The sequence below is a fragment of the Exophiala spinifera genome (assembly GCF_000836115.1).
Source record: "Exophiala spinifera strain CBS 89968 unplaced genomic scaffold supercont1.3, whole genome shotgun sequence".
Classification (NCBI taxonomy): Eukaryota; Fungi; Ascomycota; class Eurotiomycetes; order Chaetothyriales; family Herpotrichiellaceae; genus Exophiala; species Exophiala spinifera.
In genome coordinates this window covers 3,020,453-3,924,744 of record NW_015622515.1, presented here as the reverse complement: position 1 = coordinate 3,924,744, position 904,292 = coordinate 3,020,453, and the positions used below count along the sequence as shown (strand labels likewise).

Genomic DNA, 904,292 nt, shown 5'->3' with positions numbered 1-904,292 from the left:
AACGGCTCGCCACCGACATGATGAAAGATAAATTGCTGAAGAAATAATTGAACCGCCTCGGTCTTACTCGAGTCTGTAACTTGACGACCTCGAGCTTCATCATCCTTAAATGTACATACGGAATTCACCATGTTCGTGGTTGCTTGAAACTGGTTATCAGTCCATGGGAATAGCTCACGCGCATCTTTCATAATGTCTTCTGTTGTGTCATCGTTACTTCTCTCTGTGTTTGGTGTACATGATCTGGATAGTTGTTCGTTATTATCGTCATGATTATTATTATTGTTGTCATCATCATTATTATTGTTGTTGTTATCATCATCATCATCGTTATCGTCATCATCATCGTTATCGTCATCATCATCGTTATCGTCATCATCATCGTTATCGTCATCATCATCGTTATCGTTATCATCATCGTCGTCGTTATTGTCATCATTATCGTCGTTATTGTCATCATTATCGTCGTTATTGTCATCATTATCGTCGTTATTGTCATCATTATCGTCGTTATTATCGTCATCATCATCGTCGTCGTTATCGTCGTTATCATTATTATTAGTAGTATTGTCAGAGTCTATCTCTTGATATAGTGTTCGAGATCTCCTGACTGAAAAGATATTAGTTTGTATATGATTAAACATTGGATTAGATATAGTTGTAGAAGATTGCGGATTGCTGGTTTCATCGTCGTTCGTACATTGAGGGGATTGAGTAGAATGTGTACGCCTTCGGGTCTGAATCTCGGAGTCCCATACTCGACAAGTATAACAGATAAATCGTCGAATGTACATGAAGTATCGATCCTCACTGTCGGCATTTTGAAGTCGATTGAATGGTCGGGCGGAAATCACGGTCGCCTGTTCACTGCGTAACCAACGTCGTGACTCATGATCGAGTGTAGTAACACTATCAGCCGACCAGACGGCAAGTCTATCAAACACATTCAAGATCTCTTGTAGTACTGGCTCGTTCTTCTCCGGCATTCGAGTCGCCCACGCAAGATACACAAGATTGCGACCGTGGAAATGATCTTGCCATTTGGTTCGATTGTACCAACCGGTGCGATCTTGTTTCAACAACCCTATCTCGAGTCGTTGCATTTTGGTTTCATGGACGGTATCAAGCACGGCTCTTTTCTCCTGGAGACACTGCATAATTGTTCGAGCATTGTCACCAGCGGGCGGGACAACATCAGTCGGATTTGAACTAGATGACTGCCGAACTTCGTGGCCGTGGATTTCTCGTGCGGTCCGGACACTAGATGGACCGGATGTCGATGTAGTATGGGGTAAAGAATTTGAGACTGAGCGCACAACAAAGTATTTTCGGAGTCCTCGAGAAACGAAAAAAGTTTGCGCTTGAACCTGACTCCAAAAAACCGGTTGTTGTGTTGTCTTTTTCCATTGATGGTGATGACGAGCGTGTTGTTCAATGGTTTTAATATTGCTACTAACATTGCCACAGAATTGCGCCGCACAAAGAAACGCTGGAATCGGTGATGCGAGACCGTCAATGGGTGGTTGATGTGGTGATGGTATATTTATCTCGTCTGGTCTAGCATAGACTTGGCCCTTATGGGCAGAAAGAATCTCTTTTCGTTGCTGAAGACTAAGATCTCGATGCTCATTTCGAAGATGTGACTCGAGAGATAATATAGTGTACCCATGAGTGGTATAGATCAATAGACGGTATTGATCGTGTAGTATTGTAGTTATAGTATAATAATCGAAGATATGAAGTAGTTACGCGGTTATGTACTGTACTAGTATACTAACCTTATTCGTAGTTTAATTCTAATAGTAGTTATTCAATCAGTAGTAGAAGATATATTTAAATTAAAATCTACTTATATAATTAATGTGTCGCTCTTAAATGTATATACGCTGAGACTTGATAATCATCCAACACCTGAACTCTGAAATATCTACGCTTACCACCCGATGTCCATCATGTCTGCGCAAAAACTGGAGTCTAATGTGTTCGTCCTTGTGATACTCTCCAATGATGCTGCTCTCTAGCATGTTGTTCCATGCTCTTTGAATGAGAACTCACCCACTCACAGCGAGGATGGTTACACTGAAATGCAGGAATAGGTGCACTGAGTCCCTCAATGGGTGGAGAGTTAGGAGGGGGGGTTAGAACCTCCTCTATCTGAACGATAACTTGGTGCTGATGTTTCTCTATAAGTTGTCGATGTAAAGATAGCGAAAGCTCCTGATGCTGATTTCTTAGATAAGTGCTGAGGTTAGTGATCGCATAGCTGTGGCGTCGACAGATAAAGATCTGATACGCCTCGTTATATAAAATGGGGTCTTCAGATATAATCATATCATTCAAGGTCGTTGTAGATTTGGGAGGTAGTATAGTGATACAAGGATCACGAGGTATAGGTAGTTTTGGCTGAGAAAGAACCATAGCTGCAGTATGGTCAGAGGGAGCGCGAGAGTCTCTTGAGGGAGCTGGCGCTGGGTGTACAGTGGGTGCCACCGGAGGAAATCGTGTATGATCAGACTGTATGTTTACACGGACTTCTTGGAGCGGCACTTGACTGGGAGTCGGGATAAGCTCGAGGAACTCGTGTCACTGCCGGGAGGCTTGGCGGTATCGCTCTAGGAGAGTAGGTTGCAGCCTACTAGGGAAATCAGCGTCGATGCCATAATTGACGGCATGTTGAAGTGGTCAGTGTCCACTCTGCCAAGCGAGAACGCGGCATGAAGAAGCCTGAGGGCCGACGTCACGATATATATTCGTTGGCTAGATTATATGTCGCAGATGCTTTTCGGTCATGGCGATGGTGGTCTGTCGATAGAGCTAGACACCGAGGAGAACGCGAAGGATGGGTTGACTTGTTTGGCGAAGCCATCAAGTCATGTCGCCGGCTGTCCAAGGGTGAGGAAGAGATTGGTGGGCAATGAAAGAGTTGGAAGCGAATAGATGACTCGTGGTGCTGTGGCCAAGACATTGGCGGAGGAGGAGGTTGACAAATGGCTGGATAAAGACCATGTAGTAGTAGACCAGCTGACCAACGGAGGGGGGAAGAAAGCGAGCGGCGTAAAACTCACAATGGGTGATACGCTGACTTTTGGATACACGGCTGATGGAGAGGACCGATCCCCCATAAACATAGATCCCACGGGCGTTAGTCGGCCCGTTCCAGGCTTCGAGGCTCGTTAGATCGTGGATACGGGGAGACTGGCCACTGCAGATAAAGAACAGCTAAAAGAGAAGGATAAGGAAGTCTTCATGAAGTCGAAGATACTTCCAGACCGCGACATAGACCCATCGGTTGTGCTCAATAAGCCCCTGTTGATAGGCATGGGTAGAGAGATGTAGGTAGGCGCCACGAAGACCATTCTGTGCTTCTTGAACGAAGGAATATCCTGGCGTCATGTGGCTGATGAGGTCCCGAATGGAATAGAGATCGTAAGAGGGAGACCAATTATACATGAGCTGGCGATGAAGAGTCGAAGCCTGGTTAACAAGGCCATGTGTAAAAGACCGAAATGACTACAATGACAGCTGATACTCCGCGAATGACAGAGTTTGACCGTCATCACTCCAATGAAAGAAGAATGTCGGTCCTTCAGAGTCGAGGAAGTGACGACCGAAGGCCAGGAGACTAGTGAACTCGAGGAGGGAGGTGAGGCACTCGCCATAAGTATATCGTCGCCGCATTGCTTGAAGATGGACAAGCTGTTCTCGTCGCGGTCGAGCCGAGATCCCTAAGCCGGGGTAGCTGAATATAGGAAGTGTCGATTCGAGGAGAAGGAGAGTTTGCTGGTGGATTAACGCAGTAAGGGTCTGTGTGTACGCTCGCGGATGGTGGTATCCTTACTCTCCTGCCATGAAACCTAAGACACCGCTGAGGAAGACTAGAGTGATGAACTGAGGGCGGCCATTAGTGTATTCCTGTGTGCAGAGTGAGACACTTAGTTGAAAGACCAGGTCAGAAAGAGAAGGTGGGTGAGATTAGGTATCATCTAAACCTAATGATTAAGGGCCGACAGTGTTGTCAAAATTGTCTAAGATATTAGGCCCGACAGTTAGATAATCTTCTCCTTTAGAGAAGTAATTATCTTCATCTATTTCTTTATTGTCTTCAATATCTTTAATGTCTTCTTTGGCCCCCTCATTCTCGTCTTAATCCTCGTCTTGATCCTTGTCTTGATCCTCATCTTGATCCTTATCTTGATCCTCCATAGTACTATCTTCCCAAGAAGGGTGACCTGGATCTTGAGCTGCCATTTGATCCCATATCCTTAATATAAGACCTCGCTGATCGCTTGTGATTGAAATACCCAGACTGGATTGGGTAGTGTTCGAGAGTCGTATATAGCGAAGACAGAATACGAGACATCTCTTCCAGTATTGTCGGTATCTCCGTCGAGTTGAGTCACGAAGAACTAATTGAAAGGGCCGCTTAAACGCTTGGTCGGGCTCTCGACTTTGTAACCAGTAGAGAAAGGCATGCGGTGTCGCGCGAACAGTATCTTCACATCGGTCAAAGATACTATTGATGATAGCCAGAACTGAATAAATGCGAGTCTCGTCTCCACATGAACTGCGGATTTCGACTCCCTGAGATGCAGAAAATTTATGGCTTGAAGGGAGCTCACCTAACGCGAAACCTTCTCCTCGCGTTCGTCGAGTCGGTAGCTGGGTCATCCGGAAGAGGGTCTCTCGAGGAAGGTGAGCGTAAGTCGCGATCCAGCCTGTCCGCTCGAACTAGGGAGTGAGGTCTGACTCGCTTTGCGACCGTAGATTAAATGTTGAGTGAGAGGACGCGATCCGTTCTTTTTCCTCCTGATGAATCGTGAAGAGGAGAGTCGACGGTGGAGGAGGGAAGGACTGTAGCCAGGTTCGCGCGTCCACGGCACCCATTATTCTTGGTCAGGACGGCTTCTGGTGGCTGACTTGGAAACGCTTTCGCTTGCGAGAAACAGGGTTCATTGAAGGCGCCACACTGCTAATGGAAGTGACGATCCAGTATTGCCATGCTCTTGGGCCGGCAATGGCCCACCGCTGTAGGAGGACACATCGATAATCTTGACCGTCAGTGGCATCGGACTGTTTTATGCGATGGTGGGCGGAGAGATATCGCCCTAGAAGCTGTTGGCTGGTTGTCCGGGTCGAGCAGTGGCCACACGCGAATCCAGAAACCGTGGCCAGGGCTGTATCCTCTTGGGATAGATCGTTTCGAGGCGTCAGTTAAGAGATATCCGTGAGATCGAGTGTCGTGAGGTTTTCCAACTGGGACCGACGCGAGCTGTCGATCGAGTGAACCTGAGAAAGATGCTGCCAGACAGACCTCGGATCAACACGTAGGGCGCGTTGACATAGCGTACAAATCAACGCGTTTTTAGGAGCGCTTATCGTAAGATTGTAGCTGCGAAGCTGAGAAGAGGAGATCATGATGCAAAGGGAAGATGAGATAACCGCGTACCCGTGAAGTCGAGTCTTGGAAGGATCAGCTAGGATGGAAGAGTCAATCGTTCAAAAGGTCGAGGCGAGGCTATATTATGTTACCACGAGGCTAAGCCACAGAACATTTGGCGCTACAATAAATATGACGCTACAGGACAAATTTGGCGCTACACTCAAAGTTTATTTCCATTCCGCGCGCTGATCTGCCGCGAAAAGGCGCTACAGTCTGTGCCTAGACTACTAGGGTCATAAGTACAAAAATGTCCCGTGATATTGGGGTTACTTTTCTGGGTTGCATTCCCTTTATATAAATGAATCCTCTATTACCTATATTCTAGTATCTCACATCCATTATTTCGTCTTCACGATTATCCTCAACGCCCATAATCAGCTTTAACACTGACAATCAAGATGGCAACCAAAATCCAAACTCTAGTGGTCCATGTCACTGAAAGTGCACCAGATGGAACGATAAGCTTCCTTAACCCAGCGACATTGCCTAAGGGAAAAATATTCGAAGCTGTTTAGATGAGTCCAGTCGCTTCTTTGTCGGTTATCTGGTCATCGCCTATCACTTTCTCTGTCGCTAAAGGTCAAGATATCGAGCACCATAAAAGGATCCTAGCCGCCGGCCCGCCTGTTCCTTTTTTCCCAACGCAAGGAAACATTGCAGCATCGGTGTCGTATTTCGGTCCGACTGAAACCGTCACTCGAGGGTTTATACATCGCACCCAGAGCTTGGATTATGTCTTTATTCATGAAGGGGAGTTGAAGCTTGAACTTGATAGTGGGGAGAAGAGAATAGTCAAGACAGGTGAGGCGGTAATCCAGAGAGAGACGTGGTATAGATAGATAAATCTTAGTACGACAACAAGGGCGATTATGTTCGTCGTTGCACTCGGCGCTGAGGGGGCCATTTTGGGTGGTATGGAGATCCGTCAAGACTAGAGATGCGTTCGATGGGACATGAGATTAGTTAATTTAGAAATTGGACAGACAAGTAACAGGAATTGCAATTAATACTATAAGTCTTGTCGTGACATAGTGGTGACAAAAGAGAAGTCTGGATGGGATCGCCAGTAGACAACAGCAAGAAAGATGCTGCAGCCATATGTATCTATCACCTCGGCTAAAATCCGCATAGACTCGAGGACATCACCTTTGACTTGGTGAACTTATTGGCAGTTTTATTTTACCGTTATAGTGAAGTTATATTTACTGTTCTAATTAGATTTTTCAACCATTTAACTGTGAAATGTTTATGGTATTATTGATAGCGTAGGGTCTACTCGTAGTAATATATCGATAGCTCGATAACCTTATCCAGCAATCTATATAACGTTTCGAGTGTCGAGCGCCCTTCAAGATATTAAGGGCCTAGGTGAGCTTTAACCTCAATCTCGACCATCATGTTGTCATAAGCCAACTTTGCTACACCGATATCGGTCACAATCAGGCGATGATTGGGACAGTATTTTTCAATGCTGCGCCAGAAGTGTGTAATAGCTTTGTCGCTTATTGGAGCGCAGTAGCAGCGAATCTAATAGACTTGCTCTCAGCCTCTGCCACCAGCTTGCTGCAGGGTGAGCTCGATATTCGCGAATGCCTGATCGGTCTGTATGGCCAAGTCGGTCGATATCTCCTCAGTGGTGCGATCTCATCCGCCTGTTTCGTCGTTAGTTTTAAATGATTTAATCTATTTCACTCCACTCGAACTACTCTCAATCGTTAGAACTTACCTTGTCCGAAAATTTTAATTATATCTCCAACCCGAACGGCCTGACTATAAGCGCTTACGTGTTTATCGCCGTATCCCTCGTAGTTACTATACTTTAGGTGAGACATGGTTAGAGAAAACGTGGAGACTCTTGGGAAACCTGATCTTCTGGGGAGGTGTGGTAATGACTCTGAGGGATATTCATAAGGCTTGACCTTCGCATTATATACTTGATTATCTTTGAAAGCCGCGGGTTAGAGGCATTACTATCTAAAGGTGGATCCTTTTTATCATCTTATGATGCTTCGTCCGCTACTTCGTCCATATTTTCGGCCGACACTAGTATAGGAACATCTTGGGGATCGCGCGCCGCCGTGCGCTGGCCCTTTATTGACTCGACTTTGCCACTCTACGCGGAATATATTGTACTTACGGAAAAAGGGCCTTATGCATCTAAGCGTATCCAGAAAGCGAACGTATTCGAGAGACATACAGACAGGAAAGAACGCCGCTCTTACTAGCTGCTGCTAATAACTGCCGAATACTACTAACGACTACATAGCGGTGATGGAGCATTTTCCTGAAAAGACGTATAGAAGTTCCGAACCAAGATTACGGACTATAAAGCAATACTCAGCTTTTATTTGCACAGCGCTATAGACATATACAAGATGACAGTCTCCCCGACCACATTTCATTGGCCTTCTCGCGATACCATTCAATATATCTACTTCATTTATCTCGGCACTTATCCCTGTGTTATTCCAGGGTAAGTGAGGTTATAGTAGATTTGCCAACAACGCTAAACCCGGAACCAAGCCTACTTAGAATCAAAAAAATGAGATTCGTGCGAGCGGTGTATACGAATTAGTGCGAGCGATGTATACGAATTAGTGCGAGCGGTGCATACGAATAGATACAGGCCTTGTTAGTTTAATATACCGCCAAGTTACGGAGTATTTCCTGACTTATTCGTGCACACAGTCAACTTGATACTTGGGTTAAAGCCCATTCATGTTTCGAGGGAGAAACACACTTGTCCGTGGCCAGCTTTCAATTTTGACCACCATTAATTGCCACGCATCACGACTTTTTTTAATTGGGCTCTATGGCCCGATGAATCTTTGGTTATTATGTTTATCAAGGCAGTATCTTTTGCAGATTTCCTGACTACCGTGCTGTGATAAAGACCATACGCCGCCGCTTCCATTCGCCTAAAATCATTATGGAAAATCCGAGTGATGCTCGATGACACTTTATTTTACCAGAGATGTGGATACTTTAAAGGCAGCGTGATATTTAAAGTTTCCTGTCTAGAACAGACAGTCTCATTAAGTTTAAAATTCAACCATAGAGGCAGAGCCACCTAGTCAGCTTTCCCTAAGCCTATTGAATGGTTCCTTGCAAGGCAGAATAAGGATAGTCCGTGGCCCCAGTGGCAATCCGCCAAATCATGTTGCGAACAATTGAAGCCGACCCGACGAGGTTTTACAAGGAGTTCTGGTAAGAGGCAGTGTTATGTAACGCTCAGTTCTAAGCGATGTCGGGGGGCTAAATAGGATGTATTGACGAGTCTGACCTCCCTCTCTCGAAGGGAGATCTCTATCTATTATATAGGCAAAAGGAGCGTTACAAGGGAGGGCTTTCTCGCCGTCGCACAGCACGCCGCGTGGAGCCATCAGCCGTCCTCGGGCGGCGTTCTATCGGTCGAAGTTCTAGACGGGGAGAAAGCCTCCTTGTGAAGTTCGAGAATATAGTTATATATGACTAAAAACAGTGAATTGATGGTGTTGCAAAAGTTGCAAGGAACATGAGGGCGTCAGCGTTCCGCCGAAGGCGCTAAGGCGTTAGGCGAGAGTATTTAGCTTATAAAGACGGTCACTGACAGCGCCCGCAACTCAGCCTAGTCCAACAGGCAGAGACTGCCATAATATCCATCATAGTTAAATATACTCCTCATTACTACCTATTTAGTCGCTTAGGGAGAAACAAAATTATAAACTCCGCCGCAAGCTAAGATCGTGACTACTATTTGATGGGGATAAACGTTAATCGGACGAACTTTAATCCCTACGAGTCTGCGATAATGCTTTCTTGATTAGCATTCGGACATATAGAGTTAGGGGTGTTATCTTGTCACCTCAGTTAATAGCTATTCCATGGCTTCGAGCGGTTTAAGCTCGATGGTAAAGCAGTTGACAGGCCAGCAGCTGGCGTCGTTTCCGTACTGTGTGACAATATGGTGCGAGTATAACACGTAGTCAGAGAGGCCCTGCGCAACAAGCTAGATGTTTCTTTAACTCAGTCACGTTCAGCTTAGATCCAACCTAGTTCTTCGCATCCAGAGAAGCTCAAAACCATTCTGAAGGGTCTTCCTCAATATCCTTCAACAGCTCCTTACAGGCCCGTAGCAATCGCTTGTCCAACCGTCCCTTCTTGCAGAACTGGACATTGCCTCTTAACTGATCGAAACTTGACGCCCCGAGAATAATCGCATCTCCCTCTCTCAACGCTGAATGATACATAACCCACCTCAAACAAACCTCCGTCGGGGTCACTCCTGCAGCATCACATTTCTTATAAAATATAACTATGGCAGCGTTGATAATCAGCTTATTAAAGGCTTTAACATAAAATGGCAAACAACTAGGGTCCCAGCGACCTCCAGAAAACGAGTCTATTCCAGTCACCAAGCTTACCTTACCGGTCAGGAAGCCTCCTGTAAGTGGGCTTCGTAAAATCAGCATTTTCTCAAACCTAGCGATTGAAGGCGCGGCGAACCTATAAGTATATATTCGGATATTATGCTGTTTCAAGAATGGGAAAAGGTCCGTTTCAGGCGTTCTCCTGATAGCGTTATAGTGACCTTACCAGACGGTCGGTTTAACATAATCATGTTTATCACAGACTTGCAGCTATTCTTGCATTTACTCGAGGGAGTGGTTACATAAGCCAAGCTACGCCATTATCAGCAGTCTAGAAGATAACATTAAGTCGAGACGTACCGCTTTGAAAAGTCCGGCTCGATAACACTCATTAAACGCGCGAGCACTCTCCTCGACGGGTGTGTTTGAGTCTAGAAAATACGTATACAGGATATTGACTTGCTTCATACCTAGTAGTTCCAAACTTTTCTCTAAGCTAGCACTAATCGCAGCTTCGAATAACCCACCAGCGATGACTATTCACTCGATCTTGGTGTCAATCACAAATTTTCTCCCAGCTGCTCGGCTCTCACCCAACAATCGTTCACTGGCCCGTGGATTTCCTAGTGGAGAAGATGCTATCAAGTCTAACTCCGTGAGTTCCAAGTCACTCAATACGTCCAATAACTCGGAAGTTTGCTCTCTACTAGTCCAGACGTGGGTTATGGCACCCCTCTCCGATGCCTTCAGCACCAAAAACAAGTCGAACTTATGAAGGATTTACCATGTTTGATCGGTGGAGCGCTTTTAAATAACCAAATAACGCGATATTGAGGCTGTATTAATCTATACTCTGGTTTAGCGGCTCTTGGGGTCGGTGTTAATCAAAATATATGAGTTGATGTGATTGGCTACGGTGGAGGTGTAACCTGGCACTATGTGAAAGCCGAACACTGATTTATACACTATATGATTGGAATTGATCAGGTAACAACAGCATTTATGCGGAGCAAAAGCGGCGGAGTTATGCCCGGCACTGCATAAAGACCGAGTACTGATTTATAAGACATTTTGATGGGACTTCGTCAGCTTCAGGTGCATGTATAGGGTCAAAGGCATCGCTTGACGGCCTACACAAATTGACAGTCTGTACAAATTGACAAGCCCGAGCTATTGGTGGGCGCTACGGGCGGAGTAGCATGAACTAACGTTATATATCCCTGCTTTGCCTGCCTAACTTAATATAACTTAGACTTTAGGCGCCTTGGAGAATTGCTGGTGAAGAATTATCTTTAGTATCTTGTCTGATCCATGCCTTGATTGCTCTGCTTCAAATCCATCTAACGATAGCCCACCACGACGCCACTCGTTCCTTCTTGACTTCTAAATTACTTCCTCTAGTCAAGAACTCGATAAGCTAGAGCTCGCTGCGATCCTCCGCGAAGTAAATAATCGATAATAGAATAATCGTCGTTGTTACGAGGAGCAACGGTGGCATGAATATTTGTGTACTGGTGGTTGACGACGTGTTAAGCTTTCTTTAGACGCAGACGGCGCCGTCGTTGTTGGCGGTTTAAATGCTACGATTTACGCGGTATATTTCTCGGCTAAAGCTGACGTCCGCGCTGCTATCCATCCTGACTACGGCGTCGGTCGAGATAAAGCAAAGATTAGAGGCCTGCTTGCGGCGGAAGAATGAGGCATGGCTACGGCGGCCGTCGCGACTGATAGTGCCCGCGTCGACGACGGCGCAGATATGCTCCGCGGCGGGATAATCAGTCGCGTCAATAGACTTGTATCCGCGTGTGGTGTAGCGAACGGTCAAATCGTTATACAAGCAGTGGAGCTCTTGAAATCCGCCCCTTGGCCTCACGCAGACGCGGATGCGTCAGTCGAGGGACGCACTCGTATCCACGGCATCCTGTGCATAGATTCTATCTCACTCGGGAATCTGAATGATGCAGGCTTGGTCGTGGCGAGCGAAAGCCATGACGGTATTATCGCGGCCGAAATGATGCGTTCATTCAGGCCACGCCTCGCTTTCTTCAATGATACTGGCTTTGGGGTCGATCGTGCGGGTGCCGCCTGCTTGCCTGTTCTCGATTCTGATGGCATTGTCGCTGTTACGGTCGCCGCGGACTCGGCGTGTATCGGTGACAACAGGTTGACGCTTATACAGGGCATTATCTCGGCTGTAAACGAAACGATATACGGAATAGGGGCTAGGGTTGGGGAGACAGCCCGGAGAGAGCCTAAATTATAATACGTAGAAAGATGAAAAAGCCACCCACATTAAATCTATACTAATCCTATCCGCCAAAGCCCCTTATTCCTTGTGTTTTAAACGCAGTAGTCGCACCGTTCCATGCCAAGGCAGCGGTCTTTAATAGTGGGACGATCGAGCGCAGTCACAGTTTGGTCTAGATGCTGTCGGAGGGTTGTCTCCTTATCGAGAGCGGACACGCCCGTTCGCGTATATTCTTCTCTCGTAGCATTAATATCTAGCTAGAGCTTGGACGGCGGAGGTCATGAAATAGGGAGCGCAGGAAGTCTGTTCGATATATTATCCGCATTTTTAACCGATACTATGAGGCTATACGACTTTCTATGCACTACGACCTAGATATTTAGCACATCGATACCTAGCCCTAGCGTGCTCATCACTACGAGTATAGACTCGACATATAATACTCTACGCGAGCAAAGCACAGCGATAACAGGTGATATAATGCCCCTTATCGAGCTGGACTTTTCAGCCTTTTAGCAAGTAGAACTTTGGTGGTAACGTGGCTTTACGGCCAAAAGTGAAGGACTGAGGCACCATGTAATTTTAATGCCGTTTCCAAGTCGGAATTCTTTCTTTCAATCTTAGCATCACCGATACGGTACTGTAGAGAGGTTTAATGACAGGCCGGGGTGTCCTGCTCGCTGGGCATTCTCACTCCCTTAATATCCTACGTCTTGGTGTTCAGGTGTGGACGCTGGTCATTGGAAAGATCGACGCCGGAGACATTGACGACGGCTTGCCACGCGGCTTCCTGGTTGGCGCGATCGTGAAAGTGTGGGTGATGTATCGCCTTGATTGGGCCGGTGAGCTTCGTGGGCGCTGAGGCGAAGAATTGCCTTGAGGCGTCGGTTCCGAACTTCGATGCCTGGAGATACCAATGAGCGGCGATATCAGGAGTCTAGATCATACCAAGAATGAGCTTCACCAGCGGTATTATCAGCCACTTCAAGGCCGGGCCAGCGTTACGGGCCACCTTAGTGTCCGGCGCGCTATCGAGCGACACAGCGTACACAACCATGCCGGAGGGTAGCCGGCGCGACAAGGCAGCAACCCACCAAGCTATTATGAGCTTCGCGTTGGCATACGCCCGGTTGGGCACGTACTTCATGTTCGGCCCGTTGCGCAGAAGGGCTTCAATAGCGGCTGTTCGGTCACCCTGATGGTGTTTGGCCGCGAAAGCCGCGACGTCTATGAAGCTAAACAGGGGCATGTCCCCCCGAGCAGGTTCCGCGCCGGCAATAACAATCCGCGCGTTAAGGCTCAGTAGGTTGGCGCGAAGCAAACCCACAATCAGTTGATGATGGCCAATTAACGGGGCCTGAGAAGCCTTGACGCCCGCCGCAGTGATTACGCGTTTACTCCCCGAGACCATTCCTGCATTGAGCAGTAGAAAATTAAGCGGCCGACTCCGCTTCACGAGCTCAGCGAGGGCGGAGTAAACACTAGACGGCTTATCCAGATCCAGCTCCAGCGGCGTGAAGACCTATGTTGTGGTCTCCCCGGCGAGCTCGGTAGCCGTTTCCTCGACCCGAGCCATGCTGCGCCCGATGACGAGGATCTCGCCCCAGCCGTCTCTGGCAAGAGCGCGGGCTACCGCATAACTGAGCCCTGAAGTGGTGCCGGTGACGAGCGCGATCGAATGTTCTATATATATTTTGTGGCGATGCCTTGCTGGTAATACTAGAAGTGGATATTTACTAGATAATTGCTGTTGTGAATGTTTCTGGCTTACGTCAAGAGAAGACTATACTCTCCGAAGAGTAGCGGCCTGGCCGCTCATATAGAGTAAACTTGGGCCACGCGGGACGCCGTTATATCGTGGTTACGCACAGATACTACTGTCTAGTTATCATCATGGCCTTTAAACACGCCACACAGGGATTACCAGCCTCGATGGTGGAAAGGGAAAGCAATTCAATATTTTACATAATGTTCCGCCCGGAGTGGCCCAATAATGTTCTCTAAGTGCCCACGCTGATAAATACAAACAGTAAAGCATTATTAGTATGATGAACTGTTCCCCAAGGGCATTTCACTTCACAATTCTCATGGGCTACTGCGGTCTAATTTGACATATATAAAGAAGATGGGCAATCCGTTCTGCGGTGCGGCCAATACAATAAGCCATTCGATAAGCGTGAGTCGATACTTCTGCAAGATACTTCTCTAGCATGACGAGTCTAGACTGACTATTGCGCTTTTTAGAGTCCACGCTGAAGAGACATGAATACTATTATCGGTCGCGAAGAGCTGGTCCCACCAGTCGACCTCGATCCTGTATTTCTTGCGCCGGACGAAAGGCGCGATACGACAATAAGCGGCCCGCATGCTCGAGGTGCTTATCTAAGGCTATCGAATACCATTATCCAGCGAACATGACCAAAAACACAGGGTCGAGGGTCCAGTTCAGTGGTGATACAATGACCGAATAAGGCGAGAAGACGTCTTCATTCCTGGCACATTTCCGCGGCATCGAAGATTGTCAAGCAGCAAGTAACAACAATGCGCCGCCTATATCAGACCTAGAGTTCGTAAACATCGAAGAGAAATATCTTGACTAGGATAACCTAGATATTGATTTCATCGACTTCATGAATACGCAAAGAAACGGCGAGATGGTTCAGTACCTCTCAACACCTTCGACCAATTATATAGCTTAAGTACAATATACCCTCGTTCCTCTCAGTATATCGATACTGAGTGTGCCAACTTGCAATGTACAGTCACTTATGTAACCGACCTAATATAAACACTAGGACGTCAAGAACTGTCGACCTCATACTGCACACCCTAAAATGCTACCCCCTAATGATACAGCGCCACAACACCCTCCCACCCTTTATCCACTCACGTCTAGTATCTCTCGAAGGCGAGAGCAATACCATGGAGCCACTGACCAACTGCATTAATCTGATGCACATAATCAGCCACGGTGTCCGAGGGAGCCGCAAACTGTTCTGGAAGAATGTACAGCTGGAATGTGAACGTATATGTATAGAGATACGTTGAATTCATCGCGGTAGATCTAATGGAGCTGACGCCCATGTAGCATTTAAGGCTGAACAAATAGGAACTGCTTGTCGCCATGCAAGCCCTCTTAATTTACGTTCTCATTAGGCTGGAAGAAGGCGAGATAGAGTATAATAACTTTGACTCCCTTTTGGGAGCGGCGGTGACTGTAGGTTCTTCTCCGGCCTCCTTCCTCTTGCGTTGGGCCCCAGGAATGATAAACTGTAGGTAATATATCAACGAATACAACAGTTCGTTTAGGACAATATCAGGAACAACCATGATTCCATGCTTTATGATGATCGTCTCAAAACAAACTGGAAAGAATAGATATTTGAGAAATTAAGATGGAGGTTTGGCCTTCCACTTCTGTCTACTCTTTCGGAAAGATACTGATTGACTAAAAAGATTGGCTGTGGTCTGCCGAGTCCTTAACATGGTAGTCTACTTCGACCCAGTAGCGTTATGCATGATCCAAACGGGCCTGATCCTCGGGCCATTGCCGGCGAGGAAACAGCTCTAGGAAGCAAGTGACGAGTTTGCGTGGAAGGTGGAAACTAAAAGAGAACAAGGGTTCCAGACTGACTTTAAACTGGCGGTGAATAGTGAGCTGGTGAAGCTCGAGGAAGATTATTTATACTGTGACGACGCGGTATTGCTATGTCAGTCCTTAGATACTACCAGGATCTCGGCGACGAGCAATGCACATCCTTAAGAGAAATGGTGCTCGGGCATGGATGGATTCAGCGGGCTAGTGATGCTAGCTACTTTGTTAGTGGTATAGTTGAATTTTCATCATCGCGTTGGTCATTGACATTAGGACGTGATTGCTAGAACTTAGTCTTACCCTCACTATCCCCAGAGTATATACCCTCTATTTGGTGTTTGATCACCAGCCGGTATATTCACGATATCGCGACGATCCAGGTTTTAGCGAGCGATCCTGAGGTCGAAAAGGCTTAGGTTGAACCTCTTCTCATTATCACTACCAGATTATACATTCGTTAAATCTGTAACAGCTTTAGGTAAGTTTGGTTGCCCGTGGTTCTCTTTATTATCAAGTAGGTATACAAGGCAGAAGACGCTTAACAATGTGGAAGAAAGATTAGGGCCCTAGCTACTTCTCCTTTCCAAACAGCGCCCGTCGAAACATCTCCTCCGCCTCGTCAAGGGGAACTTGGTTATGAAAATAGATGATTCCGAGATTGCTGACAATATCAAAAGTAGATACATAATCCACTCCTAACGCTTTCTCCTTTCCGGACAGCCCTCGCCGATACACTCTCCTCTGCTTTGTCAAGCTTGCCTTAATCTTCATAGAGAACACCAAATAGTTAACAATCGCGAAATCAAAGCTATGGTCTGCACCTATTGTCTTCTCTGTCCCAGCTAGCGCCCGTCGATCTATCTTCTCCGCAGCTCCAAGTTGCACCTGGCTTTGTAGTAATTATGGAATAGGATATACTTTCTCGGGTCGATCAAAAATAAGACCAGGGTTAGATTTGACAGCCTCTGGAGTCATATAAGGTGAGGGTAGTAGATATTATGGAAAGGGAATAATGTGTTTTGTTATTCTCCACGTCAGAATCAAGGACGAGAATAAGAAACACCACGGGGATAGGAACTTACCTGGGTGGTAGTCACCAGTCAAGGTGCGATCGCCCATAGAACTAGCTCCCACAATCTCAGTGTCTTGGGCACTAATTTCCATTCTAGACCCGAAAGTGGATGTGTTCCCAAGATCGCTCTTTGAAAATGGAGCCTAATAATCTCGTGTAGCTTCTGTATCCTGCTGAGACACCGTTATTTATAGCTACCCGTGGCTCACCCCGAATAATGCTATATAGGGTGGAGACCATTGTTATCTCACCTACTAGATTATCATGTAGAGCTAAACACGCTAGCTTATTCTTTGACTTAGAGAAACCGAAGGCTTCTTTATACTCGGCAAAGACATCGTGGATTCGGCCAACAGACAATGGCGTATCCGAATTTTTGCCACTGCCACTGCGCTCGCGATCACCACTACCTCGAGCAGGTGCACGAGTGTGGACAGCATCGTCCTTGGGCTATTTAATACCTCTATCTTGCTCTTGGCCTGTACAATTAGCGGTATCGTACTTCGTCGAGTAGTCTGTAGTGTTCTTTTCTTGATTCGTGACTGGATCGATACACCCTCTAGGCAACTCTAGTGATCGATCGCCAGTATACGCTAAATCCATGACTTCGTAGGTGCGTCTATCGCCATTAAGGATAGTGCTATCTTGGTATATATTAAAAGACTGATCATCGCCTAGTATAAACGGCTTCTCTAGAATAACACGTCAATATATACAGTCCAACTATACTTCACTATAGTATAGAGACTCTTTCGACTCACCTTAACTAGCACTGACTTACACGCTTAAGACAGTCCCAGCATTTAAACAGGCAATTATCTCCTTGCTGTTGCCCTCGCGACCGCCATCCGCGCCAGTTCTATCGACCGAGGCTCGAGATAAGATCGCATTGGAGTTGAAGTTGTTTCTTGTTCTAAATCGTGTTTTGTTCTGTCTAAATATCTCTTGGAGAGATAGAAGGTCGCTGGTGTCGCTGTCATAGTTAATATCATTATTATCCTCGTCAGGGAGTGCTCCCTTGTTAGGGTTGACTTTTTCATTGTATATTATATTGTTAATATGATCTCTAGCCATTCGAATACTATGGTCGTTAAGATCATCATATATTAATCCCCAAAGTTGATGAGATATAGTTAAATCCAAGAAATCGACGGAATCCGCTTTGCCTATAGATTCCGACTGAATCTGAGATTTAAAGCTTTATGTTACGTTTCGCTTCACCAAGGGTGTCACTGCATGTATCGTTTCCTGATAAGTGGGAAGTATAAGAGGCGAGGTCACTAAGAACGAAGTACTTAAGCGAGTACTAGAGCGAAGTGATCACAGCCCAAAATATATGGGTATAATCGTGAACAAAGTTGACTACATAGTAAGTCTATATAATGACCGTATATATATATATTAGTGGTGTTGTGTTGTTTTGCTATAATGTTATAATACTGCCCACCACAGCACCATAGTACTACATCATAACACCTTCTTTCCTAAACGGGAAATCACGTGCGCCAGCCTCGCTCGCGAGACTACCTCGCTTAACTTGCCTCTTCCTGTCGTCCCATGATCACGGGTTAGTATACAGCCTATAGGCAGACCAACTTATAACACTTTCCCCCTTCTAGATTTATTCATTATTCACAACGTATATAAGATAAACGCTTCTTCTTGGTTCTTCTCTTCTTCTTTCTTCATGACTAACCATGCAGGCCTTCCGTGTTAAGAAGCCGTCTCGTGAAAAATCGAAGTCTTCTAAGCCTCTTATTTCTTAGTTCGTTTATTAACATTAACTCGCCAATTCTATCTTTATCCCCGAGAATATCGCCATGGTTGCTTACTCGCAGTGTATAGTCTATAGAGCTATATGTTATTATAATCGCGCGCAATCAATAAAGTGCGCTGAGTGTATCTGTCATTAGCGTGACTATGATAAGACTTTTACCCTAGCCGAATTTCGCCGAGTAGATAAAGAAAAGAAGGCCTTTTAACGTAAATCCCGCGAGCACTAATGTCGAATTCTTTATTTATATATTATAATGATTAAGACGCGTAAAGAGTTATTAAAGGCGATAAACAAGATATTTAAAGCCAAGAAGAATCTGATCTTCATGAAGTCCAAATTAGTGAAGAGTAAGAAGTCGTTAGCGAAGTTAGAAGAGAAGTTTAGTGCTATATTATAACGCGAGATATATACTTTAGATATACTAAATAATCTTCTTAAGAATAGCGAAGTAACTCTAAATAATCTTAACTTCGCCTAGGCCAAAGCCCCTATTGTTACGTTTCGCTCCACCCGGGGTGTCACTGCACGTATCGTTCCTTGATAAGTGGGAAGTATAGGAGGCGAGGTCGCTAAGAACGGAGTACTTGAGCGAGTACTAGAGCGAAGTGATCATAGTCCAAAACGTATGGGTATGATCGTGAACGAAGTTAACTACGTGGTAAAGCTATAGAACGACCGTGTATATATATCCATCACTACTCAGTCTCGCTCAGTGGTGCTCAGGCCAAGCACACTGAGCACATCTGAGCATTCCCGAGTGGTGCTCAGCGGTGCTCAGCGTCCCCAGGGCTGAGCCGGCTAAGCGTATCACGTGATCCGTGCCGTGATTCTTCACACGTGATTTCCTGGTATAGCTTCCTCTCTTGTCCTGGCTATCGTCACAGCTTTGTATACAGCCTGCTCGCAGGCCGATTTGTAACACTTTCCCCTTCCTAGATTTATTCGTTGTCCTCAACGTATATAAGTAAGTGCCTCCCCCTCCTCATGCCCTTCTCTTCTTCCTTTCCCATGGCTTACCATGCCTCAGTTTCGTGTTACTAAGCCCGCGCGCCCCTCAACCCTCCGTCGTCAGAAACTGATCGATCGTATCGAGTCCTTTGGTCGCGAATTGTTCGGTATAGATCGCTGCACACCTTGCCAAAACTCGAACTCCGTCTGTTTCGTCCTCGATAGCTGCAGCAAGTGTTCATCCTACACAAAGAAGGGCGTAAAGTATTGCGACAACACTTTTTCGGATGAAGAGTTTGACTCCCTGACTGCTTAACGAAATCGCCTCGTCGAGGCGGCCCGCCAAAAGGGCGCAGAGCTGGCCCAACTGATTGCCGCCGTCAATAAGGCTCACTCTGAACGCGAGCGTCTTCAGCGTGAGGCCGACCTATTGTTGGAAAAGCAGAAGCAGATGCTGGTGCGGGAGGTCGAATCGCTGGATGCTTTGGATCACGTGGATCCTCCCGAAAAAGCGTTAGCCACTGTTTTTATTGGCATGGATAACAAACAACTCGAGGAGATATTTGAGTTGTTATCGGGGGCCCTTCTAAACTTCGAAGGCCCCATCCCGATTAACCGCCCCTTATAGTTACGTCAGATGTTTGGTGAGTTTTCTCCTTTGTTTCTTCCTTAAATACTCCTTGATCATGTTCCCTGAGAGATATTTCGGTGGTTTCCATGTGTTTTCTTTGTGTCTATATCCTAACCATTTGACCAGGTATCGTAGTTTTCCATTGGTTTTTTAATGATCGAGGATCCCCTCCACATCGTACATCGGTTGTTGGGTTTTCTCATGTATTAGCACCGGTCCTGGTTTGGCGTTCGGTGATGCTTTTTCAAGAAGCGATTTATAGAAAACTGGATAAATGTTTATCCCTCCAGATAGTTCCAATTCAAAGTTCACTAGTCCAAGTTTTCTTTTAATCTTGTAAGGTCCAATCTTAGTGTAATCTAGTTTATCAGATAGTCATTATATTTTAATGTTTTTCCTAAGAAGGTACACTGCCTCCTCTTCTTTGAAGTCTAGTCCCTTAGATCTTCGTCTGTTCGAGCTTTCAACTGTTTTTTGTGATATTTTCTTAAGTTCTTTCTTCAAAAGTTCATGTAGTGATCATAATTTCTCAACCGAGATTGCTACCTTTTCTATAATTAGTTTGATGCCTCTGGCATCCTTATCCATCCTTGGGTGAAACCCGTGGTTTGCGTAGAATAGTGATATTTCTGTTGCTACTGCTTTGTTATTGAATACAAACTGCGCTATAGGTAGTAGCTATATCTAGTCATTCTACTGGAAATTAATATAACACTATAAATACTATTCCAGCGTTTGATTCGTTCTTTCCGTCTGCCTATCGCTCTGTGGGTGAAAAGCTGTTGACAGCTTTTGATGGACTCTCGTGAGGTTCATTAACGATTGCCAGAACTGCGATGTAAACAGCTTATCCCGGTTTAAGTGTATTTCTTTCGGCATCCTATGTCGACTAAAAACGTCCTTATATAGCGCGTACACTAAGTCTTTAGCTATCGATGACTCCTTATATGGGATGAATTCTGCATATTTGGTCAGGATGTCGTTTACCACAAGTATACTGTCGAATTCCACACCCGTGAGAGGTTCTTTAAACTTTGGTAGCTTTATGATGAAATCTAATGCGATGGTATGCCACGCCTTTTCTAGTATCGTTGGCGTTTAGAGTAACCCGTAGGGCTTATGTCTCGTGTGCTTTACTTTGTGGCATGTATCGCAGTTCTTGATGTATTCTGCTACGTCTTTCCTGACCCCTTTCCAGGTAAAGTCCCTCATGACTAATTCAAGTGTCTTCTCGATACCTGGATATCCTGCTGACTTATCATCATGTCGTCCTTTAATGATTTCTTTCTTTTGCTCTTCTGTCAGCTCAATATCGATAAGAGCCAGCACCTCTATCTCAGGTGTTATGTAGATCAAGGCGCTATCTTTTTCCTTGAGTACTACCATGGGCTCTGGTTTAATGTTTTCCATGTAATCTGGCTGTCTGCTAAGCGCGTCTGCCACAGCATTTTCTTTTCCTCGAATGTGATGTATCTTGAAGTCATATAGTGCCAATATTTCGGCCCACCGAACCTGTCTGCGGTTGAGTTCTTTTGTGGTTGTTCAGTATAACAAGTTCTTGTGGTCAGTGTAGATCTAAACTTAATACTTAGCGCCTTCAAGATATACTCTCCATTCCTTGAGACATACCACGATAGCGAGTAGTTCCTTGTCGTGGATATCGTAATTCAACTCCGGCCCTGTCATTCTCTTTAAGAAGTACGCGATTATCCAGGTCTTACCATCTAGCCCTTTTTGCGTGAGGCGGGCTCCGATCGCTTCGTCCGATACATCTGTCTCTACCTGGCATTCCAGCTTAGGGTCAAATATCGCAAGTACTAGCGCCGTCGTGATGGCTTCTTTAAGGCGTTCGAATGCCTTCCTGCATTCTGGTCCGAACTTAAACGAGATATCCTTCTTGGTAAGGTTCGTTAAAGACACTGCGATCTTCGAAAATCCCTCAATAAATCTTTAATAGTAGTTGAGTAGTCCAACGAAAGACTGTACTTCCATGACATTCTTAGGTTCTGGCCAGTCCTTAATTAGCGCTATTTTATCAGGATCCACTTCGATATCCTGATCAGATATGATGTGGCCTAGAAATCGGATCCGTTTTTTGTGGAACTCACACTTGCTGAGTTTTAACAATAGATCCTTTTCTTAAAGTTTCCTTAGAACCTTTCGAACATGCCGCACATGTTCCTTGTATATCTTCGAGAATATAAGTATATCGTCTAAGTATACAACTACGAAGTCATCGAGATATTCTTGTAGTGTGTCGTTGATCAGTTCCTGAAAAGATACCGGGGCGTTAGTCAATCTAAACGGCATAACACAATACTCGTACAACCCAAAGCTAGTTTTGAAAGCCGTTATCCATTCATGGCCTTCCTTCATCCGTACTCAGTAGTAGGCGTCCTATATATCGAGCGCGATAAAGTATTTTGCATCAAGGAGTCTGTTCTGCAGCTCCTTAATCAAGGGTAGTGGGTATCGGTTCTTCCTAATGATCGCATTAAGTGGTCGGAAATCAATGCATGGTCGAAGAGATTCATTCTTTTTTGGGGCGAACAGCACACTGTGTGCTATGGATGACTTGGATGGTCGAATAAAGCCTTTCTTTAAGTGAGTCTTTATGTACTCCTTGAGGAAGCTTTCTTTCTTTGGGGATAAGGGTCGAAGCTAATCGTTATGCTTCGGCACTTTCTCTTCTTCGAGCGTTATTTCATGGTCTCATGGCTTATGCTCTGATAGCGTGGCCATGCCTTCTCTTTCTTTGAAGATATCTGCGAAGTCCTTGTATTCCTTAGGTAGGCTTTTCTCTTATATTTTGTTTAAGGCCCTTCTCCTGGGTTGCACCTATATCGCCCTTTATAGGGGTATAATGGAAGTTGATCGTTTCTTTCTCTTTGTCTTCCCGTGACTATAATTTGGGAAGGACAAGGTTCCTTCTTTCCAGTCTATCACTGGCGAGTGTTCTTTTAGCCACTTCATCCCTAGAATGATATCATACTTAATCGGCATCATATCAAGCTTGACCTGCTCTCTATGCTCTCCAATCTCTAGATAGGCGTCGCGAATCTCCTGTCATATCCATTCATTATTGTACTCATCTAGCGTCTCGTCTACCATAAAAACCGAGTATAGATTCTTTTTTCGTTGCTTATTCAGTCTTACTGCTGTTTTTAGTAACACGTAGTCTCGGCTTACTTCGCTATCGATCATTACTTAAATAGGCTCATCAGCTAGTCTGGCGCTGAAGACCAATGACATTGAACGCTGAGTCTATACCATGTTGATATGGCGTTTCCGAGGCTTTTTTCTGTTGCGCGGGACCTTTCGCCTCATGATAGATTCTTCGCCTAGTTTTTTGGCACATCGTTTATGATTATATCCTTGCTTCCGAAAACATATAGAAGCACCTCGATCAGTGGTTCGATCATATTCTTCGTCGTGAGATATGCGTGTATTCTGGGTGCATAGGTGCATATCGTGTCAGTACACCACTTTTTGGCTAACACGAGGACTTTGTCCTTTTCGCTTATTTCGGGGTCGAACTCCAGGTGATAATGTGATGCTCCGTTCAGACAGTTTGTCCGCTCACATTTTACTGGCCTCCAAAACGGGGTTAAGAACCAGAGGTGTATTTTAGTTGTCTTGGTAACGACAAACTTGAACAAGTTATTCTCATTAAATTCTTTAGGGGTACCGATTACCATAAAATCTTCCGACTTATATAGTAGATAATATGTTTCGCTCCTAATCACATCGTGTATATGTTCTCTCTCATGCGAATATCGCTTGTCGTGACACAAGCATAAGATTATAGAAACCTAGTGAGCATTTAAGTTAGTGTAGAGGCTGTACCTCCGGACCCCTTCTGCTGTCTGGACCTAATGATATATTCTTATGACCATAACGTCCCTCGTCCTTTCTTCTTCGATATAGTGTCTCGCCATGTCTTGGTCAATCTCTTCTGGGGTTAGATCGTCACATTCTTTAAATGAGAAGAAGTAGGGTTCTCTGATATCAGTCTAATATGTATAAGGAGCTAGGCCTAGGCACCTGAAGCATCGCTATATAGATACTGGCCTCCTTTCCTCCTACTCCTGAGCATAGTTCAGCTTGAGCCCATTATTGACCATACACGTCCCGGGTACTCCTTCCTCGTAGTAGATCCAGTTCAGCGTCTCGATAACCGCGTGACAGTACCCGTGAAACAACACGATGTCACACTCGGGCTTAGAGTCGCTCGAGTCCGATTCTTCATCGAATATAAAATCGTAACGGTCCTCCCCTAGTACATCGTGTGTGTGAGTGGGTCCTTCATACATTCCTTCATATTTTGTCACGAGTACTAAGTCTTCCTTATCCCTCAGACTTCCTTTAGGATCGAATCTTTTATGTTTCGTGGCGCAACCCCTTCTACACACTTGGGTGCATAGTATATTCTTTCAGTACTTCGTTGTGAGTACTGCCACACTGCTATGATTAGTAATTATTCTGTATTTTTCTTCGTGTCGTGTCTCTGTTGTTGGTGCAGTCGTTCTCTGGGTGTCGAACTCCACCCAGACGAACGTTTCGTCTTCTTCTTGGTCGCTGGGTTCGTTATTTTCTTTATTGGAGTTGTCGTCGAATGAAAAATAATGGATTATAGGCATTCCTTATATATCGTGTATATATAGATGGGACCCTCCGATACAGTTAGGTTCTTGATAGATACGCATGATAAGGATATACTCTATTGGCTATTTTCCTCGATATAGGCTTAAGAAGATTCTGTCCCCTCTTCTGATCCAATAATGTGTTTATACCATCACCAGCGTTTCCGCTCTGCTTATGAGGTCATAGGTGCTTACGACTTCCCAGTTCATCTGACTCGGGGTCCATTCCCATAGCAGTTTAAACAAGAACTAATATCGTTCTCCTCCTGCCAGGTGAATATAAGGTTCTTCAAAACTATATTGCCAGAAGCACCTTTCCAGCCTCAGTGGTATCCAGTCTTGCTCGACATTAGTGTGTGGGCTAAACACGGCCCCATTGGTGCCATGTTCCCAATAACAGGTCCTGATCCGTGCAAACCCGTATCCAACGCTAATTATTTCGTATGGTGATGATCTCACTTCCATCATGGCCATTGTTTTAGGCTCTTCTCAGTCGACTTCCTTTCTCTTGGATTTTTTGCTTCGACGATTCTTGCGCTTCTTTCCGTGAGGGAACTATCCTGCACCCTGCTTATCAGAGTAGTGAATAGGGTAGTTATTGTCATGATAGGCTATCCATAATAAGTTTGCGTGTTTTGGCCACTCTTCATCAGTCTTTCGTGTCGTGGCTATTTCATCCTGCTAACCTCGGCCAGGATAGGTTCCTGCGGTGTTGATAATCTCTTCACTATTGATCATTAACAGTGGTACTGAGGTCGCTCCCTCTGTCTGGGCTCCTTCGGAGTTCCCCTTCTGTGCTTTCTCAGCGCGGCTAGCCTGTTCTGAGTTGTCTTTCTTGAGGCCATCCAGGTATGCCTTCATCATTTGTTATCTTTTGGGTTCTAGGCTTCTTAATCCCCGGATCTGTTCTTTACTCTCAAGTCTTAGGCGCTTAAGTTCTTTCTTAATTGGAGTGTCGGCCTTTTCTTCTTCAATATCGGCTTCAATTATATACAGTCCCACGGGCTTTATACCGCATTCGTTAGCCCTATGTCCCGGATTTCCACAGTTATAGCACAGGTTTTCCTTTTTGCGTTGTTCTCGCTCCTTATTGGATAGCCCTTTGTGTTGGAACTTGCCTTTTGGTCATGAGGACTGGCCTTGTTCAACAATATCAAGATCTATCGAATCACCATAAGACTAATAGTTAGTGCGCTTGCCCTTATAGTACGCGTCACCTGTCTTTTCATGATATCCTTTCCTCTCCAATCCTAACTTGTATAGCCAGTTATCAATTTCGATGACTTTATTGATTAACCCCTAATACATGTTAGGCCTCTCCAATCCCAACTCCTTTTTTATGTTGTCCTTTAAGCCAGTGTAGAAGGCAGCGACAAGTACATTGTCGTCTCAGTCCAGTTTGGCCTGAAGCCTCTTGAATAGGGCATAGTACTGCGCGGCCGACCCCTTCTGCTTGAGTTGGTAGATTCGTTGGGCCGCGGCCTGCTCCTCCCCTGGAGTTCCAAATATCTGCTTGAGTCGTTCCATGAATGTCGCGAAGTTAGAGAAAATGGCAATAGTTTCCGGGTCCTTTTGTTCTTCGAGGGACGTCATGTGGTCCATCATGATGGGTTTAAACCAATGGAAGGCTGATCCCCTTATGTGAAGTCCCGCGAATAAGACCTTGTCTTCATGGGTGACATACCTGATATGGTTCAACTTGAAAGTCGCGATAAGTTGGGTGACAAACAGCCCCAACTTCTCACGAGATTCATAGAACACGTCAACCTTGGTATCGTCCTTGCCGTGATTGCCATAGTTGCTATAGCTGGAGGTGACAGTGGAGGTGGGTCCTGGTGTGGGTGCGCCTAGCGCGGCGGACCGAACCGACCCAGTAGGGGATGGTGAGCGAATAGGAGCTTTGGAGCTGGACATCGTGTTAAATACTTCCAATCAAGTGGTAGTCAAAGTGTTACGTTTCGCTCCACCCGGGGTGTCACTACACATATCGTTCCTTGATAAGTGGGAAGTATAGAAGGCGAGGTCGCTAAGAACGGAGTACTTGAGCGAGTACTAGAGCGAAGTGATTATAGTCCAAAACGTATGGGTATGATCGTGAACGAAGTTGACTACGTGGTAAAGCTATGGAATGACCGTGTATATATATTTGTCACTGCTCAGTCCCGCTCAGTGGTGCTTAGGCCAAGCACACTGAGCACGTCTGAGCATTCCCGAGTGGTGCTCAGCGGTGCTCAGTGTCCCCAGGGCTGAGCCGGCTGAGCGTATCACGTGATTCGTGCCATGGTTCTTCACATGTGATTTCCTGGTATAGCTTCCTCTCTTGTCCTGGCTGTCGTCACAGCTTTGTATACGGCCTGCTCGCAGGCCGATTCGTAACACCTATCTTCAAGTCTATTAATTAAAAAGTCATTTAATTAAATAATACTTAGTTACTATTTATCGAGTAAGGTTTTCTTTCGATTTTCAAGAATTTTCTTTTTCTTTATATTCTAACTATTTAATTAGATAATATATCTTTCCTTTAACTAATTTATAGTCTCGAATTTCTTCGATATTATACATTGATTATCGGGTTTCTTTATGTATTAGTACCGATCCTAACTTGGCGTTTAATAATGCTTTCTTAAGGAGTGATTTATGGAAAACTAGGTAGATATTTATCTCTTTAAATAATTTCAATTCAAAGTTCATTGATCTAAGCTTTCTTTTGATTTTATAGGGTTCGATTTTAATATTGTAGTGAGTCGGGAGGTGTATATCCCTCTCTAGAGAGGTGACTAGGATATAGTGGGCCCTGGGCCAAGCAAGCGTGTATCTAGGTCAAGGGGCCTAAGCAAGTGTTTCTTTTCCTCTTTTTCTTCAGGCAGACATGCAGACTAGACAGAGAATAGACATGAGTAGCCATGAACACCAGCAAGTAAGTACACGCACGCATGGAATCGATTGAGAACAAGCAACTACAGAGCGCACACAGAAAGGTGTGCATAGTCAACATGTGTATATAGAGACCGTGTACAGAGTGATGCGCGGCGACAGCGAAGTCCTAACCAAGTCCACAGTGTTCTCTATAGACTCCAGGTGCACCGCGCGCTTCGGCGCACCGTCAAGTGTGGTCTGGAGCAGACAATCAAGTGCTGCGAAAGAAAGAAGGAGTGTTCCACGAGCGTCTCTCAGTTCCCGACTCATGTTACAAGATTGACTACAGCCCTGTGCACCTGGTGCTTCTCTCTTTACTTCTGTTATAATATATAAGGAAACCTAATAACCAATATACAATATAGAAGCCATCCTAGACGTTAAAGTCGAGAGAGAACAACGGCTCTATCTAACAAAGTGGTTAGGATACAACAACTCAGAGAACACATAGGAACCAGAAGAACACCTTACCCAGATACGTGAGATAATTCGGCAGTATCACCGAGACCAGCAAAATCGAAATCCACCATTGAGTCACCCCAGGCGAAGGGCTTAGATAGCGAGAAAGCTATCTATAGCTCTTAGTCATTAGTGTCCTCCAGGTCACCTAATATATCCAGGGCCTCGGCTTCCTAAACTAACATCTCGGACTAACGGGCGGTCAGTTTGTCCAGTCGCTCATCTAACTTCATTTCCTTCTCTTGCGCCGCGGCCAGCGCGGCAAAGGCGGATGTAGCTACGGCAGCCAGGCGAGCTACTTCGGCACGCTGATCTTTGACTGACTTCTTGAGCGCCTCTTTCTGGCGCTTCAGACTGTCGAACTTAATGTCTGAGAAATAACTATCACAATACTGTACATTTGACGCGGTATAGTTATTGCATTTCGTGTATCCCTTGATCATGTAGTAGACCAAGTTCTGCTCTTGATAACGGGAATATCGACTCATTCCGGTTTGCTTGACCCCAACGGAACGGATTCGTTTGGCAATGTTCAGTCGGCGAGAGGTGGAGGAATCGAGGCGTTTACAGAGACATTACTGTGGCATGGTGAGCCATGGTCGAAGAAAGAACAATAGATATACAGGGGAGACTCACCTTATATACATTGAGAACAACAAACGAATCTAGGAGGGAGAAAGTGTTACGAACCAGGCCTTTTATAAGGCTATAGACTAAGCTGTGACGATAGCCACTCAGCGCTATTACCTTCGTTGCACGTAAGTCGAAGGAGCGGGATCACGTGACCAAGCCAAGACCGTGGGCTCTGTCACGAGGATACAAAGAGGACAGAGCCTAATAGCTTTTATGGCTCTGCGGGCTCTGCTTACAGAGCCCACAGAGCCTAGGGGAGCCACTAATTCCACGATCTATATATTCACGGTCATTATATAGACTTATTATGTAGTTAACTTCGTTCACGATCATACCCATACATTTTGGTTGTGATCACTTCGCTCTAGTACTCGCTCAAGTACTTCGTTCTTAGTGACTTCGCCTTTTATACTTCCTACTTATCAGGAAACAATATGTGCAGTGACACCCCAGATAGAGCGAAACATAACACCTGCGATCATGGTAATCTCTTCACTATTCGTCCATGGAGGTGGCCTCAGAGTCACTCCCTTTGTTCAGGTCCCTTTAAGTATCCTCTTCTGTGCTCTTGAAACGTTGCTAGCTCGCTCGGGTTCTTTATCGGAGGATTCGAGAGCCGCCTAGTATTTAGCCTCCCTAGTTTGAACCTTAGTGTTCAGCTTCGCCACTCCTTCCCCGAAATGTTTCATCCAATTTTTTGCAGGAGTGTTAGCCTTTTCTTCTCTTGCATCGGTTCTTGCTTTCATTATATATAGTTCTAAGGGCTTTCTATCGCATTCTTTAGCCCGATATTCGGATTCACCATAGGTGTAGTATAGGTTATCTTTCTTTTGTCGCTCTCGCTTCTTGGTTAACAGCCCCTTACGTTGGAATTTGCTCTTCAGTCGTAAGGACTGACCTCTTTTCATAGTGTCAAGGTTCATTAGGTCTCCATAAGAATAACCTTCGCTCTTATTTCCACTAAATAGGCCTCCAGTTCGTCCTCGATATCCCTTCTTTTTGAGCCTTCATTTGTAGAGCTAGTTATCGATCTCGATTGACTTGTCGACGAGCTCTTTATAATCCGTTGGTCGTTTAGCCCCCAACTTATCTTTAATAATATCCTTAAAACCGTTATAGTATATAGCGATATAGACATTATCTTCCCAGTCTAACTTCGCCTCAAGCCTCTTGAAGAGAGCGTAGTAGCTGGCAGCAGACCCGGTCTGCTTGAGTTGATGAATGCGTTGTGATGCTGCTTGTTTCTCACCTGGGGTCCCGAAGAGTTGTTTCAACTTTTGCACGAAGACATTAAAACTGGCAAAGATTTCCTTAGTCTCGTTATCCTTTTAGGCTTCTAGCGAGGTTAAATGGTTCATTAGAATCGATTCGAACCAATGAAAAGCGGATTCTCTTATATAGAGGGCTACGTAGAGGACTTTGTCTTCGTTTCTGGGGTACGTAGTCTGTTTGAGTTTAAATAACGCACTGAGCTGTGTGATGAATATACCTAACTTGGCGCGATCCCCATAAAAGGCCTTAACCTTTAAGTCCTTATCAGTGACAGTATTGGCGGTTGACATGATGGAACTAGTTAGTGTTCCTTAAATAGATCCGGTTGGTGAGGGTGACCTAATAGTTGGTGCTCGGGAGCTGGATATAGTCTATACTTCCAGTCAAGCGGTAGTCAAAGTGTTACGTTTCGCTCCACCGAAGGTGTCACTGCACGTAGGGTTTCCTAACAAATGAGAGATGTAGGGTATGGCCTGAGAGCGTGGTAGCTATGAGCGATAGTTCTAAGCGAAGTGATCACAGACCAAAACGTATGGGTATGATCGTGAATGAAGTTGACTATATAGTAAGTCTATATAATGACCGTGTATATATATACCGCCTCCTCTGCCTTCTCTGTTGCTATGTCTGAACATAGTGAACAGAGGAACAGAGGTCACGTGATCCCAGGGGTCGTAGCCTGCCCGTGATCCCGTGTTTGTCGGCAATCCTTCCCCTCGTGGAGGTTTGGCTGTTGTCACAGCTTCGTATGCGGCCGGTGGCCAGGCTGATTCGTAACATTAGTATATAAATAGACAAGAGAATAGCTGATTGATCGAGCCAAAAAAATCGACTTCGAAAATATCCCTGTGGTAGAGTTGCAGTATATTGATGACTATGTTGAATATTTTAACGAGGGTTTTTTCATAAACCCCTTGTTAAGTCTGTGCACCTTTGGATGTCCAACATAGAGGCGACTCGATGCAGACTCTAGTTCTGTCTAAGTTCTACCCCTCTCAGCTTCTTGCCGTGAGTGTACAGTCCGTCCACAAGCAGTTTTGTCAGAATCTTTCCTTTGTACGGAAGTTCGTTGAGGAATCCCCAATGCATCTTTGTCTTCCAACCTTTGCTTCTCCAGCCGTTCAACGTGCCATGGGGAAAGAACTCGCAGACGGATCGAGGCGTAGGATCGTGAGCGATTATAACTAGAATATTTGGATCTGCATCAAACTCCATGACTGCTTCGACCGATGCTTGTGCCTCAACTGGATTGTGATAATAGGAATGCTCGGATAATGTTACTGTGAAGAAGGGTGTCTAGAATAATAGTCAGCAGGCTCATCGCGAATGGAATACCACTTCATCACTTGGACTTACCGACTTTGCTTCTTGTGGAGCACGGTGGCAACACGTATAATCAGAGCCTAGCCAAGGTGGACTGATGTTATCATTGAAGATACAAAACTCCGGAAGGGTGTCGGGCATTGGCATGGCTTTTGACGGGCGCATAACTCCAGGCATATGACAAGTGTCTCCTGCCAGGAGAACAAAACTGTCACTCGTAGTCCGAACAAGCACACCTATATGGCCTACAGCATGCCCAGGAATATTCAAGATATACATACTCCCGTCGTGAAAGTAGTCGAATGCCTGCAACGACCCGATTGTGAAATCATTCGTAAACTGGACCTCGATAACTTGACGCCCTATAAACTCGGATTCATGAAACACCGAGTCAGGGTTCGATGGGTATCCGGGGAGAAAACTTTCTGTAAATCCAGGACCCACCAGCAGATTTACACCATGCGGTAGTGTCTGTGGAGATCCGGCATGGTCAGGGTGTGCATGGCTTAGTATCACAGCCTCGATGCTATGGGTGTCGATGTTACCCTGGGCAAGGAGATCTGCCACGTCAGATGATACTCTGAGGCCAGGCACATGGCATTCTATCAGTTTTCGGATGCTGGGCACATGGTTTTCCCAGTCCTTTCGGCTACCGAGATCGAAAACTAGTTGTCGACCTGTGGCTGAATGTTTGATATAAAAAACCCATGTAGGGAGATTAAGCCAATTATAGCCTTCGATACTGGGATCAATCAACAGGTGTGGACGCGCAATAGAGTCACAAGTTGAGTTGATAATTGACACATCACATGTGCTTGTGCTCGCTGGTATGTCGATTGTCATGGTGGCTTTGCATACAGATTGCATTCTAGGAGCTCTATCTGGCCAGAGGTGGTGCCTGATTTTGAGGCCGCCACTCTGTATGTACTCCACTCGAGAACCGGAACTACCGGAAATCGGTCACATAGGGGAATGGTTCATTTTCTTGACCACATTTCTTGCGCCGCTGTGAGATACCGCAAGAGCAGAGAAACTGGGGAAAATCGTAAGTTGAAGCTCTACTTTAATCATGCTCTTTATCCACCTCCTATGGTAGACTCACGCGTGTTTCATTGCTGGTATTGCTCTTTGATCTACTATCCTCGGTATCCCTCGCAAGCAACACGGCTCCCCATAGGTCGTGCTGAATTCCGTCAACCCCACCCCCCACCCCCCCCGAGCAGAGATGGAATTAAACGGAATGAAACATCCACATGGAAAGTCTGGGGAATCGAGATTAAACCACAAAGTCAAGTAAATCTATATAGGAGCGAGAAACTAAAGCCGATACTACCCCCGGATACTAGCGACACCATCGAGACGCAGATCCTATGGGCCTTTTTGGACGGGCTACTGCAACTTTCTTTAGATCTTCACGCAACTCTCCAGGTGGAAGAAATGGCATCCACAACTGAGGACACATGCCAACTTGAAAAATTCATCGTTACCGAGCAGGAGGAGGCGGCCAATGCAGTCAGCTTTCCAGCGTCTAGCGGTGAAGACAGTACGTTCCAGGAAGTGGAGGAAGTCAAAATGACTATCAAGGCCTGGTTGGTCGTATTTGTGAGTGACTTTCATCTCCTTCTCGGGTCAAAACCAAACTAATTAGGATCACATCAAGGCTTTATCAATGTAAGAATCTTTTACCAAAGTGTTGCTCACTCTATAACCCCGACCAGGTCTTATGGCTTTTCTTTCTGGATCATTCCCGTCTTCTCGGCAATCGAGAGCGAAGTCGCTGTCAAAGTTGGGATTGTCTCGATCTCAGATGTTACCTGGTGGATGCCATTGTACTTATTTTGCAATGCAAGTTCTCAGATACTGTTCGCATCAAATTCCGACTTGTTTGGGAGAAGGTGGTTTCTTATTGTCGGCAACATCTTAGTGTTTACCGGGTTGCTTGTCATCGGCGCTGGCGTAAACACGAAGATGATCATGGCAGGCTGTGTTATTCAAGGAATTGTAAGAACATTCGCCCTTTTCTGATGATATATTGGGCTAACCACATTGGTTTCCTAAAATAGGGAGCAGGGCTGGCTCAGCTGGCGGCATTCGCATTACCCGAGGTATACCGCAAAACGGTTGGCATTTCGGTGGTAACTGACTGGATTCTAGCTCCTGCCGAATCGACTCCGTCATGTTGGCATTGTAATATCTGGTAGAAACAAATTCAAAGAATTCTGACTATTGCATGATGTGCCTGACAAGTGCTCAAGATATCGGAACCTGGCTTGATGTTGTTCTTGGTCCAGTAGCCGGCCGATATGCCATCAGGCACGGTGATCAGGTGGGCATCTCCTCTATTGTAAATTGAATTTGCCTGACGATGAATTTGCAGTGGCGTTGGCTCTTTTATGGTCCTGCCATCGGCGTCGCTGGGATTGTTGCCACTCTCTACCTGGTTTATTATCCACCCAAACATCCTCGCGGTATCCCCTGGCACCAGGCGATCAAAAATCTGGACTATGGTGGAGCAATGCTGTATTCGATTGGGGGCTCTCTTGTGTTTTCGGGAATTGTGCAAACGACCACCATACCCGCTTCTGATCCAAAAGTATTTGGAACTTTAGTCTCTGGATTTGGTGTTCTTGTCGCATTTGCGCTCTATGAGCATTTCATGCCCTTGAGGGCTGCTCTTACCCCGCCGCATATCTTCGCCAAAGATAAAGGCCGCGAGTTCACCTTCCCTTTCATTGCTGGCACAATCTCAAATATGGGATATTTTGCAACTAATGTTGCTTTCTTGACACAGGTGATATTGAGCTCCCCAAATCCCGCTCGCATCTCTTAAAAATGCTTACACTCAGCAGGTTGAGGTATTTTGGACTTCTCCAACCAGCTCTTTATCGTACACGCTCGCCATTATACTACCGCAAAACCTAGGCTTGCCTCTAGGACAGGTATTCGTCGGACTTTTCGGGTGTGTTCCAAGCATGCGGAATACGTTCATTATATAATTGAACTAATTTTGGTTGTACAGCTCAAAGATCCGGCACTGGCGTACGCAGTACTTCGTTGCCATCTTCCTTAGTGTCTTGTTCGGGACCTTGCTGGCACTCGGGACGAAGCATAACATGGCTTTGATGATGGTATTCAGCTTCCTCTGCCAATTCGGATTCGGCTATCAGGTACCATTAAGCATGACGTTCTTGCAGTTTGGTGCTCCCCAGACCGAGCTTGGCGTATCTGGCGGTCTCGCGTAAGTGTTCTTGACATTTTCCTTCCGATAATCATCGACTAACTGTTCTATGTACTCTAGCGGCGGTGGCAAGTGGACTGGTGCTTGGCTTGCCTCGTCTATCTACACAACAGTCCTTTCCAACTCTCTAAGAAATGAATCAAAGCATAAGGTGCCGGCTGCGGCAATCAAAGCCGGCCTCCCTGCGGCGGATGTGCCGGCCCTGATGATAGCTCTCAATCAAGGTTCTGACGCCCTCGAGAAGGTGCCTCATATGACTGGCAGTATTCTTGCCGCTGCTAGAAATTCGCTGTTCGACAGTTACACCATAGCTATACGGTAAGATCCGGTGCTTTGTCATCGGGCCCCCGAATGCTAATCATCAAGAGTAGCAACGTTTGTCTCTGCTCCCTTGGGTTTGGTGTCGTCTGCCTCATTGCAATCTGTCTGTGCCAGGACATCACTCCCAAGATGACTCCCAAGAGTGAGTGGTGGTTGCCTGATGCTCCTTTCTTGTGGATCTAGAAAAACTGATTGATTCTTTTAGCCGAAGTGTTTTTGGAAAACGACATTAATGCAGAGAAGAACAAGTACCACTAAACATCTATGCTGTCCTTGTGAAATGGAAGGTTGCGGTTTGAATGAGAAGTTTGGCCTCAGTGAATGTAACCTTCCACAGCACTTTTCTCATAGCTAGCTAGTAGCTTTCCAGGCCACGGTCATAGGACTTTGAAGTTTATTACCTCTCTAAGGAGCAGGTGTTGAACAGGCTGAGTTGTAACGGTGTCATTACAACCTCCATACTCGCGCCGAACGCCTCCGGAGGAACTCCGTCGCCTAGAACGCTCATTATTGCGCATTTCGCATCACTCAATCCATTCATTTCACAACTATCGAGTCACTCATTGAACTATATCACGTTGACAGCAAAATATAGGCCATTCTATTGCCAATTATCTGAGCGCTTGTTGCAACCACTCGAGTTCACAAGGAAAGGCCAACTTGCGGCCTGTGATGCGGCAACGAAAGAGGCCTCAATTGGACGAGAGAATAGTCGCTCCTTTTTGCCTATATATATCATAGTCCTCGAACCTCCTAGTCATCGAGGTCAGACTCGTCAATACATCCCATTTAACTCCCATTGTGTGAGCGTTGCACGACAGCAGGTGGGATGCGCTCTCGTGACGGACGCTGGCGTTTCTATGGAAATTCATACTCGAGCCAGGCAACGCAGCTGTGTTCAGGTAGTGTGTATAATCCAGCAGTTCCACAATACTGTTTTCTCTCTTTTCCTGGTAGCGGCCTTGCAACGATAGTGGAGTACTTCCACCCCGTGCATAACCACTCTCTCTTCCTTTGTTTTGTAAATGGTCAAGAGAAAGATATTCCTGGAGGATCTGTTTAGTGGAAAAGGTCGATTATACACAGAAATAGATACTAACCTCCATCGCAGATTAGACTCTGCCCAGTGATATGATTAGAGTCTTTTCCTGAAAGAAAGCTCACCAAACCAGCGATATCTTCGGTCTTTAAGTCGACAGGAAGAGCAGAGAGACGGTGCGAGGACTTTTTATATATCTCTTCAGGGTCAGAAACCCCTTGCTCTTTCCCTAGGCGCTCGGCAAATTGCAGCGACATTGGTGTGGGAACTGAACCAGGACAGTAGGCGTTCGCAGTAATCCCATACTGACCAAGCTCCAGAGCACAGGTCTGGGTAAATCCTCGGACCGCCCATTTGCTCGTGCAGTAGGCAGGGCATTTACCGCTGGGCCGGTAGCCTGAAATTGAACAAGCGGCAATCAGCTTTCCTCCCATGCCTTGCTTGACCATCTGTTTTGCTGCAATGGTGTGGCATAAGAAAACTCCGCGAACATTCACAGACATTGTTCTCTCCCACCTCTCAACACTAATGTCCAGTACCCCGGCGGTATCTAGAATTCCTGCATTGGCAATCATGACATTGACTTCTTGGAAGACTTTGACTGTCTCAGCAACCAGAGCCTCAACCTCGTCTTGCCGTGACACGTCGACAGTAACACAGTGAGCTTTCCGTCCGCTGGTAACAATTTGGGCCACCAATTGCTTCATGGCGTCTAGTTGAGGAGCAATATCACCTATAACTACACTGAATCCATCTTCCGAGAGGCGAAGAGCGATGGCTTTTCCAATCCCCTGAGCTGCTCCTGTAATGATGGCGACCGGCATTGTGTCTGAGGGAGTTAGTTTTCACCCGTGCTTGCAAAAATTTTCTGAACGACTCCCGCCGGGTTTCTATATGGTTTACGTGTGCTTTGAAAAGAAAGTCATTGTTTCCCTGCTCCTCCAGATCTATTCCGTCGCAGGTGGCGCAGCCTTTATCAGTGCCCCATGAGGTAAGTCTTCAGACGGAATGCGGAACAAAGGATTTAGACTCGGAATTGACATAACATAATCCACAGGTGAGCTGCGCACCTCCCCACCAGAATACCAGGCCCAGCCACTTTACACATAAATTCCTTCCTCACCACAAAAGTATTTAACTAGAAGACTCTGGAGCACTATCTACTCCTTCTGCTAACTGTATAGGGCATGTTTCAATATAATGACCTCGCTCTCTACAGTGTTCACATTATCACCGGCGTGCCCATTATTATCACCTTGTTGGACTAGGCTAAGTTGCGGGCGCTGTCAGAGACCGTCTTTACAAGTCAGATACTCACGCCTAGCGCCTTAGTGTCTTCGGCGGAACGCCGACGCCATCACGTTTCTTACAACTTATGCAACCCTATCGATTCACTGTTTCTAGTTATATTGTAGTGAGTCGGGAGGTGTGTGTCCCTCTCTAGGGAGGTGGCCAGGATACAGTGGGCCCTGGGCCAAGCAAGCGTGCATCTAGGTCAAGGGGCCTAGGCAAGTGTTTCTTTTCATCTTTTTCTTCATACATGCGGACAGACAGAGAATAGGCATGAGTAGCCATGAACATGAACAAGCAAGTACACGCACACAAGTAGCATGTACTCATTGAATCGATTGAGGACAAGCAACTACAGAGTGCATACAGAAAGGTGTGCATAGTCAACATGTGTGTACAGAGACCGCGTACAGAGTGATGCGCGGCGACAGCGAAGTCCTAACCAAGTCCACAGTGTTCTCTACAGACTCCAGGTGCAGCGCGCGCTTCGGCGCACCGTCAAGCGTGGCCCGGAGCAGACAATCAAGCGTTGCGAAGAAAGAAGGAGTGTTCCACGAGCGTCTCTTAGTTCCTGACTCATGTTGCAAGATTGACTACAGCTCTGTGCACCTGGTGCTTCCCCTTCTATTCCTGTTATAATATAAAGGATAGAAGTGTGTGCTTATCACTATAGTACTTATGGAAACACTAGATATAATATATAGACTTGTTAGGAGGTTATAGAAATCACTGAGAAAGAGGGTACTTAGTAGTTTCAATTGATTTTGTGCGTTGTGGTGAATTTTTTAGAGTTTAAAGGGTGTGGTGTTGTGTTGGGTGTATAGCTGGCTTGTTTGTGTAGCTCACTTATCAACTATATTAGACACTATTAATTATTGTATAATTTTATTGTATTTCCACATTAGATAGTGTCACGCTAGATATAGAAGTTATCTCTTCTATCTAGGGGTACAAAAAACAGATTATCTAGGGCGTTTGTATAAGACATAATCCTTTCTTTTTTTAGTTAATTTAATGATATTATAAACGGTTATACATGGCTAGTTAAGTGTAGTGAATATCTGGGAATATAAGGCCCTCGCGGGGTGCATTCCTTCTATTTTTGCTCTCTCTATGGGAGTGAGATCTTTCCCTCGCTGGCTATTGCCTGAGATCTCGCCTAGAGGCCTGCGTGGTGTTGCCATGGTGGTTACAAGTTGGAGGGGTGACACGCGTGAACGTGAAAATGATAAAAACGCAAGACGTATTCGGGAATTTAGCGCTGATTTTTGTAAAAAAGACGCGGAGCTTCGTGCGCGCGGGTGCGGCCGCAGCATGCCCGTTAGAGACTTGGCTATCTGCTTGACAGAGTGTAGATACACTGTTCATAAAGCCGTAGTCTGCATACAGTCAACCTCCTTCTAGACTGCCTGCGCTAGAGGCTTCAATGTATGCGACACCCACTGTCTTGATTCTGATTCTCCCTTGTGTCTGGGAGAGCGAATCCGATGTCATCGAGCTGCTTGATGATGATCCTAATGCATTGGATTGCATGATTTGATATCTTTATACAGTAGTTCAGGATCCTCGACATAATTTTCCAGCTGCAACATCCTCCACCACAATTTCTCGGGAGACTATAATCTTCATAGGGGGAGTTGCGAACTTTGCGCCATCCGGAGCCAGGACGGTCTTGAACTTATCGCTCTGAGGAAATGTCAGTGTCTGCAGGATGTGACATGAATGTATAACCACAACAAACATTCATAAACTTTACAAAGTTGTCCCACTCATCAACGGCGACATAGAATTCCGACGCTCCATCCCAGGCGAGGTGATCCATTGCAAGGTCCGTTGAAGCCTTTATGTTCAACTCAGGAGGAGAGTGAGACTAGCAGTATAGGTGATGACGGGTTAAGATACTGGATTCATAATAGTGGGAGTCGTTAACCCTTACACGTACTTGAATATATTTTCTTACTCCGCTCCATGGCCAACCTTCAACACCACAATTGATCCGGGCATGAACATTTGACCAATATTCGTAGAACTGTTTATGGGTCAACGCTGGGTTCTTATTGAAATAGAATGTGACTTTGATGTAGCCTGTCGATATGTTATCTCCAATATACAATACCCGCTTAAAGAGGATCTGAGACCAGGATATAACGAGGGCCTAGAAGGAAGCTACCCACTTTCGTACGGGAAACCTGATGCCATCCTGGACAATTATACGGAGTACAACCAATTTACAGATAGATACGGAGGATGTGCTTCAGCTTATACTGAATTATTTTATTACCCGTATTCTGTTTTGAAGAGCACAGATATTGGCGGGAGGAAAAACCAATTCCGACTTTCCGACCTTGTTTCCGACAAAGGAGTGCAGTTCATGTACGATTTATCCTCTCCTAGCTATATCCTCCGTTCACATCTAGAACCTGACAGAGGTTAGAGACGCGCTCAAGCGAGTGGAGTCGGTAGGTAAAAACTTACATGCCCTGTGATATATGCCGCTTCTTCACTCAAAAGAAACAAGACTGCGCGCGCGACATCTTCTGGGTCCGCCATGCGCCCAAGCGCGACCCTCGGCTCGATGACGCGCTTTTGAATCACGTCGTTGTCGTTGCTAAATTGCTCCAACATCGGAGTCTTCACAAATCCCCTAAGATGTACAGATGATGGATGTTAATAGGATTGAACTCTCAGGTATCTTGATACAGAAGAAAATCAAACCGGGGAGAAACTTACGGCGCCACTGCATTCACCCTGATCCTCCTAGCTCCCACCTCTTGAGCAGCAGCCCTTGTCAACGAGATGACACCCTGTTTGCTCGCCCCGTAGGGCGAATTGTACGGGGTGGGAATTTGTGCTGCAAGGCTGGCAGCGTTCACAATGGCCCCGGGACCTTTCATCAACTTCAACTCTGCCCGGATGGAATTCATCACTCCACCCAGGTTGACGTTGATGACGCTGCTCCAGTCATCGTCTTGCAGATTTTGCAATGATGTCTCCTTTTGTCCAAGCTTGTAATTCTTTCCAATGATACCCGCGAAGTTGACCCCGCCGTCGAGACCTCCGAAATGGTGTGCAATTTGTCCAAAGGCAGTTTCAATCTCGTCCGAGTGGCAGACGTTGGCCGCCACCGCGAACCCTTTCGCACCGGCCCTTACGACCTCGGCTAACACTTGGTCAGGCATCTGCAAGTCCACCAGGCCAATGTTTGCACCTTGCTTTGCTAATCGAATCGAGATCTCTCGGCCGATACCGGACGCAGCACCGGTGACGATGTAAGTCTTGCCTTTCAAGCACGTGTAAGACATGATATCGTAGCTTATGCAAGATATAATGGTAATAGATCAGTTTGCACTGTGTTCCTTTCTCAACAAAGGAAAAGACTGGCTGTGCGCTGGGTAGCTTGGCAAACTCCCCTTGAGAGCATATAGAGCAGACAGTCCCTACTTACACTCGGCCATGAATCACACGCCAATTCCGCTTGAGTTCCTGACTATTCACCTTCTGCCGACCAGATGGCGGAAATCTGAATTTGCCTACCTCGTACGGATAACAGTATCCTGTAATGCTTTGTAATGTTGCAGGCCTCTGTTCGGGATGTTCAATGTTCAATTCCATGACAGCGGAGTTGGTCAAGGCAAAAGTACAACCTCATCATTTTCCACAATCAGCACGGTTGACATCAGAGGAGTAATCAATATTACATTTAATATTGTGCGGCCGTAGCAGGCGAATCACCAGCTGCTCCTTCGTAAGTCGAACTCTGAGAGACACAAGATTCCTTGTTCTTGATTAAGGTGGCCCCGGAGACTGCCTCGACGATGTAGGTGCAAGTGAGGTTATTAATCCCAAGGAAAAACTTCTCCAGTGGTTGTTATACCCCGCTTCTCGACAAGAATAAGCCTCTTCCCGGCTTTTGACTTGATTGATGTAGCCGCAAATGCACCATGCTTGGACGGCTCACAGCGATCGCACCAAGAATGTCATCAAATAGCGGCAAAGCATGTTTCTGAACCAGGCGATTCTGGCCGTCCCATATCGAAAAGGGGTTTGCATCTACAGGCTGAGAGGAGCATATTCCTTCTATCTATTTTGTTCAAGAGATGCCCAATAAGTAAAGGGCCTCTCTCTCCAGCTAAGCCGCGGCTCCCTCAGAATCTGGGGTATATCATTCCCTCGCCTACTCTGTCTCTTCCTATAGTCGCCTAGTACCGATATAGTCTAGATCTCCCTTGGAGCCCTTAAATAGAGAATAAGGAGCCTTTGCAGCCTCTCATGAGTAAACAGCTGTACAGGCAAAGATGTTCGGCGACCTGTAACCGCTGGGCCATACGGGTCGCCTATCGTACTTGGCCTTGGTAGCTTCTTCGATTTATCAAGGGACTCAAGATCTGGGAACTGCACAACTTCTCAGTTATTATTGAATCTACATGTACTGTGACGCCCCAGTTATGTCCCTCAAATCTGAGTATTAAAACCTTAAGCTATTCCATTTGTCGATGGTTGGGGAGTGCTTAGCTCTTGTCCTTCAAGGTTTTCGTAATTGGTTCCGCCAGATCGGTTGGCTCTATCATGCGCCCACATGATATATGCTGGTTCTGAGCCATGGTTGCGCAATGAATGGACCGCGCCGTCTGGGAAATAGGCACAATCTAGATATGCGAGCTCTTTTGCTTTTTTGCCTTCCTTGTCGAGCTTCACGAGTACTTTGCCCTTCAGAATTACGTAGACTTCAGCGACGGAGTGACAATGAGGCACCTGTTTGTTGCCTGGCATGAGCACAGTCAGGCCCAAGGCGATCTTCTCGCTCTCGACAGCGTAGCCTGGGTTCAAGTTCTCAAACCCGCCAGGGCCTCCGATCCAATTCACCACCCATCGTAAGAACTCTGGCTCTTTGGCTCGCGGATTGGACCACACGGGAGCTAGGTCTTGAAGCTGCACGACCTGGATAGGTGCCTTAGAGGGGGCGTTCTCAAGATCTTGCTGGGTGTCGCAGTAGATGGTCATCCCAGACGCTTCGACCCCGTCATGTAGCCAGATCAGTTCGACATCTTCCATGCCCGCATTTCGAACACCATGTGGTACGCCGGCTGGAATGTAGATGCAGTCCATCGGGCCTGCGATATGAGACGTATTCGAGCCGTCGTACCCAACGACACGTCCTTTGACAATAACGTAAATTTCGGTCACAGTGTGATAATGCAACCCCTCCTGTCGTTGACCGACGGGAAGGTACATCAGACCAACCGAAATCTCATCGTTGATCACTGCTCTTTCAGGATTGGAGTTTACAAAGCCCTTGCGTCCACCCACCCAACTGATCAACCAGCGTAGTGTTCCTCCGACCTTCGCTCCCGGTACGTGCCACGATGGCTCGAGTTCGGCGAAGGGAATGATGGACGGCTCTCGATTTGAAGGCATGCTGAAGCCAAACAGGAAGTTAGACTTGGGCGTGGATGATTAAAGGGTCTTGACTACGTGTTGTTATTTTCTCTAGAAGCGACCTCTCCAAAGACGCAGAATGAAGTTTGATGCAACTGCCATAAACGGGATGTAGTTATGGTCTGGGTAGCAGTGGCAGTAATTGTAACACAGTCATCATTCAGAGTCTTTTGGTTGGTGGGAAATATCAGCCAGGACCACGGAATTGAGTGCCTCAAGCTGGCCTACTGATGGGCCACGGAAAAGGCACTGGACGCCACTATTACTGCGCTTGGAATTGCTTTCGTCGATGGCTGGAGCTACATGGATTCAAACATTTTGTCTTCATGGGGAACAGACGTAAGCTTCATATTTCCCCGTCAAGTTGGAAGTTGAAGTAGGGCTGCTCTTTTGCCCTAGATCCCACCCCCGTCTCGGCAGAGCCACTGCTCGAGACAAATTCGAGAACAAGTAACCCTTCGCTACAGGTATTTATGGATCACACTGGTCACATCAGTCACACAGTTCACTGGCAAGCTAGAGCAGAGCGGAGTCATATCGATGCCAACCGAGTCAAAGGGGTTTGCGTAAGGAATAAGAATTCAAGTGGCCTCGGAATAAGCATGGCCTCAGCAGCTCCACTCGCAGCTCCACTTTGCCCACAATCCGGGGCGTGGCGCAAAGGACGACTCTGTACGTAAATCTTGTGGTTGAGCCGTTGTAAGAGCGACTCAGTCCATTAACCTCCGTATTTTCTAGCTTCTGTCGTTTCCCTCCATTCTACAGAGTCTCTTCTCGGTATTGGTTGGCCAGGATCATGGGCCAGGGTTCCAAAAATACTGCTTTGCGTTCTGTGGGCTCAGAACTTGCTGCTGTGAGCTCTCATTTGACTTGTTCGTTGGCGAGTTCTACCGGTTATGATGAAGTCTGACATGGTCGATGAGACAATAGCTACTACCACAGGATGGAGTCCCTTGGTATCACAAACGACATCTTCTCAAGCTGAACGCCATTCTTATTTTCCCATGGTTATCTGCTGCGGCATATGGCTACGACGGTAAGCCGGACAATCCCCGGACCGCCAATTTCAATATCCATGATCCAGTTATAACCAAGCATTCCTCATCCTTAGGCTCCATGATGAACGGGCTTCAATCCCTGACCCAGTTGCGCGCGTATTTCAATGACCCGGACCCGTCAGTTCTCGGCCTGATGAACGCCATCTACGCCATTGGCAAATATTTCGGCTTGTTCATCACTGCATGGTTGAACGATTGCTATGGACGGAGGCTCCCAATGATAATTGGCTTCATGCTTCTCGTTGTTGGTGCTGCGATCCAAGGTGCTGCTTAACATGTGGCCATGTTCTTTATATCACGTCTCATTCTTGGATTTGCCACGGCATTTGCGGTACAGGCAGCCCCTATCTTGATATCTGAACTGTCATATCCCACCGTTGAGGTAAATTCACCGCGCTCTACTATTGCACTTACGTAAGAGACAAGCCATCTTTGGACGAAGTTCCCGTTTGAGAGATTAGTTGGGCTAACTGGGAATGTGAGATTAGCATCTTGGAGCGGTTATTGCAGCCTGGACCACCTACGGCACATTTCGCTTGAATTCCACGTGGTCGTGGAGAATCCCTTCTGTTCTCCAGGCTGCCACTCCCCAGCTGCAGCTTTGCCTCGTTAGGTTAGTACCCGAATCGCCCAGGTGCGTAGTTTCCTTCACCAGGAGCTACGTGAAACGAACTAAGATTCTCAGATGGTTAGTGTCCAAGTGCCGAGTTGCAGAGGCGCGCAAGACGCTCGTCAAATATTATGGCGACGGAGACGAGTTGTCAGCCCTTGTCACTTTTGAAATCAAGGAGGTTGAGGAAAGTATTTGGATCGAGAGGCACACAAACTCCGAGGCCTTGTACGTCGACCTTGTCCGGACGCCCGCCAACCGCAAACGCACCTTCATTGCGCTGGTCTCGGCTGGTTTGAAACGTGGAGTGGCGTTGCAGTGATTGTCTACTACCTCACACTCGTCCTCGACACCATTGGCATTATATCTGAGAGCTCCCAGACGCTGATTAGTGCACTTCTACAGCTTTTTAACTTGATCGCTTCCATTATCGCTGCCAGCGTTGTGGACTGTAATGGACGTCGAAAACTCTGGCTAAGCGCAACCTCAGGTATGTTGCTCACTTAAATCGCCTGGACAGTGCTCTCAGCCGAGTTTCAAAGGTCCAAGAATGTCCCAGTTGGCCGCTCCATGGTGGCCTTTATCTTCCTGTACTACCTGTGCTACGATTTCTCCTTTATCCCGCCCCTTATCTCATACCTGGTCGAAGTATTCCCATTTATGCTACGTGCTCGCGGCCTCGCTTCATCCATGGCCATGAATCAGGTGGCCTTGATCATTGCGCAATTTGTCAACCCTCGAGGTCTCAAAAATATTGGATGGCGCCATTATATCGTCTTTTGTGTCCTTTTAGTCGCCTTGCTTGTTATTCAGTATTTAGTTTTCCCGGAAACAAACAAACGCACGCTGGAAGATATTGCCGAGATCTCCGAGGGTTCCGGTTCTGAAGAGACTGTCGCGTCCAAGGCCGTGGAGGAAGTTGAACGTACAAAGGGAGCTTTTTCGTTGGAGTTAGAGCAGGTAAAGTGAGGGTGCAAATTAGGGGCAACTATGGTAGGCTGCCACATTCGTTCCATGGCTGAGCTTTGGGGGCCAGCGTATTCCTCTCTCTCTTGTCAGGTATTCTCTTTTCAGATTCAGAAATTCCAGTTAGGTTGATTTGGAAGGAAAAGAGGATTTCCAGCTCTTGAAGTTGCCACCGATTGAAATCCAATGCTCTCAACCATTTATGATGATCTGGTCTTACTCTTCAAAGTGTCAAATCTTTCTCGTGACTAAGTACCATACGCCCGACGTCTCTCCAAATTTGGTTTCCACTTTCTGCACGTGCGATGTTGGATAGATAGTGCGGTGAAGCACTCTTGTACTTCTGTATTACATCAGGAGCCTGAAAAGACTGAGATTTCATTGAGAACCGCAGAAAATTTAACTGGGAGCGTTTAGAATGTCTACATTTACGGACTGCTTGCGCCCCCATTGATGCCAGTTTTAGTTTGCTCCCCTGTTGCCTCGATATCCACCTCCGGATTGATGACAGGGGGCTTGTCAACTGTATCGAGATAATCTGCAGTGTGCTTGCCTTGCTCTTCCAGTATCGTGAGTCCGTTCCCCAAAAAGTAGAGTGGGTTGTCCTCCGTCTCTGGCATGGGGGTGTATTCAAAGTCCTCCCAACGCGGATTCTCGTAGGCATAAGAGGCATGGAGGGCTGAGCCAGGCCAGATGGTCACAACTCGGCCGTCTTCCTTGCCTCGCTTCATCCACGACCGGCACGGCTGTGTGTAGACAGTCTTGGTGAAGTACTGGTCTATATGTTTGGAGAACTTGGCAACAACTTCGTTCCGGGGCACGAGCGCCTTGATGTACTCACGCTGTGCTTTTTGGACGGCCTTGATCATATACTCGCAGGCGCTCTCGATTACTTTGATGAGTCCACCTGTTCCAGCTGCGCCATTAGGCCCAATATACCGCATCATGTTAGGCATCTGAGGTGGAAAGATACCCATGTATGCTTCGGGTGTCGGATCCCAAACTTCGTTGAGCGAAACGCCATTCCGACCCCGTATCGGCATTGGTTGTTTTAGGGATGTGTCGAACCCCGTAGCGCAGATGATCAAGTCGACTTCCCTTTCAACTCCATCGACAGTTTCAATTCCATTATGGGTAAAGCGTTTGATCTTGGTGGGGATGAAGCTGACATTGTCTTGGACCAGCGCCTCCAAATAACCTGGCCCAGGGGTAAGACGCCGACAGCCAGGAGGCCAGTTGGGTTCTAAAGCCTCCATCACTTCTGGTTTCTTTTCCAGTTTCTTTCTCATCGCTTCCCGGTTGACCTCCTTGAACTGCTTTTGAGCTGACGTGCCAAATAAAGTTACGAGGGCCGCAGCATTCACCATGATTTCGATCTTGGATCGGAATGCCTTGTAGGCTTGGGGGTCTCTTTTAAATAAGTCCAACTCTTCTTGAGTATGTTTAACTAGAAGCGGTCAGTCAGTAACAACCCGTTTTGATATAACATATAACACTCTCCAAGGAGACAACATACAGTTACCAGTCACACCTCTGTTTTCAAGCTCTTGGCTTCCAAAACCAATTGGAGAAATCCATGTTTTGCCACTCATGTAATGGTCAACATGTTTTGCAATCGGTTGGATCTCTGGAAGAATCTGAATGCCCGACGAACCGGCGCCGATAAGAGCGATCTTCATACCCTTCATTCGGTCCATTGTGAGCTCAGAATCCCAATTGGCCGAATGAACTAGCGTGCCGCCGTAAGTCTCTCGTCCCTCGATGTCGGGCCATTTCCATTTATTCAGGATCCCAGTAGCAGTTATGAGAAAGTCGCAGATATCCGTAAACTCCTGTTTAGACTGCAGTTAGCTTAAGACAAATAAGTCATGATGCCTTTAAGGCCTACCCTTCCGGTGAGCCGATTTCTCAATTTGACCTCCCATTTACCTTCATCTTCTGACCAAGTCGCCCCTGAAAACTCGGTTTGGAACTTGATGTACTTGTAGACACCATATTTGTGGGCGACACGGATTAGATATTTTTCAATCTCGCCTCCAGTACAGTAGTATTCGCTCCACTGGGAGTTACTCTCAAACGTGTACTGGTACGCGGCGCTTGGGACGTCGCAACGAACGCCAGGATATCTGGGGAAACGGTCAGAAAGTAAGACTTGAGTCGATAATGTAACAAGAGATTATCTGACCTGTTCTCCCACCATGTCCCTCCAACTTCTTCATTCTTCTCGTAGATGGTGAGACTCAAATTAGGAATTCTTTGGGGAAAGCGGATGCCCGTGAGAATGCCCGAAAATCCGGCGCCTATACAAATCACTTTAACCGGCCGGAAGTTATCGACGCAATGGTGGTATAAGGGAGGGAGGTCTTTTAGCCGGGGATTTTCTACATTTTCCTCGGACACAGCACCGAACCACGTATCATTGGAAACCATCTTAAGGCGTGAAGATCAAACCAAGGAATCTATCTCAAACTCTGCGGACTTGTAAGCAATCAATGCCTAGAAGACCTTGTTGCGTACTTATTAGAGCCAAGCCTCCACGTATTAATGGCGGATACGAGGTGATCCAGGACGATGCAGAAAATCAACTCTCAATTCCGGTCAAAAGCATGGTAACTACCGTCGCGATTCCGGCTTCTAGCGTAGAGAGGACATCGGGGAAAGTAAGGGCTAATTCCATTCACCATCAGTCCACTCTGGGATGATTACCCTAGTTAGCGAAACCGGCAGTACGGAGTAGTGATTTTCAGATGGCTTTCCAAAGAACCATACGGAATGTCCGGGGAGCGACCCCTTGAATAATTATAATGTGAATCTACAACCGAAAAGGCGGTCTTGGCAGGCTTTCTCGACGAGTACCCATTGTGTAATTCGCTCTTCTACTCATATTCTGACTGATCTTGGCGGCGAATCAGATGCGATATTCTCCTTAACCTCAACAGTTGAGATGCTGTTGTAGATGGCTCCCTTCACCGCATGCGCTTAACATCCATGGCCGCAAGAGGAGTTTTGTTCTCTAACCACACGCTGCCTCGTTGTTTAATTGCAGCTCGGAGGTTATCTTTACAACGGTTCCTCGTCCAAAATTCCTTGTCTCCGTCCGTATAACCTCTGACTCAAATTCAGCCTCCAAATCTGTTATGCAACGCCCAGTTCTAGGCGATATTTGGGGGCCAAATGGGGTGTATTGACGAGTCTGGCCTTCCTTGCTAGGAGGGAGATATCGATCTATTATATAGCCAAAAGGAGCGAACTTTCTCTCCTCGAGAGAGGGCTTTCTCGCCGTCGCACAGCGTGCCGCATGGAGCCATCGGGCGGCGTTCTGTCGGGCGACGTTCTAGACGGAGAGAAATCCTCCTTGTGAAGGCCGAGAATATAGTTATATATGACTAGAAACAGTGAATTAATGGTGTTGCAAAAGTTGTAAGGAACATGAGGGCGTCGGCGTTCCGCAGGAGACACTAAGACGCTGGGCGTGAGTATTTGACTTGTAAAGACGGTCTCTAACAGCGCCCTCAACTCAGCCTAGTCCAACAAAATCAATGGCGTTCATCTTCGAAGGACATGACAACTGGACTCGCATGCTGTATCCGTTCGCTGGTTCGTAACAAGGCCTAGGATTGAGTCCACTGCTCGTCTTGGTTAACCTTCTCCAACTCGAATACCACAAAACGTCCCTTGACCTGGACAATTTCCACCACCAGCAGATTTGCAGTCAATTCCGAGTCATTTCTGCAGTCAATTCCGGGCGTGGAGGATCTGTCATTTCCCCAACTCGTTCTTCGGCTAAGAAAACTGATTCAATGCCCAATCGTATGGGGGGGTAAACCGCTCCCATAGGGATCGTGTGAGACAAAAATGCCACGTGGGTCGACTCTGAGCTGCTTTAAGCTACGGATTAGCTGGAACCCCAGGTTCGTGTCCGGGGGTTGGCAAGCTGTGGGGACTTCTGAGCCACATGATTAAAGCGAGTATCCATTAGTTCAACATCCTTGTGAAAGTGTAAAACTCCTGGAATTCCAGGTCTTAGCTAGTAGCAAAACACCAAACCAACGCTTCCCTTTCTCAATCAATTTCCCATGAGCATACATCAGTCTATTAACGCGACGATGGCCCATCATACCGACGACAACGTCGTCAATGTGCCTACCATGGCGGAGGAAGATACCCAGCACGCCATCGAGGTTCTGCATTCGCAGGAGAAGAAGATCAATTGCTCTAAACGATTGGTCATCTATTGCTTCGCCATGGGGTTTGGAAGTATGTCTTTTGGCTTCGGATCTGCCATCATCGCCACTACACTGGGTAAGTCTTGCTAGTCTGTCTTCTACTTTCCCATGGAACGAAGGAATGTCCAAGTTTTAGCGCGACTCCTGACAATTTTGAATCTAGGCCAGCCTTCATTCATCGAGTACATGAACTTGGGTCCTGATAATCCAGACGCTTCTCATATTTTGGGTGCAATCAACTCACTTTTTTACGCCGGCGGATTTTTCGGGTGTATCTTTGCTTCGTGGAGCAATGACCGACTTGGGCGTAAGCCTACTATCATTATCGCCGCTATTTTGATGATCATCTCCGGTGCACTGTGCGCGGGCTCGGTCAAAGTAGGAATGTTCATGGTGTTCCGTTTCTTCGTGGGCTGGAGGCAAGTCCAATGCTTAGCTTATGATATGGCCTATAATACTTACCATAATTACGTACAGCGGCTTAATGTTCCTTATTACGGTACCTCTCTGGATCACAGAAGTGGCACCACCTCACGGTCGAGGTGTACTTGCAGAAATCCATGCCTGGATGGCCGTTCTTTCATACCTTATTGCAGCTTACACAGGGATCGGCTTCTTCTACTATCGGTCGACATCGCATGCTGAGTGGCGCGCACCTCTAGCCTTTGTAGTCTTGTGGCCTCTCTTGACCTTGATCTTTACGCCGTTTCTACCTGAAAGCCCGCGTTGGCTGTTGATGAATGGTCGAAGCGAGGAAGCATTTTGCATAGTTCAACGGCTGCATCGTAACGAGAGCGATATTGAAACCGAGTTTGTTCTGGCCGAATTTCAGATCATGAGGAGCCAGGTAGAGTTCGACGCTTCATTGGATTCCAGCTGGCGTATCCTGTTCACCAGACCATCTTATCGACGTCGGTTACTCCTCTCGGCTTCCGTCTTGTTTATACTCTACAGCACTGGCACTCAAGTAATTACCAGTCAGTCCCAACTCCCGTTTTATTCATTTGCCCATTCCATCTTATTATGTCTCTAACTCATTTTGTCTAATCACCATTCAGATTACGCTCCATCCATCTACGCAGGCTTGAATTTCAGCGCTGGGACGTCGCTTCAGTTCTCGGGGGGTCAGATTCTCGTGGCTCTCCTGGCCATCAGCATCTCCATGCTCTTCGTGGAAAAAGTGCCACGGAACTGGATGCTCGGAGGCGGCACCATGGCCACCGCGATTCCTCTCGCTATTGAAACCGTCATAACAGCGAAGTACGTGGGTAGTACTAACACTGCCGGCCTCGCCGCAGGCGTAGCCTTTATCTACATGTACACCTTTGTCTATACGATTTTCCTAGATGGACCAGGGTACTTTTACGTGAGTACCAAACTATCTTGCCATGAGTTCGCATTTCTACTCAATTTCACTTACTAAATCATTATAACCCACAGGCAAGTGAACTCTTTCCAACACATTTACGAGCAAAGGGATCAACGGTTTGTATGGCTTGTTACTGTCTAACCAACATCCTCTGGACCCAGGTGGCTCCGACAGCCTTCAGAAATATTCAATGGAGATTCTACATTGTCTTTATTGTGAATGCCATCGTCTTTAGCATCTGCCAAATCCTCTTCTATCCCAATACGCTTAATAAGCCATTGGAAGAAGTTGCAGAGATGTTTGGTGACCATGATCTTGTTGGCCTTTACAGGGGGATTCAAGCAGAGCGGCCATCCATAGACGAGAAGTTACACCCAACGTCCGACATAGGGAACCCGCAGGAAAGCATGGTTGAGAGCACAAAATAATTGGCCATGCCCGGCTTCCAAAGGGAAGGGGCGGCTGGATGGTATGCGAACTGAGAAACGAAAACCTTCAGCACGCAGATTTCAATTGACAGTCTCGGAGCAAAGCTTCAGGCTAGATAGCTCAGGGAGGGAAGATCCTGTAGGAGACTGCTGATCTACCAAAAGCTGGTGTATTGTTTTTCTCTATCTCTAGGGATTCAGCTTCGTCCTGAAAGTGTTAATTTTACCTAGACACAGCGAAGTACAGCTGAATGCCGATTCTGCGAGTCGTATCTGCGTTATGACTTCACCAAGGGGCACAGAGTACAATAACGGCGTCTACAGGCTGTTTCTGCGGACCTTACTGTAACAATCATCCTTCTTGGTCATTCTGAAATCTGATGCACTATCTCCACGGGTACTTCTACCCACTTGTCCCGAATATAGTCGGCAAAACCCTTTCCCAGATTATCCAATGCTACTGTACTGCTCGACCCACGGCCTAGAATGCCATAGATGACAAAGTGCACCGAGTGAATGCCCGGAAACTCCATTCTCTCGATAAAGTACTCGTCTCGCCAATCCTCCCCGATCAAGTCTCGTAAGCGCGTACGTGACATAAAGCCCTGAAACCACGGCCAGATCTTGGATACTTTGGGGAAGATGCCAAAGTTGATGTTGCCTCCCTTGTCGCCGGATCGTCCGAGGGCCAGAACCCCTAGACGAACCAGTTTAGTTTCGGTGCTCAAGGGGACAAAACTCGGTTCAGTGTCATAGTTTAGTCTCTTCCCAGGGGATTGGTATTCGGGCGGATGATCAGCGGAGATAGATTGGCTGATGGAGCCGTCTGAATTCAGTATATGTCCAAATTCCCTCAAAGAGTCTTGGGGGTATAGTGCAGGGTAGTATGCAATGTATCGCATCGGGGCTGCACTGCGGAAGTCTAGGGCATAGTGGAGACCTTTATAACCCCGACAAGAACTTAGTATTTGGCACATTTCGGTCGGCCAGGCCGAGAATAATAATAAGCTCACCTGAGAAATGTTGCATCACGAACTCAGCCCAGGCTCCTCGAAGGCTCGCCACTGTTGCGGCCTCGTTTGCTTGAGCGAAAATGCGACAGTAGGTGGTGCTACATAACTGCGTGCGCGGATTTGTCTCAGGCGTTCCGACACTGATAGTACCTCGCGCCGTATTAGCCAATATCCACTGCAGCGCCCGGATTAAAGAGTTTGAGGGAGAGGTTGAGGGTGCCTACATTTGGAAGTCAATCACATCAAATTTGTGTAGTAGTCCTTTCTGCTCGAGGACATATTTGACTTGTTTCTGGAGCAATTCCCACTTAAGCGCTGTGTTGTAGCCTGTGGCGTTGAGTAACAGCTGACACTGATAGCCATCGCGATAGAAAATGCCCAACTTTGTCGTGGCTGGCGGAGGACTGCCCTTGACGCCTGTGAGTCGGACGCGATTTTTCCCAACCTGCTGGACTTCCGCATTACTGACATCGGCTGTCACGTCGCTGTTGAGGTAGATGGCACCCTGTAATTCGTACAGCAACTGACAACGAACAACGTCCACATTCACTATCCCTTTTCCCGTATCGTGGATGGTAATCACGCAGGTGCCGTCGTCCGAGATTTCAGCGATGCCGAACGGGATGTCGACCAGTAAATCTAGGTCAAAGGCGTCAAAGCCCGCAAAATTGCCCCCCGTCACGTACCCAGAACACTCAATAAGATGACCGGCAAGCAATGCCCCTGCCAGCCGATCATAGTCTGTCGCTTGCCACCCATACCACCACCAGGCCGCGGCAATCACGGGAGAGGCATCTGACACTCGGCCGCAAATTATAATGTCTGCTCCAAGGTTGAGAGCAGCAACAATAGCACGAGCGCCAAGGTAAGCGTTTGCAGCCACGAGCGGCTTGCGATCCAGATCCTCAACTGCAAACGTACGCTTGTCGACGATCACGTTGGGGTTGTCTGAGTCGTGATGTGGTGGTAATTGCCCTGTCGATTGAATCTGGTTTTTGGTCTCTTCGAATAGATCATCTCCGGAGACAAATGCAACCTTTACTCGGCAGTTTTTCTCCTTCTTGTTGGCCTATACCATCGTCAATAGTGCACATCCTGAGGTTTAGAAGAGTGTATACCAATAATTGGACCTTTTCAGCGAGGCCACGAGGGTTCAGTCCTCCTCCGTTAACGACCACCTTGATCCTCTTCTCCACGATGATGTCGATGCTCTGTTCAATCCCGTCCCAGCAAGTGGAGAACCATCCATCGTGCTCTCCTGCACGCATCGCTTCAGCATTTTCAGCCAAGCTGACTTCTGTTGTAGTTTAATACAGAGGAGATTAGAGGAAAAGAGCAGGTAGGTGTTTCATTCATTTCCTTACCAGCAAGGTAGTCACCCGTGATGAAATCCACGTCCCCTTGTTCTGCCTGTCGTAGCATCTGATAGCCAGGGTCATCTACGAGTTCAGTAAGTCCCAGAATATGGTTGCGGATCAGGAGTTCAGTCTCGGTTTGAAAGCTAGTCCGGCGCACACAGGAGACACTCACTTCTACCGCCCGAGCAATTTGCAACTCTGACGGGCCGTGTACCCCGGGCAGCCCATCTCGAAGTCGATCGCCCCATTGACACGTCAGCTGATAGATCCCGGGGGTGAAAGAATTGGGTTCAAGATCTCAAATTCTGGAAGTTGTCGAGCTTTAAGACCAGTGTTACAGGGCGAGGCAACTCTAGTACTCGCAACATCTAACGTTATGAGCCAGCTGGTCAGGTCATAGCCACGTGTCTACGCGCATTCCTGTAATTCCGGCGGGATACGTGACCGGGAAGGGGTGTTTGACTTATTCAGTGCTAACTATTTTCATCTGACGCACCGAGGTAGGCTTACTAGCCGACAGACGCAGCTACGAGAACCCCTTTGAATAAAGTAGCAAGGTTTGTAGCTCAGGGTGAAGATAGCCCACCAAACCAGCCTGGTTAGTGAGGTTCTAGTAGATTGGATCAAATCCCGCCGCGTTTGTGAGCTTGCGAGGCTCCTTCTCGGTCAATATACACACTCAGAAGATGGCTACCGCGTTGCTTGGACTTCCTACCGACCCGACAACGTGCAGAGGCATACTAGTTAAGAAGAATGTGTATCGCTTTGTCTCGTGGCAGTGCTGGCTGAGATGTTCAAGATTCCACATTTCACCTGGCGAGGGGGTCAGCAAATTGGCTCTTTCCACATTGTCCCTCTGTATCTCTTCATCGCTACCACTCTCATTTGCTCTGACAGATTTGTATAGGATATCTACTCACCAATCGGCATTCCCCAGCCACTCAGCAAAATCTCGTGCAAGAATAAATCGTTGATCCCGCTCGATCGCTTTGGGATCGCTTCGAAGGCCGGCGCATCAGCCGCGACGGCGCTGAACTGGGAATCCCAGAGCCATTTGGCCATTTCTCTTGATGTCTCGACTCCCACGTGCTTCGTGGGTACTTGATGGGCCCATCCGATTTTCTCTTCGTCGCTCAGGGAGTCGTAGCCCGCGTGAAACCCAGTTCGGATGATGAGTATGTCACCCTTCCGGAAGGACACCCCTTGCGCGTCCGCTATAGATTGAAGAGTTTGTACAGTGATTCTATGGTCGCCCAATTTGTCATATGCCCTACCGTGGGAGTTGGACCAGTGAAGATAGTCGAGCAAAACCCCCCGGCCAACGATGCCCTGGGCACACCATGCTTGGTATTTCAGCATCAGAAAACTCATGTCATAGTCAAGCAAGATGATAGCGGTGAGGGGCTAATACCATGTATTCCCAGATTCGGCGTCGCCTCGGGCCCTGACAACTCGCTCACTTTGGCTCCGTTGTAAAAGAGTCCTAGGCTCTGATACCCGAAATGACGTAGGCCATCCCACTGGCTTGAAATCTACAACCGTGCCATGTCAGCCACCATGCGGATGTCATTGAGCGAGTGCCTGTGGGTTCACACCTGACTGTTGAAGTTCAGTTCATCATCGTGCACGGCTCGAGGAGCTTTGTGGATAACGGTGTGCGTCAAGGGCTTTCTGTTATGTGGTGGCCTGGCAAGGTAGTCTATCCTAGAGTCGAGGCCTATTCGTACCCCGCTTTTGATCTCTTGGGCTGCGTCTGTCACCACTTCTGGAGTCAACAGGTTCAATGTGCCCAGCTGATCGTTCGGCCCGTAGAGGGACCAGGCAGAGAAAGGGGGGTCACCCGTCCTGAGGGGAAGTTGCTCAAATCCTGGTCGTTGCATGTCTCTCAGATGCTCCAGCTTAGTCCATGAAAGTCGTCGGGTCTCAGCTATGTACGAAGGTTTGTTATACTGAACCTCTTCAATGCTTATTTGGGTATTCTGGGAGGGCGCCATGGCAAACAAATTCTCACGAGTAGCACTTGATGGTTCCGTAATCGATCAAGACGCCCCCGCGAATCCCGGAATTCCAATGAGCGACGTCTGTCGCACGCCGGACCTATGCATCGGAATTCGACATCCTGGTTCCTCACTGAATGGATCCGATTTGTGAACAGTGTTGATCAATGGGGTCAATCCGGCCATATCCAGTAGGTATCGTGCAAATATCCTGGCCAAGTTCCATTCCAGTAGAAGACAGAAACCTCATCTAACTTGTTCGATTTTTAACACAAAAGTTTGTCACATCTACCAACGGTCCAAAATAGCAGAATATCGCCATGTCTGATTTTACGGTGCCTAAGCAAGCCAAGGCAATAATATACTCGCAACCCGGCACGACAGAGACGAAAATTGTTGATGTCGAAGTGCCAGAACCACAAGATGGCGAGATCCTGGTCCGCATTACTCATTCAGGCGTCTGTCACACAGATTACTCGCTAGCCACCCAAAGACTGGGTCATGTGCGTTTACCTGAGGGTCAGATTGGCGGCCACGAGGGGGTCGGCATTGTGGTCAAGCTAGGACCTGGCGTAACGGCACGTAAACTGGGCGAACGTATAGGCATCAAATGGATAGCGTCATCCTGTTTGACTTGCGACATGTGCCTTTACGGCTACGAGAGCAAATGCGCGCTCCGCAAAGTCTCAGGTTTGGGCCACCCGGGCACCTTTCAACAATACCTGGTCACCCATGCCCAATACGCCACGCCTATTCCACCAGGAGTCGACTCGGCCAAAGCAGCCCCTCTACTCTGCGGCGGCATAACGGTATACGTCGCGTTACAACGTGCAGATTTGAGTCCTGGCAACTGGGTTGCTGTCTCGGGTGGAGGCGGCGGTCTGGGCTCGTTAGCCATACAGTATGCAAAGACCATGGGTCTACACGTCTTGGCCATCGACCATACCTCCAAGGCCGACTTTTGCCGCAGTATCGGTGCTGATGCCTTCCTTGACTTCACAAAGTTTGGCGGCGATGATGGTGACAAGGCTCTTGTCGACGACGTAAAGCGGATTACAGACGGTGGCGCACACGCCATTCTCGTGTGCAACTCGTCAGCGAAATCATACGATCAGTCATTAGACATGGTTCGATATGGCGGCACGGTGGTCTGTGTCGGATTACCTGAGAGTTCGTCGGCACCTATAAGCTGTGCTACTCCGTCAAATATGATCATGAATAGGTTGACCATCAAGGGTGAGGCATTTCCACTCATTATCCGGTCGTTCAACTGTTTCCCTCTATCCACGAGATATCCCGTCACTGAATTTGTTTTGTTTCTATTTGGACAATTCCGTCTAACATCAACTGTGGATAGGCACAATGATCGGCAACCGCAAAGATGCAGTCGAGTGTCTCCAGCCACTAGCTCGAGGTCAGATCGATCCCCAGGTCACGGTTCGACCGATGAGCCATCTGAGCCAGGTGAGGAACTTTGCGATAATGCTTGCTCTAAATTGCATCTCCTACAAACCATTGCTGGTCACTCTATGGTGACATGATGCAACTTCAGATGTACGGATCGGCTGACAGACAGGATGAGACAAATCTAGGTTTTCGACGAAATGCACGCTGGACGCATCCACGGTCGCGTTGTTTTAGATATGACAAGATTAGAGTAGAGGCTCACGTATCCTGACACTGTACTACTTCAAAGTCAGATTTACACTTTGGAAAGGGAATTCTGTTCTTGCGTAGTGGAAGTGACATTACTGTCTCTAGAACATCTCTTTTCAGATTCATCTACCCCAGCTGCTTGCCTTGTGCTACTTTGCCGCTCTACAACCCGATGTACACCGTCTTCAGCTCCGTCCAATCGTCCAGAGCGTGCTGGCCGTTCTCTCTGCCATCACCGCTCTGCTTCACACCTCCAAATGGCATGTCCAGCGTCATCATGGGACTGGTACAGTTCAAACCAACGATGCCGGCTTCCAATGAGCGCGCCATACGCATGGCCCGGGATAGGTCACGTGTAAAGGTGCTCGCGTAAAGGCCGTATTCGGTCTCGTTAGCAAGACTAATCACCTCTTCTTCCGTCTGAAAACTACGCACACATACTACCGGTCCGAAGATCTCTTCTCGCATGACGGCGCTGCTTTCTTCAGGGTTCAAAATGATGGTTGGTTGAATGTAGAACCCTCGTTCGCCTTCGCGGTCTCCGCCAGTCAGAATCTTATATCCTGCCTTCCGTGAATCGGTGATATATTTCATGATACTTGTGAACTGAGCTTTGTCTGCTTGTGGACCTCGGACCGTGAAGGGCGATAACGGGTCATTCCCTTTGATGGGGTTGGCCGCTTGCTTTACCAAGGACGAGGTGAACAGATCGCAAAACCGCTCGAGGATGGAGGCATGCACGTATACTCTGGTACTGGCGATACAGACCTGACCAGAGTTGTAGAGAATCGAGGAGGCTGCAGCGTTGGCGGCCTTGCTAAGGTCTGCATCGTCGAAGATAATCAATGGGTTCTTGCCCCCCAGCTCGAGAGCGACATGTTTTAGATTGGACTCGAGTGCAGCTTGCTTGATCGCTCTTCCAGTTCTGGCAGACCCTGTGAAGGATATCTTTCGAATATCCATGTGTGAGGCCATAGCAGCCCCACAGGTTGGGCCCATGCCACTCAGCACGTTAATCACACCAGCTGGGATCTGGGCTTCCTGGCATAATCTTGCCAGCAGGAGACTTGTGAGAGGCGCTTTCTCCGATGACTTGAGAACGATCGTGTTTCCTGCTAGCACTGCAGGCGTAACCTTGAAAAAGAACTCTGTCACGGGTGCATTCCATGGGATGATGGCCGCGCACACTCCGTAGGGTTGCCGAAAGGTGAGATTGACGAACCCGGCTGTCTGAAGTGATGATTCTCCCTTGACGTCGGCTGCTTTTCCAGCCACATATCGGATGAAACGGGCCATATTCGTTCCCTCGGCTATTTGATAATCAAGCAGGTCAATATATGCAGTGACACCAAATGCGTTCAGCTGGTGGAGACGTACTGTACTTGCCCACGGGCTTACCCATGCTCACAGCCTCCAGCTTGGCAAGGTCAAAGTTGCAGCTTTCGACCAGATTGGCCAACTTGTAGAAGTAGGAGGCGCGCTGAAACCCACCAAGGGCCGACCATGATGGAAATGCAGCCTTTGCGGCCTGCACCGCGGCATCAACATCTGCACCATCTGCCTCAAAAACTGAAGCTGTAACTTCTTCTGTAGCTGGGTTTATCACGTCAAACTTCTGACCACTTCTAGAAGGGACAAACTCGTTGTTAATGTACAATCGAGTCTCCATCCCATTCGGAAAAGATATCCCGCTTTGCGGCGATACAGTCATGGCGCTATGATATCTTGCTAGCCTAGGTGTTGGCCACATGCATGCGAGAGGCAAGTCGCGCTGTGATCTGTCGAGAAACTTAGAAAGGTTTCCTCGGTCTCAATATGGTGTCAAGTTTACAAAGGAACGGGTCTTCGGAGTCTGTGCCATTCTTTGAAGACGAATCGGGGTTAGGAAAGCCGAGAGTCATGAACATCATGTTGCGGATGTCACTCGGTCTCAGGCTTGGGCTATTGTTTCGTTGCAAAGCGCGGAACAAGCTCGGGCTGTAGTCACTTTAATCCCGGAAATATACAGGCTCTTGGGGGAGTCGCCCATGCTAAGGTTCTGTGACGGAATTGAGCAGCAAGGCAACTGATCCAAATTTCCATCATCATTTTCTGACTGAATGGATGTGTTATCGAGGTTTCCGAGGGGTGAAAGAGTGTACTTTTCAAAGAAACTAAGAAACTAAGAAACTAATATGGTAGAGCACGTAGCAATTTGGTCCTCGGGCACCTGCTTGGGACGAGTGCTGCTAGACAGGGCCTCGGCAGGGTTTAGGGGCCTGACCAACCCATTTCCTGATCGCAACATTTTCGCCCCTTTCATGTACTCAAACTTGACCCATCTTTTGGTACCAACTCTCTCGCTTTTGCCAACAACGGCGCTGAATTGACAACGCCGTCAATGCCCATTAAACTTGTAATTTCGAGCATCTCTAGAACCTCAGCTGGGGTAATGCCCATCTTCAATGCATTACGCATGTGGATTTTCGTGCCTCGCGAATAAAGATGGGTCGTGGCAGCATCAATGGCTGTAATGATGAGCTCACGATATTTAGGCTCGAGAACCTTCGACCTTGGTGAGAACGATGAGAAATCTGTATACTGTTCGAAGAATTCCGGGTCCAAATCCAGTAGGGGTTTGAAGGTTTCGGGCCAAAAGCCTCTGGTTGCAATAAATCTCGATTTGATGATCTCTTTTAGCTCCTGTTGCTCAGGAGTGACTGTGTCGGCCGGGATTGAAAGTTCCTCCACAAGTTCTTGGAGAATTGGGAAGCCCATGGTCACAGTGTGTACTCCCAGGAGGTAGCTCAAGCCTAGAACCTCGAAGATCTCCTCGCTCGTAGCGCCCGTCCTCAAGGCAGCCAAGATGTGTGCTTCCACCGCGGGTAGATACATATGAGTTACAGATGAGGCGACAGCTATGTAACATAGCTCCTGGATCTTGGGTGGTAGTCGGTTTCGGTGTTGTGACGCCCATTGAATCTTGAGGTATCCTTCCAGGTAGCCTGGGTTCAGCTTCGCTACGGACTCCCAAGCCGGGGACCAGATTCCACGCTGATCTTCGAACCGGCATTTCAGTGCAGAAACTCGGTCATCCGACGTGGATTGACTCATATCGAAGACCTTCTACGGACCTGAAGTAAGCTGAAGGCTCAGATTTTCGTATTGCTGCTAGCGCCTATGAGACAGGTTCTCATCATCATTCGTGACGGCCAAGCAGCGTGGATTTAAGAAAGTCCCGAGAGTATACTTTTAGTCGAGCAATTTCGGAACCTAATGCTGCGTGCTGGATGAAGGAATAGATTCAGATCCTCCTGGTGTAAATTCACATTCCGTGGCCATTTATTTCCGACCCCAGAGCAGAGATGCCGCACCAATAGCACCAAGCCTGGCAAAACTCAATAATTCGCATGCAGTATAGCAGCAATGTGGATCTGACCATAACCCGGCTCTCACGTTCAAAGGTACGAGTTGGACAAGCCTGAGGCTCTGTAGAGCATTCTCTTTTACGGTCTTCATAGGTGGCTCGTATTTTGGGTCATATGCTTTGGTAGCTGAGGTTATGTTAACATCACGAGCCCTGATGGGTCTAAGTATCTGAGACTTGGCTCCTGGCATCTATTGTGGTTGTCATTTAGCTCTCACTGTGTGACTGCTATCTTTAGCCTTCTAACATCAGAGAATAGCCACCACATTTGGTGGTGATGCCACTCCTCCAGGCACATTCAAGGGCACGCTGACTAGCATGAATGAATACTTTCCGAGCTCTTCGCATCGGCTGGATAGTTCCTCTAGATCCCAGAGTTCACCAATAGGAGTTCCCCACGAGGGTATTAGGTACTCGTGAAATGCTGTCCAAGTCAGGTTCCGTATTGTGTTAGTCTCTCGTTAATCGTTGATACTCTGAAGAAGAGACTGAAAAGATCAGAACTTACAGGGGCTTTTATCGGGCATAGGCATGGCTTCCCACGCCAAATTGTCCCCAGCGACTGCAGAGAAATGATGATTCCATACCCAGGCGATTGTTTCTCGGTCTGCAGATATTCCCACTGACTCTCGTGCGGAATCCAGAAACCAGGAGGTTCTCTCAGCTGGGTCGCTGCATTCGTAATACCACTTAAGGAACCCTGTTCTCACAGTCAATATATCACCTTGCTTGAAAGTGACGCCCTGCTCAAAAGCTGCAGTCTGCAGATCTCGACCAGTAAAGGCAAAGAATCTCGTTGGGTCGTATGTGATATCGTGGCGTTGGGAGTACTTCACCAAATCAATCAATACGCCTCGGCCAGTGATGCAGCCTCTATCGTGCCATCCTGGATACCACGCCTCTGTCAGCCTTTTCATGATCATTTGAGACGCCTAGGGAAGCGTGTTCTATCTTCTGACAGAGAAGGGCCTGCTGTAACGAACTGTGTATCCCGAGCCTCATGGTGGATTCAGGGCCCACAATCTCATGCTTTGTCACACCATTATAGAGCAGACCATTTGGATGAACAATGTGACGAAGTCCATCCCACTGGGATCCAGACTGAGTGTTGAAGAGCACCGTGTCGTCAAAGCTTTGGGATGAGCTGAAAGTGCTGTTGTCCCTAATCGTGTGGCTGAGAGCCTGACGTCGAAACACTGCCACAGAGGGCTGATTGAGAGCTAGACTAGAATGACAGGCCAAAAACGCGACGATGTTAGCCTTACTGGGCTAAGAAGATATTTTGGTGGCCATCGAGAATAGCTTCGATAGGAAAATAGAAGGTAGTAAAGATCGGCGAGTTCAAACATGCTGGGCGCTCTTCTCACTCACTTCAATGACACCGACACGCCTGCACGAACCTCCTTGGCCGCTTCACCGACGACCGCAGGTGTCAGGAGGTTCAGGCTTCCCAGTTCATCCTTCTGACCATTCTGATCCCATAAGCCCCAGATTGCCGAAGGGGGTACGCCTTCTTGAATGGGTATGTCGTCAAAGTCGGGCAGCTCATGAATTCGATCGTGAAATGAAACCAGCGTCGGCGCCATGCTTGGTAGCAGCAGGACCACTTCTTCAACTATGATTCTATGCTTTCAATAGGGGTGAAAGGGAAATGTAGTTGCGTTAGAATACTTAAATCCAAAAAGATCCGTACTAACAGCGGGAACTTCGGGCGACATTATGGCCCGTTATCCGTAAATGCTCGAGGGTTTGGGTGGTACCGGGGGGAGACTCGTATGCCGAGGGACGATCAACATTGTGACTGCAAAATTTACGCTCCGCATCACTCCAGCTGCTTGTTAGCCATGAAACTACTCTGCCTTGAGCTGCTGTCGGATAAGACTCACGTGGCAGTGCATGTCTTTAATACTAACGGCAAACGACCGGCAAGTATTTCTAGCTAACTAGTCAACTGGACCGACATTCACCTGTCTTTGCTCAAATATACCCGTTATTTTGCGACTTTTACCTCGTAGTCGACCTAGGTCAGGAATACAACTATGACATCGACTGCTGTGACATCTCGCTCTGAGGGCACTGACTTGAACGGCAGAACGGATTTACTTGACTTGGCCTCTTAGATTCCCAATCGTCAGGGAACCCACCCATAGGGACGGTGTCCATCATTGGTGGACCCAAGCTTATCAAACAGCCATGAGTGATGTTTTCAAGACGAGGGTGAGCTTCTGCTTTGGCACAGATCCAGGTTCGATATATCAGGGCTCAGTCGAGCGAGCTCTGCCGGCGACCTGAGTTCCCCTCCAGACGATCTTCCAAGCTGCACCCAGGTTGTGGTCTGCCATCTTCATGACACCATTCATAAGTCTTTGCATCACAACCCTGTAGCGAATCTTCAAACAGTCGCCTTGTCTCGTCTTGTACAAATTGTCTAGAAGCAAAATACTTATATATCTAGATTCCATATGCATAGTGCTCAGCAGTGATACCTGGGATCATTTGGCAGACAGTGGCATCTGATTCAATTCAGATTAGTATATACTACTAGTGGCATTCATTGGAAAGCTTGGGGTAGCCAGGCCCAGATTTCCTCGGCCATTTCCCCCGTACTCAGGCCGACCTGAGCGTCTAGGATACACTCTACGTGCACATGTAAGGGACATTCCACCGTTTTAATGTCGACTCCAGCTTGCGACAACGCTCTGCCAACAGATAAAACATAGTCCTTCAGTAGTTCGTGTCCGCCACAAAGATTCAGCACCTCCTTCGCAGGAAACCCTTTCCACCAGAAGGATTCTGCAAGATATGGATCAGTCCAGTTGTTGCGCACTGCAGGAACATATGCATCCGCCATAGCATGTAGCAATTCAGGCGAGCAGATGTCCAAGTTAACGTTCTCTTTATACGATGAAGCATCTTCATCGAACGAAACCCATGGGGAGATCAGAAGTACTCCGGCAAGCGGCTCACGGAGGCCCAGTGGTGGAATTCCTTCCAAGGGATGTAAGATGTGGGAAACTATCCCCAAGCACATGTTTCCCCCCGCTGAGTCTCCCGCGACGACAATCTGCGCGCAGAGCTTAGAATCACTAGTCACTCATTTGAAGGAAGTACTCATGGTGACACATACGTCGGAAGGTCTCGTCCCCGAATCAAGGATGAGTCTCAATGCTTCAGTTGCTTGCAGTAGCTGTAGGGGATATCTCTCCACGTGGGACAAAGCTTGAGAATTTTGTTAGTTCTGATTTCCATCGCCGTCAAATGTAACCGTCCATTACTTACTATACTCGAGGAACGCTATTTGCACTCTTTGCCCTGAGCTCTGGGCAATTTTATCCGCGCATTGGAGCATAAAAGTGACGTGTCCTTCCGTAGGAGGGAGAGCAAAACCACCGCCTGATACTTTTTTAAGCTCAAACGACGTACAAGTTGGGACTGAATCAATTACCGTGAAAGTAGAGGATCAATTTGTTGGCATTTGGTACCCCAAGATAGTGCAGCTTCGCGCCTTTGCCGTTTGGGATGACCGTTACATTATGTGGAACACCAAGAGCGCCTGCCCGAGCCTTCACGGTGGCTGCCGTTGGAGGAATGAATGCTTTTGCTGCCTCGACCGATTCAAACATGGTTCTGAATTGATCATTGCGCATCTTGTGCGCTTCTGAACGGATTAGAGCCATATCAGCAATTATGACCGCGCTGCTTAAACGTGTATTGTAAACTGAATCGACTGCTAGTCTCAGATCATTTACGCGCGATGTAAAATAGGTGTCCAGCGTACATGGGAGATGCGCAGCACGGCACCTCATGATGCATTGTCTGGAATTCCGGGGTTCCGTGACATGGGCCGGAAACGCAAAGAGTTGATCCCTAATCCAATAATGTTCACTCAAACCATGGCGAAGATAAATTGCCTTCGGATTGATGTTGGAGAATATCTTCTCGGAACAACAACAACAATAATAGTATTAATAAGTAGTGTGCCTCATGTGTTTGGAGCTCAGGCTCTTATCTGCCTGTCAACGGGGCTGTAAACTCCCCATGAAGAGATCCAGCATTTTCACGAAGAATATGATTTCCCACTACCCGAGGGGTTCTCCTTCAACCTCTCAGGCTAGGAGCTGATGTCCTCTTAAGGCATCAAACGGGACATTTTCTGCTGAGTACCCTACAGGGTGGAATTTGGGTCAGCTCCGGACTGACAGCCGGCGAATTATCCCGCTCAATCAACACTGTTGTTGTTTCTATTGGTACTGCTCTGGTCGCAATGACCACACTGCATATTGCCACTGTCTTGTCTACAATCCTTTTAGGACTTTGAAGAATTTCGGGCTTCCGGGGTCTTCCATTGCGTCTGCATCGATAAGTGCTTTAACTTCCGGCGACATGAAATGCTTCTCAAAGGCTTCACGACCTGTATAACGCTCAAAAACTCTGAATCGGTTGGGATTCTCTCCATCACGAGCAATAGCGTAGATCAATGTCCCAGGTTCACTCTCCACCCTGCGAATGACTCGACGCAGAGCGCATTCGAGGTCGTCGCCACGACCGGGCTTTGCGTAGAGCTGGCATAAATGTCAGCCTGAAGAATGTGGCAGACCATCAGGACGGGTTCACTTCGTACATCTGCAAAGACCTCAAATTCATCTTCGGGAGGTGCAGAAGAGATCGTAGGATCCATTTCGGATTTGAAGTTGTCGGGGCAACGTTGTGGTGAACTGGGACTCTGCTTTCGGTATGTGATTGTCCTTCGTAGGATGATTCGCCGTTTGGAATATGGTGTCACTGAACGTGGTGCTACAGCACTAGCCGAGGAGGTTGGAGAAACGCGAAATATATGGCAAGATGGACTGCTTGTAATTCCGCAAGGATAGCCGGTAAGGATCAATGGATGTCGTTTCTCTTCCGTCTTATCGGCAACTAGATCCGGTGAGCCCACATCCGTTGCGGCACGAGGTCGACGGTTATCGCTAACGAAGTTGTACTGTAGTAACTCGACAAGTTCTGCTCAGCTTGCTTGGCTGATAGGCCACGCTCCCTTGACGGGGATATCCAGTAACCTACGAACACTCGTGCTCCACTACATTGCACATCCTCATGTGTCCCACTTGGATATGTTCCAATTCAAATATTCGACACAAAACTTCGATAGCAGGAGTTGGCTAACTCGCCCGACGAATGAGCCTCCTACTCGTGATGCCGGGGCGTCCATGTATACACGATTCTTTCTCTTTGGCGAGGTCTCAAGATTAGAGATCCCAACTTTTCCTATTCTGTCTCTTCGATACGATAAACATATTTAACAGCGCTGGCCTTACCATCTCCGAGGTTCTCCAGCCCCTTTTGCACCCCTCTCAGTCCGCCAGGAATAACCTCATGTGGATGACCATTGAGCCAGCCTTCCTTCAGCCCCAGGGTAAAGAGCCTGAACCAAGCGTACCCAAAGTCTCCCAGGTCTAAAGGGAAGCCATGAACCGCCGAGACAGGAGTCATCCCCCAATTTACCGTGTCTGGAATGCCCTCCCCAGATAAACCAGGTAATATCAGGGCGAGATTTCCCCGAGGGTCCAGAGCTTGCACTATGTTTTGGTAGGATCCATTCTCGGATACGGTGTCGAAAGCGTACAGAAGCCTTTTTCCAGCAGGAATTGCTGCCTTCAGTGAGTCCACGATTGCTTTATTGCCTTTGCGGTAGTCGATGATTGTGTCACCCTTGGATGTGTCGATAATGGATTCCACGAACGGAATGCCCCTGCCAGCAACCGCAATTATAGGATGAATGTTCGCTCGCTTTAAAAGCTTGATAGCAAACGCTCCAACCGCAGACGCAGCTCCATAAACAAGAACACCCCCGGCTTGGGCGTCGCGGCGTGCCTGCGAATTATCGCCCACCCAGGGTTCAGGAAGGCCAAGACGATGGAAAAGGGCGAGCGCGGCGGTCATAGCAGCAAGAGGAATGGTTGCCGCCTCCTCGAATGTCGTGTGGGAAGGTAAATGAAATGTTGTCTTTTCCCAAGCTAGAGCGTACTCTGCAAAAGAGCCGAACGGCTTCGTCATCTCATGAAACGCTGCAACTCGGTCGCCAACGCGAAATCCCGTAACATCCTTTCCCAGAGCGTGGACATAGCCTGCAATGTCATCCCCGGTATTCATCCCTTGCCCACCACCCCAATAGACGGGAAGCTTCCAATCTTTTGGATTTGTGCCTGAAACTATGACTTTGATGACTATATCATTTGGCCCGGGGGTAGGAATGGGTTGGTCGAGAACTTTGACCTCGATGCTTTCGGGCGTCGAGGCATATACATGTCCGGACTTCATGGCGACGGGAATTGAGTGGCTGGGGTGCTTCTAGTAGTGGTCGGGGGTTATTTGCATTTCACTATAACGAGGGTAGAGATTGACGGATGTAAAAAGATTGTTTGACATGATGGAACAATGATTGACTTGCGGTGTGGATACGCTTGCCGAGAGCCGACCGTGAAGGAAATGCGCGGAAATGACTCGTGCCATCACGCAGCTCAAAGCTACATCAAGCATGCGCAGTGCGGAAATCTGCCTGGCGTATTTCAACACGGTAGACGTTTACCTCATCATCGAGCATGGAATAGTTCGGTGTGTGTGTTTTTGGTAAGTGTCACATGGTTCTATCGCAGTTGATTCATTGATCAAGTCTAAGCACAAATATAGTAGCAACATAGATACGGGAATTTCTATAGCTTCCACTGGCGTAGATATAGCTCCAAAAGTGCTTCATCTACCGGGGGTAGTTCTCGCATAGTCCGACTGGCCATCTGCGCTCGAACCGTCTCCAAAGGTGGGGGTTTGTAATCTTGCTGAGCGGCCATATTTTGTAGAAAGTCCAGTAGTTTAAGAGCCGGCATCTCGGTTACTGAGTCGTCGGTAATCTCGATAGAACGTAGAGATTCCACCCATGCTTCGAACGAAACAGCTCGAGCGGCAAATTGACGGTGAATTGCGGGCAACAGGGATCTCCAGCTTGTCTTTCGTGGATTGACAAGATGGAAAACATCACATGGGATCTCGAGTTCCGAGGAAAGTCGTGTTTCCACAATCTCAGAAACTATTCTTGCCAGACAGTCCTAACGAGGTACGATTTATGTCAGCACAAGTCTCACAGGTCTTGCTTAAAGGAGGTCATGTAATCACTCACCACTGGGATCCAGTCGATGGGAATATAGGAGAGACTCAGGGGTACCTGTCGCATGGTCTTGGAGGTTCTTATCACGGTGGGAACCCAGTCTTGCACGCTCCAAGCACCTGTGCCAGCCAGGGGCCCTCCAATTTGTCCTATCCGGATGATAGTAGTTGGTAAACCAGTCCTCTCGGAGACGGTGTGTAGGATTCGCTCTGCGGTGTACTTGGACAGGCCATAGCCGGTTCGTGCGGCCACGTCTGGATTGGCGTGTGGTTGTTCGGGAATAGAAGGTCCGTGGTGATCCGCCCATCTGCCGACTGTTGATTGAGATGAGATAAAGACGAGGTGAGGCAATTTGGGGCTCTGGATTGCAAAATCCACGAAATTGCGAATGCCACGGATATGTGTATCCTCAAATGATTCTAGTTGGTGGTTAAAGTCCACCTTCCAAGCGTTGTGGATCACAACGTCGACCGCGCCCCTCAATGTATCGTACTGCTCATCTGACAATCCAAGCTGTTTTTCACCAAACGAGGATTGCCAAAAAGTCACCTTTGCCTGAGCACTACGAGAAAAGTCCAAGCTCTTCTCCACAAAGCTCTGACAAGCTTTGGAGAAAGCATCTCCTGATCTGTTTAGGCAATAAATGTGAGTGATTGTCACATCTTGAATCAGATGATGAAGAACATAAGATCCTAGATATCCCGTACTGCCGGTGATCAGGACTGTCCGCCGACCCAGGCGGTCTGGAAGCGACAGTGACCGCTTTGGAATATCTTTGATATACTTTTCAACCAAGTCTTGAATCGTGGTCCCAATATCTTTAATATCGCGGTCATTGGGGTCGACCCTGTTCGTCCCGGAGTTTTCGATTATGTCCAAAACATATGTTGATATCTTTGCTACTGTTGGGACACTGTACAGAGCAGCGGGTGTGATTCGACTTTCCTTATCTCTCCCAAACGGTCGGACAGCACTTTGGAGCCTTCTGACAAGCTGAAGATTCTGGAGAGAATCAAGACCTGTCGAGTATAGATCTGATGACGCGGAGACATTGGACACAGTCAATAATTGTGAGACTGCCTTGAACACCATACTCTCAACCTCATCATAGTCCGGTCTCTCTGACAAGCGCACACCTATGTCATATTTGATCCGGGAGTACGCCGATTCGATCTCTGAGAAGTAATCTTGCTCGACGTTTTTCCGTTTAATGTTACCTTTGGGTGTCGTTTGAAATGGGGTCGTCCTGGAACCCACCACGATATGTGTTTTCATTACACGACCATGGTTAGCCACCAAGCTGTTTGCTCGCTCGACCACTGGCCATACATCCTCAACAAACTCTTCGGTCGAGAGATAATGCCAGTTCCCCCATTCCGGTTGAAGCAGAAGCAGTGATTGGAAGCGACCCTGTCCAATAACCACCGCTCGATTGACAGCTGAATGCTCTTCAATACACTTCTCGACGAGGATAGGATTGAATTTTTCGCCATTGTTCAGGACTATTACGTCGTCATTTCGCCCTCGATAAAGCCATAGTCCTTCTCTGCTAGGGTGCTTAGTGAATAGATCTTGAGTACGGTACTCCTCAACGTCTGGGAAGCTGTAGAACACAGCAGCCAGATTCCCCGGACGACGTCGAATGACTGCCTCGTAGTGGTCACCGTCCGTAGGCTCAAACTCGATCCCATATTCAGAATGAAATTCGAGATAGTTCCAGTCTTCTCTCGCTTGTGGCTTGAGGATAGGTGGCACCCCGATCTCGCTCGTACCGTATATCGTGCATAATCCGGTAACTTGGCTGATTTTTTGTCCAACATCGGTAGAGAGCGGTGCCCCTCCGAACATCAGTGTTCGAAATTGAGAAACAGCCTTGATACCTTCCGGTGTTCCGCTCAGATCTTCCAACATTGACGGGGGAAATGAAGTGAGTGTGGGTTTAGCAACAAGGTGAATATCGTTTAGGATGTCTGCTGTTAGTGGTACCTCGGGAGCCAGGACCACTGGTACTCGATGGAAGATTGACTCTTGAAACTGCCAATACGCCATGAGATGGAACATTGGGGTCATCGAAAAGATTCTCTCGCTGGGGTCAGGGTGTGAGTAGATCGCCCAGCGACCATCCTTGCTTGGTGGCAAACATGACTGACGGTCCTGGACACTGAGATATCCATTTGATAGTGGAACGAGCTTTGGAAGCCCTAAAACAATGCCGTAAAGGCCACATTAGCAAACCAACTTGACACCTTTGAAACCTCTGCTGACCACTTACCTGTAGTCCCGGAGCTATGTATGATGACCACAGGTTCATGTGAGACCTGCTCGAAGGTTTTGTCAAACGGGTACATCTTCGACTCGCCGTGAAGCATATCATTCAAGCTCGGGATCTCGCAGAACTGGACATGTTCGAGCCCATCCTTCAATACATTTATTCTCAGGCGTTGTTCTTCTCCGAAAAAGAAGTGCTTGCATTGAGTCTCCTTAACTAAATGTTTGTGTGCATCAAGTCCGTTCCTCGGGGACGGGAGGAGAGTCTTTGTTCCAAGTTAGCCGAACATCAGAGACAAAGATGTAAGATAGCACGTACCGCGTAACCCGCCTTCTGAGCGGCGAGGGTAAAGATACTATATCGTACATCATTGCAACCAATAAAGGCAATCGTCTCGCAGGAATCGCTGCTACCGATTCTGTTATGAAGCCACCACGCAGTCCAGTCGACGGCTTTAGCAAGCTGCATGAACTTGATTTCGCTCCATCCGCGACTGTAGTCTGATCCGCCATCTGTGTGATGTATGACAAAGATATCGTTTGGAAAGGCTTCTCCTAAGAACGACACTACATGAGGCAGGAGCCTTTTTCCAACATCCTGGCCAGGATGGTAAGATTCACACATGATAGCGGAACAATTTACTTACTCAATCTTCAGACGCGCTGAGTTTCGAAGAGATTACTAGGAAAATATTTTCTCTCTTGTTGTAGGACTGTATCGACATAAAGTATTCAAACTCCCTAGGCATGAATCTTTTTTTCTCCGGACGGACCCAGGGACTCCGCACCTGGGCATAACCAATTCCGGGGATGTCTCAATATCTTGACCGTACTCGGTAATTTTGATGGGTAGTCAGGCGTTCAAACTTCCCGAGAAACAGACTGCGTCAGTGTCCCCGGGTTCAGTTGGCCCAGAATTCCGAAAGACCACGTCCACACGGGATTACGATCTGAGGTACGAAGGTGTTGTGCAAGCCCACACCAGCTGCCGACATAAGGAGAACCAACATGCTGGCTAGGTCCGATTATTTGTCCTCCATTCAGTCACTTGTTGTCTTTCATCATGAGCCTTCAATTGAACGGGTGAGACTGTTCGATAATGCACCGAACCTCTTGAACCGAGACTGACCCACTGATGCAGGGTTGCCTTTGTGACGGGTGCAGGGAGTGGCATCGGCCAGGCCTGTGTTCAGCAGCTCGTTCGTGATGGCTGTTCGCGCATTGTAGCTACCGACATCAACCGTGAAGGGCTTGCTCGCACGAAAGCGATGGGGGAAAGCATTAGGGCCGATGTGCACATTGTGGTGGATGCCGGAGACATTACCGATGCGCATACTGTGGAACGGCTCATCACGCTTACCGTGTCGACATTCGGCAGGCTTGATTATGGTCTGAACATTGCAGGTTTGTATAACTTATAACTGGCTCTCAAGTCCTGACAAGGTACGAACGCTCACATCAGAACGTGGCCAGGGATCACGGGCGCTCAGAACCTCATACCTTTATTGCAACCGGAGCAGTATGACGAAGTCCAACACATCAATGCCAGAGCCGTTTGGCTTTGTGAGCGAGCAGAGATTGCTCAAATGTTAACTCAGGAGCCCTTACCTTCCCAGTAGGTCCATCGAATGAGTCTCGGTCGGCCTTACAGGATTGACATGTCCCAGTGACGGACGCCCTGGTTCGAAAGGATCTATTGTCAATGTCGCTTCAATCTGTGGACTGGTAGGGTTTCCAAATTCCACGCCCTATACAATGTCGAAGCACGGTAAGATCTTAGAATCACTTTCGATCTCCGACGGCTAACAATTCAACGTAGCCGTTATTGGTCTGGTTAGATCGGATTCTACAACTTTCGCAAACCAAGGAATCAGAGTAAATGCTCTCTGTCCAGGGTAGGCATGACGTGTTCTAGCTCTCGTGATTGTTTTCTCTGATTCGAACACAGTATCATTGATACACCATTGATTAAACCAGAGCATCGACAGTTCTCACTGGATTATGCTCAAAGGTTCACTCCGATGGGGCGGCTAGGCACGGCTCAAGAGATCGCTGATGTCGCGACTTTTCTCGGTATGCGTAGCCTTTCGACACTAAGATAGTACATCCTGCTCACAGAAAAAGTATCAAGCAGGGCAACCTACGTCTCTGGCGCGGTCATTGCCGTAAGAACCCTCAGATAAAGTCGTATCCAAGCTGATGACCTGCAGGTTGATGGTGGCCATACGGCTCAATAGTGTCGAAATTTATACCAATGCCATCGGCCAATGTGTATCCATTGAGAAGCGTCTACACGGAGGTGGCGCATAGGTCAATGATGTGGTAGTCATCTTTGAGGGCAGAGGTGTTTATCAAGACAGAATAGCACGCAAACAAACGACAGATAGTCTGACAATCAGTCTGTTCTGTTCACGTCATCTATTGCGACCTCTTTTTTTCCGACGAAGAAGAGATCCTGTCTAGTTTCCTTTCCTAGATGCGTTACCGTTATTTCCAGAACAGAAAATATAGCGATGGCGAGGCTCGCCAACGACTCAGACCTCTTATGAGGATGACGACGTGATATCAGAGCGTATCGAAAGGTGAATGAAGAGTCTATCCAAGCTCTATATTAGTGGTTGATATCTCTGATAACGCTATCTAGTTCATCACATTCCTTGTGCACCTAGTGAGTCCACATCTACTCCTACTATAGTGTAGACGATGAAATTTGTGGACTTTATCAATGGCTCTCGACTTTTGATTGTGCAAGGGCAGATTGGGGTAAAATGTAGAGCTGCGACCGTGACTGAACGTGACCCCGGGTGCGTTAGTGAAATTTTTGATGGGCTCCGTTATTGTCTATACGAGTCTATCTGGCTTCGGATTGCTCCTCACTCTTCACTCTCAACCGTCAACAACATACCCTCAAGATTACCGTCGTCTCTCCATTTTGTGATTATGGAGTTAAAGAGCAAGGCACCTCCACTGTATGGCTGGGCACGCAATGTCTTCTCATTCACCTCGCCCTCATTGTTATAGTACCCCGGAGTGCAATTCTTGAGAAAGTCGGCACGAGTTTCGCTCTTTTGGACTGCATCCGCGACCCAGCCACGTTCTGCCTCCTCAGATGGCTCAATAGTCTTGACTCGGCGCTTCTCACATTCCTGGATGATGTAGATCAGGTGGCTACCCATCTCAACCATGCTATGCGTCCAGTTAGGGTTTGGTGCCGACTGTGCCACTCCCATGAGTAAAAGGTTAGGGAAGCCGCTGACCGCCCAGCCGTGGAATGTCGTGGGTCCGTCCTTCCACTTATCAGACAAAGAAATACCATTGACGCCAGTAATAGGAGCATTGTCTTTTGTGAAGTCTCCCCCAAATTCAAAGCCAGTTGCATATATTATACAGTCGACAGGCCATTCCTTTCCACGGGCGACGATGCCAGACTGAGTCACGCCCTCGACTCCACAACCTCCTGTGTCGATAAGGTAGACATTATCCCTGTTAAAAGCTTCCAGGTATTCATCATGGAAGCACGGACGTTTGCAGAATTGCTGATAATATGGCTTAAGTGCCTCCGCAGTGGCCTTGTTTCTCACAACGTGGTCGATGCGCTCTCGTACGGACTCCATCTTCTTAAAATCGGCCAGCTGCTGACGCTTGGCCATGGCTGCACTGTCAGCTCCATCACCACCGGTGCCGAAGAAACCCGGGGTTGAGCGGATAGCTTCAGTCCAGCCATCGTTCACTAGATCTTGCTGAGTTTCACCGCCGCTGATGATCGTGGTGAAGTTCTGCATCCTTTCTCGCTGCCATCCCGACGGTAGCGCCTTGGCCCAATTATAATCCGTGTTCTTTTGGTTTCGTGCATTAATCGCTGACGGAGTTCGCTGGAATACATACAGCTCCTTGACCCATTTGCTAACTGCCGGCACAATCTGTACGGCCGTAGCGCCGGTTCCGATAATTCCTACCCTCTTATCCTGAAGGTTAACCAACTCGGGCTTGTCTACCGAGCCTCCTGTATATGTATAGTCCCAGCGACTACTGTGGAAGCTTATACCCTCAAAGGAATCAATGCCGGGTATTTCGGGAAATTTCGGAGTATGAAAGGGGCCGGAGGCCGGAATGAACCATTTTGTGAATATATTGTCGTTTCGATTCGTCATGATCCTCCATAGGTGAGCACCCTCATCCCAGGTAGCACTGGTCATCTCAGTCTGCAAGAGGCAGTGGCTATAGAGCTCGTATTTCTCTGCAATTTTCTTAGCGTGGTCATGCAATTCTTTACCAGATGCGTATTTCTTTGTGGGCATGTTGCCTGTTTCTTCAAGGAGTGGCATATAAATATAAGCATCGATGTCGCATTGGATCCCGGGGTAACGATTCCAGTACCTGGGTGTGTTAGCATATGATGGCTGGCGATAGAAAATTTTACTTGCCAAGTTCCACCGACATCGCCACCTCTCTCAATCAAGCATATGTTCTCATGTCCTTGTTGAACAAGGCGAGCTGCAATCTGTAGTCCTGTATAGCCACCTCCAATGATGGTGATATCGTAAACAGCGTTGACCGGACTACGGCTGAAGCCTGGTTCAACATAGGGGTCTTTGAGATAGTTGGCGATCTTCGCGGGGCGGCCAGTGGGCTTTATGGCACACTGATCGATATGCAAACGTTTCGCTCGCTCTTGCTCATATTTTCGCTGTAAAGACTCAACATCAATGCTTTGGTTGGATCCTCCATTTAGAGTGGTGGCTTCAAATTTTTTAGCGTTAGACATGGCGGCGGCTGGATCAAATCGTACACCTACCACTACTGAATTCGGGGATCCTGGTTTCTGATAATGGTACTGGGATATGCCGCTTTGACTTGCACGAGGGTCAGACTTCCCAGGCACCAATTTCCCCGTCCATTTCCGGCACGGAATTCAGTCACTGCTTAGCTGCTTACGGAGCAGGCCCAGAACGGATTTCTCTCTGCTGCGAAGGTGGTGCCATGGCTGCTCTTCATCGTCTCTGCACAGGCCACCAGGTCCATGCTCTGCGAGAATAATTTTTTCAGCCTAGGACCACCGCTGATGAAAGGCGCTTTGTCTAGTGGACTACTAGCTAAGTCACCCCTTCACCCTTACGTTATTGGTAGGGAGCAGCACTTCGGACTACTAGCTAAGTAACCCCTTCACCCTTACGTTATTGGTAGGGAGCAGCACTTCGCCCCATCTCCCTATCACACTAACTAGAGGGGCCCCACGAAATCTTCCCCTCTGCTCTGGGGTAAGATGGACAATTACCCAGGTTGACCTGTACATAATGCCCATATGTGGCTTCTGAAGACATCGTTTGTTGAAGTCGATAGAATTAGATACTAGTTTAGTCTCAGTCAGACCTGCGCAATGAGACACAGCTATCCGCACTCCCTCACAAGTGTTGTTGGGTCGCAGTCACAAGGCTAAAGAGAACCTTCAGCACCAAATGTTCCTCCATTGAATAACTGTTGAAACGAAGGTTTTACGGGGCTTCCGTACGCTCAGAGCCTTGGGTCATAAAAAATCGGAATTAACTCCTGCCCACATCTCTCCCTTTAAAAACCGTATGGTTCCTTCAGCTATGAGCTCCTCGTAACCGGGATTCTCCTACAAGCTCCGAATAACCATCATGACTGAAGACACAATCGATGTGCGTTGACGTCCTTCGTAAATAATTCACGTCCTTGGCTAATGCTCTGCTAGACTGCTCACGGTGAGATCGCAATTGAGGACGACCAAAAGCTACGCCACGTCCTCAGCGCAGCGATAGGCGATGAGGCTACAGAGCATGTCCGTTCCGTTGGCCTGGGATTGGTCATGGAGCCACGCATGGTAGCTATGGCCTGTTCCAATTCTGTTGATACTGTCACTAACGAAATCTGCTATAGATGATGGTCATTTTTGCCATGATCATGGGGCAGTTCGCTGGAATCTGGGGGTTTACTCTGCCAGCAGGCATTCTTCCCTTTATAGAAGAAGACATAGGTATCATTCATTTCTCATACTTGTGTACTGTCACAGTGCGCACACTGATCTCTCATCCCAGGTGGAAGTTCCAACTCAGCTCTATTCTCAATCGTTTGGACTATGGGAAACTCGGTGGGATACGCACTCGTCGGTCGACTCTCCGACATCTTCGGAAGAAGATGGTGGATGATAGGATTCAATGCTCTAGGTCTTGTTGGAGGCGCGTTTTGCTGCCGACTCCTGCTCATAGGAAACTAACACCGATAACAGGCATAGTTGCCGGCAGAGCTCAGCGGATTGATGTTCTCATTGGATCGAACGTAAGTCCGCCTAGTCTGGACCATGCTTAACAAACCTTGCTAATGCTGAAAAGGTCTTACTGGGCCTCTCCTCAGGAGGACAGTTCTCAATGCAATTCATGTCGGCTGGTAAGCAATATTTAACTCGAGCCTCGACTCAACGCATCAAGCTAACCTTGACTAGAATTGGTACCTAATAGACACAAACTCGCTATGCTAGGACTCGTTGTTTTTGGCTGCTTTCCCTCTCTAGCCATCGGCTCTTTCCTCGGTACATAGACATACAAAAGAGTGCCATTCAAAGCTGACGCTATCAATACAGGCAGAGCTGTGCTCGAGGGAGCCTCCTGGCGCTGGATCTATTACATTTATTCAATCTCTTGCGGTATGTTGGAACCCTCGACAAAGTCAGTACCGTAAGATTGATGAGTGGGTAGCCTGCGCTGTCGGGCTTCATTTCTTCTTCTACCACCCAAAAGAACCCGTACTTCCCAAGTCCAGGCTGCAACTGCTCAAGGAGCTTGACTTCATCGGTCTTTTCCTCTTTGTTTCCAGCATTGCATTATTTGTCCTAGGTATTTCTTTAGGGGGAAATCCGTATCCATGGGACTCCGGTAATTCCATCTTCCCTCTGTTATGGCCGTTGCTAACCAAGCTGGTAGCCAAGGTGCTAGGACCTTTAGTATCTGGTGTGGTTGCATCAATCGGATTCTTCGCTTGGGGTTTGATGAATCTTCAGGTGCGAGACTGACCAAACTAACCCGTTATCAGAGCTTCACATGCCGATAAGCAGACAATTCATGCGCGTACAACTACTGAAGGACCTGAGAGGTTTTGCTGGCATTGTGGTGTGTGGTGCAATGGGCGGCCTGATCTTTTTCGGCCTAAGTGTTGCTTGGCCAAGTGGTGAGCTGCGTTCCCGTGGGCACCGCTAATCAGACTAATAACTTTCCACAGAGGTCTACTATGTTTATGCAACATCCACTGACTGGTCAAACAATGCCTGGCGCACCACGAGCTTAGGAATCGGCATATGGGTTGGGGACTGTTTTGTTTCACCGCTCATCGGCATCTTCAAGTATGCAAAATGGCAGCTGGTTGTTTATGCGGGCCTCCTCACTCTCTTCTTGGGTATCGCCTCTCTATGCACTCCCAATGATGTCGCTCTCGGGATTGCCATGTCCGGTCTAGCTGGAGTTGTAACAGGTCCGTTCGAACAAGCCCCGGCAGCACTCTCACAACTCTTCGTGGAGGATGAGGATCTGGGAATGGCATTCAGTAAGTAGTCTTCCGGGTGGAGCTTGCTCTACTTGTGAAGTGTTGATTCTGACTTTTTTCACTAATCAGGCTTGTTTGGTGGCCTGAGAAGTGCCTTTGGGGCGATTGGTAGTGCTGTGTTCCTGTCTATTATTCACAGTAAGCATCGCACACTTCAAGAGTCTGGTAAGATGGTCATACTGATTCCACATAATATAGACAAGGTCCCTGAACAGCTAGCCATACACATCGGTGCTGTTGCCGCCTCGCATAATATCAGCGCCTCCGAAATTCCTCTCATCATTCAAGAGCTCTCAGAAGGTCAAATCTCATCCTTGCTCAAGATCCCAGGAGTTGATGCTTCAGTCATTGGGGAGCTCGCTTATGCTTCACGTTGGGCCTACGCTGATGCTTACAAAGTGGCTTACTACGCCGCTGTGGCATTTGGAGCTGCAACATTCCTGGTGACCTTGACCTTGCGGGATCTTGATTACCTTTTGACCGATCACGTCCCAAGAACAATCGCGCATAACGCGGCCGAGGCACGGATTCATGACGAAAAAGAAGTCCGAATTCATCACGAGGAGGAAATACCGGCAACGGCTACGACCCCGATAGCCTAAAATACGTCGCGAACGTTGCTGGCATTACTTGCCAGCTCATTGTCAGAAGTGAGTTCGGTTATGGTACGCTCCGTTGGGAACACCTGTGAAGGCAAACACATATAACATAGTTGGGGCTATGTTCCCCCTCTTGTTGTCGCATGCTAGGACAGATGAATTTGAAGTGTCCTTTACATGCGTTGACTCACTTTGCAGTCAACCTTTAGGCTCTTTGTTTCGTTTAGTCCGTTCATGCCACAAAGTGCCTGCATTTGTTGGATACCCTAAATGCACCTTATAAAGTCGATTGCTCAGCTGCTCCTAGCTTCCTTCTTGAGGACTACCATTGCGGACTACAAAACACTGTGCAACCTTTTCAAATGCCAGAAATGGGAGCGCTACAAGGCTTCCTGTGTGAGCATCAAATCTGTATGCCTGACTTGTGAGTTTCATGTACAGCCCTAATTGCTAGTATTGAAATTCACCTGATGGGCTGATCGATAAAGCCGCGTTCCTATAAGTTAACAAATAAATGAGACGATAGGCACGTGGCCGCACGTAGAAGACCGGTGAGTGCTATCTCTGTTTCAAAACTTTAGATTTGATTAATGATCTCAACTTGTGGTTTCAGATGCGTGTACAAAGCGTCATAATTCTCACATATTCCTATATAATACTGACAACCACAGGAGATATTCCGAAGGTGTTTGTCACGAGACGCCTAGATCTCGCTGGGAACGGTCAGATCAAGCGACTCAGTGAGCAAAGGACGAAGTAAGGAAGCGTACCATCTAGCATAGCTGGAAGTACACTTCCGAACAGAGGCAAGCTTACAACAAGTATTGCCCTCCCGAACTACATAGGGACGACTTCTTCGCTTGAAGCGAAGAAGTCGTTGTTACAGAGGATTGTCAAAATAGACTACGTTGCATCAACTATTTCACTATATCACTATAGGGCTATTCACAGTGAAGGTCCTGACATTGATGGAGTCAATAAATCATTAGCCCTCGCTCTCTGTAGCGCAGCCTGCCGATCCTAGGCCTTGACTACTTGAAATCCCTCCCAGTTTTTCAATGCGGCTGTTATGACAGAGTTGTAGGTATCGACGCCCTCCATGTACAACATGGGTTCCTTGAGCTTGCCAGGGACATTCCCTCCATTCCACCAACTATCTGTTTCGGGATAGAGGGTCAAATTGCACACCTCTTGGATTCGTTCTCGCCACTTTTGGGCTGCTGCTGGATCCGGAGTAATCGATTTAATGTGCTGCTCTTGCATCGCCTCAAGGGCAGCCGCAATCCAGTCCACCTGGATTTCTATAAGAGGCGGGCCGTTCGCCAGCGCAGTCGGCGCTTGTGGTGAGTAAACCATAAACAAATTTGGATTTTCAGGTATTGTGAGTCCGAGATGAGTTGAAATTCCCTTTTTCCATCGTTCGTTCAAGGAGATACCATCTTTTCCCACGATCCCGGCGTCGAGAAGGGACCCGGTGATAGCGTCATAGCCTGTCGCGAGAATGACAACATCGAAGTCGGCGTCGAAGCTGGCCTCTCCGCCGAAACGGATCCCTGTCTCGGTGAAGTGATCGATGGGATTTCTTTTCAGACTGACGAGCTTCACATTATCTCTGTCGATCATCTCGTAGTAATCTCTTTCAAGACTGGGTCGTTTGGTGCCGAACCAGTGAGGTTGCTCCAGTGGCGCCACAATATCTCTCTTCTCGACGTTCTTGACGCGCTGCCGTGTCTTTTCGACCCAGAACTTATAAATCTCTCGGTTCGCATCTTTATTAAATATCATCTCCATGTAGTTGCCTCCCATGAAACTGAAACCTCCGCGTTTCCATAACAACTCCCACCAGTCTTGTCGTTCTTCGGGAGTGGATTCAAAGTACCCTTTTGGAGCAGGATCGTAGGGGAATCCCGACTTAGAGCCCTTTGCCGCATGAAGCCACGATTGGTAAAAGTTCTTGTTCATCTCTTGCTCCTCAATAGTGAGAGCTCTTTGTCGAATTGGAAGTGAGAGGTTCGGAGTTCGAATGCAAGCTGTGACTTCGCAGTCCTCGCGCGCAAGAGTCTGCACAATCTGCAAGCCAGTCGCTCCACTCCCGATAACACAAATTCTCTTTCCGGTAACATCGAGGTTGCTAGGGTATCTGGCGGAATGCACGATGAGGCCCTTGTACTGAGGCATGTTCTTGAAATCTGGGGAATGCGTCTTGTAGGACGAACCCGTAGCCATCACAAGGTATGTGCAAGTAGCTGTCTCTCCGTCAGCTGACCTGATTTTCCATTTCCCTGAATCACTATCGTAAGTGGCTCCAACTATAATGGTGTTGAAATAGGTATCTTTGCTCAGGTCCAGTGCCTTGTCAGCGTGCTTGAAGTACTCGCGAAGTTCTACGTGGTCTGGGAAACGCTCCGAAAAGTTCCAATCCCTGTACACTTCAGGGATGGAAAGACAATAATATGGAGTCTCGCTGTCAACGCGAGCTCCAGGATATCGGTTCCAGAACCACGTTCCTCCGAATGCGGCACCAGCCTCGATCAAATTGACCTTCATACCGAGTTTACGGAACTTGTACATTCCATAAATCCCTCCAAAGCCTCCCCCCACGATAATTATATCGGTATCGAGCTTGTTAAAGCTGGGGCGACCATTGCTCGCGGAGTCATGCACGCCTGTGTGTATATCAGAAATTTTACATTCCTTCGGAAAAGAAAGTTTGGCTTACCATTTACAGTTGGCTCTGGTGTAGACATGTTTGGTGGAACGCTGGTCATGTTGGACAAGAATTTCTATAGGTTACGATTGCGTAGAATACTACTACATGGGACAATTTCGACGAAAGGATCTCTCTCTCTTTTGATATCCTATGAGACATTGTCAAAATTTGAGAATTCCGGCTGAAATCCCCTAGCACGTTACTATAGGCGGGATTTCCGACGAAGAACCGGTCTGGGCTCCTATGGAAATGAAGAGCCGATACTCTTCTTCATCCTGAGAGCCTGGTCTAGATCAGCTGATATCTGGTGGTCTGGTCTTCACTGTGCCTGATGTCTGTCGCTTCCTTGTCAAATCCCCTGCTGATCTAGTCTTCCGCAAGTGCGAATTTGCGTCGAAGTTCTGCTCGTTCTAGTCATTGTGATTCAAACTCTTCGTCCAATAACTTTCATTACGGAAGCTGCTTCGTGCTGATTTAGAGCTAAAGGAGGCTACATGAGTAAGTTGTTGCAGGTCTCGCATTCTGATAACGCGAAAATGAAACGCCATAAATTGACAAGAGGTTCTCTCGGTAATAATACGGTTTAAGGAATTCCTGACCGTGATGTACAATATTATACGCCGCTCCATTTTGCTCGACAGATACACATTGCCTCTGATTTGTGCCTACAGCAGTGGTAGTTATTAGGCCATAAGGTGTCTATACCATAGCTGATAAGCAGAAACTTCCGAAGGAAGATCAATAACCAGTTTCGACTGCCGCGTGATCGGTCGAAATATGGTGCTAAACGCTAATAATGGAGAAATTGACAACCCAGAGTTCACCCGCCTTAGCTGGCACAAAGGGTTGACAGAGGCTGTCGAGAGGCTCTCTAAACCCGGCCTAAGCTAACCCTCCTGTAGAGCCAACTATGTAAAATTAGGGGACGACTTCGCCCCACTTGAGCAGGTAGCCAACAGTCCCACCCTCGCGTCAGTTTTGAGTGCCAGAAAACTCATGTATGCTTGCGATTGTGAACACAGCACTGATGGCCTCTGTCCCTGGTAGCAGTAACACTTCTAGCAACCGTCCGGAGCGCTACAGGGTAGCGATACCAGAGGACCAACTCAATGATTTAAAGTCCAGGTTGGCAAGGACAAAACTTCCGGATGAACTAGAGGGCTCAGGGTGGAATTATGGAGTGCCTCTGAGTGACATACGCCGACTGATTGAGTACTGGAAAAATGTTTTCGACTGGAGAATCCAGGAGCAAAAACTAAACCTCCAGCCGCACTTCCACGCTCCTATCACCGTAGATGGAGGCCATGGAACTCTGGACATACACTTTACTCACTGGAGGTGTCAGTCTGAACGAGCAATACCTCTTCTGTTTATTCATGGATGTGAGTTACATAAGCTCCGTTTACCGAAGTATTGCTGAAACTATGCATCAGGGCCCGGTCATTTTTCGGAGAGTTCCAAGATGTGTCCACTTCTAACTGACTCAAGTCGACCCGGACCCAAATTTCATGTTGTATCTCCTTCACTGCCCAACTTTGGATTCTCCCAAGCAGTTAGCACTCCAGGATTTGGAATTAAACAATATGCAGAGATCTGTCATAAGTTGATGAAGAATCTCGGTTATCATTCATATGGTTAGCCTCCGATCTTACTTGTTTGACTCAGTTTTACTAATTCGGAGTCTCAAGTGACTCAAGGTGGAGACTGGGGCTTCACTATATCTCGGGCCATTGGAATGCTATACCCTGAATCTTGTCGAGCCTCACATATTAACATGGTACCGGCTAAACCACCAACACTTCTCTCGAACCCGTGGAAGTATATCAAAACTTTAACCACCCCTCTATCCAGAGCCGATAAAAATCGTATATCCCGCCATCAACAATTTCTGGAGACAGGAACAGGGTATAGCGTGTTACAGTCAACGAAGCCGCAAACTCTTGCATATGCTCTGGCCGATAGCCCTGTTGCTTTGACTGCCTGGATCTGGGAGAAGCTTCACGACTGGTCCGACAATTACCCTTGGACAGACGACGAGATTTTGACCTGGGTGTCTATTTACTGGTTTTCTACGGCAGGTCCAGGTGCCAGTTTAAGGATATATTTTGAGTTTAACTCTGCTCGAGATCCTTCTCTATCTGAGGGCTATTTCTCTGGCTGGGTTCCAGAAGTTAAATATGGGGTTGCTCATATGCCCGGAGAGATTGTCGATGCTCCTAGTCTATGGACACAAACTCTGGGAGATGTAATCTATGAAAGTGAAGCTGAATATGGAGGCCACTTTGCAGCATGGGAGAACCCCGAGTTCATTGCCGAGGATGTGAAGAATATGTTTAAGGGTCTGAAAGAGAGCATATATAGCTGAGGGGACTTCGTTCTTAGTACGCTTGAGCGTCCGGTTGCTTAAGGTGAAACTGAAGATGAGAAGTTGCGAACCCGAGTCAAACCTTGTTCCCTCCTTGCGAAGACAATTTTGAAGGCATGTGCAGACACATTACTCGCAACCAGCTACCGTATATGGGTGCACACCGGAATCTCACGTCCTCCCCGGGAATTGGGCGGAACGGAATATGAGCGTGTTTAATTTCGGACCAGCACATCCCTATCTTGACTTTAACGTGCTGATTGTAGTCTCACAGTCTTGGAATCTTCAAGGTACCTTACTGAAAGTCAAGGCGGATAGAAGTAACAGACAGTGCTATCGACGATGGTTTCGTTGGCAGGCAAGGCCTTCGTCCTTACTGGAGGTGGCTCGGGTATCGGGCTGGCCACAGCACGAGTCCTGGCGTCCAGAGGGGCTTCATTATACGTTGGAGACGTTAACGCCGCCGCTCTCGAGGCTTCCCTCCCCAGTATCATTCATACAGCGACAGCTGCGGCTTCCATCAAAACATCCTCTCTGGACGTTCGGAATCGGACTGACGTACGAGAGTTCATGAAAAAGGCCAAGGCAGAGTTTGGACGTCTCCATGGCGCTGCCAACATCGCGGGCGTGACAGGGAAAGGCATGGGTGTCTCGAAGACGTGGGAGCTAGATACGGATGAATATGAATTCGTTATGGCTGTCAATGCGCGAGGAGTTTTCAATTGTCTAGCAGAGCAATTGAGGCCTGGGGTCCTACCAGAAGGAAGCAGTATCGTCAACATGGCCAGCGTCAACAGCTTCAAGGCCCTCGATTGCGCCAGCCCTTACGTCGCGAGTAAGCACGCTGTCGTTGGCCTCACCAAGACAGCCGCGCTCGAGGCTGGACCCAGAGACATTCGCGTCAATGGAGTAGCTCCGTGAGTACTACGTCGCTTCCGTTTCCGGGTATGGGCGGTTGTTCAGACAACGAAAACTAACTACATAATATTCAGGGGCACCGTCGAAACACCCATGCTGCGGAAATTCATGGAACAACCCGACTGCAGCTTCAAAATCTCCACTCCAATCGCGAGACCTGCACAGGCTGAAGAGGTCGGGAGACTAGTAGCTTTCTTGCTTTCTGATGATAGTACTTTTATCACGGGGGCAACTTACAGCATCGACGGAGGTTGGACGGTTTGAGGGAATTCAACTCCCCGAGTAGTTTGGCACTCAGTATTATGCAGCCAACACGACGAATCACAAAGTGAAATGTCATATGCTATTTCCGGGATTCCGGCCGTGTCTATCAATCATCTAGTCTTTACCTCTCCTGACCCACCAATGTGGCTGCGACTTCGTTCATTGTGGTGGCGCCACAAGAACCTGAGGTTCCACACGCACCCCTCTCCGTGCTTACCCGCATCCCCACGGCTTGGCTAGTCCCCAGCTTTGTCTAACCCCGCGCGACAGAAAGCTGAACTTCTTTCTCCTCTTCCACCTCAGACCCTAACGAGAATTTCGCACCACAGCTTCGCGAGGGTCCTAATTGTTGCGGACAATACAACAAAACTTTCCGTATCCTTGCCAATCTCACACACCCGTAGTTGTTCTGTGCGGAGCGACCATCCATTGATTCCCATTCGAAGTCAAGTCCCTATATCTCAGCAGCATGAGCCCTCGGAGTCAGAGTGACCTTGGGCGCCAGCGCAGTCGAGCGACGATTGCATGTTCCACATGCCGATTACGCAGAAGTAGAGTTCGTCAAGTATTCTCCGTGTGACTCGGGTTCTAAATCCTTGCTAACACATTCGCGTTGTACCACACAGTGTTTAAAAACCGAGGGCGAATCTCGATGCCAGTACTGTCGGCAGAACGACATAGCGTGCGTTATCGACGACAACGATGGGCGTAAACGGTAGGTCCTCTGATATTGGACTCGAGATAGCCCTTATGGCTGACCCCGTTCGATGATGCGTAGCCAGATATCGAAGGTGGAGGTTTCCGCCCTTAAGCAGCGACTCGCGCTGCTGGAAGGAAAACTGATGCCGCAGAAACTCCCCAGCAAAGATGACCAAAATGAACGAGCGCCACTCACTAGAATGTCAGAGCAGCAACAACGGTGCAGGCATCAGTCTCAGGAAAAATCATACAGAGCCATGCCAGCTACTGCGAACTCGGGTAGCCCGCCCGTATCCTCGGTATCGTCAAAACCTCCACAGACACCTTCTAGTCGAGAACTTGTGGACAGTGTCGTGATAACCCGTGGTCATTGGAGCCGTGAGGGCTCCAATGGCCAGCGGCGCTACTTTAGACCAAACAGCAACGCTGTCCATCTCTATGCCAACATGATTCACAAAACCACTCTAGCCTCGTTCGACAACGAATGTATCAATGCGATCCGCTTGGTACCTCCTGATTCTCAGGAGTACCTTATGAATCTCTACTGGACTCAGAGCAATAATATACTCCCGGTGGTTGATAAGGAAGCTTTTATGAAAGACCGCACAAGCAATCAACACGCCAACTACTCTCCGTTTCTTCATCTTTGTATCTTAGCCACGGGTTTTGGCTATTCAGACAAGGGGCGACCCGAGCTTAAGAGTCTCTTAATGCCAAACTTGTCCGAGAATGTCCTTGAACGTGAGCTGCGTCGCTTGGCCGTGGTTGAGGTCGACCGGCCTCAGGGGATGCGTAGTATTCAAGCTCTGCTCCTCTTAGGCCGGCTTGAATGCATGGCTGGACGTGAAAATGCAGGTTGGCTGTACAGCAGTAAGTCGGAATCTACTTTCTAAGTCTTTGTGCTCCTGACTGACCAATGCAGGCTTGGCCCATCGACTCACGTTTGACTTCGGTCTGCACTTGGACGTTACTGGCCTCGAAGTATCCGAAAGAGACTTGCAGACCCGACGAATTGTCCTGTGGGCTTGTGTGATCAGTGACCGGTGAGGCTTCCTCTACTCCCACCTTGTGATTAATCCACCTAACGTAGCATTCATTTAGCATCTGGAGCCTTTATTCCGGCAGACCACCATCAATTGATCTCGACGAAATATCCAAGTCTGTACGATCGCCTTTTGAGCTTAACATCAGCTCTCTAAGCAGTTTAGAATGTCAAATATACGGTCATTTGGTGTCACTGCTCTCGATAGGAGGGAAGATAATGCCCCGTGGAAAGGATGATGTGACCACAGATTTCGCGACATTAATGTCTCTGGATCAGGAGCTAGAGATCTGGCATTCCAAGCTCCCAGAAGCTCTCAAGTGGCAACCCAGCAACTGGGCATCAGCTCCGACGAGCTTGTTTCACCTCCAGTAAGTCATCGTACCTTCTCTATTGAAATTGAATCCAGAGACTGACAACTGGAACAAGTCAGCAATATCACACTATACTTATTTTGTTGCACAAACCATTTGCTACGTTCGACTCTTACCTCGGAGGCACCAGGAGTGGCAGCTCCAGCAGTCTAGAAACTTCTCTCAAAGGCCACTGTGTGGTGCACTGTCGGAGCAAATGCCTTGACCACGCAATGTCAGTCTCAAGGATCTTAAACAAGTCTCACAGTCGCTCGAAGGAACTTCCAACCTTTGTAACTGGGATCGAACACGCAAGCATTGCAGCTGCAGCCTTGGTGGCGTCTCTATTGTGCATGAGCGATGCGAAAGAAAGAATCAAGCCATTGAAACATCTCTACTCACTGATCGGTACACTACACATGATGGACAGCATCCAGGCTAACGCAAAGGGAATTGCCGCCGTGCTTCAGGCAATGATTGATGACAATGACTGGGATCTGTTGCTTGATGAAGAAGAAGATGACTTCCACCCCTCGTCCCTATATGCTCGGTGCCGACAAAAGCGCAGCAGCAGCAATTCCGGGTATCAAGAGCAGCCACAAGCTAAAAGGGAGAGAGTGACAGACCAGACTTCGCTCAAAACGCAGAGCCTACAGGGCTCTGGCCCCAGTGCACATGCTGAGAATGGCGCCACGTTGTCCAACGAAATGTTAACTGACCCGCCAGCGTCGCCACCTCGAATGCTCGGGCGGACCCTTTCCGCAGTCGATAATGATTTGGGCACGAGTTTGAGTTCTATAGGTGTATCAAATATCGGGATTACCACCACCGACATTCCAGAGGGCAGCCCGTTCTTTTTCTCGAACCATGAAAGTGGTGTTGATTTCTCTTTCATGCAGCCACTTTCGTGGGATTCCTTCTGCGATTCCAGTTTCGTCCGAAACATGACGCTCACTGCGCCCTCCGATGGACCTGTCTCCATGACTCTGGACGGAGACGATTCTACCGACCTCTGATAGAAGGTCCCTGGAAGAATCGGCAAATACTTGTGCCTGGTCATCTACGCTCCATGTTAGCCAAGGGCTCCGGAGCAAGGCTACATGAATCGGAATCGGAATAGTTATCGAACTCTCTGGCACTTGTTCAGATCCAGGAACATAGATGGTCATTGTCACACGTTATCTGCTGTTGATAGATTCAATCTCTGGGGCTATCTTTCACTGTGCAACTCGCCCCCCTGGTACCACCCCGAGGGCCTTGGCCTCGGCTTCGACGATGCAAGGTGCTTCAGCAAGAAGCTTCCGTTGTTTTGGCGCCCATCCAAGCAATTTCCTAGCACGTATCGCTCGGCACCTTGCGTTGGTGCCAATGAGATAGAGCATGCCGCCCCAACGTTGCATGATCCCAGATCTTTCTGATTCTTCCACAGACATGATGCGAATCTTTGGGGATGAAATCAATCCCTTGTCATATGCAGCTTCAGTAACAGCCTTGGACAAAGCTTGGAAATCAAATTCTCCATTTTCAGCAAAATAAAATCCCTCCTTGCCCCACGTCGCGCTCCCACCACCCTGTGCAGCGGCCTCGCCAAGCAAAAGGTACACCATGCTCAGATCCTGAACATGAACTTCAGTCCAGATGTTGGTAGCAGGTCCGAGTTGTACACCTTCCTTTGCGATCAAGATCTCTCGGGCAAGCTCGTACGCTTGGATGCTACGCGTATTCACCGGTCCTCGGCCTGGGCCGAATATGCATGGCGGGCAGACGATAGCGGTTTTAACTCTGCCTCCGTGCTCCGTCCCAGCCTTGAGGACAATCTTCTCAGTCGGCCAGTGGGGAGCATCATCCGGTGCATTGGTCAATGTGCCGATATCGTCCCAGTCGTTGAAGACCTCTTCTCGTTTTAGTCCGAAGTCTTTGGCGCGAAAGGTTGGGTAGCATATTGTGCCTGTTCCGGACGTATGGATCCACCAGCCTGGAGAGTCTGGTGAGTGTTGAGCCAAACCACAAGCAATGGCGTGTGCTGAGGGCTCATGGTCGCAATGAGCGAAGTCTGCGTAGGATCCCGGTTAGGCTAGCTTTTCCTCGTTGGAAGTGTGCATCTCTCCCCTGGAGGTGGAACTTACGGTAGACTATGTCTGCTTTCCGTGACTCCTCCATTAGAAGTTCCGAGTTCTCCAAGTCTCCGATAACTATGCGTGCTTGGGAATACTGGTTGCGCATCTTTGTCGCTTTGGCTTCATCTCGAACAAGTAAAGTCAACTCCCATTCTGGATGAGTCTGGGAGATGAGGTAAAGACTGTCTCCCCCAATGTAGCCAGTCGCCCCTGTACTATGGATGTTCACAGATGAGTTAGTCATACTTCAAAACGCTAATATCACCGAGGCACTTACATGAAAAGCTTCATTTTGCGTTTCAGCATCCTTTGCTGCGTAATGATATTGCAGATTTCCTTTCGGTGGGAAGATTCAATGAGGTTATGAGTGAGTGAGAATTCCACTGTCCATTTCCGAGGCAACCAATTCAGGGGGGTTGACTCACTATTTCCAGACTCTGACAAATCATCGAGTTATGGCTAGCTTCAAGTTATCACAGTGCACTCCAGTCTAAACTGTTGGAAGAGACCAGTACCTCTAATCCAGTTGGTTAATGGTTGAAAAGACATTTAGTTGGGCAAGTGGATTACTAATATTCTGTCGCGTAAATCTCAGCTCCAAATCGCGTGTAGAGGTGTGTCTTCCCATGGGCTATAGTCCCAAAAGTCCTACATTTCCAAGGGGCACCCCCAAAGGAATGACATTACGGCCTTGAATTTTCCAACTTTTCCCGTCCACTGAATTTGTTTTGAGCAATTTGTCTTGATAGCACCCCATCATGTACACATAATTGTCCTCCTTTATGTCTTGTCGCCAGTGCCCAGCCCACACGTAACTTTCGGCATAGGCTGTATTGGGGCTTGTAATCTCAATCGTTTGAGTTGTTATGTTATGTTGAGATTTGAAACTCCTTAGTAGCCTTTCCATTCCCTCTTGTAGCTCGCCCACCCCCCGATAAGTTTGGAGTGGTGGTGGATAAACGCTGACTGCATCGGGGGTGAAGACTCGAGCCAGACCGTCAAAGTCCTTGAAGTCGAGGCACTTGGCATAAGATGCAATACAATTTCGGATATGGTCAGCGTCGGTCATTAAACTGTGCGACATTATTGATCTGATGGGCGGCAGATGACAATAGGTTGGTGTCCACACGATCGGTCAGTATCTCGAAGACACTTTGGTAAGGTTGCTCACTCACAAGCACAGCAATTCTGAATGCGAGCCTCTGACTTGGGTCATCTCCAAATTGCTGGGCTTTGAATTGAAGATAGTCCCTCAGAGATCAATAATACTTCCGAATTCGGGCAATCAAGTCCACTCCGAAGTTGTATCCGTCAGACTGGGGTTTTGCAACTCTGGGGTAGCGCCGTGGAAATTGACAGCCTACTGCTCCCGCAAGCCTGTGAATCTCCGCAGATACCTTTTTTTGACCGCATTATGCTTTTCTCCGTTGCCCCGGAATCATGCTGCTTACGTCTCAGGGAGGCCCCATGTCCCAAACTCGTCTCTGCAACAGAATGCGCACCAGCAGCAACTTCCAGAAAGCTTCTTATCCAAATGGGTAACTTTAATAGTACAGGACAATGGTTCCGGACTATTACTTTGACCAGATCACGATTACTCTACAGAACCAAGGGGAAGGTTAGGTTTTTCCTTGTACCTCTTCGCCTTCTCAAGTCGTCACAGGAAAGGTAACCCAGACATCCGTCAGCGCGGTCCATGCGGTCCAACTAAGAGATGGTATCGCGCATGAACTCCAAGAAGGCCATTGTATTCTCAGTGACCACCGAGCCGTCCTTGCGTGTGAAGGTGGTGATACTATCTCCCAAATATTGGTAGACGGTGATGAGTCCATGGTTGCGTAGCCAGTAATAGTACAGGCGTGCATAGCCGGTGCCGTAGGACTCGAGAAAGCCGTCATCGTAGCGTTGCCACGTACGCCATTTGGACGGCACAAGAAAGTGGGATCTTGGGTCAATCCAAGACGCCTGCTCCTCAATCGTCACGTTGGGCAGTCCACTGGTATAATAAGTACAGTTGTCAACGTTGGTCAGGCCAACTGCGTAAGGACCGGCATCCTCGTAGAATGACCACCAAGACACATTCTTTCCCCAAGAGTGAAACCAGCTTGCACCTCTTCCAGCCCCTTCTTCGACCCGAGGAGGAACAACCCCGGCATTCATTATGCGTTCGTGGACACCATAAGCAACATCCAGCTCCATTGTTTTCCCTTCTTGAGTGACTATAGATCCGGTCACGTTGTGGAGATGAACGATCCCCCCTGCGGCACCAAAGCAGTCAAAATTCTTGTGAGGTGTGGAAGCATCGCAGTCCTCAAGGGCGTCAAACTTTCCAGCATGATACACCATGTCGCCCCGTTGATACATGGCAACATTAACAGTGATGTTGTTGTAAGTGCCGTGAGCTTCCCAATGGTCGTGATATCTTTCCATCTTGAAGCCCTCATATGACCACGAAACATAGTCATTGTAGTACTCTGTCTTGATTGTTCCCGTAGGTCTATAGTCTTCCACAGACTGGCCTTTAGTAGAAAAATCATTGTCATGCATGACTTGTTTGTCTTGTTCGCTGAAGGATCCATGGATGAGACTGAGCTGAAAGATATCCTCTGGCATTATAAATTCAGAGTTGCCAATTTGGCGATACATGAAAAGCCACATGCTCCAATCTTCGCCTTCAGTAGTATTTCCTCTTAGAACAAAACCATAGTCGTTGAAAAGTGGTCGGTTGTAGGTATCAGGCAACAAAGGGCCCTCAAATTTCATTTCTACTGGGCCAGCAGAAGGTTCGAAGAGGTGCCCGGTGTTGTTGGGAAGCACATTAGTGATGACATTTTGAGCTGCTGTGCCCAGAGCCACCAGGTTTGCGAGACTACGCATCGTTGGTGGTATTCGATCGACGTTTATGGTAGAAAGGAAGGGGTGGGAATGGTGCAGAGTTGTCAGCAGGCAATCCGCCGTATGTTATTTTAAACTAGCTTGTCTGGCAACAGCCCTCACCAATGTTACCTTCGCTCGATCCCTAACAGTAATGTTAACTGGAAATATCTCTCATAACTACACCCGAGAATTGGCTCCGCCCGAACTGTGCACCCCAGAAGAACTTTATCGACCCGCCTATGCAGAAGAGCAGTGTTATGGCCATTGGTTCGTTGGGTGCTGGAAGTATCCGACCGGAATTGTCCTACATGTATGCGAACGCCGGAATTCGAAACGGTATGGCTACGGATATGGTTCTGACAGAGGCCTCATGCAGGCTTAACACTAATGGGGCTTCACATATCTACTGCATTCGAGTTTCACTTTTTGTTTCCTCTGGTAGCCATGGAATCTACTTGAGGTTAGAAACACCGTCGTTTCGTCTTGAGTTCTCATGTCTCAATCGTAGCCTGCAGAGAGGAAGCATCAGTCATCTGATGTTGAACAGGCTGAGTTGTGACGGTGTCATTACAACCTCCATACTCGCGCCGAACGCCTCCGGAGGAACTCCGCCGCCTAGAACGCTCATTATTGCGCGTTTCGCAACACTCAACCCACTCATTTCACAACTATCACTTCACTCATTGAACTATATCATGTTGACAGCAATATGTAGGCCATTTCATTGCCAACCATCGGAGCGCTTGCTGCAACTACTCAAGATGCGTCAGGAAAGGCCACCTTGCGGCCTGTGATGCGGCAACGAAAGAGGCCTCATTCGGACAGAGAATAGTCGCTCCTTTTGCCTATATATATCATAGTCCTCGCCCTCCTAGTCATCGAGGTCAGACTCGTCAATACATCCCATTTAACTCCCATTGTGTGAGCGTTGCACGACATCTGACCTAGCCCATTTCTGTGCACGGACCAGGTCGTATGATGGCCGCTGTGCTTAGCCAATTGTTGATCTTTACAATGCCATAATATTAGCTATTCCACTTGCAAGAACAATATTTGACACCTTAGAGCGTTATACTTGATTCCAGCTCATAACGTTGACGAGGTCGGTGTCGCCCATCAAATCCCGCAATGAGAGAGGCGTCGGTTCCGACAAGAAAGGGAAACCAAAATTCACTTCCTCGCCGGCAATGTCATTCCCAAACTGATCCATGGCCATTGGTAATTGATCTCGAGGTAGTTCTGGTAGATCAGCTGAAGAGATGTTGTTATTTGTCGCTTGTTGTAGCTCATTATTCTCGCCGGTGTGAAGCCGAAAGTCTGCGTCTATTCCTGCCAAGTTGTTAGAGACAACGTGTTGTGATGTTCTCTCAACAGCACTGATAATACGACCCAACTTCTTGAGGTTGTTGCGCGCCAGGGTAAGCCCCGGAGCAATGTCCCGGAGAATTGCGATGGCTTTCTCGAAGGCGTGCTTTGCAGATTGCTTAAGATTGCCCGACGGGATAGTCTTGCAAATGACTATGCTTGCCAAGGGGACAATAGCACCGGTAATATAGACAACATCAGAGTATCGTTCGAATTCTTGATGCATTGGCGAGTTGTGGGTAGTATGAATCATGTTGACTGTATCGGTGGCAATACTCAAACATATTTTCGCCGTTCTCAAGCGAAAGTCGAATGTTAGCAACTCTTGTCGTCGAAGCAAAAGTCTCAAGTGATTGATTCTCTGGAAAACGGACGTAGATTAGCAGTATTCCCAACAAACGCATAACATTCTGGGCATCCTACCAGACGTAGAATTGCTGCCTGTCGATGGATATAAGGCTCCGTGAGCCCGATTCCAGTTGAGGGTATATTTTCGGATTGCCACTGTAAATAGGATGGCAGTTCCTGTTTCAGCAGCTCAATCCTGGCGTCCATGGTGACAATAAACTCCGGGCTTATTGAAGATGCCGCATCCATGCTATATAGGACGTTCCAGATTTCTGAACTTAACTTGCCCCATTGGACGATGCCATGTTGATACGGTATTGCCGATTTCTGGGGCTTCTCTTTGGGTATCTCACCATTATGCCCTATGTCCTTATCATCAACAGCTGCCGGGAGCCGAATTCGACATTCGGAATCCCGAAGTAGATATGGTAATCCACATGATTGAGAAACGGTTTTATCCAGACAATAAATTGACCAAAAGATCCGTTGTCTCATATGTGTCTCAAAGGGTGTGCAGTTCTGCCAGCCCGCCTCGCCGTGGAGGCCATTCTGGAAAAGTAGACGCACTGTTCGTGACAGGGCATCATATGCAGCATTGTTTTCCCCAATATACAGCAGATACAAGGTATCGACAAGCAATATTTTCAGGGTCATGAGATCCCCTTGGCCCAGCCAGGTGATATGCTGTAGAAGGTGGGTTGCTCGGCTAAATTCTTGCCAACCAGGATGAATGGATGAATCTGTGCAGTAATCTTCCAGTACCTTCATCAGTGCAAGCAGCATATTGACTAGGGCGTAGTATTGGAGAGCCTTGAAGTTAAGCTGGATAGTTCCATCCTGACTAAATGCTTCCTCGAAACTTTGGAAAAACTGATATTCATTCAGGGCTGGATCTGTGGATGCGAGTATGTCAGCCGCTCCGCAGCATCATAGTTAGGATCCCACTGATCCTGGTACTCACAGTGAGGATTTAGGTAGAGGAAGTAGCGCTTGAGTGTCTTGTACACTGTTTCTCTGTCGTTCCGCTGCGTACGCCGGACCCAGCAGCGAAGTTCAGCGATGCAACACGGGGGGAGATCATGACTATTGGCGAAAGCGCAAGCGGAAAATGCTGCTGGTTCTATATCTGCATGCACTCTGGTTTCACGCAGATGATCATCCAGGACTGCAATGACATGATAGGAGCTTGTGGCCCCTCCGTTGAACGTTGGTCGACTTTTTTGGGAAGGGAGTAAATTGCTTCCTTTTTCGACGTCCATAGACCCTGGTATTGAAAACGAGCTTGACAACCCGGGACTGTTATTGTGTGAGCCAACAACGTCGCTGGATCTCTGATCATGAACAAGCTTGCCATTATCACAATCATCTTTGTAGCTGTTTTGATGGCAAAATGTTCCGCTCTCTTCCCTGCAAGATACCGACTCTTCCAGCCGCGAAAGACGCTCCATAATGTCAGTGACGGTCTGAGACTGTCCCTCTGCAGTTGTCGGAGAGTTCTGCTCCCCTGAAAATGATGCATACTCCCACACATACTCTCCTGCGATGAGTTGTGCACCACTATCTCCTTCTTCTGGTCGATTATGGACTTCTGAAGGCTGGTCAAAGTGCTGTCCTGTCAATCCAAGGTTCGACGAATCGTTTTGTGCGTCGACCGAGCAGTCCGTTATTCTTGAAAAGCGAAACGATCTCCAAATCAGCCCCGTCATCTCGCTTTTCATACTTGGCGGATTCAGTCGTCGAACGACAAACACCAAATACTCACAAATCTAAGCCCTTCGTGTGAGTTCGAGGCTTTCGCCGCGAACCAGTGCGGAAAACGCACTCCATTTCACCATCTCGACAAGGCTGGCAGCTACTAGTTCCATCGACAATGCACTGTCAGTTGGTGAGACGCATTCATTACTTTCGCTGGGCTCTACACCTACCTTGACTTTCCGCCGTTGGCAAGCAATGCTAAACGGATCATGCTTAGTGGATGTTGCACCCTTGAATAATCCTATCCTACCATGCACGCGAGTTGTATCTCCCCCTTCTCGACTTCGGCTTCTCGCTATTGCCCTCATTTTCCGTTCGCCGATTTGCACCGTTCTGTAGAGGTGAGCGACCATTCGGCACTTCGTTCGGCTCCGGGGGTACAGGAGATTTTTCCATCACGAGCAATGTTATCGGGCTTGGCCTGAGTGCTTTCTATCGGTTCAGGTCGAGGGAGAAGGAATGGAGGGACTAGGAGCACATTTTAGCTCAGAGTATGGGCAGCATGGTCGGGGCCTAAATCTTCCCCCGCAAACCTACTCCACCCGCCAGCCCCGGAAGACAATTTCCCCGGCTTGAGTCGAACCAGCGTCTGTACTAGGCTAATTATCGGTTGGACATTCTTGTAGAAATGGCGAGCTTGAGCGCCAGACTACCTCGTAAATGTACTTGATGCTACGGTCAACTGGAAGAAGCACATCATGTATTCTATTTGGCTTTGGAGATGTAGTCATTCTTTAGTCCTCTGGTATCCTGAGACTCGCTATACAGTCCACCCTGCATCAGCTACCAAGGTGGTCCCGGTGACGAAGCTGCTGTCGTCACTAAGCAAAAAGGCTGCAGCGTTACCCATGTCAACGGGGCATCCCACTCGTTTAAGGGGCGTTTCGATCGACTTTGGATTCTTCTCCCGTGTCGCCATCCAATCTTCATTCATGGGTGTTCTAGTGAGACCCCTAAACGAGCTGAGTCAGAAACCACTCAAGCCCAGATCGTGAAACGCTCTCACATTCAAGGGGGAAACCTACGGTGCAATACAGTTCACCCTGATATTCCTCGGCCCAGCTTCAAGAGCAGCGGTCTTCGTCAGTCCAACCACCGCAATTTTGCTTGCATTGTAGGGAGCGCTTCGGGGGAATGCCGTCAGAGCAGTGATACTTGAGATGTTAACGATGCTACTGGTGATTTTGGGATCGTTGCTTTCTAGCAAAACGCCTGGCCGGAGCTGCTCTGCCAGGCAATTGAAAATGGCCGTCGCGTTGCCGCGCATAACGTAATCATATTCTTCCGTTTCCATCTCCCAAATACTCTGAATATTCATGTTGGCACCCATGACACCGGCGACATTTGCACAGCCATCGAGGTGGCCAAAGTGTTTGTGCGCTTGCTGGAGAAAAGTGCGAACCGAAGCTCTATCGCAAGCGTCCAATGTGTGAGCCTGTATCTGCGCCTGAGGATATTGGCTCCGCAGCTTCTTTGTCGCGTTTCGGAGCTTCTCATCGTTGCGAGATCCCAAAAGCAGGGCCGCTCCACGAGAGGCAAGGACCTCGGCAATGCCCAAGCCAATGCCTTGCGAAGCACCGATCACCGCAAACACCTTTCCGGTCAGTGAAGCCATCGCACGGCGCCGTTAAAACGAGAAAGATCACTGCTCGAACATAGAAATAAGCTCAACACGATGGCCGTAGAGGAGCTAGAGTAGTGCTTGTGATATTGTCGATAGGAACAGGGTTTCTTGAGCCATACCCTGGCTCCGACATTATACTAAAGTCTTAGGAAGTTATTCCTTGTTCATAACTGTTGAATTGTGACTAGCGGATCCGGAATTGCAGAGGCTGATTGTGGTGCATATTTTTGAGCCAAGGCTCGCCATGTCATGGCTCTATCTGATGATGGATCGGCTCCTTTGCACGAGCTAAACGGGCTCTGTAATTGCGCTTCAGCCTCCATCCATTGTTCGCTACCAATAATACGTTAAAAGTCTTACAAGGGCAGATTTGCGGAAATAATACTGCCGGAATTAGTTCCTGCTGCTTGGCGTCTCCACGGTCACTGCTCTCCGAAATGTCCATATCGAGTGTGTTCCACACGAGCCTCTGCCTTTGGTCCTGCGGTTGGTCATAGATGTGATCTCAAAGTGAGCGTCGCCAGTTCAATCTAGCGGCTGGGTCGAACATTTTCCCTTTCGTTGCACATTTACGACACCGACTTTGCGATTCCTCACTGCCTTCACGTCAAAGCATACACGATGGCTGTAGATCGCGACAGTATTGTTTCACGGTCGATGGACGAGAACACCTGTCTCTTGCACGACGAGGCCGGATCAGGCCTGAACACACCTCCTGACCACAATGATACAAACAAGCGGCCGGCCGAGCTCGACAGACCCTTACCTAAGCTGCAAATTTTCCTGCTCTCCGCAAGCCGGCTTGTCGAGCCTGTCGCATGCTTCGTCATTTTCCCATTCATCAATCAAATGATCTACGAGACCGGTGTGCCCATCGAGGATGTGGGATTCTACAGTGGTCTCATAGTAAGAGCCAAATGTCACTTCATACCTTGTAGACATCTCAGCTGACTTCGTTCAGGAGTCTTTGTTCTCTCTCACCCAAATGATCTTGATGATTCCTTGGGGAAAGGCTGCAGACTGCTATGGTCGAAAGCCTGTGCTGGTGGTCTCTTTGATGGGCTTGGGAGTCTTCACGGCCCTCTTCGGGTTGTCTCAAAATCTGTGGCAGATGATTCTGCTGCGCTCACTGTCTGGCATGTTTGGTGGGATGCTCATAACAGTGCGCACAATGATCTCCGAGAATAGCACACCCAAGACGCAAGCCCGTGCCTTTGCCTTCTTCTCCTTCGCAGGAAACCTTGGTATTCTCCTTGGCCCGGCAATAGGAGGAGTCCTTTCCAATCCGGCGACGGAATATCCCAGGCTGTTCGGAAACTTTACTTTATTCAAAGAATACCCTTATCTTCTCCCTACGCTTGTTGGTGGATGTGTTGCAGCTATAACCTCGATAACATGCGCAGTCTTCATCCAAGAGACGCTTCCAAAGGACGACGGCATTCTCGGGGCTCCATCATCATACAACACAAAACAGCCAAGAATCTCGACGTGGAGTCTCCTCCGGTATCCCGGGATTCTGGTTGTGCTCTGTGTGTACAACTACGCTTACTTCCTGGGCAACGCGTGCTCGGCTACTCTTCCAGTCTACTTCTTCACTCCCGTGAAGATGGGAGGGTTCGGTTTTTCGCCGTACCAAATATCCGTCTACTTTTGCATTGCGGGATTTGCTCAAGCATTGTGGCAACTTATCGTATTCCCGTACCTTCAGCATCGATTCGGCACGATTCGAGTGATTCAGGCTTCGGCTGGTTGTTGGCCCGTGTATTTCATCTCATTTCCAATAGGTAACATACTCCTCCGCCATCATCTCGAAAGGGTTTTCTGGCCAGTTGGCTCCATCTTTGTTGTCCTCTTGAGCGGCATCGCCATGTCCTATACGGCTGTTCAGCTCGCTTTGAACGACATTTCGCCTTCTCCCACAACATTAAGTACAATCAACGCCCTAGCGCTCATGGTTACTAGTGGACTTCGGGCTGTATCTCCGGGTACTTTCTCCAGCCTGGTTGCCGTGGGTATCAAAGGGCACATACTAAATGGACAACTCATCTGGGCGGTTCTGTTGCCTCTGGGTATAATCTTCGCCGTGATGACAAAATTCCTGCCAAAGGGCTGCGAGAAGCCTGTGGAAGGATGAGTCTCACGTTGCTTAACACAACAGATTCTGGCTGTCTTGATCTTAGTTGACCGTTGTGGCCGCGTGTCGTAATTTTACACGACGGAACTTGTTTTCATTGACAACCCAAAAGAAGGCGCACAAGGGTCTACAAACTTCAAAATTTCCATGGGGATATGAAATTTCCAGAAACGAGGGAAAAAGGATGACTGTTCCGTTTCCGCATCAAGTAGCGCACCTACAGCTCAGGGGAGAGTGGGGTCATAGACCCAAGACAAAACTATTCTTGTTCTGAGCATCATGGCGTTTTGTAAACGCAATTTCTTTCAGAAGGTATCTCTATGAATGAATCCGACTCTCTACAGGAGTAGGCGCACACTTGCTCGGAGATATATATAGTTTAAAGGTGGGGTAGGAGCCACAATTACCATGAATAATAAGGAATATAATCCATGAGTGAGCTGCGCACCTCCCTGTTACGATTCGCTCCACCAGAGGTGTCACTGCACATATGGTTTCCTGACAAGTGGGAGGTGTAGGGTATAACCTAAGAGCGCAGTAGCTATAAGTGTTAGTCTTAAGCGAAGTGATCACAGTCCTAAAATGTATAGATATAATTATGAATGAAGTTGACTATATAGTAAGGCTATATAATGACTGTATATATATATATATATATATATATAACGTTATCCTTTTCTCTACTATCTCTATTGCTATATTATTCTTACTATAATATAGTAGCTCTTCGTGGTCACAACACAGATATCTGAACTTGGGTAGGTGGTGGTTAGAAGCACGCCTGTGAGAGTGACTAGACCCCCGATAACGAACAAAGTCGCACCTATCCAATCGGCTCCTCGAAGAGCTTCTCTTCATGGCACACCACGAGGGTGGGCGAGAGGGAAGTACCAAAGTGCAACCACGATACTAGAGATTGCCTTTAGTAGTGTTATTCAATCCATTAAAGACACCTTCAGAAGATATAGAACTCACATGAGCAATCCCACCCGAGTAAAAAAGCCAGAACCATGCATTACCGTGTAGACTCGCGTAGCGAGCGGCAATAGAACCGATCTAGAACTGTGAACACATGTTTGTTACACGGTATGCAAACTTTAACGTCAGCACGAGAGCCTCTGCTTACCACCACCGTGAAGTGGCCCGCAGAATCAGCAATTACAACACCTGTACGCCATAAGTCTCCCATTTCATGCCGGCGACAAACATACAAACCTATATGGCGCCATTTATTGGGCATAAGCTCGGGCTGATTTGTTCATCAGCGACCTATTTCTGTTTGTTCTGGGTGAGAACTAGAACATACCACGGCAAACACAGCAAGCTGACATTGCCCAGCCCGAAACCGATGAATGTCATGCCGATGGTCACGACGTTGGCCTTGCGAGCCGACCCGGCCATCATGGCGCCAAAATGAAGACCGAAGCTTCGACGACTGTTCGGCGTCCGAAGGTGGAGTGTTCTAGCGGCTGTTAATCGTGTGAACGATCAGATTTTAAAAGCCTCGAGTAAAACTTACAAAGCAAATAACATTCCCCGCTGTGATGAAGTTTCATCGGCCGAATAGATCCGAGTTTACACCGAAGAGCATGAAGCTGTTACAGATGGCGATGAGATATAAGAGGACATACTAGTTTGACGCCTAAGGGTTGCCGAGTTTGGTCGCGATGAATATAGCTATTGCATTAATGGTCGGAACAAACCAGAATGAGACACCATACTCGATAGCAGGATCTATATCTCGAGTAATAAAGACAACTGTTAGAAGTGGACTGCGTGCCCTGACAGAACCCAAAATGCAACTGAAGGCCCACAGTGATGACAATCCAGGTCTTAAAAGTGACCTTCGCCTCAGGAATGGGGTTGGCAGTCGTCGTTGCTTCTGTCTGAGATTTTGAGGCAGCAAACACGCCACCGTCATCACGTTCAGGAGTCTGATCATGCTTAGGAGGCTGTTCCAACTCGTATATATCGAAAGACCGCCGGTGGGAATGTATATAGAGCAGATAGTGAGAGGAGAGGCAGAGAATCACATAGCTACTAATGGTATTATTATAGATCCTTTTATACATATAAATACCATATTGTGATACTGATAGCAGCTCCCTCCCCGGAATTATCGGCCCGGCATCAATCCTCGGCGGGGCGCGAGTATATTGCAAGGGGAGGGAAAGTGAACTCACTTTTGACATTAACAAACTCGTACTTTGAGCGGACACTCTCCTAATTTGTTGAAGACCTGAATGCGGGCATTGCTAAACAGCGAGCTGAAAGCTTGGATAATCCTAAACATGGGGGGTTTGTATCATTTTCCGGGGATATAAAGCATATCATACAGGGTTGCGTTAGATAGATTAAAAAGCAGTGCGAATAACTATCAATAAGGGAGTGGCCGAGGCGAGGTAAAGGAGCCCACGAGGCTGGTTCCCAAATAGGCATATACCATGGCACTCGTGGAGATCGTAGGCGCGACACTTGTCTTTCCCCTTAAGACGATTCTTTTGTTGTCTCCCGACCATGCTGAACGGTCAAGGCCGGATACGACTAGGCTCAACTGGTACATCCCCACGACAGTCGTAGGCACCCGCTTTCGAGTGCCTATCGAAGGATTCGTAGAGCTTCCGCTTTTCACTAGGTCATATAAATGACGTCGATATCAACCAAATAAGCCTGGACAATTAGCATTGTAAGTACTGGGACAAGTAAAACGAGGTGAATTTGGAAACCTATATTTATACTTTAAGTCATAAGGACGTAGTCATAATCATTGATAATTATCTCAAGTATATATATATCCATGACTTTGGCTCTATATATATAGTTACCACTGCCAGTAATCGTTTGACCACCCTGGAGGACCTGAAAGCGGTAAATATTCGAGGGTCTATAAATTTCTAGAGCAATGGGCCTCCTAGCTTCCATTCTCTGCTTAGGAGATAGAAGCTCAAGGAATAACTTACTCCTTAAAGGTTGGCATTCTATTCGGGTTGCGTGGTGCTAGGCTCACTAGGCCGTACGGACCATGGTAGTTGGTTATCTCACACTCATATCCACGGCTGTCAGCACAAGCCTGCGCTCAACACCGATGCCTTCGCTCGGACCACGGCATAAACCTCACACTTTCCTCGAGTTTTCAGATTTCCGTGCTTTGAACCCAACCCCACACTCGTCGCGCCGATATCATTGCGGCTAAAGCTGGGATAACCTTCACCGATGAGCTAAACCTGTAAAATCAGCCAGAATAAGTCACGCCGCACGACACTTAGGTACTGCAAATAAATACCAGAGCCAGGAGAAATAAGGGATACGACTTGTCACTTTCAGGTATATCCTATCAGCCTCATTGAAGTATATATCGACAATGGTGGAAGGAAGTTATTGGTGCACGCAGTTAAACTCGAGAACGACGGGAGGGCCCAAGTGTTATACGATAAACAGTGCTAGCCAATAACTGGGGGCCAAATAGTATATCTTGACGAGTCCGACCTCCCTGTCCAGGAGGGAGATATCTTTTTATTATATAGGCAAAAGGAGTGAACTCTCTCTTTTCGAGGGAGGGTTTTCTCACCGCCGCACAGCATGCCGCATAGAGGCATCGCCCGCCATCGAGCGTCGTTCCGGGCGACATTCTATCGGACAACGTTCTAGACGGAGAGAAATCCTCCTTGTGAAGGCTGAGGATATAGCTATATATAGTAAAAGCCAGTGAATTGATGGTGTTGCAAAGTTGTAAGGAACTCAACGTTCTACCGGGGGCGCTTGGCGCTAGGTGTGAGTATTGGATTTATAAAGACGGTCATTAGTGACGCCCGCAACTCAGCCTGTTCAAAACCAAAGCCCGAAGCCCAGTTAAGTAGATATGACAACAGCCAGATAATGGTTGTCACGGTTCTCGTGCTGGTTGTGCTTCAGTATAGCCAGGTCCTGCCAGCTCTAGTTAGATCTGGTTGAATCCTGTCATAGCTTATATTATAAACTTTTTTTGATTACTCTTGATCAGTTTTAACTGATTCTAATAGTATCTAACTATTCGCTACATTGGATATGGCATGGGAAAGTCGCGGGCAGCAATTGCCAGGTGCCCTATAGGAGGCCGCCGGCCTGAGGGATGGGGCTGCTGCTGCTTCATGACCTGTTTTTTCTGCTATCCACCATATCGCTAGCTGTATTTAATCAAACACGAAAAGCTGGTCTAAAGACATGTCACCGAAGTCTATTTTCTCGCCGGACCTGCCGAAGATTGTGCTTATCGCGTACTATCGTGGCCGAGTCTTTCTTGGACAGATCTAGCTTCTTCCCCATCCGGACGACATACCCCGTCCTTATCACAGGGGGACCAAACCCGGCTTCCCAAGACACTGCGGCTTTACAGTGTGCATAAAAGAATGGGTAGGTCACAGGTCTCGGCCATGGCAGCTCTTTTCCTTTGGTCAGCAGTCAAACATCCGTCTCAACATGAATTCTACACAAGAGCCTAACACCACGGAGCAGCAAAAGTCTGCGGCGAAATCAGGAACCACTGCTGCAGATGAACGGTTATTTGAGCTGGCCGACGCCGGGGAGATGGATGTTCTCTTGGGATGGCGCACCTGGCTAGTGGTGTTCATCTCAGCGTTTCTCACGTCAGTATTGACAATGATGGTCGGACGGCATTACCTGATAACATGTCGAACCAGGCTCTTCATGCAGATCTTTACCACCGTCGCAGCCCCTTCGGTCATCGCTTTCATCGTGCAGGATATTGGCGACCAGGCTATGTCTGCCTGGGTACTACAGGTTGGTCTCGGTTGGCTATTCTTCTGTACCAGGAACACTGAACAAGATTCTGTTGTCAAGACTCCGTTGTTGATCCAGGCTGTCCTGAACCCCATCATTGGCCGCTTGTCCGACGTCCTGGACCGAAAGATGCTCGTTACGCTCACACCAATCGTCGCCTTCGCCGGGTCTGTAATGTCTGCCAGAGCACACGACATGAATCTGTTGATTGCTGGCGGCGTACTCTACGGCGTCACCTTGGCAACCATCGGAGTCGTCGGGACCATTCCAGCAGAAATCTTACCACTGAAGTATCGAACCCTGGCCAGCGGTATTGGCTTCGTGGGTGGTGCAAGTGGCGGCCTGTACGTGGACCATTCCCTACCTGCACTATAGATGAGATACAGTACTAAAGTCGTGAGCAGGGTTGCTGGTCTTGCCGCTGGTGCCTTCTGTAGGACTCCAGGCGGGTGGCGGAACATGTTTTGGGTGCAGGCAGCATTGCAACTCCTTGTGTCTGCGAGCTTCTTTATCTTCTACTCGCCGCCCAAAGTCGATCGGGAGATCCCCAGGATGAGAATCACCGAGATTATCTGGGCCTGCGATCCAGTTGGTTCATGCCTCTACATCGGTGGTGCGACCTGCTGCCTGATGGCGCTCAACTGGGCGTCCGGCCTCTATTCCTGGTCCAACCCGCATGTAGTGGCGCCCTTGACTATCGGCATCGTCTGCCTCTTGCTATGTGGTGTCTATGGTACGGCTCTTGAAAACAGACTCAAGAGTTTACGTCTGGCTAACTTAGTTTTAGAATGGAAGGGCAGAGCCGACGGCCTCCTAGCGCATGTCTTCTTCGAAAGGGGACTCAACTTCCCGCTCGCACTCTTCATAACCATGGTCGAAGGCTGGATATACTACAGCGCCGTCAACACCATCATGAACCAGATGACGTTCTATCTGGGGTGGGAAACGGACTCCTTGATCATCGGAGTGCGCCAACTCGTATACAGTGGCCCTACCATAATAGCCTCGATCGTCATCATTTGGTACTCGACTAGATACAAAGACCTCAAATGGCCGCTGGTGATCTGTTTCACCTTGTTCCTCGCCACGGCTGGCGCCTTTGCCGCCATGAAACGAGACTGGAACTACGTCTCCCTCGGCATTTCAGCCATTGCCGGTGTCGGACAAGCTGGGCCGCTTATTTTGCTGATTGCTGTAGTGCAGTACGCTGCACCGCATGCATTTCTCTCCACCGCCACAGGTCTGGCATTTTCGATTCGAGCCATAGGAGGTGCTTTTGGCTCGGCGGTTCTGTACACCATAGTGTTCGGCCACGTAAAGTCACATTACGGCACCGCCGTCGCCAAGGCATCCATTGCCGCAGGGTTGTCACCCGAAGAGGTGCCCATTCTATTGTGTGTCATGGCAGGGGGCAACGGCCCTCCAACCGAAGCCCTCCTTGCCCGAGTCTTGTCACAAGCTCTACCGTCCGCCACTCTGCCAATCATTCGGGCGTCGAGGACTGCAGGACAGGTCGTCTACGCCCGAGGGTTCCAGTTGGCTTGGGCTAGCACTGTTCCTATGATAGTCGTCTCCCTTGTCTGCTGCGCGTTACTACAGGGAGTAGAGAGATTGATGACCGACAAGGTAGAATCTCCTCTCGAGAAGACACAGAGAGACTTGGAGGTCAAGATAACGACCAGCGCTGAAGCTGAGCACTGAGAAGAACAGGCATGTCCTAGGACACTGAGGTTAGGAATTGCTAGTGGATGACCAGGACCGTGCAGCGATCTGTGAATCACGTAGCCATCCCGGAACTATGGAGCGATAGCCATCATTGAATATTAATATCTATGTCTGGAGACATGATCCTGCCACACGGAAGCGTTCGAGCAGCCAGACCGAAGTATCTCTACCCTTCATCTAGTTGGCGTTCATCAGTTCCTCAGCTGAGAGATTGACCCATGGCACGTTACGCTGATGCTGGCGATAGTATACATGGACAAGACAAACAGTGCCAATCCGTGATGCACAACGATTCCATACAGAAGCTCTATTCATGCAACTATCGACGCCCCAGACGCGGCCTCCCTCCGCATTGACCCTGCTAGACTGCCATCCGCCTTACCTAGCTTGAGATTAACACCTAGACAAGATAGACGATCGTAGCACTGATCCTATTCTACGCCGATGCTGTATCATGTACGGGATAATGGTCATGGTCGCGCAGACTCGAAATTGCTCATCTACTGTCTACCCTTGCGACTGGTTCAAAATCTCATCTATCAGTTTTCCAACCTGCAGGCACACCTCATCTCTCATGTTACTGGTGAAGACTTGAATCGCAGTTGGAGCCTGGTCGGTTTCTTCCGGATTGTCTGTTTTCAACGCACCTTGTCAGCTGACCATGCAACCTTTTGCCGATGATATTGATAACTTGGAATGGAACGCAACGGAGAATGAAGGAGGGAGCTTATCTTACAGGATCCTGCATCTCCAAAGTCTTTTGCCTCGGGGTCCAGGTCTTTGGAGGCTTTTCCGAAAGGGATAATACAAGCAGGATACTGCGTTGCACAAGTTAGATATCCCAAACTCTCAATTCCTGTAAAGATGAAGGGGCAGGGGAACCTACATCCAAGACGTTCAAAAACACCGTGAAGGGCGGAAACCCATACGTGTCGTGCTTAACGGCGGTGTGTTGGGCTCCAGGGCAGATGACAGCATCTAGGTTGAACTCATTCCACAGTTTCCTCCATTCCTCTTTCAGCCTGTGTATCTGCGCTTCCAAGGAGGCAATCTTGTGGTACATGTCCATCTGCTCAAAGCCGGCCCAGAACGACTTCAGCGCTTCTCCTTGGGAGGGAGCCGCGCACGCTGCCACGGACGGGACGACTGGCTCTCCTGAGCTTGCAATAAACGCAAACATCCCCTTTATGTCAAGCGTGAATGCTGCCATTGATAGTTCCGCAAGACTGGCGACGTGAGACCTCTCAGGGCCGATGGGGACTAGATTATGGCCTTTTTCAGCTAGCAGAGTACATGTATTGTTCAAGACTCTTTTGACCGGTGGGTAAAAAGCGAGAGAAGTATCCTCTGTCAAGACACCGATATTGAGCCTTTCCGAGGATGAAAGGGGAGCCAAAGTCTGCCAGGGAACGTCGAGACAGGTGGAGTCTTTTCGTGCTGGGCGAGCAGAGATGACAGCTTCGGTGAGGAGCTGAAGTGCCTCAAAGGAGTTTGCCATGGGTCCTGCAGAACAGTGAATGAGGGAAAATTCATCTGGAACCGGAGCTTGTTGATTCCCAAATGGAATGCGCGCGCTGGATGGCTTGAAACCGTAGATTCCGCAGCACAAAGACGGGATGCGAATGGAGCCGGCGATGTCAGTGCCTATGCCCAGGGGAGAACCTCGAAAGGCAATCAAGGCCCCTTCTCCCCCGGTGCTGCCACCGGCAGTCAAGGTCGTGTTATGCGGGTTCAGTGTCCGACCCCATACGTTGTTATGGGAATCTGCGGTCATCATCGTCTGTGGGATGTTTGTCTTAACATACAAGACGGCTCCCAGCTCAAGAAGTATGTCGACGAGCACAGAGTTTTGCTCGGCAGGCTTGTTGACCAGAGACACGAACCCGACGCTGGAGTCGATTCCCTTGAGCTTGAAACTGTCTTTGAGACTGATCGGGAGACCGTGTAGTGGTCCCGAAGGTCTCCCATGAGACGCGAGATAGTCGTCGAGCTCCTTGGCACGTTTCAGTGCAGAATCGTAGAAGACTTCGGTGAGGCAGCTTGTGAGTTGCTGGGCAATAGCGGCCCTCTTGCAAAAAGCTGTGGTGACCTCGAGTGATGAAAAGGTTCCTTGTGCCAGCGCGGAGAGCAGTTGAGCTGTGGTGTAGGCTTCTGTAATCTGAAGTTCTCGAGTAGACATAAGGCCACTTCGACGTGGAATGTCTTTCTCGATGATGCGATTTGGATTGGCCTCTAGAGGAAGAGTCAGATCTTGCCAAAGGGCATCCGGCAAAATCCATTCGGATGGAACCAGCTTCTTTACTGCGCTCTGCTTTTCTGCGACTATTTCTTGCCAAGGCGTCAGCGCCTCACTGATTCCCATTGAACCCATCGTTCTTGTGTGCTGTTTGACAGTCGTGACCAAAGAAAAGAAAGTGATAAGAGCGGTAATGATCTTTAGGCCGATTTCTGAGACCCTGAGCACAGCTCTACATACGGAAATAGAATTAGCTTGGTAGGGTAGGATGAGCGTCGAGAGTGAAGGAAGTTGAATGGGAATTCCGTCCAGAAGATCAAAAGCAAGAGAGATGTGAGTCGTTGCTGGGCTCCGCTTTCGGGCATCTGGTCTATTGTAGGTCGAAGGTTCCGCGCCAATCCTAATCGGGTCTGCCGCCAAGCTAGGGAGTTCTCGGTAGATGTTGTCTGTAAGCGGGAGGATTCAACGCCGAGTTCCAAGATAAGGGAAGTGAGGAAGGCCTATCAAGGCATTATGACATAAAGGGTTATCGTCCAGCCCAAGAATGCCGGTGACTCCCAAAGGCTAGAGGATTACACGTCTTAACCGAGATTCGTCGAACCAGACGTCAAGCTGAGGGGGCTCGATGTCGGGAGCTGCATCGCCACCGGCGACTGTTTCGGCAATTTCAGACCATACATCATCCCAGAAGCTCAGAACAGAGTCTAGCTCTTGCACACCTGCCATACTCCGCAAGCTGTTCAACTGGAACTTCAAGAATTCCCGATCTCGGGGTTGAACTGCGGCTGTTCCCAGAATCGCGAGGGGGCAAATCATCACAGTTGTGACGTGAGGCGCTGGCCCTTGGAAAGGAGAAAGTCGGGCCATCGTTTTGTGTAGGAGTTGCTGCACCCGACCGTCGCTTGCTTTGATGTCCTGATACAAGATCTTCCACAAGATGAGTTGCGCAGCAGCGAGATGCAGGTGCCGTACCCGAGCTGCTAATTGATGTATCCCAGCAGAATCATCTTGGTCAGATTCACCATCCAGCGGCTCGTCAAGTTCTAGATCTCTCAGTTGTTGACTGAGGCGAATCCCCTCATTTCGCTGCTTGCTGTCGAGTGGCGTCATCCGCAACAGGCATGAAACCTTGTACAGGGAACCATATACGTCCGGTGGCAGCCCGAGCCACAGGGACCGCCGAAACGGTGCAGTCTCTCCACGTTTCATCGTCGGTGAACTCATGAGTAGTCTTGTCAGTGCTCCCATCGAGTCGTATCCTTTAACCAATTCCAGATGAAAAACACTATTTATTGATATGCGATAGACGAATGCCTCAAGGAGCAATGCACCCAGACTCGTTTTGATCAGTTCAGTTGAACATGCTTCGAGGAAAATGGCTTGGGCAGCCAGTAAGTGAGCGCATGTGCGCGGCTTGGAAGATGAATCAAATCTCTGCCCAGAGAGTTGTAGTGTCAGCACCTGGCTTGCAGGAGTCAAGACTTCATCGAGATGCCTACCTCGAACATGTGAAGCATCATGATTACCGCCAGGGACGATTCTACAACCGCACTGGCGGACATGCTCCCCTCCGACATCTCCAAAGTGAGACTTCGGAGGGCTTCGCAGTGGTGTCGGATGGCGACTTGCTGCCAGGTATCCTGCTTCTGGGAGAGGACAATGGAGGAGCATGAGACCATGGAATGAAATATGGAAGGAGACCGGGGTGCGAGTGGAATAGTCAAGGAGATGATGCTGGATTCTGGCCCAAGATCAACGGCATGAGCTGATCGGCTGAAGACGAAAAATAAGTCTGTGAGTGAGCACGGCGGGATATCATCGACCGGCCATGGAATCGAGCCAGGTGGCGAGTATATAACGCTCCTGGATACCCTTTTGGGCAAATAATCGTCTGCAGGACCCGGGGTTAATAGAGGGGGAGAGTTCAGCGACGGCGAGCGAGCTGGACGCTGGCTGGACTCGGTCACACTGCTTAAAAGTGACGGCGAGGATATGGGAGATCTGAGAGGGGATTTATAACGACATCGAGACGCATCCGATTTTGCACACCTCTCGCAGACAGGCCGCTGCTCGTCACATTTCTTCTTGCGCTTGCGACCTTTTGTGGTTCAATACAGTCAGCAGCGACCGTGAAACATTGTGGAGAGTAATAAGTAGCGTAACACTCACACGGCAGACAGCCTGTCCAAGAGCGACTGTATTTTCGTTTGGCTTCAGCTTCGAGCAAACAGTCGCGGTAGAGTTCAAAATGAGAAAACATCCTTCGCTCCTGTGAGCACTACTGCATCAACAGAGGTCGCGCAGAAGCCGCGGCCCCGGACGGGTTATCGTCGTCCCGTCGACAGGAGAACAACTCTGAGTGCTAGCTCCCCATAGATAACGACCGATACTCCACCAACTGTTGTCGCATTCCGTAGCCGGGGTTGATCATCAAAAGCTGCGTGCTGTCCAGATGCAGTTGTCGTCTCAGTAATGTTTTATGTCGTCGAAATGCCTAGCGCGGCGGCAGTCCATTCTGGGCTTAGTGGCAAGTCTACTAGAATTGGTGTCAAATGTCGCGTGTAAGACCAAAAGTTAGCTTCCAAAAGGCGGCGCCGTACGATACGATACCAGGCGAGGTATTGAGACCTCTGGGCCGGGTTAAAGCAGCAGCGTGCTGGTCCAATGCGCCCAGATCGCCGGAACCCCTGCACTCCTCCTCCTCCACGTGCCTCTTATCAAAGTGGCACTACCCCGACTTGTCGTGATAGAAATGGCAGATTGGATTGGATTGGATTTCTATACACCTTAAGCTATGATAAGCTTATATCGGGGCACTTCTATCTATTGTCTATTGAGTAGGGAAAACCCTCTGGCGAATAAATCCTGCTCTTGTTTTCCTTCTGCAAGTTAGTTTACCTTCAATACCGGGCATTTATTGGCTGTGTAATTGATTATAATTTGTTCAGGCTACTCCTGTTAAACTTTGATGTCTCCTTAACAACAACCAATTCTGTGACTTCCCGTTTTTTCTCACTATTCTCTCACACTTCCTTACTCTGCCCGCTCTCATAACCCCACTAGTCTTCTCACTCCTTCTATAGCTAAGGGCCTTTAGGTGGAACAACGCCTAAAAGGCTCACTTGTGGTGGCTGCACTCCCTTAGAGCAAATTTTGATTATTGAATTCTTGTGTGAAGATAATTGATTCCTTGGCAAGTTGTGTGATTGATAGTGAATTGAAAAGTTTTTTCTCTTTGTGCGTACTGAAAATTTGATGTCTTAGCGCTCACTTTTTGTTGCTGCTGTCGCCTGTTGAACTTGAGGATTGTTTGTGGTTGCTCCTTATAAAGGGAGCTGTTTCAGTGAATATCTAGAGAGAGAATCTCTAGAGTATTCACTGAGGAAACATTTTGCTTCCTATTTAGCCTCAGCGTAAGGTGAAATAGTACTAGTCCTCTACACCACGCAGAGGTAGTTTCCCATGTAGGGGGGAAATGGCAGATACTTAGTTGAGGGTGTACATGCGATTAATTCAGGTATAATGGAGCCTGGACCGGTCTCTTTCCACAACGGAGAAAGTCTCTTAAATCTTGAGAACCTGCAACAGAGATCCACAGATTCCCCCAAACCATATTCCTTAAGAGAACAAAACTATCCGTCGACAGTGGTTCACATACCTGGAGTCAGATGATTCTTAGTCGTTGCAGAGAGACAAGGGATTGGAGCACACCCAAGTCGATGCAATGTTTCGAGATGACTTATCTCAACGATAATAATTACAGACTCTGTATAAGCCGCTCCCTTCGCAGAGCGAAGATCGACCAGCGTTTGCTTCCGATGTGCTTCGCATCGAGGTCCATGGCCCTGTCGGCTTGCATCTGAGTATCGCTGATGTACCAGGTTGGATCTTTGTTTCCAATGAGGAGCAGACTGAGGACGACGTAGACATGGTCCACAGGATTGTGGACGGCTATATTTCCGATCCCCGAACCATTCTCCTCACTGTGGTCCAGACAGAAAATGATATCGCCAACCAACCCATTATCAAAAATCTTGCACTTTCGATAGAGAGGGAGAAAGGACGGTCGGCATCATCACGAACTCGGATTTGATCAACCAGGGTTCAGAAAAGGGCATGGCGCTGCTGGCATCAAACAAAGATACTACGAAGCTGAAGCAGGGCTTCCTTTTGGTGAAAAATCCACCTCCGAATGAGCTGACGAAAGGCATTACATCTAAATAGAGACAAAAGGACGAGATTCAGTACTTCCACACTCCTCCAGAGAAAGAGTAATTACTTGATCCTGCACGATTGGGCATCGTGACGTTGCGAATATATCTTCAACAACTTCTCGACCGCCACATCGAGAAAGAACAACCTAAGTTTCGACGATTAGTAAGATGAAGCTATATTCTAAATTATAAGCGTTGTCTTTAGTAACGCTACCTAAAGTTCACGAAGCCGTACAGGTTTCTTTCTGTATCGGACTGTCTTTGCTTTTCAAAAGTTTCCAGTGCTAGCAGGAAGCGTTTAACCTCCTTTTCATCTTCAAAGTTTGACGGGGAAATACCATTTCCAACTTGCCAAAGCTGTGTTCCAGCAGCTAAAATTGTCAGTTGAAAGTTGTTTTGGTCGATCTTCGAAACGATAGAGCCCGTCACCTTGCCTGCTAGGATGTCAGCAGCAAGTGAGGGTTCCTGGCAAACTGGCTTTCCCAGGCCAATCCCGTCTACCGAATCCAGCGCCCTCACCATCCCGCCAGCTGATATAAAACCTCCAGTCACGTAGACCTTTGTTTTCGAAAGTCGAGGAGGAATTGCTTCGGCAAATTCGAGAAAGAATGCCTCTCTCTTCATAGTGGATTCACGCTTGTGTTCCCAGCCCACGTGTTCATACGTGCCTCCTGAGAGTTCTACAAAGTCAAATTGACCTTGAGTCTCCAAGATAGTGCAGAGCTCCCTGCATTCATCTGGAGTAATACCCTTGCCGGACTTTTGGAACTCCACGCTGTTCAGTTTTATACCGATGACAAAGTTGGCGACCTTCCCAAGACGGGTGCGAACAGACTGGGCAATTTCCAAAACAATTCGGGCTCGGTTCTGAAAAGAGCCTCCGTAACTATCGGTGGGATGGTTTGTGTCGAGAGAGATAAACTGAGACAAGAGATAACCTGATATGGTTAGACTAACTTCTTGTGCTTGTCCGGATACCGAAGGGAATAACACACCATGAGCGCCATGGTGCTGGATTCCGTCAAACCCTGCCATGTACAGATATTCTGCTGCGTGTGTGAAAGCTTCGACGATAGAACGGATTTCCTCGATCGACGCCGCACGAGGCTTGCCGAACCGCATCTTCAAGACTTCTCCTTCTAGCTGGCCAGCACTGGCAGAGATTGGATTAGGGTTGATCACTTCGGGAACTTGACGTCCTGGATGAGAGACCTGTCCTATCAAAAGACTGCCATGCTTTCTAGTCTCTCTTGCCAATTCCTGGAAAGCTTCGAACCGAACACCAGAGAACTGATCGTTAACATCGATCACAGGGTTGCCAGGGGCTTCTAGGTGGTCGTAAGCGACCATTATATTCCCCGTCAATATCAATCCAAGTTTCGATTCACCCCATCGTCGATACAGGTTTATCAGCTCCGGAGATACAATGCCACGTAGATTCAGTTGTTGAGGACTCCATGACGCGAGCCGCTCGCTCATGGCGGCTTTAAGAAATCGATTCGGCGCCTCCTTTTGGGCAAACGCGAAGCGAATAGGCCTTCCAAGTGGCGCAACGTCAACATCTTCCGACTTGTAGCGGCTGTAGGAGGCGATAGGATCTTTCCTTTCTGGGCCCCCTTCGAGAAACATCTTGTGCGGAAGTCAAGAGTGATAGTGGCCAGACGAGAACGCGTATAGAACTGGAATACCGTTTGTTTGGATCTTGAGCAAACTTTGGCGAACCCATTCACGACCAGGTCAATACGATCACTTACTACCTATACGAAGCGATATATTAGCGAAGTTAGATAGCGGATCAGTGCTCGGGAGGATGAAACGGAGAACCATAGGCTATTGGGAGCGACTTTCCGCCAAATGGACGGATATTGCCTGATCCACAAATTTGCGACACCTGTTTAAGGAGGTGATATGTTGAATGTTAAAAAGCTCCACTGTTACAGAGAACAAGTCCTTTCTCCGACGTAGAATTCAAAAATGTCGCCTAAATCGCCCTTCGAAAGTCTGGGACTTCCTCTCAGTATATATCGTACTTCGAATTAACGGCTCGGCAGGCTACATCAAAGTTGTTTTCTATTTCAATAAAAACCCAAACCTTAGCCATGAGCAGTTTTATGATTACTGGGCCAACACGCATGCGGGAGTGAACTGTGGCGTGAAAGGGTGGCCCGGTAGCGGTGTCAAGAAGTATATTCAGGTAGGTGTATTGTTTTGGTTGCCAGAATGATTTCTGTTGGATTTCTGACCATGGATCATAACCCAGTCTCATTCTACCCCCGAATTAAAAGGGATAGCCTCGGGGGATATAAAGATGGAGCAACTTGATTGGGATGGTGCAACCGAGTTCTACGTCGCAGAAAACGAATGGGACAATTTTATCGCTTTCATGAAGGTATGTATGGCCAGCGATGATTCCAATTTCGCTAGCTACTCAGCAACAATCTAACTTAGTCTCTCTAGAGCGATGACTTCAGGGACGTTCTAGGTCCAGACAGTGCGAAATTTGCAAGTATTCCTGTCAAAATCATGGTGTCACGAGAAATTGTGGTTGAGGATGTGGCGTCGGGGAAACTATGTCGAGGGTCCTGATTATGAACGTGTTAAGTGCGTCGGGGTTTGGGCCTGGCATTTGACTGTTGATAACGCAGAGAAATCCAGCGTGTGCCGCCTTTTATGGCCTTTGAATTTATGAAAGAGTGAACTGATGACCAGTAAAGTGATAATTACTTTTGGTATTGCTATCTCCTGGTCATGTCAGATAGACGCGCTATATACAGGTATACTGGCATATAGGCTATAGACGTGACTCTATGTACAATACCAATTCAGGCTCTTTATCATCAGCGATAAATATAATAGTGACAGTTGTTCAACTGGATACTTGTCTCCTCAAAATACATTAATTGTGGAGTCATGTGGATATCAATATCCGGCAAGGCTATCACTTTTCCATAGTTTCGGATTCAGATTACATGTGGCATGAACGCCTAGTGAGCATGTGCTTTACTGGGCGGCAAAATAATCTTCTCTGAGAGACAATGGCCAGGCTTCTACAGCACACCCTTGTCAAGCTATACCTGAATTTAAAGAGAAGACCAAATCCCGGGGCCGATCGCACACGATCCCTATCTCTCTCCTGCTAAGTATCCGGGCCCGTACTGAAGAGCATCGGATTTCGTTAAGCCTGCCACCTCCATGCTTCATTGCTGCATATGCGGGAAGACTGGGAAATGCAATCAGGCCGGCCAGCGATGACACATTGGTGATGACGCCTCTAGAAGAGTGCTTAGAGTGCTTTAGTATCAGGGGCTCCTGTTTTACCATGACACGCAATTGCGCTCTTTCGCACAGGAACACGCCTCGAAGATTCTAAAGGTAAGGGCGATATTAGCCTTTCGGTCAGCGATAGGGCATTATCTGGCAGACTAGACAAGAAACCGGGATCAATCAACTAGGCCTTGCTTTTCGAAAAGTCATTAGGAAAGGTAGGCAACAACAAAATACCTTGCCCGCACCCGTTGTCGATTTCCAGAATGTCTGTAGATGCGTTTGCCGCCGCCACTGTTAGCGCTAAGCAAACTATCTTCATCTATGCATTGTTATCCTTGTGGTAATTCTGGCATTTTTCGGCTTCCGAGTATACGACCATTTTTGTCCCTAAGTCTCTTCAAAGCCCAAATGATAGCGCACTTATTTAGCGGCTCTAGGTTGCGGCGCCGCGCAGGATGCTGATGAAAGAGCTGGGAATGCGAATCATTCCTTCAGCCTATAAAGTACATTTCCTCGCTTTGTACACTTCTCCCGTATAGGCTTTATGGGCTGAGGGTACATGGTCTCGTCTCTCAGCCGAACAGCCTGATGGTTTTGAGAATATACTGAAGATGATGTTCGATGAGAGTAGAGCGGATATGAAACCAGAGCTCTTATAGGATTCGGTGTCTAACTGCCTCGCCTAGAAGAGGATGGTGGTGTTAGAGTCAGTGTCCACAGCTGCGCTCTAAAAGCTCCGAAATGGTTCGGGCGTGGTACGCCGGCTGGCTTTGAAGGGATCTGGTGCTCCTGGGCATTTGATCCGGTCGTTGAGGAGCAGGAAAACTACACGTATAACATAAGAGGTTTGGCGTTAAAGTTGACTCGGCATTGGGTTGGCTTCATGTCTCCACTACCCGTACCCAAAGGGGAAGAGGGATAGCACAGCGGCCACTGGTCATTCCTCAGACAAGGCGAATAGTCATGAATTATCTATCTGGACATGCATAATGGAAAACTATAAGTTTATTGTTGTGGTGCACAACGTACTGTTAAACGAGATTAAGAGATAGCGAAGCAAGGGGCGGTTTATGTCCCGAGGCGACGCGCGAGTCCCTGGTATGCCCTCTAAATGCTCTGTATATCCCCTTTTGTATCACTGTCAAGTCCTTAGATTTAATCGTAAATATATCATGCTATAAAACGCCGGTACGAACTTTGCTACATTCCTCAGCTTGGCCATGTTATATCTAGCAGCACCAAGCTCGCCAAATCTTTCTCTCGATCGTTTTGATCTTCGCTTGTAAAGCTATCCGTCTCTAATCTGCACCACAATGAGGGTGTTAGGAACGTCTCGAAGAACAGGCAGAGTGATAACACAACAGAGGGCCGAGATATTCCTATCTAGAGCGCACAAGACTCTAAGCATAAGGGAGAGAGATTCTGAGGAGTGTTGCCCCTTGAGTGCCTGTTTGGTCGCCAGTCCTGAGCTGCGCTCATGACAGGTATACTCGATATCTCCCACTTATCAGGAAACTGTATATATCGTGACACCTTTATTGGAGCAAATTATAATACATGGTCTATTTCTATCTCTACCCTCAGCAAGCTAATAAATAAATTGGTCCATACTTAGCGCTATAGAAGTATTCTTAGTAGAAACACTCGATCCTGAAGAATAGGGCTCATTCTCTCCTTAGTAGTTCCAGTGGATAGTCGGTTCCCAAAGGCGAAGATATCGCTTTGATCCTGTCCAAAGCTATTTTCAAGTCGCTAACGTAGTAGACGAGTAAAACAGCCATAACTCCTGCCATCAACGCGGCATCCAAGATATACAGGAAGACCTCGTGGGCGATGACGTAGCCGCTGTTTCCCTGCAGATATTCGACCACCCTGACAATGCTCCGCACCAAGATGGTGATACTAACGACGACCAAGACCAGAAGATGTCGCCGCCACGAGATTTCGTTGTGCCGGGCTTCGCGCGTAGGGTGAGCCCGGAGTCGCTGATAGAATAGAACAACTGTGACGACGAAGAAACCAAAGAAGGCGATTTGCAGAAATAACCCCACCACTATGATCTTCTCCCCGAGATTGAACAAGTCCAGCGTCCCTGCAGACTGAATACCTCCACCACCAGCTTGCAGTGTAAAAGACAGGACGTCGCCTACCACGAAGATAGTGGTCAGCCACCTCACCGGCATAAGAGACAGATGCTCGGCGCATAAAGCGCGGATCAAGCGACCCAGAATCATGTAGATCGACGCAGCAAAGAGGGCCGGGGCAACCAGGATGAGGATCGCTTGCATGACGAAGCCACCGACGGCTTGATCGTCGAAGTGCGACCAGATACGCCCGCAATAGCCAACGGTTTCAACTGTAGACTCGATGATTAGTGCACCCGGGTCTGAATCGGTAAAGGGTTTAGCTGATACTTACAAAGGCCACCGATAGTGAACGCGGTAAAGTACAGTGCGCGCAAGCGGTAAAGTCTCCAAGAATGAAGGGCTGTAAGGATAGCGAAGACGGCGGTGAATACAATAGCCGCTGCCAGAGAAGGGACATAACGGTACAATTCGAAGTCGAAACCGTTATCGCGAGACCGCAGATGACCAACATGTCGGTCCATAGCGCCTCAAAAGAAAAGAAGGGACGGGTAAATGAATTAGTTGAAGAGAATCCATGGTGAACATGAAGAAAGGGTGAGACCAAACTATATATATCTCTACGATATATATCATCCGGCTACTACAACAAAGAAGGGCCGTAATTCTGGAGAGACGAAGACAATTTCGGGAATACAAGTCGATTGCGCAGCTCAAAAATTTAATACGCTCTTTCTGGGACCCGCTCTTCAGGGATAGCTTCTTCGAGCCTCCAGGGGCCAATCGGATACTCCTTGAAATCACGTGATATGTCTAAAGTGGCTAGCTTCATTCTTCAAAGAGCGTATTTAACTGCGCCTTCGAAGTCGACAATTCTTTTAGCGTCTCGATTGCTTCGATCAACTCTGCGGCATCACCTCGCCATGGGCCCAACACGCACGTCGCACCGCAAGTCACACGACGGCTGCATTCCATGTAAGAAACGGCATGTCAAGGTAATGGCTTGCTCGAATCTGCTTAGGCGTCGATCTTGTTATTTCACTGACTTGTGCACGTTTCAAAGTGTCCAGAGCAAAGACCACGGTGCAGCAACTGTTCGCGCCTTGACCGAACGTGTACCTGGCGCGAAGCGCCTCCGCCCCCAAAGGCAACTTTAGGAGGCCATCAGACAGACTCTTCCGCAGGATCTCCCTGCGCAGCAAGTAACGACACCGGCACTCCTCAACGTCGAACTGATCCAGGTGATCTGCCCCTGCTGGACCTTAAGCTCCTCTTTCATTATGTCGCCAAAACTGCCAGTGTCCTTGACGAGTGCATTGGTCCTGAGGTCCTCAAGATATGGCAAGACACAGTGGTGCAGATTGGTTTCGAATACCCGTTCCTCCTCCGCGGCATCCTTGCCATCTCCGCCCTCCATCTAGCCTACGAACATCCCGCCGAGAGAGAGTCTTTCCTGCTCCAGTCCTTCCGGCATCTTGAGCCCTCACTCAGCGCTGTGAAGAGCTTGATCAACAATCCCGCCGACGCAACCACACCTGCACTATTCGCTTGCGCGTGCCTGCTCGTGATTCACAGTTTTGGCGCCGGCGCCCTCGACGCGCCACATGATCCCGTTGGATCCCTCATTGGCATCATGCAACTGATACGCGGTGTGAGTGCGGTGTTGCGCACCTCGTGGGACACGGTTTATGGCGTGCAACTGTCTCCACTGGCCCCCTTGGTAACCGTTGGTTTAACCGCGGACGTACCTGGCCACCTTGCCGAGATCACCACCATAAAACAGCAGGTAGCATCCTTATCTCAGTTTGACGTTCCTTTTGCCGAACGGAGCACATGCCTGGAGGCCCTCGATCATCTCGAGATCGTCTTGCTCAAAGCCAAAGCACGACATGAGGAAGAGCAGGAGTCCGTTCTGACTATTCTGTTTGCATGGCCGGTCATGGTGTCGGAAGAATTCGTGTCCTTGGTGGCACAACGTAGACAGGTGCCTTTGGCCATCATAGCGCACTTTGCCACTCGACTCCGGGTGTTTGGCGACTGTTGGTGGCTGCAAGGCTGGGACACCACGCTGATTACCCAGGTAGAACGAATGCTGTCGGGAAGTCTTCGTGAATATCTTCTCTGCCCAACTGATCAGGCGGAGTCTGCTGGAACCGTATAGGCAAGATTCAGGCCTCGCCAAAGGTGATAGTCTCACAGCCGTGACTCTTGAGAAGCCGTGAATAGCTACTCGAAGAGACGCCACCGGCATTCTTTGGCTTGGATCTCTGTTTCTGAACTGAATTGGTCACGGTCATTGTGGTACCACAAGTCGAAATCTTATGCCAGTGAACTGATGTGCTGTCGATGCAAGGTAACGCGATTACAACGAAGGCAGCCATCGATGAAAGGACTATGTTGGTCATTACGTACGGGCGAATTCCACAACCTTGTAAGGCTCATTACTGACAAATTGGCTTTCGCACCGTAGGCCGTCCTCACCAGCAACCCTTGGATTGCCTGCTATTCTTGGCTGACACCGCGCGCCGCGGACTACTGTCCTTTGCTCCGCAGGTCATGCTACAAACATAGAACCGGTCGTTACACCTTGGATGATTTCGTAATGAGGTCCACAGCAAGACATGCAAAGGTCATGGTGGGACCAAGTGTTTCCCCGGCGCCTCTGTATCGCCGACCCATGACCGACGCGGTTGCATTGCCGCTGGTATATAGCATTGGAGTGGGCCGTTGGCCCGCAGCCAACACTTGTCCGTTCTCGTTTGTTAGATGTCCACCTTTGGTTCCCAGGTCGCCTAGAAACACTTTGACTCCGTAGAATGGCACCTTTTTGATGGGACCAAGGTTGGGGTTTGGCTGGACAGAGGTGTCTCCAAGGTACTGATCATAACTTGAGCCTTCACGGTCGAAGTCTTCGTCGCGGCCTTGGTGAGCCATGGCATTGAATCTTTGCATGGTCGCAGCGAGACCATTCTTACTAACTCCGATGTTGTCACACAGATCTTCTAAAGCACTGGCTCGGTGTAGAAATACCTCCTGCGGCGCCTGGCGAACAGATTTGGCGGTCCCATCGTGACGGGGATCGCCTAGGTCGACCTGCCCCGTTCATGTTGCACATGAGCCGCATCAACATACAACTCAGCCTCGTTAAATATCCTTTCACTAGCCTTATCTGCGATAATCGAGTAGGGACGCGACCGTTCCCAGAGGCCAAAGTACAGCCTTTTGGTGGTCTCGTCAAAGAAACTCGGACCCCGCCAGGCGTCGGATATTGAGGTGCCACGGCTTCAATATCCATGCCCGCTCGGATAGCATCCCCCATGTCGTGTGCTGGTACCGATGACCATGCAGGGTTCGCGGGTTGTTGCAGGCACTGTGCCCTCGTTTCCTGATTCTTGGCGAACCCTCCTGTGGCCAAAATAACTCTATGAGATGTCTTGACAGTGACTTCCTTTATACCTCGCTTAGCCGCTATTCCCTCGACCATCTTCTGATCCGGACTGACGGGAAGACGTTTCAAAGACGCGTCTCTCCAGATCTCGACTTAAAAGGCTCTTCTCTTGACAGGGTCGGTATACTGTCTGATTTGTAAGATTCTAGTGGACTGACGTCGTGTCCCAGTTGCTTTCCAGCCAGGAGTCTTCTGTCTCACCAAACCAGGACCCTAGAGTGGCCCACAAGTCTTCCGAAGGATTGTCTCGAGCCATAGGTACAAACGATGTACTATGTTCCTCGGTATGTGGCGGAATGAGGGTTGCTAACTCTGACCAGAGCACGTCGGTTTGATGGTGGTCGGCCGTTGTTTCTAAAACGTCTGCCGAACGGCCGTCCATAAGCTGTCCGCCACCCTGGGAGGCTCCCTGCTCTGAATTGCGGAATTGATCCTTCTCGACCGTGTTGCTGATCATTCGCTCAAAGGCATCGCGTATCTTTCGTGCAGCAGACCAGCGTTCAGAGATGACATAAAGCACCGTGCTGCAAGCACGGATGTCGCTACTGAAATGTAAGTCGAAAATGGTCTTATCAGCAAGGAAACAGTAAATCAGCGTCAACCCCGCAACAAATGTTGCGTGCAGAGCAATCAGCGAGTAGGAAAGAGAGCTTTGGTGGTCATGAAGCGACTTGTAGAGCTGACCTACTTGGCCCGCAGACGCGATACAAAGGCGGAAGTCAGGATGCGTAACGGGCAACCTGGGTAGGCACGGTAAAAGTACCAGTAGCATAGCCTTGTGATATTGCAGGACGTAGTAGTTTGGCTTCACATAATAGTTGGGCAGATCGTCATAGTCGTTGGCGCTCGGCACCGCCACTGGTATTTGATCTCTCCAGTCATCCAACTGTTGACGGAGCTGGGCCACCTTGGCAGGCTTAAGATCGGACAATGGTAGGTCCACGCGATGGATGGTGGAATAGATCTTGGATTCAATTCGTGATAGTCGAAAGAGATGGATTGCTGCAGCCATGGGCGTAGGCCCTGGGTCCGCTTGTAGCGCTGCTACCATTTCTTCCTCCTCTTCAATATCGACAGAAACGTTAGCAGGAAGGTCGACATCGATATCTCTGTCCGAAATACAGACAGGGCGACCAAGTGTCCGAGCCATGGAGCGGTCAAGCATGTAGATGGTCCAAAAGACACGTTTCCTACGTTGGTCCATAACCAAACTTGTGCCGTTGAACCTCCGATGCAGGCCGATGCTGATGGCATGTCGCATGGCTGTACCAACAACGGACCAGATGCCGGGAGGTGAGGGAAAGCGTAGTTGGAAGATGACAAGCATCAGCAGACCTTCGACCGACTCGAGACCACGGGTTTCGAAAAGACATTGTATGTCTTCGACAGCAAGGGCATAGTGCGCTTCGGAGCTGAACCGAGACTGTTCTCTTGAAAGCTGAATATAGCGAGCACCAATGGCGTAGACCATGTGTAGGAGGAGGAATTGGCACCGGGATAGCACGGCGTTTCTCTTTGGAGGCCGGGCCGCGTGTAACAAGGCCTCGCGAGATTCGTGCAAACGGAAGAGGCGGCGGGATGAAATGAACATATGCTTGGGATGTACCTTGCTCAAGTAAGCGTCCAAGAATTGAGACAGCTGCAGTGAATTTGCAGATTTCGGTCTGGTAATCGGTAAAAAGTCTGAGGCGATGTTCCAAGGCCTACTGTTCCGCGCTGAGTCTGTTCGACTGGACTGGCGATGACTCAGCGGTGTGGGACCGATCGCTGCATGCACACTCCTTGCCAGAGGAAATCCACTCGAGAAGCCCAGATACGATGCTCCAGGAGATAGCATGTCGAAAGCAGTATTTGCCTCGTCCTCTCCTCGGTCTTCCCCTCCTGGATCCTCGTATCCGTCATCAGCACATTGATCAAGGGGTGCTACAGGCTGGGAGTCCTGTAATCCAGATGGACGTCCACTGGAACTGTCGACTGCGGGGGATACGGTGGCTACAGAATGGCCCTGGAGCTGTTTCTGTGTGTGCAGCTGGCGCTCAAGATCCGCAACACGCGCCCGCAGTGTTTCGACATGCTCCTCGGGGTATACGTTACTCTCGTAGGAACACGTTGCGGATGCCGCAACGCAAGCGGCGCAGGCGGGAAATCCGTTATCACATCGCTGTTTGCGCTGCTTACACCGTCGACAAGCAATTGCGCTTCGAGCTCGCTTATTGGGACGTGCAAGCGACATGTCAACTAAGCTCGCAAGGCTGGGGACAATCCAAGAATATCGGTAGAGAAACATTGAAGGGAGTCCCGACGAGGACTGTTGTGCCCCCATCGGCAATGCCGCGGGATTTCCTGGCCAATAGTTTCAAGGGTCTATCACGTGGGCACCATCCCATCACGTGCTCCGACTATTTCCGATGTACATCCTCACCTCCCACCATCACCACCCTTCCTTATTCGACGTATCGTCTCAACGAACACCACCAAAAATGCTGCATACGATGTCGTCGCTGTCATCATCTCCAACGGCTTCCTCGTACTAGACAGCCAACACCAAGACGGACCCGACGATGAACATGCTCACTGTCAACAACCTCGTCAGCTTCGGTGTTGCCTTCACCAGGACCATGATAAACGTCGGCCCAATTGAAGCGGCCCGTCTCAGCACTGCAGCTGCAAAGCGCTTTCTGGCTGCCTCTCCTTGAGATTCGTAGTCCCACGGCGTCCGGGGAGATCTGGGCTCCTTATATCGATGGGAGATAGAAGCCTGCATTGTTTTTTCGCGCTGGGATAGCGATATTAGACCGTTACCCCTTGAGTAAGACGGCGTCGTACGCCCTTTCTGAAGTGAGGAGGAGCGGGGTCTTCGTGTAGTCTTGTTGGGCGAAAGTTTTTATATACTCGCGATCATGGATTACCTCACCTGGGGTGCTACATTTCAGTTGCGGTGTCTTCTGTGTAGACAATATACTCTTCTTGCGAGGCTGAGATCACACAGCTTTCTGTGCGACACAGAAGAACGAATGGTCATCAACATACACAGTTCATTAAAAAGTCTCCCCGCCCTCTTAACTCTGTCTTTATTCATATCCTTCTCCATCAACAGCTCGCCCACAAACTCCACCAGACTTCTCTGGAGGCAATGTATTACCATTCTCTGAACAGCGACAAAGCTGGTATTCGTCCATATCGGCTGCCTAGCGAGGAGAACACGAGTTACCCTGGTCTGTATGTGTAACGAACATCGGGTGACTTATCACCCCAAGTCAATAGCTCATGTTTCAATCAGCGTAACTGCTTGCTGACCCTTCAATCACACGACTCGTGCTGCAAACAGCACCCGAGTAGGTGGGAAGGGTCTTTCTCGTAGCGCCCTCCATAGGCTACAGTAGACTTATGATGGCCGAGAAATTATGCAAGTCTGAAGGTGGCCTTGATAAGACTGAACTGTCGCAAGCAGGGCTCAGCCAATGTCAGGCCTGGGCTTAGCGCTACGTTGAGCTGCACCTACGAGCTTCTCCCAGACCCTAACACACCTGATCATTTGAACAACAATTTTCATTTCTGAATAGATCTTAGTTGGGAGTAGTACGCACTTTGCCCGCGCCGAACATACTATCGCTTAAATAAGGGCAGCGCTTCTGCAATATCCTCAAGGTCGCCGATCTTCCACGCCGCGTTGCTGGCTCGTTTTGCTCCGTCCTTACCCAGCACACGTGAAGCTTCACACAGGAACTTCGTTGTGAGCTGGTCATCCGTCATGGGCGCTTGAAGGGACCCTACGGCGTGCAGAATATGCTTCTTTAGGACAACGCCATTCTTGAGCTTCATGTTAAGATGTACCTCGTCGGCACCCAAGGTAGTATCTGCCATGATTCCAACCTTGTTCCTTATTGAAATCACCTCCTTGCTTGTAACTATATCGTCTGCATACTCTGCAGGCCCAGCTCGACCATAGAGAAGACCCACGGCACAACCATGGAAGACTGAGAATTTCGCTTCCAAGCCGTCTCTGGGGGTATCTTTCGACGTCAATTCCACCACCAACGGATGGACGAGCAGTTCAAGTGCCTCAATGTCGGATAGGCAGAGTTCGTGCGAGTTTGCTATCTCGTGATGACATTGAATTGCTGCATCAATGGCGGGGTGGCATACAATGCCGCATGGAAAGGGTTTGAAGGAGTTGGTTTCGATTTCCCACATTTCCCCTAGTGTGGCAACGAGCTCATCCAGTCGTGGTGTACTGCCTCCTGCGACCACATTGGCCCATCCCCGCTTCGCTTCGAGAGCTGAACTGGAGCTGGTATAGGCACCTCGAGCCAGCAGCGCCGCTAACAATCCGTTGGAGGCGGCTCGGCCAGGGTGGAATGACTTGGTATCACTTCCGAACATCTCGCGGAGCCCGGTGACTTGAACAGCGGCGAGGCCAATGGCATGTGCCATTTGAACCTCCGTTAGCCCCATGAGCTTCCCCACGCCCACTGCAGCTCCCACCGCTCCCGTGGTGGAAGTGATGTGCCACCCAATGTCGTAATGGCCGGGCCAAACCGAGAGCCCAAGTTTACAGCTCGCCTCGATGCCGGCTACGAGCACCAGCAGTAATTCGTCACCACTAACCCGGCCCTGGTGTTCGGCCCATGCCAATACCGCAGAAGCTACTGGGCCTGTCGGATGGATGATGGTTGCCAGATGGGTGTCATCAAAGTCGTGTACATGAGAAGCTATCCCGTTCAACAAAGAAGCATGTTCTGGATCAGCTCTAGATGAGTTGCTGAAGGAGTCTTGCGCTCCCAGAAGACTCGATGTTGGTCTGCCAAATAGCGGGGACAGAGCCAGGTATGCCTTCCTCACAGCTGGGTGGTTGGAACCTCCAATGGCGACGCCGATGTAGTTGTAGAGTGATCTCACTGCTGCTGCTCGCGTAGAAGACGGCATTGTCGTGAGGTTGACTGCCCACTGGGCAAGCGCTTTCGTGGCCATTGCTGAGTGCTATTAGGAGGGGAATTGCGAATGTCCCAGCCGAATTGTGTTTGCAGGGAGGGTGATTAGAGCATCTCCAACACCTTAAAACTTGCTTGTGATACGGTCACTAGTCTCTCATGGGATCTACATCGAGTGGCAATGCCGTCTGTTGTGCGGAAGTGCCGTATCGCGAGCGGAACTGCGCTAGGCATAGAGTTTGACGGGATATCCTACAGCGGCCTCGGAACTGCCCGATGCGTTCCAACATATCGGTTTGGTTCGGAGATAAAATGCGGTTTATATACCTCTCTGTGCCTCTCCACGCTCTTCGGGGCCCCATGCACTCCACGTCCTGAGGTCAGATCACTGCAATGGCAAGAAAATATCTTTTCAGCCTGCGCGGGCCAGCGCTACGTTCTGCCCAAGTCTGGGCCGTCATCTTGCCAGCTTATGTCTTGTTTGGCTGGAACAATGGGGTCGCAGGGCCCTTACTCAATCTCCCATCGTGGGTTACAACATTTCCGGAAATCGACACGGTGCATACCGAGGGATCAACAAGAGCGCACCACTCGAGGATTCAAGGAACAGTCGTTGCCACATACACATTGGGGGCTTTCCTAGGCTCGCTGTCTTGCATATACATGGGAGATCGTCTCGGTCGCATACGCACCATGCAACTAGGCGCGTTGATCAACATTGTTGGAACAATTCTGCAGGCAACGTCAATGTCTTTGCCTCAACTCGTCGTTGGCAGGCTGATCACTGGCCTTGGTCTGGGCGCGGTCTCGGCCACTGCCCCCAACTGGCAGAGCGAGTGCTCGAAATCTGCCCACCGAGGTGCGACGGTCGTTCTGGAGAGTGTCTTCATCAGCGGAGGACTGGCCTTGTCTGGTTGGGTGAACCTCGGAATGAGGTTTGTGACCAGCTCGGCGAGCTGGAGGCTTCCATTGTCATTGAGTGCTTTGTGGGCGATCCTGGTGATCATCGGATCCTCGACTCTTCCCGAGTCCCCGCGATGGTTGATCTTGAAAGGGAGGAATGAGGAAGCACGGGAGGTTCTTGCTTCTCTAGAAGGCGTGGACAGTACTCACACTTAAGTCGACGCCGACCTCCGCGAAATATCAGAGTCGATGGCGAGGGACGGACAATGCAGATTTATTGAGCTCTTCAGAAACGGAGAACTTCGTCTTCTTAACCGGACGATTCTCGCATGCGCCGGTCAAATGTTTCAGCAAATGAGTGGCATCAATGCGCTCGGATTCTATCAGTCGACTATCTTCGAACAGTACCTGCGGCTCTCCCCCACCATCGCGAGGGTACTCAGTGCATGTGTCTTTACATTCCAGACATGCTGCTCACCAATCGGTGTGCTGGCTGTTGACAAGTTCGGGAGAAGGAAACTAATGATGGTTTCAGCGCTCGGGATGGGATCTTGCATGGCCATTGTTGCTGGTGCAAGTTCCCAATCTCACAACGTGGCATGCGTTGGCGTGGCATGCGCTTTCATCTTCCTCTTTAGTCTCTTCTTTCCCATCGGCTTCCTTGGTCTGACATTCCTTTACGCCAGCGAGATCAGCCCGCTCATGGCTAGAGTTCCAATAACCGCTATGAGTACAGGATGTGCGTGGATATTCAAGTGAGTCACGCTCTTGTACTGGGTTTCGTACACCCTGATCAGGCATGCTGATCAGAGTAGCTTCTTCATTGCCGAAATCACTCCGACGGCGTTTGCCACAATCGGTTGGCGATACTATATCGTGTTCGCGTGCACTAACATGTTCCTCATCCTCCCATGTAAGCTACCGGGTCGTCGTTGGTTGGTGTCGGCTAATCACAATGACAGGTGTTTACATATTCTTCCCAGAGACGAACCGATGTAGCCTAGAAGGGGTGGATCAGATCTTCCGCGACAGCAAGGATTGTCTACAGCCAGTCAAGATGGCAGCTAGATTATCGCGGGGTCTATTGGATGAAGCCGTTCAGACCGATCAGAAACTCTCAAACGAGATGGTTGAATGTTGCGAGGCGGCCTGTGAGAGGGACGACCGGGGCAGACAATAGTCGGGTGGAAGAGAGTGAAGGACAGTGTAGTCTCGACAACTGAGAGGTCTCGTGTAGTCGGCGTTTTCTAAGGGATTAAGGCTTTTCACAGGCAATAAAATCTTGCGTTTACGTCACGAACCATCGGTCTGCTGCGGGACCTTCTGACACCAACGAAGTCGAAATATACATGAAATATTAATCCTCACTGTCGGCATTTTAAAGTTGATTAAATGGTCGGGCGGAAATAATGGTGGCCTATTCACTACGTTATCATCGTCGCGACTCATGGTCGAGTGTAGTAACACTATCGGCCGACTGTCATGAGCGCAACTCAGGACAGGCGTTCTAACAGGCACTCAGGAGGCAACACTCATGAAGAGTGCGCACCAAGAAAACTCTCACACCCATCTAGCTTAGCGGACTCCTAAGCTTCGCACTTTTCACGCAGGCTACCTGCATAAGGAACTTCACTTCCCTATACTTAGAGTCTGGCACTAGAGCGTACCTCTATTGTGTGATTACTCTGCCTGTTCCTCGAGGCATTCCTAACACGTACAGATAAAGGTATTCCTATAGAGTATTTCCTACCTCTGCCCCAAGCAAGCTGATGAACTTATTGGCCCATCTTTAGCGCCTTAGCAGTATTCCTACCAGGAATACTCGGGCCCTGTAGAATAGCGCAAGGCTGAGTAACCACTACGAGGCTGAGATGTGGCGCAACAGGAAATCTGGCGCTACCACGACCGGCGTTACAAGGTGCACCTAAACTTTGTCGCTATAGTCGAACCCTAAACCACTAGGGTCGACCGAGAGGGCTCAAGGTCACTTGGCATTTTTGTAGATGATATTGCTTAAACCTTGTGCCAGAATTTTCCCCCAGCTAAGTACATCTTGGTCGAGAAATAGAAAGCCGTTCCCGTAGCAAGCGTGACTCCTGTGAAAATCTGCAGCTTCCAATAACTTCCTCCAGCTGCCTGAATCAAGGCGCCCCCAATGGGACTTCCCGTCAGCGCAGCAGTAGATGTGCATGCGTAGAGTATTCCAGATCGTAAGCCGATATCGGTAATCGGGGAAATCTGGGCCAGAAGAGCAGGAGTAATCGATGTGTACGAGCCAGAACTCATCCCGAACAACGTAGCATATAATATGGCTGTGGCGTGCGAGTGGCTCGGAAGCCATAACGCAAAGGTGAAAATTACTGAAAGGCAGGCTGCAGAGGTGGAAACGTTGAAATTTCCTGCCATATCGGCGATGAATCCTGAAAGTACACGACCTATGCCACTTATTTTTGGACACAGACTGTTAGTGAGTGTTGATAATGCCTCGTGATGAGAGAGATTTATGCATAAGATTACCTTGCTCCATTGAAGATTGAGACCAGATATCCCGCGAGATTAGGGGTCACCCCCACATATGTTCCGTATGTCACCATGAATGTGATGGGAATGAACATTCCCATTGAGTAGAAGAATGCCGCCAGTGCTGTAAGAAGAAACGGAGGGTCTGCGAATGGTCGAAAGAAAGCCATCAATCCGACACTGGTTGGTGCTGGAGGCAGTCGCGATTTGACGGTGAGATTGACCACAATCAGCATTCCAAACATAACAAATGCGCAAATTCGCATCGCCCATCCGAAGCCAACGTTGTCAAGGGTGCGATTGACAAGAATTGGCAGTATCACCCCCCCCAGACTCGATCCAGTTGCCACGATGCCCATCGCTGAAGCCCTCTTCGTTCGGAACCAAGTTGCCACACTTGCGAAGGATGGGTAAAGGACCAAAGCTTGACCAACGGGGCTGCATATGGCTTGAGCTAAAATGAACTGATAATACTTTGACGCGAGGGACGTCATCATCAGGCCAAAGATGTGCAGGAACGAGCCCAGCAGAAGGAGGTATCGTGGGCCCCAATGGTCAAATGCTCTTCCCACAAACGGTCCCTAGATAATCAGCAGTCAACCACAAGGTGTTGGAAATTCCTGGAAAAGCTATTCGAGTGGTATACGAACCATCAGGAAAACAGTGAACATGGATATCGAGGGTATCCAAGATATTCGGCTTGGAGATAGGCCTTTGAGTTGATGAGTTTCGTAATAAGACTGGAATATCCCGACACCTGATAACAAGTATTAACCTGGTTTTGAGAAGGGAAAGATCCTACTCCTACAGTTCGTCCAGCCAAGGCTGACAAATAATCCACAAAAGGAGCCTAATACGGTCGACCAGGCCTGAATCCCTCCGTCAGGAAAGTCTTGCGTTTCCGGGACCGGATGCTCAAGGACAGGGTGTGCCAGGACTGTGTCTTCCCTGGGCGGAATCTCTCCAGTCGTCTTTTCCTCCATGTTGACGACCACTAGCTACGAGGAGTTAATGGTAAAAAGACGTCTCGACTTTAGGATTTATGCATGAAAACAAGCAGGCATTGATGATCGAGAGCTACATGCTGGTACGTACAGCCCAAACCTCTATATATCACTCCTCACATACCTGAATGAGTCACAAAATCACCACCTTCTGTCAGACCTTCCAGCCTGTAAAGATTTCTTGCGAAGCTATTCTGCTCCAAGCTCGTTGACGGCAACATCTTATTCGGAGGTCCGCGGGCAAATGGACTTCGGCCCGGCCCTCCGAATCGACTCACTAATTTCGGAGGTCCGAGCTGAAGTAAGTTGAGCGGATCCTCGTGTCTTCGTGACTCAACATACCGAACATGTCGTGAACACCTCGACTTGAGTCCCAGTCGCCCATCAATAACTCGGCGCCATGAAGCGGTCGCGTACCGACAGTCTTACTCCCAAGAGAAGTGCGTGGCAACAGCCAGCATCATGCGAATTTTGCCGTGCGAAGAAGATCAGATGCGATAAAAGTAGACCTTGCTCCAACTGTGCCTCAAGACGACTTTCTTGTCAGTATGTTGTGGGTAAGTGCAGGAAGAATGATCTTTCTATGTCCTCATCCCACTGATCCATTCATTGAGATTGGTTCAATCCTCCTCCCATATCTATTATTCCCCTCGGTCTCGAAGTCGATTTCTGATTGTACATTAAGCCCAGAGAAACACAGAAGTCTTTGATTATGAGAATGGAACGCATGCAAGTCTGACTAGGATTTTCCTACTAGAAAGGTCTGCACGCTCCGCATGTTCCGTCAAGCATAAAAACCCCCCGAAAACTAACCATCACCATTAAGGCATATCGCAGATATTTACGGGCGCTTGAGTAGATTGGAGAAATCTACTCATACCGTAATAGCTAGCACCATAAACGGCACAACTCCCGGCCTGAGCGAGCACAGCAATGAGCGCATAGCGAACGCGAGCTACAACGCCAAAGATTGGGAAGATCTCGAATCAACGGTGTCAAGTTCAACGCCTCGCCAGGCCACAGAATCGCGCAAGAGCAAAATGGCCTCGCAGGATAATATCAGAATTCCTTTGCCACATCCGGCAGCTAGCACAGCCAAGCTTGGATGTGGCCCAAATATCCATACAAACTCCAGCTCTAATGCCAGCGACTTAATCTGTCAACTCCCGACCATTTACACTGCACGATTGCTTTTTGAGCACTATGTCCAGGTTGTCGACTGCATGCATCGTGAGCTTCATGTATCTTCTGCTCGCACACTTTTAGAAGAAAGCTATTCGCTACTGGCCAAATCTCTTGAAGTCTCCAGAGAAGTGCTTACCTTCTTGTTTTGTATTTTCGCATCCAGCTCGTTTCATATATGCCATGCACACTGCCACCTAGCACCAAAAAGCCTCATCGACAGCTCGCAGTGGTCCGCTGTATGGAAGACGATCGCAAGCGACCTGATATATGATAGAAGAGTAATAGTTTCTACCTCTCTATTGTCTCTTCAGTCGGTATCTATCATGCTTCTTCTTGCATGGAACTCTGAGGGCCAATCAGCAGAGTTCTATTCTCTCAAGAGTATTGCGTACCAGAAAGCAATATACATGGGAATCCACAGGTTAGATGCTGGTACCGGCGGTGAGGACGGGAATTTTGTTGAATTGGAATTAAAACGGAGAATTTGGTGGCATCTAGCAGCTTCAGATTGGTGAGCACTCTGCATTGCCGAGACATTGCATTTTTGATCATGGTCTCACCAAGCCTAGGATTTCCGGCAGTACTCCTGGTAACCAAGAGGGCATGTACTCTGTGAATCCAGCACATGCCCGAGTCACATACCCTGGCAATCTCGACGATGAAGTCTTATCAAATACACACCCGCCAGTGAGCCTTCCAGAAGATCAACCAACCTCAACATCGTTCTTGATTCAGCGAGCCAAGTTTGCCGAGCTCTGTCGCCAACTCGTAGATTCGATACAAAATGTTGGGAGAATAGAGGAGTCCCAGCCCTGCAATCTTATCTATGAATTCAGCCATCGATTGAGACGCTTCGAACAAGATCTGCCGTGGTTCTTCCGTATGGACGAAGAAAACAAGGACAAGGCCAATGCGCTAGCACTCAGTCGCCCATACCTGGCACCGCAGAAACATTCCTTGTTGTTCGGAATATATTCACGAATCGTCCGACTGCATCGTCCATTCCTCTCGATGAAGCTGCACGAGCCCGAGTTTTCCGAATCTCGAACAGTATGCCTCCAGTACGCGGAGAAGATCTTGAAGCTTCGCAGCAGTATCGACCAATCAGGAATTTGTCACTGCGTAAACTCATACAGTATCCGTCAGCACACCTTTAGCGCACTGTTGCTTCTGTCGATGGACAGTATGCTCGAGACCGATATGTTTCGCGCCCAAGCTCGAAAAGCAGAGCTGATCAAGATCAGTAAGACCTTGAGAGACAAGGAAATGTCTTTGAACAGATCCAATAGCGGCATTGTGTTTGGAATTGACAAGTTGGTTGACCTGCTGAGAAAGTCAACTCTAGATACTCCAGTATTACACTCCTCGAGTTCTTCGACAGAGAGAACAGCACAGGTGACGTTGCAAAACCCAAGCCGATTGCCCTTGAGCGATATGAATACCCCGGTCACAGCTAGAAGCCTTCCAGATTATTTGTCGGAACCGGGTCACACAACATCGCCGATGCCGATGCCGACATCAATATTTTCTGACGAGGTGGCTCTGGACGATTTCCTCAACCAGACAGATGGCATGGAAGGTTTTGAGTGGGATAGCGTTTTCCTACATTGATTATCTCAGCTGCCTACCCTCTACAAGCAGCGCATAAATTTCCTTCGCTGCCCAACTCTACTTTCCATAAAACTTCGCAATAGTAATGCGAACTATATCGCCCCAAGTATCTTCTTCAAGAAACGCTTTTGACTCGTTTTAGATCAAAGTCTGTCATGCCAACCACCTGCAGTAACGCGACCGACGTCAACACTGACCGTTATTAATGGTCAATAACTCGGTCTGGACTGTCCCTGTGGTCCTAAGCGGTGGGAGCGCTGGCTGAAAACCTGGTCAGGATCGGGCTCTAATGGGTTGCTGCGCCGTGGGTTCCCTGATGCCTGTCGATATAACGTAAAACTCTCTCTGTTGGACACACCGCAGTAGACAGATATCTTCTCCGTGACGAGAAATAAGCATGGTTGAACACCTAGTCTTCGAATTAACAACATTATCACGTTGTATTGGGGTTCACATCGCCATATTCGACACCGATCATGACCAGGATGTCTCATGCTCGCATGCCTCTGATCAAGAACAATGACTCCGGAGATGGCTAGCGATATAATTAGACTTCATTTCGCTCGCCCTAGATGTAACACAACTAGGCTCGAGAACCGTGCTGTAAGGTATTTTTTAAATACTGGCAGGGTCATTTTAACGAGAGAAAGGTCTGCAGAGTCTCGAATGACCTCATCGAGAGCACTAATTCCTTCCGCACTGACATTGAGCACACAATTACGCTGTTTCGCGTGCCTGGACAAAAGCGAAACCATTCTCTGGGTTTCAGGAATCTATACCAGCCATCATGGCCGCCCACGGCATCATTTAACTCCTTCAAGGCTCTCGGATACTCGAGCTCCGGTAGTTCGAAAGAAAAGTAACGATCAAAGACGTACAAATGGAGGACGGGCTGTGGCCGCGGTGGCTTGTCCCCGCCAACATCAGCGACGTATTTCTTCAGCGGGGGAATAGCTTGCCACAGTAAATGCGTTGAAAGTCGAACTACAAGCAGCGCTAGGCTCGAGTATCTGTTGTTGATGATATCCCAGACTGCTTGGGATCCTCTGTCGACGAATCAACAGTTATTGTAGACTGTGAGAGAGCGGATCGAGGCCAGTGTAGTGCTACCCAAACGGTAGAGACTAGTCAGGGCGGACGGCAGCTGGAAGCTATTGACAGGACATGCGAAGCGGATTGCACCGTGTCGAGATATCTATTTTCACTCTGAAAAGCGCTGTGTGAAATATAGGCTTTGGAACCGCCTCATAGGCCTTGGAGGGAAGATCAGCGACCTGCATGCATGGAGACCAAGACTTTGAATGCATATATCTGCCGGTAGCTATATAGGTCGCTGGAATACGAGCATGGGATTCTTAATCTAATGGGTTTCTTCGTTCAGATTCTTATGGCGCCCTACGGCGCCCTGGCAGGCCTGACCCTATGCAAGCTGTACGTACACCTTGCGAAGGCCGTGTGATTCTAGCGTCGGGTTCGGTACTGTTTATTCCCGACTGCCACATTGGCTTACATGCTCTTACGTATATATAGCGGCAGGTCACTCCCTCACTTATAGTTAGTCAAGCAAGTTCTTCACGCCGCCACAACCACAGCCGGGTCATGTCACGTGGAGCTGTCTTAGTGTGATTTAGCGCCGGGTTCGGTACTACTTATTCCCGGTTGCTACATTGGCTTACATGCTCTTACGTATATATAGCGGCAGATCGCACCCTCACTTTTAGTTGGTGAATTAATTCTCTTCACGCCCCCACAACCACATTAGGTCGCTACCGCTTTTAAAGCGGCGTTTCCCTCGAGGCCAAGGTACCAAGATTTCCTCCGTAGCTAGTTTAAACTCGTTCTGATCACGTAGTATTATTCTCTTCCGTCTAGCTTGCGACTTTCCTTCCTCACTAAGTTGTACTTCGGAATTACAATTTGTTGCACTTCATAAAGGCGCCGGAAAAGAGAGCAATGTTGTCCAATCAACACTCTTACCGAAAGAGACAGCGTTCTTTGAGATCTTGCACAGAATGCCACCGCCGCAAACAAAAGGTTAGTGGTGAGTTGAAGGCTCGTATCAAATATTTCTCTGCCTCAATTCTCCCTGTCCGCTGCTTAATGACGACGTCGGCGAGAAGTCATGCTGATACTAAAATATAGTGTGACCGCCTTCAACCTTGTCAGAATTGTATAAAACGTTCGAAGCCGGTAGGGTTCCATTTGTAAATGCTCAACGTAATCTCATGAACTGGCCATAGTTACTTTGCTGCTATGAAAGTGATGGCAGCAGACATGGCCAATGCGCCGCATCCAATGTAGTAGCACCTGGCTTTTGTGAGAGCAGAAGCGAACCTTTGACGATATCGGCGCACTCGCCATCACTAACAGAGACGAATCCGATGTCCTCGCAGGACCACAAGGACCTCGTCAATGTCTTGGGCTATTCCACTCACAGTAAATACAATTCCCTCAGCTTGGTCAAAATGGTGGGCGTCGCGTCTTCATCCACCTCGAGCCCTCTTTCTACCTTGGGTAGTAAGCATATAGCTCTGGACCACAAATATCGATCCCTCATCCGTCAGTTACCATCAAAGGAGTATATCGACATCCTCGTCCGGCAATTTTTCTCGGATATCAATTGGCACTACGATGTAATCGACGAGATCACTTTCCATCAACAACTGGAGACTTGGAGACGCATTCCTTACTCAGCTCAGAGCAACGCGACGACTGTCCTGCCCGGCGACGTTTTTGCATTTCCTTGCCTGCTTTTCCAGGTTATGGCCCATGCGCTGATACATCAACCTGTCACTGACGGAAGTTGTGCAAGCCTTGAATCCCTGAAATACGCCTCAGAGATGACATTCGTCGATTTGGCGCGCGACTTCTCCGAAGCTGGCTTTACCATCCTGGAGAGCATTGCCAAAAAAGAAGTGACAGTCGTGGCTGTGCAGGCAGAGCTCCTACGTGCGTCTTTCTTAAAAAACACTGGAAATGCCATCCAGGCCTGGCATGTTCTCGGAATCGCCGTCCGAGACGCGCAGGAAGTAGGGCTTCATGCGGAATCAGTCTCACTAACTCCGCCGGTAAGCATTGATACTCGGTGGGAGAAAGAGACGAGACGCAAGCTTTGGTTTGTGCTACACAATTGGGACATTCACATGGCTGTCGTGCTAGGGAGACCAATTGCAACAATGATGGCTGCTGAAAACTCACCTAATCTTCCTGAAGACCTCGCGCAACGAGAGAGTGGAATGCCGCCAAGAAGGAGGTCGGCTCAAGATCCTCCTACCCCATTTAGTGTGATCTATGTGGGCTACCGCGTTGCATATCGATATTTTCCACGAGTCCATGCTATTGAGAACCGTGGAGCAAGAACAGAAGACTACCAGATTGTTCGAGAGACGCATACCGCCATTGTGGAGAACGTCGACCGTCTACCACTTTGGTGTCGATACGAAGACCCCGATGTACACTTTGACAAATTAACAGGCTGTCACTGGTTACCTGCAGCACGCCAGGCATTGACGAGTGGAATTTATTTCGTTTTACTCTCACTACATCGCCCTTACATATTCACTATGGCTGAAAGTCGGACGGAGGCACTCAAGGCGTCACTGAAGATCCTGACCGTTCAGAGGCGATTACATTATCTGTCAGAACCACGGCAGTATATCTCATTCAGCATGGTCTATCCATTGTTTGACGCGATGGTCATTTCACTGGCCACTGTTACGCTATTTCCGAATGAAAACCTCGATATTTTCCCAGAACTGGTGCGAGATGTGCGCTGGGGTATTGATGTGCTCAGCATGATCGGCGAGCATAATACCATGGCTCGGTCGGCGCATGGCGTTGTGAAGAAGCTATTCTCACATCTAGGCCAATCTGGTGAGCAAGCTAGTCAGCAATTGAGCAACAAGAGCGAGGGCGGAGACTGTTCGCACACTGGGACAGCAAATGTCTATAGTGCCGATACGCATTTAATCGGAGATTCTACTGATGGCAATATCGACGTTGACTTATCGTCACCTTCTTACCAGCGAACGGAGTTAGGGGCATTGCATCCTCATAATTTTAACTTTGACACTCTATTGCCTCCTCGGCCGACACAAGATCTAATCTATCAAAATATATACGCACCAAATCCACAGGAAGCCTACCAGGGCCCCGACCTTTGGTTGGAGAGTGCAGAACTCGGTGGCATTTACCAAGACAACAATTTCTGGAGCCTCATGAACGAATTCAGTTAAGTGTGAGGGAGGGAAGTTGCAGCTGCTTAGGAGGTGATACTACGAACAAATTCCAATTTCTTTGACATTTGGATTTAGAAAGTGCTGGCACTGAGCTCTGCAACATACCACCGGCTTAAACGCCAGCAAAAAACTTTGCAATGTCGCCTACATTTCTGTCAACCACATCAGGCTGGTCGTAATGCTGAAAGTGGGAGATATCGTTGTTCCAGATAAGTTTTTTGTTTACAGCCGGAATGGATTCAAAATGTCTCTTAGCTGCTGGTGGATTCATACAATTGTCTCCATGGATAAGCAAGGCCGGCTTATTGAGCTTCGCTACGCCCGGGACGGTGGTGTAGGAGAAATGGTCGAGGTCGCTCATGACGGCATAACGGTTCTCGAATCCCTTTAAGGTCCACGGTCCGTACCACGCCCACACCGTGGGGCCCGGAAGACCCGCTAGAGCCCCGGTGTCTGGATCAGCAGCCGTTGGATCGACTAGGGGTTGGTAAACAACTTCGCCGGTAGTGTCGTACAGCTCTCGGGCTTTCCGAGCTCGTTCAAGACGCGCCTTCAACAGCGCTTCCCCTTGCTCCGAGGTCGGCATCTTGAGCGTGCTGATGTCAACGCCCGGTTTCCATGCCACACATCCGACGCTGACCATGTAAATGTCCGTCTCGTGATCACGGTAGTAGCCCGTGACTGAGGCGGCGGCTTTGACTCGGTCGTCGTACGACGCAATATCGAGACTCTGAGGTCCGCCCTGACAGATTCCGACGACGAACAGTCTGGACGTGTCAACGTCGCCGCGCGAGACGAGATAGTCGAGCCCGGCGACGGCGTCCTCATTTTTCATTTTCGGGTTCTCGAGTCGCCGCGGGGTTCCCGTACTCTCACCCACAGTGCGCGGGTCAAAAATCAGCGCTGCGTAACCCTCGTCGGCCAGACGAGTACCATATTGATACGGTGCCTGCTCTTTAATGAACGAATAGGGTCCGGTGAGGACGATGCCAGGAGGTTTAGCGACGCCATTAGGTCGGAAGAGAACCGCACCAATCGTCTCGCCGTGAGACGGATAGCGGACCTTTTCGGTCGTGTAGTTTCCGTGAGCTGGCATACGGCGCGTTCAATATGGGATAGGTTAGACGAGCTGGAGTTGCGAGGTGTCGAAGTGGTTCCTGTTCTGCTGTGCAACTATATGGGTAGAAAAACAGCCTAGGCGAACAGTCTCGATAGCGATTCTTCTTTTTTTCGCTTCATTTATACCTAAGAGAAGTCAGAGCTCGGCTAGGTCGATCATACTCCCACACCACTCTAGTTAGTCCCAGAACGGTGTGGAGATCAGGATGTCACCCTACTTGAAACCCGGGTGCGTTATCGCCGAAAACAGATCAGTGACATGAACCCACAAGGACCTTCTATCGCCGAAAAGGTCGCCAACCAACAGTAGCTTTTTGGTCAGTGCCCCACCTTATTGGACGAGCCAAGACTCTATCTCCGAAAACTAGCGGATAACAATTAAGTGAAATCTACTCTCACACAAAGCTGTTTCTGGATTTGATCGTGAGTTACGCAAGGGTGTAACGCGAGCAATGAGCAAGCAGCTTGAGTTGCGGCTGAGCAAAACCTGAGCTTCCCGTGGACCAGAGCGAGCCCGTGCGATTGAACCTGATTCGGCCTGAGCCAACCGTGCACAGTGAGCCATCGTGAGCCAAAGAAATCTGATCTACCTGCCCTTCTTTCCGTATTGACTTACTTGGAGTATCATCTCTCATTGGGAATGGGTCCATAAAGTGTCCGGCGGTTCTGGCGAGTGGATCTCACCCTGGTCTTCCATTCCAACAGGTTATCTGGCGGTGCATACTCATCCATTTTCTCTCTTGACAGAATGGACAGAGTATTTTACGTTCAGTGTCCAAGTGTTCCTGCCGATCCTTTTCGTTTCTGCGTTTGAAACTGTAATAAGTCTACATCAGCCTAGCATATCCATAGAATTGGTATCCGGCCCACTCAAAGAACTGTTGCTCGCCTAACTGTTCATAGAGTTGAAGAACTGATTGTCTGTAATAATCTGCCAGATGCCATCCACGTCTAGCTTGCTGGTCTGAGGAGCCGCTCCGGTCGACAGACACTGGAGGGATATCATTACTCCACGCTTCAACGAAGTGTTGAGTCCAGGTGGCAGCGTGATAGCCCGCAACAGGCCAAGAGGTCACAATCAGGCTCCTTGCTCCGGCGAAGAAGAACGATGGCACGGGGCCGAAGAAATCTTCGGACGCAGAAGCAGAAGAAACGCCACTGCCACAGGCGATGATGTTGACGTGTGCTCCATTTCCAAGACGAACGTCCCTCCAGATACCTGTGGCTGTAATCATGCTTTCGTTGTCATGCTGCGGCTCTCCTTCCATGTTTCCAGTACATCCCTCAGTCTCGTCTTCAATTCCAAACATTAAATGCGAGTTGAGCATTCGCAAGTATGGTTCAGGGGCTAGAATTGGCGCTTGCGGGGACGGACCCACAGGTGGTGGATGGATGTGACCGAAGAAGTTAACAAATGTAGCACTCTCTGACTTTTCACAGAAAAGAGTCCGATCGACTATTTCCCCTTGCCACGAACGTGTGTTGAAGAAGCGGGCAAGCATATCACTAGCTCTCCGGCCCGAATTCAAGGTCGAAAACAAAGCGACCTTTGAAGCCTGTTCAACCTGGTCTTCGGTTCGTGAATAGACGCAAAAGCGGAAAAGTGACATGCTGTGAATATAAACGACCAGGTTGCGCTGGAGAAGAAGTTCCTTATCACCAGAGCCTGCTTGTCCAGAGACAGAAGAAGCTTTAGGGACTTGTATCGCGTGCATGGGGATCCGATTTAGGATTCCTGTTGCACAGAAAACTAGGATGTCTCCAGGCTTGGATAACTCGGTAATGGGAGCTATCAAGCCATTCAGTCCTTGTAGCTCGCGGAAGGCAGAACCCGGCGTTAATTTGTCCACCAAGTATTTTTGGACCCACTGCGTAGCCAGATTCTCGAGATTGGGCTGCGGTGGAAGTGCCTTCACCTGGACAGGACCATCATGTCTAACTGCGAGTACGATAATCTGGCCAAGAATGAAGTGCCAATCTATCAATACTATCTTCGATCGAACGCTTTCTGGTAAGCCAGCAAGGCACTGGCGCATTTGCTGGAGAGTTACTGCTCGTCCATACCTGAATGCTAAGACGGAATCAAGAGCAGGAATCTGTTGCATCTGATGCTCAAGTTGATCGAGGCTGTTCTTTAGATGATAAAGCTCTGGTGCATTAGGTGTTGCCGCCCTCAACTCAGCTGCACGTCGCGTCATGTCCGTCCAGCGTTCGAACATTTCTTGGTGATTTGAGCTTTCTCGAACTGTGGATGTGATGTCAAGAGGTACTGTCTCAACAGAAGCAATTCCGTCAGTCAGTGCTCGGGCTTTCGATCTTTGAACCCAGTTCCAAAGATTCATTGCCGCAGCCTGAACTTTCGGTTGCATACCAAGTGCATTGCCTACCATCCACTCAAGCCGCGCACGGAATATCGCATCTGCAACGTTTTGACGCCCGTCGGTGACCGTATCACGCCATCTTGCTTTTAAAAGCTGAGCATTGATATTGCCAATGACGGACAATTCGCTGCGCAACGCCTCGTAGATTTTGTCTGCAGCTTCATACTCTTCAAAGCCTATGACAACCAGATGTCGTTGGTGTGCGAGAACCATATTGAGCTGTCCGAGCGTGTTATGCAACATTGCTAGATACCGTGGCTCAAGCGGGATAGCCGAAGCATTACTTTCCGCAAGAAGTTCATTGCAGTCTGCCAAAGCAGACCAAATATCACTTGTGTCGGTGGGGTCGTTCCAAAAGAGTTGAAGTCGACATTGAATAAGTATTTGTCGGTTTCGCAAGTGCAGTTGATAGTTCATGGCCTTGACTTCTGCGTTGCATGTCGCCAAGTAGTCGAGAAGTCGCTGAATGGTGTGCATCCTTGACTGCACTACCGCGGTGTGATTATTTGTTGGAAGGCCAACAGGCATGTAATTTTGTCGATGCTGCAGAAGCATCATTAGCAAGGTCTCATTTGCTGTTTGTTGTGGAAAATTTGGATCTGCTCCCAGCCAAGTTTTGATTGCCGTGAAGCGCAATTGCCATTGGCTTTCATAAAGAGGTGGACCGTAGCAGATAGCAACAAGTCTTTCCGCTGTAACGTCTTCAAGCGGAATAAAGCTTGTCGACTCTGCTCCAGGAGTTTGCAGAACGACTTGCAACACCTCTTCGCCTATCGCGTTTCGCTGTGCGGCATTTATCAGCCTCTGAAGCAGAACATCCATGACGTCGTTGACGTTACTACGGGATTTGTCGGCCCACTCCAGATCAATTTGACTCTGTCCCAGGTCACTGAGGGCTCTGATGGGAATATCTTTGTTCAACTCTGCCAATTCTGCCCGCAAGAGGCCTGCACCCACAAAGTCGCCAGTAGCATGGAGTAACATCGACTCAATGGTGGCTCTGTGTCTCAACGCCATTGGATTGTCGAATGATCTGTTTTCGTCTGTGCTAGGCTGGAAATACGGCGTGAATGGCCGTATCCCAAGAACCTCGCTGTCAAACCATTGATACCAGTTCATGAGTTCCCCGGATCTATGATTTCTATCAATTCCCCAGACCAAATTCTGATTGACTAGCAGTCCGGGAAAGTCGCAGCTGAGTTTCAGAAGGCGGTCGGATTCGTTGAGAGCTGCACGACGAGCCGCCGTGTGGTGATTTGATGTGCAAGCAGTGATGGCTTTGTCGTAGAACAAGCTAGAAACAGTGATATCTCCGCGACGACCTGCTGCAGAGGCAGCATCATTTACGTCGCGGAGCCAAGCTTCCGTGACCGTGGTGGGCAGCTCTATCTCTGCAAAGATGAGTTCTGAATGAAATCTTGTCTCGTGAATTAGGGTGGGGTTGCGTTGTTCAAGAGCTTTGTGAAGAGATCTCGCCTGATCCAAATCGAGTGCAGCTCGCTCAATCTCCTCTTTCGACTTGAAGTAGCGAGATCTTGCTGCGAAAAATGCCAACTTCTGGACTTCTCGGACATCTGACAAAGCCTGGGCTTGAACTGCCGTAAGAAGTCTTACGAAAGCGTCTCCGCTTCGTTAGCCGGTATAGCTGTCGTGCATACTTTGACAAACGTCATCGCTTGCCAAATGAGACCACGGCTGAGCAGGATATCGAGCCATTCATCGGACTCCAGCCATACTCTTGTGTATATCGTAGGTTGGTTGAAGTTGACAGGAATCTGTTCATCCTGTACTGTTGTCCATGCACTATGGCTGTAGGCATACCGGATGATGCGGATATATATCTCGACTGAGTCAATCTATTGGTCCCACTGTCACTGCTTTGGAAGATATACACGACGTGATAGAGCTTACCTGGTAGAGAGATAAATCGATTCCAGCTGCATTCTGCAGTGTTTCGCGGAAGGCCCGAGCTCTTGCTAGTGGGACCCTGAGAGACCCAGCTGTGTAGACCGAAGCTAAACTCTGCAGCAGAACAACCAGTGGGCTAAAATCCTGTTCAAAGCCATATATACACCCATTTCTTTTCTGAGTCTAACATCCTACCGTAGCTGTTGGACATGTCGATCTCGGAAGATCGCTTGCGATGCTGTCCGTCCAGAATGTGGCCGTTGGCAGAAGTCCAACATCAAATGCCATGGATACAATGTGCAACTCTACTAGATCACTAATGAAGACACAGTATCTCCTTCTGTTATCAAACGCAAGGCGATGTCCTTGGGAGGTAGGCCCACAGACTTCGTTTCGCGCATAATTCGAGACGGCAACTTGTGCAAACGCATGAGAACATGCTGATAGTCGCTGTTATCAGGGTTGCATTCATGGTCTCTACAGCTTGATGAGGTAGATCGACAAATTGCTGAGACTGAAGCTTATGAAGATACCGACTATATGTACATACCTGTGTCGAACGATCCGTTCAACGTAATTCATGTGAACCCTGTCTCTGTTGAAAGATCAAGCGAGTCCTGGTTTGACCATCACGGCCTTGCTCTTGGTAACGGCGTGAAGCCTGAAAGCTTGGAGTTTCCAGCAGCAATCGGCAACCTGCAACAATGCAAATCCAGTGACTTGTCTATGACTGCACATGCTTCGGAAGTCTCCGACTGGCAGTACCTGTATAAGATGCCTCCCACACGCGCCCGAACGCCGCTCCACACTTTCAGTGTTGTCAGGACAATCTCACAAGACCCAACGATAAATCGTCTAATGGAAAACTATGCCCGCAATATTGCCAACGTTCTGCCGGCTCTGCGGCATTCTGACAACCCAGATTCTACAATCTATTTTCCAAAAGCCATAAATGGTGCTTCAAATGTTTCACCCAGCTTGGTGTGTTCGGCTTTGGACTTAGTATCGTGTGAGCCGGACGTTGCAGTCTTCTATGCGCTTTTCGCGACTTCGGCATTTCAAGGGTGCTTACTCTGAAAGAGAGTCTTACTTCGATGTCATGGCAAGGAATCTTCGAGCCAAGGCATTTGCATCACTGAGAAAAGCGTTGCCTGCGAGTTGTCAAGACAGGAAAAGCCTGCCACAACATGATCAGTCCGCGTCGCCGTATCGGGAGTCGGTGCTCTCCGCAATGCTCACATTAGTCACGATGGATGTAAGATGGAATCATGCAGGAGATCCCAGGGAGTTGCGATGCCCTTACTAACAATCATTCTTTTGAAGGTTATGGAAGGCTCTATGAGTGAATACTGGATTCACCTTGGTGGAATTGGTAAAATGGCGCAACACCTATCGAGTGGAACAAAAGATTCACGCATCAACCTTCAACTGGTCACCATAGCTTGTTTTCTGTCAACACTGGCAAAGACCACTGCGACTGACCTCCCCTCTCTCCCATGGACCGGTGAGCTGGGTAGCACCTCAAACTCTCGAACCAGTGGCTATGGTACCGGATATGGCTTGGAGTTCACCTACGGAATCACTCCAGTATTGGTAAACTATATAGAACGTATCGTCACCCTCGCTCAACACTTCTCTTACTACGCCACCAATGATACTCCTGTGGTCCCTCCGTCTCTGATCACTTCATGTCTGGACCTTTCCAACGACCTTTCCGACCGGTCTATTGAATCCGAATCGCTTTCAAACTTCTTCTCAGGCGAAGACTCGGAAACGAACCTTACGCTTCTGCTTGCCAAGCACCACATCATTGCGTTTGCTCACGCTCTTCGACTGTACTTTCATACACGCCTCCTTCCATGGTCTCCGGCTGACATGGCATTGTGCGCTGATCGCGTGGCTAGTCACCTTGTTGAAATTGAGAAATTGAAAGCCGTGGCGGGCTACGACTTCAATTCCTCTGCCACAATCGCTTGGCCGGGGTTTGTCACTTCCTGTGAGGCCGTTAACAGTACACCACGTCAGGTCTGGCGCCGATGGTAGAGTCACATGTTGAAGTATCGCATCGGAAACATCTTTTACCTGTGGAAGGTGGTCCAAGAAGCTTGGAGATTGAAGGACGTCGAAGGCTCCACTGAGGTTCCCGCGGATGCCTGTTCTTTGATGCAGCCGAAACCGCATTCTTGCTGTATGGACTTCCAGAATGAAATCAGAATGAAGCCGATCCCTAAATCCGCCCGGCATTCGCTTTTGGAGAAACGCATCTACGCACATTCCTACTCAAGGACAGGTGAGAGCAGTAAAACTTTGATAGTTACGACGCCCTACTCCGGTCGGTGGAGATGAGCAGTTTGGGCTCTCCGCCACAAGTTTTGCCAACACCTTTCCCAGCCGGGAGATACCTTCGACAATTTGATCGGCCTCTTCCCACGCAAAACAAAGCCGCACACCGCTCTGGGCAGGAACACTTCCTTCATCACCCCAAACTTCAAAGACGTGGCCCGCTCCGACAACAACATTTTCCTCATGCCGTGCCAGATTGGCGAATCTTGCTGCATCGATTGGTTCTGGAAGAAGGAGATAAACATAATATCCACCTTCGACTGGTGGAGATCCTTGGCAGCTTTGTTCCATCAATCCTAACACCGCGCCATGAGGGACAAGGTGTTCTTGCACGGCCGCCACCATGGCAGCGGATCGGACTTGATATGTGGGGATCAAGACATTGCTGAGATAGGCTTCAAGGGCTCCTGAACGAAGCAATTCCGAAATCATGGAGGCGGTGAACTGGCTTGGAGATCCTCCGCTTCGAGTTGAGCCACACTGGGACAGGCCTTCTGCAAATCTCTCCGTGGATTCCGTCCACCCTGTTCTCAAACCAGGCCCAAGAATCTTAGAAAACGAGCAGTTGCTGACGACATTGCCGAATGGTAAAGAAGGTCCGCCATCCAGGAAGTGGTCTAGGTCTATCAGCCGAGGCATACTAGCCTCAAAACGAGTCATTGGCTTCCAGGTCAGAAAGTCATAAACATCATCGCTGATTACCAGAGCATCGTGCCTGCGAGCTAGGCGGACTAGTTGCTCACGTCGTGCAATGGACATGCTCTTGCCCGAGGGGTTTGAAAATGTCGAAACGCAGTAAATGATATGTTTGAAGACCTTTTGGTTGGCAAGCGGCCTTTTAAAGGGCAGTGGCTACACTTGTTCAGATTTACTGGCCCAGATATGCTTTGGTGTATGCCGACTCACCTGTAGTTCTGGTGGTCCTTTTGCCCGATCCTCTTGCGATATCAACTCTTCTAGCTTGTCAATATCAAGACCCTCCTCATCTTCTGGCACCGCCTTTAGGCGTCCGACGAAACCATGGTCCTCGAAGATACGACAGGCAAGGAAGTATGTTGGGGCGACCATGTACACACGCTGGGTATGTATCGGATCTGAAAAGACCTGGAGGATGCATGACAGGCCCTGACTGGCACCGCCCGTCGTCGTCAACCGTGACGGTGAAGTCCACGGCGAAGAGTAAAATTTGGCCAGGAAAATAGCAAGAGCATTCAGGAGTGAAGGCGGCCCAGGATCCGGACCGTACAGAAGGGATGACACCAAAAGCTCAGGATCTGCAAGTACTTTTTCGAAGGCCGTTTCGATAAGAGAGACGGGGAGGAGAGCTGGAGACGGCCACCCTTGGAACAAGTCAATCAAGGAGGAGGATGGGAGCATTGTTATTTTTGAAAAGAGAAGGAAAGCGACAATATCATCCCAGCTTTGTTCCAGAAGGACAGGCACGGCTGTTTTAAATCTCACTCTCTCGCATATTGTTGTTCGAACCTTGTCTTCGAGGCAATCGAAGTCACGACTAAGATAAGAACGACCAGAGTTTCGGGGGAAGGAGTCAGCGACCACGCGAGCAGGCTTCAATGCGAAAGGGCGCGATCTGAGGACCTACAGATAGTAAATATTGTCGATTTGCCATACTCCTGTCCTGTACCACGTTCCAGCACTGTGGAAATGAATGGCCTTCAACGACTCGATGGTCGACGCCGGACGTACATGTCCAATTTGCTCATGTCGCTGACGACTTCTCTGCCGAAGCCGGAGCAAGAAAAATAAAGGACCGATTCGCGGAAAGCCCGGCACGCCTCATTACTACGTTTACTGTGACTACGGCCGCATGGAAGAGTGGAAAGTGTCAGCGATGTCTGCATCGCGTTCTTCTTAGCGAAAGCTTAGATGGTTGGTTAATTAGGTTAAGGTTGTACCTTATCAAAAGTCCAGTATGCGGCTCTAAGCCTAGCGAGGTTAATGTCCTATGTACAATCTTCGCAAACCGGTAGGCTCTCAGCCCGTTCCTGCTTCCCAACCTCAAAGACAATGCCTGCTATCATATCTCATGCTCCCGATAAGGGTCGCTGGCGGCTGCCTGCTATATTGACGGACCCGATGGTCTTGAACGATAAGACTCAATCAACTTTGCGTTCTGGCCTGACAGAAGGAATTCACCAGCTGCATTCTCACCATGGTCTCTAGTATTTAACATCGAGGCGACCTCCCGGGCGGAAGAATGTCACCTCTTGAAGACTGCCAGCACCGGAGCACTTTTCTTGCAGACAATTTTCCCCTCCATTGGCTATACGCAGCGGTGGTCGTGCACTTAACTTTTTCTACCCAAGGCCGCCAGAAATGGATCTCGAAAACACCAAGAAGGGCGAGGATAGCTCCACCAAAGGGCCTCTCGAGGAGGTCGGCGTCGGCATCAGCGATCACGAGAAGCAGTCTCAGATTGTCCCGCGCAGGTCAAGCCAGATCAACATCTCTGGTCATGGGCAGGAGCTTGATCGGCAGTTTGGCCTTTTCAGCATAATCTCAGCTGGTATAGTGACAGGAAACACGTGGACAGCTCTCGGTGGCGCTATTGTAAGGGCTCTAACTCATATTGTTTCGTTCTCCTCCACATTCGTTGTCCGTCATTAACAAGCGCGCTCACTCCAGGTGGTGGCATTATACAACGGAGGTCCTACAGGGGTTATCTATAAGTTGTAAGCTTGAATACCAAGATCATATCTTCTTCACTAGCACTGAGAACTGATTGTTCCTCGCAAGCATCACGGTCTCCATCTGCTATTGGTTCGTCGGAGCTTCGATCGCAGAACTTGCTTCGGCCATACCGGCCTCTGGAGGAGGTATGTATACTCTGTCTCATCGGTTTCTCCATCAGACTTGCGTTTTCTGACATTCTACAGTCTATCACTGGACGACCGTCGCTGCCGGTCCCAGATACGGCCGTGTCTGCGGCTGGTTCGCTGGCTGGTGGAACCTGCTAGCCTGGATCTTCGGTGCGTCTGCAAACTGCGCCATCATCGGCAATGGGGTCCTGTTCTGCTACTCTCTCTATCATCCGGACTTGGACATCCAGCGCTGGCAGGTTTTCATAGTCTACGAGATCGTCACAGGCACTTGCTGCGCCATTGTGCTTTTTTGCAACAGGGGCTTGGCTGGCATTAGCAGGGTTGGCTGCTTCTTCATGCTGGGAGGGATTTTTGTCACGGTGATGGTTTGCGCCATCATGCCATCATACAACGGTAAGGGTCATGCTTCTAGCAAGTTTGTTTGGGCAGAATGGTTCAATGGTACAGGGTATTCTAGCAACGGCTTGGTGTTTTTGACTGGTATGCTCAACGGTGCTTTTGCTGTCGGCACCCCTGACTGCCTCACGCACCTCGCAGAAGAAATCCCAAGGTAAAGTCTTGTTCCGCACGATACATGCCCACCCGAGGCAGTCAAGCTAATGACAGTGCTCACAGGCCGAGCTCCAACCTTCCCAAGGCGATTCTAGCTCAGATCATTGTTGGCTTCGTGACGGCCCTCGTGTACATGATCTCTATCTTTTATGCCATCAATGATTTCCAGGGTCTATTCGAAGCCGACTCCGTCTTCCCGCTTGGCATTATATATCAACAGGCGACTGGTTCCCGCGGCGGTGCCATGGGCTTGGTGATCGTAATCCTCATCCCGATCGGCTGTGCCACGATCGGCTGCTATACGACGGCAGGACGAATGCTCTGGACACTGGCCAGGGACGGTGCTGCTCCAGGCCGGCAACATATCGGGAGGGTCAGTCAGCGTTTCAAAAACCCATTCAACGCCACGTTAGCCTGCGGAGCCGTGTCCATCTGTATGGGCGGAATATTCGTCGGCTCCGTCGCCGCTTTTGACGCCTTCATTGGCGCCTTTGTCATACTCTCCACGGCTTCATTCCTCGTCGCCATCATTCCCAACGTCTTGACCAAACGCCACAACGTCCAACCCGGAGCCTTCTGGATGAAGGGCTGGCTCGGCTATGTCGTCAATGTCGTTGCCTGTGTCTACATGGTTGTTTTCATGGTCTTTTACTGCTTTCCGTACTCAATGCCTGCAACAGCCGAGGATATGAATTACTCGAGCCTGGTCACTGGAGGATTTACCATCTTTATTGCAATGTGGTGGTTCGTTGGAAGCAAAAACTATTCGGGCCCAATGGTCGTGACAGACGCGGCTGACATGTAGCAAGGATGATATGGAAAGAAGGGAAGATGCGTCAATCTGAGTTTGAGACAATGTGAAGAGCTACTGTACATCTACTGTCAAGCAAAGCACTCTATTGCGGTTAGTTCTTGGGTGGCATGCATGATGTTTCTCAGTGCAGGCCCGTTGCTCTCAATGTGAGCTCATTTCAACACCATGCTTTTTGTGTGGACTCTGATCGCAGAAGACTAGCACCTGTTCAGTACAACACGCCTGAACTGCGACTAGGAACCCTTGAACAATTGAAGTACGCTGCATACCAATGGCCTTGTCATAGAGTGTCCCCCTCAGCCGCAAGTATGGTTCGCAATCATGTTACCAACTAATGCCAGCCTCGATTCTGTGCCTGATTATTCGTTGGTGAACGACTGAGATAACAATGGTGGTATGACTTACTGATCTTGTAGTCCTACCCATGTCGTTTCTTACTCTCAGCCGCGGTCGAGGCTTACCATGTCTCCTGTCTAGCCAAATCTAGACTCAGCCACCTACAACGCATCCCGCAATCAGAGAGGCCCAGACTTGCTGCTTTGTATAAGTCTCGACAAAAGTTACCAATAAACTCGTATCACCATCAGCCCAACGAGTGAACCTTTTCGAACGGTCAACCACCGCTGCATGTACGGAGGGAAGACCTGACGCTCGTTCTAGTCTCAGCACCTCTGTAACCGGGTTGTATTTCCGACTCACTCACGTAGTATTGACGAGTGCACGGAGCCGGAATGGGAATCTACAAGGACAAGCATGGCCTTGCAGAGGTGGCGTCTACGGTCTCAGACGCAGGTATATCTATTAGATGATATACATTGCACGAGCGTCCTTCCACCTCTCTTTGCAGGAGCTTTCTGAATTGTTCTCAGCTTTCAGAGATGGACCATCTTCTTCCGGTATCTGCTCCTGCTTTCCCACCACCCCAAATCCCAACAAAGGACGGAAGATACTCTGGTATTGGAGTATGACAATCAAGGGTTTGCGGGATTCCCTAGCAGAGCCGGTTGGTACAAGGCAAGCCTGCTCAATACCACCTTGGAAGGTCAGCCAGCCCCGGGCCATAGCCGCTCTTTTCCAACAGTGGCTGTGTTGAACAAGGCTGAGTTGTGACGGGGTCATTACAACCTCCATACTTGCGCCGAACGCCTCCGCGGAACTTCGCCGCCTAGAACGCTCCTTTTGCAAACCTTGCAACACCATGAATTCACTCACTTTAGTCACATTTTCGCTATATCATAGTCCTCAGGATGGAGGAACAGGACCTCCCCGACACAAGGACGCCGGCCCCCGACGAGGACCTCATCGGTCGCCGCCGATGCCCGGGAGAAAAACCTCTCCACCAAGACGAGAAAATTTTCACTCCTTTGCCATATAAATAGATAGAACAGCGACCTCCTAGTCCTGGAGGTCAGACTCGTCAATACATCCCATTTAGCCCCCCGACATCGCCTAGAACTGAGTGTTGCACAACAGGCTGTTCTTTGGTCTCTTGTCAGCTTCAATAGGCCACATGTTTGCCCTGGCAGACCTTGTGCGTGATTTCACAAGGACCTCACCAGACAATGAGGCGAATATCATCTATACTGGGTTTCTGGACCATATCTGAGGCAATGGCAGGATTCGTTAACTCCTGAGCAATGGTCAACGGATGGAGATTAAGTACGCAATCTTGATCTCATGCTTAACGAAGCTCAACGACATGTTGCACGATACATCTGTCGTGGCGTGGAGGGAAGTTTGAGACACCAAATGAAAGAATATCCCGAGATCGCCTTTTCTATTATGACCTTGGGAGTGGCCTTGACCCGTGCGAAGATGCGCATCTGGCTAGGTAGAAGGCATTTCGCCTGGCAGCGAGGCGAGCTGATCCTGTCACGGATGACAACCGCTGGTTGGTGATAACATTTCCATGCTGAAGAAAGTCACGACAACAAGCGGTGTGTACTTTGCCAGCTTGCTACAACCGCACCTGCAGCGTGATCATGTGCGAGCAAGCTGTCACCGGGGACACCTCAATGTTGTCGTCAACATTGGCGCCATGGAGAAAGCCGAGTGTCTTACAGTATATACCGCAGACTGTTCTGGATTCTGCGAACAGAAACATGTGCTGGAAGCACGTCTGACGGATATTCTCAAGTAAGAGGGCGGACTGATTGCGGTCTAGCAGTTAATTCGGCAGCAAACCTTTGCCTCGAAGATTCGGGTCGAGCGTAGACCCGACTTGCCTGCAAACTGGCTAACTTCGACTTCCAGTCTCACATCGGCTTGATCGAGGTTGAGCACTCGAGCTTCAAGGAGATCGTTGGTGATACAGGAGTCCAGCTACCTCTGAGATGTGCCGACACCACTCGTCGTCGTCTCAAGAATGAGTTTGAAGGTTGTCATCAGGGATTGAGGCGCGAGCCTCCTCAAACCTGTGACATCATTGCCATCGCTCTCGATAGATGGAAGTCTGAACACCAGTTCAATATTATCGCCGTACTTGGGCATTGGATGACGCTGACCTTTGAACCATGGGCAGCGCTACTGGATTTGGTCGAGCTACCCGGACCATATTCCGGCGAGAATATGGCGGCGGTGGTCTTCGAAATGCTTTACGAGCTCGATATTGCGTCTAAGCCTCTCACCATCACTAGTGACAACGCCTGCAATAATGGAGCCATATGTGGTGTGCTTTATGCGGAGCTGTCGAAAGTCTACGCCAACGAGGTTGGTGATCTTCGCTTGCGGCCGCTGATGCGGTTCCACGGCCACACAAGCTTCATTTGATGGCTTGCGTACATTATCAATCTTATTTTCGAGGATATGTTGATGCAACTGATGTTGGGACCGATGAGAGAGGTGAAAGCCACGCTTGATCATTTGAGTGTAACAAAAGCTTTGTGGCCAGTCGAGTCGAGCGCTGATGTGCTCATAGGGAAGAACGTTGCGGTGAAGATTCGCATACTACTGGCTGGTGATTTCTCGGAGCCCCCAGCGGCTATGGGAACGGCGAGAGGTGTCGCCTCGAAAGGTCATTAGTTATAATATTGAGACTCGCACAAATTTGATATACACAATTATCGCAGACGCGCTCCAACTACAAAAGGACTTGACTGAATACATCCGGACCCTCTAGAGACCGAGAATCTCCTGCCATTTGAGGAGGACTGGCTGTATTAGGATAAACTGAAAGTGTCCTGAAGCCTTTCTGGGAATACACTAATGTCGTCTCTTCAGCGCCACCGCCAACAATCTAGCGATGTACCGGAGTCTTGATGATCTATGACGGACATCAGCACAACGCAGGGCGACTTCCAGAATATTCATGCCCCAGTCCAAGAGGCCTTTCGAGGCGCTCTAGAGAAAGCGGAGAAGTTCATTCGCAAAATGGACAAGAATATTCTGTACTATGGGCGACCATCTTGGGTTCGCGTATCAAGGCATTATTGATTGCAGCGCACATAAACAGTGTCGATGCGACGTTTATCGTGTCAATAGATCCGAGACTTTCTCAAGACCGAATATCCATTTCGTTTCAGTCTTGAACCTGAGCCTCAACAACCGCCAGGGACGCCAGATTCGTCGCGGAAAACGTTGAAACGGTTGCAGCCGGGAGTCGGTGTCCAGATGTCCGACATCGACAGGTATCGTGATTCTGCAGCAGTTAGCTGGTCACGGAGCTGTGTAGAAGATGGCAACGCTGTAGACACCTAGGGGATTGCAGAGCTTTGCAACTGGATTGCCTTCCCATGAGTAGGCTTCCTTTAACCGCCTCGGTGCTCGTGCTCTGCTGAAGCCCAACGTATCCGAGGTGGCGTCAGAACGACTTGGTCTAGCCTTGCTCACAACCCGAATGTAGGAGTAATGCCAAGTCCGGTCCGAACAGCTGAAAGAAGATTCACTGAGACTCACGTTTCTGATCCGGATTCTTTCGTACTTTGTTTCAGCTGAACTCAGCTCTCACCTTGGCGCGCTCCTTGGTGAAAGGCGTGGCGTGAGGACAACCAGTCAAGTACACAGATATCAGCGGGGAGGATTTCATAGTGCAATCTGGAGAGCCTGACAATTAGCATCGTTTTTGTCGAGTGCCCACCGTTAGCTCATGCTACTTTGAGTTCATCGGTCCAGTACATGGCATCACGGCTCTGAACCTAGGAAGAGGCTTCTCCTATATGTAGCTGTGATGAGATCACCTCGACGTGCTGCCCAAGCAAGCTATGATCTCCATACCGCAACAATAAGTCTCTATCTAAACTATTGTCCTCCACCATGGCTCCTAAGTTCGAGCAAGCGTTTAAACTAAGAGCTTTTTTGAGCAAAGAAGATTTTCTCTCTCTTGGGCCAGTCAAGGGCGGCCCACACCGCTACATTGCGACGGTTACTCATGGGACATTGGAGGGTTCTGGACTTAAAGCTCATCTCATCCACGGAGGTGGTGACTGGCTGCTCTTGGACACCTCAAGGGGAGTAGCTCATCTCGATATCCGCGCTCAAGCTCGGTCGGAGGCAGGAGAGTATTTCTATCTGCACTACCCAGGTATCTTGAAAGTGGATGAAGCAACCCATCTAGTCATGCAATGGAGTCCCGAGGCCAAAACTACTCGATCAGAGGATCACTATTTTATTACTACGCCAGTGTTCGAGACGAGCAGTCAGGATTTCAAATGGATGGAGGAGAACGTATTCGTTGGGCATGGACATTGGGTCATTCCTGGTGATGGTACACAAGCGGTCGAGTATGAGATATACAAGGTGGTCTCTGCATGATTTCGGAGCCCCAATGATGAGGACAAAAGCTGAACGCCGGCTGGGACCCTGAGTACGAGAAAGTGATCGCACTTGATCTGATGAGGGCAGAGAGAACTGTCATCAGCTTTGTCGATAGTATCTGGAGCTCCAAAAAGCCTTTAACGAGACCATTCCGTAAGACTATTCAACACGGTATATTTCAGAGGCCTCCTCATGAGCTGCTCCTCGTTGGTAACTTTAGCAATATGCTGGTGGTGAGACAGCGACTTTCTTTTATGCAGCTCTTCTTCGTTTTCGATACTATATTTATAGTGTCAGCTCGCTCTTCGGCATCCCGAATGTAGGTCACTTACTGGAAGAAGATCATGAAAACGGTGTGTTCTGGCACATCGCCACGACCTTTGTACGACCTGTAATCTGACACCGCAGGTTCGTTTTTCCTAACTTCTTCGGTTACCCACTTCACCAGCTCTTCGACGCGCAATACCTTGTCAGACTCAGGGTAGACGGTGACGAGGACTGGAATGGGCATGTTGGATTCGAGCAATTGGGAATTGGTGGTAAGCCTAACTTTGATCGCTTAACGCGTCTGTGAGCCTGCTTTTGTACCATGTGTGCAGGACATATCAGCTGGACAAGAGCGTTGTTGCACCTCGTATTAGCCGAGGTCGAGACCGGGTTGGTCTGGACTTCTCCTCAGGTCTGCCCCTGCGCTCCCTGCTTAGGGCAAAGAGGAGCAGCAGGATGCGGTATAGTATACTTTGGCTGGATAATTTGGTGTAGTGCGGGCCTTGGAGCGTGGATCTATATAGTTAGTCCGACACCACAAAATTCTAGAAGAGATTAGTTGTTTCGTAAACGTTTCTTGGCACAACCGCGGGGTTGTGTAGGTCGAGAATGACACTGAAGCGTGCATCAGCTGAAAGGACAACCGCAGTTGAAAAAATGTAATATATTCGAACTCTTAATGTCGGGTTCGCGTTGTTTTGATTTTGTTACAGGGAAAGATAATTTCATTGGGCAGAGAAAGCGAGAGATTTGTGTTGGTGTCGACTTTACCTAGCTTGAGTATCTTTTCCCTTGAGTCTCTTTTCGATGGCTCCAAAAGCTTCTTCCTTCGACCACAGATAAGCTCTCCTGGATACATTCATCCGTTACTTGGTTGATCGCGCTGAGCCATTTTTTCCTTCCTACGAATACCCGGACATTGAAAATGACGTGTAGTTGACAGTAGCCATGTTTTTAGGTAGTCTTGTGTCATTCTGGTAGTCATCAGACCCAGACATCCATAGAAATCCCGTATTCGTTACTGCAGTAGACCCCACAGTACACTGTTCTCTAGTACGGTTCAGCCCTCGTACTTCCAGTTAGGCCTTGACATGGAGTGGACTGGACTGGGTTTCAAGCATGCTCAACCCGCCCACGCGGGTTCTGGGTTTCCTAGAGACAGAGCACAGCCCAACCCAGGAACCCGGCGGCTGATCCCAGCACATGTCAAATCCTAACGATGACACTGCTGTCCACCCGAACGCACTTTGACCCATGTTTTCATGCTGCCTCGGCTTCGGTCCTCTCCAATACGGCAATGTATTCAGCCTTTCGCAAGAGAATTGCAACAAGAGGCCCCATAGTTGGGAGCAGCGTCCTCCTGTAGAGACTTTACGAGATGGAGCAAGCCGCTGATGAACAAAACCTTTCCATGACATTGAGCGTCATCGTAAGTGCAGTTAGTGATCTCACTTGCTGAACGCCCACAACTTTTCCGCATTTGCCTATCTAATGTTAGTAAAGCCACTAGACTGAGTAAACGGGCCACATTAATGAACAGGAAGAACTAGTTTCCCCTTAAACCCTTCTGGGGGAGCGGGTGTGCCTAAAGTCAAGCTATGAAAATGCAATGTTTTCTTGTGTTCTTTGTTTATTTAATGTCCACATTCATATCTTCTATATATAGTGAGCAAACCACTTATCTATCTCTATAAGGTAACTAGATACTTTAGGTATCTACCTTTAGTCGATAGTAAAATGATTGTCACTTACCAGGGCAATGTAGAACCCTCTCGTCCAATAAATATCCCAACCTCACCATCTCTCAAACCATCCACAATCTCCCTCAGCCCTTTAGCACTGGTCTCGGAACTCTCTGCCCCCATACTAACCCGTCTGCCCCTGTTTTCTACACCGGACAAGTTCGTCACCACGAACCCCGGATCGAAGCTCCATACCTTACAGCCCCAGTCCTTATAGCTCGCGTACATGCACGCGGTCGCCATGTTCATCGCCGCCTTGGACATGCGATATGGCTCGCCTGGAACCTTGTAGTACTGGCTCTCGGGGTCGTATTTGTCCGTCACACTCCCCAATCCACTTGAGACGTTGATGACTCTTGGGTCCGCACTCTTCTTGAGAAGAGGCAGCATCTGCTCCGTGAAAATCAAAGGACTCGCGGCATTGGTATTATACGTGCTCAGTAAATCAGCCCGACGGCTGGAGGGCCTGATGTTCATTATACCTGCGTTGTTAATCAGGACGTCCAGTCTTCCAAAGTCGGCCGTAACAGTCGCCACTGCTGCGGAGATACTATCGTCCATGGTGATGTCAAGTTCCAGAAGGCTGAGTGTGCCGAGTAGCGCGGCGCCGCTGGAGGAGGATGAGGATGGAGATGATTTCAAGGATTCAAGAGCCTTGTCACCCTTGGATTTGTCGCGGCACGCCATGATGACATGGTTGTTTGCCGACGCAGACACCAGGGCGTGAGCTGTATCGAGGCCGATGCCTGAATTGGCTCCTAGAGATAAAGACAGTATTGGTTAGCGAAACAATTGAAGAATAACGCTGTTGCAATGCTCTTTGGTCGAATCCAAGACACATACCCGTGATGAGAATGATCTTCTTGTTGTCTGCCATGGTGCCATCCAAAGAATCGCTTCACCTCGTGTGTAGGTGAGTTGATAATGCAATAAACTCATAAGTTTTCGGTCACTACTCACGAATCCAGGATAACGGCAGTCAATAGAGACCTCGTCTTTCCTCGCCAGTGCTATAGTATATATACTATAACTCGCCGCCTTTGCACAATACCTAAAGTACTCCGTGCGGAGATAAACCACTTTGCCCGGTGTTGTGCTTAACCCCATGATCACGAGACATGTATCAAGACGAGCAACAAGTGGTCATAAACGGAAATTAATAACATTCGGACCTTGGACGATTTGGAGAGGCAGACGCGCGTTCTAAAAGACAGAATGGACCACATTTTGATCTCTTTCTTATCGTCCTTTAATATCGACCTCTTCTACTTCTTAGCATCGAGAAACCTATCTATGCAGCGACATTCTAACGTAGAATCGCAACATTAGAGACGTTCTTACACTATAAAAGGCCCTCGATGGATTTGACTGTGTCGATAACACTTTCCTCTAGAGATCGAAATCCCACGCGAAGGATCTTCTGGGTGCGTGAATTGTCTATACCATAAATGCCACCTTGTGGATAATCTCCACCCTCTATACTTTCTGGTGGTAACCGGGAGCTATACTCACTCATACGAGAGCGTATAATCCTCACAATCTCGCGGTTACTGAACATTCCGGCCGCCACAAAGAACCGGCTATTTGCTGCTTCTGAGACCTCTAGCGCTCGAACGTGCGCCTGGGCTAGATCGCGGACGTCAACCCAAATGTGGGCGATGGTTGGGGGAAGATGATCCTGGAATTTACCCAAGATAAGGTCTCGAAAGAACTCGTTGGATGTATTCAATCCATTCAACGACGTGACGTTGGGGGCAAGCGGTCCAAACACCAGCGGTGGGTTGATAGTGGTGAGTGTGAAGTTAGGCTGCTCGTAACGAACGAAATCCCAAGCAGCTTTCTCGGCGAAAGTCTTGCTTCCTATTGAATTCTCTTAGCACTCTACAGTCTGACGCCGTGATCGGATTTAAAAAGTCGACGAACTAACCTCGATAACCACTAATGGGGTTTTGCAGCGCCTCATCAAGAGTGGTTGGATTCCAATCCTCCTCTGAGTATTTATGCCCCGGCCAGTGACCCTTTGCTGGATCAACCATGGCAACAAACGACGAGGTCATGACTACTTGCTTTGCTGTCGGGGCATTTTTCTTGACCGCCTTCAGAATACTGATGGTGCCCATGACTGCGGGGTCGATAAGTTCCTAATTGTGTCAGCTGTCGACCGATTATTGTGTACCGCTCAAGCGATCACCTTTTGGATGTCTGTGACGTTGAAGCGGAAGGGACTAGCAGTGTGAATCTATACCCGTTAGTTGAGACTATAAATGGACCACTATCAAACAACTCACCACAGCCTCGAATGGGGGATCAGATATAACGGCATCGTCGAAAGCCCCTTCGACATCTAAGTCTTCGACTATGGCAAAATCAAGCCGGTCGTTGGAAACATCACGATATTCGTCTCTGACCTGGTTTGCTCGGACCTGTGATCGGACTGTCGTCCGCACAGAGTAACTACACACTTATATCAGTACTCTTTATTCCAAGGAGTTTCGAGATCGCAGAATACCCTTGGGCTATGAGAATCTTTAGAATTTGCGAGGCAACGAAGCCGCTTCCACCAGTAAGAAGTACACGTCTGGCTGCCATGGTTGCTGTGGTCAACAGACACAGGTAGTTAATGCTTTACCAACAGCTATCGCAGCTATGTTTGCTTGTGCAGCGCCTTAAATTGATATTGTGTATGTGCGGCAAGGTACCTCGGCGATCTCGGTAGACCGGGAAAGCCCGAGTCACGGCCAACCACGGCCATTATTGATTACCCTGTTATCGGCGTCTTCTATGCGCTCGATGCCTAAATTTGTTCCCTTATAGGGCGGGCTTCCGCCATATCTAGAAACGAACAGAAATAAGCGACGGAAGGTAAACTTAGAGAAGGAATGTTACGAGCCGGTGACACGGTCAATAGCTTGTTTCAACAGCTCTTGCATTTGTCCTTATAACCTTGCGCCGTCTTGCTCTCTCTCTTCGGCAGCTGTGTGCACCTGATGTTCTACTCACTGTCGATGCTCAGCGAATCACATCCGGCTCGCGTCATTCCCCCGGGCGTTCCGAGTTTTGCTTCTGGACCCAAGCTAAACATCCCGAACATCGCTTTCTCCGAATCTTCGCCTGCATCAAGGGCAGCCTTTGCCTGGTCCAAGCCATAATGATAAGCATTCTCTGCAGGCACTGTGACCGCATGAAACCACGGCATTCTTGAACGCCACCACACAGATGCTGCACCGTAAGTGATCGACCTTTTCCAATCCCTTGAGCGCAGCTGCTTAATCATAGCCCGATTCTTGATTCCGGATATGTAGCAGCCTGTTCTCGTTCCTACACTGCTGCCATTTGTGGGTTTGTCGTCCCGAGCTTTTCTGACTACTTTCGGGGATACTTCGAAGATTCGCCGAGACAGTCCACGCTGAGCGATATAAAGACCCAGTTCAGCTTGTTTGACAAGTAGTATCGTGTCAAATTGTAATGCCTGCATTAACAGTGAGGAGAACCTTCTCATGTTGAAAGCACCCAGTCAAGATCAGAGAGTAAGAAGCATAACAGGTACCAGTTGCTATCCGTGATGTGGGCGTCTCCGATCTGATTCTGACTGAATTCAAATTTTTCTAGCCAGTGAAAATCTCTGGCGTATCTGCGGGTAAAGACTGAGGCGGACAGTCCGTGCTCAGTGCGGCTTGCCAGCCCGAGTGTCTTCTCATCGTCCTTGGCCACTAGCTGGCTGACGGGGCAACTGACCCTTCGCGAGCCAGACGTGATCTTGACTGGACACTGGAAAGGACGGATGGCGTGAGAGCCATGTGACCAATTAATTCTGTGTTACCAACCAAAAATATGGCTCCTTCGGCCACGGCTTCTTCCAAGATCGCTTGAGCCTTTTTGGCATCGTCGACTGTGACGGAATTGCACGCCAATTAATACTATTTGACCTCCTCGGCCAACAGCTAGGTAAACTCTTCAGCCATCCTGGCAGGGAAGATGAGATGTTCAGTTCCGAAAACTATTTGCCTATGATGAGCGAATGCTGTGACAGTGAGTCTACGAGGTAAGTTAGAAAAGATGGGGTAGCAACAAGTACCTAGCTTGAACGGTATCTTGAGTGGCCGCTTGCAAGTAAGCATTGTCCACTACGATCATGGGACTTTGATCACCGAGCTGCATCATGGTGGGTTTGAGATGCTTCGCTGCTACAGTGCCGATGGTCCTACCCGTGGTAGTGCTGGTGACGAAATCACCTTACGAGATCCGAGAGGGTAATGACTAGCTGGGTAATGACTACCTCTGTCAGGGCGGTTGCGTCAGTCCTGACACATTGAATCCTGCTCAACAACCCAGGGAAGAATGATCCTCCTGTTTTGCCCTCTTCGGCAACAATGCATTAGCTGGAGGTTGCGCGGCTGGGATTTACAGCAAGATACCTAGTTCCGTCTCCGTCATGCCGATTCTGCTCTCCGGTAGTGATTGTGAGTTGATTGGGAACTAATAAGCCTGCGGATAATATGGTTGCTGCCCTGCTCAGTAGCGGTTGCAAGTAGGGGGATTCCCAATGTCTGAAATTTGCAAGAAGAAGAAGCATGAAGCCATGGAGCATATTGTGCCCGTCTGAGAGCTGAACAGACTCGATATCAACGCACGAGGCAAGAACATCCGAAAGACAGCCAGCTGAGTCGAAAATCTTTTGCTCCTGCCGCAGCGCGGCTGTCAGCACGCCTGTGGTGGTATACACGAGTGTTATGACCACTTAGTAGGCGGTTGCCAAGTGGTGGAAAAACTGCCAATAGTACGAAAGGACACTTACTATACCTATGCCGTGCGATTCAAGCAGTTCTTGTTCACCCCCCGAGACAATGGCTAACATACCCTTGGCTATGGTGAAAGGGTAAAGCGAGCGAAGCTGATCTTTTCGACTATATGGGTGTTCGGAAATTCCCTGTGGTGTCCGTCTATCAAGCCTTTGATGGTGTCGATGCTGTATCTGCCAAGAAAGGACACGAAGCCACTGTCGAGTGACTATAATGTCTATATGCTGAGTCTTATCCAGCTTAGGGATCTTGACAGGGTGCAAGCCAATATCCTCGGGCAGTTGTGGGGTGGCTGAAGAGGAGTTATCTTTCCACAATGAGACGAAATTGTTGTCCACACTCTGGAACATGTTCGCCAATGTAACGAATCTATGCATCAAACGCGGGCTATCCGAGTCTAATATATAAGGGAACTGATAGAGGGTCTCAGTACGACAGTGCTATGGTGCTGGAGAGCGTAAGCTCTATATATGATTATGTTAGCTAGATTCTTGTTAGTAAGGACCACTATGCCATTACATATCTCTCTGTAATAAATAATAGCCAATATAGTCGCTTTCGCAGCTGCGCTTCAACTGGATCCAGTCTCTTGTATGATGCCATGTCATCAAGCCTAAGGAGAGAGCAAAACCAGTAACCTCCCGAAGATAATACCACGCCGACCGAGGCTGGTTATTATTGCCGTAATATGCAAACAAGAAAAACGAGGTCAGAATAGTGCGATCGTCCGCTGTTTCCACGAAAGGCCATCTTTCGCGGCTCTGGAGGCATTCAGATACGAAAAGGTCGGAAGGTGCTACAGTATTCTTTTGATTGTTATCAAAGGGGCCGGAGGGATCCGAACCGAGATCCCCTGAACTGACAAGCGGTGTTATGGGATCAGATAAGTTTAACTGCGAAATGACAGCTGCAGAGAGGGCCGTCAGTAGTAAGTAATCAGGGAGTGAAGTTGGCGATTGAAGGGTCTCTTGGACATAAAAGGTCTTCAGGAAAGTGGGCCTATCCAGCACAGAGTAGATCGGGTAGAGGCGATCAAAGAACAGCTTGAAGTAATGCAGGAAGTCCGAATGGCTCAGAGGCGACGTCAATGATCCGATACGGGGCAAGAGAGACTATTCTGGTCGCTCGTCCGGTAATGCTTTGGCACCACTACCTGGTGCTGAACAGGGCAACAGATTGACGTTCCCCGCTGGAGCCGACGGGTCTTCGTTCGGTTTGAGATGCTTTTCATGGTCGAAATAGACTGGAACATCAACATAGAGCAGTGTGCTTAGATATGAGGCCGACACATTGTTGATGCTATGCTCTGCCACGACGGGTGCATACGTTTTCGGCTCAGTAACGGTAGTCTGGATCAAATCCGCAATTGGTTCATGTCCATCTTGGTGCCGATATGATTCCTCGTGTAAGATGTTTTGTCCCAGAGGAGGGAAATTGCTTATGACAGGAGAGGCTGTGGGTTTACCAGCTTCGACAGGCAGAGAGAGCTGGACGTGAACTCTTTGCTCTTACAACTAACACTGATCGAAAAGGTTGCACTCACAGCAGGCAAAGACTTCTGGCATACAGATCCTATTCCAAGACTGTCGATACCGTCCATCAGGCTTTCGGATGGACCGAATGGTTTCAGAGACACCCGATTCTTTGATGGGACGCCTTCAGCATGTCTCCCTTGTGGTACTGCAACTGGAGCAACTTTCGATGAGGCTCTCGCTCCTCAGCTAGGTCGGCTTCTCGGCGATGAGGCCAAGGCCAGGGCTCACGTTTTGTTAGGGCCAATCGTCAATATCCAACGGTCTCCACTGGGAGGACGAGGCAATGAATCATATTCAGAAGATCATTTTCTATCAGGAGTGATTGCTGGTAATTATTGCAAAGGTGTTCAAGATAAGGATATCATTCCAGCTCTGAAGCATTTGTATGCAATGATCAAGAGCACGAGAGAATGGCATACAATGCCATTGTTACAGAACGTGCGTTGCGCGAGATTTACCTTTCCCCATTTCAAACTGCCATCAAACTGGTCAACCGGGCGCTGCCATGACAGCATACAACAAGGTCAACGGCACACATGCATCCCAAAACAAACGACTTTTGGAGGATATTCTTCGGAAAGAGTGGGTTGGGATGGGCTGGTAATGAGCATTGGTTCGGCACCTTCAGTACATCTGAAGCAATTGAGGCGGCACTCAACCTAGAAATGCCTGGATCTACCAGGCTTCGGGGGCCAGCTCTGATCCATGCTGCCAACAAAGTTAAGGAGGCAATGTTAAACAACCGCGTACGAAATGTGCTAAACTTGATAAAAGAAACTCTCGCAGCGAGCATACCAGAAAACGCACCTGAGATTGAGTTGAACCGCCCATCAGACCGGGCTTTAATGTGCCAGGCAGCTGCCGAGGCCATTGTTCTACTGAAGAACGAATGAAATAATTTGCCTCTCAAGAAGGAAAAGCCAATACTGATTGTTGGACCCAATGCAAAGATTGCGGGATAATGTGGAGGTGGAAGTGCATCGTTGAGGCTATATTCTGCAGTCACACCCTTTGATGGCACCGTATTCCAGTCTACCGCTGATGTTTCCTTTACGCAAGGAGTATACGCCCATAAGCTTCTTCCAGAAATGGGATCCCGTCTGCGAACCGAAGATGGAAAAGTCGGATTCTTTCTCAAAGTGTTCAATGAGCCACATGGATCAAGCCCTCGGACTCTGATCGAGGAACGACACCTTACTGATGCCAATATATGGTTCATCGACTTTGCCAACCCAAAGGTTAACAAGACTTGGTATGCAGATATTGAAGGTATCTTCACTCCAGATGAGTCAGCGGATTATGATTTCGGCCTATCTGTGCATGGCACAGGGCAACTGTTCATTAACGAGCAGTTGGTGGTGTCGAACATGGAGATTCAGAAACCAGGCTCTGCATTTTTGGGATCCGGCACTGTCGAAGAAAAGAGTACTATCCATCTCGAGCAAGGTCATCGGTACAAACTGCCTGTACAATGGGGTAATGCCGAAACCTCGCAGCTAATACAGACTGGACTTGTTGACTTTGGCCAAGGTCGCGTACGCATAGGTTCTGCAGTCAGCTTATCTCGACTGCAAGCAATCGCTGATGTCACCAAACTTGCAGCCGAGCCAAATTTCATTGAAGTCCGTTGACGGAAATACCAAGGTGCACTATCCAACCGATATCTCAGCTCGTGTAACCTTGAACGTAAATGTACATTGTAGGCAACGGGATCGATTAGTCGAGTGCAACGGCAGTGCACCTTCTTGGACACGCGACGACCCTTCGAAGTAATTTCAGTGACAGCAATCAAGAATAATGCGGACCGCAGTCTTAGGCCTGTAGCCAAACTTGGTTGTGCGGCGTCATGAAACCCATACTCATGTGCTGTGATGCCTTCGTCATCCTGTGGCATGGGGAGTAACTCTTCCAATCGATTTCATGAAGAGTACTGCAGTCAATGAAAGCGACTTTCTCCTTACGGGTGTTTTGCAATTTGTAGTGGGGGACATAAGCATGCATCATGAGGGAGAAAGCTTTCTTCCTTAATTAAGTAGAGAAGAAGCTGTAAGTGTTGCCAAGCCGCTAGACACTAAAAGACTCCGTACAGTACCTGGTGCCTGGTACCTAGAGGGACCTGGCGCTATCTATGCAACAGTCGGGGACAAGTATAACTGAGCCCGTCGCCGTCGCTAAACTCACATCTCGTGTCTCAACCTGATCGGGCAGTAGAGCGATGCTGCCTTTACTCGCTCTTCGTCGGAGACGCTGGCCAAGACCGGCGGTGAGAATAGGACTATGTCCAGGTCTTCAAGACCGGCCATTCGCGCCACGGTCTTGACCCACCTCCTCTGCCCGACGCAGACACCGCGGATTCTGCGCCGGGTAGCAAGAAAGAGAACACGGCGCGATGCATGGATGCACACAATGACTATTGGGAGCATCAGATCTCCAAATTCAAAGCACAACGAGAATGTCGCACTTGAGTCGACATTCGGTGAGATAACGGCCACCAACACTTTCAGAGAACTCGACATGGACTTCACCATGGTATACAACTTCTGCGATGACACCAGCCGGACGGGCCTGGAGGCTAAACATCTTGCGCAAAAGCAAGACGCTATTTTACGCGGTCATGAGCCTCGGCACCTTCTTTTTCACTCTCATCTTGTCAAGCGAGAATATCTCCAGTCACGAAAGATAGAAGCGGAACGTCTGGAATCGACTTAGCGTCGATGCACATGGTGCCATTAAGAGTTTGCAGAAGGAGATGCTGGCCATAAATCAGTACATGTAAAGCGATCGTGCTAAAGTGAACTCCATGAAGAAGAGATAGATTAAAGGACTGAATCGATCCCTCTTCTTTGTATTTCTGTATGCATATATAGATATCTATACAACGATTATGTATCGTTATTTTGATTATGGTAGTTTATGCTGATTCACAAGCGATGCAAGCACAAGACCAACTATTACGAAAAGTAATGACGCTCCTGTAGGAGAACTTTAGTCAGTGTAGATCGTGGGAACTAGAATACAGTAAATGATTCTACAATAGTCATGACTCACTATACATCCATTTGAGTGCGTGTACATAGGAGCCAATAAGTGCTTGCGCTAACTGAGTGGGAAGTTGATCGATATAGTCCACAGTCGCGGTTGCTTTGCTGATGATCTGTTCATGATAATGTTATTGTCAGTCTTTTTATACTCTGATCGAATGTCATCCCCGGTTCACACACCTCTTTTCGCTTCGCTATGTCTACACCAAGATCGACCAGTCTAGATTCGAATCTTGATCTCAAAACTCCTTGTAGAATGACGTTTAAGAAGGCTAGTCCGAGGATACTACCCAGGCCTGTGAAGAGATAGAGAGCCGAGATCGCAGGACTCATGGTCTCCTTAGTGACGGCGGCTTGAAGTGAAATGAAGGCCGCGCTTAGAACAAGGCCAGTTCCGAAGCCCCTATCGATAGTATCGTGTTAGATATAGGGGCTACAATGTTTCCTTTCGAGTGATGTGTGCAACCCCCGGGAAGAAGAGCCAACTTACCCCGGAATGATGTATAGAGACTCGACCAAGCTGGTATTGCCATTCCACCTGAACAAGACCAGAATATAGGACACTCCCGAGAGCAGAGTGCCGAGTATCAGAATATTTTTGTATTTCCCGGTCCTGTATATATGTGTCAGCCATATTGTCTTAGCGGTAATGCTTCCACATGCGGGTCTGTGTCATGGCTTACCGCTGGATCATCACTCCAGATAAGATGCTCGCGACTGTATTACCAAGGATGGCAGGGAAGAGGCGAGCTCCTGCTTGTGTGTTAGATAACCGCTCCGTGACCTGAAAATAGAGAGGCACGGAGAACATAAGCTGACATGGCGAGAGAGTTAGTTGTGGTTCCCTCACCCAACATCAAGATATGCATCGACTCACCCCAGCCTGGGCCGCCACTTGCAGCGCCATGATACCGAAAGAATATACAGCATACTTGTTGGAGAAGATCTCCAGAGGCAGGACAGGGTCTTTGGCCCATCGCTTCTCAATCCCGATAAAGAGGCCCAACAAGATCACTGAGCTGAGAATTAGCGTAGGAATGGCCGGGTGTCGCCACGATATATTGACACCCCCTACCTCAAGGGGTAGCAACAGGGAGAGAATCAAAAGTCCTAAGACCAGAGCACCTAAGAAGTCGAGTCGACCGAGCCTTTCCCGCAGAGATAGCTGTCGTGATTCTCTCTCTTGATCCCCGGTATGGAGTGACTCCTCTTTCGACGACACATCGGATGGAACGATGAACCAAACACAAACCATTGCAACGAGCATCAATGGGGCTTGGCCAATGAAGGAGAATCTCCAGCCGACTCTATCCGCAAGCCATCCCCCAAGAGGTGCTCCAATACTCCGGCCCAAGGTGCTCAGAATGTTGACGAATGCTCGCCAGCTGGCGACTTGTCGAATTGGGACGAGGGCGGTGATGATCAGCGACACCAGTACTGTCATCCCGGCTCCTACACTGCCGGAGATGATTCTACCAAAGATCACCTGCGGCATGGACTGGCCCAGACCCCTGGAAGAGAACAGGTTAAATGAACTGGTCGACACCGACACTCACAGCTATGTGAAGACTTACACCACCGAGCTAGCCATACTAGTTAGTCCAGATCATTCGCCAAATATCGAATGGGTACAAGTCAAGGGAATAAAATCACTTACCAACCAATAGCAAATACCAGGTAACACGTCAATATGACCCGTTTGTGTCCAAAGATATCGCCGAGCTTGCTCACCTATCCGGACATGTCAGATAACGGATAGTAGCTCTGATTTCCCTTATAAGGTGCTTACTGTATTTTGAGTCGCCGCTCCCGCCAATGCAAATGCCGTAAACAACCAACTCGATGAATGTAATGCATCAAACTCGGACGCAATGGTGGGATGGGTAGCCATGACGAGGGAGCTGTCGGCATGGAATATGAAGACACCTGAAGTTGGGGAGTGGCATTGTCAGTAGAAGTAATGAATCATAAGCAGGTATACAGGCAAGTTGATATGAGTTTATCTTGTACCAATAGTCAAGACCATGATGATCCGAACAATGCCCTTCCCATTGGCATCTCTTTTGTTCTTGTCCATGTCTGCTGGCGTGGCCTCCTCCAAATCATCTTCATTTCTTCCAGGGGGGAAAGTTTCATATCCTCGACGCGACTCTGAGGAGCTTTGGGACATCAGCGACTCTGTTGATGATGGACATGATGAAGAAGACTCTAAGCTAGAGCGCTCTGAGCTGGGGAGGGGTGGTGAGTACCCCAACGCTCTTGTTGTGACGAGGACGTCTGATTTCTTTGACGAAATACTGGTCGTCTCGCTGAGATTGTGGTTATTGCCGTCGCGGCTTGGGTTGGCGCCGGCCATTGTTCTATTGCTCTATTCTTCTGCTATGTAACCAGGTGCTCAAGGTTGAAAAAGAAGAGGAGTATGCAGCGCAATGCAATGTATCGAGGGGAGTGCGAGGGGATCTGAGAACTGAGAACTGAGGGCAGGGCTCTCAGTCACAAAGACACTGAAGAAACACCGAAACAAAGCAAGTCAATTAAGTCGACCCACACAGTATGTGGTATGCAATCGATGGAATAGGTACTTGGTACCATGTGTCGTGTATGGTGTATCCTGTATTACGAGTTATGTATCACGTATTATGTATTATCGACCTAAGTGCCGGTATCAGCAAGACTTTGCATCGATTTGCAAACCAAAAGGTCAACTCCCACCTAGATTCGAGTTTAACCAAACTCAGGACCCGAACGAAGGGTTCAGGACCCGAATCAAGGATCAGGACCCGAACCTGGGGTTCGGACCCGGACTAGGGGCTGGATCTGGATCTCGCCGTCCTTCTCATGGACAATATCGATATTGGAATGGGGAAAACCTCACGCATGCAAATGTGTGCATTCCTCGAAAGGCTGTTTAAAGAAATGATGTGATGGTGCCACTATATGGCGAAATAGACGCTATACAATGCCATGCATTCTCCCATGCATAATCCCCGCCCCCTTGTGCCCCACCAGGTGAACCATCGGCCGGTCACGGGCATGTGCTACGCACAAAAGACCCAAAGCCGAGACACATGAGACTTGCATTAGATACTCCAATGGCTTTTTAGCTTAGGGGACCTCGTGAAGATAAGGCAGACTGAGAAAGGAGAGAGACGGGCGATTTCATGCTCCACATTCTAAGCCAGGACAAGGGTGAGTACGCTCGCTCTATTATGCACTCACAGTGCCCTCTCCTCGGCATTACACTCCTTTATTGACCTCAGTGCTACCTAGTAGACTCGCTTCGCTCAGATCAGACCATCTATTCCTCCTGCAACCAAGGGTACGCTGGCAAATAGCACTTCCTTACCACCACTCACTCGATCGAATCCCGTTCCCGAAAACCCGTCCGTGCGTCTCAAACTGGGGACCTTCAGCATCGATCACATAACCTGCCTCACACCGGTTGAAATGCACCCGTTGTTGAGTGGTGTAGAACCCATCGAAGCGGGTCGACAGCGCCTCAGGCAGATTGCGCACATTGCCCTGCGGATGAAGCGATTCCCACGGTTTGACGCACACTCGGCCTTTGCACGACTTGAGCACGAGGATCAGCGTGTCCAGACGCGCCACGAGCTGCTCGAGAGAGACACCCAGGTGCGTAGCGGTGCCATCCCCGGGAGCAAGCAGATTCTTCACCTGGTATGGGTCCGTCTAGGGAACAGAATCAGTATTTGCATCATGTTCATGGAACCAGAACTCGTAACTCACCTTGAGATCATAGAGCTCGTGCTCTCCGTTGCACCACACCGAATAGTACAAGTTGTACTCATCGCTCACTACACGAACCGCCTTGTATGTGTTGTTGAATACCATGTGGCCCACGTCCTGTTTTCCCCCGCCTTCAAATGTGGCCATGCCCCAGTATTCCACTGTGACATGCTCGTTGCGGGTCTGTTCTGCCTCCTTGAACTCTGGCTTGAACAATGGGATCGCCGTCCCGTCCAGTCCATCCGGAAAGGGGACCCCAGCAAGTCGGAGGAAGGTGGGAACCAGGTCCGTGTGGGTTGTAACCGCCTCGGTGTCTCCGTGAGGCACGTTCGGACCGCGCACCAGGAGGGGGATGTTGATGTCTTCTTCAAACCCGCATTCCTTGCCGGGTGGTAGTCGATGTTGAGCAAGATGGTATCCATTATCTGTCGTGTAGAAGACATAGGTATTCTCGAGCAGACCCAGTCGTTCCAGTCTCGTGAAGACCCCGTCCACCAGCTCATCCACCGACTGCAATGTGCGCAGTCTCTGCCGATAGAAGTGATCGTACAACGGAATCTCTTCCTCTGCGATCCGGGGTCGTTCCGCGATCCAGCTTACACTGGAGGGAGTCTCTGGGTTGAAATTGGGCGTCCGCGGCAGTCGGACATCCTTGAACAGATGTTCGTGCCTTTTCGCAGGCAGTGGCGGCTGAAACGTCACCATCTTCGCGATATCATCCGGGTCTGGTGGGATGATGATCGGACCCTCAGGTATATGTTCTAGATGTAACTCGACGTTGGTGTGAGGAGCTGGCGGAGCAATGCCGAGGAAAAAGGGCTTGTCGCCCTGTGCTGCCAGTTCCAGAAAGCCATTGGCCTTTTCAGCAATTACGTCGATGCTGTATTGACCCTCGTAGCTAACAGGCGGGTCCCGGTTTCGCTGGAAGGTCGCATTATAGTATCGATACGTGGATGGGTCCAGGAGGAAATCCGATTGCGTCCAGCCGGCAGGGAATGGGTTGTTATAGTTGTTGACATCGTGGGCATTGAATAACTTGCCCGTATAGTAGGTGTCATACCCTGCCTGCTGGAGCCAGACTGGCAAATACGCCTTCTGGAAACCCTCGGAGACGAACTTGGGATATCCGCCTGGCAGCGTTTTCAGTTTAGTCAGTTTGGAGGATAACCACTTTTCAAGCGCAGATGTAAGAGCAGAATCAAAAGCCGGGGCTCAGTACGAACCATAAGGTGGAAAGACATCAGTGACGTTGGTGTTGTGCGCCAATTTGCCGGTCAAGAGAGACACTCGTGCAGGGCAGCAAATGGCCGTAGTGCAAAAGTGCCGCTTATACAGAGTTCCCTTCTCTCTCAAATGCTTGTCGATCAGAGGCATGTAGTCAAGAGAATTCATGTGCAAATCCTGGTCGTCGGTGAGGATCAGGATGATGTTAGGCTGGCGACGTCCATCACCGCCAGCCGTGGGAGTAAGAATCTGCTGCTGTGTCTGCAGCTCGTCCCCTGCCAGTGCCGCCACTGTATGGACGGTGAGAAGCCCGGCCGTCAGAAGCCACGTCGTGTGCATGGTGCAGTCGGTCCCGGGTGCGATTCCAATTGACTATGGAACTGGAGCTTGGTCAGGTCAGCCAGCAATCAAAAAATCTTGTCTTCGCCCGACCTGTATGGAGCAACCTTGAGCTTATATATCACACTGGGCTGCATTGAAACTTAAAATCTACCTTCAGCATGCCGTATGTATATAGTCGAATTAGGGACTGAAGGGTAGTAAAGCGGAATGTCTCAACGTCCCGTATCCCGAGAAGTGGTGGTCCTTGCTGACGTGTTAGCAGAGCGGAGCCTCGGCCGTGTATTGAGACGTACGAAACCTGTAAAGGCTTGTACTCAGAATACATGCAGTATTCATTTCTCAAACCACCTCCTACTCAGTCAAGATCCACCAATGTCCTTTTGTGACCTTTTGTTCAAAGTGAGGTCAAAGGGAGCTAGATGCATCCACTCACGCAATTCTTTTCGGTCTAAGGGATTCGTCACTTTAGCATCGATAACACAATTCTTGAGCTGCGCAAGACACGGAAGAGGAGAAGAATGCAGAAAGATTTGAGAAAGTTTGAGAGGCTGATGTGACGTGATGCCCTGGTATAGCCACCACAGCGAGGCCAGTCCATTCAGATGGCCTCGTATAAAGTTGGGTTCAAATCCGGTCCAAGATTCAGGTAGTCAGGCATTCTCATCTTTCTGGATTGGATCTAGAACCACGCCAGCTGATCTTTGAGCAAGCTCAACTCATTATGGCCGACCTTGTGGTGGGAAAGGGTCCCTTTGGCGATGAGGGTATCTTAGCCACTGCTATACGCACCGACCGCGAAGTTTCTCCCAAGCCGGACTGGACAAACCTAGTGTTACGTTTCGCTCCACCCGGGGTGTCACTGCACGTATCGTTCCTTGATAAGTGGGAAGTATAGGAGGCGAGGTCGCTGAGAACGGAGTACTTGAGCGAGTACTAGAGCGAAGTGATCATAGTCCAAAACGTATGGGTATGATCGTGAACGAAGTTGACTACGTGGTAAAGCTATGGAACGACCGTGTATATATATCCGTCACTGCTCAGTCCCGCTCAGTGGTGCTTAGGCCAAGCACACTGAGCATGTCTGAGCATCCCCGAGTGGTGCTCAGCGGTGCTCAGCGTCCCCAGGGCTGAGCCGGCTGAGCGTATCACGTGATCCGTGCCGTGGTTCTTCACACGTGATTTCCCGGCATAGCTTCCTCTCTTGTCCTGGCTGTCGTCACAGCTTTGTATGCGGCCTGCTCGCAGGCCGATTCGTAACACCTAGAGGAGAAGAAACTGGTGCGCAAGTAAGGACTGACCATTGCCAGCAATGCCGTATGGAGGTCTCGTACGACCATTCCATGGTGGATTGATTGACGGACTGACACTCCCATGATTAGGATCGACCTCATTGTTATGCCACTCATGATCCTCACCTTCTTCACACTCCAATTGAATCGCGGCAACATGTATGGGAAAAGCCTGAGACTCCTTTTTCCTGCACACACATTACATCCGACTAATTGGTCTTATCAAACAGAGGGAGTGCACTCACCAACAACTTCTTCCAAGATGTCGGCATCACTCAGAACCAATTCAACATCGGACAACAGATGTTGTCAGTCGGCATCGTCTTGTTTGAGGTAAAGCAGCGTTCATTTTCGTTGTTACATCGCCCAGGTCTTGCTAACTCAGACTTGCAGATTCCAAGCAATATGATGCTCTATAAACTTGGCCCAGTGGTTTGGCTTGGACCACAGATCATTGCATGGTGAGTCGCAGTCCCGGCCTTAGAGCGCCTTGCTCTCTCTCGCCTCTTCGCACAAAGCTAATCCCACCTTAACCTCAAGGGGCTTTGTTGGCACTTTTCAAATCTTCCAGAAAGGCCTGGGTGCATTTATTGCTACCCGTCTATTGTTAGGGTAAGTCTTGATAAGCACTACGCTGTGCCGCTTTTGACATACCAATCCCTAATCCATCCTCGCAGTATCTGCGAGTCAGGCTTCATTCCGGGAGGGCTGTTCACCATGACTCGGTACTACACTCGTGCTGAGATTGGCAAGCGCTTTTCAATCTACTTCTTGGGCAGCATGGTGTCCGGTGCGTGCTCAGGGTTGATGGCGTACGGCATGTAAGCCTTGAGCATCTTTATCTAGCTGCTGACAATCGCCGGTCCCTTACTGACGAGGCCAGCCTCAAGCAACTTGACAAAAAGTCTGGACTGGCTGGCTGGCAGTGGATATTCCTGGCAAGTCTTTCCCTTGTCAATTAAACTACAGCACATGGCGACTGACTGAGGGCAAGATCGAGGGTGTGATGGCCATTGGTGGCGGAGCGATATTTGTTTTCTTGTTTCCTCGAGACAACGCCAACCCTGTAAATCTATTTGGCTATCAATATTTCAACGAGCGCGAGAGGTATATCCTCCTTCAGCGGCTCATTCTTGACGACCCATCGAAGGCCCGAAGATCTGGACAGCATGTGCCACGCGAAGACTTACGCAGGGTGGTGAGTATCTTTTAGTCATCTCTTCGCTGAGTCCTCGACAAATAACTCACCTGTGAAAATTGCAGTTTACAAACTGGCGCCTGATCCCTCACGTCATCGCAACCATCGGATGCCTTGCACCCGCCCAAAGTCTGGGTTCTTACCTGCCACTGGTGGTCGTCAGCATGGGATACAGTAACCTCAATGCCAACGCCATGATTTCAATCGGGGCGTGGCTGCTGGTCGTCAGTACCCTCGTCACGGGATACTTATCGTAAGTCTCTGTGAAATTGGAGGCGGCCACGTCAGCGAGAAGTAGCAGCAGCTAACAACCCGTGATCCATCTCCAGAGACAAATTCAAGATCCCCGGACGCTTGGTTTTCTTCAGTCTTCTGGCCTACTGGGCCTTCAACGTATGTACCAAAACCTGCTTCCATATCTGCTCTGCCCCTTGGATCTTCATTGCTGACCGCTGTATCTCCATCGCAGCTGGCCAATCGACTTCTGATATATAGTCCTGATAGAACCACAAGGTTCGCAGTGTTGACGGTGGGCATGATGTTCTCAGGCAACTCACGTAGGTTCCGTCCTTCATCAAGCCAGCTAGTCGACCGTTAGTATCCCATTGGCTAAAATTGAGAAACACAGATGCTGTCCACGGCTCATGGCTTGCTTTGAACTGCGTGACAGAAGGCGAGCGGTCGATCACCATGGCGGTCCATATCATTGGGGCCAACGTGGCTGGCATCATCGGCGCCCAGTTATTCCGTCAAGAGGATCGACCATACTACCCCAAGGGATGGTTGGCCATTTTAATATTGATCACCTTTTCGATGGTGGCGGCTGGCCTCGCCAACATCCAGTATATCATCTTGAATCGTCTAGGCAAACACCCCAAGGAACACAAGTACAGATACTAGGATGTTCGATAGCTAAATTGGGGAGTATTTCATCATGGATCTCTGTACAATTGCTGTTAGACAGCCCAGATCTAAGTGCAACCCTTGACTCTAGGTCGTTGCCTATAGTTGCACTCCTTGCTTCTAACAGTTGTATTCGTTCAGTCAGTCTTTTTTTCCCACCAAGAGTCACTGATTTGGCCATATGTCAGCACCTTGACCGAGAATAGCCTGGTGATGAGACAGTTGATGCAATATAGCCTATTGAACTGTCCTCTGTAACAACAACTCATGGCTTGAAGAGCGAAGAAGCCGTCTCTACCTGAATTGGAAGGGGAATGCTTCTTGTGGGCTTCCCCCTATCGGAATTGTACTTCTTGTTATGCTAGGTGGTACGCTTCCTTATCGCGTCCCTTCCTTATCGCGTCCCTTGCTTACTAAGTTGCTAGATACATCACCCATCTACGCGAAAATATAGCATCTCGCGACAGTCCCTGTCCCTCAGTGTGAGAAGGAACGATAATTCCACTTCTCGGTCGTCTCCGGGAACGGAGCAGATGGTCTATCGACATACTCGGGCTCGATATAAAAAGAAATATCGCCCCCAGTGAGCTGCAGGTCAGACCAGCCGTTACCTAACCATCTCAAAAGCCGGTCATTCACACCGTTTTCACCATAGTCGTACTCGAAGTCTTCCCATCTAGGTGATCGTAAAGCCTCGACAGCATGAACCGTACTGCCTGGCCAGAGACCGACAACACGGTTGTTCTTCCTGTACCAGGTGTGGCAATCGTCAAGGAAGACTGTCTTCTCAAAATAGGATTTCGTGAACTTGACCCAGCTGTGAATTGCGCGTGAAGAAATTTGCATCGATCTAATATCTTCTTTCTGTAGCTTTCGGATGCATTTGATGACATAGTCGCCAACGCTCTCGATGATCTTGGTAAGACTGCCGCTGGCCACACCAGAACCTGGACCTACCATGGTGAAGTAATTGGGAAAGTCGTCCACAGCCACACTCATATAGGCCTCCGGATATGGCTCCCAGCGATCACTTAGGGTTTTCCCATTCATGCCAACGACCGGGAAAGGGGGTGCACTTGTAGCACTAAACCCTGTTGCACAGACAAGAACATCAAGCTCAATAGGTCGGCCGTCCTCGAGCACCACACCGTTCTCTGTCACCGCCTGAATGGGTGTGTTGATGAACTCGACATTGTCTTCGGTCAAAGCTTCTAGGAATCCCGGGCCAGGTGTTAGGCGGCGACAGCCTGGTGCGAAATTGGGGAGAAGGAAGTCCATCAATTCTGGTTTCTTGCTTAGGCGACTCTTCATGAGCTGAGTAAAAGCCTCCCGGGCATATTCCGACAATGACGAGCCTTTCAAAGAAAATGGATGCATAGCGTTACCTTCGGTCTCGATCAATTTGCGGAACTCGTGGTATTTTTTCGGATCAGACATGTATTTGTCGTAGTCCTCCTTCGTGACTAACTCAGTCTATTAGTATTCTCTCGTCCTCTGTTAATGATGCGATAGCAAGGTAAAAATCGCCGTACAATCTTCATGATCAAGCCCTAGCTTCTGCATAGCGGAATCACCGAACGTAGTCGATATCCATGTCTTGCTTCGAATGAAACAGCTCAGTCGTGTTCCAGCAAGTTTTTGCAGCTGTGGCACAATTTGAATGGCACTGCTGCCACCCCCAATGACTCCAATTCTCTTATTGGAATAGTCAAACCTATGGTGATAGTTAGCTGGCAGATTCCTTATTACTTCATCAGGGGCCTGGGGAACAGACGATGTATCCCAATTGGCAGAGTGTACCACCTTTCCTCTGAATGACCATAGTCCACCGATCTGCGGCCAGACGTAGTCATTTAAGGCTCCTCTCGCAGCAATTATCACATCTGCTTCATCTGAAAACACCTCGCCGGTGTCTGTCCTCTCGACGTCAACTTTCCTGGTAAGGGCTTAGTATCATATGCATATCCGAAAACATAAGTAAACGATCACAGACCATTTTGCACGAGTAGCATCCCAAGTACAACCAACCACCTTGTGATTTAGTTTTATGAAGCGTCCAGCCGAATATTTGTCCGCAACTCTCTGAAGGTAGTTTTGAATTTCGTGCGAAGGTGCGTAAAACTTCGACCAGCCAGGGTTCTCTTCGAAAGTGTAGACATATGAATGTGCTACAGTACAATGTCAGCGATCCATGAACACCGGAAAACACCAGGGTCCTTGTGGGACCATGAAAGGGCCAAAAAATACAGTCTGTGGGTCAGCCACCGACGGTTACAAGAGTAACACGTACCAGGAATATCACAAGCGCACCCAGGGTATCTATTTTCCCACCAAGTACCACCGAGTCCATCATTTTTCTCATACACAACCAGCTCGACGTTGCGGAGCCACTCTGGAATGCGGATGCTTAGATATATACCTGAAAAGCCTGCACCTATCGCTATTACTTTCATAGGGCGAAAATTTTCGACTGGCTGATCCTTGGGGTCATACCCTGTAATGCCGACGCCATTGCTCGACAAAGTATGGGGTGTTGCGCTTCCGTTGGCGGCTGGGAGATGCGAAGGCTCAGATGAAGGCATACTGGTTTGTTTTGGAACGGCCAATTGAACAATCAATGCTGCCAGGAGCTTCAAGACCACAATGCCTGCAAGTCGCGCTCACTTTAACCTGCAACGTCTTAAGGAACAAGCACGGTTAAATACCCCAATCCTACAGGCAGCCAGTACTGGGGTTTCTCCAGACCAAGAGCTTCCCCGACTTTCCCGTTCCGAAACGCGACATCGACCTTGGGCCAGAACTAGACTTTGACTTCATGATCCCCTTTCCTTTGAGGTAGCGTCATGCGAGACTCTTGCCTGAAATATGGATGCTGTGTCAGATCCCGAGCATGAGCGACCGAGCCATCTCCAGCCAATCCAAAAGCTCGAGTTCAATGTTCAGCTTTCGGATGGATATCCGATGCGTAATCCTACTGGAGGGCCGATATGTTCCCCAGGCCTTCCGATGCACGATCCTATTGGCACGCTACCGACTTATGCACGGCCCCCAACGGTGTTGCAGAGCACATCCAACAAGATTCGAGACCACAATGCGGGCTCTCTTAGAGAGCATTACCGAAGTCATACACCATGCACTCCTCGTCGGATATCACCAAGTTCACTTGATGCGTTTTTCAATGGAGTCTGTGGCGCGAGGTGGTATTGTGCATCAATAGTAGAACCCTTGCCAGAGTTTGTTATTGTGGCAATTAAAATTTCGGAGAGAGAAGTATACTATATAGGATGGACTAGGAGTCTTGATCCCTCATGTATATCCACAACGGAACGACTGACATAGCTATTGAACAAGAACGTTGGCCCTGAGAAATCAAACGCTTTCTGATATCGATTACTGCGTGGGGAGGCTTGAAATTGGTAGCACAAAATGATCCTGCGTATCAATCAGGAAAGGATCCTCGAGAAAATCCGAGAATTCCAAGGGGTCTATGGTGAGACTCCCGATCACCAAATCCATGGAGGTACCAACTTGGTCGGGAAGAGTGGCAGCTGGGGATGGATTCTGGCCAACTTCCTCACGAATGGAAACCGAAGGGCATTTTTTCTCGAACATTCCAGGTTCAAGATTGGCTTGACCCAGTCCGACGTCTTGATTTGAGCCAACTGCTCCAAATATTTCGCTGACTAAGGCTCGTCGAGTGTTGAGTTCGTTTTGCAACTTCTTCTCAGTGTATGTTTTGCAAGCTGCGCTTAGGTCTTCCGAGATTCCAAGATACTGCCTCGATAGCCAGTCGTGCTTGTCGAATACTGATAGCAACTTGCAGGCGGTGCCTAGATGTTCATCAATTGGCAGCGTTGCATAGAGGTCACTAAAGGTCGCCATTCCCAGCACAAGGACGGCGTAGAAGATCGAATTTGTAACCAGTGGGAGGTGCTTCGGTGCCTGATCAGCAACAAGCAATGATCGGAAGAGCTCAATGGAATCAATGGCTGATTGCACGCACGCCAGTCCCAGCATCTGCGACGATTGTGACCCTGGGTAGACTCGTCTGTGGTCGGGAGATTGGGTGCTTGCTGAGACAATTCCGGCCAAATGTGACTGTGTCAACAATATCGTAACCCCATAAAAAGCCTGCTTGATATGAAATAGGCCAACGTTTGGCAGGAAATGATCTCCTGATTCGATTTGTTCAGAGGCGCAAACACCATCATTCTGAAGACCGGAAGGAAATCGAGCTGCCCATTGCCGATTGCGATCGATGATTTGTTGTAAAATCTCATCACACGTCGAAGACTTTGCATATACTTCCGTAAGCAATGACTCATATATCATACACATGTCCACAGTCGGAGAATAGTTCGTTGTCATGTCGGTCTGTCGAGATTCACAAGTCGCCAAAGGCCTGCCAAGTGTGGCACTGAGATAAACGTCGAGGACACGGATGGCTTTCCAGAGGGTCTCTCGCGCGTTGCGCTCGAAGGGAGTAAAATCGGCACCGAGATCAGTGCGATGTAGTCCCAGACTGTGTGCTGCGCGGACAGCTTGCCCGAGATGTATGAATGCTGCATTGAGACGTGACGCGTTTATCAGATACATCGTAATGAGAGTGTAGCACTGTGCAGTCTCCAAGACAGCACTCGAGTCCCCTATTGTGTCGAGTACGGTCAAAGCCCTGCCATAAGTATAGTATTCCTGAGCAACAATATCGTTCTCCTCTGGACAAGTCTGCGCCCCTAGGGCGAGAATGAGGAAAAGTCTAGAGGTCACTCCATCCTGTTTTCCGTCAGGGTGTGAAAGCCAAGCGGAAAGCTCATAAATCAAGAAGCTTTCATCAAACAGGGCCCCAAAACAGGCAGTAGAATACAAATACCACTTTGCAAGTGATTTGGCTCTCACGATATCTGGTTTTGAAGGCGCAACGAGCCTCCCACGTATGGTCGAGGGGAGCCTCTCATCAACGGGAGGCCCTGCAGATAAGTTGTACGAAGAGCTGACAAATGGACAGTCTCCAACTGCGATCTTTGCAAGGTGTCGGACGTTTTGGAGCAGGGAAGAAGCTGAAGAACCTCCGAAATATATAAATCCTCCCTCGCTTCGTTTCCACGGTCTAGGCAGAGGCGTGATCTGAGGTTTATGCTGTTTCAAATTTGGAGCGTTGGCAGTCGCCGGCGCCTTGTCCGAAGATCTTCCAAGAATGAGACTCAATCTGTCCTTATTCCATGTGTCTCTGTCCGGAGCTTCGTAGGCCTCAGCGCCAGAGTCCAGAACAACTCGACGCAACACGGGGGCAGAAAAATGACATTCATGTTTTACTCCTCTTGCTCGGCACCTTTGGCAAGGCTTCACACCATCGCATCGTTCTTTGCGACGCTTGCAATTGCCGCAAGCGTTGTTACACCGGCGTCGCGTGCTGGAGGCTGTCGAAGGTGCCATAACTGGTTAAATCTTGCATCCGTTCATTGCTGAGAGACTAGAAGAATGCGCTTGACGAACAGGGACAGACAGGGTTTGAATGAGGAAACTGGTCAAGTTGATTTGTGGCAGTAGACTCGATATTACAGCTACAGCTTTGAAGTTTGAACGAGGCGATGGAAGTTCTGGTCGTTCCCCGCCAAATGCCCAGAGTCACTAAATTGCCTCCCACTTGTTCCCCGTGTCTTCCCCATCATTACTAATTATGCGCCGATAAAAGTTGATGACAAGCGAATAACATCCAGGATGAACGCCGAGTCGCACAGCCGGAAAAACTCCAGCTTGGTGAGTTTAGTGCCGGGTTCGGTTATACTTGTTCCCGACTGCTACGTGGGCTAAGATAGTGAGGCTTACATGCTCGTGGGTACGTACGTACTTAGTATATAGCGGCAGGTCGCTCCTTTACTTCTGCAACGACAAGATGTTAGATACGGCCGGGCTCTGTGATTCATCCGCGTTCGGATACTTTGGCACGTTAGGCTACAGTCCCAAGGGCCCCCACTAGAGATAAATGAGAGTTGCCCACATATACCCGATATTCCATGAATCCTTAACCAAAGCTACCTATGTCCGGTCAATGTTTCCAAGCCCTGGTACTCCAAAGTCACTACACATCTGTTCGTCGCTATGTCCAATCTTTCAGGTAAGGGAAATTGCTGGCTGAAGCTAGTACTTCAACTCAGCCATAATGACAAAGTCAATTATCCCCTTCGTGGCTGGGCTGCGATAGCATCAGTTTTTACCAACACTTTATCACCTTCGACGGACGGCTCCCGATAATCTATCACGAGGAAGCAACATAAGGCAGAAATCGAGGTGAACATGCGACTCGCATAAAGGGTAATAATGTTGTACCCTCCATTTGAAGGGCTTTCGCTGGTGCTTCTGCTCTCCCATCGTTACCTATGAGAAAGTTTGAGTCAACGTCTCACGAGCAAAGAAGGATATGCTGAAGTATCTGTGAAATACTATGTGAACAGAACGTGTGGTTGACAAATGATCCCTTAGTTCTGCCGGTGCAACAATAAAGACAACGGTCGTCGGTACAAAGTTACTCTAGTAAATGTGTGTTAGGGTCCTTTTGAGGCCAGGCCAAGAGGTAGCTTACGGCTCAAGGGGGTAGCCACTGAGCACGAATTCATTGGTACTATCTGGTTAATGGTTCAGGCTGTCACCAGAGTGCTGGCACCATATGCCGTGTTCATCTTTGAAAGATAATGCTCCGCTTGCGTGACAGGTTTATAAATCAAAGGCGGAGCCTCCGAAACACATGAAGGGAGAGTCTCCATAACGCAGTCGTAGTCAGGGCCAAAGAAGAAAGGGATCGAGTACCGTTCAACATTTGAAGAATTAGTCGCTCGATGCAAAGTGGAGAGGAATACGTTGTTAGTCCAGATCGAAAGTGCGTCCCCAATGTTCACGACAAAAGTATCTGGAATTGGCTTTGCAGGCACCCATACTCCTTCGCTGTTGACGACTTCGAGAGCGTTGATTGCATCACTCTGCAACAGAATAGTGAACAGTTCGTGGTCGGTGTGGGCCAAGATACTGGCTGTGGTATCCGGCTTGTCCTCTGTCCGAGCTGCGTAGTAATTCAATGACAGCAGTGAGCCTGGCTTTTTCAGTTTTTCTTCAAAGAAGTGCCTATCGAGCTCAAGAGACAATGCAAAAATGCCGGCAAGCTTGCGACTGAGGGTTGTCATTTGTTCATAATAACTCCCAACTGAAGTCTTGAACCCCGGCAATTCGTCCTCTTCGGGCCACTGATTCTTTGCATCGTCTTTGGGATCCACGACATCTCTGTACTCTTTGTCGAATTTAACCTCACGTCCAAACATGATATTCTCATATGGATGTGCCTTCTTACCACCCTTCCGAGAACCTCGGTATGGATCGTATCCAAGGTGGAACTGACTCTTTTCGCGGCTCAGGTTCAACTTCTGCTCCAATGAGAGGCCCTTGAAGAAGCGCTCTGCCTGCTCTTTAATGGAGGACACAGAGTCCTTGGAAATGCCATGGTTCTTGATGTAGAAAAATCCGACTTGAGTGCAAGCATCATAGATCTTGGAAGCTAAAGCTTGTTGCTTGTCCTCGTCTGGACTGTCAATGTCCGAAAGGTCGATGATAGGAACTTCTTTGAAAGACGTTAGACCCTCTGGTTCCCGAACCTTGCGGTAACCCATGCCAGATCCAACTTCAAAGTCTACTACGGCCATTTTGGTGAAGTTGCTGGAGATTGTATCGTACTATCAACCACCCCCAGAGAACGAACAAGTGTTATAAACCTTAAGTAATATGGTTTTCCGACTGATGTAACGTCCTTTTAGTTCATATAGCGTTCCAACCCCACTATAAATCGCCGTAGATACTAGGTTGATCATTTAGATCCCGCTACTACCTTCAAGATAGCATAAATGGGGAAAACAACTTAACCTGTCTAGTTTAGTCGTGCGGGCTATTCTCATCGCGATGCAGACCGTTATCTAGTCGATCGTTCTAGCCTCTCACTTGCCTAATCTGTGAACATAGATCTGATCATACGAAGGAAGGATGGGGCAAGAAGCCTTATCAAGAAGTTCCATTTACTTCGCGGTATGTGCACATATTGCCCTCTTTTGGAAAGCCGATAGGGCCGCTTAAAGTGACAGCAGATCATTACCGGCGTGGTCCGAAGATATTGTAACTCAAAACGGAAGATTTAATGACGAACAGACAGGCTCGAGGCGCTAAACTGCAAATGCCCTGCCACCATCTTATCAATTTACCCTCAAGAGGCCAATCCACTTATCAGCAGTCTTAGAATAGACACCACATAGATACTGCCTGATATCGTTGTCAGGAAACAAAGTCGGACAGTTCTGCGAAATGCTTCCTAACGTGTTCCATGTGCAACAGGTAATTGGTAATTATCAGGAGGTAATACGACCTTCATCCAATTCTCTTATCGCTATGCTCACCTTAAATAAATTGACCTCAAGCATGGCCTTCCTGAAGGCTCTACTGAGCTGCGACAGCGCTCCTCCACTCTTCTATTAACGGGTAGAAATATCAGCACGCCCCCCACTCAGAGAAAAGCCATTACTTTGGGGATGGACCTTTGTCTGCTTATCATGATGGCCACCAATCGTCTGCACTGACCCTGGCGTCGAGCGCGTCACGGAAGACGTCAAAACTAATCTTTCTCCATACTCGATGCGCTTGCCGTGGATGGCCGTCAACGTAGTTCCTCTTGGGTGCAACATCGGTATGCAAGGGATCACTTACTACAACATAGGCTAGTGCGACTCGTTCCTGTGTATCCTTCTTCAACGTGATCTGTGTCCTCCCTGTCGCCGAATGGTGTGGCCTAAATGTCGCAAATTGCAGGCGGACGCACGTCGTTTGAATCTGACAGTATCAAGACGAAATAGATGTAGGTAGAAAGCCACAAATGACACACCTCGCTAGTGTCCCATTCAACATTCAACCACTAATTTAAAGAATGCCCTTCCAATTTGTCTGTTCTATCTGCTATTCCTCAAGTTGCTCCAACCGACTTCGACCGACCTGAAACTTCTCAAGTAATTTCCGCGTTGCCTCGTTGCAGATGATGTCGACCCAGAGATACCCTCTCATGGCCGACCGTATAATCGCCCAGTTTGTCAAGTCAAGATGCTCGCCGACTACAGTCAGCCATTGTTGTAATCGATCGCCATCACTTGGGCTCTGTGGGGTAAAGGCAATTCCGTGAATAATTAAAACCCATAGTCTCGTTTTTGAATCTATGATGGAAAGTCCCCTTTGCATGATTCGATCTATGGCTTTCTCCGCCGCCGACTTAAGCCAGGGAAATGGGAATCGAACTATTGGCCACTGCAGAACGGTTCGTGAGCAGAAGGAGAGCATGGTCAGTCGAATTAACTCGTCCTGGGAGCCTGGGACGCAAGACACGTGGAATAGCCCATATACAACGGAGTATATTGTATCTCGAAGCAGATCGTCAGGAAGCTTGCTGCTTCGCACAGATGCGTTGTTGATTAGGCCGAAGAAACGGTCAAGGCTGCTCCAGATTTGACAAAGATTGAAGTCCTCAATAATAACTGGTCTGCCAAGCAAGATTGAATCATCTTGTAGCGCTATCTCTGAGATCGTAGTATTGCCTTTCAGTAGAACCGGCAGTTGGCCTGTTGCGAGCGATATTGAGAGATCGCATCTACTTTCCATCAGCTCTATCGAACATGATTGCTTACACGGGGCATCGCCTTGGTAAATTACTCCCAATCTCGCGGCATCAAATACAGAGGGAGCAGCCCTGCGTAGACTTTGACAGTGGATGGGTTCGGATCTATTGACTTACCTCATGAGTTCTATCATCTGTTTTGTTCTTTGTCGGAACGAAACAAGTCCCTCCTTTCTCATAGTGACTAGTTTGCTCAATGCAAGAAGATGACAACGTGCTAGATTGAAATTTCCGATCGTCAGCGCATGCATGGCAAAAACAAGCACGACCGTTACCGCAGTGTCGTATAAACTGGGACCCTGGGTCTGCAGACCGGAAGATGGGTGTTCAACCTCGGCGAGTCGTTCTCTCAACAACCGTAGTGCTTGACCGTAATGCTGCATTCCGTCTTCACGTCCATTCCTCCACGGCTGAGAGGTAGCCTGCTGGAAAGCGATGTTTGTGAATGCAGCAGCCCCAAACACCATAATGTTCATATAGAGCGCATCATGAAAGAGCGACCATAGACATACAGCACTATCATCGCTGGTATTGAAGTCGACACAGGGATCGAGAAAATGTACATATTCCGACGTGGTGGTACAGAATCGAACGGTCACTTCTCTGAGAATTAAGCCGACTTTGTCGGGGAACTCCAGTAGTGACAGATCAGAGGAAATTGGGGGTGCTATTCTTGACTGGATTTGATAATTTCCGTCCACAGCTGTGTCATTGCTGAGGATACTGGCGCCTGGGATCTTGGGCTGTCTGGGATTCTTTGGAGGGCGTCCTCGATTCTTGCCGAGCATTACATGGCGACGAATCACCCGGCGGGTCTGCTGCTGCTCTTCATCAGAAGCATTCGCTGACACGAACTGTACGCTCGTCATCGGAATACTGCAGCCCATGAGTCTGAAGCAAGTGCCAAAAGTGAAACCTGGGACGTACGTGGATGACTAAACCTCTCAGCAGGGGAACAAGCGTAGATGACAAACAGAGCACGGGCCCAGAGTTTTCAGAAGTTGTTGATCAGGCCCACACAGTCAACTTGCCCATTTTCTGTTTCAGTGGTCTCGGGCTATCTAGATCCAGTGGTTAGAAGGTCATTTCTAAGTCAATTAGCAGCTCAGGGCTCGGTGATGGCATCAAACCGGTCGCGGGTGGTTGTTGATCTCGACGCTCACTCAAAACTTTAGTTTCTCATGGCGGCTCAATTAATATCCCACCGCGAAACTCTTACTAATAAGACTCAAGCGGCACACCGAGGCTATTTACCCGTTTTCCAGCGCTGGCTTTTCAGGCGTCCCGGCCACTTGAAGGGGGCCTGCCGCACTATTGTAGAAGCAACCTCTCGATGCTAACCTTTCTCGGCAGGACATTGTATCCCCGTTGTGGTAAGGCGTAGGATTCTTCGTGGGGGTTCCCTGATTATACAAGCCCGTTGTGCAGTCGAGCATGCTTCTTCAATAATGGCCCGACGACTACGAGATGCGTACTGTGCCATCACACGGAGATGAAACAACGCGCTAGGGAAACAGGCTGCGATAATTCTCTAGCCTGGGAAGTAATTACTCACTGACATGATCAATTTTTGTGCTTATAAGCAGGCGACCTTCCTGTGACCATGACTTACAAGACATGCTGATTTGACTAGTTAGTTCATCGTTCCACCATGGCTTCCAAGACCCTATCTCCTCGGATAGAGGCCTTCTTCCCAACTTTCTTCTACAGGACACAGTTCTGCGAAAAGCAGCCCGCATTTGCGCCCGAGCTGACTCTCTCGTCCAAAGTTGCCATCGTCACAGGCTCCAGTGGCGGCCTCGGGTATGCAAGCGCGAAACAGTTGTTGGCTTTGAATCTCTCCCACCTCATCCTTGCTGTCCGTTCCGTTGAAAAGGGCGAAAAGGCTGCAATTTCACTTCGTGCTCAGTTTCCGAAGGCAAAGATTGAAGTGTGGAAGCTGGATATGTGCAGCTATTCCTCCGTTCGAGATTTTGCCCACAGAGTCGAAACAGACTTGACCAGGTTGGATATCGCTATTCTCAACGCAGGCCTTGTCAAGGGGTCTTACACGCTTGTCAAAGAGACAGGTCACGAAGAGACCGTGCAAGTGGTGAGCTACAGAGTCCACGCAACCACATGACGCCCCAAGAATGCTTTTAACTCATTCCTTATCTAGAACTACCTTTCAACGGTCCTTCTGGCACTACTCCTTATCCCAAGCCTGCGCGCAAAGCGAGCTGCTGGAGGACAACCAGGCAAGGTGACCATTGTCAATTCAGGACTTTCCTTGACCGGGAAGCTTCCTTTGGATCCCAAGAAGCCAAACCAGTCCATTCTAGCTTCTTTCGACGACAAGGGTAAATTTAGCAGTACACCCTGGTACAATAATTCCAAAACCCTCATGCATTTGTTCCTGTGGAAGCTGTCTGAACACCTTTCCGCCGACGACGTTATTGTCAACGCTGTAGATCCGGGTTACGTCAAGGGCACAGAAAACCTGAACAACATGCCTAAGATTGGAGCCATCATGGCTAAGGCCCTCGCAGCCGTCACAGGGAGGACAGTTCAAGTCGGTGCGTCCACCTATATTGACGCTGTGGCGGTGAAGGGTAAGGAGAGCCATTGTTGCTTCCTTACTAGTTGGAAGATCCATCCGTAAGTCTCCCAGTGAAGAGGTTTGAGCTGCTAATGATGGACTTACTAGGTTTGCACCTTTCCTCTACACGCCAGAGGGAAAGAAGTTGATAGAGCAACTATGGCAGGAGACTTTGACGGAGCTCCAATTCGCCAACCCAGAAGCGTTACTGTCAGGCAAACATTGACAGGGACGCTTCGGCAAATGGATAATTCCTTAAAAATTACTGATACCCACAAATGCTCTCTGAGATTTGGAGTTTCAACGTCAGTTTTACCAAGTCGTACGTATTTATTTAGGTAGGCAATAGTAAAAATTCGAAGGTGCTATGCACGTCCGCACTCAGACCCTGGGTTTCCAACCTGCCAGCACAGTTGCGGTTGGAATACTCATCCTGTGAACAGCATAGAGCGTAACGGGTTTGGTATGTACGCTCTTCCGACCTCTTTCCGCTTTTCATGGGATTCCGTGCCTATCTCCCATATACTCCATAGGCACGGGCGCCTGATAACTCGACAGGGGCTCCTGATACTTGTCTTGGCGCCTCCTGCGACGGCCACCTCTTCGCTGTTTCCTGTCTCTGTTCTTCCATGGACGCGATAGGATAGGCCCCTGTTCAGACTCCTCCAGCTTATCTAGTCTCAGTCCCACAAAGAGGAAAATGAAAACCACGAGAAACTCCTCGACAACAGACATGAGAACCAAGACCACAATAGGCGCATTGATCCGCCTAAAGTCTCCTCGGTGCACGAAAACCACCAGAACTTGATACAATAGTCGGACAAACACGAGAGGTAATGCCACCCATACTGCAGGAACTAGGAGACGTTCCTTTCCAGGAAGCTGGCGTCTGAATGACAGGGATCTAGCCATCAAGAACAAGAGCATAGCGTACGTGGCCACATAGCAGATGACGGCAACCTTGGACCATGTGGTGGGCGAGTTGTTGACTGCATTGTGATCATCGCCACCGCCGCCGTCGCTGCTGCTGCTGCTGCTGCTCTCAATTCCAATGATGCCGAAGACTGCGCCTAGGACAACAAACAGTTGAGCCAGGCGAAAGTACTTTATCGATAGTGACGGAGAAGGTGATCGAGCATTGATCCAGTCGGCTCTGTAGCGGTGTCAGCCAACCATTGTTATTCTGTATTCTGTTTTCTCCGTTTACGCACATGCGCGACAGCATTCCCAGAGTGGACAGAAGGAGCGGAGTCAATCCGATATGACTAAGGACCAAGACTGTCTTCAGAAGGCCGATAGAATGGTCTTTCCGAGTGATGAGCTGGCAAACTGCTCCAGCAATTCGGATCAGACATAGCGTGAAGGTATAGTACCAGCTGTGGTTGGGGTCAGTGAGTCAGTTTCCAGTCAGGACGGGCGACAAATTGAACAGCAAAGGACAGACATACCCTGAGCTCCGACTAAAGCCATGTCGGGCACAAACGACAAAGGCAAGAATAATCGAAGGTACGTAGACCACGAGTTCCGCTACAGCAACGATAGAACTAGAGCCAAAATGCATCGTGAGGACTAGATGAGAACAATATTGGCTCGTCCTTGGTTCGCAGTACCTCAATGGGGGATCAGCCAGATATATAGGCCTGCAAGGCTGACGACCCTTGGGCCGCACTGTTAATCAAGTCTGCCATCACCGGAAAAGTGGCAGTCATGAAACGTATGCAATGTGGATTGACTCTACCGTTTCGTCGTTCTCACAGGAGGGTTGCGATCAGCCACCACCAAGAGAATCCTGGATGCCTGTGCCGACGAGGTACGACTAAAAAGTTATAAGGCGCAGTTCGAATTGGACGCACCTTTCTAGCTTAGCTGGAGGTTTAGTTTTCTACGTGGAGGAGTTTGTGATCAGGATGTTGTTAACAAGGCGGAGTGGCTGAAGCTGCGCTAGTCCTATTGGGGCATGCAGTGAGCATGCCGAGGTTCAGCCGCCTGAGTCAAACCGCATGTCCGCCGCAGAAAACTCAGACTGGGCGATATCGAAAACAGAACCCCTTCATCAGTATCCCCCGCGCACTCAAAGACGACGTGATTCTCGCTTTGGTGTGCCGAGAAGAGAACCTGGACAGCGCCCACCATGACGTACTGCGGGCGTCCGTCTACAGCTTGCCACGCCTGTAGACAGAAACGCGGCAAGGTTAGTCTAGCTACTACTCCTCCTCCTTGGGCAAGGCAAACAAGGCTAAACCGCTCGCTCCTCAACAGTGCGATAGGAGAAAACCAGGGTGCGGTCAATGTGCCCGGAAACGCATTTCATGTCCAGGGTACCGAGACCCAGACACCATCGTCGTTAGAGATCAGACTGTCTCAACGATCAGGCGGTTTCGCGCCAAAAGAGATAGACTGACCAAAGAATTAACGCCGCACGAGAGCGCGATACTGCCGCCAGTACATGAACACCCTACTAAGCCAACTAAGCCAACCACGACCCCACCTGACAGTCTTTCATTTGGTCTGGCCATTGCGCCCGCCCCAGAAGACGCTGCCTCCGCATTTTTCCTGTTCTGCTACGCACCAGCAGGGCCTATGGCTTGCCTTCCGATCCTAGCTAATGTCTGTTCTCCGGCAGATGTGCTCTTAATGCCAGCGTTGCTCGCCCCTGCTTTAGCAATTTTGTCATTCGAGTTTAAACAGCCATCACTCATGAAACTTGCGCGGAAGAATTACGCCACCGCTCTCAAGGAGGTCAATCTAGCCCTGGCCTCACCCACACACGTAGCCAACGATTCGACCTTAGCGTCTGTTCTGCTCCTAGCTCTCTTTGAAGCTGTGGCTTTCCAGCGCAGCGACTCTCTGAATAGCTGGACAGTGCATGTCAATGGCGCAGCCGAGCTCCTCAAGGTCCGCGGGCCAAGTCAGTTCGAGTCGGCTCTAGGTCGTGCCCTGTTTCTTGACGTTAGCAATGGCATCTACGCGTCATGCGCACAGCGTCGGATTGCGACGCCAGCAGCCATATCGGAGCTATGGGTGCACTGGCGCAAGATCGCGGGTGATGACGGTCCCGAGGTTGGGATGGGGCGTGTTTCCGACGCGATGGCGAATCTTCTGGCTCGAATGACGGCTAGTGGTGAGGAAAGTCTAGGTAATGAGGGTGTTGTACGGGAAGGACTCGAGCTGGACGCTCTTCTCGTACACCTACTGGAGCAGCTTGAGGAGATATCCCCATATCAAACCCTGCCGCCTGTCGAAGTGCCCACACTGGCATATAATAATGTCGCTCACAACTATAAATCGCCTCAAGCTGCTCGACATTGGAACGTGTTACGTATGATGAGAATGTTTGTCAACAAATGGGTCTATCGCGCCGCAAGCGCCATGCAAGATGTTTCGATAGGCGGAGTTGGTTCCGAGGAGGTTATTCTCCCAGAAAGATTGCTCGAAATGACTGCCAGAAATTCTGAGACAATGGCGTTCGACGTCCTCAGCAGCGTACCCTTCTTCCAATGTCTACCATCCTGGAGGCATTCCAATCAAAGTATGGCGAGGTGGCTGATCTGGCCGTTGTCAGCAGTTGCTGTCTCCATGTTTGTCCCGGTCTCGGCGCAGATGTATGCCAGGAACAGTTTGCAAGCTATTGTTAAGGATTCTGGCCTATCCCAGGCGGCTGAGGCTTTGGACATGGTGGACGAGCGACGGAGTTTAGAGAATTGGTAAGTATGCCCCAGCGACCATGGGACTTTTAGTATAAATCTGACTAATTTGAACCTTGCAGGTTACACTTGTGCCACTTGTCGTAGGACCATCGCAACGTGGAATGGGGACTTTCTATCCCTGATGGAATACTGCCAGGAGCCGTGGCGCTCATGAGGAACCGCATCCGCTAGTCTTGATCAAATGCTGGCCTTGCCGGTCTTCTCAAGTGGCTTGTGCCAGGTGGCATCGGATTTTCGACATGAAGGAGTGCTCGTCTGATATCCAGAAGGATCGTTCTCAAGACTCGCAGTCCGTGGACGCGCCAGCACTTCCGTGTTCTTCTCGAGACCTAGCAGTCTGGATAGAAATGGCAGCCCACCAGCCGTAAGTAGCGGCGCGACATGGGGACCATATGTGTGATGGTGAATTTAGATGGCCTGCGGGCACGAAGCCCCAAGATACCGTCAGCTCATTTGTTGGAACATATATCACAATGGTGAGTGCGGTGATCCTGATAAGCAGTATTGAAGCAGTCGGAGGCTCTTTTGATGGCCGGAAACCTGAGCTTCACATACCTGAGACTTCTATGGACGGAAACGAGTGATTACCAGATCCCCAAGACCGGGGAAAGAGGGAAGGATTTAGGGCTGGCGCAGACTGTGTATGGTTTTATCGAGTTGAATATTGATACGGGTGTTGTTCCCACGCCTCTAGCATATCTTATAGCTATGGAATAGTCGCGGGATCTCTTGTCTAGGTAACAACTTCAAAATCATTGCTCTCAGGTTTATCGAGAATGTAGGATGGCCTCTCCGCGGCATATATGGATGACCATACCGTGCTAACATTGCCCATAGAATAGCGTCGATGAGCTTGGAACTCAGGGGATGTGCTCAGCTTTGGGCTTGCCACCTTCGCTCTTCTCGCTGACATGGACGGGCGGGACGTCTGCTATTTCCTCAAGAACCTCTGCATGGTAATGGGACTGCTTGAACTGTTGGTGGATTTGCTCTTCACGAGTATCCGTAAGCACGATTCCATCCCCGAAAATCTCGGCCACGTCCTCAAGAGCTAGGCCTTTGGTCTGTATCATAGTAAGCAGATTATCAACACTCTGTCTCAGGATGAGCCACGTACTTCAGGGAAAAAGAACCAGATGATTACGACACAAATGGCTGTAAGTATGGTGAAGACAAGGTAGTACTTCCAGCCGATATTATTGAATGCAGTTGGCGCAGCGCTGTCACTGGTTAGAAATGGAGAATTCGTTGGAATGGCGTTCTTCTTTCAAACTTGCCTCGTGAATACAATGACAGCCATAAACAACCCAGAGCAGGAAATGCCGATGCCGCGAGCGCGGAGAGGATTGGGAAAGATTTCAGTGGCGTAGATGTAGGTACTGGCGTCAATAGTCCATCCATAGAAGCCTATGTGGAGGAACAGAAAGAACACAGCTGCTTTCGCAGCTGCTGTAGAGCCGGTCCTTTGGTAAACTGAAACGCTGGCACACTCGCCAGCCAGAGCAATGACATCGCCGGTGAATCCGAAGACTAGGGGAGAGGTTAGTCTCATCGAATACACCTTTGCGTGACGATACGCACGTAGCATCCGTACTCTCCCAAAATAATCGATGACCGTTGCATTGAATGCGTTGCCAAATAGGCACACCGTGATCCACCCACACTGGATGAGAAGCTGATTGACCACACTGAAGCCGAGGTTGCGGTATAGGAAAGGGCCGTAGTCTATCATTCGTATCTATCAGTGAAAGGCTTCAATTTTGGGTCTTCCGATGTTCTTACTGTTGATGACAATTGTGCCGGTACATTGACCAGCCACCATGGTAAGCCAACCAATCCAACATCTCTTGCGTAGAGCTGGCCGTGTAAAGAATTCTTTGAGGGGTACGTGGTCCTTTAACTCTTCCAAGACCTGAGAGTGCAAAAGTTGAAATTCTTCGTGGATCGCATGCTCATTATTATGTGGGCCCGATTCGGTTCGGCAAGCCTTAAAGGCCTTGAGGGCCTCCTCAGGACGAGACTTGACTAAGACTACAACAACAAGTTAGACAGGTCTTGCATCATCCTGCGACTCAACTTACGCCAACGGGGAGATTCCGGTATGAATACGACGCCTGTCGCAAGAAGGAGCGGCCACAGGCCACCAATAGCTAGTGGCATTCTCCATTGGGTGCCGCTGGCGTTGACAAAGTAAAAGCCAAAGCCGATCCAGCTGGCAGCAACATAACCAAAGGCGATGCCGGTGCCGTGCATACCAACCAGGAGACCACGAATCCGGGAAGGTGAAATCTCGCTCTGGTAGAGTGGAATGAGACTGACCAGGGCTCCCACAGAGAACCCAGTGAGCAATCTAGCGATCATAAACATGGCAATGTGTACGCTGCCTGCAGCCAAGCCGTTGCCGACGATCGAGACAAAAGAGGCGAAGAGTATTGCTTTCTTTCGACCCCATTTGTCAGGAATCCAGAAACAAGAGATGCAGCCGAACAGGCCACCAGCGGAGAAGAGACCGTTGATCGCCCCCAGGAGTTCGTCCGAGTTTGAGCGTGTATCGAGCTCGAAGTACGATAGAAAGGTTGGCTGTCCTGTAGTAGTCGCTATGATACTAGATCCATAGCCGTAGGTTATACTTCCCAGCGCGACGAAGAGAACGATCTAAGCGTTGTGTTAGCGGAGAGAAAAGTAACAGGTTCATTGATCCGGTCGAGCTGCTTACACCAAATTGCACCAGGGAGATCATTTTGTAGTCGACCGGCAGAGTGAGAGAGCGTTTATTGATATTGCAGAGGTGCTACCCAGGGGTCTGGAAAGTGCCAGATCAGTGTCAAATCGTACACATGGCTCCATATATGTTGAGAGGGTCGTCTTTTTCCGTGGAAGAAGTATGCATTACCTCGGACAAGATGAACTTTAACGTTACTCCAACAACAAGCCTGCTTCAGGAACACCATGTACGGTTACTTGTAGCATTTCTTCGAGCTTGGCCATGTCTATCAAGCTTGCGGGGGTGGACATTGCTCGCACGGAGAGAACCGTCGGGCCTGGGGCCGGTCAAGGCGAGTTTCATCGATGCGGGGATGGATCCACCATCTCACTGCCGATCTCGACCACGTCTGGCAACCAAAGAACTGTGTGTACTCGATTCCTGAAGCGTAGCACGGCTCCTCCCAAGCAAAGTACCCCAAGAGAGCGGGGTTTGTTCATCCGTCCGTAGTTTTTGCTCAGCATCTGGCGCGATTCGTTTCTAATGGCTTGACCCCGAGTCGTTCATTCATCGGAAAAGGATCACCTCGATGGTCGGCCCAGGAGGCGTCTAGTTGCATGGGGTCACCTGGGTGAAACGGTTGGTGGATTGATGAAGTACTCCTGTAGAAGGCACACTCAGTCTAAAGGATACTACACGTGGTACTGTCGTGGTCCGGTGTAAAGGGAGCTATCTCCGATGTTGGAGACCGCCTTTCTCGCATTGCAAAAGTCCGCGTAATGCTAGCTATCTTAACGGTCACCAAGCTTATCATCAAGCCCATGTGGAGCTTTGTCTGCCGCTTCCTCGGATTGCTCATGGTCCCTGAAGTTGGTTGATTGGCGGATCCTTCAATCCCCCTCTCACGATGTGCAACGAGAGTAAATCTCCTTGCGGAATTCCACAGAGAGAGCGACCGATGTCGGATCTCCTGGTGGAAGTAACTGTGAGGCGTAGATACCACAGTTGCCGGCAGCCGGATCAATCCACCAGAACTGATGCATCGCGAGAGTGTGGTGTCAGCACATTGAACAGTCTTACAGGAGATGCAGGATCAGGGAGACAGGGGCACAGGAGGGCAACGTACCAGGTTGGGAAGTCCTCCCCAGGACAAGGTGCCTTTCTTACACACCCCGGGCACATCTACGGTCGTCAAGATACCTCCCAATCCGGAATTCCACGATTCTGACTCGACTCCATTTCTGAAGATGGGGCCAGCTATCGGATGCTGTGTCTGCTCCAGCAGGTGCTTAGGATCTGCAAGCTGAGGCTCAAACATCATCTTGACAGAATCCGGCTTGAGTAACGTCCCATCGTTCTTCAGTAACGAGATCAATATCTTGATGTAGTCGGCGGCAGAGCTGTACAAGCCACCTCCACCCAAATCATCGACAGGGTCCGGGTGATTATACGGGGCGGATGGGACGAGTTCACCCGTCGGTTTTCGTTCTGTTGTCGGGCAAAGGTTCCTGGCGATCTGATCGTTTTCTGGGACACGGAAGCCGGTTGAAGTCATTCCCAAAGGCTCCCAGATGTGACGCTTCAGGTAGTCACCAAGGCGAATATTTCCGTTGGCTCGCTCAATCATTTTCCCTATCCAGTCGATTGCGATGCTGTACGACCAACCTTCTCCTGGCTCATAGATTAGCGGTAGGAGTAGTCGTTTGGTCTGTGCTTATTGTCAGAATGCGAACTAGATAGACACGAAGATCAACAGACGATAGGTTCTCCTGAGGGACCACTCGGCTCTCCCTGGAACTGTCTCCATTGAGCTAGTAGCGGACTCAAAAAGTCGTAGCCCATACCGCTGGAATGAGTCAGGAGTTGACGCAGGGTGATCTTCTTCGTCGCCTTCTTCAGCTGAGGCTCGCCGGCATCGGAGAAGCCTGTCAGGATATCGGGTTCCTTCCACTCTGGAAGAATTTTGGATACATCAGCGTCCAGGTCCAGGAGTCCTCTCTCGACTGCTTGTAGCGCTGCAATCGACGTGGCTAGCTTGGTGCACGATGCTATCCAGAAGGTCGTGTCGATTGACATGGGCTTTGCGTTCTCTGGATCAACCGACGTCTGCCCTTCGGCCTGGGCGTAGATGATTTCCCCTTGAAAATCGTTAGTGTGTCTTCGCCATGCTACGATCGACAATCACTACCAGAAGCATCAGCAGCCATCACCACTGCGCCAGGAAGTTTCCGGTCCGGCCCTGGGGCCACCGCCGCGCGTAAAGTCTCGCTGAAGCCCATTTCGAAACAGGACGTCGACGCAAACACATGGACAGTCGCCCGGCGGAGAAGATTCTGGGGAATCAGGTTGATACTGGGCTCCCCGCGAGAACCGCATTGCTGACAAATGCTTTGCTCCCGCTGGCCTGTCTTTTTGCGCCTCTCGATTCCCTCGACCTCGGCTCGCAATATTCGTCACGATACGGAGCGGGCAGCGTGATGTTATCAGGCCGATTATCATATTTAGGCATCCCCTCCCCAAATTCTACGAGGCTTTGGTCTCATAGACTCCAAGACACTGGACGCCATCTGACTCGCTGAAGCTAATCGTCGAATACCCTATAAGCAGTACTGAGTCACCACCGGCAAGAGAGAAGAACCATGTTGATGGACTTATCTTGATGAGATATTCCCATCTACGTGTTTCCCACAATGCCTTAAGCCGCAGCCACTTAACCCTACCACAGATATCGTCAGTTCTTGTTTTGACCGGAAGAGACAATCTAAGACAAGTGGTCTTCATATTGTGTATCCTTCCCCAGGTTCGCACCCGCGCATCTACCAGAGGGTGCAAGATTAATATCTTCGGAACATCTATCCGATAAGCAAATGCAAGAGCCACAATCCGGGGTGTTGGAGGTGAGAGACGTTCCTGTGATTGGGCCATGATTCCATGATGTAAGCATGATACGCATCGTTCGACCGTTGCCCACCTGTATTTGACCATGATTGCATGATCTCCCTTTCTTTTACGAGGTACGATCTCAGGTCCTGTGATACATCTACGTCAGGAACCACGACATGACGATTGGCATTGTCTTTTCGTGGCAATGCCACGTTCCTGATTCGCGGACAATAACCATGGGCAAGGGATTCAAGACTTGAATCTTTTTATCCATGACATCGTGTGAATGAGCACAGATCAGTGGCCTCCATCACCTGCCTGGATTTCACCTTCGCCCAGGAACATGATGATCTGAGGAAACAGTCATGGGGTTTTCTTGCAAGTCCTCCTTGTTACTGAATGTGTCTCGAAATCTCATTCCACTGTCATTCGTGCTTTCGAGAGTCTCACAGCCACTGCACGTTCCTCTCACTCGGTACTCTGTTGCGAAGCGGACAATCAGGAACATCACCACGACTCCCCATCGCCATATAACCATGTCTTCGGATCCAAGTCATTATATGAAGACTTCAGGGCAGAATGACCCTGTCTGGGTGCACAAAGAACCGTATTCTAATCGACCTCATTTCCCTCAGCTGGACAGAGACGTAGAAACGGATGTTTGTATCGTCGGCTCAGGCATCGCGGGCATTTCGATCGCCGAGCAGCTTGTGAGAAGAGGAATGAATGTGATCATGATTGAGGCCAGGGACATCCTATCCGGTACTCAACCCCCATTCGTTCACCCTCACTAAAAAGAGGATGCAGGGCTGACACCTGCGACAACAGGAGAGACAGGCCGCACGTCAGGACATTTGTCATCCGACCTTGACGACGGCTACACGGCCATTGAGAAGCTCTTCGGTCGTGACGGGGCTAAGGCCGCAGCCGAGTCTCACGACTGGGCCATCAAGCACATTGGGACTCTCTCTGGTCAGCTTGGGATCGAGTGCGAGTACCGCCAACTTAAAGCGTACGACATCTCACAGTACCCGCGAGGAACCAAAGAGCACGACGACGACGTGGCCGAACTAAAGGCAGAAGCGAAGGTGGGGAAGGAGATTGGTCTCGACGTCGAATACGTCGAAGATCTGACAATCAAGGGCTGGGACGGTAAAGTTGACCAACGAGGTGGAAACGTCGTCGGCGAGCAGGCCACCTTCCATCCAACCAAGTATCTGCTGGGCATCCTCAAATGGCTGAAAGACCAACCCAACTTCCAGTGCTACACGCGCACGCGCATGTCCAGTTGCACCGAAAATGGTCTGACCATCCCAATCGTCGACGTGCACCTGGGGTCTAAGAAAGTCACGGTGTCAACCCTCAGCGGGCACACCATAACCTGCGACCATGCCGTCGAAGCAACCTGCGTTCCACTCCAGAAGCTCAGCTTGGTCGCCGAAATGGAGTATCACCGCACATATTGCATTGCGATCCGCGTCCCCAAAGGGGCGGTAGAAGACTGCCTGATCTACGACTCCGCCGAAGAATACAAATATGTGCGCTTGACAGAGTGTGACGATCAGTGGGACTACATGGTCGTAGGCGGCTGCGACCACAAGGTTGGCCAGGAGGACGAATGGGACGAGCGATACCGGGAACTCGAGACCTGGGTCCGCGAGCGCTTTACACAAGCCGGCAGCGTTGACTATCGGTGGTCCGGGCAGATCTTCGAACCGGTCGATTACATGGCGTACATCGGCAAGAACTCTGGGAATGACAGGATTTATGTCGTCACCGGCGACTCCGGAAATGGACTCACTCACGGTGTGATAGCGGGACGACTGATTGCCGATGAGATCCAGGGCATTGAGAATCCTTGGGCGAGCCTATATGACCCGAAGCGAAAGTCCACCACCGCGTCTAAACTGCCCAGCATGGTCAAGCACGACTTACAGATCAACACACAATACAAACGCCTGGTCCAAGCCGACATCACGGACATCGAAGAGCTCGGCCTCGGCCAAGGAGGCGTGTTGAACCCGATAGGTCAAAGTCCACAGGCGGTGTACAAAGATGAGAACGGGAAGATAACCCGGATGAGCGCGTTCTGTCCCCATATGAAAGGCGTGGTGTGTTGGAATGCAGACGAAAAGTCCTGGGATTGTCCTGTCCACGGTAGTCGATTCAGTGCTGAAGGTGTGCAGTTGATTGGACCTGCAAAGGCTGGACTAGAGCCGTTTGATGAGAACGCAAAGAAACGGCAGGAGTTCGCGATAGAGTCTTGAGCTCAAAGCTTGTAAAGAAGTGAAATTGAGCCACCCATTTCATATTGATCCTCTGAAATAGCACTAGGCTCTTGGTATAAACACCGCCGAGCCTGCCGATATGCGTAATTCATGATTCTAGAGACTGAAATCGATGACTTCCTCCAATTTCAAGGCAATTGTGTCCTCGTAATGAATGATGTGCCATCGGCACCGTGGCCGCACAACACGAGGTCGACAGGTTGGCCGATTGCGAGCAACTGCAGCTTCGGGACACTCTCCTCGACTGCCAGAGATGCGTATGTGACAGCCTGCCCTTGGGACCACAGATCGGCTAGAAGAGTGATGATACGCTTCGCCAAGTGGGTGGGACAGTGGGAATGTTCGAAGCCACGGCCTCCGGCCTCTAGCCGAGGCCACGTAGTGTCCAGGATATGTCGAAAAGTAGACGTTGAATGCCAGGTAAGAGAGAGTTGGACGAGGACTTCCGTCAAGCTAAAGGTATAAACGTCAGACGTACTTGATGTGGAAAATTCCAGTGTATCAATGATGCAGACCATCATCTGTACCATCGTCTCCACCCATGGGAGATACGATTGACCCGATTCTGTCGGTGAGTCTTGCAGGGAGTCATTTCCCCGAAGTGTGGCGATCATGATTTGGCAAAGGAAGTAGTACAGACCATTCATCGCATCCCTATGGCTGGGTAACGTTCGAGATTCGTTTTTCGAGTCCTTAGAACAACGTGAAGAGTCCGGATCGCTCCATATTTCGGGTGGAAGCTGAGCCACGTCGAGCCTGGATCTCCACACTGACAATCTATCTTGTTGAGTCTTTAAGAGGCTTATCAGATGCGGACCCTGAATGAACGTCGATTCTGCTTCTTCGTACTCTTCCTTGCTACTCCACCTGCCAAGTAGCCTGTCCAGGTGTTGGTGAGCAAGACGTCCAAGGCCCTGCGACTGGTCTGACACATTGGCCACACCTGAGACGGCGCGAAACACTACGGCTCTCCTTCGAAGCTCGACAGTCTTGATCAGGATGTCATAGATCAGATCATCTGAACTCATGCCCAAGATGCAGGTCAGGTGTAGCTGCTCAACAGTATTGGGCAAGGCGGGGTTCGGTCGGGAACAGACATTGGCCTCGTCCTCAATGAGCAGAGTCGGTCGGCGCGAGGTCCGAGATGATACAGAGAGGCGATGCCACATCTGGAGTGATTCCCGCGCATCCGCTGACTGCATAATGGTGGCGACGTGCTTGTTAACGAAGTGATTGCTATCCTCCACAGCCATTTGGAATCTCAGGTGATCAGTCGACGCGTGATGATAGATGGCCAGGAGAACTTTCGCCGCCAGCGCCGACGCGCAGCTAGACGGTTCTTTGCTAATCTCCTCGGACTCTAAAGAGAGCACGGCTCGATCGTGATATTCCCGTGCTCGATTATAGTGTGCTCGATTCGCTATTGGGCTAAAGACCGAACTTCTTTGATCTTGAGATATCTGACGATGGTCCACACGTGCGTCAAGCATGGCCAAATTCGACGCTGATAAGCAGAGGACAGCATAGCACAATGCGGCCGATGACCGAATAGTTTTGGAAAATCCCGCCGGCACTCCTGGTAGCACCTTGCTGACATGACTTTCGAAGTGCTTGAAATAGACGCCCAAGATGTCGTCTTCACCAAATGGCGCGACCGGTGGTATCGCATTGGACCTGGTTCCCGTGAATTTCAGCTCGTACGAGGGATCCTGCCACTTGATCAAGGATGCGGTTCCGTGACACTCTGCCACTTGATACACCAATGAATCCCTAAAACTGGCAGCATGAGCCTTCGCGCCGTTGTAATGGTGGAAGGAAATATCTCGTCCGTACTCGCAGTGTAATGAGAGCCTGTAGCATGCCAGACACGCCGGCTTGCCCTCATCACACTAGTGAGTGTCAGCAAAGCGCAATGTGGACGGTGGAGGTGCAACGCACAAGCTTTCCCCTGCGCCGACACGCCTTGCAACCGGAATGGCCACGACGAATCTTGCCAGAGCGTGGCCTAGCAGCAGATGTTCTTTCGATCACCATTGTTGGAGGTGATGGAGGGACGACGAGGAAGAAGAGAGCGACAGCCACCAATGTTGAGCTGAAATAAGGATCCGCCGCCGTCCTACCCGCATTGGGACATATTATACGCCCACACGAAACAGGACTTGTAATTTTCACCGAAGTCTAATTTCTGGAGGATCTACTTGTTCCAGAGCTTGTTGATTCTCTGCAGCCCCAGTCCACTATATGACATGGCGAGACCTGACAGGCACGGCAATGAGTGGAACCAAGAGAATTGACGTATGCAAATGAATAACCATCCACAAGGTACAGAGAGTATGAAACATGGCCACGCTCTCAGCCTTTTCTTGCTCTCGCTCAGGGTTGTGCACTCATAAATACAGCAGGTCGGGAGGTCATCCATTCGCTCTTGAGCAAAAGCTGACTCTCGCTTTGGCAAAATGTTATCTGGAACCTGGAAGAGATGTTTGTCCGACCCTCTGATTTGCCGCTCGTCACAAACACTGGCAGTCATAGGGAAGACGGCTTACATCTATGGAGGCGAGATCAGACCTCGTGAGCCGGTTGATTCGAGCCTTTACTCTTTCTCGATCGGTCAAGGTCAGTGCTGACTGTTACGATAGTATTTGGTTGGCATAAATTTCCCCCCAGAATACTAACTTCTTTCCACAACCAGATGAGTCTGTCCAGCAAATTCCCATCTCCGCCATCACGGCATCGCATGCACCACAGCCACGAGTGGGCACGGCCTCGACAGTCATCCAAGGAAAGATGTTTGTTTTCTCAGGGCGCGGGGGCACTGCTATGGCACCCATTGAGGAGCATGGTGCTTTTTGGAGCTTCGACCCTGCCACCCAGTCCTGGTCTGAAATCACGCCTCAGGATCGTGAGTCGCCCTTTCCTCCCGGCCGCAGCTATCACGCTCTTGCAAACGATGGAAACGATACCATATATCTGCACTCTGGGTGTTTGGCGAAGGATCGGCTGGCCGACTTGTGGGCATTTGACGTCTCTCAGAGGAAATGGCGGCAGTGTGCGGCAGCACCTGATCCGCCGCGGGGAGGAGCATCGATCACCTTTGCCTCAGGGAAGCTCTGGCGCATGAATGGATTCGATGGGACCAAGGAGCAAGGCGGCACTCTTGACATCTTTAGCCCTGGCGATAACAGTTGGAGCACGGTGCGATTTGCCGCAGATGGCCGAGAGGGTCCTTCACCAAGAAGCGTCTGCTGCTTGCTGCCATTGAAAATCCGTGGTCGCGAAACGCTCCTGACCATGTTCGGAGAGAGCGACCCGAGCAGTCTTGGACACCAAGGTGCAGGCAGAATGCTGGGCGATGTATGGGTCTTTGACGTTGACTCTGGGCATTGGCAGGAGATTCTTCCCCAGGGAGGGAGCAAGCCGCTGCCGCGTGGTTGGTTCGCTGCCGATGTGGTCGCCGATGTGGTCGCCGATTCCACCGTTCTGCTCCAAGGCGGCCTATCAATGTCAAACGAACGACTTGACGACGCATGGTTGCTCGAGGTGCACTGAGCTGATTGTTTGTAAGGATTGTCTTGCTTCGCATCACGTTAAGCCGTAATGTGTCCTTGTTGCATCGGCAACTCTCTAAGAGAGGAAATGCGCCAGTGTGGCGAAATGGACATGGCCGGTTTCTTGAAATTTGTCAGTCTTACATGTCGTACGACAGACTGGATAATAGTTAAGTACAATGGAAATAAGACGATTGAACGTCGAAGCGCGCTCAACTACCCAGACCCCATTCCTGTCAGGCCTGATGAGCGTTTAGGCGTACCAGCAAACTAGCCCCCAATGTAGGGCTTCCCGTGCATGTCACTTTTCCTTATTAATTGGTTGGTTCAGGACTTCTACAAGATGTAACCGTCTCATCTATCCAGGTTTTATCTTTCGTCCGTATCACCTGTACGAAGTACCAGGCTCTGGCTTTCGTCGGGTTTATATGAAACCCGAGACCGTCAGCCACCATAGAACATAAACTGGGAGAGTCTTGACACTTTCAAATCAGTGTTCAACACTCTGACAAATGCAGCAGTCTCAGAGTATCAACATGGCTCAACTCGCCGAAGTCGATAGTTTGGAGGTGCTGGTCATCGTCGATAACGAGCTTGATCCCATCTCGTCCTACCAAGTACCCGGATTGACTGTCGGCGGCCAGATGCCCGATGTTGCAGTTCGTGGACCAATCCAGCATGCAGAGAGAGGCGGTGCTGGATACGAAATCAGGATGGACAACTTGTGTTGTGGAGCTCATGGCCTATCATTGATGATTGTGAGAGTAATGACCAACTGGCACAACGGCGGCTTATGATATTTAGACTGCAACTAAAGGCGACAAGCGGCGAACGATGCTCTTCGACACGGCTCCGGAGGATCACATCTGGGAACTCAACGCAAGGCGGTTGAGAGCAGATATAGGATCGATCGAGCTTGTGCAACTCTCCCACTGGCATCGAGATCATTCTGGTGGAATGTTGAAAGCCATTTCCATGATAAACGAGGCAAGGGCTTCAGACAGTCCCGTCGTCGTTGATCTTCACCCGGATCGACCACATTATCGAGGGTTCCTGGGCCCAGCTGGACCAGTGTCGCTGGAGGCAGATCCGACTTTCGCAGAAATCGAGGCCGCGGGAGCTACTGTGGTCAAGAACGATAAGGCGCACACGGTTCTCGACGACATGTTCCTGGTCTCTGGGGAGATTCCCCGAGTAACCAGCTACGAGGTCGGGTTCAAGCGAGGCGTGAGACTGAATCCAGATACCAGTACTTGGGAAAGCGACGAGCTCATTCTCGACGAGCGATTTTTAATGTGCAATGTCAAGGGTATGTTCCCATACAAGATCGTTATTGTCTGATGCCAGTTAACCGTTCGCAGGTAAAGGACTTGTGGTGTTCACCGGCTGTAGCCATGCCGGAGTAGTCAACGTGGTGAAGCACGCTGTGCAGCTTGGTGGAACTTCCAAGTTACATGCTGTGATCGGAGGCTATCACCTCGTCGGTCCAAATGAGGCTTGGATCAAGGAAACAGTGGCTGAGTTGAAAGATCTCAACCCTGACATCCTGATGCCTGGTCACTGTTCGGGTTGGCGAGCCAAGTTCGAGATCGAGAAATTGATGCCAGGAAAGCTCGCCCCATCAACCGTCGGCACGAAATTCTCGTTTTGAGAGCAACACGGAAAGATGAAAGATCACGGGGCTTTTGTTGGGTGTACCATTCTGGCTCTCTTTTCGAGTGGCGGAATTGGCTATGAGTGAAATGTCGGCTTTGTTCGTGCCCTGAACATCCGTTCGTTGGTCCATACATGTCCTGGTCTCCTCCTGTCACATCTTGTTCTCAAGCATCAAGATGCTCATCAGAACCCTACCCGGATATCTTCTAGTGATAAACAGTAACTGTACCGGTAGCGCAAGCCACCACGTACATGACGGCTATCCTGTATGGTGATGAGGTGGTTCCGCTGCTCACAAATCATGACCCTCAAGATCAACAGTTAGGAATGGAGGTCGAGGTCGTCTCAGCTGTTGCAGAATCCCTGGATACTAGAAAATGAGAGTGTGCCGAAGTTGCTATGCAGAGTTGCGGTAGGATGGAAAGTGACACCTCCACCAGCACTTCCACATCTGATATTGGTCATGACCTCGAGGCTGCTACTGAGCTTTTTTTAACCGAGTTCTCTCGCATAATCCTGGTCTTTCTTACACGTGGCGGCGCGGCTGAGATGCCCTCAGGTACCGCCGTCTTGTTATTGGACTCGAGGTGGTCTCGACTTGTCGGCTCTACTAACTCATCATGGCTAGCCATGCGAGGCGCAGCTGTTGGCGACTTTATTCTTCATCTCTTGAGACAATGCTGATTCAGCTTTCACATTACCATAAATCCCCCGACGACATTCTCAATCTAAGCCCCAGAGACGGTGGTATCACTGCTGAGCACTTTCAGTGTCGACGAGCTGAGAAGTGTCTGCACCGTATCAAGCCAACACAGCCGAGTACGCAGATGCAACACACGCGATGGTTGCTACGCTAGGATATACCCCCCTGAGCGTAGCAGGACGCAGAAAGCCACGAGGATAAGTTACTGGTGCACCGGCACGTCCTTAAAACCTCGATCTCTACACATTATCGGCTTCTATGCAACACGGTCGCGGCTGGCTCTTAAACGACAGTCTTCCAGATAGAACAACGATACGCCTTACCCGAAGGGCTTCGTTCGCAACTGCCCGACCTCCAAGGGCTGGTCTGACCCCAACCAGTCTCCATGGGCAATATCGGACGTCCAAGTACAGGCTGCGGTCTGTGTCGGAAGCGGAGGGTGAAGGTGGGCTGGAAGCGATTGACTAGTTCTGTGCGAAACATTGGACTTACTGAAAGCTAGTGTGACGAAGGCAAACCTGGCTGTCGCAACTGTGCCAGGCTCAAGCGACCTTGTCCGGGTTACCGATCCTCCGATTATGGCTCCATTCGACCAACTGTCTTCATGTCGGCGCCGGGAGAATCGAGGAGCAGTTCGAGCGAAAGCTTGGTACCACACGGTCACGATGCTAAGGCCGTATGTATCGAGTCGGATGAGAGCAACACTGCTCAAAGCGATTCGCTTCTGGAATTCTCTAAAAGATATCCGCAAACTCCAGTACCTATGGGCAATGTCCTCAAAGACGTGACAGAACAAGCTGTCTGGTATTCGCTCGCGCAGCTGGATGTTCATTCTCGAATTCTCTATGGCAACGACTCTTTTACATTCCTCCCCACGATCCTCTTGAAAGCTGGCCGTCATTCATACCTGTATGCTGCCATGCGGGCTGTGGGAATCATGAATCTCGCAAATCGATCACCCACAGTTGATATGAGCAACATTGTCGATTTCGAGTATGCAAAGGCTGTCTCAGGAACCAACACAGCCTTGGCCGATCCTGATCAGCGTCTCAAAGATGAGACCCTCGTCGCTGTCTGGCTGTTAGGTCTCAGAGAGGTAGGAGAAGTTCTCCGGAGTGTTAGCAAGCATCTAACCGGCAATAGGTCCTTGCCAGTATCACTAGTTCAACCCACGTCAACTGGAGCGGAAATCCGGCGCATCAAGCTCATATCGACGGTGCATTAATGCTGCTACGTATGCGAGGTGATGAGCAGTTCGCCACTCCAGAAAGCCGGCATTTATATCAGCTCCTTCTCTCTTCCATGGTAAAGGGAACCCTGATCGTGCTCATAAAGTTAACAAACTAACTTCAATCAAGCATTGGAAACCGTTGTTTGCAAGTGAAGAGCCTTCCCAGGAGTATCTGATGCTGGAAGCTCAAATCCCAAAAGCCGTAGACGTTGTGCCCAACGCTACTTTGCGAGTGCGGACTTTCTTCCACGGCGTTTCAAAGTTACGTGCTCGGATCAAGAATTTCATCTCTGTTTGCCACACGAAGCCATTGGATCGACACACCTTGGTTGATACATACTTCAAAGCTGCCCTGAGACTCGAAGAGAAAGTGGCTGGATGGTGTGATATACCCGAATGGCTGCCACAACATGTTGCCGGCGAAGAAAGCATCCCAATAAGACGGCATGGTCTTTGGGTCGCTGATTCTCCTTTTCGGCTTTACCTTTTTCGTTCCTGGAACGGTTTCTTTCATTGGACCAGATATTTTGTTTCCAAGATCTGCCTACATGCTGCGTTGATCGATGCTTTGGCGCTGCTCGGGAGCCCAAGTCTAGCCGAGACAAAGAGTTGTAGAAGGTTGGATTGCAGCAACCTGGTACGTTTGCAAACAAACGCCCTCCAGGAGACTGTTCAAGACTTTCTGGGGACATTGAGCTATGCTTTCGGAGATGTCGACGTGTACGGCCACAGCAAGGCCCAGCCTTCTCGAGGGGTGAATGAGGGAGCAGACCAAGAAGTTCGTGGAATTAATATTCCTGCAACACTGCAGGTCCATCCTTTGCTACTATTCTTGATAAGCCTGAAATATCTCGGATCTGGACAGCGGGAAGCCATATCCTTGGCCTTGCAGCGTCTACGCGTTGATTTTTGTTTGCGTTAGGGAATTTTCAAGTGTTCAGAAGCTCTCCACCCAGAGACAAAACATTACACTAATAGTGCTTGTAGAGAAACAAAGTTTGCTAGAACATATCAAGATCTAGGTCATTCAAGTCCATGTCGTTGTTTTGTAACCCATACAGAGCGTCAAAGTTCATGTCTGCATCGTTGGAGTCCAAGCTTCCTAGAGCGGCAGCTTCGTCGAGAACCTGGTCAATACCGTCAGCCTGTTCTTGATCTACTTGGGTATCCATCGGTCCGGCTGAAGTTGGAACACCATCTAGGTTGGGATTCGCCGTGTCGATATTGCTGAGATGTTGGGCGAAGGTAAACTCGTTCAAATTCATGTCCTGGACGGTAAGGAGATTCGTATAACCCTCGACCTGTCTATGTAACCGAACCACCGCTTCCGCTAGTATTGACTCTTTTTTGAGAATGCGTCCCAAACTCTGGTGCTGTACTTTCAAAGCTTCCTTTAGTTGTCGACCGCCGACACAAACAATGGTCGAGATAGTGTCAACCGCGGAGAGAAATTCATGGCTATCGCTAAGCTGAATAAGCACTCTTAGAAGTATGCGGAGAGTTCCTTGAGCGCCGAGGACGCCGACGGCAGTATGCACCATAGTTGTGATATCTGGGGTAGAGTGGTCTGGACTGGTTACGGCTTCGTTGCTAGTGATCATGGTTATGATGCTTTGTTGTAGGGTGGTGGAGATCCGGTCGTAGTCATTGAACCATCTACTTTTGACCGAGAAAGAGAACTCCGGGTAGTGATTTAATTGTTCGCTGATGGCCATCAATTTGCCGTCATCATGCATTTGCTTTGACTTTATTTGTTCGCCAAGGCTGCCTGCGGACATGGATAGGATGGTACCATGGATATCTCGTGACTCGGGGCTTCCAGGAACCTTGATCAAAACATCTAGAATAAAGGAGGTATCGAGAGTGTCCTCCTGAAGCACTCTGGTGATCCAGTTGAGTGCTGGAAAGAGGGATGGAAGAAGGAACGGCTCCAAAAGATCTGTCTGTTGTCAGTTGAAATGCGTCAAAATCTAATCAACTTACACTCAAGACCAGCTTTGAGAGACTCTTTGGTAAGTTTCTCTTGGTGGTACGCAGTTATGGATTGCCTAAGTAGCGTTGGTATCAAAATGTAGAAGTCATGTGGGCTGCAGTTGGTGAACAGCTCGTCGCTCAGGCCTTCTGCAAGGTAGAGTGCGTTAATCCAATTCCCAAGGTGTGTTCTCCGTTCTTCCGAGAGATGTTCCAAGTCAATATCCGCATTGGCATTATTGTAAAATTCGGACAGAAAACCATCCCTCTTACGGATGCCGAGGTCGGTCTCGGACAGGCTCAGGCGCGCCTTACACACTTGTAGCAGCAGAAATGCAGCGCCAAAATCATCGTATACAGGTTGGGCTTCGCCTTTTGTCTGTTAGCAAAACTTCGAGTGTGATGGGTCTTCCCACCGTGGATTTCATTCCATCGCCATTCGTCTAACAGCATGCATATAGGGCCGAGCCAAAAGCTTGGAGGAACAAACAGCGTAATACAATTGATTGCAGCTGGCTTTCGGATGATTGCATTGGAGAGGTCTTTCAGGTACTGAGTTTCTTTTGTACGACAATAGTTGTGCATAATCTGAGAGCCATCAGTATGTGACAGCATCAGGCACATGCAGGTGGCTTACTTCAACCAGGGCATGACTAATAGAACCAGCACTTCCATCACTTCGAATAAGTTCTTCGACCAATTTAGGCCCCCTCGTGTGATTTGAGATTACCTGTGACACAAGGTCATCTTTCGCGTAGAGACCTTTGCTCAAGCCGGAGATTGAGTCGTCATTTCCAATTAGCTGTATACTGGTTGAGTGCGAGACCAAACGATGGAGTGAGCAGATGTAAATAAACCGGAACCCAACCGACATGAGCTCTGGGGTTGATAATTGTCCCAGCGCTAGAGGCCATGTCTCAACAATGGTCTGTTCGGTATCGAAGCCATTGAAAGACGAAGCTGATATCATGGAGAGGAGACTAGGCAACTTGTTTTGCAGGAACACTCGACATTGTTGATAACAAAGGGTGGTTTCTGTATTCGAGAATTGCTCTCTCAGAATGTGAAATGACAAAATGAAGAGATCTGTGAAAACGGCCTGGTAATCATTCTTGTATTTAGTTAGCCAAGATTATCAGACTCATCAGCAGAGTATCATACCTGATGACGAGTGCAGAGATAATTGACCAAAGCCCCGTCGTCGATCGTTGATCCTGCTGAGAGCTGTTTTATCAGTATTGTTGCTCATCCGGTATAGTGTGACGCACCATAGCCGTAAGATGAAGTATTGTCGCCGCTCTGGAGGCGACCATATGAGTTTCGGGGACACGAGCTTCGAACTGCATCGTTCTTATATCTGGCAACTGCGCAGAGGAATCGCCACCCAAGGACGCGTCTTGATTCAGGACGTCGAGGACACCATTGATCCGGCTGAGAAGATGGCTCGACAACGTGGAGTACTGAGCTAAATCCAGAGATTGTCGGACTGAGATGCGAAGGGCTTGTACACGAGACGGCAGCTCCCTTGACACACTGTCCGGAGAATTGGTGACGGCAAGAGCCTCGCAGCCAGCAGTGGTAGAGGCTAAGGAAGCAACGAGAAATGCAAGTGCTTCGACCATGTGAGTTTTCGCCATGGGTCCGTCCAATTCATGAGACACCTGAGGAGCCAAGGATGCCAGCCACCTCGAGGATAGCTCTAGGGAAGCTCGTACGTCGTCAAGGCTCGCTTTGAACTTTGGGGACAATATCACCATCACAAAGTCCTGGAGTAGTCGACTGTAACACTCTAGAATGTGCAGGCTTTGTGACTCTTTGGATTTGTTCCATTTGTTGATGATGATCAGGAGTGCAGTTGAGACGTTGAGAATGCCGGTAATTTCGACATGTTCGAGATATAGTGAGAGCAAGGGATCTCCTGGCGCGCAGAATGAAATCCGACAATCGACCAGCGCATTGAACAACAGCTTGCCATCTACCTCATTGCGATACTCCTGTAAGAGTGATCCAAACTCCTGGACTGAAAGTCTGCGTGACAGGCAGTAGCGCACCAGTTTTCGGGATCTGTTGATAGCCATGTTTGCTGCACGGGGTTGGGTCGGCTGCACAGTTTGTTATCGACAGCACTGGAAGCATTGCTAGATGGTCATGATAGAGGAGTCTTGGGACTCTGCAAAGACAGAAATCCAGAATCTTTGGTCCAGGAGTTTCTCTGTTGACTAAGGTATCTGTCTCGTCGTCCTCTTGAAAATGAATTGATTGACTGAAGTTGACAGTGCATCGCTTGACCTTCCCAGGTTGGAGTGGCGCTTGGCGTGGTCGGCATAATCAAGCCGAGGCCTAAGTTCAAAGGTTTGCTTAAACGCAGGTGCCTAAGTTGGCTACGTTAGCGGCGACTCAGGCCTCCAGCTCCCGCCTAACTTGCCTGAGTGATTAGTGTGTACTATGCCCAAAGGGCCCCAACCTCCAAGGACTCAAACCTTTAAGGTCGACAGGGAATCCGCGCATGTCCCAGGCCGTCCACAAATCCCTTCATTTTACCATCACGTCTGCAACCAGGGCTCTACTACGGAGTACCAGGTCGCAACTACTCGTACCTGTCGACATGCTTGATCAGTTTTGGCCTCTTCCTGGCGACAGACATGGTGTCACCCTGGTTTATGATCCGCGCAAGTTCCGCGTGCGCCTTTGTGCATGATGACCACTGTCCACTCAATTTCACCTCTTCCACCACAACTCCGCTGCAGCCTCTCAGCAGCTCACGATGTGGCTTCATACGAAGACGTTGTTGAAGGACTTTTGAGAAACGCCCTAGATGCTACCCCGGACTACGTCGCCATCGAAATTGATTTCAACAGGAATTACGTCTCTGTTCGCGACAATGGAGTGGGAATCCCGGGCCAGGAGTTCATGGAAGGTGGCCACCTAGCCCAACCATTCTGTATGAAGCAAGTCCAAATGGTTCGCTGAAGTGGCTGACGAAGATTCTAGGCACCTCCAAATCCAATTCCTCGAACCTGTGTTATGGCTCGTCTGGCCGGTTCCTATCCAATCTGTCGTCCTTGTCCCTCTTGACTATCACGTCTCGTCATTCACAAGAGAGTAGCGCAAATCAACTGACGCTGCATCGCGGGCGAGTAATTTTCCGACAGAAATGCGTGGATCAAGAAGATGGAAAGATTTGGCGGAGAGGGACCCGGGTAGAGGTGCGCAACCTCTTCGGAGATCTTCCAGTGCGTACGAAGCATATATCCCTTCGCTATTCGCGTCCGACCGAGATACAAAAGACATTCGATCGGATAAGATTAGTGGCCGTGGGCTACATTCTTGCGAGACAGGGGCCAGAGAGCCTGCGACTGTCCCTCAAATGCGGCGACAAGATATATTCGCACAAGGATCCTCACCGATCTGATCCAACAAGCCAATATCTCCAGCAACTTGTGTCGACGCTGCATCAAGCTAAACTCCTTTCTGATCCGAGCAAATCGTCATGGAGTACATTGTCTTTGGTCTCGGGCAACTTGAAGATTCGCGCTGCCGTCTCCGTTAAAGCTGCTGCTTCCAAGACTTGCCAGTTCATTTCTATCAGGCACTTGCCGGTCTGCCGGGGGGAAAGGAGCAATTTACTACTCAATGCAGTCAATGAGACCGTGGAGCACTCAGATTTTGGTGTTGACGGGTATTTACGCCATTCTCGTCGCACCCATCAACGTCATCAGCTACAGTCCAGGCCTGTCAAAGGTGTCGATCGCTGGCTGATGTTCTATATCTGCATTGAACCACTGCAAGGCCAAGAAGGGAACATGTTGCAGCGCGATGGACTACCAGAGCTTTCAGAGCAAACCGTGAATCTCACTTATCTTCTGAAGACCTTGATCTACCAGTTTTTGGATAAGAATGGCTTTAACCCTACTATGATTGGTATCCGTGGGGATACCGTACTACCCTCTAAGTCTTTCGCGCAATCTCCACCAAACAATCACATTACGCGAACACCCGACCCAGAAACCTCAAACAAAGATAAGCCTTCCAGTGGCATCCCGTTCAACGACTGGCCTAGGATCAAGACAGGGGGTGCTGCAGGACTCGGAGATCTTGGGAATGGGCTCAAGTTTTCCACACTCAGAGGAAATCGTGCGCACGCTTCGAATCCTGCATCGATATCGGAGCTTACGGGAACCCCCCAGGGCTGGGCTCAGGTAATCAGCATCAACGAGAAAGCAGAGGCCGAAAAGTTGGCCTCTTCAGCCACCAAAACGGCGGATGCTGGGCCGGTATCTTGGGAAAATCCTCGGAATGGCCAGTCTATTCGTCTCTATCCGGTCACTGGGACCGTCTTGGGCGAGTTGGAAGCTGAAAGACCCAGTCCCAAATTTGTACAGCGACCAAAGCTCAGGCATACCAAGATCGCCACCTTAGGAGCTGACAGGCCCGAGAATCCAGAAGCTGAACTGCGCTCCCAAAAGTACAAAGGGATCCTTGGACATAAAAAGAAAGAAACTCCGATACCCACTCTAACGGATCACCCTGCATGCGTCTCGAGCAGGGCAACTTTTGCCATGGGAATTTCTGAGACCTCGGGCGTTCGTGACATTACACTGACCAAAGATGCTCTTGCCAAAGCTGTTGTCATTGGTCAGATTGATCGTAAGTTTGTGCTTGCCAGCCTCCCAGGATTCGACCCTCGTCTTGGTGAGCAAGGCAAGAACTTGGTCGTGCTCATTGATCAGCATGCAGCCGACGAACGCGTCAAATACGAACGCCTGTGTCAAGAAGCCTGCGACGCCCCTTCTGCGATCCTGAATCCGGCGCTAGTCTTTGAGATTGATGAAGCCGAAGCAGCACTATTTGAAGAGCGACAGGAATACTTCCACAAATGGCGAATCGAGTATATTGTCCATGCAGGTTTCGACCCTTCTTGGACCTCAGCGATGAAGGCTCGTTCATCCCACTACTTGCGAGTTAGCGCTCTCCCAGCAGCTATTGTCACGCGTTGTCTTTCGGACCCAAAGCTTGCGATTGATCTCTTACGGGGCAGCATCTGGTCTAGCAATCCTGTATCCGGGCAAGCATCTCCAGGCAAGTCGACGGAGAAGTGCCCAGATGCAGGCGCTACGTGGATATCAGCGTTTGGCCATTGTCCACCACTCATGGTGGAGATGATGAAGTCTCGGTCCTGCCGTACAGCCATCATGTTCAATGACACCCTAACCCTAGATGAATGTACCCAATTGGTGTCTGGACTGTCGCAATGTTATTTCCCTTTTCAATGTGCTCACGGGCGTCCAACCTGCTCCGTATTGCTGGAGATGGCTTTGGACGGGCAAAGACAGATTGACACCAGAGCGCATGAGTACATAGGAGACGCCACCAACAACGCACACATTGGATTTGGGGCGGCATGGGACAGTTGGACTAGATCTGGAGTAAATTGCGCATGACTTTATTCTCGCCCAACAAGAGAAACGCGGGCTTCGTTACAATATGTTGTATCTAACGTGTTTCCATCCTCTTCGCTTGTGTCTAGGACTCAGGCACTAGCCCGTCATTGATCACCTGGACCAAGCCTTCCTTCGTTCCGGCGGTTACGCGTCGAGCGTCTAAGGTACAGGTGGAAGCGTCTGCGCGTGTCTTGAGTCCCCAACGCCACCTCTACAAGCGCGGACGCTCGCCGTGACTTGGCTCTAAGCGAGGTGATGGCCACAACACAATGGGCCACATCCGCGGCCAATGAGCAAAGCGAATTGGAAGATGGAACAGCGAGCGAGAGCGTATCCCTCCTCGCAAGGCAGGTAAGTCCTGAGTCCTCCCGCAAGGTTACAGGGGCAATCCTTACACTCGAAGCAGCTGAGCCTGTGACCCCCTCCTCAAGTCTTTTCCATCGCAGACGGTTTTCACCCTGGTCGTTCACCCTGGTTGTGTCTCGGACTGTGAGGACTGCATCGAGCTCCTGGTTGACATGTCCGGATCCTCGAAAGGGTGAGGCGGTCGGGCCATGGTCTCTCTCCTGAGGCCTCTCCGAAGTACGAGCGTTCTAAATGTTGCCTTCCATGATTCTCTCGGTGCGTACTCCGTACTGTGATTGTTGCTGTTTCTAGGTTTTATGTACGATGACTTGTATCAAAATGCCGCCGGCACTGTCCGTTCGCTACTTTAGTACCGAGAGAGTTGAAGCCTGCTCCATTGCGGACACCATCCACGGCGACCAACAGCATCCGTACTGGGCGCTGGGGATCTACTCGTACTCGTACTGTACGTCTTCGAAGTCCGGGTGCGAAAGTACGGATACAATGCGGATCGAGAATGAGAAGCCGCGCCCACATTTGCCGCCTGGACAGCGAACACTCGCACTTGAATGGCGCGAAGCCGACATGCCATTTCTGCACGTTCAGTCAGCCCACGTCGATGCCCCCGTGGGCGTGGGCACTGTCGACCACTGGCATGTCGAGGCGTCACTGGCGGCAAGCGCCTTTTCCAAGCGCCGGGAAGCAGTGACACTACTCTCCTTGGGCTAGGGAGGCCGCGTCTCGTTGGGCTTGCGTTAGATCTAGAGACTCGCTCATGCCGCCCTCTCCTCTCGCTCTCTCTTCTTTTTCTTCTACTCGGTCGACAGCATTACCTCTATCTGCTGTCACTGCTCAACTTCTGTACGCCTCGTGGGCATCTCATTCAAAGACCGTTTGATCTCTTTTGGCAAAAGTACCTCTGCGAGAGCAGTGTGTCGAACGGCTGATTCCGTACACACCCGAAGACCGGACCATCTTCTGGCGCCCGCGCTTCTCGCGGCTAGCGGCTGTCATCTGCCGCGCGAGTACGCTCAGCATCACCGAGGGGTCAGGACTTATTAACACACCCTCCATCCGCCATACCACCAGGAGGCATCAGTCGAGCAGGTGCTGCATTGCTTTGGCTGAGAAGCTTGCTGTACCAAAGTCACCCTGGTACTCTACGCTTCCGCTCCTCTTGTCGATCGTGCCCTCTTTGTCACCTGGGTCGAGGGAGCCTCTTCAGCTCCTCTATCACATATAGAGAGCCCTTCGAAGTCCGCGCACCATTAACTAGTCACCGTTGTAGCGCCTGGGTGTTTTGGTTTGCCTCCAAACCGGAGTGTTCTTCAACTGAATTCTCGGCTACCTTCTACGTGAAGCCAGGCAGCAACGGCTAGGCCTTAGTATGCCATCCCTCGACTCTATGGCTGACGTGAAACCCACTGTGTGGCAACGTGGTTTCCCAGGACTTCTCTGACGCTTCTACAATCACAGGTACTGCTGCCCCTAGTTCTCACTCGCGACACCACAGTAGACTCCGTACCAGGCGCAATACATTGTTTGCCTGTAGACCCCCTCGCTGGACACAGAATGAGCTCCACCGCCCGTCATCATCGAAGCAGAGGCTCGGGCGCTGACGAGGCCACGGTGAATGGTGTGGATATCTCGCATGGGTATACAAATCATGTTACTACAGCTACTCGGGCACTACGAGCACTCGGTAGCTCAGGTCATGCCATGGTCGAGCACAATGAGCACGCCAATGAAGCTGAGCAGAGTGCTAGTCTGCCATCACCTGAAAGCGACTCACCGATGCATGAAGCCGAGCCTGAATCCCCCAGTTTCAGGCCCGACTCTCCAACGGTGGATGCCATGGACACAGACACCATCGAAGTTTCTCACTCGAGCCACGATGTCAATGGTGCATCCACGAATGGCACAGATCCAGATGGCTCGGATGCACCGACGGCTCCTGGATCTGCTGCGCCGAAACGAAAACGCAATTTCAGCAATCGGACAAAGACAGGTTGTATGACGTGCCGTGAACGCAAAAAGAAGTGCGACGAGGAAAAGCCAGTCTGTGAGTCTGACCTTCCTTTCGTCCTATATCAAGTGCTAACCACCTTGGATCTCAGGCCGCAATTGTAGAAGGGGAGGATTCCGGTGCAAGGGCTACAAGGACGAACTGCTAAATCTAACAACATGGGCCAGAAGAGCCCGAAGTCAAGGGTCCCAGCAGTCGGGTTATGGAGAGCCTCCAGTATCGGGCCCAGCACCAGTCCCAGCACCAGGCTCCGTATCAGGCCCAGCATCAGGCCCAGCATCAGGCCCAGCACCAGGCCCAGCACCAGGCCCAGCATCAGGCCCAGCATCAGGCCCAGCATCAGGCTCAGCATCAGGCTCAGTACCAGGCTCAGCACCTGGTTCAGCATCAGGTTTAGCACCAGGGCAACCCATTCACAATGGCCATGCACCAGTTGATCAACCAAATTCCGATGGCGCCCCAATCGATAACAATGGTGGACGCATGCTCCCGGCTCAATCAAGCCAGGTGACAAATGTCCTTCAACCACAGATCATGTCTGCTCCTCTGGCTATACATGCGGTAAATGTCCCTCAACCGCATATTGTGACTGTTGCTCAGCCGCCTCATGGGCAAGGAGTCACCCATGTGCATGCCGAAGCTGGAAGCCAACCGTACTATGGTGGGCCGCCACCATGGGTTCCGTCACCACACCCACCCTCTCGTCATGGTGAACCGCTCCCACGACTTCCCGAACTCAGTCAGCCGGAGTATCCTCCCCCAGTATATACACAAGCGCCACGAGAGGCGCCGCTGCCAGCCAGTCAGGGCATGTACCCTGGCCCTTCGTCTGTGTCCCCTTTGCAGTATCAACAAGGGCGACCCGAAAGCGTCACGCTGGCTCCATCGGGGACGATCCCACCACCACCACCACCACCACCACTTACGCCACAGCTCAATGCTTCCCAGCTACAAGATCGTCAATTCCGGCATTTTGATCCGCACCGTGGTCCACGGACAGACGTGCGCACGTCGCGTCCTCAACGTCCAAGCGAGACGACGACGCACACACGGACGCCGTCCGACTCTCAACGAATGCCGTCCGACTCTCAGCGAATACCCCCCAGGACCTTTGGCAAGGAGGACGTTGAGCGGTCCAAGATGACGCGGTCGTCGCCGTTCAAGCACTACGATCAGACGCTCAAAAACGAGCGAGCTCGATGCAAACGCGCGTTGGCGCGATACAACACTGCATGCGACATCGATGCAGGGCTAAATGCAGAAGTGCTCCGAGAGCTGTTGATGATGGTGATAGATCCGAACAAAGACACAAGCTATGGCATCCCTTCGCCGATCCCCATCAGCGGGCAGCTCAAAGCCGATGTCGTCGTCGAGGCCCCGTTTAAGTGCAGCTATGGGTATAATCTCAAGATCGACCAGGACGTCTTCATCGGGGAGAACTGCAAGATTGATGACTCAGCCGAGGTGGACATCGGGCCCAGAACGCACATTGGGTGCGACGTCGTCATTTTCACGACGACGGTGTTGACGGACTTGGTCGACCGCGTGGGCTGCAAGTCCGAGTCGATTGCCCATCCTGTTCGTATTGGACCGAGTGTGACCATTGGACGTGGAGCCGTGATCCATCCCGGTGTCACGCTGGGATATGCATGTACCATTGGGGCCTATGCTGTAGTCACGGAGAGTGTCGATGAGTTTGGGGAGGTGAAGGCCGGCGCTATCCACAATGGTCCGACGGTACATGTGCCTGAGTAAGGTAGTATAAGTTCGATGAACAAGAGATTGCAGCGAATGGGACAATCAATGGTTGGAGTCCTTCCAAAAGTTGTTTCGATTTGTGATAGTCAGGTATCAGTAAATACCACTGGCCTGTTTGGTTTTTGGCACTTTTGGTTCTTTTGGGTTGTGTAAAGCCCCATCCCAGGGAAGAGAAGAATAAAGCTGCAGATGAAGAAGCCACTGCAGCGTGTTTGGTGACAACATACCGACGTCGTGTTTACAAGATGCATACTCTCGATACCTTAGCTTAGACTCGCAGATCCTACAATCTGGGGCAAAGCCTTTTGGGGGATTTTCCTGGCACAGTTTTCAGTCTCCATGCTTCAGGTACCGTGTGTTGGGTTCCGGCCTCTATTTTAGTGCCCGGGGGAATTGGGATCTGGGGTTAAAGCTTAAACTACTGTACGTTAGGGAGCTAGGTACTGCTATGCCTAAAACCAAAAATTAGGTAAACACTTCGCCCAGCGGCATGTGTAAGGAACCAACCGCCTAGAGGTGCCCTCAGGTCCAAGTTAGTTACTAGAAAGCCTGCTGGAGGGTAGGTTAGGTCGGTAGCGGAGAACAATTCTTTGTATGTTATCCACAAGAAACAATGCATCAGCTGCGGTCATCCATTTGAGCACCCTTAACTAGTAGGTAAATAACCTGGCGTAATAATTGTCAATTGTTAATGGACGGGGTTAAATCCAGGGATCTGGTCCCCGGTGTCGCCTGTGAAACCTGTCTAAGTTAACTAGTGGTTCAGGTTCCTTGGGAGGTACCCAGCTATAAGGTACTGTAGATACCTGAAGTACAGGTATCGTAGTCATGCCTCTAGGCTGTTTAGGCTCTTGGGAGCTTAAAGCTTACCTAGGAAGTGTACTCCGTACCCACCTAACGTAGATACCTAAGCCGCCTACTGCTTGGGTACCTACAGTGCCTACTCGTAGTAGCCTTGGTAGAGTTGGATTATTCAGCTTCGAGTATTCGGAGTATTGTATTTCAGCGTCACCATCAACCGCATCACTAACACCACCAGCGTCCGAACTCCGTAACTTTAACTGCGCTGCTGTGGCTTTATTCGTCCCGTCGCGCCCGTGAGTCTTTTACTCCTCCTCCTCGTCCTCATCCTCCTGCGACCTCGCATTCTCCATATTCTTCAGCTTCGCCAGCTGTTCATGCTCGCACAAACAACCTCAAGTGCCGTCCTCTACTACCCCCTACAAGAAACACACTTCAATCCGCAAACTCTGACTGACAGCCGCATGTTTTGACGCGAGCTGCAACGCCCTTCTGATCCTTGCGTTACTCGACAGCCGCCCCTCGCTTCACAAATTAAACTCCCCGACCCCTTGAAAGGGTGTTTGACATCTGTTGTTGCACGAGACGCTACAGTTCTCTCCTCAAGACAACCCTCGGCCGGCTTCCTGCACACTGCGACTCGACTGTACCACCAGCCTGCCGATTGAGAGCCGTTCGCACCCGCCTGGCTTCACGCACCCCAACACGCTCAGGTCAAGACTACCTCCGAGTACCTCCTCCGACGTGACAGCCACGGAATAGACCAAAAACAATGGCCGGGTCCAAGGCATCAACCGCCCGGTGCTGAGCGACATGTGTGACGAACCTCCCCGGCAAGATGCGCCCGAATCAACCCTCCAGCATGTTCGTGGCGCCGCTGCGCATACACAGAAACAGCAGCGACAACCTGCCCGGCGCGTTATATAACGAACCCAGTCCGACAGCGACCTTGGCCTCGGACACCATCGACGACTCGGCCTCCAGCCATGCAAGGTTCCACAACTATCTCCGCGCTCTCTATACCTTCCAGCCCTCGCCGCACTCGTCGACCACCGTCACCCTGCCTCTCAACGCCGGAGATCTCATTTTGGTCCATTCGGTGCATGTCAACGGCTGGGCGGATGGGACGCTGCTGGAGACGGGTGCCCGTGGTTGGCTGCCCACCAACTACTGCGAATCATACGATCATGCCGCCATGCGACCTCTCCTGAAAGCCCTGACGGAATTCTGGGACATTGTCAGGTGTGGGAGTGATTCTAACCTGAACCTGTTCCGCAATCAGGACTACATGCGAGGCTTGGTCGCCGGGGTCCGCGCACTTTTGGAACGATCCGAGTGCCTGACGCGGGATGCCACTCTTGTTCGGCAGCATGATGGTATCCGACGATCTCGCAAGAGCCTGCTCTCAGACCTAGCTTTGCTCGTGCGGACCGCCAAACAACTTCAACAGGTCGTCACCGTCTCGTCCTCGCACAAGGACTTGGACATCAGACTCGATGACATGTTGCTAAAGGCCTTCCGCATCGTCACTCGAGCAGTCTCCTTTTTCGACGTGTGGAGTGAACAGATTGTTGCCATCGTGTCGGCCCCAACTAGGTCAGAGGTCTCACGCGTTGAGCCCTCCGGACCGCCAACGTCCCCAAGGTCCCGAAGACCTCACTCAACCATCCTGCTCCGGGACTCGAACCCCACCGCCTCCATGTCTAGCGCGCCGTCAAGGCGAAGCAGTGCTGGTCCTGTGGCACACAACACTCCAGTTCGTCGGCGCTCGTCGACGACGCACCGAATGTCTTATACGCGCGCTACCAGCCAGAAGAACTCCAACCTCATCTCGCAGTACTTGCACCAGTCCTATGATGATTTTCTCACCGTGCTGGCCTCGTTCTTGGGCTCCCACATGCAATCGAGGTCTTCTTCCGAGCTTCTAATGACCACCCAAAACGCTGTCCGCTCTTGTCGTCAGCTCTTCGCCATTGTTGAGACGGTCATCGATCGAGATTACAGCACCTCTCGCCCCTTGGTCCAGGCCAAAGATGCCATGTACTATGCCATTACCGAATTAGTACATGCCGCCAGACAGGTCTTCAAACCCATTCATTCCATGGACGATGAGCTAGTCTATCTTCCAGAAGAGGCACAGAATCTTGTTCGAGCTGCGACCGCGTGTGTAAGTGCTGCAGGGCGGTGCGTGGCTCGCACCAAAGCGACGCTGGAAGAGATTGGTGACTTCGAAATCGAGAATATTGCGCAGCTGGTCGGCAGGGGCTCTGACAGCTCCAGTACACTCGAATCTACCAGCCAAGGGGTTCGTTCCAGTGTAAATTTGAGGTCACCGACGCAGAGCGCGGCTATTGAGGACTCTTCCCGCCGGCTGACGGAAAATGTACCGGTCTCGGTTCCCAGACGCATGATTACTCCTCCTCTATCTCGAAACACGGCCGAGGGCCCGTTGACTAGTTTTGCGACTGTTTCTCCTCCTCCCAGAGACGATGTCATTGTGGATATCATTCGATCCTCCCCTGTCCCACCACAAGCACCATCTTTACATCCGGATTCTCGAATACGTGCCCCTGGTATCAATCAGCCTCCCGTCGACAAGAGAAAGCGTACGTCGGCGGTCCTGCCCATGGTTGGAAGCAAGGGTAGCGACAGCAGTCTAGATACCACTCACAGGCGGTCGGACCCAAGCAATCTGTCAACCGCCTCCACGCGAGTGACCTCGATGTACGGCGGTGGCTCGGTCACAGGCCCTTTATCGGCGCAATTCCCGCCCGATGATCATTCTTCACTCGGAGACGACGACGACGCGGAGGCAGAAATCATGGCAAACACCTTTGCCCAGGAGCTCATCTTTAATCCGGAGGGAGTCGTGGTCGGTGGAACCCTGAATGCCTTGGTCGAACGCTTGACGGCACATGATTCGACCCCGGACGCGTCTTTTGTCAGCACCATTTATCTTACGTTTCGTCTTTTTGCTCGACCAGAAGAGTTTGCGTCTGCCCTTGCAGTCCGGTTTGATTATGTCGCGGAAAATCCAAGGATCACTAGCCCAGTCAGGCTCCGAGTGTACAACGTACTCAAGGGATGGATGGAGTCTCACTGGAGGCATGACTGCGATGATACTGCTCTTCCCGTCATTGTTGGGTTCGCCCGAGAGTCCATGGTTCCTGTCCTTCCCATGGCCGGGAATAGAATTTTAGAACTAGCTGACCAAGTCTCATCTTCAAATAAGCCCCTCGTTCCCAGGGTCGTTTCGGCCATGGGGAAAACGACCACTTCTTCCGCGACCTACATCGATCCGAGTACACCATTCCCAAATCCTGTTATGTCGAAGAGCCAACTGAGTGCTTTGAAGACGTGGAGAATGGGTGGTGCGACTGTTAGCATTCTTGACTTTGACCCTCTCGAGCTGGCCCGTCAGATCACGCTAAAAACGTCCAAGATCTTCTGTTCCATCTTGCCAGAAGAACTTCTTGGGACCGAATGGACGAAGCGCAGCAGCTCCCTCGCCGTCAATGTCAGGGCCATGTCGACACTCTCCACCGACATCTCACTCTTGGTGTTCGATTCGATCCTGCAGCTTGAGGAGCCCAAAAGGAGGGCAGCAATCGTGAAGCAGTGGGTCAAGATTGCCAACAAATGTTTGGAATTGCGCAACTATGATACACTGATGGCCATAGTCTGTGCACTGGACTCAACCAACATCAAGCGACTGCGGAAAACTTGGGAAGGGGTTCCGCAAAAGACAAAGTCCGTGTTCGACGAGCTTTGCAAGGTGATAGACGTGTCCAAGAACTATTCCACCCTACGTCAACGCGTCCAGTCCCATCTCCCGCCGTGCCTGCCCTTCATCGGCGTCTACTTAACCGATCTCACCATGGTTGATACGGCATATCCAGGCACGCGGTCGTTGACGACGGATCAGGGCAAAATAACCGTCATCAACCTAGATAAACATATGAATACGGCCAAGATCATCTCCGATCTCCAACGGTTCCAAGTCCCCTACAGACTTGCTGAGATCTCGGAGTTACAGACATGGATGCAAGATCAATTGGTTAGAGTTCGTTCGGCCGGTGATAAAAGCTTCCAGATGCATTACCGAAGATCTTTGATTTTGGAGCCGAGAGAACCCAACAAAAGTCCCAACCCTGACATGCCGCAATCGGCCAAGGACAAGGATAAATTTGATTTGTTCAATTGGACACATCTTTTGCAGAAAGAGAAACCCGTGCCGATTCAGAGTTAACTGGGGACTCGTTTTTGTCTCTCGTTTTTCTTTGTTGGTGGTGGGCTTGTGGTTGTGATTGATATGTTTTGAGCACAGTTGGCGTCGGCGTTTGACGCTTTCTATACGAGACCTATGATACCCCCTGGATGGTAATTTGATGATTGTTTGTCTGTTTGTTTGTTTGAGATTCTGATTGCGATCAAGCGAGGGAATGAATATTGGTGTTTCTGCTGTGATCTGTTATTTTTGGCCGGTGGGAAGGAATGGCAATCTCCAAGTCGAACCAGAGCCTTGAGGTATTTATTTCCACAACGCCGTGGCGATTTGAAATCATCACGATGAAAGAGGACATGTTCTGCTGTCCACTGAAGGTAGTTCGGAACATGGGGTCGTTTCGCTGGTGCTGGTGCTGGTGGTGGTGGTCTTTCTTTTTTACTTTTGACCTGTACAAGTGTCTCTCTCTCTCTCTCTCTCTCTCTCTCTCTATATATATATATATATCCCAGCTTTGTATGGGCGCGATCACGAAGCATGTGTGTCGTATGTATTTGTAGTTTGTGATTTTGATTGCAATGCAAGCTCGATCTTGGTCTCGGGCTTGGGCTTGGGCTTGGGACTGAGCTCGAAGTTGAACTCTGACCTTGAGCGTGAGCGTGAGCGTGGTGAACTTGAACTTGAACTTGAACTTGAGAACCTGGGGCGTGATGTTGAGAGAGCCTCGTGCCATCATTCATTGATCTATCAGAGCCATAGTGAGGGACGACCAACTCACCAACTGGCAGACCAACTCCACACAACCGCAATACTTGAGGGATAACCACGAACGAGAGAGAGAGAGAGAGAGAGAGAGAGAGAGAGAGAGAGAGAGAGAGAGAGAGAGAGAGAGAGAGAGAGAGAGCAAAAGAGAGAGGGACAGGGAGGGGAGGAGAGAGAACAAAGAACAGAGGAGGAACACAGTCGAAATCGTGTTGATCGAATTAGTTTGACGAATATTCCGAATGACTGAATGAAATGGTTTTTTTTTTTTTCTCAAAACAAAACAAAAAAAATCGTCTGGAACAGATTGGGTACTCCGTAGGTCAGGTTGGGTGTGTAGGTGCCTTTGATTTACTGACTCCATGTAATATGTTTGTATGATGGGCTCATGTACTTCATATTATGTACATGTACGTACCCAACGTACGCTGATTTACCCCCGTGTCGTGCACCCAAGGTATGATCAACAACTAAACCTGGACAAGGGCAGCAAAAAATCATAAACCCACCCAGACCATAGACACTTGTGGATTCGTTTCCACCATGCGACGCAAATACCACACACAATATCACAATTCACAACGGGCTGGCTTCATGGCGCAAGGTGGAAAAGAGCAATTTGTGAGAAGTTTCCTCCTTTGGGGAAAAAACCTCCTCAAGAATATCAACATCATCGTCGTCATAATCAACATCATCACCATCCACCAAATTGTCTCCGTACCCATGGGCGGTGGTAGCTTGAATAATCTCTGTGGCCCGACATGCCAACCTGCTCTGCAACATTGATGTACCCATCTTCGCCGTGGCGTCCAGCTTTCTTGATGGCTTCGGCGTCCCCGACGTCAACCTCCCACGTCGCGCGGCAGTATACGCAGCGTACCTCTCTGCCCGCCATACTAGCTACCCACTGGTCGAAACAGGACTGGTGCAAGTTGTGGCCACACTGTGCCTTGCACCACACAAGTTTGTTGTTCTTCGGGTCGAGATCCATGTAGCAGATTGGACATTCGCCGTCGGTAGACTTGCGATTGTTACCAGGCTGTTGCGAGTCCTTTTCCAGGTCACTCGCCGCGACCTCTGATGGGATCGGGGGTGCACTGGCGAAGATCTCTTCAAGTTCGCTGATCAGAAGGGCCATTTGGTACTGAAGATGTTCGGGTGCTTTAAGAACCGTGTGCATGGCGTAGACCTTGTGCTTGCATTCGTTGCCCTTGAGTGCGTCGGGGCAGTTGCAGCTCGGCATGCGACCGATGACGACTTCATACACGTTGCCCGTTGATCCGACAATTTCCAGTAGTTCGCAGGGAGCATCGTCCTTGACGATGCGTTTGCGACCCAGGACGATCATCCGTTGAGACTTTGCTCGTTCAAGCTTGATTTGGAATGACATGGGAGGTTTGCTCCGAAATCTTTTCAATCTCTTCTCCGTGTCTTGTGGTTGTTTGACATGGGTCTCTTGTTGCGGTTTTTTGACACGGCTCTCTTGTTGCATTCTCTTGACGCCGGTCTCTTGCTGTGGTTCCTGCTCTTGCTTGCGACTATTGTTGGCTCTCGGGCTTCTCCGTAAAGTGGTTGCTGCTGCTGCTGCTGCTGCTGCTGCTGCTGGTTGAGAAGAGTCCGGTTTGGAGTGGTGCAAAGTTGCCTGGGATTCTGGACCATGGCGGGCGAGTGATTCGACCCATCTCCTTGTTCTGTCGCGCGCGTACTGACTCTGTTCCCGTGACTGGGCCTGCAGTTGTCTCGCCCGTTCCTCCTCGTACTGCTGCTGTTCTTCCTCCTCCTGCTTTTCCTGCTCCTGCTGCTTCTGCAGTAAGCGAGCAGCCGCCGCCGGATTCGAGATGGAGAGCTTGTTCTGCGTGCGGGTTGTCGGCTTTGTGACGGCACCTCGCGGCGCCACGCGGGATGGAGTGGCCATCGCACTCCGTGCCCTTCTGTTTCGGCCTCCGACCACGTGAAGAGCCACTAGGGCGAGGAGGAGGATGCACTGTCTTTCGGTCCGGGTGTAGGTCATGGAGCTGGAACCCTTGGAGTAAATGCTGAGAGCCTTCTCTACAAATGGCTCTACAAAAGACGTGTTTTCGAGGCTGAAAGATTCGTCCACGGAGCTGGAACCCTCGGACTCGTCGCCGTAGCCGGAAGACTCATACAACGAGGTCGTCGAGCGCGAGCGGGACATGGAGCTCGGAGGCTCCGACATTGAGTCTGTGAGAGCCTTTGGTGGCAAGCGAGTCAATGCAGGAGCGAAATGGGTTGCGAGGAGAAAGAACCGCACGTCGGTCGGCACGCGTCGAGTTCCGAGTGACACGCGGGGACCAGCATTTTTACTATGTACCCAGGCACCTAATCTTGGGCCCTGGGTACCTGAGGTGCTTCGTATTCGTATTCGTATTCGTATTCACTTCGTACTCACACTCGTACCTACAGGTATACCACCGCATCTGGATGGAGACCATGACAGCAAAAGTTGTCGTTTTCTATGATATGTATTCATCATCTCAGCCTAGTATGACGTATTGAGAAGAGAGAGACTCGATGAATATAATATCTAGCAAATACTTCTTCCATCAATTTTGTCTACACGCCTTCGCCATGCTCATGTCCAAAAAGGAATCCATCGACTGCATTGGGAACTTCATACGAGGGGTGGTTACGCCAATTTCATGCTGAGCTGAGAATTTCACATCATATCTCTCGTATGACCACCCGGGTTCTGAACCGAATCTGTTTATACAACGCAATTAGCAGTCTGTAGCGCTCCCCCTCGATGCTCCATGACTTACAGTCCGTTGTCACAAAAGCTCGGTCGACTTCACCCAACGCCTCACAGCAGTATTGGAGCGTCTCCGCGATATCATGTGTTCGGCGCAAAGGGGTTCCTTCTTCCAGCAAGATGTCATACTCGACCCAGACGCCGTCGCCCGTGTAGTATGCAGTGACCGACTTGACTCCGGACACCAAGTTGCTGAAACGATACGCGAGGAAGACGAGCTTGTTCTGCAGATGCTCGTCGACAGCCAACCCGCACAGCCGGGTCATGTTCTCGACGCACGTGTCGGCCCAGTCGTATATGATGTAGACCGACAGCAGAGCTGCGCCCAGGGGATCCAACCACCACACGCCCGCCTGCTTCCCGATCAGCGGGAAGAGGAGCGAAAGCGTGTTGAAATAGACGTCCGTCTTGCAATCCTGTGCGAGGGCCTGCACCTGGGTGGTCTTGATGCGAATGCAGCCGAGCCCGATAAGCCCCTTGACCCCTACCGTGGCAGCCATGGCGGCGATAGCCATCGAAGGCAGCGTCGCGATCGCATGATCCCCGCCAGGCAGCAACCTCTGAACGGACTCTTGCAGGATCTGGAGAAACGAAATGACCATGATGATGGAGAAGACGAGGATGCCAATGGGTTCGAGCCGCCGGCGTCCCACGGGGAATCTCTTTGCGAGCGCCGCCAATCTCCACGACACCAGGCGGTTGGTCGTCCACACGATCACGGTGCAGAGAAGATCGAGGGCCGAGTCGAGCAGTGAGGCGATCAGCGAGAGCGACGACGACTTCAGCGCCGCAACGCCCTTTGCGATAACCAGGATGATGTTTGCAACGACGTTGATGTTGATGGCCCACCGTGCGTTTCGGGCCGCTTTGGCTCGCTGCCGTTGCACATGGTCCGGCAACATGTCCTCGATGTGTTCATTGACGGTCTGGAGTCTGCCTTCTCGTTCTCTTACCCCGTCGTGATCTGCGTCGGTGTTCATGCTCTCCATCACATCGTCCGCCATGGCCATGACAATCGTGTCGACTTCGGCCCAGTCGTTGAGACAGGCATTTTGATGTTCGTAGAACTTGCGGACCTGCTTGTTCTTGATCCTCTTGAGCTACGGTAGGCACACTGTACGTCAGACACCGTGGTTTTCTGATGTTAGGTTTTGTTGTGTAAGAACCCTGACTTACCTCTTCGTCACTTTTTCTCAACTTCTCGAATTCATTGTCCCTTTCCACGCCCTCTTTGAGTTGCTTTTTCAGCGACGCCGTGGTCCTGCGGTCGATGACATAGTCCACGGCGTCTTTGAACCCTCCAAAGCGCCGGGTGACGGGGCCAGACTCAATGTCATAGTCTCGCCCTTGGCTGTCATTCCTGCCGCCGTCTCGCTGAAACGTCCGCTTCCCTACCATGGCGACGCTGAATCAATGACCCAGATGAAGGCTGAGCATGTCAAGGTCCTATCTTGGTTGGAGAAGGGACTGACTAGGCAAGAGACAAGCAGCGATCAAGGGCTGAATGGAATTTCCAAAAGTACAAGCTTCGCCCAGTGCACACAGTACGGGGGGTGCAACTTGCAAGTGTATACGTTGCTGTCGATGTTGATTCTATGACGCCATCAATCTCCACGCAAGTGCCCAGTTTCAGGGCGCATTAGGCTTGATCGGCGCCATTTAGGCCTCGATGTTGACTGCTGTTCGGGCTCGCTAAGGCCCTGGAGGCTGCAGGTTATAGGCCGGTGGGCAGCGTGGCTGCGGGCGTGATAAGGATTTCTAACTAAGTTAGGCACGGCCCTTTCATTGGAAGCGTCATGCATCCTAGTTAAGAAGCCCTTGGGTAGCGCCCTCTGCCGATCAGGCTTATCTATACGGAGTGCCATACTAAGTTAACTAACTAGCATACCTCTCCATGGCACCTCATTCCTGAATGTTGTAAATCCGTCTCCCATAAAATACATATGCTGACAGAGGTTCCTTCGGTGTTATTCTTTTATTATTGTTGGGTCTCTTATGTACTATTGATCACTCGCTCCCCGGGAACTTTGCTTAGAATCTGCCTGCGATGCTTTGTGAGCACGAACTTTCAACAACAGTTGTTCCGTCCTGTCCATCAATGCAGCGATCCGAGTCTTGAGGGAGCCAAGCTCTGGGATGTTTTCTGGCGAAGATGCACTCGATGCCATGGTCGTCGGGGTCTGGATAGTATCTGTTGATGCTTCGCTGCTGGTCTGTGGTGTCGATGACACTGCTGTGGCGTCGTGAAGCTCCTGTCCCCGAATTGTCTTTACCTCCATGCCCTCTGGTGTCTGCGCCTCTGTTCCCGTCTCTACCGTGCCTTCCGACACACGCTGCTGCTGCGGTCTCCAGGATCGCAGTATTTCCAGTTTCATGCCTGGCTGTTGCTCCATGACGTCGCCAACGACTCCATTCTGCTGACATTTCGCGCAAAGATCCGGAAAGGCGTGAGAGGTATCGGCAACATCGTCGCAGACTTGATGGGCGAAGCACGTTACCTGTGATTTCGCTGCAACCAGCTTCTCGACCATTTCGGCACACTGGACCATGGTCTTGATTTTGACATGGCCGCAAAGATGATAAATGGTATGGGACTCGCACATGGGCGACGATTGGATGTATGGGCTTTGCTCTTGTGTGTCAGTCAGTGACGACGAACGGGTTTCTACTCTTGGTCGAAATTGTGAGACGTTGAATCCGGCTTGCATCAGAAGCCTGGTGGCCATTCCTGATGAAATATCAAGACGGGATACAAAAATAGCAGACGCAAGATACCCAGACAAAGAAGACGAAGACGTATCGTAGCAACATTCGCTTTGTGCAGACTCCACCTGCGCTTCTGGTGTTGCCTTTGTCCGGCAAGGCAGTGACACGCTTCTTCTTTGTTTGCTGGTGCCGGCTGTTCAAGTCATCCATGATGTATGGATGCGTGCATTTTGTTCTTTGTTTGTCTTCGGATGCCGAGACTCATGCGGGCTGAATGTAGCCCGAGACGGACCAGGGCAGAGCAGAAGAGACATCTACCATCGAGGTGCATCGAGTATTCGGAGCCTGGCTTGTTTCAACATCTCACCAAGGCAATTTTACTATGCTCTCGACAAAGGCGATTATGTGGCGACACTGGAAAGGAAAGTGTACATGCTGCGTACCGTCATATCATCTGTCCGTAAGCAGGAGACACGAGGATGATGGGCGATGGTGTGGCATCGGTGGCTTGACACCGAAGACAGTGAATGGCGCACGTTCTGCGGCTTACGCCGTACCGTCTTGTCCCCGTAAGCCTGAGTGTTCACAAGGTATCCGTACCCAGTAGACTAATAAGTGACTAGTCAGTACAGTAGGTATTGTAGTTAGTTAAACAGGCGAAGGAACCAACCTTGGCCAAGGCAGAGGCTACTGGCCTTGGCTTCGTGTTCAAGCTTTTCTGCTTGTGGCCAAAAAGCCATTCGACGCCCTGCCGTGTATCCATCCATCGTAGCTCATTGAGCCTTGTCCTCGCCTCCTTCGCACGAGTAGCATCGCGACGGAGTTGGTGGGCCGTCGTTGATCTGATCTCCGAGTCTCGAGCGCCCTGGGACAAGGATCGACTTGCTCTCTTGGGAGAGATGATGGTGGTTCTTTGCCTCATCCTGTTACCTAACAGTGTCCACTCATCCGGCATGATCCTGACGACGCATAATAAAGGGATCGCCCTTCTCCTCCGCCAGCACTGACGTAAAAAAAACCCCTCTCTGCATCTGCGACTGCTGTTGAAGCTGAAACCTGGCGCGTGTTCATTTTCCCTAGCAGTCGGTTTCCTCGTGGCAGGATTTCCCATTACTTAGCTTGATTCGCAGTGCCAATTCCTTCTCTTCAGCTGGGACGCATATCTACGGAGCATTGTTGTACATGTCTATCTAATTTCGACAGGACGGTTCAATGACGACGGAGGGCTCCCGTGCCATAATGCATCAACAGGGACAGCAGCAGCAGCAACGCCGCCGGTCCTCAAGGACACCCCGAAGGCGGACGTCGATTCAAGAAGATGCGGCCATGCTAGCAGGACTGGGGGTGAAGCAGGAGCTGAAGCGAAACTTCTCCCTGTTCTCCATGCTGGGTCTGGCCTTTGCGATTCTCAACTCCTGGACTGCCCTGGGAGCGAGTATGTCATTGGCCCTGCCCAGTGGAGGTCCCGATGCAGTTATATGGGGCCTGGTGGTCGCGGGCATCTGCAATTTGTGTCTGGCGGCATCGCTCGCCGAGTTTCTTTCTGCGTATGTACGCCAGGGCCTGCCACCGCCGGACGGATCACATTCTGTCATGCGATACTGGCTGGGACCCTTCTAAGTAATGAAAGCTGACACAGCACCACAGGTATCCGACTGCGGGTGGCCAGTATCACTGGGTGGCCGTCATCAGCTGGAAGAGCTGGGTGCCGATTCTGTCCTGGATCACCGGCTGGATCAACACCGCCGGCTGGGTTGCTTTGACCGCGACGGCAGGTCTGCTGGGGAGCCAACTCATCCTGGGCGTCATCTCCCTCACGACACCGTCCTATGATCCGCACCGCTGGCACCAGTTTCTCATCTACATCGGGTACAACATCTTTGCCTTCCTGGTGAACGCCTTCATGACCAGGTTGCTCCCGTGGGTCACCAAGGCGGCATTGGTCTGGTCGATCACCGGCTGGGTGGTCATTTCGATTACCGTTCTAGCCTGCGCGTCGCCGAACTATCAGTCAGGCGATGTGGTGTATCGCACCTTCATCAACGAGACCGGCTGGCCAGATGGACTCGCGTGGCTTTTGGGACTGTTGCAAGGTGGTTTGGGGTAAGTGTATCTCTTTTTCGGACTTCTTACATATCGGTGTTGCAGATCATCCGATTCTGAGAGGACGCGCTGACTTTGATCCCTCTCTTTTTTTCCCTTTGCGTAGTTTGACTGGGTTTGATGCCGTCAGCCATTGCATCGAAGAGTTGAACAACCCCGTGGTCGAAGGGCCTCGCATCATGATCGCCTGCGTGCTCATCGGCGTCGTCACTGGATTCGTATACCTCAGCGTTCTCCTTTTTGTCTCAAAGGACCTCGACGCCGTGATTTCTTCAGCCGCTGGTCCTATGTTGCAGATCTTTTACGACGCCACAGGCAACAAGGCGGGCTCTATCTGCCTCTTGATGTTCCCTTTGGTCTGCTTGCTGGTGAGTTTACTTTGTGCACAAGTCCTCTATCAAGAAAAAGAAAAAAGAAAAAAGGCTGATCAGGTGCCCAGTTTGCTGGCGTCACTATCATGACGACAAGCAGCCGGATGGTTTATGCATTCGCCCGTGACCGTGGACTGCCGGCTTCGAGATTCTTCGCCAAGGTCGACAAGCGACTGGATGTGCCCTTGAATGCTCTTTGGTTGACTCTCATTCTGGTGGTCATCTTCGGTTGCATTTTCCTGGGCTCTAGCAGTGCATTGTAAGCCACTTCTCAACCCTGACTGGTGCAATTGGTCACAGCTAATTAACGACGTGGTCGATAGCAACGCCATCGTTTCGGCCTCTGTAGTGGCCCTCGGAATCACATATGCTATTCCGCCCGCTATAAATTGTCTACGGGGCAGGAAAATGCTACCAGAGTCGCGTCCCTTCATCCTCCCCAACTGGCTGGGTTGGACGTGTAACTTGGTGAGACTATCCCACTGCAGCCTGTCCCCCCTCGCATTATGCTGACCAAACACAGGTCGGAATCGCCTACGTGGTTCTGACCACAGTCCTGTTCATGTTTCCCCCGGTCTTGCCCGTAACCGGTAACAACATGAACTACTGTGTGGCGGCATTCGCGATTGTCCTTATTGTCTCGGTGATTCAGTGGTTTGTTGATGGGCGGCAGAACTACACCGGACCGCAGATTGATGTCGATGCGCTCAAGAGCGGTGAAGTGGTCGGTATGGCCCCGGAGGAGAGTAAAGACGGCCTGAGGCCCAGTGCAGACACTTTGACGGGCGACAAACCTGATAAAGTTGTGCCTTGATCAGGATGCTGCTCAGGTCAACAGAGAGAGGGGTCTTCATCTGATAAAAACTCGGTACTTCAATCAATGCCTTGCCACTGACCGAATGAGGGCTACTCGGAGCCGAGCCCATTTGTCGGGTGCGAGTGAGTTCTGCGTAGAGCTTTGAGCTCATAGTTTTGAGCGTCAATAATACCTGCATGGAGGCTCAGTGTGTTTGTCGGCTTGCTCAAAGTATCGATCACGTTGCGGACTCCAGATCATTCGTGAATGATGTCAATCATGTCGTGCTCGGGCGTAGTTTGGATTCTCCCCTTCCCCTCGAGGCTACCATCATGGCCACTCGGGGTTAGGTTTCCTTCTAAAGACGGCGATGAATTTCTTTCCGCCGTTCCTCGTCACCTTTTTGGACTCCTCGGTCTCTTCGCTCATGATCTTGACACAAGGATCTGAATCCAACTCCGCGTCCGGTACCCTCTCCCACAGTTCCCGGGAATCACCCGCCTCTTCGCCTTCGAAATGCTTGGCCATCCACCGATGCAACTCCTCGACGTCGGTAATGGTGTAGACCATGCCCCCGGGCTTCGTGACGAACGCATACTCGGCGTTGAGCTGCGCCGAGACGATTCGAGCCTTGTGCTTCCTCTGCTTGAAGTGCGGATCCGGGAAACACAGGAAGATCTTCGACAGCTGGGCCCGGCGGAAGAAGTTGGGGAGAAACTTCATGGTGTTCGAGCGCACCGCCGAAATGTTCTGATAAGGTGAGTATTCGCTCTCGGCCGACTGGTTCTGGGCCCGGAGTGCTGCGATACGACTGATGACGTAGTCTAGAACTTGTGTCCGAAGCTCCATTCCTGTCCGCACGATACCGGTCAGCCTCCCTTCCCCGTGGGTGGCTGTTCGTGCACCTGAGGTGTCTCGAATGTCCGTCGTGTGTATGCACACTTACCAAGCATCAACGTCTCCGGGTACAGTGTCGAAAGTGCGACGATCAAGCCACCAAACCCACAACCGATGTCGGCGATTTCAACTTCGCGCGTCATACGCGGTGCATCCTCGTCCGCCTGTTTTGGCTGGGTAAAGGCGGGATAATGCCCGGTCCAGTCCATGCTCTCGGGACTGAGAGGACTGAAGAGTAAAAGGTCAGCCCAGGGAGATCTCACAAGAACTCAACTTCCGAGTGACAGCCGGAGGGAGAACTCACTATGCCAAAAGATGGTCGGAGAACGGGTTGGCGTGTGCACGCTGGCGATAGAATTTCTTCTTGGGCAGTTCGACCCTGCCATCCTGGACCTTGGCCTGGGATTTTTTGTACTCCTCTCGTCTTTGGCGTTTGTTGGGAGGGCCTGCCATTGTAGCTGTCGAAATATTTGCTGTACAGGAGAGATGGCCAGTGAGTGGCAACCCAGGATGTGGATGATATAAGAACATAAAAAGATTCTCGCTGCCAGATGCGACGGTCGACTTAGAGCCACGGGAAGATCCATGGTATTTTTATTTAATCAAGTCTTGGCACTTTTTAGCTCTCAGCATTGTCGTACAGACGATCACAATCATGCTGCAGGTCCATTTCAAACGATGATCTGCGGCAGGCCTGTAGAGCTTGGAATATTGTAACGACGGCGCAACATGATCGTCCAAATGTCAAACCTTTGCCTAGCCTATGCTGTTGGCGGCAACGGACGGCACGAGTAAACACTTCCCAGGTAAGAAGACCTACAGACCTCTACAAGTGGTCCGAGGCCATCTGAATTCTACGTCGACCTTCGCTCATCTAGACTCTACGTAGACACAATGATCCTGACCCTTCTCTTGCCCTTTTCTCTAGCACCGCCCTTCTCCTCAGAACTAACCCTGACTTTGAGCCGCTGGAATAAGTCAACGGTGACCGACACCTCCTCTCTTCCTTTCTCAAAAACCGTCAAGCTGTAGTTGTCAGCATCGAACTTGCTTTCCCTCCGCGAGTCTTCAGTAGACTTCATCTCAAAATCTTCCAGGCGAACCAGTCCTTCGATGCCGAACTGAGGCACAAAGACAACTATTCCGTTCTCAAAGACGCGCATCACATATCCGTCAACGTCAATAGCCGCATCAGGTGTTTTCTCAGCGCGTGCTTTAAGTGCCTGTCCCACATAATACTCAATGCTTGCTCTGCCGGCCAGTTGGGCATTTCTGTGTCTGAAGTTCAAGTTTTGACACACCCTTTCCAGCTTGCCTTTGTTCCGAAGCCCCTCATCGACAATGTCACTGCCCTCGCCATTGTAACCGATCGCATAGGCAAGCTGACGGTGGACAAGGAGATCGGCATACCGCCGAATGGGACTGGTGAAATGAGTGTAGATCTCGCTAGCAAGCCCATAGTGTCGGTACTCGGGTTCAGCATGAGAGCCACTGCAGAAATATTCCGCCGATGTCATGCACCGTGTAGCCATAATTCGAATCAAGGTGTTAAAGAACGGGTGTTGGGGATCAATGCATTTGTCCAACGAATCAGCCAATGCTTTGGAACTCGACACGTCTAGTTCGAATCCCCGCATGCGTTTCAGTTGCTCACTGAGATCCGCGAAATTGGAAGCAGGAGGAGTCGCATGTCGTCGGAGTAAGGCAGTCTGCGGGAAGACAGTCTGGATTTTCTTGGCCACGGTGATATTGGCGAGAAGCATGAATTCCTCAACCAGAGAATTCGTAGCGAGGTGTGCTTTTGTCTTGACATCAGCCAACGAATCGGACGATTCACTGTCGGCTTCAATTCTAACTTCCGGACTCGAAAGGTTCAATGCTCCAGCGTCCATGCGCTTCTGGCGAAGCTTCTGGGAAAGAGCCAAAAGTGTCCTCATACCTTGGGTAAGATCGTCGGTCGCAGAGGGGTCGTCAATTCTCTTTTGTGCTTGCTCATAAGAGAATCCTTCTTTGGACAAAATAACTGATTTGGTAAAGGACGACGACACAATCTCTGCATCTGGCGTGATTTCCCACAAGGTAGAGAATGCGTACCTCTCGACATATGGTTTTAGAGAGCAGAGGTCTGTTCCGAGAAGCATCGGCAACATGTCAATTCTCTTGTCAACCAGGTATACCGTAGTGCCTCGGGACGTAGCTTCGGCATCCATGGCATTGTTGGGCTTGACAAAATGAGACACGTCTGCGATATGCACACCAACTTCAAAATTGCCGTTGGGAAGCTTTCTAGCATGCAGAGCATCGTCGATGTCTTGACAGCCAGGTGGATCGATTGAGCAAACAAGAAGGTGTCGCAGATCCTGCCGCCCATTCCAACCTGGATGTCCTTTATCCGCGGGGACTTTCCAGTCGTGGCCTTCAGAAGGAAGACAATCTAGCACAGCCTTGGGGAATGGCCGGTATTGCACATCGTACTCGAGAAGTAAGGCTTCCGTTTCAGCCTCCTTTGTCTCCAATTCACCAAGGGACCGGATGTAGTGCCCGACTGGGTACCTCGTATCTCTATCCCACGCGTCGATGGTGGCCACGATTCTCTTGCCAACAAGCTCATCAACTTGTCTTGTCCGAATACGGATTTTGGGGATGCGTTTGTCCATGGGAACCAGAAACACAGTAGTCTGTCGCGTGCCCGAACCACTTCCCGATGCAGCGTCAATCGTACCGACAAGCTGTCGCCAATTGCGTTTCATCACTCCAACCACTCGACACGTAGGTTGTGCTCGAGATTCTGCGCCGGCAGTGTGAGCCTTTCTAACCTCTTCCTGCAGGGCTCGCCGTTCGCTCTCGGTGACCACGCTCTCCTCCTGTTCTTCGTCGTCGGGATTGTCGTTCTGGTTGAGCGCTTCTTCATCGAGTATTTGGGTCGAAGGCGCTTTCCATTGCTCTTTTGGGAGCACTTCGACAACAACAACGTCGCCTGATATGGATCTATTGCTGCTTTCTCTTCCCAGAACAAGGAGGGGCTTGTCAAACGCTGGGACTTTGACTGTGCCTTCGAGATAATTGTACGGAGAGACATGGAATACGCCCTGATGTAGTGTGCCTGCTTTGATACCCGTGGCCATCCTGGACATGGAGTAGTACTCTGGATAGAACAACTCTCCCTGTGCCAGACGAGCTTCCTGGCTGTCGGCACTTTGGCTCACCATGTCAAGTAAGCGGTCTGAATCGTCGAGACCTTCAACATATTCCCGCAGAGACAATGCAACCAATGCCTCATTTTTGGTCTTCCTTCTGTTGTCCTGGTCGTTGGTGAGCATCACGATCGTAGGTGGCTTCTTGGTGACCTTGGCCAAATGGCTAGTGTACCAAGAGGCAGCCGTTCTCACGGCACGATCGTTTCTATCATTGATTGTCTCTCCTTCAGTCCGACGAACAGCTGTCTCCGACCTAAACTCGTTGAAAAAGAGATAGAAGCGCTTCTCCTCACTCCGCGTCAACGCCATGAGTCGATTGTACAAAGGCAGACTCCGGTTCTTGAGTTCTTCTAGGACAGTTTGCAAGACAATCACATCGTGGAAGTGAGCCGTTTCTTCAAAGAGATCCATGCCGCTGAGAAGAACGTTGGTGTCAGGCATCAGGTAGTGGCCATTGGGAAAGGCCTTGGTTCCGACCGGACGTTTCGAAAGGATGAATTTAGGAACTTGATCGCGGTCAGCCAAAGCAAACAGATCTGAGCCACATCATATTCCAACTCACCCAGTCCACTGGCATCTGCCACCGCTGTTGCAGCGCAGGAAGAGCATAGCTGCGACGAACAAGGAATGTCAGTCCGCAGGTATTGTTCTCTCACAATTTTCTGGACCCTGCCACTCCGAGTTGATCGGATGTAAACTTTGCTGGCAATGTTGGCAGCATTTGCGTCAGCCGCCAGCCCCCGCTTGAGACTCTTCATCTTGGAGGAGCAAGTCGCAATACCTTGTACCCTTCAAAGTGTGTTCGACAGTGAGCGCAACCAAAAAAGTGCGTTGTAACTTGCCTCCACCTGCGGAGTAAATTGCGTTTCCCGTATTGTACGGTGGATCATACGGTGTGTCGGATCCTTAGACAGCAGCGCGCATTCCGGTGCGAGGTTTCACTCCGTCAAAGAACTACGAGTATCACAAGGTACCTGTCGATGGGGACAGGTCAGGATACTACTAGCATATTTCATGTGACATAGCAGTTGATACCTCCCGGTCAAGTAGCTGCGCGATGCTACGAATTGCACGAGTATCGACTTCCATCAGACCGCGCATTCAAGTCAATCCACGTCCACCATGACTGCTAAAGCCCCATATATCCTCGCTCCGACAGCAGATGACTCGTCTTCCGAGCGACCTGCAACGTTGATATTCCTCCATGGCTACGGTGACGACGCAGAGGGCCTTCCCTTGGGCCTGGCCCAGCAGTTCCAGTTCTACAAGAGGATGCCGTATTTGAAGTGGATTCTGCCCAACGCGGACCATAATCACGAAGCCATGGCACGAGCATGGTATATCCCCAAATCTCTACCTAATGTAATGAAGCCACCGATCCCCGGCCACGAAGAAGACGACGAAGCGAGTCCCGACGATGAACCAGGTATATTGAAGAGTGCGGACATTATTGACGAACTCGTTGAGCAAGAGCTGAAGAGCGGCACTCCAGCCGAGAGAATCCTCGTCGGTGGATTCAGTCAAGGCTGTGCCGTGAGCCTGGTATGGAGTCTTGTAGGACGCTTCAGACACGACGTGGGGGGACTTGTCTGTCTAAGTGGTTACTTGCCGCTGAAAGACAGGATCAAGGCGTTGCAGCAAGACAGACCCGCTGCAAGTCCAGAAGGAATAGACAAGAGGAAGTGGTTTTATGTACACGGGACGAAAGACATGCTTATTCCGAAAAGACTATATTTGCAGGGAAAAGAAGAATTGTCTCGTTTAGTAGGTCAAGAGCGTATCGAGGAACATTTATACGAAGGAATGGGTCACTCGATGAATGCTGCTGAATTGAGGGACATGTTGGGATTTTTCGAACGAGTCATTCCGGCATGACTGAGGTAAGAAGATATATGAAAGTATGTTCCTTTTGAGAGAAGAAAGAAAAAGACGGAGTCACGTATGGTATTGGATATCACTGCGCAACTTCATGGACTGCTCTACAAGGATTCTCGAGCATCTTCATCGACATGAAACCTGATCTCATTACCATCGGTGAATCTCAATACGTCTCGTTATCATTCACAAATCTCTCTCGTTATCATGCATACATCTCATCTCGTTATCACTCATGAATGTCATCTCGTTATCATTAGAAAATCTCGTCTCGTCTCGTTACCACTCCTTCGATGTTTGTATGGTCGCGGTGAGAAGCTACCTAGGTCGGTAGGAAGCACGTCGTCGTCGTCGTCCTCCTCCTCCTCATCCTCAACACTTTTCCCTTCAAACGACGCTCGGCGTTCATCGAGGACAACTCTAAAATCGCCACCAAGGACCTAACATCAGCAAAAACGCACTTCTTCCACGCAGGTTGTGTAGGCAATGAAGTGATTGATCTTCTTCATCTTTCGAGGAGGCGCTCACAATCGTCCGGAGAGGATAGAGGGCAGAGAGTAGACCGGATACAAGGCTCAGCACCGCAAACCAAACCAACTTGGCTCAGACCGATATATCACATCCGTCTCTCTCATACTCATCCCGATGCCCCCAACTCAACGGGGAGAAAAGAGACGGCTACGAGACGTCGACAACACAGAGGAAACGGTTCTGAGCGGTTGACAACAGGGACGCCTCAGGAGTGACCCGGTACAGAGAAACAAGAATCGAGATAGACGCAAATCAAAAAAAAAAAAAAGACTCACCGCTCCACAAGAATTGCATGTTTTCCCACCCGACTGAATCTTGCTGCCGCACTTGGGACAAGCACTGTGGCCGCTCATGATTACTGTTGGCGGGGTAAAATGGCAGCAACTCGAATCAACGGTGACAATATGGGAATTCGTGAGTATTGTCGTAATTGTCGTGTTAACGCCACGGAATGAAGGACAGGTGTGTGGTCGCTGATGAGGGAAGTGGGAGAGAAGCAGGAAGAGAGAGAGAGAGGAATAGCGGGCGGTAACTTAGTTATTATGAGGAGGGGCAAGAAGGAGCAGTACGAGAGTACTACGAGTTGGCCTGACGAGGCTCATCATCCTCACTCGTATAGGGACCTCCTGTAGGTGCAATACTGTACGAGAGTACCTCGTGAGTTGGGCCACGAAGGATGGGTGTTCACACCACTCACCACTCACCATCTGACCAGGTGCTACTGAGAATCAGGTTAGGTACAGTAGGTATTCAATGGGCGCTACTCCGTACCTAGAGTCAAAACATCCCTCGACAGCGTGGGATCGCATCAGCCTAAGGCTGACTAGTTAGTGAGGCTACGAGTCTCCCCCCTTCCTATGCCCAATCCCTCTTACAGCCACACACATGTATTCGTGCGAGCCTGAATTCCATACTGTACACAAATTAAGATCCATCCCTCTTAGGCTCCTTATGAATGCGATACCCAGCTTCTTTTATAGAGGATGCCCGCTATATTGTTCAACAACAACTTCTAAAAACACAAAACACAAAAACAAAGCAAAAGCCATCAAAAGTTAACCCGCTCTGCTTTACGAATCTTCTCACCATGTCTGTACAGAATCCAGCTCACTGGCGACAAGGCCAATGCGATAAAGGCGAGCAATGAATTACCCCAGCCTAGCCCCAATGCCTCGTACATTTTGGGGCCTGCCAGAGGCAAAAATGCCCCGACGAAACTCCTGAGAACAGTACTTGCGGCCAGGGCCGAGGCGGCGTGCAAATGGTATGCGTCGACGAGGTAGGTCTGGATCGGCATAAAGGTCGCCATGAGTCCCAGACCGACGAAAAGCGTGCCGATGATTGGCATTATCCAGTGGATAGCAGCGTGCGCCGACCATCCGTACCAGAACAAGCCGATAGGGATGATCAAGCTGCCGGGAATCAGAGGAGGTAGGCGGTATTCCGGCTTCATCTCTCCCTTGGCCGATAGTTTCTTGACCATGCGATCCGACAAGATTCCAAATGTGATCAGCCCAAACAGGGAGCCTATCCCTATCCCCAAATAAGCCAAGCCCACGGCTCCTTGACTGAAATGGTATGTTCCTTCAAAGACAAGTGTGAGCGTCGTAAACAACAGATAGAGGTAGCCGTAGACCACGGCCATGTAGAGCGAGAGCGAGAGAACAATCGGAGAGAACAGAAGCATCTTGCTCGGACGGACGATGGCGCGTAAGAAATATTCTTTGGTTGGAATTCCTTTGTCGAGCTTTGATCGTAGGTTAGGATTTCCCGTCTCTTTGCGAAGCCGCTTCGTTCGTTTCTCCAGCAGGATCGGCTCGTACGTTTCTCGCAGGGTGAGCAGCGAGAAGCAAAGAGCAACGCCGCCCTGTTCACTTGTTAGTCAGACACAAGTGACGGTGTTGGGGTACATACGGCAATGGTGATCAGCCAGAACACCCATCGCCAGCCTGCGCCCTCTCCAAGATAACCCCCCGCGACAGGACCGATCACAGGGCCGAGAATGGGGCCCATGGCGAACAGCGCCATCGCAGCTCCTCGCTTTTCCTGTGGAATCAGGTCCGCGATCGAGCCTCCGCCGATAGTGATGGGACAACTACCTGCAACACCAGCCAACAGGCGAAAGACCAAGATGCCACCAATATTTGGAGCCAGTGCACAAGCCAAGGTCCATATCACAAACAGGAAGTTGCAAGCATGATAGACTGGTAGTCTTCCATAGACCTCCGACATGGGAGCCAGAAAGAGAGGCCCAAGAGCATAGCCGAGAACATAGATCGATACGATGAAACTCGCGATTGTGTCGTCGGTCGAATGCAACTCCTTCATGACCAACGGGACAGCAGGTGCAACCATCGAGGAGGCCAGAGGGGTCAAGAACGTGACGGAGGAAATAACAGCCACATTGCCCCATTTCTTCTTGTTGGGCCAGTTCAGGGCTTTCTCGGGATCATTGGGACCGTCCCAGTCGACGATGTTGGGATCCTGCTCAGAGGCCGCTACATCAGCTGTCTTCTCTTCGTCAACATCGTCGGTAGTGTCGATGATGGGAATTCCACGCTCGACATCAGGATCTATCCGAACATCGACGTCTTTGTCGGATACTGAATTGCTCTCTGCAGAACGAGTCGAATTGGGCGCCTGTCTTTGGTCATGCTCGCTCTTCGCCGAGCCCAACCGACTTCCAGGCGGTTGTGCAGCTGCCATGTGCTCCTGATATCATAAAGCGTCTTGTCAGTCTCCAGATTATAAAGCGGCCTTGTGGTGGATATTGCTCATCCTGCTTACTTTACTGTATCGCAAGCTTTTCTCTGGAGGTACTTTTGACGACGCGCTAGCGTCGAGTCATCCACCAAAGGAATCAATCTATCGTGATCTCAGATCGCGCAGGACGGACCGTGCCTTGAGCCTGTCAGATGCTTAAAAGATTTGCCCATGAGATGTCGAACTCGTCCTTCTGGGCTGAAGATGATGAATTGAATTCTGCGACTCTGGTAGAAAGCGTCCTATTTACTCGTCGAAAAGAAAAGCGGATTTACGATAACCCAGACCGTCTCTCTTGCGGCATTCGGGGTTAGGGACGCCCCTTCGCTTCGCTTCATGGCAAAACCCCACATCGGAGCAGTGTTCGGCTTAAGGAGAGCCGACGCATGATTCAATTACCCGTCCTGAGCACCGGTGGAATGATCGTCTGCTTTTCCTGTCTAGCTTTGCTGGCCAGTGACAGAGCGGCGGCTATTTGAACTGCGGTGAATTGAGGGTTTCTCGGGAGCGATGTGACCGCCCGAGCTCTGTTGAGAGGGTACGGATGAACTGTCAACGAGGCGGGGTTGGTCACTATGCATACATAAAAATTTGTGCAGTTGTTGTCGAGATTCTATCATGCTTGATTGGTGTGGCGCTGGAGTACTATGGGGTTTTCGGAAGACGTGACCATTGACTTTTCAAGGAATAGATACGGAGTACAAAGGGCAGATTGGGTGTGGATCTCATTGACTGACATAAGTACCTCTCCATTACCCCTCGCGTAGTCGATTTATCAACGTGGCTACATCCAAGATGAAACGGTTGGGATGGAGCGGCCTGGGGGTACTCCACACTCGTCTAGTACGAGTAGGATTCCTCCATCGAGTTCCTCTTTGGTCAGGCCTGGACTGAGCTTGCGATGATGTTGAACATACGGTCCAAGCTAGGCAAGTATTCGCACTGAAGACTATGTCTCTCCGCGGACAACAAGGGTGCCTTGAGCCAAGAATTATGTAATCTGTGGCCTTGAAAAATACACAGTGGCCTCGGCGGAAGATCAAGACGAATCTGTGTCACCATTTGTCTGAACAGAGGTAGAGCCCAGCCCATCATTGCGTCGTAGATCTCATGAGTCGTGCCACAAGTACATATATATATATATATATACCCGGGGAACGTCCCTTAGCCACAATATCCCCCCGGGCCGTAGCATTCATATGGCGTATCCTCCGCTATTGATTTGGCGTGGCTCTCCAGCAGCTTCAAATGTGCCGTTGCCTAACCGCCGGAGGCCTTGGGCGGTAGAGAGGCCAGGTGCGACCCAGGTGCAATTGTGCCCTCGCGCTCTCATAAAGTCAACGGTCTCATTATTGTATGCGTACTCGAAGATGACTTGGTTCGGGATCAATTGATCATGAAGTCGAGGCTGAGCGAGAGCCTCGGGCACCGTCATGTCCTGGTCAAGTACGTGGATCAGATTCTGGATAGTAGCGGTGATGATTCTGGAACCCCCTGCCGCTCCAATAACATAATAGAGGGTCCCGTTGGGGAACTCGACGATGGTCGGCGATATCGAGGACAGGGGTCTCTTTCCCGGACGGATATAATTACTCGGACTAGGCACATAACCGAATGCGTTTGACGAGCCGGGGATGGAAAAGTCGTTCATCTCATTGTTCATGATGACTCCCGTCTCGGGTACCATGAGATTTGATCCAAATAGCAAGTTGACAGTGGTGGTCAAGGAGATGGCCAGTCCAGAGGCGTCCGCGGCGACTACATGGGATGTTCCTGGAGTCTCGAGAGATTCGATGCCTGAAGGGTCATAAGCCGAGATATTGAGAGTATGCGAGTCCGAAATCCGGCTCCGAATGTCGGAGGCAGTTCTTGGGTCTAGCATCTCTGCCTGATACGCTGAGATGTTCTTCACAAACGATGGATCACCTAGGTTTGTCCTCTCACCATACCCAAACCTGATGGCTTCATCCATCCTGTGGGTGCTGAGATTGAGCACCCCATTGGCGTAAAAGTCGGTGTATCCTTCCAACGTCTTCATGACGGAGAGCGCGACCTCTCCTGAACTTGGAGCACTACCGCTGAACATACGATAGCCTCGGTATGTGATGTTCGCCGGAGGTCTGATTGCGACAGTGTAATTCTGTAAGTCTTCGACCGTCATGGTTCCGTTTTGGGCTTGTAATGCAGCAATGGTCGCTTCTGCAATCGGCCCGGTGTAGAAAGCATCTGGGCCGCTGTTCGCGATGGTCTCCAAGGTATTGGCATATCTTTTCCGAGTAATGGTGTCACCGAGTCCGAGGAGAGTGCCGTTGGGTGCGAAGTCAATGGCCCAATTGGGGTCGTCGACTAAGAAATTCGGGACGAGAGCAGATGCGTTGGCCGACTTCATGTATCGCACGAGATCTTCGGTTACTGGCCACCCATATCTTGCAGTCTTGATAGCTCCAGCCATCACCGTTTCCCATGAAAGCTTGCCATAGTTGTTGTGTAAATGCGCCAGTCCCCGTACCTCTCCCGGCACTCCGCTAGAGTAGGATCAGCAGTGTCTCAGGCTGGTATAGTGTGGGATGCCGTACCTTGCTAAGCCTCCAAATATGCTGGCATTAGTATTGTTGTTGTACATTTCCTCAAAAGCAGCAGCCGGAGCCGTTTCTCTAAAATCGATAAACTCATAGCTTCCGTTCGATCCACGAACGAGCATAAAGCCACCGCCACCAATGCCACTATGATAGCAGCCAATAACGCCTATGCAGAAGACTGTCCCGACGAGCTGAAACTCCGTCAGCTTGATCCCAGAGGGCAGGGGACGGTACTCACCGCATCTGCAGCATTTCCACCCTGTCGAAGGAGGTCGATACCAATACTGCTGCAGATACTACTTTCACTGGCCACTGCACCCAACGAGTCGGGCGCATATTGCTGTGCTAGCCTGGGGAAGGGGTTTGCGGCGGCTTGGTTGAAGATTGGTGGCAAGACCAAGGCACAAGCAAGCTGTAGCAGAGACAGCATGGTGAATATGCACACAGAGGCTCTCGTAAATGCAGGAAAGAAAAGAGTTGCTAGTGACAAAGGAATGGACGGCGCCATCCTTGGCCGGTCAGAGCTTGAAGCTCGGCAATATGCAGCCCCAAGTTGTGCAACCTGGCCGGATGGATTCGCCGATACGAGCTACGATCAAGATGCCAGGGACAGAGGCATCAAGCAAGCACGCAACGAATGCACGACAATTAACGGTCACTTGCGATGACGCAAGAGGAAGCTCGAGGGCGCCGAAGCCAGGGTGTGTTGGTGGTGAGTGGTTACACTGTGGTGGTTGGCGAGATGCTTAGCGTGGTCGATCCCGTTCGCGGGGTCGATCTATGCAGACGTTGATCGAGGAGGGTTACTCGGACAAAGGAGAGTCGTTGGCCGCATCTACCTCGGTGGCATCCAGACAACTAGAACAGAACAAAAATAAAAAGAGAGTGCAAGAAACAATGGTGGCACGGGAAATGAGATACTGGAGGCCACGGGAATTCACCGCCTGCGCCCAACGAGTTTATCGGCGAAAAGGACCGTCAGTCATTACAGGCATATTGTCATACTTAGATAAGACGATGCCTGGGCAATGATAAGGACCGTGACGAAGGGTACTCGTAAAGCGAAGACACAAGGGAAAAGGAATCCCTTGCGGCGGAGTTGAGCGGTGACTCCAACGAGAAGCTTTTTTTGGTCGACTGCGCTGCTGGTGCGTGTACTTCGCCGTTCTCGTATTCGTATTCGTATCATTTTACGTACATACGGAGGCACCGAGGTGCAGGTCCCTTGGGAATTTCTTCTTCGCATTGAATAACTTCCTGGCGTTTTGGGTAGTAGGAAGCGTCAGCATGATTGGCTTCGTGGGCAGAAGCAATTCGGATGAACTCAAAGTACGAGGACGAGCACGGATACTCCGGACGGATCTCCCGTACTCGTAGCTGCTGTCTGGAACCCCCTTTCACACTCCTACAGCGCATTGTTCTATCGACCCAAACGGCCATCCGTTGTAGGCGATTGCGGACACTCCTGCGGAAGCACGATGCACATTTTAAAATTCTACTGTACAATAGAAGACTTGTTGAACACTAACGGCAAATCCGATTTTACTTGCCAGCACGTGACCGGACGGGATTGTAATTCCACTCCGGCAGTTCTACCAGTTCGGGGCTGGTGCGCAGAAGTGATTCCGGAACCGGTCCAAGCTAGGTGGAATCTGATAGCGTGCATTTGTACAGTATGTACAGTACAGGACTCTCGCACTTGCACAATAGGAGATTTGGATGCGGAAGGGCCCATGCATCGAGCAATAAATTCCCACAATAATGTGCACTCGGAGACTTTGTCTCGATCTGGCGGCTGCGATGAGGAATTGCCGTCTTAGCCGAGAGGCTTCGTCATTCGATGATGTCGGTGGCGTCGGAACCGGCCCTAGCGCCGCATGCCCAATGGCCCCAGGCTGCTCGACGACGGTCTAGAACGTGTGATCGACACTTAAGATTGATCGAAAAACCATCGCACCAAGACGCTACGGAGCCATGCAATAAAACACAAAAACTTGCACAAGTTCGACGAGGAACCTCGGGTGGCCCTGCAGGTCTGCAGTTGCGAGGAGGTGGTGGACTGGAGAGACTCGAGCATATACTCCGTAGGTACATACAGCACGGTATCTTGGGCCGTTAACGTCGATTGTAGGTATGAGCAGTGAGCTGTTGTACCCCTAAGAAATGCAGATCCTGCAGTCAGAACTTTGTGCTCAGACACAAGGAAGCTTTATCCGTACCGTCCTTCCACTCTCCAGCAGTCCGTTCCGAGTACAACATTGAACATCTACTCTTGAATAAACCAATCTGACTAACCCGCTCATGCGAATAACATGCTGCAATGCTTCCGCCACAGAACTAGATTGAGAAAGCCACGGCTAGCTGACTCCTGCCATCCACTCCTGATCACAGACGCCTAATTCGTACAGTACGAGCACCGCAAGGCTTCATGGGGATGGGATTTCTAACTCGTGTCCGATGCTGAGGCCGAGAGCACGTTTGTCCCAGATCCCTGTAGTCACAGTGCATGGCGGATGCTTTTACGTACCGAGCACCTCCGGGCACCTGGGGAAGCCTATTGTACAATGTTCGTGTTCGCCGGGCTCCCCTTAGCCAGAGGCTCCGTACAGTGCGGTCGTTGTAGAGGCCCAAATCCGCCAAATCCGCCCCTGCGCTGCCCACCGGCCTAGTGAGCCTCACTAACTTAGCCTTCATCCGCCTCCAGCAAAGTCTCTTCCCCCCTCCCCCCTCCAAAGCGTCTTTCTCTACTTTTAGTTACCCTCCTCACATCTGACCGGCCTAAACGTCAATCTCCTCGTCCATCTGCATTGATTGTGCGACACGGACTCCATGGCCTGCCACACGCAGCCTTCACCGTGTCTTCGCTTCTTGTAGCCGAAAAGAGACCCTGTCCAAGTCGCCATCTTCCCGCCAATCGCCAACCGCAGAGCCACCGTTCACTTTCCGCACCTCTCACTCACTCTCCTCTCAAATCCAGCATCCACCCACTACTCTCTCGCCGCCACTCAGAATCGTACCCTGAACATCCTCATCTTCCAGCCGGCAGCCGATATTGCTTTCGCGGGTTCCTGCACAACCACTTCTCGCCACCAGAACGTATTGTTAGGGATGCTTTTGTCGGTGCCGGACGCTCCAATCCAGCAAGATCCAGCGCAGCGACACCGCACCGAACAACGAAACTTCATGCCACGCGAATGACCCGCCCTCACATGGTACAATTCATCCCACACCATTTCAAGAGTCAGGAGGAGGACCGCAGATATTTTGGTAATGGACAAACCTGTCGGCGACAAGCTCTCGGTTCCAATCCTGGAGCGCCAGTCGCTATGCCTTCCCAGTGTCGAACCCGGTGTGCCCTTGCACCACGGAGACGCGGGCTTCGTCGAGAACCTCTCCACGCATTTTGCTCCCGCTGAGAGTAATGCCGCGGAGAAACTGGTGGCCCTGAAAAAGGAGTTGAGGGCTGCAGACACCGAGACCTTCTGGAGAAGACTGATGGAGGGAATGACCGACATCAGCCAGGCTCAATACGGCTTTGTCGCCAAACGCATCTTGACAGACGACCAGAATTCGGCCGTGGAGATGCCGCCGTTGGGTGAACCCGGCTCGTGCCTCTTAGGTGTCGCCTACTACTACAACGACGGCGGCCGCCAGACCGCCCTGCATCGAGACTACAAATACCTGGCATGGGGTGCTCCTTGTGGCCATATGAAGCACGACAAGGTCTTCCTCATCCCGGAGCACATGACGTCCTTTATTACACATAACCCCAATGCATTTCCCTTTCCTGCCGAAGGATACATGGGGGTGCCACTGTTTGCCGATGGCAAGTGTTTCGCCCATTTCGGCCTCATGTGGTCGCAGGAGGGTCTCGACAAACGCGAGAATTCATGGAGCTACATTGAGCTTCTTCTCCATTCTTTAGAAGACCTAATCACCCAGCGCCTGGTGGCTGGCGAAGGGTTTGCCAAGTCTCAGTGCACAAACACACCACGACCGAATCAGGTTATCCCACGAGAGGCGGTCATGGCCAAAACACAGTCTCTGAAACCCTTTGCCAAGAGCATGTCTCATGAATTGAGAACGCCAATGCAAGGCGTGGTGGGAATGCTCGATGTCATGCACGCAACTGTTCAAGAGCAGATAGAAGGCTGCTCGAGTCCCGACATTCGTCGTGTTTTCCAGTCCTTGAAGGAGAACATCGAGACAGTCCAAGACAGTTCGAAACGAGCTGTGGAAGCCGCCGACAATGTGGTCCATGCATATGATATGAACATGGAGATCCCAGACACCCCGTTGAACGACAATGATCCTCCCGCGGCAGCTACTAGCGGTGGCGGAGGTTATTTCGACTACAAACCTGCCCGGCTGATAGAAGGCAGCGACATCCATGTGAACCACTCATACAAGCGCCGGCGCAGTAGCCCGATAGCGTGGCATTTTGGGAACACCTCGAAGATTCGGCAATTGAGTCGTTCATCTCACATGGACGTTTCCCCCAGGAGCGTAACCTCACACCCTGCTCATTCCACAACACCCTATACCGCCTCCTCCGATGACCGCGTGGCAAACATCTTCACCCCTGTGCCTGACACCGTCACACCTAGCGACCTTAACACGCCGTGTACTAAAATATCCATGGACAGTGATGCATTCCCGACTCCTGGACTCAAAAACTGCAAGATACGCGACTTAGTTCCTCTGGTAATACATGAATCTCTCAGGGTTGGCGGTCGACCCGATTCTGCCATTGGAGAGCCAATAGACAATGGCGAGAGAATTACTGTCAGATCGCGATATTCCAACGGCCGAGTCTCGCAGAAAATGATAGAGTGGACGGTTGCAGACGATGTACCAGAGACCGTGCTCGCAGACGAAAGGGACCTGGCGAAACTTGTGTCTGCCGTCTTTCTCAACGCGGTAAAGTTTACTGAAGAAGGTTTCATCACAATTTCAGTACGATTGTCGAACAACCTACGCTATCTATCCATAACGGTCAAGGACACCGGTGACGGCATTCCGAAGGACTTTCAACCGGAGCTCTTCAAACCTTTCTCTCGAGAAGATGATTCTTTGACTCGATCAAAAGAAGGATTGGGACTTGGGCTCTTGGTCGCCAAAGGACTGGCCAGACGTCTTGGCGGAGACATCACTCTTGTCAGGTCGGAAGTGTCAGGACCCTTTCGCGGCTCTGAATTCGAGATCAAGATACCTCTGGAACCAGGTGATTCCAGCAGTCGAGTCAGTACACCAAGAAGCAAGACTCCAGAGTTGATCAAAGGCCAGTCTCGTTCAGCCACGGTTCTGTCAGCCCCAGACCACTGCTGCACCCGGCAGTCAGAGCATGTGAATGAACAATCAAAGTCTCCCGACGCCTCTAACGGCTTCACGCTAATGCCAGTACCCAAGTTTACCGACCACAGCGCCGCTGGTACAAGCCCTCGCCTGAAGTCCGCGCGGACCCGCTTAACCGTCCGAACCGAATCCTATGACCGAAACCTTGCCCAGAAGCATCCGCTTACATTCCTAGTCGCCGAGGACAACAAGATCAACAGGAAACTTCTGGTCAATATGCTTGGCAAATTGGGATACAAAGATGTCCACGAAGCATACGATGGTAAGGAGGCAGTTAGAATCATGAGAGAATTGTATGACTCGGCCAAAAAGGGTCGGCCGGCCACGAACCATAAAAAGAAGAGCGTCGATGTCATCTTGATGGATTTGTGGATGCCAGAAATGGACGGTTATGAGGCTACTGAGCACATCTTGGCCATGTTTCAAAACCCAGATCCCTCGAAAATCGACGCGACAAACGCACCAATCGTGCTTGCAGTCAGCGCCGACGTCACGGATGAAGCCATCAACCGAGCCACGCGCACTGGGATGGAAGGATTTATGACAAAGCCATACAAATTGATGGATTTGCAAAGGTTGATTGTGGAATTCTGCATTCGAAACAGTGCCAACTAGTCTCCCGTCGTGGTTGACCTTTGGAAAGACACCTTTCTATATTTTTCACCCTTTTGTTATGTATATTATATTAATTGCTTGCTAGCGAGACTCAGATATTACGACCATCATGAGCCACAAACTACAGAATGAGATACCCAATTATCAAGATTGCGATTGAAGACATCCAACATGCCACGTAACTACGGAGAGGCTTAGAAATACAGACTCCGGCGCTCAGGGGTCACTGAGCGATGGAAAAGTATTCGTACTACCGTGTGTCTTGGAATTGTCGAACCGCTACGGTCTAACGACTGAAGAGTTCTTTCGTTGTTTTCCTTTCCTTCAACCCAGCCACTTTGACCTCCTCCGTACGAAGTTGGGCCTGTCTCATCCACAACACATGGTCGGACCTTCTTCTGCGGCATCTCCCTGCTGCTCAAAAGCAGTGCCGACGGGTATCTTCTGCGGAGCCCAATCACAGAGAAACTTCCCCAGTCCGGCACCAACGATGATGCAGATGATGATGTACCCATTGTAGTACATGGCAAGCAACATGATGATATAGGCGACTCCAAAGGTGACTGCGTGCAGCACTGCCCGGATAAGCTGCTGGATGGGAGACGGCCGAAAGACGACGACTCTCGGCTGCGAGGGACAGCCTTCTGGCGTGCTGCGACTTTTGTTGGCGAGCTCTTGAGAGGCCGTGTTTTGCTGGAACTGACGCAAAATGGACATATCGTATTCCTTACTAATCCTTCGCAGGAGTTCCAGACTGATGACGAGGAACACTACGCCGATGCACGATGCTGCAAACATTCCCTTGCTTGTGATGTGCCAGCTGCTCGAGAGGAAGCCTGAATCATGTTAGATCGCTTGTCTGCTGGCGGCGTCGAAATGACTACTAACATGCATCTATCGTGTACCAATTCCAAAGCATCTAAGGCACTATTCTCAGTCTTGGGCTTTTTTTTGGTTGCAAAGAGGAGATGGCTCACATTGATTTTACAGGTGCCGCCCATGCTCATTGAGCTCATCGCGGTGGATGTGGCTGCTGCCGCTGATGCGGTTCCTGTAGCGGTTGACATGGGCATGTCACCCATGCTGGTCATGGTCATGGTCATCGAGCTGCCCATTTCTGAGTCGTGGGTTTGTGTGAGATGGTCAGGCTCGTGGAAGGACTGATGTTCGAGAAATTGGGAACGGTCTACTACGCTCCACCAAGATGAAGATATCTAGCACGGTGGACGATCACCCAGGTATTTATTCACATCGGTGCCTATGACACCTGGCCGGTGGGAATCCTTTGAGTCAATCATTTGAGCTTCATGCCCGTGGTGTGATGGCTTGATAGGGGTACCATGAACCATACCTTGTCGGGTTCTATGGCTTGACAGTCAACAACCACAAGGTTCAACTTTGTGGGTTGTGGGCGAAGCGCTCTCTGCGATGCCATTCGCTTTGAGGGAGAGTCTATCCATTCTCAACGAGGGTTTGGTGGATTTGCAGTGCAGGAAAAACGTGCTCAACCAGCTCAGAAATATGCTCAAAGGGCTTGGCAACTCTACTTGCAACTCAAGCCTTGTGCCATGCATTGCGGCTTTGAAGTCTTTGGGCCAGCACATGCATATCAAGTTCCAAAACCAAGCATATCTGACATCAAGCCCCAGGGATCGAGCATGTTCGAGCACGTTTTCAGTACCTCTCGAGGGAGCAGATCGTTGGGCCGACAAGAAGATGTTGGCGCTTCGTGAAGTCCCAGTGTCCCATATCACCAGATGTCTTCATATCGCTTTCACTCTACTGGACTTTGTTGCTACCGTCACATTTTCTTCTTGAAGTTCATCGCGTCGTCTGAGGAATTCGAGTGCCTCTTCCTTCAAGAGCAATCATGTTGGACCAGCGACATATCCAGAATATGAGCGATGCGAAATCCCTTCAACACCACTGGGGTTATGCAGACAGAGCCATTCCTTGTACCAATGATGCCGGCTCGTGCAGCTATCTGGACAGTGTGTATCACTCGCATGACTTGGGTATGCTCTACTGCGGTATTCTTTGGGCAAGCATTTTGGGCATCTTCTTTGTTTGGGGTGTAGCGCGGCGCCTCTCGTCTACGTCGCAAAAGTCGCCCAATACGATACGTCGCATTCAGAGGACCGTAGCCTCGTTCGGTCGCCAATATCTACTCTCCGACTGCCTTGGGGCGTTGTTTGGACGAGTCACCCGCCTTCAGGTCCTGGTCTTGGTCATGTTGACCGGGTATCTGACCATATGGACATTCGTCGGCATCACCTACAAGAAGTGGGTTACCCCCGTGAAGAAGATGCCTGGAGTTTACAACACGCGCACTGGTTTGGGTCCGTTTGCAGATCGCGTGGGCGTGCTCGCGTATGCCTTGATACCATTTTCAGTATTGCTGTCTTCGCGGGAATCTCTTCTTTCTCTGACGACTGGTATTCCATACCAACACTTCAACTTCTTACACCGCTGGCTCGGTTACATCGTATACGTGCAGTCAGCAATCCATACGATCGGTTGGTGTGTTGTGGAGATGAGACTGTATCAACCGCAACCGGAGACGGGCCTTGAATGGATCCAGCAACGATACATGATCTGGGGCGTGATTGCGATGTTTTTGTTGACTGTCATCGTCATTTTAAGCACCCCATGGGCCATTCGAAAGACCGGCTATGAGTTCTTTCGCAAGTCGCATTACGTGGTCGCCATGCTGTTTGTCGGAGCCTGCTGGGGACACTGGTCGAAACTCAACTGTTACCTCATATCTTCCCTCGTCGTATGGCTCATCGATCGGGGCATACGACTGGCCAGGACAGGTCTGCTGCACTACAACTATCTGGACGGTGGCAGAATGGGATTTAGAAGTGCCAAGGCTCATATATCTTGCTTTCCGGACGACGTCAACGGCGCTGTGCTACGGCTCGACTTCACTCATCCTCAGAACGCCTGGGGAGTCGGTGCGCATTTCTACCTTTGCTTCCCTGAAGTGAGCATATGGCAGGCGCACCCATTTACGCCCTTCGGCGAAGCCCGCGACAATTACGGGCATCAGGAGCACTCATATATCATCAGGGCTAAAAAGGGCGCAACCAGAACTCTCACAGATCTTTCTGCGGCTAAGGAGGCATGCGCCGTCGAGGGACAGAAGGCTGCCTCGACCACGCCAGTGATATTGACAGGTCCTTATGGCGGCTCCATCATCAGACATTTGCTGCCAGACACGAACGTTCTCTGCGTGGCAGGTGGGACAGGCGTGACTTTTGTCTTACCGGTACTGTTCAATCTCATCCGGCAGCCTCCCCGGCCCGATCGAAATATCGAATTCATCTGGGCTATCCGAAGGAACGACGATTTGGCGTGGATTCAGGCCGAGCTGAAAGCCTTGCAAGAAGCGCGGCGAAGTCACCATCTGAAGATTCGCATTCATGTCACCAGAGAGACTGGTCAGAACAAAGCTGATGGTGAAACTTCAGAACCACCTACGAAAGGCGCTGCAGGCATGTCCTCAAGTGTAATCTCATCGGAAAAGTCAAGCGCACTGGAACTTTCTCTCCAGCACGCGTTCGAGGAGGAAAGTGCAGCGTCAAGGCATCCCGATCTCGATTTCCTTGTGCGCGACTTTGTAGGGACGACGGTTCGCGGATCCACATCGGTTTTTGCGAGTGGACCAGGTGGCATGGTGTCGGATCTACGGAGGATCGTGGCTGATTGCAACTCCGGCACCAAGGTCTGGGGAAGGAATGAGCGGTACGATGTGAAACTTATTTGTGATGATCGGCTGGAATGGTGATGGCCCATGCCGATGCGCATGCTCACTGTGGTCGTGGCCACGGGGAAAGTTGAGGTACGAGATTAGACGAGATAGAAACAGTCTCTCAATCATCGAAATCAACGACCTGTCTAGACAAAGTTGCTGACACTGTGTCTCTTCTCTACGATCTCAAACGGCATGTGACGTGTTGTTGTGGTTGTAGTAGACATACATTTACGACGTGGAGCCAATGAATACTGATTTTATTCGCCTCCTCCCCGAGTATTGAATTGTGGACATCAACCAGGCAACCTCTTTTTCTTCTCAGCCCTTGTACGACTATAACTGCAGTATTGTAGTACATATCTGGTATATCTGTTCCGTTCTCTGTACCCAACTGGTCTTCAGGCCCTGAATCCATCACCAACACCACCCTCTCACTCTACAGACAAGGACACGATAACATGCCCACTGCTGTAGATCGGGCTTTACAGTCTCGCGTGAGTCAACTCACCTACTCGGTAACCCCTTTTCCTTCAACTTGTTATTTCGGTCCAGTTTAGCATCTATTTATACATACGGATACTGACTCTTTTGTCCTTTCTCCTAGCGATTGTTCTTTGGTATGTTTACTCCTCAACCGCCACCCCCACGACCACCATTCTTCCGATAGCTCAATACTACTGGCGTCTCAATACTTCTGTTGACGTTCCAACCATTTTCTTTGCGCCATGCCTGACTTGTACCAACTATTTGCAGGCTTCGCTGGCCTCGTCACCATCGCATCCCTGTGGAATCTATGGGGTGGTGAATTGTTCCCTGCCGAGCGAGATCCTAAAGGCGGTCCGTTTGTTTACCCTTCAGTGTTCCAAGCACCCTATGTACCTGGTCCAGTACATGCCTACCTGAACTAGCAAAGAGTGTGGTGCAGATGTACAGCGACACAGTCTTCCTTTACACAGAATAGACAAGACAAGATAACTAACAAACACACTTGTGGACTTTTTAGATCCAGAGTACTGGACAGAGACCGAGCTCAGACGTTGGTTGAAGCTGGTAAGTCTCAGCTAGACAGTCATCGCTACGACCACTCCCGCCTCAAGGCATACCCTTCTTACCTTACTGTCTGCCAGCGGAATTTGGAGCCAGATACGAAGAACATGACGAGGGTTCAGCTTGTTGAACGAGTCAAGGCGAATATGCAGATCCAAACACAGACGGATTGATGGTTATGGAGTCTGCGGTCACTCTTATATGAGAGATTTCGATGAATTGCACTTGTAGGGGCTGATCGGAATCAAAGTATTATACTTGAATTGGTATTGCCTTCAGTAGAACTTCGTAGGGAGTAAGGATAACCGTGAGGATTTGAGCGGCCTTGCCAGTTGGCCGAGTGTGCGAGAGAGACTCAGCCTTGTACGCAGAATTCCTGGACTGTCGAGCAGCCTCAGCCTCAGCCTCAGCCTCACCAGCCTTGCAGCTCGATCCCCGAAGCCCAAGCGGGGCAATATTTTCTTTTCTGGAGCTCACAAGAAACGAAAACCACTCAAGCACCCTGTATGGAGACTGCGGACTGATATTGTCAATATTGGCACTATTGGACAACGGCAGAACTATGCTCGCCCTTGAACACCGTGCTCGGAGTTTCTTCCTCCAATGTCGAGCTTCTGCACGGTGCAAATACCAATCCTCGTTCGCGGTGAATCGGTCATCATTCCCGCGACGCGCTTTCGCAACAGCCTCTGAGCTTGAGCCTCTGTCGGACAGCAGCACCGAGAGGAGGAAAAAGCCATACTATGTGACTTCGCCCATCTTCTACGTCAATTCAGGTAAGCACCGCACCGCCGCCCAGGAGAACTCTCGAGCTCTTGCTCTTGGTCGTACTATACTAGAGCTAACCAAACATTCTTGTCCATAGCGCCTCACGTCGGCCACTTGTACACTCTCGTCCTCACCGACGTACTAAAACGATGGGCGAAACTGTGCGGCGACGAAAAAGCCACGCTCCTGACGGGCACTGATGAACATGGCATGAAGATACAGAAAGCGGCGCAAAGGGCGAACACGGACGTGAAGCTCTTCTGCGATCGTCACGCAGAGCAGTTCAAGGCACTCTGCGACGCCGCCAACATCAGCTACGACCGGTTTATCCGGACCACGGACGCGGATCATAAAGAGGTGGTCGAGTACGTCTGGAACGAGCTCAACCATGGGGGCTACATCTACGAGGCGAGTCACGAGGGCTGGTACTGCGTGAGCGACGAGACCTTTTATCCCGAAACGCAGGTCCAGAGGATCCTCGACCCGTCGACCGGCGACACCAAGATCGTGTCGATCGAGACCGGCAAAGAGGTCGAATGGACTTCGGAGACAAACTACCACTTCAGACTGTCCGCGTTTCGAGAACCCCTGCTCGAGCACTACACGAAGAATCCGACCGCGATCGTCCCAAAGCAACGCATGGCGTTCGTGAAGAATGAGATCGAGAATGGACTCACCGACCTCTCCATATCGAGACCCTCGTCTCGGCTGTCTTGGGGCATTCGCGTGCCAGGCGATGACAGCCAGACAATCTACGTCTGGCTAGACGCCCTCCTGAACTACCTGACCATGACGGGCTACCCGGTCGGCAGGTTCAACAAGGCCGATTCGATATGGCCGCCGGACTGCCAGGTGATTGGCAAGGACATTATTCGATTCCACACCATCTACTGGCCTGCATTCCTGATGGCCCTGAAGCTTCCCGTGACCGACAAGTTCCTGTCGCACGCCCATTGGACCATGAACAACGAGAAAATGTCCAAATCATCGGGAAACGGCGTGAATCCGTTTCTCGCCATGGACAGGTACGGCGTTGACACGATTCGATTCTACATGGCGTACCACGGCGGCATAGTCGACGATGCCATGTACGAGAATTCGCGAGTCGCGGGGACATATAACCATGTTCTGAAAGACGGATTTGGAAATTTGCTGCAGCGGGTGTTTAAGAGCAAACAATTCAATGTTCGAGAATCCGTCAGACTGGTTGCACAAGAAGCGAACAACAGCGACACCAGCAGCATCTTTTCATCATCATCATTATCATCATTATCATCATTATCATCATCAACATCAACAACAGAATTCCTGTCCAACGGCAATGGCAATGACGACGACACGGCTACCACCACCACGACTGCCGCTACTACTGCTACTCCTAGCAGCGATCCCAACAACGCAAACGCGAATGTAAATGCAGACCTGGAAGCGTTGCACGAAAGTATTCAGGGCCTACGTAAGCAGTTAACAGTGATACAAGAACGGACAGACAGAGCGATGAAAGAGCCAAACCCTCGAACCGCGGCGCACCACATCGTCGAGCTGATCAGGACCACGAACAAGTTCTTCCACAACGCCGCACTATGGGGACGCATGAACACGACCGACCCCGGGGAGCGACAGCTGGCGCATTACGGCGTGTACATGAGCGCCGAGGCGATCCGCATCGTCGCAATCCTGCTGCAGCCGTTCATGCCGGAGCGGATGAAGGTGGCACTTGACATGATGGAGGTGGACGAGTCGAAGCGGACCTTTGGCCACGCCCGGGTCGGCGCCGACTGGACTTATGGATGTCTTCCTCCTGCCCCTGCCGCTGCACAACCTCCACCTTCGACTGACGGGGGCAAGAACAACAACAACAGAAAGAAAGCAAAGTCGGCAGGGGCCGGCGCACCGCAGTTGTTCCCTATGCTTCTTTCGGACAATTAAATCAATCAATTTCGAATCGCCGCTCCAGCAGGTCATTTTGAGGGCTTAGTTCGTGCCCATGTTATTTGTATACATTGCACCCAATATGTACCTCTATATATATATCTTACATCTCAACCTGCCTGAGAAGACCTCCATGTCTTGAGCACGGAATGCTGCTGAACTTCTTACTTACTACTTACTGTACGAGTGAGGCTGTTCGCCTGCGGTGAACATGGACCCCGAGTACTTGCGTTGTCAGGGGTGCGCTCCGTGTAAAAGCAAAAAGTACCTCCTCCTCCTCCTCCTCCTCCTGCCTCCTCTAGGTACACATTAAAACAGTAAATTAGTACCCGACACCTAAGGCGTCCACGATGTACGTACGTACACATGATCAGCTAACCAGCGTACGGAATAGGCAGGCAGGTACACATCCTACAGGTATCTACAGGTATGTGTGCGTATGGAGGTGCCAGAACAAGTTAAATCGCACCGTTATTGGTATTTATTCTCTATACATCAATCACAGCTTGGGTATATCGTTTACACAAAGAGCGCCGATGAGGTTTTCTTCTTCTTCTTCTTCTAACTTTCTCCCTCTGGTTGATTCTTACTCTCATTCTTATTCTCGGTCAAAGAAAAAATAATTAATAATAATACTTATATCTTCTCCTGTCCTGGGCTTGTCCTGCTCCTGAGTCTCCCCCACCCCCTCCTTCGGGTGGGTTCAAGAATCACAATACCCGGGTGTTTTGGCTGAACCCCCACCACCTGCCCACTGCTGTACGGTGAGTACAGTGGTATAGACGCAGCCGGCAACCCCGAAAATGCAAACGGCGTAATCCAGCCCCCGTTGCCACGGGCGCTTGGCCACGGCCTTCAGATGGAGCATGGGAGGGTATATGTAGACGAGCGGGATGCAGGCAAAGCTGCCGACGAGCGCGACGAATTTGTCCAAGTCGCCCGCCCCGCCCCAGGCGACCAGCGAGCAGACGCAGACGAGGAAGAAGCGGAAAATGTTCTTCTGCCACTTGATGTACGGATTGTACTTGCCCGACCGCGTGAACAGCTCGTTTTCCATGATACGGATGGCCGGGAAGAGCTGGAGCGGCGTGCTGAGCAGGATGGCGAGCGAGTACAGGAACTGCACCACGTTCACCATCTTGCTGTCCTGAGGCAGGTTGAGGATGACGACCGTCTTGGTCTTTGATCCGTACGCAGCATACGACAGCGCGCCGATCGAGGTGAAGAGGACCGTGATGATGACCATGACGATCCCAAGAACTTCGGGGAACTTGTGCGGCTTCTTCATCGATTCCTGGATCGGGATGATGAGCCCAACCCCTTCAAAGGTGAAGATCGCTGTCCCGATAAACAGGGTCCAGGTGGAAGGATTGAACTGGGTGATGTCGGAGACGCCGCGGTTGAAGACAATGGTTGCAATGTCGTAGTAATACAAGTAAACCAGTCCCAGCAGAATAAATGCGTCGGCGATGAGAGCTGTGAAGCCGAGCTTGCCAATCTCCCGAATCAAGCTGAAGGGGAGGAAGATGATCAGTTGCATGAGGATCATGAACTTGATGTCGATGAAGCTTTTGCACTTCGAGACTGCCAGGACAAAAGCCTGCAAGTTTTCAGACGTGAAGACCGTGTAGGCCGACACAAAGCCGAGCTGACTGATGACAATAGAAAACAAAATCAACGCTCTCATCCATTTGCCATACAACACACCTCCGATGTCGCCAAAAGACGCTTCAACAACGTTGCGCGTGTTGACCAGAAGAATGAAACAGTGAAAGCTGAGGAGTGCAACTCCCAGCAAGACTAGGGACGAGAATAACATGCCACCATTGAGAAAGGCTCGGGGAAGGAAGAGAACTCCTGTGCCGACGAAGGACTTCAACAGGAGCAATGCAGCGTTGAAGCTGCTGTTGGTGCCTCCTGTCTTTCGTTCTTTATGTTTCCTCCTCCGCCGGCCAGGGGTTCCAGGGGTAAGCAAAGCGCTGTCCTCGCCAGGTTCTCGATCGCTGCCCTCCTCCCAAGCATCAGAAGAAAAGTATTCGTCAGGTTCCAATACTTCGTCGTCCTCCTCGAGTTCTTCACCGGCGAAATGTCCATACAGGGTGAGAAATTCGAGAAAGTTGTTGGTAAATAGCTGGGGTTTGGCCTTGGATTTCCCATTTGCTTGGGTTCTGCCCCGATCGTCCGCCGAACCGTCAACGTCCATGACCCGATTTGAAGACTCAGGGCTCTCGGCCGCCTGGCGGAGAAAGTGTCTGCGGAACCCGCCGGGTACTTTGATATTTTGAATATCCAATATTTCACTCTCGGGCTCCGGCCTGGCGTAGCTGAAACTCTTGCTCCTCTTTCCACGACCAAGTTGACTGTCTTCTTGTTCTTCAGCCCATCGGTAGACCGCCCGTGTAATATCGCCACCTTGTAGCCGCAGACTAGAGAATTCTTCCTCGTCCAAGCCCGCTCCCGGCTCATTCAGATCCAAACGTAGAGAGCCCTTGTACCTGTTCGAACCTTGATCTGGCTGCACAAGATGCCTCTTCACCACTTCTGCATTTTCGGTCGGAGCCGGGCTCCCAGCCATATCCCTTCCGTCGATGAACGAACCATAATTACTTCTCGGTACTCGGTCATGGCTGCCCGACGCCGCGGCCGCGCCAGATCCAGATGGTCTCGGAGGTTGCTCGTCAATGTGGGGTGTCTGAATGCGAGGAGGTGTTTGAAGAGAAGACGCTAGTGCGGTCGAGAGTGCAGACTGTCCGGGACCAGGAAACGAGCCGGCATTGTCGAGCTTGGGCAAAGCGTTGTCAAGCTTGTCGGCAGCCATCTGCTGGGGGGTCGGAACCTGGCCAACTGGCGGAGTATTGAGACGATGAGACGGGACAGGAGAGGAGAGCCGGGCCATCGAGGCATGTCTGGAGTGCGTAGAGAGATTGGGAGAGGCTGCGGCAGATGTGGTAGAAGGGCTACGTCGAGCCCGGATGTCTAGAGGTTTGGGTGTTGGCGAGCCCATATTCACAAGAGATGGTAGGCCAGCGGTATGAGAGGCATAGATCAAGGAGCAGAGATGCAGCAGACGGTCAGGCTGGGTGCGAGTAGATGCGGCATATAAACGAGTGAGATAGAATAAGGAATACCAAAGCGCAGTACAGTGGCCCGCAAAGTATGGGATATGGAGTGCAGAGTACGAGCGAGATGGACAAAGAAAGTCGGCGAGGTCATTGGCGACGGTGGCTCGGGCTTCGCCGCTTACAATTACCAGTGCTCGATTGTTTGCACCACATGGAGCCATGCGCGCAGAATGCGAGACCAGGGACGTGGGATGTCTCAGCAGAGTCCTGTCACGCGAAGACTCCTCTACCTACTACAGATGTACTGCCTCGGCCTCCTACCTACCTGTACCTAGGTACCCTTACCTGGCGACAAGTGACAAGTGAACTCGTACAACGAGACGGACACTTCAGACTCGCAAGTCTCTCGGACGCCACACAGCCAAAGTTCGCGGCGAACGCGCCCAATCGCCTTGGACAGACCAGAAAATTTCATCCCAGAGTTTGAGTCCCTCAAGTTGCCTCGTCTCATTCCACACGTCACATCTCGTAATAAATTCCACCCGAGGCCCCAACACCTTGTAAGGCGACGACCACCTCGTAGCACCGTCGACGGGCCGTCACGAAAGGGCTCAAGCCACTGCATCTCCCTGTCTCCACGCGATACAGACATCGATAAGACTCCGCGTGTAGATCTCAATTGCAAACGCCGGCATCGAATCACTGAACGACCATACCTCATCCGCCGGTCTCGTCATGCTCAACATGCTCAACGATCTTCTCAGCCGTCGAGTGATGTATTGATGATGGACTGGCGTTTCCAAAGAGGCTTCTACAGGAATCATGGCTGGCACAGGAGGAAAGGAATGGCCGATGCTGGGACGAGGCACTCTCCCACGAAGTCGTCCGACATTCTCGACAAGGACTGCCACTGATGACGCTGCTCAGCTGTTGCGAAGGTCCTCGTTTCCGGCTTTGTTAGACTCACAAAATCAAGCATCGCACGAGCATGGTGACGCTGTCCCCGACTCTTCAAGGCCAATACCCATTCCGTCCGGGGTCTCTAGTCCCTCTGTCTCCCGTCCCCAGACAGCCTCGTCGACTGGCGCATATGGGACATTCAGTCATGTTCACAACGTGCCAGAACGTGATCAGGCCAATGGGCAAGCCGATTTCGCAGCCTCTATGCCCCATGATACCTTGACTGGATCGATGCATTCCGCAAGCACCAAACCCGAGAATTTCACATTCAACCAAGTCCCGGTGGCTCCAAGGACGAATGGTGGGACAGACAAACTGGGCACATTCTCGGGAGTGTTTGTCCCTACAAGTCTGAATGTACTGAGCATCCTCATGTTCATCCGATTTGGTTTCATCCTCGGCCAAAGCGGAGTCGTCGGTATGCTGGGCATGTTGACCGTGGCTTACCTGATCAATCTCCTGACGACCATGTCCATCTCTGCGGTGGCCTCCAACGGTATTGTTCGTGGCGGTGGTGCTTACTACTTGATCTCAAGATCCTTGGGCCCCGAGTTTGGTGGAGCCATTGGACTCGTCTCCTACCTGGGATTCGTGTTCAATACTGGCATGAATGCGGCCGGTCTCATCGACTGTCTTTATTATGTCTTTGGTTCCAAATCTGGAGATTGGACAAATACTATTCCTGAGGGTCCTTGGTGGCAGTACCTGTTCAGCACGGCGGTTGTGGTGATTTGCGTCGCCATTTGCCTTGCAGGGAGCTCCATATTCGCTCGTGCAAGCAATGCCCTTCTGTTTGTTCTCTTGCTGGCCACATTCAGCATCCCACTATCGGCCGTCATAGTGAAACCATTCTATGGCAAGAATCACTTTACCCACTTTACCGGATTCAGCATCGAGACTCTGAAAGAAAATCTACTGCCGAAGTTCACCAAAGACGCTGCAGGAAGTCAGCTACATGGCAAGGAGAACTACCAGGACCTCTTCGGCATTCTCTTCCCTGCTACAGGAGGCATACTAGCTGGAGCCAGCATGTCCGGTGATTTGAAGAACCCCAGCAAGTCTATTCCACGCGGCACCTTAGCCGGACTTGCTCTGACATTCGTCTCGTACACCTCAGTCATCATTGCATTGGCAGCAAGTGTCACGCGAGAATCATTTTACAGGAATGTGAACGTGGTCCAAGACACGAACGTATCCGGTTCCCTGATTCTGGTGGGGGAAATTGCGACAACCTTTTTCAGCGTCCTGATGGGCATCATCGGTCCAGCCAAACAACTTCAGGCCATTGCTCGTGACAGTGTCTTTCCAGGCCTTGCGATCTTTGGTCAGGGGAGTCGGAAGTCAGACGAACCTGTCCTTGCTATTTGTGTCACCTTTCTAGTGGCACAACTTACACTTCTCCTCGATATCAACAGGATTGCATCCTTAATCACCATGACTTATCTGATGTGAGTTTTCTGCACATCATTCTGAACCACGGCTGACCGCTTTCAGGACATTCTTTGCTCTTAATGTTGCCACCTTCCTCCTAAGAATTGGTTCGGCTCCAAACTTCCGACCCTCTTTCCACTACTTCAGCTGGTGGACGGCTGCAGCAGGCGCTGTCCTGTGCGTTGCCAGCATGTTTTTTGTCGATGGTCTCTCTGCTTCAGGGTCGATCGCCATCCTCCTGGTCCTGATTGTGATAATCCATTATACCACAATACCAAAACCCTGGGGCTCAATTTCCGAAGTACTCATCTACCATCAGGTGAGAAAGTATTTGTTGCGCTTGAAGTCCGAGCATGTCAAATTTTGGCGCCCTCAGGTGCTCCTGTTCGTGAACGACCCGAGAAGAGGTTACAAGCTCATTCAATTTTGCAATTCCTTGAAAAAGGGGGCGCTGTTCATCATTGGACATGTCATCGTCACTCAGAACTTTGGCGACTCTGTACCTGAAGCTCGACGCCAACAGGCTGCCTGGAACAAATTCATCGACTTTTCCAAGATCAAAGCATTTGTCAACGTCGCCATCTCGCCTTCTATCGAGTGGGGAGCAAGGAACATTTTCCTGTCCGCGGGGCTCGGGGGCATGCGGCCCAACATTGTCATTTTCGGCTTCTATAATATACAACAATTCCGCGCAGAACAGCCATTGGTAGATGTTCCCAGCCCTCCTCCCGAGAGAAAGCACAGTACCTTGAAAAAGCGACGGACGAGCAAGAGCGTGATGAGAGGAGAGCTTCCCACCGATTCTTGCTATATCGAGAAACGGACTGATGTCCAGAGCTATGTGATGGTGCTAGAAGATATGATATTGAAGCTCAAGACAAATGTTGCCATAGCCGTTGGCTTCGGAGAGCTGGAGTTGCCAAAAGCTCAAGAAAGCATTACGAAAAAATATATCGACCTTTGGCCGATTCAAATGTCGGCTGAGATTACCTCCGAGGCGGACGGCGAAGCTCGCAACGTCCTCACAACCAACTTTGACACCTATACACTTATTCTCCAACTTGGCTGTATTCTCCATACGGTGCAATCGTGGAAGCGAGCATTCAAACTCCGAGTTGCGGTTTTCGTCGAGTACGAATCTGACGTGGAAGACGAGCGGTCGCGCGTTACCTCTCTGCTTGAGAATCTTCGCATTGAAGCCGAGGTGCTCGTCTTCTGGTTAGCTTGTGGTAGTGTGAAGTCTTATAATTTCATCGTGAATGGCCAGGAGGTGGACGATGAAACTCGTGATCAAGCTGATAAGGTGTTGGAAGATGAGGCATGGTGGCGTGATCTCCAGACACTTCGCGGTCACTCCCAGTCCGGCGATGTAAGTGCTGCTGATGTGCTCTCAATGACGGAGGACGTTGAATGGCCAAGTTCTTCATTCCAAGGGAGAAGGGAAGCTTCCGTTGTCCGGTTTGAAGGTTTACGGAAGCTCCTCAATCGACCCACAAGGAAGTCTTCGTTTGGAAATTTGTCCAACCTTGGAGTCAGCCTCTCTATGAGGACTTCACGCTTAGACGACGACATGCTTAGCCGGCATGCTTCTCACCCTAGCGACTCAGAAGATTCAGGCCCTTTGAGTGAGGAAGAGGAAGAGGAAGAGGAGAGGGATGATAGTGATGATGACGATGACGATGAATACGACGATGGAGCCGACTATGAGGCTTCCTCACCTAGCTCCTCCGAGGATGAGCTGCTGCTTCACGAGACGGATTCCGCAGATTTGAGAACTTCAAGCAAAACTAAAAGTTCTTCGAAAAAGAGCAGCCTTGCGAGTTCCAAAAGATCCAGGAAGAAAAACAAGCAATCCAAGCAACAAGGTGCGTCTGAATCAGCATCTTCGTCATCTCAAAAGCAGCCTCTACATGGGGACCTTGTGGGTGGCACGAATGAAGACTCCCGCGAGCGCAATGCGGCCATCACAGGCAGCTCAGCCGCCACACACATGTCTACAGAAGCTCTAAAAGTTTCCAGTTCAAAACGCCCCGGATCCCCAACTTTCACATCCTCCCCTCTGCCAGAGACGCGGTTGGCAGGCGAGGAGGGAGTTGGGCCGTCCATCATGTTTGCTGATGAACCTCATCCTCGACGGCAGACGGTGGATGAAGTTGACCCTGGTACGGGTCGCTCAATCTATCAGCGAACCACAGAAGACGGTACGCGATCCCGCACTCCAGCAGGCTTTCCTTCGGCTGCCTCTATTCCATTATCCTTTAACGACCTTCCGAGCCGGGCACAACACTTGATATTGAATGAATTGATATCGCAGAATAGCGAAGATACTGCAGTGATATTTACAACACTCCCAGCTCCAGTCGACGGTACATACAAGAGTGAAGCTGACAGTCTTGGATACATCAGCAATCTAGAAGTCTTGGTAGGCGGGTTGCCGCCGACGCTTCTTGTACACAGCAACAGCATGACTGTTACCACCAGTTTATAGACGTGAGAAAGGGTCATCAACTGCGGATGAGAAAGTTGGAGGATCTGACATAGATTCGTCAAGTAGCTGCTGCTCATTGCAGACAGCCCATGGAAAGACAACTTCGCATAGCCGCCTCTTTCTAAGTAAAGGATGTTGTCCTTCTATAGCCTCGTCCGTCAATGCTCAGGTCGGCTACATTTCATGGAGGTGCAGCGCCGCCATGTAGCCATGCTTCGGACAGGAACTTGTTTGATGTTGCAATAATAGCCGCGATAGAGTGGATGGGTAATGGCCGATCCGGACTTCTTAATGCCTTTCCACCCTGTTGAAGAACCGGGCATTCTTGATCTGACTTCGTGTGTTTTGACCACGGACAGGCAGGTTCATGGCATGCCGTCTTCCTCTGTATGTGCCTGTATCTCTTAGTCGCTGGATATCTTGGTTTATTTGTCTTCGCAGATGGTTCTCGATTTTCATGGAGTCGAGATGGGCTGTGAGATCGAGGACCTGGTTCTGGGATAGCTCTCCGACTCTGATCGTATCGTGTAGATAAAATTTCGACATGATTCGAGCACGAGTGTGAGCTCCGACTCCGAAGAACTTTTCGAGAGCACGCTGCACAAATATAACGTCAGCTGGTGAAAACCCTCAGGCTCTTCTCATGGTGCTCCGGACAAACCTTCAAGAAGCGATGCTCGGGGAAATTGACTCCTAGGATGAAGACCTCCTCAAAGTTAGCCCAGGTACCGTGGACAGTTGGCCAGTACAGAAACTCACCATGACTCCTGCCCTCCTCGCTGCCCACTAAGAGTTGAGTATCACTTCGACACTGGACAGTCCTAGGTATGATATCCCGTCCCATGGAAAGAATTTCGCGCGCTGGGGAGCGGCTGCACCCCATACGCGACGCCGCTTTTAGCATGTGCCAGACCCCTTAGACCTGTGCTGGTAGGGGTCATCAAACAGGTGTCCTTCGCAGCTTGCTCCCTCTAGGCTCTCCTGGAACTTCTTCATTGCCTACACCATTCGTACACCAATGTTCTTCGACATGGCTAACATCCAGCGAGTCGTCATCTCGCTTATGGTCATTTTGACCGCCACTTTCCTTTTCATGGGACAGACTGCGGAAGCGGCCAAAGGACCCAAAATCACCCACAAGGTCTTCTTTGACATCGAGCATGGAGATGAGCCCCTGGGTCGGATTGTTCTGGGCCTCTACGGAAAGACGGTACCCAAGGTACGTGTGTCCCCTGCTACCTTACCGTACTGCATGTCTGACCTTCCATCACCGTAGACCGCCGAAAACTTCCGTGCCTTAGCCACCGGCGAGAAGGGCTACGGCTATGAAGGCTCGACTTTCCATCGTGTCATCAAGGATTTTATGATCCAGGGTGGTGATTTCACAAGAGGAGACGGTACTGGCGGCAAGTCGATCTACGGAGACAAGTTTGAAGACGAGAACTTCAAGTTGAAGCACAGCAAAAAGGGCTTGTTGAGCATGGCGAACGCTGGAAAGAACACCAATGGTTCCCAATTCTTCATCACCACGGCAATTACGAGGTGAGCAGTCTCTCTTGGAACGTCTGCACCGTTCGTGTGACTGATGAACCCTAGCTGGCTCGACGGCCGTCACGTCGTCTTCGGAGAAGTTCTCGAAGGCTACGACATCGTGGACAAGATTCAGAATGTCGCCAAGGGCGCACAAGATCGGCCCAGCAAGGCGGTCAAGATTGTGAAGAGCGGAGAGATCGAGGTTCCCGCGGAAGGTATTCATGCCGAACTTTGAACAGTGAGGGCCGGTACTGCTCTCCACCTCGCTGTGTCCAGACCGCTTACTGAGATGTTGTGACAGAGCTCATGGACGACGAAGAAATCACTGCGGGTACAGGGGCCAAGGTCCCTGAAGTCGACATAGAAATCCCCACAGAACAGACGAAGGAAGAATCAGATGCGTTCAGCTCAGCCGAGATGATGATCGCTCAACCATACGTCCAGAAGGTCGTATGCTTCTTCATGTTGGTAGCAGTTGCCTTGTACTTTGCGAGAAGACATCAATCGCAGAAGTCTTATCTCGATTCTGGCAAATCCGACGAGAAAAGCATGGTTTAGTTGAAGGACGAATAACTATGGTGGACTCCGCGGTTCTCCCCAGAGTTTGAAAGCCTGCATGTACACCGTCGGGATACCGACACACAAGATTTTGTAAAAAATGAAAATGCCCCGTTGTAAATGGAGAAGGAAAGTGATTCTAGACATCCACCTGGACTGGAAGTACGTGTCCGAGTACTGGTATGATGCTATCGCCACTCTGGAGTACGATTGCTTCATTAAAAATCAATGGCTAATGATAGTGCGTCCTGGTACGGTATAGCGGCAAGGGGCTACGGTGGACTGTACGGGTACTCGGCGCACCGTGTTCCCGAGTCCATTGGGCAAATCTACCGCGCCAGTTCTCATGCTGCCCTAACATTGTATCGACTCCAGCAATTCGCCGCCCAACAGCATTCACGCCCAGAAAAAAGTCCTGCCTGCGCCTTTTTCCCAATGACTTTTTATCCTCTTAATCACCTCGCCTCAAACACTCACATCTCACCCCTACTGACAACCATCATTGTCCTTCTTGTTCCTGCCTTTCGTTTTCCTTTCAGATAGACTTGGAGAGGCGTTCTTGCGTCTCTCTTCTATCTGCGAACACGAAAGCTTCTGACACAACTATTATCACATCTTCTCACCGATTAGACGCCATCCTCGTCTCACAATTTCAGCCTCTGGCTCCTTCACTGTCCTTCCTCGTGAGCAGAAACATTAACCACAGCCTTCATTCACACCCATCAATTTGTGAGTATTTGGCCACATCTGCAACAACTGCCTTTCCAGTTAGTCAGCGCTTGAAACGAATCACAATTCTCCTGAGCCTGAGCACTTCAAGCGGTTGTTGGAATTTTCCAGAATCCTCAACCTTCATCACACAGAGTATTTTATCTCGAACTGTCACTAACCCATATTCATTTCCAGCAACCTTCAAAAACCATCACATTTGAAATTTCAAGATGGCCGACTCGTTGAACATGAACGGTCTCACTCTGAATGAGTCGAAACACGCTCCGGCCGGTTCCATGCCCGGCGGTCGTACCTACATCCCTCCTCATCTGCGTGGACAGGCTTCCCGCGGTCCCCCAGTGATGAACGTGGATGGTGCTGGTGCTGGTCCAGCGCCAGCTGCCGCTGCAGGCCCCGGCTTGAACGGCAGTGCATGGGCAAGCAACAACAACGCCAGCGCCAATGCAAATGCCAACGCCTCTGGTGGCGGATGGGCAAATGCTCAAGATTTCAAGCCTGCACCTTCTTCCAACGGCTGGGCAGGACACGGTGCGCGCCCATTCAACCCTAATGCCTACGGTGCTCCCGGAGGTGGTTCAGGTGGCGGAAGTCATGGAGGCCATGGCGGCGGCTCTGCTCGTGGCTCTGGAGATGGACAATGGCGAGACGGTCAACACATCCCAGGCCCTGCCAACCCAAAGGTCGAGCGCGAATTGTTCGGCGTTCCAAATGACCCGACCAAGGCCCACACTGGCATCAATTTCGCCAACTACGACGACATTCCTGTCGAAGCCAGTGGCCACGACGTACCAGAACCTGTCAACACTTTCACCAATCCTCCACTTGACGATCACCTGATCAGCAACATCAAGCTTGCACGCTACACAACTCCTACACCTGTCCAGAAGTACTCTATCCCCATCGTTATGGGTGGACGAGATCTCATGGCTTGTGCCCAGACTGGCTCTGGCAAGACCGGCGGTTTCTTGTTCCCGATTCTCTCCCAAGCCTTCCAGACCGGCCCGTCTCACGCTCCCACCTCCGGAGGTGGTTTCCGCCAGAGAAAGGCATTTCCAACATCACTGATCCTTGCCCCCACCCGTGAACTTGTCTCCCAAATCTACGACGAAGCACGCAAGTTCGCCTACCGCTCCTGGGTCAGACCATGCGTTGTCTACGGAGGTGCCGACATTGGTACTCAACTACGATCCATTGAGCGAGGCTGCGACCTGTTGGTTGCCACCCCTGGTCGTTTGGTCGACCTCATAGAACGAGGTCGTATCTCACTGGCCAACATCAAGTACCTGGTTCTCGATGAAGCCGATCGTATGCTGGACATGGGTTTTGAACCCCAAATTCGTCGAATCGTCGAGGGCGAGGACATGCCAACCGTCCAGAACCGTCAGACACTCATGTTTTCAGCCACTTTCCCACGAGACATCCAATTGTTGGCACGTGATTTCCTGAAGGACTATGTGTTTTTGTCCGTGGGTCGCGTTGGTTCCACCTCGGAGAACATCACCCAAAAGATTGAATATGTTGAGGATAATGACAAGCGCTCTGTCTTGCTCGACATCCTGCACACTCACGCTGGTGGCTTGACCTTGATCTTCGTCGAGACCAAGCGTATGGCCGACACTCTGTCCGACTTCTTGATCAACCAAGGCTTCCCAGCTACTGCTATCCACGGTGACCGCACTCAGCGCGAACGTGAGCGAGCCTTGGAATTTTTCCGCAACGGTCGCTGCCCAATCATGGTGGCCACCGCTGTTGCTGCTCGTGGTTTGGATATTCCGCATGTCATGCACGTCGTCAACTACGATCTTCCTACCGATATTGACGACTACGTCCATCGCATTGGTCGTACTGGTCGTGCTGGAAACACCGGTCTGGCAACCGCTTTCTTCAACCGTGGCAACCGCGGAATTGTCCGTGAGCTCATCGAACTCCTCAAAGAGGCTCACCAGGAGATTCCTAGCTTCTTGGAAAACATCGCACGCGAGAGCTCTGGCTTTGGCGGCGGCCGTGGTCGCGGCCGTGGTGGCGGTGGCCGTGGAGGTTCTGCAACTCGAGACATGCGTCGTATGGGCGGCGGTATGGGCGGTGCTCCTTCATATGGCGGCGGCTTTGGCGGCTCTGGCGGCTACAGTGGTGGTGGCGGCGGCGGTAGCAGTAAGTCCTCATCCCTTTCCCCTGCCTTGATCCGAATACTAACACCCTCGACAGACTACGGTGGGGCTCCATCATGGGGCAGTTCCGGTGGCGGGGCCTATGGAAGCGGATACGGAGGTGGCAGCGGAGGTGGTGGCTCGTATGGCAACCCAGGCGGTGCTAACGGACCATCATCTTGGTGGTAAATGGTTCGGGGGCGTTCATTCATTCTTGAACAGTTTCCTGCATCTCTTTTCTCTGCATGTTTTTTTTTTCACCTTCGGCACTTGCACTCTCGGAAGAGTGATCGGGTGGTCGAAGAGCAAACGGCAGGCAATCCTGCATCCAGCTTGCTCTTTTGATGACGACCCAGAGCAATTTTCCCGAGACGAATCTTTTATCGGGCACAGCATGATACATGATAGATAGCGTTGGCTTTTCCGATTGATTTCAGATACCCCCAGCATGTCCAGGTTCCTCATGTGAACAGAGGACAGACGATGTGTGCATGAACGACAGACACCACGGCGTCGGTTTACAACGAAAGAGAGTGGTCCAAATGGGATGGAAGACAGACTCTTGTGAAGCCTCTTCTTCAGGAGAACAAGGCTGCACGACCGGGCATTGACCCCATGACGAGATTCTTTTTTCCAACCTTACAAAAGTTATCAGCGGGTTCTCTCTCTCTCTCTTTCGGACCTATGGGACATGATGATCAAAATAGACTTTATCGACACGAACAATCGCGAGCTTTTGGGAGGCTGGCGGGAAATGAATGGGAAGGGGAATGATCTGACTTGCAAGACAAAAAGGAAGATACTTGCACATGTGCATCTCCCAGGCGTTTTATTCCGCACGGCTTCCACGGAGCTCTCTTGCACGCACGCACACACAACACTCGAGACTTGATGAGGAAAAGTCTACGCTGGCTGCATTAGATCAGGCTTGCCAGGCCACACAATTAGCAATAGAAAAAGTTTTTGATTTGAGCAGTCTGTCCATTGGTGCTTGTTGATTTGTGCAGTTCTTGTTGGCTTTGAGCTTGACGGACGTGACACTGAAGCTGAAGATTGTGACGTCCATGACCATGAGGTATCGACAGTACGAATACATCATCATGTCTTGGACAGACGAGAGGCCCAGACAGTGTCAGCCCCGTCCAGTCCAGTTTGTCCGCGTTGGTGCGTCCTCATGAACTCGATCCGGATCTCGTCCCCCACTACGAGTACAATAACTAGTCGGGACACCAGCGAGCGGCCTCATTCCCGCAGACGGCAACAGTTATCGCCGCTATTTCCCTAAGTCCCTGGTGTATTAAGTCCGAGCAGAGCAGCGCGACGACAAAATCAACTCAGGTGTATCTGTCGTCGTCGCAGCTGTCAGCAACATACATCCCGTGCAGACCACGTCCGGCCGCATTGGGCTTCGGCCGACCAAGGACCAAATCCCGACTCGGTTTGAAGACTCGCCTGTCGATGTGCTGGGACAGTCGACTAAGTTACAAAGGGATAATGTGGGGAATGCGATGGAAGAGGCACATCCAGCCCAGAGCTTCGATTGTATGGTTCATTTGCCGAATTGGCCTACGAGGGCTGGACTAATAGTGAGAGTTTCGAGGACAACTCCTCCAGCGCTAAGGGCAAAGTCAGGTAGGGAAGAAGTTATGAAGTTCCATACAGTATGTGCATCGAACTTGTCGCGAACCATCATCCCCTTTTAAGACCTCGGTCCACCTAGACAGGGACGCATATTATATAGATATATATATTGACCGTGTCTATCCCCTCGTCAACCATCAGTCCTCCTTCTCTTCATCCGCTTCATCCTCTCGGCACACAATATCGTCCCCTTCCATCCTCATAGACTCTTAGCCACACTGCCAGAACCATGTCGGACTTCTTCAAACCCGCTCCTGAACCACCCACCGAATTGGGCCGGTACAGGGTTCTCTCCAGCACCGCGGGAGTCCGAGTGTCTCCGCTATGTCTCGGTGCCATGTCCATCGGTGACGCGTGGAAGTTTATGGGCAACATGAGCAAGGAGCAGTCGTTTAAGCTGTTGGATGCCTTTTATGAAGCTGGAGGCAACTTCATCGACACGGCGGTAAGTCCAAAATCACTCTCACTCACTCACTCACTCACTCACTCACTCACTCACTCACCATCCCCGGGACCCCCCCCCCCCCCCCCCCGGCGGGAAAACCTCGAAGAACCTGTGTTTGCCCTTCACATGACTCGAATCAAAATCTAACGAGCCTTTACGCACAACTACAGAACAACTATCAGGATGAGCAATCCGAAAAGTGGATTGGAGAATGGGTGACCCAGAGAAAGAACCGAGACATGCTGGTCATCGCTACCAAGTAAGATCCCAGCGATAAACACCTAGTAAATTATCTACGCTTACAATACTAATGCTAATGGTGTCCGTTTTCCAGGTACACCACGGCTTACCGCAATTACGACCTCGGTGCTGGAAAATCCGTCAACTATTCCGGCAACCACAAGAAGAGTCTGTATCTTTCGGTGCACGAATCACTCAAGAAGCTTCAAACCGAGTACATCGACATCTTGTATGTCCACTGGTGGGTAAGTGGTGCCAGAGAATGAGACAGCGTTGCTTGCTCCTTCGTATCGCTGTTGACGACTTTGCCTTGGATCTCTTCCGTGAGAGCTTTTTATACCAACAACACAACATTTGCTAACCCAATTACGACAGGACTGGACAACATCCATTGAAGAAGTCATGGACAGCCTACACATCCTGGTCGAGCAAGGCAAGGTTCTGTACCTGGGCATCTCGGACTCCCCGGCGTGGGTGGTGTCGGCGGCAAACACGTACGCCCGGGCGCACGGCAAGACGCCCTTCAGCGTGTACCAGGGCCGGTGGAACGTGATGGTCCGCGACTTTGAGCGCGACATCATCCCGATGGCGCGGCACTTTGGCATGGCGCTGGCGCCGTGGGACGTCATCGGCGGCGGCAAGTTCCAGTCCAAGAAGCAGATGGAGGCGCGCAAGCAGCAGGGCGAAGGGCTGCGCAACATGTTCAGCGACACCCAGACGGCCCAGGAGGAGAAGATCAGCGCCGCCCTCGAAAAGGTCGCCGCCGAGCACGGCCTCGAGAGCCTGTCGACCGTCGCCCTCGCCTACGTCATGCAGAAGACGTCCCTCAACGTCGTCCCCATCGTCGGCGGCCGCAAGGTCGAGCACCTCCAGGACAACATCAAAGCCCTCAGCCTCAGGCTGACCGACGACCAGATCAAGTACCTCGAGTCCCAGAGCGAGTTGGACGTCGGCTTCCCGTCCAACTTTATCGGCGAGTCTCCAAAGGCCACCGGGAAGAGTTCCGCCCTGGTCGCCATGTCGGCCCAGGTTGCCTATCCTATCCCTGAAAGGCCGTTTGTCAAGGAGTAAAAAAAGGGTCGACGAGACGGAACGGAACGACGGCGAGAATGGCACCAGAGACGAAGACGGGACCAGATCAGATCGAATGGATGGCTGGGTGTCCATCCATAAAGTGGACGGACACTTGATATCATTATCTCTCGTTCCCCTTTCCCCTCCCCTTGTTGTTGGTCAAGGAAGACAGCTTCACCAAAATGACCCCCAATCAAAAATCAGGTAGTGATACTTCAAAAAGGAATATTGTCATGTTATCTCCTCTCTTCCGTCAACGTGTCTTTTGCCTTGTTACGTTTTGTCAACCTCGCGTGCCTACCTGGTTAGTCTACATTTACATCCCTGCTTTTACTCGTTTGTAGAAAAGAGAGAGAGAGAGAGAGAGAGAGAGACCTGAGTATGGGGGTGCCCGAGGAAGAAGAAGAAAAAAAGACAACAAACGACCTTGGAGGATCTGACCTGACCTGATCGCAAAACACACAGAGCGATACGAGTCGGTTCTACAATACTACGGGATGTGCAACCGGTTCTCTCACTTCCTTTTTTTGTTTCTTGTCTTTCAAGCTTTTCTCATCTTTGGTTCAACCCGGTGCAGGCCCAAACACCAGACAGAGCCCACGGAGCACACACACACACACACACACACACACACACACACACACACACACACACCCCCAAACCCGCCAACTTGATATCTACCGTACTGCCCTTCGGCGTCGGCACGAGCATGGCGTTCGGTAACAAAGGATGGAGTAAAAAAAAAAGGTCCCGACATCCCCAACAAATCGCGGCAACAATTGTCTCTTTTTCTTTGTTATGGGCGGGCTTTGTTGGCGAGAGGGTGTGCCTGTGGCTCTTGTTCCCGAGCCCTATTTTGAGAAGAGGCAGTTCAAGAATGGATGGTCAAATAGGACAAAGAAACCATGAAGTACGTTTCCCATTTCTTCGAGCCTAAAATTTTGATCTTGGGAAGTAGGCATTTGAGGACCTTTTGGAGCCCACAACATTCATTTGGCTGAAATGTCATGCTTTTCTTGTAAGATCTCTTTTTTCCTTTTCTGTCCGAGTCGTCCTACTTTGAATGCTCCTCGAACACGGAGGACTTTGTAATTCAAAACACTTGAAAACATCCGTCACCACCAGCCAGCGAGCAACAACGATCTCGAGTGACGAGCTGATCGAAAAGGATAGAACGCACACCCCCACGGTCACCCGATACCGGTCCTTAAAGAAAAAGGATACAAGGCTCGACCATGTGCACCACAAAGCGATACGTGTACCTCTGCCAACATCCGGCGACGCACCGGTTCCGCGATACACTCTGTGAATCGCCCAGCGTCAGAGGCTGTGTCGTAAAAGATGTCAATATCCAGCTCATATATCCATGCAAAAGATGCTCTAATCGTGGCATGCCATCACCGCAAGTTCAGCTTCCAGACCCGGCCTTTGACGATGTCTGGCACGTTCCTTCCAGGTGCTTCTTCGACGTCGGTTTTCGAACCCTCAACCCATTTCAAGACGACCGAGCTTCCGATACCCGCAGACCGATGTCTCCTTCAGAGCCACCCATTCCAGAAGACAGACCATCGCTGATTCAAACCCAGACAACTCAAGAAGAAGACGGGAATATATGTCTGCGATTCATCCGACGACTGACGCTCAAGAGAAATGCCGAAAACCCGTGTTGTGCAAGAAACACCCCAAGCAGTCCATTTCTGGCCACCAGAATTGAAGGGAGGGAACATAGAATCCGCGGGCGCATCAAGGAGGACAGGTGTGAAGCTCCCTTTTGAACGACTTACCCTCGCCGGCTCGAAATCGTAGAGGATTTTGGGTCCGTCGACATATCCCGAGTGTTATGCTGATAGTGTACATGGAGGTTCCATCTTTCGAGGATAGTCGCGTTCCTCCAGCGTCCCATGAAAAGCTGAAAGGCTGAAACCAAAGGAGCCACATTCATCAACCTCAACCACCTCTTGTGGGACCTTCCACCTCGATCTCAACAGATTCATGCCTCGATGGCTTGCCGGCGGCAACAGAACTGCTCTTCGCTCCCGCAGCAGAAATTGCATCCTTCTCATCATCACCACAACCACAGTCGTAGAAATCGCCAATATTGGCGCAGTCAAAGATCGGCTTTCCTTTGCGCTCGTTGACCAGATTGTGTACAAAGCACGCCCACGCCGCAGCACTGGATCGCGAGGATGTCTGTGGAGGATACTTTTTGAGGATCTTCTGGAAGTGCTCGGCACACTCGCCGCACGGATACAGTCGAGCGAAGAGGAAGAGGTAGTTTTTCAGAGCATCCTGTTCGTCCTGCGTCGGCTTGTCGGGAAACCGTGCCATGGTGGTATGCAAGACTTTCCACGCGGCACGACCAAGTTCAGCTTTCAATGTCTCGTTCCCGAGCTTACCCATCACATGCTCGCCATGGATAACAACTTCGGTATCGTCCGCCATGGGGGCGAAGTGTTGTGACAGCTTGGGCTTGATCTTTTCTTGGATTTTGTCCGAGTAGGAGAATGCCGTCATGTCGCGAGGAGGGCCGGCCGTCCAAACGACATACCACACGAATAGAGAGACGGCGGCAATGAGGACAAGGAAAGGAGGAGGTCCTCGAGGCATGATGATGGGCGAGCACCGCTTTGTTTACGTTTGGGTTGTACTAGACAGAAGATAGAGAGGTAGAGCAGTCGAGACAAGTGTACCCCTTATGGAGAATGGAAAATAAAGTCAGTGAGATTGATACGCCCGGCCTCCTCAACAGCTTCAGTCACTCAGATGATTCATTTGGCAAAGCAGACCACCATGTGTGTCTGGGAATTAAACAGTGGTCAGTCTCCAAGGCGAGACACATGTGCCGTGCTTAAAACGGCACCGAGAAACTCCCTGTTTCGGACAAGATCTACTAAGGCGGCGTCACTTTGCCTTTCCACCCCCAGACTCCGATCTCGCTGGCCCTCCACAGCAAAAAAGGTGGTACCGCTCACGAAACCTTGAAGTAAGACGACGACTACCTTTTCGCTGACTGTGGACCTAAACGTAGCGAAAACGATTGACGTGTCGCCGTCGAGGGTCTGTGTGCTTACGTCTTACAACGGCCTCTTGGTGGTTCGGTATTGGACAGAACTCTTAGAGAGACGAGGTACTTGCTGTAAAGGAACAAACTTTTAACCGAGCATAGTACGTTTTTTATATTTCTCTTCTTGTCGATTCTTTCGCCCTTGACAAGAACGCAAAAGGCAAACAACCAGGGACCTCAATTTGACTCTGCCCGTCTACAGACTTCTCGTACTTACAAGAACACATACCACCACCACCACCACCACCACCATCATGGCACCCTTTCCTCCACCTCCCGTCAGCACGATCGGTGAGTCAGAATCGACGACGTTTTGTGTGATTCACTCTGAGGTGTTCTGACCGTTTTACCAGACTGGAGCAACGTTGGCTTCAAGGTTCGCGAGGTCAACGGCCACATCGAATCGACCTTCCGCTATTCGTCCGGGTCGAATCCGACATGGAGCAAACCGCGCTGGGTAACGTCTCCCCATCTGTCCATCCACGGCATGGCCCCCGGCCTGAACTACGGCGTGCAATGCTACGAAGGGATGAAGGCCTTCCGCCGACCCGACGGGAGCATTTCCATCTTTCGACCCGACCAGAACGCCAAGCGCATGCAGCGATCCGCCGAGTACATCTCCGTGCCTCCCGTGCCCGAGGACTTGTTCGTGGAGAGCGTCAACCTCGCCGTGGCCATGAACGCCGAGTATGTCCCGCCGCACGAGACCGGCGCCGCCATGTACATCCGGCCGCTGCTCTTCGGCTCCAGCGCGCAGCTCGGACTGAGCCCGCCGGACGAGTACACGTTTGTGGTCTTCGTCATGCCGACCGGTGTCTACCACGGCGTGCACGCCGTGGATGCTCTGATCTTGGAGGACTTTGACCGTGCTGCTCCCGAGGGTACCGGCAGCGCCAAGGTTGGTGGAAACTATGCGCCCGTGCTGCGGCACAGCGAAAAGGCCCGCAACGCTGGCTACGGCATCACCCTGCACCTTGACAGCAAGACCAGAACCGAGATTGACGAGTTCTCGACTTCGGGCTTCCTCGGCGTGCGCAAGGACGGAGACAAGGTCACCGTTGTCGTCCCGGACAGCAAGAATGTCATCAAATCCGTGACATCGGAATCTGCGTGCCAGATCGCCAAGGATGTCTTCGGATACAACGTCGAGAGGCGGCGCATTGCATACGAAGAGCTGCCGGAGTTCAAGGAGGTGATGGCCGCTGGGACCGCAGCATCGCTCGTCCCCATCAAAAGCATCACCATGAAGTCTCGCGGGGACACTTTTGAATACCCCGTGAATGATAAGCTCGAGCCCGGGCCGGTGTGCACAGAGCTCCTGACGACCCTGAAAGGCATTCAGCAGGGCAAGGTGAAGGACCAGTTTGGCTGGAACTTTACCGTCACCGAGCCCACCCAGGAGTTTTCCAAGCAAGCCGCCAATGGGGGTGTAAACGGCGGCGTCGATCAGTTACCGTAAAAAATTGAGCCATCTGTATGTTGATATTCTCCCGTTGTCTTGGACATAAACAAAAAGGGGATCAGCGAGCCACAGTCTAGACAAGGAAAACCATCTCAAGTAGGACAAAGTGGACTGTACATATGCGTTTCACGACGGGCAGGGACAGTGTCTTCGGAAGACCCAAAATGTTATTCAAGCAGCTATATGCTAAATACTCGTACAGCGGATCCCACATGCTGTTCCGGGATGCGCCATGTGTGAGTTAAGCTCTTGAGTCTCAGTCCAATACACCTCAATGTTTTTTCAGTGCGGGTATCAATATCGTGATTCATTAACAGTCGTACATACATGGATGAAGTAGTCCATGCTTTGAGTCGGCACTTCACGCAGGCATGGGGAGTTGAAAGTCCTCATCATCCAGCTTAGAATTGTCAAAAGGGAAAAAATCTGGCTCGAACAAGTCATCAACCAAATCCGCATCCTTGTCCTCGTCATTCTCAAGCAACTCATACTCCTTCAGACGAAACCACATGTCACTTTCGATAGGGGGAGACCCATAGAGGTCACGGAAGTCTTTGGGATGAATCTTGCTTTGGTCAACCTTGGCAGGTTTCTTCACAGAAATAGGCCCCGATCTGTCCGTCCCTGCACCTTTGGGGATGATGGAGGGCGGCTTCTTTGCTTTTGGAAACCCAATAGTGTTCTTCGAGACAGCAGCGTGAGTAGTCCGGCCTGCGCCAGATACTGTTGACGTACTCAAATGCCTCGGCTTGGTGCTTGGAAGAATGCCCTTTCTTTTCTGTTCAGACGCTTGTGTTGGCCTCAGTGCTGCCGAGGGCAGACGGGGCTGAGGCTCGGAAAGCGCCTCTGCTGCTGACTTGGCTTGCATGCTGTCAACTCTTGACAAAGGAGGTCTCTGCTTCTTTGGCCCTGCGGCAATCATAGCATCAACCTGTCTATCGGGGGATTCCACGGGCATGTCTGTGACTTTTAGAGTATGCTTGATTCTCTCTTCGTCAAATCGTTCCCATTCTTCTTGCTCCTTCTTCAGACGGAGAGAGAAGCCGTTCTCGTCTTTCGGCGAATTCAAGTACAACTCTGCGATTTCTCTGGAAAGTTCTTCCCTAGTGAGCGGAGGAGGGAACTCCTCAGAATTGAAGTCCAACGGAGGGTCCGGAAGTGCAACTGGTGGAGGTGGCGCATAACCATAGTCTGGTTCATCATCCTCTTCGTGCGGTGCTGTCAATACATCGGCTTCTGCTGGTTCCGCTCGAGACACAACGATTTTAGACCGGCCGGAACGACGGGCGGTGGAAGGCTTTGGTACACCGTGGCCTGGTTTGGAGGTTAGAGGTGCGGCCGCAGGAGTCTTGAATGCAGCGGCTTTGGCGTTGGTTGTTTTTGCTCCGAGAGGTGCTCTGTTGCGCGGTGCTTTCTCACTTAGCAGTTGATCAACAATGCTTGTTGGGCTTCATACCTAACGGCGTCACAAATGAATTCTTGTCCGATTTACTCGGACCATCCTTGTTCAGGCCTCGTTGTCCTTTGAAAGTGAAGGGTGCATTTTCATCGTTTTTGGAAACTCGAAAGGGTGTTTTCAAGTTTCCTGGCGTCTTCGGATGGAGGCTTCGGATGTTTTGGTTCAGAGGTTTCCCTGCCGCTGCGGTCTGGCGTGCGTGCACAATGTTCTCTTGATCGCGAGCAGCTAGCATGATTCGAGACGCCTTATGGCGGTTGTTGTTATTTCTGTTGTACAGTGTTTGTAGATTTCTGGTGAACGTTGTAGGGAGTTCGCGAGCTTACCACTGCGCGAGGCAAGCGAGTGAAGGTGTTGATCTTGGTTGCCTGCGCAACGAGCACGGACTGCGCGATGGGCATTGGGAGGGACGCCTAGCGTGCCTGGGGGCTCTTCAAAACTTACCTAAGACAAGCAGCCGTGGCCTACTGTGCGCTCCCCGGCGTCTCCCGGCGCGTAGTGCTGGGCCCTGGAAGAGTGAAACCAAAGCCTAAACACGCAAACGGCGAAGCCTGGAGTCTCAGACGCGTAGGCGGATTGTCATTGGCCTGTAGTTGACAGCCGGTCCCCTTGAACTGTCCCCCTCCATCCCACCTGCAAAGCTGACTCCTGACTGTGTGAATTAATGTGACCGCCTGTTGGTTCTCCTTTCTGAACATACACGTACCAACAATTGTATCTGTGCGTTCACATCCCATCGACCCGTTGGCGCATACAGTATCATCTTGATCTGGGAATTTGGTTCACTTCACTTGGATTCTTGTCAGCAAGCATTCACCATGGATCGTATCAAGGAGGCAAGTCCAAGTCGTGTGCTATTCACTTTCCCCTTAACCACCGCACCTGCCTTCACTGTGGTGTGCAGGCACCACTCAATCGAGACTGCCACAGCATTAGCATTGCTGCCTCGACCAGTCCAATTCACAATACTTTTATGAGCATTTGTTTATCCTTTCCTGTTGCACTTCGTCCTGCTGCACACCGACCAACACCAGCGCACCGCACCGCACCAAACATCGCCAGCATGTCGACCGCATTCGCTAACTTCCAGCAGAAAATGAACTCTCTCCGCATCGAGGCGGATGAGAACGCTGCAAAGGCCGAAGAACTCAAGGCGAAAGTCAAAGAGTTGGAGCAAGATAATCTTCAAAAGGAACAAGAGATCACTTCCCTCACACACCGCAATGGCCTTCTGGAGGCCGAGGTCGAGAAACTAGAAACAGCCATCAAAGACGCGAAAGCCGCGGCTGGCCAAGCCTCAGAACACAGCAATCTCAATGAAGCTCTCCAGCGGAAAGTTCAAGTCCTCGAGGAAGAAGCCGAGGTTGCCGACAAGACTTTGAGAGAGACCAGCGAGAAGTAAGATTGCAGGCAATCCACGATGCTGCACGTTTGCTAACGCTGTGTATAGACTGCGTCAAACCGATGTCAAGGCGGGCCATTTCGAGCGCAAGGTTCAAGCCCTGGAACAAGCACGCGATGAATGGGAGGCCAAATACGAGGAGATGGCCAAGAAGCACGCAGACCTTCAAAAGGAGCTTCAAGAATTGGAGCAGAGCATGGGAAACATTTAATTTGGACGAGCACAAGGGGTGTTTACGTCGTGTAAACAGGGCCACGAGAGATATTGTGTGGCAATGGATGGCAGCACGATGCATAGACAACCACATACCTACGATACCATGGGCATTCGGTAATTGACGAGCGTTGACAGTTTGTTGAAAGGATACCAACACGTATCATCCACCACCCCTCCGTTCTCGCGCTTGCTTCCGACCTTTGGACTTTTCCTTGGACCGTGCCGTTTTCCTCTCTGTCTTGCTCTCGTATCGGAAGTTTCTCTTCTTTTTTCGCTTGGGTTTCTCCGAGCCGTCCTTTGGCTTCTCCTTGGTCCACTTGGGCTTTTTTGCAACCTTCCCTGGCTCCTGGCCTACTTTCGTTTCTTGCTCGTATGTTTTGTGGCCTTCGTCTTTGGCTTGCTCGGCCTTGAAAAGACCCTCTCGGCTTACGTCCATAGCCTCTACCGTTACGGTGGTATATTTGTCTTCATCAATGTACTCTGCTTCGTGGTCGACGGGTGCAGGCTCCTCGCCCGATATACCTGACCATTCCTCGTCGGAGTTCGATGACGCTGTCCCTTGATCTTCCGCGCCATTCAGCGCCGACGCCGATCTCAGCATCGCATTGACCTGTTGGACATGACGCTCTAACTCGGCCTTGCGCTCTTCTCGTAACTGGTGGTGGTGGGTGGTACAGAAGTCAGTATTCAAATTTTTTTTAATCCGTCGGGAAGTAAAGTGTTCGAATGAAATGTCCGCCCGCGCTCGACCTCGACCTCGACCTCGACACACCGCCCAGAGGCATCGGTACAGGCAGAATGACTCTTACCTTCTTGCGCTCCGCTATCCTTTCTTCCCGGGCCCTCCTCTCCGCCGCCTCCTGTGCATGTTTTGCCCTCTGCAATTTTCGCTTGTGGAAGCCCGTCAGGAAATCCTGCCTCGCAGCGGGATCGAAGGTGATTTCCTCGACGGCAGTAGGTTCAATTCGACGTCGCTTCGTCGGTGGTGCCATTTTGCCGGAAATCCTTTGAGCCAGGCCGCGCCGGAGTTCTGTTCAAAGGTTGCAAGCAATGACGTTGTCACCCGCTTTATGGATTTGGGGTACGAGAGAGAGAGAGTACGGAGGACCTAGACCAGGGCCAGAATTACCTACAGAGAGAGGTATGTAGGTAGGTAGGTATTCATTCTTTCCACGGCGCAGGAACCCAGCCAGACATGGCATGGCGCCTATGCGCAAAGTCGGAAAACTTGCCCCCCAAGGGCACGGGGAATCCAAACCAGCTCTCGGCTCTCAAAACTTTGTTGGGTGGATCTTTTATTTTATTACAGCTCGTCCATACTGTACAACCGTCACCTCGCAACTCACCATCTCTCAACTCACAAACTCTCTTCTCACCCTTGCTACCTACTCACTCGCCTGCTCATCCTCCACATCACCTTGACCTGGCGAGCGACGTGTCTCAGTTTAACCTACTTTCACACTATATCTGCTCGCTAGGCAGTGGACATGGCCCGCTTCTGCAGTAGTTTTCTTTCCCTGGGACAGGGCTCTACTCTACCCCCTTCTTTCTGTACCGCTAAAGGCACCCTTCTATTGTATCCCCTCTAGATTCCCTCCTCCAGTGTCGTTCTTATAGACATAGGTACTCAGCGAAATGGGTGTCCCATACAACTAACTCCGGACAGATCTGGTCGGACTTTCTGGTCAGCACCTATGCCGGCTGGCTAGGCTATTTTGGCAATCATGTTGCTTCCTGTGCTCGCTATCTTCCGATGGCGAACATTTGAGATGAGAAAATGACCGTGTCGAGAGAGCCAACACCCTCGCTGCGTATTTTGCTCTTGGTCTGCAACGACGGCAACGACGACAACGTCCTTCGGCAGGACAAACGAGTCTGCAAAACGCTGGGTCCGAGATATCTAGCTGAAAGGGTGACGACGGGAGGTGTGTTGTATTGGAGTGGCTGGCTTCCGCAGCCTGATGGTTCGCAGCCGTGGTGCGTGGATAAGGATAGTGTTGTAGGATCCGGAATGAACATGATACAGTATAAGGTATCTGCAAGCATTTCGATGTTAATATCTCTATGGGTATAATAAAAATCATGGGTATCTCTCTTCTGTCATATAATGCTTCAACGCCTGCGAAATAAAACAAATACAATCATGTAAAGCATGAGTTCCAGTTTCGCTACACGGGGCAACATTTTTGATGTCACCGCCGACCAATTAGACGTTTAACGGTCTCATATGCAAGGGACATATCTTTCTGAACTCCCTTGCCGTTTTTGCCTTTCTTCTCGCTCAGTAGCAAGTCAGCAAAATCACGCTTTTGTTTCTGTACATGGACGATTTCTTCCTCGTAGGAATCTTTCATCAAGAATCGAATTGTTGTGACAGGTCTCTTTTGGCCCATGCGATGAATGCGAGCGAATGCCTGATCTTCGACGGTCGGGTTCCATTGCGGCTCCAGGATGTAAGCACGGTTAGCGGCAGTCAGGTCCAAGCCGACTGCGCCACATGAGATGGTGATCAGGATGACTTTGATTTCTGGATCAGTCCTGAACCGAGAGAGTGCGTCTTTGCGGTCAGGCTCGCTGACTGTGCCGTCAAAGCGTACAAAGGGGATGGAGGCAAGTGACAGTGCATAATCGCACAGGTCTAGTGTCATTCGCCATGCTGAGAACACGACGGACTTTGCAGTCGGGAAAGCTTGCAGATCATTGATCAGCGCTCGGATCTTGGTGGGATAGTCGCCGAGTTTCAGCTGGTCGACAGAGGGTCGGTGCAGATATGACGAAGGATCGGTGACTCGGACGGTCTGTACGGTACAGGGCGGACTGTGACCACACCACCCCAGGGAGAAACCATCATTGTGTTGAGCTTCAAGATTGCAGTTCCCACATAGGTACTTCTCGCAGTGAGATATAGCAGGTTCTCCTGTCAGCACTTCGAATGCCGGGACGCCTGAGCAATTTTCGCTTGGTCCTGTCGCGGATGCTATATTAGTTGCGCACTTGCAGCAGGAGGTATCGCCGGCCATCAGCAGGTTGTCGAAAATCTCTTGAGCTTCGGTAACATAGGGTCTGAAATGCTTCATGTCTGCAAGGGTGCCAAAATTACATATCAGACGGAGTGAATTGAGGCCTTTCAAAGCGTTTCTCTTCGTGGACGTATCGGTTGATGCTATTTCTTGGTTGAGAATGCTCATGACCTGTGCCTCCAGTGGCTCGTACAGTTCGAGCTCCGTTGGACTGAATGGTAGAAAGGTATCTTGGTGGATTCGGGCAGGAAGAACAAGAGCCTTCCTCGACCGACGAAGGCTCACGGATGCGATGATTCGCATTAACCTTTGCATTGCAGCTTCGGGATCGGTCTTCTGCCAGATGTCGGTAATATCTCTCGCGAAAACTGTCTGGTCGTGATAAGGGTGTGCTCTAAGAAACTGTAGAAGTGCACGGAAGTCGGTGAGATGGTTTTGTATAGGTGTGCCTGTGATCCCCCATCGTCTGTCTGCCTTCAGTGCACATACTGCCTTCGCAGTCTGCGTATGTGGGTCGCGAACCTCTTGAGCCTCGTCCAGGATGATGCGGCGCCAGCGAGCTTGAAACAGAATGCTTGAGGTTTTGGCCTCCGATGCGACTGTGTTGTAGGTGGTGAGGATCACATCGAAATTGTTTATTTGGGAGAGCTGAGAGAGACGATGATTACCATGATGTTTGGTCCAACGCATCCTTCCTGGGTGCAAATGTGTAGACAGCTGCTCTTCCCACATTTGCAGTAATTGCGGAGGCACAATGACCAAGGTGCATCGCATGTCCTGGCTGCATGGGTGGAAGGATCGTGGCCAAGCGAGCATTCCAGCAGTGCCACCGCTGTCCAAGTCGGAGGCAACGAGCGAGATGGCTGTCAAGGTCTTTCCCAGACCCATGTCATCCAGCAGAAGCCCTCCTCTGAATTCTTCAGGCGGCTCCTCCTGGACGTCATCATTGATTGTGTTCCAATACATCAGGACGCCACAGACCTCTGTCGTTTTCCAGATATCTTTGAGGCCATTTTCCGCACACCAGCCACGCTCTCTCGTTTTCATAAAATAGAGACCCTGCCGCTGGTGTTTATGGAGTTGAGTGCACAGGGCTGACGGTACCTCTGCTTCGGGAAGATCCCCGTTAAAGTCTAGGTGGTCTAGATGTTCTGTTGAAAGCTCTTGGTTGACTGTATTGTCATGACGGGCAAGAAGTGCTGTGTCTACTGTCATTGGAGCATCGCTATCCTGGCCACAGAGCTTGTGTGGGTTTCTATATCGAACGTTTCGGGCACAGCCGGCTGGAGGGTCTTGCAGGCAGACATCGCAGTCTTCGAAAAAGTCTCCCACTTGGTCGTACAGAAGATAAGGGCCGTAAATAATTGCTGCCAGGGTCGCACGGACTTCCGAGAAGAGACGGCCATCCCTATGTTTTGGGCCTTGAGTATCGGCGCGTGATAAGACACAGCGGACCTGTATCGATATCCTGGCATCCGAATCTAGCTCACGAAGAATCTCAGCAGTTCGCAAGTCGAGCTGCCCGATGATCGAGCCATCGTCGAGAAATACCGACCCATCATCGTAATCGAGCCGGACGTTGTGCAACACGTGTATCTTGACAAGAGTTGTAGGCAACACGGGGGGTTTATCGGGGTTCAAGGCTAGGGGCATCGGGCCCACCTGGAACGCTCAAGTCAGCGAGTGGTCTATTAGTTAGTATTAACGAAGAGATTGTTGACGGCACGGACCGTTCCAAAGCAGACCTCCTCGGTAGGTGACTCCGAGCTTTGACAACCGTTGCTCTGACCCGTCGCTGGACTGAACAATGCGTCATCCTCATCTGCGAGAATGCGTCGAATGCTTTCGAGTGTCTCATCCTCGAAGCTAGGAGCGACTGTCTGGGGGCCAATATCTCGGAAGCGCAGGATACTCAAGAGGTCTTCCACCTCGGTTCCTGCGCTGACAGCCTCGATAGGTGGAACAGGCGCAGTGTGGAACTGGCTGTCTTGGTCTATCCATATAAAGTCGCCAATATCTTGCTTGATGGAAGTAAAGGCATCGTCACGACATGTTTCGTCGGTCCGCCTTCGCTTGGAGGGCGGCTCGCCACGTTCGCGCGACGCTCGATAGCCTGTTGTTGGAGGGGGAGGAACGTTTAACTTGCATTTTGTCTGCCTATCGGCGCATGGACCGTTCGACTTCGTTGAGGGAATGGCCGATTGAGGCAGCCCGAGCATCGCCTTCAGGTACCTGGCACCCAATGATGAGTAGGGCAAATCGATAATGACGCAAGCAAGACCTACCCGGATTTAAGACCATCCTCACTATGCCCACCCATCCCAATCTTGAGCGTGTTCGCGCGGGTGCAATTGATTTAGAGCGCAGACTTCATGCATGCTCGCGAAATTGCTATGATGCCGACAGTCGGTGCCGAAGATTCAGACTGAGTAGGGAACTTTGTGCTCACTGTCAAGGAAGTTGATTTAACCTCTTTTGCCACTGGCCAAAGGGCCGTCGCTACTGTACCAAAACACCGTAGCTGCGCCATCCTCACGGCTGCGCCCCGACTTTGCTGACGCTTGCCATCCATGTCATCGATAACGTGCAATCCTAACTAAGTCTTGCGATTCTGCAAGCATCCTGATGGATGTCGATGGCAGACAATCACCACTGTGATCCGCGCATGTACTCCTGTCTGATCGTTCGCTCGAGGCCGTTGAGATGGACATCGGCGAGGAGGTGGCCCCCGAGGCCTCTATGATGGTTGACGATGCTCGCAGATACCTCGAGGACACTGTTAGTGCACAAGATGCCACTGCAATCCGGTCGACGACGCTCTTCGACTTGCAAAATGCGGCTCGACAGATCGAGCTCAACCTGAAGGAGGTTTGTAATTTGAGGAGGCTCGAGTACTTCTTTGCCAGCCTGGAGAAGTTCTCAATAGCTGCGAGAGCTGTATGTGACACCACAACAATGGCGTGGGCTTGGGTAAGTGCGACGATCCAAGGGTCCTTGACTCTTCCACTTGACTGATACAACTCCAGGGGCCCGCGAAGTTGATGCTTGAAGTCTGCCTCTTTCTTCGGTCGAAAAGCGTCATTCACTCACCTCAGATAGATATGCTCGGAGGAGCCAGCTGTCCTGAAAGAGTTGGTGTCGGCGTATAAACGCATTGGGCAGGCATTTCCCTCACTTGGCAACTTAAAAGATGGGGATGCCACAAGCAGCGAGACACAACAGCTCTTCGCAATCTGTTACGCTGATTTGCTTGACTTCCACCGACGCACGTATGAAGTTCTTCGAAGGCATGGTAGGTGGTAATGACGGATTGCATGATCATGCTGCACTGACACTGCTGGAGGGTGGTACTCTTTTTTCCAAACCTCCTGGGCACGTCTCCAGCCGTGGTTACGGATATATCTCGATGATCTGAATACTTGTGGACGATTGCTAAGGACTGCGCAATCCTCTCGAGATATAGGTAAGACAAGAGACTCTCGTAACAGAGCAACGAAGGAATTGGAGCGAAATGAGGAAGATCGCAAGGTCAGCGAACTTCAAAATGCACAGTTCTGGCTTGAAGCCTCTACACTTGACCAAGAAGAGGAGCTCGACGTGCTGCGGAACAAATCTCATGAAGATAGCTGTGACTGGATATACGATAATCGCATAGTTGAATCGTGGTTACGAAATGGCAATGATCACCGTGTGTTGTGGCTTAAGGGCATCCCAGGTTCAGGTGAGTATTTTGTTCCATGTAGTTCTACTGCATCGGAAATGCACTAAGGAATGTGTCTTCAGGCAAAAGCGTTCTGTGCTCGAAGCTCATTGAAAAGATTCAGTCTTCACAAAGGACAAAGGTTTTGTATGTGTTATGCAGCGACTCGCTCCCTGAATCGAAGCAGTCCCGATCTGTACTACAATCCTTGACATGGCAATTAATACGGGGCCAGCCACATCTCTGCGCAGCTGTTCAGGTTGACTTCATCAACAAAGGCCACCGAAAGTCCTCCAAACCAAAAATTCGGGAACTTCTCCACCTTGCGGTATCGGCCTATCCTTCCGTTCGCATTATCATCGACGGGCTGGACGAATGCGATCTGAAACAACAGGAGGAGATTCTGGATGAGATGATCGCCGTCACCAAGGTTGATACTGGTTCAAGCGTCTGCAAGGTCCTGATATCAAGCCAGGATGTACTGAAAATATCTCGAAAGCTACGAAACAGGACCTCCATTGATCTCGGTAAACAGCAAACAGCTGTCCGCAGTGCAATTTCCTCTTTTGTTGGCGCCCAAATAGAACAGAGCCCGCTTTTCAAAGATGCAGAGAGTCTTGATGCGTCGGAGCTAGAAAGAGTTCGGCAGACCTTGGTGACTAAGGCTGGTGGTAAGTCGTGACTGGATCCCTTCAAATGTACTGACAATTTGCAGGAATGTTCCTATGGGTGCGTCTTGTTATGACAATGTTGGAGAATACATACACGCCCGGGGATCTGAAAAAGGCTCTCGAGGATCTCCCGGAAGGCCTTGATCAAGTGTCAGTATCTGATAAAGCCCACAATGAGAACGCTCACTAATTTCCTTCACAGATACGACAAGATCTTTGCAAGATTTCGGTTGCAGTTGTCGCAGACTAACAGAGACAGAGCGTCGCGCATTTTCCAATGGCTGGCTTGTAGCCCAAGATATCTCAAGCGATATGAGATACAAGATGCCATAGCCCTGGACTTTGATCACCCGACGATAGATTGCGATAAACGGGGCTTCGAGCATATAGTCGAGCTTTGCAAACCCCTCGTGGAAAGTGGGAGCGGTGAAACCATCAGATTTGTACATGCTTCCGTTAAAGAGTATGTCAGAATTTCTCCATGTACACCCTCCGTAATAGGTGCCAAGATTGACTTCGGCTCAGGTACTTGCTCAAACATCAACCTCTGTTCAGATTAGAGGAAGCTCGATGCAACATTACCTTTTCTTGTCTGGCGTATCTCCTGAACCATGGTATTAACTTGGTTGCAGCCGACTTTGACGACGAATCACGACGCGTCGAGATTGGCCAAGGCATCCATGGACTTTGTCGATATGCTGTGCAGAATTGGACGGAACACCTCTTGTCTTACCTCTCTGAAAAAGAAATAGTGCAAGTTGAGCTGAGGGCGAAAATACTGCAGGCCCTCGAGAATCTGGCGCTCGCGTTATCCAAGATCTCGCAGCTACCCCAATCGGACTTTTCGCAGACAAGCCTCGACAGCCGCTGCGATGCGTTGAGCGAACATCCAGTGGCATGCACGTTCGTTAAATCTGCCTTGGTGGATCAATTGCCACAGCGTATTGCACCGGCAGAGTCGATGAGTGCCAGTGAGTCATTCCACAGATCAATATTTGAGTAGGTTCTCTGCTGCTAATTTTGGTCCTGCCTAGCTTCGGTCGAACATCCCCTGACAAGTATACGCCGAAAGTATGACGAGATTTCTATGCAACTGCTCCAGGCAACTTCCGTCCCAGGTCTACAAGAGAAGGAGCTAGAGTCGTTCAAAAAGACCTATGGCTCCGACATCTTGATTTGCCGAACAAGCAATTGTCCGCGTGGTCTTCAAGGGTTTAGAAGCGTTCAGGAGCGTGACGCGCACGAGTCCACTCATCAGCTGCGCTGCCCATACCTTGGTTGCATTTACAATCGGAACGGAGTCGCCAGCGAGAAGAAACTCAAAGATCACATAGCTGCGTCTCATCCCGAAGAGCGCGCACAAGGCCCTGCGACGCCTATCAAACCTTTTGGCGAGAAAAGAATAACCACAGACTCGACACTAGTGGAATCACCAGCAAACGTATGGAAAGAAGCGGAAGTGGTCGTATCGAGTGACGGTGAAGAGGAGGACGATGGCGATGATGACGATGTCTTTTACGATAAGCTTGAACATGTTGCCAGAACGGATGGATTCGCTTTGAGATCCACAGATTGGACTTGAAGCTCAGATTTGTCCTTTCATCGCAAAGTTAATGATTTTGATACCAAGACAACCATATCTGCAGATTGAGCGAGATTACGGGTTGGCTCTCATCCTCAGCGAATACAATTGTGTGTTAATCTTCCTGCTAGCCTCAAGATTCTGAACTTGTTTCGGACCTGAGCAGGAGACTCTGTTGCACTGTCTACTGTCTCTGTGAAGCGTTAGAGACATGCATGGATTCGTTACCGCCTCTAGTTCGCTGCGAGACAGAATGCCGAAGTGGGAGCTGTGGAGTCTCACAGCAATATTAGCAGCGTCGATCCGATATACCATGCTTTCGTATCCTGCTGAGCTGCCAGCGCGTTGGTCACAGGCTAGGAAACTAGCCAGCGCTTCAACACGCTCCGGAACAGAGTGGCTGTGAAAAGATGCTACATACGAGTGATGTCGAATCCAATCTCGGGAGAAACTGAAGGCTGTCCAGAAGTGTGTCAGCTTGACTCTGTTCCGAGGCGTCGGTGCAGCTTTACATCCTTCCCAGACGCTCGGATCCAGCTGCGAGAGTGTTCCTTGGGTCCACAATTCCAAAGCTTCTCCCCAGTGGACGTCTCCTTCATGCCTTTGCAAAGCTCTGAGCAAGAGGGAGATGAACTCAACTGGATTCTCTGGCCTGCAGAATTCTAACACTTGCATGAGCAAGCCAAACCGGGTAATTCCATAGTCAGGTTTCATACCGGTGCCCGAGGCACAGTCGGCGGCAAGTGAAAGAAGGGCGAATACCCTGTCCCGCCGGTCTGTGCATTCAGAACTGCTGTATGTTCGAATGAGTGATTCAAGCGTCTGGCTCTGCAAGGGGGTGTCACCTCTGAGTGTAGCTGTTCTTTGATTCACCAAGGCTGTCGCTTGACTTTGCGGCAGGAGGTGTCGCATAGCGAGGCAAACTTTTTCGAGATTATGTCCGGCGACGACGACTTTGCCGTACTGCAGCTCAATCGTCCGTGCTAGTAGAAACTCCTGTATTATCCACACTCGAGACCAGTAGGCCTGTTTCAGCAAGGAAGCCAGCGACTGTATTGGCGCAGCGCGAAGATCGTAGGCTGGGTTGGAAATATCGTCGCACTCGTCCGCAAGCCACTGAATTCCCATGAGGCTTTGGTCGGTGGAGCTCCCTAGCCATACCCTCGTCTTTCTCGCCGTGCGGTATATCCTTGCCATGAGGCTGACCTGGCGATTTTTCTCGTATACATCTCCTTGATTGATGCAAAGAGCGTCGATCCAAAAGGTCTGGACTGTCTGACGGTCCCGTAAGTGACTCAAAGCGCTCAGGAGGTTCGCCCGAGCTTGGTACGATTTGCCTTGGACGTATATCAAAAACTGTGGATCTGGTGGTCCCCAGGTATACGACAACGCCGTGTAATATGCCTCGCTAGCCATGGCAATCGTATCCGAATCTTCGGGCAACTCAACCTGGCGCAAAACGACATGGACAGGATCCGGTTCGGCGCCAGGCAATAAGTCCAGCAGCCGAATGCTTATCGGGGAGTCCAGGGGCTCATACCTGTACGGTGCAGGGGGCGGCATCACAGCCGCTTCAGCGTCCATCATGTGGAGGTTCCGTCCACGCCGTGAAGATTGATGATGATGATCTAGTCCAGTCTAACTAATAGTCTCTATCTTGAAAACAAAAGCGGACATGATAACTTGGCCATATACGTACTATTTTATCAATGTATATGTGTGTTGACTGAATAGGAACAGGAGCGAAGCGCCCGGGGGTTAGTCGAAACATGGAGCCCTCACTTACCTGTTTTAAGAATTGGTTCTTCAAACAGAAGACTGTATGTGGTGGTCGCTTACCCTTTTTCCAATCCTTGCAAGCCCGTTGTATCGCTTGGCCGTTCTATAGGTCAGGATGTGCCTTCGGCGCCTTGCCGCGCGCTTTAGTTTAACACCATTCTTCAATAAGCCAAAGAGCCCTAGGAAAGGTGCTTGTCGTCTCGAAAACCGATCCTTTCACAACCAGCCTTGCTCTCGTATGTTTTGGCTTCCAGATTTTTGGAAGTGACCTTACCTCCGTCTTCTCCCCAAGTACCTGAAAGAATGGCGTATGGCGGCGCGCTTCGATCGTCGCCGAAGATATCCAAACTCCGCTCATCACCAGTACCGATTTTGAGCAGGCGTGTCGTATGAACGTCGGTCTGACGATCCGCGGAAGAGCTCGTTTGTTAACGGTCGACTGCGCAACATACATCACGTTCGGTATGAGACGCCGCCTCGAATCGGGGATAACTGAGGTTTGGGGTACCATCTGCAGCCAACATGGTTCAGTCGAGCCATGATGAGGCGTCTGGGAGCAACCCGATCTACCTCGTAGTTCGACGAAGAGAATGGACGAAGTTCCTTGGTGAAAGGCTCTCGGTGAGGCTGAAGAACGGCTGTGCCAAAAAGTCGATCTGCACCATGCAGAAGCCCCTTGTACGATGGTATGCAAAGTGTGACAGGCCAGATGCAAATATCCTCCACTATCCCCGAGTTCCTCTAGAAATACCTGATTCAAGGGTGCTGGAGAACCCGCTCGACCGTTGGCCTCTTCTGTTGATCAACCTGCATTGCAGGCGTTACGAAGTCCCAACCTCCTCTACCAGCATCAAACGTTTCGTCAATCCAGCTCAATGCCCATTGGCTGTCCGGTTGGAGCGTACCGGCTCGAAATGCGATTTCTCATGCTGCAATTCAGGCGACGCTCGACTCGTACCTCGGTAGTCATAAAGGGGTGGCATAGTTCAAAGAGAAGTCCATGTTCGGCTAACCTTCTGTATTGTATCTGCACAAACTTATGCTGTACTAACGCATCATTGCCAGTGCGTGGGTTCAGACATGTACCCAGTGAAAGGGGGTTCAGTAGGACCGATCTTCCGCAATCTCGCAGCACGAAAAGCTTCACAGGATCCTGGGACACATTCGAGTGACACCTGAGACTTCACTTTGTGACTATATATTCGATTCTTCGATTCATGTCGATCGCCTAGACTGGCAGTCCTTCGAGCCTCAATTCCACGACCGTGCCGAGTAGTCTCTTTGACAGGCATCATATACAGCGTCTTCAACCGAAGAAAAGTCCTCCTGTACTCCGTACCGGCTGACACGAACACAATCAATCGATGAATACGCGTCCACCAGGTCCGCCTCGATTGGGAGTACGCCTTCCCGGTTCATCTTGACGGCTCACGAATCGTCTTCATGGACGTTAGCACGGGCTCATCTCATCGGCCAGGTTCTTCATCAGGCTATGCTGTACTCGCATCGACTGCAAGGACAGCAATTCTCTGTTGTCTCTGTCGGTGCCTCTAGCTCGATTAGGGGTCTCAATCTCCGAGAATGAAACACTATATCAATTATTGCCAAGTCTTGGACAACTTCTTCGGGCATTGTTCCACTTCGCTTACAGAAAGATTGATGTTCTACAAAACCCTCCATCCAACATTTGCACTTCTGCCGGCCTTCTTGACCATCCTTGTGCTCGACATCAAGCACACCACAGGTCAAGTCGTGACCCCAGCTAGCGTCATGACTCTCTCCTAGATCTACTTGCGACCTAACCTATGCACGATCAATCTCGGATACGGACGAAGAAATGTTCGTTCATGTCTTTGTATATGGTGGGTACTGGCAGATCGACTGTCTTTGCAAGGAAAGACGTCTATAAGAAGAGCCAAGAATTCGAGATTGATGAGGTTGGAATCTGATCAAGCAGCGCCATTCACTCATTTACAGTCGTTCGTTACAGTCACTCGTTACAAACATGCATGCCCGTGCAGTCCTTACTGGCTCTGTCCTTTCTCTTGTCCCTTTCCTCGCCCACTTCTCCTGCGCACAGACTTCCGGGACGTTTAATTTCCTTACCTACAATGTGGCAGGGCTTCCAGCAATTCTCAACGGCAATGATGAGACAGGCGACAAAGCCACGAACGCAGGCCTCATTGGAGGAAAACTGAGCTCGGGAAATTTCGACATCGTTCATATGCAAGAGGTACGACCCGGACTCGGTGCTCTTCGAGTGAAGCTCAAGGAGAATAGGATTTCAATTACCACGCGTACATCTACGCCACTGATACGCACCCATACCGAACGGCCACATCTGGCGGTGTACCTTTTGGTAGCGGGCTGAACACAGTGGCAAACTATACCTGGAGTGCCTTCAATCGAATCACCTGGAGCCAGTGCGATATCAACGATGGTGATTGCTTGACGCCCAAAGGTTTCACCATGATACGCTTACAGCTGACGGCAACCGCCTCGATTGATCTCTACAACCTCCATTCCGACGCAGGGTGAGTAGTGCGCATAGCTTTTCCGCCGCCTGTGACTAACAGCGATTCTTCTCTGTAGATCCAACACTGGAGACGGCAACGCACGACGAGGTGATATCAAACAGGTCTTGTCCTACATCTCCGCCCACTCAGCCGGGCAAGCCGTTATCATTGGTGGCGATACCAATGATCGCTGGACCAACGATGATGTCAGCTTGAATCTCCTGACCGCAGCCGGCTTCTCTGACACCTGGGTCGAGCTCATCAACGGAGGCGTCTATCCCGGTGCTGGGACGACCGCCAACCCGTGCGATGTACCCGCAGCGTCCAACTCCTGCGAGGTCGTGGACAAGGTCCTGTAAGTTTACGACGGCGTGCCAATTGTGTCCTTGTGACTCGGATCCTGACTTGAGATGTATAGCTATCGCTCCTCGAGCTCCGTCAGCTTGTCCGCAACCAGCTGGACCTACGATTCGGCCTTCTTCGTCCAGCCGGACGGAGACCCGCTCTCTGACCACAACCCGGTCCTGGTCGGGTTTGCTTGGTCTACCGCATGATCCTGAACCCCGGTTGGAGCATGTCTTGAAGTTGTGACGGAGACTTTGTGCATGCTTTGAGCGGAGTGGAAGAGATTTGTGCTCAAGGATGGACGTGAATATTGAGGGTTTTCTTCTGGTGCTCACCGTAGTATTTCAGATTTAATAACGTGATGTAGTTATGGGTGGATGTGACAACTTGTGGAGTCTGCTGGCCCACAAAACTAGCGATGTGAAGATTAACAAATCACTGCCTTTTCGCCCGGAACGTGTATCTTTCTTTTACCTTCCTCTCCCCGTTAATCAACACCAATTTCACTTACGCTGTTGAGACTTACACTACCGAAGCGAAGCCGGCATTCGTACAGCGTGCTGAGCCTGTTTACTACCGGGAAGCGGCAGCCTTCATGTATTCAACGATCGGGCCCGAACAAAGTTTAGAGTCGTCGTGTATCAACAAAATGCACAAACGCGTCGCTAACAGTGTTTTCCCTCGCTTCTGCTCGCATCGGAGATGAGGCTGCTTCTGAAATGATGCCGGGGTCTTCCAACGTATTTGTGGCCGGGTTCGCTGTTCAGCAATGGGATGATCGCTACGTCCCTCTTATTCCAGTCAAACTCACCTTTGTCGAGGCGTTCGCGAGACATCGAACATGAAGTCCGTCCTGGTCACGTCTGCTCTATTTGCTGTGGCTACCGCAAGGTCCACTGGATCGTTTGGCGGCGCTTCCCAGGGTTGGGGTTGGTCGGGTCCTTATCCTGGTTCTGGTTCTGGCACCCCGGACGCTCCAAGTCCTGGCAGTACGGCATTCGACCCTCTGGAACACCTCGGTGGCAACAGTCCTTACTTTGAAGGTTCGTGCCTTGACGACTGGTTTCGAGGTGGCGTTCCCAGACAGTAATTCACATATTTTAGGTCCAAACGTCTTCGGCATATCAGCGACAGTCCCGGATGAATGCAAGGTCGACCAAGCAGTCTATATCACTCGTCATGGAAGTCGATACCCAGACCCGGGTGCATACAACGGCTGGGTGACTCTGTACAACAAGGTAGCCTTGCTCAAGACTGTGAGGAAGATGGACTGACCGTGGCATTAGATCCAAAACGCATCATTCCAGGCGACAGGGTCTCTTGCGTTTCTCCGTGACTGGAAGCCTGTCCTCGACAATCCCAGTCTTGAACTCAGTCAAGTCTCGCCTGGAGGCTACGACGAGCTGTGAGTTTGTTAGTGTACTCTGATCGACGACTTCTGACGAAAGACCCAGCTATCACTACGGCGTCGAGCTGAGGACTCGATACCCCGGCTTCTATCAATACGGCGCGCCTTTCCGCGTGTGGACCAACGACTATCCGCGGACTATTGACAGTGCCAGGTGAATTCGGGAACTTGAATTATGCTTGGCCCTCGATTGACGAGACTGTAGACTATTTGCTCGCGGCTACATTGGCCCCAACTCAACCTCACTTGGCACCGTCTACGCAATCAATTCAAAGGCCGCCTCCGCGGTGGGAAATTCCCTGGCCACTTCAGATTCGTGTCCTACCTTCGCAGACAGTTCCGGCTCAGGCTACGCTGACGTCTATGACAACGTCTATCTCCCGCCGATCGCGACCCGCCTCAACGCGTTGCTCAAGGGAAACCTGAACCTCACGGCAAGCGATGTCAGCAAAATCCCTTATCTGTGCGGCTTTGAGAGCCAGATCCTGCGCAGTATCAGTCCCTTCTGCGCAGTGTTTACCGAGCAGGAGACGCTGCAGTACGAGTACCGCCAGGACCTGCGCTACTGGTACGGCACGGGACTCGGAGCGTATAAAAACGCGTCTGTCCAACTTCCTTTGCTTCAGGGGGTGGTCGATCTTCTTTCCTCGGGTCCAAAGACATCGGTTGCAGGGTCTACACATGGGAATGACACCCTAGGTCCGCTGACTGTGGCCTTTACGCATGACAATCAGATCAACGAGCTGGCTTCTATACTCGGCATATTTGACCAGCAGAAAGCCTTGCCGTCAACGTCGATAGATCGCAATCGGGTAAGTGTCCCTCTCTCCTGGGGATAGCAAACCTCTTGAGGACAAAGAGAGGTGAAATCCGGAATCCGAGCTGACTCAAGGGCTGTTTGCTCGTCCCGTCCAGATCTACGTCAGTAGCCGGATCACACCCATGCGCGGCACTGTGGCGTTCGAACGTCTAAACTGCTCCAACAATCTCTACGTGCGCATCCTCCTCGATGATGCGGTCTATCGTAAGTTTGCCAAGCACCCCCCCCCCCCCCCCCCCCCCCCCCCCCCCCCCCCCCCCCCCCCCCCCCGGCCCCCCGCCGGTGCCATCCAGTACAGTCGGTCCCCGACCGCGCAAGCCCAGACAAACACAAAAGAAATAATCCCGTATGTTAATGTTCTCATCCCGCCTGTGTGCACAGCGGTCCCAGCATGCAGATCAGGTCCCGGCTCGTCTTGCCCGCTGCAACAATACAGGGACCAGGTCGTCGCGGGGAAATGGGCCGAATTCGGCTCCTTCTCGTCGGTGTGTCATCTACCGAGTCAGAATGTCACCACCGGACCGGACGGAGCGGTCACTTTCTTCACGAATCTGGCGTCGAGTGCGATTAGGAGCGTGGTGCCTTGATTTGGAGACGGATTGCCGCGTAAGAGGGCCATCATTAGAGGCACGAAAGCGCTCAGGAAGCAGCGGGTGAGCCGAGGGTGAGCGGAGCGGCGATCTACCAATCGAAAAGGCGAAAGGGACGGTGCAGACCGGTTTTTCGTTCTCGAGGAATCTTAGGTACGTTAGTAGGTATGAGTGAGTTTCGGTTAAGCAATGGAAAGTTTTCGCAGGATGATGCACCCAGGTGCCCTTAGGCTTACGGAGGATCTCTTGAGTGACGAATCTTTTCACGTCGACTGGCACAAAAGCTCGTAGCAGGGAGGAACACAACGAATTTCACGTGTGCGATCATGGGCAAGAATGAGCGGTGGCCAGAAACGGGAAGGGTGTTTGGGAGAACGTGGACCACGACGACCAGAAACCATTCCTTCTTTTAATCTCTTATCGCGAAGAGAGTCTCCTGGAACGCCTCGCTATGTGTGAAATCAACATGCAACACGCACTGTGCAACACGACATCGATTCTGGCTGGGTGTGAGACTCCCTGTCAACTTTTCATGCCTTTTGATTTTTTCCAGCACGCTCCAACTTCCTCCTCTTTGCGCGCAGCTTCTCTGCTTCGAGATCTCGTTTGGCATTTCCGTGCTGCATCTTCTCGTACAACTTCCTCTTCTTGTTGCTCATCATCATCTTCTGCCGCTCAACCTCTTCGTCCTTCTTGGCCTGGGCTGCTTGACGGGCTTGACGGGCTTTGGTCTTCTGCGCGTCCTCTTTGGACTTGGTTGTTGGTACAGGGACAGGTCGACCTGAGAGTTCGGCCTCGAGTTCTTTCTGGTGCTGTGCCTCCTCATCAAGTTCCGAATCGGCAGAATCATCAACAGCGTCCTCGAAACCGCCAAAGGCGTCACCAGCTTCAGCTTCAACCTCTTCGTTTTCGTCGTCGTCGTCGTCGTCTTCCTCATCGTCTTCTGATCCCGCTACGTCCATTCCGCCATCGATTTCATCTTCTTCATCTTCTTCGTCTTCTTCCATCTCCTCTCCTTCGGAGCCTTCAACATCCGCAGCTTCGTCTTCATCAATAGCGTCGTCCGCCTCGCCCTCGAGTTCTTGCTCTTCCAAGGTCGCCCTGGGATCGTACTGTCCACCGGTTGGCTTGACCCACGGACTCAGGTGCGGAGGCAATGTTTCACCCGGCGCATAGACATCGGTAGGTAACAGCTTCCCTTCATTCACACAATCCCAGACCCATTGCGGCTGAACGTAGGTACGGCCAGGCATGATGTAGCCAGGCTTTACAACTTGTAGATTTTGGTCTTTGTTCGAAACTTCTTGTCCTTGGAGTGCGGGAAGCGGTTGGGCAGGGGCAGGTCTGTCGACGATCTGGTGTGTAATTCGAGGGTCTTTCTCGTCATGTGTAAACGCACCCTCCCCGAGGACAGCGTCCCAGCCGACTCTCTTGCAGCCAAAAGCTCGTAGTAAAAATTCGACAGGGTGCCGCGGTGCCTCACGGGAAATGAAGAATGTGCAATTCGAGAAAAGTGTTGCTGCGGCGTCTCCGGTCATGTCAGGCTGTGGCAAGATGTCTCCTTCAGGCGCTGCTTGCGTAAAGGTATCAATCGTTCCGACGTCTTGTTGGTCTTCCGGCTCCTCGTCTTGTTTGGGCTCCTCTTCGGTGCCTACTTCTTGCGCAGCTTTCTCAATCTGTGCTTGTATAGCCTTGGAATTGCCATTCTGAGAATGTCCGTTGGTCAAAGCCTTTTGCTCATCCTCTTTGTCTGTCGAGGCGGTGATGCCGCGGCCTTCCAATGTGAACGCAGCTAACTCTGCACCTCGTTCGTCACTGGCAGAGTCGAACTTGGGAGGGTAGACAAGGCCAATGGATGTGTACAAGCGATAGTTGACGAAGCCGAGTAGAGTGCAGTAGAACTCAACAAAGGTGCCCATGATCCTGTAGTCCACATCCTGCGTAACTCTCTGCACGAATTTGTACGGAACAAGCCACATAATGTCCTGGCCTTGAATCGTAGCCTGATAGTATATACCCTTGATGGAAAGGAAAGACTTGCGTAGCGAGTGTGTCGTAATTAGATAGTGTTCGAATTCGTGGCAGAGGCGCTGACAGCGGGAGATGACTTTTGCAGGCACGGCGGTAGTGGACGGGAGATTGGCAAAGAGGAAAAGGAGGGACAAGGCATCATCGAGATCGCGAAGTGCGTCAATGAAAGTAGGGTATCTCTCTCGAACAATGTGATCAAGCTTGATCTTGGGCAAGCCATGTTTCTGCAGGCGCACTGCATCTTGCACTTCGTTGCGGCCAAGTGATCTTGCAATCTTTTTGTCTAGGGCCTTTTGGTCTCGAAATTTAGCCAGGAGAGGCTCATGAAGGAGATACTGGATGTCCTTAGTATAGTAGAAAGTCGTCGAATGAGTCGCCGATTTATTGGCTTTCTTGATGTTTCGTGGTTCTCGAGGGTAGATGCCCTTGAAGATGCACAGTCTTCGGAAATCGGCCAGCGAGATCTGCAGTTTGCGGACTGCTTGCGTCCGAGTGATATAGTTCTTCGACTGGCCGGACTGGCCCTTCTTCTTCTGTTTGCCCATGATTTTCTGTTGGTCGAGACGGATGGCTAGATTGGCGCAATTGCTTCAAATGCCACCTGCGGACTAGATTTTGCGGAAGAAAAAAAGTTGCAGTGAATCGGGGTAAGTCGCAGACAGGGAAAGTCTGCCGAGATTCTCCAACTCCAATCGAGCCACTTTGTCCAGCCTCGAACTCCTTTTTGCAGTATGCACTCAAGTTCGATGGCGCAGACATGACGAGTGCGTGGGATCGCAAAACAATCGGCATATATGCTGGGGCTATATGTCTTCGACTTTTGGTGGTTTTTGCCTTCCCAGATCTACCCAATTTCCTGAGCACACAGGTCGAAATATCAACACCCGTATCCAGCTTCAAAAGGCTTCAGGAAGGACTGTTCCTCTACCAACATGGCCTCTCGCCGTATGACGGCGGGGTCTATCACCAGGCACCATTGTTACTGGTGATATTCGAAATACTACCTTCGACGCTTGTATTTGTATCTCTGGATGTACTCAACGCGGTGGCTCTACAGACCATAGCCGACAACTTACGCATTCCGACTCCTCGATTCAAGGACTTGGATGGGAGTCTAATTGCTGCGGCGTACTTATTCAACCCGTTCACGATCCTCTCATGCCTGGGCAAGTCTACAAGCATATTTACAAGTGCGGCCATCATTCAAGCGATACTGAATGCTCAGTCTGGAAATGCTCTGCGAGCAATGTTCGGACTAGCCATCGGCTCGTATCTATCCATGTACCCGGCTTTGTTGTTACCACCGACGCTTCTTATGATTCATCAAAGTGCAGGGAAATCTGCACCGTTGTCGGTCTCGGTCGCCGCGTTTGTAGGAGCATTCGCAGCTCTACTTGGCACGACGCTGGTCTTGACCGACAGCTTCGAAGACTTCCTCGCATCCTGTTACGGAGCACAAATAACAGTCCCAGATTTAACGCCAAACGTGGGGTTATGGTGGTACTTCTTCATCGAAATCTTCGACTCTTTCAGAGACTTCTTCATTGGAGTTTTCTGGCTGCACCTGGTCGGTTATGTTGGAGGGATGACACTTCGGCTTCAAAATCAACCGTTGTTCGTCATCACGAGCTTGTTGGGCTTGATCGCTATCTTCAAGCCGTATCCAAGTATCGCTGATGTCTCGTTGTATCTTGGATTTCTGCCCATGTATTCACATGTACTCCCGCGTAAGTACCCTTTTCGCTGGTGACAAGCAGCTGCTGATGATCTTTAGTGACGAGGTACACTTTCATCGCAGCTTCGGTGTTGCTCTACTCGACGCTCCTTGGCCCAGCATTCTACCACTTGTGGATCTATGCAGGTTCTGGTAACGCGAATTTCTTCTATGCCATTACGTTGGTGTGGAGCCTCGGGTTGTGCATCCTTGTCGGCGACACACTGTTCGCAGTGATGCGGGAGGAATGGGAGCTGGAGAGACCTGAGATGACAGGCAAAGCTGTCCGACAGATATAGAGAGATTGGTGTCAACCCTTCAGTGTTTTTGAAAGTATGATGTAGTTCGGCTCTTTGACAGTACCGTTTCTGAGCTTTCTCGGCCCAGGAGAAAACTCATCTTCGACGTAGCCCAGTTTGGTGTACCACCGCACAGCTCGGGAGTTGGCCTTGAATACCGTCAGCATGACCTTAACGAGTCCCACGTTTCGGCCTATGCTTTCGACGGCGCTCATCAACTTTCGACCCACGCCCTTGCCCTGCCATTCGGCCTTGAAGTGTATTTCGTATATGTAGAGCACCTCGTATCCATCTTCGTAGGTGACCATTAAAGAGATGAAGCCGGCGACATCACTCTTCTCGTCCAAGAGGACTATGTACTTCATGTCTGGCAATTTCATTTCCTTCCGCTTCTTCGAGGCAGACCATTTGATTTCGGAGTTTTCATAGTCTTCTTTGCTGGTTGACTCGATTAGACTCAGGCATTGTTCCAACACCTGAGATGGAATATCTGCCGCAGTCCACTTGACAGGTTTGCATGGTGCTAGTGAGGTACCTTCCGCTCCTGAAGTTCCATACTTGGTAAAGAATTCCAGGCCGGATAAAGCATTGACCTGTTCGACCAACTTCTCCTTGGGTGCGGCGTCTAACTTCGATCTGTCCCCGTTCCTTCGAGGTCTTTTGCGGTCTGGTTCTGCCATACCAACGTCGCACACCACAATTGCTACTGTAAGATCTCGCAGCCCAGCGCAACGGGTTGTCGCCCTGCCTTTGTCATCATTTGTCGACATTAATAAGGTAGGTAGGTAGGCTGGCTGTTGGTATTTTACCGTCGCCACCAAGAGTAATGTTGTGCCGTACTCGTCGGATCATTAATACTTGACGCGCGGTTAATCCCGAGTACGGAATATGGATATTCCGTACTTTAGGTACAAGTACGAGTACCGATGGGCAGGTACTGATTACTTGACGGATACTCCGTATTCCGTTCGGCATTGCAGCCGAAAAAAGCTCCAAGCCTTCATTCTCCAACCCGCATGTTTTGTACGGATTAGTCCGCACGTCTACGCTCCAATTGGCAAATGTTCTCTTTTCTCTCAGTGACTGACTTCATTGATACGAGCGATCATAATTTGGAGTCTCTCTCTGGCATGCTGGGTCATATGCCATGAGACACGTCGAGAGCTAGTACGAGCACCTGTATCCTCGCCTCCTCTCCCGTGTATTCCTTACTCCCCGCCTACTTCCCGCCGAATCGTCATTTTCCATTCCTCTACATTTGTAATGGCATCACCAGCGTCGTCATATATTCGCACTCTCTTGTCCTCCTCTCGCCCTCGCGTTCCTCAATCCCTCCTACGAACATCCCAGCCTACTTATCGAATATCTTCAGTCGCCAAGATGTCTACTGTCCCTAAGCTCAAAGACCCCTCGCTCCTCATCTCTCAGGCCTATGTCAATGGAAAATTCGTCGACTCCAGTACTTCGCAAACCTTCGATGTCCACGACCCTGGCTCCGGGAAGAAGATCGCAGCATGCGCCGAACTGAACAGGGACGATGTCGACAAGGCGATCACGGCAGCGGCCGAGGCATTCAAGACCTTCCGCAAGACGTTACCCCGCGAGAGAGCCACAATGCTACGTAAATGGTACAACCTGATGCAGGACAACGCTGAAGACTTGGCTACGCTCATCACCTGGGAAAATGGCAAGCCTCTCGCCGACGCCAAAGGCGAGGTCGCGTATGCGGCCAACTTCTTCCAGTGGTTCAGCGAGGAAGCACCCCGGATTTACGGCGATACTATTGCAGCCTCGGTGCCAGGAAACAGAGTGCTGACCATCAAGCAGCCGGTCGGTGTATGCGGCCTGATCACCCCGTGGAACTTCCCTGCGGCTATGATCACCCGTAAGATCGGCCCTGCTCTGGCTGCAGGTTGCACAGTCGTGGCTAAGTCACCCGGCGAGACTCCCTTCACTGCCAACGCGCTCGCGGAACTCTCTCGACGGGCGGGAATTCCTCCTGGTGTCGTCAACATTGTGACTGCCATGAAGAACACCGCCGAGATTGGTGAGCTGCTCACGACAGACTCGAGAATCAAGAAGGTTTCCTTCACCGGGTCTACGGGCGTTGGCAAATTGCTCATGAAGCAAGCTTCCGGAACCGTCAAGAAGCTCTCGTTCGAACTGGGTGGTAACTCTCCGTTCATCGTGTTCGATGACTGCCCTGATCTCGACGCGGCTGTCGCGGGTGCCATTGCTTGCAAATTCCGTAGCTCAGGCCAGACGTGCGTATGCGCCAACAGAATTTACGTTCAAAAGGGCATCTACGACGAGTTCGCCAAGAAGTTCGCGGCCAAGGTCAAAGACTTCAAGGTCGGCTACGGTTTCGACGACGGCGTGACCCACGGTCCTGTCATTCACGACCGCGCCGTGAGCAAGGTCGAGCAGCACGTTCAAGACGCACAGAGCAAGGGTGCCAAGGTTCTGATCGGTGGCCAGAAACTACCAGACCTCGGGTCCAACTTCTACGCCCCCACAGTCCTGACGGGCGTGACGACCGATATGAAGATCACCCACGAAGAGACGTTCGGTCCCGTGGCTGGTCTCATCTCCTTTGAGACGGAGAAGGAAGTCATCGAGTCCGCAAACACGTCCGAGGTAGGACTGGCAGGCTACTTTTACTCCAAGGACATTGGACGGGTGTACAGAGTCGCCGAGCACTTGGAAGTCGGCATGGTTGGCGTCAACACCGGCTTGATTTCCGATCCGGCCAGTCCGTTCGGCGGCGTCAAGGAAAGTGGCTTTGGACGTGAAGGGTCCAAGTACGGAATTGATGAATATCTGACCATCAAGACCGTCACGGTCGGTAATATCTCGAACGATCTGCAAGGTTGAATACATGTGATATTTGAATGTGAATGTGAACGTGAATTAATGTCCTGGAAAAGGAGAGGGAAAAAAATTTTGACATCAATGTATGTACTGTACAGGAGACGCAGGATGCCCAAAAATCCCCCAAAAGTTCAAATTTACCATAGGTACCAAGGCACCGTACCTGTGCAGGTGAGGTGTCAGGTAAGGTCGGCAGGTATATACACCTATATTTATAACAAGAGGTACATCAATCGGTTTACTTATCCCAAGTTTTGGGCTTCTCGGGTACAGCGAGAGCGCCCTCCCCCCGTCCCCGTGCACCCCAAGTATACAAGATGGGTTGAGCCAGGAAAGGGGAAAAGCGGGAAAAAAGGAGAAAGGGAAAAGGAAAAGGAAAATGGGTCCATGTCGTGCGTCACACGCGGGATTCTATCTAGGTACAGTAGAGAGGTTCATTATTATTATCATCGTCATCACCATCACCATCACCGTCCTCCAAAACATCGAAAGCATCATCAAAACATCAAAGACCAAGATCTCTCACCGGCTGTGACCTGACCACCGACATGCTTCTCGCTCCCCACTTGCCCAGCGCCAGTTCCTCGAGGGGTTTGCTGGGCCTGGTCCTCGTCACCGCCCTGAGATCCAATACAGACGATGGACACGTCCTCTTGACTTTTGCCGGGTTTTGCTTTTGCTGCACGTCTGGGATCCAGAAATGCGTGATGATGGCGCCCAGGAACATGCACACGCTGAAGATGACCAGGATCGTACCGTACCGCTTGGTCTGGTCGTCGCCCGGGGACGTCGAGCCGAACTTGTAGTACGCCGAAAACACCTGGACGAGAATCGATCCGAGTTTCCCTGCCGCCGCGCTGATGCCGTGGCACGTGGCGCGGTACCTTGTCGGGAAAAGCTCGGCGGGGATGATGTACGTGGTTGAGTTGGGTCCTGTTGCAGGGGGGAAAAAGGTATCAGAAAGGATGTTCTGTATGTTGTGTAGAGAGAGCATGTGTGTGTGTGTGAGAGAGAGAGAGAGAGACAAAAGACTTACCAAAGTTGAAAGCAATCTGCCCAACGACATACAACGTTATAGCAAGAGCTCCTTCCTGGTGGATCGTGATAAAGACCGTACCCAAAGCGATAAACAGTGCCGCCAGCACCAGGAAGCCGTACTTTTGCAGGCTGACTCTGTTCAAACGGCCGGCGGCCGCAATCATCAACAGGCCTCCCACGAAACTTCCACTGTTCAATATCACCAATGCGTGCACGGAACTGTCGAGGAACATGTCGTATATGTTGGCGTCGGGGCTGTCGTTGGTCTGCCACGGCGGCCGGGGTCCAGAGGTGTTCAAGGATCCCCAGGTTTTGGCGAGGAACTGCGGACTCGACAGTCCTATACCGTAATACCCGAAGTCAAGAAGCAGCCAGCACATGGCGGTAGCCGCGAGAGTCTTCCAGTTGCCCTCTACCCAGAAGTACTGCTTGATGTCGGCCTTTGAGAGGTGCCACGAAGAGTTGAGTGTGGCCCGAGGCGCCTGCGTGATTCCCCACGACGGCGACCCTTCGGAATGTTCGTCGACGGACCTGTGGGAAGACAGATTTGACTCCTCGATATCGGCAATCGAGTCGCACCACATGTTGGATTCCAACTCGGTGTCCATGGCCGTCCCGCCGAAGAGCTGTGTCGCGTCGAACTCGGCTTTGACGGGGTCGTCTTCGATGTCGAGGAGGAACCGGGGAGTTTCGGGGATGGCGAATCGAAACAGAAGGGCAATCACCCCAGGAACGACTCCCAGACCGATGATCCAGCGCCACATCTGATCAACGCTCCGCACGGTATCCTCGGCGTTGGAACTCTTGGATATGACGACGACGATGAGGGAGATGAGGTTGCCGGCAATTTGACCCAGAGGTTGCATGAAGAACACGGTGGCCATCATGCGTGCCCGGTGTTTGGTAGGAGCAAATCTGCAAAATACCAAAACATACATCAGCACGACCCACCCATCGTTTGATGAAGAAAGAATTCGCAAGAAAGAAAGTGAGGGACCGACTCTGCTGTGATGACGGCGCTGAGAGGATAATCTGCGCCTACACCAATTCCGACCATGAGCCTCCACCATATCAACCAAGAGTAGATGCTCATGCTCCCGTTGTATCCTCGCGAGCTCATGACAACCCCCAGGGTGGACCCGATCAGCAGAACCAGTTCGATACCGTACATCTTCTTTCGCCCATTCCTGTCCGCCAGGTATCCAAAGGCGACTTGACCGAGGAGGGTGCCGGCCAGAGTAGCGATGTTGATGCACGTCAGCCGAAAGGACGAGACCTCGTCATGCCAGTAGACATATGCGATCATCGGCAGGGCAACGTTGCCCGCGAACAACTGGCGAAACACGTCAGCGACGACGGGAAAAACAGAGGCAAGCTTGTGGCGTACTGAGAATCCATCGAGCAGAAATCCCACTCCTGCGACAAGGACAACTACCCACTGGAAGCCTTGTCGGTCGATAGTCTCGTAGATCTGTCGAACCCGGACATGTCGGTCCTGAGCGAAGGGGAGAAACAGTACATCAGTATAGTGGCCCAGAGGTGTAGGTATTCAGAAGCGTCAATCTGCATCGTCGCCACTCACACGCTCATGGTCAAAGTCTCGCGCTCTGTCAGTAGCGTAGAGACGTCCTCGCCATCGTCCCATCATCAATTAACTAGTGGGAGCGGTATTTATCTGTAGGGGCCAAAATCGGGGGGTCTGGGGTGATCAGCGATCCATGACGGAAAAGACCCTCGGTGTAGACATTCAACAAGCTGCGAGGGAAGTTCGCTGTAAAGGAATTTATTGTCGAACGGGAGGAAAAATCCAATGGGACGCGAAGTTCAAGGACGAGAGCATCGGAGAAGAAGGCTGGATTCGAAGAGCATCAAAATCAGTCAATCAATCCGCCCCTGGACTCGGAATTTGCTAATGACCACAACGCCGGGCACATCGCGAGTAGTCGCTTCATCATCGGTATCACACCATAAGTTCTCCGTACTAGTCCAAGCCCTCGGCGTGCTCATCTTCGGGAGGCACTGTCGGTGTCCTTACTCGGTACAGTAAAGGCAGGGGCCGCGGTGGGAGGCGCCGACCCTCCACCCAGGACGCCGCTCTGCATCTGCGGGAGCGAAAAACGCCTCGTCGTGCTCGATGGAAAGGCTCTCGTGCGTTCCAGAGAGAGAGAGAGAGACATTGCCAGGTTGTTACAGCAGGGGGTGCGTGAAGACTGAAGAGGCAAAGTGGTTCGCGTGGTTCGCGTACAGTGACTTTAGTGTGCATAACGAATCCGCCGACGCTTCTCTCGCTGGGCCAGTCAAAGAGCCCAGAAGCTCCCACGTGCAATTGACAGAATCTCACGAGGATGGATGGCTCCTCTACGCCTCCTCGTCTCACCAAACAACAGGTACATCTGCAGTCTATTATATCCGTACATTCCGTCGCAGTGTCCAACTGCTGTAGGTGCCTCACCACGGGCGTGTATCAAGGCTGCCTTGGGCACTGTGCGACTCCTGGTTGAGTACTCAGTTATGGGTACCTTGGTACAGTGTGTCCATCCCATGTTCACGTCCGTTTGCTTCCAAACCAATACTCGTCGTAATTTTGAACAAGCAACAGAATTCTGCTTCCGCTGGGTATCTTATATATCGCTCGTACGCTCAGGTGGTGTCCCTAAATAAATGTTTTTTTCTTTCCAATGCTCGCTCTACGCTTGAAACCCTACGCCATGACAAAGGAGGCCGAAGAATCGTTTTTGGTCTGATGGCTGTTGTCAGTCATGGCTTCTCTTCGACCTGTGAAGGGACTCTCTTCAGCAAAGCATACCGTTCTCGTCCAGAAACAATATCTGCAGCGATTTCAGTTGAGTGAGAAGATCAAAATTGGGTCGTAACGAAAGTGTGAGAGGGCGCCCTGATTTTTTGGTCTGTTCGATACGGTCGATACAATCAACTGCTTCACCCATCAGCATCTCTCTCTCCCCCTGCCGACTCGACGCGGTGTATCCACGTAGCAGAGGACGGACATTAGTAGCGTGATGTCGAAAATGAATCCATAGGATACTTACGGGGAATGGTGATGTACTTCTTCCTCTCTCTCCTCTGAGAATTGGTGAAGAAAAGGATGACTTGTCGCCCGGTGCGCCCTCGCAAGACGCGCAAATTTTGGCTGATGCATTCTTCTCCTCGCCCCTTGGACTTGGCTTCCGCAATGCCCGCCGTGAACACTATCGTCTGCCCGAGGATGGCTTCCTGGAACTTCACACAATCTAAACACGTGAGAGTTAGTGTCCGCTTTCCGGCAGGAGCAGGCGACCATAAGATTCCTTTATGATCAAATGATAGATCAAGACCTACCTTCCCAGGCCTCGAACGTGTACTGAGGTTCCGCTTGGAACAACGTTTGCCCGCTCTGAAGTGTTTGCTCTTCCAGGAACGAGATGCGTGAGATGTGGCTCGAAGTCGATGTGACGGGCTGTTCAAGGTGCGGTATGATAGGCAGCCTTTGGTCGGAAACTATGTGCTCATTAAATTTCAATACCTCCCACACATTTGTGACACTGGTACCAACATGAGTGGATCATCGGGGTGACCGTGGCTGATGAGTCGCTCAGCAAAATGCGTTTGACAGATCCAGCCACATTCTTTTCCAGCTCGATCTGCGAAAATCTCAACCGAAAGAGTTTGCTGCCCTTGAGAAAGGAGCTACGGTGGGCAGTTTGACCCGGCTTAGTTAGTTGTGCACTCTCACTCAAAGGCATCAAGAGCGGGCCATGACAACGAGTCACATACATGGTGAACGGCCTGGAGAGTGGGACGTGAATTGTGTGAATCGCAGCAGTGCTGGAGGACACTCTGCTCGTATCACTGGGAGGGCGAGACGTCGACGGTGTGGGTGGCAGTGGGAAGTTTGAGAAGTGTATACTGGCATTTTCTGAAGCGAGACTGAGCGAAGATGCGGCGCTGTTTCGAGGGGAAGGTTGTAAGGGCCAGTCAGCAGTCTCATAGAAAGTCGACTGGCTGGACATGGCCACTGGGGGCGATCGGCTTTTGCAGTACAAGCTCCCTCGTCGAATCTCCGGGACGAGGTTGATGAAAAGTGTTGAGATATGAGAGAGCAAACAACTGAACAAGAGCTCACCTCAAAGCCATTGTTCAGACGAAGGTCCTGAAAAGGCTTTGCATAAAGCACATCGACCATCATAAGATGCTCTTGTAGACGCTTGGATGACTTGGTGAGCGCCATCACCAACATCCTGATGAGAAGAGTTGAGGCCATCGTAGCGTGGGAGAACGTGGCCGAGTGTTTGGCTGAGAAGACTCGAGCCGTACGGAGCAAGGTACAGCTGGGGACTCGTCGCCCATTCCGGGGCGCGTGGTGGCCGCGGACACCTCTCGGTACGCAGTAGGCGTGTGGTATGATATTGGACCGCCTCAGAGTCTCCTTATCTTGTACCCCATATCGTATCCCCACGTAGACAAGGTGGTGGCACAGAAGTATTTATTTGAGACGCCGTCAATGTTTGGGGAATACTGCCAGTTTTGTCGCCGACTCCTGAAGCCAGGCAAAACAGACTTTGATCATTCGTGTTTGTACCGCGAGGTCACACTATCTGACTATTGACACTCGATACCAAAAAAGCAGTAGAAAGAGACAGCCGACTCCCTCGCCCTCATAGCTCCCACGTTCAAGACTGTGTCTTGTATCAACGTATTCGAGCCAATTCTTTTCTGAACTTGTTTCCTAATCATGCACAATTTATTGAGCAAACGATGCTGCATCAATACCACACTTTGCATCGTTGATGGCTCGCGCCTGAACACCTCCATAAAAGTTTCTAGAACGTATGATCCAGCAAGTCGATAATTCTTTGCCTCGGGTTGAGGTAACGAAATCGACCCTGGCACCCAACAATCATAAACACCAGCGGATCATGGGGAGCACTCGATCCAATTCGTAATCCTGTAAGGGGAAGCGCCCGCAACGTCAAGTAGCTGCCACCTCGGTTGGTTTGTTGGGCTGGTCGATTGGCTGTTTGGTATTCTTCCAGATGTAGCTTGCTAGCTCGTCACAACCGATTACCTGGTACTTCCCGTGCTTGGACGCTTTGAGATATGGGTTAGATGTCTTGCTGCAGACAATGCTGATCTCTTGGAGGTTTTTGATAGTTTGTTGGTCTGCTTCGTCAAGATCAACCGACATCTCGACAGCGCAATCCTAAATCATTTTGTCAGCGTCCGGCTTTCTTTCCCACGTCTGGAGTTTCAGACTTACGCATTTCCAAGTGAGTCGACGATGAGTCTTGGGTCCCTTGGGCTTGATCAACTGGTTGATCAGGTCTTCTAGTCTATCACCACTGCTGGACTCCCCGTCTGGCTTTGGTCCTTTGAGGGGTGGCGGTGCAAGATTGTATCCCGCCTTGCGGTCAGGTGACGTTGGGGTGGGTTGCAGTTGTGCCGAAGGAGATGTAGGCGAGCCGAGGGCTGTCAGAGCTGGGTCGGTCGGAATAACAGATTGACTACCAGGAGTGGCTGAGAGCAAAGGGACAGATGGAGCGCGTGGAGTGCCATTGGCGCTGGGCAAAGCATTGCTCAGGCGACGAGGCTCTCGAGGGCTGTCCAAGCTAGGATAGTAGTCACCCCGCTCTGACTCTGGTCTTCGAGACGAGGCACTCAACGAAGGGGACTCTGCAGGGTCGCGAGAATAGCCGTCTGAGCTTGGAGCATCAGTCATGGTCACATCCCGATCTCTGCTCAGGTAGGGACGTTCGGCGGCGGTTGGTGGTTGATCGACCAGAACGTGGCGACCGTTTCCCGCATCTTTGATGATGTTCTCGGCCAAGGCCCAGTTGGTCAGATCTTCGTCTTCTCTCTCCTCCTTGGCTTCAACAATGTCGCGGGAGAAATGACCTCCAACGTGTTCCATGCGCTCATTCCAGCTACCCTCGCCTTCAAAGACTCGGCCACAGAACCCGCAGGTACTGCGTTGAGGAGGCTTTCGCTTCTCGATCCAGCAGCGGCTTCTAACATCTTCGAGGCTGTCTTCGAAGGCTCGCCAATCCTTGGGGTCACCACCATTGGGAGGGAAGTTTGCAGAACCAGGGCCAGACTCGGGCTTGTGCATACGACGGTGATGTTGAGTGAAGAGGTCCTTGCGGTTGAAGTCGTTGTAGACTCTCTTGTGACCGGGAATGTTGGAGTTCAAGTCCGGATTGCACGAACCAACGTCGCAACGGTAGAAGCCCAGTTGGAGATGCTGGATTGAAACATGGCGTTTCCACTCATTCTTGGAGCTCAATGCAACATCGCAGCCGTAGTGAGAGAAGGAGCAGATGAATTTGCGCTTAGCAGGTTCAGAGCGTTTTGCACCAGAGCCAGGAGATTTGCGAGCTCGAGGCTTGACAACTCGACCCGGATGGGTATCGGAACCCGAAATGGACTGCAGAGAGTCTTTGCGTGGTCGGGGTTTGATGATGCGGTCGGAGGGGCTGCCTCGCAGAGACGTGGGCGTGATGCTGATGCTACTTGCATCAGTCGCCATCATGAATGCTGGTTGAGCTGTGAATAAACGCGGTGGTGGTGGGTGAGACTCAGACTCGGAGTTGCCCGAAAGCAGCAAAAGAGAGCAAGGCTCTACGGGAGGTGGCGACAGGGCGCGACGAGGCTTTTGTCCGGAGCTTGCTTGTCGGTCGCGCTCAGAGGGACAAACACATTTTCAAAGGGAAAATCTCGCTGTCGCGACAATTGGATGGATAATGTTTGATGAGAGCGCGAGATTGAGAACAGGGTTTTTTTTATTGTGGCAAGGGCGAGTTTTATCGCAAGGCCGCGCAACAAGAGTCGCCAAGGCGAGAGTTTAGTGAAGTCGGGGTGAAGAACACTGCCGGCGAAAGGCTGTGAAGGCAACTCGAGAACTGAGAGCCTTGCCTGGACCTGCGCACGGTCGCAACAAATACAGCAGCGATGCAGCGATGCAGCAATGCGAGCGATGCGAATCACTGCAAGAGGAATCACTGCAAGAGGGCTCGACCAGCAAGGGAGAGAGAATCAGGAGGGGGGAATGACACGAGAAAAAGAAGAGAAGAACGAAGGAAGGGAAGGTGAATGAGGGGATGCTGGACAAGGCTTTTAGCCTGTAACTTGTAAGGCTGCGGAAGCAGAAGGGAAAAAGCGTCGGGAGGAGACGATGGATTGACTGATGGGATGGTGGATGATGGGGTCAGGCTGGTCAAGTCAGCGCAGTCAGTACATCCAGTCCCTGGTGCAGTGGTTTTTGCAGGCTTCAGACGCCCGTCAACAAGGGTTTGACTGGACAGAGAGTCGACACCATGCAGCTCGTCCGCCGGCCGTTATCTCTAGACCCTCAGCCTCTCACTGACGGACCAGCAGTCCCTACACGGCTCTACACTCCACTGCGTTGCGACTGTTGTCCTTGTCCTCGAGCACTCACTCACAGCCGTTCCCTGGGAAGGGATGCGCACAGGCACAGACTCACATTGACACTCTTGAGTACACACAGACACCCATCCCCCTCGTCCTCGCCCCATCGACGGAGGACCACCAATGCCTTATCACCTCCCTCGTCTGACGGCATTGAAGAGGTGGCAAGGCCAGGACAACAAATGCTCCAATCCCAGCCGCTGGGGATCTGCCGAGGCTGTACGCAGCGACTGAGGGAGGGGAGCATGGTGAGGCTAAGGGAACAAGGCTTTGGGCACGACCGCTAATTGACCGGCGACACAGGGCTAACGAATCCTCCATCTCGCTACCCACCGCAGAATTCAGTCCTGCCTCCGCCCGCGTGCTTTTGGGCCTTGCCCGAAGCCAATCGCACCGCGACGCCACATGTACGGCGCCCCCCTCTTCCAGCCTCTGAGCCGTTGGAGAAGAGATAACATACGACACAGGAGGAAGAGACTGGCGATACGAGCGTGAACACAGCCGGCCGCCATGTGGTTACACTCGCCCTGGGCCCTGGCCTCGAATCGACGCTCACCACACCCGACTAGTGTGCGGAGATGGGCCGCTCTAGTGGTCGTGGTCATGGCCGGCACAGCCTGGTGCAGACCAGTGCGAGGCTCGCTTCAAGCCTCGTTGGTCATGTTACTGGAAGCGTAACACTGGGACCGCAAACCGATGCTGCAAGACTAGGGAAGAAGTCATAATCCACTCTGATTGCGACATGCTGTACAGTACAGATAACGCCACTCACACCGTCACACTTGCACGGAGTCGACCTGTGCACACTCACCGCTCCCCATGTGTGGCGGTAGGGGTAGGGGGTGGCAACAGAGATTATACGATACGGAGGTGGCTCCGTCCTAGCCCTATTCTTCCCTGGGCTTCTCAACAGACCGATGAGCTGAGTGTTTGGAAAACAACTAGCAACAGTTACTGAACAGGGTACGGAGTATCCGCGTTGCTTTCGAGTCAACACAGCGCAGTTCTGTCCACAGCCCACGATTACGAGCAAGACCATCACAATTAAGGCCCACCTTCCTCTTCTTCTCTTCAGGGGTCTTATCAATCATCCAGGCATTGCCCGTGCCCAGGAGCTCTTCATGCCACCTGTTTGTATGTACTGTACGGGTATTCGATGCTAGACCTGTCTCCTGGCCGGTACCTCTTGGTAGGGTTGTATGAGATAATTTCAGCTATTGTTCCACCTTGCATTTACTAGTGTCCTTCTGACACCTCTCTCAAGCCCATACAATACTCCAGGCCTCGGTAATATGACACAAGCGACAGCTCTACTTGATTTCAACCCGCGGTGACCCTCTTTACTCTTGGGGGTGTGCAAGCTTAGCCTTACCCCGCAGTGCTCCAGGGCGCTCCAGGCATTGAATCTGGAAGTCGTACAGTACTCCGTCCTCCGTACTGGCTCGTCATTGACGATGCCAACGAGGGGAGCAACAATAATGATTCGCCAACATGATGAGAACCATGGGGGCAGGCTTGGTGTGGCAATGGGAACACCGAATTTTCTGTCCCTCAAACCACCGGGATTTCTCTCATCTGTCCTGTACGAGTACGAGTACGAGTACGATCACGGGCACGGGCACGAAGCTTTCTTCAGGGGAAAAATGAAAGAAAAGAGGCGAAGCTCTCGACCAAAAACATGAAGCCTCTCCCCCGGAGAATGGTTTGCCCCTCCTCCGCAAATTTTCCAATCTTCCCATAGGCAAGTCGGTCGTACCTAGAAGCTACCGTGCGGCTATTAATAATTGCGTCGATTATCACTCGTGCACGGATGGAGATTTTCCATCTGGCTTTTTTTTCTTTGCACGGCCTCAATTCCTCCTACGTAATTCATGACACATAGTCTCGATCGACCACCAATGCCCTGACCGCAGTCCTGGTCACGACGATGCGCTGAAAATTTTTCAGATTTGCATGACCAGTGACCAGTCGACAAGGTTTGGATGTTCGCACGGCAACCAATGCCCTCGCTGACCCTTCCCATGGAGGCGCAAATCACGAGTCCTGGGGGCCACGTTGCCGGTGCCTGAATGACCACGAAAAAAGTCTCTCGCTGACGTTCACTTGACGTATCCCTTTGTCGCGGGCCCTTTTTGATGACTTGACTCGGGCGGTGCCGTCCTCGTACCATGTTTCTGAAACCCTGGCACATATAAAAACGATGGCCAGGTCCCGCTCTCTCGAATCTGGGGTTGGAATATCTTACTTTCCAAAAAACAAGCATTTGTGATCTACTACCAAGCAATTTGACCCCTTTCGATCCAAGCCTACCTTTACTACCGGTACCTTTTTCCTTACATATCATCCCATACAGAAATTGTACCAGTACCAGTACCAGTACCAGGTCCCGCACGACTACAACCAACCCAACAAGAGGATACACACACACACACACACAACTCCTCCTCCTCCTACCGTCGACAGTACTAACACATACCACCACCAAAATGACATCGCGCAACTCATCCACCTCCTCCTCGGCGTCTTCTTCTCGAGCACCTCAACCTTCTTCTTCTTCTGGTGCTCCCCGACGCGTCGCCAACGTCTGCTACCCCAAGGGCAAGTGGTACGACTGCCTCCGCCCGACGACCACCCCGTACCAGGGATTCGGGAGCCTGACAAACTTTGCCAACGCGACCGAGCGAGAGAACCAGATGGACGTCGGCGCCGCCTGGACAAACGACGTACACGCGAAGATGATGAAGTAGATGTGAGTGGTTGGGTCGTCTCGATCCGTCTTTCTCATCGCCTTCTGGAATGGGGTGGAGTGGTGGAGTGGAGGAGGGCGGATCCGACAACGAAACCCTTACGAGTGATCTATCTGTGAGGCGCGCGCGCGCCTATGGGCTTGCAGCTCACCTATCACCATCACCGATAAATTACCCTGCCCTGCAAAACTTCGGCACACAGAGGGTATGTACCTAATATGTACCTAATGCGACCCAGGATCAAAACAAGACGGGGTCGGCGGTACCCTATCTGGATGTATGTATGTACGACTATCTCTTTTTTTTTTAGCGCGCGTGGGAGGCTTTCCATGGGATTCGCCTTTGATGAAGGAGCAACAGGTCGAATTTTGAGCGCTGAAGCATGAACACTGTGTCTTATACGTTGTTGGTGTATATATTTTGTATATAATTTGCACTTAAAGTTTCCCGTTTCGTAACCATTCACTTCAGTCTCGTGGTTTCCTCCTCTCCGTTTCTTCCCTTTTGGAAGTGAAAAACAACATCTCTTTTCCAGCATCATGGGTGTAAACAAGAGTCGCACGTGATGGAAAAAGAAAGCATGATTTTTATCTAGACTCGCCCAAACGGCTGTCTGTCGCTTGTGACTACCTATTCAACAATGTCTGGATACGAGACCTTTTTATATCGATCAAATCTCTCCAGAATCTCGCTCTGTACCTAAGTCCTGCCCCTCATTCTCCCCTGCGTCCTTGGTGGCTGTTGGTACATCCTGCATCTCCGTATCCTCACCTGGGCCCTTTGCTTCTGGATGGGCCGTCTCTGCCAACGAAGATCTCCCAGCTTCAACCGCCTCATCTTCCAGCTCATCTTTCTGCTCTTGGCTGTGATCTGCGGCATCGTGTTCTTGGCCACCGCCTCCGTCATCAGGACCTTCTTCGGCTTGTGTCACAACCAGGTCTTTGTCCTGCTCGCCACCTATATCGACCCCTTCATCAACGCCGCGAGACTCTTCCTTGATGTCATTCTTGTCGTCGATAGGTTCTTGCTTGACTTCCGCCTCACCATCCGTGGGTTTCTCTTCTTCACCCTCCATTTCCAACTTGTCCTCCTCGATCAGGGCTTTGAGATTTCCGCCGTATTGCACCTTCTCGCACATGACGAACCGGTTTTTGCTCGCTCGGAGAGCTCTCCACACTTTACCGGCTTTGCGTTCTTCGAGCTCGTTCTTCTCTTCGTCAGTCACGGCGAAATCCAGATCCAGATCATCCCGCTCGATTTCTTTGTAGTATTCTTCCATTGTCGGCACCTTGTGCCGCTGCGAAGGATGTTTTAAGGCTTCCAGTGGCTCTACCTTGGACAGGAAACTCAGGTCTCCTGCGCCAGGCGGGTTTGGCAGTGCGGCTTTCGCCGTGTTTGCAATTTTCGTCAGTGTGTCTTTCGCCTCCAGATGTGCTTGGGGGGCGATGCTGTCCTTCGAAATCGGGGGACAGTTTTCTGCCTTCCAACGCACCCAGTTCTTGTCTCGGGACAGCACAGTATCAACCATGCGGTAGTAAAACTTGCCCTCGTTGCCATTCCCTTGTTGTAGATACGCTGCAATAGAAGCACGTGTTGCCTGCGCCCATTTCGCATCTTCCTCGCCAAGTGTGTACGAATATAGAACTGACTTGTTCGTGAGGCCCTCAAATTTTACTTTTGCGCTAGGAGCAAGACTGAGTAGGAAGTCGAGCAGGATGAGGGCTTGGACAAGGACATGTCGCCGGAACGCGGTATCGTGGATTTCGAGGTCGAAGAGGTCGCGGTTCGTCAAATATTTCGGGTTGAAGGTTGAAGTCGTCGTGGTAGAATCGGCTTCAGCCGATGTGCGCTTACGTTTGAGGCCGCGCTTGACATCTGAGGAGGCTGTGCTGGCCGCGGAACTATGGGCAACGCTTCTGAAGACGGCAAGTGTGCTCGAAATACCATCTTTGAAGGTGGCCATATTGGCGGGGTCGAAAAGCCGGGTCGGACTGGAGAAGAGCGTTTGAAGAGTCCAGAACTTTGGGTAGAGGGTATCGAGGTCTGGGGGTGGCTGCTCTTTCTCCTTGGGTTCAACCTTCGCTTTGGTGGGTACAGGTGTGTTCCTTGCTGTGGGCTTATCTGCCTCGTGTAGCGAGGAAGACGGGGTCTGAGCACCAGAAGCGGTCCCCTGCTGAGGCGGTGTTTGCGTATCTATTTCCATTGGTTTAATAGCATCGTCTGACTTCTTCGGCGCAGGGTCGAACGTGGTGACATTTTCGACATGGAATTCTCCACGAAGGTTGACAGAGGACTTGTCCCCCAGCGGAAACGATTGAAATAAGAATATGAAGACACGTCCGCAGAAAACTGTATCCTCTGCCCGTGAGAGGCGACGCAAGAGCTCGTTACAGCACCGCAATATAACCAAGCTCTTTTGTTTAAAGTGTTTGGCGGTCATGCGCTCACGCCGTGACTCGAGGTAGTCGAAAACCTTGCGACAGCCATCGATTGTTTGACTATCGAGAAGCTCTTCAACCAGCCAGAAGCCCAGGCCAGGATCGCATAGTTCGTTGTCGGAGAGAATGGTAGTTATATCCAACATGGTCCAGATCTGGGAGAATGCTGGTTCCGAGATGTCTATTCTCGCAACAACGTCGATGAGGAGCTCGCGGAAGACGGTCTCCAATGCGGCATTGTGTAGTTGTACACTAGCAGAGGCTTCTTGCTGAGTGCGAATTGAGCGAAGCTCGTCGAGAAGATCGACGCAATCTGACTCCAGGATAGGCGCGTCGGAATCAGCTTCTTCACGCGAAGAACTCAGTCGCTGAATGTGTCTCTCCAAGAGCGGCCTGTACAGCCCAACAACGGGGACGTCGGTGGAAGACATGATATTGTAGTCCGCAGGTGATAATAAGGGAGAGAGGGAGAGAGGGAGGAAGGGATGAAGGGATGAATCTCGAGCTATCGGTATCGCATCTAGACGGCTTGAAAAGCGCTACCTTCGAGCGCAGTTCTTTGAAAGGCGCGTCCAAAGAAAGGAATTTCGGCGATCTGAGCAGACGTTTTGTTTAGCAAAGGCTGTAGCAAAGAGGAATTGATTCGATGTGGTTACTACTCGTACGACGAGGCTGCGGAGAATTCTTTGGTGTTTGCGGAGAATCATCTTCCTGCGACAAGGCTCCATGCGCTACAATCATAAATTTTAGTTTCTTTTCGAACCCTCGCAGCAGACAAAACAATGGGCCTCCAGTTACGTCCTGCGATGGCGCCTGCGACTGATGTGACTGCGAGCGCCCAAGATACTTCTGAAAAGCTCTGGGAAGAGCTGGCACAGAAACACTGGCTTAGCAAGGTGCCCACCAAAGCGAAACCAGGACTGATCACGACCGCGATTTGGGAACCTTTGCAACAAGAGTCCTTCGCCCTACGCTCCCTCGCTCTTCTGGAAAGCCTTCAGATTCTTGAAAGGTTCCTGTGGCCGACGTTCTCAGCCGATGCCTCTAATCATCACGTCATTCTCATTGCAGTCTTCTTCAACGTCAAACAACGAGCAAATTTGCAAGACTGGGCTCTTTTCGCAGACCGACCTCAAGAATTCTCGGCCCTGTTTCGTCGAATACTCTCTCTCAATCTCGATTCCTCTCTAGACATTACCTCCCGTCTGTCCGTCCTCAACTTTGTCATCGGCGCATTCCAGTCGCTCGAAACCGAGCAGGTTCGCAAGGAATGCGCCCCGCTTGTTTCGATTTCAATATGGCACAATTTACATGATGACTCCGCAAGGAATAGGCTGTTGGATTCAAGTTCAAGCAGGAAGAAGGCCTGGAAGGCTGCTCAGAGACGCTTCGAAGGTGCAGATCAAGACACCCAGGCTCGGCTGCGATTTGACCGAGCATGGCTCTATTCCATGCTGATCGCGTTCTTTGCGCGACTCAACAATCCCAAAATGGCAACTTCTCAAGAGATGATCTATTGCGAACGATTTCTGGAGTTCCTGGTTGATTTAGTCAGTCAACTACCTACCCGACGATACACCAACCTGCTTCTACGAGACCTCAATACCTTGGCAGTCATCAGGACTTCGAAACTGATTGGGAGGGACGATGCTGCCCTCTTTCGAGATCTTGTGAGCCTCTTCCATCATTTTCAGAGCTTCGCAATTGATGACATGGGTAACTCCGAATCCGAACATGATGGAATTCGAAAGGCTCACTACGAGGCTCTGGCACGCTTGCAACGTGTTGCTCTCCAGCACTTTGAGAACAAACTAAAAGTCCTTGCTCTCTCGAATTATGGATCTATCGACAATCGTACCGAATTGGAATCGCATTTCGATGCTCTTTCAGATGCTGAAATGGAAAGCCTGTGCCACCACTTGGGGTTTCGAACAGCTTACCCTGCAGCTGCCGCAATTTCCACCAGCCGGGCTATCCTTCTTGAGACTCTCCTGTCATCGTTCTCAAAACCTCGAGATTTTCAGGAAGTTGTGACCAAATTTTCAATCCTGCCAACCGAAAGCACACTATACGACGCTAAATTGCTCAGAAACGAACAATATGATGGCTCGCGGCCGTTGGGCTTCCCGAAACTGAATCTGCAGTATCTAACACTAAGTGACTTTATGTGGCGATCATTCCAGCTCTATCAAGCTGAAGCATTCTACGGTATTCGGAAAGACATGGAAAGCGTGATCAGGCGGATGAAGCCAAAAGCCAGCAGAGACCGGGCCAGCACGATATTTGAAGGTTTCTCTAAGATGGCTCTGCCGATCAATAGTCCTGCCATCATCGAAGTCGGTGCACCCAAAGTCGGTGAATTGAGACCTAGCTTTGTTCGAGCGGAGGTGATTCTAGACGTCAGTCGTTTGACGGACCAAATGAGAAGAGAATGGGACAATCTGAGGCCTCACGATGTGGTGTTTTTGCTCGCAGTCAAGCCTGCCGACGAAACTCGTGCCCTCACGAATGGCCACACTGCCAGTTCAGAAGCGGAGCAAAGACCTTTCGTGGCGTTGAGATCCGCGGAAGTTGTACAGGTCTTGGATGATAATGGAAGACCTTTAAGAGAACAACAGGCGAACGGGAATGCTCCAAGAGCACGAAGGCGAAGGCTCCTGCTGGACTTGGATGCTGTGGCTTATTTCAATGACAAGGCTCAGCTTGCGCGCGGCGGTAAAGATATCACTGCCTCTTTGAATGTTCTTGTTCGGAGGCAGGGCCGCGAGAACAACTTCAGGCCGGTATTGGAAACCATACAAAAGCTAGTGGGTGCTCAGACCTCACTACCATCGTGGCTTCAAGAGGTCTACCTAGGCTACGGTGATCCCAAAGAGGCGTCCTTCCAATCCCTGCCCAACAGGATTGAGTCAATCGATTATCTGGACACCTTCTTAGATTGGGAACATCTTACGGACAGCTTCCAAGGGAAAGTGATCGAGGCCGCTCCCGGTCACGCAGCGCCCTTCAACGGTCCATTCATTCTCAAGACGTCTCCACAAGAACTTGATGTCCCTCCTACAAACCCAAAGAAGCGGCGAAGAGAGCAAATGGAACAAGACTCGTCGACCATTGTGGTGTCTTCATATAAACCACCAAATACTGGGCCATATCCGATGGACATTCCAAAAAAGAATGCCGTTCGCTTTACCCCAAGACAAGTTGAAGCGATTGCATCCGGGGCACAACCCGGCCTTACCGTCGTTGTGGGACCACCAGGGACCGGCAAAACAGATGTGGCTACTCAAACCATCAACCTATTGTATCACAATTTCCCATCAGAACGAATCCTCCTTGTTGCGCACAGTAATCAAGCACTCAACCAGCTTTTCCAGAAGATCATTGCTCTTGACATTGACCCTCGACATTTACTACGCCTTGGTCATGGCGAAGAAGAGCTAGAGGCTGAAGCCTCTTACAGCAAATATGGTCGTGTCGAATCTTTCCTAGAGAACCGACAGATATATCTTGCCGAAGTCCATCGATTGGCAGCTTCCATTGGTGCTGAAGGAGCCCATGGCAGTTCATGCGAGACTGCCGAATACTTCAATCAGGTCTTTATCAAGCCTGCATGGGCACGATTCTGGGACGCTGCTGATGTGGCCGACGCATCTGTGGCAGAGGTTCTGGCTGCGTTCCCTTTCTATGAGTACTTTAGAAACGCTCCTGTTCCGACCTTGTTCCCGCCTGATTGCTCTCTTGAAGAGGCTCGCGATATTGCCTCTGGCTGTCAGCACCATATCAACAAGATCTTTTCAGAGCTCGAATCGATCAGGCCGTTCGAAATCTTGCGTAATGGCCGTGATCAGGCTAATCATCTCCTGGTGAAGGAAGCTCGGATCATCGCGATGACCTCGACTCATGCCGCTATGCGAAGGTCTGAAATTGCAGAGCTTGGTTTCCATTACGATACATTGATAATGGAAGAAGCAGCTCAAATCACGGAGATCGAGTCATTCATCCCTTGTGCAATGCAAGATGCCGACTCGAAGACTGGGGAGCTGCCTCTGAAGCGGATAATGCTAGTCGGGGATCACCTCCAGAATTCTCCAGTCATTCAAAATCAAGCTCTACGTCAGTATGCGAAGTTCGAGCAGTCGCTCTTCCTCCGCTTCGTGCGATTAGGGGTACCTGCGATACACCTTGACAAACAAGGACGCTGTCGACCCTCCATAGCAGAGTTGTTCAAATGGCGTTATGTTGACCTTGGTAACTTGCCTCATCTGGAAAATCACCCTGAATTTGTTCGAGCCAATGCAGGTTTCCGATACGACTACCAATTCATCGACGTTCCAGACTACCAAGGACAGGGAGAACGCGAGCCGACGCCTCATTTCATTCAGAATCTCGGAGAAGCCGAATATACTGTTGCCTTGTTCCAGTACATGCGGCTTCTCGGCTACCCAGCTCGAAGCATCACAATTTTGGCCACTTACGCAGGCCAACGAGCCTTGATTCGTGATGTTCTGGAACACAGATGTAAGAACAATAAGCTCTTTGGACTGCCTCGAATTGTTACCACAGTGGACAAATATCAAGGTGAACAGAATGACTACGTGATTGTGTCAATGACTCGAACACGTTCTGTCGGTTACTTGCGAGACATTCGCCGGCTCACTGTTGCAATATCACGCGCGAGACTGGGACTCTACATTCTTGGTCGAAGGGAACTCTTCGAGTCCTGCTATGAGATGAAGCCAGCAATGGACTTGTTGACGCAGCGGCCAGATAAACTTGTCCTGACGACGGGCGAGATGTTCCCGACCGAGCGGCAACTGGAAGACGATGTTCCGGGCACGGAGATGGAAGGTGTGGAGCACTTGGGACAATATGTCTTTGAAATGACGCAGGCTAAGGTGAAGGCTATGGGTGGCCAGATCACAGTTGAGAGCACTGCAGAAGATGAAGCTGGAGTGGGAGATGAAGGCGAGGAAGAAGCAAGCGTTGCTGCTGAAGAGGATCCTCTTCCTGCTATGTAGATCAGATTCAGTGATACTTTTGCCTGGAATGGATGGATTCCCGAGCCTTTGTATCGATACAATACTGGTGTCTAGAGTATAGGTATGTGCACCAACCGACAATTCCTGAGGCATGGATGCGCCTGGGATCCAGAGTAGATATTTGCTAGGGGCCACCTCGCCCGGCATCTGCATCGATCCCCCTCGCGCCGAAGGTCCGCCCATATGTCGGAAGAGTGGACCCCATAGTCCTCGTTTCTCGTCGAGAACTTCCACAACCGGCTATGGCGACATCACAAAGCTGGCAGCCGGACCGAAACACGGCCCGCAAGACTGCAATAGGGACGACTTCCAGGTGCTGTGATTCGACAACGATGTTTCTGCCACATATGGAACTTTCGGTGTCTTTCTTTGGTTTTCATCCCCGGACGAATCGCCGACATCGCCGACATCTTGGCTTTTCAATCGTCATCATTAGGCATTTCTGAAGCATTTTGCGACATTGCAAACAACACTCCTGATCAAGAAGCAGTTCATCTGTACTGAAAATCCTGAAGAAGCCATAGAAATGTCTCGCGGTACGAAAGTAAATCTCAACACGGGTGCTGCAATCCCGTAAGTCTGAACAAGTCAAGTCTGTTCTGAGTTCGACAAGAGTGCTGATCGCTACTGGTAGGACTTTGGGCTACGGCACCTGGCAATCTGCACCTGGAGAGGTCTCGGTTGGCGTATATGAGGCTCTCAAAGCCGGGTACCGCCATCTTGTAAGGCTCTCCCTCTGACGTGAAGATGAAAAATCAAGACAAGTCTGATTTATGTCGCAGGATCTAGCAAAGGTGTACGTGGACAACTCCATCTTCGTCTTGCTAGGGAAGACATACTCACCATGCACAGCTACGGGAACCAGCCTGAAGTCGCCCAAGGCCTGAAGAAGGCTCTTGCAGAGATCCCGGGCCTGAAGCGAGAAGATATTTTTATCGTGAGTCACACTCGCAACCGATAAACCAGAACATCCCAGACTGATATTGTACTTCTACAGACGTCTAAGTTATGGAACAAGTACGTCAGAACGACCGACCAGGTCCAGATCACCTATGTCTTGAGTATTGACGACTGCCTTCTACAGCTCCCATCGCCCTGAATATGTCGAAGAGGCGCTCGACCAGACCCTGAAGGAGTTGGATCTAGACTATCTCGATGTACGCTGTCGCCAAATACCGATCCAGTCTTTTAAGATGGGACTGACACCTTCTCTTCCCAGCTGTATCTCATCCACTGGCCCGTGGCTTTTGAAAGACGCTCCGCCAATGAGCTCTTCCCTCTGACCGCAAAGGACAGTGACGAAACTGTTCTTGACGACGGAGTTTCTATCGTCGACACGTGGAAAGGTCCGTTCATGACTTGGCAAAGGTATTGTGCGAGCTGAAGCTGACGATAATTTCCAATAGCCGTGGTGAAGCTGCCCAAGAGCAAAGTCCGTGCCGTCGGCGTTTCAAACTTCACCCCCGAGCACCTACAAGCCGTCATTGATGCTACCGGCGTTGTCCCGGCCGTCAACCAAATCGAGAGGCATCCACTGTTGCAGCAGAACGACACTTTGATCAAATACGCCAAGGAGAAGAACATCCACATCACAGCATACTCGGTGAGTTGAGAAGACCACATCATCGCGTCGACACATCTTTTTCTTTCGGCCTGTCAGACGTCGAGCTAACCGGCCAATTCTCTGCTCCAAACAGGCCTTTGGCAACAATACCATCGGGGTCCCGCTCCTCATCGAGCATCCGGTCGTAAAGGACGTCGCGGACAAGATTGGAGCTACGCCCGCGCAAGTACTGTGAGTGGTTCTGAATCGAGTTGGTGTTGGCTGTGCCACGCGTCTGACCTGTCGCAGCCTTGCCTGGGCCCAAGTCGGTGGACATTCAGTCATTCCCAAGTCTGTCACCCCAAGCCGAATCAAATCCAACTTCCAAGAAGTCACGCTGGGCGAGGACGACGTCGCTGCCGTCAACAAGATTGGCGAAACTCCACGGCGCTACAACATTCCAATGACATGTAAGTACCTTCCGAGCGATGGTTCGCTGTACGTCGACTCTCGGTGCGGAATTTACTGACCGACCTTTCCGTACGTAGACCATCCCAGGTGGAATGTCAACATCTGGAATGAAGAGCCAGAACAAAACGCCCGACGTGGTGTGATTCTGGGATAATCGGATTCCCTTGGTGGAGGCTATACTCTGTACATAAATGCTAGACCACAGATGTACAATATCCCACATCGAGAGCCCATAAATCTAAATATTCAGGATCCTTCCCCGGGCACACGAGGTACGAGTCCAGTTCATTCTGTGTCACGACATCTGATTTTCCACACACACAATGTCCAAAACTGCTTATTTCTGGACCTGTTACCACGTACTCCGTGTTCCATAGGGCGAACCATGTGCCAACTTACGCTCTTCTTCTTGTTCTTGGACCACCTACCGTCAAAGACAGAGACCCTTCCATGAATGCCGTGTTGGGTGATGCAGCTTGTCCATCCGTGTCCCGCGAGGTCTTCCCACCTGTCTCGGACGCGCTGGGGTTCTTTCCCTGCTTTCCTATTTGGTCAATCGAAAAGCACATGACAAGATCTGGAAAATACTCTGTGGCCTTGTCCGTCGTCGTCCGGACGGTCTCACATCTGACGACAAAGGTCTGTTCACGGGGATTGCATCAACCAATCCAAGGCAGGAAGAACGGCGAAGAGATTCGTGGTGGAGAACTCTCGCTGTTTTCGAAAAGTTGTCTCGACGGCGGTTCAAGGAGCAAAAGGGTCCAAAAGCACGTGGGCGGGATGTAAGAGCAAGGGTTGTGGCAGCAGGATGTCCACAAGTCGCAACCCATCTCACCATGGTCTGGGGGAGGAATGATCATGGCTCTGAAGAGGGAAAGAATATAGAGTGGGATCCCGAGCAAGACGAGGAGCGCAATGGCGTGTGGAGTTCGAGGAAAGGCTGGTGCCATGCGGTAGTGGCGAAATGTGAAGGAAGTGGGCCATTTTACTGACGACCTCTCCATTCCCACTTCCACACTCGCACACTCGCACACGTACACCGTCAACTGTTGCGAAAGATGGATTCTTCAGAGCCGTATGTATCCATTGTTTGCCAAGGACAAAGTCACTGATTTCTCTTTCATTGGTGGTATCATTTTTCTAAACGTTCAATCTTCATGTTGATCGTCCCCTCCTCGATTCCATTCCCTTTGGTACAAGTTGAACCCAAACTCCCGCAATGGTACCGCCGAAAAACGCCAATCCCTTCAAACGAATAGAGCGGAAGTTTGCATTGTACAGCATTCGGTTCGTCTAGTGGTGGGTGGGTACCGACAACAACTTAGGCCTTGCCAGTGAAGTCGACCTCGTCAGGGTACCGGCCACCATCGGCTGCTTTCTCACAGGTACAGCTTCCCGCGCTCCGTTGACCACAGGCACACGTGGCACCGGCGGGAGTTGAGTTTTCGGTTGAGGCACGATCACAGGTACATTGGCCTGCGGGACGGGCTCCTGTGGGAGGAAGAGAAAGGTTAGTATGTTCGTTTCCTCATGGGTAGTGGAGTGCGGGATGATAAGAGATGATATCAGCCACTTACTGCATGAGCATCGGGCGCCTTCAAGGGTGTTTTCAGCGGACTTCTTGTCGCAGGTGCAGTGCAGAGCAGATTGTTTGCCGCAGGAGCATGTGGCCTTCTGGGCGCAGACGCAGTCCTCGCTGCGGCCGCAGCAGGTAGTTGGCTTGACCATTTTGGCTGGAGACGGGGATGTGGTTGGTAGAGTGGTTGAGAAGAGGGATGGTGGTTGGAATGCTGGAGAGACAGAGGACTTGGGTCGAGTCAGAACGGTCTTGTTCTGTTGTATGGAATGGAAATGGCTTAATTACAGTCAATGCTGGAGGGGAATGCGAATTATATACAAAACACGGTGACGTCGGTGGTTTTGGGTGTCTGACAATTAGCCTGACGATGATTGGCCAGCCTCGTGGCAGCCTTGTCTTTGGCCTATCACGGCCTGTGCATTACATTCTGCTTTTCAGCCCATCAATTTCTTTCTCGCCCAGTCGTCGGTGGCATGATCAGAGAATTTGTCGCCTGATTACGGAGCATTTATTAATTTGATACTCCGTATCATTGCAATGAATCTCACAGGGCGAGTTCAAGTCTTATTTTCCACAAGGCTGGATGACGGCGCCACTTGAAGACTCCATGTTGGTGACCTTCACCTTCGCCTTCCGAGTCTGCACTCTGTAGGTGACAGCGATTTCTGGATAGGTATGATGCTGGAATTGTACTGTATTGTAACAAGATTTTCGAGAATCACCCCGTCCGCCGGGTGTTGATCTCTACCAACGCATGTAGTCGACGGCAAAGTCCACTTTACTTACTGTACCAGTGTATAAGTTTCAGCGTGCTCCCTCAGAAACGAATGTTACTAGGTCAAAAATGTCATTTGTCTAGTTCTTGCAGTGCCCCGATGCCTTTGAGAAAACTCAGCACCTTCATGAAATGGGTTGTGGATAATAATAAATCTTCAAACACGGCGAGCTTTACTCGTAAATCCCTCTTCCACGATATCATAAAGAAAACGCGTCGAAGAGAAGTATAACAGGCTCTGGAGGAAGACATGTTCTTTGTGCCCACGAGGCTGGAAGATACTCGACACTTGGATGGAGATCGACCAGGGGCACAGGCTGGGTTTACTACCGGCACAGGCACTCACCTGATCATAATCAAGTCGCAGATCACAACACAGGCTCTGTATAGGCTTCTTCGAGATACTTAGCGGGAGCTTAGCGGCGTGCGCTTTTAGGGGGGGTGCTTATAGGCGGCGTTCTAGGTAAAGCTTTTAACTAGAGTTCACTCATTTAGGTGTACCATGATAGACGTTACGCCTATTTAGAAAATGGGGATGCCTGGTGGTGTGAGACCTATTGTACTGGTGTCAGGGGATGTGTCGGCAGTAATCCCTAAGCCTGCTGCACAATCGATCTCGTCCCCATTCAAAACAAGTCAAGCCGAGACCGTCGGGATTCCCGTCTTAGGATTGATGGGGGTGGAAGAGGTCCACGGAGTCGGGCCTACAGGACTTTTCCGGCTTCACCAGGTTAAATTTCCTTCCAACGCCTTCTTGAGGTAATACCGACCAAATGTGGATCTGGTTTTTCATCTTCCCTCCTCTCCAGCATCGTGGGAAAGGGCGAGTAAAGTGGTTCGTGCATCGTAACGTTCATGCATCGTAATGTTTGCCACGTGGCATCGTCAACATCCCGACAAGCCTCGTCGCAGCGATCGCAGCAAGAATGGCTGTCTAACTTGCAAGTCAGGAGAACCCCTGTCCCGGATTCTCGTCAGCCGGGCTAACTTTCGTTCCTCAAGGCGACGAAGAGTACGATGCAACCAACAGCATCCTCGTTGCGGACATTGCTCTCGTCTGCAGCTAGATTGTGCTTGGAAGACCCCAGAGCCAGCAGCACACCAAGCGCGGCATGAAAATGCTCCTCAGTCTGGCGTCGGGAACCGAGCGAGCGCCCTATCAGCCACGCCTCTTGACAGTCTGGGCGCGGATGCGACAAATGCATCAATAAACTCCCCGACACAGCCTGAACCGGCTCCTGTCCCTGATCGCAATTCCCGTCTCGAAGACGTCTTTGATTTTGCCAGCTTCTTATGGAGTCGACCTACTTCGCCATTCTTGTCTGAGCTTCAGATCAATCACCAAGCTCTGGACGCGGGGGGCACGGGGCATTTAAGGACGGCAGTGTCTGGCTCGATGAGGGATCAAGCAGCTACCCAGTTGCCCTTCACAAATGATTCCCAAGTGTCCGATGCAGCACAGCTCCGTGAGCACTTCGCACATTCTGACGCTCCCCCTATCATTGCGCAAATCGAAACCCGCTCTGGCTGGACGCTGATGAGGGACCATTTTCTGTCTATGACTCGCTCGTCACTCATGGTTCACTACGCGGTGTCAGCATTTGCCTCTCTCCAATTACGACGGGGCAGAGAACAAGGTGGAAGTTCTGTCAGCTATTATTACGATCTGAGCGAGACCGAGATCGCGGGCTCCGTGCTCGAGCATGGCAATAAAATCGACATCCTCGGTGCAAATGTCAACCATGTTCTTACTGCACTCTTCCTCTTAACCTACATCGACGTAAGTTAGCTAGTGGTTACGAATTGTCATTGGCTCACTAGTTTTGTAGTTGGTGACTAATAAAACAGCTTGTGCTCATACTCAGCTCCGAAGAGCTCACAGAATCGTCTCAGATCTAGACCCAGAAACCTTGGAGTGGCCAGGTGCGACGATCAATCGCTGGTATTATTTGCTGCATTGACTTACTTCGTCTCAGAACGACGCCTCATCTCCTGGTACCGTCTCCTTGACGCTCGTGCAGTTACTGCTGGTGGTGAAGGCCTGTTCCTCCGTGATGGAAGTGACTCTCCTGAATTTGGACGAAACACGCCACCTTCGAACGAAGACGCCGAAGCAGTAGTAGCTGACATGCTTTCCAAACCCCTGCAGGAGTTTTTCCAAAAAACGCAGTTATTTATGGGTCGCATTACCCAAATCGATCTATGGCACCGGAGTCGTGGGACAGTCGAGGACGAGACCGAGGTCATGACGATCGCGGCACAGATTCAGAAGGACAACCATGCATTATACCGGCACCGACCCCCAATACTAGATTTGGCTGTCGCTGGTAGCCTTCAAGCGCCTTTGCTTGCCTCTAGCCTGGCCACTGAACTCACACGTAGCGCACGCGTGGCTCTTGCGAATTATCACGCGAGTTTCATTCATCTTCATCGTGTGGCATATCGGCATCTTCCGCGGACTACAGACGTGATAAATGCTATGGTCATGATCAAGCAGACGATTCGGCATCTGGAGGCGGCGCAAACCTCCGCTGAATCTCTCCCCGTGAACATGCTGTGGCCATTGTTAATGTGGGGAGCGGAAGAAGATTGCCCGGAGGAACGGACCTGTATCTTGTCATCGATACGGAAGATGTCGAACAATATTAGCAATGCAAGCATCACAGCAGACGTGCTACAAAGCGTCATCGAAAGACAGGATGCGTGCGGGCAGCGCGTGGACATCCGCACGGTCATGCATGAGATATACAATTCGTGTTTTGCTGTGGTCTAACTGGTATATCTGGGGGAGAAGCGGTGTGTCTCAGAAGTAAAAATGCACAGCTCACGAAAACGCTCGCTCAATGTGGCTACACAACTTGACAGTGGAAAGGACCCAGGCCTTCTTCTTCTCGTCTGCAAACACCGGGTATGGTCGACGGCAGTGCGCACTAGTCTCAGGGTATCCTCTCAAGTGCGCAACAACCCATTTCGTTCCGTTAATACCTCCTTGGCCAAAGCCAATTTCGCAAACCGACATATCAACCTGCAGCTGGTTGGATTCCTTCGTCTGGCCGCTTTTCCAAAGGTTGTACATCTCAATGCACGTCTTGCGTCATTCATCAGCAGCATGTCCTTCAGCACGAGATGGACATTTGACAAACCTTCGGATACAAATTTGCAAGCCCTGTGATGCAACCGGCTCCGCCAACCGCAAGCGCTGGCACAAGCCAATCGCTCTGCCCGGCCAGTGCCTTGAAGGATGGCTCTGTCTCTGTCCCCAAGGCCGCACCAAATTTAGCAGCAACTCGGGCTACTTTGGCGATACCACCGCACGTTAGTTTGACGCCGACAATGTTCGGGTGGTCTCCCAGCCGGTCCAACATCGAACTGTTCACTTCCAAGCCAGCGACCACTGCTGGGTAGTTGTAAATTACCACCGGAATTGGCGATTTGTCGGCCACCTCCAGGAAAAACTCAATGATCGCATCACTGTCCATGGCAAAGTGAAAATAGCTTGGAACAAGAACCAAGGCGAAATCTGCCCCTGCCGCCGCGGAATCTTTTGTCTCTTCGATAACTAATCGTGTGCAGCCGCCGCCGCAACCCATCGTGATGGGCAGTTGCGGCTTTCCTCGGGACTGAGCTATAGAGCGTGTTCGGCGGACCAGCTCCAATTTCTCGTCTCTGGTAAGTGCCGCAGCTTTGGCAGTCAGTCTTTGACCACGATGACTCGTTGGTGGTCTTACCTTCGCCGTTGGTGCCTGCAATGACAACTATCGCGCAGATTCTTAGTGTTGGAGCGAGGAACTAAGTTTCCGCAGAGCAACTTACTTCCGTGCAATCCACTGTCGACAAGAAATTTGAGGTGTTGTTCTTGAACGTCCCAATCAAGGCTCTGCACCTCATCGTCCTTGAACCATGTTAAAGAGGGAACATGAATTCCTGAAGGGAAATGGCGCGCTGCCGGTGTATTCTCAATCGCAATGGATCCCATGATGAAAAATGTTCCAAGGAAATTCTATCTAGTTTCAAAGGAAAGACAAATGGCAACCTAGAGGTGAGAGTATACGATTTATTCGACAAAATACCAGTTGGAACAACAGAATTGAAGTCTTGGAAATAGCAAGGTTTCGGAAGGAGATGTTTTTCAGATCCCATATTACACAACCACTTACTGGTTATGCGATGAGGATACCGGCAATGTCCTCGGTCTTCGTCGTCGGCTCGCCTTTTCCGAATCGGGGTAGGCCGACAGGGTAGTAAATACAGCGATTGAGTGTTGGAGTCGGAGGTGAGCGAGGTTAGATTTCTTGCAGTAATCGTCATTGCCAAATCCAGATCAAGCGAGATGAGTGGTCTTATTCCGTGGCCCCGTGGGGCTATGAGCCTGGGCTCCAGTCTCCACGCCGCTGACTTGACTAGAAACCCAGGTAGTATAAAGATCCATGGTTTCCCCAGACGGGCACTCCGCGTTGTTCGCATTCCATTTTCGCCGGGACGCGAAAGAACCTCATATCGATCACGGCTTCCTTGATCAGTCAACACAAAATGGGAGGGTTTCACGTTGTTGAGGATCGTCCGACCCCGAAAGAGGTTTACAACTGGACGCTTTACCTCGAGGCCATCGCCCTCGCAATGGGTTCCTTCTTGTGCGTACAGGGCCGCCTCACGGAGAGCCTGCCATTTCCATGACTGATCTTTTGCAGATTTGGTTATGACTCGGCCTTCGTCGGGACCACGATCGCAAGAGCGAGCTTCAAGAAAGACTTCAACATCACAAAATCGTCAGCTAGCAGCATCTCCAGCAACATTACCTCAGCCTTCCAGGCCGGTGCTTTCTTTGGGGCTGTATTCTGCTTCTTCTGTTCGTTCCCCTTCCCTCTCCCTGGTGGGCAGAATTCGTGTCTAACTACGTGGTATAGCTACAGAACGGTGGGGACGTAAGATAACTTTGCTGATCAACGTATTTGTGTTCATCATCGGCGCGATTCTGATGACTGTCACTCCGAATGAATTATCATATATTTGTCAGTCTCTTCCTCTTACAACTTTGTACCATCTATCTACTTCCCAGATCCAAATGCTGATCATCATTTCGCGGTTTAGATGCTGGGCGAGTCCTCACAGGGCTGGGTTGCGGAGCGATCACCGCCACCGTACCGTCTTATATCGCTGAACTATCCATCTCTTCTATTCGGGGTATTCTTACAGGTCTGTTTGAACTTGCATATCAAGTCGGATCCGTCGTTGGCTTTTGGATCAATTATGGTATTAATAAGAATATGGACGTCACCTCTTCGGCCAGCTGGAGGCTTCCCATGGGCTTCCAATTGGTACCTTCGTGCTTACTCTTTGTCTGCGCATTCTGGATACATGAATCACCTTTATGGCTCATGCGCAAGGGTAAAGCAGAAAAGGCCGCCCATAATCTGCAGGTGCTGCGTCGCCTCCCTGCAGACCATCAATGTAAGGGGAACCCTAGCTGAAAATGCTCGCTCCTAAATGATTATTCCTTGTCCCTTGTTTGTGACTGATCCTGTTACTAATGCAAATTCTTGCTGAAGATCTCCAAGAAGAGATAGCAGCGCTACAGGTTCGTCTCGAGGAGGAAGCCCAAATAGCCAGCCGCTATGGATCAGGCCCCTGGGCCTTTTTCCGGGGAGCCATGTCCGAGTTCTCTCAGAAGGGCATGAGAAACCGCATTTTCATCACCTTCTGCGCCTTCACTCTTCAAAACCTGTCCGGAGCTTCGGGTAAGATTTCTTTCCATGCTCAAGCATCAAACGATCGTCTTTGCTGATCAGAGGGAAACTAGCAATCAACTATTATTCCCCTACGCTATTTGGATCCTTGGGTGTCACAGACGTATCACTTTACACCGGTATCTACGGACTAGTCAAGGGTGTGTTCTCTCCAATTTCCTCGGATGCACTTGGATGCTAATCAATGTTGGCAGCAATCGCATCCATCATGTATTACTCTTTCTTCATCGACATTGTTGGCCGAAGACGGCCCGTGCTCGTTTCGACTTTCGTGTGTTCGACGTGTTTGTGGATCGTCGGGGCCTATGTCAAAGTTGGCCATCCTGCAGATATCATCAAAGCCGGCCAAGAACTGTCCTCGTCTACGGCTGCGGGTGGCCGCATGGCGATAGGCATGATCATGATTTACGCTATTTTGTGAGCCGCCCTCAGATTCATTTGTCAAGCGAAGCTCTCCCTTCATACCGCAAAACTCTCTAACACTTTTATCCCCAGCTGGTCCTTCGGTCTCAACGGTGTTCCATGGATCCTCGCCGCCGAAATTTTCCCCGGTGCGTTACGAAACTTTTCAGGAACCTTCGCTGCTCTGGTGCAATGGTACGTTGTTGTAGAAGTGTCCTGAGGTTGTTCTGTGCATGCTTTTGTGCTGACCCATCTTGATAGGGCTGTTCAATTCTCAATGACCAAAGCCCTTCCGTACATCTTTGACTCCTTTGGCTACGGAACCTGGTTCTTCTTCGCAGCGTGGATGCTGGTCGCTACGTGCTGGCAGTTCTTCCTTGTTCCAGAAACCAAAGGCCTTACGATCGACCAAATGGATCTCATCTTGTACGTCCTGGCCCAGTTTTACTTTCCCGTGCAATTCCAGAGAGCTAACCCATGTTTAACACTCAACAGTGGATACAAAACCGATGTTCCATATCGCATTCCACACACTTCGGTGACAACGCGCATGACCAATTCTATCAAGGAAGCACTGCCCGTGGAAGCTTTTGACGGGCACAAAAGTGTTGGCGTCCACCTGGAGGAGACAAAAGAAGAGACGGTCTGATTCTGCGATTATTTTGGCGCGAAAATAATCAAACAACACTAGAGTCGGACCAGGATGTCTACTCGAGGAAGTTAAACTTGCGTCGACCTCTCAGCCTCCCGCCTGGCCGAGGACAAAATATTAATACAACGCAAGTAGAGAGTGTGACTACCATGGTCTTGTACGTTAAGAATACGAACACTAGCTTCCGAGGAACCGAGTTGTTTAGTGGCTGCAGCTCCTTAATTGTCCTGTCGTGATTTACGTTCAAGGTGTGGATATGCATGGTCCATCGTAAAAGTTGAGCAGTTCCCAGAAACGTCCATGCCGACGGTAAGACCAACGTGCGAAACCACTTATATTTACATAAAGTCTGGACTCTGGCGTCGTCCCTTTTTCTGAAGTATGATAAAGGACATTCCACCCGCAGCCCACAGTTTCATCCAATAACCTCCCGGACTCCCTCGGGCGACTCACTCTTGTTCTATGAATACATTACTAAAATCTATTCTCGAGTCGACGAAGCTCCAAAATACGATCGAAGCCTTTCATTCCTACCTCTGGGAGACCTCATTGACAGGTCAGGTCAAAGCTAGCACAAGAAGGGTCTACGACAACAACCATGGAGTCCAAGCCGACAATCGTGGTGATAGGATCTCTGAACGTCGACTTCGTCACGCTCACTGCGCGCGTCCCGGGGCCAGGAGAGACCTTACGCGGAGAAGCACTCACGGTTTCGGCCGGAGGCAAGGGTGCGAATCAAGCCGTAGCGTGCGGGAGGGCGGCGTTCACTTCCCGCGAGGAGCAGACGGTTGCGGTCAGCATGATCGGGGCTGTAGGCGCGAGGGATCCGTACTACGAATCTCTCCTCAAGCCTCTCCTCGAGTCGAGCGGCGTGCGGACCCAAGGTATCGACGAGATTGAAGGCGTCGGGACAGGGACTGCTACGATCATCGTGGAGGGAGGAACGGGCGGCGGAGAGAATCGAATCATCATCGTGCCCGGAGCCAATGGCAACGTTGACGATGCCACCAAGGTGCTCGCGACAATGACCGAGATGGTCCCTCGAGCTCCAGACGTGGTTGTCATGCAAGGAGAGATACCCTTCACTGTCGTGATGGAGCTTCTCAAAAAGTTTAACAGTGGGGAGTCGGGCCCACAAAACATCTGCGTCGTCTTCAACCCTGCACCCATGCCCGAGGACGGCATACCGCTCGGAGCGCTGCGCAATCTCGCCGTTCTGGTTGTCAATGAGACCGAGTGCCTTTTGCTTTGTCGACATCTCGAGCAACTCGGGTTGGACATGGCCTCAGAGGCACTGAGGACGAAGGAGGGAGAGGAGAAGGAAGAAGAAGAAGAATTGCTGACGGAGCCGTTCCTCACAGCAACAGCACACCGCCTCCACGACCTGGTCGGTATATCCGTGGTCGTCGTGACGCTCGGCTCGCGTGGAGTATTTTACTCTGCAAGAAAGAATGGTAGCAGCCATGGCGAAGGCCAGGAGAAGCGCATTCACAGCGCCATGATTCCTGCGGCCAAAGTGGACCATGTCGTCGACACAACAGCGGCGGGAGACACGTTCGTGGGCTATCTGGCTTCCGCGCTGGCAACGCATCTTCATTCGAGCACCTCAGAGAGCAGGGCAGGGATCGATGATTTCGACCTGGCAAACGCGGTGCACCGCGCAAATCAAGCGGCAGCCAAATGTGTCCGGCGCCGAGGCGCAGCGGAGAGTATACCGTATGGGTATGAATGAACGATTGTGTTCAGTTTGACTGAGAAAAGGGGATGGGGGCCAAACGAGGGCCCAAAAGGTTCAAACCGAAACGGCTTGAGCGTTGACCGTGAAGCATAGAGTGTGTGAGTTCTTTATTAGACTTAGACTTGAATTCCTATGTATATATACTCACCCGACAACAGCTTCCGCGATCGCCTGAATTCCTCGCCCACCCGTCACACGGTACATTCCTTCTTCGCCCTCCTGACATTTATTCATCCAGACAAAGAGATCCTCCTTCCTCAACCAGAACCTTGACATTAGATCGCACCGTGATTCACTGTCCAGCCTGTCCCACGCGCCCACGCTCAAGGGTGAAACTTCAACAAACCAAAACACAACTCATGGAAGACAGTCCCCGACAGCTTGGACTGCTTGCAGCTTCAAAATAGTCCGGCCGGTTCCTAACATCTTCAAGACCCTCTGGCGTACAGACTCCTCGTGAACGACCCGTACGACCCGTAACTGCTACTGCTCATTGACTCGGACCATGACGCCGGATCGGCATTAGGCCCTTGACCGCCTTTGTTATTCCGTTCATTCCCCGGCATCTGGGCCTCGTGTCCTGCTCTCGTCGAGGAGGGAACGGTCTTCGTCGCAGTGGTGGCAGCGGAGGCAATTCCCGTATCACTTTCAATTGCACCTCCATTGCCGCCCATGGGATCGGTCGCCGACCCACGAGATTGTTTTTGTTGTTGGTTTTGGTGTTGTTGCCGCTGACGAGATGAATATATCTCGGCGGACGACGCCGCCGCCGCCGAGGTCGAGGTCGTCATGTTCATGGACGTGGACAAGATTGATCTTCTGGCGAAATATGAAGATGCCATTTGGTAAAGTACGGTAATCAACCCAGTACTCAGAGTATCCTTGAACGGACTTGAAAAGTATGAAAGTATCGATTTTAGATCAGATATTCCTTTCGTGGCGGTAATGGTGGGAGTGGTAGAGGCAAAACTTGTTGAATACCGTCCCGTCCGTTCGTTATGAGTCGTCTGATTTCAATTCTCTATGGCCAGAGATTGAGTTGCCTTCTTGCGTGACAGATTCTCGATCCTGGTTGGACTCGGTGGATGACTCGTTCACGTTGTTCAGTTGTAGGTGACTACTGCGGAAAGAAGCCCAATATCTCAGATATGAAGCACTGAGGCAGGATGTCGAAAGCCGAAATATTGTTTTGTTTTGGACGGCATTGATATATATATACATATGTGTAAGTTTGACTGTTGCCTTCAGTTCTTCGGCTAGGTCACGAAATCACGAATCTGGTACGGAAAACTGAACGGGGCGCCGGAAAAGGCGACGACCACTTGTGTGCTGCCTACGCAATACGGAGTACTTACAAGTTGCTGCTGTCTGCCATCTGTTGGCCGTCAATTGCTTGCGCCTCATTGTCATCCACGCATGCATGCATGCATATCCGTAGTTTCGTCACATCCGTAGGACCAGAGAGGGTTAACAGCATCGACTTACCAAACACATTGGCTTTGCCGGTTCAGGTACAACCCCACATACTGCTCCATGGTGACTACAGTAGTTGGGAACGGCACAGAGTATCCGCAGTGAATTGTACACGTATTTTCGGACACCGCCAGAAGGTGGGGGCTGACACTGCTAAGCAACCCTTCCCTCATAGCAAAGGACTCGGTGAACAAGGGCCCTGCATGCAAGCGAAGTCCAGTAGGGCTGATGCGCCATGCCACCAAAAAGAGTAAATTATTAAGCTAGATGGATGTTCGCATCAAGCGAAAAGCGCCATAAGCACCGCTAGACGATTCACGGTCTTGGGACGGAGCACATCTCACTCTTGCATGCCAGGCTTGGCCAACCGACGACAAGATGACAACAACTACCGGAATTGCACGTGCTAGGAAGGCTCATGTCCATTCCTCATCTCGACATCCCCGTCTCTCAGCCATCGTCTGGCCTTTCGTCCGCGACCGACTCCAGCTGCATTAGACTAAGAAGCATGGTAGCGTGGGTGGAATGGGTCAGGGCCAGCCATGCCCAGATTCTGCCAGACCAATTGAGCCATGTGCTTTGGTCGAGAAACGGGATGGATCAAATGGCCTTGAAGACCCAAGCAATGGTAAGCTATGAGGAATTTCATCAACATCAAGGAAGATGCGGCGTGCTTACCGCGTAAAACGTCACCCGGGAGGAAGAATGTCGTGCAGGGCGCGATCTGAGAAAACAGAATCAGCCTACATAGATAATTCGCTTAGTATGGGGCATCCACGATGTGCCGTCTTCATCGCCGCGCTATCCCTCATCATTCCCTCAGCCATCCGTTGCGAATCAAAGGCAACTTGGCGAGAAGCCGCGGCTTCAGCTTGGGTTGCGGGGGAGATGGCTCGCATTGCTCTGCTGTTCTGAATGAGGAGCTCCTCATTGATGGAGTGAGTGTTGTCGACAAGCCATATAGGTATCTGTGGTATTAGACTGGTGTCGTGTTGGAGATTGCAGTGTAAGCTGCGTCTACAGAACTTACCAGGGCAAGCACTTCGTCGATCTTCTGCTGTCGTTCATCTCTGAACAAGATAATGGTACCCAGATGGGGAGGCAGCCTGATCCAAGGCTGTCGTCACGTATTCAATGGTCGGGTACTGTCGAGATACAGGATCGACGAGAAACTCATCGAGTTTTTCGTTGCAAATGTGTAAATCGTGGAGAATATCAGAGATAGAGAGCGGAGCTCAGAGCCGTATCGGTGTAGATGGGCCGCCATACAGTGCAAAGATTGATCCATATCCGCGTTGAGCTGGAGCACGTCCTCGATGGGTAGTATCCGGGCGGATCAGTGATTCTTTCCAAGGACCAGGATCAGTTCTTGGTCTTCAAGTTTGGCTCTCACACTATCGTACCGGAAATGCTAACGTGCGAAGGCGATGAGTTGGTCATTGAAACTGTGTAGGGCGTTGTCCCACCGCCGCATGCGCTCAGATACGTGGATGATCTCGGTGAAGCGCCTTCGACATGGGATGAGAGATACCGTGATCTCCAATTTTGCTCATTCGAAGCCCAGCGCAACCCCCATACTTATTCAAGGGTTCACGTATTGAGAATGGGAGAGAGTGGGTTGACGCCGCTTTCAGCTAATATCGGCATCTTTTTGTAGGTGTGAATCTCAGCTTAGCTAGGCCGCGGCGTTATGTATGGTTTTGAGACAACTGGGATTGGCCGTCAGATGGCGACATAACTTTTCTTGCTATGCGTACAGGGATCTGTGGTCAATCGTGACAAGTCATGTCGACTAGGTTCGCAGAGTATACCGCCTACCTATTCTCTGCTTGAGCCGTCATTCCACGTCCGAGAAATCAACTCTCTACTAGCACTGACATCCACCCCAGTAAAGCTGGCCATCTAGCGTTAACAACCGGTATTTTCAAGAGACCCCCTGCACAAAATCATGTTCGGAGGGTCTCAAACCATCTCGGCGTCTCTCAGGCGGCACCCAGCGTCGCAGCCAAAAGACTCTTCCAGGAACGCACCACTAAGATAAGATCCATCAGCACAGCCTTTCCCGTGATTAGGTGCCAGGTCCTTCCCACGGTGTTGGCAGAGACCTAAAATCCCGAGAGCCCAAAGCAGGGCCCGGGGAAGAGGAATCTGGGTAAGCGAATATGTTGTAAAAGGACTAGTATGTACCCCAGAGGCACATGGTTGGCGAAGTATAGGGATGTGCCCCTTGGAAGGCGTACATTTGGAAAGCCTACCTTGGTGTTCAGACCTGGGTGGGCGAATCTGCCTAGAGTTCTAAGCTTCTATAGCTAAGCTTCTCTATACCGGCAGCTCGGGGATGTATCACTAGAAAAAGAGAAAGGTCATCGGGCTTATCAATCAACCCTTAACCCTTCTTAGCAAGGGTTAACTGGCGTGACATAATACAGGACGTACTACGTACCATGCTTCTTTGCCCAGAAGAAGCCTGGTAGGAGTGTCCAGGCCCCTTATTTTGGTCCAAGTTGAGTTGGGTATTCCTCTAGAATCCTTTAAATCCGAGCGGCAACTTCCTCGACCTTGTGAGACCCTACCCATCAGAGATCTGGGCCCGAACTCGATCTTCGCAATGAGTTCTGACAATACAAATCAGCTGAAGCCCAAATTCGATGAAATACCTAGCATCCATTTACCAGACACCGCCTTTCTCATCATATTTGGAGAGTTGACGAAGGCTGATCTCAAATCTGCGCGTCTGGTCGAGAAGCGCTGGAACGGGTTGGTCAAACCATCGTTGCTGTATGACAGACCTACCTTGGGAGATGGGAAGACAACTCTGAGTCACTTCGAAGCCATCGCCTCTCATCCCGTCTACTCAAACGTGGTCACGGAAGCTACCGTCGAGCTAGGGTTCGAGTATGACATTTGGGATGGAACGACCGTGGAAAACCGCCGAGGTCCCACTTTCGACAGACTCGTTCAGTCCCTGGAACGATTCCATAAGCTCAAGACGTTCAAGCTTATTGTCAAACACGACTATCCCGAAGATAGGGATTTCGATCACGGCACATATGAAAGTGCGCCGGTCTCGGAGGCACTAAAGGCGCTCAAGAACCCCATGTGTGTCACAGTGGAACATTGGAACTGGGCAGATAACTCGTGGTCACTAAGCGAAGACTTTGGTGATAATTTTGACTGGCCTAGTCTAACCTCATTGACATTGTCTGGCCTCACTGTACCTAATGAGCGGGTGTTCCTCGAATGTTTAGCACCTTTCAAGTCCTCCCTCTGCGAGCTCCATATCCGCAACTTCAACATTGTCGACCACAATGACGTCTGGGAGTCCGGGAAATGGGAGCTGATATTGAAGGCACTGCGCGACGACTATACTCTGAACTCCTTTACCATAGACGGATTCTATGCTGACCAGGATCTGGGAGACGGGCCACAATGTGGGAGATGGCAAGTTTACAAGCCCCACGACGGTAGTTATGATCTCGCAAACTTCGGTCCGATACTGGATATTGAAAAGATCCAGGAACTTATAGCTGCTTGGGTGCTTGGTGGGGAAGGTAATCCCTTTCAGCTATATATGATGCCATCTGATTAAGAAGAGGTATCGGCGGTGTGGGAGTTGAGGACGACTTCGACGAGGCAGAGGACGATATCTGAGGTGTTGCTTGGGTCATGTTATGGCTGGGGACCGGTTTGGCTAAGGACAGGTTGTGGCTCGCCACTCTGAATCTGATTTTGGTTCACCTGTCTCCTAGGACATGATGAAGCTGAGGCTGTACAACCCTGGCGATTGCCTTTTTTCTCGTATTCGCGGACGCCTTTTCACGTAGTTTCTCATTTCTTTTTTCTTATTGCTCACCATGGTCTGTGGACAGTGGCTCATCTCCTCTTCGCGCCCCTTCCATCCCTTGTATGGTGCATATGGTGCTGTTTTCCCAAGCCTAGAGTATGGAGCCGCGAGCCACTGATCGAGCTTATCACACCTTGAAAGGGGCAACTACCCTGTCAGTACGGAGTACAAAGGGGCGATGTAACTTGCATATCTAACACTCCGCCACACGTTCCATGGGTTGCTAGTTAGATGGAGGATGTTTGTTCCTTTCTACCGTCTTTCTTGCACCCAAAACCCGTCGAAAGTGGAGTGAGGACCTTGCGCCAGCAAACTCCACAGACCTCTCATGCTGCATGCCGGCCTGGCCAGTGGTCGGTCATGAAGAGGCTTTTCCTCACTTAGACCGTCTGATTCTGTCACCGTGATAGACGAATCTGCTGCAGTTGCTCGTGGCTGCCCTGAGGCTTGCGGCCGTGTATAGTGTCAGTCGGCATTGACAGAATCGTGAACTATCTCGAGTTTCGACCAGGCAAAATACAGCCACACAATTGTTGCTGAATCCTCGATAGCTATATCGGTCTGGTACAGCAGTGAACATTTACCGGTCCATAGCAGCTCGTCTCCTTCGTTATAAGACACATTTTGCATGAGCAGCTTGCAGAACTACGGCATCAATATCCTGTCGCTATCATGCATGGACGCCACCGGTCAGAGAAAGTCACCGTCTTCCGCCATGTGTGACACAGTCCTTCTTCCCCACATCCGCCTCCTGAAGCTTCGCAGTTCGAAGCCTTCGTTTCTCCCATTGTCGCTTCTCTCTGCCATGGGTCTCGATTCAGTCTCACCGAACAGCCTGTAAAGAAATACTGTTAACAACGTCAAGGGCACTGCTGCTCCCACCAGATACCCGAATTTGGCAAAGGCTTTTTGCATCGTGTAGTTCTGATCGTGTACGGCACCGAACACCGAAGCCACCAACGACGTAGGGAGGAACAGAATCCCGATGAATGCGATAACCGCCATCCTTGAGCTCTCTTTTTTCATGTGCTCGCTGATTCGTTGTGCTGCGTAGCTATCTCTCCTCGCAACGAGATGGTAAGACTGTTCGTGTGTAAGCGTCTGGAAAGGCAAGGAGGATTGTCCGACCCACAATCTCATTGATATTCTTGAGCCGCTCATGGAGGCTGATAAGTCTCAAGCGCGTGGATCTGAGCATTTCGCGGCGGTACTGGAGCTGCGACAGCACGTTATCTCGCAGCAGGTGCGAATCCTTCTGCCGAGGTGACTTTCGACAGTGTTCAGCGGCCAAGCTTAGCGAAGCTATGGTGGCATCAAGTCCTTCTCGCAGGTATATCACGGTCTGAGTAATTCGATAGAGATGTTCAAGATTTACCTTTGATTCTTCCTTTGTCAATACCTTGTCTGAAGTTTCTCGCACAGCTTGCTGGTTCATATCAGCCTTTTTGGACTTGGGAATGACGGACACAGAATGACTTGCCTCCTCTATCCCTCGCCCTCGACCATTTGCAAACCACACTGTCTTATCCACCCGCTTGTACCAAGAGTCGTAGATGTAAGTGAGAAGCAGGTGTGGATCCTGTAAAACAACTTCCCAGGAGTTTGAGAAACGCAAGCTGTCGAATTGATGCTTCAAATCCTGAAAGGCACCGAAGCAGATCAGTGTCACCTGAGCCATTTGGAGACCACTTGCAGTGGGCGAGGAGGCTGAGTCGTCGAGAGAGGAGAAGCCTGTCCTGGTATCCCACGAAAGAAGAAAAGACGACTTGGACCATAGCGATGACTCGTAGTCGGCGTCCAAAAAGTCAACAGTTCCGATATACTTCAGCAAAAAATGGCTCCAGATCCCTAGCAATGCGAAAATCGGTTTGCTCAGCAAGTAATAGCTACGGTCTTGGTGGTCCAGAGTCCAGACTCACTTTGCAAGTGCCCTTGTCGCGCCGAGCCAAATGAGTAAGCGCCATGATGCAGACGCTCTTCGAGAAAAGTGTCTGGGACGTCGAATACTTCGGTGATCTTGTCGAACCCAGGGTACAGCTCGGGTATCGAAGAGTTGATCTGGGGCACTGTACTGTGTGACTGTTAGGAATCTCGGTCACAAATGGCTTGAGGAGGGAATGCCATAGGAGCCGTCTCTTACATGATTCGTAAGTCGCAGGGGTCCTGCGAAGTTTGTGGACTGAGAGAGATTTCAGACACATTTCTCTTTGGGTTTCGTGACCCCTGAGCACATCCTTGCGACGCTTTGTCAGTAAAGTTGGTTTCTTACGCTGCGGCAATAGCATCACCTTTCTTCCATTCCAGAAACACGATGGCCTTCCTACCGTCTAAATCCTGAGACAGGTCAGATAAGGCGATCGACCTGGAGGCGGCTTCTGCCTCAACCTCGGATCGGTATCGAGAGCGACCGTTTCGGTAGGCCATGACGATGAATGTTCAGACTTGTACTGTAGAAAGAGCCAGGCAAGGAGGTGCGGTGACAATCTCGACTCTCAAGGTTTCCTAGCTCCTTGTGCCAGCCTTCTAGTTACTAGCCTCCTCGTTCCAGCCTTGTCCAGACTTTGGCCACAGCCCACGCTGCGCTGACACGTCAACCAGGGCTCTTCCTGCCTGGCCAGTGACTGTAAGTGGGCAAGGTGCTGTGGGATTTTCCTAATCTTCGTACCATCGCTTGGCTGTCGTAGATGGACGGTGTTTTCAAGGTTGCAGTCTGAAGTTTTAGCTGCCATCATGTCATGGGGCTCAATGTCCGTGTACGGACTTTGTGTCAATTCTGCCTGGTCTGGTGAAAAGTTGACCCTTGGCGGAGTGATCTGATATAAGCTGAGTACCTAGTTGCTGAGTGGCTTAGAAGTAGGGGGAGGATTCGTCCATCTGCTGTGGCTTTTCCAATATCACATTATATACTTCGTATACTACGAAGCCTCAAATTTCGCCGTCTCCACCTTGCCCCTTTAATAACCGAGAACCTGTTACGGTGTACACGGTACAACCACCATCTCTGAGAGCACTGCTGGTGGCAGCCTCGTGGGAGACTATAAAGTCCGATGCATTTCAGCTTCTTTTTTTCATGCTTGCTAGGAGCAATTCTGTGACAAAGATTCCTTCTTTTGAGCCCCTCTGACGAATTACAGAGATCAAATGAATGTAAGTCTCGCCCTGGGTGCCGCTTTATATTTTCCTTGTTGGCAGGGAGAGACACAAGGCTGAGCTTTACGCAGACTGATACGCCATCACATAATTCCCGCACCATTGTCGTGGAGGACGACGAAGTGGTATGGAATGCTTTTCTCTTTGTCTGAATCATACCATCACCTGTGGAGCGTCCTGCTTGTATTTTTGAGCCAAAGAGCTTAACGAGACCATGTACCCTCTAGGACAACCAAAGCTCCCGCGATCAGGACGCTCCTACACAGACTACCGCAGAGACTGCCACCGAGACGGCAACCAATACCACGAACACGACTCGGCCTGGTTCAAACAACACAAGCGCCACCACTCGTCGCAAGCACAACTATCAGATCATAGTGTCTGAGGACGAGTGAAAGTGTTGCCTCCTTGACATCCTTCTTCCACTACTACCAAACGTAACCCTTGTGGCAAGAACGAATCATCCAGCTCAGCAGAAGTCCTGCGTATCCATCAGGCCTGCACACTTGGACTCCTGCCATGGAGGAAACGGAGGAATGGCTAGAGCAATCAGCTCAGTTCCTCGGATATCCGACAACGTGGAAGACAAAGCCTGGCCAGGTTTACCTTGACAACTACATCTATCGGCTGAACCCTGCGAAGCAAAGCTCACCGGCGCGGAAGAAGTGCGACGCAGAATTGACCGCCAGTGGAAAGGAACTGGTAAAGCTGAAGGTCCAGGCCACGGCTGCTCTCCAGGGATCCGACAACAGTACATGGCAAAGACATCATATTGCCGACGTCAATACTACGACGCTGCAAATCTCAAAGGCTCCCAATCGCTCCAGGGTAACAGCTGCCGAGAAGTGGGATCCACGTGTAGCCTGGCTCGTGTTTGCACTGAATTGGATTCTTGCATTGTCTGCTGTCCTTCAATGGATGGTGAGTCATTCTGCAAGCCTCATTGCCCTTGTTGGGTAAACTGCGTTGACCATTCTCCCCCCTTTGGAATAGGTCTTCCTCTTGCTGCGAGCTATGTGTCGTTACTGCATTCCCGACCGACAAGCCGAACAGCCTCTGACTTATCTGCCCTTCCACTGTGAAGCTCCCCGGTATGCTCGTGTCGCGGCCAGTTTACGTGACAACCGAAACCCTGAGCGACAGATGAATACTGTAACAGACGGGTTTAGTCGAATCGGGGAGCAGACATACCGACGCTTTCGCCCGAGAACACTCATGAAACGGAACAATGACAAAGAACCCGAATTGGTGAAAAAGCCACCAGTAAGCCCGGCTCCTCTCTCCTTCATTGCCTAGGCCACTATCCCCGTGTCCATACGTTTGAACCTTGATGCTTACGCAGGTTGAATGAACGTTTGTTCACCGCAGGTTACCGCAAGATACGTATTCATCGCTTTTTCCTTCAGGCACTTCCCGCTCCACACAGCCGCTGGGACAGTATCAGATGAGGCAATTGAGCTCGCCCGAGTGGCAAACAAGATGGCTGGTAGCCTTGGGTATGAGTACTACTGGTGTTCTATGTCCTGCGGTGCCTACGACGGTACCTTGACCGATGCACTGGAAATCCAAAACCGCTCAGTTAGTTTGACGAGACACTTCTCTCTTCACTGTATGGTCCTATGGATGGTCGTCTGCTAACTGTGTGACTCTAGATCTACGAAATCAGTGATGTAATACGCGGTGCAGACCATGTCATCATTGTTCTCCCTCCTACCGACCGACAGGCTCCGACGCCGCCGTTGAAAGACCTGACTGTAGACGGCCAGCCTGCCTTGACAGAGGAGCGAGATGACACGAAACAAAGGCTCAAAGAGTGGGCAGCACGCCTCTGGACATTCCCCGAGGTTATACTTGGGCGCAGTGAGAAAATTATGGTCTGTTGGAGAAAAGGGGGTTCTATCAACTGGTACGAGTTAGAAAAGAGGCTGTTCCCTATCCAAGTCTGGAACGACAATGAGACCTCCCGACAGCTTGTCGAGCATTACGGCAGCACAAACCTCTCGCGAATTGAGTTTGTCAAAATTGTCCTTGAATGTCTGCTTCATCGGCAAGTCGAAACGAAGGTCGAGCTCTATTACCCAGGCGATATAAGCTATGTCCTGATGGGTTTCCTCCGCCTTCGGCCTACAGTGAACTGTCATGACAGTTCTTTGCAAGCTTTCGCACGGTAGGTGACTTGCAGTAACAAGGTGCGGCTTCTTGGTCAGTGACTGGCTGACTGTTTTTTCTGTTTTGTCATAGGCTTTCCTTGCCGGCGGATAACGACAGGCTCATGGAACGCTTCCTCTGTCTTCAGCCTCCCAGTCGCCACTCAAATTGGGCTGAAATGGAAGATGAGTTCCACGCCAGCCTGTGGAATATCGAACCGAGCATCCAGGTGTCTGGTGTCGGCGAAAACGACACCCTGCTCATCGAGAAGGCTTGGGGGGCGAAGATCCAGCTCAACAAATTTTCAGACATTTGCGCCGCAGATGTTGGATTCGGGAGGCACTTCCAAGGCGTGCTTGCTGGCTTCGCCATTGTACCTTCGTGGTCCGAGTGGCTAGGGCGTAGTTATCGTCGGGCCAAACTTCGAAACACCTACCCCCGGCTGTTCGGGTTCGAAGGGTTCATGAGCATCGGCGAGATTGAGGAAAAGTTGTTCGGCGGCCCGGTCGGGCTTCTCAGCTGGAGCAAGAACGGATCTCCTCTCTCCCGCCACGGCCCTGGGCCGGAGGTGTTGGAGTCCAAATTGCACTGGTCGGACAGTGAAGACACCGAACTAGGTGAATTTGGCAGGGACAGTGTGGACGTGACAACCAGGGACGGCACGCGGCGTGTGAAGACGTATCCCGTAATTGGGAAAGAGCCTTGGGGTCCGTGTGATGAAAAGTGCCGACAGGCCAGAGAGAAAAGGGGTCGTTGCTCGCACCCCACGCAAGAGGAGTTGCGCCAGATGGGACGCAGCGCCATGGGTCAAGACAAGGTACGAGTCGTCAACGGCCAATGCTCCTGTCCGCGCCCGAACATTTGACTGACCCGGAGTTCCAGATATTCTCATTGATTGACACTGTCACGATGACCGTCACCGTCTTCAGGGCGGCGTGGCCACCCCAAGCGCTCATCGCCTGCGGCACCGAAGGCGGCATGGAGAGAGTCCTCGTGTGCTCGTACGACTGGACGAGTGGCGTTTTCTTCAAGGAAGCGGTCTTGAAGTTTCCAGGGAAGATTCTGGACTCGATGCATCGACTGCCAACGATTCGACTCGGGTTCCAGCGCGCGGACCGCGTCGGGACCCCAGCGGACCGTATACTGGATCGGACCGGTTTACAAGGCATCAGTGTCGATCAGCAACCACACTGAATGTTAGAAAGTTGTGTTGGATGTAATAGCAGCCTCTTGGAAAGCGTCAAAAGAACTGAACAAGTCTCCCAGCCACTCTCTGCGTTGTGAAAATGACACTGTTAACTTATTCGGCATAACAATATTGCACTCTGAGGCCGGTTACCCTTCCTTATCTGATGTATTTCGTATCTCACGGGCTGTCGAGCGAGGTTTGTGGAAGACATGCACAGCGTTATGAATTACAGCTCACTTACTTCGTTCTATTCCTATAGTAATGCACAGGGTATCGGAGAGATGCAGTTCTGTCTATTCGTTTGTCGTCCCGTCATTCATTCATTCATAGTGAACATTCTGGCCCAACCCATCGACCTTTTTTTTTGGCGGTACGGACATCATTCAGATTGCTTTGAAAAGCATAGTCCCGACCATGTCAAGCAGTGATCAATTCACCCGTGTGAAAGTCGTATCAACTTCTCGAGGATTGATAGCACGCCTATACAGAGTTAGCGTTGTCCTTTCCGAAACAGGAGACCCCTCCAGGACTGTATCAAGACTTACCAGTCACTCCCTGGGTCAAGGTTGCAGAAGCTTCAGTGTTTCTGGCTCCCACAGTCACAGTCACGACATCTTTGATCGTGCCAGCCGATTCCAGTCTGTGTGCCCAATTGAAAACGTACTCGTCCTCTCTGGAATCGCCAATGACCATTAGGAATTCAGGCATCTTTTCACCACGAATCCGACACTGCTTTTCGAGACTGTCGGAAATCATCTGTGCCGCAAGTCCCTTGTTGATACCGATTTCAGAAATGTATAACCCGTCCTCAATTGGAACTGCACAGACGTTCTGTCCTTGACAGGCATCGTTGATATGGTTCGCACATTCACCAGCTTGCTTGAAAGCTCCAGCCACATCATCGGCTTCGGCATAATCAAACACGAGAGCCGAATGACGTTCTTCGATTCTGCTACCCTCAATCCTTTCCGCGTAGTATTGCAAGATGCTGCGGACTCCTTTCTTCCAGGCTTTGGCATTTTCCGAGTTGGCGAGCTCTTCCCATTCATCCATGTCCGGTGCCCTGACATAGGCGCCGTTTTCTGCGATAATCCCGAGACCACTCACAGGGCTGAACAAACGTTCCAGCTCCTCAGGCATTCTCGAGCTCATCACATAGACAATGTTCTTCGGGTCCTCAATAAGGTCATTCAGAACATCGATTGCGCGTTTGGGCGTCGTCAGAATGATGTCGGTCGGAGAACCCCATGATGCCAAAGTTCCTTCATAATCAAGAATGAACAATCGTTTGGACGCGTTCTGGTATTTGGCCTTGACCGAGCTTACGGACAAGCGTGGCACTGAAGTCGCTTCACGAACCGAATGTTCCTTCCACGCATGATTGAGGGCCTTCATGTAACGATCGTACCAGGTCGTGGCATTCTGGTTCACGACGATATCGTACAACCGAGTCCACCGACGTTCCCTCTCCTCTGGAGACATCTCAAGGGCCTGCTTGATGGCCTCAGCACACTGAGTGTAGTGCCAAGGGTTGACCAGAATGGCCTCGTGCCCAAACACAGTTGCGGAACCAGTAAATTCGCTAAGCACAAGTGGTCCATGTTTGGGCTCGGCAAATTTACCGTCCTGACACATGACAAACTCATGACTCGTCAAATTCATACCTTCACGCAAGCTGGTGATCATAAGGCACTCGGCCACGGTCAAAAGAGCGAGATACTGTGCAAATTCGATATCTTGCTTCAAAAAAACCAGAGGCTGATGTGCCAGGGTGGAATGGGTCGAGTTGACACGAGTGACAATGTCTGCCACCGTTGCGCTTAGTTCGGGGTCTTCAGTAGAAGAAGTGGCAATCTGGATGAGCACCACCTGATCCTTGTACTGAGGATACTTGTTAAGGAAAAGCTCGTACGAAAGAATCTTCTGACGGACGCCCCGAATATTGTCCAGTTTGTCTCGGCCAACCAGTATACGCTTGCCGCGATATTTTTCCGTAATTGTCTTCACCCATTCCAGCACCTCTGGAGCCCGACGTTGCTGATCGAGGGCTTTCGGGTCAATGCCAATGGGGCAGGTGTTGACATGGACGAAGCGGCCATTTTCAAGAATGACCCCATGTTTGGTAGCCTCGACATTCAACAACCGGCTGCAAGTTTGCAGGAAATGATGACCATACTCATCGTTCTGAAAGCCTATCAAGTTGGCCCCGAGAATGCCTTCCAGTAACTCTGATCGGACTGCGAGACAACGGAAAATTTCGGACGACGGGAATGCCGTATGTAAAAAGAAACCAATTTCAGCTTCGGGAAGCTTTTGTCGGAGTAAGCCCGGAACCAGCAGCAGGTGATAGTCGTGAATCCAGATAATATCCCCCTTCTTGTAGTTCTTGGCTATCCGGTCGGCAAAGGCTTCATTGACCTTTACATAGAAGACCCATGAGTGGTCCTCATAGGCTTTGCTTTTCGGGTGGTCTGGGATCTGGTAGTGGAATACGGGCCACAGAATGGTCTTGCAGTAGTGTTCATAATGGCCGTTGAGGTCACTGTCACTGACATAGACGGCCAAAGAATCGTAGTCATTCTCCAACTTCTCTGCAATGTTTTCCTTCATGTGGTCTTCCAGAAGATCAATGGGACAGCCCAGCGTGCCCACCCACAGTTTCTCATCGAGTTGGCCAGCTTCGGTAGCCGCGTCGATGGCGTTGAACAGACCTCCGTTACCGATGACTGCCTTCTCCACGGAGTATTCAAACTCTGAAAAACGGCGGTCATGACTGACTGTCCTTGATCTTCGATGCGCGCCTCGGGGTGATTTCTTTTGCGCCTTGTGTACAATAGCCGCAGCCTTCTCTTTAACCTCGACCGCAGCATGCTTCAGGATGGAACTTGGTGGAGGCGACTTGGCCCTCGATGGTGGCTGGTTCCATACAAAGCTCTTTCCCCAGCCCGGAGAGTGTATGTCGTGGCGCGAGATGCCCCGAAGGTCCTTGGACAATGCTGGCCGGGTCTGCGGCGGTACATCTTGCTGCACAGCCTTCTGACCCTGCTCTTGCTTCTGTTTGACATGCGATGGAAGGGATAGTGCCAAGGGTCGCTCGACATGAGGACGGAAGATTTTCTCGTGATCGGTGGTTGCCCCCGGTGTCTGAATCAAGGGGTCTGGGGTCTTGGTGAGGACCGTAGAGAGAGCGGCATTTGAACTTGGTGTAAAAAGGCTGAGGGAGGGCGGACCGTCTGTTTTGGGTGTCTGCGATAGTGTTACTGAAGATGTCGAATTGCCTGGTAGACTCGAGCCTGTTTTTGGTATTTCTGGGGTCTCAGGCCCCGAGGCCGTCCAGGATGGCGGGCCGTCAAAGTTGACCGTGTACGGCAAGAAGAGGCTGGCCACGAAAATCGTCATTGTGGCATAGGGGATTTATACAAGTATGTGGCGAAGATGCGTATCAACAATGCCCAACGCACGTCGAGTCGGGGGCGAGTGCTTCGAGGTTCGTTTTGGGAGAGGGACAACCCGAGGGTGCAAAATAGAATGACGTCAACCTGCGACTGTCCGAGCGATGGACGAGAGAGAGTGAGAGGCTGGATTGGAAAGAACGGTTGGAATCAGAAGAGCAAGAGAAGAAGTAAAGAAAAGTTAAAAGGAAAGTGGTGAGAGCAGTGAGCAGTGAGCAGAGAGCATTGAGCAGTGAGCAGTCGTTCAAGCGTCACGAAGAATGTTGGCATGGGATGGATTGGGCTTCAACCGGAGCAAAGTCCCGGGCGGAGCAATTTGCTCTTAAGAAATGCGCATCGCGCCAGGATGGGAGAAGCTCGGGTTCCACGGTAGAACGAGTATGTATGTGCTTTGGGTTACACTAAGGAGAAGATGGGGACATGGCCGTCATGGCGAGAGAACGCTGCAAGCAAAGTATCGCGCGATCGCAGGATCGTGCCCGATGACGGGTGTATACAAAGAAACACCAAGGACGGAGTACAACTATTTTTTTTCCCTCTGGGCACCAAACTCGCTGGATGACGCACGTGGTGGGGATGTTGATGAGCTGCCCGCAGGAACAGGCTTGGGACGAGCCAAACTAACAGTTATAAGTTTAGTGAAGCTGGGGGAGGCCTAAGTCAACTATGTACCTTAGTGAGCCTACGATGATCATCAGCGCTGCCTAAGGCTGCGTATCGGCATAGGCTCCGGGGGCGGCTCACTGGGCCTGTTAGCTAATCCAAGTGCCTGTATTCCCCCCAACTCGCCCGGAAATACAACGCCCAACAGCCACTCAGCCACCGCCGAACATGTGCCCGAAGATGATCAATGTGGCAGCCTGCTCTCTCATCCTCGTACTGGCCTCTCCAGTGGCCCGGCGAGCGATTCCGCGGCGGCAAATCGCCTCTGACAAACTCTTTTCCAACCACCGACTTTGCACTCCGTATCTCTCTCTACCTGGGCCACTACTGAGCACGGATACTGGGGCCATATGTCCATCCTTTTGATTCTCGCATCTTCTTCCCCCCTGCAGGTCTCATGCCACTTTTCTTTTCCCTGTTGACAGATGCCTGAAGCACGCGCTTCCCAGTGTCGACTGATTGGACTGCTCTGCCTAGTGCGAGTACGAGTACGGATATGCTCGTCTTCTGTTGAGAATCCCACTCTCTCTCCCCCCTACTTCATCCGATACTCCCCTTCCCATCTCTCCCTCGGCCATGCCTCTCTATCTGACCGCGGCCCACTCCTCGCGCGTCAGTAAACCGGCCCAGCGGTCCACCAGTAACAACAGCAGCACCCGCCGACATTCTGCCTCACCCTTCGCGAACATTCCTCGCACCAAAGCATCCGCCTCGAGGGCCAAGTCACTCTCCGAAACTCTCGACGATGGCGACGATGACGAGCAATGGCTGGAGACTACTGGAAAGGTCCTCCCCACACTCTCCGTCGATGGGGCCAAGGATGTTCTTTCCGCCATGCAGCATGCGCGCGCTACCATGTTCGCTGCTCTTCCAGATCGAGCGGGCATGAACAGCGTACGCATCGCCGAGGTGCTGAACTTCCAGAAGAACCTTCCTGCCATCGTGTCTCTGGCTCATGTCCATGCTGTCGTATCGGCGTCCTCCAAGACCGAGCGCCAGCTTGCCACACTCCAGGCCGCTGGTAAGGTGCGCAAGCTCAGAATAGCCGGCCGAGGTAATGACATTAGCGGCACGAGTGAGGTGCTGATTACCATGAACGATTTGCAACTCTTGCTGGAGCAAAGTAGAGTTGCAGCAGAGGTGACTTCCGATTTCTGCAATCTTCTGCTCCGGCAACCTAGGGCCACATCAATCCCTGCTCAAGCTCTACCCGCTTCTCATGTGACTGCCTTGACACGAACGGGCTTCCTTGTTTCTGCGTCTCTGTCTGGTTCCCGCAATCTTTCGTTAGCCGGCTCATCCCTTGTGGGCATGGAAAAGATCTCTCGTGCAGCGTCCGGCACTCCCAATGCTGTAGGCGGAGAAGCAGCGTTCGAAAATCTGGGCGGGACAGGTGGTGCGAAGCGTCCTACGTCTGGAGCCCAGAGCACCTTGGGCGGTGATTTGACATTGTCGGTGCCAAACCTGGGCCCGTACCTCAGATTGCTCAACGCTGGACGTGCCCACCTGCTTGAGCTTTTGGGCAAGTCGAAATACAAGGAAGGCCCCTTATACCTCCTAAGAGAGAAATGGGATGGTGCCGTTGATTCGGACAACCGTGTTTCCTCTGCAAAGCGTCTCCGAGGAGAATTTTCTTCGGTCCTGCCAGCCAAGACAAAGAAATGGAAAGACCTGTATGGCCTTAACTTCGACTGGGTGGTTGAAGAATGTCTGGGAGCTGGCTTGATTGAGCTTTTCGAGACCAAAAGTGTCGGTCTTGGTATAAGATCTCTGGGCTGACCGACCACTAAAGTACAGGCTCAACGAGTCTACGTTATAACCATTCAGAAGCTGGAATTTGGCGGTACTTCATCACCCCCAAGAAGTCGTCACGGCTGCGCAAGGTAACATCCCGATTCATTTGAGCTCGTCCCGCTGAGAATTATGAGCGACTGCTATCGCATGCACGACGAGATGAGCAAAATCATCATTCAACCAGGGTTGATCCGAGGAAAAAACACTGCCATGGAATGAGGTACGGCTAACCTGTGGATATCACTTCAACCTCCAAACCACAACGCCGACGATGCACAAAAGCCAAGCGTTGGAAACGGATCACCATCCCAGGTCGTCGGATGAACAAAATTCATCGCATGATGTTCAGCTGCCTCGATGACTCTAACGAACGTCTCCGGATCACAAACCAGAACCAAAACCGGCACTCGCGAGAAGAAGGAGGCGGCCATCATTCAATTCTACCATGACCATTATGCTTAATAACAGGTATGGGTTCTTTGATGGCCGCTCGAGGATGAAAGAGAGCAAGTCTTCTGGAACAAGCCATTATCATGTCGTGGGGATGTAAATCAACACTCTAAAATAGAATCTTGTAGTATTTGTACATAGCCACACCTGTACTCGTTTCGTACACGCCGAGAGTATCTTTCCTTTGTTCCCTGGCAACTGAAACACAAAGCTGAAGACAACGCAGCGGTAGGCTTTTGCGTCATCTCTTTTCACCCCCCCGAGTCAACCCAAAGATAACGGACGCCGAAGGATTCTTCGCAAGCTGAGCTATCAGTGATGATGGCTCTATTGTATAGTGCGGACGCAAAAAGGAAATACGCTCTACATTTTTCCACCGCTCAACTTCTCAGCAATCTTTTGCATGCGCTCCTGGTCCTTCAAGACTCGCTCGTTGACCTCGGACGACAACCTCAGGCCGCCTCTGCCCTGGTCTCCGGTCCTGTCCCTTCCTCGCCTGATCATGTCCTCGACCGTGTCCGGCGGGCCCTGTCGATCCCAGATGCTCTTGGTGGTCTGGAAGGCCTGGTCGATGGCGTCGGCCAGCTGCTCCTTGGTGGTGATGAAGTGGCGGGCGTTCATGTACAGCGTGTGCAGCCTGTCGAGGCGGTCCGCGTGCTTCGCGGCCCGTTTCGCCTGGTACGCCTGCACGCGGGAGTCGTAGAGGGCGTCCTCGTCCTCGGGCGACAGCTCGTGGTGGCCCCCTCGCAGCTTCATGGCGCTCGGCACCGTCGCGTTGGTGAGCCGCTCGTCCTCGCGCTGCGCCTGCGTCGTCAGCCGCGCGTTCTGCTTCTGTCGCGCCTGGCTGCGGTAGGCGATCTGGCCGTCGATGTGCACCTTGCGCCTGTGCAGCTCCTGGAGCCCTTCGCGCAGCTGGGCCTTGCGCAGCTCCGCCATCCGCTGCTTGTACCGGCCCGTCTCGCTGAGGTGGTCCGGGTGCGGCACGTTCTTGGGGAGGGGGTCGCGCGTGACATTGGCGAGGTATTCCTGCCCCGGCTTGTCCGGGCGGCGACGGGGGAAGAGCTCGCGTGGGACCGGCAGGATGCCCTTGACCTGCGGCTTGGGCTCGCCGACGGGTTGGTGAGGCTCGGGAACGTCAATGAAGGCTGGCGATTCCGGAGGTATGTGCAGACGAGACGACGTCGATGCAAACGTTCGGATGGTTGTAGCAGAGGAGAAGGAGGAGGAGGGTGAATTGAGGAACAGTCGCAGACGACAAGCCCGACATACGGAACCGGAGAGAGTGTCCATTGTGTTGTTTATCTTTTCCTTTTCCTTTCGTTTGTTGACAATCTCAGGGCACCAGGATACCTTGAGAAATTAGCTGGGTGATATTCGCCAGCTAGATTACATGTGGGTAGGTATGTAGAAGTCAGTACTCCTGTTCGCCCTTGTGTTAGGAGGAGAACGCAAATCGCAGCTGTTCGAAAAAGTTTGGACCACCAGGTGTTCGGATAAACTTCGGCGTATTATCCGTACATCTTGGCTCTTCTTCCGCGCTGCCAGATTGGGAGCTACACAGGTACTATTTAAATATTACCTTGGGTTTAATGTAGGGTCGCAGTTGTAGGCGTCATTGCTAGGTATGGAGGTATGGCAAGTCAGGTTCTCCTCTGCGGTGGTTACAATGATGATATCCCATGGGTGGCTGACGAAGCCCCCTCACTTTCCACAGCCGTCGCATGGCATCTGCTCACTCTATACAATGCCGCAAACGCCGAATCTTCTTTCGCCAAAAGCGCTTGAGGCGTGTCCAATTCTCGCAACTTGCCTCCGTCGAGCACGGCAATGCGGTCGCTGTCAAGGACCGTATCCAGTCTGTGGGCTACCACAATGATCGTATGCGTGGCAAACTCTTCGCGGATGATCCGTTGCATAAACGCGTCGGTCTCACGGTCTACGTTGCTGGTGGCTTCGTCAAGAAGAACAACCTTTCCTCCTGCTGCAGCGGCATGGGACTCGTTAGGAATTCCACATATGGCTGTATTAACAGGAATTGCGGGTGTTGACGTCTTTAAAATCGCTCGTGCTACCCCGAACAACTGTTTCTGCCCCTGAGAGAAAGTGTCGGATCTCATAGCCGAGTCCAGGCCACCCTGTGTCTGAATGAGATGCCACAGCTTGACTTTCGACAAAACTGCTATCAGTTGTGTGTCGGTGTACGCCGCACCGGGGTCAAGGTTTTGTCGAACGCTCCCATCGAAAAGGAACACATCCTGCGGGATAGTGATGATGCGTTCCCGGATGATGCCTCTAGACACGCTCCGCAGGTCAACTCCATCAATCAACAGCGAACTTTCTGTTGAGGGCTCGAGGAGACCTAGGATTGCGAGGAGGAGGGAACTTTTTCCACTTCCCGTCCTACCGCAGACACCGATTTTCTCTCCGGGACGAGTTGATAAGGATATTCCCTCCAGGATCATCTTGTCACTGGTGAAGCCAGCTTGGAGATTTTGGATTTCAACGGCTCCGTGCTCAGGCCATGCGGAACTCGGTCGTCCACGTGAGCCTTCCTCATCTGGCTCTGGTGCTTTCTCACCTGGAGTTATTCGGGCGAACTCTCTTGTACGCGTAATGGCTCCGAGCGAGACCTCAAGCTGCGTCCAAAACTGCAGCAGCAGCGAGAGGATCTCGCTGAAGCTCAAAATGTTGTTGAGCGAAAGGCCCAACGAGCTCGGATCCGAAGCACCTTTCAACTTGACCGCCATCGTGACAACAATAATCGCGAGGCCCGCAACGATAAGGTCGAGTACTAGATTCAACCACCTTTGAGCGCAGATCAGAAGATAGTATGGAACTTGTGAGGTGTCGAGTCTGTCAAACATCTCTTCTGAAAATCTGTGCTCCCAACCAAATGCTTTGATACTTGACAGACCAGCGAGAGTGTCAAGGAAATGTGAGTACAGTGGACTCCTCATCTCGAGGTCCAGCAGCCGCAAGCGTCGAGATGTTCGAAGGTAGACTTTTTGCAACATGTAGAGTACCACAAAAACCACCGGGATAATTACCGCCATGTAGCGAGAACCGGTTGATATGAGAGCAAGCGATCCGAACGTCCAAAAGAGATAGATCACCGTGCAAAGTAATCCCGTGGGAAGCTGCGTGTCAACCACGGTCAGGTCCTGACTGAATCTGTTGAGGATCGTCCCCACCTGTCCATCTTCGCTTGCAAAGAAGGGATACGGCGCACCCATGACGGAGTCGAGTAGGATCTGATGCAGCGATGAAGCTGACTGTGGCACCAGTCGAAGAAACATGGCCCAGCAGAGGAGTCCGAAGAAAAGCAAGTTGCCACAAGCCAAGCAAGCATAGAGTGGCATCCACTTCGTTTCGTGCTGGCCATTGTCGGCTGTCCACCACTGCAAAACAACCTGGGACGTGTAGTAGCACACGGTATTGATTGAGGCAAATGTGAAGAATATGAGCACCCACACCCCGCGAACCGACTTGAAGCAGTAGATGTAGTCAGCAAGATCGCCATCAAGTTTCTTCTTCTGAGTCCGCTCAAGTCGGTAGTTGCCCTCTCCTGTGGCATTCGTGCCAGGACGATCTGGAGCCTGGTTCTTTGGAAGCCCATCTTCATCCGTTTGGAGGTCATATTTCTCACCGTGTGAGCAGGTTTCATCGTTGCCAGGGGTTTTACTTCTTGTATGAGCTTGAAGGTCCGTTCGGACACTAATGTTCCGACAATGATTGATAGATATGATATTGTCTGCTGCTGATTCGTACTTGATCGCGTGTGTGACCAACACCACAGCAGCATCGAGTCTCTGGAATAGTCCTCTGGGTCCGAGCAGTCTTTCCATTATCTTTGCCTCCGTGTCTGCATCGAGCGCACTGAGGACATCATCAAGGAGAATCAATTTTGGCCGATGGTAGAGTGCCCTCGCGAGGGCAATTCGTTGCCTTTGACCTCCACTCAATCTTGCAACCTGGCCGTCGATCACCGTGAGGTCCCCATTCGGCATCTCCACGAAATCAGGGGTCAAGCAGCATGAGTTCACAACTTCCGTGTACCACCTCGTGTCGACCGGTGCTCGCTCGAGCCCACATATGTTCTCTCGAATGGTCGCGGTGACAAGCCAAGGTGACTGAGGACAATATGATACTTTGCTGCTAAAAGCTGAGAGCGTCCCGCGAACATATTGAGAGTCGCCAATGAAACGCCTGAGAAAGGTCGACTTTCCACTGCCGCTCGGTCCCGTAATAATGGTCAACGAACTCGGATAGAGTTCCAGTTCAATTCCCTTGATATTTGACTTTTCGTCCGAAGAATCCATCAGATACACGTTATGCAGCCGAGCGATGGGTTTGCTTTGATATTTTTCCGCCGGAGGGATGCGAGTCTGGTCTTGCGGGTAGTAGTCTGCTGTGGTTATGCTCCCTTTCCCAGCTTGGCGTCTTTTTCCTACCAGATACTCTTGAATGCGGTTGAGCGATCCAAAACACGACACGGTGAAGGGAACAGCACTTAGAAGCTCGTTTGCTGGCGTCGTTACTAAGGAAATGAGTGCTAAACTGGTGAATGCCTTAGAAACATCAAGCGATTGCGCGTTGTCCACTCGTGCTCTTATTGCGTAGGTAGTAAAAGTGATGGCGGCAGCGAGAGCAGTGGGCGCGTTTCCTGGGCTCTGTCAGCCAACTCACAATGAGACTAATAGGGCTCAAAGAGAAAGCAGCGCCCGCTCCGTGTCAGGAGAACCTACCTATCGTGTTGAGCCAGACGGTGGACCAACGAAACTTGGCTTGAAATCTCAGCTCATTGTGTCTCTCGTCCTGAATCATTCGACTCATAGGTTTTTCAATACCCAGCATCCGTACACTCTTCAGAGAAGACAAGACGCCGGCCGTTAATGATATACGCTGCTGTACAGCAGCGGCCCATGCTCCTGCTTGCGCCCCAATTGAAGTCGTGATCCAAGCATCGAGCAGACCACTTATGAAGACCACCGCGACGGGCATTACGGAGATCCAGCCAATCTGAAGAGCTAGAAGGCTGATTCCAACGCCCAACTCCAAGGCTCTAGACCATATCTCCTGAATGAAGGCGAGACTCTGGCAGATACGATCGACGTCGGTGCTCATCAGTGTCACTGCAGCCTGTGGATCCCCCACGTTGTGAAGTTGCACCAATGATTCGGAGTAGATCACAGATACGAGGGATCCACGAACAACGACAATATTTCGGTAGACCAAATGTTTATACCACATGTTAGAGATCTACTTTGTGGTCAATGTCCGTCTTGAGTCCAGAGCCGTTCGAATAGAGCATCGAAACTTACCGCTATTCCAAGATATATCACCGCAGTCGCGCCAATGAGACCGTAGCCTATGTCGTCTCCGATCCTCGTAGGCGGCTCTCGCAAGAAATTGATCGTCCGTTGAATCAGATACGGCTGCGCGAATAAAAGTGCTGCGTAGCATAGTCGAGCAGGAACAGGCGCGAGACATGACCGTCTGAGAGCTCTGAACAGAGCCTTTGCCAACGGAGCACAGCAGTCGAGCTGCTGTCGTTTCCATTCACGCCTCACAGCGTCATGCAAGGCCTCAGAGTGAAGCTGGCTGTCGGTGACCCCGAGATCCCTGGAGCCGACTGGACGTCGGAAGCCTGACCAGAAAAAAGCATTCAACCAGATGAACAGACTGCGGTTGAATATCCCGGAAGTCATCTCCCGGGGAAGATCCCGATAGGCTGGCGCAAGATACTTCCTCTTGGTTCGTGCTTCCAGCACCAGAAGGTAAAGTTTCAAGCAGATCACCACTGTCAGAGCCGCGGCAGATACATGTGTACCGGGCAATAGGTAAAGAGTGCGTAGCTCTGGGAGGCTGAGGAGGCAGGACAGCATAAGATAGCAGCTGAGTAAGGTGGAGGGCCGAATCGACTTGACATGCTCGAAATATGACAGCGCTGGAAGCATCGCGGATGCCACGAGCGCAACGGCCGCCGACGGTATCGACGCGTGCGTCAAGGTGCGTGCGTCTGTGATTTCCAGGATGAGAACAGTAAGAGTCGCACCAATCACCCCAAATATACCCAGCAGCTTTGCAGACAGAAGTCGATTGGGGTTGACCTTGCGAGCGGTGAATAACAGATGCCACATCCTCCATCCTGCCACTATGATAAACAGAGAATCAGTCGGGATTGACAGGATGCTCTGCTCAAAAAGAAGCGTAAAGTCGAACAAACGAGCACATATCGCTACTACAGGCCCAAAATTGTTATCGGCCGCTGGCTCGCAGGTTCGTGTGGCCATTTGCTGGTCAGATATCAAGCCACAAACCTGATGACAAGAAGACAAACCTCGTTGCGTTGTTCGATGAGAAGTGGACAAGTAGGAGCCAGAAGCTGGCCAAGAGTGTGAATCACGGCATTATTGCAGCATCGAACTTGTCACTCCTGGGGTTGCAATGGGGTGAATGGCACGCACTTCCACTGATCGGGTCCGATGTTCTAGCTGCTGCCGATATCCAGTACGCTTTCATGTGATCCTGAGGTGCTCAGACCAATGATCAAGCCAGCCTGTACACGCTCCATGGAGACTCTTATGAGAGTTATGATCGCCAGATGCCCGGGCAAGAAAATAGCACCGGCGGCCACGATATCTTGACATGCTCAATTACTTACTAGTCATGCACAAGCGGCGCAATCACGAAAGCAGCTTGCATGTTCTGGACTCCTGAGAGCACTGCAAGTAGTGGAAGATGGAGGAACAGGAGGGTTGCTAGTTGACGCGGAACCTCCTTGCCGCTCACGCTTCCGGTGGTGCCGTTACATCCCGCGCTCAATGCAAGCAATAACAGGTCAGGGTTGAGTGTCGATCGTTGCGTTATCAATAGTGAAGAGTCAAAGACATGTACTTTGTCCTTCCAGCCGCCGCATGTCTCTGAAATCCCTGGCTTAGCCGGAGTAAGTTGCTCTGCCGTTCATCATTCCCCAACCCGGACGCGAACACCGTATGATAGAGACTGGACTCGAAGGGCCTGTCCAAGAGGCAGTTGATGGTACCGCGAGGCCCAAATTCGCAAGATGCTCGGTCTCCGGTCTCATCGCTTGCGGCCCTGGGAGCTCATCTCTTATTAGAGACTGCTTGATTGGGAAAGCCCCTGGAGTTTGAAGAGCTCATCAACATGACAAACTACAGACACCTTAGATAATACTGTACGAGTGGTACCAGAGTTCTCGGATAAACTTCGGATATATGTATCTTGGCAAAGTAACTTTTTTCCAGCCGAGACGTCGATTTCTGCGTCCGACATCCGTACAACGCCTGCTTCAATAGACTGTCCCAGGCAGTCCATTTTCGAGACAAGTAAAGGCCCGGTAAGAAGCCCACAGACATGGGGGCCCGTAAGAAGGAGGCTGCCCGCCGGGAACGGCAGGGCACCTCGACCGACGGCATGGCAAATGTCAAGGTGAAAGGCGAGAACTTTTACAGGTATGCTAAGGAACTTGAAAGATGCTTTGATCATTACTAAACTGATATACAGAAATGCCAAAAAGCTACGGACGTTGAACATGCTGAAAGACGGCAAAGCACAACGAAACGCAGAAGGGAAAATCACGAAAGCCGCCTCATACCAATCACGAGAAATTCCCAAGGCTCGAGTCGAACCGAATAGGAAATGGTTTGGGAATACTAGAGTCATATCACAAGGAGCACTGGATTCCTTCCGGCAAGCGGTGGCCGAAAGAGCTGCGGACCCGTATCAGGTGCTTCTGAAGACCAACAAGCTGCCGATGAGTCTGATCCGGGACAACGAGAATACAAAGAACGGTATTAAACAACATCAGGCAAAGATTGCAGTCGAGTCGGCCCCCTTCTCGGACACATTCGGTCCAAAGTCTCAACGCAAGCGAGTCAAGCTGAGTGCTAGCTCTGTCGCTGACTTGGCCGACGAGTCGGTGAAGATGCACGACAACTATCTCGAAAAGCTGGAAGAGAACAAACTGCTAAGTGGCCAGACAGCGGAGCAAATGGAAGGGCAGGATGATGGCGAGCTCACAACTGCAAGGGAGCCCATCTTCTCAAAGGGCCAGAGCAAGCGTATTTGGAACGAACTCTTCAAGGTCATCGACTCCTCCGACGTGGTCATCCACGGTATGTTGAGCGTGTCCCTCAACTAGCCATACTCTTCCACTAACAAACATCTAGTGCTTGACGCTCGAGACCCAGAGGGTACAAGATGCCGCAGCGTTGAGAAATACATCCGCGAGGAAGCGCCACACAAGCATTTGATTTTCGTCCTGAACAAATGCGACTTGGTACCTACCAAGATCGCGGTAAGTCATATTTTTTTTCTTCTCTGTCTGCTGCAGATTCCGTCCGTTTTTTCCGTTGTTTCTCTTTTCCATCGCTAAGTCAAGGCGCCTTTCTGCATTCCTTTGCAAATTTTCTCAATGGTAGTCGCCTGTTACAGCTTTGGTACATCAAGCTGCACTTACCATCTTCTTCGGGGGCTGGTACTAGACTCTGGTTCCGTCTTGGAAACTCTGTCGCCACAGTGCATCGCGTGTTTCGTTTGAGTTGAGTTGTGCTCTTTTGTTTCATAGCATTGCTCTTAGTAATGTCTCACACATACTGATTTCTCCTTCTCTTCAGGCTCAATGGGTGAGAATGCTCTCGAAGGAATACCCCACGCTTGCCTTCCACGCCTCGATGACGAACAGCTTCGGCAAAGGCTCCTTGATTACGCTCTTGCGGCAGTTTTCCGTGCTACATTCCAATCGCAAGCAGATATCTGTGGGTTTCATCGGATACCCGAATACTGGAAAATCGTCCATTATCAACACCCTGCGGAAGAAGCGTGTGTGCACTGTGGCGCCCATTCCCGGCGAAACGAAAGTCTGGCAGTACATTACGCTGATGAAGAGGATCTATCTCATTGACTGCCCGGGTGTCGTGCCGCCCAGCCAGGGTGACACCGAAGAAGATATCCTGCTGCGTGGCGTGGTACGAGTGGAGAATGTCGAGCATCCCGCACAGTACGTGGAGGCAGTTCTGCGGCGCGCACAGACACGCCACGTCGAAAGGACATACGAGATCAAGGCATCTGACTGGAACCAAGACCCCATGGAGTTCCTCGCCATTCTCGCGCGGAAAGGTGGCCGTCTGCTCAAAGGCGGTGAGCCAGACGTTGACGGCGTCGCCAAGATGGTGCTGAATGACTTCCTTCGTGGGAAGATTCCTTGGTTTACGCCGCCTCCAAGAAGCGAGGCGACCGGAACCTCCACGGCCGAGGAGTCTACCGAGGTTGTAGAAGGGCGTGAGGGCAGACTCGGCGAGATGCCTGGAAAGAGAAAAGCAGATGTCTCTGACCTTGGCCAAGATGAGGAGCCAGATCAAGAGTCAGATGCCTCTGATTCAGCTGCGAGTGATGATGATGATGATGATGATGGCGACGAGGGGCCAGGCTCTTCTGACCAGGTCGATGACTTTGAGCAGTTTGACGACGACGACGACGATGATGCTACGAGTAACGATACGAACCAAGATGATGGGGGCACTCGAGTATGATAAGAAATACAAGTCTGCAATCGATCATCATCACCTCTGGATCCACTGTAACGAACGTATATTGCCACCGCAGACGGTATTACGATTCTATAGGTATATCCTCTAGTCAGTCAATCATCTACTGTGGTGCATCTGTGTGAATGATCTATGCTAGTCAACCTCCGTGGATGGAACGCCATTCTCTCAATTATTAACTAGTCAGTCACAGCCCTCCATCCGCCTCTAGGCTTATACGCGACCAATCCCTCGTCACTCGCAACATCATTGGCCAAGCGGCCCGTCAGGATACTGGCTTCGACATCTCGACCGCGAACGTAGAATGGAGCGAAGCCGCCTAGAGTCCCACTCGCGTCGTCGAGACGTGGTCTTTCCCAGACCCGTCGGCCAAATTCGATACGATTGGTCGGGCGAAAACCACATGCTTCGCGGTCGAGAGAAAGAAACCATTTACGCTGGTGGATGGAGTTGATGCTGTTCGTGGCGCCGGGATAGGCGTTGTATAGGCGGATGAGGTCATCCTCGTCATCTCTTGACTTGGATGGCTTCGTCACGTCGTCTGGTTGGTGTACTTTTGCCACAGTCGATTTGATCTTTGGTTCGCCATCTCTGTTCAGGTTTCGCACTTGCGGCGGGGGCCCGTGGTGTTCAAAGGAGGAAGAAGAAGGCATACCGCTTAAATCAGCAGGCCTGCGTGACAATAGAGGCGGCGGAGGGGATGCTTTGCGTAGCAGCGACGAGACGTTGCGTTTGAGCTTGGGAGCGTGCTTCTGCTGAAGCAAGTTCTTCTCGAGGGAACTTTGGCTTGATTGGTCGTGCGTCGATGCCCGGCTCGGTTCCGATGGGGAATCTGTGTCCGACTCTGACGTTTCGGCATGGTTCTGACGTCGGGACGCCGCAATTGCTTGGTGGGATTTCCTCCGACGTTTGTATGCTGGCGGAGAGGGCTGCGCAAGCCGGTTATTTTCATGCGTCAGGCGCAAATTGAGTGTATAGTTCTTTGGTAGCCGAGAACCATGGAGCCGGAGCCGGATCTTGCGATTCTGAAAGGCACGCTGTAGTTTTTCTGGTTCGGACTCGCGGCTAGTTGGCAAGTCGGGCTCGGACATGGAGTTTGATTCAGGGTCGCTGTCGTTGTTGGCATCGGGTAACGGCGATGGTAGGATCTCAAATTCCCCTGTATCCCAAAGGAGCATTGTTCCGGTTTCGTAAGAGGCTGTCTCAATGAGATGGTTCTAACGCATAATGAGACAAAGCCTCGTTTAAAATAGAACTTGGAATCAACACCTACCCACAAATTATGAACTCTGGTCTCTGTCGCATTGCGATTCAGCTTCCTGCTGTTGGGGTCTCCTGGTAAGCCATACATGATGGCAAAACTGATAGAGCTCGTGGCATTACATTGTAGTCGGAGGTCATAATGAGTGCCAGCAACAGGGTGATCATGTTGGTGGACAACAAAATGATGGCCTCTGTCGTTCAAGTTTCTCTGATAGAGATTCAGCCATTCTTGGTGTGGCAATCGAGGCTGTCCCGGGACGTGAGGTCGCCGAGCAGCCAGGAGCTTGGACGAGAAGAATGAGACATGGTCTTTGATCTCGACTTCACCGGCTTCAACTGCGGCAGTATCAGACTTTTGGCGAATCGCATTCGGAGCATATTTGCTCTGTCGACGAGGATTGGTCGGCGGCGGCGAAACGGATCTGGTGAGCGAGGCTGGAGGCGAGATCTCCCAAGACCGATTTTGTGGCTTGACAAAGGGGTTCTCGATGACGCCGGATCTCTGTCTTTTCATCAAGAGAGCATCTGGGGTGATTGGAGGAGTAATCGCGCAATGAACAGGCTGAGTATCGCGTTCATGAGAAGGGAAGGTGGAGGGCTGAGGCATCTCGCAGTTGGGGGTTAATCCGGCGGGATACGTCATTAGATAACGTGGGGTTGGATGACTAACACAGCGCAGCCACTGCGCCTGCCCATTGCTAGGAAGCTAGTGGCCTTAGTGCTAGGGCCTGTTCCGCTACACATGCTCGTCGCTTACACAAGAATTGGTAAACCCCCGTTTTCCCTATTGTCTCTGGCAGCAAATTTGAAATGAATGACCAAATGCTGCATAACAGCCACATGGACCTTCTCGTGCCCTCCACCACGGTCTAGCTGTCTTCCCAGGTCTAAGTACTTATACCTCCTCTCTGCTCAATGCTGTCCAACTTTCTCCATCAAAAAACCACACTCATCACAACAGTAACCGCAGTACTCGCAGCACTTACAGCCGTCTACATGCTCAGCAACAACAACTCCGCACCGTCAACAGAACAACCGATGAAAGCCACGAACAACTTGAGAACAGCCATGTCTACTCTATCACACGCAAAGATCGTCCCGCGGCCGTCCAAAACAAGAGGAGGAGGGGACCATGGCTGGCTGAAGACCAAACATACCTTCTCGTTCGCGGGTTGGTACGACCCTCGATATACGCAATTTGGATCCCTCCGCGTCCTCAACGAAGACCGAGTCGAACCAGGACAAGGGTTTCCCACACACTTCCACCAAAATGCTGAAATCTTCAGCTACATCTTGTCCGGCGAATTGACACATCGAGACTCGATGCAAAAGAGAGGCGCTGAAAGCACAGACAAGGACAAATTCTACCGGATGCGGCCCGGTGACGTTCAATTCACCACTGGAGGCCGGGGCATCTCCCACAGCGAATACAACGAAGACAGCCAAGGGACCAACGAGTGGACGCATTTCTTGCAAATATGGGCCTTGCCTTGGAAGCGAAATCTCCCTCCCATCTATCACACCAGCACATTCTCGGCCGAGGAGAAGCGCAAAGGTTTCGTGACGATCATCACTCCATTGAAAGCGGGAGTCAATGCCACCTTGGAGGAGGAAAAGGCTGCTGTTCCTGCGAAGGAGGGCACCATTCCAGTCCATGCGGACCTCGTGTTTTCCGCGGGCATCATACCACCGGGCGAGACATTTACCTACACTGTCGGCGGAGGAGATGCAGTCACTTCCAAATCCGACCGAAAAGTGTACGTCCACTTTCCTGAAACGAAGGGTGGAAAGTCCAAAATCAGATTGGACGGCCGAGAAATTCTGAATGAGGGGGACGGTGCATATGTGACTCATGTCAATGCTAACGATGCGCTCAAGGTGGAAAGCATCGGAGAGGCAGAAGCCGAAGTGGTCATCATTGATTCGGAGTGATTGAGATAGGAAGACTCGCCTGCTCTAAGGCTCTAGCCGATTTGGATCTCATGCTTGAAGGAATATGTATCAAGACAGGAATCTAGGTAGTCAATGTATATTATCCTTAGCTATACCGAACTTTTTGCTTGCAAGCGTTCATCTCAACGAAGGTCGTTCTCGTACCCGTAGTTCTCAGGCACAATGAACAACACTCTTATCTCGTGTTGTTGGAAGAGTCACTTTCGTTTATCCCCTGCTGATCAACGGAGAAATACGTACGAGGACTCCGTACACGGTGACTCATTCACAGACAGTCTAGTGTACCCGGGACAGGACAGAGGCCAAAAATGTACCAATAAAGAGGGGGGAAATGTTGATGAGCTTCCTCCCCAGGTAGTGGTTATGAGACTAGGTATTAATAGGTAGGTAGTTAAGCTAGGGAAGCTCCATAGGCAGATTGTCAATTGGACATCCCAACCTCGCCAATCTGCAGCGAGAGTGTCTTGCGGTGGATGGGAGCATGAAGTGGCCCCAGACGCGTACAGTGTGGGTAAGTCTTCCCGCGAAGCTTACAGTACTGTACACTTTTATTAGATGGGCACAGGCACCTACGAGTTCCTACTACAGGGTCCTGGGCCCTGGAGAGTTTGGCGCGGGCTAACTACCTGAGGTAACTTTAGGCACAGGACCGAGTACGTGTATAGGCTTTCACCGCCGAGCTTCCCGTTATGCATATGACGGCCCCTGCGTCCCCAATGCCACCACAGCCAGAAGTAACCATGATATAATTTTCCCTGGCCACGCAAAAATTTCTAGAACAGAAGGACGCTGCATCTCGGTCTGCATTCCTCCATCCATCTGGCCTAATAACTCACCAGCTCCCAGGAATCGAATCCGACGCACCTGAGTGAGTCTCGCTGGGGACTCTTCCCATATCTTCCCTTCACATCCGAACTCCACTTCTCCAGCAAGCAAACCTCGTCACACGGTCATTTGCTACATCGGTCGAAGAGCAAATACCACGGTGCAGCGCGCCTTATTTCTCCTTCTCTTGTAACTCTCGAAATCTCCATTATCACAGTCAGAATGTGTGTCCAGTCAACGATACCTTAGTCGATTGGGCAAAGTCAACATGGCAGTGCATCACATCACGGTGTCAGTCGCCATTTCAATAGCAGCAGCCGTGGCCGTAGCTTTACTTTCAATCCCGGCCCTCTCCCAGCTCATTTCTCGAATCCGAGCCAGAAAAGACCACTATCAACACCTGTCGGAGATTTACGAAGACAAGGATGGTGTTGCCACAGAAGAATCCCAGGAAGCCTTCTCCGACTTCATCCCACGCTTAGTTCTAATATTAATTTCAATCGTTGTTTGCCTGGATGCTTTGGCCTCCGCTGTTCTAATCACCACTCGACCTGATCTTCCTTTGGCGGTTGAGCAGTGGGTGCAGTTCGCAACATGGGTAAGTTGACAACGTCGGCCCATAACCACCTCCACGCATGAGCAAGCATTTTCTGACACCTGCCAGTTGTTCGTCCTCTTTCAAGCCATCGTCATCTTTGTGACACCATCATCTCTACACCGGTACAATCTTGGAATCTCGTCTGGATTTTCAAGCCTGTTGGTAGCCATCGCCGTCGCAGTTGAGAATGTCTCGTTATGGAGGTCCCAAGTCCATCCACAGCCAAGGAACGCGCATCTTGTTCTTTCAATCGTGCAGTTTGTCGCAGCTCTGTGTTTGGGTGTAACAAGTTTCTCCCTCCCACGACGACCGGATGTCTATCATAACGGAAAGGTCGTGGACCGCCAGAACACTGTTTCGGTGCTAGGCAAGTTCACATTTTCCTGGCCATCTCCGATCTTGGCCTTCGCAGCCAAAAACAAAGGCCTGGACTACGACGATCTGGCTGAGATCGACCATGACTTGCGCTCCCGAGAACTTAGGAGAAGATTTGATGCGATTGGCTACAAGGACAAGCTCTGGAAGAGCATTTTCTGGTCTCACCGATGGGCATTCATCCAGCAATGGTGCATTCAATGCGTCAGTTCTATTACAGAATTCCTCCCACAAATTGCTCTTTACTTCATTCTACGCACTCTCGAGGCCCGAGATCAAGGTGTGGACGTCGGTTTCACTGCTTGGCTGTTGGTCATTGCACTGGGTGCTGCAGTCACATTTTCGTCCTGGCTCGAGGCTTGGATGTTCTTCATTGTTTTCATGAGACTCGGAGTGCCCATCTATGAGCAGCTAGCTGCTGTGGTTTTTGGTAAGGCCATCCGACGTAAAGATGTAAAGGGCGCAGGGAGAAAGTCAGAGGAGCTTGAAGCGAACGATGGAGAGTCAACTCCAGGGCAAGTCGCCAACAAAGCGGCAGCAGGCCAGAAAGGGGAAGATTCTGGGTCCGAAAACGATGATGACGAAGACTTCCAGAAATCTCGTCAAAGCACCATCAACCTTGTCGGCGTCGACTCCAAAAGAATTGCAGACTTTGCAACATTCAATTATATTTTCCTTGGCTCGGCAATCAAATTGATCTTCGCCTTCGCCTTCTTGTATAACCTGATCGGCCCAGTTCCTCTCCTTGCAGGCTTGGCCGCTCCTGCCATCATCACGCCCATCAATATCATTGCTGCGAGGCGCTACGCCAATGCGCAAGATGATCTGATGAAACACCGTGATCAGAAGATGGCTGTGGTGACGGAAGCCTTGCAAGGAATCCGTCAGATCAAGTTCAGCGCATTGGAGCGAAACTGGTACGAAAAGATACTCGAAACAAGGAGAAAGGAATTGAAGACGCAATGGCAAGTCTTCATCTATGACACCACACTTATTAGCATCTGGATCTTTGGCCCGGTCATGCTTGCAGCGATATCCCTGGCAACGTATGCTCTCATACACAAAGAGCTAACAGCGTCAGTCGCCTTCACGACGATTTCAGTTTTTGAAGCGATTGAAATGACACTGGCAGTCATTCCAGAGATGGTGACTGACCTGCTAGACGCTCTTGTTTCTGCGGCCCGAATTCAAGAATACCTTGATGCACCGGAACGCACAGAGTACAGCAAACCGGGAGATAGGGTCTCGTTCAAGGCTGCGACCGTGGCGTGGCCGTCCGATCATCCCGAAGAGGAAGATCAGCAATTCACCCTGAGTAATCTCAATATCGAATTCCCCAAGAAGGAGCTCAGCGTCATTTCAGGTCGGACGGGGTCTGGAAAGAGTCTGCTACTGGCGTCGATAATTGGCGAGGCTGAGGTCCTCCGTGGCACTGTCACAGTCCCCAAGCCACCTTCGGCCGAACAACGGCACGATGACAATGCCAACAAAGGGAACTGGATCCTCGACTCTTCTATTGCTTTCGTTGCACAGATTCCTTGGATCGAAAATGCAACCATTCGAGACAATATTATCTTTGGCCTCCCATTCGACAATGATCGATATCAGAAGGTGCTCCATGCGTGCGCTTTGACCAAGGACCTGGAAATGCTTCAGGATGGAGAACTTACCGACATTGGTGCAAATGGTATCAACCTCAGCGGTGGTCAAAAATGGCGAGTCTCTTTTGCGAGGGCACTCTACTCTCGAGCCGGTATACTTGTCCTTGACGACATTTTCTCTGCAGTCGACGCGCACGTGGGCCGGCACCTCTTTGAACAAGCCCTGACAGGTGAACTTGGACAAGGGCGCACAAGAATCCTAGTGACACACCATGTCGCCCTCTGTCTCCCAAAGACAAACTACAGCGTGCTGTTGTCGAACGGTACTGCCGAACAAGCTGGCCGTACCGAAGATCTTCGAAGATCCGGCAAGCTCAAGAGTATTCTCGCTCAAGATGTTGAAGAGCAAGAAAAGGAAGAAGAAAAATTCGATCGTGAGCAAGCCCTGACCATTGACGATGGAGGTGGTCTCCAGAAAATGTTCAGCCATCGCTCCCGTCGGAAATCCGCACTCAGCGAGGCCAATCTAGACGGGGAGGATCTCGCTCGACGTCGATCTCACGCAATTCCAGATGAAGCGAAGACACCGAAGAAATTCACCGAGGAAGAAAAGAGAGCCACGGGTGCAATCAAGTATCAGATCTACGCAGCCTATATCCGTGCGTGCGGCGGCTTTGCCTACTGGTTCTTCATTCTCCTCGTCTTCACGCTCTGGATCATTGTATACCTCGCTAGATCGTACTGGATTAGTGTCTGGACTCGGGCATACAGGTCTGAAGCTGTCATGTCGTTCCACGCTTTTCATCAGGACAGCCACTTCATTCAGCAGCCCATCAACGCATTCCGATACGTTTCCTCCGAGCTATCTACGACCACCGTAGACCCCAACCTAACTTACTATCTTGGCGTCTACCTTGCCATCTCAATCGTTGCATGGCTCGAGGGCACCGTTCGATACTTGTTTGTGTTTGTGGCCTCGATCCGCGCGTCGCGTACCATGTTCGAGAACCTTGCATTTGCGGTTCTTCGCGCGCCTCTCCGTTGGCTCGACACTGTCCCTCTCGGACGGATTCTCAACCGCTTCACGAGCGATTTCAACATGCTCGACAGTCGCATCAGCATGGACTTGGCTTTCATGTTGCACAATCTGATGCATGTTCTATCTGTCGTGATTGCCGGGCTGTTTGTATCGCCACTCATGATCATCTTCGCTTTGGCGTTGCTAGCAATCTGCATGTTTTACGCTCTCCGATATCTGGCCGGCGCCCGGGAAGTGAAACGGCTGGAGTCGAACGCAAAGTCTCCGGTCTTCGAACAGTTCGGAAGCGTGCTCACGGGAATCGGCACGATCCGCGCATTCGACAAATGCGATGCGTACCTGGAGAAAATGTACGCACGCATCGATCGGCATGCGCGCGCGTACTGGCACCTTTGGCTCTTCAATCGGTGGATGGGCTGGCGTTTGAATATGGTCGGAGCCGGATTTGCGTGTGTGACGGCCGCACTGATTGTGAGTATCCCTTCCATCGATTCCAGTCTGGCTGGCTTTGCCCTGAGCTTCGCGCTCGGCATGTCCGAAGGTGTTATCTGGTTCCTCAGACAGTACAGCAATGTCGAGCTGGATATGAATGCCACGGAGCGAATCGTCGAATACAGCAACATCCGCATCGAAAATCAAGAGGGCTTCGACGCGCCGGCCGCTTGGCCGACAGAAGGAAACCTCGAGGTCCACGATCTCGTCGTTGCCTACGCTGACGACTTGCCTCCTGTGCTGAAAGGCTTGACCTTCAGTGTGAGCCGAAACCAGCGGGTTGGTGTTGTCGGACGAACCGGAGCGGGCAAGTCGAGTCTGACGCTCGCGCTGTTCAGGTTCCTCGAGGCAAGCGCGGGGCAGATTGTGATTGATGGCGTGGACATTTCAAAGATCAAGCTTTTCGACTTGAGAAGCCGACTTGCCATCATCCCTCAGGACCCAGTACTGTTCTCGGGTTCGGTCAGGACCAACCTCGACGCATTCGACCAGCACACGGATGAAGAACTTAGAGAGGCGCTGGCAAGGGTACACCTCATATCCTCTGCGTCGGTTGGTCCAAGTGGAAGCGCCACACCGATGACGAACGGCGCCGGCGGTGTTCCCCCCCGGGACTCAAACACCAACATCTTCAAGAGCCTATCCAGCAAGATCTCCGAAGGCGGCTTGAACCTGTCGCAGGGCCAGAGACAGCTGCTCTGTCTCGCGAGGGCGATCGTCTCGAGGCCGAAGATCATGGTACTCGACGAGGCCACCAGCGCCGTCGACATGGAGACGGACGCGCTGATCCAAAGGTCGATCCGCGAGGAGTTCACCGACAGCACGCTGATCGTGATTGCGCACAGACTGAGCACCATCGCCGACTTTGATCGCATCCTCGTCCTCGGCGAGGGCAAGGTGCTCGAGTACGACGAGCCCAAGAACCTCATGCTGAAGGAAGGTGGCGTGTTCAGGGAAATGGTCGAGACCTCGGGCGAGAGAGCCGAGCTCGAGAAGATCATCGCAACCGGTCATCATTACGGAGGGACTTCGAGAGGACCAGATCCGCGAGAGAATGGGGAAGCGAGTTCGAGATGAAACAAACAACGAAAAACACGACACGACACGACGTTTTACGTATGACTCTCTCTCTATCTCTCTCCAAAAAAAAAAAAGGCGAGAGTCCTTTCGGACCTGGCCAGACCTTTTGATCAAGGGGAGGAGACGAGGAGATTGTGGAATACGGAGGACCCGTAAGTGATATCTAGCCAGGCCCCAAATTATGTAGGGAGGTGGTTGTCAGGCATGTAGCTTTTTGCTCAAAAATGTACGGCGTTTAAAAGGGCTTCTAGATTGGGTCTCCTTCTTAAAAGAAGAAAGAAAAGGATGGGAATGGAAAATGGTTAATACAAGGAAATTTGATAATCAACAACTCCGTGATCATCAACAAGAGCAAATGGGCCTCAAGAAGACGCCTTGGCCGGACAAACACCGGCTCTAATAGTCACAGTGATTATGAATAGAGATTTCTACTTACATCACCAACTTGCCCGAGAGATTTGCTTGATTCACTTGAGATTATTGCTTCGCGGCATTCGTCCCCAGGGACAGTGATCCTTGGACCACGTCCTGTGGCCCAGAGCATGGCCAAGGAGCGACTGAGTCGGTCGACACAACGCGGACATGGCAGAGCGGCTATCGCATACGAACAGCCTGTGTTATCATGCTTTCAATAGTAATGCTGCCGCCCCGAAGGAGCCTCATCTTGTTCCACGAAAGAGAGTAAGGAATCTGCAGAGTCGAGCGGGGGGGAGGTTTGATTGAAATAAGCCGACAGGATCCTGTCGTGGAGGAAGATGATGTTTTGCTGGGATGCAACATTGTGCAGAAACCAACAGGCTCTGCACCATCGTCGCGCATCTAGTGGGCGTGAATTTTTTGTGGACAACCTTTCTAAACATCCGGTATAGCAAAGTCGACCCTGTATGTCTGTGTGTGACTATGTAACCAGAATCGCTGTCACAATTCTGTCTTGCTTATGACAGTCTCGTTAGTTCTCTTGACTTTCCTCGAGGGCGGGGCCTCAAAAAAGCCTTCAAGCTCCATATATTCAGCAGCAAATGCAGTTGTGAGAAGAGCCCAGTCTTTCACCACGTCGATATCTAGATGGTCCGCGTCGTCATTTATAGTATGCCACACTGACGGAAAGCGAGCGGGAATGAGGTGCAAGACTTGGACTCCTCTGGCGATGAATGGAATATGGTCGTCTTGCATCATATAACTGTTGAACATCTCGGTTTCCTTTTTATCCTTGTCCAGGAGCCAGTTACGCCGTGACCTGCTTTTGAACATGCCCAAATCTCGCAGCCTCTCTTCGGCTTCTGCCATCTTGACGTATGACCAGTGAGAAGAGTGTTGCCACGACGGAATTGGCAGATCTTCTGGTGAGCCAAGCAGGTCCAACAATACGAACAGCTCAATAGAGTCGAGGTAATTCTTATAGATACTCGTGGCCGGGTGCATGGTGTTCTCCCACTCTTCGGCAAGGGATCGAGCGCCGTAGATGCTGTCGGTCGCGGTCCAGCTTTGGAAAGCTTCTTCACCGTCGAGAAGCAGGACCTGGATGCCCTTGTTTTCCGCAAAATCTAAATCCAAGTCCTCCTGAGCCTGGACAGAATCCCACTTCTTCGTCAGGGCAGCATCGATCGCTCTGACCGCATGCAGGAGCATGGCGCACGGCGCAGCAGAGTCGGTGGCTCCGATAAAGCCATCGGGCTTGTATTTGGAATCATAGTGGGCCACCAGTGTCAAGCGACCGACATCCCCCGGGCGTGACCACGGAGGATCTCTTGTGGCAATCAAATTGACAAAGGGAACCTCCTTGGCCCCGTGTGTAGGCGTTTTCGAGGTCGAGTTCTGGAAAGTCACCGTCCAGTCAGGGAGGGAAGTACGGAAGAAGTCTACAAAGTGTTGGAGGACTTGTGCAGACCCTGGCGTACCTGGGACCCGCGGGATCAAGATCGGTGCTAATATATTGCCCGTCCGTGTATCAAAATCAGCAATGTCCGGCAGGGGAAGTCGATTGAGGATGGTGTCGTCGGACAATGGTGTATATGCGACAACTCGCAGGAAAGACAGCACCAAGGTCAACAGCCATCGCGTCGAGCACCGCCACATTGTGCGAAGGGCCTGAGAAGCGCAGGGTCATACCATTCCTGCTAGAAGCCTGTAAGAAGCAAAGCAACGGCTGGGGAGTCAGTAAAGTTCAGTGGGATGGACATGCTGTCGTTCCTGCTCCCTCTCGGCGCAGTTTCCTTATCGTTTCAACGTTTCAATATCGCGTGCCGAGCCGAAATCTACGGACGCGCAGAACAAAAAAGTTTTGGATACGCAGGGAACAAAGCAGCTACTTCCAGTCGCAATCGGTCGTGATTGACGGGACCTCTTAGCCCGTCGTCCAAATATCCAGCGGCCGATCCATGCGAGGCCTACCTCTCGTCCTCGTCGCGGAGGTCCGCCTAGCTTTCCAGACCTGTTCTAGACAACATGTGGCCTCCAGAAGGACTCGTTTCAGTACTTTTCAACCACTACTGAAGAAGCCGCTTCCGCGCAGAAAGGTCGAGGCGCCTATCCAGGTAGTCCACAGCCAGCTCCGAGCACAGAAGGAGGCTTCTCTCACCGACCGAGCAGCGAAAGAGAATGCCCCCGCCAAGGGACAAGCCGCGAGCAGGAAAGACCTTGTTCCGGTCCAAGGGGAAGGGAGAGCTCTTCAAGATGGCCGAAAGGTCGAGGTGCCATTCAAAGTCATACCGAGAGCCGACATCACCCCAAACTTGACCCTGTCGCCGAAAGAACGACTGCACATTGAGCAGCTGACGCGGAACCTCCCTCCTCGAACCGAGCCAAAAGGTAGATATCTCAAACCTGGACTACAGGTGGACGAGGGTTGACCCGGAGGCAGTGTACAAGAAAAAGCTACGGATATACAGTGTAGGAAATGGCAAGATCTATGCCATCACATTCTTGCGCTTTGCCGCCATCTTCGCCCTGTGCTTGACCACGGTTGTCGTTGCACCAGCTCACTGGCTTAATGGAAGCTCAGCCATCACCGTTGCGGGATGTACGTTTATTCTCACGTTTCTAACATGTCCTAGGACTGACACCCACCCCAATAGTATGGTTGGCCGGCTTTGTACCTTTCGCTTTCATTCACTGGGCCCTGAGGCCGATGATAACCGAAGTGTTCCTCAGACTGCCACAGTCCGCGCAGCATTCACCCAAGGCTGCAATGGCGTACGCGAAAAGTTTACCTGCTGACGCCGTGCTGGATTTGAGGTTTATGAGGGCAACGACATTGTCTGATTATGTATCGGTGCGCCTGGACCACACGAAGCCTGTCAGGAGCCATATTCGTCCTGTAAACTTCGAATGGGTTGGGCCATTTGTTCACCGGGGAAGTTTCCTCAGGCCAAATCCAACCCAGTTCTATGTGCGTGCAGAGTCGGCAAGAGGAAAAGCAGCATGGGATGTCACTCCTGGTATCTGGAAACAGGTTTACGAGCGACTGACTGGAAATGAGAGCAGTTCTGTGGCTCGATGGAGGCGGTGACGAGCAAAATACAGCGTGTCTGCCGCTTGGATGACTTCACACACGTTTCACTTACTTCTCATACACGCCTGGGTGTATCAACACAAACAGTTCATTCACCACGTTGAACTTATATACTCGTATCATTGGCTCGCCATGCTATCTACTATTTAATCCCTTCCCTACCTTCGCCATCTGTTCATCCGCCTCATCACACCTCTGCATCACACTTACAACACACTGCAACACTCGATCTCGCACATAGCCCAAATCGACCGAAGCTCTTCGCATCAACACATCGACACAATGTCTGAGGCTACCAAGAAGCCAGCGCCGGTCTTGACCCAGCGTGAGACGGAAATCCTCATCGCTGCGCTTCAGAATGTCAAAAGTGGCGATATCCAAGTAAGTGGAAGGCCTCTTCCGGCTACCAAGCTGGGTCCTCAACACTTGCAGTTTGCACACCACAATGAGCCACGTGCCAGAAGTGTTTTTCCACTGACACTGTCCTCCAGATCGACTATGCCAACATGGCCGTGACCCTCGGCGTTGCCAACGGTACTTCGGCCGCTGCACGCTGGAGCGAGGTCAGAAAGAAGCTCTCACTTCCCAAGAAGGAGAAAGGTTCTGGTGGTGCTAATGGCGAGCCATCCACTCCGAAGGCAAGAACTCCACGCAAGCCAAAGGACGCCAATGCTACTCCGGCTTCTACCAAGAAGACCCCGAAGACCTCGAAGACCCCAACTCACGTCAAGGATGATGCAGAAGGCGGCGACGAGGCTGACGAGCTTGCTCTTCCAGCCACTACTCCTAAAGTCGAGAACAACGACGGTAAGACTGACTTTCTTCCTTTTTGAACCTCCTCGTCCTCATTTTTCACAGTTGGAATGTGTTCCTGAATTATTCTCAACCGATCAACTGACATATTCGTGAGCAGAAGAACCAGCTGTCGCGGCTACTCCCAAAACCCCCGAGACTCCAGCTGCAGGAAAGAAGCGCGTTCGTAAGACCAAGGCTGAGAAGGAGGCCGAAGCTGCTGCCAACGGTGGTGCTGGTGCCGACGCTGATGGTGATGACAAGGATGAGAAGCCAGCCAAGAAACCTCGCAAGACTCCCGTGAGAAAGAAGGCCGCTGCTGCCGCGGATGCTGAGGGTGACGGAGAAGTCACAGCAGCTCCCGCAAAGGCCAAGAAGGCAACTCCACGCAAGAACGCCGCTGCATCCAAGAAAGCCGCTGCTGCAGACGCCAAAGGATCCGACGACGCTGATGCTGAAGTTGACGATGCCGATGCCGATGCCGACGCCGACGCCAAAGACAAAGCCACAAAGGAGAAACTCGTTGCTGATGCTGCCTTGGCCAACGATGTTCTCAACGGCAAGAAAACCGTCACTCCGAACCTTGAAGCCGGCGACGAGAATGTTGCTGTTGGCGATGGCGCGTCGACAGTCGATCAGGAAGAGGAGAATAGCGACGAAGATGAAGGCGAAGACGAAGGCGAAGACGGTCGCAAAGAAGCCGACGTGGCCGAAGAAGTCAATACCGAAACCGCTTGAGTTGTTCACTCTGAGGTCTGAAAGTCACAATCAAGGTGGCCCCTGTTCCGGTAATCATGACATATCGAGTTGTGTCTACCTTTACGTGGCAGACTTCCACTCTCCTTGGACATTTCAATCATGGTACCACACACCGTTGGCGGCATCGAACAAGAGAATTGGACGCGCGATTGAGCGAAAATGACATTAGATAGGTTCATGATGGCGTGAAGACATGACCGTCTGTCTAGGTAAACCTAATCCCCCTTACTCGATGAGTCGTCGAACTGAGCAAGAGTTGATTCTCGACATGTTTGTCGCTCTCCACTCTCTTCTCTGCTCTTATTAGTGTCTTCGAACTCCCCCTTCTACGCTCCCCTGTCCTTCTCGTTCTTCCGTCGTTGCACGCCTGCGTAGAAATATACCGCAGGCAAATCAATACCAGCTGCCGTCATGTCCGTTCTGTCAGATACCCAGGGTACCTACGTACCTTAAGGTACCGTAGATTATACGACCAGCTACCTACCTGCCAGCTGCCCATTCTTTTCCTCCCCCTTGCGTAGGATACCTACCTACCTACCTATCTACCAAGGTACCGTGGTTGAGTACCACAGCTGTGTAAAGGTTCGCTCCTGTGCTGTGCCACACTGTACGTTCTACCCGAATCCGTCCCTACCTTCCTTCCCAATACGAGACTACGTGGACCACCACCACATATACCTACCTACCTACCTACCTACCTACCTACCTACCTACCTACCTACCTACCTACCTACCGCCTTGCTTGCTTGCTTGCTTGCATGTATCGAGATATCTTCCGGACACGCGCACTAATATTGATCAACTAAGACTCCTACACCCCCGTCTTGTTTGCCCTGCAGGTAAACTCCATATCACGTTGTGTTCACAACGCATGGACCCGTACGTAGTGCTGGTTACTGGCACATCAATAAACGAATCATGTCAAATCTGAAAAACCAAAAGAAGAATCCCATTTCAGACTCGGCTGTGTCTTGCTATGTCCCATATCCTCCTCGCCATAGACGTCTTAGCAAACAACCATACACGGCACCGCCGATTGACGGACACGCGCAACAATATTTGACATGACAAAGATCATATCCTTCACCAAGCGCTCGTATTTTAATACAACAATCTTCAAAAGTATGCCACTTCCACGCCCATCAACACCAGAAACACTTCAGTCACGATCTTTGTTTGTTTGCGGTAAAGAAAACAGGCCCATCAAATCAAGTCAAACCAAATCAACTCCTTCATACTCACAAGGCTTCAATACACTTGACAAGGGCGTCGATTCCGCGTTCATGGATTTCGCGACCGCGTTCCTCATCCAGTATCCAAGCCAAATCACTCAACAATCCTAATGGGACTTCTCTTTCCTTGCTTTGGCCGCCATCACCTTCGGTACCAACCTCATTATCTGCGCCCTTCAATCGCCGGGCCATGAGACTAGTGTACTCCCACTCCTTGGCCGCCTCCTCTGCTCTATCGACGATGCCAGGAGCAATGCCACACATACTTGCACAATGCATTCCGAAGCTGCCTTCTGCAGTGCCTGATTCGAGTTTGTACAAGAATGTAACGCGTCTGTTCTCGTCATCGACCAAGATACTCATCCGCTGTGGAATAATCTGGGGATGTCCCTTAAACTCCGCAGAGAGTGAATGGTAGTGAGTCGCAAAGAAGCCCAAACACCCGACGTGCGAAGCCAGATGGTGAAGCACAGCCTGGGCCACAGAAACACCGTCATGCGAGGATGTGCCACGGCCAAGCTCGTCGAGAATGACCAAGCTGCGAGGAGACGCTTCAGAGAGAATCTTCTTCGTTTCAGCGAGCTCGACGAAAAACGTCGACTGGGCGGCGAAAATATGATCTTGCGCACCCAGGCGAGACATGATCCGGTCGAATGGAGTGAGCCGTGCAGACTGACACGGAAGGTAACAGCCAACCTGAGCCATGATGACTGCTATGCAGGTCATTCTGAGCACCGTAGATTTGCCTGCTGCATTTGCTCCAGTCAGCAGGCTAATGTTGGCATTCTCCCCGCCTAGCACAATGTCGTTGGGAATAAAATCGTCAACCTTGGCTAGGAGACATGGATGACGAAGCTCGACAAGTTCCAAAGTTGAAGGCGTGCTATCATCGTCGTCGACGAATTCGGGTCGGCAACTTGGATAGCCCAGGCTTGCACTTGCCTTTGCTAACGAGATCAGACAGTCAAGCTGAGCGATAACCTTGACTGCAGCCAGCCAGATTTCATAGTTCTCGTCGAAGCGAGCTTGGAAACGGCGAGTGACCTCCTTGGAAATCTGTGCGTGAGTTTCCCGGGCTTCTTCGAGTTTCCGAACAAGAGCCCGCAGCTCTGGAAAGTAGTATCGCTTCACTGCTTGTGTAGCAGACATTTGATCCCAGTTTTTGGGGATGCCTTTGACTTTTGTGGGAACTTCCAGTTGCATGATTTCTTTGCCGTTGTCACGGTAGCAAATAGCAGAAGACCCCAGTTCTTTCCGCCACTTTCGGAGGAGCACATTAAATTCTTCTTGGATCTCCTCGATCAAGTCTTGCGAATTGTCAAAATCTTCCTCGAAGCCGCGCTCAGGCACTAGAATGCCTGTTTCCTTGGCCTTTGCGCGATCGAAAGCGTCTGTCCAGTATTTCAATCGCGATTCAAGGTCTGGCATGGCAGCTATAAGCTGACCAATGACACCATCCGCATCTTGTTGCTTGCCTGATCCATCTCTCAGTAAAGACATGGTGTGGTCAATCTGCTCGAATCCCTCGAGGACACTGACGAAATCTTGGACTCTGCATGCCCCGGCATGGACACGAGAGATCAATCGTTCAAGATCAGGCATCTTGGACATCTGCGAAGTAAAGCGGTCGCGCACCTTGGTATCAGCGTTTAGAGAATCAACAGCGTCCAGACGAGCATTGATTTTCTTCGTGTCCATCAAAGGATGGCACACCCACTGCTTGAACATTCGCTTGCCGAAGGGAGTGATGCATCTATTCAGGAGCTGGAACAGTGTACCTTCAGGACCTCCATCGTGAGAGTTGGCGAAGACTTCCAGGTTGATCAATGTCTGGCCATCCAGTACAAGACTGCCTGCCTTTCGAATAGGGTCGTACCAGGTGAAATTGCCCAGAGTGACGAGTTCTCGTTCAATCTTGAGAGTCCTCAAGTACTGAATCAAGGCACCAAGAGCAGACATGAGCAGTTCTTTCTCTCTGGCCTGTTGAAGAACCTCCGGCCAGTCCATTGGAAAGTAATCACAGGCTTCGATTTCTTTGGCGGTGATATGACTTTCCCAGAACTCTTTGCCTGGTTTCAGGTAGTTCCATATCGTGGTCAGCCCGGTGTTGTTCTTGAGAATACGTAGCGTTTTCGTGCTAACGCCACCCTTCTCCAGCAGAAGTTCTTGAGGTCGTGTTTGAGCAACAAAAGTCTCGAATCTAGTCAGGTCCGCATCGTCAACCCATTCTGCGATGTGAAAGTGGCCCGTGGCCGTATCCACGAACGCCACACCGAACGAAGGCAAGCTGTCGACTTCCGACTCTTTAATTGCAACACAATAGGTTGCCATGTCGTCCTGCAGCATAGTGCCATCGACCAGAGTGCCTGCGGTGAGTACACAAGCCAGCTCTCTCTTGATGACCTTGTCATCCTTCTTACTCGCCGCACCGCCGGATTTGTTCCCTTTAGACGCACCTCTTCTGCCGCCGAAGCCAGTCATCGCGTCCTCGCTTGCGTCCTTTTCGGCCCGTTCCCGCATATCCTTTGCTAACTTGCTTTCTTGTTGATCGACTCGTGCAATCTTGAAGCCTTTTGCTACGAACTGGTTCGCCCACAGCCCTAAGCTCGATTCTGGAACGCCCACCATGCGCATGTTGACGCGGTCAGTCAGCTTCAGATCAAACAACTGATGGCCTATAGTGGCATCATTTTCGTAGAGTTCATAGAACTTTCCCTTCTTGAAGAAGACAATAGTGTCCCAGAACTTCTGCTTGATCTCCCAGTACTGCTTTTCAAACGGTGAGAAATTTGTCCACGCCATTGGTGGGATGTACAATGTTCGAGGATCGTAGTCAGGATGACCGGGAGGGTTCCTGTCCATATCCCGGATATCCTCCAGCCAAGCGTGTCGTTTTTCTGGTTCTGTCAAATGAGCCTTCTGTTTACCCGGTTTCTTCGAAGGGATATTATTCGGTCTCAGTTGTAGAGGCTGTGGGTTCTCCGGGTCATAAGTCCATTTCTGAGCTGTAGACCCTTCTGCAAGATCCATATCCGCATCAAAGTCGACCTCGACATCCACCTGCTCGTCCACTTCATCCTCAGCGGGTGTAAAGTGTGAAGAGGTCTTTCGTGAAACCGGCTTCGAGGGTCTTTTGCGTTTGACGGGTCGACGGACCTCATCTTCAGAGTCGTCGGGGACTATGAAATTGTCCATATCTGGTACGGTCAGCGGAGGTGTGACCATACATATAACAAACTTACCATCGTCATCACTTTGCACCTCCTCATTCTCCTGCTGATAGACGTCCTCGTCGGCACTATCTGACAGCCTTCTTCGCTTCGCAGGTCTCGAACGAATCGCAGGTTTAGGTTTGAAAACATCATCGCCATCAGTACCTTCACTATCGGACTCGATATAGTTGATGGTCTTCTTGGCCTAAACGAAGTTAGCTGAATGTCTCGGTCCGAGGGACGGTACGCGTTGTTACCCTGCGCGACGGCGTGCCTCTTGCATTCGAATCACCTACTCCATTAGTCTGCCCTTCGTCAGCTGAGACTGGCGACGGCAGACCTTTGGAAGGAGGCGAACTCGCCTGCACATCGCCCTTACTGTCCTCAGTCTCCGGCTCCGGCCCATCGCTACTGGGCACCGGGGTCAATGACGACGTCGAGTTCGCTGCCGCAGATCTCTCCCGTCCCTTCGGTGGGCCAGGGGTTGCAGTAGACTGGCGAGAGGGAAGGGCAGGGGATGAGCCTGTGGAAGGTGTGCGTTGGAAGAAACCAAGCAGCGTCTTCTGGCCAGAGGACTGTGACTTTTTCAGTGATGGTGTTGACACCAGGCCCGAAGGCGTCTTTTTGGGAGGCATGGCGGCTGTCGAGTTGCCTCTTCACGAGACGCCCTTAACGGCACACAAGGATCACAGACGAGTTAAGTAGCATGTCTGCACAGAAACGCAGGGTGTGAAATAAATGATGCCAATCGCGTACTGGGTCACTAGCGCGACTTCCACGCGTAGATTGAGTGGCTTCCCTACTGGGGTACTGCGCATCATTCGTACCCTAAAATACTCCAGTCTGCGGCTGGCGCAGCGTGTCTTTTACTGTCATTTCAAACGCCATACCCATTACAGGTACCAGGTACCGACATAGCCTTGCTTCTCCGTAGGATGCTAGCCTTGCCCGCTACCTTCAACGCGTTCAGGAGGTGAATGTCGTGATTGTTCTACGCATGTTGGTACAATTTCATACAAAGGCTGAGAAGAGACAGGACTATCTATGCTCTTGTGGCGTTTCCTTGTCTCCAGCTTCGGCCTGAGCCGCTGCTTCAGCGGCCTTCATCGCCTCCCATGCAGCACAGGTCAATCCGGCCTGCTCATATTCCTCGTCGGAAATGATGTCGACGATTTTCATCTTCCATTTCCCTACCCGTAAGATGAGCAGCTTTTCGTCGATGATATAATTGGATGCTTCCTGAGCTGTATTGGTCCGTGCTGGAGCGAAACTCAAGTTATCATCCATCTTGCTCATCGACCCTGGCAATGCGCCGACGTAGGCTCCTCCGGCCATGATCAATCTGTGGCCTTCGGCTTTAGAAGATACCAAGCCCGCTGCGAACATGATCTGACCCAGCGGCTTGTCAACTACAAGACTCCTGGGTAACTTGACCCTCGTTGACGTATTGTCTTCCATCCTCATCGGTTGAGCATGCTTATTCAGAGACGGGTGCATAAAGTTTGCATTCGGAGCGGTTCTTGCTGCGCCATTAGCTGCACTGGTGGCTTTAGCATCCGTAGCACTTGATGTGATGTCACTGATTGTCAGCGTCTTCTTGAAAAGCTGTCGGTGCTGCTGTTCGGCTTCTTCGGCACTTTCAGTGCCGTATATCAACTCGACAAACTCTCGGGCGAGCGTGTGCTGGGCTACACGCTTCGAGGCGTCTTTCTGATGCTCTTCCATGATCTGCCGGATCTCTGGTAATGGCAAAAATGTGAAGAGCTTGAGATATCGTTCAACGTCCGCGTCGCTGGAGCGAAGAAAGAACTGCAACGAATGTTAGAGGTTGCATACACAAGTCAGGCGAGAAGAAAGTGCTTGCCTGATAGAGATCAAAAATCGGTGTCATATCAGGGTCTAGCCAGATAGCATTCCCAGCACTTTTTCCAAACTTCTCGCCAGATGAGGTCGTCAGAAGTGGCACGGTGATCCCCAGCGGTTCAGAGGTAACGTCAATATTGTTTTTCTGATCAAGGATCTTTGTGTTGCGTAGTGCTGTCTGGTATTCGTGCGAGTCCTTCGCAATCTGCTTGACGGCGTCCGCCCCGGCAAGAATATTGCCAAACTGATCCCCACCACCAACCTGGATCTGCACTCCTTTCTGGAAGAGATGCCACCAGTCCCAAGCTTGAACCAGAGGATAGCTGAACTCGGCGTACGACATTCCATCTCCTTTTTCCAGTCGAGTCTTGACACTAATTCACAAGTCAGTTTTGGCCCTGCTCAAATCAATGATTGTGAATCGACATACGTATCTCTTCCCAACATAGGTCCCAGGCGCACGTTGCGACCTAATATTGCGAGATAGTCTCTAGCGGATAGTGCATTCCACCAAATGGAATTGTTGTCCAGTGACCTTCGCCACGCCCACTCTTTCTGAAAGCCTTTCCGTTCAGCGTGCCTCTCGATCGAAGCACCAAGCCGTTTCAGTTGGGCATGCATGGCCGCAATGTTGGCTTTGCGTGTCGGCGCCGACTGTGCTTCTCGGCCGGTGGTTCGCCCGGTAGGGTCTCCTATTGACGACGTGAATCCGCCCAACTACGGCACAGGTGGTCAGCAAATCCTCCATAGTTTGAGGGGCTTGTTGCAATGCGTACCACAAAATGCGTATCGTAGCCATGAATATAAAACCACCCCAGAACCATGAAGACAACCATGTGCCCAACGTGCATAGAGGGGGCAGTAGGGTCTATCCCGGCATAGACACCAACTCGGCGGTGGATCATCAGCTCGTCCAGTTCTTCCTTTGACCTATTCGCAAACAGTCAGGCTATTGCAACTAGGCATGCGATTCACTTTGGTCCGTACCCGACGGTCTGGTTGATGTAGCCTCGCTCCTCAAGCGTCTTGAAGAGCGACTGCATCCTGCCCGCCTTGATGTCCTGTGCTCTTGTCCGCCATTCCTCCTCGGCTTCCTGGATCTTGCGCATATGATTTCTAGTGATCCATCTTTTCGAGAGTGGGATCGGAGAACGGCGAGAGACATTGCCAGCCTGAAGTTGCTGTCGGCAACTTTGACAAACGTGCCAGCAGCGCTGAGCTGCGCGGAGAGGGTTACTGTAGGACATAGAGACGCATCCTCGTGGTCAGTTGCTTGTAGTGTCGCGACGCCTGCACAAAAAGTTTTGGAGCGAATGGACACGGAGCTCGGCAGCAAATCCGCCGACACGCATTACATAATCCATCAATAGCGGATCAATCGACCTATTCCCATATATGAGAACGGACGAAATGTCATGGTCACTGATCTCTATGTGGAACCTTGTCCGTCTTTCGACGACTGTCTAAATGACGCTCACAGGATGCGCAGGGTGTAATTCGTCTTCGAGGCCATGTCCACATGATGCACTCGGACGAAACTGAAGGCTGCATGACGTCCCTGTATCGTTCCAATCTGAAGATGGAAAATCCAAAAGGGGGTTGCTATAAAAGACTCGAAACATTTTCCAATGATGTGAAAATGGCATTCGAATTCTGCCGTTATCATTCTGATCGAAAAGGTTCCAAAGATGTCACTCAAGCGTATACTGATCACAGGAGCAACGGGAAAACAGGGTGGTGCCCTCCTGTCGGCTTTGCTGGACTCTCCGCCAAATCCACCCTTTCACCTCGTTGCGCTTACTCGCAACGCGAAGAGCGCAAAAGCCCAGGCACTCGCTCAGAAGCCCAACGTCAGCGTTCTTCAAGGCGATTTGGATGATTGCAACCCGATCTTTCGATCTTGCAAAGATCCCTTCTATGGCGTCTTCAGTGTCCAGGTACCCATTCGGCCAACGATAGAGGAACAGCAAGGGAAAGCTCTTATCGACACTGCTGCAGCACATGGTGTCCGTCACTTCGTGTATACTTCCGTTGATCGAGGCGGGCCTGAACGATCGGATTGCGACCCGACAGCAGTCAAGCACTTTGCCTCCAAATTCAATATTGAGAACCACCTGAAGGCAGTATGCCAGCGCTCCGAAAATCAGATGGAATGGACCATAATTCGACCAGTTGCCTTCATGGACAATTTGACCCCTGATTTCCTTGGTCGAGCGTTCACGGCTATGTGGAGGTTGAATGAACCAAGCACCAAGTTACAACTTGTGTCTTCCAAGGATATTGGAGTTCTCGCCGCAGACATTTTCAAGCATCCAGATTTGTACACCGGAAAAAGCCTTAGCTTGGCCACAGATGAGCTAACTCTGCGGCAAGCCAATGATATTTTCAAACGAGAGGTCGGGATAGATATGCCTGTGGCATACCCCTTTGTCGGTCGCCTGATCAAGTTCGTCCTCCACGAACAGCTAGGTGTCATGTTCAATTGGTTCAAGGAGGAGGGCTTTGGTGGAGACCCAAACGAGTTCAAAAACAAGTTTCCGGAGATGCAGGACTTCCAAAAATGGTTGAAACAGTCGAGTGGGTTCAGAGACAAGGTGCGAACCTGAGAGTCGATGAGCAGGATGCTAGTACAGCTGTCTTGGATCATACGGGCAGTCTGGACTATGGTCAGGCATTATATCTAATGTGCAGTGTCCGATCCCGGCAGCAGAAAACCAACAACATGGGTGGCAGCACATGTCGTCCACTCATCGAGGCATGATCAGAACTATTAGTCGTCAAAACCTGGCGTCTCCTCCCCTTGCGATGATTGGGTTCGTGAGATTGCCATTCGTAGAACTGAGACATCAATGTTGATGGGACCATTGTTTTGTCTTCCAGAATAACTTCCTTTGGACAGATCATGTGAATTGGTAAGCATTGTCGTCGAGTGTCCATTCGGGAATACTGAGATCCCATGTTTGGTTCAACTCATCTCCGAACAAGAATTGATCCCACTCGAACTCAGCATTTGGCAAATTAAATTGAAAGTTTGGATCCTCAAAACTCTCCCAATCAGCCCCCAGCAGGAGTTGGGATGCTGTCGACGACCGCTCTCGCGATGAGCCGTTCAATTCAGGAATATCTGGAGACATGAAGTTATTGACCTGATTTTCTGTGTCATTCTCGTGATCAAAGACCGGAGTCTTCGCAAGAGGCACATCGGAGAGCGGCTTCATCTCAAGGCGGATCGCACCGAAGTAGGGTAGAACGACCACTCTTGTCTGGGGTACAATACCAGCAAGAAAATCCTCCAGGAATCCTCCTAATTCATCCAGGACTTTGAATCCTTGCTTGCCAATGCCGCCATTGAGGTGTGTTGCCCTAAAGCGAAAGATATCTTTGATCTGTTCGATGAGATCAAGATCTTCCTGGAGGTTGTCCATCACGAGGTTTGCTGATCCTTGTGAGGATGGACAGTGTGATAAACGGAAAAGAACCATCACCGTGAGTATACAGGCGCAGAAAACTCCCTGAAAATCCTCACAAGGACAAATATATACCGCCAGAGACGGGTCACAGCGCATCAGATAGAAGATTCGAAGCATTCCCCGGCAGGCCTGAAGGCAAAGCAGGCGACTTGGCTGGTACGGATCAATCGAAGAGTCGGAAGTGTTTAGAGTATCTTCATAAGGTTGGGTCAAACCATTCGGAAGAGGTTTCAACATGTAAGGTAAGTGCAGAAACGCCTGTACCTGCCAGAACCACATCTGCGCCATGAGATGTTGATACGCCACATATGGATCCGTATAGTTCAGGTGGGAATCAACATCCCACCAAGGCGTGGGCATTGCGGCAGCAGCTTCATCAAGAGTCGACTGAATGCACATTGTTGTGTGATACTTCACATCATCAGGTTCAGTACATGCATTGCGATCATTCGCACGACCTGCGATAACGGCGACCACTCTCCTGAACGCACGCATTTTGAGTTCCACCGGTACGCTCAGATTACTCTCCCCAGCGGCTGTGACAATATGGCCGCGGAGGACAGCAAGAGCGAGATGGTCTGAGAATTTGTCGTCTTGAGCATGAGGGAAACCAAGGACCAAGCTCATTAGTCGATCCAACTCAAGGATTGAGCCGATCCATCGCTGACGGTGTAGAATGCTAGAGACATGAACCTCGTCTAGGAACGGAACTTCGCCATCTTCTTGGAAGGGTAAGGCATTGGTGAACCCACTCTCTCTTGCAACTTCAATTGCCTTGCGTATTGAGAGCCAAGACTTTCGCAGCTGATTCGCCTCGGCGTAGATTTTGGCTCGCATCATGTATAACAGCAGTAAGCCAGGATCTCTCTTGTACACAGGGTCCGCAGATGGAGACAAGAGAACTGTGTCAACGGCGAGCACAATGCGCTCGGTGACTTCAGTCGGCGCAGTGGAAATATTGAGCTCCACATCATCCACACCAGGTCGTAAATCTCGCAGCGACATGGCAATACAAAGCAAAGCCGTTCCAATGGACACAGCGTTGTTTTCGGCCAATTTAGTCTGGACGAAATCGCGTAGTGAGACCGGCTTGATTTCTTTATGTGGCCAGCTCGTCGTACTACCAGGGGATTCGCCGTTTGACTGAGTGCCACTCTCGGACGACGTGTCGCTTGAAGCCGAAGCGCCTTTAGGATTGAAGAATACCTCGTGGAGAGCGAAACTCTGGTCACGCCAGGCAACCCACCAATGTATCGAGATATCGAGCACCTTCAACAGATATGGCTCCGAAGATATCGTAGAACGTAACTTTTCCGCATCTGTAGCAGCGTTGATGTCGGAAGTCGCATCAGAGAATGTCAAGACCTGAACTTTCTCGGTAATTATCGCTGGAGATATGCAGTGTTGTGCAAGCTACAAAAAGGTGTAAGTCTCTAATGTTGGAGATGCAACGTTTTGCTCGAAGGAGGGTCAAGGGTCAAGGGTCAAACACTCACCATTTCATTGTTGAAAAGCTGGGTCAGAAGAGGACTCGTTTTCCTAGCCTCATCTTCCGCAGGAATCCGTGAAGAGTTCGTATGTACGTGAGAGTTATCGACGTTGGGGAGACCGAGCAATTCCAGAGTAGAATTGGGTTTCGATGGAACATCATGCTCTCTTGCAAGTCTCTCAACCACTGAATCCATTCGGCTGACCTGAATATCCATTCGTGACCTGTTTTTCCTTGATGACTGATGCTGTTCTTCTCCGGAGGTGAGATCATCAATCTCTCTTCGACGTTTGTAAATTCGCGCTGATGGTCGCCGTGATGGTTGATGCTTGTTTCCAGAATCCACGTTTGCAGCCGGAGTGGCATCAGAAGCGACGAATCCCTGCACTCTACATTGTCGACCATGACTTTTACATTCATTGCACACCAGTCCCGTGCCAGATTCAGAGGCAGAGCCTTGGTCAGACGGGGTTGTCAAGGACGAATCCCCCTGGGATTGCTCTGGATAGTTGCATTTAATCTTGCGACGGCGACCTTTTTATAGTTAGTAAGTAAGAATAACGAGTCCGGGAGCGAGAAAAGGCCACCATCAACGGTAGACTGATGAACAAGAAGCCACATACATTCGAGACACGATTTTGTGCCCTTGCGCATCTGCTTGAGTCCAGCCGCTCCACCTCTGACCTCCACAAACACTCTCGAATTCGAGGCAGCCATTGCTGCCTCAAGTGGGTAGGCAGACAGTGCACGAAGATCGGTTTTCGCAGAGGTGACTAGTGAGACAGGCCGAGTCTGCACGGGATGATGATCTTGCGGCGAACTCAGTTGCTCGTCCACGGCTTATATTCGATTGCCGAGGAGTACGACCTATCAATATTGCATCCTTCAAGACTACCAATGGTGTTCGCTCAGGAGGGCGCGTATGTATGTGGTACAGTAACACAACGGCAGAGAGACGGTGGTCGAAGGCTCTGACTAATGCAACTTCCCAAGCGTCATAGCACTGCTTGATTACCTAATACGGGGTATTGAAGGCGTAGCAAAGTTCAACCTCAATCTCATGGGATTCGCAGTAGAGAAGCGCCATCAGCACAATGCGAGAAGACGAAGCCTTTGAGATCCTTCCTAGTATGACGCGGGAAACGTTGTGCGTTGACTCTGTGTCGGTCGAGTCGCCATCGGAGACGCTATCACTCAGTCAAGTCATGGCCTTCTTAGATATGCGAAGTTGGTCCTCGGTGCCTTAGTCGTCGTCGTCGTCGTCATCCTCGTCTAGCTCCAGAGGACTTTGCTTTCCAATGTCTTCAGGACTCGCCGCCCTCCTTTGGCTCAAGCTTCGTTGACGGATTTTCTCTTTGGACCATCTCCCTCTTCGTTCCCCGCGTCTCCTGCTTTCCATTTGTTTGACCGTCTTCACATCAACCTCGGGGTGGATTCTCTTAATATGCTCGTAGAGCCTTCTGCCCGTCGGGAATGGCTTTTGGCCACGTTTACATCCTGCAACTGGGCATATTATAACGTCGGGATGTGCGAGCATGTCGACGTCGACGTCACTAAAATCGACACTTGTGCCTCTCGATGCTGACATTCTCGACCGAGATCGACTCCGGTTTCCTCCACTTGCAACATGGACTTCTTCCAGATGCTGTTGTAGATGCGCAGTCTTCCGAAACGGGACACTGTGCCTGGGGCATGACTCGTGCGGACAAGTATGCGATGCTCCAAATGCTTCTTCGTTTGCTTCTTCGGAGACCTCACTGTCTACGGCAAGATGGGCGATGGAATGTGATTTCTCGACTTCTTTGGCTTCCCCTTCGTGGAAGACACGGAACAGCATATTTTCTCCGAATAAGCGGCCACAACGCTCACTTGCCCTTTCAACCACGGCAGGATCCCAGCCAGTAAGCGACGCCATGCCCACCACGTCACTCCAGTCGCGTAAGCCAAGCTCCGCGAGTGGTCTTGTCTTTCCTGCTGACAACTGGGACATGGAAGAAAAGTTGGACGAATCTCTTGCCGCTGGGGATGGTTTTCCAGAACGACTCCTGTGGAACGTAGATCGAGAGCTGCTTCTGCCGAGACCCGTGCTCTTAGCTCTTTCCTCTGATGTACTCAAAATTTTAACGCTGCTCTTCCTGTACGGCTTCGATGCATAAGGATACCGAGCTTTGTGTAGACCAAGAAGTAAATCATCAAGCTTAGACAAGACATGTCTCGCACTAGGAAGGAAGTACTGCGCGGCCTTGTCATCATCGGCTATGGGAACAGGCTTATCATTAAACAATGTCTGATCGGCATTGCGTTCGGTCTGAAGACCACGCCATTTAGGTTCGGGCGAGTTTGATGCTGAAAATGCTCGGGAGGAGAACATGGGAAACTGAGCATCCTCTGAAGATGACTGCTCTTCTTCCATGTCATGTCCATCACCTTCCGAGCCGTCATTTTCCGTTGTCGCATTGTTACCTTCGAATTCTGATCCAGCTTTTGGTGTGTGGGCTTTGGTATCAGTCTTTAGTTCTGAGGACGTGTTGTCCCATTGGCGTGTCTCCCATCGGTCTCGCGCGATTTTTGTGGCATTTGAGATTAGACATTGTTCGAGATTTGTGCTGGGTCTCGTGTCAACTTCAGACCGAAATGCCATATCAAGTGCCGTCATTGGAAGAAATTCCTCTCTGGGCACCTTGTCGGGAGGCAGGGGCCAAGCAGTCCAACACTTCGGCATAGAGAACACCGTTGTATTCGCATCTTCATGTGCTGAAGCTGTGTCCGCATCGTTGTCCATAGACCCTGCGGGGTTCGCTCGGTCTTTTCCTTCCGTCGTTCGTCGTCGCTTGCGTCCCCTCCCAGACAGTATCGCGACTGACGCTTTCCGTTTGAGGGCGAAAGAATTGACTAGGTGTATTCCCAGATCTCGGCAGTGCATAGCATCTATGCTTTCTGTTATCGTCCTCTCCTCCTCTGTCCATGATTTCCAGGTTGAAGCTGGACCGAAGTACCTGTTCGGGCGCGTAAAGTAAGTTTTAGCATTTTCACCCTGCGCGAATGGCATATCCGCTAGAACTGGTACGAGCCTCTCTGGGGCGGATGGTACATGGATCGTTCGTGCTTCATCCTGCTGTGATCCAGGTGGCTGATTGGATGGTGAAGAAGTTAATTGAGTCTTACTCAATGGCACATTATCCCGGTTTCCTACATCGTCGAGAGCGGTGCTTAGTTCCATGCCTAAGCTGCATAATAGTTTGGTTTGATCGGAGCAGGTGGCTGTGACACCGTCGACACCTCACGTTACCTGTAACGTGAAGTAAAAGGTGTCATATAGACGTGATTGTGTGGGAAATAAAGAAAACATTCGAAGGAATATATATTTCGCGGTCACGTGCGCCGTCTTTCACGGTGTCGAGCATAAGATCTATGGGAACGAAGAGTAGGAAATACCGCACACCTTGCTTTTACTCTCATTAACATCATACGGGTATCATCACTATGTGCATATCCTTTTGTCTTTCCGCCGTTACCATCGAAGCCCAAGAGTTCAACTGCGCAGGAACATCTTGTAGATAGGACTGTCTGTACACTCGGTGAAAGGATATCCTATGTCTTTCAGGAAACCCTCAAGTTCGCCCTTCTCTGACTCTGGACACTGGATGCCGGCAAGAATCTTAGCAACATCGCCACCGTAGTTCCTGTAGTGGAACAAGCTGATGTTTTGACCAGGTCGCATGGTCCGGAGAAATTTGAATAGGGCACCCGGCCGCTCTGGAAACTCAAACATATACAGTCTTTCATCTTTGACATCGGTTCGTCCACCAACAAGATACCGAATGTGGGTTTTGGCCAGCTCATCATCCGATATGTCTCTGGCGGTCATACCTTCTGCCGAGAGCCGAGCGAAGAGAGAATCCAACTCCTTCGCTCTCGCCCCTGCGGACGACACTGAGATACCCATTAAAACGTGTGCTTCATCTTGAGATGAAAGTCGGTAGCCGAATTCCGTCACTGCTTGAGGCAATACCGCTTCGACCAACTGTGCAAATGAGCCTGCCCTTTCGGGAATACTGACAGTCAGTAAAGCCTCTTTCTGCTCACCTAGAGCAGCACGCTCCGCAACAAATCTCAGCCTGTCAAAGTTCATGTTCGCACCACTGGCCACTGCCACCAACTCTCTGCTGGCATCTGCAGAAGGGTTCTGAGAGACCCATTTCTTCAGACCAGCCAGTGACAGTGCACCGGCCGGCTCTAGAACAGACCTCGTGTCCTCGAAGACATCTTTGATAGCGGCACATATCTCATCGGTACTGACTTGCACAACTTCGTCGACCACTTCTTGACATATTCTGAAGGTTTCCTCACCCACGACCTTGACAGCCGCGCCATCCGCAAAGATGCCCACGTCTTTCAGCATCACCCGTTGACCTTGCTTGAGCGATTCAACCATGGCATTGGCTTCGGTTGCTTCGACCCCAATGATCTTGACGTGGGGTGCTATCCGTTTGACATAAACCCCAATGCCTGCGATCAAACCACCACCACCAACACCACAGAAGATAGCCTGTAGCTTTTGCAGCGATGTTTGCCTCAGCAGCTCCATTCCTATGGTGCCCTGTCCGGCAATGACATAAGGATCATCAAATGGTGGTATGTTGGTCAAGCCATATTGCTTTTCCAGGTCGTGACAGTGTTGTTTGGCAGAGTCAAAGTCTGAGCCATGTAACACTACACTCCCGCCCATTCTGCTAACGTTCATGTGTTTGATCGCGGGAGTTCCAGAAGGCATCACGATAGTGGCTGGGATTTTAAGGTGCCTTGCGGAAAAGGCAACACCTTGCGCGTGGTTACCAGCAGAGCAAGCAATGACACCTTTCCAGCTGACCTCTGGCGGAAGATGTGCCATCTTATTGTATGCACCACGCAGCTTGAAAGAGAAGACTGGCAACAGATCCTCTCGTTTCAGGAGGACCTTGCATTCTAGGCGATTGGAGATGTTGACGGCGTGTGTTAGGGGGCTTTCGGACACGACATCGTAGACACGGGACGTTAGAATGAGTCGGAGGTAGTCAGGATAGCCGCTGGGAAGAAGGAAGTCAGGTGGAACATTGTAGGCTGGAGTGTCTGCTCGTTCAGAAGGGGGAGTGGGAGCTGCGGTGTACTCGGTCAAGGCGAAACCTGAATTTCTTCTCGGAGTGGATGGAGTGGGAGTTGTTGTCCCGTTGACTGGTGAGTCTGCGACGGCCATGCTGGACGAGCCAAGGCAGCGCTCTGGTTCTCGACAACTAGGTAACGGGGTTTGGGCACCGAGAGACTGAGGCAATGTTGGGAGCATTTGCAGAATGACTCCGTCGACAAAATTTAATTCTCGAGCTCTCCGCACCCGCACACACCGCCAGGCGAGGGGCAGCAACGGAAATACTGCTGTACCTTCGCTATCACAGCCTATCAGGACCAAGAACTCACAGGGTATCCTACGGATTTTATCGCCCGACGTAGCAGGCGTGTCCTAAGAGAGGACGTCTATGAAGTCGACTGCAGGTTCTGAGGGCCAGGCCGGGTTCAAAGACACAGATGCGACGAGGCTAGCGAAGCTGAGGGTCATTTCGCGTACTTGTACTTAGCGCAGCCTTGTCCTACTCTTCGGCGAACGAGGGGGCTCCATCTACGGCGGCGCTGGAAGAAATACTTGTACCATCGAACCACTCTCTATCATCGCGAAGCTCAATCACGGCGCTTCTTTTCTCTCAAAGAATAGTGCTCGAGCACTTCCACCAAAAAGGGGAAGCACTAAAAGGCGTTCGAGACATTACGAGCCTTTTGAACCATTTCCGACCCCCAAGCAGGCCTGCATATCGACGTCACGACTCTGACGACGAATCTAGAACTGCGAACCCGCAGCGCCTGGTCAATTTCCTGACTCCGTGGAGCAATCAGTTATCGCCAGCAGAGTAGTACTTGATCACACCCTTGGTCAAGCGTTGTTGTAACTTCTACATCCTCGATTGCCCATAGACAACCCAAAAAATGTCGAATCCAAACGCTACCGAGCCTTCTCCTCTCTCGGAGACGACCATACCCAGCAGCTTCGACAACGAATTCTTCGAAGAGTCCCGCTTCCAGAAGTTCTCTCGGAAACTCCGACAAGAGCCTCTAATCCCCATCGGTTGCGCGGCGACATGTTACGCTCTGTACATGGCGACCAAGTCGATCCGGGCCGGCGACCATCACCAGACGAACCGCATGTTCCGGGCGCGTATCTACGCGCAGGGCTTCACGCTGCTGGCTCTGGTGGCCGGAAGCTACTTTTACAAGGACGAGCGGCTCAAGCGCAAGGCCTTTGAGGCCGCGCTGGACGAGAAGAAGACTGCGGAGAAGAGAGAGAAGTGGCTCCGGGAGCTCGAGGCACGAGACGAGGAGGACAGAGCCTGGAGAGACCGCATCGAAAAAGCAAGCGCAGATGCAAGAGCCGGTGTGCAAGATGTCAAGCAGTCGACGGAGAGGTTCCTCGACGAGGGCAAGGACAGTCTCAAACAGCAGATTGCGCCTGAGCAGACAGAGCAGAAGAAGAAGTCGAGCTGGAATATTTGGAGTAGGAGCGTCAAGGACGAGGTTGTGCTTGATGGATGGGGCCCTGGCATGTGGGCGACGAGGACCAGAGATGCATGGAGGAGGTTTTGAGTAGTCTGGAACGCAAGACAAGAAACCCACGGGACGTCGCCCTAGGAGCTGGTGCAGGGCCAGTGGATGTGTATGTACAAAAAGTTCACAGGTTGAAGCGCGGTCACTGCAAATCTCGTCAGAAATGATATCACTACTCTATTGCTATCCTGATGTTGCCCTCTTATTTCCGCCAGATGTAGATAGATCAACCATTTGATGGCCACGTTCTCTGTAACCTCAAGGATGGAAGATGGCCTCGACTTAATGACCACATCCGAACCGACTTCGATACAACGGCCGCGAGTCGTTCGCATTCCTTGTGTCAAAGTTACACCAGGTCCTTCGGTACGTCTGAGCGTTAGCCTCGATCTTGTGGGAGGTGCTGGTGGTGGAAGGTTTCGTGCGCCTCGTGGAGAATGCTGTAATGGTAAACTCGAGGTACCTCTGTCAAGCTCAACTAAATTGAAGCATCGCTGCATTGCACTTCGGTTCGTTCATTCCGATTGATGCCTTGCTTCGCAGGTGCTACTAGCTTCAACTCCAACACTGGCGGGAACCGGACAATCGGAGTGACTGGCCGTGGCTTCGCGGTGATAATGCAGACCTGAACCCCCAACCCTTTGGAAGAGTAATCGACCGTTTAAAGACTGACATTCGTTTTCATGAAAGAATGTTGGAGTGACATATTTCACAATAGCTCGGCGAATCCCACACTGGCGGGTTTCTTGTGCTTTGCCATTCAAAGTCTCGGGCGGATTCTTCAGATGAGAACTCTCTTCATATGAAAGCGCAGTCCATCATCTCAAGAGGTGCAAATCAGTGGAGCGACTCGGCAGAAGCAAAGAATACTCGAGTCTCAAGCACCTGCGTTGTTTCGCCACCTTCATCTCCTCGAGGCCAGCTCATCGATGTACCGTTGCATTCCGTCAAACTCGGCCTTACCCGTCGAGATCAGGTACCGAATCTGCGAAATGTCTTTGACATGTTTGTTGCGCTCGAATTCACCGCGGGCATACGACACCGGCTCCGCGCGTCGGTCCTGTGGTATTTTGTATAGCTTGCGAAGGATCGTGCGCCATAGCCCAAGAACACGTTGACGCTGGATAAAGTGGTCGAAAGAGAGCGGTGGGGGTTTCTTCGTTCGAGGTCGAGGGGTGGCGGTGGCGGCTGGTGAGGCGAGAAGCCGTAGAGACGGGCGCATAGAGGAAGGCTGCTTATGAGGAAGACCGTATTAAGGACTTCGTAGTTCAGAAAGAGTATACGAGACTTTGTCAGATTGTAAAAAAGAACGAGGAGCCCACCTAGTATGGGAGCAACAAAAACTGTTGGTTCATGGACGGGCATTGATCGTTGTTTGCGGTGTTGATCATTCCGCCAATGACATGGCCAACTGCCCGAGGGGCTGCGAAAACGAGGCTGCAGTACGGAGGTTTCTCAGCCTCGTGTTCACCGTGTTGGTTCTAACGAGTACGAGTATTGGGACACGAACTCAGACGAGGTCCCCCTATCGGCGCCTGCAAAAGTTGTGCTTTCAGAACAAACAAGTCATTGTTAGATCTCTACCTACACTAAGAACTTAAAGAGTGCCCTACGGCAACTGCAGAGCATCCTTCAACAACGTCAAAGCACCAAACAGTTGATTGTCATGATATTTCCGTGCGTTGATCTGGAGATTGATCGGCGCGCCCTCAAAGTTCCCTTCTTCCCAAAGCTGCTTGACATGCTGACATGCGTCACTGAGAGGTTTGTAGTCGGACGCATATTGCTCGCCAGCCTCGGCCTTGATCGGCGTAGGGAACACCACGCCAGGGTAGTCGACAAAGTTATACAGCGAGGTGTAGGTCCAGTAGAATGCAGTGTCATGCATCGAGGCGGGGCCTACAAAGCATGGCCCGATAACAACATCGACATCTTGTTTGTTCCAGGCCTTTGCGAAGGCCATGCGGTAGTTGTCCCTTTCATGCCGCATATAGCTGACGGCCGTGGCGGTCTGCATGCCTTCAGGCTCGGCGTCTTTGTAAATCCACGAACTGAGTGACAGTTCCGGCTCTCCCGTGCATGCGATGGCCTCCCTGATTCCCGCGGCGGCATCTGGCCAGTACATGCGTCTGATTTTAGACCAGGCACCAGCAGCATCGTACGGTGTGAAGTCCTTGATCTCAAAAAGATCTGCATACTTGGGATCAGAAAGCTGTTCTTTGGCCCATGCGACAGCTCTCTTGACCGGGGGCTGAGGGTCAATGAAGCCGTCGTGGGAGATGATTCCGATCTTCAACTTCTTGGGTACCTCGGTCTTGAGACCAGTCCATGGGATGGGGATCAATCTTGGATCCTCCAAGTACGGCTTCGCATCAAGGATGACGTTTGTGAAGAACTCCATGTCTCTCATGGTGCGGCACATGGGGCCAATCGAGCACAGAATGTTGAGTTCGGCCGGGAATGGTGCGTGCAGCATGCCGGTCATTGGCAGGGTGTAGGATGTGGGTTTGAATCCATATATGCCACAGAAGGCTGACGGACCACGGATGCTGCCACCGATGTCGGTACCAATCCCCAGTACTGAGCCTTTCAAGGCTATTAAGGCCGCTTCTCCTCCGGTAGAGCCACCACACGAGAGGTTGATGTTGTAGGGGTTCAGAGTACGCCCGTAGAACGAGGTGGTTTCGAGATGCATAATGCCCTGAGGTTGGTTGGTCTTGCAATAAAACACAGCACCGGCCTCGCGGACGATTTGAATCAGGAGCGCATCTTTGTCATCCTTGACAAGCGTAGAAAACTCGCCAGCAGACGAGTAGTGTCCAGCCGTTGGCATGTGCTCCTTGATGCTGACAGGGACACCATGGAGCGGGCCGATGGTTTTTCCGTTCTTCTCGAGGTATTCGTCGAGCTGGGCCGCTCTTTCCAGGGCCTCTGGTTCGAAGAATTGAGTCAGACAGCACGTCAATTGATGTGCGATAGCAGCACGTTTGCAAAAGGCCTTTGCAACAGCCACGGCTGTGAACTTGCGAGTGGCAATCGCTTCAGCGAGACTGACGGCATCGTATTGTTCGGTGATTTGAATCTCCTCGGAGCTTAAAAGTCCACATGTGCTTGGAATCGTGGAGACATCCGTAGGCTTCTTGTCGAAGATCTCTTGCGGTAGATAGTACTCTCGAGGAATCGACTCCTCGAGCGTTCGGAGCAGTGCTGCTCGTTTCTCTTCGAATTCCGGAGTTCCGAGAGGTACAGCTTTTGGCTGAATGATGGGTAGTGGCCGGGCAACCATCTTGAGGGAAAGTGTGCAAGCGTGCTCGAACTGAAGTGTAGAGCAGCAACAATTGCGAGGTAGAGTGTTGCTTTACAGAGAATTCTGGTGAAGCATATGTCTACGGACAGATGAGGGACTGTATCGGTATATCAATATATCGATAATCCAATAGCACGATACGAGAAGCACGTTGCTGATTGCCCGGGTGGGTTACAACAAAGAGCCACAAGTCGATCGCCTCCTGTTGTAGCTATTCCATTATTACACAATTGCTTCACACCGAGCCCTGTTGTATCGCTCAAGTTGGGTCTTGGTTTGTAATAACGATGGCAGTGCTGAGATCTGGTTGGTGTTTCCGAATGCTGGAGGATGTGTTTGCAGTCAACAGACCTCCCAATCCGGGAGGTTGCCAATGCAGCAGTATCTCTTTGAACGCGGAGATCATCGTTCTGAAAGACAGATAGGACTCTGAAAGCGACGAATCGAAGGGATTTCCGCTGACCTTTAGCCCCGTTCGAAGGCTGTCGAACCTTGGCGGAAATGGTGTTGATGAGCCGGAGACGCCACCAGCACCAACACCCAAACTCCCAGCAATAAAACCCAGCTATCCATCGAATCGCGGCTTTTTACGCGCGATAAGGCTATACTGTTTCCGGCTATACGGCGTACTCTGGCCCAGAACCCCAGGACGACTGAATACTCCAAACAGAGGGAGCACGATAGCTGTACACAATCTCAAAGGGGTCGCAGCGGCGGGGAGGAATTATTCCCCTGGGCGAGACACCCTTATCAAGTCCGTGGCTTGGATCTTGCATTTTGTCTCGCGCCGAGGAGCAGGCGACCGCGCGGACCAGGTACCAGGCTCGTGGTTGTCGAACATGGCGTGAGTTTGTCATTGAACCAAGGATGCCGAGAAACGGTATCACAATGCCAGAAGTATAAGTATCTTGATCCAGTCCGTGCCGCCGGCATTCTATTTTCCAAGTCAATCAAGATATTTCTGCTCACAGCGTTCTTTCTCGCCCACCCAAACATGGTTGCTACAGGGGATATGTCGGGGAACGTGCCGTACGTATGCTCGTCGACCACGGCTGCTGGTGTTGAATGGCCCGGTCGACGTATAAGGGTTGATGTCGAGTGCTAACATTGATTCTACAGCGGCACGGTTCATCTGGTCGACTTGGACCATACCATGCACACTCGACACGCGCAGGGAGCCCAACAAGATATCATTCTTGTGCCAACTCCTTCCAAAGATCCCAATGACCCTCTTAATTGGTCCCCCCGAAGAAAGATGATGTCCAGCATTTGTTCGAATCTCTACACATGGTTCACAGGCGTAGCTGTTTCCACTGTCTACTCAGTGCTTGTCCCGCTGTCTGAGAAGAGCGGCGTCTCTGTGGCCACGCTCAACGAAGGGACCGGCTGTAAGTCAAGATTCTCTTGCAAGGTATCTTACTTACTGACTATATCAATCAGATATGTTTCTCTTCCTCGGTTGGGTGAGTGGTGTATGCATTGGCGTGTGAAACTCGACTGACATGAGCTTTTCAGGGTCTCTTGTTTTGGCAGCCCTTTGCTCTAAGGTACGGCAAACGTCCTGCCTACCTCATCTCCATTCTTGGTGGTATCGTAAGTCTGAAAAATGCTAAGAGAGGAGAAAATTAAGCTGACATCCGGCTCAGGGTACAAGCATGTGGAGGTAAGAGCGGACCCATGGTATGTCCTCGGGCGAGGCACTGATTTTGGAAGTGGCTATGTGAAAAGCAATGGTGAATGGATAGCAAGGTGCATTCTCATGGGTTTCTTCATTGCTCCCATCGAGGCTCTTCCCGAGATCTCCGTCACCGATATTGTAAGTGGTGCCTCCCGACACCTCAGTCTGTGGTCTTTATTATACATACTGACCCATGATCTGCAGTACTTCACTCACCAGCGAGGAACGTGGATGGGTGTGTATGCCTTTACACTCGCAGGCAGTAACTATTTCACTCCCGTCATCTGCGGCTTCATCGCCGAATATCAGGGTTGGAGATGGCCGTTCTACTGGGCTTCCATTTTCCTGGGGGTCGTGTTTGTCTTCCTGTTCTTCTTCATGGAAGAGACAAACTACAACCGGAAAACATCTGGAATCGTCTCCGAGGTGGACACGCCTCCACCTGAGTCGACTGAGGCAGCCGATGCTGAGAAGAACCCGAATTCTACCAACTCCAACGCTGTTCCCTCGTTGTCTGAGGACGGAGAGGTCTTCGCTCCCCCAAAGACCTTTACACAGAAACTTGCGCTATGGAATCCAACTCCCGGAAAGAGCATGATTGCCCGGGCCATTCGAAGCCTGAAATATCTTGGTTGGCCCGTCATCTTCTATGCCGGGTTTTCCTATGGTTCCTACCTGATCTGGTTCAACGTCCTCAACGCCACCGCCTCCATCATCTTGAGCGGCGATCCATACAATTTCTCGGCATCAATGGTTGGCCTCAGTTATCTGTCATGTACTATTGGTGTCGTCGTGGGCTCCCTGCTGTCTGGCAAACTGAGCGATTGGTTGACAATCAAGCTCGCGCGTCGCAACAACGGTATCATGGAAGCTGAACACCGCCTATGGCCATTCCTTCTGTGTGTGATTGTCGTGCCTGCGTCTTTGATCCTTTGGGGCGTTGGCGCTGCACATGGCATCCATTGGTTCGGCCTCATATTTGCTCTCGGCACACTCGCATGCACCACCACGTTCGGAGTTACACTTAGCGTCAACTATCTCATTGACAGCTACCACGACATCAGTGGAGATGCGCTGGTGACCGTCATCATCGTTCGCAACACCATGTCTTTCGCCATTAGCTACGGGTAAGTTGTCAAGTCCACCATACGTTTCTTATATATCTCGCTGACAAGCACACAGGATCACGCCGTGGTTGACGAACTTGGGCTACCAAAACTGCTTCATTTCTGCTGCCTTCGTCGGTATGGCAGCATCTTCGGCCTTCTTCATCATGATCAAGTTTGGCAAGATGTTTCGGGTCAAGAGCGCAGCCAGATATTGGGAAATCGTTAGCGAAGAGAAGGCCGCTGAATTCAAATAATCGAGTTGGAGGAAGGTCAGGAATTTTTAGTCTTCTCAGAAGAGCCATCTGTGTGCTGGGTGTATGCCGTCAACACATTCCCAGGTAGGGAACAGTGCCACTGAACCATTCTCCACCACATTTTCAGCCCCGTTAGAGTGTGCAGGGCGTTGATATACATATACCCCTTGTCACATTGTTCGGGGTAAAGATTATCATAATTATGTTCGATGCCTCGCAAGAGTTGACCCAATATCATGAACAAATTCTCATTTGAGATATTCTAGTGTAGAAGACATGCTCATCCACCCACCTCTGCAACTAATAACCCTGTCGCACTCATCCTTGGAGCAGGTCTGGGCCCGGGATAGAATACAGCTACTGGTCATAGGCCGAGCCTCAGCGGCTACTAGTTAGGCTGCGTTCGGCAGGGGACATCGGCGGCGGCACATCTCACGCGGGATCTCTTCATTGTCAAGATACATTCGACTTGACCGACGGGAGACTGCTCGATGGAGATCAACGCCGAGGTCCATTCGCAGCAGCAGCTGCATTGGACACCAGTTAATAAAATGCCCGGGGCTGTGTTGTTTTCACCTTCCCTACGCGGAACAACAGGGACTTGCAGCGTATAGACGTATAAACAAGGCGCCAATGGGTTCCAGAAGAGCCGAGACGAGCATGCTGGCTACCTGAGTGGTTGATCCGAAGGTCCGGGCGGGATTGTAAAGCAGACGGGATTTGCAGGACGACTCGGTACATGACTTAATAGGCGGTGGTGCTTATCTTGAGTTCGTGGCAATCACTTGTATGCATAATGCACTATCTCGATCGTTATCATTGATCGAAGCCTTGGGTGATTGAGGTAGCGGGGGAAGAGCAGCGTGGAAAGCGGTACTTTTCATGTATAAACTCTAAGCGACGAACCTCTTCCGGCTAGGCTGTCTAGGCGCCGCTAGAACGACCCCCCAGCGGCCCATACGCCCGGCCCAGTGAGCGAGCAACAGCGATTACTCCCTACTCTCTAGTACGAGTAGGTAGTAAGTAATTAATAAGTGGCTTTGGCGACCCGAACCCAAGGCCCTTAAAAGTTAAGGGCGCCTTCTGCCTAGTACGAGTAGTTAGATACCCTCATAAACCCCCCATAGACGCCCTATCTTGAATCTCCACCTTACCTCCCTAGGTACCCCCGTGTCCCATACCCACCTTATCTCTCTTCTTTCATTGTCCTCTCCTCCCTCTTCCTTCTGCCGCACTCGTATCTGCCACCATTTCTCGCATTCAGATCTAAACACTCTCACTCTCGAGCATGGGATGTCGACGTGAGCCAATGCGCTTCCGAGGGCATGGGTAACTGCAGCCAACCACCCAGATTGCGAACCAAGACTGGTTGTCAAGTGTGTACGCGAGCCCAATACCAGCGACCCTCCAATCCATTACCTGCTGCTAATAGACATCTTCACAGGCCGGAACCGCAAGAAAAAATGCGACGAAGCTCGCCCCGAGTGTCTGCGATGCAAAACACTCGGACTACGTTGCGAATGGCCTACAGCCGGAGACCTCGTCGATCGGCGTTGTGCATCGACTCGTACACGGCGCTCCGTCTCTCCTCAAGAGCACCTTGAGCCGAAAACAGCAGGCCTTGAGGTCACCTCTGCACACCGAGCACTCTTGGACCCCAGAATCAGTCTTTTCTCGGCCTCAACTACTCATCAGGTGCTCAAGCAGGACCTGAAGCCAGTCATCTCTCGCCATTTCATGGACATATATTATGGACTACTGATCTTACCGAACTGCCACCCAGAATACTACTGGGGATGGATCAAAGAGATCCAGGAACTCATGGTCCAGCATGAGAGCCTCCAGTACTCAGTCCTTGCGAACGCTGCATCCCACATCCACTTTATTGATGACTCTTCTACGATGCAAGAGCTCGCCCTTACCTATTATTCGCAGGCGTTAAGGGGTCTTTCGGAACTCTTGGTGAAGGCCTCTCAGGTGGAGAACCACAACGGCCTATTGATGACGGTCATGCTACTCTATCTTCATGGCTGCCTGGGAAGGGGCACGTACACTGACATTCCGCGCCATGTCGACGCGGCCATTCGAATTCTTACTCTCCGCCTACTAGAAAGTCCAAAAGGGATCAGCCGCCCCTTCGACCGATTGGCGGTGGAGAGTGTCCTCTATCAGATCTTCCTTGCCACGACAGGCTCATGGTCCAATCCCACGGAGATCGAAGATCGCTTCGATACCAAATTCTGGACCCAAGCAGAACAACTATTGTCTCGATCAACGCTATTTCCAGATCGTTCAATTAGCTACAATAGTCCGGTGTTAGGCATTCCTTTTGCTCTTTTCAAGTTGGCCTTGTCCATTAAAACCCTGTACCAGAACCCGGTCGGCCCAGATACTCAAACCCTGGAAGAATATAAAGCCGAGCTGGAATACTGGGAGTGCGCACTTCTCTGCGATCGGGACGTCGATGCCATCGGTGGCGACGAAGAACCCAACTGCGCACCTCAAATCTACAAGGACGCCGCCTTTCTCTACATTCTGAATGCTTCTATGCTCCTTGAGCAGTTGATGCAAGGACATCATGCGCCAGGTCCACCTCGTGCCCATGACGTTGAGAGCTGGCAAGTTGGCAAGGCTCGCGAAATCCTCAAGCTACACCGCAACGATGGCCATTGGGCAAGATGCTACATTGGCAACTGGCCCATTTACACTCTGGGATTTTTCATGAGCACACCCGAGGACATTGATCTGGTACGAAATGAGTTGCGAAGGAGATGGAACTGTATGCAATTCGGCCAGATCGGTCGCTTCGCGACAGATCTCGAAAATACCTGGGCTAAGCGAGGATATGGAAACTGATTCAAGGAAAAATGCAGATCGGAAAAAATGTTTCCGCCTACTTCATTAATGAATACCTTGTCCTCAGGACACAACACACACCCTAGACCCTGGCTACCACGACAATGTGGTCAAACCTATCAACCTGACTCACAGGCGGTTTCGTTTACACCTATTACAAGCCCGAATCCGACATTGACGACATTCGAAGATGTAGTGAGGCAGATTGTGGAAACATTCCTCACATCTGTGGGATCCTGCAATGTATCTCCAGCTAGTATGCTGGCAGTTGTGTCCTGTCCTAAGCATCTCAGTTGCATCTGCAACTCTGTTTCTACGAATCGGATCGGCAACATCCATGTGAGGAAGGTCACGATCGACAATCGCATTCGCTCGCGCGAGCAGCCGCTCCTCGTTCCACTGCGGACAGGTACAATGCTTCCATCGCTCACCACACAGGTAGCAAAACTCAGCACCACATCGGCATCTAGGAAAAGTTAGCAGGTCTTGTTCCATGCAATGGAAGAAACGTGCGGTGACCACTCACGTCATGTGATTGCAGCCAACCTCAAGCTCGACGAGGCGACGACATGAGTAGCAACGCTGCCATCCATTCTCAGTCGCAGCTGCCAATATCTCTTGCAGAGTTGTATCCTCCGGACAGTCTCCATAATGAGCACCATCCTTGCAGATGGCACATGTCTCTGTCAGGCACTGTGGACAAGTTGCTACGTCGCCTGCGATGGAGTCGCTGGGGATGAAGGCTGAACAGGTTTTGCGAAAACAATAAGTTCTATTCGTCGTTTCGAATTCGATCCTTGCCCTCCCGAAGCGGTCCAAGAGTTCTTTGGTGAGAAATATCCGCGCGTCGTCCAAAGGGATGGGTTCCTTGCAGCATCGAGGCGGGAACAACGACTCGTCTCGGGTAGACAGATCGAACAATTCCTGCAGGCACTGCTTGCAATAGGCGTGAGAACATTCATTTTCCATGACCTCACATTGTTTCTTGGGTTCGCGGCAAGCTTCACAGACTATCTCCCGAGACATGAAATTTCGAGAAGACGCTTGGACTGAGCTTTCTCCCGCACTTGAACCTTCTTCGACGTTTGATCCGGTATTTTGAAGACACGCACCACCAGTATCTGCATCACCGTCATCATCAAACATGTACATCCCAGCGAGTTTCGACAGGATTTTGTCATTTATTTCTCCAGAGCTGGAACCACCACATTGATTGGCATGTGTGACATTGCTCATTCCACCCATCCGGCGGGCCAAGTTACGGTCTCCAACTGCGATCTCTTCTTGCTGCATTGATTGTGCAATCACTGGACCATCGATTCTGACTGCCGTAGCAATGCTCTGAGACATGTGCCTATCGGCGATAAGTCGTTTCGTGGACAGGAGGTTTGATTCCATCAGGGACAGCGCCAACTGAGAATCATCGAGGTCGGCGTCGACGCGTTGTTTGCCCTTGGCTCTGCTTCGAATGTCTTCCACATCTTCCAGTTGCAACCGAAGGATGAGGTCGGCGGTATCAAAGTCGACATCATCGTCGAAGGGCCAGGTGATGGATTGTAGCATTTTTGTGTTGGCTTGCAAAAGAGGGGGGGGGGGGAGAGAGAGAGAGATGCGTATGAGGTAAAAAGCGGTGAAATATTTCAGCCTTGCGTAGATGCATTTATTTGTATCTTGTTTCATGGAGGGCCAGGCACTTTGGGTCAAGTTTCGTTGTTTAAAATTCTGTAGGTTCCCGATACCAAGATACGTTTGTACCAATTATCTTACAAAGGGTGTATGTACATCAGATTTCTGGACTGCTTTTATCTTTTTCTCACGGAACCTGCGGCTCCGCGCATGGGATGGACGGAGGGCAGCGACACGAGACGACCGTTTCCGGACGGGCTATACAGAACGAACGAAATCTTGACTTGAAGTCCAACCTCGATGATCGCCCGGTAGGGAGATCAATTTCCATCTCTTGCCACTCGCCAAAACTTAAGTTGGTGGTGACCAGTGCCGCCAGTACCACCGGCAGGAGTAGTCTGGACAGGATAGCGAGCCACGATGTGACGTGAAACGAATGAGCGGCCGGCTACCCACTTAGGAAAAATCCACACGATAATGTCACTTTTTGGTCGATCGATGGATTCTGGCGGTGCAAGGTTTGCGTTTCAACAAGCCCGCTGCTGGCAGCACGTCTGCCGGAGCCAGATAAAGTTCACCGTCATCTCTGTCGGACGTGCAAGATGCACGGTCATTGTCAGTAAAAAGCGGTCCGTAAACCCGGGTTTGCCTCTGGGACAGACTGTATAAATCCGTCGTCGACATGGCAGGTGGATCACAGGGGAGGCACCGTGGCAAAAGGCGGTGTCAAGAATAGGAGAGAGTGGGAGGAGGAGCTAATCAAACTTACTTTTAAAATCCTCCATCTGTTCCAGACCAACGCTGAAGCCGAACCTGACGAGCTCGGCCATGAAGTACTGCCTTTCGGGGTGTCCCTGAGCGGCAGCGGCGCCAGTCAAGAGACTAGAAATCTGGGTTAAAACGATACTCATTCCGTTCTGGAGTCTCGATTGTTCCGGTGCAGAGGGCTGACGGGAGGAGGACTCACATCCAGAGATAGATGTATGGTATGCCGCGCCAACAGGAGATGTCCTGTGAATGTAAAAGGGCGCCCAGTTGGCGAGAATCTCCCTGGTTGTCCGCACCGTCGAATGACGTCCGACGGGTTGTGGTGCGGAGGTATATTGCCGCTGCCAATCGGCACGCCTCGAACACAACAGGTGGTAATTCCACCCTTGCCGTTGCAGCGGAGTAGTCAAGCTCATCTGGAAGACTGTAGGGGTCATCTGGTGTAACATGATCTCTAGTGGCTAGAAAACAAGCAGTGAGGAGATCGGTCAACGAGTCGGGAACGTCGACGTAAATCCGCCGCAGTGCACTGAAGCTCTCGGAAAGCATCAGAGGCGAGCTGCGGTAGTAGACCGCGTCTTGGGCACCAGAAGCGCGAGTCAAAGCCGGTCTCTCCATCGATACAAAGCTCGGTACAGCTCCGGGGGAACAGGCGGCAAGGATGAGATCGCACCTGCGAACGAGTGTCAGAAGAACGTCACAAGCCCGAGGAAGAAAACCTAAGCAAAGCAACATACGAAATGATGGCTGAAGCAATCGGGTCCATGTTATGCTCTAGGTTCGTTGGGCCATAGTGTAGGTCTACGAGGCGAGAGAGGCCGTTCAAGTGAACTCTGACGGCACGATCCCCCCGAATCAACTATCATAATATTAGAGTCGTTTAGCTTGTGTTCAACTGGAAGGGACATGCCTCAAATGAGAGAACCAGTAGAACTGCACTTATGAGATTGCTCGGAGGGAGGGCACCCGTCCCCTGGATCCAGCGTTGTATCTGATGGAGCGCCTTTGCTTTGGCACAGGCACACACCGGGACGTTCTCACGAAGAAACTTGATCGCTGTGAGGTGGCCGAGATTTACCAATCGAGTCGTGAACAAGGTCAATTCGTCGAATGAATTCTGCTCAAATGTGGCTTTCAGTTTTGAGGCACGATCCATTGCCCTTGTGCTGTTCGCAGCTCGAAGTAACGTAAGCGGCTTCGAGAGAAATGTGGTATCTGCAAAGAGACCTCTCCGTCACCTATTGTACTGAACGTTGCCCGCTGGAGACTCACATGCTTCCATGATAGATACCAGCTTGTGAAACTCGGCTTGACCCAACGATGGCGGATTCGAGCCACCGACTTGCCAACCGGGCAAGGTTAGAGGGAGTTTGAAGCCACCTTCCTGGTCCGCTATAGCTTCTCTCGCGTCTGGCGCTAGAGTTCCACAGGCTGACAACGGATCTTGCCTCCTCTCGTATGATGAGACAACTGGCCTCGCAAGCTTGGAATGCTGCATCGATAGGGGAAGCCCAGAGCCGTGTTGCAGGTTGGGGCCACAAATCCTTCTAGCCTCGGAAACCAGAGGAAGTTGCAAGTTCTCGATCGTTTGGTCATGTTGGCTTCTGCGGGCAGAAAACCGGGCCTGAGAGCTGGTCGTAACATCCACAAGAGACTTTTCGTAATCTAGTTATTGTGAGTAGGCGATATGCAGACGATTCCCGGAGGCCTGACTTCTGATGGCGTCAAATCTCTGCTTGCGACGCAGATTTTTCATCACCTGAGATCGTACCTGCGCCTTTCGATCTTGACAGAGGTCATCAAGCCCACTTTGCGAACTGGACAAGTTGATGAATGTGAACTGTTCATCCATAGACATCCTTGTGGTCGGTTGATGCCGGGTGTGGCATAAAAGCTAGTCTCGACTTCCTAGATACTTCTACGGCAGGGCGAGGAGGAGAGTGGCGATGATATACTACCTGCTTCTTCATGGCGGTACAGGTTCAATGCAACTCAATTCAATTTTGAAGCTGTCGTCCCCCAGATCAACTTACTAATAACTTGAACTATGTCCAAAACCCAATGTGGTCTGCGCTTTGTAATCCAAGTGTGGCCTTGAGATCAGGCTTTTGCTCGGCTTCGGAGGGCCAATGATCTCCCCGCGGGTGGTTTCTCTTCAGCTTCAGAAGGCTGAGAACACCACCTACGGCACTGTTAAGGTGACCACAAGCACATGGCACCACGCCTGTTGAGGCGCCAGTAACTCTTCGTTTCATGTGCACTGTGTGTCAGATCACTGCATCATCGGCGGCTGGCTGCTTCCTCAATGGGCTTCTGAACCCAGAGCCACAAATCGCATTTGCCTTGCTGCTACAGAAGGGTGGCCAAAAGGGAGATCTGATGCCGTGTATCTACAAGGAGTCAGAGGCCGAGGGGGGAGCGTGACAAGGCGACCGTCCAGTCTGATGGAGCCGATAAGGACAATGCCATGGGCCATGATGGAGGGAGACGCACGGCTTGGGTTAAACCCGACAGCGCACGGGTGTAAACAAAGAGCCAGATGGTGGCCCGAGCGCAGGGTCGGAGAGGAGTCGGCAGTGACAACAGGAGTACGGAGTGCAGTAGTCGAGTAGTAGAGTAGATAGAGGGGAGAGGAGGGAGCAAAAGGACAGAGACTCATCTCCTCGTACCACACGAATATTACTCATTGGCATCAGGCTCCTGAGGCGCGTTCGGCGAATGTCGTGAGCTCCGTGGGCACCAGACTGCCTGTTTTCTCCGAGGCTCACCAGGCTCTTGTGGTGTTGCTGCGCTGCAGTTGGCTGATCAGCGAGCAGAAGAAAACAATCGAAGGAGCAACAAGCTGAACAGAGGGACGCAGAGGACACAGCCACCGACCAGGCCCCTTGACGACGAGAAGATCCTGTGACGCCATAAGGCTTCAGGCTCCAGACTCCAGACTCCAGCCAGAAGCACCTGAGGCTCTGATCGTTCGTCCTCGTCTTCGATGTGGCAGCTGAACACAAACCTTGTCGGCTGATGCCATTCGAAACACTTCGACTCCAATTTAAATCTCCCTCTATTGCCTTCTGTTCCTGGTCCCTTTCTCCCTCTTCCTGCACCTCACCGTTATCCACAATAGGAACAAGAACAAAAGCAATTACAACATCCAACCCATGTCGCCGTAGCCATGTCTCACAATGACGACTACGCTCCACGGTCTCGTCGGGATCACTCTCGCTACGATCAGGACCCGGGAACACGATATCCTGATGACGACTACCCAGACACCCGCAAATCCGGTACCCACCGTCCTCGCTATGAACAATCTCCCCCTCCTTACGCCTCGGATGCGACTCGCCGGCGGGAGGACATCGACCCTCGAGACATTGAACCACGAGACGCAGACAAGAAAAAACACAGAGATTACCCCAGTGAAAGAGACGGCGATATGAAGAAGGCTCCAAAGTCCAACACTGCTGAACCAAGACGACATAGTCCTCGTAATGACGACGACGACGGAGATTCTGCGACGCGCCGTCACCGCGACCCTGATGCTGGCTATGGTCGCTCTCGTGGCTATCGAGCCCCTCTCCCACGCCACGAGTCGCATGCAAACGATGGGGATGATCTGAAAGCCAGATCTGCGAAGCCCAGGAGAAGAGATGACTACGACGACTTCGACCCAGCTCCTCCTCGTCGCGCACAAACATACCGAGAGCCGGATCGTAAGCGCCGCGATGACGCCTACGATGAACCTCCTCGCCGTCGCTACCGCAGTCCAGACGATAGAGATAGACACTCCGACCCTGATCGGAGCTCTGCAAGACACCGAAGAGACGATGACCGATATGATGATCGCCGGTACCGCAGTGGCGCCGGAGGTCATTCACGCCGTGACGATGGCTACGCTTCGGACAGAGACCACAAACGTTCTGACCGCGACAAGGGCAAGGACCGGTACTATCGCGATCGTGATCGTGATCGTGACCGTGACCGTGACCGTGACCGTGACCGTGACCGTGACCGTGACCGTGACCGTGACCGTGACCGTGACCGTGACCGTGACCGCGACCGCGATAGAGACCGAGACCGAGATCGAGATCGAGACAGGCGACACTATGATTCCCGCGACCGGAGCCGAGACCGCGATGGTCGAAGCAAGAAGAAGGGATTTTCCTTTGACGATATTGGCGGCCTCGTTGAACAAGGTCAGAAACACTACAAGACCGTCGCACCGCTTGTTACGAGCATCGCCAAGATGTATCTCGACAACAAGAAATAACGGCGGTAGACAGTACTTGTATCTTGGAGTAAGGCATTGAAGAACCAGACGACAGACGGTGCTGCAAGCAAGGACGGGATGGCGGGTTCCCTCTCTTCAACGACAATATCACTCCGATATGTAATACTACTACATCTCATCTTCTCAGGATTCTGGAACGAGGAGGGACGACTTGCAACTTATGACTGAATAACGTGGCATAATGGATATTTACTGCCGAGGCGTGAGCAAGGGATCTACTTGGTCATTGAGCTGTGCTTTTCTTGAATTGTTTTACAATGGATTCTGTACCTACGGACTAACTACGGTACCTGGTCAATACTCTCAATCTTTGAAGGCCAATATCGTTATGCTCGCTCGCGTTCAATGATGATGATGATGATGATTATTACATGATAATTGATTTTGCACTCTACAACTTTGATCTTTTTCTCTGATGGTTAGAACGCGCTTCTCCTTCTACTTCTGCTTCTGCTTCTGCTCCAGACACTTGTCATTCACGATCAAGGTACGCAGACAGTATGAGTCGTGTGTATATTGAGTACCTCCTGAATACCTTATCTCGGCAAGTATATGTCTGTAACATTGAACGGAATGTTACTGGGTGGTTACAGTAGTTAGGAATATCAACGCCAGAATGACACCAATCCCACACATTTCAGTATCATACTGTAAAAAAAACCCTACGTAAGTGCCGAAGCAGTGTATATACTCTGCAGAAAGGATAGAAGGAAGCTGAAGTGACGAAAGAACCAAATAACCATGATATGGATTCAAGCCAGGTTGCTAAATCGCAGAAGTAGGTAGATGGATGGATAGGTACGGGTTAGCAGGTAGATATTTACACATCTCTCTCCCTTTGTCTTCTCTCCGTGTCGCTCCCACGCTCCCTGGCTCTTGATTCTGCCGTCTCTGCGCGAGGCGTGATCAGATCAGCGTACTGTACTGTAACTCCGACCCCGTACAAATACCCTCCCCCAGGTCGGTGATCTTGACCCTTGACCCAATCCCAACCCACCCCAACTTTGCTATCGCCCACCTCGATCTCGTCGGCGTCTGGACCACGAGACACGTCACACACCGTAAGGTACACCAGGTAATAGGACTAGTACGAGTAAAATACTTGAATACCTTTCTCTCTCTCTCTCTCTCTCTCTCACCCCCCCCCCCCCCCCCCCCCCCCCCCTCCCTCTCTCTCGTTATGGCCGTCGTCAGTCGCGCCTAAACTACCAGCTAGGTAGCTAGGCATTGACAGTCTCGAATCCAACGAACCCCGGCAAAACTGCCCTGATCTCCTTGACGTACTCGGGAATGCCGCCGGCGTAGTTGACTTGTTCAAACGCCTTTCCGGGCACGGTGCCGCCCATGTACGTGCTCTTGGTGGTGGGGAGGAGCGTCCTGTTGCTCAGTTCGTTGATTCTGTCTTTCCACTTCTGACTCGCTTCGGCGGTCGGGTTGATGTACTTGAATCCCTGTCTGTCGGCGAGCTTGATGGCGTCGCGGATCCAGCGTGCCTGAACTTCGACGCTGCTCGGCCCGTTGCTTAGCAGGGTAGGGCCGTGGGGGCCGTCTGTCAATCGCGCAGAGGAACAGATCGTGTCAGCATTTCCGTACAGCGTGGGATTCACGGGGATGGAAAGATGGAATGCACTGATGCGAATGATCGCGGGACACGTATGGAAGACAAAAGGGGACTCACATAGATGAAACATGTTGGGATATCCTGAAATGGTGGTCCCGAGATACGTGTACGCGGCCTTCTTCCACTCATCTTTCAACGTTGTGCCGTGGATCGACTTCAGACCCATACTGGTCATGCCGCCCGTGGTGATGTCGAAGCCTGTCGCCAGCGCGATGATGTCGAACTCGTATTCTTTGCCATCGGTCGTCTTGATACCCTTCTCGGTGAACTCGGCGATGGTGTTGCCTGATTTCTCGCCAATGTCCACGATCGACACGTTGTCCCTGTCCAGGACCTCGTAGTAGTTCTGTTCGAGACACGGCCTCTTCACGCCGAACGGGTGTGGCGGCTCACTGGGACACAGGACTTCGCGCTTCTCGGGGTTCTTGATGCGCGCGGCTTGCTTCTTGCGCCAGAAGTCGTACACGCACCGGTTGGCCTTCAGGTCGAACAAGTAGTCCTTGTGGCTGCCCAGCCAGAGTCCGAAGCCTGCCTTGGCCCACAGAGCCTCGTAGAGTGCCTCGCGCTCCTCGGGCGAATCTTCGAACGTGGTCCGCTCGGCAAAGTCGTACGTGAACCCCGCAAACGTAGACTCGCGCATGCGCAGGAGTTCGTCGTATACGGGATACAAAGCCCGCTGCTCTTCGGCAGACATGTCCCGTTTCCCCATGGGGAGAGCTAGGTTAGGCGTACGTTGGAAGACGGTCAGGTGCTCGACTTCGGGACCCCACTCTTGGATGATCTGGACGCCTGACGCGCCGGTACCGATGACGGCGACCTTCTTGCCGCGCGCATCGACGCCCTCGGGTGGCCAAAAGGACGAGTGGTGCATCACGCCCTTGAACTTGTCCATGCTGGCGTAGTCCGGGATGTATCTCTTCGCGGCGAACCCGGCGCCGATGATGAGATAATTGCATTTCGCACTGCGGCCGTCGGCAGTCTTGACGTTCCACTTTCCCGAGTCTGTGTCAAATTCGGCCGAAGTCACTACGCTTCCAAACGCACAGTCATTGCTCAGTCCCAAGACCTTGTCACAATGGTCGAAGTATGCCTGGAGTTCGCGCCAGTCGGGGTAGTTGGTCGTCCAGGTCCAGGTCTTATACACCTCGGGTATGGAAAGTTGGTATATGGGCACTTCAGAGTCCACACGAGCACCTGAATTGGTCAGTCATGATGCGTATTTGAATGCATGTGTTCGGAGCAGATCAAGTTCATAGTCACAGCGTCTTGTGAAGGAAAAGTCCCCGTGTGGGATAATATCCTCTCCTGAGATAGGCAACATCATGAAGATGCTTCATGTCTGAGTCTCTCTAGAAGAGGCCAATCTTCATTCTCCTTCCGCTCACGTACCTGGATAACAATTCCACTTCCAAGTGCCTCCAAAACTGTCTCCGGCTTCATACAGTACAGTCTTGAAGCCTGTTTGGCGCATCAGGTAAAGTAGATACGTCCCGGCGAATCCGGCACCCACGATCAAGACGTCAACGTCCAAGTTATCAGCGTATGGTCCATCGGTGCGAGGTCGTTGGGCATATTCGGAAAGATCGCGGTGCAGAATACGCTCGGGGAGCTCTTGTGCACCAGATGGATCACCCATGATTGTAAAATACCAGAGTCAGTTTCGCAGTGTAGGTCAAAACCAATGCACCTGTTACCGAAGAGTCCATGAATCATCCATGGGCATAGTCTTATACCATGGTGAACCCCTCCCACTTCAGGGGGCAGATCTCCGGTGAAAAGGATGCACCTACCTACTCCTCATCTGCAAACTAATGTCAGCAGAGCCGGCGGTATCGTCTAATTCACAAGGATTAACTATCTCCTCGTGTTGTATGGCGAAGAGCGGAACCGAGTTCACAGCGAGGAACGATTTGGCGTAACCGAGTCGATCGTCTCCACCTCTCCCCTCAGTGTGTGGCCCCAAACGGCCTTGTGTGGAAGGAATCCGGGGTAAGCGGACAGACCAGGTGAGGGTCTAACTGAGAAGTTTGGAGTTGAAGGTGGCACTGGCAGTGGCCCGGTGGGCTGTCGCACCAAAGGAGTTGACGCGGAGTATTGATCGAATATCTGACTCGAGCTCTCTCGCGACGTCAACCTCGGGTGTCTCCTCATTTGAACACGAGGCCAGTCGGTGGCATTGAAGCAGAAGGTTGTCAACGACCGGGGCGAGAGATGTTGTAAGCACGGGTCGCAGTAAGCAGCAGTGCAGCATGTAACACTGGGCATCAAGTGCTGAAGTAGTCGACATTGATAACGAGTTTGAGGTGATATCGTCAAGGGTCGGGCCCAGCCTTGCACTGCGTCAAAACCAGCACCCACAGCTCGTATTCTTATTTCGACCAAGTGTTAGTCAAGTTCGAGATGGCTCTCGAATTCGCTCATTATCTCGCGGACTCTTGACAGCTACCCGCTGCATCAATGTGCTCCGGAGGTACCAAAGAGTTGGCAGATCAAGATGCATAGGAGATGCAGACCATCCAGGGCAGTGGCTCTGGATCGCGATTGTGCATGATGGTCTCCCTTGTCTTGAATGTGGCCCGTACTGAGTACTGCTGCTTTGATTCCTCGTCCTCAGACCTCTTGAGGCGCAGTATGTATGTCGACTCATCATCCACGCAAAGACAATGCGAAGTTTTGGCCGAGGCTGGATCAAGATCGCTGAATTATGACTCAGCTTTTCAGCGAGATTTGGGATTGATAAGCGTGTGAAATTGAACTGACGTTGCCTCATGCGGCTGAGGCTGAGATTAATTCGCGCTCACTACGAGCATTTTAGGACCTTTAAGGTGGGAATACTCCGAATTCTCTTAGGCACCCCTATAAGGCTGGCTGTTGTTGGCTCAATAGGCGCAGAGAGCCCACTATTTCTGGCTCGGGGCGCGTACAGCAGCCTACCGCACCCCCCGGTCGGGCCTAGACGGGGAATTCCTTAAGCTTGTTGGCTAACCGAAGGGAGATCATCACAGGATCTCCGGGCAGTCCACATGCGCGCTGCCCGACGCACTGTACATTGTATCGGGGGAATCTGCAACATGGGGTTTCCATCACACCAGTTCAGCCTCTGATCCCTTCCAACATCTTCGACACGCACAGCACTCCGTCCTCGTCTTTTCAGATGATACTACTGATGTTCCCAGTCGCCCGTCATGGCACGCCGAAAGCGTACTCCCTCTGATCCGGCTTCATCTGATGCATCTCAGAAACGCGTGGCCTTCGAAGTCCCCGCCTCACTCGAACACCTCTCCACCATTTCACGAGCTCTAGCGACAAGCACTGATCCCGGCAGGCAAGCTGCCTCTCCAGGTCACTCACAACCTCGACAGCCACAGCCCGGACTGACTTCGTCCCAATCCTCCTCCGTCGCACCGGCGTCCTTGCTTGCTACGAATCGTGTAAACCCCACGAAGCAGATACAATTCATTGTTCAGAACCGACCGTTCCCTGATGCCCAACCCTGGCCTCAGCCTATGCCACAAACCCAATCGTACAATGCCACTTCTACGCATTCAGCGAGACCGACAAACCAGCACTATTCCCGCCCTTTACCGTCTACCAGCGAAGTCACACCGAGCGCCGTAGCACCGGCAAACCCTCAGTCGTTCAATGCAAGCAAACCAGGTTCGGCCACCTCCTCTACACAAGAGCCGGCTCTCAAGCCAGGCGAGACTCCCTCCTTAACGACCCATCCAAACCTGATTGCGTCTTTAGTCGCACGAAAGAGAGCAGAAAATGAGGCACGAGGCTTCCGAGAAATATGGGCGAAACGGCAGGCCGAGTATAAGATGTCAAAGTCTGCCCAAAGTTCACCGCAGAACGGGTTGAAGGCCGTAGAAAGTGTTGCTCAACAAAATCCACCAGATACCGCCTCGAAATCTCCCTCGACACGGTCTGCACCTATGTTGTCTCGAGCCAGCGCCCCCATCAAGGCAGTGGTCGATACGGCTGCTGCCACAGACAATAGAGTGTCTGCACCAGCTACAGGAGATTCAAAAATGGACAAGGGAGTCCCTGAACGCCGGCGTACAGAGTCTGATTCCTCGTTCAGCCCTACGTTTCCGTCGCCAGCGACTGGTGCCCCTGAGAAACCCGCGAATACCGTCGGCCTCAAGGGTACATCGAAATCAACATCGACTTCTAACAAGCGATACATGAACAACCCACCGGTACCACAGAGTCATGAACATCAGAGATCACTGCCAACGGCACCTACGTCTACACAGACCAACACCTCCGTAGAGCACGCACCAATCCCTCCGCTGTTCTCGGATAAAGGTTTTAGGGATCAGTCGCAGAGCCAGCCACAGAACCATATGAGCGAAGTCGGTCAAATGGATCCTACATACAAATATTCACCAGATGTCACACAACAGCATGCATATCCCAGGATCCCAATATCGAGGCAGAACTCCCAATCGCAGCTAAAAGCGTACGGCGCTCAACCTCAAATCTCCTCACAACCACCGGTTACGGCTTCCAACCCGTATTATGCTCGATCTCCCTCTATGTCCGAGTATTACAAGATGGATATGCAAACCCAATTCTATAGTTCTGACCAGAATTCAAACACGCAATCCAACTCGAACGGCTTCGATGTCGCAGAAGTTTATGGCCGATCTTCAACGCCGATGCACATGACGTATACCGGACATCTTGCACAAAATCCTAATGCATACATGGCCAGTATGCCTCCCGCAACAGGACCACTATCCAGCTATGGCGCCTCTATGGCTTCTCCGACAGAACAACCCAAGCTGCAGTCTCAAAGCACCAACACGATGATGACAGCTGCCGATATGGTCGCTGGTATCAATACGAAATTCAAGGTTGCTACTCAAGACGGATTCGCTGTTCCTCGGAGGTTTTAGGAAGCAGGATCACAACACGGTGTTGGTAATATGATAGAGAGGTCAAGGGAACTGCGGATCCTTGGACCTTGCCTATGAAAGGCCAGGAAAATGGGCAATGTTGACAATACTGGATGTTGGCGCAGATAAATGTTGATGCGTGTTCAGTCTGAGCGGCATGTACCTTCCAATCGACGGTATGATGAGCAATGGAGGTTAGCGATGGCGTTTTCCGGGGTTTGTTTCGACACATTCATGTAGGATCCTATCTTGTACATCCTCGGCCAGCAATACAGGGAGAGGAATGCTGTCAGAGTTCAATGCGGTTTATCAGCGGATGAGTTCAACAATACAATGACCACTGTGGATACATGTCCACATCCACACCCTCGGATGGACAATGATTTGTAGATTTTGCCTGTTCAAGACGCGAAAATGTTGTCTACTCACTACAAGAGCCCTAGTATCAGACAAGTACGATGTATGCATGCTTCAAGCGGGAAGCGAAAATGGACCATATGGTTGTCGATATCTATCTCCTTGGTCTCTGGGACCACCTTCCAGCCGTTTGCTCGATTGGTGTTAGAAGCTCAGATACTCGCGTGTGCTTTCTCTATGCCTTTCCACACCATATGCCAGATTCCAAAGGCTCGTGGTCGGAGTTAGCCGATACGACACCGGGTGCCGAGCTGGACATGAGATAACAAAACGACGTTATCCTCCCTCATAGACCTGTCCGATTCTGGCACTCTTTAAGGGCCAGCGTTTCCTGCTTGAAACCACCTTCACCGCAATACTATTCCAACCACTGCGGATTTCCACTTTCAGCCAAAGTCGTTATCAATTTATAGCGATTGCGCCGCGAACTATGGGTGACGTCCCCGAAAGGGATCCCAACCGTGTGTACTACAACTCGGGAGGGTTCCAGCGGTCTCGTCCCATTTTGACGGGGCCGGATGCAAAAGAGACATTTGAGGAGATCCCTATCATTGACTTCTCAGAGGTGCTATCTTCCACACCCAACGTCCGTCAAAGGCTCGCCGAGCAGGTCGGCCATGCGGCTCGAAACGTGGGCTTCTTCTATGTCGAGAATGCACCTGTGTCTCACGCCAAGATCGATCGTGCTTTTGAGCTGCTAGAATCGTTCTTTACTCAACCCGAAGAGATCAAGAAGCAGATAGACTGCAACAAGAGCAACGAGGCCAAAGGGTGGCAGCCGCAACAGACGGTCGGTCCGAACGGGGTGCTCCGTGAATCGTACTCGATGGGCAATGACTATACGGAGCCTGAACAGCACCACATCAGCATCGCGCCACATGGAAGCGTGTCACTGAATCAATGGCCTTCCGAACACACTGTACCTGGATTTCGCAAAGCCATGTATGATTATTGTAAGTGTCCAACCATCACGACCTGCATACGCCTGCATGTGTGTATGTAAACTGATAGATCCTAGACCTGGAAATCTATCCTTTCGCGAAGACGCTGATTCAAATCTTTGCTCTGGCATTGGGCCTCGATGAAACCGCGTTGGATCAATACTTTCAGAAACCTTTGGCGGACATCACGGCGCAGTATTACCCTGCCCAGGCGCCTGACTCGAAGCCGGTGGAACTGCTCTTCCCCCATGCTGACTTTGGCGTCATTACTCTCCTGCTGCAAAATGAGGTCCCGGGGTTGGAAGTCCTAAACGCAAACGGCATCTGGATTCCCGCCCCGCCAATGCCATACGCTTTTGTCGTCAACACTGGGAACTACGTTGAAGCGTGGACAAACGGGCGCTGGCCTGCTACCGTGCACAGAGTGTTTGGCAAAATCGATAGGCCAAGATTCTCGCTCCCTTTCTTTGTGTCACCCTCGCCGGACGTCGTGGTGAAACCACTGCAAGAGCTCTTCGAACACGGCGAGAAGCCCAAGTACGAAGAGCGCAATGTTGGCCAGAGGCAGGTCAAGGGCCAGATCGGGTCCAGGCAAGACCACCCAATGACGAAGATGTTGAGGAAACTCGTGCCAAAGGAAGAAGATTGGAGGTGGGAGATGTTATCCCAACCACACCTGCTGCCCCTGTAACCTACCTGCTAGTCCTGAAGTGTTGTGATGAAGACAATGCTCCGTAGTCGTGCTTTGGTGGTTGTGTGACCATGATTTTATGAGGGTGATTGGCGATCCACGCCGAATTGCCCAGTACCCCGTATTTTTAAGACAGACTTTTACACTTCAAGACTCGGGTCTGGGGAAGCTTTTCGCCGGACAAGAGAACCTGATCTGCGCCTGGATAAACGCGCGCAAATGCACATGATTCTGAATATGGTACGATCCACGCGAGGAAGATCTCTCCTTGATCGGAAACATGGACATTGGGAGGTCGTTGGCAGATCAGGTGAGTGCGAATAGGTTTGCTGGTCAGCGACCAACGACTTCACACCGATGCATTTTTCACGATGGGCGCTCTTGGCACCCGAGAGAGCGCCGAGGCCAGCCCCCGTGACAGGAAAATTAGGAACGATAAGGCGCCATCCGAAGCCCAGAAGCGCCTAGGAAACAGCTCCATGGTGCCCTCCTCCGTGCCGGGAGAGCCTAGTGAGCCTTGCTCCGTGCCTTTTAGCTGAGGTAATAAGGGAGGCCTCGACTCGTACACGTTTCTTTACGGTGGAACGATTTACCCTGATCTCGCCTCAGTTATCGATCTGTTGACATCCACCACATGTAAAGTCGCATTTCATCGCAATCACCAGCGCTGGCTGTTTGCGACTGCTATCCCGTCGGGAGCATTCAAAGGCACCATCATACGAGCACCTCCCCGACGCTGAACACACTCATCCACTTCTTCGCCCTCCGGGCTCCGGGGAGATATCTGTCATGTCTAGCACGGCAACATCTATGGACGACGGCAGTAAGCCGAAAAAACTGGCCCAACCCCCGGTAAAGGTGGCATGCACCTCCTGGTAAGTTTCCACACCTCCTTGTGCCTAGGGCTTCCATTGACAATGCATGCGCAGCCGCGCTTCGCGAACGCGATGTGATGGCCAGAAGCCCATCTGCCAAAATGTGAGTGCAGCTGTCCCCGCGAAACCTTGTCGCTTACCTAATCTGATATTTCTCAAGTGTTTGGTTCGAGGCAAAGAATGCCGGTATCTCAAGAGCAATCGCGGGGGTCCACGCGTGTCGCGCAAGAAGGCCTTGCTAGCTGAGGAACAAAGACGGCGCGCAGAACAGAGTAATAGTCTCAACGGCCAGGTGGTGCCTCCAGACGCCGACTGGAGTTCACTGGTTTTGAGCTCGGAAACGCTTCACGATGAGTTGATCGGCTCCATGATAGCCCCCGGGGCGGGCCTTCTGGACCTCGACAACGAAAGCCATAGCGACGAGATCTTTGACAGTATATTTCCGGACATGCCGAAATCAGATCACTCCTCAGATGTCCCTGATTCGCAGCTGCAATTTACTCCCTACAATCCGCTCATCCGACACTACCAGGACAACAAAAGCGTCCTCAATGCCTACTACATTTTCATCCATCCATACTTTCCAATCCTGCCTCCTCCGCCCATGGTGTTGGAGGTTGACAGTCCTGGGTCCGAGTCGAAAGGCCTTCAACCTCTATCACCGTTGGCCATGGCCTTGCTGGCAGTCTTGGTTCTCATACCCCACCCCGACGACCTCTTCGGGGACAGCGATGAATCAGTGTACCAAAGACGACAGGAGGCGCATGCATATTCACAAATGACAATAGCAAGCATCGAATCTGAATCCGAACTACTCGAGTCAACCACGAATCCAGCTGCGGCTCTAGAAAATCATCGGCCGTTTATCCAAAGGGAACCGCTACATCCCTACGTACCTATTGAACTAGAAGCCCTCCTGGCATATGTAGTCCTGAGTGTCTATGAGTATGCTCAAAGGGGGAATCTCGCCAAAATGCGGAACCGTGCCTCTCAGGCGTATGACGCCGCCGTCAGCCTCGGACTGAACGACACCTCCAGACTTGCACCGGATGAATACACTGAAGCACGGAGGAGAGCATGGTGGATGACGTATACTGTTGCAATGCAGTGCGCCATCGTCTCTGCCACCCCTCCCATGATGATAACCGACCTCACTCATTTCAGGACTCCCTTTCCCATGATATCGTCGGATCCGGATGCCTGGCTCTTTTTCCTTGAAGCTCAGCAGACCATCTGCCTGTGTACCCAGTACACAGTTGCTTTAAAGAAGGCGCTCGAGGCTGGCGTAAGCCCAAACGAGCTCAGCGGGAAGAAGACTGCACTTGATAGAGAAATTGACGCCATACTTTACAGACACGCTGCCCAGCCAGTTGATGTCCCACTACTATCGTCGACCGATTTCGAAGAGCAAACCCTAGCCAGGTCACTCCGGGCTCAAGCTCATATCAAACTCAACAGCGCACGAATCAAGCTCCACCGCTATAACGCCTTTCGAGATCTACCAATTTTTACGCGCAAACATTGTGACCTTGAGCCTACCGATCCGACGGCGCCACGACAGCTGGGCTGTTCTTGCCACTCCGTGAGCCCGACGGTGACGCCCGAAAGTATTCAATCCGGGAATAACTCGATATCGCCTGCTGATTCCGACCCCATGCCGAAACTGGCCAGCGAAATACCCTTCAACGACCTTATCGCAGCCAAAATCTGCATGAAAGCTGCATTGGCGATAGGACGAGCCTTTGAAATTCTCCCATATCCGAATCCCATGCAGCTTGCTCCACCACTTTACGGCCCATCGATGTTATCGATAACTTCAATGAACCCTGCGCCACGCACCATGCCTGCCTTCGCTTGTTGTGCCATGCAAAGCTGCTATACCCTGTTGACACTCTGTTACAGGAGTCTGGAAAGACAATGCGTCTACCAGCGAAGTGTGGCGACTGATAAAGGTCTGGAAGGTCTTTATGCTGGCATTGGCCGGGTCCTGGCAGCCTTGCAGAATTATTCGATGGCGTTTGAGGCGTTGAATGGCATGACACGTAAGTCTCTTGGGCTGTTCACGCGAGTTTGAGCAATCTGAACTGACATTTTTCAGAACAAGTGGAAGAAGCCCTTGACGCTGTCAAGGGTGCGAAATAATGTACAGCTATGATTTCTGACGGCCGTTGGCTCTACTTCGTTTTGTATGGACTTACTCTGGCTTCGGCTCACGAATTGAAATACCCCTTGGCAAATGCTATCTAGACTCTGTCCAAAAAAAAGTTAAGGTGAAGTTTTTCAGACTTCTTTTTTTTCCACCGCCCACAGTCAAGACGCCTTCCAGACAAGCCTATCTGGTTTGATCCAACCCTGACCTGGTTCTGATGTTGTATCCCCCAAGTTTTGTTCCACCTCTCACAATCAGGACGCCTTCCAGACAAGCCTGTCTGGTTTGCTCTAACCCTGACTGCGGTTCGATAATTGTTGAAGATTTATTCTCGTTTATCAGTTTGTCGTCGGGATTCGAATGTCGACCCTTTTTTGCTTCCCTCCTCGCCTGAGTGAATGGCCATCCACTACACCACCCATGTAGTTTTAACTTGAGCCATCACTTTAGGGGTCTTGGTGATTTGATGGGAAATTTCACTTGTTTAATTGATGGCCTTTGAATAACAAGTGAATGGTGTTTTGGTGGGGTCTGGGGCTGTGTGAGGCAAGACTGCATCATATCACTCATGAGTACCTCCGCGAGTTTCTCTCTTCTTACCCTCCTGTCTGGCACTCCGCGACGGTTTTGGATTTTGAGAACATATCTGTGCTGGCCCATTGGATAATGTCTTTACCGTGTTATATTTAGCAGGAGTCGCTGGGGATCATTCCAGCGCATTGTGGTTATCTTGGTCTCTAATCATTTCAGAAGTACAGCTCAGGCACCACCAGGATCATGTATCCTTTAGCGCTGGCTCTGGCTTCCGCGCAGTCGATCCGAGGTCCACCGTACTCCTAAAGTTTGAATACGAATCAATAATGAGAGTGCCTTGTCTCTAAACCAAGTATCTTGTGCTTATGTACCCATGTCGGGTTCTTCATCCTCTGGGCGGCTGGGTAGCTAGACTGCCTAGAAGGTTGGAACCCGTGCTGTTGATACTACCCCAATGTAGCGATGCCACTAACGTTTTGGCTTATGATAATGTGTCATAGTTTACCTACACTCGTAAGCTTAACTCTAATGAGCCTCGTACTTAGAGGGAGATAGCGGCTTGGCGCCTTGGGGTCACGATCACAGCCTCCCGCCGCAGCGGATTCGATACTGCACGTCGCCTAATGTCGCAGGCGCCGCTGTCGCATCCCCATGAACTGATCGATCCTGATGACCGTCGTGTTGTACCCTCGCTAAGACCTATCCAGATAATCTTCTCTCAGCATCCATCAGCCTGTACGGATTTTCCTTGTCCTTGCATCCACAGCCATAGTCTTAGTCTGTCAGACAACATTGTCCAGTACCAACATCGTTCAGCCCACACACGGAGAGACGCATCTCCAGAAGCAGCGCCATCACGAATTGAAACGCCTGCCCTGGCGAAGTCTTGACCCCAGGCCTGATGCAGGCTGACAGTCATGGGGAATATCGGCAGCCGAATTGATGACGGGTCAATTCTATATTTGAAGGATCAAGGACGCTGTATGTCCCCTGCTTGTCGTGCTTGCGCTGCCGCTCACACAACACCCCTAGTGTCCATTACCTCCATCGTCGTAAGCAATGGCCGACGGAAAGTCGTGCTTCATGCTGTGCCAAATGCGTATCCTGCAGCGCGTCTTGTGGGAAAATTAGATGCAGCTGACTACAGGCCAATTTCATTCATCCAGGTGGGTAGGCTGAGTCGCTCTTTGGATGCCATTTTGACTGGTGCACCAGGATCCCGAGGCCCCTGGCCTTCTCTTTCTACCCCGACTGGACCTAGAAGACGAACTGGATGTGCGGTTCACATTCACGACGCGACAGAACTCCGGGCCTCTACCCGCGACGCCCTCCACCGCGACAGCCGCAGTTGATACAAACATCTCCGGCCTCACCTTCGCCTATGCCGCAAATGCGAAAGAGTTGGACACCTTGGTAACGCGGGAATTCCATGCAGACCCCAACCTTCACAAGAACTCCAACGTGCAATTCATCGGCGACTTCTCGACAAATGGAACTCCAGTCATCACCTACGAGTGGACCTGGAGATGGAAGCCTCCAAAGCCATACGAAGACAGGGGTGGCGGCTGGCGGAACTGTTGCAGTTTCCTCGAGTACGATTCAAGGGCTCACCGGTTGAACACACTGGCGTCTTTCACCTTTTGGGTGAATAATGCGGCCGTGCCGTCCGCAACACCATTGGTCTCGCCGAACCTGGAACTCCAGGTTCCCCCTCAGAGGCGTATGGTTTCAAGTCAGTCGTACCAATCCGCAGTCAGTGATTCAGAGGATCGTGCAGATTTTCAGAATCCACCGTCCCCACAAGTGTTGGCTACCGAGTTTAGTACGACTGCTTCCAGTGTCGCAGCTTCAAACAGTGCTCCTTCTGTCCCTGTGATCGATGTTCAGTGTGCGCGACCAGGAGAGGATGTGAGTGCAGTCGAGGATGGCCCCGTTTTCAGAGCTACCATGAAGTCCCTGGAGCAAAAGACTGGCAACATGAGGATCCAAGTCAAGAAAGTCCTGAAGAAGGCCGAGGCGGCTCAACAAGCGCAAGTCGAGTGCAACCAAGCAATGGCCGAGTTTCTGCGCGCACTTCAGGAGGCCTCGGCATCCAATTCTACTGCTTTCAAGCCAGCTCTTGATCACTACTTCACCAACATTGCGCAAAGAATATTAAAATATGAAAAAGAGAACAGCTCTCTATTGCAGAAACAGATTATCGACCCTATATCTAAACTCTACAATCTCGATATCAAACAGGCCGAGGCAAAAAAGAAGGATTTTGAGGATGAAAGTCGAGATTACTACGCTTATGTCAGCCGCTACCTAGGCCAGCGGCAGGATTCCTTGAAAGATAAGAAACGGGCAGAGAGCGACTCAAAGTATCAGAGCAAGAAAAAGAACTTTGAGCTGAAACGATTCGATTACTCTACTTTCATGCAGGATCTTCACGGCGGACGCAAGGAGCAAGAACTTCTCTCGCAATTGACCAAGTACGCCGATGGTCAGGCGAATTCGTTCCTTGCGGCAGCCAAAAAGGTTGAGAGTCTCACACCGCAACTGGAGGCGCTGGTGAAAGAGGTCAGTGACGCTGACAAAGAGTACAACCTTCAACGAACCGAACGAGAAGAGAAGCGTCGGAACCTTGAGAAAAATGGGCCTAATGCTGTGGAGAGTGATCCGCCCTATCAACCTCTGACAAGCACAAATTCACAGCCGACAGTGCCAAATGGACAAACTGGATATACCTCAGACACAGACTTAAGTAGAGCAGACAGCACAAGCTCGCAATTTGGTCGATCTTCGGCGAATGGCCTATCTCCAGCCCCCTCGGGAACTCTACAAGGAATTCCGACCACCGCCTTGTCTACATCTCCAGGGGCTTCGTCGGTAACCCCAACAACAAACAAATTCAAAGGCATCCGCGACCTCGATGAGAGCTCAGTGACCACTAGCGACAGATCGTCAAACGGACTGTACAAGAAGGAAGGATTGCTCTGGGCATTGAGCAAACCTGGGTCTCACATCGACCCCAAAGGTATCAACAAGCAGGCCTGGCACAAGTGAGTATTTTCGCCTTGATGTCGGCAGCGTCTAATACGTTTTAGGTTCTGGATTGTCCTTGACCAGGGAAAGCTTTCTGAATACAGCAATTGGAAGGATAAGTTAGACCTTCATAGGGACCCGATCGATTTGAGAATGGCTTCAGTTCGAATGGCTCGCGACGCCGAAAGGAGATTTTGCTTCGAGGTAATTACCCCTCAGTACAAGCGGGTTTACCAAGCGACAACCGAAGATGAAATGAACAATTGGATCAACGCGATCAATAACGCATTGCAAAATGCCTTCGAAGCAGGTGGACGAGCGTCCCAACAGAATTCCAAAGACCTCGCTGGACGTGAATATGGTCACGTCCTCACAGGCAAAAGCTCTTCGCAATCTGGACCTCACGGCTATACCCAGCGAACCGACGGCTCTGGAGTTTCTCGAAGGATCACAGTAGGTGCTCGACCTACCTATATGAGAACCAGCAGCAATAGTTACGATGAAAATCCTTCCAAGCTCTTAGACCAAATTAGGAATCACGATTTCGAAAATCAATCCTGCGCTGATTGCGGTTCTACGTCCAAGGTGGAATGGGTATCATTGAACTTGGGTATTATTTTGTGCATTGAATGTGGAGGGATACACCGGTCCTTGGGTACTCACGTCTCCAAGATCCGGTCTCTTACTTTGGATGTTCATTCCTTCACCAACGATATTGTCGAACTGTTGATGCTGATCGGTAACCGCATCAGCAACATGGTTTGGGAGGCTTTGCTAAATCAAGCATTGAAGCCTGCGCCGACTGCGACGAGAGAGCAACGCTTGAAGTTCATTACGTCGAAATATGTGCAGCGAGCCTACGTCGATCCTGTTTCGCAGTATGGAACAGCCGACGACTTGTTGCTGACGTCGATCAAGAAGCATGATATCAAGGGCGTTCTGCAAGGAATCGCCCAGCGGGGGAATGTCAACGCACATGACCGCTCGAGAAATACACACGCCGTATTTCTAGCATTAGCAGCTGCCGACCCTGCTCGACCAGTCTCATCACACTCAGCCACTCCGTCTCCAACGATGAAGGCGTTCCCTTTGGCTGAATTGCTTGTGCAAAATGGGGCAGAGATCCCCACAAATCCGCCTGCAATACCCTTGTCATCAGCTGCGCAATTATATATTGAACAGCGAACCGCTCGGTTGACACCAACCAATGGTGGTGGCCATGGGGATACGCTCGGTCCTCTACCCGTCATGGGCTCTAGAGTATCGCCTCTGGCCTCAGATGGCCATGCACGGCTGCAAAAAAGAGGTAGTGCCGGTGCGAGGTTTGCCGGCAAGGTTACAGGTCTGGGGGAACGATAGAACCGTTATCGATCGAGGGTCGAGATTGGCATTGCGATGCCACTTTTGTGTGACACGCTCGGAGAGATGAGCAGCTCCTCCATGCCCGATGTAAGGTCAGGTTTGGGAGATTCTCTGGCCTTTCCTGCCAGGGTCTTGTATTTGGGCAGCAAGACGGATTTATGACAAAAAAAATATGTTTTGATGATTGCGATGACTAGATTACTCGCCCTGATGAGGATGGCCGTTTTGGATTGGGACGGCCCAAAGTGGGTTAGGAGGTGAGGCTATAATGAATGGGCTGTTTGAAGACTATGGTCTCCTCGGCACATTATTAGTTGATGGGACAGCGCACATTGAAGATGCGGTTATGGATAGGAAAGTAAGATGGATCCCACGAGAAAAAGCTCTCGCCGACAATGAACTATTGGGTATTTTGTACGATTTTAATGTCAAACTTTGAGAAGGTTCGTGTTACGATACATAAATGTTGTTAAGGGTGTGGTCCCACGCATTGACCGCCGTAATGGGTTGATGTCTGGTTGACCTTTGAGTGCACAAGGGGACGAAGGAACAGCATGCCACATGTGGATGCAGGGTCAGCAGGAGGGAAGATCGCCCGCCAAGCGTTCGTCGGTCACCAAAAGAAGGGGGTCCCGACAGCGTCTTTGTGGCTGTATGTTTGGACACTGCAGGGTCATCCACGGGGGCAATTCCCAGCATGGGAAAGAAACCTCTGCCGTTCGTCCGGGCGCAAGTACCAGGGGCAAAACACATGAGATCTTCCTGCAAGAGGCAGCTTCAAGTCCATCACTGCGGTGCCATTTGTTCATGGCACCGTTGCTGCGCAAATCTGCAAACATGCGGGATGCGAACTTTTATGTTGGGCCATGGCGCAGCAAGGCAAGACGCCGGTCGCGAGACATTTTGGCACTTTGTTCCCCGGGACTCTCTCACTGAGGTTTCACCACAGAATGCCCACGGGCGTTGTCCGCCATCACTTCGCCCGAGGATTGGAAGTGCTCCTTGCACTCCTCTTGGACCCGGGGGGGGGGGGGGGGGGGGGGGGGGGGGTGCAGTGCCTTTGAACAGAGTACGTTAAAGAGTGTTTACAGGGGCTAGGTAGGGGGTTTAGCTTGTGGGATCGGCCGTGAAAACGCACACTCGGCCGGCGACTCGTGTGTGCCATTCCAAAGGAAAGCCTCAGGCAGAGGTGTCGATGGCAATGTCGAACCATTCAATTTCTGGATGGGAGATACTGAAGGGGAATCCCAAAACCCTTTGGGTCGGAAGGTTGGATGCCGGACGACGTCGTGCACCAGTCAGATGGCGAGAACACCACCTTGGGCATTCTGCAACGCGCCCAGACCCTTACACAAGCTGCCTGTATATGCAAGGGGCAGGCGTGGGATGTTTCCTTGATCCAAAGCAGGGCTCTACTCCGGGGTATCGTCTTCCGCTAGCTAAAGAATGCCGAGATTTGACTACGGGTAGAGGAAGAAACCCATTGGATGACCGACAGCAGCCGTTGAGACCTGGAAATCATTAAGCGCCGGCCCAGGGTATCCTTCTTGGCCTCAGCCTATTAGGTGAAGATCGCATCGTTAAGCAAGGATCAGTGCAGTACCAGGGTTGGGGTGGGGACTCCAGACTTGGAAGATCGAGAAGGCTGTATGAGAATTGATTGAAGCCGCTATGTTAGACAGACAATCGGGCCACTGTAGAATCGAATGAATCCGGCTGAATAGCCAAAGAACATGTCCGCATAAGAATTGGTGCGATCCTCGGTGGTAGTGGCGGTGGTCGTCGTCGTGGAGGAGGACGAGAAGATGCGGTGGATCCATGTGATCCATCACGCTTTGTGATGGTCAAAAAGATCTCTTGGGCGCATTGAGAGGTCCGATTCGCTTCGCTTATCCAACCTCTCACCACAGCAAAGGCCAGTCAAAGTTCAGAAAAGACCTCGGCTACCACCCGACGGGTTGCATGTCGGACACTGGATTCCTTAGACTCAAAACACTACACAGGCCTTCCCGCGTAGACAGCCTAACCCAATTGTAGGTAACGGATGAGCGAGTATTTGCCCTGATTGCTCAGAGTCCGGGATCACATCTGGTGATTCAAGGCATCGTTCTTAGCCTGGTAGTGGAGCGTAAATCTTTGCCACCAAACCAAAAAACCCAAGCTGCGTTGTAGCCGGATTTCAGTGAGCTAAAGGGCCGCATTGATACATTGTGAAGGAGTGGCTGTCTGGTTTGGACGTAGATCGCTTCCGCCCGCTGAAGTCTCTTACTTGACAGTGTCATGACAAGTTTCTTGGTGTGACAGCCGTAAGCGAAGTGGTATCATTTGGTCTGAAAGATAGCCTTAGCCTTGTCGAAAGTACCGTTCTTCGAAGTCCAGAGGTTACGAGGGGAGAGTAGTGTGGCTTGTGCATCCTAGACAGCGATCACTTCCCATTATGCGAAGTTGAAGCACCTGTCTCGGGATGTCCGAACTTTCGGTAGCGGCTAGCCATCTCCGAAAGACCCTGAATGGAAGGTAATACTGTTCTGTTTGACACTGATACCCATGATTTTTCTCAAGGGCACTGTCTGGGATTTTCACTCTGTTTGAAACGCCATCGGACACGCCGTTGGAACACTAGACCAGACAAGAAGTCACTTGGACGCCCCAAACTTCGTATAAAGGACGGAGTGGGTAGGTGGCGAGAGAGAAAAGAGCCCGAGATGGATGCTAGGAAACGACAGAGTAGTGCATGACCGGAGCAGATGGCTGCATTCGTGTCCAGCGGAGCCACTACGGCTTCTTGTGAGGCGCTATAGAGGGACGGTTTCGTAGCTGTAAAGCCTCAAGGAAGGCTAGTGAAGCCAGGATCCAATTGCACCTCAAAGGCGTATCGCTTGATTTTCTCAGTTGTACTTGTAGGGAGCGGAGGAAGTCATGGGCTGTGGTTCCGGGCGACGATTGTGCTATTTGTGGGAAAGCTTGAGATCCAAAAAGGGAGGGATATTCAGCTGCTCGTAGAAGATTTGCACCAGAACTCGTACACAGCACGTCGATAGGGCTCATCAATGCCCAAATTGCAAGTGATCGGCACACTGATGGTGTCAGAATGGAGAAAACGCCGAAAACAAGAGACGCGAAGCAGCCAACAAAGCTACAGAAGACTTGAGGTTGGAACAAGAAACAAGGCTGATGACGCAACTTCAGGGTCCACCGGTGCTACGTTTTTCCGACTGTCCCGCTAGTCTGTTTTGGGACATGGGTATTGCGAATTCCATCCTGACCCTCGAAAATTCCATCCTCCTGGGAAGTCTGGGGAACAGGGCTTACGCTGCTCAGCCACAGCCAGGGCAAGTTCCTCTCCCAGCAGGGCAGTCCTTGTTTTCGCCTACAAGCTACGTGTGCTTAGCTGTGCTGATCGACAATGCCTGTTGAACATCTTCTCGCCACCAGGTCTCCCAAAAATACCCAAGACATCGCTTTGCCTTCTCTAGCCAAGTCACGGGCATAACGGTGCAGCGATCTTCCCATGTCTGAGAAGATCAGCATCACGTACCTGCATCGCTGCTAAGAGTAACTCTGTATGCGTTCATAAATGACATCTAACGGCTCGGCCATGATGCAACGAGTTGTCATCGACTCATGCCTTTGCAAGCTACATACGGGCGCCTTGCTTCTGCTCGCTTTGGCGGCCTGTCACCCCATGCATCAAATGTGACTCACCTATCAGCTTGGGCAGGATCTATCATCCCAGGCAAGAGGACATGGTGTGGTTAGCAAGTGCAATGCACGGGGCTCTATTGAATAATTTCAGATATGCACGTTTACAGTCACGGAAGCGGGCCAGGATCCCCTGCCGTACACTGCATAACCACATCTCATCGACATGTAGTCCAGTCTCCGAATTGACAGAAATCTCACTTTTGCGCGATGGATCCGTCTGCTGATCTCATGCCCAAAGGATTGTTGTGCATATTATGACAGCACGGAGATTTCCAGGTGCGCACAGACTGCTGCTCACGAAACCCGTACTCGCAGATAAGCGGTTCATAGTCTTTCAGGCACATTATTACCCTCAGGAATGAACTCAAAGACCGTAGCGTGGTCCGGAAGCAAGATGCGTAGTCTTCACGTGGGCATGTCGAGATGTCTACAAGGGTCATCCGAACCCTCCGTACCAGGACTCCAGGAGGCCGCCTTAAGTGGGAAATGTGGCTTCATCCCGCTTCGCTTGGCAATCAGCGCCTCGTGCTATACTCGCTCAGTGCAAGATCGGCAGAATCCAGAACGTCCGAGAAGCATCCAATACATCAGGACCCGTTCGACTCCATTCGTGTCTATGTCAGCTGGAAAACATGGATTTTATCTTGCCGGTCGCTGTCAGTTTGCGCCACCCTGGGAGGCAGTCCCTCCGTTTTCCTGCACCTCCAACGCCCACAATAAGCTCTCGACACTTTGCGGCGCCAGAGCATACTGCTTGTGGACTGGGCGATCCGCTACCGAGTGGTCCCAAAGAAGCGTCTGTTCGCTGAAACCATGATTGGGGCTACTGCGAGCTATCATTGCCATTAAGCGCATGTCAAGCTTGTTTCTCTCCAACGGATTGAGGATTACCTGAAACCGGAACCTGGGCATGTGGCTTGCAAGACCCTGATAATATCGCCACATCTCTCTCGTGGCTAAGTGGATACCCACAGATGGGCAATTTTGTTTCCCCGTCTGTACATGGAAATTCCACTCATTCCGAGCCACACAGTGGGAAAACAGTTGTTCTTCGCTTTCACGTCCCCTTAGCTTCTTCCTTCTACTCAGCTCTGAGACAATCTGTGGGACACAGCAGCCACAAAGACACCTAAACCGGCTCATAGATCCGAGGCATGGAGGTTGAGCACCGCCACATCTTCACCTCGACCTTCAGATGTTGAGAAAAGTTGGTGCTGTGGGAGCGCCCAAGGAACGGCCTCAAGACGTTGTGCAAAAAAGGACCACAGAGGCAGATTGCCGGGCCCAGATCAACTTCCACTTGTGTTCTGGTCCATGACACGGTACTCGTGCCTATACCCACATCTCCTGTTATCCGCGCTTGACTTTCTCGGGCCTTGCCTTGCCTTGCGTTTCCTCGCCCTGGTACCGCATCATTGTTCCAGCCAATCGTTCCCTGTGGATTGGCCGCCTCCTCTGCTTTTTTACCTCCGAGGGAATGAGCCGTTACCGGGACATGTCAATGACTCCAGTACGGGTATGAATGCACCTCTAATTCCCTCGACACACTAGGCGTCTTCCTGAATCTTCCCCCCTCGTTGAGGTGCTGTCGGTATCTTTCCATATTGCTGTTTTTCTTTTCAACTACCTGGATCGCCTACTCCACGCCCGGGCATCACATTTGAACTACTTCCCAATCAAGGCGCTCTGCTGCATGTTGGCCACCGGCTCCCTGGACCCTGGTACCATTCGCCAATTTTACTTGCTAAGTTGCACCCGACTCTAGTATAAGGTGCATTTCGACTGCCGCCAGTCACAAACTCCCACGCCAGTCAGGCCACATTTGAGACTTGTTGGATATAGATTCCATTCTTCATCTCACCTTCTTCCATCGTTGGACCAGACCAATGATTCTGGATACCATCTACTTCTACGCGATTTCCAAGGACAGCGGGCCTTCCTCATCGAGCCCCATTAGACAATTTGATCACCCTTGTTGACAAGGTTGGATTTCCAATTTTGGCGCCAACCTACTTGTTCACTTTCACTGTGGACTACATACGATCATCAACCCGCAGGTACGAGCAGACCTTGTCGACGACTTTGAATAGCCCAAAAACACCACTCGGAAACCCCCTGACCCGTGCTCAGCCTGCCTCCTGCTCGGCAGGGGATCATTTGCATTTCAAGCTGAGGTATGTCTATTTCAGGCCCGGTGTCTCGCATGTTGTTATCCAGCATGCACAAGTAAGATGGACTAACCCATGGCCTCCTACTGGGTCCAGCAGTATTACGCCCTTCCTGTTATATTCGAGGTTCTTGCAATGGGGGATGAGCCTCCTCCTCGGCACAATCTTGCTTCGAATGAGCATCAAGACGATTTGAGAGGTTCACTTTCCTATGAAGCATTCAGCGTCATTCTCACTAACGACTCTACGCCAGATCCACCCCTGCAGCAAACAATATCAAGTCCACCGAAAGTAGCACAGTTTAATAATATGGAGGCCGAACAATATCCTCGACAGCCCTTCAGTATGGGCCATGTCCCCGGTGCTGGCGCTCTTGACATGTCTGGAATGTCAGGGGCATTGCCAGACCCTCAACTACGACAATATCACCAGCACTCTTATCCTCACCAGTTCCAGTCGCCAGCTCTTACGGGCCAGGTGATGTATCAGTATAACCAGGGTGCGCAGTTTGCTGGTCAAATTGCAGGCAACTACACTCCACAACCTGGGCAGCAATACCCAATGCAATTCATGACGAGTACTCCCCCGCGACAGCCGCATGTAGGATACACGCAATACATGTCCGGTCAAGGGGGCTCCCAACAGTTCCAGCAACAAGGCCAGGGCTATCTGATGCAGCAATCCATGATCCCTCAATCTACTGCGCAACACCAGCAACAAGTGACGTACTCTCAAGCCTTCACAAACCCGGCCTACGCAACCGCATATGCTACGAGAATGACAGCCGTTTATCCCGTGCCCCAGTTGCGCGTGGATAGCAGCCTCACACAATCCCCCCAGCATGGTTTCTACCAGCACCATCATGATCAAGGTATGAGGGTGCTCTGACTTCCTGTGGAAGACTTGAATTGACTGATCAACGCAGCTATCCGGAGAACCAGTTCCAATTCCTCCCTCCAGACATCCGCACTGAGAGGACCACCCAGAAAACCGAGGCAATCAGGCCATGCACTCTGGGTTGGCAACCTACCTCCTTCAACACACATCATAGACCTGAAAGATCATTTCTCCAAGGACGCGACGGAAGATATTGAAAGTGTCTTTCTAATCTCCAAGAGCAACTGCGCGTTCGTCAATTACAAAAGCGAAGCCAGCTGCGCAGCAGCAATGGCGCGGTTTCATGATTCTCGGTTTCAAGGCGTTAGACTCGTTTGCAGACTGCGTCGCGGAAGCTCTTCTGTGACGACACAAGGCCTACCTCAGGGTCAGATTGCAGCCGTGCGATCCGACGAATCCTCTTCCTCCCAGAGCAAGCAAGAAGCCCCCGTCGTGCAGGATGTCACAACCGAGGGCGCTACAGTCTCCTCAGAACCAGAGAGTATAGAAAGAGTGAAAGAGAAGTTCTTCGTGGTCAAAAGCTTGACCGTCGAAGATCTAGAGCGCAGCGTACACAGTGGGGTGTGGGCTACTCAAGCGCACAACGAAGCTTCTCTCAACAGTGCGTACATGGTAAGTGCAAATTGGCAGACGCCAGTGGACCAAGACTAACATGACACCCTAGTCGGCGGAAAGTGTGTACCTCATATTTTCTGCCAACAAATCCGGGGAGTATTTTGGCTATGCTCGAATGGAGTCAGCTATAGATGAAGAGTCTGCGGCAGCCATTGACTATCAACCAAGAGCCGAGACCCGAGACCCTAGCCCATCCGATCTTCCATTGACCATTCCAACACCAGCAACCGCCACTGCACCGAAGGGGCGGATCATTGATGACTCTGCTCGTGGGACCATATTCTGGGAAGCCGAGAGTGCTTTGTCAGGACAAGAAGAACAAAATGCCGACGACGATGCGAACGCATCTGGCGAAGGATACGAGTCCGCGAGTCCTAGTACTCCACAAACATTCGGCAAGCCTTTCAAGATCAAATGGATGTCCACCGACAAGCTCCCCTTCTATAGAACCCGTGGCTTGAGGAATCCTTGGAACTCCAACCGCGAAGTCAAGATCGCCCGCGACGGCACCCAGATCGAGCCCAGCGTCGGCCGAAAGCTAATCGACATGTTTCATCGCCCTCCAATGGCAGCAACATCAAGTCCCAACACTTCCCGACAGCACCCTCCCGCAGGATCCCAAGGTGGATTCATGTCTCCTCACTCTCCAGCTGCTGGCGGCATGTACGGGCGACCTTACTGAGTACCCATGTGGCTACGAATGTTTTGTGTACCAAGATGCACCTGGGAACGATTTCATGGGTTGTACGAGTCCACGATTGCTATGATGAGCATCGAAGAACAAGAGGCCAAAAAGGTAAACGGTGGCAGGCAGAGATTTGTGCCACAAATATGCTTTCACCCGAAGAGGTGCGCTTGGACATTTTTTCACACTAGCACTCCTCTTTTCGTGGGTTTGCCTCGCTGTGCGAGCTCTTATTCACTTTTGTCTACGACAGGTTACGAGGCCGTGGGAAGGACGGTATAGAAGTAGAAGGGTTTCGGTTTGGCTGTGTGAAAGGGGGCAAAGTCTTGAGTGGGGCTGTATATCCATGCCTGGCACTCCTTCAATCAAGCCAGGTAGTAGGTTCGGAGGGAGAGAACAGATGAATTCAAGATATTCATTTTAATTTTGTTTTCCAACCTGTTATTTCACCACAAGCAAATCCTACCTGCCATTCGCCTCTAGCTCTTGAAGCAGATCGATGAAATCAGTGTCCCCTTCTGCGGCCAACCTCTTGAATTCGTCCATGTTGTCTTGCACCCACTTGTCTTCCTCGCCGACCTGGATAGGTAAGGGGTAAGCTTTTAAGTCCAACCGAGCATATTATTTATCTGTACGCGGAACGAACAAGGGAAGGAATTGGGGGGAACGGAAGGAAAGAAGACGACACTGGAGCTGGATCTGGATCTGGATCTGGATCTTGTTGGGTTGGAAGGCGATCAACAGCCAGAGAGCATGGTATACAGGCAGTGAGAGAGGTGCTCCAAACTGCTCTGGAGCAACTTGTGCTCATTCACGTTCACACTCACTCACCTTTGGCCTGGCGATTCCACACTCCACGGCCGTCGTCAAGGCGCCCATGACCCACACCGTCCTCAAGGCCAGCTCTCCCTGGCTACCCACCACACCTTCCCAGACGCGGATGATATCGCGGGCGTGATCGTCGTAGATGTCCTTGGTGCGCTGCTCGCCCTGCCTCGTCCGCAGGATGACGCGGTTGTACTTTGCCCTCTTCCCCCCGCGGAAGACGACCTGGCCGCTGACGTCGGTGTAGCGGACGTTGATGAAGGTTCTGGGCGTCTTGAACCGTCGCGCGTGGAGACTGCTGAATGCCTGCGCGAGACCGGCTTGTTGGTCGAGCGTGAGCGGCGTGACGTGTTCGACGTCGTAGAGAGGCATGGTGGGGACCGTGGACGGTGGACACGGGGTGTTTCAACGACACGCCCGAACGTAAACGTACACCGCAGAGCACAGACCCGAGATACTTCTTCGTCGTAGACTCGTTGGGTGTAAACCTAGAGAAATACGTAGTTGGGGAGATAGATAGGACGGCACCTTTTGTGCTGTGGTACAGGTGAGAAGCTTTGAATTCGGCTTTTGACTTTTATAACTTACGACTTTGTCCTTGGAATATGGGACGAGAATTCAAAAACTACCGTATCATGGCGTGTGTCGGAGGAAAAGAGTATACGAGTACGAGTGCGGATACTCCGTACCAGCACTACGGATATTCCGACATTATCAGGGTACCTTTTCGATGATTATGTCGGCTTACATAATACGCTTGAGTGGTTGAACAGAGGTTGTTGGCAGGTAAGGTACTACAGTCTACAGGGGAATTCATCGAGTGTGACATGACTGTACACTCTCTATGGCTAGTGTGTGCCTTTGACAGCGTATATCTGATATGCAGCGACCCAGGCATTGAAATCCAACTCATCGACGTCTCCCCGGCGATCCGCGGCACCACACGGGCGTTTAGAGGCACAGCACGAGATCTCAGCGACTTGAGAGTGATAGACGTTGAGGTCTTTGTTCGTGTTGACAAAGGCGACTCCGGATTCTTCAAAACCCGCCTGGACCATCCAGCTTCGGTACTCGTCTACCAAACTTGCCCCGGCCACGCAACCGATGAGCAAGGCCGCGTCCTTCCTGACCTCATCCGGCATGGGCTTGAGAGCCAGAAGGTCGCTAATGGCTACTCGTCCACCGGGCTTCAAGAGTCGGTATATCTCGTTGAAGACGCTCGGCTTGTCCTCGTCTGGCACGAGGTTGACGACGCAATTGCTCACGATCAGATCGATCGAGGCGTCGGCGAGAGGAATCTGTGAGATGGGTGCCTCGACGAATTCGACCAGCCCATCGGGTATATTGGCCTTGGCCGCGTTTCGCCTTGCGAGTGACATCATTTCCGTACTCCTGTCGACGCCGTAAATCTTGCCCTCTGGCGCCGGGTCAGCCTTGAGCATCTGGTTCGCTGCGATGAGGCAGTCCAGCCCTCCACCAGAGCCGAGGTCGAGCATTGTTTCTGATGATTGTAGGTTCGCCGTGGCGAGGGGGTTGCCACACGAAAGCCCTAAGTTGGTGCCGGCTGGAAGTGTAGCCAGGTCTTCAGCAGAGTATCCGAACGAGGCGGCGATGTTGTCGCTTTTTGAAGTCTGCGACGAGTTGGAGCCCTTGTACGCTTCAGATGCAATCGAAGAGTAGCCGTTGTCGACGGCCTGATAGACTGCGTTTTTGTCCATGGCTTCCCATAGACCGACTGGAATAAAGTCTGAGTAAATTGAGTACTTTCCGGACAGTGGCTACACAGAGAAAACAACGACAGATCGACACCAACCTTTATCAAGACCAGAGGGTGTCACGGCAGGCTGACGATTGGCTTATGGTCAGGTCACCAGATGACCATAACGCTGATACACCACTGACAAAGGTTCGCTGAACGGCACGAAGAGCGACCATGACCGAACAAGGATACAGTGAGGCAGCACCAATATGGAAACGCTATGCACTCGGTTGACGGATGTTAAGTGCGAAACATCAATTCGAAAAGGCCCTCGAAGTTGTCAAGGAGTCGACGCAAAAGGAACATTTGGATGACCGTAGCTGTACGGTGCAGCATACATGGCGGAGAGACCTTCGGTTGCCCCCTCCGAGTATTCGCCCAGTATGGGGATCTCTACACCGTACACATACAAACCCTCAACGCTCCAGCTGCATCTAGTACTGGTTGACGTAGGAGTAGAGCCCTGCACCATAGCTCCCAGACCGTGACATTTCCCTCTCGTCATGGACAGTGCGTTGTCGTCGGATTCCTGGCATCTCCACCCAAACCCGGTCTCGCCTCGGCCAAGACCCGAAAGCTGCAGCCTCATGTTTGTTGGCCAATCACGAGAGAGCGAGATGTCAGTCCATTTTTCGTGCTGAAAACATTTTCTCTCGCGAACGACACAAGCAACATTATTGACCACTTGTTGTTCCTCGGTCCCTTGACATATCGATTTCCTTGTTGGATCCATTGTATGCGCAGGAGTCTGACCACTCTCACTGTCCACTAGGAGCAGTTCAGCGCCGCAGCACGGAATCTAGAGCGAACCAGAAGATCTCGCGCACCACCCCCCACCCCACGGCTGATTAACAATCACACAACATTCGGTGTCATTCAAGCACAAAAGATCAACCACCACATCTAGCTTTCGTCCCGAACCAGCCAGTAACGGAGTGCATGACCATGTCTTCTCTATCGTCTTCAGCCCCAAATCGGAACACACTGAACCAGCGTGCTTCCAGAGCGAGGCGGAAGACGTACGTCAGCGACCTGGAGCGCAAGGTGCGGGATTTTGAGGCCCACGGCGTCAAAGCAACCGAAGAAGTCCAACGAGCCGCCAGACGGGTTGCCGACGAGAATCGGTTGCTGCGGGAACAGATCCACGCCCTGCGAACCAGAAATGCCGAGCTCGAGGCGCTTCTGGCCGCCGGATCCCTTGCGGCGGCGGCGGGCACGCACCGGAGCAGCTTGCCATATTCCTACGGCCAGACAAGCATGGCCAGCAAGGAAACCGAACAGCAATATCCGTCGCCCCCGCAAATATATGAAGCGGCGGCGATGACGACGACAACCACGACGTCGACTGCCGTGAAACCCGAACGTGATCTCACGAGTGCTGAGATTTTGGCTTCCGCCTCGTCATACGGGACGTACCCTCGTTTCCTCGGCCACCACTCGTCGATATCGTCAATGACAACACCACACGACGAGACTTCGAGTTTCCTTGGTCCAGTCGGCGTCGGAAGAAGCGGAAGCCGATCTGCCTCGCCGCCAATCTCCGACGACGGCACGGTCGACATGGACATGAACGAGGACGACGACGACGAGCAGCAGCACCTGCCGTCCGGCGCAGCGACACCTCATAGACATGAATTTAAGGCCGCGTCATATGCATCTTTCAGCCAGACCGCCTCGACGACGACGACGCCGAATCCGAGCCATGGTCGCGGTGGTCATGATCACAACGCCAACGCGGGTGCTTCATGGTCAAACAGCACGTCATGCGCCCAGGCGGCGATGATCATAGCGAGCATGCGCGGCCTCCCCTCGACCGACGAATGCATTGCCTCGGAGATTCTGTCTGAACTCGGATGCCAACCGGCTACTGGTGGTGGTGGTGATGGTGGTGTGTCGAACGGTAACGCGACTGGGACTGGGAGAAATGTGAACGGGAACAAGACTTTATTATATCCCAAGGATACGGACGCGGGTACGAAACCTTCTCTCGCCTCAGACTGCTCGAAGCACTGTGCACAACAGGATCTTCAAAACTGCCACGTCGATAATAGCAGATTATTCGGAATCCTCGATCGGGAAAGAGGATTTACATGACGAGGTTATGTTTTTATGATATGATGTCGTTTGAAGGCTGACGGGGGCACCCTCTCCCAATCACTGCCTAGGATATCTGTTATGCGGGTACTATGCACCTGTACCGTTCCATGCAGCTTTTGGTGGTGGTGGTGGTGGTGGTGGTGGTGGTCGCGATCGGGTTCTCCGTTCGAGATCCCGTAGTTTGAACAACGCTTCCTACCTGGCCCAGATGGGTAGCTACCTACAGGTAGGTAGGTAGGTAGGTAGGTAGGTAGGTCGGTAGTATATCATCTGTTGATCAACCCGACGAGTCGAGGCAACGACACAAGACACCCACCGACAGCACAAAACAAGCAAAAACAAAACGATATCGCGTATGGAAACTCCAGACGTACGTAAAGGTACACATATAACCACCAATGTATCACACATGGTCCCAAGTGTACGGCCATCCATCCAGCACGACGCATGCAGAAGGCAGATTAAAAAGTTTCTCGACGAAATCATGGAGGAACGTATTTGCGAACAGGAGCAAAAGACACCACCCCCAAAAAACGTATACTTGTACATATATATGCGCATATATACATACCTATGTATTCACTCATTCAACTTATCCTTTTCAATCAGTTTGCAAAAACAATAACCCTCCCCCCAAAAGCCAATCTCAATCGACTATGGTCCATCATATTTCGCAAATCATCCTTCAAACCTTCCCGAAAACTCCCATGTTCAGCCCCAAGGACCTCCCTGAAAGCACGATATCAATCGAAGAAGCAACGAGGCAAAATGTTGAACAAAGACAAGATAGTCGTAGTTGTGAAGAAGATTAGGATTTGAATACGGGATTCCTAGGCTGTCTTCATTCCTCTATCGTGCTTCTGTATCATCGTCATTCATTACATTGATTTGACTTTCAGAAGTCTTAATCGTATTATAACATGTCGACTGAATCCACCGACCCAGCGAATCTAAGCCCTGGAAAAGTGTTAGAATTAACGAACCATCAATCAACAGCAACAAAGAGACACACCATTTGCCAAGTAACGCCATAAGGCCGGCGCCCAAACACATGGTGAAAAACGCAGACAAAACCGTTTTAATGCTCGCTTTACGCATCGAAGGCGAAAACATCTGTAGTGTAAAAGTGTCAGTTACGGCCGAATGGTCAGTCGCAAAGCATTGCGAGAATGAGAAACGTACAAACTCATGTGCCATCAACTCCACGAGACCAGTATAAATGAGAATACCGGCGGATATCGAATCGAAAACACCATTGACAATGAGCGTGGTCGCGGACTCTGGAGGATACGTCTTCCGGACTCCGAGTCCAATGCCGAGGGCCAGGGGGGTACTCAGACCGTACCCAACAGCGAGTAGATAGGGCGTCCATTTGCGGTCTTTAGGCCAAGGTGTGACTGCAAGTCTAGACCCGAGACCCAGACCTTCGAACATCTGGTGGAAGATGATGACGATAAACAAAGTATCGAATTCGGAACCAGCAACAGCCAGAGTCAACCCTATGAACACGCTGTGGAATATAATGCCGAACTCGAGAATGAAAATGGCCGTCATTTGCGTCTTGTAGTCTTCGAGGCTGAGCGGGTTGTTTGCTTCTTCGATGTCGTTGTGCTCTCTTGTATGGCCGAGATGGTCCTCACCCAACGTGGCGCTGAGAGTTCGTGCAGGCGCAGACTCGGCACTAGGGTTATCCTTGTAGTTTTCTTGAGTTGCGGCGGTCAACTCGGTGTCGGTATCCGAATGGCCATGTGCATGGCCGTGGCTATGTGGTTGCCCGAAATTTCCATATCTCATGACCATCAACTCGACGAAGAAGAGCACAAATATTGTCATGAGAATAATACCCTCGACCCAGGTGTAATCTGTGATGGGCCCGGTAAGGCATTCATTCCTGAGCGCATCTTCTGCCGGCGCAAGTAAATGTATAAAGGCGGTTGCGACAATGACCCCGGAACCAAAGTATTTGCAGATGAAGAAGACCCAATCGGGTACTTTCAAGCCCTTGTGTCTGTTTGCGAAAATGGGGAAAGATGCGCCAATGGTAGAGGTGACCCAGATGATGAACAACGCGGCCACCCGCAGGCCCATTCGACCATCATACTCGTTGCCGGTGTCACAGGTTGGGGTGGTATCCGCCTCCTCTTGCCGCGTAACGAGGGAGGCAAAGGATCCCAAAGAAGCCATGGCTCTGGGAGGGATAGGAGCGTGTGTCTCGGAAGAGGATAGTTCCGGGAAGGTTACGTGTCGGTGCGAGAGCTGGATCTCGGGGACTCAAGTGCAGCACACGGCTAGTAGATATATGTCAGTCCAGGTGCCCATTATTCTCCGGATGAAAACCTTCGACTCACTTGGCTACTTGGCAGTGGTTCCTTAGGTCAACATGTCTCCGCTGGAGAGTATCGAGATAGATCGACTGAATGATTCCGGATGGCTTGGGATTCGGTAATGGTTCAGGTCAGCACGGGGGATGTGGTTCTTCACAACCATGCAGATATAACTTCAATAGATTGTCGTCTATGCGCGAAACAGATGGATGGCGGTGTAGGACCCGAGCAAAGAAGGGCAGCGTGCCAGCAGGAGAACCGGCCTCCCCCCACGCTTCAGGCGGAGGAAGGAGGTCGCGGTTGACGCTGCAATCGGCGAGAATTCAGAATGAGGACCTTAAACTGCCTCTATCGTCATGGCGGGCGGAGCCAATCAGAGGCCGAGTATCCGGCGGAATCCCGCTAATCTGGGGGCTGTGATTGGCTGGCTGGCGGCCCTGTCAGGTACCCGGTCGATCTGATTAGCTGAAGATTCGGAGAAAAGACGCCGGAATGAGGCTCAAGGTGCTGTCAAGACGGAAGAGAGGATTGAGGAAGAGCGCAGCAACAGACGACTTTCTATCATGGACACAGGTGTGAACTCCAAGGCAGTCAGTTAACAGAGCCATGCCCTGAACACCATACTCACATCATTCACACACACACAAACGCACCGCCGAAGCATCTATCACCAAGCAGGCTCTGCGATAATGGGTGGCAGGGGTTTTTTAAGGTCCTCACTTTTGGACTTCTCCACATACCGAAACCCTGCCTGTTGCATCCAATCAGTCGGTGAGATGAAACAATATATATGAACTCAAAAAACACTATCTTTCTCTATGTACAGCAGGAGTGTTCGGCTCAATTCAATCCGAACAAAGACCCAGCCTGCCCAAAAGTGCGTCCTTTCGCAGCCCTGCTCGGAAGAAGCCTTACACCCTTGTACCAAAGCCATCCCACCAGACCTGTTGCTGCAATGGCCGAAGCGAGGGTCTGTAAATAGAGATCTCGCCTGCGCTGAAGTCTCGCCAATCGCGCTTGCTTCCTTTTGTATCTCGCAAGGCCTTGTTCATCTCCAGGGCTGATCTCGGACACCGTATACCCAGCTCCAATTACCGGCATTGACCCAATGCATACCTCGACGGCCGACTGCAGCACCTGAATGATACTTCTGTCGGTGTGGCTTTGTGACACCAACGTGATTTTCACGGTGGACTCTGCAAACACCTGAAGAGTAAGGTCTTCTGCCCATCGTCCCAAACTTGCATATCTGCTTCGTAGAGAGTCTCTGATCCAAGCATGGGGCATTTGAGGTCGTTGCATCAAAGCCAAGTATCCCAATACCAGACAATCGAGGCTGCTCTCCTGGCAAGCGAGGAGGAACTTTCCACCACCGAGCATGGAGGCGATGGGTTCGAGAAATTCTGCCGTGATCGCATCGAGTCGAAACTTGTTCTTTTGCATACTACGTCCTAGCAGCGACGTAACTGTCTGTTTCGGTTTCCGCAAAGACTTGGGAATATGTGCACTCAGCCCTACGTCGTCCTTCTGATCTTCTTGCGCATTGTCCAAATCAAGGCTGCTTAGCCCGAGATGCTCGGTGCGCTTCTTCGCCCGTTCTCGCAGGTGGTGCGGCAGTACCCAGCTGTTGGGCCATGGCAGTATCTGTGCAAGAGCTGGTCTTGTGGTGCTAAAGTAATTGTCGCTGCTCACGTAGAGACTTAGATCGAGGAGAGGTTGCCCACGGGATTCGACGAACGAGGAAAATGCTGCACAGTCTGCTCGTTGAGTATCGCTCAGCCGTCTGTCAAGATCCCACTGTCCATCTGAAACGTCCCTGAGGTATGATACTATGTTGCCGAAACCCGCCACCCATGTCTCTTCGTCCTTGAGAGCCGGTAGTTCCCTGAAAGGGCTCACTCTAGGCTCGCCTGACCGCACCAGAACCCATTCTTTTCCAGGCACTCCGAGGGCTTTTCGCAGATAGTAGATTGTGGCCAAACACTGGCCATCAATAGACGGCAGATCAAATGCTGGACCCCATACATGCAACTCCAACACCATTTCTCAGAAAATGACCGAATGCCGATTGTTCGCTGGATGATTGCATGCGGCATTGAGCAAACCGACAAAGCGCAGACATGTCCCTGCGGTCGGCGTACATGGGGTGTCATGATCGACCGTACTTGGTACGGCGAACCATAAATGGTTGAACCGCTAATCAGACGTCATGTCCGTCCATCACCGGCTCAAGGCGATTCTGCCTACTGAATCCTCACAGAACACTTCACCACATTCAGTTCTCTTGAACAAAACAATCGCTCAGGAGAGCAAGAGTCAGAGTAGAACTGATGCATGAATCAACACCGCCTGGCTCAGCGCCTTGGCGCGCTGTCCACAGCATCCTTCTGCCGAGACCATAATTCCATCCTACTCAACAGTCTTGCCCACAGCAAGAACATCAACTTCTCTTACACCAAGTCCGAGGCGACCTCCAGCACAGATGCGCCAATTGCTCATCAAGCAGGCGTCAATTGTTTGACGATTGACCAAAATGAAGGTCGCTATTTGATTTCTGGCGGTGCCGACTCCGCAATCCGTCTCTGGGACCTCGAGGAGGCTCAAGGGTCCTCATCCACATATACCCCACTGGCCACTCTCCTTCGTGGTGCGTCCTCATCACATACACACTCACTCACCTCTCTCTCTATCTACCCTTTTGATCCTACGCCGACCACCCTTGTAAGCACAAGTTACGACAAGACGCTCAAACTCACCACCATCACGCCCAACAGCCTAACTCCAGTCCACACCTTTGACCTAGACTTTATACCCTACACGCACGCACTTTCACCCCTCCCCGATTCATCACCATTGATAGCCGTGGGCACTGCACACCCAGCCATCCGTCTCCTTGACCTTCGCTCTGGCCTGAGCACGCACTCTCTATCTGGACCCAACGGCGCAATCTATTCCTTATGCTGGTCACCACGGGCCTCGCACGTTCTCTGCTCCGGCAGCACCGACGGCAAAGTTTTGTTTTTTGACATTCGCCGCGCCAACGCATCATTCGCCTCGCTGGACCTCGACGATGCAGTTGGCGTCATAGGCGAGATTCCATCTACCGGTCTAGGTGCACGTCCGAGTAATCTCCATATTGACTTCAATGCTGTGGCCCACAATGGCCCAGTGACAAGTATTCAGTGGACGCCGAGCGGCGACAAGCTGGTCACGGCCGGTCACGACCAAAGAATACGTGTCTGGGACGCAGCAAGCGGTAGAAACGACCTGGTACATTTTGGCCCGAGAATACGCAACGAGCGGCAAGGTGAGCTGAAGGCCTTGATCTCGCCGCCGGGCACGTGTCTGCCTGGACGCGAGAGCCTGTTTTGGCCGAACGACGACGGCCGTGGTATGATCTTCCAGCACCATCTGCGAGAGGGCAACATGCTTAGAATCTTGCGCACCGAGGGCGTGAAGATCGCCGAAGTGCAAGCTTCCAACAAGCGTAACAGGACCGGTGCCGGGGGAGGAGGACGAGGTGTTGGGTCAAGCAATGTGTCTAGATTGACGAGTGGAGGGCGGATCAACAGCATGGTGTGGCGCGTCGGAGCACCGCTAGGCGAAGGGATAGAGATGTACACCGCACACGGCGACGGACGGATCTGTGCGTGGCAACCTATTGCGAAAGACGCCGACGATGAAGAAGTTGATGTTGACGTGGGAGCTGGGTCTAAGAAGCCAGCCATATGGACTGCTGCTGGCAATGTTAGTGACGATGTCGACGGAGCGGTCGACGAGGCCGAGAGAAGGCGAAAAAGGAAGAGAGATCTTCTTGGAGATCTTGTTCAAGGATTGGCGAAAAAACCTATGCCTCTTTGAAGATTTTCATCGAAGTTCACTTTGCAAGAGACGAGAATTGACATAGCATGGACCAACCAGTCCGATCCCATACGAGGACGGTGCTCAGGCCGACAAGTATAATACCTCAAGTCATATCGAATTTTACTTTCATCACTTCGTCAGCTTTAACGGATATGAAGTCCTCTTTTCTCACGCACACCTTCGCGTGATGGGGTGGTATGTAATTTCACAGTCAATTTTCACGAATTAAGCTCCTGCAACAGCTCGCGTACTTCGCCCAGGTTTCCCGGTCTTTCGTTGTATATGGCCGCAATGAGACTCCCGTCAATGTTTGGAAACTCCTTCTGCAGCTGCGCCTGATCTAGATCCGCCTGGCTCTGCGGCGCACTCGCCTCGTACTGCTGCAGGTGCTCGATCTGCGCAGCTCTGTCACCCTGCGCCGCAAAGAACTGATCGTCGCCGCCGCCGCCGCCCTGAGATTGGCCGGTGCCAGGCTGCTGCGCGCCGTACCCCTGCTGTTGCTGTTGCTGTGGCCACGCCTGGTTCGGCCGCGCAGGGTACTGGGGCTGATGGGCGGGATCAGTGGACTGGTTATTGTAGTACGACTGCGCCGCGCCCTGCTGGGATTGGGAGCGAGAGGAGGAGTTTTGCACCGTAAATGGGTTCCCCTGGCTGGGTACGTCTTGCCATGGATTGTTGTTGCTCGAGGTCATTCTGCCACCGGTGCCGGCGCTGGTGCCGGCCGTGTTCGTGTCGGTCTGACGAGACCGAGTCTGGGACCGAGCCTGCGTCTGAGGTTCGGAGGAGGAAGGGAGGGGGAGGATCTGCTGGACACGGCCCACTCTACCGTCTGTGAGTTTCACCTTGATCCCCCGAGGGTGGTTGTGACTGGTGAGGAGTTGCGACACGGTGCCTTGGACTTGACGGCCGGTCTTTTGATCTGCTTTCAGGACTATCGAGACTGCGAGACCAGGTCGGATCTGGGAGTATTGGGTAATGGGCATGAATGAAACGGAAAATCCGAATCTTGAGTTGGATCGAGGGAAAGTTCGGTGCTTCTAGGTGGTCTTTTTCGCACCTCGTGTAGGCTGCACAGTTTCGACACGAGTGAATGGACCGGACTGGGGCAGGGCAGATGACGTACCCCGCCGCCATGGAAGCCGATGCACATTTGTCTGACAGACGCCGAACCGTGGGAGACACTTGGAGAATTACCGTCAGACACAACGTGACTTAGGTAGCGTATAATAGTCCTGTGGCAAGGCTTCGTCAAGATGAGTATGCAGGGCTAAGTTAGGTGATGTAGGTAAGCATGCCAACACCGAGCACTCCCAATGGCTAGCTACGATGGACAGACGTCCTCTTTGGTCCAAGAGGCAGAGGTTCGAGGATGTGTCAAGTTGAACACCGCAGTCAGTCACCAAGTCTCCTCGGTTTATACAGAAAACATGCACTTGGTGAAACTACGTCTAGTAGATGACGCCTTTTGATCCCGGAGATGGCCGTCATAAAAAAAAGTAAAGAAGACCGTGAGTACTATATTTTGTGGTTTCATGGCTCATGAACAGCATAGCTCGTTTAACAGAGAAGTTGACCCCTAACTATCCTGGCTTCATTTTTCCAGTTCCCATAATACTACTTTCAATCCGTCTGCAGTCGTCAAGCACGAGTCTTGTGAAGCAGTCGAACTCGTGCGTCTGCCACCCTCTCAGCAGCATGGGCGCCAAGGGAGACGTGTTCATCATCGGACCAGGCTTCATCGGCCACAACATCCTCGAGATCCTCATCGACCAGGGGTACAAGGTCACCGCGCTGACCCGACGAGAGCAACATGCCGAAGCACTCAAGCGGTCAGGAGCGACGCCAGTGACGGGTCAACTGGACAGCTTCGACCTCATCGGACAGCAGTGCTCCACCAGCGACATAGTCTTCCAGGTAGCTACCGGCGACAACCTGCCGCTCGAAGGGGCCATATTGAAGGGGATCAGGGAGCGTGCCCGACAAGGCAAGAACACAATCTACGTGCACACGAGCGGGGCAAAAGTGTTTGACGACGGCGCAAAAGGCATGTTCGCAACCGACAAGGTCTACCACGACGACAGGCGAGAGGAAATGGACAGCGTGGCGGACACGGCTCCCCACCGCGACGTCGACCTGGCCCTGGTGCGTGCACAAGAAGGAGAAGCTGAGCTGAGGGCCCACCTCAAGCTCGCTGTCGTCTTGCCGCCAGAAGTGTACGGGTACGACGCGAAACACGACAGACTGTCGATGATGATTCCGAACCTCACGCGCTTCGCCATCAAGCATGGCTATGCGCCCATCATTGGGGAAGGCCTCTCGCTCGAGACGCAGGTGCACGTCATGGACCTCGCGAGGGGATACGTCGAAGTGATGCATTTCCTGGAAGACGCCGGCCAGGGCGACGTGCTCGCAAATCCTTACTGGCTGTGCGAAAACGGAGAAGAGTTCACGTGGAAGGAAGCCGCAGAGACCATCGGCCAGGCTCTGTACAAGGCGGGCAAAATCCAGGACCCCACGCCCCGGATTCCGCCCCAGGACTTGTACCCTGAGCTTTGCGCGCACAAGACCGAGAGCTATATGGGTCTGAACTGTCGTGCCCGAGCGGTTCGTCTGAGGAAACTGGGCTGGGAGGCCCGCGAGAAGGGGATCTGGGAGTCTTACCTGCAGGATGAATTGCCGGTCATCCTCCGGCGGATCGACGGCCCAGCGTGAAGAAGACCCCACCAAGTTTGATCAGATTGCTGCGGTGGTGCGGGATCTTCTCTTCCTCAGACTTCACAGTGGACCGACAAGGGTAAAACGTGCATTAAGCTGCGTCTATCGACGTGTGGTCTTATTCCGGGCCCATCGAGGGGCTGTGATAAGGCTGGCAGGGCTACGAGGCACCCAAGACACCTCGGGTGCCAGCCTCGCCACTTTGGACGAAGACTGAAATAGTCGAGCAGGAATACTCTCTGCTTCGGGTTCCTTGTCGAGAACAATAGCAGTGGTCTCCCGTCTTGTCATTTACCGGCAAGGAGGCGATCAGGGACTGAATCATGGAATGCCAAAGTCAGATGGGGTTGTCTCTGCGCAGGATGGACGGGTGCAGCTGGTTTACGCAACTCAGGTGCATCGCATCCCTAGCGAGGTTTCAGAGAGAAGTCATCATCACCCTTTTCTTGTGTGTCACCCTGTTGTACTGTACGGCTATGCTGCTATCTTGTAGAGCCAGCTATACGTAGAGAAAAAGATAAGGAGAGGTAGGACGGACGGGAGAGAAGAAGTCGAGGTATTTATCTTCTCGCAAGTGACTCACGGGGCGAAGAGATTTTCCTGACGTTTCTGCGATTAAATTGGTAACCAACCATGACTTTGCAGATTGTTCGCACCAATGTATCTTGGAAGTCTAATTTTGTTGAACAACGAGCACGAGCAAAATGGCGTCCTGCGCAACTCAAACATACTCCACCCGAGACCACGTCTTCAGCGATCTGAATGCACCGCGAAGGATTTGCTCCAGAATCGGTAGCGATTCGCCGTATAGTAAATTCGATATCAAAGCGTTGTCTGCACCAGGTAGGCCGTCATTCCGATTTCGACTTATTGGAGGAGCTTTCTCCAATATATCTACCTGACTGAGCACATGGCAGGGGGTGCAGGGAGAATGAGCCTGCGCCGATGCCATTGTTACGTGGTATGCGCTTTGTCCCTGTAAACCAACTGACTTCCTTGAGGTGATAGTGTCTCCTGTCCGCGCTGAAATCCTGGGGAATGTTCGCCGTCCACATACTGTCACGGAGCAGCTCTGGAAACCGCGGTTAAAGTCTCTCAGAGGGGCTAATGTAGAACAGGAATAGAATCTTCGCAGACGTTGAGAGTGACATAGAGGCTATGCTACTGTCCGACTTGCCTTAAAACGAGAAGAACACCCGGATTCCGCACGCATAGCCTTGCGGGGCGACAATACTACTTGGTCTTGTCGACGGGGTGGAAGTCGGCCTCGTTTCTTACAATCAACTTGTATTAAACATCCATCCGAAACAATATCATGACCTTTCAGTTGGCAAGTAGGCGATGTCCGCCCATAGCTGGAGAAAAGGACCTTCACTGCCTTAACCTTCGGCAACTGCCGAAGGAAGGACGAGACGAGACAAGGCCACCAGGGATCTGGACCGCAAGAAGCAGCATCTATGCTGTTGATCTCGAAGACGATGTAAACGGGCGGTAGCTTAGACAAGATTTCAAAGAGGATATCCACGCACTCGTCTTGGCTGGTTTCGGTAGTGATGCGGCTCATTGCTCTAAGCCATGTCTCAGTCTTCCCAAATCTTTCGCATAGCTTGATCGCCTGCAAAATGAGACTGTACATGTTATGGATGGGACGCGTCCCGTCAGTGGGATTCCTATGGGCGAAGATCCATAAAGTTGGTTTGTCCAATCGCGTCAGTGTTTGAACCAAATTCACGCTGAAGTCTTTCAGCTTGAAACGGGATGCAACGGAGCTATGGCAGAAGACGACCGAGGAAGAAGGAGCAGAAGCCCATGTCTGAAGCTGGGGTGAGGACCAGAAAGCTTCGGGCAGCAGAGAAGCGCCACGGACGGCCTGGCGCCGTACATACAGAAGAGACGCTTGGTGCAATACTTGCAAAGGGTCCTTCAGCGGGCCTCCTGAGACTTGTCCTATCATCTGAACCAATTGCGTGGTTGTCACGACTTGTTTAGTATTGAGTAGCGCGGCTGAGTGCAGGCCACGCCGGCTCTCAGCTTCTGCCACCGGAGGCATAACAGTGAGCAGGATTTGATGGATATCGGCCCTGATGTCGTCGAGCTGGGATGTGTTGCGCTGCGTCAGATCGTAATGTCTCTCAGAAATGGTCAAGATATCCGACTGAGTGTTGTGGACATCACGGAGCTCTGCCTGCGAAGCAACCACTGCCCACCGGTCCACGCAGCGGGAGCATTCGTTGATTTCATCGAACAAGCCTTTGTAACGGACGTCGACGGGTTGTGTCACGGCGTGGTAGATGCGCTTCAGCCGGCCTTCCTGGTACCACACTAGCGCGCTCATCAGGAACTCTATGATTTTGGCGTACAGAAAGGAGACTCCTCTCTTGATCTGATGGGTAGGGTACAACTTCAGGATAAGTCCGTGGCGGGGGAGATGGTCCGCAATGCGGGACAGACCGTATGAGAATGTAGCAATTTGCTCTTCATGGTTGCGTGACACCTAAAGGAGCTTCAATTCTCGGTCGGCCGCGAAAAACAAGCAGCACGTACCATGAGGAGAAATTTGACGGTACCCCAGGCGAGCGAAGCGTATCCAGAGTGGAATTGTGACAATGCGTCCATGACCGGAGCGTAATAATGGAGTCGGCTCGAGAGCGCAGAAAGCCACTGCCACGCCTTCCCCCGCGAACGGCTATTGTCGTAGGCATTCTGCGCCTGGAGAACCAAGAAAAATATATCTTGGATAGTGTGGTGTCCTTTGAGGATGTCCACGTTGCCGTCGATGGTGGAAGGGATTGAAGAGAGAATAGCTGTAGCATTCTCAAAGGCTTCCTCTGCTGGGTCGGGCTGGAGGTCGCTTGACACAGTGTCAGCGATGTTTTGTTTTTCCGCGCCGACTCCACTTCTCCATTACCTTGTTGCAACCCCCTCGTCCTTGCCATCGGGGAGGTAGTAACTTTTCCAATCCATCAAAGGCTTGCACTTGGGCTGAAATGCTAGAGGGGTTGCAGGCTTTCTGGTAGCGCCACTCTGCGCGCCGGAATGTGCTCATGCATTGATTTATATTTCTGCCTCGCACAGCGGCATGGGTCAAATAACGGTTCTCCAAGGTAACGAACGAAGCTTTATGCACAATGGCTGGGCCACATACTGCTGTTTGCTGGTGGCAGTGAGCCGGCCATGCAGCTCGCGGTCCGAAGCTTTGCCTGGTTGGCCGTAACTAATACCAACAGGTTGCAATTCAGCCTTAGGCTAACTCAGAACAGCTGCCACGTAGCCATTATCCATGTTCACCAATCGTCGGGGACAGTGCCTAGACTGGAGGCACCTATCGAGGTTAGGTTGGGCTGACTTGGATTTTACAGCCTCATTCCATGATGGAGAAATGGTACGCCCATCCCCATCTCAGCTACTTGCCCGCGGCCGCTCGACCAACAATGCCGCCTTTGATATCCTGAATTTGCCGGGTCTCAGTCCCCCAGCCCTCCTCCAGGTCTCACCCTTGGGCGTTGTCGTGTGACTAAATGTCATTCCTCCGCCTGAACATGTTAGAAGCAGGAAACTCCGGACAAGAGTAATAGAATGCTGCAGCGTACGGCACGCCGATGAATCAGTTGTACCGCGACGAAGACGACTTCGTGTTTTTCAGCTCCAAGGAAGAAATAATTCCCTGGCACACCATCTCCGCAGATCGCTCGAAGGATACTAGGGAAGAGATTGAATCTTGGTATTTGGGGTAATCTCATTGCACTTCGAAACGAAACTACACCTTGAAGCTTCCTGAAGTGGCCTCAGAGAGCTCTGCTGCAAACTCTCCCAAAATAACCGAAACTGTTGTTCCTACCCGGGAACTTACCTGGGGTGTCGGTAACACATCACCCACTGTACCGTATGCAGAGATGCCCGTCGAAGAAGAGGACAAGGAACGGCTTGACAGGCCCACTATTTCCGATAGCGACAATACCAGGACTGCGGAGGCATCAGCTCATGAGATCAGCCATCTACCTAATGGTGTCGGTGTTACGCAACCCGCAAAGGTTACGATTGACGCGTGCGTCCTTGACGAGTTAGAGAAGTGTAGGGCCGAGCTAGCCGAGCTGAAAGGCACTAATTACTCGACATCCAAAGAGAAATATCGGATCATTCATCGCGTACCTCGTGCAGAGACAGAGAAATTCGACTGTTGGCTTGACCATCCAAGATGGGTTTACGGTGAACTTGATAAGAAGGCTCTCCAAGGCTCTCTACCTGTTTCCAACGTGGAGAATTTTGCCCAGAGGCATCCTGAAGTATCTTTCCTGGTACAGAGGACGTACAGAGTTGGCCATGGTACCGACAATGAAGATGACTTGCCCACTCCATCAAGCGAATCGATATACATTGTTTCCGATCGCCTCAAAAGCGTCTGTCGGAAAATGTACAAGCTGTTACCTTATCCGGTGTCGGTCCTCAAAGGCGAAGAAATGGTTGAACTCAAAGCCCCGTACCTGTTTATCTACCACAGTCGTAATGCACTGGACGATTGCGCCGCAAAACTCGAGCCCAGGGATTCCAGAGAATGGCAACCACTCGTCCGTTATATTCTTGAAGCACAGAAGCTCGAATACGAGCGGGCAGACTACCTCATCTCTCAGAAGCAGATTTCGAAGGGCTACATTCAGTACCTCTTCAAACCCCAGGACCACGTGGTCCTTCGACAAGGCAAAGTGCAGCTCGGCTTTCTGTCCACAACGTGGCCAACAAGCCGCTCGATCGATAGCCATGACTTTAAGCATATTTGTCGCGAGAGCGGTGTCGACCTCTCCAAATTCTTTGATGAGAAAGACTTGAAGGCCGAGGACTTCAGGAAATCATTTGGAGTATGGAACCTTGAGGCGTATTGCTTCAGTTATCTCGGGGTATTCATCAAGAAGGACCGGACTTTGTCAGTTGTGGAGCCAGGGAAAGGGAACCAATCCTTTCCGATCAGTGAGCTCAATGTGTACCCGCTAGAATTCGCGGAAGATGATATTCAAGCGTTGCTCAAGAAACGAGGTGAGGTCTTTTGGAGATGCCGCACACAGCAATATGTGTCGTACGTCTCTTCCGAGGAGACCGACCCGGCGACCCTCGTAAGTGCATCTTCTTTCGATCTCCGGGATCTTGTCTAACCAGCACGGTTCTATTCCTAGATGAGTGACCGTTACATGATCGACTTCAAGACGTACCTGAGGCTCCATCACAAAGATTACGCGAAACCTATCTCGTCCAACGCCGATTCGGAGCTCGACCCAGCCTTGGCAAATGCCGAAGAGCCCCCAAAGCAGCCTTTTCTGCTCCTTCTGCCGAACGAAATCAAGGGCTATAACCTCCGGACGAAGTCTTGGGGTAAGGGATTTTTTTTTATCCTACCACCTCTACATGACCATATTGAAGACTGTCTGCTCACAAATCACAGTGGATTTAGAAGTCAATCGCATCACCGAAATCAAGTGGAACGAGACAGCCTTTGATAGCCTAGTGATTGACACTGGCATTAAAGAGCTCATCAGAGCCCTTGTCACCAATCTGGTGGCCGCGGAAAAAGGCACCGACCTGATCGGGGGTAAAGGTAATGGTCTGACCATGCTCTTACACGGCGGACCAGGTACCGGAAAGACGTTCACGGCCGAGAGCGTCGCTGAAATCGCACACAAGCCGCTCTACCGCGTGACGTGCGGCGACATTGGCACAACACCCAAGGAAATCGAGACGTATCTGGAGAACGTACTGCATCTCGGCAACATCTGGAACTGCGTTGTCTTGCTCGACGAGGCCGACATCTTCCTCGAAGAACGTTCCCTATACGACGTGCAGCGCAACGCACTCGTTTCCACTTTCCTTCGGGTCCTTGAGTACTTCAACGGCATCTTGATTCTGACGTCCAACCGCGTCGGCCGGTTTGATGAGGCGTTCCGCTCACGGATTATGCTCGCGCTGCATTACAAGCCGCTGACTCACGATCAGCGGCGACAGGTCTGGCGCAACTTCTTCCGCCGTCTCAAGGATCTGGAAGAGTCGAAGGTCAACTTGGAGAATCTGATGCGTCATGTGGAGGACCTGGCAGACCATGTTCTGAATGGCCGAGAGATCAGGAACATCATCACGATCGGGCGACAGCTCGCAATCTACCGGAACCAGGTCCTGGACTTTGAAATATTGGAGAGTGTGGTGGACAAGACGAGCCTGTTTGACAAGTACTTGCTCGAGGTTAACGAGGGACAAACAGGGGATGCCATTGCAAGGGAATTAGGAATGAGATGACTCATGCAGTGAATGAATGCTAGAGTCGGGTGTCTCGTCTTGAGTGGACCTAGATAAGTGATTTATTTTCTTACTGGATATGGCGTCGCAGAGCCTCCCTTTCGAGACTTGAACGGACCGATTGGCCCCGTTGGCCGGTAGAAGCTTGACGGGCTCATTGTTCTTACTGCGCACCACCTCGCGGAGTGGAGCTCCCAGCCCAAACCATTCAAAGTGACTATATGAGACACCATGTTCCTCGAACATGATTCCTGGATCAAGAGTATAATGCTTGCCTCAGGTCGCCCACATCGTTCAGCAGAACCATTCCGGAGAACCCACCACATCAGTCGCTTCGTCCGTCGCAAATGCTCTGCTGTTCTTTATCATCTCCCACTGGAATAAGTAGCGAATGCAGAAATCTCCATGAAATTTAGTTGTACTGGCATCTATGAAATACAAGGTGTGTCTGCTCTCCTTTCCAGCCAAACACACTTAACTCAAGCACCGAGTCTGCCCAACACAAGTCGAAGGTTGAACTCCAAAGTCTCCGCGATTCGATCAAGGTGATAACTGGTATTGCCTGTGCCGCTCATCCAAACAGTCAAGGCTGGCCATCCTCCATCCTATCTACGCCCGACAGCTTTTCAAGGTCCTTTGTGTCCCCTTCCCGGCTACCGACGATTTTGCAGCGGGCCTCGACGGGGTCGGCTCGTCAAAGAAGCCACCCCTTTCGCCCAAACTGCCAGCTTCCTTATAATCCGTAGTCTTTCTGGGAAAATCTTCCGGAGTCATCACAATAGGGACTGGGTGGTAAGTTTCCTACAAATTTTATAGTTAGGATGTAGGGTGTAGAGGGCAAAAGCTCGCCGTATCCTCTTGACGAGGAGGCCAACAGTTTCTATAGCAGCCAATCCACTGTGCTGCGAGGTAGGGTCTTGTTTTACGATAGTCTCTCTTACACCCTCAGCACTATGCAGCATCCTACGGAGACCATCGGGTCATTCCAGCCTCAGCGAATTTTCTTAGTCAAATCGTGCTTCATCCCATGGATTAGGGGGGTGTCTGCATATACTCTGCTTGTACATGGTCGAATGAGACCAGAACTGGGAATCGGTTGGTATCCTCGTCGCAGCTGGACTCAAAAGCGCAGCCTTGAACCGTTAAATTTAGGCACTTTGTACCTACTCCTCAATGTACCTATTTCTCCTCCTATTTTAAGCGTATTGAGACCGAACTTGCCTCCACAGATCGCACTCAAAAAGTGATAGCGCACTTCGTCATTTCCCCCCTTTTCTTCAAGCCCGCTATAACGTCCTCAGCGCAATGCCTGTCTTTGCGCAGCTGAGCCTCGACACGAAGCAATGCCAACTCGATCCAATAGCGAAAGGAAACGAAACAACTCCGACGCTGTGCAGCGTCGATATCCTGCCGCTTGCCGGGGGATGGTTTAGAATCTCCTGCACGATGCCATTTGAGAGATGCACGGGATGCTGAGTCACCTTGCGCCGATTTGCCCAATTCGAAACCGGTGAAGAAATTCGAGTCTAACTGGTACACGTCCTGATAAGCCTAGAGAGCACAGGGCGCCAGTGAGGCTGACCATCAAGCTCGATCTTTGACGTTATCACGCCACGAGTGCCTAGCATCGCGACGAATAGCCTGCGTGTGAAGAATGCGGCTCAAAAAGGATCCAGGCTAAGAGACGTTAGACCAGATGTGAAAGAGACAAGCCCGTCCAGCTGCAGAAGCTAGGTGAGCTGCTGCAAAGAAGGTGAAAGTCGTGTCTCCCCGGAAGCTGAGATACGGTTTGGTATGTTCGTGGAATCTTTATTCGCGTACTATTCGCTTTGTCCTAGATTCTCAAACCCGGCCTTTGGTAGCTTTACCGTTGAGTCTTGCTGCAACGATGTCAAGCCAAAGTGGACTTGATCTTGGGTGGTTTTATGATTCCGAAGAGCAGAAGCATTCGTCTGTGAAGGATTTCTCGTCCACAGAAATCACTAGGAGACCGTGGAAAGCATTCTGGCCTCCTAGATCAGGAGACAACTTCGATTTTTGGATGCGATCTGAGTTTCCAGAAGTTCTCTCGTGGCAATTCGACCCCGACCGGCCCTTCGATCAACCGTGGCGCGACTGGCTCAGGAGTCTACTGATGAAAGTTGAAGCAGGCAGCTGTCGAAAACGGTTCACTTCGACGACAATGGTAACGAGAGGTATATATTCACTCTCCACAGTCACTGAATTAACTCTGCAAGTCTAACTTCTGAATCTGTCGTCGTCAAGCGCCGACCACAGACTTCTCGGATGATCAAGTTACTCTTGATTTACCCGGGGTCCAAGGTGCCACTATCACGTATCTAGCCCCTCTGGAGCTCTACAAAACCCAGAAGCCATATTTCAGCCAGCTACCCTGCGGAACTACGCTGGCTCGCACTAATCTTGTTGAAAGCGACCACGCTGTCGAGGTCTGCGAGATTGGAGGCAGAGAAGATGCATTTGACCTCGACGAGACAGGCTTCCGATTCATGCACCTTCCGACAGACGTGTCAGAATGGACGGACGAAAGTGTACAATCACAATATCTCCCAGTCATATCAGCATGGTTGAAGGAATACTTCAAATGTGACAAAGTCTTCATCTACAATTACAACGTATGTACGGGCGCACACTTTCCCTATCCCCATCATCTATGATGCTTGCCGTATGATCATTAACACACCCCAACAACAAAAGCTTCGAAGCAGCGACACGACAAAATCAGGGGATGGCATATGGAGGAGTCCCATATTCCGAGTCCACTGCGGTAAGCCAAAAACCAAAAACCAAAAAAAGCAACTGAAATTCCCTCAAGAAGAAGGAGAAAAAGCGATCCCATCATTGATTTATATAATAATACGGGCTCAAAACCCTACAGACAACACCCCCGAGTCCTGCGCAAAGCGCCTCGAGTTCCAATTCCCAACTGAAGCAGTGGCAATGAAAAGCCGTCGTTACCGGTATATAGAGTAAGTGAAGATTGTTACAGGCAGCTAGCAAACCAACCCTACGGAGTACAAAACCGGACCGGTCCCTGATCGACTTGGAGGTGCTGCTTACATTTTGAACTATGAAAACAGTGTATGGCGCTGTATCGCCGACGCCGACGTTGACGCCCCCCTTGCCGTTTGCGACTACCGCAGTGTAACCCCAACGGACCTGCACAGAATCGACATAGTCTACCCACATTTCAGCGAGGAAGGGTTCGAAGTGACGTACAACCCTGCGCATCGCTGGTACTACAAAAAGCGCATGTCGAAGGATGATATTGTGCTGTTTAAGATCGATGATAATCTGGAGGGCGTGGCCAAGTGTAAGTCTCGATTTCTGAGTGGACTTTTTGTCTCTCTTGTGGGCTGAGTATGTGTGTGTGCCGGTGACTGATGTGCGGTAGTTGCGCCGCATACATCTTTTATTGACCCTTCGGTCTCGAGGAACACTAGTAAGAGGGCGAGCATTGAGATTAGGGCTATCATTTGCGGATGAGGATGTGCAAGTAGAATGTGACGGTCTGGGTTTTTGTAAGGAAGATTTCATGGCGGGGGGGGGGGGGGGGGGGGGGGGGTTTAAAGGAAGCCAGGATTGCATGTTATCGATTGGTATGCGCTGCTGACCTTCATTTCTTCGATGGCATTTCTCGATATGTATTGAAAGAGCAATAATATTGTTGAATTTCGTGTTTGGATACAAGTAAAGACAAGGTCACAGGCGAAGCACTATCGTTCGCCTCTAAACCAGGAAAGGGGGGAAAGGGGGTTGTTGTCCCGCACACACACGGCGTCAACCATACCTTCAACAATTCTCCCAGTCTCCTTGTCAACTTTATGCTGAGAGGCCATGGCCTCACGACTTCCCAAAACTTCCTACATGCCACCACCGGCTGCTTTGCCCTGCAATTCCCGATCTTTCAAGAAGTCAGCCAGCTTCCGCTCCCGCTTCCTGGTTTCCACGTGAGAACTTCCCAACTCCTCAACACTTCTGGCAAACTCTTGCCTGTAACACTCCTCAGCCTGAGCATACATTCCCACGCGGACGTATGTGGCGGCTGCGTCGTGATACGTTCGAAGCATTTCTGCATTGCCAGATCTTTGCCATGATTCACGAAGCTCTAGAAGGCTTTCAAACATCTTAATTGACTCTGTGAGGTCGTTGCTGTCTCGGTAGAGGTTCGCCAACTTGTGCATTATCCGCATTACACTTGGGTGCTCAAATCCTACGCGACCTTGCATTCCACGTAACGCTCGGTCGTATAAAGTTGCCGCTTCTTCGAACCGTGATTGCTGACGGTAGACATCCGCCAGACCTTCGACCACCCACAGAGTTTGCGTATGGTCATGGCCCAACTGCTTCCCATTGGCAACGACTGCCCGCTTGTACATGGCCTCAGCTTCCTGAAAGCGACCTAGACCAGTATACGTAGATCCAAGGTTGGCGACTGTCCACAGTGTCTGTGGGTGATCCTCTCCTAGTTGTGACGTGCGTCCCTTGAGGACTCTTTCGTAGATCTCCAGTGCTTCCAGATGTCGGCCTTGAGCTCGATAGTTGGTTGCAAGATTGTCAACCGTCCACAAACTGTCAAGATGGTCTGCACCCAGTTGAGCCTCTCGATAGCCTAAAGCTAGTTTATGCAGATTTTCAGCTTCAAGATATAGGGCTTGATTGTTTTCGGCTTCCCCATATTCGTTGACTGTTAGAGCGAGATTCTCAACAGCCTGAACAGTGACAAGGTCATCTTGGCCGAGACTCTTTCTGCGACTCTGGAGGACATGTTCCAGCATTGAGCGAGCTTCTTCATACCGAGCTTGTGACCGATACACAAGTGCCAATTTTTCGACAACATGCAGAACATCGGGGTGGTCAGCTCCAAGTTGCGATTCTCGAATCCGCCGTACTTGCTCGTACAGCAATGCAGACTCAGTGTGATCGCTCAGGTGCCAATTGACTTCTGCGAGGCCCAGTTTCCACTGAATTGCTTGGGTATCGTCAATATGCCCGATACTCAGTATCTGCTGATACATCTCACGAGCCTCGTGATATCTGCCACGCTTGCACCAGTACACAGCTGCGTGGCCACGAGCTGAGAGAAGTTCGGTGTTGCTGGGGTCTACCGATGCGCCGTACTTCGTGAGCGAGAGGATATGTGAGATCAAGCCGTCACATCTATGCCAATACTCGGGCATATCAGGATTTCGGATCTCACGAAAAGCTCCGCAAGCCATTCTGACTGCGCATTTGAACCATTGGAGACAAGCACCTTCCGATTCAAGAGACACTTGAACCAAAGTCTGGGTGAGATCATGTATGCTATATGCTCCTCCTCCTTCAGTTGATCTGCGTTTGATAAGAGAGAGCATCTGAAGTTGTTGCAACGCGCTTTGAAGTCGTACTTCAGAGGACATCATGTTGATTATGGATTTGAGCTCAGAAGATAGCAGCCCATCTTTTGCCGGAACCAGGTTTGAGGCAATCCTTACAGAGCTTTGACTGTTGGAAGCGAACCCAAAGCAATGAGCTTTTATCAGGCTCGGAATAAACCATAGCGTCCAATGCCGCTTTTGTTCCGATTTCGAAGGTGTCTCGGTCGTCTCCGATAAAGAAAGCAAAAAGGAAGCTCCCATTCTAATTGTTTCATACTCGATCTTTTCAGGGTCCCAGAACACCAGTATATTCAGAAGGCCATAGACCTCAGGACTCGATCGTCTTAGATCAAGAAGATGAGTCTTAAAAATGTTCGAGATCGACTTTACTTCGTACGCTGAGAGCAAGTTTTCCCAGTCAAAAAACTATACGCGTTAGACGCTCCCAATGCGGCAAGGTCAAATGGTGGTTCAAAGTCGAACTTACATCGGATTTCTGCTTGCCGTGATACAATCTCGTGAAAACATCGATAGTCTGAGATGTTTGGCTCATGAAAGACGCAACATGCTCAACAGCTAAAGGTAAACATCCCAGACTTTTCATTAGGTCGGCAACTTGGCGTTGGCCAACACTCGACAATGATTTGGGGCTCACTCCAAGTGATCTGAGGAAAAAGGTAGCTGAATCCTCCACAGTTGGCGGCTTGACCTCGAAGTGTGGATGCGACCTTCCAGAAGCTCTGCAAACAGCCTGAGCGACGGCTTCAGTGCGCGTAGTGATAAGGATTCGACCTCGTTTGCCTTGTCGTGGTAAGTTTTCGCGAAGAAAATCGACGGTTGTCATGTCAACATTATCGAGGACTAGGAGCCAACGGTATATCCCACTGACCTCCGGTTGTTCCAGCCAACGACGAGCTGCAATAATTCGCGCATTATGCTCCAGTTTGAATTGATCGGGATGGTCGATAAGGACTAGCATCTCCGAGAAGCCTTGATGCACCCTCTCTAAAGTAGAACAGGACACCCAGAGTGTTGCCGACACAGTTGGGTCTTCCATGAACATTTTCGAATATCGAATTGCTAGCTGTGTCTTACCAACACCCGGTATGCCCCAGATAGCACAACGAGCGGGTCCGTTCTCTCCATAAACTTGATGAGCATCTCGTAATTGAGTCAGCTCTTGCTGGCGGTCCATAAAATGAACGGAGAGCAGATCAACAGGCGCATCATTGAAAGACGACCTGAATTGTTTGAATCTTGGATCTTCTAACTCCTTCCACAAGCGACGTAGTGCCCCGCCTCGACCCTCGCCATAGATGGGCGGCATGTAAACACCAAAGATGCCCAAAAGAGAGTAAGCTGCGTCTTCTGGCCGTGACGTATTGCGATGCTTCGCCCATGACATGCGCTCATCGACACCGAACTCTTGCAAAGGTCGACCTCCTCGAAGAGCTTCGAGGGCAATGCCGGTTGTACCATGAATGATTTCTTCTAGCGATCTCTTGTCTCCAAGAAGACAGCGCTCCTTGGAGAAGAACTCGACTGTCCGTGGAGCAATAAGTTCTTGAAGTGTCCAACCTCGAGTAAACCATCTGCTGTTGCGAAATTGCTTCTCCCAAAGAGGTTCTTCAGACGTGTTGACGATGTTTAAGGTAGGTCTCGAGACATCTGACAAATAGACATAGCATTTGACCGCATTGCCATACCACCGAAACATAGAATTGATAGCCTCTGCAAGCTCTGAACTGCTCGATCTATCTATACAACAAGTATCCACCCAAAAGTATTCTAGGTTGTCGCACTTTGCGCGTTCCCCACAAAACCGAATCTTGTCGTAACCAGCCTTGGTCTCGCCGTGACCTTCAACAATGTCTCGGTAGGTCACCTCCTCTGTATCTGCTGCCCACGTGTGCGAAAGAATAGCAAATGGAGGGACGGGTTCAATTAAGTCCTTGGTCAAGATAAACTTGCCACTTTCGCTGCATTGTAGAAGGCGCATCGGTGAGGGGAATATTGATAGAAACGATGGGTCTTGGTGGGCATTCGTCGCAGGATCCGCATACGCTCGAAATCGTATGTTGCATTGCAAGGGGAGATTGGATCTAGGCTGCAGCTCGTAGCAATTGCATTGTCGACGACTATATACACGATGTGTCGCGCGCCTCGCTTGTGCTGCTGAAGGGAAACCTTGATGAGTTGACGCCTTTTTTTGCCTGCGTAAGCGCCTGGAATTCTGAGAGCCTGATGAGCCTCACCCAGATTTCTTCACCCCGCACCACAACACCCCCGGGTTATGTTTCGTTCGTTGTTAACTCACTAATGGGGCGCAAGACGAGCAAACAGATGACAGATAATATGGTAGGACTCGCCGTCGCTCGCTAACTCAAAGTAGCGCGGGAGTGCAGATCCCGAAAGTCTGTTTTCGTCCTCTTCGCTATCGACCTAATGCTTTCTTTACCTTTTCAGCTTCGTCATCACTGAGACCATATCCTCGTTGATCAAGACCCTGTCACCTTCCGAGGCTTCCACTATGGACACGAAAAATGACGTGGAAAGGGGCCAGAAGTGGCACTACGATTGCAGTGCTGTGCTCGGATTCTTTCGTCAAGATCTCCCAAGGCCAGTTTCAGGCAGACTCGATGCCGTATGTGCCGTCTCTGTGCGCAAATGCTGGGAACGGTATTTGACAAGCTCTATGGTGGCAGTCAGAAGAGGATTTCGACCTGATAGAGCAACGGTACGACACCGACAAACTGTTGCCGAATAACGGCAAATTTCTCAGTCAATGGCAACGATTCGCCCATAAACTAAAAGTGATGAATCAGAGGGCTCCTAAAGGGGTGACATATCGACTCCTCTACCTTGGGAGACACGGCCAAGGGTATCACAATGTTGGCATAACATTTTATGGAGATGCTGCGTGGGATGTAGGTCTCACAGTCTCCCTCCAAACCCAATTTCCAGATCCAAAATCCAATCCTGCGCACTGAAGATCCTTTCGTTCGGTTTCTTGTTACTGACAGCAGTATTGCTACTATGGCACATTCGACCGGGACCCTAACGTCCCAAGCATAACTTATCTCGATGCCCACCTAACCCCTCTCGGCATACACCAAGCCAAAACTGTCTCGACATTCTGGCACAACTTGATCTCGATCCAGAAGATGCCTTTGCCGCAGACCTATTACTCCAGTCCACTCACCCGGGCGATGCAAACCGCGCAGCTCACCTTCTCCAACTTATCTGTGCCACCGACTCGGACCTTCCGCCCTGTAGTCAAAGAATTCCTCCGTGAAGCATACGGCATCCAATCCTGTGACTTACGGCCAACAAAATCATATATTGAGACCAACTTTCCTGACTTCCGGATCGAAGATTCCTTCACGGAGAACGATGAGCTGCACTCTCCTACTCGCCGGGAGTCGCTTGGGCGCCATGATAAACGTGTTCGTGCATTACTTGACGATATCTTCGCGCACGACGAAAGTACATACATCAGCATGACAAGCCACTGTGGGACGATCAAGGCGATACTACGAGTTGTCGGCCATCAGTCGGTTTCTCTACCACCAGGTGGTATCGTCCCGGTACTCGTCCAGGCTAGTGAGGTCTCTGGAAAGCGACATGATGAGCAAGATAGGCCGGAGTGGGACACCAAGCCTGCCTGCGAGTCTGACCCACTCAAGGCTGGGAAGGACGGTTATAAGGACGTCGCCGAGTTCTTGGACGAGATTAATCGTTGTTTGCCCAGAATTTAGGTAACCTCTCGTAGGGGCAATACCTTTTGTCTCTGCAGGCGATGATTCATTAGTCAGCAACCCTATATCACGTGACTAAAACACCGAGGAAGGTGATCTCCTCCTCGAAGGCAGAACTTCGGTTAAAGGTAGAAAAAAGTTGAGCCTGCTCTCCGCCTGTGGTAGAAATGTCGACAGACCAATATCTCCATATCTACCTACCTGAGATGGAACAACGCATCTCATAGTAGTTTAGAAAGAGATTCGCACGCAGCGCCCTGAGTATGACTTCAACTCCGGCCACCTCTGGCAATGTCTCGGTGCGCGCCAGACTCACCACCCGAGACACAGACCTCGCTCTTCAAGAGTCTGCGCCCATTCTAATTCCTACATCCTTCCGTCGCATTCAGCTTTCGACACTGGTCAACAACCTTGTCAAGACCGAGAAGACGATCCCGCTAGATTTCATTATCAATGGAACTTACCTTCGGACCACGATTGACGAGTACCTCACAAACAACGGCATCTCCACCGAGACGACGCTGAACATCGAATACGTCCGAGCGCGCATCCCACCCCAATACGCGGCTTCCTTTGAACACGATGACTGGGTGAGCGATGTAGACGTTCTATCCGGGAACAATTCCAGGATACTGTCTGCCAGTTATGATGGGCTATTGAGAGTTTGGAATGCGTCTTCACAAGTTCTTGCGACTTCTCCAGCAATGTCACAGAGCGGGCAAGCATTCATAAAGTCCGCCAAGTTTATCTCACCAAAGCAAATTGTCTCAGGAGGATTCGACCGAGCGTTAAGACTATGGAAATATGAGGAGGAGCAAGATGGGTTCTCTGCGCATATTACACCACAACTAGAACTCTACGGTCACAAAGGCTCAGTGGACTCTGTATGTCCGCACGCCGAGTCTGGCCGTATTCTTTCGGGATCATCTGATCACTCAGTCGGCATCTGGTCAACGCGGACATCGGATGCCCCTGCTGCCCCGGAGGAGCTCGTTCCGAAGTCCAAGGGCAAGGACGGCAAGCGGAGAAAGTTGAACCCAGAAATATCCGTCCCAAACAGAGGCCCAGTGGCACTGATGAAGGAGCATACCGGGCAGGTGTCGGGTGTAACTTTTGACAGCAATGACCACACAGTTGGCTATTCAACATCGTGGGATCAAACGGTGCGGACCTGGGATTTGGTTACGGCCTCTCTTGTGGATACGCGGACAACGTCAGGCGCATTGTTCTGTATAGAACATATGCCGTCGTTGACCCTGATTGCTGCCGGGTCTGTTAGTCGGGTGATCAAGATGGTGGATCCACGTGCATCGGCGGCTACGGTTACAGCCATGACCCTCAAAGGACACAAGAACTCAGTCGTGAGCCTCGCCCGAGATCCGGGCAACGAGTACACGATTGTCAGCGGCAGTCATGATGGTACTTGCCGAGTCTGGGATGTCCGAAGCACGAGACAAGAGAAAGAAGGGAGTGTTGTATCGAGTCTATACACCCTGCCTCGAGCGAGCCAAAAAGGCAGTCCCGCTTCGGCCGTTGGTGAAGGAGTCAAGGTATTTGCTGTTTGTTGGGACAAGCATCTGGGCATTCTCAGTGCGGGCGAGGATAAAGCCGTCCAGATCAATCGCAGCGACGAGCGAACCTGAAAATGCAAGGCATCTTTTACAGCAGCCTTCACCACCGCCATCCACGCTCACCGCTCTGCCTCATCAGGACCAACTGGTCAAGAGTTGACACTCTCCGTGCCCCTTTGCGGATTCTTCATAATTCGGGAAGCCACTGGCAACACAACATTGCCACTCTTGGCGGCAACAAAACATTTAAGTGGTTGTCATGTCCGTTCGGACAACAATTGACCGTCCCGATGGTCTGGCGTTCCTGGTACACCCGCAGTGGCTTTTACGTAGCCGTCGCGGCTGGCAACAGGCTGGGGTTGGACCAAGCTACAACACGTGGACCCTGAACAGATGACACTAGTTGAGGATCCCGGGGGGTACGAAAGTGACAAGAGGAGAAAGTAGCGCCCTTTAATGTGCCACAGCGACCAGGGGTTGAATATGGTACAAAGTCTGTCTTACGGATTCGAGTAACCAAAAATACAAGGACAGCTGACTCTTTGTCAAGACCGGAGATGAAGATGGATCCTAGTTAGTACACCCTGGTTCCTGGCAAGGTATGGAGACAAGCCTTGCAATAGTGATAAATACCAGCTACAGTAGCTTGGGGGATCTTTTACAATAGCTTTCTAAGTACGGAGACGGATCCGGAACATTGTTCCTTGACCGCGGCAAGGGCCGTTGGCTGAATTGTGACGAGCGGCACGAGGGAGGAAATGTTGGCGACCGAGGGCACCTACTGTACCTACTGTACCTAGGTGCCTACTATTGACCTCCGCAAGAGACGTCGGAGGTAAGGAGTACTGTGACCGTAGCCTGTAGGTGGTGCTAGTGGAGAGTCCGAACCATTGATAAGAAAAGACACAAGCGACATCAAATGCTTGTTTCCATTGCAATTCCAAGATGTGATGCCGATGACGAAAACATGTTTTGGTTTGGCGCCACATTAGGATTTTATGAATGTACAAAAATAAGGATGCGGAGACCCAGGGGAGATTTCTACACAGCCTAGTGGCCTAGAGGCTAGGGAGTTCAACATACAAACAGTACTCGTACGAGGGCTTTTTTACCATTACCTCCATTTAAGGATGATCCCGGATCGCGGTGGCTGATCTTGCAGCCCGATGGGGCTCAAGTGCCTCACAGGCGACCATCAACTGGGCGCTTTTTACTCTTGGGATCCCTGACTGACAGGACAGTACAAAGTAAGAAACTCGCCCAGCTTCACCATAAAAAGTCATCAGTGGCAGCGTCACTAGCCCAACAGAGGCCATGGCAGTAAACAATTCCCACCAAGCGAACCGAGCACCGCATTCAGCTCCCCCATTCGCAATAATACATCCCTCCGGGCTCCAGACCAGGTACCTAGTACTGTGCCCCGTAGGCCCCTAGATCACTAGTTCTTAGCTAGACCACCCTCCGGGCAGCCACTATAGCCTCTTTTCCCCGGCGTTGTCTTGGTTAAAGGCCTCCCCCTGTGCACCACTACATGACGCTAATGCACATGTCAACCACAAATCTTTCCTCCCAATCCCTCGCCTGCCGGTGCCCTGCGTCTCCGTCTATTTTGCACCGGTGCCTGCGTGTCTTTTCCTTTCCACCCTCACCTCGGATCGTATTGCATGAATTTCTTACGAACAACAAACCGCCTGACCATCTTTTTCATTGCTCTGCTTTTCATGATTCTCCTTGACTTCAACTGACAATCGCAACTTACGTTCGCTACATATTGTGTCTTGTTTTGCAAGCAGATCATCACGTTACCTTTCAAGCCATCGCCGCCCACCAGTTCTCACCACTTCAACAACACCCCTCGATTCAACACTACGGACAAGTTCCCTCGCTGTACGGAGTCGACCAAAATAAACCTGTCATCGCTCGCTGACATAAAACGCTTGGTCCAGCCAGCAGCGTTATCAACACCGTCGAACCGCGTTCAGATCCGTGGCCCGTGTGTTCAGGATTGCCATTCCCGCCGCTGACGCCAAAAGATCTCGCGACGTGTAAGGACTATTGTGCCATGTACCTTGATCCATGGTTTTCTTGCTGACCAGAATCTCATGTAGCTTCCCGTTCGCGAGCCAACTGCTTCCCATGATTCAGCCCTAGTCCCAGCATTGCATAATCCTGGTCACCTTTGGCTACCGGCACTGTGAATACGCTCCAGTTCCTTCGACACCTCCCCCAGACAATCGCCCACTCTCCTTCGCTTTACACCCCGGTCTAGTACCTCGCGACCGGTCGAATCCTCCCCCATGCCAATCAAACTGCCCAAGGGGTTCCAAAGAAGAAAATCATCGGGAAATGCTTTGGACGAGGTAGAGAATGGCTCTGGCTCGTCGTTTAGAGTTCTGGAGAGACCAGCCAGCAAGGGCAAATCCTTCGATGGCGGCCTGTCCTTGAGAATGGGCGAGCCCTCCGTTCCCAGACCCCCTCCGAAAGACTACGAGGACGACGATGGCTTTACAGCTGGACGCCTGGACGCAGGCAATCGGTAAGCGGAAAGATGCTGGTCTTCATGTGCTGACCCGCACTGACAACATACAGAGGCAGTGCCGGAACTCAAGGCTCTCGCTCGACCGTCCACCTCGACAGTGCTGCCTCCTCCACTCGCCTGAGCACCTCTTCAACGAACCCCTCTTCCGTCGACACTCGCTCAGATAAGAACGTGCAAGTACCGGGCTCGAAACCGTATAATGATATTCCTGCCCCACCACACACAACAGCTCGCCATGGTTTCCTACGAAGTCCCCCGAGGGCGCTTTCTTTCGGCGTCATCAAGGGCAGCCGCTCGTCACCCATCTCAGCCCAAGGCGATTATCCTCATCCCGATAACACACGAAGTAGGGCCGTCACGACCAGTTCACAAAGTACTGCTACACCACCTCGGCTGTTTGACTCTGATCTCGCACTGGACAACTCCGAGTTGGATGGCTTCGAAAACATGTTTGACCATATTGGGTCTAGTCCTGCCTCAGGCCCCGTAAGGCTTATCCAGCAAGAGGTACATCCTGCAAATAAGTGTTCTCCGTCACTTGCTGACTTGTAATAGGAGCCAACTTCCTCACCGACGACCTATCCTCCCACGAGCTTTCCCGGTGCAAATATGGATCGTCCAAACAGAGCTCCCATACCTCGACCTCTCCACATCGATCGTACACAAGTAATTGAGTCCTCGCCTTATTCCTGGACGTCTAGTAATTCTCGCGATGGCCTCATTCGCTCTCCAAGTCCATCAAAGACCATTACCCAGGGCAGTCCTGTCCAGACAAGAGACAACGTGGTACAAAGTCCTCAAAAAGACCTTTCACACTCCAAGTTGCCGTCCAGGAGACCTGTGGGCCCTAGAGCCCCATCTCAAGATCACAGCATCCAGTCTCCACCGCCACTTTTGCAAGCAAAGTCGACAGACAGCAGCAGTAACCTGCTATCAACGAGTCCGACGACGTTCCCAGAAAGTGCGGAGGGAAGGTTATCCCCAAGCTCGACACACAGCGCAACTCTCGATCCCACCATTGCTGCCGATGCTCAGCTTGCTCATATGTATCAGGAAACTCCAATTGCACCTCCTAAACCGGCTTCTACCAATAAAGTCATGACTCCGGCTCAGTGGGAACGTTACAAGCAACAGAAAGAGATGGACCGCCGGCTCGGGGCGCTGTCGGACGACAGCAGTTCAGAAGGTGAAGAGGATGATGAAGACGAGGTGGAACGTGACCGCCAGATGGCCAAACAACGACGAAAACAAGAGGCGCATCTTGCTGTCTACCGCCAACAAATGATGAAGGTCACGGGTGAAAATTCACAGTCTCAGGCTGAAAGTGGTCTCGGGGCGCCACGGTCTGGGTCAACTGACATCAACCATCGGCTTTCAAGCTTAACCCTGGACCCGAAGGTTACTGGGGCCGGCAGCGGAGAAGATGAGGACGAAGATGAGGACGTTCCTCTTGGAATTCTGGCAGCGCATGGCTTTCCTAACAAGAACCGACCACCTACGCGGCTGGCAAGTTCTCCTTCAAACTCGAACCTGAGGGTTGTCAGCCAGGCTCAGGCCGCACCGGGCGTGGCTAGTCAAACACCCAAGGCCGGAGGCAATCTTCCAGTCTTTGCGCGGCACCTGCCACAGGATCCGTATTACGGTGCGAGTCTTGTCAATCCATCAAACCGTGAATCTCTCTCAATTCACGCTGCTAGTCCACCCCCGCAAGGTGTCGGGCCATCGACAAGCCATCCCATCCATCCCGCGGGACTCGTAGGTGTTATAGCAGGCGAAGAACGAGCTCGTGCTGCAAGGCGAGGCAGCCCAAACCCATCTGGGAACTACGAATTCCCTGGCGGTCCCGTGCCTCCAGGAATAGTCAGGTCGCAGACTGCAGGCAACTTACCAATGGGTTATCCTCCAATGGGCATGCCGGGAATGCCTCCGATGCTTACTCCGGGCGACCAGGCTCAAATTCAAATGTCACAGCAAATGACCCAGATGATGCAAATGCAAATGCAGTGGATGCAGCAAATGCAACAGATGATGGGCAGTCAACACAATCCGAACCAGTTCATGCCGCCTCAATCTGCCACGCCGCGGCCGCATTCTGCACACTTGCAAGCTCGACCTGGCTCTCAAGGAGCTCATAGACCGATGAGTATTGTTGACCCAAGCATGGCGCCGTGGAACCCTAATCAACCGTATCTCCCTTCGATTAATGTCACCGGCAACTATGCTGCTTCGATCGCACCATCCGAGAGAAGCAACATAGGACTGGCTTCTAGGTACAGGCCAGTATCCATTGCTCCGGACAACGACGTTGCTTCCACCAGACGGGCTTCAACGTTCACATCCTCGACTTTTCAACCCTGGAATCAGAACAGCGGCACGTCTCGCGCCTCTACATATACCGCTAAACCTTCAACGACTGCCTTAGGCCGGAAATCTCCATTAGCACTTCAAGATGACGAGGACGACGAGCAAGGCTGGGCAGAGATGAAGATGAAGAAAGATAAGAAGCAAAAAAGCTGGGCCCTCCGCAAGGGCAACAACGCTTTACAGGAATTGTATAATAGTGCATCATAATGTGGTCCTCGGCGTCACGACCATGCACCGCCATTTTGGATCATAGCGGAGATGGGCAGTCTCACAATCAACAATTTTCGACTGAGCAATGAGCGGCATATTTTGTGGGAATTTTGCATGGGAGACGGGCTGGAACGTTGAGGAAGCGAGGAAAAGTATTTCAAGTAATTGGTTCAAGCGGAGAATCCGTGGCAGTTTTTGCATATAAAGGAAGACGATTTGTTGGAACCTACATGATACGTACCTACCAACCGACGGACATATACGCATCTGAATCTAAATCTAATATGACCCCCTCACGATGCATATTATTTCTTGTCCTCACTTTCTCAACGCACCCAGAATGCGACGCCAAGGCTGGCCTCGTTTTTGTATCCGTAACAAGGCTGGCGCACGGAATGTGGCTGATGCGTCGCCACCGCCTTCTCGCCTGGAGCCAGATACCGACCACAGGATCTGACACCTGGAATTGGATCCAACCTTGCCATACTCTAAACGGGCCACGACTGCTGCGACTCTGGCGGCCGTGTGACATTGCGAAAGTCTGGTTCGGTCCAAAAGTGAACGCTGCTTTCGACGCTCATTGGGGAATCATTCGCCAGGACGGAGGGAGGAATCCGAAGTCGGTCATTACCGCTTACCGTCACCTTGTCCCGTCCGATCTGTCGTTTGAGGATTGTCTTCCTGTGTGAACTTTGGTCAGGAAGCAACAGCAACACGGACGTTGGGATCCTGAGATAGAGAAAATAAAATTAGAAAGGTAAGTCAAGTCTGACTGCGACATTGCTCTGCGTGCTGGAGGCAAATAGCCGACTGCTTTCAGTTCGCCCATCGCGTGCTTGTTGTGGTGCAAACACGAGGTTAATCCGCTGAGGGGACACTGTAGCCTGCCGGCATCTTCTCTTGATGAGGCTGAATCTTCTGGTTTCTTCAATAATCGTTGCCTGTCTCGCAATCACGCTCGCCTGCACAAATTTCACGAGATTGGCTGCTTTTCTCGCTGGGCGCTCGACTGACTCGAATGTGCCTCTAGAGTTGCGAGCGATAAAGCAAATTCAAGACTGTTTCTCTCAATTCGTGGCCGGAGCGAAAATGGTATCAATTAGAGCCAAACCTCGGTTTCGGCAGCTCCAGAAGATCGAGCCCAATTACTGTCCGGGGACGATCACTCAGTATGAATCCGACAGGACCGGCATGCGTGTGGTCGTGGTGGACCAGGAAGGGCCGAAGTTGCACGGGTTTTTTGTCCTAGCCACCGAAATCCATGACGATTCAGGCGCGCCTCATACGTTGGAGCATCTCTGCTTCATGGGCTCCAAGAGCTACAAGTACAAGGGCTTCCTTGACAAGCTGGCCACTCGAGCATACTCGGGCACCAACGCGTGGACGGCGACTGATCACACTGCCTACACTTTAGAAACGGCGGGCTGGGCTGGATTTGCCCAAATCCTGCCAGTGTACCTCGAACATGTCATTCTTCCCACACTCACCGACGCAGGGTGCACCACCGAAGTCCACCATATCGACGGCAACGGCAACGATGCCGGCGTGGTGTACTCTGAAATGCAGGGTGTGCAGAACACAGCTTCCGAGCTGATCGAGCTGCAGTCCAAACGGATTGTGTATCCTGAAGGTGTCGGGTTTCGTTACGAAACCGGAGGCATGATGGAACAACTCCGTATTCTGACCGCTGAGCGTATAAGGCAGTTTCATCGCGACATGTATCAGCCGAGAAATCTGTGTTTGGCACTCTTCGGAGAAGTCAACCACCAGGAGCTTTTGACGATCTTGGACGAATTCGAGTCGTCAATCATGGCCGACATCCCGAGTCCAGATGCACCTTTCAAACGACCTTGGATTGAATCCAAGCATGCACCTGCTCTGACCGAGTCCACTGTAACGCGCGTGGAATTCCCAGAGGAGGATGAGTCGTTTGGGGAGATCGATATTCGCTTCCTTGGACCTGACTGTTCCGATTTGGTGGCTGCTTCGGCACTGAACGTGGTCCTCTTGTACCTCGCTGGCTCGTCTGCGGCAGTACTCGACAACACTCTCGTGGAGAAAGAACAGTTGGCTAGTGGCGTGTATTACCAGATTGACAGCCGCCCTCGAACCGAAGTGGCCTTCTCCATGTCCGGTGTCGAGACTGGACGGCTGCCGCAGGTCGAAAAGCGGTTCTTTGAGGTCCTCCAAGATGCAATGAACGCCCCGCTGGACATGGCGTTCATGCAAGACTGCATCGATCGTCAAGTTAGGACGTCCAAATTCAATGCGGAGGCTTCCTCGACGGCATTTGCCGACTACATTATCTCCGACTACCTCTACGGAAAGCGTGACGGGTCGACTCTGGAAAATATCAAGTCCTTGGAACAGTATACAAAGACGCTGACGTCGTGGAGCGAGCAACAGTGGAAGGATTTCATCAAGCATTATATCTCTGATGCGCCGCATGTGTCTATTCTGGGTGTCCCTTCCGCGAGACTGTCTGAACAACTCAAAACAGAAGAAGCCGCGAGGATTGAGGAACAGAAGAAACGATTGGGCGAAGATGGCTTGAAGAAGATGCAGGAGAAACTCGACGCTGCGAAGGCCGAAAATGACCGTGAGATCCCACGAGAACTCTTGGGACAATTCAAAGTTCCATCGACCGAGTCAATACATTTCGTGACGACATCAGGTGCTCGTGCAGGGCTGGCTCTTGAGGTTGGCAAGCCTCAGAACAAGTACCAGCAGGTCATTGACTCCGATGCTGCTGGCGTGCGGTTGTTCCTGGACTTTGAACATATTCCTACCAACTTTGCTCGGGTCAACCTCATTATCTCCACGGAGGTTCTGCCCGATGAGCTTCGACCTCTACTCTCCATCTACATGGAATCTTTCTTCAATCTGCCGCTGAAGCGGGGCGACAAAATCATAGATTTCGAACAAGTCGTGGTTGAACTTGAGCGGGATACTGTCGGCTACAATATTGATTCGGCTGGTGGTCTGGGCAACAATGAAGGCATCCGGGTCAGCTTCCAGGTGGAGATTGAGCACTACAAGGTGGCTATCAAATGGCTTAGTGAACTCCTGTACAAGTCAATTTTCGACATTGAAAGACTCAAGGCGATCAACACCAGACTCCTGGCCGACGTTCCCGATGCAAAGCGCTCTGGAGACGACATGATGGTGGCTGTCCGGCTGATGACACACCTTGCACCGAAATCGATTGGTCGCGCACGCAGTACTCTGGTCAGAGCACTGTATCTGAAGCGTATTAAGCAACTACTCGCTGCGGACCCGAGCAAAGTGGTTACCCAGTTAGAACGGCTACGTGAACATATGTGCCGGTTCGAGAACTACCGTATCCTGGTCATTACGGATTTGACCAAGGTTCAAGACCCTGTCAGCGCTTGGAAACCTTTCCTGGAGGGTATGGACACGGAGAAAGGACTAAATCCAATTGGGAAGAGAATTGAAAGACTAAGCGAGGCAGGCCAGAATCCTGGACAACTAGCATATGTTGTGCCGATGCCCACTATCGATAGTTCTTTCGCATATGCGTGTGCGAGGGGTCCAACATCTTGGGACGACCCCGCTATGCCTGCGGTCATGGTCGCCATGGCGTATATGAATGCCGTGGAAGGGCCGTTGTGGGTGGCAGTCCGAGGTACGGGGCTAGCGTATGGCACCAGCATGGGCTACGACATTGATAGTGGATACGTCTATCTTGACGTTTACCGGTCGCCGGACGCGTGGAAGGCGTTCGAGGCCAGTCGCGAGGTCGTGAGGGGCCACATGGACGGTGGAATCGAGTTTGACCCTCTCATGCTGGAAGGTGCGATCAGTAGCATCGTCGTGGCGTTTGCGAACGAACAACAAACGTTGGCTGGTGCGGCGGCGTCAAGCTTCATCCGTGCAGTGATGAAGGGGCTGCCTGAAGATCATATGGAGCGGCTGTTGAAGAAGGTTCGGGACGTGGGCGTCCCCGAGATCAAGGAGGCGCTGAGGAACGTAGTGTGGAATATGTTCGTGCCTGGCAGAGCTGACGTCTTCACCACATGCGCACCGGGGTTGAGAGAGGTAAGTTCTTGTGGTGTACCGTGTCACTGCGAACACGACGAAAATGAGCTGACCTATCTGTGTGATGCAGGCCATCTCGGAAGGATTGAAGGGAGCTGGGTTCAATGCTGAGGTCAGAGACTTGAACTACTTCCAGGACGATTATGGGTTGAAGCCCATTGGTGGTGAAGAAGAGGATGACGACGACGATGATGGTGAAGTCGAGGTGGCGACGGATGATGAGGGAGGGAGTGAGTCAGTTGACATTGAGGGGAGTGAAGGGTATGAAATTATAGAAGATGGGGATGAGGAATAGATCATCAAATGCGATGATCACGGCAGACTCATGATCGAAGCTGTCGGCAATGATTTAGCGCCATGCCCAACAGGGGGATGATCTGAACGAGGTTCTCTTCGTAGAGTCGTGGCGTCTATATCTGTTGGGTGCTTTTCTCGCTGTCAGCGTAAGGTCGAAGCATCGACGCCGTGGACGACGGTGCAGATGGACGCTGTGATAAAGGTGTCGGCTGAACATGTTGTCAGCGGATCATCCTGCTACTCTCTCCGTCGACACTGTTGAAAGCGTCTAGGACAGTGTCACCGCCAGCACACTGATAGATGTTGGGTGTTGCACTCTATGCTAGATACAGTGAATTACTCAATACCGTAGACCTGTTGTTGGCGCATCCTCGTACTCGTATCCTCTCCGAGTCGCCGGACATTGGATGACATAAGCACGAGTGAGTCATTTCTTGGCGGCGAGAAATGCCACAATTTTTGCAACTTGGACGCTGAGACCCCGCGACATCGACATCAGCCATCAACCACCGACAAACGACGAAACTCCCCCTCCTCGTCCTCACACTGCAGTCACCCTCGTCGACTCGACGACTCCCCCCACAGATATTTGGAAGTTCACGATATTCCTCGTACCTGTCCCTGTCGCTGCACCCTGCGGCACTTCTGTCTAACGAGCACAAACAAAAGAGTCCACCGCAATCATGGCCACCAACGGCGATCTGCCCTCGGACGATGAATTTTCCCAGCCAGGGACCCCTCCTGGGGATGAGAATGATGTCGAGGAGATCGAAGAAACAAATCAACCTCCCAAGTCGGCCCTGAAAAAGGGAACAACCGCATCCATACCCGAACCCCAAGTCACTCGCCCTCCTCTCCCAGAACAACCCGACCCGGCAAACCTAGATATCTCAAAACTGACTCCTCTCTCCCCTGAAATCATCGCCAGACAAGCCACGATCAACATCGGCACAATAGGTCATGTGGCTCACGGCAAGTCCACTGTCGTCAAGGCCATCTCGGGCGTCCAGACGGTCAGATTCAAGAACGAACTGGAGCGAAACATCACGATCAAGCTTGGTTATGCCAATGCAAAGATTTACAAGTGCGACAACCCCGAATGTCCCCGCCCGACATGCTACAAGAGCTTCAAGTCCGAGAAGGAGGTCGACCCTCCCTGCGAAAGAGACGGATGTGGTGGCACGTACAGACTCCTCCGCCACGTTTCGTTCGTCGATTGCCCCGGTCACGATATTCTCATGAGTACCATGCTTTCCGGCGCCGCGGTCATGGACGCCGCACTGCTTCTGATTGCGGGTAACGAAGCGTGCCCTCAGCCTCAAACGTCGGAGCATTTGGCCGCCATCGAGATTATGAAACTCAGTCACATTATCATTCTCCAGAACAAAGTCGACCTCATGCGGGAGGAAGGCGCCCAGCAGCACTACGAGTCCATATTGAAATTCATCAAGGGTACGGTCGCGGATGGATCTCCCATCATCCCCATCTCCGCACAGCTGAAATACAACATCGATGCCATCAACGAGTATTTGGTCACCAAGATCCCTGTGCCAGTACGAAACTTCCAGGCCGCCCCGCACATGATTGTCATCCGATCGTTCGATGTGAACAAGCCGGGTGCCGAAATCGAGGATTTGAAGGGCGGCGTCGCTGGTGGTTCTATCCTGACAGGCGTGCTCAAGCTCGGTGACGAGATCGAAATCCGACCTGGTATCATCACCAAGGACGCCACCGGCCAGACCGTCTGCCGACCCATCATGTCTCGCGTGGTGAGTCTGTTTGCCGAGCACAACGATCTCAAATTCGCCGTGCCCGGAGGTCTGATCGGTGTCGGTACCCGAGTCGACCCGACGCTGTGCCGAGCCGATCGTCTTGTCGGACACGTTCTGGGTCTTCGAGGCAACCTACCCGAAATCTACATGGAGCTCGAAGTCAACTACTTCCTGCTCCGCAGACTGTTGGGCGTCAAGACGGCCGACGGCAAGCAGGCCAAGGTGGCGAAGCTGGCCAAGAACGAAGTGCTCATGGTGAACATTGGCAGCACGGCGACGGGTGCGAAGGTTATGGGCGTCAAGGCCGACGCCGCCAAGCTGACTCTGACCAACCCTGCCTGTACGGCCATTGGCGAGAAGATTGCCCTGAGTCGAAGAATCGAGAAGCACTGGCGTCTGATCGGTTGGGCGAACATTGTGGCCGGAAACACCATTGAGCCAGAAGTTTCCTAGAGCATATGACATTGGTACTCGGAGGGGTTTACGTCCTGGTTCACGGCAGAAGCAAGTGGTGGCGTGTTTGTAAGGACCGGGACTAGAGGCTACACGTCGTGGGGCGGGCCTTCCTTACACATGGCAGATTATGGCACCCAGCTCAGCGAAGACGGTGTGTGTACACACTTTTGGAAGTATGGCGTGGCGTGGGAAACAAAAGGTCAACACCACACGAATTTCTGAAATGGCCGTACAAGGAAGGGTGAACAGGAAGAGGAAGAGCACACGTCAAGTGCTGGCTATGCAGATCAGATGAGATGAGATGAAATGAAACAAATGAGATTGTGTGTGTGTGTCATTGATTTGCGATTATGAGAACTCAGGGATCGACATGTTTGTGTGTGGCGCTTTGGACGAACCGTCATTGCAGCAGGTCAGGCAGGCCGCCAGACGACAGACTTTACTTTTCATGCGATACGACGATCGACACACGACAGGCGACTGACGCAGGACGAATCCCCCCCACTAGAACCGCGGAAAATGGACACGCTCGAATGAATGGACACCTACCTACCTACCTACCTGCTCGAAACCGGCAATGGCGGTGACGATCAGGCCCTGAACGATGTCCTGTCCTATTATGTTGTATACGACAGAGATCGTCAGGGCGCGCGCCTAGCCATGTCGAAGGCAATGAATGCCGATGCCGATGCCGATGCCGAAGTGGTTCGGTTGAGTTTAGTTTAGTTCAGTTCACTCGGCGAGAGAGATGCACGAGACACGCACAGGCACACGCGCACGCACACACACACACACACACACACACACACACACACACACACACACAGGGGGAGAGAGAGAGAGAGAGAGGGAGAGAGAGTTAACTTACCCAGCTGGCTCCTCCACGACAGTACACTAGATAGGTTAACCAGGTAGTGAGTGAGGTACGTCGTGGTGGATAGATATACCAAAACTATCTTGAGATGGTGCAACTCTCGAAAGGGCAAGCTAGGTACCTACCTACCTATCTACCTACCTCCCTACCCTGACCTTCGCGGAGTGAACAGCTCGTGCTCGACGTGTATGCAAAACAAAAAAAAAGGGGGGGTTGAACTCAATGGTCACGATCACCGGCACGGGTCTCTTTTCTCAGGAGAAGAAGGTAGGTAGTCGATAGAAGTACGGACATACCCAACATACCTCGGCACCTGAGGTAGAAGATAGATATCTAACTAGATCCGTACGGGGTACCAGAGGTAGTTAGTAGCTGTTACGGCTCCAGAATGTATTTTTGTCACTCTCTCCTCCTCTCAGGAAATACATGTCTCTGTCTACCCAGTTAGACCTCCAAGACCCATCCAATTCCAGAGTACGAGTACGAGCGAGTTGCTCACTCGTATCGCATCGATCAACTCCAAACCAAACCAAATATTCTGTCTCCCTCCCTGGTAACCTTGGACCAAGACCACCTCTGCCTTGACCCATTCCACCCTGCCTCCAGGTTGCAATACAGCGAGTGAGTGATATATCTGCCGTTGTCCATCCTCGATGGTTCTCCAGCAGATGGCTTTTCCTTGTATCCACATCACGATACAGAACTCAAACTGGGTCGAGTCCTGTCCCTTCTTGACGCTGTATTTGCATTTTCCAATTTTGAACATGACAGAAACCTCCTTCAATTAGCTTTTCAATCACTCTTTTGGGCTTTCCGTCTGACTTCCCGTCCTGGAAAAACCCCTCCATCCATCACTGGTGCCATGGTCGGCGTAGCACTTATGCTGGGACATTGTGCCGCCTTCGCAGCTCTCGAGAAATTTGCCTGCTAGCAGGTGTTTAGTCCCATGGTCATTCGCGTTGAACATTCGGCTGCGGCACACACACTTATACGACTTGCTGCAGTGGTGAATAACGTTATCATGCGTCATCAAGTGCTCACGGGTGGAAACGTGGCTGTCGCGCTTTTCCCAGTCACGGGGAAACAGGAAATCTCTTGTTCGGGATTTGTAGACATGGTCCTCGGAAATATGCTGAACAAGCTTGTTCGGGTTGACATGTTCATCGTCGCATCCTTCCCACTCGCGACTGGTTAAGGTCCCGGGGGAAACTGGAGTAGAAGGAAGCCGTTGGTTTCTGCCCTACAGATCGTCATCGTCTTCATCGTCGTCGTCAGAAGCATCATCAGAATCTACGCTCCTGTCGCGAATGCTTGGATCAGGCCGACCCAGGACCTTCTTCGAAGCACTTCCATTGACTTGTTTGTTGCCTAGCGAGACTGAGGAAGTTGGCTTCTGCGCGGCAGTCTTCCCGCGATCGCTGCCACTGTCACTGTCGCTGTCACTTTCGCTGTCCGAGTCAGATTCAGACTCGTCCGAGTCGGAGGTAGCGAGTGCTGACCGGCCTAATGGTGCCCTTGATGAGGCTCGCGAGAGCGACGTAGATGTTGCTGTAGAATTGGCCATGTGATCTACATTACGAAGCGCAGCACGTAAGTCGGTAAGCCTCTTGGCCGAAGTGATGGTCGGTGCTTTGGGCTGTACAGAAGTCAGAGTCGGATTCGGCTTGGGAGTCGCCTGTGGCTGAATGTTGGCTTTTGCGCTGGCAACTGGGGTCTTCGAGATCGTCGAGCTCTTCTTTGTAGAAGCAACTGGTTTGGGCCCTGTACTTGGAGCAGAGCTGGCCGATCGCTGCTTCGAGGCAGTATTCGTCACAGTTGATTTGACAGAAGATGTCTTTGCTGACGGTGTTTTCGGTGCAACTGCTGTATCCGATTGCTTTCCTTTTGAGGAGGTCGACACAGACGTCTCACGATGGGGTGTTATCGATTTGATAGCTGCGCTAGAGGATTTCCCAGGTGTTTCTTTCCGCACTTGAGATGGTTTAACTTTCGTGGCAGCAGCTGATTTGCGTGCGGCACGTTCTTCCTCCGTCATGCCTGCGCGGCTTTCCATAATCCTCTTTTCCTCTTCGGTGTACGAATATGACACAGATGGGCTCTTCTTTGGCTCGGACGATGGATGAGTAGTCGACAGAGATTTCGTCTGATCCAAGTCTTTCGCCGCTTGCTTCCTCGAGGTGGTTGAACCAGAACCCCAGGAGGGTAAGGGTTTTGCCGGTACTCGAGGTTGTGTAGCATTTACCTCGACATTTCCCACAACGGCAGCGCGCTCTGCAGCATGTTTCCCCTCGAGGACAGGGTCCTTCGTGGTCGCAATGTCGACTGTAGCTTGCGATACATTGCCACCCGAAAGGCTTTTCTTCTTCGCAGCTGAATTAGAGGTCTGGCGAGCGGCTGCTTTCTGTTTCGTCCCTTTGGGTTTGGCTGAGCTCGTTGGCTCTGGCCTTTTTTCTGATTCTTCTAGAGTTTGGAAAAGCTGTTCTCCAGGACTGTCAAGGCTTGGTGTTCCGCTACGCTCCCTTTTTCTGCCATTGACTTTGGTCTGAGCAGGCAGCTTTGTAGTAACTTTTGCGGATGGCCGGAGAGCTTTTCTTGTTTTGATATTTTCCAAATCATCATTGCTGCTGGCGCTAGATATGTTAGACGTGGATCCTCTAGCCGTCCGTGTCTGTGTCTTTTGCTGTGTTTGGTCGTTGTCATTATCAATCTCGGTGGCCTTGTTAGTTGCAGCCATTGCCGATATCTCATTGACCCTTGTTGTTGGCTCTGGGTGCTCATTTGGCCATTCTTGGGGCGCACTGGCTTCTCTGTCTGGATGTGCATGTACGACGCTGACAGCGCTGTTTTCTTTATCGGCATCTGGATGCTCTGTGGCAGAGGGATCAGGAATGGCAGGATCGCCATTGACTGCCTCATCCTCATAGATAGCATAATCTGTGCCTTCAGACTGAACAGGTCCCTCGGTATCCTGTCCTATTCTGAGGGCATTGCGATCTGGCATTCCGTTGTCGTCAAGAAGGGACTCGGTCTCGAGAGCGTCATACGCCTCCTGTGTGCTTAGACGGCGTTCAGGATCATCATCATTGTCATTTGGTGTGCCTAGACGCTCGATATGTGATAACCGATCGCTCGTCCTCGGCTGTCCAAGCTGACCCTGTCTCGACCGTGGTGACATTTGAGAATCGTCGATATCCGATGCAGGAAAGTCGTAGATATTGTTTCTCTTGAATTTGCTTGCCGAAGCAGACCCTTGACCAGATGTAGCAGTGCGCGGTTGTATCCTTGAAGAGCTCGACTGTCTCGAGGGTACGTCCGTTGGAGGTGTGATGGGTCCTTGAGACTGTGCGTGTGATTGTCTGGATGTTGCAAGTGGCGAGAATACCTTCGTTATTTCCTGGAGTACGCCTCCCACGCCTCGACCACTGGAATCTCTTCTTCGTTCATTATGCGGAGCGAAGTCGTGTGGCTGTTCTGGTAGTTCCTCCAATTCGTCAAGAGTTGCAGCTGGAATGGCCTGCATGTGCCTAAACAGCTCCGGCGACTCGTGCTTCGGATCCGGATGCATCTCCTGATTTTGTGTGACCTCAGCAAGCCCCGGCGATACATCGCGTTCAATAGACGACACCAAACTTTCCTCTCGGATAGAGCCCAGTGCTTCGACCTGCCGTGGTCTCTTCGCTCCATTAGTCCTCGCAACGTTGTCATCCACCGGCAGAGAATGTTTTCCGAGCGATGAAGTGACTCCCGAAAACGTTGGGACCGGTGGTCGGGAGGTCTTGTGTAATTGCCTTTGGTATTGAGGATCGTCCAACTGGCTGCCTATCGCAACGGACCCTTCTCTTACAGCGCGACCTTGTTCGAGTATCACCTTGATGGTCGCCCTCTGATCAGCGCCGTCTCTCGCGGCTTTGCCTTCATCTACTAGCAGGTCTGAAACGTAGAGTTGAGGGTCTAAATCGTAGTCGTCTTCGTCGTCCTTGAGGTATTTGATGGTGGGCAAGTCGCTGAAGACGTCAGGAAGCAGAACACCCGGAGAAATTGAAATGACTTACTGCTGGTAACAGCTCTTGTAAGCTCGTTGCACTTCGAGGGCCAGTGTCCCAATTTGCCATCGCTCTGGTTCTCGGACCACCACAAGCAAGCGCTTCTCGCCTTCGATGGCTAAATGCGCCGGGCGATCTGCATGCTTCAGGTATTGATCCTCAGATATGACTCTGACAGCCACGCGCAACTTGACCATGGTGAAAGCGCAGGCACAGTGGCCGTCGAGACGCGTTCCTGGGTCGAGCGAGGCACGGAGAGAGAAGTTGCACAAAGTTCACAAGTCGAAAAGTCGCCGGTGTCGAGGGCCGAAATTGCGGAGAAAAAGAGAGGCGAGGCTACGAGGCTGCGAGGTCCTCAGCCTCGTAGACGTGGAAATCCTGACGATGACAGCCGCTACTGGCACGCACTAGAGAAGACAGAAGAGGAAGAAGTTTATAGTACTACAGATACAACTCGAGAAATCTTTGTGTGATCGCAGCTGCTCGCTTTAAACACTAGAACTCACTTCTGGCTGACTATCTCGGGTAGCGAACTATACAAGGCTGGACATCTGTCAGGCTGAAGGAGCCTTGTTTCGAACCATTCACCGGCTCTATCCATCTAGTCCTCTGCTTCAGCTGATCGAAATGTTGATGATCTTGATGTCCTCCTCGGGCTTTTCTTTGCGCACTTTCGTATTCTCGATTTGATGGATTACATCCATGCCCTGGTATGCTCGACCGAAAATGGTATGCTTGTTATCCAGCCACGTTGTTTTCTCGGTGGTGATGAAGAACTGCGAGCCGTTGGTGTTAGGTCCAGCGTTCGCCATGCTGACTGTATAGGGTTTGTCATGTTTAAGATCTGAGAATTCATCCTCAAACTCTTTACCCCAAATACTTTCGCCGCCTGTTCCATCACCTAACGGATCTCCTCCCTGGATCATGAACTTTCTGATAACACGATGGAATATCGTGTTGTTGTAGTATCCATTCCTTGCGTGAGTAACGAAATTTTCCACTGTCTTCGGAGCCTTATCAGGGAAAAGCCTGATGTGAATGTCGCCATACGTCGTGTGCAGCACAGCGGATGTGCCAGACTGAGCTTGCTTGGCTTCCTTCTTCTTGCCACCAACCGTCCTTGGTTTTTCATTCTGGACGTCTCGCGTCGACTTGGTAACATCCTCTTCATTGGTGAACATGTAGAAGCGAACCTTGCCATAACCCGTAGCAAATAGCATCGGGTCTCGTTGCTGGGCCTCGTCAAGAAGAGGGTTCGCGCTGGCAGCCATGGAGACTGTGACCACATCCTTCTTCTGCGGGGCACCTTGATACAAACCTAGATTGAGAGCTCTAAACGGTTCATCTCTACCGTATGCCTTCATTACTCGGTTTGTAAGAGTATTGACGACTTTGATGCCTAGTAGCGAACCATAGGCAACAAAATGTCCCGACTCGTCAAAGACCACGTTGATTCTTGGTCTTACTACTGGATTGTCAAGATCACGCTCGACCGCCAGTCTCCTGCCGAATTCAACCTCCTCCAACTTTTGAAGAGCTGTACCAGCCTGCTGCATGGCAATGATTGTTTCGATGGATTCATCGTAAGATCGATAGAGCCTCCCGGAAGCGAAATCAAACACTCTAATCTTCCTGTCGGGAAATGAAATGGTTGCAAACTGGTGGCCGGACGGTGAAATTGTTATTGAGCATGGTGCCGATTTGGCCTTTTTGAAATCGAACAAATTGGTCGCTGACTTCATCTTGAACACACTGTCTGGCTTTTCGTAGCTATCTCCAGGCTGCCAATATTCAACCATCCCGCTCGAGTCGGCAGAGACCACACAGTCGAAAGCGTAGTTGTAGGCCATGGCCACGACCGGTGCTCGATGCAACGAAGACAAGGTATGTATGGGGGTCTGTGAGTCTCCGCGTCCGTCATAGATGTGAATCTGTTTGCCAATACCCACGGCAAGTATTGGAGCCTGCGCTCTCCGATGTACCCAGCAGATACAAGTAGGGGTTTGTTCTAGGTTGAGGATCGACAGGAGATCAAAAGTAACAACGTCGAAAAGTTTGATCGTCTTATCCTCCTCATTTCCGGCCGTCGCAAAGTAAGCCCCATCGACGCTGACACTCGAGCTAATGATCAGACCTTCGTGTGCCCGATACTCTTTGGCGAACTCAATGCCAGTGGCTATTTTCTTCCAAAACTTCACAACCCCATCAATCGAGGTGGTGATAACAAAGTCAACAGGGGACGGTGCGACAGTCACAGTAGATATTTGGTCTTTGTGCATCAACGATTTGGAATATTTCAGGCCCTTTGGGAGAGCCGCGACATACAGCGACTCATACGGAAGCTTGCGTTTCTTCTTTGGTGGCACCGTAGAGGGCAGCGCTGGTCCAAAATCGTCGTCGGAAGATTCGTCGCTGTCACCTGCTCCGTCGACAGACCTCGATCGTTTCCTGGATGGTTCGGCTGACATGCTGGTATAAGTGGCCGTGTCACGTAGTATAGCAGATCCGTGTCTCAGGATGTGTTGGGTAACTCCGGATGTTATGTATTGCTGGAATATCAAAAAAGCTGGACGAGTTCTCAAAACCACAAACACGCTAATCCAAAAGAGAAATGATCTTGGCGAAGCTTCTCTTCATGTCCATGTAAATACTGCAGTGATCTGTACTCCGTTACTGTGCCAGAAGCTGAGAGAACGCCAACAGCATTCGATAATTACCTATAGGTATCGTATGAAATAATACCTGGGCAGAGCTCACCAACCCGTTTCTGAACAGAGCCGGTCTTTGAGTTCATATTGGAGATCAGCGACGACCTGGCTGCTGACACTGCATAAAACACCCAACCCCAGCATCTCCGCAACAACCAGCGATATCGGGGTTTTAGATACCAGGTACATTGCTGAGCCAGTGAGGGGATATTCTCCGGCTCATCCATGTCGTCTCCATCACTCGTCTTTTGCAGACACTGGAGTTTCTTCGCACAAACTCCGTGGGGTAAAGAGGCTGTGGATCAAACGGTATGTAACCTCCATAGTCCTGTTTCACTCGGCACAGATGGCGACGTGATGTCCATCTATAGCAGTAGGCAACACGACTCGATGAATGCATTGACAGACTCGAAGACATCATCCAACGACAATTCAAGATAGCATTGTCCTCTTGGTGTCATTCTAGCCCGGTAGACGTGCCAACTCCGAGAATGGCCACGCTCAGCATCGCCAATTGGGCTGTGTCTCTAGAGTACACATCTCTCCCAGAAAGTGTGACTCACGCTGCAATACGCAGCTTCTACAACTGGACTGGCTGTGCATTGGGAGGCTCTAACCACCGCACGACAACAACGGCACTCAAAGCCCTCTCACCTTTCTTTGGTCCGTCAACCTCCTCCATCCTTGGACGTGCCAATGTTTCTGAAGACTCGTTACCGAAGCGTGCGGATGCTTCGCACGCTGCCTTGATCAATGGCATTGCCTCGCATGTGCACGACTACGACGACACCCATCTCGAAACCATCATCCACCCGACAGGGCCCGTGGCAAGTGCCCTGCTCGCACAGGCAGAAGCGCAAGGCAACGTCAGTGGCAAGGATTTTATTCTCGCCCTCGTCGCGGGCATCGAGACGGAATGCAAGGTTGGATTAGCGGTTTGGCCGAAGCATTATGATATCGGATGGTAAGGCACGACGCTCACCGACCCCCTACCTCGACCGCCCAGCCTCTCACGGAGCAAGCATACTCACGTTTTCTGACAACAGGCACATCACCAGCACCACAGGCTCAATCGGGGCCGCGGTCGCAGTGGGCAAGCTTCTCAAACTCACACCTGAGCAAATGGCTCATGCGATCGGTATAGCCGCGACACAAGTGACGGGACTCCGCGAGATGTTTGGCTCAGACACAAAGTCATTTCACGTAGGCCGCGCGGCGCAGAACGGATTGACGGCCGCAGTCCTTGCCTCGAATGGGTACACGAGCTCTCTTCAAGCACTCGAAGCAAAACGTGGATGGGCCCATGTTGTAAGCGAGACGCAGATACTGTCCGAGCAAGTAACGACACTGGGTTCTATATGGGAGATTGAGAAAAACTCTTTCAAGCCATTCCCGTGCGGTATCGTCGTCCACCCAGTCATAGACGGTTGTATTCAGCTTCACAACGAGATGACCTCGTCCGGGTACAAAGCGGGCGATATCGCAAGGGTTCACTGCAGGGTTCACCCTCTTGTACTTGAATTGACAGGAAAGAAGACACCTCAAGACGGCTTGCAAGCCAAGTTTAGCGTCTACCACGGTGGAGCCGCCGGATTGGTGTTCGGAAAAGCAGGCCCGGGAGGTTACGAAGACGCCGTTGTGAAGAGCGATGAGATCATCACAGTCAGAGATAAGATTGACGCGTTTGCGGATGCTAACCTCGGACCCGACGAGACTGTAATTGTGGCTGAACTCAGAGACGGGACCAGCTTGAAAAAACATGTCGGGCATGCCATTGGGAGTCTGGAAGTCCCCATGACCGACGAGCAGTTGGAAGCAAAATTTATTGATCAAGTCGGTCGAGTCTTGGGTTCGCAGCAGGCTTCAGAGGCCAGCAGAGCATGCTGGGCAGTGGGGAGTGTTGGCAATGTCGAAGAGCTTGTTCGGACGTTATAGATATTTATCCAAGGCAGATACATAGATACCCAAACCTTAGCAAGCTACCACAAGACGCACACATCTCGGCTCGTGAAATGCCTTCGGATAGAAATCGTGGTGGCCTAGCTCTGCATCATGCGATATGCATACCAAGACGTCTACTGGCATCACGAAGTTAGCTCTTCCTCTGCTTGCCGGGGTTTACGGAAATTGAGATGTCTGATGCTTCGCGACATAAGCGTAGATTTCAGCCTCTGAGTTTTCCAGAAGCTCGTGACACTGCAAGAGACTTTTATATCTCTTTTTTATCTGATGGTTAGTTGTACAAGTAAGAAGACCTAAAGGGAGGAGGATGTTACAAGGGTGATCACGTGGTCGCAACGACAACCTCCTGCGTCTACGGCAGCTTGACGAACCTCCATCCATCTTTTTCGTCACGAAGCAACTCACCTCGACCACAACGAAAGATAACGTCTCCTTACGATGAGAGCTTTCACGATCTCCAGAGCTGTGCGATCTAGTGTCGCTCGACAGCAAGGCGCCCTTCAGACCCGATACCTGAGCACGACACGATCCTTCAGACAGACTCCAACACAGTCCTCCTCCGAGGGGCCTCCAGAGAAGCCGATCAACTTCTACGGCACACATGGACGGGCATTCTTCAAGGCCATCACACTAGCATTCCTCACCTACCAAATCGCCTACTGGGCATGGTTGACGCTAGAGACCGAAGAGATCAAGGACCAGAAAACCCGCGAGATCAAGTCTCTGGAACAGGAGGTTAGATCACTAGACGACAACAGAAAATCACAGAGGCCTGGAAGCTGAGCGAAGTGCATAAGCAACGATGGAGCAGCTATGCAGTGGGACGAAAAAAAGATGAAAACTTCGGTGCATCCCCCGGGAGATATGAGGACTCCATGCGTCGAGAAAGTGGTCTGGCAGACAACAACGCACTGTCCAAGAAGAGTAACCCTACAATTTCACATTCTCTGATGAAGGGATGGAGTAAAGGCTACAACAAGATTGTGCGGACGTCTCACAAGCGCCTATACCATCGATCGAGAATGATTCGAAGTCCGCGTCGAACGAGTGGAATAGACTCTGGGCGAACGAACGAACCCTGCCGTCTTCTCAAAAATTGTGACCAGGGACAAAGCGCCATTTTCTCGTCTCTGTGTGAGGAACATCTACAGAAACCTCCACTCTTGCCCGTAAAATGGCTCAGATACTACGGATTTCAGGAGATCCAGGGTCGATTCTCCAGCGAATACGATGGTGGAGTGGATATGGCACGGCACGGCAAGGCTGCCTGCTGGCTAGATGAATGGATACATTTCGAAAACAACGCCTGTCCTCCACAATCCTGATGAAAAGAACAGGTCAAGATCTGACTGGTGTATTGAGTGACAACAATCGAGTGGAAACGATCAAAGGATGGAACGAGTCGGAGGATTCGAGTGAGTGCGATGTGGGGCTTACAGGGTTTGTGTCATTACATGAGAGCTGCGAGCTACATACGATAGTGCGCTCCCTCTGGGAGGAGTATGAACCCATATGTTGTTTGTCGCCTACTTCATTCGGTCACTACGTGAACAATAAGCAGAGATATTCAGTTTCGTCCAAATCCAATGATCATCGCCCAGGTATAAGAGGTTTATACCGATCGTCTAGAACGCTCCCACCTTTCCGATCACCATTGCCATCATCGCCATCACGGTCCATTAGTCCTGCATTGTTACCATTGACACTGCCCGTACCACTCCGTCGCGGCGGTAGACGGGGACCAGCCTGTTCAGTGGCTCCGTCCGATCTACTACTCTGCAACCGCGCCGACGACCCATTGCTACTGCTACTCCCACCACCGGGGTCAAATCCACCACTCCCCTGTCGAACTCGCTCTTGGTACTGCTGCAACGGGGTCAATTTCCGCACGGGTGCGGGCAATGCTGCTGCCGTAGATCCGTCCCTCCTCGGAGGTGGCGGAGGTGCCTGTCCTTGTGATTGCTGTAATTGTAGACTATTCCTCCGACCACCACCGTCTGAACTCGTACTTGCCATGTCTGGCGCACTGACGAAAGACGCCGTCGAACTCATTGTACCCGTCCTTCGAGGTAGAGGAGGTGGTCGTTCTTTTTGGTCTCCATCCCCCTGTGGTCTCCCCATTGGTTCCGGCGAAATAACCACATTGTCCCTCGACAGATCCGCGAGGCGGGCCAGTACTGGTGCAGGGAGAGAACTCAACTGCGGCACAGCCACCTGACCTGACGACGTTGTCAGCGTCGACGGCTTGACGGGTTTCGGAGGCGGCGGCTTCTTCGTCGTCGTCGAAGATGCTCTTATAGGCACTTGCGGTGACGCTCGACCCGACTCTGATGTATCTGGCGAAGACGCCGCACCCGACGTCCCAGCAGCTCGTGTCCTCGCTGCCGAAACACCTCTCGGCGGTGGCGCTGGCGGTACAGCGTCTCGCGCCGTCTCCGTCCCCGGCTTGGTGGTTCCGGATGACACATTCCGCTCCCCTTCCCACACAGGCGGGACCATTCTTCTCGTCCCTCTCGATGGCGGTGCTTCGGGCTTCTGTGGCCTTTCGATTTTCACCCAGTCGTCCTCCGCCCCATCCTTTTCCTTCCAAGGGTTTGCGGGCCGATCCCGATTCAATATCATCCTGTCGTTCGGTGGTTTCAGCGTACTACGGACTCTCTTCTCTCCGTCCAGCCACCACTTCCTTTTGTCGCTGCTGGCTGGTGGCAGGCCCTCTTGAATGCTCCTGTATCCGCTTAGACTCTCCAGCTCATCTTCATCACTGCCGTCGATGGTATCAGAGACCGATAGCCCCTCCGTAGACTCTCTTGCCGCGGCGATTTTGGCTTTCATTTCTTGGGCTCGCTTGCTGTACAACCGTCTTGTGAGTTCGTCCTTCTTGCTCTCGTCCACTACCAAGATGCCCATTTCAAACACGGCGTAGACTGGCCGATGATCGCTGAACTTGAGTTTCATCACGCTGTCATACTCCAGTTGCCGCATCTGTGTGCCCAGAATCTCCCCCCCTTGCGCACCTTTGTGGTTGACTTTCCAAAGGATCCGATCTGTCCATGCTGGTATGCGTTGTTTGTCGCTCGAATCGAAGTCGTCCTTCCCGATATCGTACTTATACGTAGGTAGAAACCTGACTCTCCCTTCGCGGTAGAAATTAAAGCAGTTGCCCACCACCATCTGGATGTTCAACTGGTCATTTTCGTACAGCTTCCCCAATGCTTCCTCGCGAACCTTTTCGTTGCCAATGATTGCCTCATTGACTAGCGCCTTGACTTTCTCGTACCCAAGACCGATCCTGTAGTTGAAGTCACCTGCCCAAACAACGACCTCGTGGTCTTCGATACTCCTGTTCCTTTGGAACCTCAGGCCAGACGTGATGGTTTGATAGTCTCGATTTCGTTCCTCGTAATTCGCGAATCCTGCAGCCAAATGTGCTGTGACGAAACAAACGCTCGTACTTTCGATATCCATCCGTATCGCCACCGCTCCCTTGTTTCCAGCAATTCCACTCATGCCCGTCTTCTTGATCGCACCTTCGACGTTTTTGATGCGGTTGAGAATGCTCGACTTGACAAAGACGAGCAGCGCCGCCCCGACCAATTGCCCACTCCGCAGCAACACATAATCGTCTTCCTTGATCCTGTCAGTAGATGGGTATCGTTTCTCACTGTCTTGATCTTGTGTTTGACCATTGAGACACGCTTTCACGGTTCTTTCCCACATCATGCGTCTGTTCGGGTCCGTGCTCATAATTTGCTGAGGACTCAACTCGACAATTTCCTGGAAGCCCACCACAAATATGTCCAGTCCCATCTCACGAGCCTTCAGCCATGGACTGAGATCTTCTTGTGCCCCACTGATCTTTCCGTTGAGATTGTACGTTCCAACGCCTAGCTTCACAGTGTCTCGCGTTTCGAACTCAGCCCTTCTTCTTCCAACCTCCGAAACCACCCAGTCATTGATCGGATCAAACAGATCTACACTGTTTTGTCCTACCAACCTTCCTAATAACAAGTCCACCGTGTTTTGCCTGTTCTTGTCCTCGAAATGATTCACATACAGTCTTGTTGCTGACTTTCTTGCATCTGCAATGGCTCCAGCGAGACTCATCTTCCCGTGCCTTGTGAACGAACTTTTCAACGCCCCCGTACCTGCGTAGATTTTGCTCAAAGTGTCTCCGTTGTCAGCCCACAAGGTAGAATGCCGCATCCAGAAATCCGAGTTCGCTTTCTCGCCTCGATGGTCCAGGAACAACTCAAGAGCCATTTGACTCACCATGCCTTGGATCAGATTCGTTCTATCAAGACAGTCCAAACAGTTCACTCTGAACACCCCATTCTGCTGCATTATCACGACTGACCGTTTTGTCATCATGCGCTTCCCCTGCACGATAGTCTCCTCGTTCACTTCTTCACTGAGGAAATAAACGAAACTTTCCGCGCTAGAGGCGAGATAAGGCCTGATAGCTCTAGCCCCTTCGTATCCCGTCGCGCCTTTCGTGCGTTCATGGAAGTCAAACTCTGTTTCCCTGAGCAGATTGTGCTCTTCCTCTTCACCCTCTTCATGTCGTCGTAAGGGACTTCGCTTGACATGGTACCGATACCGCTCCGTGAGTTCGACCTCACCAGACTTGAATGCAGATAGTAGGTTGACGATATGCACCGCTCCGTATGTTCGTTCGAGCGCGGAGAAGTGTTTGTCAAATGCAGGTTGAGTGGCTTCCGGAGAGCGGGTGATCTGGATTTTCTGCTGTCCCGGAATTAGGGAGGACGAGCTCTCCCAGAATATGGGAATACTGCCTCTAATATGAGTGTAACTGAAGCATAGGCCTGAGGAGGGTGTATAGAAGATGGTCTCTGTCTCCACAAAGTTTGCCACATTACCGTTATCGTCAACACCACGAGAATTAAAGCGAGTCCCGGCTCGACGAGAGGAAAGGCGGGATATTATGGTAAGTGTAGCTGGGACGCCGGACGTCGCCCCGCGAATGGGATTCGAGGATGGCGGGACAGGAAGACTCTTGACGAAACCGCGGATCACTGAAGTCAAGAGCCGGGAGTGATCAAGTGCAGTTCGTTCATGGTCAGCGAGGCGGCTTCGGAATTTGAGAAGTGGGTCGATCATGTATGAATTCCAGAGAAGACCTTCATCCAAGCTGGATATGTCGACTGCTGAGTCAACATCGGCTCTGTCAGCAATGGTCAGTCCTGCTCTTAACTATAGTTGGCGATCATCGTACCTATCTTGCAGGCGACGTGTGAGGTCAAAATCCAGACTGTAATAGAAGTGGCCATTACTGAGCAGCTTTTTTAGAGCAAGGAAAGGGTGTTCAGCGGACGAATCGCTTTGATCATAACCTCCGCCATAATCAGCATCATCGGACTGAAAGTATTGGTCAGGATACGGGTTCGGGTAAGGTCCATGTCCGTGATCATAATCGGCTCGGTTGAGGCAGTCTGGCTCTTAATTAGGCATGGAGGTTCTAGCTCGACCGATCAACTCACAAAATTCGACGGCGTAGATCTTCTGTACAGTTTCGCCACGTCTTACAGAGGCCACCTCCTCGGAACCCGTAATGACACACAAAAAAACATCGTTGTTAAGGGTAATTAGACCCAAGGTACCCTTGGCGGTTGTGAGTTGATAGAAGTGGCTCAAATCAATAGACGACTTCTCTGCAAATTCCACCATGCAACGAGGCGTTGCGTTCGACCGAGCCGAATTGAGAGACAGGGGTAAGCTTGTCGAACTCGAGATTCGTCCATTCTCTGCTGGTGTGTGGGAGTGTCGGAAGATCAGGACATGTTCATCCGTCGTCAAGGCCACAGTCCGATGAGGATAGTCGTGGATCAACACTCGCATGGACATGGCTGGGGGCTACCAGAAGAGTCGCATCTGTATCAACAGGGCCAATCTAAGTAACAGATGTTCAGATCCCCATTATCTGTTGACGTAAGCGCTGAGTAGCAGTCGACTGTTGTGGCATCCGGTCGTGTGTCCGATGTTGCTGAAGTTCCTTGTCGAAAGTAATGCCGAGCTATGTCGAGCTGCCCAAAGTGGCTCTGTAATATTAGGTCGAGGAAAACAACCCCGAATACTGGAACAGCGTAGAGTGAGCATATGTACCTACTGGAGTCTTGCGCCACGTCGATGGTCGACGTCGACTGATTGTTGCACAGTAAAGTCCCGAATTCGGTAAAGTCTCAGTCAGCTGACTTGGCTTACTAAGTCGTCAACTCTAAAGATCCCAGTACGCGTGAAGCAGAGCGAGCAAACCTGGAGATACAAGTCTTTTGCAATATTGTCATCCAACATCTAAAAAGCTTCACCCCCGGAGACATCCAAGTTCGATAGAAGGCCTCACTGCTACAATACTTCTAGGAGTGGGTGAGAAACGGGCTGAGTTTGGCCAGCAATACTCCCACCCTGCCATGTGTTTTGGGGTATCTCGAACATCCACCACAACGCCCGAACCATGAAAATGACCAACATCCTCATCCTCATATATATGACATTCATCGAATATCACTAGGTCAACACACACACCTCCATTAAAATGTAGCTTTCTTTTTCCACTCAAAAACGCTAAATGTCACAAAATGTTTCAAAACTCCCGCTGGATCCCGTTTTCATAAATCGTCGCAACATAAGAGAAGGGGTTTTCCATCCACTGTATATCATCGTCCCCTTGAGGCATGAGAAACCAATCCCGAGTCTTCGGGAGGATAAAGCCATGCCTCCTGATGTAGCCTATGTGATAGGCTGTCTCATCCTGACAACTTGAATCGTAGTCGACCGGTACGTCGAGTAGGAAAAGATCTGAGGGAGTCGTGACTGTGGTAGAAGTGTACACCGGTGTAATGGATGAAAAGATCAATGGTACCACCCAAGCGTTCACCTCTCGTCGTCGATTCTCACAACATCACTCCTTGAAAGCCCGAGGAAACCAATTACTACGACCGCTCATGCCGAGTAGACAACAGCCTTCACATAACGGTGCACGAATCTTGTTCCGCAGCACCGTGCTGCGATCGAGCGGCTACTTCAGGCTTTTTCTCACCTTTTAAAGCCCGCGAGGAGGACCGGCTCGGAGCCCCTCCCAGCATCCAGCTGGCGAGTCCTCCCGGTTTTTTCTTTTTGGGATGGGCTACAATTCAGTCAGCGGAACATTCAGAAACACAAAGGGAATCAATAGGCCTACGCTTCTTCTTTTCTCGAGGATTGAGGATTTCATCCACCATGAGAATGGCATCCGGGTCTAAATCAGGAGGCGCAGGTGGCCCTTCTTCCTTTGGCTCCGGAACCGGCCACAACATCATGGTGATGTGCATGTCAGGCTCGATAGTCGATTCCCAGTAGTTCGGCATGATGATTTCCTTGTCAGGGCCGATCAAGTCATAGCGACCGGCCATGACAGCATCAGCGAGGCCATCAACGTGGGCAAAAGCCTGGTTTATCAGTCCTTCCATGTCCTGCAAGAATTAGCCCAGTATTTTCGACAGTCCTTGTCTCGCAACTTACTCGCCAACGGTGGCATCGCTCCCAGGGAAAGTTATAGTTGCGCCCAATTGCGTCCTTGAATCTGACAGGAGCCTTTTTCTCAGGAGGAGCTGCGGCCGCAGCCTTCTTCTCTGCTTCTTCTGCCTCCGCCTTTGCTTTAGCTGCCTGGGCCTCGGCCTCCTTCAGTTTAGCCTCCGCCTCTTCTTGTGCCTTTTTGGCTTCGGCTTGTGCTGCGGCTGCTGCCTCCGCCGCTGCCTGCTCAGCTTGAGATTTGGCAGCTGCTGCAGCTTCGTCCGCAATTTTCTTTTCGGCCGCTGCCTTCTCAGCCCGAGCAGCGGCCTCTTCAGCGGCAGCTCGCAACGCAGCCTCGGCGGCTTCTTTACGAATCTGTTGTTCGTGAGCCGCCTGCTCCGCCACCTTTCTGACTTGCTCCTCATATGCACGTATGGCTTCCTGTCTGGCTTCCTCTCGGATGCGGCGCTCTGCCTCCATACGTTCATTCAATGCGGCAGCATCCGCACGGGCCTTGGCTTCGGCCGCTAAGATGGCTTCTTCGCGAATGCGTCTCTCTTCTTCGGCACGTGCCGAAGCCTGCAAAGCTTCCGCTCGTGCTTTCTCGGCTGCTTGAATGAGTGCTTGATCTCGAATACGCTTCTCTTCTTCTGCGCGGATGGCATCCTGTCGTGCCTTCTCCTCCGCCTGCCGCAGAGCGTCCTGCCGAATGCGAGCTTCTTGTTCAGCCTGTGCCGCCGCAGCTTTGGCATTCTCGGCGGCTTGTGCTTCTTTGGTCATCTCTGCCTGCGCCTTTTGTTCTTTCAACAGGTCTGCGAATCGCTTGAACATCTCCTCCGGATCCTCTTTCTTGGCCTCGAGCTTGTCGGCAGAAACATTCACAGATCCGGGTTGAGGAGATGGTACTAGCGGGGGTGGGATGCGATAGTCCATGTATGGATAAGGCATCTGCTGGTGGTATTGGAGATATTGGTGAGGATATTGCTGGGGTCCAAACTGAGGGGGATATTGCGAAGGGAAATAGCCACCCCCAGGTGGCCCCCCGTAGCTGACTATGGTGGGAGCGCCGTACGGGGGGGAATACGGAGAGCTAACTTGAGAAGGAGCATGAGAATAACCCCCGGGGTAACCTGATGGTGGCGGATATTGAACTGGTTGGGCGCCACCCATGTGAGGATAGTGGGATGGATAGGGCATGGTCATAGGCTGTGCTTGTAAAGGAATCATCTGACCAGAATGAGGCACAGGGGGGTATGCATATGAGGCTGAGGAAGCGCTCTGGGTATACCCGTTGGGCCCATAGTACGATTGAGGTCGAGGCATTCGAGGATCGATATCAGTTCGCAGAAACTCTTCTGTAGAGTCACCACTTTCTGTAGGTGCAGCCTCTCTTAGTTCTCGGGTGCGACTGCGTGCAGGTTCGCGGAGGGACTGTTGGCGACGAGACGGCTGCCGCCGTGTTGAGTCTGATCTGGTGTCGTATCGTTGTACTCTTTCTCGATGATCTACTCTCGAGGCTGAGTCGGAGCCATCACCTTCTTGCAGTTCGTGAGGGTAATCTAATTGTACGAAGTCACCGGGATGTGAAGAGGAGCCACTCTGGCTCTGAGTCGGCTGGATCACAGAGTATTGGGGGGAAATTTCGGCGGGAGAGACCTGGACGCCGTTCTCGTGGAGCTCGTCGTCTTGTGAAGCAGGAGAAGGGGAGCGCGAGCGAACGTGGGTAATGTCGACGTGGACGTGACTATGACGGCTTGATGACCTAGCAGGGAGAAGGTTAGCATGGACAGAAGAACCGTGGCATACAACGCACCCCATTAGACAATGAGTGAGGTCAAGGAATTACCGCGTTCAACCGACCCACGCAGGGCAGGCTGAACGAGATAGCCTTGAGGTGGTGTTAGTTGAGGGGAGCTAACCGGACCAAAAGAGGGCTGACTTCAGGCTGCGAGGACTGTCCAGATGGCCAGATCCAGTGTAGAGCTATGGCTGTAGCAACGTCTCTCAGCGCAGGTGGACGGTGGTCGAGGCTGGCGGTGGTGGTGACCGCCTGCGACTTTGCGAAATTCCGACAAGGTGGATCCGTGGGGAAGAAGGGACGGCCAGAGGCGAAGGGAACATAAGCGTCCAGCCGAGGAGCAAAAACAGAAAAGCTCAGACCTGCGGCGGTGTCGACAATTGAAGCTGGGATCAAGGAGAGTGTTGGATGAGTGCGAGGGAGAAGAGGTGTGACAGCGAAGATGAGGATGTTGACGCCGACGATGTTGCAAGCGAAGGGGAGCCAGTTGGCGCGGTGTGAGTGTGAAGGCGAGTGCGAGTGTGTGTGTTTGGTGACAGGTGATTGAAATGGGAATAACGCCGCTAAAACTTGGAAAAATGATGCCCAATGCCTGGTGCCCAATTGCACCCCCAACTTTTTGACGGCACCAAGAAGATTAAAAGGCAGCAAAATCCGAAGATCCAGAACCCAATGCGTGGGAGTGCAAGTACAGTCAGTCACAGTCAGTCGGTAACTGTCAGCACCTCGGGCGTGGGCAAAATAACTCGCCTGGAGCGCACTGTCCTTTCGTCGGTGAGGGCAGCGGCAGCACCCAAGCGGCGGAATACCAAGAGTTCGGATAGCGAGGGGGGAGCCTAGCGAGCCTGATCCCGGTCCCTAAGCACTCCCTCTAACCGCCTGCTATCTGCACTATTGTGGGCAGCCTCGGGCGTCGTGCGTAGTGGGGGTCGACGTCAGAAGCCTTTAAGCGTCCACTTTTTTCTTCCGACTTCTGTCGTTGGTATGCGGATCAACAAGCTCCGTACTTGTACTCTCGCAATCCCAAAAAATCCTCCAAAACGTCGGCGATGATGCCAATGAAATAACAACTGTAGGTCTGATGATCAGGTTGCAGTGAACGAAACCCCATGTGATGATCTCGATGTTGCTGTCGATGATGGTGACGATGAAGAGAGACAAGTTCATCCGTCGAAGGTGAGCACCGATCAAAGGAATCCGAGCAATGTGGTGAGTCCTTTGCCGGTATGAATCTGTCGAACCGAGACTCAATCCCCTTTTGCTCCGGTTTCGAGTCCCAATCCGTATGGCTCACACCCCGGGCGAGACGGTCTTCCAAGCCTCAAACTCGTCCGGTAATGAACAGCGGTCAACCAAGCGTCAGCCCAGATACCGCGATATCTTATCTGGTCTGATATAGATTGCGGGCTTCACAGAGATCTTACACCTCTTCCCGGGGAGGTAGGTCAAAGAGGGAAGAGTCAGAAAGGTGTGTGTTGGCGGCAGAAACGACTGTCACTACAACAAGGTGCAGGAGTCTTGGGTTGCCTCAGGTGACGCTGTGTGACACAGGAGGGCTGAACGGGCATGCAGAGGGATCTAGGGGTTGGGATCAGGTAAGCGCTTCTTGCGCGCTGTTTTTCTTTGGTTGAATTGAGTTCCGGATGAATGAGACATTGAAGACTCCTCTGCAAGGAGAGACGGGTATGCAGCTTGCAGGAGGCACATACGCAGATGAGCAGACATGCAGAGGTGCAGACCAAGGGGTATGTCGAAAGTGCCGGGCAGGTAGGTAATGCTTCATGCACGCAAGGACAGGACAAGAGTGTCTACATTGGACTCGGCCATAATACAATCGAATTGAGTCGGAACTTTGGATCGATGGTCTATGTGTCAATCTATATCTCGGGCGTGTTGGCGAACACCCGTTATATTATCTTGCAGTGCCACACAGTCCCTGTCTCTCATGACTCACGTCAACTACCACGGCGCCGTCGACAAAGATGGTGAGATGGTGCAAGGAACCAGCAAATTTGCCCTGCACGAGATGCCCAGGCTGCGAAACCGGGCCAGTTCGTGCTTGGTAGTGCTGGCGGAGGTGAGGCTCTCGGGACCTAAAATAAAAAGCGTGGCAGGGGAGACCCATACGGTAGAGGGCCCGTCGCTACCATTTGCTGCAGGTTGGGTTACGCGGCAATTGAGGCATCCTCAGAAAAGCTGCCACGTTGGAAGGAACCAACTGCTGCCCAACTGATTTCTCCTTGCATGGCGCTAGACTAATAGTCCGCTGCATGCATTTCCTCCCACGAACCATGGTGTCTCCCGTCAAGCACTTTGGCCTCGCACAGATTTCTTCTCTGACAATCCTCTTTTGTTGAGATGTGGAGGGTGATATGACGACGCAGGTGGCCTAGAAAGTGATTTCTCATTCGAAGAGGACGCAAAATGTCAGCAACCTTTTGGTCATTGACGGTTTTCATCCTCGCCGGGCTTGACTTTCAAGTGTTTTATCTGCTCAGCAGAGCTTTGGCTGCTGTCAATTCCGACTGATTCACCCCTGGTGATCGGCGCGTAGTGCGGTCTCCTACGATAGCCTCCAATTTTGACGTGGCCAATTCGCTCAACTTCAGGAGTTTGTCGTGAGTCACATGAGTGTTGCCTTGTGCCTTGGTCGTCGTATTCGTCTCGAGAAGCTTATCTGCGGCTAACTTGAGACCATAGAAACCTCGTATATAGTCGTCACAGAGCTCGACACTGCGACTGAATCGTTTGACAGCCAGAGATAGATGGTCCCGACCTTCAGCTGAATCGATTGTCGAAACTCCGGCCATGTATTCCAGCTCTCCAAGCCGCGCGTGCAGGTTCCATGCATTGGGGGTGATGAGTAATGCTTCCTCGAGACAGAAGATGGCTTGTGAAATGCATCCTTGGGTCTGATACAGATCACTCAGCTCACACCAAGCTTCCATGTCTGTAGGAAAAGAGTCGACGAACTCCACAAGATCTGCGATAGCCTCTTGCGGCCTACCAATTGATCTTATTAGAGCAATCCTTCTCTTGAGAACAGGCACGTTCATTGGATTTTCCATTAGAATCTTATTGTAATCTTCCAGTATCTTCTTGATGGCCGTCATGTCCGAAGCCACAGCTTCCTGGTATAGTCCCCTGAGGGCCATTACCCGCTCGTTGGTTGCCCCAAATCGTTCCGTCAGCTTCTCAACACACAAGAATGCCGATTCGTCGTCACCCGTTCGCAGGCAGGCGTACAGAAGTTGCTCTAGGTCGTTCCATAGTTCCGTGGAGTCGGCCGAGCTGAAGATTGAAGCCGGAAAGCTTGTGCTGACTGATGATGCTTTGGAGAGGATGGAAGGAGCTTGCTGAGCTTTTTGTAGCGCTGCAGCAGGGTCGGACGAGTAGTCGTTGGGAGTAAGCGCTGCCATTTTTTGGGCCTCTCGTCTCGTAGTCAGTGCAGGGGAGTGATTGGTGATGTATAGTATCAACAGCCGGTCAATCACGTCGTTCTCCGGTAGGAGCGAAAACGAAGTGAATGAGATACTTAGATATTTGGCCAGCAGAACGAAAGGCAGCACAAATACACCTCTGGACAATACGGTATGCTCGGTCCAGAGCGCGGAGCGCGGAGCGCTGAGATTGATGTGGTGATCCCGGTGCCAATCGGATAAACTCCGCTTGGCATTGATTGATCCGAGCAGCAACCTGGCCATCTCGCTTTGATAAACCACCTCATGACATTGCAGTGAGTCCACACGACCACATCTCTCTTCTGTACACTACGCCGCGAGGTTTATTTTAATTTTTCATTCTGGAGGGATAAACGCAGTAAATGAGTTAACATGTTGCTTTCCAAATGACACTATCTTCTTTTCTTCGCCTGGAGTGCAGTTTGTGAATGATGCCATGCGAGGTCTAGCCAGAAATTACGATCTACCAGACTTTCGGAGCTGCTCTTAAGGCCTGCCAACATGTTCGAAAAGTCGTTGGTGGACCTCATTAAAGGTCTACGCAGCCACAAGGGCAATGAAGCGGAATATATCCAGGGCGCCATCAAGGAATGTCGAAGCGAGATTCGTTCACAGGATCTGGATCTGAAGGCTACAGCACTCTTGAAACTGATCTATCTGGAGATGTTCGGTTACGATATGACATGGGCTGCCTTCAACGTCTTGGAAGTCATGGCATCTCCAAAACTGATGCAAAAACGAGTAGGCTATCTTGCTGCTGTCCAGAGCTTCCGACCTGAAACCGAGATTTTAATGTTGGCCGAGAACCTGCTCAAGAAAGATCTCACCTCACCGACGATTCCAATTCTCTCGCTTCCTCTAACAACTCTTCCACATTTTGTCACCTCTTCAATGGCCTTGTCAATTCTTACCGAGCTTCTTCCACGAATGTCACATTCGCAGCCTGCAGTCCGAAAGAAAACCATAGTTACGCTGTATAGACTAGCACTGGTCTACCCGGAAACCCTGAGGGTTGCATGGCCGAAGATAAAGGAGCGTCTTCTGGATGAAGAGGAAGACAGCAGCGTTACTGCCGCCACTGTCAATGTCGTCTGTGAGCTGGGATGGCGACGACCACAAGATTTCCTCCCATTGGCACCCAGACTGTTCGAGCTCTTGCTTGCCCAGAAAAACAACTGGATGGGCATTAAGATCATCAAGTTGTTTGCTGTTCTTACGCCACTGGAACCACGACTTGTGAAGAAACTTGTGCGTCCCCTGACAAAGTTGATCCAGGAGACCACGGCGATGTCTCTATTATACGAGTGCATTAGCGGAATTATTCAAGGGGGCATTCTCGACGGTGCTGACAGTGGTGTCGACGTGGAAGAAGTTGCCGATCTCTGCATATCTAAGTTGAGAGGCATGATTGTCCTTGATGGCGATCCTAACTTGAAATACGTCGCGCTTTTAGCGTTTAACAAAATTGTCGGGACGCATCCGGCTCTTGTTTCGATGCAACAGGACGTTATCATGGCGTGCTTGGATGACCCGGACATCTCTATCAGAATGCAAGCATTAGAGTTGGTATCGGGCATGGTCAATAGCGACAGCCTTCAGGCTGTCGTGAACAGGCTGATGAAGCAACTCGCTAGTCTGCCTTCCTCTAATGATGCGAACGGTCATTACGACGAGGGACAAACAGATATGGAACAGAGGCTAGTACCTGATAAGAGAGGTTCCGAGAATGCACCTTTGTCAGACGAGTACCGACATGAAGTAATCGGCAGGATCCTGGATATGTGCTCGTACAACACGTACGCAAATATCACAGACTTCGAGTGGTACATTGAGATTCTCGTCCATCTCGTGCGGCATCTTGCAGCCGACCAAGATAGATCCCAATCGAGGGCTATGGGCGAGAATAGCACTTCTTTGGGCGCCCGAATAGGGTCTCAACTCCGCGACATTGCTATTAGGGTCAAAGAGCTTCGCCCCGAGACTACCAGAGCTGCAGAAACGCTTGTGCTCATTTCCAACCGAGCGATCGCATACCCGAGACACGGATCTGCACAAAGCCAAGTCCTGCAAGCCACGGCCTGGATATGTGGTGAATACGCCGAGTATCTCTCAAACCCTTTCGAAGTTCTCAACTCCCTGATCCACGAGTCCTCATACGGGTTTCCCCCTGGCACGCTCGCCATTTTCATTCAAGCTCTCCCGAAGGTAGTCTCACACATCGCTGTCGTCACCAATCGGGAATGGAATATCTCCAGGGGAACCACTATGTCCTTGTTACTGGCTCGAGCTACTGAATTTCTTGAGAAACTATCATCTCATCCCAATCTAGAGGTGCAGGAACGAAGTGTTGAGTTCTTGGAGCTCCTCCGGCTTGCAACAGAAGCGCTCTCGGGACAGGCCAGGGATAGCAGCCAGGCGCCACTTCTTCTCACATCTGCCGTTCCGTCACTTTTTGCCGGCCTAGAACTCAACCCTGTCTCCTCGGCGGCACAGAAAAAAGTGCCTCTTCCCGACGATCTTGATCTGGATGCACCCATCAACCCTGACCTGCCATCGATTCTTCAGGCGTCACAAGTGGCTGACGAAGACGAGTCTGGTGACGACATCTTCTTCAGTTTCTACCATGAGCGTGAACCTGCCCCGGCAGTTACCTCTTTTCAAGCTCCTCTGGCAGCAGCATTACTGGACTCCGCAAATGAACACGAGCCCATCTCCTATCAATCTACCCCAGATTCACCAGCCACGTTAGCAAGACGAAAAGCCGAAAGGCTTGCGCGGGCCAGAGATGATCCATTCTATATTGCACCAGCAGATGATACAGATCCCCGCATCCACGAAATTATCAGTGGGACGAACGGCGGTGAAGAGTTGGATGTTGAGTCAATTCCTATAATAGATCTACACATTGACCCTGCGCAGACTCTTGCGGCACACCAGACGGCAGGTCTAGCAGAACTGCGAACGGCCAGAAAGAAGAAGCCCCGCAAGTTCGTGATTGCTGCGGATGAAACGCTTGGCTTTGGGCCACAGACTCCTCCAATGTCACAATCCCTATCGACATCCAATGCTGGCTCTCACTCATCAACGCCAACCGCTAGTCGTCCTCGATCTCTCAGCCCCAATGCACAACTTCGTGGGAAAACCTCTACCCGTCCAACTCGGAGCTTACTGACCGTTGACTCATCGACTCTCCAGGATCTGATCCTGGAGGGAGGGTCTGCTGAAAATGAGCTGGACATTCTTCGGCGTGAAGCTGAAGAGGCCGAGATGGCTCGAGCCCTACGTGAAGTCGAAAGAAAAAGACTTGAGATGCAACGTGAAGCCGAGCGTGGAAGAACCACTCTTGGTGAAGGTGTAGATGCTGAAGGTACAGTTATTCGCAAAAAGAAAAAGAAACGGACAAAAGCAGTGGATGCAGTCGGCGACGCAGATGTGGAAGGGGAACCACAGCACGACGTTGGGACAGTCAAGAAGAAAAAGAAGAAGAAGAAGGTCAAGCCCACACAGCCTTCCGCAGCGGGCGACGCGCCAGAAGCCAGGGTCGATGAATAACGTATTGAGCTTGAGGATTAGTGAGTACTTGTTGATTTGACCAGAGGGAGGTGAGGTCTCTAAGCGAGAGCAGCGTTCATGGCGACCAGCGCTGGCAGTTCTACCGCCCTGAAGTCAATATTGGCTCGATGTTGCGAAAGCTGATCTGCATTTCAATTTCTGTGAACGCACACTTGTTGGCTTGAACTTTGCAGCCGCCTATCGACCTTTACATTCTGGCTCTTGCGAGTTTGCTCGATTTCTCATGACTTTATGTTTTGCAATATTCCCGGCTGTAACTTCTCTAGTTTCTTGCATAGCAGGTCCCAGACATACGATACTCTCTTGTCATCTTGTACAACTGGTGCATACTCCTGCACCGCCCCAGCCCTCATATACAAGCCATGTGTCTGTCTGCCTGCCGACGCAGCCTGTACCACCAGACGTGAACCTTCCTCGGAAGAACGTGCAGCGATGGCCTCGAAGATCTTGAAAAGGACCTTGATGACACCGGTCAACTCGCTTGCGAGTCCTGTCTTGCAGAAAAACGGGTCGAGAGTGTTGATCACGATTGGATTTGTTTCGGAGGTTTCAACAGGGTCGACGGCAGCTGACAGCTTGATGACTGCAAACATCAGCAATAGCTTGGAGAGATTGTACCTTGACACAAAGATACTGTCAGCAAAAGACGTCTTCAATCACTCGCACATTGGGGGGATCGACCTACTGATTCATCGGATCCATGTGCGACTTCTCCTTGAACCAGGCGAAGATGTCGTCGCTGTGGTTTTCAGGCCATTTTGCCGCATCGTACAAGGCAGATCCAACGAAGGTCAAGTGCGGTGTGGTTCCATGTGTTCTCGTCGACTCCTTTAGCTTAGGGATCATTTGCAAAGCGAGCAACAAAGTGCCGATGACGTTCACTGCGAGACAACGCTCAGTGTCATAGACGACTTTGAACTTAATGGTCTGTATGCCGGCATTGTTGATCAACACGTCCAAGCGAGGAAGGTCATTGGCTCGCTCGACAAAGGACTTGATGGACGAGGGCGATTCGAGGTCGAGCTCCCATACTTCGATGATATCGGGGCTACATTTCAACAAAGCCTCGATCTCTTGTTTGGCATTCTTGCCACGGGATTGGCTACGGCATGCCAGGATAACTTTGCTTGCACCGAGACGGACAATGTGTTTGGCTGCTTCTTTGCCCAACCCGCTATTGCCGCCAGTAATAATGACGGTCTTTGACGTGAAGGACGCTGAAGGCTTGGGGATCTTAAGTACAAATTGTGTGTGAACAAAGTCGCCGAATGAAGGCATGATTGTGGACCAGAGGTTATACTCACACGAACATATGAATGAATAGACTTGTTTCCAGGAACCTGCCCGAACTTATAGCAGACTTATATCTTGCATTTGCGAGGCATATGTGGCCGGCGATACGACGCCCGTCATGTCCGCGGACTTAACAAGACTTGGCATCAAACAAAGTCGGGAGGAGCACGACGAGAGCAATCTACGCTTGATCCGTCTTCATTCATGAACCATGGATTGACTAGCACAAGACCAATCGCAATGCCAGTCAGAGAAGGCGTTCTTCAAGCCCGAGGGGAATGAAGCCTACATTCCTCTGTCGAGGTCTTGCACGTGACCACGACCTCAGCCATCTCGACTGGGCTTTTTCGCCTCTTCCGTTCGGTTATTGGGTACAATCAGTCAAGATCGATTGGCCTGCGACGACTCCAGCATGCGGTCTTCGCACGGGGTGTCTCCAGAGAGACGTGAGACGCGGCATCGCAAAGCTCGTCGACGCTCGCGCATTCCTCTATCGTGTGAACCTTGCCGTGCCAGAAAGTGCGTAGACTGCTGACTACACTCTCTCAACGAGCGAGCACTAATTGACAGCCAGACTGAAATGTAATCGGGAGAAACCATGTCAGAACTGTACGGCTCGGGATCAACAATCGTCGTGCAAATTCCGTGGCCCTGCAACTCAGATTGCAGGATCGTCTCGGGGTAATGGAGATGAAGACACCATGCATGGACGTATCGAACACTTGGAGGTCCTCGTTAAAAGACTCATCGACCAGAACCAGAGATTCTCTCCTCTCAGTAAGGATGCGGCCCGTACTCCCGCGCGCCCTAAACCCGAGGTGGGATCAACAGTGTCTGTTGGAGTGCCCGGCGCAGGTTCAAGGTTTTCTGCTGACTCCGCTACAATCATCGATGCTTCACGTTCGGTATACCACAATGAGAACGATTGGTATACTGTTTTACAGGAGGTGCGTCAGCACTTGGAGAACCCCTTCCTTGAGTTTCGGACTAAGCGAGGGTAGATCAAGGAGATCAAGAAGACGTGGTCTCAGGAGCAGGACGACGAGAGTGAGGATAGCATTCGTCCCAATGCCTCTCACGCGGCAGATGGGTCTAGTCTACTATTCCAACAAGTCAAACCGGTCGAACGAATGGACATCTTATCTGCTCTGCCGCCGAAGACACAGGCTGATAGGCTGGTCTCGTATTTCTTTGATCGTCAATCATTCCCCATCAGTGTTCCTCGTAAGTGGTCCGCTACCCAAGAGTCATGGTGCGCACATCACTCACAGGATAGAAAGCGATCCTTCATGAGCCGACATTCAGGAAACATGTAAGTGTTGCTTGTCCTACTATATTATGTGATATGTGGTTATGAGCACCACTAATCATGCCTCTAGTACAATGACCATTGGAGAGATCCCGATCAAACCAACATCATCTGGCTTGGTCTTTTGTTCTCGATGCTGGGTATCACGATGCTAGCCTATCACCAATATGGCGAACCGCCCGAGTACGAAGGTATCTCTGAATCACTCTTCCATCTCTATCGAACTCGCACTGCGCAGTGTTTGCTCAGCGGTGATATTGCCAAGTGCCTACCGTACACGGTCGAGACGCTGCGCTTCAACGCGACCGCCGAGCTTAATCGTAAAGATGACAGTCGTCGCGGACTATGGATCATGACCGGTGTCATCGTTCGAACTGCCGTCAACATGGGCTACCACCGCGACCCCGGAGCCAACGCCAACGTCTCCGTTCTTCAAGCCGAATACCGCCGACGCATTTGGCTCACTGTGATCAGTATGGACGACATGACCTCATTTTTCGCTGGATTCCCACGCACGAGGTCGATGATCTACTCCGACACTAAGGAACCTCGCAATCTACATGACTGGGAACTTTCAGACGACGCCACCGCGTCTCTTCCTCCGTCACGACCCCTTTCAGAAGTCACTGAAACCACATATCTCATCGTCAAGGGCCGTCTCCTGTGTGCTTTAGGCCGTATCTCCGACTTCAACAGTGGCCCAACCCCAGACTCGTACGTAACGGTCCTCGAGATCGACCGGGCAGTGTATACTGCTTACAACGATTTCCCAGAGCACATGAAAGTGCCTTCTCTCAACGACATGTCCTTACCCATCCGCACCATGGCCGGATTCTCCAATCTGAGTTTGTTGTGCATGTACCATACGGGAATGTGCACTCTTCACCGCCGCTTTCTGGCGCGCGGGAAATCCAACAACGAGTTCCAGTTTTCCCGAGACAGATGCATCTCGTCCGCGCTGGGGACCTTGGACTTTCAACGTGTGGTGGAACCCTCGTTTTACCGAATGTCGCAGACTCGACAGGTCCTCATTCTCGCTGCAATGATTTTGTTTCTGGAGATTGAAGTGAGACGACAGGATCCCTGTGAAGGCGAAGTACGTCCGGATACTGGCATTCTTGTTCACGCGTTGGAGGAATCATGCACGCTGTGGGCACAAGCGATGGACGCGTGCGATGAGTCGTGGAAGGTCCATCGATTTCTTGTCGGTATGCTTTCGAATCTGAATGTCAACAACACCGGCTCCGCGTCTGGGTCCGGGGGTGGATCTACGTCGTCTCAGGCAGGGTCGATGACGGCACCTGTGGACCTCACGAGCGTGTCCTCAGACACGCAGGCAGACTCCTACTGGAAAGAATTCTCATTTGAGAACGAATTGTCAAATGTCGATTTCGACTGGGTATGGATGTGTCTTTTCCTTTTTCCCTTGCTTTGGCGGTGTCTTATTTTGTTTTTATTTCCAACTAACGATGTCAAGGCTACGTGGGATGCATTCATCGAGGATGCCGATTAGGGGATTGATGCTGTGTATTGAAGGTCGACGAGATGGACGGGACGGGGTATGACGCGAAGGGTCGACGCATATCTCTGCCCGACATGAGAGCGATGTCGCAATCGACGGCAATTGGGAATGTTCGTTCTCGAGAACACTAGTTTCCTATGTAGGTACTGTACACTGTACGCCCACGCTCGGTCATCACGTACCACACTGGTCCTCGCTTCACCTGAGTGACGAGGCTGTACCAGCCTCGCTTCACATCTCGAGACCCCCACCCGAGAACCATTCATTCATCCATTCACTCACCGCCGAATATTCCAATGGGATATCAATTGAACCCGTGAATTTTCTTCCTCAATCACCAAGACCCCGCAGTGATGGCTCAGGTTAAAACCACGTGGCTTATGTGGTGGACGTCCATTCACTGAGGCGAGCAAGGAACACACCACCGAGGGCCGCGGGCGAGTTAAGGAAGAGAAGGGCCGCGGGTTCGAATCCCCGACCGTTCGAAAAGATTATTTGCAAGGTAATTCATTCTTCCAGCTCCCATAAGAGAGATTTCACTGACGCAAATCATAGATCCACATTCGATGACCGTCAATCCCGTTCGAAGATTACCTATATATAAAAGAAAAAGTCGAAATAGTCGAGTTTCGACTTTTTTTTTTCTGTCTTTTTGAAGCCACGGATTCCACAAGAAGCAGATAGAGTTCAACGGTCTCTCAGTATCAAAGATCAAAAAGAGTCGAAGCGATCTCTTCTCCACACAATCTTCAGGAGTGGTTTACCGTGGCCGAGGCACCTACTGTTGAGATGTATGTACGTAGTTCGTACTAGTTAGTTCGTTAGTTAGTGCCCCCTCTCAGATACAATAATCTAGCCTTTGGCCAGTCCAATAGTATATACAAATAGCCCCTCTGACTTTTAACTAACTAGTGTTGTAGGTACAATAGGTGAGCAAGGGGGTATAGTTCTGTGCCTTGGGCTAACCCTGTAAGTGGTCTGTTCTCGTACCTGTACAGTACTTTATTTCCCAGGTCCTCCATCTGACGCCAATGCAAATGCAAATGCACCATTGCCCAATGCACTTACGTTTTCCTTTCCTCCCGAGGTACTCCGTGCCATGGCTGAAAGAGTTGGGACACACACACTGACAAAAAGTCCCCCTGCATTTTACGCGAACTCCTTCTCAAAGGTACAGTACAGCAGTAGGTGGCCAACTCTCGTCACGGTTCCTCCGCGGCCACCACTTTACCTTCTCCCTGTGGACGGAGTACGGGTGAAGGGTCAGGGGTGGTGGTAAAGAAGTCGTCGCACCACCACCACACCGGTTCCCAAGGCACCCTTCACCTCTGCTGCACCTCTTGCGTCTAAAATAAAGAGTTATCCGTGTTTGTGTTTTTTTCTAGAAGGGACACTAGAAGAGTGCGTCATCAGGACACACACACACACGGAGAGAGAGGTGAGAGGTGAGAGGTGAGAGGTAGCCTTACCAACTAGTTAACTCGTCGTCTAGCAGCCCCCCCGAATGGGCCCGCACTGCCACCTGTCCACTGCCCACTGCCCACTGCTCACTGCCCACTGCCGCAACGCTTCAATGCCCTTCAATGCCTCAATGCCTCAATGCCCGATGCCCACACGCTGGCTCTCAATCCATCCACCCACCGTTTCTGCCTTACGCCGGTCCAGTCCAGAAACCCCCCGGCAAAAGACCCAGGACCCAAAGCCGTGTGTCAAAGGCTGTGTCTCTTGTGTGTCTTGTGTGTCTGTATCTGTGTGGGCCTTTTCTTTCACTTTGACACCTTTTGCAAACCAACTAAAACTAGTCAACTGCCTTTCAGGTGGTCGGTTAGTTTTTTATTAGTCGTGAGTGTTTGTTTGTTGTTAGTCGGTACTTTGTGTCCTCCGTTCCTACTTCCTACTCCGTACGGCACGATATCTATCTATCCACAAAAAAGGCGTCCATTCAAATGGCAGTGTTTATTTTTTTTTTTGGTTTGACTTTTTTGGTTGCTCCCCCGACATCGATCGATCTACTAATGGGACTTTTTGTCTGTTTCTACGAGTACTGGACTCAATGATCAATGTCGAATTGCACGATTGCACAAACGCACACATCTGCATCTGCGGACCTTTGTCTCCATCTTGTCGGTGCATCGAACCCTGTCCCTGCGTCCGTCCTATCGAGGTCGCTCTGCAACGTAGTACGAGTACACACACAAATGACGCACATCCTCACGAGTCCCCGTGAGTCCTCTCGTGAGTCCTTCTCGTCAGTCAGTCAGTCAGTCAGTCGTGAGTCGTTTCTCTGGCCCCCTCCCCCCCATCCCATCCATGACTTCGGGATTCCGTTAACCAACGTTACCTAGGTTTGTACCTACTAACTAGTCGATTGTCATGGAGAAACTTTGCAGATTCACCACCACCACCACCCGCCCCAAGATCCAAAAACACCCGCCCCCCCCCTTGTCACCACCACCACCACTATCCGTATCTGTCTGTTGTGTATCTAACTAGTCACTGTTCCTTCGCGTGCCTCCTCGTAGGGGGAGATATGAGGCGCAGCATTCGATCTTTCCTCCTCCTGCTCCTCCTTCCCACAAATGTTTTTCGTACCTGACTCATTTTCTCTCTCATCTGATTCATCCACCACACTCATCCCTGTGAATCTGCCCGTCCGTCGATCTCCAATAGATATCTATCGTCCGTCCCTTGCTTGTCGGGTGGGATCTAACTACCTGTTGTATGTAACTACTCTTCTCCACCATCTCATTCCTACAAGGCTACCGCAGGTACCAGGACACCTGCCTGCGCCGACAACAATGTACTGTTCCTGGCCTAATGCTCTCTCTCTCTCTCTCTCTCCCCCCCCCCCCCCCCCCCCCAGCCTAATCGCCCATTTCTTTGCCTTGTTGCAAATCCCCAATAACTCACCTCGGGCTGATACTAGTTTACTACTCGTACACATTCACTCTCATTCCTCCATAGCTAGGTCGTAGCTAGCCTGACTCTAGGTACCTTGGGTCCGTCATACCATCCCAATTCCTCCAACGCTTTTCCGAGTAGTTTACTTTTCCAACGTCTTCAAGCCTCGAATCCAAACTGGCTCCATAAGTAACATATTTACAGCACTCATTTGTCCAAAGCCCCGTGTTCCCGTGTCCATGTGCCCTTGTGCCCTTGTGTCCCTGTCCCCCGTGATACTCCAAAGTCACCGACTTACCCGCATAGGTAGTTTACCCGTTGGTTGCCTTTTTTTTCCCACGACTCTTTAGCAGCATTTTTACACTTTTTGCTCCGCCATCCCGCGTCCATCATCAGCCTCGTTGAAACCTTTGTTGCTCTTCTCTGTCTACTTGAATCCGATCCATTCCACTTCCATTTTCCGCCTCGACATCCGAACTTCTGTACCTTTTATGATTCACATTCTCAACAAATTTCACCCTCTTGCTGGCTGCTCCACCGGCCGTTTGAACCCGTTCCAGAATTGACGCATCGATGACACGAAGCGTTGGTGACTGTGTTTGCCTACCCGCCTGCCTGTTTCCAAGCCTGCCTGCCTGCCTGCCTGCTTGCCTGTCTCCCTGCTCCATACGGGCTTGGGCTGCCGGGAACCTCTTCTATCATTTCAGGCATCGTAGACAGGAGGGTCCTTTTGTTGCCTGGGTTTTTTTACCGTCATGTCATTTTGACTCCGTCTCTCTCTCGCACACTCACTCACTCACTCACTCACTCTCGTTCCGTTTCCCATTGTTTCCTTCGAAACATTGCCACCAGCCTGCCTCGAGTGGAGGCTCGTCATGCCTTGTATGCCAGGCTGCGCTCTCTGCTTCTGTGACTCCGTCTCTTCTCGCCTCGCCTTGTCCCCCTTGGCTTCCGCGTGCACCGCCGCAAAGAAGAGTCCTGCCTGTTGTTGGGGCTTTGATGTCGGTCGAATCGTTGCAGTGCTCGATCGTCAATGGACAACTCGTGCGTTGTTTCAATGAGCCATAAAACAAAACAACTCCACTGAGCGCCCCCTCCGTAGATGGATAAGAGGAAGGCATACTTAAAGAGCCTGAGGTTCTTCACAACCTGTCCAGAACATCCTCTCACATCCCATCACCACAAATAAAGCCTTGATCCCTTCCCAGGCACATACGCACACACAAACCACACAAAGGCCCACACACACACGCACACACGTACACACATACACAGCGAGGCTCTTCATCCTCACAGTCACCACAACGTCGTCACCCACCGCAGTCATCATCACCCTCCCAGTCACCAACAAGATGGCAAAGTCAACGTTGTCACACCTTCACAACGCGCCTCCACGGGGCAATGGAGGCAACAACGGAGGAGGAGATAGACGTAAGACCCCCTTTCCCGGTCTCCCTTCCTTTCCTTAACCTACCTGAGCGCCCACAAGGCAGGAAATGCTAACTTATGTTCGTGGATAGCATGGGGCGGATCATCCAAATAAACAAAACCACGAATGGCTGCCTGAAAACCACACAAACGCAGAGGAAGGTAAGAGGGTCCCCCTGTTTCTCTCCCTCGATCATCAGATCATCACTCGACTGGTGCGTGGCTGACATTGATTTGGGTCTCCTTCAGGAATTTCACCTATTCTCCTTCCTCCCACGAATACATGTCATGATGGCTACTCGGAGCATTCGGAGTCGGCTTTGGTGTTTGGACCTTTTTGACGTGTTCCCACCCAGCGACACAGCACACAGCACACAGCACAGCACACTTACATAGATTGTACAACAGTGCTCTCAAGAGGATGATTGATATACACCGGGAGAGCAATCTGCCGACTCTCGCTCTCTCTCGCAAGAGATGAGGGCTTCGGGAACAAAGTCTTTGCATTGGGAACAACAGGAGAAGATGGAAACAGTCCATGCTTAACAGTTTGGCAATTTTGAGGGGGTGTCGATTTGGTTTGGTTTGGTTTGGTTTCATGTTGTGTTGAAGACATTTGTTGTATTTGTTGGGCTTCTTCTTCTGACGTCATGTTCATGTACATCTCGTGCTGGATCACGTGTAGACAACCCAACCCTCCCCCCCCCGACATATAGACAACCACAGGTACAAGTGACCTGGGTCACTGACTCCATTACCTACGGAGTAATCCATATTGTTTTTCACTAGGCACCTCTGTCTCACTTCAAGTTTTCAGTTCAAGTCTGAGATACTCTTAAAAAAGATCGTAAACAGTCCAATCCCTGACACTCGAGATCATTTTACTCAGTAGTAGACCGAGCCGGATTCCAAATTGTAAAACGCTGCATATACTTCATACAATCATGGGAAAATCTTTCTATCAATCCTTCCAAGGCCCTTTTGTATCACATTAATTGGAAGCGTCGACATCAAAATTTTGAAACAGCTTCCAACACAGTCGGCGGACGTTCATGTGTCGAAATGTCTTGTAGTTGAGAGGACCGACATCCAAATCCTCTGGCTTGATGCCCGCTAAACCTCGTCTGTCAGCAAACGGTGCGACCACATTGGCAACGAGTACAGGAGTAGTAGGATCTTACCGTATTCAACGCCGACCTCTCCTCTGAAACGACCTACTAGATCAAAGTCTCGGGCATGCATCTCAAATGCTGAGCGCTCTTCACCACCACCGCTCGACACTTTGGCCGATCTGGAAGACTTCCTGCTCAACGTATATTTGTGGAAGGACAGCAGGTATTCTGTGACGGAATCTTCCATTTCTTGGATCTTGGCTTTGGCGTCGCTTAACGAATACATCCCGTCAGATTCCTTTGCACTCGTGCTGGCCAGGAGAACCAACGCGTGCTGTGTCCTCCCGAGAAATATCAACAGGATGAAAGCCAGGCAGAGTGCAATGTCAGTCCGTGCTTTGGATAAGTCCAAGTTGACCGCCATCTTGAACATCTTCTCATGCAGTGTTTCCAGTACTGATCTTGCTGCATCCTCGGCCATAGGAAGGATAACGCCCTTGAGGAATCGATTGATGGTTTCTGGCGCTATTTCAGCCTTCTCACTGAGCTCCGCCGGCCGACAACTCTCGAGATGCTTTTCCAACATTGGCCTGGCTTCAGGTGGGATTTCGAAGCTTCTCAAGAGCAAGTGTTCGTACCACAGCAAGCTCAACCCTGTCTTGAGAATACCATGTTCATGAATGTCCTTTCTGTAGTACTTGCCTATCCAACCGAGGATGTCTGTTTGGAAATTCTCCTCCTTGGAGGGGAAATATTCCATGGTCCAGTTTATCCAGCCCTTTTCGTCGCCCAGCACATTCTCAAAGATTGTGTTGATCTGGTGCTTCAGACTTTGTACCGGTCTCATATACTCTCCATTTTTGAAAAACACATTGATTGGTGGGCTCCATACTTGATGTTGACAGTAAATCTTGTTTCCACTGCCATCTTCCTTGATGCGATATGTGTGTTCAATCTCAGTGGTGAGCGCATGAAATTCCTGTACCATCACCTGCAATGGTGTGCCCACACCCAGATCTAGTGGGATCTTGAAAGGTTGTCGAGGGGATAGAGTGAATGCCCCTTTGGACATATATCGGAAGAGCTTGTCACGCCGCAATGATGAGGTCAATTCAACTGGGATATGATTAGCGCACTTCCCTTCCGCCAGAGGTCAACTTACGGGGGAAAATGATCGACTTGAGTCGTTCCCAGTCAGCATGGGCTCTAATGCATGTTTTGGGAAATTTCCGTCGCTCCTTGGTTAAACAGGTGTGACAAGAGGTTTGAAGATCGCACTGCGACAAGTCAATACTTATCTACTCTTGGACAGACAACAATACCTTTTCTCTCATAATGGTACAACGAAGGCAGGCTCCCACCCTTCGAACGTCACTGGCCTCTTTCCGTGCAGATGGTGATAGAGGTCTGGTGCGACCTCCTCGTTTCTCGCGCGAGCTTTGGGTCTGTGCATCCTCGGGGACTACTTCCTCCCGGACAGGACCTGCTCCCTCTTCGCCCATGTATAAATCTTCATGTCGAAATGGCAATGGGGCCCATGGCCCAGCCATGTGCGGATATCTTTGATGAGTGGTGGGAGAAAATCCGCGATCAGACACATATTGGGGTTGGCTTCCAACATATTGCTGAGTCTCAGCACTCGAGAAACGAACGTCGATACCAAGAACATCTATAAAGCACAAGTCAACTATCATTCTTCACTGTATAATTTGTGAGGCCTTACCTGTCATCTGTACATCTGGGTCAGAGGTACCACTGGACATGAAGCTTTGATACTGCCGCGGTCTCCCAGAGCCATTGGTTGCATGATGAGCTGAATTGTATGTCGAAATAGTCGAGTTTGTGGGTGTAGGCGGGTCGGGTGAAAGATGCCTCGCGTCGGCCAGGTAGCTGGTATAGCTAGTAGAAACAGAGTGCCCCAAGCTACCGTGGGAGTGTGCTGAGCGGCTACTGACGGGGCTTGAAGGGGCTGTGGCCTCGTTGTATCGATGTTGAGGAGCTCCAGGCTGGAGTTCTTCGGGAGGGATACTGGAATACCGCTGCCGCGGCCTATGTGCGAAGGTTGCCGGAGTCGATGAGACCCCTACCGGCTTAGGCTCAACCCGAAGAAAAGGAAGCTGTGCCTGGCGATGACCGCTTTGGCGACGGCGACGCCCCATGTGAACGTGGCTGGGTTATTGTCTAGATAGAATCAAAGTAATCAGCAAGGTTTGTCAAGTTGAAAGGCCCGTTTGCTTGATGCTCAATCGCCAGGCAGAGGCTGATGGATGGAGATGATACAGGTTCAGGCAACGAGGCAATTAAGCGAGGGATCCGAGCATGATATAAAGAGCCCCCCAGAGAACAGGTACTCACAATCTGTTGTCAACGATCATAGCATGCCCCGACTTGATCTGCTAGCCATCATGCCACGTCCAGACCGATTTCAAAGGACTCGGGGGCATTGCTGAGTGCGGCATGGAGGGCTCTGCGGTCAAGCTGCATGGCGGGGTAGCTTGTGCAAGGTCAGATGGCAGAAGAATGTTCATGTGCAACAAAGAGATGTTGACACAGGAAGTGGATGTATGGATTGAAGAAGCGAACTGGTCTGCAGAAGACCGGAAGGACTGGATGAAACCAATGCAGGGTCGAGTAGATGGAGGAGTGCATCCAGTCGGTTTCTATCCAACTAAGAGGTACTAATGCAAGGCAGACCTCACCGGTCAGGATATCTACCAATGGAAATTCAGCTCGTCCTCGACTGACAGGGGGCCAAATGCCCCCATGAACTGGCTCTCGCTAACCGCAACCCAGCTGAACACATGACAGAACGCGACAACGATGCATCGCCCTACATCGATCGACGAAATGTAATTGTGTAGCCGTCTTCGCCCACGCAGGCTTGTGAGGCTCTGCGACGATCGCGCCAGAGAGGTGCAAGCGAAGCTGGCCGATGGAGGGACAAAAGGATCCGTCAGCCATAGCCTCCACTACCCCTTTGTTAGGTATCTGTCAAGGAAAATATTCAAAGAGGAGATAGAACGCGGGATGCCAGAACATAGTTCTGCTGAAGTACCTTTCTTCGTATTCACTAGGTCTCTATTCGAGTGCTGTCTTGGTGACATCACCCGAGCCGAATGCTTCGTTTCTAGTGCCTGCAGACTGGTAACTTTGATCTCCCTTCCTTAGCATTCGGCCACGGTGGTGGAAGAGCAAAGGCATATGCTTGACTGAGGTTCGCAATCATATTTTCAGGATTGAACCGTCTCGATGCTATGCTATGCTTGATAAAATGCAGGGTATTCCTTTTCGCCTTCTCATGAAAGCCGTATCCGCCGAAAGAAAAACGCCGTTGGACTCCTCTTCGAGTACAACCCAAATTACATATCGTAATACCATAGTTCGAAAGTAGGCCGCTGCTCAGAGCCCGATGTCGTCCCCTTCAGACAGTGTACTTGGCCTTCGCTCTGGTGCTACCAGCGTGAGCCGCATCAGTATGACCGCTGAACTCAAGAACATCACTCGGTCCCAGTTGTAAGACCTCTTTGAAGCGTGCACCGATCTTCATCAATGTGTCCTTGCCACCAGCTTTTCCAGTAGTCCGAGTCCACAATCCAATTCTGTAGAATCCTTTGCGGACGTTCACAACAACGCCCATGATCTCGTTGTCTCCTTCGTCCTCGAGGGTCTCACCAATGGCGGCCAACTGCGTATGAAGCCACAGTTCATCAATGTTGATCAACTTCTTGTCCTTGAACGAGTACGACCATTTGCCGCCATGCTTGTTCTGAATGTCTTCCCATTCTGGCCGTACTCCCTTCTTGAAAAGGTGATAGTCGGACTTGAGACTGAGGTCGGAACACGCAGTGATGTTATTCTGAACGCAAAAAGTCAGATCACGATGTTTCCAGGACTCGGGCTATACATACATAGACTCCCCAAAACTCCTCAACTGTGTCGAAGGTGATAACTTCTTTTAGCAAGTCGTTCCAATTGTCTCCCTTTGACGACGGCGGCTTGGTGAACTAAAGACTGTCAGCAAGAACAAGAAAATTAGGGTAGCGCCACACACCCATAGACTCCAGGCATTGAGAAGAGGATGTTTGACATTGAAGTCATTGACGTCGTGGAAAACGGTCTTGATCTCGTCAGTCGTCGAGGGCGCGGTGTTTTCGTTTGAGACTGGTCCAGGAACAGGCTGCGGCATTTCAACTTGCGCCATATTGAAGATGTGATATTGAGTAGATTGTTCGGAGGAGTTAGAGGATTTGTGGAATAAGAATCGCAGGAGAATCTAAGCAGAAGAGAATTACTGTTATTGGCGATGCGAAGCTGTCGGTGGCAAACCGTAAACGAAGCCACCCGAAGAATTCAAGTAAATTCAAGTGACCTGCTATCTGAATTCGTAGGCAGCTGCTCTGCGAGAATAGAGACTTGAGAGCAGTAGAAGGTGTTGTCGATTTGCGTCTGCTAGGGAAATAATATCGCAGTTTCCTAAAATTCAATTGAGGCGACTATGGGCTTCCAAACGGGGCTAGCCTCATGTATTCATCTTCTGGCCGGCAGGTAACGGCTCCCGCATGGAACTTCGTGATTCTATTAACACGTCACATACCTGAGGTCAGGTACATATAATACGATTTATTGTGCTTCTGGTATATATCCAGTTATCATTCAATGATCTGAAGCATTCACCGGACGCCTTTCTATACTAAAAGAGATACAAGCCTTACAAAGGGTCCCTCTACGGGCACAGACGGAGGTTTGCTCCCCGCGCCCTTCTACGTGGCCAACTCATTTCGAACTATTGAGCCAACTAAGGAAACAGTTCCAGCCCAAACTGACTATGTTGACAACCAAGACTCGATGCTCCAATGGAACCAACTTGAAGTTGACCGCCTGGACAGCAGGCCATACGGCCCAGTTTGCCTTCAACCCTGACCAGTAACTCTTCTCGAGTTTCTTCTTTGGGTCACTGCCTTCGAGGAACGACATGCTGGACAGGAACAATGCAAGGTGACAGGTCGAAAATATGAGCTGATCTGCCGCTACTCTGGCAGCAATGGTGAGGTTGTGAGACTGGAAGTTGATGTGCTTTTGCAAAATTTGGTACCACTTGGTGGCTGCTGGTCCAAATATACCTGCTTGGGTCAATGTGAGATTCAGCAGAGGTATGATGTCGACTTACACCCTCCATAGAGCACCATGCGACCTGTTCGTGTCACATCATGGTTGCTGAATCCTTTCTTTTCAACTGCTTGCTGAGCCAGGGTATCACCGGCGCCGAAGAGTACCTACTTCAGTTAGTCTGAGCATGGACACCTGAGAGGGCTTCCGTACGGCAGTGGTGACGGCTTGAGTCAACAAAGGCCGTCTGGCCAGTCTGGCTTGATACCTAGGAGTACGATTTAGTAACCCACTCAGGAGTCTCCAGGTTGCACACATACCACCGCAACATGGCGTCCCGTGTTCTCGTTTGGCTAGAGATATAGTCGGAGTACTTCAGGGGGTCATGCTACTTTTTCGGTCTTGATAATAATTTTCTTAGTCCTCCCCCGTAACCCTGGTACAGAACAAAAGAAGTGAGATTCATTTACCCACAATGGTCAGGGGAGTATTTTCATCTGCGTCATTGCTATCGCGGCGAGATTGCGGCGGGATCGCCCTTTCTGGCTGAGCCGATGCTCGCTAAGATTTGCTGCTTCTGGACGGCGCGGATGCAGCCCCAATCACGTGACACACATTCTCACGCTCTTTAGGGCTTTTCTCGTCTTGGCGGAAATTTCACCGACCGCAGTTTTGTGGGCTTCGATTGACAAGAGTTAGCACACACCACAACCTCAACGACAACACCCAGCGCAACTTCGCCAATCCAGTCTTTTGCGCATAATCCGACAATATGGCTGATGCTCCTCGTGGACGTGGTGGTTTCGGTGACCGGGGCCGTGGTGACAGAGGTCGAGGCGATCGTGGCCGTGGACGACGAGGCCCTCGCCGTGGTGGTGCGAAATCCGATGAGAAGGAATGGCAGCCAGTCACCAAGCTGGGCCGTCTCGTGAAGGCTGGAAAGATTCAAAGCATGGAACAAATCTACCTGCACTCTCTCCCCATCAAGGAGTACCAGATCGTCGACTGGTTCTTGCCCAAGCTGAAGGATGAAGTTATGAAGGTAAGCCCGCGCACAACTTCTGCGACTAGTTAGTACGTCGAGGTCATGCAGGCCCTAACAGAAGTCTTCAGATCAAACCTGTCCAGAAGCAGACCCGTGCCGGTCAGCGAACCCGATTCAAGGCCATCGTTATCATCGGTGACAGCGAAGGTCACGTCGGTCTCGGTATCAAGACCTCAAAAGAAGTCGCAACCGCCATCCGTGCTGCCATCATCATTGCCAAACTCTCTGTCCTGCCCATCCGAAGAGGTTACTGGGGTACCAACCTTGGTGAGCCTCACTCTCTGCCTACTAAGGAGTCCGGAAAGTGCGGTTCCGTCAACGTTCGATTGATTCCTGCTCCTCGAGGAACTGGTCTCGTCGCTTCGCCCGCCGTCAAGAGATTGCTTCAGCTTGCTGGTGTCCAGGATGCATACACCTCGTCTTCTGGAAGCACAAAGACGCTGGAGAACACACTCAAGGCTACATTCGTGGCTGTCAGCAACACATACGGATTCCTGACCCCCAACCTGTGGAAGGAGAACAAGCTCGTCAGAAGTCCTTTGGAGGAGTATGGTGACGTTCTGAGAGAAGGCAAGCGCTACTAGGCAGTAGAACGGACATGATCCCAAAATAGTCTTTTGGCATTTTCCAGCGAGTACGAAAACTGCTTGAACTGGCGTATGGACGATGAGATCACGTCTGTACTTGAGAAATTCTATGGTTCTATGCGATTACATCGCGGTTCCCTTGGTGGCGTTCTTTTCTTTTCTCGTGTCTGCTGCAACCTATGGTTCCTAGGTATACGCTGAATGCTCGCAAGCAGCAAGTAGACGGAACTAGGGAGTTCCCCAACACATCGGTCGCACCGTTCCCAGCTGCGAACTGCAGCAAATGCTAGGTGAGGTAATCTGTAATCGAGACACGACCGCAACATCAAAAGGCGCCTCGCGCCTTGACACGGCTCGAAACTTCCTCGAGCGGATATACATCGCGAGTATTGGAGACTGGCCAGTCCCTGTGGCGTGATATCCAAGTTCCTCACTTCTAATCCTCCATGGCCATTTGCTCCATTGCTTTGATGGCGTTTTCTAGTTCTCTTATTCTCTGGCCAACCCTGCTCTGAATCTCTTTGCCCACTTCTGGGTCGCTTTCCTTAACAGCCTTTTCGAACGCGTCTTTCAGTGTTTGCAAAGCAGCTACCGCAGCCTCTCGGTCGTCCGCAGCATATACCGTCTTCTTCTCGGTCTCTTCTGCCGCGATCTCGAACTCGTCTCTTGCCGTCGCATACAGGTCAGTCAGATTTTCCATGAGGGCATCTGCTGTAGGTGACTGCGCCCGCAGTGTGGAGGACGTGTGGAAGGAGGAGCTTTGGAGGTAATGTCGTCGCCTCTCCGCAATCGATAGAGTCGATGCTGTATGTGGAGACGAAATAGCTCGTGTAGGTCGAAGAGACGGGATGGCGTTTCTAACCGGTGCGGCACCAATGGTGCGCAAAAGACATCTTGCAGCTGTCCTGGGATACATCTTGACGCACAGGAAGATGATAAAAACTTAAAATCGCGAAGAGAAGTGCAGGAACTCAATCAGCTATGCTCTTTTAGAATGAGGCGGGCTCCCAGCTGAGAAATGAAGCAGAATAACGGAGTACATACTCCGTACGGTAGTCAGCGCAGGAGGCATGACGTTGCCATGAGAAGTGCGAGTACGGAGGACTTCCCTCGTATTGTGGATATTTTCTGCTTCAGGTACAATGCGACCACCCATAAGCTTGCTCTGGTGGGAGCATGGGTACGAGGTATAACTTTGGCTCACTAGGCATGCCTCTTGTTGCAAGAACTCTCTTCTCGTATTCGTACCAGCCTCTACCCGGTCCTTCGACCTCTTGTCGCAGGTCCATCGAACACACTTCTCAGCCAAGAAAAGAGCCATGTGATATTTTCGATCTCAGTCGACCTCGCTTTCAACAGCGGAGCATCTGAAAAGGAGCCACTGACGGGTGAGTGCTATGCGGGTCTAATATGTCAAAGTAGATATTATTTGGAGGCGAATTTTTGAGCAAATAATCCCAGCTGGTGTAACGGTTAACATCGCCGGTTTTCATCGAAAACCACTATTGACTTAATAGTCCCGGCAGCTCGGTAAGCTCTCTCTACTAAACGCGTCCTCCATTACAAGCGGCTAACAAATTCGTACAGGGGTTCGACTCCCCGGTTGGGAATTCTTGATTTTTTGCCTTTTGTTTTTGGTCCAGGCTACTTACCTAGGTATCTTCTGTCTTTGGGTTTTGGACTTCGTTTTGTAACACACATCGTCAAAATATCAACGATAACTATAGATAAGGGAGAGTACTATCCGTACCGCTCAGTGCTGCATTTTCTCTTGGTGTTTAACAAGTGACTACCCAGTACCTAGAAGCTGGAACCTCGGTACTCCACATTCTGGCCTTGTACGGAGTAAACAGCAGAGACTTTGTTCCTGGTCGATAAGTTTACGACACCGTCCCCTATAATCCTTGCTGCAGAGAGAAAAGATAATACCAAAGTTTTGGCATACGGAATGATTTCAGTCGACTTCTCCTGCAGCTTCACGGATATTGTCTCCCCGAACCCGCCCACAAAGTGGCTTGGTGAGTCCTGACGTCGGAGTCTGCTGCTATTGACTTTTTGTGCCACGATGACGTCCCAATGACTATTTGTCTACCAAAGTCCGGAGCACAGTATTACTCTTGACACAGACTCCCACTTCCTACCAATCATGAAGCATGGCGGGTCAAGCACAAGGTCAAGGTGAAGTCAAACGTCATTTCCTTCAGTTCTTCCATAAATAATGACAGGCGTGTGAAGGCGCCTCTGCATTTGCTCTTCACCGACTCCTCTTTTCCGTCTCTCAATCTTCTGTCAAGCGCTCCAGAATACACCCAAACATTCGACGTTCTCGTCTTTACCTACACTACCGTCATCACAGTTACCGTTATACCCTTCCCCACCTCCAGAATGCTGGTAAGCACACCTAGAGTCGCCGTGCGGTCGACTCGCGCATTGAGGCTGCGACAGCCTATGCCCGTCCGACCTCGTCAGCCGCGCAATGCACGTTTTCAGTCCACAAACCCTGGCAAAGCTCCCCCTTCACCCTCGTCTCCATCCACAAATGATGCTCTTATCGGAGGTATTGCGGGTGGCGCCACAGCTTTCCTCGCGGTGTACCTTTGGTATTACTTCTCAGGAACCAAGTCTGTTGTCAATAGTGTTCATCAAGCTCGCTCTTATGTCGACTCGGCCTTCAAAAAGACCACTGAGACTGTGCCAGAACCCAACGAAGCTGTCGAGTGGCTGAAGGAAACGGTCAAGACCTATACCAAAATGATCCCTGGAGCTTCCAAGTATGTTGACTCCGCATTTGATGATCTTGACAAGATCAGAGAAAAGCATGGAGACGAGGTGGACCAGATCATCAAAGAGACATACGACGAACTCAAAGGCGTCACGAACAAAGGCTTCAGCGTTGAGGCAGTGTCAACGGCTTGGGACGTGATTCAGAAGTGCTTCTCGCGCATTTCAGCTCTCGCTGTTGACGCTAGCCAGGACATCCTCAATAACCACCCCCAGCTGAAGGAGAAATTCGGCGGCAGCTTCGAGCAATTGAAACAGCTTGGAGACCAGTATGGACCGGAGGCAAAGCAGATGGTAGATGAGACTTACAATCAGATCCGGGACATTTTGAAAGGAGGAATCGGCTTTGGCACTGTCGGTCAACTTCAAAAACTTCTGCAAGACAAAGTTCAACAGCTGAAGAAGTACGGCGATCAAGCGTGGCAGAAGGGCATAGAGCAAGCAAAGCCGATCCTGGATAAACAACCTCAGCTGAAAGAGCTTCTCGAGAATAACAAATCGACTTTATTGCAGGGGAACATTGGCGAACTGTGGCAAAAGCTACAAGAGGCTGCTAAGAACGGCAACACGGAAGATGTCGAGAAATTTGTCAAGGAACAAGCCAGCAACCTATCGCAGAAGTCTGGTGGTAGTGGCATCGAACAGTATCTTCACATGATTCCCGGTGGCTCTGAGATGGGAACCAAGCTGCAGCAGTTGCAAGAGCTAAGCCAAAAGCACGGAAAGGAAGCTGAGAAGCTGGTTAAGAGTGCAATCGACGATGTCACAAAGGTCTTGTCGCAAAAAGTCGAAGAGGGAAAAAAGCTGAAGGAAAATGCGAAAGAAGACGCGAAAAACTGATATGCCCAAGTCGTGGTATCTGTGCAGGAGCTATCGGGGGAGAGATTTGAGCAGTGCTTTGAACGACGTGGTATTCCCTTTCCCTGATATTGATATGATGGCTCCTTACGAACGGCTTCATTTCATTGCATGAGCATGGGATAGCTACAGTAGTTCAGTATATTTGCTGAATAAATAATCCTCAACCCACGTTACGTCAGCAGCGGAATTTCCGTAAATATTGTGTTGATCACCCCAAGGTTAAAATGAACACAAGGCATTAATCAATACAGAACAGCGAACGACCGATTTCAATTTAAGGTCCATAAGCGCAGGTTATTATACGTGAATCAAGTAGAGAATTACCACGAAACCATAACACAACTGTTATCTCGCGCCATGAGTACAGAACATTCGGCGCCTGGCCGACCACGACCCACCACAGTGACCGAACACCTCGCGGGCACATCTGAATCATGGCATGGCAAGATCACGCCAGATGGACCGTTTCCTCCACAAAGAGGCAGATATCACATGTACATTGGACTGTTCTGTCCATTCGCCCACCGTGCCAATCTCGTGCGGCATCTCAAAGGTCTGACGGAAGTTATCGACATATCCGTCGTCAAACCTTATCCCAAGGGAGACGAGCACGGCTGGCCGGGTTGGAGGTTCCCTGCCAGCGACGACGAGTATCCCGAGGCGACCGTGGATAGGCTGTTCGGAAGCAAGTTCCTTCACGAGGTTTATTTCAAAGCGGACCCGGAGTACAAAGGGCGATACACTGTGCCCGCTCTGTGGGACCGCGAGACTTCAACCATTGTCAACAACGAAAGTGCGGAGCTTCTCCGAGACCTCCAGACGTGCTTCAACACGCTTCTGCCACCAGAGTATGCCAAGGTCACGCTGTACCCGGAGCATTTGCGCCACAAGATCGACGAGGTAAGTGACTGGATGCAAACCTACCTGAACACCGGGGTGTACAAGGCTGGGTTCGCGCCGTCGCAAGAGGAGTACGATAAGAACGTGGTGCCGGTATTTGCGGCGCTGAACAAACTGGAGAACATGGTCAAGGAGAACGGCGGTCCGTATATTCTGGGCGAGGAGCTTACCGAGGTCGACATCAGAGCCTACGCGACCCTGATACGCTTCGACACGGTATATGTGCAGCACTTCAAGTGCAACCTGGGCACCATCAGGCATGATTACCCGCAGTTGAACAACTACCTGAAGAACCTGTACTGGAACGTTCCCGGGTTCAAGGAGACTACAGACTTTCGGCACATCAAGGAGAACTATACTAAAAGCCACCACGATGTGAACCCGAAGGCGATCACTCCCATGGGCCCTTTCCCACACATCGAAGAGGGCTACGAACGGGATCTTAGCAAGGTGAGGATCGGCGGTGTGTCCATGCAGGAAGTGGTGGAGTGGGAGAGGAAGCTCCCTGCGTGATGCTCTAAACGGGCCACTTCGCAACGCGATGCCACATTTCATTGCGACCTTCCAGACCCAAATCGAGAACGACTGTCAAGGTCGTGGCTAGTCTGAGGATCGTGCCGGGAGCAAGTGATCAGCGGTGAGGAGTTGTACGTGCAAGAGAGGAGTCGGGCGATAATGAATTGCTATGGCTCCTGGTCTGGAGATGGCTTATCTCGGTTTCCTATTGACACGGAGGACAAAACGCGTGCCTTCGAGATCTATGAACACTGAATGGTGGTCGGAGAGTGTGCCATGGAGCACACCAATCTTGACATGAAACGACGATAGCATAATGCTCTAGAGCGGAAGGCTAGAAGCATTCTTCACCGCCGACTTTGGTGGTTCAGAAGAAGAAATGGACGATTGATTGCTCGACGATTCGGCGTAGTCCACTGGAAGTTGGTAAAGCGGCTTTCTCCCAGTGTTAACGAAATGAAGACTTGGAGGCCCAATGAGCACTGCGAACCCCGAGGACAGGGGGAAGTTGACCAGTCGCGTAATTTAGCATTTCACCCACTAGGCATCTCAAGTCGCCATCCAGGAGCCTGTGAGGGTCCCTAACTGCTTCCAAAGGCACTCTAAGAGTATCTTAGGGCTTCCCAAGGGCCTCTAGGGCCTCTAGGGCCTCTAGGGCCTCTAGGGCCTCTAGCAAGTCGACTGCGCTAGGCGCCAGCACCAATTGAGCGCTTACTGACCGCCCGGAGAGACAAGATAATCAAATTTCTCTTGCGCGGCTTCAAACACCTGTCAGCAACCTCGATTTCGTCGACCAGAAGCAAGCAACTGCATTATTCGTGGTGAGGCTATTTTGTTTTCGTCAACGCGGCGTCCTAGATGGTCTCGGCCAAATAATTCTCAGCCACCGTCGCTGTCAGTGTCATTCTCGTGGCCTTCCCGAGTCTGAGAAATGGGCCAATGGACAATTCAGTCCAAGCCAGAAACGAAAAATGGACGTCTCTGCTACAACCTCGACCTGGTGCCAAACCTCTCTCAGTCTAGTTGGCGGCAAGGGACGACCTCAATCAGTCTCCTGGGCCCATCTCACCCCACAAGTCACACTGCACCCATGTCCTGGTGGCTCCTGGTGGCGGGCGCTTCCTCTGCTTCCAGCCTAACATGGTGGAGAGGGGACGCGACGACACCTTGCTCAGACTATCGTCAATTTCTGGCTTGTGCTCGCATTCCCAGCTCGTACTGAGTTGTGCAGCTTGGAAGAATTGATGCAAAGGCCCCTGGAAGGGATTCTGCAGGCGAGTTTCGGACCGCGCGTCGAAGGATACAACAGTGGAGGTAAGGACTATGGTAACAATATCTACCAACGGTTCGAGAACAACCAAGGGGAAGCCTCGCAGCTAGGGTTCCTGTCAATGCATGTGCGTGTTTATCATTCGACCCAATTTCACTGCGTCGCAAACCTCCATTTCCTCCTGGCTAGCATCGAGGCTAATGAGCTTGACAAGACTCTGATCGACACTGATGTCCGTTACCGCAATTCAAAGCCCAACCCTGGTCGTGCCTAGCCGCCAACTTCCGCAAGCTTCATCTCTGACCCCGGTCTTCAAGTGGTCCGTTTCCCAAAGGCCTTGTTGGCTCGGGGCAAAATTATGTCCGGCGTCTAATAGATACATGTTGCTCCGTTGCTAGCTAATGGGCGGTGTCATTTCGTTTGTTTGAACACCAGAGGCGACCTCGAGTCTGTCCTCCATCTCGCTTGATCACCACGCTTGATTCCGGGCCTGGTGGCCACTACCTTTAACGGAGCCATATCCCAGCTTGTGTTTCGATAATCCTTCTGGATTCCTACATTGATGTTTGCGAAGGTCGCCGGAAATCTGGATGAAATCGACATAAGTGGGAAGGCGCAAGGAGAAGACAGGAGCGGATAGGAACACATCGTGCGAGCGGAAGGAACTATGCAAGCGCCCCCAAGAGATACGAATGTCTCCCCTGGCATCAAATGCTCGGATTGCGGTCAAGATATCGATATCGCAGTCATCTCAGAGCATACATGCGGAACAAGCACGCCTGGTAACCTTGCACCGCCTTTTCCTACGAAGGCACGCGATGCTGACTTCTCCAGCGGTATCTCTACCCCAGCCATTTCTCCCTCGAACAGATTCATCCCAAAGCTTGGGCAAGCCGAGAGCTACAAGACCTCTGTTACCGAAGATTGATGCTGCTGCTGCTTGTTAGTGGCAACCTGGGTCCCATATCTTTGGCAGAAGCTGACAATGAGTTAGTTCGACCACCGGTCTTTCAAGGCGAGCTTACCCCGGCAAGTAGCGAGCATAGCTCAATGGTTTCACCGTTGAGTGCAGGTTCTGGGACACGCCCCCCATGGCCTGTCGTGCGCAAAGGTTCTTTGCCAGTCTCGCGCCGGCCACCGTCTCCGGAGCTCACGAACCTCGACTGTGCCTTTCCCCCGTTCCCTCTCCCATCACGATCCACTACGACCAAAAGAGACAGATCTGCGACCCAGAGAAGCGACACACTCCGTTCTCGGTCGAGAGATGCTTCTGCATCATCGAGGCAGCATAGCCGCGTGGGTCAATTGTCAAGAGCAGGGTCATCAAACAACCTACCTCAGACTGCCCAAGACGCTCAGCTCTCAGATAGACGCCGACCTTCGACGCCGTCAAGCAGAGCAGACTCGGTGAGCACGAGGAGCGACAGCCGCCAGCAAAGCCTCGAAAAGCTCCCCGAGCTTCAGATCACACCATCAGAAGAATCAATGCCGATGACGGCGTCACCAACCAAGTCGAATGAGATGTTTCAAGCCGGGAGAATTCCACCACCGCTCTTCAGAGCTAATACAGAACCACCCTTGCAACCATCAACCCCAGATCCTGGTCTGAGTGCTTTTAACTTCGGCACCAGCCAAAATACTATGATACAGCCAACAGAAACTAATAATGATTTAATCTTTAATTCGTCACGGATCGAGGATAAACAGAGGAATGACAGCCAGCCCTCTTACAAATCCAAGGCACCACCTCCGATCTCTGGCCATCCGACATTACCTCCTCTCAGCAAAATGAGATCGCCAACGGCCCCCCAGCCCGCTTCACCTGGCGTATTCTCAGCCACCTTTGGAAAGCTTTTTGGGCGTCGTCCGTCACAGTCAACCAACTCCCGACGGTCAGTCGTAAGGCAAGCCCTGAGTGACGAGCCAGACATCTACGAAGATCGCACCGACGGCCAAAGTGTGATTAGTCCCGACAGTGATAAATCTTTCCTAACGGCTGAGCCATCGCCAATGTTACCGGTTACCCCTTTGACCCCTGTGCACGAAGAAGCTCTCAAGGCACTTGAGGGAGAGATACCTGCTCCAACGGTTGCACCTGTGGTCGTTGTTGAGCCTGCCACGGAAGAAGAGGCCCACGAAAGTGCCCTTGTCACACCATTCGAGCCAATCAAGCATGCTCGGATTTCAACCATTGTGGAAGAACTTCCGGTCACTGTAATAGTTCCAGACAATGATAGTACGCGGCGAGACTCTACCGACTCTGCCTCCTCCTATGGGTCAATTGGGTTTTCCGAACATAGTTCCAGCTCAAGGTCTAGTTCACCTCAGATTGACTCTTTGCACCTTGATCCTTCTGAGACGCCGATTTCCGGCCAGCTTAAGACGGAGGACGTCGACGTTCCAGCACCTCTACGACCGCGGGTGCCACCAGTGCCTGCGGACGCAGCTGCCGAGCCCGCTCCCCAGCAAGGTGATTTATCCCCCCCCGAGAATCCGGTCAAGCCTGTGACGCCCTCGACACCCAAAGCCAAAAGCAAGGTTCCGAATAAAGGTATATGTCGGGGCTGCTCGAAGGTGATATTGGCTACACAGAAGTCGGTTTCCAGTGCGGATGGGCTGCTGAGTGGCAGATACCACAAAGAGTGCTTTGTCTGTCATACATGCAAGGCATCATTTCCAACTGCCGAGTTTTATGTCCACGATGATCACCCTTATTGTGCATATCACTACCACGAGTTGGAAAACTCGCTTTGTGCGACATGCGGCAAAGGAATCGAAGGCCTCTATATGGAAACAGCAAACGTGGCGGGTCGAGGCAAGGAAAAGCACCATCCCGAGTGCCTCAAATGTACAACCTGTCATGTACGGCTGGATCACGACTACTTCGAACTGTCGGGCCGGGTGTACTGCGAACGGGATGCGTTCCGACTTGCTAGCCTGCCGAAATCGCGAGACAATATGCCCAGTCGTCCGAGTCCCTTGATTCGGGAATACATCAGCAGCGGACAAGATCCGGGGATGGTCAAGGGAAGAAACTTCCCGGAACGGAGGGTGACCAGGTTGATGAACATGACATGAGTTTACGTTGTCAAATTGCATTACAGTACATTACGATTTAGCGGGTGGCGCGCTTGGGAGCGTTTTGATAGGAATGGAAGCCTTTCCCGTGACAAGACAATGATGTTCTGCAGGCCAGATGTCAGAATGGTCTCAGGATTACACGACGTGAGACGGGGTCCAGGGTTACCAACAGCATGTCAGAATAATTCCTGCAGAACGGCTAGGGGCTCTGCAAGAAGCCCGCTCCTGTATGTTGTTCGCTGGATTGAGAAGACCCTGGTGAGTGTTGTCAGTGGAGCAGTGGATGTATCTCACGTATAATAAATATCCTTCGAAAGTAACTACTTGCGTGGAATCGCCAATCGTGCAGCTAGCTCTCTCTTCATTCCAGTTTGATTCCTTCGGGTGTCATGCAAGCTAGGGCGGTGACTGTGTGACACGAAATCGGAGCCAACCAGGCCAGTAGTCTGTTCTGCAGATGTGTCGGTCTGCATGCTTGGGCGCGGATCGACAAAGGCATTTCCAAGAAGCACATGTAGATGCGGGAATACACGGATCTTCGGTCACAAACACGAGATGCCGAGATCTGAGATCGAAGATCTGTACGTCTAGGTGTCTGAAAATGCATGCACAAAGGCCAGAGACATGTGATCAGCGGCGTTGCGAATGGGTGATTACTCAGACGGTGAGAAAGTAGAGGTAGGACGAAAAATGGAAATGAGGGCCAGCGCCCTCGGGAGATGGAAGGACTGTTTGTTGGGAGATTGGCTGGGATTCAGCCAGATAATGAAAGGACTGATTTGGACGGCCTGTGAGTGGAATGATTGGTCTGTCGCGGCGAGAAAAAGACGGGCGACACTGCGGACGGCGCATACTCTTCTGCAGGCCGAATGCAGTCTTTGAAGACCGGCGCTTTTGCGTGGAACCCATTGTCAGGTGCGAGGCAAGACGGTACGGACTCTCAGACGAAGGGAGTACAGAGAATTTGGGCCTGGCTGTTTCCCTATCGAGGAATGCAGGGATCGATTTCCGGGAGGACATGTCAGCTTAACAGGCCACAGAAAAGCGAGAATTGGTTGATAACTGTAAATTGTAATGCCCCTCGGTGGTGGTTTCTGTTGTTCTCGCTTATCGATTACGAGGGAGGGGGAAGAACGAGGGCGCAGATAGTGCCAAAAGGCCAGTGTAACTAATCATTTCCCTGCCCCTCGTCCACAACGAGAACCAGATGTCCATGATAGACTCTGCTTCACTACCCTGACGATTTGTGTCCTGACCCATCTGAAGATTCCGCAGAGATAACGAACCCGTGGGCCACCTTCGCCCAGAGATTACGGAGAAGGGAGAATATGGAGTCGGGGGCTTTGCTGTCCTCTTCGTTTTCGTTCTCGTGGGCCCGTTCCTCGCTCTTCCGGGCGTATCAATGGCTGAGGGTTTGGCGGTGAGGGTATACGAGACAGCCTGTCCTGTTCCCATTAGTCACGCGAGACAGGACAGCATCCCACACTATCGTGGAGGGTGGAAGAGAGGGAGACCCGGGCTGTGGACATGCTGGACACGCAACATCTCGCTGAATATTGGGCAACTGGACAACAATGGAGACGTTTGTACGGAGTCGGGCACAGCACACGATGAGCACTAACGAGTAAGGGGAGAATCTGCGGGAGGACGGAAGACGGAGGACACCAGAAGGTGGAATTGTTGCCCGTGCTTGGTGCCCGTAGACTTTGTTACATACAGTATGGGAGGCAGCTCTCTCAGGTACCCGGTGGGCTCTTCTTGGGCCGGTGTTTATGCGCAGAACTCGACTCCTGTACGTTCCGGATCTCTATGGATACCTGTTGATAGGGAACTTACAAAACTAGGCAGCTTTTCCCCGTCGTGTTTCTTCCCTTCTCTTCTTTTCTCCCTCTACACTCAACACCTCAACAACCTCACACTACTACTACAACAACAACAACAACAACAGCTCAGATCGCTGCCCGGCGGTGGTCTTTACCCTCCATCCTTCCGTTGCATCCATCAGATCACTTTCGAGTGGTCTGCCCAACCGCCAAGACGTTTTCCAACTTGTTGCCCTCGTAAGTGCCCTGTCCCCCATTTGTCTGCCCCTCGTCGTACGCCCCAAATGAGCCCTGGTCAGAGCCCTGGCCGCGCCCTGCCGCTCCCTACCAAACTCGTGCTGGTACCTGCATGTCATCGATCCCGGATACTCCCACGTCAAAAAGGCGCCTGGCCCTGGTTAAATCGTGCTGCGTCTGGTCCGATTTCGACATACACATGCGGGTGCCCGCCCGTATGATCCACTTACATCTTTTCCATCGGCGACAATGCCAGTCTCGATCCAAATGCTCACATTCACATACCTCGTTTTCCCAATGTTTGCTTTCGCGATGGCTGCTGATGTGTCAAATCACAGGTCTCACCACCCGTTCAACGGTAGCCGACGCTCTTCCCCTCCTGGAGGAGCATCGGAAGCACCCAAAACGCAGTAAATTGGCTATAAAATAGACCGCTGCGTCTAAAACCTTCAAATTCTTTTCCAAGACTTCTTTGGCCAATTTCACGCTATTCAAAAGGACGCCATGGCACCTCACGCGGAAGTCGGCGTCGGCTCCATGAACGGGTACAGTGCGACTCAGGCAACGGCAACATCCTCCCCCAAGGAACTTTTCACCGTCGACTCGCCCAATGTCAAGTACACCGATGACAAGATCGAGAGTAAGTATGTCTATCGCACCACCGCCGTCACCAAGGGCGCCGATGGTAAATACAAGGCCGCCCCCAAGGAGACGGTCTACGATTTCCAGGTCGAGCGCAAGGTCCCCAGGACTGGTATGATGTTGGTGGGATGGGGTGGCAACAACGGTTCCACCGTCACCGCAGGTATCATCGCCAACCGTCGCAACCTCGTCTGGGACACCCGTGAAGGTCCTCGCGCCGCCAACTACTACGGCTCCGTCATCATGGGCTCGACCATGAAGCTGGGAACCGATGCCGAGACGGCCGAGGAGATCAACATCCCCTTCCACAATGTCTTGCCCATGGTGCACCCCAACGACCTCGTCGTGGGAGGATGGGACATCAGCAGCTTGAACATTGCTGCTGCCATGGACCGCGCTCAGGTCTTGGAACCCACCTTGAAGGCCCAGGTGTACAAGGAGATGGCCCAGATGAAGCCATTGCCAAGTATCTACTACCCTGACTTCATTGCCGCCAACCAGGGTGATCGTGCAGACAACGTTCTGCCGGGTCAGAAGGCATGTTTGGCTCACGTGGAACAGATCAGAAAAGACATCAGGTACGTAAAGCTCAATTGACACTTCCGCGACTTATCTGGGGTGCCAGGGCGTAGCACAGAACGCCTGCTAACATCTTCCCGTACAGCGATTTCAAGGCGCAGAACAACTTGGACAAGGTCATTGTCATGTGGACCGCCAATACGGAACGTTATGCCGATATCATTCCTGGCGTTAACGACACTGCCGAGAACTTGCTGAAGGCTATCGAGTCCGGCCACGAAGAAGTCTCTCCTTCGACCGTCTTTGCCGTGGCTTGTATTCTCGACAAGGTCCCTTTCATCAACGGCTCTCCTCAGAACACCTTTGTGCCTGGTGCCATCGAGCTTGCTGAGAAGCACGGTGCGTTCATCGGTGGTGATGACTTCAAGTCTGGCCAGACGAAGATGAAGTCTGCCCTGGTTGACTTTTTGATCAACGCCGGTATCAAGCTCACCGCAATCTCCAGCTACAACCATTTGGGCAACAACGACGGCAAGAACTTGTCGTCGCAGAAGCAGTTCCGCTCCAAGGAGATTTCCAAGAGCAACGTTGTCGACGACATGGTCGCAGCCAACACTGTCTTGTACAAGAAGGACGAGCATCCTGATCACTGCGTTGTCATCAAGTACATGCCAGCCGTGGGCGACAACAAGCGTGCTCTCGATGAGTACTATGCTGAGATCTTCATGGGTGGCCACCAAACCATCAGCATCTTCAACGTGTGCGAGGACTCTCTGCTCGCGTCGCCATTGATCATTGATTTGGTTCTTGTGGCCGAAATGATGACTCGTATCTCCTGGAAGAGTGAAGCAGCTGGCGACTATAAGGGTTTCCATAGTGTGTTGAGTATTTTGAGCTATATGCTGAAGGTGAGTTATCGACCTGGAGACAATATCTTCTCTAGACACATTGGCAAAAGAGACTCGAAACTGACATTCTACCTTGTCATAGGCACCACTCACCCCTCCCGGCACCCCTGTTGTCAACGCCTTGGCCAAGCAACGAGGTGCCTTGACCAACATCTTCCGTGCCTGCGTCGGTCTTCAACCTGAGTCCGACATGACCCTTGAACACAAGTTGTTCTAGGTCAGTGTTTGACAGACTATCTCGGGTCAAGATTGCAAGTAATGTGTGTCATAAAAAATCTCATGACAGTCTTGTGTCGCGGTGGTGAGCCCTAATTTAAGGGGAGATCAGATACCATGGAGCGAGGGTGGCTAGACTGCTTTATGGGATTTTTTTATGTCGGATTTCTTGCATTGCGAGCAGAGCTGCAGCGGCCACGGAAGGGCTTGGTCTTGGTTTTGATTCTCCCCACGGCCTTGAACAAAGTTTCGAGAATGCTTGTGGGCTTCATTCGTTGCACAATCCCTCGATTGTCCCTGCAAATTGCACAGAGGTTGTTTCTGTTTTTTGTGATTTGACGACAAACTCCAGACATTCTTTTAAAGGCCATAATCAGTACAAATAGCCTGAATACCACACAGAGAGACTACCTACCTAATAACGACTTCTACTATACTTGCTTTGTTCATTCTGCACACACCGATTAATGCCTTATACAAAGACGGGTTGTGTTTAGTTGTGCACTATACTCCATCGTAGTTCCCTCCGCACTTGGCCCGTCTGCTACGGTCGAGTACTTAGGTCATCGATGCCATTCCCTCTCTTCATTCGGAACCCGCCTGTTTAAATCTATTCATGCACTTATTTGTCCTTCGACAACGCCGACTTCAGCCAAGGCACGCTTCTCACGAATTTTTCCATCGCGTTTCTCCAGAATTCTCAGCAAGATCGACAGCACCATAAGCGCAACGCCAATAGAAGCTGCACCAATGAAAGCCGCATGGAACCGTGGACCGAGTGTTGTCCTCCAGACGGTGTCGGTCCACCAGATCGATTGAATATAACTAAACATATTCGAGCAGGCGATCAAAAAACCTCGCATTTCGTGGTCGTGCGGGATCAGATCCGAGTACCAAGCGTAATATATGCCAGGCACCCCGGCGGCTGAATAACTCAAGTAGTACGCCGCAAACCTCAAACCCTCAGACACATCCCACACGGCGAGCACGATGCATGCAAACACGGTAGGCGTCTGCATCGCGATGATGGCCTGCCACCGTTTACCACGCAAGAGGGGAGAATCTGTGATGATGCCGGCGGCGATCTGCACCACGACCGCCACGGCATACTGACCCGTCGGCCACACGTTGATCTGGTAGATGGTGTGGTGTGTCGCCTTCAGCCACAGTGCGTAGACGGGTTGGTAGATGGGAAAACTCGCCTGCACAAGAAAGTAGCCGACCGGCAGCACCCAGAACTGCCACTGGGCCATGATCTTGAAGATCTTTGTGCGGTTCCACGCGGCTGCACCGAGCGGCTTCATGCCGTCGGCGACCAGTCTCTCGCGCGCCCACGCGGCCTCGTCCTTGGTGATGTAAAAGGCCCTCGTGGTCTCGGGGAAGTCCGGGATGAAGAAGAAGGCCATCACGCCGATGGGCAGGCTGATGATGCCGCAAATGATGTACAGCCACTGCCACCCTTGGTGACCCAGGCGGCCGTCGAGGCCTTTGTACGCCCCTGCCTGGAGGTACCCGCTGAACATGCCCGCGAGGCTCGCGGTGGAGTAGAAGATGGTCATGCGCTTACCGCGCTCGCGCTTCGTGTACCACGAGCCGATGATGTACACCATGGTGGGAAAGTATGTGCCCTCGCACAAGGCGATGAGGAAGCGCATGGCGTACAGCTGCGACGGTGTCTTGACCGCGGACGAGCAAAAGGTGAAGACGGACCACAGGATCTCCATGACCGGGATGAAGTAGGACGGGCGCACCTTTGACGCCAGAATCACCGCCGGGAGTTGGCTCACCACGTATCCCGCGGTGAAGACGTTGCCGGCGTAGGTGAGCTCGTTGCCTTCCATGTGCAGTGACTCTTTCATACCCGAGACGTATGCGTTGTTGATGTTGGATTGGTCCAGGTTTTTGCTGAAGTACCCAAGGCAGGCAATACTCAGCAGGAAGACGTCGAGTTTGAAAATGAACCATTTCTCGTGCTTGGGCCGGTCGGGATCATCCCAGGTGTACCGTTGGATGGTCCGCAGCACGCGGCGTGCTTTGCTTTTGGGAACGTCAACAAGCCGCTCATCCTGCGAAGGGACTGAGTCCGTGTTGCTGTCTTTGTCGGCGACGACTGTGGTCTCCAAACTGCCTTTCGATTCCAGCCCCGGCACCGGCCCCGGCCCCAGGTCGGCTGTTGCTTTTGACATGTTTTTGGCAGATCGATCGATGACTCACTAGGTACGTCTCGTGTCGGAATGATATTCTGCTGGGGAGGGGAACTACTGAGGTGATCGATAAATCGCTTTCACACCTGTTGCAACTATTGATAGTCGATAGCGAAGTTCAAAAGGATACCTACCATTGAACCTGCGGTGCATTTGTATAAATACAGCCCACAAAGTTCCAGGCAAATGCTCCAGATTCAGGATCCGGTTCAGTCCCATGTCCGTCTGCCGATGTGAAGTGCGACTTTTGGACAATGCAAATATGGCGACATAGTGGACATTCGTTCCATCATCACCACGACCGCCGGCACCACGAACGCGTCGATACCTGGATCCCCACGGCCAATTGAGACTATAGCACCACTAATCAGTGTACATAAGACGACGCTTGGTCTTTCTGAGCCGACTCCGCATACCAGCCTCCATCTTGCCCGGTTTTATGCACCACTTGCGCACTGTTATACAGGGTGTCACGGGAGACACCACGATTTTCATATCGTTATCTCCAGCGAACGAGATGTGATAAGCGTGGCAGCTAATGTTGAAGCCTTCGTAAGCTTTGTTGGGTTGGGTTGGGTTGGGTTGGGTCTTTTGTCGATGGCGACATTCCACGTGCTGATGGCGCATACTGGACGGCAATTTTCTTTGCTGATCCTCTGTTCTTGCCGTTACGTTGGGCATACCAGCATCTGGACCTACCTTACTAAATACCAAGGTAATATACCCAGGGTATGGGTAGGTATTGTACCTCGTAGAGGTTTGAACTTTGAAAGGAAGGTATCTTATCTACCTGGGGTACATGAGCGAGACGTGCCGTGACGGCGGGATAGGTCGCATGCTTACGAATGCTACTTATAGGGTGAATGGTGATCGGTGTATCTGGAATACCGTACCTACTGAAAGAGGTTTGGTTTGGTTTGGTTTTGGTTTTGATGACAAAAGAATTGCAAGGTATGCTACCTACTCTACCTGGAGTTAGTTATCCGTCCGGTGCGTATCTCCCTACCCATCCGCGAGCCGGTGTCGCAGTCAAAAAGTACGCGGGAATAAAAGGAATAATTAACCGGATCAGTATGTTCTAGACCTCTGGAGAAGAAATAACATCGCGTGCCGGAGGGGAGGGTCTGGAGAAGAAATGCAACGATGAAGATGATGATTATATCGCCGATAAGAGAGAGTCTCTACCGGGAATGGAAGATACCAAAGATCAGGTCCACGAGACGGTCACAGGAACGAGTATCCTTCACACGGAACCTACCTACCTAGGTAATGGGTAACGTTGATACTGTAGTTTTGTGCCGTGGGTTGTACACTCTACTGCCTTTCTTGACCGAGGAGCGTTGGACGTCCTGCCGGACCAACTATATCAATGAAATATACACACATGATGATGTCCATAGGTAGGTATGTTATGACCCGGTTGAACATTCATTTTTCTAGGACCACTCTCAGTCATTGATCGCTTGATGAATTGAACGTACGTTTTCAGTATGGATGTATATGATAGGGCTCGAATGACTTCGTTCGTTCTTTCTTTCGATCTTTCGTGCGTCGTTCGTGCTTTCGTGCCTTCGTTTTCCTTTGTTTTTTTTTTTTTTTTTTTGGCCAGGGGAAAATCCCCGTCATCTTTTGCTGTCCCGGCTGTGTACCGCAAGTACCTAGGTACGTAGGGCTGTCTGTATACATATCTCATCGCGAGGCCAAGGTAGTGCCGTTGGTTCCATTCGTGCCATTCTCGGCAGCGGGCTTCGTGTCTGCCGACGACGACTCCGCCGGCAAGTTCTCGCGCACCTTGGGCAGGATGTACCGGCCGTAGTCGATGGCGTCGTTCAGGTTGTCGTAGCCGCGGATCGAGATGAGCTCGCAGCCCAGTTTGACGTAGTCGAGGATCGAGTCGACGACGGTCTGGTACGAGCCGACCAGGGCGGTCGAGGCGCCGCGGGCGTTCGTGGCGGTGACGGTCGGGTACCACAGGGCGCGGTCCTGGACCTCGCCCCGCTTCGCGATGTCCAGGAGCCTCTGCGACCCGACGTTCTGCGGGGGCGGGACGTCGGCGTCGCCGGCCTTGCCGGCCTTGACGCCGCCGAAGATGCTCTGTTTCTGGGCGGCGTTGGCCTCGAGGGCCGCGAGCGTCCGGTGCGCCTTCTCCCAGGCCAGGTCGTCGGTCGGGGCGACGATGGGCCGGAATGTGACCCAGATGCGCGGCCGGTCCGTGGGGGCGCGGCCGGCCTTGTCGGCGGCGGCGTAGATCTTGTCGATCTGCTCCTTGGTCTCCTTGAGCGGTTCGCCCCACAGGCCGAAGATGTCGGCCAGGGAGCCGCCGACGCGGTAGGCGTCCTCGGACGAACCGCCGACCGACACGGGGATGCTGTGGCCGTTGACGGGCCGCACGAGGTTGCGGAACCCCTTGAACCGGTAGTGCTCGCCCTCCCAGTCGAACGGCTCCGGCGACGACCACGCCCGCTTCAGGATGCGGATGTACTCCTCCAGCCGGGAGTAGCGCTGCTCCTTGGTCAGGAAGTCGCCCTCGCGCGCCTGTTCGACGTCGCTGCCGCCCGCGATGAAGTGCACCACCGCCCGCCCGCGGCTGAGCTGGTCGAGCGTCGCGAGCGCCTTGGCCGCCACCGTCGGGTACAGCGTGTTGGGCCGCACCGCGATGATGATCTTGAGGTTGCGCGTGTGCGAGGCTATCGTCGCCCCGACCGTCCACGGGTCAAAGTACGACGAGTCGTACGGCACAAGCGTGTAGTTGAACGCATAGTCGTCCAGGTTGCGCGCGTACCGCTCCAGGTAGTCTGGGTCGATGCTCGCGCCTGGGATCGGCTTCAGCTCCGTGGACGCGTTGAGGAACGTCGCGCTGATGAATTCGACCGGCATCTTGAAACGACGGTCTTTCTGGGTTTCTGGGTTTCTGGGTTTCTGAGGGAGGGGGGGGGCCGGCGGCGGAACTTTCGGTTCTCTTTGGTCCTTTTTTGTTTCTCCCCGTGACTTGGGCTGACTCTGTTGGCTATCCGACTCGAGGAGGGGGATGATCAGAGTGCGTTGAAGGGTTCAGAGAGAAGTGGGAGACGTGCAAGGGTACTTACACACCCTTGGTCTGGTCCCTCGTGAGATCCAGCCAATATGGCGACATATGGTCAAACGATGACGCCTTATCATATCAAATCGGCCAGCAGCCAATACCATGGACGTGAAGATAACCTGATCGAAGCTCGCTTGCTAAGCATTTTCGAAAAAGCAACTTTGTACTTTTCACAATATGCGTCCTCGTTGTTCATAACATCTGGAGTACGTGCATCTATATCCATGGCGTGACTTTGGACTGTGAAGGAAAGGGGCCTCACCTGTTCCCGCCTGCCGGTATCGGTGCCGCCTGGATTGTTAGTCAGTCGGGACTTGGGTTCGGACTTATATGCAGTACCATATGGCGTTTGAGGTGCAGCATCCGGCCGTCAATCTACAAGGCTCCGTTGGTGTTGTCGAGAAAGAAAATCTCGAGTCATGTACGTGTGGTGAGGATATAAATGAGGACAAAAATATTTGTTTAATCGGCCCTGGGACTGGACGGGCCTCCACACTGCCAAATGCCACGAACCCCCAGATCATTATTTCCTTTAGCGACACCTCAACCTCACCCCGTCCTACTCATCGTTGCTTGGCTACTTTACTATAATGTAAACATCTGAAAGAAAGCACAGTCACATAACGTTATGTCCTATAGTAGAACGAGGACATGCTGCCGCCCAGACAGCACAAAGCTTCCTCCATCAGTCAGATTAAACGAAATAGCCGACAGAGCGTGTAGGATTGGTTTCAAGCCTCGGCTCAAACATCCCCAATATCTCTAGATCCCTGCCTCACCTCCTCCCGAGATCGTGGATGACCGTATCATAGATGCCTTAGTTCATTTGGCGGACCAGAGGCTTCAGGTTTGCTGTGGACGTTTCTTATATCACCACTCGTTTATCGAGAGTTTTTGCGGCTGAAAATGGCTGGGGTCGAGAGTCTGGACTTTGAAAGTCATATCGATCTCAGACAAATTGGACCTGTAAGCATCCCATGTATCTGAAAGATACCGAGCACGATGCGAGTATTGATTGTCCTGGGAGGAATTCTAACATCAAATCTGAAAACGAAACCTAGGACACCTACACCAATGTTCACCCGCCATGGCTGTTCCACATCACCCAAACGGTGCCAGGACCGTTGATGATGGCCGAAGCCGCCGCTGCCGCATACAAGACTGTGGCCGAGGGGTTCAGGATAGACTCGTTGCAGGTCAACTTCATGCTCGCTCCCAAAGCAGACCAGCCGCTCGTCTACAAAGTACAGCGTCTCAGTCAAGGACGGAGGTTCGTGGCACGTCTCATACACATTGAGCAGGACGGGAAGATCTGCGTGACCATCACTGCCAGCTTTGTGAGCGGCGCCTCGTGGACGGGTCGTGCGATGACACACGCCGAGTCGATGAAGACCGTCGATCGAGTCACCGATATCACGCTCGACGACTTCGAGGACGACCACTCGCCCATAGGTCCTTTCATGAAGTTCCAGAGACTGCCGCATTTGCCTCAAGGTATGTAAGTCCGTTTAAGCCCCCATTATCTGACTTTGCCGGGTGCTCAGAAGGACGGGTATGTCTAGAAGCCAGCGACCCGACCGCGACGATCGCTCCAGTGGTTGCAAAGGTCGACCCGCCGATGAAAGCGCCGGCAGGCTCACCGCTGCATATGCTGGGCATAATATACCTGTCCGACTACCACGTCATGGACTGTCCTTTGCGCATACACGATATCTCGCTGGGACTGTTTCCTCTCAATGACCACACCAGGACGAGACAGCCGACGATGATGAAAATCTCAACGAGTCTGAACCACACGATCCACTTCCACGTTCACGAAGGCTTTCGTGCCGATGAACTGGTATATGTCGAGACGACGACGCCGTGGGCAAGGGACGGCAGAGCAGTGATTCATTCCAGAATATTCAGCCACAAGGGTCTTCTGATTGCTACTTGTGTGCAAGAGGTCAGCCCCATACTCCGTTGATTAAGATTCCTAGCTTTCGCCGCCGCAGTAGGTATCCAGTTTCGGATGTCGTAACTGACATTTCCTCGTTTAGGCCTTTTATGTCTTCAAAGACAATGCCAAACTATGAGCTGAGCATTATCCAAGGAGTCATCCCGTATACATAAAGCGAGGCCATTAGAAGAGGTTGCGGCGGCATGCTGCAGCGCAGTGTGGAATATTTCTCGTGGCAGTTCGTAGAGTGAATGACTCCATAGTTGCCGAACGAACCTTCACTAATGTGTTGATGGGTTGCCGATACTTCTTTTGAGGCCAGAACATACCATGCATTCCCGTCTATTGCTTTTGATTGCACGAGTCGCATCTATTAATGAGAGTCCAAGAGCGAGGATACTCTTGGTACAGTGGTGGTGTATATTCAGTTACGGAGGAGTACAGAGGCGGGAGCATTGGTGGAATAATGTTCCTGCGCCAATGGCCATCTGCTTCCACCGCAGACGATGGCTAATCTGTACATCCTTTGCGATTGTCCAAACCGCATCTTCGTCGTCAATAGAAGCTTTGTATTGGGGACTTGCCTGATATCAGACCTTGCCCACCTGGGCAGCCACCTGTGCTGTCATCATTCTTCGGTAGCATTCCACCCCGTCTTCGCCAGACGCTGCTTGTTCCTCCGTACTCTCCTCCCCACTCGCGCCCCTCCACGAAACACAACCAGCCATCATGGCCGACGATAGAATCATTTACATGGTGTCCACAAGGCAATTTTCCACCGCGCTGTCCTCTTCCCCTGTCGTCGTCGCCGAATTCTTCGACAAGAATTCCATATCTGAAAGAATTGCCCCAACGTATGAGAGAATAGCCAGGCGCCATTCACAACCAAAGAAGATCACATTCGCGAGAATCCAAGTCGATCATCAAAGCGACATTGCCAACTCGTATGGCGTGACAACCACGCCAACCTACATGATATTCAAAAACGCTCGCCGAGTCGGAACACTTGTAGACCCAAGAGCTGAGGAACTCGAAGAATTCCTGAAGGACGTTACGGACGAATTCAGGACAATGGAGACGACGGAAGCCGGCCATTCTGCATCGGACAGCCCGTGGTATGGCGCAGAACTGCCGCGAGGATACGTCGACGTCACCGACCAGGTCGACTTTCTGGGCTTAGAGTTGCTGAACTGGGACTCGTCCCATGGCAACGCGAGGAAACTGATCAGCAAGGACAAGCCGTCGGGTAAGACCTGTCTTTGATCTCTAGCTACGCTAGTACACCGCGCTGACAATTCCAGCCACACCTGAAGCCAAGGCAGACTTTGTGCAAAGCGACACGGACGAACAGTTGATGCTCTACATTCCATTCCAATCTACCTTGAAGATCCACTCCGTACATCTCACGTCCCTTCCAGACAACACCGACGACGACGAGTCTCCGAGTCGACCCAAGCTTATCAAATTCTACACCAACAAGCCTCACATCCTTGGTTTCGACGAAGCAGACGGCGCACCCCCCACGCAAGAAGTGACCTTGACAGAAAAAGACTGGAATCCCACAACTGGCACGGCCAAAATTGATCTGCGCATTGTCAAGTTCCAAAACGTGTCCAGCGTGGTGATATTCATAGTAGAAAGCGAAGGCGACAACGAGAAGGTCAGACTAGACCGAATCAGAATCGTAGGAGAGACTGGAGAGAAGCGGGATGGCAAAATTGAAAAGGTCGCGTCTGATGATTGAAAAATAACCAAGGACCAAAAAGGTTCACGAGACATGAGGAACGATCGCATTCAAAAAAAGCAAGGCTTTCAAGACAATCACAACAGACTAGACTTGAGAGAGTTTCGGGTTAAAAAAAAGAACTAGAGACGAGCAACGCAATCATAGCATCACGGTATCCTAGCATCTGTAGGAAGACTGCTAGCAAAAATTCCTGATTCTCAAGACAGACTTCAGAACATGCGCAAGCTGGCTGATTGCGTCCTGGACCTCTCTCGAGGAGTCAGTCTCCATCACCAGTGACTTGGTCTTTCGTAGCATCCTATCGTTCTCCCCTACAATCATGAAACAGGAAAGAAAATCTGTCCGACCCCACGCATTTACGAGCGCAGAGGCACAAGACGAGCCCGAATTCCAGCCTCGGTAAACTGGTTCTTCTCGTCAAGGAGATCGGTAGCAATTTGTTTTAATCTGTGCTGCCACTGACACTTGGACTCGCCATGGAGGTTTGTAGAGTCGGCCAAGCAACACTGGGGTAATAGATTATGGTGGCAGCGCCGCACGAAGAAAGGAAAAAAGGAAGAGAAGTTGAGAAATTGTCGGCCGCAGATATAAAAATTGTCGGGCGCGCGCCAAACCAGGAAAATCGCACTATTCCCGTTGTGGCGTAGTTTTGATGGTGCTTGGCGAATATCGAAAAATTGCAACGACAAGCTGACTTGAGAGAAAACATATCTCAACATCAAATTATAATGATGGGCTCGTGATGAAGATTTACAACAAACGATAGGAAGAGAATGATTGCCGGGTTCCTGTCCACTGGGAATTCTTCTATTCTCAAGTGGTGGGAAATACAAAGCTCGGCCATGATCTCAAATCTTGACGAAATTCTGAAGCCTCAATTTGATCGTTGTGATTCATGATGTTGGTACGGATAAGGGTGCGGATACTTCGCATACCCTGAACGAGTCTCCTCGGACCCGCTCATACTCTGCAGCCACCGCTGTACTGGTAGTTTGAGTCTGGTTCCTGAATGGTATTGGCATGGTTCACGAGGGGGAGGAGGAAAAGGAAAAGGAGGGATCTGGAAGAGGAGGGCTCTGTAACTTCGGTCCTGCTCGGATCATGGCTTGGATGTCTGTACGACGATTACTGGAGAAACCAACCTATCCGACACGATGATCCTTGATGCAGCTGCGCAGACAGCTAGCTGGCTGGCTACCTTTGTGGAGTGCAGTAGGTAGGTATGTTGACTCAAAAATGCAGATTGAACTATAAAAAGCACAGCATCCGAGTGCTTCTTTCTCCAGTCAGGGACAGCTCTCTTCAAGTAGCAAGGTGAACATTCTCATTTTTGGCTGTTGCTGTCGTTACTGTCAATATCCCGCCTTCCCTATCACAATCACATCCCCGTGCCATGCTGGTCGGTTCTGGACGCGAAGAAAAACAATCTCCGGTGAGACAAAAGCACATAGAATCGAACACCCGACTAGGATCCGAAGGAAGTTCCTTGACTCGCGCTTATTTTTGATGCTGTGCTGACATGTGTCTTGGTACCGACTATGACTTACATCACTATATGGGACTACTAACTCACTAGAGAAGGCAAATGTATACATAAACACACCCACCAAAAGATGAAACCCTCTACTCTTTCGACGGACAAAGAACCCATCCACGACCACCTTGTATGAAGCCTCATACAAGGGGTTGTGTGAATAGAACCAAGACGGAACCGGGTATTCGAGGCGGTAACACTGTGCGCCGAAACCCAATGGCAACACTCCCCCTGGGCAGGATGGAACTGTTGGCAGTGCCCTGTCCCCGACAGCTGATCCTGAGAGTCACAACCGCCATCCAGACAGGGTCCTTGCTTGATGCTGCCATTGTGTGCGACCCGTTGTTGACAGAAATTCTGCGATTGAAATATATCAAAATAACATTCAGGGACGACTTCGCTACTACTGCTCAAGAGTGCTGGTGGGGAAGGTGTCCTCACTGAGTCGCTGCGTCGCGCATCGCGAAGGTTTCCGGGGAGACGGCATGAACATGCCAACGGAGCATTTTCGACGACATTCCGTTGCCCAGAGAAAGACTCAAGAGATTCCAACAAAGTGAAAAGTTCAATGAGCATGCTGGAACCTTGAGAAGATTGCGCCTTTTCTTGATTGGCGCTCATTGAGGAGAAAGTTGCTCGTGGTTGGCCTCAATGGTTTTGACATAGCTCATCATCAAAGCCGCGAGGCCTGCGGGCCGCTTGCACAAGTTTGAGGTGAGTACGGACGCCTTCAAATCTCTCGATGCAGCCGACGACGGCATAGTCTATGCTCTCGTCGCATGGCGTCTCCTCCATTTACGCCGCGGTAGTATTGACAATCGAGGAAAGTGTTCGGCCGGCAAATCCCAAAACCTTGAGATTGATCGTCAATCTCGAGTCAACACTATGCTCGATATGTTGTCCCGCTTGTTCGCCGGGTGGTGGAACTATTTAGCACCAACAATCTGGTAGTACAATAGAGTCGTCGAGCGATATCAGCCAACCACCCAACCAGCACAGCCGGAATGTACCCATGGACCTTGACGGACCTTGATGGATCTTGGATCATCCCACAATGTGGCGAGATAATGATTCCTTCTCCTTGAGCTCCTCGAGTAGACGTACTCTCAGACGAACGAAAAGACATTCCCTTTGCGGTTAAACGCAGGCGTACGTAAACGATCGTCATTCGGGAAAGACAGAGTTTACACTTTCTAAGTTCTCATCAGGCTAGAGCAGATCCATCTCACTTTATTTTTTCTGGAGCGATCGCTAAGACGGACGACCGTGTCGGGCACGAAAAAGCATGGACAAAGCTAACTCATGCAGAGCCCTTCATGCAGTAATGCTTCTCGTCTATGGACGCGGTAATCAGGGTCGCCACCAGTGTGCTCTGTGCGGACTCCTCGACCAGGCTAAGAAGTTGCATCATCTAGTGCAAAGGCAGTAGAGCACAGGAAGAACATCCCGACTGCAAGAGACTTCGAGGCGATAAGGAGCGGCAATCCGGGTGCAGGCCTGGCGCAGCCACCGCAATGGGGAACCATGTCTTTTGAGGAGCGGAGACCGAATCTAGGAATAGGTGATATTCGAGGACACGAAGTCGGTCTAACTGGGGCTACTCTTCCACCGTGGTCCGGTCCATGAGTCCCTCAACTCAACGCAGAAAGTCACAGTCACACCTTTGCACACAAGCCAGTAGGCGATAAGAAGATAGACCAGGTGGATACCAATTTCCCCGGAAGCGCTACTCTGTCCTCCCCCATGAGGTTTCCATCTGGTTCTGCCATACAGGTTTCATAGCGAAATCCCACGCCACGAAGAGAGAGCAGTTTGACCCTGGACCTGGTATAGTCGGGGGTGGCCGTTCGTCTTCTATCTTCTAATCGAAATTCTAGCTCGTTTGTACGGAGGTCTAGGGTTGTCTAAGCCACCGTCGCTTGAGCTAGGGTAGTTTTTTTCCCTAATCGAAGTTGGAGCCATGATTAGAAGGTGGTAGCACCTACAGGGTAATTACGAGTACCCATACAAACCCAGCAACTTGCAAGAGCATCGTCGAGGCAGGAAAGGTTGCATCCAGAAACTGTGGCCGAGCTGAAACTGTCTGGTTCGGTGGGAAAACCTGTTTCGTCACAAGCACATGGCGATCCCCGTCGCCTCGAACATGAAACACAAGCTGCAGTTTCGGCGACCAAGAAGGAAAAATGATCGATGCTGATGGGCCACAGAGAGGAAAAGAGCTTTGGTACCTGCGTCGCCTGGCGAGTCTGATTGGATCGAGCTGCACCAGCGGTCGATCGTGGAATGCAATTGAGCGACAAGGTTGGGTAGGAAATAGTCGAATGGGACGCTTGTTCCTGCATTAGGGTCCAGGGCCGGAGGCTGGCGGGGGGGCACTCGATACTACTGTGCGTCTGTCTAGGTGCTTCGGCCGGCCTTTCCACCAGCTTTCGGGGGAGGAGATGGGAGAGGATCCTAGTATTGCCACGCGCTGGAAGACCCAACACCAAGGATTCTCTCTGAAATCGAATCAGCAACGGCCTTCTGGAAACGCCCTACTCTCATTTCGCCCAAGTGCGACTTGCAATGGCGGGACACTAACCATGGGATCCGCGGCGAAAACGGACGGTGCCTCGAGCTACTGTGCTAGGGAGCTGGGGCCGTCGGGTCGAAGCAGGGGGCCACCTGGCGCGCTGCACAGACCTCGAGGGGATTCAAGTGGGTCGACGGGACGCGGATGGCGGGATACTCTCAGTGTAGTGCTCTCAAGTGCAATAATGCGCGATGCTCCGGTGCAAGACCTACGGAGTATCTTGTGCACAAAGGTGGGATCTGCTTGAGAGGCCCTAGCAAGGCCGGCTCGCATGGTGTCATCTCGCCAGTCGAAAATATCCATGACTATCTCACACCACCATCTTCTTCGAGTCAACGACGGTGCTGCTTTTTCGAGAACACCCAGTGGAAAAAACCCTCCTCGGCGACGGCCACCGATTGAGCACAGTGACAGAGTAATTAGCCAACACCCTCACACGCAATCGCCAGCATCACCCTGTGAAAAGCGGGAACACCTCTTGAACGCATAGCCCACACTGACAGTCTGATACCACATCGCCCAAGCGAACAATCGGGAACCGTGTGATTCGGAATTGGTGAGCACTAGCTGCACACTGGCACGGCTCAGTGCTCGCCTCGAAGAAGGTCCCAATGATGGCCAATGGCGATGTCGCGCACTGTTCTTGTGAGAGACTCCTCGTGCTGCCCCTTAAGCATACAATACGAGCAGCACCAGTGCCACAGTGCGAAAAGGTCGACGGCCAAGGTCCTTGCTTGACCAGCGCAATGCCTATCGATACGTGCCCGGGAGTCTGACCCCACCGCTCTCTTTAGAGCCCAAGGATTTTCCCGCCCTCCAGTCCGTGCTGTTCTAAGCACTCGCGAGTTCCAGCGCGCGCTCTGTCTCGGGCGGGTGAACCCTTGAGATCCCACACCTCGTCGGCCTTCCAAGAGTCTGGCGGATCGATGACACAAGAGACGCTACCATAGTCAGAGAACGAGAGATGCATACTACGTACAGGCTACATACGGTACTCCATCCTGAGTTCGAAGCAACAAAGACCAAGTTAAGCGAGAGGTTGATGCTGATCTGGCTACACCTTTGACCCGCTCTTACAGGTTGAGACTTTCAAGACGCATCGATCGATCCTACAAGAAGCCTAAAGTAGGGATTTGGACCCTGGTGGCATAATATGAAACACACGGCCAACTTGCCATGCATATCCAGATCAAACCAACTTTCATGGCAGCTAAGATCTCTGCCCCGATGAGACTTTGGTCTCGTATCACGACTCACGCGTCCCAATACGAAGTAGCCAACGCACTCGAAGCGAATGACCGTTGATAACACGGTTGGAGTCGAGTGTTTGGTACCTGGATATGCAGGTGTAGGTGTAGGTGCATGTGCATTCCTCGGTCTCCCGCGGTCGTAGCAGCAGTTTGTAGTCTCTTGACTCGTAAACGGTCCACAACCGGACTCAACATACATGTGCAGAAAGGCAGGATTCCGTTGACAGAAAGTCCAGAGTCTCAAAGCAAACATTTTTCTTGGGTTTGGTGCTTGAAGTCGCGTCAGAGAGCCTGCCAGCGACGCGGTCGTGGAGAGAGAGGCTTCAGGCAGCTCCAAGCTCAGTTTTTGACGCGGACCAGCCTCACGTCCGAGTCGCCACTGGGGATCACTACGGAGCGAGCTGTCTGTCGTACCTGCATAGGTGAGGACAGCAGTGGCAGTGGCTCTGAGACACATACGCACGTCTGCACGACCTTTCACGTCCTTCAAACCTTCGGCCGCTGCTCCAACTCTTTTCGCCGCCTGGAGCCGATGCTCTTTGCCACAGTTTTCCGAAGCCGAGTTTCCTTTTACCATGCATGTCCCGTCCAAGTATCGGCTGCGGAAGGCAGACTCTCCAGCCTTCAGGTGATGGCATCCTATGGTGCCGTCACTGTCAGTCTGCTACGCAATGACATTGCCCTTTATGGTTGGATGCCAGCAACTATCTAGGCACGAATCCTTCCGGGCTGTCGCTGGTCCCGTAGTCCTAGGAAGTCAGTAGGGCTTCTCGTGCTCGCCGTCCATCTCAACTCCAACCAATATTCGGACTCAGCGTTCACAAAAGCACCACGGTGCCTCCATGGTGGAAATCAGACCAGCTGACAGAGGGCGAGGATACAGTGTGTCCTGCTCCAAGAATAGCAGGTCTGGCAGCGATTCGCTCTGCTCCCTGAAGGAGCAGCTTATCACCTGCTGCGCTCAGACGTCACGTCCCTGATTGGCGTCGAGATCCCAGCGCCTCGCCCAGTCACGGAGCGCGCGCGGATGGAGCAACATTATCACTCGCCTTTTTTCGAGGCCTCTACACGCCAAGTACGTCTCGGCTCACTGATTCGAGTAGGCTTGCGATGTCTTTTGTGAACGACATAACCTATCAAACGCCTTAGGTGGTGTAGTTGACCGTTCTCAATCGGATGGCCAAAGTGGGCGATACACGTCGTTCAGAGAAGTGATGGGATACAAGTCACAACCATCTTTGCCGCATTCTACTCGTACGGTTGGTTGCGGAGGATCCGAACTACTTTTGCCTGTACGGACTGGCAGACTCTGGTCAACCACAGACGAGACTGGCAAGCTGATGGCAGCGTTTCCAGGCCATGACTGGCACCTTCTGTACTGTATCTGTACCATATCTATACCATTTCAACCAGTCATCCATTGCACTTGAAGCGCTCTATTGTGATATGTCTGGCCCGGACAGGCCAATGGTGGCGTCAAGGTCGCCGATCAGGTCACCTTGCTCACCTGTATAGGATTCTTGGGCCGCCCATCGACGGACGTCCGTCATGATGCCTTCGCCCCAATGCCAGGTGAGCACTGGATGCTGCATCACGGGTGGCCATGACGGGTGAAAGGGTGGTGGGCGAGCATCGCAGCGCAATTTCCCATGCACATCAGAGGCACTGTGACAGGCCTCTGCAGCGTCACCCAGCCCGGCACAGCCCAGAAAGTGCCAGGCACACACGGCGCTGGGGCGCGAGTACCCGGACAGGCTCGCTGCTCTAAGAGGAGCGGCTGGACGAGAGTGGATCATATTTAGCGGGTGACTAGGTGGGTGATAGTCTTTGAGACGGACTGGGGTGGTGGTGAGACCGCGCAAAGCTCCACCATCCTTCAGGTCACCTTTGCATGGGTCGCGACGACGGTCCCGAACGCATCGTCCGTTCCTGCACAGCAGCTACCATGCCCCATCAAGCGGTGGCCCAAGTCAGTGGTTGACAAGACCCTCAGGGCATCAAGCGATCTCTCTTTATGGCTCGTCCTTGCACCCAGCTCTTATCCTCTTCCTTTCGTTCCTCATATCGAGACAGTCGCTCTTTTTTCCCCGCGATCTACACTTTCTTTACTTCTGTTATATCTCTCGTTGTGACCAGGCTCTTCCCGGATCTTGTTCATTCAACCTGTACAACACTCTCCTGTACCTGTACCATTGAACGAACAAGCATTCAGTCCTTCCTTTCCAAGCCTGTGCCAACATTGTATCATAACATAATCCCTCTCCCTACCAACGTCGAGAACAGCATCACTCTCTTGTATGTGTCTTTGACGGTTACCAGCATATCGATCCTGCAACCTACATGCACAGCTAGACTCCGACCCAATTCCAACGAGCAACCCTGAGACTTGGAGTCCACCACTCCTTGGGCCGACATTGTCATCTGTACCGACTCTTTGTACTACAGCACTATCGACACCTGCTCTTCTGTGCGGGAAGATAGCGGAAAGAAAGAAACAACTCCAACAGAAACACCTCAGTCGTTCGACATGGAAGCCCCATACCCAATGGCTGGGCAACAGATTCAATTCTACCAATACCGGCCAGACTCGGACGCACGACATAACGCTGTGTTCACGCCCATGCCTGGCGAGCAACCAGTCTTCAGCCCCATGGCCGGATATCCTCATCCTCAATTTGTGCCCGCCCAGTATTGGCAAGCACCTCACCCTCATTTCACGCATGCCCATATCATGTCACAGCAGATGATGCACCACGCGCGGCCCTCGCCGCCTCTGACACTGGCCATGCCCATGCCCAAGATGATGCTTGAGAGCCATGGCCAGCTGGAGCACGGAAGGTATCTGGAGAGCAGGCACTCTTCACCACCAACTCCGTGCTTGTCAGCGTGCCCCAGCACGGCGAGCAGCCCACCGGCCAGCAGCGTGCACCAGACGCCCGTGCACGGACCTGGCTACTTCAACCTGCCCATTGAGGCCTCCAAGGAGGAGTACCATCCGCTGCAGTACTTGGACGAGTGGTCGGAGAACGGACGTAAGTGAAGCGAGAGTGCGTTAATATCCTGTGAAACACGAACTGACACGCTTAATCATAGAAGTTCACGTTTTCCCGCATCCCGGCGATGCCAAGCTCGTGCCCACCAACTCCTTCTCCAGCGGCTGCACTTCGCCTTCATTCACCCCTGCAACTCCCCAATCTCAGGTTTCGCCTGCAGCTGCGTACCCCGTCGCTGAATTTGTCAACCTGCGAGAACTGACGTCGACCTCGTCGTTTGAGCCTGTGCTGTCGGCCCCCGTCCAGAGCTTCCCGCCTCTGCCTACGCTGTCGGCCGAAGACGAGGAGCCCAAGTTTGCCCTTGCCAGCGCTTTCCCAGTGACACCCGAGCATGACACAGCCGACCCCTTCACCCTCTCTGAGAATCCTACCTTTGAGTCGTCGTTCTGCACCGAGCTCGACTCGGAAGACGACTTTGGATTCGTAAACTTCACCGAGGCTGAGATTGCTTACAACGGCGACAAGCGACAAAAGCTGTCCTTGACCGAAGAGGAGGATTTCTTGAGTGTCCACAGCTTTGGCAGCTTTGATGAGGACGCCCACGCCGGGCTCCCATCTCCTCCCACCTCCACCTTCTCGGACTCGGGCTCCTGCTGCTCTAGCAAGAAGAAGACTCACCGCAAGATGAAGCGCACCGGATCTACCGACAGTGACTTTACCTACCAAGAAATGACCGACGCCGAAGGTCAAATGAACCATCAGGCCGAGGGTCAGTCTTCGTCAGCCTCTCAGCAGCACAGCTCTGTTGACGACAACGGCGCCACCGTGAACGCCGACGGCTCTTCACAACAGGCCCCAGCGAACCGTCGAGGCCGCAAGCAGTCCTTAACCGAGGACCCCTCCAAGACTTTCGTCTGCACACTCTGCTCTCGCCGCTTCCGCCGCCAGGAACATCTCAAGCGTCACTACCGCTCTCTCCACACTCAAGACAAGCCATTCGAGTGCAACGAGTGTGGCAAGAAGTTCTCTCGCTCAGATAATCTTGCTCAGCATGCCCGTACTCACGGCAGTGGAGCGATCGTCATGGGTGTTCTCGAGAACGGAGAGCTCCAACCTCACCAACCATACGACGAAGAGATGGGCCATGTCCTATTCGAGGCCGCTCAACGCGCCGCCCTTGCATCTTCTTCCAGCAGCAACGCATCTGACTCGTCGTCGTCTGAAGGCAGCAAGCGTGCACTCAAGAAGAGAAAGCGAGATGAATCCCTGTAAATACCAATATTGAGTTTTGACGATACTACGCCAAAAGATCATGACAACCCAGAAGACCAAAAAAATCACCAGCTCAACACGACGACGAAATGATCCTTATGATGATTCAAACCTTCTATTTTCAGGGAACAAGTCCTTCTCGCGCAAATAACACAAGTGCACGAGCGAGACGAACAACACATGGAGTCTACCAAAGCAAGACGGAACGGACTGTGTATGCGGATCAACCTGGGGAGGGGAAAAGTGCATTAGAGAGTTTTTCTGAAGCTCGACTTCAACCACTATGTATTCTATAGTCCATTTTATTGCGGGCCAGGGCAGGCGTGTGTGTGAGAGAGAGAGAGACTGAGCACAAATGACTTTTTTTCTTCCTACCTTTTTTGCCTCATCTCCTTTTATTTCATGTCAGATTGGGCCTTCTTTTCTGGGTATGGTGGAAGACAGAGGGGAAGAAAGGATTCAGCGAGCGTTGTTTCCATTGTCATTGATGTCAACAGCAACTTGACGGGGGATGTATTATGTGCACAGCGTGAGGGTGAGGATTCGAGGGATCCTTGACCTACGATTTGTGTTGTAAAAACCCCCCACATCCTGTACTTGTACTATTAGAGAGAGATTGAATTCTAGAACTAAGTTGCTATTCTATTCGAAAGCTAGTATTTTGCCAGAGTAACCTGTATTGTACAGTGGGTGATGATGGTGGCATGGGCTACGGGAGGCTCGGGGGGTTGTTTGCCCATACTGCCTACCCCTACAAGGACGGAGTACAGACCTGGAGTCTATGTGAAAGTTCTATGTACTCCGTAGCTTCGGGCCTGGTTATCGTTATCGATAGATACCCATGCGGATCATGATAAGTCTCGATAACGGCACAGATAGGCGTCGACATGGTTTTTGTTCCTCCTTCTTAAGTTCTCGGTCGACGGTGGCCCGCCTCAGGTTCTTTTCTCCCCTTTGGGAGGCGAGAGACAGAACGGAGTGCACGAAGATGGATCTCCTTTTCATTGCATTCGACACGAAGAAAGTAATTTCCACAAGATGATTTAGAATTTTTCCTTTTTTCCTGCGGGCTCGCTCATTCGTACAGGCCGTGTAATAAATAGCTACATATGACATCGATTTTCTGATCCATCGCCGCGTGGTTCAGGGGGGAGCGAGGGGGGGGGGGGCGTTTCCATAAGAAAAGTAAGACTTTTCGAGTACCCAGAGACGCGGTAGGAAAGGGTGGTAAACAAGGAAAGGCGGCAATACGAGGGACATGGAGACCAGGAAAACCTGGAAATGCAAACATGCATAAGGTAAAGGTACCAACCCAACCTACGGAGTACATGCACTGTGCATGCGTGGGTGCGTGGGCGCGTGCATGCATTTTGCATTTTGCATTTGCATATGCGTATGCGACGGCGACGGCCTACTCCAAGCCACCTACATACCTACTAGGGTCCCTTACCTGCAGACCACAGGTGGTAGAGAAGTAATCCAACGCGTCTGCCCACGCTGTACTCGTAGTTTTTGGTGCAGGGGTTTGTTGTGCGTGGATGAGCTACCCCCCCCTTACCCTTAGGTACCTGAGGCATGCAAATAATAATGTTAACCAAAGGTCGGAGGGAAAAGAGAGAAGTACAACCGCTGGAGACCGTGTGTCGATCCCCTTTCTCAGCGTTGTATACCTTGGGTACCTACGCGCGCGTGTGTGTGCAGCCAGCGGCACAGGGAGAAAAAAAAAGAGAGACACGCATATTGTGAAACGACACTACTGCCACCCGAGCCGAGTACCTTTTAACTCGTACTGTAAGTAGGTGCCTACAGTACGACACTCCATACCTCAGTAGCCACTTAGCACTCGTGCTTGCATGAAAGTGCCGGAAAGCCCTAAAAAAGAAATACTCCGTAACTCTGTGTGATCCTGAGATCTGGAACACGCCCACCAACTACGAAGCACCCGCAAGTTACAAAAGCTTACTACCCAAGTACAGAACTCAGACGACTCCGGAAGTCGGGTACTGTACAGGAATTTGTGCGAGATCTAAACGCCCACGCAAACTTGGACCAAAAGAGAAAAATCCCCCGAACTCTAGACTCCGTTCTCCATGCTCTCGGCAGTTAGGTGATCTGGAAACGCGCGCGTGAGGTGTTGGGGGGGCGGAGGTGACTTGGACGCGTGAAAAAGACCAGTAAAAAAAAGGAATCGAAAAGAAAGAAAAAGCAGGGAACCATTCTGAAACATGCTTGGGAAGAAGATACCACTACCACGCTGGAACTCCAATCCACACCCACACACACACCCACACACAAACAACCGTACTCGTATTGTACACCGCCGGGCAGGATCTGAAACACTGGAAAGGTCCACCAAGCTCCCAAGGGAAGCCCAAACAGTAAGAAGCAAGTCATGCGAAGCGACGGACGAAAGATGAAAAAAGAATGGGAGCGAGGGAGAAGGAGGGGTGGTTGTTCTAGAAGGGGGCCCAGAAGTAGAGCACCTAGGTACAGTACCCTACAGGTACAGTAGTTAGTACAAAGTACCTCGTAGGCGAGTAGTAGTCACCTGGAGGCTCATCACGCTACGGGTTCCCTTACCCTTAGGTACCTTATGCAGCATGGTTATAGGTAACTAGTTAGGTACAGTACTTTCTAGTAGATACCTACCTTAGGTAAGATACTACGTACCGTGCCAAAAGGCAAGATACCTAAGCAACCCCTGAATCAGGTAACCACCAGGTGGGCAGGTACAAGCTGAATATGCTCGGTACATTGTGCAAGCTCGTAGAAGAGAATTCTGCCGTGTCCTCTCAGACCACGTCAAACACTTTGCCTGGTCCCTTTTTTACTTAATTGTGCCCGAGGTAAATGAAAAAACTATCAGCCTAACTAGCTATGTATGGCGCCTTCACTTCTTTCCCTCCCCATCCCCGGACGCACAGAGGAGGAGAATAAACACCCGGAAACGAATGCATCATTGCTGTGTTGCCCCATGCAATATCACCTAGGTACACTCTAAACACCTTTGCCTTAAGGCAGCATCACGGACCCTCATACGAGTACCCTTGCTGCCGCGTCGTCCCCAGTAACCATACCAAGTGGTCGCCGGTTGACAAATCGAGACCGATAAACTGGGTACGTTCTGATAAACCCGAAACCTGTGAGTTCTCGACGAGTACGAGGTGTCTACTGTACTATCGACTCAGAAACGACACGACCCGGAAATGAGGCAATGCGGGTGAGATCGACATACAGTATTCCTACTATTCACCTACGACGACGACCTGGAGTCCCTGCATAGGTGTCTCGATAGTTCCCCCAAGCTATTCGCAACGCCTACAAGGGGGATGCCTGCTTCACTAGTTAACTTAACTAGATTTAACCTCCTACCTATTTACCTCGGTGCTCATTCACACGGCACACAACTCGTGAGTCTTCTTGTCGGTCCGAAGCACACCAAAACATGAGCTGTTCGAGTCCCAATTTATTTACAACCGCAATGATCTACAAAATCGACCGGATTGGCCTAAGAGAGACCTCTTCTGCAGGATTTTACTGTTCCCCGTTCAGATCCCTGCACGCAAAGTATCCAAAATCAGCAAACACACACAAATCAACCCCGACCTTGGGATGGGCCCTGGCTGAGCCACCTACTAGTTACTCGTATTTATGAACTTCGGACGCCGGTGAGTGCGCCGGTGAGTGCGGCGGCTGAGTGTGCCGGGTGAGTGTACCAGTTTCTTGGTCCATGAGTGCTCCCTACCTACCTATGCGTTCAACATACAGGTCCTTCTTTTGCTAAGGAATGGATCCCCCAAAAACTATTGTCTTTGTACCCATACGACCGACAATCCAGTCATCTTTTTGACTCAAAGCATGCATCCTCGCAAGGAAAATTTCTCGTGCATGCAGAACAACACGTCTCAAGACAAACAAAACATATGTCTTGTCTCGGATGAAGCAGAGTCTTCCCAGGCCTTTCCGATAATAATAACTCTGACGAATCGCGGGATCCTCACAGAATCCATTCGCAGATCCAGACTGTGGAGGATCAACCAAAAAAAATCTACGAGTAGTCCCTCGGTATGCCAGAATGTCCCCCCGCTACATCCACAATCTCCAAAAGCAGGTAAGGAAAAAAGTGCCCGGGCCGTTTCCACCTTCACAAGCACGACTGTGTATGTTTGTTGACTCGGTGCAGAATTTTTCGACGCGAGGGACGTGTCGTTTCGACGACGCGTCTCGAAGTCGTCGATGAGTTGCTGTTTGTCATGAATGACGGTAGACGTCAACGATGGCAGGGGAATACGTCAGAAGCTGGCGGGAGGGTGCTGTTGCAGACTAAACAACTCAGGTACGCGGAATCCAGAAGACGTGGCCCTCAAATTTGCGGATGACGGGCCCTCGCTCGCTGGGGTGGCACTGCCTACCTGCACCACAGTCAGTACCTGAGGTACTCGTACCGTGTACGACTACGAATGGTGGCTTGTGCACTCCAACAACATGGCATGGTCAGTGCTTGTTTGCGCGAGTGGTCGAGGTGGGCTCTGGCTCTCGCTCTGCCTTTCGCTCTGGCCTGCTTTGACAACCAACCCTAGACCCTTCGATTGTTGGGACTTCTATGGGCTTGACATGAAGGACAAGGATCACGGTACGAGTACCGTACGAGTCTCTTTTGCCACAAACACGGACAACTTAACACAACAACACCAACCCCCCGGTTGAATAACAAGCACTGCATGCATAACCGAAGAATCGGATAGAGACTCGATGCATTAATGACTGGCTAGTAGCAGCACCTATCGAATGTCCACTACTGCACAAGATCAATATTTCATGCATCCGCGAAACTCATCTGTAAACAAAGAATCCCCTTCCCCCATGGGCATGGGACGACCGGATAACCCGTTTGGTATGGTGCGCCTACTGTTGGTGTCGGAGAGCAACGGGCTTCACATACCTAATGCAAGTACGAAAAAAGTGCTCTTATGGGCGCTAAGGCCTATCGAGGGCATTCATGACTTGGGACAAAGACGCACTCGTGGAGGCCGAGAATGGTGGAATCACCGTTATCGATACGATCGATCCCAGAAAGTTATCGTCGCCCGCAATAAATCATGATAATGGCGCAATCCGTCAAAGTGTCTCAGCGTGGTCAGACAGAAGCCATATCAACAACAGTCGCGTCTGTGAAACGCGTCTTTCTGTAAACACACAGACTTTTTTCCCTTGTGGCCTTTTCTCCATCACCCGCCCGCGCGGTGCTCAGACCATCAGGTACCCTCGTACGGAGCATCGACTGATCTCATACTGGGACCAGACTTGAGATGCTCCATGCTTGTACTCCACTGTTAACCGCTGCATGTCTGTGCTTTCTTTCAGTCGCGTTTCTGTGGGGTAGGGGTTGGCTGAACTCTGAAAGTCACCTCACGACTCTTCGGACGTCTGTGTGCAGAAAGTGGAGCGATCAGTTTTCAGTGGAGCCCCGAGTTAGCCCTGGGCCCCAGTCTTCGGTGGCTTGACGGCACAAGTCAAAAGATTCAAAAAAGGATGACAACGAGGATTCCGCATTTTGACAGCTGTCAAGGCCCCCAGCATGAGGGCCTTCGGAAGGGCCCCAAACTCTATGCGCGGATTGTCGAATCGATACGCATCGTCATGGCTACTGCCAAAGGTTGACACGTCGCGGACTCGGCTGTGACGTCTGCGACGCCTGTGCCAGGGTACCTAACTTGACCGAGACTCTCGCTGCTTTTCGCTCCCTCGGACGCGTCGTCGATCGACGAGAATGGCGTCCCGGGTCGACCGTACACCGACCTGCATGGTATGACCGTCAAGGTGCCGAAGAGCTGCCTTTTCGAGAGCTCGGCCCACTGCGGATGTCCCCCGACGGTCGACACGAAGGCTGTCCCGTGGACGCATTCGAGCAGTGGTGATTTCGGCTGGTGTGAGATGTTGAGTTGCAAGAGATAGGCGCGAAGATCATCTTCGACATGTTGATGATATCCTGTTTGAAAATCGCCACTGTCTGAGGCCAGCCGGACCAAAACCGTCATCAGATGCTGGACGGCCGAAGCCCGTGCTGAAGACGCTTCTCGGGACTTCTCAGCATGAAGGGAAGTCCTGCTGATTGAGCCCCATGCAAAATCTGCTCGCCCACAAGACGCCGCTGCAGGATTTGAGTCGAGCACCTGGGTTACGTTGGCAACGCCTAGACTCCACCATTCCACCGGTGCGTCCCTCGGTAGCGATATCACCTCTGCCGCAATGAACGGAGGTATGATATCGGCGGCCGTTGCTCGTTGGCCGAAGACTGTGTTGTTAGGCAGAACATGAAGATGTCGGCCGAGGACTTCATCGTGTGACGCCGAGATCGTCAGCTGGAAACGATTGAATTGCAAATCCCAGGCGTCTGGACCTCTGTCGTTGTCCTCCTCCTCCTCCTCGTCGTCACGTGATGAAGTATTCCTAGGCCTCGTCCCTATGCGATGAGCTTTCTCCCATATTTGCAGAGCCGTCGTGGCATTGCTCTCTGCTGCGTTGGGATCCTGTTTGACAAACGCAACCCCCCAGGGCCAGATGTCTACGTCTCGTTCTTGTCCCACACGCCAAAGATGCTGAAGACTCAAGACACCTGCATGGGTGAAGTCGCCATCCATAAGAAGCATGCTCTGGGGCACCAGCGGGATCTGTCCAGCCATGTGAACCATTTCGAGGAGACCTGCATCGTGCACGTTGACTCCCGCTTCAGGAGACTGCTGAACTGGTACACAGATCGCTTGACTATAAGGACCGATGTTGGCCGGGGCCCAATAGCTGCGGCTTTGGACGTGTAAGCCTCGTCTCGCCTCTCTCGGTCCAAGATCCAGTATCACATTGAGACTGACCTCGACACCCTGTGGAAGTTGGCAGGAGATAGTCACTCTAGCTGGCGGATTTGGTTCCCCAGGTCGGAACATTGACGAATATATTGAGTTTACCGACGCGAATTGTGACATGTCCTTGAGCAGCAATGTTGTGGACACAATGTTTGACGTTGTCAATCTTCCAGGGACTTTAATTGAGTCGAGCACGGCATTGAGCTGTTTGCATATATGTCTCATCTGGTCGGCGGCAGTCTCAGTGTCATCAGACGGTACGCCTGTTTTTGTGGCAGTAATGTTGGAAATGGTAAGATAAGCTGCGGCCAGATTCTGAGTCATAGGCATAAGCTCATTGGAGAAGCTCGCCGATTGATTCTCTGAAGGGACTGCTGCTGCACCCCTGCCACTGTCCGACACCATCATCTCCGACGCTTGAGTCTGGACTCTCTCAAGCACATTTTCGAACTGTACATCGAGAGAGCGAGGCTGTGGAGTTCCCGAAACCTCACTCGATGAATCCCGGATGTCATTCTCTACGGTTTTTGCCGTTCCCAGCCGAAAATAGGACACACCGCCTTCTCCGTAGAAGGTCGAGGTTTTGTCTGTCGGGATCTCAATTCTTCTTTTCCAGAGAGGTCTCGGACCGTTCACGGCGAGCGTCTCGTACTCGCCTCCTTCACCAAGCACAGCGCCGCGAAGCCAGAACTCGTGATCTGTAAAAAATGGGCGCAAACCAGTTACCAGCCTGGACTGAGTTCTTGCATCTGCGACGTTGGACCAGAGCAGGTTTTCTTTGATCCCGCCACTGGCGATCTTGATGATCCTAGCGTCGCACCCAGCGCTCGACATGTCGTGAAGAAGCCCTGTCAAAGAGTCTTCACGGCCAGGAGGGGGTGGAAGAGCAGGATATTGCCAAAGGTACGCCAGGGGAGTGAGCCCAAGCCTAACGGCCACCGACTCGACACGCGTCCGCTGGTACGTCGAGAGAATGGCGCCTGAGCACAGGGCGTTGGCCTCAGGGTGCTCCTTGAGCACATCTTGCAACAAAAGTGCCAAATCTTCCGTTTCGTCAAGAGATTTCTGGTCGTGGCCGCTGTCGTAATATCGTCCAGTCTGTACTGCCGTGCCCGTGATTTCTCTCCGGTATAATGGGATCCCAAGGCACTGCGAGTAGAGAGGAATGACCGAGTACCCGACCGTCTGATACATGAAGCTGTTCATGTCTTCTCCCTCGTCGCCGCTCTCGGTCCCGACATTGCTGGAGAGCTTGGGATGTAAATTTGCAAGGGCCACGACTTCATGCCCATTTGCCGTGCAATGTAGGATGGAGAACAGAGAGTCTTTGCCGCCGGATATCAAGGCGATCACCTTGAGAGGGGACTGTGTCATCGTCGATAGATTTATGCATCAAATGTATGCGATGCGATGAGTCGGGGGCTCCTTTAGGCGAGAGGAGCTCTCAGGTGGCCTTGGCGAGGGCAACGGGCGTTTAAATTCTCCACAGCCATTCTGAGGTGTCTTTCATCAAGATTGTAAGAAATGCGCGACTAATTGCACCCCTTCGTAAGAAGGATGAAGGCCTATGTAATACATAGCAAAGCTTGATCAGGCTTTGCTCAGAAAGGAATTGCACATCGGTGATTTTGTGATCTGCAGGATTTCATGTGGTGGAAAGATTTGTGCTCCGCCGAAGAACGCCCAGACATTTCTTTCTCTGAACGAACATGGAGGCAAGGTGAGACCTATCTATCTACCTTTGTACCTGTATGTACATTGTTAACAGGTTGCTGTACCCTCATCTCTTTTCAGATGCTCATGCGAAGAGAATCGTTTTCCTCGCGTCTACATGGCGAAGTTCCCGACGAGAACGGGGAGAATCCACGGCGTCCATAGAGTCGGCTGGTCGCCTTCACAAGAGGAAAGCCGGGTAGCCAACAGGTGTACCGGGTCCGCACTCCGCTTCACTCGATGTGTAGCGTCACGTTGCCAGCATCTTGAGATCACTTCCAGGCCTGGTCTAACCTCTTCGGCGCTGTAGGATCTGCATCCACCCTATCATTTGGAGTCTAGTCAAGATATCTTCCTTTCCAGATATGCCGCAAGATACGAAGGAGGGCTCTCTTCCAGATATACTAGGAGATGCCACGAAAACCCTCCCTATCTACCCGTAAGCATGTGCAGTTCCAGTCTAAAGCTAATAAGACTAGACTACCTTACCTAGTGGCGATTATACGATGCGACGACCACAGCCATGTGCCTCGCAAGACCAATACCATTACCCTCGGTTTGGTCAACAAGGTAAGCCACACCCGGGCGACTGAGTGTTCAGCAACCACCCCCTCTCACTCCCCTCTTATCCTGAAGCTCACATCAGGACATTCATCGTGCTTTGAACGCGGTATTTTGTAACGTGATACCTCTGTCTTCTCCGGAAGACTGTAAAGATCATGAGATGGAAAGAAGCGGGAACGGCAGTGTGTGAGTCTTGGCTGCAGGTAAGCGATATAGGTGGTCCGCATTTTTCGATACCTGAATATAAGGGACAAGTACCACGTCTGTCGGAACCAGCACGACACACGGTTATAAGGCACCGGTTTGTTTGGAATCGGTACAACCGTACAGCATTTACAGAAGCTAGCCTCCTATCTGGCCCGCCAAGAGAGGTAAGGGCTTTGCTTGTCGCCATCAAAATGCAAGCGAAGAGACGAACCGAAAGACTAGTGCCGAGTATGTTGTGTGGTGACTTACTCATGGTTTGGACTGGACCGGCTAACCTCAAGATGCGCCATGTTGGCTGCGAAATGTGGAATCAAGACCCGACCTTTGAACAAAAGAGGCACAAAGGAACGTGTAATGTCACGCAAGCAGGCAACTTGCCGATACAATATTACAGATTTCCAATGGCAAGATCAACGCGCATCAATGTCGACCACTAGAATCTTTGAATCGCTTGGATTTCGGCTATCGTTCGTGGCTAGAAGCTAACCATATCCTCGAAATCTATCTCTGAAACACTAACGAGCATGGAGGCATCCGGAGGAGTGACAGTATTTCGGATACGATGCCATGCATCAGCCTCAAATTTGACGGCCAATCGACTAACTAACTATGTTTGGGGTGTGCTCAATATCGCCCCGATCGCCGAGTTCCCTGAAAACAGGATGCGCTGCTGGCGATATGATCTAATGGAGAAGCTATGAACTGTGCTGCTCACGCGAAAGGCAACTCCTTCCTTCATGGCACCCGTTTTTCTACCGGGGCGAATGGCTAGGACGGATATATCACCAACTTCATCATATTTTCTTCGCCACAACCACCAATACTTTCACCAGGATCTCCAGGAGAATACTCGGCTTTAGGAAGTCGTCCTCGCTTGCAGAGCACGCGATTCTGCAAGATTGAGGTTTTCAGTGGAGTGATGATCCATCACCACGGTACACCTGTTATCGGACATGAGGACAAATCCGTCTCGAAGCAACCAATGAACAATATTGATACTGGTGCAGAATACACCTGAAGGCAAAACCAGACAAGCAAAATTAAGCGTGGTCCAATCATGCTTGGACCACTGCACAGGAGCATGGTTACATGGGCTCATGAGAAGATCTGGGCCCACAATTGCGTGCTTGCAAGCCTTGCGGAATCCCACGAGTACGGCGTCTACAATGGATACCTCACTTCGGGTAGATCCTATATAAACGTTTAACACATGGTACTTTTGTGTGACGCAGAATCTACCAGCAGCCACGGTCGCGGATTCTTCTCACCATCAGAGTCTGTCACACATCCTGCACACCTGCGAAATGGCGAAAGAAGATTTGGAGACCGTTGTGGCCTCGCCATCTACTGAAAAAGCACCGACGGAGAAACAACGCGACATAAGCAACGCCGATGCGGCTCTTGAACTTCTGAACAAAACTGGCGGCCTTCAACAACCCATCGATCCCGCCCGGCAACGGCGACTCCTCCGAAAGATCGATCTACACATCATGCCACTCATCTGTCTGGTCTACTTTTTGCAATATATCGACAAGACGTCGCTGTCGTACGCCAGTGTAACCGGCCTCCGAGAATCTGCTCATCTTCACGGGAATCAGTTCAACTGGGTGGCGTCGATTTTCTTCTTCGGTCAGTTGACGTTCGAGTTTCCCACGATCCGGTTGTTGCAAGTTTTCCCCCTCGCGAAATACGTCAGCGTCAACGTCGTCATCTGGGGCGGTGTCCTAGCTGCGTTGGCCGGGTGTAAAAGCTACGGAAGTCTGTTGGCATGCCGATTTTTTCTTGGAGTGGCGGAAGCCGCCATTGTGCCTGCTTGGGTTGTACGTATTTATTTTCCCCTCTGGACAACTTTTCAGAGAAACAGAAAGCATACTCACTGACTCTACCTCCTTCCCAAAGGTCTTCACAAGCCAATGGTACCGAAAAGAAGAACAAGCCTTCCGCGTCGGCATCTGGTTCAGCATGTGTGGCTTCGCCCAGATGTTCGGAGGCTACTTCGCGTACGGGGTCGCGCGGCACGTAGGAGGCGACGTCCACGCCGCGCTGCGAGGATGGCAAGTCATATTCTTGGTCCTCGGTCTCTTGACGGTCATCGTCGGCGTGATTTTCTGGTTCGTCCTGCCGGACTCGCCCGCCGTGGCTGGGTTTCTCTCCGAGCAAGAAAAACTCGAACACGTCGAGCGCATCCGCGGCAACGAGCAAGGCATCGGATCGAAGACGTTCAAGTGGGACCAGTTCCGCGAGGCCCTCACCGACATCAACACCTGGCTGTACGCGTTCTGGGTCTTTGCCGCCAACATCCCCAACTCGATCGCCACCAGTTTCGGCAACATCCTCGTCACGGGCATGGGGTACACCAAAATCAACTCGCTGCTGCTCGTGACTCCGCTGGGCGCGTACGAGGTTGTCGTGCTTATCGGCGTCACGTACATCGCCATGAAGACCAAGCAGCGCCTGCTGTGCTGTATCTTGACGCACATCCCGTCCATCGTCGGTGCCATCCTGATGGCTTCGACGGAAAAGGCCTCTGCCCTGGTCGGGTATTACCTCAGCGGAGGCATCCCGATAGGTTGGACGACCATCCTGGGACTTCAAGCGACAAACGTTGCCGGGTCTACGAAGAAGATTACCGTCACATGCATAGGTAAGCACACGTTTCAGCTCTCTTATGTGTCCCACCCCTCTCTCTCTCTCTTTCTCGTATTCAGAGAGACACACGCGCGCACTCCCACACACAGTTGCTATCCGAGAGCTAGGTTACTAATTGGTGTATCTGTGGGGAAAAAAAAACAGGCACGATAGCATACACGGTGGGAAACATCATCTCCCCACAAACGTTCCAAGCCCGCGACGCTCCGCGATACCTGCCGGCCAAAATCTCAATCGTCATTCTCTACTTTTTGATCACGGTGGACCTGTGCCTGATTCGGCTCGTGTACGTCTACCGCAACAAGAAGAGGGACGCGGCCAAGGCGGAACGAGGCGACGATTTCGTCTTGGAGAAGAACCACGAGTTTCAGGATCTGACCGACATCCAGAACCCGGAGTTTCGGTATTCCTTGTGATTAGGCGTGCAAGAAGGTGGGGCATGATGGTGAGTGACAATACTACCCAGTAATGGTGGAGGAAGGGGAGAAGGGGCGGTTGAAAGAAACGGAGAAAACAAAAGAGAGAGTAATTCCCCGGCGATTTCGTACGTCTTTGACTGTATGAGAAGTATTTAATAGGATGTATGACTTGACGGGATCAGACCGGACTGAGACGCCCAATCAGAGGCTCAGGGACTATCCTATAGCTCTCTTATGATGATTCATACCGTTCATGATACCAATAGTTATGCTCATGATTGTAGTGATGACGTTGATGACGACAATGACGATGATAATCATATTCAAGTCATAATAACTGATATCTCATAGCTAGAATAAGGCCTCAGGGCACATGGGAAATCACTAAAAGTGCGCGCGAAGGATCCCTGTTATCGTCTGGTGACAAAAGGCTGTTAGTTATACGATAACATTAGAGCTTCTTCTCGGCGGCAGCCAACTTGGCAAACCTCGCCTTGGTCCGCTCAGCGATGCTCTTCTCGTCGAAGATGTAAGTGACGCTTTCCTCCTTGACGACCTTCTGGGCCCAAGCGGCGAACTTGGGGGTTTTCGACTCGAGGATCGAGACGATCTTGGGGGTCACGAGGTCGTATTCAGGCTTGCTCAGAGCGATGAGGCGGAGAACAAATGGTGCCGTGAGTGCCTATTGTTTTTCGTGATTGAGGTTTTTCACACACGTCAGCTTTCCTTGTCTCTCGGAGGGGGGGGGTTACATTTGTGTCTGTAACGGGTGTATGTCCCCGTCTCTGTCGGACTCAAAACTCGGTAGCTAAAGAGGGGGGGTTACACGAACGCGACGAATACATGTCACGGTTGGTTTGGAGGGAAACATGGTGATGACGATGATGATGATGATGATGATGATGATGATGATGAGAATGAGGATGAGAATGCAGAACTGAGAGATGGACGACCGAAAAGAAAACCGAGCCGGGAAAAGGGGACCAAAACATACCTCTGCGAGAGTGAGCCTCTCGCTCCCTCCGAAGAAGGGTGCACTCGAGTCCACGTCCCAGGTGAAAAGAGGTTCTTGTTCCTTTGCCAGAATCTCGGCGAATTCTTCCGCGGCGGCCTCCTTGGCGGCGGCGCCCTCGGCTCGTTGCGTCGCGAAGAATTTCGGGATGGCCTTGGTGAAGAAGGTGTCGACGAAGAAGGCGAGACGGGCACGGTGGAGAGGGTCGGTCGATGATGGAGGGATGAGGTGTGACGGGTGTGCGTCGGCCAGGAATCCCGCGACGATGGCCGACTCGGTGATGATTTCGCCGTTGTAGTTGATGCTTGGAACTAGACCGCGCTGCGCATGCCAGAGACCAGCAAGGGAGATGGTGTCAGAAGCTCAATAGATACTTTGGAGGATGGTTTGTAGTGGTAACTTTGGCCGGGGGTGATTGTATCGTGTATTTTGCATTGAAGGACGAGGCGTGAGGTGGAAGGTGACGATGATACATACAGGATTGACCTTCAAATACCACGGATCGCGAGGCCGGTCCAAATCGATAATCTCCTCCTTGTAAGGCAGGCCGAGCTCTCGGAGGACAACGTGTGCACGATGAGCCCAAGGACACGAGTAGTTCGTATAAAGAATGATCTCAGGCGTGGAGGCCGAGTGGCCGTTGGTGGTGGTGGTGGTAGTAGCATTCGCCATATTGAAATCTTTTGTCACTCCTCGTCTGTATAGAGAAGAAGATATGAATCCACGATGGTCGGAGAGCGTGTTGTAGGTATCTAAGATATAAATAAGCAGGTCCGAACCTAAGGTGGTGAATGATACCCTTCCCTTGGAGGGGCCTTACCTTGAAGGTGGATATGGGGAAAGAGAAATGTCGTGATACGGTTGGGGAATTAGGTGAATGATTTGAAATCCACAATGAGCAAAGACACAGACAGTTTATCTAGGTATCTGCCCTTATCTGCCGGAGTTGCTCCCTTCACTCGCGTCCTAAATGTTCCAATCGTACAGTATAGATAGTGTATAGATACTTACATGGTTCGTTTCAATCACAAAGAGAAAGGTCGTGATACAGTTTGCAAAATGAGATGGATGATTTGTAATACACGCCATAACCTTGAGGTTAATCCAAGCCCGCGGGGAAGGAGAGAATATGGTGTCTCTCGGTTGTGGTTTGGGCCACCTTTTCACTGCTAACTCCCACATTTCGAGGTTTTTGTAGGATCAACTGCCTCGCTGTTGGTCCCTTGGACGGTTATTCAAGCAGGATAACGCCACTATCCATCACGCAAAGAAAGTGAGCAAATGGATAGAGGAGAGTGCAATTCCTCTTGTGGATTGACTCCAGCTCCTCACTCGACCTCAGATCCCATTGACCATTAAATAGCCCCGACAATCAACAGCGGCTCAAAAGCGTTCTCTCGTTGGCGGAGAGGCGCCAGTGCAAATTGCAAAGGCGCCAACTCCTGACAATTACCGTTCATAGTTTGGCACTCCTCATTGCGTGAAGGGTCGAGGCTCCATTGCTCATGCTATAGCTGCTCGGTCTGGAATGGGAGGGGCACCTCCAGACTGGTGACAGTTTATGCCATGTCCGACATCATTGTCACCTATCTTCCTTCGCCTCGTTCACTCTCACCCTCGACTTGACTGAAAGGAACAGCATCAGGTCTACTTGATTCCAGCACGGCGATCTCGTTCGGGGCCTCCAGCCTATCGAGATAGGGTTCAACATCATGCCGGAAGGAAGACCATCAACAACAAAGAGCGCCTATGTTACAGCTTTGACTTGACTTGACTTGGTTCTTTAACCCTGACCTCTCTCTCCATTGTGGAATGATATGCCGGGTGAATCTAGCGTCGCATTGATAGCTTTCCGCGCTGATTGAGTGCTGTTGATCCTCGACAATGCTGGTCGAAAATGTATGCCATCAACTGCGCTTCCGCATGGGCAAGCTTGGAGATCTCCCAGGCCGATAATCGCGGTCTCCCAGCGCACGACGGTCCATCGGTTTTTTCGCGCCACTGGCTCATTTTGCCAGCCACTATGGGGGAAATCTGCGCCCCCGTTTCCGGACGAAGATGAGGCCGCCCTATGCTTGCCCTGGCCAGCGCGAGCCAGGCGAGCAGTCACCTGTGACTCAACCCGGGTAGGGCCACGAGCCGCGCCGCCGTGGTCACCTGGAAGACCCGGACCACTGTGATTGGTTTCTGTCGCAGACATTTGGACGGCGACAGAACTCGTCCCATTACTCTTTGAGCCTTGTCAAAAGCAGCGCGCTGAATCCAGGCGCAGCAGTGTCGAACGGTCGTTCATCACTATAAATTCTGAAGAGCTGCGATTTTCCACTATCGACCGCGCAAAGCGCAGGGCTAAAGACCACACATGCGCAAACCCGCGTGATGAAGCGCTCACGCTTCAATAGCTTCCGCCCGCTTGAAAGCGCAAACCCAGCCTTATGCACGACTGGACCAACATAGAATCGCGATGGCACGCCGCTTCTGCCACGACGACTACACAGTAGGGTGGGTGAGCGCCTTGCCCATCGAGCTCGCGGCAGCGCAAGAGATGCTCGACGAACAGCACGATGATCTCCCCCGGGCCGGCGACGACCCCAATATATACACTCTTGGGCGCATTGGCAAGCATAACGTCGTCCTTGCCTGCCTACCCGCAGGACGGACCGGCACTAATTCCGCCGCCTCGGTCGCTGTACAGATGAACTCATCCTTCCGCGCCATTCGTTTTGGACTGATGGTTGGGATCGGAGGTGGCATTCCAAGCGAGCACGCTGATATTCGATTAGGGGATGTTGTGGTGAGCCAGCCGGGTAAAGGACACGGCGGAGTCATCCAATTTGATTACGGAAAGTCAAAGCCGAACGAATTTGAACGAACCGGCTTCCTGAATTCCCCTCCTCCAATCCTCCTCAGCGCCGTGTCGAAGCTGCAAGCGAAACACAGACGAAGCAAGAGCGAGTTTGTATCACACATCTCCAGACCCGGCAAGCAGTCTGAATTCGACCGAGATAAAGCGGGTGATGACATATTGTTCGAAGAGGGCTACGATCATGTTGGGGCGGACACCTGCGCATCATGCGACAAGGCAAGGATACTACAGCGCGATGGGCGGACGACGGACACGCCTGAAGTGCACTACGGCGCAATTGCCTCGGGAAACCAGGTAATGAGGGACGGCACAACCAGAGCCAAGATTAGCTCGGAGGTTGGAGGCGCCCTCTGCTTCGAGATGGAGGCAGCGGGCCTGATGAACAGCTTGCCATGCCTGGTTATCCGCGGGATATGCGACTACGCAGACTCGCATAAGAACAAGAGGTGGCAGCCTTATGCGGCTCTAACGGCAGCAGCGTACGCGAAGGATTTGCTGGAAGTTATACCGGCGGACGATGTAGCGAAGGCACGTACGGCCGAGGGAGCAACAACAGGTCAGTGCTAGTCCCCGAGTATAGCAATAAAGCTAATGGCTCGCAGAACGAAGCCAGACGCCCGGCCTCCAGGGCAATAATACCGCTATTGCTCTGAGCGAGCCGACCCCCAGCGTTCCTTCTTTGCTTGACTTGGAAGTGATTGATCGGCCAGAGTGGAAAGCCATATTAACACGATCCAGTGAGTCAGCGAAAGTTAATATATATGTCACATTAACTTTAGCAGGAATTCCCGGGCCCAACCTGCTAGAACGTTTGTCCAATTACAACTACCAAAGACATTATAACCGTCGAGCGAGCGAAAGGCTGAAGGGCACAGCTGAATGGGTCTTGAAGGAGCCGGATTTTGAGTCATGGCTCTATAACGGACCATCTCGGTGTTTGTGGTTAACCGGCATCAGTGTGTTATTGGCTCTCCCTCCGGTTATTGCTCCACGACTGACAGTTTCATACCAGTTGGTTCTGGTAAAAGTGTCACCTTGCATGTGCCCTTTTGCTCGCTCCACTTGCAATTACTGACAATGTATCAGAGCTTCTATGACCCAAAAAACGTCTATCGAAGCCCACAAGATTGGCAAACCAGTCCTCCATTACTTTTTCCATCACTCCTACCGCCAACACCTTACTGCGCGCTCTTTGTTCGAGAGTTACACAAAGCAACTCCTTCATCATTTGCAGACGATCCAAAAACCCTGCCCTCCTGCTGTTATTGGTCAGATTATTGAGTTCTACGCGCCCAAAAAGCGTCCTCCATCTCTGGATGAGGTGATAGACGAGCTGATAACGCCGCTTTCGACGACCATAAGTGAATGTACTTTCATCGTCGACGGGCTCGATGAATGTAATACGAAAGAGGTTTCGGAGGTTCTAAGAATATTCAAAAAGCTTCTTAGTGCTCCCTCAAATAGAGTGCTAATTGCCTGTCGTGAGGAAGTTGATATCACAAGATCAATTTCGGACGTTGTTTGCATCCGGATCACTCCCGAAAGGACCAAGGCAGATATGGAGCTGTTCATCGGGTGCGAAGTCGACAGCATGCAGTGTGGACGTCAAATATCTGAGAGTGAAAATATGCTCACATATATCAAGCAGGAATTGATGAAGAAAGCCGACCGCATGTTTCTTTGGGCCAAACTTCAAATACAGCTGCTTTGGAATAACTGCTCTGGAGAAGACGCAGTTGATGCCACGATATACAGATCTCTTCAACAGCTGCCAGAGGAATTGAACGACATATACCAAACTTGTTTTCAGAAGGCGAATCAGGACAAAAGGACGCAGTCTCTTGCCAGCAGAGCTCTAAAGCTAGTATGCGCTGCCAGGGAACCATTTCAAGTCAGTCAACTTCAGGAAGCGTTAGTGGTCGATCCTAAAACTGGTGCACTGAAGAGTGATCCGATACAAAAGGGTGCCCTCCTGGCGTGTTGTACTAGCTTCATTTCAGTGGATACCAGTGGTGGAGACGAGCTTGTTCTTTTGGCTCATGCTTCAGTTCGCCAATTCCTGCTTGCACTACCAGGAGACCACGGTTCTATCGAGCTAGAACTGGGCGAACTTTGTGTTGCTCATCTCTACCGAAGCATGCCAATCCAGGACCTCACCATTCATAGCCAAGCTTCCTCTCATGTGCGTCTACCGGTACCGACCAATATTGGATTATCTGTCGCAAAAACCGTGTTTCCATGGCTCTCTCGATACCAAAACCGTCGATCATCCGGTATCTCCGGGATCCGCTCAGTGGCTCCAGCTCGGCAGGTCAACCTTGGCTTTGATCGTAAATCGTTCATATCTTATGCGAAAGAACACTGGACTCCACTTACGCGACACATCACCACGGATTCCTCACACTATTCCAAATTTAGAGATCTTGCGCTGTCGAATAATAACGCATGGTGGATTTTTCCCTGGCAGAGGCACTACCACTCGCACGCTTCGCATGTTGCTTCGTTATATAGCTGGTCCATTATGAATTCGCACTATGGACTTTTAGCACTTGCGATCGATCAGCGGCGCGAGGTTAATACGTCGATATACAGTCTTCCCTTGTACGATTGGGCCGGAAAAAGAACTCTGTACCCATTTCAAGCCGTTGCGGAGACGGGTGATGTTGACGTGGCTACACTCTTGTTGACAATACTCCCAGAGAAAGAGTTGGAAGTTGGAGAGCCGAGTCCTCGGTTGATTGCGATTCAAAGAGATCATAAGCGAATGAGACGCTTCCTATCCAAAGCTAGGTTGTCGCGCACGCTGGCGACACTCTCTGGCCATTCCGACGCGGTCAACACCGTCGCATTCTCGCCGGACGGCAGGCGACTCGCGTCGGGCTCGAGTGACCACACAGTCAGGCTGTGGGACAGCGAGTCAGGGGCGCTGCTGGTGACGCTCTCTGACCATTTCTACTCGGTCTACACCGTCGCGTTTTCGCCGGACGGCAGGCGGCTCGCGTCGGGCTCGGGCGACAGCACGGTCAGGCTGTGGGATAGCGAGTCAGGGGTGACACTCACAACGCTCTCTGGCCATTCCTACGAGGTCAACGCCGTCGCATTCTCGCCGGACGGCAGGCGGCTCGCGTCGGGCTCGAGCGACAACATAGTCAAGCTATGGGACAGTGAGTCAGGGGCGGCGCTCGCGACGCTCTCTGGCCATTCTGAAGGGGTCAATGTCGTCGCATTCTCGCCGGACGGCTGGCGACTCGCGTCGGGCTCGAGTGACCACACAGCCAGGTTGTGGGATAGCGAGTCAGGGGCAGCGCTCGCGACGCTCTCTGGCCATTCTGACGGGGTAAACACCGTCGCGTTCTCGCCGGACGGCAGGCGACTCGCGTCGGGCTCGAGTGACCACACAGTCAGGCTGTGGGACAGCGAGTCAGGGGCGCTGCTGGCGATACTCTTTGGTCATTCTAAGTCGGTCCGCGTCGTCGCGTTCTCGGACGGCAGGCGACTCGCGTCGGGCTCGAGCGATTACACAGTCAGGCTGTGGGACAGCGAGTCAGGGGCGCTGATGGCGATACTCTCTGGTCATTCTAACTCGGTCCGCGCCGTCGCGTTCTCGGACGGCAGGCGACTCGCGTCGGTCTCGGGCGACACGGTCAGGCTGTGGGACAGCGACTCAGGGGCACTGCTGTCGACGCTCTCTGGCCATTCCAGCATGGTCAACACTGTCGTGTTCTCGCCGGACGGTAGGCGGCTCGCGTCGGGCTCGAGCGATTACACCGTCAGGCTGTGGGACGTCGAGGAATAGCTCTCTAGACCTCTCTAACTCACCTCCCTGATACCCTTTGTGAGGGTTTGATACAGAGTTCTACAACTAGCTAAACTACCCCAGTAACAAGGAGGACGAATCTGGAGAGCGAGTAGTATATTGACGAGCCCGAAGGTTTACATCTCTAGAAGGGTGAGCCCCTTTCCTCTCCCTCTCGTGCGAGCGACTATGACACTTCCATTGAACGATCCAATGCTCGATATTGAATCGCCATAAAGGAGACGTAGACGAACTGCAACAGAGAGGCGGTAAGCACATCATTTGATGGTCATGTCGGCGCTGAAGCACGAGTCTCGCTCGGTCATTTGACCAAGAAGCAGGAAGTCGCATTGCGCTCGCTACCTTTCTCCGGCGCATTGGGTACGATCAGGCGTTTCCTCTGCGCCAGTTCAAAATGCGCCCTGACTTAATACGTGAGCGCTGATGGGCTGGAAATCGCTGGACCGGTGTGGTCGAGGAATTGCATATAATGTGGTGCATTTCGGCGTCCTGGGATGCTGAAGCGCTAGGAGCAGGATGTCATCTAAATTTCTTCCGCTCGTGCTCCAAAATGCGACGGAATACCATCAGGAGTAGACCCAAGCTGACATCGTCACACGAGAAGTTGTCCACAGGTGGTGCAGATACCTATAATCGTCCTGCTTTTCAAGTGTCTCGCCTAAACATTGGGGATGTCCGGCCTGGCTCTTGTCATGGTGTATTTGCAGCCCAAGCAGCTAGCTAAGGCCGTATACTCGGCATGGCACCTGATCTCGAGGCCCAAGCAGAGTACGCAAGATTCTTGGATAAGATCTGCGTTGGTGAGGGTGAGACATTTGTCGACATGGGAAGTTTTCGCAAAGCACGGTGTCGAACCTAGATAGATCTCGATAGTGTGACAATGATCGATTATGTGCTGCACACCTGCAGGCGTTGATGATGAGGCAATAGAGCATTGAGAATATGTCTGATAGGGGTAAGGCAGCTCTGGGGAACATCTGTAGAGTCTCCCGAGGGTCCGACTCAGTGCTTGATAGACAGATTTGCTCGTGAGACAAGTACAGTAAATATGAATCCTCGGGTGTTCCGGCATCCTACCGAAAATCGGCATATGACCCCGGATGGAAGTGATCCAGACACGTGCCATGCCTACCTTAACGCACATGGCCAGCGGCGGATCGAACGAAGGCCGTGTCGCTCTCAGGCCCCGCGATCTGCGCCAGTTCACCAGAAAATGCCGGTGCTAGCCTCCAAGGACGCATCATCCATGCTGCTGCGGTACACCTGATGATGCTGTGTTAGAGTTGTACACGTATACATCAGAGTTCAACATTGAGGCATTCCGCAAGTACTGCAGGCAGGCATGAAGTTGCCGTTCATTACCAACCCGAATCCGATCGTTTACCATGAGGAAGTCTCCGACTGTGAAACCCACTCCGGCATCATCCATCAAAAGATCGGCCAGCTTGACCCAGGACGGTTCACCGGAATGGCGATGATGTCTTGCCTCAGGGCTTCGTTCACATACATCACATGGAACACCATCTCCGTGATTGAGAATGAGTCACAGGCAGAAAAGTTGTTATGAGGAACCCAGGACACCGCTTCTTCATCTGGAGAAGGCCTCACCACCGGGATCGGCTGAGAGGATGCCATCGTACATGCTGCACTGACGTGGTGACCAAGTCTATGACTGTGGTCATGTCTTTCGACGCTCTGTTGAAGTCTCTCAAACCTGAGACGGATACACCGGCTGTGGAATCTGAAGGAACAGGGCGTCGGAGACCGAGACGATTTTGCAGTTCTTCGCGATAAAAGGAATGCAAATGAGTCGACTATGCATAGAGTAGAAGTACAATATATGTGAGGGATGCATAGTGGTCGCGGGGTGCTGAATAATCCTGTCCAGACACTTGTGAGTTAGACTTGTACCTGTACCTATTAGGTAATCTAGATATTAGGAAGGTAGATTGCTGCTTTCAACCACGAATTAATATCACTCCAGCTACCCATTCCTTGGGTATCTAACACTCTCAGACCAGAGAAACGAAGTGTTAGTAAGGATTCGAGATTCGAGATTCGAGATTTCCGGGTCCAATATTGTTTCAGGTTTAATCCTGGCGGCGCACCCAGCGTTCGACATGCTCCTCAAGAAGTCCTGTTAAGGGGTCTTGTGAGGTGTTGGGATTTTCAGAATGATCGATTTCCACCATCACAGTCAGAAATGTCTTCCAGATAAGCCCATAGGTGGATGACTTGCAGACTTGCAGTGACGGCTGTGGTTGCGACCAGTCTCGGTCAAGTGTCGGGTACTGACTGGCCCGTCTCTCTATCTCACCTACTGTAGTTAGTGGTGCATGCGAATTGAGAAGCGAATAGCTGTGGGCTCCTGGAGCATGCTAGCCCGTTGAGCCCAAAGCTCCCCCCAAAGCCTGACTAAGTTAGTTAGGCTTAGCTAAGGACTCTCGCCGCTTGCTACCGAAAACCACCCGCAAGCCAGGCCCATATTGTATTGTAGGCCATCAATCTACTAGGCTCACTAGGCGCTCCCATCCTCTCCATTCCCAAGAAGAATAAACTCCATGATGATGGACGATGATATCATCATGGGCTTTCTCAAGGTAGTACAGTCGGCGGAATGCAGGAACCAGCACTGATGCCACCTTTGCCCAGGTTTTGCATCTCCCAGACTTTCTGTCGCCGTAGCTTGATACCGGCTGCGTCGCTTTTTCTGGTATTGATATACATTTGTTTGTTTGTTCACTGACTTTGTCCTGAAACTGAGTCCGTTCACCTGTGGCCATCTCCTAGTTCCCAAGAACAGCACTTCACCGGCCCCGCATCCTTGCATTATCTTTGTCGTGCTCTCTTATTTCTCTTTACGCCACCCTCGAGCGTTTTTATCGCTTCGCGCCGCGCTCAAAAGCGCTAGGCCTTCGAGAGTGAAGATTCGGAGTTCGTTTCCAGAGCTATTTCGCATTTTCCTTTGCCTCTACGACCTCTGCCAAAATGCCTCCAAAGACTCACCAAGGTTCCCGCAAGATCTACCTGCTACCGCTGGATGACTCTGGAGCTCCAGATGTGCCCAACCAATATGTCTACCTGCCTGCGCCCACCGAGCCGGCCTACTACCTGAGATTCTCTATCGAGGGAGCAAGTTCAATATGCCGCCAGGGCAGTCTCTGGGTCAACATCCCCAAGCCGGGGGAACGATTCGATCGGAGCCGTTTCCAAGAATACAAGCTGCACCCTGACTTCAATCGAACACTCGAGATTGACATACCGGTTACCTGCGCTGGTGCGTTCAGCTTCTATACCACTTATACTCCTCTTCCGGAGTTTTCACTCGAGCCCACGAAATCTCCCCAGCCTACACGGACCGAAACCTACTGGATTGACATCGAGCCGAATTTGAGTCTGGCCGGCTCACGGTTGCCCTTGGATGCTCTGGGGATATTCTCCGTTGTATCCAAATTCATGGGCAACTATCCTGGGGATTGGGACAAACATCTGAGAGGCATCAGCGGCAGAGGCTATAACATGGTGCATTTCACACCTTTACAAGAAAGAGGCGAATCCAATTCTCCCTACAGTCTTTATGATCAGTTGGCGTTCGACAAAGAACTCTTCCCGGGCGGAGAGAAGGACGTGGCCCGCATGATAAAGTCAATGGAAGAAGAACACGAACTGCTTGGGCTGACTGATGTCGTCTTCAACCATACTGCCAATAATAGCAAATGGCTGGAAGAGCACCCAGAGGCAGGCTACAATGTTGAAACTGCGCCATGGCTCGAGTCGGCCCTATGTCTGGACGATGCTCTCCTCGAATATAGTGATCAGCTCGCAGACTTGGGGATGCCCACCAATCTTACCAGCGTCGAAGACCTAGATCACGTCATTGCCGGCATTCAGCCCCATGTTATCGACAAGATTCGTCTATGGGAATATTTTGCATGCGATGTTAAAACAGACACGCAGGCTATACTCGAAGCGTGGAAAAATGGCAAAACGAAAATACCTCGCGAAGGCTTCGGGGATGGTATTGGTGGTGGCCTTGACTCCCTCAAGTCATGGTCGCTGTTCCAGAAGGCAGCCTTTCTCAAGGACCATGGCTTGCTAAATGGCCTACGGATCGATGGCAGATATTCTCGTAAGGTCGATCCTGAGATTGGCTCAGCTATGCTCACGGCTTTGCACGGCCGGTACGACGAGGGATCGGATTTCGCGTCTGCCGAAGAGGAAGTAAAAGCCATTCTTAACGAGCTCAATCTCCCTTTCTATCGCGAATATGATGACGACGTCGCTGCCATCAAGGACCAGGTCAAAGGTCGACTTCAATACACCCGACTCGATGCGAACGGTCCTAGGTTGGGCCCCATCACCAAGGAAAACCCCCTGATCGAAACGTATTTCGCTCGGCTGCCGTTGAATGACACGACAAAGAAACACAAGCCTGAAGTCTTGTCACTGGCCGTCAATGGATGGATTTGGGCTGCGGATGCTATGAAAGACAATGCCGGTCCTGACTGGAGGCCTTATCTTCGCAGGGAACTCATTCCATGGAGTGATTGCGTCAAGTTGCGATACGGCAAAGGCCCTGAAGACAGCCCTTTCCTGTGGGAGCACATGACTAAATACGTACAATTGATGGCAAAGTATTTTACTGCCTTCCGGATCGACAACTGCCACTCGACTCCCATTCACGTGGCTGAATATTTGCTTGATCGGGCCCGAGAGGTCCAGCCAAATCTGGCAGTGTTTGCAGAATTGTTCACCGGCAATGAGCAGATGGATTATCTGTTTGTCAAACGACTTGGCCTGAGTGCGTTGATCCGCGAAGCCATGCAGGCGTGGAGCACACAGGAATTGAGCCGGATTGTCCACCGACATTGCGGTCGCCCAATCGGCAGTTTCGAGCTGAATGTTCCTCAGCGTGCCAGGAAACCAGTCAACAACCTGCTCAATGGAACTAACGGCAGCACACCCAAAACTCAAGAGGTTGTTATGCACATTCGTGAAAGCCCTGTGCATGCTTTGTTCATGGATTGCACTCACGACAACGAGATGCCTGCACAGAAGAGAGACGCCAGAGATACCCTGCCTACGGCCGCTCTTGTGAACATGTGCGCTTGTGCTACCGGCAGTGTCATGGGCTTCGATGAGATCTACCCGAAATTAGTCGAGATTGTCCACGAGAAGCGGACGTATGCGTCCATCAGTTCTGAAGGTGAGGTTCAGGTGGGTCCTGGGGAAGGGGGTATCGCAGGGGTCAAAAAGCTGCTGAACCAAATTCACACGATGATGGGCAAGGACGGTTATGATGAGACCTTCTTGCACCATGAGGGTGAGATAATTACCCTCCATCGTGTTCATCCAGACTCTCGCAAGGGTTACTTCCTCATTGCGCACACCGCGTTTCCAGGCTCTGGCAATGGAAACGGTGGCTTGAGCCCTGTCCACCTTTCCGGTACCAAAGCACGACAACTTGGTGCTTGGGTACTGGAGGTTGATCAGAGCGAGGCTGCGAAAAAGGCTGCGTTGGAAGACGAGCGTGAGCTTGTGGGCCTTCCATCCCGAGTGCGGAAGATCAAAGGTGCCACAGTACAACATGAAGACGGCGACACGATCATTCAAGTAGATGATTTCTTCCCGCCTGGATCTATCTGCCTGTTTGAGACTTGGGTTCCATCTGCAGAGCATTCGCTTGGTCTCAACAGGTTTTTAGCCAGCGGGACTGAGGAGGCTTTCGGAGAACTCGACTTGATTGATCTTAACTTCGCTTTGTATCGATGTGATGCAGAAGAGCGCGACTCCAGTAATGGACAGGACGGCGTTTACAACATTCCCGGTCACGGGCCACTTGTTTATGCCGGCCTTCAAGGCTGGTGGAGTGTAGTCGAGCCCATTGTCCGAAAGAACGATCTCGGCCACCCTCTCTGCAATCATTTACGTCAAGGGCAATGGGCGCTGGATTTCATCGTTGGTCGAATGGAAAGAATATCCAAGCAGGAAGGCTATTCTCGGCTGCACAAGCCGGCGAAATGGCTGAGAGAGCGGTTCGATGCCTGCCGAGAGATTCCGAGCTACTTGCTACCCCGTTATTTCGCAATGGTCATCCAGATCGCCTACGACGCCGCGTTTAAGAGAGGCATTGAATTAATGAGCCCAAATATCCGAAGAGGTCAAGACTTCGTGCAGAGTCTGGCCATGGTCAGCGTTCAACAGACAGGCTATGTCAAGTCTGCATCACTGTGGCCGACCAGAAGTGTGCCTTCTCTTGCCGCTGGCCTACCTCACTTTTCGGTCTCATGGGCAAGATGCTGGGGTCGGGATGTTTTCATCTCTCTCCGAGGTCTGTACTTGTGTACCGGTCGGTTTGAAGAGGCCAAAGAGCACATCAAAGCCTTTGGAAGTGTCTTGAAGCACGGCCTAATCCCGAATCTTCTAAGTAGTGGGGCTGCCCCGAGATACAATTCTCGAGACTCACCGTGGTTCTTCCTCCAGAACATCCAAGACTACTGCAAGCTTGCTCCCAATGGACTGTCAATTCTTCAGGAGAAGGTTCCTCGACGATTCCTTCCATATGACGACACGTGGTTTCCTCATGACGATCCCCGAGCGTATTCGAAAGAATCAACCGTGGAAGATATTATTCAGGAAATCTTCCAACGACACGCTTTTGGGTTGTCCTTCCGCGAGCACAATGCTGGGCCGAATTTGGATATGCAAATGAAGCCAGAAGGATTCCAGATCGACGTGCACGTCGACTGGAATACTGGTATCATCTTTGGAGGCAGCCAATTCAATTGTGGCACTTGGATGGATAAGATGGGCGAGAGCGAACGAGCTGGGAGTAAAGGAGTTCCTGGTACTCCCCGTGATGGTGCTGCCGTCGAGATTACAGGCCTTTCGTACAGTGCTTTGAAATGGGTAGCGGAGCTTCACAAGGCCGGGAAATATCAGTATTCAGGTGTCGAGACCGACTCAGGGGAGAGGATTACCTTTCAAGATTGGGCGGATCGCATCAAGGCGAACTTCGAAAAGTGTTACTGGGTTCCAGTCGACCCCAAGGACGATGTTGAAGAGGACATCGACCCCAAGATTATCAATCGTCGGGGTATCTACAAAGATTTGTACCGATCAGGCAAGGAGTATGAGGACTATCAATTGCGACCCAACTTCCCTATTGCGATGGTGGTGGCTCCCGATCTGTTTACACAAGAAAGAGCTTTACGAGCGCTGAAGATGTGTGATGATGTCCTTCGGGGCCCGACGGGCATGCGTACCCTTGATCCTACTGATCTGAATTATCGACCTTACTACGTCAACTCTGAGGATTCCACTGATTTCGCGACCTCAAAGGGGCGAAACTATCATCAAGGACCGGAGTGGCTGTGGCCGACAGGATTTTTCTTGCGAGCATTGTTGATGTTCGACCTGAAGCGAAGGCACACAGCAGAGGAGAGAATAGAATCGTTTCAACAGGTGACCCAGCGGATGGCAGGATGCAAACAAGCCATCAAGGACAGCCCATGGAAGGGATTGACGGAACTGACCAACAAGGATGGGTCTTTTTGCGGCGATTCGGTAAGTGAGGTCGGTGCAAAACATTTGATTTGATTGACTAACAGCGTATTCTAGTCACCTACCCAAGCGTGGTCTGCGGGATGTCTGCTAGACTTGTTTCAAGATGCATCTGTGTTGGCACCAGAGGTGAATGGCTCATGATGGCGGTTGACATGGCGGTGGCCGGAAATACATAATACAATGCCCGTGACATGAGGCGAGATCAGAGGAGATATGAGGGCTTTATAAAAGGAGACGTGATGACCTAAAGCTTAGAGAAGACCAAAAGAATAAACTTGATACATCCATTCACATACTCTCGTGTGTAATAGTTACAGTAGCTGTTGCTAACCTTGTCCCAAGCGACTGTGGTCCGTGTCCAATCGGCGAGTCGAGAAGTTTTTTTGTCATGCCAGGAACCAAAAATATGGAAGAATGGAAAGTTTGATGGTGACCGCCGTCAAGTGACCCAACACGCACCACACTCTCTCTTTCTCTCTCGCCTCGAACCTCCTTTGTCCCTTTTGTCCTGCAGTTTGTTGTCTGTCTGCATTTTTCCTAGCTGCATAGACATTGGATCATGGCTGTGAGTGTCCTGTCCCGGATCTTTTCCCACTGCGCAATTGACCTGGATCCCCCGCATTCTCCTCTACAGGTCGCCGTGGCTGTTTGACTGACTCACACAACGCAAAAACAGTCCTACTACATCACCAACCCGCATGTGGGCGACCAAGAGAGTTCGGAAGACTGGCGGAGTATGTGACGTTCTCGTCTCGTTTGGTTTTCTTCAACCTGTCCGTCTCGGAGACGTGGGTGGCGGGTTTCTGACTCTTGTGTGTCCGATCTAGTTCGTGGCTACAACCCTCTCACGCCGCCGGACCTGCTCCAGCATGAAATCCCACAGACGAAAGAGTCCAAGGCGACGGTGCTACAGGGGCGAAACGACAGCGTCGCCGTCGTCAACGACACAGACCCCAACCGCAGACTCCTGGTCATCATCGGCCCCTGCTCGATCCACGACCCGGTCTCTGCGCTCGACTACTGCGACCGGCTGCTCAAGATGAAGGAAAAGTACAAGGACGACCTGGTGATCGTGATGCGGTCGTACCTCGAGAAACCCCGGACGACGGTCGGGTGGAAGGGCTTGATCAACGACCCCGAGATTGACGGCAGCTTCCTGATCAACAAGGGCCTGAGACTCAGCCGGCAGCTGTTCGTGGACCTGACGGCGCGCGGCATGCCGATTGCCAGCGAGATGCTCGACACCATCAGCCCGCAGTTCCTGGCTGACCTGCTGAGCGTCGGCGCCGTCGGCGCCCGCACCACCGAGAGCCAGCTGCATCGAGAGCTGGCCTCGGGCCTGTCGTTCCCCGTGGGCTTCAAGAACGGCACCGACGGCACGCTGGGCGTCGCCATCGACGCCATCGGCGCCGTCAGGCACCCGCACCACTTCCTGTCCGTCACGAAGCCCGGCGTCGTCGCCATCGTCGGCACCGTTGGCAACGAGGACTGCTTTGTGATCTTGAGAGGCGGCACCACCGGCACCAACTACGACAGCGAGAGCATCAAAAAGGCAAAGGAAAAGTTGGTCTCCAAGGGTCTCAAGCCGAGGTTGATGGTCGACTGTTCTCACGGAAACAGCGAGAAGCAACACAAGAACCAGCCCAAGGTCGCCAAAGTCTTGGCCGAACAGATTGAAGGCGGAGAGGACGGTATCATGGGTGTCATGATCGAAAGTCATATCAACGAAGGTGAGTGTTTTGATTCTTTTTGTGGCTTTTGGCTTTTTGGCCATGCTTGCTATAAAGTGCCTTGCTTGCCGCGCTCCGAGGACAATTTTGGTTACTGACGTTGTGCGTTTCCCTCCGGTTTCAGGAACTCAAAAAGTCCCTCCAGAAGGCAAGGCAGGTCTGAAATATGGCCAGTCGATAACCGACGCCTGTATAGGGTGGGAAGACACCGAGTCCGTCCTCGAAGTGCTCGCGACTGCCGTTCGGAAGCGAAGAGAGAAACTTGGTCCCATCAAGGCCGTGAATGGTGTTGCATCCTCCTAATTGAGCCAAACCACGAGCCAAGACGATAAGCAGGTCGGCCATGTTTAGATGTTTTTTGCGGAAAGAACAAAAAGACGGTGACAGAGAGCGAACGATAAACGAAAGAACATGGGATTGGAGGGGGGGGAGCAAAAGAAAAGGAGAACAAAACAAAAAAGTCCGGTATTGGAGCCCTTTTTCTTTTATTTCGTTATGGATTGGCATTTGTGTACACATCTCCCGAGGCGCGTTGGGGTTTCCAAAGGTCCTGGGCAAAGGAAAAGGAAAATTGAAATTGAATGGGTTCAACAAAGTACGAGATATCAGGTACTCGAGGTATTACAAATGTGATAGATATCACAACAGGACAGTCTTGCCGACTGGCGTTGACGTATTGCTTTGCTATCTTTTCTTTTCCACAGCAGCGCGTTCCACTGACGTGAGTAGTTAGAGAGGCAGTAGGCCATTGATTGGCATTCGGTCGGGATCCTCCTTCTGACTCTCTGACCAGTGACGCCATGTCATGTCCCGTCCTGTCTGTAATCTTTTTCCAGGGTTGAGTGAAGCCCCAAGGTCGAACGGGCGGAAGACCAGAGTTAAAAGATAGAAAGGTCAACAGCCCTGGCCCCTTTTTCCTTGATCTTTTATTTTCGTGACTGGTGCTGAAATGCGAAGCGAACGACCGTCGACGACAAAAGTCTCGCACGTAAGCATAACCAAGGTGCAAATAAGGGCAAGACCTGCTCGGCCCTTGGTGAAAGAAACCCATCAATGACGAGAGCACTGGTACTGACTGTGTGACCCGGTGATGGCCTGACCAACTAATGATGAACCGACTAAGTTACAGTATCCCTTACTCCCATTCAGAGGCCGACTCCAGCTGACGATTTCCATCGGCCTAGACCACCTACCTCAGGTACATACCCACACCTGAGGTAGTTTGCTGCTGCCGCTGCTTCCTTAGTGTTCCTTGGGAATCATCTTCCCAGGCTTAGCGTTCTTGAAGTCTCGCCAGAAAGTGTGGTCGAGTGGCTCGGGAGGCGTGCGATCGGGGGAGAATCGATCTTCCTGTTGCCGATACGAGCGCCTCTCGTTGCTGTTGCTGCCGGCTGCATCCTCGTCCCCGTCTCGCTTCTTCCTCTGCGGGATCCTGTCCATGATGGGGTCGTCCTTCATGTCGATGACCCCGGCGTTGGGATTCCCCGTGGGGATCTTGCCGTAGGCGGGTTGCTTCTGCCACCACTTCCATCCGGCGAGAGGGTCCTTGATGTAATCGTGTCGACGATCCAGGTGTGCGGGCGCCTCGTCGTCGAATTCCTCCTCGGGAATGGGCCCGTGACCGGTACCTGCCGGCTTGCGACCGTATTCCATGCCGCCGCGATGCAAACCGCCGCCGCCGCCATTGCTCGGCGGTGGTCCGTGGCGAAATTTGTCGCCGTCAACCAGGTCACGACGAGCTAGATCGTCGTCCTCGTCCGGGCCGGGGCCGTGCTTGCCTCGAAAGCCACCGCCGCCTTGGTTTCCATTCCCTTTTCCATTTCCATCCATTCTTCCTGGACCGCCGTGCTGTCCATCCTTGTCGCCTGTGTGTCCACCCCCCATCCCGCCGGTGCCCCCTTGCCAATTACCACCGTATGGATGATCGGCCCCTCCGTGGTGTGATCCGGATCCGACACCTCGTTCTTGAGGAGACGAGGCTGGGATAGCACCGACCTGAGCCGAGATGAAGGCCAGGATGAGTGCGACTTTTGCCGCCAATAGATGCATACTGTTGTTTTCTGTTTTTTTCTGTAAGAAATCTTGATATCAAGACTGTTTTGTGTTTGTGAGGTGAATATGCTCTAGTCTGTGAGGTATCACAGCCCATGCCATGACGACGCCTTTGCCCTTTTTATGACCTGCTATGATGGACCACCCGGCATCCTTTGACGTTCAAAAGGCATAAAGGAAAATCAGCACCGCACGAGTAGCAGCGATCCATTAAATGATCATGCGTAGGCAGCGGAGAACGAGGACAACCAAATCATCAATTCCGCAAAAGGTCTTGAATAACAGACATAATGACCTTACCGATCAGATATACAGAACACAATGAAACATCGCAGCAGCGTTATACCTGAAATCGACTTGAATAGGTACGCTATACCCGAAATCGGTGTCAATAGGGAATGTTGATGCCGGAAGTGCATATCAATAAACTCGAAACAATGACGCCTTACCATGTTTGGACTCAGCCTGAGTTAAAGTCAAAAAGGGTCGTCAACACACAACAAAAACATTCCAGTCAAGACAAAATATGTAATTGACATTTCGAATGTCGCTAAAGAAGGTACTGCAAGAAACTCGAAATCGCTGAACGCTGAAAAAGTTGAATCATGAAATAATCTGGGACTTCTGAATCGAATTCTTCAAAAGAAAGCAATCTGCTAAACATCACCACTGTCTTTGTCGGCGGGTTCAGTTGCAGCAGAAGTGGCAGCTGTCACCGATTCCGGTACATCAGCGGGTGTTGAAGTTGTTGGCTCTACCGACTCGGTAGGCACAGCAGTCTTTGGCTCAATTTCACCCACAGGGGTATCTGACTTTGCCTCGGCATCTTCGGAGGCGATTGTTGACTTTGTCTCGGTCGCATCGATGAGAGCAGTCTTCTCAGGCTCGACTTCGTTGACTTCATCAGGCGCTGTTGGGATCTCTTCAGAAATGGGACCAGGGGCATCGGAACTTGATGGCTCCAAAGAGATAGGTAGATCTGAGTTGGCCTCGTCAGAAATGGGCTCTGCAGCTGGTGGCACGGCTTCTGTTTCTGTGGGCTCATCGTCAGGCTTAGTTGCTGCGGCCTCGGCATTCGACGGCTGAGTATCCTCTTCGACGACTTGTAGAGTCGAATGACCAGCGACTTCATGCGAATGCTCCTCCTCAACTGGCGCATCATCTTTGGTTTCCCCTGCTCCGTGCTCGGCTACTTCTCGATGCATCTTTGGCGTTGGAATCTTCTGTTTCGATGCATCCTTGTGCTTGTGGGAAGACGCCGCTTTCGATCGAGGTGGGCTGTTGACTTGAACTTTGTCGTGAACCTTTTGAGCACTACTCGCCGTTGGTCTCATCATCCTCGCGAGAAATCCATCATCGGCCCTGCTTGTGCTCACTCGAGAGGTGGGTCTTTCATGCCCATGACCGTGACCATGACCATTGGCGAGAGATGCACGTGATGTCTTCTTTGCAAGTATTCCGGGGCCCGTCGAAGACGGCATACTAGCTCGAGGCGGTTTCATGGAGGTTGTAGAAGCTCTTTTCGTGATAGACTTGCGAGGAGCGGTTTCTGTTGGTGAATGCTGTGCGTCATGTTTGGCCGCCGATGCCGCTGTTGGAGCTGTTGCTGCAGCTGGAAGTCTTGCAGGCCTTGTTGGCGATTTCGGTCGCATCGTTCTGGGAGACTTGGGAACTTTTGGCGAAGTGGATGCCGGGTCCTTCTTTATGGGCTGGCTGCTCTGCTTCGCTTGTAGATTCGACCTGGCGGCCGGTACTGTAGATTGTGGCTTACTTGTCTTCGCTGATTTCTGCTCTGCAGCCTCTCTGGCCTCTTGTGCTCTCTTCGCGGATTCCATGACACCCTTGATTTTCGCAGGCCCTCCTCTTATGTGCGCTATGGGCGAAGTGGGTGTTTTAGGCGATGGTTTGGAAGTCAGAGGTGACTGAGAAGCAGGATTCGACTTTGTGCTTGGTGGAGGCTTGGTCACAATCTGTTTCACAGGTGGTGGTTTGGTAGATTGTGTTGGTTTTGCGGGCTGTACGTTCTTCGGGGCTGACCCGGACATTTTCCCATTGCTCTGAGCCCCGGAGCCCAGTCCTGTAGTCTTTGTCGCGTCCTTGGGTTGAGAAGATGCTTCAACCGACTTCTTTATTGTCTGAGGTCCAGAGACGAGTTTGGTTGCGTCCCTGTTATCCGATTTATCTTTTGGTAACCCATTGTCGGCGAATGCTGATCCTTTCAAAATATCTCCCAATCCTCCCTGCGTCGATCCATTGGGATATTGTCCTTCCTTCCGAGAACCGTCGAATGAGGACATTTCCCTTGCGAGAGGTCGTCGCTCGGGAGATAAGGCTGCTATCGAAGAATTTTCTTTGTTCTCGTCTCTGTTGCTCAGGTCACTTGTTCTCCGCAGGCCCAGTATGGGGGCGGAACCGTTCTCGCCAGGCCTCTCGACTGCGACGAAGCTCGCCCTGACTTTGCTGACCGGTCTACTGCCGTTCGAAAATTCAGAAGGATTGGGGGATCGACCTCGACTGGGGGGAGATGAGGCTTGGTCGGTCGCTTTGTTCTCGAACATAGCTCGAAGGTTTCTCACGCCGCCATTTCCAGAATTGGCAGACATGACTGCGAAATGAAGGCGCGAATCAGCAACTGGATGTCATATAAGCAAGTGCGATGCAGGGAAAAAAAAGCCGGCGGAAAAAACAACAGACGATACTGCCAGGGAACGATGGAAATTGATAGTCTGTCATGCCAACGTGGTGGATCCGGGGTTGAGCAAACAAGGGGGCATGTCGTGCGTCCGAGACGCGTTTTACTTCGCTTTTGCGGTGGCCTTGGTGAGGATCCCTGGATTGGTGGGCGTGTTACACTCAAATTTACCGCCCAGTCGCCAATGAACACTGCCAGCTCAGCCAGACTTCATGGTTGCTTTGGCTCGGTGTGAACACCATTGAATTGTTGGCTGGTCAATGTCAATGTTTACCGATTGCCATTCTGGAGGATTCAGGGGCTCCGACCCAGACAGCTACAAGACTTTCCGCACCTACGGATACCGAACCATTGCTCTTTTTGGGGATGACCACAAGGAAGAAATGTCTAGATAGACGCTGACAGTGGCCTTGCCCAGAAAAGATCGCCGCCTTCGACTTCAGGACGCATCGTACCTCATGCCTCGTCTCCTGGGAGCCTGGGGCTTCCCGTACCGCGTAGCCGTGCCCTGGTGTCTGTTGTCGGGTCCACCTTTTGACTGTGATCCCGTGCTATCGATAAGCCGCTGTCCAACCTCCGCCTTCGAGAAGCTCGACGCTGCGCAGTCGGCCATCTGCCTGCGGCATCGTCTTCGATCCTTTGGAAGGTAGTTGGACTCGCATCAGGAGCGGTATCTCACCGGAGGCGAGGCCTGGACTGTGTATAACGCGATCCCTCCTCTTGCTGAGCTGTATATTTGCGGTGTCATCCAAGGCACGATGGCTCCAGTCACCGAACTCAACCCCCTCCTTCCTCATAATGAACCCGCTCCAGAAATTCAAGGAGACGGCTTCTCGAGGTATCATGGCTACGCCGGCATCCAGCCTTCACAATCCGAACCAGACTTGAAAACAAGCCAAGATTATGATGATGAAAAAGACGACACAGAATCCGTCACGTCAAGAGCTGCGCGCTCTACTTCGGAGGGAATGGGGCTTCTCTTCACGATGATTGTCTTCCTCGTTGTTGTAGTCACCGTGCTCAGACCAAAGTTTGGAGATAACCAGGACCCGTTGCCACTACCCACAAAGCCTCCCCAGACAATCGAGGACAGAGTCTCTGCTATCCTCAATCATACTCCTCTCATAGATGGCCACAATGACCTGGCCATCTTCATTCGGATCGCTTATCAAAATAAAATACATACCACGAAATTCAAAGACAAGTTCGAGAACGGGGGAATGGAGCTGGACGTTGATTTGCCGCGACTGCGAGCAGGTCAAGTAGGAGGATCGTTTTGGAGTGCGTTTGTCGGCTGTCCCGATGATGCCAGTGTTGATTTTTCGGATGAAACATATGCCACTGCTGTTGCTCATACCTTGTCGCAGATCGACCTCGTCCGGAGAATCCAGAATGAATATCCAAACAACTTCACCTCTGCCACCACTCCACTCGTGGTGGCTCTGAGCAACTTCCGTGCCACAAAATCCCTGATTTCACCGATAAGCATCGAAGGGCTGCATCAAGTCCCCCAGTCTGCTCCTCTGTCGACACTCCGGCTGTATTATGCCCTGGGCGTCCGTGCAGCAACACTTACCTGGAATTGTCACAATGCATTCGCAGACGCTGCACTCATAACTTCAAAGGGAGAAACGAAGATTGCTCCGTATCACCGCGGTGGATTGACACCTGCCGGCAGAAAAGTCATCCTCGAGATGAATCGGCTCGGGATGCTGGTGGATATTTCCCACACCTCATATTGGACTCAGAAAGCCGTGCTGAGCAACAAAACCTCCGCGGCCCCCGTCATATTCTCTCACTCGTCAGCGTTTGCCCTGTGCCCTCATCCACGAAACGTCCACGATGATATCCTGGATCTGGTGAAAGAGACTAAGAGTCTGGTGATGATCAATTTCTCACCAGCTTTCATCTCGTGCCTGCCCCCGCCAAACTCGAGTGTGCTTCCGGAATTCTACGAGAAGAACAACACGTTGCACCAGGTTGCTCGACACATTGTCTACGTGGGTGACAGGATCGGTTATGACTATGTCGGACTCGGCAGTGACTTTGACGGCATGGGAGAACTCACTCCAGAAGGCCTGGAGGGAGTAGATAAGTACCCCGACCTGATTGCTGAACTGTTGAAGATGGGTGTCAGTGATGCGGATGCGGGTAAAGTGGCTGGCGGGAACCTCCTGCGTGTCTGGCAGACTGCCAACGGTATTGCGAAAAGGCTGCAGTACACGGCTCCCGAGGGCGAGGACGAGGTGAGTGGGTGGTAGCCACCTTGTTCGTTCGAGATAATGCATCGGCAACGGCAGTTCGACATGTGCTGTGCATGCAATGTACAGCACAAGTTTCTTCACCCTTGGATGGACCCATCGCACTGCGTACAAAAAAACTAATCGAAGCCCCGCCGTACACTAGGCCCACAGGGTAATTTTACACACTCCTGCAAAAAAGAGAAACAAATATTCTGTGAAGGGAAAAAACAAAAAAGAATCGAGTCTCTTCGACGGGGAATTGACTGAATGACTTATTAGTCGGAATGCCAGGAGAGAAAGGAGGAGAGAAACATACACCCCGGGCTTCGGCGTGACAAGCCGAGATGTTACTGAACGAATGTTAGGAACTGCTCGGACGATAGAAGAACGATTTTCTACGAACCCACTACACCATCGAAGAAGATGCAACCTGAATGATTGATTTGGTTGATTTGGTGGTAGAATTCGTTCTGTTCGATATATGAGTTTATGCTCACCAAGGCTCCGCTTAGTTATCTTTTGGGGCGTGAGTCAGCTAGACTAGAGCTCGTCATCCCAGCACAGGAGCTTCGTTATCTGTTTTCAGCTAGGACGCCATGTCAATATCAGAAGTGGCTTCCCTCGACCTGCATGTCATTATCTCTTTGTGGATTCCTGCATAAAAATAATCTTGTAGTCTTGTTCCACCGTTTCTCCAAGTGCGTTGATGTGTGCCCACGAGGGATCCCTCACGTGATTGTCCCCGACGAGGCTGAACAGCTACGGGGATCGTGCAAATTACTGTACGAGTGAAGACAAGTATCTCGTACTCCATGCGTACGGAGGGAAAAACAATACTCGTACGAGCAACTCGTCAATGGATCGATCTGGTGACACATTGGCCTCCCCTCCCCGCATCGTCATCATCACCTAATACACACGTACCTGAGCTGCTTCAACGTTCAAGTGTCAGCCGTCGGGCCTTCGCAATAAACCAACACCGACGCTTATCTAAACGGTCCGATTCACCACCACCTCGCTCGGAGACTTTGTAACTACCTGGCTTACTTTGTACCTACTCACTTGTATTCGCCTCACCCGAATCTGACGTATTATAAGAAAGAAGATCATCTCATCAGCACCCACCACCTCCTTCTTCACCGAATGAGTGACTGAGGAACTGCTCTAGCTAAATAAAGGCTTGTAATCTTCTACGAGTACCGCATTTCCAACCTACCTACTTTGCCTATTTGGCTCCGACCACAGTCCAATCGAAGACCCAATCAATCCTGAAGGATCTTCCAGGGTTCAACGTTTTGTCGTGAGGTGTACAGTCTCCAAAGGCTGTCGACGACAATTGTTATACCCATCGTACCACCACCACCACCATCGCCGTCACCCATCATGAGTGGAACACGTTCTACCCCGGCACCAGCCAACTACGTCGCCTTCAGCGCGCCCATCAACCCGCCCGGCGCGAGCCCGGTGCTCACGTACGCGCAGATCTGGCAGGGCCTGCTGAAGAAGATCCGCGCCGCGCAAGACTTTGTCGGGGCCGCCATCGTCTCGACCGACGTCATCTCCGAGTCCACCAGCGAGCACGGCCTGCCGGTGACGGTGCGCGAGGTCGTGTTCCGCGAGGGCGGCCGGCGCGTGCAGGAGCGCTGCGTCGCCTTCGAGCCCATGAAGGTCGAGTTCCACCAGCCCGACGGCAGCAAGGTGCAGAACGTCATCAGCCAGGACGCCGGCGGCAACCTCTACATGACGTACACCTTCGAATGGCTCCATTACGACCTCGAGGGAGACGACGCGGCACTCGGGGCCGCCAGGGAAAAGGAGTGGAAGATGGCCCAGCTCGCCGTGGAGAAGACGATAGAGGTCATGAGGGAGATGGCGAAGGATGGGAGAATCAAATGAACAATCAACTCGAGAATCAAATGAAGAGACCCCCAAAGTACTCCATACATCCTCGGTACTTCCCATACTCCTCCTCCCCTGTACGATTGAATCAGGTATAGAACCTGCAGCTAAAATACGAATGAAACCGAAAACGAAGTTTTTTTTTTAAAAAAAAAAAAAATTCCCCTGGATGGTGGCTCTCGAGAAACGGATCGGTCGTGAGTGAGTGAGATTGAGCGAATACCGGTTACTCCTCGCTCACGGTACATTTCTCAACCTCGCTCTTGTTGTGTTGCCTGACATATGGTTATGACACTATATCTCTCTACCAGTACTAAGTACGGGTTTCACAAATATCACGAAGGGCCAGGTTGGCTCACGATACGGTACCAAGACAAAGAAGGTGCCTTTTTAATTGCCCACCTGCCAACTCCTGGTAGTTTGAAGCTGCCATTTTGGCCCAATCGTTCCGTTGCATCCTTCTATGCTTCTGCGAGATGAATTTTATCCTGTCGTCACCCAAGCCCAACTCTTCCCGAATGATCCTTTTGAGCGCCCAGCATTCCCATTCCTGACCCGAGCAGCGAGGGTTCCGGCTCTCCCAGCGCGTTATAGGCTCGTTGCTGGTGTTCGGGCGGGTCAATGTAAGTCGAGAGCTGCCGGGGAACCACTCTGTCCGACAGGCTGTCAGGAGCAGGTGGTGGCCGCTGATGCACCGCTTCGAGAGCGTCGAGGGCCGTCGTCAATGGCGAATCGAGACCCCTTCTGTCGTTCCTCTTTCAAGGCATCAAGATCTTCTAATTCAGAAAGCGCTCTGCTGAAGTTGTCGTCTGGTCCGGCACGATCCATGCTTGCCGACATGCACGAAGAGTGACTGTTCTGACAGTAACGAGCCAGAGTGAGTGTAGACTGTCGTGGCGATGAAAACGTTGAGAGACACACCCTCTGTGGATTTAAATTTCATGAACGCAGACGAGATTCGCCACTGTGCTTGAGATCAAACCCTTTCAACACACGATTCATTTTGCACCTCATATATGAAGTACGATCGAACGCGGTGTATATACAATCGGATTCTGACCCCAACGCCTTGCTCGTCGACCGTGTTCATGTGCGCTCCTCTGATTGATTCCATCGCTAATATGCAGCAGACGTTTCGTATCGTTGTCTCTGAAAAAGGAGCGTGCTCATTCCCAGTCAGCACCCCAGTCGTCATCATTCAGATCCGGTTCCTTCGGTTTTGGGACTTCCTTCTTCGCCTCTTTCTTCGCAACGGCAGGGGCTGCTGGTCTTTTGGAAGTGACGGTGACGCCAGCCGATGCAGCTCTTGGAGGTCCTGTTGGTCGAACGCCCAGGGCTCCTCCACCAGTGGCTGTCGTCTTGGTCAGACCCTTGGGCAACTGCTTCTTGGATTTAGCTTTCGACTGTGCGGCCAACCACCCTGCGAAATCCGGCTCCCCTCCATCATCAAAAGCGGCTGCGGGTCCAGGGCTTGGGGGCCTTGCCGAGTGATTAGAGGATGCATCGAAGAAGTTATCGCCTTCCTCGTCCATAGTGCCCCAGGCAGCCGTAGCATCATCCTCAAACACATATTCAATCTCCGGTGGCTGCGAGGTAGAACTTCTAGCCGTCCCGGGCTGGATCCGGCTAGATGAAGATATCGGTTTTTCAGGTACAACGTTTACACTTGGAGTCGCCCGACCGGACGCTGGCAGCGACTGTGTTTGTGGCACTGATCCATTTGTCGTGCCAGTGGGAGCCATCTCTCCTCGCGCAGCAGCTATCTTGTTCGTGAATGACGAGATCGCCCATCCTGCCCACCCTGTATCATTTTGGTTTCCCATTCTGGCAGGGGCCGCTGGCGTATGCGTGGCGGCAGCTGATTCGGGCGGCAGGGCGCTGTCTGGCATTGTAGAGGCGAATTTTCGTACCCGATGGAGGTAGCTGTCAAGTGTCCTGTTCGCTTGATCCCTAATCAGTTTCTCCTTATCCACCAGCACCGTACAAATGACCGGAAGGATCTTCGTAGCACAATCGTCGTCGGTGAAGACATCGATTGTGGCATTCAGAGCCATCAGAGCCGCGTTTCTTGCGTGTACGAAGGGATCTCTCAGAGCTCGGCTGAATGCTGCAATAAGCACTTTGGATCTAGAACTTCCCCCGAGATTCCTCGCGATCTTGCCTAGACAGATTGTGGTGTTCGTACGGATGCCAGGCTGTTCATCATTCGCGGTCTTGGCCAAGAACCTCAAGAGATCACCATTGATGATACGGTCAGACAATTTCGAAATGACCAATAGAACGGCCTTGACTGTTTGCTCTCTGACAACAGGCGCAGTATCGGTGAAGCCAGTCGTCATGGCAGGCCATATCTTGTTGTTGACGTCTTTCTGGGATATTCTGTCGATCATCAGAGGTAGGTTGTCCAGTAGGCACACCCTCATGGCACGATCCGGACTATTGAAAAGACGAATGATCAGAGGGCCGAGTCTGGATTCAAACTCTTCATCCGACATTTTCAGTCCAATCTTCATGATTGCTCCAAAGACACCTGGTCCTCCACCACCGAATTCTACCGATTTCAGAAGCTCAGGCAGAATCTTCATTTTGAAAAACTCCTCTGGAAAGTCATCTGTAAGCTCGTCAAGTTCGCTGTTCAAGTCAGTCAGGCGGAACAGCTAGGCTAGAGCGAAAGACTCACGCAAGAAATTGGTCTCTTTCTTCTTCGCTCTTCAACCCTAGGCTGTCGGCCTCTTCTGTGATGTGGATGAGAGGGGTCTGAAAGAAGCCTCCCGTCTTCTTTCCCTGGTCGACAAAATGGCTTGCCGGTAGTCTCAGCTTGGGGTTTGCATTGACCAGCCTTCTATAGCTTTGAACCATGCTGGCAGGTACACGTCGGGGTTGGCCGAGCTGATCACTGCCCATGAAGCTGCCGTTGAAGGCTTCAAAGACCAAGGTACCCAAGCCGTAGGCGTCTGGCGCTCCAAGAGGGTTCCTTTTGATTGCGGACCAGCCGCCATTAACCACTTCGGGAGGCGCATATCGATTGGAGTCTGGCAGCAGGCTTCCATATGTATAGATGACAGCATCGTCCTCGTTCATGGAACTCAACAATTCGAAGCCGCCGAGCTTCCACTCACCGCTTTCACTAGTATACACAGATGAGACGCGGATCGCGCCGTGAACAGAAGAAGCGTCATTGTTGATAAACTTCAGGGTAGAGGATACGCTGTACAATCCCCATTTTATGGTCTCCTCGCTTAGACTCTGGCGCTTTATATGCCAGCTCAACGGTGTAACCTTTTCTGTGATGATGTAGATATTCGTCTCATTCTCAACCACATCTATGACTCTTATGACTCCAGGATGCCTCAATGTTCTCAGTTTTCGGGCAGCATTCTTTGCTAGGGGTAACCGTGCTTTGTCTTTGTTGATGTCAAAGGTGAAGAGGCAGCAGGGAGTGTTGTCATCCTAAATCATCTTCAGCAACTATCCGGCCTTGCACTGACCCTTTGGTACCTTCTTAACGCCGTTATGCAAGCTCCATATCGATTCTCCCGCGTCAATTCGATCTCCGATGGTGACTGGGAAGGAACTGGAAATTGCAATTGCAGAGGCGACGGCGGATTTGAGAAAGTCCATGAACGGCCATGCGCTGCTGGTGAGGACAGCGGCCCTAGGACGGCAGTATGAGTTCAGTCGGCAGGAATGGACTGGTCCGGATGGGGCTGCTGGACAGTTCAATCAGTTCTTCTGGTCGCCAACAGAGATGTCGGGCCATCTGTGTCCGTTATTTGATGGAGACCGCGACGAGATTCCTCCCCGCGTCGCTCTCCACTGAACATCCCACCGAGTCGATATACTCCTCTTCCTCCAAAGACCGCAGCGACGCAAATATTGCGTCTCAGCTTCTTATCTGCTAAGACCGAACTTATAGAAAATGGCTGCGAGAATTCCTGCGAGGCGGACGTTCTCGTCTACGAATATGCCAAAAGACGTCGTCTACAGACCACACGAGGGCAAGATTGGTATTGTCACAGGAGGCTCGAGAGGTGACTGCGCCCGATACTGAACAAGAAGTATTGAATTTTGACGTGATATAGGTATCGGAGCCGCTGTAGCTCGCAATTTGGCTGCCAAAGGATGCTCGTTGCTTCTCGTTTACACCTCAGACTCATCCACCGAACCTACCAAGGCCTTATGTGAAGAGCTCAGCAACGAGTATGGCATTGTCTGCACCTCGGTCCAGGCAGATCTGTCAGAACCCAGTCGAGCAGCTCCTCATATTGTGTCAACCGCGAAAAACAACTTCTCTCATCCTCGTACTGGAGCCTTCCAGATCGACATTATTATCAACAACGCGGGAATCGCCGGGAACAAACTGTTGAACGACCCAGAGTTGGGGCCAATTGAAGAGACGCAATTCCACAAGCAGTACAATGTGAATGTCCTTGCTCCTCTGCTGCTCGTCCAAGCGTGTCAGCCATATCTGCCCAAGGATCGCTCGGGTCGCATTGTGAATGTCTCGAGTGTGTCTGCTTCTCTCGGGTGTGAGTCACAGTCGATTTATGCAGGAACAAAGGCGGCGCTTGAAGCAATGACGAGAGTATGGGCTCGTGAGTTGGCGGAAAATTGTACTGTCAACGCCATTAACCCAGGACCGGTTTGGGGGGACATGTACAGCCAAGCAGGGGAGAAGTTCTGGAAGATCAATCAGCAGTATGTGGACCAAGCTCCTTTGATGAACTACAAGGGTGGCGATGCTGCTATTCAGAGCCGTGCAGGTGGAAATCCCGAGGAGTATGACAATATTGTTCTGAAAGGGATGGGTGGGAAGAGACCAGCATTCACCGATGAAATCGCAGGCGTGATTGGGATGCTTTGTTCGGAGGAAAGTGGTTGGACCACTGGTAGTGTCATTTGTGCAAACGGGGGAATGAAGATGTCGATAGCTTGAACAATCTCTGTTCACTGTGCTGGGCTATATAGTATCAATCTCGTGGGTAGGTAGAAAAAATACGAATGATATATCCGCGTCGAGGATCCGAGCTGGGTAGATACGAGTACTCCGTAGGAGGCCGCAGTTTTGCCGGCCGCATTTTCAGTTAAACTTCCCTTCTTATGTCCAGCCACCATTCCTGACCAGGACAAACGACATTACACTCTCGTGCCTCAAGAGGAGCGCATTCCGCCAAAATGGTTGACATCGTTCCAGTCTCCTCATACCCTTCACATATCTCGCTGCTGCCATCAATACAGCAATGCAATCTTAGCAATTTGCCCGAGAACTACTTTCTCAAATACTACCTCTACCACGCCTTGACATGGCCTCAACTCTCCTTTGTCGCCGTCGTTCGAGGGCCGGGCGGTAAACCGTCAGCATATCCGAAAGTTGTGGGCTATGTATTAGCGAAGATGGAGGAGGACCCGCCCGACGGTGTCCAGCATGGACACATTACTAGTCTGTCGGTGATGCGAACACATAGACGGCTCGGTATTGCAGAAAGATTGATGAGAATGAGTCAGAGAGCTATGGCCGAGGTCTTCAACGCCAACTATGTCAGCCTACATGTGAGAATGTCAAATTCGGCCGCTCTACATTTGTACAGAGACACATTGGGTTTCCAAGTCGACAAGATCGAGAGCAAATATTACGCCGACGGAGAAGATGCATATGCGATGAAGATGGACCTGCGAAGTATGCAGATCAAGGACGTCCCGGAGGACGATGGGGATGAAGGTGAGGGTGTCGGCTCACTAGGAAAGAAGGGCGAGGATGGAGAGGATGTGAATGGAGAGGGTGCAAAGAAGGAGAAATTGGTCAAGGTCAAGGTTGGCCGTCACCTGGGGGTGGGAGATCTAGTTGAGAGGAATGAAGGCTCAACAAGCGCACAGTACTGAGGTTCTGAGACTGTTGAACAGGCTCTATGATGGGTTTGACCTCGGGCGGCATACCTTGCCATCGAGAGCGCTCGGGTGCTGCACAATGGAGGCATTACCATTGCGGAGGATGAGGGAAAAAAAACGTACGAAACAAGCCCATCGTAGGACTCGATATAGCCATCACCTGGCCGCCGAAGAATTCCTATTACCTCACTATCGACAGCGGCAGCTAACAGATGTACTTCAACATCTGCGCAGTCCTGAAGATCCACCGCGACGAAAAGGTTTGTAAGAAGTTCAACAATTTCAGAAGTCCCATAGAGGCATTTCTTCTCACGGACGTTCTACAGCCTCGTAGCACTCTAGCAAGAAGGGAGCTCTTCATCCCATTGCTCACGCCTCCTGTTACCCCTGCCTTCGTGTCTGCCCCGACCACGTGTATGATGCTGTGGCTGCTCGTGACGCTCCCTTAAAAAAAGAGCATCATCTTGAGTACATCCTCGCGCAGCATCCATGCTTTGGACCCTCGATGTTCTTTGCCTTCCCCTATCTCTTCCTCTTCACGCATTGCACTTCTTGTTGACTTTGCCTTTGATTCTGGGACTGCATCTTACCATGGGCCAATCCCTGCTCACGAGACTTATGCTGCATCGCTGTATATGCTCATGGGGCGGCCGGCGAGGGAGCTCAAGAGACCAGTAGGCCTTCCAATGAATGTTCCTGGACCACCGAAACCTCGACCATCATATTTCACCGACATCGACGACGGCACCGAGGGCGCTCTGTAAACAGAAAACCTAAGTTGGGTAGACATATCGTATCAAGCGTTGACGTAGTACGATACATCAAGGACCCTCCCTATTAAACATCTCCGGGATATAGAAAATACCATCTCCAGGTGCGGGTTTTCAATAAAATTCCCTACTCGTACTCGTATCAAAGCAGCTGGCCTGACGATCGAATGCTGTAGAGCATTTATAGTACCGGCCCTGAGCTTCCCACCAAGCCCAACGATTCGTCAAACAGCCAGTTCTGCCTGCGACAATGCGACCTCATGTGGATTTATTAAAGCCGTCGTTGTCAGCAAGACGGTGTAAGTGGCGTCGAAAAATACGCCCCGACCAATGGCAGGCCGCGACCTTCGGGCCCCGCATATCTGGTATTGTGCACCACGAAGACATGGCCATGATTCTTGCTCTCGAACTGACCCATTGAGTCATGGCCTTGCAGACGGTCCAGGCACCAACAGGGTCCATTCGTGCTAGTTGCCGCATATATACACTTGCGGCCAATCCTCCTGCGAAAACCTGGGGTCGACTTCTCTGAAATCTCTCTGGAAATATACCCGTGGTCGCCCGCAATGGCTACCGTCACGTTGGTCGAGGAAGTGCCGGAAGTCGAGAAAGCAAAACGAACACGCAGAACGCACAACAAAGTCCGAACAGGATGCCTGACTTGCAAGTACGTTGCTACGTCTGCGCGACGCGACTCCAACACCTGTTGACTGAAAGACGAGCTGACATGATTCCACAGGATCCGGCGGAAGAAGTGCGACGAGGAAAAGCCCTTCTGCCGCAGATGTACCTCGACAGGCCGTAAATGCGATGGCTACGCCCAAGAGCCATCACCGCCAACCTCTCACGAAGACTCTCCCACGAGTACATGTGAACCAGATCCCAAGCGGCAGAGGACGAGCATAAATACCAAAGTAGCCATTCCGTCTCTGTCTAAACCTACTAAAGCACGAGTTGTCGTCGACGAAGAGCGCTCTGTGCTGTCCCGGCCGCCTTCAAACGTTATGTTCGAGAACGACAATGACTTCTTCTGTTTCGACTTCTTCCGATCGAGAACAGGCCCCGAATTCGCCGCGTATTTCGACAGCTCGATATGGCGAACATATGTCACCAAAGCCGCTTTCCAGCATCCGACCGTTCTAGCAGCCGCTTCCGCAGTGGGTGCTGTCCATCGCAGATTTGAATTAGGCATTTCCCGAGAAGCATTTGAGTACTGCGACTTCTCTGACAAACTATACCAAAAGGCACTACGGATGCTATCGCGCGACATGGCTTCTGAAGTCCCCAACGCTGCCGAGATCAACATGGTAACATTGAAACTGTTCAGTCTCTTCGAGACATTCCAGGGCAACTACGACACCGCGCAGCTACACTTGACCAACGGCCTCAAGGGCCTCTTGAGACGGAACATGCGCACCACGTACAAAGACACGCAGTACCGCACAGTCGACCTCAACTACGAGAGCCTGCGGCGGCTCTTTCTCAAGCTCGAACTGGAATCCGTACGGCTATTCGGCGGCCTCGCAACGATCCTCAGCGATCCAGAAGATGCCGTCCCCCCGCCGTCCCTCGACCCGTTCGATCCAGAGTCGCTCGCGTACCTCCCCGACCCGAACCCATATACGATCCCGCGAGGATTCACCTCACTTTCGCAAGCCCGCGACGTTCTGTTCACCGAAACGAAATGGATCTGGCACACCTGGACGCTGCTCGAGCAGGGCGACCTGACTGGCACAGGCTTCTCGCGGCACCACGCCCACATCTCGCGGCTGCTGCAGTGGTCGATGGCGTATGCCGAGTTCTCCAAGACGGAGCGCAACCGGCGCGAGTCCAGCGCGCAGGAGAAGCATGCGGGCCACCTACTCAAGGCGTACCGCGAGGCGTCATACCTATTGCTCCTCACGCAGATGGCCTTCCACTCACCCGAGACGGGCGAGGTAATCGTGCCGCTCTGCGACCCGCCCGAGACGTGCAACTGCCACCGGTCGTGCCGGACGTACGCGGAGCGCCGGGAGGCGCTCAACGCACACTTTGCCCGCATCCTGGTTCTGTGCGAGAGTATCTTCAACCGCGGATCCTTCTTCGCGTACGAGGAGCATAGTATCAGCGTTGACTCGGGCATCGGCCCACCCCTGTACCTCGGCAGCGCGCGCTGCCGCTCCACAAAGGTCCGCCACCAGGTCACCAGTCTGCTGGAGGAGAGCGAGATCCAGAAACGCGTCTGGGACAAGCTGGGCGTCTACAGCATCGCTGAGAAGTTGAGCAGCATCGAGGAGCACGCCGTCGTCGACTGTGGGGCCATCCCCGCTGAACTCGAGCCCAAGTGGGTTGACATCACCTTCTTTCTGGACGAGAGGAGGGCTTTGTTGAGGTACTGTACTCCCGACAGGGAAGGGATTGGTGGCAAGTTGAGAGGTACCGGCTTAGTCACGGAGCGTTACATGGGGAGCGGGAGTGGAGGTTTAGTCTGGACTCAGGAGTGGATTTCGTTTTGATTCCAACTTCAACAAGTACGGAGGCACTGAAGCACTGGACTACGGGCTTACGGGGTTGTCAGGGAGTACAATGTCGGGATTTGCAAGCGCTGAATAAGGATAGGCGTACGAAGATATGTGAAATGTGTAATGTTATGTCAATGTGCAAATACACGGGACAGCAATGAAAAGGAACAGAAACACGGACAGGGACAGGAACAGGGGTGGGAATGGGAATGGGAATGGACTGCATACACCACGCAGCGTTCACAAGTCACAAGATACCTGGAGGTAATCTAGCATTGCCAAAATTCAGTTTCCAAGCTCTCTTGGATCATGTCTTTAGGGTGTGTGCGGCTGTTGATCCGGGGTATCTTTTTTTCCTACCGGTATAAAATTCATTGTGATTCTGCTTGCTGTCAATACCTGACAGACGATATGACAATAACGAAAAAAAAAAACCCGACTTCACATCGTAGGTGAGCGCAATACCATCAGAGTCAATTGAGCCCGCCAATGATGATCTTACAATAAGTCTTCGACAGAAACTTAAATTTCCAACAGGTGCAAATGGCACGACACACACACGCGCGAAGACCTGCGAGGGCGACTTGGTAAATCACATTATATTGCACTACACTATATTATTACATTCAAATCATCTCGCTCTCCTCCGGAATCCGAATTTCCCTGGTTCTCGCGGGGAGTCTTCACGGTCCTTTTCTGTCACGGGACTTGCGACACCGGCGCCGGCGCGGCGACTCTTTCTTTCCGCCCTCCGCCGACCTGTGCAGCAGCACACGCCGCAACAGGTGCCAATCTGCATCAGGAAGCCGACCAGGTTGAAACCGGTGGCGACCCACATGAAAGCCAGCATGGGCTTGCCCATGTGTGCGTGGATGTTGAGGTCCTCCGCGCCGGAGAACTTGTCCTGGAAGATGGCGAACATGACGGTCGCGATGACGGACCCGGCGGCGGTGAACAACAAGGCGGCAAAGGTCAGGACGGTGACGGGCAGCTGGCGCAGGAAGATCCGCCGGGCCTTGTGCTGCCACCTGGGCCGCCTGTTGCTGAAGCCCAGCGGGGCGACGAAGACGCACAGGAAGCTCACGACGGTCCCGATCAGGAAGCAGACGAACATCCACCGGCTGGCCAGCTTGACCAGATTCAGCACGTCGACGACCTCGGTGGGGAGGGTGATGCTCGCCCCGGCCAGGAGCTCGTCCAGGATGATCTCGACCGGGTTGAACCAGTACAGCGTCTCGGTCGGGCTGCAGTACGTGATGCCCTCGCCGTCGTAGCCCTCGCAGAAGTTCCACAGGCCGACCTGGTAGAAGTCGTGCAGGCCGATCGACTGCGCGATGCTGTTGATGAAGATGGCGTTCGGCCACGACGCCGGGATGATGTCGGCGAGACTGATGCGCAGAAAGTACGTCGACCGGATCACCGCGTTGTTGTTGATGTTGCCTATCTCCACCAGGATCAGGAACACCGTGGAAAGGAGGTAGGCGAGGCTGGTGAAGATCCGGAGACCTGTCGGTCGAGGTTTGCGGTAGTTGGAGGGACTTTCATCTTTGGCTCCGTTCGATGGCGGGCTCGTGTTCTTCGAACGTGAGAAGACGCCCATGGTGACGGATGAGCTGAGATGCCCCGAATTACGGGGAGGATGGTGCGTGTGTGTATGCGCGCGTGTGTTCGTGTGACACCCAACACCACCTGTGTTCTGTACGGTATATGCTGAAAAGATAGTGAAGAGTGTTGAAAACACTAAAAAATAATAATCGACCGACGACGACAAGCCTCCCTCGAAACTTCGTACTGTAAGGTCGGATTAAGGTGCCTTGACGCCGTTTTGGTGCGTCATCCTCCCGATCCAACTATGACATGGGAAAATCTTGCATGGAGGAGTCCTCCGTACGTGTACGTGTAGGAAGACGGAGGTGAGTGTGTGTGTCCACAACGGAAAAAGAGAAGTCAGATCAGTCAGAGCGATCGCATCTTCTTGCCTGTATGGTTTGTTCGGCGTTCGCTAATGTTACGGGTACGAGTACGAGGGCTGTCGTTGTTGGGTTCTTCAACAGCTCTTGGTCGGATTTCCTGGCATCGACCCGTGGCTGAGGGAGAGTGGGTTCTAATGACATCGTTTTCTCCGTCCGAATGGGTCGTTTTGGGCCCGATAGGGACTAGATCGAGTGGAGCTGCCGACGTCCCGGGACGCTAGTGTCGAACTAGCATCTTGTCAAGCGAAAAGACCGCTCACGTGACTTTCATTGAAATACTCGACTTGTCAGACAGAATGGAATGAATCCTCAGTCTCTCTGGCATGAAGAAGAACCTCTATCTGGAACAGATGGAAAGGGAGGCGGTTTCTGCAGGGTGGAATTGTCTGCGAGCTGGCTTGCATAAAAGACCAGAAGACCAATAACACCCCAAAGAATCTAGACCCAGAACACCAATCTCGCCTCACCTGAAGACGCGTCTGTGGCTGAGTGTCAAGTCTCTGTCACAACAGGCAATTTTGGGAATTCTCCATCCAAGAGCCAACAACGTGCGTCATTCCAGACTGTGGCAAGGGGAGACTCTGGAGAGAGATGTCGTTCTGAGACTGTTATGTAGCTAATGCTACAGATGACACTCTACGAGCCAGGAACAAATCCAATCAAGATACTTTGTGTCTCACTGCGTGCCCTACTGTGTACAATACTGCATGTATTATATCCACCTCAAGGCTCGTACTCGCTCTGTGTCTGTGTCCACCACCAACGCCCATCACACTCCACGAGCTGATCATAACCCAGGTTCCGTCCTACAGTCACTCCATACAGTACGAGGTACAGGACCAGTATATCATCACCTACTCTGGAGTCTTCGTACTGGTCTTGTACGAAATCTTGTCCTCCTCCTCTCCTTCCTGGGATCGACATACCCACTCGTATGAGGCGACTTTTTCCAATGTCTTGAAGCCAACATCATTACAGTACATGTCTTACCACCAGACCACTGGTACTGCGAGAGATTGTTGTCTCGCATGAACCAACAGAACATTTGACTCTTGGACTCAACGATTTATCCGTTTTTTCCACCTCATTCGCTCATCCTCTCAACATCCACACGCCATGCGGTTGGCTCTGCTTGCCATTTTTGGCAGTCTTGTGCTACAGGGCTCATGTCAATCCGCCAGCGAAACGGCATCAGAGACGGATTCGAGTCCAGCCACATCAACAGGGGGCGACTATGCAAGTGGCACATATGCCGACCAAACAAACACCATCACCTTCACCGGCACCACTGACTATGCCACCATGACGGACTTTTCCAGCAGCGCCATGGCGACCGCCAACGCCACAGCGTCGTTATCATCGGGCTCGAGAAATTCCACCATCACCACGAACAGCACCTCCAGCCCGACGGTCACGGTCTTGTCGGGCACTCACAAAACCACGTCGTCCGCGAACAGCACCACGTCTGCGTCACGCAATGCGACGTCGACGTCGACGTCGACATCGATCCTTCCGACCAACACAGTACCATGCAACGGACATCCTGAATTTTGTCAACGCAAATACAGCAACATCACGCAGGTTGCCGCCCACAACAGTCCGTTTGTGCGGCCGGGCAACCTCGCAGCAAACCAGGAATTGGACGTCGAAACGCAACTCAACGATGGTATTCGGATGTGTATGTTCATTTTTCACACTCCCGTCTGCTTTCCTTACTTCCCTGAGCCCCCTCCCTACACCTCAAAGAGTGCTCTGATCCCACTACTGCTACTGCTCCTCCTCCTCCTATTTCCTCCTATATTTTTGCTCTTTACTAACCGTGACCAACCCCGGTGAGGGGCGTTTGTGTCTCTGTATAGTACAATTCCAAGCTCACAACCTCAACGGGACAATGTACCTATGCCATACGTCGTGCGACCTCCTGAACGCCGGCCCACTCGAGGCGTACTTGACGACGGTGACCAAGTGGCTCCGGGAGCACACGTCGGACGTGGTGACGATCCTGATTGGCAACTACGACCTCGTGGACCCGGGCAACTTCACGGGGCCGGTGGTCAACTCGGGGCTCATCAAGTACGTGTACACGCCGCCAACGATGCCGATGCCGCTGGAATCGTGGCCGACGCTCGCCGACATGATTTTCCGGCAGCAGCGCGCCGTGGTCATGCTCGACTACCAGGCCAACCAGACCGCGATCCCCTGGCTCCTCGACGAGTTCAGCCAGATGTGGGAGACGCCCTTTTCCCCGACGGACCGCGACTTCCCCTGCACCGCGCAGCGCCCGCCCGCCCAGGCCCGCGCCACGCGCCAGGAGAGGATGTACATGGCCAACCACAACCTGAACCTGGACGTCACCGTCGCCGGCGTCAGCCTGCTCGTGCCCTTTTCCACCCTGCTCAACGAGACCAACGCCGTCGCCGGCTACGGCTCCGCCGGCCGCGCCGTCCACAACTGCACCCAGATGTGGAACCGGCCCCCGAACTTCCTGCTGGTCGACTACTACAACGTCGGCAGCTTCAACGGGAGCGTGTTCCAGGTCGCCGCCGACGCGAACAACGTCACCTACAACCGCGACTCGTGCTGTGGCACCGCCGGGACGAGTGGCGGCGTTGCCGCGCTCAAAGATTTGCTCGTCGATACGAAACTGACCTTGACGCTTTTCGTTGTCGTCAGTGCCGTTTTGTGCTTCTGATCTGCTCCTCCAAACAGAACAACCATCAATATCAACTACCACCACCACCACCACCACCACCACCAGCGGTGGGTGTTCTGATGTGCCATTTCATTGGGGGGGCCGTTCTCTTTTTCTTTTTTCCTCTCAACACGACCTGGTTTATCTATTTTTACTTACCCGTTCATGTTCGGTCGAATGAACAGATCGGCACTTTGATTGCATTAGCGAAATGGGACGGAGGGTTTTTTTTTGTCAAGTTTGGATAGGGTAAAATAGAACAGAGGGGAAATTATTTGGCTAGCTTACTGTGTAACTACTTGCCTTCCTCGTACGTAGTAATCGAGGACGAAATCGTCCGTTTCAAACCCATTCAACATTACCTGTAGCTGGGGTAACTACTAACCAAGTATGGACCTCGCACTACAAGTCAGCTAGACAGAGACGTCTGCATAGTATAATAAATACTCATTGGCTTGGAATGGGTGCCATACTGGTGTCAAAACTGAAACTGATGTCAAAACTGCTATCAACTGGTATCGATCAATCAAAACATATTGGCTCAACTGTCTTCGTTTTTTCCACGCATACACCATACCGTAAACAACATGGCACATCAGACACAACCAACCATTCAGTGCAATCAGTACACACAACTTCCAAGGACCACAAAGAAATTCATCAGAAGCTGCGACTATTACGCAGATTCCCCAATCTCAACCATCTTACCTTCTCATTCTCCATCCGCCTCTTTATTTCTCGCCCTCGCGTCCCAGTGAACTTTCATTCATAAAACGTACACAGATTGCACGAAATCGATCCTGTCTCGTCCTCATTCCAATAGCCATATCATCACAATTCTTCGGTAAATCGACTCCCACCACCGATGCTGTTTCTACTAGCTGGAGATTCACCCCCCTTTTTCTGTGTTGGGCCGCCGACATCAACTAATCGAGGAGCTTCCATTTTTGACACCTCTACCAGTTTGGGTGGTGGGCCGAGTCTCTGCTCGTCGAATGTGTCGCGGGCTTCTTCAAAATCGTCGTCATCACCGTTGGTCTGAGTGTGTGTCAAGGCCGGTGTTGTTGCGCCTGTAGTGGCTGTATTTCCACCATCAGTCGACGTCGTCGATGGCTCCTGGACTTTTCCTCGGAAAGGTTCAGTCTCGGTTGTCGGCTCATCTGCTGGATTATATGTCGTCCGGTCATGGATTGTCTCTTCAGCAATAGGGGATTCCACTTGTACCACACCAGATTCTCCAACAGATTTGTTCTTATCCTCATCCTTGTGTCTACCAGGGATGACCTTTTTCAAGAAACGCTCACGGAAGCCCTTTCTGCCACGAGGTTCGTCTTCACTATCAGAGAATGTCCCGGCTTGGTCCATACCAGAATCTCGTTTCGATCCCCCATGCTCAGAATATCTCGACGATGCTACATCAGCAGCAATCACGTAAGGATCTTCACTGAGCTCTGACGACCCCGACATCGGACTGATTGATCTCTCGCGCTCCACACCACTGGTGACCACTTGATGGCTAGTAGGTTCGTCGTGCAACGGCGAGACTCGTTCAGCTGGCCGGGCAGAGCCTCCATACATATCGTCAGTCTCGGCCTCACTCTGTCGGCCAGCCAGGGCGACATCCCGAACAGAATCCGATTCAGCCTTTTCCTCCTCCTCGATGCTCTTAATGGGATCAGTCGTCCTACCCGTTGTGGCCGTTGGGTCTGCTTCTTCGTCTTCAGGCTGCTTGTCCGTCTCGTTCTCTGATTTGCTACCGCTCCGAAATCTTTTAAACCAGGATTTGACCTTAGAATCTCGTTTCGACGGCGACGTCAGTGTCGAAGGTATACCCGGGGAAGTAGGTTCCTGTGTTTCTGTGTAGGGATGACCGCGGACTTCCTCCTTAGATCCTGGATCATCTGAAAAACCAGTTTCCCCTGCTGGTTTGGGTGCAGCGTGCTCTTCATTTTCAGTACTTGCCACAGCATGGGCAGCCTCGGCTGGGTCCAAGGTAACTTGATCATGAACAGTATCACCAGTGATTTCTCCTGGCTCGACCGTGGGACCAACCGTTGTACCAGCTGCGGCCTCCGCCGCATGTGCGGTGCCCTCAACAGCAGCTGCAGTGGCACCACCTGCGGCGGCTCCAGCTGTCCCACCTCTAGATAAGAAAGTGGGAAGGAGACGGCCCTTTGCCGTTCCAGACTGTTTCTTCTCGTCTGTTGCGGCCTTGGCTTCCTCACGTGCTTTCTTCTCTGCAGCTTTCTGCTCTATCCTGACACGTCGCTCCTCATGTTTCTGTTCTTGTTGGATGCGCTTCTGCTCGGCCTTTTCTTCTGCTAGTCTGGTCTTCTCGGCTTCCTGCTCAGCCTTGATTCTCTCTTGCTCTGCTCGCAGCTCCTCATCTCTCGCTCTTTGTTGTTCGGCCTTTTCGGTAATTTCGTCCAGCGTTGGCTGCAAGCGAGCCTTGGCGATGGCATCAATCTCGGACTGGTCGAGATACTTGCCACCACCTATGTGGACTTTGCCAGCATAGAGCAACCGATCATCGCTCTCTCGCTGAGCTCGCTCACGAGCTTGTCTCTCCCACAACTCTCGCTGTTGAGGGCTAGCCTTGCCCGTTTCGCCAAAAACTTTCTCATCAATGGCGTTCATACGTGCCGTCACATTTTTGTGCGCAATGGCGAGTAAAGCATCTCGGTCGGCTTGTCGCTTCTTACTGTCGACTTCTGCTAATTTGCTCTGGAAAATCGACATCTGGGATCTGATCTTCCGAGACTGTTCTTCGTCCGAGTCGCTGTCATCATCTCGCTGCAGGTTGGAGGTTCGCCGACCGCGCCGCAGGGTCAGCCGCGACTGTTTGGGTGGCGACTGCTGACCGTAATACTGGCGATACTCGGCGTGCTCGTCGTGCAGTTTTGCAAGTCGTTCGTGCGCTAGCCTGCGGGCAGCATCCTCTAAATTCTCGTAGCGAGGCAACTCTTCCTGTATAGGTTGATTCGCTGCATCAGACTGGGCTCGCTGACGGGCAGTATACGCGGCGAAATGACTGTCTGACCGACGTATTCCTCTCGCTTCATCAATTTGCGCTTGCTGAATGGCATACATCTTTCTCGCCATAGCAACTGCAGATGCGCGCAGCGTATCCTGTCTGTTCTTCTCCTCCACTTCGATGGCCACTGGAGGATTGGAAGTGTACATTTGTCTTGAAACGTTGTTCCGCGCAATATTTTGCACTCTTGCTGCATCTGCGCCCAATAAATCGGTGGATTGGGGTGAAGGCGTCGATGGCGGGTCGGATCTCTTCCGACCATGCACCGATCCTGCAGCCTTCAAAGCCCATGCCGAGTTGCCCTGTTTTAGCTGTGGTGGCACGGGAGCAGACTCTGCGCGCCGCCTGCCACTTGACATTGATTTTGTGGCGGCTAAGAGCGCTTTTTGCCGGCCATCAGATGAAACCTGTCTTTCTGTTATGGCTGGTGGTGACGACTGATTTTGCAATGCAGAAGCCGCAGCAGAGTTACCATGTTCCGTTTCCGGCGCGCGCCAGATCTCAACCGGCGCAGCGTCTCTGTGTGCCGCTATTGCTGCTTTGGAACCGACCCTGCTTAACTCGGGCCGCCATAAGGGATCCATCTCATAATCTTTTGCCTTTGAGGCTGCTGAGTTGGCTGCAGGGATGTGTCCTGGAGTCCAGTGCTCGAAGGGTTTCTTGTTGGACTCGGCGAGACTCGCAGCTGCACCTGCAGAGGCAAGCTTCACCCCTCCCGTAGAGGGATAGGACGGCAGGTCTTGAGCTCGTGCGTATTTCAGCGAAAGCGCGGCACCTGAGACAAGTGTTAGAGGTGTCGTGGTATGACGACGGCGGGGTTAACACTCACTAGCGGAAGAGAGTCTCCCGTCCTCATCAAGGACCGAGGAGGAACTTCGTTTCCGAGTCGAGTCCCGGGACTCGCGCAGGGCAGCGGAAGCAGCTGCAAACAATGTCAGCTTCTTTGCGATAGACGCGCGAGGTGCTGGGGCTCTCAATTGACCGACCTTGGTCTTCCAGTTTGCTGGAGGAGGGAGTGAAGTTGGAGCGCGGAGGAGGGCTGATTGCCGACATGGCGGAGAAATCGACGGCGGGCGGTGGCTGGGTGGGCAGAGTGGTTTTGAGCAACGCAAGATCTTCTGCACGCTCAGCGACACTCCCACAACAGCAACGGAAATATGGACAGAAGGATTGTAAGGCTTCTGGCAAGGACCAAGGATGCACAAGCAGAAGAACAACAGCTCCTACAACTGCCCGCTGTGTTGGGCGAGTTTGCAGTGGTGCCATCCATGACCAAGAGCATGCGCTTGTGTATGTCATCCACACCACCTACGTCATGTATTCTGAGCCCAAGCCACCATCTTTTGGCTAGAAGCTCGGGGCGGGTGGTAGTGATAGGGACTCTCTAGTTAAGTTAGTGTGCCCGAGGCCCCTACAATTTAGGCTCAGATAGACCCAGTAGCCCCGATCTCAGCCCCTAAACGCCGACACCCTGCACTTAGAGGCTACAACTAACAGCCTGAGAGTGCAATAAATGCCTGATGACAGGCGATAAGCTACCACCTCTCTCCATCCTGTAGGCTATAGCTACTGCGAGTACTGGATACAAGCTGGCCTCTCCAGCTTCTCATTCTCGATCTCGGTTACTATGGACGACTGGTTAGAGTTTGTGTCCAAGGGAGGGACCCTCTGCTTGCCAGCCAGCGCTTGTGGGCATCAATCAAACTTTGCTCGCCACCATCACCGCCGTCATCACCATCCGTGTAGATCTGCTTAAACTCACAAAAAGTTACCTAGGTATTCAGTACTGATAGCTCGCTGTAGTGATATCAGCGACGTGCATGTTCCGTAGATCACAAGGCGGAGTTGACCTCGCTAAGGAGCCATTAAGCAGCGCTGACGCTACACACCCTTTACCCAATTCTGGACGGAAGTTCGCCTATCGAGCGCATTCTGTTGATCGTTGTGGCACATGCTCCAGAACCCGGAATTTCGTCGTGTCTCGACCACAACAGCACCGGTCTGGGACACTGCATCAATGTGCTGTTGTGAACCATAGCTTCATTCTTTCCAGCTGTGACCTCCACAAATGTGATTTAGCTCCAGAAGATCATTTCCTGGCCCCATACCCGCCCGGTGTTGCTTGAACCCGGTGCACCACGTCACTGACAGCTGGTTTCCTGCCGCAGTACCTCCGGCCACGTTGTGAGCACCATGGGAGACGTTGAGGAACACGAGTTTGATAGCCTGCTGAATTTTCGCGATGTTGGTGCTCACATCAATTCCATCGTTGGGTCGAACATTCTGAACACTGGCCTGTTCTTCCGGAGCGCTCGGCCAGATGAATGCAGTGCGTCAGACGGTCAGCATCTGACAGCGAAACTGAAAATAAAGACCATCATCGACCTTCGCTCAAATACCGAACACATCAATGCTGCGAAAAAGCGGTCAGAGATTGGCCTCAACTCGACATCGGCTGCTTTGCCGTCATCCGATCAAGAAGTCAATCAGTCACATCAACTTCCAGGTGTGCGTTACGCCAATATCAACCTCAACGGCAAAGGTTTCGAACGCCATCTCATCTGGCAGTTGAAATATACCAGCTTAGCCAAGCTAGTGTTTCTGATGGCCTTGGGTTATCGCACCGAGGGCATTGCAGTGCTGGGACGAGAGCTGATGCAACCTCGTGGGCTCATTGGTCTTGGCCTAGATACCCTAGACCATAGCGGTCCTGAAGTCAAAGAAGTCTTTGATGTTCTCTCCGATCAGGAGGCGTGGCCCATCATGGTGAATTGCACACAGGGCAAAGATAGGACCGGCATGGTGGTGCTGTTGGTTCTCCTCCTCTGCGATGTCAGCTTGGATGCAATCTCCAAGGACTATGTCAGATCTGAACCAGAGCTGGAACCGGAAAAGGCAGCGAGGATGGAAGAGATATCGAGCATTGGACTGGACGAATCATTTGCAGCTTGTCCGCCGGACTTTTGTGAGCAGGTCGTCCAGCATCTTGACTCTACCTACGGGGGTCTTTGCAATTACCTTGACAAGATTGGAGTTGCCCAGGATCAAAGAGATTGTGTCAGGAGGATGTTGAGAAGCATTCCATGAGATCGATATGAGGGCTTTCGATAGAGTGATTGGTCCCACAAGCGAGAACTTCAGGATCTTAAATGGTCCGGAGCACAGGGAGCAGACACCCCTCCGGCCAGGATCGCACATGACAAGGACGGCCCAACTGAGTTAACATGATGGGGTTGAGCCCCGGATTACGTTACAGAGACTGTCGCAAAATGGATAAGGAGCCTCTGCCTTGGTCAGCATGACCCTGCTTACAAGAAGTCTCCATTAGGCGGCAGAAGAACCATTAGAGTAGTTGACACGGTCAATGACCGGCGCAGAAGCACAACGCTGGCTAGACTGGGAAGGAGTTGAACTACTCGAAGCGGTATGCTGTAGCGTAGCAGGCTTGACTACATACAGCCCGTTGCAACGCTACCCTCCAGTGCACGCAGCGTACATCTACGACAATAGGTAGACATCACTTTTACCTTGGGCGGTTATCAATAATGGGTTACTAAGACGATGTTGGTCCATTGCAAAGCCCCCCTAGGGAATAAAACGGACCTGACGGAGGCGTTGAACCGACGTCATTCGAGGCCGGTCACAGATCGACCGGGACGAGCTGAGGCTGGCGCCGGATGATTGGCTGCCGGCAGCGCCGGGTCCACGGTTGCGTCAATAAAAATCTTGGACAGCGAGTGACGTTGATATTTGTTCGCCGTTTTGTTCAATGTTGATCGAGTCCGCCTGAAACGACCAAGATACTGTACTCGCACCCATTGAGGCTGTGAACAATCAAGGCTCTTGGCTGTACGTGTCCGGAGCGAGAAAATATCGCATTGTATACCTCGCGGGGTGGCAGAGGGTGCGTGGTCTCGCGACAGTCTCCTGCTCGAGCGTTCCCGTTGCGGAGCGACATCACCAAGACCCGCGGAGGCTTTGTCATGAACTAACAGTTACTGCATGATTCTCCATGGACCAGAAAGGAGTTTGAGAGATATCGCCGCTGCCGACATCCGTATAACGAATGAATGCTACCTCCCCCCATAGTCGTACTATACATAAGGCATGATGTAAAGGGTCAAGGTCAATATCCATCAACCGTCGTACATATCCATTACTCTGCTCCTTGTCCTCTTCCTCCGCCTCCTCCTCGCTCGAACCACCCGGTCTCTTTCCCGTTTACATTTGAGTAAGGGCAGGCTTTTTGCCTACATACCCGCGGCCGACCGATCATAGAAAGGGGAGAATACATGTACATCATCTAAACATCCATTAACGCATCAAGCCACTACCACCTGTCGTTTTCTTTTTGGATATACGAATCTTTGTACTCTCGAATCGCCACAAGGAAGACTCGTCACATCTCCCTGCGTCCACTCGACGACTCTCTTCACGCAGAGACCTCTCAAACGCCGTTAACCCAACCACAGACGGACTAGACTTCCCTCGGAGCAGCCTTCTCGACATGTGGTACCTCGGGAGTTGGTTGTTCCCCATCGTCTCAGCATGCATGTAAGTGCTCCCCACGCTTCTTCCTGCTCATCTCCCACACACGTGAGGTCTTGCGGCTAACCAAAATCCTCAAGGTGGCTGGGCATGCTCCTCGCGCTCTTCATCAACTGGGAAGCAGAAGGCCACCCGATCTACCCGTCGATGGAATCGGGCCAGACGATAGCCTACATCTCCGACACGGGGGCGTACGGGCTCAAGCCGCTCTTCATCACGGGGGCGGTCATCACGACCGTGTTTCTCGACCTTGGCTTCATGGCGGAGCGCTGGCTCCGGCACGCGGGCCGCCTCGCGCCCAACACGTCGACGGCGCAAAAGGTGCTCTCGGTGCTGGCCATCATCTGCGCCGTCGCGGGCGCCGCGGGCCTGATCCTCCTGTCCATCTTCGACACGTACCACCACCCGCGCATGCACGACGGCTTCCTCCTCCTCTTCATCGCCGGCTACGTGCTGTCGGCCGTGTTCCTGTGCGCCGAGTACCAGCGCCTGGGCATCCACTACCGCTCGCACCGCGTCCTGAGGATCAGCTTCTGGGTCAAGCTGACCTTCATCATCGTCGAGGTCATCCTGGCCGTCGTCTTCGCGAGCACGAGCTGGACGGGCAACAGGAACGTCGCCGCCGTGTTCGAGTGGGTCGTCGCCCTCGTCTTCACCTTCTACATCCTCTCGTTCCTGCTCGACCTGCTGCCCAGCATCAGGACCAACGGCCACACCCCGCAGGGCTGGGCGCTGAAGGCGGAGATGGAGAAGACGACCCATCCGAACGGCGGCGGTCAGCTGCCCGGCGTCCCCTTGACGACCGACAGCGCCGGCCCGAACCAGAACGCCCGTTTTGCCACCCCGGCCGACGACCTCGAAGCCGGCGCGTACAGAGGCACCGCCATGACCAACCACCACGACGACCTGGGCAGACAGAAGAGATGGGGAATCGGCCGCTTCAGGATCTAAAAATGATTTTGTCTCCCAGCCTCCATCCACACCCTCGTCCGGGCTTCTTTTGATTTTTGTCATATTGTTTGTTCTCCAGTCGTGTTGCCCCGTTTTGTGGATGCGAATGGCTTCGAAGGTTCCAATAATTCTGGCGCTATGTTGGATGTGAACATACATGACTAGGGGAGGTATACATTCAGCGCATTACACGGCATCGCATGGCGTTGGGGGATCGTATACATTTTATCCGAGACTTACTCCTTTCAGGGCAATCCAAAATCAACCTTGGGAATAAAGATTTGGACGACGGGGCCGTGGCAATCAAAAGACCCCCTGGAAGGACCTTGCACAGACTATACGCATCATACGTACGGACATCAGGTACATATTTACTTAATACCCTCACGGGATAATGGAAAGAAACTCAAAAAGAAGATACTTGGAATATGTTCGGTGTTTTGTAAAGGCCTTGATTCTGCTCTACATAGGGTCTGACATACCTGATCTACATGGCACTATCTGGGAGAAAGGCATAATCCTTCAGTATTTCTGAAAAGTAGATAGATCGGCTTAAAGGATCTGTGATAGCAATATGACTAACACATCTTCAGCCCATACCTACCTGGGCAAGTTACGGCTCATCGATAAATCAAAAGTACATTGTTACCTGGGCACTTCATAACACAAAAACGCCAATGCTCAACCCTTCCAATCCAGGCGATATACACTCGTACGCGAAAAGGACATCAAATACACCTCATCGCACCACGCACTCGAGAGTATTTCTCTGTTTCTTCCTCGCTCGACTCAACTACCAAGAGCGCTGGCAAACAGCCTCGACGCAAGCTCGCTCAGCAACTTCGCCTTATCGGCCTGCGGTAGCTGCTGAAAGGTCGTGTAGACAGGCTGCTTCTTCTCATCCCGAAGCCTGCCAAACTTCCACCCGGCCGCCGCGCCAGGGATGGCTCCTGCAAAGTTGGCAAAGATGAAGCCCAAAGTGGCCCCGCTCAGTCCACCCAACATGGCCCAGAACGTGCCTGGCTTGGGTTGGCCCGCGCCTGCGTCCTGCTGCTCGCCGTCAGCCATGGCGGCTTCGCCCATCATTTCGGCAAACGCGCTCTCGAACTGGTCGTTCGAGAACTGTTCCTCCTGGTTGCCCGACCGGCCAAAGTTGGAGAAGAAGTTGCTCCATGTGTTTGCGCCTGCGTTGGTACGGCGCGTGCGGGGGATATCCTCGTCGACTTCTTCTTCCTCTTCGACATCGGCGTACGTGGTGTGGAAGCGGCGTGCGTCATCGTAGTCTCGGCGCCTCGTCACGTCCGAGAGCGTGTAGTATGCATCGTTGATGGCCTGGAAGCGTTTCGTGCGTTTGGGACGCTCGGGCGAGTCGACGGGGACTCGATCTGGGTGCCACTTCAGTGCGGCCTTCTTGTACGCTCGTTTGATGTCGTCGGCTGTGGCGCTGGACGGGACTTCGAGAATGGCATCTATAGGGAGTGGAGAAGTAAGTAGATGTTCTCGCACGTTATCAAGGATTATCGAGAGCGAATGGCTCCGGATACTACATTGGTGGATGGTCAATTAAGAGCGAGGGAAACTTACAATAGTCTGGAAGGCTGGACATGGTGGGCGCCTTGCGCTCGCTACTCGCAACGCAGTCTTTCTTATCTCCTGGCCTTGGACGGAAGATATGATTGACGAGTCAGAAGGAGGTCTGTCATAGATCGTTAAGAATGAGAGGCCACGGAACAAGGATAGAAAAGCAGGCCGAGCATGGACAGTGTGTGTCGCAGGTAGAGAGGGCGCATGTTGCGTAGGTAGAAACCCTGCGGCAAACCGATGACGTTTTCTACAACTATTTGCAGCCACTGTGGCTTGAAGGGCCAATATCTCGAGCATTATGTAAGTAAGACGCAAGCCACAGCCCAAATCGATGCTGGACACGCTAAAATATCTCTAGAGGACTAGAAGGGGGTCTACGGGGTCTACAGCCTCGCTAGTGCAATTCATTCTCCAGCCTCTCCAATTGTCTAGCAAAGGGTAAAAGAGTTGAAACCCAGAGCCTGAGAACTCCTGTCGCTCTCGAGCCTTCTTGATCTGCCATCCCTCCTAGAGCATAGACCACCGGCTGCACGCTGCTATTGTGTGCCGGGAAGCGAACGCTTCTTCAACATCGCCAGCGAAGTTCAGACAGTGACTGGCCAGGACTCTTTCGCATTGGTCGGTCGCTCCTCTGCAGTATCGACACGACTTTCTCATACCTGCTGTACACCGGCCGAAGCTCAGTGTCCGTCCATACATCAGGGCCCTCTAGTTGCTTGCTACCCGTCCACCTCTACCGGAACAATACCGGTCTACGCTTGTCAATAGACCCGTCGTATCCCCTATCTACGCACGGGGCACAACGCCACCGTCCCGCGAGAGAGAAAGTCCCAAAAGATCTGGATACGGGAAGATAGTTCCTAAGATACCGGGATACAGACATATTGAGTCAAACCGCTCGGCAGCAGCGCCAACAGCAACAGCAACAACAATGGGCTTCTGGAACGATGGCATACGGCCAAAAGACCGCGACCGCAGCCGCAGTCCCTCGCGAAAAGTATACTACGCCTCGCGGCCTGCGTACTCTCGCTCCGGATCCTCGTTCTTCTCCTCCTTCACCGGTGGCTCGTCGCGGGGCCACCGCGCCCGGCCTCGATCCGGCTTCATCAACCGCATCCGCCGCTTTCTGCGCGAGATATACTCGTACATGCGCCGGCACCCGCTCAAGGTCTTCCTGCTCGTCATCATGCCGTTGATCACCGGCGGCGCGCTGGCCAAGTTGCTCGCCCAGGTCGGCATAAGATTGCCGCCTGGCCTACAGAGGATGATGGGAGGCGCCACGAGACAATCGTCGGAACGATTCTACGCCAGGGGCGGTGCGAGGGATTTCGACGCAGGTACAGCATTGCCCGGCATGGGCGGCGGTATGGGCCAGAGCATTTCGAGTTTGATGGGGATCGCGAAGATGTTCATCTAAAGGGGGGGAAGGGAGGGAAAAGGGAGGGCACCCAAGGCGCTCATGTTTAAGGACTACCACAAAGCATCATAAGCGGAATGGTGGTCGTCTATCTCATTTTCATCGACAAAAGCTTGAGCGAGTCTTTGGATCATCGGCATTAATATCAGTAACGACCTCACGATCACAAATACAAACCTATATTTCGCAATACACAAGAGTCAAAATCACTCATCAGAATATTCAACCATTGGACATTGTTTTCATTCCGTGCTGAAATGGAACCCGTGTTCTATTTAGTCATTTTTGGGCTTCTTCTCTACTTCTTCCCCTTCTTGCCTCGCTTCTTGATGCCAGCAGCCGCAGAAGCCTTTTCGATTTCTTTCTCTATTCCTGATGAATCGACAATCTCGAAACCAGAGTCAGAGATCTGACTAGAACTCAGGTCTGGCGTTGGTAGCTTTTCTGTGACTGCGCTGTGTATGCTTCCAGATAGCGTTTCGGGCTCTGGAGAAGAGGTTTCTTCTGGCGTCACTGGATCGCCCTTCTTGAGGAACGGGTTCAATGCTTTTCTGTACATCCATACCGGGAGGCGTACGACGGCCGTATCCCAAACCGTCGGCTTTGGAATTTCGTCCAAGTCGAGGAGATATTCTTGAATTTCGCCATCCTCGTCTTCTTCCTCAAGGAACACCTTCCCGACAGAGTCAACGATCAAGATTTTCCCATTCTCAGCAGTAACCCGTCGTCTGTTCTCGGAAGGGGATGAATTGGCCGGAGTAGCCTTGGGCAGTGGCTTTTTCTTGCTTGTTTTGTCCTTTTTGTTTTGACGTTCCATTTCTCTCTTCTGCCGTCTGTTCAGGTTGGCGGTTGGGTCGGGTTCTTCTGCGGGCACGGGTACTTCGACAGGCTGACCGACGCCTGCGAGTCCAGGTATACCGGATTCGTCGCCCCATGCAGTCTTTCTAGCATGTCTGATGTACCGTTCCATAAATTCTCGTTGTCTCTTGTAGCCTGTGACTAAGGCAAAGTAATGAGCGCCTCCGCCACAGACAAGAAATAGGCCGACTAACACCGTCCCAAGGCCCGGGCGGTACCGTGAATAGTAGTAGCCAGTTCCTCTCCATGATGGGAAGCCATGTTTCAGGAAAAAATCGTATCTTTCTCGCTCAGGTCCTTTCAGAATGTTTGCAACGACGCCCAGTCGACTGTATCTTTCCCCTGCTTGTTTCACGAATCGCTGGATTTCTCTTTCGGATGGCCCTTTGGACGCGTGTACTCCAGATTTCTTCTTCTTCTCGCCGGGTTTCTTTGGTGTCGGGGTGGATCTCGACGCGACGAAGGAATGTTTGGCCTTGTCAGGATGCAGAGCGCGCGACTTCTTCCGAAAAGCTTTACCGATTTCCTCGACCGTCGCGGAAGACTTGACCCCAAGAAAGTCGTAGAAGGAAATATCGGGGCCCTCGGCGGCTTCAACCTCGTCCTTCAATCGGAAGATTTCATAATCCTCCTTGGTCCAGGCGGCGACCAGAAGGACCAAACTGAGGACGACGAAGAAATGCAAGATTCGTGGCCTCATCTTCACCCACTAGCCCCCCGTCGAGAGGGTAAGGACAGCCAGCGCAGGACAGTTGGAGAATCGTGCTCGTGTACAAGTGTCGGCCCAAAAAAGTTTGAGGATGCAGGACTGCAGTGCGCACTCGGGCACCAGGGGTTGGGTCTGTGGGTGAAGCCTGGTGCCCAAAACGTGGTCCAATTAAGAGGGCTCGGGAACGTGGGTGCAGCAGGACGTGCAGTAGCTTACAGCGTTACGGAAGAAGAGGCGAGAGACGAGTGAAAACGTATTTATCGCAGGCTTGTCCTCCCCCGCGACTTGACAGCTCGCTTTTCTCTCTCACTCTCGAGTCCCAACACATCAGACCAAGCGATGGTAGTCACTGTGCCTTGAACCTGCAGCGGGCAGGTCGAGGTCGAGGCGTTGAGGCAGCACAGCGCCACAGTGTCTAGAATCAGCGAAAGCCGGTCAACTCGGCTCCCATTCCTGCCTAGCACCCCCGTACCAATATCCAATTTTAGGGGGTGTCCGGAGTGGCTGCGCCAGCCCGGCTGAGGCCTTCAAGTGTGTCCCAAGCGAGGACAGATCCCCCTGTTCGCCTGCGCCGCGAATCTCTCCAAAGTTTGTCCCTCCCTCACCCGAACTTATCTCGACAGGGGGTCCTCAACACCATTTCTGCAGTACTTCTTATTCTCTTTTTCTTCTGGCAAAAAACCTTCTGCCTGGCTCTTCCCCCTGTCTACACTCATTCACTTTCAACTCATACTACTCTCATTGTAGCATCCGCCACAGACTCGTCATTCCGGCTTTATCTTACCAACAAACGCGTCTTCCGCACACAAATTCTTCTATGTACGCCTGTAGTCTCCCTCAATTTCTCCTCTTGCTAACAGACATCGAGTCGATCTTTTAGTACTTCCCAAACCAGAAAATCCATCCTTCATCACCTCGACTTTGCTTCCACTCAGTCACAATGGCCCGCATCAGCATTCCTCTCGACGCCTTGACGTCCCGCCTCAACCTTTCCGATCGCTTCAGCAGCGTCCGCAATCAGCCTCTTGCGGCTCGATTCGCCAACATCAAGCCCATCTCCGAGTTCTTGGATATCAAGAGACTGTCAAAGCCCAACAACTTCGCTGAAGTCCAGACCAGAGTCAACTACAACCTGAGCTACTTTTCCAGCAACTATGCGGCTGTCTTTGTCATGCTCAGTATCTACAGCCTCCTCACTAATCTGTGGCTCCTTTTCGACATCATCCTCGTAGTTGGTGGCATGTGGGCGATTGGCAAGTTGCAAGGCGGAGATCTTGAACTCGGCACTCTCCGTGCTACTACTTCACAACTCTACACCGGTTTGGCCTGCGTTGCCGTTCCAATCGCATTCATTGCTTCCCCTATCGGCACATTTTTGTGGCTGATCGGCGCGACCGGCGTGACCATTCTCGGTCATGCTTCGCTCATGGATAGACCTATCGAGAATGCTTTTTCCGAGGAGGCGGTCTAGGTGGTCGGCCGCGAACTCCATACGATATGCCCCCTTGGGGAAGACCACCACCAGGGGGACGAATGAGGAGGCAGGACGACAGGCTGTGGGGACTGCAGCAACGACAATGGGAATACGATACCCGTGTCGAAGAGCTCGATACCGACGACGATTATTCTCAGGGGGTCGGGCTGGATCAAGAGAGATTTCATTCCGATGAACTCCGGTTTACCGGTATAGATTTGGGTGGGGACTATGTCCGCCGCAGGCGTTCAGGTGTTGTGCATGATGATGACTTTACTCCTTCTGACGATGAAGAAGAAGAATACGACTATCCCACAGGAGTTGCCAGACGACAAGATATGCAGGTGGCGTACAGAGACAAAGAGGACATGTTGGTGCAGCGTGCTCTTGACAGGATCGCGCGTGCTCGGGCTCTGGGTAAGCCCAATGTCAAATTGACCCGAGCAGAAATTGATGCCTTGGAACGTTTAGAGCGGACCCAGACCCCTCCACGTCCCTCTGCAGCACCCAAGGCAGCCCCTAAGAGCAAGAAAGAAGCACAAGTCAGACGCCGGCCCGTTGAAGTCCGCAAAAAACCCAGCCGAAATGACAAGTCAGCGAGTAATTCGCCAAAGGGAAAACCTGCGGACGGACGAAATCGTGGTAGAAGTGTGGCGTCAAATAGTTCGTCACGTGGCGGGCGCGAGGATTCAGCAACCTCTTATGTCTTGCCAGAGTCCGACTATGGCCGGCGCCTGTCTTATTCCCAGGGAGTATCTGTTGTTGGACCCCGGCAGCCTGACCCTCTACGTCAAGGCTCTCGGACTAGCTCCAGTCAATCGCTGAGGCAACAACATTACTTGCAGCAGAACGCCCCGTACTACTCTGGTCGCTATGCGTCGAATCCCGAAGCCGTTTATGCCACAGGCTCGCGTGCTCCTCGACCCGACCCATCTGAGCCAGACTGGGAGCCCAGGCCACGATCAGCCTCTAATATTGTCAATCTTCCTCTGGACCAACTGCCATATCAGACCAACGCTGGCATGATACCACGTTTCGACCCTAACGATCCCCGGTTTGCTTCGCCACAGCGACGTGTAGCCTCTGGGCCACCCAGTACGATGCAAAACCATGCTGCTAGGTATCGTCGACCTCAAGACGAACTCTTCCTCCCTCCGGAGGAAGAACCTGAAGTAATGAGGTATCTGGCTCCGGCATCCGACTCCGAACCTGAGGATGATGATGACGAAGATAGTGACTATGGCGAAGGTGTGCGAGTTAATGTCAACGAAACTCCGGCTGGGGGTTATAATATCCAGACGAGGAGCGCCGCCGCAGCTGTAGCCACGACTCGAAAACCTGTGGCTAGTGGGAAGGCGACTACAGGGCGAACCAAGAGGGGGCGGTAGGGTCTGTATGGATTCTTTCAACTTATGCATAGTGTTCTCTTGTTTGCGTTAGTAGGTAATAGATTTTGAACAACCCCACGTATGAGCCTATATGGCCTGGGGAATTAGTTGTAATGATTTTAAAACATTTTCTCCCGAGATCTGCACATTATATTCTACTCGCATCAACTGTTCAAGCTTTGCGGTGGGAAGGTCCACGAGTGATATTGGCCTGAGTGACCGTAGTCCGGAGCATGTTTGAAGTGAACATGTGGTCTCCAGCAGTCGTTGCTTCATTGATCTGCCACGAAATTTGCCACGTTCACAAGCATGCGTAGTTGATACATGCCGACACTGGAGACATTTCATTTCTTTCCTGGTCCGTGATAGTCAATGCTGAAGCAGCCCATCATGCAGGATCGACAAGCAACAATAGCTGTGAAAAGACCAATGCACATTATCGAGGGCTCTTCATCGGTAACGTGTATATATCCCTATCGAGTACGGAGTACATACATGGGTTTAATTCCGTATGGCACTTCCGTTCAGGGTCTTCAGCCTCGCCACCGAGGAAGATGGTGCCGTGCCCACAGCGACACATGACTCCATCACCTGACCCTCCTCAATGGATGCTCCTTTTCTGCCCTTTTCTGCTTTTTTCTGTCTTTTCTAGTTCTGTCGTCTCCGGCCCTTGTCTCTCCCAAGTTTGGTGTCGGTAATGGAGTGCAGGTGGCGAGGTCCGCAGGATCAAAGTTCCTTCAGAAACCTCCTCTGGCCTGCACTCGTCCCAAGCCACTGTCACACTCGAGTGAGATCCACACTGTATTGTATTTAAGCAGACATGTTCCCCGGACCACTCTGACCTTGTCGCGGTCAGCTCTCCGAAAGGAACACCCGTGTCGGTCTTCGCGCAGTGAACCGTGGATGCCACTCAATCAATCACTCTTTGTCAGTACTGGTGGCTGTGCGTTCGAATTACGTTTGATACACTACGTAGGCGATTACGAGTGAATTGCACAAAGTGGAATGATCGTGGGCTCATCGTTAAAACCTCGTCTCGCGCTTCACCCTGGCCTCGTCGGCCATGCTGCTCACGAGTCACAGGGATGATGAGCCAAATCTGGGGAACGACCGAGCTGGGCAGTGCTAGATTATACGTGTAGACAGAGCCTCGGCCGATAACTTCCGACCATTTTTCATGAAGGCTCAAACTCCGAGTCTAGAAAAAAGTTTACTTGCGTGGCCACAAGCAATGGCTGACGAAGTGGTCTCAAAAGCAGGACACACTCTTTTAAGTATTCTGGCAACCATCGCTCGACGAAGGTGTCGTGACATTTTCAGCATACAGCGCGGTCAAAAATCCGAGGTAAATGGGGCCTAGCTCTAGGCGTTCACGAGGCCCGAGATCCGGGTATGCGTTCCAAGTACAAAGTGCGTGCGGATGATTGAGGGCTGCGAACTTTATTATATAATGACTGTCGAGGGAAATATCCATCAAAGACCCAAAACAGCTTAGTGCAGCCCGATCGGTGGATCTCGCTGTCTCTACGGATCTGAACAATATTTACCTCGCTTACCACAATTGTACTTCACCATTACCACGAAGACAGGACAACCACAATGGAAAGTGGGCAGCCATGTCGCCACATGCTCAAAAGACCATGCTGTCAATTTTTCCTGCTTCCCCGACTTGCCGCGAAGGAAAAAGAAAGAGTTAGGATGATTCGGCTCCGAAAGTCCATCTGAAAACTGAACAGGTGCCTCCACAATGCTCAGCACTCTCACCATCACGAGTCATTGTATCGGCTCTGTCCGACGAAAGCACTTCCTATGTGCCGTTTTGTCTCTAGATGGGGCTCCTAACTTCGTGAGTATTCCAGAACCTATATATCAACGACCGTAAGTACCCCTTCAACCTGCCGAGCCTCGTCGGTGGCCCTCAGCCTAGATTCTTTCCTTTCTCAGTCACATCACAAGGTATTTACTACTTTCAATTCGCCTTGTTCGTCAATGTATCCCTCATGTGTTTGTTCTTGGAGTTTACTCCCTCCACAACCATCTCATGATACTTTCTTGTTTTTACATTTAACTTGTCGTCCGTCCAATTGAGACGACAAGGACACAGCGGAGTGTAACTCCCTGATATTTCATTTGACACACTATGATAACAATCATACCATACTTTACCAAATCGATGTCTTCAACGGGTGGCGCTCCTCAAGATGAGAACTCTACAAGGGATGATAGAAGAAGTTCAAGTTCGTCGAGTCGTCGCCAAAACGTCGTCGAGTTTGTCGACAGCCAGGACCCAAATGTACGGAGCACCATCCAAAGACACACCGCGTACCATTCAGCAGCACAACGCCGAGAGACAAGGTCGAGGCTGCTTCAGCGTGCGAGCCAGACGCGATACTTTGAATGGGGCAGGCGTCCATCTCGCTTGGACACGGACACATCAACGAGCAGCGCAACGAGCTCCCATTCGATATCTCCAGCACCGTCTCTACCTGAGCGGCTGGACCTGTCGAGCGTTTCGTCCAACAATTTCGAGTCCGACATGAGCCAGGCAAGGGCTTCGGCCTCACGAAGCGATTCCCTCACAACCCAGGAGCAACCTTCTCCGGATGATTCTATATTACAATCCTGTCCGTATGAGCCATTTATAGGAATAGGGCCCAAGCCACTGACTGTAAATCTAGTTTCTGCAAACTTTTGTCCGCATTGTCGCGACCGAGGGGTGTTGGACACGACGATCAGGTACATGCGTGAGCATGAAGCATCTCGAAATCTGCTGCTAGCATATGCCTATGCTGCTCGGTGGAGAGTGAACTCGAGTCCGGAAACGGTTCAAGATCAAGTCGATGCACAGACACATTTTGGACGAGGAACGAATCTACTATGGAATCGGCTCCGGGCAGCGGACAATGCAAGCTCAGACGCAAATATCCAAGCGGTGCTTCTTTTGCTGGTCTACACGGCTGACTTTGGCCAGCAGAGTGAGCTGCATTTCCATGCAAGGGCTCTGCAGACGATGATTGAGCAAAGAGGAGGCATTGAGGCCATGAGCCACAATCCGACACTCCAGTACCAACTACGAATAATCGACCAGTCGAGACAATTCCATCTCACTCTTGCCTGCGAACCATCTTGCCCGAACGCATTGAGGTTTCCTGACGGCTTCCAGGCGTCTCTTTCCTTGAACTCAACGACGAATTGATTGGCGCAGTACTTCTTTGTTTTGGCGGTTGGGTCATTTTTTTCCAATTTCATCGAGCCACAGGTGGCAACGGACGTGGGTTGAAACATTTGGGTCAAACGGTTTGGATGTTACTGTGTTACTGGGGAAGTATCACTATTTCCATGAACCGATTCCCTCCATGGGCACATTAAGGAGGTGAGTCTTTGTTTTGTGTGGGTTGGTTTCCAAGGCCTGGAAAGAGTCAAAAGCTTGGGATATTGAAAAGAGAGCATGAGTGTGCGCGTTATCGCAACAAAGACTCTCTGATATTGGATGACAAGTGTATTACTATACGAGCACCGGAGGACAACGAGACAGAATCAACTGCAGGTTATCGGAGTTCAGGAACATACGCCACCACGGACACATAGAGGGCGAGTTACGGAATACGGAAATACGAGACTCAGATATCGTGACCAGTGCGAGAGTTTCGCCGTACTGGACAGCATGTGATGGCCGATAGCAGCAAGTTAGGCGAGGCATTACCTGTAAATCGCGCTGACGGCCACGAATAATGCAATGTATACCTTACCTCACGATGGCGTTGTTGATGCCATATTTTGCACTTAGAGGTGCCTTTGTGCATGCATTGGGCACCTGTAACAGCGCAATAGTTCCATACCTAGATACGGAACACAGTGGTGCGGGTCACTTCGACCACTGTACTCGTAGGTGTCCCAGGTACCTACAGCCTACAGCTTAGGCGGTCTCTGTAGCCTAGAGGGAGGTAGTGAAGTCACAGCCCCAGAAGCCCTAGCAAGCTTTCCTGCCAACATTTCGTATTTCGCTATTTCGCTTTCCCCCACGGCCTCTGATCTCATTCCTCTCTCCTCGCAGTTGTTCCGTTGCTACCTGACTTTGCTGCACTTTTCACACTCCACTACCTAGACTTGCTGCGGCCTTGTGCGATACATACCACTCTTACAAGCTGTCCATACCTCCTCTTAGCTCCAATTGTCTGGCAAAAAGGACAAGTTGCAACAGTGCTCGGTTGAGGCCTGTATCCCCGGCGATAAGACTTTCGAACCCATCGACAAAATTCCCAGTCGCTCAACTCATTTCTCTTCCCCTCCCTGCCTAGGCGCCTCCCAGCCTTCTCTGCGCACTCCGCGACTCTCCCTTCGCACACCTTAGTCTTTGCGACGTTTACCTCTCATCCCTGAAGTCTCAACAGATCCACGTCATTACCTGCGGAAGCAAAGGAAAAAAAGCACAATACCTTCACAATGTCGGGCGAGGCGTGGTTGTACCTGCTCTCCGTGCTGATAAATGCCGTCAACCTGTTCCTTCAAGTCTTCTTCACTATTATGTATAGCGATTTGGAATGGTCAGTTTCGCGATGCAGGACACCTCTGTACATGCTCGTGTGTGCTGACAGGTGCCAACAGTGACTATATCAACCCTATCGATCTCTGCAACCGCCTCAACACCTACATCATTCCCGAAGCTGCCGTCCATGCATTCCTGACCTTCCTCTTCTTGATCAATGGATACTGGCTGGCGTTGTTGTTGAACCTGCCTCTCCTAGCCTTCAACGCAAAGAAGTAGGTCCAGCTTCAACCTCGGGGGACTGTGACCGGGGCTAACAAAGATATTTCTGTAGGATTCTGGACAATCAACATTTGCTCGACGCCACTGAGATTTTCCGAAAATTGAACGTGCATAAAAAGGTATTTTTCAGACTAAGCGCGGTACTGATTCGAAGCTGACAAAGTTCCAGGAATCATTTATCAAGCTCGGTTTCCATCTCGTCATGTTCTTCTTCTACCTCTACAGCATGATTGTTGCACTCATCAAGGACGAAGGCAATTGACTGGGCGCACAAGGCTCTCGTATTATGGAACGCGGAAGCTATTCTTGACCAGACCGTCAAAAGGTTGGAATCCTGGAACATGAACAGCCGTCTGTGTGGACCCTTGTGAAAGGATCAACACTAATGCATAAGGAGAATTGACACAATTGTCGAGAATAACTATCAAAGGACAAGAATTTACGAGAATAGTTCTGGTGTATCGACATGATCTGAAAAGCCTAAAGATAAGAGTGGGACGTGGCTTTGAATCCTATCCACTACAGTTTTCAGCCACCACGAAGAGAGGATCAAGCGTGCAGAAGGCGCAACGCAGATGAAGAATTGAGAAATGTTTGGTTAGAGTGACCAAATCATTGACGATGGATGGAATATCTGGTGATGACTTGCATTGCTGAGACTAGCAGTTTGTGCTGGGAAGGGGACTTAGTTTTGACACAAACCAATAAATCATGTATCAGGCGTCAGATATTCTTTTGAACTAAGCGATTGTACAGAAACGTTTGAGCGGGTTCATCGGTTTTGATGACTTGTGTAATTCTTTCAAGACTTTTGTGGAAGAGCTCCCTCGTTGCGATTAAAGAAAAGGATTGTCTAAAGGTCAGTAACGGACCCCGGCTGTTTGATCATTTTTGAGCATGAAACCTACAACAACTGCTCTCGGCGGGATGATATCTGACACACAACGTAGTATAGGTACTCATGTTGTCACCGGCGGTCGGTACTGTCACATAGTACGTTGAAGGCTATCTACCCACGTAGGTAAAAAAATAGGTATCTAGCCGTAGGCAGCGAGGAGGGAACTGTGAGGATCGTATCCGTATATACATACGACTTATGTAATCAAACAGGAGCGCGACCTCTTCTCTTTCCGAGACTCACCTCTCGTTCTCTTCTTTTTCAGTTTGTGTACGCTACGGAAAGTAGGACGTTCTACATACGCCAAATGAGACCTTTGTCGACCTTTCGAAGCTCGATCGGGCGTCCGTTGTTATCATTATCGTCACCGTCGCTGTCATTGGCACCACCGTCTTCACCATCTCCGTCGGCATCATCATCACCATTATCGTCATCAACATTATCACGGCCATCCCCACGGTACAGAATGGCTAGTACGTCCGGTACGTCCAGTAAGCCAATGGAGGATACGATCCGGAGAAAGGTGAGTCAGTGAAACCCGGCCCAGTCCAGCACAGCACAGCACAGCACAGCACAGCATAGCGCGAGCCCAGCCCAGCCGAGTCTTCAGATTACATTACATACGTACATACGTACCTGAGGCTGTAATGTACGGTTTGACATGTTGCTTCGTGGTCCCCCTTTTGGATCGAGCGAGAGAGAGAGAGAGAGAGAGAGAGAGAGAGAGAGAGAGAGAGGCGGAGAGTAGCAAGCCACGACGAGAGAGGTGGAAGAAAAAGTTCCTACAACGACGACAACTCATCGGTTGGATTTTCAATTCTTTTCATCATCATATCCCCCTTTTTTTTTACCAAAAGAGCATATATCTCTGTCATGCGCGCTCGTACTGCATCATGTCGAATCGCACAGCTTTGGTTGGGTTTGCCCTTGAGAAATACTCGATCGGTCGAGTCCTACGTTTACTCCTCCGGTACGGGTGAAAACCAAATACTGACACATCGTCGACGGACGTCCGCTGTCCCCATAGGTAACGGAATCACTCAACCCCACGCATCTCGAGATTCGAAACGACTCTCATCTCCATTCTCACCACAAGGCGATGGCGGGGAGTACTTCTAAAGAAACGCATTTCTAGTGAGTGTTTGTTTCTTTTTTTCTTTTGCATCCCCCCCCTCCCCAAAAAGTTCCGCGTCCCAAGTGCGTACCGGGTTCTACCTGGTCACGATCCTGTACACTCTCATTTTCTCTTTCTTACCCGTTCCCAGCGTCGAAATCACTTCGGAAGTCTTCACGTCCAAACCTCAACCGGCGCGCCACCGCATGGTCTACGCCCTTCTCAAGGGCGAGATGGAAGCCCAGGGAGGCATCCACGCCCTTCAATTGCGCACAAAGACTCCCGAGGAAGAAGGACGGATCTCCAACAACACCAGCACCAACACCACACCATCCTGAACCATGGTCGTGACCCACAAGGGCGGCGGCGTCAGTCGGTCAGTCAGTCAGTCAGTCAGTCAATCAATATCGGAACTACTTTCGTCTTCTTCTTCTTTACTCGACACTGCGTCAAAAAAAAAGTCATAGAACAAAGAACAAAGTCCAAAGCCAACAGCTCAACATCTCAACAACTCGGCACCTCGACAGCAACATATGACCAAATCATGCATGGAACATCCCAATTCTTGACGCATTGATATCAATCAGATGGTGGGATTATTCGTTCATGGTTCATCTGATTAACCCCAACACCTTTTAAAACAAACCCTCCAAAACCACTAGCTACTGGCTATCCAACGCGAGAATAGGTACCACTTTGAATGTAATGCATACTATCATCGTGACAACAACGTAGCAATTACCCTGTGGTACAGAGTACGAGTACTCGGGCCCAATTATCAGTTCAACTTTCGGGAAAGATATTGTTTTCACACCAGTTCCCCCCTCAAGGCACTGAATATTCAGTTCGTTCAAGGAACTGGCAATATTAGAGTAATTTGTCTAAGCTGTGCGTTGCTGTACAACTTTCCCATCAAGTCCAAACAACAAAGTAGAGAAAACAGCGCAATGGGACCGCGAAAACAAAAGTACAAACAAAACAGACAAAAAGCTTTGCGCCGGGCTTTTCGCAACATACGAAAACTTCTTGAAACACCTCTGAAGTCTCAGGTCTTCCTACTCTCTCTCTCTCTCTCTCTCTCTCTCTCTCTCTGTGTGTGTGTGTGTGTGTGTGTGTGTGTTTGTGTGCGTGCACTCAAAAGGCACCGAGTGCCAAATGCCTTCAAGGCTCGCCTAGAAAGGACATCTGGAATAAATAATCCTGACCTCTTTGCCAATATCACAGTGCTGCCTATTCACTCTGGAACTACGTTCGAGAACAAACCCCGCGTTGATCCTCGGATAAACAGCATAGTTTTTCGGGGGCAGGATACAAGGTGATTTCTGAATTTCGGATCTGGACAATGTTGCAACTGAATTGGAGTTCCGGTATCCGGCTTGGTCGCCTTTGGACATATACCAAGTATCCTAGTTCTTGGTGACTTCCACAGCGACCACCACCACAATGATAATAATGATAATGATGAGGACTGTGGACAGATTAGTATGGCTTCCAAAAACCAAAGTTACCAATATGGACTCACCAACAATACCCAAGCACATCCACTTCTTTCTCCGGGCAGCACGGGCCTTCTTGACTGCACCATCAAGTTCGTTGTTGGCCTTGGCCACATGTTCTGTGACTTCTTCTCCTCGTTGCTCAATCTGAGTGACGGCAGGTTCTTGTTGCACGACCAGGGTTTCGAGATCTTGGAAGAGCTGAGCAAGCTCGATCATTTGTCGCTCGATCTTCTGAATATCTTCATGACGTTGAGACACATTTCGTGCCACTGTCTGGGCCTCGCCACGACGGTCGCTCTGGATCAAGGCAGAGCTGAAGATTTGTTGATTATTGGGATCCTCTACAGCTTCTCGCACTTCCGCATCCGAGGCGTCTGGCCGGACGATGCGGTATTGTCTGGCCATCTGCTCTTGAGACGATTTCCGGAATTCTCGCTCGACTTGTTGGTATTGGTTGATGGCAGTCTTCAGTCGACGATCCACCTTTCCAACTTGTGGCGCGTTGCGCGGATTCCCCGATTCGGGCTGTTGCTTGATGTTCTTGACCCGGCTCACAAGGCCTCTGTACTTTGTCATGATATTTTCACCAGTTCTATCCACTTCGATACGCAGGGGCGACTGAGCGGACGTGTTCGTATCAGCCAGGTAGCGTGATTGAAGGCCCTTGAGGCGTTGTAGATCAGCCTCGATCTCATCGATGGCTTGGTCAACAGCCCGACATTCATTGAGGATTCGGTTGGGATCGTTTCCGTTCATATTTCGCATCTCTGTGACCTCGGGTGAGCCGGATTTTGGGCAGCCAGCGATTGAGAGATTCTTACCATATCCGCCAGCTCGCTGCTCTTCATCGCCATAGTAGCTACTTCCTTGTGCTTGTGGCTGTGGTCTATCACCCTGCTGGCCATTGTATCCAGGGTTGTCGCTATAACTATCTTGTTGGGCATACGGGTTGCCCGACTGTCCGTAGGGGTTGTAGCTACCGTAGCCTTGACCTTGGTTGTACTGGGAGATATGTTAGCTGGCTAGTCAGGCGACATGCTGCTGTGTTCGCAGAATCTCAATAGACTCGGGTCGGGGCGATCGATAAGGTGACCTCGGACCGCCCAGAGCCTGGAAAAAACATACACTCATGATTGCTAGAGAGAGGAGACAGGCTCAAAAGACCCAGCTGAGTCGTATTGTAGCAAAGCGCAGTGTAGATACTGTGACGGGATGTTGAGCGTAACTGTAGAGCAAGACTATTCAGCGCGTAAGGGGCGACTTGTGATGCTGAGGAAGATGCTGCAACAACAAGAGATGCGGCTGGGGATGAGATGGGTTTGGAGTGACGGAACAACGCAGCGACAAATTGATGGGATGATGAGTATGTCTTTAATGTGAATGATGACAATTCTGGTCAGCTCGACTTCGGAGAGGGAAGAGGAAGTTGCAGCTGGCGGTAGACGACGGTATCCGTAGCGCGACAGGAAAAGGCAAGGTCGAGTTCGAAGAGTCTGGGCGCAGGCAAAGGCGGAATGGCAGAGGATGCTCCGGACTGGTACGGCGAGGTGTAAGTTAAGGATTTTTCGCGGACAGGGCTCAAGGGGACGGGGGGGTGGGTGTCGAGATGCAGTGCACCGGTTAACTTAGTGCCAGATGCCAGTGTCAAAAGCCCCCCGTGTCAGTGGGAGCTTAGGGGAGGCTGTGCTGATGCATGGCTCCTATTGTAGGTGCACCAGCTAAGGTTGCAGCTTATGGTTCTTACAGTCGGTCTTAGCTCTTGATTAGTTCTTAGCTTTCGGTTCTTAGGCAGGGCTAGTGTGGCTAACTGGTGCTCTAACTAGCTGGTGAGGCCCTCCGTCCGCCCCTCGTCATGAGGCCCCGCCATTGCCTAAGGCAATATGCACCCTGGGTGTACATACCCTAGAAGCATGGGTTTATGCAGCCTAGAAATTCATAAGTAGGCAGCCTGGGGAGCGTCAAGTAACGCCCGTGCAAGTCTCCTACCCCCAACCTCGTCCTCTTACCGATTCTCCCCCTCATGCAATCAGTCAGCGCTTACTCCTTTTGTTTGTGCTTTGCGATCTATTCTGCGAGATTGTAATCCATTTGGACGTACTGACTAACTAACTAGTACCCCCGGTGAAGCCTGGAGAGACCATCCACCGCCAATCACTCGTTTGTAATCTCTTTTAGCCGATCAGAACGCGTCTAGCTTAACTGTCTTTGCTACATACAGTAGTTCTCCTGTACCGGGGGTTCTGGCCTCTGGTGGTCACATTGATCTGCGTTTCGAATGGCCCAGCGTTTGCTCCATGTAGGTTTCCGCCTAAAAGGGTACGGACTTCCTGACCATAGGACGTGGTTAGTTGTGCATTGTATTTCTTCGCCACTCGACTCCGCCAGGATCTGTTCATTCCAATACCATTTGTGCTCGCTATAGCATGTGTAAGGGTCGTAATCATCGTGGCGCGTCACGCAACGCCTCTGTCTACGCGATGTTCGAGCACAGGCACCAACATTTCTATGCCATCAGGCCTATCACTTGCTCCAACAGTCAACGCCTCTGCAAAGTTCAAGCAGATATCGTTTGACTGCCCCCAATCGCACGACAGTTTCATGTTCTGTCGCTCCCCACACCTTGACAGAGCCTCGATATGAGACCCACAAAGTGGTCAGGGGCTGACAAGGCTGCGACATTTCCCTCCAGAGCTCGCCGATGGTCCGACACCTCAAGATTTACATCACCTGTTCTGTGTTCACCATCTCTTCGCTTCGTCACCCTCTGCCCATTCGCGTTCCGTGTAGCCTAGTCGGCGCTTCACGTCTTGCACGGTCGCACTGTCTCCGGTGTTTTTTCCTATAATGTCGGAGATCTTGACTGCTGGTCTGCCTCCCGCTTTAGACAGCTTGATGACAATGTTGAGCGGTTTCGACTTGGTGTGTGGATCTGAAAGCAGGCTGAAGTCATTCGTGAAGAACGTCCCTACGCCAAACGAAGGCTTGAAGCCGTATTCTTCTGCCACCTTCTTGTACACCAGGCATTTCTCCACGTCCAGTGAATCCGAAAACACGACACTCTTCCCGCTGATTCCCATAGATTTGTAGAAGCCGCTCGCGAGCTTGACATACTCTCGGGGATCTCCGGAATCTTGTCTTATGCCGGTGAAGACCTCAGCGTAGGTAGGTTGCCCCGAGGAAGAGGTGCCCCCAATTGATTTGTCGAGGGCGCCACCTCTGGACGCTGATGTTTTTTCGGGTATGCGCTTCTTGAACGCTTCAAAGAAATCCGCCGTACCAAACGTGTCTGTCAAGGCAATTCCAAGGACACCTTTTCCGAAGCAGTCGAGCCAGTAACGAAGTCCTTGCTCATTGGCATGTTCATAATCATCCGTGAGCGCGGCTATTCCCATGTACCATTCATGCGCTACCGTCCCCACGGGAGCTATGCCGTGTTTCATGGCAAAATATACGTTGCTCGTGCCTGTTAACTTGCCCGGCCAATCCTTTGCCTTTGACGCCTGCACCAGACCTTTGACCACGAGGTCATGAGTGTGAAAGTCTCTTCGTCTTCGTGAACCAAACTCTGAGAAAAGGCAACCAGCCTCCAGCAACTGTACCCCCTTCTCATACGCCCTCGCCTCTTGTCCTTCATGGCTCCAGTCAGTGTCCACAAATTTGAAATACGCTTCGCTCGTGAGGGCAAGTAATGGTATTTCGTAAAGTATTGTCTCAACCCAAAGCCCCGAAATGGTGATATCCACGTCTCCATAAGTGTCGTCAACTGGGGTAAACTTGACGGAAATCTGTTCCGAAGGCCGCAGCTGGAATGCTTGCAAGAACTCCAGGTACTCCGAGCTTAAGTAGGGACAGTGTTTTCTGAGAAATTCCAACTCTTGCTGTGACAGTCTGATTGCAGCTAGCTTCGCGATCTGCTCTTCTAGCCATGTGAATGCGCGTTTGTTAAGCCGCATGTGACGAGTTCGGTTCGTGAATTTGTATTCGACATCGACGGTAGGAAAGTAATGTAGGACCGCACACTGCATCGTCAGCTTGTACAAGTCAGTATCGAGGAACGAATGAACGCCCTCTGGCAATATTGACGACGCCATTGTGTCTGGGACAAGTCGTAAACGAGATGTGTTTTTAGTGCCTCAAGGAATATATCATCTCTGGCTCAGGCAGCGAAGTCGAGACCGAAGCACTGTCAGCAGCACAAGGTAAAGTGTGAAGAGCGTGACACAAACTAAGCCAAACACATTATTTTTGACTCACGCCTCTATTCCGTGCCTCGTTAATACACGTCGATAAAGTGCCGACAAGCAAAGGATTCGAATGACACAATTCTGCATATGACGCTTTTCCCTTTTGGGTCATAGTGTTCTCGAGTTGCAACTACGAGTACCACGTTGTTGAAGACTCTTAACTCTATCATGCTCTGAACTCAGACCTTTCGCCCTTCGCCCTAGGAATATCATAATATGTGCTGTCTGATATACAGTCAGCCGAGGCGCACTGACGTGCGACTTTATGCGCATGATGTCGACGATGCAGCTGGATATCCAAGTGAGGCCAGCATTATTATGCCCAGTCCTAGTTTGTACTTCCTAGCCCAGGTACCACTCTCCTCTCATGGTTACGTAGATCACTAGCCCGATAAAGCTCTCAAACAGATACCACATGTCGCTCCGCATGACCATTTTTCCCGAAGAAGCAGTACCAGCTGATGAGACTGATGCTGAGGACGCTGTCACCACCACCGTCGTTGTCCGTAGGCTAGATTCCGGGTACATTGATGTGGTCAAGGAAGTCGAGGTGCTACCGCTGAACGTGACAACGTGAGTGGAGTAGATGGTCGACACCTCGACCTCGGTTGAACTGTTCAACTCATTCCCTGGCAATGTTGGTAGCGGAGGACGACTCGTGTAGGTGGACGGAGGGGAGCTCAAATTTCTGAACCGAGTCGAAACCGCGATGCTGGGCAAGTTTGAAGTTTCTACGGAGTCTGCGGTGGGGGTGGCGGCGGCGGTGGCAAAGGAGGAATCAGAAGGACTGGGAGGCACAGGAGTACCGTCTTGACTAACATCTTTATCAGCCGTCAATGTCGGGATCCACTGCAAGAGGAGGAATATCAGCGCACATTTCTTGAAAGTAGGCAAGATGGAAACTTACCTGAGCACTCAAGACACTTGAATCAGGTGTAACTGAAGTTCTTGTTGTTGTCATTGTGCCGTTAAGATTCGCGCTGTCAAATAGTGTGCTGTCTTTGCTTGACAGATTGCAGAAGAGATTGATGGTGTCGTCCACGAGCGACGTCAGGCCACTGGTACCATTGCATCCTTCAGCCTTCGACTCATAAAAGCAACTGCGCAGGGCAAGCTTGAACGCTTTGTGGTCTGGGGAGCTCAAGCCGCAGATGACAGGCAGATAACCATTGGGCCAATACTCTTCCATGGTAGTGGTGCTGCGGTCGAGACATCCCAGCTAATCACGCGTTAGGTTAAACAGACAACAGAGCCAGATTATATGTCATCAGAACGTACAGCGCAGGTTGGGAGATCGGACCATTTTCCATATTGACCAAGAACCGTGAGCGAGGATATCATGAGGGTCAGGGACAGAAGAAACGGTAGCTCCATGTTGATCGCGTCGTTCTTGTCTGTAGCGTTCTGAGAAATGGTAAGACGAAGTGCTTCAGCACAATACAATGAACTCCATGAAAACGAAAAGATTACGGGTTTACAGTCAGTGAAGTCCGGCTCTGTTGATTTATTGAATAGCATGTCGTAAGGGATCAGACCTGGTACTCCGCACGAGCTAGTAAAAGATAGTCGGGCAACCATGACATGAAGATTACAGTGAATATAAAGTCAACACCAATAGTGGATTGTGAAAATGCTCCCTTCCTAAGTACAGCGGCATGCTATACCTTGTCCCAGAGGAAAACCAATTGTGAAGCCGTCGAAACAGGCCCAAGGCTGAAAATTGGTCCATCAGAGCCCCTATGTATCTTTGAACGATACCTAGTCTTGAGCATTCGGCTTCGACACTCGTAATCCATCAGGAACATGGCCAAATCAAGCGTATAGCCCCTTGCCCCACCAAAGACACCTCTCATTAGACGTCTCATCTGGCTCTGGTACGGTGGAATTGGCCTTGATCGCCTGGAGTATAGCGTTCGGTCCATGAACTGGGAAGTACGGTAGGTCTGCACCATTGGGATTTCCAGTCATGGCGAAATTGGTCAGGTAACCCTGAAGCATCTCCGCGATAGGGGCAATTACGGTGGCACTCGACCCTCCGCCGTTGTAATAGGTGTATACAATATCCTGTCCGTGAAAGGCTGGTGGAATCTCGAATTCATAAGCATACGTCTGGTTGTTGAATCCGTTGTTGACGTAGAAAGTATTGCAAACAAAAATCACTTCATTGACCATGAGGAATATGCGGCCCAATGGAGAGGTGTACGACTGACTTCCATCGTAATCAGGAGGATAGAGGTCGTTCAGGACATGGTCAACAGCCTCTTGGGTTATGCCGGGGAACATAGTTTCTAACCAGACCTGAAAGTCGTCCTCGGTGGTCAGCCATGGAGGTGTAAAACCTGCTGATTCAAACGTGTTGTGACCGACCATGACAGAGACGTCCTTGGCAAACCGACCGGTACTCAGTAAAACACCTGGCACATCGGGAACGAAGATCCCATCAACCATGGGCCCATAGGTAAAAGTACCATAGTAGGAACCCCCAATTTGGATGGTATTCGCCAAGATTACTTCATCTGATGACTTCTGGCGAGCTTCTTCCAGGGAGTGGACGCCCAGGATCGATAGGTAGTTGTTGGTTATGTTTTCCATATAGAAGGACGATCGGACTGGGTCGTATCCTGGAGATTGGGATATCGCTCTCTGGAAAGAAACGCCTTTCTCTCCACCATATGCTGTAATTTGATGGACAATCGAGCCACCACCTGCAGACTCACCAAGGAGAGTTATCTTGTTGGGATCGCCGCCGAAAAGATGAATGTTTTGTTTGACCCAGTCAATAGCCAGTCGTTGATCGTATAGACCGGCATTAGATACTCCTCCAGAAGCCTGGAAGGTAGGACCCTGTGTACAGTTGAGCAAGCTGCACGTAAAGAAGTTCGTCTTCCAGAGTACGATTCTTGAAGCTGAAGACGACTTACAGCAAGCCAACCCAAAGCCCCAAGGCGGTAATTAAAGGTGACATACACAATACCCGGCTGACCACCGCTTTGACTAGCTTTGATCAAACCAGAGGGATTGCCCCATTGTTCTTTCGAGCCGAGTGTATAGCCTCCACCGTAGACCCTGCTCTTGTGAGCCATAGTCAAAACCACCGTAGAGGTTTAACTATACCATATGACTACTGGAGCACCGCCTCCAGGTTGCCACCGTCTTTTCAGATGACTTCGGCCTCCGTCGAATACTGCTTTTGGTACAATGACGTCGAGGAAAAGGCAGTCTTCAGTGGCTCGCCCATCCGTTTGAGCTGGAGGGGGGTGTTGCGACCAATACTCTTGCACTTGCTCGTTGAGAGCGTCATAGTCGAAGGTTGACAGATTTCCTCCTAAGATATCTGCCTCGAGTACATTGGCGATAGGAGACCAGTTTGGAATGGCAGAAGGGCAAACTCGCCCGATACTCCCATCCTGGACAACGGGATTTCTTCCAGCAGGAGGCAGTGGTGCTGCAAATCTCAGTGAACCAACCGGAGGTTGAGCATATCTTATATTTGAGAAGTTGTATAGTTGACCCGTTTCCTGGATATCTGGTCAGTATTCCTTGTCCCCAGCAATGAAAGGCCTTGACATACGTTGAAACTAATGGCCTGGTGGATCTCATAACCCAAGTCGACCTTCGGCAGAGTTTTGGTTGCAGTGAAGTTCTGAGCAGACGTGAGAACAGCATACAGCAAGGTAAAGCCAAAGACTGAGGAAAATCGGAAAGGCCCCATGGTGGTAACCTATTTGGTTCACGTCTTAATCCAGAGAGTCCGCGGACAGCAAAATACGCCTTGTGCTCCAGGGTGATTAGTGTTATATAGGACAACAACCGAGACCTGCGCAACAACATCTTCAATCATCTTCAACTCACCCCTTTGTCAAAGCGGTGTAGTCAGGATGGGCGGCATCGATAACTGATCCACACGTATTCATGCAAAACCGTATTTCAGCTCATTTTGGCAGGTAACATGGACAGCTGCCTCGGCATCACAAAATGAGGTGGAGAGATTCCAATTCAGCAGAGGCTGGCGTATGATTTCCTCCAGTCTCCAACAAATCTTCAGTGAAGAGCAAAAACTGGAGCGAGACAAGGATGTCGTAGTCTCCCGTTTGCGGCACGGACGATCCAACTCACGACCTCCCTGGACTATCACAGCACGTAGGGTGATGGTGGCTGGTGTCGGTCCAGGGAGGCTTGTAAGGATGCTTGCATCGTTGGCGGATAGAATCCGGCTTGGAAGGCCGACAATGGCCCTTTTGAGCGTGATTTTTGTGCTCGAAGTCCGAGGTCCTACGGACAGATCAGTGGATTAATTAAAGTAGAGAGCACTAGTGGGCCTAAAGGAGAAGTTCGCTGAGGCACGACGTTGCAATAACGGATTTGACCCATGGGGAAGGCAAAACGCTGGGAAATGAAGGAGTGCGGAGAGCGTCTCGCGTACGATCTCGGATTATTCTTGGGCCGACCGGTAAGTCTTGGCAACTCCCGGCTTCTCAAGGTCTCATGAGTCCCTGTATCTCTATCATAGTCATCTGTACCCTTCCTGGTGCACACGGTGACAACAGCCAAACCACACAATACGACTTGACAAGGACGACAGGCGCAACTCCAGTCAAAAGTCTGCAGGCATTCGCTGCTTATTTCATTTCGCTAACAATACGCTAATAATACAGTATCCGTGTGCTCCTTCGCTTTTCGCATTCCCCAACGCCTGATCTAGGATAACGTGTCTGGTTCATACCGATCCTCCAAAACAGGAATCGGGCTCGCCATCAGATAACTTGCAATCTCCCGGAGTATTGGTGATTGGCCAATGTTCACTTAGGGATGTTTTCCACCCCAGACCTTATCTGGACACGCCTTTCCCTTGCTTTCGGGAACGAAGATTGCAACGAAAACGGCAAAGAAACCGGATATCCCCACAAACACCCACCACACTCGTCCTTCGGGCATGGCCGCATTCAATATGGGAAAGAACTGCGCGACCATAAAGGTTGAGAGCCAGTTGCCTGCAAGTGCCACGCTCGACACTGCACCCACAGCTTCAGGCCCTACCAGCTCACTAGCCAGGAGGAAGGGAACTGGACCGAGGCCAATGCCGAAGCTGCATACAATGAGGCCAATGCCAACAATGGTGAGATATTGAATGTCTTTCTCTAGCCCAATGGCTAGCATGATTGAAGCAGCGCCCATGCCTGAGATGGACAGCAGGAGACATGCCTTGCGACCAATCTTGTCTGGCAGGGGAGAGGACAACAAGCCGACGAGAACGTTGATTGCCGACACGACGACTGTGACCAAAGCTGCACGGGTCGGCATGATCGGTCCAAGAATTGCAACACTGTACATCACCACAGCATTGATCCCGCAAAGTTGTTGAGCAATCATGGTGCCCGTCACGGCAACCACTGCTCGACGATATGCGTAGACTCGAACGACATCAATGACCGATTTCCCTGCTTTCTCTTGACTTTCCGGACCACGAGGTGGCCCGAGAAGGCATTCTTCTTCACCCTCTCCAGAGACTTCCCATTCCTCCATTTCTTCCCGTATTTCAGCGTTCTTTCCTCTGATTCGTTGAAGGGTTCCTCTTGCCATGCGAGGTCGATGGTTGGCCGCAAGCCACTTTGGACTTTCGGGTGCCAACATCAGGCCAATGAAGGCCACTGCGGCAATGAAGCCGGCAGTTGCAAGAATCCAACGCCATTTGGTGTTTTTTGACAAGAAATATCCGAGGAATTGTGCAAGCAGAATACCGGAATTGATCTGAACCTGGGTGAAGGCTCCAAAGAGACCACGCTTGTCTGGAGGGGCGATCTCTGAGATGTAAATCGGACAGACAACTGTAGCCGCACCAGCCCCAAGTCCCGACAACGCACGACCCATGGTGAGTACCCACATCTTGTTTGCGAGCGCTTCTGCTATTGGTCCCATGCCAAGAAAGAAGGTAAGCCATTTTATAGCGAACAAACGGCCAAACTTTGTTGCAATGAAACCGCTAAAGCAAGCTCCAAACAGCCCGCCAATGGTGAAAATGGACTGGACCAGACCCCATTGTCCAGACGTCATAGGTATGCATCGAGATAGGCCGTAAACGCCATAGGTCGGCAACTTGTCAACTTTGCAGGTAATGACAGCCTGAGGTGCGTTGAGCTCTCCCTGATCTCTGTCAGTCGCTGTCCTCAGGAACATATCCACATGCAAAGACTCACCAGATGGAAGCCGAACTGCAACGGGCCGAGAGTGACGACGAAGACGAGGTAGAGGAGGAAGGGAGTTATACGACGTGAGGGAGCCATGTGGCCGTCCGGAGCGAGGACAGCGTAGCCCTTTTGGGACGTCTGCTTGAGGAACGTGTCACCACTGCTGATCATGTTTAGCGAAGCTCGATCTATTCTGGCCACAGAGAGATCGGGGGGAGGGGAGAGGAGTAGTAGCCACAGGACTCCAACACACCTTATATGGACTAGAAGATGCCCCTGAGGAACGGAATTATGATAAGTGACGATAAGTGATGCAGTGACGCAGCGATAAAGCAGTATTATCAACGCGTCATGGTGCAGATGAAGCGTGGACAGGCATCATGATTGTCTGCATTGTTGCTGGCTGGAGATACAAGGAAGCGGCAGCCTCCGATGGGGGAAACGGGGAAGGCGTCCAGAAGAGGGAAAGCGCAGCCTTGGAGTGCATGTGTAGCCGAGCCGCCCAATTTCGCTGGCACTCTGTAATTCGCCATTTCACTTCATCACTTCCATCGTACATGGTCGACGACATATTCGTACGGATAGACCCTGATAGACCCTGTATTCTTTCACAGACTCGTGCCTCAATGACGACGTTCTGTGCTTGCATCTCCCGCTCCATCGAGTTATTCCACGCCCATCAACGATCTCTACCGTCTCCTTTCGCCACTGGTCGAGGCTTCCGCTCGGCCTTCTGAGGCAAAAGATTGCGATAGGTCGTGGCCCCCAGTGAGTTGAAATTGACTCGTGAAGACAGGGCAGGGCCACTATTGCGACCTACGTATTATCGCGTGGGGTGCATCTCAGCCTCTGCGAAACCGGCATTGGCCGCCTGTTCGCGAAGCCATGTTCAACATGTCTAGACCTGGCTCAGGTCTCAGTATAGCGCAGCAATTACGGAAGACGACACAGATGGGAATTGACGGTAGGTGATCAAATTGCAATAATGGTTTCAAGGCTCGACTCGCTTAAAAGCAGATCAGCCTCGACTACCCCGGACTCTGAGTTGCAGTTGGAGGTTTTACTAATCCACGTGGCAGAGAGTTCTCGAGGCCTAGACAAAAAGCAATCAGGTAACAACTACACTTCCAGAGTCAAGGTCAGCCAAAAATACAGCATCATTGGCTTCATTAGTTCCGGCACATATGGACGCGTCTACAAGGCCATGGAGAGGAATCCCCGGAGTGGTACGTCGACTCCAGACGGGGCAGCACCTACCAAGGAGCTGTTCGCCATCAAGAAGTAGGTCAATCGAGCATGTTAAGCTTGCCCATCGCTGACCTCGGTAGATTCAAACCAGAAAAAGAAGGCGACAACGTTCAATATACGGGATTATCACAATCGGCAATTCGTGAAATGTCATTATGTACCGAATTATCGCACCCGAATCTGATACACCTCGCTGAGATAATTCTCGAAGACAAATGTGTTTATATGGTGTTCGAGTATTGCGAACACGACTTGCTGCAAATAATTCACCACCACACTCAGCCAACCCGACGCCCTATCCCGGCGACAATGATCAAGTCCATCCTGTTTCAGTTGCTGAACGGCCTGTACTATCTTCATCAGAATTGGGTCATCCACCGCGACCTGAAACCTGCAAACATTATGGTCACCAGCTCCGGCCATGTCCGGATCGGTGATCTAGGCCTAGCTCGCCTGTTCCACAAGCCCCTGTCATCGCTTTACTCAGGCGACAAAGTGGTTGTGACTATATGGTATCGCAGCCCGGACCTGCTTTTAGGAGCACGACACTATACTCCGGCGATCGATATGTGGGCCGTTGGCTGCATCTTTGCCGAACTCCTGAGCTTGAGGCCGATTTTCAAAGGTGAAGAAACCAAGATGGATAGCAAAAAGACTGTCCCCTTCCAAAGAAATCAGATGGCCAAGATTGTTGAAATCCTGGGAATGCCTCGCCGCGAGCACTGGAAAGGACTTGTAGACATGCCAGAGTATCCACAGCTGCAATCACTTGTTGTTTCCAGAGGAGGAATGCCAGGTAGCTTATATCAATCGTCCCAAGGCAGCATCAATCGCCAAAGTAACGCCGGAAGTGGCCTGGAAAACTGGTATACCAATTGTTTGCGACATGCTAGTTATCCTTCAGACAAGTCCCCAGGCCAGAAAGGATTTCAGCTCCTTTCCGAGCTTTTTGAGTATGATCCAGACAAGCGCTTGACCGCAGAACAGGCATTGCACCACGAATATTTCAGGAGCACTGATGAGGGACCAAACAAAGGCAAAATCTGGGTCAGCAATAACTGTTTTGAAGGACTCAACGAAGTATACCCACACAGACGAGTGAGCACAGAGTCGAACGACATAAACACATCCAGTTTGCCCGGAACGAAGAGAGGAGGCTTGCCAGACGACACGCTCTTGCCAGCTGCGAAGAGGAGATAGCATTACCCCAGTGCAGAAAAGGAAGCGTTTCATCCAAGGCCACCGAGTAATCAGGACCTGAAGGGCATAACATCAAAAGTATGTAACGATCAAAAATACTTAAGGGCTCCTGTTGCAATCGCTGGAAAGCGCCGACGCGAGGCTACCCAAGGAAGCGAAGCCGCCCAAAGAAGAAGCAAACGAGTCCTTCGCTCGACAAGATGATCATTCTGGGCTCTTGAGCGCGCTATCCTAGGGCAGGGTATCGCAGGGGGAAGAGGCGCTGCGGCCATTCGATGACCAGAGCAGGCAACACATCCCAGTACCCCACTCGCCCTGTCGGTAGCCCTTCTGTCGGTGGGTAGCCTTCACTCATTTCAGAACCACCTGAGGTCTTTCCGGGAAAGATTGAGGAGACAATTTCATACTGAGACTCAGGTATCTTACGAAACTTCTGAGGAACGAGACGAGTCTCATGTCAAGATTCTCACGAGTTTCGTGCAAAAAGAGGTTCAGCAGAATCAGCATGGGGAACTTGCATGGAGGCACCGTTTAGAACAGGAGCTGGTGGGACAAACGCGGAAAAGGAAGGTTGAGGCCATGAGCAGGGCATAAGGTCACCGAATAGCAAAGACACTCTCCAGTGCTGGATTGTCAAATGAATTTGGCTTTGACTCTTTCTAGCTATTTTTGATTGGGTACCATCTTCTGTATGCTCTGGTCTCGACAGTAACCCTTTTGCCGGCACAGAAGTGAGCCGGTCGCCTTCGCTATGCTCCTTCAGCTTTTTGATGGCTAAAAATCTTCACCATAACACCAGCTCGGCTTAGCATGCGAAACTCCCAGCTGTAACCTATCACCACGCATTCCACTAACTCATCACCCATTCGAGTTCGAAAGGTCTTATGCCTGGGTGGTCTTTGCTGCGGCTTGTTGGGGGTTGACCTTCTTGCCATCCTTGTTGTATCGGATTCTTGGAGGGGGGGCACGGTTTCGTCGACCTTCTCTTGATCGCACACGCACGATCTTGCCGTGAATGGCGCAGGAGACGCAATATTGAAGCTTCAAATACATCTTCGGGACGGCGTAGTCGGTGAAGACTGAGGCATCGGAAATATCACCTGGAAAGTAGAAACTCTTGTCAGACATGGCTCTAGGGAAGTCCCGACCCGTCGCTGGATCTGTCTCAAGGGGGTATCGAGAGGGCTCGATCTGACGTACGGATAGCAGCGGACTCGACCATGTTGCGGATGGTGAATCTCTTGATGGCCTTGTCCTTGGGCGTGCAGCGGGAGCAGTTGGAGCATCGAATCGGCTTGACGTGGCCCTGTATCGAGGTTAATTTCGTGAATAATGTTGTCTTCGCAGAGTTCGACTAACCCGTCCACTCTTGTTGCGTCCACTGCAGTAAAAGTCAGCACATGAGGCGAGATTGACGGCTTCGACAGAGGCTGTTTCAGGAGACGCGGCTGGACTTACTTGGACGCTCGCTTCTTGACCATGATTGCGGTTGTTGGGAGACTGGTGAAATCTGTGGTATGCGACACAGATTTCTGTAATCTTCCTTGGGCGGTGGTTGTCGAGGAGTTGACTGGTAAACGGGAGTATGTCGTCGCCACTTGAAGCCTCAAGGTCACAAATTCGTTGTGTGCGGATTCTGCAAAAATGGCAAGTGCGCCGGGACAAGATGCTGATTAATAAAATGGGGCGTCATGCTTGGCGACACTCAGAGTTCTGCTGCGGCGTGTAGAGGCCAGTGACGCTGTATTTACCCTCCCTGATTAGGGCCTGAAAACTGGCTTTGTCTGACATTGCGGATTGGGACTTCAGGCTATCGTGGTTCAGGTTCAGAAAGTTCCACGGGTCGAGTACCAGTAGTAAATTTATCTATAGTACGCATGTGTCGCCTGTAAGAATCAGTGGATATATTTGTCTGTGTGCTGTTCAAACAAGCCCTTATCAAGTTATTATCAATCTGTATTGGCTGCTCCAGAGTGTCGCTTGGAAGAAGCACAAGCATCAGACTCGTCAGACCTCGGGCTTTATTTTATCCTCCTGCGCCGCGAATCACTCCCTTCCCTCTAGCCCTGGCAACCGGATGGCCATCTATTGTCCAATCTTCTCGTCGGGATCTGGGCTTTCAATCTAATCATCTCCCCAAACAAACCGCCCGTTGGTGGTTTACTCTCTTCACACAGACCATTTGGGTCATCTGCAGACATTCACCACCTCCGTAGTCATGTCTGGGGTCAACGGTACATTTCGAGGAACGCCAAATAGACGCGGCCAACTCCCGTTTACCGACAGTCCTTCCAATATCCCCCGGCCAAAGTTGGATTCCACCAATACTACGGCCCCGAGCGAGATGTCCGGCACTTCGACACTGTCTGCCAGTCGGCAGAAGCAGAGCAAGAGAGACGAGGTAGGTTTCGTGTTTCCAATGAACTGTAGTGAGGCACCAGGTTAACACATCTCTGATCAGGCCATTCGACGCAAAATGGAAGCAGACCTCAGCAAGAAGAGGCAAGTCCCCTCTCGCGCTCGAAATACTCGTAAAGCTCCTCCCGGAACCGTCCTTGCCCTGAAACCGAGCCAGGCCCTGCAGATCAAGCCCAGCACCACCGTTGCGGAAGCTGCTCAGCTCATGGCTGCGAAGAGAGAGGATTGTGTGCTTGTGACGGACGATGACGAGAGGATCGCCGGTATCTTCACGGCCAAAGATCTTGCCTTTCGTGTTGTTGGGGCCGGAGTCAAGGCCAGCCAGATCACCATTGAACAGATCATGACCAAGAACCCTTTGTGTGCGAGGACCGACACTAGCGCGACCGATGCTTTGGATCTTATGGTGAGGAAGGGATTCCGACATCTCCCTGTCATGGACGAGAATCAAGACATCTCGGGTATCCTGGATATTACCAAATGCTTTTATGAGGCTATGGAAAAGCTGGAGCGAGCTTACAGTTCCTCACGGAAGTTGTATGATGCCTTGGAGGGTGTTCAGTCCGAGCTCGGCTCAAGCCAGCCTCAACAAATCATTCAATACGTGGAGGCCCTTCGTATGAAAATGTCCGGACCTACACTGGAGTCGGTGCTGAACGGCCTTCCACCAACGACTGTTTCGGTTAGGACATCGGTCAAAGAGGCTGCTCAATTAATGAAGGAGAACCATACGACCGCCGTCCTGGTGCAGGACCAAGGCTCCATCACTGGTATTTTCACGAGCAAGGATGTGGTGTTGCGAGTCATTGCGCCGGGTTTGGATCCAGCCAACTGCAGCGTGGTCAGAGTCATGACGCCTCATCCCGATTTTGCACCTTCGGACATGAGTATACAAGCAGCTTTGAGAAAGATGCATGGTAAGTCTCCAAGAACCCATTTTCACGTGACAACTATTGATCAGAGTAGACGGGCACTATTTGAACCTGCCAGTCATGAACGAGACTGGCGAGATTGTCGGCATGGTTGATGTCTTGAAATTGACATATGCGACGCTTGAACAAATCAACACCATGAACACCGGAGAATCTGAAGGACCTGCATGGAATAAGTTTTGGCTCTCCATGGACAACGACACAGAGTCTGTCATGTCTGGAGAGGGCAGCCATCGCCCAACAACGCCTGGCCATCGCTCGGTCCTTGACTCTGAACATCCTCGTCCACCGTATGAAAGAGGTGATAGTGTTATGCCCCATGATTCGGCTTCCCACCACGGAGGAGATGTGCTCTCAGAGGTGATCCCCACCGTTGAAGCTCCTGAAGAAACACCATTCCCATTCAAATTTAAAGCCCCGAGCGGCCGAGTCCATCGCGTCCAGGTGGTCGCGAAGAACGGGATTACTGAACTTGTCAGCTCTGTTACAGCGAAACTTGGCGCTGAACTTGAAGCCGTCGGAGGTGAAGCAACAGTTGAGGATGGTACATTGGGCAAATCTGGATACGCTTTGAGTTATATGGACAATGAAGGCGACACAGTCTCCATCACAACCGACCAGGATCTTCTCGATGCGATTCTCCTTGCTAGACAAAGTAAGAGAGATAAAGTTGATCTGTTCGTCCACGATCCTGCGCAGCCACCGATTATTGCAACCATCGATCCTCGACCACAGCTGTCGAAGCCTCCCACACCACCCGAGTCCGTCATGAAGGAGGCACACGCAACGGACAATGCAGACAGTGACGAAGAAGAGGCCGTTCCAGCCAGGACAATACGGTCGAAACGAGCACCAGCTGCGTCAATATATCAGTCAGAGGAACCGCAGTATATCGCTGGTGTGCCTAACGATTTGCTATTGCCTGGAGCAATCGTGACTCTCGCAGTTGTCATCGTTGGAGTCTTCACCATCAGTCGCGCTACATCGAAATAACGATACTTACGGCTTACGGCTTGCATCCCCTTTTTATTGTTACGATTTGACTTTTCCAAGAACCCCTTTATCGCACTTTTAATTCTATTGCGAGCACAGATTGATTGATGACTGATCCTGTACAGGATTGTGGGATTCAGTTTATAGTTCAAAGGCGGTACGATCAGGCCACTCTGGGACGTGTAGAACTCAACGAATCTTAACTCCTTGGAACCACGTATATCGGTTTAACTGCTTCTAGAGTCCCCGCGCCAAAGAACAGCATCCTCCCAGCCAAGTGCTTTAATGTGCAAATTTTCTTAGTTTATTCGAGTACATACTTTCCCAGTCGGCACGGATGGTTGCATGTTGTCGCAAGCAAGCTCATGAGCAGTACACACACTCAATTACAAACAACTACATCAAACTTGTGCGTCCGCCGATTTCATTCCCACCCTGGCCGTTCGGCATCTCTCCATTCCTGCCCACCACGAATTCGCGGTAAATGGCAGCCAGTCGCCTTTGTTCCTCGGGCGATATCGAACATCTCGTCGTAGACAGAGACTTCTCCATGTGCTTCCACTCGATCACGACTTCGTCCTTGGCATTTTCGTCGTCCTTGGCTTCACCACCGGTGTCCGCGTTGTCGTGGTGGGCGGATGCTGCCGACGTGCTTCGCGCGTAACTGTTCCTCAAAGCTACCTTTTCTCGCTTCCTCGCCAGCTTGAGCTCGTCCAGCTTGGCGGCAATCGCTGCCTTGGAGTCCATGGCCGAAGAGGTGAGGGCTTTCCTCGCACGCGCGTCTTCCTCGGGGTCGAACAGGAACTGGATGAAGTCGTGCTTGTCGGCGCCATGACGTTTCCTGCGCCGTGCGCTGCCGCCTTCCTTCACGCCGTTCGCTAGACCTTTGCCCTTGTCCTTGTCCTTGTCGGCGTTCTTCGTGTCGCCCAGCAAGTCGTGAATCGCCTCAAGGTGGGCATTGTACATCAGCGCCTGTAGATCGGCGCCGCTGAAGCCTTCGGTTCGCTGCGCGACGCTGAGTAGCCGGTTCTCCACTTCAGGAGTGAGATGTAACTTCGTGCTCACGGCACGGAGGATGTCGAGACGATCGTTCATGTCGGGCATGTCGCATAGGAGGGACTTGTCGAGTCGGCCGGGACGTAGAAGCGCGGGATCAATAAGGTCCGGTCGCGAGGTGGCTGCGAGGACGTAGACGCCGTCCAGGCCCTCGGCTCCGTCCATTTGAGTTAGCATCTGGTTCACGACGCGGTCTGTGACGCCGGTACTGTCGTGGCCTCGCTTGGGAGCGATACTGTCGAACTCGTCGAAGAAGAGCACGCATGGTTTCGCGGCTTGCGCGCGCTCGAATAAATCGCGCACCGACTTTTCAGAGGCACCAATGTATTTATTCAGGATCTCGGGCCCTTTGACGGAGATGAAATTCAGATTGCACTCGCCTGCGACGGCCGAGGCGAGGAGCGTCTTACCGCAGCCTGGGTAGCCGTAGAGGAGGAGACCAGAACGTAGACGGAGGGGCGAATTGGCGAATATAGGAGCGTATTTTGTCGGGTAGAGGAGTGTCTCGAGTAGGGTGTTGCGGGTGGCATGCAGACCACCAATGGACGAGAACGTTGTGCTCGAGTGCGTTAGAGTAACATTTCGAAGGGAAGATGGGGTGAAGTTTCGCAAAGCCGCGTCAAAGTCTTCCTTCGTCAAAATCGGCGGGCTGTCAGAGTTGTCGTTCTGCGTTATGATGCGCGTAAGTGTCTCATTGCGTGCTCGGGCTACGAGGAGGGACAGATCTGCAGGCATATAGCCGTCAGTCTTGCCAGCAATGTCCAGGAGATCGAGACTGGGCGAGACATGGAATCCATCGGGCCGGGACGAGGACGAGGATGAACCGGGTCTAGATGAAGATACTGACGGGTCCATCCAGGAGCTTTCGGACATGCTGGTGTCGCTCTGGTTTCGCGCGTGACCGCTCTTGGAAGGATGTGCGTCACCGATCAGAGAGTATAGAATATCGCGGCGAATCTCTTTCGTAGGCGATTTGATCGAGATAATATCGCCAACGATATGACCACCAATGATAATGTTATGAAGGGACTCCTTGGATTGAGCGGTCGTCAACAGAGTAACACCAGAATGGATGCTGCAATACTGGCGAACCACGGCGCATAAGATTTCGGTGATTTGACGACTTCGACCATTGTCGTTACCGACTTGCAGCTCCGTCTCAACCGGGCAAATTTTATCCAAGTCGTCGAGAATGACCACAGATTGGCCGCCCAGTCTGGCGCACCATGAAGCAGACATGAAAAGTCTAGTCAGGGTCTCCTTGATGGTGGACACTCGGGTTTCATCTGTAACAAGCTTTTGGCATGCAAAGTATGTCACGTTGAAAACATAATCCTCACGCAGTCTCTGGCCGATATACTGAGCAAGAGAAGTTTTACCAGACCCAACTCCACCCGTCAAAAGTACCGAAGAGCACAGTGTTAGATTGGACATACACTGTTTCATAACCTCATCGACACCAACGAGATTCGGGATTTCCGCAGGTATGCCGTGCGCAAAGCTTGGAAACAAGGTAGTCAGTTCCATTGGCCGAGGGATTTCGTCTTTGACATCAAATTCCAATTCCTGTTCCTGACCGAGCACCCATAAATAGTCCGATCCATGATCTTCTGCGAGATTGGACGGTACACGAAATCTCAAAATGCCACCGTCAAAATGAAAAGCAGAAGACGGGTGTCCGGTCGTCGGGAGGAGCATGCCATCAGTGATAGGACCTGTTAGAAGACCCTCACCACCGTTGAAAGTAAGCCGAAGCTTTTCAGCCACTGCTTGCTTTGTTAGTCGGGTATCACCGCCGAATTTTAGCCCTTCTTTCTTCTTCGAGAGTGACGATACAAAGGGATAAAACTGAAATTTTGAGATGGAAAAGCGAGGAAGAGGTGGCCCAGCAGCTTCGATACGGACTATTGCACCAACAAGGCCATCTGCCCCGAGCATTTTGCATAGTGGCGTTGACAACACCACATGTTGATCGTCAACAGGAGCCAGCCACGGCAGAACCTGGGCAACAATCTTTGCCGCTGGTCGTCCCACTTCGCTGCTTTCCTCCTCTTTCAACTTGTTTACCTGGGTTGAGTCAAGCTGCGCACGTAGGCCAGCAGGTTTAATGATGGTAACATTCGCCCAGGTTGCCGCTTTGAGAGCTCCTGAATTGAGAACGTCCTGACTAATCCAGACGCAGAGCTTGTCAATTGGAGTTTTATTTGAAGTGTCGTCAAAGTAAATGTCCGCACAACCTCGGTCGATTGCTCGCATAAATAAGGTAGGCCTAGCAAGAGTCCTCCTAGAACCGGTAGTGCGAGCGGTGCTGACACCACTCTTACCACTTCTTCGGCTCGCAACGCTTCTTGAATCAACACCTCTTGTGCTTCGATTGGACTTAGGTCGAGTCTTGGGAGCAACAATGACTTCAGCGTCTGGAGCGATCTTTGCAAATGGCGATGTACTGGGAATCGGCGGCGATAGTGATGTGACTATAATGTTTGCAGTCGAGGTCGGCGATAAATGCAAAGTGAGTGGATGCGTATGTTCAGACTGTACAGCCCCTTTGATACTGAAGGCCGGGTTAGGCAAAGCTCGAATTTGGGATAGCAGATTCAGCTCCAGGAAAGTGGCATGCAGCTCGATGGCCTCCCAATCTGCGGGCGTGAGAGGCTCAATATTGACACTATGGGCAATCGGAGGGTCTAGGTGAATAAGTATGCCAATTTTCTGTGCCTCGGAAAGGCCCAAAACTTTGGCAAAAGTAGCGTCTATTTCGACCGTTTGGGTTTCTTGCTCACGGCCCGGACGTGCTCGATCAGTGTTGAGGACTGAGGCTGGTCGTGTCCGACTAGGCATTCCTGTCCACCCGACATAGGCAGATCTCTGGAATCCTGTACTGTTGTTGCTAGATACTGCCCCTGAGGACAAAGTCTGTGACTTGTACTGGAGTTCGACCACCACATTTTGCGCCGGCTGAGGGAAGTAAGCACAGGATTTGTCGCGAAGAGATATTTCTTACAGTATTCGTGTTGCTGATTAACGCAATCAAACCTGGCGGCAAGTTGATCAAGCAGTTTTTCAGAGATACTAGGACAACCTCTGCTCGGACAGCTGGGGCCATGATGTCCTAATTGTTGACAGTGGCAGGGAATGAGCTAGCGTATGGCTAAACCATGGATGTGCAGCTCTCTCGCGTGGCTCGGTACAATAAAGATACAAAAATCTAGGGAGAAATGAGTAACTTGGCTTTGAACAGACGTGTTACGCTTTAATTCTGATGATATCCGCGCATTGATTGGCATGAGGAGTTGATGTTGAGGACATTGGCAGCTTGCCTCGCCGCCGCCGATTGTCGGGGACCTCGGCTCAAGCTCGCGAGAGCCACAATTTGCAGTGCGAGGCAAGTAACCCACCGTACATCATACTGCAGGTCATTCGCCCTTTAGTGCAGCACTTAAGACGCGTCGAAAATTACTACGCGACGCGCGCTGGGAGAGTCCATGCGCATTCTCCAGCTAACCCCTGGTTGAGAGATAGCATACTAGCCCACGCCCATCTTCCAGCACTTCAGCTACAACAACTTTTCCTTCCACACATCGCAAGCAACATGGCGCTCCTACAACACAAAGCGCTCGCTGATTATGCGAAACAACTGGATGCCTTTGAATCCTTCTTGAAGAAGTTTGAGACCTCAAAAACATCTTCAGACGCAGCCGCCGAAGCCATTGATAGCCTCCACCTCGATGGCGATCATACAAGCGATGAATACGATTTCATGGACGACATTACCGATGACTCCAACTCCAGGAGACGGCCAAAGAGAAAATACATGGAAATGCTTCAGGAGGTGGCAGACCGCGAGCGACAGAATATCCTGGTTGAACTAGACGACCTACAAGAGGTGCGCGCGCCAGACTTTTAAAGTGGCTTTAGTTGATAATTCCTACAGTTCGAAGATTCGCTCCCGGGCGACATAAGCTTGAGACTCGTAGAGTCAGTGACCAACAACACGAAACACTATGTCGACCTGTTCTCCGAAGCGGTAGACAAGGTCATCCCAAAGGCCAGCAAGGACATCTCGTGAGTGAGAAGATCATACCGCAACCAGCCGCGTACTGATTCCATGAAAGATTCAAAGATGATGTCCTTGATATCATAATGGCGCAACGAGCGAAGCGAAATGAGACAGTCGCAGCAGCCAACGAAGCTGACAGCGACGCAGCCCTTCCTGTCTCGACATTTCCTCCAGAATTGACTAGAAGATATACTCTGAACTTCAAGCCGTTGACATCGTCCGCCTCAGAAAGAGCCAAGAAGACTCTTGCTGTTCGACAGGTCCGGGGAGAACATTTGGGACACCTCATCACGGTGCGCGGCATTACTACAAGAGTGTCAGATGTCAAGCCCAGCATCCGAATACAGGCGTACACCTGCGACCGATGTGGCTGTGAAATCTTCCAACCCATCACCTCCAAAAACTTCACTCCTCTGCAGCTGTGCCCGTCTGATGAATGCAAAGCCAACGACTCTAAGGGCCAGTTATTCCCGTCAACCAGAGCTTCGAAATTCTTGCCTTTCCAGGAAGTCAAGATCCAAGAAATGGCAGATCAAGTCCCAGTCGGCCATATTCCGCGAACGTTAACTGTGCACTGCAACGGCAGTCTCGCGCGGCAGCTTAATCCTGGCGACGTCGTAGACATCGACGGTATTTTCTTGCCCACTCCGTACACAGGGTTCAGAGCCATCCGAGCTGGTCTTCTCACCGACACGTATCTCGAGGCACAAAACATTACACAGCACAAGAAGGCATATCAGGACCTAAAGATGGATCCCCGTATCATTCGGCGAATCGAGTCGTTCAAGGCTACCGGGCATATGTACGAGTACCTAGCTCGGTCGATTGCTCCTGAGATTTATGGCCATCTGGATGTGAAGAAGGCTCTTCTCTTGCTCTTGATTGGCGGTGTGACCAAGACGATGGGCGACGGCATGCGAATCCGTGGTGACATCAACATCTGTTTGATGGGCGATCCCGGTGTGGCCAAATCCCAACTTCTGAAATACATCACCAAAGTTGCGCCTCGAGGCGTTTACACGACCGGTCGCGGATCCAGTGGTGTCGGTCTGACGGCAGCTGTCATGAGAGACCCGGTCACGGACGAAATGGTGTTGGAAGGCGGAGCTCTCGTTCTTGCAGACAATGGTATTTGCTGCATCGATGAGTTCGACAAGATGGACGACGGCGATCGAACGGCGATCCACGAAGTCATGGAGCAGCAAACCATTTCAATCAGCAAAGCGGGAATCACTACCACCTTGAACGCGCGAACATCGATTCTCGCGGCCGCCAACCCGCTCTACGGGAGATACAACCCGCGCATTTCTCCCGTGGACAACATCAACTTGCCAGCGGCGCTTCTATCACGATTCGACGTGCTCTTCTTGATTCTTGACACACCATCTCGTGAGGCCGATGAGGAGCTCGCCAACCACGTCTGCTACGTGCACATGCACAACTCCCATCCCGAGCGCGAGGGTGAGGGTGTTGTCTTCGCCCCCCACGAGGTGCGCCAGTACATCGCGCAGGCTCGTACTTTCAGACCGAACGTGCCCAAGTCCGTTTCCGACTACATGGTGGGTGCGTATGTGCGGATGCGTCAGCAGCAGAAGCGCGAAGAGGGCTCCAAGAAGCAGTTCACCCACACATCGCCACGTACATTGCTGGGCGTGCTGCGTTTGTCGCAGGCTCTGGCCCGATTACGGTTCAGCGAGGAAGTGGTCAATGAGGACGTCGACGAGGCATTGCGACTGATTGAAGTCTCCAAGGCGAGCTTGTACCACGACCAGCGTGCCCAGGGCGACCAGACGGTCAGCTCGCGCATCTACGATCTCATCCGCGGCATGAGGGAGTCTGGCGCCGCGAGTGTCAGCAGAGGGGCCAGAGGAGAGCTGAACATGAGGCGTGTGACCGAGTTGATTCTCGCCAAGGGCTTCACGCAGGATCAACTTACCCGAACGGTGGAGGAGTATGAACTTCTCGATGTGAGTTTTGGCCCTGGGGTTTTCCCTTCTCCCTTTTGTGTCTCGCTTTTCTATGCTTGCGCGTGTGTATACTGGCGAGACTCAATGCTGATGATGTTTTCTCACAGGTCTGGCAACTTGCCAATAACGGAGCGAGACTGGTCTGGATCGAGGCCGGCGACAGTGATGACGAGGATGACGATGATGAGAACATGGATGACGGCGATCATTCGGAGTAGAGAAAGATGTTGTTTACTCTGTGCGGAGGTTGTCTTTCTACAGAGTTTGGGTAGTTGTGGCAGTCTCGAAGACCGGAGACCGCCGCTTCAGTCTTGAAAGATTGTCAGACGCACTTGTGTTGTTGTTCTCGTGTGGCACGAGGATCGACGTCAAGAACTAAAGACCCCCGACAGCATCATTCCGACCATATCGTGTTTGGTATAGACCTATGTATGCCTGCCCGAGGTATGTAGGTATGAGAAAGAGGAAAAAGTTTATGAGCTCAATAGACGACGAGGGGAGGATTGCGGTGACACATTTCTTCAAGGGTACAACTTTTGATCGGTATTTGGGGGATCAAGGAGTCAGTCAGTCGTGATGAATACAAGGCGTGTTGTCAGCCAGATTTTGATGCAGACAGACATGTTCCAGAGAAAGTTTCAGCCCCTGTTCTTTGGGATCTTGTTCCATCCAAGGTACAGGCTTGGGTGCAGGCTTGGGTTTTCTCGAGTTTTTTGATTTCGTGGGTCTTTTTCGGCTTCCTCTGCGTGCCATGGCTCGTTTTGCACCCGTTCTTGCATGGGATGTTCAAGGGCTCATTGTCACGACGGACGAATAGTCTCAGCAATGTCTATCCGTCCGTCTACCTAGGTACCGACCAAGCTAGCTAGGTCTAAGTTGTAGTATTCGTATTTTTGTCATTGACATCCTCGTCGAGCGTACCAAGGTTTATAGATGAAACGCCATTTTGGGGTTGATGATAAAGTCCGAAGTCTCCCTCGAGATCCTCCAGAAACACATGTTCTCCAGAAACACATACATGCATCGCTCCTCTTGGATATTTTGGGCTTTGTGCTTCCTCTATATGAAAAGTAAAGTAGTCCCGTTGCGCCATGCGTGCATGCCTGTTGGCCTTTTTTTTTGAACGCCCAGTAAATATGCCATATGCCACATGCCATGCTGTGCAAAATTTGCAAATAACCAAGAAGCTCGAAACCAGGCTCACCTCTACCTCCGGTACGGAGCTTTCAACCGAAAAGTATTAATAACGCAACGCAGGACCCTGCAAAGGTCTTCTCGAGGCGAGATCGTCTTCGTCGTCCGAGCCGCCTGCCGCCGCCGCCGCCGCCGCCTCGCGCTCGGGGCTCGCATCGCCGTATCCTGCTCTCATGCGCTGGTTCTGGGCTATCTGGTTGCGGAAAGCGTTTCCACTGCTCTGGGATCCAAAGGGTGGTTGCGCGGGACCCGCGTAGCCTGTCTCGACGTCCGTCGCGGGAGACGACGAAGTCCCGAAATTAGATTGTTGAAGACGATGCTGCTGCTGATGGCTTGACGTCGTCGCTAGACGGGAGCCCAGGGTCTGCGGTTTGAGTTCGTGTGCTGAAGAAGTGTCGACACCGTCGTAGTCCACTCCCGATGGGGGCACCCTGTCGTCGAGGACCTCGAGTGTTTCGCTGTCGACCAGCACCTTGCCGAGCACGGGTCGTCTGACGGGCGTTCCCCAGGTTCTCATGGGGTATGCTCGACCTTTTTCCCAGGAGTGGCTGACTGGCGGGAAGTACTGGCGGTAAGAAGCCCAGGCACACAAGATGCCAAGTGCCGAGCCAAAAAGGACGTCGAACGGATGGTGGCGGGCGTCCATGATGCGGGACATGGCGACGCATGACGCTGCCAGCGTCGGAATCAGGACAATCACGGTCCGCCACACTTCACCCTTTTGGTCGAGCACGTGCAGTTTGGCCGCAAGGTAGAGGGAGAGGTAGAAGAGCCCAGCGAAAGATGAAGAGGAGTGGCCAGATGGGAACGAGCGAAAGCCTGAAAGAGTGAGCGAGGTTAACGAGTGAGGAGAAAATAGACAACGTCGAGAATCAGGGAGAAAGGGGGAGTCAGGGGCCGTGAGGAGCTTACCGTCTTGCATGATGGCCGAGTCTGTCTGTGTACAGATTGCCCTTGTGACGAGGCCATATGGTACCCCATCTGCCGAGCCTGCTCGAGGCTGACATCGATCCACGAGGTCTGGACGAGGTTTTCCACAGAGGTTCTTCAGGGAGCCGGTAATGACAAAGGCGGCACCTTGGGCCAGGAGAAGGCCCAACCATCCACAATTGAGCTCCCAGAGTCTGTCCGCAAAGCTGTATTTGGACCTCGTGTGGGTGGTGCGACGCTGGTGAGAGAACCAGCCATCGACGCAGAGAGTGTAGACGGCGATGACGACGGCCGGGAAGAGGCCTGAAATGACCAGGGCCCAGGCGATTGGCACTCTCTCCTTCACCGCGTACGGGTACTGTATGGAGATGTTGTTGAGGGAAAAGTGTTGTGCGAAGGGCGTGACCAGCTTGTCCAGTGCGCCGTAGATGATGGCGAGGACGCTGAGTCAATGTTAGAAGACCACTGTCGAGAACTCCTCGGATGATCCAAGACGGACACGTACATGATGATTAAATAATCCAGTGCATAAGATATAAAGGCCCGCAGGGGAACTCGGCGGCTCGAAGGGCCATTGAGTTGCCTCTTCAATCGATCCATGCTCGGGGAGCGTGATTCACAACCTGGAGGAGGTGCCTAGAGAAGGGCGACGTTTTCTGGCAACAAACAAAGCGACAGCATGGAAAATATTTATTAACGAAGGCGACAGTGACAGACAGATCTTGGATGGCGAAGCTCTGGCAGTTTTATTCTGAAGAAAAGGATCATGTAAGATGCCTAGTCGACATTTGGTGTCGCGTGCCCAAGAAATCAGTGAGACGTGCCGAGAGAAAGTGGAATGGCAGCGATTGGATGTTTGGCTGCTGAAACATGAGACAGATCGCTCAGCCCTCTCGCTTGTTGTGTTCTATCTTGTCAGCAAGTCGATGAGGCGGTGGAGACGTGAACAGACGCAAAAGGGGGCTGGAGAAGCTTGAAGCCAATTGGCACTTGCCGGTGACAAAACCTCGCATCATGATGCCTGGCTTGGGCAAAATGAGGTCGATAAAAAAATACTCCTGTCGGTAATGATGAGGTGTTCTTTACGGACAATTTATTCACAGAGAATTCATTACCTCAGGTACGAGTACCCGGTCAGAACTTCAACCTGCGGCGTCGTCCTGCAATGTGGCTGAACATGCCGCGTCACTGCTGCGGCTGGTGCTACCGAGGACAGAGTGTGATTATATACATACACTCGGTACCTTGCTGAGGCCACATGTGTAGGTCGCTACGGAGGAGTGCAGAGATATCTGGCCGGTAATTACCTATGGACCTTAGCTACTCCATGTCCTGTAGGTAGATACCTCTCCTGTAGCATCCGAGGTACCGACTGAAGAGGCATCAAGTCAACCATCAGGCCCAGACATTCCTGAGTAAGCGCAAAGGCATCGAACAATCATTAAATGGACTGCGATGCCTCAACTGTTGGCGTTTTGAACCTCACCACAAGAAACTTGACTGACTCGACATGAATGACGGACGCCGTAGAGACAGCAAGGGGCACACAGTCCCTGGAAAGTACCAAGTAACAACAAAATCCATCGAATTCACCCGCTCACTCCCACCTACACTATGCTCATCTACTCCTGAGGATTTCAATCCCAAAATGGACAATTTCCAAGGTCGGCGGTTCGGTTGCGGTCCAAAGGAGGCCCGTGTCATCTCCAACACATCTTTCGCAGGGCCCCATCAATCCCATTTCCTGGGCGGTGGTTTGTATGGGACTGCCCACACTGATCGATCATTTTGACTTCAATCACCGCCCGAAGCTGCCGAGGCTGTTTGGATCTCGAACTCCATTCTTGAGGGGGTTTCGTCGCCATTCCTTCCCCAAACAGCCTCATTGTGATATAGACCTGGGTATCTGGGACACACGTACCCCACCTCCCCCAGGTTCTCGAGGTAGGTCACGGACAGCTCTACAACCGAGGGTCTCGTCTCTCAAAGTCAAAGGTGCCGTCGAGAGACACCTTTCTCTGTTGGAAATGTCGTCTCTCTTTCCTCTCCGTGTTACCCGCTTCATCATCTCCAAGCCTGTCAAGCGCGTTGCAAGGACTCTTTAAGTCAAAGTAGCCATTCAGAGAAACATACAATTTCGCCAACAATGGCAGACTACAAGAACCTCCCTGACTTCGACAGCCTTCCCACGGTCGACGGCGTACCACATCGCGCGTGGGGGCTGTTCGACAAGGACGGCAAAAAGGACCACCTGGGATGCATCAACCTCCTGACCCCCGACGTGGTCAAGGAGGCGTGCAAGGAAGCGCGCGACGGAGTCTCCGTCTCCCTGAACTGGCCCATCGGAGCGATCTCGACGCCCGGGTTCAACCGCAAAGGGCTCGTCCATAAGCCCTTCGAGTTCGAGGATCCCAACATGACGATCCACTGCTTCGACGACGAGGTCGAGTTCAACACGCAGTGCTCGTCGCAGTGGGATAGTCTGGTGCACTACGCGCACCAGGGCTCGGGGACCAACTACAACGGCACCAAGCCCCATAAGGACGACCTGGTGCAACCCTTTGGCACCTTCGACACGGAGCGAGCCCTGCCGACGCTGAACCACTGGCACGACCGGGGCGGCCTGGTCGGCCGCGGCGTGCTCCTCGACTACAAGGAGTACGCGCGGGCCAAGGGCATCTCGTACTCGTGCTTCGACGCCCACGCCATTACGGTCGAGGACCTCGAGGCCGTCGCCAAGCACCAGGGAACCACCTTCAAGCACGGCGACATCCTGCTCGTCCGCTCCGGCTTCACCGACGACCTCTCGGGCATCTCGGCCGACGAGCAGGCCAAGCGCCTCTCCAGCCACAAGTGCGTCGGCGTCCAGGGGAACAAGGCCATGGCGAGGTGGACGTGGAACCACCACTTTTCCGGCGTCGCGGGCGACGCCATTGCTTACGAGGTCATTCCTCCCACCATCGAAGAGGACAGCAATCGCGTTGGAGGGCTCAATGAGTTAGGTGAGCAACTACACACAAACACCCACGCGCGCGCGCACATTCGTACCGAGGATCCAGGAGTGGTCTTTCATATCATACACTATGCCAAACTCCCCCCCGTCCATCATCAGCGTTCTTGCTTGACTTGTCGTTCACTTTTCTTTTCTTTTCATTTTTCTCCCTCCGGTCGTCCCGTTTCTCTTCTTCTTATTCTCACAATTTTCTGCTTGCGCTCTAGTCCTTCATCAATACTTCTTGTCCGGCTTCGGTCTCAACATCGGCGAGCTATGGGACCTGAAGGCCTTGGGCGAGCATTGCAAAAAGGTCGGCCGCTACGAGTTCTTACTTACCAGTTGTCCGTTGAACGTCCCCGGATCAGTCGGCAGCCCGCCGAATGCTCTTGCAATCTTCTAGAGAATGGCAAATGCCCGGTGCTGTTGTCCTACTCCCCCGTGTTGAAGCAGGCACCATACCCTCCCACGTAGCCCCGCCGGGGGGAGGAAGGGGTGGTGGCCACGGGGCCGGTGAGGTTGAGGTTGAGGTTGGCAAGGTACGAGGGAGTTGCGAGGGAAAGAAAGGGAGGGAGAGGGGGGAGGGGAGGCCGGCGTGTAAAGTCTGTATGTACATAGGTATACATACTCTACAGGGTCCACGAACCCGTCAATCGGTCCAGCCTCATGCGACGAGTACTCTCGTGTAGTTTCTACAGTGTAGAAGTACATTTTCTTATTATACATACCTTGGGTACGTGTAGGTAAGACCGAACTGAATGAAGGGGGGGCTGCAGGAAACGGTCTTTTTGCACCGTGTCACCACGTGAACTTGAGAAGCGCCTTCGGTTATGTAGGTACAAGATTCCGTCAACGACAGGTTCAAGGATACATGTCACCTTCCAACCATCTACGAGTCTTTACATGTAGAATACTTAATCTTTTTGTACACGTCCTTGCCGCTGTAAAGCCTGGCACAGCATATGGACAAATGGCCGCATCAAACCGTCGCCAGTCCACCAAGAATTTGATCACTTCTCACAAAGCGCTGTCTCATCGCTGCCAAGATATATCGAGCGCAACGTACAAAGCCACACGGTCGAATATACCTCTCAAGCCCTGATGCGGCTTCCAAACTTGGCCAATTCTCCCACAATACCTCCAGCGCTGAAACTTCTGAGCTCTGCAATCTTTGCATCGTCAAGTCTGGCTTGCAGCAACCCACTCTTCGCAAAGTATTCCAGATAGCCCTTGGACTCGGGTACACTCAACCCATTCAGATCAACCAAGCCAACATTGTCAGATCCTGGGATGAGATCAAGGACACGCTGGTCAGGTTTGCTGAAAGGCACGGGAAGTGGAAACTTGGGCGATGTCGCCGAAACACCTCGGGCCTTGGCACGCATCTGGTTGATCAACAGCTTGAAGGTTGGGCATGCGGGCGAATTGGACCCAGTGCTGCAGAAGATGACCATGCCACCGTTGGCAAAAGACGCGTTTTGCTTGCCGAATATGAGATTGGTAAAATTCCGGATAAGCACAAACTGCTGTGAATGGATGACTTTGTGGTCAGCGTCGAAATACTTGGAGGGGCCCATCCAGTGATCGACGCTGTCTGCCGCAAGGAGGACCCGTGGTCTGGGATTTGAACCAGGCTCAGTTATTTCGCGCCAGAAAGCCTGCCACACTCGCCATGCTTGTATGTGATCATCCACACCGACCTTGAGTAGATCTCTCAGTGTTGATCCCTGTTTCAGCTGGATGTTTTTGGGTAGCTCGTGGTTGATCTTCAAACCACTCAGGACGGCTTCGTTTGAGTATAAAGCTCGTTCGAGGAACGCTTGAGCTAGATGTGGTTGAATGAATAATTGCTCTTCTGGGGTGGGAGCACCTTCCTTTTGGCGTAGAGGGCCATAAGAGGATGTATTGTTCATAAGATCCTGAGCTGCAAGATATTAGCTATTTCTGCTTGACAGACAAGGTAGACAAGTGTGTTCAATCTTACCCTCAGGAACACTCAGAACAAGCCAGTCATTCATGTAGGCCATGCACATCGTTTGAAGCATGAGAATGCTCTTTCCAGAATGTGTCTCTCCAGCCACGAGATGTTTGACCATTTTGTTGTCTTGACTACTGGTCAAGGCCTCGATCTCTTTGCCAATAGCGATTGTTTCATTTCGGATCAAAGTCGCAGGCTTTCGAAACAAGCTCCAGTTCTGTGTCCGCTTGAAGGCTTTGGCGTCTCTGAGTTGATCGAGCAGCTCTCCGTCCAAAGCCACCACCTGCCCTACTAGTTGAGAGTCTGTCATCTTCTCCTTGCTCCACGTTTCCAGGTCCGCGACCTCCAGAGCATTGGTGTTACTCAAGACGATTCGCCGACGTTGGGCTTTGCGTTCGCCAACAGGAGGTACCTTCGGCCGTTCCCTGACTTTCTTTTTCAATCTTGCAGATTGAGATCCTCGAAATTTAAGGGTGTGCTGCTTCGAGGCCGATGACTTGGCTTTGACGACGTTGGCATTTTGAATTAGGGATGTGTGGAAGGACGCTGCTTGAGGGAGCAAGCTTGCCGTCTTGACTGATCGGGTGAGGGTGTTCGTCGAGATGCGGAATCGCGACAGACAATCGATACAGATAGCTAGCGACATCGCGCCTGGTCTCTGTGTCTTGTCCGGCACAAGACCGCAGCTGCGAAGAGGCGAGAGTAATGTGAAGCAGCCCTGTCAATGTCCGATCATGAAACGCGGAAGGTTAAGAGCACGGAAAATCTGAAAACGCGGCAAGAGATAAATTCCGGGAAAGGGAGCTATCTCGTGCCGCTCCATTTCACACTTCGAGGTTGACCACTGTCTTGTTGCTCCGATTAGCTCTACCCTCTGCGCGAAATTCGTATAGAATGATAAGAGGATCAATATCTGTATTAACCAAGCCCCAAGTAGATGGGTAACAAAGCCGAAAGAAACCATGACAATGCTGGAGAATAATAACTAAAGTCCCAGTTCTTTGACTTATGCTGGGACCGCAAGGCTGTGGCATCCGACGAGGCTGAGTACTAACTAGTACAGTGGGAGGCCCCTTATCGCTTATCTAAAAGCAGCCACTCGAACTTTTTCTCCTGCGTGCGGAGAGGCCGTGTCGTCGTCGCTCGCTTCGTGACTTTTTTCTTGCCGGGCCAAACCAGCAAGCAGGACCTCATAACCACCGCAAGTCGCATCAAGATGGCCAGAACCACGGCAGACACCACAATGGCCGACGCCTCTGTACCTTCCGTTGACATCTCTTCCTCCAAGCCCGACAGACTGTAGGTGTTCAATGTTCCCTCGCATTTAGACAGAATTTCCCTCTGTCTCTGTCCACCGCCTTGTTCTCTCCTACTCCGATGAAACTTGCAGATGCAACAACCCTCGTCCATGCTAACAAGTTCCCATAGTCCCACGACCGTCGAGAAGCCGACACCATACACTTACGACCTCGCATACCTCGCCGCCACAGACCCCAATCCTCTCCCGTCAACGAGCACGCTTCTCTCTCAGTCTTACGCCGACCGCAACACCACACTACAGACCCTCGCCCGAGACGGCGCCCAATCGCTCCTCAACACGCTCTTGACGACCTGCTCCATAACATCGACGCCGGACGGCCTCGTGATGTCGCTGCCACCTCCGGTCACGAACCTGCCACGGTGGAAACCGCTACCGAAACCCAAGGCGCCCACGAAATGGGAACTCTTCGCCCGCAAGAAGGGCATCGGCAAGTACGCGGGCAACCTCCACGGCGGCGCAGCTCTGGAAGACCGCAAGAAGAACCTCGTCTACGACGAGGAGAGCGGCGAGTGGGTCAAGAAGTGGGGGTACAAGGGCAAGAACAAGGCCGCTGAGAACGAGTGGCTCGTCGAACTCGACGACGACAAGGCCGCCAAGGAGAGCGAGGGCAAGAACGTACGGACAGAAGGGCGAAAGGAACGCGTCGACCGGATAAAGCGCCAGGAGCGACGACAGAGGAACAACGAGCGCAGGAATAGAAAGGGCAAAGTCGGTTGAAGCCACGACGCCGTTCTTTGTATGGTGTACGTACCGGGCGATGGGCTTCAGGTTTGAATGGCTAGTTCCGTCGACTTGTTCGCTCTGTTGTGACGAAAGTAGCGGTTGACTAAAATGTTTTTACACCGGCGGCAGTCACTTATACGACTCGAAACAGTTGGAAATGGGAACGGCATATCCATTTTTCCTCGATCTTGAGCTTCATCTATTCGATGTTGGAAGGCTCGTGGCTCTTTACATGCACCTATTCATACAATTGTGAGGTATCATGACCTCGGGTTTGTTTCTAGCTCTTCTGTCGTCAATCTTGTCCTCCAAACGCATCATAGTCAAAAGCCCAGCCTGAAAAAGCCAATGCAAACGTAAAGACGTCAATGCTGGTCTGAAGCCAGCTAGATAATACAGCCAAATCTTTCAGGAGCTCCATCAGCTCCAATCAGCAATCGCTCATCAAGATGCAACACTAAATTCATTTGTTGACTCCGTCCTACTCGCACCAGTGATGCATCATGAAAAAAGGGGTATCTGGTAAAGGTTGAAGTGAACCGTTTTACATCCTGATAGGCGACAGGCCTGTCAACTCAGGCAGTTTTTGATCCAGTGAAACTTTGGGAGGTTCTGGAGTCACCATTCTGGGTACAGCAGGCACGCTCTGTGTCGCTGCATGTCCACTGTTGGACCTGTCTCTAGACCGAGCGTCCGAGGATAGACTCCGTTGCTTGGCTTTTGGAGCCATAGATTTACGTTGAGTAGCAGCGTCAGCACTTCGAGGTGGAACCGGTGCAGTTGGTGGCTGGCTGCTACCGCTGGATGAAAGAGCCCTGTCGTCAACCGCCAAATCTTCGCTGTCGCCGGCCGATCCTTCTCGCTCATGGCGGTATTCTTCTTCGAGATACTCTTTCTCGGTCCAGCATCCCTGCCAACAGTTCTTCCAGTCCATTACGAGGAACTGGAAACAGAAGGCGTCGATTTTGAGACATGGTTGGAAACAGATGCACAGATTGCGATAGTCCATTTTGTTCTTGTCGGCGTAGCTGTGAAGCAGACTGAGATGACAGGTAATGGCAAAGAGGAGGTAGTAATTGAAAGGAGGCAGCTTGGAAAGTTCGTCTTTCAGGAGTTGGGGCGCGGAGGTAGCACCAGCGCATTCAGTAGCCACCTTATTCTGGACCGTTTTGGGTAGAATCTCGTCAGGAAGTTCTCGTAACCATGATTTGAACATGGAGCCAATGGTGTTGATATCGTACAAGTCTGGTTCATCGAAGAGATTGATGTCGTATTCAGTATCGAAACGCCGTTGCCAATGTTTCACCTCTTTGCCGCTTCCCGGGATGCGGTACAGACCCTCCTCCTCTGACCCATTCATGTTCAGATAGCTGTAGTTCTGTTAGTCATTTCCAAAGCAAGGGTTTACTGAAACATACTCAATACATCGCCATGGCAAAGCTGGCATCCAAAACTCTGTCTTGTCTTTCGAGAGCTCAAGGCGTCGAGCGATTCTAGTTTTGCGAGTTTGCTTGACCAGTGGCAAGTTGATGGTGGTACAGACATAATTGTCATCCGTGATTACTTCACGCTCATTGCTGCTGCCGCTCCTCGCGATCTTGCCAAAGAAGCCCTTGCCAGCTTTACCCAGGCGATCACCCATACCTTTGCTAGTTTGGTGGATGTTCGACAGCAGCTGAAGGGTGGCACCCTCTCTCAAGGATGAAGAGACAGGTGCGTTGCCAACTTGACGTTCTTTCCTTGCCATGTTCATTTCTTCCCTGACATGGCGATCTGCCGAATGGTTTCTCGTGGCATGGCCTCTCTCTTGTCCAAAAGCTCTATCACGATGGTCGGCTTTGATGGGAGCTGTCTTTGGCGAACCTTCAAACCTATCACTATTACTGTTTGCCGTTTCAACATGTAGCTGACCAGGAACCACGCCTCTCGATTTCGATCCGACGTCGTCTGGCTTTGTGGTCTTTGTCCTGTTCAGAATGCCACCGAACTTTGATTTTCCCTTCTTGTGGCCTTGCGCAAAATCTGTGGATGTCTGTTGATTGAATGATTCCGGCTGGGCTGTGGTATGCTCAGCGACCGAAGCAGTACCCCCTGCCATCTTCGGCAAGTCTGGAGTCGAGCCTTGTTTCTTTACGGACTGCAAAGATCGGTCTTTGGAGCTCGTGCGACTTCTTCCAGTTGGTTTTTCACTCGTTTCTGGGATGCTTGCCTCAGAGGATTGTATTTTGTGCGAGGACTTTGAAGCCATCAGATTAGAGAAGAAACCCTTAGATGGCTCACGACCGTGCTTCGGGGACTGCGGTAGCGGGCCAGGCGACGGAGGGAATTCTGGCATGGCTGTAATTCGAGGGGAGGTTGAACCAGTTCGGTGGTTGCCATCTCCATTGTGAGAGGATGCTGAGAGAGGATTCATGACAGACGGCGTCGGTGGTTGCTGAAGCATTGGCGAACCGGGAACAGAAGCGGGAGTTTGAGGCGATCCCGTCGAACGGGGACTCAACGTTGCAGGCGTCAGGCCATTGAACTCTTCATTTTTGGGCGACAGGTTGAGGAACGGCAAGCCCGAGGCTCTAGGCATATTTGTGTCTCCCGAGATGTCATTCACAGGGCCGACTGCAAGTAGCCGGCCGTCCTTTCTGTCGGACAGTCACCTCAGTGCCCCAGATCAACGGAACGTGGATGTCTCCGATGGATGTAGTTCCTGACCGTGCCACCTCTTTCCAACTGACGTAGAGTTTATCCAAAAAGTTAAGCTGAAAGGAGGGCGAAAGTTTGGGAGATGTGCTCGAGTCCAAACCACCACAGGCGCAGTCTGTCCGTTTAGCCACCTTCGAAATTGGATGTGTCGATACACAAGACGCGTATGCACTATCAGCGCAAGGAGGGCTTTTGAACCGGCATGCACCAATGGCGCTGTAATCCCTAGTTGTGTCCAAATAAGACTGACTGAGGCTAGCTGGGGTGACGAAGAACCAAAAGCAAAGTGAGGGTTCGTGGATGAATTGGTGTCTAGCCAAGTCTCGTCGGAGGGCGTCGTTGTGTAACGGACCAGAGGCTGTCAAAAGGTCGTTATGCGGCCTTACAAGGAGGACGGCTAAACAAAGGAGGAATTATGATAGATTGAAGGAATGACAGAAAGGAAGGGCGCTGAAAGGTCCGCGGCCAAAGCTTCCCACAACAATGTCAGGGACGGCTTGGAGATGAACGCAGGCGGACTGAAGGATTCAGTGGGTATAGGGATATAAGAGTGCCGGTCGTATGCGTGTGTGTTGGCGGTGGTGGTGGTAAGATGCTCCTTGGACGCAGGCCCAAAGTGAGGTGTGTGAGCGGGCGGCGTATGAGTGCAGGCGGTGAGGACGAGATTGAGGAGGTTGTTTGGCGCCAAAAAGCGCTACTGCTGCATGTGTCTGGTATCCTCTTTTAGTTGCGACAAGACTCGAGGCAGCAGACTGGACGTGCAAACGAACGGGTCCAAGAGAATGAGGATAAGTGTAGAGAACAGACGGTGCACTTTTGGGCTCGTGCGATGCTGTGCTGCAGGGAGGGAAATTCCCGCAGGCTGATGCTGTAGATATCCCAATGCAGGACGGTTTACAGTACAGTCTACCTGCAATAGGGACGGAGTAACAGGTGGGGATTCTGTCGAGGTCTGTAGAGGCTGCTTTGCCTCCTAAAGTACAGCATTTCGCTTACGCAGCACCCTGACCTTCTGTAGGCCTCGTGAATCTCGGGTGCGCTTTCAGACGGTATTAATAGACGCGGCACAGGATAGCAGAGACGAGTACAATAGCTACTCCGTACTAAGTCATAATGCATTATTCGACGAGCGAGATGATCCGGCACTGGAGGTCAATGTCTTCACATCCCGTCTGATGGACGGCCATGCGAGAAATCTCGAGACTATGGTGCCTTTAATGGCTCACCTGGTGAAGCATTACCAACTTTTAGCCTGTTTGGCATTGGAGAGGCCTGGCAGCACCTGCTGCAAGGATGTTGATGGATGACACTAGCTGAAGGGCCATGGCGAACTACCGTTAACTCAAGGCCTTTGCCATCCTTCAGGGGACAGGCCAGGGGCACCGTGATCCGGGATTCCAACTGCCCATGGGCGCGGGGGCTTCTATGGCCTCACACTCACGAACTGGCGGGTAAGAAGTCATCGGGTGAAAAGTCGCGGAGTCCGTACGCTCATAGACACAGGTATCCGTATGTGCTCTGAGCTTCGTATTGTCCTCGTTGTTGTAGGGACCGAGTAAGACGCCTCAGTATCTCATAGCGAGCCATCACCCTCAGTGTCTATTTGTGCTTGAGCCGCCATCATGCAGAAATGGGTTGCAATCCATGGTTCAGTATAGAGGTACAGAGGCTAGGAGGCACTACTGCCAGTAATCCTCCTGATCCATGCTTCGCCTCCCTGGCATCGGCGAAATAATTGCGCCAGAGTGGCACAACCAGTCCCTGGACCCTCGTATCGTAACTTTTCGTAAGCCACGTCTCTCGACGAACCTGAAACGCGCTTGGGATCTGCCAGGATGGGGACACCAGACCTGCAGCCTAGTGAGCTTTAAGGCCACTGGGCTATTCTATACCCTAAGGACCAACTAGCCTAGAGCAGTTCCAACTCATTCTCGTAGAGAAAGCGATCAGGTAATGCCAAGAGCTGCACGGAAAACGTCACTGTTGAGCGAGAACCGCGTTCCGCCTACCATCATCGATAATATCAACCAGACTACGAAACCATTCGCATCCTCACATTGCGACACTCGGACCCGACACCTCCATTATCCTGAACCTCATGTCGCTCGTGGCCGGACCAGGAATAGGGGGAACTAAAGCGTCCAGCGATCACTTGCCGCCTGAGCTCAGTTTGGTCGTTGAGAAACACGTCACATATATTCAAAGCCTAGACTCTGTGCGTCGCTGTGAGTTTCAAATGACTTTTCGTATCTGATTCCTCTCCAGCGAAAAGATGAGCTCGATTATTGGTTGACCGAACACCTGAGACTGAACGGGGTTTATTGGGGGCTGACGGCTCTTCACCTCCTTGGCCACCCTGATGCACTCCCTCGTGACAAGACCATTGATTTTATTTTTGCCTGTTACAATCATGACGGAGGGTTTGGCGCCGCTCCTGGTCATGACTCCCATATGCTGTACACAGTGAGCGCCATCCAGATCCTTGCTACCATTGATGCATTATCAGAATTGGATCATGGAGGAAGAGGCGGGAAGATTCGCGTTGCAAGCTGTGGGTTCTCAATCATCCATGCCGAGGAGAAACTCCTTCTAATCAGCGTCAGATATTGCAAAGCTCCAAGATTCAAGAAGCGGCACATTTGCTGGCGACGAATGGGGAGAAACCGATACCCGGTTTCTGTTCACAGCTTTCCTCGGTCTCTCCATTCTCAATATGATGCATCTTGTGGATGTAGATAAGGCAGTGTCCCATATACAAGCTTGTGCCAACTTTGACGGCGGCTTTGGGGTGTCCCCTGGAGCCGAAACCCATGCCGGTCAGATTTACACCTGCGTGGGAGCACTGACTATTGCGCGACGGCTGGATCTGGTCGACGTCGATCGGCTGGCTGCGTGGTTGAGCGAGAGACAACTGCCCCATGGTGGCCTCAATGGTCGCCCAGAGAAGCTGGAAGACGTTTGCTACAGTTGGTGGGTTCTCAGTAGCCTTGCCATGTTGGGAAAGCTGCACTGGATCGATTCTTCTGCACTGATCAAATTCATTCTCAGATGTCAGGACTCGCAGCATGGCGGAATCTCTGATCGGCCAGGTGACATGGTGGACGTCTTCCACACAGTGTTTGGCATTGCAGGGTTGAGTTTGTTGAAATACCCAGGACTCGTGGAGGTCGACCCAACATAGTAAGTTGAGTATTGAGTGTTGTTGGACTTGTGCTGATGGTGTCTTTGCGCAGTTGCATGCCTAGAGTTGTGGTGCAGGCCTTACCATACAATCAGTCTTAACAGCGTCTACTCCCCTCTTGCAATCTAATAACCCACTTGAAGTTACCTTTGAAAGCTGGGATACAATGCAAGAGAAAAGGAAAGGCCATCATGAACTATTTCCGCTTCATCACACCACGATCTTCACATCTGAGGAATCATAGTCATGATGGTACAATACCCAAGCTTGACGATTTTAGTGATCCTCATGTTTGACTCTTTTCCCCAAGCCCGCCGGCGCGCGACATACTAAGTCAAATAGTATGGTGGCTATACCCAGTGAGAAGCCCCTTCTTTGTAGAACGCAGACGTCATTTCATGGCGCTTGCCGTTTGCATCGTCTGCGCTACTTCAAGTTCTTCCCTTCTTCACCTCTCCCCTTGACCTGCTGTGTTCTTCGGGCACCATCGCAGCCACCTTTCCACTTGGTTCTCACCTTGCTCCTTGCCTTGTCCTTTCTGTTGTCTCGTTGTTCTTCCCATGCTGCAAAAAGCAGAAGAAACTTTCCGGCGTTGTTCCTTGTTTATTTGCGAGCTTTCGTTCTTTCTGTGTTTCTATTGCAATACTTACTTTCTTTGTTCCTTACAATTCGTCTGTTGCTGCAGGGGCCCGTCATGGACGCTGTGCTGGATCTGCTCAAGTGCAGCATCTGCCCCAAGCAACCCTCCTTCAGCGATGTCTCCCATTTACTTACCCATGTCAGCTCCAAAGGCCACTTGTCTCACCTCCACAAGCTCCAGGTTCGAAGCCACCAAGAGGTCGAAGCGGGCTTGCTGCTCATCAACTACAACAAATGGTACGATCACCATGGCCTGGCTGGGTTGCTCTCAGAGAGAATGGTTCTGAAGCAGGCCAAAAAGGCAGGAAGAAAAAAGACTGCTGCAGAACAGGGTGCCTATGTCACGGAGACCGGGGCTACAGCTCAACCTCCACAAGATCAGGTAATGCAGCTACGCAGAGGTGAAGGAAGCCGTAGCCAGAGACAAAAGAGATCAGTACGAACCCGTCGAAGCAGGCCTATCCTCGACAACGATAGCGACTTTGAATACAGTCCGGTCAAACGGTACGGGTTTGGCCCGCCCCAAGCGCTGTGTATGCATACACTGACCAAATCTAGTCGATCCAAGCCTCGACGCCCTCATGTAGTTTCTCCGGTCAATCACAATATCTACAACAATGACGACAGTACCGCGCCCCGAGGCCACCAGCCCCTTGCTACCCCAGAGCACAGCAAGCTGAAAGGGACCATATGGCCAGGAATGGACTTGTTCGATGCAGCTACTGAAGAAATGAAGAGAAAGAGGAATCAGAAGAAAGACGGCTCGGTGGTCAGACATATGCAACGTCTGGCAGCTCTGGTTGAACCCACTGAGGTGGTCTATTCTCCAAGTGGCAATATGATGAAAGCCAGACACATTGATGATCTCGAGGACACAAGCAGCCTGATCGATGGTGAATCTCCGATCCCAAAGACGAAGCAGGTTCGCCCACGAAAGAGACAGCCACTCAAAGAGAAGGACACCAATGCTCCAAGACTTGTCAAGCGCAAATCGAGAAACACCCCTTTGAAAAAGCGGGCTCGTCAAGCATTGGACCAAAGCATACCCCCACTACCTTATCTTCCAAGTTCATCGACTGGCGAATCCTATACCCTTGGTCCAGGATTCTTACAGATGGAAGATGATGAGGAAGATTGGAAGCCTATGGTCGGAAACGGCTCACGCAAGAAACGCTCGTCTCAATTCACAATTTTTGATGACGGCAGTCCAGGCTATGGTCCTGCCACCCCAGCAGACCAGCGTCGTAATCCATTCCAGGTTCCACCACCGCCATACTTGAACAGCGAACGTCCACAACTCCCGACTATCTCGGCGTCTTGGCTGCAGCCACAGCACCAAGCTGGCGCGCAGTACGCAGGACTCTACAGTGTTTGTCGACCGATGTCTCGTGATTCCCAAGACTTTTACGATACAGGCCGCGGCAAAGAAAATGCTCTTCCATTTGCCGGTCTTCAATCAGATTATCGGACCATGACCACAAACCCTTTGTCGTGGAAATCCCCGGTTCGAGATGGCATAACCTTGCCGAATCCCCCGGGGTCGCCCTTGAGTAATATTTTCGGTGTTTTCCCCCTGGAGGCGCTTCATGAAGACCCATTTGTATCTACCAAAAATCCCTTGGCTGATGCATTGGAGCATTTCGAAGAGGAAATGCGTAGCACAGATACCAAGGTGCCGCCATCTCTTCTGCAGAACACTACAGATGATGAGGATACGAAACCGCAAATTCACGCCCTTGCAGCTATCAGTCATTGAGTCAGAACGAAGCCCAAGCTGGAATATGCCGGAAGATTGACTGCAGTTTTAGCAGATACCTAGCATGTGGTTTATCAAGGCATGAATATGTAAATCGGGCCGACGCTCTCTGTGAAGATATGCAGATCTTGATGTATCGATTGCTCGCTGCATGTCCTTCAAAGATGGGAAGCTGGTGAAATGGGACATAGAAGGAGTAACAAGGATTCGAGACATGTCCTTCGAGCAGCATTCTCTTACCAATTGTCCGAGCAGGTAGATAGGAGTACACCAGAAAGGTAGCAAAAGTTCGATGTATGAAGTAGATAGAAAGCACATCTAATGCTGATTCTGCAGACGTTTGCATTAACGGCTCGTGGCTTGACAGCATCATTTTCTACAGTTGCATCGCCTTGCTTGTTGGTCGCCCTGGAAATATAATAGACCCCCTGGTAGCTATGAAGCACTCACGGCGTATCTACGGTGTACTGCCTTAGGTTAAGTGTTCAGGCCCCAAGTAACTTTACGCGACGCGTTTCCGCCGCAAGTCGCGCCGTTTCATTCGTTCGTGAACATATCACCTCGGAGTGATGTTATTGCGCGCACAATTCACCGCAAGACCCTGCAGTTCAACTCAAGTCCTTTATCAGTGACTGTGGAAAGGCAACATGAAGCCTATGCAAAAGAAGCAGCAGACCCTATCGGCTTTCTTCAGGAAGCCTGCCCCCACCACTGTGGCTCGAGTCGAGGAGGAGGACGATGATGACGACGTACAACCACCTACTGCAAAGAGGAGGCGAATAACTCCCATTGAAAACGACCTTCTCAAAGGTGTTAATGATGAAGTTCAACAAACTGAGCAAGACCAAAACGAGCGGACTCTGAGACCTGTCTCTGCGAGTGAACAAAACATTGCCACAGCCTCACAAGACCTCCTTTCGACAGATCGCACCTCCAAATATCTCTTTTCCTCCCCTCCTTTACAGGAAAACCAGACTGGTGCAGACCAGCGGCGAAAGGAGGAACTGCACCGTAGATTTGTGAAGAAGCTTGGGAAGCCGGATAGCATAGCTGAGATCAAGAGACGCAATCGAGCACTAGAAGAAGATGGGGAGGAAAACGATGAAGCCGACGAAGAGTCCACTGAAGACACACCAAAGCCTACGGCTCGGTCAAAGGGTGTCAAAAAGGGTGGTAGCAAACTCACGCCAATGGAGAAGCAGGTCATAGAGATTAAACAGGCAAACATGGACACCCTGCTTGTTGTGGAGGTTGGCTACAAGTTTCGCTTCTTTGGTGAAGATGCCAGAATTGCCGCTAAAGAGCTGGGTATCGTTTGCATACCTGGGAAGTACCGCTATGACGAGCACCACTCTGAAGCGCATTTGGACCGCTTTGCCTCTGCCAGCATCCCTGTCCATCGACTTCATGTTCATGTCAAGAGATTGGTCTCGGCAGGTCACAAAGTTGGAGTTGTTCGTCAACTTGAGACTGCGGCTTTGAAAGCTGTTGGCGACAACAGGAACGCGCCGTTCGTGCGAAAGCTCACCAACCTGTACACGAAAGGTACTTACATCGACGATATCGAGGGCATTGAGGAAGACAACCGAGCAAATCCTGCTCTCCAATCACCATCAACGGGCTTTCTCTTGTGCATGACTGAAGTCAACGTTAAAGGATATGGCAATGATGAGAAAGTCCATGTTGGCCTTGTTGCCGTTCAACCTGCCACCGGTGATATTGTGTATGATGACTTTGAGGACGGATTTATGCGAAGTGAAATCGAGACAAGACTCCTCCACATCGCACCATGCGAATTTCTGGTTGTCGGCGAAGTGTCGAAAGCGACAGAGAAACTAATCACCCATTTGTCGGGAAACAAGACGAACGTCTTCGGTGACAAGATCCGTGTTGAGCGTGTCGCTAAGCAAAAGACAACGGCAGCACAAGCACACGGCCATGTGTCGACTTTTTATGCTGAGCGACTGAGGGATACCCGGTCCGAGCAGAATACAGCCATAAGAATCTTCGACAAGATCCTAGGGCTACCGGAACATGTGCTGGTCTGCTTGTCAGCTATGATCAAGCATCTGTCTGACTACGGTCTTGAGAATGTGTTTCAGCTCGAAAAGTATTTCCAGCCTTTCTCAGCTCGATCTCATATGCTGCTGAATGGAAACACATTGACAAGCCTTGAGATCTATCAAAATCAAACCGACCAGTCTACCAAGGGCAGTTTGTACTGGATGATGGACCGGACCCAGACAAAATTCGGTGGCAGATTACTTCGAAAATGGGTTGGTCGCCCACTGTTAGACCAGCGTCTTATCGAAGAACGACTTGATGCCATCGAGGAGCTTCTTGATCCTGCCAGAGCTGTCAACGTCGAGAAATTACGCCATGTCCTCTCGAAAATGAAGGCCGATCTGGAAAAGAGCCTTATTCGCATTTACTATGGTAAATGTACTCGCCCTGAACTTTTGAATGTTCTCCAATCCCTACAATTCCTAGCTACGGAATTTGGCCACGTCACCGAGGCAGCATCTACAGGTTTCACTTCCCACCTGCTCTCGTCTGCCCTCACTTCTCTCCCTTCGATACTGACAGAGGTGGTCGGCTATCTGGACAAAATAAATCTCTCTGCGGCGAAATCTGACGACAAGTACGATTTCTTTGCCGATTCGGCTGAAACCGCGGAGATCACAGAACACAAACTTGGCATCGCCAGCATCCAGCACGACCTAGAAACATTTCGCACTACTGCTGCTGACCGGTTAGGCAAAAAGCGACCAGTCGACTACAATACCGTCGCGGGAATAGATTATCTCATCGAAGTTGAGAACTCGTCTGCGACCATCAAAAAAGTTCCGGCCTCATGGGTGAAGATTTCCGGCACGAAGAAAGTATCGCGGTTCCATGCTCCTGAAGTCGTAAAGCTACTGCGCGAGCGCGACCAGCACAAAGAATCGCTTGCAGCGGAATGTGACAAAGCGTACATGACGCTCCTTGCTGATATCAGTACGAACTATCAGCTCTTTAGGGACACCATCCAGAGCCTTGCAACCTTGGATTGTCTGTTGTCTCTGGCCAGCATTGGCAGCCAGTCAGGCTACGTGAGACCAAATTTTACAAAAGACATCAAGATTGACGTTGTCGGGGCACGACATCCGATGGTCGAGCAGCTCCTTCTGGACAGCTATGTGCCCAACGACATCTCTTTGTCTAGCGATGCGACTCGCGCTTTGCTCGTCACGGGTCCGAACATGGGCGGCAAGAGCTCGTACGTGAGATCGGTGGCTCTGGTATGCATAATGGCGCAAATCGGATCGTTTGTGCCATGCGAGTCTGCGACCTTGGGCATCCTCGACGCTGTGTTCACGCGGATGGGCGCCTTTGACAACATGCTCAGCGGCGAGAGTACGTTCATGGTCGAGTTGTGTGAGACGAGCGATATCCTGAAGCTAGCTACGGAGCGGAGTCTTGTCGTCCTCGATGAACTAGGCCGCGGCACGAGCACGCACGACGGGGTGGCGATCGCGAGTGCCGTGCTCGATTATTTGGTCCGGGAGAGGAAGTGCCTTACGCTGTTCATCACACATTACCAGGTCCTGGCGCGCATGGAGGCCGGGTTTGAGAACGGGGAGTTGCGAAACGTCCACATGCGCTTCACCGAGGACGAGGAGAGGGACAGTGTGACGTTCCTGTACGAGGTTGGCGAGGGCGTCGCGCACAGGAGTTATGGTTTGAACGTGGCGCGGTTGGCGAATCTGGGTCAAGGCGTCATCGAGACGGCCAGGTGTAAGAGTAAGGAGCTGGAGGACAAGACGAAGGCGAAGCAGGTTGGGAGTATGGCGAAGTGGTTACTGGAAGATGCTCAGGGTCAGCAGAAGGACAGAATGGCAGCAGAGGATAGGTTGGAATGGCTTGTCGAGGGCATTGAGATGCTCTGAGCGCCCATGGCATGTGAAATGCTCGACCACACTCGAAGTAGAACTCCTCCTAACTGTCGCGGGAAATTCGAGCTCTGGCCGACGACGCGAACATGAGGAGATGATGGTACGGATTGGCTTGCCTGAGCCATTTGACCATCGGACTACCTACTCGGTATTTTTTCAGCCCGTGTTGTCAAGATCGAAGCGAAGCGTGAAGACTGTCAAACGAAGGGATCGATGTCGGGCTGCAGGTGGTAGACACTTCCTTGCTACGGTCAGGTACCCGGGTCAGCATGCATTTAAAGACACAAGCACTCAAGGAAGAAAGGTATCTATCTATGTAGAGGGACAGTAATCAAGAACGATGAAGAACGTTAATCCGTTTCGCACACACGACTTTCGGGAGAAAGGAAACTAAAACGCGGCCTTCCTCTATCTTCCCAGGAGGTCCCAGGAGGTCATCAGGCGTCATTCAATTCATACATTATCGTGGAACCTCAATTGATAACCCAAGCGAGTGGTTGTCGTCATAACCGCGGGTCCACGTAGAACGGGGGAAATACCACTGTTCGCAGTGCGCTCATCTTCCTTCCAATAATCAAACACGGCCTCACGGCGGATTTCATCACCTTTTTTGATCATGGCGATCATTACAAATACCAGGCGCCCTAGGACACTGCAGATGCCTTAGGACAGAATCATCTGTACATCGCCCTCGCGAACAATGTTGTCCTGCGCGTTGGGAAGACCAATGACGGCGATGCCGGAGGGAATGACGGCTTGCCTGGCGTTGAAACACGCAAAGACGGCCAGCTTTGCAAGAGATGGACAACTCTTGAAGATGCCGACCAGGACCACTTCGTCGACCTGCGTCACAAACGAGAGGTCAATGTCGGTGATGGCGGGATATTTCTTGAGGCCGTCGAAAGCTTCCAGAAGTGCCGCGTGTGAGATGTGTCGACAGGATTTGAGATCAATGGTCTTGAGTCGTGGACCCGAGTGGTTCATCAGCGCCGTCAGAGCCAGCGAGCCGAAACCGACGGGATTATCTTGCGGACCCTCTGGGTTCATGCTATCGATGTCCCGGTTGTCTGCAAAGTCCGCATAGACGAGCGGTGGGAAGGGACAGTTGTTGTCGAAGAGGCCAGCGAACGCAGCGTCGGTGCAGAGACTGCTTCCTCGGATGCGGAGCTTGCTCAATTTGACGCAGTTAGATTTGATGGCGTCGAGGACGGCGTCGTCGAGCTCGCTGAAATCTTCGAGACACAGGGTGCGGAGATGGGGGCCAAGGGAAGAGACGAGTTTGACAAGCGTGTCGGCTGACGTGTCTTGAGCAACGGCTAGTGTCAGATGTTCCAGTTTGGCGAGGGCGCAGAACGCGTCGATAGACTCTTCGGTCACGTAGGAACACGACCTCAACTTGAGGCGCTTCAGGTTGGGACAATTTTTGACTAGTTCCTTGACGGTGTCATCTCTTAGGGAGTCATTGAGTTCGGACAACTTGAGACTCTCGAGTTGAGGGCCAAGTGAGCGGAAGAGTTCAATCCAGGCATCGTCGGACACTAAATTCGTCGCACCAAGTTGCAGATGTCGGATCTTCTTGCACTTGTCGGCCATGTATTTGATGACCCCGTCTTTGAGTTGGCCAGCAAATCGCAGATTGACCGTCTCAAGGTTTGGCATGAATGCAAAGATCTTCTGGAAATCGTCGGTTTCAAGCTTGCCACAGTCATAAACGTTGATTCTATCCACGTCTGGACGGAGAAACAGCTCGAGGACACGAGGAGTGATGACTCTCTGTTTGGAAAAGATCTGGCTCAGCCGGTCCAACAGGTATTGAGGCATGTCGCCAAACTCGTCAATGTCGTGAGCAACATTCGCTACGTGGCGCACACAGATGTCAAGCAGACTTTTTGCACCGGGCTTGACGTCTCCCATCATACGATCGCTCTCAGTTTGTCGGCGTCGACCCCGAGAAACAGGGGTCTTCTTTTTCGCAGCCTTGGCTTCCTTCTTCTTTTCATCCTTTAATTCCTTTGAGCATTTGCCACACAATAGGCCACCGTCTGGACCAGTGCCACTGTATGGAGTGACAGTGAATCGCTTTCCGCAGATCTCGCAGTTATCAAGTTGACCTGGGAGTGGTTTGGACTTGGCCAACATGCTCCTAGCAAGCTCATCGTCGTCTTGTCGAAAATCTTCATCCTGTTCGTGCTTGCGGCGCTTGAACTCTTTGCTCTGCTTAATCTTTAGGAGGGCCTTTTCTTCTTTTCTCTTTCGCTTTTGGCGCTCTACAACGTCTTCTTCGTCCTCTTCATCCTCGTTCTCCTTGTTGTCAGTGGAATTGCGCGCATTCTGTGCATCTTGCTGAGCCTGGCGCTCTGCTTCTTGTACCCTACGCTGATAGTCGTTATGAATCTGGGCAGCGGAAATGTTGTGAGAAGCAAGGAAGTCTGTAAGGGCTGACTGTGGTCCGCGGATGCGGTTTGCCGCGGGGTTGTTGTTGCGTCGGTTGGCCCTGGGTCTAGTCAGTTGCGGGTTTAATATGGGCATTGTAAATGAGAAGACTTACATCGTTGGCAATGAGGTGGACGGCAACAACTAATGCGTGCGTGACTTGGGAACGCAGACCAAGATAGGAGTGCCTTATTAAAACGTAGAAGAGCGATCAAAGGTCGGACAATGGGTAGCAGCAAGTGATGTTAGGCAGTTGATCTACGGAGTACTAATCGTCTTGACCGCAGACGCCACTCTTTACGCGGTCCAGGCGCAAAGAAATTCACTTTATGCAACCACTTTACACGTCTCTCACGTGACCGCGTGTCTGGGGGCCCGCAACAATGAAATTCCTCCTCCGGCCAACGCCCTTCTATCGCTATATGCAACCACTTTGCTATACTTTGTCTGGTCCACGTGATCACGCGTCTAGGCGCTAGGCAGTCGCCTGCCTTGTGCCTTGGTGAACCCTGCATTTAATCGCCATTTCATTGGAAATCTCGATATCACTTACCCGCCCTTTTTCGCATCGTGCCTTTTCTCCTTATCCTCGATCCATCTGCTGACTATCTCCCTCAGCAGCCAAGATGGTGGCGAGAAACCGGTCGACGAGGTCCTCTGCCTCAAAGAGGATATTCTGTACGTATTTGCGCTGAAGATCACAATCTCTCGTCTCATCGGTAACTAACCATTATGACAGCCTCCAAAACCGCCACTCCAGAACCCTCCCTGCCAACTCCAAAACCGCATCGGAGACGCAGTGCCAGAACTGCGAACATTGTTGAAATTCCTGACTCTGATGAGATTGAAGAGGCCTTGCCTTCTACATCAGCGCCGAAAACCAGCTTCCAGGGAGTCTTCATCTCGACTAAGAACCGGGTTGAATCTCAGACATCTACGGGACCCTCCTCAATTGCCGATTCATTAGAGTCTAATTACGAAACTCCCGCTACAAGCACTGTCCCTACGCCAAATGCAGGAGAATATCAACCCAAAAACACAATCTCTGCGACTACCCGAGCACTAGAACTGCGCTCTTCGGAATATTCTTTGAAGCCGCGCTCAACACGAAAACGAACCGCTAAAGAGGTTGAAGACCGGGAAGAGGACGCGGACGAGGAACTGGCTCGCGCCTTACAAGCAGAAGAATACGAAGCAGGCGCCGTTAGTGACGACTCCGACATTCTGCCGTTGTCCAAACGTCGTCGCACTGAGGTTCTTGTGGTTCCGGACAGCGATGACAGCGATGATAGTGACATGGATACTGCGCTTTCCACTCTGCCACGGAGAGGTCTTCCCAACCCACCACATGCTGGATCTTCTACTCGGACAGGCGTGTCTCTTGACGATTCTGAACTCTCGTCCCTCGCTTCTTTTAGTGATGAAGAGAGTTTCGACTCTGATGATTTTTCTGTTGCCGAGGAAGCCACAGATGCGAGTGTCGATCTTGATGACAACGAAAGCACCACCGCACCAGCAATTAGTCGAAGACTCGCTGCAAGATCACAGCGGCGTCGGAGACTACGCGGCTTCTCTCCCTCTCTTTTCATGGACCCGGCGAAACGGCGAGCCAAACGAGAACGCGCGAAGCTCGAAAAAGCACATCCAGAAATCAAGACTATGTGGGATGACCTCAAAGCTATCCAACCTATCACACCCGTGGCTGCTGCACAGCCAGCTGGTATTAATCGCCAACTGAAACGCTTTCAACTGGAAGGCTTGGATTGGATGGTCAAGCAGGAAAAGTCCACTTGGAAGGGAGGTCTGCTTGGCGATGAGATGGGTATGGGCAAGACAATTCAGGCCGTCAGCTTAATCATGTCCGACTGGCCTGCTAAAGCTCCCTCTCTTGTCGTTGTCCCACCCGTCGCTCTGATGCAGTGGCAGTCCGAGATCGCCGACTACACCAGCGGCAAGCTCAAAGTACTCGTTTATCACGTCTCTGCCAATCCCAAGTGCAAATTAATGACAGTGAAGGATCTCAAGAAGTATGATGTGATCATGGTCTCCTACTCTGGACTCGAGTCGATGTATCGCAAGCAGCACACTGGGTGGAATCGCAATGATGGCATTGTCAAAGAAGACAGCGTGCTACATGCCATCAAATTTCATCGGCTCATTCTTGACGAAGCGCATAGCATCAAGTCCCGAACCACGGGGGTTGCCAAAGCTTGCTTTGCGCTCAAGTCTGATTACAAGTGGTGTTTGTCTGGAACTCCAGTCCAGAATCGCATCGGAGAATTCTTCTCTCTGCTTCGCTTCCTTGAGGTTAAGCCCTTCGCTTGCTACTTCTGCAAGCAGTGCAAATGCCGCCAGCTTCATTGGAGCCAGGACAGCCAGAAGATGTGCACTTCTTGCAAACATAGCGGGTTCAACCATGTTTCTGTCTTCAATCAGGAAATCTTGAATCCGATTACTCAGAACGAAGACACTACATTGAGAAAGAAGGGCTTGGAGAAGCTCCGACTCATCACTGATCGTATCATGTTGCGTCGAATGAAGCGGGATCACACGTCGTCTATGGAGCTTCCACCCAAAGACATCGTAATCCACAACGATTTCTTCGGGGAGATGGAACGTGACTTCTCGCAGAGCATCATGTCCAACTCCACACGCAAGTTTGACACATACGTGGCTCAAGGTGTTATGTTGAACAACTATGCCAACATTTTTGGCCTTATCATGCAAATGAGACAAGTTGCGAATCACCCGGATCTGATCTTGCGCCGTAATGCGGAGGGGGGTCAGAACATTTTGGTGTGCTGCATCTGTGACGAGCCCGCAGAAGATGCCATTCGCTCCAAATGTCACCACGAATTCTGTCGTCAATGCGCCAAGTCATATGTACAGTCTTTCGGCGACGGCGGAGGCGACGCCGATTGCCCTCGGTGTCATATCCCGCTACAGATTGACTGGGAGCAGCCTGAGATTGAGCAGGATGAAGAGACGGTCAAAAAGTCATCTATCATCAATCGTATCAAGATGGACGACTGGACTTCGTCAACCAAGATCGAGATGCTGGTCTATGACCTTTACAAGCTCCGCAGCAAAAAGCAAACTCACAAGAGTATTGTTTTCTCTCAATTCACATCGATGTTGCAATTGGTTCAGTGGCGTCTTCAGAAATCTGGCTTCAGCACCGTCCTACTTGATGGTAGCATGAGCCCTGCTCAGAGACAAAAGTCCATTGACCATTTCATGAACAACGTGGATGTCGAGGTTTTCCTGGTCTCGCTCAAAGCTGGTGGTGTTGCCCTCAATCTCACCGAGGCAAGTCGCGTTTACATTGTTGATCCGTAAGACTATTCTACTCCTGTCATCTGCAATTTTCTGACTAATCTTTGATAGATGGTGGAACCCAGCGGCAGAATGGCAGTCAGCAGATCGTTGTCATCGTATTGGTCAGCGTCGTCCTTGTGTTATCACACGCCTCGTCATTGAGGATTCAGTCGAGTCGAGAATGGTCTTGCTTCAGGAAAAGAAGGCAAACATGATCAACGGAACTGTCAATAACGATCAAGTTGCGTTGGACAAGTTGACACCAGAAGATATGCAGTTCTTGTTCCGCGGAAGTTGAGCGGTTTGTCAGCAATGAGGTCTGAACACGCTGGACCAGGCGATGAAGAAGTGCATTGAGCTTGCTGACTCGGCATGAAAGGATGATGATTTATGGTGATGTATGATGACTCAGACAAAGATTGTATGATATGACGGAAACGGTAGAATGGTGTATTTTATCTCAGAGGAGCCAGGCCTCATTACCCTCATGTTTATGCGCATCCGGAGCTTTAAACTCGAGACAGCAATGAGAAGAGATAGCTCAGAAGGTTATTAGATAAATAGAGCCAGACAAGACATTAACAAAATGTATTACTTTGTTGCACGAAATTACGCCAATGGATCGGCTGGTTACACCTATGGGACCTTATCCTTGGTACTTTGATGATGTATATGTATTGAAGAATGCTCCAAACCTCCCTCCCCATTAAGGCCCTCGCCCCCTTTTTGTCCGTGAGAAAACCGAGGATACAGAGGACCCGATACAAAGGGGACGTTCGTATCTTTTCAGATAAAATCACGCGTGGATGTCAGAACAGGTGAGTCCATCCCGTGGCTGTAGATGAAATAGGTAAGGCGCCTTGTTGTACCTGTAATCGACCTGAACACGACCAGACACATACGAAAAGCGAATGTGGATGTGGCGTGTAGAACTGCAACGCAAGCACAAAGGGAACAAAAGAAAGCAATCAACGCTGACGAGGTTTGGATTTGATAATGGTGATGATGATGTGATGGATTGATGGACTGAAGGATGATCATTTCGGCGCCGACGTACCAATTCGTGTCGTACTGATGATCATGACTGGTAACCCTGCTGCCGGAGCAAAAAAACAAAATGGACAAGTCTCGTGTTGAGCCGCTCCATAAAGCAGCTCGCCTGATAGTAACAACCAAAACACAAACCCCCCAACGCGTACACTCACACAGACACACTGACACGCAAGAATATCGTCCCGTTTCCCACCCCCAAAGCACCACCACTTCTACTGACCTACTAACCGACTGACTGAACTGACACCCCATAATTCAAGCCCCAAAGCTCTATTGCGATGCCCCTTGCTCTAATTATCGTTCTCTCAAGTCATTCATCATCATTAAAAGAACGACCGGTCATGCAGCTGGACCGACTCTTTTTGGTTCTTATGAAATTGGGGCTGCTGGTGCGGGTGCTCTTGCCCCGGCTTGTGTCCGCATGTACATACCGTCAGTCGAGTGGGGTGAAGAGGCCATCGACTGCGCGGCCTGCTGTTGAGCTACTAGTTCTCTTGCGTAGAATTCCACTAGCATCGTGCCATAGGCTTCAAGTTCCTCCACGGGGACAGAAAGTCTGAAGTCGTTCAGCAGCAGGAACTGTAATTCGAGATTGTTGAGTTCAGCCAATGGCAAACCTCCGACCTGAGATTCATGGTTAGTTGGGTTGGATCAAAGTTCAAAAGCTTAAAAGTCCCTTACCTTAGCGTATCTCGAATTGGTGTAAAAAACATCCGAGAAGAATTTGCTGGCACAAGTGACTCCTGCAATGACAAGACGGTGAATGTTGTAGCTGTCTACAACAAAGAATTGTGACAAGTCGCCAGGAATATCACGTGTATTGGGTGAGCCGGGGGCCTGCGACGCTGCAGTCCCCGCTACGGGGTCGCTGATGTCGTGATGTTCCTGAGGACTATCAACGCTCAGCGGCATAGGCGAGAATGCAGTCGGACTGGAGCTTTCGGGTGCTGTTGCAGGTGAATCATTAGGTCCCTGCTGAGATTGCCCCAATAGACCTCGATTGACCATATCTGTCATCCGGTCGAAATAGACGAGAAGACTCAGGAAGACTTCATAAGTGGTCGGACAGTACTTATGTATCCGACTCAAATAACTCAAGATAGTGATTCCTGGGACATTCTTGCCATGGAAAGCCAACACACAAGACGCGTGAGGATTCAGATGACTTTGTTCTTCGGTCAACGGCATAGGTCGATGATGCTCGTGTTGTCTATCGTTTGTGGTGGTGATCTTTGTAAGGAGGCCTGCGACCATCTCGATAATGTCTGTAACCGGCATAGAACTAATTTCATACTGTCTTCCGGAGTCCGAAAACACGCTGGGTGATCGTGTTCCCAGCCTTGGGCGAGCCAGATATTCTTCACTCGCAAAGCTGCGGATATGAGACAGGTCTCTGACCTTGATTCGACTTGGAGAGGTCGCTTCAGAGCCACCTAAAGATCTCGTGGATCGATACGTGGGTTGTAATCGTGGAGAAGGAGGCGAGGCTGCCACGACTACTCGAGGGTCGCTTGATAAGGGAAACCCCGACTGGTCGAAGCCTCGGCTGTGTTGGTTGACATTGTGAGGGTGATATGATGCTTGTCGAGAAGCGGATGAAGGCTCGTTGTCTACAGGATGAGAGGTAGGTGTGGAAGATTCTGGGAACGGATCGCGAGCAGTAGGTGTGCTGGAACGGACTGTGGCATCGGTATTGCCCCGTGTCCTGGTTGTGTCAGAAGCAGACGCACTTCTAGCTCTTGATCCTTGGGCAGCTGCGCCTGAAGCCTCATCTGGCTCGAGGTTGCTGTCGACCATCATGTGGTGGTGATAGGGATGATAACCCAGTCCCGGCGCCACTTGGCTTATCACCAATGAGCCCATCTCAACCGGTCGTGACAAATGTCTGTCGACGAAGCTGTTAGCGATTCCAAACGTCTTGATGCCCAAACAAGGTGCAAAACATGTTTATTTTCCAGCCCAACTGTTCCCAGCCTGGCCGAGACATGCAGCGGCAGCGCAGCGCGCAGGCAGGACGATCTGACCCACATGGGAGGGGTTTGGGCAATTTCGCATGCATGAAGGTGGTGACGCGCTCTATCCTTGCAGAGATATCGATGAGATCTAGGGAGGTGGACGTTTTGACACTGTAGCAGGCATGGAGGTGTGGCCGGCCGGGGCATCAGGAGCTAGCATGTGCTGATTGAGCGGTGGGGGATGGAATCAAGGCGACTTACCAAAGACATGGTGGAGGGGCTGCGATGGTGTTGATGAGGTCCCCGGGCGCGAATAATCCTTTAGAAGGCGATGATGAGGGCAATGGCAACGAAAGAGTCGCGATTATGCCGGAGACGAGCGGGTAAAGCAGGTGAGAGAGGCGTAGAAGTGATGCGAGAGAACAAATGTATGAGTTCAGCAGAAGCGCGGGATATGGAGATGTACAGGAGGCTTTTAGAGTTGCAAGGGCGAATAATCGCCGACTACAGGAGTGGGTGGCTTGTGAACTGGATCACGCATCTGCTTGGGCCTCACCACGTCTTTTCTTCTGCGCCCGTGGCGGCTGTTGGCGTCATTTTGCATGACTTTGCAAGTGAACCCTGCGACTTCTGTACCCAGATATCTAATACACCGGTCCTTACAGCAACAAAGGCCACCGTGCAGCAGTCCAGCAGTCCAGCCCTCCAGCCCTCCGCCTGCATGTCACCGAACCATGTGGCCTAGAGTCTCATTTGTCGACTTCATGCATGGGACCTGCAAATGAGGCACCTCTACGGAGTTCATACTGACGATCCCAGCTGGTGACAGCCTCAATGCAATGCTAACTCCTTCCATTACGCCGGCCATGATCCGTATCTTCGCCATTTCAATCCTTTCCTGGTCCTCGATAACCCTGGTCGGGCAGGTACAAGTGCCGCTGGGCCCCCTTTGCTGTCAGTACCACCATTCGAATCACGCCGCCAGAACTGCCGTCCCACTTGATAGCTTCGCTTAGAGCTTCTTTGACAAAGTTGACTCCCTCCTCTTCAGTCATGCCTTCTTTCCAGTGTGCGTCGCAGAAGCCATAGATGTATGTTGATCCGGAACCCCCAATGGCATATGGGCCTTTGTGTAGCGAACCTCCAAGAGGTATTGAGTAGACTTGTCCACCATTTCGTTTGTCATATCCGGCAATGATCATGCCAGCACTGGACGGAGTCAGCATTGTTTGAGCGACCCCAAGTACGATGCCCTTACCTGAGTTGATCCTTGTTTTCGTAACACAGCTCTTGAAACAGCGCAGCGGCGGTCTGTGTCGTTGGAGGCCCGTTGTTCATTATACCGTACAATCCCAGATGATACTGCACAATATCGGCTACGGCCTGAGTATCGGCAGCTGATCCTGACCGGCAGCACCAAATTGTGTCATGTACTTGGGTGAGTTTGTCTGTAACTCTGTTGGCGATGTATGCACCGGTGGTCGTTCGACTGTCGGCTCCGAGAATGACACCATCTTTGAAGTTGATAGCCATGATGGATGTTCCTAGGTTGACTTCTCCGGACTTTAGATGGTTCATATCCACATGAATACCATCTTCACCCAACATGCCCGTGCCGGGGCCGATCATGATTGCGGAGAGCGGGTGAAACGAGGGCGGGCGGAAGAGGTTGTTGCAAGGTCGCCGTGGCAATGAGGATAAGATCGGAGGGTTGGAACAACAGTGATTCAATTCCTAACAAAAAGAAGACTTTGTTTGACGCTCGATAGATGAGGAGTGGTGGAAGAGAGTTGTGTAATGAACTGACAAAGAAGTGCACGAAAGGCTCCCAAGAACGCGTCTCCAAATCGAGTTGAAGCTCAATTGGCGGCAAAGCTGCAGCAATGAGCCAAATTAGCCTTGCCAGCCTTGCGAGGTGCACCAGGCTCTCTGTGCCGCAGCCTTGTTTGCGACGACCACAACCATGCTCTTAACTGGTGGTGGGCTACCTGCCTAATAAATGTCGCAGCCGGAATACTGTATGGCACATCGTCCACGCATCTTTTCAAGACTAACATCCTCAAATATCCATATCTTCACGGCGGCTCCTCCTACATGCTTGACAGCTGTGCAGGTCTTCTCCAGGCGCCACGATCTCGCTACGCATGCCTCCTTGATTCCATGGTCTCAGTCCCCTCTCTGCCACTTACCACCGGGGAACTTACTGCCTGCGCTTCCTCAATCCTGACGAAATGAATTCAGTGTTTTCTTACTTGCGTGTCCCTCTATTCGTCTCGTCTAGCCTTGCAGCGCTAGGTAGCAGTCTACTCTACTTCAAACAGAACGACATCATCTATCCTGCAAATCTCCCCGCCGGAGCAAGAACCAACGTCCCAACGCCGGATCAGTTCAACATCACATCGGCCGAGTCGATCAAGTTCCCAACTCCCGATGGCGAGACCCTCCATGCCTATCTCCTTCGGCCTCCCAAGTCTCCTGTTCAAAACAATGTCACCCTAGTTACATTTCATGGCAATGCGGGAAACGTTGGTCATCGCTTGCCAATAGGCAAGGTCCTATCCGAGAGCCTGGGTTGTCATGTATTTATGGTTGAGTATCGAGGCTATGGTCTGTCGACAGGCTCTCCCGACGAAGACGGCTTGACCATTGACGGCCAAACAGCCCTGAATTTTGTCCGCAACCATGAAGAGCTGAGAAGGACCAGTATCGTATTGTACGGCCAAAGCCTAGGTGGTGCGGTGGCCATCAAGTTGTTGCAGGCAAATGAGCAGGTCGGCGATATTGCAGCAGTGATTCTCGAGAACACCTTCCTATCCATTCGCAAGCTCATTCCCTCAATCATGCCCCCAGCCAAGTACATTGCAGCCCTGTGCCATCAACGGTGGAACTCAGAGGAGTGCATGACCAAAGTGACAGAAACAGACATCCCGGTGCTGTTTCTTTCCGGCCTGAAAGATGAGATCGTACCACCTACAATGATGAAGTCGCTGTACACGGCGTGTCCCACCAAGAAGGTCTGGAAAGAATTCCCGAACGGAGATCACAATTCCACCGTAGCAGAACCCGGCTACTTTGACGCCATCTGGGAGTTCCTTGTCCAAGAAGTCATAAGAGTATCTCGCCGAAACACCGAACCTTCGAGAGGAGATACCAATGTGCATCGAGAGGAGCTTTGGAGCTGAGCAGCCAGCAGCTCATGATATTCTTTCAGCTTCATCAACCAATTCTTGTATGTTGAAGCCCTGATCACCCTTGCTGAATTTTTCCAACAACCCCTGGCGTTTCTCACGGCCGATGCCACCGCCGTGGCCTTCATAATCATAAAATCTTTGCAGACACATCAGCAGCCATCTGCCCTCTTCGACACTGACGCCTCGATTCTCCACGACAGAACCACTGAGCAAGACAATGCCATGAGAATCTGCTAGGTCAAGATGGTGTGTGACGGTAGTGTGAGGCTGCGCATATGCCCCGTGGACTTTGAAAGCAGCCAAGTGTGTGAAGAGAACAGTACTTATATGAGAGTTTAAAGTGTTGACTCTTGGGCTCGCAGGAGCACTAGCCGGGGGATGGAAGCCCCATTGGAGGAAATGGATATCTGCTGCAGATCGTTCACCACCCTCGAAGCCCTGAGGCGACTGTTTGACATCGCCACTCCCATCGTCGGCCACTGGTCGGGGAAGTGGAAGAACAAATTGTGGGTGTGTTCGGGCCGTACGGTAGATACGGTTGTACGTATCAAGGGGGATGACTGCGCATAGTGACAGAGGGTCGTCTGCGTGACGGACTCGCCAAATGTATTCCACCTCTTTGTTGGAGAGGGCCGCGACCTTTTCCAGGTCAAGGTACGATGACAACGGCCTGATGCCTGGAGCACTGGATTCGGGCTTCCCCTCCGAAGCTTGATTCTGACTCTGTACAGAGGAAGCGGATGGCTGCGGCGTAGGTGCGGGTGGCGGTGGCTGCTGGAGCGACGACCGTTTGGGAGCGGGTGTAGATTGCTCCGTAGGAGGATCCGTCGCTGAACGCTTGTACTCGTTGATCTTTTCGGCGTACGCTTCCTTTAGAGACGAAATGGAGTTGTGACCTTCCCTGTGGATTTGAAAAGCATCGTTAGTATCCGCATGATAATATCGTGTGCAGGAAACCTTGACGGGAGTTTCGAAATCGAGAGGTGTGCAGTTAGGTGTATGTGGTGAGGCCATACTGTTTCGCCTTCCGCTCCAGCTTGTCCTTGTACCTGTCCAGGATCCGGGTTGAGTCGCGGTGTGTCGTGACGAAGCGCACGTCGTGGACTCGTGCGTACCGCCGTTGCGGCTGCGACCGCAGCAGGGAAGCCGAGTGATGGATCGTCCGGCGCAGGGCAAATGAGTAGGGAGCTGCCATTTTGAGGAACGTTGCACACGAGGCACCTGTGACGGGTAAAAGTACACGGTCACGGATGGGTTTGCTCGGGCTGCAGGCGTCAGGTACCTGGTGAGTGGGTGGGTGCAGGGAAACAGAGAATGAATATTTGTATGATTCTGAAGCAACATGGAATACCCAAGGGCAAAAAGGGACGCCGATTGGCCGAGTGGGGGAATTGTGGAGTTTCAGAGGACCACAGCATACAAGATGTACCTTACCTCCTCCCTGAGGTACTCACCATAGGTATCTATCCTAACAGTACTCGGCACTGCTACACAGACATTCATGGCTAGACGTCGTTGGAAAGAAGGAAAGACAGCGAATGTAAGCAATGGAAAAGGAGACAGTCCACAGGCGTCAAGGTTTGATGGTAATTAAGAGTAATATTCACAGCAAATGTCAGAAATTCACGAGAGACAGATCGATGACAGGAAGAGGCTCTTTCCCATGCATCACAATGCAACAAATGCGATACCCAAGCTATGCGCTTAGTCCAACCCTAACGCCTCGCTATGCTTTAAAACAGAAAATCAGGAAGAGAAAAATCGCAGAAGCCAACACGAAGCGTGCCTAGAGATCCAACCGATTCAATTGGCAGTGTAGACCGGGGCGAGCTGCCAATTCCACACATCCTGATGGCGACCTGAATTGCAATCAAGTCCAAGGCCTGGGGTTGCCAGGCTAGGATACCCCAGGATCGTGCGGACATAGATTGTTACAAAGTCATTACCATCGCTGCCATCTGAAGAAGCGGAGCCGAAATATGATGTGGCAGGCGAATAGCAATGACCACTTCGGGGGAACACCTCCAAACGCCGGACGTCCATTGTCCCAGGATTTGATCTTTGCTTCATTTGGATACACAGCAACAGAAAGGTGACTGCCACATCTGGCAGAAAACTCCGGCTAGACTGTCGGCTGATTGGATTTGTTGTCGCGAAATCGAGCACAACGTGTTGCCTATATACCCGTGTCCTAAATCGGACTGAGGTATTCCGGGAGGTTGATGTTGCACGAGCGGGCTTTTCTTCACCTGCCACACATTTATCATGGCTTCACTGCAGTCTGGGCTCGAGAGTCCGCGTAGTGGTCTGACTCGTACAAGACGATTTGAGCATGCGCAGGCTGCACAACCAGGAGGCGAACTGCACCGGCCATGTATCAGGTAGGCGAGGTAGGCGCCCAGTCTATTCGTTCATCTTGAAGACTTTGGCAAAAACTCTGCCGCCGGTTCTATCGACGGAAAGTGTCCGAGGCATCTCGATAATGGCCAGCAGGTAAGTGCTGAGAAGGAGGTCTTTGAGACTGCTTGGCAACTTCGGCAGTGGGTGAAAAGAATAGACTCGGAACATTGGAGAACGACCGCGGTAGTTTGCTTAGATCCTGCATATCGTGACCAGATTGCGCGGCAGGGTTCTTTTTGAGGTCTGGAAGAGGTGTGTAGGATACGTTGCCGCCCGCGGCACCGCTTTTAGCATCGCGTTTGAATGCTCGGTTGATCGACCACGACATGACGACTCTCCATGCAATGATAAGAAAGCCGACGAACCCTAAGACTGCTCCTACAACAATAAAGACAAAGTTTTCCGGAAGAGTGGAAGACTCTAGGTAAGGAGCGCCTGCTCTCGGTGGGACCGTAGGCGGAGGATAATTGTAGCCACCCGGGAGGGTAGGCAGCTTGCTGTTGGTAGCCGCCATTATGTGTAATTGAAATAGGCGTATGGGCGAGATATAGATGCAAAATATGCAGACCGGCTGGGAATGGAAAGGAAGAGAGAGGACAAGACCAGAGTACGGATGAGAGAGGATGATGAGGTCTCAAATCGCGAGGGTTTGTTAGTGGCCCCTGCGCCTGGGATGCGGATATTTTGGGCAAGGAGCACCTGGGCGGGGCGAATGCCTGATGAACCAGGGTAGACGCGGCCTCTGACGGGGGGCAAATGTGGCTGAGACCAGGTTCTAGAGGCGTCAAAATACCCAGACCCAAGGCCTGTAGAGCGCCTAGTAAAAGCCTTCAAGCCCCCAAACTGCGCCGAACCATGCGCCAGCTCCACTAGGCTGAGTTCAGTTAGGCCCGGTAATAGGCTTTGCGAGGAGCTGGTTAAGCCCGTGACATTCGAGAATTATTTTTCGGCAAGAAACAACAGAGATAATAGAACCAGTATCCGAGACACGATCACATCCCTATTGTCAGCAGCATCAACTCTTTCAGACCCCCTTGAATATACCCGGCGACTGGCTCGAGATGGGTGTGCAGAAGAAAACTCGCAAATTTGCGCAGGTCAAAAGAATCATCGGGCAACGAGACGCTCGCCTCAAAAAGAACCAAGATACCAACAAACCCGCAGACAAAAAGAAAAATGACGACGATGTTATACGAGAGGTGTAGGTCTTTTTCACCCAGTTTAGTATCCCTCCGCTGACGATTGCAAGACCTCAAGTCTCTTCGGCGCTCTTCTTCCAATACAACACCGCTCTCGTCCCTCCTTATAGCGTCCTTGTCGACACGAACTTCCTCTCCCACACTGTGCAGAAAAAGCTCGAGCTGCTACCAACAATGATGGATGCGCTTTATGCTAAGTGTACACCAGTAATCACCGACTGCGTGGTAAGTGCTTGGAACAAAACATCATCTAGATCACTCACCTAATCTTGGCTACCGCAGATGGCTGAACTCGAGAAGTTGGGAACAAAATATCGCATCGCCCTCCGCATTGCTCGAGACGAACGTTGGGAAAGATTAAAATGTGGACATAAAGGGACTTATGCCGACGACTGCATCGTCGACAGAGTGCAAAGAGACAAGATCTATATTGTGGCCACAAACGACAGAGACCTCAAAAGGCGAGTGCGCAAAGTGCCTGGTGTACCCATCATGAGCGTCGCAAGGGGAAAATATGTCATTGAAAGATTGCCAGGTAAGTTGGAGCCGTTGCATCGCTGCCCAAAATATCGAGGTCATCATATCTGTAATCTTCATTGTGGCTATGTGACGCAACCCGAATACCTTGTGTCCATGTCCTTGTGCATTGCTGACTTTGATTCCTCTAGACGCGCCAGAAAAGTGATCGCCTAAAACACCGTCACGTTGTGATACTATCCCAGAAATAACAGCCATGCTGTAGCTCCTCAACGTACAGTACAGATCCAGCATGGCATTCCACGGTCAAGCTCTGACCTTCCACACGGTCCATTCGATCCCCCAGGCAACAAATGCTAGGACCACTGCACTCAGAACGCATAGTGCCAAAATGACTTTACGTCGCAATTGGAACGCCTCGTCCATCTCCTTCTTGGCTAATTTGCGTTGATGGGAATGGTAGTAGGCATGCTTGCTGTTGGACTGCCCAAATATGCCACCCGCGGTTTGGCGGTCGATGAAAAACAGCGAGATCAGGAATGACACAAAAAGCACCGGCGCGACTATGAATCGAGTGTAGAACGATTCGCGGATGAACTCCTCCGGGATTGTCGTCGCTGTTTTTGCAGACATTGCTCCGGATATGTCGGTATCGTCGGTAGAGTCGTTGGCGGCCTCCTAAGATTCGAGACAGGCGCCCAAAGATGAATACGTCTCTCGCGCCTTGAGCGGCAGGATATCTGGAAAGCCGCAGTGATATCAAGGGAGGAATGTGTTGCTGGTTATGTTGGAACGAGTTGACATTGCCAGCAAAGGGAGGAGAGTTGTCGGCTTAGTCACTGAAGGTGATGTCAGTCCTCGGACTCGCCCAAAGGTGCTTTCGCGCCACATCGACGCACGTTCGCTGGTGTTACTGCGAGAGAGAGCGGTTTCAATATTACTTGTAGCACGGACAGGGAGCTCTATCTTTCATCGAAGCCTTGGGCTGAAAGCCAGATACGTCAGGTTATACGCCTAGATTTAATGTCACTGCGGTCGCTTGGGTCCATGTTTGGCTTCGTCGGATACTTCAGCGATTGGCTTGACCTTTCCCCTTCGGGGCGACGGTGAACCGGTGCTCCATTCAGAGGTTTGCATTGTATAGTTGTACAATGTATCTGCCTGGCCCGCTCACCGCGGAATCCGGTGCTTGTATTGCTGAAGGTGTGTTGCACATAGACCAAGATTATAGGGTACAGTTGGCGCACAATCTTGCGCGGCCTTCCCCGGCTGAAGACGAGATACTGTGGAAATCTAGTAATGCTCAACGGCATCATGAGCTTTTTGGTGCCGTGTAACCCCAATCCATTTTGTAATTTTCTATACCGAAATGATCGCTACCGCATGATCACGCCGTGCGCGCGTACAAGTTCGTTCCAAATTGACCACCCATCTCAGCCTCAACCCGTCCGGGAATTGGCAATGTCCAAGACAAGAATATCCGTGGCCCCGGCCGTCGTCAATGCATCCATAACTGTCGCGATATCCTTCTTCTCGACCATGGACTGAATCGCGACCCAGTCCGATTCTTCCAGGGCAGTGATGGTCGGTGCTCTTTTGCCCGGCGTGATCTTTGTGGCCTCAGCCACTTTTGACCGGGGAACATTGTATGTGCAAAGGACATATCTCTGCGCGGTGATGACGCCGCGTATCCGGGCGGCAATCAAGTTGACCAACTTCTCATTCGAGACTGACTTGCTCTTGATCAGCACCGCAGTGCTCTCAACAACCGTGTCGATCGCCTTTAATCCTGCGGCGCGCATCGTTTCGCCAGACTCTACGAGATCAATGATGCCGTCGGCCACGCCCAGTGCACACGCCGCTTCCACACTCCCGCCAACGAACTTGATCTTTGTCTTTAGCTTTGGCACAGGGCTTGCCGTGCCGTTGATGCTTTCTTTGCGACTGCCCATGCCTTCTAACCGAGCGAAGTAGTCCTCTGCCAGGCCCGTAAAACTCGTGACGATGTTCTTTCCGACTAGGTCCTCCACCGTCTGTAAAGAGCCCTTTTCGGGAACTTGTACTTGCAGCTTGCACTTGCCGAATCCAAGGTCCATGACCTCTTCAACACCTGACGCCTCGCCCAAGGAGAGATGCGCATCGTGCTCGGCGACCTGATCCCGGCCTGTGATACCTAGGTCGACTTTGCCTTCGCCAACAAACGTAGGGATATCAGCAGCAGGCAGGAATATCAAAGCCAAGGGTAAATTCTTGACGAGCGCAATGTCTAGCCGTGTCTCCCGTCGGAATTGAATGTCAGAGCCAGCGAGAAGGTCTAGGGTTGCAGCTTGGAGCCGGCCCTTTTTTGGTACAGCGAAAAGCAGCCTGTCCGAGAGGTGGTTTACCAAATCCATGTTTGCAAAAGGTTCGCCCTTGTATATCGAGGTCGGAATCCACGAGACTCTTTGTCCTATCGGTTGCGAACAACCGCGGAGTACGACTGACGAAAATATCCTCCTCAACGGCAACCAAATGTGTGACCTCTATTCGTACGACCGGTGGTTGTTCCTTGCTGCCCTGATCTCTCTGAAAGATCGATGTCCGAGTCGCATATGAGACAGTGAAGGTAGATAATTTTGCAACAGGCCTACCTCTTCTAGCTTTATCACGGACAGAACGAGCGTCACCCAATTATTGACTCACGGGCGCCAGTGCTGCGGAGAGCCTCGTCAAAAAAATGCTCCAAGATCTTTCGCACCAGCCTCAGGCCTCGCCTCTGCCGGGCCAGGTCTTGGCATTGCCATTCTTGGCGGCCAGTTTGCAGCCCACAACTCCAAATTCATCGCAGTCCGACGGCGGTTTACGATCTGCAGCAACAACTAGAAAAGTTCCCTTGTCTTCCACACTCTCTCATCGCTCCCCATAATCCCCTCCTCGAGAACACATCTACCACTCGAATTAAGTCAAGATGGATGCTGGCAAGGTTCCCGTCAAGCTTGTCAAGGTCACCAGAGTCCTCGGCCGAACCGGTATGCGCAAATTGGATGCAAAGAATTGGAGGTGATCAGTATGGGCTAATGGTATAATCTTTACAGGCTCCCGAGGTGGTGTTACACAAGTCCGAGTCGAGTTCATGGACGACACGAGCCGAAGCATCATTCGCAACGTCAAGGGCCCAGGTATGAATTAACCACAAACAAGATGCAGCGTAATACAGTGAGGGAATGTTTTAGCTGACGGATATTCTTCTCATCCAACAGTCAAGGTCGATGACATTCTGTGCCTGCTCGAATCCGAGAGAGAAGCCAGACGATTGAGATAAACGATGGGGATAGTGAAGTCGAATGCGAGGTCCATTTTTCAAAAGTTGGCTCAAACATGATACATTTCAGCACGAGCAACATGTCACAACAGAGATCGAAGGTGTGAAAAGAAACGGTCTCTTGATATCAAGACCAGGATGGTCACGGCGGGATGTCATTAGGAGTTCGCATTTGTGACGCTTCTTTGGGCCAGGACAGAATTACCTGCATGAAAGCGAATGCTTTCGCGGTTTCAGATCGATACCGTTAGACAAAATATACGCCGAAGAAATCGCTCTGGAGCCTTGCTGGAACTCCATTTCAACACAGACTCTTCTGTGCCTATTTTCTTCAGTCTCGGAGTATGATGACAGTTTCGACCCAGCCCCTGTTCCTGTTGCGCATCTTCACAAGAGGATAGAAAGCATTCTTTGCGGTAATTTCTTCGCCTTCAACCGATCCCACCCAAGAGCCTCCAACTCATAGAAACTCGCATGTCGTATGTTTGTAAAGTCTCAGCGAGACACAGCCGGCGTCAAACGATGCACTCAGCCTCGTCGCCTCTGTGCAACCAATAAAGTCTAGTCTTGGCGTGTTCGCCCCAAGCTCAAGGCTTCATTCGAGGACGTGGCAACCGTACTGAAGATAATGCTAGAAACGCCGCTGCTCGGATTACGAACCCTCTGTTGCCTCTTGGGTGGTGACAGTTATAAGAATACCGTCCTTTACTTTCCTTGAGTAGGTGTTTTTCACGCGCTAGCCTCAAATCAACCTTGAATGAGTCTTCCTTCAATCTGCACTTGTCTGCTGGTCTAGGTAGTGCTTCTCGTGCTTGTCCATACCTGGGTCACTTGATTGGGTTCAAGAAGCCCAGCAGATTGCCTGGGCATACTTTGCCAGTGAAACATGCTGCGACAGAGTTGAGAGACTACGCTATCTGAAACATGGCGGACTGGATTACACCGCCTGATCCCGAGAGGGAATACAACTTGATATCTCAACTTGAACTCCGGATCGCTTCAGCATCCACAGACGAAAAGTTCGAGTCAATAATACAGAAGTTTCTTCCGGCGCTTCTACTCAAACTAGCAACATCTGTTCCCAAGAATCGAGAACTAGCCACCAAAGTCTGCACCTATGTCTACCAGCGTGTCAAGATCGGTTCCGAGATCCAGGTGCCGATCCCTGCGGTGGTCAAGACTTACTCGGAGGCAAAGATTGCTGGTGTGGTACAGTTCAGCCTCCTCTTCCTCACGCTGGGTTTGCCACGGCTAAAAGACGAGCAAGCTGTTGAAGCGCTTTCATCTGTTTTGCAGTCGGTCGTGCCCAATCAGGAGGTCGTTGACAGTGCCCAGCTCAAGCCGTGGGCTCTTGTATTTGACTTTCTGCTGGATGTGCTTCGCCGCTGGAGAGTACCGGAACGAGGCAGCAAGGAAGAGCAGGCCTTGAAGGAGAAATTTGCACTCACGCCGGTGCAGACAAACCATCTTGCTTCGAGGTTGGGCGATTGGGTCCTGCATGATCCCAAAAACCCATCCAACCCGGGTAGTGTTGAGTTTCAATCGGTCTACGACAAGAACTACAAACGACGGGCAGAGACGATTCCTCCGCTGGGGAAGTTCCTCTTCACTTCAATTTTCGACGATCGCCAGCGGTTCATTCCTGCCGTCATCATGTCCGTTGACGCCAATGCGTCTGCCGTCAGCATGAGCGACGTCATGTTCAAGCAGTGCCACTTTGATCTCGAAGATGACCAGAACGTGACCGCACTCTTCGGACTTTATAGTGGTGGTCCAACGAAGGTACGCACTCGGATCCTGACGCTGCTTTCGCGAAGCCAGAGAGCTGCATCACACCCCGACAAATTTATGGAGCTTGTACGGCAGGAACTTGACTCGGGAAGTCTCGGCCATGGACCGACGCCGAGCGCTCTGGAGAAGTCTAAGCTACACGCAGCCCTGTTTTCTTACCTCATGTGGGTAGTACGAGTTGGTCCGAACCTCGGAAACGTCAGTACCGAAATACAGGATCTTATGAAAGCTTACATCGATTCTCAAGGCTGGCCAGAAATGAACGATCGTTCGTCTGCGATCGAATTCGAGCTACGGGGCAAGGCATACGAGAGCATTGGCCTGCTGGGTGTCAAACAGGATGACCAGCGGGATGAGGCAGCGAATGAGCGTATGCTTGACCTCATTGCGTGGCTTTTTGCCAGCTTGGGTTCCGATACGACTGCTGGCATCAAAAGCAGCATCGAAGAAGCGATCGGGCGCATCATGAACACGGTGGTTGATTTAGATGAGTCAACTCTATCCCGATTCAAGAACCTTCTTCTATGGAACATGCTAGCGCAACCTGGAGAGGCAGAGCCCACGTTCTCGTTTCCGCTTGTCAACAGTACCAAATACCCTGCCGTACGATTCGCAAACAAGTGCTTGCCTTTCAGCGATGTCGACGCACGGTTTATCGATGTCCTGGCTCTTGATACCTCGGACAGGCGCGAAGTCGCTGAAGAAGGCCTGAGGGGTCTCGACCCTTATTGGCATGCCTCGAGCTCGCGGCTATCTGGTGGTCTCCCGGGAGATCATAAATTGACAATGCCTCGTTTCGAGAACGTCGTCAAGCGTTTCTTTGAGGGCTCTCCGGAAGAGAAGAAGCTCTATGAAAGCACCACCAAGCTTGCATCCGCGGTCAGATTTTGCCGTAACATCCTAGTGTGCAACACGCTCGAAACTACGACGACGCATCGACCTGAAGATTCGACTGACTGGCAACAAAGCATCGATGCCCTTGTTAACAACGACAAAGAGGTACGAGAGAAGATCAAGCTGCATCTGCGCGACGTCAACACAGATGCACTAATAACATTCCTCAAAATGGCCCTTCTCGGCGCCTCTCGGGAGTCTGGCGAATGTCTTGAGGTGTCGCTCGAGGTGTTATCACTCGCTCCAAACGGTACACTGGACGTTGTACGCGACTCGGCCTTGGCCGCTTCTTCCAGTGTCGTTTCGAAGCCGGGACTACAGCTTCGAGCCGCCCGCATCTTCGGTATCGTTTCGTCGGCCGATGACGGCGCCGCCACTCTTGCCAACGCAGAATTAGAGCAGGTACAAGGCTGGAAAGCGGCTGTCGGAGAGCAAGCAAACAGATGTCAAGGACAACTTTTGCGTGTCTGCTTCTGTCTGACACGGAGTCTACTCAGGCGACGAATGGACAACGACAACCCGGTTTTACAAGCCTTGACACGGCTCGTTTGCGATATCATCAAATCCACTTCGGACAAGTCCATTAAGGATACCGCCTATAGGAGTCTACGCCAGGTTGCCTTGTGCACGCCACCATCATTGGGACCGCCTACGAGTGACGATTTACTAAATCCCTTGATAGCAGACGCTAAGAAGGAGAGCGAAATCGCCGTCGCTGCTCTCGGCCCGCTTCTCGGTGTCATACATGCACGTGGACCGGCCTCGGAATTCGACAGTGTCTTCTCACGTGTCCTTGCTCTCCATGAGGTCAAGCGAGCAGAATTCCACTTTGCACTAGGCGAGGCTCTGGCGGTTGCCGGCGCTGGATGGCGGTCGTCTTCTACCATGACCGAATTTGACGTCGATGCAGAACTTCCAGATTGGGGATACAGCGGAGACCTGATGATTAACATCGTTGATAAAGTCCTCGAGAATTCCAAGACTACTAAACCGGCCCTGAAAAAAGCAACGGCCATATGGTTATTGTGCCTCATTCAATACTGCGGCGATTCATCGCCTGTCCTCTCCAGATTACGAGAGTGCCAAGCGACGTTTACCAAGCTCCTCAATGACCGGGACGAAATCGTTCAAGAAACAGGCTCTAGAGGCTTGAGTCTGGTGTACGAGCGCGGCGACAAGGCACTTCGGGAAGACCTAGTCAGAGACCTGGTGCAGAGCTTCACGGGCAGCAACGCCAAAATGTCTGGGACCGTGAACGAGGACACGCAGCTGTTCGAAGCGGGTGCTCTGCCAACCGAGAAAGGCGAATCGGTAACAACATACAAAGACATTGTTCGCCTTGCCACCGAAATGGGAGATCCCAGCTTGGTGTACAAGTTCATGAACTTGGCATCGAGCAATGCCATCTGGTCCAGTCGTTCAGCATTCGGCAGGTTTGGGTTGGGTAATATCTTGGCCGACTCGGCTTACCTGGCTGAGAACAAGAAGTTCTACCCTAAGCTGTTCCGATACCGATTTGACCCCAACCCAAACGTACAACGCTCAATGAACGAGATCTGGCGGGCACTAGTCAAAGACCCCAGCGCAGTTATCAACAGCAATTTCGACCTGATTATGGAAGATCTGCTCAAGAGCATCGTGTCCGGCAAAGAGTGGCGGGCACGTGAAGCAAGTTGTGCTGCCATCTCAGACCTCGTGCAGGGTCGGGATGTAGACATGTTCGAGAAGTATCTTGACGAGATCTGGAAAGTAGCTTTCAAAGTCCTGGATGATGTGAAGGAGACGGTCCGCGTGGCAGCGATAAAATTGTGCAGAACTCTGACGAGCATGCTGATCAGAAATCTCGAGATCGGCGACGGCAACACGAAGCGTTCCGCCACGATGCTCAGCCATGCTATGCCGTTTTTGATACAGCAGATGGAAGGGGGCTCCGGCCAAGATGTCCAACAGTACGCTATCGCCACTCTTTTGGAGATTGTGAAAAAGAGTCCTCCCAAAGCTCTTCGTCCCTACGCCCCACAGGTTCTGGAGACGTTTATCGTCTCGCTCAGCTCCCTGGAGCATGAAAGCATCAATTACCTGCATCTCAATGCCGACAAGTATGGCTTGACCACGGAGAAATTAGACAAGATGCGTGTCTCGAGCATCAACGCGTCACCAGTGACGGAAGCCATTGAACAGTGTTTGGAGAGCATCACAATGCAAACAGACACTCCTGTCGCTGGAGAGCCAGATGGGATGGAAGGAGTCGTGTCAACATCGAAGCCGTCGACCCCGAGCCAGTCACCAATGGATGATGCTATGCAGAGACTTGCCGGCGCATACCGAGCTGCTATCGGGCTACCATCGAAGGTGGGTTTGAGCAGGGTCATGATCACCCTTGTCGTCCGTCATCCGACTGCGTTCCGACCGTACGTCGACAGGTTTGTTCAGCTAACACGAAAACACGTCCTCGACCGCAATGCCACCATTAGTGTGGCGTTTAGCACTTCCCTGGGATATCTGATAAGGTTGGCCTCCGATAAAGAGATCCAAGCCACCAGCGAATACGCACGAAAACTGTACTTCGAGTCCCAAGAACTGGTCCACCGCTCTGTGGCGGGTGAAATCGTCCAGGCCATTTCGAAAGCGTCCAACGACGTCTTTATGAAGTCGGCATCACTCTTTCTCCCCTTTGCATTTATTGGACGCCAGGACACCGATAACGAGGTAAAAGAAAGATTTGACATTCCATGGAAGGAGAATGTCGGCGGGCCCCGCTCGATCAACCTCTATCTCACCGAGATCGTGAGCCTCGTCTCCGCACATATCAAGTCCACCCTATGGCCCATCAAACATGCCTGTTGTTTCGCTGTGGCCGATATGGTGTCATCAATGGATTCCAGTGAGAAGTACTCCGAGAGTGCTGCGAGACTTATCTGGAAGGTGGTTCAAGAGGCCCTCGACGGCAAGACCTGGGCCGGAAAGGAGGAAATCATCAAGACATACCCAAAGTTCGTGGAGCAAGCGCAATGCATATGGAGTGACAAGAGTGTCAGTCAACAGATGAGGAAGATTGCTGTGCGAGAGGCCAAACGCACTAACGTTTCGTATCGACCCCATGCCATCGAGTCGCTTGGCGAATTCGCGCTCGTCCGAAAAGACCTGGATCTGTCTCAGGACATAGTGCCATACCTGGCCGACATACTGGATGAGCTAACAGATAAGGATGCGATGGAAGTTGACGAGACTAGCGGCAAGACCTTCGAAAACAAGTAAGTTACTCCCCGCTTGGTACCAAAAAGCACCGTCTCTGAGCGATTATTAGAACCGTGGCCGAGGCCAATGTCAACGCCATCGTTTCGTGCCTGTTCAGAATACTTGCATCACACCCAAATGTCGACGTTCTGGAACAAGTTGCCGAAATTGTGAAAAAAGCTCAGGCCATGAAAACTTATGTTGTTGATCTGGCGGTGTACGAAAACGCAACCGTTTTCGTCAAGAAATGGCCGGTCAATCAGAAGATTGATAGTGTTGATGTTGAAATGAAAGGTGCAGAAAGGGAAAATGCAAATGGCGCATTAGCGTTGACTCGAGCCGGAACCGCTGCTGGTGAAGACCAACCCGGCGGTCCCCGGGAAGACTATGAGCGATTTGAGCCACTTGTACTGGCGGTCATCGCCGGCGAGAATGACGATCGCCAAGGCTCCCAGCCAGAAAACGTGCGAAGGCAGCGTGTGGCTTTGGCGGTGGCTCTAGCTGAAAGAGGCACCCGAGTATCCGCACCGTTAGCGGCGATCCTCGGCAACTGGGCGCGTACCGAACGGTCTAGACTTTTATGTCAAGACATCGAACGTGCCCAACTTCTCCTCCAAAGAACCCGCTAATGCCTCGCATGCGCCAGGGCATTACTTAATGTCAGGGCTCGTTTGGCGTCGGCGGTGAGGAGGATGTCCACAGCAACCGTTCGTCTGGCAAACAGATCGAGCACTGCGTTCGACTGCTACTCACGTAGGGCTGAAGACATGCATGCAGCGGACCGTCACGTCCTTGGCTCTACCAGGCAAAGTTGCGACGCTAGCATGAATCATCAATGGATGTCCTGTCGTTGTGATGAGACATGCCTCTTTCTATCACTGCCTCCTGCTGTGTCCAAAACCCTGGTTTGGGGGGACGTAATACTTATCCGAAATTCTGTCAGTTGACTCGCGTAGGATGATTCAAGCACACGGCATGCCAACCAGCGATGGGTCTGGGATTACACTTTTTGCATATCTCGTATTCATGGCTCTTCACAAGTCCGTCTCCAGTTTCCAGGCGGGTGGGCTTTCAGCTGGTTTAGGGTACGAGTACTGGAGTCGTGGTAATGGGTTGACTGGGGTCCCGTATTCGGACATAACTCGATCGAGGGATCATTTTAGCACAGCTTGGGTCATTGGCTGAGAAACACATCAAGATTGTGGCAAGGATCGTGTACAGACGAGGTATGAGGGGAAAACTATTCCGTGCAAAGCTAACAAGGAGTTGTCTTGGAGGTAAGGCTAGCAGACCATGTGGCAGTTGGTGGCTTCGAAGGGACACTAGCAAGAAGAGAAGTGTTGGAGATGGGTGTATGGGAGTCGGAGAGACTAGGGGGGAGAAGGGTGTAGAGAGATGGTGCATCCGAACATGAGGGCCGGCACAACAAAAGATACAAAGCCGCTCGGGATCTGTAGTGGCCAATTAAGTGTGGGCTCGGCTCTTTCCTCGGTCAAACAGATTTTCCGATCCGGACCCGGGAGGGTGCTCGAGCTGGCGAGGCCAGCCTTTTTCAGCGGGGGCGCTTCCATGCTCTTTCTTCCTCCAACCCAATATCCACCTTTTGACTTCTTCAATCGTGCTCTCAAAAATTCTTTCGAGGCCTGTGCTATAGCCGATCCAGACATCGGATCCCTAGTCTCAACGGGCTGGTCTGCCGAAACCGTCTGATGGAGCCATGATGTGTGTGGCACTCCAAGATGTTGGTTTGGCTGGCGGACATGGCCTTTGGCGATCAGAATGACGGACGGGGGACGTCCCTCAGGCTAATGGGACACCATCTCTCGACTTCGGACGCCCCATTTGCTCTTCGCCATCTTCCAATCTGTCTTTCACTCCAGTTTTCTTCTCGTTCTTCTCAGACATCTATTTGCCTCGTTCCCCTTGTGAGCCCGAGGGACCAGGATTTCTTCAACTTATACAAAGCTGCCTCATTTCGTGCCATCGCCACCTCCCTGACCAAGCAAAGTCTTCCCCCCCTGCAGCGTGCTTTGACTTTCGACCCATACCCACCCTCTGACCTGCGCAGTGGTCTCGACTATTCTTGCCCAGTGGACACTGGAATGGGCTCCTGTCGCGACTTGTTGACCAGTGGCGGCTAGCGCGTGCACGCCGACATGTACCCTTGACCGACTATTGGTATCAGGACGTAGGAAATATCAGGGCCGTTTCTTCTCAGTCTTGCCAACCGCATTTCTGATGCACGACGACAAACGAGGTGAATCCTCAAAGCGACCACCACCGCGGCTGCCGGTCATTGCACCCAAGGATGACCGCTCGTCCTCGGCTAGCTCGAGTCGTAGTGGTCAATTAGGCCCAACCATTCCTCCGCGCGCCCGATTACCGCCCCGATCACGAACTGGATGCTGGACATGCCGCACGCGCAAGGTGAAATGTGACGAACGCCGACCAGAGTGTGGCCAGTGTAGTCGGTTGGGTCATACTTGCGACTACAGTCCGCGCCTATCATTTCGAGATGACACTCCGCGGGTGAGAGAGCGGATGCAGGATATCACGGTGGTTACAAACACCATATGGGACTGTAAGTCTTCTATATGGCGACGAAAGGGCTCTTACTGACCTCCAAATAGCCAACTCACCTGCAAGAACTGACACCAGCGCCGGGTCTGTACCAGTAGATGATCTGCCACCTTTTGCGGCCTTGATGACCGACGAAGAACGAGAGAAAAAGGCGGAACACTCCAGTCCGGGCACATACAACGTGGTTGTCAATCAGGACAGTTTCCAACACCTGCCCGAGTACAACGACGAATCCGCCATCAAAAGAGAACCGGCTGTGCCTCTGCGCCGAGCGTCAATTGCGGCAACCCACGTAAGCCTTTCCGGACGGGACATCGCAGTTGAAGGTGTCCCGTTAGCAGGAGACCCCAATGTCGTCGTATTACCGAGATTTGAGGACATTGCACGACGCAACACATTCAGTTCGTCCAAGGACCTACACTCCCAGCTGTCTCCTCTCGCGAAACAAAGATTCATCAAGGAGGAGGAATCGGACGAGATTGCTATTGTGGACGAGCCGATGTCGATTATGGAAGATGGTTTCGACTCTGAGGGACAGCGATACTCTCGACAATTTCGGTACGTGGTCTGGAAACAACTGGTACCTGCGGAGCTTGATCAGATGGATGGGATGGAGCGATCCAGTGTTGAACTCTTGGAGACAGCTGCGCGGGTGTTTCCTCCGGTATAAAATTTCCATGGAGGATCCCACAATATTAATCGTGCTAATATTTTTCACAGTTACGACATGCTATGATGGCCCTTGCTGCGCTGAGTCTAGCTTCAACAGAGAGTAATTCTAGACTCGACGCGTTACAGCACTATCAGCAGGCTCTACCTGCACTCCAAAGCGTTCTAAGGGGACCCGATGATTTATCCTCGGATGGAGCCTTCTTGACCCATTTTTTGTTGCTGGTATACGAGGTGGGAATGGCTGATCTCGCACTTTTACGCACAGTACTGACGCACAAAATAGATTGCCGCGGCCGAAGCTGACAGTTCCCGTCTATGGTCCCAGCATCTCTCGACACTTCTACGGATTGCGCTGCTCCGACGTGACGTCTTTGGCGGCGAAAGATATCCTTTTGTTATCTGGTGGATCTGCAACATCGATCTGGACGCACTTTTCAGTGGAGCTGGAGGAGGCGAATTTGTTGGATACATGCTTCAACACGATAGTATACCTGGGCCCAGTTTTCATCTGCATCCCCTGGGCATGGACGGATCGAGCATTGTTTACAGCGGAGAACTGGAGTCATTGCCGACCATCTTGCAACTCGACTACGAAGTCACTATCCTGGCCGTTCGGTTGGCGATGCTTGCGCATGAATTCCGCCATGACACGACTTTTGCCTCCGCGGATTACTTACACAGGGTGCAGGCCGTGCAAATTCGCCAAAGTCGAATCTATGAGCTTCAAGAGTCTTTGCGGCAATTATGGCTCAATCCCGCCGTCGCAATGATTGGACAAATTGGTAACGGCCTCCCGGAGCGATCGATCCGGCTCTACGAACACGCTGCGGCGTTGTACCGTGCATGTATCCTCTTTTCACACACGTCGATGTGGCCTGGTCAAAGACTCGACACATCTCCCGACTACGACACGGAAATTGCAGTGGCGTCCAATCAAATTCTACAGATGACAATGAAAGCGCACGCCGAGGACAGATATCATTGTCGTTACCTGGTATTCCCTGTATTCATGGCAGGGTACTGCAGCACGGACGGAGGCCAACGCATGCAAGCACTTGATTTGATCCGTGCAATGGAGAAAAACAGTATCGGACGGAACACGAGTGTTACACGAAGGGCACTAGCTACAGTGTACGAGAAACAGAACGAACGCTTTATGAACACGGGACAAAGTCTCGATGTTGACTGGATGCAAGTCATGACCGAGAAGGAGCTTTTGGTAATTAACTTTGGTCTATGAAGCGCTGACTCCTGGGATTTACTATCATGTACATAATTCACGGCCGTTCTTTGTGTTATATTTTTTGCGCCGTTTTATGATTCCCCCGACCCAGAGGAGGAGATACCAAGGTGAGGAAGCACAGGATCATCCAAGTTTGGGCAAAGCGTACAAAAGGAGCTTTAATAAAAGCGTTGGTTTGGAATAATGGGGTGTTTGTTTAATCTGAGAAGGACGAAACTACAAGTAGCTATGGATTACAGCGTCAGCGAGGCTTGTGAAGTGGTAAGTAGATAGGTATATTCTAAGAGTGGACGAGTGAATCCACAGAAGATTTGACAAAGCACCAGAGTTATTCGGCTCGTTCATCCTCAGGGATGCGGTCAATCACAACAATCCCAAGAAATTCTGCTAAATTGGAAAAGCAGCAGGTCGTGAAGGTTATAGGAGCCTGAGCGTCCAATCGGACATGGACTGGTTGTTGTTGCTGGTAGTGTTGTTCTCCTAATTTGTCTTTCTTCTTCTGATTCGATCTGATTTAAAGGATATCATGTCATATCATGTATGTTACAAGGGAATAGCATGAACGGGCCGGCACCCCCCCTGGTCGCTCATACAATTCTACATTATTTTGTCCGTTGACAACACTCCCATGGCGCTTTTTCTTCAATGAAAAATACCTGAGTAATTCGATTCTACTGCTCAATAAGTGTATGCGCTCATGTAGAATGAAATTTGTCTTTGAACTGGTTGTAGAGCAGTGTAAACAATGGGTGTTGACCCGGGAAGGGGGCCGGGGGGGTGGTTGCCGGCCCGTTCATGCTAACCCCTTGTACATGGCTTGCTAGCAGTAGATTGACGCAGCACGTAAGTTTCCGGTCTCATGGACAGTACCGTCCCCCAACCAAAGAATCCCTATCCATTTCTCGCGAATGCACCCCTCCTTGGTAGGGCTACTCGATGGTTGATGGCGGATGTGGCGCATTATTGCCCAACGTTGATTTTTAAGTCGACTTTTGTGAGCGGCTATGTGAGTGACCGAGTGACATTACTGACTCGGCCTCGCTCGGAAAAACTCGATTTCTGCCAGATGCGGGAAAAAACCCAAAGAATTTATTTTCAAGGCTCTCGAGGATGAAAGAGGGGGCTCGCTTTCGTCGTCTCTCACTCTCTCGAGCGAGTGAGCAGGTATGGAAGGAGTATGTGCGTGATCTACTGTACAACCCGTTCGAGCATCTCGTGACAAGAGAGCGGTCTAGACTTTTTACCCAAGCATCTGCTGGCGCGTCACTACGAGCCTCGGAGAGAGGGGAGGATCAGTACTCAGCTGAATGATGGCGCATGGTCCACGGATGGTGTCCTGGTAGTGTCGATGCAATACAATGTTATTGGGGGTGCCGGTTCCGGAGAATCGGAAATACGGGTATTATGAGTGGGGGCGACAAAACCTTCTACAAGTAGTTAGTACATGGACGATCCAGACCACAATAGCTTCGCGCGGAGTGGGCTTCCTGTGAATACGAGTTCGTACGGAGTAAATCACTGGTAGAAGATACGAGTAGGAGGTCAGCTCTAACTTGCAGGACTTCGGCTTCCGGCTGATCCAACGGGACGAGAGGATTCAAGTCGTCGTATTCGAAGTTCGGCCTGATCTGCGCTTATCTTTGGAGGCATCGTACTTTAGGCACGGAGTCTTCCGGCTGAGATTAGTGTCGGAGGGGGGTGGCATGGCCGGGCCGGCAACTCCCTCCTGGTGGTCAACTCCCGTTATTTTACACTTTTCTTCACATACTTCACAGATGATTTTCATTTTACATGAGAACATACGCTCATCGAGCAGTAGAGTCGAATTATTCAGCACCGAAAAGAACGCGCGATGGCAGCGGTCACAACAAACAAAATAATATAGAAGTCTATGAGCGACTAAGGGGGGAATGCCGGTCCGCCCATGCTACCCCCTTCCCCTTGTACTACTGTACACGGATGGAGTCCGGAATACGGGATCCAGAGAAGAAAAAACTTACAACAGACAACAATCAAGAACCAAGATCGACGTGGCCCCCACTGCGCCACACGCCACAACCATGTGGGTTCTCTGTACGAACGAAATAGGCATAAGGATGCCGCACAGGCCTCTACCTCGCACAACTCCGCGGAGAGCATGAAAGTTTTCTTCAAGATGCGGGAAAAAAAGACAGCTACACTAAAGTCCCTGCAGGCCGTGACACAGGAACAGAACAGGTCGGTGCAGGACTCGTAGACCGAAACAAGGAATAAGGGACCCTGGTATGCTCTGTGCTTCTGGCAAAAACCTTCGCTTGTGAGAGGCATAGCAAGCAAGCGTACGAACATCCGCGCTCTTTTGCTCGTAACAATAAACAATCTGGCTGAACCCTCTCTCAGCCCATTCACACCATCGAGAGCATTTCCGACACGTTGCAGGACACTATTTTCTCGCATCTTGTACTATCATGCTACCATAGGAGCCTGATTTCCAACCCTGCCCTATCGCAGGACGCCCCTTTGAGAGGAAGTATTTTTTTTTTGTGTTGACAACCAGCCGCTAGCCACCCCTGAAACTCTTGGGGGGGCCGTCCAGCATCACTTGTGGTATGACCCTGTGATTTCATCGCTAATAGTATCTCGGTCACGGATTATGATGGCGGTAGTCTTCTTGGCAATATGAGCTAAGGATCTGGCATCCCCTTCCTGGTGGCGTCGCAGAGGGCATTTTTCGGGCATCTTCCAAAAATGCTTCACTCCCCTGCTCGAGACGCGAGGCTGGAGTATTAGGGGGCCAGAGAAATCCCTTCGTGTCGAGGGATCAATGTGGGTGCCCAGATTAACACTATGTATTGACTATCCATCTCTGGATCGACCAATTGAACGAGAACAAGATGTGTGAGTACAGTGTGCAAGTCCCATCAAGAAGCCAACAAACGTAATGTTTTCTCTGCGAGTCGATATTGCATGTTCTGGGTGGACAAATCAGTGCTTCTTGGTCTTATGCTCCGCCCTAGAAATTCGCACGGTGAAGTATACGATTCTGTGCGCCAAACTATTCGGTGCTGGCTCATGCCTGCGCATCTGCAAAAGTATGGTAAGTACATTTACATTCCTCAATGACTCGACCCTGTGGCAACAGATCGCCGTTGAAGACACGATCATGTCCAGATCATGTCTAAGTACGATTACCGGAAGCCATTGATAATTGCACTGGCAGGGGCAACGGTGCTGTCCGTAGCGTTTTACGCGTACACTTATACCACCACCAAACCACATGTTGAATCGACCCAGTCGCCGACTCTACATCGCAGCAATGCTGTCCGCCGACCCCGACATCGACGTCGCTGGCGCCCCGGATTTGCACCTAGACCTCTCAATTACGATCCCGCCCAACGAGCTGTTGACAACCTGGGACACCGCAATCATACGGGTGAAGGGTATGGAGAGTACCGCAATAACTGGTTCTTCTCAGAAACTACGGATACGGAAGGGAGTAATTTGACTCTGCTGCCATGCAATCTACGGACTATTTACGAACATCTCATGCGACATTCTCCGGAGCCTCTGTCTGCATACCAAGAAGACTGCTTGAGACTTCACGTCCACGGCATCTTCACCCAAAACTTCCTGCGTGAAGAATTTCCAGAAGGATATATCATAGGTGAAGATGCCTACATTGTCGCACAGAGCCTCGAGCTGCTAGGAGTGAATGAAGAAATCGTTCACGAAGTCCTCAAGGCTTTTGATTCTGGCAAGTTCCAACTCACCGAAGATTGGAATCCTTTGGAGGCACCACCAAACGGTCCAAATTATGATACGGTGCAGTCCGAGGAACAGGTTGAGGACATGGCCCCACGAGATGCTCTGCAGGCACTACGGAATCCGGCAGGAGACGACGATGTAGAAAGTGAAGTCTCTTTCGGCAACAACGAAGACGATGCCGAGGGTAGTCAAAATATGCTTGACCTGCTGTATCATATTGCCGGAGAGCAGGCACGGAGAGAGGGCTTCATACACCGCGGTGTCGAGTGCAACAACTGCGGCACGCATCCCATACAGGGCATCCGTTACCATTGTGCGAATTGCTTCGACTTCGACCTGTGCGAGAGCTGCGAAGCTGGTTCCGCCCATACCAGCAGCCATGTTTTCTTCAAAATCCGTATCCCTGCGCCGTCAAGAGGAGACATCAAGCAAGTGATGCCACCGTGGTACCCAGGAGACCCAAATGCGTTTCCTACTTCCCTTCCCAAAAATGTCTCGAAACCCCTCCTAGAGCAGACAAAGATGGATCGTACGGAGATGGACGCACTCTACGAGCAGTTCAAGTGCCTCGCAGGACGCTTCTGGCCTGCGGACCCGACCGGACTCGGGTATGCCATCGACCGGAAAGGTTTTGATTCCTACTTCATTCCTTCTTCTGCCGAGAGGCCCTCCGCCGCGAATCTAATCTATGATCGTATCTTTGCATTCTATGATACTGACCATAACGAGCTCATCGGGTTCGATGAATACATTCAAGGCCTAGCCCGCCTCCAGAAGAAGTCACGCTACGCTAGATTGGAACGTATTTTCGAGGGTTATGACCTGGATGCGGATGGCTACGTGGACAGAAAGGATTTTCTCCGAATGTTTCGCGCATATTACGCCTTGAGCAAAGAGCTGAGTCGCGAAATGTTCAACGCCCAAAAAGACTACGGCCTCAACGAGGAGGAAGAGCATGAGGTGGTTCATGGCAGCCGCCCGATCAGTGCTGCTTTTGGTGGTAGCACTCTCAATGGCCATGCTTCGAGAGCCGGGCAAGACAAAGAGCGAAGACCAACCGGTGATCTTGAGCTGGCCAACGGGTCCAGTGGTGTTCTTCAGCTTGAGAGTGGGATGCAAGGGGATCGTTTCCGTGCCATCGGAAACCTTGCAATTGGCAATCGGACCAGAAGTCATCCCTTTAGGTCCTTCAGGTCTAACCAGCCAGAAGATGAGCCTGTCATGTTGCTTCCAGGTGACGAAAACTTCATCCGCTCTGGCATGGAGGATGTGGATGAAACCTCTGAAGCGGAGCTTACTGGTCCAGACCCACCGTTACAGACTTACAGCTGGCCACCGCCCTTGACGCCGACCGTGGAAGACATCATCACAGCATTAGGGCACGAAGTAGCACTAGAAGAAATCACCGATCCTATCGACAGGACAAGAGTGATCTATGCCCAATCTGAACGTCTTGATGACGAAGCCGACCGCACAGAACAAGTTAGACGTGCGGAAGCTGTTCGAGATCGATGGCGACGCAGACAGTTCTATTTAGATGAGGAGGAAGGAATGTCAAAGCCTCCTGGGTACGCTGAACCAGACAGCTCTGATGAAGAAGGCCTACCGTCGGCCCTTAAGAAAAGCAGCGGCGAAGGCTCGGCAAGTCCCAGGAGACCATCTGTTCGATCTCGGTCGTCTTCCAAGGTGCGCTTCGATGATAGTGCCATCGATACAGACTACGAAACACGATCGAACGCCTCCTCCAGGAGTATTCCCGTCAATGAGCGATGGGGTGGTTATGAGCTTGGGCAAGCTGAAGCAGACATTGGCAAAGATATCCTCTATCAGGCTGTGCAGCAAGGGTTCAACGAGCTGCTGGATCCACTGTTCAAGGAGAAAGAAGATGAATGGTTGGAAGTTATTCGCACAAGAGCGAATCGCCATGAATTCAAAAAGGAGAGGGATGAGTACAAGAAGGCGCTCTTGGCCGCTGATGCACGATTGGACGAGGCTCTGCAAGAGGCTGATCAACTCCGAACGGAAGAGCTATTCAAGGAGGCTACTGCGGCGAGACCTGATGAGGACAAAAATGACACAACGAGACCTGAATCGAGCGTGGTGCCTGAGATGCACACAACTGCTGTGCACGACCCTGATGATCATATAGAGTTGATGTTTGGGAATCGTTTACCGAAGCCACACCGCACGCCAAATGACTCAGACCAGGAGTCTCGATCGGAAGTGTCCTATCACGACCCTACACTGCCACAATTCCGGCCCAGCTTCGAGGGTCGGCAGTCTTCTCCCGCGGTGAAGCCAAGGATTAATCCTCTTGCCGGCGATCCTGTTCGAGCAAGGGCACTGTACGACCTCTGGCGCCGGCATGATGAGATCGATGCTGAAGCAGATGAGCGAGGCGGACCTGCAAAACTCAGCTTTGAAGAGTTGAGACGAAAGATGGTTCCTGAGGATGCCATAGGCAATGCCCTAGGTGCAAAGGGCAAGTCTACGGGCGATGAGGACCCAGAAGGCTGGGAAAGTAGTGCTGATCTTGGAAGACTGGCGTTCATCGGCACATGGTTGGAAATGGCGAGTTTCTAGGCGAAGCCATTGCCGCACCCTCCCGACCCAGATGACTATTGGCGCTGGCACTATTATGACGAGCCAATCATGCTGAGGACAATCGTCTGAGAACCAAAAAAGATCAGCAGGCATGTACCTCTACGTGGCCGTGGGTTGAGAAAGATACGCATGAAGTGAAGTTTTATTAATTACGACGCCATGACAATAAAAACGATACCCCTGGTAACAATGCGACATTGCTTGGGGCGGTGGAAAAGGATTATTGATCCGTTATGTACCTGTATAGCAGCTGCGAGGGCACCGCATGGGTTTGGATGTTGTATCGGTAACAGAACCTGACAGGCGTCAACGACGTCGCCTGCGACGGTTGCTTCCATTGATGCGATGGGCAGGGTCAGTATCAGGTCTTCTTCTGTACCGTATTTTCCTAGTCGAGATCTACCCTGCAGCAAATATAATGTTGTCTGGTGAGCAAGACATCAATGCGCACGAAGCATACTAGAGATGTTTATACTGTAGTGCGGCCAGTGCGCCGAAGTGCCGAGATGGACGTTGTATGACTTCAGCACAGCCAGAGTCGTGCTTCTCTTCATCCATTCTGACCATCTGACCATATTCTCTCTTTTGCCAACGCATCCCACCCTGTCCCGCGCTTAACGGCGACAGCTAAGTTTGGTCACTGAGTTGTCAGGCTTGCCACTTCTCTATGGATACAGGGACGGTTTGAGTCGAGATCGCACCGAGGACGCCGCTAGTCTGCAAACTATGTCCAAGCTGCGTGCCAAAATTCGACCCCGATTGACAGGATAAGCAGACCAATCCCGTTTCGCAGTCTCGTCAGGTTCGAGGAGCGATGGGACTGAGTCGATGTCGACTTTGAATCAACTTAACACGCGTGGGCCAACGAGTCCAATCCACGGGACATGGTTGCGAGATTTGACTGGCCCGAGACATGATTGATGCTCGAAACCGACGAAGTCCTCTCTGTTTACTTTACCTCCTGGTCGTGGAGGGCCCAGGCGAGACTCTGTTCATTGTGGTGGGCTTATCCTCAGATATTTATCGTGAGTCCTTAAGTATGTTTAACAAATCTCTTGGTTTTCGACTGGTTGGAGGTTTGCTATGCCATAACCGCTGCACACAATGGCCTCGTTCGCTCATACATTCCTTCCACTCCGCCGGCCTCACAGTCTGAAGCGCAAGGCATGGTCGGCGCATCTCAGCCATACTCGTCGTGCGGTCGCCAGTACATGCACTTGTGACAAACCTCATGCCCGGCAGATGTCTCTGTGTTTAGTCTTGCCACGACATCGGTTCGGGTCAAGTCGGTTCAACACGGTCGTGTTACTCTTTCTGCGACTGTTCTATCACGCAGGCCCATTCGAGACGGTGGCGCCCACTACGACTGCAGTGCCGACACAGTCGAGCGCACCGTCGGCACAAGCTCCCAACGCGACAGACGCAGACGAACCCTCGGGCCTTGGCTGCGTCGGGCAGCCCGAGGGTTTCAACTCTTATCGAAAGTTTTCAACGCAAGAATGGCTCCGACACCTATCGAACGTCCCTGAGAACCTCACCGACTGGAAAGTCTGCTCGATTACCTGGATCAAGGCTCTTGCGTCACCCTTCTCACACGAGTTCTTGCAATTTGTCGTCCAGGACGTCAAAAGTGGTCAACGTACCCGACTTGCCGCCGGGCGTGAAGAGGACGGCGATTGGGTCCTCGTCGGGTGGAACTGGGCTTCGGGAGAGACACCCTCGGACCATTACAAACTTCCCTTGCCTTTGTTAAGTCTGGAGTTCGACGGCCATGAAAAAATGCCGAGCATGCACGCTTTGGCTGACGTTCTTGCAGCCACCACACGGCGACGGCCTCATTACAGGTTTCGACGAGAAATGTGCTGGTGGTATGCCGAGACCGTCTTGGAGGAGATGAGTGCAAAGTACGGCGGATCCGTGACAGAATGGCCGTGGTCTCGCTATAGGTACTCCTTTGTAGTCAAGACGAGCTTCATCCGGAGGCATACCCTAACCCAGCATGCTGAGGCTTTCAAGACACGACTGGCGGCCGAGATGACTTACTGAGACTACAGGTACGCAATAGCAGGGCCCAGTGGAGAGTACATTGAAGAGTTTGTACAGGTTTTTTTTTAACGGGAGACCAGACTCGAGCAATGCAGATTCAAGGTGCTGGTCCGACATGCCCGTCTTGAACAACGCCGTCCAGTATAGTCCTGGCATTTTCACGCATCGTTTTAAATCGGAGAGAGATTAGACACCGATGATGAGTACATGAATGCTAAGGTGCTACATCGTGAAATCATCCCCTCGTTACGTATAATAAGTCGCCGGGCACTTTTCTACGGGCACCTTACGAGGCTGTGGTTCAGCCTCGTCAACTGCGCCTCCCGACCATCAGCCTGTTCCGCGTCATCCTCCCACCACCACCCTCACCTTCACCTCGACCTTCACCTTTGCACAGCTGTGAATCATAACCTTCTCCCCCCTTCCAATCCCCCAAGAGCGATAGTAGAGCGCTATACTCCTATCGCGAGGAACACCCTCTCTCAATCCACCATGTCCGGCCCGGAAGTTCACCATCTTTTCCACGCACCCATCGCCGACCACTCGTTCTCTTCGGACCGCCAGACGCTCGCGGTAGCCAAAGACAACAATGTCGAACTCTACCACAAATCCGGGTCCAAATTTACATTGAAAGATGAGCTCAAGGGCCACGACAAGACGGTGACGGGTGTCGACATTGCCCCGAACAGCGGCATGATTGTGACCTGTTCTCAAGGTAAGCAACGGCAAGGCCCCTTTTTTTTCCCCTTACATTTCTGACTTGGTCGCTTTGCCCTTGCTTGTTTCTCCTCCTTGTTCTCTGGTGTCCTTGTTTCCTTGGGAAGAGTATTTGTGTGTTTCGCGCTGACCGACACACTCCGTGCGAAACCAACAGACCGCAACGCCTACGTCTGGGAACCTTCTCCGACGGGGTGGAAACCGACGCTCGTGCTCCTCCGCATCAACCGCGCCGCGACGTTTGTGCGCTGGTCTCCGTCCGAGAAGAAATTCGCCGTCGGGTCCGGGGCGCGGCTGATCGCCGTGTGCTACTTCGAGGAAGAGAACGACTGGTGGGTGTCGAAGCACCTGAAGAAGCCGATCCGGAGCACGGTGACGACGCTGGCGTGGCACCCGAACAGCGTCCTGCTCGCGGCCGGCTCGACCGACTCGCACGCCCGCGTCTTCTCGGGCTTCGTCAAGGGCGTCGACGCGCGGCCCGAGCCCAGCGTCTGGGGCGAGCGGCTCCCCTTCAACACCGTCTGCGGCGAGTACCTCAATGACTCGGCCGGCTGGGTCCACGCCGTGGCGTTCTCGCCGGGCGGCGACGCTCTCGCGTTCGCCAGCCACGACAGCAGCATCACCGTCGTGTACCCCAGCGGGCCCGACGCGCCGCCGCGTGCCATGCTGAGCATCTCGACCCAGACCCTGCCGTTCACGAGCCTGATCTGGAACGGCGACGCCGAGATCATCGCCGCCGGCTACGACTGCGAGGCGTTTCGCTTCCGTGGGACCGACGCCGGCTGGGAGATGGTCGGCAGCGTCGAGGCAAAGACTCGTCCGACCTTGGCCGGCGCGCGGGAAGAGTCGGCCCTGCACATGTTCAAGCAGATGGATCTCCGGGGCAAGGTCAAGGACGACACGCAGCTCAACACCACCCATCAGAACACCATCAACACCGTTAGGGTGTTTGAGGGCTCGGCGAACGGCGTGAGGAAGTTCAGTACCAGTGGTGTCGATGGACGACTTGTCATCTGGACACTCTAGAGGTACTCAAGATTGGTGAGCATGGCAAGGCATGGAACATGTATCTTCTACCTAGGTAGTGTATGGGGAGTGTACTGGGGCCCCTGAGCGTTCATAGAAACTCAGGTACATCCGAAGAGATGAAAGCGACGCAATGAATACATGTGAATCGACATGAAGTAACAACAAGTAAGATAGGCTAGGCACATTAGGCCTATTGCGTGTATCTCGTTGACTCCCAGATGACAACCATGCACTCAGGTCCTTCCTGGTAGTACGGACATGTGAATTTTGTAACTCGCTCGCTTTTCTCTGTGTTCACGATTCAAACAACAAGTACCCGAGAACACACGGCGCCGTACCTCGAAAACATGACACGACACGACGTGGCGTGGCATGGCATGGATAACAACACCAGTTTCAATCAGTCTTTCCTGCATACCCGTACCAGTCCAACTCTCATGAACGCTCGAGGTGACAGGTTCAGAGTGTGTCGTCGTCGTCGTCGTACTCGATATATGCGTCAAAATCGAGCATCATGTCCTCGTCGTCGTGGTCGTGGCCGTCGTAGTTGTTGTCGTCCACATAGTCATCATCATGCGGGTCGACGTGGACGGTCGTGTCCGAGTCATGCTCGTCTTCGCGGTGCTCCTCCACCTCTACCTCCACCTCGTCCTCGTCCCTCTCGATCGATTCATTGTACGCGTCGACGTCTACTACCGAAGAGCCCGTGGCAGAGACAGATTCCTCCGCATGCTGACCGTTATGGTCGCTGCATTGCATCACGCCATCATCAGAGCCTTGTCCGCCGCCCTCGATCATCGAGGATCCTGGCCTGAGTCGGTGGTCTTCGTGTTGGCCATGGCCCTGGATATTGGCGTTGATATTGGTATCGATGTCGGTGGTGGTGTTGTCGGCGCTGGTAGCGGTAGTGGTGTCAGTGTATGTATCACTCATCGTGGTGTCTGCGGTATCTTCTCTACTCATACTTTCTCCAATCTCGATATCAATGGCCCTCATTCTCAACGCAAACTCGCTTTGCAACCTCTTCAACCACGCCTGGAGGTTACTCGCTGTGGCCTGGCCAGCCGTGAAGCTATCCCTCGCTTGCACCAGCCGTTCGCGCAGATTAAGAATCAGCTTCCTGCGTCTTGCCTCGGCTGTGGCCTCGGGATTCCGTTTCTGAGCCTCGTTTCGCTCGTTCAACAGCCGCGATACCTTCTCAGCCACATCGATGACCGGCCCCGGCAGACCGACCACCTTGGCCAAAGCGAGGCCGTAGAACTTTTCATCCTCATAACCGTCAGATACCTTGTATTGCATCTTCATCTTGGACATGTCGGCGCTGATTTCAACTTCGAGATGCTGATTGACAACGCCTGCACGCTCGGCTAGGATTCTAGGCAAATCACGGAAATGCGTCACGAACCATACTAGCGCTTTGGACTCGACGAGAGCCTCGGCGATCGCAATTGCAATCGCCAGTCCATCTGTCGTGCTCGTACCACGACACAGCTCGTCAATGATGACGAGGCTCTGTTCGGAAATGGTACGTAGAATGAAGGCCATTTCGCGCATTTCGCCCGAAAACGAAGAAATGTCGGCTTCTACGCTATCGTCCGTCGAAGCACGGGCGAAAAGGTTTCTTATGATCGGGAGACTCGCGTAAATTGCAGGAACGAAACATCCCAGCTGCGTCATGATACTCACCAGTGCAATGCTGCGAATATACGTGCTCTTGCCACTCATGTTGCAGCCTGTGACGATCTGGAAGCGATTTTGCCGCGTTGCGTACACGTCATTTGGGACGAAGCGTTCGGCCTGGATCTTCTCTCGCAGAGGATGACGGCAGGCTTTGAGCGCGAGGGTGTCTGTTATTTCCGGACGAATGTAGTTGTTTGATACGCTCACCTGAGTGAGCGACGAAAGCATGTCGAGGAGGGCTATAGACTCGGAAATTTTGAAGAGAGGGTGAAACTCCGAGCGGACGGTCTCGATGAGTTCTCGGATGGCGCCGTCGCCAACATGTATGATATCGGCGTGGGCGTTGCGCAGCTTTTGATTCATTTTGACAAGCTCAAGAGTCTGGCATTCTAGGACCTTGGGCCCGTTAAATATGTTGATGAAGATTTCGGGAAGCGCTTGTCGCAAGGAGTCCTTGTATTTGATGCGTAGGAAGTAGTAGCGAGCCGTATCGAACTTGAGTTCGGCACATTGAAGACCGTGTTCATCTATGATTGTTGGCTCGGCCTGAAGGAAGCAAAAAGAGGCAACCGCTGCGACTTACCTTTCAGCGCCTCGACCATTTGGAAGACATCTTCATCGATCTCTTTGTACGTTTGGCGGGCTACGTCTAGCATAGCATTGATACCGGCCTGACCTCGATCAGCAGCGCTACACAGAAAAGAAATAAAACACTTACACGAATAGCATACACTCGCTGATTACGAAGATCTGTCGGCTTGGTCGAGTAACGGACATCCTCGTTAATTGATTCGGAAATGAACCGCTGAACTCCCGCATAGTTTTCTGGGTTACACAGCTTGACATAGCCTTAGGTACTTGCTTTTGATTCCTGATACGAAGAACACACCTGGTAGATATTCGATAATTCTTCACATTTGCTGCCACCGAGTGCTTGCCAGATCGGTGCAATAGAGTCGACAAAGGTTTTCAGCATCAGTACGTGGTTGACACATTGTTCCATATGGGTGAGGTCGGGTTTCGTGGACATGACAACAAGCTAGCAAAAATCAGTCTACATCAGATTGTGAGGGTCCTTGGCTCTGACAGCCGCAAGAATGCGATCACTGTCCACGAAAGACTTCAGAGCTATTGGAGGTCAGCAAGATGTCGACCATGGCCCTGGAAAGAATTCAATACCAGCACGAAGAGCAAATACTCTATGCTCTTCATTTGACAATTCCTCAATAGCGTCTTGTCGTTTGTTGATCTTCCCGACGTCAGTTGAAGGTTGAAGAATGTTAACTCTCAGAAACCGAGCGCCCATTGGGGTCAATGTATTGTTCAATAAGCCGTAGAGGCAGTCTCGGGACTTTGCGTTATGCACGTTTTGGACGAGCTCGAGCGATTTAATGGTGGACAAGTCCATCATCACAGAACCCTCTGCAGCTTCGAATCTGATGCGTAACGTCTTTGGAGCAAATATCTTGTGTAGTGCGAGCTCAGTGTATCTCATTGCCTGTAGCGTTAGTACAAATACATGTCTTTTGTCGCTTACATCACATACTGCCGAGAAACAGTATGTTGCACAGTGGTTGCCTGTAAGCGCGATCTTCAAGGCGTCAAGATCATCTGGAAACGCCAGAAATTCAAGGTAATCATGTCCAGCACTTTCCGACCAATGCTTCCTGTCAACGTCGTGCAGTGAGATATCGTTTTGGTCAATGTCAAGATTTTCATGTATGATAGAGACGAGTTTCGAGTCCGCAGCATTGGGCGTGTAAAGAATTTCAGAAGGACCATAGACGGAGATTTTGTGACAGGTGCGAGCATATGTTTGTGTGTCGGAAAACTGGCAGAGCACAGCTTCACAGGTAGAGATATCGACAAAAGCAAGACCAACAACGGGAGACAGACCGCGAGACTCAGTGACTGCACAGACGATCTCAGAGTTGGCATAGCCCACAGACGTCGATGCACGTCGGGACCGCGATCTCGCATTTGAGCCGCGAGCTGACCCACCTTGCATTCTGCGAGTGGGATGAGGAGTCATGGACATTGTTCGAGAGGCCATCTTTGTCGACCAACTATGGCACGACAAGGACCGGGGTGAAGAAGATTGAAGGTGAGGTGTGTTTGAACAGAGGACAGTGTGAATGCTCGTGATGTTTTTGGGAAGGTCCACCGAGCATCTTCCCCGCACGAGGCTGACAAAGTCAGGCTGCGAGGCTCCGTCCATATTTTTTTGTAGTCGCTCGTTCGAGACATCAGCACCAGCAAATCAGGACCAGATAACTGTACCTCCGTCATGGCGACCGTCATACCTCCTCCAAGCAAGCGCCAAAAGATAGCAGCCATTGAAAAGGCAGAAAAGGCGGCCGAAGATGCTGCAATACCGAAACACCTAGGCAGCGTGAGAGTACATTTTGTCGACCAGAGTACAGGCAAGTCCACGGGCCCTGTAGTAGCAGTGCCGGTGAAAGATGCCACGGTGAAGAATCTGGAGACGTTACTCAACACGATTCAAGGCAATGTACGAGGTCTATGCAATGTACACCGCCGCTAGCATGGTTCTGATATGTATGCGTAGGATCCCAATGAACGGCTACCATACCGGTTTTTCTTCCGCAACGATCGAGCACCTGCAGACAATGAGTCGACCCTCCTCGACGTTCAGGATGATATATATCACTCGGTCATACGGCCCGGCTACAAGACTACTGAAGACAACATCATCCTCCAATTCATACCCCAAGCAGTGTTCCGAGTACGAGCAGTGACACGATGTTCGGCCTCAATATCAGGACATGGAGAGGCGATCCTTGCAACTGCGTTCTCACCCGAAACGTCTTCGAGAATGGCCACAGGGAGCGGCGACAGCACAGCGCGGATATGGGATTGCGACACAGGTACGCCCCTACATACCCTGAAAGGACATACGAGTTGGGTGCTTGCCGTGTCGTGGTCACCGGATGGTAAGATCCTGGCGACGGGCAGCATGGACAATACTATACGCCTGTGGGACCCAAAGACTGGCGAGGCCCTCGGTGGCCCTCTGAAAGGGCATACAAAATGGATAACCAGTTTGACCTGGGAACCCTATCACAACCAAACCCCAGGCAAGCCTCGCCTGGCGTCTGCTTCCAAAGACGGCACAGTTCGAATCTGGGATGTGCCACTTCGACGTGTCGAACAGACACTCTCAGGACACAAAGGCTCGGTGACATGCGTACGCTGGGGCGGGTTCAATCGTGTCTTCACGTCGTCTCAGGACAAGACGATCAAGATCTGGAACTCCAAGACCTGGAACTGTTTGCACACACTCTCCACGCACACACACTGGGTCAACCATCTCGCACTGTCGACAGATTTTGTCCTCAGAACCGCCTACCACGACCACACCGGCAAAGTACCCGACACAGCCGAGGAGAAGATCAAGAAAGCCAAGACAAGATTCGAAGACGCCGCGCGCCAGGAAGGTAAACTCGTTGAAAAACTTCTCTCCGCGTCTGACGATAACACCATATTCCTGTGGGATCCTTCTGCTATTGCCGGCGACTCGAACGCCTCCGTTAAGCCTATTGCCAGATTACTAGGGCACCAGAAGCAAGTCCTGCATGTATCCTTCTCTCCTGACGGACTGTACATCGCCTCGGCGTCATTTGACAACAGTGTCAAGTTGTGGAATGCAAGAGACGGGAAATTCATAGCCACCCTGCGCGGCCATGTCGGCGCCGTGTACATGGTTGCTTGGTCAAGTGATTCGAGACTACTCGCCAGTGCATCCAAGGACACTACGGCCAAAGTGTGGGATGTGCGGACCGGAAAGTTAAAAGAGGATCTGCCAGGGCATAAGGACGAGGTTTTTGCCCTCGACTGGAGTCAGGACGGCAAGTGTGTTGCCAGTGGTGGAAAGGATAAAATGGTGAAGTTGTGGAAGCACTGATGCCGGGGCTGGACGACAGCAATATTACTGTTTGATGATGATGATGAGACGGTCTTTTCTCCTCACAGAGTATTTTGAAGTTCTCCTTTATACGAGTTTCAAAGATACCCCGAACGAGCTGTCATAGGATACAGACGGATGAGATCGGTAACGAGTGACGACAGAATAAAAGCTGCGGGTTAAAAAGTCAATATGTACGTGTTTGATTTTGTAATAGGATTTGTATATCTTCTTTGGTACAAACAGCGACCCAACCTGCCTGCCTGTCGAGCTTTGGTCACCACATTGCAAAACAAAAATCTCCGAGCCTTTTCTTCTCTCAGTTCTTTTACCGTCTGCCTCGGCCCTCCAATGGTGGGTTATAGACGAGCTTTCGGGTCTTGATCGGGGACCACTTGTATCGTTTCACCCATCCACTTATTGCCAACAGAGCAACTCCAATGATCATAACCTTCATACCCATCTTCTTGCGATCGTCCATTTCGGGTTCGGCGGTCCAGTTCAAGAATTCAACCACGTCTTTGGCCATCTGCGAAGTAGTTGCGGGTGTGCCATCGGGATATTCAACAAGTCCATCATACAAGACACGAGCCATGGCAATGCCGGTACCTGGGAAATATGGGTTGAAGTTCAGGCCAGATTGAACCGTGGCACCTGCTGGCGGCTCCTCTGGATAACCAGTCAACAAGCTGAAGATATAGTTACAGCCACCATGTCGAGCCTTGACAATCAACGATAGATCCGGAGGAAGAGCACCGTTGTTGGCAGCACGCGCGGCTTCGTCGTTCTTGTATGGTGACGGAAGGTAGTCTGACAACTTTCCGGGTCGCTTTTCGATTTCACCTTCATCGTTGGGCTCCGTGTCGTATTCATTCTCCTCAGCTAGTGCCTTGGCTTCATCGACGGTCATAAACGTGCCGACGAGGGATCGATAGGGAATACGCTTGAGCGAGTGGCAAGCAGCGCAAACTTCTTGATAGACTTGAAATCCTCTTCGCAAGCTATAGACAGTCAACATATGAATTTTGTGATCCAGCAAAAACCCTTTCAATGCTTACGCTGCATGGTCGAAAGTCTTGTTCCATTTTGTGTGCTCCCACGGGTATTGTGTCGGATGCAGTCTGAACAGCTTGTTAGCCACCAAATCCATCAAAATCGAGTTTTTGAGCTCACCCTTCTTCGGCGGGTGTCATTGCATAGGCATCTTGACCGAAGAGATGGTAGTACCATGCGATGGAGCCAACAGTAGCTGCTGTTGCGGCCGAGGCACCTGCTGTGATGTAGAAGGGTGAAGAAGACGCTTCGGAAGAGCTCGAGGAGGCAGCACGCTATATCCTGCTGTCAGTAATTCACATCGAAACACCGTTTTCCTCGTGGTCCGAACGAGATTGTGGCAAACTGACAGTGGTTGTTCTGCGGACAACGGTTCGTGCAGCTGTCCTCAATGGAGCAGAGCGGATTGCCGACGTGGCCAGCATCGTGTCTGTTGGTCAGGCGCCGGCCCTCGACAGATGATGGACTTGTCGTGCAACTGAGCAAACTGGGTTCTGATGCCCGGTGGTGAAGCGGCAACAGAGTATGCGAACGACGATTTGCGTGGTGTCGGAGGGTTGAAATTGAGAAGCTTTGAAGCTCTTTCCTGCGCATTATTCGCTGACCATCTGATTGGCTGCACGACAAGACTACACTAGCACCGATTAGGCGGCGTCCGGTCTTCCTCGATTACTTGATACGGTCGAGCTCATGCGCCGTGTTCGCGCAGTCTACGACCAACACCCTGGTTACTTGAATGCAGCGCATCAGTCTCATCTTCGTCGACCCCCGGCGATGTCGCTGCATGCTTCGAAGGATGCTTCCTGGAATGATCAATTCAAGGACATCAACCAGCGCAACATCAAGGTTCAGATTTTCATCTCCGTTGGTCTGGGCTTGAGCGCATTCCTTTCTTTCTGTGTATGCCATCGTCGCTCAAGCTTACTTTCTTATGCTGATCAGTTCAGGTCCTCCGGCCAAAATGGACAAGTCTATACCATGCCCGCAAGAAGCAGTCGGACGCTGCCTCTCGACTACCCGATCTGCCAAAAACATTGTTCGGATGGATTCCTGTCCTATACAAGATCTCGCAAGAGGAGGTTCTCGCTTCAGCCGGCCTTGATGCTTACGCCTTCCTGTCTTTCTTCCGCTATGCTATCAAATACCTATGTGTCACCCTATTTTTCTCCCTCACCGTCATCCTCCCTGTCAATTATAGATTTACGGGCCAACCGCTCTTTCCGAACCCGATCAACGGGACTGACCCAGACGCCGGAAGCGTGATGATGTTTCGAATCGACCCTCAGAAGCCCAAAAAGGGAGTCATTGAAAAGGATAATAGTTACCTCTGGATGTATACTGTATTCGTCTACTTCTACAGCTTTGTCGCCATATACCTTCTGATTCAAGAGACGAAGAATATCATTCGCATTCGGCAAGCATACCTAGGTACCCAAGCTACGATCACTGACAGAACACTCCGTTTGTCGGGTATACCGTCGGAAATGCGCTCAGAACAAGCGATAAAATATTTCATTGAGGATTTAGGGATTGGCAAAGTCGACAGTGTCATGCTGTGTCGCAACTGGCAGACTTTGGATAGCCTTATGTTTCAGAGAATGAAATGCTTGCGTAAACTCGAAGAGGCGTGGACAGTATACCTTGGACATCACCACTCCTTGCGACATTCGCGGGCCCGACATCAACAACGTATTCGTTTGGGAGATGCCGATGAGGATGGCGCTCTCCTGTCTAGGTCTGAGATGGAGCAAGCACATGTGATGCCAGCTGATCGACCCCGGCCAACTGTTAGCCTCAGGTACGGGCCACTGAACATTTACAGGAGGAAAATTGATGCAATCGACTATTATGAGGAGAAACTGCGAATGCTGGATGAAAGGATACATACGTTGAGAACAGCAGAGTTCAAGCCAATGCCGCTTGCTTTTGTCACTATGGAATCAACAGCTGCTTGCCAGATGGCGATTCAGGCAATTTTGGATCCAGAGCCTGGTCAGCTTCTTGCAAGCCTGGCACCACCCCCGGCAGACGTTGTCTGGAAGAACACGTATCTCTCTCGCAACCACCGCATGATTCGGTCCTGGTCTATCATGATCTTCATTGGACTACTTACCATTTTCTGGGCTGCTGCCGTCGCTCCGTTGGCAGGTCTGCTCAGTATTGAGGTCATTGACAAGGTACTTCCGGGGCTTGCAGCGGCGTTGGAAGAACATGAAATCATACGGTCACTGGTCCAGACTGGTCTGCCGACGTTGCTTTTCTCTTTACTCGCCTTGGCAGTTCCGTATTTGTACGACTGGCTGTCGAATCAGCAGGGTATGACCTCGCAAGGAGATGTCGAGTTGTCCGTCATTTCCAAGAACTTCTTCTTCACCTTTTTCAACTTGTTCATCGTCTTCACAATCTGGGGATCGGCCACCAACTTTTACGAGTTTTGGCAAGATCTGCAAGACATTTTGCGCGACACAGCAGGAATCGCGTACGCTGTTGCCAAAGCGCTTGAACAATTGTCGCCATTCTATATCAATCTGATTATCCTCCAGGGCCTAGGATTGTTCCCTTTCAGGCTGCTCGAAGTCGGCTCAGTGGCTTTGTATCCATTCTATCTTATCGGCGCAAAAACCCCTCGCGACTACGCCGAGCTAGCCCGACCACCTGTCTTCAGTTACGGGTTCTTCTTGCCGCAAACGATGTTAATCTTCATCATTTGCATCGTCTATAGTGTTTTACCTTCTTCGTGGTTGATAACACTGTTCGGTTTGGTTTACTTCTGCATCGGCGGCTTCATTCACAAATACCAGCTGCTTTACGCCATGGAACACCGGCAACATTCGACTGGTCAGGCATGGCCAATGATATGCAATCGCATCATTACTGGTCTGGTCCTCTTTCAAGTTGCAATGACCGCAACTTTGGCTCTCAGAGGCGCATTGACTGCCTCCTTGGTTCTGGCACCTATACTCGTCATCACTATCTGGTTTACATTGTACTTCCAGCGGACCTATGTCCCATTGATGAAATTCATTGCACTTCGAAGCATCGACCGACAAAACTTACTTGACTTTCCCACTCCTTCAGAAACTCCGTGGGATAGAGACACAGACTACGGTCGAACCGTCGACACAGATCCTAATACTGGCCTTCGCTATATCAATCCGAACTTGGTGCAACCCCTGGAGACTTTATGGATTCGCAAGCCTGGGCATGGCATCCCTCAATCGGATCAGGTCTAAAATCCCTACATGGGTTTTTGGCCTAATAATACGAGCATAGCGAGCGGATGGTTGAATTCGCGATAATTGAGATACCCTGTACACTTTTTTTTATTGCCTGGTTTGCAGAGATTCTTCAGTATAAATTTCCATGCACAAATACCCATAGATTTGCGATCAGAATTACATACATCATCAATTTCGCCGACGGCAAAGCACGAAGAACATTATCAAGCGATTCATCGAGCCTTCCATACATACTAAGAAGCACTTGCCTGTGGCAAATTTCTTTGACATGGAATGCAAGCACGACCAGATCGTGGAGGCCTCGTATACTGAGTTGTTTTCGGGAATCTCGTCCAGAATCACTCGCACCTAGTCACAGTCAACATCGTTTACCTTCAGTTGCTTTCCTATATCTATTACTAAACAGTCTGTCAGTCGACAACCTGGCTTTCGAGATCTTTGTATCTCGAGGCATTGCACCAGTATATTCCTTCGGCATGTTTCTCACCGTTCAAGACCCTACTCAGCAATGGGTGCATGCATCCTCCTTCACTCTTTCCGAGATCACATCGTCTTCTCTCAGACGCCCATACTTCATGATGCCGATCTGGGATCTCAACCACTCGGCTTTTGCCTCTGCTCGGAAATACACGCACACCGGCTTCGAGCCAGAAGATTGTGACCTCTGTACTCCTGAACAGTCTACCCCGAGTAGCCTCCGAACCCATGAGCAGCATGAAAGGCTTTTTGGCATTCAGAAAGATAGCAGGAAAATAATCGCTTTGGACGGTACCTCGGAAGATCCAGATGATATGCCTTTCCTGACATCACAACGAACCTCCAACTCCTTGACACCGATGCAACCATCTAACCAGCAGTCACCGGTGCAGTCTCCACCAGGTGAAGGCTTGAGGTTGCAACGCGACTCCGTGGACCACAGCGGTGCATTCCTCAACCCCTTTGACGAGGCCATCGATTCATCAAGACGAACATCTACCTCCTCAAACACGTCTATCTATCTCCGTCCAAATGCCTTTCCAGGACATCGAGATACGCTCGCTCGGTTACCACGTCTCGCTTTTGGGTATAATCACCAGGAGAACGTTCCCCCACTCGGAGTACTATCGGATGCGACATGTCAAACTCCGTCGTTTCCCTCCAAATTTACCGTTGATCCAGCGCTACCAAGAAGTGGTTTTCTTCCGCCCTCAGTCGTCTCTGGTATATTGCGCTTTCTGTCCTCTGAAGATTACAAGGCTCTTCGTCTGGTGTGTCGACTATGGAATACAGCATTGCCTTCTCCCAAGCTTCCGGTAGTCGTTCGTCTACCACGAGAGATATTGCAACATATCTATTCATACTTGCTTCCCTGCGGATTTGATGCTGCCCGTCATACCTGCAGAGAGTGGTACTTGGCAAGTTTGAATCGCAGTGTCCAAGGTCAAATCGCCAAGGTTAGTTTTTGTCAATTTGCCCTCAGCGTTGATATGCAACTACTTTCCGGGCTAGAAGATAGTGGTTGCGGCATCAATCAAGAATGGGTGTATTCCAAACGGTTGGCGACAGAGAGCAGAATCTCCCCCGATTGGAGAGGCGGGCCTCCACTGACCAATACAACGGAAATGTCATCAAGATTGTCGATCACCGAGGAGGTTGATTTTTCCGAGATGTTTCATGGTGCATGCTCTGGACGATCTCGATTCACTGTCTCAACTTGTGGCAACTTTGTCTTAGCAGTCTCTAGTGAGGAAATCACCGTGTACGATCTACATGCTCCGGGTGGATCAGTCTTCCCAATCACGCGGCTCGCTGCTGGAAGGGAAGTGCTGAAAGTTAGCATGGACACCAGCTCTGAAAGGTATTCGGTCGTTGCCTTACTTTCGGGTCGGCTAGGCATGCTTTGGGATCTCCTTGGAACGCCCTCCAAAATGCATTACCGCAATAGTCCAGGTGAAACTTTTGACCTCGGGATGCAGACAATCGTACAAGACTCGGCGACATATCTTGGTACGCAACCAGCTATGCTGAACTTGCGAGACATCTCGTATATCGTCTCGGAAGCCAGATACGATCCCGCGAGAGCGTTGTCAACTTTCGGCGCAACAACTGGATCTCCAAGCGCACCATCATCATAGCAAGAGATCTCTGGCTTGGTGGAACCCGGGGACTGCAGCGATCTGGGATCTGGTGACCGAAATGCAGGCGGCTTAGGAATCTCCACAATGACCCGGCCAACAGCGGTGTACGCGAACGTAGGCAGTCCGGACGATCTCCCGCGAAGCGTGGCCATATGTCCAAACCGGAAGTGTGTTGCATTTGGTTGTCAGATGGGTATCGAGTTGTATTGGGTTGATGCAGTCACTGGTGGTAATCTAAATCGATGGTTTCCACTCGCAGCTCCCAGCGACTTTCTGTACTTTCTGCCACAACGGCCGGGCGTTGATTCGAGAAACAAACTCCGCTTGATCTCAAGTGCTGCAGGTCCAGTTGTTACGCAATTGCTCAGACACGATAGCACGCCTACTACTGGGAAATTCTTTCCCGCCTCGGTAGCTCAGGGACGTCGACCGAGCTTGACTCGTTTATTCTTTGGCCATCTACCCTTCCCAACCGATGCAAGTCCTCAGTCAGATCGGCTCGCCTCTCCGTTACTTGAGCATAAGGAAGAACTGCAAGGCATCTTGCGGGCAGTCGATTGTGACCACTTTCGGGGTGTGCCAGTAAGCGATGGCTCTCATGTACTCTTCACAGATCCTCTCAATGGACTGTTGTGTTTGGGCAGTGATTCACCACTTGGAGGGCCAACGAAGCTCGTAAGGAAAGTCATATTCGTCCCTCCACCACATCCAGACGGCAAATATGGGTCACCATTGCGATACGCGGCCGGACACGCGCTTGACTGGGGATTGCGTCTTGTCGCGACCTATGACGATGGCCAAATCGTACTTTACAACGTCCCGTCCGACATCCTCAGGGCCATGCAGAAGTTGTCCAGCGTGACAGACATGTGGAGCGAGACCGCCGGAGTCTTCGGGCAGAGTGACCGGTTGATGGACACCCAGATGACCAGCCATCCAAAGAGCACAACTGAACCCAACAACGATAATGAAGCGGCCTCCAGTTCTTCCCCGCCCAGGGAAACTCCCTTAAAGGTCAACGGTGCCGTAATTGCAAAGGTTGAAGATGACTCGGTAGAGGACATTGCTGTTCAGACTGAGGGTGGGGGGCTTTCAGTCTGGCTCTTCTACAAAAGTGGACGAGCGGTGCTGCACAGCATTTACACGCCTCGGATCTGTCACAAGAGGATGAGATACATCGCGGAAAACGGCCTTGTTCATAACGTTCAACAACATGGTGGATCGGACGATGACGAGTCAAATGAGCACGGGGAGGGAAGGGGCAAGGACAAGGACAAGGACAAGGAGCTCTTGACACGACCCGGACATGTGACTTGGGCAGTTACAGATGGCGCTTCCATTTAGGTAGCGTGCAGAGACTCTAAACAGGGCTTAGGTTAAACTTTTGCGGAGTGACAACTTTATGTACCACAGACTCTTCTCGGGTTGGATCAATGCTGTCGATAGAGCCAAGACTTTCCTGCCGGAAGAACTCTGAGCTTGAGTGACAGACCAGACGTGAATTACAATGACAAACCCCTTTTGACTTTTGAGTATCTACCGCGAAGAACAAATCGTCGGAGTGAGGCCCGGTTGCTTAATCACGTTCCAAAGCCTGTAAGAGTGTTTGGCCCAGTCTCTCGACCTGTTCGGCGGTTGTGGTCAAACTTGTCATGAAATATATGACGTCGCCCAACACACGGGAATGTATACCACACCCGTCTTCGTCCAGAGTTGTGAGTAATCGGGCTTGCAAGGAGGCCGTGGCGGTTGAATTATAGCCCGACCCTTCTTGGAGAGATGCGAGCTTCAGCACGAGAACGGTACCGAGCGCGAAACAGCCCGCCAGCCTGGGGTGGTGGGACAGGGTGTCCAGGAGAGAGGGCGGGAAGAATGAATAAACGGGGCTCGAAGGGCTTGCGGAAGTTGAGCCTGACGGGCCGGAGGCCCAGGCCTGCTTGAAGTGGCCCCACGAGCCGTCGGTGTCCCGCGCGTTGTATTCGGCGAGAGCCTTGTTCGCGACCATGCAGCCTATCGGGTGCGCGGTGTAAGAGTGGCCGTGCAGCAGAGCGTCCGTCTTCGAAGAGGACAGGAACGTGCGGAAGATGGAGTCGCTGGCCGTCGTGAGCGCGAGCGGAAGCAGGCCGGCGGTCAGGAGTTTCGCGTGGACCGAGATGTCGGGAGCGAGGCTCGTGTACGCTGTGGACGTCGACGTGGGGGCCGATGACGAGGGCGATGGCGAGGACAAGAACGTCGAAGAACTGGGTCGGCCGAGACGGTAGAGACCGGTAAAGACTTCGTCGGCGACGAGTGGGAGACCGGACCAGTCTGTGTCTTGGTTCGGGGTGGTGGTCTCCGACGGCGACGAAGATACAGGAACGCCAATGAGGTCGGGATTCGATCGGATCGTGGTGATCAGCGTACGTTGGAACAACGGGTCGACGAAGATCATGCCCCCTGCGCCCATCAGGAGCGGCTCCATGATGAGCGCGCCGAAGCGTTTGCCTTGGTCCTTGACCAGTTTCGTCAAGACGGCCTTGATGTGCTCTTCGTACCGCGCCGCATCGCTCCGGCGGGAGTCGAAGTCAAAAATGGCCGCGAGACTGTCGAATTCCTGCACCGTCTTCTCCTGGCCCGGCGTCGGTGGTGTCATCTCGGTGGGGATCGTGAGTTCCCATTTGCCCTTGCGCATGAGAAGCGACGGCGGCTCGAACCAGTGTCCCCAGGGCTGGTGCCAGTCGACTTTGTCGTTGAAGATGCTCTGCTCGGAGCAGTTCATGACCCCGATCGTGTCGCCGTGGTAGCTTCCCTGGAGACCTAGTATGGCCACGGGGGATCCCCCATCGTCCTTGGACCAGCCGTAGCGTTGGGATGAGGCGCGCAGGGCCATTTTCACGGCGACTTCCATGCCGGTGCTGCCGTTGTCGGTGAAAAAGACGCGCGAGAGGCGCGGGTTCTGCAGCGTCGAGAGCAGGTTGTACGACAAGTCTAGGCCGGGTTCGTGGACGGCATGCGCGAACATCACGTGGCCGTATCGTCCTGCGGCGTGCGCGGCCGTCAAGGATATCTCAGGGTTGCCGTGACCGAGGCCTTGCGTCCACCACGATGCGGAGGCGTCGAACAGGGGGGTCAATAGAGGCTCGGCGGGTGGTGTCTGCGTCGCCAGGGGGGTGAGTCCCTGGGATGGACTGGCTGGGGTCGTCAGTGCCGGGTCGGTCTCGGGGTTGTAGGCTTGGAAGAGGTCGCCGTACGCGGAGTCGATGGCGATGATGTTGTGAGGGATGCTATGTTGGCGGAAGGGGTGCCAGACTACTGCGTCAGCTTGGGCCGCCATGGACGTTAGCTTTGAGATGCGAGAGAAGTGCTTCTGGTGGAGGTTGTTGACGAGGTCGTTGATGGTCGTTGACTCGGAACATTCCTGGTAGTAGTCCGACAGGACTGCCTCGTCGTCCTTGGGGTCTGGTCGCCGAGCTGGTGGTAATGGGAGGGCTATGGTGGGAATGTCGTGTTTGGAGAAGTGCTTCTCGAGATAGCCATAGTTGCCCCAGGCCGGGTCGTCGAACAGAATGACCGAGTCGAGATCATAGCCACGGACGTGCAGTGACTCGAAGGCGGAGATGGTCGTGCCGATACCTCCCAGCTTGCTGTCGCCGATCAGGAGGGTTGGCAGACGCAGCGGTCGGTATAGGTCTGCCTGAACTGAGCCCGAGGGACCAGGGGAAAGGACCCCTCCCGCTGTTTCGACAATGACATATCGTCCTCCCTCTCGACTGTGCTGGGAAAGCAGACCCTTTACTTGCTTGACAATCTCTTGGTCAGACGTGGGTAACTGTACATGCTTGATCAGCAGACTTTTCCCATGAACGATCACCATTTAGCTGGGACCATACCGAGCTACTCCCGTCCAGCTGAGCGGCGATGTGCGGACTCAGAGGCTTGGAGAATTGGGAAATGCATTTCGACACTATTCCAGGCACGAAATGTCTGATATGTCTGTACCGCCGGTGAGTGTTCGTATTTCGGTGCACACAGACAGCTCGTCGCTTACCTGTCATCAGCCTCGGCCTGAGGGCCAGTGGAGACGGGCTTCAAATAGAGCAAGCCATTCGGCGGTGCTCGCCGCTGCAAAGCTCGACACAAGACAGTCGAGATGATGGTCTTGCCGACATCTGTGTTGGCGCCGTAGACCTGCCACGCCTTCAGGTCTCGCCAAAGCATCCCGAGCAACCGACCGCGCACTTTTCCTCTTCACGGGTGAGTCAGACGGCGAAGATGGCCGCCGCCCTCAAGACGCTGCTCACGAAGTTTTGTCCCTGCCAAGCCTTTAGCCTCAGATCTCGGGGACAGATCGAATCTCCTATTGGGGACCAACCGAGGCCCGTTCGCTTGACCTTCTCCCTTCCCAGACATCAACCGCTGTTTGCTGACCCAACATTTTCTCTCACAATTCCCGTCTACAAGCAGCTGGCCTTGTGGGATGTTTAAGGAGCATTTTGTTTCTGCCGAGTAGTCCTCTGAACGCGTCCAGGTTTATGTGTTTGAGAGTCCAGGGCCTTTGCATGACCCGCTCGACCTGTCGGCTCTAACCCGGCGGATTCCCTCGACATGTCTCCATCCCCACTGGAACAACGGCTTGCAGCCCTCCTCGAGAAACGTCGTGCTCAGTCGAAGCTTCGCACCTTGAAGTCCAGCCCTCCCGGGTCTGTGGACTTCTCGTCGAATGACTTTTTGTCTTTGTCGACCAACAGGGACTTTCATGATGACTACCTCGGAGCCTTAAACAAACTACGCACACCATTGGGCTCTACTGGATCAAGGCTGCTGGACGGAAATTCACAAGTTGCTGAAGGACTCGAAAATGAGATTGCGGCTTTCCATGGAGCCGGAGCCGGCCTCTTGACGAACTCTGGCTTCGATGCAAATGTTAGCATCTTCGCTTTTCTCCCCTCCCAAAAGGATATCATCGTTTACGACGAGCTCATTCACGCCAGTGTACATGACGGCATGAGGCAGAGCAGAGCTAAGCAACAGCTGTCTTTCAAACATAACGATGTCGCAGATTTGAAGCGTGTTCTGCAATCAGTCACTTCCGCGGACTCCAGCCGAACCATTTTCGTTGCGGTTGAAACCGTCTACAGTATGGATGGGGACTTGGCTCCTCTAACGGAGATTGTTGATCTTATGGAAACAATGTTTCCAAGCAAGAACGCTCATCTCATCGTCGACGAGGCCCATGCCACCGGGCTATACGGTCCTAATGGATCCGGAAGAGTCTGTGAGCTTGGGCTCGAGAATCGTGTTTCCATTCGCCTGCATACATTTGGCAAGGCTCTCGCGTGCAACGGTGGTGAGTCATTAACGATGCAGAATGAAAGCGGCTAATCATACGTAGCCATCATTTTAAGCTCTCCTGTTATTCGCCTATATTTGATCAATTACGCACGACCCTTGATATATACCACATTCATGTCCTACCCAAATTTAGTCGCAATCAGAACAGCATATCGCTGGCTTCAACAGGGCAAGGCGAATATTGTAAGGACCTTGTCTCATTATCGCTTGCCAAGCTGACGTTGCTAGCTTGCGGCAAACATGTATCATTTGATCAGCCATCTCTTCACTCAACTTCAAACCCTAACTTCCGTAATACCTCCAAAAAGCAACAATCACTCCAAGGCTCTCGTTACCCTTCCAGATACTTGTCCAGAATCACCCATCTTCGCCATTTTAAGTACCCATCCTCGATCTCTGGCTGCATATTGCCAGTCTGCAGGATTTATTGTCCGTCCGGTCGTTGCGCCAACGGTTCCTCGAGGTACTGAGCGCGTCAGAGTTTGTCTTCACTCGGGAAACACTAAAGAACAGATTGACAGCTTTGTTGCTTGTGTCAGAGGTTGGCTTGATAAGCAAGCTTTGAATCCGGAGGCAGCAGATATTACGAATCAACAACTCACAGCGCAGGTAGAAAGTGGCCGGACCAAAATCCAGGAGAGACCATACCTCGCAAAAATATAACAGAAACCCAGATAGAATGTACGACATGCGAGCTGGACATATAGTGTCAAGCTTCCCGTTGGGTTTCCATCACAAAGCGTTCAAGACAGTGGACATCCAACGCATGATGAATTGTCTAGACAGTTCGGCTCACTTCAACTGAGAGGCTATGTCCATACAGTAGCCGATGCGAATTGGCGAGTGACTCGACTTATCCTGTGATGGTACTGCCTGTTGCTGCGAGAGCACACAGAGCACAGAAAACACATATGTTTAGTCCCTGTGATTAGCAGGACGCCCAAAGATGATAATGGGCGAGCTATGTCCCTTTGAGCGGAGACAATACTAGTTCTCGCCCAACTGAGAGGCAAGAAAAATTAAAAAAAAAAACCTCAACCAGTCCGCGACTCGAACCAAAAGCCATATTCCAAAACCAAAAAAAAAACTTGTAGCACTCTTTGAAAAGCGTGTCATCCTTAGTGCAGGGGCCATGCTAATCTATTGGATGTTAGTCAAATGCCAAAATCATCTTCGCGCGAGATACGAACCTTCTCTGTATCGTTTCAAATTGACCAAATGTCCCGAAGGACAACACAATTTTGGCCTTTCAAACATATAAGGGTTTGATTTGTGTCACGTGACTGACCCACAAAATCTTCTCTAGTGCTATGCTAGCAGTGTTAGCCTTTGGTGCGTTACGCTAATTTGTGTCTCCCCATAGAACGGCGGGACTTTTTGCCTTGGGTTCTTGGATGCTGCTTTAAAGTTCTCGAGGCGTATGCAGATCCAAAAGTTCATATGCCTGTGGGCTCTAAGTCACTATATTTTGGACGAAGAGGAGGGATCGCTCGCCATTTGGATCGCGGACCCATAAGATTGCCTATTGATCCCTTGAGATACTTCGCCACTCTTGGGGAAGTCAAATCTGAAGCTCCGAGACACACAACCCTGCAGCAAGTACCAAGTCATCCGAGATCAGTCTTTTCCTCTTTCCAAGATGGACCAAGCAGCGGAGCAACCTCGAAAATGTCCGGGACTGAATTGCGAGAACGATGCGTCGACGTTACAGTGCCCAAAGTGCAAGGAGATGGGGGTCGACAGTTTCTTCTGTTCCCAGGATTGCTTCAAGCGAAGTTGGGTAGGCTGATCTTTTCCCCTCGTCTTTTGTAAGAAAGACTCGGAGACATGGCCCAAGGACGAACGATGCTAACCACGACCGAACCAGGCCGAGCACAAGACGCTACACAAGAGTACGAACCCTCTGCGAAATTTCCTTGTTCCGAGTGTCGTTTCTAAAGTAGATCCAGAAAGCGGCCACTTCAACCCATTTCCCACATACCCCTTCACCGGCTCGTTAAGACCGGTCTATCCACTCTCGCCGAAACGAGAGATTCCAAAGTCGATACCGCACCCGGAGTGGTCGCAAGATGGCATCCCGAGATATCCTTATGTACGGAAAAACAATATCCAAGTCCTCGACGAGAAGGGCATCGCGGGAATGCGCAAGGTCTGCAGACTGGCGAGAGAAGTGCTGGACATCGCCGCTGCGGCAGCCAAACCTGGTGTTACGACCGACCAGATCGACGAGATTGTGCACAATGCATGCATAGAACGAAAGGTAAAGAGCGCACGAGAAAGCGGCACCCTGCGTTGGGCGACATGTGTACGAACACACTTTGCTAATCTCGAGGGGGTTTAGTCCTATCCTTCTCCTCTGAACTACAACCATTTCCCCAAGTCCGTCTGCACGTCGCCGAACGAGGTCATCTGCCACGGCATACCCGACCAGCGAGTCCTACAGGACGGCGACATCTTGAACATCGACGTCACGCTTTACCACGAGGGATACCACGGCGACCTCAACGAGACATATTACATCGGGGACAAGGCCAAGGCCGACCCCGACAACGTCCGCCTCGTGGAGACGACGCGGCAGTGCCTGGAGAAGGCCATCGAGCACGTCAAGCCCGGCGTCAAGATTGCAGACTTTGGCGACATCATCGAGAAGCACGCCAAGTCACAGCGCCTCAGCGTGGTCAAGACGTACTGCGGTCACGGGATCAACTCGCTGTTCCACTGCGCGCCCAACGTGCCGCATTATGCAAAGAACAAGGCGGTCGGAAAGTGCAAGGCCGGCATGACGTTTACCATCGAGCCCATGATCTGTCTGGGTCAACACAAGGACAAGACGTGGCCGGACGACTGGACCGCCGTCACCTCGGATGGCAGCCGTTCGGCACAATTCGAGCACACGATGCTGGTCACGGACGACGGCGTCGAGGTTTTGACCGCTCGATTACCAAACTCTCCGGGTGGCGCGATACCAATGCCTTCTCCTAACGGGGAAGCCGCGCACACGAATGGAGTTGCTTGAGTAGACTTAGACGCCTTGTGGCTTTTACTCACACGTCCCGCGTCTCGAATCATGGTGACCGCCAGTTCGAATGGAGGATGAGAGCGAGCGATATATCCCACGCATCATTTGAAGCACATGTAGTGTGTGATGAATATAATTCTCAAAAGCCATGATTTCGATCGACTATGGTGCCAGTGTGCTATTGATAATGAAAATCTCGTCCGCTTCAGTGTATGTTCTCAAACAGGCATATCATATGCCTATGCTTTTGTTTATTTTGGTTTAGTTGCATTTCAATCCCAAAACCTGCCAACACCTCGCTACCATTTCCGACTTAACATAACATACATGCAGCATTGCGTTACCGCGAAAAGTAGGACACAACCGGGGCTCAGGCTTTCTGAAGAAAAGAACAAGGCAGATACCGACTCTTTTCGTTGTAGCTTGTCGGCAGCTGTAAAATGAGCCCCAAAGAAGCCCCAAAGAAGCCTGACAAGAGCGAGGGAACGGCAAGACTGGTCACGGTCCCGGTCCCAGGTTTTAGGTGTGGTGTGGTTAGTCCCCCGTTCACAGGGTCCATCAATGGTTTTTCGCCGGCAACTCGACGGGCTCCATCTCTTGTTTCGAGTACGGAGGAAGGGTGCTTACGGTGGCGGTGTCGCTTGGGAGTTCTGTCATCTCTTTCGGCTTCGGCGTCGATCCGGCCGGCAACTCGACCTTCATGGCGTCTTCGTGGGCCAGCTCTACCGGAGTGGTTTGCGTCGCCGTCGCAGGCGACTGGGTCGACTGAGGATCCAGCTCAACCTTGCCGGATGGGTCTACCAAGCCAGGTGCAGTTGCACCGGCACCCGCGGCCTCTGAAGAGGCCGCCTGTCTTTGTTGTCTCCTTCGCCGCCAGAACCAGTAGCCCACGGAACCAGCCAGCAGTGCTGCACCGGCGATACATCCAATGACAATACCGGCAATGGCCCCTCCAGTCAGCGAGCTCCCGCTGCCGCCGCCTGCAGTGGCGAGCGCTGTCTCATTGCAGATCGGTCGGATATCGACGCCGTTCGGATAACTGATTGCGTACGAGTCGGACCTGTTGACAGGCGCGAGCTGGAACGTGCCGTCGCCCCGATTGACTATGTAATTCGACTGGAAAAGGGTGGAGCCCAGCCAGGGCACGCCAGCACTGTAGACATCGGCGTTGGCCGTGCTTGTGAATGTGAAGCTTTGATTTGTGATTTCCAGTGAGCCTTGGTCGCTGTACCCTCTCCTGGGAAGGAAGAGTTCATAGAACGGTACCTCGTAATGATACCCGTCTCCGCCATCGTCTAGCGTGATGGTGAGATTGCCTGTTGGATGATCGGATGACGGCCAGGAAAGGATTGCAGTGCCCTCGTCGATGTTGGCGTCGGTGATGTCGGCGAATCTGTAAAAGAGGTCTGCTGGCAACGAGTTGGACCCAACTGCGCTGTTCAAGAGGGCAGTGAAAGCCTGCGACGACGAGTTGAAAAGACTGACGGGTCCGTCGCCGGCGTCGTATGTCATGTTGGTTACTCGCATGGTCAGGTGGCCTAGATACTCTGGGTCCGAGGTGAAATTTGTAAACGTCGCACCCTCGGCCACGCGTGCTTGATCGTAGCCACCGACGACGAGGAGCCCGTCTCGAGGTTCGAGCAGTGACACGCTGCCGGCCCAATAGCCCCATGTTCGCGATGGTGCAATGTTCTGATCGGACAGAGTCTGGAGAAACGGCGAGTCAGGGCCAAGACCCATCGAACCCTGTGTGGCTACGGTATGATTAGAACAGACCATCGATGTCTCGAGATCAGGCTCTTACCATAATTTGGCGGCGCCATCGCTATTGGGAATCCCGGCAGGAGACTGTTATCAGAGAGGCGTATGCTGTCCTGGAAATAAATGAACGAAGAGCCGAGCCTTGCTTCCTCAAGCTCGTCATGGCTACCATTCCACTGCGCCAGAGTCATCATGTTGTAGGTGCTGGACCTTGCCGTGTCGAAGGAGCCGCCACTCGAGCCGTAACAGGTGTAATTAGTCGCAGAGGTGCAACCTGCCGAGTTCGAGACGACTATGTTGTTGACAAGGGTACCGGGCCAAAGGGCGAAGACCTGGCTTGGAGACCCGATGCCAGTCTGAATGCCCTTTGTTTGTGTATATCCATTGCTCGAGATTGTGACATTCGTGAGAGGAAGCAAGATGGGAGCCACGCCGTGCGCGCAGGTCATGACGACGCTGGACCAAGCGTGCCCCCGAGCACACACAACCCCAGGTAGCTATGCTTCAGAGGGAGCGGACTGGAATGCAGACGGAAGAGAACTGTGACCAAAGTTGCCTGTGTGGGACGACAACCGTGGTGGACGGGCTGGGAAGACAGCAGAGCTTGGGCGCAGTCAGGTACGAGGAAGCAGGACATCCGCAGGTTGTTCCTGAAGCAAGTGACAAAGCGCGAACGATCAAGACACAGTCTCGTAGAGCTGAGGTGCGGGCCATTACCAACTCCGGGCTCGTACTCGTAGCTGCCAGGGCATTGACGCATGGCTCGCACATCCACCCTGGATATGGCAGTTGAGATCTTCCCATCCTCCTTGAAAGGGAGATGGATGGATTTCATGATTGGCCATTGCGACAAGCGCTAGTCAGCAGCAAATCCACTGTAGTCACCATATAAGTCAAAGAGCTGTTTCTGGATTTCTTGGTTGCTGCTACGCTTGGCTGCAATTCGCGGAATACGCGTGGCTGATCTCTTGGGTCATTTCGTGAGAAAGCGAGAGACCAAAAATGCCAAGGGAGAACAAGACCAGGGAAAACAGGGGGTATTCCAGGAAGCAATGATAGCAATAATGATAGCATTATTCGTATTGGTCGTGTCGATAGCCGAAACCATGGCCAGCAAAAGGGATTGCTATCACATTCGTCAAGCCACGAAAAGATGGCAGTGACATGGTGATGATTGTTGATCGTGTGTCCAGAAGCATCAGTCAAAAGATACGACCAACTCCACAGTGAGGCTTGGGGATCAGTAGTTGTCAGTTGGTGTTGTCAAGAAACGGGGAGGGAGTTGGAGGCCTGAAATCTGGTACTTACAAAATAGGACAAGCGCAGCCTCATGAGCCTCGTTGTGGATTCAATCTTCTTGCCTGTTGGCGTTAACATGAAGCTAGGAAAAACACCTTCATCCACTGATCCTTCTCACTCTCTCGCTATGGAGCCCGTCGTATCTTTTAACTGGTGCTTCTCGAGTCCTCGTTTTAACATCCGATGGCCCACTGCTGATCACTTTCCGGATACTGATGTATGCAGCGCTCGCATGTCGTTCAATCGCCCACCCAGATCATACGAATTATACGAGCTTTATCAGGCCCTCCATGCATTGACAGTACTCCCCGTATCAGGACATACGCCATGTGCTTCGTTGTAAGAAGCTTCGTTACAAGAGAGCTTGTTTGTAAGAGCTTGTTGCTAACTCTGTCTTGCAATTTCTCGTTACGGTAGGTCGAATCTATACGACGCCCCCAACAGCGAAACATCATAACTCCTAAAAACGCAGGAGCTAGTCCGCACCAACACCTTGTCGCCTAGGAGCGTTTCAACCTAAATAAGCCGTTGAGCCTCCCTTGCTCCGCCGATCCCCGGTGACGTATTGTTACTAAACTTGTCTGGATCTGCGAGAAGCATGGCAGAGTACTTCCTGCTAGGCTATAGCGCGGACCAAGATGACTGGGGTATCAAGCTCAGCCCTGCGAAGCTTCAGTCTCTCAACAAGTATATCTTCCATCAAGGTCTTCCCTCGACAGAATCCAGTCTTTGCTTCAACCCAGAAACGAGTTAAACAGATTCAAAGCACAAAATGCCTCTCGGAACCCCGATCGACTCGACCTTTTCGATGGTCAAAGTGGCCAGAGCCTCCTCGGACGACGAAGACGATCAACAATACTGGCTGTACGATCCCTCTCGGAAGCTCGCCGACGTGGCAGCTGTTGTCTTTGCCATCCTCGCCATTGCCCATCTGATTCTCCTCATCATACGAAGATACTGGTTCTGCTTGCCATACGCACTTGGGGCGCTCCGTATGTCACACATCCTTCTTCCTCGCTGCATCTCCTTGTTCCACATCGGACTAACACTAAAACACCACAGTCGAGGTCGCTGGGTATGTCTTCCGAGACCTGTCTTCTCGCCACCAAGACAAGCTCTATCTCTATGCCGCGCAGCAGATCTTCATTCTCGTTGCACCCGCCCTGTTCGCGGCGGCCGTGTACATGACACTTGGGCGCCTGATGCGAGCCACGGGGTGCACTCACCTGTCCCCCGTCCGCATCACCTGGCTCACCAAGATCTTCGTCTTAAGCGACATTCTCTGCTTCTTTGTCCAAGCTATCGGTGCCGCGATCCTCAGCAACGCCAAGTCTGACGACAAGGACAAGCAGAACCTGGGCAAGGACATCGCCTTGGCCGGCCTCATCCTCCAAGTCGTGATATTCTTCTTCTTCATGTTCATCGCTGTCAAGTGGCACTTCCGCATGCACCGACGCGTCAGCTCCAGACACGCCAAAGCACTCTCGGGCATGAGATGGGAGCTGGGTCTCTGGATCTTGTACGTGGTGAGCGTCATCATCTCGGTCCGGAACATTGTCCGTGTCATCGAGTTTGCCGAGGGTGCAAGGGGTTACTTCTTCACGCACGAGTGGACCTTGTTCGTCTTCGACGCCCTGCTCATGGCGCTTGTCCTGGTCCTCTGCTACAGCTGGTACTTTATCCTTGGCTCGTACAGGGACGGCGACATGATCTTGTCCCAAGAGGATGACCACGGCCCCTCAGGCGAAACCACGATGCCTCTTCAGCCACCTCTACCTTACCACGGCTTCGACTACAGCAGACCTAACAATGGGTATGCCTGAGGGATGAAGAGTATCTAAGGGAGGCTAATCGATTGTTTATCTATCCCCATTTTCTTTCCTTTTGGAATTGGGGTACAATATCTATGTGCATATATCGTGACAATAGAGGATCTGGCGCTAGATTACGGAGGCACACTCAAATGCTAAGGCAATGGAAAGACGGTGGAGGACCATCTGTGAGAAAGGTACATATTTGATACGCGACGTTTGAGTTGCAAGTCATCCGAGTACCACGTAAGGCTAACGACGAGAAGCTTCTCTAACAAGTAAAACGTGATGATTTCCGTTTTACATCTACATCGAGGCAGCACAGAAACTGAGACACGTGTTCCAGTTTTTCAAGCCGCTTCATCCTCGATTTCCAAACCACCAATCTGGAACTTCTTCCCTTTCATATCGGCATAGTCGCCGTGGTTATGATAATTCTTGACGCGTTCACGCACGTACTGCCTACCCGTGATCTTCGGTCTGTCACCTTCTCCTCCTCCCGGCTTGTCCGACGTCGACACGAGGCCGAGCCTCTTCAACAACGGGCTCGCGACGGGCTTGATGTCGACGTCGTCGCCGGGCCTCACGAAATAAAACAGCCCCAGCCTGTCGGCCCCGGTCTGGTCCTCGGGCGGACGGACGACCCGGTGCGTCGTGCTCTTCAGGTACCCCGCGGACCAGAACGAGAGGGTGTCGCCTACGTTGCAGATGATGGCCGTCCCGGCATTGTCGTCGTCGCCGCCGGCGCCGGCGCCGGGCACGGGCGGGACGTACTTCCACTGGCCCGTGGCGGCCGTCTTGATCTGGAGGCCCGCGACGTTCTGGTTCCACAGCAGCGTGAGGCTTCCGAAGTCCGTGTGCGCGCGGGACCAGGTGTTTTGGACCTTGGCGTCGTCCGCCGCCGAGCGCGGGTGGTACGTCATGTACCGAAGGTGGTCTTCCGAGGGGGAGTCGTACTCGTGGCGATCCGCAAAGTACGACGGCGGCAGTTCGAGGATGATGGAGAACAGAGTGAAGATCTTGGACGCGATGGCCATTGCTTTCTATTTTTTTATTTAAACCACCGTGTGTGCGTTAGCGAGAAGCAACTTCGAACAACTCATGGACTGGAAGGGCACCAAAAACCACCAAGTCTTACCAAACGACCCCATTAGTGTTCTTCCACAGTTTCATTCGTCGAGCAAGGAAAAAGGAAGCAAGGGAAAACGACAGGAGAACTGAAGTACGGTGAGGTGAGAGGTGTGTGTGTGTGTGTGTGTGGCGGTCAAGATAGCCTGTACGCACAACTTCACGGAACCCAACAAGGAATTAGATGGGCTTACTTACCCTCGAAAAGCCCGCTATCTCAGCTCGATATGGGTCGAAGAACGGATGACGCACTTCGTTCTCGTACTCCGGGATGATCTTGGGCACGTTGAACGACTCTTCAATGTTCGTCACGTCCGTCGACATGATTTTCTTCTCGTAAGCCTATTCAAACCAACAGGAAAAGGAGTCATAGTCAGCTTGTTCACAAACCACAAACCATTATCACTTCTCTTTGTCCAGGCCCTCAAGAGGGACGGACGATTTGTGTATACGTACAGCCCGATATCCGAAGAAATTGCCCTCGGCGAAATCGCATCGGTATTCCGGTAGATTCTTCTTCTCAAGCGGCAAGTCGAAAAAACCCTTGTCCAATGTCGTACTGGCGCTGTACTTCGTCCTCCGTCAAGCCCGTGCCCGTGACGCTGAAGAATCCCGTCTTGTGGACCTACACCATGGTTCATTTCAAAACGCGTCAGTGTCAATTGGGAAAACAGAGAGCCCATCCCGTTGTAGGTATGATAGGGTCGAGGCGGGGACGCCGACGTACAGCATCACGCAGCTGGTCGGCGAGCTTCTCTTTCCCTCCGGGCTCGTCAAAGGTCGATAAATCAATGACTTCTATATCTGCCCAGTCCAAATCGTACTTCGTCCGTGCAGGTCGTTCCCATTTCCGCAACGGCGGAGGACTCTGTGATACCGCTGAAGGCATCGTGCGACGGGATCGAGGGTGTGAAGGCAACGGAAGAAGAGAATACGATACCCGAGGCAGATACAATATGCTCCCCTCTTAAGAGGAAGAGGGGGGATCCTTTGAGTTGTGGTCAGGGTATTGGATGGCATATGCGCGACGACCGGCGGAAATGGAAGAACTTAGCTCCGACGGAGTACGTCATCGTCGATCAAGGCGATGCAGGACCTATAGACGATTGTGAAAAGGCCCAAAGGGTCAAAAAGGCTACGCAATTTACATGCCGGTAAGAATAAATATAAGAATCAGAAATCGGTGACTTCGTACGGACAATTGCTTCCTGACCTGAGTTGATGGATAAAATAGTGGAAGTACTGTAGTTTGACGTTTTTCAGGGGTGACAGCCTTGTGGTCTTCGATCGTGGAGGACCGCCACGGCACCTTTGGATTAGCTAGAATTAAATCTGTTGGATTAAAGAAACCCAAAAAAATGTTTCACTGACTAAGACACAAAATGCTTGTTCTCGATAGGTTAAACGCTTAATGGTATACGCACGTTCAAGAACAAGTCGCTCAAACGCCGCCCAGAATCTTTCCATCATCTATCTGTCTTTTGTAGTTGCCCTGGCCCTACGCGCCCTCGAGCCGAATCGAAACTTCATATCGTCACTGTCGTCGTCGTCCTCGTCATCACTGCCGCGCACAACATTGACAGGAAGTGTCCTCTGCCTCTTCGATGTATTCGCCTCAAGAGCAGAAGAAGCAGGTCTCTTCCCCTTGGCATGCGATGATGGAGGAACACTCGATTGCGTAGTGGCAACATGACTTGCGGTCTGACTCCTGTCAGAAGCACGAGTCCGTCTTGGTGTAAAGGGATCAATTCCATGGTTGACGATCTCGGCAACTTCTTGCTGTAAGCGAATTGCGGCAGGACCGGTCGACTCGTTCTGATGTTGAACTTCGTCCGCTCCAATTTCGTCCTCATCATCGTCCTCCTCCTCAACAACTATTCTGGTTCGAGATCTTCCACTAAGAGTACCACTCGACTGCTGCGTTTGGCTCCTGGACTTCTCTTTTCGCCTCTGCTCTCTTTCTCGCTCTTTCTCCTCATTTGTTTTGGGCCAGTACTCTTCGCCCAAGCCGTGAGTACCCATCTGCACTGGAACGACAGGTACGATGACTCTCGTAGCATGGCCTCTTCGCTGTACAGCTTCGCCCTTGCGACGAAATAGCTTGAAATTCTTGCGACCGTTCCATTTTGGATCCCAATCCTCGGTTTGAACACCATTGACCTTGCCAATATTCTTGGATCGCTCTCTCAGAGGCAATTGGATGCTTACCACAGTAACGAGGTTGGCAGGGCCTTTATCTTCAATATCACCCATGGCTTCTAGATGTTCTTGCTCTTGTTGTGCAGCTTTCTCCCGCTCATCACGTTGCGCTTTCACCACCTCCAGAACATCAATTTCGCGTGCTTTCTTTGCTTTCTTAGCAGTCGCATGGCTTGCCTCCATTTTTCTTGTTGCAACTCGTCCAGAGCCTTCAGCGAGTTTTTGTCGTTTGAAAGCAGCAGCCGCAGGTAGGAGGTTATCTATCTCTTCATCAAACGCATCATCGTCATCCGGAGTCGGAGAACGACGACGCTTCTTCCTCTCCGTCTGAGGCTCTTCTTTGATATCGGATGTCTGGAGAAGGGTTTCAGGACTGGGCATTGCTGCATCCGCCTCGTCATCTTCGTAATCAATAATTTCATCAGGATCAAAAGCATCATCAAAGTACTTGAACCCAGTCTTTTGAGAAAACCGAGGTCCGGAAAATGGTTTAGGAGCGCTTTCGGCCTTACTGCTTTCCTGAGACGGGACAGATGTTTGGGTAGTTGTGGCGTTGCGATCGGGATTGCCAGATGCCTGCTTTCCCTCTTTGTCTGCAGCGGCCTTGCCCGTAGTCGAAGCAGATCGAGGTCGTTCGGAATCAGATCTCTGAGTGATAGCCTTTTCTTGCACTTCACTAGAGTGTCGAGTAACGACAGAGTTTGGGGGTGCCATTCTCCCATCATCTGTGCTTTCAAAGGGAATGCTCTGTTGCAGAAGTCCAGCATCGTTTGCAAGGATGGCATCCAAGAATTCGGACTGCTCAATGGCTCGCTGGTCCATCTTCAGCGCAGTGTCGCGCACTAGTTCATTCATAAAATCTTGGATGTCATCTTTGCCAGACCACCGGACCAATATAGCCTTCCCTTCAGAGGCCTGGTCGTTCTGTCCGTCCGCTTTATGTCCCGCAGCATTCCGAAGAAATTCGATAAGATGAGAAGAGGTGGTTTCACCGATGGTTGCTTTGAACAGCATCGCTTTGCCATGGCCACTTGTGATGACGGGTAACAAGGTGTCGAACTGCGTTTGATCGAGAAAGACGAAGGTGTAACCTTCGAATATTGTGGCTCGCAATGAATCCGGTTGGTATGCTTCTGCGGGCCTGATGGTGGGCTCTTTCCCTGGAGGCGGGAGATAGTCTCTCGGATCTGGCCAGGCTGTGTCGAAATCGCTTTCCAACGGGGACAAGTTTTCTTCTTGACTGATGTTTTGAGGTGTTGCAGCGTACTGTAGCGCATCGACGTATGACTCAGTCACCACATGTTTCCCAGTGACCAACGCTTGCAGCCCTTTGGCAGTGTTCCGCTTGCCCGCTATCACATATGTGGTATGCTCGGGAAGGAAGTCGCTCGTGGCTTTGATATCGAGGCTCTGGACCTTTGCCTGCTTGGTCTTAAGCACCCCAGATTTGATCTCCTTTTTGAGTAGACTGAAGGTGAGAACACATGGTTGCCACTTGATTATGATTTCCTGCGGAAAGTTACCTGGTCGGACCGAGTTCTCCTCGTACTTCAACTCCTTGGAGGAGCCTTTCATGGGTTGGTCCCCATTGACCGTCGTGCCGCTCTTTGAGCCCTGATCGATGATCCGGATCTTCGTTCTTGCATGTATATTGCCCGCATCCCCATCTGCGACGTTGTCCACCTCTATAACGAAATGTCTCCTGGAGACTGTCTTGTGGTCGATGGCGAAAAGCACTCCATCTTTGCGTACTCGTCCGAACAAATATTTCTGGCCAGGCTTCAACCACATGCGTTTGCCTTGAAGAAAGTCGCCGTTCGATTCGAGGATCCACATGGTGACAGCATTGGATGAGATGTGTGAGGTGTCATGGCTTGGAGGCGAAAATCATTGTGTTTCTAGTCGAGGGACATTCCACCTTGGAGTGTAGGTAGGTAGGTTATTGACCGCAGGCAAACACCTCCTGCAGCTGCTGAGATATTGGATGGATGAACTTAACGCGCGTGGATGCGCAGTGCTTAGCAGCACCTAAACGGTCTCTGGGCTAGAATGGCCCCTAAGATTTTAGTGGGTTGACTTGTTAGTTTAGGCGTTCTAGAGCCCATCACTAGCGGCCTGGTGCCTAACAAGAGGTTCATCCCCCACTATGATGTAGGCGGCTGATGCGGGGCACTTTGTTGTTTTGTCGAGATCAGCAGGGCCGGGACTCGTTCCAGACAGAGCGTATTGTCATTGGCAACCGTCGAATCCCCTGCAAAGTCATCAAAGCAAGACTGCGACGTCAGCCAGCCCAATCCCAGTCACAGGGCCTGGCCTTTGTTCCTCAGCTTCTGACAACTTATACTCGCATCTTGTCCTTGCCCACCTCGACCGATCCCTCTGCGAAACCCATACCATCTCCATTTCCACCTGACGAAGAAGAGCATAGTAAACAACCATGTCTAACGATCTCACCGAGGCCACAACCCCGGATCTCAAGGTCGACGAGACTCCCATCTCACCCATCGAGCGCCGCAACTCTCTCGAGAAGCACCTTCAGTTGCGTCCTGACGCCCAGGACTTGAAGAACAGACACATCCTCCTCGACACCAATGCTGCTCCGTAAGTGTTGTCTCCTCTACGTCGGCCGCCCACTCTCTCTTAGAGTCTTCCACCCGGCTGACCGGCCCCCCAAGATCTTTGCAGGCCAAGCAGCACGAGCTCGAGAGACAACAACAGTCGGACAACCTGAGGAAGCACCTCGAGAAGAGACCGGATCGAGAGGAACTGGTCGAGCGTAAGATCTACGAAAAAATCCCCGTCGCCGTCGACATCCCGTGAGCAAGCACTGACACTCGAGTTCTAGGAAACATTCTTCCCGAGTCAACCGCCGCGCCGGCCCTTCAGGCCAACCAACGCAGTCTCGAAAAGCACATGCGCGCGGACAGCCTGGAGCAGAAGATCCAGCAGAGACCCAAGCCAGAACAACTCGTCAAAGAGGGAATTTTGGAAGCTGATGAGAATCCTCTCAAGGAGTAAACCCACCGCAAGGTAAAACAAAAAACAAACGAAAGGAGACAGTGACATGTGTTTTTCTTCCTGTTCGAGATATCGGTGCAAGTCGTCGGAGTATCGTCAGCAAGGTCGACAACAATCAGCAGTCAGGTAAATGCTTCAGTAGCTCACAACATAGCCCAGCATTTTGACACACTTCCTACATAATTCGTGTGCCCTCGTAGATTTTACCTGTTTTACTGAGCATTAAGATCCCTGTGTGATGCATGGATCACATTCGATGAGCCTACGATGCTTTTTCAAGCCCAATGAGGCTCTGGCAAACCCGTGTTGATCGTACAAGTAGTGACAGTGTCTCTCACGGCGAGGAGCTTCATCTGGTCTGCCAATATGAGAACAAGAAGGACTCAGACAAGATCAATAACTCTCGACCTCGGTCCTATCTCGATCCTCACCTAGATCCGGTCTCCACCCCTTTGGCCTCTCCTTCCCGCGGACAATCATGCTGTACACGCCGTTCTCGACCTTTTCCACACTGGCCCTCGTGGTCTTCATCTTCATCGCAAACTCCTTGTTGAGGGAATAACTGCCACTCGCATCCAGTTGCTCCAACTCGCTCCTCAGACGCTGCAGGTCAGCCAGGATCGACCCGTCCCGCTGGTCGTCGTCGCCGCCGCCGCCGCCGCCGACGCCAGGCAGTCGTCCGTTGGTCGCGAGGTACGTGACGGCGAACCGCATCAGTTCGCCCGTCATGTCGAACACGCCGAGCGCGTAGTCCTCGTACGTGAGCAGCACGCCCTCGGGCAGGTGTCCCTGCGCGTCTTCGAAGCCCATCAGCGTCCGGTGCTCGAGGTAATGGTGGAACAGGACGGCTTCCATGTACTCCTGGATCCCGCCGGAGATGTTCCCCCTGTACCGCTGGGCGTTCAGGCCCTGCAGGTCGGGGACGATGGACTGCAGCAGCTGGCGGATCGTGGCGTACATTGGCGTCGTGGTTTTGGAGATGCCGGCGTGGATCGGCCGGTTGATTTCGCGGACTCTACACAAAATAAGTCATCAAAGGTCAGGGAGAGGATTGTTGCGACTGTTAGAATGAATCCTCAAAAACAAAGAAAGTGTTGTGTTCGTAGAGAGAATACTAGGTGACTTGAACTTGTCAAGTGATTTTCGACACTCTCCAAGAAAATAAACACCCCGGTCATTCATTGTTGGAGCGCAGATGCTGGGGGAGGAAGATAGAAAGAAGTGGTGTTGCTTTTCGCTGTGCGACTGCGTACCTTTGTAATGCGAAGATTCTATTCACGTTAGCTACAGGAAAGTCTCATGGAGGCAACTCACATCTTCTTGCTCTGTGCCGTGACGTCTCGCGATACTTTGATGATCCTCTCTCTTCGATCATGGTGTTCGTCCAACTCTGTCCGAAAAGTTTCGAATATCGAGATGTATGGCGATGAGGACTGTTGGGCATCGATTTCCATGCCGTCGTGCCGTCTCTTTTGCCCGGCCATCTGTGAACTGTCGATTTTCCAAGAGATGAAAGAAGCTGGTGTAATAACGATTAAAAAAAGTAAAGTCTAGGTTGTACTGTATATCCAAGGAACTGCAATTGTTGTCCCACGCCGTTGATGGTGGTTGGAAGTTCGTGTAACTAGCCTCGTCTCGGCTATTCTTGCCAATTCTTGCCCATGGAATGTCTCACTCCAAGCCCTTGTATTCCCTGTGAAGATCCGAACGCAATGATTTGTAGGGACTATGTTGACAAGTTTGAAATGAGTACTATTACTGTTCAGTTCGATATGGCCATGTTTTTCAAGACTCTATACAGACATCAAAGGTACAACAATTCGAGCACGTTTTGTCACCCGGAATAAAGTAGCCGTCTAATCATTTCAGTTGCCCTACGGCCTGAGGACACCCGAGCAACGGGACTAAAATATCATATAGCGTGGATACCTTCATATAAAGCACCCTGGCATTCGAGAGACTTTTGCCAGGTATTTATACAGCATCTAGTTACTTTTCAGCACCTGGTTCCTCGGGCCCAAATGTATCTTTGCAATATCGCTCGTGTCGACACTGCTGTTCCCACGCGTTCTTCGCACGGGGGTTTTCTCCTTGGCCACAGAGCTAGCGGTAGCGGTCTCCAACACAGGTGGCATGACCAGCACACGCTGCGACTTGTCGATTCTGACGTGCCTTTTGACTACTACACGCTCGTCGGAGACGATAACTCCCAAAATCCAACAGTTGACGACGAAGAATGCAAGACTCGCTGCAAACAGACCGGGGACGAACGTGCTTTTCCCCAAGAATTCCAGCTGATAGCCTTGTTGTAGCCACGCGGCTTGACCGGCCACCCAGAGAGCGAGTGCTGTCAGACCCAGTCTCGGTGATCGAATTAGGCCCGAGTCCGGTAGGTATAGTGGAAGAAAGACGAGATACCAGAGGAAATATTGAGATGTACACACTTTGTTGAACGTGACGAATGCTAGAGTTTGAGCGAGCATTGTCCTGGACAGGTCTTTCTTGGCAACGGTGATGGGGATCAGGAGAGTCGATAGGAGAAGTTGTGGTACAAAGGCGAAAGATTCAAAGGACAACGACGAGCTTGCTGGATTGTGACTTGCAGACTGTGCTGACGACAGGTACAAAAGGGTATTGTAAGGCGAGAAATTATGTCGATGGTCGATCCGAGTAAGATGGTGGAGGAATGTATGCTGGAGAAAGGGAAAACCGTGGATATTGTACATGAGAACATTGAGTGCAGCAAAGGTCGAGGTTGAGGTGAACAGGAGTAACAAGCGCTTAGCATGGAAGAATTGAACCGCTTTTTGGAGGACGCCTGATGCGCCAGAAGTTGAGGCGGTCGAATCGAGCGCCCAAAGCATGCTCGCACCGTAGATGAAGGGGTAAATCTTGAAATGTACGCTCAGCCCCAGCAGCAAACCTGCTAGAAGTGTCTTTCTAGTTTCAAAAGCCCACAGTGTTGCCATGACCAACACGCACAGGAGCCCCTCACTGCTCCCACGGGTGCTGATATTGGCGACCATCGGATTGAGAAGCCATACGCTGGCATACTTGAGCGCTCTGCCTTCTTCAAGACCCCTCCTCTTCAACAGTAGCAGTATAAGCCATCCGGCTATCAGGTCAGACAGGGCAAACAGGGCTTTGCCGAAATGGAACCATAGCCCACCCCAGCTCGTCGGAAGGAGGATCCAGGCAAGGAGAGGGGTGTACCGATACGTAGCTCGGTCGTACGGTGAAGATCCATTTGAAACCGCTCGGGCAGCGTCTGTGAAGACATAGTAGTCTATGTCTGTGTACTTCAGCGCCGACACGGAGTCTTGATAGATTCCATAAACAAGGAGGATAGCTCGGAGGAGGAAGGCCAACAGGAATATCAAAGTCGGAGAGGTCAAGAGGGAACGGCTGTGCGAGGTCATCGTGTGGTTTGCATGCCGCGGAGCCCCTACTGGAGAGGCAGGGTAGAGGGATCAAGGTCGACAGCAACTGATATGTTGCGTGTCGGAATCTTGGACCTCGTGAGTTTGTGGTGGGAGCAGGAAGATCGTCTGAGGAGGAAGTATCCGTCTTGTTTGGAGTTGGGGCGCATAGCGTGAAGGGGACATAATTCGGATCCAGCCTTGCTTACATAAGTCGATATTGCAGGTTCTCCGTCCAAGCCAGGTATGATTTACGATCATCAAGTCTGCGGTGCTGTTGACAGCAGGCTTCATGCCTCCAACCTAATTGATACTAGCAACTGCGGTCTTCTCTACTCCGGAAAGTGGAACAGGTATAAAAATCTCGCTCATTCTTGACTTCGATGTGCTTCGTATTCTATTGAATATTCAACACGGTCCGATAACTACGACCGAGTCCAGATCGAGTGAATGTGGCGCAGGCCTTGAGCATGTCATGAGCAACTCGTCATCATTTGATCCAAATTTGCACAGCATAATCACCCGAACTGCGCGGTCATGAGTGCCTCGCTCCAAGAATCAAGCTCCCTGCTACGCCTCCCATATCTCTGTCCGAGCCCATATCCCTATCTGATCCGTCTCAAACACAAAGCCCACATGTCACCGTTAAAGCTGTGCCATGTGACATACACGATCTCTCGCTATTCGATCTCATATGAAGCCAAAACGCCATGCATAACGTCGTGCCAGGCGGCAGTCACAACACGCCGCTGGTCATAGCGTGCAAAGAAGCACTTAAACCTCCCAGGACTCCTCAAAATCGGTGCCCGTGAACGCTCGTTCGTCGTCGCCATCCCAGCTACCTGGCGGAAATTCTCTCTATTCACCTAGTCAGCTTCCCCGCGACTCAGCAACGAGTTTGTAACTACTCGTTTTGATGCTCTTCGGCTTGGTCTTCGGATACAAACTGCATCCGTTACCAACAACGGCATCAGTGACACTCAGAGGGCTGGTCGGCACATCTTGAAAGTGTCGGCCCCCAGTGCCCGTCACTGTAGGCAAGTTCGGCCTCTTATGCCAACCTGCCGGCTCGATCCCATCGCTCAGCTCGATGTACCCAATGTCCGGACGCAACTCCGCCAATCTCTCTACAATCTGTTCGTTCCAGATGCCAGATACTTTCCCATTTTCGAGTTGCCAGTAGGGATTAAGCAAGGTACAGGGCGAATCGAGGTCGATAAAACGTATTCGTACATAGTTGAGCTGCGGGAAAAGGGGTAATGCCTCGACCGTCTTCATGACCAAACGTTCAAACGAGCGGATGAAGATCAGATTTGTAATCCCTGCGCCACCTGCTTCGTGATAGATGGTTTCGCCGGTCTCGAGGTCGGTGTCTGTAACGCGTTGCCGACAGCAAGACTTGACTACGATCTCTAGCGCTTTGAGTCGAGGTTCGGCCTTGCTCTGTGAGAGTGCCGAAAACGCACTACTCCACAGACAATCGCAGACCTTGCCTGTGTATGACAATGACTCGAGTTGGGGCAGGACGTTTCCCAGTCGCTCGCACAGATGTGACTGTCCGTGATGATGACTCGAGCCAAGCGTTGTCGGATCCTTGCTGTACATCCCGTCGAGGGAGATGTTGACGTGTCGATACTGGGGAGGGAGATTGATTAAAATGGCATCGATGGTTGAGTCTGCTTCTGACCTAGGCTTGGCATAGCCACAGTGCCACTCTTCGACATTCGGTAATGCAGCTTCGATGGTCTTCCAATGCGAGTAACTGCGCATAATATTCCAGGCTCCGCGCATAGCAAAAGTCCGAATGTTGTGCAGTTCTTCCAGGCGCTGATTGGGGTCGGGGAACAACGTTTGGGGGAAATGACGAATCATGTTGGACTTTTTGCAGTGTCCTCCTTCGAGTGTAAATACCCGTGCATTAGAGAAGAAGCAATTGACAAGGCTGAACATTTGGGATAGAGTTGCCGAGGCCGCACACAGTTTGAAACTGTAACCGATGAAGTCGTTCACAGGGAGAAGGTTTTCATGAACATGATTTGCGAGATGCAGATTGGTATTGCGATCCGTGCCGAGAGGGTTCAGAGGGTTGTATATGTGGTCGTCAAGTGAAGCCTTGTCGCCCCAGACGGGTACCCAGAACTCGATATGTCGGACATACTTGGTCAGATGCATGTGTTCCAGAAAGAATTCCTGGGTTTCATCCAGCCCGGCTCTCGTCCCTTTGATTTTGATATGGCGGTATATTCGTTCCTGCACCAATTCCCTCCATGTTGGGGAAACCAGCGCAAAATCTGAGACTGCTTTCCTCCTCGGATGGCGCATTAAAGAAGAGACACTTTTGCCGCGTAGAGAAGTAGACCCAGCATAGACCGAATGCATGTCTCCGAAGATAAAGTCGAGGATTTTACCTTGTACTTCTAACGGAAGATTTTGCAGCGACGGCCGCGGTTCTCCAGTCTTGTCCGGGACACGATTGTCCCTTTCCCGCTCGTGGCGCATAGTTTCTGGCACAGGCGAGTCTGTCGCTCTGATAGTGAACACCCCCATGGACTGTCCGTCTTTCTCTCCCAAATCTACAGTCGATGCCATCGAAGGGGCGCGGGTTCGAGGCGGAGCGAGAGGGAATGAGACGTCTGATCGGGCATTCTTGGACATGGGTACAAAATGTCGCCCGTAAATATCGCGTGACTGATTCGAGTCGTTGTCGAGTACCATTTCTTGCACCAACATGTTGACTGAAGAGTGAGTGGGAGCGCACCCAACAGATTTTCGCATTCCAGGTTTTCGTTATGCGTGAGCTTGACGCCCCGCAGGCCCCAACCAGTAACTCAAATCCGCCTTTTGTTCTTATTTCCGGTTTCTGATTATCGATGTCCGGCGTCACTGTGGTTGTAGAAGCTGCCCGGGTTCGAGGGTGGTTGGGGCCGAAAAGTGTCGAGTGAAAAGCGTTGTGACTGCAGAAGGCCTAGTAGGAAAGTTTGTTGTGGATATTGTAAATGTCTCGGAATTCAAGTAATTCAACGTTGTGTATATTGTGAAACGTGGGAAGCAAAGGGGATGGATGATCTGGTACTCCGTACTCCGCACAGTGTTGTATGTTTGATTGTTAAAGTGGACTTTGTCGGCGGTTGCGATGGATCGCAGCGCATGTCATGTTTGGGCTTCCTAGGCCGAATAGCACGCAACGCCAATTGGACTCTTAAATCACCCTCAGCCTCGTCAAGCCAAAAGTCCGAGAATATGGAGCCTTGCCCCGGATATTTGTTCGTATTCGTATTCGTGGCTGTTTTCGCCCGAAATCACGTGGTCAAAGTTTGTCGCCCTCTGAGTTTGGGCTTCGGCATCAACCAGTGACCACATGCTTTCAGCTGATCACTCCGCGCGACGAGTATATGTATGGTGAAGACAACAGCAGCAGAAGAAGAAGAACAACGAAAAGAACGACCAGGACCAAAGTGTGCTTGTCAACGTGAGGTTTATACATCATGTCATTCAGCGCATTCGTAACATTCACGTCTAAAAACTAACTGCCCAGGTAAACTACTGTACCTGCCACTTGTTGGTAGATCAGGTAAGTAGCTGGTAAACTACCATGTAACTGATACTGTGCTTGAGATATCAAGATCTTCAGGAGGTCAGCGATCAGCGGTTAGCGGTCAACAGTCTGCGGTCAGCAACTCGGCCCACAGACCAATTGAATGATTGACTGGTCACCTCCTACACCCTTCTGGGCTTCTGGAAATAATAAGATTCTTCTAACTGGGTTTCGTCTGGCCCCCCGTGTCTTGTTTTCTCAACCACCAATTCTTGGTGGGCTACGAACGGGAGATGACTCTACTGTCTGTCGCAATCATCTTCCTTTCATCTTGTTCCTTTCTGAAAGAGGTATGACCGTATCTGAGTGTCTTCACACTGTTTCTGAGGTTCTTCGGTCAACCCACCGACACCCATGGCTTGTTTGTTGTCCAGCTCTCTCGGATTTCCATGTTCATATCATAAACCACATCATGGCACCCCCCAATCAGCACCAGCACGTTTGGTAAGGGAATGAGTCTGGCATCAGTCCAGCCCACCTCAAGGTACCACTAACGATGTATTCTGGCACGCAAATGTGGCATATCATAGAAGATAAGTTTATGCTTTTATGTTTTCGACTCTTCGAGAATGCAACGGCCACTGTGTCTTCTGTGTTCTTCCTAAAGGAAAAAACTCAGTCACAGAAGTGACGTGGCCGAGTGAGTCGATCGTCTCGATAACAATGTGGTTCTTATTCCCATTCCGGTTCTAAAGAACAATGGCCATGCAGAACAACACAGTTCAACCTCCACGACCATGTCCAAACGTAGACACAAGAGAGGCAGAAGCAGGGGGAGGAGTTGGGCTGCATCGAGCGGTGGTGATGGTCGTAGCATTCGTAGCGGTAACGGTTGCTGTGAAGCTTACTTTCTACATGAAACCGGAAACCAGAGAAAGTTAGTAAAGTCATCATGTATAAAGGAGTACGAAAAGTACACATATGAGAATGGCTGGATGTGTGAACAACAGACCCACGCGTGATGATGGAAAGAGAAAGATGCTGTGAGAGAGTGGCAGAGTGCTCACTGCTCACCGCTCTGTACATACCACAAAAATATGACCAAGGACGACCACGTCAATGTTGGAACATCCACCACAATTGTACAGAGCCGAGGTGTAAGTCGTCAACGTGTACTCTGTCTTGGTCGGTCCGATTGCAATGACCGGTTCGGTGAAAGCAGTATAGGTACAACCTCCTGTAGAGGATGTTTTTGGAACCGGAGCAGGAAGATTGGTCGACACGGCTCTAGTGTCCATGTCAGCCATGCCAGTATCACAAGAATCATTGCTAGTAGTCCACGTGGAAGCGAAAGGGAAAGCCATCAACCCACCGGACATCAACTTGAGCTGCTATGGCCGGTCCGTGAAGCATGAGGGCTGCCATGGTCATGATAGGCCAGAACCAGAAGAAGGAAAAGAGCATGACGAGACAGGGAATAGGAAGGAGGAGTGTTGACAGATTCTGGTGTTGTGTGTGGATGTGTTTCTTCGCATGGAACAAACAATGTTGGAGGAAATATTAGATGGATGAGACGAAACCAACGAGGCTCAAAAACAAATCAAAAGAGGAACAGTCACGGGGATTGAGCGAGACATCCGCCAATGAATCCGTAAAGGATCGCACAGATTCTATGGGGAAGGAAGTCACCAATCCTCGTACATGTTCAGCATCTGCTTACATTGCTCGAACATCATTAAGGGCGAGTCCTGAGTGACCGGCTCCCTACAGGTCTGCTGCATGATGTTTCCTAGAGAAGCTCGGATCCGGCGTCATTGTTCACCGCGTAAGTTCAATTCAGTAATCATAATATTTGGGTCAAACAACCTTGACGCCCTTTCCCATCATGCCTTAACGAAAGGATGTTGATGTACAATTGGTCGGTAGAGCCTGACGAACCCTCAAAAGCTCGCAAACACCAGAATGCAGACCGTCTCTCATTGGTAACCCCCTGTCATGATAAATGTAAAAAGCCGTTGGTCGTGCAACATGAGCATATCGTCGCTATCATGGAGTTGTTCCTCAGTACCACCACAAAAGCCACACCTGTCATTCCCCCATTCCCCTGCCTTTTCCCCGTTGCGGATACTTCAATCACGTCAATCTTCTGATCGACAGTCATTGGTAATTACGAGTAAGATGAGCAGTTTAGTCGTCATCACCAACCTGAACAAGATCAGTAGATGCACTTATGCTTCATCATCGTCACCCACTCGCAGAGTTCCCTGGCTGCCAAAGCCTTGAGACCAGAAGCCCTCAAGAGATGGAGAAGTGCTCGCCATGCCATCATGGGTGAACAAGAGCCAGAAACCAAAGACCTAAACCGAATCAGTCAAAAATCCAGTACGATTGAAGATAACTCATACCGGTTTGGCAAGCACGTCTAGAACGGCGTAGGCAATGATTTCCTGGTTCACGTTGATGACGTGACTGCCCTCAGACAGAGCCCAAACGCTGCGTGGATGTCAGCAAATGCACCATCGTCATGCCATATCACTCACATTGGGTAAATGGTCCACAGAATAAGGGTGAAACCGGCAATAGAAGCGTAGAAGGCCTTGGTCTTGCTGTCCTTGTTGGCAACCGCCGTGCGCCCATTGAAGGCCAATTGGTAGACGACCACGAGGTAGGCAATGCAGGCCCAGGCATACCATCCCCAGGTCTGGCTGCTCTTGCTGCCGAATGAAGCGAACAATCCCGTCAACACCATTATGACATCGGCAACAACTGCAACCAAGATGTTGGCACCACTCAGACCAGCAAGAAGGGACAAGTCGAGCAAGAGGAGAGGAGTTGTGATGGCCCAATCAATGTAGCGTGCATAGTAGATCTCTCTCTGGTAGGGCTGGTAGGTATTTGGGACCTTCTTGTGGTGAATGGTCTCGGTATAGGTATTGTAGCTGACACCGTCACCGGTAGCCATGGCAAAGTAGGAGAGAAAGGCAAAGGTGGTGATGAATGAAGTGAGGATATGGAAGAGGCGTTTTTGCTACGAGTCTGTCAGCAAGAGGCTGCTCGCTTGGCGCAGGCATGGCTTCACATACCACAGGCACACGGAAAGCCATGCCATAGAAGGCAAGAGAGGAGAGGCCCATAAGGACGACAACAACCCTGAAGAGCGTCTGTCAGTGGCTGGATTCGTTGACAGCGTCGAGAAGACCTACCAGAGAGTTCTCCTGCCGACATCACCGGCCTCGACCGTGATGACGGGGTTTGGGATGACTGTTGGAAGGGGAGCCACCGAAGAGGTGGGAGTCAACGCCGTGAGCATGTCTGGATGCACAAGCATGTTGAGGGCGAGTCGAGAGAGGGCAGAGAGAACTGGTTCACAACTTGTGCAGAGCGTAAAGTAGAAAGAGTCAACGCTGTCGAGGGATGTGTGACTTGGCTGAGATGAAGGTCGAAAATAGGAAGAGAAGTCAGAAGGCAGCAGTCAAAAGATACGAGAGTACAAGATGACCAGGAACGAGTCAGTGCTTTGGGAAGGCGCTGGTGGTCTATTTGAGGAGACGATGGCAGGCATACGAGTACAGGTGACGATGACGAAAAGGCAGGCGGAGGAGGAGGAGGAGGAGGAGGAGGAGGAGGAGGAGGAGGAGCAGTCTGGTTTGTGACGGCCTGTTGGCTGGTGAGCTCATGCAGGCAGAGGCCATCATCATCCATCATCCCATCATCCCATCATCCGTGTCTTGTTCTCGCGCATTTAGAACCCGCCGATTGACGTCTGACTGGCTGTGACTTACTGGCCTGCAACTCCGTATCCAAGGGCAAAAACATTGCAAACTGTCGATGAGGTCAAAGTTCTGCATGATGCGGGGCAGCGCTATATCGACCAGGGGGCGAAACTCTTCGAACGGGCCATTCAAGAGCGGTGCTTGCTGCACCAGCCACGCCCAGCTGACTCCCTATACCTTAGGGGGTTAGCAAGGTCCAGCCCCGCCTATGATACTCCCACCGCGCCACCAAAAGTATACCTAGGTACCTACCTGGGTACCTCTAGTGGCACCCGGGAGAGCTCGTACAGTACCTTGCTGCTGCTGCTCCCCTCAACCCCAACTGCGCACCCACCGCACGCGCGCAGTACGATCATCTCCTCCAACAATCACACCAGGTTCGGCCACGAGAACGACCTCAGTGTGGTTGATTCGCCAGGATACGAGTAACAGACTCCGTACTCAGGTATGAAGTAACTCCTCGCATCACACCGCAGCTATTGACTTTGATGTACAAGCCCCAGCAACGGCTAGCTGCATGATGCTCTCCCAAACACAAACGACCGCGGGAGGCTAGACTCCCAAGCTATCCAGAATGCATCGTTTCATGACGTCGAAAGACCAAGAAGTCGAGCATCAGATTCCATGGCTGAGACATAACCGTGGAGCCAGACATTACGGACTGCGTGGACGAGTATCAGAATCCGATGGCTCTTGTCCTCAGATCTTGATCATCACCACTCGTTGATCTCCCATACGACCACCATCGAACGACGCACCAGCCCGAGCAAGAAGTTTGTCGATTGGAGCCTCGTTACTTGCTAACAAGTTCAGCCACATTCCCCCACACATCGAACTCATCCCTGGTGTTTCTCACTTCACGTCAAAATCCCATGACCAGCAGAGATTGTCCTGCTTCTGTGGCGCGAAGATCGACCATCCCAGAAGTGCAACGCTCCATGTCAATCCCCCTCGTACCATGACAAACGGAAACTCTTGGTAGTGGCACAAATTTTTCTAGACATTGGAGAGAGGATGTACAAGCTAACTATACACAGTAATAATACTATTGGTACATTGACACAAGGGTATCTGCATTCGATCCGTCCAGTCGCCTCATTTGCGAAATGCAGCAACAGCATCTGTACATCGTTCACAAAGAGGAGGCTCTCCCATGGTCTCCAACTCAGCTGAGTCCGACGTTGTTGCTGGCTCCTCGGATTCCACCACATACTTCCAACATCTTGAGCATTTGTCCTTTTGAGGGCTCTGAACAAGAGCAACCCCCAGCTTCTCTCCACCAGTCGAAACAATCTCACTTGCCCTTGCCCATGCGCTCCCATCCTGCATATTCAGATCCTCCACATTCCCGGGTTGCTCCCCATCTCTACAGATGTGAAACCCGGACACAACCAAAATCTCCTTCCATGTCTCCTCCGGAATGCTGGACACGTCCACGGCGCTTGAGAGGTAGAGCGTGACATCTGACGCTAATGACTGTCCCATCAGTTTGCTCGTTCTGGCGGCTTCTTGCGCCCCGTTCACACTTGATTTGATGGCCATGAGTGATGGGAGCGTCCTCTGAAGACGTGGATCATACCACGTTGACGGTAGATTCTCCCATACCCTTTTCAGTGGATGCTGCACACCTGTCTTGTACGCTTCTGGGGAATATGCCCAAGTCTCCTCGACGAGCAACGGAGTGATCGGACTTAACATTTCTTGCAACTGACAGAAAATATGATGCAGAGCTGTCTGGGCGCTTAATCTCCGCTCGCTGTTCGGCTTGTCGCAATAAATTGTATCCTTGATCGCCTCAAAGTAGAAACTCGACAAGTCCATCGCAACCCAGCGATAGATGCTGGATTCCGCCTTATGAAATTCCAAATCGCTGAATGCCCTTCGCACTGCCGTGCTTGCAGAGTATAAATGGTGCATGGCGATCTGGTCGAGTCGTGACATCTGATCGTAAGAAACTGCCATAGACGGGTCAAAGTCTGCCAGCATGCCTAACAACATCTTGAAGGTAAGCCGGTACTTGTCAAGTGCGTTGTGCACCGCTGAAACCACCTTCTCGCTGATGACCACATCTTTCGTCCATTCACTACTGGCCACCCACAACCGCAGTGCATCCGGTCCCAGGGGGTGGTTCTCTCGTTTCTGCTTCTTTGCAGCTGTTGGCTTAAGAACTGGCTCGATGCCAGTGATGATCTGGTCGGGTGCAATCACATTGCCGAGAGACTTGCTCATCTTTTTCCCGTGTGCATCGAGCGTGAAACCATGCGTGGCGAGGATGCGGAACGGCGCGTAGGACGAAGAAGCATCCGGATGTATAGACTTCTGATAGGAAATGTTGGTGAGCAAGCTTGACTGGAACCAGCCTCGGTGCTGATCGGTGCCTTCGACGTACACATCAGCTAGCGGTCTGGACTGAGGCTGGGAATCGTCTTGATCTTTGAGCATATACATCCAGCTGGTGCCACTGTCGAACCAAACGTCCATCGTGTCCGTGCCACGGACGAAGCCTGAGGTGTCGGATGCAAGGCTAGGGCTAATCCACGCTGGGTCATCGGGTGCGTCCGACCACCAGGCGTCGATACCCCGTTCGTTGATAACATTGGTGATGTGTGTGACGCTTTCTGGTGTCAGAACCGCCTCGCCCGTGACTTTGTGGTAGATTGCAGGAATAGGCACTCCCCAAGCACGCTGACGAGATATGCACCACTCGCTTCTGTTCTCGACGAAACTCCGAAGGCGACTTCTTCCCGTTTCAGGCAAGAATTTCACACTGTCCAGAGCGCTCAGGGTGTCGGCTCGGATCTTGGAAATATCGGCAAACCATTGTGCAGTTGCACGAATGATGACAGGCTCCTTGGTCCTCCAGTCAATGGGGTACTTGTGCTTGTAGCTGTGCTGGTGCACGAGAAGATTCTCTGTTTTCAACATTTCCAGTACGGCCTGGTTCCCTTCCTTAAAGACATACTTTCCTGCAAGCATGCTGGGATTACTCGGAGACGCACTATCGTCGAAGCGGCCGCTATTGTCGACCGGTGCTTTTACAGATACGATGCCGCTTTTGATCAGAGGTTGCAAGGCCTCGTAATCTTCCATACCATGACCTGGTGCGCAATGAACAAGGCCAGTGCCACTGTCAGCAGAGACAAAGTCTGCGTGTATGATCGGTCTCGTTTCCGGGCCAGTTGCTAGCTGTTGAATGCCAGAGTAAGTGCTTTGCAGGACTTCACCCGTAGGGATGTCCTCCATCACAATTTCAGCCTGTTCTCCAGTTGTTTCTTCGAGATATGGTAACCTTGACCGGGCTACTATTACCAAACCATGCCGGCCCAACCTGACCAGGGAGTACTGTAGTCCTGAGTGAATCGCGATGGCTTGGTTTGCCGGTAGGGTCCAAGGGGTGGTGGTCCAGACCAATGCGTAAACGGGCTCAACCACAGAACCAATTCCCCCATTCAACTGGAACTTGACTAGAGCGGCATTGGACACATGGTCTTCCTGATACTCGAGCTCTGCCTCCGCGAGAGCCGTTCCAGACGACGGCGACCAGTAGACGGGTTTGTTCTTGCGATAGATCAAGCCATGCTCTGCCATCGTCTGGAAGACAGACAGCTGTCTCAGCTCGAAGTCTTTCTGCATTGTCAGCCAGTGGTTCCCCCAGTCGCCCATCACGCCCCAGGACCGAAATCCGGCCATCTGCCTTTCAACCGTCTTGTAGGCAAACTTGCGCGCCGCTTTGCGTATCGCCACTGGATCAACACCTTGTCCCCGCGCCCAGCCATGGTGCTCCAGCGCTTTGAGCTCAATCGGCAGGCCATGGCAGTCCCATCCAGGAACATAGTCTATTCTTTTGCCCTCTGCCAGCCGGGACCGACAGATTATATCCTTTATGATCTTGTTGAGCGCGTGTCCGACATGCAGATCGCCGTTCGCATAGGGCGGTCCATCGTGCAGCACGAACGTGTTGGAAGCAGGCCTCTCGCGGCGCTGCCAGGCATAGAGCTCATCTGTGCATTTTGGAAGGTATTTGGCGATGTCCGCAGGACGAGGTCGAGGTGGAAATGTCGACGAAGGCAGGCGTAGAGTGCTCTTCAGAAATCTGGCCGCATCTTTAGCTACTTGGGTCATGTCCCCGAGACATCGACCAGAGTCACTAAAACAGAGTCGGGAAGCTGCGAGAGCCTTGGAAACGCGGCCGACGCGGGTAAGAGAATGGCTTTGCGCTCGAGACTTGAGTCAAGGATTGAGCATGGATACTTAATTCTCAGGCGCTGCAGCCAGAGCTTGACCATTTCGTGCGGAGGAACGAGCTCGCTCCGCCAATCGGATTTCTACCGTGTCTATCTCCAGGAGGGAGTGGATGAACATTTTCGAACACGAGATACAAGCTGCTATGGAAGTTGTACGGCATGACTGGAGGAGAGAAGTGGACTTTGGAACGATCTTAAGCTATTTCATCATGGACTGAGAGCAAATCAACCCCGTTACGCCGTCGCTAACAATACAAGTCCCAAGCAACCGCACGGTCGAATACGGTAACGAACTCGTTGCACGAAGAAGCTCAATACCTCCTCGAAAAGATACGAATAGCACTCTGCCGCTGCCTCATTTTGAAGTCTTGCTGGATTGGATGAGGCCACTCGTTGGCGAGACGCGCAAGGCCCATTCCCTGAACAACATTAGTTTGTAAACCGAGCGGAATCGAGGTGGGGGGGATGCTCACGTCCAGCTGCCATCATAGAGCCTTCGGTCATTCTCTGTTCCAAAGTCCGCCTCCTTGAGAGCAGCTTCAATGATGGCTGCAGTGACTCCGGTGCCACAGCTGGTGATGATCGGCTTCTTGGAATCAATGTCCTTAGCTTCGAAGATTTTGATCAATTCTTCTTTAGGAAGTAATGCCTTTGTTTCCGGGTCAAGGAGCTCATTGAACGGGAGGCTTGTGGAGCCTGGCATATGTCCTGACTTGAGACCAGGTCGAGGCTCTGGGTCAGTCCCTTCCCATCTGCCCTTTGACCGGGCGTCTAAAATCTGGATCTCCTCGGCGCCTTCTTTTCCATAATCGTAGCCAATCGTCTTCATTTCGGCGAACTTTACAACCATATCGGTGTTGTAGCTGGGCACTGGGTATTTAGTGATGTTCGGAACCTGAGGTGGTCCAGTCTCGACAGGATAGCCTTCCTTGACCCAGAGACGGAAATTGTTGAGTACGTGGACCTTTGGGTGACCAAAGACGCGCATCGTCCACGCAACTCGAGGCGCCGAGAACAATCCTAGCTCTTCAGTGTCGTAGATGACCAGCTCATCATGCTTCCTGACACCGAGCTTGGACATAGCATCGGCAAATTCGTCACATGTAGGGAGCATGTGCGGATACTCAGACTCCTTGTCCTTTATCTCGTCAATGTCAAAGAACCTCGCTGTCGGTATTCTCTTCTTCTTGAAAACCTCAAGGCCGGTCCTCTTCTCAGGGTCGTTCGGCATGAACCAGGCTGCACAGATCGGGACGACTTTCGGATCCGTAGATATAGCTGTGGGAGCATTCTTACTAAGTGCCTCGTTGACTTCTTTGGGGGTGACAAAGTAGGAGGAAAAGGGTTGCCGCTGAAAGATGAAGGATTTCTGGTGTAGAGTGCCGACTCGGAGGAGAGGGGCCTGCTGCCGCCATAGAGGCCGCGCGAGGATGCTTGTGACCATGGTGAAGCTGTGATAGCTTATCACTTCATGCTGCAGGGGTACTGGAACTGCTACAACAAGAAGAGCCTAGTAGGAGGCTGCAGACAAGTTGCCCGCGAAACTGTGGGCTGAATGAGTGAGCAGAGAAAATGCCGCCGGTAGCAGAAGTTAGAAATCCTGAGTGTGATTTATGATCAGTTGTCCATATCTATGCCGACCTTGGTACGGCTGCTCTCACCATTACTCCACCTTTTTGACTGTCGCAATCCTCCTCACCAGATTCGTAGCTCGGCTATATTTCTTCTTTGGTTCACTAAGCCAGTTCAGTCACTTAGTCGCTTAGTCCCCATTTGTTGCCGCTGGCCTGCGTCGCGTCAACATTTGGTTGACAAACACCAGCCACCTTGATGAATCTTTTGCCAAAAGGCCAAGTCAATCCTATCCTGCCCTTGGACACTACTTAGGATGAAGGTCAAGATAAAGAAATGGCACGCCGTCGCCACCTGGCGATGGGATATGCCAGAAGATGAAGTCTGTGGCATTTGTCGTGTGCAATTTGATGGGACTTGCCCAACATGCAAGTTTCCAGGCGACGATTGTACCTTGTTGATGGGGAAATGTGGCCACTCATTCCACATGGTGTGTATATGACTCCGGAATCTGCCCGGCTGTCGGAAGCTTACAAGATTCAGCACTGCCTCTTGACATGGATCCAGCAAGACTCCGCGAAGGGGTTATGCCCTATGTGTCGACAGAGTAAGCCCCTTTTTCCTATCTATGCCTGCATACGCTAACAATGGGAGAATTTGAATGGAAACAAGGATCCGAACCAGAACAGCGGCAAGCCACCTGACCCAACATATTGCTGGGAGAAAGTGATGATATCTGTGCCTCTTTCCGAAAACCTGGTTGTTACCATGAAGTCCATGATCGCCACGAGTACCACGTCCCTCCAATATTGGTAGACATGTTTATACGACATACAGTCATACCCAGGTCCGCAGTCACTGACAGAGGTCGACCAGTCAAGACAACGTTTCTCAAGGCTTCCGACCTCCAGCCACTCTCCGGGTTGTCCTTCACTTCCGGTAACCAATGGCATCTGCCAACATTCGAGGCAACGGTCCTTCCCACTGAACGATTCAATCTACGAACGCGCAAGGAACCTATTGGGCACACGTTCCGATTTTGCGACAAGGCTTTGTATTCTGGCGGCGTTCCTGTTGCCACCAAGCCATTTTGACAGGTACAGTGGAAGGTAGCGATGGGATGAGGGTCATCAGACGGGTTCTTTATGCTCTAAGCTCTTGTGCCTTCCTCACATGCGTTCAGCTACTGAGACTTCGCACATCAAGCTTGAGATGTCCTGTGTATTTGGAGACAATAACATGTGGAACCTTATCAGTCAGGCCACTTCGGTCCCAATGCTACCACGGAAGGACACCTTTATGGGCACTAAAGTGGTCTCCAGCTCAGGATCTATTTCCGCCTGGCCTTCTCATGCGGCTCCGCTACCCATAGTAGTCATACCTGGCCGTCACAAACTATTAGTGTACTCCAGATACTACGTACCACATACGGAGGAGTTTGCCTCAAGCTCTGGGCGAGGACCTCTCGGACGAAATTCACGTCTTGCTTCCTCTGTCTTTCTCGTATGTTTCACTCGAGTCAGGTGCGAATCGTGGATGTCAGGCCTCGAGGTCTTCTCGGTTGAGAGAAGTTGACATATTCTAAAAATGCCGTCAACGTCCCTTCAAGCTCATGCACAAGAAAGACATGTTCCACGAATGCGAGTAAGGTTGTCAAGCCTCCAACGGACGTGGACTTGGCGAGAAGAGTGAAGAGGATGAATGACAGCTTTCGGTGATGATGTTCTCCGAGTTAAACACCCGTTCATCCTCCGTACTCAGGTAGCCTGACGAAAATCCTTGCTGCCCTCTTCCCGTTTTTCTACTTCGCTGCTCGCCGCTTTGCCTCATTTCTCGACTCACCTTCTGCTGCTCCCTGAGCACTTGGATCCTTCTTTCTTCCTCTTTATTTTCCAATACCAACATTTTCGTCAACTTTCGACGATGGGACCCCTTTAAGGATACCGGGCGATCCCACACACCTTCACATAGTACATCACATGAGCGTCGTTGGGTTGGGATGTTGTGAGGATAGGGCATTTCCATGCTGGATACGGCAAGCTCGTCGCGATCAGTACCGGAATATCATTTCATCGTCCTTGCCGCATGCCGTTGTTGCAGTTCCCGCCAAAGAGGCCCCCCTCTGAGTCACTGTCGCTGTCACCGCCTTGCAACCAAAGATGTTATTGTCCTTGCGCCATATGAGACCGGGGGAACCTTGTACCGAGGCTTGGCAGCTCGATGTCTCCGACTCTTAGAGAGGCTGCCGAGGGATTTCCAAGGGGCCAGAGAGAAAAGACACGAGAACTTGAGACCTTGATTCTCTCCGGACGGACCTTGACGACTGTTTATATTCAGCTCAACTTTATCTATGTCCTAATTACTACCTATACAGTACTGTCTACATTAAGGTGATCAACAAAAGCATTACACTGGCATACAATGCGTATCGACATGTTGGGCGCCAAAGGGGTGCGGCCCCTGATGTAGTGCCAACGACAGTTGAATCTGACACGCCTTGAAAAGACAACCGAGGAGGCTTGTCGTCCCGCCCTCCTGGGTAGATCAAGCCAGGGCCAAACACAGTATGGCCGGCGACGTCGTTGGCATCTCCAAAGGGTCCCGTCGAATTGACCACAGCCGCGATCGTAAGACCGTCCAAGGACTTCGCGTTGAAAGGGAAATTGGCAGTGAAAGTCGTCACGCCGTTCTTTGTACCCGTGGAGTTGATTGGTTCTACGAGTGGGAGGTTCTGCTGGTTGATGTAGACCAAACTAAGACCCGCCGTGGAGCCGCTCTCTATGCTAAAGGTGAGCGTCTGATCGACAGGTTGGATGTTTTCAGTCAGGACATTCAACGCGCCGAAGATGGGGACGTCAATGGTGTTGGCGTTAGGGCAGCTTCCTGCCACGATGAAGTTTTGTTGAAGTGCCGAGTACGCAAACTCCCGGGTCGATTGGGTCAAGAACGGCGACTCGGATGGGACGAGGTCGTTGATTAAAGTACGATAGAAGCCTTGTTGCTCGCCTTCCTGGCCGACCACGGAGGCCACGCCGCGGATGACGGCCGAATCACCGTTTTGCCCGAGTCGGACCATAACATCTTGCACCGTGCCGAGCACCACTGCGGTGAAGTTAGCGGCGAGCTCGATTGCCCCGGCGAAGTTCGTGACGGGGGTTTTGAAAACACAGGGTTGGATTTGAGGCACATTGAAGTGTTCGAGGACGCCGCCGGCATTGAGAGCATGCCACTGCTCCTGCCCTTGGACGACCGTGAGCTTTCGGATAATGTCGCGCTTCAATTTATGGTCACTGAATTCGAAGCCAGAAACGCCGTTCGTAATGTTGAGGAGGAGCTGAGTGAAGAAGTAGACTTCGAACAGTTCCTGGATCTGGATGACCTTCAGACTGAGAAGGTCGTCGGGCTCCAAAGAAGGTGGGGGAGGTGCATTTGATACTGAGCCGTGGGCTTGCACGGTCAAATCTTGGAATGCAGTAGTGCCGTTGGCGATATTAGGGAAGCCGTTGGACAGGGGAAACACCACCGGCGCCTTTGGTCCTTTTGCGCCCACTGGAAAGTTGAGAATAAAAGGCGATGGCAGCACTGGCGACGACCTTTTGATGGGAGAAGCTTTAATTAGTGGCCCCATGAGAACCAGATAGCCGATGGCCAGGTAAAAGATTTGTCGGACAACAGCCATGTTTGCACCTTGAATGCTGTTTGCGTGGCTCTGTGGATGGAGTGGAAGTCAACACAACCTTTGTGGAAGCTCACAAAGATTTCATAGCTCGCGAGGAGAACCTCTCAGTTATAATGAGTCGACAGCACTAACTAGTAAGTGGTCCTCTGGCGAGCCATTGCTGTTAGAATACACAGTAGATGCTCAAGATGAATCATGCTTGTCGCAACTTCTGTCTAGGTCGCGCGCCCCGTGTCTTAACTTAGCCTGGATGATTCATTCGAGAGAGTCGGAGCTCAGCACACAGCGCTCAGTCTCTTCCCTTTCGAGACAGGAAAGAAGGTGGCTGCGCCCGATTTCGAGGTGCAGGCGTTTGACTATATTGCCCCAACCTCAGTCCACGGAACAAACACTTCCCTTGGACCTTTAGTTGAGACTCTTATCGTGGGAGGCACTTGCTATTCACCGCCACGAATGAGTCCTCGTTGGCCCAGGCATCACCTCTACAGATCTAGCCGTACCCTAAATGGGGATTGCCAAAGGTGTAGTCTGTTTCTCCGCAGACCCCCCCCCTCCCCCCTCCCCCCCCAAGGCGATAGGTAGATACGGAAAACAAGCATCCGAGCTCCAGACAAGCCTTTTGCCGAAAGATAGCAGCTCGCTATCGACAAGATAGGAATCGAATACGAAGTTGATCGTCGCTTTGCCCACTCAGTAACGCTGGTCTCATATCCCGACTCATTGTGGAACACATTTTGGTTTCAGATTTTCGCTCCGCATGTGACTGGGAAAACCTTGTCGGGCTGAGCTACATCGATGCGATCGGGCAACTGCGCGGATGTGGGAAAGTAAGCTGTAGGATAGGAAGCATCATTGCAAAGAAGCCATTGCATTTGTCACATCAGCAGAGGACGGCTCGATTGACGGAGGGGTGCTTGACGAGGAGACTCGAGTTGAACGAGGACGCAGCCCTCGTATTCGTATTACCAACACATTATCGTGGCACCTTTGTTGGGTATTCAGCAGCACCAAGCTGTGAAGGTCTCGTTGTAGATCTTTTGGAGCTGGGCACCGTCGTTTCTCTACACCGTGAGCTTAGAGAGCTTCACATCAAACAACCCCTGACCCTGCGGGCAGCTTGAGATATTTTAAGCACTACCGAATACACTGCCCCTAGTTCCAACCCAAAGCTTGCGGCGGTTGAGCAACTTTCCTGCGAAATACATAGGCGTATCCGGCTCAATTGGTTCCGGATGGAGAGTCGGTGGGTACAAGTACATTACAGCAGTCCAAGCCACGACGGCGACCGACACCAGCACGGTTATTATAATGTCACTGGTAGATCAACCTCAGCAACGACTCCAGTTTAAGGTCACCGTCTCAGTCGAAGAAGAACGCGCCATCTGTTTCAGACGTCTCGTTCGAAGTCGTCGGAAGTCTCTCCTCCCTTCTCTCCGTCAATTAGTGAGTATCAATTGTCGGTGGGCACTTTCTTGTCATGGTCTGCCTCCGGGCTTGCTGAAGAATGCCCATTAGGTGTCCGAGACAGCCTTGATGATTTGGGTGTCAGGGGAGATGCTATTTTGTGGGCAGTGTGGCAGGGGACAGCGAATGAGGGATCTGTTCTCGAATATTCAATTCCACATTAAGCCACACTTGAAAACAGCCTCATCCCGCCACCGCGATAAGAAGCAAATGCGTCCCGATCCTTGCGGGAGAGAACAGTCAACCTCGCGCTACTTCTGAGGCCGTTTTGTTGATATCTAGGTTATCGTCGCTTCAGCAACTGCTCGTAGCCGCAGCGAGTCATTGGAAGGACGTATCGATTGGACTGAGACGATGGTTTTTCGGGACTACCAGAAGTGCGGATTCCAGTACCGAGTAATCTGGGTACAATACAATAGCCATCTCCTTCTTGGCGGGTTGGGCGCCTTCTCTAGACGCTATTGAGTCCGCCGTTCTCCGCACCAACTTCAGCCATGTACTTTTGCAAAATACCTTCTGCCTTGGTATAGAATCTGCAAACGGAGCACTATGTGTGACTATCTCGCTGATGGCTGACGAGCAAGAGAGAACTGATCCACTAAGTTAGGCGCGTCTAGGCTAAGCTAGTTAGTATTCACTGTTTCCAAGACTAACTAGTTAGTTAACTAACTAACTAGTTAGCCTCTTCCAAGTCCTCAGATAACTACAATTGCTGCAGAACTGGTTGTCGAACGAACTCTCCGGTGAAGCGACTATACGGAAGTCAGACGCTTCTGGGGTCTCTCAGTCGCATCCTTCGTTCCGCGAAGTCGCCTATACCCTGGAGATGATCAAGAGGAGAGCCCCTCGAGCTTGCTTATCCTGCCGAAGCCAGAAAATCAAGTGCGACGTACTACAAAACGGATTGCCCTGCAGTAATTGCAGCCGCTCCAAATCGCAATGTTCCGTGGTGCTTGCCAGGAAGCAGCGGGTTGGAAAACATGCGAAGACCGACACCGTCCCGGAGTCAAATGTCCATACTTTCGAAGTTGACCTGCCGAATGACGACGGCCTGCTACCAATGGAGTGGAACGGTTCTGTGGACAATGCATCAAATTCAGAGGCAAGAGACAGCGGTATCGCTGCTTCGTCGCGTTTACTTTCATCTGGTAAAGGCCTCTCTGATAAATTTAGGTAGATCTAACGAGACAGAAACCAGTGTGAGAAAGCCCCAGAGCTTCCCCGATCCACTACCCGTCTCGGATCCAGAGCAAACTCTCTTCTTGGATTCTCTCCTCAACCCAGAGGCTACCCCAGATGTCGAAGAAGTCCCACGATTAGGCATCCCGGGCTACATCACTGCACTACCGTCAGGTCTCGACCTAGAGGCCCTTCAGTTCCTGCGCGTTAGAGGGGCCTTGTCGATCCCCACGGCAGAAGTGATAGACGAGCTCATCGGGGCATATGTCTGTTACATACATCCGTTCATGCCTCTGCTGGATATGAGGCCATTCATCCGAGCCGTCGATAGCGACGGGGAGAATGAGAAGATTAGCCTCCTGTTGTTCCAAGCTGTCATGTTTGCCGGCGCTACATTCGTCAATGAAGGGTGCCTGAGCAGAGCCGGATATCAAAATCGCAATCAAGCTTGCACATCATTATTTGATAGATCCCAGGTATGCGCTGACCGCCTCCAAAGCCTATTTTAGGTGTTTGTCAATGACAGAACCCCAGCTATTGTACAATGCCGACATTGAATCCGATCCCACCACATTGACTCAGGCGCTGCTCCTCATGACGTACTATCACCATGATCCAGGGCACACGAAGGGGAGACATCACCTACTGACAGCCGCGTGCTCCTTCGGCACAGATACCGGACTCGACGGGTCCCCTGAACCGGAGGTGTTTCCGGTTGCGCATCGGAAGCTCCGTCGCAGACTATGGTCATGCTGTCTGATCGTCGACAAATTTGTATCTATGAGTGAACGTCGAGTCGCATGTATCCATCCTGGAAAGTCCACCGCTCATACGCTGGAGCTAGGCGATCTCAACGACACGGATCTCAACGATGCACTTGACCGGTACTATATGAGAGATCGCGAAACGGATGCGAGGATCTTACGAAAATTAAGCATCATGAATACGAAAATCTACAGCATAATTGACCACATCCTGAATACGCTCTACACGCCTGTCGTCTACTCGGACACCCTCACGTTCACTACCAAAACAGTCCTCGTTCCCCAGACCTCGACCGAGATCGCCCCAGATTGCATGGCTCTAGATCAAGAGTTGCGCAAATGGTATGCAGAACTGTCCACCACCGAAGGGAGCAATGTCGGCCGGGACCACCGCCGTAACGGACGCGTGGTCGGCGTGCACTCGGCCATAGTCGAGATGCTGTACAACACTGCGCTAATACTCGTTCACCGCCCACACGCCACTCTCCGACTCCCGGAAAACTCTGCGGCCAGGTTTCTCCAAGAATTTTCTGGGGCTGTCACGAACGAAGCGGCACGGAGAATCACTGACATTGCTACTCCTCTTCAGGAAGGCCACTTACTCCGATTTCTCCCCCCGGTAGGGGTGACGGCACTGTTCACTGCTGCCAGGGAACACGTCGGTGATGTTCGGTCCGGTGATACTACGACCCGCAACCGTGGACGCGGGTACTTCGACCAGACGAAGATGCTGCTCATCCATCTTCAGAGCGTTTATAAGTCGGCAGAGTGGGCCGTCAGGGTGATTGACTCGATCTGCACGAGATTGGTTAACGAGAGTGAGCTTGACGCTGCGACTGGTGATGGCGACGTATCTGAATCTCTACCTGCTTCACCAGAGACGGTCATGACGGGATATGCTGCAGAGCTTCTCTTCGCTGGAAGATTGGGCACTGCGGGTCTTGAGAGCAAGGACATTGACTGGTCGGTGGTGAAGTGAGCGGGACGCCACTGCCATCGAACGAAGACAGTTTGACGTTGAGACCATGGTTGAACGACGACAATCATTTGAGAACAGACTAGCTTAGGTCCATATGGTCCGTGAAACACAAATTCACTGATAGTTTCATTACTTGATCATCGTCTTTGTTTGTTCTCTAGGTCACATCATATGTAGCGTAGGTGAGATTCCCCTTTCCTTACCGCCCGCCGCCGCCACCACCACCACCACCACCAACAACAACACCGTCGTCTTGGTACGCTCCGTCCAGCCGTCTATGCCGAACCGGCAATGTCGACGATGACCTTGGCCGTCTCTTCGACAGCAGTGACGGGGGCGCAATGGCCCGTGTCGAGCGTGTGGATCTCGACCTCCTTCCCCGTGCCCGCCTTGATCTGGTCGATGAACTGGCGCTGCTTCTCGGGTGGGAGGATCATGTCCTTTTCGCAGAAGACGTACGCGGTGGGAACATGCTCGTACGCAGCGTAGGTCAGCGGGCTCTTGAAGCTGGGGAAGGAGTGCTTGGACATGGACTTGGTCATGACGAGCGCCTTTTCAAAGTCCCAGTCGTTGAAGGTTGCTCCGGCGCAGATTTCGAGGCCGGTGATTTTCATAAAGCCGTCCTATAAGTTATTCAACTTCTTTTTTAGCATTTGGCCTTTTTTTAAAGCTCTTCGATTTTGGGGTCTTCTTTCCAGGAAACACCCAAAGTTCTTGAAAGAAAACAGAAAGTTCACTCCCGGGTCCCCATGGACATGGCATGCCATGAAGTGATGGTATCGGTGACGTACAAGGGAAGAAAAAAGGAAAACATGATGGTGGTAGTAGTGTAGGAGGAGGAGGAGGAGGAGGAGGAGGAGGTCATGCATGCGCACGCTTGCACGCTTGCATTCTTGCATTCTTGCTTTCATGCCATTCTTGCAAGCTTTTAAACCGGGGAGGAACGGGGGTTCTCTGTCTGGTGACTAGCCACTCACCTCTCCAACTTCGACCAATGCAGCAGGAGGATCACCTTGGTCCTTAAAGTTCGATGCGCCAACCGGGAGAACAATGGCGGTCAGATAGACGATCTTGACGATCCCGCCCTGTTTGCCCGCGGCTTGACGGTCGGCCTTGAGGACGCCTTTCGCGGCCTCGGTGGCCACGACGCCGCCGTAGGAGTGGGCGACCACGACGATGTCCTTGCCTCCTTGGTCGGCGATCTTTTCGGCGATGCCTCTGATGAACACGGCGTCGTCTTCCAGCGTCGCCGGTTCCTCGGGAGGGTTGCGCGTGGCCGAGGGGAGATTGTTGACGAAGCACTCGTAGCCCTGGGCCTTGATGGCGTCCTGTAACGGGTAGTACATCCCCGCAAAGGAGAAGGAGCCCGTGACCAGAAGGATGGCTGGTTTGGAAGACATGATGGTAAGGGTCGGGGTCGATGGCGTGGATGAGTAGAACTGGTTGATTGTGGGTGGTCTGTTTACAAGAGGCTGAAGTGCTTGCTGAAGTTTGGAAGCTGAAGACGATCAATAAGTAGACAACATGGACGGGAACACAGATATATTTGAAGTGAACGAAGTACCAGCGAGTAATTGTATTTCACGGACGGCGGGTCTGAACTCGGCTCTCGGTAGTATGCAATCAAATATACGCCTCGTGCGGACAAATGCATCTCAAATTGGACGAGCAGATCAAATCCAACTCGTCCGAACAACTTCCTGCAGCCTGCGAGGGGTCATTGATAGCACAGGCTCTTTCACCAGTAGCTCCTGTGAGGGATTCGTTACGGAGTAATGCCAAGTTGGGCGGCCTGATAGTGTAAGCTTGCGGACATCGATGATTCAGACGCTCCAACAAACCATGTTTTGGTGTTTTCGGCAAGATACTCAAAGGGGCAATTAGCCAGAATGCGTGGGGCGGCAACAGGTAAAACGGACAGAGGAAGGTTACCCATCTACCGGGATTGTTTACGCTCCTAATCGCGATTCCAATCTTCTCATTTTCACCATTTACCACCTTTCTGTCTACCAGGTATCAGTAGGCCTTGGCCTCGTAGCCCTCTGATGTGGGTGAGTGGATCCAGCTACAAACTGTTCAATCCTAACCTCCAACCAAATCATGGCGGTTGGTCTGCTAACTACTGTGCACTGTGGCCACCATCAATCTACGCCGCCATCGTTAGATGAAGTGTGTTCTTGCGAGATATCCTGGGGGGTAGATAGCATACCGAGATAGCGGCACCAGTGATATAACTAGCTCGACTTGACGCTGGATTCTTTCAGTGGACAACCCCAAGTTTTTCTGGAGGAGAACTAACCTAAGAAAGCGACCACGTCTGCCACCTCCTCAGGGCTACCGAAACGCCCAATCGGTGTCGTTGACTCGACGAATCGGACCAGGCCAGGTCGGTCATCGCTCGGGAGTAACGCGGTGTCGATAAAACTGACCCCAATGACTTTGGTTAGTGAAGAATCTATGGCATTCACAGCGTGGGCTGGCTGGAGAGTGCGAAGAAGAAAGTACCCAGGACAGACGCCGTTGATGCGTATTCCCTGGGCGGCCCAGGTCACAGCATCCGCTCTAACGAGGCCCATTACCGCTGTGGGAAGATTTGTCAATCAATGCAAGCTTTGCTTCTGCGGGCTACGGAAAAGGCTGAACATACCGTGTTTAGACATACAGTAGATGGTCGAGCCGGGAAAGCCGACCACGCCGCAGAGCGACGAGGCGTTGATGATGGATCCTTTCGCTCCCGGACGTCCGTCGCTAGACATGGTATGTCAATAAGTCTGGTTGACCTCTTTCAGCAATACGACGACACTGACTGTGATGGAAGGGGTGATTGAGTGAGCATCTGTGAAACCTGTGCACGTTCGCAGAGCCAAACAGCCTTTGCATTAATGCGCTCGATAAATTGGTAGTCATCAAGAGTCAGACCATCGATCGGGCCCTGTTTGCCGCCGACACCTACAGAATACCAAGGGTTAGAGTAAGCGGTGTGACTCCATCGGCCACAGACGGTGTCTTGATGTGCCTTCATACCAGCAAAGTTGACTCCATAGTCGACGCGACCGAATTCTTTGACTGTCAATTTAATCAAACGGTCGACTTCCTTTTCGTCACTGACATCGGCCGGCTCAGTGAACACTTTATCTTCGGGATCGATCGCTTCGGCCATTTTGCGAGTTTCAACGAGGCCTTGCTTGTTGATGTCCGTGGCCAGAATGCGTCTGCATCCATCGCGAACGAATTGTGTTACACATGCTCGTCCAATTGCACCACCGGCTCCAGTGATGAAAGCCACTCTGAAAGACACAAAAGTTAGTCGTGCATGGCCCAAAACCCAGCCGCCCCAGCTCGGCGTGGCGGACTTTTACCCTTTGAGTCCGAGGCTCATTATTCCCAACTTATGCAGACTTTAGGTACTGGGTGTTTTGGTTGCAGTATCACGGTCTCGGTCGTTACCACACGATAGGGTGACGTCGCAAAGTTGGTTGAATTTGGGCGACGGTGTAAGCCTACGAAGATTAACGATACTTATCTTGCAATTCTCTTTTCACACTCCCTCGCTACTCTGGATGGCGGGACGAGGTATGGCGCCGGATACAACTACATGAATGCTGCCGCGCTGGCAATCACATCTGGGTCACAGGGGGTCTGCCGGTGCTAATACAAGTATGCATAAAAGTGACGACGCCATGGCCAGAATTCTGTCTACACTCAGAACAGACCTTTTGTTGATGAATACAGGCCGACCGATCAAGAGTCGTCTGCTCAGCCTTCCCGAACATGGAGCTTATCAAATCTTATAAAACACAACATTCCGGGCCGAACGAGCCTGTCGGGCCTCCACTCCCTGGGACGAGGCTATGGAAAAGCAGGCGGCCAAGGTGGTCGGAGTCTTGATAGAGCTTAGTTAGTGTTGATCGAATGCTGTTGTGTAGAGAAAACTTTGCCGCCTACTAGTCAAAGTAAAAGAAGTGCCCCTCCTCCACAAAAAGCCGGAGCCTGAGTTAGAGGGCTCCCCATGGTGAACTCTGACGTCCGGCACAACATGACATCAAATCTGTCGGTCGCTACAAAGTCTGACGATCGCGGGCCGACAACATCCCTACCTTGACTTGGATGTCCCGACAGGCCCGCAAACGCAGTGAAGTTCCTGTCGTTGAATCCCTGGCTTTCAAAGAGCAGCCATACACCATCTGAAGCAACCTGTCTTGACACTCTCTATCCTGGAGTGGTCAGCCACGGCAGAAGCGCGAACCTAGGGCGGGCTGGCCTCGAAGACGATCTAGAAACCATGGTAGAACATCAAAGTAAGTAGCATGTTGCTGTCGATGTACACGGAATACTGAATACGTACTGAATATCTCTGACGAGTTGAAATCTACGTGATGTGATTTTCCGTAACCCCTCCGCCGGGGGCTGCCAACTTCATGAAGCCTTTAAAAGCCTGAAATACTCGGCCGTCAAGTGTAGCGTGGTGAGAAGAACTCCCAGAGGCTGTTTGCAAGACTTACTAGGCTTACAGCCTCTGGTCCCCCCGCAGGCGTAGGATGTTGGACCAGAATACGAGGATCCCACATATGGTGGCCCTGAACTTTTGGACAAATTATTCATCATTGCCGGGCGGGCTGCACTCTTAGATCTGCTCTAGCCTCTAATCGGCCCGCATAACCAGGGTATTGGGCCGGAATCCGGGGTCCCCACAGAATGGTGCCCCGGCCTCCCAGGACATAAATATCACAGATCCCTATACGCTTCCTGTCCAGCTTTGCTCTGAAAAGCGTCGTCTGTACCAGTCAAGGGAGTGATTGTCTTACTAGTTGGCCAGGGTCCAAAGACAAGCAACTTCTTTTATCGCAAAAATGAAAGAGGACGCACCCAGTTTTTAGCAACGAGAGGATGCAATCCAACCAGCACCAGAGGGCCACCTCGAAGCTGCCCCTGGTTCGCGGGATGGAGCGGGAGGAGACGACAGCGAGACTTGGGAAACAGATTCGATTGCTGACGAAGCGATCGGCGATGAATCTCCAGCTGTGCTCCCTGACAACTACTTCTACCACTGGCGCTTTGTTGGCTCTTTGCTGGTCCGCTTCTCTAACCTCGGGTCGACGAGCATTGAGCTAACGATGTCAACTAGGCAATGGTACTTAGCTTCCCAGTCGGATTCTGGGCTTTTGTGATGCCCTCGTTCGCACTTTCTTACATCAAGGCCGATCTTGGTGGGTCTACGCTAGATATCTCTCTTCGCATCACTCCTCTCTAATCGAGACGAATCAGGAGATCCACTCGATTCAATCTGGGTCATTATTGCTCAGAATGTCGTCCAAGCCGTGGCCATCACTGTGCTTGGCCGTTTGTCTGATCTATTTGGCCGCCGCTGGTTCCAGATCGGAGATGGCATGGTCGGACTGGCGGGCTACATTACCGCCAGTCGAGCTCCCGACATGAACTCCCTGATTGGCGCAGTATGGCTTTCAGTTTCCCGATTCGTCAACGGTGCTGGAGCGATCGTGGCTGACACTGGAAGCAGAACATCCTCATCGGCGTCGGCTCCGCCGTCCAGATCCAATGCTCGGTCGTGGGTGGAGAGCTGTTGCAAAATAAACACCGCTTTCTCTATAACAGCTTTACGGTCCTCGTCTTCGCACCCATCTCAGCAATCTCCCCCGGCATTGGTGAGTCCTTGTGGTCACTGTTCACCGAGACCCCATTAGTATTGCAAAAGGTTGACTGACCGCGTTTAGCCTCGAGTTTATGTCGCAGTGCAGCAGGATGGAGGGCGGTCTATTACCTACTGGCCGCTGTCACAGCCACAGCACAGGTCTTGTTCTTGTTCTGCTACCATCCGCCAAAGTTCAACCAACTGCACACGAGACACTCGAAAATGCACTTCATCAAGTCTTTTGACTACGTAGGGCTGTTGCTCTTCTGTGCTGGCGGTGTTCTATTCCTCATGGGAGTTTCTTGGCCAGAGATATCGTAAGGGTCCTCCTGGGGTGCAATCGTCGATCTAGGCTAATGAGACTAGCATGGCATTCGGCCAAGGTAATAGCAACGTTGACTGTCGGTGGTGTTACGTTCATTACCTTTGTCCTGTGGGGTATGCGGAACGTCTGTTCCTGTTCATGCGAAAACACATGCTGACGGCTTCATACCAGAATACTACGCAGATCCGGCCGTGCCAGTCTTCCCGCTCAAATTGTTCAAAAGTCGCAATTTTGTCTGTATCTTGTTCTGCTCTGCTATGGGAGCCATGTTGTTCTACGCTCTGAGCATTACCTATCCTGAGGAAACCGTGCTCCTTTATCGGCAACCGGAGAACAAATCCGGCTGGTACGCCGTATGTGGGCTTGCTCCCTTCCTGTCCCTTTGTCCCCTTCTTGAGTATATTGATTGACTCGCCGACAGAGCTCGATGACTGCGGGAGTGTTGGCAGGCCAGTGCACAGCCGGCCTCACCATCAAATTGTTCGGACACATCCGATGGCAGGTTATCGCCTCCTGCGTTCTATTCACCACCTTTTGCGGTGCAAATGCTGCGTCTGTGTCTGTCTCGGCCGCCGCCCTCTTTAGTGCGTTGGCAGGCTATCATATGGAGGTTGCCACGGTGTCGGGTGCGCCTCTGATGGTTGATCCAAAGGACTTCGGTATTGCCATAGGGGCGTTGTATAGCAGCCGTGTCTTCTTCTCCGCCTGTGCCTGTATGTCTTCACCTCTGCCCTGACCTTGACATCTCTCGTTGGTACGGAATGCTGATGCAAGTCTAGCTGCCATCTTCGTCAGCATACTCAACAACAAGATACACAGCAACATGGGTAAGTATCCCATTACAGCGGCAATCAAGAACGGCCTAAGTGAGCAGGAAGCTGAGTGTTGGACTAGGCTGAGTTGCGGGCGATGTCAGTCACCGTCTTTACAAGTCAAATACTCACGCCTAGCGCCTTAGCGCCTCCGGCGGAACGCCGACGCCCTCACGTTCCTTACAAACCTTGCAACACCATGAATTCACTCATTCCTGCCATTTCATAGTCCTCAGGATGGAGGAACAGGACCTCGCCAACGCAAGGGCGTCGGCCTCCGACGACGACGTCCTCGGTCGCCGCCGATGCCCGGAAGAGAACCTCCTCCAGCAGGATGAAGAAATTTTCGCTCCTTTACCATATAAATAGATAGAACAGCGACCTCCTAGTCCTGGAGGTCAGACTCGTCAATGCATCACATTTAGCCCCCAGACATCGCCTAGAACTGAGTGTTGCACAACACTGAGCAACTATTGGAGACACTTATGGCGAACGATGTTGCCGATGCCGCCAAGATTCCAGGGGTGACACCCACTGTCATCGAGGCCGTCGTAGCCGGTATGCGTACTGCTTTCCACAAGTCGTTCCAGGTCATGTTCTACGTGGCGATCGCCTTTGGCATAATCTCTATAATCACCGCGATACTGCTCGATGGGGCTGCACTGGAGAGCAAGCTGACCACATCCATTCACAGAAGAATGCAGGGAATTGTGGGTGAGGCTGAGCGAGAGAAAGAAAAAGAAGTGGCCTGAAGAACGGAGGATTTGTAGAGCATCCACTTTCAGCGGATAGTGGTGATGCCTTCAAACAAATATTAACCTTGTGTTGATTTCAGCAAAAGGACCTTGATGCGTCTCCTTACTCTAGGTAGGAGCTAGAATCGTTACACGGAAGGTGATGGTGCAGAGAGCTCGGAGCAGCTCGACCATTGCTTGCGTGGCGAAAGCCTACATATTCATAAAAGCCGATACAATCCAAGAAACTCCTGCTAAGTCTCACCCCGCTTGAGTCTTGACTATATGGAGCTCAGACTGGAGAAAAGTATACGAAGTGACGAGTCTGGACTTCGACGCGATATGACTTCTGAACGTCCCGCATCGAGGCCTGTGGGTGCAGTAGCTTGAACATTTCGTGTCGAACCACTTTGTATTATACGCCGTTATCAATTATGGCTCTGTGGGAGGCGGGGAGGTAATTTGACATACCCACCGAGATCACTGCTCAGCAACTGGTCCATATTTGCCCGTCGCTGTGGAACAGTATCAAGACAACACCCAGCAGGAACGACTGACGATGCTGGTGCAGGAGGTGAATATTATGATTGATTCTGGGTCGCGATACAGATTGACATAGAAGTGGAAGCAGGTACCATAATTGTTCTCGGAACCACCTAGAAGAGTACTGGCACTCGTGTCTGCGGCGTAATGTTCTGGAACAAGCCTCGTGCTGCTCCTCTTCCATAAGATTGATGCCGGCCACATTCCGAGCACCTTAATGGATCTGTCTAAAGTTTCCTCCTTGGCGTCTACGTGCTTGATGGTGCTAACTTGGTGGTTGGTATAATCGACCTGAAAGCCAAGTACTGTAAAATCATCCGGGTTGGGTGGCCGTTATGTTCGCAGACATGGGCTACGGCGGACTCAGGTATAGGCCCTGAGGCGACGTCATCAGCGGGTGGCAGACGCTTGGAGACACCTTTGACGATGGCCCACGGTCCACAAACAGAAGTCCATAGGTATGCGTGGCATGGGAACCGCCTCTGCTGGCACTTCGCCGAAATGGCATTGGACGTTGAGATGAGCTGCCACCAAATGTGAAAACTTCTCTGTAGGTTGAGGGAGCCCTCAACTGACAGTACGTTCTCTGTCGCTAGAGGTCTAACACCTTCAGGCCTCAGCCATCCTTCCTTTGTGCAGAGGACAGAGCCTGCTTGAGGCCGTGAGTACGAAGACCTAAGGGCCAGAGAAAACCAGAGACAATGCAAGGAAAACCGTGGTTGACAACATAGCATTGTATTTGACGATTCTGCGGTGCGAAATTCCACTGCCTTGCTGAGGTTGCTCTGTCGAGCTAGGCCTCTCGGCCCAGCTCGTCGTTTCTGGTGCAATGGAGCTCGCAGTCGCTCCCTGTGTCGCGTCAATAGATGACGTTGTAGCTTGCGATGAAGCGCTCGTCTGCCCTGCGAAACTGGTGGCAGAGCTCGTCAAAGTTTCGTTCAGGATACTCTCACTCTTCGAACTTATACTGGCATAGAAGGCCGATTCACTCTCAATTGCGAGCGAGTAGCTCTCACATTCAATATCCACGAATCTGGACTCGCGGCTAATCGAAGCAAAGTCGGTGGAGGTTGCGCTGTAGTGATAGCAGTCATTCCAGCACCTGCGTTTTGATATCAGAATCGTCAGGACTTTAGAAAGATGGAGGCTGTCTTACAATGAGGACTGAGTCAAGTAGCCATTTGTACACATGCAATATCTTCTTTGGAAGATGCTCGAATCTCCTCCATATTCTCTCGAGCAGGCATTTTCTGAACTTGTCGCCAATTGGCAGGGTCCGTCTAGCTCAGTGCGGCAATCAGGGTAAGCCAGACTTGTAGTCATTTTCACAAAGTGTCAGTTGCTATTGCCAGCTGCTCGTTACTGTCAGCTGGGGCAGTTCAATTCGCGGTTGCCGCGTGGTCGATGATAGTCACCCCCAAGTTGAAGGTGAACACCGCTTTTGCACGACGACAATCTTTGCCAAGTCCTCGGGGAAGCACAATTTCCACCTGTGCCTGTTCGATACATGCCTGACACGAATACGCCTTGTTGGCTGACCGGTTATGCAAGCCTCTCGCTAGTTTGGCGGGAAGCAGGCGAGAGGCGTTTGCCGAAGAGTGTCCCGCGTGTGACAGGCAGATTGCAAAGCGAGCTAAAGCAAGATTGTTATACTCTCTATTGGATGAGTGCACGAAACCCGCAGGGCCAAGCGAATTGTACCTGGGTTCGTGGATCAACGGGCATCAACAGGGCTTTTTGCCCCTTTGTTCGTGCAACAATCTACCTTCGAAGGCGTTTATCCCAGGGCTTGCTCGACATTTGGGTACGTTACCTAGAATTGCAGGCGGCGACTGCGCCCTGTCAAATCAGTGGCTGTATCAGAATGGCAGGATGCAAGTGTCTTCGACATCAGCTGTCAATAAAGCAAGGAATCCGACATGTTTCACTCCATCTTGTGAGCTCAGAGGCTTACCGAATGCATGATCCATCTTTTGTGGACAGACAGAGATGAACAGACTGCACATTGCGCAAGTGAATGAAAGACTCGCGAAGACTTGAACCGCCAAAATGTTGAGTATTGCCCAGGCCTCGGGCCTCATCGCGGCTGCAGTGATGATTGGTATGCCTGATCCGACCTTCTACACAAGTATGGGATTATGTCGGGATCGTTACTGACGCCTCTGTCAGTCCAGTATGGCCTTCCAGCTGCATTGGTAATAATTCTGGTCAGATATGTTGGTACCGAGAATAGTGCTGTGACCTGGTATACAAAGTCTCAATTCAGTGCAAAATGAATGAACTGACATAATCAGGTCCGTTGTGAACCGCGCAATCTCTACTACAATCTGGCCGCATCTTATTCGAGCCGACGCTGTCAATAGTCTCCAGACTACCTGGAAAACAAGAGTCCCGAGTTGGGCCTCGACAGCTGGAGCCGCGTTGTTGGTCGTGGCTGGTGTTGTCACGCCCCTTGGGCTCCACGATGAAATCGTGTTGGGCGAATCTGAGTTGATCGAGTTCCAATATATTCGCGATCCGGGCCCATTTGGCTCGGTCACCATGGCTCGACCGTATGCCGAATTCACTCGATACTGTGAATTTGGCAGGCACATCAATTGCCCTGGCCAATACCAAAGCGTTTACGTGAATGAAACAGAACCCGGAGTCTATTCTAGCGTGGAAACTGACGAGAATTCCACTATCAATACCACCATTCCCGCGAACTTCACCACGATGTTTACTAGCGCAACCTCTGATCAAGGGAATACCATCTCGGGCCTGTTCGATATCCAATTCCGTCGTTGGAAATTTAACAAGATCGGAATGATCAACAAAGGTCGGCCATTCGTGCAAGGCAACAGCCGCTTTACTGGGACCTTGATAGCGCAAGACAGAGTCGTCCTTGTCGAAGGCCTCATTGTCGATATGAGGAAAAATCCCGGGGTCGGGTTCAGAAACCACACCATTCCCGTAGGCTTGTCCCATGGGGGCACTTGGAAAGAAGATATTACGTGGGCCGAGCCAGTCACCAAATGTGCCGACAGCAACCTATCTATTGCGCTCCGGTCAGAGAAAGCCGAAGAGGAATGGGACACTAATACCACCTTTTATATTGTCGACCGCGGCGCTTTCGTTGGACTCAACGTGAGCGCCTTGGAGTCACCCCCTTGGAATGACAACCAGACACTTGATCTATTTGGTCGAGCTCACAAAGCCGCACGCATGCACAACGTGTTCGTTGCTTCCAGCCTCAATCTGACCTTGCCACTCGACCCCACCAAAGACATCTTAGGTAAGATGGTCATGAAGGATCCCGGACCAGCATCGGCCCCTATGTACAGTGCACTCAATTTTGATCAAAGCATGATTGGACAGTTGACGGGCATCGGTGGCGCGCCACCTGAGATTCCTGAAGTATACGCCTACAACTCAACCACACCTTTCGTCAACTACTATCCTGATGGATGGAAGAAGCTTCTGGCCCTCAATTACTCAGCCATTACGGAGATCTGTAAAGGTTACTACGAAATAGACTATGTGGACCTCGACTACCGCGCCAACAATATCACCTACCCACTTGTCTCATGCGGTTTCGTGCTCGGTGCACCACTCCAGAAAAGAACAGAAAATCTCACCATATCAGTATACACCGGTATCGAAGAATACCAAAAGAATCTGTACGTCTGCGCATCGGCAATACGAGCCAGTGTCAAAACTGTCACGTTTCTATACAATGGGACCGGAGCTAGATTCGAGAACCTCGAGGTCGTGGACATCGCGGACAAGGTCTATCCTAACGAAAAGTCAAAGCCATTATGGGCTGGAGAGCACAGCTACGACAAGGCCATGCGCTTCGACCCACTCTGGGGCATTGTCGACGACAGTTACGAAAATTATGGCTTTAAGGAAGGTTTTTACACCTTGCGAGCTGAAAAATTCTGGCTCACTGCCACTCCTACCCCTAGCCTCAGTTTCGGCGATACAGACGGCTTTGACGCACTGGCCGCCGTATCAAGCTTCCCTCGTCGCCTAGCGAATCTCTACGGCTTCGCGGACGCTCTCGGAGGGCCCGACTATTCCGGCAAGAACGACTACACCATGCTAGAACGTTTCCAAAGTCTCTCCCACAATCAAGACGATGCCGCGCAAATACCCAATTTGATCATGACGGATGGGTTCGCGGCAGGCCTTGTCGGGACGAAGACCTCTATCTCCACAAAATACGTCCAGTGGCCCGCGAGTCTCGCCGTGGACGACACAGTGCAAGGCTACCCTTCGGCAAGAGTAACAGCATACAGGCGAGCCCTAAGGTACGATATCCGCTACGCAATCCCGGCATTGATGGTCCTCTCATTGCTCCTACCCGCGCTTATCTGGGCCCTGGCGATCCTCGTTTCGACACGGCACCTCCTACAAACCCTGAAGAACTTGTACAATCAGACCAGCACCGGCCGACTTGCGACAGGCATACTCGTCCCAACGCCGGATAAAAAAGAGCAATCGTCCAGAGACTGGGTCAAAGGAGATGGATCCCTGCTCCTGAGTTTCGGCCATATCAAGAAACCGGAGAAAGATCCCTTCTGCGAGATTGTGGGTGGCGGGTCTTCGGATGCGACGCAGAGTCCGCCAAACCGTGAAAAGGTTGTCTCGCCGGTGGATGGTGGTGCTCAGACTGTCATGGTGACTCCGGCAGGAGAGAGCCAAGGTGTTTGAGTTGTTATTGCTGCTGCTTGACAGCGGGCTTCGAGTAGTGACTCCCAAGTCAACGCATCCAATGTGGTCATCCCAGTCCTAGCCCAAAAGAAGCCTCATAGCATTTCAGCTTTGCCAGCCTGTGACATAGACATCAGCTCCATTAGCGCGATCCATGTTGCTTGCCTGATCTCGAAAGTCGATTGTAGTTCTAGCCAGGGCGACGGCTTGATGGATGTACTGTTCGTCAATATTGTTGATCGCTCGGCGTATTTCCAGTGCTGTTTGACCAAGAGAAGGAGAACGCATATCTTTCAGATGACTCAGTGGCATGTAGACCAAAGCAAAGTCAATCGCTGCGCGAAAATTTGAATCTGGAAGTGGTTTTTGCAGTTTGATGCGGATATTGATGGGGGTGGGTAGCTTAGCACTTGTAATGGGAGGATCTCGTTGGAGCGATGGGACTCTAGCTGTCACCATACTGTGCCAGAGCAGTGCCTTCAGCACATCGTTCACAGTCATGAAGGAGGCAATGCGGTGTGTCTCGAGCAACGCTTTCAACCTTGCCAGTGGACTCCGTGAAAACGAGATTACGCAGCCACGGCCTCGAACCTTGACAGCGTCATTTACTTGGGAAGCTGATTTGATGGTCTTTGACTTCAGCCGCCGACTGTCAATCTGATTTGGGGAGCTCCATGATAGCTCTTGCCGTATGATACTTGCTCTGCCCCTTACGCAAAATAAATCGATCAGCCTCACTCCAGAGTCCAGACTTACTATATTTATAGCCGACCACAAATCGCACTTGCGCATTCTGGTCGTGATGAAGGAAGGGGATCTTCCTTGCCCTTGCTAGGATGTCATTATAAGCAGCCTAGATTTGTCAGAGGGGAAAGTTCGAGCGAAGCAGCTAGCTCAGGCGTCAGGAAGTGGATCGAGTGTGTGTAGGCATCAGGTTTCATTTTAGTTTGAGATGCACCAACCCAAGTGGTGTTCCAAAATGCGTATCAACATTTCGGAATACAAATTTGGCGTCAAGCCAGGGCACGCTAGGCTTCGTACGACTTGTAGCACAACACCAGCCTAAGGACTGCTTGATGAGCAGGAGGAGAGAGAATGCCGTCCGTAGCTAAGGCATATGTCCGTGAGCCGTTCACAGGGTGGTAACTTGTTATTAGTCGTAGCGTCGCAGGCGAGTTGACGTCGTAGATATTGGGGTTGATCGGGGTTGACGCCGGTGGGGTAAAGTGCTAAGTAGTGTATAAGAATGTCGTGCTCGCGACAATAACAAAGTTGCGACAGCGGCTGCAAGGCGAACCTCGTCGTCAATCAGTCACACTCGTACAGTTGATGCACAAAACCCTCAAATCGTTATCTACACTGTCATTCCGCGCCTCGTCTGCCTCCTCCTCCCGACTCGCATCCCTGCAACAACACATCTCTCCGATCTCCTCTTCCTCCGCCGCCCGCAAGATGCCCCTCATACCGTCCACGATGTCGAGCAACAAGCCCCGGGTGATTCTAGGGTTGATGACCTTCGGGCCGCCGGGCACCGAGCCCAAGGGGGCCCGCATAACCGACCTGGACGAGTACAACAAGTGTCTCGACTACCTCCAGCAGCGGGGGTACAACGAGATCGACACGGCGCGCACGTACATCGGCGGCCAGCAAGAGGGCTTCACGGCGCAGGCCAAGTGGCAGGACCGGGGCCTCACCCTCGCGACCAAATGCTACCCCGCCAGTCCCGGGGACCACTCGCCCGAGAAGCTGCGGGCCAGTCTGGAGAAGAGCCTGCAAGAGCTGGGGACCAAGACCGTCGACATATTCTACCTGCACGCCCCGGACCGGAGCGTCCCCTTTGAGAAGACGCTGGAGACGTGCAACGAGCTGTTCAAGGAGGGCAAGTTCGTCCAATTGGGTCTGAGCAACTTTGCCGCCTGGGAGGTCAGCGAGGTTTGGAACATCGCGAACGAGCGAGGATGGGTCAAGCCCACCATCTACCAGGCCATGTACAACGCCATCACGAGGGATATCGAGAAGGAGCTGGTCCCGTGTTGCCGGAAGTGAGTTTGCTCTTGTGCTTGACACCGCGACACGTTTCCCTTGCTGCGAGGGGGTTGGCACCCCATTCTATGATGTGCATGATGACTGACTACCTTTGTGCGCAAACACAGATACGGCATCGATCTGGTCGTGTATAACCCGGTAAGCAACCCCGTATCGCAAAAGTTACAGAGTGATGGAGAGTGAGGAATCATAAACTGTGGGTGTGTGTGCTAACGGCTCGGGAACAGCTCGCAGGAGGCGTGTTCAGCGGCAAATACAAGTCGAAAGAAGAGGTCCCGGCCGAAGGACGATTCGCCAATGTTGCGAACAATGGCAAGGTACGGTACCACCCGAGTCACTTTGACCCAAGCTGCCAACTAGTCCCGTGCTCCATTTATCCCCTTGAGAGTTCACGTTTTCTGTCTTGCCGTGGCTCCATGGGTGATGGCTCAGACTGTGCAAGACGATTTGGACTGACGTGACCACCCCCCCTTTCTCTTTCACAGATGTACCGAGACCGATACTTCCACGACACGACATTCCATGCTCTCTCGCACGTCGAGCCCGTGGTGAAAAAGGCCGGCCTCACCCTCGTCGAGACCGCGCTGCGATGGTGCGTGCACCACTCGATACTCAAGCTTGGCGACAAGGGCAACGACGGCATCATAATCGGCGTGAGCAGCCAAAGCCAACTCGAGACCAATCTGGCCGACCTGGAGAAGGGTCCGTTGCCCGAGGAGGTAGTCAAGGCTCTAGACGAGGCGTGGGAGATTTTTGCGTACAAGGGACCTTCGTATTGGCGATGAAGGATTTCCACGGGTGGCATATAAATATAAAAATTGAACGTAAAAAGTACCAGGGAGACCCCAGTTCCGTGACGAGTATTTCTGCACAAGGGTTGTTCTTGATATCATCTATGTACAGAAATAAAATAAAATGCCAGGTCACCCACACCCTCACCCACACCCTCACGCTCACGCTCACCTTCACCATCCACCCTGGGGGCTAACTGACACTATGGTTTGGGTCGTTCTGAGACTAGTTACAGCGTCCCTTCTACCCGTTCATTCCCGCGTACATGATGTAGTTGAGAGGCAGGTTTCAAAAAAAAAAAAAAAAAGAAAGAAGATTAGCCATCTACAAAGCAAACTCGGCGTCGGCGTAATTGAGATCTCGCTTCGGAAAGTGGCCCAGGCCGATGAAGAACTCGACCAACGAGCCCTCGCCGCCCCAGTACTCGGTGGCAAAAGCCCTGATCAGGTCCAGTCCGTTGAGGACGGCGCCGCTCGTCCACAACTTGCCGTCGCGGTGCCAGCGCTCCTCGACCCACGTGGTCTGCGGCCCGGCCTGGCGCATGTTCTGCAGGAACGGCCGCGGGCACGTCACCGTCTTGCCGTCGAACAGGCCCGCGGCGAACGGCACCTCGAAGCCCCCGCAGACGGTGATGAAGGCCGAGCACGTCTCGTAGCTCCTGCGGACGAATTCGAGCTCGGCCTCGCTGGGCTTGTACCCCAACTCGTTGGCGCCCATGATCACAATGTCCAGTGGTGGACAGTTGGTGAAGTCGTTCTGTGAAGACAAAAGTGTCGACAGACAGACGTCAGTGGCCTGCCTGCCATTGGGGAACAAGGGGAAGGTCCACGTTCCGCGCGGCTCGATGTGGGTCAAGGGCAAGGCAGGGGGCAAGGCAAGGCAAGAACTAAAGAAAAGAAGAAAAAAAAAGAGCAGGTAACTTGACGTACCGTGGGCTGTAGAGAAATGTTCCCAGACAACCTGGCCGTCTTGCCCGACTGATTCACCCAGTGCGTTTCAACATCCAGCGCATGCGCCTTGACGTGTGGAGGCATGAGCGCGTCCGGGAACGTGGCGGCGATGGACTTGTCCAACCCGGAGAGGAGGTCGACGACGGCGATATCGAGGAGCTCTGTGATCCTGTGGGAGGGTGAACGGGTCAGCACTCTCCTGATATTGACCGGAACGCTTGTTGAAGGAAGGGGTTGGAACTCAACGAGTCTACGAGGATGACGCCGACGTGGATTGGCCGATTGGGTTTCGAGAGATCGAAAGACGTGGACATGATGAAGGAGGTGATTCCTGATCAGAGTGATTCGTCTCCTGGTGTAGAGGTTCTTGTTTTTCTTTTGCGTGTCTTGAGGTTGGTTGGTGTCGAGGATGTTAAACGCAGAGTGTCCTGATGTCTCTTTATATGCATTGAGGATCCCGACTCCTTTCTCATTGCCGACAGCAACGGTGTGGTAAATGGCCAATCTCCCAGTGCTGGGAGACTCTCTGAGCATCGTCCGACACTCGGGTCGCTAACACACGCATGGGCGGTGTGTGGTCGTGAAATGAGCAAGTTTTCTTGACGCGCAACTTCTCCATACTGGCCAGACCGTGTCCCCAATCGTGTCGGATTCGAAGATGACGCCTAAGTGGTTTTGTCGACTTCGGTCGTAGGGTTCGACACTCAAGGTCGAATGTTGTCCCGTCTCCACGTCGCCCCGGCTGGGAACGCTTGAGATCTTGGGCCACAGTCCGTTCGTGGTGGAGAAACAGTCCTGCCAGATCAGGAAATTGTGACTGAATGGGTATAGTGCATCATGGAAGTCAGTCGGAGGGCCCACAAAGGGGATATGTGAGATGGGCGGACGCCTGCTTTACGATTTGTTCCACGGATTCCGCTTTCTTGAGGGACAACATTGAGTGGGTTCTACTCAAAACTCTCCTCCACTTGGTCAAGATTATTGTTATGATGATGCCAGGGATACATTCCACCAGCGCTCTGAGAAAGGATGGAAGCGGAGGTATATTAGCTGCGCAAACATGTCGGCTACGACGTTCCGTCAATCACACGGTTTGAATGAGAGCCCCAAACTGGAATTTAAGAATGAGGTTTTCCCACATTCGTGCGTAGGCTCAGATCCGCTCACTGTCTCGATGGAGGGTTGGACTCTCCGCAGACGTCCGTATTCTCCTTTTTGGCGCCGGGGGATCAATTACACCAACCCTCGTAGAGGCCGATATCTTACATTCCCATGAGGCCGTACAATATCTACGACCCCTCCGCCTTTATCCACCACCCTCACGGACACCTGGGTTATATCAGACTTCTTGCCGGCACCGTTAAACTCACCCCCGCTTGGTGCGTATCTCAACGCTGCCGTGAGGAAATTCAGAGTACACCGGTGCCTCGACGCGACGAAGCATCCGAAGCCGAGGCGGAGGAAGACGCACAGCACACCGCAGACCACAACCACCAGCCCGACGCGGAAGGTGTGCGACGAATGTCCGTACGCCCATACGCGGAGCCTTCGAGACACGATCAGCGCCGCTCTGTCGTCGGCTGCTGCTGTCGAGCCGGTGGCGTTCAAGGTTGAAAAGTCGACCAGGGTCAGGGCGTGCAAGATCGTGGTCAGGTGTAAACTGTTGAGCACGTAAATGGGGAAATCTTCGTCGTCGAGCGTCTCCGGGGGCTCACTGTTGGCAGCCCATTTCAACGTGGTGACCAGGTTCGTTGCGGCCGCTCGATCCCCATCCGCTACCCCGGATCTAGTGACCGCCCAGGCTGCAAGCAGCCAATCTGGATGCAGAGGGATGGGATCACCCACTACGCTGGGGGCGAGGAGATTGACAAGGCCCAGAGCGTTTGTGGTGGGGGATATGTCGATGTTGTACGGCATTGTGTCAAGGAACGTGTAGCTGTGGCATACTGCGACGGCGGTTCCCCCTTCGGGAAGTGGCAAGGTGTATGTCATCCATTGTTGACTCTGTAGGTAGATTTCCACGTCGGGAGATGTGCCGGAAAACATCTTGTCCCAGTCACAGGATGTAGCAGCGTCTGGGCTGTTTGAGACGCATTTCAGAATGTTTTCTCTGAGCCAAATACTCTCGGCTTCCATGTAGACGTCAACGGTGACGTTACCCGTTGCCGCGTTGTCTTTGTTTCCGATCGAGAACTGTGAATTCGCCAGGTTTGGGTCACTCCAACCGGTGCCAACACGAATGCACTCGTAGCCGTTGTCGACTCCATCAAGAGACCAGTTGCGATAGAAGCAGCGCACTGATTTCGCCTCGGAGACGATGATCTCGGTCACGTTGCCCCTGGCGCAACTTTCTGTCATCCCGAGGCTAGGGCCCCGACGCACCAAAGTGACGTCGAGCACATTTCTGTAGGCGCCGTAGAGGGTACGATCCAGCGTGCGGTTGAACTTTGCCGCTATAGACTTTGACTTCTCGAATGTCCTGTTGGCCCCTTGAGTGGCCTGGAATTCAACGTAGTCATTGGACATTTCCCGTAGGACTTGACGATTTGGCGACCAAATAGGGAACAGATTGGCTTGAGCCGTCATGTTGAAAGTATATGACAAGCCGGATTCTCTGAACACGCCGAAATCCATCAGATAACCTTGGTCATAGAGTTCTTGGAGGCCAAACTGTTGGTGCAGGGACATCTCATCTAGGATGGGGAGGAAGTAACTCATACAGGTGAAATTGCCGGCGGCGAGGGCGGAAGCATCGCAGCCGGGAGCGATTGCTGGATTTTTGGGAGATTCCAAGTTTGCCACTTGCCCAAGCCTTTGCGGGTTGGGGACAACGGTCTCAGCCCATCCGAGGGTGGGAAGGACCAGAACAGCGGTGGCGGGTCCCATGAGATTGCAGATAATGCAGAGGAGAGCAACAGAGATTGCAAACAAGTACACCCCTCGTCTTCCCTGGCGGCTCAACAGACAAGACGACTTCCAGAAGTTGTGGTCGACGACCATGCAAATGTCACCGAATTCCACGTGCGTCAGCAGATATGCAATCGGGAGTCCATGGTCATGCTTTCCCAGGAGCATTGTCAAGTCGTAGATGAGACTGGTGGCGACAATTCCGAACCAGACTTCAAGGGCTTTGGCCACGAATTGCAGGGCCCCCAGGATTTCATGGTCGACCTGGTCCAGCTTTGCTGCTTTCGATTCCGGATTCGATCCGTCGATGGACAATAGATCGATATAGCATTTGTGTTTGAACCAGGAGAGGCGGCAGCCCACACCGGCGCCGACAATCCAATTTCGGTAGTTCTGGACAAGAAGAAATACAATGGGCACGATCCACAAGGCACAGAAAAGATCGAACATCCATCGAGAGAGAAGCGGCGCGTATCTGCTGCGGTGGCTGGACTTACCGGCTGCGACCTCAGGTCTTGTCGTCGAAGTGGTATTCGCGACATGCAGCTGGTTCATCTGCCCCAGCTCAGATGGGTCAACGGCCGCCATCTTGGACGTCGGCTCCGAATCCATAGCGTGGGTGTAGAAGTGTTCTATCAGAGTCAGTACCTTTCGAGAACCGCCTGCTCACAGAAATATGGGGGAAAGATTTCCGCGTCAATCCATCCATATAAGGGGGTCCAGGGTCGCTCGACTGAAGGAGGAAAGCAGTTTCAGGCTTCTGAGATGGGAGATATAACAGAAGGACCTTGGGCCTTGCAACGGGACGTTTCCGAATTAGGATGCATCATGGAAGGCCTGAAGGATTTATCTCTCGTGTTGTAGGCAGACAAGTCTGCATGCTAACCTGAGTTACATGAACATGTTCATCGGAGCTGAACTGGTCGTCCAGCCTCTGTCGAGGCCATGGTATAATCAAGCAACGAGTCAAAAGGCTTTTCTGCCTAAAAGCTTTGCCAAAACACGAGTTCTGGACCCCTCAAGCCGAGAATGGGGGCTGCGAAATACGAGAACATCATGCGCCCAGCTGGAATTGGACCTATCGTCGAGTCCAAGGCCAGCGGTAGGCATCTTCCAGTTTCTGGGCTGGGTGATTGGCCGCATGTTAGTGATACCCTTGAACGGTGGCTGTGGCAAGGAAACGCGAAGCTTGGTACGGCTCGACACAAGGCTTGCAATCCTGGACTTGAACATTGGGCCCCCACGACAATTCATGTCTCACATGTGACCAGAATATGGTTCGTGGCCATTGGCCTTTGACAGATGCAACGCTTGACTTTCTATAGCCTGGTTCTGGATAAGGTGTGTGTTAGAAGGATGAGGGCTCAAATAATTTTGAGTGTATGTAGAGGTGAAGCCGCAATTGAAAAGGCCTGTGCAGTAGGAAGGGAACAAGTGTACTCACATCGAAGTGTACCGTCATCGAGGTTCACTGCTTAGTCCTCTTCGGCTCAGCCGTCGAAGTTCAGCACAGTGGCGAGATTAACTACCAAGGAATCGGAAACAGGTACAGCGACGAAGTGATGAGTCTTACACGGCCAGTCTAGGAACACAATAATTGGCCGGACCTCGCCAAGAGCCTGAATGTCTAATCTAAGGTAACTACGGAGTAACTTAGGCAGTTATTAACTTATTACCCCCTACTCCTCCTCCGGACCGCCCTACTTATTGATACAATCAATATTGATACCCCCCGCTCGCGTGAGCCGATCGAGCGACGGCCCGTGCCTCGTCCACCGTTCTGTCCTTGAATAGTTCGGTTTGGGAGCTGTTTCTCCTCTACGGTCAAAGACAGCTACCTTCCAGAGCAGAATACTTCCAACCAACGGCGCTCTAAATCCAACGACGACTCACTGGTGCGGACGGAATTGTTTCACTGCAACCAAAATTGACACTGCGTCTGCAACTCAAGGCATATGTATCGGCGCCGATATCAAATGATCCCCCTATCTGCAAGGGTAGGAGAGGACGCAGTTCGCAGTCCATCCACGATCGACACCGACACGAAATCAATGGCCGCCCGGTTGGACGAAATCTGGTCAAGTCTCCTCCAAGCTGCTAAGCATTGCCCATCATGTCAGACTCGAACGGCATAAGGCTGCTGCTCACAACTCTCATCTCCCCGCCGAGCCTCGTACTCGAAATGAAATGCTAAAACCCTCAGCGAACACGAGTACAGCTGAGAGCTGGACAAGCCCAATGGCGCCCATGGCCAAGACTGTGCTTATCCTGCTCCGGTTACCAACCCGCGCCAACAGGATCGATCCCGCCAAACCACCACCAATTGCTCTCGAGAACGAAGGACTGGTGACATCCTCACACGTAGCAAGGCGATGTCTAGGTAGGAGAGTTCGCCTGCTGCCTGCTTCTCCGTCAACCTGATAATACTGCACCGGCCTTCTGGGAATTTATCTCCCAAAGAGATGAGCAACTTTCCCATCCTGATCATTCGGTGTACTTCTTGCTTCCTTTCTGAAACAATACTCGGGCTTACAGGCCAGATATGGCGCTCGTGATGGTCATGGTGGTGATGATGATATGGCTTATTAGCCTTCTCGAGGGAGTCAATGGCGCTTGTGTCACTGCTGGGCGGTTAGTTTCTACCCCTACTTCCACAGAGACACCACAGCTTCACGTCCGCCAGCGGCCGCCCTGGCTTTCTACCGGCATTGACAGTAGCACATGTTCATCTCTCCCTTCTCTCTCTCATCAGGTCATGGTTAACATCAATCTCTGACGCAGATGATGGATACGGTGACGAATCTACGGCCTCGCCATTTCCTGAGGATACCAGCCTGTGTACGCTTTAGCTCTCTCCCCCGACCATCTCGTCCATCTCGCTAACAACTCCAACCCAGACTCGTACTCCGATTACTATGATGACCCGACGACCCTATTCACCTCTTACTACTCCATGAGTAGTATCCAATACTCTACTCCACAGCCAGCCACATACACGTAGTCGTATAACCCTCCTTGGTGGCAGGATCCCGTTGAAACGGTGGCTCAGGGATCTGCCTGGGATGCTATAAAGATAGGGTACAAAGTCTCGATTTTCGTGGCTGGTGGAGTCGTCACGCTGTGCGCAATAGTAGGATTGGCCGTTTGCGGAAAGAGGTGCTGTCGTTCTCGTCCGCGTACTTAGGTCCATCCACCTAAGTCCGCTTAACAGCTTCAATCTTTCTCCTAGCATTTTCGTACTCCATGTATTCAAACTACCATTAGCCACGGTTGGTGTAATGCCACGGTCTGGACATCAATTTCTTCGTCTCCTTCGCTCGAAGAAGTGGTGAAACGGGCCCGAGCCGACATGGCTCGGGTACGGCGAGGATAGTAGAGGATGTTGAACGGTAGGTTTGAAGAATCGCCATCAAGCCAGACTGCTACGGTAAGATTACACATATGAGACTCCGCAAAGACGTAGCAAGCGAGTCGGACTGCACAGGAGAATGAAAGGTTGAGTTGAGAGGTAGAGAGTGTGGTACAAGAGATTCAGGATGACCATTTCAAGTCCCATACTATATCCAGTCGGAAATCGATTTCTGATCATCTTCAGAACAGTCTAGTCTCTTACGCGCCGAGCTTTGGCAAAGCCGGCGAACGTCGACGAAAAAGACACAGCCCAAGCACGGTACGCGAACAAAGCTTAAGATTGCTTCGACCCCCTGGACCGGACGCCAAGTAACGGGCGTTGTTATGATGATTCCATTGGTCTCGCTGTCGCCCAAACCCTTGATATGCATGATGCCGACCAGGGATCAGTCACTTCCGCTGCCTCTTCAACCTGGTTATCTCGGTCGGTCGCGAGACTCTCCTTTCCCCCTTGCACAAGCGAGGTCCTACAGCCTGTGTAAGTATGAGGCTGTCCAGCAGCTGCGACCTCGCTCTTCCTCTTATCATCCCTTCTCTTCGCAACCCTTTGTGATGCTACTATCATGTCCCTTTCGCTCACAGACACTTGATCATGGAATATCATGCAGCTCCCGGCGAGGACCGTGTGTCGTTGCCTAATGTCAAACATCTCCCCACGGTATCTACTACTGAACTTGAATCGCCGTCCTCGCCTCATACTACGAATTCCATCCCCGCCTTGACCTACGTATATGACCCATTGCCAGAACAAGGCTGGATTCGTCTTCTCGTTTTACATCCGGGCACTGGCCCGCTATCATGCCGTCTGGAAAAGTGCAAACTCGAACAGGTGGCATCAACATTCGAGGCCCTTTCGTATGTGTGGGGGCTGCAACATGATGGCATAAACATCGAATGCGAGGGGCGCCAGCTATCGATCGGACCCAACCTTGCAGCTGCTCTACACCGTCTGCGCGATAGCACGGAGCCGAGATTGCTCTGGGTCGATGCTGCGTGTATCAACCAACGTGACAAAGATGAGAAATCTCATCAAGTCCGTCAGATGGGCAACTTGTACGAAAGCGCCAAAAGAGTGCTGATCTGGGTAGGAGAGGATACAAGAAATGAAGCAGGCGAATGTTTCGCCGTTGTGCAGGACACAGTGAAAATCCTTGCAGACATTGCATCCAAACATGGTGGCATTGAGAAAATCCCTACTGTCACTCAGAACTCGGGAATCATCGACCCAAGGCCGGAAATATGGGCCGCGGTCCACCGTCTCGTCTATTTGGAGTGGTTTGAGCGTGTTTGGGTACTTCAGGAGGTGGGGCTTGCCGGATCTGCGTTATTGATTTATGGCGAGGCTTCTATGAACTGGAGTTATCTTGTAGAGTTGATGTTGATGATGGCTTTGCGTGCTGACATTGGAAGACTTGTTGGCAATGTGAGGCATGGCTTGTTCTGGGACGTGTTCGACGACATATGGCGGACATACGAGAATCCCGTCTCATGGAGGAATGAGCTTCCCTTGACCAGATCCATGAATCAATCAGCTACATTGCGAAGATTCATTGACATTCTGAATGACGGGCGGCAATACAAGGCTACCAATCCACGAGACCGTGTCTATGCATTTCTCGCTCATCCTAGCGTCAGCGGTCACGATCAAAAGGGGGCACTGTCAGCCGACTACAATAAATCAGTGGACGAAGTATACCACGACGCTGCAAGACACATCTTGCTCAACGATCCTTGCCCCTGGACTCTGCTCTCATGTGTCGATCACATCATTGATTCACCGTCACTCAAGGGTGAACGGCCTTCTTGGATCCCTCGCTGGGATGAAAATTGGCGCGTATACTGGTTCGGATATCCCACCATGTACTACAGAGCAGGTGGTGATTCATCGAAGGAATTCAAAGCAACAGCTTCACCATCTCTGGGAATTCTGGAGCTGTCGGGATTGCTTCTCGATGACATTGTTTGGTGCTCGGACATCCTTCAGAGCGAAGACCTGTTACCTCCGGGACAAATCAAGAACAGGCCTTTTCAGCTGATATGGGGAGAGCTCGAGAAATTGAGACACGAGGACAGGACTTCGCCATACGGTAAAACCAGCGAAGAGCGCGAACTTGCTTACAGCCTCACTGTCGTCGCAGGCCGTAACACAGACGATGACGACGCCGAGTTAGACTTGGCTCTTCACCAATCCATCTATCAACGTTATAAGGAAGCGATCTTGTCGGGAGATGCTCAGGATACAGTAGATTCAGAAACCAGCAACGAGATGAACAGAGATGTCGTCACGTACATTACCAATCAGCGACGAGCTCTTCATAACAGGCGATTTTACTTGACCTCGAAAGGATATTACGGGATTTGTCATATGGCGGTCGAGGCGGGTGATGTGTGTTGCGTTTTTGAGGGTGCTAATGTGCCATTTGTCTTAAGGAGAGTGGTACATGTCGACAGCAACGAGGTGAAGACTGAAGGACAATCCTCGTCGGTCTCGAATCGGTACATGCTGATTGGAGAATCGTATATCCACGGGATCATGCATGGTGAGGCCTCAGGAATGGCCGAAAATGGAGACCTCTATTTTCAAGAGGTTGTCCTGGTATGAAGTCAGCTCTTGCTTGTTGAACATTCAGAGTCCAATCGTCTCATTTTTGTTTTAGGTCTCATAAGGATAAGGTTAGGGATAAAGTTAGTTAAAAGCTTGGCCCGAGCTTGGAGGGTTTTAGGTAAACAGATGACGTCGAGCCTGAGCGCTCCTCTCGACTCATCCTCGGTCAATGCTTTTACCTCCTGCATACCTTTACCCGCTTCAAGCTTCATGCAACTGGATGATCACATCTGCTGACGTGGCTAATCGAGATCGCTAGTCATCAAATTTCTACTTGTCCATACTCGTGTACCTTGCATAATTCACATCATCGACCAACTATATTTTGTGCCTGCCAACGACGACTTTCCTCCTCTTCCCTGCCGTCGTCTGCTGTCCACGCTGCTGAAACGAAAACACAAGGTTCGGGGTTGCGGTTCCAAGCTACAAACATCGAACTTGGTCTCGACCATCTCCATCTATCTTTATTTTCTTCCTTTTCATATCAGGGTTTTTGCAAGACGGTGATTGTCTCGTCACACTGATTGACTGCTCAGCCACACACGCGCCCCTGTACACCACGGTGCAGTACAGAATACAACTACACCAGACAGCGCAACACTCCCACACCTAACCCGTCCTATCTTTCCTAGGTAGGTAGGTATCTCGTTGACATATCTCTCGTTGAGTGTTCCGTACGAAGCTAGCATCTGTCACATCACATCTCCACAATGTGTCGATGGTTCGCATACATCTCTCCGTCCGAGGAATGTCTCCTGGAAGACGTCCTGATCACTCCGCCGCACGGCCTGGCAAAGCAAGTGCACGAGCACTACCTGCCCAAACTCTTCTCGCACACGCCGGGCGAGGAGACGACGGGCCAAGAGATCACGCTGCGCAACCGGCTCTTCAACGTCGACGGGTTCGGCATGGCATGGTACACTTGTGCGCGGTCCGACTTTGAAAAACCAACCACCACCACCACGGGAACCACAGGAATCACAGCTCACCCACGACCGGCCGTGTACAAGAACTCGCAGCCGCCGACCAACGACGCCAACTTCCACAGCATCTGCGCCAACACGGCGACGACGGCGCTGTTCGCGCACATCCGCGCCGCGACGGGCGCGTCGTCGGTGGCCACCATCAACAACCACCCGTTCACCTTCGGCCGGCACACGGTCATGCACAACGGCCTCATCTCCGACTTTGCAGACGTGCGTCGCGCCATGCTCCCCCTGATCGCGAAGGCAGAGTACGAGAACGTCCGGGGCACCACGGACTCGGAGCACCTTGCCGCGCTCTACATGACGAATTTGACCAGACCTAGATCCGCCACCACCGCCGCCGCCGCCGCCGCCGCGGCGACCCCGACGAGCACATCCTCGTCAAAATCAAAATCAAAATCAAAATCAAGTCCAAGTTCAGATTTGGCGACGGCATGGTCCCAGACGTACCCGCCTTCCGAGATGCTCAGCGCCCTGGTCGACGCGTTCAAATCCGTCATCGCACTTCAACAGGAGACGCTGGGCGCCGAGAACGTCAAGGCCTGCTCGCTCAACGTGTGCTGCACCGACGGCGAGCAACTCGTCGCCGTGCGCCTGCGCAACCACCCCACCGAGCAGCCGCCCAGCCTGTACTACTCGACCACGGCCGGCGTCACGCTCAACAGGAAGTACCCGGGTTCGGCCGCGGGCGCACACGAGCAAAACAACACCGACACCGACACCGACACCGACACCGACACCGACGCGACCAAGAAGGCGCCCGCCGAGCACGGGAGGCACGTCATCGTCGCGAGCGAGCCCACCACCTACAAGCCGGGCGAGTGGACGCTGATCGAGAAGAACCACGCCCTGCTCGTCGACGCGCGGGGGAACGTGACCGTCGAACCCGTCCACTTGCCTCTGGACTTGATGGCACAGGCGGCCACGGGGAAGAGTTTCTAAATGTGACTTTCACCTGGAGAGCAGGAGAGCCGCACACACACACTCACGCACTCTCACACACAAACAGGGAGACAGAGAGAGAGAGGTACATAAAAATACACAAATCTTCCGTAGCTCGGCAAAGTAAAAAACATCGATCTAAAAATGTACTTTGAACACCGTCATGTCAGTCCCATGGTTTGATGTGCAGTAAACCCTCACATACAAGCTAGACAGTCACTATGCTTATGTTCGTTCCCTTACCTAATACGACAACCTTCCTTGCCTACCATTGCTAACATACATACAAATGAAGAACTGAATTCTAACAAAGTCTATCCCATACTCCAGGCTCCCCCTATTTCAAATCACAGTCAACAGTATCATCTCATCCTGCTTTGCACTGTTTCTCCCCCCCTCAAACCCCACGCTAATGTCCGTTCTTGAATGCTTCGATTCTTGCCGTCAAGCTCTCCTTTCCATCTTGCCGGACCACATTGCAGATCACTCCCTTCCACGAACTTTCGTCTTGTTCATTCATTAGCTTGGCAGCTTTTCTCAACACATCCCTCTCTTCCTTCAGGCTAGTCAAAACGTTCAGATGTTCGTGACCCAGACGGTCATTCCAGCTATCAGTCAGTGTCTGGATGATCGCGTCGCCTCCCCGGAAAAATTCCTGAACCTTGGACTTGACAGCATCTTCCTCTTGTCCTAAACGCAACAGCACATCCTATCGCCAGGTCAGCTATTTCTCGAGACAAGATTCCAAGGTCCAAATGTCTTACAGAAGTGATCTTCATGATACTGTCGAATAATCCACGTTGACTGCCCCTGACATCCAGAGTTCCAGGCCAAGGTCTCATGTGTTTTGGGCTCCTCCTAGGCTTCGCAGATGGAGACATGGCTTCTGTTGAGGCCGACCGTCGTAGGATCAGAGAACGATATGGTCCTGGAGATGGTCCTGGAGAGCGATCCAAGAAAGCATGATCATCATTGACCAGCGTGATGCTTCCGTCACCTGATTGACGTGCCGAATGTCGAGCTTCCTTTGCCAACTCTGGCTCATCGAAGCCCACGTCTAGGGCTGATGCATGCATGTCTAAGCGGGTGCAAAAAGACATGGGTGTACCAGGAGGAACATTTGGATCAGCTATGGTGGCTTCTTGAGTTTCTTTTGTCGAAGGCAACGTCTTCTTGACGCGGACTGGTACATTTGCCATTGGTTCTGTGGTTTCTTTTGCTACGTCTAGAATGGACGTGCTGGCTCGAGACGGTTGATGTTGAGAGGAAGGCGCAACTGCCAAATCTGAGGCAGGTGCGCGACGGATCTTGACATGAGCCTTAATCTTCGTATCGCCGGGTGGTGGCGGAGCCATGCTTGGGGGAGGAGGCTTTCTCGAACTACCACTTTCCCTCGCCAGGTCTTCCCGTGACGGCTGTGCGCCTCTTGAAAACTCACCGGTCCGCTGTGCAGTTCTGCCTCTCCAGCGATCAAGTCGTACAGATGCATCAGTTCTGTTGGGTGGTGCCCCTCGTGGTACAGAGTCTCCATCAGCACGAGCGTCCTCTACCTCTGGCCACAACGGCAAAGCCGAACCCATATCATCCACGTTTATGGTTTCCTCCGCGTGAGGGTGTTTTTCGTCAATGATAGCTGAGGTTCCAATGGAAAGTCGGTCATATTGTTGAGGACGGGCAGCTTGTCGCGGCCCGGCTCGAACATCAAGAAGCAAAGAATCTGGAGTGTTCCGCGTAGTCTGGCATACGGCGTCATGAGTGGCAGGAGAAATGGCTTTGCCGCTATCAGAAGGATCTGAGGCAACATACTCAGGAAAGTCATGCCTGGGCATATCTTCGGATGATGACGCTGAAGGCGAAGCATCTTTATCTGCGCACGAGTCGAGATCGAGACCCTCCTCATGTATCCTGTTAGCGTCTGCAGGTGTAGGAAGAGAAAAGTCACGAGAATCTGTCGTCACATTGATCTGTTTTCTCTTGGTTTTGCTGGTAGGTTTGACTTTTGCAAGGCTGTGAGGACTTGTATCGACCAGGATGCATTCAGAGGAAGATTTCACTTCGTAAGGTTGAGGAAGACCAGCAGCAGCTTTCCGGGCCTCGCTTTCGTTGACACGAGACTCCAAGACAGCATTGTCAGTGATGATCTGGTCCTGGATGTCGCCGACGTCGAGAACATCTTCGTCAACAAGAAAAGTGCTATGAGTGCTCTTATTAGGAGGATTTTGGGCTTCCGTGCCATCATCTTCGATAGCGCTTTGCTCACGTTTGCGCGCTTCAAGCCTTTTATGCTTGTCCATTGCAGCGTCGACGCGCTGTTCATAGTCCATTGTTGTGTTTTCAACTTCAGTAATCCAGCTCGCAGTATTCCCACTCGCCTTCGATTTGCTCGTATCACCTTTCGGGTCTTCATCTGTTTTCCCTTTGCCGGTAACTGCACGTCTTCCGGACTCTCCAGGTGTGATCTGATCGTGGCGCTCGGCAGCATTACTTGTTCCTCTTGCTCCCGGTGTGATTGGGGTGGCTTGATTGTTGGGTCCGTGGGGGCCGAATTGAACGATGGAAGTTCTACGCAGCTTGTTCTCGTTTACTGGCGGGATAGCGCTCTCGCTGATGAGTTGTATTGTTCGCATAGGAGCCGGCTGCAGGCTAGGTTCACTTGTGTCGATACTCTGCCTTGGGAGACTGACATGATCTTTCCGTCCTGGTGAAGAAACCATCTTCTTCAGATTGGAATCAAAATTGAGCACAGAACCTTGCAGGGCCGCGGCTCCTTGTTCCTTGCTTACCGGGTACGAGTCTTCGGCATATTCTGTGTTGTCCTCAGTGCGTCCCTTCATTGCCTCTGTCTGGGCGTCATGAGAGTCCTCCTGAGCATCTTCACTCCGGCTGTTATCAAATTCGACATATGCACGCATCTTTACCGCGCGCCTGGCTCGTGTGGAAGCCACAGTCTTAGGTTCTTCCTTATCAGGTGCCTTAGCTACCTTGTTCCGTCCTCTGCTCCTCTCACCCCCCGGCTTTTGAAGGGCAGCTACTTTGGGAGTTCCTTTCCGTCCCGTGCTACCTGTAGTCCCTGAGCTTTTACTGGACTGTTTCGAGCTCTTGATTTTGACCTTTTTCTTTGGCCGTTCCAACTCCTGATCGGCAGAGGGGAGATCGAACTCGTTGGGAATAGCTTCCGGAGGAGCTTGAATCCGAGGCAATCTGCAACCCGTAGTAGACTGTTTTAATGGTTTCTTTTTGAGTACAGGCTTTGCTGGAGCTGGGGGAGGAGATCCTCGAGTTTTGACTCCATCCCGAAAGGCCATCGGAACTGGTGTGTGTGCAGACTTGTATGAAACTTTATCGTGCTGATCTCGTGTTGCTGGCTTCAACGTGCGAGACGCCACGGGTGGTTCATCGCTTGCTCCGGGCGCCACAGAAGATATGGTACGTGTTTTCTTGACGTTGGCCTGTTCATTAGTTTCTGCTGTGTTCAGAATCGGCGAAGATCCATTCGACGGCGCTCGTCCGGGATCAGACAATTCGGAGGTTTCTACCTGCTGAGACATTCCTTTCTTATCGCTGAAAGAACCCTTCGTTCTTTGCAATAGTCCTTCAAGCTTCTTCACGTCGATTCTTGACTCCCCATCAAGCATTCTCGATCCTTGATCGTGCACAGAAGGGTCGCGGACAAAGTGCGAACCTGCGTTTTGCTCGCAAGCTGCATTACTGCCACTGTTCTTCGCGTCTGTATTCACTGAAGCATTTACCTCCACCTTTTCCAGGCTTGGCGGTGGCTTCGCTTTCTTTTGGAGACTTCGCTGCGATAAATCTTGAAGAGGAGAGGAGACTTCGAATTCCGATGGCTGTGCCTCAGTACGAAATGCTTCAAGCTTTTCGGGCTCTTCTGCAAACGCCTCAGAAGAGTCCATATGCAAGTCCACGAATGTCGCCGAAATAGATGCCCGATATCCATTCTTTTCACAAGTAGATACCGCCTCATGTATAGATGGACGACCAAGTTTCTGTCGTTCCTGGATCTTTCGCAGTAGCGAGTCTGCAGATTCGTCATCTTGGAGTACAATTGTGATGCTGTCCACAGCATTCTTGATCCCGTTCTTGATCCTGTAGCCAACGTTGTCAGGGAACTTGATTTCGACGGCATAAGAGTCCGGTTCTGAGAAAACCCTGTTCACGGAAGTACACTCCATTAACGGTACTGAAATCACCGTAGGAGCCTCAGGAGCCTCAGGCATAAGGAGCGTCATGTCGCTCGAGACACCGGCAATAAGGACAGGACAGTCTGCCGCGGCCTGAGGTGAATCTTGCGGGCATTCAAAGCGCATGACTCTGTAAAGACGTTCCTTTCTGCATTAATCAGCCTAATAATATTGAAGCCGGAATCATGGTCCCATACTGTCCAGAAAACGTACTGTTCACATAATCCATAATACGGTACAGCCAGTCCGAGTCTGCGCTTTCGGATATGGGCAATGCGTCAAGATTTCCTCCTGATCTCAAAGATTTCTTGAACACTGCGCTTTCCACGTTGTTACATAGCATTTGTCGTACAGCGTTAGCGGTCAAGACACGAAGCAAGCAGTCCTCTTCCGTTGCGATCAGAGAGGCCAATGCACGCCTAGTTGTGTTAGAACAGGACAACTTTGTTCTTGAGGGCCGATTACCATTCAGGAGCTGAAGCTACGCTCTCCCTCGCCATGGGACTCGTGCAGAGCACAACTGCAAGTAATTGGGCCATCTGGAGCAATCTTCAGTGGGTTTCTATTCTTGTGACGAAAATGTGCCTACCGTAAAACGTAGACGCTGATTTTTGTCGGCACTTGTGAGGTGACGAAGGACACAGCTCGCTATATTCTTGCAGATGATATCCTTCTGTGTTTTAACAGCCACCGGCGTAACAGACACTCCATGTGCTCGTGTCAAGGCTGCAGCAAAGGCATCCTCATTCCTGTGTTGCCGAACAACGCCCTGCAGGTGGCATTAACATTGTGCTGCGGTTGTGGAGATGGTGGATATCCCCATACCATGATAAGATGAAGGAGCTTCAGTTGCACAAGAGAATAAGGGACCTGCAGAACGATTGAAACGACGGTGCAAAGGGAGGCAGGCGCAAGACGAAGAATGTTCTTTGGACGACCATGTTCGAGTACCTTGTTTAGGTCCCGGAGAGAGAAGTTTGAATCTGTGAGGGACGTCTTTTGGAAAGGCGAGACGACCTCACTTGGAATGCTGTGAGAGATATCAACAACCGTCGTTGTACCATGCAAAGGCTGCACTCACTTCACCACCCCGTCTTGCCGAAAGCTCCGTTCGAGAAATTGTACGAGCATGGCAAAGACGCTGGACGAGGATTGGTGATCCTCACTCTCCCCCAGGGACGACATCTCTCTCCCGTTCGTCTCTGAAGGACTTTAGACAGGGCCAAACAGGATGGTGAGGTGCCGCTGGTTTGCAAGTGGAGGCTTGACGTAGAGGAAGAGAGGATCGCATCACACAACGGAAATCATCGGGCAGTCAGTGGCATGCAGACTGCACACTTGACATGGGATGGTGATGCGAAAGATATGGTGTAAATCGACAGCAAGTTGGAGGAGGTGCAGGGAAACATCTTGCGGGTCTTGGTTCTTGCCCTCCACGATCAAACTAACCGCTCAGCTACATCCACCGACCCATACTTCGGTTGATTTACAGGCTCAATCAACGGTACCTTTTCATATCTCATTTCATCCAATGCGTCGTCACCATCCTCCTCATTGTCTCCTATCGTTCGTTCGCCGTCTCCAAAGATCGGCTTGAAAAAGTTATCGTAGCTCGCCCATACGGCAGTGAACATAACTCTAAAAAATGTCGCTAGCCATTTTGGATATGTGCCATCTGGCCGGAGAAATACCGCAGCACCACTGAACATGAAGAGGAAGAACGGAGACCAGATGGCGAGGAAGATGTACGAACCCAGCTGCTGTTTTGTGGTGGTCAGATGATAAGTTCGGATCCGATGGAGAAAAGCCTGGTATTCCAGGGGCAAAGCATGTTCAGAAGCGCCGTCGGTGATGAGCTTGAGGTACCTGGAGCTGGGCTGGGCGTAGGAATGATCTGGCCTGGCTACATCTGCTGGAGCAAAGAGAGTATGTGCTTTGAAAGGCTGGCCTTGTGGCTTCCAAGGCACATCCTCTGTGGGATCACCACTTAATGCGAAGCAGTCAACCAACACATCCTTATAGCCTGAGCCACCGCCCTCTGTCGCAATGATGTTCACGAAATCCTCCTTTGTCACCTCGTAAACGACTCCAACGAGACCTTTCTTCCACTGGTCCTTGTGGTAATCTTGATTTCTCCAATCCTGACGTGCTATTTCAGCTGCAGAGGCATCTCGGAGACGGAGGTTCCCAAAGCATGGTTCAGAGTAGGGTACCCCAGGCAAGTCAAAGGACAAGGACATGCTAGGGACCACCACATTGACCTGCGACAGAGGCTTGACGTTTCTCCTGCCCTGGAACGTCTCTGCGCAAAGGTTGGAGCCATAGCCCAGGTATAAGACTGAGGTGGCATCGGGCTTGTTCAGTGCCTGGGTGGCCGACAGAGGGGATTCGAAGGGATGGTCGTTAAGAGACTGGCGTTGTCTCTCAAGCGAAGTGACCGGTATGCGTTCGTCATAGTTTGCACGTCGACCTGGCAGGATGCTGATCGAGTCGTACCATTGTCGCAAGCACGACAAAGCTGCAGCACATGTTTCGTCAGGAGCTTCCATATCATATATCTACCTGATGTGGTCAATAAGTAGATATCTTGCAAGCATGAAGGTGTGATACTGGGCTACGATTGCAATTGTTTGTATTGTTAATCAGATTGGATACAACATCCGGACCAACTTTGGGCCGAGGCGTTCTTAGTGCATTTTCACAACGTTATCGCATTGCTGGAGCAGCCAATGGTATGGTCTCTGTGTAGGACGCGATCTATCAGACTGAAAACCGCAGCGGAATGAATCATGACCATATGTATTGTATACAGAGCGAGATCGCTCGTGGCACTAGACAGTGCAAGTAAAAATGTCAATCAAGCGCTCTCAATCCATGTCATCCTATGCAGTCTCCCCACCTATAATATGGTCATCCCTATGCACTGGCCATCATCTTCTTGATCTCTGCAATCGCCTTTGCCGGGTTCAACCCCTTGGGACATGTTCTCGAACAGTTCAAAATGGTGTGACATCTGTACAAACTCATGCTGTTGTCGAGAGCTTCCTTTCGTTCCGCCGTTCTTTGATCACGCGAATCGGCGAGCCATCGGTAAGACTGCAGCAGAATAGCAGGTCCGAGATATTGGTCGCTGTTCCACCAGTACGAGGGACATGAGGTCGAGCAGCAGGCGCACAGGATGCACTCGTACAAACCATCCAACTTCTTTCTCTCTTCCCTGGACTGTCTGTTCTCCTTGCCCTGTACCGGGTTAGCTGAGTTCGGCGACATTGACTCTAACGGTCAAACTTACGTCTGGAGATTTGGTATCCCTCTGCAGATAGGGCTTGATAGACTTGTATTGCTTGTAGAATTGCGTCAAATCTGGCACAAGATCCTTCACCACATAGGTATGAGGGAGCGGATAGATCCGCGATTCCTTTGCGGTGTCTGTAGGGATTCGGCCTAGGAATGGTATCAGTTCAGCAGCTCATCCCGCTACTTGAGTTTCGAATCTCACAGAGGCAGGCCAGTGTGTTAACTCCATCAATGTTCATGGCGCAACTACCGCAAATACCCTCTCGGCAGCTTCGGCGGAAGGTAAGGGTAGGATCAACTTCGTTCTTGATTCTGATCAAAGCATCCAGCATCATAGGTCCCGTCTTATTCAGATCTAAGGTGTAGGATTGCATCCGAGGTTTGGAGGTTGGCTCGTCCGGATTCCATCGGTAGATGTGGAAGGTCTTGATCTTCGCAGCCTTGCTCGGCGCGGGCTCCTCGACCGTTGTGGTCTGCGAGGCCGGAGTAGGGGGCCGGCTCGCAGAGGTATCGTAGACGGAGCTCTCGGTAACGGTGGCATAGGATCTGGCGGCAAGGGAGGATCTGAAGACGGTCCGAGAGGGCGCGACCAGGCGCGAAGCTGTCCTGAGAGCTGCCATTGCGGACTGAATTGCCAAACTACTGGGAATAGAGACCTCAGCGAAGGGGAGTGGAGAGCGAGAAGTGATGGCGAGCACACAGGAACTGAAGACGAGCGAGAGCGACACGAAGCGGCAAACAGTTCAATGACCTCTACTCAACCTCACGGCCAATCAAGTCAGCCGCAAATAATCGTAGATGCTGCCAAGCCGAGAGGTCTTCTTCCGATCGACTTCCGAGGCCCGACTGTTTTTCGCGGGAGAGGGAGTTTTCGCTGTCCAACTCCGGACGCGGGGACGCTTTGTATAGGTAGGTATGAACAGAACATACATTGTATACAAAGTCCAAGTCTTTTGGATGTGACATTCAATAACTGCTATCCGTGAAGTAGTTTGTTGAGAAGAGTCCCATGTCCAGACAGCCACTATTTTCAGGGTCAAGTAAGTCCACTTGACCATGGTCAGAGGTGTGTTTCCGAAAGCGTTGTCTCGCTCCAAAGAGAAGTGCCAGTAGAGGGCTTGAATCTTTGTGTCTATCAATACGAAGCTTCGGACTCTGTTGTGGAGTTGTGGACAAGGCTGGGATTCAAAAGACTACTTGATCACTGAGCATGGGACTCATTCACGATATCTCCGCAGATAACCCTCGTTATGTCCTTTTGACGCTCCACAGGCCAAGTCAGCCGGTCGCATCGTCTAGGAGAGTGATCGAAAATCGATGACTGTTGCTGAAGACAACCCGACATTTACAGTATCCTGAGGGATCATCCGGACATAGTTTTCTCTATATCCGGGGGGCCACTGAGGGAGACTAGACTCATTTGCAAATAAAGGAGACCCTGTTGTGGGATTATAAGACAACAATCTATGGTTTGAACTTCTTGGAACGCTCTTGCAATAATAGTATCTTCCTTGTCCTAACAAGAGCATTTCGATTGTCATCAAGCAAGAAAGAGAGTCGAGCTGACAGCATGTCCTCTAACTCTCGGGAGTCTGTCTGGCTCATCACGGGATCCGGTTCCGGCCTGGGGCTGGCACTGACACGATATGCCCTCTCTCAAGGACACAGGGTCATAGCAACATCGCGCAACCCAAGCAAAACACCCGAACTCGTGGAGGAAGTCTCAAGCCAAGGCGGTAAATGGTTGGCTCTTGACACAACTCAGACAGTTTGTGAGATCAAGGATATCGTACGACAAGCGGAATCATTCTTCGGGCGGATCGATGTGATGGTCAACAATGCTGCATTTTGTGTATTGGGGGCAGTCGAAGATCTTCCAGATGCAGATATTGTCTTGCAGATGCAGACAAACTTTCTGGGTCCTGTCAGAATCATGCAGGCAGTTTTGCCTGGAATGAGAGAGCGGCGATCTGGAACCATCATGAATGTGTCAAGTACACAGGGCTTTGTTGCCAGTCACGCGTGTGGCGTATATGCTGCGAGCAAATTCGCGTTGGAAGCCATGTCCGAAGCTTGCAGAGCAGAGGTTGCGGCTTTTGGTATTCGAGTCCTCATCATCGAGCCTGGCGCATTCAGAACAGGCTTTGCAAATCCCAACGCTGCCAAATACATCGAACCGTCCAAACCATACGCAGGGGAACAAGTGGTCAATCAGAGACTGATCCAAGTGAGGAAATACCTTGGAACGGCCATGGGCTCCCCGGAGAAGGCAGCAAAGGTCATGTTTGAGGCAGCGACTGGACAAGGAGCGGCGGGGGAGCTCATTGAGCAGGAGAAAATACTCAGGGTCATTCTTGGACCAGACTGCTGGAAGGCAATTGACCTGAAAATCAATGAGCTGAGGAGGAGTGCCGATCTCATCCAAGAAGTTGCCGCATCGACAAATTTGTGAAGGCTCCAGCCGTCCTACTTCGCGGAGGAAATAATCAAAAGTGAGTCTCTTCCTTTTACACAGCCATAGACTTCTCGGCTTTGGCATCCAGGAAGGATATACCTCAAGGCCGCGATTAGTCATGGAACAGTACAATACAATATCAGCTTGCTCGCCAAGACCTGGTTGAAGAACTCGCTTGATTCCACAGTTCAGCCTCAGGCACCTATTCTGTGCAGATGCAATCGACGTTTAGCTTTAGCGAAAGCCCTTTGGGACTCGTTGGACCGGGCCTTCAGCTCGGTTTCGGCGCCGAAAGCTAGGGTTCAGTCCACGAATACCTACCTCGGGAGGTCGACAAGGGCATGGCCGCGTGGGTACGGCAGAAGCGCAAATGGCAAAGGGTATCTGCCTGGGGTAAGCCGGACTTCCCAAAATGATAAATGGACTGACCGCCTCAGCTATGCGGGGGCCTATGCCTATACAGGGAGAGCCCGCGAGCCTCGGAATCTGTTCGTCATGTGGCGGAAAAGAAGAGTAGAAGGGTAGAAGAGCAGAAAGCTGTCCGTGCCGTACAGACAACAACAGCCGGCAAGTAGGTACTGTACAATACATACCTAGGTAATGGAAACTAGAGCTTCTTATCTCCGGTAGACTGGAGTGGACATCTAGTCTGTTGGAGTCTCTTGAGCCTAGTGTGCCTGGTGCTGGACAATTATCCATGGGTGCCGAGTCCAGGTGAGGAAAGCACTGCGAAAGGCCTGGGACCGATTGCTAAGCTCACCTCCAGTTAAACCTTTTAGGGGCAAGTGTTGCGCACCAAGCTTCTGTGGCGCCTGGACGGTGCAGATGAACTCTCGTTGGGAGCCTCGATGGCGGTTCGCCAGGCGACAAGCAATGCCTGTTCCAGCCAATCCAAGCCCCAGCACTTCCCTTCTCCACCAGCGGGGGCGTTTGGTGACTCTCGTCCCCTCGCTCTGCTGTGCCGCTTTGCCGTAAACATCAATTTGTCCAGTATTTTCTATTACGACAGTGCACAAGATGTCCTTGTATGCGCCTAGTCCTTACCGGTTGCGTTCCATTCCGACCGTGTTTCGCCTCTACATATGGGGTACTTTTCTCCCATCAGTGTTATGGCCTCCTCAACCGACGATACAATTTCTCTCCCCACACCCTCTCGACAATAAGAGCAGAGTCACCTGTCGCAATGGCGCGCCGAGGTGAGGACGATGACCTCAGTCGTGCGCTGTCGCAAGACAACGTGGAGGAACAAGACTTGGAGAAGAAGGATGAACCGTCACAGTTCCTGGAGGTTCCTCGAGACTTGAGAAGAGGTGGCCGTGGCAAGAGCGAGGACAGCACACCTTTGGAGAAGATCGACTCCGTGGCTACGACCGCCACTGAGGCCAGTACTGCTGCTCCTGTTAAATCGAGAGAACAGGAGAAAAGGCCATGGCACCACAGAATAAACCCGCTCCGAGGCAAGCCTCCCCCAGTACCCGAAGAGCGAACAGTGTCCCGGGAGTACACCGCCAGCTTTCTCAGCCTGTTGACTTTTCAATGGATGAACCCCCTCATGACCACCGGGTACAAACGGACGGTCGAGTTGAACGACATCTGGCTTGTCAATCCCGACCGAAGCTCTGCTACTATGATCGATCTCCTTATGGCATCTTTCAAACGACGGACTGCACGAGGAGAGCGAAGTCCACTGCTCTGGGCGCTCTTTGACACCTACCGAGGCGAGTTCTTGCTTGGCGGATTGTGCGCTCTCTTCTCGGCTCTGTTCCAGGTTTTCTCTCCTTACACAACTCGATATCTCATTCAGTTTGCTACGGACGCTTGGGTTGCACAAAAGACGGGCCAACCTGCTCCACATATCGGACGAGGCGTGGGCCTGGTGCTCGGTATTACCTTTATGCAGATATGTCAGTCGGTATCCACCAATCATTTCATCTATCGCGGTATGATGGTCGGAGGACAGGCCAGAGCCGCCCTCATCAACGCAATTTTTGAGAAATCTTTGGTCATCTCCAGCCGCGCAAAGGCTGGTGGCAAAGCTCTGACGGAAGAAGAACCCTCCAACGAGACTGACGACACCCAGAGCGAAAAGGTCAGGGACCGCCCCCTCCTTTCTCGGGTACTCTCAAAGAAGCTGCACCCGAAAGGCGGTCCAAAGGTAACTCCAGATAAATCGACTGGTGTCGCTGGGGATGGGACAGGCTGGAGTAACGCAAAGATCGTCAACCTGATGAGTGTTGATACTTATCGCGTGGATCAGGCTTCCGGTTTGTTCCATATCATGTGGACTTCCCCGGTTCAAGTCATCGTCGTTCTCGTCGTGCTCTGTATAAACCTTGGATACAGTGCTCTTGCAGGGTATGCTTTGCTGATCATCTCGCTTCCGCTGTTGACCATGGCAATAAAGTCGTTGCTGATGCGCCGAAAGAAAATCAACAAAGTGACTGACCAGCGTGTCACGCTCACACAAGAGATTTTGGGCTCGGTACGGTTCGTCAAGTTTTTCGGTTGGGAGACAAGCTTCCTCGATCGTCTCAAAGAACTTCGAAAACGAGAAATCAGAGCTATACAGATATTATTGTCCATCAGAAACGCCATCAATGCGGTTTCTATGTCCATGCCAGTCTTTGCCTCGATGCTGGCTTTCATCACATACTCACTGTCGGACCACGGTCTGGCTCCCGCACGAGTGTTTTCTTCGCTTGCACTTTTCAATTCATTGCGAATGCCACTCAATCTGCTTCCGCTTGTCTTGGGTCAAGTCACCGATGCACAGAATTCTCTGCAGCGGATCCAGGAGTTCCTCCTTTCCGAAGAACAGAAGGACCAGATCACTTGGGACGAAGATCTTGAGCATGCGGTGGAAGTCGAACATGCCTCATTCACTTGGGAACGCACGGCATCTCAAGACGATGAAAAGCCCGGTACTTTCCAGACAAGAGGTCAACTTATGGCCACGAAAATGGCCGAGAAGAAGAAGAAGAAGGCCGACAAGAAGGCAGCAAAGGCAGCTAAAAAGAGCAAAACATCACCTCTTGTATCCAAAGAGGATATCGCAAGCGAGACTACCGAAGTCGAGCCTTTCAAATTGCACGATATGTCCTTTACCGTTGGCCGGAACGAGCTACTGGCTGTAATTGGCACTGTGGGTTCTGGCAAGACGTCGCTGCTTGCTGCATTAGCAGGTGATATGAGGAAGACGGGCGGCAAAGTCAGAATGGCCTCAACGCGAGCCTTCTGCCCACAATATGCCTGGATTCAGAATGCAACGTTAAAGGATAACATATTGTTTGGTAAACCGTACAAGTCCAAGTGGTACAGAGATGTGATTGACGCCTGTGCTCTGCGACCCGATCTCGAAATTCTCCCTGCGGGTGATCAAACTGAGATTGGAGAGCGCGGTATCACTCTTTCGGGTGGTCAAAAACAACGACTGAACATCGCTCGCGCGATCTACTTTGACGCCGACATTGTCCTAATGGACGATCCCTTGTCTGCCGTCGATGCTCACGTCGGACGTCACATTATGGACGAGGCAATCTGTGGCTTGATGAAAAACAAATGTCGAATTCTTGCCACTCATCAGCTACATGTCTTGTCTCGGTGCGACAGGATCATCTGGATGGAGGAAGGCCACATCCAGGCCATCGACACCTTTGACAACTTAATGGCTCACAGCGTTGACTTTCAGAAGCTGATGGCAACGACTTCCCAGGAAGGTACTAAGGCCACAGGACCTGAAGATGAAGGTGAAGATGAAGATGAAGAAAAAGGGGAGAAGAAGCCCGAAAAGAAGCTCAAGAAAGGAAAGGCTCTCATGCAGCAAGAGGAGCGTGCAACCAGTTCCGTCACTTGGGGAGTATGGAAAGCGTACATCAAAGCCTCCGGCTCACCCATATTGTGGCCGTTAATCTTCGTCTCCTTGGTCTTGTCTCAGGGGGCTAACATTGCCACCAGCCTGTGGCTCAGTTGGTGGACTAGTAACAAGTTTGGCTACTCTGAAGGAGCATACATCGGGGTCTATGCCGCTCTTGGCTGCTCTCAAGCGGTTCTCATGTTCATCTTCTCGACCATCCTATCCACCAGTGGGACGAATGCTAGCAAGGCGTTGCTGCAAAAGGCCATGACCCGAGTTCTACGTGCTCCCATGTCCTTCTTTGATACCACACCTCTCGGGCGCATAACCAACCGGTTCTCGAAGGACGTCGACTCTATGGACAACAATCTGACAGATGCCATGAGGATGTACTTCTTGACCTGTGCCATGATCACGTCGGTTTTCGCGCTGATCATTGCCTATTTCCACTATTTTGCAGTGGCCTTGGGGCCGCTCTTCGTCCTCTTCTTATTTGCTTCCAGCTATTACCGAGCATCTGCACGAGAGGTCAAAAGGCACGAGGCAGTCTTACGATCTACGGTGTTTGCACGATTTTCAGAGTCCATTTCTGGGACGGCATCTATCCGGGCATATGGTCTACAAAAGTATTTCACCTCCCGGATTCGGGAAGCTATCGACGACATGGATTCCGCATACTATCTAACGTTTGCAAATCAACGTTGGCTATCCACACGACTGGACGCCATCGGAAACGTTCTTGTCCTTGTCACGGGCATTTTGGTCGTGACCGATCGCTTCGACGTCAACCCGAGCATAGCAGGCTTAGTTTTGTCCTACATTTTGGCGATTGTGCAAATGATCCAGTTCACAGTACGACAGCTAGCAGAAGTTGAGAACAACATGAATGCAACGGAGCGATTGCACCATTACGGGTCCGAGCTCGATCAGGAAGCGCCTCTAAAACTTCGAGATGTCCCGAAGTCGTGGCCAGACGCAGGGGCCATCAGCTTCAGCAAAGTGGAAATGCGATACCGACCGGGCCTGCCGCTTGTGCTGAAGGGGTTGGATTTCCGTGTCCGAGGCGGAGAAAGAATCGGCATCGTCGGTAGGACTGGGGCTGGAAAGTCATCCATCATGTCTGCCCTTTTCCGGCTGACAGAACTTACGAGCGGTCAGATCAGAATCGACGACATTGACATTGCGACTGTGGGCCTGAACGATTTACGGTCACGGCTGTCGATCATTCCTCAAGATCCGACCCTGTTCCGTGGTACGGTCAGATCTAATTTGGACCCTTTCAATGAACACGCAGATCTCGATCTTTGGGCAGCGTTACGCAAAGCCGGTCTGGTCGGCGAGGATGCGACCAACGAAAAGGCAGACCGTCCTCATACGGCCGAGACAGCTGTGACTTCGACTTCCAATGGCAATGAGCAGACGACAGGGTCAAGCCGCATCCACCTTGACAGCACGGTGGAAGAAGAAGGACTGAATTTCTCTCTCGGTCAAAGACAGTTGATGGCTCTTGCGCGAGCTCTCGTTCGAAATTCTCAAATCATTGTCTGCGACGAAGCCACCTCTTCGGTCGACTTTGAAACGGACGAGAAGATTCAAAGGACCATGAGAACGGGGTTTGCGGGCAAGACCCTTCTCTGCATTGCCCATCGTCTGAAGACCATCATCAACTATGATCGAATCTGTGTGATGGACCAAGGGCGAATTGCCGAGCTTGATACACCGATCAACCTGTTTGAAGCCAATGGGATTTTCCGAAGCATGTGCGACAAGAGCCGCATCGTGAGGGAGGATTTTTTCCGAGAGTCATAGAGTGAATCTTTGAGGATCTGGTTTGATTTGGGTGGCCTGTGGCACTGATTGAGATAACTCCTTTCGGATAGATGAAGAAAAATAACAACATGTTTGGATCTCATCCTCGCTCTGCTCCATAGTCGTGACTCGTAAGGAAACTTCGTAGTGATATCTTTTCATCAGTCATCTCAGATCTGTCCAGGGACTGGCTTGCACGTGAAACATGGAGTGGGAGGGCCGAAATTATAAAATTGATCTTGATGAGTGAGCAGCTGAATGTCAGGGCCACGGCCCATCATGGTCGAGATCCTGCTCGGCCCTCTCTTGAAAAGTGGGATCAACCAGGAACCAGCATGCAACATGTCAACAACAGATCCACAGAGGCGAAGAGCGTGACACACCAGTGGCACCACCCGGCCACGCTGCTATCAGGACCAGTGGGTTTTGACAGCTCAGTAATACTGCAGTAGGCAGTATTCTTAGTCTCAACCGAGACGGATGTTTGGGAGAGGGGAGCAGTCTTTTCTGCAACAAGCAGGTCTCTGACCGGGGACACTACCTGGGCGAGTAGACATAGGTTTAAAGAATCTCGTGTCGACAGTGATTGTGAGTAGAGAGAGAACACAGGTACCACAAGAACGAGCAAAGAGGTAAAGGTCGGTAGACTCTGGGTGGATTTTCTGTTCGTCGCAGACACTCCATAGGCGTGCATTAGCCTAATGGGCCCCCGACAGTCAGTACGGGCCTCACTGGCTCTTGAGCCAACAGTTGGAATGGATTATATATAATTCCCCAGCTCAAACAGCCTGGGACTCCATAACACAGCCAAAGCCAAACTTACTAGTTGAAGAGCTACGGTACGGACACAGGACCCTCGTCCTCTCTCCGCAAAATGGATAGAAATCACTGGATGATCCCTCGCCTTGTCAACCTCCCCCGGTCGAGCTTCATCAAAAGGCCTGGCCAAGTGTTTGATTGCGTTTCCCATCATCATCACCACCACCATCATCCGAACATCTCGACTCAGTGGATACAGAGTACTGAGACTACGAGACAGTGATGAGTCCCGAGGCCGTCGACCAGGTACGGTACGGAGTACTCCATACCCATCAATGACATGCCATACGGAGGACATGTGCACGATCCTCGTACTCTTGTTCTCTTCCCCAGCCTTTCTCTCCTTTCTGCGATTCCACCAACCTGCCAGTCAATTTGATCTGTTTTTCTTTTCTGGTCTGCAGAAAAGTCAAAGTGATTTTGACCTCGTCAATCCGCTGACACTGACACGCACGCACACCACGAGCCTCCTGCCTCCAGTCTTGACCCGCACCAGTACTGAGCCCTGTTCTGTACCAACCGCAGCCACAATCAACTGAAAAGTTTGGAACATCAGCCAGCCTTCCTCGTGTGTGCATCAAAGACAGTGGTAACTCTCACTCTTCACTCGCTTCTCTTCAGAGACATTTGTTGCTCAGCCTCACCTCATCTCATCAACACACCATCATCACCACCACCACCACCCAAAAAATGGTCCCATAGGCTGCAAACTAAAATATCAGTCCTTTCCGACGCCGCCGCCGCCGCCGACGACGACGATTACGCGAGTTTCCTGGTCCTCAAAACACACATCTCGTCTGCCGCCCCCAGATCGGCAGAAAAGCAGAAGTCGTCTCTACCCAACCCTCCTACATCATATCCTTTTTGCAAGAAGAGCCCATAAGCCCGTCCCATCATCAACACCAGCACCGTCGATATGGAACACAACAAGATGGACGCCTCGGCTACAGGCACTGACGACTATGATCCCTGCGCCAATGCCAAGGTCACCTCACCCTTTTACACGTACAACCACGACTCGCCTCGCCCATCTTTCGACGTCAACCTCAAGTCCTTTCCTCAAGTAACTCTCCAGGACCTCGAAGCCGGCGGTGATGGCACTACCCCGAGCCTATCCCCGACCGTCACCCAAGAAAAGCGAGACGCACAGCAGAAGAACATCCGTGAACAGGCAGGTGGCAGCGGCGGAAGACTCGTCAACAAGTCGTGGCGGTTCTGGCACGGACCACAGAAGCAACAGTGCATGACGAAACCAAAACAACGTGGTTGTGCATGGTTGAAGCAGATGCCCAAACGTCAACGGATCATGGTCAAGGTGCTCATCGCCCTGGTCATTGTCGGTGCCATGGTGGGTATCGCAGTGGGTATCACGGCCGCGGTCCATGGTGGGGTGTACAAGAATAACAACTCTACTACATCCATCGATTGATCGGGGGCGGTGGGGGTTTTCATCAACTGGAGTGGTCTGAACCGGAAGATTGAAGGAAGGCAGGAGGCTGTGTGAACTGGACCTCGGGAACTATTATTACTTGGTACGGCGGAGTACGTACTGAGTATTCGTGGGTAGTATGGAGTCCTCTTTCTCCTCTTTTCGAGGGTTGTGTCTTTGTGTGTGTACGAGTATCCCATCAAAGCTGAGCATCAGAGTATCAGAGCATGGACGACAGCGAGCATGAGAATGAGCGTAGAAGGGCCTGGCCAGTATAGGTTCTGAAATGAGCAAATGAACAAACAAGCCTATTGATTTTCCACACACGCATGCATAATTGGGTATCTAGTTTGCTTCACTTCGTACCGAGTACCATGCGAGTTTATCTACGTGATGGGTATATATATATATACTGTTCTTCTGGTCCGAATCAGATATTTGTCTCTTCTTCTTTCCCCCCTTCTCAGATAACTCTTCGGTTCGCCCGGACACGATCTGAAATGAACTGTCTTGTTTCATTCAAGGGTTCGTTGCGTTTTGTGTTTCTCAACAGCAGTCCTTGCAACATTCAAAGCAGAGGAGACCGGCGCACCTGAATTTGATCCCGACGTAAATGTGCGTGTCAGTATTCAAACTCGGCATGCTCTCTGGGTGGGAAGGGGGGTGGGTGGGTAGGTAGGTAACGGGCAGTGGTAGGTACAAAGCAACTTACACGCCACAGCAGACATCTTCACCTTCACCGCCGCCGCGGAGACCAAGTCTGGTCGGTGCCTTTGTCGGGTCCATCGAGGGGGCAGCGGCCTGTATCGGGACACAAACGGAGTCGAGCCGTGTCAGTAACAAAAAGTATACACATAAAAGGTATGTAGGAATGATGAACACAGGCGGGATGGATAGCGGGTAACAGGAAGCGAGAAAAGGTAATGAGACAGCAAGAACAACAACCGGGGGCAGGCATTGCTTACGGGCTGCTCGGACACGACGTTGTTAGTCACCGCTTCGGATTGGGTGTTTTGTTGTTGTTGTTGTTGAGGTTCGGCGCGAGAGTCCATCTTGGGTGTTTTTGTTTCGGTTTGTTTGTTGTGAGATCCAAGGAGTTCGAGGGAGCAAAGTGGGTGTTGAGCTGTGGGTTTTATGTGTGATTGATTTGGGCACAGGGACAACGAAAACGACGGTCAGTAACTTGCAGGTGAAGAAGGGCAAGGAGAAGAGGAGAAAGGGAAAGAAGAAGAAGATAAGAGGAACATCTAGTACTGTCGTACTCCGTAAACCAAATATAGCCAGCCAGCCAGCCAGCCCAGTCAGCCCCTGCTTGGATACATCATACGAGGGGGGGGGGACTAGCTAGAGTTTCATTCGACTCGCGGTGCAGATCTGATGTTGTTGTTTGTCGAAAAAAAAAAACTTGGTCATCGCCAGATCCGAAGAGAATAAGGGTCGGAGCACTGTCCTGGACGATTTACCGTACCTTGGTCCTCGGTTCTGGGATGTATGACAACTGACACTGACCACACCAGACCAGACCAGGCCAGACCAGACCAGGCCAGACCAGAGATGTACGGAGTACAGGTACTCGCCGGAAGAAAGGTGTCAGGTCCCAACTCAAGTCTCAATTCAAACACATCTTCACCGGTTGGCGGTGACCACACGCATACAGGCACGTACGCACGTTGGTTTTCCCCTGTCGCGGCAGGACGACGGAGTGCAGGCTAAACAAAACTTGGTTGGCAGAACGAAAGTTCAACAAGCCCCCATGTGAGGTTCGACGCTGTGGTGACGTGGCCCGGCACGCGCTGAAGGGTTTGTGTCGTTTGATGGCTGAGTAAAAAAAGTTTACCCACGGAGAGGTCGGGATGACCCAGCAGCGGATACACGTAAAAAAGTGCGCTACGAGTGAAACGAGTTCTGATCATTGAAATTTTGTTAGAGGACTTACTACTGCCCGGCCCCCGGGATGAGGAGATGCATGGATCTACGGAGTACCACTCCAAGAGATAACCCCCATTGCTAGGAGGAGAAACGTTTCGTGTGGTTGGATAGAGAAGGAGTGGTTTGGTCTGCTTTAGTTAGAGCTTATCCCACCCACGTCACCCGAAACCAAAAAAAAGAGCTTGTTCACCGCTAAGCCTCGGACCTCGAAACCTTGTGGCCGTGGAAGAAAAGCTTGGTGTAGCTTAGCCTAGCTTAGCTTAGGTGCTGCTGTACCTACAACACGTAGCCAGCTTGGCCCGGTACTGTAGCATCCGTGGTAGTCAGTGAGTCCATCCCGAGCACTGCGTACTGTAGATGATGGGCGGAACCGGTCCTCACCTATCGTACCTACAAGCTAGAGGTCTGACATAGGTGCATCGGAGTCCTGAGTCTCGACTTAAGAACAGCATTCGTTATGTGCTCGCTATATTCAGATAAGGTATGTCGGAGGGCCTGAAGCACCCGTTCATTAGGACTCAGTAAAGTCTCTTATTAGGCATCTGAAAATCCCAAGTAACGCAAACTCGCTATGGTCAATCGTGGGCCTTAATTTCCTTTACTACCTACCATACGACAATCTGTGCCGACATGACTTACCTGAGGTGCCCGGCCAGGCTACATACATGTCGGGTGAGGCAATGGTGATTTTGAGACGACACGAAGACTGATTATCGTTTTTTTTCCCTTTCACTTTTATTCCGTACGGGCTCAGAGCATATGAGTCGTACAATACGGATAGGAAGGGGCGCGCTCGTCATGTTTGCAACTGTTCATCGTTTGAGCCAGAAAGAGAGGGCGAATGGGAATGGTGACTTTCCCCTCCCCCCCCTTTGACTCAATAATTTCCATCCAAATTTCCATCCTTTTTCACCTACTTTTTCTCCTTCTACTTCGACATACTGGGAGGAGCTCAGGGAAGCACCCTTCGCCCTTGTGTAAATTGGACGTTGAGGAGACCTTTTGTTGGGCTGATGACGTCGCCGGTACATTTGTCGACCTGATTATGTAAGAACCTCGTACCCTCGACGCGCCCGAGTATTTCCAAAATCAGACTTCCATGACGCACGAGTACACACAAGTACACAACGCAATCAAGCACAGAACAACCCGTGACATTTCAGGCGCATCTCAACGGCCTGCCGGAAACTGCACACGTAAATGTCAGCATTGTTATTGTAGCTTTCAGACGTCCCCAGATGAGGACGACGTTACGACTGGCGGCATCTGCCGTTCATCCGCTGCGTCCAAGCTTATCTCTACCCACGTTGAGGTGCATCAAGCCAATTCACCACACAAATACCCTCCGTACCATTACTGGCATCCACCACGGTCCAACGACACCATCTCGAGCGACTGCGACACGAACGACAAAGTCACAGTGTTTTTCCACGTGTCAATTATCTGGACTACGGCGAAGGATACCAAGAGACCAGGACGGATCATCCATCTACGAATTCGCGACTCCATCACCTACTAAACCTAATTTAACCTCTCGAGACACGAAACTGACATGCGCGTATTTCGACAAGGATGGCACGCTGCTGTCTGAGCACAAGCAGCTCACAAAGAGCAAGATAGCAGAACAATTCGAACTCCGACATCGAGATCTACGCGACATCGATCTTCGCTCTGAATCCGTGACGCGCATCCTCATCCGACCGGCGACCATTCTTTTGCAATTCTTCGACCTGTGCATGATTATCCAAGCGGACGAGGCTCTTCTTGTCAACCTGCACGACTCTCAAAATGGAAACGAGGGCGCCAGCAGCGGTAGCAGCAGCAGCAGCAGCACCACGGCCATGTACAGCGACTTTGAGAGGCGCATGTCGGCCAAGGAAACCGCCGATCTCCCTGAGCTGCCGTACGAGCTACGTGCGGTTGAGGCGGCATTGGTGGCGGTCCTCTCCATCATCCGCGAGGAACTCGTCCAGGCCAAACAAGACGCCGAGGAGAGCGCGCGAAAACTGAACCTCGAGTCCGGATTCGCGGCCGTTGGCCTTGATTTGCTATTTGAGCATTCTCGACAGCTGGGAAAGATCGAACAAAAGGCCCGGCTGGTGCGAGACACGATCCGCGGGGTTCTCGACACGGACGAGGATCTGGCCGCCATGTACCTGTCCGACAGAAAGGCGGGCCGCGTTCACGAGATCTACGACCACCAGGAGGCCGAGTACATGCTCGAAGCGTACCACACTGCCGCTGACGCCCTGGTCGAGTCGGCGAGTGCGGCCATGGACGTCATGCGCAAAAAGGAAAACACCTTCAGGTCGAGCCTCGACGTGCAGCGCAATCAGATCATGTTTCTCGAGGCGAAAGTCGCCATTCACACTCTCGGCGTCGCGGCAGGGACCTTGATAGCCGGCTTGTTCGGTATGAACTTGATCAATTATTTTGAGGACGCACCGTATGCCTTCCCCATCATGACCGGTGCTTGTGTCGTCATCAGCTCGCTGTTTTCTATGAAGGGCATGAGAAGTATATGGCGTATACAAAAATTAAAAGGTATCCAGGGTCAGATGATACCATCCCGGCATCGTCGGACTTGACTTGACCGCACCTTTGCATAGGTCCAGAGTTTCTTCCACACGGCGGATTGCTTGGGTGATTTGGTGGCTGACTCCACGGGAACGGACTCAGCTATGTTCTTTCGACGATGGCACGGTTCCCGTCAACGCTGCTGCGACGTCTGGTGGCGCCGCCCGTCTAGACTGAGTCGGCATCATCTGCAGTTGCGACTGCAACCCATGCCACCGCGTTAGCACGTCGTTCCGCTCTTCTTCACTCGAGGCTTTTGCGTCTTCGTAGCCCTCGGCAAAGTGTGCCGCGAGGATGAAACTCAGTGTGTCGTCGCCGTATTGCTTCTTCAACGTGTCATACACGGCTCGAAGGCCGAATTTTCTGCCGTTTACGGTAATCGCTCTCGGCGGTATGAAGAACCCTTCTAGGCCTTTAAGGATGCCTTTGCTGAATCCTTTCCACCCGCCCGCTCTGGCACCCTTGTAGGGCTGGTACACGACTCCACTCCAAGCTTTTGCGATGTTGATCGGCAAGTGCAAGGCTGTATATGCGACGGATCCGACGTGACTCAGAACAGGGTTCGGTCCGCGGTCGAAAGTAAATTGGCCAGCTTCGATGGGGTACTCGCACGGTCGGTACAGGCGAAGCTCGTTGATGTCCAAAAGGCCCTCGTTGCTAAGCACAGTAGCTGCGAATGCGCTGAGCCTGATCCCGCGGCTCGTCGGGAGGTTGCTCTTGATGGACCATACCGCAGGTCGCTGCGGTGCCAAACTACATCGAAGGCTGTCGACGTCCATTTGTTCATGAAAGCTTGCCGCTCCCACTTCGCAACCTTTCTCCTCCTTGATCCGGTCGCCAAGTTCCCGGGCCCGTTCGAGTGTCTCGGGCTTGAGCGCTTCCAAGATAGCATCGGCAAGGCGGTCGGCGGTGAGCTCTTTGGCAGGAATGGGTTTGGGGCCTGCCCCAGCTCGAGCAACCATTGAACCCCAGAATGGCTGGTCACCGAAGAACGGGACAATGACGGTCGGGCGACCAAGTGCTATGCCTGCAGCAGTGGTGCCGGCGCCGCCGTGATGGACCACGCAGGACACACGCTGGAATAACCAGTCATGTGGGCAATTGCCCAGCATGAACACTCCCTCGGGCTTGCCGAGGTCATAACCACCTAGGCCGCCCCAACCTTTGGACACAAGCGCGCGTTGTCCAGTCTTTCTCACAGCCTCAAATATGAGTTTGGTCATTGCGTTGGGGTCGCGGACCACAATGGAACCGAAACCAATGTAGACCGGTGGCGGTCCTGCGGCAAGGAACTCTGCAAGGTCCGGGTCCGGGTGGTAATTGGACGCCATGGAGAGGAAGAAGAAGCCCGAGATTGTGATGTGCGGGCCCCAGTCCTTGGGTTTTGGGATGAGTGCTGGAGACCTAGGTGGCTCGAATCAGTGAAACGTAATAAAAAGGCCATCTCTGATCCTATGCTCACCAACAATACGTGTATGGTATTCGAAGCCTGTACAACATGTCTACTGCTGCTGCTTGAGCAAGCACGCCTAGGCCGAGGGTATCTCTTCTGAAGCGGTTGGTGATGTCGCCCAGCCCTTCCCAGGTCATCATGTCGACGAGAGTGTAGCTCATTTCGTTTGCGGCGCCTCGGGTCGAGTGGTTGGACGTGCGGATGTTTGCTATGGGCTGTGGAAACTCGCGAGTTGGTGACCATGGCATCCTGCGTCGGGAGATCGCGTTAGTTTATAACTCGTCCCTTTGGTTGTGGCACAGGGAACATGACCCAAACCTACGTAAACATCATATGTAGAGGTATTCCCAGCTTCTGTGCGCAATGGATATGGGCGAAGCTAGGCGGGTTGGCGATAATAGCGTTTGCGATAAACGGCTTTCTTCGTGCACCACCGCTCTTGCTGCCTTGGGAATCATTGACCTCGTCGCTATCGGCGCATGACTTCCAACACCCCTCGAGAATCTGGGCCATGGTTTTTCGACGTTTGCCAACGTCGCCTTCTCGGAGAGACTTGACGCCTGGAATCAGGCCAGGATTTTTGACCATGAAGGCCATGAGTTCTGCAGGATCGCCGCCAATGTCGAAAAACTCCAGACCGTTTTCCTCGACAAACTTCTTGAAGGTCCCGTGGGTTGCTAATCGGATGCGATGACCGTACTGGTTCTTTAGCACTTGTCCGAGTGCGATGAAGGGTTGGACGTCGCCTCTGGAGCCGACGACCTGAATCACCACGTTGAGCGGCGGTGGCGGATTGAACGGTACGCCATGATCGTCCACGAACGGAGGAGGCGGTGGTTTGTTTGGTTCTTCATGTATCTCGGTCAAGTTCAAATTGATCTGGTTGAGCTGTTCGGCGAGTTTCGAGCTCTCCTGGGTGATGTTGATATCAACGCGTCCATCGTCTATGGAGAGATGGTGTGTATGTGTGAATCTAGGTGTCCTCGTCGCGAATAGGAAAGAAGGCCTCACTCACCTAGTACTACTGTCTGCGTGCTCAGACCGTTGTGTTCATGATCAAGAGTTCCCGTAGTGGCATCATAGGTAGAGACACGTCTGGGGCCACTGGGTCGTACCTCAGCATCTGTATCTTGGGCTGTGGGCTTGGGTTTTGAATCCATGTTTGGTTGTTTGTTGATTGTTGCTTTGGTGCGCACCAAGAGCCCGTCGAGTCGACCGAGTGAAGGTAAAAAAGACTGGCTTGCCGTCGCCCAAAGACCTGGCGACGTTCAAGCTGCCATAGACATATTTGCTTCCAGAGTGGTAAGGCTGCTGTTGTGTAACCGTGGACAGAGAGGCATCATCTAATCAGTAACGTAAGCATAAACACAATCCCGTGGTGAGCAACGTGAGCTGAGTACTCGTACTTGGTCTTCAGGGAGAACCTTCTTTCGGCGCGGAAGGCTCCGAGTGCCTGTCGTTGTACAGTCATAGCTTGTAACCTACAGTATAAGCCTCGCTAAGTTGAGGCCCGCCGCACCAGCCGGGCTGATCCCTGAGCACCCCACGGACCTCGTTCCGGAGGAGCTGTAGGCTGTAAGGCAGATTTGTTAGGCGCACTAGAGACTAACTAGTTAGGCCTATTGTACGTACTTGTACCTTACTCCAGACTCGTCCTCAATACTCTAACCTTCTTTAGGCGTTTCTTATCGCCCAAAATTTTCTGCCGTCCCTCATAATTTCTTTATCACACCGCAACCCGCAGTCTCGAGACGTTGCGCGCTTCAGTCTTTACTGTGATTGTATTATCCTCTGTGTTTTAGCGACCGTGGTTTTTGTACACTCTTTACAATGGGGCTGGCAGAACCCAAGAGGTAGGTCTGTTCCTTGTCGCGAGATGCACCTGTGATGCATCTTTTCGTATCTGCCAACAGCACACACTCCTGTCCTTGTAGGGTATCCATACCTACTCGAGGCTTTCATGTCTGCACCAAGTCGGCGATTTTGATACTATAGCAGGTACTAACTTCTACACCAGACGCAGCAAGATCTCTCACGATCCGCGAAATTTAGCATGGTCGCAGTCCTCTACCTCCTTCGGCCAACGGATCATGAACCGGCAGGGTTGGCAAGAAGGTCAATCCCTGGGGAACCGAGAAAGTATCCATGTTGGGGTCAATGACGCCGACCGGCTTGCTGCTGCTCGCGTGGGTATCCTGTTCAAGGACAACAATCTAGGACTGGGTGCAAAGACAAAGAGTCAAGATGTTGAAGGTCAGAGGACCGGGCTCGATGCCTTCCAGGGTCTTCTCGGCAGACTCAACGGAAAGAGCGACGCCGAGCTGAAGAAGCAAGAGCAGAAGAACGAGGATAGAAAGCTCGCCATGTACGCGCGAGGCCGGTGGGGCGGTATGGTGTTCGTGAGAGGAGGAATCCTCGAGGGAAGCATCGAAGACAAGGCCACAAAAACCGACACGCAGGAAAATTCTCACGATGAGCCCGACCAGACACAGCCGGAACCAATGTCAGACGCAGACGAGCGCGAAGAGAAGCGGAGGAGGAAGGAAGAAAAGAAACAGAGGAAAGAGGAGAAGAGGAAGCGGAGAGAAGAAAAGGCTTTGCGAAAGGCCGACAAGAAGGCAAAAACGAGAGAGGCAGTGAGAAGTGCATTGCCTCTTCATAAGTCACCCCTGACCCAACCACCGGATGAACCTGTGTCTTCGTCGTCGTCATCGTCCGAAAACGAAGTCGACGCAACAGCGACGAGTACGGGGGCATCAAAACCGAGACGATCGGGTACGGCTCGCGAAGATCTCGCGGGTTCAAAACCTCAAGCGGCCGAAACGAGAACGATAAAGAGTGGCAGACATATCCTTCGAGGACGAAATATCCAAGCGAAGAGGATGGCTTTCTCGAATATGAAGGGATTGGACGAGATCTTCATGAGATCAACCTGAGTTTTCTGGGTTTGTGACCAATGGAAAATTTCAAGGGGCTCGATGACTCTGTCTCTGACTGATAAGCCCTTTTTCGAACGAGGTCGATTACAGAACGCAGTACTCGCGTAATAGCCACTTCACTAGCCTCCAGCAGAGATATGAGTCTGAGGCTCAATAGGCATAGGCATATCCTGCTTCAACCATTCTGCGGAGGGTGGCTGGAACTCAAGAACAGCTTCGAATTTGACGCAAACGGTGTATCAACGACGCCGATGTTCACCGGTGCGAAACCACGATCACTGTTCGTCGGGGTGGGAATTAGGATCAACGTTCGCATCGAAGCGCGATTCCACTATACCACAGACCTCAATGATCCGATTTCCCATAGCCAGTGGCCTGGCCGGGGACAGAAGCGATGAATCACCCCGCCATATGGGAATCGAAACGGGGAGACGCCGTCACCGTTTGGCACTGCAGAAAGTGCCGCCGCAAGCTCGAGTGAGAGTGACCGGAAGGGGACCATGGCGCGTGGCATAACGCGCGGCAGCAATGTCAAACGGCAGCAGGAATTTGTTCGAGACGAATGCCTCAGAACGTTGACTGTACACTGAAGTCATCTGGTGTACTTAGGTGTACTGAGAGCGACGACCCCGCGGCCTCGTAAAGTCTCCTTCGTAAAGGGAGATCTGGGTCTGACGGATCCTCACTATCAGTACCATACCAGAAGCAGCCGGGGAAAAGGTATTCTAAAGGCAGGGTTACGGATCCCCAGTACCGGCAGCAGGCCGTAAGAGGTTGTTTCTGGAAAAACAGTTACCCATCCTCAGTACCATACGGTATCATGGCAGCGACAAGGGCTAGCTAGCTAGGTGCGTAGGTAGTACAGAAGAGGTATTCGGCAGAAAAGGGGCATCCTTGTCTACGTACCCAGGACCTATGTAGGACCTGGGTACGTAAAGTAGATAACCTACCTTGAGTGGCCCACCTGTGTATGGTATATGTAGGTAGGTGGATAGGCCATCAGGCAGGCACAAGGCATATTTGAGGGATGGATGACCCCGACATCTCACAAAGTACTCTGCAGAGGTAGATAGGTACCTTGCCTACGGTACCCAAGAGAGAGAGAGAGAGAGAGAAGGGGGTTTTTTACTCGAGTTAACAATCATAGTCCAACAAAATCACACCCTCACCCACCCACCTAGACGATGAAGCGAGATAGAAAGAAGAAGAAGCATCAATATTCTGTAAGCTAGCTAATATTGGTAGAACTGGGAAGGACGTGACCGATGAGATACCGAAGACACCCCCGGAGGAAACAACCCACGTCGTCTTGACTCAACACTCACTCGCTCACTCACTCACTCACTCACTCACTCACTCACTCCATGGCACATGAATCTTGGTCAAAGATGCTTCACACCGCTCTTCCTATTGCTACTGCTATTGCCGTGTCTGTGCTCCATCCATATCCTAGGAATATTCCTTCTCCCCTACTTTTTGGATTCCAAATCAATAAAACTCCATGACTGTACCATTTGTACCCATTGTACCCCCCTTTTTGTAAGCGTACCTTAGGTAAGGGATGTATATACACCGAGGACCATCGGTATGTGCCCAGTAGGTATGCATTTCCGGCGAGCTGGCCTCTTTTTTCCCTTCGCTGTTCCTTCCCACTTCCCAAACCTCACTTCCCCGTATCCCCTGGTGATAGTACTCATAGGTATGAACCCGCCAACTCTGAGTCTGAGATATAATGACGAAGAATAGTACAAAGACACTCTGCCACCCTGAACCAACAAAACAAAACATCAGATGGTGACGACGATGATGATCACGACGAACGCCTCGTGCCAGCAAGCTCCGTAAGATATGGGGCCCACTACACCAACAACAAATGCTCGGTCCCAAAAGTTGACTCCCCTTCCTGGCCTGTCTCCTTTATACAGGCACAATCACAATCACAGTCCAGGTCCAGACACCGAGAATATACGACTCGATCAGTCTGATTGCTCATGGCCATGCTCATACCCAGTTTTGTGCCGCCGTTTCAAATCAGATCAGTTCACCCTTGTCGACTTTACTTTTTACCATCGGGAACCTCGTTAGGTAGGTATCGACTCGACACATCGTCGCCAAAGAGCTGCATGTCGCCTTTGCCTCCCATGCCCATAAACTCCTCCTGCTGTCTGTTGGCAGCCGGGTCTTCCTCCTTCGCCTGAGCATTCTTTTTGCTTTTCTTAGCCGTCGCTCGCACAATCTTGCCGTTCGGGTTCTTCTGCCAGACTTTGATCTGTGCCGCGTCCCCAGATGATTTTCCTGGGAGATGCTGGCCATCGACCGCGACAACCTTGCTGACTTTGACATCGTTGATGTCGGCCAACAAGGTGCGCTCACGTTGAATCTTACGCTTCGAAAAATCCAGCGCATGCATGGCGCCCGTGAGTCCATCAGTCGAGTCGGCTGGATTGATATTTCCTGCGTTTCTCGTCCACGGATGTTCGAGGCATTCATCGATCGTGATGCGCTTGTCAACATCCACGGTTAGCATGCGGTCGATCAAGTCCAGAGCCGGATCGCCGATCGAGTCCCAGTAAGGCGAAGGGTAGTCGAAACGGCCCATCTTGATCTGCTGAGCAAGGGTATAAGGGTTGTCGTGGGAGTAGAGTTCATCAGAGAAGGGCGGGAAGCCACACAAACAGATATAGAGGACGACTCCGAGAGACCAAATGTCAACGGCTCTGGTGTACCTGCGGTGGCGTGTGTTTTGCAGGATCTCTGGTGCAACATCTAGCAGTAGTGCGGTTAGTAGCGAATTACGTACATAGAGAGCCACATGATAACTTACAGCTCGGCGTTCCGCACAGAGTGGTTGTGAAGGACTCCTCGCCTATGATCTTCGCCAGACCGAAATCCGCAAGCTTAACCGACAAATTCTTGTCCGTCAGCAGAATGTTCTCAGGCTTGATGTCCCGGTGAACGATGTTCCGCTCATGAAGATATTTCGTGCCCTGGAAAAGTTGGATGAAGATCTTGCGCGTTTCGGCTTCGGTCAATTTCTGCTTGGTCACAATCAAGTTGAACAGCTCTCCCTCTGGAGCAAGCTCCAGAATGAGGTACACTCCGTCTGGCTCGTCGAATGTCTCCTTCAGGCATAGCACGTTAGGATGACTGACGCTCATCAAAAGCGCAATTTCTTGCTGCAGGCCTTCTTGTTGTGACTTTTGAGACTCTCCGAACCGCCTCTCGAACTTTTTCACCGCATACTTGAAGCCAGATGATCGTTCGACGCACATGTAGACCGTCGCAAAATGACCCTTGCCCAGCTGCTGTAGGATACGGTATTGCGAATTGAAAGCACTCGAATCACGGTTTCTTGGGTATCGAAAGACAAACCTTGCTTCGTCCAGGATTGTGATCTCGTCTCCGTCCTCGAGTTCTCGCCTCTTATTGCGTCCCAGCAGTGCGTCGTTCACAAAGGTTCCATTACTCGACAAGTCTTCGAGTACAGCGACCGTGTCGCCGTTTCGACTCTCGTTGAAGACTAGGAAGTGCCGATTCGACACAGTCGGAATGTCGATGATCATGTCGCATTCAGGATGCCGCCCGACAAGATAGCCACCGGCGGGGAAGCCCTCAATTCGCTTGTCCGTTTCGTACTGTTCCTCAGCTTCTTTCAACTCGGTCTCTTCACGCTTGCTGGGCTTGACTGTTGTCCGGCTTATCTCGAGAGGCGCTGCGGGCGCAGGACAAAACGCTCTTCTCTTTAATGTGATTCGATGGCCAGCATTGGTCGACGGGAACAGGTAACCCCAGGTACCGTCATCGTCATCTAAATCAGGCTCAATGTCTCGCGGTGGATAGACAAACTGAGACAAGGGCTGTGTGTCTTGAGGCGGTGACGACAATGGCTGTAACTGAGATGAAGATGGAGGAGTGACCTGGCGAGTCTGACTGGGACGAGCCTTGGGAGGTGTGGCCGTCTCTACCTTCCCTGGCTCGGTCACGGTCGACTCATGGTTCGTGAGAGGGGAGGGGAGGTATTGGTTCTTGAGTGGTGTCTTTACGTCTTTCTCCTTTTGTGTCTGAGAGGAGATTCTCTGGGATCTGCGGGGCTTCTTTATTTCCTGGTCATCGCCAGTGCTATGCTATATCGCAAGTCAGATTGGGCGTCTGTGCAATCGGCGCAGGTCTTGGTTACCCTGTTGCGCTTCAGGCTACTTTTCTCCTGCCTAGGGCCCATCAAGACACCACTACCGCCACTACCTAGCGATACCACCAACCCTCGCTTGGCCGTTGTTCTACGACGTATGTTTCGGGACGCTCTCGGCGGGATACGTTATGGGCCGAAAGAGATGCCGTAAGCGGAGGGCGATCAAGAACTTGGGAGGTTCGACTGAAGCGACTGGTATCAATCGAAACACAGTCGGGCGACGGCAATGGAAGTATTCTCCCGTTTCCTGAAGAGGACAATGAGAACGAGAGTCAGGAGGAGACGGAGGGTCCTTCGAGGTGAGTTGAGATGAATGTCGAGCAAGACGCGCAGCTTCAATTGGGCGAGTCATAGGCAGGGTCACGTGATCGTCGGCCTCATTGCAACGGGGCGAACATGGTTTCCGTAGTTGGCGGTGAACAGCCTTTGCAATGGGGGCTCTGGCTCTCGATTTCGAATATGAAGCACAATGGAATGGTCTGTATTACCGTGGAGATTCTCTCGGATAGAAAGATTGTGCCACTCAGCTCTGAAGGACAAGCACTCAAGGGAAGTATTTCTCGGCAGAAAGTTCAAAGGAGAGCGTGGAGAACTTCCTCTTATTTGTCTAGTTATACATTGTTTTCTGCGAAAAGAATGGCTCTGTTATCGACAATCGTCCGAGCAATGAGTCTTCTAGAACTCCCAATAAAAACTATAGTTACGGTGAAGTATTTACAATAGCCACGACAGCACAGATTGCAAGATCGACACTGCAATCGTCCCCCCAAAATCATGTTTGTGACGAGGCATATAATGCCCGCACTTTTGGGCCATGAGGTGGTTGAGCTGGGAGGATAGGCAACAAGTCCGCATGTACTCCTCCTGGCAGCGACAAGGGCACGAAGCCAGGAGACTAACCATTTTAAACCCGCCTCTGGAAACTCCTGGGTATCAACGAAACCAGCAGCCAAACCCACCTGTCATTGACCAAACCAAAAAGCCGTCAAGCCGTCGTCACTACAGGGTATCTTTAGTACCATCTTCGCGATTCCCATATATACTGCGCTCAGAAACTCGCCAAGGGAGTTACAGGCTCTCCGGGCTCATCATACTCGCGTCGCCATCAACTGCCCCGTCTAATTTCGGAAGCCCGTTCACCTCTGGAGTGCCATCAATAGTATCTGTTGCTGGAGTGTTGTCCTTTTCAGAGCCCTTGAGATCTGAAGTAGACATCTTCGCTTTCAAGATAGGTCTCTTTTTCTCTGGGCTACCATCACCACCCGGACCAGGCGTTGATGGATTGATGCCATTGACCATGGAAGCGTCTTCACCTGTTCCATTGGTGACAACGGACTTCCTCTTCCCCTTATCACCGGGAGTTGCTGTTGCCGCTGCCGCAGCTTTAGGGGCGGGAGCAGCCTTCACAGGTGCCTTTTTCATCGGGCTAGCATTCTTCGCAGAGCCCTCTCCGATCTTACCGCTAGCTGGTATCCTTGCCCGACCATAGCCTGGCCTTTGCTTCAGAGGGAGTTCAAGATCCTCCACCAACGGCCGATCACCGTTTTCGCGCAGACGTTTTCTGAACCAATCTCGAACCAGTCCGATCTGTTCGTCCACGTTATCGGCAGTGATCTTTGGCCAGCGAGGAGGTTCCGTAAACATCTTCTCTGCGGCATCGGTAGTGCTGGCTTGTTGGTTGCTCATGCCAAGACGATTCTGCAAGATATGGAAGGGCACTGTAAGACTGGCCATGCCGAACTCTCTGTCGAGACCAAGTTCTCGGAAACCAAAGAAGTCTTCGTCAAGATCACCTGCAAAGTCACCACCGACGTACTGCTCGCCACCATCTTCAAACGTTCCTTGACCATGAGCTGTATCGTCCGTCAAAGCAGGTCGAAGGAGATCAGTAAGATGTGCCTTCATTCTATCATGCATCATGGTCAGGCGCGTAGCAGTCCGGTCAATATCTTCCCGAGCATAGACGTCCAGGTCATTGAGCGACAATCCACTTGAGTGTAGAGAGTGCAAGATCGCCTCTTCTAACGTGTTCGGACATTTGAACTCGACATCACGTTTCTGTCCTTGCCCGGCAGGGATTGATTGTGCCACAGGGATCCGGTAGTCTTCTCTGTAGTTTGCCAGCGAGGAGCACAGATTCTGGAAGAATTCGGTCGCAAGGTCCGTCATCGCATCGAGTGCCGAAGGTTGAAACTCCTCAAAACCAGCATGGAAGAAAATCTTGCCAATTGAGCGTTGAAAAGCTGCTTTGCAGACGTAGGGCGCCATTACTGGTCCTGCGTCCGACATGACGTGATTGGGAATGTCAGCTTCGACAAAAGGGTCTAGCTGATACTTCTGAAACTGGTTTTGATATGTTTGAGACTGCAGCTGCATCTGTTTCACAACGCCGATCTTGGAAACGACTTTTCGGGTCTCCTGTATTTGTCGCATGTTCGCATCCATCTTCTTGGCCAGCCGACTTTCAGGCGCTACGAATTGTTTCGGAGGAAGGAGTCTCAAGTACTCCTCGCCATGTTCAATGGCTTGGCCTTCAGTGTCTTGCTCCCACCTTAAACGCGGATTGAGGTCAGGTATGGCGGCCAGAGAATCATAATAATCAGGCAATGTGCTCTCTTCTTCCGCCTCCATGCCTTCAGCGAGGGTCCGATCTCGTTCCGAGACGTTAGTGCCAAGGTCTGCAACATCTTTCCCCGCTGCTTCTTGCTGAATCCGCTGCCATCGCCGCATGCCTGCCTTGCTTCGGAGCAAAGCAGTCTCCTCCGCATTCAGCTTGTCTCCACGAAAGAGTTTATGTCGAGTAGCAGCGAGCATTGCACGGTCCTTTTTGGTCTTCTGTTTCCAGAGCTTATACTCTTCATCCTCGTACTCGGGAACCAGGGTCTGCGAAGGCAAACCAGGTAGATCCATGTCCATGGCCTCGCTACCAGCCCCTGCAATACTCCCCGAACCGTGACCTCCGACTGGAGTCAGAATACCGGGAGGAGGAGTGGATTGACCTTGACTACCCTCGATCTCGGATTCAGCCCTTTGAACGGAGCTAATCGACTGCAGCACCGGCTTAGTCTCCGGAACGGGAGTCGTCTCTGGCGGGGCTTTGCGAGAGGTCGAACCGCCTTTCTTTGCGCTCTTAGCGGGAGCCTTGCGACCGCGCGAAGACATGATCGGTTCGTCATCACTCTCCTCTGCATCATCAAGCTCCCCATTGGCAATCTGCTGTCTTCTCTCCTCGGCTTCTACCTCGGCCCGGTCTCGAATGACGATATCAGGGATCAAGGGAACAAGCTTATCAGTTTCTTTTTGCATAAAGAGCGCGTGCTTCCGAAAGACATGATCAGGGTTGCTGTTGAACTTCAAGCAGTTCTTCCAGATCTGGGTAAGGTCATCCACAAATTCCTTCTTGGACTTGTAAGCAAGCTGCTTGAGCTTTTTGGTCATGGTGCCCAGGTCCATGGGCTGCTTGATAACAAGGTAATAGTCAGGAGCATCCTTCTTTTTGACAGGGTTGAGGAAGGGGAACGAATGCTCCGTATGGGCCTTGAGCTCGGTAAGGACCTTTTCCGCTGACTCGTAAAGTTCTTCTTGACCAACTTTGTCTTCGCTTGCCCATTTGCTTCGATTCTTCCGAACCTCACTCATGAGCGCGCGCAGCTCTGACTCGGTCGCATGTACCATGGAACGATGTTCGTCGAGAAGGGCGATCAGATTCTTTAGCGTTAAGCTGGACGCGCCGAGGTTGGCTTTGCTCAGGCTCCCCTGCTGCATAGAGGCATTTTGGCGATTTGCGTGCCCTTCAGCCTCGGCCTCGGCACGTCTCTCTGCCTCGTCGAGCCTCTGCTGGTCCAACATGGCATCTCGGTCGTTTTCCAGGGTGAAGAACATGGTGCGCGACAATGTCTTGACAGTCTCGGCCTCTTTGCGCTTGGCCTCTTCCAGCTTCTTGCGAGCATCTTCAGCATCCTCTTTTAATTTGGCAGCGTTCGTCTTCGCCGGAGCTTTTATGGAATCGGGAGTGATACTTGGGGGGAGGACCGGGCGAGCCTTCGGCGACGACGTGGCACCGGCGACGATGTGTACCTTGTTTGGCTTGTCTTGCAGTGGGGATGCCCTTACAGCATCAAGTGTCGAGTCTTCCTCTTCGTCGTCGTCGTCGTCGTCGTAATCGTCATAGTCATCGTCATCGACCAGTTTGCGCTTTTTTGATATAGGAGCAGGGGCCGCGGCCGAGTCCGCAGGCTCGGTGGCAGAGTCGAACAGAGTCGCATTGTCGATCGCGTGCCTCTGCGGTGCTACAACTTGGCCGACATTGTCAAAGAGGCTCGCGATCTTGGACTCGGCCTCTTCGAACAGGGCGCGGAATCGAATTATCTGCGGATCCTCGTCGAGATTCGGCTCTGGATCGGCGGGCTGTCCAGACTGGGAGCCGGCGCCCAGACTGCGCAATTTCACAGAATTGGGTGTGTGAGGTCGGGAGGGTGCGCGGAGCAGGCCATTGAGAGTATCTCTGTGTAGGGAGTGAATCAGAGGCTCATCGTCTGGTGGTTTCTGGCTGTTTGGGGGCGGCCATGTTACGGACATGGCAGTGCCAACCCCCGGACTGTGAGCGAGGGGTCTCGTAGATACTCCAGTTTGAAGAATGCCCTGCGACGGCGAGGAAAGGGGTGGGCGACGCCTAAAAGCGTGTGCAGATGGACATGCGACCCTGTAGATTTCAGATCCGATGGAAACAAGACGCGAAACGATGAAATAGGGGTGTTGTGAGATGAAGAAATTCTGGCAATCTGACGTGGTGGATGCGCGCAGTTGAGACGTGAAGTCGAAAGAAACTGCGTAGGTCGGTTAGAAGCCATTCAACTGGGCGTCCAAACTGCGCCAGCCGAGCCCCAGCCTAGTGAGCCCGATCTTACTTAAGGTACTTGTACCTAAAGCTCCTCGTACTCCGTACCGCTAGTTAAAGAGCAACCTAACTAAACCTCGACTTCTACCGCTGCCCAGGTACTTCTATTCGAAACTCCATCACAGGCTCCCTACGCTTCCGAGAGATCCCAGGCACATCTCGGTCTTCTCATCTCCCTACACACGATTTGGTCATTGGAAGAATGCCTCTGTTGCGACCGCTCGAACCTAGTCACTGAACCAGAATACCACTGTATAAAGCATCCTTTGCGCAGGCCACCTACGGCGTACCAGTACCACCAGGACACCATGCGAATCCGCTTCTCTTTTGCAAGCAAGTCTACCAACCCTGTGTATCCTTCTCGACTGCTAACTTGTTCGACAGTTGCCTTTATAATCCTCCTCCTCTTCGCATCCTCCCTCGGCCTGCTCCCTCATTCCTCGCTGCCTTCTACCCCTGCGGCGGCGCAACCCTACATCCCAGCCCAGTCGGACAAGGCAGTACACTTCCTGGTCTTCTTTGCGCTCACGGCAACCTTCTATTTTATCCTCGACACCAGCCGTCGGCGTGTCATCCATTTGACACTGATTGTGTGCACTTTGTCGCTCGGCGTGGGTAGCGAAGTGGCCCAAGGTCTGTTGCCCAACGACCGCGAGTTCGACGCCTGGGATGTCCTCGCGAACGTCATAGGCAGCCTGGCAGCGCTGGGTCTCTGCAGTGCATACCACCGTCGATCGGCAGAAAGACGCCGGATGGCCAAGTACTCCGCTCTCCCGACCGACGGTGTGGAAGGAGAAGATCTCGAGCTAGGTGAGCGTAGCGGGGGCGACGAACTCGGCCGACCTTCACGATCTGCGGACGATGGCCAGGAGACTGGTGTCGTGGCTCGCAGCGTCGAGGACGAGCTGGACAACTGGGATGAAAATGCCCCCGATGAACAATGGGATGAGGATGACGACGTGACGACGAGCCAACACACAAAGGCTACTCCCTCAACGAGCTCCGTCGGCAGCGAAGAGCCATCTAAAAAGAAGGCCGTGGACTGAACGAACAACTCTGATTGACGACATGAAGTATGAGGGCAAGGAACAACACCTCGAGGAGAGTCCAGAATGTACTACTACCGTTCCCATTCCTTTAGCGGCCAGGTATGCAAGAAACCTTTGATTTATTACTTTAGGTCCCGTACATGGTAAACCAGCATGGGTTTTGTTATACTAATCTACTCTTCCGTAATGCCGCGCAAAAGTTGTTTCTGTTATAAGGAAGAGTGAATGCATTGGCGATGAGGAGCTGCACCAACCGTCTTTCCATTATCATACAGTCACGTCAAAGTTCTCGCTTGATATCAGGCCCGTTTCAGCCATAGCTATTACATGATTGAAACCATCGTCTGCCCCGCTTCATTCGCGCGGCGCGAATACACCACCGTCCCTCCGTTCAAGCTACCTGAAGCAATTGAATCGGCCAAAGGAGATCCTGAAGGGGTTCCTCCTCACACCGTGGCGGGAGACGTTGAACCCACCGCCCACATGCTTGTTGCCGACGTTTTTCGTGTAGAGGAACGGCATACTTGTGTCTACCTAGTATGTCGTCGTTTGCCGTCCGGTCGTCGTCGTCGAATGGCGTGGGTATGTACAGGATTGTTCGTCTGTACGTGTGAGGTGCGAGAGGCAGATGTATAGATATATATATCTCTCTCACTCGCAAGTATCGGATACTGGATACGGTGGACAAGGGCAGGGGAGTGCCGGTAGGAATGTTCAGGGTCTCTTTTGAGGGCGTGTAGAAGTTACCCCCGGGCGGGTGGGTAGGTGTTTTGTATGAATGTGTGTACGTCAAGGTAGGTAGGTAGGTAGGTACTGTCTGTAGGTTGAGGGAAGAGGAGTAGATAGATGTCTGTAGTGGAAGATGGCCTTTCGACAGCTTCGACAATGACGTTTTCTGGTCCGTGAAATGAGATGGGTACTGTACAGTAGTCTCAAAGCCGGCTAAGATAGCCTTGGTTGGGGGCAAGGTCAGGGTCTATATATACCTACGAGCACGAGTACCTACCCTAGCTACCTGACCTGCAGTTACATACCCAGGTAGGGGTACGTGCTATACTACTCCGTCGGCGCCGGGAGGGAGTCAATGGACGACCGCCATACCTAACAAGAATGCATGGGTACTCGTCCTCGTAGATTACAGACTCCCTACGAGTACCGACGAGGTACAGGGGTAAGGAAATCAAGGCGATTGTCCATGTCACAGCCTCACAGCCACATACGACACTGCCGGGTCAGACAGATACCTTGGGTGATGGTGGTCAAACTCAACTACTGGGACGGCGACATGTCAATGGCCCGTAGATTGAATTGCCAAGCAACAAAGGGCTGTTCCCAAGAGAAAATACTCGTCCTACGAGGTAGAAGCAGGCTTTTTCGTCCATCGTCGCTTGCTGGCTTTGCTCCGTTGGGAAACTCAAAGTGGATGGAAACAAGACACCATTTGTTGGTACTACGATACTTCGTGCCGTGGATGCAGCGCTCCGATGTTCCAAGATTCTTCGCAAGCTGAGATCCATCACCACCACCACCACCACCACAATGACGTAGCAACCGTCGTTCCTGTGGCTGTGTCGCGTGGCTGATCGCAGATCGCAGATCGACCGGTCGACGCTGGCGCCTCGTGCTCGTTCCTCGTGTTGAGAGAACTAAAGAAGGCCTGGCGAACGATTACTTGGATATACCTAGCATGTACATAGGGCTCCGCCATCTGTCCCTTCACAGAGTGAATAGTTTGCGATCGATGGATCTGTTCTCTACATATGTTACAGGAATAAATCGCACGGGTTTGACACAGGTTGCACACGGGTTGCACAGTTCATCAAGCATACATTCATATCAAAGTATCCCCCAAAAGGGAACATTCGTTCAATGTTTTCGAAGTAAAAAAATCGTCATCTTTCTGCTCGGCTCAAACTGCGCAATACACCACCCAGATCCTTGGGAGGTGTGCCTTGTGCGTCGGGCAGAGCCTTCTTCCTGCCCTCTTTCTCTCGTTGCAAAAGCCTTTCCGCACATATGGCCAAGGCTCTACTTGCGACATTATCTGCTGCTTGGCGATATTGCCCTATTGTATGGACCCCGTCGGCGAATTGGTCGATCGTGGGACCTAGTGAATCGTACAGCCCATTCAGGCGTTTCGATATCTGATCAGGAGATGTTGAAGGGAGAGGTGGGACGCTATCAAGTGCTATAACATCCGACTCTGACAACAGCCTTTGGTCTAAATTGCCGTCGTTGGATTTGATCGACTCCTGGATTTGATCTGTGCTGGATAATGGAGAAGGCCGAAGAAGATTCTCCAAGGCTTCCTTTTCTGATCGGAGCCTAGATTGCACTTGAGTTAGCACTATAACAGATCCAATATGGGACAAAACTCACCGCTTGATCTGCTCTTCCAGCTCGGCGATTTTCTCCATGTTCTGGAGATTTCTGGGATTGGGCCGCTCTGGCAGTGGTTTCTTCTGCACCGGCTCATCTTCCCTCGTGAACCAGTCTGACAGTTTTGATTCGGTGGAAAGATCTTTCAGCAGTTCTTCTTGGATCACTCGCGCTGGTGAACGTCAGTAACTGCCGACAATTTACACCGCATGGACTCACCTGCAGATCGCGCACTAGAGTCCTCAAAGTCCGTCCCAATAGGCTTCTCGTCCAGTGCACGGGTTGCGCACCAGGTCAGAAGTTGTCTCATTCGCCGTGGTTCCGGAAGCCCTTCGCTTTCGATATGCTTGTAAAAATCCGGGATCTCCACTTCCTTATGTGGAAGAGCTGCAAAAAGGTCAGTCCAACTTCACACGCTGATACAAGCCATCACTACCGTTGGAATTCCCGCTCTCGATGAGTGAACTAGCTCTCCGCCCGCGAAGACCCAAACTACTTCGTCGCTCACCCTTCCCTGATTTCCCTTCACGCATGGCTTTGTTGCGCTTTATGACTGGGGTATCGGCAAATGGCAACGAAATCTTGGTTGCTGAATGATTCTCCTGGGGTATAGACGTATTCGTGTTTTGGTCCTCACCGAGTGCTTGACTAGATCCACCTGGATCAACTGTCTCGATATTGTTGTTTTCGGCGTAAGCCTGAGATTCTGTGGATCCTGTCGTTTGGGCTCTGTCGGGCGATTTCTGAGAATGCTGCGGCTTGCTCTGCGTCGGGAGTTCCTTGGATGGGCGGTCGCGCGGTCTTTCTGCCCGCCCCTCTTTCGATTTCCGCCTTTCCTTGGGATGCGCTGAAGCCGAGGGACTACTGGCATGCCTCGCCTTATCTCCCGAGAGTCGTTTCGACCGTCGAACTGCGGTCTGTTCATTCCGATCGGGTGTTGAGAATGATAATCTGTTTACCCTTTTCGTAGGCTGTTGGCGTTGCACAAGTTGTTCTTTGTTCTTCTGGACTTTAGGCTCCTCTGTCAACTTTCTTTTAGGTTCACCTTGTTCAGAAGCATGGTCATGCTGTTCCTCGGTCATCGGCTTCAAGTCGGGTTTCGATTTGACGCGTCTAAACATGAAACCATCATCCTCCTCATCGTAATCTGGTAGTGCGTTAGACTCATTTCCCTCGCCCCAGGTCTGTTGAGTTGGCTCACCAATTTTGCGCTTCCTTTCATTTCCACCTCTTGCCCCTTGGCTTCGCGACGTGTGGGATGTGCCGCCCACCATCTTCGTATTACCATTGATTTGCACCGAAGTGGTGGAGGTGGGCGCGTCATCTTTTTCTTGAACTCGCGCACTCAGTCTCCGGCTTGGCCTCTGTGTTGCTGACATTGGTAGGGGCTGGAGCGGTTGGCGCGCAACGAGCGCAGTCATTGGGACTGTTGTGCCGCGACTCGGGTCGAATGCGCGTCAACTTTCTTCGGGGTTTGCATGCACGGCGAGTGTTGTTATGTGCGGTCTTCAGTCATGGCAAAGACGTGGAGGCCGCCACGGGACAGAGGAATGCGCGGGTTGTCGCCGTTGCGCAGTTTGCAATCGTAAGCAAATCGTTGCAGAGGACTTGACATTGTGCTCGCTTCGCGGCTCCGGCCCAGTGTTTACATTGACTGCACTCTATCAACGCTAAACCGCTTTAGGCAGAGTATCATTTGCAGCCCCATGTTGTCAGTGCTGCAACCTTGGGTAGAAGACTCTCAAGCAGCTACGGATGGCCCGGAGGCTACATGCAGAGTTCTATTCGACGGATTGAGAGGATGCTCGATGTGCGTGAAGTTGTCCGGGGTCGTAAGGCTTCTTCGTTGTATAACGCGCTCTGGGCTTGAAGAGTAATAGACTCCTCAAACACGAACCAGCGGGTCTCGGCGGTTGAAACCTTCTTCTCTCAAACGCACGCACGAGTAATCACACGGTGATGAAGTTCAGACGTCAGGAAGTCAAGGCCGCGAGGAAGAATTGTCTACGGGTACGTCGCAGTGCGGCTGAAGGAGGACGACGGTGTTTGTAGTGGGCGAAGACAGACAAGCCTTAGCGAGCATACACAGAGTAGGTACGAAACATGCGTTTGTGGCTCTTGAAAACCCTTCGGCACCTAGTAGTCATCTCAGGGAGTGCGGGCAGACAAAAGTAGATACTCGTTGTACTACGGAGTCTTCGTAGACCCTGGTGAATTGCACACGCGGCACAACAGGTAAACGAGGGGCATTTTGTACCAAGAACGAGCTGGCGATGGCATCATAAGTTGGTTCGTCAATCGGGGAATCGCAAGCAACCGCAACCACCACCACTAACGGATGAAGTCGACGTCCTCACAGCCTGTTTTGGCCCCAGTCGATTCTGGCCCTCTCTCACCTTGATAAACTGCTCTCCCAACCTGTCCTGACCCTCGTTTGTCCTCCCACCACAGCCCTCGTCAATTGACGCCTGCGCCCAGGGCAATACGAAGCCACCAGGCCTTGGGCATCCTCGCAATTTGTCAAGGAAATACAGGTTGTCAACTACTTCACCCCGCCGGTCTTATTCACGAATTTCCTACGAACAGCTGTGATCACTTCTCATTGTCATCATGGTCCATATTTCCCTCCCTCGGAGCCTCCATAATCTAGGCAAGAGTAAAGACAATGGCTCGTCTTCCAACAATAATGGATCTCAACGTCCAGAGCCTCCGAGAGCTGGCAGCAGCAACTATTCTCTCACACCCCCCGAATCGAAACCCCTCATTCTCAAAGTCTATGTCATAAAGGTGAGGCAACTGGGTATCTCTCGACGGCACTCATTAACCCTCGGCATAGGCAAGGAACCTGGCAGCCAAAGATAAATCTGGCACTTCTGACCCTTACCTTGTTGTCACCCTCGGCAACGCCAAACAGTCGACCCCTTCTATCAGCAAGACCCTCAACCCAGAGTGGAAGATCTGCCTTGACATGCCTTTGACGGGCGTTCCCCTCTTAGAGTGTATGTGCTGGGACAAAGACCGGTTTGGCAAGGACTATATGGGCGAATTTGACATCGCAATTGAGGATATCTTTGCCAATGGCAAGGTTCAGCAAGAGCCCAGATGGTACAAGCTCAAGTCGAGAAGAGTGGGAAGCAAGAAAGAAAGCACAGTTTCTGGCGAGGTCTTGTTGCAATTTTCCATCGTCGACTCGGCAAATCCTTCTGCCAGTCCAGAGGAGATTCGCAAGAAATTCTTAGCATACATCGGATCTGAAGAGGAAGACGATGAATTGTCCAGGGTATCTACCAATGTCGACGCCGGCGACGAGGATGTTGACGATGCCGACGAGGATTTGGAAGAGTCTGTGACCGAGACTGAAGCTGGTCCCAAGGGTACAATTGCAGACAAGAAGGAGAAGAAGAGACGGCTGGCTCGCCTGCGTCGTAAATCCATTGCTGCAAGAGCCTACAATTTCCTCGGCGCTGACAACGATGTCAATGGCGTTTTGTTTACGGAAATCGTCAAGATCACTGATTTACCACCGGAACGGAATATGACCCGAACGTCATTTGATATGGATCCCTTCGTCGTAACAGCTCTGGGTCGCAAGGTCTTGCGTACTAAGGTAGTTCGGCACAACCTCAACCCCGTGTACAACGAGAAGATGGTCTTTCAGATCATGAAGCATGAGACCGGGTACTCGTTGACATTTACCGTCATCGACCGAGATAAGCTGTCTGGAAATGATTTTGTGGCTTCCACCTCTTTTCCCATTCAGAAGATGATCGAAGCAGGACCGGAGGAAGATCCAGAAACAGGTCTCTACGATCTTCCTGAACCTCCGGAATTTTCAGCAGCGGTGGCCACGAACCAGAATGGAAAGTCTAGATTCCGACTCCCCTTGTCTCGGTCTTCTTCACAAGGCAGTCTTTCCAAACTCGCTCGTCCAAACTTTAAGCGAGATGATTCTTCAGTTTCGGTGTCGTCATCTTTGTCAACTTCACTGAGCAACGAAGCTCGACCGCCTCCCCCAACGAGCGCGCCAGTTGACAGCAGTGCCAGTACTCTGAAAGTTCCTGGAACAGCCGATATTCCCAGCCCACAACCAGCAGAAGATCCCACCATGAAGTCGTACGTCTTGCCACTAGAGTTAAAGAACAAAGAACAATGGGAAGACAAGCACCATCCAGAGTTACACATCCGCGGTCGATACTTGCCTTACAAGGCACTGAGACAGCAATTCTGGAGGGCAATGTTCAAACAATACGACACTGACGATAGCAAACGTATCAGTAAGATTGAATTCACTACAATGCTCGACACGTTGGGCTCTACTTTAAAAGAATCCACCATCGATAGCTTTTATAACAGATTTGCCGAGGAAAATGAAGAGACCGGAGAGGTTGATTTGAGTTTTGACCAAGCTGTCATGTGCCTTGAAGAGCAGCTGCAGAAGGGAAGTGACAAGAAGACAACGAGTGAAAAGATCAAGGCCGCCATACCGACAAGTTTAAAACCACAAGAAGATCCCAATGTTGTCCAAAGCCAGATACTCCCTGGAGAAGTTCCTGTGATCGAGCAAAAGGTCACCGGCACCGCTGGAGAGGAGGGACAGCTACTCGACAACGATCTCGAAGATGTCGGCGATAGTGAAGAACACGTCATTGAAATTCGAGAATGCCCCATCTGTCATCAGCCCAAGCTTAACAAGCGGACTGAAGCCGACATAATCACTCATATCGCAACCTGCGCTAGTTCTGACTGGAGACAGGTGAACAACTTGGTGATGGGTGGCTTTGTTACTCAAAGTCAAGCCCAACGCAAATGGTATTCGAAAGTCATTACTAAGATCAGCTACGGTGGCTATAAGTTGGGAGCTAACAGTGCCAACATCCTGGTTCAAGACCGAATCACGGGCCAGATCAACGAAGAACGAATGTCGGTATACGTGCGTATTGGCATTCGACTCCTCTACAAGGCTTTAGGAGCTCGAGAAATGGAAAAGAGAAGAATCAAGAAGCTGCTCAAGACACTGTCTATCAAACAGGGCAAGAAATACGACGATCCGGCATCAGTATCCCAAATCGAAGGCTTCATCGACTTCCACCGCCTGAACATGTCTGAAGTGCTTTTACCGACAGATCAATTCAAGAACTTCAACGAGTTCTTCTACAGAGCTCTGAAGCCAGGGGCAAGGCCTTGCAGTGCCCCTGACCGACCCGAGGTGATTGTATCTCCAGCTGACTGCCGTACGGTAGTGTTCAATACGATTGACGATGCCACGAGGATCTGGGTCAAGGGGAGGGACTATTCGCTCGAGAAGCTCTTTGGTGATGCATATCCTCTTGAGGCAAAACGGTATAAGGGTGGCAGCATGGGGATCTTCCGACTGGCACCACAAGACTACCACCGTTTCCACGTACCGGTGGATGGAACGATCGGAACGCCCAAGACCATTGAAGGCGAATATTACACCGTCAATCCGATGGCCATCAGGTCGGCTCTGGACGTGTATGGTGAAAACGTGCGAGTGTTGGTACCTATTGATTCTGTCGCGCATGGCCGGGTCATGTTTGTGTGTATTGGTGCTATGATGGTCGGATCGACAGTGATTACGCGGAAACCAGGCGAGAAGGTCAAGCGAGCTGAAGAGCTAGGGTATTTCAAGTTTGGCGGAAGCACGGTGCTTCTCTTTTTCGAACCCGGGAAGATGGTTTACGATGATGATCTGATCGACAACAGCAACGGAGCTCTGGAAACATTGGTAAGTCTACGACGTTGTCTTTCTCTTAAGCCTTCAACCGCCCACAACTGACTTTACTTGTTTAGGTCCGCGTCGGCATGTCAATCGGTCACTCGCCAGACGCCGAGCCACATAAGCCAGATATGAAGAAAGACGAAAGCAAAATCACGGCTGAAGAAAGAGCAGACGCGAAACGTAGGATTGAAGGAAGTCTAGCCCCTAGTAATGATGGGGAGACAGCACCAGCTGCGTAGCGCCGCATAACAGTGTGATGTGGTATCAGGAATCAGCCATGAGCAATCGAATCGATTTATGAATGCCTTTGTCTTCTTAGGTAGTTATGCATACGTGTTACATGCCGGTGGTTACGACGGGGTTGGGATCGGGGTCAAGCAAAAGTGGGAGTATCATTTATATACCGAGTCTGCGCGTGCCTTTGGGCATGAAAAAAAAACCCCACCATCAAACCACTAACATTAGGGAGGTAACATACAGAGTACCCTCACTGGCTGGAACCTTGCGAGCTTGGATACCTAGGTACCTCAGCTAGACAATGCATATCATACCATACTGCTGTTCATACGGTAGCTTGGGGGCACCTGCGGAGGAACGTCAAGGACGACGACGATGGTTTTGGTTGATGACTTCACTCCTCAGAGAGGCAAGGCAGTCAGTTACAGGCAGCGAGGCAGTCGAGATAACCTTGTAATCGGGATTTCAATCAATAATGCTATGCCATTATTCCTACCCGATACCAATTTGATCAGTAGGTAGGTAGGTAGGTAGGCGGGGTATTCTAATCTATAACATCATTAGCTATAATATTGTAATATCGACGGTCACCGGACCAGCACAACCTTTTTCTTTTAGTTGATGGTTTCCGTCCGAAGTGATTTTTATATGTATGATTAGAGATATAGATACGTATCTAGATGTACACCTACCTGGTCATTTCTTGACCAGAGAGATCCATTTCGCAGCATCCTGGCCACCGGCACCAAAAGTACCTCCGGTGGCCTCGGACATGACCTGTCTCTCGACGATCGGGGCCACGGTGTCGTATACCCTCCCCGCGGCCATCTTGACAAACTGCCACCCGCCCATCTCGGTCTGGACCATGGCGACCTTTTGCTCAGGCGGCGGGTTGGCTTCGGCCTCGGCATTGGCGTCCCTGTTTGTCGCGTCGGCCGCTCCTGCTGCTCCTGCTGCTGGCGGTTGGAAGAGCTGCTCAATGTTCTTCACCGCGACTTGCTGGTGCGAGGGCCCTTCGCCGAAACAGGTCGCCGCGAGGCCCTTGACGCTCAGCCGCTCCTTGACGGACTGCGACTCGGACGGGTTGGTGTAGTGGTACGCGGCGACGGCGAGCACGAGCACGGCGAAGCAGTACAGGAACTTGAACCCGAGAAGCACGAACAGCGGCACGATGGGCACGCGGGTCGCGATGTGGTTGTTGTTGCGCGTCTGCTCGAGATCGGTCTCGTGGGCGTCCAGCGTCGCGGAGAACATGTACATGGCGCAGCTGGAGAAGAAGTTCCCCCACCAATCGGCCAGCTGGCTCGAGTTGTCGGCCTGCTGGATTCGGGCAGACGCGTAGTCCAGACAAAGGTCCGCCGCGGGAAGGCCTGCCGCGAAGGGGTACGAGACGGGACCGCCGGCGTCAGCGTCCGAGAGGGACGTGTTGAAGGTCTGGACGGTGCCGTTGACCCAGTCGTAGTTAACTGCGTAGAGGGATGTGCTGCAGTTCAGCATCCAGGTGTAGTAGTAGTTGTCGTCATAGAATATTTCTTCGTCGTATTCCCACTCCCCCCAGTCTGTGCCGTTGGGCACATTCTTCCACCCGAGTGACCATGCACCGAAATACAACGGGTTGGTGAATGCGGCGAACTCGACGTTGGAGGCGTCGTTGCCGATCATGCGGCTCAACGATGCGTCAGGGGCAAACCCGACACCCGTAGAGACATTGGATGTGGTACGGAGGCCGGTGGCGAGCGATGCACCGTTGGAGGTCAACTCGCCGACGTAGCCCGGGCTGCATTGGAAGGTGTAGTTGGTCCCGATACTTCCCCAGTTGTCCTTGCTCTGGTCGACGCTGACCCATGGGAAACACTTTGTCGTCATCGGGGTGCACTCGGTCTTCACGGCGAATGTTAATGCGCGAAAGTCCCGTGTAGTGTTCATCATCTTGTCAGCCAAGTACTTGTATTGAACGTTTGGATTCTCCGGGTCACTGTAGGTCCTAACGATGTTCGTTTCAGACAGACCCGTCATGGTCAGCATGGCTTCATTGGCGTTGAACACATTGTAGCTCCACTTTCGGGGATCGTGTATGTCCTGGTCGTAGGTCAGGTAGTTCATGTTACAAGGCATCGGCCATGGGTCGCCATCCGAGGTCTCGTTGAAGGCCCAGTAATCGTAGCAGGTGCCGTTGGGATTCCAAAGACCTCGGCCGAAGTTGGAATTCGAGGAGTTGGTGATTTTCTCGAGCATGACCACCGTGCGTGGCGTTACAGTCGTGGCGAACCACGTATCTGCGGCTGGGATGATGATTCTATGCGCTCTGTCAGCAGTTGGGATGGTACGGGACTGGGCGCAGGAGCATACCCCAAAGCTGTGACTGCAGCAAGAGCCGAGAACGCATGAGGTATTGGTGAGATCCATCTCTTTTTGTGCTTGACGTGATAGTGCACGCAATCTTTCAACGGGGTGAAGCTACTTCCTCCTAGCAACTGAATCAGGAGCGACATCTGGTGTGGGGTGAGGAGGTCGCGGGCTTCGTCTTCTTTTGAGATGAGGATGATTCGACGGGCGACGAAGAAAGCAACCAGTGCCATGATGGAACTAGACAGGTATGGTATGACTTTACCAGTCAAGGTTGCGATGGCCGTCAAGGAGGTAGGATTGAAGTCAACAAACACGGCGGGATCACCACCAAGGTTCTTCCAGTCGCTCAGAATCATGTACAGGCCTGAAGCCGAGGTGGTATTGCTGGTGAGCCGTAGTTCAGGCCAGCCTCTGTTGGGGTCGACCTCTTTGGCGTAGATGACGCCGAGGAGGATAGCTGTAACAATGACCACGAGACCACATGGGATTGCTGCGCTGAAGACGATGGACAGGAAGGCTCCATCCATACGTTCGGCATGTTCATGATTGATCTGGATGGCCTCGTTGTCCGGCTGCACCTCCTCTGTTGTCGTCACAGGACCCTGGGTTGCCTCTTGTACACCCATCTGGCCCGACGTGGTGCAACAATCCGTCGTGGACCTTCAGCCTGCCTGTCACGATAGCTGATGACTGGCCGGAAGGAAGAGATATATACTATTTAGTTTTCAGGGGTCATGTCTGGCTATGGAATCTGGTCCATGGGTGGCAAGACATTCTACCACCGGTCTTCTCGACTGCCGGACTGGCCGAGGCCCATCCAATCTCTGCCGTGTGGCACACGTCGTTGAAGCCATGCGTGCTTGATTGGGGGAAAAGCGTGCCGGAAAGGCTTTCCTGACGTGCAAACCAACTCGGCTGCGAATGTCCAAGATAACCTACCTAAAAGTTTTTGTCATCGAAGATCATTAGACGGAGAGCCGACTGACAGAGGTAAAAAGCTTTGACCCGGCTTCAAAGCAAAAACATGGCAATTCTCTCTTGCGCTTTGAGATGGCGCAAAGATGGATTGGCGAACAGCGATCGGGATGAGAAGAATCTGAAGATCCACCAATGACTTGCTAAGCCGCAGACGAGCATCTAGACTCTGTTAGCGCCCATCATCGCTACGCCAAAGTCGCTGGGCACGACAATCTTTGCTGAGCTTCGGGTGCCCACGCGTGCTATCGATCAGTGACAGTCGCGGTACTTTTCAACTTCTGGGCGGGTGGTGGTCCACTTTCGTCCTGATGCTCTACGAGGACAATGAGAATGAGTAGCTTGAGACGAGAAAAATTCCGCTCTCGGCACTGCGATGAGATGTGTGGTTCGTGCCGTCAATTGATGGACGGTACCTGTTACGTTCAGCCATGAGAAGCGGCATGCGCCATCCCACGATTAGTTTCATTCCTGGGCTGTCATCTTTGTCTCGCGAAGTCAGTTTTTCCCATGGGGGAATTCCGGTGGAATATAGCTTTCCCATGCAAAAATACCAGGTATTGAATCTGCTTGGTCTGCATTCACAGGTAGGTCCAGTAAGGCGATAAGGTGCGAGTGTCGACACAGACACTTGCAATTCCAAAATTGACGATGATGCGAGGTGTTGGTCAGTCCTGGACTCTGCAACTCTGGGGGGAAGAAAATCTTGGTCACGTGCCAATTCTGTTGGGTCTCTGACACGTGATCCAGACAGAAATTCTCGGTGCTGCTGAGTTTTCTGTAAACGGTGCAAGCAGTCTGAGGTGCTCACCTCGAAACTTCGGGGGTTTTGTTAGGGACTCTTGGGGGTTTTTTACAGAGGACAGAGGATGGACTGCTACGAAGGACGCAAATCATCGGCAACGGCAACGGCGTCGCGTTCAGCACGGGACAGCTACAATGGTACGGAGTACAGTACACGGAAATGGAGGTGGGAATGACTTTTTGGAACCAGGGCGGTGGCAGTGCTGAAATTAGCATACAATAACGCCCACAAGCGAGGGCCACATTCCAGTAGTGCTCGTGCTGGACCAGCCAGCCAAAAGACCAGAAATAATAGGGGACGCGGGCGTCAAATCAAGCGGCCCAAAGCATCGACCTCGGGGCTTGTTTGAGCTTGTTTGAGCTTGTTCGGGGGCTACGACAGGCTTGAAGCTTAAGTTGTAGGCGAGAAGCTGTTGCGCATGGTGGTCTGGGCATGAAACAGGTGCATACCGAGTCCTCAGTTGACCAGTTCCTGAGCCGTCTGGACTCCGGACCCGTAGCCTGGAAGCTGTACTGTACAGTACCCTGATGGATGCGAGAGGAAGCGGAATTCTCAGGTACCAAAGCCCAATGGTGCAAGGTACAGTCCTTGGTGGAGCGAGTGTGGTCTCGTTGCTATTCGCACCAGCCAGAAGCGACGGAGAAACAAAAAAGACTCACGGACACAGATTCTGCTCCATCGTGGTTAATTTTGCAACACCACAAAATCCCTTCATTGGGCGCATCCTGCACGATCCTTGCGATCCTTGCGATCCTTGCAGCCCTCGCCCAATGACGCCCGGCAATCCCCTTTTCTTTGCGCGGGGGATTCGCGTCCTGCGGCTGATGGTCATGGACTATTGTGCTCAGTCCAACGTCCAACAGGAAGTGTATCACCTTTCATCTCTCCGTTCTCCGTATTGCTTGTCATCTCTTGTCTCTCCTCTTTCGCTTCCATCTTCTCATTCTCCGTCATTGTTTTCATTTTCGTTGACATTGTTCCCTGTCCTTCGTACTGGCCAACTGAGTCTCTCCTCGCACTCTTTTGGTCTCAATATACTCCTACTCGTACTACCTCGTTGACATTACGAGTCTGTCCGTCTGTCCATTCGTTCGTTCAATCTATTCATCTTCGCCGTTGTCCTTCGGACCCGATCTTTGCGCTGCTTCGGCGCGTACTACCTCACCCCATTTCTTCATCCACGACAACCCTTCATCATGCGTTATTCACCTCTTCTATACCTGGCACCCTTTGCCGCAGCCATTACTCTCGATACCAGTTCGGTGTCTTCGATCGAGTCGGCCACTTCGAGTGTTGCTCAGGATATGATGTCCTACTACACCGGCAATCAGCCTGGCCAAGTACCTGGCCTGCTGCCGGGCTCTTTAAGCTGCAATCCTAATGTTGAGGGCACATACTGTTGGTGGGAGGCAGGTGCCATGTGGGGAGCGTTGATAAACTACTGGCAATATACAAATGACACGACCTATAACAACCTGACTATTAATGCATTGCAGTTCCAACGAGGTCCCGACAACAACTACAACCCTCCCAACCAGTCAAGAAGTATGGGTGTCGACGACCAGGTCTTTTGGGCATTTTCTGCCCTGGACGCCGTGGAATCAAACTTCCCCGAAGCCGGTGGTGACAACCCCTCCTGGTTGTCTCTTGCTCAAGCCGTGTTCAACTTTCAACATGACCTGTGGGATCCTCTGACCTGTGGAGGTGGGTTCAGATGGCAGGTGTTTTCGTTCAACGCCGGGTACAACTTGAAGAACTCGATCTCCAATGGAGGCAACTTCCAACTGTCTGCTCGTCTCGCCTACATCACTGGCAACTCGACCTATGGGGACTGGGCCAATAAAGTATGGGACTGGATGGAATCAAGTCCGCTGCTGCAGACCGACGCCAACACAGGAACATTCTATATCTGGGACAACACCGACAGCAACAATAACTGTACTGACGTGCAGAACTTTGTCTGGAGTTATAACTATGGCACCATGCTTTCCGGCGCCGCCTACATGTACAACTTCACCAACGGAAGTGATCTCTGGCTGAACCGTGTCGAAACCATCTTAAACAGCACCTACTCCCTCTTTTTCCCGCAAGAATTCGGTGGCAATATCATGTATGAACTGGAATGTGAGAAATCTCTCAACTGCGACCAAGATCAGAAGAGTTTCAAGGCATATCTTGCCAGATGGATGGCCGTCACCAGTGTCCTTGTTCCGAGCACAGCGGCCACCATCAAGCCAAAACTGGCTGCAAGTGCCGCCGGTGCCGCCGGTCAATGCGACGGAGGAAGCGATGGCCGCACGTGCGGCCTGCAATGGACCACGGCAACCTGGGACGGTACCAGTGGAGTGGGTCAACAGGTAAGCTCCCAGTCCTCTTGTCTCTGTCTCTCGCGTAGCCTTTCGAAATGACAAGTCCTCGAAACATATGCTAACAAAGCGTTTGCACAGATGGCTGCATTATCAGTTATGGGATCCAACTTGATGACCGAGAACATGCGACCACTCACCTTGAGAACGGGAGCGACTTCGAAGAGCGATCCTAATGCCGGTGTAGATGCTCCCAGTAACCCAGCTGCCACTAGGGAGCCCATCACCACCGCCGACAAAGCCGGGGCCGGCATCCTCACGGTATTGGTCATTTGCGTTATGGTCGGGGGCAGCGCTTGGCTGGTCTATTGAGACAGCACGCCAGATCACGCCTCGCCGGCCTGCCAACGACATGAATTTTCGACGTTATACGTTTTACCTATTTTGTTTGCAAGTATTTACGACACCTTCGGAAGAAAATATTCACCCACCGGATCACTGGAGTTCTTCTTGGAAACACATTGTTTGAGTTAGGGGGTTGCAGAATCGTGGCACCTTTTCAACCGAAGTACATCAGGAACCCGAAGCGAAGTAAAGAGTCGTGCTTCTGGGAATGACTCGGAAGAACTGGGCCAGTCGTCAATGACCCACGCATTGTGAAAGCAGCACGACTAAACCCGGAGCGGGAAGCTATCAACTTCCAGTTAGCGAGCTGAGGAAAAGTTTGAAACAAGCCCACGTGTGGAGTTTCTGGCTTCGATATCGGTTTGCCTAGGACCGTGGATGCAACCTGTGCAGGCCACAGCTGTGAGAAATACTGTCCCCTACTTTCTGGGATGAAAATCGGACATAGTACAGCATTGGAAAGGCGTTCTACTTTTGAGGGGACTCGCCTTTATGGGCTACGGGTTTGGATAGGATATACCCTCAAAATATGAGTTTGGCGTGCTTTCTTTTTTAAGATATCTGCGCGCCATGGACATGAAAAGTAAGACTCCAGCGAGTCGAAAAGGATAGGACAAGTGTTGTGCAATGGAATGGATACATATGTCACTCTGTACCCTTTTGCATTCTTTTCGTATTCTCATTCTCGTTCGTGGGTTCGGCTTTGATTTTGATTCGTATTCACAAGTCAATCCTGTCCTGTCGAATCGAGTTTCCGTTGTCCTTATCCCAACCGCGGAGAGGCTTTTAAACCACAAACCTGGCTTTCACGGGGACCTTGTGTTCTCGTGCGACTCATGCCCTCTCGATCTCATGATTCCCATCACAGACAGCATTTGGTAGGCCGAACGATTTTAACTCGATGCGGAAACAATCTAATTCCGCGCACGCGGACTTTGCGATGCACGAACGGGCAAGACGTTGCACCGGCCGAGCTGCGCACCAGAGTCCGTTCGAGCCACTTACAGGTTTACGTTGGTACGCCATTCGACAAATTGGCCAACCTCCCTGCTGGACCGGCCCCCGGTTGTCGGGATTCACGTTGAACCGACCATCGGTGATGCACACGTCCGTCCATCTGGTCAGTCGACGGGGGGCGAATCACGCTACGGCTGCTGCTGCTACCGGGGCACTGGGCAGATTCTATATGAAGGCAGGACATGCCCTCTGGCGAAGTGGGAAGGATAGGACGGGTGACTGTTTTACCTTGTCGTGGCTCTTTTTGTTGCAATTGCTAAAAGCACTCTCTTCCTTTGCCTGGATCCTCGATCTTGCATTCACCGTCATCATCGAGCTGGAATAGCACCATCAAGTCAGCTAGCAGCAAATAGGGCGCAACCCAAACATGAGCCGCAACGTCTTTACCATCTTCGGCGTCACGGGCCAACAGGGAGGTGCACTGATCAGGTACCTCCTTGACCACCCTGTGTTCTCAAGGGAATATACCTTCCGCGGCATCACAAGAGATGCGTCCAAAGCTGCGGCGGTTGCGCTGCGGGAGAAAGGCGTTGAAATCGTCGAGGTAAGACACATGCACCCTTGTCGTTCCTCCATCTTTCCCGCGAGACAAGGTGGCGCAACTTAAGAAGAAGAAGAAGAAGAAGAAGAAGAAGATGATGATGATGATGATGATGGCAGAGACCAGTTGCTGACGAAGAGTACCACTGTACGTGAACTGTACAGGCAGACATGAACAAGCCAGAGACCCTTGAGAAAGCCATGACCGGTGCTCATACCGTCTTTGCGCTGACGAATTGTACGTCCCGTTGCTCTGTCCCAGAGGTTTGAGTTGCGAGAGGACACAAGAAAGAGAGAGAGAGAGAGAGAGAGAGAGAGAGAGAGAGAAGGAAGAAGTCATGGTGCTGACGATTCCCACTTGCAGGGCTCGAATCGAAAAACCCCGCCGTCGAAGTCGTCCAGGGCAAAGCACTCGCCGACGCTGCCGTCAAAGCCGGCGTAAAGCTCTACATTTGGTCGTCGCTGCCACGCACAGGTCTCGCACACTTTGACAGCAAAGCCGAAGTCGAGGAGTACATCCGTGCCCTGCCTCTGACGGCGTCGTTCTTCATGCCCGGCTGGTTCATGCAGAACTTTGTCAAAGTCATGAAGCCAAAGAAGCGCGCGGGCGGCAACGGAGAATACGTCCTTGCGCAGCCATTCCCGGGCGCAACGCTCGATACCGAGCTGCCGCTCATCGACATTGAGGACGCGGGGAAATTCGTAGCTCCGTTCCTGGAGGAGCCCGAGAAGTTCGCGGGAAAACAGTTCTTCGCGTGCACTCGGAATTTCAGCATCGGGGAGATTCGTGATACTTGGACCGACGTCACGGGCACGCCGGTCGTGTATGATGATGCCGTCTCGGACAATAACATGAACGAGGCGGTCAAGGCGAGTCTGAAGAACAGGAACAGGTCGCTGGGGTATTATGGCGCAAAAGGGGACGAGGGAATCGAGTGGACGCTCCAGCAGGTCAAGGAGAAGCTGACCACCTGGGAAGAGTTCGTGAAGAGGGGTGAGCCATGGTTCGAGAACTGAGTGTGACTTCTTATTTCGAAGGATACAGCGGTCACGTAAGTGAGGATGCTGAATGCTGCGACTGCTTTGCTTCACTCCCGCCTTTGGAAATCGTGATGTAGCCACATGTATCAAAGCTCAAGTGGCGCGTGAAGATCAGTTGATAAGCGTTTTGCAGCGCCAAGGAAAAAATCAAAATACCCTCGAACTCCCACAACATCGATCCCGCCTCCAGATTAGATATCAACTGAAGCATCCACCAAGTCGAGATATCTGGGGTAGTCCACTGGGGTACAGAACCAATAGAAATGACCGCCCCGTACCAAAAGGAACTGGACCTCGGTCTTTTAGCGGTCCAACGCGCCGCTCTCCTTACAAAAACCGTCCTCGCCTCGGTGGACAAGGGTGCCCAAACCAAAGAGGATAACAGTCCCGTGACGGTGGCCGACCTCGGTGCACAAGCGCTTCTCATAAGCGCCATACACCATAACTTTCCCAACGACGAGTTCGTGGGCGAAGAGTCGTCCGAGACGCTCAGGCACGACAAACACCTGTGCGACAGAGTATGGGACCTGGTTCGGACGACGTGTCTAGCGTGTCAAGACACTCAACATCTTCTCGGCACAATCTCCTCAAAAGACGACATGCTCGACGCGATCGATCGCGGGTGCGGTCGCGGAGGGAGGTCGGGACGAATCTGGATGCTCGACCCTATCGACGGGACCAAGGCGTTCATGACCGGAGGGCAATATGTCGTTGCTCTCGCGCTCATTGAAGATGGGGAGCAACGCGTCGGAACTCTGGGGTGTCCGAACCTGCACCTCGAGCGGTTCGGCGGAGAAGTAAGTGACGCATCGGCTGCCACGGAAGGCGAGGGTGTCGTGATATCAGCGGTGCGTGGTCAAGGGGCGTACGTGAGACCGTTGTCGTTGTCACGGCCTGGACTGCTGCTCTCTCTGGATTCCGAGGTGCGCAGGATCAGCAAACCACCCCGACGATCGGGACGACCGATCCAATTCGTCGAGTCGACGGAGAGCCGGTCGAGCGACCTCGACGCCCACCGAGGCGTCGCTGAAAAGCTGGGCTCCAACTGGCCTGGCACCGAGGTGTTTGCAATCCAAATGCGATACGTTGCCATGGCCGCCGGACACTGCGACGTCATGGTCCGCATCCCGAGCGACAACGAGCACCATGAAATGGCCTGGGACCACGCGGGAGGTGTCCTGGTCTTGCAAGAGGCCGGCGGCAAGGTCGCGGACCTAGACGGAAGCCCGATCGATTTTGGAGCTGGGAGGCAATTACAACACAATCACGGCATAGTCGCGGCGACGAACGACGTGCACGCGCAGGCATTGAAGACGGCACAGGAAATTCTGCGAGACAGATCGAAACCATCATGAACCACTCCCCACATGACAATGCTCAGATTTTCAAAACATGATTCTATCTATGTCCATCCCACTTTCCGGCGCACAAGGAAAAAAGGGTTATAACGAGCATTCAACGTGCGAGCTTACGATATAACCAGTTGATTGTACATCGAAAGCGCCCCATCCGATCCCACCAGGAATGAACTCCCTCCTCTGCAAGGCCGACTCCAGTTCTCCTTTTTACAGCACTCAAGGCCAGCCGTTGCAGTTGTCAAGCCAGACATCAGTGCTGCACTCGACAAAGTTTTCAATGGCACGCTTGGCCTTGTTCTCGACGGGCGCGGCTTCAACGTCTCGTTTGACCACGGCAGGCTCAGCAGCAGGTGTGGGAGCTGCTTCGGGCTCGGGCTCGGGTTCGGCTTCACGCTTGACGACTGGCTCCGGGGCGGGCTCGATGACCTCTCGCTTCACAACAGGCTCAGGCGCAGACCAGCCGTTGCAATCGTCCAGCCAGACATCGGTTCGGCACTCGATAAAGCGCCGTTCGATCGTGGTGACCTCCTCTCGCTTGATCTTGAGGTCTTTGCTCCTGAAGCCTGGCTCCGACAGTCCCCCGTCGGGGTTGGTCAGAGCTCCTCCAAAGCCGAGGAGAGTATTCCAGGTATCGGCGGTCGACTTGTTGCGTGTTCCCAGTGTTCGGATCTTGGCCTGAGCGTCACGGCAGAGCTCCTTGGCCGCCTCGTTGGCGTTGCAAGCCGTGCTGAGTTGATCACAGATTCTGTTGGTGATGATGTCTGTGGATACCTGAGTCAGTATGGGTTCTCACTACAAAGCTCGCTCAAAGCGACGGAAAAGACATACTTGGGTTCAATGCCTCTTGCTGGCCACGAGCGCACAATGGGTCGGTGGGGAGGAAGGTGAAGTCGCCAGCAGACCGTCCGCCGAGACCACCTTCGAATTTCATGGTTGGGATGCAAAGACCGAAGTCCGGGTCTTCTTTGAGTGTCTTCTCGGACAGTCTGGCCCTCGGGGCGGCGAGCGAGCTCGTCGCGAAGAGGAGAGCGACTGCTGCAGTTTCGACCTTCATGACTGCTGAGACCGATCTGACGAGGGAAAAGCAAATGAATGTGATGCTGGAAGGATATAGAAGCGAAACGACTGTCTTGCAGGTGAGAAGTTGTCAAGAGCCGACCAGCGGTATGAAAGATGAAAAAAAAAAACCACGAGAAAAGGAACGTTGTTCAAGAAAGCAATGAGGATGTTGGAATATGAAGAGAGCCCAATCGACATTAGTAGGGCTTGGTATCCTTCTATTATAGCGATGTAGCTAGCAAGATTGGGCGGATGGTGGATGTGCCGAGAGATTTGTTGCGAAGGTGAGGCATGGATTGTCAGATCTGTGGTTTCAACTGGGGGCGCTCAGGGGTTCGTTATCCCCCCCATACACGCGGCGTCACTGTCCGGGGCCTTCAAACACGCGGGCAATGAGTACCGAGATCTCGCTTCGTACTACAAACAGCATTGGTGTAGTAGTGGCTTCTGCTTTTAGTAACGAGTCGGTGTTTGAAGGATTGCAAAAGGCTGAATTTTGCGGGGGTGTGGTGTTGATAGTAACTACAGTCTAGTTCCAGCGAGTCTCTTGTACTGAATATGGCCCTGTGGCTGGTGCAGGGACGCCGGCTGGTGCTGGGACGCCTTACTCTAGCATATTGGCGCGATGTCAAAATACTTGGATGGTCTAGACGATCTGTACACAATGGGGAGTCTGTCTCCGTCTGTTCAGGTGAGCGCTGGCGTGCTGACAAGTGCAAAAATTTTGACGCATCGATCCGTGATTAAGGGCGATCCTGCGTTAGAGACGAACCAAACTTGGCGAGTCTGGCCGGAGGATCAATAGTAGCCCAACACTGGGAACGTCATTGCGTCTGGAAACGATCGTTGATGAAAGCTTGTTCTCAGCTTGAGTCAGTGCGAAAGATGAAGCAAGATGATGAGGCGCGAGATGTTCCAGCTCGTCAGACACGGTTAGCGCCAATTTCGATATTTGTTTGTTACCAGTGTTGGCGCGCAAAGGAGGCTCTAGTATATCCGCCCCGGTCGTCTTAGTCATCAGCCAATCACGTGACATGATTATGTCATCCACGTTCCTTCCCCTTCCTCACTCACCCTCACAGTCCGTAACCAACTCGAATTTTCCCCGGCCAGTCGAAGCAACATATGTGTTGACCACATCTCTCAGCGGCCAGAGAGCTCCGAATTGTACGAATGAGTACCTGCGGCAACTCATCGCAGCGGTCTGATCATTTCCCAACTGGCGTCGTTGTCAATCCAAAAAAAACCCCTCCTCAATGTCAAGTGAAAGCAACTTACCGCCGGCAGCATACACCGTTGCAGCACCGTCCACAGGCATGCATATGCCACTGACAAATGCTGCTTCATCGGAACACAGGTAAACGGCGGCGTTGGCCACGTATCCCAACGAGCTATTCTGTTTGAGAGCCTCGCCTCGAGGAAACGATGCCTCGAACTTGTGTCTGTTCTCCGGGGTGTCGTCGACGCCCATGAATGCTTGTGCCCTGGACACCCAAGTCAGCTACGCCGGCGCAGGCCGCGGCAGAATGTTGGGACGTCTCTCATACAAGTCGGTGTAAGCGAGGATGGGACAGATTGCGTTCACGCGAATTCCTGCGTGGCCATATTCGGACGCGAGACCTTCGGTGATCTGACGACCGTTAGCATCACGGCCCGCCCTGCTACTACTACCACCATCACCACCACCACCTGTGAGGGAGCCTTCCTGTTACCTTGTTGACAAATGCCTTGGTGCCGCCGTACCATACCTGTAGTATTTGGGTCAGCACGTTTTGCTCGTCGCGACGAAGTTCATCCTTCGGCGGCTTTTACCAGTCCGTTCTTGACTCGGATGCCTCCGACCGAGCTTATGTTCAGAATCGTTCCGGCCTTTCGGTCCATGAAATACGGCATGACCACCGTGACACTCAGGAAGATGGACTTCATGTTGACGCCGATGACCTTGTCGTACTCTTCCTCCGTGACCGTGTGCGAGGCCTTCTTGGGATAGGTGGTGCCGGCGTTGTTCACCACGACGTCCACCCTGCCGAATTCCTTCAATGACGCTTCGAGCAGCTTCTCCCACGAAGCTCGGCTGGTGACGTTTGTTTCCTGGAAGAACGCCGTTTTGGCACCGCCGGAGGCGTTGATCTCGCCCTCGACCTTCGCCCCTGTGGTACGATTGATGTCTGCAATCACGACCTTGGCCCCCTCCTCGGCGAACCGCTTGGCCATGGCCTCGCCGAAGCCGTGGCCTCCTCCGGTCACCACGCACACTTTGTCCTTCAATCTGCCAGACATGTTCGGTTACCTTTGGATTGAACTGTACTGCTACCACCGAGACTGCCGAGGACGAGCACAAAGATTTATCTTTTCAGCTCAACACCTCGTGTAGAAACTTCAGGTATGAGACGATGCTTTTTATGTGGTCGGCATCGGCACGTATGCCAGGGGATCTCCAATTCGGTCAGTCAATTTCCCCAACTGTTCTCCGTGAGTGACCCGGTCTCGACTGCTCATTGATAGCCACCTGACGATACTTCTGCGTAGCAAAGGCCCTTTTCAAAAGATTTTGAGGGGTACGAAGGTACAAGGGTGGTACACTTGGCGTCGACGCCCGAGGTATTCCTGACGATGAGTGAGTTCCGTGAATTGTGGCTGTCATGCGGAGAAGCACCCCAGACGTGTCGTACACTTCTTCGAATATCCGAAGTACAAGGCTGTCAAAAGTCGGGGGGGGGTAAAACACACAACTAGTTATACAATACATCACACGTTACGCACCAGGGAATCGCCGACTCCACGTACATAACGCCCATTTCGGTCCACGACGCTACATAGTCCTTCCCGGAACAAGAATAAACCTCCTGGATAGATAACCCGAGGGGTGCAACCAAATCAATCACCGGAGATGCTGACCTGCGATCTGGAGGTTCCTTCCTTGTTTCACTGAATGTCGCTTGCCCGTGAAACACGTACAATAAACTATAGGCACGTGTGTAGATACCTGGGTACCTGGGTACATATCTAATACTTGTGTGTATTCTAACCGATCATACGGTACATGTCGAGATGCATGCTTAGAAGACTCGGTCCAATCAACCCCCCTGTACATCGGAGTCTACAAAAAGTGTTCCTTTTAACCTCCCCAAACGCCATTCAAATGCGTAAATGCCAGGATCGTGCAGCATGATTCTGCAAAACATGGACATCATGTACAAATAGACCCTAGACACCCTGGCATGGTCAAACCCTTCACCTTTCCAAAAAGTCTATAGCACAAAATGATAAGCCACCTACCCAGCTCATGGGTAATCATCCGTCACTCAATCTTGCCCTCCTTCGTCCCAACTCGTCCTCCTCGTCGACATCTTCATCCTCATCACTCATCTCAAGCGCCTTGCTTTCTTCCTCTTCTCTTTTTCGTTGCTCCTCCTTCATCTCCTTATATGTAGCCCCACTGAGCATGCAAAATGCCACAACGATCAAAGCACATCCACTCAACGCCGCCGCACTGAGCGGCTTCCCGGTAACCAACCAATCTGTAATACCCACAAGGAAAATCGTCAAGAGAGCCGCCACGCTACTCAACACCGGGCTCGTCAGACTCATCAAGACCAAAAAAGACCCGCTGAACACGGCGTTGGACAGGGTCGAAATCGCGAGTAGTCCCGCCGCCTCTCGACTCGGCAGCTCAAAGACCTCCAACCCTGTAAGGTGCAATATCGGCAAAGGAATCCAGAGAACCGTCAGTGTGAACAGACCGACCATACTTCCGAACGTGTTGGCGAATATCATCCCACGGCCCGGACTGCACCCTTCAGGAGGACACGCGTAGCGCTTGTAGAGGACCTCGTAAAACCCATATGCCACCGAACCAATACCGATAATGATATTGCCTATTAGTTTTGCGCCGACCCCTTTCTGTTCCTCTCCTGACCCCGATTCAGAGTCGTCCTTGTCTCCGTACGCAACCACGAATACGCCAATGATTGCCAGCCCAACACTGATCGCCTTGTCGAAGCGCAGCTTGTCATTGAGTAGCATAATCGAAAAGACATAGGCAAAAAATGCCGAACAGTTGTAAATCGCCGTCAGGTCCGAAGGGCTGGTCAAATCGACCGCCACGTACCACGACCCGCCTGCCATTGTCAGGCACGTGGTTATGAAAGCAGTCATCTTGATCATGTAGGGCCACGGCGACACCTTGCTCAGCACCGGAGACGCAGGCGCATGGAGGTCTTGTGATTGCACCATCTGGGCCGTACTGCGGAGCAAGGCCAGATGCCGTCGCCAGAAGACAGGCCATGAGAGTTTTCGGTTTTGTAGACGAATAATCGCCAGCTGTACAGGCCAGAGAAACACCCACGACCCATGTGTCAGGTACATCATACAGTATGCCTTGTTCCAATGGAGGTCGTGCTGGATGTATACCGCGGTCTCGGTCTGGACGACGAAAGAGATCAAGGAGAGGATTAGAAAGAATGAAGCGTAGATGTATTTTCGCCGGACAACATTCTCGGGTTGCGCATATGTCGGAGAGCGCGATCGGAACGAACTTCGGTGAGAGGCAAAGGATTGTTGTCGACTCGCTATTCCTTCAGAACGGCCACGACTCCGACCCGCGTTCTCTCGTTTGTCTTCGGCGAGAAGAGGGACGTGAGACTGAGGCCCGGTCGGCCGGTGCATAGACGGGCGGCCGGACATGATGTCGTCGTCGTCGTCGTTGTCGGAGGGGGGGTCTGCATCAAAACGTATTTGTTGCCGGGTCGGTTCAAACTCTTCTTTTATCCCTGTCGGGAGTGAGTTGAATCGAAGAGGACTGGGGGCGCGGGCAAATGAGAATTTGGAGGACGACGAGGGAGACAGTCGATGGACAGGTGGGAGAGGAGACTCTGTGCCGGAAGGAGTGAAGGTGAGGTCGTCGACGGTCGAGTCGGTGCTATCTGATCGGGTCATCCATGCGGTGTTTGTGAGATTCCTGCTCTCAGAAGAGCAAATCTGTCACCAGGCGTAGTCACCAGCACCACTGACTGGCTTGGAAGGGATGCTAAGGGCGGAGGCGTGGGGGGCGACGCGTAGGTGCAACTTGTCCTGTAGGGTGTGGTATAACTAATCAGCACTCACACAATTGGGGAGGACAGAGACAAGGAGGCAATTTGTTCGGCAAGGGACAGTTATGAACACAACACATGGTCTGTTGACGGATACAAATGGGATCTTAGTGTGAGATTTCAGGGTTCAGTTCTACCACCGTCTCCCCTGCGGCAGCGCCATCCACACCCCGGACTCCAAGGGTGAGCAGCCTCAACAGCCCTGAGCGCTGGAACCCAGCCTTGCACGTGACTCAGCCTCGTCAGCAGAACGAAAGACTTGCAAGCTTTGACTGCGGTGGTAATCGCCCACCTGCACACACTCTCATACCTACCTTATGCACATAGTCTGCTATATTGGGAGTTCGTCCGAGCCTTTCACCGGCTTTAATCGTACGGTAAGCCATTCTTAAGATAATTTGGAATTTCCAAGTCAGCACAACAATCCAACTTGATACCTCCACAAATCTGACGGCCCATGTGTAGGGGCCGCTGGGTATTCGCGGGAGCCGAGTGTGGTACCTCGATTGCGGAATCCTCCATGGACACCATATCATACGAATTCGTCGGACACAATGCTGGACAAATGGCACTGTGAAAAATGTTCAAAGAGCTTTTCCTCACGTATGCTATTTGGAATTCTGAGAACCAAAATTGTGACACTAACAACCCCGGCCACTAGGCTCTTCGCTCTCTCGCCACTGTAAACGGTGCCTGATTGATGCACCAAGACGTACAAGACGAAAGGCGTGTGAAGAATGCTGTATCTCGAAGTCAAGATGTGATGAGCGGCGGCCCACTTGCGGGCGATGCAAGCTGAAGGGCATACAATGCCAATACGTGGTTTCTGCTCCTGTTACTGCTGACAATGACGGTTCTGAAACTCCAGACCACATCAGCACGAATTCTCTCGTGACGCCACCGGTAGACTTCGAACCATCCCTGGTTTACTCTCGCATGAGCACTCCTAGATCGACGAGCTACACAACAATTGATACCCACGCAATGGCCAAACACGTTATGAGATACACAATCAGGGTGTTCATGACTTACCCTAGAATGTTCGCGCACGGTCAACCTCCTCCATTCATTCATCATACTCAATTGATGGGCGAAGTGCCTCAAACCTTGTCTCAATGCATGGTGATATTTTCGGGCTCAGACAGGCCAGAACTGGCTTCATTACTTGGGACTTCTGTCAAGTATGAATTGTATGCGTTGATGGCACAGGTATGATTGCCCCCCCTGACCCTGTATTGGCTCACTAAGCTTATATCACACTCAGTATGAAACATACAATAATGAAGTCGAGCTCCTAGCCGCGTTCCAAGCATATATACTATACAGCATCTTTCTTCTATTCTCGGGAGATGGGAGAACCCGCAATCCCGGTCAAGACGAGAATGTAATGGTGGGCTTACAGGACATGTCTATGGCGCTCATGAAGAGCGGTCTTTTACTCAACGCTGAAACACAATCTATCATGCCCTCTTGGGAAGCGTGGATAGCTGTTGAAGCCAAACGTCGCGCCATCCAGGCTTCACACACGCTGATGTGGGCATGGTCACTACAGCAGAAGTATCCTCCATTCGGCTGCCGGGAGGTGGGCTTCATGCCAACCCCTTCCCCCAAGGTTCTGTGGCAAGCAAGAGATGATGAGGAATGGAGAGGACATTACAACAAGTGGCTAGATTACTGGCGCAATGGTGGAGCACATCGTGTTGAAGAGCTCATGCTGATCAAACCTGATATTGAACTTGATGAGAGAACTCAAAGATGGCTCGAAGAAGCGGACGAATTTGGCTTAGTATTAATGGCCCAAGGTATGAGCGTTTGGTGATTTCGGATGACCCGGCAACACTGGCTGACTCTATCTAGTAAACGCGATTGACTGAAAGAATTTGCCGTGTTCGTGTCTCGTGTGCCGCCGAGCCATTGTCGATACTCGGAGTTCCGGGTTGTTTATGTCGGAACGGCCGACCACCCACCCACCAAGCATATATATAACTCATCCACACCCAACATTTGCTGGCTCTCATGACAGCCTGATGAGCAAGAAGCGACATTCAAGAAAATGGCATCTAGTCGCCAGTACGATATTGTTCTCCTTGGAGCAACGGGCTTCACGGCCGGTTTCGTGGCGGAGTACATTGCTATGAACTTGCCCATTGATCTCCGCTGGGCTGTCGCAGGTAGAGACACGAAGAAGCTCGAGAGTCTCCGAGGAAAACTCTTCGACCTCAACCCGGGTCGTTCAAAACCAGGTACGGCAACTTGGATCACAAGCGTTGGGAATTCCCTATTGGAGCAAGACATATTAACGATCAATCAGGCATCGAACAGACCAACGTCAAGATCGACGACGTATCTACACTTGCATCGCGTACCAAAGTACTCATCAACGCCATCGGGCCATATACGTGTTATGGCGAGGCAGTTCTCTCAGCGTGTGCGATGAGCGGGACAAGCTATGTGGACTTTTGCACCGAGACGCCCTGGTTGGAGGAAATGATATCAAAGTACTCGGACATTGCCAAACAAACTTCGGCACGCATCATCCCAGCGATAGGCAATTCCAGCTCGCCGTCCTCCATCGTCGCATATCTCCTCTCCGTGCAGTATCGCAAAATGCACGACAGACCGGTGGAGGATATCAGGTGCTCATACGAGTTGAAAATTAATGGAATAAGTGCAGGGTCCCTGTCTAGTATTCTTGAGGTCGTAACGCACTACGGCATCAGCCCGTTGCTATTCCCAGACCCGTATCGGTTATGTTCAACAAGCAAAAAACCCCGCAGCCCAACGACCAGAAAGCCATTTCTTGGCCACTGCAAAGACGAGCGTCTCGGTCATCTGGCGACGTCCTTTGGCGCGCCGGGAAACGAGGCGGTGGTCTACAGGAGTCAACATCTCCAACCGTCGGTGTATGGAGACCGTGTGTCGTACCACGAGTTCATGCCTGCGTCGAGCGCATTCCAAGCCATCATGATCCATGTGTTTACCAGGTTCATGATCATCCTGCTCTGCTTCGGGCCCGTCCGTGCCCTGATCGGATATCTGAAACCTGCTCCCGGCACCGGTCCTTCGAAGGAAGTCTCCCAGGGCGAGAAGATTGAAGTCATAGCAGTGACGAAGAACGAAAGAGATCTGCTTGCCAAATACTCTTTCCACGGGCCAATGTATTTTCACTCCGCTCTACTCGCAGCAGAGGCAGCAATGGCCCTTCTTGACTTGTGGGGTGCTGACGAGCAGGACCGAGCAGGTGAAGACGGTGAGAGGCAGTATGGTATCCTCACTCCGAGTTGTCTGGGTATGCCATTCGTGTCGAAACTCAAGAAAGCCGGCGTCAAGATTGAAGTTTACACATCATGACGAGTGCCATGCTATCTATATGTATCCCTTTCATGTGGTGCAATCCATCACCTTTCTATCTCTTATCGAATTCCTGTACGATCTACCTTCGCCGTCGTCAAACATCGCTCAGCATGTATTCTAGAATATGTAACGGGCCCTGTAAAGTCCAACGGATTGCGGAAAAACAAAAAACAATTTGGGGTCTCTGGACGCTTGAGGCCGCTGCCCAAGAGTCACAATCTCACGACGGTAGACCCATCACAACCCGTTCCCTTTCCCGTTCCCGCTCTTCTCGCTCTGGCCGTCCTCTTTCTCGCGCACAGGCTCTACGGGCCAATTACAACACATGCACCAAGTCGGGACAATCGTCTTCTTCTTGTTCTTCCCCTGCTGATCTACTTGGTCGGCGTCACCGTCGGCGTCACCGTCGCCTTTCGCTTCGACCACGGAATAAATGACCTCGACAACCCTGAATCCGAAATAGGCATATACGTCCCTCGCCCTCTCGTTCGCAGCACAGAGCCACATTGGCACGCCGTCCTTCCTCGCCCGGGCCACGAACGGCTCGATCACCGCCCTCACCGCGCCCCTGTCGCTGCGCTCCGGGTCCCTGGCCATCAGAGTCATGTTCCAGTACGGCTGGTCCGTCCCGAACGTCGCGGCCCTGGCCGCCTGCTGGTCGCGCACGAACTTCGCGAAGACGGGTCGGCCCTTCGCCAGCTCCTGCAGTTCGGGCTCGGAGAGCGGACGCGCCACGGCGTCGGGGGGCTCCCAGCACACGACGGCGGCGAAGTCGGCGGCCTCGGCCACGAACGAGCCCGCCTTGACTTTTGTCGCGACCCGGGCCCGTGAAGCGGGGTACAGCATCGACGCCGTGACGGGGCCGGTCGAAGATCCGTTCTTGTCCTGCTCAAACACCACGTTCAAGGCGTCGTCGACCGTCGCGCGGGAGTATATCTCGGCCAATTTTTCCTGGTAGTATTCCGACCGTGATGTCGTCATTCGCGGTCGTGCCGGTGGTGGTGGTGGTGGTGGTGGTGGTGTTGTTGGTGTTGAATTTGAGCCGGAGCCGGAGCCGGAGCCGTCGGTGGTAGGTACGCGAGACGGGGGCGTGACCAGCGAAGTGGTCGAGATGTTGGCGCCCGTAGCCAGGGGCACGTCGAGGGTGTCTTCGGTGTGTTTCTCGGTTGTTGCCATGGCCGGTGTGTGTGTGTGTGTGTGTGTGTGTGTGTGTGTGTGTGTGTGTGTGTGTGTGTGTGTGTGTGTGTGTGTGTGTGTTGGACGATGACAAAGACAAAGAACGGTGTTGGGTACTTTTTGGTGCTCCTCGACGCTTTTGACACTTTGAAACTTTTCACGACTTCTAGATGCGGCGGGTGCGTGCAAGTAAAAATCGCAGTGGTGACGCTGGGCAAGAGGTAAAGTGTAGCGGCAGATGCAGTGGGCAGTGATTGTAGTAATGTGATAAATGTTGTGCTTGGCTGTCGCTCGGAAAATGATGTGGTTTATGCCATAGCTATCTATTGTCCCTGAGTATAGTATATATGTTCCCATGCGTGAAGCTTTTTTGAGTCATACCCTTCCGCCTTTCTCCTCTCGGCCGCACTAACTGCCTAATTGGTTGGTATAGGGAGGGCAAGTGGATCCTATTTGACGACGGTATGGTATACCAGGTATACGAGGCTGAACCTTTCAGAGCCCCCAGCCTCGTCAAGCTGGATCCATTCTCCCTAGACTGTCATTACTCGCTCTGACTCGCTCGCCTTCTCAACATACCTCCCTGCCTGTCTACCTGCTTATTCACTTACTTGCATAGTAAGTACTTCAGGTAGGCACCCCAGGGAGGCACTCCAGGGAGGCAGTTGGGCGTACAGAACAGAGAGTCACGAGTACAGATCCTCGGTGGTGTATCCTACCAACTTAGGATGCTGTTTGGTATCGGAGTCGCTTAGTTCTTTGTTGTTTTGCCTCTGGGCGCGAGGTTGGCCAAGATGGTGGTTGACAAAGTCCAAGTCCGCGAATCTTCAATGCCAGAGGTGTAAAATTTCAGATAGAGTTGGCGGCAGTCACAAAGACTCAAAAGGTGTGAGAAATATTTCTCGGAGAGGCTTGAGGGAAGTGACGAATTGTGCGTGTCTTTCTGACAACATATACCTTATGTACTGGGTCATGTATCTAGTGGTATCAGTCGGTAGAGCTCTGAAGACGTACTGGATCACACGGGGTTGCGAAGGGCAGCAGACGGGACTGGTCGAGATGACTGCACAGGATAGGATGCCTGACCCGGTCCCCTGGATATTGGTAGCAGGTAGTGCTCTGTATTGCAGTCTTCACTCTCGGCCTTGCTTCATTATCTAGATATGTACCTCCAGTCGCCTTCTTCGTTCTTAACTTCCGGACACAATAGGGAATAGAGTTTTCGTCACGTTGGGAGCTTGTTCTTTTTCTTCCCCTTGTCCCCGCGTTCACCGTATTGACTGTCGGGTCGTTCGAGGGTAGCATATGGAGACACAGAGAGTTTAAACTCGTTCTGGGAGACTGTCATCTTGAAAGAAGTCAGATGGACGACTCAGTTCAGAAGAATCATAAAAAATCCATGCCTAATGGGATGCTTCAGATCACTTACTCTGTGCCAGTATCCTGCAACTGGGTGCACGACATTGACGCCGCAACTGTCCACCTCCATATTCTCACCAGCCAGATGTCTCTTTTGGATGAAAAGGGACCAAAGGAAACTGGTGTCATCCTACACATTCAGGGTCAACTGTATCCAGAGGCCAACAGTAAGCAAGATAAGTCAACCGCAGGTTGCTTGCCGGAGCATGTCCCTTTGCTTGTCATGGCAAGTGGCCCAGATGGATCGTGTAGGGGAAGCATCAAAGCGCTCCCTGTGGCATGTGAAGACTCATTCTACTTCAGCTATACAGACGCGCAGCTTTCGAATGCACGGAATTCCCTCAGCACGCGAAAATGCTGAACTCTGACAACCACACGACGATGTCTTTGGATCTCACCTTTCTCGACTCCCGACTGATGATTCAATTTTCGCACATAGAACAACGACGCCTGCGTGTTGACATCGTAGAGTCGATGAGAGGCAAGGAGAACATGTGTGGTGCGAAATTCCCAGGTCGAGTGTATCTTGTCACCATGCATATTGCTGCTCGTAGAGGGTATTCCGTATCGAGGAGGCGTGTGTGCGTAAGAGAGAGGGAGGGAAAGAACAGCCGAAGCAGACCCATAGGTCAAACCGACATCCTCTCACGCGTGGAAAAAGACGCACAGTATGGAGGACTGTCACGTAGACTCTACTGGTTGGAAAATGAACCCGTCGAGGAACCCCTGGGTGGCCAAGGTCTTCGTCCTACCACGGTCCACGGACAGTGTTAGTAACAAAAGAGATCAGCAGCATTGGGTGATGACCGATGAAAGGTGTGAACGAAGGAGGGTCTATCAGACCAGCGTGCTCTGGGTTAGTATTGTAGGGCCACTTTCCGGACTGACAGGGTTCACCAAGCTAAGAGATCTAGTAGCAATGCTTCGCTGCTCAGTGAAATTCGTGACAGAAGCAGCAATGGGCAGGGGAATAACACACGGCAGCATCTGCTAGGTTCCATGAATGAGAGAGGCGTTGTCACAAGATACTCCGTAACAGCCGTGTGGCTCTTTCATGCAGCCCCAGTGGATACGGACGGGCAATGTAGGCTAGTTAATGCATGACCGTTTGGAGGTTGCGATATACAAACCAATGGGCCAGGGTTTGAGTAGGAGCCAGTAAGCAGATCAACTAACACCATGGCATATGCCGGCCCCTGGTCTGCCTGGAAGAAAGCAGAACGAAGGCTGGGCTGGTATGGTCAGTCTTGCCTGTTCAAGCTCGTAACACTCCACCCATGCTAGAAAAGGCAGAAATCCTCAACTTCTCCTCTCGATGGGCCCCCGAGAAAACGATCCACATAGTCCCTCACCCTGCTGCAGCGGACGATTTGTCTCTATCGAGGGCTCCTGGAGGTTCTCCCTCCAAGTCGTGATCGTCGCCTACAAGAAGGGACCGTCATCGAAAGAATGTATGTGGGACGTGCATGATTCATGCTGGCAAGGGGACGGAACTCACTCTGTAGTCTCATCTGCAACTGTCTTGACCAGGCACTACTGCATTGAGTACCCATGTTGCCCCCCTTGTCTACTGCAATAAGCGATGTGAAATCCTCTCAGTGGTGCAGGACTTAGGAGGCCGGGTCATCCACGTCTGACCGAACCGGTAAGGAGTACGGAGTACGTTAGACCCCGTGTGCTCGTAAAGGGTGGCTGTACTCGTACAGAGTGGCCAAAGCAGAATGAGAAACGTTCGCAGTCCTTGGTCCAGGAGTTGCACAAGACAGGGAAATTGTCCAAGTAAAAGTCTGGCCCTGGCCATGGTTTCGGACCTCAAAGGAGACTTACCCATTCTGACAGTTACAGACTACTGCAACATCTGGTGGGATCTGTAAAGATACGCGCGTCTCACTCTTTCTAGATAGGCGACACACAGAAAGTAGCGTCAAAGCAGGACCAATGCACGAGGCAATCAACATTTGAGATCTTGAATGCCTCCGGCAGACGTATCATCGGCGCCAATGAGACAGGGGCAGGATCACCACACCCTCCCTTCAACGCGACTTGAGCGCAAATCGGGTAGGAAACTAAGCGTATCAAATGACAATACCCTCTGATGGTCGGTAAGAATGCAGTCTCTTGAAGCGCTTGGCACCGGACACTCTGTTCACCGTTGTGAATATCCGGGCAACGGCCGAATTGAGCTCGCTTCGAGAATGAATACGAAATGAATGGGGGCGTAGAATTCCTGACGGCTGGGTGAGGAATAGTGCGGCCATGCAAGTATCATCGAACAGTGATTCCCCCAAGTCTCAAACAGTTGACTTGCGTACGTAGAATCGACGCTGAGACTGCAGCACTCACTCACGAGACTGAGCACATGCCAGACAAGGTTCCGTTGCATATGGATACGTCTGCTGGCCAGAACAACCAAAGGAGCAGTAAGCGGGAAGATTGACCCAGTTCATGCTTCACGAGGTCAGAGAAAAATCTCAGACATCCTGTGTCGCTCGCCGACGGAGCCTGAAACACTTTGTGGCTGTTAGGTCGACTACATCCTGACCCTGGGGTCAGTCGAAGTCGAATCTGCACACTTCGAATGTAAGGCCAGCCATCGGAGGTGTTTGCAGGGAAAACGAAAGCAAAGCCCGGTCGGTATCTCGTATTGCCACAGGGCCGAATGATGCCGTGCTCCAGTTTGCAGTGATACTGCTCGCGCGAGTGTGCGACAAAGTTGGCTGGTATCTAGCATGGCCTCTAGCAGCATCGAAAAAACCCCTGCTCACTAGTGCAGAAGCCTGTCGCTCCTAGTGTTTGAAATGCTAAAGGTCGATCTGGTGCATGATTTGTGATGGACTGTGCAGTCATTCCATGGCTAGGGAAGTGAGAAAGAGTTCCAGCCTCACGTTCAAAAGGCTTGAACGGTCGAAACACCCTTTTGAGATGTCCTAGCATCTCGCTTCCTATCAATCTCATCTCGACTGGAGCGCCACAAGAAGGGAGTAAAGGATTTCCTGAGAGTGCGATCCCCGATCACACCCGCCCTGGCTCGATAAAGTGACTTTGGACGGCAAAGGGAAGGTCCACCTTAGCCAAGTCTGACCGGGAATAGGGGCGCCCGTGCATCTCTCATCCACCTTTGTGGAGGTCGCTTACAGCGTTGATTGAGACCGGGTCGTTAAAAGTTCGACGTAGTTGGGATCCTGCTCTTGTGTTGAGTTCTTCGTGGGAATTTGGAAATAACCTTACTGTGACCAGCCACCGGCCCACCGTGTCAAGAGCATGTTTATGGTGGCAAAGGGTGGGTGTCTGCGTCTTCGAATGTTGTCTTGTTAAGGAGCCCTTTGCTGAACTTGTACTAAAACTGCAACATGGGCTGATAGACGAAGAACGACAGTTCTTCTGCTTACTTTTAGCCAACCAAAGAGGTTCGCCAAAAGAAACTACACAGGTGGGGGAGCGGCCCTGCTGTTTGGAGGCGACGGTATCGGTATGGTCGCCTCTACAGAGGACTAAGCAACTTCATGACAGTCCGTTTTGGGGCGATGGCCGTCCTTCCGCTTGAGAGACGGCGGTAGACGTATCCGTACTATTATCAAGTATTCTGTCGTCAGTGGCAAGCCAGAGATCGCAAGTGGTTCAAGACTCAGAAGCAGGGGTCTTGTTGTGATCACCCGTCTCCCGTCTGTGACTGCATGAGCTGGAGTGGGATCATGACAGTGAGCCCCGTCTGTGAAGGTTCTGAACCCCCTGTGCCTCTAGGTTGGTGGCTGGATCTGATTCAGCGCTTCCTTATGCAGGCGGGCTATAAAACAGTCTAGCCTTTCAAAAGACTGCTGTCAATAGGCAATCCCTTAAGCATTTGTCTAGTGTCTGATCGCAACCCGCCTGGGTTCAAGTGACCGAAGGGCTACGAGTACTGAGTACTGAGCGCATGGTGACAGGGCGTAAAACGCGTGCCGCGCTTCTCAGTATACAGCACAAAGGAAACCGATGTCTGATCCTGTCGTGTTTGGGTCAAATCATGGTCTAGACTTCGAAACTGAGCAAAGTCAGGGTGATGCATCCCAAGACACTATCATTGAGCGATGTGGAGAGAGATTGTTCCTGACCGTGGCTGCGATTGCTTGACAACCCCTAAAGCAACAACGCCTGTACCTTGATTCTTTGGACCTTCTGACGTAACTGCGCACCTGGATAGTCCTCGATGCACTTGTTAGCTTGAGACCCCTGCTTAACAGGGTGCTTGGGTCACAAGAGCACCCAAGTCTGCCCTTTAGTTTCACCGAGTGTGTAGGAGCAAGGCACAACCGTTCCTGTCGAGACATTCACACCGTGGTAATGGTAACATCTTTCCGAGTGAGCAGCTTAGTGTGGGCACGTCCGGAGACTGTACCGGTCGATGACCATTCTTTTGATACATCATGCGGCACGTTGGAAAAAGGAAAGGCAGCAATTAGCGGTTTGGGGAGATTCCAGGCTATGATTCGCCTTAGCTACCCCTGGGCCATGTCTGGTGTTACTGACACATCGTGCTCTCTGATGACTGGTCCGAATGTTGAACGATGGCTTGCGTCCTCTCCAGTCCCATGCACTTTTCCGACACTTCGCGAAGGAAGAGGCCAGTATGAAGTACAGAGTATTTCCCAGCCAAGCCTGCAAGGCAGTGAGCCAGGTTGGTCCGACCAGGGGTGTTTTCGTACCGTGTGTAGGACAAAATAGTCCTAATGTATAACAACAGACCGTACGGAGCATGAGTATTCGCCCTGTATTGAGCTGTCCTCCTCGTCTCTAGTCTCTAGTGGCTCCGTCGCTGTGCATGTTCGTATTCAGCTGATCAAGACTCGAGACCCTGGCCAGTGCCATACTTGCCGTGGTTCTTGAAATGACACTGAGGGTGTTCCCCTCCGGCAAAGCGAGAAATGGTCTGGGGAACGTGAAGGTCGGATCGAGTCGTTTAGGTGTGGCACAGGGTCAAGAGGTGCAGATCACGGCGATCAGTGCGATCATTACGGGCGAGGGAGCTTGAGGGCGTCGGTAACTCGCTGATCACGGCTGATCCAGTGTTCCTGCGATCCTCCACCCACCATCGTTTGCGGGCTGGGATAGCGCCATGGGCCATGGCCTAGGCCGGGCAGCCGTTGAGCGAGCAGATGGGGACCCGATCCAGGCGAGAAAAGGATAGTTTGCTGCTTGACCCATTCTGGCTACGGCGAGCCGTCTGGTGACAATGCCTGTATCGGTGGTAACAGAGTTCGGTGAGTGGCCTGATGAAATGAGACCCTTTTGGTGCAAGCCGCGTGGTTGGTGAGGCGGTCCTCCAGACGTGATTTCTCCTTGGTGGTGCTTACTCGGCGCCCTAATTCTCAGAGTCCCTGAGACAGATGCAAATCGCTGCATATCGGAGAGCAGGGATCTGAGCAGGGTGGAGTGCAGCCTACGAGTCGACTGATGCACTGCACTGCATTGACGGCCCCCAGTGCTCCGTGAGTTCTCCCTGTAGCCTCGATCCGCCGCATCTGACCACACCAAATCACCAGGCTAGACAATCTCGCTCCTCCGCATCAGGACAACAGCCTCCCGCGGAAGCCGAGTGACTGGCAGGTTCTTGTGAACTACGTCCTGCACATCCTAGTGACTAGCGCCTTGTGACGGCTGCACAGGCATGGGACACGGAGGCACACTGTACAACTGTCGCTCCGGGGATAGAGAAAACGAACCAGTACGGATATCGTTTTGGGAAGAGAGCAGACACGATGTATGGTTGCCCATAGCAGAGCCCGAGGGAATCTGTTATCAGAGTGATTTCTTCAATGCTGGCTGGCGAGAGACTACTAATAACCATCGCCTCGCCTGCTGTGAGTCTGACTTTTTGTACGCGACATGCGCTACAGTGCATCGTTGGTGGAAACCGACAAGTGTCGGCTGGGGGAACAGGTGCAGCTTTGGTGTCGCCGTCACCAGTCCTGACAGCCATCACAAAAAAGCAAACCCAGACATCCCTTCTCATTTGACTCAATCGTGCCCACCGGGTCTCCTACCAGCCCCGTCCAACAATAGATAATAACAATACCAAAGACATGTATGATGGAACCAAAATGCTCCAATGTAGCCTCTAATAAGGCAGCGGTTTGGGGTATCAGAAACAGTCCATCCTTTCAGGCGACGTAAATCATCGCTCATGCTTCCGAATGCCTCTAAGGCATTACACTGTGCAAACATACGCCGTATACGCCATTTCCAGACCCAAAGCTTTTGGGACATTCTTGCGTGAGTCCCTTTTGTACAATCACAGCCCCAACCGTCGCCTAATTGCTTCTAGTGCACATTCGAAGTGAGCTTGCCTCCCGGGACGCCAAAACCCAAATAGAAATCAATCTTGTGGCTGGAGGAACATCTCGTAGCCGTGTAAATCATCATCGTCGTCTCCTGAAAGAGCTCGCGTATGGAACGTAACTAGATTCGTCGTTGAAATCGCATGACCAATGTCAAGGTCGTGTCTGGTCTAGATGTTTTGGCCGCAAGCCTGAGCCCGTCAAGGCTGCTGCCTTGTTAAGACCCATTTTCCGTGTGAGTTTGGCGTAGTGTAGACCACAGGCATTGCATAGTGTGCGAGCTCCGTCAGGCCCTCTTCGCCACTCAGGCGTTTCGGCGCGGTTGCAGCTATGACATCGTCCTGGTGGTGCAGCCTTCTGCTGGTCACAAGTCAGTGACGCTCTTCTCACGTCTATGGACGTTACTTACTCCACGTCGATGTTTTTTGGCGTCTCTCTCGCCTCTATCTGCTAGACCGGGGTTTCGGTACCCATCAGGCAAGCCACGGTATTCTTCAGCTTGTCGAGCCCGTTCTTCAATCTTTGCATTCTCATTCACAAGAACCAACTCCCGCAGATGAGTCAAGTTCTCAAGAGTACGATGCGATTGGCGAAGTGCGTCATCAATTTCGCTCAGACTTGGGAGCGCCTCGTGGAAATAGCCAGAGCGGCTACCGTGGTGGAAGCGCGGAGCCCACACTCTGGCGAAATCAAGCGTCCCTGCGGAAGCCTCGCTAATCTGTAGACGGTCAGGACTGGTAATGTTATGAGAAAATGTAAGAAACTTACTTCATTAAATCCTAGTTCTGCATCAAAGACGTCCAAATGTCGCTTTACGCTGTCACTGAACTGAATATCATCGGGTCTGGAATATGGCGGTCGGGAAAGATCCCCTTTGGTGCCAGCGCCAAATTGTACTGGTTCATGCTGAACTGGGACATTTGAGGTTGCGGAAGCACCGAACTGAGGTAAAGGATACTGCGTTTTGGGAGGATCGTAGGACTGAGGTGACGTCGCTGGAAGGTGATCGTTGTGGTTGGAAAACGACGTATTGGCTAGTGACGAGGAACGGAATGCAGGCGGTGGCGGCTGAGAAGGCGGAGACCCAGGATAGCCAAAGTGCTGAGACACCGGTTGACGTGGGTCAGCGGAAGGGATGGGAGGTTTGTCAGGTAGCGAGCCGTTCTTTGCAGGGGCTGCAAAGACATCTCTGAGAACAGGTGCTGGACCTGGAGGCTGTGAAAAAGGATTGGCGGGTCCCTTTGGACCATCGGGGAAACTCTGCCCTACAGTTGTGGTGGGAGTCGCAAGCAGAGGTTGTTGGGATGCGGCCGGCAGAGGGCCAGAGAGTGACATTGATCGGTCACCCAGCGCCTCGTGTATCGATGGAAGTGATTTGCGTAGGCCTGGTGACTCTCTCTCGTCCCGCGTAGAGCGTCGAGTTGTGGACTCTGGAGGAGAGATATAACCTGACAATCCTGACGCAGATCCCGCCGTCGAAGGAGCGCATGAATACGGAGCGGGAGGCCCGGAATACATGGTAGTTGTAGGACTGCTCATTGGGGCGGTCGAGATACTGAGTCCATTCAGCATGGTGAACCGAGACTGCCCGTTACTATCACTCTTGATTGCATCCAAGTCTAGGTGGCTGATTGGGGGAAGAGTGTCCCTGTAGAGTCCGTCAACAAAGTCCACACCCGATGCACACACCATGAATAGTCCACACACCTTTGCCTAGGACCCAAGTCCAAAGTGGCCATGACGGCAACTTATCAATGTAGTTGGTACCCTCTTCGACAAGCGCTGTCAGTATGTTCAAGAGCAGGTCTAATCAACCATATGGGCGGATTGGCGGAAGAGGGTTTCTGTGTTGCCAATGTAGGTTTCCGCGCAGATTTCAATGTCTTCCGACACCAGGTTACGCAGGGCTCGTGACGTTTGAGCGGTCGTGCCAATAAACAACACCAGAAGTGGCTCTGGTTCAGAAGATGTTTGCGTAGATGCTCAAGGGGAACGGTTTGCGTCTCTTCGCCGACGGTGCCGCAATGATGGTGGTTGATGTGTAGGTGCGGATATGAAATTCCGGACGCCGTCAACAGAAGTTCTGTTGCTGCACCAATCGGACCCAACGCGATTGCCTGGAGGAGCGCAGAAAACAGAGTATGAAGAGGAGAGCACGACAAGACTGTGAGCCCTAGATGTCGAACACAAAGAGAGTCGCGGAACAGGATGCTGACGGTGATATGCAGCAGAGACGCAGGTTTAGACGGGATCCGGAGTCGAGAGAATGGTGACGGGTGCAAGGCAGAGAGAAGGAAAGAATGAGCGAGTCTTGGAGAGCGAGATGGGCGGAGAACAGATCGAGAGATCGCACTAGCATGGGCCGTGGGAATGATGGAAAGGTCTGACGGGGGCACTGCCAGTCAGTTGTGTGTCCCAGAACCACCACCGCGGCCTCTGAGAGCCTGGTAGCCTATAGGCTTAGGTGGATCGGGGGGATCTTTTGGCTTTTGGGAGGGGAGAGACAGATAGCGTTTGGGCACCCATAGCCTAGAGGAGTGTGAAAGGATTCGGGGGGCTATTACTCGGAGGGGACAAGCAAGTGGATACGGGCACCGCGTATTGGCTCTGTGGCCACTGGTGGTGGGTGACAGGGGCGAGCAGCAGCCAGATGGACGATCATGATGGGCGATGGCGATGGGACAACGCCAGCCAGTCGCCATTCGGGGTGGCTGCAGGAGCCAGGATGCCAGGGACCAGGCATGTGTGCTCAGACTTTGGGCCTAGCGTAGGGTGCCTTTAGTGTGATGGGCCCGCCTGGTGAGCCAGTGCCGTGACCCGTTGAACCAGGGAGACAGGGAGCCAGGGAGACAGGGAGCCAGGGAGACAGGCCGGGGCTTGCCTGGAGATGGGCACAACAATCATAATGCCTAACCCACTAAAAACCCAGCTTGTGCACGAGTTGCTCGGTGAATTCGTGACAACGGGTTCTGTAGGGAGTACTGTACGAGTACAAGGGAGGTGTCTAACGGAGGGCGCTACCAGCTCTCCCAGATGGCTATTGAGTTTCCGAACGGGTCAATCGACCCTGCTACGAAGTGCGGATGCTCCTATACAGAGTACGGAGTCTCGTCTGGACTTCTCTAATGAGTTTACCCTGCTGTACGTACTGTATTGTTGGCAGCTAATTCGCCCTACCTACCTAGGTAGCTAAGGGAGACCATTATACCTTCCCCGGCTGCAGGCTCAGTCTCACTAGCCTGCCTAGTGTGCGCCTTGTCGTTTCTCTGCGGGCTTCACAACTCGCATCCATTCCTTCCTACCCAGGACTGCACACAATCAATCGCTCTTGTCGCCGCCTTCCACCAGCCCACCCTTCTCTAGAGCAATCCGGAAGCGTTTCGAAGCAGATAACGGTGGCTCATCACCGCGTTGTCACAGATGGAACAATCTCCTCATCCACAGCATTACGTACGACCCGACACGATGCCGGTTCGAAACAGAAGCGGGCGGCATATGCCTCAATCTGACTCAAGAGGCAAAAAAGGGAGATGCCGGGATAGCCTAAGCACTTGGATCTGACTAAAGTCTACACTCCAATTACACTTCCTATGGAGTAGTCCTGTCACTCCTGTCGGGCACGAGCACAGGCCTATGCCTGCGGAAAAAGAACTCCCACCGCATACAGTAGGTCATTGTACCGGGTGGCGGAGTATCCATCGTCGCTGGGGGGCTTTCCAAGCTAGTAGTGCGGCAAACCATTACGAGGCCGATACGGAGTACTCCTTCAGACAACCCCCCAGCTAAGCGAGGGCGCCTCGTTCCCATATTTCGAAACCATAGTCCGCGGGCTAACCTGTGTTTAGCAGGCTCTGTGTACGGAGTATAGCCATCATGATCAAATCCTCTCTGCGCCGGCCTCCTGGTCAGGGCTCAGAAACCAACGTACCGCATGGCACTTCCGGTCAGTCCACAAGGAACACGAATCAAGACTCAAGAGTGACCCGAAACATTCCTTGGTCAGATCGTTTAGATCCTCTGGGGGCACTTTCCTGCTCTTGAAGTTGCTGCAGTGCCCGTCACATCATGCTCCCCTTCACACAGGCACCACCTCCATCACGTCGGGTTCCTACTGTACATCCAGGGACCGACTGGATTAGTGTGTCAAGAGCACACTCCTTTGGATCCTTTGATGCGGAATTCTTGAAAAGAAACCCAAAAACCGCCCCTTGCGATTTGGAATCTTGGAGGCAGATGAATAAGCCATCAGTGAAGGTCTCCTGATGCTCAGCCTTGATTTACGATGGTGTGTATTGTGCGTATTCGTACTGCGACTACTGTACACCTACCTGCCCAAAGCCAAAGTGCCTTGAGAGTTTATCGAGCCTTTATCCGTGCGACGAGGTCCATCGGCCGTTTGCCAGATCCTTCACGCTCATGTTCTGGTACGAGCAGAGCAGCGTGCCGTCGATGCATGGGTTGTTTCATGATTCGACTTTTCCCAGATTCATCATCACCCCCTCCAGAAATGGAGCTACGGCCGTCCTCCGACGTGTGTCATCTACGGGCAGCACGTACAACCCCCCAAGTGTTGTCAAGACTGCGAACCTGGTGAGATTGGATCTAAGCTTCGTGCTGTTCGCTTCATTTTCGCCTTCTGCCAGATCCGCAACTATTATTGTATCGAGATTTCGGCTATCTTTAGCTACAATACACCAGAATCTCGCTAAGCGATGTGGCTGCAAGCTTATCGACCGATTATTCATCTGTATTATTTTAACCCTTCGTGACGCGGGAAAGTTGGGCTCCAATGATTTGTGCTCGTCATCGCGTCTCCTGGTTGCTCGGAAGCACGCATTTTCCCACAAAGACTATTCTCCCTCTTTGACAGAAGAAGAGGCCTTCCGCCGCAGCACAACAAGTGGATTTGATGGCTTAGGCGACATCTCAAACCGACAACGAAGGGGCCTTTGCAGATACACATTGTCCTACTGACAGAAGACTAATGATCGGGCCAAAACTATACGTCTCGAGCCCCCGGTAGCAAGTCCCCTCTTGTGGATGGAATGGTTCCTCTGGTCGAACGTCAGTCACAGCGTCGTCTTTTCCCAGTTCACGTAAGGAGGGTACGCAAAGGCTGGAAAGTCGCATATTTGACAGCTGTCAAAAATCTCCCACGACCATGGTCGGATCACGCATTGCGACGCTTCTATCCGCCCGCGCTTTTGGATGAACTGGTGAAACACAGACAGAGTGGCTCATGGTTCCAAAACGAAAGGATAAGCTCATGTGGGAACAGTGACCTGCTCTCCAGTTCACCACAAACTCTGAATGGCAAGTAGATGATGGCCTCGTCGGCGGGGTCACCATCTCGATGTGAGTGTGATCTCTGCCTTGTCTGTATCACGAAAGAGGTCAAGAAGCGCATGTCCGGTCCGGAGCAAGAAGCGAGGTGCGCTACGTCCCCGTCGCAGGGGGGGAAGTATCACTCTTGCCTGGGTCTTGGACTGCCCTCAAGCCTTGTCTCACCGAGATGGGTTCACGGGTAAGAATGCATGAAGCCACCGGTGATCTAGTCAGTTGGACGCTCTCCGATTGCCTTTTGTCGTGTGCTTCAGGACGTAATCACGCATTCTAGCCTTATACTACGCACGGGATGAGTGGCGATCACATCGGGGCGATCGAAAGTGGAAAATGTTCGGATTGATGAAATGGAGGTGGGATGGAGAGGACACACAAGCGGCGTCAGTGACGGTGACACGGAGTACGGATACAGATGGGACGGAAATGTCCAAAGCCTGGTGCAGCGCCACCGGCACGTGGCGAGAGATTTCCCTCCCGCCCAGATTGCGATGCGCCGATTGCCAAGGCCGCTAGTCTCCACCTGCCATCCAGATCCGGGAAGGTGCGTTCGGCAAAGCTCGCTGTTCCTCGGCATCTCTCGGAGCTCGGAGCTTGCTCGAGTCGCGCTCAATCTAAAGCAGAGCGCAGCCTACAGCACGCAGGGAGCGCACAGACTTGCTACGGACGGCACAGCCGAAGCTCCCTGCGCTCCCTCTACCGTACCTGAGGTAATGGCTACAGGGAGCTAAGGCACGGGTCTCAACTAGGTACCTGTACTTGTTACAATCATACAGTAGTCCTCCAGCAGAGTTAACACGGTTGACGTACAGTCGTCGTAATAATAAGGCTGCTTCAGGCCCAAGCAAAAGGTGAAAGTGTAAAACTCGCACGGACCGCTCGTTGCGTTCCCGAAGATGCCTGAACCGATGTTTCACGAGGTCGACCCCTGCTACACAACAGGACCCCGTGGAGTTTCTTGTGCAGGTGCAGAGCAGGCTGTCACATTCCACACTCTCGGCTGGACAGGGAGTTTTCCCCCTCTCCTGCCCTGCTTCTCGAGAGATGCCGGGGGCCCGGGCTGGACAGCAGAAGTTGAGTGGTATTTTGTGGCATCTCACTCCATTATTGGATGCGCTACAACAACCCGAACCTCAGGCATTCAACGATGGGCACCGGCAAGTGGAACCTTTACGAGTACAGGGATTTGCTTTCTCACTTTCGCTCACAGATCTCCGGGCAGCTCCCATTGGACGGGTGTGGTCATCAGTTGTGTAGTCGTCATGTTTAATCTCGGAGCTAAAAAAAAAAAGGCTTTGGCTTTGGAAAAAATAAAAGGTCATATTGTTATTGTTGTTTCGTATCTTCGATCCGGACGAGCAAATGGGATACCACGAGCGACAGTTGACTCGTACACTAATTTAGGACCCGTCAAAGAGGGAAGGGCAGCGCGGGTGTGCCCTGAACCCATGTTGACAGCCTACAGGCTACAGGGCATCGTCGTTGCTACCGAGTCAGGACTCGGGACCTCGCTTTATTACTGTGTGCTCGGGAGGAATGAAATCATTGTGGACTTTTTTTCTTTTCAACGAAAGCCAGGGATCTACAGACCACAACTACACTACACTTGCAGCCACCATCCTCTATCCCAAAACTTAGTTTGACCCTCGCCCAAACCTTGGGGAGCTTTCTGAGGGCAAAGTGGTACTCGTACGAGGGTAGTACCGTGATAGCATGGCCAATAATATAGGTACAGTAAGTCATCCATCCTGGCAAGAAGCGCGTCTCCCTCTTGGGCCGTTGGGTGAAAGGCTTGAGCCAAAATAAACAAAAACATACCCCAGGTACGCGGGCATAATGCAGCCAAGGTAGGCAAAGGAGCCGGGGGGGGACCGTGCATCTGCAATCCATGCCATACTGTATAGTATAAGTATGTACTCGTAAGGTGATTCGATTGGGGGAATTTTTTTAGCTGTACATATGTACTGATCTACCGGGGGGCTCGGCCATGTTTGTACCATGACGCATTATTGGCTTGGTTTCTCTTGGTTGGACGACAACCCACGTCAGTACCGGTAACGGGCCACCAGTTAGTTTGGTTGCAGCGGCGGCGGCGAGGTCGAATTTGGCTCGGCTTCGGTCGCAAGAAGAAGGATGAGAAGGTCCGCGCACACCAACTGCTACGTGCATTCGAGAGATACTCAGGATATATGGCCCGCAGCTGTCAACAATCTCAGATGGTGCAAGGGGAAACAAAATCAGCGCGTGGTTCTGGGGTTTGTCGGTCAGCTCTGGAATTCATTTGCGCTGGATGGGATCCGGATTAGATGAAAACCGGTCCTTTTTATCCCGTCACTCATGGTTGCACCGTTACACACGCACGCTCACACACGAACAACGACGACGACGATGGGGTTCACCAACCAGAGGGTTGACAAAAAAAGGGAACCCAGGCACATATTCGTCGTTCGGACGACTACGGAGGTTTGCTTTGCTGATGTGGCAAGTTTTCGCCCCGATGCACACGCGCACAGAGAAAGAGAGAGAGAGAGTCCTTTCTTCGACCGCCCAGTCCCGTCCGAGTCATCCTTTCCGGTACGCAGGGCGAGGACTGATCAACGATGAGAGCCAGACACGTTCCAGGCCATTGTACGAGGGGCCGCGAGAGTGCAAACCCACGGCAATATTGTATTGTGGCTGGGCGGCTGCAAACTGAAGACAAAAAAAGCAGGTCACGTCGCGGACCTCACAACAAGCGGCTGAACAAAATCGTTCCTCTTGACTTCGTGTGTCTGCCTGCGTGGCACTCCATTCTCCCCCTCCCCGTTACCTCAGCGGACGCGACATGCAGGCCAGTTTCGAACGTTGATCAACACAGGTAGGTACGCCTCGGTCACTCGCTGCATTGTGGCTTTATGCAGTTCCGGGAGTACTCGTATATACGCTGCGGGCCTTTCCCGGCGCCCGGCCCCAAATGGCCACGTTTGAAGTGCTGGGAAGATCTCCCCTGTGGTCGACCGCGCCTTGTTGGAAAAAGCGTGCAGATATGACAGCGGGATCTCGAAAAAGGCTGCTGCCCTGTCGTACAGATTCGTTGATGGCGCACTTCGATCATCACTGCAGGTGTCTTCTTTGGGGCGAGAAAACCCAAAAAACTCATTCCCACCTGATCGGCGGCAACATACTTAGCTAGCGTACTTACTTGGACGGGACGCGTTAGAGATCGTCAGTATGTACGAGAAAAAGCAAATTTAAGGTGTTTGGGCATCAATACAGAAAGCAGATCGCCACATTTGCACTCCCAAAGGGGCTCGTTCGCTCTTGTCCTCTGTTTTCCAAGACCCCTTGGGCAAGAAACGCCCACAGTCACTGGGTACAACGTCAAACGTGCACGGTCCGATTCAATATTTTATATTGAGCGATTTACTGACAAATGCAATCATAGCCAGGATCTTGAGTCACAATCGACGGTGCGACACCTTTCATGGGTCCGATCGATTATTGCCTTTCGTTGTCTGATCAAGCAACTGCCAGTGTGCCTCGGGACAAAGGCCGATCGAGGCAAGTAAAGATACCACTTGTGAGCTCTAGTGGAAGGACGACACATGTCGTGAACAGAGCCGACACGGATCGACGACGCCTCATAGGTCGGCCCTATCACCTCCTGCCGCTTCGGTGCCATGGTGGCTTTACCCTGAAACGAAAAGGCACGTGGGCAAGGGTTGAGATCCGTGTGTATCCGAAGATGAGAACAGGGGTGGTGAATTGATGTCGGCCGTTTCCTCGGCGTTGCGAGGTTCTTCCGCTGATCTTCAAGTATGACAAGACCACGAGGTTGATCAAGGCGTAGCAATTGGGATTGCTGTTGCTCTTCGGATGGAATGAGGGTCAAACTCGCATGGAGGAGTAACGATGAGTCGACCCAATCTGTATCCGGTACACGAATTTCAATATTAGATGTGTAGAACCTGGGATAGATACCCACAGAGCCGAGTCTTCCCGAGCATCATAGACTGGGAGGACTGCTGCAAGAACAAAAGCTTTGAGTGGAAGCGTCTCCGGCTCGGCCGTCGACAATCTGTCCAAGCTCAACAGCCTCGGCTGTACGACAGATACTTGCTGGGACAAACAGAATCCTTCATGACGAGAGGTCGATGGTCAGAGAAGGCGCGTCCATTGTACCACGGTGCGGTACGCTGCCATGACCCCGGCCTTTTGCACGAAGCTGAGCCCGCCCTGGACAAAGGTGCGGTTTTCGAGCTCTTATCCGGTCATCTCTTTGTATCGAGCGTTCGCATCAAATAGGAGAAAAGATACCGTGTGGACCTAATGGTGATCCTGCTCCCGGTTACGCTGAGATTCAGTTCGCAAAAACTTGGATTTCGTCTGATGTCGCAAGAATTTCCAAATCATCTGTCTGCACGCCCGCAATATCATGCCCGTTACAGTTCAAGATACCACCCATGAAGCTAGATCATCTCTTCTCTGAATCAAATTGCAGTGAACACCTAAACACCTTGCTAATCGACTTGTTCGTTGCAAACGTGACTTTGTCGCCTAGGCGAATGGATGTCATCTTTTCGCCGGCGGTTCTGGTTTGTGGCCGGTCTTGAGTTCTTCCCAAAACAACTTGAATAGGCTTTTTAGGCCGCGGCCAGCTTCTTGTTCAGCTGTACGAGTAGAAGTGTGAGTTTCTGATCAGGTCTCCCAATCTCGGTTGGCTGAGAGGGGGAGCAGCTCCAGTCTCAAGGGAAATGAGACAGCAGTGTTACCACGTACAGTCAATGTGTGTTCCCCCATAGTACTCCGGGGGTTTGCCGTGTTGTAACTCATGGACCTTTCTGTGAACTTTTTGCACGCCTCGATGGAAAGATGGACTACGAAGGAGCTGACAACGATAAGAAAGGGAAAAGCTCGAGGTGGAAGCAAGAGGTCAATAGCGTACCATCTCGATCATTCGTTTCTGCTATGGTCAGAAGCTGGAAAAAGAAGATGGCGTGGGAGAGCATACCTCCAACATCCACCACCAGGTCATTGTGGCAACGCTGTTTGCTGGAGATCGGATCACAAATCAATAGGCATCAGTCGGGATAGAAGCAGAATGATGAGGCAGGTTCAAAATGGGAACAGATTGTCAATCATGGCAACAGGAACACTGAAAAGATACTCGAATTGGCTGCTGGCCGCGATGACATTTTGCGAACGGGCGATGGCGAGCAAAAGCGCAGTCTTCGCTTACGTAAACATACTCCCTCCCCACCTTACTTCGGCCTTCTGCAACATGAGGTCAATCTATCTGCATGTAATCAATCTCAGCCTCACGCCAAATCTGGTTGATTGGAAGCAGGCATCGTTCGCTTATTTAGCAATCCCTATCAAACCATTCGCACGAAGCTGCCTACCGATTGATCCATTGTTTGTCGGAAGGAAAGCACCTACACGTATTCTTAGAGCTCACCTGAAACAGGGGATCACGATCGGATAGCCCTGCGAACAAGGGCTTTTTGGCTGTTTGTCGAGTTATCACCACCGACTAGCAAACGCGGAACTTGGATATCATTGTTCACTGACATTAGTCCCCGGAAGATCAATTTTGACACTCTTTGCCGCACCAATATACGAAATATACCCATCCCTTGGAGCGCCCGAAATTCACATCATCTCAGACGACAAAATCAAGACCTCACTCTTCAAACAAGCACCACCCCCGATTATCACATTCAAGCCCATCAAACAAGTCCAGCTTGGTCACGCCTTTCATCCATCACTCCAGATCACAACGACTGTCTCAAGCTTTTTTACTGATAAAGCCGGCGCCGCTCCCCAGGACTCTCATTCCGCTCCTGGGGAATCTTCCACCACCTCTACACCCAAACGTCCGTCTATCTTTCACAGATTCCACATCCATTCTGGGAAAAAATCCAAGACAACCCCGAATCTCACGATTCGACCTAAAACTTCCTCATCCTTGCCGCCTCTCCAGACTGACTTTACCCGAGCTGGGCCTGGCTCATCTCACTTCAATGCCGCCACAGTAGCCGAGATAACTCAGACCATGCCACAATCTTTGAACATCAGCACTTCAACATCAGGGTCCGTGAAGCGACAGAGATCGCAGGAGTTGCCCAATAATGCGGCTGGCCCATCCACTTCCAACTCAAGGTCTTCAACCGAGTCCGCTGGTGAGAGCGGTAACTCCAGCCAGCGGAATCTCGCCAAGGTGCCGGCGTATCTAGACAAGGATCGAGCAAGTGAGTACTATCGTCTTGAATGACTTTAGCCTGGACATGCACTGATACATCGGTGGCTTACCGTACATAGGGATCACGGCTGCCTTTGCCGATATTGGGTGGAAAGAACGATATCGTTTGCAAGATGCCCTTCAAAACCCGGAGTCCTCTCCATATCGCTTGGATCGGTCGCTTGCTGTGATAAGCCGTAATCGATACAAGGATGTCCAGCCTTGGGACTTGTCAAGAATTAGGCTAAAGAAGCCCATTGGGGGATCTGACTATGTCAATGCTTCGCCCATCAGGCTCTCTGGTCGCTTACTGCAAGAAAAAATGCGCAAGGAACACCCTACTTCGCATGCTCTGGAGAACACTTCGCCTGATGGATCCTCCGACCCTGTATACAGGTATATTGCCACTCAAGGTCCGAAAGAAGGCCAATTTTCCCACTTCTGGCATATGGTTCTGCAAGAAACCACGGGTGATGTCGGGGCGATTGTGATGCTCACTCAGCTATATGAAGGTGCAAGAGAGAAATGCGCACAATACTTTCCCTGGGATATGGAACATCCCATAATCAGTCTCCCAGCGCATGAAGAGGGCAATGGAGACGCCCCTGGAGACAAAGCGAGTGATGGTGATCCTTTCTCTGATATCCCTAAATTGAGCGCCGATACTGATAGCGTCGAAACAGATGCCGAGTCTCCAGATTCAAACACACGACAGGAAACCGCAGGTGGAGCGCAAAGTCAGTGTGGCACAGTGACATTGTTGTCCCTCAATTATGACGCAACAGTCAGGTGTGAGGTGCGACAGTTGCAATTGACCATTGGAGATGAATCAAAGGTCATTTATCATTACTTGTTCAACGGCTGGCCGGATTTCGGGAAACCAGAAGCCGAAGACCGTAGGGCGCTGGTGGAATTGATCAAGGTGTCCAAGAAGGTAGCTGGCGACTCTCCACGGATCGTCCACTGTTCAGCAGGGGTTGGTCGCACCGGCACTTGGATAGCCCTGGACTTCCTTCTTCATGAATTGGACGCTGGCAGGCTCGTAGAGCCACCTTCGGATTACATTACAGCCAGAGCCCCCCCGAAATCAAATGGTACTTGGGGTAGGAGTGGACCGCCTAAAGCGACGACTCCGGATTTTCAGGAGGAAGCCGACCTCATCTGGGAGACGGTCAACACCTTGCGCGAACAACGGATGATGATGGTCATCAATGAATTGCAGTACAGCTTCCTTTATGAAGTCCTGAAGGACGCCTTCATCGAGAAGTATGGTGCAAAAGAAACCGGCCCGGTCGTGTCCGAAGCGCGTGAACCCAGCCCAAAGGTGGCACGTAAGAAGTCGCCATTCGGTGGGATGTTTGAGGGTACCAGAGTCGGTGAGGTCAAGGGCACGGAGGACACCGTGTCAGAGAGCGGTGGACCGTCTGATGCCGAGACTGAGATTCTGGAGAGGGACAGGAAGGGAGTGGACCCGGACGCAGAAGCAGAAGCAGAAGATCCCTACGCCGCTGTTGCTCCGGAGACGATCAGGGAGGGACTGACCAAGGATAATCAAATGGAGGTTGAAGGGCATGAAGTACGGTGAAACGAGGCACAAGTGACTGTGGTACCAAGAGGGGTGCCATGATAAATGTACCTATCAACAAAGGTTATGCTGTATGCATTTGGACCTATTATCGTGGCAGGGCTTGCTTGCGCAAGTTTGTGTTGGCGTGAGACGAAGATCTGGCGAACTACGAGTACCTGGGCCAGATGAGCTGCCCTGGTTCCCTATTGCACAAGACAGAGGTGCTGCAGCAGCAGCTGCTGCTGCTTGCTGAAGGTCTGTCCTTGAAGACAGGGGATAGCCACTCTTGTTTGTTATTTATATCTTGGCTATTGTTACTACGAGTAGTCGGAATAAAATCAAACAATGAGAGCAGGTGATTTTTTTTTTCCCTTTCCCTTTGTTGGGGGTAGTCCATTCGATAAAAATTAATCGTCGTAGTCTGCTGCTGCGGAGAGCCAGTTTGTGGTTGGGCGTTTTCTTTCGTGAGCACAGATCAAAGCACGACCGGTGTTCACGTTCACGGTGTCGTTGGTGGCGGTCCAGTTATCTATGTAGTTAGTTAGCGTCATGTACGTACAAAAAGTTACCCTACAGCATCGGGCCCACCAAACTCAGGCCACAGGGCTTACGGGCTACACGGGTAGATTGATGGGCCAGCCTGACTGACTGACTGAACTAGTTAGTTACCGTCTGCTGTGTACTGTACGGGTACAGTAGGTACCAAGAGGCCACCAACTAACTAGTTAGATCAGTTTAGTTGGAGACAGACGCCCCCCCGGAGTCGATGTGGACGGGAGTGGAGGACAATGGTGTATTGTATGTGCTCTCCGGTCCGTCCGTCGATGCTTTGATGCACACTGGGCACTGTGCACGGTACGCGTTGGTCGACGAAATCGAGAGTGGCATCGACGGATCAGGTAGGAGATGGTACCGAGATTGGAAAGAGGACGTGCCCGTACGGAGTACCCTACCCAGTAGTGGTCTCTTTTCTTCTTCGACTGGAGTATCCCGTACATATGGGGGCGGCGGGATCCAGTTGTGTGGGAAGGGGAAGGGTGAACAGACCACGTTTTGAAAAAAAAAAAAACCAAAAACAAAAGGGGGCAATTAATCCGGAGTACGTACAAGGCATGTATGGGGTAGCAACTGAACTGAACCAGGATCCTCGTTCGTTGCAGGGTGAGCACGAGGTAAACATACATACAGTACAGCCTATCTCAGGTACTTATGGACCGTAGCCTCAAGTACCTGAAGCATCAACGTGGAGTTGATGGGACTGTACTGCGCGACAGACGGTGGGCAGGAGTACAAATGTTAAAACGGAGGGACAATGAAATGTCCATATTCTACCGTAATCAGATCGGGGATATTGTTATAGCCTACCGCCTACCTATGTAGGTTCATAACTACCGGAGGTTTTTCGCTCGCGACTACCGATATAGATTCATCAGTCACTCCTTTCTCCTCCTCTCCCCTTTTCAACCTTTGGTACGAGCCACCAACTTGCTCCAACCAGAACAAATAACCCAACTAGCATTGGTTGAAGAACCTTGACGCCCGCATTGGCCGCGATAATTCCCGTGACGGTCGGAAAGAGACTTGCTCCCATTTGGGCCATGACAAATACGAAGCCTGCAATGTCACCGTGAGAAGGAGTGTCGAGATGAATACGCTTTGATGGGGGGAGTTTTTTTCAACTTCGTCACTTACCTAGCGCCGTAGTTTGTATGGATTTTGGAAAAAGCTGTGACGCCACTGAGATCCCCTGTTGGATCAGAATAGAAGATTAGAGAACAAGATAGTGGCAACTGGCGGTGTTCGTTTGGTCGGTATCTTACACTGACGAAAAAGGGACCCGAGAAGAATCCCAAAGCAGAGTACAAGACCGCGCCGGCGACCATGTTCGGTATGGTCCAGAACATGACCTGCAGAGCGACGCAGATGACAGTGTAGAGAAAGATCATGCGTCTTTCACCAAGTCGATGCGTGGGTTCGGCGAGGAGTAAGCGACCAAGGAAACCGCCGCCGTAGTACCCTGTCGGGACGTAGCCCATGGAAGATAAGTCGCCGTGGCGTACCCGGACGAGATATTCGACGACCCAGCCTGGTAGGGGTAAGCTTCGAAGAGGGCTGAAGGCGAGGCGAGTGCGGGGCCCCCAAAGACGTACCTCCAGCTGTAATGGCTGCTCCGAGAAAGAAGAAAAAGAACAGACTGACGAGCCAGACAGAAGGGAGCTGTAAAGTCTGCCGGATCTCCTTGATGGCTTGCTTGTTTCTGGCTCGAGTATTGCTGGAGACATCCACAGCACGATCAGGGTCATGGTCAGTGGACAAAGTGCCTTCTTCTTGACCCGTCTCGGACTCTCTTCCCTCAACAGCTCTCTTCTTCCAGGCTCGGAAAATGTCGTCTCTAAAGGCAACAAACACAAATCCGAGATTCAAACATCCAAGTCCTGCTTCAGCGGCGTACGTATAATACCAGTGCGTATGGCTGGATATGAGCGTCCCGACAAAAGGTCCTGTGAGGCAGCCGAGCATGTACATGGCGTGGATGAAGCCGAGCCATCGATGCGCCTGGGGTACTTTGGCAACAAATGCATTGGAATAGGAATCTTGGTACGCTTGACCAAGAGCCGTGAGAAAGAAGGTGATGACGAACAAGGGGAACGGAGGTCCCCAGAATCGAAGCAATTGAGCGAGAAGCTGCAGCCCGGCGCCGAGAAGGAGCGTGGCACCCAGAGATAAACGCAGTGTCGTTGTCAGATGTGTGTTTGTGAGAGCCGAGATGAACCAGCCGATGAAGGTGCCCACGTATCTATTGATAATTCAGCGTCAGCTGGTACTGAGATGTGTACTGGTAAGCCATTGATTCGGGATTTGAGGCAAGCATTACATGACTGTAATCAGAGCAGTGCTGGCATGGTAATTGCGCAACATGTACGGAATGAGAGGACCGGTGGTGCCATCGTTTGTGCCAGCATAGAAGAACGAGAACCCAGCGCAAATGAGTTTCAATACATTTCGAGACGTCAGGAATCGTTCTGCTCGATCATTTGCCGTCGTGACGATGTCGCCAGAAGGTTCTACGTCACGGTTTTGGGGGCTACTCGACCGTGTTGTCTGCAACTCCATGCTATCCAACAGTCATCGGAACCTCGGACAAGCGTGAATAAGAGAACTAGCACAACAGAAGCTCATTCATTCTCCGTCGATGGGCGACGGGGAAGCCGGAGTATTATAGAAAAGCAACGCTTCGGTTGATCATCGGATGTTGGAACGCCGAGTCTCACCTAGTAATGCATGTCTCCATCAAGGTGCATAGAAGCTTGTGTGATCGAAGATCTTCTCTCGGGATCTTGTGACTTCAACTGACTTGCCGGTCCCAGTAGCAGCTGTAAAGAGGATGATGTGACGAGTCCTACTATGTCATCTGGTGCCGAGAGGCGCTCGGGCGTCTTTTGAACAAATAAGTATATCGCTATTCTTCATAGATTCATCAATCATACATGATTTAAGACAACACAAAAGGGGACCGCGGAATACCCTTTTCAAGTAAAGAACAATTTCTTCTGCTTTCTCCCGGTGACGCCGTCGGAAGTCATGCCATTCAAGACACTTGTAGCTGCTTTCCGCTTCGAGGCTGGTTTGGGTCCAGAAGAAACTCCAGGCATAGATTGTGGTCGACCAGGCATAATTGATACTTCAGGTGAAGCACACGATCCATTTGTAGATATCTGTGCCTCTGCTACGGCGTCTTTGATCGTCTGGCGAGAAAGACATAGGTCAATGTGGGAATTAAAATCTCGATCGTTAGCGGGTTGAGGAAGCTGGCATATGGGACAATCCCATAGCTGCTCTTGTTTCTCTTTGGCCGTCAAACCCGGGCCCTCGTTTCTCACCCGTCCGTGTTTAGCCAAAGAGTTGGGTTCGCTACCATATTTGTATCGGCCGAAAGGTTCATGCCAATCAGCGGCCGAGTTTTCCAGGCCGCCATCGTCAGCTTGCTGCTGCTCTTGGCTCAGACGTTCAAGTTCTTCCATCTCTTCCTGTCGTTCTTGCCGGACAGCTTCTTCGAACTCAGAATCCGGCCAGACTTCCCATCCGCCATTATCGGTGGCTTGATCATTGGACATTCCTTTGGATATTCGAGGTCGGAAGAAGTCTGGTTTATCTTTTTTGGTACTAACAAGATGGGTACAACGGAGACCGAGGAGGCGTATCCGGAAGTCAGGCATTTCCTTTTCAAGTTTGACCAACATGGGAAGACTATAGTTGTACAGGTCTTCTGCGAGGTGGACAGCCTTGGGCGGAACTACCTGACGAGTGAAGACCTCATAGGTGTGCAATTTGATCTTGAGCACGAGAGTGCGACCTTTGACTTCGACCCTTGCCATGTCCTTTTCGAGTTCCTCGGCGGTATGGCGAAGCTTTTCTCGCAATTCTTCCTTGCTGCTGGTGTCGCGGAAAGTACTTTCAGTGCCGACGCTTTTCCGCTCGTATTCTTCAGCTGGCTGAACATTCGTCCTGCCCAGACCAAGCGATGTCTGCATGAGGAACTGAAACGCTTTCTCTCCAAACAGCCTGTACAAGTAGCCGCGTTGTGGGTAAATGTCGCCACAGGTTTTGATACCAATGGCATCAAGCTCGCGCTCAAATACTCGGCCGACCCCATTGACTTTGCGAACTGGCAGGGTAGAGATGAAAGACATAACTGCACCTCGATCGTTGGGAATTCTGAACTGTCCATTTGGCTTGTTCTTGTTGGAGCAGATTTTGGCTAGCTTAGCATTCGGTGCAATCCCAGCTGAGATGGTGATCTTGCATTTCTCATGGACTTCGTTTCGAAGCTGCTCGACCGCGGCTTCAGGCGCAATGTTGTGCTTTTCGCAGTACTCGGTGATATTCATATACGCTTCATCGATGCTCGCGCTTTCGAATCGAGGATCATATTCTGAGAGGATTGCTCTTACTTCCTTAGCTTTGGCCGTATATTTCTCGAAGTTTAGCGGCAAGCAAACCAGTTGAGGGCAGAGTTTCTTCGCCACGAAACCCGCCATCGCACTTCGACATCCATACTTCCGAGCTTCATAGTTGCACGTTGTGAGAACACCGCCCCCGACTGCCATGGGGACATGTTTTAGCTCGGGTCTGTCGATTTCCTCGACGGCCGCATAAAAGGCGTCACAGTCGATATGCACAACGTATTGTGACAGATCTCTTGACAGCTCCAATGAGGAAATATAATCGTCAGCTCGTCTCAGGTCTGATTTCAGATCGAGTCTCTCCAATTGAGCCTTTTGTTTTAGGATTCGTTCAATCTTGACGGTCAAATTCTTGTCCTTGACCTCCTCATTGTTGAAGAATTTCGACCCTTTTGAGGCCTCGTATATGATTTCCGACACTTTCTTCTGATCAACACCATCTTGTCCAGATTTTGTCAAAGAAGGACCGAGCAGATGGTGCTTGAGGGAACGATGTTGAGAGGCGTTGGGCACAATCTCGGCGTCTAACGTATCCGCAGGTGCGGACCGCCCTGGCTCGACAGAAGCATCGTCGGCAGGTATAGGTTGGTCGACTACATCTTCCGAAGGGGTCATCGCAGTCAGGAGACCGTGGTTCTCATCGTTGTCGTCGAGATCACGAGCTGATCCGACTCGACCACCTACCCACTCGTACCACGAAGAAACGCGTCGAGAGATGAAATCTAGGCGCAGGCTCAGGCTCAGTGGACTCACGGAGTCATCGGTGGGCGCAGGGATCGGTGGGTGGAACACGCGTGATGGATCCCGGTGGTCGGTCCCTTACACACTCTATTTATTTGTATGCGAGCAATAACATCACCCGATTCTGCACTAAGCCAACCACGGCCGCTTAAACATTGTGTTGACACTCTCGACTTGCACCATCTCGCATTGACGGCTCGTAGGCCTCCACGAGCAGCAATACCCCTCCTTCTCGACAATGAGAACAGGCTGGCTGCAGACTCACACTCTTGCGGGCATGCGGGAGATCAGTCACAACAATAATCCACGACAACGTCTCGAGCCTCGCCCCTCTCACGATGCCACTGGATAAACAAACCAAAGCGAACTCGTCCAAACCATTGACGCCCACCCTCAGCTCAAACTTTCGAAATGTCAAGACTCCCCTGACACCGAGACTCCCGGGGTCGACTTCTTCCTCGCCTGCGTTGTCCTCCCGAAAAGAACCGTTTGTGAGAGCGAGATCTCCAGGGAAGGTCGATCAGACCGCGACACCCTTGAATAACAACGTCACCCCCAGGTCGGGAGCGAGGAAGTCAAGATTTGGCACAGAGTCACCGTCGACTCCTGTTCCAGTCAGAGAAAGCAATAATGGCTTTCAAGGGACGCCATCCCAAAGACCCGAGGCTCCCAGGGCCCTCCGAAGTCACACGCAAGGGCTCGGAATCAGCAGCCCTCGATTGACAGCAAGCACACCATCGCTACCGAAAGTAGGGCCTCCTGTCGTCACCGTCCATAGGAGAGTGTCCGGAGCGAAGAGTATGGTAGACAACAACAAAGACAATTCTTCCAAATTCTTTCATGCAGATGAGGCAAAGTCCGCGGTAGGATCTTCAAGATTTGATGAAGGCTCCCGCTTTTCACCTGCACGAGCCCAGTTTTTTGTTGGCTCGTCAGCGTATCCAAGCAATATGCCTTCGCAGGTGCCGCAAGAGAGCCCTAAGAATGATCTGGACGAGAAGTTCTTCAGAGCCAACGACGTGCATCAACTCCCAGCTGCCAAACCGCCTACTCCAGTGCTTGCAGCTACAGTACAAGGATTGGATACGAGGCATGCTGCGAACGCTATAAGCCCTCCCCAATCTCCGAAACGATCATACAAAATGTCACAGCCCTCCTCACCACGAAAGATCCAGCTAGGGCCAACACCTTCGCCACCAGGCCCCCTTCATACACCGATCGAAAGACCCAACAGCACTGCTGGCGGTGCTGTGGCAAACACGATTGATTCACCGTTAGTTCATCGCAAATCCATCAGTGCGAGTTCTGCAACTATGACAATTGAGAACAGAACTGAAGGTATTCGGACGCAACCACCCCAGCCTTTGGACTTGGGGATCATGCCCGGCCTTTCTCCACGGATATCTGGCAACAATACACTTTCACCGGAAGCTCTGAGCCCGCGATCATTCAGTCTTGCTTCTTCTAACACGATCCCAACCTCCGTCACGAGCGATACTGACGGCTCAGAGGTGGTAAAGCCAACATCCAGACCTGTCAGCACCGGGGACATGGCAATTGACCAGGTCACATCACCAGTGCAGCCTCAGCATGATGCGGCGTCGAATGCACGACGCGAACGGAAGGTTTTGGATCTTGAAATATCCAATTCTTCACTCCTGGCCATCAACAAGACGTTGGAACGTGAGCTACGAAAACAGAATGGTGAACTGAGGAGGTATCGCCGTCTCTCCCGCTCCGGCCGGTTATCCCTTGCCACTGTGAGGACAGCATCCGGACAATCTGCTTTCAGTTTAGATACTGTCGCGGAGGATGGTGTTGAAGCCGAGCAAATGTCTGAACTCGAAGACGAGAGCGACTTTGACGACATGGATGATGAAGACGATTCGTTGATCTCAGACGGATCGGGTTCCCTGACGAATGCGTCGGCAAGATCGCGGCAGCGAGCAAAAGACGAAAAACGGCTGATGCAAGATCTCAGTCGACATCAACAGCTTCTGGCCGAGTCGCAGCAATTGAGCTCCACCATAAAGCGGTGCACGACAATGACGGAGGAGCTGATTCGAGCAGGAAACAAAGCCCTGGACTATCGGGTTGGAATAGGCGATGTCAAGCTCGGAGGCCGGGTGCTGAACGACGAAGAGCTCGACGAGAGAGGATTTGCCACTGGCTCAGAAGAGCCAGAGGCCAGACAAGGGCTGTTGAGTCCCGGTCTTGCAAAAGCGAAATTGGAGGAGACGCCGTTCCGGACCGACGAGGCTCTTCCAACCCTGGGTACCGCACAGTCCGGCATTGCATCGCTTGAGGAGGTTACGGCGCTTCTGGAGTCCTTTTCACCCGTGTTGAGAGGCGAGTGAGGAGACTGGGTCCCAGGGGCTGTCGTGTTGAGGTACTCGGGAACTTGACTTTTTGACCATGGCATGTTTTCCTTTTGTTTGTTTTAACGAAACGTTACGAACCAGCTGGCGAAGGTCTACAGGCGTTGGAAGACACCGACAGAAGCTTGTGTTTTTCTTTGGGGAGGGGGAGCGGGATGCGTCTGAGTTATACGACATTGCAGAGACGGGGTGTTAAGTAACGGAGTATATCGGGGCAGTTCTTTTCCTCTACATTCGGCAGGCGGCATATACCCAGCATAGCGAGGGAGAGTAATTGGTGACCTTTGCAAAGGTTTTCTTTTTGCCATGTTTGGTTTGGTTTTTTTGGAAACCTCTTTTCTCCTTTTCGTTCAGGCAGCGTCAAAGATTACGGCGCGGCGCCATCAAGAATCAAATTTTATGAATACCTAGGTTACCTAGGTCAGGTATATGTGTCTACCTTTGGGAAGATGAACGAAACAGACTGCAGGGGAGAAGAACAAGAAGAAGACAGAGCAAACAATTAAAGAAAGGAGAAGAAAAAAACTAAAACGACGGTTCAAGAGATGGGCAGGTTAGGGGACTGTAGGTACTTGTACCTACACACTTATTTACTGAGGACGAGTACATGATATCCATCCACTCTCCCAACTCGCATATTACTATCAAATGGAGAAGTAGGACTTACTTTTAAATCCAGATCCAGACTTAGGTCCACAGCCTGTGATTCTCACCAACAGCATCAGGTACATATTGTGTGTATGTATATGTACCAAGGCTAGGCAGGGTACCTCATAAATGTGCCTTTATGGGTTATCCAGTAACGAAACCGGTCATGGAAAGACAGACAGTCTCTTGATACTACAGATGAATCTAGGAACTCACGACAACGAAGACCACCAAGATGTGGAAAAAAAAGTGGATGGTATTATAGTAGTAAAAAAAAGGGAGGCTGACTTCTCCAAGGAACAAACCTGACATTATCGAACAGTCATTAGATTCACAAGCCCGAGATTTGAGACTCATTCTATCCTGCGTGCGTGGTACTCGATGTCGATGTCGATGTCGCTGTCGATCCAGTTGCCACTGGGCCGAGGACATCTGTCGACGTGTCCCGCGTGAGAGAGGACGAGGCCCTAAAGCCTTCATGGAGGACAAACAAAAGGCGGCGAAGTGCTCTTTACGAAGATGTTTACTTTCTCTCTTTTTATGACGGCGTACTCGTGCCGGGACTGCTGGAGTGGTTATGTCCAAAATGGCGTTTCGAAGAAGACTCTTTGTCCTTGTCCTTGTCCTTTTCCTTTTCCTTTTTCTTTTCTTGTTTCTTCATACTTTCTGCCATGAGCTGCTCAAAGGCCATAAAGTCGCCTTCTTCATCGGGGTCACGTTCAGCCTGTGCGTTGCGAGAAAAAAAGGTTAGCCTCGAACTCTTCAATCCATCTGACAAAATGACAATGCGAACAAGTATCATACGCATACAGCGTTACCGGACATACCTTTTGATAGATGGTACCACATAGCACCAGGGCGTGGGCGCGTTCGACTCGTTTCTCCAGCCTGACGGTCTTATCGTTCAGGATCTTGTCACAGACGTCGCGCAACACGCCCTGGATCTCAAACTTGCTCCCCCGCCACGCCGCAGCGAGGATCTTTCCCGTCACTTTGCGTTCGTACTCTGCCTTCTTCTCGTCGGTCCAGTCGGCCCCGCCTTTCTCCTCGAGCTTGGCCATTTCCTCCATGGTCAACTGTGCGTCGATGGCTGTGGAGATCGTGTTCCACGTCTCCTTGGCGAGCGTGCCCTTGTCCTTTAAGCGGCTGAAGAAGCCCGATATGCCGAGAAACTTTTGTGACTTCAAGAAACTCGTCGCCTTTTGTAAGTATGTCTGGCCGACCGCGTGAAGGATTTCAATGCCGAAGGATTCCATCTTAAGGTTTTCGACCTCGAGTCGTGTCTTTTCTTGGAAAGCCTTGGTCACATCGGGGCCCTTGTCGGTCTCTGTCCACACCGAGATGCGGTCGACCAGTTTCTTGGCAAGGGTGTCGACACGCTCCTCGCGGGCCTTGCGCCGTTCGCGCTCATAGGCTTCGAGCTTCTCCCGCTGCTCTTTCGTCAACCCCCCCTTCTTCTTCTTTTTCTGAAGGTCTTTTTCCTCTTGCGAGAGCCCCGCTGCATCCATTCGTGCGTCCTCTTCAGACTTGTCCATGATGGCTTGTTGACCAAGGTATCGTCGAGGCGTGGAGGTGCCGGAGCCGTGAGCTGCCGTCGAGCTGGATGCTTCTTCGCCAACGTATGGAGGTGGAGGCGGAGGGGATGCAGCATCGTTTGTAGAATGTGCTGTGGCTTCAGCCTCTTTCGCACTCATACCCGCTGTTGTCGCGGCAGTGGCCTCTTGTTCTTTGGCGTCATGGACATTCAGTTTTTCCTCGGCCGTCTTTGCAAGTTCTTCCTCCTCCATCTGCTCCATTGTAATATCCATTGTGTGGGTGAGGTCTTTAAGCAACGTCAACTCGCCGATCAAATCGACAAAGGCATCACCACCGAATATCATTGAGAAGAACTCCGCGGGATCTTCAAAGCCCTCTCTCGGCATGGCTTGTTCCTTTCCATATTTGTCGTATGCAGCACGGGTGTCCTTGTTAGATAGGACTTGATAGGCTTCTCCGACAGCTTGAAAACGCTCGTGGGCCGTCTCATCTCCAGGATTCTTGTCTGGGTGAGTTGTAATGGCGAGTTTCCTATATGCTTTTTTGATCTCTAGTTCGGTGGCATCGGGTTTGACACCTAATGCGTCGTAGTAGGTTGTGTCAACAACCATGGCTGAATGTAACGATGCGCCAACGTGTTTTGATGGCGCTCTTGAGTTCGGGAGTTGTGACTCTAGGGAAAGTCGAAATGGGATCCTTCTGCAGCTCGAAAACTCAAGCACCACACACTACCCCGTATCAATACGAGTGTCAGCAGGAGAGGTTGCAGGATTTGCGTATTTTTTGTGTCTGCTAAGGTGGTGTTTTTGGACGGAAGAGGCGGAGGAGACGAAGGAGGAGGTACAGAGATGTTTGGATAAGTCTGCAGCGTGAGGGAATAGATGGCTGACAATAGCGAAAAGTGATAAGGGGATTTATTGCAGCCTTGAGCGCCGCGTATTTCGGGGTCCAAGTGAAGGTCAAGCCTGAGGATGTGAAGTCATAGGACAAGAGAGGGTTACCGGGGAGGCAAGGTTCTAGGTGCTCCTGGGCATGTGGCGGCCAGTTGGTGGGCTACGCCACAGCACCGCCTCGTGTTCTCTTAGGTCCCTAAGGACTGAGGCTCATGCCCAGACTGGCAGCAATCTACCTGGGCCCATGCCTATTGCAGCCATGCATTGCGCTCTCCGCACTAACAATCGAGGCCACACCAGACACTCGACAGGTGGTTGGTTTGGTTAAATTTCTAACCGAAGCTAACAAGGGACATGAAATCCTTCCGGGGCTTCTCAGAGCGACCAAAGAGTCGTACCATTCGGTTTCTGCTCCCACCCTGCCGCCCACACCATGCTCTGAAAGAGTCGCATAATACCAGGTGAACTTCACTCATTTGTATATATTTTCCGTCTCGTTTGTTGAGTGCTCTCCCCTATCCTCCAGACATCGCTCCTGTCGGTGTTATCCAGAGCAAACACATTTTCTGTAACTCAACATGCCAAAAGCTACCGAAGTCCTGTATTACTTGGTTCACGTTCAGCAACTGCGGTCCATAATACAATGGTAAGCATTCACCATTGACCAAGAAGCTTGGAAGCTCACCAGCAGATGTAGGAAAGTTTGGCATAATCCAGTTCATGAGCGCGACGAAAGCAAAGAGCCCGAGTCAGTCAAGATCTGCTTCCAATATCTTGATAAGACCAGCCGCAGTTTCAGCGCAGTCATCAAAGAGCTACATCCCGAACTCCTAATACCCATTTGCCTTTTCTACTTGATCCTGCGAGGATTGGACACCATCGAAGATGATACGTCGATCGCCGCAAAGACGAAAGAGCCCCTTCTCCGCAAATTCCATGAAAATCTCGAGGTTGATGGGTGGCATTTTGATGGAAACAGGCCCGAGGAGAAGGATCGAGATCTGTTGGTCAATTTCAGATATGTGATCGAAGAGTACAAGAAGCTCAAACCTGCATACAAGGAGGTCATCAGAGACATCACAGAAAAGATGGGCAACGGCATGGCAGACTACTGCTTGAATGCCGAATTTAATGAGGTCGGGGTCCAGACGATCGATGATTATGACCAGTATTGCTTTTACGTCGCGGGATTGGTGGGAGAAGGACTGACGAGAATGTTTGTCGAAAGCGGATTTGGCAACCCAGCACTTCTCGAGAGACCGCATCTGCACAGGTCTATGGGATTGTTCTTGCAGAAGGTCAACATTACTCGAGACATCCGCGAGGACTTTGATGACAATCGAAAATTCTGGCCAAAGGAGATTTGGTCGAGACATGTGGACAAGTTTGAGGATTTGTTCAAGCCCGAGAACAAGGAGAAGGCTCTCAATTGCAGCTCTGACATGGTTTTGAATGCGCTTGAGCATGCAGACGAATGTTTGTACTATCTCGCCGGGCTGAGGGAGCAGAGCGTCTTCAACTTCTGCGCCATTCCCCAGTCCATGGCGATTGCAACGCTGGACCTTTGTTTCCGGAACTATGCTATGTTCCAACGCAACATCAAAATTACCAAGGGCGAGGCCTGCCAGCTAATGATCGAATCTACTCAGAACCTTGAAGTGGTGTGTGATGTGTTCAAGAAGCATGTTCACTCAATCCGCAAGAAGAACCGACCACAAGACCCCAATTTCTTGAAGATCAGCATTGCTTGCGGCAAGATCGAGCAGTTTATCGAATCCATCTTCCCATCACAGAAGATCGCGGATGTGCTTGCCAAGGGCAAGGCTGAGGAAGCCAAAGCCCAGCCTGGTGAGAAAGGTGACACGTTGATTTTGTTCGGTGCCGTGGCGACAATGCTGGTGGTAGTTGCTTTTTCTATGGTAAGCACCACGCTGCCATTCGAGATTCCCGATGCTAACATCACTGTAGCTTTTTGTTGCTTGGATGCTGGGCGCTCGATATGATACCGTCTACGCGGAATTCAAGAACCTCTTGGGAGAGTTCAGTGCACAGTTCTCCGGTAGGAGTATCACGACTGGCGCCGAGAATGGCCACGGCGAACTGTGATCCGGACTGCTTTAGTTGGCCAAACGACGGTTGAGCTGTACATTAGATCCCAATCGAATTATTATCCTGGGTCTTCCATTGGAATTCTAGGTTGTGCACTCGGACGCAAAGGACAGGGCCAGTTCCACTACTCTACAAGGGCCTAGTTTCCCTCTCAAAAGCACGGATGTCAAATTGCAACTCAGCCTCTCTCATTGACTGTTGTTGTGCCGAAGATGTGCTGAAATTGACGCATCACTGCTCGAAACTGACAATTGACAGGCCCGAGATGTCTCTTTGAGGGGTCTTGTTACCTTCGAGCATACAGATTTCCCTCTGGACCATTTCCGTACTTCCTGTTCAGCATAGTCATCACAGTAACCTTTCCCCGGGGAACACCACGCACTTTGCAATTCTCCATTTCGTAGGGACGCACCCCATGACCGGTTACGCTTTTCTCTTTCGAGAAGACTGTTGGATGATCATATCAGGGCTGCGTGGGAGTAGGAGGAACAGGGCATGCTCCGTATGAGACTTGGCGATAGGATTGTGGGAATCCCAAGCACAAGGATGGACAACGGTAGATGCGATTGTCACATTGCCGTATGGAGCATGATCCAGCCAGTTGGTCACTAGAGCGAGTCTACCACAGTCGCACTGTCGTGAAAGGACAAGACAGACGGTGGCGACTTGGCCTCTGCAGTCGATGGACACGCGTTGGTGCGATCTGATGAAGTTCTGCTCTGCTCTGCGACGTCATGGTCCAGCCCGATTGCCACTACTGCCTCCCACTAACTGTCTGTAGTTTAGTGCGTAATGTTCCTGCGACTTCCATCTTTGTACGATTGTACAGTACAGTATTATACATTATTCCAGACTCAGAATCGCCGTCCATTCGCCGCCGATTCCCACCACCCAAGAACAAGCAGCCACTTGACTTTGCGGCTCATCCAAAAAGACCGCATCAATCATCCCAGGCGCCACTTTGCTCGATCCCGCTCCTCCTATCACAACGATCGGTCTGGATTTCTCTCTCTGTGTGCAACTCGTGGACGCTTTGTGCTACCCAAAACACAGCATGTCCAAGGCTCAACCCGCCCCCCCTAAGCCTCTTCTAGGCCTATCGCAAGCCCCCCCCCTCACCGGGATCAGGATCTTCCCTACGCGCGCCGCGACCCGAAAATGCTTGATTTCAGCATGGCTTGTGCCGTACTTGTACAAAAGAAGTGCCCGCCTCCTCGTTTCTCCCGCTCGTCGTTCCGGCCATTCAGCTGCTTTTTGTCCTTCTCTCCTTTTCTTTCCCGTCCATTCTTCATCTCTCTGCAACCAATAGGCATAAAGAAGAGCGGTGAAGCTGCCGCCCGATGACGTTTTGTGCCTGTTTCACTAGATTGATTGACCTTCTGCCATCTACACCATCTATTTAATGCTTGTGTACGTTTTTATTCTTCAGTCCTGCTCCCTTCCCCTCCACGGACACGAACAGACAGCGTACAGGGATCCTCGCTTTCTTCCTCCTCTAGCGCCAAACTTTTCCCTTGCAGCAACATGCCTGTCTCGAACGTCACCGTCTAACAGCCAGCCAGTTGGAGATTAAAGCGGCTTATCACCGCAACCTGTAGTCCATTCTCTGCAAAGCCCTTGCGGCGCCCCCTGCAAGACGTTCCGGACATCCCGAGCATACCCGCACCACCAGCGTTGTGTCACTCAAAATGGATCAAGCCTTGCCCTTGACCCTGCAAGCTGTTCCGTTTGCAGCCCAGCACTATGATAAGGTCTGGGATCCCATCCATCATCGGTACAAGAAGGCCCGCGGAAGAGTGCCCAGAGATGACCCTAGTGTCTGGGAAATGCGCACCCCCGAAGAGAAAGGACTGGTTCTGCGCCGGCGGCGGGACGTGGGTTCGGACGAAGAGATCGTGGAAGTTGTGAGACATCGAGGAGATATTCTACCGAGGCGCCCAGGTCGACCAAGACGGAGAGCCAGCTCCATGGACAATGCTAGAGCTGCAGCTGCAGGCGCCGCAGTCGGTGCTGGAGCTTCCGCCATGGTGCCCTACAAGGATCGTCGAAATGGTCGTCGAGACTCGCGGGATGATTACTACGATTCTGAAGGCTCCGTCCCTCCTCGATCTCGTGTCCGACCCAAGTCAACCTCAGGACGGTCCCGCCGACGACGGGGATCCTCAAGTTCCTCCTCATCCTCCGAAAGTCTCTTGTCGTCCACTGAGGAGGAAAAGAATTGTCGTAAACTGCAGCGCAAGAAATGGATTACCGCCGCCCTAGCAAGTGTTGCGACCATCCATGCGGCTTCGAAGGTGTACTCTTCGATTGAAGCACATGACAAACGGATAGCCAAAGTCCGCGAAGGCCAGCTATCGCCAGAAGACGCCCACAAACAGCAGCGCGCTGCCCGGTGGCAAGATGCTGCTGCCATCGGCATTGCTGCATTGGGGATCAAAGGTGCTGTCAGTGAGTGGAACGAGGTCACTGCAGAGCACAGCGAACACCAGAAGATGCTTTTAGAGAGGGAAGAGCACCATAAAAAGCGGCTGGAGCGTGAGCGCCGTAGACGAGCCAGAGAAAAAGGCGGCTACTACAAAGGTCGAGATGGGCAGTGGTACTACGATGGACCTGTTCCACAGAGCAGTGAGAGTCATCGAAGTAGTGGTGGTGGCGGTGCGGCAGGGTATTACGACGACTCCAATCTCATTAAGGACTCTGATCGTCGGCAAAAAATGATCCGCGACGACGTTGCTTATAGCGAAGACTACCGATCACGATCTCGTGCGGTAAGTCGTGCCCGTAGTCGTCACAATGATGACTAGTGAGATCTGGCAATTGTGGTTACGACTGAAGTCTGGTTGAAGCTCTTCAGCTAACAGGTTTGCTCACATCGGACAGACTCCAAGCCCCCCTCGACATAGAAAGCTGGAAAAAACCCGCACAACAGTTGGCAATTTTGGTCTTGATGCTTTGGGTGATGTGATGGAAAAGATCTAGAGCGTTGGCGTTGGAACGGCAGGCATTTGCATCAGCGCTGGTGGCGACCTACAATATTGTTCTTACTTCTGTTTGGCATAGCGATCAGCATGATGAGATAGAGTTGAAGAGTGCGATTGTCAGGGGTTGTATGTGCGATTACGCAGCCATGAGACACGATACGACGACTGAAATGATATAGAATTGTTTTCGACACTGTACATACCAGACCTCGGTGTGATCAATTGGAGTAAATGTCTCCTCTCTACTGCCTACCTCAGTTTCCATCCATGAGGGCCTCATGGAGACCGTACAGGTAAAAGCAGCAACACAGGCCTGAAGCTATCTACGCAGGAGGGGTATGACATAGTATAGCGGCGAGATATAGGCTTGGCATCGGTGGGCTGCGACACCTGAAGCCGAGTGACCTCGTAGTCGTACCAACATACGTCGATTCCGCAGGAGGAGTTGAGTGAGCTTCCACTATACCCTCTCAACCTGCCCATTGCTTTGGCTCCTATTGCTCCTGTCCTTCTCCTACCACTCTTCGCGTTTTCTGCAAAAAGATCTCCTCTGACTTGAGAGCTGAGAATTATACAGAATGGCTGAGCCACCCATTGGTACCTGAACCGCAGGCCACCACATTGCATCGAATGCTGACACACGTTCTACAGTCCTCGATGGGGGTACCGGTTTCCTCAAAGTTGGCTATGCCGCCCAAGTACGTCTCATAAGACTCAACCTGCATGTGTGAGAATTCCAGAAGGGGTCTAATCCTGTGGCAGAACTTCCCCGAACACCAATTTCCCTCTATAGTCGGGCGACCAATCTTGCGTTCCGAAGAACGAGCTGGAGACATTGTGGTCAAGGACATCATGTGTGGTGATGAAGCGGCTGCGGCAAGATCGATGCTACAAATAAGTTACCCTGTACGAGCTGTCCTCGGCGCCGGTGTGCGTGCAAGCCTTCCAGATTCGTGGTTGACTGACAATTGGCCAAGATGGAAAACGGAATCGTCAAGAAATGGGACGACATGCAACATCTATGGGACTTTACATTTTACGAGAAACTTCGCATTGACCCTGCGGGACGAAAGATCCTTCTCACCGAGCCACCCATGAACCCTCTCAAAAACCGTGAACAAATGGCCCAGGTCATGTTCGAACGATACAACTTCGGCGGCGTGTACGTGGCCATTCAGGCCGTGCTAGCGCTATATGCACAGGGACTGTCCTCTGGCGTAGTCGTCGACTCAGGCGACGGTGTCACCCACATCGTCCCCGTCTACGAATCCACCGTTCTCAACCACCTCACTCGTCGATTAGACGTAGCAGGCCGGGACGTAACGCGCAACCTGATCGCCCTGCTTCTCCGAAGAGGCTACGCGCTCAATCGAACAGCCGATTTCGAGACGGTGCGTCAGATCAAAGAAAAGTTATGCTACGTGTCGTACGATCTAGCACTGGACCAGCGGCTATCCGAAGATACCACCGTTCTCGTAGAGTCGTACACGCTACCCGACGGACGTGTAATCCGGGTTGGAAGTGAACGCTTCGAAGCTCCCGAGTGCTTGTTTCAGCCACATCTAGTCGACGTCGAACAGCCGGGTATTGCCGAGTTCCTGTTCAACACCATTCAAGCTGCCGACGTCGATGTGCGGAGTAGTTTGTACAAGGCCATCGTTTTGTCCGGTGGAAGCAGCATGTACCCGGGCCTACCGTCACGGCTGGAGAAGGAGCTTAAACAGCTATGGCTGACGCGCGTCCTGGGTGGAAACCCTGAGAGATTGAACAAGTTTAAAGTCAGGATAGAGGATCCTCCGCGCCGAAGACACATGGTTTTCTTGGGCGGTGCGGTGCTGGCAAACATCATGGCCGATAAGGAAAATATGTGGATTTCGAAGCAGGAGTGGGAGGAACAAGGTGCTAGGGCATTGGACAAGTTGGGCCCCAGATGATGATGATGACGATGATGACAACGAACATTGTTCGGTATCGACACGGCCTGTGGTTGGGTTGTGAGAGACTCCTGGCATGGATTTGCATCATGTGAGTCAACTCCTTGACTTGGCTTGGCTTGTTGTTCATTTATCGCCATTGAGGAAACCCAGGGCAAGAAAGCTGGAACTGGCGTGGTGTGGTGTGGTGTGGACGCCGCTCTCTTAGATGAATGGAGGTTCTGAATTCACATCTTTTCAGCGATAGGACCAGTCGAAAAGTTGTTTACTCGGGATCCGAGAAAAGCAAAAGACTCTCTCAGGGCTTTGGAGTCCTTGATGGTGTGTGTGGGGTGTGTGCTCCATCATATGAACCTTTCAGCTCTGCCTATCCTCATGAAGACCTTTTCTCGTGTCCTCTCCGAGACCCTCGCAAGAGCGACACGATACATACCTCGCTTCCAGGCAGTATAGGAACGGAGAGAGACAGCGGGGCCAAAGTATGATTTTTTGAACCACGTGCCTTTGCGGCGGTGACCATCTTACCCGCCATGATTTCTATCCCCCCTCGCTGGGCCCCCGTTGTAACCCGTCAAGTGGTAAATGGTAAATGGGGGAACGAACACAACGGCTTTCGTCAGACCGGTACTTGATACAGGCGAGGATGTTGAAAGAGGACGATCACTGCGTGGCACATCATTTCGCGTACGAACTTGGTAACTATGTGTGTGTACCAAGGAGTATGCACCGTCGGACACGATACACAGGATTCCAGGGACGTGTTTCGTGCCCTTTCCCCCCCCCAACCCCCCCCC

The 904,292-nt window shown here is 51.4% G+C and overlaps 340 protein-coding genes across 340 annotated transcripts; 168 read left to right on the top strand and 172 right to left on the bottom strand.

The window, feature by feature from the left end:
• Positions 1-178: 178 nt before the first annotated feature.
• On the bottom strand, positions 179-1,103 carry PV08_05176 (uncharacterized protein; the record flags this gene model as incomplete). Its single annotated transcript, XM_016379520.1, has 1 exon — positions 179-1,103. A coding segment is annotated over one exon (924 nt), but the record flags the coding sequence as incomplete, so codon positions are not given.
• Positions 1,104-11,491: 10,388 nt separating this feature from the next.
• On the top strand, positions 11,492-12,052 carry PV08_05175 (uncharacterized protein; the record flags this gene model as incomplete). Its single annotated transcript, XM_016379519.1, has 1 exon — positions 11,492-12,052. One exon carries the CDS (start codon positions 11,492-11,494, stop codon positions 12,050-12,052), a length of 561 nt encoding a protein of 186 aa, XP_016238196.1.
• A 691-nt stretch (positions 12,053-12,743) lies between these two features.
• Positions 12,744-13,448, bottom strand: PV08_05174 (uncharacterized protein; the record flags this gene model as incomplete). The annotated part of the gene is made up of 2 exons (XM_016379518.1): positions 12,744-12,974; positions 13,002-13,448. The coding sequence occupies 2 exons, from the start codon at positions 13,446-13,448 to the stop codon at positions 12,744-12,746; spliced, it is 678 nt and encodes a 225-aa protein (XP_016238195.1).
• A 2,754-nt stretch (positions 13,449-16,202) lies between these two features.
• Positions 16,203-16,796, bottom strand: PV08_05173 (uncharacterized protein; the record flags this gene model as incomplete). Its single annotated transcript, XM_016379517.1, has 3 exons — positions 16,203-16,517; positions 16,551-16,597; positions 16,715-16,796. 3 exons carry the CDS (start codon positions 16,794-16,796, stop codon positions 16,203-16,205), a joined length of 444 nt encoding a protein of 147 aa, XP_016238194.1.
• Positions 16,797-17,154: 358 nt separating this feature from the next.
• On the bottom strand, positions 17,155-17,778 carry PV08_05172 (uncharacterized protein; the record flags this gene model as incomplete). The annotated part of the gene is made up of 2 exons (XM_016379516.1): positions 17,155-17,344; positions 17,486-17,778. 2 exons carry the CDS (start codon positions 17,776-17,778, stop codon positions 17,155-17,157), a joined length of 483 nt encoding a protein of 160 aa, XP_016238193.1.
• A 10,491-nt stretch (positions 17,779-28,269) lies between these two features.
• Positions 28,270-28,566, bottom strand: PV08_05171 (uncharacterized protein; the record flags this gene model as incomplete). The annotated part of the gene is made up of 1 exon (XM_016379515.1): positions 28,270-28,566. One exon carries the CDS (start codon positions 28,564-28,566, stop codon positions 28,270-28,272), a length of 297 nt encoding a protein of 98 aa, XP_016238192.1.
• A 2,386-nt stretch (positions 28,567-30,952) lies between these two features.
• On the bottom strand, positions 30,953-32,149 carry PV08_05170 (uncharacterized protein; the record flags this gene model as incomplete). Its single annotated transcript, XM_016379514.1, has 2 exons — positions 30,953-31,279; positions 31,340-32,149. The coding sequence occupies 2 exons, from the start codon at positions 32,147-32,149 to the stop codon at positions 30,953-30,955; spliced, it is 1,137 nt and encodes a 378-aa protein (XP_016238191.1).
• A 594-nt stretch (positions 32,150-32,743) lies between these two features.
• PV08_05169 (uncharacterized protein) lies at positions 32,744-35,123 on the top strand (the record flags this gene model as incomplete). The annotated part of the gene is made up of 11 exons (XM_016379513.1): positions 32,744-32,895; positions 33,025-33,307; positions 33,370-33,411; positions 33,461-33,503; positions 33,562-33,632; positions 33,684-34,097; positions 34,156-34,265; positions 34,326-34,544; positions 34,605-34,862; positions 34,916-35,007; positions 35,071-35,123. The coding sequence occupies 11 exons, from the start codon at positions 32,744-32,746 to the stop codon at positions 35,121-35,123; spliced, it is 1,737 nt and encodes a 578-aa protein (XP_016238190.1).
• Positions 35,124-35,960: 837 nt separating this feature from the next.
• PV08_05168 (uncharacterized protein) lies at positions 35,961-36,728 on the bottom strand (the record flags this gene model as incomplete). Its single annotated transcript, XM_016379512.1, has 1 exon — positions 35,961-36,728. The coding sequence occupies one exon, from the start codon at positions 36,726-36,728 to the stop codon at positions 35,961-35,963; it is 768 nt and encodes a 255-aa protein (XP_016238189.1).
• A 2,023-nt stretch (positions 36,729-38,751) lies between these two features.
• On the bottom strand, positions 38,752-39,016 carry PV08_05167 (uncharacterized protein; the record flags this gene model as incomplete). The annotated part of the gene is made up of 2 exons (XM_016379511.1): positions 38,752-38,880; positions 38,936-39,016. 2 exons carry the CDS (start codon positions 39,014-39,016, stop codon positions 38,752-38,754), a joined length of 210 nt encoding a protein of 69 aa, XP_016238188.1.
• Positions 39,017-39,636: 620 nt separating this feature from the next.
• On the bottom strand, positions 39,637-40,496 carry PV08_05166 (uncharacterized protein; the record flags this gene model as incomplete). The annotated part of the gene is made up of 2 exons (XM_016379510.1): positions 39,637-39,838; positions 39,925-40,496. The coding sequence occupies 2 exons, from the start codon at positions 40,494-40,496 to the stop codon at positions 39,637-39,639; spliced, it is 774 nt and encodes a 257-aa protein (XP_016238187.1).
• A 1,171-nt stretch (positions 40,497-41,667) lies between these two features.
• PV08_05165 (uncharacterized protein) lies at positions 41,668-42,609 on the bottom strand (the record flags this gene model as incomplete). The annotated part of the gene is made up of 1 exon (XM_016379509.1): positions 41,668-42,609. One exon carries the CDS (start codon positions 42,607-42,609, stop codon positions 41,668-41,670), a length of 942 nt encoding a protein of 313 aa, XP_016238186.1.
• An 817-nt stretch (positions 42,610-43,426) lies between these two features.
• PV08_05164 (uncharacterized protein) lies at positions 43,427-43,962 on the top strand (the record flags this gene model as incomplete). Its single annotated transcript, XM_016379508.1, has 2 exons — positions 43,427-43,483; positions 43,573-43,962. 2 exons carry the CDS (start codon positions 43,427-43,429, stop codon positions 43,960-43,962), a joined length of 447 nt encoding a protein of 148 aa, XP_016238185.1.
• Positions 43,963-43,971: 9 nt separating this feature from the next.
• PV08_05163 (uncharacterized protein) lies at positions 43,972-44,620 on the top strand (the record flags this gene model as incomplete). Its single annotated transcript, XM_016379507.1, has 3 exons — positions 43,972-44,070; positions 44,177-44,322; positions 44,374-44,620. The coding sequence occupies 3 exons, from the start codon at positions 43,972-43,974 to the stop codon at positions 44,618-44,620; spliced, it is 492 nt and encodes a 163-aa protein (XP_016238184.1).
• Positions 44,621-44,988: 368 nt separating this feature from the next.
• Positions 44,989-45,267, top strand: PV08_05162 (uncharacterized protein; the record flags this gene model as incomplete). The annotated part of the gene is made up of 1 exon (XM_016379506.1): positions 44,989-45,267. One exon carries the CDS (start codon positions 44,989-44,991, stop codon positions 45,265-45,267), a length of 279 nt encoding a protein of 92 aa, XP_016238183.1.
• A 425-nt stretch (positions 45,268-45,692) lies between these two features.
• PV08_05161 (uncharacterized protein) lies at positions 45,693-47,694 on the bottom strand (the record flags this gene model as incomplete). Its single annotated transcript, XM_016379505.1, has 4 exons — positions 45,693-46,711; positions 46,781-47,096; positions 47,153-47,390; positions 47,450-47,694. The coding sequence occupies 4 exons, from the start codon at positions 47,692-47,694 to the stop codon at positions 45,693-45,695; spliced, it is 1,818 nt and encodes a 605-aa protein (XP_016238182.1).
• A 1,676-nt stretch (positions 47,695-49,370) lies between these two features.
• On the top strand, positions 49,371-51,287 carry PV08_05160 (uncharacterized protein; the record flags this gene model as incomplete). Its single annotated transcript, XM_016379504.1, has 5 exons — positions 49,371-49,566; positions 49,654-49,898; positions 49,927-50,467; positions 50,549-50,856; positions 50,931-51,287. 5 exons carry the CDS (start codon positions 49,371-49,373, stop codon positions 51,285-51,287), a joined length of 1,647 nt encoding a protein of 548 aa, XP_016238181.1.
• Positions 51,288-51,652: 365 nt separating this feature from the next.
• On the bottom strand, positions 51,653-55,538 carry PV08_05159 (uncharacterized protein; the record flags this gene model as incomplete). The annotated part of the gene is made up of 8 exons (XM_016379503.1): positions 51,653-52,227; positions 52,301-52,440; positions 52,525-53,360; positions 53,419-53,597; positions 53,665-53,739; positions 54,579-55,001; positions 55,070-55,190; positions 55,254-55,538. 8 exons carry the CDS (start codon positions 55,536-55,538, stop codon positions 51,653-51,655), a joined length of 2,634 nt encoding a protein of 877 aa, XP_016238180.1.
• Positions 55,539-55,975: 437 nt separating this feature from the next.
• Positions 55,976-57,191, top strand: PV08_05158 (uncharacterized protein; the record flags this gene model as incomplete). The annotated part of the gene is made up of 2 exons (XM_016379502.1): positions 55,976-56,891; positions 57,013-57,191. The coding sequence occupies 2 exons, from the start codon at positions 55,976-55,978 to the stop codon at positions 57,189-57,191; spliced, it is 1,095 nt and encodes a 364-aa protein (XP_016238179.1).
• Positions 57,192-57,473: 282 nt separating this feature from the next.
• PV08_05157 (uncharacterized protein) lies at positions 57,474-59,022 on the bottom strand (the record flags this gene model as incomplete). The annotated part of the gene is made up of 2 exons (XM_016379501.1): positions 57,474-58,621; positions 58,689-59,022. The coding sequence occupies 2 exons, from the start codon at positions 59,020-59,022 to the stop codon at positions 57,474-57,476; spliced, it is 1,482 nt and encodes a 493-aa protein (XP_016238178.1).
• A 587-nt stretch (positions 59,023-59,609) lies between these two features.
• PV08_05156 (uncharacterized protein) lies at positions 59,610-60,404 on the bottom strand (the record flags this gene model as incomplete). The annotated part of the gene is made up of 1 exon (XM_016379500.1): positions 59,610-60,404. The coding sequence occupies one exon, from the start codon at positions 60,402-60,404 to the stop codon at positions 59,610-59,612; it is 795 nt and encodes a 264-aa protein (XP_016238177.1).
• A 561-nt stretch (positions 60,405-60,965) lies between these two features.
• PV08_05155 (uncharacterized protein) lies at positions 60,966-62,303 on the bottom strand (the record flags this gene model as incomplete). The annotated part of the gene is made up of 4 exons (XM_016379499.1): positions 60,966-61,141; positions 61,226-61,603; positions 61,701-61,942; positions 62,089-62,303. The coding sequence occupies 4 exons, from the start codon at positions 62,301-62,303 to the stop codon at positions 60,966-60,968; spliced, it is 1,011 nt and encodes a 336-aa protein (XP_016238176.1).
• Positions 62,304-63,268: 965 nt separating this feature from the next.
• Positions 63,269-64,394, bottom strand: PV08_05154 (uncharacterized protein; the record flags this gene model as incomplete). Its single annotated transcript, XM_016379498.1, has 4 exons — positions 63,269-63,781; positions 63,845-63,936; positions 63,997-64,110; positions 64,163-64,394. The coding sequence occupies 4 exons, from the start codon at positions 64,392-64,394 to the stop codon at positions 63,269-63,271; spliced, it is 951 nt and encodes a 316-aa protein (XP_016238175.1).
• A 618-nt stretch (positions 64,395-65,012) lies between these two features.
• Positions 65,013-65,395, bottom strand: PV08_05153 (uncharacterized protein; the record flags this gene model as incomplete). Its single annotated transcript, XM_016379497.1, has 2 exons — positions 65,013-65,279; positions 65,339-65,395. 2 exons carry the CDS (start codon positions 65,393-65,395, stop codon positions 65,013-65,015), a joined length of 324 nt encoding a protein of 107 aa, XP_016238174.1.
• A 587-nt stretch (positions 65,396-65,982) lies between these two features.
• Positions 65,983-67,035, bottom strand: PV08_05152 (uncharacterized protein; the record flags this gene model as incomplete). Its single annotated transcript, XM_016379496.1, has 1 exon — positions 65,983-67,035. One exon carries the CDS (start codon positions 67,033-67,035, stop codon positions 65,983-65,985), a length of 1,053 nt encoding a protein of 350 aa, XP_016238173.1.
• Positions 67,036-67,427: 392 nt separating this feature from the next.
• PV08_05151 (uncharacterized protein) lies at positions 67,428-70,769 on the bottom strand (the record flags this gene model as incomplete). Its single annotated transcript, XM_016379495.1, has 4 exons — positions 67,428-67,817; positions 67,889-70,077; positions 70,149-70,410; positions 70,464-70,769. The coding sequence occupies 4 exons, from the start codon at positions 70,767-70,769 to the stop codon at positions 67,428-67,430; spliced, it is 3,147 nt and encodes a 1,048-aa protein (XP_016238172.1).
• Positions 70,770-71,207: 438 nt separating this feature from the next.
• On the top strand, positions 71,208-72,454 carry PV08_05150 (uncharacterized protein; the record flags this gene model as incomplete). Its single annotated transcript, XM_016379494.1, has 8 exons — positions 71,208-71,227; positions 71,286-71,548; positions 71,618-71,759; positions 71,812-71,912; positions 71,964-72,039; positions 72,093-72,217; positions 72,279-72,309; positions 72,355-72,454. 8 exons carry the CDS (start codon positions 71,208-71,210, stop codon positions 72,452-72,454), a joined length of 858 nt encoding a protein of 285 aa, XP_016238171.1.
• A 563-nt stretch (positions 72,455-73,017) lies between these two features.
• On the bottom strand, positions 73,018-74,909 carry PV08_05149 (uncharacterized protein; the record flags this gene model as incomplete). The annotated part of the gene is made up of 2 exons (XM_016379493.1): positions 73,018-74,346; positions 74,418-74,909. 2 exons carry the CDS (start codon positions 74,907-74,909, stop codon positions 73,018-73,020), a joined length of 1,821 nt encoding a protein of 606 aa, XP_016238170.1.
• Positions 74,910-75,783: 874 nt separating this feature from the next.
• On the top strand, positions 75,784-78,300 carry PV08_05148 (uncharacterized protein; the record flags this gene model as incomplete). Its single annotated transcript, XM_016379492.1, has 14 exons — positions 75,784-75,804; positions 75,858-75,986; positions 76,043-76,139; positions 76,201-76,345; positions 76,372-76,441; positions 76,495-76,549; positions 76,605-76,691; positions 76,743-76,805; positions 76,858-77,034; positions 77,083-77,142; positions 77,192-77,326; positions 77,378-77,698; positions 77,768-77,836; positions 77,897-78,300. 14 exons carry the CDS (start codon positions 75,784-75,786, stop codon positions 78,298-78,300), a joined length of 1,833 nt encoding a protein of 610 aa, XP_016238169.1.
• A 1,017-nt stretch (positions 78,301-79,317) lies between these two features.
• PV08_05147 (uncharacterized protein) lies at positions 79,318-81,065 on the bottom strand (the record flags this gene model as incomplete). Its single annotated transcript, XM_016379491.1, has 2 exons — positions 79,318-80,963; positions 81,017-81,065. 2 exons carry the CDS (start codon positions 81,063-81,065, stop codon positions 79,318-79,320), a joined length of 1,695 nt encoding a protein of 564 aa, XP_016238168.1.
• Positions 81,066-82,034: 969 nt separating this feature from the next.
• PV08_05146 (uncharacterized protein) lies at positions 82,035-83,372 on the top strand (the record flags this gene model as incomplete). The annotated part of the gene is made up of 3 exons (XM_016379490.1): positions 82,035-82,389; positions 82,441-82,641; positions 82,696-83,372. The coding sequence occupies 3 exons, from the start codon at positions 82,035-82,037 to the stop codon at positions 83,370-83,372; spliced, it is 1,233 nt and encodes a 410-aa protein (XP_016238167.1).
• Positions 83,373-83,714: 342 nt separating this feature from the next.
• PV08_05145 (uncharacterized protein) lies at positions 83,715-84,554 on the top strand (the record flags this gene model as incomplete). The annotated part of the gene is made up of 2 exons (XM_016379489.1): positions 83,715-84,289; positions 84,365-84,554. The coding sequence occupies 2 exons, from the start codon at positions 83,715-83,717 to the stop codon at positions 84,552-84,554; spliced, it is 765 nt and encodes a 254-aa protein (XP_016238166.1).
• Positions 84,555-85,510: 956 nt separating this feature from the next.
• PV08_05144 (uncharacterized protein) lies at positions 85,511-87,664 on the top strand (the record flags this gene model as incomplete). Its single annotated transcript, XM_016379488.1, has 4 exons — positions 85,511-86,123; positions 86,176-86,296; positions 86,355-86,666; positions 86,725-87,664. 4 exons carry the CDS (start codon positions 85,511-85,513, stop codon positions 87,662-87,664), a joined length of 1,986 nt encoding a protein of 661 aa, XP_016238165.1.
• Positions 87,665-87,865: 201 nt separating this feature from the next.
• On the bottom strand, positions 87,866-89,009 carry PV08_05143 (uncharacterized protein; the record flags this gene model as incomplete). Its single annotated transcript, XM_016379487.1, has 2 exons — positions 87,866-88,701; positions 88,775-89,009. 2 exons carry the CDS (start codon positions 89,007-89,009, stop codon positions 87,866-87,868), a joined length of 1,071 nt encoding a protein of 356 aa, XP_016238164.1.
• Positions 89,010-89,396: 387 nt separating this feature from the next.
• PV08_05142 (uncharacterized protein) lies at positions 89,397-89,849 on the bottom strand (the record flags this gene model as incomplete). The annotated part of the gene is made up of 1 exon (XM_016379486.1): positions 89,397-89,849. One exon carries the CDS (start codon positions 89,847-89,849, stop codon positions 89,397-89,399), a length of 453 nt encoding a protein of 150 aa, XP_016238163.1.
• A 623-nt stretch (positions 89,850-90,472) lies between these two features.
• On the bottom strand, positions 90,473-91,642 carry PV08_05141 (uncharacterized protein; the record flags this gene model as incomplete). Its single annotated transcript, XM_016379485.1, has 1 exon — positions 90,473-91,642. One exon carries the CDS (start codon positions 91,640-91,642, stop codon positions 90,473-90,475), a length of 1,170 nt encoding a protein of 389 aa, XP_016238162.1.
• A 1,069-nt stretch (positions 91,643-92,711) lies between these two features.
• PV08_05140 (uncharacterized protein) lies at positions 92,712-95,061 on the bottom strand (the record flags this gene model as incomplete). Its single annotated transcript, XM_016379484.1, has 3 exons — positions 92,712-93,368; positions 93,431-94,248; positions 94,317-95,061. 3 exons carry the CDS (start codon positions 95,059-95,061, stop codon positions 92,712-92,714), a joined length of 2,220 nt encoding a protein of 739 aa, XP_016238161.1.
• An 809-nt stretch (positions 95,062-95,870) lies between these two features.
• Positions 95,871-96,725, bottom strand: PV08_05139 (uncharacterized protein; the record flags this gene model as incomplete). Its single annotated transcript, XM_016379483.1, has 2 exons — positions 95,871-96,063; positions 96,136-96,725. The coding sequence occupies 2 exons, from the start codon at positions 96,723-96,725 to the stop codon at positions 95,871-95,873; spliced, it is 783 nt and encodes a 260-aa protein (XP_016238160.1).
• A 630-nt stretch (positions 96,726-97,355) lies between these two features.
• PV08_05138 (uncharacterized protein) lies at positions 97,356-98,868 on the top strand (the record flags this gene model as incomplete). Its single annotated transcript, XM_016379482.1, has 2 exons — positions 97,356-97,640; positions 97,696-98,868. The coding sequence occupies 2 exons, from the start codon at positions 97,356-97,358 to the stop codon at positions 98,866-98,868; spliced, it is 1,458 nt and encodes a 485-aa protein (XP_016238159.1).
• A 4,455-nt stretch (positions 98,869-103,323) lies between these two features.
• Positions 103,324-105,345, top strand: PV08_05137 (uncharacterized protein; the record flags this gene model as incomplete). The annotated part of the gene is made up of 5 exons (XM_016379481.1): positions 103,324-103,490; positions 103,545-103,644; positions 103,705-103,988; positions 104,049-104,377; positions 104,432-105,345. The coding sequence occupies 5 exons, from the start codon at positions 103,324-103,326 to the stop codon at positions 105,343-105,345; spliced, it is 1,794 nt and encodes a 597-aa protein (XP_016238158.1).
• Positions 105,346-105,876: 531 nt separating this feature from the next.
• On the bottom strand, positions 105,877-107,740 carry PV08_05136 (uncharacterized protein; the record flags this gene model as incomplete). Its single annotated transcript, XM_016379480.1, has 3 exons — positions 105,877-106,001; positions 106,106-106,187; positions 106,256-107,740. 3 exons carry the CDS (start codon positions 107,738-107,740, stop codon positions 105,877-105,879), a joined length of 1,692 nt encoding a protein of 563 aa, XP_016238157.1.
• Positions 107,741-108,169: 429 nt separating this feature from the next.
• PV08_05135 (uncharacterized protein) lies at positions 108,170-109,284 on the bottom strand (the record flags this gene model as incomplete). The annotated part of the gene is made up of 2 exons (XM_016379479.1): positions 108,170-109,039; positions 109,105-109,284. 2 exons carry the CDS (start codon positions 109,282-109,284, stop codon positions 108,170-108,172), a joined length of 1,050 nt encoding a protein of 349 aa, XP_016238156.1.
• Positions 109,285-112,029: 2,745 nt separating this feature from the next.
• PV08_05134 (uncharacterized protein) lies at positions 112,030-113,448 on the bottom strand (the record flags this gene model as incomplete). The annotated part of the gene is made up of 2 exons (XM_016379478.1): positions 112,030-112,757; positions 112,815-113,448. 2 exons carry the CDS (start codon positions 113,446-113,448, stop codon positions 112,030-112,032), a joined length of 1,362 nt encoding a protein of 453 aa, XP_016238155.1.
• A 679-nt stretch (positions 113,449-114,127) lies between these two features.
• On the top strand, positions 114,128-114,405 carry PV08_05133 (uncharacterized protein; the record flags this gene model as incomplete). Its single annotated transcript, XM_016379477.1, has 2 exons — positions 114,128-114,208; positions 114,277-114,405. 2 exons carry the CDS (start codon positions 114,128-114,130, stop codon positions 114,403-114,405), a joined length of 210 nt encoding a protein of 69 aa, XP_016238154.1.
• A 2,345-nt stretch (positions 114,406-116,750) lies between these two features.
• On the bottom strand, positions 116,751-117,694 carry PV08_05132 (uncharacterized protein; the record flags this gene model as incomplete). The annotated part of the gene is made up of 2 exons (XM_016379476.1): positions 116,751-117,442; positions 117,505-117,694. The coding sequence occupies 2 exons, from the start codon at positions 117,692-117,694 to the stop codon at positions 116,751-116,753; spliced, it is 882 nt and encodes a 293-aa protein (XP_016238153.1).
• Positions 117,695-118,093: 399 nt separating this feature from the next.
• On the top strand, positions 118,094-119,331 carry PV08_05131 (uncharacterized protein; the record flags this gene model as incomplete). Its single annotated transcript, XM_016379475.1, has 2 exons — positions 118,094-118,165; positions 118,234-119,331. The coding sequence occupies 2 exons, from the start codon at positions 118,094-118,096 to the stop codon at positions 119,329-119,331; spliced, it is 1,170 nt and encodes a 389-aa protein (XP_016238152.1).
• Positions 119,332-119,750: 419 nt separating this feature from the next.
• PV08_05130 (uncharacterized protein) lies at positions 119,751-120,654 on the bottom strand (the record flags this gene model as incomplete). Its single annotated transcript, XM_016379474.1, has 2 exons — positions 119,751-120,263; positions 120,421-120,654. The coding sequence occupies 2 exons, from the start codon at positions 120,652-120,654 to the stop codon at positions 119,751-119,753; spliced, it is 747 nt and encodes a 248-aa protein (XP_016238151.1).
• A 109-nt stretch (positions 120,655-120,763) lies between these two features.
• Positions 120,764-122,851, bottom strand: PV08_05129 (uncharacterized protein; the record flags this gene model as incomplete). Its single annotated transcript, XM_016379473.1, has 1 exon — positions 120,764-122,851. The coding sequence occupies one exon, from the start codon at positions 122,849-122,851 to the stop codon at positions 120,764-120,766; it is 2,088 nt and encodes a 695-aa protein (XP_016238150.1).
• A 1,373-nt stretch (positions 122,852-124,224) lies between these two features.
• Positions 124,225-125,589, bottom strand: PV08_05128 (uncharacterized protein; the record flags this gene model as incomplete). Its single annotated transcript, XM_016379472.1, has 1 exon — positions 124,225-125,589. The coding sequence occupies one exon, from the start codon at positions 125,587-125,589 to the stop codon at positions 124,225-124,227; it is 1,365 nt and encodes a 454-aa protein (XP_016238149.1).
• Positions 125,590-125,942: 353 nt separating this feature from the next.
• PV08_05127 (uncharacterized protein) lies at positions 125,943-126,668 on the top strand (the record flags this gene model as incomplete). The annotated part of the gene is made up of 1 exon (XM_016379471.1): positions 125,943-126,668. The coding sequence occupies one exon, from the start codon at positions 125,943-125,945 to the stop codon at positions 126,666-126,668; it is 726 nt and encodes a 241-aa protein (XP_016238148.1).
• Positions 126,669-126,806: 138 nt separating this feature from the next.
• Positions 126,807-127,632, top strand: PV08_05126 (uncharacterized protein; the record flags this gene model as incomplete). The annotated part of the gene is made up of 3 exons (XM_016379470.1): positions 126,807-127,207; positions 127,268-127,365; positions 127,415-127,632. 3 exons carry the CDS (start codon positions 126,807-126,809, stop codon positions 127,630-127,632), a joined length of 717 nt encoding a protein of 238 aa, XP_016238147.1.
• An 833-nt stretch (positions 127,633-128,465) lies between these two features.
• PV08_05125 (uncharacterized protein) lies at positions 128,466-129,955 on the bottom strand (the record flags this gene model as incomplete). Its single annotated transcript, XM_016379469.1, has 4 exons — positions 128,466-128,895; positions 128,970-129,553; positions 129,623-129,729; positions 129,781-129,955. 4 exons carry the CDS (start codon positions 129,953-129,955, stop codon positions 128,466-128,468), a joined length of 1,296 nt encoding a protein of 431 aa, XP_016238146.1.
• A 1,529-nt stretch (positions 129,956-131,484) lies between these two features.
• PV08_05124 (uncharacterized protein) lies at positions 131,485-132,772 on the top strand (the record flags this gene model as incomplete). Its single annotated transcript, XM_016379468.1, has 2 exons — positions 131,485-131,672; positions 131,731-132,772. The coding sequence occupies 2 exons, from the start codon at positions 131,485-131,487 to the stop codon at positions 132,770-132,772; spliced, it is 1,230 nt and encodes a 409-aa protein (XP_016238145.1).
• Positions 132,773-135,153: 2,381 nt separating this feature from the next.
• On the top strand, positions 135,154-137,007 carry PV08_05123 (uncharacterized protein; the record flags this gene model as incomplete). Its single annotated transcript, XM_016379467.1, has 1 exon — positions 135,154-137,007. One exon carries the CDS (start codon positions 135,154-135,156, stop codon positions 137,005-137,007), a length of 1,854 nt encoding a protein of 617 aa, XP_016238144.1.
• A 115-nt stretch (positions 137,008-137,122) lies between these two features.
• On the bottom strand, positions 137,123-138,106 carry PV08_05122 (uncharacterized protein; the record flags this gene model as incomplete). The annotated part of the gene is made up of 1 exon (XM_016379466.1): positions 137,123-138,106. One exon carries the CDS (start codon positions 138,104-138,106, stop codon positions 137,123-137,125), a length of 984 nt encoding a protein of 327 aa, XP_016238143.1.
• An 850-nt stretch (positions 138,107-138,956) lies between these two features.
• Positions 138,957-142,706, bottom strand: PV08_05121 (uncharacterized protein; the record flags this gene model as incomplete). The annotated part of the gene is made up of 4 exons (XM_016379465.1): positions 138,957-142,094; positions 142,169-142,366; positions 142,422-142,562; positions 142,614-142,706. 4 exons carry the CDS (start codon positions 142,704-142,706, stop codon positions 138,957-138,959), a joined length of 3,570 nt encoding a protein of 1,189 aa, XP_016238142.1.
• A 252-nt stretch (positions 142,707-142,958) lies between these two features.
• PV08_05120 (uncharacterized protein) lies at positions 142,959-144,461 on the top strand (the record flags this gene model as incomplete). The annotated part of the gene is made up of 3 exons (XM_016379464.1): positions 142,959-143,399; positions 143,446-143,673; positions 143,742-144,461. 3 exons carry the CDS (start codon positions 142,959-142,961, stop codon positions 144,459-144,461), a joined length of 1,389 nt encoding a protein of 462 aa, XP_016238141.1.
• A 237-nt stretch (positions 144,462-144,698) lies between these two features.
• On the bottom strand, positions 144,699-146,138 carry PV08_05119 (uncharacterized protein; the record flags this gene model as incomplete). The annotated part of the gene is made up of 2 exons (XM_016379463.1): positions 144,699-145,613; positions 145,668-146,138. The coding sequence occupies 2 exons, from the start codon at positions 146,136-146,138 to the stop codon at positions 144,699-144,701; spliced, it is 1,386 nt and encodes a 461-aa protein (XP_016238140.1).
• Positions 146,139-147,098: 960 nt separating this feature from the next.
• Positions 147,099-148,961, top strand: PV08_05118 (uncharacterized protein; the record flags this gene model as incomplete). Its single annotated transcript, XM_016379462.1, has 5 exons — positions 147,099-147,332; positions 147,408-147,454; positions 147,519-147,598; positions 147,659-148,154; positions 148,220-148,961. 5 exons carry the CDS (start codon positions 147,099-147,101, stop codon positions 148,959-148,961), a joined length of 1,599 nt encoding a protein of 532 aa, XP_016238139.1.
• Positions 148,962-153,221: 4,260 nt separating this feature from the next.
• PV08_05117 (uncharacterized protein) lies at positions 153,222-153,719 on the top strand (the record flags this gene model as incomplete). The annotated part of the gene is made up of 1 exon (XM_016379461.1): positions 153,222-153,719. The coding sequence occupies one exon, from the start codon at positions 153,222-153,224 to the stop codon at positions 153,717-153,719; it is 498 nt and encodes a 165-aa protein (XP_016238138.1).
• A 140-nt stretch (positions 153,720-153,859) lies between these two features.
• On the bottom strand, positions 153,860-154,233 carry PV08_05116 (uncharacterized protein; the record flags this gene model as incomplete). Its single annotated transcript, XM_016379460.1, has 2 exons — positions 153,860-154,001; positions 154,055-154,233. The coding sequence occupies 2 exons, from the start codon at positions 154,231-154,233 to the stop codon at positions 153,860-153,862; spliced, it is 321 nt and encodes a 106-aa protein (XP_016238137.1).
• A 1,504-nt stretch (positions 154,234-155,737) lies between these two features.
• Positions 155,738-156,608, bottom strand: PV08_05115 (uncharacterized protein; the record flags this gene model as incomplete). Its single annotated transcript, XM_016379459.1, has 2 exons — positions 155,738-156,489; positions 156,575-156,608. 2 exons carry the CDS (start codon positions 156,606-156,608, stop codon positions 155,738-155,740), a joined length of 786 nt encoding a protein of 261 aa, XP_016238136.1.
• A 465-nt stretch (positions 156,609-157,073) lies between these two features.
• On the bottom strand, positions 157,074-158,320 carry PV08_05114 (uncharacterized protein; the record flags this gene model as incomplete). The annotated part of the gene is made up of 5 exons (XM_016379458.1): positions 157,074-157,591; positions 157,659-157,872; positions 157,923-157,970; positions 158,020-158,185; positions 158,241-158,320. The coding sequence occupies 5 exons, from the start codon at positions 158,318-158,320 to the stop codon at positions 157,074-157,076; spliced, it is 1,026 nt and encodes a 341-aa protein (XP_016238135.1).
• Positions 158,321-162,601: 4,281 nt separating this feature from the next.
• PV08_05113 (uncharacterized protein) lies at positions 162,602-162,958 on the top strand (the record flags this gene model as incomplete). Its single annotated transcript, XM_016379457.1, has 1 exon — positions 162,602-162,958. The coding sequence occupies one exon, from the start codon at positions 162,602-162,604 to the stop codon at positions 162,956-162,958; it is 357 nt and encodes a 118-aa protein (XP_016238134.1).
• Positions 162,959-163,153: 195 nt separating this feature from the next.
• On the top strand, positions 163,154-163,696 carry PV08_05112 (uncharacterized protein; the record flags this gene model as incomplete). Its single annotated transcript, XM_016379456.1, has 1 exon — positions 163,154-163,696. The coding sequence occupies one exon, from the start codon at positions 163,154-163,156 to the stop codon at positions 163,694-163,696; it is 543 nt and encodes a 180-aa protein (XP_016238133.1).
• A 775-nt stretch (positions 163,697-164,471) lies between these two features.
• PV08_05111 (uncharacterized protein) lies at positions 164,472-164,774 on the top strand (the record flags this gene model as incomplete). The annotated part of the gene is made up of 1 exon (XM_016379455.1): positions 164,472-164,774. One exon carries the CDS (start codon positions 164,472-164,474, stop codon positions 164,772-164,774), a length of 303 nt encoding a protein of 100 aa, XP_016238132.1.
• Positions 164,775-165,102: 328 nt separating this feature from the next.
• Positions 165,103-167,462, bottom strand: PV08_05110 (uncharacterized protein; the record flags this gene model as incomplete). The annotated part of the gene is made up of 8 exons (XM_016379454.1): positions 165,103-165,219; positions 165,287-165,509; positions 165,597-165,719; positions 165,790-165,920; positions 165,984-166,617; positions 166,764-166,837; positions 166,896-167,032; positions 167,117-167,462. 8 exons carry the CDS (start codon positions 167,460-167,462, stop codon positions 165,103-165,105), a joined length of 1,785 nt encoding a protein of 594 aa, XP_016238131.1.
• A 986-nt stretch (positions 167,463-168,448) lies between these two features.
• Positions 168,449-170,416, bottom strand: PV08_05109 (uncharacterized protein; the record flags this gene model as incomplete). The annotated part of the gene is made up of 3 exons (XM_016379453.1): positions 168,449-168,796; positions 168,854-169,983; positions 170,077-170,416. 3 exons carry the CDS (start codon positions 170,414-170,416, stop codon positions 168,449-168,451), a joined length of 1,818 nt encoding a protein of 605 aa, XP_016238130.1.
• A 1,374-nt stretch (positions 170,417-171,790) lies between these two features.
• PV08_05108 (uncharacterized protein) lies at positions 171,791-173,806 on the top strand (the record flags this gene model as incomplete). Its single annotated transcript, XM_016379452.1, has 11 exons — positions 171,791-171,867; positions 171,939-172,041; positions 172,102-172,169; positions 172,249-172,320; positions 172,386-172,529; positions 172,592-172,661; positions 172,703-172,906; positions 172,972-173,159; positions 173,236-173,299; positions 173,376-173,463; positions 173,535-173,806. 11 exons carry the CDS (start codon positions 171,791-171,793, stop codon positions 173,804-173,806), a joined length of 1,350 nt encoding a protein of 449 aa, XP_016238129.1.
• A 480-nt stretch (positions 173,807-174,286) lies between these two features.
• PV08_05107 (uncharacterized protein) lies at positions 174,287-176,391 on the bottom strand (the record flags this gene model as incomplete). The annotated part of the gene is made up of 5 exons (XM_016379451.1): positions 174,287-175,272; positions 175,342-175,523; positions 175,584-175,745; positions 175,803-175,977; positions 176,100-176,391. The coding sequence occupies 5 exons, from the start codon at positions 176,389-176,391 to the stop codon at positions 174,287-174,289; spliced, it is 1,797 nt and encodes a 598-aa protein (XP_016238128.1).
• An 808-nt stretch (positions 176,392-177,199) lies between these two features.
• Positions 177,200-179,242, bottom strand: PV08_05106 (uncharacterized protein; the record flags this gene model as incomplete). Its single annotated transcript, XM_016379450.1, has 1 exon — positions 177,200-179,242. The coding sequence occupies one exon, from the start codon at positions 179,240-179,242 to the stop codon at positions 177,200-177,202; it is 2,043 nt and encodes a 680-aa protein (XP_016238127.1).
• A 1,202-nt stretch (positions 179,243-180,444) lies between these two features.
• Positions 180,445-181,497, bottom strand: PV08_05105 (uncharacterized protein; the record flags this gene model as incomplete). Its single annotated transcript, XM_016379449.1, has 1 exon — positions 180,445-181,497. One exon carries the CDS (start codon positions 181,495-181,497, stop codon positions 180,445-180,447), a length of 1,053 nt encoding a protein of 350 aa, XP_016238126.1.
• Positions 181,498-182,791: 1,294 nt separating this feature from the next.
• PV08_05104 (uncharacterized protein) lies at positions 182,792-184,387 on the bottom strand (the record flags this gene model as incomplete). The annotated part of the gene is made up of 2 exons (XM_016379448.1): positions 182,792-183,473; positions 183,618-184,387. The coding sequence occupies 2 exons, from the start codon at positions 184,385-184,387 to the stop codon at positions 182,792-182,794; spliced, it is 1,452 nt and encodes a 483-aa protein (XP_016238125.1).
• Positions 184,388-185,151: 764 nt separating this feature from the next.
• Positions 185,152-186,304, top strand: PV08_05103 (uncharacterized protein; the record flags this gene model as incomplete). Its single annotated transcript, XM_016379447.1, has 3 exons — positions 185,152-185,592; positions 185,659-186,137; positions 186,187-186,304. 3 exons carry the CDS (start codon positions 185,152-185,154, stop codon positions 186,302-186,304), a joined length of 1,038 nt encoding a protein of 345 aa, XP_016238124.1.
• Positions 186,305-186,573: 269 nt separating this feature from the next.
• On the bottom strand, positions 186,574-187,639 carry PV08_05102 (uncharacterized protein; the record flags this gene model as incomplete). Its single annotated transcript, XM_016379446.1, has 3 exons — positions 186,574-187,231; positions 187,290-187,454; positions 187,527-187,639. 3 exons carry the CDS (start codon positions 187,637-187,639, stop codon positions 186,574-186,576), a joined length of 936 nt encoding a protein of 311 aa, XP_016238123.1.
• Positions 187,640-188,209: 570 nt separating this feature from the next.
• On the top strand, positions 188,210-189,869 carry PV08_05101 (uncharacterized protein; the record flags this gene model as incomplete). Its single annotated transcript, XM_016379445.1, has 3 exons — positions 188,210-188,269; positions 188,338-189,782; positions 189,845-189,869. 3 exons carry the CDS (start codon positions 188,210-188,212, stop codon positions 189,867-189,869), a joined length of 1,530 nt encoding a protein of 509 aa, XP_016238122.1.
• Positions 189,870-190,645: 776 nt separating this feature from the next.
• Positions 190,646-192,525, bottom strand: PV08_05100 (uncharacterized protein; the record flags this gene model as incomplete). The annotated part of the gene is made up of 7 exons (XM_016379444.1): positions 190,646-190,849; positions 190,903-191,005; positions 191,093-191,315; positions 191,367-191,510; positions 191,568-191,816; positions 191,867-192,440; positions 192,502-192,525. The coding sequence occupies 7 exons, from the start codon at positions 192,523-192,525 to the stop codon at positions 190,646-190,648; spliced, it is 1,521 nt and encodes a 506-aa protein (XP_016238121.1).
• Positions 192,526-193,391: 866 nt separating this feature from the next.
• PV08_05099 (uncharacterized protein) lies at positions 193,392-194,768 on the bottom strand (the record flags this gene model as incomplete). The annotated part of the gene is made up of 4 exons (XM_016379443.1): positions 193,392-193,523; positions 193,616-194,197; positions 194,248-194,627; positions 194,675-194,768. 4 exons carry the CDS (start codon positions 194,766-194,768, stop codon positions 193,392-193,394), a joined length of 1,188 nt encoding a protein of 395 aa, XP_016238120.1.
• A 1,140-nt stretch (positions 194,769-195,908) lies between these two features.
• Positions 195,909-197,639, top strand: PV08_05098 (uncharacterized protein; the record flags this gene model as incomplete). Its single annotated transcript, XM_016379442.1, has 2 exons — positions 195,909-196,134; positions 196,201-197,639. 2 exons carry the CDS (start codon positions 195,909-195,911, stop codon positions 197,637-197,639), a joined length of 1,665 nt encoding a protein of 554 aa, XP_016238119.1.
• Positions 197,640-197,788: 149 nt separating this feature from the next.
• Positions 197,789-199,694, bottom strand: PV08_05097 (uncharacterized protein; the record flags this gene model as incomplete). Its single annotated transcript, XM_016379441.1, has 2 exons — positions 197,789-199,549; positions 199,599-199,694. The coding sequence occupies 2 exons, from the start codon at positions 199,692-199,694 to the stop codon at positions 197,789-197,791; spliced, it is 1,857 nt and encodes a 618-aa protein (XP_016238118.1).
• A 422-nt stretch (positions 199,695-200,116) lies between these two features.
• On the top strand, positions 200,117-201,209 carry PV08_05096 (uncharacterized protein; the record flags this gene model as incomplete). Its single annotated transcript, XM_016379440.1, has 2 exons — positions 200,117-200,276; positions 200,353-201,209. 2 exons carry the CDS (start codon positions 200,117-200,119, stop codon positions 201,207-201,209), a joined length of 1,017 nt encoding a protein of 338 aa, XP_016238117.1.
• A 535-nt stretch (positions 201,210-201,744) lies between these two features.
• Positions 201,745-202,859, top strand: PV08_05095 (uncharacterized protein; the record flags this gene model as incomplete). The annotated part of the gene is made up of 3 exons (XM_016379439.1): positions 201,745-201,966; positions 202,013-202,517; positions 202,570-202,859. The coding sequence occupies 3 exons, from the start codon at positions 201,745-201,747 to the stop codon at positions 202,857-202,859; spliced, it is 1,017 nt and encodes a 338-aa protein (XP_016238116.1).
• Positions 202,860-203,952: 1,093 nt separating this feature from the next.
• Positions 203,953-204,914, top strand: PV08_05094 (uncharacterized protein; the record flags this gene model as incomplete). Its single annotated transcript, XM_016379438.1, has 3 exons — positions 203,953-204,012; positions 204,070-204,663; positions 204,711-204,914. 3 exons carry the CDS (start codon positions 203,953-203,955, stop codon positions 204,912-204,914), a joined length of 858 nt encoding a protein of 285 aa, XP_016238115.1.
• Positions 204,915-205,799: 885 nt separating this feature from the next.
• Positions 205,800-208,847, bottom strand: PV08_05093 (uncharacterized protein; the record flags this gene model as incomplete). Its single annotated transcript, XM_016379437.1, has 6 exons — positions 205,800-206,737; positions 206,782-207,141; positions 207,186-207,357; positions 207,407-207,880; positions 207,931-207,993; positions 208,038-208,847. 6 exons carry the CDS (start codon positions 208,845-208,847, stop codon positions 205,800-205,802), a joined length of 2,817 nt encoding a protein of 938 aa, XP_016238114.1.
• A 619-nt stretch (positions 208,848-209,466) lies between these two features.
• Positions 209,467-212,210, top strand: PV08_05092 (uncharacterized protein; the record flags this gene model as incomplete). The annotated part of the gene is made up of 2 exons (XM_016379436.1): positions 209,467-209,710; positions 209,761-212,210. The coding sequence occupies 2 exons, from the start codon at positions 209,467-209,469 to the stop codon at positions 212,208-212,210; spliced, it is 2,694 nt and encodes an 897-aa protein (XP_016238113.1).
• Positions 212,211-212,894: 684 nt separating this feature from the next.
• PV08_05091 (uncharacterized protein) lies at positions 212,895-213,284 on the top strand (the record flags this gene model as incomplete). The annotated part of the gene is made up of 1 exon (XM_016379435.1): positions 212,895-213,284. The coding sequence occupies one exon, from the start codon at positions 212,895-212,897 to the stop codon at positions 213,282-213,284; it is 390 nt and encodes a 129-aa protein (XP_016238112.1).
• An 843-nt stretch (positions 213,285-214,127) lies between these two features.
• PV08_05090 (uncharacterized protein) lies at positions 214,128-216,336 on the top strand (the record flags this gene model as incomplete). Its single annotated transcript, XM_016379434.1, has 2 exons — positions 214,128-214,617; positions 214,673-216,336. The coding sequence occupies 2 exons, from the start codon at positions 214,128-214,130 to the stop codon at positions 216,334-216,336; spliced, it is 2,154 nt and encodes a 717-aa protein (XP_016238111.1).
• Positions 216,337-218,002: 1,666 nt separating this feature from the next.
• On the top strand, positions 218,003-221,389 carry PV08_05089 (uncharacterized protein; the record flags this gene model as incomplete). Its single annotated transcript, XM_016379433.1, has 1 exon — positions 218,003-221,389. One exon carries the CDS (start codon positions 218,003-218,005, stop codon positions 221,387-221,389), a length of 3,387 nt encoding a protein of 1,128 aa, XP_016238110.1.
• Positions 221,390-222,821: 1,432 nt separating this feature from the next.
• Positions 222,822-224,324, bottom strand: PV08_05088 (uncharacterized protein; the record flags this gene model as incomplete). The annotated part of the gene is made up of 1 exon (XM_016379432.1): positions 222,822-224,324. The coding sequence occupies one exon, from the start codon at positions 224,322-224,324 to the stop codon at positions 222,822-222,824; it is 1,503 nt and encodes a 500-aa protein (XP_016238109.1).
• Positions 224,325-224,809: 485 nt separating this feature from the next.
• Positions 224,810-226,295, bottom strand: PV08_05087 (uncharacterized protein; the record flags this gene model as incomplete). Its single annotated transcript, XM_016379431.1, has 2 exons — positions 224,810-225,997; positions 226,074-226,295. The coding sequence occupies 2 exons, from the start codon at positions 226,293-226,295 to the stop codon at positions 224,810-224,812; spliced, it is 1,410 nt and encodes a 469-aa protein (XP_016238108.1).
• Positions 226,296-226,897: 602 nt separating this feature from the next.
• On the bottom strand, positions 226,898-227,623 carry PV08_05086 (uncharacterized protein; the record flags this gene model as incomplete). Its single annotated transcript, XM_016379430.1, has 1 exon — positions 226,898-227,623. The coding sequence occupies one exon, from the start codon at positions 227,621-227,623 to the stop codon at positions 226,898-226,900; it is 726 nt and encodes a 241-aa protein (XP_016238107.1).
• Positions 227,624-228,842: 1,219 nt separating this feature from the next.
• PV08_05085 (uncharacterized protein) lies at positions 228,843-230,891 on the top strand (the record flags this gene model as incomplete). Its single annotated transcript, XM_016379429.1, has 6 exons — positions 228,843-229,150; positions 229,251-229,706; positions 229,813-230,074; positions 230,146-230,336; positions 230,401-230,545; positions 230,601-230,891. 6 exons carry the CDS (start codon positions 228,843-228,845, stop codon positions 230,889-230,891), a joined length of 1,653 nt encoding a protein of 550 aa, XP_016238106.1.
• A 312-nt stretch (positions 230,892-231,203) lies between these two features.
• PV08_05084 (tRNA (guanine-N(7)-)-methyltransferase) lies at positions 231,204-232,223 on the bottom strand (the record flags this gene model as incomplete). Its single annotated transcript, XM_016379428.1, has 3 exons — positions 231,204-231,724; positions 231,820-231,998; positions 232,075-232,223. The coding sequence occupies 3 exons, from the start codon at positions 232,221-232,223 to the stop codon at positions 231,204-231,206; spliced, it is 849 nt and encodes a 282-aa protein (XP_016238105.1).
• A 428-nt stretch (positions 232,224-232,651) lies between these two features.
• Positions 232,652-235,725, bottom strand: PV08_05083 (uncharacterized protein; the record flags this gene model as incomplete). Its single annotated transcript, XM_016379427.1, has 2 exons — positions 232,652-235,473; positions 235,530-235,725. 2 exons carry the CDS (start codon positions 235,723-235,725, stop codon positions 232,652-232,654), a joined length of 3,018 nt encoding a protein of 1,005 aa, XP_016238104.1.
• Positions 235,726-236,089: 364 nt separating this feature from the next.
• On the top strand, positions 236,090-236,842 carry PV08_05082 (uncharacterized protein; the record flags this gene model as incomplete). Its single annotated transcript, XM_016379426.1, has 1 exon — positions 236,090-236,842. One exon carries the CDS (start codon positions 236,090-236,092, stop codon positions 236,840-236,842), a length of 753 nt encoding a protein of 250 aa, XP_016238103.1.
• Positions 236,843-238,421: 1,579 nt separating this feature from the next.
• Positions 238,422-240,079, bottom strand: PV08_05081 (uncharacterized protein; the record flags this gene model as incomplete). Its single annotated transcript, XM_016379425.1, has 2 exons — positions 238,422-239,240; positions 239,288-240,079. 2 exons carry the CDS (start codon positions 240,077-240,079, stop codon positions 238,422-238,424), a joined length of 1,611 nt encoding a protein of 536 aa, XP_016238102.1.
• Positions 240,080-241,331: 1,252 nt separating this feature from the next.
• PV08_05080 (gamma-glutamyltransferase) lies at positions 241,332-243,145 on the bottom strand (the record flags this gene model as incomplete). The annotated part of the gene is made up of 3 exons (XM_016379424.1): positions 241,332-242,661; positions 242,713-242,906; positions 242,954-243,145. The coding sequence occupies 3 exons, from the start codon at positions 243,143-243,145 to the stop codon at positions 241,332-241,334; spliced, it is 1,716 nt and encodes a 571-aa protein (XP_016238101.1).
• Positions 243,146-245,985: 2,840 nt separating this feature from the next.
• Positions 245,986-248,685, top strand: PV08_05079 (uncharacterized protein; the record flags this gene model as incomplete). Its single annotated transcript, XM_016379423.1, has 1 exon — positions 245,986-248,685. One exon carries the CDS (start codon positions 245,986-245,988, stop codon positions 248,683-248,685), a length of 2,700 nt encoding a protein of 899 aa, XP_016238100.1.
• A 369-nt stretch (positions 248,686-249,054) lies between these two features.
• On the bottom strand, positions 249,055-249,800 carry PV08_05078 (uncharacterized protein; the record flags this gene model as incomplete). Its single annotated transcript, XM_016379422.1, has 3 exons — positions 249,055-249,521; positions 249,574-249,604; positions 249,663-249,800. 3 exons carry the CDS (start codon positions 249,798-249,800, stop codon positions 249,055-249,057), a joined length of 636 nt encoding a protein of 211 aa, XP_016238099.1.
• Positions 249,801-250,555: 755 nt separating this feature from the next.
• On the top strand, positions 250,556-252,475 carry PV08_05077 (uncharacterized protein; the record flags this gene model as incomplete). The annotated part of the gene is made up of 1 exon (XM_016379421.1): positions 250,556-252,475. One exon carries the CDS (start codon positions 250,556-250,558, stop codon positions 252,473-252,475), a length of 1,920 nt encoding a protein of 639 aa, XP_016238098.1.
• Positions 252,476-253,167: 692 nt separating this feature from the next.
• PV08_05076 (uncharacterized protein) lies at positions 253,168-253,350 on the top strand (the record flags this gene model as incomplete). Its single annotated transcript, XM_016379420.1, has 1 exon — positions 253,168-253,350. The coding sequence occupies one exon, from the start codon at positions 253,168-253,170 to the stop codon at positions 253,348-253,350; it is 183 nt and encodes a 60-aa protein (XP_016238097.1).
• Positions 253,351-254,051: 701 nt separating this feature from the next.
• On the top strand, positions 254,052-256,186 carry PV08_05075 (methionine-tRNA ligase; the record flags this gene model as incomplete). The annotated part of the gene is made up of 2 exons (XM_016379419.1): positions 254,052-254,265; positions 254,355-256,186. The coding sequence occupies 2 exons, from the start codon at positions 254,052-254,054 to the stop codon at positions 256,184-256,186; spliced, it is 2,046 nt and encodes a 681-aa protein (XP_016238096.1).
• Positions 256,187-256,892: 706 nt separating this feature from the next.
• On the bottom strand, positions 256,893-259,193 carry PV08_05074 (uncharacterized protein; the record flags this gene model as incomplete). Its single annotated transcript, XM_016379418.1, has 1 exon — positions 256,893-259,193. The coding sequence occupies one exon, from the start codon at positions 259,191-259,193 to the stop codon at positions 256,893-256,895; it is 2,301 nt and encodes a 766-aa protein (XP_016238095.1).
• Positions 259,194-260,073: 880 nt separating this feature from the next.
• Positions 260,074-264,130, top strand: PV08_05073 (uncharacterized protein; the record flags this gene model as incomplete). Its single annotated transcript, XM_016379417.1, has 2 exons — positions 260,074-261,659; positions 261,706-264,130. The coding sequence occupies 2 exons, from the start codon at positions 260,074-260,076 to the stop codon at positions 264,128-264,130; spliced, it is 4,011 nt and encodes a 1,336-aa protein (XP_016238094.1).
• A 288-nt stretch (positions 264,131-264,418) lies between these two features.
• Positions 264,419-264,676, bottom strand: PV08_05072 (uncharacterized protein; the record flags this gene model as incomplete). The annotated part of the gene is made up of 1 exon (XM_016379416.1): positions 264,419-264,676. The coding sequence occupies one exon, from the start codon at positions 264,674-264,676 to the stop codon at positions 264,419-264,421; it is 258 nt and encodes an 85-aa protein (XP_016238093.1).
• Positions 264,677-265,160: 484 nt separating this feature from the next.
• Positions 265,161-265,898, top strand: PV08_05071 (peptidyl-prolyl cis-trans isomerase B; the record flags this gene model as incomplete). The annotated part of the gene is made up of 3 exons (XM_016379415.1): positions 265,161-265,349; positions 265,407-265,672; positions 265,727-265,898. 3 exons carry the CDS (start codon positions 265,161-265,163, stop codon positions 265,896-265,898), a joined length of 627 nt encoding a protein of 208 aa, XP_016238092.1.
• A 71-nt stretch (positions 265,899-265,969) lies between these two features.
• Positions 265,970-266,221, top strand: PV08_05070 (uncharacterized protein; the record flags this gene model as incomplete). The annotated part of the gene is made up of 1 exon (XM_016379414.1): positions 265,970-266,221. One exon carries the CDS (start codon positions 265,970-265,972, stop codon positions 266,219-266,221), a length of 252 nt encoding a protein of 83 aa, XP_016238091.1.
• Positions 266,222-267,162: 941 nt separating this feature from the next.
• On the top strand, positions 267,163-269,289 carry PV08_05069 (ATP-dependent RNA helicase ded1; the record flags this gene model as incomplete). Its single annotated transcript, XM_016379413.1, has 2 exons — positions 267,163-269,104; positions 269,159-269,289. The coding sequence occupies 2 exons, from the start codon at positions 267,163-267,165 to the stop codon at positions 269,287-269,289; spliced, it is 2,073 nt and encodes a 690-aa protein (XP_016238090.1).
• Positions 269,290-270,970: 1,681 nt separating this feature from the next.
• Positions 270,971-272,497, top strand: PV08_05068 (uncharacterized protein; the record flags this gene model as incomplete). The annotated part of the gene is made up of 4 exons (XM_016379412.1): positions 270,971-271,186; positions 271,357-271,445; positions 271,521-271,671; positions 271,802-272,497. The coding sequence occupies 4 exons, from the start codon at positions 270,971-270,973 to the stop codon at positions 272,495-272,497; spliced, it is 1,152 nt and encodes a 383-aa protein (XP_016238089.1).
• A 1,950-nt stretch (positions 272,498-274,447) lies between these two features.
• Positions 274,448-275,107, bottom strand: PV08_05067 (uncharacterized protein; the record flags this gene model as incomplete). The annotated part of the gene is made up of 1 exon (XM_016379411.1): positions 274,448-275,107. The coding sequence occupies one exon, from the start codon at positions 275,105-275,107 to the stop codon at positions 274,448-274,450; it is 660 nt and encodes a 219-aa protein (XP_016238088.1).
• Positions 275,108-275,818: 711 nt separating this feature from the next.
• Positions 275,819-277,023, top strand: PV08_05066 (branched-chain amino acid aminotransferase; the record flags this gene model as incomplete). Its single annotated transcript, XM_016379410.1, has 2 exons — positions 275,819-275,855; positions 275,918-277,023. 2 exons carry the CDS (start codon positions 275,819-275,821, stop codon positions 277,021-277,023), a joined length of 1,143 nt encoding a protein of 380 aa, XP_016238087.1.
• Positions 277,024-277,387: 364 nt separating this feature from the next.
• On the bottom strand, positions 277,388-278,717 carry PV08_05065 (uncharacterized protein; the record flags this gene model as incomplete). Its single annotated transcript, XM_016379409.1, has 2 exons — positions 277,388-278,436; positions 278,483-278,717. 2 exons carry the CDS (start codon positions 278,715-278,717, stop codon positions 277,388-277,390), a joined length of 1,284 nt encoding a protein of 427 aa, XP_016238086.1.
• Positions 278,718-279,545: 828 nt separating this feature from the next.
• Positions 279,546-280,095, top strand: PV08_05064 (uncharacterized protein; the record flags this gene model as incomplete). The annotated part of the gene is made up of 2 exons (XM_016379408.1): positions 279,546-279,880; positions 279,933-280,095. The coding sequence occupies 2 exons, from the start codon at positions 279,546-279,548 to the stop codon at positions 280,093-280,095; spliced, it is 498 nt and encodes a 165-aa protein (XP_016238085.1).
• A 165-nt stretch (positions 280,096-280,260) lies between these two features.
• On the bottom strand, positions 280,261-281,092 carry PV08_05063 (uncharacterized protein; the record flags this gene model as incomplete). Its single annotated transcript, XM_016379407.1, has 2 exons — positions 280,261-280,755; positions 280,910-281,092. 2 exons carry the CDS (start codon positions 281,090-281,092, stop codon positions 280,261-280,263), a joined length of 678 nt encoding a protein of 225 aa, XP_016238084.1.
• A 1,200-nt stretch (positions 281,093-282,292) lies between these two features.
• On the bottom strand, positions 282,293-285,339 carry PV08_05062 (uncharacterized protein; the record flags this gene model as incomplete). Its single annotated transcript, XM_016379406.1, has 2 exons — positions 282,293-284,782; positions 284,851-285,339. 2 exons carry the CDS (start codon positions 285,337-285,339, stop codon positions 282,293-282,295), a joined length of 2,979 nt encoding a protein of 992 aa, XP_016238083.1.
• A 484-nt stretch (positions 285,340-285,823) lies between these two features.
• PV08_05061 (uncharacterized protein) lies at positions 285,824-289,073 on the top strand (the record flags this gene model as incomplete). The annotated part of the gene is made up of 9 exons (XM_016379405.1): positions 285,824-286,090; positions 286,147-286,170; positions 286,220-286,412; positions 286,464-286,841; positions 286,904-287,491; positions 287,536-287,641; positions 287,694-287,954; positions 288,017-288,462; positions 288,526-289,073. The coding sequence occupies 9 exons, from the start codon at positions 285,824-285,826 to the stop codon at positions 289,071-289,073; spliced, it is 2,811 nt and encodes a 936-aa protein (XP_016238082.1).
• Positions 289,074-289,486: 413 nt separating this feature from the next.
• Positions 289,487-290,657, bottom strand: PV08_05060 (uncharacterized protein; the record flags this gene model as incomplete). Its single annotated transcript, XM_016379404.1, has 2 exons — positions 289,487-289,524; positions 289,586-290,657. 2 exons carry the CDS (start codon positions 290,655-290,657, stop codon positions 289,487-289,489), a joined length of 1,110 nt encoding a protein of 369 aa, XP_016238081.1.
• A 2,200-nt stretch (positions 290,658-292,857) lies between these two features.
• Positions 292,858-293,922, top strand: PV08_05059 (uncharacterized protein; the record flags this gene model as incomplete). Its single annotated transcript, XM_016379403.1, has 4 exons — positions 292,858-293,085; positions 293,133-293,386; positions 293,445-293,723; positions 293,787-293,922. 4 exons carry the CDS (start codon positions 292,858-292,860, stop codon positions 293,920-293,922), a joined length of 897 nt encoding a protein of 298 aa, XP_016238080.1.
• Positions 293,923-294,554: 632 nt separating this feature from the next.
• PV08_05058 (uncharacterized protein) lies at positions 294,555-296,528 on the top strand (the record flags this gene model as incomplete). Its single annotated transcript, XM_016379402.1, has 7 exons — positions 294,555-294,756; positions 294,818-294,951; positions 295,000-295,118; positions 295,168-295,275; positions 295,327-295,933; positions 296,037-296,145; positions 296,323-296,528. 7 exons carry the CDS (start codon positions 294,555-294,557, stop codon positions 296,526-296,528), a joined length of 1,485 nt encoding a protein of 494 aa, XP_016238079.1.
• A 533-nt stretch (positions 296,529-297,061) lies between these two features.
• Positions 297,062-299,107, bottom strand: PV08_05057 (uncharacterized protein; the record flags this gene model as incomplete). The annotated part of the gene is made up of 1 exon (XM_016379401.1): positions 297,062-299,107. One exon carries the CDS (start codon positions 299,105-299,107, stop codon positions 297,062-297,064), a length of 2,046 nt encoding a protein of 681 aa, XP_016238078.1.
• A 212-nt stretch (positions 299,108-299,319) lies between these two features.
• On the top strand, positions 299,320-300,575 carry PV08_05056 (uncharacterized protein; the record flags this gene model as incomplete). Its single annotated transcript, XM_016379400.1, has 2 exons — positions 299,320-300,289; positions 300,337-300,575. The coding sequence occupies 2 exons, from the start codon at positions 299,320-299,322 to the stop codon at positions 300,573-300,575; spliced, it is 1,209 nt and encodes a 402-aa protein (XP_016238077.1).
• An 11-nt stretch (positions 300,576-300,586) lies between these two features.
• PV08_05055 (uncharacterized protein) lies at positions 300,587-301,255 on the bottom strand (the record flags this gene model as incomplete). The annotated part of the gene is made up of 1 exon (XM_016379399.1): positions 300,587-301,255. One exon carries the CDS (start codon positions 301,253-301,255, stop codon positions 300,587-300,589), a length of 669 nt encoding a protein of 222 aa, XP_016238076.1.
• Positions 301,256-301,838: 583 nt separating this feature from the next.
• PV08_05054 (uncharacterized protein) lies at positions 301,839-303,449 on the top strand (the record flags this gene model as incomplete). The annotated part of the gene is made up of 1 exon (XM_016379398.1): positions 301,839-303,449. The coding sequence occupies one exon, from the start codon at positions 301,839-301,841 to the stop codon at positions 303,447-303,449; it is 1,611 nt and encodes a 536-aa protein (XP_016238075.1).
• Positions 303,450-303,951: 502 nt separating this feature from the next.
• Positions 303,952-306,129, bottom strand: PV08_05053 (uncharacterized protein; the record flags this gene model as incomplete). Its single annotated transcript, XM_016379397.1, has 5 exons — positions 303,952-304,379; positions 304,483-305,399; positions 305,486-305,817; positions 305,872-305,979; positions 306,067-306,129. 5 exons carry the CDS (start codon positions 306,127-306,129, stop codon positions 303,952-303,954), a joined length of 1,848 nt encoding a protein of 615 aa, XP_016238074.1.
• Positions 306,130-307,490: 1,361 nt separating this feature from the next.
• On the bottom strand, positions 307,491-308,491 carry PV08_05052 (uncharacterized protein; the record flags this gene model as incomplete). The annotated part of the gene is made up of 4 exons (XM_016379396.1): positions 307,491-307,732; positions 307,821-307,979; positions 308,035-308,168; positions 308,256-308,491. 4 exons carry the CDS (start codon positions 308,489-308,491, stop codon positions 307,491-307,493), a joined length of 771 nt encoding a protein of 256 aa, XP_016238073.1.
• Positions 308,492-309,450: 959 nt separating this feature from the next.
• On the bottom strand, positions 309,451-311,004 carry PV08_05051 (uncharacterized protein; the record flags this gene model as incomplete). The annotated part of the gene is made up of 2 exons (XM_016379395.1): positions 309,451-309,681; positions 309,739-311,004. 2 exons carry the CDS (start codon positions 311,002-311,004, stop codon positions 309,451-309,453), a joined length of 1,497 nt encoding a protein of 498 aa, XP_016238072.1.
• Positions 311,005-314,389: 3,385 nt separating this feature from the next.
• On the top strand, positions 314,390-314,650 carry PV08_05050 (uncharacterized protein; the record flags this gene model as incomplete). Its single annotated transcript, XM_016379394.1, has 1 exon — positions 314,390-314,650. The coding sequence occupies one exon, from the start codon at positions 314,390-314,392 to the stop codon at positions 314,648-314,650; it is 261 nt and encodes an 86-aa protein (XP_016238071.1).
• Positions 314,651-315,320: 670 nt separating this feature from the next.
• PV08_05049 (uncharacterized protein) lies at positions 315,321-317,519 on the bottom strand (the record flags this gene model as incomplete). The annotated part of the gene is made up of 1 exon (XM_016379393.1): positions 315,321-317,519. The coding sequence occupies one exon, from the start codon at positions 317,517-317,519 to the stop codon at positions 315,321-315,323; it is 2,199 nt and encodes a 732-aa protein (XP_016238070.1).
• Positions 317,520-317,870: 351 nt separating this feature from the next.
• Positions 317,871-322,106, top strand: PV08_05048 (uncharacterized protein; the record flags this gene model as incomplete). The annotated part of the gene is made up of 1 exon (XM_016379392.1): positions 317,871-322,106. One exon carries the CDS (start codon positions 317,871-317,873, stop codon positions 322,104-322,106), a length of 4,236 nt encoding a protein of 1,411 aa, XP_016238069.1.
• A 547-nt stretch (positions 322,107-322,653) lies between these two features.
• Positions 322,654-324,295, top strand: PV08_05047 (uncharacterized protein; the record flags this gene model as incomplete). Its single annotated transcript, XM_016379391.1, has 11 exons — positions 322,654-322,700; positions 322,762-322,849; positions 322,910-322,923; positions 322,980-323,064; positions 323,125-323,144; positions 323,212-323,284; positions 323,347-323,473; positions 323,534-323,730; positions 323,825-323,922; positions 323,980-324,140; positions 324,219-324,295. The coding sequence occupies 11 exons, from the start codon at positions 322,654-322,656 to the stop codon at positions 324,293-324,295; spliced, it is 987 nt and encodes a 328-aa protein (XP_016238068.1).
• A 2,729-nt stretch (positions 324,296-327,024) lies between these two features.
• On the top strand, positions 327,025-329,268 carry PV08_05046 (uncharacterized protein; the record flags this gene model as incomplete). The annotated part of the gene is made up of 4 exons (XM_016379390.1): positions 327,025-327,225; positions 327,559-328,275; positions 328,325-328,418; positions 328,472-329,268. 4 exons carry the CDS (start codon positions 327,025-327,027, stop codon positions 329,266-329,268), a joined length of 1,809 nt encoding a protein of 602 aa, XP_016238067.1.
• Positions 329,269-329,319: 51 nt separating this feature from the next.
• Positions 329,320-330,471, bottom strand: PV08_05045 (uncharacterized protein; the record flags this gene model as incomplete). Its single annotated transcript, XM_016379389.1, has 4 exons — positions 329,320-329,583; positions 329,639-330,177; positions 330,224-330,250; positions 330,309-330,471. The coding sequence occupies 4 exons, from the start codon at positions 330,469-330,471 to the stop codon at positions 329,320-329,322; spliced, it is 993 nt and encodes a 330-aa protein (XP_016238066.1).
• A 554-nt stretch (positions 330,472-331,025) lies between these two features.
• PV08_05044 (uncharacterized protein) lies at positions 331,026-333,290 on the top strand (the record flags this gene model as incomplete). The annotated part of the gene is made up of 9 exons (XM_016379388.1): positions 331,026-331,126; positions 331,184-331,341; positions 331,400-331,504; positions 331,584-331,943; positions 332,042-332,230; positions 332,293-332,379; positions 332,434-332,656; positions 332,735-332,836; positions 332,903-333,290. 9 exons carry the CDS (start codon positions 331,026-331,028, stop codon positions 333,288-333,290), a joined length of 1,713 nt encoding a protein of 570 aa, XP_016238065.1.
• Positions 333,291-333,891: 601 nt separating this feature from the next.
• PV08_05043 (uncharacterized protein) lies at positions 333,892-335,025 on the top strand (the record flags this gene model as incomplete). Its single annotated transcript, XM_016379387.1, has 1 exon — positions 333,892-335,025. One exon carries the CDS (start codon positions 333,892-333,894, stop codon positions 335,023-335,025), a length of 1,134 nt encoding a protein of 377 aa, XP_016238064.1.
• Positions 335,026-335,459: 434 nt separating this feature from the next.
• PV08_05042 (uncharacterized protein) lies at positions 335,460-335,822 on the bottom strand (the record flags this gene model as incomplete). Its single annotated transcript, XM_016379386.1, has 1 exon — positions 335,460-335,822. The coding sequence occupies one exon, from the start codon at positions 335,820-335,822 to the stop codon at positions 335,460-335,462; it is 363 nt and encodes a 120-aa protein (XP_016238063.1).
• Positions 335,823-339,112: 3,290 nt separating this feature from the next.
• On the top strand, positions 339,113-340,093 carry PV08_05041 (uncharacterized protein; the record flags this gene model as incomplete). Its single annotated transcript, XM_016379385.1, has 1 exon — positions 339,113-340,093. One exon carries the CDS (start codon positions 339,113-339,115, stop codon positions 340,091-340,093), a length of 981 nt encoding a protein of 326 aa, XP_016238062.1.
• A 945-nt stretch (positions 340,094-341,038) lies between these two features.
• Positions 341,039-342,772, bottom strand: PV08_05040 (uncharacterized protein; the record flags this gene model as incomplete). Its single annotated transcript, XM_016379384.1, has 4 exons — positions 341,039-341,431; positions 341,481-342,196; positions 342,268-342,419; positions 342,618-342,772. 4 exons carry the CDS (start codon positions 342,770-342,772, stop codon positions 341,039-341,041), a joined length of 1,416 nt encoding a protein of 471 aa, XP_016238061.1.
• A 1,245-nt stretch (positions 342,773-344,017) lies between these two features.
• On the top strand, positions 344,018-346,840 carry PV08_05039 (uncharacterized protein; the record flags this gene model as incomplete). Its single annotated transcript, XM_016379383.1, has 6 exons — positions 344,018-344,419; positions 344,492-344,761; positions 344,867-345,076; positions 345,151-345,665; positions 345,740-346,463; positions 346,529-346,840. The coding sequence occupies 6 exons, from the start codon at positions 344,018-344,020 to the stop codon at positions 346,838-346,840; spliced, it is 2,433 nt and encodes an 810-aa protein (XP_016238060.1).
• A 529-nt stretch (positions 346,841-347,369) lies between these two features.
• On the bottom strand, positions 347,370-350,234 carry PV08_05038 (trehalose-phosphatase; the record flags this gene model as incomplete). The annotated part of the gene is made up of 1 exon (XM_016379382.1): positions 347,370-350,234. One exon carries the CDS (start codon positions 350,232-350,234, stop codon positions 347,370-347,372), a length of 2,865 nt encoding a protein of 954 aa, XP_016238059.1.
• Positions 350,235-351,526: 1,292 nt separating this feature from the next.
• PV08_05037 (uncharacterized protein) lies at positions 351,527-352,729 on the top strand (the record flags this gene model as incomplete). Its single annotated transcript, XM_016379381.1, has 1 exon — positions 351,527-352,729. One exon carries the CDS (start codon positions 351,527-351,529, stop codon positions 352,727-352,729), a length of 1,203 nt encoding a protein of 400 aa, XP_016238058.1.
• An 828-nt stretch (positions 352,730-353,557) lies between these two features.
• On the bottom strand, positions 353,558-354,484 carry PV08_05036 (uncharacterized protein; the record flags this gene model as incomplete). Its single annotated transcript, XM_016379380.1, has 1 exon — positions 353,558-354,484. The coding sequence occupies one exon, from the start codon at positions 354,482-354,484 to the stop codon at positions 353,558-353,560; it is 927 nt and encodes a 308-aa protein (XP_016238057.1).
• Positions 354,485-354,855: 371 nt separating this feature from the next.
• Positions 354,856-359,487, bottom strand: PV08_05035 (uncharacterized protein; the record flags this gene model as incomplete). Its single annotated transcript, XM_016379379.1, has 3 exons — positions 354,856-357,857; positions 357,940-358,453; positions 358,516-359,487. 3 exons carry the CDS (start codon positions 359,485-359,487, stop codon positions 354,856-354,858), a joined length of 4,488 nt encoding a protein of 1,495 aa, XP_016238056.1.
• Positions 359,488-360,571: 1,084 nt separating this feature from the next.
• On the top strand, positions 360,572-362,748 carry PV08_05034 (uncharacterized protein; the record flags this gene model as incomplete). Its single annotated transcript, XM_016379378.1, has 4 exons — positions 360,572-360,669; positions 360,722-361,332; positions 361,387-361,514; positions 361,834-362,748. The coding sequence occupies 4 exons, from the start codon at positions 360,572-360,574 to the stop codon at positions 362,746-362,748; spliced, it is 1,752 nt and encodes a 583-aa protein (XP_016238055.1).
• Positions 362,749-362,942: 194 nt separating this feature from the next.
• Positions 362,943-364,633, bottom strand: PV08_05033 (uncharacterized protein; the record flags this gene model as incomplete). Its single annotated transcript, XM_016379377.1, has 2 exons — positions 362,943-363,980; positions 364,037-364,633. 2 exons carry the CDS (start codon positions 364,631-364,633, stop codon positions 362,943-362,945), a joined length of 1,635 nt encoding a protein of 544 aa, XP_016238054.1.
• A 389-nt stretch (positions 364,634-365,022) lies between these two features.
• Positions 365,023-365,958, top strand: PV08_05032 (uncharacterized protein; the record flags this gene model as incomplete). The annotated part of the gene is made up of 1 exon (XM_016379376.1): positions 365,023-365,958. One exon carries the CDS (start codon positions 365,023-365,025, stop codon positions 365,956-365,958), a length of 936 nt encoding a protein of 311 aa, XP_016238053.1.
• Positions 365,959-367,072: 1,114 nt separating this feature from the next.
• Positions 367,073-371,986, top strand: PV08_05031 (uncharacterized protein; the record flags this gene model as incomplete). Its single annotated transcript, XM_016379375.1, has 2 exons — positions 367,073-367,402; positions 367,469-371,986. 2 exons carry the CDS (start codon positions 367,073-367,075, stop codon positions 371,984-371,986), a joined length of 4,848 nt encoding a protein of 1,615 aa, XP_016238052.1.
• A 921-nt stretch (positions 371,987-372,907) lies between these two features.
• On the bottom strand, positions 372,908-374,065 carry PV08_05030 (uncharacterized protein; the record flags this gene model as incomplete). Its single annotated transcript, XM_016379374.1, has 1 exon — positions 372,908-374,065. One exon carries the CDS (start codon positions 374,063-374,065, stop codon positions 372,908-372,910), a length of 1,158 nt encoding a protein of 385 aa, XP_016238051.1.
• Positions 374,066-374,367: 302 nt separating this feature from the next.
• PV08_05029 (uncharacterized protein) lies at positions 374,368-375,497 on the top strand (the record flags this gene model as incomplete). The annotated part of the gene is made up of 3 exons (XM_016379373.1): positions 374,368-374,797; positions 374,850-375,008; positions 375,064-375,497. The coding sequence occupies 3 exons, from the start codon at positions 374,368-374,370 to the stop codon at positions 375,495-375,497; spliced, it is 1,023 nt and encodes a 340-aa protein (XP_016238050.1).
• Positions 375,498-375,782: 285 nt separating this feature from the next.
• Positions 375,783-377,030, top strand: PV08_05028 (uncharacterized protein; the record flags this gene model as incomplete). The annotated part of the gene is made up of 3 exons (XM_016379372.1): positions 375,783-375,881; positions 375,992-376,307; positions 376,414-377,030. The coding sequence occupies 3 exons, from the start codon at positions 375,783-375,785 to the stop codon at positions 377,028-377,030; spliced, it is 1,032 nt and encodes a 343-aa protein (XP_016238049.1).
• A 1,259-nt stretch (positions 377,031-378,289) lies between these two features.
• Positions 378,290-382,130, bottom strand: PV08_05027 (uncharacterized protein; the record flags this gene model as incomplete). The annotated part of the gene is made up of 3 exons (XM_016379371.1): positions 378,290-381,480; positions 381,526-381,700; positions 381,753-382,130. The coding sequence occupies 3 exons, from the start codon at positions 382,128-382,130 to the stop codon at positions 378,290-378,292; spliced, it is 3,744 nt and encodes a 1,247-aa protein (XP_016238048.1).
• Positions 382,131-382,533: 403 nt separating this feature from the next.
• PV08_05026 (tyrosine-tRNA ligase) lies at positions 382,534-384,467 on the bottom strand (the record flags this gene model as incomplete). The annotated part of the gene is made up of 5 exons (XM_016379370.1): positions 382,534-383,287; positions 383,334-383,732; positions 383,789-384,075; positions 384,135-384,288; positions 384,346-384,467. 5 exons carry the CDS (start codon positions 384,465-384,467, stop codon positions 382,534-382,536), a joined length of 1,716 nt encoding a protein of 571 aa, XP_016238047.1.
• Positions 384,468-385,046: 579 nt separating this feature from the next.
• PV08_05025 (uncharacterized protein) lies at positions 385,047-385,964 on the top strand (the record flags this gene model as incomplete). The annotated part of the gene is made up of 1 exon (XM_016379369.1): positions 385,047-385,964. One exon carries the CDS (start codon positions 385,047-385,049, stop codon positions 385,962-385,964), a length of 918 nt encoding a protein of 305 aa, XP_016238046.1.
• A 294-nt stretch (positions 385,965-386,258) lies between these two features.
• Positions 386,259-389,034, bottom strand: PV08_05024 (uncharacterized protein; the record flags this gene model as incomplete). Its single annotated transcript, XM_016379368.1, has 3 exons — positions 386,259-388,241; positions 388,325-388,851; positions 388,941-389,034. 3 exons carry the CDS (start codon positions 389,032-389,034, stop codon positions 386,259-386,261), a joined length of 2,604 nt encoding a protein of 867 aa, XP_016238045.1.
• Positions 389,035-389,560: 526 nt separating this feature from the next.
• On the bottom strand, positions 389,561-391,537 carry PV08_05023 (uncharacterized protein; the record flags this gene model as incomplete). Its single annotated transcript, XM_016379367.1, has 1 exon — positions 389,561-391,537. The coding sequence occupies one exon, from the start codon at positions 391,535-391,537 to the stop codon at positions 389,561-389,563; it is 1,977 nt and encodes a 658-aa protein (XP_016238044.1).
• Positions 391,538-391,849: 312 nt separating this feature from the next.
• On the bottom strand, positions 391,850-393,550 carry PV08_05022 (threonine ammonia-lyase, biosynthetic; the record flags this gene model as incomplete). The annotated part of the gene is made up of 1 exon (XM_016379366.1): positions 391,850-393,550. One exon carries the CDS (start codon positions 393,548-393,550, stop codon positions 391,850-391,852), a length of 1,701 nt encoding a protein of 566 aa, XP_016238043.1.
• Positions 393,551-394,329: 779 nt separating this feature from the next.
• Positions 394,330-394,983, top strand: PV08_05021 (uncharacterized protein; the record flags this gene model as incomplete). The annotated part of the gene is made up of 1 exon (XM_016379365.1): positions 394,330-394,983. The coding sequence occupies one exon, from the start codon at positions 394,330-394,332 to the stop codon at positions 394,981-394,983; it is 654 nt and encodes a 217-aa protein (XP_016238042.1).
• An 865-nt stretch (positions 394,984-395,848) lies between these two features.
• On the bottom strand, positions 395,849-396,166 carry PV08_05020 (uncharacterized protein; the record flags this gene model as incomplete). Its single annotated transcript, XM_016379364.1, has 1 exon — positions 395,849-396,166. One exon carries the CDS (start codon positions 396,164-396,166, stop codon positions 395,849-395,851), a length of 318 nt encoding a protein of 105 aa, XP_016238041.1.
• A 387-nt stretch (positions 396,167-396,553) lies between these two features.
• Positions 396,554-398,230, bottom strand: PV08_05019 (uncharacterized protein; the record flags this gene model as incomplete). Its single annotated transcript, XM_016379363.1, has 1 exon — positions 396,554-398,230. The coding sequence occupies one exon, from the start codon at positions 398,228-398,230 to the stop codon at positions 396,554-396,556; it is 1,677 nt and encodes a 558-aa protein (XP_016238040.1).
• Positions 398,231-399,245: 1,015 nt separating this feature from the next.
• PV08_05018 (uncharacterized protein) lies at positions 399,246-401,292 on the top strand (the record flags this gene model as incomplete). The annotated part of the gene is made up of 7 exons (XM_016379362.1): positions 399,246-399,280; positions 399,371-399,639; positions 399,692-399,714; positions 399,767-399,848; positions 399,949-400,067; positions 400,134-401,056; positions 401,112-401,292. 7 exons carry the CDS (start codon positions 399,246-399,248, stop codon positions 401,290-401,292), a joined length of 1,632 nt encoding a protein of 543 aa, XP_016238039.1.
• A 1,288-nt stretch (positions 401,293-402,580) lies between these two features.
• PV08_05017 (uncharacterized protein) lies at positions 402,581-404,148 on the top strand (the record flags this gene model as incomplete). Its single annotated transcript, XM_016379361.1, has 2 exons — positions 402,581-402,593; positions 402,737-404,148. The coding sequence occupies 2 exons, from the start codon at positions 402,581-402,583 to the stop codon at positions 404,146-404,148; spliced, it is 1,425 nt and encodes a 474-aa protein (XP_016238038.1).
• Positions 404,149-404,277: 129 nt separating this feature from the next.
• PV08_05016 (uncharacterized protein) lies at positions 404,278-405,711 on the bottom strand (the record flags this gene model as incomplete). Its single annotated transcript, XM_016379360.1, has 2 exons — positions 404,278-404,614; positions 404,675-405,711. The coding sequence occupies 2 exons, from the start codon at positions 405,709-405,711 to the stop codon at positions 404,278-404,280; spliced, it is 1,374 nt and encodes a 457-aa protein (XP_016238037.1).
• Positions 405,712-406,529: 818 nt separating this feature from the next.
• PV08_05015 (uncharacterized protein) lies at positions 406,530-408,040 on the bottom strand (the record flags this gene model as incomplete). Its single annotated transcript, XM_016379359.1, has 5 exons — positions 406,530-406,656; positions 406,742-407,215; positions 407,280-407,401; positions 407,468-407,757; positions 407,815-408,040. The coding sequence occupies 5 exons, from the start codon at positions 408,038-408,040 to the stop codon at positions 406,530-406,532; spliced, it is 1,239 nt and encodes a 412-aa protein (XP_016238036.1).
• A 1,671-nt stretch (positions 408,041-409,711) lies between these two features.
• Positions 409,712-410,806, top strand: PV08_05014 (uncharacterized protein; the record flags this gene model as incomplete). The annotated part of the gene is made up of 1 exon (XM_016379358.1): positions 409,712-410,806. The coding sequence occupies one exon, from the start codon at positions 409,712-409,714 to the stop codon at positions 410,804-410,806; it is 1,095 nt and encodes a 364-aa protein (XP_016238035.1).
• A 1,241-nt stretch (positions 410,807-412,047) lies between these two features.
• Positions 412,048-414,084, bottom strand: PV08_05013 (uncharacterized protein; the record flags this gene model as incomplete). Its single annotated transcript, XM_016379357.1, has 2 exons — positions 412,048-413,642; positions 413,838-414,084. 2 exons carry the CDS (start codon positions 414,082-414,084, stop codon positions 412,048-412,050), a joined length of 1,842 nt encoding a protein of 613 aa, XP_016238034.1.
• Positions 414,085-415,633: 1,549 nt separating this feature from the next.
• Positions 415,634-417,352, top strand: PV08_05012 (uncharacterized protein; the record flags this gene model as incomplete). Its single annotated transcript, XM_016379356.1, has 1 exon — positions 415,634-417,352. The coding sequence occupies one exon, from the start codon at positions 415,634-415,636 to the stop codon at positions 417,350-417,352; it is 1,719 nt and encodes a 572-aa protein (XP_016238033.1).
• An 847-nt stretch (positions 417,353-418,199) lies between these two features.
• On the top strand, positions 418,200-419,401 carry PV08_05011 (uncharacterized protein; the record flags this gene model as incomplete). Its single annotated transcript, XM_016379355.1, has 2 exons — positions 418,200-418,722; positions 418,788-419,401. 2 exons carry the CDS (start codon positions 418,200-418,202, stop codon positions 419,399-419,401), a joined length of 1,137 nt encoding a protein of 378 aa, XP_016238032.1.
• A 789-nt stretch (positions 419,402-420,190) lies between these two features.
• PV08_05010 (uncharacterized protein) lies at positions 420,191-422,418 on the top strand (the record flags this gene model as incomplete). Its single annotated transcript, XM_016379354.1, has 4 exons — positions 420,191-420,276; positions 420,331-420,379; positions 420,437-422,318; positions 422,375-422,418. The coding sequence occupies 4 exons, from the start codon at positions 420,191-420,193 to the stop codon at positions 422,416-422,418; spliced, it is 2,061 nt and encodes a 686-aa protein (XP_016238031.1).
• A 1,458-nt stretch (positions 422,419-423,876) lies between these two features.
• Positions 423,877-427,345, top strand: PV08_05009 (uncharacterized protein; the record flags this gene model as incomplete). Its single annotated transcript, XM_016379353.1, has 4 exons — positions 423,877-423,940; positions 423,992-424,125; positions 424,175-426,003; positions 426,049-427,345. 4 exons carry the CDS (start codon positions 423,877-423,879, stop codon positions 427,343-427,345), a joined length of 3,324 nt encoding a protein of 1,107 aa, XP_016238030.1.
• Positions 427,346-433,356: 6,011 nt separating this feature from the next.
• On the top strand, positions 433,357-435,415 carry PV08_05008 (uncharacterized protein; the record flags this gene model as incomplete). The annotated part of the gene is made up of 3 exons (XM_016379352.1): positions 433,357-434,092; positions 434,147-434,730; positions 434,783-435,415. 3 exons carry the CDS (start codon positions 433,357-433,359, stop codon positions 435,413-435,415), a joined length of 1,953 nt encoding a protein of 650 aa, XP_016238029.1.
• A 465-nt stretch (positions 435,416-435,880) lies between these two features.
• Positions 435,881-436,615, bottom strand: PV08_05007 (uncharacterized protein; the record flags this gene model as incomplete). The annotated part of the gene is made up of 2 exons (XM_016379351.1): positions 435,881-435,997; positions 436,250-436,615. 2 exons carry the CDS (start codon positions 436,613-436,615, stop codon positions 435,881-435,883), a joined length of 483 nt encoding a protein of 160 aa, XP_016238028.1.
• A 476-nt stretch (positions 436,616-437,091) lies between these two features.
• Positions 437,092-437,961, bottom strand: PV08_05006 (uncharacterized protein; the record flags this gene model as incomplete). Its single annotated transcript, XM_016379350.1, has 1 exon — positions 437,092-437,961. One exon carries the CDS (start codon positions 437,959-437,961, stop codon positions 437,092-437,094), a length of 870 nt encoding a protein of 289 aa, XP_016238027.1.
• A 986-nt stretch (positions 437,962-438,947) lies between these two features.
• Positions 438,948-440,096, top strand: PV08_05005 (uncharacterized protein; the record flags this gene model as incomplete). The annotated part of the gene is made up of 1 exon (XM_016379349.1): positions 438,948-440,096. The coding sequence occupies one exon, from the start codon at positions 438,948-438,950 to the stop codon at positions 440,094-440,096; it is 1,149 nt and encodes a 382-aa protein (XP_016238026.1).
• Positions 440,097-441,049: 953 nt separating this feature from the next.
• PV08_05004 (uncharacterized protein) lies at positions 441,050-442,283 on the bottom strand (the record flags this gene model as incomplete). The annotated part of the gene is made up of 3 exons (XM_016379348.1): positions 441,050-441,056; positions 441,112-441,212; positions 441,282-442,283. 3 exons carry the CDS (start codon positions 442,281-442,283, stop codon positions 441,050-441,052), a joined length of 1,110 nt encoding a protein of 369 aa, XP_016238025.1.
• Positions 442,284-443,263: 980 nt separating this feature from the next.
• On the bottom strand, positions 443,264-444,466 carry PV08_05003 (uncharacterized protein; the record flags this gene model as incomplete). Its single annotated transcript, XM_016379347.1, has 1 exon — positions 443,264-444,466. One exon carries the CDS (start codon positions 444,464-444,466, stop codon positions 443,264-443,266), a length of 1,203 nt encoding a protein of 400 aa, XP_016238024.1.
• Positions 444,467-444,757: 291 nt separating this feature from the next.
• PV08_05002 (uncharacterized protein) lies at positions 444,758-446,284 on the top strand (the record flags this gene model as incomplete). The annotated part of the gene is made up of 1 exon (XM_016379346.1): positions 444,758-446,284. The coding sequence occupies one exon, from the start codon at positions 444,758-444,760 to the stop codon at positions 446,282-446,284; it is 1,527 nt and encodes a 508-aa protein (XP_016238023.1).
• Positions 446,285-446,505: 221 nt separating this feature from the next.
• On the bottom strand, positions 446,506-447,270 carry PV08_05001 (uncharacterized protein; the record flags this gene model as incomplete). Its single annotated transcript, XM_016379345.1, has 1 exon — positions 446,506-447,270. One exon carries the CDS (start codon positions 447,268-447,270, stop codon positions 446,506-446,508), a length of 765 nt encoding a protein of 254 aa, XP_016238022.1.
• Positions 447,271-447,982: 712 nt separating this feature from the next.
• Positions 447,983-448,999, top strand: PV08_05000 (uncharacterized protein; the record flags this gene model as incomplete). The annotated part of the gene is made up of 1 exon (XM_016379344.1): positions 447,983-448,999. One exon carries the CDS (start codon positions 447,983-447,985, stop codon positions 448,997-448,999), a length of 1,017 nt encoding a protein of 338 aa, XP_016238021.1.
• Positions 449,000-450,158: 1,159 nt separating this feature from the next.
• On the bottom strand, positions 450,159-451,966 carry PV08_04999 (uncharacterized protein; the record flags this gene model as incomplete). Its single annotated transcript, XM_016379343.1, has 3 exons — positions 450,159-451,496; positions 451,547-451,853; positions 451,911-451,966. The coding sequence occupies 3 exons, from the start codon at positions 451,964-451,966 to the stop codon at positions 450,159-450,161; spliced, it is 1,701 nt and encodes a 566-aa protein (XP_016238020.1).
• A 929-nt stretch (positions 451,967-452,895) lies between these two features.
• On the top strand, positions 452,896-455,278 carry PV08_04998 (uncharacterized protein; the record flags this gene model as incomplete). Its single annotated transcript, XM_016379342.1, has 3 exons — positions 452,896-454,107; positions 454,168-454,363; positions 454,434-455,278. 3 exons carry the CDS (start codon positions 452,896-452,898, stop codon positions 455,276-455,278), a joined length of 2,253 nt encoding a protein of 750 aa, XP_016238019.1.
• Positions 455,279-457,166: 1,888 nt separating this feature from the next.
• PV08_04997 (uncharacterized protein) lies at positions 457,167-458,782 on the top strand (the record flags this gene model as incomplete). Its single annotated transcript, XM_016379341.1, has 4 exons — positions 457,167-457,473; positions 457,544-457,911; positions 458,312-458,609; positions 458,691-458,782. The coding sequence occupies 4 exons, from the start codon at positions 457,167-457,169 to the stop codon at positions 458,780-458,782; spliced, it is 1,065 nt and encodes a 354-aa protein (XP_016238018.1).
• A 377-nt stretch (positions 458,783-459,159) lies between these two features.
• PV08_04996 (uncharacterized protein) lies at positions 459,160-462,652 on the bottom strand (the record flags this gene model as incomplete). Its single annotated transcript, XM_016379340.1, has 2 exons — positions 459,160-461,079; positions 461,141-462,652. The coding sequence occupies 2 exons, from the start codon at positions 462,650-462,652 to the stop codon at positions 459,160-459,162; spliced, it is 3,432 nt and encodes a 1,143-aa protein (XP_016238017.1).
• A 531-nt stretch (positions 462,653-463,183) lies between these two features.
• On the top strand, positions 463,184-464,411 carry PV08_04995 (uncharacterized protein; the record flags this gene model as incomplete). Its single annotated transcript, XM_016379339.1, has 3 exons — positions 463,184-463,297; positions 463,359-463,580; positions 463,677-464,411. 3 exons carry the CDS (start codon positions 463,184-463,186, stop codon positions 464,409-464,411), a joined length of 1,071 nt encoding a protein of 356 aa, XP_016238016.1.
• Positions 464,412-464,674: 263 nt separating this feature from the next.
• PV08_04994 (uncharacterized protein) lies at positions 464,675-466,054 on the top strand (the record flags this gene model as incomplete). The annotated part of the gene is made up of 1 exon (XM_016379338.1): positions 464,675-466,054. One exon carries the CDS (start codon positions 464,675-464,677, stop codon positions 466,052-466,054), a length of 1,380 nt encoding a protein of 459 aa, XP_016238015.1.
• A 2,225-nt stretch (positions 466,055-468,279) lies between these two features.
• Positions 468,280-471,092, top strand: PV08_04993 (uncharacterized protein; the record flags this gene model as incomplete). Its single annotated transcript, XM_016379337.1, has 3 exons — positions 468,280-468,518; positions 468,572-469,007; positions 469,077-471,092. 3 exons carry the CDS (start codon positions 468,280-468,282, stop codon positions 471,090-471,092), a joined length of 2,691 nt encoding a protein of 896 aa, XP_016238014.1.
• A 1,092-nt stretch (positions 471,093-472,184) lies between these two features.
• Positions 472,185-475,449, top strand: PV08_04992 (uncharacterized protein; the record flags this gene model as incomplete). Its single annotated transcript, XM_016379336.1, has 2 exons — positions 472,185-475,154; positions 475,225-475,449. The coding sequence occupies 2 exons, from the start codon at positions 472,185-472,187 to the stop codon at positions 475,447-475,449; spliced, it is 3,195 nt and encodes a 1,064-aa protein (XP_016238013.1).
• A 685-nt stretch (positions 475,450-476,134) lies between these two features.
• On the top strand, positions 476,135-477,676 carry PV08_04991 (eukaryotic translation initiation factor 2 subunit gamma; the record flags this gene model as incomplete). Its single annotated transcript, XM_016379335.1, has 1 exon — positions 476,135-477,676. The coding sequence occupies one exon, from the start codon at positions 476,135-476,137 to the stop codon at positions 477,674-477,676; it is 1,542 nt and encodes a 513-aa protein (XP_016238012.1).
• A 2,117-nt stretch (positions 477,677-479,793) lies between these two features.
• On the bottom strand, positions 479,794-482,793 carry PV08_04990 (uncharacterized protein; the record flags this gene model as incomplete). Its single annotated transcript, XM_016379334.1, has 2 exons — positions 479,794-482,557; positions 482,606-482,793. 2 exons carry the CDS (start codon positions 482,791-482,793, stop codon positions 479,794-479,796), a joined length of 2,952 nt encoding a protein of 983 aa, XP_016238011.1.
• A 417-nt stretch (positions 482,794-483,210) lies between these two features.
• PV08_04989 (uncharacterized protein) lies at positions 483,211-485,064 on the bottom strand (the record flags this gene model as incomplete). The annotated part of the gene is made up of 1 exon (XM_016379333.1): positions 483,211-485,064. The coding sequence occupies one exon, from the start codon at positions 485,062-485,064 to the stop codon at positions 483,211-483,213; it is 1,854 nt and encodes a 617-aa protein (XP_016238010.1).
• A 731-nt stretch (positions 485,065-485,795) lies between these two features.
• Positions 485,796-487,239, top strand: PV08_04988 (uncharacterized protein; the record flags this gene model as incomplete). The annotated part of the gene is made up of 2 exons (XM_016379332.1): positions 485,796-486,268; positions 486,351-487,239. 2 exons carry the CDS (start codon positions 485,796-485,798, stop codon positions 487,237-487,239), a joined length of 1,362 nt encoding a protein of 453 aa, XP_016238009.1.
• Positions 487,240-487,704: 465 nt separating this feature from the next.
• Positions 487,705-488,049, top strand: PV08_04987 (uncharacterized protein; the record flags this gene model as incomplete). The annotated part of the gene is made up of 1 exon (XM_016379331.1): positions 487,705-488,049. The coding sequence occupies one exon, from the start codon at positions 487,705-487,707 to the stop codon at positions 488,047-488,049; it is 345 nt and encodes a 114-aa protein (XP_016238008.1).
• An 807-nt stretch (positions 488,050-488,856) lies between these two features.
• PV08_04986 (uncharacterized protein) lies at positions 488,857-493,128 on the bottom strand (the record flags this gene model as incomplete). Its single annotated transcript, XM_016379330.1, has 3 exons — positions 488,857-492,448; positions 492,500-492,716; positions 492,765-493,128. The coding sequence occupies 3 exons, from the start codon at positions 493,126-493,128 to the stop codon at positions 488,857-488,859; spliced, it is 4,173 nt and encodes a 1,390-aa protein (XP_016238007.1).
• Positions 493,129-494,246: 1,118 nt separating this feature from the next.
• PV08_04985 (uncharacterized protein) lies at positions 494,247-496,590 on the bottom strand (the record flags this gene model as incomplete). The annotated part of the gene is made up of 3 exons (XM_016379329.1): positions 494,247-494,407; positions 494,462-494,732; positions 494,782-496,590. 3 exons carry the CDS (start codon positions 496,588-496,590, stop codon positions 494,247-494,249), a joined length of 2,241 nt encoding a protein of 746 aa, XP_016238006.1.
• A 2,466-nt stretch (positions 496,591-499,056) lies between these two features.
• PV08_04984 (uncharacterized protein) lies at positions 499,057-500,274 on the bottom strand (the record flags this gene model as incomplete). The annotated part of the gene is made up of 1 exon (XM_016379328.1): positions 499,057-500,274. The coding sequence occupies one exon, from the start codon at positions 500,272-500,274 to the stop codon at positions 499,057-499,059; it is 1,218 nt and encodes a 405-aa protein (XP_016238005.1).
• A 258-nt stretch (positions 500,275-500,532) lies between these two features.
• PV08_04983 (uncharacterized protein) lies at positions 500,533-503,583 on the top strand (the record flags this gene model as incomplete). The annotated part of the gene is made up of 1 exon (XM_016379327.1): positions 500,533-503,583. The coding sequence occupies one exon, from the start codon at positions 500,533-500,535 to the stop codon at positions 503,581-503,583; it is 3,051 nt and encodes a 1,016-aa protein (XP_016238004.1).
• Positions 503,584-503,825: 242 nt separating this feature from the next.
• Positions 503,826-504,882, bottom strand: PV08_04982 (uncharacterized protein; the record flags this gene model as incomplete). The annotated part of the gene is made up of 2 exons (XM_016379326.1): positions 503,826-504,222; positions 504,290-504,882. 2 exons carry the CDS (start codon positions 504,880-504,882, stop codon positions 503,826-503,828), a joined length of 990 nt encoding a protein of 329 aa, XP_016238003.1.
• A 716-nt stretch (positions 504,883-505,598) lies between these two features.
• PV08_04981 (uncharacterized protein) lies at positions 505,599-507,719 on the top strand (the record flags this gene model as incomplete). Its single annotated transcript, XM_016379325.1, has 5 exons — positions 505,599-505,844; positions 505,899-506,121; positions 506,178-506,209; positions 506,277-507,605; positions 507,684-507,719. 5 exons carry the CDS (start codon positions 505,599-505,601, stop codon positions 507,717-507,719), a joined length of 1,866 nt encoding a protein of 621 aa, XP_016238002.1.
• A 5,329-nt stretch (positions 507,720-513,048) lies between these two features.
• Positions 513,049-515,328, bottom strand: PV08_04980 (uncharacterized protein; the record flags this gene model as incomplete). Its single annotated transcript, XM_016379324.1, has 5 exons — positions 513,049-513,170; positions 513,239-514,285; positions 514,332-514,446; positions 514,492-514,838; positions 514,893-515,328. 5 exons carry the CDS (start codon positions 515,326-515,328, stop codon positions 513,049-513,051), a joined length of 2,067 nt encoding a protein of 688 aa, XP_016238001.1.
• Positions 515,329-516,590: 1,262 nt separating this feature from the next.
• Positions 516,591-517,370, bottom strand: PV08_04979 (uncharacterized protein; the record flags this gene model as incomplete). Its single annotated transcript, XM_016379323.1, has 3 exons — positions 516,591-517,025; positions 517,078-517,173; positions 517,221-517,370. The coding sequence occupies 3 exons, from the start codon at positions 517,368-517,370 to the stop codon at positions 516,591-516,593; spliced, it is 681 nt and encodes a 226-aa protein (XP_016238000.1).
• Positions 517,371-517,942: 572 nt separating this feature from the next.
• On the bottom strand, positions 517,943-518,606 carry PV08_04978 (uncharacterized protein; the record flags this gene model as incomplete). Its single annotated transcript, XM_016379322.1, has 4 exons — positions 517,943-518,289; positions 518,337-518,442; positions 518,489-518,543; positions 518,596-518,606. The coding sequence occupies 4 exons, from the start codon at positions 518,604-518,606 to the stop codon at positions 517,943-517,945; spliced, it is 519 nt and encodes a 172-aa protein (XP_016237999.1).
• A 441-nt stretch (positions 518,607-519,047) lies between these two features.
• Positions 519,048-519,904, top strand: PV08_04977 (40S ribosomal protein S2; the record flags this gene model as incomplete). Its single annotated transcript, XM_016379321.1, has 2 exons — positions 519,048-519,317; positions 519,389-519,904. 2 exons carry the CDS (start codon positions 519,048-519,050, stop codon positions 519,902-519,904), a joined length of 786 nt encoding a protein of 261 aa, XP_016237998.1.
• A 439-nt stretch (positions 519,905-520,343) lies between these two features.
• Positions 520,344-520,823, bottom strand: PV08_04976 (uncharacterized protein; the record flags this gene model as incomplete). The annotated part of the gene is made up of 1 exon (XM_016379320.1): positions 520,344-520,823. The coding sequence occupies one exon, from the start codon at positions 520,821-520,823 to the stop codon at positions 520,344-520,346; it is 480 nt and encodes a 159-aa protein (XP_016237997.1).
• Positions 520,824-522,292: 1,469 nt separating this feature from the next.
• Positions 522,293-523,528, top strand: PV08_04975 (uncharacterized protein; the record flags this gene model as incomplete). Its single annotated transcript, XM_016379319.1, has 1 exon — positions 522,293-523,528. The coding sequence occupies one exon, from the start codon at positions 522,293-522,295 to the stop codon at positions 523,526-523,528; it is 1,236 nt and encodes a 411-aa protein (XP_016237996.1).
• A 378-nt stretch (positions 523,529-523,906) lies between these two features.
• PV08_04974 (uncharacterized protein) lies at positions 523,907-524,962 on the top strand (the record flags this gene model as incomplete). Its single annotated transcript, XM_016379318.1, has 1 exon — positions 523,907-524,962. The coding sequence occupies one exon, from the start codon at positions 523,907-523,909 to the stop codon at positions 524,960-524,962; it is 1,056 nt and encodes a 351-aa protein (XP_016237995.1).
• Positions 524,963-526,902: 1,940 nt separating this feature from the next.
• On the top strand, positions 526,903-529,313 carry PV08_04973 (uncharacterized protein; the record flags this gene model as incomplete). The annotated part of the gene is made up of 3 exons (XM_016379317.1): positions 526,903-527,017; positions 527,070-527,177; positions 527,230-529,313. 3 exons carry the CDS (start codon positions 526,903-526,905, stop codon positions 529,311-529,313), a joined length of 2,307 nt encoding a protein of 768 aa, XP_016237994.1.
• Positions 529,314-531,880: 2,567 nt separating this feature from the next.
• On the top strand, positions 531,881-533,662 carry PV08_04972 (uncharacterized protein; the record flags this gene model as incomplete). The annotated part of the gene is made up of 3 exons (XM_016379316.1): positions 531,881-532,596; positions 532,683-533,445; positions 533,528-533,662. The coding sequence occupies 3 exons, from the start codon at positions 531,881-531,883 to the stop codon at positions 533,660-533,662; spliced, it is 1,614 nt and encodes a 537-aa protein (XP_016237993.1).
• A 613-nt stretch (positions 533,663-534,275) lies between these two features.
• On the bottom strand, positions 534,276-535,847 carry PV08_04971 (uncharacterized protein; the record flags this gene model as incomplete). The annotated part of the gene is made up of 1 exon (XM_016379315.1): positions 534,276-535,847. The coding sequence occupies one exon, from the start codon at positions 535,845-535,847 to the stop codon at positions 534,276-534,278; it is 1,572 nt and encodes a 523-aa protein (XP_016237992.1).
• A 1,707-nt stretch (positions 535,848-537,554) lies between these two features.
• PV08_04970 (uncharacterized protein) lies at positions 537,555-538,742 on the bottom strand (the record flags this gene model as incomplete). The annotated part of the gene is made up of 1 exon (XM_016379314.1): positions 537,555-538,742. One exon carries the CDS (start codon positions 538,740-538,742, stop codon positions 537,555-537,557), a length of 1,188 nt encoding a protein of 395 aa, XP_016237991.1.
• Positions 538,743-539,853: 1,111 nt separating this feature from the next.
• On the top strand, positions 539,854-540,913 carry PV08_04969 (acyl-CoA thioesterase II; the record flags this gene model as incomplete). The annotated part of the gene is made up of 3 exons (XM_016379313.1): positions 539,854-539,913; positions 540,009-540,441; positions 540,510-540,913. 3 exons carry the CDS (start codon positions 539,854-539,856, stop codon positions 540,911-540,913), a joined length of 897 nt encoding a protein of 298 aa, XP_016237990.1.
• Positions 540,914-541,615: 702 nt separating this feature from the next.
• Positions 541,616-542,630, top strand: PV08_04968 (uncharacterized protein; the record flags this gene model as incomplete). The annotated part of the gene is made up of 2 exons (XM_016379312.1): positions 541,616-542,132; positions 542,188-542,630. 2 exons carry the CDS (start codon positions 541,616-541,618, stop codon positions 542,628-542,630), a joined length of 960 nt encoding a protein of 319 aa, XP_016237989.1.
• A 7,886-nt stretch (positions 542,631-550,516) lies between these two features.
• PV08_04967 (uncharacterized protein) lies at positions 550,517-552,254 on the top strand (the record flags this gene model as incomplete). The annotated part of the gene is made up of 2 exons (XM_016379311.1): positions 550,517-551,021; positions 551,083-552,254. 2 exons carry the CDS (start codon positions 550,517-550,519, stop codon positions 552,252-552,254), a joined length of 1,677 nt encoding a protein of 558 aa, XP_016237988.1.
• Positions 552,255-557,860: 5,606 nt separating this feature from the next.
• On the bottom strand, positions 557,861-560,488 carry PV08_04966 (uncharacterized protein; the record flags this gene model as incomplete). The annotated part of the gene is made up of 1 exon (XM_016379310.1): positions 557,861-560,488. One exon carries the CDS (start codon positions 560,486-560,488, stop codon positions 557,861-557,863), a length of 2,628 nt encoding a protein of 875 aa, XP_016237987.1.
• A 2,414-nt stretch (positions 560,489-562,902) lies between these two features.
• Positions 562,903-564,663, top strand: PV08_04965 (uncharacterized protein; the record flags this gene model as incomplete). Its single annotated transcript, XM_016379309.1, has 3 exons — positions 562,903-563,418; positions 563,498-564,242; positions 564,392-564,663. The coding sequence occupies 3 exons, from the start codon at positions 562,903-562,905 to the stop codon at positions 564,661-564,663; spliced, it is 1,533 nt and encodes a 510-aa protein (XP_016237986.1).
• A 454-nt stretch (positions 564,664-565,117) lies between these two features.
• PV08_04964 (uncharacterized protein) lies at positions 565,118-566,350 on the bottom strand (the record flags this gene model as incomplete). Its single annotated transcript, XM_016379308.1, has 3 exons — positions 565,118-565,348; positions 565,661-565,999; positions 566,156-566,350. 3 exons carry the CDS (start codon positions 566,348-566,350, stop codon positions 565,118-565,120), a joined length of 765 nt encoding a protein of 254 aa, XP_016237985.1.
• Positions 566,351-568,142: 1,792 nt separating this feature from the next.
• Positions 568,143-572,340, top strand: PV08_04963 (uncharacterized protein; the record flags this gene model as incomplete). Its single annotated transcript, XM_016379307.1, has 3 exons — positions 568,143-569,100; positions 569,264-569,504; positions 569,631-572,340. 3 exons carry the CDS (start codon positions 568,143-568,145, stop codon positions 572,338-572,340), a joined length of 3,909 nt encoding a protein of 1,302 aa, XP_016237984.1.
• Positions 572,341-575,349: 3,009 nt separating this feature from the next.
• On the top strand, positions 575,350-580,068 carry PV08_04962 (glycogen debranching enzyme; the record flags this gene model as incomplete). The annotated part of the gene is made up of 2 exons (XM_016379306.1): positions 575,350-579,927; positions 579,982-580,068. The coding sequence occupies 2 exons, from the start codon at positions 575,350-575,352 to the stop codon at positions 580,066-580,068; spliced, it is 4,665 nt and encodes a 1,554-aa protein (XP_016237983.1).
• Positions 580,069-580,486: 418 nt separating this feature from the next.
• On the top strand, positions 580,487-581,960 carry PV08_04961 (3-deoxy-7-phosphoheptulonate synthase; the record flags this gene model as incomplete). Its single annotated transcript, XM_016379305.1, has 4 exons — positions 580,487-580,492; positions 580,604-580,661; positions 580,755-581,657; positions 581,782-581,960. The coding sequence occupies 4 exons, from the start codon at positions 580,487-580,489 to the stop codon at positions 581,958-581,960; spliced, it is 1,146 nt and encodes a 381-aa protein (XP_016237982.1).
• A 939-nt stretch (positions 581,961-582,899) lies between these two features.
• PV08_04960 (uncharacterized protein) lies at positions 582,900-583,706 on the bottom strand (the record flags this gene model as incomplete). The annotated part of the gene is made up of 1 exon (XM_016379304.1): positions 582,900-583,706. One exon carries the CDS (start codon positions 583,704-583,706, stop codon positions 582,900-582,902), a length of 807 nt encoding a protein of 268 aa, XP_016237981.1.
• Positions 583,707-584,365: 659 nt separating this feature from the next.
• On the bottom strand, positions 584,366-586,312 carry PV08_04959 (uncharacterized protein; the record flags this gene model as incomplete). Its single annotated transcript, XM_016379303.1, has 1 exon — positions 584,366-586,312. One exon carries the CDS (start codon positions 586,310-586,312, stop codon positions 584,366-584,368), a length of 1,947 nt encoding a protein of 648 aa, XP_016237980.1.
• An 847-nt stretch (positions 586,313-587,159) lies between these two features.
• Positions 587,160-588,662, top strand: PV08_04958 (uncharacterized protein; the record flags this gene model as incomplete). The annotated part of the gene is made up of 1 exon (XM_016379302.1): positions 587,160-588,662. The coding sequence occupies one exon, from the start codon at positions 587,160-587,162 to the stop codon at positions 588,660-588,662; it is 1,503 nt and encodes a 500-aa protein (XP_016237979.1).
• A 1,365-nt stretch (positions 588,663-590,027) lies between these two features.
• On the top strand, positions 590,028-590,540 carry PV08_04957 (uncharacterized protein; the record flags this gene model as incomplete). Its single annotated transcript, XM_016379301.1, has 1 exon — positions 590,028-590,540. One exon carries the CDS (start codon positions 590,028-590,030, stop codon positions 590,538-590,540), a length of 513 nt encoding a protein of 170 aa, XP_016237978.1.
• Positions 590,541-591,709: 1,169 nt separating this feature from the next.
• PV08_04956 (uncharacterized protein) lies at positions 591,710-594,164 on the bottom strand (the record flags this gene model as incomplete). Its single annotated transcript, XM_016379300.1, has 3 exons — positions 591,710-593,174; positions 593,224-593,993; positions 594,042-594,164. The coding sequence occupies 3 exons, from the start codon at positions 594,162-594,164 to the stop codon at positions 591,710-591,712; spliced, it is 2,358 nt and encodes a 785-aa protein (XP_016237977.1).
• Positions 594,165-594,462: 298 nt separating this feature from the next.
• PV08_04955 (uncharacterized protein) lies at positions 594,463-595,479 on the top strand (the record flags this gene model as incomplete). Its single annotated transcript, XM_016379299.1, has 2 exons — positions 594,463-594,574; positions 594,626-595,479. The coding sequence occupies 2 exons, from the start codon at positions 594,463-594,465 to the stop codon at positions 595,477-595,479; spliced, it is 966 nt and encodes a 321-aa protein (XP_016237976.1).
• A 239-nt stretch (positions 595,480-595,718) lies between these two features.
• On the top strand, positions 595,719-596,423 carry PV08_04954 (uncharacterized protein; the record flags this gene model as incomplete). The annotated part of the gene is made up of 1 exon (XM_016379298.1): positions 595,719-596,423. One exon carries the CDS (start codon positions 595,719-595,721, stop codon positions 596,421-596,423), a length of 705 nt encoding a protein of 234 aa, XP_016237975.1.
• Positions 596,424-597,765: 1,342 nt separating this feature from the next.
• On the top strand, positions 597,766-599,694 carry PV08_04953 (uncharacterized protein; the record flags this gene model as incomplete). Its single annotated transcript, XM_016379297.1, has 2 exons — positions 597,766-597,866; positions 597,939-599,694. 2 exons carry the CDS (start codon positions 597,766-597,768, stop codon positions 599,692-599,694), a joined length of 1,857 nt encoding a protein of 618 aa, XP_016237974.1.
• Positions 599,695-600,331: 637 nt separating this feature from the next.
• PV08_04952 (uncharacterized protein) lies at positions 600,332-601,300 on the bottom strand (the record flags this gene model as incomplete). Its single annotated transcript, XM_016379296.1, has 1 exon — positions 600,332-601,300. One exon carries the CDS (start codon positions 601,298-601,300, stop codon positions 600,332-600,334), a length of 969 nt encoding a protein of 322 aa, XP_016237973.1.
• Positions 601,301-602,789: 1,489 nt separating this feature from the next.
• On the top strand, positions 602,790-604,365 carry PV08_04951 (uncharacterized protein; the record flags this gene model as incomplete). Its single annotated transcript, XM_016379295.1, has 2 exons — positions 602,790-603,351; positions 603,533-604,365. 2 exons carry the CDS (start codon positions 602,790-602,792, stop codon positions 604,363-604,365), a joined length of 1,395 nt encoding a protein of 464 aa, XP_016237972.1.
• Positions 604,366-605,196: 831 nt separating this feature from the next.
• Positions 605,197-608,452, bottom strand: PV08_04950 (uncharacterized protein; the record flags this gene model as incomplete). Its single annotated transcript, XM_016379294.1, has 3 exons — positions 605,197-608,174; positions 608,229-608,363; positions 608,386-608,452. 3 exons carry the CDS (start codon positions 608,450-608,452, stop codon positions 605,197-605,199), a joined length of 3,180 nt encoding a protein of 1,059 aa, XP_016237971.1.
• Positions 608,453-609,592: 1,140 nt separating this feature from the next.
• On the top strand, positions 609,593-610,486 carry PV08_04949 (uncharacterized protein; the record flags this gene model as incomplete). The annotated part of the gene is made up of 1 exon (XM_016379293.1): positions 609,593-610,486. One exon carries the CDS (start codon positions 609,593-609,595, stop codon positions 610,484-610,486), a length of 894 nt encoding a protein of 297 aa, XP_016237970.1.
• Positions 610,487-611,906: 1,420 nt separating this feature from the next.
• On the top strand, positions 611,907-612,898 carry PV08_04948 (uncharacterized protein; the record flags this gene model as incomplete). Its single annotated transcript, XM_016379292.1, has 2 exons — positions 611,907-611,953; positions 612,028-612,898. 2 exons carry the CDS (start codon positions 611,907-611,909, stop codon positions 612,896-612,898), a joined length of 918 nt encoding a protein of 305 aa, XP_016237969.1.
• A 789-nt stretch (positions 612,899-613,687) lies between these two features.
• PV08_04947 (uncharacterized protein) lies at positions 613,688-614,504 on the bottom strand (the record flags this gene model as incomplete). Its single annotated transcript, XM_016379291.1, has 2 exons — positions 613,688-614,367; positions 614,483-614,504. 2 exons carry the CDS (start codon positions 614,502-614,504, stop codon positions 613,688-613,690), a joined length of 702 nt encoding a protein of 233 aa, XP_016237968.1.
• A 909-nt stretch (positions 614,505-615,413) lies between these two features.
• On the top strand, positions 615,414-615,899 carry PV08_04946 (uncharacterized protein; the record flags this gene model as incomplete). The annotated part of the gene is made up of 1 exon (XM_016379290.1): positions 615,414-615,899. The coding sequence occupies one exon, from the start codon at positions 615,414-615,416 to the stop codon at positions 615,897-615,899; it is 486 nt and encodes a 161-aa protein (XP_016237967.1).
• A 298-nt stretch (positions 615,900-616,197) lies between these two features.
• On the bottom strand, positions 616,198-617,457 carry PV08_04945 (uncharacterized protein; the record flags this gene model as incomplete). The annotated part of the gene is made up of 1 exon (XM_016379289.1): positions 616,198-617,457. The coding sequence occupies one exon, from the start codon at positions 617,455-617,457 to the stop codon at positions 616,198-616,200; it is 1,260 nt and encodes a 419-aa protein (XP_016237966.1).
• Positions 617,458-618,406: 949 nt separating this feature from the next.
• On the top strand, positions 618,407-618,937 carry PV08_04944 (uncharacterized protein; the record flags this gene model as incomplete). Its single annotated transcript, XM_016379288.1, has 1 exon — positions 618,407-618,937. The coding sequence occupies one exon, from the start codon at positions 618,407-618,409 to the stop codon at positions 618,935-618,937; it is 531 nt and encodes a 176-aa protein (XP_016237965.1).
• A 26-nt stretch (positions 618,938-618,963) lies between these two features.
• On the top strand, positions 618,964-620,328 carry PV08_04943 (uncharacterized protein; the record flags this gene model as incomplete). Its single annotated transcript, XM_016379287.1, has 1 exon — positions 618,964-620,328. One exon carries the CDS (start codon positions 618,964-618,966, stop codon positions 620,326-620,328), a length of 1,365 nt encoding a protein of 454 aa, XP_016237964.1.
• A 2,740-nt stretch (positions 620,329-623,068) lies between these two features.
• Positions 623,069-623,524, top strand: PV08_04942 (uncharacterized protein; the record flags this gene model as incomplete). Its single annotated transcript, XM_016379286.1, has 1 exon — positions 623,069-623,524. The coding sequence occupies one exon, from the start codon at positions 623,069-623,071 to the stop codon at positions 623,522-623,524; it is 456 nt and encodes a 151-aa protein (XP_016237963.1).
• A 1,247-nt stretch (positions 623,525-624,771) lies between these two features.
• PV08_04941 (uncharacterized protein) lies at positions 624,772-625,358 on the top strand (the record flags this gene model as incomplete). The annotated part of the gene is made up of 4 exons (XM_016379285.1): positions 624,772-624,872; positions 624,934-625,089; positions 625,149-625,215; positions 625,266-625,358. The coding sequence occupies 4 exons, from the start codon at positions 624,772-624,774 to the stop codon at positions 625,356-625,358; spliced, it is 417 nt and encodes a 138-aa protein (XP_016237962.1).
• Positions 625,359-627,093: 1,735 nt separating this feature from the next.
• Positions 627,094-627,446, top strand: PV08_04940 (uncharacterized protein; the record flags this gene model as incomplete). Its single annotated transcript, XM_016379284.1, has 2 exons — positions 627,094-627,128; positions 627,179-627,446. 2 exons carry the CDS (start codon positions 627,094-627,096, stop codon positions 627,444-627,446), a joined length of 303 nt encoding a protein of 100 aa, XP_016237961.1.
• A 1,068-nt stretch (positions 627,447-628,514) lies between these two features.
• PV08_04939 (uncharacterized protein) lies at positions 628,515-629,738 on the bottom strand (the record flags this gene model as incomplete). Its single annotated transcript, XM_016379283.1, has 4 exons — positions 628,515-628,576; positions 628,631-629,374; positions 629,429-629,609; positions 629,733-629,738. The coding sequence occupies 4 exons, from the start codon at positions 629,736-629,738 to the stop codon at positions 628,515-628,517; spliced, it is 993 nt and encodes a 330-aa protein (XP_016237960.1).
• A 1,607-nt stretch (positions 629,739-631,345) lies between these two features.
• On the bottom strand, positions 631,346-632,698 carry PV08_04938 (nicotinate phosphoribosyltransferase; the record flags this gene model as incomplete). The annotated part of the gene is made up of 1 exon (XM_016379282.1): positions 631,346-632,698. One exon carries the CDS (start codon positions 632,696-632,698, stop codon positions 631,346-631,348), a length of 1,353 nt encoding a protein of 450 aa, XP_016237959.1.
• Positions 632,699-633,193: 495 nt separating this feature from the next.
• Positions 633,194-634,225, bottom strand: PV08_04937 (uncharacterized protein; the record flags this gene model as incomplete). The annotated part of the gene is made up of 3 exons (XM_016379281.1): positions 633,194-633,700; positions 633,759-634,070; positions 634,130-634,225. 3 exons carry the CDS (start codon positions 634,223-634,225, stop codon positions 633,194-633,196), a joined length of 915 nt encoding a protein of 304 aa, XP_016237958.1.
• A 438-nt stretch (positions 634,226-634,663) lies between these two features.
• PV08_04936 (uncharacterized protein) lies at positions 634,664-636,563 on the bottom strand (the record flags this gene model as incomplete). The annotated part of the gene is made up of 4 exons (XM_016379280.1): positions 634,664-635,695; positions 635,773-635,917; positions 635,966-636,369; positions 636,423-636,563. 4 exons carry the CDS (start codon positions 636,561-636,563, stop codon positions 634,664-634,666), a joined length of 1,722 nt encoding a protein of 573 aa, XP_016237957.1.
• A 1,091-nt stretch (positions 636,564-637,654) lies between these two features.
• On the bottom strand, positions 637,655-639,207 carry PV08_04935 (uncharacterized protein; the record flags this gene model as incomplete). Its single annotated transcript, XM_016379279.1, has 2 exons — positions 637,655-638,992; positions 639,046-639,207. 2 exons carry the CDS (start codon positions 639,205-639,207, stop codon positions 637,655-637,657), a joined length of 1,500 nt encoding a protein of 499 aa, XP_016237956.1.
• Positions 639,208-640,021: 814 nt separating this feature from the next.
• On the top strand, positions 640,022-641,484 carry PV08_04934 (uncharacterized protein; the record flags this gene model as incomplete). Its single annotated transcript, XM_016379278.1, has 2 exons — positions 640,022-640,317; positions 640,365-641,484. 2 exons carry the CDS (start codon positions 640,022-640,024, stop codon positions 641,482-641,484), a joined length of 1,416 nt encoding a protein of 471 aa, XP_016237955.1.
• An 882-nt stretch (positions 641,485-642,366) lies between these two features.
• On the bottom strand, positions 642,367-642,965 carry PV08_04933 (40S ribosomal protein S26E; the record flags this gene model as incomplete). The annotated part of the gene is made up of 4 exons (XM_016379277.1): positions 642,367-642,584; positions 642,685-642,790; positions 642,844-642,865; positions 642,943-642,965. 4 exons carry the CDS (start codon positions 642,963-642,965, stop codon positions 642,367-642,369), a joined length of 369 nt encoding a protein of 122 aa, XP_016237954.1.
• A 737-nt stretch (positions 642,966-643,702) lies between these two features.
• On the top strand, positions 643,703-645,827 carry PV08_04932 (uncharacterized protein; the record flags this gene model as incomplete). The annotated part of the gene is made up of 3 exons (XM_016379276.1): positions 643,703-643,885; positions 643,946-644,819; positions 644,869-645,827. 3 exons carry the CDS (start codon positions 643,703-643,705, stop codon positions 645,825-645,827), a joined length of 2,016 nt encoding a protein of 671 aa, XP_016237953.1.
• A 396-nt stretch (positions 645,828-646,223) lies between these two features.
• On the bottom strand, positions 646,224-649,989 carry PV08_04931 (uncharacterized protein; the record flags this gene model as incomplete). The annotated part of the gene is made up of 2 exons (XM_016379275.1): positions 646,224-649,841; positions 649,888-649,989. 2 exons carry the CDS (start codon positions 649,987-649,989, stop codon positions 646,224-646,226), a joined length of 3,720 nt encoding a protein of 1,239 aa, XP_016237952.1.
• A 486-nt stretch (positions 649,990-650,475) lies between these two features.
• PV08_04930 (uncharacterized protein) lies at positions 650,476-653,128 on the top strand (the record flags this gene model as incomplete). Its single annotated transcript, XM_016379274.1, has 4 exons — positions 650,476-650,769; positions 650,818-650,948; positions 650,999-652,910; positions 653,018-653,128. The coding sequence occupies 4 exons, from the start codon at positions 650,476-650,478 to the stop codon at positions 653,126-653,128; spliced, it is 2,448 nt and encodes an 815-aa protein (XP_016237951.1).
• Positions 653,129-654,150: 1,022 nt separating this feature from the next.
• On the bottom strand, positions 654,151-655,634 carry PV08_04929 (uncharacterized protein; the record flags this gene model as incomplete). The annotated part of the gene is made up of 3 exons (XM_016379273.1): positions 654,151-654,923; positions 655,017-655,477; positions 655,540-655,634. The coding sequence occupies 3 exons, from the start codon at positions 655,632-655,634 to the stop codon at positions 654,151-654,153; spliced, it is 1,329 nt and encodes a 442-aa protein (XP_016237950.1).
• A 1,546-nt stretch (positions 655,635-657,180) lies between these two features.
• Positions 657,181-658,429, top strand: PV08_04928 (uncharacterized protein; the record flags this gene model as incomplete). The annotated part of the gene is made up of 2 exons (XM_016379272.1): positions 657,181-658,036; positions 658,254-658,429. The coding sequence occupies 2 exons, from the start codon at positions 657,181-657,183 to the stop codon at positions 658,427-658,429; spliced, it is 1,032 nt and encodes a 343-aa protein (XP_016237949.1).
• Positions 658,430-659,117: 688 nt separating this feature from the next.
• On the bottom strand, positions 659,118-660,650 carry PV08_04927 (uncharacterized protein; the record flags this gene model as incomplete). The annotated part of the gene is made up of 2 exons (XM_016379271.1): positions 659,118-659,950; positions 660,011-660,650. The coding sequence occupies 2 exons, from the start codon at positions 660,648-660,650 to the stop codon at positions 659,118-659,120; spliced, it is 1,473 nt and encodes a 490-aa protein (XP_016237948.1).
• A 597-nt stretch (positions 660,651-661,247) lies between these two features.
• On the top strand, positions 661,248-662,042 carry PV08_04926 (uncharacterized protein; the record flags this gene model as incomplete). Its single annotated transcript, XM_016379270.1, has 2 exons — positions 661,248-661,303; positions 661,433-662,042. The coding sequence occupies 2 exons, from the start codon at positions 661,248-661,250 to the stop codon at positions 662,040-662,042; spliced, it is 666 nt and encodes a 221-aa protein (XP_016237947.1).
• A 550-nt stretch (positions 662,043-662,592) lies between these two features.
• Positions 662,593-664,626, bottom strand: PV08_04925 (uncharacterized protein; the record flags this gene model as incomplete). The annotated part of the gene is made up of 2 exons (XM_016379269.1): positions 662,593-663,418; positions 663,467-664,626. The coding sequence occupies 2 exons, from the start codon at positions 664,624-664,626 to the stop codon at positions 662,593-662,595; spliced, it is 1,986 nt and encodes a 661-aa protein (XP_016237946.1).
• A 2,217-nt stretch (positions 664,627-666,843) lies between these two features.
• Positions 666,844-667,926, top strand: PV08_04924 (uncharacterized protein; the record flags this gene model as incomplete). The annotated part of the gene is made up of 3 exons (XM_016379268.1): positions 666,844-666,960; positions 667,011-667,296; positions 667,349-667,926. 3 exons carry the CDS (start codon positions 666,844-666,846, stop codon positions 667,924-667,926), a joined length of 981 nt encoding a protein of 326 aa, XP_016237945.1.
• A 694-nt stretch (positions 667,927-668,620) lies between these two features.
• PV08_04923 (uncharacterized protein) lies at positions 668,621-670,321 on the top strand (the record flags this gene model as incomplete). The annotated part of the gene is made up of 1 exon (XM_016379267.1): positions 668,621-670,321. The coding sequence occupies one exon, from the start codon at positions 668,621-668,623 to the stop codon at positions 670,319-670,321; it is 1,701 nt and encodes a 566-aa protein (XP_016237944.1).
• Positions 670,322-670,968: 647 nt separating this feature from the next.
• Positions 670,969-674,250, top strand: PV08_04922 (uncharacterized protein; the record flags this gene model as incomplete). The annotated part of the gene is made up of 1 exon (XM_016379266.1): positions 670,969-674,250. The coding sequence occupies one exon, from the start codon at positions 670,969-670,971 to the stop codon at positions 674,248-674,250; it is 3,282 nt and encodes a 1,093-aa protein (XP_016237943.1).
• A 669-nt stretch (positions 674,251-674,919) lies between these two features.
• Positions 674,920-676,785, bottom strand: PV08_04921 (uncharacterized protein; the record flags this gene model as incomplete). Its single annotated transcript, XM_016379265.1, has 1 exon — positions 674,920-676,785. The coding sequence occupies one exon, from the start codon at positions 676,783-676,785 to the stop codon at positions 674,920-674,922; it is 1,866 nt and encodes a 621-aa protein (XP_016237942.1).
• A 636-nt stretch (positions 676,786-677,421) lies between these two features.
• Positions 677,422-680,305, top strand: PV08_04920 (uncharacterized protein; the record flags this gene model as incomplete). The annotated part of the gene is made up of 2 exons (XM_016379264.1): positions 677,422-680,024; positions 680,077-680,305. The coding sequence occupies 2 exons, from the start codon at positions 677,422-677,424 to the stop codon at positions 680,303-680,305; spliced, it is 2,832 nt and encodes a 943-aa protein (XP_016237941.1).
• A 1,124-nt stretch (positions 680,306-681,429) lies between these two features.
• On the bottom strand, positions 681,430-682,857 carry PV08_04919 (uncharacterized protein; the record flags this gene model as incomplete). The annotated part of the gene is made up of 2 exons (XM_016379263.1): positions 681,430-681,684; positions 681,742-682,857. The coding sequence occupies 2 exons, from the start codon at positions 682,855-682,857 to the stop codon at positions 681,430-681,432; spliced, it is 1,371 nt and encodes a 456-aa protein (XP_016237940.1).
• Positions 682,858-683,902: 1,045 nt separating this feature from the next.
• PV08_04918 (proteasome subunit beta type-1) lies at positions 683,903-684,644 on the bottom strand (the record flags this gene model as incomplete). The annotated part of the gene is made up of 2 exons (XM_016379262.1): positions 683,903-684,224; positions 684,274-684,644. 2 exons carry the CDS (start codon positions 684,642-684,644, stop codon positions 683,903-683,905), a joined length of 693 nt encoding a protein of 230 aa, XP_016237939.1.
• A 602-nt stretch (positions 684,645-685,246) lies between these two features.
• PV08_04917 (uncharacterized protein) lies at positions 685,247-686,197 on the top strand (the record flags this gene model as incomplete). The annotated part of the gene is made up of 1 exon (XM_016379261.1): positions 685,247-686,197. The coding sequence occupies one exon, from the start codon at positions 685,247-685,249 to the stop codon at positions 686,195-686,197; it is 951 nt and encodes a 316-aa protein (XP_016237938.1).
• A 12-nt stretch (positions 686,198-686,209) lies between these two features.
• PV08_04916 (uncharacterized protein) lies at positions 686,210-687,401 on the bottom strand (the record flags this gene model as incomplete). The annotated part of the gene is made up of 2 exons (XM_016379260.1): positions 686,210-687,107; positions 687,223-687,401. The coding sequence occupies 2 exons, from the start codon at positions 687,399-687,401 to the stop codon at positions 686,210-686,212; spliced, it is 1,077 nt and encodes a 358-aa protein (XP_016237937.1).
• Positions 687,402-688,655: 1,254 nt separating this feature from the next.
• On the bottom strand, positions 688,656-689,120 carry PV08_04915 (uncharacterized protein; the record flags this gene model as incomplete). Its single annotated transcript, XM_016379259.1, has 1 exon — positions 688,656-689,120. The coding sequence occupies one exon, from the start codon at positions 689,118-689,120 to the stop codon at positions 688,656-688,658; it is 465 nt and encodes a 154-aa protein (XP_016237936.1).
• Positions 689,121-689,667: 547 nt separating this feature from the next.
• On the top strand, positions 689,668-690,490 carry PV08_04914 (uncharacterized protein; the record flags this gene model as incomplete). The annotated part of the gene is made up of 4 exons (XM_016379258.1): positions 689,668-689,807; positions 689,856-690,030; positions 690,088-690,340; positions 690,474-690,490. The coding sequence occupies 4 exons, from the start codon at positions 689,668-689,670 to the stop codon at positions 690,488-690,490; spliced, it is 585 nt and encodes a 194-aa protein (XP_016237935.1).
• Positions 690,491-690,588: 98 nt separating this feature from the next.
• PV08_04913 (uncharacterized protein) lies at positions 690,589-690,915 on the bottom strand (the record flags this gene model as incomplete). Its single annotated transcript, XM_016379257.1, has 1 exon — positions 690,589-690,915. One exon carries the CDS (start codon positions 690,913-690,915, stop codon positions 690,589-690,591), a length of 327 nt encoding a protein of 108 aa, XP_016237934.1.
• An 806-nt stretch (positions 690,916-691,721) lies between these two features.
• PV08_04912 (ATP phosphoribosyltransferase) lies at positions 691,722-692,675 on the bottom strand (the record flags this gene model as incomplete). Its single annotated transcript, XM_016379256.1, has 1 exon — positions 691,722-692,675. One exon carries the CDS (start codon positions 692,673-692,675, stop codon positions 691,722-691,724), a length of 954 nt encoding a protein of 317 aa, XP_016237933.1.
• A 554-nt stretch (positions 692,676-693,229) lies between these two features.
• Positions 693,230-693,583, top strand: PV08_04911 (40S ribosomal protein S28; the record flags this gene model as incomplete). The annotated part of the gene is made up of 3 exons (XM_016379255.1): positions 693,230-693,290; positions 693,357-693,440; positions 693,522-693,583. 3 exons carry the CDS (start codon positions 693,230-693,232, stop codon positions 693,581-693,583), a joined length of 207 nt encoding a protein of 68 aa, XP_016237932.1.
• A 924-nt stretch (positions 693,584-694,507) lies between these two features.
• Positions 694,508-700,134, top strand: PV08_04910 (uncharacterized protein; the record flags this gene model as incomplete). The annotated part of the gene is made up of 2 exons (XM_016379254.1): positions 694,508-699,522; positions 699,576-700,134. 2 exons carry the CDS (start codon positions 694,508-694,510, stop codon positions 700,132-700,134), a joined length of 5,574 nt encoding a protein of 1,857 aa, XP_016237931.1.
• Positions 700,135-701,743: 1,609 nt separating this feature from the next.
• On the top strand, positions 701,744-703,997 carry PV08_04909 (uncharacterized protein; the record flags this gene model as incomplete). Its single annotated transcript, XM_016379253.1, has 4 exons — positions 701,744-702,086; positions 702,136-702,749; positions 702,806-702,988; positions 703,041-703,997. The coding sequence occupies 4 exons, from the start codon at positions 701,744-701,746 to the stop codon at positions 703,995-703,997; spliced, it is 2,097 nt and encodes a 698-aa protein (XP_016237930.1).
• A 3,156-nt stretch (positions 703,998-707,153) lies between these two features.
• PV08_04908 (uncharacterized protein) lies at positions 707,154-710,327 on the top strand (the record flags this gene model as incomplete). Its single annotated transcript, XM_016379252.1, has 1 exon — positions 707,154-710,327. The coding sequence occupies one exon, from the start codon at positions 707,154-707,156 to the stop codon at positions 710,325-710,327; it is 3,174 nt and encodes a 1,057-aa protein (XP_016237929.1).
• Positions 710,328-711,590: 1,263 nt separating this feature from the next.
• On the top strand, positions 711,591-712,394 carry PV08_04907 (uncharacterized protein; the record flags this gene model as incomplete). The annotated part of the gene is made up of 1 exon (XM_016379251.1): positions 711,591-712,394. One exon carries the CDS (start codon positions 711,591-711,593, stop codon positions 712,392-712,394), a length of 804 nt encoding a protein of 267 aa, XP_016237928.1.
• A 492-nt stretch (positions 712,395-712,886) lies between these two features.
• On the top strand, positions 712,887-714,137 carry PV08_04906 (uncharacterized protein; the record flags this gene model as incomplete). Its single annotated transcript, XM_016379250.1, has 2 exons — positions 712,887-713,109; positions 713,269-714,137. The coding sequence occupies 2 exons, from the start codon at positions 712,887-712,889 to the stop codon at positions 714,135-714,137; spliced, it is 1,092 nt and encodes a 363-aa protein (XP_016237927.1).
• A 462-nt stretch (positions 714,138-714,599) lies between these two features.
• PV08_04905 (uncharacterized protein) lies at positions 714,600-717,873 on the bottom strand (the record flags this gene model as incomplete). The annotated part of the gene is made up of 7 exons (XM_016379249.1): positions 714,600-716,347; positions 716,404-716,491; positions 716,539-716,658; positions 716,710-716,859; positions 716,908-716,948; positions 717,000-717,318; positions 717,367-717,873. 7 exons carry the CDS (start codon positions 717,871-717,873, stop codon positions 714,600-714,602), a joined length of 2,973 nt encoding a protein of 990 aa, XP_016237926.1.
• Positions 717,874-718,107: 234 nt separating this feature from the next.
• On the top strand, positions 718,108-719,745 carry PV08_04904 (uncharacterized protein; the record flags this gene model as incomplete). The annotated part of the gene is made up of 2 exons (XM_016379248.1): positions 718,108-718,332; positions 718,390-719,745. 2 exons carry the CDS (start codon positions 718,108-718,110, stop codon positions 719,743-719,745), a joined length of 1,581 nt encoding a protein of 526 aa, XP_016237925.1.
• Positions 719,746-720,073: 328 nt separating this feature from the next.
• On the bottom strand, positions 720,074-721,223 carry PV08_04903 (cytochrome c1, heme protein, mitochondrial; the record flags this gene model as incomplete). Its single annotated transcript, XM_016379247.1, has 4 exons — positions 720,074-720,746; positions 720,804-720,866; positions 720,919-721,073; positions 721,149-721,223. The coding sequence occupies 4 exons, from the start codon at positions 721,221-721,223 to the stop codon at positions 720,074-720,076; spliced, it is 966 nt and encodes a 321-aa protein (XP_016237924.1).
• A 349-nt stretch (positions 721,224-721,572) lies between these two features.
• Positions 721,573-724,031, top strand: PV08_04902 (uncharacterized protein; the record flags this gene model as incomplete). The annotated part of the gene is made up of 2 exons (XM_016379246.1): positions 721,573-721,698; positions 721,746-724,031. 2 exons carry the CDS (start codon positions 721,573-721,575, stop codon positions 724,029-724,031), a joined length of 2,412 nt encoding a protein of 803 aa, XP_016237923.1.
• A 482-nt stretch (positions 724,032-724,513) lies between these two features.
• On the top strand, positions 724,514-726,151 carry PV08_04901 (uncharacterized protein; the record flags this gene model as incomplete). Its single annotated transcript, XM_016379245.1, has 1 exon — positions 724,514-726,151. One exon carries the CDS (start codon positions 724,514-724,516, stop codon positions 726,149-726,151), a length of 1,638 nt encoding a protein of 545 aa, XP_016237922.1.
• An 87-nt stretch (positions 726,152-726,238) lies between these two features.
• PV08_04900 (uncharacterized protein) lies at positions 726,239-727,498 on the top strand (the record flags this gene model as incomplete). Its single annotated transcript, XM_016379244.1, has 1 exon — positions 726,239-727,498. One exon carries the CDS (start codon positions 726,239-726,241, stop codon positions 727,496-727,498), a length of 1,260 nt encoding a protein of 419 aa, XP_016237921.1.
• Positions 727,499-727,730: 232 nt separating this feature from the next.
• PV08_04899 (dethiobiotin synthase) lies at positions 727,731-730,351 on the bottom strand (the record flags this gene model as incomplete). The annotated part of the gene is made up of 3 exons (XM_016379243.1): positions 727,731-729,962; positions 730,024-730,126; positions 730,182-730,351. 3 exons carry the CDS (start codon positions 730,349-730,351, stop codon positions 727,731-727,733), a joined length of 2,505 nt encoding a protein of 834 aa, XP_016237920.1.
• Positions 730,352-730,738: 387 nt separating this feature from the next.
• On the top strand, positions 730,739-731,515 carry PV08_04898 (uncharacterized protein; the record flags this gene model as incomplete). Its single annotated transcript, XM_016379242.1, has 1 exon — positions 730,739-731,515. The coding sequence occupies one exon, from the start codon at positions 730,739-730,741 to the stop codon at positions 731,513-731,515; it is 777 nt and encodes a 258-aa protein (XP_016237919.1).
• A 1,609-nt stretch (positions 731,516-733,124) lies between these two features.
• On the top strand, positions 733,125-734,501 carry PV08_04897 (methionine aminopeptidase, type I; the record flags this gene model as incomplete). The annotated part of the gene is made up of 3 exons (XM_016379241.1): positions 733,125-733,265; positions 733,353-733,745; positions 733,827-734,501. The coding sequence occupies 3 exons, from the start codon at positions 733,125-733,127 to the stop codon at positions 734,499-734,501; spliced, it is 1,209 nt and encodes a 402-aa protein (XP_016237918.1).
• A 561-nt stretch (positions 734,502-735,062) lies between these two features.
• Positions 735,063-736,714, bottom strand: PV08_04896 (uncharacterized protein; the record flags this gene model as incomplete). Its single annotated transcript, XM_016379240.1, has 2 exons — positions 735,063-736,258; positions 736,309-736,714. The coding sequence occupies 2 exons, from the start codon at positions 736,712-736,714 to the stop codon at positions 735,063-735,065; spliced, it is 1,602 nt and encodes a 533-aa protein (XP_016237917.1).
• A 1,622-nt stretch (positions 736,715-738,336) lies between these two features.
• PV08_04895 (uncharacterized protein) lies at positions 738,337-739,387 on the top strand (the record flags this gene model as incomplete). Its single annotated transcript, XM_016379239.1, has 2 exons — positions 738,337-738,556; positions 738,627-739,387. The coding sequence occupies 2 exons, from the start codon at positions 738,337-738,339 to the stop codon at positions 739,385-739,387; spliced, it is 981 nt and encodes a 326-aa protein (XP_016237916.1).
• A 338-nt stretch (positions 739,388-739,725) lies between these two features.
• On the bottom strand, positions 739,726-740,827 carry PV08_04894 (uncharacterized protein; the record flags this gene model as incomplete). Its single annotated transcript, XM_016379238.1, has 2 exons — positions 739,726-740,418; positions 740,702-740,827. 2 exons carry the CDS (start codon positions 740,825-740,827, stop codon positions 739,726-739,728), a joined length of 819 nt encoding a protein of 272 aa, XP_016237915.1.
• Positions 740,828-741,023: 196 nt separating this feature from the next.
• Positions 741,024-741,392, bottom strand: PV08_04893 (uncharacterized protein; the record flags this gene model as incomplete). Its single annotated transcript, XM_016379237.1, has 2 exons — positions 741,024-741,128; positions 741,231-741,392. 2 exons carry the CDS (start codon positions 741,390-741,392, stop codon positions 741,024-741,026), a joined length of 267 nt encoding a protein of 88 aa, XP_016237914.1.
• Positions 741,393-741,973: 581 nt separating this feature from the next.
• On the bottom strand, positions 741,974-744,538 carry PV08_04892 (uncharacterized protein; the record flags this gene model as incomplete). Its single annotated transcript, XM_016379236.1, has 1 exon — positions 741,974-744,538. The coding sequence occupies one exon, from the start codon at positions 744,536-744,538 to the stop codon at positions 741,974-741,976; it is 2,565 nt and encodes an 854-aa protein (XP_016237913.1).
• Positions 744,539-745,139: 601 nt separating this feature from the next.
• PV08_04891 (uncharacterized protein) lies at positions 745,140-745,720 on the top strand (the record flags this gene model as incomplete). The annotated part of the gene is made up of 3 exons (XM_016379235.1): positions 745,140-745,303; positions 745,378-745,478; positions 745,548-745,720. The coding sequence occupies 3 exons, from the start codon at positions 745,140-745,142 to the stop codon at positions 745,718-745,720; spliced, it is 438 nt and encodes a 145-aa protein (XP_016237912.1).
• Positions 745,721-746,113: 393 nt separating this feature from the next.
• On the bottom strand, positions 746,114-747,204 carry PV08_04890 (uncharacterized protein; the record flags this gene model as incomplete). The annotated part of the gene is made up of 3 exons (XM_016379234.1): positions 746,114-746,735; positions 746,974-746,991; positions 747,035-747,204. The coding sequence occupies 3 exons, from the start codon at positions 747,202-747,204 to the stop codon at positions 746,114-746,116; spliced, it is 810 nt and encodes a 269-aa protein (XP_016237911.1).
• A 501-nt stretch (positions 747,205-747,705) lies between these two features.
• Positions 747,706-749,139, bottom strand: PV08_04889 (uncharacterized protein; the record flags this gene model as incomplete). Its single annotated transcript, XM_016379233.1, has 1 exon — positions 747,706-749,139. One exon carries the CDS (start codon positions 749,137-749,139, stop codon positions 747,706-747,708), a length of 1,434 nt encoding a protein of 477 aa, XP_016237910.1.
• Positions 749,140-750,009: 870 nt separating this feature from the next.
• On the bottom strand, positions 750,010-751,869 carry PV08_04888 (uncharacterized protein; the record flags this gene model as incomplete). Its single annotated transcript, XM_016379232.1, has 1 exon — positions 750,010-751,869. The coding sequence occupies one exon, from the start codon at positions 751,867-751,869 to the stop codon at positions 750,010-750,012; it is 1,860 nt and encodes a 619-aa protein (XP_016237909.1).
• Positions 751,870-753,456: 1,587 nt separating this feature from the next.
• On the bottom strand, positions 753,457-754,138 carry PV08_04887 (uncharacterized protein; the record flags this gene model as incomplete). Its single annotated transcript, XM_016379231.1, has 3 exons — positions 753,457-753,585; positions 753,763-753,961; positions 754,047-754,138. 3 exons carry the CDS (start codon positions 754,136-754,138, stop codon positions 753,457-753,459), a joined length of 420 nt encoding a protein of 139 aa, XP_016237908.1.
• Positions 754,139-754,902: 764 nt separating this feature from the next.
• Positions 754,903-756,002, bottom strand: PV08_04886 (uncharacterized protein; the record flags this gene model as incomplete). Its single annotated transcript, XM_016379230.1, has 5 exons — positions 754,903-755,031; positions 755,080-755,167; positions 755,215-755,702; positions 755,758-755,824; positions 755,878-756,002. 5 exons carry the CDS (start codon positions 756,000-756,002, stop codon positions 754,903-754,905), a joined length of 897 nt encoding a protein of 298 aa, XP_016237907.1.
• A 1,540-nt stretch (positions 756,003-757,542) lies between these two features.
• PV08_04885 (isoleucine-tRNA ligase) lies at positions 757,543-760,569 on the bottom strand (the record flags this gene model as incomplete). The annotated part of the gene is made up of 1 exon (XM_016379229.1): positions 757,543-760,569. The coding sequence occupies one exon, from the start codon at positions 760,567-760,569 to the stop codon at positions 757,543-757,545; it is 3,027 nt and encodes a 1,008-aa protein (XP_016237906.1).
• Positions 760,570-761,046: 477 nt separating this feature from the next.
• On the bottom strand, positions 761,047-762,135 carry PV08_04884 (uncharacterized protein; the record flags this gene model as incomplete). The annotated part of the gene is made up of 2 exons (XM_016379228.1): positions 761,047-761,110; positions 761,165-762,135. 2 exons carry the CDS (start codon positions 762,133-762,135, stop codon positions 761,047-761,049), a joined length of 1,035 nt encoding a protein of 344 aa, XP_016237905.1.
• A 2,508-nt stretch (positions 762,136-764,643) lies between these two features.
• On the bottom strand, positions 764,644-765,942 carry PV08_04883 (uncharacterized protein; the record flags this gene model as incomplete). The annotated part of the gene is made up of 1 exon (XM_016379227.1): positions 764,644-765,942. One exon carries the CDS (start codon positions 765,940-765,942, stop codon positions 764,644-764,646), a length of 1,299 nt encoding a protein of 432 aa, XP_016237904.1.
• A 2,524-nt stretch (positions 765,943-768,466) lies between these two features.
• PV08_04882 (uncharacterized protein) lies at positions 768,467-770,328 on the top strand (the record flags this gene model as incomplete). The annotated part of the gene is made up of 3 exons (XM_016379226.1): positions 768,467-768,554; positions 768,598-769,061; positions 769,120-770,328. The coding sequence occupies 3 exons, from the start codon at positions 768,467-768,469 to the stop codon at positions 770,326-770,328; spliced, it is 1,761 nt and encodes a 586-aa protein (XP_016237903.1).
• A 275-nt stretch (positions 770,329-770,603) lies between these two features.
• On the bottom strand, positions 770,604-771,728 carry PV08_04881 (uncharacterized protein; the record flags this gene model as incomplete). The annotated part of the gene is made up of 2 exons (XM_016379225.1): positions 770,604-770,951; positions 771,306-771,728. The coding sequence occupies 2 exons, from the start codon at positions 771,726-771,728 to the stop codon at positions 770,604-770,606; spliced, it is 771 nt and encodes a 256-aa protein (XP_016237902.1).
• Positions 771,729-772,622: 894 nt separating this feature from the next.
• PV08_04880 (uncharacterized protein) lies at positions 772,623-773,488 on the bottom strand (the record flags this gene model as incomplete). Its single annotated transcript, XM_016379224.1, has 4 exons — positions 772,623-772,909; positions 772,976-773,076; positions 773,136-773,277; positions 773,353-773,488. The coding sequence occupies 4 exons, from the start codon at positions 773,486-773,488 to the stop codon at positions 772,623-772,625; spliced, it is 666 nt and encodes a 221-aa protein (XP_016237901.1).
• Positions 773,489-775,456: 1,968 nt separating this feature from the next.
• On the top strand, positions 775,457-777,484 carry PV08_04879 (uncharacterized protein; the record flags this gene model as incomplete). The annotated part of the gene is made up of 9 exons (XM_016379223.1): positions 775,457-775,535; positions 775,594-775,781; positions 775,847-776,001; positions 776,068-776,295; positions 776,340-776,416; positions 776,475-776,656; positions 776,725-777,016; positions 777,083-777,130; positions 777,345-777,484. 9 exons carry the CDS (start codon positions 775,457-775,459, stop codon positions 777,482-777,484), a joined length of 1,389 nt encoding a protein of 462 aa, XP_016237900.1.
• A 116-nt stretch (positions 777,485-777,600) lies between these two features.
• Positions 777,601-777,867, top strand: PV08_04878 (uncharacterized protein; the record flags this gene model as incomplete). The annotated part of the gene is made up of 1 exon (XM_016379222.1): positions 777,601-777,867. One exon carries the CDS (start codon positions 777,601-777,603, stop codon positions 777,865-777,867), a length of 267 nt encoding a protein of 88 aa, XP_016237899.1.
• A 2,574-nt stretch (positions 777,868-780,441) lies between these two features.
• Positions 780,442-783,087, top strand: PV08_04877 (uncharacterized protein; the record flags this gene model as incomplete). The annotated part of the gene is made up of 3 exons (XM_016379221.1): positions 780,442-780,493; positions 780,562-780,637; positions 780,687-783,087. 3 exons carry the CDS (start codon positions 780,442-780,444, stop codon positions 783,085-783,087), a joined length of 2,529 nt encoding a protein of 842 aa, XP_016237898.1.
• Positions 783,088-783,192: 105 nt separating this feature from the next.
• Positions 783,193-783,879, bottom strand: PV08_04876 (uncharacterized protein; the record flags this gene model as incomplete). Its single annotated transcript, XM_016379220.1, has 2 exons — positions 783,193-783,744; positions 783,844-783,879. The coding sequence occupies 2 exons, from the start codon at positions 783,877-783,879 to the stop codon at positions 783,193-783,195; spliced, it is 588 nt and encodes a 195-aa protein (XP_016237897.1).
• Positions 783,880-784,539: 660 nt separating this feature from the next.
• PV08_04875 (uncharacterized protein) lies at positions 784,540-785,918 on the top strand (the record flags this gene model as incomplete). The annotated part of the gene is made up of 4 exons (XM_016379219.1): positions 784,540-785,129; positions 785,241-785,271; positions 785,361-785,450; positions 785,619-785,918. 4 exons carry the CDS (start codon positions 784,540-784,542, stop codon positions 785,916-785,918), a joined length of 1,011 nt encoding a protein of 336 aa, XP_016237896.1.
• A 331-nt stretch (positions 785,919-786,249) lies between these two features.
• On the bottom strand, positions 786,250-787,189 carry PV08_04874 (uncharacterized protein; the record flags this gene model as incomplete). Its single annotated transcript, XM_016379218.1, has 3 exons — positions 786,250-786,681; positions 786,855-787,044; positions 787,086-787,189. 3 exons carry the CDS (start codon positions 787,187-787,189, stop codon positions 786,250-786,252), a joined length of 726 nt encoding a protein of 241 aa, XP_016237895.1.
• A 919-nt stretch (positions 787,190-788,108) lies between these two features.
• On the bottom strand, positions 788,109-790,370 carry PV08_04873 (uncharacterized protein; the record flags this gene model as incomplete). The annotated part of the gene is made up of 1 exon (XM_016379217.1): positions 788,109-790,370. The coding sequence occupies one exon, from the start codon at positions 790,368-790,370 to the stop codon at positions 788,109-788,111; it is 2,262 nt and encodes a 753-aa protein (XP_016237894.1).
• A 3,415-nt stretch (positions 790,371-793,785) lies between these two features.
• On the top strand, positions 793,786-795,795 carry PV08_04872 (uncharacterized protein; the record flags this gene model as incomplete). Its single annotated transcript, XM_016379216.1, has 1 exon — positions 793,786-795,795. The coding sequence occupies one exon, from the start codon at positions 793,786-793,788 to the stop codon at positions 795,793-795,795; it is 2,010 nt and encodes a 669-aa protein (XP_016237893.1).
• A 713-nt stretch (positions 795,796-796,508) lies between these two features.
• On the top strand, positions 796,509-797,726 carry PV08_04871 (uncharacterized protein; the record flags this gene model as incomplete). The annotated part of the gene is made up of 1 exon (XM_016379215.1): positions 796,509-797,726. The coding sequence occupies one exon, from the start codon at positions 796,509-796,511 to the stop codon at positions 797,724-797,726; it is 1,218 nt and encodes a 405-aa protein (XP_016237892.1).
• A 409-nt stretch (positions 797,727-798,135) lies between these two features.
• PV08_04870 (uncharacterized protein) lies at positions 798,136-803,110 on the bottom strand (the record flags this gene model as incomplete). Its single annotated transcript, XM_016379214.1, has 7 exons — positions 798,136-798,435; positions 798,491-802,073; positions 802,123-802,344; positions 802,391-802,464; positions 802,515-802,694; positions 802,751-802,955; positions 803,007-803,110. The coding sequence occupies 7 exons, from the start codon at positions 803,108-803,110 to the stop codon at positions 798,136-798,138; spliced, it is 4,668 nt and encodes a 1,555-aa protein (XP_016237891.1).
• Positions 803,111-803,364: 254 nt separating this feature from the next.
• PV08_04869 (uncharacterized protein) lies at positions 803,365-804,474 on the bottom strand (the record flags this gene model as incomplete). Its single annotated transcript, XM_016379213.1, has 1 exon — positions 803,365-804,474. One exon carries the CDS (start codon positions 804,472-804,474, stop codon positions 803,365-803,367), a length of 1,110 nt encoding a protein of 369 aa, XP_016237890.1.
• Positions 804,475-804,841: 367 nt separating this feature from the next.
• On the bottom strand, positions 804,842-805,842 carry PV08_04868 (succinate dehydrogenase [ubiquinone] iron-sulfur subunit, mitochondrial; the record flags this gene model as incomplete). Its single annotated transcript, XM_016379212.1, has 3 exons — positions 804,842-805,165; positions 805,218-805,369; positions 805,425-805,842. The coding sequence occupies 3 exons, from the start codon at positions 805,840-805,842 to the stop codon at positions 804,842-804,844; spliced, it is 894 nt and encodes a 297-aa protein (XP_016237889.1).
• Positions 805,843-806,792: 950 nt separating this feature from the next.
• On the top strand, positions 806,793-807,674 carry PV08_04867 (uncharacterized protein; the record flags this gene model as incomplete). Its single annotated transcript, XM_016379211.1, has 1 exon — positions 806,793-807,674. The coding sequence occupies one exon, from the start codon at positions 806,793-806,795 to the stop codon at positions 807,672-807,674; it is 882 nt and encodes a 293-aa protein (XP_016237888.1).
• Positions 807,675-808,860: 1,186 nt separating this feature from the next.
• On the top strand, positions 808,861-813,339 carry PV08_04866 (uncharacterized protein; the record flags this gene model as incomplete). Its single annotated transcript, XM_016379210.1, has 1 exon — positions 808,861-813,339. The coding sequence occupies one exon, from the start codon at positions 808,861-808,863 to the stop codon at positions 813,337-813,339; it is 4,479 nt and encodes a 1,492-aa protein (XP_016237887.1).
• A 1,735-nt stretch (positions 813,340-815,074) lies between these two features.
• On the top strand, positions 815,075-815,587 carry PV08_04865 (uncharacterized protein; the record flags this gene model as incomplete). The annotated part of the gene is made up of 1 exon (XM_016379209.1): positions 815,075-815,587. The coding sequence occupies one exon, from the start codon at positions 815,075-815,077 to the stop codon at positions 815,585-815,587; it is 513 nt and encodes a 170-aa protein (XP_016237886.1).
• A 708-nt stretch (positions 815,588-816,295) lies between these two features.
• On the bottom strand, positions 816,296-816,639 carry PV08_04864 (uncharacterized protein; the record flags this gene model as incomplete). Its single annotated transcript, XM_016379208.1, has 2 exons — positions 816,296-816,388; positions 816,553-816,639. The coding sequence occupies 2 exons, from the start codon at positions 816,637-816,639 to the stop codon at positions 816,296-816,298; spliced, it is 180 nt and encodes a 59-aa protein (XP_016237885.1).
• A 2,115-nt stretch (positions 816,640-818,754) lies between these two features.
• Positions 818,755-820,104, top strand: PV08_04863 (uncharacterized protein; the record flags this gene model as incomplete). The annotated part of the gene is made up of 1 exon (XM_016379207.1): positions 818,755-820,104. The coding sequence occupies one exon, from the start codon at positions 818,755-818,757 to the stop codon at positions 820,102-820,104; it is 1,350 nt and encodes a 449-aa protein (XP_016237884.1).
• Positions 820,105-820,191: 87 nt separating this feature from the next.
• PV08_04862 (uncharacterized protein) lies at positions 820,192-822,706 on the bottom strand (the record flags this gene model as incomplete). The annotated part of the gene is made up of 4 exons (XM_016379206.1): positions 820,192-821,497; positions 821,556-821,795; positions 821,869-822,490; positions 822,562-822,706. The coding sequence occupies 4 exons, from the start codon at positions 822,704-822,706 to the stop codon at positions 820,192-820,194; spliced, it is 2,313 nt and encodes a 770-aa protein (XP_016237883.1).
• A 670-nt stretch (positions 822,707-823,376) lies between these two features.
• PV08_04861 (uncharacterized protein) lies at positions 823,377-824,482 on the top strand (the record flags this gene model as incomplete). The annotated part of the gene is made up of 2 exons (XM_016379205.1): positions 823,377-823,399; positions 823,564-824,482. 2 exons carry the CDS (start codon positions 823,377-823,379, stop codon positions 824,480-824,482), a joined length of 942 nt encoding a protein of 313 aa, XP_016237882.1.
• Positions 824,483-826,541: 2,059 nt separating this feature from the next.
• Positions 826,542-828,704, bottom strand: PV08_04860 (uncharacterized protein; the record flags this gene model as incomplete). Its single annotated transcript, XM_016379204.1, has 3 exons — positions 826,542-827,251; positions 827,310-828,609; positions 828,663-828,704. The coding sequence occupies 3 exons, from the start codon at positions 828,702-828,704 to the stop codon at positions 826,542-826,544; spliced, it is 2,052 nt and encodes a 683-aa protein (XP_016237881.1).
• A 1,038-nt stretch (positions 828,705-829,742) lies between these two features.
• PV08_04859 (uncharacterized protein) lies at positions 829,743-833,252 on the bottom strand (the record flags this gene model as incomplete). The annotated part of the gene is made up of 1 exon (XM_016379203.1): positions 829,743-833,252. The coding sequence occupies one exon, from the start codon at positions 833,250-833,252 to the stop codon at positions 829,743-829,745; it is 3,510 nt and encodes a 1,169-aa protein (XP_016237880.1).
• Positions 833,253-833,879: 627 nt separating this feature from the next.
• On the top strand, positions 833,880-834,617 carry PV08_04858 (uncharacterized protein; the record flags this gene model as incomplete). The annotated part of the gene is made up of 1 exon (XM_016379202.1): positions 833,880-834,617. One exon carries the CDS (start codon positions 833,880-833,882, stop codon positions 834,615-834,617), a length of 738 nt encoding a protein of 245 aa, XP_016237879.1.
• Positions 834,618-836,512: 1,895 nt separating this feature from the next.
• Positions 836,513-838,420, bottom strand: PV08_04857 (uncharacterized protein; the record flags this gene model as incomplete). Its single annotated transcript, XM_016379201.1, has 4 exons — positions 836,513-836,945; positions 837,000-837,171; positions 837,219-837,386; positions 837,436-838,420. 4 exons carry the CDS (start codon positions 838,418-838,420, stop codon positions 836,513-836,515), a joined length of 1,758 nt encoding a protein of 585 aa, XP_016237878.1.
• Positions 838,421-839,609: 1,189 nt separating this feature from the next.
• On the top strand, positions 839,610-842,978 carry PV08_04856 (phosphatidylserine decarboxylase; the record flags this gene model as incomplete). Its single annotated transcript, XM_016379200.1, has 3 exons — positions 839,610-839,786; positions 839,836-842,745; positions 842,811-842,978. 3 exons carry the CDS (start codon positions 839,610-839,612, stop codon positions 842,976-842,978), a joined length of 3,255 nt encoding a protein of 1,084 aa, XP_016237877.1.
• A 694-nt stretch (positions 842,979-843,672) lies between these two features.
• Positions 843,673-845,951, bottom strand: PV08_04855 (uncharacterized protein; the record flags this gene model as incomplete). Its single annotated transcript, XM_016379199.1, has 2 exons — positions 843,673-845,272; positions 845,326-845,951. 2 exons carry the CDS (start codon positions 845,949-845,951, stop codon positions 843,673-843,675), a joined length of 2,226 nt encoding a protein of 741 aa, XP_016237876.1.
• A 2,350-nt stretch (positions 845,952-848,301) lies between these two features.
• PV08_04854 (uncharacterized protein) lies at positions 848,302-849,783 on the top strand (the record flags this gene model as incomplete). Its single annotated transcript, XM_016379198.1, has 2 exons — positions 848,302-849,462; positions 849,553-849,783. 2 exons carry the CDS (start codon positions 848,302-848,304, stop codon positions 849,781-849,783), a joined length of 1,392 nt encoding a protein of 463 aa, XP_016237875.1.
• Positions 849,784-851,200: 1,417 nt separating this feature from the next.
• On the top strand, positions 851,201-852,390 carry PV08_04853 (uncharacterized protein; the record flags this gene model as incomplete). The annotated part of the gene is made up of 3 exons (XM_016379197.1): positions 851,201-851,377; positions 851,539-851,611; positions 851,738-852,390. 3 exons carry the CDS (start codon positions 851,201-851,203, stop codon positions 852,388-852,390), a joined length of 903 nt encoding a protein of 300 aa, XP_016237874.1.
• Positions 852,391-852,677: 287 nt separating this feature from the next.
• On the top strand, positions 852,678-853,769 carry PV08_04852 (3'(2'),5'-bisphosphate nucleotidase; the record flags this gene model as incomplete). Its single annotated transcript, XM_016379196.1, has 1 exon — positions 852,678-853,769. The coding sequence occupies one exon, from the start codon at positions 852,678-852,680 to the stop codon at positions 853,767-853,769; it is 1,092 nt and encodes a 363-aa protein (XP_016237873.1).
• Positions 853,770-853,988: 219 nt separating this feature from the next.
• Positions 853,989-854,826, bottom strand: PV08_04851 (uncharacterized protein; the record flags this gene model as incomplete). Its single annotated transcript, XM_016379195.1, has 2 exons — positions 853,989-854,533; positions 854,601-854,826. 2 exons carry the CDS (start codon positions 854,824-854,826, stop codon positions 853,989-853,991), a joined length of 771 nt encoding a protein of 256 aa, XP_016237872.1.
• Positions 854,827-856,039: 1,213 nt separating this feature from the next.
• Positions 856,040-857,111, bottom strand: PV08_04850 (uncharacterized protein; the record flags this gene model as incomplete). Its single annotated transcript, XM_016379194.1, has 5 exons — positions 856,040-856,050; positions 856,110-856,315; positions 856,379-856,461; positions 856,544-856,579; positions 856,644-857,111. The coding sequence occupies 5 exons, from the start codon at positions 857,109-857,111 to the stop codon at positions 856,040-856,042; spliced, it is 804 nt and encodes a 267-aa protein (XP_016237871.1).
• Positions 857,112-858,125: 1,014 nt separating this feature from the next.
• On the bottom strand, positions 858,126-859,769 carry PV08_04849 (uncharacterized protein; the record flags this gene model as incomplete). The annotated part of the gene is made up of 1 exon (XM_016379193.1): positions 858,126-859,769. One exon carries the CDS (start codon positions 859,767-859,769, stop codon positions 858,126-858,128), a length of 1,644 nt encoding a protein of 547 aa, XP_016237870.1.
• A 1,139-nt stretch (positions 859,770-860,908) lies between these two features.
• PV08_04848 (uncharacterized protein) lies at positions 860,909-861,743 on the top strand (the record flags this gene model as incomplete). The annotated part of the gene is made up of 2 exons (XM_016379192.1): positions 860,909-861,133; positions 861,189-861,743. 2 exons carry the CDS (start codon positions 860,909-860,911, stop codon positions 861,741-861,743), a joined length of 780 nt encoding a protein of 259 aa, XP_016237869.1.
• A 234-nt stretch (positions 861,744-861,977) lies between these two features.
• Positions 861,978-863,275, top strand: PV08_04847 (uncharacterized protein; the record flags this gene model as incomplete). The annotated part of the gene is made up of 2 exons (XM_016379191.1): positions 861,978-862,167; positions 862,236-863,275. The coding sequence occupies 2 exons, from the start codon at positions 861,978-861,980 to the stop codon at positions 863,273-863,275; spliced, it is 1,230 nt and encodes a 409-aa protein (XP_016237868.1).
• A 240-nt stretch (positions 863,276-863,515) lies between these two features.
• On the bottom strand, positions 863,516-864,454 carry PV08_04846 (uncharacterized protein; the record flags this gene model as incomplete). The annotated part of the gene is made up of 1 exon (XM_016379190.1): positions 863,516-864,454. One exon carries the CDS (start codon positions 864,452-864,454, stop codon positions 863,516-863,518), a length of 939 nt encoding a protein of 312 aa, XP_016237867.1.
• Positions 864,455-872,340: 7,886 nt separating this feature from the next.
• PV08_04845 (uncharacterized protein) lies at positions 872,341-873,879 on the bottom strand (the record flags this gene model as incomplete). The annotated part of the gene is made up of 3 exons (XM_016379189.1): positions 872,341-872,547; positions 872,597-872,905; positions 872,956-873,879. 3 exons carry the CDS (start codon positions 873,877-873,879, stop codon positions 872,341-872,343), a joined length of 1,440 nt encoding a protein of 479 aa, XP_016237866.1.
• A 9,682-nt stretch (positions 873,880-883,561) lies between these two features.
• Positions 883,562-885,332, top strand: PV08_04844 (uncharacterized protein; the record flags this gene model as incomplete). The annotated part of the gene is made up of 2 exons (XM_016379188.1): positions 883,562-883,757; positions 883,828-885,332. 2 exons carry the CDS (start codon positions 883,562-883,564, stop codon positions 885,330-885,332), a joined length of 1,701 nt encoding a protein of 566 aa, XP_016237865.1.
• A 1,411-nt stretch (positions 885,333-886,743) lies between these two features.
• PV08_04843 (uncharacterized protein) lies at positions 886,744-888,428 on the bottom strand (the record flags this gene model as incomplete). Its single annotated transcript, XM_016379187.1, has 5 exons — positions 886,744-886,968; positions 887,135-887,400; positions 887,465-887,586; positions 887,659-888,111; positions 888,190-888,428. The coding sequence occupies 5 exons, from the start codon at positions 888,426-888,428 to the stop codon at positions 886,744-886,746; spliced, it is 1,305 nt and encodes a 434-aa protein (XP_016237864.1).
• A 416-nt stretch (positions 888,429-888,844) lies between these two features.
• On the bottom strand, positions 888,845-890,893 carry PV08_04842 (uncharacterized protein; the record flags this gene model as incomplete). The annotated part of the gene is made up of 1 exon (XM_016379186.1): positions 888,845-890,893. The coding sequence occupies one exon, from the start codon at positions 890,891-890,893 to the stop codon at positions 888,845-888,847; it is 2,049 nt and encodes a 682-aa protein (XP_016237863.1).
• A 464-nt stretch (positions 890,894-891,357) lies between these two features.
• Positions 891,358-893,376, top strand: PV08_04841 (uncharacterized protein; the record flags this gene model as incomplete). The annotated part of the gene is made up of 1 exon (XM_016379185.1): positions 891,358-893,376. One exon carries the CDS (start codon positions 891,358-891,360, stop codon positions 893,374-893,376), a length of 2,019 nt encoding a protein of 672 aa, XP_016237862.1.
• Positions 893,377-894,583: 1,207 nt separating this feature from the next.
• PV08_04840 (uncharacterized protein) lies at positions 894,584-896,192 on the bottom strand (the record flags this gene model as incomplete). The annotated part of the gene is made up of 2 exons (XM_016379184.1): positions 894,584-894,769; positions 894,873-896,192. 2 exons carry the CDS (start codon positions 896,190-896,192, stop codon positions 894,584-894,586), a joined length of 1,506 nt encoding a protein of 501 aa, XP_016237861.1.
• An 860-nt stretch (positions 896,193-897,052) lies between these two features.
• PV08_04839 (farnesyl-diphosphate farnesyltransferase) lies at positions 897,053-898,580 on the top strand (the record flags this gene model as incomplete). The annotated part of the gene is made up of 3 exons (XM_016379183.1): positions 897,053-897,120; positions 897,172-898,393; positions 898,443-898,580. The coding sequence occupies 3 exons, from the start codon at positions 897,053-897,055 to the stop codon at positions 898,578-898,580; spliced, it is 1,428 nt and encodes a 475-aa protein (XP_016237860.1).
• A 1,691-nt stretch (positions 898,581-900,271) lies between these two features.
• Positions 900,272-901,562, top strand: PV08_04838 (uncharacterized protein; the record flags this gene model as incomplete). The annotated part of the gene is made up of 2 exons (XM_016379182.1): positions 900,272-901,351; positions 901,464-901,562. 2 exons carry the CDS (start codon positions 900,272-900,274, stop codon positions 901,560-901,562), a joined length of 1,179 nt encoding a protein of 392 aa, XP_016237859.1.
• Positions 901,563-902,142: 580 nt separating this feature from the next.
• On the top strand, positions 902,143-903,498 carry PV08_04837 (uncharacterized protein; the record flags this gene model as incomplete). Its single annotated transcript, XM_016379181.1, has 4 exons — positions 902,143-902,161; positions 902,216-902,262; positions 902,327-902,470; positions 902,542-903,498. 4 exons carry the CDS (start codon positions 902,143-902,145, stop codon positions 903,496-903,498), a joined length of 1,167 nt encoding a protein of 388 aa, XP_016237858.1.
• Positions 903,499-904,292: the final 794 nt, after the last annotated feature.